General features: G+C 38.2%; 6 protein-coding genes and 2 long non-coding RNA genes across 19 annotated transcripts; 5 read left to right on the forward strand and 3 right to left on the reverse strand.

Moving 5' to 3' along the window:
* Nucleotides 1-155244: 155244 nt before the first annotated feature.
* On the reverse strand, nt 155245-156272 carry LOC106092686 (uncharacterized). Of its 2 annotated transcripts, none has more exons than XR_009397302.1 (2): nt 156014-156272; nt 155245-155932 (listed from the first exon to the last, which is right to left on the reverse strand). It is a non-coding gene; the product is annotated as an uncharacterized LOC106092686 (long non-coding RNA). The 2 variants fall into 2 exon arrangements; XR_001222202.2 differs by having other exon boundaries at nt 155245-155958.
* Nucleotides 156273-254731: 98459 nt separating this feature from the next.
* LOC106089583 (glutamine--fructose-6-phosphate aminotransferase [isomerizing] 2) lies at nt 254732-880748 on the forward strand. 11 transcript variants are annotated; one of them, XM_059362834.1, is made up of 10 exons: nt 254732-254745; nt 807486-807543; nt 831139-831336; nt 831391-831704; nt 839117-839258; nt 839942-839968; nt 840642-840665; nt 869375-869532; nt 879216-880055; nt 880127-880748. In XM_059362834.1, the coding sequence occupies exons 2-10, from the start codon at nt 807537-807539 to the stop codon at nt 880499-880501; spliced, it is 2085 nt and encodes a 694-aa protein (XP_059218817.1). In that variant the 5' UTR covers nt 254732-254745; nt 807486-807536; the 3' UTR covers nt 880502-880748. The 11 variants fall into 11 exon arrangements, with proteins under 11 accessions (XP_059218817.1, XP_059218815.1, XP_013110920.1 ...); XM_059362832.1 differs by lacking the exon at nt 254732-254745 and adding an exon at nt 646566-646578; XM_013255466.2 differs by lacking the exon at nt 254732-254745 and adding an exon at nt 777904-778208 and having other exon boundaries at nt 807487-807543.
* Nucleotides 260651-413855, forward strand: LOC106092156 (uncharacterized). The gene is made up of 10 exons (XM_059362831.1): nt 260651-260772; nt 334241-334369; nt 345970-346262; nt 368680-368899; nt 381500-381649; nt 385673-385816; nt 398010-398318; nt 398716-399032; nt 399291-399582; nt 412154-413855. Exons 1-10 carry the CDS (start codon nt 260661-260663, stop codon nt 412555-412557), a joined length of 2370 nt encoding a protein of 789 aa, XP_059218814.1. The 5' UTR covers nt 260651-260660; the 3' UTR covers nt 412558-413855.
* Nucleotides 711255-711685, reverse strand: LOC106089582 (uncharacterized). The gene is made up of 2 exons (XR_001221655.1): nt 711495-711685; nt 711255-711432 (listed from the first exon to the last, which is right to left on the reverse strand). It is a non-coding gene; the product is annotated as an uncharacterized LOC106089582 (long non-coding RNA).
* On the forward strand, nt 817069-818213 carry LOC131995070 (probable transaldolase). Its single transcript, XM_059362836.1, is given in 2 exon segments — nt 817069-817636; nt 817638-818213. Coding segments are annotated over 2 exon segments (990 nt in total). The 5' UTR covers nt 817069-817138; the 3' UTR covers nt 818130-818213.
* Nucleotides 880749-978511: 97763 nt separating the features above from the next.
* On the reverse strand, nt 978512-980616 carry LOC131994790 (uncharacterized). Its single transcript, XM_059361676.1, has 3 exons — nt 980431-980616; nt 978617-979797; nt 978512-978551 (listed from the first exon to the last, which is right to left on the reverse strand). The coding sequence occupies exons 1-3, from the start codon at nt 980614-980616 to the stop codon at nt 978512-978514; spliced, it is 1407 nt and encodes a 468-aa protein (XP_059217659.1).
* Nucleotides 980617-1082605: 101989 nt separating this feature from the next.
* On the forward strand, nt 1082606-1095511 carry LOC131995091 (uncharacterized). The gene is made up of 5 exons (XM_059362943.1): nt 1082606-1082750; nt 1087510-1087645; nt 1087750-1087797; nt 1087867-1087938; nt 1095223-1095511. Exons 2-5 carry the CDS (start codon nt 1087510-1087512, stop codon nt 1095486-1095488), a joined length of 522 nt encoding a protein of 173 aa, XP_059218926.1. The 5' UTR covers nt 1082606-1082750; the 3' UTR covers nt 1095489-1095511.
* A 1428-nt stretch (nt 1095512-1096939) lies between these two features.
* On the forward strand, nt 1096940-1098303 carry LOC131995090 (uncharacterized). Its single transcript, XM_059362942.1, has 2 exons — nt 1096940-1097842; nt 1097967-1098303. Exons 1-2 carry the CDS (start codon nt 1097068-1097070, stop codon nt 1098182-1098184), a joined length of 993 nt encoding a protein of 330 aa, XP_059218925.1. The 5' UTR covers nt 1096940-1097067; the 3' UTR covers nt 1098185-1098303.
* Nucleotides 1098304-1153433: the final 55130 nt, after the last annotated feature.

The raw sequence follows: 1153433 nt of genomic DNA on the forward strand, positions 1-1153433 counted from the left end.
GAAAAGAACTCGACAAATGCGATCCATGGTGGAGGGTATATAAGATTCGGCCCGGCCGAACTTAGCACGTTTTTACTTGTTTTGTTTGTTTCTCTCTCGAAATGAGCTCAATGATTGGAGATGCAAGTGGAAAAGGAAAGCCAAAGATAGCAACACACACCAACCACTATGGGACGCGTTTCGTCTTTGGTAAGAAGACTTTTCAACCATATTAGGTGTGATGGCTTCAAGGGCCGTGCGTTGGTATGTTGTATTTGAATCGTATTAATAGCGAAAACGCATCTATGATACTATTACCACATTAACCAAGTTCGACAACCCTGCTTTTTAGCTGTACTTTTTCCAATGCATGACAATTCTTCCGTACTACACATGATTTGTTCATCTGTTGGAAGTTGTATTGATGGCTTCGAACGCTAAGACAACGGCAATAGCTCGCGCTGTTGTTCCGTGTGCCCTGGTTCGAATTCTGGCCCGGCTCTGCCGAATTTTTGATTTTTCAATTTTTTTTTGCCTGCTAGGGCGAAGATAATTAAATTCCTACAATTATTGTTTGTTTCTCTTTTGAGACGAGCTCAATGGTTGGAGATGCAACATATTTCAAATTAACACATTGCAAATATAAACTTCGTATATACCAACTATTAAAATAAAAACGTTCACACATTTAGTTTTCAATGGCTTTGGAAAAATTCCTAAATAAGTCGCGTAGGAGTAAACACCATATTTTCCTAGCAGTTCCGTTACGCCATATACACAATTTTTTTAAAGACTGTTAAAAAAGAAGATAATGTGTTGAGTATAGATACGTTGTTTTATTTTCAATCCAATACTTACCATCAAAGGTGAACGTCCGTCGGTAATTAGTAGTATAAATCCTTTGCGAAATCATTCGCGTGAAAATTCTCCATTGCTGCATAAATTGCAGATCGCATTTCAGTTCTAACAGTTCCTGCAAACAAAGTTAAATAAAGTATGGTCGGCCTATTCGATACAGGAGCGATTAGAACTTATTTCTGCTATACCACTGCACCATATTAAATTTCTTCCTGTAACTATATTCTGAGACAAGAATGGAAAACATTAATTGAACAGAAAGAAGAAATGGATATCGTGACTCGCCAAATTTACATTGGTAAATTTGTTTCATATTTTTGCATTTTTTCATTTTTATACCCACCAACGATGGATGGGGGAATATTCATTTTGTCCTTCCGTTTTAACACATCGAAATATCCATTTTTGACCCTATAAAGTATATATATTCTTGATCACCTAGTCGTGTCCGTCCGTCTGTCTGTTGAAATCACGTTACAGTCTTTAGTAATAGAGATATTGAGCTGAAACTTTTTTAACTTTTTTTTTGTTCATAAGCAGGTTAAGTTCGAAGATGGGCTATATGGGACTATATCTTGATATAGCCCCCATATAGACCGATCCGCTGATTTAGGGTCTTAGGACCATAAAAGCCACATTTATTATCCGATTTTGCTGAAATGGGGCAGTGAGTTGTATTAGGCCCCTCGACATATTTCTTCAATATGGCCCAGATCGGTCTATATTTGGATATAGCTGTCATATAGATCGATCTCCCAGTTTAAGGTCTTGCGCCCATAAAAGGCGCATTTATTGTTTGATTATACTAAAATTTGGGACAGTGAGTTGTGTTAGGCCCTTCGACATTCTTCTTCAACTTGGCGTCGATCGGTCTAGGTTTTAATATAGCTGCCATATAAACCGATCTCTTGATTTTATGTTTTGGGCCCATAAAAGGCGCACTTGTTGTCCGATGTCGCCGATATTTGGGATAGTGAATTAAGTTGAACACTTCGACATTCTTCTTCAATTTGGCCCAGATAGGTCCAGATTTGGGTATAGCTGCCATATTGACCGATCTCTCGATTTGAGGTTTTGGCCCCATAAAAGGCGCATTTTTTTGTCCGATTTCACTGAAATTTGACACAGTGACTTGTACTTATAAATATATGGTCCAAATCGGAACATATTGCGATATAGATGTTATGGGGCATAAGGTTTGCATTTTTTATCGGATTTGGACGAAAGGTGGTTTACATATATACCCGAGGTGGTGGGTATCTAAAGTTTGGCCCGGCCGAACTTAACGCGTTTTTACTTGTTAATTATAAAATATATTGTGCATATTGGAAAGGATGTCAAGTTTAATTTAATGTTGCATAATTAAAATTTAAAATTGTATATATTAAAATAAGATCTCAGTTGGTAAATCAAAATCTTTTAGCGTTTATTTGGATTTATTTCGATGTTATAACACACATTTGTATCAAAAGCCTTCCATTTTCGCACAGGGAGTTGTTGTTTTCGCTCAATTATATAACTACTTTGGGACTGATATTTTTTTTATCGAGTAAATATTACCAACCAATGTATGTGCTTCAGAAATTCTCGATGTGTATCCTTGTATCTTGCAGCCATTTGTCTGTTGCTCTAATGATTTTGTTGAAAAAAGTTTTGTGTTTAAAAATCTATACGGGTGAGGAGCATACAATTGCGATTATGTGGAAATAACGAACCTTACCTATACCTAACGAACATGGGCCGCGAACAACATTTACAAAAAGTTATTTTTAAAGGTAAGGACGGGCTAAAGTCGGGTAAAGCCGACTTATTGATATCCTACACCACAGTTGGTAAGACGTCGTTTGCCGAAATATGAAATTAAGAATTTCAATCAAAATCTGTACACATCACATAGAGGAACTCACTGAGCAATACTTTGAGAAGATTAGTTGATAAATGTGTATTTTTCTCAAATATTTGATCTCTTTTATTGATTAGTTTTTGTTGATTATAATAACTTTTCAAAATTGTATACATTCTTATATGGTGCAGTTGCATAGATAGCATTTGTCGGGTTCTTTGCGCGGTATCTATTTTTAGGCAAACAAAAAAAAAAAAACAAGTAAAAAGGCGTTAAGTTCGGCCGGGCCGAACTTTGGACACCCACCACCTCGGGTATATAAGTAAACCACCTTTCATCAAAATCCAGCGAAAATTGCATGCCTTATGTCCAATAGAAGTTATATCGAAATATGATCCGATTTGGACCAAATTCTAATAAGTACAAGTCATTGTTCAATTATGTAAATATAACAAAATGTTGGTCCTTTTAGCTATATCTAAAAATAAACCGATCTGAACCATATACAATATGGATGTCGAAAAGCCTAACATAAGTCAATGTGTCAAATTTCAATTAAATCGGATTATAAATGCGTCTATTTTGGGGCCAAGACTTTAAATCGAGATATCGGTCTATATGGCAGCTATATCTAAATCTTGATCGACCTAAGTGAAATTTAAAAGGATGTCGAAGGGCCTAACTAAACTCACTGTCCCAAATTGTGGCGACATCGGACAATAAATGCGCTTTTTTTTGGCCCCAAAACCTAAAACCGAGAGATCGGTCTATATGGCAGATATATCCAAATCTTGACCGATCTGTGCCATAATGCAGAACTATGTCAAGAGGTTTAACCTAACCCAATGTCGCAAATTTCGGCGACATCGGACAATAAATGCGCCTTTTATGGGCCTTAGACCCTAAATAGGAGGATCGGTCTATATGGCAGCTATATCCAAATCTGAACCGATCTGGACCAAATTGACGAACGATGTCGAGAAGCCTTACATAACTCACTGTCCCAAATTTCAGAAAAATCGGATAATAAATGTGGCTTTTATGGGCCTAAGACCCTAAATGCGAAGATCGGTCTATATGGCAGCTATATCCAAATCTGGACCGATCTGGGCCAAAACAACGAAGGATGTCGAGGGTCCTAACACAAATCACTGTGTCAAACTTCAGCAAAATCGGATAATAAATGTGGCTTTTATGGGCCAAATACCCTAAATCGGCGGATCGGTCTATATGGGGGCTATATTAAGATATAGTCCGATATAGCTCATCCTCGAACTTAACCTGCTTATGGACTAAAAAAGATTCTGTGCAAAATTTCAGCTTAATATCTCTATTTTTGAAGACTGTAGCGTGATTTCAACAGACAGACGGACGGACATGTCCGAATCGTCTTAAATTTTTACGCTGATCAAGAATATATATACTTTATAGGGTCGGAAATGAATATTTCGATGTGTTGCAAACGGAATGACAAAATGAATATACCCCCATCCTTCGGTGGTGGGTATAATGAATAAAATCTATTGTGCTATTGGAGCTATAACAAGTTATGGTCCGTTTTAGACCATAAATGAATATAATGGTAAACATTGTAGAAGTCATGTGTAATATTTCAGTCCATTCGGATAAGAATTGCACTTAGTAGGGGCTCAAGAAGCAAAATCGGAAGATCGGCTTATATGGGAGCTGTATTAAGCTATACATCGATTCAGACCATAATTCACATCCGTGTCGAAGGTCATGGTAGAAGCCGTTGTACAAAATTTCCGCCAAATTGGATACCAACTTTGCCATCTAGAGGCTCAAGAAATCAAGATCCCTGATCGGTTTATATGGCAGCTGTATCAGGTTATGTACCGATTTACGCCATACTAAGCACAGTTGTTGGAAGTCATAATATGCAAAATTTCAGCCAAATCGGATGAGAATTGCGCTCCAGCGGCTTAAAAAGATCCAAGATCGGTTTATATGTCAGCTTTACCAGGTTATTAACCTATTTGAACCATACTTAGCAAAGTTGTTGGAAGTGATACCAAAACCACCACGTGCAAAATTTAAATCAAGTCGCCCTCTAGAGGCTAGCGAAGTCAAGACCCAAGATCTGTTCATATGGCAGCTATATCATACTATGGACCGATTTGGCCCATTTACAATCCCCACCGATCTACACTAATAAAAAGTATTTGTGCCAAATTTCAAGCACCTAGTTTTACTCCTTCGCAAGTTTGCGTGCTTTCGACGGACAGACGGACGGACATGTCTAGATCGATTTCAAATGTCATGACGATCAATAATATATATGCTTTATGGGGTTTTAGATGCATATTTCGAGGTGTTACAAACAGAATGGCGAAATTAGTATAGAATTTAAAAAAATGCGAATTAAGCAGAACCAGCCCGAGATTAGAGCCTGGACACTCGGAGTGACAGCCGTAGCTGTTGTCTTGCTTTCGAAGCCAACAATTCGACTTCCAAAAGATGCACAACTGACATGTGTCCCATGAAAGTAAACACGATTTAACGGAATATTCATTACAAATACGATCTTTTTGGCAGCACTGTTTTAAACAGCTCATGCAAGTTTCGTGTTTTGTTTCACTGCCAAACATCTTTAGTTTGATCTATAATTTAACTATGAATCGTCTTGCAAACGAGCAACATTTGCAAATTATTGAATTTTATCATCAAAATGCGTGCCGTGTTAAGAATCACCGCGCGCTTCTTCCATTTTATGGACGAAGCTCAATGAGTAAGTAACTAAGCAGAATTGTCGATTTTTGAGTGGAGATCAGCCAAAAACATTGCAATAGTTACCAATGCATCCAGAAAAGTCACAGTTTGGAGCGGTTTAAGGGCTGGTGGTATCATTGGACCGTACTTCTTCAAAGATGATGCGAATCTCAACGTAAATGTGAATAGTGAGAGGATATCCAACTTTTTTTGCCCAAAATGCAAGAGCTTGACTTGCATGACATGTGGTTTTAACAAGACGGTACCACATGCCACACAGCACGCATAACAATGGACTTGCTGAGAGGCGAGTTCGGTGAACATTTTATTTGATGTTTGGAACCGGTCAATTGGCCGCCTTGGTCGTGCGATTTAACGCTTTTAGTCTATTTTTTGTGGGACTATGTTAAAGCTCCTGTCTATATCGACAAGCCCGACTCAATTGACGCATTCGAAGGCAACATGGAAGCATTTATTCGTGAAATACCGGCCGAAATGTTGAAAAGAGTATGGAAAAATTGGACTAAGCGGATAGACCATTTGAGGTGTAGTCACGGTCAAAATTTGCATGAAATACTCAAATATTAAATTATATGGACCGTATCGATACAAATAAAGAGTTCATGCCATTTTCTGAATTTTATGTGTCTTTTTTTGAAAAATTTCTTATAGCTCTTAAAACGATTACTCTTTATCTTAAATTAAAAAGAGTAGACATATACATAACCCATACATTTAATCAATTTATAAATGAAGAAAAGCTAGTTGAAACCCCCAATAGATTGTTTTGTACATCAAGATTGAGAGATATTGGCAGCTTAAAAAAATCTTTATATTTGTCACAAATTGTTGCAAGAACTTGTGGCAAAAAACATGTACCTTCAACGTAAAGTAAGTCAAAGGTAAAATTACCTTTATGTAAAACGAATTATTTTCTGTGTGTAGGTTGGGGGTATACTAACAACGTCATTCCAATTGTAACAAATCGAAATATTGGTCTAAGACCCAATAAAGTATGGGCATTCTTGATCGCCATAACATTTAATGTCGATCTGAATGTCTGTGGAGGCCACCGTAGCGAAGAGGATAGCATGTCCGCACGCAAAAAAAAAATAAATAAATAAACGTTTGAGATATTTTTTTTATTATTTAAGTCTTAGATAATAAATACCCTTACAGACTGCTAACAATATATTTACAAATGTATTAACCTAAGAATTTAAAAATAATATAATTTTCCTTTTTAAACTTTCTCGATTCTCAGATAGATCTGTTATATCTTTCAGTTGATAAAATTGATAACATAGGTGCCGAAAAGGATCATTATTGACTTATAATAGTTGGTTTTATGATAAGAAAATTTCAAAAGATCAAAATATCTGGTAGGTCTTATAGGAACGTTGAAGAAAATTCGTCTCAAAAGAAAGCAGGAATATATTTGACCATGAATTAATTTAGTTAAAAACAAAATGTTTATCAAGGTTCTACGACTTTTTAATCTAGGAAGCTTTATAAGATTTAATCGGTACTCATACAAAGGTAATGAACTTTTTTCTCACCCATTTCGACGGAGACAAAATAATAGAAATTGTTTTTGAAGCGATTCTATCAAATCAGAATGAATATTGTAGTACGGATCCCATAACACTGAACCACACCCAAAATTACTTCTGACTAGGGACGTATATAAGTTTTTCGCCACAGAGAAATCACTAAGTTCTTTACTCTAGCGTTTCATGAAACCAAGAGCACTACGTGCTTTGCTTACAACCATTGAGATGTGTTGACGGAAGTTTAAGCGTTGATCCAGAAGAATTCCAAGGTCTTTAAAGCTATAGACTACTTCAAGTTGATTGGAACCCAAAAAGTTGCTAGTTTTAAGAGAGGTTGTTCTTGAAAATGATATGTGTTTGCATTTGGAAATATTAAGTTCCATAAAGTTCTGGTTGCACCATTCGTAAAGAGTATCAAGGTCATACTGAAATAACGCTGTTCATCACAGTCTCTCGTTGATCTTAAGATCTTTACAGCATCTGCATACATCAAAATATTCGAGTGCTTTAAAGTAAAGGGGAGATCGTGTATGAACAAACAAAACACCACAGGGCCAAGATGACTACCCCGTGGAACACCTGAAGAGACAACATTTGATTTAGAAACTGCAGTACCAAATTTGACTCTTTGAGTACGTCCAGTCAGATATGATCTGATCCACTTTAGTAAAGATGGACTGAAACCAATAAGGTGTATTTTTCTTAACAGAACGTTGTAGTTGACTTTATCAAATGTATTACTAAAATCGGTATATATAGTATCCGTTTGGTAGCGTTCCCTAAAGCCATCGTTGACCAAACAAATAAATTCTAAAACATTTGTTATCGACGATTTCAATTTCCGGAACCCATGTTGGTATGGAGACAATATAGAAAAGACGATGTAAAATAGTGTCAGTCGGAATTTTCTCTAATAGCTTCGGAATAGCATTCACAATTGAAATGCCCTTGTAATTAGAAACCTCATTGCGATTTCCGGTTTTAAATAACGGTCTTATAAAAGATTGTTTCCACTGCTTTAAAATGTTCGATGGAATTCCATCTGGACCAGTATGTAAAGTTATATTCAGTAACCTTAAATTTTCATGTACTAAGTTTTCGCCAATCCCAGACACGTCTATAAAAGCTGAATTGTTGATTGTGTATGGATATGTTCCACATAAATTATAATAATTATCTGCGTAACTAGTGCTAAAAAAGTCAGCAAAGATGTCGGCAATGCCTGAATCGTTATTAGCTACTTTAGCTTTATATCTAAGAAAGTTCGGTAAACTATTAAAGTGGCGCTTTGAATTCACAAAATTTGTAAAGGGATTTAGGATTTGATTTCAATTGATTTCTAATTTATTGAAATAGCTACCATATGCCAATTTGTTTTCTTTATTATTTTCGCATCTTGCTAAGCAATACATCGAAAAGTCAGCCGTTGACCCTGAGCGTTTAAACCTTTGGTATAATTTATTCTGTATCAGGCTATAGACCGTTTCAGATCATAGTTGACACGTATGTTGAAGTTCATGAGAGAAGTCGTTGTACAAAATTTCAACCAAATCAGATAATAATTGCGACCTGTAGATGCAAAAGAAATCAAGATCCCAGATCGGTTTATATGGCAGCTATATCAGATTATGGACCAATTAAAACCATATTTGGCACAGTTAGTGGAAGTCATAACAAAACACTTCTTGCAAAAATTCAGCCAAATCGGATAAGAATTGCGCCATATAGAGGCTGAAGAAGTCAAGACCCCAGATCGGTTTATATGACAGCTATGTTATGTTGTGGACCGATTCTAACCACACTTAACACAGTTGTTGGAAATCATAACAAAGCACCTCAGGCAAAAAAAAATACCTCATTTCAGCCAAATCGGATAAGAATTGCGCCCTCTAGGGGCTGAAGAAGTCAAGATCCAAGATCAGTTTATAGGGCAGTTATATCAAAACATAGGCCATATGTCCGATATGTCCCATTTACAATCCCAACCGACCTACACTAATAAGAAGTGTTCATGCAAAGCTTCAAGCGGCTCGATTTACTCCTTCGAAAGTTAGCGTGCTTTCGCAAGACATACGGACGGACGCACATGGCTAGATCGACTTAAAATGACATGACGATCAAGAATATGTATTCATTATGGGGTCTCAGAGGAATATTTAGAGGAGTTATAAATAGAATGACGAAACTAGTATATTCCCATTCTATGGTGGAGGGTATAAAAAGACTAAAATTTAACAATGCCGATGCATTCATTAGAAATGCCATTTGCTATCATTGGAATCGGGTGTTAAATCATTTAACACCCGATTCCGATGATTTAACACCTGGATTCATACGACATTGGATGTATGAATCCATTTAATTTAAGGATGATTAAAATCAGCAAGGGCAATCAATGTGTCTCTTGGTTGAGATGATTGGGTGTGAAAATTCGTAAGTTGTTGTTCTTTTTAAAGAGATCTGGATGGTTCAACGGAAGGAACTAGAAGGCATCTTCCTTCTTCTGTTCGTGTGGTATGATAATGGACGAAAATGTCTAAGTGAGTCTGATGGCAGACTGCCACTTAAACCTAACCTAACCTTACTTTGTAACGTTTCAATACAACATATCAAACGGAACTAACTTTGTTTATTGCAAACCCTTCAGCAACTTCGCCTACGGTAAATATGCCTCTTTGTTGTTACAAAACCAAAAACTCTTTAAGTGCAAAAGTCTTTCGATAGCCAAAAACGATTATTCGTTTATCGGACCAATTATTATTCTCTTGTGTCTCTCCTATTAGAGAGAGAGAGGGTGAGTATTTAAGCGTTCACACCAGTGATGGATTAAAAAGTGAAGGGCGGATGGTAAACTCGGAAATTGAAGTTTCGCCATAGGTACGTTCAATGGCAAAAGTCATTTGAGCAGCATGGAAGGGTTTTAATATAATTTAATATAATTGTATTATAACAACGAAATAAATGCAAATATAAACTGAAAGAGTTTGAATTATCAACTTAGATCTGCTTATAACTGGTAAAAATTTTATTTTATTATTTATTCATTACATCATTATACATTTAAGCTAAATTATAACAATAATGGGAAAACAAAACTATGACTAAGTTTTTAAAACAGTATATAACCTGATATAGCCCCCATATCAACCGATCTCGCGATTTTACTTCTTAAGCCTCTATACGGCGTTTTTCTTACCCAATTTAATACAATTTTGCACAGTCACTGTTTCTATAATCTCTAATATATTGGTTGCCCAAAAAGTAATTGCGGATTTTTTTAAAAGAAAGTAAATGCATTTTTAATAAAACTTAGAATGAACTTTAATCAAATATACCTTTTGCCATCTTCCTGGTAAATTTAGTATTCCACGCTCATAGAACTTCTGGCCTTTATCTGCAAAAAACTGAACCAAGTGCGATTTTATAGCCTCATCATTGCCGAAAGTCTTACCATTTAAGGAGTTCTGCAAAGATCGAAATAAATGGTAGTCTGATGGTGCAAGGTCAGAGCTATATGGTGGATGCATCAAAAGTTCCCAGCCAAGCTCACTCAAGTTTTTGACGAGTGACCAAAGATGTTTGCGGTCTAGCGTTGTCCTGGTGGAATATGACACCTTTACGATTGACCAATTGTGGTCGCTTCTCCTTGATGGCTGTATTCAATTTGTCCAATTGTTGACAGTAAACATCCGATTTAATCGTTTGGTTCCTTGGAAGCAGCTCAAAATATACCACACCCTTCCAATCCCACCAAACAGACAGCATAACCTTCTTTAGGTGGATATCAGCCTTTGAAGTGGTTTGAGCTGGTTCACCATGCTTGGACCATGATCGTTTTCGACTAACGTTGTTGTAAACAATCCATTTTTCATCTCCAGTTATGATTCGTTTTAAAAACGGATCGAATTCATTGCGTTTAAGGTGCATATCACAAGCGTTGATTCGGTTTGATCATCATCAACTTCATTTGGCCGACCTGAACGTGGCTCATCTTTAAGTGAAAATCTCCAGAACGGAATTTGCGAAACTAATTTTGACACTGTCTTCCTTTTATACATACACATCTCGTAACCTGCTCCGCGTTTTTTCCTTTACGGAAATAATAAAGTAAAATATGACGAAAATGCTCCCTTTGTGGGCTCCATTTTAAAATTGACGCCAGACAAACATATGTAAACAAAATTTTGCGCACTTTTTTTCTAAAGCAAGCTAAAAGTAATAGCTGATAACTGACAGAAGAAAGAATGCAATTACAGAGTCACAAGCCGTTGAAAAAATTTGTCAACGCCGACTATATGAAAAATCCGCAATTACTTTTTGGGCAACCCAATACTATGGCAAAATTAGTGGTGCAATTTTTTTCCGCTTTCGATGAAATTTTACAAAACGACATCTACTATGATCTCCAACATACAAACCATGTAGCTCCTATACATAGATACCGGGCAAAGAACTTGACAAATGCGATCCATGGTGGCGGGTATATAAGGTTCGGTCCGACCCAACTTACTTTTACTGGTTCAAACATCTTTTATTGAAAAGCAGCGTTTATTAATTTGTAATCGATCATATTGGGAGTGTATGTTTGTGAGAGATAAAAATGTATTAGCCGTTAAAAGTCCCATGCTGCTGGTAGCAGGCACGAGCATATGAAGTTGCGAATACACTGCCAATATTTTCATATTATTTATGAGAATAATATAAACATTTGCAGTCAGCATTCATGCTTATCTCTCTCAAATGGGGCCATCAGTCATAACACGTCCATATCTGTGGAAGTGTGCAAAGGTAATACTGAAGAGTTCTTCTTTGTATTGTCGTATTTATTTCTCTATTTATATACTTTTCGTTGGTATAGGTATTTGGGTTGTCCTTTGTCCTTCCATTTAAATATTGACATTAGCTTATCTAGAGAAAGAAAAGTTAACCCAAGTTTTCCGTTGAAATGAACAAGAGGAAACTTTGAAAAACGATTCAGGATGAAAGGTTCCTTTCTTAATAAAGCTTTTGGGACTACATGCTTGATAGCTGCCTGTGCACACGTACTCATGCTTATTTGTAGTGGTTGATATAAAAGTTCGGGTCATAACTCCGCAGAGTGTCAACTATCTTGGCAATTTGATTGTCACGAAGTGAAAGAAAAAATATGTACTACCATTTGGCTGCCAAAGAAGTATAAATCCTTAGGGGACATTTAGTGGCATTCAATATTTGAATCTTTCAGCAAGACAGCGCACACACACACATATGCATACTTATGTGTTTATTCAAAGTGAAAACATTTCCGGCTAAAATATGTTTCAAAAGCCAGAGATGTAAATGTGTGCACGAGTTTTGTCAACAATGCGTCATTTATCAATTTGTTCATGTGTTGGTGCAAGTTTTATCCGATGTGAGTTACTTTGTAAATAACCTATCGACAGTTCTACACATTTACACCCTTCTTACCTTTCTGCTGCTCGTGTTATTCCATTTGGGAATAAATAGCAATCGAATGTTGTGTGATAAAATATAAATAAGCACATTTGTTAAATTCAAATGATTGAATTATGACATTTCGGACAATGACAACTGATTGAGGTGCACAGAAAAATAGAAAACTCTTTTTAAATAAGAAATTCGTAAATTCAATTAAAATATTACCATTCGGCCTGCTAATTGCAAACATTTTTCTATAACAGCAGATCTATTGCTGAAATAGAAGCAAAATTAACTCAGTAGACAACTATTTAAGCCATTGATGAAGAGACGAAATTTTCCTGCTTATGCCCCAGTATACACTTATGGAATATCAGTATACCGGGAAGCTATCTGTCGACCTTCGTTATTTAACTTTTGACAGGGTGTGTGCCACTATGGCGATATGTAACAAGTAAAAGCGTGCTAAGTTCTGCCGGGCCGAATCTTATATACCCTCCACCAGGGATCGCATCAGTCTAGTTCTTTTCCCGGTATCTTTTTAGGCAAACATATTATAAAAGAAAAAAAAATGCTATTTTATTGGAGCTATATCAACTTATGGTCCGATGGTCCGGACCATAATTAAACTGAATGTAGAAGTCGTTGTGTAAAATTTCAACCAATTCGAATAAAAATTGCGTCCTTTAGGGGATTAAGAAATAAAAAGGGAGATCGGTTTATATGGGAGCTGTATCAGGCTATAGACTGATTCAGACCATATTTGACAAGTGGGTTGAAGGTCATGGGAGAAACATTTGTACAAAAATTTGCCCAAATCAGACAATAATTGTGCCCTTTAGAAAATCAAGAAGTAAAGACCCCAGGTCGGTTTATATGACAGCTTTATCAGGTTATGAATCGATTTGAACCATACCTTGCACAGTTGTTGAAAGTCATAACGAAACACATCATGCCACATTTTAACGAAATTGGGTAGAATTTGCGCACTCTAGTGGCTCAAGAAATCAAGACCCCACATTGGTTTGTATGACAGCTATATCAGGTTATGAACCGATTTCACCCATACTTGGCATAGTTGTTGAAAATCATAATAAAACAACTTGTCTAAAATTTCAGTCAAATCGGATAAGAATTGCGTCCTTTAGCGGTTCAAGAAGTCAAGATTTAAGATCGGTTTATATGGCAGCTTTATCAGGTTATAGACCGATTTGAACCGTACTTGTCGCAGTTGTTGGGATTCATGACGAAACACGTCTTGCAAGGACTCGAGAAGTCAAGACCAAAGATCGCTTTATATGGCAGCTATATCAGGATATATAACGATTTCAACCATCCCTAGCATAGTTGATGGAAATCATAAAAAAACACATCTTGCAAAATTTCAGCTAAATCGAATGAGAATTGCGCCTTGCAGAGGCTCAAGAAGTCAAGATCCAAGATCGTCAAAATCCGGCAGCTATATCGAAATATTCTACGATACTCCGAGTTGTGCCCACTAACGGTTCACGAAGTCAAGATCCGAGATCGGTTTATATGGCAGCTATATCAAAACATGGACCGATATGGCCCATTTACAATCCCAACCGACCTACACCTATGAGAAATATTTGTACAAAATTTCGAACGGCTAGCTTTATTCCTTCGAAAGTAAGCATGCTTCGACAGACAGACAGGCGGATAGACGGACATGGCTAGATCGACGCAAAATTTCATGACTATCTAAGACGAATATTTCGAGGAGTTACAAAAAAATAACGAAAATAGTATACCCTCATCCTATTGTGGAGGGTATAAAAATTATAATGTAAAAATAATTTAAAGCTTAAAAGCAACAAGTAGAGAGGCGTTAAGTTAACTTAACGAAATCACCTTTCGTCAAAATCCGGTGAAAAATGCATACCTTATGTCCCATAGCAGCTATATCGAAATATTCTCCGATTTGGACCAAATACTTATAAGTACAAGTCATTGTTCAATTGTGTATAACAAAATATTGGTCTTGTAAGTAGCTATATCTAAAAATAAACAGATCTGACCATATACGACCGGGATGTTGAAAAGCCTAACATAAGTCACTGTGTACAATTTTAGTGAAATCAGATTATAAACGCGCCTATTATGGGGTCAAGAATTTAAATCGAAAGATCGGTCTATATTGCAGCTATATCCAAGCCTGGACCGATTTGGGAGAATTTGCAGAAAATGTCGAAGAGCCTAACACAACTCACTATCCCAAATTTTGGCGAAATCGGAAAATAAATGCGCCTTTTATGGCCCCAAAACCTTAAATCGAGAGATCGGTTTATATGGCAGCTATATAAAAATCTAGGTCGATCTGAGCCAAATTGAAGAAGAATGTCGAACCCTGTACCACAGTGGTGGTAGATTTGTGCATTTGTTTGCAACGCTCAGAAGGAGAAGAGCTAGAGCCATTGATAAGTATACCGATCGACTTAGAATCACTTTCTGATTCGATTTAGCCATGTCCGTCTGTGAGTCCATGTATTCAAAGTGCAGGTCATATTTGTTGTCCGATTGTCACAAAATTTTGCACATGTGACTTTTTTGGCTCAAGGACAAACGCTATGAATTTTGAAAAAAATCGGTTCAGATTTAGATATAGCTCCCATATATATCTTTCATCCGATATGGATTTTTAAGGCTGTAGAAGCCACAATTTTCGTCCAATCTTCACAAAATTTAGCGTTGGGTATTTCATTTGAGGTCTACATATGTGTGCAAAATTTCATAAAGATCGGTTCAGATTTAGATATAGCTCCCCTATATATCTTTCATCCGACATGGACTTTTATGGCTATAGAAGCCACAGTTTTAGTCCGATTTTTAAAATATTTTGCACGAGGTGTTTTATTTGACGTCCTAAAATATGTGGAAAGTTTCATGAAAATCGGTCCATATTTAGATATAGCTCCCATATATATCTTTCATCCGATATGGCCGTTTAAGGCTGTAGAATCCAAAATTTTGGCCCGATTTTACATGAGACGTTTAAATTTACGTTCCAATACGTGCCCAACATTTCATTAAAATCAGTCCTAATTTAGATATAGCTTCAATGTGTATATGTCATTCGATATGGACTTTTAAGGCAGTAAAAACCACCATCAATATAACTCTCATATAATCTTTTATCCGATATGGCCTTTTAAAGATGTGGAAATCCAAATCTTTTGTCTTATAGTAGGAAAATCTTACAAGGTCCTAAATTGCTATTTCAATTGGTATCCAAATTAAAGTCTGACTAGATTTCGAGATAAGTTCTAAATATAAAGGAACTACACTAAGTGGTGTAGGTTATTATATACAATAGTTGGCACCGCCCGACTTTTGCCTTTCCTTACTGGTTTTTATCAAAAAACGGCTGAGGCAAAATGTAATCCACACTGCCTGGAACATTGTTTCAGGGATAACACATTGTCATAGCAGTAGTCGCCACAATGTCCAGAGGCATTAGGTGTAGCATTAAATTCAGTTAATCAGATGGTGTCGTTCTCAGTGCGGCTGTGATTCACAAACATTCCATACTATGGATTGGGCTGAGTATTGAACAGTAGGTGAACTTCTGAAGCGCCGGCCACCAGAGCATAATACCCTATACTATATAATACCCTTCACCACCTAGTGCATGTAGTACTTTTTATATGTAGAACTTATCTTGAAATCTAGTCAGACTTTAATTTAGATACCAATTAAAATAGCAATTTAGAACCTTGTAAGATCTACCATAGGACAAAAGATTTGGATTTCCCCATCTTTAAAAGGCCTTATCAATTTAAACGTCTCATATAAAATCGACCGAAAATTGTGGCTTCTACAGCAATAATAGTTCAAATCGGATGAAAGATATATATGGGAGCTATATCTAAATCTGAACCGATTTTTATGAAATATTCCAGATATATTAAGTGCAGTAACAAAACAGTCCGTGCCAAAATTTGTCCAGTTCGGTTGAAAATTGAAGCTAGTACGGCCTTTTAAGTGAAAATCGGGCGATACATATATATGGGAGCTATATTTAAATCTGAACCGATTTTTATGAAATTTTGCACGAATATGGAAACATCAAACAAAGCATCCCATGCCAAATTTTGTAAAGACCGGTAAAAAATTGTGGCTTCTACAGTCTTAAAAGGCCATATCGGATGAAAGATATATATGGGAGCTATATCTAAATATGGACCGATTTTCATGAAATTTTCCACACATATTAGGACGTCAAAAAAAAAAAAACACCTCGTGCAAAATATTTTAAAAATCGGACCAAAACTGTGGCTTCTACACCGATAAAAGTCCATGACGGATGAATATCTAAATCTGAACCGATTTTTTTCAAAATCAATAGCGTTTGTCCTTGGGGCAAAAAAGTGACATGTGCAAAATTTCGTGATAATCGAGCAACAAATACGATCTGCACTTTGATTACAAGAAAACATGGACTCACAGACGGACAGACGGACATGGATAAATCGAATCAGAAAGTGATTCTGAGTCGATCGGTATACTTAATATGAAAGAATATATTTTTAACTTAAGGGAATGTTTCCTTAAAAAATTGGAAAGTTGGTCATGTTTAAATAAAGTTTGCTAAACTTTGGCTCGAATCTCTAAAATTAGGACAACAATTTACTTAGTGTAATATTATTGGTCTGACATCTGCAGTATGCATGCGCTGGATATGCATGACACGCTGTTAAAATCCTTTGCCAATGGCTCCCTTGCAGGTGTATAGGGAAATAGTTGCATTTCTTGCATATGCGACCACGTTTACATCTTTTTCTTCCAGAGACAATAATATATTGTAAATGGCTATATTCAAAAGTTTAGGAGACAGTAAAACTCCGTGATGTATTTATTTGCTGACCCATCTTTCAAAATCTACAGATCTATAGCCTGCCGTAATGCATCATTTTGTAAGTATGCTATTAATAAAATTTCTTACTGTAGTGTTGATGCCTAGAAACTCCAGCACCTTCATGATTGAAGTCGGTTTCGCATTACTAAATGCACCTTCAATGTCAAGAAATGCTGTCATTGTATATTCCTCGACAGCGAGGGAACCCTATCAACCTCTCAAGAGTCTTCAGCATAATGGATGACAGACTAATAGGACGAAACTATTTCGATTTCGTGTGATAAGCTTTCTTGCTTTTGGAATAAAAATGACCTTTGTGTCCCTCCATTCAACATCCATATACGACATGCTGATACAAGCAGGGTATATCTCCCTATTTAGCCAGTCTTTCGGACACAGCTGCTAATTCAACCGCCGATATATCAACAGGGTCTGGCGATCGAAGTTTTCTATCGCCCAAACGATTTTCGACACAGACACCATTTCCCCAATAACCTCCTACGAATGGATGCCTGTGATAACCTTTTCTGATGCCAGGAACTGTGTATTAACTAGTAGTTTCAGTGTTTCCTCACTAGACGTTGTCCATACATTCTCTGACTTCTAAATGTATCCTACGGTAATAGGTTTCGAGGATAGAATCTTCCTTAGCCTAGAGATCTCAGATGTATCCTCAACGGCGCTGCAGAGTTGCGCCCAAGATTTGTTCTAAGCCTTTCTTAGCACGTCCTTGTATTTTCTCAGCTCAGCATTACAGACGTCCCAATCATGTGGTGCCCTTGAAGATTTCGCCCTGTTGAAAAGCCTTCTGCAGCCCTTCTACAGTTCAACCACTTCAGGGCTCCACAATAGCGATCGCTGTTTGCCCCTTGGCTTGGCTCTAGGACATACTGAAACAAGCGAGACTTCCCAGTCGCATTTCTTTTCGCTTACATCCTTCAATATAAATTTAACATAAAGTACCACCTGCCTGTTTCTGCTAATAAAGGTCGGTTTATTCCCTTTATTAAAATCGCCAGATTGAAACTTATAATATATTCGATTATCAGCTCACCCATTACATTGACATCCGAACACCCCATATGTGGTGATGTGCATTAGTATCACTTCCTAAAATGAGGCTCTTTTTTCCTGCGAAGCAGTTTAAACAAGCAAATTTAGGCATGAAAACGGCATCTCTGAATTATGTGCCATATATAGGGAATCCATTGGAGGCAACCGTGGAGCAGAAGTTAGCATGTCCGCCTATGACCCCGAATGCCTGGGTTCGAACTCCGGCGTGAACATCAACAAATTTTTCAGCTGTGGTTATCCCCTTTGTAAGGTATTCTGCCATGTTAAACTTCTGTATCAAGTGGCGTCGCTATGCGGCACGCCGTTCGGACTCAGCATAAAAATGTAGGCCCCTTATCATTGAACCTTAACTTTAATCGGAGTGCCTTCATTGATATGAGAGAAGTATCCCCTGTTCCTCAATAGAATGTTCATGGAAAATTTAGCAGTAGTAGTATATGGGGAAGCCATCCAGTTATGCCACTTTTCAGGGCTGGCTACTACTGAATCTTCGTTGTTTAGCGAAGAAAAACAATTAAGCTACTGTTTACAAGAAAACATGCTATGTATCTCCCATTCCACGAACCGACGAGTAGTTTAAATCCAGGATTTCTTAGTCCTCGTATCATTCCGTCACACTCCCTTGGTTCCTAGATAAGAACCACGCCAACTTGTCCTGCCCTCAGAATGATCTTTAAAAAAGCCGAAGCAGCTTAATAATGGTGGAGAGATATCTGCAAAAACCGGACCGTAGTGAGGATTCAGAATTTCCACCACTGTTGCATTAGCCTCGTCTTCTGAGTCCGTCAGGAGTAAAACCTCCCAAGATTCATTCGATCGTGTCATGATGAGCTTCACTGTTCATCCAGCGGTAGTTGACAAAACAGTGGAATCACTCTTTCTCAGGACACTGGACACTTGCGGTGTGCTCGATTCCTCCTTAGTTGTATAAATAGCTGCTGCTGTCGAAGTACCTTTTGAGTTCCGTCCATCCCCGTTGGCGCACATCTTGAGCACGATGCAACCGTTTTGACGCCTTCCCCTTCTGTTTCGATCATGACAGGGGGTCTGCATTCCGCCAGACTTTAGAGATGCGGTCGATAGCTACGCAGACAAGTGTTCGGTACTAACTGCCGTGTCGTCTCTTGATTTTCCAACCCCACCAGACGCTAACGTTCGAAGCAGTAAAGCTAGGCGCTTCAATTTTTCCACAGTCGGAATTGTTAATGGGCCGAATCGGTTACTGTTTTTATACCCTCCACCATAGGAGGGGTGGATACTAATTTCGTCATTCTGTTTGTAACTACTCGAAATATTCGTCTGAGACCCCATAAAGTATATATATTCTTGATCGTTGCGATATTTTATGTCGATCTAGCCATGTCCGTCCGTTTGTCCGTCCGTCCGTCCGTCTGTCGAAAGCACTCTAACTTTCGAAGGAGTAAAGCTAGCCGCTTGAAATTTTGCACAAATACTTCTTATTAGTGTAGGTCGGTTGGTATTGTAAAAGGGACATATCGGTCCATGTTTTGATATAGCTGCCATATAAACCTATCTTGGGTCTTGATTTCTTAAACCTTCAGAGGGCGTAGTTCTTATCCGCTTGGAACGAAATTTTGCACGTCACGTTTTGTTTTGATATCCAACAACTGCGCCAAGTATGGTTCAAATCGGTCCATAACCTGATATAGCTGCCATATAAACCGATCTTGGGTCTTGATTTCTTGAGCCTCTAGAGGGCGCAGTTCTTATTCGATTGGAACGAAAATTTGCACGACGCGTTATGATATCCAACAACTGTGTTAAGTATGGTTCACATTGGTCCATAACCTGATATAGCTGATATATGAACCGATATTGGGTCTTGACTTCTTGAGCCTCTAGAGTGCGCAATTCTTATTCGATTGGAATGAAATTTTGCACAACGTGTTTTGTTGTGATATACAACAACTGTGCCAAGTACGGTTTAAATCGGTCCATTACCTGATATAGCTGTCATATAAACCGATCTTGAGTCTTGACTTCTTGAGCCTCTAGAGGGCGCAATTCTTATCCGATTGGAATAAATTTTTGCACGAAGTATTTTGTTATGATATCCAACAACTGCGCCAAGTATGGTTCAAATTGGTTCATAACCTGATATAGCTGTCATATAAACAGAACTGGGGACTTGACTTCTTGAGCTTCTAGAGGGCGCAATTCCTATCCGATTTGGCTGAAATTTTGCATGACTTATTTTATTCTTACTTTCAACAACTGTGTCAAATAAGGTTCAAATCAGTTCATAACCTGATATAGCTGCCATATAAACCTATCTGGGATCTTGACTTCTTGAGCCTCTTGAGGTCACAAAACGGATGATAAGATTTGCCTGAAATTTTCTACGATGGATCCTCTCATGACCATCAGCTTACATGTTTATTATGGTCTGAATCTGTCTATAGCCCGATACAGCTCCCATATAAACCGATCTCTCTATTTTACTTACTGAGCCCCCAAACGGCGCAATTCTTATTCGAATTGGCTGACATTTTACACAGGTCTCCAACATAAAATATAATTGTGGTCCAAAGCGGACCATATCTTGATATCGCTCTAATAGCAGAGCAAATCTTTTCTTATATCCTTTTTTGCCTAAGAAGAGATGCCGGAACTCGACAAATGCGATCCATAGTGGAGGGTATATAAGATACGGCCCGGCCGAACTTAGCACGCTTTTACTTGTTTTTTATAGCTTCCATATAAACCAATCTCTCGATTTGAATTTTTGAGCCTCTCTAGAGAGTGAAGTTCTTATCCAATTTGGTTCAAATTTGCATAGCTTCCAACAACAGTTCCATGCATTGTCCAAATAAGTCTATAACCAGATATAGCTCCCATATAAGCCCATCACCCGATTTGAATTTTTGAATCACTAGAGGGAGCAGTTCTTTCCGATTTTGCAATATCTTTCCATATCCATGGTAAAGGGTATATAAGATTCAACCCGCCCAACTTTCTACATGTTTTAAAATTTACTTTAAATATCTGTGCCAAAAATGGTCCATAACCTGATATAGAGGTAAAGGGGATATAAGAAGAGGATGTATTTAAAGTGCTTATACTTGATTCGTATTTTTTAGCTAGATCAAACCGGTCAAAGAGTTCGATTTATCAAATCTTTTTATACCCTTCACCATAAGATGGGGGGTATACTAATTTCGTCATTCTGATTGTAACTACTCGAAATATTCGTCGGAGACCCCATAAAGTATATATATTTTTGATCGTCGCGAAATTTGGTGTCGATCTAGCCATGTCCGTCCGTCTGTCCGTCCGTCCGTCCGTCTGTCTGTCGAAAGCACGCTAACATCCGAACGAGTAAAGCTAGCCGCTTGAAATTTTGCACAAATACTTCTTATTAGTGTAGGTCAGTTGGTATTGTAAATGGGCCATATCGGTAAATGTTTTGATATTGCTGCCATATAAACTGATCTTGGGTCTTGACTTCTTGAGCCTCTAGAGAGCGCAATTCTTATCCGATTGAAATGAAATTTTGCACGACGTGTTTCGTTATTATATCCAACAACTGTGCCAAGTATGGTTCAAATCGGTCCATAACCTGATATAGCTGCCATATAAACCGATCTTGGGTCTTGACTTCTTCAGCCTCTAGAGTGCGCAATTCTTATCCGATTGGAATGAAATTTTGCACGACGTGTTTTGGTACGATATCCAACAACTGTACCAAGTATGGTTCAAATCGGTCCATAACCTTATATAGCTGTCATATAAACCGATCTTGGGTCTTGACTTCTTGAGCCTCTAGAGGGCGCAATTCTTAGCCAATTTGAACGAATTTTGGCACGTAGTATTTGTTATGATATCCAACAACTGTGCCAAATATGGTTCAAATCGGTTCATAACCTGATATAGCTGTCATATAAACAGATCTGGGGACTTGACTTCTTGAGCTTCTAGAGGGCGCAATTCCTATCCGATTTGGCTGAAATTTCGCAAGACGTTTTTTATTGTTACTTTCAACAACTGTGTCAAATAAAGTACAAGTCGGTTCATAACCTGATATAGCTGCCATATAAACCGATCTGGGATCTTGACTTCTTGAGCCTCTAGAGGTCGCAATTATTATCCGATTTGCCTGATATTTTGTACGACGGATTCTTTCATGACCATCAACATACGTGTTTATTATGGTCTGAATCGGTCCATAGCCCGATACAGCTCCCATATAAATCGATCTCTCTATTTTACTTTTTGAGCTCACAAAGAGCGCAATTCTTATTCGAATTGGCTGACATTTTACACAGGTCTCCAGGTCTCGCTCTAATAGCAGAGCAAATCTTTTTTTATCCTTTTTTTGCCTAAGAAGAGATGCCGGGAAAAGAACTCGACAAATGCGATCCATGGTGGAGGGTATATAAGATTCGGCCCGGCCGAACTTAGCACGCTTTTACTTGTTTGAGCTAAGTATCACTTAGCTCAAAAATTTTAAGATTGAATGCAGTTAAAATTTTTTTTCAACAAAATTTTATTTCAGCTTCATTCGCAGTGAAAATGCCTATTAAATTATTGCGAAATCCGACAGAATCTATTCTTCGCCAAAGTCAAGAACAACACACAGCAAATACAACCACAATGAAGCAGAGTTGATTGGTGTTCATGTCGTGAGCATTTAATTATTAGGTTGCCCAAAAAGTAATTGCGGATTTTTTAAAAGAAAGTAAAGGCATTTTTAATAAAACTTAGAATGAACTTTAATCAAATATACTTTTTTACACTCCACTCCATAGAACTTCACAAATGCGATCCATGGTGGAGGGTATATAAGATTCGGCCCGGCCGAACTTAGCATTCTCTTATTTGTTACATTTTTCAAATTGACTGTGTTTTTATACCCTCCACCATAAGATGGGGGGTATACTAATTTCGTCATTCTGTTTGTAACTACTCGAAATATTCGTCTGAGACCCCATAAAGTATATATATTCTTGATCGTCGTGAAATTTTATGTCGATCTAGCCATGTCCGTCCGTCTGTCCGTCCGTCCGTCCGTCCGTCCGTCCGTCCGTCCGTCCGTCCGTCTGTCTGTCGAAAGCACGCTAACTTCCGAAGGAGTGAAGCTAGCCGCTTGAAATTTTGCACAAATACTTCTTATTAGTGTAGGTCGGTTGGTATTGTAAATGGGCCATATCGGTCCATGTTTTGATATAGCTGCCATATAAACCGATCTTGGGTCTTGACTTCTTGAGCCTCTAGAGTGCGCAATTCTTATCCGATTGGAATGAAATTTTGCACGACGTGTTTTGTTATGATATCCAACAACTGTGCCAAGTATGGTTCAAATCGGTCCATAACCTGATATAGCTGCCATATAAACCGATCTTGGGTCTTGACTTCTTGAGCCTCTAGCGTGCGCAATTCTTATCCGATCAGAATGAAATTTTGCACGACGTATTTTGTTATGATATCCAACAACTGTGCCTAGTATGGTTCAAATCGGTTCATAACCTGATATAGCTGCCATATAAACCGATCTTGGGTCTTGACTTCGTGAGCCTCTAGAGTGCGCAATTCTTATCCGAATGGAATGGAATTTCGCACGACGTGTTTTGTTATGATATTCAACAACTGTGCCAAGTATGGTTGAAATCGGTCCATAACCTGATATAGCTGTCATATAAACAGATCTGTGGATTTGACTTCTTGAGCTTCTAGAGGGCGCAATTCCTATCCGATTTGGCTGAAATTTTGCATGACGTATTTTATTTTTACTTTCAACAACTGTGTCAAATAAGGTTCAAATCGGTTCACAACCTGATATAGCTGCCATATAAACCGATCTGGGACCTTGACTTCTTGACCCCTAGAGGTCGCAATTATTATCCGATATGCCTGAAATTTTGTACGACGGATCCTCTCATGACCATCAACAAACGTGTTTATTATGGTCTGAATCGGTCTATAGCCCGATACAGATCCCATATAAATCGTTCTCTCTATTTTATTTCGTGAGCCGCAATGGGCGCAATTCTTATACGAATTGGCTGACATTTTACCGGACCATATCTTGATATCGTTTTAATAGCAGAGCAACTCTTTTCTTATATCCTTTTTTGCCTAAGAAGAGATGCCGGGAAAAGAACTCGACAAATTCGATCCATGGTGGAGGGTATATAAGATTCGGCCCGGCCGAACTTAGCACGCTTTTACTTGTTTTTTTTTAGCAGCAATGTTGGCAACGAATATTACCAACATATCTCTGTGAATATTTATTGTAGGCTCCAAACCACTTAATCTTTCGGGCCCTGTGCAGTCCTATTATGACTGGGTAATTTGTTTATTATATACGTTACTAGCTGACCCGGGCCCGCTCCGCTGCGCCTTCTTTTACTTTATATGGAACAAAAGTTTCCTTGGAATACTTATTTTCGGCAATGTAAGAGCTTTAAGTGAAATACCATGCTAACTTGACTAACAGTTTAACAATATAAGTGCCTTTATTTGAGTCCCATATGATCTTTATTGGTTTACGAATTTAAGTTTGGATGTAAGGTGCACTCCATTCTTAAAATACTTCATTTCAGCCCGATATTCTCATGACATCTGATTTAGTGGTGTTTTCGGGGGAGAGGTGGTCACCCAGATACTTGGCGCTGAAAAAATATCAGCATCGTGCTCTTCTCTCAAATACCAACTATTTAAACCACATATTGCCATTGGCTTAAGAGGAGTTTATAGGATGAGGCGTCCCCCAAACACATAGCCACAAAATAACTTATCAAATTCGTTTTCTAATCTCAAATACCTTTCATTTGAGCCACATATTGGCATGGTCGAAAAATTTTTTCCCTTTGGGGGTGTTTTGGGAAAGGGATGATGCCCTAATTACATGGTCCTGCATTTGGATATCAAATTCGTATTCTACTCCCAAATACCTTTATTTGAGCCCCATATTGCAATGGTCACTAAAAAATTGCTTTTTGTTGGGTATTTACGGAAAGGGGTAGACCCCAGAAAATTGGTCCCGAAAATGGGTATCAATTCTTGCTCTACCCCCCAATACCTTTAAGCCCCACATTGTCACGGTCAGTAAATATGCCCGATATAGGGGTGTTTTGGGGAGTGGGGTGGTCCCCCAAATTCTAAGCCCTGAAAATATTTCGGCAACGTGCTCTATACTCATATATCAATATATCATTTATTTGAACCCCATATTGCCATTGGCCTCAAAATTGGATATCAAATTCGTTTTCTAAACTCATTCAAACTCCTTATTGCAAAAGTCAGCGAATATGTCCGGTTTGGGGTATTGACCCTAAAAACTATGAATATTTAGTTACACTCTCTTTAAGACCCAAATTGTCTTGGTGAGGAAATACGTCCTATTTGGGGGTTGTTATAGTGGTGGGACATCCGCTAGACGGTTGACTCCTAATGTTGATATCAGATACGTGGTCTACTCACACATACCTTTAATTTGAGCCCCATATTTCCATAGTCGGCAAACATGACCGGTTTGGAGGGTGTTTTGGGGGATGGTCAGCCACTCAGTGAGTTGGCTTTGAAAATATATGTCGGATTCGTGTTGAACTTTAAAAACCCTCTTATTTGAGTCTCATATTGCAAGAGTCAGAAAATACTTTCCATTTGGGTGGTGTTGTGGGGGTGGGGTGGCCCCATAGACACTTTTCCCGAATATTGATATCAAATTCGTGCTTTACTCCCAAGGACCTTTCATTTAAGCCCCATATTACTATGGTCGTAAATTATATCCCATATTTGGATATCGGATTCGTATTCTGCATTCAAATACCTTTTATTTAAGCCCCATATTCCCATGGTCAGTACATGAGTCCTGTTTGGTGGGTGTTTTGGGAAAGGGGTGGATCCCCAGAAACGTGGTCCCACATTTGGGTATCAGATTGGTATTTTACTCGCAAATACGTTTCATTTCAGTCCCATATTGCCATGATCGGTAAATATGTCCGATTTAGGGGTGTTTTGGGGCTTGGGGTGGTCCCCCACTTGGCACTTGGTTCGACAAATGGATATCAGATACGTTTTCTTATCCTAAATATCTTTCATTTGAGTCCCATATTGTCGTGATTGGTCTACATATATGTTTGGTAGGTTTTGGGGTGGGGCGGCCCCCCTAGGTAACCCATCCGAAATTTGGATACCAAATTTTTTTTAGGGTACTATATGAGAGCACACAAAATTTCGCTTAAATCGCACAACCCATCTCCGAGATCTGGCGTTTCTGAAAATTAGGGTAAGGGAGAGGGTCCGCCCCCCGTTCAGATATCAAAAAATGTAGTACCCTATTTTCACCACGGAATCATTTTGCACCATCTGTGAAAATTTCAAGAAAATCGGTTCATCCTTTTCTGAGTCTATAAAGAACACACAAACATACAAACAAACAAACACAAATTGATTTTTTTATATAAGATTTCTGTCCAAGGGAAGAGAGGCTGGCAAATCTGATCATAAGAATGAACATCTCATAAAATGAAAGATTTTTTATTGATAACTGAAAAGAAACAGCTAGACAATACATGGAATTTTTCACAGACAACACGTCACTGGTAGACGTTTAATAGCGTTGCTAGAGGTTTTCATCAGTCTGTTGGGTCTACATTCATATCGGATAAAAATTGAGCATTTCTGAGGCTCATGAATTAAATCGGGTGATCGTTTTAAATGGGAGCCTTTTACTTTTTTTTTACATTAACCGAACGTTCTTATAAAATCTCTGACACCAAGTTTCGAGATGTCTTTCTCCACATGATCTAACATGAGAGCTATATCAGATTATACATCAATTTATACCATACTTGGCACGGTTATGGAAAACATAACAGAATACTACGTGGAAATATCCAAATTTGAAATTTGCGAATCGGACAAAAAGTGAAAAGCTCAAGAAGTCATATCGAAAGACCACCTTAAATGGGAGTTATATCCAAATCTAAACCGATTTGGCCAATTTGCAATCCCCAACGGTCTACATCAATGAGAACGAATGGACGGACTTGGCTAAGTCGATATGGAAGGGGAAGACCAACACTCCAATGGAAAGATTGTGTGGAGAAAAACATCTGGAACTTGGAGAAAGAGCGCAGAAGAATGAGGCGCCTGAAAATTTATTCTGTTTTCGGCTTGTGGGACAAATGTTAAGTCATAGTCAATTTAAGTAGTAAGCATAGGGGTTGTAGATTACTAGATTTGTACACCCTTCATTCCATAGTGAAACCACGCTAATTTTGTAAGAAACAATATATATTTCCCAAAAAAATTTAGTTTATACAATATAATTTGAGGATATTTTACTAAAGTTATATAAAGTTAATAGCTTTCGAATTTCGTATGGGCTATGATTAGCAGGTTGTACCTCATATAAAAACCTTTGTACGTAGCATTTAAGTTTAGTTCGTATACTTGAAAATGGCAATTGGTTATTGTTTGGTAAATGTCGTGTAGAGAAGGAGTAAAAATGAATTTGAGTAGCACCCAATAAAATTCCTATCATTTTTCTAACCGTGTTCCTGTTTTCAGTTATATGATTGTTTTCTAGCATTAGGCCTGCAACAGAAAAACATTCGCTTTCGTCAATGTTCTTTTTTGAGTATTTCAAGCGTGCGAAAGAGGAATGTGCTTCTATCTTATTATAACGTCAATTCGAAATGTCACATTCCTAAGATGAAGAAAATCCAATAATGTGTATAGTGGTGACAAAATCGATTAGTAAGTATAATTGTACGTGTCATACACAAGTCATAGACACACAAAGGATTCGTGAATAAATGCCTTAAAACAAGTAAAAGTACTTGCATTAAGTTCGGTCAAGCCGAATCTTAAATACCCTCCACCATGGATCACGTTTGCAACCTTATTTAAATGACTTTTTTCAAATATATAGGAGATACACCTACAGATATAGATGGACAGCACCTGTCAGGATTATTAGAAGTCATAACAAATACCACGTTAAATTTTCAGCCAAATAATTGCGCCCCTTATGCCCAAAATTCAAATCAGGCAGCCGGTTTATATGGAAGCTATATAAGATTAGAAATTATTTAAACTTGGATACCCTGCACAGTGGAAGAAAATCGAAAATCTAGTAAAATATATGACGTGTGAGAACGGGTAAAGATGTCTCTTTGAAATTTAAAATGTTTAGAGCTCAGGTGTTAGCAAAATTTCAATGCCAGTTTAACGATATTAGGAAGACTAAGCAGACTGCATGGTCGTATATGGTCTTTTGGTTAAAAGTTATACAGTTTGGAAGTCAAACAAGTAAAAAGGCCATAAGTTCGTTAAGTAAAGGCAGCGGAGCGGGCCCTGTAAAGCTAGTCTTATATATAACAAATAAAAGCGTGCTAAGTTCGGCCGGGCCGAATCTTATATATATATCAAGGCAAACAAAGGATAAAAGAAAAGAATTGCTATGTTATTGGAACAACATCAAGATATGGTTCATTTCGGACCATAATTGAACTGAATATTCGGACCATAGCAGAAGTCATTGTGTAAAATTTCAGCCAAATCTAATAAGAATTGCGCACTGTGGGGGGCTGAAACAGTAAAATAGGGAGATCGGTTTATAGGAGAGCTGTATTAGGCTATAAACCGATTCATGGCATATTCGGCATGTATGTTAAAGGTCATGAGAGAAGCTGTTGTACAAAATTTCAGCCAAATCGGGTAATACTTGCGCCCTTTAGAGGCTAAAGAAGTCAAGATCCCATATTGGTCTATATGGCAGCTATATCAGGTTATGGACCGATTTGAACTATTCTTAGTACAGTTGTTGAAAGTTATAACAAAACACCTCATGCAAAATTTCAGCTAAATCTGATATTAATTGCGCCCTCTAGTGGCTCAAGAAGTCAAGATCGGTTTATATGGCAGCTATATCAGGTTATAGACCGATTTGAACCACTCTTAATAGAGTTTTTGCAAGTCATAACAAAACACGTCATGCAATATTTCAGCCAATCGGACAGGGATTGCGTACTCTAGACGCTCAACAAGTCAAGACCCCAGATAGGTTTATATGACAGCTATAATAGGATATAGAGCGATTTGCAGTATTCTTTGCAGCACGGTTGTTGAAAGTCATAACGAAACACCTCATGCGAAATTTCAGCAAAATCCGATAATACTTGCGTCCTCAAGTGGCCCAAGAAGTCAAGACTTCAGATTGGATTATATGGCAGATATATTTACCATTTACAATCCCAACCGACCTACACTAATAAGAAGTATTTGTGCAAAATTTCAAGCGGCTAGCTTTATTCCTTCGAAAGATAGCGTGCATTCGACAGATAGACGGACGGACGGACATGTCTAGTTCGATTTAAAAGATCATGACGATCAAGAATATATATACTTTATGGGGCCTTAGACGAATATTTCTATATTTCTATATATATATATATATATATATATATATATATATATATATATATATATATATATATATATATATATATATATATATATATATATATATAGATATATATATATATATATATATATATATATGTAGTTTCAGGGGTTTAAATAAAAGGTATTTAAGTGTAGAATACGAATCTGATATCCAGATGTGGGACCGAGTGTTTGAGGGGCAGCCCATCCCTGAGAACATACCCCAAAGAAGACGAATTTAAGACTTATTTAAACACCACCCAAATAGGACGTATTTGCTTACCATTGCAATGTGGGGCTCAAATAAGAGGTATTTTAGAGTAGAACACGGATCTGATATGTATTTTCCAGCCCAAGTCACTGAGTGGCCGCCCCATCTCCCAAAACACTTCCCATACCGGTCAGGTCTGCCGCCTATGGAAAAATGGAGCTCAAATGATGGGCATTTGGGAGTATACCATGAGTCTGACATCAACATTCGGGACCAACTGTCTAGGGGACGTCCCACCACCATAACAACCCCCAAGTAGGACGACCTTGCTCACCAAGACAATTAAGGTCTTTAAGACAGTGGAGCTCGATATTGATAGTTTTTAGGGCCTATACCCCAAATCGGACATATTTGCTGGCTTTTTTAATAAGGGGTTTAAGTGAATGGTATTTGAGATTAGAAGACGACTTTCATATCCAATTTTGAGGCCAATGGGAAAATCGGGTTCAAATAAATGAGAATAGAGCACGCTGCTGATATATTTTCGGGGCTTAGTGTTTGGGGGACCACCCAATTAGTCTGATTATAAATGTGCCTTTTTTTGGGCCCAAGACCCTAAATCGAGAAATCGGTCAATATTGCAGCTATAGCCAAATCTAGACCGATCTAAGCCAAATGGAAGAAGGATGTCGAAGGGCCTAACACAACTCACTGTTCCAAATTTTGTCAAAATCGGACAATAAATGCGCCTCTTATGGGCGCAAGACCTTAAATTTTAATTAAATTAAATTTAAATTAAAAGTAAACTTAAATTTGGACCGATCGGAGACAAATTGAAAAAGGATGTCGAGCGATTTAACGCAAGTCACAGTCCCAAATCTCAGCAAAATCGGAATAAACGTGGCCTTTATGGGTCTAAGACCTCGGTCTATATGAGGTCTTTATCAAGACGTAGTCCGATATAGCCCATCCCCGAACTTTACCTGCTCAACATCTCTATTTTTATAGATTGTACCGTGATGCGAACCGACAGACGAACGTGGCAAGATCGTCTCAGATTTTTACGACGATCAAGAATATATATTCTTTATAGGGTCGGAAATGGATATTTCGATGTGTAGCAAACGGAATGACAAAATAAATATACCCTTATCCTTCGGTGGTAGGTAAAACAAGTAAGAGCGTGTTCAGTTCGGCCAGGCTGAATCTTGGAAACACACCATTATGGATTCTGCAAAAAAATCATACAAACTAAATTTAGCTGAAGGGCATAATTTAATTCAAATTCCAAGCTTCTATAAAACCTGCAAAAATTAAAACTTCTATAAACCGAACAAGGATAATTGAGAGACCGATTTATATGGGAGCTATTGTATATCAGGTTAAAGACTAATTTGGATCATACTTGGCACAGTTGTTGGAAGTAGTAGCAGAACACGACATGCAAAATTTCAGCCAAATCGGCTTTCAGGTGCCCAATAATTCAAATCTTGACATCGGTTTATATGGGAGCTCTATCAGGTTATAGACCGATTTGGACCGTACTTTGCAAAATTGCTGGACGATCTAGCCATGTCCGTCCGTCTGTCTGTTGAAATCACGCTACAGTCTTAAATAATAGAGATATTAAGCTGAAACTTTGCACAGATTGTTTTTTTGTCCCTAAGGTTAAGTTCGAAGATGGGCTTTATCGGAATATATCTTGATTTAGCTCCCATATCCGATTTTGCTGAAATTTGGGACAGTGAGTTGCGTTAGGCCACTCGACATCCCCCTTCAATTTGGCTCAGATCGGTTCATATTTGGATAAAGCTGCCATATGGACCGATCTTTCGATTTAAGGTCTTGGGCCCATAAAAGGCGCATATATTTTCCGATTACGCCGAAATTTGGGACAGTGAGTTGTGTTGAGCCCTTCGACATCTTTCTTCAATTTGGCCCAGATCGGTTCAGATTTCGATATAGATGCCATGTAGACCGATATCTCGATTTAAAGTCTTGGCCCACTTAAAGGCACATTTATAATCCGAATAGCTGACCCGGGCCCGCTCCGCTGCGCCCTCTTTTATTTTATATGGAACAAAAGTTTCCTTGGAATATTTATTTTCGACAAATAAAGATTTTTTAGTGAAATACCATGCTACGAAAATAGTATATCGCTTGACTAACAGTTTAACAATATAAGTGCCTTTATTTGAATCCCCTATGATCTTTATAGGTCTACGAATTTAAGTTTGGATATAAGGTGTACTCCCAGATACATGACCCTGCAAAAATATCAGCATCGTGCTCTTCTCTCAATTACCATTTATTTAAAACCCATATTGCCATTGGCTTAAGAGGAGTTTACAGGATGAGGCGTCCCCCAAACACATGGCCCCGAGATAGGTTATCAAATTCGTTTTCTAATCTCAAATACGTTTCATTTCAGCCACATATTGGCATGGCCGAAAAATTTTTTCCCTTTGGGGGTGTTTTGGGAAAGGGATAATGCCCTAAATACATGGTCCTACATTTGGATATCAAATTCGTATTCTACTCCCAAATACCTTTATTTGAACCCAATATTGCGATGGTCACTAAAATATTGCTGTTTGTGGGGTATTTTGGGAAAGGGGTAGACCCCCAGAAAATTGGTTCCGAAAATGGGTATCAATTCTTACTCTACCCCCCAATACTTTTAATTTAGACCCACATTGCCGTGGTCGGTATATATGTCCAATTTAGGGGTGTTTTGGGATTAGGGTGGTCCCCTAGCACTTGATCCGACAAATGGATATCAGATACGTTTTCTTATCCTAAATACCTTTCATTTGAGTCCCATATTGTCGTGATTGGTCTAAATATATGTTTGGTGGGTTTTAGGGTTTGCCGGCCACCCTAGATACCCCATTCGAAATTTGGATACCAAATTTTTATTTTTAGGGTACTATATGAGAGCACCCAAAATTTTGCTTAAATCGAGATCTGGCGTTTCTGAAAATTTGAATGTAGTACCCTATTTTCACCACGGGATCATTATGCACAATCTGTGAAAATTTCAAGAAAATCGGTTCAGCCGTTTCTGAGTCTGTAAGGAATACGCAAACATACAAACAAACACAAATTGATTTTTATATATAAGATTTCGCTCAAAATTGATACAGTGACTTATGTTAGACTTTTCGACGTGTGTGTCGTATATGATTCAGATCGGTCTATATTCGGATATGGCTACCAAAAATATCAATATTTTGTTCTGCAAAATTGAAAAATGACTTGTCCAATTCGGTCCAAATCGGACCATATGTCGATAAAGCTGCTATGGGGGCATAAATTATGAATTTTCCACCGGATTATGACGAAAGGTGGTATACATATATACCCGAGGTGGTCGGTTTCCAAAGTTCGGCTTGGCCGAACATCCGACCCGAATATGGTGTATATATTACATATAGCTTCCATATAGACCGATATGCCGATTTAGAGTCTTAAGCCTATAACAGGCGCATTTATTACCTAATTTTGCTAAAACTCAGAATAGTGAGTTTTAATAGCACCATCAATATCCGAACCAAAAGTGGTACAGAATGGAACATATTTCGATATAGCTGTCATATAGACCGATCTGCCTATTTTGTGTGTTAGGCTTACAACAGGCGCAACTACGCTGAAATTTGAAACAGTAAGTTACATAAAGACTCCCAATATCTGTCCCGAAAATGGCCCTGACCAGGCTATATTTAGATATAGCTTCCGTAGAGACCAATCTTCAGCTATAGGGCCTAATGACCATAAAAGGAGAATATATTCTCAAATTTTGCTGAAATTTGATGTAAGTCTTAAGCAACTCACTTTAAGACTCCCGACATCCACCACAAATATTGTCCAGATCAGACCATATTTAGATATAGCTGTAGTATAGATCGATCATCCGAATTAGGGTTTAATCACATGAACGGGAAATGTGAAACGGGCGAGACTAGGAATTACCCTACATATTTCAGGGATACTGGAATCTATGAGTATGCCTCTAGCGATATGTAAGCTAAGTTTTCAGGACCAGGTCCGAAGGACAACGAATGATAGAAGGTCACATAGAGGGGGCTGTGAGCATTCCAAAACTATGTGGCCTAATCTAGACTTGAAGAGGTCTAGCGCTTTGCTGTCACTGGCTAGAACAGGCGTCTCAGTCATTATGTCTGCATGGCGGGTCACTGTCTAATCGGAAAACATGCTGACAGACTGAAGGTTGCCAGCAACGACTTTTGCATAAGCTGTGAGGACATCGAAGAAGAAGAGACTATAGAACACCTTCTGTGTGTTTGTCCCGCACTAGCAGTTAGATCGATTTTCACTTTAGGTTCTCATTTCTTTGAGAACCCGTCTGATTTAGTGGATATGAAGATTCGCAAATTGTTGGGCTTTTTTAAAGCGATCTGGATGGTTTAACGGTAGGAACTAGAAGGCATCTTCCTTCTTCTTCGGCACATGAACCACACATGATTAAGATCGGGCTATATTTGGATATTAATAAGGATATATTAGTGATATTATAAATTTTGATAATATCCATGGTGGTGGGTATAAAAAGTTCGACACGGCCAAACTTAGTGTGGTTTTACTTGTGTTGGTCTATAACTGTAGTGTTATAAGTAAATGATTTGGACCGTTTTTGTTTCGGATATGGGCGGCCCTTATTAAACTCACTATGCCAAATTTCAGCGAAATCAGGTAATAAGTGCGCTTGTTATAGGCTTAAGACCCGAAATCGGCAAATTGGTCTATATGACAGCTATATGTAAATATGGTCCGATGTTGCCGATTCAAAAACTTAACCTGCGTATAGAGAAAATACGAGTCTATGCGAAATTTCAACCCAATATCTCAATTATTAAAGACTGTAGCGTGGTTACAACTGACGGACGGACTTCATTAAATCGCCTTAGAATTTTACAACGATCCGAAATATATATGTATTTTGTAGAGTCGGAAAAGGATATTTCGATATGATACAAACGCAATGACGTAATGAATATCCTATTGAGGTGGGTAGAAAAACTTAGTATCATTATGCTAATGTTCATAGAAACTTTTTTACGATGTTAATTATAAAACCAGTAAGAGAAGGCAAAAGTCGGGCGTTGCCAACTTTATAATACCCTACACCTACCCTTTAAATACAAATGTGGGACTATATCTAATTCTGAACCAATTTTGATGGACCTCGGCGGATGTATTCAGATAGGTTATTAAAATTGCTGTATCAAATTTCGAGCAAAGCAAATATGTTCAAAATGTAATAACTACGGTTGACAAATGACGGGAGATGGGAGCTATATCTAAATCTGAACCGATTTCGATCAAACTTTTTGGATATTGTGAAATTCGTCGAGGAAAACGTTGTACAAAATTTTGGGAAGATTGGTCAATAAATGCGATTGCAGTGGGTCTAGGAGTGAAAATCGGGCGAAATATATTTATGTGAGCCTTACCAAAATCTGAACAGATTTCTATGAAATTCACCAGTAATATCGAGAGTCATAAGAAAATCCTTCCTGCAACATTTCGGGAGAATCGGTTAACTAATGACCATTTTATTGCTGTATTACTGCAAATCGGACGAACATGTATATGGGAGCTATATCCAAATCTGAACCGATTTCTATAAAATTCACCAGAAAAATTGAGGGTCATAAAAAAATTCTTCCTACCAAGTTTCAAGGTAATCAGTCAACAAATGACCATTTTATTGTTGTATTACTGCAAATCGGACGAACATATATATGGGAGCTATATCCAAATCTGAACCGATTTCTATAATATTCACTTTTAATATCGAGAGACATAAGAAAATCCTTCCTGCCAAATTCCGACAGAATCGGTTAAAAAATGACCATTTTATTGCAGTATTACTGCAAATCGGACGAACATATATATGGGAGCCATATCCAAATCTAACCCGATTTTGTCCAATTTCAATAGGCTTCGTCTCTAGGCCGAAAAACATGTCTGTACCAAATTTTAAGACGATCGGATGAAAACTGCGTCCTGTACTTTGTACACAGACGGGCAGACAGACGGACAGACAGACAGACGAACATAGCTTAATCGAATCAGAAAGTGATTCTGAGTCGATCGGTATACTGATCAATGGCTCTATCTCTCCTCCTTTTGGGTGTTACAAACTAATTCACTTAGTTATAATAACCTGTACCACAGTAGTGGGTATAATAACTCTTAATTATGGAGGAGCACATGTTAATCATTACATGGAAATTGTTTTTGTTAGTAGTTCAAAAATTTTTCTGGATAAGTTAAATTAAATAACTTACGTACACGTACACATTGTACAAGTTTGTATTAAATTCTATAAAAGCTTTCCTTTCCTGTGGTCCAGAGAAACTTTAAGAAATCATAGAGGCCTTCATAATAAAATCTGAAAGAAAAATAATTAACAATTATCGGCCTATTGACAAACTTTGGCGAAAAGTCATTGAAACAATAAGGGAAAACAAAAACCAATCATCTAGGGAGAAAAGTCAATAAACGCACTAGTGCCCCTTCGGCAATAACTGTCACTCATGTTTGACACTGATATCCTCTCCCACTACAAATTAATGGGATGGCTTCCGTCCATCCTTTTGCTTTTATGCTTGTGCGTACGTGAATTTGTATTTTATGAGCTTGCCAAACTCTACCCCCATGCACGAGCCATACATGTTGTCGTATGTAGTCGCCTTTATTCAATGGAAATTGTATATAAATACAACGTTAGTGTGTTGGACCGCTTGTAGGAGCTCAAATCACAAGGATGTAGATATAAGTGAATGTAAAAGTACTTTTCGAACCATAAATATTCGCGGCAATCACCAGCATACGAGAAAACACATCTGCTATGTAGCTAAACTAAGTGAACCTACTTTCGACGTGAATGCAACCTTTAACAAGAAATTAAATGCGAACAAGTAAAAACGTGTTAAGTTCGGCCGTGCCGAAAGTTGCATACCCACCACCATGGTTAAAATTAACCATTCTCTTTTTTAACAACTCCACTGCCATATCCATAGTAATATACAAATGGGGGCTGGTCTGGATCATATTTGATTCAGGTCCCGAGAACTCTTATACAAGTCACAATTTCAGCGAAATCGGGCAACGAACCCGCTTTTTATGGAACTAAGACCCTAAATTAGGTCTGCCATATAGACCTATGGCAGATATCTTCTTCTTTTCTCACATATATAAAAATCAAATTGTGTTTGTTTGAATGTTTGTCGGTTTGTTTGTTCCGTATAAATTCAAAAACGGCTGAACCAATTACGTTGAAATTTTCACAGATTGTGTAGGTTGGTCTGGAAGGAAACATAGGCTATATAGTTTGTTGATATCGGAAGGGGCCGGTCCCTCCCCTTTATCCCTGAAGAACTGCCCAAAAATAAAAGTGGACCGATCGACACAATATAGGACTGATATGAAAGGAATTCAGGAGCAGACTACGAATTTCATATTTAAAATTGAGTCCAAGTAACTGAGAGGCCGCCCCAATCCCAAAACCTTCTAAAATAGACTTCTTGGACGATCATGACAATATGGGACTCATATGAAAGGTATTCGCGAGTAGATTACAAATATGGTCAGGAAGGAGGAATAGGCTTTAAAATTTTTTGATATCGGCAGGTGGCAGACCCTCTTCCGTTGCCCTAAAAACATCACCCAAAATCAAAAGTGAATATGCCCAATATGGGTAACAAATGAAAGGCATTGGAGAGTAGAATACGCATATGGTATTAACTCTTTAGTCTAAGTACCCATCGGCCAGCACCAACCCCAAAACTCCCCCAAACAGACATATTGGACGACGTTCATGTCGATATGAGTTTCAAATGAAAGGTATTTGAAAGTAGATTACAAATCGGGCATACAAAATTCCAGATTGAAGAATAGGGGGTTACCCCACCCCCCAAAAAAGCCTCAAATGGGCATATGACCCATCATGACTATATGGGACTATGTTTGTTTCTTTGTTCCTTAAAATTGAAAACGGCAGAACCGGTTTTCTTAAAATTTTCACAGATTGTGTAGGTTTGTCTGGAAGCAAACATGTAGTTTTAGATATCGGATGGGGGTGGACCCTCCCCCTTACCCCAAAAAGGCCACCCAAAACCAAAAGTGGACCGATTGGCACAATATGGGTATCAAATGAAAGGTATTAGAGACTAGAAAACGAATATCGTATTAAAATTTTGGGACCAAGTACCCATCGTTCTGCCCCAACTCCAAAACTCCTTCAAACAGATATGTTCGACGTTCATGTCAATATGGGACTTAAATAAAAAGTATTCGGCGGAAGGTTACAAATATGGAATATGAAATTAGGTACAAGTAATGGGAGGTCGCCCCAACCCCAAATACCCCAAATGGCCAAATTACGGGACTCAAATGAAAGGTATTTGGAAGTAGATTACGAGTAAGACATTAAAATTTGAGTTCTAGTCTACGTTGCGCTCTTCCTCCTAAAAATACGTCAAATAGGTACATTGACCCATTATGAGAATGTGGGACTCAAATGAAAGGTATTTGAAAGTAGAAAACGAATTTGATATCCAATTTTGGAGCCAAGTGTTTGAATTTCTGACTATGGAAATATGCAGCTCAAATCAACTGTATTTAGGAGTTGTTTAATTTGATAAGTACGTTCAGGGCAATGTGCCGGTGCCTGCCCCAGCCCCAAAACACCCTCCAAACGGTTCATATTTACCGACCATAGCAATATTAGGGCTCAAATTAAGGGATTAAAGATGGAGTACGAATTTGATATTCATACTTGAGTCGAATTGTCTGAGGTGCCACCCCTCTCCTAAAAAGCACTTTTCATTACCCAAATGTTCAAAAATACCTGATCCCGGAGATTGATAATGTGATTCGTTTGAAAACTTTTTGCACTCTCACAGTCACCAAAAATAAGACATGGTTTCTATTGTTGGGGTCAGTTGCCTCGGGGGCCAATCAAAACCCGCCAAATGAATACATATACCAATTACGACAGTATAGAGCTCAAACAAAAGGTGCATAAGATAAACAAGTAAAAAGGCGTTAAGTTCGGCCGGGCGGAACTTTGGATACCCACCACCTCGGGTACATATGTAAACCACCTTTCATCAAAATCCGGTAAAAATTGCATACCTTATGTTCCATAGCAGTTATATCGAAATATGGTCCGATTTGGACCAAATACTAATGAGTGCAAGTCATTGTTCGATTGTGCATAACAAAATATTGGTCTTCTTAGTAGCTATTGTATATCTAAAATTAAACCGATCTGAACCATATACGACACGGATGTCGAAGAGCCTTACATAAGCCACTGTGTCAAATTTCAGTGACATTGGATTATAAATGCGCCTTTTATGGGGCCAAGACTTTAAATCGAGAAATCGGTCTACATGGCAGCTATATCCAAATGTCGACCAATTTGGGCCATAATGCTGAAGTATGTCAAGGGGTTTAACTTAACTCACTGTCACAAATTTTGGCGATATCGGACAATAAATGAGGCTTTTATTGGCCTAAGACCCTAAATCGAAGGATTGGTCTATATGGCGGCTACATCCAAACCTGTACCGATCTGCGCCAAATTGACGAAGGATGTCGAGGGGCATAACACAACTCAGTGTCCCAAATTTTGGCAAAATCGGATAATAAATTTGGCTTTTATGGCCATAAGAGCCTAAATCGGAGGATCGGTCTATATGACAGCTATATCCAAATCTGGACCGATCTGGTCCAAATTGACGAAGGATATCGACGGACCTTACACGATTCACTGTCCAAAATTTCAGCAAAATCAGATAATAAATGTGGGTTTTATGGCCCTAAGACCCTAATTCGGTGGATCGGTCTATATGGCAGCTATATCCAAATCTGAGCTAAATTGACGAAGGATGTCGAAGGGCCTAACACAACTTATTGTCTCAAATTTCAGCAAAATCGGATAATAAATGTGGCTTTTATGGCCCTAAGACCCTAAATCGGAGGATCGGTCTATATGGGGGCTATATCAAGATATAGTCCGATATGGCCCATCTTCGAACTTAACCTGCTTATGGATAAAAAAAAAAGAATGTGTGCAAAGTCTCAGCTCAATATCTCAATTTTTGAAGACTGTAGCGTGATTTCAACAGACAGACGGACGGATATGTCTAGATCGTCTTAGATTTTTACGCTGATAAAGAATATATATACTTAATTGGGTCGGAAATAGATATTTCGATGTGTTGCAAACGGAATGACAAAATTAATATACCCCCATCCTTCGGTGGTGGGTATAAAAACGGGTTTAATATCCAATTTAAGAGCTATGCGTTTGGGGAGCCGCCCCATCTCAAAATACCGTCAAATTTATAAAAGCTATTTGGGTGAAAATTTGTTGATTTTCGGGAAATGGATACCTATTTTCGGGACAAAGACCCTGGGGTACCACCCACCTACCCTCAAATAGAACTTATTTATCGATCGTGCCATTATGGGGCTCATTTAAAATGTATTTGAAAGTTGAGCACGAATCTTATATTTACTTTAAGGGCCAAGTGTCTGGGTGGCCACCCCACCCCAGAAATACCCCGTAATCCGGAAATATTTACCAATACGGTATTATACGACTCAAAAGAAAGGGAGTAGAGTGAAAATTTGCCCAAGAACCGGGCAGGGGCAAACTTCTAGCATAGCATGGTATCTCGAAAATGCTTTAAATTTTGTCTGATGTTCTCGCCAGGATTCGAACGCAGGCGTGCAGCGGACGTAGGCCACAGTTGCACGAATTCGATATCCACATTCAGGGCGAAGTGTCCCAATCCCAAAAAGATATTAAAGAGTTATTTAAATATTGTCTAATCTCAAGCATAGCTAGTCGGATGACGGGAGACTTAATACAAGTCATATTCGGTTTGAATATCGGGTCCCTAGTACAACATCCTGTTTCAAATTTCAGCGAAATCGGACAAAAAATTCAGCTTTTACGGGCTTAAAACCCAAAATCGCCAGATTGCTCCATATGGCAGCTAAATCCAAATGTAGTCCGATTTGGCTCATTCAAGAACTAAAACTGCGTATAGTAAATATACGAGTATGTGCAAAATTCCAACTCAATATAACTACTGGTACGGACTGTAGCGTGATTACAACTGACGGACACACGGACATCATTAAATCGTCACAGAATTTTACGACGATTAGATATATACATATATGCTTTGAAGGGTCGAAATAGATATTTCGATGTGTTGCAAACGGAATGGCTAAATGAATATGGTGGTGGGTATAAAAAGGGTAAATCTTTGTTATCACAATGATTATTCGAGTTGGCTGCCAACATCTATGGTATGTATGGTTCGATAAACCGAAAGTCCATATAAGCCAATCTTCAGTTCATTTGCTCCCGATTTGACTTCTTGTTGCCTATACAAATGCAAAATTAACCATAAGTTTATGCTCAATGATAAAGGGGTCTCGTTTTTATAGCCGAGTGCGAACGGAGTGCTGCAGTGCTTTGGGGAGAAGTTTTTACAAGGCATAGTACCTCACAAAATTCATCAGCATTGGGAGGGGATAAGCACCACTGACATTTTTTTCTGATGTTCTCGCTGGTATTCAAGGCGTTCAGCGTCATGGGCCTCACATTGGGGCCTATGGGAGTGGATAATTCTTATCCAATTTATCTGCAATTTTTATACCCTCCATCCTTGGATGGGGTTATACTAATTTCGACATTTTATGTCGATCTACCCATGTCCGTCTGTCTGTTGAAAGCACGCTAACTTTCGAAGGAGTAAAGCTAACCACTTGAAATTTTGCAAAAATACTTCTTGTAAGTGTAGGTCGGTTTTCAACAACTGTGTCAAATAAGGTTCAAATCGGTTCATAACCTGATGTAGCTGCCATATAAACCGATCTGGGATCTTGACTTCTTGAGCCTCTAGAGGTCACAATTATTATCCGATTTGCCTGAAATTTTGTACGACGGATCCTCTCATGACCATCAACATACGTGTTTATTATGGTCTGAATCGGTCTATAGCCTGATAGAGCTTCCATACAAAGGGCGCAATTCTTATTCGAATTGGCTGACATTTTACACAGGTCTCCAACATATAATTTCATTGTGGTCCGAACCAGAACATATCTTGATATCGCTCTAATAGCAGAGCAAATCTTTTCTTATATTTTTTTTGCCTAAGAAGAGATGCCGGAAAAGAACTCGACAAATCCGATCATGGTGGAGGGTATATAAGATTCGACCCGACTGAACTTAGCACGCTTTTACTTATTTATTTTGTAATATGCCTGATAGATTGTCCCGGTAGCCAAGTTGGTAGCATGCTGGGCCATGGTTCGAGGCCTGTCTGTGTATGTTAGGATATAGACTGCCACTCTTACCTTAGCCCAAATCGGCCCATAATTAATCTTGCTATTCAATTTTTTGATTTTTCGAGCACCTGGAGAGCACAAATTTTCTCGATTGGGCTTAACATAATTGATGCCTTGTAAAATTTTTGGTTAATTGATATATTATTGCATAAAGGATGACCGACTTAATACTACGGCCAACCAGCTGAATGGATTTTAATGAAATTGGCATCAATCGAAAGATATTATTCCAGAAGAGCGACGAATATATATGAACATTTATTTTCTTTAAAGAAAAGCGATGGAATGAGGAGTTAATTTTCAATAAAATAAGAAGAGGCATAAACACAGCAAATTGTTGTTGCTCTTTTGCTTAAGCATCCGTTAATTGTGTGAATGCAAAGCCATAGGTGGGAGTATTAGTGGTGAGAGTGCGAGAGGTTACTGGTATGTGCGAGAGAAAGAGTATGCTAAACGATGTCACTTTGGGGCGCTGATTTGTGGTGTTGTGATGTGTGTGGCCCTACTCAGTGTTCTTTGGCATGAAGGTCCGTCAGTAGCTTATGTCGCGGCTATGGACAATGGAGTTTGTTGGCAAAGTTAAATACATCTTTGGCAACGCACTTATTCAAACATTGAATGAAACATTAAAATGAGTCTAAGTAAGTAATTGTGTGGCCACACTATCCACGTAATGAATGAAATAGTTGGCGGAGAGTTAAAACTATTACAGGAAAGAGTGTGCAGTATATTTACTTAGGTTATGTGATGGGTCCCATACAGGAGTTTTACAAGTATAGTACGAACATTTTTATAACCACCATTCATTTTGTCATTCCGTTTGCAACACAGCGAAATATCCATTTCCGACCCTACAAATATATGTATTCTTGATCAGCGTAAAAATCTAAGACGATCTAGAAATGTTCGTCCGCCTGTCCGTCTGTTTAAATCACGCAACAGTCTTTAAAAATAGAGATATTGAGCAGGTTAAGTTCGAAGATGGGCTATATCGGACTATATCTTGATAGAGCCATCATAAAGACCTATCAGCCGATTTAAGGTCATATGCCCATAAAAGCCACATTGATTATCCGATTTTGCTGAAATTTGGGACAGTGAGTTGCGTTAGGCCCATCGACATCCTTCGCTAATTTGGTCGAGATCGGTCCAGATTTGGATATAGCTGCTATATAGACCGATCCAATTTAGGATCTTAGGCCCATGAAAGCCACATTTATCATCCGATTTTCCTGAAATTTGGGACAATGAGTTGTGTTAGACCCTTCGACATTCTTCGTCAATTTGGCCGAGATCGGTCCAGATTTGGATATAGCTGCCATATAAACCGAACCCCTGATTAAGGGTCTTAGGCCCATAAAAGCCACATTTATTATCCAATTTTGCTGAAATTTGGGACAGTGAGTTGTGTTAGATCCTACGACGTCCTTCGTCAAATTGGCCCTGATCTGTTCAGATTTGGATATAGCTGTCATATAGACCGATCTCTCCATTTATGGCTTTGGGCCCATAAAAGGCGCATTTATCGTCGGATATCGCCGAAATTTGGGACATTGAGTTAGGTTAAGCCCCTTGACATAGTTCTGCAAATGGCACAGATCGGTCCAGATTTGGATATAGCTGCCATATAGACAGGTCTCTCGGTTTTAGGTTTTGGAACAATAAAGAGCAAATTTATAGTCCGATGTCGCTGAAATTTGAGACATGTGTTGTGTTAGGCTCTTCGACATCCTTCTTCAATTTGGCCCAGATCGGTCCAGATTTGAATATAGCTGCCATATAGATCGATCTCTCGATTTAAGGTTTTGGGGCCATGAAACGCGCATTTATGATCCGATGTCGCCGAAATTTTGGACAGTGGATTGTGTTGGGCCCTTTGAAATTTTGTCTTCAATTTGTCCCAAATCGGTCTAGATTTGGATATAGCTGCCATGTAGATCGATATCTCGATTTAAAATCTTGGCCGCATAAAAGGCGCATTTATAATCCGATTTCACTGAAATTTGACACAGTGACTTATATTAGGCCTTTCGGCATCCGTGTCGTTTATGGTTCAGATCGGTTTATTTTTAGATATAGCTACTAAAAAGACCAATTTTTTTTTATACACCATTGAACAATGACTTGTGCTTTTTAGTATTTTGTCCAAATCGGAACATATTTTGATCACTGGATTTTGACAAAAGGTGGTTTACATATATACCCGAGGTAGTGGGTATCCAAAGTTCGGCCCGGCCGAACTTATCCCCTTTTTACTTGTTTTGAAATATAAAATCAACTTTCGGAGAGTTTTACCGCAAATAGCACCAACTCACATGTAGGTGTATTAGACAATATTGGGCTCAAAGTAATAGTATTTGGGAATAGAGTAGGAATTTGACGTCGAAAATTTGGGCCAACACTTTCATGGGCCTCTAAACCTGCTCAAAAAGATATGTTGCCGCAGCTAGAGTACTAACCTAAAATTCAAACAAGTGGCTGCGAGTCCGCCTCGTATATAAGTTTACATGCAGCCCAATAATCGCAATGTGATTTTCAAGTGAAGGGTATAATGCAGTAGGGAAAACATTTGTTCCGACCATATGTAAAAGTTTTAAACAGTAAGTATGGTAATCACCTGAAATGGAGTGAAGTTTCTAGCGCTGGTTCCTCCTTCAATTCCCACCAAACGGACTTTTAACCCTATAATGACAATAAAGGGCATAAATTAAAGAAGAGGGCTACAAATCCTGCTAAATACCTGTGCGGCTGTACAATCTTAACGTTTTGAAGGGTATTGGCAAGTTGTGTATGCCCACAATGTGAAGTCAAGATACACCCATTTTTATTCTGTGTATTGTAGAAGGTATAGCGGGGCGTGCATGGGTGAGGTAGTATTACATAATTAGGTAAATATAAGGTAGGGTCTGGATTTGAAAGAAAAACAGATGTAATTATCGATCATTAAGGTCATCCCGAAAGAGATATGAAGACATCATTAAAAAAATTATCCTCGCCCTAACAGGCAACCAAATTATAAGTAATTTTTTTGTTGTCTTTTGAAGGCCATTTGTTTAAAACTCTCGGACGCATCGAAAAAAAATCTCGATGTGTCCGTTAATATGGATAAGCTTGAAATATCAAATATTTTGGAGTAAGGGGACCTCTTTGAGGTTTTTTTTTTATAAACGCTTGCCTTTGCCTTCATTCCGGTTGGTCCTTTAAAAGTAATTTATTTTAATCTTTATATCAATTTGATCTAAACTGTCAAATAATAAAGACATTTCGGTGTACCCATCTCATTTCCTCTCACTTTGTTGTACTTTTAAGTTCTAAGACCTCTAATGAGCCATGACTTGATCCAATTACGCCGATGCGATATCAAATTGTTTCAAAAGTGTTCTCTGTTGTTAACGACAGCATTAGACAAAGTGATGGACGCGTCGCCTATGTTGGCTGACTGCATGGCTGGCTGACAAAACGAAAACTTTGTTCGGATTTTCCAAAATCAAATGGCCAACAAAATATTGTTGTCATAATTGCCATTTGGCCGCATAGGAAATACAGCAGGAAAACTACCCATTAATTCGTTCCCTTTTGGTATTGGCAAACTGAATGGTGCGGGGGCTTGGTTGTGCAAAATGGCTCACAAGGATCACGTTTGACCACAGCCAAACTTTATTGCCTGAAAAACAACAATAACCGAAGTTTGATGATTGGACTTGGTTGTCATTTATAAAAAGGCATGAAACTTTTACCTTGGCTAATGACTTAAATCACTTTTGAAAGTCAATCAACATTTTATATCTAACGGCCTTCCTTTGTTGTGGAGACGGCAGTTTGTTTCTGACGAGTACTTCATTAGCCGGCATGTAAATGAGCACGGGCAAAGATATTTGTGGTTTCACTAGATTCCGAAGAGGGCTGAGGTTCGTTTGCATTAAAACACAATTAATAACAGCCAGGCAGTTCTCTTTTAAATAAATCTTTAAACTAAGTGAGAGATGTTAGAAAATGTCGAAAGTTTTTCACATTGGTAATTTATTTGCCCCTTATTCCTTAATGAAATGTTCATTGGCAAATTTGCATTTGCAATTTATTCTACATCAATACGACCGTGGATGATTTTAGAAACATTCTCGATACTAAGAGTTGAAATATATGTAGTTTTATTATCAGATTCAAACGAAAAAAATTAATGGTAATTTTGTCCTCCAATGGGTCAAGAAATCTTAACATCTTGTAATGTGGGATCAATAACCAACCATGGGGCAGCCAAGTTGTATTGATGGCTTCGAACGCTATGACAACGGCAATGGCTCTCGCCGCTTCTCCGTGTGCCCAGGAAGCCAACAATACAACTTCCAACAGATGCACAAAATCATGTGTAGTACGGAAGAAGTGTAATTTGTCACAGAAAGAATGTCTGTCATTACACAAAAATACATGCATAGGGAAAAGTACAGCTAATAGACATGGTTGACGAGCGTTGTTAATGTGGTTAATTGAATCATAGATAGCGAAATTATATAAATAGCGAAAACGCACGCTATTAATACGATTCAAATACAATATACCAACGCACGGCCCTTGAAGCCATCACACCTGATATGGTTTGAAAAGTCTTCTAACCAAAGACAAAACGCGTCCCATAGTGGATGGTGTGTTTTTATCTTTGGCTTTCCTTTTTCATTTGCATCTCCGACCATTGAGCTCGTCTCGAAAGAGAAACAAATAAGAATTATTTTAAATAGTTTCAATGAAAAGTCAGCAGGCAATGTTTTACTGTTATCAGCAAACTTATTTCTCTGTTTTTGGGTTTACCCAGTGCAGGACAGGGTCACAACAGATGTGCTATTGTTTTCTCTTCCTCGTAGTACTCACAGCTTCTGCAGAAATCGTTACATGAAATTTTCAGTCTATCAGCGTGTTTTCCAATCAGGATAGTGACCTTCCATGGCGGAAACAGGCAATCGAAATTATTCATATTCAGTCTGAAAGATGAGTAGAGTGAAAGATGAGTAATGAAGCTAGGAAAGGACTCGAACAATAGGAAATCGTACAGATCGATATACCTTCTCTCACCAGTAGCCAAGACGCTTGAGAGACTACTCCTCCCGAGTCTAGTTGGAGAATTTCCATTTGCTGAGCCAACTACTTTCGATGTCATCGCCGTACACATTTGGCGTGATTTCAACCAGCCCAGAATATGTTATAGGAGGGTGCTAGTGGCATTGGACCTGCCTTGAAAGCATTCAACACGTTCAGTCATCCCAAACTATCTCAGGACATCGCCAACACGTTTTCCAGTCAGGCCTGGGTCAGTGTATTATATGTGTGGTCGCCATTCGCTTGTGGGATTTAGGCAAAAGAAATCGAAGTCCCGTAGAGTTAAACAGGGATGTTCCGAAGGTGGGGTGAAATCTAGGGTTCTATTCAAACTCTACTTATACCGAATTTTCACTCCGTCCAGACCAGAACGTTCATGGCATCGGGCCCCACAATTGAACTTCTATCTCATCAATCTTGTCACTTATTTCGTTGCAAGAAATTTGAAGATTTCCGCTACCAAATTTTTAAACATTGATCACTTCATTCAAGCATGAGGTGAGTGATGAGCCGGATGTGAAAGTCGATGGAGTAACGTTTACCTTACTCTCCAAAATATTTGGCGTCATATTTGACAGTTCTAATACTGCTTCAGCACATGACACTGCAATTTGAGTTCCGGCAGCAATAGGGGTGCTGATAAAGAAACCATGTTGACCACATACAAAGCAATTGACCGGTCTGTTATGTTACATCAATATGGTTTCGTCAACTATGTGACACGCATTGGAATAGTATTCAGATCTGTCCGAATGCCGCTCCTCGAACTGGCACGGGCTGTCTCCTCAGTTCTTACTTGGACCATTTCCATCAGTAGACAAAGACCCTACCAGTTCGAAGGCACACCTATCTAAACAATACCTTCTGGGCTGCAATCGCAAGGACCATCCAAATCACCATCTTGTTGATAGGCACCCACATCTCAGAAGCCTTAAGATGAATCTGCATGGTGTAGAGCGAGAGGTTCAGCGCTACAAATGAGAGCCCCTAGATCCATTGGGTCTAGACAACATTCATGTAGACACGATTGTGACCTGTGACACACATCATCTGTTTCACGGCCTACTCGACTGATATCGAGATCCCTCTCGACGCACCCCAGCTTACTGGCAGAGTTCTTGGATCATGAATATCAGAATCAAGCAGACGGAAGATGGGACACAACGTTTCGCTACAACCAAGTTGTGGAGTCGGAGTCGAGAAAATTATATCGAATTCGACTCCGGACAAAGTAACCAAAAATTTTTAAAAAAGTCAATTATAAATTATAACAATTTTTTAGAATTAAAATAAAATGATATTTTTATAGTAGACTATTGTATTCAATTTAAATTTTAACTCGAGGTTTTTTGTTTTTTATTTAAATTATTTGTAGAAATTTTATATACAAAGATTGCATTTGGTTTTCAATTTGAATATACCATAACTTTAAAATGTATTCTATTGAAATATTCGTAAATAAATTGACAAGTAAAAGCGTGCCAAGTTCGGCCGGGCCGAATCTTATATACCTCCACCATGGATCGCATTTGTCGAGTTCTTTTCCCGGCATCTCTTCTTAGGCAAAAAAGGATATAAGAAAAGATTTGCTCTGCTATTAGAGCGATATCAAGATATGGTTCGGTTTTGTACCACAATTAAGTTATATGTTGTCAGTCAATTCGAATAAGAATTGCGGCCTTTGAGGGCTCAAGAAGTAAAATAGAGAGATCGATTTATATGGGAGCTGTATCGGGCTATAGACCGATTCAGACCATAATAAACACATATGTTGATGAACATGAGCGAATCTGTCGTACAAAATTTCAGGCAAATCGGATAATAATTGCGACCTCTAGGGGCTTAATAAGTCAAGATCCCAGATCGGTTTATATGCAGCTATATCAGGTTATAAACCGATTTAAACCATACTTGGCACAGTTGTTGGATATCACAACAAAATACTACGTGCAAAAATTCATTCCAATCGGATAAAAATTGCGCCCTCTAGAGGTTCAAGTAGTCAAGACCCAAGATCGGTTTATATGACAGCTATATAAGTTTATGGACCGATTTAAACAATACTTGGCACAGTTGTTGGATATCATAACAAAATACTACGTGCAAAAATTCATTCCAATCGGATAAAAATTGCGGCTTTTGGGGGTTCAAGTAGTCAAGACCCAAGATCGGTTTATATGGAAGCTATATCAGGTTATTTACCGATTCAAATCATACTTGGCACAGTTGATGGATATCATAACAAAATACTACGTTTAGAATTTCGGTCAAATCGGCCAAGAATTGCGCCCTTCAGAGGCTCAAGAAGTCAAGACCCAAGATCGGTTTATATGACAGCTATATCAGGTTATGGACCGATTTGAATCATACTTGGCACAGTTGTTGGATATCATAACAAAACACTTCGTGCAAAATTTCATTCCAATCGGATAAAAATTGCGCACTCTAGAGGCTCAAGAAGTCAAGACCCAAGATCGGTTTATATGGCAGCTATATCAAAACATGAACCGATATGGCCCATTTACAATACCAACTGACCTACACTAATAAGAAGTATTTGTGCAAAATTTCAAGCGGCTAGCTTTACTCCTTCGGAAGTTAGCGTGCTTTCCACAGACAGACGGACGGTCATGGCTAGATCGACATAAAATGTCGCGACGATCAAGAATATATATACTTTATGGGGTCTCAGACGAATATTTCGAGTAGTTACAAACAGAATGACGAAATTAGTATACCCCCATCTTATTGTGGAGGGTATAATAACGCCTAACGCCTTATTTACATATTGCGAATGTAAGTTGTTGTAAACGAGATCAAAAATTTTATACGGATTCATTTGAGTAGTTACAAACAGAATGACGAAATTAGTATACCCCCCATCCTATGGTGGAGGGTATAAAAATAAGCAAAAAGGCGTTTAGTTTGGTCGGGCCAACCGGTAAACCACTTTTAGTTATAATCCGGTGATAAATTCAGAATTTATGCCCCCATAGCAGCTATATCGAAATATGGTCCGATTTGTACCAAATTCGATACGGATATTGACAGATTTAATAAGAACATGTCGTTGTTCAATTTTGTAGAACAAAATTTGTTTTTTTTCCAAATATAGACCGATCTGAACAATATACGTCGTAGCCTAACATAAGTCACTCAGCGAAATCGGAAAGTAACTGTGCTTTTCTTAGGGCCAAGACTTTAAATCGAGAGACCGGTCTATATGGCAGCTATATCCAAATATGAACCGATCTGAGCCAAATCGAACACGGCTATCGAAGGGCCAAACACAACTCCCTGTCCCAAATTTCGGCGAAATCGGACAATAAATACGCTTTTTATGGGCCCAAAAACTTATATTGAGAGATCTGTCTATATAAGAGCTATATCATAATCTGAACCAATCTACGCCAAATTGCAGAAAGTTGTTGAAAAGCCTTACGCATCTCACTGTCCAAAATTTTGGCAACATCGGACAATAAATGCGCCTTTTATGGGACCAAAAATTATATCGAGAGATAGGTCTACATGGGAGCTACAAATCTGAACCGATCTGGGCTATATTGGAGAGGGCTTTCAAAGGGCCTAACACAACTCCCTGACCCAAATTTCGGTGAAATCGGACAATAGGTGCGCCTTTTATGGGTCTAAAACCTTAAATCGATAAATCGGGTTATGTGGCAGCTATGTCCAAATCTTTACCCATCTGTGCCATATTGCAAAAAGATGTCGAGGGGCCTAACCTAACTCACTATCCCAAAATTTGGCGATATCGGAATATAAATGCGCCTTTTATGGGCCCAAAACCTTATATCAAGAGATCGGTCTATATGGCAGCTATATTCAAATGTGGACTGATCTGGACCAAATTGCAAAAATATATAAAGGGGCCTAACGCAACTCACTGTTCCAAATATATGCGCCTTTTATGGGCCTAAGACCCTAAATCGGGGGAGCGGTCTATATGGCAGCTATAATCTGGACCAATTTGGGCCAAATTGAAGAGGCATGTCGAATGTCGAACACAACTCATTGTCCCAAATTTCAGCAACATCGGATAATAAATGTGGCTTTTTTGGGCCTAAGATCCTAAATCGGCGGATCCGTCTACATAGTGGCTATATGAATATATAGTCCGAAATAGCTCATCTTCGAACTTAACCTGCCTATGGGCAAAAAAGGAATCTGTGCTAAGTTTCAGCTCAATATCTCTATTTTTAAAGACTGTAGCGTGATTTCTACAGACAGACGGACGGACATGCCTAGATCGTCTTAGATTTTTACGCTGATCAAGAATATATATACTTTATAGGGGCGGGAATGGATATTTCGATGTTTTGCAAACGAAATGACAAAATGCATATACCCCCATCCTTCGGTGGTGGGTATAAAAACACTTAGAAAAAAAATTTATGAAATCTTTTTTTGAATTGATAGTACGGTCCATATAACTTGATGTTTGATGATTATTTCATGCAAATGTTGACCGTGACTGCGGTTTAAATAGTTCATCCGCTTAGTCCAATTTTGGCATACTCTTTCAATATTTCGGCTGGTATCTTACTAAAAAATGCTTCAGTGTTGTCTTCCAATGCGTCAATTGAAGCGGGCTTGTCTGTATAGACATCACCTTTAACATAGTTCCACAAAAAAAGGTCTTAAGGCGTTAAATCGCACGATCCACATGTCATGCAAGTCAAGCTCTTGCATTTTGGGCAAAAAAAAGTTGGATATCATCTCACGGTAGCGCTCACCATTCACAGTTATGTTACGATTCACATCCTCTTTGAAGAAGTACGGTCCAATGATGCCACCACCTCATAAACCGCTCCAAACTGTGACTTTTTTTTGATGCATTGATAGGTCTTACAATGCTTCTGGCTGATCTTCGCTCCAAAATCTACAATTCTGCTTATTTAGCTTCTCATTGAACCAAAAATGAGCTTCTTCCATATAATGGAAGACACGCGATGAACTTTCTCAACAGTGCACGCATTTTGATAATAAAATTCAATAATTTGAAAACGTTGTTCGTTTGTAAGACGATTCGTGGTCAAATTATAGACCAAAATGAAGATGTTTGAGAGTAAAACAAAACACGAAACGCGAAAAAGATATTAGCTAAAACTCGTCCTTTACTAAACAAATTCCAATGTTTTTTATGAAAGAATTTTACTTGCGAAAATTTCGTTTATTTTTAATGAATTTTGTTTTTTGTGTATAAAGATTTCAGCTCAATATTTTTATTTTTTAATTTTATATGTTGCAAACTGCACAAAAAAAAAATAAAACGTTTGGAATATCATTTTTCTCCACGGTATATCTTCAACATTAGTTGTGAATTTGCTACATTTTTATGTAAAAATTCCTTCGCTTAAGGTAAAGTCTCTGATAACATCATCTATGGTAAAGGAGGCGCATGTAAACAAAAAACTTTTTTAAGCCAAAAATGTGTTGAACGAAAAAATTATCCGTTTACCTTATTAAACTCTTGTATCTGTGTTATTTGTAAATTTATCATAAAATATACTGCAGGCTTGAGATATGTGGATCAGAAAATATGGGTCAGCAGAGGAACAAGGAGGTGTACTGTCTCCTCCATTTTGGAATATAGCCATTAATAATATATTATTATCTCTGAAAGAAAAAGATATAAAAGTGGTCACGTATTCTGATGACGTGGCAATTGCGGTTAGGGAAAAGTTCCCCAGCACTCTAAGAGATATACCACAGGAAGGCCTACGTGCAACAGCAAAGTGGGCTACCGAAAGTGGTCTAGGTATAAATCCGTGCAATACAGAAGTAGTTCTTTTCAGCAAGATACACAAGTTACCAACAGTTGCACCTATCTCCTTGTACAAGAGATTGTTCCATTTACAGAAACCGCAAAATACCTGGGTGTTTTGCTGGACAGCAAATCCAACATTTAGGAAAGGCCAAGAAAGTCAACTCTTACCTTATACACCTGCAAGAGAGCCATTGGCAAAAGTTGGAGGTTTAGACCACCCGTCATGCATTGGGTATATACTACAGTTGTCAGACTTATAATGGTATATGGTGTTGTGGTCTGGTGGACGGCGCTTCAAAAATATACCTACTGTTCAGTACTCTACCGGATCCAAAAGATGGCTTGTTTGTGCATAACAGCCACACTAAGGGCGACACCATCTGATGAACTGAATTTAATGGAACATCTAATGCCACTGAAAATTGTGGCTAGACAAGTTGTGACCACTACCGTGAGGCTTATCGAGCTTTCTCTTTGGTCATGGGGCAGCTACGGATTCTGTGCTATCCTTGATACAATGTCCGATGCTCCAGGTAGTGTGGTTTACCCCCCACCTGTGCCACTTTTTGATAAAAAGTACTGTAACACTATTCCAGATAGAACCGATTGGAACTACGATATCCCTAGTAATAGAAGTTACATATTGTAGATTTCTTTTATACGGATCTAAAAATGGTCATATCAAAAGATTACCCCACCACTGCAGTGTGTATCAAGGGAGATTCTTGCAATTAAGGAAGTGGCGGAATGGACAAGATATAATGTGATAACGACGATTGGCATAAAAATCTTCTCAGACAGCCAGGCAGACATTAAATTCCTGGAGAACGTATTTTTGAACACAAAAACCGTCCTCGACTGTCAAAGATCTCTCAACGAGATGACAGTTCAAAATTCACCTGTTCTGGGTGCTGGGCCACAGAAATATACCAGGGAATTGCAAAGCGGACGAGCTCTCGAGACTAGGAACTACCTTACACATTTCAGGGGAATTGAAATCTGTGGGCATACCCAGCGACATGTAAGCTAAGTTTTTAGGACCAGGCCCGAAGGATAAGGAATGATAGATGGTTCCATGGTCACACATGCTCAAAGAGGAGACTGTGAGCATTCCAAAACTATGTGTCTAATCTAGACTTGAAGAGGTCTACCGCTTTGCTGTCACTGGCAAATATAGACGTCTCAGACATTGTGGCCATCATGACAGGTCACTGTTTAATCGTAAAACATGCAGACAGACTATAGATTTCCAGTAACGACTTTTGCAGAAGCTGTGAGGAAATTGAAGAAGAAGAGACAATAGAGCACCTTCTGTGTGTCTGTCCCGCACTGGCAGTCCGAAGAATTTCCACTTTATTTTCTCATTTCTTTGAGAACCTGTCTGATTTAGCGGTTGTGAACATTTGCAAGTTGTTGAGCTTTCTAGAGCGATCTGGATGGTTCAACGGTAGGAACTAGAAGGTATGTTCATTCTTCTGTTCCTGTGATATCACAATGGACGAAAATGTCGAAGTGAGTCTAATGGCAGACTGCCACTTAAGCTTAACCCAACCATCATTAAATATGCAATTTTTTTTTTTTCGTAAACATAGTCCAATGTTTTGTACAAAAGAGGCTTACTTGTCGAAAAATTCGTTTATGACTAATGATTTTTTTTTGCGTGTAAATATCCCCATTCAATATCGATGGGTTTTTAGTAAATTAACTCATAATCATATATGTATATTTTATAACCTATTTGTAAGCGTGAAGAAACACGTTGAAACTTTTATATTCAGAGGAAACTTATAAGTTTTACATCTTCTGCAAATTTCGATTAAATTGAAGTTTACTTAGTTTACATTGCGAGACTTGTGATTTAATTTGCATGTCCTGATTCGATTTAGCTATGTCCGTCTGTATGCCTGTTCATGTTAATTTGACTCTAGACATTTTAAAGAAGTAAGTTCAGATTTAGATATTGCCCATATACATATATCGACCAATTTTCACTCCTAGAGCCACTACAAGCGCATGTATAAATCTACCTAAATAAGAAGTTTTGTCGCAATTAGTTCTGGTCAAGATACAGCTCCCATATATATGTATGTTCGTCCGATATGTATATATACTGCAATTTTGTGATCATCTATTAGCCGATTTACTCGAAATTTGGCAGAAAGGATTTTCTTACGACTCTCGGCATTACTAGTGAGTTTCGTGGAAATCGGTTCAGATGTAGATAGAGCTCCCATATATATATTCCGTCTAATTTTCACTTTTAGAGCCACTGTAAGTACATTATTCCCCAATCTTCCCAAAATTTGGTCATCCAGCTTTGAGTAATTTGCAATAATGTGGCAATTTTTCAACCGGTTCTCACGAAAATTGGCACATATAATTCTCTTATGACTGTTTACGTTTTCCTTTAATTTATCAAAATAAGTTCAGATTCATATTTATCTTCAATAAACATCGCCCCATTTGCATATATAGACCCATAGTTATTACAATTTTGAACACATTTTTTCGAAATTTGAAACGGATTATTTTAAAACCCATCTGAAAATCTCAACCAAATTCATTCATTAAATTCGGCTAGAATTGGATATAGTTCCCAATTACCACTTAAAGGGTAGGTGTAGGGTATTATATAGTCGGCGCCCCCCCCGACTTTTGATTTTCCTTACTTGTTTTTTTGTGCGGTTCGTATGTTTTTAAATTCTGAAATAAGAATGAAATGTGCGGTCACCGTTTATGTTATTGATGGAGGCGCAGCAATGCCTGCTAACATTTGACACTGAAAAGGGCCGAATATGACTTGGGACAGGTTACCGAGGAGTTTATTTTAATGCGCAAATATTCGTTAAGTTTTACAACACTCCCTGGATGATTTTATGATCGAATGTATGAAATTAAATAAAAATTAATGTGGTATTTGGCGTTTTAAAGAAATAAATGCTGCTGAGGAGAACATTTTTTACGTGTGACTTACCAAAAAAAGGAGACACTTGGGTGCATTTATGGCAAATTACGATAGATGTAAAGTAACATTGGCTTGGCGGCCAAAATTTGGCAAATTGAAATGATATTCTCTTTCGTGGGATGCCTAAAAATATGTTCTCTCACTCTCTCAGGAGAGCCATATGTATAGCGATTCTCTTCACTCTCATGGGAAAGCACTGTGTGAGGAGCAAAACTGTAGTTACATTGCAAAAGCTTTTATTCTCTTAAATAGAGGTACTCTACCTCTCTTTCTCTTTGCATCCAGCATCCTTGTTAGTTTAGGTCATGCTTGGGGAGACAGGACATAATAGCAGTGAATAATGTGCGTGCGTATCCTTTAAGAAACTCCGTCGATGTCAGTCCATCGTCGGTCGGTGCAGCAGTTGGTAACGTCCGTTTCCTTCAAGCGAGATATTTATGAGATTCATTGTGTATGTGAAATCGTATCGTAAGTGTGTCACATTTTACGTAGTCCTCGGCTGCAAAAAAAAAACACATAATCGCGAATGCCAACACACACTCACGCACTGTTGAGTGAGTGTTGCGGTGATGTCTTTTAAATAAATTATTGTCACTTAGGATGTCATTACATCAAGACACACACTTCCACCCCCCAAAATGTGGAGCTCATGGCTCATGTGTGAACAGCAATATTTTGTGTCATTGAATTGTTTTTGATTGTAGAAGTTTCAGCAACAAATGTTATTTTGGTTGCCACTTTGCCAATTTTGTTCCTGTTGTATGTGTGGTTCATTGTGACGACTGTTTGTGGTTAAAAGACATGTGCGAGATTAGTGGATTTAATGTTAAAGCGAATTAAATATGGCAAATATTTGAGTGCTCCCAGTGTAAGCGTGCATTAATACGACCGTTTCCGTAGTGCTCTTTGATGTTTGGCAAAGCTAACAAACAACCAACCAACCAACCAACCGACCGACCGACCCTGACCGCATACGTAAGGATAACGTGTAATTAAAAATTAGAGCGTATCCAAAGCATCATCCAAGCAAAAAATTCTTTTACTCATCCATTGACCGACCATTTGTTTTTTGGAGTGTGAGAGCAACGACTTGGAATCCCAAAAATGTTGGCCATAAAATTCCATTTTGTGTCGGTGTGTCAGAGTGTGGCCGTGTAAAAGTTGCTGTAATAAGTGTTCGTGAGAGAGTGTACGTAGGCGGAGGTCCATAAGACCGGCGACAAAACCAAATCGGTTAAGGATCTAAAACAAAGAAATCCTACATCTCTTACATGATATACATAGCTATGATAATGGTACATTGACCAATAGCTAGTAAAAATTAAAAAAAAACCCGGAATAAGAATATAAAAGCTGCTATTCCTAGTCTTCAAAAAATAAGAATTATGAAACAAGCGAATTGGTTAAATCCAATTTTCATTGTGAGCAAAAAAATAAATTTATATTTATGGATATGTGAGCGTGTGTGTGTGTGTTTGTGTATGGTAAAGGATGTAAGAAGTTACGAAATAAGAAATTTATTTATAGCCAATCTTAATCTAACTCAAGGCAACAATCAAAGGAATAGAAATTACAAAATAGTATTTTAGACTTAAATCCTTGAGAAGAGAAAGTTTGTGAAAACTTTGTAAAAGATCATAAATGGATACAATTATCAATAATGAAGTGAAAAGTAATGTACATAAAATTTTCATATAAGCAAAAGTTGGTTCAAATGCCTACAGCTTAATGAAATTGTGTTGTGTATTTAAAGCAAACAAAGTTGGATAACGACAAATGGAATATATGCAAACTCCATCGTAAACTGAGTATTGAAGTATAGTACTGGGACGGTAACTTGTGTCTAAAACTAGTGAGTAATTTTTAATACGAACAACTAATGGATAATAGGAACGAGCTTAATTTTGAGATACCCCGCAAAAACCTTGAACAGTTTCATTTGGATTTATAAAGGAAGTTTCGTCTTAACATCACTTACTATAGACAGGAATTCATTGGTTCCAATAATAGTAAATGTCTCGGGAATATAAGCGCCTCTTGAGATATTTTATATGATTGTGAAATTGCCAAAATTTGGTAATAACAGTGGCAAGCGCTATTGTTTTATTTATTGATCAAGAATATGCTATCGCAACAATTGTAACCCAACAACTATCAAGGAAAATCTTTTAAATTCGACAAGTGTGAATATCGACTGCAATAGGTTCTGTGTTAGTTTGGCATCACAATTATTATTCCGATCTATAGAAAACTCGATTTGTCATTCTCACAGGAAGAGATGTCTCGCATATTGTTCACTTCGTAACAAGTCAAAGTTACAAGGAAAGAGTAAATAGGCCCAAACTAATATTAGAGCAGAATTTTCTTAAAACATAAACAATACACGTATTTATATTATATTTCTAACAATGAATTTGAAACAAGTAAAATGACATTAAGTTCGATCCACCACCTCGGGTATATATGTAAACCCAATATCGTCACAATCCGGTGAAAATTGGATAACTTAAGGACCCAAATTCGGCACCGGCATTTTGTAGAACAAAATATTGGTCTTTTTGGCAGATATATCCAATTATAAACTGATCTGAACCATATAAAACTCACTGTTTCAAATTTCAGCGAAATCGGGTAATAATAAAGCTTATTTGGGCTTCAGACCCTTTATCGGGAGATCGGTCTACATGACAGCTATAACTAAATATGGACCGATCTAATCCATATTTAGGTCAGATGTCGGGAGGCTTAAAATAACTCATTGTTGCAAATTTTAGCGAAATCGGGAAATAAATGGTCTTCAGACCCTTTATCGGGAGATCGGTCTATATATCTAAATATAGTCCGATCTGAACCATATTTGGGTCAGGTGTCGGGAAGCTTTAAACTACTCACTGTTTAAAGTTTTTATGGGCATTAGAACTTTTATCGGAAAATCGATCTATATAGCAGCTATATCAAAATATGATCCGATTTGGCCCGTTCGACAACTTAACCAGCGTGCATCAAAAAGACGTATCTGTGCCAAATTTTAGCTCAATATCTCAATTTTTTTTAAGGCTCTAGAGTGATTACAATAGTCGGACGGACAGACAGAAGGACATCGTTAAATCTTAGAATTTTACGATGATCCGAAATATATTTACTTTGTAGGGTCGGCAATTGATATTTCGATGTGTTGCAAACCGAATGACTAAATGAATATACCCCCTATCCTACTGTGGTGGGTATAAAAATACTAAGATATCTCTATTTGTTTATTTCTTACAATTTTTCAATCTGAAAAGGGATCGTAATCGGACCACAAGTAAAAATTAAGCATCCTGAACAAATTTTCGATGATTCTTTAGATGATTAGACATAGCTCCCATATATATGTTCGTCCGATTTTGAGAAATATAACAATAAAGTGCTCATTTCTTAAACTATTCTCTCGAAATTTGGCAGTAAGGTTTTTTCTTGTGGATTTTAATCTTACTGGTGAATTTCATTGAAATCGGTTCAGATTTAGATATGGCTGCCATATATGTATATCGCCGCTTTTCACTCCTAGAGCCAATACAAGCGTATTTATTGACCTATCTTGTAAAACGCTTTCCTCGACGACTACCAAAATATCTATAGAGTTTGGTCGAAATCGTTTGAACACATTTTCTAAAAATTTGATAAATATAGTTATACTATTCACCGAAGGATAGGTGTATATTCATTTTGTCATTCCGTTTGCAACACATCGAAATGTCAATTTTCGACCCTATAAAGTATATATATTCTTGATCAGCGTAAAAATCTTAGGTGATTTAGCCATGTCCGTCCGTCTGTCTGTTGAAACCACGCTACAGTCTTTAAAAAAAAGATATTGAGCTGAAATTTTGCACAGATTCTTGTTTTGTTCATAAGCAGGTTAAGTTCGAAGATGGGTTATATTAGACTATATCTTGGTATAGCCCCCATATAGACCGATCCGCCGATTTAGAGCCTTAGGCCCATAAAAGCCACATTCATTAAACGACTTTGCTGAATTTTGGGACAGTGAGTTATGATAGGTCAGTCGACATTCTTATTCAATTTGGCTCAGATCGGTTAAGATTTAAATATAGCAGCCATATAGAACGATCCGCCGATTTAGGGTCTTAGGACCATAAAAGGCACATTTATTGTCAGATTTCGCTGACATTTGGGACAGTGAGTTGTGTTAGATCCTTCGAAATCTTTCTTCAATATGGCCTAGATCGGTCCAGACCATAAACCGATCTTTCGGTTTATGGTCTTGCACCCATAAAAGGCGCACTCATTTTCCGATTGTGCCAAACTTTGGGACAGTGAGTTGTGTTAGGTTGTTCGACATACTTCTGCATTATGGCACAGATCGGTCGAGATTTGGATATATCTGCCATATAGGCCGATCTCTCGATTTAAGGTTTGGGGCCCATAAAAGGCGCATTTATTGTTCAATGTTGCAGAACTTTGGGACAATGAGTTGTATCAGGCTCTTCAACATCCTTCTTCAATTTGGCCTAGATCGGTCGAAGTTTTAATATAGCTGCCATATAGAGCGATCTCTTGATTTTATGTTTTGGGGCCATAAATGGCGCAATTATTGTCCGATTTCGCCGAAATTGTGGACAGTGAGTTATATGGTTATATGGTTATATATATACCATATAGATATGGTCAGTAAAAAACTCCTGTTTGTGGGGTGTTTTGGGGAAGGTGTGGACCCCCAGAAACTTGGTCCCACATTTGGATATCAGATTCGTATTTTATTTCCAAATACCTTACATTTGAGTCCCATATTGCCATGGGCGGTAAATATGTCCGATTTAGGGGTGTTTGGGGCTTGGGGTGGTCCCCCAAACACTTGGTCCGACAATTAAAAACCAGATACGTTTTCTAATCTAAAGTATCTTTCATTTGAGTCCCGTATTGTCGTGATTGGTCTATATATATATTTGGTAGGTTTTAGGGTGGGCACCCCTACCCTCCCACCCCTCCACCGTTGGCCACCCTCCGAAATTTGGATACCAAATTTTTGTTTTTAGGTTATTATAAGAGAGCACAAATAATTTCGCTTTAATCGCACCACCCATCTCCAAGATCTGGCGTTTCTAAAAATTTGTGTAGTGGGGAGGGTCCGCCTCCCCTTTCAGATATCAAAAAATTTAGTACCCTATTTTCACCACGGGATCATTACGCACCATCTGCGAAAATCTCAAGAAATTCGGTCTAGCCATTTCTGAGTTTATAAGGAACTCACAATCAAACAAACCTGCAAACATAAATAAATTAATTTTTATGTATAAAAAAGTAAAAACGGCCGGGCCGAATCTTTTATACCCTCCACCATGCATCGCATTTGTCAAGTTCTTTTCCCGGCACCTCATCTTAGGAAAAAAAGGATATAACAAAAGATTTGCTCTGCTATTAGAGCGATATCAAGATATGGTCTGGTTTGGACCACAATTAAATTATATGTTGGAGACCTGTGTAAAATGTCAGCCAATTCGAATAAGGATTGCGCCCTTTGGGGGCTCAAGAAGTAAAATAGAGAGATCGATTTATATTATATAGACCGATTCAGGCCATAATAAACACGTATGTTGATGGTAATGAGAGAATCCGTCGTACAAAATGTCAGGCAAATCGGAAAATAATTTGCGACCTCTAGAAGCTCAAAAAGGCATGATCCCAGATCGGTTTATATGGCAGCTATATCAGGTTATGAACCGATTTGAACCTTACTTAACACAGTTGTTGAAAGTAAGAATAAAATACGTCATGCGTAATTTCAGCCAAGTCGGATAGGAATTGCGCCCTCCAGAAGCTCAAGAAGTCAAGTCTCCAGATCTGTTTATATGACAGCTATATCAGGTTTTGAACCGATTTGAACCATACTTGGCACAGTTGTTGGACATCATAACAAACACGTCGTGCAAAATTCGAATAGGATAAGAATTGCGCCTTCTAGAGGCTCAAGAAGTCAAGACCCGAGATCGGTTTATATGGCAGCTATATCAAAACATGGACCGATGTGACCCATTTACAATACCAACCGACCTACACTAATAGGAAGTATTTGTGCAAAATTTCAAGCGGCTAGCTTTACTCCTTCGGAAGTTAGCGTGCTTTCGACAGACAGACGGACGGACGGACGGACAGACTGACGGACATGGCTAGATCGACATAAAATGTCGCGACGATCAATAATATATATACTTTATGGGGTCTCAGACGAATATTTCGAGTAGAAGAATGACGAAATTAGTATACCCCCCATCCTATGGCGGAGGGTATAAAAAATATTAATTTGCTGTGTGTGTTATCGTTGATCTGTTGAACTGACGTTTTTACAGTAATACGTGTTCGATATTTTAACAGAAGAATAGTCAAAACTGCGCTGTTCTTTACTATAAAAGCAAAACGAAGTGTATTTAAAGCTATTGAAGGTGAGTTCACCCTGCGATTGACAGCCAGATGTTTTGTTGTTCCACGCATCCCGTCTTATCTACGTACCTGAGGGGACTTCCCAAAGACACATCTGCCACACCGCCGAAATCGGCCAGAGGCTTTCCTAAGATAAAAAGCCTGTACCCATTTATACTTGGATATGAGCAGATCAAGTGCTCGTTACAGCCTCCGCTGTAAACATTATGGGGGATTCCCTATAGCACCGTGCCCAGTTTTAACTCAGTGACCTGTTATTTAAGGCCAACAGTTCCTTCGTCCTTTTTCGGCAGACAGTAGGCTAGAGTGTCCTGGCAGGTCGGCATCCATTAACTGCCACCGCCTCCGCGCTGACCACCGCCGCACTACCATGTTCAGTAGTTCGACAAGAGGCTCATATGTTGCGGGAGATTCTTGTCTACATGATGGGAATGGAAAAAATACGACATCTCGAGAGGTTATGGTAGGTCTAAGAATTGTTGTTGGTGATAGACTTTGCTAATCTGCAAGAAGTTTTTGAGAGTGCATTTCTAAAATCGTAGCTTTGGATTTATTTACTAAGAAGTGAATGAGGCAGATCCCTTGTAAAATTTTGCGGAAGTCTAATTATGACATGGGCAGTTTAAAGGCGAAATTCCAATTCAAACTTAAATGCTAGTTATTGGTATTTGGAAATATTAATGACAGTAATTGACAAAGTGGTAGAGAAAATTCAGTGTTTAAGTTCATTTAAACATAGACAACTGGAGTGGTATGTTTGCTATATTAAATAGCAGTCATATCAACTTTCGATTAAAACGAATCATATTTGGATATAGCAGCCATATAGACCGACCCCCTATTTACTGTCTTTAGACCATAAAAGGAGTTTTTTTGTACCCGATTTCCTGTTATTTGAAATCCACTGTTCTCTTCGAATACAGTCACAATATTTCGATATAGCCGCTGTAAGACCAGTTCTATCTTATTTTTTATCCGATTTCGCTTAAATTAGGAATAGTGACCTACGGTACACTCATCGACACTTGTATCTAATACGACCCAAATTTGATCATATTTGCAATATAGAACGATCTTTCGAATGAAATTCATACACTCATACAAAAAAAGTCATACATTGGCTGTCATATTAGTCAGTTTGCTAATTTTTCTACTATTTCAGCAAAATTCTTCTGCTTTAGCAAAATGTGTGCAACTTTAGAAAAGCAGAATGACTGCTGAAGTTTCTGATGTTTGCTAAAAATGTGTGCTGGTGCAGTTATTTATGTGGTTATTAGGAGACATATTCATCCAAATCATATAGTGGAACTTTGCACACATTTCTCCTAATTTTGGGCGTATTTGATCGAATATGGTGACCAAAAAGTCACCAAAAGAACGTAGTGTATTTTGATTTCAACCCCAATTCTGTTAAAGGCTACATCCATCCTAACGCGTAGTTTTCTTTTCCATTTGTTAAATAATATAAAAAAGATTTATCATTTGATAAAACATGGAACTATGTGTGCACTAAAAGCAACACAATTTGATTGCTATCGAAGAAAAATTTCGCAATAAAAGGCTTTCAAACTTAAAGTTAACCGACAGATTTGTTAGTTCAAATAGCCGAGCCATAAGTTTTCAAAAACCAGTCATGTTTACTTTCTTATTCTCAGAAACTACTGTTTTGGGCTTTGGATAAACAAATTTCGTTAAGTTTAAGATCATGTATTGCGTATGTTTTACTATAAACAAATACAGGGTTTGCACATTATTTACGCTTCCGATGCAACATCAAAATCGGACTTTTTTCCGATATGTCAGTTTTTGGAGGAGAGTGTAAGGGAATCGTACAATTTGCGACTCTTGTTGAAAAAAATTTGCTTCTATTTTTATTAAGCGGCGCAAGTTTTTTGGCTTTCTTTGATTTGATTCTTCTCAAAATAGAGCCCCAATCTTGAAACCTGTATTGAGTATATATCATATCTTCTTATATATAACAAGTAAAAGCGTGCTAAGTTCGGCCGGGCCGAATCTTATATACCCTCCACCATGGATCGCATTTGTCGAGTTCTTTTCACGGCATCTCACGTATGTTAATGGTCATGAGAGAATCCGTCGTACAAAATTTCAGGCAAATCGGATAATAATTGCGAGCTCTAGAGGCTCAAGAAGTCAAGATCCCAGATCGGTTTATATGGCAGCTATATCAGGTTATGAACCGACGTGTACTTTATTTCAAATAGTTGTTGAAAGTAACAATAAACAAGTAAAAGCGTGCTAAGTTCGGCCGGGCCGAATCTTATATACCCTCCACCATGGATCGCATTTGTCGAGTTCTTTTCCCGGCATCTCTTCTTAGGCAAAAAAAGGATATAAGAAAAGATTTGCTCTGCTATTAGAGCGATATCAAGATATGGTCCGGTTTGGACCACAATTAAATTATATGTTGGAGACCTGTGTAAAATGTCAGCCAATTCGAATAAGAATTGCGCCCTTTGTGGGCTCAAGAGCTGTGGGAGCTGTATCGGCCTATAGACCGATTCAGACCATAATAAACACGTATGTTGATGGTCATGAGAGAATCCGTCGTACAAAATTTCAGGCAAATCGGATAATAATTGCGACCTCTAGAGGCTCAAGATGTCAAGATCCCAGATCGGTTTATATGGCAGCTATATCAGGTTATGAACCGACTTGTACTTTATTTGACATAGTTGTTAAAAGTAACAATAAAAAACGTCTTGCGAAATTACAGCCAAATCGGATAGAAATTGAGCCCCCTAGAAGCTCAAGAAGTCAAGTCCCCAGATCTGTTTATATAACAGCTATATCAGGTTATGAACCGATTTGAACCATATTTGGCACAGTTGTTGGATAGTATAACAAAATACTACGTGCCAAAATTCATTCAAATTGGATAAGAATTGCGCCCTCTAGAGGCTCAAGAAGTCAAGACCCAAGATCGGTTTATATGACAGCTAAATAAGGTTATGGACCGATTTGAACCACACTTGGCACAGTTGTTGGATATCATAACAAAACATGTCGTGCAAAATTTCATTCCAATCGGATAAGAATTGCGCACTCTAGAGGCTCAAGAAGTCAAGACCCCAGATCGGTTTATATGGCAGCTATATCAGGTTATGAACCGATTTGAACCATACTTGGCACAGTTGTTGGATATCATAACAAACCACGTCGTGCAAAATTTCATTCCAATCGGATAAGAATTGCGCACTCTAGAGGCTTAAGAAGTCAAGACCCAAGATCGGTTTATATGGCAGCTATATCAGGTTATGGTCCGATTTAAACCATACTTGGCACAGTTGTTGGATATCATAACAAAACACGTCGTGCAAAATTTCATCCCAATCGGATAAGAATTGCGCACTCTAGAGGCTCAAGAAGTCAAGACCCAAGATCGGTTTATATGGCAGCTATATCAAAACATGGACCGATATGGCCCATTTACAATACCAACCGACCTACACTAATAAGAAGTATTTGTGCAAAATTTCAAGTGGCTAGCTTAACTCCTTCGGAAGTTAGCGTGCTTTCGACAGACAGACGGACGGACGGACGGACGGACGGACGGACGGACGGACGGACGGACGGACAGACGGACGGACATGGCTAGATCGACATAAAATGTCACGACGATCAAGAATATATATACTTTATGGGGTCTCAGACGAATATTTCGAGTAGTTACAAACAGAATGACGAAATTAGTATACCCCCCATCTTATGGTGGAGGGTATAAAAACGTCTTTTGCGAAATTTCAGCCAAATCGGATAGGAATTGCGCCCTCTAGAAGCTCAAGAAGTCAAGTCCCCAGATCTGTTTATATGACACCTATATCAGGTTATGAACCGATTTGAACACTATTTGGCACAGTTGTTGGATATCATAACAAAATACTACGTGCCAAAATTCATTCAAGTTGGATAAGAATTCCGCCCTCTAGAGGCTCAAGAAGCCAAGACCCAAGATCGGTTTATATGACAGCTATATAAGGTTATGGACCGATTTGAAACATACTTGGTACACGTCGTGCAAAATTTCATTCCAATCGGATAAGAATTGCGCACTCTAGAGGCTCAAGAAGTCAAGACCCCAGATCGGTTTATATGGCAGCTATATCCGGTTATGGACTGATTTAAACCATACTTGGCACAGTTGTTAAATATCATAACAAAACACGTCGTGGTAAATTTCATCCCAATCGAATAAGAATTGCGCACTCTAGAGGCTCAAGAAGTCAAGACCCAAGATCGGTTTATATGGCAGCTATATCAAAACATGGACCGATATGGCGCATTTACAATACCAATTGACCTACACTAATAAGAAGTATTTGGGCAAAATTTCAAGCGGCTAGCTTTACTCCTTCGGAAGTTAGCGTGCTTTCGACAGACAGACGGACGGACGGACATGGCTAGATCGACATAAAATTTCACGACGATCAAGAATATATATATACTTTATGGGGTCTCAGACGAATTTTTCGAGTAGTTACAATCAGAATGACGAAATTAGTATACCCCCCATCTTATGGTGGAGGGTATAAAAATCAATTTGTGTTTGTTTGTAGGTTTGTTCGTTTGTTTGTTTGTTTGTATGTTCCTTATAGACTCAGAAACGGCTGAACCGATTTTCTTGAAATTTTCACAGATGGTGCATAATGACCCCGTGGTGAAAATGGGCTACTACATTTTTTGATGTCTGAAGGAGGGTCGGACCCTTCCCCTTACACTAATTTTCAGAAACGCCAGATCTCGGAGATGGGTATTGCGATTTAAGCGAAATTTTGTGTGCTCTCATATAGTACCCTAAAAAAAATTTGGTACCCAAATTTCGGATGGGGTACCTAGGGGGGCTGCCCCACCCTAAAACCTACCAAACATATATTTAGACCAATCACGACAAAATGGGACTCAAATGAAAGGTATTTAGGATAAGAAAACGTATCTGATATCCAATTGTCGGGCCAAGAGCCAGGGGGACCACCCCAAGCCCCAAAACACCCCTAAATCGGACATATTTACCGACCATGGCAATATGAGACTCAAGTGAAAGGTATTTGCAAGTAGAATACGAATCTGATATCCAAATGTGGGACCACGTCTCTGGGGGTCCACCCCTTCCCTAAAACACCCCCCAAAAAGGAACTTATTTACTGACCATGGGAATATGGGGCTTGAATAAAAGGTATTTGAATGTAGAATTAGAATCTGATATCCAAATATGGGACCAAGTGTTTGGAGGGCCGCCTCTCACCAAAAACAACCCCCAAAGGGCACAAATTTATGACCATAGCAACATGGCGCAAAAATGAAAGGTCTTTTGGAGTAAAGCACGAATTTGATATCAATGTTCGGGAAAAGTGTCTATAAGAGGGATTTTGGAGTATAACACGAATCCGATATATATTTTCAAGGCCAACTCACTGAGTAGCAGCCCATCCCCAAGAACAAATTTGGAAATTAGGGGCTCAAATTAAAAGCATTTGGAAGTAGACCACGTATCTCATATCAACATTAGGAACCAACTCTCAAGGGGACGTCCCATAACCATAACAACCCTCAAATAGGACGAATGTACTCACCAAGACAATTTGGTGAGTAAAGAGAGTGGAACTAAATATTTTTAGTTTTTAGGGCCAATGCCCCAAATCGGACATATTTGCTGACTTTTGCAATATGGAGTTTAAATGAGATTAGAAAACGATTTTGATAACAATTTTTGAGGCTAATGGCAATACGTTTCAAATAAATGATATATATATATATGCATATGCAAATAGACCACGTTGCTGATATATTTTCAGGGCTTAATGTTGGGGGACCATCTTGGATAATGTTGGAGGCCACCGTAGCGCAGAGGTAAGCATGTCTGCCTACGACGCTGAACGCCTGGGTTCGAATCCTGCCGAGACCATCTGAAAAAATTTTCAACGCTGGTTTTCTCCACTTTATGTTGGCAACATTTATGAGGTACTGTGTCATGTAAAACTTCTCTTCCAAGAGGTGTCGCACTGCGGCACGCCGTTTGTACTCGGCTATAAAAGCAGGCCCCTTATCATTGAGATTAAAAACTTGAATCGGACTGCACTCATTGATATGTGAGAAGTTTGCCCCTGTTCCTTAGTGGAATGTTCATGGGCAAAATTTGCATTTGCAATGTGGGGAGACCACCCCAATCCCTAAAACACCCCTAAATCGGGCATATTTACCTACCACGTTAATGTGGAGCTTAAATACAAGGTATTGGGGGGTAGAGCAAGAATTGATACCCATTTTCGGGACCAATTCTTTGGGGGTCTGCCCCTTTCCCAAAATACCCCACAAACAGCAATTTCTCACTGACCATCGCAATATGGGGCTCAAATAATAGTATATAGGACCATGTATTAAGGGTATTATCCCTTCCCCAAAACACCCCCCAAAGGAAAAAAATTTTTCGACCATGCCAATATGTGGCTCAAATGAAAGGTATTTGAGATTAGAAAACAAATTTGATAACCAATTTCGGGGCCATGTGTTTGGGGGTAAACTCCCCTTAAACCAATGGCAATATGGGGTTTAAATAAATGGTATTTGAGAGAATAGCACTATGCTGATATTTTTCAGGGTCAAGTATTTGGGGGACCTCACCCCCTAAATCAGATATCATTAGAATATCGGGCTGAAATAAAGTATTTTAAGAATGGAGTACACCTTACATCCAAACTTAAATTCGTAGACCAATAAAGATCATATGGGATTCAAATAAAGACACTTATATTGTTCAACTGTAAGGTAAGCGATATACTATTTTCGTAACACGGTACTTCACTAAAAGATCTTCAATTGTCGAAAATAAATATTCCAAGGAAACTTTTGTTCCATACAAAGTAAAAGAAGGCGCAGCGGACCGGGCCGGGTCAGCTAGTTACCTATATATGGCGTCTCTCCAATCAAGTGGAGAAGGAATTCAAGATCGTGGGGTTTTTTAGGAAGTCTTTTTAGCTTGAATGAGACTTTTTTTTCGATTTTTCCCTTAAACAGCATTTTAGCTTTATTTTTATACCCTCCACCATAAGATGGGGGGTATACTAATTTCGTCATTCTGTTTGTAACTACTCGAAATATTCGTCTGAGACCCCATAAAGTATATATATTCTTGATCGTCGTGAAATTTTATGTCGATCTAGCCATGTCCGTCCGTCTGTCCGTCCGTCCGTCCGTCCGTCCGTCCGTCCGTCCGTCCGTCCGTCCGTCCGTCTGTCTGTCGAAAGCACGCTAACTTCCGAAGGAGTAAAGCTAGCCGCTTGAAATTTTGCACAAATACTTCTTATTAGTGTAGGTCGGTTGGAATTGTAAATGGGCCATATCGGTCCATGTTTTGATATAGCTGCCATATAAACCGATCTTGGGTCTTGACTTCTTGAGCCTCTAGAGTGCGCAATTCTTATCCGATTGGAATGAAATTTTGCACGACGTGTTTTGTTATGATATCCAACAACTGTGCCAAGTATGGTTCAAATCGGTGCATAACCTGATATAGCTGCCATATAAACCGATCTTGGGTCTTGACTTCTTGAGCCTCTAGCGTGCGCAATTCTTATCCGATCAGAATGAAATTTTGCACGACGTATTTTGTTATGATATCCAACAACTGTGCCAAGTATGGTTCAAATCGGTTCATAACCTGATATAGCTGCCATATAAACCGATCTTGGGTCTTGACTTCGTGAGCCTCTAGAGTGCGCAATTCTTATCCGAATGGAATGGAATTTCGCACGACGTGTTTTGTTATGATATTCAACAACTGTGCCAAGTATGGTTGAAATCGGTCCATAACCTGATATAGCTGTCATATAAACAGATCTGTGGATTTGACTTCTTGAGCTTCTAGAGGGCGCAATTCCTATCCGATTTGGCTGAAATTTTGCATGACGTATTTTATTTTTACTTTCAACAACTGTGTCAAATAAGGTTCAAATCGGTTCACAACCTGATATAGCTGCCATATAAACCGATCTGGGACCTTGACTTCTTGACCCCTAGAGGTCGCAATTATTATCCGATATGCCTGAAATTTTGTACGACGGATCCTCTCATGACCATCAACAAACGTGTTTATTATGGTCTGAATCGGTCTATAGCCCGATACAGATCCCATATAAATCGTTCTCTCTATTTTATTCCGTGAGCCGCAATGGGCGCAATTCTTATACGAATTGGCTGACATTTTACCGGACCATATCTTGATATCGTTTTAATAGCAGAGCAACTCTTTTCTTATATCCTTTTTTGCCTAAGAAGAGATGCCGGGAAAAGAACTCGACAAATTCGATCCATGGTGGAGGGTATATAAGATTCGGCCCGGCCGAACTTAGCACGCTTTTACTTGTTTAGTATTGATTGAATTGTGGTCTGTGGCTAGCATAATGTGTTGGCTGTTTTCTCTGTCTTCTTGAAGTCTTCTCTCCAAATAAGCACCAGGCACAAGACCAAAGTTAGGATTCTCTAACGACGCAAATCGAAGTTATTAGGAACAGCTTTATTGACGACAATCGAGGTATTACTGCACTCCCAATATACGAAAAACTCAACGAATCTCAAAATTACCAAATATTTGCTTTAATAGCAGTTTTTGTCTACTGAAAATGGATAATCAAAATGCGAAAATTTTTCGAAAATTTAAATTTTTATTTGATGTATAACAGACATTTTAAAGCCAACACTTTGCTAATACTGCAGAACTTCTGCTGAAAAGTAGCAGTTTAACTAAATAAGAATTGTCAGAAGAAGGTGTTTGCTATTATCAGCAACTTATTTTCAATGAGTGTTGTAAACTATATATGAGAGTGGAAAAAATATTGGTTGGGGGTAATCACTTGTTTATCACTCAAAAGTAATAAATAAATAATAAATAAAGTTTTGCTTTACAACATGAAACAGAGATCATTAAAATTTTACGAATGTAAATTTAATATCAGGTGACAGTATTAGCCAAAAGCACCCCAACTATTTCTCTGGATGTGAATCTAAAAATAGCAGAAACATCTTTTTGTATTAGAAAAAACAACAAGTAAAAATTTGCAATGCTAAGCCAGGCCGAATCTTGAGAACCCATCACCAGGTTTTCTTAAAATGTTCACAAATGTAACATTCTATCACTATTCCTGATAGATACTATTGGAACTATATTATCCTTGGTAAAAGAGGTTACATAGACTTCTATACAGATGGTTTCAAACTATATGACCAGGTAGGCTATAGGACTTTGATGAACTAGGACTGTTAATAAGAATGTTGTTGTATGAATCAAGCAGAAATCCTTGCAATTAAAAAAGTGATTGCATGTGCAGTAATTATCATTCATTTATGAATTCAAAAACCGCACTTGATTGTCGCAGATCTCTTATGGTGATTTCGATTCCGAAACAAGTAAAAAGGCGTTAAGTTCGGCCGGGTCAAACTTTGGATACCCACAACTTTGGATATACCCCCTCGTATATATATGTAAACCACCTTTCGTCATAATCCGGTGAAAAATGCATAATTTATGCCCCCATAGCAACTTTATCGAAATATGATCCGATTTGGACCAAATTCGACACGGCTAATGAGTGGTCTAATAAGTACAAGTTATTGTTAAATTTTGCAGAACAAAATATTGGTAATTTTGGTAGCCATATCCAAACATAGACCGATATAAACCATATACCATAACCATACCATATGGCAGCTAAATCAGGTTATGAACCGATTTGAATCTTATTTAACACAGTTGTTGAAAGTAAGAATAAAATGCGTCATGTATAATTTCAGCCAAATCGGATAGGAATTGCGCCCTGTAGATGCTCAAGAAGACAAGTCCCCAGATCTATTTATATGACAGCTATATCAGGTTATGAACCGATTTGAACCATAGTAGGCACAGTTGTTGGATATCATAACAAAACACGTCGTGCAAAATTTCATTCAAATCGGATAAGAATTTCGGCGATATCGGACAATAAATGCGCCTTTTAAGAGCCCAAAACCTTAAATCGAGAGATCGGTCTATATGGCAGCTAAATCTAAATCTCGACCGATCTGATCCGTATTGCAGAAGTATATTAATAGGCTTAACTTAGCTCACTGTAAGACCCCACAGAGTATATATATTCTTGATCGTCGTGACATTTTATATCCATCTAGTTATGTCCGTCCGTCCGTCCGTCTGTCTGTCGAAAGCACGCCAACTTTCGAAGGAGTAAAGCTAGCCACTTGAAATTTTGCACAAGTATTTCCTATTAGTGTAGGTCGTTTGGGATTGTAAATGGGCCATATCGGTTAATGTTTTGATATAGCTGCCATATAAACCGATCTTGGGTTTTGACTTCTTGAACCTCTAGGCGGCGCAATTCTGGTCCGATTTTATTGATTTTGCACGTGGTGTTTTGGTATCACTTCCAACAACTGCGCTAAGTATGGTTCAAATCGGTCCATAACCTGATATAGCTGCCATATGAACCGATCTTGGGTCTTGATTTCTTGAGCCTCTAAAGGACGCAATTCTTATCCGATTAGAATGAAATTTTGCACGACAGATCCTCTCATGACCATTAACATTCGTGTTTATTATGGTCTGAATCGGGGTATAGCCTGATACAGCTCCCATATAAATCGATCTCTCTATTTTACTTCTTGAGCCCCCAAAGGGCGCAATTCTTATTCGACATTTTACACAGGTCTCCAACATATAATTGAATTGTGGTCCATACCGGACCATACCATTATATCGCTCTAATAGCAAAGCAAATATTTTGTTTTTTCCTTTTTTTGTCTGAGAAGAGATGCCGGGAAAAGAACTCGACAAATGCGATCCATGGTGGAGGGTATATAAGATTCGACCCGACCAAACTTATCACGCTTTTACTTGTTAGATATATCTACGAAAAAGGTCAATATTTTGTTAACACAATTGTGCAATAACTTATACTTATTAATATTTGGTACAAATCGGAACATATTTCGATATAGCTGTTACGGGGCATGAGGTATGCATTTTTCACCGGATTTTGATGAAAAGTGGTTTACATATATACCCGAGGTGGTGGGTATCCAAAGTTCGGCCCGGCCGAACTTAACGCCTTTTTACTTGTTGCTGTTTTGCTAGTCGTCAGGCGAAGAACCGGGCGATAACGGAATGCGTGAAGTGGTGTGGTACTAACGCTAGGACGTTGAGTGTGAACATCTATACGGACAGTAAAATTGCCCTAAGGGCAATAACAACCAGGACGGTAAGGTCACGAACAGTCTTGCATTGTAAGAAGGAGATTAACGCCTTCCACAATCGTTTGTGTGCGGGGCCATAACGGAGTAAGTGAAAATGAAAGGGCAGACGATTTGGCGGTGAAGGCCAGAGGTTAATTTTGATTAACCCGAAGCCTTTCGGGTCGACGCAGTCCGAGTTAAGGGAGTGGTCGACTATGTGGGGGGATCCAGATCGTGAAAAGACTAGGCTATTAGTGAAGGGAAGTAAGAAGGAGGTCAGTATATCATAACGGGACACATAGGAGTACGAGCTCACTTATGTAAAATCGGTGCGGCAAGTGATAGCACGTTTAGGGCATACGGGCAAGATGATGAGACGTTGGAAATTTCCTCTGTCATTGTCCGGCTTTCGCGTCTAATAGATACTGGCACTTAGGTGGGGACACAATACCAGACATGAACCAACTTAGGGGGAGTGGTATTGAAAACAATTAAAGATTTTGTAAGTAGCACGGAATTCCTAAATTAAAATTTTCTTTTTCGAGGTTACTTTATAGTTTTTAGAGCGCACAACAATCCGATTACTGGCTTAGGTGTATTTCCAAAATGGCATGGAGCGGATTAATGTCTGCATTCTCTTTTCAACCTTACCTACTAGTCGTCAGTGTATAGTCGTCACCGCCCGACTTTTGCCTTTCCTTGCTTGTTTTATTGTAACATTGGGGATACTTACATATTCTATAGAAGAATTGCTGCCTTAAGTTTTGGTCTCTCTTTTTAAGTAATTTGAAACTTATATCTGACACATTTCAAAAATTCACCTTTTTCTGGCAAACCATTTTTGATAAAGTTTGTTGGTGGATTTAAGGCATTGCCTATCGAATCGTTAGAAAACAACCCTAAATGTTTAGCTTTTCATGGAAATCCTAAATGGTATACTGTAATTTTTTTTAAACCGTTCATTGCAATTGAGACCCAATGAGTGATGACAAATCCTTTTAACTATAGGATTAAATTCTAATTATTCTAAAGCCTCCTCTTAGCAACACTCAACCTTTGGTACTATCCAACCCAAAGGAAACAATAGTTAGACTTAATGTATCCTTGTCAAGGAAAGGGATAGATATATGAAACATTTTTTGTTGGATTGTTAAACACCTTTTATTCATTAAAAGGATACAATTTTTTTAATTAACAGGGTGGCACGAATTTGAACTTTAGATACCAATTATTGTAGAAAGGATCTACGAGTTTATGTTTGGGAACAGGAAAATTGTGTTTGTTGTTGAATAAAATAATAATTTGTAACGTAAGTGTGACGTTTTCAAGCTATCATCTGAAAAAGGGGAATATTTTCTTACAAAAAAAAAAAAAATAAATAAGGTAGGTAACTTAAGTCGGACGTTGCGGACTATATAATACCCTACACCTATAAATTAACCGATATCATTAAATGGACGTTTTACCTTAATTTGAACCGATTTCTGTAGAGGTTCCAAATAGGTAAAAATATTATGCATACAATATTTCTAGCAAATCAGTACACAATTGTGGTTACTTCGGCTTTATTTGTGATAATCAGGCGATATATATGTATTAGAGTGTCCCAAAAATAAGGCTTTTATGAAACGTATACCCTCCATTTGTTCCTTATGATCCCAATAATCGAAATACGAAATATTATGACGATCGGTTTACGATAATATGTGCCATAACGGTGTCCAAGATTGAAAAGTTGAATTTTTTGGGATCCATTGGAGGATTTTACGGCTAAGAATTTAATTTAAGAACAGAATAAAAATTTATACGCCGCTTATTGTTAATTGAACAAAAGTTACACCTTAAATCACTGCATTGGTAGTTAATAGTGTACCGATCGATTCAGAATTACTTCCTGGTTCGATCAAGGCTTAAATCCGCCTTTCTTTCTATTCGTGTTTTGTATACTACGTAGAGGTCGAAATTACTATCCAATTATCACGAAATTCTGCATATATCACTTTTTTAGCCCAGGTACAAACGCTATGAATTTAGGTAAAAGTGGGTTCAGATTTAGATAAAGCTTCCATATCTTATATATAAACATTTATTTGTGTTTGTTTGTTTGTGCGTTCCTTATAGACTCAGAAACGGCTGAACCGATTTTCTTGAAATTTTCACATATGGTGCATAATGACCCCGTCGTGAAAATAGGGTACTACATTTTTTGATATCTGAAGGGGGGCGGACCCTCCCCCTTACCCTTATTTTCAGAAACGCCAGATCTCGGAGATGGGTGGTGCGATTTAAGCGAAATTTTGTGTGCTCTCATATAGTATCCTAAAAATAAAAATTTGGTATCCAAATTTCGAATGGGGTACCTAAAGGGGCCGCTCCACCCTAAAACCTACCAAACATATATTTAGACCAATTACCACAATATGGGACTCAAATGAAAGATATTTAGTATAAGAAAACGTATCTGACATCCAATTGTCGAATCAAGTGCTAGGGGGACCACCCCAAGCCCCAAAACACCCCTAAATCGGACATATTTACCGACAATGGCAATATAAGACTCAAATGAAAGGTATTTGCAAGCAGAATACGAATCATAAAGGGTGATTTTTTTGAGGTTAGGATTTTCATGCATTAGTATTTGACAGATCACGTGGGATTTCAGACATGGTATCAAAGAGAAAGATGCTCAGTATGCTTTGACATTTCATCATGAATAGACTTACTAACGAGCAACGCTTGCAAATCATTGAATTTTATTACCAAAATCAGTGTTCGGTTCGAAATGTGTTCATTCACCGTTCAGCGATGAGGCTCATTTCTGGTTGAATGGCTACGTAAATAAGCAAAATTGCCGCATTTGGAGTGGAGAGCAACCAGAAGCCGTTCAAGAACTGCCCATGCATCCCGAAAAATGCACTGTTTGGTGTGGTTTGTACGCTGGTGGAATCATTGGACCGTATTTTTTCAAAGATGTTGTTGGACGCAACGTTACGGTGAATGAACACATTTCGAACCGAACACTGATTTTGGTAATAAAATTCAATAATTTGCAAGCGTTGCTCGTTAGTAAGTCTATTCATGATGAAATGTCAAAGTATACTGAGCATCTTTCTCTTTGACACCATGTCTGAAATCCCACGTGATCTGTCAAATACTAATGCATGAAAATCCTAACCTCAAAAAAATCACCCTTTACATCCAAATGTAGGACCAAGTTTCTGGGGATCCACCCCTTCCCCAAAACACTCCCCAAACAGGACTTTTTTACTGACCATGGGAATATTTGGCTTTAATACAAGGTAATTGAGTGTAGAATTCGAATTTGATATCCAAATAGGGGGGCCGCCTCTCCCCAAAAACATCCCCCAAAGGGGAAAACTTTACGACCATAGCAATATGGGGCTCAAATGAAAGGTCTTTGGGAGTAAAACACGAGTCTGATATCAACATTCGGGAAAAGTGTCTATGAGGCCACCCCAACCCCACAACACCACCCAAATTGGAAGTATTTGCTGACCATTGCAATATGGGGCTCAAATAAAGGTATTTGGGACTAGAAAACGAATTTAATATCCAAATGAAGGACCATATATTAAGGGCTTCACATCTTCCCCAAAGGGTAAAGAATTTTTCGACCATGGCAATATGTGGCTCAAATGAAAGGTATTTGAGATTAGAAAACGAATTTGATAACAAATATTGGGGCCATAAGTGTGGGGGACGCCTCTTCCTCCAAACTTCCCTCAAAACCAATGGCAATATGGGTTTTAAATAAATGGTATTTGAGAGAAGAGCACGATGCTGAAGTCGGGCGGTGCCGACTATATAATACACTACACCACCTAGTGCATGTAGTACTTTTTGTATGCAGAACTTATGTCGAAATCTAGTCAGACTTTAATTTGGATACCAATTGAAATAACAATTTAAAACTTTGTAAGATTTTCCTACCATAGGACAAAAGATTTGAATTTCCACATCTTTAAAAGGCCATATCAGATAAAAGATTATATGGGAGTTATATCGAAACCTGTGTCATTAAGATGTGACCAAAATTGTGGTTTTTACTGCCATAAAACTCCATATCGGATGAAATATACGCATTGGAGCTATATCTAAATTAGCAAAATTTTGTAAACATCGTGCAAAATTTTGTAAACATCGGACCAAAATTGTGGCTTCAACAGCCTTAAAAAGCCAAATTGCATGAAAGATATATTTAGGAGCTATTCGGTTGCCCAAAAAGTAATTGCGGATTTATTAAAAGAAAGTAAATGCATTTTTAATAAACTTAGAATGAACTTTAATCAAATATACTTTTTTACACTTTTTTCTAAAGCAAGCTAAAAGTAACAGCTGATAACTGACAGAAGAAAGAATGCAATTACAGAGTCACAAGCTGTGAAAAAATTTGTCAACGCCGACTATATGAAAAATCCGCAATTACTTTTTGAGCAACCCAATATTAAGATGTTACTAAAATTCCACAATAAGTTTAAGCTTATTTATACGGTAAAACTTAAATCGGATTGCACTCATTAATATGAGAGAAATTTCACCGATGTTTTTTTTAATGGAATGTTCATTGGCAAATCTACGTTTGCATTCTTAAATGAGCAAAATTAAGACCCACTGCTTCGTTCTGTTGGATACAAATCATGTAACTTCTTGAAGAAATCCAGTCTTATGCTGAGCCAGGTTTGCTATTTCGCTCAACGATTTAATTCTTTGTAAGAATACTATCCCTATACGTATCCTGAAACATTTTAAGCACTTCGTAATTTCAACAATTTTTTCCTACCATCAAAGGTTTTGATGAATAGAGCCACATAAGAAAATGACTTTCGTGTTCAAATTTACACTCTAAGCTTCGAAGAATATTTTCGCTTAGAAAAAACATTCTCTTGGTTAAAAATTGATGCTTAATATCTCCGTTCTATTGGGCAAATAAATTCCATTGCTACACTTTTGCATCTTGTTGGCAGGGCAAAAGTCAAAGGATGATTCCTTCGAATATCATCCAGATCTGATTTTTTCCGATTATCATCCCCCTCAAATGTGGCGCGTCAGATAAAAAGCTTCAGTTAATGAGAAGGATTTCCTTGACTTTTAATCTGGGCTACTTCTCAAATTCCTTGTCACTCTTTTAGTTGGCTTTTAGGATTGTCTTCAGACATAAGATTGAATATTCACATTCAAGTATAATTTAGTGGAGCTAATTAGAGAAATTCATTCCACTCTATTGTGCAAAGTTTTTAGTGAGGACTTTGATAATCGTATATTTAAATCTTTGCCCATGCTAGGAGGATCCATTCTGAATAAATGCCAAATATAATAAGAAGAAACGAGGGTCACGCATGCCATCCAAGAGGTCAACTAAGTCACTTTGAAATGCGATTAAATTTAACTTTACTCTCGCATTAAGAAGCAACCCAAGGGGGGAATTGGCTTAGATACTGGGAAAAAATAAGTTATTTTAAAATATCTATCGCTTATGCTGCCACTTGCTGCCCTCTAGGAACATCATGTATAAAAAATGTGTACTAATAAAAACTATGGGCAACAATGGTATCTTTACCAAAACAGCTCGAAATTCATGGGAAAAAATTTAAGAAAAAAACGTTTTGTTTTCAACACAGCCACGCAGTCCTTAATTGAATGGCCATGGATTGAATTTGTATAAAGTTTTGAAACAAATGTACATCAGTCTGTGTCCCCATTTCACCAACAGTTGAATACCCAAAGTATCTATCCGTAGAGATGAGTTTGTTGTTTACATTATTATGCAGGAACACACATACATTTTTAGGTTTCATATGAGAATGCTTGATATTTGGCACGGTTCGTTTAGTCAAATTTAAACGACATTGGGGGAATTGCCACAGTTTCAAATGAGTCGAGCGTAGAAGAAATTCAATTTAGATAATGACGGCTAAATTATGGACAAATATGATTTTCCATTTCCAAGAATTTCCATTCCAAGAAATTTCTATCGCATAGAAATAACCGGAACGGCGGGATATGAAATGTTAAGCATATCGCAAATGACGGAATATGAACTGCTGAGCCTATCATAAATGATATGGAAAGTTTGGATGATAAGAATAGTAACAGAAAAAATTTAAATTTGACAAAAGACTCAGAGCACCGACTTTTGTTTATACCAGTTCAAAGGCCGCAGTGACGCAAAGATAATCATGTCCGCCCATGGCGCTTAACGTCTGTGTTACACATTGACTAATGCCTGAGAAATTTGTTAGGTTTTCCGCCACATAAAAATTACCCTAGAAAATTAGTTGCTAAGCGACATGTTGGGTGATCAGTTCGTTTATTCAAAACCGCTTTTTCATTATTTTGAGCTCAATATACACACCGAAATTGACCCGGTTTTTAGTAATGTTTAATTTCTAACCACATTCTGTGAAATCTATTACTTTTATTTCATTGTAGTTTTGTATGTTTTAATTTATTTTCTTCGGGTTTGACGAAATCTTGAAGGATTATTTTGTATTTAGGGAAAACTTGATTATAATTTGTTCTTTGGAAAATTTGTAAATTAGCGTGGGAAAATTTTTATGTTTTCCGCTATATAAAAGTTCCCCTACAAAATTAGTTGCTGGGCGACACGTTGGGTGATCAGTTCATTTTTTGAAAGTCACTTTTTCGGTTTTTTGATCTCAATATACTACTAAAGGTTTCTTGAGAATTTCGGGATTTTGATAAATCGACTTCTTGCAAAATTAAACGGCTTCTTACTAATGTTTCATTTCTAACCATATTTTTTCAGCCAAAAAACATGAAAATGAAATCTTGGGCAGAGTCCGGTCGGGATTCAAACCTGGGCACTTGGAGCCACAGTGGGAGCCGTTGGTGTCGACTAGCTTTCGAGGCCATCCATACAACTTTCAACAGATGCACAGAATCCTGTGTATGCTATGGGTGTAGTGTAATTGTGTAGACAAAAAAATCTGTCATTACACAAAAACACATGCATTAGGAAAAGTACAGCTAACCGACAGGTTTGTGGAGAGGGGTTAATGTGGTATTTACGGGCAGAGTCCGGTCGGGATTCAAACCTGGGCACTTGGAGCCACAGTGGGAGCCGTTGGTGTCGACTAGCTTTCGAGGCCATCCATACAACTTCCAACAGATGCACAGAATCCTGTGTATGCTATGGGTGTAGTGTAGTGTAATTGTGTAGACAAAAAAATCTGTCATTACACAAAAACACGTGCATTAGGAAAAGTACAGCTAACCGACAGGTTTGTGGAGAAGGGTTAATGTGGTATTTACATCATAGAGGCGTTTTCGCAATGAATTCGGTATAAGTACAACATACCAACGTACGGCCCTTAAAGACTTCACATCTAATGCGGCTGATGAGTATTCTAACCAAAAGACGAAACGCGTCTCATAGTGGTTAGTTTGTATTACGATCTCTGGATTCCCTTTACCATTTGCAAAGAAAATCTTCGATCATTGAGCTCGTCTCGAAAGAGAAACAAACGAAAATTGTAAAATTAAATGAACTATTAGGAATAGGCAAAAAAACTTGAAACTTAAAATATTTGCCATGGTTATTTTATTTCTTTCTTAATAACTCCGTCAATTTTTAAGCCATACACAAACTGTGCCACTAAATGTATGAACAAAATAAAACAAGAAGTAAAATCGGGAGATCGGTTTATATGGGAGCTGTGTCAAGCTATTCAGACCATATTGCACATGTATGTTGAAGGCCATGGGAGAAGCCGTTATGTAAAATCTGTGCCAAATCGGATGAGAATTGCGCTCCCTAGAGGATAAAGAACTCAGGATCCCAAATCGGTTTATATGGCAGCTATATCAGGGTATGAACCGATTAGGACCATACTTGGTCCAAATGTTGGAAGTGATACAAAAACACCTCATGCTAAATTTCAGTCAAATTTGATGAGAGGCTCAAGAAGTCAAGGCCCAAGATCGGTTTATATGGCAGCTATATCAGGTTATAAACCGATTTGGACCATACTTCGCACAGTTGTTGGAAGTGATATCAAAACACTATGTGCAAAATTTCAGTCACATGGGAAGAGAATTGGGCTCTCCATTAGCTCAAGAAGTCAAGACCCTAGATCGGATTATACCGATATGGCCCATTTACAATCCCAACCGACCTACACTTATAGGAAGTATTTGTGAAAAATTTCAAGCGGATAGCTTTACTTCTTCGAAAGTTCGCGTGCTTTCGACAGACAGACGGACGGACGGACGGACAGACTGACGGACGTGGCTAGTTCGACTTAAAATATCATTACGATCAAGAATTTATATACTTTATGGGGTCTTAGACGCATATTTCGAGGAGTTACAAACAGAATGACGAAATTAGTTTACCTCCCTCCTATGGTGGAGAGTATAAAAATGTCGAAGAGCCTAACACAACTCACTGTCCCAAATTTCGGCGATATCGGACAATAAATGCGCCTTTTATGGCCCAAAACCTTGAATCGAGAGATCGGTCTATATAGCAGCTACGTTTAAATCTACGTTCATGTTTAAATTATAGATCAAACTGAAGATGTTTGATGTTTTGTTTAAACCAGTGTTGCCAAAAAGTTAATAGTTAAAAAATCTTCCTTTATATTTAAATATGTTCCGATTTGGCCTTTACACGACTTAACCTGTGTGCAAGGAAAAAGTCGTATGTGTGCCAAATTTCAGCTCAATATCTCACTTTTTGCAGGCTGTAGCGAAATTACAACAGACGGACGGACAGACACACGGACATTGTTAAAACGCCTTAGAATTTTACGATGATCCGAATATTACGACTACATACTTGTAGAGTCGGAAATGGACATTTCGATGTGTTGCAAAGGGAATGACTAAATAAATATATTCCCCCTATCCTATGTTGGTGGGTATGAAAAGAACGGTCGAAATAGGAAAATAATTATTCCCCGCTTTAGAGAAGTATGACACAGCAGGTATTATACGAGTAGTTAGCCCTCTTTGACGAGACATCTGATGTAGGCAACACCTACAAAGCTATAGTTGTTTTAGGTTTACTGCCTTTTTTCTGGTCAATTCAAATTAGCTTGCATTCACCAGTGTCATATCCAAACTCTGGGGCAGTGAAATTACCTGGTATATCTGTGGACCGAAAACCAAAATTGATTAAGTTTGCCAATTTTAGAGACCCTATGGTAAGAAGTTATGTCTTAGACGTTCTTAACCTCTCTAACTACAACGGACTCCCGTTGACATCACTTGGTTTTATGTGTTCTATTCTGTAGGCGACTTGTTTTTGTTGAATATAATTATTTGTGCTGGAAGATCCTTAAAAAACGGTCACGAAAGGGCCTTACAATGATAATTGGCCGTTAATGAATAATTCAGGGTCTTTGTTGCTTTGACTGATTTTCCGGACACCTACTCAATTATCTCCTATGGACGTTAAGAGGTCTTTTGCAACACATTAGCGGCTGAAAGTAAGAAATTTATGTGAGTTCTCATATGCCTTAGTGAAAGTTAAAAAATGGAGTTAATTAAAACATAAAAAGGCTGGTGGTGGTGTTTGTCCATAGGGTAATGGCGCCGCTTCAAAATGGTTTTCTCCACATTCGCGTTGACATTGCTTTTGTTCTTATTTTAATTAAAAGGTATTTTAAGAAAGGTTTCCTTTAAAAAGGTTACTTTACTTTGCAGTTGAAAAAAAAACCAAGAAAAGTGTTTAGCCATCATAACAAATGACACCAATGAAGGCAAAATGGCGATGAAAAGACATTAAGAAAAAGAAAAAAAAAAAAAACAATTTCCAAAGAAAATATCAACAAACAAAATCAACTTAACCAAAACCCCCCTTCTAATTTTCAGGCACCGAACGAAGACAATTGGCTTGAAATGTGACAGCATTAGTGGCTTATTTTCGAATGAATGTATTTAACACAACAAAAGAGTCTCAGCTTAAAAAAAAGAACAAAACATCATTCCACAGAGCAGAAAAAGCCAAGAAAAAAATACAAAAAATCTCAAAGTGTGTGAATGCAAAGAAAATAGCAGTAATTGTGGCACCAAAATAAAAGAAATTAAACATAAACAATACGCTTGTCGTTACACTTTTCCCATTGCCAATGTAACTCAAAGTCAGTGTAGCGAAAAACTACTAAGACCGATTCTTGAAAAAATCCGTAACGAACAAAGAAAAACCAAGGAAGCAGAAAAACAACAAGTCGAGAAGCGAAAGAGGCGAATAACAAATCCTTCTTGACTTCAACATCACTCCATAGGAGAGTGCCCTTTCACAAAATGGTTGTTCCTCACGACCGTCTGCGAAGGAGTTCATCGTCAACTGTGCCTTATGGACCTCTTTTATTGAGTTTGGTCCTTGCACACTGCTGGGTTGGCGTCTTGTGTGGAGAAAAACTGGGTAAGTTAATCCATTTCCAAACTTCCTCCCAAAAGTCTATCTTAGGCCTATAGCTTTTTTCTTGTTGCCTATTTAGTTTTGTCTCTAACGAACGAAAAAAAAGCAATGAATATACTTTTCATACAAAAGCTCGTATTTGTAGCTACTCATTCAAACAAACTGAAAACGTCTCCTACGCTATTCGGCTTTTCACGTGAACAACTGTCAAACTCTATATACAATAATTTTGGAAATGAAAAATGTGTGAAAAATGAAAATGCTTTTTTTTAGGCTTATGACTTAAAATTAACAATTAGGCAAATTAGTCCCAATGTAGGATGTAGGCAGGATTTATTTTTATACTCACCACCATAGGATGGTTTGAAACATGTCCAAATATTCCCATAAAGTATATATATTCTTAATCGTCTCGACGTTCTGAGTCGATCTAGCCCTGTCCGTCTGCCCGTTCGACCGTCCGTACGTCTGTCGAAATAACGATAGCAGTCGAACGCGTAGAGCTTGCAATTTTGTATAGCCGCTTGAAATTTAATAAACTTCGAACCTAAATATAGTTCAGATCGGACTATGTTTTGATATAGCTGCCATATAGGCCGATCTCCCGATAAAGGTTCTGAAGCCTTAAAAAGCTTTATTTTTTAACCGATTTCGCTGAAATTTGAAACAGTGAGTAGTTTCAGGCCTCTCAGCTTCGAACCTAAATATGGTTCAGATCGGACTATATTTAGATATAGATGCCATATCGACTGGTCTCCCGATAAAAGGTCTGAAGCCTATAAAACCCCTATTTATTACCCGATTACGCTGAAATTTGAAACAGCCCCAAATATGGTTCAGATGGGACTATATTTAGATATAGCTGCCATAAAGACCGATCTCCCGACAAAGGGTCTGAAAACCCTAAAAGCTTTATTATACCCACCACCGAAGGATGGGGGTATATTAATTTTGTCATTTCGTTTGCAACACATCGAAATATCCATTTCCGACCCTATAAAGTATATATATATTCCTGATCAGCGTAAAAATCTAAGTCGATCTAGACATGTCCGTCCGTCTGTCTGTTGAAATCACGCTACAGTCTTTAAAAATAGAGATATTGAGCTGAAACTTTGCACAGATTCTTTTTTTGTCTATAAGCAGGCTAAGTTCGAAGATGGGCTATATCTGACTATATCTTGATATAGCCTCCATATAGAGCGATCCGCCGATTTAGGGTCTTCGGCTTATAAAAGCCACATTTATTATCCGATTTTGCTGATTTTAGGACAGTGAGTTGCCTTAAGTCCTTGGACATCCTTCGTCAATTTGGCTCAGATCGGTCCAGATTTGGATATATTGTAATTGCCATATAGACCGATCCTCCGATTTAGGGTCTTCGGCCCATAAAAGCCACATTTATTATCCGATTTTGATGAAATTTGGGAGAGTAAGTTGTGTTAGGCCCTTTGATATCTTTTATCAATTTGGCCCAGATCGGTTTAGATTTGGATATAGCTGCCATATAAACCCATCCGCCGATTTAAGGTCTTAGGACCGTAAAAACCATATTTATTATCCAATTTTGCTGAAATTTGGGACAGTAAGTTGTGTTCGGAGCTTCGACATCCTTCTTCAATATGGCGCAGATCGGTTCAGATTTGGATATAGCTGCCATATAGACCGATTTCTCGATTTAAGGTTTTGGGCCCATAAAAGGCGCATTTAATGTCCGATGTCGCTGAAATTTGAGACAGTAAGTTGTGTTAGGCTCTTCGACATTTTTCTGCAACTTGGCCCAAATCGGTCCAGATTTGGATATAGCTGCCATGTAGACCAATATATCGATTTAAAGTCTTGGCCCATAAAAGCCGCATTTATAATCCGATTTCACTGAAATTTGACACAGTGACTTACGTTAGGCTTTTCGACATCAGTGTCGTATATGGTTCAGAAAGGTTTATTTTTGGATATAGCGGGTGTACATATCAGTATTTGTTCAAAATCGGAACATATTTCGATACACTTAGTATGGGACATAAGGTATGAAATTTTCACCGAATTTTGATGAAAGGTGGTTTACATATATACCCGACGTGGTGGGTATCCAAAGTTCGGCCTGGCCGAACTTATCGCCGTTTTACTTTTGTTATCCAATTTCACTGAAATTTGAAACAGAGAGTACTTTTAGGCCACCCGCCATCCGACCCAAACATGGTAAAAATAGGACTGTTTTTGGATATAGCTGTCATATAGACCAATAGGCCGGTTAAGGGTCTATTTATAACCCGATTTTGTTAAAATTTGAAACAGTGACTTATATGTATAAGATCACTTAATGTCCGTGCCAAATTGGGTGCAATTTTCATCGGATTGTAATGAAAGGGGGTTTACATATATACCCGAGGTGGTGGGTATCCAAAGTTTGGCCCGGCCGAACTTAATGCCTTTTTACTTGTTTATTTTGTATAACTTTTTTGCAGAATCCGTGGTGGTGGGTTTCCAAGATTCGCACCCTCCCCCTTACCCGAATTTTCAAAAACGCCAGATCTCGGAGATGTGTGCACCAATTTAAGCGAAATTTTGCATCCCACATTTGGGTATATATTTGCATGCCACGAAATTGGTATAAAATTTTGGGATCAAATAACATGGAGGGACGCCCCATCCCAAAACCCACCCTGACAGACATGTTTACCGATTGGGACAATATGGGTTTCAAACGAAAGGTATTAAGGAGTAGAGTACGAATTCGGTATAAAAATTTCACCTTAAATGTTCGGGGAAGTCCCCCACCCCCAAAAATCCACACAACAGGAGTCTTTCGCCGCTTTGGGCAATATGGGTATCAAACATAAGGTTTTTAAAATTAGAGTACATATTTAACATAAAAATTTATTCCTTGGTGTCGGAGGGCCCTCCCCACCCCCAGGCAGGACATATTTATCGATTGGGACAATATGGATATCAAATGAAAGGTGTTTGAAAGTAGAGTACAATGCTGATATAAAAATTTTTTCCATGGTGTCTGAGGCGCCAATACAACTCCACGATGCTGCTGAAAAAATTTCAGAGTTCATCCTCTAAACTCAATTCAAATTTTAAATTAATCCTCAATCACATCAAAATCAGTTTCAAGCTCCAGCCCATTCAAAACCAGTTTCCAGTTTTATCCTGGACAGAAATACTCTATACTGGGAGATGGGTCTATATTGCAGCTATATTCAAATATGGTCCGATCTGCATGATATTCAACGAACAAGTGTAGAGATCTATAAAATCGCACTGTTTCAAATTTCATCGAAATTGGATGAAAAATGCTTCTTTTATGGGCTCAATACTCTATATCGGGAGATCATTTTATTTGACAGCTATATCCAAATATGCTTCGATCTGCACGATATTCAACAAACAGGTGTAGTAGGGGTCTATCAAAACTCATTGTTTCAAATTTCATCCAAATCGGATGAAAAATGCTCCTTTAAGGGGATCAATACTCTATATCGGCAGCTATTTGCAAATATGATCCGATCTGGACGATATTTAACAAAAAGGTGAAGAAGGGTACCGGACCTGGATGTGCCGAATTTCATCGAAATTGGATGAAAACTGCTACTTTTAAAGGCTCATTTTACCATATTGGGAAATCGGTTGCATGGCAGCTATATCCAAATATTCTCCGATCTGTACCACATTTGATAGGAATGGGTAGGGATCTACCAGAACACACTGTGCCAAATTTCAAAGAATTCGGGTAATAAATAGATCTTTTATGGCCTCAATACCCTATATCGGGAGATCGGATGGTCGATGTAAGAGCAGCTATATCCAAATATAGTCCGATCAGAACCGCACTTCACAGAAAGGAATAGGGGTCAACCAAAACTCACTGTTTAAAATTTCATCGAAATCGGATGAAAAATGATCAATTTATTGCCTCAAGACTTTAAGTCTAGAGATCGGTCTATAGAGCGACTATATAAAACTAAAATCCAATTTTATGGGATCAGAAGATCAAATATTGCAGATAGTTGTTAAAACTGTCTAGTGATATTTGTACCAAAATGTAGATTGGTTTTTTGTTGTTGTGATAATTTTTTATATCTTACTTTTATGTTTTTATACCCCCACCATAGGATGGGGGCATGCTAATTTCGTCATTCTGTTTGTAATACCTTGAAATATATGTCTGAGACCCCATAAAGTATATATATTCTTGATCGTCATGTCATTTTAAGTCAATCTAGTCATGTCCGTCCGTCTGTCTGTCGAAAGCACACTAACTTTCGAAGGAGTAAAGCTAGCCGCTTGAAATTTTGCGCAAATACTTTTTATTAGTGTAGGTCGATTGGGATTGTAAATGGACCAAATCAGTCCATGTTTTGATATAGCTGCCATACAAACCGATCTTGGGTCTTGATTTCTTGAGCCTCTAGAGGGCGCAATTTTTATCCGATTTGATTGAAATTTTGCACATGGTGTTTTGGCGTCACTTCCAATAACTGTGCTTAGTAGGATTCCAATCGGATCATCATTTGGTATAGCTGTCATATAAACCGATCTTGGATCTTGACTTCTTGAGCCTCTAGAGGGCGCAATTCTTATCCGACTGGAATGAAATTTTGCACGACGTGTTTTGTTATGATATCCAACAACTGTGTCAAGCATGGTTCAGATCGGTCCATAACCTGATATAGCTGCCATATCCGACTGGAATGAAATTTTGCACGACGTGTTTTGTTATGATATCCAACAATTGTGTTAAGCATGGTTCAGATCGGTCCATAACCTGATATAGCTGCCATATAAACCGATCTTGGGTCTTGATTTCTTGAGCCTCTAGAGGGCGCAATTCTTATCCGATTTGATTGAAATTTTGCACATGGTGTTTTGGCGTCACTTCCACTAACTGTGCTTAGTAAGATCCCAATCGGATCATCATTTGGTATAGCTGTCATATAAACCGATCTTGGATCTTGACTTCTTGAGCCAATAGAGCGCGCAATTCTCATCCTATTTGGCTAAAATGTCGCATGAGGTGTTTTGTTATGACTTCCAGTAAATGTGCAAAGTATGGCGCAAATTGGTACATAACCTCACATAGCTGTCATATAAACCGATCTTGGGTCTTGACTTCTTGAGCCTCTAGAGGGCGCAATTCTCATTCGATTTGGCTGAAACAATGCAAAACTGTGCTGAGTATGATTTAAATCGGTATAGAACTTGATATAGCTGCCATATAAACCGATCTTGGATCTGGACTTCTTGAGCCTCTAGAAGGCGCAATTCTCCTCCGATTTGGCAGAAATTTTGTACAACGGCTTCTCTCGTCACCTTCAACATACGTGTCTAATATGGTCTGAATCGATCTATAGCTTGATACAGCTCCCATATAGATCTATCTCCCGATTTTGCTTCTTGAGCCCCAACAAGGCGCAATTCTTATCCGAATGAACTGAAATATTACACAATGACTTCTACAATGTTCGACATACATTTATGGTCCGAATCGGACTACAACTTGATATAGCTCCAATAGCATAACAGTTCTTATTCATTATTCTTTGTTTGCCTAAAAAGAGATGCCAAGCAGAGAACTCGACAAATGCTATCCATGGTGGAGGGTATATAAGATTCGGCCCGGCCGAACTTAGCACGCTCTTACTTGTTTCTTTTTTTTAGAATATGCAAAGCAACTACACTGTGCCATTGAAATGCAAGTGGCAAACTGTCTAGGTGTTGAATTATGTAAAATTACCATGTGTTCTTTTGTACTAGTTTCCTTTAAATTCCAAGTAACACTGACGCGCTTATAATGTCTAAACGGGTTGCGAGGCTAATGCAAACGATTGCCATAAGGAGGGTTCATCATCTTCTCTGTAGATGGGGGAAAAATGTTTGGAATTTTAATTACAGTTAATGTAATCACATTTAAAGTAAATTCGCATTTAATCACGTATGCGTATAATTTATTTAGATTTAATGCCCTTAATCATGACAGCATAAGTTAACGGTATAGTAAATTCTCAGTTGTTTGGGTTATGTGCCAGAATAAGTATTCATTCTCACATTAACCAAGTCTTAATCAGGATTAGGAAAATATGTAGATATTTAAAAATTGATAAGCTACAACTTGTGTCGAAATTGAATTTTTATCGCATTTAACTTTAAAGACAGAAAGTTCGGCCGGGCCGCATCTTATATACCCTCCACCATGGATCGCATTTGTCGAGCTCTTGCCACGGTAGCTCTTTTAAGGCAAACAAAGGATAAAAGAAAAGAATTGCTATGTTATTGGACCAGTATCAAGCAATGGTTCATTTCGGACAATAGTTGAACTGAATATTGGAGACCATAGTAAAAGTCATTGTGTGAAATTTCAGCCAAATCTATTAGCAAGAATTGTACACTTTAGGGGCTGAAGAAGTAAAATAGGGAGATCGGTATTAGGCTATAAACCGATTCATGTCATATTCGACGCTTATATTAAAGGTCATGAGAGAAGCCGTTGTACAAAATATCAGCCAAATCGGGTAGTACTTGCGCCCTTTAGAGGCTCAAGAAGCCAAAATCCCATATTGGTTTATATGGCAGCTATATAAGGTTATGGACCGATTTGAACTATTCTTAGCACAGTTGTTGAAAGTCATAACAAAATACGTGGTGCAAAATTTCAGCCAAATCGGGTAATAATTGCATCCTCTAGACGCTCAAGAAGTCAAAACCCCAGATCGGTTTTTATGGCAGCTATATCAGGTTATGGATCGATTTGAACCATTCTTAATACAGTTGTTGGAAGTCATAACAAAACACGTCATGCATTATTTCTGCCAAATCGGATAGAAATTGTTCTCTGTAGAGGCTCAGGAAGTTAAGACCCCAGATCGGTTTATATGACAGCTATATCAGGACCGATTTAAACTATTCTTAGCACAGTTGTTAAAAGTCACAACAAAACACCTAATTCAAAATTTAAGCCAAATCAGATAGTAAATGCGTCCTCTAGTGACTCAAAAAGCCAAGACCCAAGATCGGTTTATATAGCAGCTATATCAGGTTATGGACTGATTTCAACCATACTCAGCACACTTGTTGGAAGTCATAATAAAGCACCTCATGCAAAATTTCAGCCAAATCGGATACAAATTGTGCCCTCTAGTGGCTCAAGAAGTCAAGAGCCGAGATCGGTTGATATGACAGCTATATCAAAACATGGACCGATATAGGCCATTTGCAATCCCAACCGACCTACACAAATAAGAAGTATTTGTGCAAAATTTTAAGCGGCTGGCTTAACTTCTTCGAATGTTAGCGTGCTTTCGACAGACAGATGGACGGACGGACGCACGTGGCTAAATCGACTTAAAATGTTATGACGATCAAGAATATATATACTTTATGAGATCATAGACAAACATTTCGGGAAGTTACAAACATAATGACGAAATTAGTATTCCCCCATCCTATGGTGCAGAGTATAGAAATTGAAAGTGAAGAGTATAGAAATTGATAGTCAAGCGGACTTTTTATTTTTGAGCACTATTTTTCACATTTTTGAGCACTCGTTAACACCTCATCTTTAACTACTTAAAATTTCAAGGAATGATCTCTTTTCGTTCTTAAACTACATATTTATATCCTATACCACCACTGTGGTACAGGATATTATAAGTTTGTGGATTTTTTTGCAACGCTAAGAAAGGGAAGAGCTAGACCCATTCAAAAGTATACCGATCGGCTTAGAATCGCTTTCCTATTCGAAAATCTGTTCAGATTTATATATAGCTCCCATAAATATCTTTCATCCGATGTTCCCTTTTAGGGCTGTAGTAGCTACAATTTTCATCCGATCTCTACAAAACTTTTCGCGAGATGTTTCTTTTGATGTTCCAACATATGTGCAGAATTTCATCAGCTGTAGAAGCGATAGTCCGATCTTTACAACATTTGGCGTGTGGGGTTTTATTTGACGTTCAAGTATGCGAGCAAAATTAAATCAAAACTCGGTTCAGATTTAGATATAGCTCCTATATATATCTTTCATCCGCTGTTGCTTTTTAAGACTGTAGTAGCTACAATTTGGTCCGAACTTTACAAAATTTCGCTTGAGATGTGTCATTTGACGTCGTAACATGTGCTCAAAATTTTACCAAAACCGGTTTAGATTTATATATATCACCTATATATACCTATCATCCGGTAAAGACTTTTGTTTATTGATATTCCAGTATGTGTATAAAATTCCATCAAAATCGGTCCAGATTAGATATAGCTCTCATATATATTTTTATCCCATATGAACTTTAAAGCTGTAGCCAAAATTTAGTTCCTATCCTAAGGAAATCTTAAAAGGTTCAATTCGATATTTCAATAGGTATGCAAAATTTAAGTGTGACTAGATTTCGACATAGGTTATATGTATTAAGAGTAGTATGTAGACTCCGTGGTGTAGGATATAATATAGTCGACTCCGCCCCACTTTTGCGTTTCCTCTTTGGTTTGAAGTAGTTTCTTTTTTCGATTGCATCCCACTGTGCAACAGCGCACAGCAAAAGCAACTACTTTAAAACAGAGTTGTTTGTGACCCAGTTCGTAAGAAATGTATTACATTTGCAATAAATTTCTTACGAATTTTTTTGTGCCTATAGAACTCTGTACAACTTCTGCGGAATGTGTTCGCATTTTCTTCGTCACCAGAGAAACTGTTTATTTTTGGCAAGAATCTGGTTTATCCGAAAAATTACAATTTACAAAAATTCAGCCCAAAAATCTCTAGGCTTTAGTGATAGCCGACAATCAGACCTACTTAGACATTTTAATGCTTTGGGATACCACTGGTTCTGAACCAGCAAGATTGCTTTAAAAAGCCTCTATTGTCTTAGTATCCTCTTTATAGCTAAATAGACAAGTATTCAAAGAACTAAGATCATAAAGTGAAACTTGTTCTGCCTGCCTGTGTACGAAGCCCAAACAAAAAATATTTTATTGATTCTTCTTCTTTGACGTTCTCACAGCTTCTGCAGAAATGGTTACTTAGAGGATTTAATCTGTTTTCAAATCAGACAATAACCCGCTATAACTAACATCTTGGACACATAGGAGAAGGCAATTTTTGAGCATTCTCAGGAGATCTGATGACCGTTGAGAAGATGTTTATACAAGAAACTGCTATTGATACTCACTCGGGCAAAATATTTTAAGTCACTCAAAATTTTAAGTAACGATACCGCATCTATATGCGAAATCGTTACCCATTAGGCGATTGAGGATGACGCGTCCGTTTCCAGTGGAGTGGCACATCTAGAGCCCGGGAGTAGACTTAGAATGGGCTTCAAAGACCCAACAGCTGCGCTGGTGTTATCAGGTCGTAACGTGTTATCTGCTACTGAGACCTCGACTGGTGGAGTGGTTGCGCAAGGTTGGAACGACTGGTCTGCAGGGTCTTCTGACACCTAGTTTGAGTCTTGAGGACAAGGTCGAACCTATTTTATCGTCTATAAATTGGCTAGGCCATCGGCCTTCTCTGGAAAACCGATAGGCCCTTTGAGGGCTTTTAATAATAAAAGGTGCGCCCCACTTAGTTTTATTCAGAGGCTTGGTGCGAGTGATCATAAAACTCTCACTGATAGAGAGGGAGGTGCTCTTAATTGGACTCGGAGATTTGTGGCACACGCTACCGCAAAAGCTACACGTCTAGATTCCGTAATGGCACAGCAGTCAAGTAAAAGGCTATGGTCACCAGAAGTACATCCTCTCCCTAAAAGAACTAAGGCGACAATATAGTAACATAGGTCCAAGAACCTTTGAACCTTTGCTAATGTCACTAAGGACAGCTTGGTGATGCTAGTTATCGACAAGAAGGAGGAACAGGACTGCATACCTAGAAACAATTGGAGATGGATAGTCAAAGGATTGTCAACACTTTGAAAATATCTAGTCATTCCGTTTGTAACAACTCGAAATATTGATCTGGGACCCCAGAAAGTATATATATTCTGGATCCTCTCAAAATTCTGATTCGATCTAGCCATGTCCGACCGTCCGTCTGTCGAAATCACCATAGTGGTCGAACGCGTCAAGCTAGCAGCTTGAAATTTTGCACGGATACTTAATATTCACGAAGGTCATTGGGAATTTCAAATGGGCTATATCGAATCAGATTTAGATATAGCTCCCATATAAACCGATCTCCCGATTTGATTTCTTTTGGCAATTTTTGTTCCCCACATTTGGATATCAGATTCGTATTCTACTCGCTATACCTTTCATTTGAGTTCCATATTGCCATGGTCGGTAAATATGTCCGATTTAGGGGTGTTTTGGGGGTGGGGTTGCCCCATAGACACTTTTCCCGAATATTGATATAAGATTTGTGCTTTACTCCCAAAGACTTTTCATTTGAGCCCTATGTGGCTATGGTCGTAAATGTCTCCACTTTGGGGAGGTTTTTGGGGAGAGGCGGCCCCCCAAACACTTGGTCTCATATTTGGATATCAGATTCTAATTCTACACTTCAATACCTTTTATTTAAGCCCCATATTCACATGGTCAGTAAATAAGTCCTGTTAGGAGGGTGTTTTGGGGAAGGGGTGGACCCCAGAAACGTGGTCCCACATTTGGATATCAGATTCGTATTTTACTCGCAAATACCTTTTGAGTCCCATATTGCCATGGTTGGTAAATATGTCCGATTTAGAGGTGTTTTGGGAGTTGGGGTGGTCCCCCTAGCACTTGGTTCGACAAATGGATATCACATACGTTTTCTTATCCTAAATACCTTTCGTTTGAGTCCCATATTGTCGTGAATGGTCTACATATATGTTTGGTAGGTTTTAGGGTGGGCCAGTCCCCCTATGTACCCCATCCGAAATTAGGATACCAAATTTGTATTTTTACGGTACTATATGAGAGCACACAAAAAATCGCACGACCCATCTCCGAGATCTGGCGTTTCTGAAAATTAGGGTAAGGGGGAGGGCCCGCCCCCCTTTCAGATATCAAAAAATGTAGTACCCTATTTTCACCACGGGGTCATTATGCACCATCTGTGAAAATTTCAAGAAAATCTGTTCCGCCTTTTCTGAGTCAATAAGGAACACACAAACATACAAACAAACAAACGAAATTTTGTGTTCTCTCATATAGTAGCCTAAAACTAAAAATTTTGTTTTCTAGGGGGGCTGCCCCACCCCAAAACCCACCAAACATATATTTAGAACAATCACGACAATATGGGACTCAAATGAAAGGTATTTAGGATAAGAAAACGTATCTGATACCCAATTATTGGACCAAGTACTAGGGGGACTACCCCAAGCCCCAAAACACCCCTAAATCGGACATATTTACCAACCATGGCAATATGGGACTCAAATGAAAGGTATTTTCGAGTAGAATACGAATCTGATATCCAAATGTGGGAACACGTTTATGGGGGTCCACCCTTCCCCAAAACACCCCCCAAACTTGGCTTATTTACTGACCATGGGAATATGGGGCTTAAATAAAGATATTTGAATGTAGAATACGAATCTGATATCCAAATATGGGACCAAGTGTTTGGGGGCCACCTCTTACCAAAAACATCCGCCAAAGGGGACAAATTCGCGACCATAGCAATATGGGACTCAAATGAAAGGTCTTTGGGAGTAAAGCACGACTTTGATATCAATATTCGGGAAAAGTGTCTATGGGACCACGCCACCCCACGACATCACCCAAATAGTAAGTATTTTCTGACTTTTGCAATATGAGGCTCAAATAAGAGGGTTTTTAAAGTGAACCCTGTACATCGGAAATCATGAGAATATCCGGCTGAAATTAAGTATTTTAAGAATGGAGTACACCTTACATCCAAACTTAAATTCATAGACCAATAAATATCATATGGGATTCAGATAAAGGCACTTGTATTGTTAAACTCGTAGTCAAGTTAGCATGTTATTTCACTAAAAGATCTTCGAAAAAAAATATCCCAAGGAAACTAGTGTAGCAGCTAGTGTAGAATAAAATAAAATTAAGCCCTGCAACTAAATTTATTTTTTATAAATTTATAGCAGAATCCATGGTGGTGGGTTCCCAAAATTCGGCCCGGCCCAACTGAGCACGCTTTTTTATTATGGTCCACATGATATGGTTCCTATATCATGGACGACCTGTGAAATAGTTGTGCGACTGCTTTACCACATGTGCCTGGATGCGCAAAGAAACTCATTATGAGGATGTCATGTTGCTTCCTTGATTTTAAATTACTTTGTTTGCTGTCCACTTTATTTGACTATTTATTGACTATTATGTTGCGATCATCGAGCTCACACACGGTATTTCACTCTTTTCTGACTCTATTGTATTGTGATTCGCAAACGACAAGGCAGAATATTTTCATAAAATTTACACTCTTGACTAGTTTTATTGAAATATTTGCAAAATTTGGACGAGTTAAAAATAAATTTATTTTTTTTTTTTTAATTTGCTTTTTTTCTATTTATAGGATGCATTACAAAGTTATTTTCGTTTTATGATGTAGAACAGTTCTCTGTAGTTTGTGTGAGAATTTGAGTGCGTGTGTGTTCGATGCTTTCACAGCTTATCAATTTTGAAAATCATGAAATCAATAGCGACATACAAAAAAGGAATGAATTGAAAAGAAAAATACGAAAACTCGCTGATAACGTCAAACGGAAGCCAGAATATTCGACTGTTGAATGGAATGGGTGTTATTGGTTGTGATTTATATGTTGTACTGACGATGATGCTCAACATGACTGGGGGTTCCAGATGTCGCTAGTAATCGTGTTTAATGTGATTGATGCTGTCAGCATCGATTTACGACACATACACGTCGAACGTGTCTTTATTGTAAAATATTATTTAAGTAACGCAGACAAATTCACAAACAAAAGAAATTATTGCCTGCAAGCAAAAGGAAAACAAACTAAAGCTTTGCAAAATATCTAACGATGACAAGGGACTCAATTGCGCATTCATTTCGTCAGTGCTCCCGGCGATCCAAATCGTGGGTGTAGTGAATATTGTCAACTCTCTTCCATTTTCTCAATTGTTTTCAACAAGTTTTAAATGTTGATGCAACATTTGACGCAATTGATGTAAGCATAGATGTGTTGTTTAAAAAGGTTGATTTTTTAGCCATTTTGTTTTTTTTTGGCAACGCTGGTCTAAGCAGCTCACGCACGTTTCGTGTTTTGCTTCACTGCCAAACATCTTCAATTTGGTCTATAATTTAACCACGAATCGTCTTACTGATCGTTTGCTAGGAAATTTTTGAATTTTGTTATCTAAACGCGTGTTCTGTTAAGAAAGTTCACCGCGCGCTTCTTCTTCTTCAGCGACGAAGCTAATTTTTGCCTCTATGGCTCCAGAAAAGTCACAGTTTGCTGCAGTTTATGGGCTGGTGGCATCATTGAACCGTACTTCTTCAAAGATGATGCGAATCGTAACGTAACGTGAGGGGTGAGCGCTACCGTGATATGATATTCAACTTTTTTTGCCCAAAATACAAGAGTTTGACTTGCATGACATGTGGTTTCAACAAGACGGTGTCACATGCCATACAGCACGCGTAACAATGGACTTTTTGAGAGACGAGTTCGGTGAACATTTGATTTCACGTTCGGGGCCGGTTATTCTACCGCCTAGATTGTGCGATTTAACGCCTTTAGACTATTTTTCGTAAGGCTATGTTAAAGCTCATGTCTATAGAGACAAGCCCGCCTCATTTGATGCGTTGGAAAACATCATTGACGCATTTATTCGTGAGATACCGGCAGAAATGTTGGAGATAATATGCCAAAATTGGACCAAACGGATGACCCATTAAAGGCGCAGTCAGGGTGAACATTTATTGTACATAAAATAATTTATCAGCGATTCATATAAAGATTTCATGAATTTTTCTCCTTAAAATGAATTACTACTGTCAAGGTCCTTCACCGATTTTTCATTGGCAAATTTGGAAAATCGTTGGATCGACTTAAATTGTGACGGTAAGGATTGTCTATGATTTATAATATTACGAGGTATTACAAACGGAATGACGAAGTTAGTAAACCCCCACCCTGCTGTAAAGCTTTAAATCTAATGATTCCTATATAACGAAAGCATCAAAGCTATTTTTTAATACCCACTACCAAACAGGGTAGCTGGCACGAAGCGTTAGCAATTCAAACAACCACCTTTTATGCGCTTAAGTATTTTTTATACCCTCCACCATAGGATGGGGGTATACTAATTTCATCATTCCGTTTCTGACACCTCGAAATATGCGTCTAAGACCCCATAAAGTATATATATTCTTGATCGTCATAACATTTTAAGTCGATCTAGCCATGTCCGTCCGTCTGTCCGTCAGTCAGTCCTTTTGCCCAAAGCACGCTAACTTTCGAAGTAGTAAAGCTAAGCGCTTGAAATTTTGAACAAATACTTCTTATTAGAGTAGGTCGGTTGAGATTGTAAATGGGCTAAATCTGTCCATGTTTTGATATAGCTGTCATATAAACCGATCTTGGGTCTTGACTTCTTTAGCTTCTAGAGGGCGCAATTCTTATCCGATTTGGCTGACATTTTGCTGGAAGTGTTCTGGTATGACTTCCAATAACTGTGCCAAGTATAGTTTATATCAGCCCATGACCTAATACAACCGCCATATAAACCGATCTCCCGAATAGACTTTTTGAGCCTCTAGAGGGTGCAATTCTTATCCGATTTGGTCGAAATTTTGCATGAAGTGTTTTACTTTGACTTCCAACAACTGTGGTTAGTATGGTTTATATCAGTCCATATATATAGACGCCATATAAACCGATCTTCCCATTACACTTCTAGGGCTTCTAGAGGCTTCTAGATTCTTGGTGTGCCGTCGAATTGCTTTCTTGCCCAGTACTTCAAAGCAACGTTCACAGATTTTTTCCGATAATAATTCGCATTTACTTTGACGCCGGGCTCCATGAAAATGGAGCCCTACTATCACTTGAGATAGAAATTTACTTCATGTTGTATATTCTGCATTATTATCAACTTCTGGGAGTGAGTGTAGAAAGAAAAGTTCAATGGTGAGTTGGAGCGTATGATGTATGTCACATTGACGTATATTCCATATACGCCACACCGTACGAACATCGTTATTAAAAGTGTTCGAATTATCCCTTAGCCTTTTGTTGCAAAATAATTAAACGTAGTGTAATAACTGGTAGGTTAATAAAATTAAATCAGAACCAGTAAAAATAGGCTAAAGTCGACCGGAGCCGACTATAAAACACCTTAAACTTTCGAGTCTACGAACTACTTTTAAAACATGGAACCTGAAATCTAGTCAGACTTTAATTTTGCATACCTATTGAAATATTGAATAGAATCTTGTAAGATTTCCTCAAGATAGGACCTAAATTGTGACTAGAGGTCCATATCGGATGAAAGAAATATCTAAATCTAAATCTGGACCGACTTTGATGAAATTAAGCTCGTGTGCTTGGACTTCAGATAAAACACCTCACGCAAAAGATCAAACCAACAATGTAGCTCCTTTGCCTTAGAAGGCCATATCGGAGGAAAGATATATATGGGAGCTATATATATGAAATTGTATATACGTACTGGGAAGTCAAATAAAACATCTCATGCAAAATTTTGTAACGATGGGACCAAAATTATGGCTTCTATAGCCTTTAAAGGCCATATCACCGTCGCGCCCGAGACCACCACAAAATTATTTTGTCTAAGAAAATAATAAATAAATAAATTAGTTTTATTTCAAGTATAAATTTTTAGTAAAAATTTTAAATGACAAAATGTCATATTTAAAAAATTTCTACAGAGACAAAATGCATCACCATAAAATTATATTTCTTAAAAAAAAAAAAATTAATCTATTTTTTTCTAAACCTATTTTAAAGAAACTCCTAAAGACAAAATTCTTGCGTAACATTTTTATTTGCTTAAACATTTTTTAAGTTTTTTTATTATACTTTGCTGTCCCAAATCAAAACAAAGTAAACAAGTACGTGCTAAGTTCGGCCGGGTCAATTCTTATATACCCTCCACCATGGATCGCATTTGTCGAGTTCTTTTTCCGGCATCTCTTCTTAGGCATAAATAAGGATAAAAGAAAAGATTTGCTCTGCTATTAGAGCGATATCAGATTATGGTCAGGACCATAATTAAAATATATGTTGGAGACCTGTGTAAAATGTCAGCCAATTCGAATAAGAATTGCGCCCTTTGGGGGCTCAAGAAGTAAATAGGTATTATATGAGAGGTGGGAGTTATTTATATGGGAGCTGTATCAGGCTATAGACCGATTCTGATCATAATAAGCACGTATGTGGATGGTCATGAGAGGATCCGTCGCACTAAATTTCAAGCAAATCGGATAATAATTGCGACCTCTAGAGGCTCAAGAAGTCAAGATTCTAGATCGGTTTTATGGCAGCTATATCAGGTTATTGACCGATTTGAACCTAAATTAGCACAGTTTTTAAAAGTCATATAAAAATACGTCGTACAAAATTTCATTCCAATCGGATAAGAATTGCGCCCTTTAGAGACTTGAGAAGTCAAGACCTAAGATCGGTTTATATAGTAGCTATATCAGGTTATGGACCGATTTACTTGTCACAATTGTTGGATATAATTACAAAACACGTCGTGCAAAATTTCATTCCAATCGGATAAGAATTGCGCCCTCTAGAGGCTCAAGAAGTCAAGACCCAAGATCGGTTTATATGGCAGCTATATCAGGTTATCATCCGATTTGAATCTAATTTAGCACAGTTGATGGGAATCATAGCAAAACACGTCGTGCAAAATAACATTCCAATCGTATAAGAATTGCGCCATATAGAGGCTCAAGAAGTCACGACCCAAGATCGGTTTATATAGCAGCTACATCAAAACATGGACCGATATGGCCTATTTACAATCCCAACCGACCTACACTAATAAGAAGTATTTGTGCAAAATTTCAAGCGGCTAGCTTTACTCTTGCGAAAGTTAGCGTGCTTTTGACTGACAGACGGACGGGTATGGCTAGATCGACTTAAAATGGCATGACTATCAAGAATATACATACTTTATGAGGTCTTAGACACATTTTTCGAGGTGTTAGAAATAGAATGACGAAATTAGTATACCCCCATCCTATGGTGGAGGGTATAAAATTCACAAAATAAAATACAAAATGAAATTTTTTTTATGTAAAGTTTAAATTTTAAGGACATTTTTTTCTAAGAGCAAAATTTTGATGAAATATTAATCAAAGGCAAAATGTTGCTCAGGCCCGAGATCCTCGAAATTTTTTTTTCTAGAAGAAAGATTTTGATAAATTTTATTAACATAATTTCAAATGAAAACATTTTCCTACATTTCATTCTATAGACAAGTTCCAATAAATATTTTTAAAGACAAAAGTGACTTTTGATTCCCTCGTCCAATTTGGATGTAATTTCATATATTCGCTATTTGGGGCATTTACAATATATTGACTTGATTTTTTTGAAGAAAATTTTTGAAAAAATAAAAAAAAATTCTTTTAATTTCCTAAGCCACACTGTATTTACAACCAAAAAAATATTTTTTTACATTGAATTACATTGACATATAATAGCACCTGCTAACTTATCGCCATAATTTTTTTTTTTTTTTCAATGTAGAAACAATCAAATGTGACAGGACACTAAAATGGATTGCTGAAATCTCACTTCTAAGAATTTTGAGAAAATGTTTTGTTGGATATTTTTGGATGTAAAAAATATCTCACTTTCGATAAGCCAATTTCCCCAAAACATTATCTTAAATCACGGAAAGAATTGTTTTTAACTAATTTTAGTTTTGCATTTTACTCCAATCCAATTTTCATTGGGATACCTCTTTCCTGGCTCTAGCTGGAATTTTTATAAGATAGCTTCTTTCTTGGGTATTTTTCTACCCATCCGCATTTAATGGGTTAATGACATTGTCATTAAAGACCGAATCGCAAATTAAATTATTTTTTAAATACATAATTATTTCAAAAAAATCATTTCGTTTTTTTCTTGGAATTTCATAATTCTCAATACAGTATTTAAGGAAATTAATACGGAGCTTACAGTGAGTTAGGATCGAAATCTATCAGTCAATAGCAGGCAGCGTTGATTCTAGTAGAAATTTTTTAGTTCTGCAGGTTTCTCTTCAAAGAAATCCGCCCAGTTATGAAACCCTGCAAAAAAAAATCGTATCACATAAAGGAACTTTTCGAAAATCAAACTTTTTTTGTAAAAACCATTGGACTTTGTAAATGATGGAAGTACATGTTTTATATCCACCACCATAGGATGGAGATGAAGCTTTTTTTACAATGACAATACTTCATATTCTTGATATATATGTAGGACATGTAATTCGGGATTTCAACTAGCTTTTATACCCACCACCGAAGGATGGGGGTATATTGATTATGTCAGTCCGTTTGCAACACATCGAAATATCCATTTTTGACCCCATAAAGTATATAGATTCTTGATCAGCGTAAAAATCTAAGACGCTCTAAACATGTCCGTCCGTCTGTTCGTTTGTTTGTTGAAATCAGCCTAGAGTCTTTAAAAATAGAGATGTTGAGCTAAAACTTTGCACAGATTCGTTTTTTGTCCTTAAACAGGTTGAGTTCAAAGATGGGCTATATTGGACAATATCTTGATATAGCCCCCATATAGACCGATTCGCCGATTTAGAGTCTTATGCCCGTAAAAGCCACATTTATTATCCGATTTTGCTGAAATTAGGGACAGTGAATTAAGTTATCCCCTATGACATTCTTCTTCAATTTGGCTTAGATCGCTCCAGATTTGGATATATCTGTCATATAGACCGATTTAAGGTTTTGGGCCATAAAAGGCGCATTTATTGTCCGATTTCGCCGAAATTTGGAACAGTGAGTTGTGTTAGGCTCTTCGACATATTTCTGCAACTTGGCATAATCGGCCCAGATTTGGATAGAGCTACCATATAGACCGATATTTCGATTTCGATCGGTTCAGATTTTGATAGAGCTACCATAGACCGATATTTCGATTTAAAGTCTTGGCCCCATAAAAAGTGCATTTACAATCAGATATTACTGATATTTGACACAGTGACTAATGTTAGGCTTTTCGACATATGTGTCCTATGTGGTTCAGATCGGTTTATTTTTATACCCACCACCGGAGGATGGGGGTATATTCATTTTATCATTCCGTTTGCAACACATTGAAATATTCATTTCCGACCCTATAAAATATATATGTTTGATCAGCGTAAAAATCTAAGACGATCTAGACATGTCCGTCCGTCTGTCTGTTGAAATCTCGCTACAGTCTTTAAAAATAGAGATATTGAGCTGAAATTTTGCACAGATTCTTTTTTTGTCCATAACCAGGTTAAGTTCGAAGATGGGCGATATCGGACTATATCGTCATAGTCTGAGGCCCATAAAAGCCACATTAATTATCCGATTTTGATGAAATTTGGGATAGTGAGTTGTGTTAGACCCTTCAATATCCTTCGTTAATTTGGTCCAGATCGGTCCACATTTGGATATAGCTGCCATATAGACCGATCTGTCGACTTTGGATCTTAGGCCCATAACAGCCACATTTATTATCCGATTTTGCTGAAATTTGGGACAATGAGTTGTGTTAGGCTCTTCGACATCCTTCGTCAATTTGGCTTAGATCGGTTCAGATTTGGATATAGCTGCCCCATAAACCGATCCTCCGATTTAGGGTCTTAGGCCCATAAAAGCCACATTTATTATCCGATTTTGCTGAAATTTGGGACAGTGAATTGTATTGGGCGCTTTAATATCTTTCATCAATTTGGTGCAGATCGGTCCAGATTTGCATATAGCTGCCATATAGACCGATCTCTCTATTTAAAGTTTTGGGTCCATAAAAGGTGCATTTATTGTCCGATGTCGCCGAAATTCAGGACAAAGAGTTAGGTTAAGCGCTTCGACATTTTTCTGAAACTTGGCTCAAATCCGTTCAGATTTAGATATAGCTGCCATACAGACCGATATCTCGGTTTAAAGTTTTGGCCCTATAAAAGGCGCATTTATAATCCAAATTCACTGAAATTTTACACAGTGACTTATGTTAGGCTTTTCGACATCCGAGTCGTATATGGTTCAAATCGGTTTATTTTTAGATAAAGCAACTTAAAAGACCAATATTTTGTTATACACAATTGAACAATGACTTTTACTTATAAGTATTGGGTTCAAATCGGAACATATTTTGATATAACTGCTATGGGACAAAAGGTATACAATTTTCACCGGATTATGATGAAAGTATCCAAAGTTCGGCCTGGCCGAACTAAACGCATTTTTACTTGTTAGATATAGCTACTAAAAAGACCAATATTTTGTTAAACACAATGACTTGTACCTATTAGTATTTGGTCCAAATCGGAACATATTTCGATATAGCTGCTATGGGGTATAAGGTATGCATTTTTCACCAGATTTTGACGAAAGGTGTTTTACATATATATAACCGAGGTGGGTTTTTATAAATATTTAGCAGAATTCATGGTTCGGTCCAGTCCAACCTAGCACGCTTTTCCTTGTTTGTGGACAAAGGATACTAGATTTGGGACAAGACTCGGTAAAATACTAGCTGCACTTATACCAGCGACAGATGTCATCATTTCAAACGTCAATGCGAAACATTTGGTGACTTTTGGTGCCCAGTTTTGATTCCAATGACGTCAGTTAAATGCATCTTATCCATTGAAAATAGAGTTACATGAAATAGGAAATTATTTGTTCATCGCTACTCAACAATTTTAGAATTTTATGTTGAGACCAAATAAAAACAAATAAAAAGGGGATAAGATCGGCAGGGCCGAACTTTTGACATCCAAATCCTCGGGTATATATGTAAAGGTGGTTACCTTTTGTCATAATCCGGTGAAAAATGCTTAGTTTATGCCCCCAAATTCGGAACGGACATTGAGCGGTCTAATAAGTACAAGTCATTGTTCAATTTTGAAGAACAAATTATTGGTCTTTTTGGTAGCTATATCCAAATATAGACCGATATGAACCATATACGACACGAAAAGCCTAACATAAGTCACTGTGCCAAATGTCATCGAAATCGGCTTATAAGTGCGACCTTTATATAGCCAAGACTTTTAATCGAGAGATTGATCTATATGGCAGCTATATCCAAATCTGGACCGATCTGGGCCAAATTAAAGAAAGATGACGAAGAGCCTAACACAACTCTCTAAGCCACATTTTGGCAAAATCGCACAATAAATGCTTCCTTTATGGGCCCAAACCTTAAATCGAGAGATCGGTCTATATGACAGTCATATCCAAATCTGGACCGATCTAGGCCAAACTGAAGGAGGATGTCGAAGAGACTAACACAACTCCCTGTCCCAAATTTTAGCAAAATCCGATGATAGGTGTGGCTTTTGTGGGACCAAGACCTTAAATCGGAAGATCGGTCTATGTGGGGGCTCTATCAATATACAATCCGATATAGCCCTTCTTCGAATTTAACCTGCTTATGGACAAAAGAAGAATCTGTGCAAAGTTTCAGCTCAATATCTCCATTTTTGAAGACTTTAGCGTGATTTCAATAGACAGACGGGCGGAAAGACGTACGGACAGACGGACGAACATGGCTAGATCGTTTTAGATATGAACACTGATCAACAATATATATACTTTAAAGGATCGGAAATGGATATTTCGATGTGTTGCAAACGGAATGACAAAATGAATATACCTTCAACCTTCGGTGGGGGTATATGACATATTCAACAGTATATCGGAGAATCACCATTGTCAAGATATTAATTGGAGAGCATATATAAGACTCAAGACCTCAATTTTAAGGTATTTGAGGTATCTAAGCAGCTGAAACTCATCCTATTAATAATTTTTTGGCAAGCAATACAGCCATTGCTCATGGACCCAATAGCGACCGCAAAAATGTGCAATGGATTCAGCAAAAAGGTATATATTCCGTTTCAAAGTTGTAGAAGGTTTTCCCTTGTCCGGTTTACCAGAAATGGACGTTTGTGAAGATCTCTTATGACCACCAACCCCCTGTGCAGGTTCATTAGCTTCTATAAGCCCATTTAATAACGCATTTACCCCTTTCAAGATAACCTCCATATAAACTGAGCCAATAATGGGTTTTTTTTTTTTTTTGCACAATCCATGGTCGAAATTACTTTTTACTTGTTATTGCGAAATAACCGTACATTGATGATGTACGCCATAAGCTTACCTTCCTTGATACACAGCTAAAATCCACCACCAAAAATAATTCAAAAAATTCATCATTAAAAACTGTGTGGGAAGCGCTGCCTTTACCATTGCTTCGTTGCCTAGAAAGAAAGGTACGAATGCCGCCATACGCTTTCACTCGCAGACATTTTTCATCAGCGTTGCTTTTGACAAGAACCGCTGAAGTATAAAATACAATTGAGAAATCAAAATTTTCCGTTCTTTCCTCAGTCTTTAGCTATTAATCCTTTCAAGGATACCACCCCTCTGCAGGAAAACTGGATATTTTGTATTCAAAATACGGAGAAGTTATGAAGTATGAAGCAGTACGTTCCTTGTATGTTTCCATTCGCAGCACACTTCATCATTTTTCTAGGCTACTTTTCGTTTTTTCCCATTTACATTCATAAACCTTGATTTTGTATTCTTATGAGCTGATTTGGGGCTAGCGACTGTGGAGTGTACATGATTGATGGAAGATTTTACATCTTCAAAATAAAGAACTTTAACTCGCTTTTCTGACATAGGCAGTTTTATTTATTGTTTTGTTTAATTGAATTTCTGGTCTGGCGATGGCTACAAACACTTAAATTCTGCTGAATTTCAGCTCACGTTTACTTTGATATCACAAATAGTTTAAATTATTCTATTTTTGCTTTTAACCTTTGAGGCCCCTGCGAGCCATAACCATGTTATTTTGCAGACCAATTTATCCAATGGACAATTTAAACAGACTGTTTAAATTGTCCATTGGAGTGAAAGTGAAATTATGCCAAAGAATAAACTCACACAAAAACTTCAAATATCGCCAAGGTAGGTCAACGCATCGATAAAGCCCCAAGAAAACCGCGTTTTACTTGTTTTCTTACTTTTAAATCAGTTCACATACAAGTAAATGAATACTGACCACCGACTTTGTCATATCCTTGGGTTAGAGGTTTTTGAACTTCAAGCTGCAATTTTCATTTAATTTTTCAGTAACAACAACGGTTGGTGCCGACAAATTCCACCAGGCAATCATTGTCATTTACCGCATCAGATGGTTGATGTCGAGTAATGGGAAAGCGGAGTAGGTATGAAGAAAGAGATGTTTAAGCATCCTGCTGATGCAAGCAGTTGCGGTGTGTGTGGTTACCTTGTTGTGTCATGCGGTTAAATACCTACCTGCTCGATTGCTTCAGAAAGTTAAAGCCGTGTGCCCGCAAGGAAATGCGCTAAAAAGTCATTAAGGTAATATCACGCAGAACATGCCTAAGCTTTTTGAGATTTCAATTCTGTGCCGGAAATGATAAGGACTTTAGATACAAGTGGGATATTAGGGAACAAACGATTGTCCTATTTGGTTTGCGGCAACGAATAGAGTGAAAGGAAGAGCAAAGACAATCTCTGCGAAGTTATATACCATTGCTAGGAAGAAAAGTATGTTGACATCGCTTATACTTTTTCAATGAAACTTTTCCCTCCTTTGAGATTTTTGCTATAAGTTTTATTAGACCGAATTAAAAATTGTGTAGCTAGCAGCAAGATAGGCATAGGCTCAAGTTGATCACACTCCTGTGTTTAGTGTGTGTTTAGTTATAGGTCACAGTACGGCGTATCTAAAAATAAAATGTTTGGAAAATCTCAAATCTACTTTATTGGGGAAGTACTACTTTTGTACAAACTGTGTAGAACGTTAGTCGTTTTAAAAATCATTTAGTTTATGGTAAAACCTTAAGAAATTTTTTCTGTGGTAAAAATGACTCCACTACTCGACAATTTAAACAAATTTTTTCAGCCAACAACATTGTTTTACGACGAAAAATGATTTGTTACACGCAAAGTTGAGTCTTGAGCTTAGTGCACCTCTTCTATTTGGCAAAGCATTTTCTATTTGGCTTTGCGCTTAATCGTCAAATGTATGTTATTTTCTTCATTGAGTAAAGGTCGGTGCCAGCAATCAGTATTGGGCATTTCCTATAATATTTTATACTTGTTTGGAAATTTTTTACGACAGACAAAATGCCTTTATTACAAAGTTTTTCTTTTATTGTAACTGTGCAACGTTTTGCCTTAGCATATCAAACGGTAGTCATAAACAAAGCATTATTGAACGTATCTAACTTTGTTTATTGCAAACCCTCACGAAGATTCGCCAACGGTAAAATAATCTTTCTTTTGTTGTAAAACTAACATCTCTTTAATGGCAAAAGTGTTTCGAAAGCCTCAAACGATTTTACCGTTTTTTAATTAGTCCTTGTGCCTCTCTTATCTCTCGAAAACCCACAAGAATTTCTAAGCCTCATACATCGCATGATCATATTTACACGATAAAGTAATATCCACCCCAAAGTAGGTATTTAAATGTGCGAAAACAAACAAGTAAAAAGGTGTTAGGTACCCACCACCTCGGGTATATATGTAAACCAATTTCGTCAAAATCCGGTGAAATAAGCATACCTTATGCCCCATAGCAGCTATATCGAAATATGTTCCGATTTGGGCCAAATATTAATAAGCACAAGTCGTTGTTTAATTGTGTATAACAAAATATTGGTCTTTTTAGTAGCTATATCTAACAAGTAAAAACGTGCAAAGTTCGGCCGGGCCGAATCTTATATACCCTCCACCATGGATCGAATTTGTCGAGCTCTTGCAACGGTATCTTTTTTTAGGCAAACAAAGGATAAAAGAAAAGAATTGCTATGTTATTGGAACAATATAAAGTTATGGTTCATTCCGGACCACAGTTGAACTGAATATTGGAGGCCAAAGTAGAAGTCATTGTGTACAATTTCAGCCAAATCTAGTAAGAATGGCGCACTTTAGGGGCTGAAGAAGTAAAATAGGTAGCTGCATTAGACACGTATGTTAAAGGTCATAAGAGAAGCCGTTGTACAAAATTTCAGCTAAATCGGATAATAATTGCGCCCTCTAGTGGCTCAAGAACTCAAGACCTCAGATCGGTTTATATGGAAGCTATATCAGGTTATGGATCGATTTGAACTTTTCTTAGCACAGTCGTTGAAAGTCACAACAAAACACTTCATACAAAATTTCAGATAAATCGGATAATAATAGCGCCCCCTAGTGGCTCAAGAAGTCAAGACCCCAGATCGGTTTATATGGCAGCTATATCAATTTATGGACCGATTTGAACTATTCTTAACACAGTTGTTGGAAGTCATAACAAAATGCGTTTTGCAAATTTTCAGCCAAATCGGATAGGAATTGTGCTCTCTAGACGCCCAGGAAGTCAAGACCCCAGATATGTTTATATGACAGCTATATCAGGTTATGGACTGATTTCAACCACACTCAGCACAGTTGTTGAAAGTCATAATAAAACATCTCGTGAAAAATGTCAGCCTAATCCGATAAGAATTGTGCCCTCTAGCGGCTCAAGAAGTCAAGATCCCAGATCGGTTCATATGGTAGCTATATCAAAACGTGGACCGATATGGCCCATTTACAATCCCAACTGACCTACACTTATAAGAAGTATTTGTGCTAAATTTCAAGCGTTTAGCTTTACTCCTTAGAAAGTTAGCGTGCTTTCGACAGACGGACGGACGGATGGACATGGCTAGTTCGGCTTAAAATGTCATGACGATCAAAAATATATATACTTTATGGGGTCTTAGACGAATATTTCGAGGAGTTACAAACAGAATGACGAAATTAGTGTACCCCCATCCTATGGTGGAGGGTATAAAAATGTTCAGAAAAAAATCAATTAAATTTTTAATTGGAAACATTTTTGTGATAAATTTTTCTGTGAAAGTAGTAGACGACAGATGGATGGTCAGTAGGGGCTTTTGACGAAAACACCCGGTGCTTATCGGATGAAAGATGTATATGGGAGCTATTCTAAATGTGAAGCGATTTTGTTCCAATTTAAATATTTTCCATTCCTAGGTCATAAAAACCATTTTTGGTAATTTTCATCAAGTTTGGACGCTACCTTGAATTTATCTCTATTTTGAATGCCAAGTACCCCATTAAGCAATAGTAGCATTTCTTCACATTGAAGATGCTTTCAATTTTGTAGAACCGAGTGTTTTGTCGGACAGTAAAGGACACGAAAGGCATCTCTTTCTCTTGCCTTGCGCTCCTGCAAGAGGACCACTGGCAAAAGTTGGCGGTATAAAACGCGTGTCATGCACTGGTGCACTGAATTTATTGCTTCACCTATTGCCTCTGGACATCGTAGCTAGACAAATTGCTGCGAGCACTGCTGCGAGGATAAGAGAGCTTTTATTTGCCCATGCAGGTGCTACGGACACTGTGTTATACATGATACAATGCCCGATATACTGCCTGGCGGTTATACATTGCCTGAGCCACGTTTTAATAAAAAGTACAGTACTACTATTCCTGATAGAACCCATTGAAACTACTAATAATATAAGTTACCTAGACTACTACACGGGTGGTTCCAAAGTAGACGACCAGGTGGGCTTTTTGGTTTACTCCAAAGAACTTGGACTGGTCATATCGAAAAGGTTAGCCGACCACTGCAGTGTTCATCAGGCGGCAATCTTTGCAATTAAAGAAGTGGTGGAATGGCCAAGAAGTAATATCATAACGGCGATTGGCATATCTTCTCCGGCAGCTATGCAGCCATTAAATCCCTGCATAATGTATTTCTGAATTAGGAAGCCGCCCTCGGCTATAGCAGATCTCTCAACGAAATAGCTGAACTGTTCAAAATTCACCTGTTCTGGGTACCTGGCCACAGAGATATTACAGGAAATTGTAGAGCGGACGAGCTTGATGAATAGGAAGTAGCTTACACATTCCAGGGGGACTGGAATCTGTAAGTTTGCTTCTAACGACATGCAAACTAAGTCTGCGGGATCCGACCCGAAGGGCAACGGATGATAGATAGCACAAAGGGAGAAAATCGGAAAAAAAAACTAGTAGAAAATATGCAGTGTGAGAACGGGTAGTGATATCTCTTTCAAATTTGGAGTGGTTAGAGCTGGGATATTAACGAGATTGAACAATTTCATGGCCCTATGTGGTCTGGGTGATTCTTGGCATGCCACTAAAGTTGGTCACCTCGGCATTTCGAAAAATACTTCTGGATGCCAAATTTGGTGTCGGAGATATTCATCTTTTATTATACTCTGGACAATTTTTTTTTTGCAATTTTGACCGAAATACGAAGCAAATGTATTTTGCAATTTATGTAAGTATATGCGGTTCGATTTTCATTTTAGTGCATAGTTTAGAATTGCGGCAAACTTTACAACGACTTTACTCCAAAAAATCTTCACAATTTGGAAATCAAAAAATGTGAAAGATGTGTATGTTTTGCATTTTTTGGTCAATATTTTCATTGATTAGACTTTGTTGAAGAAAATTACTAAAATACATTTTTTTGTGCAAAGAGGCCATATTGTAAATGTGTTTAATGTAAATTTGAATAAGATATGGCAACCAAAGCGGGTGCTATATTTACTTCGAAATAAGCAATTTTTATACCCACCACCGTTTGCAACACATCGAATATCTATTTCCGACCCTACACAATATATATATTCTTGATCAGCGTAAAAATCTAAGACGATCTAGTCATGTCCGTCCGTATGTCTGTTGAAATCACGCTACAGTCTTTAAAAATAGAGATATTGAGCTGAAACTAGGCTATATCGGACTATATCTTGATATAGCCCCCATATAGATCGATCCGCCGATTTAGGCCCATAAAATCCACATTTGTTATCCGATTTTGCTGAAATTTGGGACAGCGAGTTGTGTTAAGCCCTTCGACATTGAGCAATTTGGTCACTTTGGGACTTCTTGAGCCTCTAGAGGGCGCAATTCTTATCCGATTGGAGTTTAGTTTTGCACGAAATGTTTTATTATGTTATTCAACAACTGTGCTAAGTATGATTAAAATCGGTCCATAACCTAATATAGTTGCCATATATACCGATTTGGGGACTTGACTTCTTGAGCTTCTAGAGGGCGCAATCCCTATCCGATTTAGCTGAAATTTGGCATGACGTATTTTGTTATGACATCCAACAACTGTACTAAGTATGGTTTAAATCGGTTCATAACCGGATATAGCTGTCATATAAACGGATCTGTGATTTTGACTTCTTGTGCCTTTAGAGGGCGCAATTATTATCCGATATGGCTGAAATTTCAACTGTTTCACCCATGACCTTCAACATATGTATCAAATATGGTCTGAATCGGTCTGTAGCCTGAAACAGTGTCGGTCTATAGCCTGAAACAGCACAACAGAGATACCGCGCAAATGCGATCCATGGTGTAGGATATATAAGATTCGGCCCGGCCGAGCTTAGCACGCTTTGACTTGTTTTACTTCATATGTTCCCTAAACCCATACTAAAAGTATTTTGCACCTTACAATATTTGTAGCCTCCATAGCAGATTTACTAAAAAATGTTGATTTCGAAAACATCTTTGCCGGAGGGGGCATTTCGGGGATGTTTGTAAACAAATTCGAGCAGAGTTAATTTTTGTTTTTTAAGGACACTTTTATCTGCAAAATTCAAAAAGAATTACTAATGTACCTCTATTCGGCTTTTACTTAGAATTTTTCAATTTAAATTTTCGTTTTCAACAAAATACAATTTTTTCGCTATTTTTGGGATGAATGTATGAGGCACGAATGAGGAAAATGAATTATGTGTTAAGACAACCAATACGGAAAAAAGTCCAATTTTCTGACACAGATTAAAAAAAACTTCAAGAATAGAACGAATAAATATATCTTAGTAGTTCTTTAGGAACTAGAAGGCATCTTCCTTTTCCTGTTCCTGTGGTATCACAATGGATGAAAACGTCTGATGGCAGACTCCACTTGAACTTAACCATACTTAACATATACATCCCATAATGTGTTCGTCCGATTGATATTTCGAGTGAAAATCGGTTGAGATCATATAGTTCCCATATATACGTGTCGCTAGATTTGCCCGTTTTTGAGACGAAGTTATTAGAATTTAGCATAGTTGTTGAACACAAATGCCAATGCTCATCAAAATCGGTTCAGAATTACATACATTTATAGGGAAAATGTAGTGTATAATATAAACCTTACCTTCCCTTACTTGGTTTGTAGGTCGCCCTTGTAGCCGAATTGGTGAACTTCGATCACCAGTGTGGTTTGTAACTTGGTTCTGACAATAAAGGTTTTCGACCTTTGTCTAAAATAGTCTAAGTGAGTCTATATTGAAAATAAAATGTCACTCTAATCCAATTCTAGTCTACTTGTTTTGTCATGACTTCCAACAACGGTCTAAATAAGTCAATAACCTACCATTGATTCCATATAAATCACCTAATGGTTGACGGTATATAAGATTTGGCCCGGCCGAGCTTAACCTGATCTTACTTGTTTAGGTACCAAATATATGATCAGGAACTGATTTTATCTTGGCCAATCTTGCATTCATTTCATTTGTCACTTGGTTTTCTTTTTATTTAGTAGGTCATTAATTCCTATTACGCTCTGAACTGCTCATATTTGGGATCTAGTAATTGAGATTGTAAATTAAGGCTTGTTGATACTTTATCTGATTGTATCGCAAATGCGTAATGTTGAGGCCCCCATTTCTCTATTTGCATTCATTCAAATGAAAACCCAATAAATCAGCATATTTGTCATTTTCCGGTTGCATAAGTATAATATCACCCCCTGCTAAGTATTTCAAACTTCACCCTTTTCATAAAAAAAAGTATATTAAACTAAGTTCGTTTATGGAAACATATTCCGATAATGGTACTGTCAAGAAATATGCCAAGCTTGTCTTCTGAGGGAGGGAGGTGGGCATGCATTGAATGGTAATGCCATGCAATAATTCATTTTTAAACCCCAAAATTAAAATACAAATTTCCAATTTTTCGTTATCATACATTCCTCGATTATGTGCTTTTGGGGAAATGTTGAGGGCGTTGTCAGAACCTTCGCTTTTGAATCCATCCTCAGCGTATAAATCATCTTATAATCTTTGAATAAGCTTTATCGTTTATGTCGATGGTTGTTTGGCAGCCTTTTATAACGAGACATTTTCTACTGGTTTATGCGTTTGTTTTCGTCGGATTTTACTTTTCATCGAATTCCTTTTTATGGTATTTCTCATTTTATTCAAAGTAAATTAATCGCCTTACATTTTTAAAGCCATTTTCTGCGCATCCCTTTCCTGGGCTTGACTGTTTTCCTTCTCTCTTGCAGGTAAGATATCAACCGTAGGATAAAACAAATATGTATGGGCCCTGATACGGGATTCGACAGTGGTTGGTGTGACACTGGGTAAGTATGTTGACGCATGACATAGAAGACCTTACGTAAATATGCGCGCGTATTCGCATGGAAGTCATGGCGTCAAATTGAAATCATGAGCAAACGTTGATGACAAATCACACTTAACGAGTGAGTCTATATCTTTTGTGCACTCTGTTAAATTGCTTTTATATCACTTTTAACCACACTATAGGAGTACATCAGAGGCAAGCGAACTTAACTAACAAAACAATATCGTCCCGCATGGCCCAGTTTATTGAATATTATGTGTAGTAACTGTATGCCATGTGAAATATTTTTTAAAACAATGAGGAGATAATTGGTAGATAGGTTGTTTCACAAAGGAGCTAATAAAATATGTTACTCCTATGTGTGATTTTAAATCTGAATGGGACTTTGCATGCTCAAGTGGTGTGGTAAGAGTGTACCTTCCAAGTAAACATTTCATTTGACAGATAAAATTGTGGTGTTTTGTGTGGTTTCGGCATTAAACGGTTCTGTTAAATCTGTTCCAAATAATTTATCTTTGTCATCAAACAATACGGTAATACCTTCAATGCGGAGCTATATGGAACACATCACCATGCTGAAGAGTGCATTAAATATAAATTCCTGTCGGAAATTTGTAACATATATGACTACTTTAGCTAGATCCTCCCCTGGATTATTAAAAAGCACAAAATCCCGTAATGATTTGGTTTTGAACGAAACCATTAGGGCTGTCTTTATTTTTGCAAAGTGGCAATCATTTTGCTTCCTCTCTGATGTCGCATCGTAAACCGGAGCAAAACATTTGACGACAAATGATGAACAGGACGCCTTTGAAATTAGTACAACAAAGCTTACTGTGCTTATATTCAAATTACAACAAAGAAGGTTATCATAATCCGCACGATAGAAAAGCGAAAACATTAATTTTGTGTGCAGCATATTACAATATATTAATGATGAATAGGACGCATTTGCAATTAGTACAACAAAGCTTATATATAAAGGGTGATTTTTTTGAGGTTAGGATTTTCATGCATTAGTATTTGACAGATCACGTGGGATTTCAGACATGGTGTCAAAGAGAAAGATGCTCAGTATGCTTTGACATTTCATCATGAATAGACTTACTAACGAGCAACGCTTGCAAATCATTGAATTTTATTACCAAAATCAGTGTTCGGTTCGAAATGTGTTCAAATTTTGACAAATTTTGTTCAGCGATGAGGCTCATTTCTGGTTGAATGGCTACGTAAATAAGCAAAATTGCCGCATTTGGAGTGAAGAGCAACCAGAAGCCATTCAAGAACTGCCCATGCATCCCGAAAAATGCACTGTTTGGTGTGGTTTGTACGCTGGTGGAATCATTGGACCGTATTTTTTCAAAGATGCTGTTGGACGCAACGTTACGGCGAATGAACACATTTCGAACCGAACACTGATTTTGGTAATAAAATTCAATGATTTGCAAGCGTTGCTCGTTAGTAAGTCTATTCATGATGAAATGTCAAAGCATACTGAGCATCTTTCTCTTTGACACCATGTCTGAAATCCCACGTGATCTGTCAAATACTAATGCATGAAAATCCTAACCTCAAAAAAATCACCCTTTATGTCCTTTATTTACAATTGGAGTTTATTAAATATTTTACAACAAAATACGGCCGATAGTAAACTGTTCAGTATGAAAATAGGGCATCAACAAGCTCTCTCCATCGAGCTCAATTGTTGGCTTCGTTTCCTGCTGCGGATCCATGTGTTTTTCGGGCGGCCTCTCCCTCGCTGTCCTTGCGGGTTCCAGTCTAGGACATTTTTCGCTATATCATCGCGCGGTCGGCGTAGGATATGACCCAACCAAGTCCATTTTCTTTTCCAGATTTCTGCATCCATAGGGGAAGTGTTTGTTCTTATTCGCAATTCTACACTTGAAATACGGTTTGGCCAGAGTATTCGAAGTATTTGTCATCGGCAGCGATTTATGAAAACTTGAACTTTACAGGTAGTCACTTGTGTCAAGCTCCAAGTTGTACAACCACATAATAAAATAGATTTCTCACTACTGTCGAACATACTGATTTCTGTATTATATGAGATGTCACTGCATCTCCAAACTTTTTTGAGTTTAAGAAGGAGGCTTCTAGCCTTGTTGATACATACGCGTATGTCTGCCTCTAACCCTCCTTTATTGTTTTGCTGCCAAGATAGGAGAAGTTGTTAACGACTTCAATGATATGTTCGCTTATAGTGAGCGGTGTCAGATTTAATGTTCCTATCCTCATTAATTTGGTCTTTGCTATGTTTATCCTCAGGCCTGCTTTGGCAGCATTTTCTTTCAATCATTCGCCTTTATGTGCTCGAAGCGATGTCCAAAGAGGTATATATCATCCGCGTAGTCGATGTCTCCGAGGAAGTCGTTAATGGCCCAGCGTATGCCACAGGATGCCTCATCATTAGTTGCTTCTAATACGGAGTCTAATAAAATTAAAATAGCGTCGGTGACAGAATGCAACCCTGCATCACTCCTTTCTCTATCCCGAAAGGTCGGCTCTCTTATCCATTGAAACGGACAGCTCCCTAAAAAGTGTCACGATTCTTTCAAGGATGTCATTATTCATCACTGTGCTCCACATTGAACTTCGCGAAACTGTGTCAAAAGTACGCTCGAAGTCGATGAATGAAAGGTATAGGTGTGTATTAAGTTTTGCAGACTGTTCAATGATTATGCGAAGTGAGTTAATGTGGTCGGCACAAGATAGTCCTGGTCAAAAATCTGTCTGTTCCTTCTTCAAAATGCTATCAAGTGCTGGCGAAACACGCTGCAGAACAAGACTTCACTTTATTAATTGCGTTTACCAAAGTAATCCCCCTCCAGTTCTTAGACTCGGTGGGACAACGTTTGTATCTCAGGCCTCCCTGATTATTAGGGAGTGATTATCGCTTGAGCTACGGGGTATACCCCATACTGCAACAGTTCAGCCGGCTGATTTTGAGTGAGACCAAAACGGTCTCAATTTCTTTACAGGTGGGTGGGGCCGCACATATATCCCTGCGTGGATTTCATCGCTCAGGGGGATAAAGAAGGTCGGAGCTTACGACCTCGGTCGCTGGTCCTTCGGAGCTGAAGAAACAGCGCCATCGCTTTTATTGCTGTTCGGGTGTTGTTAATTCCGATTCGTCCTCATCTTTTATTATTGCCGTTGGCCTTATATTTTTGCCGCCCATTTGTTTTACTGACTCGTAAGCACCACGCATGTTTTCAATATAAGTTGCATTTTCGGCTTCGCTTATCTCTCCGAACTAGGCACTTGACCAGCGAGGCGGAGGCGTGATATTCAGTCCTGGTCGCGATTTAAGTTACACTTGATTTTGACCGTAGCAGAACGTTGCGTTGACGTTTCCGGTGTTTTATTTCCTCTATAGTTTCGTTTTCGAAAGCCGCCGTAAGCATGTCCGCCTATGACGCTGCCTGGGTTCAAATCCTATCGAGACCATCAGAAAATTTTTTCAGCGGTGGTCTTCCCCTCCCAATGCTGGCAACATTTAAGAGGTACGATGCCATGTAAAAACTTCTCCCCAAAGAGGTGTCGCACGCCGTTCGGATTTTGTCAATTGTAAGTTGGTTATTCAAACTCGTCCAGAATATATTTGGATTTATTTCGATGTTGTGGTACACAAGTATGAATTTTGTCATTGACGTACCTATGGCGAAACTTTAATATTGTCAATTTCCGAGTTTACCTTCCGCCGCTCCCTTTCATCCATCACTGGTCTATACGCTTAAATACTCACCTCTCTCTCTAGTAGGAGAGACACAAGAGAATAATTGTTGGTCCGGTAAACAAGTAATCGCTTCCGGCTATCGAAACACGTTTGCCATTAAAGAGTTTTTGGTTTTACAGCAAGAGAAAGGTAATTTTACCGCATGCGAAGTGGCTAAAGGATTTACAATAAACAAAGTTAGTTACATTCGACAATACTACGTTTAGGCTGAGGTTTGATATGTTGAAACGAAACCTTATATAGTTAAAATAAATGAAAAACTTCACAATAAAAGTATTTTGTTTCTCGTAAAAATCACTTGTCATTCCATGGGCTATATGACTTTTCTTTCCAGCAAAACTATCAATCAATTTTTGTTATTCTAGCGTCCAATTCCACCTCATAACAATAACAACACAGCTATTAGGACTAAGCATTATCTAAATGTAATAAATAATATATGGAGCCAACGAATAACTCCCCAAAATTAAAATGAATTCATTCCCAAAAAATTCTTCATAAAAAATAACTCCCCAAATTTTAATTGAAATAATTCCTCAATAAATGATATAAGTCCCCAAATAGAAAATGAAATAATCCCCCAATAATTTTAGGGGTTTTATTTCACTTTTGAAGATTGACACAGATAAAGGGAATTTGCTCAAAATAATAATTTTAATAATGCAGTATATAAATATGCACATTTATATGAGTCTTCTAGAGACTAAAGATGTCACATCGGGAGATCGGTTTACATGGGATCTATATCAGGTTATAGAACCATTTGAATCGTACTTGGCGCTGTTGTTGGAAGTCATTAGAGAACACTTTGTGCAAACTTTTAGCCAAATGGGACAAAAATTATGGCTTCCATTGGCTCAAGAGGTCAAATCGGGTGATCGGTTTATATGGGAGCTAAATATATCAGGTTATAGACCGATTTGAACTGTACTTGGCACAGTTGTTGGAAGTCATGATGGAACAATATCTGCAAAATTTAGGTCAAATCGGACGAAAATTGCGGCTTCCAGGGGCTCAAGAAATCAAGTCGGGAGATTGTGAGATATATCTAAATCTAAACCGATGTAACCCATTTGCATTCTTCAATGACTTACACCAATATTAAGTATGAGTATCTGTGCAAAATTTCAAGCGGCTGGCTTTACGCGTTTAACAGCTAAGGTAATTTCGACAGATGGACGGAAGGACATGGCTAGATCGACTCGGAATGTCGAAGCGATCAAGAATATATATACTTTATGGGGTCTTAGATCAATATTTCGATTTTGGGTAATTTGCAATAATGTTGTCATTTGTCAACCGTAGTTTTTACAGTTTGAAACATATTTGCTGGCCGAGGTCCATCAAAATTGGTTCAGAATTGGATACAGGTCACACATTGTACTTATAGGGTAGGTGTAGGGTATTATACAGTCGGCACCGCCCGACTTTTGCCCTTCTTTACTGGTTTGATCTATTACGTATAGTAGCTCACTGTTACGCCTTTGACCACTAATAACTTCACAATTTTTTTCAGTTAATCCTCGCTATACAACGTTATGCTTGTTATATCAAATTCAAATAACCTCAAAAACTTATTTTGGGAATTTATTTCATTATAGGAAAATTAATTGGAAAAAATTCCCTAAAACAAAATAATTCCCCAAACAAGTAAAAGCGTGCTAAGTTCGGCCGGGCCGAATCTTATATACCCTCCACCATGAGTCGCATTTGTCGAGATATTTTCCCGGCATCTCTTCTTAGGCAAAAAAGGACAAAAGAAAAAATTTGCTCTGCTATTAGAGCGATATCAAGATAGGGTCCGATTTGGACCACAATTAAATTATATGTTGGAGACCTGTGTAAAATGTCAGCCATAAGAATTGCGCCCTTTGGGGGCTCAAGAAGTAAAATAGAGAGATCGATTAATATGGGATCTCTATCGGGCTATAGACCGATTCAGACCGTCGTACAAAATTTCAAGCAAATCGGATAATAATTGCGACCTCTAGAGGCTCAATAAGTCAAGATCCCAGATCGGTTTATATGGCAGATATATCAGGTTATGAACCGATTTAAACCTTATTTGACACAGTTGTTGAAAGTAAAAATGAAATACGTCATGCAAAATTTCAGCCAAATCGGATAGGAATTGCGCCCTCTAGAAGTTCAAGAAATCCCCAGATCAATATATATGACAGCTATATCAGGTTATGAAACGATTTGAACAATACTTGGCACAGTTGTTGGATATCATAACAAAATACTTCGTACAAAAATTCATTCAAATCGGATAAGAATTGCGCACTCTAGAGACTCAAGAGGTCAAGACCCAAGATCTGTTAATATGATAGCTATATCAGGTTATGGACCGATTTGAACTATACTTAGCAAACTTCTTGGACATCATAGCAAAACACGTCGTGCGAAATTTCATTCCAATCGGATAAGAATTGCGACATCTAGAGGCTCAAGGAGTCAAGACCCAAGATCGGTTTATATGGCAGCTATATCAAAACATGGACCGATATTTCCCATTTACAATACCAACCAACCTACACTAATAAGAGGTATTTGTGCAAAATTTCAAGCGGCTAGCTTTACTCCTTCGGAAGTTAGAGTGATTTCGACGGATAGACGGACGGACATGGCTAGATCGACATAAAATGTCGCGACGATCAGGAATATATATACTTTATGGGGTCTCAGACGAATATTTCGAGTAGTTACAAACAGAATGACGAAATTAGTATACCCCCCATCCTATGTTGGAGGGTATAAAAATAGTTGTTTTTGCTTTCTGTAGAGTATTTTGAGGACTTATTTCATTTTTGATTTTGGGGGTTATTTTATGGGGTTTTCTTTGACAGAGCCATAATATATGTATATCAAATTCGCACCGCCCACCATTTTTAAGATTTTTAAACATAATCAATCTCATTCTCACTTGTTCAAGTGCATATGCAAATTATTTTTAAACCCTCCTCCATAGGATGGTGGTTTACTTGTTTCGTCGATCCTTTTGCAACACACCGAAACATTGATCTGAGATCCAACAAAGTATATATATATGCATACTTTCTTTACGGACTGAGCCAGAGCCATGATTTTTGGTTGCCTAAATGATTTTTCATAAATTAATAGTGCGAAATAGCTTATTTAATTTTACAGTGAACGGAGACAGGCAAAATTAAATAATTTGGTTAAAATGATCGTAGTATTGACAAAAAAAAGATACGCTGTGCCAAATACGAAATACTGTAATAATAACAGAACTGAACGATAATGTTCATAAGCGCTGTAATTGGTACTATTTGGTCCTTTTTTTACAGATTGAGCTAGAGCTCTGAAATTTGGAGTTCAGTTACACCTCGACAGCATATTGTGGGGGACTAGAAGATTTGTTTAAATTCGTACATTTTGGTACTTAAACGTAAAAAATTGCACTTCCCCTATAGAAAGTAAAAGATTCTTTTGAAATTCATACATTTAGGTAAAATAAGATACTTTTATTTACTGATCGAGCTAGAGTCCTGAAATGTGGAATTCAAGAACACCTTGGCTTTTATAATGGGTGACTAAAAGATTTTTTTGAAATTCGTACTTTTGTGTACTAAAACGTACAAATTAGTACTTCCTTTATGGATTGACTATAAATCGGACGAATAGAAGATGTTTTAAAATTCATACATATAGGTGATGAAACGTACGGAATTGTACTTCCTTTACGCATAAAGCGAAAGCTCTCAAAGTTCGTATGCAGTTACATCATTTCAGTATATTTTGAGCGACGACTTGATTTTTTTGGAAATTCGTGCATTTAGGTACTAAATCGCTAAAAATAAGGATTAAGTTACCCCTTCGCTGTGTATATTGAGCGAATAAAAGATTTTTTAGTAATTCGTACATTTGGGTACTAAAATGTACAAAATGACACTTTCTGTAGGGATTGAGCTAAAGTACTTAAAATTAAGATTCAGTTACATCTTGACGGTAAATAGGGGGCTACTAGAAGACAAAATTGGAGCAAGCATTGTATCTTGGAGCAAGCGGCTTGCGACATTGAGGGACCCATGTGCGATCCTACAAAACCCATGCGGTTGGGGCGCTGAGCCGACTCGTAAAACTATAAGAATCACAAGAACCCCGGACGTTGACGACCCACGCAAACGAAAAAAGACCATGATTTGCGGATCTGCACCTTGAATGTCCGCACTCTGTATAGAGAAGGTGCAGTATAGGAGCTGGCCGATGTATTGGAGAACTGCAAGGCAGATATAACCGCCTAACAAGAAAGGCGAAGGACCGGGAATGGCGTCACTACAACACCAAACTGTGATGAAGTATACTATAGCTGCCATAACACGAGGCATGAATTTGGCTGTGGATTTGTGGTTAGTCGGAGACTGAAACATCTTGTCTCAAGCTTTACACCGGTGGATGAGAGGCTAGTCACAATCCGCATAAAAACCAAATTCTTCAACATCAACCTTATTTGTGCCCTTGCCCCACCCATGATATTAATATCATTCTGATAGATTTTAATACGAAGATAGGGAAAGAAGACATTTTTGGTCCTACAGTAGGCAAGTTTAGCCTCCACGAGATAACGTCCGATAATGGGTTGAGGCTATTAGACTTCGCCGCGCAAAAAATATGTTAATAAGCAATACCAGATTTCAAAATAAAAATATTCAAAAAGAAACATGGCTGTCACCCTATCAAAACACGAGGAACCAAATTGATCACCTTGTGATAGATACAAGGCACTCCTTGTTGCAGCAAATGTTCACACTCGTTTGAATGGCGAGGAAAGCACGATCTGACACTGCATGAAAGCTGAACATTGAAAAGCTGCAAACACAACAGTAGCAACTGCATACTCCAATCGACCAACCTAACTGCTTGATGAAAGCACTCCTTGTTCCGATGATATAATGGCGCAGTGGCAACTCATTCCACCTTCTATGGAAAACGCAGCGAAATCCGTACTTGGCTACCGGAAGCCTCCCACATGAAACCCATGGTACGACCAAGAATATCGAAATGTTACTGATGCCAAGAATGCGGCATACAGAGCATCTGCAATCAGTAGCAACACTCCAGATAAAGGAGAGATATCGCGAGAAAAATAGAGAGAGAGAGGAAATGGGTCCATTCCGCAGAAAAAAAAAGTTTTATTGAAAGTGGTGAGTGTGAGCGAATTAAGATGTACAGGAACCAGAATGAAGGCACATCTTCCTGCATAGATGGAAATCTGGTAACTGACACAGACAGCGTGCTGAGGATATGAAAAGAACATTTTACCCAACTGCTAGCGTCGAAGAGGGTGTCGCAGGACCAATTCCTGATGATGGTATAGAATGTTTACCTCCTAGTCAAAATGAGGTCCAAGAAGCAGTGAACCGAATGCAGAAGAACGAGGCAGCAGAAGCCGACAGATTAACCGCTGAACTATTTAAGAACGTAGGCAACACTTTGATAAGGCGTATGCATCAGCTTGTCTGTGCAATCTGGCTTGAAAACAGCATACCCGATGATTGGAACCTCAGCATCCTATATCCCATACACAAGAAAGGAGACAAGACGGAATGTGTCAACTACAGTGGAACAAGTATCTTCCCCATCGCATACAAGATACTCTCGAGCGTACTGTGTGAAAGATTAAAACCTAAAGTCAATATGATAATTGGGCCCTATCAATGCGGCTTTAGACCTGGTAAATCCACCCTTGACCAGATATTCAAACTGCGCCAAACTCTGGAAAAGACCCGAGAAGGACAAATCAACACCAACCACCTCTTTGTTGACTACAAAGCTGCTTTCGATACCCCTATACATTCAAAGGTATTTCCAGCCAGGTCTGAGTTTGGTATCTCCGCAAAATTAATAAGACTCTGCAGGATGACATTTGCTGACACATATTTCTCAGTAAGAAAAGGAAAGAATCTCTCGAAACCATTTAATACCAAACGAGGTTCCAGACAAGGAGACAGCCTATCGTGTGATCTCTTTAATATCCTGCTGGAGAAGATTATACGACATGGAGATGTGAATAGATGTGGCACACTACTCACAAGACAACAAATGCTACTCGCCTATGCCGACGACATTGATATCTAGGTCGGTCACTGGAAGTACTAACTCGAGCTTTTGAAAGAATCGAAAGAGAATCAGTGAATGGACATAAAACGAAATGGATGGTATCAACTCCTAAAACGCCTTGTACAACCGATCAGATAAAGAAAATGGGGAAAGTTGGGAACCACAACTTTGAGATAGTCTGCAAATTTTATTTACCTCAGTACCGCCGTAACCGAAACGAATGACATAAAGCGAGAATAATACTGGAAAACAGATGCCATTCCGAATTAAGTATGCAGTTTACAGTTTAGGTACATGTGAAAGCAGACGAGTCAGTGTTTGTGAGAAAGATTCTTAGTAAAATAAATGGACCAGTTTGCGTTTATGGAGAATATAGGCGATGTTTGAACCACGAGCTGTATGAGCCGTATGACGACGATAGCATAGTTACACGCATCAAAATACATACGGCTGCGTTGGTTTGGTCATATTGTCAGAATGGATGAAGAAGCTCCAGCAAAGAAGGCTTTTGAAGGCAAACAAGGTGGTACACGCAAACCGGGACGACCAAAAGCGCGATGGAAAGATCAAGTGGTGGGAGACCCCTCGAAACTTGGTGTTGGAGAGTTTAACCAAAGTAAAATAAAAGAGACCCAATTCCATCCAAAAGCTATTTGTGAAGTGCAGAGGTTAGAATGTACGCCTATGACGCTGAATGCGTGGATTTGAACCCTGACGAGAACATCAGAAAATTGATTTTGGGCTTAACAACCAATGGGCGTTTTGCAACCGATGGTCGTTTGCAAAAATGTATATTGATTCAGATGAAGATCTATTAATTTATATTGTTTGTAAGTTTGTAATTTTTTAACTACATGAGCGATAAGTGGAACCAAAATCGCTTAACCGATTTTCATGGATCTTTATGAGAATATTTCTTTCGATTTGAAAGGAGAAATAAGCTATTCGGCATTTTTATAACTTAGTGGGAGAATACGCCTCGATATTTTTGCCTCGATTTTCACAAACATCAGGTATCGGAATTCGGTGAAAAGGTAAGGAAATTTTAACTTGAATTGAAGGTGATGAAAAGACAAAAGATCCCTGCCTCATCCTTAAAAACTTAACACAAATTTTCATGTAATTGTTTGTTTGTTTGTTTTTTTTTTAATTGCCATATAAGTTTTACTATTTATTACTTTGGGATTTATTTGCGGACATTTCATTTGGTGATGTGTGAATATATCATTTAAGGTTAATTTTGCTTTCCCAGAATCACTACTCGCACGTGTCATGGACGCTTTTAAAACAACTATGTCGACTCTGTCCAACGCCATAGTTTTGATTTGGGTTGTTTGTTATTTACACGTGGTAAAAAAAATTGACAAATTAGCTCGCATGGATGACAAAACGATGTTACCTATGTATATCGTGCTGTCAGGTATAAAAAAAGATAAGGATGTCATCACAATGATACAGAAGCAATGTAAAAAATGCGTTTATTTCAGCAGGGGTGAACCTTGGGAAACCACTACCAAGGATTCTTCTTTAAATTAAAGTTGAAGGGCCATACTTGTACCTTTTGTGCCAAACTTAAGACTCTTGGGGCGCATAAGACGAATCTGGCGATCAGTTCACTTGGAAACTATATAAGGTCAATATGTCGAATCGAGAGATCGATTTATATGGTTATAGATCGATTTGGATCGTACATGCCAAGGTGGTTGGAAGTAAAAATAAAACACTCCGTGCAGAATTTCTTCTAAATCGGACAACAATTGCGGCCTCCAGGGGCTCAAAATATGAAATCGGAAGATCGGTTTTTATGGTTATAGACTGATTTAGATCATACTTGCTACCATGGTTTGAAGTAGTAATAGAACACTCCGCGCAGAATTTCGGCCATATCGGTCAACAATTGAGGCCTCTAGAGGCTCAAAATATGAAATCGGCAGAACGATTTATATGCGAGCTATATAAGGTTATAGATCTTACTTGGCACTGTGGTTGGAAGTTATAACAAAACACTTTGTGCAAAATTTCAGCCGGGGCTTAAATGTCATACTGGGAGATCGGTTTATATGGGAACTATATCCAAATCTGAACCGATATGGCCCATTCTCAATCCCAATCAACCCATGTGAATAAAAAATACCGGAGACAGACGGATGGACAAGGCTAGATCAACTCAGAATGCCAAGACGATCACGAAAATATATACTTTGTAGATTCCAAGATCAATATTGCGAGGTATTACAAATGGAATGACTAGATATGTATACCCCCATTCCATGGTGGTGGGTATAAAAATCGAAAAAGCAATGAATTTACCCTTCATGTTTGCAGCCTAAGACTTGTTTGGTATAAAATTACTTATTACTGTTCGAAAGTTGCTGGAAAAAAATGCGTGTATTCACTTCCTAATTATTGAAGAATTCGTAAACATTGTTCCGTTATTTCAATTACGCCGTCAACCAAACTAAAATTATGAGTTACGACGTCTTCATGTCTAACAAATTTTGCTGACTTCACATTCATGTTGAAAGAACATAAAGTTGAGCACAATTTTTGCCTAATAACGTTGGCAAGGATAATAGGATAATAGGTGTAACACACATTTTGCCGGGTATATTGCTACATAAGGAAATAGGCCCATATTTGGATATAACTGCTACAAAGTGTCATCCTGGATTGAAAACCTGGTGCTCATAAAAGGTCAGCTTTTATCCGAATTCGTTTAGATTTGAAGCAAAGAATGCATGAGTCCCCTTGATATGATTGTCATTGTTATATGTTCATATGTTTGTTGATATAATTGATTGTTTATATTTGAATGAAATTAAAAGCATATTCATTGTTGGGGATATCCAAAGTTCGACCCGGCCGAAATTAACGAGATTTGATTGGTCTCCCGCTGCCAAGGACCATCCTGATATACGAATATTTTCATGAGAGAATTCATACTATTAAATAAACAATGACCATCAATAAGCAATAGGAGAAGACTTCTCATAGAACATTTCATGGAAACATTTCAACAAGTTTCGTTTTCGGGAATCACCATGGGCATTAAACAACACGTCCTAATTGTTTTTCGCTGTTTGTCACATGCTTAATAAACAAAGGAACATATTTGTTGTGCCACACAAAAATGAACCATAAATTATTTATACTAAAGGGAAATACATACCCTTCATTAATCGGAAAAAATGTTTACAGAAAAGCGCAGAGTAATAGAAGCGCTCGAAAAAAGTTAGAAATGTGAAAAATTATCATAGTCATATACATACGAATGGACACCCATTTACACACAAGGGATATATTTATATTTTTATACCCATCACCGAAAGAAGGGGGTATATTCTTTTCGTCATTTCGTTTGCAACACATCGAAATATCCATTTCGGACCCTATAAGGTATATATATTCTTGATCATCGTAAAAATCTAAGACGATCTAACCATGTCCGTCCGTCCGTCCGTCCTTTGAAATCACGCTACAGCCTTTTAAAATAGGAATACTGAGCTGAATCTTCGCTCAGATTCATTTTTTTTGTTTGGGTCCATAAACAGGTTAAGTTCGAAGATGGGCTATATGGGAATATATCTTGAAATAGCCCCCATATAGACCGATCCGCCGATTTAGGGCCTTAGGCCCATAAAAGGTACATTTATTATCCGATTTTGCTGAAATTTCGCTTTTTTACGACGTGCACTTTTTAACAGAGCACGTCGTAAAAAAGCGGAAGTTTATTGGGATGTGTATTATATAATACAATAAGATTATTAATATATTACAATAAGATTACCAGAGCGGCAAAACGTGCTTCCTGGAAGCTTTTCTGCGAACAGGTCGATAGCGTTAATTACGCCGCCAAGATAAAAATCTTTCTCTCAAAAACCCATGTCCAAACTGAAACCTTAGTAGACGATATGGGAGTGAGAGCAGAGACAACGGAGGACATGTTGAGGCTTTTGATGAAAACCCATTTTTCACAGGATACGACGGGACTAACGGAGACACCAGAATCTTGGAATAATGACGTTGATCGAAGGTTTATAATAACGGAATTTATGGTGAAGAAATGCTTGAGGAGCTTCAAGCCATTTAATTAACCCGGAGCTGATGGGCTATTTCCGGCGTTACTACAGACTATCTTGCGCCACGTCTGGCCAAAATTTTCACAGCGTGCCTAGGACTTTCATATACTCCGAAAGCCTGGCAGGAGGCAAGGGTGGTGTTTATACCTAAGCCCGGCAAGGCAAGTTATGCGACACCAAAGCCCTACAGACACCCTACAGCCTTACGTCCTTTCTACAAAAACCATGGAACTCATTGTGGACACCATGATAAAGAGTATGACATCCAGAGAACTGCTCAAATACAAACAGCATGCCTATGTCAAGGGAAGGTCGGTGAAGACTGCCCTGCACAAGGTTGTGCATAAAATAGAAGAATCGTTCGATGCCAAAACGTACACACTGGCGGTATGCATTGACATCGAGGGGGCTTTTAACAATGTGCGGAGCGACACACTGAACCAAACCAAAGACCAGTACCGGGTGGACCCGGTCTTTAGAGACTGGATAAACCATATGCTATGGAACAGGTGGATAAATTGTGTGTCCAATGGCATAAATATAAAGGAGAAAGAGGAGCAGGCCACGCCACAGGGGGGAATTTTATCGCCACTCCTATGGGTGACCACCATAAATGACCTGATGCTGACTGAAGAGGGATTTGAACCCGCCTGTTACGCAGACGATATTATAATACTTCTAAAAATTAAGGATCCGAACGAGCTATGCAGAAGGGCCGAAAGGGGTTTGCATACGGCATATGACTGGGCTAGACCCAGAGGTCTCAGTGCTAACCCAGAGAGGACTGAAATATGCCTGTTCACGAGGAAGATGAAGGTGGGCGAATTTAACGCACCACGTTTCCTCAATAAGACGATTTCGATATCTGACAAGGTCAAATACTTAGGTGTGATCTTGGACAGAAAACTGAATTGGAAGTGTCACATTCAGGAGCGTACTGAGAAGGCTCACAGATGTTTGGCACTATGTAGATTCGAAATGGGGCCTGAATCCTAGGGTAGTCCACTGGCTCTACAGAAGCATGATTAGACCAATACTTACTTACACCTCAGTAGTTTGGTGGACTGCTATGGAGAAAAAGTGTAACATAAGGACTATACAACAGGTTCAGAGAACATGTTGGCTTGGCATAGGCGCAGAGATGAGGACCACGCCCACTAGGGCACTGGAGACTATTCTAGATATTCGACCCATTGACAAACAGATTAAGTGTGAGGCAGCCACTACGGCTATGGGACTTAAGGCGATGGGATAATGGATTGAGGATAGGAGCAGCTCATACCATCGCGGTATAATCGAGGCGATGATAGGAAACCTGGAAGGAAGTGGAGAGGTTTCCGATCGGATACCTGAGGTAAGATGATACCTGAGGTGCGTCGAGTGCGACGCACTGCTGCCATCGGCACAGTCTTGGATTGACGGAACCCTAGTATTGCCATCTGGAAGATCATGTTGCATGGATCAAAGCTAGAGGACAGAGTGGGCCTGGGGGTCTATATTAAAAACCCAGGGACTGACATCTGTTTTAGACTGCCTGACCATGATACGGTCCTGCAGGCGGAGATCCGGGCGATCACGGAATGCATGAAGTGGTGTGGTGCTATCGCTAGGACGTCGAGTCTGAACATCTTTACCGACAGTAAAATTGCCATATGGGCAATAACAACAAGGACGGTAAGGTCGCGAACAGTATTGCAGTGTAAGAAGGAGATTAACGCCTTTTCTGAAGATGAAAAAATCCGCATCGTTTGGGTGCCGGGCCATAACGGAGTAAGGGGATATGAAAGGGCAGACGAATTGGCGGTGAAGGCCAGAGGACAGCCGTCAATAAATTTGGTTAACCCGAAGCCTTTCGGGACGACGCAGTCCGAGTTAAGGGAGTGGGCCATGAATATACATGCGCATTCATCGCATCACATTGTGGAACAGCGATACGATCGGTAGGACGGCGAAAATCCTATGGAGGATCCAGATCGTGAGAAGACGAGGCTATTACTGAAAGGAAGCAAGAAGGAGGTCAGTATAGCTATTGGTATCATAACGGAACACATAGGACTACGAGCTCACTTATGCAAAGTTGGTGCGGCAAGTGATAGCATGTGTAGGGCATGCGGGGAAGTTGACGAGACGTTGGAGCATTTCCTTTGTCATTGCCCGGCTTTCGCGTCTAACAGAACGTCTTAGGTGGAGACACAATACCAGACATAAACCAACTTAGGGGAGTGGAATTGAAAACAATTAAGGATTTTGTAAGTAGCACGGAATGATTAATTTAAAATTTTCTGAAACAAAAACTTTAGAAAAGTTTTGAAAAATTTAGTGGAAAAACTTTCCACAAATGGATTCGAATAATTTTTAGACAAATCAAATTAATTTTTTTTTTCTGAAGACCTCAGGTGGCTCTATCAGACCATATATCGATTACGTGTATTTACATTCAGACCAATTCTACTCAAAATATTGTAATACTCGAATACATCTCATAGGTGGGTTAAAAAATGGACATGCATTGCTCCAAAATATATGTGTAGTCTAAAGATTGGAATGGTCGTATACTAAGCTTGACGTTCCGCTTGTAACACTTTGAAATATTGATGAGCAAGCATTTATTGAATATATGGTAAACCCATAAAATAAATTGAAAACATGTAAGGACGGACTAAAGTCAGGTGAAGCCAACCTTTTGATACTGTACACCACACTGGGTATGCAGGCTAAGTCGTCGGAACTAAAATTTGGTTAAATTTGAAATATAGAATTTCGAACAAACTCCATTAAAATTGTAGGAAATCGTTTTGGAAAGTTTTGTGAAGATTTGATGATTAATGCGTTAGTATGAATCTTAAAAGTGAAAATCGGTAGATACATGCTTTTGCGAGCTATATCTTAATCTGAACAGATCTCTGCGAATTTCACCAGTGATCAGAGGATTTATAAGAGATACCCACGTGCTAAACTTTGTGTGGATCGCTTAACAAATGAATAAATCATTGCAGTATTAATCAAAATCGAAGGACCATATATATATATGGGAGCTAAAGGGTGATTTTTTTGAGGTTAGGATTTTCATGCATTAGTATTTGACAGATCACGTGGGATTTCAGACATGGTGTCAAAGAGAAAGATGCTCAGTATGCTTTGACATTTCATCATGAATAGACTTACTAACGAGCAACGCTTGCAAATCATTGAATTTTATTACCAAAATCAGTGTTCGGTTCGAAATGTGTTCATTCACCGTTCAGCGATGAGGCTCATTTCTGGTTGAATGGCTACGTAAATAAGCAAAATTGCCGCATTTGGAGTGAAGAGCAACCAGAAGCCGTTCAAGAACTGCCCATGCATCCCGAAAAATGCACTGTTTGGTGTGGTTTGTACGCTGGTGGAATCATTGGACCGTATTTTTTCAAAGATGCTGTTGGACGCAACGTTACGGTGAATGAACACATTTCGAACCGAACACTGATTTTGGTAATAAAATTCAATGATTTGCAAGCGTTGCTCGTTAGTAAGTCTATTCATGATGAAATGTCAAAGCATACTGAGCATCTTTCTCTTTGACACCATGTCTGAAATCCCACGTGATCTGTCAAATACTAATGCATGAAAATCCTAACCTCAAAAAAATCACCCTTTATTTCCAAATATGCACCAGTTTCGGTTTGTGCAAAATTTTGGCCCATTTAGACCGCACTTAGCACTTTTGTTGGAAGTCATAACAGAACACTAAGTGCAAAATTTCAGCCAAATCGGACAAAAATTGCGGCTTTCAGGGCTCAAGAAGTCAAATCAGGAGATCGGTTTATATGGGCGCTATGTCTTAATCTCATCAACACTAAGCATCTAGGCAAAATTTCAAGCGGCTAGCTTTAAGCTTTCGACTGCTAACGTGATTTCGACAGACAGACGGACGGACATGTGTCAATCGAATCAGAACGTCGAGAAGATCAAGAATATATATACTTTATGGGATCTCAGACGAATATTTCAAGATGTTATAAACGAAAGGACTAGATCAGTATACCCCCGTCCTAGGGTTGTGGGTTTTATAAATGTGTTTATTCAGATTATTTATGCACGCATGTTCGGCAATGACATTCGATCACTTTTGTCTATCATTTCTGCGAAAACACACAAATTTATTGTACTCTTCAGAATCAGAGGACGACAAGAACAACAAACGGTAGATAGCCATAGTTTATATACCTTCCACCATAGGATGGGGGTATACTAATTTCGTCAATCTGTTTGTAACTCCTCGAATTATCTGTCATGACATTTTAAGTCGATCTAGCCATGTCCGTCCGACTGTCTGTCGAAAACAAGCTAACTTTCGGAGGAGTAAAACTAGCCACTTGAAATTTTGCAGAAACACATCATGCGATCTACACTAAGGTTGGTTGGGATTGTAAATGGGCTATATAGGTCCATGTTTTGATGTAGATGCCATATAAACCGATCTTGGACCTTAACTTCTTAAGCCACTAAAGGGCACAATTTTTATCCGATTTGGTTGGGGTGTTTCATTATGACTTCCAAAAACTGTGCTGAGTATGGTTGAAATCAATCCATAAACTGATTTGGTTGTCATACAAACCCAGATAGGTCTTGACTTCTTGAGCATCTAGAGGGCGAAATTCTTATCCGATTTGGTTGAAATTTTACACGATGTGTTTAGTTATAATTGATGTTCTCTGAACCTGTTGTATGGCCCTTATGTTACACTTTTTCTCTATAGCAGTCCACCAAACTATTGAGGCGTAAGTTAGTTTTGGTCTAATCACGCTCCTGTAGAGCCAGTGGATTATCCTAAGATTCAGGCCCCATTTCGAGCCTACGGCCCGCATATATAGGGCCAACACCTGTAAGCCTTCTCAGCACGCTCCTGAATGTGACATTTCCAATTCAATTTCCTGTCCAAGATCACACCTAATTATTTGACCTTGTCAGATATCGAAACCATCTTATGGAGGAAACGTGGTGCGTTAAATTGGCCCACCATCGTCCTCCTCATGAACAGGCATATTTCAGTCTTCTCTGGGTTAACATTCAGACCTCTGTGTCTAGCCCATTCATATGCCATATGCAAGACCCTTTCGGTACTTCTGCATAGCTCGTTCGAATCCTTACCCCTTAGAAGTATAACAACATCGCCTGCGTAGCAGACGGTTTCAAATCCCTCCTCAGTCAGCATCCGTAATAGGTCATCCATAGGAGTGGCGATAAAACACCTCTTGTGACGTGCCCTGTGCCATTTTCTCCGTTATATTTAGCCATGAGACACGCAATTTATCCGCCTGTTCCATAGCATATAGTTTATCCAGTCTCTAAGGACCGGGTCCACCCGGTACTGGTCTAAGGATTAGTATGTCGGTCCGCACATAGTTAAAGCCCCCTTGATGTCAAGGCATACCGCCAGTTTGTTATTTTATGCACAACCTCGTGCAGGGCAGTCTCCACCGACCTTCCCTTGACATAGGCATGCTGTTCGTATTATAGCAGTTCGCTGGATGTCCTACTCTTAATCATGGTGTCCACAATACGTCTCATGATTTTGAGTAGAAAGGACGTAAGGCTTCTGGGTCAGTAGGCCTTTGGTGTCGCATAACTTGCCTTTCCGGGCTTGGGTATAAACACCACTCTTGCCTCCTGCCCGGCTTTCGGAGTATACGCAAGTCCTAAGCACGCAGTGAAAATTTTGGCCAGAAGAGACGCCAGATAGTCGGCCTCTTTCTGTAGTAGCGCCTTAAATATTCCATCAGGTTCGGGTGACTTAAATGGTATGAAGCTTCGCATGGATTCCTTCACCATAAATTCCAAAACAATAAACGTTCGATTAACGTCTTTATTCCAAGATTCCAGTGTCTCCGTGAGTCCCTTCGTATCCTGTTGAAAATTGGTTTTCATCAAAAGCCTCAACATGTTTTCCGTTGTCTCTGCTCTCTCCCCCATGTCGTCTACTAAAGTTTCAGTTTGGACCTGAGTTTTTGAGAGAAACTTTTTTATCATGGCGGCGTCATTAACCTGATATAGCTACCATATAAACTGATCTGGGATCTTGACTTCTTGAGCCTCTAGAGGGCTCAATTATTATCCGATATGACTAAAATTTTGTACAACAGCTTCTCTCATGACCTTCAACATGTCAAATATGGTCTGAATAGGTCTATAGCCTGATACAGCTATCATATTGGGTTGCCCAAAAAGTAATTGCGGATTTTTTAAAAGAAAGTAAAAGCCTTTTTAATAAAACTTAGAATGAACTTTAATCAAATATACTTTTTTACGCTTTTTTTCTAAAGCAAGCTAAAAGTAACAGCTGATAACTGACAGAAGAAAGAATGCAATTACAGAGTCACAAGCTGTGAAAAAATTTTTCAACGCCGACTATATGAAATATCCGCAATTACTTTTTGGGCAACCCAATATAAACTGATCTCCCTATTTTATTTCTTGAGCCCATGAAGGGCGCTATTCTTGTTTGAATTGGCTGAAATTTTACACAACGACTTTGACTGTGGTCTCCGATATTCAATTCAATTATGGTTCGAATCGGACTATAACTTGATGTAGCTCTTATACCACTGCAATTATTTTCTTTTATCCTTTGTTTGCATAAAAAGAAATGCAGGGAAAAGAACTCGACAAATGCGATCCTTGGTGGAGGATATAAAGGATTCGGCCCGGGCGAACTTAGGACATTTTTACTTGTTTTATTTACAAATTCACATATGTTTCCAAAAATTTCAATATATTCACGGGTAGTTGTTAATTGTCATTTGAGTATTTGCGTTGTCATGTTTTGCCACAAACATACGTTCAAATCAACTCTAATGCGAAAAATAATCGGCAGCCATTTGAAAAATGTTGATGCGACAGCTTTCGAGTGCGGTAATTCAACCATTCGATACGTGACGAAATCTCATTTGATTCAAAATCGTACTCGATCACGTATGCGGTAATTCGGCCCCAAAACTGTTTAATGGAAAATATATAGTGATATAGTGCGACGTGTAGGAGGCCACCGTGGCGCAGAGGTTAGCATGTCCGCCTATGACGCCTGCGTTCAAATCCCGGTGTGGGCATCGGAAAATATGTCAGCGGTGATTTCCTCTCACTAATGCTGGCTACATTTGTTAGGTATCCTGCCATGTTAAAACTTCTCTACCAAGTCATTTCGCTATGCGGCACGCCATTTGAACTCGGCATAAGAAAAGGAGGCCCATTATCACTGAGCTTAAACCTTAATCGGACTGCACTCATTGATATAAGAAAATTATCCCCTGTTCCTTAATAGAATCTTCATGGGAAATTTAGTAGTATAGTGGGACGTGAGAAAAATTTTTAAATCATCAAATCATACCAATTTGCTTAGCTCTTAAAGTTATTTGTCATTTGCAAAATATATGCTTTTGGAAAACATATATTTATTATTTTTTATACCCACCACCATAGGATAGGGGGTGTCTTCATTTAGTCATTCCGTTTGCAACACATCGAAATATCCATTTCCAACCCTATAAAGTATATATATTTCGGATTGTCGTAAAAATCTAAGACGGTTTAACGATGTCCGTGTGTCTGTCCGTCCGTCTGTTGTAATCACTCTACAGCCCTCAAAAATTGAGAAAAATTGCACGCTGATTAAGTTATTGAACGGGCCAAATCGTACTATATTTCGATATGGCGGCTATATAGACTGATCTAACTATAAATGCTTTATTTTTTATCCGATTTCGCTGCAATTTGAAACGGTCGGTTGCAGTAAGCCGACATCCGATCCAAATATGGTTCAGGTTGGACAATATTTGAACATAGCTCTCGATAAAGGGTCAGAAGTCCATACAAGCTTAATTTTTTATCCGATTTCGCTGAAATTTTAAACAATGAGTACTCATTTTAAACAATGAGTACCTCCCAATATCCGACCTAAATATTGTTCAGATCGGACTATATTTAGATATAGCTGCCATATAGACCGATCTCCTGATGAAGGGTCTGAAGCCCATAAAAGCTTTATTATTTAACTAATTTCGCTGAAATTTGAAACAGTGATTAGTTTTAGGCCTTCCAACATCGGAACCATATATGGTTCAGATCGGACTATATTTAGATATAGCTGTCATATTGACCGATCGGCCGAAAAGGGGTCTGAAGCCCATTGAAGCTTTATTTATTGCCCGATTTCGCTGAAATTTGAAACTGTGAGTTATTTGAAGCCCCCCGATATTCGACCTAAATATGGTTAAGATCGGACTATATTTAGATATAGATGTCATACAGACCGATCTGCCGATAAAGGGACTGAAGCCCATAAAAGCTTTATTTTTTATCCAATTTCTCGGAAATTTGAAACAGTGAATTGCTTTAAGCCTACGGACATCCGACCCAAATTCGAGTCAGATCAGACTATATAGATATAGCTGTCATACAGACCGATCTTCCGATTTAAGGTTGTAATCCTATAAAAAACAGATTTATTATCTGAAAATGTTACTGGTATATGAGTTCTCGGGACCTAAATAAAAAATTATCGACACCAGCCCCTATTTTGATATAACTACGGATATAGTAGAGGAGTTATAATAAAATAAGATGACTACTATATCCCTGTTTATTTTGGTCCCGATCGGTCCAGATTTGGTTTTGGGAGCCATATAGAACGATCTCTCCATTTATAGTCTTGGCCATATAAAAAGCGCATTTATTATCCGATTTCGTTGAAATTTGACGCAGTGTAAGGCTTTGCGACATTCGTGTCCCATCGGTTTATATTTTGATATAGCTGCCAAAAAGAACAATATTCTTATCTACAAAATTGAACAGTGACTTATATTTATTAGACCACTCTATGCAAATTTTGCCCATGAACATTCAACTAAGGAATAGGGGCAAACTTCTCACATATCAACGAGTGCAGTCCGATTCAAGTTTAAGCTCAATGATAAGGGTCCTCCTTTTTATAGCCGAGTCCGAACGGCGTGCCGCAGTGCGACACCTCTTTGGAAAGAAGTTTTACATGGCATAGTACCTCACAAATATTGCCAGCATTAGGAGGGGAAACCCACAGCTGAAAATTTTTTCTGATGGTCCCGCCGTCCATTTGGGTCCATAAGTTCTCTAATTTTCATCGGATTGTAACGAAAGGGGGTTTACATATATACCCGAGTTGGTGGGTATCCAAAGTTCGGCCCGGCCGAATTTAATGCCTTTTTACTTGTTTTTGTTTTATTTTAAAGTCTTATCTCAATGGCAACCGCATGAACAACGACCACTGAAATCAGAGGGAGGGAAAATAAATAAATAACATTTCATTGACTGTTATTATTACGTTTCCTAATAGGCCATTGTTTTTAATTTTGGGCATGTTAAAGCTCATTCTGTGTCTCAGATATTTGTTTATTTGTTTGCTTGTTTTAGAAATCGTTTCGGCAATTTGCTTTGGAAAATATGTCTTGCTTACACAGTGCTTTTGCTCCCAAACTCGCATCCTATGTGCTATGTAAACACATATGGATATGCAATAATACGTAAGGTCACACACGCGTTCACATTCTTAAACGAGCTCGATTCTCTGGTTATGCTAATCTGTTTTTTGGCTTTTCTTGGTATCTCAAATCTGGTACTGAGCTTTCGCAGACCTTTCAAATGTCCAAAGTTCCCGCTTAACTCTTTGCCAATGGGAGTGAAGGCGATGTGAAAAGGCATATTTGAGCGGATACGAGGATGGCATATACATATGGTGTATGGAAATCAATTGGAAGAACAACTGCCTTGGGACTTTTGTGACTGGCAGTGCTCTTTGCTATGGCATTTAGGTTACTTAATTTAGCTGGCGCTGTAGTCGTTGCCATTACAGTTGCTACTTCAAAATTGATGGAGCCATTATAATGCGTAGCAAATAGAAGAAATCCCCATTTGATCGCTTTAATTTTTTGTTTTGGTGGCAAATGAGAATTTTGACTGGAATAAAGCGGGTGGCTCATAAATACCAACTGCGGGGGCGAATACTTCCCATGGAGAATTTATTGTGCGGCATTTGTCTTAAGCAAGAATCATTCTCATGCTCTTGGATAACTGCTGTGTTTTTTTGGGCTTTATGAAGAAGTCAATGCTGTAATGTAGATGTTTGTTTTAATGTATTTTTAGCTACTTAAATTAAAACAATTTAAGTAGTCCAACAGCAAATAAGTGGGCCGATTTTCTCGATTTTTTTTCGAAAGGCAATATCACCATCCGAATTCAAACTATATTTAAAAACTTCATACGATGAAAATCGTAAAATTACAGTACAATTGAAATTTCGCAAAATTAGGTTGTATCCATATTAACACATCTAGTCGTGCGAAGAAATTTGGCCGAATACATACTAATGTAAAGAGTGATTTTTTAAGAGCTAGACATTTTTCAAAAACAAAATAACACTTAAAACTCAGAAAAATGCATAAAATCTTTATTTGAATCAATAGTACAGTCCATATATTTTAATGTTTAAAGATTATTTGGTCCATCCGCTCAGACCAATTTTGTCATACTCTTTCCAACGAATAAATGCTTCTATATTGTCTTCCAATGCGTCAAATGAAGCTGGCTTGTCTATTTAGACATGAGCTTTAACATGCAAATGCAAATTTAGCCCATGAACATTCCACTAAGGAACAAGGGCAATCTTCTCACCCATCAATGAGCGCATTCCGATTCAAGTTTAAGCTCAATGATAAGGGGCCGCCTTCTTATAGCCGAGTCCGAACAGCGTGATGCATTGCGTCACCTCTTTGGAGAGAAGTTTTACATGGAATATTACCTCACAAATGTTGCCAGCATTGGGAGGGGAAAACCACCGCCGAAAATTTTTTCTGATGGTCTCGCCAGGATTCGAACCCAGGCGTTCAGCGTCATGGGCGGACATGCTAACTTCTGCTCTACGGTGGTGGGGTGGCTTTAATATAGCCCCACAAAAAGTCCATTGTTACGCGTGCTATGTGGCATGTGGCACCGTCTTGTTGAAACCACAAGTCAAGCCCTTGCATTATGGGCAAAAAACTTGGATATCATCTCATGGTAGCGCTTACCATTTGCAGTTTCGTTAAGATTCGCATCATCTTTGAAGAAGTATGGCCCAATGATGCCACCAGCTTATAAACCGCACCACACTGTGAAATTTTCTGGATGCATTGGTAGCTCCAATCCACTCCAAAATCGACTATTCTGCTATTTACGTACTCATCGAAACAAAAATGGGCTTCGTCGCTAAGCACAAATTTTGAGTAAAAGAGGGCCAATTGCTGTAAACGGCGAAGAATCCATAATTGATGGTCATCATTAACACTGGCCGATACTGCAGCGATATTTTCTTCAGTTCTTCTTCAGCTTATGTAGAGTGCTTAAACGTGTTGGTGGTTTAATGTCCAATTAATGAAATTTAGTCAAAATAGCACGATTAGCTCTTCAGTGGGTCGATTAAACTGCCCATAAATGGAAGAAGCGCGCGATGAACTTTCTTAGCAGAGGACGCACTTGATAATAAAATTCAATAGTTGTTCGTTTGGAAGATGATGCATGATTAAATTATAGACCAAACTGATTGTGAGACCAGACAACAGAATGAAGCTCTTCAATTTTATTATACCCACCACAGTAGGATAGGGTGTATATTCATTTCGTTTGTAATACATCGAAATATCAATTTCCGAGCCGAAATATATATACTTTATATATATTTCGGATCGTCCTAAAATTCTAAGACGATTTAACGATGTCCGTGTGTCTGTCCGTCCGTCTGTTGTAATCACTCTAGAGCCTTCAAAAATTGAGATATTGAGCTGAAATTTGGCTCAGATAAGTCTTTTTAATGAACGCTGGTTATGTTCTTGAACGGGCCAAATCGGACCATATTAGGCTATAGCGGCTATATAGACCGATTTTCCGATAAAAGGTCTAATGCTCAAAAAAAAATTTTATTTTTCATGCGATTTTGCTGAAAGTTAAGGACAACTGACCCAAATATGGTTCAGATCGGACTATATTTAGATATAGCTAGCATATAGACCGATCTCCCGATAAAGGGTCTGAAGATCATAAAAGCGTTATTTTTTACCCGATTTCGCTGAAATTTGCAACAGTGGATTATTTTAAGCCACCCGACATCTGACCTAAGTATGGATTAGATCGGTTTATATTTAGACATAGATGCCATATAGACCGATCTCCCGATAAAGGGCCTGAAGGCCATAAAAGCTTTATTTTTTATCCGATTTAGCTGAAATTTGGAATAGTGCGTAGTTGTAAGCCTCTCAACATCCGACCCAAATATGGTACGGATAGGACTATAGTTAGATATAGCTGTCATATAGATCGATCTGCCGATAAAGGGTCTGAAGCCCACAAAGGCATTATTTTTTAACCGATTTAAACAGTGAGTTATTTTTAGCCTCCTGACACCCGACCTAAATATGGTTTAAATCGGACTATATATAGATATAGCTGCCACATAGACCGAATGGGCCTAAGACCTTAAATCGGCAAATCAGTCTATATGGGGGCTATATCAAGATATAGTCCAACATAGCCCATCTTCGAACTTAATCTGCCTATGGACTAAACACAATCTCTGCAAAGTTTCAGCAAATTATCTGCATTTTTCAACCCTTTAGCGGGATTTCAACAGACAGACGAACGGACGGACATGGCTAGACAAGAATATACATGATTTACATGGTCGGAAATAGATATTTCGATGAGTTGCAAACGGAATGACAAAATAAATATGCCCGCATCCTTCGGTGATGGGTATTAAAAGGAACGAACAGACGGTCAGACGGACATGGCTAGGTCGTCTTAGGTTTTTACGAAGATCGCGAATATATATGCTTTACAGGGTCGGAAATGGATATTTAGATGTGTTGCCAACGGAATGACAAAATGATTAATATCTCTACGAGGGTTGCCTTTTATATTTCGGGGTTGGATAACCCTTGTGTTGCAATCTGCCAACTGACAGCTCTGTCGTAATGCTTGACATTTTTAAGGTTAAACGAACTCAGAACATTTTGACATACGAGCGCTATTTGTGTTGTTTAAAAAAACTTAAAAGATTGGTCTCGCCCAAAAAATGGAACTAAATCGTGATCATTTTCGTGCGATTATTTTTTACAACTTTCGACGTGTATTGTATAGCGATGTAAGTATAGCCCCATCCTATCGAGGAGGCTACACCGAGAGTGTGAAAACAGCAAAACAGTCTGCTGAAACAACAGAAATTCTACTGAAAACAGGACTTTTGAACAGAAAATGTGCGCATGAAGGTGTCAAAAAAAATGTGACACTAATTAGCAAATGCTTAAAAAAATCAAGAAGAAGTTAACAAATTTGGAACTTTTTTCTGCAAAAATGACTTGCTGATATCAGTAAACTTAATTTTCTGGGTAAAGAGCTGTGATGTTAAAATTTTCATGCAATATTGAATGTATGCTGGTCCCACTAATGCCTAAGGTTGTCTCAATATCACGATAGGTTACATGGCGATCTTGCAATATCAGTTGGCGCACAGCATCAATGGTTTTTGGTACAACTGATTTTGGACGACTTTCACGTTGTACAATCCCGAAATATAAAAGGCAACCCTTACTGCTGTTTCAGCAGACATAGGGAAAGCGTGCGAAGTTCATCCGGGCCGAATCTTATACAACCTCCACCATGGATCGCAATTGCCAAGTTCTTTGAATGACTTTTCCAAATATATGTGTCAACTTATTGACCCATATGGACCCTATTTGTCATGACTGTTAGAAGTCACACCTCCGAAATTTCTGCCAAGTCGAGTAATAATTGGGCCCCTCAGAGGCTCATCAGCTTATGGACTGATTTATACATACTCGATTGTTGAAAGTCATACCAAAACTACATGTGCAAAATTTCAACAAACTTGAATAAAAACTACGCCCTCTAGAGCCTTAAGAAATATAATCGGAACAATGACATAATTAGTATACCACCATGCTTTGGTGGAGGATATGAAAACGAATATAAATACAATTTAAAAAGGTGATCCTGCCTTTGTACAAAATATTGCTAAAAAAGTAACATTTGTAGAAATAATAAATTGTCTTCATGTAAACACTTACACACATTAGGTCCAGGAAGATAAGTAATTGGGTATACGTCCATAAGTGTACGTACATGGATTTGCTTTTTTATGACTTCTAAACTTCTTTTCAATTACAAAAAAGTTGGTGCATTGTGTCAAAAAGTCCGCTTTGCCCGACTGACGCCAGTACTTACATATTTATAGAGATCATGTTTAATACGAATTATTGCGTTCGTCTGTTTTAAGATAAAAATGTCATTGAATGAAGATGTTCAACTTTAAGACATAGCAATAAGTGAGCGTTTGGGGGTTTTTTGTTTTGCTCTAGTCTTGCCGGAAAAATTATTACCGCATCCAAGCGGAAAATTACTTCTTTCTCTAATTGTCGATGGATTTTGTGTTAATGCTATCAGTGCCTTCCATCTGCGGCATCGCTTAGAGATTGTGATATCATCTGGATATTATTCATGCCTCGTTGTCGTTTTCCTTTGTGCTGATGTTGCATTTACGTTCACGCTTCTTGACTAAGCCAAATTTAACATGGCAATATGAGCTGTGGAAATCCATCCACGATGCACAACAATTAATAGTTGTGCGGAACTCACACTTCATTTTGGGTTCTACACACCATACAGTGGAAATGGAAAATGACTTTCGTTGTGCTGGCAATAAACATCTATTAGATTTACTCACATTTTAACAAACTAACATACATTGACTTTACATTCAGAAGCAATACCATGGAATGTGAATGTGAATATATCATCTATTTATCAAATTAGATGTGGTTGTTTCTATATTAAACAAGTAAAAGCGTGCTAAGTTCGGCCGGGCCGAATCTTATATACCCTCCACCATGGATCGCATTTGTCGAGTTCTTTTCCCGGCATCTCTTCTTAGGCAAAAAAGGATATAAGAAAAGAGTTGCTCTGCTATTAAAACGATATCAAGATATGGTCCGGTTCGGACCACAATTAAATTATATGTTGGAGACCTGTGTAAAATTTCAGCCAATTCGTATAAGAATTGCGCTCATTGGGGCTCACGAAGTAAAATAGAGAGAACGATTTATATGGAATCTGTATCGGGCTATAGACCGATTCAGACCATAATAAACACGTTTGTTGATGGTCATGAGAAACACGTCGTGCAAAATTTCATTTCAATCGGATAAGAATTGCGCACTCTAGAGGCTCAAGAGTCAAGACCCAAGATCGGTTTATATGGCAGCTATATCAGGTTATGGGCCGATTTGAACCATATTTGGCACAGTTGTTGGATATCATAGCAAAACACGTCATGCAAAATTTCATTTCAATCGGATAAGAATTGCGCACTCTAAAGGCTCAAGAAGTCAAGACCCAAGATCGGTTTATATGGCAGCTATATCAAAACATGGACCGATATGGCCCATTTACAATACCAACCGACCTACACTAATAAGAAGTATTTGTGCAAAATTTCAAGCTGCTAGCTTTACTCCTTCGGAAGTTAGCGTGCTTTCGACAGACAGACGGACGGACGGACGGACAGACGGACGGACATGGCTAGATCGACATAAAATGTCACGACGATCAGGAATATATATACTTTATGGGGTCTCAGACGAATATTTCGAGTAGTTACAAACAGAATGACGAAATTAGTATACCCCCCATCTTATGGTGGAGGGTATAAAAACTACAAATATGAAAGACGCTTTAGCTTTTAATACGAATTTAGTACATCTATCAAGAAAATGTGATTGGTCATCGTAACTTGGCAGTCATTGGAGTAGAAAAAGATATATTGCATATATGTTTTGTATGAATAAGTTCAATTTATTAAGGAAAAACAATTTTTGGTTTAGAGGAGAAAGTGTCAATTGGAATTTTTTTAAATGAGATCTCAGTTTTGAATAGGTTAATATGATTTTTCCAAAAATTATTAATTATATGGAAATCATTTTGCAATTGTGAAACTTTTTTATTCCACCACACAATTGAACTCAATGTAGACCGAGCTTCATTCAACATTTGCAACAACAGCTACGAGAAGCACTTTGTCACACAGAGACCACAAAGGAAAGAGGAGAATATTCTGGCAGTCAAGAGTTTAATAAACTACCGAGCCATATGAATCTTATCCAGTTTCAATTCTAAAAGATAGTTAAAAAATTTCATTGAACTGGAACACTTAAATAAGATCATTAACTTTTAATATCATTTAATTTACATCTGATCATAGATTTTAATAAAACATATTGTTTTTCTTTCTGCTAACAAACCTCCAAGTTGAAAAAAGATGTCGAGGGAATTAACTTAACTTACAGTCCCAAATTTCTGCGACATCGGACAATAAATGTGCCTTTTATGGGTCCAAAACTTTAAATCGAGAGATCGTCTATATGGCAGCTATATCCAAATCTAGACCGATCTAAGCCAAATGGAAGATAGATTTCGAAGGGCCTAACACAACTCTTACTTTTCTTTAATTGGCTATTACAGAATATTTCTTCCACTAGCCGAACGTAGAATAGCGTTCCAAGCGCCTCGGTCTTCTGCGCTCATTCTAAAATCTCTGACACCAAGTTTCGAGGTGTCTCCCACAACTTGATCTTTCCATCGGGCTTTTGGTCTTCCCGGCTTGCGTGTACCACCGTGTTTGCCTTCAAAAGACTTCTTTGCTGGAGCTTCTTCATCCATTCTGACAACATGACCTAGCCAACGCAGCCGTTGTATTTTGATGCGTGTAACTATGCTATCGTTGTCATACAGCTCATACAGCTCGTGGTTCATGCGTCGCCTATATTCTCCATTAACGCAAACTGGTCCATATATTTTACGAAGAATCTTTCTCTCAAATACTCCAAGCACTGCCTCATCTGCTTTCACAAGTACCCATGCTTCAGAACCATATAACAGCACGGGTAGTATCAGTGTCATGTATAGTGTAATCTCCGTCTGTCGAGAGGTGGCCTTATTTCGTAAACTGCTTACTTAGTCCAAAGTAGCATCTATTTTCCAGTATTATTCTTCGCTTAATCTCAAAACTGGTATCGGTTACGGCGGTTCCGAGGTAGATAAATTTACTGACTGTCTCAAAGTTGTGGTTCCCAATTCTCTCCATTTGCTTTATCTGCTCGGTTGTGTTAGGCTTTTTGTGAGTTGAAACCATCCATTTCGTCTTATCTCCATTTACTGCCAGACCCATTTTCACTGACTCTCTTTCGATTCTTTCAAAGGCTGCAGTTAGTACTTCCGGCGACCGACCTATGATATCGGTGTCGTCGGCATAGGCGAGTAGCATGTTTTCTCTTGTGATTAGTGTGCCATATCTATTCACATCAGCATCTCGTATAATCTTCTCCAGCAGGATATTAAAGAGATCACACAATAGGCTGTCTCCTTGTCTGAAACCTCGTTTGGTATTACATGGTTCGGAGAGATTCTTTCCTATTCTTACTGAGGAACGCGTATCAGCAAGTGGCAGGATGACTTATTAATCTTATTAATTTTGCAGGGATACCAAACTCAGACATGGCTTGAAATACCTTTGAACGTAAAGGAGTATCGAAGGCGGCTTTGTAGTCAACAAAGAGAAGGTTGGTGTTGATTTGTCCTTCTCAGGTCTAGGGTGGATTTACCAGGTCTAAAGCTGCATTGATAGGGCCCAATTATCTCATTGACTTTAGACTTTAATCTTTTACATACTACGCTCGAGAGTACCTTGTGTCTCCTAACACAACTCACTGTCCCAAATTTTGTCAAAAACAGACAATAAATTGGCCTTTTATAGGCCTAAGACCATAAATCGGCGAATCGGTCTATATGGCAGTTATATTCAAATCTGTACCGATCTAGTTCAAATTGAAGAAGCATGTCGACTGGCCTAACCCAACTCAGTGTCCCAAATTTCAGCAAAATCGGATAATAAATGTGGCTTTTATGGGCCTAAGACCCTAAATCGGCTAATCGGTCTATAGGGGGGCTATATCAAGATATAGTTTGATGTAGCCCATCTTCGAACTTAACCTGCTTGTGGACAAAAAAAGAATCTGTGCAAAGTTTTAGCTCAATATCTCTATTTTCAAAGACTGTATCGTGATTTCAACAGACAGATCGTCTTAGATTTTAACGCTGATCAAGAATATTTGGGGTTGCCCTAAAAGTAATTGCGGATTTTTTAAAAGAAAGTAAATTAATTTTTAGTAAAACTTAGAATGAACTTTAATCAAATAAACTTTTTTTACACTTTTTTTCTAAAGCAAGCTAAAAGTAACAGCTGATAACTGACAGAAGAAAGAATGCAATTACAGAGTCACAAGCTGTGAAAAAATTTGTCAACGCCGACTATATGAAAAATCCGCAATTACTTTTTGGGCAACCCCTTATATACTTTATAGATTCGGATATGGATATTTCGATGTGTTGCAAACCGAATGACAAAATGAATATACCCCCATCCTTCGGTGGTGGGTAAAAGAAATAAAATCATATCAAGCTCGGTCAAGCCAAATTTCGAATACCGACTACCTCTGATATGTATATAAACAACATTTCGGTAAAATGCGGTAAAAAATTTAAATTCCGAATCTGTAGCAGCTATATCGAAACATGGTCCGATCTGGAGCAAACTCACCACAATTCACAGTTCAAAATTTCAGCAAAATCTGGTTATAAAGGAGTCTTTTTTGGGTTCAAGACAATGAATCGAGAAATCGATATATACAGCATCTTTATCCAAATATGATCAAGTCTGGTCAATATTGGAGGAGGATATGTAAGGGTTTAGCATAGCTCAAAATGAACATTCCCATGAACATTCCATTAAGCAACAAAGGCCAATTTTTCACATATCAATAAGTGCTGTCCGATTCAAGTTTAAGCTCAATGATAAGGAGCCTCCTTTTTATAGAAAAGTGCCGCATCTTTTTGGGGAGAAGTTTATGCCATATAATTTTCATACCCTCCACCATAGGATGGGGGTATACTAATTTCATCATTCTGTTTGTAACTCCTCGAAATATTCCTCCGAGACCCCATAAAGTATATATATTCTTGATCGTCATGCCATTTTGAGTTGATCTAGCCAGGTCCGTCAGTTCGTCTGTCTGTCGAAAGCACGCTAACTTTCGAAAGAGTTAAGCTACCCGCTTGAAATTTTGCACGAATACTTCTTATTAGTGAAGGTCGGTTGGTATAGTAAATGGGCCATATCGGTCCATGTTTTGATATAGCTGCCATATAAACCGATCTGGGATCTGGACTTCCTGAGCCGCTAGAGGATACAATTCTTATCCGATTTGGCTGAAATTTTGCATGAGCTGTTTTTTTATGACTTCCAACAACTGTACTGAGTATGGTTCAAATCAATCTATATCCTGATATAGTTGTCATATAAACCGATCTGGGATCTTGAATTCTGGAGCCTCTAGAGGGCACAATTATTATCCGATTGGGCTGATATTTTGCAAGAAGTGTTTTGTTATGGCATTCAACAGTAGCGCCAAATATTGTTTAAATTGGTTCATAACCTGACAAAGCTGCCATATAAACCGATCTGGGATCTTGACTTCTTGAGCCTCTAGAGGTCGCAATGATAATCTGATTTGGCTGACATTTTGTACAATGGTTTAATCTATGACCCTCAACATACGTGTCAAATATGGTCTGATTCGGTCTATAGCCTGATACAGCTCCGATATAAACCGATCTCCGTATTTTATTTCTTGAGCCCCTAAAGGGCCCAATTTTTATTCGAATTGGCTAAAATTTTACACAAAGACTTCAACATTCAGTTTAATTATGATCCGGACCATCGGACCATAAATTGATATAGCTCCAATATCATAGCAATTTTTGTATACCCTCCACCATAGGATAGGGGTATACTTATTTCGTCATTCTGTTTGAAACTCCTCGAAATATTCATCTAAGACCCCATAAAGTATATATATTCTTGATCGTCATGACATTTTAAGTCGTACTAGCCATGTTCGTCCGTCCGTCCATCTGTCTGTCGAAAGCACGCTAACTTTCGAACGAGTAAAGCTTGAAATTTTGCACAAATACTTTTTATTAGTGTAGGTCGGTTGAGATTGTAAATGGGCTATATCGGTCCACGTTTTGATATAGCTGCCATATAAACCGATCTTAGATCTTTACTTCTTGAGCCGCTACAGGGCACAATTCCATAAACCTATCTGGGGTCTTGACTTCTTGAGCCTCTAGAGGACGCAATTATTATCTGATTTGGCTGACATTTTGCATGAGTTGTTATGCTGTGACTTTCGATCAAATCGGTCCATAACCTGATATAGCTGCCATATAAACCGATCTGGGTTCCTGACTTCTTGAGCCTCTAAAGGGCGCAAGTATTATCCGATTTGGCTGAAATTTTGTACAACGGCTTTTCTCGTGACCTTTAACATACGTGTCGAATATGGCATGACTCGGTTTATAGCCTAATACAGCTCCCCTATAAACCGATCTCCCTATTTTACTTCTCCAGCACCTAAAGTGCGCAATTCTTACTAGATTTGGCTGAAATTATACACAATGACTTCTACTATGGTCTCCAATATTCAGTTCAACTATGGTCCGAAATGAACCATAACTTGATATTGTTCCAATAACATAGCAATTTTTTCTTTTATCCCTTGTTTGCCTAAAATTGATACTGTGGCAAGAGCTCGACAAATGCGATCCATGGTGGAGGGTACTATAAGATTCGGCCCGGCTGAACTTTGCACGATTTTTTCTTTTATCATATGTTTGCCTAAAAAGAGATACCGGGAAGAGAACTAGACAGGTGCGATTCATGGTGGAGGGTATATAAAATTCCGCCCGGCCGAACTTAGCACGGTTTTACTTGTTTCAAATGCCATTGTTCCTCACCAATTTCGCCAGCATTAGGAGAAGATAACCACCGCAGAAAAGGCTTATGATGTTCTCTCCAGGCGTTCAGCGTCATAAGCAGACATGCTAACCTCGCTACGGTGGTCCCAATCTACTTAGTTTTAGCACAATCGGCCTGAGAGCGGTTTATATGGGAGCTGTATCAGGTTATTGGCCGATTTAGACCGTACTTGGCACTGTTGTTGAAAGTCATAACAAAACACTACATGCCAATTTTCAGCGAAATCGTATAAAAATTGAGGCTTGTAAGGGATCAAGAAATCAAACCGCGAGATCGGTTTATATGAAAGCTATATCAGGTTATGGACCGATTCGCTTCGTACTTGGCACAGTTGTTGGAAGTCATAACAGAACACTACATGCAAAAATCGGACAAACATTGCGGCTTCTAAGGGCTCAAAGTCAGGTAATAAACCGATCCGAAATCTACTTAAGGTAACTGTTGGAAATGATTACAGAACACTACATGCAAAATTTCAGTCAAATCGGACAAAAATTGCGGATACCAGGGGCTGAACTAATCAAATGGGCAGACCGGTTTATATGAGAGCTATATTTAAAACTGAACTGATATGGCCCATTTGCAATCCTCAATGACCTACATCAATATTAAGTATTGGAGGGTATACATATAGTATACCCTTATCCTATGATGGTGTATATACAAAATATTTTAATCGTCCAATATAATATATACTGTCAAGGTGTGCCTGTATCCCAAAGTTCAGAGTTTCAGATCAGGCTAAACTTACACAAACTTTTCCGTACTATTCGAACTTTTTGGAGATAAAACGTGTATCTGGGAAACAGTTGAGAATTGTAGCAACTATGGCTACTTAAGTGAAAATCGGTCGATAACTTTAGTTTCCTATATTCGGAAAATAAAAGAGCAAAACACATTTTCTAAAGTAAGGCCAAAATTACTCTGTTTCTATTTACCAACATCCGATAGGACTTACTTTGTTATATGAATTTCAAAATAAACAGTTCCTATCACAATCATGATTCTTGTCAGACTGTTAAGGCTTTGTAACGGTCAATGCCGCAAAATGGTATTTTAGAACTTTGAACAGGTCGCGTTCGGAAAAGTGATGGCAAGTTACCACATAACTAAATGTAACGATTATTGGTGATGTAACGGTCAACTTTTTCCAAGCTTTATTTAAAAAGCTATATTATTTTTGAAAGCTTTTCACAGTTAATAAATATTACACAAAAAAATGCTGTTAATAACAGACGCTTGACTCTTGCGCAAGTTTTACATTAATATAGCTGTTCGTTAACATTACGTATTGTGTAATATAAGTTGGTATTTCAATGCTATACAATTTTTATGGTTATGTACAACATTGCTGGGAATATTGTAAAAAAATTTCTGCATTCACATAACTTTTGACACGTTAAGCATTTTTTGTTTTTGTTCATCGTTAAACTTTCCCTGACTTATGAGATATATGTATTAATTCAATGCGTTGATTTTCTGCATACTATTAGAACTTAAATGTTATTATTTGTTTGCCCTCTTTTATATTTATTCCATAAAGCTTTAAGCACTTGCGAATCGGTTTATCCGTAGAGCTTAGTAACAAAGTTGTTCCAAGTTGAATTATCCTTTTATAAAATTTAATGTTAGCTTTACGTTCGAATTAACCTCTCTCAGATACTGATGCTAATGCTTGTTGTTAAATCAGTTATAATTAGTTTTTTCATAATAGATGATCTCCTAGAGAGATAAGAGTATACTGTATGTAAAAGCAATATAAAAATTTCAGTTTAACCGGTTTGACCGTTTTTATATAGATATAACAGTTGATTTGGAACTTTATTCATTTATAGTGAATTACATCAATAGATAACCAATAGAAGATATAGACAAACCTATAAGACAACATTGTGTTGTATTTGCAAACTTATGCAGTTTAAGTGCAAATGAAAAATTAAACTAAAATCTTAAATAAATAACGAAAAAAGAAGTTGGAGTTGAAAAGTTTTACCTATGTCTATCATTAATTTTAAGCAAGAAATCACACTGACCTATAATAACATTTCTAAAAAAAAAACAACAAACAGGAATGATGTCTGTAAAAAAGAAAACACATATCGACGTAGGAGGTATAGAAGCCTCTAAAAGGTGTTATAAAAAGCTTTGTCAGAAGGAGTATAAATTTATCAGTTGTAGATGTATGTATATACCTGCAAGCATATGCACAGACAAAGAAAATGTATAGACTTTGGAACTCAAAATGTTTATAAAATAACTCAAAAGTTCTCCGTTCCATGTCGCCCGGGTTCCTTATACACCCACATATAAACGACTGAAATTTTGACATTCCTCAGATCTGTTAGAGATTTTTTGAACATTTTGTTGTGAGTCTATAGATTTCATATGCCTATGGTATATGGTGATGCACACCTCAAAGTATATCGGCCATTTCAATGTAATTGAAAGCTCTTTGTATCATAAACGTCTTTGCGGCTCCAATACTCTTTTTATGTGCTATAATACAATGATAATCTACTTTCCATGCAGTACTTGGGATTTTAAATGACAAACAAATGTAATGTAGGAAAGACGCATTGAACCGAACTTATCAAATTTAATACCGTGATTAGAATAGTTGTTAACATAGCAAACCTATGCAAACCTTAAACAAAAGCACAGACTACTGTTATAACATAAATTTATAACTTTTTTGTAGGAGCAACGAAGCAGTTACGCGATAACTTTTTCGAAACTTTGAAACACTACTAATTTTAGTCAAATTTGCCATAAGCAATCCTACTTAATGTAATAACTAAGCGAACATAGTACTAGCCTTGATTTGGAACTTATACAGTCACAAAAGTAACAAAGTAACTAAAGAGGCATGTTTTTCAAAATTTTATTCAGTCTTTATATTCAGGAAAAAAATTATGTGTACTTAACTCATGCATCAGCCGTTAGATGGCAGAGTATTCATACTATGGATGACAAAAATCATATTTGTTGTGTTTTATTTACGTCCTATCCAGAGCAAGTCAGATGTTCTGGATAAATTATCAGTGCAAAGATGTACTGGCAAGTTACCTATAACTTCCAATAATAGATAATAACAAAAGACTAATCGTGATTTGCTATATAGAGTACTAAAATGAAATACAAAAATTTTACATACTGTACTTATTATTATGTACTTAAAATTATGCTTCTGTCAAAAAGCAGAAGATACAAGAACTTTTAAATGGAATTTATTTTGCAGTCTAAAGCAGCGAAACATACACGGAAATACATGGGCACATAGACAAAGCTCGTTTTTTACAAAACTAGCTGAGTCCGGCCCGCTTCGCTGAGCTTTTATTAACACCAAGCGAAAAATAAGTTTCTCGTTCTAAGTCTATAAAAGAATTTCACATTTTAGTTTTACAGATTTTTACTCCCTCCACCAAAGGTTGGGGGTATTCTTATTTCGTCATTCCGTATGTAACACCTCGAAATATTTGTCTAAGACCCCATTGAGTATATACGTATATTCTTGATCATCACGACATTTTAAGTCGATCTAGACATGTCCGTCCATCTTTCTGTCGAAAGCACGCTAACTTTCGATGGAGTAAAGCTAACCGCTTGAAATTTTGAACAAATACTTCTTATTAGTGTAGGTCGGTTGGGATTATAAATGGGTCAACTCAATTCATGTTTTAATATAGCTGTCATATACACCCATCTTAGGTCTTGACTTCTTGAGCCACTAGACGGCGCAATTATTATCCGATTTGGAGGAAATTTTGCATGAAGTTTTTTGTTATGACTTTCAAACACTGTGCTAAGTATGGTTTAAATCGGTACATAACCTGATATAGCTGCCATATATACCGATCTACCAATTTGACTTTCTGAGCCTCTTGAGGGCGCAATTATTATTCAATTTGCCTTAAATTTTCGAGGTGATATTTTTTTATAACTGGTACGGCATGACAAGTACGGTGTATATTGGTCAATAACTTCATATAGTTCATATATATTTGAAAAAGTAATTCAAAAAACTTGACTAATGCGATCCATGGTGGAGGGTATATAAGATTCTGCCCGGCAAACTTGGCACGCTTTTACTTGTTTCTTCTAAATTCTTAATTCTATGGAAAATGTTTCTAGGTATATTTCTTGTATACCCCCACCATAAGATGGGGGTGTACTAATTTCGTCACTTTGTTTGTAACTCCTCGAAATATTCGTGTAATACACCATTAAGTAAATATATTCTTGACCGTCATGACATTTTAAGTCGTTTTTGCCATGTTCGTGCGTCTGTCTGTCGAAAGCATGCAAACTTTCGAAGGAGTAAAGCTAGGCGCTTGAAATTTTGGAGAAATACTTCTTGTAAGTGTAGCTCCCATATAAACCGATCTCCCGATTTAAATTCTTGAGCCCTTTCAAGCCGCAATATTAGCCTGATTTGGCTGAAATTTTGCATGTAGTGTTCTGTTAAAACTTCCAACAACTGTGCCAATTACCTGATATAGCTGCCATTTAAACCGGTTTCTCGATCATCCTTGTTCGGTTCCTAGAAGCTTTTTTTTGGCTGGTTTGACATTAGTTTGGTAAGTGGAATAAAATAGTGCACTTCAACTAAATTTATTTTGTATAAATTTTTAGCGGAATCCATGGTGGTGGGTTCCCAAGATTCGGCCTGGTCAAACTTAGCATGCTTCTACTTGTTTTTTTAAGTAAAACTTTACAAAAATCTCGTAAATATGTGGAAACATACAAAGTATTTAATCTTCAAAATACAATATTATTCTTTCGATCATCGATCTAGCCATGTTCATTCGCCTATGTCTGTCAAAAATATACTTAGGCGCTTGAAATTTTGCACAAATACTTTCCATTAGAGTAGGTCAGTTGGAATTGTAAGTGGTCCATATCAGTTCATGTTTCGAAATTGCTGCCATATAAACCAATTTCGGATCTAGACTTCTTGAGCCTCTAGAGAACGAAATTTTTATCCGATTGGCTGAAATTTTATGCTACGACTTTTTTTGCAGGTTTGCCTGGTAAGGTTCGAATCGGTCTAAAACCTAAAATAGCTTCCACATAAACCGATTGTACTTCTTGAACCCCTATAGGTTGCAAATCTTATCCGTTTTTTATTAATATTTTGCACAATGACTTCAGCTATGGCCACCATCATACTCGTATGGTCTGAATCGATCTAAAACCCAATATAGCTCTCATATTACACGATCTCTAGAGTTTACTTCTTGGGTCCCTATAGGGCGCAATTCTTATGTGATTGGGCTAAAATGTTGCACAATGACTTCTTCCATGGTCTACAACATCCAGCTCAAGTATCCTAATGTGGTCCAAAAAACTTGATAAATGTGATTCATGGTGGGGGATTTGTAAGATTCGGCCCGGACCCGCTTTCACTTGTTTAAACTTATAAATGTATCATCCAATGTTATATTCCATTAAGATATATAACATGACATATTTCCCTTTATGACAAATTTCCTTTTATTAAAACTTCAAGAAGATTCAAGCTTGTGCAATCAATTGTATCCCTATATTTTATCTTACATTTCAGTTTCGACAAATTTGGACAACATCCGATGAACATTGAAAACCAAAGTGAAAGTTCATTAATGTATTCAGTTCAACCAAATACATAATTAAGCTTATTATAGTACGGCAAAATACAAAGTAAAAAATAAAATAACTCAAAAGTTCTCCGTTTCACGTCGCCCGGGTTCCTTGCGCACTCACATAAAAACGACTGAGAATTTGACATTTCTCCCTCATGTTAGAGCTTTTTTGAACACATTGTTATGAGTTTATAGATGTCCTTTGTCTATGTATAGACTATGAAACTTAACATTTAAAAACATAGCTCAAGTTCTCCCTTTTGTCGCATGTGTAGCATGCATACTAAAATATAAACAATTGAAAATTTGACATATCTTCCATTTGTTGAAGCTTTTTTGAACAAATTTTAAGATGTCGGCATAGACAAAGGAATGGTATAGACTTCGAAACTCAAAATGTTAATAAAATAACTCAAATGTCCTCCGTTCCATATCGCCCGGGTTCCTTGCGCACTCACATATAAACGACTGCAAATTTGACATTCCACCCATCTGTAAGAGCTTTTTTGAACATTTTGTTGTGGGTCTATAGATTTCCTTTGACTATGGAGTAAAGATGGTCTGTTTTTTAGGTTTTCGTCTGAAAAAAGTTGTAAACGTCGAAAACTTTATATACTTGTATAGATAAATTATATAAAGATAAAGAATTTTAACTTCGCACATAGACTGGTTGGTGGCGCTTGTGAATATAGATAATAAAAGAACATGCCGCAAGCAGAATTCTGCTCTCAATGGTATGCAGTTTGCGTCGTTTGCATTTTCTAAATATGCATTATTTCCCTGCTCGCGAAGGAAACTATGGCGTAATGTTCGTATAGATGGCTTCGGCATTCGTAGCTTCAAATGTGGATATCTTTCTTTCTTTTATTTCTTTTGTTTTTGCTGTAAATTTGGTACTTTTAATTATTTGGTAGAGCTGCTTGCTTTAAAGAAAAATAAAATAATTACCGACACCAATAAGCTTGACATTTGTTGTCAAATTTGGAGAGTACAAACATTTCTCTGTAATTTCAATCCTGTACTTGTATAAAACCTATGATATAAGTAGTAAACGTCATAAACCTCGCAATTGCTCCGCTTCTTGCTAAGTTTCATACCATTCTTTTAGATTTGTTGTTGTAGCTATAGCACCTATATAAATTGTTCAAAAGTTTAAATTTGATAAACAAGTTTTTATTTTAAATCTATCATAGCTCTGCCTTTCGGAGCAGTTTGACCACTTGAGGGAGTGAGGGAGAACAATAGTAAAAAAGTTTGTTGATGTTCTCGCTAGGATTGGAAGTCAGACGTTTTCTGTTATGTGAGCACGTTCTAACCTATGCACCAGCGTTGCCATATTTATAAATTCACTAAAGCTGATACTAACGATCCAGAATTATATACTTTATGGGGTCGCAGATCATTATTTCGAGGTGTTATAAACGGAATGACTAGGTTAGTATGTCCCCATCCTTTGGTGGTGGGTATAACAACCAATACATACGTACATGTAAACAGTCACCAATGCTTTACTAACTATAACATAAAAATCCTCTAGAGATATATTGTATAAAGATATCAACAAAACGTAATAGCTTTATATTTCATAAAATGTGTTGCTATTTCTGAAAAAGGAAACAAATATTTGCAATTTTAGAATAACAAGTTTGCTATTTTGTGTGAAGCGTTCGGACTCGGCTATAAAAAAGGGTCCCTTATCATTGAATTTAAACTTGAATTGGAAAGCACATTGATGTATGAGAAGTTTGCCCCTACTCGGTTCCAGGGCAAATTTTTACTCTACTCCGAAATGCCTTTTGGTATTGGTAAATATTTCCGGTTTAGAGAGTATTTCGGGGGTGGGGTGGCCACCCAGACACTTGGCCCTCAAAGTAAATATAAGCTTCGGGCTTTACTTTAAAATACATTTTATATGAGCCCCATATTGGCATGATCGGTAAATAAATTCCGTTTGAGGGTGGGGTAGACCCCAGGGTCTTTATCCCGAAAATTAGTATCTTTGTCCTAAAAATTTCCACCCCAAATAGCTTTTATATGATAGCCAGGTATGTTGGGGTGAGGCGGCACCCCAAGCACATGGCTATTCAAATGGTCGTGATTGGTCTATGTATCCATTTGGTGGATTTTGGGCGACCGCCGAGGCCCCGACCCCAATAATAAAAACTATGTTTTGATTTTGGTGACTGTGAGATTGCAAAAATTTCCGAACTAATCACATTATCAATCTCCGATATGTTTTTGAAAATTAGCCATGGTCGGCTAATATGCCGATTTGGGTGTATATGGGGATGGGCGACCTCCAATTAACCTATGGACCTAATTTTGTATCCCATATTTGTAATCTACTGCCGAATACTTTTTATTTGAGTAACTAATAGACATGAACGTTGAATATATCTGTTAAGAGGAGTTTTGGGGTTGGAGCGGCCCGCTTGGTGTTTAGACCCCAAATATTAATACGATTTTCGTTTTTTTGTCTTCAATACCTCCATTTGATACCCATATTGTGCCTATCACTATTAGTTTTGGGGTAAGGGGGAGGGTCCGCCCCCTCCGGTATCTAAAAATTATATAGCCTATGTTTCCTCCCAGACATACCTACGAAATCTGTGAAAATTTCAAGAACATCAGTTCTGGCGTTTTTGATTCTACGGAACAAACATAGACTCTAATTTTGATACCAAATACTCTCCAATACCTTTCATATGATACCCATTTTGTCCCGATCGGTCCACTTTTGATTTTGGTGAGCCCCCTTCCGATATCAAAAAATTATATAGCCTATGTTTCCTTCCAGACAAAATATGGAACATTTCTAAGTAATCGGTTTACCCGTTTCTGAGTCTATACGGAACAAACAAACAAATTGATTTTTGAATATAAGACTAGCTGGCTTTGCTGCGCCCGATAATGCTATGTTGGTAAAGAGTAATCTAATCTAATCTAGTACCTCACCCCAGATTTTGATACCAAATATTTGTTCTTAGGTTGCTGTAAGTGTGGAAACAAAATTTCGCTTAAATCGCCCTACATTTTAGCATTAAATTGAAGACTATATCTTGAAGTAGGTTTGTAGAGACTTGTTGAGTTAATTGTTAAAATACGTACTATCATGTAGCACACAAGACTCCCATGGCATTAAGTACTTTCAAACACAGGTTCGAATCCCCGGCCGGTCAAAAAAAATTTATTATGGTACATTTTAAAAATCGTTTTTATTTTTTGTATACCCTACACCATAGGATGGGGGTATACTAAATTTGTCATTCTGTTTGTAACACCTCGAAATATGCGTATTTTTGCCTCATAAAAAGAACATATTTTATCCGCATAGTTGAACAGAGAGTCTAGAGAGCTTTGCAAAAGGATAATAATGATTAGATCAAATGTTTTCTATTTAAACTTCAAGCTCAAGTTCAAGGTGGCACTTTGACTTTAAAACATGGTTTAATTCTGCACTCTTAACTTATACACCGCAACTACAGGAAATGGACTAAATGAAAAGTTATCTGCGGCGATTTTTTCACTAATTTACTTAATAGTTATATATACGTTGGAAAAACCTACCAAACTACCAAAAGAAAAAACCTACCAATTTTGGTACGAATCTGGAAAATGTGATAGACTTGAAATTTGATGAAATAGGGAGAGAGCGGACTCTTCCCGTTATCGATCGATGAGGACAATATGGTACTCAAATGAAAAGTATTTTGGAGAAGAACATGAAACATGTATTAAAATATGGGGTAGAGCCAAAAACCACACCAAAACGATTTGGCCGAAATGTTGTATGAGAGTATGAGTATGTTTTGTTAGGACCAGGGCTGCGGAGTCGAGTCGAGCCGGGGTCGAAGGCTAGACTCCGCAGCCATAAGTCATAACTTATGTCTTCCAAACACTCTGTGCCAAGTATGATTCAAATTGGTTAACCCGATATAGCTGCCATATAAACCGATTTTGGATCTTGACTTCTTAAGCCTCCTGAGTGTGCAATTATTATCTGATTTGGCGTGAAGTCTTTTGTTTCGACTTCCTACAAATATGCCAAGTATGGCTCAAAAAACGCCATAAATTTACGGGCCGAAGAAGCATACGCAGCATGAGTAAAATGTGATTCTAAGGAATTAGATGTCCTGTGCAGCTCAACCTTGTGCTGCATTCATTGGTGTTCATAGCGATAAACGTTGTTGCAAAGATTTAACAACTTGTCCACAGCGAATAAGAAGTCACTCATACGTACACAACCGCAACGGATTACAGACTACGTGTGGTAGTAATCAGTGTAAAAAAACAACGTCATATTCACCGCAGAGATTACACACCGAAGTATGCAGTGGCTCAACATTCGAAAAGTATTAGAGTGGGCTAGGAAAATTCTGTGGCGGCTTTCTCTGAAAGTTAAAGTGAATTTTTGCTCCTAAGACTTCGCCATCCATTTTGCATCAAAAGTCATAGTTTTGGACTTACAAACTTATAAACATTAACTTTCTGGCTCGTAATAGGCTAAAGTTGGGGCAAAGGAGCAAAAGGCAAAGTATGACCCAGTTGACTATTTTTATATTTCCCATGAATATATATTCAAGGCGTGTAATGTGAAAGTGTAAAGCGACAACTACTGTGGTGACTTGAGTTACGATGAATCTCGTCAAATAGGGCCAAGTGCAGAGGTGTGTCAGAATGTAAGCTCCTCTGTGAATACATGGGGACGACTTATCACGGTGGAAAAGAACATTTGAAAAGGACAAAGGCAGACTGGTGGACCAGACCAAAGGAAATAATGATCTTAAATGTGAATGTGAAACCATAACAACAATAAAATGGAAAATGACAGGCCCGAGAGCCGAAATGACAACCTAAACTGACCCATGTGGTCATCAGAAACATAAAATGAAATGACAAACATGAGACTGTCCAACAATCTCCATCTACGCAGCACCAACTCATGCTCAATGTATGTATGTATGTATGTGTATACTACATTACACATGATGCTGGCATGGTGAGAGAGTTTCAGGCACACAAATAGGAATGAATAATTCACTTTGTTATGCAAACTTTAATATACCCATATGGTCATTTCCGTATGTACCATGAATTTTCCTTCAAGGCAAAACATATGCAGACATTCATAAAAATACATATGTACAAATACAGTCACTACTTAGACTTTTCACAAATCGAAAATGGGTTCCACCCCGCCGGACATATATCCAGTCATAGATCCAGTTAATATTAAATGTGCGTGTCATCGGAATTGGCCAATTAGCCCCACATAATAATTGTGAACCAGCCATTTCATTAGTTATTGAAAATATGGACTTAAACTTTGTAGAACTGTTTGTCTTATTTTTAAGTATCTGTTCAAATCACGATAGTGGTCGAACGTGAAGAGCTAGCCGCTTGAATTTTTGCACAGATACTTAATATCTGTAGGTTTAAAACATGATATAGCTCCCATATAAACTGATCTCCCTATTTGACTTCTTGTCCCCTGGAAGCCGCAATTTGTGTACGATTTGGCTGAAATTTTGCACATAGTGTTCTGTTGTGACTTCCAACAACTGTGCACAGCACAGCCCAAATGTAAACCGGGCTCTCGATCATCCTTGTTCTGTTCCTAGAGCTTTAATTTTTCTGCTTTGACAGAAGTTTTGCATGTAGAATAAAATAATGCCATTCAACTAATTTTATTTTGTATATATTTTTAACAGAAACTTGGGAACCCACCACGGGTACCCACCACGGGTTCCCAAGTTTCGTCCCGGCCGAACTTAGTACTCGTTTACTTGTTTAGTTCTTTGTCTATAAAAATATTTGACATTTTAAGTTAAAAAATAATACGGCAAACAACTTCAATTAAATTTCTATATATTATTTTTCTTTATTCAGAAAACTCAATAGGTTATCACCAACTCTGCCCTCTCTTTCTTCGTGTTGGCGTTTCTATTCAAATCCAATAGTAAACAGCCAGTAGAGGACGCTATAGTAAATATTATTACTACTCGCTTGGTCATCATGCGGTAGCTCTCTTTAAATGGCTATGTGACTACCTACTAAATACTCATTATTTATTCTTTTTTTATACCCTCCACCGAAGGATGGGGGTCATTTAGTCATTCCGTTTGCAGCACATCGAAATATCCGTTTCCGACCCTATAAAGTATTTATATTCTTGATCAGCGTAAAAATCAAAGACGATCTAGCCATGTCCGTCCGTTTGTTTGTTGAATCACGCTACAGTCTTTAAAATAAAAGATATTGAGCTGAAACTTTGCAAAGATTCTTCTTTTGTCTATAAGCAGGTAAAGTTCGAAGATCTATTTCGGCTATATCTATAGCCGGTGTGGGCTATATCGGACTATATCTTCATATAGCCCCTATATATACCGATCCGCCGATTTAGCGTCTTAGGCCCATAAAAGCAACATTTATTATCCGATTTTGCTGAAATTTGGGGCAGTGAGTTGTGTTAGGCCCTTCAATATTCTTCTTCAATTTGGCTTAGATCGGTCCAGGTTTTGATAAAGCTGCCATATAGACCGATATCTCGATTTAAGGTCTTGCGCCCATAAAAGCTGCATTTATTGTCCGATGTCGCCGAAATTTTGTGCAGTAAGTTAAATTAAGCTTCTCGACATACTTCTGCAATATGGCACAGATCGGCCCAGATTTGGATATAGCTGCCATATAGATAGATCTCTCGATTTAATGTTTTGGACCCACAAAATGCGTATTTATTGTCCGATGTCGCCGAAATTTGGGACAGTGAGTAAAGTTAAGCCTCTCAACAACTTTCTCTAATTTGGCCTAAATCGATAAAGCTGCTATGGGCCATAAGATATGCATTTATCACCGGATTTTGACGAAAAGTGTTTTACCCGAGGTGGTGGGTATCCAACGTTTGGCTCGACCGAACTTAACGCCTTTTTACTTGTTAATCAATTCAAATTGGCATATTAATCGATTTTCTAGTCTAAGGAACTAATTTGCTAGTGTATACATTTGGGATCCACATTTGCGCAGATGAGTACATGACCACCTCTGCCGCTAAACGCCTGGGTTCGAAGTCTGGCGAAGACATTAGAATAAATTTTGTGATGGTCATCCCCATACTATTGGTGGTGGCACTTCTTTATAATAAATGTAAAACCTTTTAAACCGATTTTACACTTCAGCTAGAGGTTTTGGGGGTGGCCATACCCCATACATTGTTTTTTATACCCTCCACCATAGGATGGGGGGTATACTAATTTCTTCATTCTGTTTGTAACTACTCGAAATATTCGTCTGAGACCCCATAGAGTATATATATTCTTGATCGCCGCGACATTTTATGTCGATCTAGCCATGTCCGTCCGTCCGTCTGTCTGTCGAAAGCACGCTAACTTTTGAAGGAGTAAAGCTAGCCGCTTGAAATTTTGCGCGAATACTTTTTATTAGTGTAGGTCGGTCCATGTTTTGATATAGCTGTCCATCGGTCCATGTTTTGATATAGCTGTCATATAAATCGATCTTGGGTCTTGACTTCTGGAGCCTCTGGAGTGCGCAATGTTTATCCGATTTGACTGAAATTTTGCACGTAGTGTTTTGATAACACTTTCAACAGGTTCATAATCTGGTTCATAATCAAATCGGTTCATAATCTGGTATAGCTGTCATATAAATCGATCTGGGATCTTGACTTCTTGAGCCACTAGAGGGCGCAAATATTGTCCGATTTGGCTGAAATTGTGCATGAGGTGTTTTGTTATGTCTTCCAATAACTGTGCTAAGTATGGCGCAAGTCGGAACATAACCTGATATAGCTGCCATATAACCCGATTTGGGATTTTGACATCTTGAGCCTCTAGAGGGCTCAATTCTCATGCGATTTGGCAGAAATTTTGTACAACGGCTTACCGCATGACCTTTAACATACGTGTCTTATATGGTCTGAATCGATCAATAGCTTAATACAGCTAGCATAAGCCTATCTTTCGATTTTGCTTCTTGAGACCCTACAAGGCGCAATTCTTATCCGAATGAAATGAAATATTACACAATGACTTTTACAATGTTCAGCATTCATTTATCGCCCGAATCGGACTATAACTTGATATAGCTCCAAAAGCATAACAGTTCTTATTCAATATTCTTTGTTTGCATAAAAAGAGATACCGCATAAAGAACTCGACAAATGCGATCCATGGTGGAGGGTATTTAAGATTCGGCCCGGCTGAACTTAGCACGCTTTTACTTGTTAAGTCTCTAGTTGCCACTGGCCTCTAAGAATTGTTAATGATTTTTCAAACTCACAAATTATATGACTCTCTTCAAAAAATTTAAACTTTTTTAAAGATTATTTACGGAAAGCCCCATGCGTTGGGCATAGACCGCAAATAATAAGTACTAAAAAGAGATATACATTCACATGTGCTTCTCAGACTTCGCCGACAAGATTGTTGAATTTGGGCGGACTGAGTTTTTCTTAATGAAAATTTAAATTTTATTTCATTTGCTAAAGCAAATGAGAATAGAAAAACCATTTCCGACATTTATATAAATTACATCCAAGTTAAATAAAACGACATGTCATGAAAATGATTCATGCTACTCTAGATAGGAACATATTCCAGTCATAAAGTAATCCCTTGGTTTACACTAGCTAAAAAAGACCATGTACACGTTCACCTTTCTGTACAAAATTATATGTACGAAAATACGAATATAGTAGTACATTTATGCAAAAATACATACTATTTTAATCCCTCCAAAGAATAACTAAAAAAATTAAATTAGGCAAATAGTTTCATTTATTAAATCCACCACCGTACAATTGGAGTATTAAAATCCAGTAATACATCACAATATTGATTTGCCGTTCTATTAAAAATATATGATCTCGTCTTGACAATCCTGGCCAATATAGAAATCTCGCTACAAATAGTATTATTTGATTCAATCTATAGAAAAATTAACTTCGTTGAAGCATATATGATACGAGGGCTCCTAAATATATTTCTGGCCTAGGCAACATTTAGTCTTGCCAAGTGCTATCTGAAATTTCCATTGGACTGTTTGACATTTTCAAGCTTAATTATATTCAGAACGTCATGTGCGATGTTTAATTTGACAAAAAAAAAAATGGAATTAACTCGTGAAGATATTCGAGATATAATTTTTCAATTACCGTCCTATAGCACTGTGAAGAACTGATTTAATGAGTTCAATCGTGACTAACGCCCGATCAAAGACAAATTCCGTTAAAGTCGTCCAAAAACGACCGCTGTACCTGAGAATATTGATGCCGTGTGTGAACTTATAATGCAAGATCGTCATGTGACATACTGTGAAATAGTGCCATCCTTGGGCATTTGCATGAGCACCTAGCCGTTAAAAAGGTTAGTTCTCTTTGGATCCCGCACAATTTGACAATGCAAAGAAATGATGAAACATTCGATGGCGGTGCTTCAAAAGACGTTTAAAAGATCGTCACAGGTGATGAATCATATATCTATGCGTGGTCAACGATTTTCGTCGCCAGAAGATGCTGTTGAAGCATTCAATAACCATGTTATGCAGGTTTCTCAATCGGAGTGGACATGGTGCTTCGAAAGTTGGTTTTAGCGCATGCCAAAAAGTATTAATAATGCCGAAAAATTCTCATTATGAGGCCAGAAATATATGCCCTCGTAGCATACAATGTTGGTTTTGTTCAGTTTATCGTTAAAGTGAATTCTCCTTGATTTCCTACTTACAATTGCTAACTACCAAATAAGTTAGCAAATTTTAATCTAACTTGGCCAAATTTTGATTAAACAAGTAAAAGCGTGCTAAATTCGGCCGGGCCGAATCTTACATACCCTCCACCATGGATCGCATTTGCCGAGTTCTTCTCCCGGCATCTCTTCTTAGGCAAAAAACGATATAAGAAAAGATTTTCTCTGCTATTATTATATTATTACATGTTGGAGACCTGTATAAAATGTCAGTCAATTCGAATAAGAATTGCGCCCTCTGGGGGCTCAAGAAGTAAAATAGAGAGATCGATTTATATGGGAGCTGTATCGGGCTATAGACCGATTCAGATCATAATAAACACGCATGTTTATGGTCATGAGAGGATCCGTAGTACATAATTTCAGGCAAATCGGATAATAATTGCGACCTCTAGAGGCTCAAGAAGTCAAGATCCCAGATCGGTTTATATGGCAGCTATATCAGGTTATGGACTGATTTAAACCATACTTGGCACATTTATTGGACATCGTAATAAAACACGTCGTGCAAAATTTCATTCCAATCGGATAAGAATTGCGCACTCTAGAGGCCCAAGAAGTCAAGACCCAAGATCGGTTGATATGGCAGCTATATCAGGTTATGGACCGATTTGAACCATACTTGGCACATTTGTTGAATATCATAACAAAACACGTCGTGCAAACTTTCATTCCAATCGGATAAGAATTGCGCACTCTAGAGGCTCTAGAAATCAAGACCCAAGATCGGTTTATATGGCAGCTATATCAGGTTATGGACCGATATGGCCCATTTACAATACCAACTGACCTACACTAATAAGAAGTATTTGTGCAAAATTTCTAGTAGCTAGCTTTACTCCTTCGGAAGTTAGCGTGCTTTCGACAGACAGACGGATGGACATGGCTAGATCGACATAAAATGTCGCGACGATCAAGAATATATATACTTAATGGGGTCTCAGACGAATATTTAGAAGAGTTACAAACAGAATGACGAAATTTGTATACCCCCCATCTTATGGTGGAAGGTATAAAAATGCTAATTTTTAGTAAGTCTTACTCATTTGTTATTAGTGACAAATACTTCATTAACTTTGGTTGGGGAAGACGTTTTACTTAAACAAGCTTCTTCTCAACAAGTTGAATAATCCTATAACAAACAATGTTTTTTTTGCGCAATATACAAATGTTGTTATGTTAAACTTATTTTCTTCAATTTGAATAAATATTCGTTCAAAATTGTCTACAAATTTCTCAAGTTTGAGTATAATTCATTTTCAAGTTTTGACTTAAAATTTTGTTTAAAATAAAGGTTGACAGATTTTGTAATATAGATGATTTAAACCATTCTTCTCTGTTATACCAAACATAGCTTAATGCAATTATAAAATAGTTTTTCAAACACTTTGTTTGTCAGTCATACAATAATCACATGAATGAAAACATAAAATATAAAAATGCTTGATTTGTGACTTCATTTTGTATAGGATAATTAGATCCATGTTAGAATTACTAAATAAAACGCCCACGCACACAGATAACAGCTGAAAACCATGCAAACCATTCTCGTGACGCACAAACATGTTATATGTTTGTCCAATGTACGCATTTTTTCAAGAAAAAAAGGAAAAAAATATGCAAAAATGTGAAATAAAATTACCAAGGTAAATTTGGTCACGATATCCATCTCTTCTTTCTGTTCAAATAATGTTTTTTATACCCTCCACCATAGGATGATACCCCCCATCCTATGGTGGATGGGGGGTATCATCCTATGGCTAAGTTCGGCCGGGCCGAATCGTATATACCCTCCACCATTAATCGCATTTGTCGAGTTCAATGCGCGGTATCTCTATTGAGGCAAACAAAGAATATTGAATAAGAACTGTTATGCAATTAAATCTATATCAAGTTATAGCCCGATTCGGACCATATATGAATGCTGAACATTGTAGAAGTCACTGTGTAATATTTCAGTCTATTCGGATAAGAATTGCGCCTTATACGGGATCAAGAAGCAAACTCGGGAGATTGGTTTATATGGGAGGTGTATCAAGCTATTGATCGATTCAGACCATATTAGTCATATATGTTGAAAGTCATGAGAGAAGCCATCGTACAAAATTTCTTCCAAATCGGATGAGAATTGCGCCCTCTAGATTCTCAAGAAGTCAAGATCCCTGATCGGTTTAATTGGCAGCTATATCATATTATGCACCCATACCAAGCACAGTTATTGCAAGTCATAACAAAACGGATTATGACGAGAGGTGGTTTACATATGTACCCAATGAGTGGGTATGCAAAGTCCGACCCGACCGAACTTAACGCCTTTTTACATGTTTTTTTTTTTTTTTTTTTTTTTTTTTTTTTTTTTTTTTTTTTTTTTTAAATCATGATTGTTGAGAACTATTTTGTCACTTTTTATTATTCATTTAAAGTAGCATACCACGGAGATTGCGACACCCAACAAATTGAAATCACTTTACTATATAAAATGATACTCAGGTGTAATTGTAAATCTATTAGCCTTTTAACTTCCAGTTTGAGGGAATAAAGGTAATGCCGGTTATATTTAATAAGGTGTCACAATCTTCATTTGCAGCTCAAATGCAAGCACAATGGTCACATTAGGTTGGTGTAACTTATGTTCGTAGTAGCATTGGTTCCAAACTATATGGCAAGTAACATATTAGGCCGGTTCCAGTTGCAATGACCACATACAAAAGCGTCAATATGGCTTTCCGAACTTGCCTCAATTAGAAGTTGATGATGTAGGTTGCGGTGTAAGTCGCAGATCAAAAGGTGACTAACTTCGAGCCGGTGGTAGCCTGTGGGCAGATGGATCGCAGAAATAGGACTACAAGCAGAAATAGAAAAAAATCACACCCCTTCAAAAAAATTTAAAGGCATTCTCAATATTCAGTTGTGTGCCTCCAATATAAAAAGGCATGAAGTATGCCAAGCGAAATGCCAACAGTCCTCCAAATATTGGCACAATGCCGAAGGCAACAATTAAGAAGAAGAAACTGTCATCGAATATCGAACTCGAGTACCAACCCTTTACTTTATATATTACATCCACGTTACCAAAGGGAATGTTACTTACAGGGCATTTTATTTCATCACTAGCTGAACCGGGCCCGCTCTGCTGCGCCTTCTTTTACTTTATATGGAACAAAATTTTCCTTGGAATATTTATTTTTGACAATGAAAAAGCTTTTAGTGAAATACCATGCTACGAAAATATTATAACGCTTAACAAACAGTTTAACAATACCATCTTCACCGGTCTACGAATTTAAGTTTGAATGTAAGGTGTACTCCAATCTTAAAATACTTTATTTCAGCCCGATATTCTCATGATGTCTGATTTAGGGGTGTTTTCGGGGGTGAGGTGGTCCCCCATATACCTGGTCCTGAAAAAATATCAGCATCGTGCTCTCTCTCAAATACCATTTATTTAAACACCATATTGCCATTGGTTTTGAGGGGATACATTTCATTAGAGCCACATATTGGCATGTACGAAAAATGTTTAGCCTTTGGGGGGTGTTTTGGGGAAGGGGTGGTGGATATCAAATTCGTGGGGTGGTCCCCCAATCACTAAGCCTTGGAAATATATCAGCAACGTGATCTATTGAACCCCGTTTTGCCATAAGCCTCAAATTGCCATTGTCCTCAAATTCGTATTCTAATCAGATTCATGGGCTACTCCCAAATACGTTTCATTTGAGCCCCATTTTTCAATAGTCGGCAAACATGACCGGTTTGGGGGGTGTTTTGGGAGATGGGGCGGCCACTCAGTGACTTGGCTTTGAAAATATATATCAGATTCGTACTCTACTCTAAAATACCTCTTATTTGAGCCTCATATTGCAATGGTCAGCAAACACTTCCTATTTGGGTGGTGGGGGTGAGGTGGCCCCATAAACGCTTGTACCGAACATTGATATCGGATTCGTGCTTTACTTCCAAGGACCTTTCATTTGAGCGCCATATTGCTATGGTCGTAAATTTGTCTTATTTTGGGGATGTTCCTGAGGATGGACGACCCCTCAAACCCGTGGTTCCACATCTGGATATCAGATTTGTATTCTACACTCAAATACTTTTTATTTAAGCCCCACATTGCCATGGCCAGTAAATAAGTCCTGTTTGGGAGGTGCTTTGGGGAAGGAGTGGATCCCCAGAAACTTTGTCCCAAATTCGGATATCAGATTCTTGTTTTACTCGCACATACCTTTCATTTGAGTCCCATATTGCCATGGTCGTTAGAATTGTGCGATTTAGGGGTGTTTGGTGGTTGGGGTGGTCCCCCAAACACTTGGTCCGACAATCATCATCCGACGTATCAGATACGTTTTCTAGTCTTAAATACCTTTCATTTGAGTCCCGTATTGTCCTGATTGGTGTTTATATATATATGGTAGGTTTTGGGGTGGGACACCCCCCCCCCCCCCCCCCCCCCCCCCTAGGTATCTAATCAGAAATTTGGAAACAAAAATTTTTGTTTGTAGGTTACTATAAGGGAGTACACAAAATCGCACCAATCTGGGCCTAACTAAAGAAGAATATCGAGTGCCCTAACAAAACACACTGTCTCAAATCTCATCAAAATCGGGTAGTAAATGTGGCTTTTATGGGCCTATGACCTTAAATCGGCAGATCTGTCTACATCGGGGCTATATCAAGATATTGTCCGATACAGCTCATCTTCGAACTTAATCTGACTGACAAAAAAAGAATCATTTCAAAGTTTCAGCTGAATTTCTCTATTTTTGAAGAGTGTAGCGTGATTTCAACAGACAGACAGACGGAAGGACATGACAAGATCGTCTTATATTTTTACGATGATCAAGAATATATATACTTTATAGGGCCGAAAATGGTTAATTCAATGTGTTCCAAAGGGAATGATAAAATGAATATACCACTATCCTTCGGTGGTGGGTATAAAAATTGAAAAATAAAATCTATGGAATAGAAAATTTTCAGGGGAAAGGTGTTATATTTTTGAACCTAAATTTTACTGCCAGTTTTCTTCCTTTCAGAATCGTGGGAACCAACATCATGGATTCTGCTAAAAATTTATGCAAAATAAATTTATTTTAAATGTGCATAAATGTATTCTATATACCAAACTTCTGCCAAACCTTCAAAAATTTTAATTCCTTGGAACCGAACAAGGATAATCGAAAGTCCGGTTTATATGGGAGCTCTATCAGGCAGTAGACTGATTTGGGCCGTACTTAGCACAGTTGTTGGAAGTCGTAGCAGAACACCGCATGCAAAATTTCAGCGAAATCCGAAAAAAATTATTATCAAGAAGTCAAATCGGGAGATCGGTTTATATGAGAGCTATATCAGGTTATTGACCGATGTGGACAGTACTTGGCACAGTTGTTGGTAGTTATAAAAGAACACTGTTTGCAAATTGTAGCTAAATGGGACAAAAATTACGGCTTCCAGGGGCTCAAGAAGTCAAATCGGGAGATCGGTTTAAATGGAGCCGGTTTGGCATGTTTGCAGTCCCCAACGACCTGTGTCAATAGTTAGTATCTGTGCAATATTTCAAGCGGCTATCTCTACGCCTTCGACCGATCTCATGATTTCGACAGACGGACGGACGTACATGACTAGATCGACTGAGAACGTCGAGAAGATCAAAAGTATAGTTACTTTATGGAGTCTTAGTCTTAATTCGAGGTGTTACAAACAGGCCACCGTAGTGCAGAGGTTAGCATGTCCGCCTATGACGCTGAACGCCTGGGTTCAAATCCTGGCGAGACCATCAAAACAAATTTTCAGCGGTGGTTTTCCCCATCTATTGCTGGCAACATTTGTGAGCTACTATGCCATGTAAAACTTCTCTCCAAAGAGGTGTCGCACTGCAGCACGCCGTTCGGACTCGGCTATAAAAAGGAGGCCTCTTATCATTGAGCTTAAACTTGACTGCACTCATTGATATGTTAGAAGTTTGCTCCTGTTCCTTAGTGGAATGTTCATGGGCAAAATTTGCATTTGAATTTGTTTGCAAAAATCTTTTAATCTGGGTACAAAAGCCCATTACACCCTAAAGTTTGTCACTTAGGCATTTGCAAAATTTGCTCAGGTTTCCAAATTTTCATTTGTTGTTCGATTTCCAAAATGTTTTTACACATTTATTCCAAACACAGTGCATTGGTTGGCATAGTAGTTATGGAATATTTTGGCATAGTAGTTATTGAATATATAATGTATATTACGGCAATTTTTATTTTTATCTGTCTGCAAAGGTGTTGATGGTACGATCTCTCGATCTTAGGTGTTGTTTTTAGTTAGTTCCTCAGGTTGCTAACAATTCATTATAGAGATATTCAAGATAAGTTCGTGTGAGAATTTCAACTTTCGCATTAGAAACATTAGTTACAGAGAAGTATTTTTTATAGAGAGATAAAATGGTTGAAAAAATAGCGTTTTCAATTTTTATACCCTCCACCATAAGATGGGGGGTATACTAATATCGTCATTCTGTTTGTAACTACTCGAAATATTCGTCTCAGACCCCATAAAGTATATATATTCTTGATCGTCGCGACATTTTATGTCGATCTAGCCATGTCCGTCAGTCCGTCCGCCCGTCCGTCCGTCTGTCTGTCGAAAGCACGCTAACTTCCGAAGGAGTATAGCTAGCCACTTGAAATTTTGCACAAATACTTCTTATTAGTGTAGGTCGGTTGGTATTGTAAATGGGCCATATCGGCCCATGTTTTGATATAGCTGCCATATAAACCGATCTTGGGTCTTGACTTCTTGAGCCTCTAGAGTGCGCAATTCTTATCCGATTAGGATGAAATTTTGCACGACGTGTTTTGTTATGATATCCAATAACTATGCCAAGTGTGGTTCAAGTCGGTCCATAACCTGATATAGCTGCCATATAAACCGATCTTGGGTCTTGACTTCTTGAGCCTCTGGAATGCGCAATTCTTATCCGATTGGAATGAAATTTTGCACGACGTGTTTTATTATGATATCCAACAACTGTGCCAAGTATAGTTCAAATCGGTCCATAACCTGATATAGCTGCCATATAAACCGATCTTGGGTCTTGACTTCTTGAGCCTCTAGAGTGCGCAATTCTTATCCGATTGGAATGAAATTTTGCGCGACGTGTTTTGTTATGATATCCAACAACGTTGCCGAGTATGGTTCAAATCGGTCCATAACCTGATATAGCTGCCATATAAACTGATCTTGGTCTTGACTTCTTGAGCCTCTAGAGTGCGCAATTCTTATCCGATTGGAATGAAATTTTGCACGACGTGTTTTGTTATGATATCCAACAACTGTGCCAAGTATAATACAAATCGGTTCATAACCTCATATGGCTGCCATATAAACCGATCTGGGATCTTGACTTCTTGAGCCTCTAGAGATCGCAATTATTTTCCGATTTGCCTGAAATTATGTACTACGAATCCTCTCATGACCATCAACATACGTGTTTATTATGATCTGAATCGGTCTATAGCCCGATACAGCTCCACTATAAATCGATCTCTCTATTTTACTTCTTGAGCCCCCAAAAGGCGCAATTCTTATTCGAATTTGCTGACATTTTATACAGGTCTCCTACATGTAGTAATATAATAATAGCAGAGCAAATATTTTCGTATATCCTTTTTTGCCTAAGGAGAGATGCCGGGAGAAGAACTCGGCAAATGCGATCCATGGTGGAGGGTATGTAAGATTCGGCCTGGCCGAACTTAGCACGCTTTTACTTGTTTTAGTTATAGAGGACAATTCGTTAAAAGGAAGTTCGTTATATAGAGAAGTTCAAATGTGCATGGCGGTAGGTTCTCAAGATACGGCTTACATGAGTTTTAAATGAATTGAACGCAATTTCGTCAGTTATTTTCCATTAAAGATTTATTGACATTTTTTTAAAGAGTTTAACAGCAGCCGAAGTAATGAGTGGAAGAGAATGCTCCATCGTAAGATATTTCTGGGTGAATTATTTTGATTCGTATTGCTAAGGATGTGCTTGTAGAATATTAAAATAGTGGTGAATACATATGTATTCAGCTTTCCTGTAATGAAAGAAAATGGCAATATTTTCCTATGCTTTCTATGTGACCCACCATCGCCTTAGACTTCTCTTGTTTTGCCGTTCAATCAGACATGTTGTATTCGTTCACGTCGAATACATATCTATTCTATCCAACATCCCAACTGCATGCTCCACAGATTTTGTACTTAGCGCTTGAAAACGACAAGGATAACATGTACAGACGAATTTTCTTATGTATCATTTCGAAGGACCTTAACTGCAGAGCAGACATACTGCAAGACCCAATGGACTCCATTACAGGGAATAGCAAGTGGGCAGAACATTCAAGACCAGATAAAAAACACGAATGCCTTGTGCTACATGTGTTGCTGTCATCATTAGTGCAACTCCGGAGACTAATATCTGTGTTGTTTCCATCTAATATCCATCGGTATGTGGGCGACATGAGAGTGATGAGAATATACACCAAGATTCCGGTGAATCTTTTCATCAAAACCAATGGCAGATACAATTCCATGTGAACACGTTACTGGTGCATTCACTATTTTGCTTGTAAGAATTCGTTAAGTATGACACATGACAGCGGAGGGATATTTTGGAATTCAACTCAACTATTCTCTCTGAGTCACACTGGCATACATGCCAGCTATTGGCGATGTGCAAACTTCTTATGGTATGAATGTGAGTGTGTGTGTGGGTAAAACTCCGCATGATAACTTGAAGACATCTGACAGTTGCAATTCAAAGTCTGACATATTTAGGGACAGGTCTGTCCTTGGATTACTTGTCGTCCAATGTAGTGCGACCAAAAGGCAAATGGAAAGTGTCAGGCACATTCGGGATGAGTACAAGATTGATGGACAACCCATGAAACATTGCCTTTATTAGAATCTTATGGGTCAATGCAACACATGCCTCCTCATGGACGTGTGAACGTAATGTCACAGTAACTGTGTATGTGGGTTGATTCTCTTAGGATTTATAGACCATTCAGATGCAATTGATCGGATTTTTGCAATGACTATTTTAATTGCTCCATTATTTGTAGATCACTAGACAATTAAAGCAAAGAGGCTTTCATATCGTTTTGTTCTGGGCTTAAATAAATGCAAGCAAACGCATTAGCAAAATTAGCTCATGGTTTTGGCATTATTTATCGTCTAGCAAAACGAATGTTCAACAAAATATGAGCAGGCAAATATTGAATTGGGTACTATGTTATTGAGTTTGATGGTATCAGCTGATCATTGGCGTAGCTAGGAGGGTCTTGGGGGGCTTAACCACCCCCAGAGAATTTATTTTCGTCAATACAAATATATATATTTTTAATTAATACACGCATTAATTTTGTCATTCCGTTTGCAACATATTGAAATATCCATTACCAACCCTATAAAATATATATATTCTTGATCAGCGTAAAAATCTAAGACGATCTAGATATGTCCGTCCGTCTGTCCGTCTGTCTGTTGAAATCACGCTACAGTCTCCAAAAATAGAGATATTGAGCTGAAACTTTGCGCAGATTCTCTTTTGTCCATAAGCAGGTTAAGTTCGAAGATGGGCTGCATCGGACTATATATTGATATAGCCCACATATAAACCGATCCGCCGATTTTTAGGCCAATAAAAGCCACATTTATTATCCGTTTTTGCAGAAATTTGGGAGAGTGAGTTGTGTTAGGCCCTTCGACATCCTTCATCAACTTGGCCGAGATCGGTCCAGATTTGGATATAGCTGCCATACAGACCGATCCTCCGATTTAGGATCTTAGGTCAATAAAAGCCACATTTATTATCCGATTTTGCTGAAATTTGAGACAGTGAATTGTGTTAGACCCTTCGACATCCTTCGTCAATTTGGCCCAGATCGGTCCAGATTTGGATATAGCTGTCATATAGACCAATTCTACGATTTAGGGTCCTAGGCCCATAAAGGCCACATTTATTATCCGATTTTGCTGAAATTTGGAACAGTGAGTTGTGATAAGCCCTTCGACATCCTTCGTCAATTTGGCCTAGATTAGTCCAGATTTGGATATAGCTGCCATATAGACCGATCCCCTGATTTAGGGTTTTAGGCCCATTAAAGCCACATTTATTACCCGATTTTGTTGGAATTTGGGGCAGTGAGTAGAGTTAGGCAATTCGACATTGTTTGTCAATTTGGCTCAGATCGGTCCAGATTTGGATATAGCTGCCATATAGACCGATCTCTCGATTAAAGGTTTTGGGCCCATAAAAGGCCCATTTATTGTCCGATGTGGCCGAAATTGGGGACAGTGGGTTAAATTAAGCCCTTCGACATACTTCTGCAATATGGCACAGATCGATTCAGATCTGGATATAGCTGCCATATAGCCCGATCTCTCGATCTAAGGTTTTGGGGTCATAAAAGGCGCGTTTGTTGTCCGATGACGCCGAAATTTGGGACGGTGAGTTGTGTTAGGCCCTTCGACATCCTTTTTATACCCTCCACCATAAGATGGGGGGTATACTAATTTCGTCATTCTGTTTGTAACTACTCGAAATATTCGTCTGAGACCCCATAAAGTATATATATTCTTGATCGTCGTGACATTTTATGTCGATCTAGCCATGTCCGTCCGTCTGTCCGTCCGTCCGTCCGTCCGTCCGTCCGTCTGTCTGTCGAAAGCACGCTAACTTCCGAAGGAGTAAAGCTAGCCGCTTGAAATTTTGCACAAATACTTCTTATTAGTGTAGGTCGGTTGGTATTGTAAATGGGCCATATCGGTCCATGTTTTGATATAGCTGCCATATAAACCGATCTTGGGTCTTGACTTCTTTAGCCTCTAGAGTGCGCAATTCTTATCCGATTGGAATGAAATTTTGCACGACGTGTTTTGTTATGATATCCAACAACTGTGCCAAGTATGGTTCAAATCAGTCCATAACCTGATATAGCTGCCATATAAACCGATCTTGGGTCTTGACTTCTTGAGCCTCTAGAGTGCGCAATTCTTATCCGATTGGAATGAAATTTTGCACGACGTGTTTTGTTATGATATCCAACAACTGTGCCAAGTATGGTTCAAATCGGTCCATCACCTTATATAGCTGTCATATAAACCGATCTTGGGTCTTGACTTCTTGAGCCTCTAGAGGGCGCAATTCTTATCCAATTTGAATGAATTTTGGCACGTAGTATTTTGTTATGATATCCAACAACTGTGTCAAATATGGTTCAAATCGGTTCATAACCTGATATAGCTGTCATATAAACCGATCTTGGGTCTTGACTTCTTGAGGCTCTAGAGTGTGCAATTCTTATCCGATTGGAATGAAATTTTGCACGACGTGTTTCGTTATTATATCCAACAACTGTTCCAAGTATGGTTCAAATCGGTACATAACCTGATATAGCTGCCATATAAATCGATCTGGGATCTTGACTTCTTGAGCCTCCAGAGGTCGCAATTATTATCCGATTTGCCTGAAATTTTGTATGACGGATTCTCTCATGAACATCTCGATCGATCTCTCTATTTTACTTTTTGAGCCCCCAAATGGCATAATTCTTATTCGAATTGGCTGACATTTCACACAGGTCTCCAACATATAATTTAATTATGGTCCAAACCGGACCATATCTTGATATCGCTCTAATAGCAGAGCAAATCTTTTCTCATATCATTTTTTTGCCTAAGAAGAGATGCCGGGAAAAGAACTCGACAAATGCGATCCATGGTGGAGGGTATATAAGATTCGGCCTGGCCGAACTTAGCACGCTTTTACTTGTTATTTTTAAATTTTTGTCATCTGCAAAATTCAGAAAAAATCACTAAGCTATTTTAGTTAATTTTTTTTTCTTTGAATTTTTTCCGTTTGAGTGTTAATTAAAACAAAATCGTTTTTCAAAGTGGATTTTTTTTAGAAATCTCTTCACAGATTTAATTTTTTTTTGTTTTTTCTCGTCTATGAACATCGAAGTTACAAAATCTGAAATAATTTTCCAGCTGTAAGAACTTTTTATTATACCCTCCACCATAGGATGGGGGGTATACTAATTTCGTCATTCTGTTTGTAACTACTCGAAATATTCGTCTGAGACCCCATAAAGTATATATATTCTTGATTGTCGCGACATTTTATGTCGATCTAGCCATGTCCGTCCGTCTATCCGTCCGTCCGTCCGTCCGTCCGTCTGTCTGTCGAAAGCACGCTAACTTCCGAAGGAGTAAAGCTAGCCGCTTGAAATTTTGCACAAATACTTCTTATTAGTGTAGGTCGGTTGGTATTGTAAATGGGCCATATCGGTTCATGTTTTGATATAGCTGCCATATAAACCGATCTTGGGTCTTGACTTCTTGAGCCTCTAACGTGCGCAATTCTTATCCGATCAGAATGAAATTTTGCACGACGTGGTTTGTTATGATATCCAACAACTGTGCCAAGTATGGTTCAAATCAGTCCATAACCTGATATAGCTGCCATATAAACCGATCTTGGGTCTTGACTTCTTGAGCCTCTAACGTGCGCAATTCTTATCCGATCAGAATGAAATTTTGCACGACGTGTTTTGTGTTATATCCAACAACTGTGCCAAGTATGGTTGAAATCGGTCAATAACCTGATATAGCTGTCATATAAACAGATCTGGGAATTTGACTTCTTGAGCTTCTAGAGGGCGCAATTCCTATCCGATTTGGCTAAAATTTTGCATGGCGTATTTTATTTTTACTTGCAACAACTGTGTCAAATAAGGTTCAAATCGGTTCAAAACCTGATATAGCTGCCATATAAACCGATCTGGGATCTTGACTTCTTGACCCCTAGAGGTCGCAATTATTATAAAATTTTTTACGATGGATCCTCTCATGACCATCAACAAACGTGTTTATTATGGTCTGAATCGGTCTATAGCCCGATAAAGCTCCCATATAAATCGTTCTCTCTATTTTACTTCGTGAGCCCCAATGGGCGCAATTCTTATTCGAATTGGCTGAAATTTTACACAGGTCTCCAACATATAATTTAATTGTGGTCCGAACCGGACCATATCTTGATATCGTTTTAATAGCAGAGCAACTCTTTTCTTATATCCTGTTTTGCCTAAGAAGAGATGCCGGGAAAAGAACTCGACAAATGCGATCCATGGTGGAGGGTATATAAGATTCGGCCCGGCCGAACTTAGCACGCTTTTACTTGTTAAATTTGATCCAGATCCGTACAGATCTGCCATATAGACCGATATCGCGATTTATAGTCTTTGTCACATAAAGTCGCATTTATAATCCGATTTCACTTAAATTTTACACATTGACTTATGCTAAGCATTTCGACATCCGATTAGTACATGGTTCAAATCGGTTTAATTTTAGAAAAATGGCTTGAACTTATAAGTATTTGGTCCAAATCGGAACATATTTCGATATAGCTGCTATGGGTCATAAGGTATGCATTTTTACCGGATTTTGACGAAAGGTGTTTTACATATATACCCGAGGTGGTGGGTATCCAAAGTTCGGCCCGGCCGAAATATTCGAAATATTCGTCTGAGACCCCATAAAGTATATATATTCTTGATCGTCGTGACATTTTATATCCATCTAGCCATGTCCGTCCGTCCGTCTGTCCGCCGAAAGCACGCTAACTTTTCAAGGAGTAGAGGAAGCCGCTTGAAATTGTGGACAAATACTTCTTATTAGTGTAGGTCGGTTGGGATTGTAAAGGGGCCAAATAGGTCCATGTTCTGATATAGCTGCCATATAAATCGATCTTGGGTCTTGAATTCTGGAGCCCCTAGAGGGCGTAATTCTCGTCCGATTTGACTGAAATTTTGCACGTGGTATTTTGATGTGATTCCAACAACTTTGATAAGTATGGTTCGAATCGGTCCAAAACTTGATATAACTGCCATTAAAAACGATCTGTAATCTTGACTTCTTGAGCCTCCAGAGGGCGTAATTATTATCCGATTTGGCGGAAATTTAGTACAACGGCTTCTCCCATGACCTTGACATGTCATATATGGTCCAAATCGGTCCATGGCCTGATATAGCTCCCATGTAAACCAATATCTCTATATTATTTCTTGAGACCCTACAGGGCATAATTCTTACTTGAATTGGCTGAAATTTTACATAATGACTTCTACTATGGTCTCCAACATTCAGTTTAGACCGGACCCTAACTGGACATAGCTCGAATATTATAGCAATTCTTTTCTATTATCCTTTGTTTTTCTAAAAAGAGATATGGGGAAAAGAACTCGACAAATGCGATCTATGGTGGAGGGTATGTAAGATTCGGACCGGCCGAACTTAGCACGCTGTTACTAGTTTTTAATTAATATACGCTTTTTCTTTTTCCTTCCACCGTAGGATGGGGGTATACTAATTTCGTCATTCTGTTTGTAACACCTCGAAATATTCGTCTGAGAACCCATAAAGTATATATATTCTTGATTGTAATGCCATTTTAAGTCGATCTAGCCATGTGCGCCCGTCTGTCTGTCGAAAGCACGCTTACTTTCGAAAGGGTTAAGCTAGCTTCTTGAAATTTTGCACAAACACTTTTTATTAGTGTAGGTCGGTTGGGATTGTAAGTGGGCCAAATCGTTCCATGTTTTGATATAACTGCCATATGAACCGATCTTGGGTCTTGTGTTCTTGAAATTTTGCACTCGTGTTTTGGTGTCCCTTCCAAGAACCGTGTTAAGTATGGTTTAAATCGGTCCATGTTTTGATATAGCTGCCATATAAACCGATCTTGGGTCTTGACTTGTTGAGCCTCTAGATGGCGCAATTCTTATCTGATTTGGCTGTAATTTTGTACAACTGATTCTCTCGTGACCTTCAACATACGTGTCTAATATGGTCTGAATCGATCAATAGCTTGATACAACTCCCATAAAAACCGATCTCCCGATTTTGGTTCTTGAGCCCTTAAAAGGTGCAATTCTTATTCGAATAGACTGAAATATTCCACAATAGCATATTCTTACTCAATATTCTTTGTTTGCCTAAAAAGAGATACTGCGCATAGAACTCGCATAAGATTCGGCCCGGCTGAACTTAGCACGCTCTTACTTGTTTTTAGCTTATCTACACAATAAATGAATTGTATTCCACTGTGACATCTTAGTTTTAAAAGTGAACAGTAATGAAGAAAAATTCATTTCTGTTTCCCTTGAACAACAGGATTTGGAAAACCCCAGCATGGGATGGTGTTACTCGAATTTCGGAATGAATTCTCGATCGCCCTAAGGAATTCTAGCTCGCCATGACATTTTAAGTTTCCGCGTGAGCCAAATTCGAACCGATTATCCCATTTGACTTCTTCAGCTCCTAAAAGGCGCATATCTTATCCGATTATCTAAACTTGTGCACAAAGGCTTCTGTTATGACTTTCAATCCATAAAGCCAGATATCTAGATTTGGCTTGTTGAGAACATCCAATGAATGAGCTTTTCATTTCAGCTTTAAAATATATTAGTAAAATAAAACATAACAAATTCTTGGTGGGAGTTACATAAGATTTGGACAAGCTATACTTCATCCGATTTTACTTTAATAAAACGTTTAATACAAAATGAGATTTTGGTATATTAATTCAATTCGGTGCAAGGAGATGTGTGGAATACACCACCCATTTTAACGATCAGCAAAGCTTTAAACTTTTCTGGTTCGAAGAAGTCTATGTCGATTATACTAAATAACCTAGAAATCTAAATTTGTATTCTGACGCCAATTTAACGACAAGAGGAACGGGAACTTTTAGGTGATAAAAGCCGATCCTATTGGTGTCATTTTTAGAACATAGGATTAAAAATGTTTTTGTTTGTATTAGAAAGCAAAAAAAAAATTTTTTTTTGTTTTTGGCTAGGTCGTTGCCAACCCCAGGGAAAATGTCTAGCTACGCTAATGCAGCTGATGTCAGGTGAAGTGGCATTGGACGTATATTAAACCTAAGCCAGGACTCGGCTTGTTGTGCGCTCCTAATACTAAAAAGTAAACTCGAAAAAGAAAATCTATGTCAAAAATTTCGTGCTACTTACAAAATTCCTAATTCCTTGCTATTTAGAAATTTCTATTTGCGAACCGAGTATGGTCCACATCGGACCTTATTTCGATATTTCTGCCTATAGCCTGATCTGCCGATTAAGGGTAGTAAGCCATAAAAGTCTCATTTATCATCCGATATGAAATTTGAATTTGATAGTAATATGGATATAAGCCGAACTTAAGGTGCTATTAAACGGCACGTAGATGTCTTATGACATGTCACTTTTTGTAGTCACATGGAATTGAAAATATTTGTCAAATTGTCAATTTACATACGATTCATCATTTTTTCTATCACACCTGCATGTTATATTCGTATGACATAACCTAAAAATTTAAGCAAAATCTGGGTTTTCTATGCGTAATAATTGTTAAAGTTGTGAGAAAGCTGGTTAAATCATAAATTTGTTAAAACAATTTAATTTGGGGTTGCTTCCATTCGATTGACAACAGAAACAGCTGATTTCATTATGTTGTTGTCAGAAGAAAAAGAGCACGCACAAAAAAAGCACAAAATTACATGTGCTATTTTGAGAAGTGAACATATGAAATGTTAGTTTCGTTTGTATCATACGACATGTACAACTCAACATGTGCTAAATTTGACATGTCATAAGACAACTACATGTCGTGTAATAGAGCCTTTAGTACGTTTTACTTGCTGTGTTTGGTGCCCTACCGAAGATGGAAGATTGAAAACAGAATTTCGATATATGAAGCTATTAACTATTAAAGGGATAAAACTGAAGTTCAAGAAAGGTGAAAATTATGCGATATTTTTAAGAACAAGCATTAATCAAATGTCAATGGCAAAATTGTTTTTGAAATACCATTCATGCATTTCCGAACAGGAGGATGTGCCACTGAGAAGTCTCCTAAAGAAAATGTCATACAAATATCACATCAAATCATTAACTACCTGGGAACTGCAGACTATTTTAGATATCCAGGCCATCGACATACAGATTAAGTAGGTCATACCATAAGGGATAATTGTGTGTCGCACACAGGGTATAACAAGTAGAAACGTGCTAAGTTCGGCCGGGCAAAATCTTATGTACCCTCCCCAATGGATAACAATTTTCAAGTTTTTTGCAAGATATGTCTTTAGAGAAAAACAAAGGATAATGGATAAGAATTGCTATTCTATTTCAGTGATACCAAGTTATGAACTGATACTTGGCTGTTGGAGACCAAAGTGTTATAGTTATGGACTGATTAAGGCCACTTATGTTAAAGGTCATAAATTTCAGCCAAATCAGAATTTCTCCCTCTAGAGGCTCAAGAAGTATAGTCGTGAGATGGGTTTACATTGGAGCTATATCAGGTTGTGAACCGATTCGGAATGTACTTGACGCAGTTGTTGACGGTCAAACTAAAATACGTCATACAAAATGTCAGCCAAATCGGATAATAATTGCGCCCTCTAGAGGCTAACGAAGTCAAAATCCGAGATCAGTTTATATGGGAGCTATACCAAGTTATGAATGGATTTTGACCATACTTGGCACAGATGTTGATGGTCAAACCAAAGCACTTCACGAAAAATTTTAGAGAAATTGGAAAAATCCAGAAGCTCAGGAAGTCAAGTCAAGATTCGGCCGGGCCGAACTTTGGATACCCACCACCTCGGGCATATATGTAAACCACCTTTCCTCATAACCCGGAGAAAAATGCATAATTTATAGCAGCTTTATCGAAATATGGTCCGATTTGTACCAATTTCGACACGGATGTTGAAAGGGATAATAAGTAAAAGTCATTGCTCAATCTTGTCGAACAAAATATTGGTCTTTTTGGTAACCAAATATACACCGATCTGAACCATATACGACACGGATGTTGAAAAGCCTAACATAAATCACTGTGTCAAATTTCAGCGAAATCGGATCATAAATGCGCCTTTCATTTGTCCAAAACCTTGAAGCGAGTGATCGGTCTATATGGCAGCTATATCCAAATCTAGAACTATCCGAAAGTTGTTGAAGAGCCTAACACAACTCCCTGTCCCAAATTTTAGCGAAATCGGACAATAAATGCGCCTATTATGAGCCCAAGACCTTAAATCGAGAGATCGGTCTATATGGCAGCAATATCCACATCTGGTTCGATCTGAGCCAAATTGAAGAATGATGTCGAAGGGCTTAACACAACTCACTGTCCCAAATTTCAGAGATAATAAATGTGGCTCTTATGGGCCTAGGACCCTAAATCGGCGGATGGGTCTATATGGGCCGGGCCGAATCTTGTATACCCTCCACCATGGATCGCATTTGTCGAGCTCTAGCCACGGTATCTCTTTTTAGGCAAACAAAGGATAAAAGAAAAGAATTGCTATATATTGCTTATTGGAATGATATCAAGTTATGGTTCATTTCTGACCAAAATTGAATTGAATATTGGAGACCATAATAGAAGACATTGTGTAAAATTTCAGTCAAATCAAGTAAGAATTGCGCACTTTAGGGGCTGAAGAATTAAAATAGGGAGATCGGTCCATTGGGGAACTGCATTAGGTTAAAAACCGATTCACGTTTTCGACAGGTATGTTAAAGGTCATGAGAGAAGCCGTTGTACAAAATTTCAGCTAAATCGAACCATATTTACGCCCTCTAGTGGCTCAAGAAATCTAGACACTAGATCGTTTTATATGGCAGCTATATCAGGTTATGTACCGATTTAAACCATACTCAGCACAGTTGACAGCTATTCCAGGTTATGGATAGATTTGAACTACTCTCAGAACAATTGTTGAAAGTCATAAGGAAACACCTCATTAAAAATTTCAGCCAAATCGGATAATAGTTGCGTCCTCTAGAGGCTCAAGAAGTCAAGACCCAAAACGGATTATATGGTAGCTATATCAGGTTATGGACCGATTTGAACCATTCTTAATACAGTTGTTGGAAGTCATACCTAAACACAACATGCAATGTTTCAGCCTAATCGGATAGGAATTGCTCCCTGTAGAGGCTCAAGAAGTCAAGACCCCAGAACGGATTATATGGTAGCTATATCAGGCTATGGAACGATTTGAACCATTCTTAATACAGTTGTTGGAAGTCATACCTAAACACAACATGCAAAATTTCAGTCAAATCGGACGTCAATTGCTCCTTCCAGAGGCTCAAAAAGTCAGGACCCAAGATCGGTTTATATGGCAGCTATATCAGGCTATGTACCTATTTGCGCCATAATTAGCACAGTTATTGGAAGCCATAACAAAACACCTCATGCAAAATTTCAGCTAAATCGGACAATATTTGCGCCCTCTAGTGGCTCAAGAAGTCAAGACCCCAGATCGGTTTACATGGCAGCTATATCAGGTTATGTACCGATTTAAACCATACTCAGCACAGTTGTTGGATCGGTTGAAGATTGCGACCTCTAGAGGCTCAAGAAGTCAAGATCCATGATTTATATGACAGCTATACCAGATTGTGAACCAATTTCAACCATTCTTTACACAGTTGTTGCAAGTCGTAACAAAAATTACGTGTAAAATTTCAGTCAAATCGGACGGAATTGCTCCCTCCAGAGGCTCAAAAATTCAAGACCCAAGATCGGTTTATATGGCAGCTATATCAAAACATGGATCGATTTGGCCCATTTGCAATCCCAACCGACCTACTCTAACAAGAAGTATTTGTGCAAAATTTCAAGCGGATAGCTTTACCCTTCGAAAGTTAGCGTTTCTTTCGACAGACAGACGGACGGACGGATATGGCTAGTTCGACTTAACAGGCCATGACGATCAAGAATATATATATGCTTTATGGGGTCTTAGACGAATATATCGAGGAGTTACAAACAGAATGACGATGGTGGATGGTATGAAAATAGAGATATTGAGCTGAACCTTTTCACAGATTATTTTTTTTTTGTACATAGGCAGGTTAGGTTCAAAGATGGACTATATCGGACTATATTTGATATAGCCTTCATATATACGAATCTGCCGATTTAAGGTTTCAGGCCCATTACAGCCATAGTTATTATCCGATTTTGCTGAAATTTGGGACTACGCGTTGGCCCAGTTTAATACGGCCTAGATGGATCCAGATTTGTATATAGCTACTGTATAGACCGATCTCCCGATTTAAGGTTTTAAGCCCTTAAAAGGATAATACATAGCTACCATATACACCGATCTCTCGATTTAAGTTCTTGAGACCGTAAGAGCACGTTTATTGCTCGATTTGCTGACTATTGCAATATGAGGCTCAAATAAGAGGAATTTTAGAGTAGAACACGAATCCGATATGTATTTTCAAGGCAAACTTACTGCCGCCCATCCCCCAAAACACCCCCAAGCCGGTCATGTTTGCCGACTATGGAAATATGGGGCTCAAATTAAAGGTATTTGGGAGTAGACCACGCATCTGGTATCAACATTAGGGACCATCTGCCTAGGGGACGTCCCACCACCATAACAACCCCCAAATAGGACGTATTTGCTTACCAAGACAATTTGGGTCTTAAAGAGAGTGGAACTAAATATTCATAGTTGTTAAGGGCCAATACCCCAAACAGGACATATTAAATAAATGTATATAGTTATATGAGAATAGAGCACATTGCTGATATATTTTCCGTTGTGTTTGGGGGACCACCCCAATCCCCCAAAACACCCCTAAATCGGGCATATTTACCGACCATGTCAATGTAGAGCTTAAATGAAAGGTATTGGGGGGTAGAACAAAAATTGATACCCACTTTCGGGACCAATTTTCTGGCGGTATACCCCTTTGACAAGATACCCCACAAACAGCATTTTTTACTGACCATCGCAATGTAGGGCTCAAATAAAGGTATTTGGGAGTAAAACGAATTTGATAACCAAATGTAGGACCATGTATTTAGGGCATCACCCCTGCCCCAAAACACCCCTAAAGGGTAAAGAATTTTCGACCATGCCAATATGTGGCTCAAATGAAAGGTATTTGAAATTAGAAAAACGAATTTGATTACCTATTTTGGGGCCATGTGTTTGAGGGACGCCTCATCGTGTAAACTCCCCTAAACCAATGGCAATATGGGGTTTAAATAAATGATATTTGAAAGAAGAGCACAATGCTGATATTTTTACAGGGCCAAGTGTCTGGGGACCACCTCAAACCGAAAACACCCCTAAATCAGATATCATGAGAATATCGGGCTAAAATAAGAATGGAGTACATAGTATGGGATTCAGATAAAGGCATATATATTGTTAAACTGTTTGTCAAGCGATACACTATTTTCGTGGCATGGTATTTCACTAAAAGCTCTTTAGTTGTTGAAAATAAATATTCAAAGGATAATTTTGTTCCATATAAAGTAAAAGAAGGCGCTGCGGAGCGGGCCCGATTCAGCTGGTGTCTTATAAAAGATTGGATATATGAGGCCTATCTCTATTTATTGAGAATACATGCAGTATTTAATGTGGCTGTTGGAGGGCATAAATACACTTTGCACATAAAATTTTCTAAGGTAGTGGGTATAACAATTTTAATTACGAAAACTTTAGTGGTAGTTATATCGGCCAGCCAAACTTAGCGCGTTTATATGTTAAATTCATTTGCCGATTTCAGAAATCTCTGCTAGTTTTCTACTGATACAAAGAACCTCTATAATCTTAAATTTGAAAAAAAAAAAAACGCAAAACTTTGTCACCCATATCACAACGCAACCGGAGAAAATCGTTCGCACTAGAATGTGTAGAAAAGTAATCGATTTAATATCGCTTCGTGTCTCCATTCTCAAAATCCATCCTATCATCAATTTGAATCAATGGACGTGTTATACTTTTGTGCATCGTATATTCATTCATGTGTCCACTCACTGGTGCTTCATTTGTGTTCCCTATCTCCAGTTGATTGCTCACGAAATCGTTTTCGTTATTGACCATAAAATTATTGTAATTTGGCAGGAAAAAAAAACGTGAGTATTTTTTAATTAAAGCCTTCATATAAAGGAGGAGGGCGAAACAGATTGCCAATCATAAGCACCATTTGATTTGGATTCCAATCATCGTATGGGGATGGGAACTATCAATGTTGTGACCATTTAATCCGCCATTATATTCGAGTCATTTAAATATCAGTTTACATATACAACGTTTTGACAGCGTTAATGTGTGTGTGTGTGTGGGCGAGCGCATTAGGGTCACATTGTGATTTTTATACCCACCACCGAAGGATGGGGGTATATTCATTTTGTCATTCCGTTTGCAACATATCGAAATATTCATTTCCGACCCCATAAAGTATATATATTCTTGATCAGCTTAAAAATCTAAGACGATCTAGTTATTTCCGTCCGTCTGTCTGTTAAAATCACGCTACAGATTTGAAACTTTGCACAGATTCATTTTTTGTCCATAAGCAGGTCAAGTTCGAAGATGGGCTATACCGGACTATATCTTGATATAGCCCCCATATAGACCGATCCGCCGATTAAGGGTCTTAGGCTTATAAAAGCTACACTTCCTATCAGATTTCGCTGAAATTTGGAACAGTGACCCTTCGACATCCTTCGTCAATTTGGCTCAGATCGGTTCAGATTTGGGTATACCTGCCATATAGACCGATTCTCCGATTTAGGGTCTTAAGCCCATAAAAGCAACATTTATTATCCTAATTTGCTGAAATTTGGATTAGTGAGTTGCGTTAGGCCCTTCGACATCCTTCGTTAATTTGGCCCAGATCGATCCAGATTTTGATATAGCTGCCATATATACCGATCCTCCGATTTAGGGTCTTAGGCCCATAAAAGCCACATTTATTATCCGATTTTGCTGAAATTTAGGATAATGAGTTGTCTAAGGCCCTTCGACTTCGTTCTTCAGTTTGGCCCTGATCGGTTCAGATTTTGATATAGCTGCCATATAGACCGATTCTCCGATTTAGGGTTTTGGGTCCATAGAAGGCGCATTTATTGTCCGATGTCGCCGATATTTTGGGACAGTGAGTTTAATTAAGCATCTTGACATACTTCTGCAATATCTCACAGATCGGTCCAGATTTGGATATAGCTGCCGTATAGACCGATCTCTCGGTTTTAGGTTTTGGGGCCATAAAAAGCGCATTTATTGTCTGATTTCGCCGAAATTGAGGACAGTGCGTTGTTTTAGGCTCTTCGACATTTTTCTGCAACTTGACCCAAATCGGTCTACATTTGTATACACCTGCCATGTAGACCGTTCTCTCGATTTAAAGTCTTGGCCCTATAAAAGGCGCATTTATAATCCGATGTCACTGAAATTTGACACAGTGACTTATGTTAGGCTTTTCGACATCCCTGTCGTATATGGTTCAGATCATTTTATTTTCAGATATAGCTAGTGTACTTATTAGTATTTGATCCATATCGGAACATATTTCGATATAACTGCTATAAGACATAAGGTATGTAATTTTCACCGGATTTTGATGAAAGGTGGTTCATATATATACCCGAGGTGGTGGGTATCCAAAGTTCGGCCCGGCCGAACTTATAGACTTTTTACTTCTTCTAATTCGTTTCAGGAAGAAAATACATGAAAATAAGTAAAAATGTGCTATGTTCGATTGGGCCGAATTTTATGTGCCCTCTACCATGGATAGTATTTAAAGTTTTTTGTATGGTTTCTCTTGTTATACCCTACACCACCACTACGGTACAGGGTATTACAACTTAGTGGATTTGTTTGTAACACCCAGAGGGACCCGTTGACAAGTTTACCGATCGAATCAGAATCACTTTCTGACTCGATTTAGCTAAGCCCGTCTGTCAGTCCGTTTGTTTATTTGTGTACAAAGAAATTTTTAATAACATTTCATTTAAAACAATCACAAGATTTTTATGTTTTGATTGCAATTGCATTAACTCATTAATGACAAAAAATACCCAAGTATATAAAAATTCTTGCTCGAATTATTTATTGTATTAAAATTTTGTTTAATAAAAATTTTGTTTTTAGAAAAAATTTAATTAAAATTTGGTCTTTAGAAAACCTTTTAAATGTTATCTTTGAGAAATAATTTCGAGGGGTGTAGTGCCCGTGCTGAAGTTTTGTCATTAGATAATGTTTCGCTGTTTGCCATTAGAAAAATCTCATTAAAAATTGTTTAGAAGAAATTTCATTAAAATATAGTTTTTACTAAGAACTTCATTACAATTTTGTCCTTAAAAGAAACGTTTTAAGGCGGGTCCTGGCCGCAGCAAAATGTTGTCTTTGTAGAATATTATATATATGAAATTTTGTAATTTTAAAAAATGTAACTGAAATTTTTTGTTTAGAATAAAATTAATTTAAATTTTTTCTTGAAATAAAATCATTTTGGGTGGTGGGGCTCCGGCCCGTGGTCCTCCTGGATACGTCCCTGGCTGCCATATATATATATCGCCCGATTTTCACATTTTCGGTACAGTTGGCACCGCCTTACTTTTGCCTTTTCTTACTGGTTTTATTTCATTAATGATATAAATATTATTACAATACACAAAGCCTCTGCACCATAAGGCACTTTACAGGGAAGTGGGCAATAATTTATTTCTAAAATTTTATTGTTTATAACTTTGCCTGACTTTCTAAATGAGAACCTAAAGTGGAACTCCTTCTGTCTGCCAGTGCCATACACAGAAGGTGTTCTATAGTCTCATCTTCTTCGATATCCGCACAGCTTCTGCAAAAGTCGTTGCTGGCAACCTTCAGTCAGCATGTTTTCCGATTAGATAGTGACCTGTCATGACAAACACAATGACTGAGATGTCTGTTCTAGCGCGTGACAGCATTCGGGCCTGGTCCCTAAAACTTGGTGGGTATGCCTTTAGCGACATACATGTCGCATGTAGATTCCAGTATCCCTGGAATGTGTAGGGCAGTTCCTAGACTCGCAATCTCATTATCTTTACAATTCACTGGGATATCTCTGTGGGCCGGCACCCAGAACAAAAGACAATTCACACATATTTTGACGTCACTAAAAGCACTTCGTGCTAAACTTGGTAAAGATCGGACCAAAATTGTGCCCACTACAGCCTTTATAGGTCAAATCGGATGAAAGTTATATATGGGAGCTATATCTAAATCTGAACCGATTTTGATGAAAATTTGTGCACGTATTTTATTTTATTTATTTAATGAATACCTACACAACAAGATTAAATCTTATAAAGGGTGATTTTTTTGAGGTTAGGATTTTCATGCATTAGTATTTGACAGATCACGTGGGATTTCAGACATGGTGTCAAAGAGAAAGATGCTCAGTACGCTTTGACATTTCATCATGAATAGACTTACTAACGAGCAACGCTTGCAAATCATTGAATTTTATTACCAAAATCAGTGTTCGGTTCGAAATGTGTTCATTCACCGTAACGTTGCGTCCAACAGCATCTTTGAAAAAATACGGTCCAATGATTCCACCAGCGTACAAACCACACCAAACAGTGCATTTTTCGGGATGCATGGGCAGTTCTTGAACGGCTTCTGGTTGCTCTTCACTCCAAATGCGGCAATTTTGCTTATTTACGTAGCCATTCAACCAGAAATGAGCCTCATCGCTGAACAAAATTTGTCAAAATTTGAACACATTTCGAACCGAACACTGATTTTGGTAATAAAATTCAATGATTTGCAAGCGTTGCTCGTTAGTAAGTCTATTCATGATGAAATGTCAAAGCATACTGAGCATCTTTCTCTTTGACACCATGACTGAAATCCCACATGATCTGTCAAATACTAATGCATGAAAATCCTAACCTCAAAAAAATCACCCTTTAGTTATAGTGCAGGCCTACAAGAACAGTCATATATCTTTCTTAAGAAAAAATAAAAAAAAATTTAAAGGAATAAACATTTTCCAATATCATTATAGAAAATAATTAAAATAAACTTTAGAATTTTGTGAAATAGTTAAAACAAACCTTAGAAAAGGTTACAAAATAATATTGTTTAAAAGAAACAGTAAATCGTGCTAAATTCGTCCGGGGCGAATCTAATATGGATCGCACCATGGATCTCATTTATCGAGTTCTTTACCCGGTATCTCTTTTTAGTCAAATAAAGGATAAAAGAAAAAATTAGGGAGTTTAGAAATTGGGAAATCAGTTTATATGGGAGATGTATCAGTCTATAGACCGCTTCAAACTATATTTGATACATATGACACGTTGAAGTTCATGGGAGAAGCCGTTGTACAAAATTTCAGCCAAATTGGATAATAATTGCACGCTCTGGAGGCTCAAGAAGTTAAGATCCCAGATCGGTTTGTATGGCAGCTACATCAGCTTCTATGCCGACTGGAACCATATTTTGCATAGTTGTAGAAAATCATAACAAAACACGTCATGTTAAAATTAGCCAAATCGGATTAGAATTGCGTTCTGTAGTGGCTCAAGAAGTCATGATTCAAGACAGGAACATTAAAACATATAACACGTCGTGCAAAATTTCAGGCAAATTGGATGGGTATTGCGCCCTCTAGAGGCTTAAAAATCAAGACCCCAGTTCGGTTTATATGGCAGCAATATTAGGTTCGGGACCGATTTCAACCATACTTTACACAGTTGTTGGAAGTCATAACAAAACACTTCAAGCTAAATTTCTGCCAAATCGGATTAGAATTGCGCCCTCTAGTGGCTCAAGAATTCAAGATTCAAGATCGATTTATATGGCAGCTACATCAAGTTATGAACCTATTTGAGCCATACTTAACACAGTTGTTGGAAGTCATAACGAAACATGTCGTGCAAAATTTCGCCCAAATCAGTTAAGAATTTCGCCCTCTAGAGGCTCCAGAAGTCAAGACCCCAGATCGATTATATGACAGATATACTAAGTCATGGACCGATTTCAATCATACTTAGCTCAGTTGTTAGAAATCACAGGCAAACACCTCATCGGATGAGAATTGCGCCCTCTAGTGGCTCAAGAAATCCAGATCCTAGATCGGTTTATGTGGCAGCTATATCAAAACAAGGACCGATATGGCCCATTTACACTCCCGACTGACTTACACTAATAAGAAGTATTTGTGCAAAATTTCACGCTGCTAGCCTTACTTCTTCGAAAGTTAGCTTGCTTTCGACAGACAGACGGACGGCCATGGCTAGATCGAATTATATATAATATATGGGGTCTTAGACGAATCGAGGAGTTACAGAATGACGAAATTAGTATACCCCCATCCTATGGTGGGCATGGAGGGTATAAACATTTCTGCTAAATGGGAAGAATTGCGTTATCTAGAGGATCAAGAAATATAATCTGGAGATCAGATTATAGTGGACCTACAAAATTTTAGGCGCCTAGCTTTACTACTTCAGAGACAGACTGACATGGCTAGATCGACTCAAAATGTTTTGACGATCAAGAATAAATATGTTAGACCGTCCCATCCTATAAGGAAAAACAAATTCTTTTCGAATAGCACGAAGTGTTTTTTGTGACGTCCCAATATGTGTGCAAAACTTCATCAGAATGGGATCAGATTTATATATAGCTCCCATATATTTCACTCATCCGATATGGTCTTTTCAGATTGTAGATTGGTCCTATCTATACCAAATTTGGCACGAAGTGCTTTCTTTGACTTTCTAGTATGTGTACAAAATTTCATAAGAATCGGATCAGATTTATATATAGCTCCGATATATATCTTTCATCCGATATGGTATTTAAGGATTGTGGAGGGCACAATTTGTGTCCTATCTTTACCAAATTGGGCACGAAGTGCTTTTCTTGACGTCCTATTATGAGTGCAAGATTTCATCAGAATCGGATCAGATTTATATATAGCTCCCATATATATATTTCATCCGATATGCCCTTTTAAAGCTGTAGTAGCCACAATTTTGGTCCCATCCTTACAAAATTTTGCATGAGTTTTTTGAGTTCGCACTACATACAAAAAATATTATCAAAATCGAATCAGATTTAGATAAAACTCCCATATATATATTTTATGCGTATCGACTTTTAAATCTGTAGAAGCCACAATTTTCGAACAATCGTAAGAAAATCGTAGAAGGTTTTATTTGATATTTCAATAGGTATGCAAAGTTAAAGTCTGACTAAATTTCTACATAAGTGCTATATATTAAAAGTATTGCGTAGACACGGTGGTGTAGGGTATTATATAGTCGGCTCCGCCCGACTTTTGCCCTTCATTTTGCTCGCAAACTAAATCTTTTATTTTTGTGAATAGCAATCACTTTCGGTTTCTGGGGGTTCAGAAATAAACCATTTGCTGTAGCCCACTTATAGATACAGGACAGGTTCTCGTTGAGTTTTGCAACGCATTCACTTATATTATTTACAGATCCGCTTAAGAATAACAGAACGTCATCAGCATACATAAGGATTGGGCTATGGACCAGCTTGGTAGGAAGATCGTTTGCTTAGATCAAAAAAGGAGCGGATCAATTATTGAGCCTTGTGGAACTCCCTTGGGCATTACAATTGGCTCTGATATTGAATCCCCTACGTACACTGACTGTTGCCGATTACTAAAATATGATTAAACCAATTTGATGGAAGTATCGCTGAAATTGAAACATTTTCTGAGCTTCATATATAAGTTATGGTGATCAACCGAGTCGGGACATCAAAAAAAAAAAAAAAAACACTTCGTGCCAAATTTGGTGAAGATCAGACCAAGTTTGTAGAATTTAAAAGGACATATCGGATGAAAGATATATATTAGAGCTACATCTCAATCTGAACCGATTTTTTTCAAAATCAATAGCGTTCGTCCTTGAACCTAAAAAGTGACTTGTGCAAAATTTTAAGAAAATCTGGCAACAAAGGCGTCTTGTACCTCGATTACAAGAATAAATGGACAGACAGACAGACGGGCTTAGCTAAATCGAATCAGAAAGTGATTCCAAGCCGATCGGTATTCTTAACGATGGGTCTAGCTCTTCTCCTTCTTAGCGTTACAAGCAAATGCACAAAGTTATAATACTCTGTACAACAATGGTGGTGTAGGGTGTAATTAGACCGAGAGCAAGGCCAACCAGTTATGCGAATGAAGTGTAGAATGACCCGGACCTCCACAAAAAGAGAGTAGACACACCAAAACAACAATTAAATAATATTATTCGCGAAATGGTAATCATTTTTGATTTCAGTAGAAAAAAGTACGACGAGTTTACATTTATTTCATATCTTAACTACATTTGTATCAATCCTGCCAGGAGACGGTAATTGTGAAATGTCATCATTTTGTTGAATAATAAAAATAACTTGTGCGTGTTTTTTTACAAATTTGCTGCAATTGGAAAGGGAAACTCGAGCTATACATACATGAATATAGCTTCAAATATCATCAACCATTTTTAATTTCATGCCCAAAGGAGTTCCTAATTAACTATAGTGCATCAAGTATAATTATTTAACTGCAAAAGGGATGGCGGTGTCCTTACAATCCTAATATTTTTGAAATACTATAACTTTCATAATTCATAAGTTGCTCCAATTTTCTGCCTCACTGTGGCCAAGCATTAATGCCAGCGGGTACTTTAAACCTTGAACTAGGGGAATATCATAGATATTCATGAAGAAACATGTGTTGCACGGCAATAAGTACTGCTCATATGACAGGGATGGAAGCAAAGTCTTATGCATACGCGTTTGTACGTTATGTGGCTAGCAAGTAGAGAGTGTTTTGCTACTATCATAAGTAACAGCCATGGCGTGGATACTAATGAAGGTGCCGAATATATGTAGCTGCTAAAGGTCCTACAACAATCACCAGTGTAAGAGCTGGAACCCTTCATTCAGCCAACTGTCATCAGTTTGAAATCAGCATTAAGCAGCAGGAGCCGGAACAACAACACGGTGCTCAATGTAGAAATTGTCATCATCAGAAAAGTGTGGAAAAACTGTTTGTGATTCTCCCGGCTGTGGTTGGCAGTGTGCTTGTAGTTGCGCGAGGACATCCCCACCATAGTCGTAGTTATAGTCTAATGTTTACATCACTTTGCAAGTGGAAGATTGAGTAATACGAAATGGGGATGTATGTACGTGTTTTTATGCGGGAAATGGCTTTCAACTACTGCCTGAGGTACTCCATACTTATATCCAAAGCCAGTCAACAATCTATCTATCCATGGTTAGTGTGCTCTGTGTTACGATACGTTCTCAACGCTCTCCTTGTGCCTTCGGCCCATTGGTCCATGAAACTCATGCATCGTCAATGCGATTTTTCTTCATCGTATTCTCGTTTAGTTAGGAAGCAATTTGCGATTACTGCTACTTGTTCTCAAAATGCTAAATGTTGGGTAATGGGTTGATATTTTCTTCTTTGGTTGCTGACTGACTGCTTGTGAGAATAGCTTTAGGAATGCATGAAATGGAGGCATGATGGATTAAGTGAGTGAACAATGTGCACATTCACAGGTTGGCAGGACGGCAGGACGGCGCTGAAAACGAACAAATATTTGCTAAAATGCAATTTCCTTATTACAACTGCAACTAAATGAAATTGCTGCTGTGTTGTTATTTGAAATTCTCAAAATTTGGCTCTCCGTCATTTCAGTCGTTTCAACACAATGAAACGTAATCAATAAAACTCATCAACGGCGACTATTTTTGAACTGCAAAATATTAAATAATTTAATAGGAGCAAGTAAAAACGCACTGTATTCACATTGACAATATTTTTTATAAGCTCAGGTTGTTTAATTGAAAAATCGGTGTATATGATCCGATTTAACCCATATTGGCCCAATATGGCGGTGAGTCTAAAACAACGTACTGTTCCAAATATAGTAGAAATCGGAATAAATACGCACTTTATGTGCGCAAGCTTGTCTAATTTTTATTATGTGTGCCCATTATAATATTATGCCTGGTCAATGAATCTATTATTCACGTTATTGTTTCTCCCAAAGGGGGAGAGTGTCGAGCTTATGTGGCCAATGGAAAGAACATCACAAGAAATTAAGAATGTTTTATTGATTACTGAATACAAATTGCCAGAAAACAGATAAATCTAATTACAGGCAACACGCCAATTTGTAGACGTTTCAGAAGGTCTTGACTTCTTGAGCATCTAGAGGGCGCAATTTTCATCCGATTTGGCTCAAACTTTGTATTAAGTGGTTTGTTATGACTTCCAACATTTGTGCCAAGTATAGTTTAAATCGGATCATAACCTTATATAGCTGCCAAATAAACCGATCTGGAATCTTGACTTCTTAAGCCTCTAGAGTCCGCAATTTTTATCCGATATTGCTGAATTTTGTACAGTTTCTCCCATGATCTTCAACATATATGCTCAATATGGTCTTAATCGATCTATAGCCTGATACAGCTCCCATATGAACCTATCTCCCGATTATGCTTCTTGAGCCCCCACAAGGCGAAATTCTTTTCCGAATGGACTGAAATTTTACCCAATGACTAGTACTGTGGTCTTAAACATTTAATTCACTTATGGTCCAAATCGGGCTATTATTTGATATATCTCCAATAGCATAAAAATGTTTATCCTTTATTCCCTGTTTGTCTAAAAAGAGATACCTCGTAAAGAACTCGATAAATGCGATTCATGGTGGAGGGCATATAAGATTCGGCCCGGCCGAACTTAGCATGCTCTTACTTGTTCAAACTTATTTTGTTATTTTTTTTTTTTTTTTTTGATATTCAATGTCTTCTAAATTAAGACGTTTATGTGTAGTTTTTATACCCTCCACCAAAGGATGGGGGTATACTAATTTCGTCATTCTGTTTGTAACACCTCGAAATAAGCATCTAAGATCTAATGAAGTATATATATTCATAATCGTCGTGACATTTTAAGTCGAACTAGCCATGTCCGTCCGTCTGTCTATCTGTCGAAAGCACGCTAACTTTTGAAGGAGTAGAGCTAGCCACTTGAAATTTTTCACAAATACTTCTTCTTGGTGTAGGTCGGTTGGGATTGTAAATGGGCCAAATCGGTATGTGTTTTGATATAGCTGTCATATAAACCGTTCTCAGGTCTTGACTTCTTGAGCCTCTAGAGGGCGCAATTCTTATCCGATTTAAATCAATTTTTGAACATAGTGTTTTTATATCACTTCCAACAACTGTGCTAAGTATGGTTCAAATCGGTCCATAACCTGGTATAGCTGTCATATAAACCGTTCTTAGGTCTTGACTTCTTGAGCCTCTAGAAGGCGCAATTCTTATCCGATTTAAATCAATTTTTGAACATGGTGTTTTGATATCACTTCCAATAACTGTGCGAAGTATGGTTCAAATCGGTCAATAATCTGGTATAGCTGCTATATAAACTGATCCTGTGGTTTGATTTCTTGAGCTTTTAGGAGGCGCAATTGCTATCCGATTTGGCTGTTATTTTGCACGTGGTGTTTTGATATCACTTCCAATAACTGTGCGAAGTATGGTTCAAATCGGTCCATAATCTGATATAGCTGCCAAATAAACCGATCCGGGATCTTGAGTTCTTGAGCCTCTAAAGAGCGCAATTCTCATCCGATTTTTCAACATGTGTGTGCAATATGGTCTGAATCGATCTATAGCTTGACACAGCTCCCATATAAACCGATCTCCCGACTTTCTTCTTGAGCCCCGAATCGGACTATAACTTGATACAGCTCTTCCTCCTCCTCCGTCCATGTTCATTATTCTTTGTTTGCCTAAAAAGAGAGGGTATATACGATTCGGCCCGGCCGAACTTAGCACGCTCTTACTTGTTTCGAAGTAATATTATTGTGCTGTATTGCCATTGAGACTACTTCCAGGTAATAAATGTGCCTTTTGTAGGCTTGAGACCTTAAATCAAGGGATAGGCCTGTATAGAAGATGTATCAAATAAAGTTAGTTCCAAGCCATATTCGTCATTGTTCCAAACTTCTGCGAATTCCGGTAATAAATGCTCGGTGGATGGTTTATCAGCTGGTTGGTCTATGTCGTACCTATATCACGCTCAACGAAATTTATTATTCAGAATAGCAAAAACAAGTAAGAGCGTGCTAAGTTCGGCTGGGCCGAATCTTATATTCCCTCCACCATGGATCGCACTTATCGAGTTCTATGCGCGGTATCTCTTTTTAGGGAAACAAAGAATATTGAAAAAGAACTGTAATGCTATTGGAGTTTTATCAAGTTATTGTCCGATTCGATCCATAAATGAATGCTTAACATTGTAGAAGTCATTGCGTAATATTTAAGTTCATTCGAATAAGAGTTGCGCCTTGTAGGGACTCAAGAAGCAAAATCGGGGGATCGGTTTATATGGGAGCTGTATCAAGCTATTGATCGATACGGACCATATTAGACACGTATGTTGAAGATCATGAGAGTCGTTGTACAAAATTTCTGCCAAATCGGATGAGATTTGCGCCATCTTAAGGCTCAAGAAGTCAGGATCCCATATATGAGATTGTGCACCGATTTGCGCCAAACTAAACACAAGATCTAAGATCGGTTTATATGGCAGCTATATCTGGTTATGTACCGATTTGCGCCATACTTAGCACAGTTATTGTAAGTCACAACAAAACACCTCATGCAAACTTTCGGTTAAATAGAGTGAGAATTGTGCCCTCCAGCGGCTCAAGAAGTCGAGATCCAAGATCGGTTTATTTGGCAGCTTTACCAGGTTATGACCCGATTTTAATCATTCTTAACAGAGTTGTTGCAAGTGATACCAAAACACCACGTGAAGAATTACAGTTTAATCGGGCTAGAATTGCGCCCTCTAGAGGCTCCAGACGTCAAGACCCAAGATCGGTTTATATGGCAGCTATATCAAAACATGGACCGATTTGGCCCATTTACAATCCCAACTGACCTACACTTATAAAAAGTATTGTATTTGTGCAAAATTTCAAGTGGCTAGCTTTACTCCTTCGAAAGTTAGCGTGCTTTCGACAAACAGACGGACGGATGGATGGACAGACGGACATGGCTAGATCGACTTAAAATGACAAGAGGATCAAGAATATATATACTTTATGGGGTCTCAGATGCATATTTCGAGGTGTTACAAACAGAATGGCGAAATTAGTATACCCCCATCCTATGGTAGAGGGTATAAAAATTCTCCGTTGAACATAATCAAAATGTCCTTAGCTAAGAACATTTTCGCATTTAATATATTCAAATGAAAACTGATTTTGTCTAAAGAGATTAAATATATGTGTTTTTTGAAGAGAATTTTAATCAAAAGTTTTGTGATCTCAATTTTTATGCATCTGTGCGCAGATTTTAAACGTTTTTTTCTGAAAAAGGACTTATATTGAGTTTCTTTCTTTTTCACTGTTTAGTGTATGTGACACCATCTGTTTTGCAATAATCTTTTAAATAGAATATGGCTTAACTTTAAATTTTATTGTAGTCTCATATTTAGTAGTTTCTATAACTAATTCGTATAAGCCACACTAAAGTTTATATTGTTTGTTTTTGATAGTTGTATAAAAAACAATGAATTTTGTTCACAATACAACGATATAGAGAAGAGTATCACAAGACCATGTTGTTCTTATGTAACAACAATGATTAACAATTGGTTAATGAAAATGTAGTAAATAATTTGTTTTATTCTAAATACCGCAGGAAGTAGTCTAGGCGTTAACCCGCCTGAGAGGGAAGTTGTTCTTTTTAGCAGGATATACGAAATAGCCACGGCGACATCGGTCTCCTTGTTAGGAGATTTACAGAAGCTTAAATTCCTGTGTTTTTGCTGGACAGGAAATTTGACTATTAACAAAACATTTTGGAAAGGCCAAGAAAGACAACTCTTGTCCTATTGCGAAATGTGTCATGTACTGCCTGTATACTGCAGTAGTCGGATCTATATATATCGAGAACGTTAGCCGATCACTGTAATATTTATCGAGCGGAGATACTTCCATTTAAAGAACGTCTAGGATATAATGTCATGAGGACGATTGTAATATAAATCTACTTAGACAGTCATTAAAACTGCTTGTCGCGGATCTTTCACCGAGAAATTCGCACATGGTGATGGATGAACTTGAAGCATTTTTATACCCACCTCCCAAGGACGAGGCATATACTTACATAATTTTTATACCCACCACTAGAGAATGAAGGTTGATCAAATTCAAAAATTTTAATGTCGAAAGGAACAAGAATCTAATAGAAAATTGCAAATGGTTTTTTCGAAATGCATTGAACGGTCCAGATTAAGTTAAATGGCTAACGGACAAATATTCAGCTGTGCGTTAATAAATTTCTAACAAAATAGCTATAAAATTGATATAAGACTTATCAACACATGCTAACATATTTTTAAACAAGTAAAAGTTGGGCCGAGCCAAATCTTGGGAACCCATCACCATGGATTCTGCTAAAATGTGGAAGCTATATCTGGTTATAGATCGATTTAAACCGTACATAGCACAGTTGTTAAGAGTGATAACAGAAAACTATGTGCCAAATCGGACAAAAATTGCGGTCCAATTTGGTCGGTATTTGGCAAAGTTGTTGGAAGTCAAAGTAGAACATTATGTGCAAAATTTTAGCCAAATCTGACAAAAATTGCGGCTTCCTGGGCTCAAGAAATCAAATCGGGAGATCGGTATATATGGGAGCTATATTCGGTTATTGACTGAATTGGACCGTACTTAGCACAGTTGTTGCAAATATGGGAGCTATATCAGGTTATAGACCGATTTGGTCGGTACTTGATATAGTTGTTAAATCAATAATTACGGAACCTACGTGCAAAATTTCAGCCAAATTGGATGAAAATTGTGGTTTCCAGAGGATTAAGAAGTCAAATCGGGAGACCGGTTTATACGGGAGCTAATTCAGGTTATAGACTGATTTCGGCGGTACTTAGCGCAGTTGTTGGAAGTCTAAACAGAATACTACGTGCAAAATTTCAGCCAAATCGGACAAACATTGCGGCTTCCAATCGCTCAGGAAGTCAAATAGGGAGATAGGTTTATATGGGAGCTATATCCAAATTTGGACCGATATAGCCCATTTGCAATCCCCGAAGACCTACATCAATATTATGCATCTTTGCACAGACAAACGGACGACAGACAAACGGACGGATAGGGCTATATCGACTCAGAATGTCAAGACGATCAAGAATATGTGCACTTTATGGGGTCCTAGATAAGTATTTCGACGTGTTACAAACGGAATGACTAGATTAGTATACACCCATCCTATGGTGGTGGATATATTATGAATAAATGCTCAAATACAAACCTAATATTATTTAACATATGCAAAACTGAGTGTAAGAGCCAATTTTGTTGGTATTATGTTTTGCAGGAACTTTTCTTTTCGCTTAACCGGTTTCAATTGTCTACATCGAAATTGGTTTTTAGAAAAATGGTCAGAAACCGAAAAAATCTGTATTTTTATGACGATTAAACGGTGTTTTTATTATTATTCAAATATACCCCGCAATATGAGAACTTTCTAGCAACTCCACTACCTTGATTGAAACTGAAGGGGTGCAGAAACTCTTGTTAAATAATCTAATCAACATGAAAAGCCCTTATTCGAAGGAGCTATGTGAAAAATTAATGACACTTTAAGATGAAAGACCAGTTCTTAAGACCAGGTGTTTTTGCATCGAATGACAATGTAAAACGAAAAAGTTCGCTAATGACTTGTTCAACCACCTTTTCCTGGATACTACTGCTATAAGCAGCGTTGTCACAAAAAAAAAATCCGACCAACATATTTCAAAAACCTACCAAATTTCTTCCCAGCCGATCGTAATTGTAAATTTAAAGCAAAATACACTCAATATACGATAACATAACCGCCGGCCCAGAACTTTGTATGATATATACAATATATTTATATTATTCCAATTTTGTTAACATTTGTGAACAAAAGAAGCTTTTTCCGGGATATTGGTCTCAATCGGGTAAGAATGTTAAGTAGTTCAAACTCGATAGTGTTTCAATTTCGGGAAATAACAAAATCGGGTAAAAACTGCGACTTCTATGGCCTAAAAACCTCAAATGAGCAGATCGATTTATATGGCAGCTAAATTTAAATATAATCTGATATTGATACATTCGTTCCGAATATCTGGGGTCCATTTTTCGTTTTTTATTGAAACCCCATGTTTGTCGCGAATTCTTTTTAAACGCTATACAAATATCAGTGATAACTTAACACTTTTATTAAAATTTTACAAAAAGTAATGACCGGATGTCCTACTAAATGAAATCAGCCAAACCAGATAATAAATACGGTTGTTATGGGGCTTATGACCCTAAATCGACAGATCGGTCTATATGACAGCTATAACCAAATATTGTCTGATTAGGCCCAATCTCGAATTTAACCTGCGTATTTAGAAAATGTCGCGCTGTCCCAAATTTCAGCCCAATATCTCAATTCTGGACGGAATCTGGGCGGACCAACAAATGCAGATATCGTTAAATAGTCTTAGAATTTTACGAAGATCATATATTTTGCAGAGATGCAGATGGATATTTCCATGTATTTCAAACAGAATGACTAAATGAATATGCCCCCTATCCGATGGTAGTGGGCATAAAAATACAATATCGATAAAAATCTACCAAAATCGAAATGGGCCGTCCATCTATCCAAACCCTTCAAATGTAAAGTAAATCCTACCAAATTTGGTAGAAAAAAAATCCAAAACGGCAACGCTGGAAAATTTAAGTTGTGTGCACCTCTGGTGCAGAGAGACACTTCCAACACCCTGACAATATTTTTATACCCTCCACCATTGGATGGGGGTATACCAATTTCGTCACTATGTTTATAACACCTCGAAATATTCCTCTGAGACACATAAAGTATTTAAATTCTTGATCGTCATGTCATTTGAAGTCGATCTAGCCATGTCCGTCCGTCCGTCTGTCTGTCGAAAGTACGCTAACTTTCGAAGGAGTAAAGCTAGCTGCTTGAAATTTTGCAAGAATACTTCTTATTAGTGTAGGTCGATATGTAGTTATGTACCGATTTGAATCATACTTAGCGAAGTTGTATCAAGTGATACCAAAACACCACTTGCAAAATTTCAACCAAATCGGATAAGAATTTCGCCCTCTAAAAGCTGAAGAAATCAAGACCAAGATCGGTTTATATGGCAGCTATATCAAAACATGGACCGATTTGGCCCATTTACAATCCCAACTGACCTACACTAATAATAAGTTGTTGGGCAAAATTTCAAGCTGCTAGTTGTACTTCCTCTAAAATTAGCGTACTTTCGACGGACGAACAGGGCTAGATCGACTTAAAATGACCTGACGATGAAGAATATATATACCTTATATGCGGTCTCAGACGAATATTTCGAGGAGTAACAAACAGAATGATGAAATTGGTATATCCTCATCCTATGGTGGTTTTTTAAGAGCAATAGGAAAGTTTGAAAAAACAAGTATTTCGGCCGGGCGAATCTTATATACCCTCCACCGTAGATCGCATTTGTCGATTTCTTTTCCGCATATCTCTTTTTAGGAAAACAAAGGATAAAAGAAAAGAATTGCTATAATATTGGAGCTATATCAAGTAATGATCCGCTTCGAACCATAATTTAATTTAATGTTGAAGTACTTAGTGCAAGTCATTGTGTAAAATTTAAGTCAATTCGAGTAACAATTGCGTTCTTTAGGGGCTCAAGAAGAAAAATAGGGAGATCGTTTTATATGGGAGATGTTCCAGGCTATAAACTAATTTGACCCATATTTGACATATATATTAAAGGTCATGGGTGAAGCCGTTGTGCATTTCAGCCAAATCGGATAATAATTACGACTCTGGAGACTCAAGAAGTCAAGATCCCAGATCGGTTTAAATAGCAGCTATATCAGGTAATGGATCGATTTGAACCATAAGAATTGCGCCCTCTAGTGGCTCATGAAGTCACGATCCAAGATCGGCTTTTATAGCAGCTATATCAAAACATGGATAAAGCCCATTTAAAATCCCAACCGACCTACACTTATAAGAAGTATTTGTGCGAAATTTGAAGTGTCTCGCTTTGCTACTTCGAAAGTAAGAGTGCTTTTGACAGACAGACGGACGGACATACGGGTGGACATGGCTAGATTGACATAAAATATCACGACGATCAAGAATATATACATTGTATGGGGTCTTAGACGAATATTTCGAAGAGTTACAAACAGAATGATGAAATTAGTATACCCCCATCCCATGGTGGGGGGGTATTAAAAACATAATAAATTCGGAAAAATGCATCAAATCTTTATTTGAATCGATAGTACAGTCCATATAATTTAATGCTTGAAGAATATTTCACGCAAATGTTGACCGTGATTGCACCTCAAATGGTTCATCCGCTTAGTCCAATTTTGGCGTAGTCTTTCCATCATTTCGGCCGGTATCTCACGAATAAATGCTTCAATGTTGTCTTCCAATGCGTCAATTGAAGCGGGCTTGTCTGTATAGACGCGAGCTTTACCAAGCTCCACAAAAAAATAGTTTTAAGGCGTTAAATCGCACGATCTGGGCGGCTAATTGACCGGTCACGAACGTGAAATAAAATGTTCACCGAACTCGCCTCTCAATAAGTCCGTTGTTACGCGAGTGTGTGACATAAGGCACCATCTTGTTGAACCAACATGTCATTCAAGTCAAGCTCTTGCATTTTGGTCAAAAAAAATTTGGATATCATTAAGCGGTAGTGCCCATCATTCATACTTTCGTTACGATCCGCATGATCTTTGAAGAAGTACGGTCCAATGATGCCAACAGCCAATAAACCGCGTCAAACTGTAACTTTCTCTGGATGCATTGGTAGCTCTTGCAACGCGTTTGGCTGATCTTCATTCTAAAATCGACAATTCTGCTTATTTGCGTACCCATTGAGCCAAAGATGAGTTTCTTCGTACACCACTTTTCGATACAAATTTGGGTCTACGGCCAACTTTCCAAGAGCCTACTCACCTACAATACTACGTTGCGGTAGGTCGTTCGGCTTCAATTCTTGAACAAGCTGTATTTTGAAAGGCTTCATACCTAAATCCTTCCGCAACATTTTCCACGTTGTTGTGTAACAGAGGCCCAATTGCTGCGAACGAATCGATAATTGATGGTCATTTAATACTGACCTATTACTTTAATTGGCTATGACAGAATATTTGTTCTACTAGCCGAATGTAGAATAGCGTTCCAAGCGCCTCGATCTTCTGCGCTCATAATAAAATCTCTGACACCAAGTTGAGAGGTGTCTCTCACAACTTGATCTTTCCATCGGGCTTTTGGTCGTCCCGGTTTGCGTGTACCACCGTGTTTGCTTTTAAAAAATTTCTTTGCTGGAGCTTCTTCATCTATTCTGACAACATGACCTAGCCTACGCAGCCGTTGTATTTTGATGCGTGTAACTATGCTATCATAGTCATACAGCTCGTGGTTCATACGTAGCCTATATTCTCCATTAACGCAAACTGGTCCATATATTTTACGAAGAATCTTTCTCTCAAATACTCCCAGCACTGCCTCACCTGCTTTCACAAGTACCCATACTTCAGAACCATATAACAGCACGGGTAGTATCAGTGTCTTGTATAGTGTAATCTTCGTCTGGTCGAGAGGTGGCCTTGTTTCTGAACTGATTACTTAGTCCAAAGTAGCATCTGTTTTCCAGTATTATTCTTCGCTTTATCTCAAAACTGGTGTCATTCGTTTCGGTTACGGCGGTGCCGAGGTAGATAAAGTTACTGACTGTCTCAAAGTTGTGGTTCTCAACTTTCTCCATTTTCTTTATCTGCTCGGTTGTGCAAGGCTCTTTGGGAGGCCATCCACTGGCCTATACAGCTGCGATACTTCCTTCAGTTCGCACTCTACATAAGCATATTGGTCGTTTAATGTCCAACAATGTAACTTTGATGCGAAATTTAGTCACAATATCCCGAATAGCCACTTCTGTGGCTAAACTGACCATAAAATGGAAGAAGCGCGCAATGAGCTTTCTTAATATAGCACGCATTTTGATAATAAAATTTAATAATTTGCATGCATTGTTTGTTTGTAAGACGATTCATGGTTAAATTATAGACCAAACCACTTTGACAGTGAAGCAAAACACAAAACTTAGGTGAGCTGTTTAAACCAGTGTTGTCAAAAAGATAATAGCTAAAAAATCGCCCTTTAGAAGACGAAAACTCTGATGGAAAGGCCTAGTGGAGAAAGACATCTTAAAATAAGGAGTCTGAAATTGAAGAAGGAGCGCAGAAGATCCTGTAAATCTATACTTAGTCGGATATTGGAATTAATTTAAGAATAGCATAAGCTACAACATGCTCTAAAAAAATAGTTCTTGCAATATTCTCTTATCACCACTTTTATTTTAAACAAGTAAAACGTGCTAAGTTCGCTCGAGCCGAATTTTATATAGACCCTCCACAATGGGTCTATATAAAATTCTTTGCCTGGTACTTCTTTATAGGCAAACTGAGGATAATTAATAAGATTTGATTTTGGAGCTATATCACCTTATGAACCGATTCGGACTGATTCGGCTTGGATGTTGGAGACCATAGTAGATACCTTTGCGTAAAATTTTATCCAAATCGGTTATGAATTGCGCCATATAGGGACTCAAGATGTAAAACCGGAAGATCGGTCCGATTTGGATAAGAATTGCCCCAAGTCTAGAGGCTCAAGAGATCGGTTTCAAGACGTTCAATATTTCGATGATTATCAATCAATATTTCGATGTGTTACAAACTCAATGAGGAAATTTGTATCTCCCCACCCTGTGATAGAGTGTATAAAAAAGCCAACTCTGTTCAGAATTGAACGCAAGAAGTCGCATCATTCAGTTCCCTATGTGCCTTATTCAACAGTTTTTAAAACAATCTTATTAGATTTGGAAATATTTGAAAGTTCATGCATCCACTTACAGTGCAGAATCACATCGCTTTCCGGTTTCATAGTTGGTGGTTGCACGAACCAAGTATTAGAAGGGAACCATTCATAGCATAGCGTGTGGGAATACGCAATGTTAAATGCACACTGACCTACATATGTGTGTACATTAAAATACCCACAACCAAATAAAATTTTACAGACCCAATTATTTATTTTACAGAACAATGAACATTACAAGTAAATAAAAACAAACTCTCCCGCTTCTATCACTGGCCAGATTTAGCATTGCCCCAATAACATTGAATGACACTGCCGTGTTGTATAAGAGAGTTCGTATTGTGCCTCTTGTGGCATTGCACAGTTTCATTTAATGTTCTCGCACTTTTCAATAACAGTCCCATGTTATTTTAAATTTATACACACACTTTGTCGGGAGCAAGAGTATAAGAGTCTCCACGGGTTGCTATGAAGAGAAAACATCCCCAATGGCAAATGGGAGGGAATGGCTTCAAGCACGGTGGAATTTCTCTTTATATGTGCGAAAAGAACTACATTGCCGACACTTTTCGGCGCTGGCTTCCTTGGTTTATTTCGGCAGTATGAATTCAAAACGAAAGCCTATCGGTCGTGTGTGCGGAAAAGTGAGCCAAGTTATCCGTTGTGTATCTTAACGTTTAAAAAAAAGAATTTAAATTATTAAGCTCCTTCTGGCATAATCCTTTGAAGATTTTTTCTCTCTTCATCGCCTAACGACATCGCATCCTCTTTCATTCGATTATTTCATGCACCACGTGCGGGACCTCGGTAGGGCACAAACACAAAATTGATGGTGTCGTGTTGTTTTAAATGTAAAGCAAACTAAACGATAGCTGTGTTACAGCAAAGGATTAAAATTCTGTGCTCGGCTATGATGTAGGTGTGTAAGTGTGCTGGAGCCATAGAGTTACAACCGCAAGAGTGCGTGGATGTGTGTATGTGTGTGTGTGTGTGCGCGCGCGTTTGTGTGTGTTAATGCTACAAATACCAAAAAGGCGGAGGATGTGGAACTGCTGGCACTAAACCGTGGATTACAGTGCTATGCGGTATTCCGTCTCCTACGAGCCGCCAGTGTAACAGCTAAAAAATTAATAAGCTATCAGTGGATATTAAAGCGATTTCGCTCGGAACATCACATTCGCTTCACATTGCGAATGTTTGCCTGGCCAAGTCTTTGCGAAGGCGGCTAGTGTGTGAGTGTGTCATTTATTTTCTGTTTTTTTGTTTGTTTTTATGAAGCATAAAAACGTTGTGTTGTACAAATATAAAAATAAGTACAAATTCAAATATAGAACCCCACAGGCACCACATACCAATACGCACTACAATGCGTTCGAAGACAATTCATATAAATACGCGCCCCAAACATCCTTCCGAATCTATGTTCCTGTGTGCGCGGACATGAGTGGGAATGGTTGTGTGCATTTACCAACACCATTACGGGCAAATAAACATACAGTCAGGCAGATAGTCAATACCAACAAACGCATCCATTCATTCACTCATTCATTCGTCCTCCCATTCATAACAATTTGAGATGTGTGCGATATGATTGCTGGAAATGTTGTCATTCCATTACACAAATTTGTATACATTCTCATACATTTATTGTTTATACAATACATACAAACATACAAACAACACATCCTTACTCACGATATGCCATGGTGCGTTTGTGTGCACGATGACTTGAATGATTGCTTCATGGATGAATGGGTGGGTGTCTGGTCTAAGGTTATGTGCGTTGACGTATGTGCCACATAAATAGAATTGCAAATACAATCGCCCACACAAACATACCAATAATTTAAGCAATGCCTGCATACACAAATGCATCCATTTCCAAATCGAAACGCGATGTGTATTCGACGAGTTGATTGAAATACCGCTAAACACCAGGAAACGGAAATTAATGCTAACCTCAATACATTTCATTCTCAAACGAGGACGACTACATTCACCGCTGTGATTAACATTTGCCAAACACACATACTTAACATAACCACATAAATCGTTTGGCCTTTTTGGTTTATCGAAAAAAAAAAAAACAAATACCATACTAAAAAAAATATGGTTAAAAAAATCAATGGCCCAGCATGTGATTCAATGAAGTTGGTTTTTTCATTATTTGGTGAAAATGTTACACAAAAGTGACAGCAAAAGCATGATGTTTGTAGCCACCATTAGCACATTAAACAACAATGTATACATTACACAAAAAACCACCTGTAAAAAAATGTTAGAAAAAAAGATATTTACCGTTGGTAGCAAAAACAAGTACGTAAAAACGCAAACGCAAAAATTCTGCGAAATTGGATTATAATTCAAACTTTTATGGGTTTAATACTTAAATTTGGAATATGATGGTCCCTTATCAATCTGAATCGGACAGAACTCATTGCTGCTTCATGGGCAAATTTGCAATTGCAGTGGATGCGAACAATATACTACATGGATATGGGAGGTTCCAATACAAATCAACGTTCCAAATTTCATTACTTTTATTGGCTTCATCAGGACCATATTTGCTTTGGACAACAGCCGTCTATTATGGAATTTGCTCGTTTTTTCCCAAGCATCTCTGCCAGCTCCTGCCTACCAGGGGGTGCCTCCCAGTACGTGGGAAGCGCGTACATACCGAATTCCGGAATATATCTGGATAATCGTAGCTCTATTATAACGGCTACAGATAGCACTTCAGCCGGTAATGTCAATGAAGCATACATAATAACAAAAAAAAAAACAAGTAAAAGCGTGCTAAGTTCGGCCAGGCCGAAGCTTATATACCCTCCACTATGGATCGCCTTTGTCCAGCTCTTGCCACGGTATCTCTTTTTAGGCAATCACAGGATAAAAGAAAATAATTGCTATGTTATTGGAACAATATCAAGTTATGGTTCATTTCGGACTATAATTGAACTGAATATTGGAGACCATAGTAGAAGTCATTGTGTAAAATTTCAGCCAAATCTAGTATGAATTGCGCACTTTAGGGGCTGAAGAAGTAAAATAGGGAGATCGGTTTATAGGGAAGCTGTATTAGGCTATAAACCGATTCATGCCATATTCGACACGTATGTTAAAGGTCATGATAGAAGCCGTTGTACAAAATTTCAGGCAAATCGGATTATACTTGCGCGCTTTAGAGGCTCAAGAAGTCAAGATCCCATATCGTTTTATATGGCAGCTAAATCAGGTTATGGACCGATTTGAAGTATTCATAGCACAGGATAATAATTGCGTCCTCTAGTGGCTCAAGAAGTTAAGACCCCCGGTTTATATGGCAGCTATATAAGATTATGGACCGATTTGAACTATTCTTAACACAGTTGTTGGAAGTCATAATAAAACACGTCGTGCAAATTTTCAACCAAATCGGATAAAAATTGCGCACTCTAGACGCACAAGAAGTCAAGAGCCCAGATAGGTTCATATGACAGCTATATCAGGTTATGGACCTATTTCAACCATACTCAGCACAGTTTTTGAAAGTCATAACAAAACACGTCGTGCTAAATTTCAGCCAAATCGGATAGATACGGCGCACTCTAGACGCTGAAGAAGTCAAAATCCAAGATAGGTTTATATGACAACTATATCAGGTTATGGACCTATTTCAACCATACTCAGCACAGTTTTTGAAAGTCATAACAAAACACGTCGTGCTAAATTTCAGCCAAATCGGATAGATACGGCGCACTCTAGACGCTGAAGAAGTCAAAATCCCAGATAGGTTTATATGACAACTATATCAGGTTATGGACCTATTTCAACCATACTCAGCACAGTTGTTGAAAGTCATAACAAAACACCTCGTGCTAAATTTCATCCAAATGGGACAAGACTTGTGCCCTCTAGCGGCTCAAGAAGTCAAGATGGGTTATGGGGTCTTCGACGAGTATTTCGAGGAGTTGCAAACAGTATGACGAAATTAGTATATCGCCATCCTATGGTAAAGGGTATAAAGATATATAAACAGTAACTTCTAAAGCAAGTGTAATTCAAAAATTATACTTTGACTTTTAAAAAAAGAGTTAACACAAACATACACAAGTCGCTAAGCATAAATCAGCAATCACCACAATAAAGTAGATCAGATGTGGCACAATAGAAGCAAGGTAAACAAGTAAAAGCGTGCTAAGTTCGACCGGGCCAAATTTTGGGTACCCACCACCATGGATTATGTTGAAAATTTATACAAAATAAATTTAGTTGAAGGGTATTATTTTATTCCACATACCAAACTTCTGCCAAACTAGCCAAAAATTAAAGCTTCTAGGAATAATCGAAATAATCGAGAGACCGGTTTATATGGGAGCTATATCAGGTTATATACCGATTCGAACCGTACTTGGCGTAGTTATTGGAAGTCATAACAGAACACCACATGCAAAATTTCAGCCAAATAAGTAAAAAATTGCGGCCTGTAAAGGCTCAAGAAGTCAAATAGGGAGATTGTTTTATATGGGAGCTATATCTTAATCTGAACCAATATGGCCCTTTTGCAATCACCAATGATCTATATCAATATTAAGTATCTGTGCTAGAAGCTGCGACCGCTATTATGATTTCGACAGACCGACATTGCTAGATCGACTACCTTATGGGATCTTGGACAATTATTTCGAGGTGTTACAAACGGAATTACGAGATTACACTTCCCCCATCCTATGGTGGTGTATATAAAAAGTCATCCGAAAGCGGCACATTTAGAATGTGCTCCTAGTCCGCAGAGGGAATTTTAAATTTGGTGCATGATGATCAAAGTTCTATTGGTCCGCAAAAGTAGATTATGTAACAGATGTCCAATCAGCCCATGAGAGGGGCAAATAAACAAGAACAACGATTCTAAAAATTAACAACTGCTTTAGATTATTTCGATTGAAGCTTCAAGCTAGAGGCCAGGGGATAATTTGACATCATCGGGGTACTATATAAATACAACAAGTAAAAGCGTGCTAAGTTAGCTTATATACCCTTCACCATAGATCGCATTCGTCGAGTTCTGTTCTCTATATCTAATAAAAGAATTGCTATAATATTGGAGCTATATGAAGTTATGGTCCGATTCGGACCACAATTGAGCTGAATGTTGGAGACCATAGTAGAAGTCATTGTATAAAATTTCAACCAAATCGAGTTAGAATAGCGCCCTTTAGGGGATCAAGAAGTAAAATAGAGAGATCGGTTTATATGGAAGCTGTATCAGGCTATAAACTGACTCGGACCATATTTGACACGTATGTTAAAGGTCAACGGAGATGCCGTTGTACAAAAATTTCAGCCAAATCGGATAAAAATTACGCCCTCTGGAGGCTCAAGAAGTCAAGATCCCTCATCGGTTTATATGGCAGCTATATCATTTTATGGATCGATTTGAACCATACTTATCACATACATACTAGTATGAATTGCGTACTTTAGGGGCTGAAGAAGTAAAATAGGGAGATCGGTTTATAGGGAAGCTGTATTAGGCTATAAACCGATTCATGCCATATTCGACACGTATGTTAAAGGTCATGATAGAAGCCGTTGTACAAAATTTCAGGCAAATCGGATTATACTTGCGCGCTTTAGAAGCTCAAGAAGTCAAGATCCCATATCGTTTTATATGGCAGCTAAATCAGGTTATGGACCGATTTGAAGTATTCATAGCACAGGATAATAATTGCGTCCTCTAGTGGCTCAAGAAGTTAAGACCCCCGGTTTATATGGCAGCTATATAAGATTATGGACCGATTTGAACTATTCTTAACACAGTTGTTGGAAGTCATAATAAAACACGTCGTGCAAATTTTCAACCAAATCGGATAAAAATTGCGCACTCTAGACGCACAAGAAGTCAAGAGCCCAGATAGGTTCATATGACAGCTATATCAGGTTATGGACCTATTTCAACCATACTCAGCACAGTTTTTGAAAGTCATAACAAAACACGTCGTGCTAAATTTCAGCCAAATCGGATAGATACGGCGCACTCTAGACGCTGAAGAAGTCAAAATCCAAGATAGGTTTATATGACAACTATATCAGGTTATGGACCTATTTCAACCATACTCAGCACAGTTTTTGAAAGTCATAACAAAACACGTCGTGCTAAATTTCAGCCAAATCGGATAGATACGGCGCACTCTAGACGCTGAAGAAGTCAAAATCCCAGATAGGTTTATATGACAACTATATCAGGTTATGGACCTATTTCAACCATACTCAGCACAGTTGTTGAAAGTCATAACAAAACACCTCGTGCTAAATTTCATCCAAATGGGACAAGACTTGTGCCCTCTAGCGGCTCAAGAAGTCAAGATGGGTTATGGGGTCTTCGACGAGTATTTCGAGGAGTTGCAAACAGTATGACGAAATTAGTATATCGCCATCCTATGGTAAAGGGTATAAAGATATATAAACAGTAACTTCTAAAGCAAGTGTAATTCAAAAATTATACTTTGACTTTTAAAAAAAGAGTTAACACAAACATACACAAGTCGCTAAGCATAAATCAGCAATCACCACAATAAAGTAGATCAGATGTGGCACAATAGAAGCAAGGTAAACAAGTAAAAGCGTGCTAAGTTCGACCGGGCCAAATTTTGGGTACCCACCACCATGGATTATGTTGAAAATTTATACAAAATAAATTTAGTTGAAGGGTATTATTTTATTCCACATACCAAACTTCTGCCAAACTAGCCAAAAATTAAAGCTTCTAGGAATAATCGAAATAATCGAGAGACCGGTTTATATGGGAGCTATATCAGGTTATATACCGATTCGAACCGTACTTGGCGTAGTTATTGGAAGTCATAACAGAACACCACATGCAAAATTTCAGCCAAATAAGTAAAAAATTGCGGCCTGTAAAGGCTCAAGAAGTCAAATAGGGAGATTGTTTTATATGGGAGCTATATCTTAATCTGAACCAATATGGCCCTTTTGCAATCACCAATGATCTATATCAATATTAAGTATCTGTGCTAGAAGCTGCGACCGCTATTATGATTTCGACAGACCGACATTGCTAGATCGACTACCTTATGGGATCTTGGACAATTATTTCGAGGTGTTACAAACGGAATTACGAGATTACACTTCCCCCATCCTATGGTGGTGTATATAAAAAGTCATCCGAAAGCGGCACATTTAGAATGTGCTCCTAGTCCGCAGAGGGAATTTTAAATTTGGTGCATGATGATCAAAGTTCTATTGGTCCGCAAAAGTAGATTATGTAACAGATGTCCAATCAGCCCATGAGAGGGGCAAATAAACAAGAACAACGATTCTAAAAATTAACAACTGCTTTAGATTATTTCGATTGAAGCTTCAAGCTAGAGGCCAGGGGATAATTTGACATCATCGGGGTACTATATAAATACAACAAGTAAAAGCGTGCTAAGTTAGCTTATATACCCTTCACCATAGATCGCATTCGTCGAGTTCTGTTCTCTATATCTAATAAAAGAATTGCTATAATATTGGAGCTATATGAAGTTATGGTCCGATTCGGACCACAATTGAGCTGAATGTTGGAGACCATAGTAGAAGTCATTGTATAAAATTTCAACCAAATCGAGTTAGAATAGCGCCCTTTAGGGGATCAAGAAGTAAAATAGAGAGATCGGTTTATATGGAAGCTGTATCAGGCTATAAACTGACTCGGACCATATTTGACACGTATGTTAAAGGTCAACGGAGATGCCGTTGTACAAAAATTTCAGCCAAATCGGATAAAAATTACGCCCTCTGGAGGCTCAAGAAGTCAAGATCCCTCATCGGTTTATATGGCAGCTATATCATTTTATGGATCGATTTGAACCATACTTATCACATACATACTTAGATGAATATTTCGAGCAGTTACAAACAGAATTACGAAATTAGTATATCCCCATCCTATGGTGGAGGGTATAAAAAGCTGGGGAATATATATAATGGATTTGTAATTGATTGGGTGCTTCTCTGCGTGTGAAGATTTTGGAAGGTTGTTTTCATATTTATTTAGTAGACTTTTTTTAGTTTTCCTCTAAAAGCTGTTTTGGTGCCAGATTATCCTTGCTATGTTCTTGGGTTAGTATTCAACGTCACTTAATGTCAATACTCTATTGATAAAATTGGATGCTGTGTTAAGTATTATTCGCTTGGGATGTTTCGAAAAGAAATTAACCAGTTTCCTCGAGGCGGTCGGTTTCTGGTACCAATCAATGTTCAACCTATTGTTGACTGTTATTATAAGCGTGTCCAGGTAGGATAGTTTTCCTTCCGACTCCTTTTCAATAGTAAACTGCATCTGATGGTAAAATTTATTGAGATTCGTTAGGATGTTATCTATTTCACGTATTTTTACTATCCCAAAAAGGTTGTCCAAATTAACCCTTGGCCTCGAGGTTGGAGTTTCAATCGACATAGTATGATTTAAACAAACAGACTGAACTGCAAAATTCTGGATGAACAACTATGCTCAAAGGCAAGGTTTTATTGTTTTCGGGGAGGGAGTTGTAGAATAAGATACTATAAATATTGAGCCAAGAAAGCTGAATCACATTAGCTATTTCCGCCTATGACGCCGAACGCTTGGGCTCAAATGCCGGCGTGAATATCAGATAATTTTTAAGCAGCGGTTTTCCCCTTACTAATGTTGGCTACATTTGCGTGGTATCCTGCGATGTTGAAACTTCTCTACCAAGTGGTGCCGCTATTCGGCACGTCCTTCGAAGTCGGCCATTTATCGGACCGCTGTTCCTTAATGGAATGTTCATGGGAAATTAAGTAGTAGTAATTGATAATTAGACTAATGAACTTCAAATATAAAATAAATAAGCAAGGCTGTTATTTTTTACAATATCTTACATATGCAATATCAAATTCTTTTAACATGCAGCGGAACACTTATACATGTAATAGCAAGAGAAAGGGTATATTATAAGTTATCTCGGTTGTCAGGAAAGGAGAATCAATCAGACCCCGTAGTAAGTTAATGATAAAAAGTGTTTTTAACATAAAACGTATTCTTTCAACTGTCGGAATATCAATTAACAGTAAACGATTCCACGGAATTTATTCCGACGATAAGGCGGAAGTTATTCCGACGGGTTCCCATTCACAATTGAATCTGAACTGATTTGATTCTGTCAGAGTTACAATTGTAAAACGGGCTCCATATGACGCACCCATATTTCAATACAGGACATATTTCAATACAAATAATCTTTTATTGACATTAAGGTCATCGAATTTCTAAAACCAATGTTTAATGAAACCTAATAAAGACTTAGCTTTATTTACCCAAAAATGGATGTATAATTAAAACTGTAATTTGTAGTCTAAAATAACGCCTAGTTTAGTAAAAGGATAAAAATTATCCAGTTCGTATGAGCCAATACTTGCACACTCCTTCGTGCAAGTATTGGCTGGGATCAAAACAAAGACATTTTTTTTACATTTATACAAATTAAGGGACATGACAGTTGCACTACTGTTTCTGCACTTTGCCCCTCCTAGTGCTGGCAACATTTGTGAGGTACTATGTAATGTAAAACTTCTCTCCAAAGAGGTGTCGCACTGCGGCACGCCGTTCGGACACGGCTACAAAAAGGAGGCCCCTTATCATTGAGCTTAAACTTGAAACGGACCGCACTCATTGATATGTGAGAAGTTTGTCCCTGTTCCTTAGTGGGATGTACAGTTGCACTGTACCAATAGACAAGGGAATGTAGGTCGTGCTGTAATTAAGTACAATCCACATGTGGGTTCGTATGCATTCACATCGCCATTGTACATTAGTATTTTAAAAAAACGAAAAACATCAGGAAAATCGTTAAGATGAAGAACAACATGTAATGGACGCAAGTGACTTCCCCGTGGCACACCAGAAGAAACAATGACATTCGTCGTAAAAGATCTTATGAACTGTACTCTCTGGGTACAGCCCCATAAGTGAGATGATATCCAGTCTAAACAGCCGTCGGAAACCCCATATGGTATCACAGTATCAAAATATTTGGTAAACTCGGTTTAAAAAGCGTCTATTCTACAAAACCATTATTAACTTGGAATAAAAATTATATGAGGCTAGACGATGGTTATCTGCCCTTGCAAAACCGTGCTGAAAAGGTAAATAACACCTTTCAGAAAATGTAATATTCTTTGAGAAACTAGGAATAGAAAAAGCTTAGGAATGGTACTCAATTCATCGACACATCTTTAATTATCTACAAATTATCTATTAGCGGACTTATAAAGGGTGGTAACAAAGCTCGATCTTCAATAGAGTGGGATATAGGTTATATCCAATATGAAATTAAAAATTCGAACGAGAGACAAATAAAGTTCGCTAGCACGAGTTCTCAGAATATAGGTTGGGATATCATCGGGTTCAAGAGCGAATGTAGAACGTAATGTTTTTAAACCTGAAAAAGCTTCTCTTCCGCCAAAATTATGCGAGAAAAATAATTAATTAATAATTATTATGGAGATACAAGGACTGGAAAAAATCGCAAACAAGTTTGAATTTGAACTAAGATTCTAATTGGCATATCATTCATTACCGTACCGTCGGGCCATTAGTTCATAACTTGATAATTTGCAGCGTCAAACTTATATCCATATGGAAATTGCATATTGTATTATTCGCTTGGGATGTTTCGAAAAGAAATTAACCAGTTTCCTCGAGGCGGTCGGTTTCTGGTACCAATCAATGTTCAACCTATTGTTGACTGTTATTATAAGCGTGTCCAGGTAGGATAGTTTTCCTTCCGACTCCTTTTCAATAGTAAACTGCATCTGATGGTAAAATTTATTGAGATTCGTTAGGATGTTATCTATTTCACGTATTTTTACTATCCCAAAAAGGTTGTCCAAATTAACCCTTGGCCTCGAGGTTGGAGTTTCAATCGACATAGTATGATTTAAACAAACAGACTGAACTGCAAAATTCTGGATGAACAACTATGCTCAAAGGCAAGGTTTTATTGTTTTCGGGGAGGGAGTTGTAGAATAAGATACTATAAATATTGAGCCAAGAAAGCTGAATCACATTAGCTATTTCCGCCTATGACGCCGAACGCTTGGGCTCGAATGCCGGCGTGAATATCAGATAATTTTTAAGCAGCGGTTTTCCCCTTACTAATGTTGGCTACATTTGCGTGGTATCCTGCGATGTTGAAACTTCTCTACCAAGTGGTGCCGCTATTCGGCACGTCCTTCGAAGTCGGCCATTTATCGGACCGCTGTTCCTTAATGGAATGTTCATGGGAAATTAAGTAGTAGTAATTGATAATTAGACTAATGAACTTCAAATATAAAATAAATAAGCAAGGCTGTTATTTTTTACAATATCTTACATATGCAATATCAAATTCTTTTAACATGCAGCGGAACACTTATACATGTAATAGCAAGAGAAAGGGTATATTATAAGTTATCTCGGTTGTCAGGAAAGGAGAATCAATCAGACCCCGTAGTAAGTTAATGATAAAAAGTGTTTTTAACATAAAACGTATTCTTTCAACTGTCGGAATATCAATTAACAGTAAACGATTCCACGGAATTTATTCCGACGATAAGGCGGAAGTTATTCCGACGGGTTCCCATTCACAATTGAATCTGAACTGATTTGATTCTGTCAGAGTTACAATTGTAAAACGGGCTCCATATGACGCACCCATATTTCAATACAGGACATATTTCAATACAAATAATCTTTTATTGACATTAAGGTCATCGAATTTCTAAAACCAATGTTTAATGAAACCTAATAAAGACTTAGCTTTATTTACCCAAAAATGGATGTATAATTAAAACTGTAATTTGTAGTCTAAAATAACGCCTAGTTTAGTAAAAGGATAAAAATTATCCAGTTCGTATGAGCCAATACTTGCACACTCCTTCGTGCAAGTATTGGCTGGGATCAAAACAAAGACATTTTTTTTACATTTATACAAATTAAGGGACATGCCAGTTGCACTACTGTTTCTGCACTTTGCCCCTCCTAGTGCTGGCAACATTTGTGAGGTACTATGTAATGTAAAACTTCTCTCCAAAGAGGTGTCGCACTGCGGCACGCCGTTCGGACACGGCTACAAAAAGGAGGCCCCTTATCATTGAGCTTAAACTTGAAACGGACCGCACTCATTGATATGTGAGAAGTTTGTCCCTGTTCCTTAGTGGGATGTACAGTTGCACTGTACCAATAGACAAGGGAATGTAGGTCGTCCTGTAATTAAGTACAATCCACATGTGGGTTCGTATGCATTCACATCGCCATTGTACATTAGTATTTTAAAAAAACGAAAAACATCAGGAAAATCGTTAAGATGAAGAACAACATGTAATGGACGCAAGTGACTTCCCCGTGGCACACCAGAAGAAACAATGACATTCGTCGTAAAAGATCTTATGAACTGTACTCTCTGGGTACAGCCCCATAAGTGAGATGATATCCAGTCTAAACAGCCGTCGGAAACCCCATACGGTATCACAGTATCAAAATATTTGGTAAACTCGGTTTAAAAAGCGTCTATTCTACAAAACCATTATTAACTTGGAATAAAAATTATATGAGGCTAGACGATGGTTATCTGCCCTTGCAAAACCGTGCTGAAAAGGTAAATAACACCTTTCAGAAAATGTAATATTCTTTGAGAAACTAGGAATAGAAAAAGCTTAGGAATGGTACTCAATTCATCGACACATCTTTAATTATCTACAAATTATCTATTAGCGGACTTATAAAGGGTGGTAACAAAGCTCGATCTTCAATAGAGTGGGATATAGGTTATATCCAATATAAAATTAAAAATTCGAACGAGAGACAAATAAAGTTCGCTAGCACGAGTTCTCAGAATATAGGTTGGGATATCATCGGGTTCAAGAGCGAATGTAGAACGTAATGTTTTTAAACCTGAAAAAGCTTCTCTTCCGCCAAAATTATGCGAGAAAAATAATTAATTAATAATTATTATGGAGATACAAGGACTGGAAAAAATCGCAAACAAGTTTGAATTTGAACTAAGATTCTAATTGGCATATCATTCATTACCGTACCGTCGGGCCATTAGTTCATAACTTGATAATTTGCAGCGTCAAACTTATATCCATATGGAAATTGCATATTGTATTTTACTTCATGTGTCAGTATCGCTTCTATTTCTCTCTGAGTGATTTCATTGTTCATGGTACGAACATATTGTAAGAGTCTTAGAGGAAAGCGTTCTCCAAAATTTTGAGAAGAAATGCTGTTGGAAAAGCTCTAAAAGTGAATATCGAGCGATATGTGTATACGGTAGCTATGTCTAAATCTGATCCGATTTCTTTCAATTTTAAAAAGCTTCGTCAATAGGCTACAAAAAAATCTTTGCTAAATTTGAAGATGCTCAGATAAAATTTGGGAACTGTGTTTTGTGAATTAATTAAAACGGACAGGCAGACAGATGGACAGACATAGCCAAATAAAGATTTCAGTCGATCAGCAAATGCACAAAGTTAAAATATTTTTGAGGTACTATGGCATGTTAAAACTTCTCCCCAAAGAGGGTTAGAACGGACTCGGCTATAAAAAGAGGCCCCTTATCATGGAGCTTAAACTTGTACCGCTCTCATTGATATGTGAGAAGTTTAGCCCTGTCCTCATGGGATATTTATGTGCAAATTTACATCATTTGTATCAAAAAAATGTATTCATTGAACAAATTGTCAACCTTTAAAATGAAATAAGCCCCCAACAAGTATTGGCGGATTATTTCATTTTATATTTGGGTACTTATTTCATTTACTGTGGAATTATTTAATTTAAATTTTAGGAGCGTCATTTTAGGGAAGTTATTTCGAGGCGCCTTCTGTACAACAATAGTGGTACAACTTCAAGTTTTTTTATTATACCCTCCACCATAAGATGGGGGGTATACTAATTTCGTCATTCTGATTGTAACTACTCGAAATATTTGTCTGAGACCCCATAAAGTATATATATTCTTGATCGTCGTGAAATTTCATGTCGATCTAGCCATGTCCGTCCGTCTGTCCGTCCGTCTGTCGGTCGAAAGCACGCTAACTTCCGAAGGAGTAAAGCTAGCCGCTTGAAGTTTTGCACAAATACTTCTTATTAGTGTAGGTCGGTTGGTATTGTAAATGGGCCATATCGGTTCATGTTTTGATATAGCTGCCATATAAACCGATCTTGGGTCTCGACTTCTTGAGCCTCTAGAGTGCGCAATTCTTATCCGATTGGGATGAAATTTTGCACGACGTGTTTTGTTATGATATCCAACAATTGTGCCAAATATGGTTCAAATCGGTTCATAACCTGATATAGCTGCCATATAAACCGATCTGGGATCTTGACTCCTTGAGCCTCTAGAGGTCGCAATTATTATCCGATTTGCCTGACCATGACCATGACTATCAACATACGTGTTTATTATGATCTGAATCGGTCTATAGCCCGATACAGCTCCCATATAAATCGATCTCTCTATTTTACTTCTTGAGCCCACAAAGGGCGCAATTCTTATTCGAATTGGTTGACATTTTACACAGGTCTCCAACATATAATTTAATTGTGGTCCAAACCGGACCATATCTTGATATCGCTCTAATAGTAGAGCAAATCTTTTCTTATATCCTTTTTTTGCCTAAGAAGAGATGCCGGAAAAAGAACTCGACAAATGCGATCCATGGTGGAGGGTATATAAGATTCGGCCCGGCCGAACTTAGCACGCTTTTACTTGTTTTTTTTAAACCCAGATACAAAGTTTGCCTCCATTGCCCTTAAAGAGTCAGGAAAGTAAAACTTTGTGTACCTTACCGCATGAAAGGCAAGTATATTCCAACTAATCGAGTAGTATTTTAATTAAGCTCCTATATATGGGTACATTTCGCAAATAGAGATTTTTACACTGAATCGGAAAATGTTTTATAAATATTTGGAAAGGTATGCAAATTTTCCTTAAACTTCAGTGCACTGCGTGAATAGGGCGATAAGTTTTCATGTGTAATAGCGACAACAACAAAAAAAAAATTTGCAAAAATTCGACTTTTTTTGAAAAATGGACTTTTATAATTGCCGGTTACACCTCGAAATATTCACCTCAGATCCCATAAAGAATATATATTCTTGATCGTCATGACATTTTAAGTCGATGTAGCCATGTCCGTCTGTCTGTCGAATACACGCTAACTGTCGAAGGAGTAAAGCCAGGGCATTGAAATTTTGCACAAATACTTCTTATTTGTGTAGATCTGTTAGGATTATAAATGGGCCAAATCGGTTCATGTTTTGAAATAGCTGCCATATAAACCGATAATGGGTCTTGATTTCTTGCGCTATTAGAGGGCGCAATTTTTTATCCGATTTGGTTTAATTTTTGCAGGTGGTGGTATAACTTCCAACAAATGTGCTAAGTATGGTTGAAATTGGTCCAGAACCTGATTTAGCTGCCATATAAATCGATCTTCCGTTTAGACTTCTTGAGTTTCTAGAGAGCATAATTCTTATCCGATTTGGCTAAAATGTTTTACATGTCGTTACATTTACCTGCATGACTTCCAACAACTGTGTCTAAATTTTCAAATGACCCAATATAGCTCCCAAAGTACCCATTTCCCAATTTTTACTTTCTGACTTGCGCCTCATGACAAGTACGGTCCATATCGGTAAATAGCTTGATATCTTATATATAACAAGTAAAAGCGTGCTAAGTTCGGCCGGGCCGAATCTTATATACCCTCCACCATGGATCGCATTTGTCGAGTTCTTTTCCCGGCATCTCTTCTTAGGCAAAAAAGGATATAGGAAAAGAGTTGCTCTGCTATTAAAACGATATCAAGACATGGTCCGGTTTGGACCACAATTAAATTATATGTTGGAGACCTGTGTAAAATTTCAGCCAATTCGTATAAGAATTGCGCCCATTGGGGCTCACGAAGTAAAATAGAGAGAACGATTTATATGGGATCTGTATCGGGCTATAGACCGATTCAGACCATAATAAACAACGTTTGTTGACGGTCATGAGAGGATCCATCGTACAAAATTTCAGGCATATCGGATAATAATTGCGACCTCTAGGGGTCAAGAAGTCAAGATCCCAGATCGGTTTATATGGCAGCTATATCAGGTTATGAACCGATTTGAACCTTATTTGACACAGTTGTTGAAAGTAAAAATAAAATACGTCATGCAAAATTTCAGCCAAATCGGATAGGAATTGCGCCCTCTAGAAGCTCAAGAAATCAAATCCCCAGATCTGTTTATATGACAGCTATATCAGGTTATGAACCGATTTGAACCATACTTGGCACAGTTGTTGGATATCATAACGAAATACTTTGTGCAAAAATTCATTCAAATCGGATAAGAATTGTGCCCTCTAGAGGGTCAAGAAGTCAAGACCCAAGATCGGTTTATATGGTAGCTATATCAGGTTATGGACCGATTTGAACCATACTTAGCACAGTTGTTGGGTATCATAACAAAACACGTCGTGCGAAATTCCATTCCAATCGGATAAGAATTGCGCACTCTAGAGGGTCAAGAAGTTAAGACCCAAGATCGGTTTATATGGTAGCTATATCAGGTTATGAACCGATTTGAACCATACTTGGCACTGTTGTTGGATATAATAACAAAACACGTCGTGCAAAATTTCATTCTGATCGGATAAGAATTGCGCACGCTAGAGGTTCAAGAATTCAAGACCCCAGATCGGTTTATATGGCAGCTATATCAGGTTATGGACCGATTTGAACCATACTTGGCACAGTTGTTGAATATCATAGCAAAACACATCATGCGAAATTTCAGTCCAATCGGATAAGAATTGCGCACTCTACAGGCTCAAGAAGTCAAGACCCAAGATCGGTTTATATGGCAGCTATATCAAAACATGGACCGATATGGCCCATTTACAATACCAACCGACCTACACTAATAAGAAGTATTTGTGCAAAATTTCAAGCGGCTAGCTTTACTCCTTCGGAAGTTAGCGTGCTTTCGACAGACAGACGGACGGACGGACGGACGGACAGACGGACGGACATGGCTAGATCGACATAAAATGTCACGACGATCAAGAATATATATACTTTATGGGGTCTCAGACGAATATTACGAGTAGTTACAAACAGAATGACGAAATTAGTATACCCCCCATCTTATGGTGGAGGGTATAAAAATGAATTTGATATCCAATTTTGAGGCCAACGGCAATATGGGGTTCAAAAATGATATATAGTTATATGAGAATAGTGCACGTTGCTGATATATTTTCCGGGCTTAGAGTTTGGGGGACCCTCCAAATCTCCAAAACAAATAAATCGGGCATATTTACCCACCATGTCAATGTGGAGCTTAAATGAAAGGTATTGGGGGGTAGAACAAGAATTGAGACCCACTTTCGGGACCATTTTTCTGGGGATCTACCCCTTTTACAAAATACCCGACAAACAGCAATTATTTAGTGACCATCGCAATATGGGGCTCAAATAAAGGTATTTGGGAGTCGAATGCGAATTTGATATCCAAATGTACAACCCTTCCCTAAATCAACCCCAAAGGGTAAAAATCTTTCGACCATTTCAATATGTGGCTCAAATGAAAGCTATTTAAGATTAGAAAACGAATTTGATAACCTATTTTGGGGCCATGTGTTTGGGGGACGCCTCATCGTGTAAACTCCCCTAAACCAATGGCAAAATGGGGTTTATTTAAATGGTATTTGAAAGAAGAGCACGATGCTGATGTTTTTCAGGGCCAAGTGCCTGGGGGACGATCTCAACCCTGACAACACCCCTAAATCAAATATCATGAGAATATCGGCCACCTTACATCCAATCTTAAATTCGTAGACCAATAAAGATCATATAGGATTCAGATAAGGGCACTTATATTGTTAAACTGTTAGTCAAGCGATATACTATTTTCGTAGCATGGTATTTCACTAAAAGCTCTTTAATTATCGAAAATAAATATTCCAAAGAAAATTTTGTTCCATATAAAGTAAGAGAAGGCGCTGCGGAGAGGTCCCGGGTCATCTAGTAGCTTATATATATTTGAAAAAGTCATTCAAAGGAAGAACTTGGCAAATGCGATTCACGGTAGAGGGTATGTAAGATTCGACACGGCCGAATTTTGCGCGCTCTTACTTGTTGTGATTCTTTCTGTGTTTTGTAGAAGAAATGATGCAAAACAAAAGTTATTCACACATGTGTGCAATAAAATATAACATGGTAATTGGTTATTAACAGTGAATATAGCACTTTTTCAAAAATTAACTTTTTCAGTATTTTGCCTTAGTATGTGACGAGATAATCCTTAAATTATTGGCAACATCTCAAGCTTCAGTTTAAAGTAATCACGAAAAATCTTGCTAAGTTCTGTCGGGCCAAATCTTATATACCCTCCACCATGGATCGCATTTGTCGAGTTCTTTTACCGTTGTCTATTTTTAGACAAACAAAGGATAAAAGAGAAAATTTCTATGCTATTGGAGCTATATCAAGTTACTGTCCGAAGTCATAGTAGAAGTCATTGAGTAAAATTTCAGCCAAATCGAATAAGAAATGCGCCCTTTAGGGGCTCAAGAAGTAAAATAGGGAGATCGGTGTATAGGGGAGCTGTAGCAGGCTATATAACGAAGGTCCCGGGATAGCCGTTGTACAACATCTCAGCCAAATAGGATAATAGGGGCGCCCTGTAGAGGCTCAAGAAGTCAAGAAACCCCATCAAATACGTCATGCAAAATTTTAGACAGATCGGATTGGAATTGCGCCCTCTATAGGCTCGAAAAGTCAAGACCCCAGATTGGGTTATATGACAGCTATATTAGGTTATAAACCGTCGTAACAAAACACCTCATGTACCATTTCAGCCAAATCGAATAAAAATTGCGCCTCCTAGAGGCTCAAGAAGTCAATATCCTATATCAAAACATGGACCATTTACAATCCCAACCGACCTACACTAACAGGAAGTAGTTGTCCAATATTTCAAGAGGCTAGCTTTACTCCTACGAAGTTTCGATATCGAATAGTAGAGAATTTTTCAATTTAACACTAAGCTATCACCAATGCGATTACTGAATTATGACCTAAAACTTTGGAGAAAAGCAAAAGCAAAAGCAAATGTCTTTGTATTTGATGTGAATTTCAGATCTCTTTATTTTCAAATTGAAAAAGTTCCTTTTATTACTATACAATCTCAAATCTACGAGTTTGACAATTGTTAGGTTTTTCCAAACAATTAGTCCCAAGTTAATTTTCAGTAAAGCAACAAATTATTCAGCATTAATTAAATGATATGCCAATATGTATAATTGAGAAGACAAACTTTTTGTTTGGAATCACAATTGACAGTTGAAAGCGCAGAAGGTTTAGTTGTTGGGCCCGAAGAGAAAAAATAAAACAGTGAAACACTGACAGTGCATAAACATAGTCATGGGTTTACGAAAGCGATAGTAGATTCCAAAATATATATTTTGAATAATTATTCTCCTAGGCAATGTACTTGGATGACGTTTTAAAAGAATTAATAAGTGAATGGATCCCTCACAAAAGGAATAACAATCGCTGAAGATTTCTTTTGATGTTCTCGCCTGAATTTGTACCCAGACGTTCGGCGTCATAGAATAATATGCTAATCTCTGTCCCACGGTGACCTCCATCCTTGATATAGTAAAGCGTTAAATATGCCAAACATGCAATTTTTGATTTTCCATCTCCGATACGGACCAAAAATAAATTATGGAAATTTGGATACCCACCAACTTTAGGATGGGAGATGATTCATTACGTCATTCCAATTGCAACACATCCAAATATCACCTTCAACCCCAAAAGTATATATTTGTATATTCTTGATAGTCGTAAAATTTCAAGAAAGCTGACAACGCACGTACTCTCCCTGTTCGTCTGGCTTTCTAGCGCCACCGGCCTTAAAAAACAAGATCTTGATCCGAAACTGTTCACATACCATAATTTACCATAACATACCATAATCGGACCATATTTGAATATATCGCCATATTGATCAACAGTTTTTTACCCCGATATCGCAGCAACTTCGAATAGTGAGAAGTTTTGGTCCGTCCCATCGATTTGCCTGATTTGGTTTAGATCTGACTGTATTTTAATGTAACTGTACATAGACTGACTGATCCCCCTGGGTTTATACATCTTCACGATATTAGACTAAAAGGTGAATCCATGGTCGTCAATACAGAATCTAATGCATTCTTGCTTGTTTTGAATTAAGGCTGTTACCAATGTATGTTCACTTTTTAAAAATAAGAGTTCACCAGCGTAATGCTTAATATTGAATTGTTAGGATTTAGTGACAATTGTAGAAATCTTAGGTCAATTTCTTTTGGAAATAATTCAACACTAAACTATGTCTTCGTGAATATCTATCTGGGATGTCACGGTGTGGATAATAAACGGTTAAAAACATTTTACAATAAAAATTTTAGAAAAATAGGAACTATATTAGTTAACGGCGATTTAGATGTTATTTATTGACATATCATCAACTCTTTTTAAATAATTTGGAGAAACACCTTCTTTTGTCGATTTACATTTCGTTGACTTAACTTTGGTCTATGCACCTCTTTTTTAAGATACGTACACAAAGTCGAATAATATACAAAATATTGCTTAAAAAAAACCATCAACAAGCAAAAATGCGTTAATTTCGGCCGGGGCGAACTTTGGATACCCACCACCTTGGGTATATATATAAACTACCTTTCGTCATAGTTCGGTGAAAAATGCATAATTTATAACCCCATGGCAGCTTTATCGAAATATGGTCCGATTTGGACCTAATTTGGCACGGATATTGAGTGGTTTATTAAGTACAAGTCATTGTTCAATTTTGTAGAACCCAATATTGGTATTTTTGTAGCCATATCAAAGTATAGACCGAACTGAACCATACACGAGACGGATGTCGAAAAGCCTAACATAAGCCACTGTGTCAAATTTCAGCGAAATCGGATTATAAATGTGCCTTTTATGGGACCAAGACTTTAAATCGAGAGATAGGTTTAAATGGCAGTTATATCAAAATCTGAACCAATATGGTCCAAATTGAAGAGGGCTAACGTAGGGCCTAACATAACTCACTGTCCCAAATGTCGGCGAAATCGGAAAATAATTGTGCCTTTTATGGGGCCAAAACCTTAAATCGACGAACGGTTTACTTGTTACCGATGTAAGCCAAATTGCAAAATGTTGTCGAAGAACCTAACGAAACTCACTGTCCCAAATTTCGGCGACATCGGACAATAAATACGCCTTTTTTGGGCCCAAAACCTTAAAACGCGAGATCGGTCTATATGGCAGCTATATCCAAATGAAAGAAAGATGTTTATTGGCCTAACACAACTCTTTGTTCCAAATTTCAACAAAATCGGATAATAAATGTGCGGATAATATGGGCCCAAGACCCTAAATCGGCGGATCGGTCTATATGGGGGCTATATTAAGATATAGTCCGATATATCCCATCTTCAAACTCAACCTGCTTATGGACAAAAAAATAATCTGTGCAAAATTTCAGCTCAATATCTCTCTTTTTAAAGACTGTAGCGTCATTTCAACAGTCAAACGGACGGACATGGCTAGATGGTCTCAGGTTTTTACGTTGATCAAGAATATATATACTTTATAGGGTCGGAAATGGATATTTCGATTTGTTGCAAACGGAATGACAAAATTAATATACCCCCATTCTTCTGTGGTGGTTTAAAAATGGGTTTATCCTATTATACCCTCCACTGTAGGATAAGAGTATACTCATTTCGTCATTCCCTTAGCAAAACATCGAAATATTTATCCGATACTTAATAAAGTATATATATTCTTGATCCTCTTGACATTCTGAGTCGATTTGGACATGCCCGTCCATCGGCTTGTCAGTCAAAAGCTGTTGGGACTGTAAATGGGCCATATCAGTCCATGATATAGCTGCCATATAAACCGATCACGGATCTTGACTTCTTAAGACTTTAGAGGGAGCAATTCTCATCCGATTTGGCTAAAATTTCGCATGAGATGTTTTGTTTTGACTTTCAACTACTGTGTAATGTATGGTCTAAATCGGTTCATAACCTGCTATAGCTTCCATATAAACCGATCTTCAGATTTGCCTATTGAGCCTCTAGAGGGAGCAATTACCTCCCAATTTGGCTGAAATTTTACAAGAAACTTGTTGCATTGTCCTTGTGTTGCACTTCTTCTCCATCGCAGTTCACCAAACTACTGATGCGTAAGTAAGTATTGGCATAAGCACGCTGCTGTAGAGCCAGTGGACAACCTTCGGGTTCTAAATCCAAGAATAGTCCACGGGTTCTACAAGAGCGTGATTAGACCAATACTTACTTTCGCCTCAGTAGTTTGGTGCACTGCTACGGAGAAAGAGTGGAACATGAGGACAAAACAATAGGTTCAGAGAACATTTTGTCCTGGCATACGCGGAGCGATGAGGACCACGCCCACTAGGGCACAGGAGACTATTCTAGATATCCGAAACATTGACGTACAGTTTAAGTGTGAGGCAGGCTATGAGACCTAAGGCGATGGGAGAAGGGAGTGACGATGGGAGCAGCTCATACCAACACGGAATAGTCGAGGCGACGATACGAAAGGGAAGAAGGTAAGAGGTTTCCGTTGTTAAGATTTTAGAATCTTTCCATATTAAATGTATTTAGCGTGTACTAATAGTTTTTGGAGATTTTGTAATTGAAATTTGGGTATTTTGTAAATTTCAAATCCGTCAATCTCAAAATCAATAAAATGACATATGAAACAATCGATACTGATAAAGAGAGCTGCAATGTTACGCAAATAAGGTAGATTGGCATACATGGCAGCTACATTCTTCTAGCAAAAAACTAACCCCTTATTTATATTTATTAAGTAAAATGGCCGTAGAGCACTCAAACCCAACTGGAGTAAAAATATGCTAACAATTTAGCGATCTCAACTCAAATAGTTCCATAAATTTCCATATTGTGTAAAAACTATGCCTTAGCATCTTCAAAAATGTATACAACCACATTTTAAAAGAGTTTCATTTAAAGGGAAAGAAGACTTGATTTGTACATACTGCAAATAGCCAAACAATAGTTTCAATAAAATGAAAATAGAATCAAATAAAATAATATAAAATACATAACAAACATATGCATATACTCTGGTTCAGTACATACACCACATGCATCTACTGGAAAACTGGTGTATTGGTCTTAAATTGATTGTGAAAGCTTTCTCGAAATTGCCATATTGTAAACCTTTTACATCTCATATGATCATTTGCATATTTAAAAGCTTGATAGCCTTTAACATTGAACCTTGATTGAGGGGAAAGTTGATTGAATTACAATGAAGTCTGCTTTCCTAATATTGGTATTGCTATTGATAAAATTCAAAACCAAAGAGCATAGAAAGCATAAAAATGTTTTATTTAGAAAGCATAAAAATGTTTTATTTTCGCTGAGGCGAAAAACATGCCATTGATGCTCGCGTAATTTGTTGATCAAATAAATTACCGGGAATTCCGTTTAAACCAAATATGCATATAATCTGTCAATGCATGGTGTATTACAATGTAATGTGAAATACGAATCTAGGTGAAATTTAGGGCATGTATTTGGGTAATAATTATTCAAATATGCAAAGTTGAATATTCGTTCGTAGTATCATATCAGGAACAAATATGTTTGCTTTATGGGAGAATACAAAACTATGAAACTGTCATCAGATAGCTTGCTCGGCCAAATTTGAATTTATATGCATGACTCTAAACAATTTTAAAATCAAATGTAAACAACAAACCCATTTAGTAATAAATAAAGCGTTGACATGGCTAAAAGTTGATCAAATGTTCTGGATATATGGAAATTTGAACATCGGAAATAGCAAAGATGCAGTTTTTTAATTTGAAAAGCAAATCACAGTGAGAAGCATGATTGTTGTTTGCTGATTGTTGGTGAAGTAATTACCAACAATCAACGTCGAAAATTAAATAATTTACAATGTAGAAAATGAAAAATATTGACTATTAACACTTCGAGTCACACCGATCAAATATAGCACTTCCATTGTATTTCATCCTTTTTCTTCAAATAAAATTAAGTTATAGTCGGGCATAGCCACCTACTTTACTCATTGCAGCTACTACTAATAAGTAGCACTCAAATGAACAATGGCACGCCCTTAGATTCCCAGAGAATTTTTTTCTTCCAAAGAAGAAGAAACAATTTGGTTTTTGGGGATCTGGATGTACGCCAAAACAGTACCAAATGTTGTGATTTTAATTTAGGGTTGTCGCCAACAAACACACCATTTTTTCTACATCGTTTTCAGTGAATTCAATATTTTTTGTTTTGCTGTTTTAATATTCTCAAAGAAAACGAAATTTTAATAAGATCTTAGGAACCAGTACGAAAAACGCAATGCACAGTAGGCATAGAAGAAATTGACCATAGACACCATAACAGGGAAATCTATCAAAAATTCTGCAAGCGTATGGGGAAACATAACTCAAATAGCCAAAAATGGCGTATGGAACATACAACACTCTATCAAGGGTATTTCGATTTGGAACTACAAAACATGCAATTCCTCCATAACTTCCCCAGCTTATATTCCATGGAAGCGTTTATTACTGTCATCCTTTCCCAAAATGTAGGAATAGAACAAACTTCACTTTGTTTTAGAACATTAAATGCTGTAAACTTAGAAAAACTTCCAATATATTTTGCAGGGTTCAGTTCTTGATAAACCTAGATTCAATTTTACCTTATTAGAAGGAAATTGTGACTGTGAAAAAAGTGTAAAAAGGTGAAAGTTCGGTCGGAATTTGGATACCCACGACCTCGGGTATATATATATAAACCACCTTTCATCAAGATTCGGTGAAAAATCCGTACCTTAGCTATATGAAAATATATTTCGATTTGGACCAAATACTAGTAAGTACAAGTCATTGTCCAATTGTGTATAACAAAATATTGGTCTTTTTAGTACCTATATCTAAAAATAATCCGATCAGAGCCATAAACGACACGGATCGCAAAAAGCCTAACATAAGTCACTGTGTCAAATTTCAATGAAATCGGATTTTAAATGCGCCTTTTATATGGCCAAGACTTTAAATCGAGATATCTGTCTATATGGCAGCTATATCCAAATCTGGACCGCTATGGGCCAAATTGCAGAAAAATGTCGAAGAGCTTAACATAACTCACTGTCCCAAATTTCGGCTAAATCGGACATTAAATTCGCCTTTTGTGGCCCCAAAACCTTAAGTCGATAGATCGATCAATATGGCAGCTATATTCAAATCTGAACCAATCTGGGCCAAATTGCAGAAGTAAGTCGAAGAGCCCAACACAACTCACTGTCCTAAATTTCGGCTAAATCGGACAATAAATGCGCCTATTATGGCCCCAAAACCTTAAATCGTGAGATCGGTCTATATAGAAGCTGTATCCAAATCTGGACCGATCTGTCGAAAAATGCCCAAGGGCCTAACAAAACTCACTGTCCCAAATTTTGGGAAAATCAAATAATAAATGTGGTTTTTATGGGCCTAAGACACTAAATCGGAGGATCGGTCTATGGGGCAGCTATATCCAAATCTGAACCGATCTGGGCCAAATTGAAGAAGGATGTCGAAGGACCTAACACAACTAACTGTTCCAAATTTCAGCAAAATCAAATAATAAATGTGGCTTTTATGGGCCTAAGACCCTAAATAGGGGGATCGGTCTATATGGGGGCAAAATAAAGTTATAGTCCGATATAGCCCATATTCGAGCTCAACCTGCTTATGGACAAAACAAGAATCTGTGCAAAGTTTCAGCTCCATATATCTCAATTTTTAAGGACTGTAGCGTGATTTCAACAAACAGACAGGCGGACGGACATGGCTAGATTGTCTTAGATTTTTACGCTGATCAAGAATATATATACATAGGGTTGGAAATGGATACGGAATAACAAAATGAATATAACGCAAACGGAATAACGCAAAATGAATATACCCCCATACTTCGGAGGCGGGTATAAAAACAAGTAAGAACATGCTAAGTTCAGCCGGGCCGAATCTTATGTACCCTCCACCATGGATCGCATTTGTCAAGTTTTTTGCGCGGTATCTCCCTTTAGAGACAACAATCTGAATACCGTTAAACAAATCGGAAGACATCGAGCTTGATTTCACAAAATTAAAATATTTGTATTACTTTAATATTGATATAAATCGATGTCCCGATCGATTTGATTTGATTCACATCTTGAGCTCCTGAAAGCCGCAATTTGTATCCAATATGGCTAAAATTTTGCACGTGTTTTTGTGTTATGACTTCCAAGATCCATGGTAATTGTGATTTTAATCGTATAAATCGGTTCATAGCCTGATATAGCTCTCATATAAACCGATTTACCGATTTGAGATATTCTATGGAAGTCACAATTGTTTTCCGATTTGGCTGAAATGTTGACTTCCAACATCTGTGGTAAGTATGGTCTAAATCGGTTTATAACCTGATATGGCTCCTATGTAAACCAATCTCCTTACGGACCCAAGAAGCTAAAATTTCTGATTAAATTTGCAAACAAATTTGACGTAAAGTCCACATGTGCTCTTTAACTATGTTAGTTTATGTAAATTTTTAGTAGAATTAATTTCGTCGAATCATTTACAAAAACGAAGCTTTAAAATAATGCTTTGTGCGTTTTGGCTACATTTAACTAATTTTTGCCGCTGAAAAGAAACCGCTGGAGTTCGCATTTATTTATTTGACAGATTATGTTTGAATGAACTTGGTACTAGTGTATATGCATTATTTCCAATAATATTCCGCTCGGTAAAATTTGGATTTTAAATATCCATTAAGTGTTAAACACTTTTAATTTAGGCAAACCAAAGTCCATGTATTCATTAAAATAGCATTATTGGCCATATTCATTGTGCAAATATTTGTTAAGCTCGTCCATCCTAAATGATTTGGTGCAATTGAATCCTTGTGTTGCTCATAGCTCACTGATTGGGGAATGTAAACTTTTTCCTTCACTTGTCGGAGCAGTAATTGTTTGCTTTGTTCTGTCGCTCAAACATAGATGAACAGACCTTTATTTTCTACATAGACAAACAATGCAGCTTTTGTTTCTTTCTTTTTTTCTAAATCTTGATTGCGAGTACAGCGGACTTTATTGAGTATTTCTATGGCAAAATTTTATGTACTGACATAAAAAAACATATAAAACATATGCATGCTAATATGCCATGATCAAATGTATGTTAAAGTGGTATGAGCATCGTGAAATTTTTTGCACTCTTTTTGCGGATACGATTCCCGAAACCCCCCAAACGGATGACAAGACCAATCCAGACAACATGCAACTCAAACTAAACATATTTGGGGATTGGGTGAGTGTTCAAACCCCTCTAATATAGTCCAGAAACAGGAAACTGAGAAGAGAGAAATTTTAGGGATAAGTGGCAGGAAACCCTCTTCAAACTAAATGGCACCTAATAGTAGACCCTATATCAATTTTTAAAGCTTTAGCCTAATCCGTAAAGAAAGGCGGATAATAATTGCGACCTCTAGAGGCTCAAGAAGTCAAGATCCCAGATCGGTTTATATGGCAGTTATATCAGGTTATGAACCGATTTGAACCTTATATGGCATAGTTGTTGAAAGTCATAACAAAATACGTCATGCAAAATTTCAGCCAAATCGGATAGGAATTGCGCACTCTAGAAGCTCAAGAAGTCAAGTCCCCAGATGGGTTTATATGACAATTATATCAGATTATGGACCGGTTTGAACCATACTTGGCACAGTTGTTGGGTATCATAAGAAAATACTTAGGGCAAAATTTCATTCAAAACCTATAAGAAATGCGCCCTCTAGTGCCTCAAGAAGTCAAGATTAAAAATCGGTTTATATGGCAGCTATATCAGGTTATCGACCGATTTGAACTATTCTTAACACAGTTGTTGAAAGTTGTATCAAAACATCTCATGCAACATTTCAGCCAAATCGGATAGGAAATGCGCACTCTAGACGCTCAAGAAGTCAAGACCTGAGACAGGTTTAAATGACAGCTATATCAGGTTATGAACCGATTTCAATCATACTCAGCACAGTTGTTGGAATTCACAATAAAACATCTCATTCAAAATTTCAGCCAAATCGGATAAGAACTGTGTCCTCTAGCGGGTGAAGAAGTCAAGACCCCAGATAGGTTTATAAGACAGCTATATTAGGTTATGAACCGATTTCAACCACTCTTAGCACAGTTGTTGGAAGTCATAATAAAATACTTCATGCAAAATTTCAGCCAAATCGGACAACAATTGTGCCCCCTAGCGGCTCAAGAAGTCAAGACCCAAGATCGGTTTATATGACAGCTATATCAGGTACTTAACCAATTTGGACCATACTTGGCACAATTGTTGGATATCCTAACAAAACACGTCGTGCAAAATTTCATTTCAATCGGATAAGAATTGCGCACTCTAGAGGCTCAAGAAGTCAAGACCCAAGATCGGTTTATATGGCAGCTATAGCAGGTTATAAACCGATTTGAACCATACTTGGCACAGTTGTTGGATATTATATCAAAAGACGTCGTGCAAAATTGCCGCAATTGTTGGATATCATAACAAAACACGTCGTGCAAAATTTCATCCCAATCGGATAAGAATTGCGCACTCTAGAGGCTCAAGAAGTCAAGACCCAAGATCGGTTTATATGGCAGCTATATCAAAACATGGACCGATATGTCTCATTTACAATACCAACCGACAAGCGGCTAGCTTTACTCCTTCGGAAGTTAGCGTGCTTTCGACCGACAGACGGACGGACGGACAGACGGACGGGCGGACGGGTGGACGGGCGGACGGACGGACATGGCAAGATCGACATAAAATGTCAAGACGATCAAGAATATATATACTTTATGGGGTCTCAGACGAATATTTCGAGTAGTTACAAACAGAATGACGAAATTAGTATACCCCCATCCTATGGTGGAGGGTATAAAAAACTGTAGTGGTCCGATATATACTGTAACTGCATCGCAATTTTTTGATCTTTAGCTCAATCCGTAAATAGATACCATTTTGTACGGTTTAGTACCAAAATGTAAAAATTTCGAAAAAAAACTTCTAGTCATCCCAGACAACTGCCATGATGTTCCTAAGTACACAGCGTCAAGTCTAGGTGGCGCTTTTCCTTCCAAAAATAAGTCAAATAGGGTGATATGGGACTCAAATTAAAGGTATTTGAGAGTAGAAAACGAATTCGATATCCAATTTTAGAGCCAAGTGTTTTGGGGTACGCCCTAAAGCACCCCCTAAACTGAACTTCTTTTCCGTTGAAAATAAAGAACGAAATTGATATATATTTTCAGTGCAAAGTGCCGGTGGCCGCCCCAGCTCCAAAACACCCTCCAAAGGGTTCATATTTATCGGCCATTGCAGTATGGGGTTCAAATTAAAGGGATTTGGAAGTGCAGCACGAATTTGATTTCCATATTTGAGTCGAAATGTCTGAGGTGCCATCCCTCCCCTAATGAGAAGATTACTTTAAGGAAGTACATTGCCACCAGGAACCGAGAAGGGGCAAATGTTCACACATCAATGAGTGCTTTCCGATTCATGTTTAAACTCAATGATAAGGGACCTTTTTTATAGCCGACCGGCGTCCCGCAGTGCGACACCTCTTTGGGGAAAATTTTTTAAATGACTATGCATGCCATTGTACCTCGCACATTAAGAGGGGATAGACACCACTTTGTCCGATGTTCGCGCCAGGATTCGAACGCGTTCAGCGTCATAGGCTACAATGGCACGAATTCGATATCCGCATTTAGGGCGAAGTGTCCCCACCCTAAAAAGATATTATAGAGTTAAAGAAGACGCAGCGGAGCGGGCCCGGGTCGGCAAGTTTTATATGAAGTTCAACACACAGTGTTGCCAAATCGAAAAATCTTGGAAATAATTCTATAACTTTTGGACGGATGGAGGTATTAGCACGAAACTTAACATAGTCAATGTTGAGATATTTTCCAATAGTTATGCAAAATAAGGGAAAACTAGTGGTCATAGTTTTAATCTATAAGCTGATTCGTGGGGCTTGACAGATCAACGTGAGCATGTAAAATTTTGAATTGTCTGCCAAACAGTCATTTATGGACCAACGGGCTTTATTTTCCTTTCAAAGATGGAGCTCGCAAAACCCTACAAAATCAGGTTCAAATCGTACCATCATAGCAAAAGTTATCCGCTTCATAACCTAAAATTTTCTGAAAAAATCAACATTTTACATTTTTTTCCTAAAAGGTTAACATTTTTATTTCCTTCAAAACTATTTTGAAACTACTTCACAATTTCATTTATAACAGCTGGCAAAAGGTTATGATGAAGTCTTAAATATACCACTGTGTATGTCATAGGAAGTACAACAGGCTTCAACATGTACCATGGGTTTTGTAAGAAGTATGTTTTCTTTAAAGGACTGCCAATCGCGAACGAGTGAAATCTAGAATTAAGTTATTTCACAATTTCATTCATAACAACACACATGAAGATATAAAGAAGTTTCAGCTCTTAAAATTTATAACTAACTAGCTGACCCGGGCCCGCTCCGCTGCGCCTTCTTTTACTTTATATGGAACAAAAGTTTCCTTGGAATATTTATTTTCGACAATTAAAGAGCTTTTAGTGAAATACCATGCTACGAAAATAGTATATCGCTTGACTAAATGTTTAACAATATAAGTGCCTTTGTCCGAATCCCATATTATCTTTAGTGGTCTACGAATTTAAGTTTGGATGTGAGGTGCACTCCATTCTTAAAATACTTCATTTCAGCCCGATATTCTCATGATGTCTGATTTAGTGGTGTTTTCGGGGGAAAGGTGGTCCCCCAGATACTTGGCCCTGAAAAAATATCAGCATCGTGCTCTTCTCTAAAATACCATTTATTTAAACCCCATATTGCCATTGGCTTAAGAACACATGGCCCCAAAATAGGTTATCAAATTCGTTTTCTAATCTCAAATACCTTTCATTTGAGCCACATATTGGCAAGGTCGAAATTTTTTTCCTTTGAGGGTGTTTTGGGAAATGGGTGATGCCTTAAATACATGGTCCTACATTTGGATATAAAATTCGTATTCTACTACAAAATACATTAATTTGAGCCCCATATTGCGATGGTCACCAAATTGTTGTTTGTGGGGTATTTTGGGAAAGGGGTAAACCCCCAGAAAATTGGTCCCGAAAATGGGTATCAATTCTTGCTCTACCCCCCAATTCCTTTCATTTAAGCTCCACATTGACATGGTCGCTAAATATGCCAGATTTAGGGGTGTTTTGGGGATTGGGGTGGTTCCCCAAACACTAAGCCCGGAAAATATATCAGAAACGTGCTCTATTCTAATCATTTAAACTCCTTATTGCAAAAGTCAGCAAATATATCCGGTTTGGGGTATTGGCCCTAAAAACTATGAATATTTAGTTCCACTCTCTTTAAGACCCAAATTGTCTTGGTGAGCAAATATGTCCTATTTGGGGATTGTTATGGTGGTGACAGTTGGTCACTAATGTTGATATCAGATACGTGATCTACTCCCAAATACCTTTAATAGGAGCCCCATATTTCCATAGTCGGCAAACATGACCGGCTTGGGGGGTGTTTTGGGGGATGTGCGGCCACTCAGTGAGTTGGCCTTGAAAATATATATCGGATTCGTGTTCCACTTTAAAAGCCCTCTTATTTGAACCTCATATTGCACTAGTCAGAAAATACTTACTATTTGGGTGGTGTTGTGGGGGTGGAGTGGCCCCATAAACACTTTTCCCGCATATTGATATCGGATTTGTGCTTTACTCCCAAAGACCTTTCATTTGAGCCCCATATTGCTATGGTCGTAAATTTGTCTCCTTTGGGGGATGTTTTTTGTGAGAGACGGCCCCCAAACACTTGGCTCCATATTTTTATATCAGATTCGTATTCTACATTCAAATACCTTTTATTTAAGCCCCATATTCCCATGGTCAGTAAATAAGTCCTGTTTGGGGGGTGTGGTCCCAGAAACGTGGTCCCACATTTGGATATCAGATTCGTATTCTACTCTCACATACCTTTCATTTGAGTCTCATATTGCCATGGGCGGTAAATATGTCCAATTTAGGGGTGTTTTGGGGGTTGGGGTGGTCCCCCTAGCACTTAGTTCGACAATTGGATATCAAATACGTTTTCTTATCCTAAATACCTTTCATTTGAGTCCTATATTGTCGTGATTGGTCTAAATATATGTTTAGTAGGTTTTAGGGTGGGCCGGCCCCCCTAGGTACCCCATCCGAAATTTGGATACCAAATTTTTATTTTTAGGGTACTATATGAGAGCACACAATTTCGCTTAAATCGCACCACCTATCTCCGAGATCTGGCGTTTCTGAAAATTAGGGTAAGGGGGAGGGTCCGCCCCGCCTTCAGATATCAAAAAATGTGGTACTCTATTTTCACCACGGGATCATTATGCACCATCTGTGAAAATTTCAAGAAAATCGGTTCAGTCGTTTCTGAGTCTATAAGGAACACACAAACATACACATAAACAAACAAACCTACAAACAAACACAAACTGATTTTTATAAATAAGATACAAAAATTGGGTAAAAATTCAAAAATGCCAAGGATGTAGGTTAAGGGTTAAGGCCGTAGTAGACACAAAATTAACAAATTTTGCATGCAAATCTCTACAGAATTTTACGTAAAGTGTTTCATTTGAATTTCCAATATGTGGGCAAACTTTCATCCAAAACGGTCCATATTTAGATATAGCTCCCATATATATCTTTCATCCGCTATGGCCTTTAAGACTGTACAACGTTCTATTCAATATTTCAAAAGGCATGCAGAATTAAAGTCTGACCAGATTTCGACGTATGTACATACATTAAATTGTGCGCCACTTTTATAAGAGTTGAATCCGGAATTTTCTTAGAATGCATATCGAATAAATGCCAACATTTGCTGTGGGATATTGAAGGCTATGAAAAGTTGACATGTTTTTTGTTGTATGCTAGTTATACCTAAATCATAATTATGGCAATCATTGGATTGTAGCATGGTTCTTTGTGAGCATTTGCCTTTGGTGCCAACAGAGCATCTCAACATATAGTCTTCGAAATAATGATATACGAGCATATCATTCATCTTTCTTTTGAGCTTCACAAAAGAAATTCTTTGAAATCACACCGGCTCCGTCATTTGTTGCTCTTAGCCACAAAATATGAGCCATCATCTATTTTAGATATTTATCTATGTAAGATGTGCTAATGAAAGAAAGCCCCTCACGAAAAATCTTCGCACCATGCACGTGTTGATATCGTATTATTATTTTTCACTTTTAGGTGTACTTTTTGCACCAGTCCTCCTTGTCTCGGCACTCATCATCGTTGTCAGGTGTTTATTAATGGGAATTTCATGGCCTTCTTTTTTTTTGTTGTTTTTTTTTTTTTTGTTGCATACTTTTCAAGAAATCTGCGGAATGTTACAAAAGCTGTCTGTCTTCTGTCAGTGGTACAGTTTTTTAAAGTATTTCATTTTTTGGGTTGTAAATGCCTTATTTAATCTTTAAATCTCTAGTGACAGGGGTCATTTTGCGACAATTTATTTTAATTACATCCACAAAAGCAGTTCCACCATTAGCAAAATATGGACAACTTAGGGACATTCAACTTAAGAAAAAGGTTATACATCAAACAAAAGGGAGAAGCGATGTATCACATTAGGTCTTTCCAAATTGTGCTTTTTGCTGAAGGAATTGCTCTTAAAATCATAATAAATTGACTATTAGGTTGAAAAAGGTTTTGTCCCCTGCCACCATTTGAATTGAAGTTTCAACGAAGCACAGAATACTCTTTAATGAAAGTGTGTATAAAAATGGCAAACCTTTGTGTATTCGACGAATGATGATGAAGAAATGATGGATTTATTTCGTTAAATTGCAATACTTTATTTTTAACACAAATAGCAAAGTCAAATAAATGCTGGGGAAGACATTTATTTCTTAAAAATGTCTAAAAACATTTCATATTCAAAATGTAAAGAGGAGTACAAAAGAGAATAATCTAATGATAGCAACAAAGTTGGAAAGTAATTAAATACGTATAGAAGTATTTAATTTATATAGGGGTATGCCCAAACTTTAAACATCAATAGTTTGCCGCAGCCTAACTTTGAATGCCCACCACAATGGATACGATATGTAAATTAAAAATTTCTCACCAACACTCCATTAAGGAACAGGAAGCAAGCAAACCTCTCATATATCAATGAGAGCTGTCCGATTCAAGTTTTACCCGCGAGATAGGTTTGTATGGGGGCTATATCAGGTTATAGACCGATTTGGATATATAGTAGAATGAAATTATGCCCTAAAACTTAATTTATTTTGTATAAATTTTTAGCATTATCCATAGCGGTAGGTTCCCAAGATTTAGGCCGGCCGAACTTAGCACAGTTTTACTTGCTTTTTCTAACAACCCCTTCATAATTAAGCAGAAGTCATTTTTAGCAAACAACACTTTTAAGCAGTGAGCCTGCTGCTCTACATTTGCTCTACACTATTGCAGTAATAGCTGAACTACTGCTACAATACAATCAAAATTATTTAGTAATATTCAGCTGGCAGTGTTTGCTGTTTTCAGCTAACTTTTTTCTATGAGTGTACACAGTCCTGGAAAAGTTGGTCCAGATTTAACCATATTTGAATATAGCTGCCATATAGAGTGGAGACCTCGGAGGTCTGTATGACCGTCTATGTTGCTGAACGTCTAGGTACCAATCGTGGCGCGAACGTTCGCTGTTTGGTCTTTTTGATATGCGAGAAGTTTCCCCTGTTCCTTAATAGTTCATGGCCAACTTTGCATTTGCGCCATGTGGACCGATCTCCCGATTTAAGTTATTGAGCCCATAAACGGAGCATGTACTTCACGATTTTGTGGTTTGATGGTTGCCAATCGGGTTAAACAATTTTAACTTATGTGAAAGATTTGTGAATGTTTTAATTATAGTTAAAATTAAGAAAAATATAATGCACCCTTTAATCCAATATCCAATTATGGTTCAATCTGGAAAACATTCGAGGCAGGAGTGTAGAGGATTACCAAAACTTACTGTTCAAATTTTATAGAAATCTGAAGAAAAATTTCCCTTTATGGGCTAAATACCCTATTTGAGGAGATCGGTCTATATGGCAGCTTTATACAAATATGGCCTGATATAGGCGACATTCGATCAAAAGATGTAGGGGTCCAGATAAAACCATTCCTTAAAATGTCATCGAATTCGAATGAAAAATGCTCTTTTTTTGGGCTCACTACTCTATATCGGGAGATCGATCTATATGACAGCTATGTCGAAATATACTCGGATCTTGACAATATTCGATGAAGGAATGAAGAGGTCTACTAAAACTCGCTCTTTCAAATTTCATCGAAATCGGGTAATAAATGCTTTTATAGGCATCGGTCAATATGGCAGCTAAACCCAAATAGGGTCCGATCTGGGCACATTCGACAAAAGGGTGCAGTGGTTTCACTGTCTCTAATTTTATTGAAATCGGGTAATAAATGTACTTTCTATGGGCTTAATAACCTCTATCGGGAGATACGTCTATATGTCAGCTATATCGATATATTGTCCAATCTGCACCATAGTAAGTAAATGCGGGTTATTCATATAGTCGGTGTTGACAAATTTTTTCACAGCTTGTGACTCTGTAATTGCATTCTTTCTTCAGTCAGTTATCAGCTTTTACTTTTAGCTTTCTTTAGAAAAAAAGTGTAAAAAAAGTATATTTGATTAAAGTTTATTCTAAGTTTTATTAAAAATGCATTTACTTTCTTTTAAAAAATCTGCAATTACTTTTTGGGCAACCCAATATAATTATAGTTCGATTTTATGTCAGAAAGTCTGGTTTATATAAAAATAATAAGAAATCATTTAAAAATTGTTTGGGGAAAGGTTTTATATTGCTAAGATATCCGCAAAATTGCCTTAGCACAGGGGTTAGCACGTCCGCATATGACGCTGAACGCCTGGGTTCGAATCCTGGAGAGAACATCAGAAAAAATGTTCAACGGTGGTTATCCCCTCTTAATGCTGACGACGTTTGTGAGGTACTGTACCATTTGGTATGGCAGCCATGTGAAACTTCCCCCAAAAGAGGTGACACTCTGGGGCACGCCGTTCGAGCTCGGCTATAAAAAGGAGGCCCCTTATCATTGAGCTTAGCCTTGAATCGGAGAGCACTCATTCATATATGAGAAGTTTGCCCTGCTTCACTAGGGAAAGTTCATGGGCAAACTTGCATCTGCAAAATTATAAATACCCAGCTTTTGCGTATATATGCGTACATACTCGGGTATAAATTCAATTTACCAGGTAAATATCCATCACACATCTCTAGGCATTATAGCAATATTAGTCCAAATCGAACATAAATATCTATGGAAGTTTTAACCAAATTTGAACCGCTTTTCCCCAATTTCAACAGGCTTCATCTCTTGGCCAAAAAAATATGCCTTTCCCAAAATAAAAGGCGATCGGAAGAAAATTGCGACCTGTACTTTGTACACAAATTAGCATAGACAGACGGACATAGCGAAATCGAATCAAAAGTTATTCTGAGTCGATTGGTATATGGCTCTAACTCCCTTCCCCCTTTGTGCTATAAACAAATACACTTAGTTATAATACTCTGTGCCACAGTAATGGTGTAAGGTATAAACCAGTAAGGAAGGACAAAAGTCGAGCATTGCCGACTACATAATATCCTATACCTACCCTATAAGTACAGCGTGGGAGCTATGTCCAATTCTGAACCAATTTTGATGGACCTCGGCGGATGTTTTCAGATGGGTTATTAAACAATCCGTATCAAATATGGAGCAAATATCTTCAATTTGTAATAACTACGTTTGACAAATGACGACATTATTGTAAATTACCCAAAATCTGATGAACATATATATGTTGCGCAAAAATTATCACTTTATTCCAATATTTCTCAAAATATGGCAAACATATACATGTGAGCTATATCTAAGTCTAAACCGATTTTGACTAAACTTCATAGATGTTGTGGAAGTCGTTGAGGAAAGCGTTGAAGAAAATTTTGGGAAGATTGGTCGATAAATGCACTTGCAGTGGGTCTAGACGTGAAAATCGGGCGATATATATATATGAGAGATGTCTTAATCTGAACCGATTTCAAGGGTCAAGAGAAAATCCTTCCTACCAAATTTCAAGAGAATCGGTTAACAGGTGACCAATTTATTGCAGTATTAACACAAATCGGACGAACATATATATGGGAGCTATATCCAAATTTGAACCGATTTTTTCCAATTTCACTAGGCTTTGTCTCTTAGCCAAAAAAAACTTGCCTGTGCCAAATTTGAAGACGATCGGATGAAAATTGCGACCTGTAGTTTAACGGACAGACAGACGGACATAGCTAAATCGAATCAGAAAGTGTTAGTCGATCGGTGTACTAATCAATGTGTCTACCTCTCTTCCTTTTGGGTGTTAAAAACAAATGCACTAAGTTATAATACCAAGTACCACAGTAGTGTTACAGGGTATACAAATATAATACAAGTTCGGCCGAGCCTAATCTTATCTAATCTCGACAAATGCGATCCTCTACCATGGATCGCATTTGTCGAGTTCTTTTCCCGGTATCTCTTTTTGGACAAACAAAAGATAAAGGAAAATAATTACTGTGCTATTGAATCATATCATATATCAAGTTAGGGTCCGTTTCGGACCATAATTGAATTGAATGTTGGAGAACATAGTAGAAATCATTGTGTAAAGCCAATTTGAATAAGAATTGCGCCCTTTAGGGGCTTAAGAAGTTAAATCGATCTCCCGGTTTATATGGGAGCTGTATCAGGCTATAGACCGTTTCAGACCATATTTGACACGAATATTGAAGGTCATGGAAGAAGCCGTTGTACTAAATTTCAGCCAAATCAGATAACAATTGCGCCCTCTAGTGGCTAAAGAAGTCAAGATTCAAATTCGATTTATATGGCAGCTATATCAGGTTAAGGACCGATTTAAACCATACTTAGCTCAGTTGTTGGAAGTCATAACAAAACACCTCATGGTAATTTTCAGCCAAATCTGATAAGAATTGCGCCCTCTAGTGGCTAAAGAAGTCAAGATCCCAGATCGGCTTATATGGCAGCTATATCAGGTTAAGGACCGATTTAAACCATACTTAGCTCAGTTGTTGGAAGTCATAACAAAACACCTCATGGTAATTTTCAGCCAAATCGTATAAGAATTGCACCCTCTAGTGGCTCAAGGAGTCAATATCCAAGATCAGTTTAAATGGCAGCTATATCAAAACATGGACCTATTTGGCCCATTTACAATCCCAACCGACCTACACTGATAGGAAGTATTTGTAGAAAATTTCAAGCGCCTAGCTTTACTCCTTCGAAAGTTAGCGTACTTTCGACAGACAGACGGACGGAAGGATTGACTTAAATATTATGACGGTCAATAATATATATATACTTTATAGGGACTTAGACGAATATTTCGAGGAATTACAAACAGAATGACGAAATTAGTATACCCCCATCCTATGGTGGATAACCGTTATATATGTTAACAATCTTTCGTCATAATCTTATAATCTACACCCAACATATAGATCACCATACAGATCACGAATGTCGAACAGTTTAACATAGGTTTCTATGCCAAATCGTGTAATAAATGCGCCTCTTATGGGATCGGAAGATCGGCCTAACACTGTTCAAACTGAAATAGGATAGTAAAAAACCCATTTTATGAGCCCAAGACCATAAGTAAGATTAGGTTTGAGTGGTAGTCTGTCATCAAACTCAGACGTTTTTGTCCATTGTGATAAAACGGGGACAGGAGAAGGAAGATGCCTTCTAGTTGCTACCGTTGAATCATCCCAATCGCTTAAAAAAGCTCAACAACTTGCGAATGTTCACATCCGCTAAATCAGGCAAGATCGCAAATAAATAAGAACCTAAAGTGTATTTCCTTCTGACTGCCAGTGCGGGACACACACACAGCAGATGTTATATAGTCTCTTGTTCCTCGACGTTCTCAAAGCTTCTGCAAAAGTCGTTACTTTCAACCTTCAATCTTCCAGCACGTTTTCCGATCAGACAGTGACCTACAAAGCAGTAGACCTATTGAAATCCATATAGGGTTACGAGGATTGCTAGACATATTGCTGTCATACTAATGAAAATAGACATTTTTATCATTAACAAGTAAAAGCGTGCAAAGTTCGACCGGGCCGAATCTTACATACCCTCTACCATGGATCGCATTTGTCGAGCTCTTTCCACAGTATCTCTCCTTATGCAAATAAAGGATAAACCAAAAGAATTGCTATGTTATTGGAACCATATTAAGCTATGGTTCATTTCGGACCATAATTAAATTGAATATTGGACACCATATTAGAGCACAGTTGTTGGAAGTCATAACAAAACACCACGTGCAAAACTACAAGAAATTAGGATAGGAATTGCTTACTCTAGACGCTCAAGAAGTCAAGATACAAGATAGGTTTATAAGACACCTATATCAAGTTGTGGACCGACCGTAGTACAAAATTTCAGACAAATCGGATAAGAATTGCGCTTTCTAGCGGCTCAAGAAGTAAAGAACTCGGATCGTTTTATATGACAGCTGTATATAAGCGTGGACCGATACAGCCCATTTACAATCCCAACCAACCTACACCAATAAGAAGTATTTTGTGCAAAATTTCAAGCGGCTAACTTTACTACTTCGAAAGTTAACGTGCTTTCGATAGACAGACGGACGAACGGACATGGCTACATTGACATAAAATGTGATGACGATCAAGAATATATATACTTTATGGGGTCTTAGACAAATATTTCGAGGAGTTACAAACAGAATGACGAAATTCGTATACGCACATCCTATGGTGGAGGGTATAAAAATGGTTTTATTGATTTCAAAGTATCCTCCAGCATGATTTTATGTTCTTACATAATAAACAAAAATGTGCTCAATTTCGTTTTCAGGCCACGAACTTTCTAATAAAGATTATCGAACGAAGATAAAGGGTGATTTTTTAGCTATTATCTTTTGGCAACACAGGTTTTCACTATCAACGTCTTCAGTTGGGTCTATAATTTAACCATGAATTGTCTTACAAACGAACAACGCTTGCAAATTATTGAATTATGTTATCAAAATGCGTTCGCTGTTAAGAAAGTTCATCGCGCGCTTCTTCTTCAGCGACAAAACTTATGTTTGGCTTAACGGGTACGTAAATAGGCAGAACTTTTAAATTTTGGAGTGAAAATCAGTCATAAGCATTGCAAGAGCTACCATTGCATCCAGAAAAAGTCACAGTTTGGTGCGGTTTATGGACTGGTGGCATCATTGGACCGTACTTCTTCAAAGATGATGCAAAACGTAATGTATCTGTGAATCGTGAGCGATATCGTGAGATGATATCCATCATTTTTTGCCCAAAATGCAAGAGCTTGACTTGTATGACATGTGATTTAAACAAGGCGGTGCCACATGCCACACATCATGCGTAACAATGAACTTATGGAGAAGCGAGTTCGGTGAACATTTTATCCCAGATCGCGCGATTTAACGCCTGTAAACTATTTTTACACCCTCCACCATAAGATGGGGGGTATACTAATTTCGTCATTCTGATTGTAACTACTCGAAATATTCGTCTGAGACCCCATAAAGTATATATATTCTTGATCGTCGTTAAATTTTATGTCGATCTAGCCATGTCCGTCCATCTGTCCGTCTGTCCGTCCGTCCGTCTGTCTGTCGAAAGCACGCTAACTTCCGAAGGAGTAAAGCTAGCCGCTTGAAATTTTGCACAAATACTTCTTATTAGTGTAGGTCGGTTGGTATTGTAAATGGGCCATATCGGTCCATGTTTTGATATAGCTGCCATATAAACCGATCTTGGGTCTTGACTTCTCGAGCCTCTAGAGTGCGCAATTCTTTTCCGATTGGGATGAAATTTTGCATGACATGTTTTGTTATTATATCCAACAAGTCAAGTCAAGTATGGTTCAAATCAGTCTATAACCTGATATAGCTGCCATATAAACCGACCTGGGGTCTTGACTTCTTGAGCCTCTAGAGTGCGCAATTCTTATCCGATTGGAATGAAATTTCGCAAGACGTTTTTTGTTGTTACTTTCAACAACTATGTCATATAAAGTACAAGTCGGTTCATAACTGATATAGCTGCCATATTAACCGATCTGGGATCTTAACTTCTTGAGCCTCTAGAGGTCGCAATTATTATCCGATTTGCCTGAAATTTTGTACGACGGATTCTCTCATGACAATTAACATACGTGTTTATTATGGTCTGAATCGGTCTATAGCCCGATACAGCTCCCATATCAATCGATCTCTCTATTTTACTTCTTGAACCCACAAAGGGCGAAATTCTTATTCGAATTGGCTGACATTTTACACAGGTCTCCAACATATAATTTAATTGTGGTCCAAACCGGACCATATCATGATATCGCTCTAATAGCAGAGCAAATCTTTTCTTATATCCTTTATATTGCCTAAGAGGAGATACCGGGAAAAGAACTCGACAAATGCGATCCATGGTGGAGGGTATATAAGATTCGGCCCGGCCGAACTTAGCACGCTTTTACTTGTTTTTTTTTTTTCGTGGAGCTTGGTAAAGCTGATGTCTATACAGACAAGCCCGCTTCAATCGACGCATTGGAAGACAACGTTGAAGCATTTATTCGTGACATACCAGCCGAAATGTTTGAAATAGTACGTCAAAATTGGACTAAGAGGATGGACCATTTGAGGCGCAGTCACGGTCAACATTTGCATGAAATAATCTTCAAATATTAAATTATATTATTATACTATCGACTAAAATAAAGATTTTAGGAATTCTTCTGATTTTTTTTAATCTTTCCTATAGCTCTTAAAAAATCATCCTTTATTAGTTTTTTTGTGTGAGTATGAACATCTTTACCGACAGTAAAATTGTCATAAGGGCAATAATAACTAGGAAAAGTCACGAACATTCTTGCGGTATAAGAAGGAGATTAACGCCTTCTTCTTCTGATTTTTTTTTAAATATTTCTTATAGCTCTTAAAAAATCATCCTTTATTAGTTTTTTGTGTGAGTATGAACATCTTTACCGTGTTAAGGGAGTGGGCGACGAATGCGCATGCAACATTGTGGAACAGCGAAACCGTCGGTAGGACGGCGAAAATCCTATGGGGGGATCCAGATCGTGAGAAGACGAGGCTATTACTGAACGGAAGCAAGAAGAGGGTCAGTATAGCTATTGGTATCATAACGGTACACATAAGACTACGAGCTCACTAATGTAAAATCGGTGCGGCAAGTAATAGCATGTGTAGGGCATGCGGGGAAGATGATGAGAAGTTGGAGCATTTCCTTTGTCATTGCCCGGCTTTTGCGTTTAACAGATACCGGCACTTAGGTGAAGACACAATAACAGACATGAATCAACTTAGGGGAGTGGTATTGAAAACAATTAAGGATTTTGTAAGTAGCACGGAGTTCCTTACCTAAAATTTTCTTTTTAAAGGTTACTTTATAGTCTATAGAGCGCACAACCAGCCGATTACTGGCTTAGGTGTATGTCCATAGTGGCATGGGGTGGTTTAATATCTAAACCCTCTTTTCAACCTAACCTAACCTTATTAGTTTTGTGGAACGGGAAATACGATTTTCAAAATTGTGAAGAAATCATATAAAATTAAGTCACAAATATAACGCTGGTCAGAGCTGACGTATTGAGTTAACTGGTTGAGCTCCAAGTAGCGTCCAAATATGGTGTCAGCAACGAATTATGAGCGGAAATATAAAAAAGCACCAAATTGATTTTTTTTAAATGCAGAATATTAACCTTTTGCTTATACCACAGTATTAAGGCCATTTTGGGCAATGTTTAACGCATATACTTACATTTTTATTACGGCGAATCTTCTTTCTCCAACTTTTTTTTTTCAGCTTGGAAATAAAAAAAACAAGTAAAAGCGTGCTAAGTTCGGCCGGGCCGAATCTTATATACCCTCCACCATGGATCGCATTTGTCGAGTTCTTTTCCCGGCATCTCTTCTTAGACAAAAGAGAATATAAGAAAAGAGTTGCTCTGCTATTAAAACGATATCAAGATATGGTCCGGTTCGGACCACAATTAAATTATATGTTGGAGACCTGTGTAAAATTTCAGCCAATTCGTATAAGAATTGGGCCCATTGGGGCTCACGAAGTAAAATAGAGAGAACGATTTATATGGATCTGTATCGGGCTATAGACCGATTCAGACCATAATAAACACGTTTGTTGATGGTCATGAGAGGATCCGTCGTACAAAATTTCAGGCAAATCGGATAATTGCGACCTCTAGGGGTCAAGAAGTCAAGATCCCAGATCGGTTTATATGGCAGCTATATCAGGTTATGAACTGATTTGAACCTTATTTGACACAGGATAAGAATTGCGCCCTCTAAAAGCTCAAGAAGTCAAATCCCCAGATCTGTTTATATGACAGCTATATCAGGTTATGGACCGATTTCAACCATACTTGGCGCAGTTGTTGGATATAATAACAAAACACGTCGTGCAAAAATTCATTCAAATCGGATAAGAATTGTGCCCTCTAGAGGCTCAAGAAGTCAAGACCCAAGATCGGTTTATATGGTAGCTATAACAGGCTATGGACCGATTTGAACCATACTTAGCACAGTTATTGGATATCATAACAAAACACGTCGTGCGAAATTCCATTCCATTCGGATAAGAATTGCGCCATCTAGAGGCTCAAGAAGTCAAGACCCAAGATCGGTTTATATGGCAGCTATATCAGGTTATGGGCCGATTTGAACCATACTTGGCACAGTTGTTGAATATAATAACAAAACACGTCGTGCAAAATTTCATTTCAATCGGATAAGAATTGCGTACTCTAGAGGCTCAAGAAGTCAAGACCCAAGATCGGTTTATATGGCAGCTATATCAGGTTATGAACCGATTTGGGCCATACTTGGCACAGTTGTTGGATATCATAACAAAACACGTCGTGCAAAATTTCATTCCAATCGGATAAGAATTGCGCACTCTAGAGGCTCAGGAAGTCAAGACCCAAGATCGGTTTATATGGCAGCTATATCAAAACATGGACCGATATGGCCCATTTACAATACCAACCGACCTACACTAATAAGAAGTATTTGTGCAAAATTTCAAGCCGCTAGCTTTACTCCTTCGGAAGTTAGCGTGCTTTCGACAGACAGACGGACGGACGGACGGACATGGCTAGATCGACATAAAATGTCACGACGATTAAGAATATATATACTTTATGGGGTCTCAGACGAATATTTCGAGTAGTTACAAACAGAATGACGAAATTAGTATACCCCCCATCTTATGGTGGAGGGTATAAAAACTAGTCAGTCGGATCTAAATAGATGTAAGGAATATGGTGCGTGTTGAAGCTACTCCAGTTTTTGTTTTTTATGAATCGATTCTGTACATTCCCAAGCGAAAAACGATCAAAAGGCGTTTGTATCCACATACAGTCCCGACCGTACAACACATAAGTATATGTGGAAAAAATATCCTTTAACCAATTTATCTTTTTCTCCTCTGGTATCAAACACGTACAATAGACAATAGTGGGTACCATAAGTTTGGTCTAGGTTGTTCTAATCAACCCACCAGGGAATGCTTTTCTCTCTCTTCATTATGCGTAAGATCTCATTGGAAAGTTGAAGTGCGTTTCTAAATTATGTTCACATGTGGTTATTTTTATGTAATTTAATATTCACAGGCATAAGAAAAAATGGATTGTAGAGAATTCTTTATTATTTAAAAACTCTTGTATATCAAAATATGCACAAGCATATGCGTCAAGAAAAAAGTTATATCGGACTGTGCAAACTAATAAAGTAAAAAAAGAAAAAAATTATGCATGTGAAAACTTTTCAGCCAGAGGTAGAAACATTATTTTCCTTGACTACATGCCTGGTTTTTCTCTCTATGTGCATTTTTAAACATTTTTATCTCAAAACGAGAAGAGGAAGTTTTATTTGTGACACTCTTGCACAAATAAAAATCGCTTTGAGAACATACATTGTTCACATACATATATCCTTGTCTCTCATGGCAAACAATGCATAATGATTTCCAATTTACGTTAAAATATAGCACACGTTGCAAAATATTTCAAATGGCCTCATTCAGTGGCACAATACCGAAAAAGAAGAACGTTCCTTCGCATCATATCCACAAAATGAAATATTATATTCATTTTTGCACATGAAACATTCACACTTGAGCACTGAGATCAATTTCCGCTTTTAAATTTGTAATGTGAAAAACATAAATAAAATATGTGTTCATTCTTTTTTTTTTGAGAATATGTCAATATTGGATTCCTTGGAACAATGACAGATATGGTGCATACTTAATGAATTGTACATATGTCATTTAATAATATTGTGTCAGGCTCTGTACGAGAATCTTATCAAAGCTACGTATACTTCATGTCTGCACAAATATAATTGAGGCGATTTATAATAGCATCTCAAAATATATGTTAAATAATTAAATTTATTCACAACATTATATTGTGCGATACTTCTGTGGACGGTGAAATGGGTTTCAAGAGAATTTCTGAAAAGATTAACATTCTTGGGCATACATGGAGCCATGTTACTAATTGAGGTGGCCAGGATATTACATATGATCGCCTTGCTCTGAACCACGGCGAGAACATCGGGACATATTCTGCTGTGGTTCCCCAGACTGCATGCAGAAAAATAAACGTTTGGAGCATTTTTACGACAAACAAAACATTTTAAACAGAGGGCTTTTCTTTTATTGTAACTTTGTAACGTTAAGCTTCAATATATCAAGCATTAGCCATAAACGTAGCGTTATTGGACGTATCTAACTTTGTTTATCATAAACATTTAAGCAAATTCTCCTTACCGTAGGCGACCTTTCTTTTGAAGTAAAACCAAAAACTCTTTTATGACAAAGTATTTCGATAGCTGCAAACGACTATTCTTTTATCGGACAAATAATTATCTTACTAGTGAGAAAGAGTGAATATTTGAAAGTATAGACAAGTGAAAAGCAAAAATACACACACTATAGAACATTACTATGCTCGTACACAAAATAATAACACCAAGCAGGCCCATGCACTTGCACATAATTACAAGTGGTGTGCTTGTCACTGGTATAGACATATTCTCACACACAACATTTTTTTCTTGTTTTTGTCTGAGCAAAGAGCAGTCAGTATATTGAGCAGCTCGGTCGAGCGTGGATGGTCAATTCGGAAAGTGTCAATTTCTAAACATGTCCAATTACAACAAGTAAAAAGGCGTTAAGTTCGGCCGGGCCAAACTTTGGATACCCACCACCTCGGGTATATATGTAAACCACCTTTCACCAAAATCCGGTGAAAATTGCATACAGTTATATCAAAATATGATCCAATTTGGTCCAAATACTAATAAGTACAAGTCATTGTTCAATTGTGTATAACAAAATATTGGTCTTTTTAGTAGCTTTATCTAAAAATAAACCGATCTGAACCATATACATCCATGTTGACTTATGTCGAAAAGCCTGACATAAGTCGAAGTGTCAAATTTCAGTTAAATCGGATTATAAATGCGCCTTTTTTGGGGCCAAGACTTTAAATCAAGATATCGGTCTATATGGCAGCTATATGCAAATCTTGATCGATCTAGACCAAATTGTAGAAATATTTGTAGGGGCATAACTTGACTCTCTGTGCCAAATTTCGGCAACATCGGACAAAAAATCCGCATTTAATGGGCCCAAAACATTAAATCAAAAGATCGGTCCATATGGCAGCTATATCCAAATCTGGACCGATCTGAGTGAAATTGAAGAAGGATGTCGAAGGGCCTAACACAACTCATTGTCCCAAATTGCGGGACATAACGCTTTTTATGGCCCCAAAACCTAAAACCGAGAGATCGGTCTATATGGCAGATATATCCAAATCTTTATCGATCTGTGCCATATTGCAGAGTTATGTTAAGGGGCTTAACCTAACTTACTGTCCCAGTTTATTGTCCGATATCGGACAATAAATGCGCCTTTTATGGGCCCAAAATCTTATATCGAGGGTTCGGTCTATATGGCGGCTATATCTAAATCTGAACCGATCTGAGCCAAATTGACAAGATGTGGAAAGGCCTAACACAACTCACTGTACCAAATTGGAGGATCGGTCTATATGGCAGCTATATCACGATATAGTCCGATATGGCCCATCTTCGAACTTAACCTGCTTATGGACAAAAACAGAATCTTTGCAAAATTTTAGGTCAATATCTCTATTCTTAAAGACTATAGCGTGATGTCAACAGACAGACGGACAGGTGGACGGGCATGTCTAGATCATCTTAGATTTTTACACTGACCAAGAATATATATACCGTATAAGGTCGGAAATGGATATTTCGATGTGTTGCAAACGGAATGACAAAATGAATATACCCCATCCTTCGGTGGTGGGTATAAAAATCATTAGAGGAACAGACATATGGCTGGCAGGTACAAGAAAAAAAAAACAAGAATTTCTAAGGCACTTATATAGCTCGGTAATATTTACACGATATTGAAATATCCATAATAAATTAGGTATTTGAATGTGCGATAACAAAAACTTCCATAAGTAGTTTTATACCCACTTCTATGTGTTGCAAATTTTGTCATTCCATTTGCAACACATAGAAGTGTCCATTTCGGATCCTATAATGTATATATGTTCTCGATCGTCGAAAAATCTAAGACGATCTCGCCATGTCCGTCAGTCCGTCTGTCTGTTTAAATCACGCTACAGGCTTTAGAAATCCGACATCCGCTCCTTGTGTGGTTCAAATCGATCTAACATATAAAACAATCTCCCCATTTAAGATCTTGTGCCCTTAAAAGGACCATTTATTATACAATTACACTGAAATTTTGCCATTAGATCCTTTCAATATGGCCCCCATCGTCCTATATTTCGACAAAGCTGCCCCATATAGACCGATCTCCCGATCTGAGGACTCTTTGTGGGCTCAAGACGTATTTATTATAAGATTTCGTTGAAATTTGGAATAGAGACCTATGTTAGGCTTTTCGACATCTGTGTTCTTTATGGTTCAGATAGGTCTATATTTGGATGTAACTGCCATATGACTGATCTCCCGATTAAGGGTTTTGGGGTCATGAAAGGCGCATTTATTACCTGATTTTGCTATAATTTAGCACAAGGACGTATGGTTCAGTCGGTTCGGTCTATAGTTGGTTGCAGCTACCATAGGTTCCGGTCTCCCGATATTAGTCCATGGGTCCATAAAATGAGCAATTATTACTCGATTTCGCTGAAATGTGACACAGTAAGCTGTGTTAGTCCCTACGACATCCGCATTAAATATGGCCACCATCGGTCTATTTTAAGGTCCTGGGCCCATTAAAGGCGCACTTATTATACGATTTCGCTCAAATTTGGTATAGTGGCCTATATTAGGCTTTTCGAAATCCGTGCCCCATATGGTTCATATCGGTATATATTTTGATAAAGCTTCCGTATTGACAAATATTCCGTTTTAGCAGCTTGAACATTGATTTGTATTTATCAGACCACTCGACGCCCGTGATGAGTTTGGTCCAAATCGGACCATATTAAAATAGAGCTGCCATGGGTTCATAAATGACGAATTTTTCTCCGGATTATGATGAAAGGTGGTTAACAAATTTGGGCCCGGCCGAACTTAATGTCGTTTTACTTGTTTTTGTTTTGAATCTAAAACTTTTAAGTATTTATATATATTTAGCATATAATTTATTCTGGAATGATTATATACTCTATTCATTTTGACTTCCTGAGCCTGGAGGCTGTATTATTATTGGGTTTTCCTAGAATTTTGGAGGTTATACTTTTCTTGACTTCTAATAGGCATGAAAGTTCGGTCCATATCGGTCTATAAATGATTATAGCTTTACTGGTTTGGTAGAAATTTAGTACTTAAAGTGCGACCATGTCTTTTAGCAAATTTTGATTTGTGTAAACTCAGCTCTCATTGATACATGAGAAGTTTGTCCTCCCTTTCTAAATGAAATGTTCGCGGGTTCACACAAAATCGATATTCTCTGCTAACGCTAATTTATGCAGATATTGTTTAACAAAGGTTCGGTATACAGAGTCGCTTAGAAGGTTTGTTTTGTTTCGCTTGGTCTACTGGTTGGCTAGAGTGTTGTTGGAGGAAAGGGACCCGAATGAGAAAACGACGTTGAAATCAACAAAGGAGGTATCCAGTCAAATGCGCCCTGAGAATGATTAGGCCGCATCAGCAGCCCAAGCATAATAAGCAAGCACTTTCAATATGAACTCGAATCTCTTCATTATCAAAATTCAGTTGTATCGAACAAGTTGCCTTCACAAAAATTCTCTAGGGGAACGTCTATTTATGGTTTTATTTGGACGCGTGACACAATACCAATATCGCGACTAAAGCTCTTAATACCGAATTTCGCAGAAATTTGGAACTGTGAGTCACATATGACCTCTTCATGCTTTGTAAATGTTTTTAAGGTTCTTGTGGCATGAAAAGGCTTATTTAATCATCCAGATTCCCATTACAAATACTATGCAACGTAGTGCAAATCGGTCTTCGGAATTCAAAGTTAAGCCCGCCAGAACTTAATGTCTTTTTACTTGTTTTTTATACCCACCACCGAAAGTTGGGGCATATTCATTTTGTCATTCCGTTTGAAATACATCGAAACATCCATTTCCGACCCTATAAGGTATATAAATACTTTTGATTGCCTTAAAAATCTAAGACAATCCAGCCATATCCGTATGTCTGTCCGTCTGATCGTCTGTCTGTTGAAATCACGCTACAGTCTTTAAAAACAGAGAAATTACGCTGAAACTTTGCACAGATTCTTTTTTTTGTCCATAAGCAGGTTAAGTTTGAAGAAGGGCTATATCGGACTATATCTTGACATAGCCCCCATAGAGACCGATCCGCCGATTTAAGATCTTAGTTCCATAAAAGCCACATTCATTATCCGATTTTGTTGAAATTTGGGACAGTGTGTTGTTTTAAGACCTTCGACATCCTTCTTCAATTTGGCCCAGATTAGTACAGATTTGGATATAGCTGCCATATAGAGCGATTTCTGGATTTAAGGTTTTGGGGCCATAAAAAGCGCATTTATTGTCCGATTTCTCCGAACTTTGGGACAGAGAGATGTGTTAAGCTCTTCGACATATTTCTGCAATTTGGCCTAGATAAGTTTAAATTTGAATGTAACTGCTATATAGGCCGATTTCTCTATTTATGATTTTGGACCAATAAAAAGAGCATTTATTGTCCGATTAAGCCGAAATTTTGGACAGTGAGTTGTGCTAGGCCCTTCGGCATCTTTTTTCAATTTGGCCCAGATCGGTCCAGATTTGAATATTGCTGCCATATAGACCGATCCCTCCCTTTAAGTTCTTAGGACCAAAAAAGGCTCATTTATTGTTCGATTTCGCCGAAATTTGCGACAATGAGTTGTGTTAGGCTCTTCGCAATTTTTCTGCAACTTGGCCCAAATCGATCCAGATTTGGATTATAATCCGATTTCAATGAAATTTGACACAGTGACTTATGATATTGTGACATTCGTGTTGTATATGGTTCAGAGCGGTTTATTTTTAGATATAGCTACTAAAAAGACTAATATTTTGTTATATTGTACATTGAACAATGACTTGTACTTATTAGTATTTGGTCCAGATCGGAACATATTTCGATAAAGCAGCTATGAAGGCATAAATTATCCATTTTTCACCGGATTATGGCGAAAGGTGGTTTACATATATACCCGAGGTGGTGGGTATCCAAAGTTCGCCGAATTTAATGCCTTTTTACTTTTTATACCCTCCACCCTAGGATGGGGGTAAACAAAATCCGTCATTCTGTTTGTAACTACTCGTTTGAGACCCCATAAAGTATATATATTCTTGATCGTCGTGTCATTTTATGTCGATCTAGCCATGTCTGTCCGTCCATCTGTTTTTCGAAAGCAAGCTAACTTTCGAAGGAGTAAAGCTAGCCGCTTCAAGTTTTGCACATATTCTTCTTATTAGTGTAGGTCGGTTGGGATTCTAAATGGGCCAAATCGGTCCATGTTTTGATATAGCTGCCATATAAACCGATTTTGGGTCTTGACTTCTTGGGTCTCTAGAGGGCGCAATCCAGGTCCGATTTGATATGGTGTTTTGGTATCAGTTCCAACAACTGCGCTAAATATGGCTTAAATCGGTTCATAACCTGATATAGCTGCCATATAAACCGATCTGGGGTCTTGACTTCCTGAGCCTATAGAGTGCGAGATTCTTATCCGAATGGAATGAAATTTTGCACGACGTCTTTTGTTATGATATCCAACAAATGTGCCAAGTATGGCTTTAATTGGTCCATAACCTGATATTGCTGCCATATAAACCGATCTTGGGTCTTGACTTCCTGAGCCTCTAGAGTACGCAATTCCTATCCGATTTGACTGAAATTTTGCACGTGGTGTTTTGGTATCAGCTCCAACAACTGCGATAAGTATGGTTTAAATCGTTCCATGTTTTGACATAGCTGCCATATAAACCGATCTCTGGTCTTAATTTCATGAGCCTCTAGAGGGCGCAATTCTTATCCGATTGGAATGTTTTGTTATGATATCCAACAACTGTGCCTGTTATGGTTCAAATCGTTCCATAACCTGTTATAGCTGTAATATAAACCGATCTGGGGACTTGTATTCCTGAGCTTCTGGAGAGAGCAATTCCTATCCGATTTGGCTGAAATTTTGCGTAACGTGTTTTGTTATGACTTTTAACTACTATGCCAAATAAGGTTAAAATCGGTTCATAACCTGATATAGCTGCCATATAAACCGATCTGGGATCTTGACTTCTTGAGCCACTAGAGGTCGCAATTATTATCCGATTTACCTGAAATTTTGTACAACGGATCCTCTCATGACCGTTAACATACGTGTTTATTATGAATCGGTCTATTTAATTATGGTCCGAACCGGACTATATCATGATATCCCTCTAATATCTGAGCAAATCTTTTCTTTTATCCTTTTTCTGCCTAAGAAGAGATGCCGGGAACAGAACTCGACAAATGCGATCCATGGTGGAGGGTATATAAGATTCGGCCCGGCCGAACTTAGCACGCTCTTACTTGTTTTTATATTGATTTTCTCCATAAGTTCCATCAATAAAAGTGAATGTATCTGTTAACCTATATGGGTCAAAGTGGCATGATCTAAATTGTCGATGTGTAGCGAGGATTCACAAACATCAGCAATTTTAAATGTTTGTGACTGCTCTTCTTCTTTTTTATTTTTGTCCGTATTTCCGGAAAATAAATGTCAAACACATGTGTGCATACACACACTCTCTTGGTTATTTGTGAACAATTGTGCACACTTTATGCACTCGAATTCACACTCGACGCAATCACTCACACACATACATGTGTATGCATGGTGTAAAACCAGCAAAAACAGCTAAAAACGTATACGCAATTTTGTTTATTTCCTGCAGAAGGAACTCAAAAAAGGGAAATACAAAATAATATAAAAAAAGAAACCACGAATCCCTCAATGAAAGAGAGCAAGTATATGCAACGGATACAAAGAGTAACATATAACATAGCAGCGTGTGTCTGTGTAAGTGCGAGCTTTAAAGAGGACATTGGCAAAAGTGAATTAAAAAACACCCTGGAGAATAAATTGCTCACAATTCCATAAAGTGAACAACCAACCAGTCGAAGTAATAAAGACCAGCCAGTCAGCCACCAGTGCTGTCGAGGTTGTGTGGTTAGTGCAACGTTTTTTGTTTTATATGCTTTAATTCATTTAAATAAATATAGTGTATGCATGAATACAATATAGCGTTCGGCGATGTCGTTGAAACAATTCTATCGCAACGCGAACGCACCGAACGATACGTGCGGTCAGTGATGTTGATGCGCTGAAAAAGAAGTCGATAAAAAAAAGGTGAAACTTGTATCGCAATAGCCAAAAGGTAAAAAAAAAAACATAGACAAACACACAAGGACATGGCTTAATTGTTATGTGCATATATTGATGGATATTAATGCTGGCACTTTTGCATCAGCCCAGATATTCGCGCCTTACGTTGCAGTAAATATTCTACAGTCATTAGCAGCAGCAGCGGTGAATGGTCGACCGCAATCCAGTGGAGACAAGTGTTACTATGTGCCTGGACAAGGTGTGTCCAATTGGGTTGGTGTCGAGTTCTTGCAGTGGTTTTTGCCCTTGTGTTTGATGTCATCGTCCGCATCTCCGTTTGAATCCGCACGGAATTGTGAAAGCCATCTACGTTGCCAGGGCAATTGCTTGCGACACCGTAATCATCAACTTCGACAAGAGAACGGAGGACGCAAAATCCTCGCCATCCGCTTTGAAACGGGCGGTACATGACCACAACAATAATGGAAATTTCACAAGCGAAATTCTGGTGTTCTCTAATGTTGTTCGTCGCAATGGATGTAGTCGTTGCTGAAATTATTTTGCGCATAGATCCTTTGGGTAAGAGCAAATTACTTTTTACATTTCCTTGTTTTTCATTTTGTTGTTTGTATGTTTTTATCATTTTGTGTGGCTTTTTTGCGGTGTACTGCGCTGCTGTTTCACTTTAGTCCTTTGTGATCCCCAAAAAGAGCTTAATGCAGTTTCTTTTCAGTAATCAAATTTTAAGAGTAATTTATGTTGTGGATATAATGAGATTTTCTTCAGCGAAATGCCATGTACAAGAATCACAGCCCGAATGTTGGGCAAAGTTTAAGCGCATTGAATTTTTTGGATTAGTGAAATACACCAGCGCGCAGAGAGAAAGATCCAAGCGCTAATAGCGAATTCATAATGAGCTACACCACACTCAAATACCCTATAAAGGTGGTTTTCGTGTTCCATTAACAAATTTATATTCCTTAAGAAATTATTAAGATTTATTATGATAGCAAGAAAATTAGGAGACCAGAACCTAGGAGGCGTGGGTAACCCCATAACAACATTACTCCATTTTTTATTAAATAAAATCATTTATCATATCATGTTTGCACACTGAAAAGTATGATGGAATAACAGAATGTGGGGAATACGTTTTGAAACGGCTCAAAGGAAATCCTCAACGTCGCCACAATATGTAATACAATACATATAACACGTGCGTTGAAGTTTCCCCTGTGACAAAGCCACTTAAATGTAATTTCGCATTTAATATTTCGATATTTTAATTAGATGTGCACGCATTGTTATACGACCTTTATGAGATCTATTTGAACAACAGTCTAGTCTAAACAGTAAGATAAACCCTATAAAAACGAGCTAATCTTGGAAAACCACCTCCAAGGATTCCTTTCAAATAACTGAACTAAGATTGTATCTGGATATGAAAGTGATGTAGCAAATTTTAGCAAAATCAAATAAAATTACAAGCATCTATAAGAATTCCTGTCGGGGGATTGCTTTATATGGGGGCACTATGTCCTTCTCGTACTATTGCTAATTTTTTTTGCTTTTATTTATGTTTACAGTTTATATATAAGTCTACAAATAAGCAAATTGAATATTGATCCAAAAAAAGTAATGAATAAGTACGCTGTGCCAAATTCGCTCATCTCAAGTACAATAATAAGCAAATTGCTTGGAATTTTATACCCTCCACCATAGGATGGGGGTATACTAACTTCGCCAGTCTGTTTGTAACACATCGAAATACTGTTCATAGACCCCATAATGTATATCAATTATTGATCTCCATGACATTTCAAGTAGCCGTCTGTGAAAAGCGCGCTAACTTTCGAAGAAGTAAAGCTAGGCTCGAGAGGAGAGTCTCAGTGGGGAGTCAGGTGGCACTGGCTCTTGATTAAATACTGAGTGCCATAGCTGCCATAACATGAGGCATGAATGTGACCGTGGATTTGTGGTTAGTCGGAGACTGAAACACCTTGTCTCCAGCTTTACTCCGGTGGATGAGAGGCTGGCCAGAATCCGCAAATTCTTCAACATCAGCCTTATTTGCACCCATAGGACAAAGACGAGCAAACCAAGGGTATTTCTACGAGCGCCTAGAGTGAGAATATGACCGTTGCCCCGCCCATGATATTAAAATCGTTCTGGGAGATTTTAATGCAATGATAGGGAGGGAAGACATTTTTGGTCCTACAGTCGGAAAGTTTAACCTCCACGAGATAACGTCCAGTAATGGGTTGAGGCTTATAGATTTCGCCGCGGCAAAAAATATGGTAGTTAGTAGCACCAGATTTCAACACAAAACTATTCAAAAAGCCACATGGCTGTCACCAGATCAAAATACGAGAAACCAAATCGATGACGTTGTGACAGATGGTAGGCATTCATCCAGCGTGTTAGATGTACGATCGATCCGTGGAGCGAATATAGATTCGGATCATTACCTCCTTGCAGCAAAGGTTCGCACCCGTTTGAACATGGCGAGGAAAATACGATCTGACACTGCACGGAAGCTGGACATTGGAAAGCTGCAAACACAACAGATCGCAGTGGCATACTCCACTCGACTGACCCAACTGCTTGATGAAAGCACTCCTTGTTCCGATGATATAATGGCGCAGTGGCAAACTATTGCCCACTCCATGGAAATTACCGCGAAATCCGTACTTGTGTACCGGAAGCCTCCTCCAAGAAACTCATGGTACGACCAAGAGTGTCGAGATGCTTCTGAAGCCAAGAATGCGGCATATAGAGCAACCCTGCAATCAGTAGCAACGCGCCAGATGAGGGAGAGGTATCGGGAGAAAAGGAGGGAGGAGAAACGTCTATTCCGCAGAAAGAAAAAGGAAATTTAAAGACGTGAGTGTGAGCGAATTGAGATGTACAGGAGTCAGAATGAAGTCCGGAAATCCTACCAAAGAACCAAAAAAACAAATTTTACAAAAAAATTTAAAATAAAACAATTAATTAAAATAACACCGACATCTGTTTTTAATAATTGTACATGACCTCAAGCCGAACTATCCACGAAATTATAATCAACAAGTAAAAAGGCGTTAAGTTCGGCCGGGCCGAACTTTGGATACCAAACACCTCGGGTATATATGTAAACCATTTTTCGTCAAAAAGTGGTGCAAAATTCATACCTTAAGCACCATAGCAGCTATATCACTACATGTTCCGATTTGGGCCAAAAGTAAAAGTCTTTGTTCAATTGTAAAATACAAAATATTGGTTTCTTTTGGTAGTTATATCTAAAAATAATAAACCGATCTGAACTATGCACGACACGGATATCGAAAAGCATAACATAAGTCAGTATGTCAAATTTCAGTGAAATCGGAATAAAAATGAGTCTTTTATGGGGCCAAGACTTTAAATCGAGAGATCGGTCTATATGGCAGTTATATGCAAATCTTGAATCTTGAATCCCAAATTTCGACAACATCGGACAATAAATGCGCTTTTTATGGCCCACAAAACCTAAAACCGAGAGATTAGTCTATATGGCGGCTATATCCAAATCTGAACCGATCTGAGCGAAATTGAAGAAGGATGTCGAAGGGCCTAACACAACTCATTGTCCCAAATTGCGGGAGATAACGCTTTTTATGGCCCCAAAACCTAAAACCGAGAGATCGGTCTATATGGCGGCTATATTCAAATCAGGACCGATCTGTGCGATAATGCAGAAGTATGTTAAGGCGCTTAACTTAACTTACTGTCCCAAATTTCGACGACATCGGACAATAAATGCGCCTTTAATGGGCCTAAGACCCTAAACCGGAGGATCGGTCTATGTGGCAGCTATATCCAAATCTGGATCGATCTGAACCAAATTGACGAAGGATGTCGAAGAGTCTAACACAACTCACTGCCCCAAATTTCAGCTTAATCGTATAATAAATGTGGCTTTATGGGCCAAAAACCCTAAATCGGAGGATCGGTCTATATGGCAGCTATATCCAAATCTGGACCGATCTGAGCCGAATTGACGAAGGATGTTGAAGGGCCCAACACAACGCTCTGTCACAAATTTCAGCAAAATCGGATAATAAATGTGGCTTTATATGGGGGCTATATCAAGATATAGTCCGATATAGCCCATCTTCGAACTTAAACTGCTTATGGACAAAAAAAGATTCTTTGCAAAGTTTCAGCTCTATATCTCTATTTTGGAAGACTGTAGCGTGATTTCAACAGACAGACGGACGGGCATGTCTAGATCGTCTTAGATTTTTACGCTGATCAAGAATATATACTTTAAAGGGTCGGAAATGGATATTTCGATGTGTTGCAAACGGAATGACAAAATGAATATACCCCGATACTTCGGTGGTGGATATAAAAAGGTCAACAATACACAATATAACAAAGAATTAAACATCAAACCGATGGCTTTGGCGCAGGCACATCCTCCTGCAGAGACAAAGAAGGAAATCTGGTAACTGAGACAGGTAAGATGCTGAGGATATGGAAAGAACATTTTATCCAAATGCTAGTGTCCGACGTTGGCGGCGAAAAGGATACCGTAGAACCAATCAATGATGATGGTATAGAATGTTTACCTCCTAATCAGAATGAGGTCTAGGTAGCAGTGACCCAACTAAAGAACGACAAGAGAGTAGGAACCGAAGGGTTACCCGCTGAACTATCTAAGACCGGAGGCGCAATGCTGACAAGGCGTATGCATCAGCTTATCTGCGCAATCTGGCTAGAAGAACGCATACCCGATGATTGAAACCTCAGCATGCTATTTCCCTTACACAAGACGGAATGTGCCAACTACAGAGGAATAAGTCTCTTCCCATCGCATACAAGATATCCTCGAGCATACTGTGTGAAATATTAAAACCTAAAGTCAATGAGATAATAGGGCCCTATCAATGGGGCTTTAGACCTGGTAAATCCACCCTTGACCAGATATTCACACTGTGCCAAACTCTGACCCGAGAAGGACAAATTAACACCTACAATTTCTTTGATGACTACAAAGCCGCTTTCGATACTCCTTTACGTTCAAAGGTATTTCAAGCCATGCCTGAGTTTGGTATCTCCGCAAAATGAATGAGACTCTGCAGGATGACACTTGCTGATACGCGTTCCTCAGTGAGAATAGGAAAGAATCTCTCCGAACCATTTAATATCAAACGAGATTTCAGCGAAAATCCTAATATCCTGCTGGAAAAGATTATACGAGATGCAGATGTGAATAGGTATGGCACACTAATCACAGGAGAACACATGTTACTCGCCTATGCCGATGACATCGATATCATAGGTCGGTCACCGGAAGTAGTAACTGCAGCCTTTGAAAGAATCGAAAGAGAGGCAGTGAAATGGGTTTGGCAGTAAATGGAGATAAGACGAAATGGATGGTTCCAACTCCCAAAATACCTTGTACAAACGAAACCAAGAAAGTTGGGAAGCACACCTTTGAGGTAGACAGCAACTTTACCTACCTTATCTACCCGCCGTAACCGAAACGAATGACACCAATTTTGAGATAAAGCGAAGAATAATACTATGAAACAGTTGCTACTTTGGACTAATCAAGCAGTTTAGTTCTAAACACCTCCACCTCCCAACAGACGAAGATTACACTATACAAGACACTGATACTACCCGCGCCGTTATATGGTTCTGAAGCAGATGAGGCAGTGCTTGGAGTATTTGAGAGAAAGATTCTTCGTAAAATATATGGACCAATTTGGGTTAATAGAGAATATAGGCGACGTTTAAACCACGAGCTGTATGAGCCGTATGACGACCATAGCATAGTTACACGCGTCAAAATAAAACGACTGCGTTGGCTAGATCATGTTGTCAGAATGGACGAAGAAGCTCCAGCAAAGAAGTCTTTTGAAGGCAAACACGGTGATACACGCAAATCGGGAAGACCAAAAGCCTGATGGAAACACCTCGAAACTTGGTGTCAGAGATTTTAGAATGAGCGCATTAGATCGAGGCGCTTGGAACGCTATTCTACATTCGGCTAGTGGAACAAATGTTCTGTCATAGCAAATTAAAGTAAGTAAAGCAAGGCTCTTGACATTTTGCACACATACTTGCTATAAATGCGCCATATTGATCCATGTTTTGATATAGCTACCATTTAAACCGATCTTGGAACTTGTCTTCTTGAGCCTCTAGACTGCGAAATTCTTATACTATTTGGCTGAAATTATGTATGATGGGTATGGCCAAAATCGGTTCATTAATTGATATTGATCTTGACTAATTGAGGCTCTAGAGAGCGTCAATTTGAATCCGATTTGGCTAAACTATTGCATAAGATGTTTTGTTAAGACTTCCAACAACTATGTGAAGTATGGTCCAAATCGGTTTATAACCTATCGTATTTGGCTGATATTTTGTATAAATATCAAATATGGTCTATATCGGTCTATAATCTAACATAGCTTTCATATAAGACAGATCATTGCAGATTTGTGATAGCTAATAAATTTATTTAGTAACAATGGTGAAAAAGATGGCTACCTTTAGTTTCGAATAACACGACCAGCGCTGAATCTGCAGCTTCCGGAGTAAGGTGAAACCCAACTGGACGAAATTCGGAAGGCTACTTAGAGGAAATCTTAGACAAGATACTATAAATTGTCTAAGTAGAGAAGACATTGACGACAATGTCAACGACTGCAATAGTCGAGTCTTTTGGCGACAATTGTCCTTTTTCGCAAAGTAAATCAGCCCAAGAAAAACCCTGGATGACCAGGGAGATTTGCAACATAGGAAAAGAGGTTCGCCGACTTTATAACTTGGCTACTGAAAGCTTTTCTGCGGACAGGTCATTAGCATCAATGATGCTACCATGAAGAAGTTTCTCTGAAAAAATCCATGTCCACACTGAAACGTTAGTAGACGACATGGGAGTGAGAGCAGAGACAATGAAGGACATGTTGTGGGTTTGTTGATGAAAACTCATTTCCACAGGATACGGAGGGACTCACGGAGACATCGGAATCTTGTAGTAATGGTGTTGATCGAAGGCTTATCATTACAGAACTTATGGTAAAGGAAGACTTAAGAAGCTTCCAACCATTTAAGTCGCCTGGACCTGATGGAGTATTTCCGGCGTTTCTGATGAAGTATGACGAATATCTGGCGCCCAATCTGGCCACTATTTTCAAAACATGCCTAGGACTTGTATATACGCTGAAAGCCTGGCAGACGGCAGGGAGGTTTTTATGCCCAAACCCGACATGACAAGTTATGCGACACCAAAGGCCTACAGACTAATAAACCCTTTATCATTTTTACTCAAAACCATGGAACATATTGTGGAAACCATGATAAAGAGTAGGACAACAGCTCAAATAAATTGGGGTACCCATGATATAAATATAAGGGAGAAACAAGCAAAAGGCACTGCGTGGAATTTTATCGCGACTCCTTCGAGCGACCACCATAAATGATCGAATACGAATGCTGACTGAGGAGGGATTTGAAACCGTTATGTTATAATACTTCTAAGTGGTAAGCATCCGAATAAGCTATGCAGAGGGGTCGAAAGGCTCTAGGAGAGGTCATACGACAGGCCGAGAGGTCTCAATGTTAAACCAGAGAAGACTGACTCCCTTGGAATTACAAGAGCGTGATTAGACCAATACTTACTTACGCCTTAGTAGTTTGGTAGACTGCAATGGAGAAAAAGCGCAACATAAGGACCATACAACAAGTTTAGAGAACATGTTGTCTTGGCAAAGGCGGAGCGATGAGGACCACGCCCACTAGGCCACTGGAGACTATTCTAGATATCCGACCCATTGACATACAGATTGAGTGTGAGGCAGCCACTACGGCTATGAGACTTAAGGCGATGGGAGAATGGATTGAGGATGGGAGCAGCTCATATCATCCCGGTATAATCGAGGCGACGATAGGAAATATGGAAGGAAGTGGAGAGGTCACGAACAGTCTTGCAGTGTAAGAAGGAGATTAACCCCTTCTCTGAGGATGGCAAAATCCGCATCATTTGGGTGCCGGGCCATAACGGAGTAAAGGGAAATGAAGGGGAAAAGGATTTGGTGGTGAAGGCCAAAGGACTGCCGTCAATAAACTTGATTAACCCGAAGCCTTTCGTGTCGACGCAGTCCGAGTTAAGGGAGTGGGTGACGAATGCGCATGCAACATTGTGGAACAGTGAAACGGTCGGTAGGACGGCGTAAATCCTATGGGGGGATCCAGATCGTGAGAAGACGAGGCTAGCTATTGGTATCATAACGGTACACACAGGACTACGAGCTTACTTATGTAAAATCAATGCGGCAAGCGATAGCATGTGTATTGCATGCGGGGAAGATGATGAGACGTTAGAGAATTTCCTTTGTCATTGCCCAGCTTTCGCGTCCAACAGATACCGGTACTTAGGTGGAGACACAATATCAGACCTGAACCAACTTGGGGGAGTGACATTGAAAACAATTAAGGATTTTGTAAGTAGCATGGAATTTTTTTAGAGCGCACAACAAGCCGATTACTGGCTTAGGTGTATGTCCATAGTGGCATGGGGGGGATTAATATCTGCAGCCTCTTTTCAACCTAACCTAACTGCCCAAAAGAAAATCTAAGTTAGGAATTCCGTGCTACTTAAAACATTTTGAAAATGGATTCGTTTTAGTATATCTTGCCAAGCACCTTTTTGAGACACAAGCATAATCTTATATAATATAAAAATCTATTTGTGTTTGTTTGTAGATTTGTTTGTTTGTGTGTTCCTTATAGACTCAGAAACGGCTGAACCGTTTTTCTTGAAATTTTCACAGATGGTGCATAATGACCCCGTGGTGAAAATAGGGTACTACATTTTTTGATATCTGAAAGGGGGGAGGACCCTCCCCCTTACCCTAATTTTCGGAAACGCCAGATCTCGGAGATCGGTGGTGCGATTTAAGCGAAATTTTGTGTGCTCTCATATAGTACCCTAAAAAAAATTTGGTATCCAAATTGCGGATGGGGTACCTAGGGGGGCTGCCCCACCCTAAAACCTACCAAACATATATTTAGACCAATCACGACAATATGGGACTCAAATGTAAGGTATTTAGGATAAGAAAACGTACCTGTTATCCGATTGGAGGACCAAGTGCTAGGGGGACCACCCCAAGCCCTAAAACATCCCTAAATCGGACATATTTACCGACCATGGCAATATGGGACTAGAATACGAATCTGATATCCAAATGTGGGATCACGTTTCTGGGGGTCCACCCCTCCCCCAAAACACCCAACAAACTGGACATATTTACTGACTATAGGAATATGGGGCTTACATAAAAGGTATTTGAATGTAGAATACGAATCTGATATCCAAATATGAAACCAAGTTTTTGGGGGGCCGCCTTTCACCAAAAACATCCCCCAAAAGGGTCAAATTTACGACCATAGCAATAAGGGGCTCAAATGAAAGGTCTTTGGGAGTAAAGCTCGAATTTGATATCAATATTCGGGAAAAGTGTCTATGGGGCCTTCCCACCACCACAACACCACCCAAATAGTAATTATTTTCTGACTATTGCAATATGAGGCTCAAAGTGGAACACGAATCTAACTCACTGAGTGGCCGCCCATCCCCCAAAACACCCCCAAGCCGGTCATGATTATGCCGACTATGGAAATATGGGACTCAAATTAAAGGTATGTTGGAGTAGACCACGCATCTGATATCAACATTAGGGGCCAACTGTCTAGCGGACATCCCACCACAATAACAACCCCCAAATAGGACGTATATCGTAAAGAGAGTGGAACTAAATATTCATAGTTTTTAGGGTCAATACCCCATACCGGACATATTTGCTGACTTTTGCAATAAGAAGTTTAAATGAGATTTAAAAACGAATTTGATTTCCAATTTTGAGGCCAATGGCAATATGGGGTTCAAATAAATGACATACAGATATATGAGCACGTTGGTGATATATTTTCCGGGTTTAGTGATTGGGCGACCACCCTAATTCTCAAAACATCCCTAAACCGGCCATATTTACCGACCATGTCAATTTGAAGAGTAAATGAAACGTTTTGTGGGGTAGAGCAAGAATTGGTACCCACTTTCGGGACCAACTTTCTGGGGGTCAACCCCTTTCCCAAAATACTCCACAAGCAGCAATTTTTTAGTGACCATCGCAAAATGGGGCTCAAATAAAGGTATTTGGGAGTAGAATACGACTTTGATATCCAAATTTAGGACCATTTATTTAGGGAATCACCGCTTACCCAAAACACCCCGCAAAGGGTAAAAAATTTTCGACCATGCCAATATGTGGTATTTAAGATTAGAAAACGAATTTGATAACCTATTTTGGGCCATGTGTTTGGGGACGCCTCATCGTGTAAACTCCCTTAAACCAATGGCAATATGGGGTTTAAATAAATGGTTTTTGAAAGAAGAGCATGATGCTGATATTTTTTCAGGGCCAAGTATCGGGGGGACCACCTCTCCCCCGAAAACACCACTAAATCAGACATCATGAGAATATCGGGCTGAAAAGAAGTATTTTAAGAATGGAGTACACCTTACATCCAAACTTAAATTCGTAGACCAATAAAGATCATATGCGATTCAGATAAAGGCACTTATATTGTTTAACTGGTAGTCAAGCGATATACTATTTTCGTAGCATGGTATTTCACTAAAAGCTCTTTAATTGTCGAAAATAAATATTCCAAGGAAACTTTTGTTCCATATGAAGTAAAAGAAGGCGCAGCGGAGCGGGCCCGGGTCAGCTAGTGTACTATAAATAGGCTGAGAGGACCATAAACTATAGCCTACAGAATAGAGCTGGCACTTTCCTTCCCATCGATGTTAAATTTTTTCTCTGAATATCGCTTGATATATTTGCTATCGATACTATCGGAAAAGTTAAATTTTTTGCAATGTTTAACAAAAATAAGCGATCCCATACAATTTTCATCCGGTTGTGCTAAAATTTGTTTAATAATTATTCTCATGACTTCCAGTTGACTAAATTAATTGGGGTTTATTCAGTCTGTGCATTAATATTGCTTCTATATAAATCGATCTCCTGGTTTTTATACCCTCCACCATAGGATGGTGGTATACTAATTTCGTCATTTTGTTTGTAACTACTCAAAATATTCGTGTAAGATCCTATAAAGCATATATGTTCTTGATCATCATGATATTTTAAGTCGATCTAGCCTTGTCCGTCCGTCCGTCTCTCGAAAGCGCGGTAACTTTCGAACAAGTAAAGGTAGCCACTTGAAATTTTGCACAAACACTTCTTGTTAGTGTAGATCGGTTGGGATTGTAAATGGGCCATATTGGTTCATGTTTTGATATAGCTGCCATATAAACCAATCTCGGGTCTTGACTTGTTGAGCCTCTAGATGGCGCAATTCTTATTCGATTTGGCTTAAAGTTTGCATGGCGTGTTTCGTTGACATCCATCTACTATGCTAAATGTGGTTTAAATTGGTCCATAACCTGATATAGCTGCCAAATAAACCGATCTTCGAATATGGTCTAAAACGGTCTATAGCCTGATACAGCTCCCATGAAAACCGATCTCAATATTTTATTCTTGAGCCCCTAATGGACGCAATTCTTATTCGATTTGGCTGGAATTTCACAAAATGACTTCTACTATGGTCTTCAACATTCAATTCGATTATTATCCGAATCGGAACGTAACTTGATATGTCTCCAATAGCATAGCAATTATTTTCTTTTATATTTTGTTGGCCTAAAAAGAGATACCGGAAAAGGAACTCGACAAATGCGATCTATACGGTATGTAAGATTCAGCCCGGCCGAACTTAGCACGCTTTTGCTTGTTACTTCTCATTTTTGTTTGAAATAAAGGTAACGGGAAATTAACGATGCTATCGCTATTTATTATTCGAAATATCGAAAATAACGAATGTTGCGATTATTTATAGTTTGGCAACTGTAGTACAGCAGTTTGAAGAGAACGAAAAAGGTCAACTTTTATACCATGTATATCACATTGTGTTAAATATACGGACCAACAACATAATTTTCTTGAAGCCCGATATCCTCCTCTATAAACAGGTAAAAAGTTGTAAACTTATGTCTACTTTTCTCGTCGCTTGAACCCCAGTGAGCCGTTATATAAACTAATCTCTGGACTAAGCGCCAACATAACGTTCGGCAATGAGCTTGGTACTATGCATTGTTTTGATTCTGTCACAGAAATTTTTTGGCCAGTATTTGCATATTGATTATACAAAAACGACCACAGGCAATATTGGCTAGAGAATAGATATCCTTATGCAAGACGTCATCGAACATCATTATTAGCACAGTATGCCGCCTTTATGAGTATTTAGTGATTAAAAAGAATATGTTACTCGTTTTTGTATGATATATAGAATTGGCATTGAGCCAATATTTACGTCTTTGGATCTGTTGCTATTTTTGAAAGTTTTTGTTCTTTACAATCGAACACATGTACAATTTGCGTCTGATTACATCTTATTCCTTATGGCTGTGATAAGTTGAAAATAAACAATATGTGCTCCACGAAATATGCCAAAGAATTGAAATATGTTCGGATTTAGATAGATATATGATTTTCCATATAAGTCGGTAATTTCATTCATTGCCAATTATTTATAACAAATCTTTTGAACCCACCACCATGGATTCTGCAAAAAGCTTACACAAAATGAATTTAACTGAAGGGCATAGTTGTTCTGCCAAAACCAGGCAAATTACTAAATTTTTAGGAACCGTAGCCGATAAAATCGACAGATTGGATAATATGATTATACCGATTTGAACAAAACATACCATTGATGTTGAAAGTCTTAACAAAACACTATGTGCATATGTAAGGTGAGATTTAAGAGGCAGTCTGCCATCAGACTCGCTTAGACGTTTTCGTCCATTGTAATACCACAGGATCAGAAGAAGGAAGATGCCTTATAGTTCCTTCTGTTAAATTATCCAGATCGCTTTAAAAAGCCCAACAACTCTCAAATGTCCACATCCACCTTATCAGACAATCCGATCTCAAAGATATGAAAGTGGAACTTCTTCTGACTGCTAGTCAAGGACACACACACAACGTGTTCTATAGTATTTTCTTCTTCGAAGTTCTCACAGCTTCTGCAAAATTCATTGCTGGCAACCTTCGTTTTTGTCAAACCTTGCAACTTTCAGTGTCAAAGAAATGAGAGCCTAAAGTGAAACTCCTTCTGATTGCTATTGCGGGACACACACACAGAAGGTGTTCTATAGCCTCTTCTTCTTCGATGTCCTCACAGCTTCTGCAAAAGTTGCTGCTGGCAACCTACAGTCTGTCAGCATGTTTTCCGATTAGACAGTGACCCGTCATGCAGACACAATGACTGAGACGCCTGTTCTAGCCAGTGACAGCAAAGCGCTAGACCTCTTCAAGTCTAGATTAGGCCACATAGTTTTGGAATACTCACATCCCTCTCTTTGTGACCATCTATCATTCGTTGTCCTTCGGGCTTGATGCTGAAATCTTAGCTTACATGTCGCTAGAGGCACACCTACAGATTCCAGTTTCTCTGGAATAAATAAGGCAGTTCCTAGTCTCGCAAGCTCGTCCGCTTTACAGTTCCCTGGAGTATTTCTGTGCCCCGGAACCCAGAACATGTGAATTTTGAACTATTCAGCCATCTCTTTGAGAGATCAGCGACAGTCGAGAGCGATTTTTGTGTTCAGAAATACGTACTCCAGGGATTTAATATCTGACTGGCTGTCTGAGAAGATTACTATTCCAATCGTCGTTATGATATTATATAACATTCCACCACATCATTAATTGCAAGGATCTCCGCTTGATACATACTGCATTGGTCGGATAACCTTTTCTATATGACCTGTTCTAGATCTTAAGAGTACACCCAAAACCCACCTGGTCGTCTGGTTTGGAACCATCAGTATAGAAGTCTATGTAACTTATATTTCCATTGATATCGTAGTTCTATCAAGAATAGTGGTACAGTACATTTTTATCAAAAAGCGGCACAGGTAGGGTCTAATCCACACTGCCTAAAACATCGGATATTGTATCAAGGATAACATATTGTCTGTAGCCGCCACATGACCAAAGAGAAAGCTCCCTAAGCCTCACGGCAGAGGTCGCAGCAATTTGTCTAGCCTCAATGTCCAAAGGCATTAGTTGTAGCATTAAATTCAGTGCATCAGTTGGTGTCGTCCTCAGTGCGACTGTGATGCACAAACTGGCCATCCTTTTGATCCGGGTGAGTATAGAACAGTAGGTAGACTTTTGAAGCGCCGTCCACCAGACCACAACACCATATAGTATTATGGGTCTGACAACTGAAGTATATATCCAATGCATGACGCGCGGTCTAATCTCCCAACTTTTGCCAATGGCTCTCTTGCAAGAGTATAGGGCAACAGTTGGCTTTCTTGCCCTTTCCAAATTGTTGGATTTGTTTTTCTCCTCCCAAGGAGACAGGTGATACTGCCGGCAACTTGTATCTCCTGCCGAAAAGAACCACTGCTGTCTTACACGGATTTATACCTAGACCACTTTTGGTAGCCCACTTCTCTGTTGCACGTAGAGCTTCCTGAGGTATGAGGGCGTAATTCTAATCCATCCAAACCAAGTAGAGCTCGAAGCGATGCATAACCTGATATAGCTTCAATACCACAGCAATACTTATCAATCATCCGTTGTTTGCCTATAAAGAAATGTAGGACAAAGAATTTGATAAGTACGATCTATGGTGGGGTGTATGTAAGATTGGGTGAACTTAGCGCGCATTTACTTGTTTTTATACTCACCACCATAGCATATACTAGTCAACCCAAGTCATTCCGTTTGTAACATCGCAAAATATGGATCTGACATCCCATAAAGTGTGCCCATTCCTGATGGTCTTGGAATTCTGTGTCGATGTATCCATGTCCATCCGTCCATTTGCCAATCGAAGTCATGATAACGGTCATATTGGCTCAGATTTGGATATAGCCTCCATAAAAAACCGATCCTCAATTTTGAGATTTTTAACGCTTAAAGGCCCTAATTTCTACCCGATTTGGCGCAAAGACTTCTGATTTAGCCATGTAAACCGATCCCCCGGTTTGAATTCTTGACCCCCTAAAAGCTTCAATTTTCATCCGATTTGGCACAACGACTCCCGTTAATACTTTCAACATCCGTCCTAAATCGGTCTTTAAACTGATATATCCCCATATAAACCCATCCCAGAATTTGATTTCTTTGGTCTATAGAAGCCTCAATTTGCATCCGAGTTAATAAACGTATATTTTCATAATAATCCACGGTGATTGTTTTCCAAAGCCGATCCGGCTGAACTTGACACGTTTGTACTGGTTTTACACAAGTCCTTAGCTGCTATCACACGATATTTATTGTCAAATGTATTTTAAAGGATAGCAACTCTGAAAGTTGTAAGCCTCGTTTGATATATATGAACACTTTAATATGGAGAAGGGATTTTCCAATAAATATGCAACTCTTTGGATAAAAGCGAGCTCTTATTCCAACGAACATACAATACATGCTGATGATACTTCAATACTTATACTACACACGTCAATTCTAAGGCATCGCCACACTCATAGAAAAAAGTCTGCTGGAAACAGCAAACACTGTGTTCTGACTGTTAGTAGTTAATTTTTCTGCTTATTACAGCAGTTGTTCTGCTATTACAGTAGTTCTTCTGGAAATTAAAAAAAAACCTTTGCACTGTTGTTGTTCGACTTTACTACACTGATACAAAAAAGATGTTGCAAAATCATGCACCAATGTTGTCATTGTTGGTGGAAATATTGTTAACAAGCGTGGATGATTTTGTGAACACGCGTTGTTGTTTCATACATCGAGCGTTGTAAACACCATCACTACAAAATGTATATGTATATCAACCCTAAGTTTAAATGACTTTAAAAATATTGTATCTATATAGCCGGCTGTGGTGCAATTTAGTAAAGCATTTGTAAACATTCAATGGAATGGATGCAATGCAGGTTCGATACTCAGCAGCACACAAAAACTTTTTGCAAACTTTTAAAAAACTGTGCATTATACATTGTCAGCATGTGAACGGGTGTAAACGTTTCATTCACATATCCTGTTGTTGATTGATAAAGATTTGTGTTCGATCTGATAACATCTGTGTGTTGATTCATTTTCATGATCGAATGTGGATCCTTTGTCAACGCCACGCCTGATTTTTTCTATGGGTGTACACACGAGAGATGGATTGTTGTTGTGCTAAAAGTTAAAATACCAGAAAAACCAAACAAATGGGTTTCCTCGCAAAAATGGAGAGTATGAAGGCATAATATATAGGTAGACCCAAAATAATTTAGCACAGGCAGATATAAAGAAGATTATTAAATGAGATATTGAGCAGTAGGCAAATGGAGATGTGTGTCTTTCAAAGGTAGACCAAAAGAAATCCTAGCTCAGCCAGATTTAAGAAGTTGTTGAATGAGATATTGACCAGTAGGCAAATGGAGATATGTATTTTAGTGGCAATTTACATTCAATGTGTTTTTTTTTATTAAATATCGATAAAAGTGAAAATGGGCTACAAAGCAAGTAGAGAAAATAGCAGCGATGCCATTATAAAAAAAAAAAACTTCCGACCGGACCGAACTTTGGATACCTACCAACTTGGGTATATATGTAAACCACCTTTTTTCAGACTTTCAACAGACAGACGGACGGACATGGCTAGATCGTCTTAGATTTTTACGCTGATCAAGAATATATATACTTTATAGGGTCGGAAATGGATATTTCGATATGTTGCAAACGGAATGACAAAATGAATATACCACCATCCTTCGGTGGTGAGTATAAAAAAGACAGACGGACTATCAGGTCAGAAAGGATATGCGGACAGACGGACATGGCTAAAGCAATGGAAATTTTGGTATAGAATTTTCGGCCCGGGCAAAACAATCAAGAATGTTGTAGAGGCGCGAATCGATTTTGCGAGTTGATACAGACGAAATGTACCTTTTCCGTGGAAACACCATGAACAGATTTGTTTAAGTAAGCCTGATCGTATAATTATCTAAAACTTGCACCAGTTGTACGACTCTCATAGCAATCAGCTTTATATGGTCTATTACATTTTTAATTAAAAAGTAAGCATTACATTATATATGTATCTATACAGAGCTTGATGTGAGCGAAATTATGTGCAAACCATTGCCAAAGGCCAATTAGTATAAAAAAATCAACAACGATTGAGTCATAGAACTAATAAATTGATATCACCACTTCAGGACCACCAACTCCACCTCCACTTATTCTTCATCATACACATTAATTTCAGTTTATCATTATCATCATTAAAAGTTTACTCATTAAGAGCGAACAGCAAATTACTACGAAAGGATAATGAATTGTGTGTTACTTACTTATACTGACGACTCAGTGGCAATTGGTATTAAGCCATTGTCCTGGTTAGAAAACCAGTTCTCATGGTAGACCCTGAAGGTCATTCAATTAGAATCTATTTTTATGTAAGAACCGTGGGTAAATTAAAATGGTTAAGTCCCTGGCCCAACAACAACGAAATCAACGATACAACCCTGTGGGGATGGTGGCGCAAATTCCCACCAGGCTGTAAAATTTCTAGTTGACATTCTAGTTTGTATGTGTATTAGTGCAGCAGCTACAATATCAAAAGATTTATGATTATAAATGTGTAAATTAAAAATGTGAAAAAAGGAACAAAATGTAAAAAAATTCTAAAATCCAAATAAATCTTTTCAAGTTCTAGTGAGAGTGAGTTAGATACACCTTTGAAGTTGGAAAATTCCATCAGCTGGGCAACCTAAACTTCTGTAATGAACCCTGGGGCTGCCCACCCTAAAACCTACCAAACATATATTTAAACCAATCACGACAATATGAGTCTCAAATAAAAGGTATTTAGGATAAGAAAACATATCTGATATCCAATTGTCGAACCAAGTGCTAGGGGGACCACCCCAAGCCCCAAAACACCCCTAAATCGGACATATTTACCGACCATGGCAATATGGGGCTCAACTGAAAGGTCTTTAAGAGTAAAGCACGAATTTGATATCAATATTCAGGAAAAGTGTCTATGGGGCCACCCCACTCCCACAACACCACCCAAATAGTAAGTATTTTCTGACTATTGCAATATGAGGATCAAATAGAGGGTTTTTAAAGTGGAACACGAATCCGATATATATTTTCAAGGTCAACTCACTGAGTGGACTCCCATCCCCCAAAACACCCCACCATAGTCGGTCATTGTTTGCCGACTATGGAAATATGGGGCTCAAAATAAAGGTATGTGGGAGTAGACCACGTATCTGATATCAACATTAGGGGCCAACTGTCTAGCGCACGTCCCACCACCATAATAACCCCCAAATAGGACGAATTTGCTCACCAAGACAATTTGGGTCTTAAGGAGAGTGTAACTTTATATTCATAGTTTTTAGGGCCAATACCCCAAACCGGACATATTTGTTGACTTTTGCAATAAGGAGTTTAGAAAACGGATTTGATATCCAATTTTGAGGGCAATGGCAATATGGGGTTCAAATAAATGTTATACAGATATATGAGAATAGAGCACGTTGCTGATATATTTTCCGGGATTAGTGTTTGGGGGACCACCCCAATCCCCAAAATACCCCTAAATCGGGCATAGTTACCGACCATGGCAATGTGGGGCTTAAATGAAAGAAATTGGGGGTAGAGCAAGAACTGATACCCATTTTCAGGACCAATTTTCTGGGATCTACCCCACACACACAAACAGCAATTTTTTAAGTGACCATCGCAATATGGGGCTCAAATTAAGGTATTTGGGAGTAGATTACAAATTTGATATCCAAATGTAGGACCATGTATTTATGGCATCACCCCTTTCCCAAAACACCCCCAAAGGGAAAAATTTTTCGACCATGCCAATATGTGGCTCAAATGAAAGGTATTTGAGATTAGAAAACGAATTTGATAATCTATTTTGGGGCCTTGCAGAAAACTCCTCTTAAGACAATTGCAATATGGGGTTTTAAGTAAATGGTATTTGAGAGAAGTGCACGATGCTGATATTTTTTCAGGGCCAAGTATCTGGGGGACCACCTCTCCCCCGAAAACACCACTAAATCTGACATCATGAGAATATCGGGCTGAAATGTAGTATTTTAAGAATGGATTACACCTTACATCCAAGCTTAAATTCCTAGACCAATAAAGATCATGTGGGATTCAGATAAAGGCACTTATATTGTTAAACTGTTAGTCAAGTTAGCATGGTATTTCACTAAAAGTTGCTTAATTGTCTAAAATAAATATTCCAAGGAAACTTTTGTTTCATATAAAGTAAAAGAAGGCGCAGCGGAGTGGGCCGGGGTCAGCTAGTACGAGTATAAATACGGAAATAATATAATTTGCCAAAATTAATTTTGGTGGTCGACGGGGTTGGCAACAGAGAACTGCATAAGACCCAATAGTTGGCACTCAATAGACACTTACGTTTGTTTCGCATGAGACCACAAGTGTCTACTAAGTGCCAAATATTAGGTCTTATACAGATCGTTGGTTGGCAAATAGTATTTTGCTTGTAAATAGCGCTTTTTGAGGATAAAATTAGAAACGAGAGTTGACTTCACTGAACTCCTGCAATTAATGCAACAACGTTATGTGGAAAATTCTGTACCCACCTTTAGTTAGAAAAATATCTACAAATAAACAAAACACACAATGATAAATTACATAAGGCCAGAAAGGATGGAGAAAATGAGGTCAGAAACCATTAGAATGGTAATATGACATGGAGAATGATTTCGTGGAAATTTAAAGAACAATTTGTTTGATGAATTGGTCCTTTAGTAAGTTTTAAACGTTAAAGAAGAAATTCGTTCTCAAGGTAAGAATTTATTAATGTGATGACTTTTTGATTTCATTTCTCAAAAGTTTTTTCCTGTTCCACTAAAATAGCTTTTACTCCTTGAAGTGCTGTGTTTGAAATGATATGTTTTCAAATGGATATTTGTCATAAAATTGTTCATTATTTTACCCAAAACGAAATCTTATCTGTATACTTACCATATACAAGTCTTTTTTGCTTACCACAAAAAAAGCTTAAAATTTCTAATCATGGGAGCTATATATGTATCTTTACAAGTTGCTATGCAATTATCCATTAGTTTCAAATCATAAAAAAAAACCAATTTCTATATCGAATTAGAAACTGATTCTGAGCCGATGCACATAGTTATGAATGGGTCTTTCTCTCTTATTTCTGGGTGTTACAAACAAATGCACTAAATTATAAACCTGGTACCACAGTAATGGTGGTGCAGGATGTTATAACCTAGTGAATGCTTGCTGTACACATGTAAATGCCCACAGTTCAGGTAAATGTTTTCCAATTTATCTAAATCTGTTCTTTGCCAGCCATATCATCAAAATTTAAAAAGGAAAATCCAATGAAATGTTTTTTTTTTATTGCGCACAGCAATTTGCACCAATCGGCTGAGCTTTTAAGTTTCACTTTAACAGCTTCGGATTTTTTTTCTTTTCATAGAAATGAGATTTCCTAGTATTATTAAACATGATAAAATAAAAAAAAACCCAAGGATGATATCCAAAAAGCATAGATTGAATCTGTGTCACTCTGACGTTGGATAAAAAGTCTTTTTTTAGTTGTCAGCAACCATAAAAGTTAAATAATTCGAATGAAAAGAAAAAAAATTAATATCAAGTAAAAAGTATATGTACACACCCACATACAAGATATTTACTCATCTACAACTCCGAAAACATGACCCATTGGCAGAGGCGTTGCTTTATTTATGTTTGAAATCCCCTTTCCATCATCAAGATAGAACATTTTCTTTTCCATGCGAAGCATATTTATCGTCCTTGGCGGGTCTGACATCGAGTTTTCACTATGACGACCGCTTTTGTTCCTTCTCAGTTTCCAGTGCGCATTGAGATACACAGAGCATAGGCCGGGGATGTCATAACAATTCCGACGTACATAAATAATATCATTATGGCGCTTATTTATAATTGACAGTAAAAAAACAAAATCGTAAAATATGAATGGTCATTAAGCTTGCGAATAAAAAACTCTATGGCAAAAATGGCTACAATGGCAAGAACACAAATAAACATTTGAACGATTTGCACATCCATACATTCGATTTGGGGTTTTCATCCGTTGGTAGAATTCAAGGCGACACTCTTATAAGAAGCTAACTGACATTGGTTGAATATTTATTTCTCCCGGCATATGTGTGTGTATGTGGTTCGTGAATCTCTTACGCTGAAATCGCTGAAAATGGTTTTAAATAAAATCTAATATTGCCTAATGAAAATTATTATGTTAAAAAAAAAGAAACATGAGACAACAATATAAACCAAATAAAAAATGTAAAGGATTTGGCCGAAAAGAGAAAAGGCATTAAATGAAGAATGAGCAATGTTAACTATACATCGTGATTGTAGCCTTAACATACAAAGAATATCCCGGACTAACACATTTCCATAAACCAGCATTTGGTAGAATATAGCCAAATGGACAAAGACATTCAAATCTAAAACCAAATAAGCAAACTCTAGTGGAATATTAATAGCAATAATTGAGATAAGTCTCCCGATAGATCTTTTGTTATACCCTCCACCATAAGATGGGGGTATACTAATTTGGTCATTCTGTTATGTAACACCTCGAAATATGTCTGTCCGTCCGCCCGTCCATCCGTCCGTCTGTCTGTCGAAAGCACGGTAACTTCCGAAGGAGTAAAGCTAGCCGCTTGATTTGCACAAATACTTTTTATTAGTGTAGGTCGGTTGGGATTAAAAACTGGTCAAATCGATCCATGCTTTGATATAGCTGCCATATAAACCGATCTTGGGTCTTGACTTCTAGAGCCTGTAGAAGGCGCAATTCTCGTCCGCTTTGACTCAAATTTTGCACGTACCGTTTTGGTATCACTTCCAACAACTGTGTGGTTTAAATCGGTTCATGTTTTGATATAGCTGCCATATAAACCGGTCCTGGGTTTTGACTTCTTGAGCCTCTAGAGGGCGCAATTCTCATCCGATTTGACAGAAACTTTGCACGTAGTGTTTTGGAATCACTTCCAACAACTGTGCTAAGTATGATTCAAATCCGTTTATAATCCGGTATAGCTGTTATATAAACCGATCTTGGATCTTGACTTCTTGAGCCAATAGAGCGAGAGATTCTCATCCGATTTGGGTGAAATTTTCCACCATCACGGGTATATTTGTACACCCACTTTCGTCATAATTCGGCGAAAAATGCAAACCTTATGCCCCATAGCAGCTATAACGAAATATGTTCCGATTTGGACCAAATACTAGTAAGTACAAGTCATTGTTAAGTTGTATATAACAAAATATTGGTCTTTTTAAGATCTATATCTAAAAATTAACCGATATATCTAAAAATTCATCGATCTGAACGAGTAGGATGTCGAAAAGCCTAACATAAGTCACGGTGTCAAATTTCAAAGAAATCGGATTATAAATGCCCCTTTTATGGGGCCAAGGTTTTAAATCGAGAGATCGGTCTATATGGCTGCTTTATCCAAATCTGAACCGATCTGTGCTATATAGCAGAGATATAAAGAGGGGCTTAACTTAACTCACTGTCCTAAATTTCGGCGACATCGGACAAGAAATGCTCCTTTTATTGACTCAAAACCTAAAATCGAGAGATCGGTCTATATGGCAGCTATATCCAAATTTGGTTCGATCTGTGCCATATTGCAGAGGCATAACGAGGTTCTAAACTTAACTCACTGTTTAAATTGGGGTAACATCGGACAAACAATGCGCCTTTTATGGGCCCAAGACCTTAAGTGGAGAGATCGGACCGATCTAAGCCAAATGGAAGAAGGATATCGAAGTCCCGAACACTACTCACTGTTCCAAATTTTGGCAAAATCGGACAATAAATACGCCTTTTATGGGCCCAAGACCTTAAATCGAGAGATCGGTCTATATGGCAGCTATATCCAAATCTGGACCGATCTAAACCAAATTGGATATCGAAGGCCCTAACAAAACTCACTGTTTCAAATTTCAGCAAAATCCGATAATAAGTGTTTCTTTTATGGGCCTAAGACCCTGAATCGGCGGATCGGTGTATATGGCAGCTATATCCAAATCTGTCGAGGGATCTTACCCAACTCACTGTCCTAAATTTCAGAAAATCGGATAATCAATGTGGCTTTTATGGGCCTAAGACCCTAAATCGGCGGATCGGTCTATATGGGGGCTATATGAAGATATAGTCGGATACAGCCCATCTTCGCAGTTAACTTGCATGGACAAAAAAAGGATCTGTGCACAGTTTCAGCTCAATAAATTTAGTTTTAAAGACTGTAACGTGATTTCAACAGACAAACGGACAGATGCACGGACATGGCTAGATCATCCTAGATTTTTACTCTGATCAAGAAAATATATACTTTATTGGGTCGTAAATGGATATTTCGATGTGTTGCAAACGGAATGACAAAATTAATATACCCCCTTCTAGGTGGTGGGTATAAAAAAAAACTTTTCATGAGAATAGTTGAAACAGCTAAAAAATCAGATTGAAGTTAGTAATTTTACTTAAGCTTCTTCCTTTGTAATAAGCAAGCACTTTACCAAACATGGGTAAAAGCATATTATCGTCGACTATACCTCTTTTGAAACTTATCACTGAATGAACTACTATAAGAATTCTATATTTTAGTTCAATATATGGAACTAAAATGTTTATAATCTGTATTTCTTGAGTTCACAGTAACATGCTCGGAAGTAAGAATAATTAAATAACTGTTAGTTAGTGTTGATGTGAGGACATCGAAGAAGAAGAGAAGAGACTAGAACACCTTCTCTGTGTGTGTCCCGCACTGGCAGTCAGAAGGAGTTGAACTTTAGGTTCTCATTTTTAGAGAACCTGTCTGATTTAGCGGATGTGAACATTCGTTCAGAGGTAGGAACTGAAAGCTACCTTCCTTCTTCTGTTCCTGTGGTTTCACAATGGACAAAAACGTCTATGTAAGTGAGTCTGTTGGCAGACTGCCGCCTAAACCACCTAACCTAACTTAGTGTTGAACTAAACTTTAATTTGCTCGCTGTGGCATGTCAACTCCAAAAATATATTTTTATACCCTCCACCATAAGATGGGGGGTATACTAATTTCGTCATTCTGATTGTAACTACTCGAAATATTCGTCTGAGACCACATAAAGTATATATATTCTTGATCGTCGTGAAATTTTATATCGATCTAGCCATGTCCGTCCGTCTGTCCATCTGTCCGTCCGTCCGTCCGTCTGTCTGTCGAAGGCAGTTCGGCCGGCCCGAATCTTATATGCCCTCCACCATGGATCGCATTTGTCGAGTTCTTTTCCCGGCACCTCTTCTTTGGCAAAAAAGGATATAAGAAAAGATTTGCTCTGCTATTAGAGCGATATCAAGATATGGTCCGCTTTGGACCACAATTATATTTTATGTTGGAGACCTGTGTAAAATGTCAGCCAATTCGAATAAGAATTGCGCCGTTTTGGGGCTCAATAAGTAAAATAGAGAGATCGATTGATATGGGAGCTGTATCGGGCTATAGACCGATTCAGACCATAATAAACACGTATGTTGACGGTCATGAGAGGATCCGTCGTACAAAATTTCAGGCAAATCGGATAATAATTGCGACCTCTAGAGGCTCAAGAAGTCAAGATCCCAGATCGGTTTATATGGCAGCTATGTCAGGTTATGAACCGATTAGAATCATACATGGCACAGTTGTTGGATTTCATAACAAAATACTTCGTACGAAAATTCATTCAAATCGGATAAGAATTGCGACCTCTAGAGGCTAAAAAAGTCAAGACCCAAGATCGGTTTATATCACAGCTATATCAGGTTATGAACCGATTTGAACCATACTTGACACAGTTGTTGGATATCATTACAAAACACGTCTTGCAAAAATTCATTCAAATAGGATAGGAATTGCGCCCTCTAGAGGCTCAAGAAGTCAAGACCCAAGATCGGTTTATATGACAGCTATATCAGGTTATGAACCGATTTGAACCATACTTGACACAGTTATTGGATATCATAACATAAAGAAGTATTTGTGCAAAATTTCAAGCGGCTAGCTTTACTCCTTCGAAAGTTAGCGTGCTTTCGACAGACAGACGGACGTACAGACGGACGGACATGGCTAGATCGACATAAAATGTCGCGATGATCAAGAATATATATACTTTATGGGGTCTCAGGCAAATATTTCGAGTAGTTACAAACAGAATGACGAAATTAGTATACCCCCCATCCTATGGTGGAGGGTATAAAAAGCATAGCTTTGATGGAAAAGAGTTAGAAAAAATGTTTTGGTTTTATGTTGTTTGCAAATATTGAAAGAGGAAAATAGTGGAAGACTCAACTAATAGTGATGTGGATCAATGCGTAGAGTGTCTGCTTTGTAAACGAGGAAGGTTTTTGGTTCAGCTCTCGGCTGCAACAAAAGGTAGAGTTTTATTTAATTTATGACTGCAATGTTTCATACCAAATTTGTCATCTTCAAAACTGCTGAGGAACTGACAGTGAGGGGGAGGATGACAGGCGCAACTAAATGTTATTAAGATGTGTTCGCTAATCCTTCAATTGGATGCTTCGTAGAGTTCGGAAATAGCGATTTTTTCAATAATTTTACCTTTAAGTTTCAATGCTCGTTTGTTCATATTTTTTCTGTGGGAAATTAAAAGTGAACTTATGAAATTATTGAACTCCAAGCGAGCATATAATTCTTAAGCGCCATAGGAAGTTCAATATTACCCAAATTTAGTACATGTTAACTAGTGTTGAGTTTCCAAATTTTTTGAGTGTTGGACTGTATTTAAACATGAACCGATTTAGCCCAATTATAATCCCAAACGTGGAAGTCGTAAGTTGTGGAATATATCAAGCTCCTAGCTTTTCTTCTAAAGTTAACATAATTTCGACAGACAGACGGACTGACATACATTGCAAGGCCTACCTAAAATATCATTACTATTAGTTATATATATATATTTTACATATCTTAGACCATTATTGGGAGATTTAACAAACGGGGCTATATTGACCACAGGATCTATGTGTATTGAAATCGGATACAAATATACTCTTTGTGCCTTGAAAACTTAACTTTGGGAGAACGGTATTTATGATGACTATAAAGAAAGTTGAATCCCATGAAAAATATGACGAACAAAAAAAAACATTTTCCCATATTTTCTCCCAATAAGGCTAAAATTTCGTTACCGTAAGAAATGCATTGACATACCCTAAGGGAAGTTTTCGTTACCGAAAGGTCAGGTTAGACTCACTTAGACGTTTTCGTCCATTGTCATATCACAGGAACAGTAGAAGGAAGATTCCTTCTAGTTCCTACCGTTGAACCATCCAGATCGCTTTAAAAAGCCCAACAACTTGCGAATGTTCACATCCGCTAAATCAGACAGGTTCTGAAAAAATGAGAACCTAAAGTGCAACTCGTTCTGACTACCAGTGCTGGACACACACACAGAAGATGTTCTATAGTCTCCTCTTCTTCAATGTTCTCACAGCTTTTGTGGCTGCAAACCTTCAGATTGTCAGCATGTTTTCCGATTGGACAATGACCTGTCATAACGGACGCAATGACTGCGACGTCTGTTCTAGCAGCGACAGCAAAGCGGTAGACCTTTCCAAGTCTTGATAAGGCCATGTAGTTTTGGAGTGCTCACAGCCCCCTATTGAGACCTGGTCTTGAAAACTTAGCTTACATGTCGCTAGAGGCATACCTACAGATTCCAGTATCCCCGGATTGTGTAGGGTAGTACCTAGTCTCTCAAGCTCGTCTGCTTTACAATTCCCTGTTATATCTCTGTGGGCCGGCACCCAGAACAGGTGAATTTTGAACTGTTCAACCATCTCGTTGAGAGATCTGTGGCATTCGAGGGCAGTTTTTGTGTTTTGAAATATTTGGAATATTTAGCTATTCCATCACTTCCTTAATTGCAAGGATCTCCACCTGATACACATTGCAGTGGTCGGGTATCCTTTTTGATATGACCAGTTTAGAGTACACCCAAAGCCCACCTTGTTGTCTAGTTTGGAACCATCCGTATAGAAGTCTATGTAACTTCTATTACCAGGGATATCGTAGTTCCAATCGGTTCTATCAAGAATACTGGTACGTCTCTTTCTTTCAAAAAATCGCACAGGATAACACAGTGTCCGTAGCCGCCACATGACCAAAGAGAAAGCTCCCTTAACCTCACCATCCCTTGGATACGGTTAAGTATTGAGCAGTAGCTGGACTTTCGGAGCGCAGTACACCAGACCACAACACCATATAGCATTATGGGTCTGACAACTGCAGTATATACTCAATGCATGATGCGCGGTTCAAAACCCCAACTTTTGCCAATGACTCTCTTGCAGGTGTATAGGGCAAGAGTTGCTTTTCTTGCCCTTTCCAAAATAAGGGCCGTTGCGGTGAGGAAACATAAGCTTTCTTAGGGAATTATAACGGATGAATGATACGAAATGAAACCCGCTCAATGTTCCGCTCTCGTTCGTTTAATGGGTGGAAAGGGTAATTTTTGTTATGGGTTTCCTTTTAAATAATAATAGTTTACTCATGCTAAAAAATTATAAGTTTGGAACATATTTAGGACAAACAAAACACTTTTCAAACAAAGTTATATTTTTATTGTTACTGTATAACGTTTCGCTCCAGTATACAAAAGTGAGCCATAAATGTAGAATTTTTGAATATAAGTATAAATGTAAATTTTGCCCATGAACATTCCACAAAGGAACTGGGGCAACCTTTTCACATATCAATGAGTGCAGTCTAATTCAAGTTTTAAGCTCAATGATAAGGGACCGCCGAATCCGAACGGCGTGCCGCAGTGCGACACCTCTTTGGAGAGGAAAGTTTTACATGGAATAGTACCTCACAAATGTTGCCAGCATTGCAAATTTGCAAATTTTGCCATGAATATTCCACTTAGGAACAGGGGCAAACTTCTCACATATCAATGAGTGCAATCCGATTCAAGTTTTTTAACCTCAATAATAAGGGGCCTGCTTTTATAGCCGAGTACGAACGGCGTGCCATAGTGCGACACCTCCTTCGAGAGAAGTTTTACATGGCATAGCACCTCACAAATGTTGCCAGCATTAGGAGGTGAAAACCACCGCTGAAAATTTTTTCAAATGGTCTCGCCAGGATTCGAACCCAGGCGTTCAGCGTCATAGGCGGACATGCTAACCTCTGCGCTACGGTGGCCTCATGTTGCCTGCCTTAGGAGGGGACAACCACCGCTGAAAATTTTTTTGTCTAATGGTCTCGCCAGGATTCGAACCCAGGGGTTCTGTGTCATAGGCGGACATGCTAACCTCTGCGCTACGGTGGTTTCCACGGCGGCCTTTACGGTTTCGCTCCAGCATACAAAAGTGAGCCATAAATGCAGAATTTTTGAATGTAAGTAACTTTGTTTATCGTTATTTCTAAGAGTTCCTATGGTAAAGAAATCTTTCTCTCACTGTAAAATCAAAAATTCTATAAGGGCAGAAGTGAATCAATAGCAGTAATCGATTATTTGTTTAGCAGGGCAAAAGTGTTTCAATAGCAGCAATCGTTTATTTGTTTAGCACACCAATAACTATTCTCTTGTGTCCCTCATTCTAGAGAAGGAGTGAATATTTAAAAGTATAGATACAATCTCGTACACAGAAAAACTTTTGTGGATTGTCTAAGCGATCACAAAATTTTAAACAGCAGTATGTTGAGCAGCTCGGCCGTATACCATGGTAAAATAACAATTTTTAAAATCTTGCTTTATGTACACAGTAAAAATATCACGAAAAATGTTTCAAAATACTCCAAAGTCTGATCATCTTCCCCGCATGCCCTACGTATTTTATCACTTGCCGCTCCGATTTCGCATAAGTGAGCTGGTAGTCCTTTTTGCCCTGTTATGATACCAAAAGCTACACTGACCTCCTTTTTACTTCCTTTAATTAATACCCTTGTCTTCTCAAGATCCACCATCCTACCGATTATTTCGCTGTTTCACAGTGTTACATGCGCCTTTGTCGCCCACATCCTTAACTCGTACTGCGTCGACCCGAAAGGTGTTGGGTTAACCAGGTTTATTGACGGCAGTTCTCTGGCTTTCACTGCCAATTCGTCTGCCCTCTTATTTCCCCTTACTCCGTTATGACCCGGCACCCAAATAATGTGGATTGTGCCATCCCAAGAAATGGCGTTAATCTCCTTCTTACACTCCAACACTATTCGTGACCTTACTGTCCGTAAAAAAGTTCACACTCGACGACCTCGCGTTAGTACCCCACCACCTCACGCTTACCATAATCGCCCGGATCTCCGCCTGCGGGACCGTATTATGGTCAGGCAGTCTAAAACAGATCTCAGTCCCTGGGTTCTCAATGTATACCCCATCCTACTCTGTCCTCTAGGTTTGACCCATCGGTGTAACATGATCTTCCATTGGCAATACTAGGGTTCCGTCAGTTCAAGTCTGTGCCGCTGGCAGCAGTGCCTCGCACTCGACCTCAAGTGTCGTCCCAGGTATCCGATCGGAAACCTCTTTCCTTCCTTCCAGGTTTCCTATCTTCGCCTTGATAATACCGCGATGGTATGAGCTGCTGCAATCCTCAATCCATTCTCCAATCGCCTGTAGTCTCTTAGCCGCAGTGGCTGCCTCACACTTAATATGTATGTCAATGGGTCGGATATCTAGAATAGTGGCCAGTACCCTAGTGGGCGTGGTCCTCATCGCTCCGCCTTTGCCAAGACAACATGCTCTCTGAACTTGTTGTATGGTCCTTATGTTGCACTTTTTCTCCATAGCAGTCCACCCAACTGCTGAGGCGTCAGTAAGTATTGGTCTAATGACGCTCCTGTAGAGCCAGTGGGCTATCCTCGGATCCAGATCCTATTTCGAGCCAACGGCCCGTCTACAAAGTGCCCAAAATTTGTGAACCTCCTCAGCACACTCCTGAATGTGACACATCCAATTAAGTTTCCTATCCAAGATCACTTTTAAATATTGGACCTTGTCAGATATCGTGATGCGTCAAATTGGCCCACTTTCGTCTTCCTCGTGAACAGGCATATTTCAGTCTTCCCTGGGTTATCATTAAGACCCCTTGGTCGGCACTACCGCATAGCTGGTTAGGATCCTTACCCCAAAGAAGTATTATAACATCGTCTGCATAGCAGACCGGTTCAAATCCATCCTCAGTCAGCATCCATAATAGGTTATGTATGGTGGTCTCCCAAAGGAGTGGCGATAGAACCAATAAGGCTAGAGGGCCCCATTGGTTTTAAATCTAGTTTGAGAATTATATTAAGCCAATTATCAAATTTTGGATCTCCATAGGGGGCTCCATGCATTTATATACGCAATAATCAATAAAGGGATCCTGATGCGGGATCAGATAGTTGAGTTCTGTAATCGAGCAAGAATAGTCTAGTGAAATGTATATGTTCTAGTTTATCTGGAGAGCAATGAAGCAAATGTTCGAAATGTAGTTAATTACAGAGTGGGTATATTTCTCTTTATAAGTATAGCAAACTTTTGTCTAGATGTGTTCCATTTATTCGAATAATATCTTTTGTATAACTTTGGAATAACTGGGATTAAATCTTGTTTTCATTTTGTCTCCTGTAAGCAAACAATGTCAGTATTCTGATTGGAAAGTAGAAACTGTAGATTGGAATAGTTGTTTACATACCCTCTTATGTTCCATTGTAAAATCTTAAGAACTATTGTCTTATCTACATATCTCGTAAAGCAGTTAGGAGTTTGTTAATTCGTTTTGGAAATTGGAAGAAGAGAAAGATTCTTTAGAAGTGTTTACTCCTGAATAGGTTGAAGAGTTGTTCGTAGAAGACGGTTGATTACTATAAAGGCGTATGGCGTCACTCATTGTACATTTGATTCTCGTTTAGGTTTCCAGAATTTCTTTTTGTTGTTTGTTCTTTTTGCATTCAATCGGTGAAGAAGGGGAAGGTTGCAGTTAACGCATACAGGTAGATTCTTCCATCGTTTGAAAGTGTGTCCCAAAAGTTGACATTGCTTACATCGCATTGGGTTAGGCTCCCGTTCTTGGGCTGTGTAATATGAAACTTCAAGCTTGTATATCGATCAAAAGTGAGGAGAATCCCGCCCGTTTTTTCCTTCTTACCAACTATCGAACGTTCGTAAACATCCACCATAACTTTGGACAATGCGCTTATTATTACCGTTTCATCAGCATTTTTAATGTATGGTGCAAATATAGTGTCTCTTGTCAGGTGTTCGTGTAATTTACAATTCAATTTGCAAATACCGGCGATTTCTTTTGTATTTAAAAATTTCTTAGCAATCTCATTGTCTTTTACTAAAAGCAGAAGACTGCCATCTCTGAGAGGACTGATTCGGCGATTCACTTTAGTTACAATGTTTATTGCCTTTTGTATCGCAAAACCAGTAAGGAAGGGCAAAAGACGGGCGGTGCCGCTGTATAATACCCTACACCTACCCTATAAGTACAATGTGGGATCTATATCCATTTCTGAACCAATTTTAATGGACCTCGGCAAGCAAATATGTTCAAACTGTGAAAAACAAAAAAATTACCCAAAATCTGACGAACGTATATATGGGAGCTATATCTAATTCTGAACCGATTTCGAGCAAACTTCTCAGGTAGTCGTCGAGGAAAGCGTTGTGCAAAATTTTGGCAAGATTGGTCAATAAATGCGCTTGCAGTGGCTCTTAAATTGAAAATCGTGCGATATACATATATGACAGCTATATCTAAATCTGGGCCGATTTCTATGAAATTCACCAGTAATATTAAGATTATAAGAGAATCCTTCCCGCAAAATGTCGACATAATCGGATAACGAATGATCATTTTTTCACTTCACTTTCTCAAAATCAGACGAACATATATATGAGAGCTATATTTAAATCTGAACTGAGTTTGCTCGCATCTCCTCAGATACTGTGGCAGTCGTCGAGGAAAGCGTTTTGCAAAATTTTGGCAAGATGGATCAATAAATGCACTTGCTGTGACTCTAGAAGTTAAAATCGAGCGATATATATATATATATATATATATATATATATATATATATATATATATATATATATATATATATATATATATATATATATATATATATATATATATATATATATATATATATATATATATATATATATATATATATATATAAAGGGTGATTTTTTTGAGGTTAGGATTTTCATGCATTAGTATTTGACAGATCACGTGGGATTTCAGAAATGGTGTCAAAGAGAAAGATGTTCAGTATGCTTTGACATTTCATCATGAATAGACTTACTAACGAGCAACGCTTGCAAATCATTCAATTTTATTACCAAAATCAGTGTTCGGTTCGAAATGTGTTCATTCACCGTAACGTTGCGGTCCAATGATTCCACCAGCGTACAAACCACACCAAACAGTGCATTTTTCGGGATGCATGGGCAGTTCTTGAACGGCTTCTGGTTGCTCTTCACTCCAAATGCGGCAATTTTGCTTATTTACGTAGCCATTCAACCAGAAATGAGCCTCATCGCTGAACAAAATTTGTCAAAATTTGAACACATTTCGAACCCAACACTGATTTTGGTAATAAAATTCAATGATTTGCAAGCGTTGCTCGTTAGTAAGTCTATTCATGATGAAATGTCAAAGCATACTGAGCATCTTTCTCTTTGACACCATGTCTGAAATCTCACGTGATCTTTCAAATACTAATGCATGAAAATCCTAACCTCAAAAAAATCACCCTTTATATATATATATATATATATATATATATATATATATATATATATGTAAAATGGATACTTTCGGGACAATTTTTCTGTATAATGTATGTTTCGAGGACATTTGTATACTTTGGGGACTGTCCCCAAAATTTCCGTCTATATTATGGATGTTTTGAGGACACCGATACATTGGGGACACTTTTTGCTTTACGAGTTTATGACTTTTTCTAGATTCTCCATAATTTTTATCATTAAAATAACACTTATTTTTCATATATACTCTTGTTTTCTATAAAAATAAGTGGTTTTTTAATTTTATTTTTGCTCATCGTGTTGCCAGAATGGTATCGTGTAAAACAGAAAGCTACAAAATCAACCCTGTTGTTTCAATGTTACCACCTCAGGGTGGTAGTTCAGAGTATTGCCGCAATGTCGCCAAAGTCACTCAGATTTAATATTGGAATAGTTCGTGCACTCGCCGCCATTAAAACAGAGCGCTGTAATGAATTCGGCTATTTTAGTGCCACGACATCTACTTTTTACGCGGGTAGATTTTTTTGGGCTCATTGTAACTATAACATAGAAAGCAGAATCGCTCTGTATATAAAAGTCATAGTGTGTTTCCTTGTCTGTTTGTTCGAAATTCGAAAACGACCAAACCGATGTTCTTGAAATTTCCACAGATTGTGTAAAATGGTCTGGAAGGAATAATAGGCTATATACATTTTTGATATCGAAAGCGGGTCGGAGCCTTCCCTTACCCTAAAAATAACCACCAAAATTAAAAGTGGATCGATTTTAACAATGTTGGACTCAAATTAACGGTATTTGGGAGTGGAAAATAAAATTTCACGACGATCAAGAATATATATACTTTATGGGGTCTCAGACGAATATTTCGAGTAGTTACAATCAGAATGACGAAATTAGTATACCCCCCATCTTATGGTGGAGGGTATAAAAAAACAAATAAAGATATCTTAATAATTCTGTTTGATATTTCCAGATATAAGTGTATTTAAAATACCAAAATTAAATTTTGTCTGTAAGTTTTTACAGAGCTACGATAGTTTCCAAATCGGCAATTTTTTAGAAAATTTTCTGTAGAGGCTACAAATATGGTTTGGTGCAAAAAATTGTTTGCATGGGTTCAGGGGACATATGAAGTTAAAAAAATATTTGAGCTAATTTGAGGGATCTAGGCTTTGCATTTGAGATCTCGAGGGGTTTTCCAATTGTTTAATAAATAAATGGCCCATCCTAAAGTAACTTAAGCAGCCGTTTAGATTGACATAGCTTGTTTAAATTTCACTTGAAAATTATTTATAATATTGTATTTCCTCTTCACAATAAAATATATTGGTATTTAAGCTATTTTTATACCCTCCACCAAAGGATGGGGGTATACTAATTTCGTCATTCTGTTTGTAACTACTCGAAATATTCGTATGAGACCCCATAAAGTATATATATTCTTGATCGTCGCGAAATTTTATGTCGATCTAGCTATGTCCGTCCGTCCGTCCGTCTGTCTGTCGAAAGCACGCTAACTTCCGAAGGAGTAAAGCTAGCCGCTTGAAATTTCGCACAAATACTTTTTATTAGTGTAGGTCGGTTGGTATTGTAAATGGGCCATATCGGCCCATGTTTTGATATAGCTGCCATATAAACCGATCTTGGGTCTTGATTTCTTGAGCCTCTAGAGTGCCAAATTCTTATCCGATTGGGATGAAATTTTGCACGACGTATTTTGTTTTGATATCCAACAACTGTGCCAGGAATGGTCCAAATCGGTCAATAACCTGATATAGCTGTCATATAAACCGATCTTGGGTCTTGACTTCTTGAGCCTCTAGAGGGCGCCATTCTTATCCGATTTGAATGAATTTTTGCACGAAGTATTTTGTTACGATATCCAACAACTGTGCCAAATATGGTTTAAATCGGTTCATAACCTGATATTGCTGTCATATAAACCGATCTTGAATCTTGACTTCTTGAGCTTCTAGAGGGCGCAATTCCTACCCGATATGGCTGAAATTTTGCATGACGTATTTTATTCTTACTTCCAATAACTGTGTCAAATAAGGTTCAAATCGGTTCCTAACCTGATATAGCTGCAATATAAACCGACCTTGGATCTTGACTTCTTGAGCCTCTAGAGGTCGCAAATATTATCCGATTTGCCTGGAATTTTGTACGACGGATCCTCCCATGACCATCAACATACGTTTTTATTATGGTCTGAATCGGTCTATAGCGCGATACAGCTCCCATATAAATCGATCTCTATATTTTACTTCTTGAGACCCCAAAGGGCTCAATTCTTATTCGAATTGGCTGACATTTTACACATATAATTTAATTGTGGTCCAAACCGGACCATATCTTGATATCGCTCTAATAGCAGAGCAAATCTTTTCTTATATCCTTTTTTGCCTAAGAAGAAATGCCAGAAAAAGAACTCGACAATTGCGACTCATGGTGGAGGGTATATAAGATTCGACCCGGCCGAACTTAGCACACTTTTACTTGTTTCAATTAAGAATAAATAATGAAAATACTCTTTTTGACCAAAAAATGCAAAAAACTATTTTTGCGCATTCTTTGATTTTTAAGCTGTATAACTTTTAACTGAATTATCGCATGTGGACACTTTTTGCAGCAAGTCATTGTAAATTTTGTCACCAATCCAAATCAAAATGAAAATCAATCTAAAAATACCGTTTTAATGTTACTACCTCAGAGTTGTTTTTTGCACTAGTTCAGAGTATCGCCGCAATGTTGCCAAAGTCATACAGATTTAATATCGGATTAGTTCATGTACTCGCCGCAATAAAATCAGAGCGCTATAACGAATTCAGATATTTTAGTACCACGACATCTACTCTTTAACGCGGGTCAATTTTTTTGGTCCCATTATAACTATAACATAGAAAGAAATATCTTTCTATATACAAAAGTCATAGTGTGTTTACTTGTGCGTTTTTTTGAGATTCGAAAACGACCGAACCGATTTTCTTTAATTTTCCGCATATTGTGTTGGATGGTCTGGAAGGAATAATAGGCTACATAAATTTTTGATATCGGAAGCGGGTCGGAACCTTGTCCCAAAAATTACTACCATAAATTAAAAGTGGATCGATTGTAATAATATTGGACTCAAATTAACGGTATTTGGGAGTAGAAAACGAAACTTATATTAAAGTTTGAAGCTAATTCGCCATAAATAAATTCTGGCCAAAACTATTTACAGAAATACCCAAAATACCCATTTCGGGCAAAAATAGTTTCCAAATCGGTATTTTTTAGTAAATTTTCTGTGGAGGCTATAAATATGGTTTGGTTCAAAAAATTTTGTGCATGAGTTTAGGAAACATATGAAGTAAAAAATATTAGCCCTGCGGGAGACTTAGCTGAAAACTCGCGGGGTTTTTCTAATTGTTTTAATAAAAACTTGCCTATTTTGAGGCATATATTGCACCCGTTTAGGTTGACATATTTTGTTCAAGTTTCACTTGAAACGTATCTATAATATGCTTTTTTAATAAAGAGTAATCAATGAAAATACTTTTTATGACCAAAAAAAAAAAAAACCCAAAAAAATCACATTCTTTGATTTTAATTTTAAATCCACCAGTTCAAATCATGCATCAAAATGAAAATTAAGCTAAAAATCGTTCAAGTTACTCTAAACAACACAAATATCGCTCGTATGTCGAAACGTTCTGAGTACGTATATCTTCAAAAATGTCAAGCTTTACGATAGAGCTGTCAGTTGGGAGATTACACCACAAGGGTTGTCCAATCCCGAAATATAAAAGACAACCCTCGTATGCAACAAGTGATGGGAACGTGGTCTAAAGAAAGAAAGGGCGTTTGAGTGAGTCTCTAGATGAGATTTTGTTGGAATAGAATTCTGGGCGAAACGTGTAGGATTTGGAGGATAATAAACATGTACACAGGACTGATTTTGATATTTATAAAGTACGTTCCCGTCGGTGTTATTCATTACACAATTCCAGCTTGTATGCTTTGCGTTAAAGTCGCCAAAAATTAAAACATCATTTTTTTTGCTATTTAACTTTATTAAGTCATCTTTAATGTTAGGCTTCTAATGTGGGGTATAAGCAGATGTTATTAGAACATTGTTCCCATTAATTAAATGTATCTTTAGCCAAAAAATTGTGCTCTAATTCCAATGAACACACAGCCGCCATGAGTTAACCGATCATTACTGTAGATTTTGAAGCCTTCCATCTTGAATTTATGATGAGGTTTGAGAAATGTTTGATTTAAGAGAAAAACATATGATTTTGTTGTAAAAAGCAAAATTCAGCTGCTTAATTGCTGCATTTTGTCGTTATGCCTTGGCAATTCCTGTGTATAACATGAATCTGATTTATGTTGAATGAATTATAAAGCATGACGCAACATCATTCCTAAAACTCTGAATTTATCATACCTATTCTGCACTGTTGTAGGCGATCAAAAGCTTCAAAGTAAATATCATCATAACAAATTCATCATCGTTAAGTCGTCCGCATCGTCTACTTGACTGCCTTGCCTTGTAACGTTAGAGTATAGGTTGCAATTGCCAAATGGTTGAGTACTAAAATTTCTAGCTGATTGACGGCCAGCTGTTTGAACATATGGGGTTCTTAACCCACTAAAATTTAACTACCCTGTGTTCTAGATTAACATGTTGGACTATCAACAGCTGATCGAGAAGACAAACCTTTGTTTTTGTAACCAGCTTGAGGGAAATCATCTGGTTCTATGTAATATTCATACACACATCGTGTACCACAGGAAATTTTGTTCGTAACTCGATTACGCATTTGCATGTAATCTTGTCTACATGGACATTTTGGATCATCAGCCTTATGGTTCACATTATTTAGGTTTCTCTTGGGACAGTTAAAATATTTATACACAACAGGACCATCACGTTGAGTCTGATTTAAAGTACAAACTGGGAGATCATGGTTACCGGCGCATGCAGGACAGACAACTGTTCGGTGACAATTCCTAGAGCCATGACCAAACATTGCACATTTTGCAAATTGTGTGGGACCTTTGTTATTTTTAATTGGGCCACTTCACAACGATTCCATAGAAAAATCTAATTGTGCGGATTTCCTTTTTTGAAATTTGATGACGGCCGTATTCATTCATATATATCTCGTCGTCTTGAAATTACTTTTGTTCCAATGGATATTTTTTGGAGCTAGTACTGCGACCTCAACCAAGCGATTATTTTAGAAAAGATCATAGTTTGGCCAACAACAATTGGTGAAAACGTATCTCATGTTATAGTAATTTCACCATCTTCTTTACTTGCTTATTCCATATCATCTCTATCGAGCGCTTGATATCGATTGGCCGAATCGAGAACTGTAGCATTTTTTAGATATTTGAAAGGCATTCGTTGGAAACAAACGCAACTCTACGTTTATTATTTCTTAGAAATACCATAATTTAATATTTTAAGGAAAACATTTTTAGCGCAGAAAAATTAACATGTGGTATCAGCTGATTACCAGAAAGGACTGTGATATTTTCATTTAAAATTCAGATAATTTATCTGATATTAAGATATTGGACTTGAAATTCAGATATTCCATTTGAATATCAGAATACCTCACTTTCAAGTGTAATTAAGAAAATACCAATTAAAATTTAGAATTCCGTTTGTAATTCAGAAATTTCAGTTAATATTTTGAAATTTCATTTGAAATTCTAAATTTCATTTGAAATTCAGAAATTTCATTTGAAATTCGGAAATTTCATTTGAAATTCAGAAATTTCATCGGAAATTCAGAAATTTTTTATTGAAATATAAAGTATTTAAATTGAAATTCTGATACTTTATTTGAAATTCAGAAAATGTCAATTAAAATTCCGAATCTTTCATTTAAAATTTAGAATATTTCAATTGAAATTCAGACTATGCCACTTTCAAGAGTGATTCAAAAACTAACAATTTGAAATTCAGAATATATTTTTTGAAATTCAGAATATTTCAATTAAATTTCAGAATATTTGAATTAAAATTAAGAATATTTCAACAGAAATTCAGCTTACACAACTTTGAAGTGTAATTCATAAAATACCAATTGAAATTCAGAAACCCATTTCTTATTCAGAAAATTAATTTAAAATTCAGATATTTTATTTGAAACTAAGAAATTCTATGTGATGTTCAGACACTCTATTTCAAATTCAGAATATGTATTATTATAAGGGGCTATGTTTTAAATGCTGTGGGAAAGTTTTTTTTAAAAAAAGTTCAGAAAAATGCATTAAATCTTTACTTGGGTCGATAGAACGGTCCATATAATTTATTTCATGCAAACCTTGACCGTGGCTGCGCCTCAAATGGTTCATCCGCTTAGTCTAATTTTGGCATACTCTTTCCAACATTTCGCCGGTATCTCACGAATAAATGATTTAATGTTGTCTGTATAGACATGAGCTTCAACATGGCCTCACAAAAAAAGTCTAAAGGCGTTAAATCGCACGATATAGGCGGCCAATTGACCGGTCCCGAACGTGAAATAAAGTCCTTACCTAACTTGCCTCTCAATAAGTCCATTGTTACGCGTGCTGTTTGGCATGTGGCACCGTCTTGTTGAAACCATATGTCATGCAAGTCAAGCTTTTGTTTTTTGGGCAAAAAATGTTGCGCTCACTATTTACATGTACGTTGCGATTCGCATCATCTTTGAAGAAGTACGATCCAATGATGCCACTTGCCCATAAACCGCACCAATTTTTGACTTTTTCTGGATGCATCGGTAGCTCTTGCAATGCTTCTGGCTGATCTTCACTCCAAAATCGACAATTCTGCTTATGACGTATATAACGTATTATAACAACGTATATAACGTATTATAACAGTTGTTATAATACGTTATATACGTTGTTTTTTTGCAAGACGATTCATGGTTAAATTGTAGACCAATCTGAAGATGTTTGACAGTGAAACAAAACACGAAACATGCATGAGCAGTGAAAACCAGTGTTGTCGAAGAGATAATAGCTAAAAAATCACCATTTATTGTATGAACTTCAAAATATTTCGATTGAAATTCAGATATTTTGAATTTCAAAATATATTATTAAAAATTCAGATATTCAATTTGATATTCTATTCCAGATATTATATTTAATAATTTCAATTAAGATTGCGATAGTTTTTTGAAATTCAGAATGTGTTTATTAAAACTCAGACATTCCATTTGAAATTTCAATTAGAATTCAGAATATTTCAATTGAAATTCAGACTCCATAAAATACCAATTGAAATTGAGAAATTCAATCTGTAATTCAGAAGTTCGCTTGAAGTTCAGAAATTCCGTATGATATCTATACAGTCCTTTTGAAATTCAGAATAATTCATTTGATATTCAGATACTTCTTTTGAAATTCAGAATATTTCAATTCAAAGCTAGATATTTTATTTGAAATTCAGAATATTTTATCTAAAATTCAAAATATTTCAGGTCAAATTCACAATATTTTAATTCAGACTGGTGTAACTTTCAAATGTAATTCAGATTAAACCTATTGAAATTGATAAATTCCGTTTAAATTAAGAATTTCATTTAAAATTCAGGTAGTAAATATTTGAATTTCAGAAATTCCATATAATATTCAGATATTTTATTTGAACTTCAAATACTTCATTTGAAGATCAGATATTTTATTTGCATTTCATAAATTCCATTTGAAATATTAAAAATTAAAAAATTTCAATTGAAAATATTCCATTCGAAGTTCAATTATAATTCAGAAGATTCCAATTGGAATTCTGACCACACCACTTTTAAGAGTATTTCAGAAAATACCAATTTAAAAATTAGAAATTCCATGTGGTGTTCAGATATTCCATTTGAAATGAAGAATATTTTATTTTCAATTAAGACACCCCATGTGAAATTCATATATTTTATTCGAAATTCATATATTGTATTTGAAATTCAGATATTTTATTTGAAATTCAGAAATTTTATTTGATTTTCAGAATATGTAAAATGCAATCTAGATATTCCATTTGAAATTCAGAATATTTCTATTAAAATTAGGAATATTTCAATTGAACATCAGACTACACTTTTAAATATAATTCAGATATTCCAAGTACTAATTGAAATTCAGAAATTCCTTTTATAATTCAGAAATTTCATTGAAAATCAGATATTTTTTTTGAAATTCATTTGATATTCAGATATTCCTGTTGAAATTCAGAATACTTCTTTTGAAATTCATATACTTCATATGAAATTCGGAATATTTCAATAGATAAATATGCTAATTAAAATTTAATATTCCATTTGAAATTCATCATATTTCAATTTAGAATATTTGAGTTGAAATTCAGAATATTGCAACGAAATGGGGTGGTCTGACACAATTTTCAAGTGTAAGTTCGAAGAAACCAACTAAAATTCAGAAACTGCATTTATTAATCAGAAATGTCATTTGAAAGTTAGATATTGTATTTGAAAGTCAAAAATTCCGTTTTATATTCAGATATTCCACTTGAAATTCAGAATATTTTATTTGAAATCCGGACACACCATTTGAAATGAATATTTTATTTGAAATTCAGAAAATCCATTTGATATTCAGATATTTCATTTAACGTTCATATACTCCATTTGAAATTCAGAAATTTCAACTGAAATTCAGATATTCCATATATCTTAATTTGGAATATTTACATTGGAATTCATAATATATCATTTGAAATTCAGTTCAAATGTGTCTATTGAAATTCAAACTACACCACTTTCAAGGGTTTTTCTGAAAATACCAATTGAAATTCAGAAACTCCATAAATTCTGAATAATTCGTTGGGAAAATTATGCATGCAAGACGAAACGCGTCCCATAGTGGTTGGTGTGTGTTGCTATCTTTGGCTTTCCTTTTCCACTTTCAATTTCTGACCATTCATCTCGTCTCGAAAGAGAAACAAACAAAAAATTTCTGTTAAAATTCATATATTCCATTTGAAACTCAAAAAATTTCAATTGAAATTCAAAAATTGCATTTGATTTTCAGAATATGTTAAATAAAAAATCTTAACTCAAGACCCAAATCGGGCGCAGATTTCAATGCAACTTATTGTGCCAAATTTCAGCGAAATTTATCAATAAATGCGGCTTTTTGAACAAAATACCTTTAATATGGAGATCAGTCTGTTTGGGCGCTATAGTGAGATACAGTCTGACTTAGACCATACTCAGTAAGGAAATTGAAGATTGTATCGCAACTCACTGTGTGTGGGAAATCAATGCTACTTTTATGTAAGTCATTAAATCGGGAGATCGGTCTACATCAAGATATAAGTAGTCCTTCATCGAAGGACAAAAGAGACAAAATTTGACACGCTGTATCTCTACCTATATTAAAGTTTTTGGCCAACAATAGCCAAGAATGAAATTTGGAACGGCGAGACCTATCTACAACTGTGCCGAATATGGTCCAGATCGGTCCAACCTCTCCAAAAATAGATTTTAACACCGAGTTTAGTTAAGTTTCGGAGCTTGGGAATGATTTATACATCCATTAAAATAAGGTCTATTGCGTAAATAATGCGGTCGGTTTTTATGTGTAATGATGACGGCAACAAAAACTAACTGGTCTATAATTTAACCATGAACCGTCTTACAAACGAACAACGCTAGCAAATTATTGAATTTTATTATCCATACTCTATTAAGAAGGTTCATCGTGCGCTTCTTCGATTGAGCAACGAAGATAATTTTTGGCTCAATGGGTACGTAAATAAGCAGAATTGTCGATTTTTGAGTGAAGGGCATTCAAAAGCATTGCAAGTGCAACCAATGCATCCAGAAAAAGTTTATGGGCTGGTGGCATCATTGGACCGTACTTCTTCAAGGATGAAGCGCATCGTAACGTAACTATGAAAGGTGAGCGCTACTGTGAAGTGATACCCAACTTGTTTGACCAGAAATGCATGAACTTGACTTGCATGACATGTGGTTTCAACAAGACGGTTCTACATGCCAGAAAGTACGGGTAACAATAGACTTATTGAGAGGCGATTCGGTGAGCATTTTATTTCACGTTCGGGACCGGTCAATTGGCCGCTTATTTCGTGCTATTTTACGCCTTTAGACTATTTTTTGTGGGGCTATGTTAAAGCTCATGTCTATACAGAAAAGCCCGGTTTAATTGACGCAATGGAAGACAACATAGAAGCATTTATTAGTGAGATACCGGTCGAAATGTTGGAAAGATTATGCCAAAATTAGACTAAGCAGATGGTCTATTTGAAGCGCGGTCATGGGCGACATTTACATGAAATAATCTTCAAACATTAAATTATATGGATCGTACTATCGATTCAAATAAAGATTTCAAGAATTTTTTTTTGAAAAACTAAAGCTCTTAAAAAATTACCCTTTATGTGGTTACCCTTTATTTGGTTTTTAGCAGTGACAATTTATTTATAACGCATTTTGGTTACCACGACCTCATTTATGGCTGGGTTATGGCGAGACATTTCTTAAATTGTTGGAAACATATTAACATTCAAGTTAAAATAAAAAAATCACCGTGTAACTTTTGAAATGAAGTAAAAACAAGTAAGGACGGTCTAAAGTCGTCCAAAAACGACCTTTTGATACCATACACCACATGGGGTATGCAGTATAGGCGAAGTCTTCGAAATTTAAATTTGCTTACAACGAATTTCGACCAAACTTTTGTTTGAAAATCGGTTCATAAATGAGCTTGCAACGGCCCAAAAACTGAAAATGAGGAGATATATATAAATGTCACATATATCTAAATCTGAATCGATTGTTATTATATATACTAGTGATCCGAAGAGTTGCAAATAACACAAATAATCAAATTATTACAGTATAAGTCAAGATTGGACAAAACTTTATATGGGAGCTATACCTAAATCTAAATCGAACAAAATCGGCACACATAGTAAAAAAACAGTCATAAAAGTATGCATTGTGCCAAATTTTGAAAAAATCTGTCAAGAAATACGCTCACCATGGCCTTAAAAGTAACAAGTAAAAGCGTGCTAAGTTCGGCCGGGCCGAATCTTATATACCCTCCACCATGGAGCGCATTTGTCGAGTTCTTTTCCCGACATCTCTTCTTAGGCAAAAAATAATATAAGAAAAGATTTGCTCTGCTATTAGAGCGATATCAAGATATGATCCGGTTTAGACCACAATTAAATTATATGTTGGAGACCTGTGTAGAATGTCAGCCAATTCGAGTAAGAATTGCTCCCTTTGGGGGCTCAAGAAGTAAAATAGAGAGATCGATTTATATGGGAGCTGTATCGGGCTATTGACAGATTCAGACCATAATAAACACGTATGTTGATGGTCAAGAGAGGATCCATCGTACAAAATTTCAGGCAAATCGGATAATAATTGCGACCTCTAGAGGCTCAAGAAATCAAGATCCCCGATCGGTTTATATGGCAGCTATATCAGGTTATGAACCGATTTGAACCATACTTGGCACACTTGTTGGATATCATAAAAAAACATGTCATGCAAAATTTCATTCCAATCGGATAAGAATTGCGCACTCTAGCGGCTCATGAAGTCAAGACCCAAGATCGGTTTATATGGCAGCTATATCAGGTTATGGACCGATTTAAACCATACTTGGCACACTTGTTAAATATCATAACAAAACACGTCGTGCAAAATTTCATTTAAATCGGATAAGAATTGCGCAGTCTAGAGGCTCAAGAAGTCAAGACCCAAGATCGGTTTATATGGCAGCTATATCAAAACATGAACCGATGTGGCCCATTTACAATACCAACCGACCTACACTAATAAGAAGTATTTGTGCAAAATTTCAAGCGGCTAGCTTTACTCCATCGGAAGTTAGCGTGCTTTCGACAGACAGACGGACGGACATGGCTAGATTGACATAAAATGTCGTGACGATCAAGAATATACAGCGGTCAAAAAAAGTATTCATCATTAGCAAAATTGATTCACTTATTTTGGGTAATTGAAGAAAATTTAAAGTAAACAAATAATGCAGTTTTGTGCAATAGTTTATTTTTCGTAATATGTTTTAAAATAAATTCAAAAAATAAATTTAATTAGCGCAAAAAATGCAATTTTATTTAATAACACCAAAAACAGAACAAAAAAAGTATTCATCATTGATGTGCTATCATCAAAGTCAAATTCAAATATTATTTGGGAATCCCCCTTTTCTGTTTTATTTAGTAAAGGAGGCTTTGCCCTTGACAGCAAATATTTAATTTCATTGAAAATATAGTTTTTGTCAAAATGGGTCGTAAGCAAAACGAGGTTTCTGATGAGGTAAAAGTTTTGATAATAAAACACCACAGGAATGGTTTAACTCAAAAAACTATCAGTGAAATATTAAATAGACCACGATCTACTATACAATCCATCATCAGAAAGTGGACAGAAACGAAAACTGTTGACAATAAACCAAGATCTGGTCGACCAAAAGCACTTTCAGTTGGAGATGTGCGTTGGCTAGTGCGGCAAGTTCAGAAAACTCCGAAGACAAATGCGACCATTCTTCGTAAAAACACTATGGAATATTTAGGGAAGGAAGTTACTACACAAACAATTCGAAATACACTCAAAAGGCATAGTTACAGAGGAAGAACTGCACGTAAGAAGCCCTTTATAAATAAAATAAACCGAGTGAAAAGGCTAAACTTCGCAAAAATGTATGTAAAACAGCCCGAATCATTTTGGAAAACAGTCATTTTTGCAGACGAGAGCAAGTTTAATCTTTTTGGGTGCGATGGAAAGGTCATAGTGTACAGAAAACCAAATACAGAGCTTGAAGAACGAAACACAGTTGCTACTGTAAAACATGGTGGAGGTGGTTTAATGGTTTGGGGGTGTATGGCGGCTTCAGGAGCGGGAAATCTTGAAATTATTAATGGAGTAATGGATCATAAGTATTACATTGACATTTTAAAGAGGAATTTAAAAGATAGTGCTGTAAAACTTGGGCTTGGTAATAACTTTCAATATTATCAAGATAATGACCCCAAACATTCTGCTTTAAATACCAAGATGTGGATGCTGTATAACTGCCCCAAAGTCATTAAAACTCCTCCTCAAAGTCCCGACTTGAACCCAATTGAACATCTTTGGGAACATCTCGAACGCAAATTGAGAACGCGCAATTTTTCGAGCAAGAGTCAAATGCAACAGGTGATAATGGAGGAATGGACTAATATAGACCAAAATATAACCCCTAAATTAGTCCAATCGATGTCAAACCGTTTAAAAGAAGTTATAAGACGCGGTGGTCGAATAACAAAGTATTAATTTTTTTAAATTATGTTATTTATTTTTTTTGTTTAATTTTTTGTGTTCAGCTGTAAAATGGCCCTTTTTGTTCCAATAAATACTATTTTTATACCCTCCACCATAAGATGGGGGGTATACTAATTTCGTCATTCTGTTTGTAACTACTCGAAATATTCGTCTGAGACCCCATAAAGTATATATATTCTTGATCGTCGTGAAATTTTATGTCGATCTAGCCATGTCCGTCCGTCTGTCCGTCCGTCCGTCCGTCCGTCCGTCCGTCCGTCCGTCCGTCCGTCCGTCCGTCCGTCTGTCTGTCGAAAGCACGATAACTTCCGAAGGAGTGAAGCTAGCCGCTTGAAATTTTGCACAAATACTTCTTATTAGTGTAGGTCGGTTGGTATTGTAAATGGGCCATATCGGTCCATGTTTTGATATAGCTGCCATATAAACCGATCTTGGGTCTTGACTTCTTGAGCCTCTAGAGTGCGCAATTCTTATCCGATTGGGATGAAATTTTGTACGACGTGTTTTATTATGATATTCAACAACTGTGCCAAGTATGGTTCAAATTGGTCCATAACCTGATATAGCTGCCATATAAACCGATCTTGGGTCTTGACTTCTTGAGCCTCTAGAGCCTCTAGAGTGCGCAATTCTTATCCGATTGGAATGAAATTTTGCACGATGTGTTTCGTTATTATATCCAACAATTATGGTGAGTATGGTTCAAATCGGTCCATTACCTGATATAGCTGCCATATAAACCGATCTTGGGTCTTGACTTCTTGAGCCTCTAGAGGGCACAATTCTTATCCGATTTGAATGAGTTTTTGCACGAAGTATTTCGTCATGATATCCAACAACTGTGCCAAATATGGTTAAAATCGGTCCTTAACCTGATATAGCGGTCATATAAACAGATCTGGGGACTTGACTTCTTGAGCTTATAGAGGGCGCAATTCCTATCCGATTTGGGTGAAATTTCGCAAGACTTTTTTTATTGTTACTTTCAACAACTATGTCAAATAAAGTACAAGTCGGTTCATAACCTGATATAGCTGCCATATAAACCGATCTGGGATCTTGACTTCTTGAGTCTCTAGAGGTCGCAATTATTATACGATTTGCCTGAAATTTTGTACGACGGATTCTCTTATGACCATTAACATACGTGTTTGTTAATGTCTGAATCGGTCTATAGTCCGATACAGCTCCCATATAAATCGTTCTCTCTATTTTACTTCTTGAGCCCACAAAGAGCGCAATTCTTATTCGAATTGGCTGACATTTTACACAGGTCTCCAACATATAATTTAATTGTGGTCCAAACCGGACCATATCTTGATATCGCTCTAATAGCAGAGCAAATCTTTTCTCATATCCCCTTTTTATACCCTCCACCATAAGATGGGGGGTATACTAATTTCGTCATTCTGTTTGTAACTACTCGAAATATTCGTCTGAGACCCCATAAAGTATATATATTCTTGATCGTCGTGAAATTTTATGTCGATCTAGCCATGTCCGTCCGTCTGTCCGTCCGTCCGTCCGTCCGTCCGTCCGTCCGTCTGTCTGTCGAAAGCACGCTAACTTCCGAAGGAGTATAGCTAGCCGCTTGAAATTTTGCACAAATACTTCTTATTAGTGTAGGTTGGTTGGTATTGTAAATGGGCCATATCGCTCCATGTTTTGATATAGCTGCCATATAAACCGATCTTGGGTCTTGACTTCTTGAGCCTCTAGAGTGTGCAATTCTTATCCGATTAGGATGAAATTTTGCACGACGTGTTTTGTTATGACATCCAACAACTGTGATAAGTATGGTTCAAATCGGTTCATAACCTGATATAGCTGCCATATACACCGATCTGGGGTCTTGACTTCTTGAGCCTCTAGAGTGCGCAATTCTTATCCGATTGGGATGAAATTTTGCACAACGTGTTTTGTTATGACATCCAACAACTGTGCCAAGTATGGTTTAAATCGGTTTATAACCTGATATAGCTGATATATAAACCGATCTTGGGTCTTGACTTCTTGAGCCTCTAGAGTGCGCATTTCTTATCCGATTGGGATGAAATTTTGCACGACGTGTTTCGTTATTATATCCAACAACTGTACCAAGTATGGTTTAAATCGGACCATAACCTGATATAGCTGCCATATAAATCTTGAGCCTCTAGAGGGCACAATTCTTATCCGATTTGAATGAAATTATGCACCAAGTATTTTGTTATGACGTCTAACGACTGTGCCAAGTATGGTTGAAATCGGTCCATAACCAGATATAGCTGTCATATAAACAGATCTGAGGATTTGACTTCTTGAGCTTCTAGAGGGCGCAATTCCTATCCGATTTGGCTAAAATTTTGCATGACGTATTTTATTTTTACTTTCAACAACTGTGTCAAATAAGTTTCAAATCGGTTAACAACCTTATATAGCTGCCATATAAACCGATCTGGGATCTTGACTTCTTGACCCCTAGAGGTCGCAATTATTATCCGATATGCCTGTAATTTTGTACGATGGATCCTCTCATGACCATCAACAAACGTGTTTATTATGGTCTGAATCGGTCTATAGCCCGATACAGATCCCATATAAATCGTTCTCTCTATTTTACTTCGTGAGCCCCAATGGGCGCAATTCCTATACGAATTGGCTGAAATTTTACACAGGTCTCCAACATATAATTTAATTGTGGTCCGAACCGGACCATATCTTGATATCGTTTTAATAGCAGAGCAACTCTTTTCTTATATCCTTTTTTGCCTAAGAAGACATGCTGGGAAAAGAACTCGACAAATGCGATCCATGGTGGAGGGTATATAAGATTCGGCCCGGCCGAACTTAGCACGCTTTTACTTGTTTTCTTTAAAAACAATGAAATTGTGTACATATATATCACAAAAGCACTACTGCATCATTAGTTTAATATGTCTTTATTCCAATTGTCTTTTGTAGACTTATTAAAAAAAAACAAGTAAAAGCGTGCTAAGTTCGGCCGGGCCGAATCTTATATACCCTCCACCATGGATCGCATTTGTCGAGTTCTTTTTCCGGCATCTCTTCTTAGGCAAAAAAGGATATAAGAAAAGAGTTGCTCTGCTATTAAAACGATATCAAGATATGGTCCGGTTCGGACCACAATTAAATTATATGTTAGAGACCTGTGTAAAATTTCAGTCAATTCGTATAAGAATTGCGCCCATTGGGGCTCTCGACATAAAATAGAGAGAACGATTTATATGGGATCTGTATCGGGCTATAGACCGATTCAGACCATAATAAACACGTTTGTTGATGGTCATGAGAGGATCCGTCGCACAAAATTTCAGGTATATCGGATAATAATTGCGATCTCTAGGGGTCAAGAAGTCAAGATCCCAGATCGGTTTATATGGCAGCTATATCAGGTTATGAACCGATTTGAGCCTTATTTGACACAGTTGTTGAAAGTAAAAATAAAATACTTCGTGCAAAAATTCATTCAAATCAGATAAGAATTGCGCACTCTAGAGGCTCAAGAAGTCAAGACCCAAGATCGGTTTATATGGCAGCTATATCAGGTTATGGACCGATTTGAACCATACTTGGCACAGTTGTTGGATATCATAACAAAACACGTCGTGCAAAATTTCATTCTGATCGGATAAGAATTGCGCACGCTAGAGGCTCAAGAAATCAAGACCCAAGATCGGTTTATATGGCAGCTATATCAGGTTATGGACCGATTTAAACTATACTTGGCACAGTTGTTGGATATCATAACAAAATACGTCGTGCAAAATTTCATTCAAATCGGATAAGAATTCCGCACTCTAGAGGCTCAAGAAGTCAAGACCCAAGATCGGTTTATATGGCAGCTATATCAAAACATGGACCGATATGGCCCATTTACAATACCAACCGACCTACACTAATAAGAAGTATTTGTGCAAAATTTCAAGCGGCTAGCTTTACTCCTTCGGAAGTTAGCGTGCTTTCGACAGACAGACGGACGGACGGACGGACGGACAGACGGACGGACATGGCTAGATCGACATAAAATTTCACGACGATCAAGAATATATATACTTTATGGGGTCTTAGACGAATATTTCGAGTAGTTACAAACAGAATGACGAAATTAGTATACCCCCCATCTTATGGTGGAGGGTATAAAAACATTGAATGATGAATACTTTTTTTGACCGCTGTACATACTTTATGGGGTCTCAGAAGAATATTTCGAGTAGTTACAAACAGAATGACGAAATTAGTATACCCCCATCCTATGGTGGAGGGTATAAAAATCGGGTGGTACATATATATGTTAACTATATCTAAATCTGAACCGATTTATTTAAAACACAATAACATTGTCAGGAGTTATAAGGAAAAACTACTTGCCAACATTTTGGGAAAATGGTATAACAAATGACCACATTATTGCAACATCATTCCAAATCGGACGAACATATATGGGAGCTAAAAAAAATCTGAAATCTGAACCGATTTTAATAAATTAACATGCATGGATGGACAGACGGACATAGCTAAATCGAATCAGAACGTGATTCTGGGTCAATCAGTATGCTTATCAATGGGTCTATCTCTATTCCTTCTGGGTGTTACAAACAAATTCACTAAGTTATAATACCCTGTACCATAGTAGTGGTGTAAGGTATAAAAATCGGCCATATTGCCTTTAAGATAAAGGGGTGGTTTGATTTTGAAAAGATTTAAATTAGCATTTAAAACTTTTCGAATTGGCTCCGCTTTATAAAAATGGAAAAGAAAAATGTTAATGATTTGATAACCAAAGTTTACGAAAACTTCTAGTAAATAGAAGTATCTTTTATGGAAAATTTTGCTAGTTTTAGAAAAACAAAATGTCTTTCATGTTAAAAACGATGCCATATTTAAACCGCTAAATATATTGGAATGATAATTTTTTTATATTATCTATACTATACTGGCACAATTTGGGTGAAACTTTCAGTATATAGCTAAGAAATTGACGGAGTTATAGAGAAACAACACTGAAGAAACCAATGCAAAATTTTGATATTTTAAAACTAAACTGTTCATATCTCCTCAACGCTAAACGATGGCATAGGACATTATGCATGTTTTTTTAGACCTCGTCAAACTCTTTCTCCAGAGTCCTAAACCATGCATATCGGTACAGTAGATCAAAAATTATAAATCTTGAAAAGTTGGAGAAGTGGAAGTGGTTTATTTTGACACCCTGCATCTCACCCTGTTTCAAATATATTGACCTACATTTTCCATTTTCCTGAAAGCCTATGTACCCTATATACTCAAATGTCTAGAACATTTTTTACCGCTCAGATCAACAAATAAAAAGTTGCTGATTTATTTAAATTTTTTTTGCCGCTTGGCCCAGTGTGCAACGCCATCTTGCGTTTTAAATTATCCATAAAAGACTTTTTCGATAGATAAAGGTTGAAAGGCAGAATAAATTATAACGCAAAGTTGATAAACTTGACTAAATGGATATGCAATGATGTATGGTTGCAGACTCGACTAACTGATAAGGCAGAGTTGATTTTTTGAAAATCAGAATGTATAAGTGAAAGGTGGCAAATTTTTCACTTGTTAATAAAGTGTATACATCGAGGACATGTCCCGGAAGTAAACATTTTATATAATAGTGTCCTTATAGTATACGTTTTATAATAAATCTGATATATGTTGACATTTTGAAGCGTTAGAGTTGAAAAATGGGCATACGTCGCATGGAAAAATAAAAACGAAGCGATGTATGCCATAATTTTCATAGGTTTTTTCTGTCCCCAAAACATCCATTTTACATATATATATATATATATATATATTTATATATATATATATATATATATATATATATATATATATATATATATATATATATATATATATATATGTATATATATATATATATATATATATATATATATATATATATATATATATATATATATAAGCTAATATATCTCTATCATCACCGATGTTAATGAAATTTTGCGCACTCATTGCCACATCAAATAAAACGTATCACACAAAATTTTTTAAAGATCTGATCAAAATGGTGGCTTCTACAGGTTTTAAGCCAATATCGGTTGAAAGATATATCTCGGAGCTATATCTAAATCTAAACCGAATTTTATGAACATTTGCACACGTATTGGGTGTTACAAACGGAATGACGAAATTAGTATACCCCCATCCTATGGTGGAGGTTATTAAAGACGTAAAAAATAGCTGTGGATCTTTTATGCCATTTGAAACTTTTAAAATTTAGTAAAAAAAAATTGGCCATATTGACCTTGAGATAACAGGGAGCTTTCATATAGAAATAAGTCAAATTAATTGAAACCTCAAATTATTTTAAAACCTTTTTACTATTTTCAAAAAAACTGATAATGTTTTGATAGCAAAACTTTACGAAAACTTATAGGTGTATTTTCCAAAAAGAAAAAAATTTGGACAAAAAAAAAATATATACATATATAGCTTAAAAATTAATGTAGTTGATAAGAATTTTGAAATTTAAAATTAAATTATACATGCCTCCTTAAGAGTATACGATGGCATTGTATGTTATCCATGCTTTTTAGATATCGTCAAAATCTTTCTCCAGAGACCTAAATCATACATATCGGTTAAGTAGATCAAAATTTATAGTCACCGAAAGGTGGAAGAGATGTACAAATTTATCAAGTTTAACAAGCTATATCTCACCCTGTATTAGAGATATAGACCAACAACGTCATTTTCCTGAAAGTCCATATCCTCCTTTACTTCTATCCAATTTTTTCGCCATTTAACCTACTGTGCAACATTACCGTTGACCATTGTAACGCCTTTTGTGTTAAGGGGTTTCACAAGATTCGGTTAATTTTGATTTTTTGAGGAAAGTATTTTAGTTTTTGATGATTTCTTCTTTAATGAAAATTGCGCTTAAAAGTTTTTTGTATATGTATTCCTTCCACATATTCTAAGAAAAAACTCATAAGAAACGATGGGCAGATCTGTTTATAGTCTCTTGAAATATAACAAGTAAAAAGGCATTAAGTAAGTACTTTGGATACCCACCACCTCGGGTATATATGTAAGCCCCACTTTTGTCACAATCCAGTGAACATTGGATAACTTATGCACCCAAATTCGGCACGGACATTTAGTGGTCCAATATATATGTCACTATTCGATTTTGTAGAACAAAATATTGGTCTTTTTGGCCGATATATCCAATTATAAACTGATTTGAACCATATATGGCCTTAAACCCTTTATCGGGAGATCGGTCTATATGGCAGCTATATCTAAATATAGTCCGATTTAATCCATATTTAGGTCAGATGTCGGGAGGCTTAAAATAACCGACTGTTTTAAATTTCAGCGAAAGGGCCTTCGGACCCTTTATCGGGAGATCGGTCTATATGGCAGCTATATCTAAATACAGTCCGATCTGAAACATATTTGGGTCGAATGTTGAGAGGTCCTAATCTGCATACTGTTTCAAATTTCAGCGAAATGGGGTAATAAATAAAGCTTTTATTGGCTCAAACCCCTTATCGGCAGATGGGTCTATATGGCAGCTATATCTAAATAAAGTCCGATCTGAAACATATTTGAGTCAGATGTCGGGAGGCTTAAACAACTCACTGTTCTGCAAAATCGGATGAAAAATAAAGTTTTTATGGGCATTAGACCCTTTATCGAAAATTGGTCTATATAGCAGCTATATCCAAATATGGTCCGATTTGGCATGTTCAAAATCTTAACCAGCGTGCATCAAAAAACGTATCTGTGCCAAATTTCAGCTCAATATCTCAATTTTTGAAGGCTGTAGAGTAATTACAACAGACGGACGGACAGGCACACGGACCTCTGAAGATGACCATCTCTTTGTCCGTTTTATGAAGCCACTATATCTATGGCATAATTTGAAATACTTTTTAATTTTTTTTTATTTAATACCCTACACTACCACTGCGGTACTGTTTATTATAACTTTGTGTATTTTTTTCCTACGCTTAGAGGGGGAAGAGCTAGATCCATTGATAACTATACCGAATAGCCTAGAATCACTTCCAGACTCGATTTAGCTATGTCCGTCTGTCTGTCCATGTATTCTTGTGATCAAGGTACAGATCGCATTTTTTGTCCGATTGTCATGAAATTTTGCACATGTAAGTTTTTCAGTTTAAGGACGAACGACATTGATTTTGAACAAAAGACGTCCAGATTTAGATTTAGCTTCACATATATCTTTCATCCGATATGGAGTTTTAAGGCTGTATCAGCCACATTTTTGGTCCGATCTTTATAAAATTTAGCATGAGGTGTTTTATTTGATGTCCTAATATGAGTGCATAATTTCATAAAAATCGTTTCATATTTAGATATAGCTCCCCTATACATCTTTTATCCGATAGGGAGTTTAAATGGCCATGCCAGTCACAATTATTGTCCGAACTTAATTTCGCATAATGTGTGCTATTTGACGTCCTAATATGTATGCAAATTTTCATAAAAATGGGTCCTGATTTAGATATAGCTCCCATATATAACCTTTATCCGATATGGCTTTTTCAGGCTTTAGAAGCCACAAGATATAGCAGAAGGAGTTTTATTTGCGTCCCAATACGGGTGCAAATGTTTATAAAATTCGTTTTAGATTTAGATATAGCTCCGAGATATATCTTTCAACCGATATTGGCTTAAAACCTGTGGAAGCCACCATTTTGTTCAGATCTTTAAAAAATTGTGCGTGATACGTTTTATTTGATGTGGCAATGAGTGCGCAAAATTTCATTAACATCGGCGATGATTGATATATATATATATATATATATATATATATATATATATATATATATATATATATATATATGTAAAATGGATACTTTCGGGACAATTTTTCTGTATAATGTATGTTTCGAGGACATTTGTATACTTTGGGGACTGTCCTCAAAATTTCCGTCTATATTATGGATGTTTTGAGGACACCGATACATTGGGGACACTTTTTGCTTTACGATTTTATGACTTTTTCTAGATTCTCCATAATTTTTATCACTAAAATAACACTTATTTTTCATATATACTCTTGTTCTCTATAAAAAATAAGTCGTTTTTTAAGTTTATTTTTGCTCATCGTGTTGCCAGAATGGTTTCGTGTAAAACAGTAACCTACAAAATCAACCCTGTTGTTTCAATGTTACCACCTCAGGGTGGTAGTTCAGAGTATTGCCGCAATGTCGCCAAAGTCACTCAGATTTAATATTGGATTAGTTCGTGTACTCGCCGCAATTAAAACAGAGCGCTGTAATGAATTCGGCTATTTTAGTGCCACGACATCTACTTTTTACGTGGGTACATTTTTTTGGGCTCATTGTAACTATAACATAGAAAGCAGCATCGCTCTGTATATAAAATTCATAGTGTGTTTGCTCGTCTGTTTGTTTGAAACTCGAAAACGACCAAACCAATGGTCGTGAAATTTCCACAGATTGTGTAAAATGGTCTGGAAGGAATAATAGGCTATATAAATTTTTGATATCGAGGTCGGGTCGGAGCCTTCCCCTTACCCTGAAAATAACCACCAAAATTAAAAGTGGATCGATTGTAACAATATTGGACTCAAATTAACGGTATTTCGGAGTAGAAAATAAAACATATTAAAATTTCAAGCATATACACTGATCGAGGCAACAAACAGTGGGATAGAACCGAAAAAAACTAGTAGGAAATATGACATATGAGAACGGATAGAGATACCTATTTGAATTTTAAAGACCAAAAATAAAATCTGCTCGAAAGTTTTTTTTGGAGAAACCCATAATACCAATTTTGGGCAGAGATAGTTTCCAAATCGGTATTTTTTAGTAAATTTTCTGTGAAGGTTACAAATATGGTCAAGCCAATTCGCATGGGACTCGCCCCTCCACAAAAACCTTGAACGAACATATAGACCGATCGAGGCAACATACAGCGGGATAGAACCGAAAAAAACTAGTAGAAAACATGCCCTATGAAAACAGATAGAGATAACTATTTTAATTTTGAAATGGTCAAGGCCCTACGTAGTGTAAGCGTTTCGCCGCAAGACCCTTAAGTTGGTCACCTCGGAATTAGAAAAATTGTTCCGGCTGCCAAATCATCATTTGTGGTCCGACTTCTAAAATTCAGCGCTGAAAAATAGCGCTGAAAAATTCTAAGAAAAAACAAGTAAAAGCGTGCTAAGTTCGGCCGGGCCGAATCTTATATACCCTCCACCACGGATCGCATTTGTCGAGTTCTTTTCCCGGCATCTCTTCTTAGGCAAAAAAGGATATAAGAAAAGAGTTGCTCTGCTATTAAAACGATATCAAGATACGGTCCGGTTCGGACCACAATTAAATTATATGTTGGAGACCTGTGTAAAATTTCAGCCAATTCGTATAAGAATTGCGTCCATTGGGGCTCACGAAATAAAATATAGAGAACGATTTATATGGGATCTGTATCGGGCTATAGACCGATTCAGACCATAATAAACACGTTTGTTGATGGTCATAAGAGGATCCATCGTACAAAATTTCAGGCACATCGGATAATAATTGCGACCTCTAGGGGTCAAGAAGTCAAGTAATCAGGTTATGAACCGATTTGAACCTTATTTGACCCAGTTGTTGAAAGTAAAAATAAAATACGTCATGCAAAATTTCAGCCAAATCGGATAGGAATTGCGCCCTCTAGAAGCTCAAGAAATCAAATCCCCAGATCTGTTTATATGACAGCTATATCAGTTTATGAACCGATTTGAACCATACTAGGCACAGTTGTTGGATATCATAACGAAATACTTCGTGCAGAAATTCATTCAAATCGGATAAGAATTGTGCCCTCTAGAGGGTCAAGAAGTCAAGACCCAAGATCGGTTTATATGGTAGCTATATCAGGTTATGGACCGATTTGAACCATACTTGGCACAGTTGTTGGGTATCATAACAAAACACGTCGTGCGAAATTTCATTCCAATCGGATAAGAATTGCGCACTCTAGAGGCTCAAGAAGTCAAGACCCAAGATCGGTTTATATGGTAGCTATATCAGGTTATGGACCGATTTGAACCATACTTGGCACTGTTGTTGGATATAATAAGAAAACACGTCGTGCAAAATTTCATTCCAATCGGATAAGAATTGCGCACTCTAGAGGCTCAAGAAGTCAAGACCCAAGATCGGTTTATATGGCAGCTATATCAGGTTATGGACCGATTTGAACCATACTTGGCACAGTTGTTGGATATCATAACAAAACACGTTGTGCAAAATTTCATTCTGATCGGATAAGAATTGCGCACGCTAGAGGCTCAAGAAGTCAAGACCCAAGATCGGTTTATATGGCAGCTATATCAGGTTATGGACCGATTTGAACCATACTTAGCACAGTTGTTGGATATCATAGCAAAACACGTCATGCAAAATTCCATTCCAATCGGATAAGAATTGCGCACTCTACAGGCTCAAGAAGTCAAGACCCAAGATCGGTTTATATGGCAGCTATATCAAAACATGGACCGATATGGCCCATTTACAATACCAACCGACCGACACTAATAAGAAGTATTTGTGCAAAATTTCAAGCGGCTAGCTTTACTCCTTCGGAAGTTAGCGTGCTTTCGACAGACAGACGGACGGACGGACGGACGGACGGACAGACGGACGGACATGGCTAGATCGACATAAAATGTCACGACGATCAAGAATATATATACTTTATGGGGTCTCAGACGAATATTTCGAGTAGTTACAAACAGAATGACGAAATTAGTATACCCCCCATCTTATGGTGGAGGGTATAAAAAAACAAATAAAGATATCTTAATAATTCTGTTTGATATTTGCAGATGTAAGTGTATTTAAAAGACCAAAATTAAATTTTGCCTGTAAGTTTTTACAGAGCTAAGATAGTTTCCAAATCGGCATTTTTTTAGAAAATTTTCTGTAGAGTCTACATATATGGTTTGGTGCAAAAAATTGTTTGCATGGGTTCAGGGGACATATGAAGTAAAACAAGTAAAAAGGCGTTAAGTTCGGCCGGGCCGAACTTTCGATACCCACCACCTCGGCTATATATGTAAACCACCTTTCATCAAAATTCGGTGAAAATTGCATACCTTATGCCCCATAGCAGCTATATCAATATATATTCCGATTTGGAGCTGATAAATACTAATAAGTAAAAGTTATTGTTCAATTGTATTGTATATAACAAAATATTGGTCTTTTTAGAAGTTATATCTAAAAATGAACCGATCTGAACTATATACGACACGGATGTCGAAAAGCATAACATAAGTCAGTGTGTCAAATTTCAGTGCAATCGGATTAAACATGCGCCTTTTATGGGGCCAAGGCTTTAAATCGAGAGATCGGTCTATATGACAGCTATATGCAAATCTTGATCGATCTAGACCAAATTGCAGAAATATGTGGAGGGGCTTAACTTAACTCTTTGTCCCAAATTTCGGCAACATCGGACAATAAATGCGCTTTTTATGGCCCCAAAACCTAAAACCGAGAGATCGGTCTATATGGCAGCTATATCCAAATCTGGACCGATCTAAGCCAAATTGACGAAGGACGTTGAAGGGTCTAACACAATTCACTGTCCCAAATTTCAGCAAAATCGAATCATAAATGTGGCTTTTAGGCCTAAGACCCTAAATTGGAGGATCGGTCTATATGGCAGTCATATCCAAATCTGAACCGATCTGAGCCATATTAACGGAGGATATCGAAGGGCGTAAGACAACGTACTGTTCCAAATTTCAGCAAAATCGGATAATAAATGTGGCTTTTATGCGCCTATGACCCTAAATCGGAGGATCGGTCTATATGGCAGCTATATCCAAATCTGAACTGATCTGAGCCATATTGATGGAGGATATCGAAGAGCCTAAGACAACTCACTGCCCCAAATTTCAGCAAAATCGGATAATAAATGAAGTTTTTATGGGCCTATGACCCTAAATCGGAGGATCGGTCTATATTGCAGCTATATCCAAATCTGGACCGATCTGAGCCAAATTGACGGAGGATATCGAAGGGACTAACACAACTCACTGTCCCAAACTTCAGCAAAATCGGATAATATATGTGGCTTTTATTGGCCTAAGACCCTAAATCGGCGGATCGGTCTATATGGGGGCTATATCAAGATATAGTCCGATATAGCCCATCTTCGAACTTAACCTGCTTATGGACAAAAAAAAGAATCCGTGCAAAGTTTAAGCTCAATATCTCTGTTTTTGAAGACTGTAGCGTGATTACAACAGACAGACGGGCGGACATGGCTAGATCGTCTTAGATTTTTAAGCTGATCAAGAATATATATACTTTATAGGGTCGGAAATGGATATTTCGATGTGTTGCAAACGGAATGACAAAATAAATATACCCCCATCCGTCGGTGGTGGGTATAAAAATATTTGAGCTAATGGGAATCTAGGCTTTGCATTTTGAGATCTCGAGGGGGTTTCCAATTGTTTAATAAATAAATGGCCTATCCTAAAGTAACTTAAGCACCCGTTTAGGTTGACAAAGCTTGTTCAAATTTTACTTGTCCATACTATTTCCTCGTTACAAAAAAATATATTGGTATTTAAGCTATTTTTTCAATTAAGAATAAATAATGAAAATACTTTGTTGGCCAAAAATGCAAAAAACACTTTTTGCGCATTCTGTGATTTTTAAGCTGTATAACTTTTAACTGAATTATCGCATGTGGACACTTTTTGCAGCAAGTCATTTTAATGTTACTACCTCAGAGTTGATTTTTGCACTAGTTCAGAGTATCGCCACAATGTTGCCAAAGTCATACAGATTTAATATCGGATTAGTTCATGTACTCGCCGCATATAAACCAGAGCGCTATAACGAATTCAGCTATTTTAGTACCACGACATCTACTCTTTAACGCGGGTCAATTTTTTTGGGCCCGTTATAACTATAACATAGAAAGAAACATCTCTCTATATACAAAAGTCATAGTGTGTTTACTTGTCCGTTTTTTTTTTTTGAGATTCGAAAACGACTGAACCGATGTTCCTTAATTTTCCGCATACATACATTTTTAATATCGCTACATACATTTTTAATATCGGAAGCGGGTCGGAACCTTGCCCCAAAAATAATTACCCTAAATTAAAAGTGGATCGATTGTAACAATATTGGACTCAAATTAACGGTATTTGGGAGTAGAAAACGAAATTATATGAAATTTTGAAGCTAATTCGCATAGGGCTGGCCCCACTATAAAACCCCCGACGGACGTGTAGACCGATCGAGACATCAACACAGTAAAAAATATGCCATATGAGAACAGATTCAGATAACTATTTGAATTTTGTAATGGTTAGAGCTGAAGTGATATCTAGATAATCTTCAAAATTTCAAGGCCCTAAGTTGTCCAAGCGTTTCAAATCATTGTGACCCGTCAAATGTCATTAGTGGCCAGACTTCAAAAATTTTTTTTGCTGGATAGGGCTCAAAAATTCTAAATAAAAATCAAATAGAGATATCTTAATAGTTCTTTTTGGATATTGCGGATAAAAGTGTATTTAAAAGATCAAAAATAAATTCTGCCCGAAACTTTTTACAGAGATCCACAACCATACCCATACCCATTTCGTGCAAAAATAGTTTCCAAATCGGTATTTTTTAGTAAATTTTCAGTGGAGGCTATAAATATGGTTTGGTTCAAAAAATTTTGTGCATGAGTTTAGGAGACATATGAAGTAAAATATATTAGTCCTGTGGGGGACTTAACTTTATATTGTGAGAACTCGCGGGGTTTTTCTAATTGTTTTGATAAAAACTTGCCTATTTTGTAGGTATATATAGCACCAGTTTAGGTTGACATATTTTGTTCAAGTTTCACTTAAAACGTATCTACAATATGCTTTTTTAATAAAGACTAATTAATGAAAATACCTTTTTTTGACCAAAAAAATCGCAAAAAATCACATTCTTTGATATTAATTTTAAATCCACCAGTTCAAATCATGCATCAAAATGAAAATAAAGCTAACAAGTAAAAGCGTGCTAAGTTCGGCCGGGCCGAATCTTATATACCTTCCATTATGGATTGCATTTGTCGAGTTTTTTTTTCCCGGCATCTCTTCTTAGGCAAAACAGGATATAAGAAAAGATTTGCTCTGCTATTAGAAGGATATCAAGACATGGTCCGGTTTGGACCACAATTAAATTATATGTTGGAGACCTGTGTAAAATGTCAGCCAATTCGAATAAGAATTGCACCCTTTGGGGCCTCAAGAAGTAAATAGAGAGATCGATTTATATGGGAGCTGTATCGGGTTATAGACCGATTCAGACCATAATAAACACGTACGTTGATGGTCATGAGAGAATCCGTCGTACAAAATTTCAGGCAAATCGGATAATAATCGCGACCTCTAGAGGCTCAAGAAGTCAAGATCCCAGATCGGTTTATATGACAGCTATATGAGGTTATGAACCGATTTGAACCATACTTGGCACAGTTGTTGGATATCATAACAAAACACGTCGTGCGAAATTTCATTCCAATCGGATAAGAATTGCGCACTCTAGAAGCTCAAGGAGTCAAGACCCAAGATCGGTTAATATGGCAGCTATATCAGGTTATGAACCGATTTGAACCATACTTGGCACAGTTGTTGGATATCATAACAAAACACGTCGTGCCAAAATTCATTCAAATCGGAGAAGAATTGCGCCCTCTAGAGGCTCAAGAAGTCAAGACCCAAGATCGGTTTATATGACAGCTATATCAAAACATGGACCGATATGGCCCATTTACAATAGCAACCGACCTACACTAATAAGAAGTATTTGTGCAAAATTTCAAGCGGCTAGCTTTACTCCTTCGGAAGTTAGCGTGTTTTCGACAGACAGACGGACGGACGGACAGACAGATGGACGGACATGGCTAGATCGACATAAAATGTCACGACGATCAAGAATATTTATGCTTTATGGGGTCTCAGACGAATATTTCGAGTAGTTACAAACAGAATGACGAAATTAGTATACCCCCATCTTATAGTGGAGGGTATAAAAATCGTTCAAGTTACTCTAAACAACACAAATATGGCTTGTATGTAGAAACGTTCTGAGTAGGTATAACCTCAAAAATGTCAAGCTTTACGATAGAGCTGTCAGTTGGGAGATTACACCTGAAATATAAAAGACAACCCTCGTATGCAACAAGTGATGGGAACGTGGTCTGAAGAAAGGGCGTTTGAGTGAGTCTCTAGATGAGATATTGTTGGAATAGAATTCTGGGCGAATCGTGTAGTATTTGGAGGATAATAAACATGTATATAGGACTGATTTTGATTTTTATAAAGTACGTTCCCAGCGGTGTTATTCATTACACAATTCCAGCTTGTATGTTGTGCGTTAAAGTCGCCAAAAATTAAAACATCATTCTTTTTGCTATTTAACTTTATTAAGTCATCTTTAATGTGGGGTATAAGCAGATGTTATTATAACATTGTTCCCATTAATTAAATGTTTCTTTAGCCAAAAAATTGTGCTCGACAGCTTTTCTAATTCCAATGAACACAAAGCCACCATGAGTTCACCGATTTTGTAGCCTTCCATCTTGAATTTATGATGAGGTTTGAGAAATGTTTCATTTAAGAGAAAAACATATGATTTTGTTGTAAAAAGCAAAATTCAGCTACATAATTGCTGAATTTTGTCGTTATGCCTTGGCAATTCCAGTGTATAACATGAATCTGATTTATGTTGAATAAAATAAAAGTTGAATAAAATAAAAGTATAAAGCATGACGCAACATCATTCCTAAAACTCTGAATTTATCATACCTATTCTGCACTGTTGTAGGCGATCAATAGCTTCAAAGTAAATATCATCATAACAAATTCATCATCGTTAAGTCGTCTGCATCGTCTACTTGACTGCCTTGACTTGTAACGTTAGAGTATAGGTTGCAATTGCCAAATGGTTGAGTACTAAAATTTCTAGCTGATTGATGGCTAGCTGTTTGAACATATGGGGTTCTTAACCCACTAAATTTGAACCACGCTTTGTTCTAGATTAACATGTTGGATTATCAACAGCTGATCGAGAAGACAAACCTTTGTTTTTGTAACCAGCTTGAGGGAAATCATCTTGTTCTATGTAATATTCATACACACATCGTGTACCACAGGAAATTTTGTTCGTAACTCGATTACGCATTTGCATGTAATCTTTTCTACATGGACATTTTGGATCATCAGCATTATGGTTCACATTATTTAGGTTTCTCTTGGAACAGTTAAAATATTTGTATACAACAGGACCATCGCGTTGAGTCTGATTTAAAGTACAAACTGGGAGATCATGGTTACCGGCTCATGCAGGACAGACAGCTGTTCGGTGACAATTCCTAGAGCCATGACCAAACATTGCACATTTCGCAAATTGTGTGGGACCTTTGTTATTTTTAATTGGGCCACTTCACAACGATTCCATAGAAAAATCTAATTGTGCGGATTTTCTTTTTTGGAATTTGATGACGGCCGAATTCAATCATATATATCTCGTCGTCTTGAAATTGCTTTTGTTCCGATGGATATTTTTTGGAGCTAGTACTGCGACCCCAACCAAGCGATTATTTTAGAAAAGATCATAGTTTGGCCAACAAAAATTGGTGGAAACTTATCTCTTTTTATAGTAATTTCACAATATCTTTACTTGCTGATTCCATATCTTCTATATCGAGCGCTTGATATCGATTGGCCGAATCGAGAACTGTAGCATTTCTTAGATATTTGAAAGGCGTTCGTTGGAAATAAACGCAACTCTACGTTTATTATTTCTTTGAAATACCATAATTTAATATTTTAAGGAAAACATTTTTAGCGCAGAAAAATTAACATGTGGTATCAGCTGATTACCAGAAAGGACTGTGATATTTTCATTTAAAATTCAGATGTTCCATTTGAATTTCAGTATCCCTCACTTTGAAGTGTAATTAAGAAAATACCAATTGAAATTTAGAATTCCGTTTGTAATTCAGAAATTTCATTTAAAATTTTGAAATTTCATTTCAAATTCAGAAATTTCATTTGAAATTCAGAAATTTCATTTGAAAATCAGAAATTTCATTTGAAATTCAGAAATTTCATTTGAAATTCAGAAATTTCATTTGAAATTCAGAAATTTCATTTGAAATTCAGAAATTTCATCGGAAATTCAGAAAATTCTTTTGAAATATAAAATATTTAATTTGAAATTCAGATACTTTATTTGAATTTCACAAAATGTCAATAAAAAATTCCGAATCTTTCAATTGAAATTTAGAATATTTCAATCGAAATTCAGACTATGCCACTTTCAAGAGCAATTCAAAAACTAACAATTGAAATTCAGAAATTAAATTTATAATTCAGAAATTTTATTTTAAATTTTATTTTGTAGTTCAGAAATATTTTTTATATTCAGATATTTCATTTAAAATTTGGAATATTCCAATTGAAATTCAGAGTACTTCAATTGCGATTCAGACTACTCCACTTTCAAGTATAATTCAGAAAATACCATTTGAAATTGAGAAATTGCATTTATAATGCGGAAATTTCATTTAAAATTCATATATTCTATTTGAAATTCAGATATTCCATTTGAAATTCAAACCACTCCACTTTCAAGTGTAATTCAGATATTCCAAGTACCAATAGCAATTCAGAAATTCCATTGTTAATTCAGAAATTTTATTTGAAATTCACATATTATATTTCAAAATTAAAAATTTCATTTCATATTCAGAAAGTCCATATAAAATTCGGAGTATTTCAATTAAAATTCAGATACTCCATCCGACATTCGGATATTCCATCTAAAATTCAGATTTTATTTTTAATTCAGAATATGTTTTTTTGAAATTCAGAATATTTCAATTGAATTTCAGAATATTTGAATTAAAATTAAAAATATTTCAACATAAATTCAGCTTACACAACTTTGAAGTGTAATTCACAAAATATCAATTGAAATTCAGAAACTCCATTTCTTATTCAGAAAATTAATTTCAAATTCAGATATTTTATTTGAAACTCAGAAATTCTATGTGATGTTCAGACACTCCATTTCAAATTCAGAATATTTATTATTATAAGGGGCTATGTTTTAAAAGCTGTGGGAAAGTTTTTTTAAAAAAAGTTCAGAAAAAATGCATTAAATCTTTACTTGGGTCGTTAGAACGGTCCATATAATTTATTTCATGCAAACCTTGACCGTGGCTGCGCCTCAAATGGTTCATCCGCTTAATCTAATTTTGGCATACTCTTTCCAACATTTCGGCCGGTATCTCACGAATAAAGGATTTAATGTTGTCTTAAAATGCGTAAATTGAAGCGGGCCTGTCTGTATAGACATGAGCTTCAATACGGCCACACAAAAAAAGTCTAGAGGCGTTAAATCGCACGATATAGGCGGCCAATTGACCGGTCCCGAACGTGAAATAAAGTCCTCACCTAACTTGCCTCTCAATAAGTCCATTGTTACGTGTGCACCGTCTTGTTGAATGGCACCGTCTTGTTGAAACCATGTGTCATGCAAGTCAAGCTCTTGTTTTTGGGCAAAAAATTTTAGATATCGTCTCACGGTAGAGCTCACTATTCACATGTACGTTGCGATTCGCATCATCTTTGAAGAAGTACGATCCAATGATGCCACCAGCCCATAAACCGCACCAAATTGTGACTTTTTCTGGATGCATCGGTAGCTCTTGCAATGCTTCTGGCTGATCTTCACTCCAAAATCGACAATTCTGCTTATGAACTTTTTTAACAGATAACTTTTTTTTGATAATAAAATTAAATAATTTGCAAGCGTTGTTTGTTTGCAAGACGATTCATGGTTAAATTGTAGACCAATCTGAAGATGTTTGACAGTGAAACAAAACACGAAATGTGCGTGAGCAGTGAAAACCAGTGTTGTCGAAAAGATAATAGCTAAAAAATCACCATTTATTATATGAACGATTGAATTTCAGATATTTTGAGTTTCAAAATATATTAATTGAAATTCAGATATTCCATTTGATATTCTATTCCAGATATTATATTTTATAATTTCAATTAAGATTGCGATAGTTTTTTGAAATTCAGAATGTGTTTATTAAAACTCAGACATTCCATTTGAAATTTCAATTAGAATCCAGAATATTTCAATTGAAATTCAGACTCCATAAAATACCAATTGAAATTGAGAAATTCAATCTGTAATTCAGAAAGTTCATTTGAAGTTCAGAAATTCCGTATGATATCCATACAGTCCTTTTGAAATTCTGAATAATTCATTTAAAATTCAGATACTTCTTTTGAAATTCAGAATATTTCAATTCAAAGGTAGATACTTTATTTGAAATTCAGAATATTTTATCTAAAATTCAGAATATTTCAGGTCAAATTCAAAATATTTTAATTCAGACTGGGGTAACTTTCAAATGTAATTCAGATTAAACCAATTGAAATTGATAAATTCCGCTTAAATTAAGAATTTCATTTAAAATTCAGGTAGTAAATTTGAATTTCGGAAATTCCGTATGATATTCAGATATTTTATTTGAAATTCAGATACTTCATTTGAAGATCAGATATTTTATTTGCATTTCATAAATTCCATTTGAAATACTAAAATTTTTCAATTGAAAATCAAATATTCCATTCGAAGTTATTCAGAAGATTCCAATTGGAATTCCGACTACACAAATTTTAAAAGTATTTCAGAAAATACAAATTTAAAAATTAGAAATTCCATGTGGTGTTCAGACACCCCATGTGAAATTCATATATTTTATTCGAAATTCAGATATTGTATTTGAAATTCAGATATTTTATTTGAAATTCAGAAATTTATTTGAATTTCAGAATATGTAAAATGCAATTTAGATATTCCATTTGAAATTCAGAATATTTCAATTAAAATTGAGAATATTTCAAGTGAAAATCAGACTACACCACTTTTAAATATAATTCAGATATTCCAAGTACTAATTGAAATTCAGAAATTCCTTTTGTAATTCAGAAATTTCGTTGAAATTGAGATATATTTTTTTTTTTGAAATTCATTTCATATTCAGATATTCCTCTTGAAATTCAGAATACTTCTTTTGAAATTCATATATTTCATATGAAATTCGGAATATTTCAATAGAAATTCACTTATTTCATTTGAAATTTTTAATATGCTAATTAAAATTTAATATTCCATTTTGAAATTCATCATATTTCAATTTAGAATATTTGAGTTGAAATTCAGAATATTGCAACGAAATGGTGTGGTCTGACACAATTTTCAAGTGTAAGTCCGAAGAAACCAAATATAATTCTGAAACTGCATTTATTATTCAGAAATGTCATTTGAAAGTCAAAAATTCCGTTTTATATTCAGATATTCCACTTGAAATTCAGAATATTTAATTTGAAATCCGGACACGCCATTTGAAATTCAGAATATTTCGATTGAAATTCAAATATTTAATTTGAAATTCAGATTATCTATTTGAAATGCAGAATATATATTTGAAATTCAAAATATTTTAATTTGACCTCACATATTTTATTTGAAGTCCAAAATATGTTGATTGATATCCAGACATTTCATTTAAAATTCAGCAAATTCAGAATATTTATTTTGAAACTCAGAATATTTTAATTGAAATTCAGACTACACCAATTTCAAGTGTAAGTCAGAAGAAATCAATTGAAATTCAGAAATTCTATTGGTAGTTTAGAAATCTCATTTGAAATTTAGATATTTTATTTGAAATTCTGAAATTCCATTTGATATTCAGATACTCCATTTGAAGTTCATATACTCCGTTTGAAATTCAGAAATTTCAACTGAAATTCAGATATTTCATATATCTTAATTCGGAATTCATAATATATCATTTGAAATTCAGTTCAAGATATAAGAAGTCTTTCATCGAAGTCTCCTGTGGTAAAAAATATACTATTTAAACTAATATAAATGTAAAATCTATATACCGGTCTTAATGGCAGCTATATTCAAAAGGCTACACAATGTTGGAGATGGCGAAAGAGACAAAATTAGACACGCTGTATCTCTACCTATATTATAGTTTTTGGCCAACAATAGCCTGTTCCTGAAAGCTAAGGTCCTCATTTACAAATGTCTAGAACATTTCGTAATACTTTAACAAATAGATAAGACGTTGAGAACTTATTTCATTTTTTTTTAATACAACGCACAGTGGGCCAAGCGGCGAAAAAAATAGAAACAAGTCCACAACTTTTTTCCTGTTGATCTGAGCAGCAAAAAAATTCATTCACATACAAAATACGCATTTTATAAGCCTTAGATTTTTAATTTGGAGAATGCTTTAAATGGCAGCAATACCAATCAATAAAATAGTAAGCTTATAAAACGCGTTTTTTAACCGATTTGGATGAAATTTGGAACGGCGAGACCTATCTACAACTGTGTCGAATATGGTCCAGATCGGTCCAACCTCTCCAAAAAAAAAGATTTTAACACCGAGTTTAGTTAAATTTCGAAGCTAGGGAATGATTTATACATCCATTAAAATAAGGTCTATTGCTTAAATATTGCTTTTGTGTCGCCAGTTACATAAAATCGGATAGGATAGAGATATATTCATGATTCTTGTTGTGTTTTCTAGAAGGAGTGATGCAGAATTAAGGTTCCTTACATATGTATAAAGGGTGATTTTTAGCATTATCTTTTTGGCAACACTGCATATCTTTGGCAACGAAACAGCTCACGCACGTTTCGTGTTTTGTTTCACTGTCAAACATCTTCAGTTTGGTCTATAATTTAACCATGAACCGTCTTGAAAAAGAACAACGCTAGCAAATTATTGAAATTTATTATCCATGCTCTATTAAGAAGGTTCATCGTGCGCTTCTTCCATTGAGCGACGAAGATAATTTTTGGCTCAATAGGTACGTAAATAAGCAGAATAGTCGATTTTGGAGTGAAGGTCATCCAAATTCATTGCAAGTGCTACCAATGCATCCAGAAAAAGTTTATGGGCTGGTGGCATCATTGGACCGTACTTCTTCAAAGATGAAGCGAATCGTAACGTAACTATGAAAGGTGAGCGCTACTGTGAGGTGAAACCAACTTTTTTGACCAGAAATGCATGAGCTTGACTTGCATGACATGTGGTTTTAACAAGACCGTTCCACATGCCACACAGCACGGGATTTTATTTCACGTTCGGGACCGGTCAATTGGCCGCCTTTTTCGTGCTATTTTACGCCTTTAGACTATTTTTTGTGGGGCTATGTTAAAGCTCATGTCTATACAGAAAAGCCCTGTTCAATTGACGCAATGGAAGACAACATAGAAGCATTTATTAGTGAGATACCAGTCGAAATGTTGGAAAGCGTATGCCAAAATTAGGACTAAGCGGATGGTCTATTTGAAGCGCGGTCATGGGCGACATTTACATTAAATTATATGGATCGTACTATCGATTCAAATAAAGATTTCAAGAATTTTTCTGAATTTTATGTTTTTTTTTGGGAAACTATGCTCTTAAAAAATCACCCTTTATGTGCAATAAAATGTGACGTAGTACTTGGTTTTTAGCATTGACAATTTATTTATAACGTATTTTGGTTACCACGGCCTCATTTATGGCTGGGTTATGGCGAGACATTTCTTAAATTGTTGGATACATATTAACATTCAAGTTAAAATAAAAAAATCGCCGTGAAACTTTTGGAAACTTTTGTAATGTAGTAAAAACAAGTAAGGACGGTCTAAAGTCGTCCAAAAACGACCTTTTGATACCATACACCACATGGGGTATGCAATATAGGCGAAGTCTTCGAAATTTAAATTTGCTTACAATTGAAGTGACGAATTTCGACCAAACTTTTGTTTGGAAATTCATTAATGCAAAATCATTAATGCGATTGCAACGGCCCAAAAACTGAAAATGAGGAGATATATATATCTAAATCTGAACCGATTGTTGTTATATTTACTTGTGATCCGAAGAGTTGGAATTAACACAAATAATCGAATTATTGCTGTATAAGTCAAGATTGGACAATACTTTATATGGAAGCTATGCCTAAATCTAAATCAATTTCGAACAAAATCGGCACACATAGTAAAAAAACAGTCATAAAAGTATGCATTGTGCCAAATTGTGAAAAAATCTGTCAAGAAATACGCTGACCATGGCCTTAAAAGTAAAAATCGGGTGATACATATATATGTTACCTATATCTAAATCTGAACCGATTTATTTAAAACACAACAACATTGTCAGGAGTTATAAGGAAAAACTACTTGCCAACATTTTGGGAAAATCGTATAGCAAATGACCACATTATTGCAACATTATTCGAAATCGGACTAACATATATGGGAGCTAAAAAAAATCTGAAATCTGAACCGATTTTAATAAATTAAAATGCATGGATGGACAGACGGACATACCTAAATCAAATCAGAATGTGATTCTGGGTCGATCAGTATGCTTATCAATGGGTCTATCTCTATTCCTTCTGTGTGTTACAAACAAATTCACTAAGTTATAATACCCTGTACCATAGTAGTGGTGTAAGGTATAAAAAATGGCCATATTGCCTTTAAGATAAAAGGGTGGTTTGATTTTGAAAAGAGTCAAATTAGCATTTAAAACTTTTCTAATTGGCTCCGCTTTATGAAAATGGAAAAGAATAATGTTAATGATTTGATAACCAAAATTTACGAAAACTTCAAGTAAATAGGAGTATCTTTTATGGAAAATTTTGCTAGTTTTAGAAAAACAAAATGTTTTTCATGTTGAAAACGATGCCATATTTAAACCGCTAAATATATTGGAATGATTATTTATTTTATTTTATCTATACTATACTGGCACAATTTGGGTGAAACTTTCAGTATATAGCTAAGAAATTGACGGAGTTATAAAGAAACAACACTGAAGAAACCGATGCAAAATTTTCACATTTTACAACTAAACTGTTCATATCTCCTCAACGGTAAACGATGGCATAGGACATTGTGCATGCTTTTTTAGACCTCGTCAAGCTCCTTCTCCAGAGTCCTAAACCATGCATATCGGTACAGTAGATTAAAAGTTATAAATCTTGAAAGGTTGGAGAAGTGGAAAATGGTTAATTTTGACACCCTGCATCTCACCCTGTTTTAAATATATTGACCTACATTTTCCATTTTCCTGAAAGCCTATGTACTCTTCTACAAATGTCTAGAACATTTTTTACCGCTCAGATCAACAAATAAAAAGTTGGTGATTTATTTCCATTTTTTTCCGCTTGGCCTAGTGTCCAACGCCATCTTGCGTTTAAAATTATCCATAAAAGACTTTTTCGATAGAGAAAGGTTGAAAGGTAGAATAAATTATAACGCAAAGTTGATAATACAATGGCTGAAAACTTGACTAAATGGATATGCAATGATGTATGGTTGCAGACTCGACTAACTGATAACGCAGAGTTGATTTTTTGAAAATCAGAATGTATGAGTGAAAGGTGGCAAATTTTTCACTTGTTTATAAAGTGTGTACATCGAGGACATGTCCCGGAAGTAAACATTTTATATAATAGTGTCCTTATAGTATACGTTTTATAATAAATCTGATATATGTTGACATTTCGAAGTGTTAGCGTGGAAAAATGGGCATACATCGTATGGGAAAATAAAAACAAAGCGATGTATGCCATAATTTCCATAGGTTTTTTCTGTCCCCAAAACATCCATTTTACATATATATATATATATATATATATATATATATAGATAGATATATATATATATAAATATATATATATATATATATATATATATATATATATATATATATATATATATATATATATATATATATATATATATATATATATATATATATATATATATATATATATATATGAGAGCTATATCTAAATCTAAACCGATTTCCATGAAATTCACCAGTAATATTGAGAGTCAAGAGAAAATCCCTCCTGCCAAATTTCGAGAAAATATGTTTGCAAAAAACAATTTTATTGCAATATTACTGGAAATCGTACGAACATATATATGGGAGCTATATCTAAATCTGAACCGATTTTGACTAAACTCTATATATATTGTGGTAGTCATCGAGGAAAGCGTTGTGCAATATTTTGGCAAGATTGGTCAATAAATGTGCTTGCAGTGGCTCTAGAAGTGAAAATCGGGCGATATATACATATGAGAGCTATATCTAAATCTGAACCGATTTCCATGAAATTCACCAGTAATGTCGACAGTCGTAAAAAAATCGGTTAACAAATGACCATTTTATCGCATTATTACTGAAAATCGGACGAACATATATATGGGAGCTATATCCAGATCTGAACCGATATTTTCCAATTTCAGTAGGCTTCGTCTCTAGGCCGAAAACATGCCTGTACCAAATTTGAAGACGATTGGATGAAAACTGCGACATGTACTTTGTACACAAATTAACATGGACAGACGGACGGACAGACAGACAGACGGGCATAGCTAAATCGAATCAGAAAGTGATTCTGAGTCTTGGAGGAGAGGTTGTGGATTTGAGGTTCAAATGTCTTCTTGAATATTACCCTCCATGTAATGGACTTAAATTGTGAAAACTATCCTAGCATGAAGCTTCTAAGAGGTTTCAAATAATACGAATAAATTGCAATGATTTTTTCTTATTTTTTATTTCTTCTTTTTCTTTTTTCATATGTCTTCGATCGTTGCTGAATACCATTAATGATGCTGCTTCCATGGATGACTGTGTGTGTGTGTGGGTGTGTGAAAATGTGACCATACCTCACTAATTACGTCATTTGTCACTTCATATGCATTGATGGCGATGATGCTTCCTTCCGTGTGCCCGGCTTGGTGATGATGATGCCATTATGGCAACACAAACACCGGGTGTTGGTGTTTGGGTATGCCTTGCCTGTGGGTGTGACTGCGGTGCTTTGCTCGGTGTGATGATGCATGCGATGGAATAATCTGAAAATTGCGTTCTTCTGCATCTCAACGCCTTTGGAACGAACGATGCAATGTCAAAACAAATGGCCTTTATCCTTGTCTCCGCCACATTAACATGCTTGCTGACAACTTTTGGGCTGGCGCTGGATGGAACCCTGATGTTGGGCCACCAACAACTTAATGACGCTATTGGGCTGGTAATGCTGCTTGTCGCTGTACTTTGGCTTATGCGATGGTGATTACAACAAATGGGAATCATAAACAACAAAAATGCATTCGCCAACACTCTCACCCTCTACCCTCCGTCCTACTCGTAAATCATACATTCCCTGTATTTATCTGCTGTGGGTGATGAATGGTGAATAAATAATGCTGTGTGCACATGGGATATGCGGTTTTCATAAACTTTCGCCCATTCGTATTCGCCGACTTTGACCTGATTTGCGTATGCGTTTTTTCGTTTCGTTGTTGCTGCTGCTGTTGGCGACGTTATTCCCTCAATGATGATAATAATGGAAAATATTGGCCATGCTTCGGGGCATTTCACCACTCCCTGCCTGGCACACCTTGCAACACGAATTACACACTTCTAACTAACACATCCATTTTCTACGCTCTTGTGTGTGCGCTGTCAACGTTCTTCAATGTATGTCTATCACATTGATTCGCATTCAAACAACGGTATACTCATCGCGCAATCTGAAATTCACGGCCGACGCAAACGTCGTAAACACATTGATACAACCGGATGTGACATGACGTGACTTGACGCACGTCGTCGCACGGCAACCAACAGCTCTGCTGTCAGCTACACTGCGCACATATCAAAAGGCGGCCTGTGACACAGATCAAGTAGTAATTGCATGTCCACGTGGCACCAGCATATCGATTGAGTTCGCACAGTATAATAAATTTATAGCCAAAGGTAAGTCAGACCACCAGCAGATGCTCCATTCATGCATGTATGAACATGACTTTATTACATATATATGTATGTGTGTTGTTCTGCATGTATGAGTAAATGTAATATTTCCGAGTATTAATGTAAATAATCCAATTTCCTTTCGGTAATCGAAGATCCTTGTTTACCACACAAACCTCTGACTGGTATGGGCAACTCACGGAAAAAGATAAATACACGGAAAAAGATAAATATTGTTCAAGGATATAGGCCAATTAAATTACTTTAACTTAGTAAATTAAAGCCACATGTGTGATACAAAATATATGTGTATTAATTATGAATTCTGTAATCAAATATGAATTGTTTTAAAGTTTCTCTGTGAAAACTAAAACATTATTTCTTAAATCTTCTTAGTGTATTGAAGTTATATGAATTACAAAATTAATTACCTCAACAAGAACAATCAATAACGTACTAAGTACTGCGACGAACTTTGGATACTCACCACCATGGATATATCATCCTATTTTATGATAACTCCTCTATTTTATTCAAATATGAGCTGACCTGAATTTTTAAGGGGTTTCCAAAAAGAGGTGTTATTTTGGCATGCAATGAAAAATTTATTTTTTTTGAGATAAATGATCTGATATTTATTTTATAATAGAGAGGAAGGTATGCCGTTAATAATGAGAAATAACATCAGCCAAACGGTCATCAAGACAACGCTAACAGGAACATATCATTTTCCATTACCAAATCGCAAGATGGCTGCCCTATGTCCTCGTAAGCGTCACAATTTCAATCTTTGAAGTCTTGACTCGACGCTAGGCTGTTGGCATACACATTATCTTTCACCTGGTCACAAATGAAGAAGTTGAAGAAGAAGGCTTTAAATCACAATATCTCGGTGGCCAATTGTCATCACCTCTCCCTCTAAACACGGCCCGGAAACGTTTCTCGTAAAATTGCAATGGTATTGTTTTTGATACATCTTGAATTCAGGACCAACAGACCATATCTAGCACGGATAATTAAAACAGTAGCTCGACATGAAAAAAAGTTGTGAAAAGTGTTGGAGAGATACTGTTGTTCAATAGTGAATGAAGATTGTGAAATTGAAATTGAGGAGGCATCGACATATAAGTTTTCGAAATCTATAGAATTCAATGATGTAATTATATCCCGACAGTAATCACATGTTGGACCTGTACGAATCTGAACTCTGTTCCCGACTGACTGACAAATATTCGACCACTTTCTCGTCCAATAAATGTTCAATTCAATAATTTTCTCGGTCACAAACGTGGAAGGCGGTGTGCACCATGCTTCAGTACTCTATCGAAACATCTTAAGTTTGTCCTTAAAGTCTATGAAAACAGCGTATCGTAACCCATTTCTAGATGTTAAATATAGTTCGGAGTATCAGGAGGAAGGTATAGCATTCTCTTGACAAAAAGCCGTGATAACCTCGCGGTATCTGCATATTTCTCATATACCCAAATATGGCAAACCAGTAAGGATAGGCAGAAGTCGGGCGGGGCCGACAATATAATATCCAACACCGAGTCTACGTACTACTTTTATGGAACCTGAAATCTAGTCAGTCTTTTATAATTTTCTTACGATAGGACCTAAATTCTGGCTTCTACAGCCTTAAAGGACCATATGGGATGAAATATATATCGGAGCTATATCTAAATCTGGACCGACTTCGATGAAATTGTGCAAACGTATTAGGATGTCAAATCAAACATCTCATGCAAAATTTTGTAAAGATCGGACCAAAACTGTGGCTTCCATATATGAGAGCTATATCTAAAGCTGATCCGATTTTAATATAATTTTGCAAACGTATTGGGACGTCAAATATAGCATATCGTGCTGAATGTTGTAAAGATCAGACCAAAATTGTGTCTATGAGGATGAGATTTATTATGCGATCTATATCTCAATTTTATACACAATTGGGACGTCAAATAAAACATATCGTGCTGAACATTCCAAAGATCGGACCCAAATTGTGGCTACTACATTGACCATATCGGATGAAAGATATTATGCTATCTATATCTAAATCTCGACCGATATGTTTGAAATTTTGCACACATATTGGACGTCAAATAAAACCTCATGCCCGATTGTGATGAAATTATAAACACACTCCGAGACGGCAACATTTTGTAAAGATCGGTCCAAAATTGTTACTTCTACAGCCATAAAATAAAATACCATATACCATAAAATACCATATCCAAAAAAAAAAAAAATATATATATATATATAAAGGAGCTATATTTAAATCTGATCCGATTTCTTTCAAAATCAATTGCGTACGTCCTTGGACCAAAAAAGAGACACGTGTAAAATTTCATGACAATCGATCTACAAATGCGACCTGTACCTTGGTCACACGAATAGATGGACAGACAGACTGATAGAGCTAAATCGAATCGGGAAGTGATTCTAAGCCGATCGGCATACTTAGCAATGGGTCTACCTCATCTCTTTCTTAGCGATGCAAACAAATGTACAAAATTATAATACCCTATAACACAGTGGTGGTGTTGTGTATAAAAACTTATGTTCCAGGAATTAAACTTATTAATAAACAACTTAAAGCACGACAAGTTCAGCCGGGCCGAATCTTATATACCCTCCACCATGGATCGCATTTGTCAAGTTCTTTGCCCGGTATTTCTTTATAGGCAAACAAACGATAATGGATAAGAATTGCTATGCTATTGGAGCGATGTCCGGATATAAATCTATTCGGGCAATACTTGGATTGGATGTTAAAGACAATACTAGATCCCTTTGTGAAAAATCGGATGAGAATTGCACCCTGGATGGACTGAAGAAGTAAAATGGGGAGATCGTTTTATATGGGAGCTATATCAGATTTAAGACTGTGCAAAATTTCAAGCGCATAGCTATACTCATTCGAAAGTTAGCGTGCTTTCCACAGAGAGTTAGACAGACGGACGGATCTCCGATCATTGAGCTCGTCTCGAAACAGAAACAAACGAAAATAAAAAAAAATTGTAACTCCAATATTTCATAACAAGTAAAAACGCGTTAAGTTCCGCCGAGCCAAACTTTGGATACCCTACACGTCGGGCATATATATAAACCACCTTTCATCGAAATCCGGTGACAACTGCATACCTTATGTCCCATAGCAGTTATCTCGAAATATGTTCCGATTTGGACCAAATACTAATGAGTACAAGTCATTGTTCAATTGTGTATAACAAAATATTGGTCTTTTTAGTACCTATATCTAAAAATAAACCGATCTGAACCATATACAACCAGGATGCGCCTTTTATGGGCCCAAAACATTAAATCAAGAGATCAGTCTGTATGCTATATATATCCAAATCTGAAACGATCTGTGCCATAATGCAGGAGTATATCAAGGGGCTTAACCTAACTCACTGTCCCAAATTTCGGCGACATCGGACATTAAATGCGCCTTTTATGGGCCCAAAACCTTAAATCGAGGGACCGGTCTATATGGCAGCTATATCCAAATCTGATCCGACCTGAGCCAAATTGAAGAAGGGTGTCGAAGGCCCCAACACAACTCACTTTCCCAAATTTCATCAAAATCGAATAATAAATGTGGTTTTTATGGGCCTAAGACCCAAAATCGGAGGATCCGTCATATCGGATAATAATTGCGACCTCTAGGGGTCAAAAAGTCAAGATCCCAGATCGGTTTATATGGCAGCTATATCAGGTTATGAACCGATTTGAACCTTATTTGACACAGTTGTTGAAAGTAAAATAAAATACGCCTCTCCAGAAGCTCAAGAAATCAAATCCCCAGATTTGTTTATATGACAGCTATATCAGGTTATGGACCATACTTGGCACGGTTGTTGGATATCATAACGAAATACTTCGTGCAAAAATTCATTCAAATCGGATAAGAATTGTGCCCTCTAGAGGCTCAAGAAGTCAAGACCCAAGATCGGTTTATATGGCAGCTATATCAGGTTATGGACCGATTTGAACTATACTTGGCGCAGTTGCTGGATATCATAATAAAACACGTCGTGCAAAATTTCATTCCAATCGGATAAGAATTGCGCACTCTAGAGGCTCAAGAAGTCAAGACCCAAGATCGGTTTATATGGCAGCTATATCAAAACATGGACCGATATGGCCCATTTACAATACCAACCGACCTACACTAATAAGAAGTATTTGTGCAAAATTTCAAGTGGCTAGCTATACTCCTTCGGAAGTTAGCGTGCTTTCGACAGACAGACGGACGGACGGACGGACATGGCTAGATCGACATAAAATGTCACGACGATCAAGAATATATATACTTTATGGGGTCTCAGACGAATATTTCGAGTAGTTACAAACAGAATGACGAAATTAGTATACCCCCCATCTTATGGTGGAGGGTATAAAAATCATTACGATCGGTTAATGATTGCCTATTTGGCAGCTTTTCAAATTATGAAATGGTAAAGGTGACCTACATTGACGCCCCATGTAAACCCCTGGGACATGGGACATATCTTCCAAACACTTCTTGAACAATGACGCTTTTAGATTTTTTGCTTTAACAAATATTAGTGCAACTACGGGCAGCCAAACATTTTTGAATTATATTTAGGGGCATTCGAAGAGTGTACTTTGAAAATATGACGAGGGTTGTTTTGGGTATATTTCTTTATTTGCTATCAAAACTGAAATATAGTGAAAAATGGGTAGTCAATTACCTGGAGAAGCTCAAAGAAATCATTGTATTGTATATTTTTATACCCTCCACCATAAGATGGGGGGTATACTAATTTCGTCATTCTGTTTGTAACTACTCGAAATATTCGTCTGAGACCCCATAAAGTATATATATTCTTGATCGTCGCGACATTTTATGTCGATCTAGCCATGTCCGTCCGTCTGTTTGTCGAAAGCACGCAAACTTCCGAAGGAGTAAAGCTAGCCGCTTGAAATTTTGCACAAATACTTCTTATTAGTGTAGGTCGGTTGGTATTGTAAATGGGCCATATCGGTCCATGTTTTGATATAGCTGCCATATAAACCGATCTTGGGTCTTGACTTCTTGAGCCTCTAGAGTGCGCAATTCTTATCCGATTTGTCTGAAATTTTCGTCTGAGACCCCATAAAGTATATATATTCTTGATCGTCGTGACATTTTATGTCGATCTAGCCATGTCCGTCCGTCCGTCCGTCTGTTTGTCGAAAGCACGCAAACTTCCGAAGGAGTAAAGCTAGCCGCTTGAAATTTTGCACAAATGCTTCTTATTAGTGTAGGTCGGTTGGTATTGTAAATGGGCCATATCGGTCCATGTTTTGATATAGCTGCCATATAAACCGATCTTGGGTCTTGACTTCTTGAGCCTCTAGAGTGCGCAATTCTTATCCGATTGGAATGAAATTTTGCACGACGTGTTTTGTTATGATATCCAATAACTGTGCCAAGTATGGTTCAAATCGGTCCATGTTTTGATATAACTGCCATATAAACCGATCTTGGGTCTTGACTTCTTGAGCCTCTAGAGGGCGCAATTCTTATTCGATTTGAATTAATTTTGGCACGACGTGTTTTGTTATGATATCCAACAACTGTGCCAAGTATGGTTCAAATCGGTCTATAACCTAATATAGCTGTTATATAAACCGATCTTGGGTCTTGACTTCTTGAGCTTCTAGAGTGCGCAATTCTTATCCAATTGGAATGAAATTTTGCACGACGTGTTTTGTTATGATATCCAACAACTGTGCCAAGTATGGTTCAAATCGACCGACAACCTAATATAGCTGCCATATAAACCGATCTTGGGTCTTGACTTCTTGAGCCTCTAGAGTGCGCAATGCTTATCCGATTGGAATGAAAGTTTGCACGACGTGTTTTGTTATGATATCCAACATCTGTGCCAAGTATGATTCAAATCGGTCCATAACCTGATATAGCTGACATATTAACCGATCTGGGATCTTGACTTCTCGAGCCTCTAGAGGTCGCAATTATTATCCGATTTGTCTGAAATTATGTACTACGGATCTTCTCATGACCATCAACATACGTGTTTATTATGATCTGAATCGGTCTATAGCCCGATACAGCTCCCATATAAATCGATCTCTCTATTTTACTTCTTGAGCCCCCAAAGGGCGCAATTCTTATTCGAATTGGCTGACATTTTACATAGGTCTCCATATAATAATAGCAGAGCAAATCTTTTCTTTTATCCTTTTTTGCCTAAGAAGAGATGCCGGGAGAAGAACTCGGCAAATGCGATCCATGGTGGAGGGTATGTAAGATTCGGCCCGGCCGAACTTAGCACGCTTTTACATGTTTTTTTTAATAATTCTACACTTTCAAATATATCCATACTTCCACAAACAAAATAAACAAGAAAAGGCGGTCACAGTTCAGCCGGGCCGAATCTTATATACCCTTCACCATGGATAGCATTTGTCGAGTTCTCTTCCCGTTATCTCTTTTTTGGCAAACAAAATAATGATCGGATTCCGACCATAATTAATTTGAATGTTTGAGACCAAGTAGAAGCCATTGTGTAAAATTTCCGCCAAATCGAATAAGAATTGCGCCCTTTAGAGGCTCAAGAAGTAAAACAGGTAAAAGCCGGCCCGCCCTTACCCTCCACCATGGATCGCATTTGTCAAGTTTTTTGAATAAATTTTTCATATACATATGAGCTATATAAAGTTTTTGACCGATGTGGACTGTCATTGCAATGGCTGTTAGGAGTCATAGAAAAACACCACCAGCCCAAGGAGTCTAATCGGAAGATCGGTTTATATGAGAAGTTATCATATCAGGATATGGACTAAATTATAAAGTACTTGGCAAATTTTTTGGAAATAAAAGTAAAACATTTCGTGCCAACTTTCGGCCAAGTCGGATAAGAATTGCATCCTCTAGAAGCTGAAGAAGTCAAGACCCAAAATCGGTTTATACTGCAGCTTTATCAGGTTATGAACCAAATTGGACCATATTTGGCACAGTTGTTGGAAATCACAACAAAATTTCAGACAAATCGGATAAGAATTGCGCCCTCTTGTGGCTCAAGAAGACAAGATCCAAAATCAGTTTATATGGCAGCTATATCAAAACGTTGGCCAATATGGGCCATTTACAATCCCAACCGTCCTACACTAATAAGAAGTATTTGTGCAAAATTGCAAGCGACAGACAGATGGACGGCCGGACGGACGGACATGGCTAGATCGACTTAAGATATCATGACATTTAAGAATATATGTACTATACCAAGGAGTTACAAATAGAATGACGATATAAGTATACCCCCATCGTATGGTGGAGGGTATAAAAATGACAAACCCTTAACAATTTTTCGAGATGTAACACTTGCAATCGGACCAAAATATTAAAATTTTAAATTGATACGAAATGGTATGAAAAATATTTGCTAATAACACGAATAAAATAAAACCAGTTGGTATTGGCAAAGTACAGTCCTAATCTATAGATGTTTAATATCTAAAATTTGATATATTCACTGAACAAGGTTAAGCCAAGCGTCATTCCGATTGTAACACCTGGAAATATTGATATAGGACCCAATAAAGTATATATATATACATTCCTTATTGTCTCCACATCCTGAGTCGATCTAGCCATGTCCATCCGTCCATCCGACTGTTGAAATTACGATAGTGGACGAACGCGAAAAGCTAGTCGCTCAAAATTTTGCACAGAAACCAAATATTGATGTAGGTCATTGGGGATTGCAAAAGGTCATTGGGCATATCAGTGCAGATTAAGATATAGCTCCCATACAAACAGATCTACGCATTTGACTTCTTAGCCCCTGGAAGACGCAATTTTAGTCTGATTTAGCTGAAAATTTGCACATAGTGTTCTGTTATGACTTTCAACACCTGTGCTAAGTACCGTCCAAATCGGACAAGAACCTGATAGCTCCCATATAAACCGATCTACCGATTTGCCTTCTTGGGCCCTTACAAGCCGCAATTTTTGTCTGATTTGGCTGAAGTTTTGTATGTGGTGTTCTGTTATGACTTCCGACAATGTGCCAAGTACGGTTTAAATTGGTCAAGAACCTGATATAGCTCCTATATAAACCGATGCTCCGATTTGACTCTTTGAGCCCCTCCCTGGAAGCCGCAATTTTTGACGTATTTGACTGAAATTTTGCGCATAGTGTTCTGTTATGAATTTCAACAACTGTGGCAAATGCGGCCCACATCGGTCTATAAACAGATATAGCTCCTATATTTTAGCAGAATCCACAGCCCGGCTTAGCAGGCTTTTACTTGTTTTTGTTTTATAAATACTTGACATTGAAGATTTAATCTTGTTCTCTGTTTACAGTCATTCTTTGCTTAAGTTTTCACCTATTTGATGACATTTTCAATCGGCAGATTTGACAACGTTAATGATGTCCATGGGGCCTATCCACTTTATGCTTTCGCATGTGACGTAACCCTCTATTAGTGAATCCTGCGCATAAGGAAATTGGTGTGGGTGTTGGAGGGGACAAACGTACTTTGTTTATTGAATTTTTAACCAATTGCGTAAACATTGAGGCTTTTAGCGGTTCAAGAGATCTAATTGACGGACCACTTTATATGGAAGCTAAAACTTAAATTGGACAGACCCAGGGATTCGGAACGGAGCGGAGTGGAGCGTGGAGCGGAGTGGTAGGTGGAGCAGAGTGGAGCGTGGAGCCGAGAGGAGCGTGGAGCGGAGTGAAGTGTGTAGCGGAGTGGAGTGTGGAGAGGAGTGGTGCGTGGAGCGGAGTGGAGCGTGGAGCGGAGTGGAGCGTGGAGCGGAGTGGAGCGTGGAGCGGAGTGGAGCGTGGAGCGGAGTGGAGCGTGGAGCGGAGTGGAGCGTGGAGCGGAGTGAAGCGTGGAGCGTGGAGCAGACCTATTCTTGCCGGAGCGGTAATGAAATTTTTTGAACGGAGGAGCGGGGGTTTTATATCTCTAAATCCGCTCTTCTCCGACAAAAATTTTGTCATTCCATTTGCAACACATCGAAATACCCATTTCCGACCCAATAAAGTATATATATTCTGGATCGTTGTAATAATCAAAGATGATTTACCGATATCTGTGTTCCGTCAGTTGTAATTACGCTACAACCTTCAAAACTTGAGATATTGTGCTAAAGTTTGGCACAGATCTGTATTTTGTTTATACGCAGGTTTAGTTCTTAAACGAGCAAACTGGAATCATATACAGATATAGCTGCCATTTAGACTGATCTCCCTGTTTAGGGTCTTAACACTATAAAAGCAGCATTTATTATCGGATTTCATTAAAATTATAAACCGCGAATTGTAATAAGGCCCCCGATATCGGAACCGAAAATTGTTATATCGGGCCATAATTAGATATAGCTGCCGTATAGACCGACTTGCCGATTTAAGGGTACGTTTATCATCTGATTTTGTTGAAATTTTCATTTTGACATCCGCAACCACTTCGATCCAGATCGAACTATATTAAGATATAGCTGCCTTATGGACCGATGGTCTTAAATCCCCATTTGTTACGCGATTTCGCTTAATATTTTGAACAGTCAGGCTTGTCCGACTTGAACATAGTCCAGATCGGAACATATTTAGATTCGTTATCCAAATTCGCTGAAATTTGAAACAGTGTGTTCCACTAGGCCTCTCATTGTCCGAACTAAACATAGTCCAGATCGGATTAAATTTGGACATATGGATATATAGACCAATCTACCGATTTAGGGTATTAAGCAGATGAAAAGTCGTATTTTCTTTTTTAGTTGAAATTAAAATCAGTGAGTTGGACTAGATTTCCTGTTGTCCGAGCCAAATTTGGTCCAGATTGGGCCATACTTTGATATAAATTTGGAACATGGAGTGGCACTAGGTCATCCGCTATCCGAACCGCATATGGTCAATATCAGACCATATTTGGATATAGCTGCCATATGAACCGATCTGCAGATCTGGGATCTTAAGCCATAAAATCATCATTTATAACCTGATTTCCTTTAAACTGTAACTTATATACATTTCTCGTTACCTGAACCGAATATGATCCAAATCTTCCCATACTTGGACTAATGTAGAAATAGTAGGTTTTTAATAAATATATCGAAAATTCGTTCTTACTTGGTTTATAAAATTTGGCAAGGAGTTTCTTCCGGTATATGCCTAAAAAGTAAAGTCGGATGCCCTTTTTATATAGAAGCAAATAGACACGGATTCAGACCATACTTGGCATGGATACTGGAGGTTATAGGAGTAATCAATATGCAAAATTTCGGTCAAGTCAAATAATAATTGCGTCCTCTAGCTTACGGACCAAACTCGCTAGGTCGGATTATACGAGAGTTGGAGGTGTAAGGAGAAATTATGCAAAATTTCACCCAAATTGGATAAGAATTGCGGGGGGATCACAAGGATATAGCCTAATATAGACGGCGATCAAGAATACATATAATCGGATTTGGGTATTGCTTGATGTTGTAAACGTAATGACAAAACTAGTATACACTTCACAGGGACGGTGTGAATAAGAAAAAATTTAAAAACAAATAAGGTCGTGCTAAGTTCTGCCGGGCCGAATCTTATATACCCTCCACGATGGATCGCATTTGTCGAGTTCTTTGTGCGGTTTCTCTTTTTAGGCAAACAAAGAATAATGAATAATAACTGTTATGCTATTGGAGCTATATCAAGTTATAGCCGGATTCGGACCATAAATGAATTGAAGCTGAAGATCGATCAAGACCAAATTGGACACATATGTTAAAGGTCATAGCAGAAGCAGTTGTACAAAAGTTCTGCCAAATCGGATGAGAATTGCGCCCTCTACAGGCTCAAGGAATCAAGATCCCAGATCGGTTTCTATGGCAGCTATACCAGGTTATGCACCGATTTGAGCCATACTTAGCACAGTTATTGAAAATTTCAGCGAAACACCACGTGCAAAATTACAGCACAGTTGTTGGAAGAAATCGGATTAGAATTGCGCCCTCTAAAGGCTCAAGAAGTCAAGACCCAGGCAGCTATATCAAAACATAGACCGATTTGGCCCATTCACAATCCCAACCGACCTAATACTACCTAATAGGTAGTATTTGTGAAAAATTTCAAGCGCCTAGCTTTACTCCATCGAAAGTTAGCGTGCTTTCGACAGACTGACGGACGGACATGGCTAGATTGACTTAAAATATCATAACAATAAAGAATATGTACACTTTATGGGGTCTTAGACGCATATTTCGAGGTGTTACAAACTGAATGACGAAATTAGTATACCCCCATCCTATGCGGAGCGAAGTGTAGAGAAAAACAAATTGCCGGAGCGGAAAAAATTTAGCCGCTCCGGATCCTTGGACAGAACTCATTCATTTGAAAGAGTTTCGATTTTCCAAAGAGATTATACAAATGTGTATAGGGTTAAATTGCTAGCGGCACACTTTTACCTCTTTTCTAAGTCTGGCCAAAAACCTATTGAATAAACGTTGAAATTGAATTGATTGAATTTGCATTGCGACATATGTATAAGATAATTTATTTCCAATTCATAAATAATGTTAATTTTTTTCTAATGCCTGATATTTTCATTTTATCCAACAGATGGTATTAGCATAGAAGAACTCTGTCCCGCAAATAGCGAGGGCACTACAGAGAGCCGAGCCAAAGCGAAGCACCTTTTAAGAGGATCCACATTTGGCTCACCCACACAGAAGGTTCCCGCAAATCGTTACGTAAATGGTGCCCATTTATCTGAATTGACCAGTACTAGTGGCTCTGCTGCCTCAATTGGATTTTCCACAGCTGCAGACGAGGATGCGGCGTCGGGTACGACAACCAGTGCTGACAATGATGGCAATATTCCAGAGAACTGTATGTGGCCGAATGCATTACAGGTAAGTGACGTATCCATGTTACGAACACACAATGCCTTGCTTATCTCTACCATTCCCATATTAACAATACAATTGCGCACACATCACCACACATGGGTTTACATGAAGCCATGACATTTACATACATCTCGATGAATGACAGCGTCGCAGTCTCCCATCAATAAACAATCAGAAAACATTTTGAGCCCTGCGCCTGTCATTCGAAATTATCGTAACACAATTTAAATCCTTTCATTTCTGTTCAATATGTATGTAAATCGAATTGTTCAACAGAACAATAAAATACGGGGTGTATGCGAAAGGATGCCATGGCATGGGAAATATGTGTGGCGGTAGGGTTGACGCACGAGACAGGTATTATAAATTCCGGAAATTACAAAATCTCATGTAAAACCTATGTGGTTTCGATTGAATTTTAATAAATTTTTCAACGCAAGATGTCAAACGTTAAATGTCAAAATAAGCTATCCCACATGTATGCAATATGACATTGAGTATACGGGTTACACTCGAAACAGCATAAGTGAAAATCTTTTATAATAATTTAATTCAATGTATCAAGTATCTAGAACATTTCGTTACATTAGTTGGCCATTAAAGAACATTCGTTCCTAGAGCCAAATGTGGAATAGATTTCTACGCGGCACGATCTTCTGTGCTCGTTCTCCAATCTCTAACACCGAGATGTCTTTCTCCACTTAGTCACTTTATTCGTGTTCTATTATGGTCGCCTTGAAAAGACTACTCTGATCTAGCCAACGCAAACGTTGTAGTTTGATGCGTTTAACTATGTTATCGTTGGCAAACAACTTTTTAAATTATCCATTAACACAGATTCGTCCCATATTGTATGAAGGCTCTTTCTGTCTCAAAGTTGTAGTTCCCAACATTCAACTTTTCATTATTTGCTTGGTTGTACAGAAATTGACTGTGGAAGTTTCAACCATCCACTTTGTCTTATCTCTATTTACTGCCAGACACACATTCGTTGATTTTATTTCGATACTTTCAAAGGAGTCAGCAAAGTCGAGCAGTATATGTTCTATCGTGAGCAGTGTGCCATGCCAAACATCGTTTGGTATTGAACGATTCGGAAAGGTTATTTCATATTTTAACTGAGGAGCGTGTATCATCAAGCATCATCCTGAAAAATGTTATCAGTTTTGCAGGGATACCAATCTCAGAGGCCACTGTAACTGAATCCTGGCGAAACCATCAAAAAAATGTTCAGCGGTGGTCTTCCCCTCCTAATGCTGGCAACATTTGTGAGGTACTATGCCATGTAAAACTTCTCTCCAAAGAGGTGTCGCACTGCGGCACGCCGTTCAGACTCGGCTATAAAAAGGAGGACCCTTATCACTGAGCATAATTGAAAAGTTTGCCCCTGTTCCTTATTGGAATGTTCATGGGCAAAGTTTGCAGTTTTACCAATGTCTTGAAATGCCTTTGAGTGTATAGGGCTGTGGAAGACGACTTTGTACTCAACGAAATGATGGTAGGTGTTGATTTGTCCTATGGTGGACTTACCAGGTCTAAAGCCGCACTGCTAGGCCCCCAACTCTTTTGTTTACTTTAATCTTTCACACAGTACGCTCGATAGTATGTTGTATGCAATGTGAAGGAGTCTATATCTGTTTCTCTGCAGTTGGCACATGTTGACTTCTTTCTTGTGTACGGGACATGGTATGCTGAGGTTCTAATCATCTTCTAGCCAGATTGCGCAGACCCGCTGATGCATACGCCTTATTAACATGTCGCCTTTGGTCTTAAACAGTTCAGCCGGATGGGGTCCTGCTACCTTATTATACGCAACACTATAGGAAGGGGGTATACTTGAACTAGCCATTCCGTTTGTAACACCTCGATATTTCCATATCCTCAGCATAGTATCTATATCTGTCACCAGATTTTCTTCTTTGTTCCTGCAGGAGGATATGCCTGTACAAAAGCCGTTAGTTTGATATTTCATTCTTTAGTAGAATTTTCTGTATTCTGACTGATGAATTTCTCGATTCGCTCACACTCACGCCTTTCCATTCCCTTCTTCATCTCGTAGAAGAGACGTTTCTACTCTCTCCTTTTCTCCCGATACCTCTCCTTCGCCCGGCGAATTGCTCCTGACTGTAAGGTTTCCTTGTATGCTGCATTCTTAGCTACTGGAGCTATTTGACAATCCTGGTCGTATAATGGGTTTCTTGGGGAGGCTCTCAAGGCACTCAAGTATGAATATTGCGGCTCTTTCCATGAAGTGGGCAATGGTTTGCCATGGCGCTCCTATAATATCGAGACAGGTAGTGGTTTCTTCAAACAATTGGGTCACCCGAATAGAGTATGCCGTTGCCAACTCCTGTGTTTTGCAGCTTACCGACATCCAACTTCCGTGCAGTGTCAGATCATGCGTTTTTCGCCACACTAAGACAGGTGCGAATAGACTCACCAGGTCCCTAAAGCTCCAAGTCGGGAAACGCAAGGCTATCGGTTGGGATTAGTTGGGACTGTCGGAAAAAAAGTAGTTGAAATTCAGTTTAAATTGCAAAGAGAACAAAACAAATTATTGCAAACAAAACAAGTAAGAGCGTGTTAAGTTCGGCCAGGCCAAAATTTATATACCCTTCACCATGGATAGCATTTGTCGAGTTCTATACGCGGTATCTCTTTTTAGGCAAACAAAAAATATTGAATATTGCTATTGGAGCTATTCAAGTTATAGTATGATTCGGACCATAAATGATAGCTAGACATTGTAGAAGTCAATATGTAATGTAATAAATGCGCCTTGTAGGGTGTCAAGAAGCAAAATCGGAAGATAGGTTTTTATGGGAGCTGTATCAAGCTATTGATCGATTCAGACCATATTAGACACGTATGTTTAAGGCCATGAGAGAGCCGTTGAACAAAATTTCTGCTAAATCGCATGAGAATTGCGCCCTCTGGAGGCTCGAAAAGTCAAGATCCCAGATCGGTTTATTTGCGCCATACTTAGCACAGTTATTGGAAGTTATAACAAAACAACTCATGCAAAATATCAGCCAAATCGGATGAGAATTGCGCGCACTATTGGCTCAAGATATCAAGATCCAAGATCGGTTTATATGACAGCTATACAAGATTATGAACCGATTTGAATCATACTTAACACGGTTGTTGGAAGTGATACCAAGCGTCCTCTTGAGGCTCAAGAAGTTACTGGCGCTTCGTTGACTCAAATTCTTGTACATGCGCTTGGTTAAGCATATACGATCATTTTGGGAGTGTACGACCTGCTCAGTTGGGACATTTTTCTTGTGAGAGAACACTATATTCGGAAATTCAAGACTTTCGTGCAACTTGCTCATTTTTATACCCGCCACCGAAGAATAAGGGTATATTCATTTTGTCATTCCGTTTGCAACACACAGAAATATCCATTTCCGACCCTATGAAGTATACATATTCTTGATCAGCTTAAAAATCTAAGACGATCTAGCTATGTCCAGTGAGTTGTGTTAAGCCCCTCGACGCACTTCTGCAATATGGCACAGATCGGTCCATATTTGGATATAGCTGCCATATATACCGATCTCTCGATTTAAAGTTTTGGGCCCATAAAAGGCGCATTTATTGTCCGATGTCGCCGAAATTTGGGACAGTGAGTTGTGTTAGGCCCTTCGACATAATTCTTCAATTTGGTCGATATCGGTCCAGATTTGGATATATAAATAGTTGCCATGTAGGCCGATCTTTTGCACCGATTTTGGGGCTATAAAAGGCGCATTTATAGTTCGCTTTCGCCAAAATTTGGGACAATGACTTATGTTAGGCTTTTCGAAATCCGTATCGTTTATGGTTCAGATCGGTTTATTTTTTAGATATAGCTACTAAAAAGACCAATATTTTGTTATACACAATTGAACAATGACTATACTTATTAGTATTTGGCCCAAATCGGAACATATTTCGATATAGCTGTTATGGGGCATAAGGTATGCATTTGTCACCGGATTTTGACTATAGGTGGGTCACATATATTCCCGAGGTGGTGAGTATCCAAAGTTCAGCCCGGCCGAACTTAACGCCTTTTTACTTGTTTGGTATATTGCAAATTGCAAATTTGAACATTCCATTAAGGAACAGGGGCAAACTCTCACATATCAATGAGTGAAGCCCGATTCAAGTTTTAAGCTCAGTGATAAGGGCCTCCTTTTTATAGCCGAGTCCGAACGGCGTGCCGCAGTGCGATACATCTTTGGAGAGAAGTTTTACATGGCACAGTACCTCACAAATGTTGCCAGCATTAGGAGGGAAAAACCACCGCTGAATTTTTTTTTTCTGATGGTCTTAAGTATTAACCCGGAATCATAGAGCTGTTGGGAGTCAGGCCAAACTCCAACTCCGGTTCAATAGTCCGACTCCGACTTCGAGTCTGGCCTCAAAAACTTGACTTTCGCAGCCCTGATCACAACATGATCTATTTGACTTTTTGTGTTTTGATAGCGTGACAGCCACATGAATCCTTCGATGTTGGAATATTGTGCTGTTAAACACCATATTCTTTGCCGCGGCGATGTCTATTAGCCACAATAGATTATCCGAAGTTTCTTCGTATAGGCTAAATTTTCCGACTTTCCTTTATTTTCCTTTCCTATTTTTGCATTAAAATCTCCAAGAACGATTGTAATATCGTGGGCAAAAGAACGCTCATATTCTCGCTCGTATAAAATATTTCCTTGTCTTCCTTTGGGGCTTGGTCGCAAATAAGCCTGATGTTGAAGAATTTGGCCTTTATATGGAAATAAGGTGTATCAGTTTCCGACTAACCACGAATCCACAGCCAAATTCATGCCTCGTCTCATGGCAGCTTAACCATCTTGGTATCTTGGTTGAACTCGTGGCATATTTTGGCTCACTACCTGTAACGGATGTTGACATCACAGGGAGGTTTGTGTCCACATTTGAGATGAAGATAGGTCTTGTTTTTATATAGATTTCATATAAACCGCTCCTCCGATTTGACATCTAGAGGGAGGAATTCTACTCCAATTTGGCTGAAATTGCAAGTGGTGTTTTGGTATGACTTGCAACAATTGTGCCAAGTGTGATTTAAATCGGTTCATAACCTTATATAGCTGCCACATAAGCCAATTTTCCGATTAGACTTCTTGAAAGAGCCATTTAAAGCACTTGTCACACGCGATCCATGGTGGCGGGTATATAAGACTCGGCCCTACCGAACGCGATTTTACTTGTTATACCCTCCACCATAAGATGGGGGGTATACTAATTTCGTCATTCTGTTTGTAACTACTCGAAATATTCGTCTGAGACCCCATAAAGTATATATATTCTTGATCGTCGTTAAATTTTATGTCGATCTAGCCATGTCCGTCCGTCTGTCCGTCCGTCCGTCCGTCTGTCTGTCGAAAGCACGCTAACTTCCGAAGGAGTAAAGCTAGCCGCTTGAAATTTTGCACAAATACTTCTTATTAGTGTAGGTCGGTTGGTATTGTAAATGGGCAATATCGGTCCATGTTTTGATATAGCTGCCATATAAACCGATCTTGGGTCTTGACTTCTTGAGCCTCTAGAGTGCGCAATTCTTATCCGATTGGAATGAATTTTTGCACGACGTGTTTTGTTATGATATCCAACAACTGCGCCAAGTATAGTTCAAATCGGTCCATAACCTGATATAGCTGCCATATAAACCGAACTTGGGTCTTGACTTCTTGAGCCTCTAGCGTGCGCAATTCTTACCCGATCAGAATGAAATTTTGCACGTCGTGTTTTGTTATTATATCCAACAACTGTGCCAAATATGGTTCAAATCGCTCCATAACCTGATATAGCTGCCATGTACACCGATCTTGGGTCTTGACTTCTTGAGCCTCTAGAGTGCGCAATTCTTATCCGATTGGAATGAAATTTTGCATGACGTGTTTTGCTATGATATCCAACAACTGTGCCAAGTATGGTTCAAATCGGCCCATAACCTGATATAGCTGCCATATAAACCGATCTTGGGTCTTGACTTCTTGAGCCTCTAGCGTGCACAATTCTTATCCGATCAGAATGAAATTGTGCACGACGTGTTTTGTTATGATATCCAACAACTGTGCCAAGTATGGTTCAAATCGGCCCATAACCTGATATAGCTGTCATATAAACCGATCTTGGGTCTTGACTTCTTGAGCCTCTAGAGGGCACAATTCTTATCCGATTTGAATGAATTTTTGCACGAAGTATTTCGTTATGATATCCAACAACTGTGCCAAGTATGGTTGAAATCGGTTCATAACCTGATATAGCTGTCATATAAGCAGATCTGGGGATTTGACTTCTTGAGCTTTTAGAGGGCGCAATTCCTATCCGATTTGGCTGAAATTTTGCATGACGTATTTTATTTTTACTTTCAACAACTGTGTCAAATAAGGTTCAAATCGGTTCATAACCTGATATAGCTGCCATATAAACCGATCTTGGGTCTTGACTTCTTGAGCCTCTAGCGTGCACAATTCTTATCCGATCAGAATGAAATTTTGCACGACGTGTTTTGTTATGATATCCAACAACTGTGCCAAGTATGGTTCAAATCGGCCCATAACCTGATATAGCTGCCATATAAAACGATCTTGGGTCTTGACTTCTTGAGCCTCTAGCGTGCACAATTCTTATCCGATCAGAATGAAATTGTGCACGACGTGTTTTGTTATGATATCCAACAACTGTGCCAAGTATGGTTCAAATCGGCCCATAACCTGATATAGCTGCCATATAAACCGATCTTGGGTCTTGACTTCTTGAGCCTCTAGAGGGCACAATTCTTATCCGATTTGAATGAATTTTTGCACGAAGTATTTCGTTATGATATCCAACAACTGTGCCAAGTATGGTTGAAATCGGTCGATAACCTGATATAGCTGCCATATATACCGATCTGGGATCTTGACTTCTTGACCCCTAGAGGTCGCAATTATTATCCGATATGCCTGAAATTTTGTACGACGGATCCTCTCATGACCATCAACAAACGTGTTTATAATGGTCTGAATCGTTCTATAGCCCGATACAGATCCCATATAAATCGTTCTCTCTATTTTACTTCGTGAGCCCCAATGGACGCAATTCTTATACGAATTGGCTGAAATTTTACACAAGTCTCCAACATATAATTTAATTGTGGTCCTAACCGGACCATATCTTGATATCGTTTTAATAGCAGAGCAACTCTTTTCTTATATCCTTTTTTGCCTAAGAAGAGATGCCGGGAAAAGAACTCGACAAATGCGATCCATGGTGGAGGGTATATAAGATTCGGCCCGGCCGAACTTAGCACGCTTTTACTTGTTGTAACTGATTTCATTTCATGAAGCTTGAACTATTTTGTATTCAATAAATTGCACCATATCCCTTTTTAGTCCAAATATCATTCGACGTCGTGGGCATGGTTTCCATCAAAGCTCTGCATATTTTGCGCCATTACTCACATAGCATTTGTTTTACAATACTATAAATTTTGATCATCTTCGGACTGGATAGTGTAGGTAGAGTTTTATAATGTACCAAAGCCAAGGTTCAAACATCCAAAGCTGTATATTTTGAATACCGTTAAAAATTAAAACCGCCTTTCGGTAGCCCATTTTCAATATGGACAGATGCACATGTTCTTCCATAAAATCAATAAATTCAAGATTAATTAGCATATGTACATGCAATGCATGCCCATGCCATTACATTGTCCACAGAATGTTTTCCCTCAGACTTTTTGTTTATTTATTTAAAGGTTTAATTTAATTTAAAATGTTTTATTTGCTTATATAACGTCGATTTATGAAATGCTTTAGTTCAATGTAAAGTCAATTAAAAGAAGAAAAATCATGGGCAAATACTTTTGTGACTTTGAAGTGAATGAAATTGTAATGCCAACGAACATTCCTAGTGGGAACTGTGGGTATGTGTCTCTCATATTTATAAGTGCTGTCAGATTCAAGTTTGAGCTCACGATATAGGATAAACAAGTAAAAGCGTGCTTAGTTTGGCTGTTCCGAATCTCCCCCAGTGATCGCATTTGTCGAGTTCTTTCTCCGTATCTCTTTTTAGACAAACAAAGGATATAAGAAAAGAATTGCTATGCTAATTGAATTGAGTGTTGGAGAACACAATAGAAGTCTATGTGTAAAATTTCAGCGAAATCGTATAAGATTTGGGCCTTTTAGGGCTCAAAACTGACCTACTCTAATAAGACGGACGGTCGGACGGACATGGCTAGATCGACATAAAATATCATGACGATCAAGAATACATATACTTTATGGGGTCTCAGACGAATATTACGAGTAGTTACAAACAGAATGACGAAATAAGAATACCCCATCCTATGGTGGAGGGCATAAAAATGTGTATTTAAAGCTTTTCTAGCAGAGTGGGGCGGGTTTTGAGATTAATAACTCTTCGCTTCGGTATAAATAGGCCTGCTCCACTCCGAATCCCTGACTGAAATTAACCGTTTTTATTTGCAAATAACTTTATTTTATGTTGTATGAAGCGATAAAAACATAATTTTTCATTCGAAGTTGCAAGTGAAATTCTCCAATGCCTATTATGTCGCCCTGTTGCACAAAGCAATTTCAATTTAAGCTACGTACTTGCAAACAAAATTTTTGGTAACGATGTAGAAACCGAAAATTTCGCTTAGGATATGTCAATGCATGACTTTTGGCAACGAAAATACCGTGAAGACGCAAACATTTCGATCGTAGACTTTGGACGTTCCGACAAGACTCGTCACTATCACGAAAAGTACATGTAAATTAAGAATTCACACATTTTTGTCATTTGAATCAATAAAAAATATTTTCTCACAAACAATGTGTGGGTTTTTGAAATGGTAAGACTTCATATCAGCTACCATGTAATAATAAAACAACATGCAGTCAAATAGAATAAGAATTATGGCTTTCACTTGCTCTATATCAAATCGGATTAGCGGTCATTGTGGCAGCTATTTCAGCTAATGGACTGATTCAGATCCTATTCGACATATATCTACACACAAGAAGATGATCTATAGGCCTTAAACGAAAATTTCTACAAGTAAACTTATTTTGTAAACAACATTGGACATTATTTGCCATACAATTGCAAGATCTTTCTGATTAATTAATACAAGAATTTGTAACGAGTACAATATTAGGGGGCAAATCAGTGCAAAATTGCAACAACAACGGCTCTATAAGAGTAAATAATAAGTAAAATCTATAAGAGTAAAGTGTAACGATGCATACACATGGTAGCCACATCATAATCTGAACCGATCAACAGCTTTAAGAGAATGCTATGAGCCAAACTTCGTGACGACCAGAGGCTCTAGAAGTGACAATCGAGCTATACGTATAAATGTGTATTAAGAGCTTCATCTGAATTTGAATCGATTTCGAAGAAATTTACCAGTAATTCGAGTCATTATTAAATCCCATGACAAATTTCGTGAGGATCGGTTAACAAATTACCATATTAAATTTGAATACTGGTCTAAATCAGGTGAAAATACATATGGGATCTGTATCCAAATGTGAACCGATTTTTTCAGTTTCTATAAGTTTCGCTCTAGGCTACAAAAAAACGTATGACTCATATTTGAAGATTATCGGTTGAAAGGTGGTATTTGTAATTTGTACACAAATTAACATGCACGGACAGAAGCGCATGGTGAAATCGGATAAGAAAGAGATACTGAGTTGACCAGTATACTTTCCAATGGGTATATCTCTCTTTCTTCTAGGTGGTTCAAACAAATGTACTCTGGACCACAGAACTGCTGTAAGGTATAAGTACCAAACGATTCGTGAAGTTAATTTTCGAATATATCCAACTATGATCAGTTGCTTTCCTTATGCTATCGGAAGTGTCACAAGAGATAATCAAATCACTCGAATCATCTTTTCATGCCACGAAGCGTTTTTTTGCTGTAAACAAAAATTGCTTGGGTTAGAAGTATTTTGGAATCTTCTCGAAGTTCTGAAAAGTTTTACCATGAAGAAATTGACTGTACATCAAAAGTTGATGACTTCACGACTAACATACCATAGTGGAGATATATATTCAATCAAATGTACTATGAAAAAAGGCCACCTTGGCCCAGATGCAAGCATGCCCGCCTATGACGCAGAACGCCTGGGCTCAACTCCCTGTTTTTATACCCTCCACCATAGGATAAGGGTAAACTAATTTCGTCATTCTGTTTGTAACACCTCGAAATATGCGTCTGAGACCCCATACATATATATTTGTGATCGTCAAGTCATTTTAAGTCGATCTAGCCATGTCAGTCCATCTGTCTGTCGAAAGCACGCTAACTTAGGAGTAAAGCTAGGCTATTGAAATTTTGCACAAATACTTTTTATTAGTGTAGGTCGGTTGGGATTGTAAGTGGGCCAAATCGGTCCATGTTTTGATATAGCTGCCATATAAATCGATCTTGGGTCTTGACCTCTTGAGCCTCTAGAGGGCGCAATTCTCGTCCGATTTGGTTGAAATTTTGCACGTGGCGCTAAGTATGAGTCAAATTGGTCCATGTTTTGATATAGCTGCCATATAAACCGATCTTGGGTCTTGACTTCTTGAGCCTCTAGAGGGCGCAATTCTTATCCGATTAGACTGAAATTTTGCACGTAGTGTTTTGGTACCACTTCCAAAAACTGTGTTAAGTATAGCTGTCATACAAACAGATCTTGAATCTTGGCTTCTAGAGCCAAAGAGCGCGCAATTCTCATCCGATGTGTCAGAAATTTTGTATGAGGTGTTTTTTTATGACATCCAATAACTTTGCTAAGTATGACGCCAATCAGTGCATACCCTGATATAGCTGCCATATAAACTGATCTGAGATCTTGACTTCTTAAGCCTCTAGAGGTCGCAATTCTCATCCGATTTGGAAGAAATGTTATACAACGGCTTCTCCCAAGACCTTCAACATACCTGTTTAATATGGTCTGAGTCGATCAATCGCTGGATACAGCTCCCATATAAACCGATCTCCCGATTTTACTTCTTGAGCACCTACAAGGCGCAATTCTAATCCTAATGAACTGAAATATTACACAATGACTTCTTCAATGTTCGGCGTTCATTTATGGTCCGAATCGGACTATGACTTGATATAGCTCCAATAGCATAACAGTTCTTATTCAATATTCTTTGTTTGCCTAAAAAGAGATATCGCGCATAGAACTCTACAAAAGCTATCCATGTGGAGGGTATATAGGATTCTTCTTAGCACGCTTTTACTTGTTGTCACCTTACAAATGTCTGCGACATATGCAAGGTATCCAACAAGTTATTTCGCTAAGCGGCTCGCCGTTCGGACTCAGCATAAAAAAGGAGGCCCCATATCATTGAGCTAAAACTGGAACAATACTGCACTCTATGATATGAGAAAAGTATCCCCCATTCTTTAATGGAATGTGCATGGCGATATATGTATGTACTGTGAATAAAACAGATTTGTTTATAAGTCCAAACGTTTTATTCCTGCGTAAAGAATATCAAAACTTCCATCACAAGTCAAATTTTAGTTAAATCGGTTAAGAATTGCGCCATCCAGATCATGCTCAAGAAATAAAAGCTCACGCTCGGTTTATATGGGATTTACACATATACATCAACTTTTGGACCGGTGTAGACAATACATAAATTGGAATATAGAAACCACTGAATCCATATGCTTAATAAGTCAAGCCGTTTACAACATCAATTGACACACACCTGAAAACATATGTGCTGTGGACTACCCCCAAATTTTAACATAAATCAAGTTTTAAATACGAATGCGACATCCCTTAATTCCCCCTACTTTTTCTATGTTTTTATTGAAGCACATCACGTCACTTTCTTACTCCTTTGCGAATATCATTCAATTTATGACATTCACAGGGATAAATCAATTTATTAAATGTGTGGAAATTCGAGAAAATTTTTGGATGTTCTGTTATAAACCCTTTCTTATTTCCATAGCCACAACATGGCATACAAACAACGAATATAAATGCGCTCATATATGTTTACTGTGGTAGTTGTTGTTCAAGGGAGTTATGCCATGATTGGAACTTTTTGACAGTGCGAAACTTTTAAAATTATGTAAAAAATTGGCCATATTGGTCCAAAGATAACGGCGTGGTTTGATATCGAGAAGAATCAGGTTAGCATTTAAAACTGTTTTAAATACCTCCGCCTCAAGAAAATGGAAAGTAATGGGAATGGAAAGCCAAAGTTTACGATAATATGAGGGATATAAGAGTATGTTTTGTGGACAATTTTGCAAATTTTTGCCAACAAAAATTATTATTCACATTGAAAACGATTCCATTTTTAAACTGCTGAAGAGATTGATATGATACTCGTTAATAATACCCACCACCAAAGGATGGGGCTGTATTCATTTTGTCATTATGTTTGCAACTTACCGAAATGTCCATTTCCGACCCTATAAAGTATATATTTTCTTGATCAGTCTAAAAATCTAAAACGATCTAGCCATGTCCGTCCGTCTGTCTGTTAAAATCACGCTACAGTCCTTAAAAATATAGATATTGAGCTAAAACTTTGCACAGATTTTTTTTTTGTCAATAAGCAGGTTAAGTTCGAAGATGGGCTATATCGGACTATATATTTATATAGCCCCCATATGGACCGATCCGCCGATTTAGGGTCTTAGGCCCTTAAAGATAATGTGGCTTTTATGAGCCGATTTTGCTGAAATTTATGACAGTGAGTTAGGCCCTTCGACATCCTTCTTCAATTTGGCTCAAATCGATCCAGATTTGGATATAGCTGCCATATAGGCCGATATCGTGATTTAAAGTCTTGGCCCCATAAAAGGCGCATTTTTAATCCGATTAAACAGAAATATGACACAGTGACTTATGTTAGGCTTTTCGACATCCGTGTCGTATATGGTTCAGATCGGTTTATTTTTGGATATAGCTAATAAAAAGACCAATATTTTGTTATCCACAATGGAACAATGGCTTATACTTACAAGTATTTCGTCCAAATCTGAACATATTTCAATATAGCTTTTATGGGGTATAAGGAATGCATTTTTCACCGCATTTTGACGGAAGGTGGTTTTGCATATATAACCGAGGTTGTAGGTATCCAAAGTTCGGCCCGGCCGAACTTAACTACTTTTTACTTGTTATACCCTCCACCATAGGATGGGGGTATACTAATTTCGTCATTCTGTTTGAAACTCCTCGAAATATTCGTCTAATACCCCATAAAGTATATATATTCCTGATCGTCATGACATTTTAAGTCGATCTAGCCAATACGTCCGTCTGTCTGTCGAAAACACACTAACAATCGAAGGAGTTAAGCCAGCCGCTTGAAATTTTGCAGAAATACTTCTTATTAGTGTAGGTCGGTTGGGATTGTAAATGGGCTTTATCGGTCCATAACCTGATATATCTGCCATATAAGCCGATCTGGGGTCTTGACTTCTTGAGCCATTAGAGGGCACAATTATTATCCGATTTAGTTGCAAGTTTGCATGAGGTGTTTTGTTATGACTTCCAACTGATGTGCTAAGTATGGTTCAAATCGGTCCATATCCTGGTATAGCTGCCATATAAAACTATCTGGGGTCTTGACTTCTTAAGCCTCTGCAGGGAGCAATTCATATCCGATTTGGCTGAAATTTTGCATGACGTTTTTTGTTATGACTTTTATAACTGTGCTAAGAATAGTTGGAATTGGTTCATAACCTGATATTGCTGTCATATAAACCGATCTGTGGTTATTTCTTCTTAAGCCTCTAAAGGGTGAAAGTATTATCCGATTTCGCTAAAATTTTGTACAATGTCTTCTCTCATGACATTTAACATACGTGTCGAATATGGTATGAATCGGTATATAGCCTAATGCAGCTCCCCTATAAACCGTTCTCCCTATTTTACTTCTTCATCCCCTAAAGTGCGCAATTCTTATAAGATTTGGCTAAAATTTTACACAATGACTTCTACTATGGTCTTCAACATTCAATTCAATTATGGTCCGACATGAATCATTGTTTGATATTGTTCCAATAACATAGCAATTCTTTTTGTTTATCCTTTGTTTGCCTGAAAAGAGATACTGTGGAAAGAGCTCGACAAATGCGTTCCATGGTGGAGGGTATATAAGATTCGGCCCGGCCGAACATAGCACTCTTTTACTTGTTATACCCTGCACCACCACTGTGGATTTGTTTGCAACCCTATGAAGGCGAAGAGCTAAACCCATTGATAAGTATACGGATCGACTCAGAATCACTTTCTGATTCGATTTAGCCATGTCCGTCTGTCCGTCTGTGAGTCCATGTATTCTTGTAATCAAAGTGCAGGTCGTATTTGTTGTCCGATTCTCACGAAATATTACACATGTCACTTTCTTGGCCCAAGGACAAACGCTATTGATTTTGAAAAAATCGGTTCAGATTTAGATGCAGCTCCCATATATATCTTTCATCCGGTATGGCTTTTTAAGGCGGAAGAAGCCACAATTTTCGTCCGATCTTCACAAAATTTGGCATTAGATATTTTATTTGAGGTCTACAAATGTGTGCAAAATTTCATGAAAATCGGTCCATGTTTGGATATAGCTCCCATATAAATATTTCATCCGATATGGCCGTTTAAGGCTGTAGAAGCCACAATTTTTCACAAATTTGGCATGGAGTGTTTTATTTGTCGTCTCCATACGTGTGCAAAATTTCATAATAATCGGTCCAGATTCAGATATAGCTCCTATATATATGTATCGCCCGTTTGTACTTAAATGGCCGTAGTAGCTACAATTTTCAACCGATCTGCACAAAATTTGGCAGGGACTGTTCTGGTACAGCACTTAATATTTCATAAAAATTGGTTCAGATTTGGATATAGCCCCCATATATCTTTCTTCCGATTTGAACTATTAAAGCTGTAGAAACCGATCCGATCTTTACCAAATTTGGCGTGGTGTCGTTTTTATGAAGCCTCAATGTATGTGCAATATTTCATAAAAATCGGTTCAGATTTAGATGTAGCTCCCATATATATCTTTCATCCAATTTGTCTTTTTAGGGCTGTAAAAGCCACAATTTTGGTCCGATCTTTACAAAATTTAGCGTAAGGTACTTTATTTGACGTCTTCATATGTGTGCAAAATTTCATAAAATTCAGATTAGATTTAGATTTAAATCAGTCCTAATTTAGATATAGCTCAAATGTGTATATTTCATCCGATATGCACTTTTAAGGCAGTAAAAACCAACATCAATATAACTCCCATATAATCTTTTATCCGATATGTACTTTTAAAGATGTGGAAATCCAAATCTTTTGTCCTATGTTAGGAAAATCTTACAAGATTCTAAATTGCTATTTCAATTATTGTAGTATCCAAATTAAAGTCTGACTAGTTTTTTGAATACAATTGCATAAAGTTTCCATAATTTAGCTTAAAAATTGACAGAGTTATTTAAAAGGCACTTGAACAAACCAAGGCAAAGTTTTGATATTTTAAAATGTATTGTAACTATTTATATTTCGTATGTGGCACTCAATGACGTGATAGTTTATGCAAGTTTTCTTTAGACCATGTCAAGCTTCTTCTCCAGATTCTTAAATCATGCAAATGGGTTCTTTAGATTAAAAGTTATATAGAGGTAGGAGAAATGGAAACTGGTCAACTTTGACGCCTTTTCTACTAAAGTCTAGAATTATTATTACCGATCAGATCAACAGAAAGAAAAAAAGAATGTCGTGGACGTTTTAGTAATTTTTCTCATCACAAATGTCGCCAGCATTAGGAGGGGATAACTATCGCTGATAACTTTTGCTGATGTCTCGCCAGGATTCGAATCCACGCGTTCAGCGTCATATGCGGACATGCTAACCTTTGCACTGCGTCCGCCATTTTGGAGCTAATGCTTTAATTTATGAGAAGAATATTGCAACTGCGCTTGTGAATGAGTAGTAACCATTTCTGTTTCTTTCCTCTTGTATGTTAAATGACATAAAGAAGACAAAAGTAATTCCAGCGGTTTGATAAGTGTATCTATTATCTTTTCCAAGTGAATCCTAACATTTTTTTTGGATAAAATAAGGTTTTTATTTTTTTGTATACTTTTGCATTTAATTTTGTTTTTTTTTAAATTCAAACTCGCGGCGGCAGCATGCATATAATAAAAGCAAATCCACTGAAATAGCCCTTCACGACCTAGTCGGCTACATAGAGGGTTCTCTCGCTGTCAAGGAATGTACAATGGTAGCATTTCTTGACTTTGAAGGTGCTTTCAATAATGTAAAACCGACATCAATCATGAAGGAGTTGGAGTTTGTAGGCATCAACTCTATCGTTAGAAAGTTTATTAATAACTTACTTATCAAAAGAAGCATTACGGCAGGCTTGGGATCTGTGGATCTAAAAAGATGGGTCAGCAGAGGAACTCCTCAAGGAGGAGTATTGTCTCCTCTACTTTGGAATATAGCCATTAACAATATATTACTGCCTCTGGATGATAATGGCGTAAAAGTGGTATGCTGATGACGTGGCAATTGCGGTTAGAAAAAAGTTTCCAAATACTCTAAGAGATAAACTTCAGGAAGCTCTACGTGCAACAGCAAAGTGGGCTACCGAAAGTGGTCAGTTGTCAGTCCAAAAATGCAACATAGTGTTGTGGTCTGGTGGTAGGCTCTTCAAACGTCCACCTAATGCTCAATACTTAATCGGATCCAAACGATGACTTGTTTGTGCATCACAGCCGCACTGACGACGACACCATATGATGCACTGCATTTAGTGCTACAACTTATGCCTCTGGACATTGTGGTTAACCAAATTGCAGCGACCACTGCCGTGAAGTTAAGGGAACTTTCTCATAGGTCATCTGGCGGCTACAGACACCGTGTAATCCTTGATACAATATCCGATGTTCCAGGCAGTGTGGATTACACCCTACCTGAGCCACTTTTTGATAAAAATACTGTATCACCATTCCTGATAGGACTCATTCTTCTTCTTCTTCTACGGATGGTTTCAAACTATTTAGATCACTAGCTGGGCTTTGGGTGTACTCTGAAGAACTTGGACTGGGCATATCGAGATCCTTGCAATTAAAAAAGTGGTGGAATGGCTGAAACGTAATGTTACAACTTCGATTGGCATACAGTGTGTATCAAGCGGAGATCCTTGCAATTAAAAAAGTGGTGGAATGGCTAAAACGTAATGTTACAACTTCAATTGGCATACACATCTTCTCAGACAGCTAGGCAGCCACTAAATCCCTGGAGAACGTATTTCTGAACACAAAAACCGCCCTCGACTGTGGCAGTTCTCTCAACGAGGTGGCTGAACAGTTTAAAATTCACCTGATTTGGGTGCCGGGCCACAGAAGGACAACGAACGATGGATGGTCAATTAGAGGGGGCGGTGAGTATTATAAAACTATGTGGCCTAATCTAGACTTGAAGAGGTCTACTGCTTTGCTGTCATTGGCTAGAACAGACGTCTCAGTCATTGTGTCCGTCATGACAGGTCACTGTTTGAACAGAAAACATGCTGGCAGACTGAAAGTTGCCAGTAACGAATTTTGCCGAAGCAGTGAGGACGTCGAAAAATAAGAGATTATAGGACATCTTCTCTGTGTGTGTCCCGCACTGGCGGGACTCCTTGAGATTCTCATTTCTTTTAGAGCTTGTCTGATTTAGCGGTTGTGAACGTTCGCACGTTACTGGGCTTTTGAAACTATCTGGGTGGTTCAAAGGTAGGAATTAGAAGGCATCTTCCTTTTCCTGTTCCTGTGATATCACAATGAACGAAACCGTCTAAGTGAGACTGATGGCAGAGTGCCACTATAAACTTACCTTACCTATGAACATTTGTTGTTGATCTGATATCATCTGTTTTTTTTTTTTTAATTCACTTTTATGAACGAAAGTCACGCCATGGTTCTGATGTACCAGCCATGATTCGAATCCAGGCGTTCAGCGTCATAGGCGGACATGCTAACCTCTGCGTTACGTTGGCCTAGTTTTAGAATTCTCTATTGCGGGAGATCGGTCTATATGACAGCTGTATCCAAATATGATTCGATCTGGACCACATTCGACAAAAAGGTGTGGGGGTCTACCAAAACTCACTGTTGCAAATTTCGTTTTAAAAAAATTTCATTGTGCCCAAATGACGGTCATATCTGCCAAAAGTGTGCAAAAACATCTAACATTGACATCGTTTGGGCAATATGACATATTGTCGTTTTGGGTGAAATGACGCTTCGCCGAAGAAGTAAACGGTCCATAGGCAGAGATGCTTACCATTGCGCCACGCCTCCACATAAGTACTTCAATAGCCAAACATTTTAAAAAATCTGGCAAAGTAAGGAATCGATGTTTTTTGCCATCTTTTAGTCTACACAACTATTTTGAAGGTATAAATGTCTTGACTTCAGCCGAAGATTTCACTAAAGATGCGCAACTGCCTTTACTACGAAATCAACATATTAAACTCAAATTAACCGTAATCATTAAATGGTGAAGTTTTGCAGCACAAATACCCGGTATTTCATTATTTTATCTTGACGTTTTAGTGAGATAAAGCAGTTTTATCGCTATGATTTCACATCGAACACATGGCATTAAAAGCAATCCTTCATAAGCAAAGAAGACAACGTTCCTTAATATCGGTAATTTTTCACCACATATAAATATCTACATAAAATATTCAATAAAATGCAATAACGGCAAAAGTATACAAATAAGTAATCTTATCGAGTTTACGCCTGAGTTACTAAGAGTTGCTGAAATTGAAATGCATTTAACATTTTAATTCAATCACGTTTGTAAAAAAATTATTAAACGTAAATTTCCAAGTAAAAATGCGTAAAGTTCGGCCCGGCCGAACCTTGGATACCCTCCACCTCGGATATATATGTAAACCACATTTCGTCAAAATCCGGTGAAAAATGCATACCTTATGCCCCATAGCAGCTATATCGAAATATGTTCTGTTTTGGAACAAACACTTATAAGTCATTGTTCAATTGTGTCTAAAAACAATCTAAAAACAAGTAAAAAGGCGTTAAGTTCGGACGGGGCAACTTTGGATACCCACCACCTCGAATATATATATAAACCACCTTTCATCAAGGCTTTTTATGGCCCCAAAACCTAAAACCGAGGGATCGGTCTATATGGCAGCTTTATCCAAATCTGGACCAATCTGTGCCATATTGCAGAGGTATATCAAGGGGTTTAACATAACTCACTCTCCTAAATTTCGGCGACATCGGACAATAAATGCGTTTTTACGGGTCCAAAACCTTAAATCGAGAGATCGGTCTATATGGCAGCTATATGCAAAGCTTGATCGATCTAAGCCAAATTGCAGAAATATGTCGAGGGGCTTAACATAACTCACTGTCCCAAACTTCGGCGACATCGGCCAATAAATGCACCCTTTATGGGTCCAAAACCTTAAATCGAGAGATCGGTCTATATGACAGCTATATCAAAATCTGGACCGATCTGGGCCAAATTAAAGAAGCATGTTGAAGGGCCTAACACAACTCACTGTTCCAAATTTTGACAAAATCGGAAAATAAGTGCACTTTTAATGGGCGCATGACCTTAAATCGAGAGATCGGTCTATATGGCAACTATTGGGTTGCCCAAAAAGTAATTGCGGATTTTTCATATAGTCGGCGTTGACAAGTTTTTTCACAGCTTGTGATTCTGTAATTGCATTCTTCCTTCTGTCAGTTATCAGCTGTTACTTTTAGCTTGCTTTAGAAAAAAAGTGTAAAAAAAGTATATTTGATTAAAGTTCATTCTAAGTCTTATTAAAAATGCATTTACTTTCTTTTAAAAAATCCGCAATTACTTTTTGGGCAACCCAAAATCTAGACCGATCTGAGAAAAATTGCAGAAGAATTTCGAAGGGCCCAAGATAAATCACTGTCCCAAATTTCAGCAAACTCGGATAATAAATGTGGCTTTTACGGGCCTAAGACTCTAAATCGGAGAATGGGTCTATATGGCAGCTATAACCACATCTGGGCCGAACTGGGCCAAATAAACGAAGGATGTCGAAGGGCTCAACCTAACTCACTGTCCCAAATTTCAACAAAATCGGATAATTAATGTGGTTTTCATGGGCCTAAGACCCTTAATCGGCGGATCGGTCTATTTGGCAGCTGTATCTAAATCTGACCGATCTTGGCCATATTGACGGAGGATATCCAAGGGCCTAACACAACTCATTGTCCCAAATTTCAGCAAAATCAAAAAATATTTGTGGCTTTTATTGACCTAAGACCCTTAATCGGAGAATCGGTCTATATGCCAGCTATAACCACATCTGGACCGATCCGGGCCAAATAAATGAAGGATGTCGAAGGGCTCAAAAAACTCACTGTCCCAAATTTCAGCAAAATCGGATAATAAATGTGACTTTTATGGGCCTAAATCGGCAGATCGGTCTATATTTGGGCTATATCAAGATATAGTCCAATTTAGCCTATCTTTGAACTTAACCTGCGTATGGATAAAAAAAAGAATCTGTGCAAAGTTTCAGCTCAATATCTCTATTTTTAAAGACTGTAGCGGGATTTCAACAGACAGACGAACGGACATGTCTAGATCGTCTTAGATTTTTACGCTGTTCAAGAATATATATACTTTATAGGGTCGGAAATGGATATTCCCATAAGTTGCAAACGGAATGACAAAATTAATATACCCCCATCCTTCGGTGGTAGGTATAAAAAACCGTTGAAAATAAGTACAATCAAATAATTACAAATGTTAAAATGTGATCAACCTCGATTCATAATGTATAGCAAATGATTCAATATCCATTGATTCCCAGAAGTGGTTTTCACCAACTTAACATCGTTTACCACATAAGAGACTTTTTCATATTTTTGGTATAGATAACATCATTTGTGTTGTTAATATTTCCATTTTTACTGCTGCCGAGTATTTTTTAACAAGTTTTTTTGAAAGCAAATCGTATTAAAACATCTTATGAAATTAAAACAAATATTTTATAATGGCGTCAATATTTTAAGTACAAAGCTAAACTTCACTTCTGCCGCGATGACACGAGTACAAACAAGACGACGTCATTTCTTAATAGCCTATTTCACCTGGTATTAAATTGATACCAAATGGTATTAAACATATTTAGCAATAGCACGAATATTTAACGAATAACTCAAAGTACCGTCGCTTTTCTGCTTAAGGTCGGTCAACGGCGACATTCGGTTTCCTGATAAATAAAACGACACTCGATGTTTTTATGTAGAATAGTTCTCGAGAAGAAAGCCTGGCGCTTCAAATTTTTCACAAATACTTCTTATTAGTGCAGGCCGGTTGGGATTGAAAATGGGCTATATCGGTCCATATTTTCGTATAGCTGCTATATAAACCGATCTTGGATCGTGACTTCTTGAGCGACTAGGGGGCGCAATTCTTATCCGAAATTTTGTACAACAGCTTTTTCCATGACCTTCAACATACGTGTCAAATATGATCTGAATCAGTCTATAGCCTGGTACAGCTTCCTGGACCAATAGCCTTAGCACTTCTTATACATTATCCTTCGTTTGTCTAGAAAGTGATCCCGGGCTAAGAATTCGACAAATGCGATCTATGGTGGAGGGTATATAAGATTCGGCCCGGCCGGACTAAAAGCCTTTACTTGTTTTTCGATGATTAGCAAACTTGCGTACAAATAGAATTACGCAAAATTTTTTCTGAAAGGAAGTTAGAAGTAGATCAGTATAGCTATTGGTATAATGGGGCACATAGGACTACGAGCACACTTATGTAAAATCGGTGCAGCATTTTCTTTTTAGAGTTTACTTTATAGTTTTAAGAGCGCACAACAAGCCGATTACTGGCTTACGTGTAAGTCCATGGTGGCATGGGGCGGATGAATATCTGCACCCTCTTTTCAACCTAACCCAGTCGGTACCAAATTTTTGCCCAACAATCGTACACATTCGCTTTATTTATACAAATAGAAACAGTTGTGGGTGAAAGAAGTATGAATGTATAGCAATAAAAAGGAGATGCTGTCAAACGAAAACTTGCACACATATGTGAACATCTCTATTTGTGTATTCACACACATGTGAACCTACACAAGGTTTCAGACAAATACCCTCGAATGTCATACATGCATATTGTATATGCTTATTCAAGCATTACTAGCACCATGAATATGTAATATTGGTGCTCGCAAATGTTCACTGAAGAGGATTCGCATAGAGAAGGGAGGGAGGAAAGGCCACCGTGATGGGGACTGCCATGACAGAATGACTGCATGAAAAGAAACAAGAGACCATGGTTCTTAACATTAATTGTTGTTCTTTTAATTTTTATCGTTTCATGACACACACTCTTCGACACAATCAAAGTATTCGTTGTTGCAAACAGTTGTTGAAGCATGCCAGAAGAAAAAGCATTGCAAATTCAATGCTCGCCCCCAATTCTATGGACTGGGGGCCAGTGGCGTCGGCGACAGTAGCGGCTCCTCCACCACCTATCACAGCACAACTGTCAGCACAAACATCATCAGCATGGATCCGTGCCCGAAGAGAAGGAAGATTGTGGAGATTGCATACAAGTGCCGTCCATGTAAGTACACATATGTACATATGTATGTATATTCATTTACAGCATCAACTAAAACAAACGTGGGTTATTTCAATCCTTCACATCTACAAACACAAGAACGCACAATATCTCTCATACACTCAAAAAAAAAAACTGAGCCAATGGTAGAGTTGAAATAAACTACTTTTGAATAAAGTTGAACTTCATATAGTGCTAAAGACATTTTTATTCGTTTTTAATTAATGCATATCTAAAATATAATTACATCAAATGAACGTGGTTACGTGGTTCAACGTTAACTAAATACAACTAAATTATGATTTATTCAATGCATATGATAAACAGATGTATTAATACAAACTGAATGTTAATACATCTGTGCAAGTTTTTGCAAAGTCTCAGCTTCTATAACGTTCAGTATTAACCAATTTGTATTAAATAATTCATTTAATTGTAGATGTACTATTTATTTTTTGTTTTATTTTATATATTAAAATATTTAAAATTTACCCTTTGCTAATATAAATTGCATATATACTAACTACTAAAATAATGGATTGGATGAGGCAGATGGCGACCGGGGACATGCAGCATTTGTACTAAACTTCGGCTGTCTCGCAAACCTCAATGAGTCTAATGGACTTGTGTCCTAAGGATTCAGCAAGTTAAAGCTGAAGATCTACAGAAGCGGTGGGGTTAGGGAATCTGGAGGTGACTCAGCAGTTTTTGCTGAACACTTTTCTGGGGAACTATCGACCACATCTATAAAGCCTGGAGGATTGCAGGAGACTGGAAGTCCCCCTACCACGATCGGAACAAGAGAGGAAGGTGTCGAAAAGGGACTAGACAAGCCCTGTGTGGGTGGGTAATCCGATTGGATTGGGCTTATTGGTGTGCGCCAGCGGAACTTCGTACAACAGCAGCAAGTGAAGTATCAAAGGAGGAATCGTCCAGAAAGCAAATGTCCGGTGTCCTGGTGAGGAGTGGTTTCACTGCTTTCTGCCTGTTGCCTGGTTGCCTGTTACTTATTTTGATTACCTTAGGCATTTTTATACCCACCACCGAAGGATGGGGGTATATTCATTTTGTCATTCCGTTTGCAATACATCGAAATATCCATATCCGACCCTATAAAGTATATATATTCTTGATCAACGTAAAAATCTAAGACGATCTAGACATATCGGTTCGTCTGTCCGTCTGTCTGTTTAAATCACGCAACAGTCCTTAAAATAGAGATATTAAGATGAAACTTTGCGCAGATTCTTTTTTTGTCCATAAACAGGTCAAGTTCGAAGATGGGCTATATCTTGATATAGCCCCCATATAGACCGATCGGCCGATTTAGGGTCTTATGCCCATAAAAGCCACATTTATTATCCGATTTTGCTAAAGTTTGGGACAGTGAGTTATCTCAGGCATCTCGACATCCCTCGTCAATTTGGCCTTGATCGGTTCAGATTTGGATATAGCTGCCATATAGACCGATTCTCCCATTTAAGGTCTTAAGCCCATAAAAGCCACATTTATTATCCGATTTTGTTGAAATTTGGGACAGTGAGTTAAGTTAAGACCCTCAACATACTTCTGCATTATGGCGCAGATCGGTCCAGATTTGGGTATAGCTGCCATATAGACCGATCTCTCGGTTTAAGGTTTTGGGGCCATAAAAAGCGCATCTATTGTCCGATGTCGCCGAAATTTGGGACAGTGAGTTGTGTTAGGCCCTTCGACATCCTTCTTCAATTTCGCTGAGATCGGTCCAGATTTGGATATAGCTGCTGATTTAATGGTTTGGGCCCATAAAATTCGCATTTATTGTCCGATGTTGCCGAAATTTGGGACAGAGAGTACCGTTAATTTCCTCCGCATATTTCTGCAATTTGGTCTATATTGATGAAGATTTGCATATAGCTGCCATATAGACCGATATCTCGATTTAAAGTCTTGGCCCCAAAAAGGGGCATTTATAATCCAATTTAACTCAAAAATTGACACATTGACTTATGTTAGGCTTTTCGGGATCTATGTTATATATGGTTCAGATCGGCTTATTTTTAGATATAGCTACTAAAAATACCAATATTTTGTTAAACACAATTTAACAATGACTTGTACTTATTAGTATTTGGTACAAATCGGATCATGTTTCGATATAACTGCTATGGCACACAAGGTATGCAACTTTCATCGGATTTTGATGAAAAGTGGTTTACATATATAACCGAGGTGGTGGGTATCTAAAGTTCGGCCCGGCCGAACTTAACGCCTTTTTACTTGTTTGTTATTGCTATACTTATTTGCACATGACTAGCATGGCCTTTTGTATCTAAATATAAAGAAAAAAGGTTATGGAAATTATTATAGAAGTATATTATTAATCAGTGATGATTATAAACATCTACAGAGACACACATTTGCATGTGTGTTCTATTTTTTTTTCTAACATCCGCTTCCTTATTAGGCAGCAGTCATTTTCAGCAAACAATAAATCTTTCAGCAGTAAGCCTGCTACTCTGAAATTGTAGTATAAGCACTGTAATAGCAGAACTACTGCTGCAATAGCAGCAAAATTAGCTACTAATATTCAACAGACAGTGTTTGCTACAATATTTTCAGCAAACTTTTTTCTATGAGTGCAGGAGGTTTTGACGTGGTTTTTATTCAGAAGCTTTGAATGTGTGGATTTAGACTTTTTAAGATAACGGGAAATGGGAGACACAGAGCCTGTACTCTTCTTCGCTAAGTCGCTAAGCACTGAAGGGTCGGTAGTAGCCAGACTTAAAATAAACAAGTGAAAACGTGCTTAGTTCTGCCGGGCCGAATCTTGGGAACCAACCACCATGGATTCTGCTAAAAATTCATACAAAATAGATTTAGTTGAAGGGCATAATTGTAGTCTACATACCAAACATCTGTCAAACCAGCACAATTAAAGCTTCTAGGAACCGAAGAAGGATGATCGAGAGACCGATTTACATAAGAGGTGTATCAGGTTATAGATTGATTTAGTCCATATTTGACACAGTGGTTGGAAGTCGTTACAGAATACCGCATGCTCGGAAAAAAATTGCGGATTCCAGGGGCTTAATACGTCAAATCGGGAGATTGGTTGGAGAGGTTATCAGGTTATAGACCGATTTGGACGATTTGGATCATACTTGCCACAGTTGTTGGAAGTCGTAACGGAATACTACATACGAAATTTCAGCCCAATCGGACAAAAATGCGGCTTGTAAGGACTCAAAGAGTTATTAGTTTCAGTCTTGGCGAAAATACTGCAGAAGTGGCCGCTCGGCTAAACAGAAGAAAGACGGATTGGGATAGATTTCGGCACACATTCTGTACGACTATCCCTTCTAGACTAGAAAAGGAAGTGAAAACTGCGGAGGATATAGACATAATGGTCAACGGACCACGAAGGCCCTGAATGACTCGCTTGTGGTCAGCATGTCCTAGTGCCAAGCCAAGGGGAAAACAGCGACATCCTTGGTGGACCCAAGAACTGGTTGGTCTAAGGAAAGACTGCAGAAAACTCTTCAACAGAGCGAAAACCACAAGGGTGGTCAATCATGAAGAAGTTGTAGTTTCTAGGCATTAACTCTACCATAAGAAAGATTATTAATAACTTTCTTTCTATAAGATCCATTGCAGCAGGTTTGGGATCTGTGGATTTAAAACCGTGAGCCAGCAGAGGAACACCTCAAGGAGGTGTACTGTCTCATACATTTAACAATATATTATTGTCTCTGGAAGAAGAAGGTGTAAACGTGATTGCGTAGCTGATGACGTGGCAATTGAGGTTAGGAGAAAGTTTGCCAGCACCCTAAGAGATATACCTCAGGAGCTCTACGTGCAACAGCGAAGTGGGCTACCGAAAATGGTCTATGCGTAAATCCGTGCAAGACAGAAGTTGTGCTTTTCAGCAGGAGAATGGAAAAGGCAAGAAAGACACAACTCTTGCCCTATTACACATGCAAGAGAGGCAATGACAAAAGTTTGGGGTTTAGACCGCACGTCATGCACTAGGTATATACTGCAGTTGTCAGACCGATAGTGCTATATGATGTTGTGTTCATCCTTGATACAATGTCCGGACGGCTCAGACGGCCAGGCAGCCTTTAAATTCTTGGAGGACGTATTTCTGAACACAAAAACTGCCCTCGACTGTCGCAGATCTCTCAACTAGATGGCTGAACAGTTCAAAATTCACCTGTTCTAGGTGCCGAGCCACAGACATATCCCAGTGAATTGTAAAGCGGACGAGGTTATGAGACTTGGATTTATCTTACGCATTCCAGTTGTTGGGCTTTTTAAAGCGATCTGGATGGTTCAAGGGTAGGAACTAGAAGACATCTTCCTTCTTCTGTTCCTGTGGTATCGCAATGGAAAAAAATGTCTGAGTGAGTCGATGACAGACTGCCACTTTAACCTTACCTAGCCTAACTTTGTTTTCAAATATTAATCAAGAATTGTATACATCCGTCTCGTATTGGTATACAGTAAATCTATTGCGAAAGCATCTGCGTTAAAATATTCCATCGCTGCACAAATTGTAGTTCGCTTTTCAATTTAAAAATTCCTTTAATTGTATTCTAAAACGAGAAAGAAAAATTTTAAAAATTTTAATCTAAATAGAAAGCAGAGAGGGATATCATCACTCATAAAATTTACCGTGATAACTTTTTTCATATTTTTTTTTTTTTGTCTATTAGGGCGAGATCATTAAATTTTACAATTTTTGTTTGTTTCTCTCTCGAGACGAGCTGAATGATCGAAAATGCAAATGGAAAAGGAAAGCCAAAGTAGCAACACACACCAACCACTATGGGACGCGTTTCGTCCTTGGTTAGAAGACTTTTCAACCATATTAGGTGTGATGGCTTCAAGGGCCGTGCGTTGGTATGTTGTATTTAAATCGTATTAATTGCGAAAACACATCTATGATACAATTACCACATTAACCAAGCTCGACAACCCTGCTTATTAACTGTACTTTTTCCAATGCATTTAATGGCAGACATTCTCTCTGTTATAAATTACACTTCTTCCGTACCACACATGATTTATTTCATTTGTTTGAAGTTGTATTGATGGCTTCGAACGCTAAAACAACGGCAATGGCTCTCGCCGTTGCTCCGTGGCCCCAGGTTCGAATCATGGCCGGGCTCTGCCGAATTTTTAATTAAAATTTTTTTTTGTTTTTGCCTGTTAGGGCGATATCATTAAATTTTAAAATTTTTGTTTGTTTTTCTTTCGAGACGAGCTGAATGATCGAAGATGCAAATGGAAAAGGAAAGCCAAAAGTAGCAACACATATCAACCACTATGGGACGCTATTTAATTTTTTGGTAGTTAACTTTCACTTATCCCAGAGAATGCGTACATCATACTGAGCGTTGTAATGACTGTTTGTCAGACATAACAATAAACAACGTGTTTAAAAATCACCTTTATAATTGGGTTAAGTCTAGGCTTGGTATAACTAAGAAATGCATCGATTTGTTCATCTCTGTTACGAAATCTATCAACCTAAGTTAATTTTTAACTGAATTTAAAGCTAAAGCTTGTGTTTGATTTAAATTTATTCAATAATACTCAAATTTGGGAAATTCTTTAACTATTTTTAAAGAATTTTAATTAAATTTGAAGATAATAGGTTTGTAACTAGAATTAAACTCAAAATGACAACATGTTTATTTTGGCTAAATAAAAACGTTGTTGGCTATAGGAATATTCAACTTGTTGAGATGAAACTTGGTTAAGTAAAATGACTTCCCAAACCCAAGTTTATAAACTATTTGCCAATCATTACAGATGAGTAAAACTTACTAAAAATTTGAAATTTATCCTTGTTTTAATCAAAATTCAACCATTGGCTAACATACATGAATTAAGTTTTTTACTTCATTTTATGCGCAACTTTTTTCTGAGTGTACACATGCACATGTTACAATAACACTATTATAACCATTTCAAAGTGCCACTGAGAACCAAGTACCATAAAAAGTTTTGCTAAACAAAATATCAACTTAATTTTATACTCAACTAGTGTTGCCACTAAACATACACGCTCACTCACCCCAGTGCACTCATACTGACACCTCGTCCCATGGGCCACGGCAACACAACAATGGCATTAACTCTATTATCTTAGTTGCACCAAAAGCAGCAACAACGGCGACATCATAGAGAGCTCTATAAAATATCCTTTTACGAAACTACTCAAGCACACAGCAGCATTGAGCAAACATCTATTAAAGGCAGCTTTCATTAATTCCCCCATCACCAAAAGTGAAGAATGGGTCATAAGGATAGTATCTCAAAATGTGCCATTTATATATGTACTTTGCCTTTATATAGCCTAAACATACATATCGCTACATGTGGCCTAAATTAGCACTAATTTGGATGAGAAGCATAACTGAATGCCGTGAATTTTGTCTATCTGACAATCTGGTCTTTCTCAGACCAGTTGAAAAATTCTACCGATTTCAAATCACTTTTAAACTGAAGTTTTTGATGAAAAAACCAAAATTTTCAAGCCCTGCATTGATTAGATTTGCTCATGTATATTTTTGCTAAACTTTAAATAAACAACCTCACATATGCTAACGCATTATAAAAACATAAATTAAAACTGAATTGAGGTGTTAGCAAGATCGTGTGCAAAATTTCAAAGCCTTGTGCCTCTTAGCAGGTCCCTAAATTTAGCAACCTCGGCATTTCGAAAAATTTCCAATTCTGCATTTGTGGTCCGATTTTCAAAATTTGTTTTTGATGAAAAGTGCTCAAAAATCTCTACAAGAAAGTTCACTTGTGGTATATTATATCTCCACTGATTTCGGGGATACTCAAGTTTAACATTTTATTTGTTGAAATATTGGCCCAGATTGGATTCGTATTTCGCAATTTACGAAGTCATTTGTTTTTCGATTTTCTCTTTTATGGATGATTTGATACTGTTAGGTGCAAAAAAATTGTTGGTGAGTTGAGGAGACATATGGAGTAAAAACATGTAAAAAGGCGTTAAGTTCGACCGAGCCGAACTTTCGATAACCACAACCTCGGGTATATATGTAAACCACCTTTCGTCATAATCCAGTGAAAAACGCATAATTTATGCCCCCGTAGCAGCTTTCTTGAAATATGCTCCGATTTGGCCGAAATTCAACACGGATATTGAGTAGTCTAATAAGTACAAGTCATTGTTCAATTTTGTACAATAAAACAAAATATTGGTTTTTTGGTAGCCATATCCGATCTTAATCATATACAACACGGTGTCGTAAAGCTCAACATAAGTCACTATGTCACATTTTAGCGAAATCGGATTATAAATGTGACTTTTATGGGGCCAAGACTTTAAATCGAGATATCGGTCTATATGACAGTTATATTCATATCTGAACCGATCTGGGCCAAATTGAGGAAGAATGTCGACTGGCCTAACTCAACTTACTGTTTCAAATTTTGGCAAAATCGGACAATAAATGCGCCTTTTATGGGCCCAAATCTTTAAATCGATCAATCAGTCTATATGGCAGCTATACCCAAATCTGAGCCGATCTGGGCCAAATTGCCGAAAGTTGTCGACGAGCCCGACGTAACTCACTGTCCCAAATTTCAGCAAAATCAGATAATAAAAGTGGCTTTTATGGCTAAGACCTTAAATTGGCGGATCGGTCTATATGGGGGGCTATATCAAGATATAGTCCGATAAAGCTCATCTTCGAACTTAACCCGCTTATGGACAAAAAAAGAATCTGCGCTCAATATCTCTATTTTTAAAGAGTGTAGCGTGATTTCAACAGACAGACGGACGTATATGGACAGATAGATTTTTACACTGATCAGAATATATATACTTTATAGGGTCGGAAATGGATATTTCGATTTGTTGCAAACGGAACCACAAAATGAATATACCTCCATCCTTCGGTGGTGGGTATAAAAAAACAAGTAAAAGCGTGCTAAGTTCGGCCGAGCCGAATCCTATATACCCTCCACCATGGATCGATTTGGATTTGTCTAGTTCTTTTCCCGGTATCTCTTTTTAAGCAAACATGTGGTTAAATAAAAGAAGTTATAGTTTCGGTTTGGACCATAAATTAATGCTGAACATTGTAGAAGTCATTGCGTAATATTTCAGTTCATTCGGATAAGAATTGCGCCATGTAGGGGCTCAAGAAGCAAAATCGGGAGATAGGTTTATATGGGAGCTGTATCAAGCTATTGATCGATTCAGACTATATTAGACACGTATGTTGAAGGTCATAAGAAAAGCCGTTGTTCAAAATGTCTGCCAAATCGGATGAGAATTGCGCCCTCTAGAGGTTCAAAAAGTCAAGATCCCAGATTGGTTTATGTGGCAGCTATATCAGATTATGTACCGATTTGCGCCATACTTAGCACAGTTATTGCAATTTCACCCAAATTGGATGAGAATTGCGAGCCCTATTGGCAAGATCGGTTTATATTACAGCCATATCAGATTATTAACCAATTTGAATCATACCTAACACAGTTGTTGGAAGTGATACCCAAACACTACGTGCAAAATTTCAGTCAAATCGGACGATAATTGCGCTCTCTAGCGGCTCAAGAAGTCAAGACCCAAGATCGGTTTATATGGCAGATATATCAAAACATGGACCAATATGGCCCATTTACAATCCCACCCGACCTGCACTAATGAAAAGTATTTGTGCAAAATTTCAAGCGGCTAGGTTTACTCCTTCGAAAGTTAGCGTGCTTTCGCCAGACGGTCGGACGGACATGTCAAGGTCGACTTAATAATCGTCATGTCGATCAAGAATATATATACTTTCGAGGTATTACAAACAGAATGACGAAATGAGTATACCCCCATCCTATGGTGGAGGGTATTAAAATGTGGCCAATTGGTGAATCTGGGCACCTGCCAATTGGCGCTCGGACAACCTAGGGCCTTGAAATTTTGCACACGATATCGAAGGCACCACCACGTTTACCACCTCAAATTTCAAAGAGATATATTTATCCGCTCTTAAATGGCAACTGACCAACTGAACAAAATTCGAAAACTACTCACAATAAGTCTTAGGCAAGATAATTTAGATTGTCCAAGCATGGAAGACATTGACCACAATGTCAACAGGATTACCACTGCCCTAGTGGGGTCTTTCGAAGATAGTTGTCCTTGTTCGAGGAAGTAAACCAGCCCAAGGAAAACCCTGTATGACTGGGGAGATTCGCAATATTAGGAAGGAGGTTTGCAGACTTTTAACAGAGCTCGTCGCTAAAATGCCGAAGCCAGCATTAGTAAGTGGATAACCACAGCTGAAAATTTTTTTTATACCCTCCACCATAAGATGGGGGGTATACTAATTTCGTCATTCTGTTTGTAACTACTCGAAATATTCGTCTGAGACCCCATAAAGTATATATATTCTTAATCGTCGCGACATTTTATGTCGATCTAGCCATGTCCGTCCGTCCGTCCGTCCGTCTGTCTGTCTGTCGAAAGCACGCTAACTTCCGAAGGAGTAAAGCTAGCCGCTTGAAATTTTGCACAAATACTTTTTATTAGTGTAGGTCGGTTGGTATTGTAAATGGGCCATATCGGTCCATGTTTTGATATAGCTGCCATATAAACCGATCTTGGGTCTTGACTTCTTGAGCCTCTAGAGTGCGCAATTCCTATCCGATTGGAATGAAATTTTGCACGACGTGTTTTGTTATGATATCCAACAACTGTGACAAGTATGGTTCAAATCGGTCCATGACCTGATATAGTTGCCATATAAACCGATCTTGGGTCTTGACTTCTTGAGCCTCTAGAGTGCGCAATTCTTATCCGATTGGAATGGAATTTCGCACGACGTGTTTTGTTATGATACCCAACAACTGTACCAAATATGGTTCAAATCGGTCAATAACCTGATATAGCTGCCATATAAACCGATCTTGGGTCTTGACTTCTTGAGCCTCTAGAGTGCGCAATTCTTATCCGATTAGGATGAAATTTTGCACGACGTGTTTTGTTATGATATCCAACAACTATGCCAAGTATGGTTCAAATCGGTCCATAACCTGATATAGCTGCCATATAAACCGATCTTGGGTCTTGACTTCTTGAGCCTCTAGAGTGCGCAATTATAATTGGATTAGAATGAAATTGTGCACGACGTGTTTTGTTATGAAATCCAACAACTGTGCCGTATGGTTGAAATCGGTCCATAACCTGATATAGCTGTTATATAATAATATATAATAATATTATTAGCACGTTTTTACTTGTTTCTGATGTTTTCGCCAGTATTCGCTCAGCGTCATTGGGGGACATGATAACCTCGGCAATAGGAGGAGTTTTAAACCATTTAAGTCATCCGAACCTGATGGCTTATTTCTGGCGTTACTACGGAAGGTGACCGACTATCTGGCACCCCACCTGTCCAATATTCTCACAACTTGCCTGGGACTTGCATTTACTCCGAAAGATTGTCAGGAGGCAAGGGTGGTATTTATACCCAAGGCCGGCAAGATAAGTAATGCGACAGCAAAAGCCTACGGACCTGTAAAGCTTACGTACTTTCTACTCAAAACCATGGAACGTATTGTGGATACCATGATAAGGAGTAGGACATCCAGCGATCTGCTCAATTATAAATAGCATGGTCGGTGGAGACTGCCCTGCATAGGGTTGTGCATAAAATAGATGAATCCTTCGATATACACTGACTTCAAGGGGGCTTTTAACAATGAGCGGACTAACACACTGATCCTTAGAACAAAACCGGATTGACCGGGTCCTTAGAAACTGGATAAACCATATGCTAAGGAACATGTGGATAAATTGTGGAACCCATGATACAAATATAAGGGAAAAGTGGCGTAGTGCACGCCACAGGGGGCATTTGATCACCACTCCTATGGGTGACAACTATAAATAACTCATTGCGGATACTGACTGAGGGAGGGATTTTAAAACGTCTACTCAGACAATGTAATAATACTTCCAAGGGGTTTGGAGAGGTCATACGACTGCCTCCAGGGGTCTCAACTTTAACCACGAGGAAGACGAAGGTGGGCCAATTTGACTGACCACGTTTCCTCAATAGGACGATATCGACATCTGACAAGGTCAAATACTTAGGAGTGATCTTGCCTGAATGCGAGGATAGTCCACTGGCTCTACAGGAGCGTGATTAGACGAATACTTAATCACGACTCAGTAGTTTGTTGGACTACTATGGAGAAAAAGTGGAACATAAGGATAATACAACAGGTTCAGAGAACATATTGTCTTGATATAGCCGGAGCGATGGGAACCTCTACCACTAGGGCACTGGAGATTATTCTAGATGTCCGACTCATAGACATACAGATTAAGTGTGATCGGCCACTGCGGCTATGAAAATTAAGGTGATGGGAGAATGGATAGAGGATAGGGAAGCAAATCATATCATCGCGGTATAATCGAAGCGACGATAGGAATTTTAGAAAGAAGGGAAGAAGTTTCTGATCGGATATCTGAGACGACACTTGAGGTCGAGTGCGAGGCACTGCCGCCATCGGTACACTCTTGCACTGACGGAACCATAATATTGCCATCTGGAAGATCATGTTACACATATGGATCAAAGCTAGAACAGAGTGTGATGGGGGTCTACATTGAGAACCCAGAGGTTGAGATTTGTTTTAGACTGCCTGACCATTATACGGTCCTGCAGGCAGAGATCCGGGCGATCACGAAATGGCTGAGGGGGTATGGTGCTAACGCGAGGACGTCGAGTGTGAACATTTTTACGGACAGACAAATTACCATATGACCAATAACAACAGACGGTAAGATCACGACCAATCTTGGAATTTGAGAAGGAGATTAAAATCTTCTCTGAGGATGGCACGATCAGAATCGTTTAGGAGCCTGGCCATAACGAAATAAGGGGGAATGAAAGGGTCGACGATTTGGCAGTAATGGCCAGAGAACTGCCGTCAATAAACTTGGTTAACCCGAAGTTTTTCGGGACGACACAGTCCGTGTTAAGGGCGTGGACTACGAACGCGCATTTAACACTGTGGAACAGCGAAACGGTTAGTAGGACGACAAAAATCCTATACCGAAATCCGGATCGTGAAAAGACGAAGCTATTTCTGAAAGGAAGTAAGCAGGTGGTCAATACAGCTTTCCGTATAATAACGGGACATATTGGACTACGAACTCACTTTTTACAAAACAGGTGCTGCATGTGATAGCATATCTAAGGCATTTGGGGAAGATGATGAGACGTTGGATCTTTTCCTATGTAATTGCCCGGCATTCGCGGATAACAGACACTGAAACTTAGGTGAGGACATAATACCAGACATAAACCAACTTAGGGGCGTGATATGGAAGCAATTAAGGATTTTGTAAGTAGCGAGGAAATCCTAACTTAGATTTTCTTGTTCGAGGTCTCTTTTAACTTTTTAATTTTAAGTTACTTTTAGCAAAACAAGCCGATTATTGCCTTAGGTGATGGACAGTGGCATGGTGCAGATTAATATCCACACCTTCTTTTCAGTCTAGCCTTTCCTAATTTATTTACATTGATAATGATAATATTAACCATAAACAAATACTCATTCTACTTCCAGATGAATTTCGTAGTAAGGTGGCATGTCATAATGATGTAGCTCAGCTGGAGTGTAATCCCTATTCCCGAATTGCTGTTTATAGTGCAAGTTTTGGAAGAACCGAATATGAAAGCATTCAGTGTCCTCAGCCACAGGGTGTCCGAGAAGAAAGTAAGTTCATCCCAAATGCAATATGTATATGTAATAGTTTAGCATATTTTCATCAACTGGAACTCTTACTTGACGAACATATTCCCGCGTATTTCATTTTTTTTAAACCTTGCAATCTCGCATTTTAAAGACAGAATTTTTTGAGGATGTATTTTTATTTATCTTTTAACATTTATTTGTACCTTCTTTGAGAACAATGTTAAAAAACATAGTCCAAATTCGGCCAGGCCGAATCTTGTATACCCATCATGGTTGGCATGTCTGCCGTTAACGCTAAACGTCTGGGTCGAAATCTTAGTGCTGGCGACACTTGTGAGATATTTACCTTTGGCAATAAGACGTGTAAACTTCTATATAAATTGGTATCGCTCTGCGGGAAGCCGTCAATGACCATAAATTTGCATCGGACAGCATTCACTGATAAGAGATAAGTATCTCCGCTGTTCCTTAGTTTAATGTTCAAGGACAAATTTGCAATTAACACATTTTTGATTTGAATTATTTTGTAGCGATCGAATTGTGTGAGGTATGATTGAGGTTTCTAGGCTCTCGGGATATCATATCGGGGCATAGGATTTCATGGGGACTATATCCAACTGTGTGAATTTTGTTGTGACTATTGGAAGGCTGTTCTGGTCTTACCCGAATCGGGCGAAACTTAATGCTCCTAAGGGCTCAAGAAGTAATATCCAGGGATGACTTTATTTGGGAGCTATATTTATAAGAAGTATTCAAGAGGATATTTGCGTTCGTTTGAACGCTATCATGATTTCGACAGAGCAACGGACATTACTTTATCCAATCCTAATATCAAGACGTCATGTATATTTTTCAGTATTTATCGCCTTTCTACTTCTTATACCCACCAACGAAGGATGGGGGTACATTCATTTTTATACCCACCACCGAAGAATGGGGCTATATTTATTTTGTCATTCCGTTTGCAATACATCGAAATATCCATTTCCGACCCTATAAAGTATATATATTCTTGATCAGCGTAAAAATCTAAGACGATCTAGACATGTCCGTCCGTCTGTCAATTGAAATCACGCTACAGTCTCCAAAAATAGAGATATTGAGCTGAAACTTTGCACAGAATCTTTTTTTGTCCATAAGCAGGTTAAGTTCGAAGATGGGCTATCGGACTATATCTTGATATAGCCCCCATATAGACCAATCCGCCGATTTAGGATCTTAGGCCAATAAAAGCCATATTTATTATCCGATTTTGCTGAAATTTGACAGGGCGTTGTGTTGGGCCCTTCAACAGCCTTCGTCAATTTGGCTCAGATCGGTCCAGAATTGGATATAGCTGCCATATAGACCGATCCTCCGATTTAGGGTTTTTGGCCCATAAAAGGCACATTTATTATCCGATTTAGCTGAAATTTGGGACAATGATTTGTGTTAGGCCCTCTAGGATCGTAGGCCAATAAAAGCCATATTTATTATCCGATTTTGCTGAAATTTGACAGGGCGTTGTGTTGGGCCCTTCAACAGCCTTCGTCAATTTGGCCCAGATTGGTCCAGAATTGGATATAGCTGCCATATAGACCGATCCTCCGATTTAGGGTTTTTGGCCCATAAAAGGCACATTTATTATCCGATTTAGCTGAAATTTAGGACAATGATTTGTGTTAGGCCCTCTAGCATCCTTCGTCAATTTGGCTCAGATCGGTCCAGATTTGGATATAGCTGCCATATAGACCGATCCTCCGATTTAGGGTCTTAGGCCCATAAAAGCCTCATTTATTATCCGATTTTGTTGAAATTTGGGACAGTGAGTTGTGTTAGACCCTTCGACATCCTTCGTCAATTTGGTTCAGATCGGTCCAGATTTGGATATAGCTGCCATATAGACCGATCCTCCCATTTAGGGTCTTAGGCCCATTAAAGACGCATTTATTGTCCGATGTCGCCGAAATTTGGGACAGTAAGTTAAGTTAAGCGCCTTAACATACTTCTGCTTTATCGCACAGATCGGTCCTGATTTGAATATAGCCGCCATATAGACCGATCTCTCGGTTTTAGGTTTTGTGGGCCATAAAAAGCGCATTTATTGTCCGATGTTTTCGAAATTTGGGACAAAGAGTTAAGTTTTGTCTAGATCGATCAAGATTTGCATATAACTGTCATATAGACCGATCTCTCGATTTAAAGTCTTGGCCCCATAAAAGGCGCATTTTTATTCTGATTTCACTGAAATTTGACATACTGACATATGTTATGCTTTTCGATATCCGTGTCTTGTATAGTTCAGATCGTTTTATTATTTTTAGATATAACTACTAAAAGAAACCAATATTTTGTAATATACAATTGAACAATGACTTTTACTTTTGGTCCAAATCGGAACATATAGTGGTGTAGCTGCTTTGGTGCTTAAGGTATGAATTTTGCACCGCTTTTTGACGAAAAATGGTTTACATATATACCCGAGGTGGTGGGTATCCAAAGTTGGCCGGACCGAACTTGTTCTTTTTGTAAAATGGTAGACCAAATACGTAAGCTATTTTGTACACGAAAATATTTCAAAATAAGTAAAGGGTGATTTTTTTGAGGTTAGGATTTTCATGCATTAGTATTTGACAGATCACGTGGGATTTCAGACATGGTGTCAAAGAGAAAGATGCTCAGTATGCTTTGACATTTCATCATGAATAGACTTACTAACGAGCAACGCTTGCAAATCATTGAATTTTATTACCAAAATCAGTGTTCGGTTCGAAATGTGTTCAAATTTTGACAAATTTTGTTCAGCGATGAGGCTCATTTCTGGTTGAATGGCTACGTAAATAAGCAAAATTGCCGCATTTGGAGTGAAGAGCAACCAGAAGCCGTTCAAGAACTGCTCATGCATCCCGAAAAATGCACTGTTTGGTGTGGTTTGTACGCTGGTGGAATCATTGGACCGTATTTTTTCAAAGATGCTGTTGGACGCAACGTTACGGTGAATGAACACATTTCGAACCGAACACTGATTTTGGTAATAAAATTCAATGATTTGCAAGCGTTGCTCGTTAGTAAGTCTATTCATGATGAAATGTCAAAGCATACTGAGCATCTTTTTCTTTGACACCATGTCTGAAATCCCACGTGATCTGTCAAATACTAGTGCATGAAAATCCTAACCTCAAAAAAATCACTCTTTAAAAGCGATCGTCAGGGCCAGATCGGTTCATACGGAACTATACTTAAAACAGTTGTAAATCACAGTCATAATAAAACACTACGTGCAAAATTTCTGCAAATCCCATAAGAATAGCGCCCTCTAGAGGCTCAAGAAGTCAAGATCCGAGATCGGTTTATATGGCAGCTATACCAAAACATGGACCGCTATGGTTCATTTACACTAATAAGAAGTATTTGTGCAAAATGTCAAGCGTCTAGCTTTACTTCTTCGAAAGTAGGCGTGTTTTCGACAGACAGACGAGCAGACAAACGGGAAGACGGTCGGACATGGTTAATCGAATTAAAATGTCAAGACGGTCTAGAATATAAGTACTTTGATAGATCTCAGCTCAATATTTCGATGAGTTACAAAATTGAATGACGAAATTAGTATACTCCCATCCTATGGTGGACGGTATAAAAATGTGATGAACGCTGATAGACATAGTCCGTACTGGTGTTGCACTTATTTGCGTTGCCGATAGCAATAGGAAAGCTGTCAGTATGTCATCTGAACTTTTGAATAGATGACTGAAATGTTTTTGCAATCATCCATCAAATGTTCACAGGGCAGCTCACTGCTACTGTCACTATCATTGTGATATTCTTATGAAATATTCGATGTTGTTATTATTCCGCTAGAGTACACTAAGAGTTAACTGTAGCTAAAATGTATGTCACTCCACCAATAAGCGAATATCATTAATTAGTTATTCCAATTCTCAACTTCAATGTTTAACTTTGTACTACGTTTTTCATACATTCACTTCATTCATTTATTTGTTTTTTTTTTCTTTCTTTCTCCTCCATGCTGTCATTGACTTCTGCTGCAATCGTTGGACCGTTCAGCTTGTTTGGCATCGTATGCCACCGAAACCGTTATGCAAATTTGCCATGGACGTCGTCGATGCAATCTGGCCGCAGATGCCAATACGTTTGGTTCACCGTGTCAACCCAACTCAAGGATGTATCTGAAAGTTGTTTACACTTGCGGTAAGTAAATCGTGACTCGTGCTTCAGCATAGTCGTTGTGCCCCGATTCCGAGTGGAATCCTCAATTGGTGTCTGAGCTCAATGCTCGAAACCTACACACATGAAAAGATATACATTTGCGGTGATGCATGACCATAGTCATACATTCACACAACTCACACTAAACACACACACACACACTTATGTTCCTAGAAATCTTCATGCTCCTTGCAATAAATGTTTTAATCCATTTAAAGTGGAAATCTACACACATTGTGCGTTTGCCCAAGAAGCTTTCAACTCAAGCGCAATTTGTGGTATTCCAACGTGAATAAATCGCATGAGCCCAAAAACCATGCAAAGCAATTACGAACACCCTTGAAAGGTCATTGTGTTTGTAGCGAACACGGTAGATGCGATTTATGAATATGGCCGAAACACTTTTGCCCAAAACTGCTTTGAATTTTAAATAAAGGTCTGGCCATTAAGGGTGATTTGCTTTCGTGGCGGAGTAGGTTGAGGAGAAAACTTAAGACTGAAATCAGAGGTCTACTGCACACAAGAAAAGTTGCAGGACTTTGCCACATCACAATGACTGGGTTTCTCGGGAAATATAAACTGAGCTCGCCGTTTAATTTCAAAATATTTATAATGCGTTCATAGCACGTCTCCTTTGCTACTTCATCTCCTTGGCAAGGTTAAAGTGGGGCATGCTCAAGCCGTTCGCATGAAGAATGCGAAATGCTGTTGTAGCAGCTTCTTTTTAATTATTCTCTTTGAGGTTGTTTCAAACATTACAGTTGGTTTAATTGAAAAGCAAGTTCAATGGAGTATACTTACAATTTGTTTTTGTTAAATTAACACAGCTGCAGGAAACGACCACTTTTGAAATGGAAGGGTGGGTACAGAATCATACACAGTGAAATGTTTCAAAAACGAGGCATGAAACGAAATTAGTCCACAAATCCAAAATAACTTCAAATAACACGAAAAAAAAACAAACAATAAATGAGAATTAAAAATTTGCCATCGCACAGTGGGGTGGGGAAAAAGCATTTGGAAAATAGTTTGCCATTTTCTAACCAATAAAGATATCTTCCTGAAATTTGACATGGTCATAGCTGATGCAATAACCAGATTATGAAAAAAATTTTCAAAATTTTATTTCTCGAAAAAACGAACATGCTTATCCTGATTTTGTGCAGTGGATATATTTAAAGTCTCCTTATAATAGACTAACAACTTTTTTTTTTTAATTTTTGCAAAGGTGATCCCTTATTTTGTTGTTAGCGAAGCATTTCTGAAAAGTTTTTCAATCATTATAACATCATATAGGTCATATATATTTGAAAAAGTAATTCAAAGAACTTGACAAAAAAAAAAAAAATAAACGACATGTGCAAAATTTTAGCCAAATTGAGTAAGAATTACGCATTCAAGAAGTCAAATCAGGAGATCGGTTTATGTGGCAGCTATATCATGATATGGACTTATTAAGATAACACAGTTGTTGGAAGTCATAGGATAAGAATTGCTCCCTCTAGAGTCTCAAGAAGTCTAAACAGGATATCGGTTAGTATGGCAGCTATATCTGGTTATGGACTGATTTAGACCATACTAAGCACAGTTGTCACATCAAAAAGATATGTGCAAAATTTCAGCTAAAACGGATAAGAATTGCGCACTCTAGATACTCATGAAGTATATTCGGGAAATCGGTTCATATGACAGCTACATTATGGCACATTTTTTGGAAGTCGTACCAAAACGATATGTGAAAAATGTCAGCCAAATCGAATAAGAATTGCGGTCTCTAGAAGCTCAAGAAGTCTAATCGGCAGATCGGTTTATATGACTGCTATATAGGTTATAAACAGATTTAAATCATACTTGGTACAGTCGTTGGAAGTCACACCAAAATGATACATGCAAAATTTCAACCAAGTTGGATAAGAATTGTGCCCTCTAGAAGCTCAAGAAGTCTAATCGGAATAACGGGCTATATGGCAGCTATGTCAGGATATGGACTGATATTTTCTAAAGCTGTATCAGGTTTTGTGAAAACTAGTGCACAATCGGCCAATCGGCAAAAACATTCTCTGTTTCAACTTCGTCCAAAGGACAGTTATTCTTAATTTCTGTGAAATTTTAAAAGATACATAGAAAATATTTATAAGTGCACTAGCAAATTTTAAGATTTGGGAGCCAACAACTTCCAATTTTTCCCGGTGGTTAGTATAATATATAACAAGTAAAAAGGCTTTAAGTTCGACCGGGCCGAACTTTGGATATATACGTAAACCACCTTTCGTCAAAAGCCGGTGAAAAATGCATACCTTATGCCCCACAGCAACTATATCGAAATACAATATGATCCGATTTGGACCAAATAATAATAAGTAGAAGTCATTGTTCAATTGTGTATAACAAAGTATTGATCCTTTTAGTAGCTATATCTAAAAAAAAAGAAATCTGAACCATATACGACACGGATGTCGAAAAGCCTAATATAAGTCACTGTGTCAAATTTCAGGAATCGGATTATAAATGTGCCTTAATGGGGCCAAGATTTTAAATCGATAGATCGGTCTATATGACAGCTATATTCAAATCTGGACCGATTTGGGCCAAGTTGCAGATAAGTGTCGAAGAGCTTAACACAACTCACTGTCCGTAATTACGGCAAAATCGAACAATAATTTCGCCTTTTATGGCCCCAAAAACCTAATATCTAGAGATCGATCTATATGGCAGCTATATGCAAATCTGGACCGATTTGGGCCTAATTAAAGAAGGATATCAAAGTGCCTAACACAACCTACTGTCCCAAATTTCAGCAAAATCGGATAATAAATGTAGATTTTATGGGCCTAAAACCATAAATCGGCGGATCTGTCTATATGGCAGCTATATCTAAATCTGGACCGATGGGGGCCAAAATGAAGAAGGATGTCGAAGCGCCCAGCACATCTCACTGTCCCAAATTTCAGCAAAATCGGATTAAAAAATGTGGCTTTTATAATCCTAAGACCCTAAATCGGCGGATCGGTTTATATGGAGGCTATATCGAGATATAATCCGATATAGCCCATCTACAAACTTAACCTGCTTATGGACAAAAAACGAATCTGTGCAAAATTTCAGCTCAATATCTCCATTTTTAAAGACGGTAGCGTGATTTCAACAGACAGACGGGCATGGCTAGATCCTCTTAGATTTTTGATAGCAATACCGAGAGTCATAAGGGAATCCTTTATGCCAATTTTCGTGTAAATTGGTTAACAAATGACCAAATCATTGCAATACTAGTTCAAATCGAACGAACTTATATATTCAACAATAATATCGAGACTTATAAGAGAATCCCTCGTGCAAAATTTCGTGAGAATCGTTTTAAAAATGGCGATGAAATTACAATTTTAGCACAAATCGGACGAACATATATATGGGTGCTATATCTAAACCGGAGCCGGTTGCTATGAAAATTTCCAATCATATTGGGACTTATAAGAGAACCCCTCGTGCAAAATTTCCTGAGAATCGGCTTACAAATGACGATATGATTGCAATTTCAGTCCAAATTGGACGAGCATATATATGGGAGCTATATCCAAATCTGAACCGATTTTTTCCAATTTCAATAGGCTTTGTCTCTAGTCCCAAGAAAATGCTTGTGTCAAATTTGAAGATGAAAATACCTATCTTCTGCAAATGAGGGCTGGTCTGAATCATATTTGATTCAAGCCTTGAGAACTCTTATACAAGTCACAGTTTGAGCGAAATCGGGCAACAAATCAGCTTTTTATGGGATTAATAACCTAAATTAGAACATCGGTCTATATGGCAGCGATATCTAAATATAGTCTGATCTGGACCATATTCTGGTCGGATGATGGGAGGCTTAATACAAGTCACTATGAAAATCTCCAGCAAAATCGAGTAATAAATTCAGCTTTTATGTGCTTAAGACCCTTAATCAGCAGACCGGTCTATACGGCAGCTATATCTGAATTAGGACCGAACTGAACCATATTCGAGTAGAATATCGGGAAGCTTTAATCAACTCACCATTTAAAATTTCAGCAAAATCGGATAATAATTGCGGATTTTATCGGCTTAAGACCATAAATCGGCAGATCAGTCTATACGGCAGCTATAACTAAATATAATTCGATCTTAACCATATTTTAATCGGATGTCGGGAGGTTTTGAATAATATCGAAATCGAATTATAATTGCGGCTTTTATGGCCTTAAGACCCTCAATCGCCAGATCAGTCTATATGGCAGCTATATATGAATATATACCGATCTGAACCATATTTGAGTCTGACATCAGAAGGCTTTATTCATCCCACTATTTCAAATTTCAACGTAATCGGATAATAATTGTGACTTTTATGGGCTTAAGACTCAGCAGATCGGACTATACGACAGCTATATCTACATATGGTCCGATCTGAACCATACCGAGGTCGGATGTCGGGAGGCCTAAAACAACTCACTGTTTTAATTTCATCGAAATCGGACTTAAGGCCCTGAATGGCAGCTATATGTAAATATGGTCCGATATGTGTTACATTCTTTATGAGTATCGGGGCCCCTAGCACAGTTTTCTGTTTCGGACAAAAAATGCGGCTTTTAAGGGCTTTAGACCCTAAATCGCCAGGTCGATGTATATTGCAACTATATCCAAATATAGTCCAATTTGATACATTCAAGAACTTAACCTGCGTATAGAAGAAATATGAGTCTGAATAAAATTTCAACTTAATATGTCAATTTTTATATCTACGATAATAGGATGGGGTTCACTTATCTAGTCGTTCCGTTTGTTACACCTCGAAATATTCGTCTATGACCCCATAAAGTATATATATTCTTGATCGTCTCGACGTTCTGAGTCGATTTAGCCATGTCCGTCCGTCCATCCGACCGTCCGTTTGTCGAAATCGCGATAGCGGTCGAACGTGCAATGCTTGAAATTTGTACAAATATTTAATATTGATGTAGGTCGTTGGAGATTGCAAATGGGCCATACCGTTTCAATTTAAGATATAGCTCCCATATAAACCGATCTTCCGATTTGATTTCTTGAGTCCCTGGAAGCCGCTATTTTTGTCCGGTTTGGCTGAAATTTTGCATGCGGTGTTCTATTATGACTTCCACCAACTATGACATATACGGTTCAAATCAGTCTATAACCTGGTATAACTCCCATATAAAGAGATCTCTCGTTCATATTTGTTCGGTTCCTAAAAGCTTTTTTTGCTGGTTTGACAGAAGTTTGGTATGTAGAATAAAATTATGCTCCTCAACTAAGTTTATTTTGTATGCACTTTTAGCAGAATCCAAGATTCGGCCCGGCCGAACATAGCACGCTTTTACTTGTTAAAGAATAATTGAAACAATAACTGAAGTGCCTTTTTTACACACCACCATAGGACAGGGTGTTAATTCATTTAGTCATTCCATTTGCAACACATCAAAATATCCATTTCCGACCCTACAAAGTATATTTCTGATCATCGTAAAATTCCAAATCGATTTAACGATGTCCTTGTGTCTGTCCGTCCGTCCGTTTGCCTGTCAGTTGTAATCACGTTACGCTCTTTAAAAACTGAGATATTAAATTGAAATTTTTTGCACAGACTCGTATTTCTTCTATACGCAGGTTAAGCTGTGGAATTTTCTAAATCGGACTATATTTGGATATAGCTGCTATATATAACGATCTGACGGTTTAGGGTCTCAAGCCCGAGGTACCAACAGAAAAGAAATGTGCAAGCCCTTTGTGCGTATTAGTATATTTTATACGTTATACGTCACCTTGGTCATTTATTATAAAAATATTTATTTGCAAATTGAACCGTCGAGTCATATGTGCTTCATGGCATCTCCTTTCCACAAAAATATATCAGTAGACATCGGAGAGCAGCAGCGAGTAAGTTTGATCATCTGTTAAGCAAAACGAGTAAAATCAATCATATGAACAAGTGAAACAAGTTTAATCAACTCGCTCAAAACGCAACAAACATGTTAGGATATAATAAGAAAAAAGGAGTTAAGTTCGGACGGGCCGAACTTTGGATACCAACCACCTCGGGTATATATGTAAACCACCTTTCATCAAAATCCGATGAATGTCCCATATGTCCCATAGCAGTTATATCGAAATATGTTCCGATTTGGACCAAATACTAATAAGTAAAAGTCATTGTTCAATTGTATATAACAACTTGAACTTTTTAATAGCTTTATCTAAAAACAAGTAAAAGCGTGCTAAGTTCGGCCGGGCCGAATCTTACATACCCTCCACCATGGATCGCATTTGCCGAGTTCTTCTCCCGGCATCTCTTCTTAGGCAAAAAAGGATAAAAAAAAGATTTGCTCTGCTATTATTATATTATTACATGTTGGAGACCTATGTAAAATGTCAGCCAATTCGAATAAGAATTGCGCCCTTTGGGGGCTCAAGAAGTAAAATAGAGAGATCGATTTATATGGGAGCTGTATCGGGCTATAGACCGATTCAGATCATAATAAACACGTATGTTGATGGTCATGAGAAGATCCGTCGTACATAATTTCAGACAAATCGGATAATAATTGCGACCTCTAGAGGCTCGAGAAGTCAAGATCCCAGATCGGTTAATATGTCAGCTATATCAGGTTATGGACCGATTTGAATCATACTTGGCACAGATGTTGGATATCATAACAAAACACGTCGTGCAAAATTTCATTCCAATCGGATAAGCATTGCGCACTCTAGAGGCTCAAGAAGTCAAGACCCAAGATCGATTTATATGGCAGCTATATTAGGCTATCGGTCGATTTGAACCATACTTAGCACAGTTGTTGGATATCATAACAAAACACGTCGTGCAAAATTTCATTCCAATTGGATAAGAATTGCGCACTCTAGAGGCTCAAGAAGTCAAGACCCAAGATCGGTTTATATGGCAGCTATATTAGGTTATAGACCGATTTGAACCATACTTGGTACAGTTGTTGGATATCATAACAAAACACGTCGTGCAAAATTTCATTCCAATTGGATAAGAATTGCGCACTCTAGAGGCTCAAGAAGTCAAGACCCAAGATTGGCTTATATGGCAGCTATATTAGGTTATAGACCGATTTGAACCATACTTGGCACAGTTGTTGGATATCATAACAAAACACGTCGTGCCAAAATTAATTCAAATCGAATAAGAATTGCGCCCTCTAGAGGCTCAAGAAGTCAAGACCCAAGATCGGTTTATATGGCAGCTATATCAAAACATAGACCGATTTGAACCATACTTGGCACAGCTATTGGATATCATAACAGAACACGTCGTGCAAAATTTCATTCCAATCGGATAAGAATTGCGCACTCTAGAGGCTCAAGAAGTCAAGACCCAAGATCGGTTTATATGGCAGCTATATCAAAACATGGACCGATATGGCCCATTTACCAATACCAACCGACCTACACTAATAAGAAGTATTTGTGCAAAATTTCAAGCGGCTAGCTTTACTCCTTCGGAAGTTAGCGTGCTTTCGACAGACAGACGGACGGACGGACTTACGGACGGACGGACAGAGGGACGGACATGGCTAGATCGACATAAAATGTCGCGACGATCAAGAATATATATACTTTATGGGGTCTCAGACGAATATTTCGAGTAGTTACAAACAGAATGACGAAATTAGTATACCCCCCATCTTATGGTGGAGGGTATAAAAACGGATCTGTACCATATACAACATGGACGTCGAAAAGCCTAACATAAGTCACTGTGTCAAATTTCAGTTAAATCGGATTATAAATGCGCCTTTTTTGGGGCCAAGACTTTAAATCGAGATATCAGTCTATATGGCAGCTATATGCAAATCTTGATCGATCTATACCAAATTGCAGAAAAATGTGGAGGGGCTTTACTTAACTCTCTGTCCCAAATTTCGGCGACATCGGACAATAAATACGCCTTTTATTGGCCCAAAACATTAAATTAATAGATCGGTCTATATCGCAGCTATATCCAAATCTCGACCAATCTGATCCAAATTGAAGAAGGATGTCGAAGGTCCTAACTCTTTGTGCCAAATTTTGGCGACATCGGACAATAAGATTTTTATGGCCCCAAAACCTTAAACCGGGAAATCGGTCTATATGGCAGCTATATCCAAATCTGGACCGATCTTTGCCATAATGCAGAAGAATGTCAAGGGGCTTAACCTAACTCACTGTCCCAAATTTCGGCGACATCGGACAAAAAATCGCCATTTATGGGCCCAAAACCTTAAATCGAGGGATGGGTCTATATGGCAGCTATATCCAAATCTTAACCGATCTGAACCAAATTGAACAAGTAAAAGCGTGCTAAGTTCGGCCGGGCCGAATCTTATATACCCTCCACCATGGATCGCATTTGTCGAGTTCTTTTCCCGGCATCTCTTCTTAGGCAAAACAGGATATAAGAAAAGAGTTGCTCTGCTATTAAAACGATATCAAGATATGGTCCGGTTCGGACCACAATTAAATTATATGTTGGAGACCTGTGTAAAATTTCAGCCAATTCGAATAAGAATTGCGCCCATTGGGGCTCACGAAGTAAAATAGAGAGAACGATTTATATGGGAGCTTTATCGGGCTATAGACCGATTCAGACCATAATAAACACGTTTGTTGATGGTCATGAGAGGATCCATCGTACAAAATTTTATAATAATTGCGACCTCTAGGGGTCAAGAAGTCAAGATCCCAGATCGGTTTATATGGCAGCTATATCAGGTTATGTACCGATTTGAACCTTATTTGACACAGTTGTTGCAAGTAAAAATTAAATACGCCATGCAAAATTTTAGCCAAATCGGATAGGAATTGCGCCCTCTAGAAGCTCAAGAAGTCAAATTCCCAGATCTGTTTATATGACAGCTATATCAGGTTATTGACCGATTTCAACCATACTTGGCACAGTTGTTGGATATAACAACAAAACACGTCGTGCAAAATTTCATTTCAATCGGATAAGAATTGCGCCCTCTAGAGGCTCAAGAAGTCAAGACCCAAGATAGGTTTATATGGCAGCTATATCAGGTTATGGACTGATTTGAACCATACTTGGCACAGTTGTTGGATATCATAACAAACCACGTCGTGCAAAATTTCATTCTGATCGGATAAGAATTGCGCACGTTAGAGGCTCAAGAAGTCAAGACCCAAGATCGGTTTATATGGCAGCTATATCAAAACATGAACCGATATGGCCCATTTACAATACCAACCGACCTACACTAATAAGAAGTATTTGTGCAAAATTTCAAGCGGCTAGCTTTACTCCTTCGGAAGTTAGCGTGCTTTCGACAGACAGACGGACGGACGGACGGACGGATAGACGGACGGACATGGCTAGATCGACATAAAATGTCGCGACAATCAAGAATATATATACTTTATGGGGTCTCAGACGAATATTTCGAGTAGTTACAAACAGAATGACGAAATTAGTATACCCCCCATCCTATGGTGGAGGGTATAATAAAAAGTTCTTACAGCTGGAAAATTATTTCAGATTTTGTAACTTCGATGTTCATAGACGAGAAAAAACAAAAAAAATTAAATCTGTGAAGAGATTTCTAAAAAAAATCCACTTTGAAAAACGATTTTGTTTTAATTAACACTCAAACGGAAAAAATTCAAAGAAAAAAAAATTAACTAAAATAGCTTAGTGATTTTTTCTGAATTTTGCAGATGACAAAAATTTAAAAATAACAAGTAAAAGCGTGCTAAGTTCGGCCGGGCCGAATCTTATATACCCTCCACCATGGATCGCATTTGTCGAGTTCTTTTCCCGGCATCTCTTCTTAGGCAAAAAAATGATATGAGAAAAGATTTGCTCTGCTATTAGAGCGATATCAAGATATGGTCCGGTTTGGACCATAATTAAATTATATGTTGGAGACCTGTGTGAAATGTCAGCCAATTCGAATAAGAATTATGCCATTTGGGGGCTCAAAAAGTAAAATAGAGAGATCGATCGAGATGTTCATGAGAGAATCCGTCATACAAAATTTCAGGCAAATCGGATAATAATTGCGACCTCTGGAGGCTCAAGAAGTCAAGATCCCAGATCGATTTATATGGCAGCTATATCAGGTTATGTACCGATTTGAACCATACTTGGAACAGTTGTTGGATATCATAACAAAACACGTCGTGCAAAATTTCATTCCAATCGGATAAGAATTGCGCACTCTAGAGGCTCAAGAAGTCAAGACCCAAGATCGGTTTATATGGCAGCTATATCAGGTTATGTACCGATTTGAACCATACTTGGAACAGTTGTTGGATATAATAACGAAACACGTTGTGCAAAATTTCATTCCAATCGGATAAGAATTGCACACTCTAGAGCCTCAAGAAGTCAAGACCCAAGATCGGTTTATATGACAGCTATATCAGGTTATGAACCGATTTGAACCATATTTGACACAGTTGTTGGATATCATAACAAAATACTACGTGCCAAAATTCATTCAAATTGGATAAGAATTGCGCCCTCTAGAGGCTCAAGAAGTCAAGACCCAAGATCGGTTTATATGACAGCTATATAAGGTGATGGACCGATTTGAACCATACTTGGCACAGTTGTTGGATATCATAACAAAACACGTCGTGCAAAATTTCATTCCAATCGGATAAGAATTGCGCACTCTAGAGGCTCAAGAAGTCAAGACCCAAGATCGGTTTATATGGCAGCTATATCAGGTTATGGACTGATTTGAACCATACTTGGCACAGTTGTTGGATATCATAACAAAACACGTCGTGCAAAATTTCATTCCAATCGGATAAGAATTGCGCACTCTAGAGGCTCAAGAAGTCAAGACCCAAGATCGGTTTATATGGCAGCTATATCAAAACATGGACCGATATGGCCCATTTACAATACCAACCGACCTACACTAATAAGAAGTATTTGTGCAAAATTTCAAGCGGCTAGCTTTACTCCTTCGGAAGTTAGCGTGCTTTCGACAGACAGACGGACGGACGGACGGACGGACAGACGGACGGACATGGCTAGATCGACATAAAATGTCACGACGATCAAGAATATATATACTTTATGGGGTCTCAGACGAATATTTCGAGTAGTTACAAACAGAATGACGAAATTAGTATACCCCCCATCTTATGGTGGAGGGTATAAAAAGGGCATCAAAGGGCCTAACACAACTCACTGTCCCAAACTTCAGCAAAATCGGATAATAAATATGGCTTTTATGGGCGTAAGATCCTAAATCGGCGGATCGGTCTATATGGGGGCTATATCAAGATAAAGTCCGATATGGCCCATCTTCGAACATAAACTGCTTATGGACAAAAAAAGAATCTGTGCAAAGTTTCGGCTCAATATCTCTATTTTTAAAGACTGTAGCGTGGTTTCAACAGACAGACGGACGGACATGGCTAGATCATAATAGATTTTTACGCTGATCAAGAATATATATACTTTATGGGGTCGAAAATGGATATTTCGATGTGTTTCAAACGGAATGACAAAGTGAATATACCCCCATCCTTCGGTGGTGGGTATACAAATATTCTGACGCCAATTAAAGACTACCACAACTATCTAACGTAGCAGGCATAATGGTGGAGGGTGCGTTAAAATCCTCCTGGACAAACTTAATACATTTTTAACACACTTGTTGAGAACCGTACCTTGTATGAATGCATTTTCCGCACTCTTTATTCAGGAGGGTTAATTTCTGTGGACAACCGATTTGATTTATGTTTAGAAAGTTGATGACCCACATCCATATACGCCAATATATTTCACTGATTGCAACTTTACAATATTTATTGCCAACGTCAGAAGCATGTGGTCGAGAAAAATCCTGTGGCTTAAGAAACAATTTTCAATATAGTAGTTGGACCAATACCCAGACTACACACATGCCTGGCGCATTTATCAAAATATTTGCATTGCTTGCATTTATCACTAAAAAACTTGGATGTATCTTAAATATTCGGATAAGAACGTTTTTAGGGGTTTACTTCAAAGTTTGAGAATGAATCGTAAATCTTTTTGTGAATTTACCACAAAGCACAAAAACACTAAAACACACACACACATACACATTTGCCAAAGCTGCGTTGCGGCAAGAAGAAAACTCAAAGCATTTTTCTTTTTTTTTTTTTGGAATGTTTATTTTAGTGCCGAAACAAGTGCTCATGGATCGTTATGAAACTGAAGTTGAAGCCGATGAACCGGAGGATTTCGAGGGGGATGTCAATGATTTGTACGATGATGAATTGTTCTACAAGGAGTCGGAGGCGATTCCAAAGCTGTACAGCAATACTACAGTACCGGCGGCACGCAACAATGCCAGCATCGCTCTCAATGGGACCTTTAATGCAGCGACAAGTGTTAATAGAGCCAATAATGCCACTATGGGTATGTTTGAGGGCGACATGGGTGGCGTTAATCCGGTAATGACACACAGTGCCGACATGACACTGGAAGGTAATTAAACTCGTCTCCTATGTTTCCCCAAAGAAAGTATTGCCACTCCTCATGGGGCTGTGGTTAAAATAGCAACACTACAACAGCAACAGTGCATTGTGGCAAGCTGCCACCAGCCATGACTGAACTTAACAAATGGCATTGCAATTAAGTAAAGGATTTATTGCTTTGTCCTTTCGTGTTTAGCAATTGCTTGCTATGAAATCTGAACCCTTTGGTTTGCTTGTGAAAAGCAAGTTGACCAATCCCTCCCTCCAAAATAAGCCAGAAGACAAAAAACAAACAGAAAAGTTTGTGGTCATATTTCTTACCATATTTTGTGTGTTCTTCTCCTTCTATGTTCTACTTTTGTTTTTGTTTCGTCCTTGCTGCGAATATTTTCTCGCCCCATATGCAGACGACCAGGAGCGGCTGTTTGTTTATCTGTTGACCGCAGGTTCGTTGGGTGTCATACTCTGCATAGTTGCTATTGCGGTTCGACTTGTAGTCCTCAAACGCCATGATAGTGCAACTGACACCCATTCAACCTCGTCCGGCAAAGGAGGCGCTGCTACTGGGGGCAGCGGCAGTGGTGCCTGTTCGGGCGGCATAACGGGTGTCGAAGGAGTCGCCGAGACAACAATACCCAACGGTTTCAACGACACAATTTCCGAAGTAGATGCTGACATCGATTTGCAAACGCCAATTCCGGTGCCAAGTGTGTCAAAGAACGAGGTAAGCAAGTGGCCGGCCAGCCAGCCAGCCAACTAACAATTTCTATGCTTGCAACATTCACGAGCATTTCATTTTGCAACGTACGGACGTTTTTTTTATTTATTTATTTCTATGTTTTTTGCCATTTCTTACGTTTATGAGTTTGCTGGACATACATTTTTTCTGTTCGATTTGAGTTTCGTTGACTCTGCGGGTGCCATAAATTTCATGAATTCCTCTTTTCTTGTAACTTTTGTTTGGTTTCATGCTCACGCCTAGAATTACATAAGCTATACCCCTGCCACAAATCTCTACGGAACATTAGGTCCGGGCAACACACTGTTGTCGCACAGCAGCACGTCGGGGTCTATAGCGCCTGGCTTGATGAGCAATACAACAATAATGTGTGGACCCAGACAGTCCCCCGATATTCTTGGCATATCATCGCAATCGTATGCGCCGACCAGTTGCACCAGCACAGGATCAAGTACCATTGGTGGTATACTAACGCCCGCTATTGTTATTGGAGCCAGTGGGGGTTCTGTTGTGAGTTCCGGAAGTAATGTCATAGGTAAGTTGATATTCTTCACAAATTATTTTACATATTCAATACATTCGTTTTGTCATTCCAACTCACTTGATTGTCAAAATTGCTATGTTGATCGAGAGTTGTCTGTGTATTGTATCTGTCCTTGTGCCATTCTTATCACGCAATAGCGCAGATCCATCTATTTTTCATACGCTGGTTCAATAAATAGTGGTGGTTGTCCAATATTCGGCCCGGCCAACATAATAGGGTTTTAGTTGTTTTCTGCGACACTACCAAACAAATGGAATATGGAATTTTCAAGAGGTAATAGAAGCGCTTTAAATTCGGCAGCCAGATCTTTGGATTATATGGCATTGTACCTTATCCAGCATCAGAAGAAGATAACCAACGCTGAAATGTATGATCCGATCTCAACAATATTGGTCGAAGTTGTTTAGGAGTCCAATACAGCGCACTGTGACTAATTTCAGCGAAATAGGATAATGGGGGTATACTATTTTCGTCAATTTGTAATTAACCGATCATGAATCTTGATTTCTTGAGTCGCTATAGTTCGCAATTCTTATCCGATTTGGCGGAAATTTTGTACAACGGCTTCCCCCATGACCATCAGCAAAGTATAAAATATGGTCTGAATCTACCTTTAGCCTGATACAGTTCCCATAAAAACCGATCTCACTATTTTACTTGTTCAACCCCTAAAGGGCACAATTCGTATTCGAATTGGCTGAAATTTTGCACAATGACTTCCTTTATAGTCTCCAACAATCAATTTAATTATGGTCCGGATCGGACCATAGCTTGATATAGCTCTAATAGCCTAAAGGAGATTCCGGGAAAAAAACTTCACAAATGTGATCCATGGTGGAGGGTATATAAGATTTGGCCAGACCGCTTAGCACGCTTTTACTTGTTGGGGACTAATAATGTGAGGGGCGTTTCACTGATCCAATGCTTAGACTAGTACCAGGTGGACCGGGTTCTCAGATACTGGATAGACCATATGCTAGGAACAGTTCGATAAATTGTCGGTCTCGTGACATAAAGCGGCACATGGGAGCGATTTATCACCACCTGCAGATGACCACCATGGATAACCAATAACGGATAGTGACTGAAAAAGGGATTTAACATGTGATGTTATAATATTTTTAAGGGTTAGTAATCCGAATCGGCTTTGCAGAATACGAATGGGCTAGACCCAAAGGTTAACCCGGAGAAGACTGAAATCTGCCTGTTCACGAGGAGGCTAATTTAATGCACGTGTCTTCAACGGAAGGTTTTCGATATCCTTGGTTGTGATCTTGGACAGTGAACTGAACTAGAAGTGTCATATTCGGCAGTATACCGAGAAGACTCAGAAGTGTTGGACATTATGCAGACGGTTAGTTGGTGAACTGCAATAGGGAAATGGCGCAAAAACAGGACATACGTAAGATTCAGAGATCATATGGTATTAGTGAGAGTTGTTAAATGTGAACTTGTTAATGGAGAGTAAACTGACCATCAGGGCTATAACAACCAGAACTGGTTGTTCACGGACGGCCTTGAAGTGTTAAAGGAGATTAACGCCTTCTCTGGGGATAGCACGACCCGCATCGTTTAGTAGGGGACGAAACGGAAGACGAATTGGCCGTGAAGGACAGATGACTTCCATCAATAAATTTATTTAAAACCTTTTGGGACGTCGCACTCTGAGTTAAGAGATTGGACGATTAACGCATGTAGCACTGTGGAGTAGTGAAACAGTCGGCAGGATGAGGAAAATCTTATGTGGAGATCCGGATCTTGTGAATACGAGGCTCTTACTGAAAGGAAGTAAGAAGGAGGTCAGTATAGCTTTCGGTATCATAACGGGACACATAGGACTATAACCTCACTTATGCGAAATAGGTGCTGCTACACGCAAAAAAATAATTCGTTGCATATAAAGGAATTTTTCGACAAGCAAATTTATTTTTTTAAACGTTGGACTAAAGTTAATTTTTCCCTGACAATACCCTTCATTATTCATATAGAGAATTTTTGTACCTAAGGCAACATTTTAAAAATTTTCACCTTCCGAATTTACCATCCGCATTCGAACGATCTGCTCAATATACTGACTGATCATTGGTCAGTCATAAAAAACTTAACGTGCAATACTGTGAGTTGTTTTGCCCATCACTGGACTAAACGCCCAAAAACTCACGTTATCTCTCTAGTAGGAGAGACAAAAAAGAATAGTTATTGGTAAGGTTAAAAAAATAAATATTTGCGGCCACTGAAACTCTTTTGTCATTAAAAAGTTTTTTGTTTTACAACAAAGGTCCTTTCACCATAGGCTGAGCTGCTACAAGGTTTAAAATAAACAAACTTAGATAGTCTAATAATGCAACGTTTATGACTAACATTTAATATGTTGAATCAAAATGTTATGTAATTCAAATAAAACAAAATTTATAGTAAAAGTATTTTGTTTGTCGTAAAAGTGTCCCAAACGTTTTAATTTTTTGCGTGGAGTCATAAAAAATGTGGGGCATTTGGAGAAGATGAAGAGATGCTGGAGCATTTCCTATGTCATTGTTCAGCTTTCGCGGATAACAGACTCCGTCACTTATGTGGGGACAAAATGCCCACTGTGCACCTTAACAAACTTTAAACAAGTAAAAGCGTGCTAAGTTCGGCCGGGCCGAATCTTATATACCCTCCACCATGGATCGCATTTGTCGAGTTCTTTTCCCGGCATCTCTTCTTAGGCAAAACAGGATATAAGAAAAGAGTTGCTCTGCTATTAAAACGATATCAAGATATGGTCCGGTTCGGACCACAATTAAATTATATGTTGGAGACCTGTGTAAAATTTCAGCCAATTCGAATAAGAATTGCGCCCATTGGGGCTCACGAAGTAAAATAGAGAGAACGATTTATATGGGAGCTTTATCGGGCTATAGACCGATTCAGACCATAATAAACACGTTTGTTGATGGTCATGAGAGGATCCATCGTAAAAAATTTTATAATAATTGCGACCTCTAGGGGTCAAGAAGTCAAGATCCCAGATCGGTTTATATGGCAGCTATATCAGGTTATGAACCGATTTGAACCTTATTTGACACAGTTGTTGCAAGTAAAAATAAAATACGCCATGCAAAATTTTAGCCAAATCGGATAGGAATTGCGCCCTCTAGAAGCTCAAGAAGTCAAATTCCCTGATCTGTTTATATGACAGCTATATCAGGTTATTGACCGATTTCAACCATACTTGGCACAGTTGTTGGATATAACAACAAAACACGTCGTGCAAAATTTCATTCTGATCGGATAAGAATTGCGCACGTTAGAGGCTCAAGAAGTCAAGACCCAAGATCGGTTTATATGGCAGCTATATCAGGTTATGGACTGATTTGAACCATACTTGGCACAGTTGTTGGATATCATAACAAACCACGTCGTGCAAAATTTCATTCTGATCGGATAAGAATTGCGCACGTTAGAGGCTCAAGAAGTCAAGACCCAAGATCGGTTTATATGGCAGCTATATCAAAACATGAACCGATATGGCCCATTTACAATACCAACCGACCTACACTAATAAGAAGTATTTGTGCAAAATTTCAAGCGGCTAGCTTTACTCCTTCGGAAGTTAGCGTGCTTTCGACAGACAGACGGACGGACGGACGGACGGACGGATAGACGGACGGACATGGCTAGATCGACATAAAATGTCGCGACAATCAAGAATATATATACTTTATGGGGTCTCAGACGAATATTTCGAGTAGTTACAAACAGAATGACGAAATTAGTATACCCCCCATCCTATGGTGGAGGGTATAATAAAAAGTTCTTACAGCTGGAAAATTATTTCAGATTTTGTAACTTCGATGTTCATAGACGAGAAAAAACAAAAAAAAAATTAAATCTGTGAAGAGATTTCTAAAAAAAATCCACTTTGAAAAACGATTTTGTTTTAATTAACACTCAAACGGAAAAAATTCAAAGAAAAAAAAATTAACTAAAATAGCTTAGTGATTTTTTCTGAATTTTGCAGATGACAAAAATTTAAAAATAACAAGTAAAAGCGTGCTAAGTTCGGCCGGGCCGAATCTTATATACCCTCCACCATGGATCGCATTTGTCGAGTTCTTTTCCCGGCATCTCTTCTTAGGCAAAAAAATGATATGAGAAAAGATTTGCTCTGCTATTAGAGCGATATCAAGATATGGTCCGGTTTGGACCATAATTAAATTATATGTTGGAGACCTGTGTGAAATGTCAGCCAATTCGAATAAGAATTATGCCATTTGGGGGCTCAAAAAGTAAAATAGAGAGATCGATCGAGATGTTCATGAGAGAATCCGTCATACAAAATTTCAGGCAAATCGGATAATAATTGCGACCTCTGGAGGCTCAAGAAGTCAAGATCCCAGATCGATTTATATGGCAGCTATATCAGGTTATGTACCGATTTGAACCATACTTGGAACAGTTGTTGGATATAATAACGAAACACGTCGTGCAAAATTTCATTCCAATCGGATAAGAATTGCACACTCTAGAGCCTCAAGAAGTCAAGACCCAAGATCGGTTTATATGACAGCTATATCAGGTTATGAACCGATTTGAACCATATTTGACACAGTTGTTGGATATCATAACAAAATACTACGTGCCAAAATTCATTCAAATTGGATAAGAATTGCGCCCTCTAGAGGCTCAAGAAGTCAAGACCCAAGATCGGTTTATATGACAGCTATATAAGGTGATGGACCGATTTGAACCATACTTGGCACAGTTGTTGGATATCATAACAAAACACGTCGTGCAAAATTTCATTCCAATCGGATAAGAATTGCGCACTCTAGAGGCTCAAGAAGTCAAGACCCAAGATCGGTTTATATGGCAGCTATATCAGGTTATGGACTGATTTGAACCATACTTGGCACAGTTGTTGGATATCATAACAAAACACGTCGTGCAAAATTTCATTCCAATCGGATAAGAATTGCGCACTCTAGAGGCTCAAGAAGTCAAGACCCAAGATCGGTTTATATGGCAGCTATATCAAAACATGGACCGATATGGCCCATTTACAATACCAACCGACCTACACTAATAAGAAGTATTTGTGCAAAATTTCAAGCGGCTAGCTTTACTCCTTCGGAAGTTAGCGTGCTTTCGACAGACAGACGGACGGACGGACGGACGGACGGACGGACGGACAGACGGACGGACATGGCTAGATCGACATAAAATGTCACGACGATCAAGAATATATATACTTTATGGGGTCTCAGACGAATATTTCGAGTAGTTACAAACAGAATGACGAAATTAGTATACCCCCCATCTTATGGTGGAGGGTATAAAAATAAATTCTACCCGAATTGTTGTCACAAAAACCAATTTCCGGCAAAGATGGTTTCCTAATCGCCATTTTTTGTAATAGACTGTGGAAGCTACAAGCAAAAAATTTTGTAACGTGTGTTCAGGGGACATATATAGTAAAAAACCAGTAAGGAAAGACAAAATTCGGACGGAGCCGACTATATAATACCCTACACCACCGAGTCTTCGTAATACTTTTAATATATAGCACTTATATCCAAATGTTCCAAACAGTTTGGATTACACCCTACCTGAGCCACTTTTTGATAAAAAGTACTGTACCACTGTTCCTGATAGAACCAATTGGAACTGCGATATCCCTGGTAACAGAAGTTGCATAGACTTTTATGCGGATGGCTCCAAGATAGTTCAACGGTAGGAACTAGAGAGCATCTTCCCTCTTCTATTCCTGTGGAATCACAATGGACGAAAACGTCTAAGTGAGTCTGATCGCAGACTGTCACTTTAACATAAAAGAAGAGGAGACATTACATCTCCTTGAGGGGTTCTTCTGCTGACCCATCTTTTTAGAACGACAGATCCCAAGCCTGCCATAATACTCTGACTTTTGAATATACCCACCGTAATAGGTCTCGAGGACAGAATCTTCCATAGTCTAGAGGCTTCAGATGTATCCTCCTCGGAGCTACAGAATTCCACCCGGGATTTGTTCTGAGCTTTCTCAGCTCGCCCTTATATTTTTTAGCTCAGCCTTATAGATGTCCCAATCGTGTAATGCTCTTGTGGCTTTAGCTCTGTTGAAGAGTTTTCTGCAGTCCTTTCTTAGACCAACCAGCAATGGTGTCCACCATGGCGGTTGCTGTTTGCCCCGCTTGACCATTATGTCTATATCCTACTCAGTTTCCACTTCCTTTTCTGGTCTATAAGGCATAGACGTGCAGAATTTGTGCCGAAATTATTCCTAATCCGCCTTTCTTCTGTTTAACCAATGAACCACTTCTGCAGTATTTTCTCCAAGGCTTAAACTTATATAACGATAATCAGAGAAGCTGTGGTCATCCTCAGAAGATTCGTTCGATCTTGTCATGATAAGCTTCCGTACTCAGCCAGGGACAGGTGAGAAAGCAGTGGAGCTACTCTTCCTCAGGACACTGGACACTTGCGGTGTGGACGTTTCTCCTTAAATGTTTCACTAGCTGCTGCTGTCGAAGTACTGTTTTGAGTTCCGTCCTTCGATGCTGGCGTACACTTTGAGCTCAGTCCAACTGGATGGCCCCTAAACAGACGGCTTGTCGGGTCCCATTTCGATGCCTTCCACTCCTATTTCGTTCGTGGCAGGAGAATTTTCTGCCTCTTGCAATCCGCCAAACTTTAGCCGATAGTCCGTCAGGCAAATGTTCAGCAACAACTGCTGAGTCGTCTCCTGATACCCAAACCCCACCGCTTCTATATTCTTTCAGTTTCTACTTATTGAATCCGTAGAATACAACTCCATCAGACTTGTTGAGGTCTGCGAGACAGCCGGAGTTAAGTACGAATACTGTATGTCTCCGGTCACCTCATCCTGTTTACCAATCTTCAAGTCGGTGGTTGAAAGATTCGGATTACATTCCCTTAGTCTTCCAAGTATGGATTCAGGATCTGATTGAATCCTTGGTATTCAAGCGTGCGCCATTGGTCGAGAAGTAATATTTTCCTTCTTGGCTAAATCCAGTGCTGCGCCTGGCCAGATCTCACCAATGTTTTTAGGGCACAACGATACATTTCAATTGAGCATTGATCCCCGAAGGCAATTAGTCTGTATTGGCCCCGATACTAGCCTGCATCGTCACATACTGGTGGAAACCCAGGAAATTCCCCAAGAACATCGGAGTATATTGATTACAGTACATTGATTATCCCACTCCAATTATTCCTAGGTATGCAGCCCTGTTCTTCCCAATTGTCGACAACCGCCATCACAAAACTGTCCCTAGCGACATTAGCAAAGGTTCTTGGACCAATCTTACTATTGCTCCCCTAGTTCTTTTAGACATGGGATGCCCTCCAGGTCACCTCAGCCTTTTGGCTGACTGCGGTGCAGTTTCCGAATCAAGACGTGTAGTCTTTGGGGTAGCCTGTCCATCTAATCCCCGAGCTCATTTTAGGGAGTCATTCACCCTAACAGTGAGAGTCTTAGAATCATTCGCACCAATGCTCTTAATAAACCTGAGAGCGATGCGCATTCTGTTATTCCACCTCTTAAAGCTCATGTTGGTTTGCCGGGGAAGGACGATAGCCTAGGCAAATTATAGGCATGAGAAGATTACACCTTGTCCTTAAGACTCGAACCAGGTGTCTTCGGCAAGAGCCCCTGCTGACTAGTCATCTGTCGGCTAGTGGAACATGGAGCAGCGGTTGGGTCTTTGGAGTCCATTCCAAGCCTACTACCTGTCCCCAGATCTGCCGCTCTACAACCGCCTTATGGATATCACTGTCGTAGCTATCCCTCAGCGACTTTCTTCCAAAAAAAAAAACAAGTAAAAAGGCATTAACTTTGGATGCCCACCACCTCGATTATATATGAAAACCTCCTTTCGTAACAATCCGGTGAATATTGGAAAAATTATGCACCCAATTCAATAAAGATTTTATGCGCTTCAGACCCTTAATCGGCACATCGGTCTATGTGATCGGTCTGTGTGTCTATTTGGTCAGGTGGCCTAAAACTACTTACTGTTTCAAATTTCAGCGAAATCGGACAACAAATAGAGCTTTTATGGGCTTGAGACCCTTTATCGGCATATCGGTGTTTATGGCAGCTATACCTAAATATAGTCCGATCTGAACCACTTTTGGGTCCTATGTTAGGGGGCGTAAAACTACTCAATGTTTCAAATTTAAACGAAATCGGTTAAAAAATAAACCTTTTATGGGCTTTAGATCGACTTTAAAGCGAATAAAAGCCTTATTTATTTATCCAATTTCGCTGAAATTTGAAACTGATATTGTGTCTCCACCTAAATGCCGGTATCTGTTGGACGCGAAAGCCGAGCAATGACAAAGGAAATGCTCCAACGTCTCATCATGCTATCACTTGCCGAACCGATTTTACATAAGTGTGCTCGTAGTCCTATGTGTCCAGTTATGATACCAATAGCTACACAGACCTCCTTCTTGCTTCCTTTCAGTAATATCCTGGTCTTCTCACGATCTGAATCACCCCATATGATTTTCGCTGTCATACCAACCGTTTCGCTGTTCCACAATGTTACATGCGCATTCGTCGCTCACTCCCTTGACACAGTCTGCGTCGATCCGAAAGGCTTCGTGTTAACCAAGTTTATTGACGGCAGTCCTCTGGCTTTCACCACCAAATCGCCTGCCATTTCATTTCCCCTTTGTCCGTTATGGCCCGGCACCCAAACGATGCGGATTTTCCCATCCTCAGAGAAGGCGTTAATCTCCTTCTTACACTGCAAGACTGTTCGTGACCTTACTGTCCAGGTTGTTATTGCCCTTATGGCAATTTTACTGTCGGTAAAGATGTTTACATTCGACGTCCTCACGTTAGCACCACACCACTTTACGCATTCCGGGATCGCCCGGATCTCCACCTGCAGTACCGTATTATGGTCAGGCAGTCTTAAACTGATCTCAGTCCCTGGGTTCTCAATGTAAACTTTGAAAACCCAAGGACTGAGATATGTTTTAGTCTGCTTGGCCATAATACGGTCCTGCAGGCGGAGATCCGGGTGAGCACGGAAAATTCATTTCAGGCATAAAATCGTAATTTAAAGTAAACGCCTTCTATATGCTTGAGAACTCATATCAAGAGATTGGTTTATATGGGAGCCATATCAGGTTATATAGCAATTTGGACCATACTTGGCGGTCGTTGTGCAAAATTTCCAAATCGGATAATAGTTGCACCGTTTGGAGGCCCAATATGTTAAATCGAGAGATCGGTTTATATGGGAGCTATATCAGCTTATAGACCGATTTGGACCAAGAAGTCAAGACCCAGTTGTTAAGACTCTTAACAGATGTCATCATGCAAAATTTCAGACAAATCAGGTAATAATGGCGAACTCTGGAGGCTCAAGAATTTAACTCGGGAGATGGGTTTATATAGGTGCTGGATCAGGTTATAGATCGATTTGAACCCTCCACCACCACTATGGTACAGGGTATTATACAATAAGTTTGTGCATTTGTTTGCAACGCTAAGAAAGAGAAGAGCTAGGCCCATTGATAAGTATACCGATCGATTCAGAATCACTTTCTGATTCGATTTAGCTTTGTCAGTCTGTGAGTCCATCAAAGTAGAGGTCGTATTTGTTGTCCAATCATCACGAAATCATCATCACGAAATTTTGCAACACATGTCACGTTTTTCGCTCAACAATAAACGCTATTGTTTTTGGTGAAAATCGGTTTAGATTTAGATCCAGCTCCCATATATATAGCTCCGATCTGCACAAAATTTGGCATGGATTGTTTTTTACAATCTTAATATATCTGAAAAATTTCTTCAATATCGGTTCATATTTAAATATTGCTCCCATATATGTGTATCGCCCGATTATTACTTAAACGGCCGTAGTAGCTACAATTTTCAACCGATCTGCATAATTTGGCACAGATTGTTTTGTTACTGATCTTAACATATATGCAAATTTCATCAAACTCGGTTCAGATTTAAATACGGTTCCCAAATATACGTCGGCTCCGCCCGACTTTTGCCTTTCCTTACTGGTTTTTTTGATGGGTTTTTATTTTACTATTATATCATCATCATACATCTCGTGGTTCATAGGATGCCTGTATTCTCCATTAAAGCAAACTGGTTCATATATTTTACGAAGGATTTTTCTCTCAAACATTCCAATGCTGCCTCATCTGTTTTCGCAATTACCCATGCTTCGTGTGTAATTTTTGTCTGTCAAGAGGTGACTTTGTTCCTCCTCTGCTTGCTTAGTCTAAAATATCATCTGTTAGCCAATATTATGCTTCGTTTTATTTAAAAACTGGTGTCATTTGTTTCGGTTACTGCGGACTATCTCAAAGTTGTGGTTCCCAACTTTCTCCATTTTCTTTATCTAATCGGGTGCACAGGTCTTTGTGGGAGTTGATATCATTTTGTCTTATACCCATTTATTTTCATGTCCACTTTTGTTGATTCTCTTTCGATGCTTTCAAACGCTGCGATTGCATCTTCCGATGACCGACCTATAATATCGATGTCGTCGGCATAGGCAAGAACCTCTCCGAACCGTCCAATACCAAATGTGGTTTCAGAGAGGGGGACAACATATCGTGTGATCTCTTTAATATTCTGCTGTAGAAGACTATACGAGATGCAGGTGCGAATAGGCATGGCGCACTACTCACATAAGTTAGTTACTTCCCTCAAAAAAGGATTTTCAGTCGATTTTAATGACTTTCGGAGGTGAATTTTACACATGATTTAGCAGAACGTAGATAGTTTTTATAAGAATTTTATAAGATTAAAATTTATTTTCTTGCTAAATATACAAATTATAGTTAATACATTTTTTTATTTTGTTTGCAATTATTTTATGGAAATGTATACCATTTAAAACCGATTGTTGAAATCGGGACAATATCCGCTTGAAATCATATAACCAATTTGAGACTGGTAAAATTAGCAAACAGAAAATGTTTTTCCAATATTTAAGAAAAGTATAAAACGCCATCAAAATGCTGAACACAATTTGGTGAATTTCTTAACAAAGTAATATGAAACCCCAATTTTACCACACAGAAAGATCTAATCGGCATGTAAATAGTGTTTTGGCAAGCAATACAAAGATCTTGTTTTATGACCAAATGTCGCCTGGACCCAGTATGGACTACAATTTTCCATAAAAAAATTGTATTAATTTCAATGCGTCAGAACGATTTAAAGAATTTTTCGATTTGGATTCACAGAGAATCGAGGGATCAGTCTATTTGACAGCTACACTCAATTATAACCTGAACAGAAACATACTCCCTAGTGATATCGAGGGGTCCAACACAACTTCCATTAAGAAACTTTTAAAGCAAATGCAGATTTAAAATGTGCCTGTTATGGACTTTAGACCTCTATTTGGAGGTCAATTCTATTGAACTGCAACGTTATTTTATTCGTCTGGAAAATGTACAATCCTATAGACCAAGCATATTAACAATGTCGAACACTATGAATTCTATATATACAAGAAGGAGAAGGTCCTTCAGTAAAATTTACCTCAATGAAACATTAATGAAATATTTTCCCCGTTTCTCACATTTAAACTCTAACTGATGGATCGGTTGCCATAGGGCCTTGCCTATTACCAGGTCATATTTGATACAGATGCAGGAAAAGCTTATCTTACTCGCAGTTTAAAAATTGTTACTATAGTCTTATGTGTTTGCAATGGTTGTGAAAATATCAATATATTGATATGTTGCTAAAGGAATGACAAACTTTGTTTATGCTTCAACCTTCAGTGGTGGGTATTTATAATGCATAGCGTCTTTAGGTTTAGTCAAAAAGTCAAAACCCGCATTTCCAAAATTAATTTTATATTTGTATAGTTCTAAACCACAACTAAGGAGTGCCCTAACTGCTTCACAGACACACACAATTTTATGCGTTGTAGCATTCAGTTCTGTTGCAATACTCGTATCATTCCTCAACAAACCGTAGTGGGAACCCACATTCTGTGAAACCGAAAAGTAGACATTCATCCAACTTGCTAATGATTAATCAATTAAATGTGTGCCCCAAGTCATTCGAGTAAGTTTTCGGTTGATCGATAATTTTTTTGTATGGAACCAATCAATCACTCCAACACTAAAAGCCATAGCAGCTTGAAATTTGGCTCACCCAATTAGTTTGATTCTCTCAAAGTCCAACAAGACTAATGCCATGGCGAACAATGTTATTTTCCCCATTAAGCATTTTTGAGAATACCCTCAGTCAATCCCTTGGCTTACAATTTTTCATTGAATTCATTTGTGGTTGGGCAAACATAATCGCTCTCCTCCTTGCAATTCTCATTTGATTTCGAGACAATGAAGTTAATAACTTCCATTTAACTTCTTGCGGTAATAGTACCAGTCTATTATTATGGCGTGTTTCACCCTTGAGCAGTGCGGCTGAAGTCCTTGCACGCTGTATCGGCTATGCAACGTTCACGCACATACATACATACTCGCTTCTTAGTATTTGTTAATCAACACATTTGGTTTTAATTATTTTTTTATTCATTCTTTTGTTCTCCCGAAGGTACCGTGGTTCCCATCACATCGTTGGCACAGTACACCACAGCTCCAACATTCCGTTCCGGCTACATACTGAACAGCGATGGTGTTCTGCAGAGGCCAGGCAACATTGCCACCCCACCAACGACGTCATTAGCAAGTGCAGAAACAGCTTACCTAGGGCACCAGTATCAACAGCAACAACAGGGCCCATTGTCAATGCAAACGACTGGCGGCAATGTTCTAACGCCTGCGACAGCCACACTAAGGCGCATGAAGCAATCAGCGCCCACAGCCAGTGTCACAGCCTCACCGCCACATGTCCTGCAACAATCCATTGTACCTGGATCGATATCGACGTACGATGGTATAGCCCCTCGTACACTCTCTACCGGTATGGCAGTGAATTCGCAATTCTTTTACGAATGACAGGCCGTCTTGGAACATCCCAGTGAACACAGCAGCACCGCCGATGAAATAAAGACCTCCTCCCCCGCATTTGTGGAAGGCAGCAGTATCAGAAGCAAAGCCAAAACATCGGAACCATTGTAAGTGATGGCGCGATGCGAAGCTATAAAATATCGATTGAATTGATAATAAAGTGGTGCTCCTGCTGCTGACTGAGACAAACACTATATTCTGTCAATTCTCATGGAATGGGACTGTTGTTTTACTTAATGGAACAATGGAGTGGGCAAATAAATTCACAAATACATACTCACATACGCGAAGGCAATACTATGAGACTACAAGAAGCAAGAAAGCCAATTGTGACCCCGTACCAATAAGTCCCACTTTCGCCGTCTTCCATTCGCAGCGTCTGTGTATTTAGCCGTGCCGAACAACGACAACAGAAGCGCACCCACAATGCCAATCGGGAAATGTTCTCGACGACTAATGTTGGCTGCCACTGTCATGTTAACAACTTTAGTGTGAACATATTTCCTTCTCATATGGACGAGCTTCCGGTAATGTAAATAGATATCAAATCAACTATGTATAAGTAAATAATACCAATAGAGAAAAAAAAACAAGCACATACAAACACGCATCACACACACCCGACACATAGTGACTACATTCTTACACATATAGTGTGTCATATCTGTACGGGAATACACACATACAAATGTATCAAGAGTATTTTTCTGACCATCGGACGGATTGCTTCTCTTTCACTTTTCCAAATCATGTTTATGGTATTGCTTTTTAATTCCGACAGTTTGTTTAATTTTAAGTAACGCATATACTAAAATAAACACCTAGAGAAAATGTTTTACTACAATTGAATTAAAATTTACCAAATGCCAAGTACAGTAAACGAGTAAATGAAATTCACACACATAAAATTTTCATTTAAATTCGTTTATTGCATAAGATCTTTAATAAAACACAAGTTTGCCAAAAAAAAAAGTGATTATCCCACGAAAACTTGAAAAGTTAACATTATTGCAAACCTGGAACAACATGTCAACTGTGTGATTAAGAAAAATGATATATAAACATGTAAAAAGGCATGAAGTACGGTAGGGCCGAACTTTGTATACCCACGACCTTGGGTACACATGTAAACGACCTTTGGTCATAATTCTGTGAAAAATGCATTATTTATGCGCCCATAGAAACTATATCCCAATATGGTCCGATTTGGACCAAATCCGGCACAGACATTGAGTGGTCTCTGTTAAATTTTGGTTCAATATTGGTCTTTTTGGCAGCTACAGGGCACAGGGAAGTATACATACCCCAATCAAAAAATACATATTTCAAAACCAAATTTTTTTAGAAAAAGTGTTTTAGGTTGAATGTTGTTAAAACTGTTCACCATGGTCACCAGAGTTACAATTAGTCCAAATTATTTGGTTAAAATCATATAACAATTACGTAACTGTCAGTTTAAGTAATTATTATTTCCAAAAGGGCATGTGGATATATCTGTGCCACTGTATATCCAAATATAGACCGACACGGCCTATAACATAAGTCACTGTGTCTAATTTCAGCGAAATCGGATAATAAATGCGACTTTTATGGGGCCAAGATCTTAAATTGTGAGATCGGCCTATATGGCAGCTACATGCAAATCTGGACCGATCCGGGCCGTCTTCAAGAAAGATATCGAGGGGCCTAACACAACACACTGTCCTAAATTTCAGCGAAATCAGGAAAAATGCACCACTTATGGGCCTAAGACTTTAAATCGAGAGATCGGACTATACGTCAACTATATCGAAATCTGTACCGATCACGCCCACATTGAAGAAAAAGTTGAAGGCCTTACATAACTCACTCTCCCAAATTTCGGCGAAATCGGACAAAAAAATTCACCTTTTATGGACATAAAACCTTAAATTGAGACCTTTAATCTGGACCAAACTGGGCTTTAAGAAGAATGTCGGGTGGCCTCACGCAACTCAGCAAAATCGGATAATAACTGTGGCTTTTGTGGACCTAAGACCTAAAATCGGTAGATAGGTCTATATGGGGGCAATATCAAGATATAGTTCGATGTAGCCCATCTTAGAACTTAACCTGCCTATCAACAGAAAAATAATCTGTGCAGAGTTTCAGTCCAATATCTCTATTTCTAAAGAATGTAGTGTGATTTCAACATACAGACACACTGACGAACGGACGGACAGACAAAAGGACGGACGGACATGTCTTAGATTTATACGACGATCAAGAATATATACTTTATAGGGTCGGAAATGGATGTTACGATGTGTTGCCAATGAAATGACCACATGAATATACTTTGACCCACCTTATCTTAAAATATTAACAAATGGATCTTTAACCCGATCACACCATTTGGTTTTAATTAAAGTCATTTAGAAATAAAGACATAAACATTTTGGATCAAGTATCAAAAATTTTTGATGATTTTACTAAAAAATTTTTCTGAGTGTAACCTTTGAAGCCAGATGCAACCATGAACCCCAGATTTTTAGATTACAATTTTTACGAAATTTTTGTTTTGTGTATAGTAAAAGAGGGCACAGCAGAGCATGCGATTTTAGTTGTGTTATTAAAAACAGCAGAATCATATGAAGTTCTGGTTAGTTTAACTTCACCAAATATTTTTTTTTTTTATTTTGTTCGAATGCTTAACAATCTTGTATGACAAATTTAATTTATGAAACAAATTGTTGGAAGAAAATGTTTGAAATTCCTTCTATGGGAGAATTAAGATGTAGCAACATCTGGTTTTGTATTTGGGTCAGTTTTAACTAAATCACAAGAAATAAATCCTAATTTTGAGCATATGACAAATAATAGCAAACAAAAATTTTTACTTATTTGAAAGTAATTGTTGGAATGAAATTTTTGACATTTTCTCTGTGCGTCAATAAATCTTTACAAATATGCTTAAAAAACCATAAAATGACCCCTTCTCTTCCTTCCGGGTATACCGCGATATTAGGATCTTTACCTATCTCAATATTCCGAGTCTTTGAGTCGGTGATGGGTCCGTCGTCGGGTTCCTGTTTGTTAGGCTGTGTTGGATTTCTCGCCACTGCACTGCCTGATATTTTAGTATTAGGATCATTGCTTCTCCTAGTCTTTCCAATATTGAGAGATGCCGTGATTGTCTCGTTGTCGGCCCCCTGTTTGTTGGGCGATGTTGAGTCACCTGCCACTACACGGCCTGATGACGCAGAATGAAAATTTCTGCCTATCCTAGTCTTCCCAATCTTGAAAAAGACAGCTTTGCTCCCGTAGTGCGCCATGCCTTTAGTCTTAGCGAAACTTGTCACGGAGACTTGATCAATGTCAACCACAAAGAGAGTTCCTTCCTCCTTCTCCTCCCTGTGGAAGACCTCCCACTTCTCTGCGATCAAACCTTCGATTTGGTCGCAAATTTACTGCCCCATCACTTGACGAAGACCGTGAGCTGGGAAATATCCATCTTTCTCACCAGGTCGAGCTTTGCGTGAATACCTCTGACGAGCTGTTTGATGGTATCAGTACATTCTGCCGACGCAAAATGAAGCATAAAGATGTACACTCTAAACTCGCAGCTCATCATTTGTATGGGTTGGCCCTCTATAGAGTTCCACACATGTTCAAAAATCCAATCGTTAACCAGATCCTCCACTTGGAACGCATGGTCTGGTGGAATCCTACCGGATGCACAGCCGATATTGAAGATTGCATAAGTCAGCTCATCTCTGATGTGCTTTCTTGCCACTCTGGCGTAAGAGCGCGGCCACTTACCATTCTCAGCGACTATATTCCCCTTCCGTAATGACTGTGGCCTCCTATTGGAATCATAGTCCTCCATGAAGACTCAGGGGCCGTGTGCGCTTCCTTCGTTCTGTTCCGACTTTTTTTACCTCCGCAGCACACTGTCTGGAGTCTCCATTTCGGGATGGCTGGCATGGTTTTCCCAGAGTACTTTAAAACGGGGAGCTCTTTTCCTTCTTCACCATTTTAGCAGTGTAATGCTCTTCGGGAGATCTAATTCTTTTTCCAGTTTCCGTAGAAGTGCTTGGAATGTCAGTTCTATCCCTTCCAGCATCCTGCACTTTCGCCGGTACATACTCCTCTGTCTGCTTCGTTGTGCACCGGATCGCTTTCTCGGTCTGCTTTTGACCTTAGCAAAGCCATCGCTCACTTCTGCCGACATCCCGATCCGCTCATCTCTCGATTCGGCTGCGATGACTATTTCATTGACACAGTCGCTGTCTGAATCCGAGTCAGAAACACCACCTTTACTTAAAGGCTGGCGATGAACTGTGCATCCCCTGGTTTATCCGTCTCTTCCTCATTATTTAGTCTGACAACTAGTTGTGCGCTTGAAGCATTACTCTCGACTACAGGTGCCAAGGAACCCCGACTATAGGAGGAAAGGACAACACGCTGCGGTCTGACGTCACCACCGCAGATGTTGAGTCTTTGGAGTCCATTTCTAGTCTATTCCAAAAGGCTTTAAAATTTTTTTTCGTAATATGAGCGAAATAAAAACACGTCCGCACCACTTAACGGCTACAAAATCATAAGCAGTACATGAGACATTGAAAATTGTTCAAAAGTTGTTGAATATCATGTTAAGAATTGGCAGGATTAAGCTTTTGTTTGGACAATGACACATAGATGTTGTTAATAAAGGGTGATTTTTTTGAGGTTAGGATTTTCATGCATTAGTATTTGACAGATCACGTGGGATTTCAGACATGGTGTCAAAGAGAAAGATGCTCAGTATGCTTTGACATTTCATCATGAATAGACTTACTAACGAGCAACGCTTGCAAATCATTGAATTTTATTACCAAAATCAGTGTTCGGTTCGAAATGTGTTCAAATTTTGACAAATTTTGTTCAGCGATGAGGCTCATTTCTGGTTGAATGGCTACGTAAATAAGCAAAATTGCCGCATTTGGAGTGAAGAGCAACCAGAAGCCGTTCAAGAACTGCCCATGCATCCCGAAAAATGCACTGTTTGGTGTGGTTTGTACGCTGGTGGAATCATTGGACCGTATTTTTTCAAAGATGCTGTTGGACGCAACGTTACGGTGAATGAACACATTTCGAACCGAACACTGATTTTGGTAATAAAATTCAATGATTTGCAAGCGTTGCTCGTTAGTAAGTCTATTCATGATGAAATGTCAAAGCATACTGAGCATCTTTCTCTTTGACACCATGTCTGAAATCCCACGTGATCTGTCAAATACTAATGCATGAAAATCCTAACCTCAAAAAAATCACCCTTTATAACATGGCAAGGCAAAATTTGGTAATTAGGATATATTAAAATAAATTGAACACTGTAATGAAAATTTTCCCCATTGTTATACCCTCCACCATAGGATGGGGGTATACTAATTTCGTCATTCTGTTTGTAAATACTCGAAATATTCGTCGGAGACCCCATAAAGTATATATATTCTTGATCATCGCGACATTTTATGTCGATCTAGCCATGACCGTCCGTCTGGCTGTGGAAAGCACGCTAACTTCCGAAGGAGTAAAGCTAGCTGCTTGAAATTTTGCACGAATACTTCTTATTAGTGTAGGTCGGTTGGTATTGTAAATGGGCCATATCGGTCCATGTTTTGCTATAGCTGCCATATAAACCGATCTTGGGTCTTGACTTCTTGAGCCTCTAGAGTGCGCAATTATAATTGGATTAGAATGAAATTGTGCACGACGTGTTTTGTTATGATATCCAACAACTGTGCCAAGTATGGTTCAAATCGGTTCATAACCTGATATAGCTGTCATATAAACCGATCTTGCAATTATTATCCGATTTGGGTGAAATTTTGCATGAGGTGTTTTGTTATGACTTCCAACAACTATGCTGAGTATGGTTTAAATCGATTTATAACCTGATATAGCTGCCATATAAACCGATCTGGGGTTTTGACTTTTTGTGCCTATATAGGACACAATTTTTATCCAATTTGGCTGGAATTTTGCATGATGTGTTTTGTTATGACTTTTAACAACTGTGCTAAGAATATTTCAAATCGGTCTATAAACTGATATAGCTGCGATATAAACCGATCTGGGGTCTTGACTCCTTGAGCCACTAGAGGGCACAATTATTATCCGATTTAGCTTATTTATAGCCTAATGCAGCTCCCCTATTAACCGATCTCCCTATTTTACTTCTTCAGTCCCTAAAGTGCGTAATTCTTACTAGATTTGGCTGAAATTTTACGCAAATGAAACCATAACTGAATATTGTTCCAATAACATAGTAATTCTTTTCTTTTATCCTTTGTTTGCCTAAAAAGAGATACCATGGGAAGAGCTCGACAAATGCGATCCATGGTGGAGGGTATATAAGATTCGGCCCGGCCGAGCTTAGGACGCTTTTACTTATTTTTTGAATAATATGGTTTATTTATAGTAAGTTTTAGACTTACTACATATACAGCGAGCAATTAACGAAATCAATATGATACGAGTATAGCCAATATGCAAATATTCATTCATTCATGGTAGATTTAGCAATAAATTGTCCTTCAACCAATTAAACAAATACAAGAACCCATTTTTTAGATTTTTCAACACAAAATTCGCACAAAATTACATTAATGTTGAAATTACAGTCTGCGGTTTCTCCTTTTGAAATAAGCTACTAAGCTCCTATTTCATTTATTCAGTTTGCAAAGCAGCATGCTAATTTTGCTTTCTGACACCTTACAGATGGTATGGTTCTATTAATTGATTATAACTGTTTATGTAAATGGGTAATTTATGAACGCCTGGTAAGAGTGTGCATGTAGAAACAGGTTTACAGAATCTTACTATGATTAACGAAGGAGTAAATAGCTAAAGGTCCTTAAACATAACATGTACTCATGTTTATGTATCCCCAAATCTACATTTACATTTGATACAAACATGCCAAATGTGCTTACAACCATATTGTGCATTTCTTAGCTTAGGAAAGTCATCCATAGAATTGTGTACATTCATCGTCTAAAATGCAAAGCAACTTAAGAGTATAAAATCGAAAAATGTTATTCACTATGGGCTTCATTTCGAATGATAAAATAAATTCTACATTTCGCATGAGCTAAATGGAACCATGTTATACACGATCGTTTACTGTACAAACTTGTTACAAAGAGTTTCCTATCAGTTTTCTAACGTGGATATCTTCTTATTTACAAGGCCTTACTCAAATCCAAGAATACATTCTACTGTTTCACATGTCTGCTATTTAGCCCCCATTACTGTCATCAATATAAACGACCTTGATATAACCCATTTTGTAATCAACCACAATATTTGCGGAATGATCTGCTCACTTTTGTAAACAAGTGTGGAACTACTCACATGTCACTTTACCTTAAGACGGGAATTAAAGAATTTTAGGAGTTTAAAATTTGTAAACAAACCTTAAGGAGCTTATTCTGTTTCAGCCCACAGCTTCAATAGGGAATTTGATCTCAACAATGCCGTTTAAATAAGCCGACAGGCAGATCTACACAAAATTCGTCAAAACAATTACTTATAGGAATTATTGATCTCGCACAATAACATACAATAAAGACAACAGCATTGGGACAGAGTTGATCTGTCCCCTATTTTGAGAATTTAATTACATTTGCAATTCATTGAAGCAAAATTTATACTGACACAGCGACATGTTGCTACTATTTCTGCTCATAAAACTCAGTATCATTTCTACGGAACGCCTTGCGACAGCCGTTCGGGTGAAAAGTCAAAGTCAGTACCAGGCTTAAGGCGCAATTTTAAACATTTTCGCTTTCCGAGTTTACCGTTTGCACACATCCGAGCTGCTCAACAAACGAAGTACTCTTCAAAAAACAATGATCGCTCAGGCAAAGATTAAAAAAAAATTATGAATACGGGATTGGGTCTATACCAGCGGTTCACAAAATGAAAATTAAATTGTATGTGTGAATTACGCTCGATAAATTTTTATAATTGTCTCGATGAATGAGTGTTAATTTATCTGAGAAAAAATTTAAGTTTTTTAAAAGCAACCATAATATGAGAATAAGTATTTAATTTTCCTTTCATATTTACGTTTAACCATAAAAAGCATTGATTTTAAAATTTTAACACAAAAATGACCCGCACACCCATGCTCATGTTCATTCGTTGCTGTCTTAACAACGACTGAAACCCAGAGAATAAAAGTATATGTGCATTGAGCATCAGCGCTAGTATAGAGGAAATTTAAATTTTGTGCACCATTGGTTTATACCAGCCATGTCCAAACTGAAAATTTGACTGTATGTGTGAGATGCCCTATTTAAGTATTTTTATACCCTCCACCATAAGATGGGGGGTATACTAATTTCGTCATTCTGTTTGTAACTACTCGAAATATTCGTCTGAGACCCCATAAAGTATATATATTCTTGATCGTCGTGAAATTTTATGTCGATCTAGCCATGTCCGTCCGTCTGTCCGTCCGTCCGTCCGTCCGTCCGTCCGTCCGTCCGTCCGTCCGTCCGTCCGTCCGTCCGTCCGTCCGTCCGTCCGTCTGTCTGTCGAAAGCACGCTAACTTCCGAAGGAGTAAAGCTAGCCGCTTGAAATTTTGCACAAATACTTCTTATTAGTGTAGGTTGGTTGGTATTGTAAATGGGCCATATCGGTTCATGTTTTGATATAGCTGCCATATAAACCGATCTTGGGTCTTGACTTCTTGAGCCTCTAGAGTGCGCAATTCTTATCCGATTGGAATGAATTTTTGCACGACGTGTTTTGTTATGACATCCAACAACTGCGCCAAGTATAGTTCAAATCGGTCCATAACCTGTTATAGCTGCCATATAAACCGATCTTGGGTCTTGACTTCTTGAGCCTCTAGCGTGCGCAATTCTTACCCGATCAGAATGAAATTTTGCACGTCGTGTTTTGTTATTATATCCAACAACTGTGCCAAGTATGGTTCAAATCGGTCCATAACCTGATATAGCTGCCATATAAACCGATCTTGGGTCTTGACTTTTTGAGCCTCTAGAGGGCGCAATTCTAATCCGAATGGAATGGAATTTCGCACGACGTGTTTCGTTATGATACCCAACAACTGTGCCAAGTATAGTTTAAATCGGCCCATAACCTGATATAGCTGCCATATAAACCGATCTTGGGTCTTGACTTCTTGAGCCTCTAGAGGGCCCAATTCTTATCCGAATGGAATGGAATTTCGCACGACGTGTTTTGTTATGATACCCAACAACTGTGCCAAGTATGGTTTAAATCGGTCCATAACCTGATATAGCTGCCATATAAACCGATCTTGGGTCTTGACTTCTTGAGCCTCTAGAGGGCACAATTCTTATCCGATTTGAATGAATTTTTGCACGAAGTATTTCGTTATAATATCCAACAACTGTGCCAAGTATGGTTGAAATCGGTCCATAACCTGATATAGCTGTCATATAAACTGATCTGGGGATTTGACTTCTTGAGCTTTTAGATGGCGCAATTCCTATCCGATTTGGCTGAAATTTTGCATGACGTATTTTATTTTTACTTTCAACAACTGTGTCAAATAAGGTTCAAGTCGGTTCATAACCTGATATAGCTGCCATATAAACCGATCTGGGATCTTGACTTCTTGACCCCTAGAGGTCGCAATTATTATCCGATATGCCAGAAATTTTGTACGACGGATCCTCTCATGACCATCAACAAACGTGTTTATAATGATCTGAATCGTTCTATAGCCCGATACAGATCCCATATAAATCGTTCTCTCTATTTTACTTCGTGAGCCCCAATGGACGCAATTCTTATACGAATTGGCTGAAATTTTACACAGGTCTCAAACATATAATTTAATTGTGGTCCGAACCGGATCATATCTTGATATCGTTTTAATAGCAGAGCAACTCTTTTCTTATATCCTTTTTTGCCTTAGAAGAGATGCCAAGAAAGAACTCGACAAATGCGATCCATGGTGGAGGGTATATAAGATTCGGCCCGGCCGAACTTAGCACGTTTTTACTTGTTAATTCTCTTAATTCATTTTTTCGAATGAATGGTTGATATCTTAGAAATATACACTTAAAACAAGTAAATTTCAGCCAAAACGGATAGAATTTGCGCTCTCTAAAGTCTCAAGAAGTCAAGACCCCAGATAAGTTTATATGACAGCTATATCAGGTTATGGACCGATTTGAACCATACTTAGCACAGTTGTTGGATATCCTAACAAAACGCGTCTTGCAAAATTGCATTCTTATCGGATAAGAATTGCGCCCTCTAGAGGCTCAAGAAGTCAAGATCCAAGATCGGCTTATATGGCAGCTATATAAAAACATGGACCGATATGGCCCATTTACAATCCCACCCGACCTACACTAATAAGAAGTATTTGTGCAAACTTTCGAAGGAGTAAAGCTAGCCGCTTGAAATTTTGCACAAATACTTTCTATTAGTGTAGGTCGGTTGGGATTGTAAATGGGCTAAATCGGTAAATTTTTTGATATAGCTGCCATATGAACCGATTTTGTATGAGGTTTTGACTTCTTGAGCCACTAGAGGACTTCTTGAGCCAGTGATGGAAATTTTGCACGTAGTATTTTGGTATAACTTCCAAAAACTGTGCTAAGTATGATTCAAATCGGTTCATAATCTGGTATAGCTGTCATATAAACCGATCTTGGATCTTGAGTTCTCGAGCCCATGGAGCGCGCAATTCTCATCCGATTGGGCTGAAATTTTGTATGAAGTATTTTGTTATAACTTCCAACAACTGTGCTAAGTATGGCGCAAATTGGTCTATAACCTGATATATCTGCAATATAAACCTATCCGGCATCTTGACTTCTTGAGCAACTAGAGGGTGCAATTCTCATCGGATTTGGAAGACATTTTGTACAGCGGCTTCTCTCATGACCTTCAATATACGTGTTTAATATGGTCGGAATCGATCAATTGCTTGATACAGCTCCCATATAAACCGATATCCCGATTTTGCTTCTTGAGCCCCTACAAAGCGCAATTCGTATCCGGATGAACTGAAATATTACACAATGACTTCTACAATGATCGGCATTCATTTATGGTCCGAATAGGACTATAACACGATGTAGCTTCAATGTTGTGCTAACAGTTCTTATTCAATATTCGTTGTTTGCCTAAAAAGAGATACTGCGCATAGAACTCGACAAATGCGATCCATGGTGGAGGGTATATAAGATTCGGCCCGGCCGAACTTAGCACGCTCTTACTTGTTTGATATACGATATACACTAATTTTAAAAAATGCAAGATCTCGGAGTTGGGTTCACCGTCTTAGAGAAGTTTGGTTTGTACACTTACGGTAACACAAAACACAAAAATGGTTTAAATCTTTGGGGTCAAATAACCATGGAGGACACCCTAGCCCTAAACCCACCCAAACGGACATGATTACCGATTGGGACAATATGATATTAAATGAAAAGGTATTTAAGAGTAGAGTACGAACTTAATTTAACAATTTGACCCCAAGAGTGGGGAGGCCCGCCCACCCCCAAAATGAATTCGATACTTACATAAAAATTTGGGGTCAAGTCCCAGAGGGCGGCCCACCCTAAAAACCATCACTAAATGGACATGTATGGCCGATCGGAACAATATGGGATTCAAACGAAAGTACTTGAGAATAAAATTCGAAACTTATATGGAAATTTGGGGTCTATTCCCAAGCGGGCGCCCCAACCCAAAATTATGACCCAAGTGGACAGGTACACCAAACGGTACAATATGGGATTCTAATGAAAGATATTTGGGAGTTAAGTACGAATATAACCTAAGAGTGTAGCGAAGCACACAAGGCCAGCTAGTTAAATATATATAAACACATAGATATAATTAACGTTTAGATATAGCTTCTATGTAAACCGATCTAACGAATAAACTTCTTGAGACTTGAGAGGGGGCAATCCTCATCCGATTTGGCTAAAATCTTGCACATTGACCTTTTCTATGACTTTCAACAGATGTGCCAAGTATGGTCTAAATTAGTTTATAACCTGCTATAGCCGCCATATGAACCGATCTCCCCTTAAATTCTTGAGCTTCTAGAGAGTGCAATTCGAATCCAATTTGGTTGAAATTTTACATATGTCGTTTTGGTATGACCTACAACATCTGCGCCAAGCATGGTCTAAATCGGTTGATAACCTGATTTAGCTGTCATATAAACCGATCTCCCAATTTGACAGTTTGAGCCACTGGTGGGCCCAATTTTTACTCGATTTGCCTGAAATTTTGGAAATGGTATTTTTCTATGACTTTTAGCAGCCATGACAAGTATGACCCATATCGGTCAAAGTCATTGAAAAACTCATTTAAAGAACTTGACAAATGCGATCCATGGCGGAGGGTATATAACTCGTTTGAAATAAAATTCCCACAGTGCATCCTTTTCCTACAGCGTAGATCCCACGTAGGTTAAGTGCCTACGTTGATTCAAACATAAATAGGATAAAAATCATTGCATTTTGTAAATGCTGGTGCTGAAAACTGTTTGTTATGTTATGTGGCATTTTTACAAACGAAGATGATATTGAGCAAATTATGCAACAATTAAAATTTCTAAAATACTTTAACATGAAAATGAAAACCAAATTTGTGAACACTAATTGTACAGATACTACTTGATATAATTATCTGCATACTTCTATACATTGTTAACTCTTGCATAAAACCTTGTTAGAGGTATTCATGTGTTTAAATAATTCACACAATCGTAAGTTTGGTGTATTAAATATGTCATGTTACATCTCATCTGGTGTTGTGTCCCCACCTAAGTAACAGACACCGGCACTTAGGTGGGGATACAATATCAGACAACGTACCGGCGTAGGGGCGTAGTATGAAGAAAAATTAAGGATTTTGTTAGTAGCGCGGAATTTCTGACTTTGTCAAGGCTACTTTTTGGTATTTAGACCGCACAACAAGCTGATAACTGGTTAGTGTATTCCATAGTGGCATGGGGCGGATTTATATCAGCTTCCTCCTTTTACCCTTCCCTTCCCTAATCTAACCTAAATATGTCATTTGTTTGAACGAGTCATACAAATTAGAACTTAAACATTATTTCTTTGCACAATTCTCAATAGTTTATATAAACATTAGAGCTTCCAAGTGTATGCATTAGTTTGCATTTCCTTTTCTTGATTAAATTATTGTATTTGAACACAATATGCAGTAAATTTTTGTTAAAAATTTTCTAACAAGCATTTAAAGTTTCACGTACATGCGGAAACTGGTTTGGAGGAATATTTTCCCTGCGGTCCGATTTAGATAGTAATTGACAAGGTAGTAGTACTCATGAAGAGCAGCAGTAAGAGTAAAGTAAATTATTCGGTATTTAGTGGTATTTAGCTTCATGAAATTCATATCACACCAATCGAAACAAGTGAAAGCGTGCTAAGTTCGGCTGGGCCGAATCTTATATACCCTCCACCATGAATCGTATTTGTCGAATTCTTTTTCCGCCATCTCTTCTTAGGCAAAAAAAGGATAAAAGAAAAAATTTCTCTCCTATTAGAGCGATATTAAGATATGGTCTGGTTCGGACCACAATTAAATAATATGTTGGGGACTTGTGTACAATGTCAGCCAATTCAAATAAGAATTGCGCCCTTTGGGGCCTCAAGAAGTAAATAGAGAGATCGATTTATATGTGAGCTGTATCAGGCCTCAAGAAGTAAATAGAGAGATCGATTTATATGTGAGCTGTATCAGGATATAGACCGATTCAGACCATAAGAAAGCACGTATGTTGATGGTCATGAGAGGATCCGTTGTACAAAATTTCAGGCAAATCGGATAATAATTGCGACCTCTAGAGGCTCAAGAAGTCAAAACCCCAAATCGGTTCATATGGCAGCTATATCAGGTTATGGTCCGATTTGAACATACTTGGCACATTTGTTGGATATCATAACAAAACACGTCGTGCAAAATTTCATTCCAATCGGATAAGAATTACGCCCTCTAAAGACCCAAGATCGGTTTATATGGCAGCTATATCAGGTTATGAACCGATTTGAACCATATTTAGCACAGTTGTTGGATATCATATAAAAACATGTCTTGCAAAATTTTATTCCAATTGGATAAGAATTGCGCCCTCTAGAGGCTCAAGAAGTCAAGACGCAAGATCGGTTCATATGGCAGCTATATCAGGTTATGGTCCGATTTGAACATACTTGGCACATTTGTTGGATATCATAACAAAACACGTCGTGCAAAATTTCATTCCAATCGGATAGGAATTGCGCCCACAGACAGATGGACGGACATGGCTAGATCGACATAAAATGTCACGACGATCAAGAATATATATACTTTATGGGGTCTCAGACGAATATTTCGTGTAGTTACAAACAGAATGACGAAATTAGTATACCCCCATCCTATGGTGTAGGGTATAAAAATGATTCAGGTGAGATCAGTATTGCCACTAATGCTGTGATGATTAAAAGCATCACAAGGTCTTCATATGTCCAATAATACCTTACGATACTACTCTTTAAATTGTGAGAACATCAAAAAAATTTTTTTCAGCGGTGACTATTCCTTTCCTTGTTCTGGCGACATTTTTGAGTTACTATGCCATGTAAAAACTTCTCCCCAAGGAGATGTCGCATTGCGGCACGCAGTTCTGAATCAGCCATAAATAGGACGTCCTTATCATTGAGCTTATAACTTGAATCAGCCAGCATTTATTGATATGTAAGCAGCTTGCACCTGTTCCTTAATGGAATGTTCATGGACAAACTTGATTTCGTTTGATTATGGTGATGCAGATATAATCCCGAAAGCTATATTATTTACATATCACTTTTTAATCCTGTAAACATGTCAGCTCCTACATATATACGGCTTGTTCCATTCACCAAATTATTGTGAAACAATTTTTACATGAGTACATGATTAGAAATATTTTTAACCCCTTTACCCAATATTTTAATTAATTAGTAATTATTTTAAGTATGGTATTTACAGACAAAAAAAATTAAATCTCTGTTAAGGTAGAAACGCATTCCCATATTTTCAATGCATCATAAATGACGCCAATATTTGTGCCAATATTTGCAAATTTAATTATTATTTGCATGCTCATCTAATTAAATTTCACTTCAATATTTTACTGTTTGTGTGTTTAACGTTTAAATGGGTAGGAATGCGTTCTAGAACATTAGGATATGGCTTTTTTGTGAGGTATTGCAAGTTAAAATCGTAAATGGAATCTGTTTGTATAAGTGGCAATCGTATTCATTAAGAAAACTGTTAAATTTTCTTGCGACAGAAAAAATCTTCTGCAAATAACCGAACACACGAAAAACTTTATTTTTATGCCCACCACCGAAAGACAGGGGTATATTCATTTTGTCATTCCGTTTTGCAACACAACGAAATATCCATTTCCGACCCTGATTATTGGGCGATCCAGCCATGTCTGTCCGTCTATCTGTTGAAATGACGCTACAGTCTTTAGCTGAAACTTTGCACAGATTCTTTTTTGTTCATAAGCAGGTTAAGTTCGTCGATAGGCTATATCTGACTATATCTTTTTATAGCCCCAATATAGACCGATCCGCCGATTTAGGGTCTTAGACCCATAAAAGCCACATTTATTATCCGATTTTGGTGAAATTTGGGATAGTGAGTTGTGTAAGGCCCTTGGACATCTTTCAGATTTGGATATAGCTGTCATATAGAGCGATCCGCCGGTTTAGGGTATTAGTCCCATAAAAGGCGCATTTATTGTCCAATTTTGGCAAATTTTGTTACAATGAGTTGTGTTTGGCCCTTCGAAATCCTTCTGCAATTTGGCTCAGATCGGTCCAGATTTAGATATAGCTGCCATATAGACCGATCTCTCAATTTAAGGTCTTGCGCCCATAAAACCCACATTTATTGACCGATGTCGCCGAAATTTGGGACAGTGAGTTGTGTTAGGCAATTCGACATACTTCTAGCGGACTAGGTCGTGAAGGGCTGTTTCAGTTGACTTGCCTTAACTATATGCATGCTGATGCCGAGATAGGCGATCTCCATGGATCTTTGCCCTTATATATGTTTATATCAATCTATCAAGATTCTTCAGCATAAAGGATGACAGACTAATAGAATGAAAATCGTTGGCCTTCGGGCGGTAAGGTTTTCCTTTCCGTGAACCATTCCTCCATGGTTCCTGGATAAGAAACACGTCAAATCCCTCTGCCATCAGGAGGACCTTTGTGCCCCCGAAGCGGCCTTGCAATGGTGGAGATTTATCTGTAGAAACCGGACCATAATCAGAATTCAGAACTTCCACCACTGTTGTGTCAGCCTCGTCTTCTGATACCGCCAGCAGTCCATCCTCACAAGATTCGTAAGATCTTGTCATGATGAGCTTCCGTGCGCAGCCAGGGACAGGTGAGCAACTTGCGATTGGGACAATTCCTCTTTAGATGTTTCACTAGCTGCTGCTGTCGAAGTACTTTTTGAGTTCCGTCCATCCCCGCTGGCGTACACTTTGAGCCCAGTCCAACTGGATGAACCCTCCACTCAGCGCTTTTCGGGTCTCATTTCGACTTTGCCAGTCTCCTGCAATCCTCCAAACTTTAGCGATGTGGTCGATAGTTCCTCAGGCAAGTTTTCAGCAACATCTGCTGAGTCGTGTCCTGATTCCTAAACCTCACCACTTCTATATACCTTCAGTTTCAACTTGTTGATTCCTTAGGGTACAACTCCATCAGACTTTTTGAGGTCTGCGAGACAGCCGGAGTTAAGTACGAATGCTGCATGTCTCTGGTCACCATCAGCCTCATCAAATCTACCAATCTTCCAGTCGGTGGTTGAAAGATTGGGATAACACTCCCTTAGTCTTCCAGGCATGGATTCAGGATCTGAGGGAATACTTGGTATTCAAGTGTGCGCCATTGTTCGAGAAGCAATATCTTCCTTCTAGACTAAGTCCAGTGCTGCGCCCTGCCAGATCTCACCAATCTTTTTTAGGGCGAAACTATACATTTCAATTGAGCGTTGATCCTCGGAGGCAATTAGTTTATAGCGGCCTCGATACCAGCCTGCTTCATCACAAACTGGAGGAGACCCAGGAAATTCCGCAAGAACATCAGAGTATAATCATGACAATCCATTGACTATCCCACTCCAATTTTTCTAGATATGTATGTAGCCCTGTTCTTCTCCCTTGCCGACAACTGCCATCACCAAAATGTCCCTTGCGACGTAAGCAAGGGTTCTTGCACCCATCTTACTGTTCTTCGCCCAAGTTCTTTTAGGCATGGGATGTCCTCCAGGTGACCGCAGCCTCTTGGCTGACTGCGGTGCAATTTCCGACTCTAGACTTGTAGGCTTTGGGATAGCTAGTGCAGCGAATCCCCGAGCCCAATTTAGGGAGTCTCTATCGCTTATAGTGAGATTAGAGGCTTGGCGATCATTCGCACGAAGCCTCTCAATAAAACTGAGAGGCTTCTATTATTCCAACCCCTTAAAGAGCGATGGCGTAGGCAATTTATACACATGCGAAGAGAGAGTATGTTAGGGCTTGTCTTTAAGACTCGAACCAGGTGTCTTCGCCAAAAGCACCTACTGACCAGTCGTCTGCCGACTAGTGGACCCTGGGGCATTCGCTCCACCAGTCGAGGCTTTAGTAGCAGACAACATGCTACGGCCTGATACCACCACCGCAGCTGTTGGGTCTTTGGAGTCTATTCTAAGCCTACTCCCGGGTACTATAGCCATTTCTAAAGCATAAACGATTTAAAGGCTTTTGAAGGGATAGCAAAAAATCGAATGCAGATATTTTGACAATTGTAGTCACTTCGGCCTTATTAGTGTAAATTGAGCGTTACATATACACATTTGATTTTGGATGATTTTCTTTTATTGGCAGTATTTTTTGGTTAATACCCCAATGTTTATTATGTATAAATCTGCGTCCAATGATAATTATTTATGTACAGCAGATGCAAACAAACACTTCCGCATGCATAATGTACATCATTTCGAGTAAAATGCATTCATGTGAGCGGATGTGGCGTGTGTACAGGTGTAAAAATGTGTATGAGTATATGAACTGGGTTCTACAGCATATTATAGATGCCAAGCCGCAATTACCTTCATGGCCAATTCAAGTTTTTATGGCAAAATCAATTTCTGAAATTTTATATAAACACCACAAACCTGGTTTTCGTTTCTATCGAATAGTACAAGGTAAATTAAAAATTAATTAAATTGAAAAATTTGGGTTTAATTAAAGTGTTTAATTAGCTACCATCGTAATTCTGGCTGCCGAAAGCAATCATATACTAAGATCGTGATTTCTTTTGTGACATATCGTTTCAGCAAAACAAACTGGTAGTTATTCTAAAATACTTGCATTTCTTTCAAATGGAAAATATTTTTTTTTTTTTTTTTTGGGAGTCAATGTTGAATGACACTAACTTGGAAAGTTTTAATGCTTCTTGACAGTATAAATTTACCAGTTTCGAATGCTTACGTGAAAAAAATCTTCATTTGCACAGTGCGGCCGAAAACGTATGAGTTCTGCTTTGTGAGAATTCAAAACAATTCTTTTTATTCGAATAAATTCTTCTATAATTTCAGCATCATGTTCCATTTGCGATTTAAGTATTACCTCATTGTGATAGGGATACAAAAGCGAGATATCGTCTGCGTATAAAAAATATTTGCCGTAGAGTTTTTGTTTAGATATGTCATTCATGTTAATTGTAAATAAAAAAGATCCTAATACGATGCCATGGGGGACGCCATGGGGGACACAACAAGTATCACTTTTGACTCCATTCATTTCCACGTACTGTTTCCTACTTTTAACATAGCTTCCCAATACCTGCAAGGAATCATTTTCAAGCCCATAAAAAGGAAGTTAACAAGCAGAGCGTGATTATCAATCAAATCGTATGTTTTCAATAAGTCATAGAAAATTGCACCAAAGCCACTACATTTCTCATCCAAACCCTGACATATGAAATTCACAACAATAACATCTTGTGTTCCACTTTCTTTCTTAAACCCAAATCGATTTTCATACAGGTTATGTGTTCCACTTTCTTTCTTAAACCCAAATCGATTTTCATACAGGTGTTGACATTCAGTTATATATCTACAAATCAGCGTATACATACTTTTTTCAAGAATTTTATCGATGCACTATAACAAATTAAGTCAATAATTGTTGAGAGAAAGATATTTTCAGTATGGGTACTACTTTTTCAACATTCAAGACTTCTGGAAATATGGTTGTATTTACCACAGTTTGAAAAAGAAATGGAAACCGAAACAAACTAGCAAAACCCAGTAAACGCAAGGTAAGTTCGGCCGGGCCGAATCTTATATACCCTCCACCATGGATCGCATTTTTCGAGCTCTTGCCACGGTATCTCTTTTTAAACAAACAAAGGATAAAAGCAAAAAAAATTGCTATGTTATTGGACCAATATCAAGTAATGGCTCATTTCGAACAACAATTGAACTGAATATTGAAGACCATAGCAGAAGTCGTTGTGTAAAATTTCAGCGAAATCTAGTAAGAATTGCGCAGTTTAAGGGCTGAAGAAATAAAATATGGAGATCGGTTTTTTAGGGGAGTTGCATTAGGCTATAAACCGATTCATGCCATTTCGACACGCATGTTAAAGGTCATGAGAGAAGCCGTTAAACAAAACTTCAGCTAAATCGGACAATAATTGCGCCCTCTAGTGGCTCCAGAAATCAAGACCCCAAATCGGTTTATATGGCAGCTATATCAGGTTATGGTCCGATTTGAACTACTCTTACCACAGTTGTTGAAAGTCATAACAAAACACCTCATGCAAAATTTCAGCCAAATCGGATAATAATTGCGTCCTCTAGAGGCTCAAGGAGTCAAGACCCAAGATCGGTTTATATGGCAGCTATATCAAAACGTGGAGCGACCTACACAAATAAGAAGTATTTGTGCAAAATTTCAAGCGGCTAGCTTTACTCCTTCGAAAGTTAGCGTGATTTCGACAGACAGACGGACGAACATGGCTAGTTCGACTTAAAATGTCATGACGATCAAGAATATATATACTTTATGGGGTCTTAGACGAGTATTTCGAGGAGTTACAAACAGAATGACGAAATTAGTATACCCCCATCCTATGGTGGAGGGTATAACAAGAAAAAGCGTGCTAAGTTCGGCCGGGCCGAATCTTTGGAACCTAGCACCATGGATTCTGCTAAAAATTTATGAAAACTAAATTCAGTTGAAGGGCAAAATTTTATTCTACATACCAAGCTCTGTTAAACCAGAAAAAATTAAATCTTCTAGGAAGCGTACAAGGATAATCGAGAGTCCGGTTTATATGGGAGCTACATCAGGTTATAGACTGATTTGAACCGTACTTGGCACAGTTGCTGGAAGTCGTCACAGAACACCGCATGTAAAATTTCAGCCAAATCAAACAAAAATTTCGGTTAGTAGGAGCTCAAGAAGAAATCGGGAGAATAGTTTATATGGGAGCTATATCATTTTATATACCGATTTGAACCGTACTTGTAACAGTTTTTGGATAACACTATGACAACAACACTATGTGCAAAATTGCAGCTAAATTGGACAAAAATTGCGGGAGCTCAAGAAGTCAAATTGGAAGAACGGTTTATATGGAAGCTGTATTAGGTTATATACCGATTTGGAGTGTACTTGCCAAAGTTGTTGAAAGTCATAACAAAACACAATTTGCAAAATTGTAGCAATATTGGACGAAAATTGCGGGTTGTAAGGACTACAGAAGTCAAATCGGGAGATCGGTTTATATGACAGCTATATAAGATTATAGTTCGATTTGGACCGTACTCGAAATAGTTGTTGGATGACACAGGAGAACATTATGTGCAAAATTTCAGCCAAAGTGGACGAAAGTTGTGGCTTCCAGAGGCTCGAGAATTCAAATAGGGAGATCGGTTTATATGGGAGCTATATTAGGTTATAGACCGATTTGAACCGTACCTGGTACAGTTGTTAAAGGTCATAACAGAACTTTATATGCAAAATTTCAGCCAAATCGGATGAAAATTGCGGCTTTCAGAAACTCAAATCGGAAGATCGGTTTATATGGAAGATTTATCTGATTATAGACCGTCCTTTGCACAGCTGTAGGAAGTTATAATTGAAATCCACATGTAAAATTTCAATCAATCGGATAAAAATTGCGGCTTCCAGGAGCTCCAAAAGTCACATCGGTACATTGGTTTAAATGGGAGCTATATCTAAATCTAAACCGATATGGCCCATTTGCAATCTCCAATGCCCTACATCGATACAAAGTATTTGTGCAAAATTTCAAGCGGCTAACTTTACGCGTTCGACCTCTATCGTGATTTCGACAGACGGACGGACGGATATGCCTAGATCGACTTAAAATGTCATAACGATCTCGAATATATATACTTTATGGGGTATTAGACGAATATTTCGAGGTGTTACAAACGGAATGACTAGATTAGTATACCCCCATCTTATGGTTGTGGGTATAAAAAGAGTCAGAATCGTCAGGATTCAAATGTGAGTTCTAAGAAGGAAACCCAAAATGTTTTCGCACTCTTTTAAGTGGATCGCAAAAAGTTGTGGATCCGTGGACAGTTTGGTTCATTCTTCACAAAAAAAAACCGTTTTTGCTTTATTTACAGTTGAGTTTGATCTGTGTGTTGATTTACTTTTATAAAACAAAATGATTTCAACATTTATAACGCCATATTTGTTTATTCTATGGTCGTGTCTGCGGTGGTAGTTATACCAAATTCGTCGCGGCCGAACCCAACGCTTTCTACTTGTCGAAAAACGGACTTCTAAAATTTGTGCTCACGAAGGTCTCATAACATGGAATTTCTAATCAGCATAATTTTATTGATATTTCAATTCCTATTCACTAAGTATGCAAATCTGCCCATGAACATTTCATTAATTAACAGGGGTAAATTCACTATGTATGCGCCTTAAAACCTTGAAATATCCTTACTCCTTTTGTCCACTTAACTAAACCACAATAATTTGTCGAATAGGAAATATCTTTATATATATTTGTAAAAACATGTAGAAGAATTGTTGTGATATGTTTTATCAGGAATGTTAGGACACCAAAGGAATTCGTGAGACATTCAAATACATCACTTTACATATGTGTATATATTGGAAGTTGAACACTCGTATAGTCAATGTATGTTAAATAACCAATAATGATATATAAATTGTACTTCGATGGCATGGACGTAAATATGTTAGCGAAGAAACGCATACGCACATTAGTACACATGTTTAGGCGTGTTCCTTTGGAAAACCTATTGATATGGGAAAAATATAGAAGAAACCAAATGTATGTAACTTGTATTGTAAATTGGTACATTCATATGTGTGAATGTGTGTCTGTATGTGATTGTTATGATTCTGTTCATAAAAATATATATGCCTACGAATAAACGTACAATATAACTAGGAACGTTCTAACTTGTGTACATTCATAGCTCCATAGAATATAAGATATTAGAGAGAATTTTATTTAAGGATACAATAGGATCAAATTTTGCTTAACGTGTAAATACATCTTTACATTCATAGAAAAATTCATTGAAGAACTCATACTGATATATACATAGATATACATATTAACATCTATAAATATATGTGTATATGCATACATATAGTATAGAGTAATCACATACTGGAACATAAATATTAAGTTACACATGGACAGACATACCAGGAGGTCGACATAATAGCCTGATAACCTAAAGGCATGTATATACATCCTTGCATAGATATTTAACACTTTCCCTCCCTTTATAAGCCTGGATGTGCGGTGTTTGATGTATGAATGTATGTGAGTGCATACTCTAGGCCGCTTGGGGCCAATTCACATAAACCCTCACCTACACACATACTCGCACACACACACACACACACACACACACACTCAGAAACACATTCAATCGTCCTTACTACACCTATTTTTGTACATATGTAGTTAACCTTAGATATTAATTTAAGCAAAGTGAATATGTATTAGTGTTATATAATAAACGAATACTCTAAAGAAATGTTTTTATCCAATTGGTTGAAAAATTGATAGATTGAATTTGAATTGACGAAATAATAGAAAAGAAGAAAACGAAGGCGAAAAACTACAACTACAAACTAAACGCAAAATATATAAATGATATTATACGATAATAAGATATATGATGGGCCATATCCCCATCCCATTGTATGTATTAGTTTCGAGTTTGCATTTTGAAAATAATGTACCTTTTGTAAATTTGAATTCTTTAGTAAACGATAAACAAATAAAATAAAATGAGCAAAGACAGAAAACAATTAATAAAATTGATAATAATATTTCATGGATTTTACAAAGCCCGTCTTTTATTTGCCAAACAGTCTATTCTGTGTGGTGGAATGAGCATTGGTAAGTATTCCCCTGGTAATAACTCTGCTCATCATTGTTGCTATCGTTGTGAAAACATCAGTATTTGTGGGTCGCCATTGGTACTTAAGCGAAATCATCGGTCCCATCTCCATGCTCAGTTGTCTGTAATGACAAAAATTGCTGAAATAGCTAGGAATAATAAAAAAAGGAGATTTCCGGCGAAACAGCAATCTCTTGTGTTATTGCTTTTTTTACTGTAGGAATGCCAAATACTAAATGGTTATCGCAAGGTACACCAAGGAACCTTTAACTGTCTTCGTAGTTGGTAATGCCAAGTACAGAGGATTAGTCGATAGACTATTTACTTTTTTCTTTTGTCTATTTAAGCTTTAAAGTAAAATAATAAAATTATATTCTCTGAAATAGAAATGAACTTTGACTTTTCTAAATAGTGCTGCCAATTGATTTTGGTGAAAAATCATCAGATTTAGGAAAAACAAGTAAAACCATGCTAAGTTCGGGCGGGCCGAATCTTATATAGCCTTCACCATGGATCGCATTTGTCGAGTTCTTTTCGCGGCATCTCCTCTTAGGCAAAACAAGTAAAAGTGTGCTAAGTTCGGCCGGGCCGAATCTTATATACCCTCCACCATGGATCGCATTTGTCGAGTTCTTTTCCTGGCATCTCTTCTTTAGGAAAAAAGGATATAAGAAAAGATTTCCTCTGCTATTACAGCGATATCAAGATATGGTCCGGTTTGGACCACAATTAAATTATATGTTTGAGGCCTGTGTAAAATGTCAACCAATTCGAATAAGAATTGCGCCCTTTGGGGGCTCAAGAAGTAAAATAGAGAGATCGATTTATATGGGAGCTATATCGGGCTATAGACCGATTCAGACCATAATAAATACGTATGTTGATGGTCATGAGAGAATCCGTCGTACAAAATTTCAGGCAAATCGGATAATAATTGCGACCTCTAGAGGCTCAAGAAATCAAGATCCCAGATCGGTTTATATGGCAGCTATATTAGGTTATCGGTCGATTTGAACCATACTTGGCACAGTTGTTGGATATCATAACAAAACACGTCGCGCCAAAATTCATTCAAATCGGATAAGAATTGCGCCCTCTAGAGGCTCCAGAAGTCAAGACCCAAGATCGGTTTATATGACAGCTATATCAGGTTATAGACCGATTTGAACAATTCTTTGCATAGTTGTTGGATATCATGACAAAACACGTCGTGCGAAATTTCATTCCAATCGGATAAGGATTGCGCACTCTAGAGGCTCAAGAAGTCAAGACCCAAGATCGGTGTATATGGCAGCTATATCAGGTTATGAACCGATTTGAACCATACTTGGCACAGTTGTTGGATATCATAACAAACACGTCGTATCAAAATTCATTCAAATCGGATAAGAATTGCGCCCTCTAGACGCTCAAGAAGTCAAGACCCAAGATCGGTTTAAATGACAGCTATATCAAAACATGGACCGATATGGCTCATTTACAATACCAACCGACCTACACTAATAAGAAGTATTTGTGCAAAATTTCAAGCGGCTAGCTTTACTCCTTCGGAAGTTAGCGTGCTTTCGACAGACAGACGGACGGACGGACGGACATGGATAGATCGACATAAAATGTCACGACGATCAAGAATATATATACTTTATGGGGTCTCAGACGAATATTTCGAGTAGTTACAAACAGAATGACGAAATTATTATACCCCCCATCTTATGGTGGAGGGTGTAAAAAAGGAAAAAAGAAGAGATTTGCTCTGCTATTAGATATGGCCCGGTTCGGACCACAATTAAATTATATGTTGGAGATCTGTGTAAAATGTCAGCCAATTCGAATAAGAATTGCGCCTCTTGGTGGTTCAAGAAGTAAAATAGAGAGATCGGATTATATGGGAGCTATACCAGGTTTTGGACCGATTTGGACCGTACTAGGCACAAGTGTTGAAAGTCATAATTAAACAGTACGTGAAGAATTTCAGCCAAATCAAAAGAAATTTCCGGCTTGTAAGGAATCAAGATGCCAAATCGGGAGATCGGTTTATATGGGAGTTTTTCGGTGAAGGCCACCGTAGCGCAGACATTAGCATGTCCGCCTATGACGCTGAACGCCTAGGTTCGAATCCTGGCGAGACCATCAGAAAAAATTTTCAGCAGTGGTTTTCCCCTCCTAATGCTGGCAATATTTGTGAGGTACTATGCCATGTAAAACTTCTCTCCAAAGATGTGCACTGCGGCACGCCGTGCGGCCTCCAGAAAAATGTTTTGTCATTTAAACACAAGCAAGGACTAAAATAAATTTTTTGTTTGAAAAATCAGTTTCGATTTGTATACCATCTATCATTGGCATACCAACTTTGTCATTCCATTTGTACCAAAACGAAATATAGGTCTAAGACCCTATAGAGCTCAAACATTGTTGATCGTTATTTTATATTCATGTAATCATGTATATCAGTCCCGTAGCCTGCCCGCCCTTCTGTCTCAAGCACTCATGTCAAATTTTGGACAAGTATTTCTTGTTGATGTGGGATTCTTATGTGAACCGAACCGGACGTTTTGACTTTTCGTTCAGCAATAATATTTTGTAACACGTAATGCGTAGTTATTTTCGAAAAAAAAAACTCAAATATAACTACGATAATGTTATCCATTAGGCTGTTGATCATATGTGATTGTTTCCGGTGGGGCCGCCCAGACCGGCAGAAAGCTTAAAATGGATCCCAAGGACGTAACAGCTGCGCTTGTGGTACCATACCATCATACCGAACCATATTGTCTGCAACTGAGACCTCGACTGATGGAGTGGCTGCGCCAGACTACAAATACCCCCAGATTCGAGTCTTAAGGACAAGACAGAACCTATTTCAACTTCACATGTCAATAAATTTGCCTAGGCTATCGACCTTCTCTAGCAAACCTTTACGTTCTTAAAGGGGCTAGAACAAGTAAAAAGGGGTTAAGTTAAGTTGTCTGCAACTGAGACCTCGACTGATGGAGTGGCTGCGCCAGACTACACTTACCGACAGATGACTGGTCAGTAAGGGCTTTTGCCAAATACCCCAGATTCGAGTCTTAAGGACAAGACAGAACCTATTTCAACTTCACATGTCAATAAATTGCCTAGGCTATCGACCTTCTCTAGCAAACCTTTACGTTCTTAAAGGGGATAGAACAAATAAAAAGGGGTTAAGTTCGGCAGGGCCACATCGGGTATATACAATATATAAACCACCTTTCATCATAATCCGGTGAAAAATGCACAATTTAAGCCCCATAGCAGCTATATCGAAATATGGACTGATTTGGAGCAACTTTGGCACAAGCATTGAGTGGTCTAATAAGAACAAGTCATTGTTCAATTTTGTAGAACAAAATATTGTTTTTTAAGGTAGATTTATCCAAATATAGACCGATCTGAACCATATACGACATGGATTTCGACAAGCCTAGCATAAGTCACTGTGCCAAATTTCAACGAAATCAAATTATAAATGCGCTTTTCTGGGGCCTAGAATTCAAATCGAGAGATCAGTCAATATGCGCCTTTTATGGCCCCAAAACCATAAATCGAGAGATTGGCAATATTCAAATCTGGACCGACCTAGGCCAAATTGAAGAAGGATGCCGAAGGCCCTTACATAACTCACTGTCCCGAATTTCGGCAACATCGGACAGTAAATACGCCTTTTATGGCCCCAAACCATAAATCGAGAGATCGGTCTATATGGCAGCTTTATCCAAATCTGAACAGATCTAGGCCAAAGCGAGGGGCCTAACACAACTCATTGTCAATAAATGCGCCTTTTAAGGCCCCAAAACCATAAATCGAGAAATCGTAATATATGGCAGCTATATTAAAAGCTGGACCGACGTGGGCCAAATAAAAGAAGGATGTCGAAGGACCTAACGCAACGACTTGTCCCAAATTTCGGTGACATCGGAAAATAAATGTGCCTTTCATGGCCCCAAAACCATAAATCGAGAGATCGGTCTATATGACAACTATATCCAAATCTGGACCGATCGGCAGAAATATGTCGAGGGGCCTAACGCAATTCACTGCCCCAAATTTTGACAAAATCGGTCAATAAATGCTGCTTTTATGAGCCTAAGACTTTAAATCGAGAGATCGGTCTACATGGTAATGCAAATTTTGCCCACGAACGTAGGCGGACATGCAAACCTCTGCGCTACGGGACCCTTCGGTCTATATGGCAGCTATAACCAAATCTGGACCGATGCGGGCCAAATTAACGAAGAATGTCGAAGGGCCTAACACAACTCACTGTCCCAAACTTCAGCGAAATCGGATAATAAATGTGGATTTTATGGGCCTAAGACCCTAAATCGGCGGATCGGTCTATATGGGGGCTATATCAAGATATAGTCCGATATAGCTCATCTTCGAACTTAACCTGCTTATGGACAAAAAAAGAATTTGTGCTCAATATCTCTATTTTTGAAGACTGTAGCGTGATTTCAACAGACAGACGGACGGACATTTCTAGATCGTCTAAGATTTTTATGCTGATCAAGAATATATATACTTTATAGGGTCGGAAATGGATATTTCAATGTGTTGCAAACGGAATGACAAAATGAATATACCCCCATCCGTCGATGGTGGGTATAAAAATACATAACAAGTAAGAGCGTGCTAAGTTCGGCCGGGCCGAATCCTATATACCCTCCACCATGGATCGCATTTGTCGAGTTCTATGCGCGGTATCTCTTTTTAAGCAAACAAAGAATATAGAATAAGAACTCCTATGCTATTGGAGCTATATCAAATTATAGTCCGATTCGGACCATAAGTGAATGCTGAACATTGTAGAAGTCGTTGTGTAATATTTCAGTTCATTCAGATAAGAATTACGTCTTGAAGGGGCTCAAGAACAAAATCTTTAACACGTGCGTTGAAGATCATGAGAAAAGCCGTTGTACAAAATTTTAGCCACATCGGATGAGAATTGCGGCCTCTAGAGGCTCAAGAAGTCAAGATCCCAGATCGGTTTATATGGCAGCTATATCAGGTTATTTATCGATTTACGCCATACATCGCACAGTTATTGGAACTCATAACAAAGCACCTCATGCAAAATTTCAGCCAAATCGGATGAGAATTGCGCGGTCTATTGGCTCAAGAAGTCATGATCCAAGATCGGTTTATATGACAGCTATGCCCGATTATGAACCGATTTAAACCATAGTTATCACAGTAGTTGAAAGTTATAATAAAACACTTCGTGCAAAATTTCAGTAAAATCGGACGAGAATTGTGCCCTCCAGAGGCTCAAGAAGTCAAGACCCAAGATCGGTTTGTATGGCAGCTATATCAAAACATGGCCCGATTTGGCCTCAATCAATCCCATCCGACCTACACTAATAATGTGCAAAATTAAAGCGGCTAGTTTTACTCCTTCGAAAGTTAGCGTGCTTTCGACAGACAGACGGACGGACAGACGCACGGACATGGCTAGATCGACTTAAAATGACATGACGATCAAGAATATATATACTTTATGGGGTCTCAGACGCATATTTCGAGGTGTTACAAGCAGGATGACCGGATGAAATTAGCTTACCCCCATCCTATGGTGGAGGGTATAAAAAAAATACAATTTAGAAAAATGCATGAAATCTTTAGTTGCGTCGATAGTAGTTTGAAGATTATGCATGTTGCAGATGTTGACCGTAACTGCGCCTCAAAAGGTCCATCTACTTAGTCCAATTTTGTCATACTCTTTCCAACATTTCGGCCGGCATCTCACGAATAAATGCTTCAGCGTTGTCTTCCAATGCATCAATTGAAGCGGGCTTGTCTGCATATGAGCTTTAATATAGCCCTACAAAAAAATAATCTAAGGGCGTTAAATCGCACGATACAGGCAGCGAATTGACCGATCCCGAACGTGAAATAAAATGTTCATCGAACTCGCCTCTCTATAAGTCCATCGTTACTCGAGTTGTGCGACATGTTGCACCATCTTGTTGAAACCACATGTCATGCAAGTCAAGCTCTTGCATTTGGGAAAAAAAGTTGGATATCATCTCACGATAGCGCACACCATTCACAGTTACGTTACGATTCGCGCCATCTTTGAAGAAGTACGGCCCAATGATGCAACCAGCCCATAAACCGCACCAAAGTGTATTTTTTTCTAGATGCATTGGTAGCTCTTGCAATGCTTCCGGATGATCTTCACTCCAAAATCGACAATGCTACTTATTTATGTACCCATCGTAAAATGGAAGAAGCGCGCGATGAACTTTCTTAACAGAATACGTATTTTGATAATAAAATTCAAATATTTGCAAGCGTTGTTCGTTTGTAAGACGATTCATGGTTAAATTATAGACCAAACAGAAGATGTCTGATAGTGAAACAAAACACGAAATGTGCGTGAGCTGTTTAAACCAGTGTTGCCAAAAATATAATAGCTAAAAACCACCCTTTAAAATCTCTGTGTTAATTGGTGGTGAAGTGAATTAACAAACACGTCCGCTCCACTCAACGGTTCAAAGAGGTTTTCGCCAAATGAATAAAGTTTTAAGCCTGTGCCGAAGTAGCGGTTTAGGATATTACAGTGTAGTAGTTATCAGCTATGGTTTACAAGCGTTACTAAAATGAGTTTTAGGTAGATATTAGTCAACACCCATAAGATTAAAGCTGCTATTACACGATCAGACATGTCCTGTAGTTTCAAAAATAGCAACTCTGAAAGTTGTACGTATGAAAAATTTAATATGACAAATGGATTTTTGAATTACTATGCAACTACAACTCTTTCGATAAAATTAAGTTTCTTAACATACATGTAGACACATTCTTTTAAAAAAGTACAATACATGAGAGAGTACGTGCCGATTAAAGCAGGATCTATTCGTAATTGACGTACATATGACAAGTCTTATGAATACAGAAAGTGACAGCTAACAGCATATGTCTCATCGTGTAAAACCAGCTTAAGCTTTGAAAGCCATTGGCGTGTATCACAGTATGTTCAATTTTATATCTTTGTCAAGTGCCGTAACAAATCACAAAAAACAAGGGAATGTTGGAATATTGAAGTTTGATGTATCTGCTGAATATTTGTAGCATTGATAATATATTGTAATTTGACACCATCGATTTTTGACGCAGGCTAGATCCACAATGCATAGTGCCATTTATGATATATTGTAAAATTTTTTCACCTATGATTTTTTTGAGCGTACTCTTGTTTTGGTAGGGAACTTAATGCACAACAAGATTTAAATTTAAATTGTTGAATAAAAGTAATTCTCTTTGTAAATGGGAAACATTTGGAAATTCTAAAGAATTACCAATTACCTCAGCTTCAGTGACAGCCGCAGAGACTCCGCTGCTTTAAATAACATTTCGCAGCAATTCTCGGTGTACACCTCACAATTCCAATTCCATGCAAGTCAAATACACAAAGACAGTCTCATCCAAAAAGATGCCATTTCTACTGCTCTGCATGTTCCTATTGCTTTGATGTTATACCTCCAGCTACAAAGTAACAATAACAATAAATGTTAAAATGCTGAGTGAATTTGCCAGTCTACAGATATACGAAATACAAAGAAACACAATGGTTATTGTTGCATGAAAAATATTCGAGAGATAAAATTTTAAAGCACAATGTGTACCTTCACTCAGTGTGTAGTTAAGTTTGCTAGCAAGTATCCATTTGTATGGGTTTATCCACGAAGCGATTGCATTTTAAACAAGTAAAAAGGCATTAAGTTCGGCCCGGCCGAACTTTGGATACCCACAACCATGGGTATATATGCAAATCCCATTTCGTCACAATCAGGTGAAAATTGGATAACTTAAGCACCTAAATTCGGCACGGGCATTAAGTGGTCTAATATATATGTATGTCAATATTCAATTTTGTAGAACAAAATAGTGGTCTTTTTGGAAGAAATATCCAATTACAAACCGATCTTAGCCATATTAAGGTCGGATCAGAAGAACTCACTGTTTTCAATTTCAGCGAAATCGGGTAATAAATAAAGCTTTTATGGGCTTCAGTCCCCTTATCGGCAGATCGGTCTATATGGCAGCTATATCTCAATATAGTCCGATCTGAACCACATTTGGGTCCTATGTTAGGAGGCCTAAAACTACTCAATGTTTCAAATTGCAGCGAAATCGGTTAAAATATAAAGCTTTTATGGCCTTCAGACCAGTTATCAGCAGATCGGGAGATATATGGCAGGTATATCTAAATATAATCCGATTTGAACCATATTTATATCCGATGTTGGGAGGTTTTAACTTACTCACTGTTTCTAATTTCTGGGAAATCGGGTAATAAATAAAGCTTTTATGGTCTTCAGACCCTTTATCCGGAGATCAGTCTGTATGCTATATCTAAATATAGTTCGATCTTAAACTAATTACTGTTTCAAATTTCAGCAAAATCAATTGAAAAATAATGTTTTTATGGGCATTAGACTCTTTATCGGAAATCGGTCTATACAGCAGCTACATCCAAATATGGTCCGATGTTGGCCGTTCAAGACCTTAACTAGCGTGCATCAAAAAGACGTATCTGTGCCAAATTTCAGCTCCATATCTCAATTTTTTAAGGCTATAAAGTGATTACAACAGACGGACGGTCAGACACACGGAGATCGTTAAATCGTCTTAGAATTGTACGACGAAATATATATATTTTGTAGTTTCCGAAATTGATATTTCGATGTGTTGCAAACGGAATGACTAAATGAATATACACCCTATCCTAAGGTGGTGGCTATAGAAATATATATTCTTTAATGGCCCTTCGTTTACAGGGATGCCAAAATATTTTAGTTAATTATATAAGGCCCGTTCATTCACAAGACTGCCGCTGCTGGCCTTAGAGTTCCTCATTGTCATTGTTCCGACACGGTTTTTAATAAATTTTCGTTAGGGAGCCCCCTCAAGCTGCCACTCAAGAAATTTGTTTCCTACCAAGATGTAAGAAAAATCCTACTATCGCAACCAAAACCTACCAAATGTTCTCACTGTGGCAGAACATTTATCCTATTAGCAGAACTTAGAATAGCGTTCCAACTAAAATTTCTGACACCAAGTCTCGACGTGTCTTTCACCACTTGATCTTTCCATCGGGTTTTCGGTTGTTGTTTTAGCAGTTTATTGTGTTCTATTTTTCGTCTGCTTGATTCTGTTGAGTGGCAAGACCCTGGAACTCTGGCTGGGCAGTTAAACAGGAGGCGTGTATCGTGAGGTCTCTGGTTACAATCGGGACATACATCTTGCACGTCGGCATCAATCGTTGCTCTGTAGGAGTTAAGGCGGCTCCGTCTGCCGGAACGTAATTGAGCCAGAACTACTCTGGTTTGCCGGAGGAGGTCAAATTCTTCAGGTGCAATGGGAGGTGGTTGTTCTCCAAGGACTACATTCACCCATTTTGCGCATCTGCTACCGTGTCTGCATGAATGTTGTCTAGACCTGCTTGATATGCAACTTGATCTAGATGTTCTCTCTTGTAGCGCTGAACCTCACGCTCCAGATCATGTAGATCTACCTTAAGGCTTCTGGGCGGTGGATATCTATTCACATGATGATAATTTGGATGGTCTCTGCGATAATAGCCCAAAAGGTATTACTGACGAGATCACACTGGCGCTGCATAACTTACCATCGACCGGCCAATTGCTTTGTACGTGGTCAACAAGGATTCTTTGTCTGCAACCCAAGTGCTGCCTGCATGTGACTTGAGGACCTTGTTTTGTACTTTTGACTTTATCGGCATGTGGGAAGAATGTGTAAGAGCTGTAAAATGCATCTGCCGGATAATAATTGAGCCAGAACTACTCTGGTTTGCCGGGGGAGGTTAATTTCTTCAGGTGCAATGGGAGCTGGTCAGATCCGACTATATTCCACATCATGTCACATAGCTGATAAGACCACACTGGCGCTGCATAACTCACAGTCCGGCCAGTTGATTTGTACGTGGTCAAGGTTACTTTTTCAACACCTCAGGTGCTCCCGGCAAGTGACTTGAGATGCTTGTTTCTCCTTTTGACTTTATCGCAAATTGCTGTGGCATGTGAGGAGAATTTGTAAGAGCTGTCAAATGTATTTTGGAACACTTAATGGTCGGAATCATTTCTCCATCGACTATCACATTCAGCTCATTATTCCCCTTAAGCGTATCCGAAGTGAACAATGTGGCTGAAGATTTAGTGGCAGAATTCTTTAAATCTCTTGCAGCGAAATAAGCGGTAAGTTCGTTGTGGCAGACGTTTAACCACCGCAGATGTCATCGAAGGGTGGGGGTGGGGCCTGGTGCCATGATAGTACAATGATCCGCATATGGTACGATCTCTATGCCGTCTGGAGGGGGTGGAATGGAGGATAGGTAGAGGTTAAATAGTGCCGAAGATATCAACCCGCCTTGGGGAACTCCACATTTCACTCTGCGGTATTTCAACTTCTTATCACTAAATTCCACAAATGATTGACGACCACAAAGATAATTTGCAACCCAGCGTTTCAATCCTGGCTAGAGGGACATGCTGGCGAAGCCATTCGAATGGCTTCGATAGGTCCAGTGCCACGGGGAACGTTCTTTCACATGGCCTGGACTGAGTGAAGCGGTGAAGGCATGCAAAGCAGTTGTTCTGCTATGCAGTCTTGGAAATCCATGCTAATGCGCGGCGAATGAAAATTCTCCTCAATGAACCTCGGTAGGAGTATTCCCCCATCCGTCTTGGCTATTGGCGAGAGGAGGGAAATCGACCTGTACGACTCCCCCTTACTCGGGGCAGCATCAATGCAGTGATTCCGTTAGGGCCCAACGCCTTGGATGACTTGGCGCCACGGATGACATTCGTAACATCGTCCACAATAAATTATGACGGTTGTTAATCGGCCCGAAAATCACGGATACAACGAATGGCTCTCCTCCTAGCCCTGTCACTCTCGGGATGCACAAAAATTTCGTTTGAACAACCTGGTGCATCTCTTCGGATCGGTCACAGCTACTTCGCAAAAGTGACTGAGGTCCTGTCATCCCTTCTACCGGGGTTCGTAGTAGTACCACAGCATGCCTACATCGGTACCTAAGTTACATTTCTCTAACTGTTCCAGCCACAAATTCCGCTTATGTTTGTTGACTACTTTGTTTATCTCCCGATTCAGCTCGTTGATTCTGGGGTTAGTGGGGCCCGTGCAACGAATCCCATCACTCTCGTCTGCGAGTACCACAGCCTGCGTCTGAATATTGGGCCGAACCTGGGGTATTCGACCGGCTGGTATAAAGCGAGCGGCTACTGCGTTAATGATGCCGCGGAATTTACTCTCGCCAATTAGCACATTTGAGGGCGGCGATTGGTGTTTTCTCTGAAGCCGACCTAATCGGCCTTGTTCTGTTTGATAAACGTCTGGGTGTATACTGCACGGATGGGTGTATTACGAAAGCCAACTTCCCACCTTCACTCTTTAAGCGATCCTTGCGTAGGACATTGTATCCGTGGCAACTGTGTAGGTGTTGGTCAGCTTTTTCTCCTGAATCGCTACAACCAGTATGTTCTTCCTTCCCATAAAATCTACTATATAATCTCTACACTGTCTGCTGACTCTTAGTAGTTAATTTTCCTTTTCTTACAGCAGAAGTTCTGCTATTACAGCAGTGGTTCTACAATTATAGATCAGCAGACCAACTGCTGAAAAGTCTGTTGTTTGCTGACTGCTGCTTAATTTATGATGGGCTTGTTAAAGGTAAGGTTAGGTTGAAAAGAGGGTGCGGAAATTAACCCGTATCATGCCACGTGGACATACTTCAATTCAAGCATTAAGTTGTTGGTTGAAGCCGCTTCTGCAGGGAAAAAGAGCTTCTTGTAGGAAGTGATGCTAATGATATTACCTTTGCACCGCAAGATATGTGCGCAAGAATATGCGAGTGGGAAGTGTTGGATGAACACAACTTCTCTCATTATATAAGCTTCGCATCATTATATAAGTTTCAGCTTTGGAGAAAATACTGCAGAAGTGGTCCCTCGGCTAAACAGAGGAAAGGCGGATTGCACTACTTTTTTTCTCTGCACGACTTTCCTCAGAACAAATCTTGGGTAGAATTCTGCTACTCCGTGGAGGATACATCTGTGGCCTCTAGGCAATGTAAAATTCTATCCTCGAGAACTATTACGGTGGGGTATATTCAGAAGTCAGAGGATGTATGGACAATGTCTTGTGAGCTCCCAGTCGCCTCACAGCGGTGATTGCAGTAATCTATCATTATACCCACTACCATAGGATCGGGGTATACTAATCTAGTCATTCCGTTTGCAACACTTCGAAATATTCGTTTAAGACCCCATAGATTATATATATTTTTAATCGTCTCGACGTTTTGAGTCGATCTAGCCATGTCCTTCCGTCTGTCGAAATCACGACAGTGGTCGAACGTGTAAAGCTAGCCACTTGAAATTTTACACAACGACATTGATGTAGGTCGTTGATGTAGGCTTAGCAATCGCAAATGGTCTATATCGGTTCAGATTTAGAGATAGCTGCCATATAAACCGATCTCCCGATTTGACTTCTTGAGCCACCGGAAGCCGCAATTTTTGTCCAATTTGGCTAAAATTTAGAATGTAGTGTTCTATTGGGTTGCCCAAAAAGTAATTGCGGATTTTTTAAAAGAAAGTAAATGCATTTTTAATAAAGCTTAGAATGAACTTAAATCAAATATACTTTTTTTAAACTTTTTTTCTAAAGCAAGCTAAAAGTAACAGCTGATAACTGACAGAAGAAAAAATGCAATTACAGAGTCACAAGTTGTGAAAAAATTTGTCAACGCCGACTATATGAAAAATCCGCAATTACTTTTTGGGCAACCAATATAATGGCTTCCAATATCAGTGCCAAGTATGGTATAAATCAGTCTATAACCTGACATAGCTCCCGTATAAACCGATTTCCCGATTTGAACCCCTGTAAGCCGCAATTTTTGTCCGATTTCGTTAAAATTAGCTCTCATATAAATCGATCTCACTATTTGATTTCTTGACTTGTACGATTTTTGACAGAAGTCTGTGTATGTAAAATAAAGTTATGCCCTTCAACTAAATTTATTTTGCATAAGTTTTTAGCAGAATCCATGGTGGTTGGTTCCCAAGATTCGGCCCTGCGAATTCTAGCACGCCTTTACTTTTTCAATGTTTTGCAAATGGTGTGGGGCCCCGGTTTGGCTCGGATCAGTTAGCTGAAAAGCTACGGAAGCCTTTCGTTAATACAATTGAGATATGATCTTGTTTCATTACAAAGTTTTAAAGAGTTTAAATGTAATCAATATTTATTCGAAAACTGAGATATAAAAAAAAAAACTTTTTATTGCTTGTTATGATTTTTGTTATCAGTGTCACCATCATGTAAATACTTCAGTAGTTCAATGAGACACTTTAAAATCACAAAGAAAAATTTCTAAGCGACTGACTGACTTTCCTTAATTTCTTTCCGTCGCTTTTATTTTATTTGTTATCTTAGTTGTGGGTTTTATTGGCAGCGGAAATTCCATTTATTGATGAATATGAAAACATGCCCTATCTCCATCGGCGTCTGTGCTGCCATCCATTGATTCGTCTTTGTGTGTTTTTGCCATCGAAAAACAGTTCAGTTCAATAAACAATGATTAGGGTCAAAAATCTATACAAGGCACTGTTGTTGTTGTTTTGTAAATAAATTAATGAATGTTATCCTTGTGGAATTTCATCGATTTGCGATCGTCCTGACAGGCATTCATTTACATTTCTTTTGTCGAAAACACTCACATTCGATGTGCCATTTATCATCATTTAAATTAATATTGCTTTGTATAGTAGCGCTTATATAGGAGAAGAAGGGAACGATTTTAAAAACACCCTCACACACAGACCCTCAAGTCTATTCGTGTATGTGAGTGATATGTCTCTACTCTTGTCGATAGTCTGATATTTTTAATCACTGATAGATACTCGCTTCACTTTAAATTTCTCTGCGGCCCACTATACAACACAAATCAGATGAATTTCATTGGATTTTTTGATTAAATTTGCTGACATTTCATTGAGACACTCCCTGTAGCCCAGGGGAAGCGCTAGTGAAAGCTCAAAGGGGAAACGGATAAGATTTTTCAGTATCACCAATCCATATCAATGTAAACAAATGACAGAAAATGGCTCAAGGATTCCTTAGTCCTTTATTGTTGTCCTTCATACGGAGATTTACAGCGTTTACCAACTGCTGTGCAATGCACAGAAAATCCCGACACAAGTAATGGGGGTTGGTCTAGTCGACGGAACTTCATAGACAAAGATGAATATTTCCTAAATCTTCATATGGCCAATTGTTAGCTGGTATCCCAATACACCGATGTATTACTTGATTGACCCCATGGACCTCACTCATCGCAGGGGAACTTTGGAAAGAAGAAATGACTGTAGTTTGCCTGAAACTATCAATTTGTACAATGATTCAACAATTGACGGATTAAAAGGATTCATTTTACAAATGTCAACTTTATTTTTTTCAAACAAACCTATTGAAATTGAATAAAAAGGACTCTCAGCCGACCTCTTTGGTAAAACTGTTTATCTTAAGTTTTTTATTCATTCCTAGGGAACGGCAATTTTAGTTACTATGGGACTGCATACTTTTGCCAGCTCTTAAGGAGCGGACATAGGGCACTTTGTAATACATCCATTTTTTGATATCCACAAAAACTAAATTTTGGCCATTTAGTGGTTCGCCTCTTTTATGAAATGAATCATGGAAATGGCAGGAAGCGACCGTCATTCGTAAATAAGTTAAGGAATGTATGCAGGGCGTTTTCAGTGTGATGTTTTGTTGGCTGTGGAAGAGTATATTGAATGAACCAAATAATTTATCACTATTTTGAAAATCAACCCACGAATCAGTGCTGTACAAGGACAGGGTGTTTGTATGGGCATCACAAGAGCCTTCTCAATTATATAGAAACGTGCTTTCGATAGTGACCAATTTGCAATGTGGGGTTTAAGACGAATATCAACCCTTTCACCACCGAATTAAAAGTAGCAATTATTGTTTTCTCTTTTAACTAGTTAACTGAAGTGCATAAATTGAATTTTCGAGATACATATTTGGACATTTGACAAAACACCATATCTCCAAAATACAAATTTTAAAAGGGAGCAAAGAAGTGCGAATTATGCACAAAAAACTTTGTATACTCTCCACCATAATATCGTCATTCCGTTTGAAACACATCGAAATAATAGTCTTGGACCCCATAAATTATATATCGATCCCTTCCGGCGAAAATGATGTAAGCGAAATTTTTTTCGATTATTGGTTTTCATGGATATCGAATTACGTCTTCTCTCTAAATATGGGAGCTGTACCATGTACCGTCATGAAATGAGAGCGAAAATGATTATGGTGTAAGTGCCATTTAAGGTTTGTTCACACTATTGCATGACCCCGATATGTCGTTTTCACCAAAATTGCAAATTAACATAGTAACAATTTATTACTTACATGGTAAGTTATACCTTTACTGCTTAAATTTGTAAATGTGAATGAAACTTGTCAGATCTACATATATAAATGAAAACATTTCGAATTCAAACTATAGAATCTTACAAGATGTCCTCTCCCTAAAAAGAAAGAAACTTTTACACTCAGCTTATACTTTCACAGGACTAGTGTATGTGAAGCGTGATGTTAGCGACGTTCCGGTATGCATTGAAAATTCTGATGCTTTAAATGGGTTACGTCATACTAACCACACACAAAATTCTACTATTATACCCTCCACCATAAGATGGGGGGTATACTAATTTCGTCATTCTGATTGTAATAACTCGAAATATTCGTCTGAGACCCTATAAAGTATATATATTCTTGATCGTCGTGAAATTTTATGTCGATCTAGCCATGTCCGTCCGTCTGTCTGTCGAAAGCACGCTAACTTCCGAAGGAGTAAAGCTAGCCGCTTGAAATTTTGCACAAATACTTCTTATAGTGTAGGTCGGTTGGTATTGTAAATGGGCCATATCGGTCCATGTTTTGATATAGCTGCCATATAAACCGATCTTGGGTCTTGACTTCTTGAGCCTCTAGAGTGCGTAATTCTTATCCGATTGGAATGAAATTTAGCACGACGTGTTTCGTTATTATATCCAACAATTGTGCCAAGTATGGTTTAAATCGGTCGATAACCTGATATAGCTGCCAAGTGTGGTTCAAATCGGTCTATAACCTGATATAGCTGCAAACCGATATTGGGTCTTGACTTCTTGAGCCTCTAGAGAGCGCAATTCTCATCCGACTAGACTGAAATTTTGCACATAGTGTTTTAGTATCACATCTAACAACTGTGCTAAGTATGGTTCAAATCGGTCCATAACCTTATATAGCTGTAATATAAACCGATCTTGGGTCTTCACTTCTTGAGGCTCTAGAGTGCGCAATTCTTATCCGATTAGAATGAAATTTTGCACCACGTGTTTTGTTATGATATCCAACAACTGTGCCAAGTATGGATCAAATCGGTTCATAACCTGATGTAGCTGCCTTATAAACCGATCTTGGGTCTTGACTTCTTGGGCCTCTAGAGAGCGCAATTCTTATCCGATTTGCCTGAAATTTTGTACGACGGATCCTCTCATGACCATCAACATACGTGTTTATTATGGTCTGAATCGGTCTATGTTTTGATATAGCTGCCATATAAACCGATCTTGGGTCTTGACTTCTTGAGCTTCTAGAGGGCGAAATTCCTATCCGATTTGGCTGAAATTTTGCATGACGTATTTTATTTTTACTTTCAACAACTCTGTCAAATATGGTTTAAATTTGTTCATAATCTGATATAACTGCCATATAAACCGATCTGGGATCTTGACTTCTAGAGCCTCTAGAGGTCGCAATTATTACCCGATTTGCCTGAAATTTTGTACGACGGATCCTCTCATGACCATCAACATATGTGTTTAATATGGTCTGAATCGGCCCATCGCCCTATACAGCTCCCATATAAATCGATCTCTCTATTTTACTTCTTGAACCCCCAAAGGTCTCAATTCTTATTCGAATTGGCTGACATTTTACACAGGTCTCGAACATATAATATAATTGTGGTCCAAACCGGACCATATCTTGATATTGCTCTAATAGCAGAGCAAATCTTTTCTTTTATGCTTTTTTGCCTAAAAAAAAGATGCCGGGAAAAGAACTCGACAAATGCGACCCATGGTGGAGGGTATAAAAGATTCGGCCCTGCCAAACTTAGCACGCTTTTACTTGTTCTTCTTTAAATATGACTGCTACAACTAATACTAGAGATGCAACGGCGAATATGATCAAGATACTGTCTAGGCAACATAAGAGATTAAATATCTGTCATATTAATGCCCAAAGCCTTAATAACAAGCTTGACGAATTCAAGATGATTTTTGGGAACTCTGACATTGATATAGTGTGTGTATCGGAGACGTGGAGATTACGTCGTGCGAGCGGCACCGCTCTGTATGTGAGAAACTACCTGAATACTCAGTTATGTATAAAGTCTAACCCAGGTGGCCCAATTGAGTATGTTTTTGTTGAGGTGTCTGCTGCCGATAACAAGCTCCTAGTGGGGTGCGTTTATAGACCGAAAAAACGTACGGATTCGAGAGATTTTTTTTCTCTGTCCTTAAACCTCTCTCTCTCTTGCTTACTCAGACGTTGTGGTTGCTGGGGACTTCAACTCTAACGTTTTACAGGACGCGGGCTTGACGTTTGAAATGTCTTCCTTGGGGCTTTTGCTTGTCAATTCAACAATTCCCACGCATTTTTCCGCATCCTCCAGCACGCTTCTCGATCTGTACTTTGTTAGTGACACTTCTAAAGTCCTCCTATACGACCAACTGTCAGCCTCATGTTTTTCGAACCATAAATTGATCTTTTTATGTTATGAATTTGAGCTCACCAGGACTAGGGAAACTTATTCATATAGAGATTTTGCCAGTCTCGAACTAGAGAAGTGTCCTCCAGATCGAAACCGTGGTTCTCCCGGGATATTCGTTCGGCTATTCACGAGCGGAATATGTCGCATCGCAGGTGGAGACGTTTCAGGACGCCTGAGTTACATGATGCCTTTCGCTCAGTAAGAGACCACGTCAATAAGTTGATTAAAATAGCGAATTGATCCCAATTGCTATGGCTTCAATATCTCCCCCTTTCTCCATGACGACTCTGGTTTTGGCTTCAGCTATATTGGTCCTACCGATGTCCTTGAGTGTGCCGCGACTGTAAAGTCTAACTGTCGGATCTGATGGCAGTGATCCTAGATTTATAGGACTCTTGCTCCCTCTTATTATTCCTCATGTAACCTATGTTTTCAATAGGATTTTGACCACGAGTTACATTCCATTAGCGTGGAAACATGCCAAGGTCATCCCACTGCCTAAAAATTCCAAGGAATATAGACCAATTGCGATTCTTTGTTACTTGAGAAATTGCTGTATTTGCCAATGTCGTCTTTTGTCAACGAGAACTTTTTGTTATATGTGAGATAGTCCGGGTTTCGACCTAACCACAGCTGCGTAACTGCCCAGGCAGAGGTTACTGAGAGGATCAGGGTCAATTTGGAGAATGACGAGATAAATTTCCTTGTTCTTCTTGGCCATTCTAAGGCATTTAACACTGTGGATCATTCCTTGTATCGTGACCTCTGCTTGTTTTAAAAGATGTTCCTCAGGGATCAATTCTGGGTCCTCTTCTCTTTTCAATGTACAGTAATGACTTGGCGAATCAATTGTCTTATTGTAAGGTACATATGTACGCTGACGATGTACAAATATATATCGGCAGTCCGAGGGATGAGATTGCTGAAAACATACGTCTGCTTAATCAAGATCTGTCAAGAGTCAGCATGTGGGCGAAATCCAATGGCCTGTGTCTCAACCCTGTTATGTCCATGTGTGTGGTTATCAGAAACAGGCTGTATCGTTTTTCATGTGATGTCGGTATATTCATTAACGACTCTAGATTGGGAATCGTTCCTCATGCAAAGAACGTGGGCGTGTTTATTAACATCGATCTGACTTGGAGTAATCATATCGACTCTGTCGTTGGTCAGGGATATTCAAAATTGCGTGCTCTCTGGGCCACTCAGTCGGTTACTCCGCTGCGGGTTAGGTCTCTCTTGGCAAAGTCTTATCTTGTTCCTGGCATTCTCTACGGCTGTGAGTTGTTTGCTAATTGCGACTCGGTAAGTAGACGTAAGCTAAACACCTTTTTTAATAGCGTTACTTGTTATGTATCTGGCTTGAGACGGCGCGATTCCATCTCTGAATACTCTTTATCCCTGTATGGCGTATCCTTACAGCACTTGTTGTACCTGAGATCGCTTACTTTCCTGCATAAACTGATCTACACACAGGCACCATAATATCTGCATGGATTTATTGATTTCGCCAGATCTATTAGAGGTAGAAAGATCATTCCCAAAATTTATCGGAGGCTTGTTTCTAAATGGCATATGTTCATATTCGCTGTACGTCTCTGGAACTCACTTCCTAACGATCTGCAATTCCTCAGTAACTCGGCAACATTTAAAACTAGATTTTGGAAATATTTTACTGCATTAAGTTGATGAATGTTAAGACTCATTTATTTTCGGATCAACTAAGTCTATTAATTCCTCTTTAATTGTTAAAATCATTTTTGTTTTTTTCTTTTAAATTCAAATCTACTAAGCCACCAATTTTATTTTTTCCGTTAGTAAGTTATTCATTCAAAATCTGTGATGTATTGTATAGCTATAGATTCTTAGTTTTAATTGTTTACTATGTACAATTGTTGGAGATATTACCCGCACTTTAATTACAAGAATTGTATACGCTTAATGTGCGGGTGTAAATAAATAAATTACAAATTTCAAAAAGTATGGAAAATAAGGGAAATAACACTTTACACTATAAGTTTAAATTAGGCCATATCATTAAATGATATCTTCATCTAAATACGCGACCCAAATTTTGTGGGGATCGGTGGACAAATGACCACATAATTGCAATATTAGCTTAAATCGGACAAACATATAGTTTGGGAGCTACATAAATCTGAAGCGATTTCGACCAAATGCCATAAATATAGAGTAAAGAAGAAGGCATTGTGCAATATTTGATAAAGCTCGGAGGTAATGCGTTTGCAAAGGCTTTAGAAGTGAAAATAAGCCGACATACATACATATATGAGAGCTATATCTACATCTGAACCGATTTCTTTAATATTCACCAGTAAATTCAAGAGTCATAAGAAAATTTTGCATGCCAAATTTCGTGAAGATCAGTTTACAAGTGACCAAACTGTTGCAATATAAGTAGCCCAAAATCACACGAACATATATATGGGAGCCAGGGGCGTAGCCAGTGGGGCCTCTAGCCCGAGCACCCCAAAATTTATTCTAAACACAAAATTTTAGTACAACTTTTTAAAATGACAAAATTTCATATTTATAATGTTCTACAGAGACAACATTTTGATCAGACCAGGACCAAATTAAGGCTATTTTTCTTAAGACCAATTTTTAACTTAACAAGTTTTAGTGAAATGTTTTCTAAACAAATTTAAATGAAATTTTGTTCTAAAGACAAAATTCAGCGTAATATTTTTAAAGATAAAACTTCATCACAACTTTTCCTAAAGACAATGTGCCCAATTCTGAAAACTCCCTGGGAATAAACTCCCATAATTTCTCCCTCGAATAAAATCCTCCTATTCAGATTGAATGGGGAGAGGAAATTTTTGGGAGAGGGAATTTTGAATTCTCGAAAACAGCTTTTTTGCTTCAGCTGTATTATTTTGTTTAAACATTTTACTATTATTTTTTGGAAAAATATCATAAAATGGAAAAATAAGCAAAATGAAGTTATAAAGGTTAATAAAAATGTTTACTGTTGCTTTTGTAATGTTTGTTTTAATTTTTGAATTTAAATAGTGCACAATTATGGCCTACAGCTTGTCACCATATTTATGTGTTGTGATAACAACTTTCCGTCTTCATCCAACAATCGTTGGCTGAATTAGATGCTTCCAGAGTGGTCTGGTAGACAGATTAATTGTGGCGTGTTGTCCCCGGTGGCATGCGGGGCACACATCCTGCATGTTGGCGTTTTCCCTTGCCAAAAGGAGTTAAGGTAGCTGAACCGTATGAATGCTGTGGTGGTCTGCCTGATACGCCGTTTTATCTAAAGGCCTACTTTTATGGAACTAGAACTTGAAGATCTAATCGACATTTCCGGGCGGTGGCCGCTTTTCTTGGTGGTTGGGACGGCTGCTGGACATAGTGCTGCCGGAAGGCAACTTATGGATTTATTCTTACTCCTATGGAGTAAATGCTGCCAAATGTGGCGCCAAGTATCTTTGAATAATTGCCCACTAACATTCCATTAAGAAACAGGCAGAAGACTTCTTGCACATCATTGAGTGCTGCCCGATTCTACTTTAAGCTCAATGATAAGCGACCTCCTTTAAGTATCCGACTCGGAACGGAGTGCCAATGAAATTGAAAAACTTAAGAAAATCTTCTATGGTGTGTCATGTACACTTTTTTCCCTGGGAGAGATTTAGCTTTTCGAAGTTTGTTTAGAATAAGGGAAAGGGGATTAGAAAAAAAACTCCCAGTAAATTGTTATTCAGAATAGGGCTGCATATATTAATAATTTAGCATAACATTCCCATCATCCCGTTCCGGACCCCGCTCGGTATCCTTGTTTTAAAGACAAAATTTCATCACAACCTTTCTTAAAAACTAAATTAAAATAAAAATTTTTGTAAGGACTACAGTTTTTTTCCAAAGACCATATTTCAGTTAAAAATTTTCTAAAGACAAATTTTGACCCAGCCTTCCTCGAAATTCTTTTATGAAGCCAAAATTTCAATAAAAATGTTTGTGCCTGCTCAATGCATTTTGCGACACTACATTTTACTTAAACATTTTTAAAGTTAATTTTGTCATTCCGTTTGCAACACATCAAAATATCCATTTCCGACCCTATATAGTATATATATTCTTGATCAGCGTAGAATCTAAGACGATCTAGCCATGTCCTTTCGTCTGTCTATTGAAATCACGCTACAGTCTTTAAAAAATGGAGATATTAAGCTGAAACTTTGCACAGATTATTTTTATCTATAAGCAGGTTAATTTCGAAGATGGGCTATATCGGACTATATCTTGATATATCCCCCATATAGACCGATCAGCCGATTTAGGGTCTTAGGCCCATATCATCTGATTTTGATGAAATTTGGGACAGTGAGTTGTGTTAGGCCCTTTCGGCCCATACTTCTTCCATCTCTAGATTAAAGGTCTTGCGGTCATAAAAGGCGAATTTTATCCTTATATGTCCCGCTACAGATCATATAAGGCAAGGATGTCCATGTACGAAATCGGTTAACAAAAATCCTTTATGGGTGAAGAATCTTTAGTCGGTGTACCTTTCTATATGGCAGTAAAATTCAAACACATTGTAATTTCTACCATATTTGGCACGTCTACAATTTATAATTGGATGGTGCCATATGTGGCAGATATATCCAAATATGGTCCTATTTGATCCATATTCGGCACGATTGTCAAGAGATCTAACACAACTAATATTTCACAGAAATCGGGTGACAAATGTCACCCTAAATTGAGAGTTTGGAGTATTTGGTCATTATATCCATCGATCTGGACCATTTTCAACCATAATGTCAACATGTCATATAAAGGGTGATTTTTTAGCCATTATCTTATTGACAACACTGATTTAAACAACTCACGCACGTTTCGTGTTTTGTTTCACTGTCAAACATCTTCAATTTGGACTATGATTTAACCATGAATCGTCTAACAAACGAACAACGCTTACAAATTATTGAATTTTATTTTCAAAATGCGTGATCTGTTAAGAAAGTTCATCGCGCGCTTCTTCCATTCCGCGATGAAGGCAATTTAGGAGTTAAGATCAGTCGCAAGCATTGCAAGAGCTCCAATGCATCCAGAAAAAGTCACAGTTTGGTGCGGTTTATGGGCTGGTGGCATCATTGGACCGTGAGAGGCGATAGTCTATACAGACAAATCCGCTTCAAGTGACGCATTGGAAGACAATATTAAAGCTTTTATTAGTAAGACAACGGCCAAAATGTTGGAAAGAGTATGCCAAAATTGAACTAAGCGGATGGACCATTTGAGACGCAGTCACAGTCAACATTAGCATGAAATAATCTTCAAATATTTAATGGACTGTACGATAGATACGTAAAAATTTTTACAAATTCTGAAAGTTTGTACCCTAAAACCCTAGAAAGTGATGCTATCCGAAAAATGTCCAAAATAGCGTATGGAACAAGATTCCATTAGCCCGACGAAGTGGCAAATGGTTGCGCCACGTTGTCCATGAGAGAGTTGCCCCAGAAAATGTGTATCGAAGAGTAGTGTTTCCTCACAAGTCATTGTCCATACATTCTCTGACTTCTGAATGTATACTACCGTAATAGGTTTCGATGATAGGATCTTCCTTAGGCTAGAGGTCCGAGATGTATCCTCCACGGCACTTCAAAAGTCCACCTACTGTTCCAGATCCAGATCTCACCAATTTTTTTTTAGGGCGCAACGATACATTTCAATGGAACATTGATTACCGAAAACAATTAGTTTGCTTCGGCCATAATACCAGCCTGGATCGTCACAAAATGGAGGAGGCCCATGCAATTCTTAGGTATGTAGCCCTGTTCCTCTCAATTGTCAACAATTTCAATCAACAATCTGTCATTAGCGACATTAACAAAGGTTTTTGGACGCATGTTACTATTGTTCGCCTTAGTTATTTTGGGGATGGGACGCCCTCCATGTGACAGCATCATTTAGGCTGACAGCTGTACTGTTTCCGAATCTAGGCGTATAACATTTGGGGTAGCCTGTGCAGCGAATCTCGGAGCCCAATTAAGGGAGCTCCGATATCCAAGCCTCCCAATAAGACTAATATCGATGCGCCTTTTATTATTCCAACCTCTTAAAGAGCGCATTGGCTTGCCAGAGAAGATCAATGTCTTCGGCAAATTATAGTTATGCGAAATTAAAAATAGATTCGGCCCTGTTCCTCTCAATTGTCAACAATTTCAATCAACAATCTGTCATTAGCGACATTAACAAAGGTTTTTGGACGCATGTTACTATTGTTCGCCTTAGTTATTTTGGGGATGGGATGCCCTCCATGTGACCGCATCATTTAGGCAGACAGCTGTACTGTTTCCGAATCTAGGCGTATAACATTTGGGGTAGCCTATGCAGCGAATCTCGGAGCCCAATTAAGGGAGCCTTCCTCCTAATCAGTGGGAGTTTTAGTTTTAGTCATTCGCACAAAGCCTCCCAGTAAGACTAATATCGATGCGCCTTTTATTATTCCAACCTCTTAAAGAGCGCATTGGCTTGCCAGAGAAGACCAATGTCTTCGGCAAATTATAGTTATGCGAAATTAAAAATAGATTCGGCCTTTTCCTCATGACTCGAACCAGGTGTCTTCGTCAAAAGCTTCTGCAGGAGGGTGAGCAGGACGTCAACTGAAACTGTTGTACTGTGTACTCATAATTACGTATATTGCAACCTTTGGGCATGCAACTGAAATAATTTCAAAGTAATCTGGAGAGATGACACATGTAAATACGATAATATCATAGTTTGCACGTACTGGTGGAAGTTTGAGCGTGTGAGTCAGTCTAAATTGCATTGGTACGCTTATTTAAAGTTAAATATCTGTCAACGTTGAACCAGACACCCAATGTAAAGTTTCTCTCTTATTACTTTGTGGTACCCGTGACATTTATCATCACTTTGTCATAAAAGCAGCAAGCGTCAGCAATGTTGAAATGATGTGGGTGTGTCGCTTAGTTGCAGATGAGACTTAAGTGTGTATGTACAATACGTAGATTAGAGTGCCCCAAAAAACAAAAAGTATTTTTTTAAAATGTATACCCTCCTAGGTATATATTTATATAGATTTTTTTTTACAAAACTGCAAACTGTACCCTGCCCACTACTGCGGCTGTTATAAAATCTGTAGTTTGACGCAGAAATCCCTATTTATTCGGCTTAGCTACGTCCATCTGTCTGTATATCCTCTCTGTGATGATAGCCTGTCTGTCGTATATTGTAACTACGGTGGAGATCGCTTTGTAATCCAATCATTACATTGTCCTCCAGACACTTAGCCCTGAAAAAGTATCAGTATCGTGCTCTACTCTCAAATAGCATTTGTTTAAGGCGTCCCCCAAACACTTAGCCACAAAAGTGGATATCAAACTCGTTTTCTAATCTCAAATACCTTTGATTTGAGCCCCATGTTGCCATGGTCGATAAACTTGTCCTCATTTGGGCACCGTTGAGTGGCAGAAACTTTATGGTATGTCTTGCGTTGATGAACAGACTGCTTTTCTTCAACGTAATGTGAGTCAGATTTTCGATAAATGTGTTCTGATAAAGACCCAAACTGTTTTTTTCGAATGGGAATTAGTGGTTTGATAATGACATTAAAGTATTGATAAAAGAGATTGTGCGTACTCTCGATGGAAGCGTTTTAGAACATCTGAACTCTTTGATGATTACAAGCGTGCGAGGAATCAGATCACTTCTTGTATAAAGACGAAGAAAATAGCTTATTTTAGTTGTAAATTTCAAGAGGCATTGAACACGAAAGATACTTTTTTTCCGTCAGTCAACACGCTGGGGATGTCCCCTATGAATGCAGTGTATTGCATTGGCGAGAGGAAATTAGGAATTGAAGGGGTGGAAAGTATGTTGTGCTTATTGACATTTGTCTTAAATCCTTGGATGTCAAAGTGGGTGGGAAAAACATTATCCGGAAGTCGATTCCACATACGGTTCGGGCGAAATAAAAATTCTCTCTGTAATGCATTGTGCGGTCGGCTGGCCAATCAATTACAAACGGGTGTGAGTTCCTGGAATGTCTGGTATCCCTGACATACATCCTTACATCAGGAATAAGAAGACGAATATCAGACGAACACACGCCATGAAAGTACCGATAGAACAGCGCCAAACAACCCACATTGCGACGATGATGAAGGGAGGCAATAGAGTTGGATACCCCACTGTCCCCAATCAACGCCATCGCTCTCCTCTGTACACGGTCCAGTAGCTCCAGGGATGATTTTGAAGCTCCAGCCCATGCATATGAGATGTACTCCATTTTCGGCCTTGTGAACGTGGTGTAGATGTTAAGAAGATCAGACAGAGTGAAGTAATTCTCTTCAGAAAGCCTAAACACTTGAATGCTTCTTTCGACACTTCGAATACATGTTTAGCCCTACGGACATCACTTTGTATTTTCATGCCCAGAACATCAAGAGCTTCTGATTGCTCAACATCTACACCGTTGATAGAAAAAGATGATCGTAATGGGTCAGCGAATCGTTTGTGTGACAACAAGCAGCACTGAGTCTTTCGTGCATTAAAATCTACTCGATTCATTCGACCCCACTCAGAAATGGCCAGCAAATCCTGGCAGAGTCCATCGTCCTTAACCCGCCTCTTGTCCTCAATCTCTCGAAGACTTGGCCTATGGTCGAATGAGTACGAATGACAGAGATTACTGTGATCCGCAAATGAGTAGATCGGATTCGATGTCTGACCCAACAGATCGTTGATGAAAATTAGAAAAAGATAAGGAGAAAGAACAGAGCCCTGGGGTACACCTGCGGTCAATTTGTGCTCATTAGAAGAGAACCCATCTATAACGACTCGAATAGTGCGATCTCTGAGAAAGCTCGAAATAAATCGAACGAAGCCATTACCAATAAGTCTTTTCTTGAGTTAAACGTACATTTCTACGACAGTGAATTTCGCAACGTAAACCATAGTAGTAGCAACACCTCACTAGACCTACGTTTTGATGTTGAGCGTTTTGAACAAAGCGATATCGTTAGCGCTGTAGAATCGATTAAGTCTAATGCCATTGGTTCTGATGGTATTGACCCGTGATTTTTAGGATAATTCTACCCCCTATTTTTCCGTATTTGTGCCATCTTTTTATACCCTCCACCATAGGATGAGGGTATAATAATTTCGTCATTCTGTTTGCATATAGTGTTTTGATATCACTTCCTACAACTGTACGAAGTATGGTTCAAATCGGTCCATAACCTGATATAGCTGTCATATAAACCGATCTTGGGTCATGACTTCTTGAGCCTCTAGAGAGCGCAATTCTCATCCGATTTGGCATAAATTTTGTACAACGGCTCCTCCCATGGGCTTCAACATACGTGTGCAATATGGTCAGAAGCGATCTATAGCTTGATACAGCTCCCATATACACCGATCTCCCGATTTCGCTTCTTGAGTCCCGAATCGGACTATAACTTGATATAGCTGCTCCTCCGTCCTTATCCATTATACTTTGTTTGTCTAAAAACAGATACTGCGCAAAGAAACCGACAGATGCGACCATGGTGGAGGGTATATAAGATTCGGCCCGGCCGAACTTAGCACGCTCTTACTTGTTAACAATATATATTGGGCCCACTCCTTTTTTCCTTATATAGCAATGACCTTCCTGGACAGTTGCGGAACTGTGGTATTCATATGTACGCCGGCGACGTACAGCTGTATATGAGCTCTTCACTGGAGAGGCTGATCGATGGCGTACTTCGCCTTAATAGTAACTTGGATAAGATAAACACATGGGCAAACGCCGACGGACTACTTTTAAATACAACAAAGCCAAAGTGCCTTGTGATTGGTAGGAATCTGGTAACAATGCCGCCCAATCAAGATGTGACAATTGCTGGAGCCCCAATTGAGATTGTTTAATCTGCAAGAAACCTTGGGTTGTAGTTTGATGATGGAAGAATCATGTCAGTACGACAGTGGGCAGGACCTACGGCGTTTTACGAAACTTATATATGAGTCGATAAGAAAGCTTTTGGCTAGGACATTTATTCTGCCGAAACTATAATGCTATTGCGTGGTTTTTTACGGTTGTGATGTAACTCATAGGAATAATTGGCACCTGGCCTTTAACGATGTCGTTAGATACATTTTTGGTTTGTGTAGAAGAGACCGGGTATCCGATTTTGCCAGACAAGTATATGGTGCCTCATTTAACTCGTTCCTTAAGATACGCTCGTTGCAAATGATCCTCAAAATAATTTATACCAATGAACCGTTATACTTAGCTTCGGTATTGCGTATTGCCAACTCTACAAGAGGTTAACAAGAAATAGAAATTCGTCATCAATATCGTGTATCTGAACATCAATTCTTTGTTATTGCTATACGTCTCTGAAATAATCTTCCCAATAGTATTCAAATTATATGTAATGAATGACAGCTCAAATCTTCGATTTATAATCACTTTAATTACTTATTGGTTTTGTTTTTTTATACCCTCCACCAAAGGATGAGGGTATACTAAGTTCGTCATTCTGTTTGTAACTCCTCGAAATATTCGTCTAAGACCCCATAAAGTATTTATATTCTTGATAGTCATGGCATTTTAAATCGATCTAGACATGTCCGTCTGTCTGTCAAAAGCACGCAAACTTTTGAAGGAGTAAAGCTATCCGCATGAAATCTTGCACAAATACTTCTTATAAGTGTAGGTCGGTTGGGATTGTAAATGGGCCATATCGGTCCATGTTTTGATATAGCTGCCATACAAACCCATCTGGGATCTTGACTTCTTGAGCCACCAGAGGACGCTATTCTTATCCGATTTGGCTTAAATTTTGCATGAGATGTTTTGTTGTAGTTTCTAACAACTTTGCCAATTATGGTTCGAATCGGTCCATAACCTGTGTTCGTCTAAAAAGAGATACCGCGCATAGAACTCGACAAATGCGATCAATGGTGGAGGGTATATAAGATTCGGCCCGGCCGAACTTTGCACGCTCTTACTTGTTTTCTTTAATCCTTTGTTTGTCTAAAAGAGATGCCGGTAAAGAACTCGACAAATACGATCAATGGTGAAGGGTATATAAGATTCGGCTCAGCCGAACTTAGCATGCTTTTACCTGTTACAACTATTTATTAATTTATTATACCCTAAACCACTACTGTGGTACAGGATATTATAACTTAGTGCATTTGTTTGTTACACCCAAAAAGAAGAAAGATAGACCCATTAATAAGTATACCGATCGACTCAGAATCACTTTCTGATTCGATTTAGCTATGTCCGTCTGTCTGTCTGTCTGTCCATGTTAATTTGTGTACAAAGTTCAGGTCGCAATTTTCATCCGATCTTCAAATTTGGCACAGGCATGATTATCGGCCTAGAGACGAAGCTTATTGAAATTGGAAAAAATCGGTTCGGATTTGGATATAGCTCCCATATATATGTTCGTCCGATCTGCACTTAAATTGCTGTAGTAACTACAATTTTAAACCGATCTGCACAAAAGTTTGGCACGGATTGTTTTGTTACTGATTTTAACCTATCTGCACTATTTCATCAAAATCGGTTCAGATTTAGATATAGCTTCCATATATATGTATCAGTTCAGATTTGGATATAGCTCCCATATATATGTTCGTCCGATTTGCAGTAATAATGCAATAAAATTGTCATTTGTAAACCGAATCTCTCGAAATTTGGCAGGAAGGATTTTCTTACGACTCCCAACATTTGAATTTCATAGAAATCGGTTCAGATTTGGATATAGCTCCCATATATGTTCGTCCAAAGAAGGATTTTCTTATGTCTTCTAACATTACTGTTGAATTTCACAGAAATCGGTTCAGATTTAGATATGCCCCCATATATGTATTACACCCGATTTTCACTTCTATGGTCACGGCAAGAACATTTATTGACTCAATTTGCCAAAATTTTGTACATCGCTTTTCCCGATGACCGCCACAATATCAAAGAAGTTTCCTACAAATCGGTTCAGATTTAGATATAGCTCCCATATATATGTTCGTCCGATGTTGATAAATCTTATATATAACAAGTAAAAGCGTGCAAAGTTCGGCCGGGCCGAATCTTATATACCCCTCCACCATGGATCGCATTTGTCGAATTCCTTTCCTGGCAGCTCTTCTTAGGCAAAAAGGGATATAAGAAAAGATTTGCTTTGCTATTAGAGCGATATCAAGATATGGTCCGGCTTTGACCACAATTAAATTATATGTTGGAGACCTGTGTAAAATGTTTTGCGCCCTTTGGGGGCTCAAGAAAAAAAATAGAGATCGATTTATATGGGAGCTGTATCGGGCTATAGACCGATTCAGACCATAATAAATACGTATATTGATGGTCGTGGGAGGATCCGTCGCACAAAATTTCGGATAATAATTGCGACCTCTAAAGGCTCAAGAAGTCAAAATCCCAGATCGGTTTATATGGCAGCTATATCAGGTTATGAACCGATTTGAACCTTATTTGACACAGTTGTTGAAAAAAAAAAATTCAGCCAAATCGGATAGGAATTGCGCCCTCTAGAAGCTCAAGAAGTAAAGACCCCAGATCTGTTTATATGACAGCTATATCAGGTTATGAATCGATTTGAACCATACTTGGCACAGTTGTTGGATATATAACAAAACACGTCGTTCATAATTTCATTCCAATCGGATAAGAATTGCGCCCTCTAGAGTCCCAAAAAGTCAAGACCCAAGATCGGTTTATATGGCAGCTATATCAGGTTATGAACCGATTTGAACCATACTCGGCACATTTGTTGAATATCGTAACAAAACACGTCGTGCAAAATTTCATTCCAATCGGATTAGAATTGCGCACTCTAGAGGCTCAAGAAGTCAAGACCCAAGATCGGTTTATATGACAGCTATATCAGGTTATGAACCGATTTGAACCATACTCGACACATTTGTTGAATATCGTAACAAAACACGTCGTGCAAAATTTCATTCCAAACGGATAAGAATTGCCCCCTCTAGAGGCTCAAGAAGTCAAGACCCAAGATCGGTTTATATGGCAGCTATATCAAAACATGGACCGATATAGCCCATTTACAATACCAACCAACCTACACTTATAAGAAGTATTTGTGCAAAATGTCAAGGGGCTAGATTTACTCCTTCGAAAGTTAGCGTGCTTTCGACAGACAGACGGACGGACGGATGGACAGACGGACGGACATCTCTAGATCGACATAAAATTTCGCGACGATCAAGAATATATATACTTTATGGGGTCTCAGACGAATATTTCGAGTAGTTACAAGCAGAATTTGTGTTTGTTTGTTTGTTTGTGTGTTCCTTATAGACTCAGAAACGGCTGAACGGATTTTCTTGAAATTTTCACAGATGTTGCATAATGACCCCGTGGTAAAAATAGGTTTCTACACTTTTTGATATGAATGGGGCGGACCCTCCCCCTTACCCTTATTTTCAGAAACGCCAGATCTCGGAGATGGGTGGTGCGATTTAAGCAAAATTTTGTGTGCTCTCTTATGGTAACCTAAAAATAAAAATTTGGCATCCAAATTTCGGATGGGGTACCTAGGGGGGCTGCCCCACCCTAAAACCTTCCAAACATATATTTAGACCAATCACGACAATATGGGACTCAAATGAAAGGTATTTAGGATAAGAAAACGTATCTTATGTCCAATTGTCCGGCCAAGTGCTAGGGGGACCACCCCAAGCCCCAAAACACCACTAAATCGGACATATTTACCAACCATGGCAATGTGTGGCTCAAATGAAAGGTATTTGCGAGTAGAATACGAATCTGATATCCAAATGTGGGACCACGTTTCTGGGGGTCCACCCCTTACCCAAAACACCCCCCAAACAAGACTTATTTACTGACCATGGGAATATGGGGCTTAAATAAAAGGTATTTGAATCCAGAATACGAATCTGATATCCAAATATGGAACCAAGTGTTTGGGGGGCCGCCTCTCACCAAAAACATCCCCCAAAAGGGGACAAATTTACGGCCATAGCAATATTGGGCTCAAATGAAAGGTCTTTGGGAGTAAAGCACGAATTTGATATTAATATTCGGGAAAAGTGTCTGTGGGGCCACGCCACCGCCATAACACCACTCAAATTTTAAGCATTTTCTGACTATTGCAATATGAGGCTCAAATAAGAGGGTTTTTAAAGTGGAACACGAATCCCATATATATTTTCAAGGCCAACTCACCGAGTGGCCGCCCATCCCCCCAAAACACCCTCCAAGCCGGTCATGTTTGCCGACTATGGAAATATAGGGCTCAAATTAAAGGTATGTGGGAGTAGACCACGTATCTGATATCAGCATTAGTGTTTAGGAGACGTCCCACCACCATAACAACCCCCAAATATGACGTATTTGCTCACCTAGACAATTTGGATCTTAAAGAGAGTGGAACGAAATATTCATAGTTTTTAGGGCCAATACCCCTAACCGGACATATTTGCTAACTTTTGCAATAAGGAGTTCAATTTTGAGGGCAATGGCAATATAGGGTTCAAACAAATGATATATAGATATATGAGAATAGACTACGTTGCTGATAAATTTTCCGGGCTTAGTGTTTGGGGGACCATCCCAATCGCCAAAACACCCCTAAATCGGGCATATTTACCCACAATGTCAATGTGGAGCTTAAATGGAAGGAATTGGGGGGTAGAGCAAAAATTGGTACCCATTTTCGCAAGAATTGTTGGGTATCAAAATACCTCACAAACAGCAATTTTTTAGTAACCATCGCAATATGGGGCTCAAATAAAGGTATTTGGGAGTAGAATACGAATTAAATATCCAAATGTAGGACCATGTATTTAGGGCATCACCCCTTTCCCAAAATACCCCCAAAGGGGAAAAAATTTCCAAACATGCCAATATGTGGCTCAAATGAAAGGTATTTGAGATTAAAACTAATTTGATAACCTATTTTGGGGCCATGTGTTTGGGGGACGCCTCATCCTGTAAACTCCTCTTAACCCAATGGCAATATGGGGTTTAAATAAATGGTATTTGAGAGAAGAGCACGATGCTGATATTTTCCCAGGGCCAAGTATCTGGGGGACCACCTCTCCCCCGAAAACACCACTAAATCAGACATCATGAGAATATCGGGCTGAAATGAAGTATTTTAAGAATGGAGTACACCTTACATCCAAACTTAAATTCGTAGATCAATAAATATCATATGAGATTCAAATATAGGCACTTATATTGTTAAACAATTAGTCAAGCGATATACTATTTTCGTAGCATGGTACTTCACTAAGAGATCGAAAATAAATATTCCAAGGAAACTTTTGTTCCATATAAAGTAAAAGAAGGCGCAGCGGAGCGGGCCCGGGTCAGCTAGTATAGCAATAAAGTACTCATTTGTTAACCGATTCTCTCAAAATTTGGCAAGAATGATTTTCTTATGTCTTCTAATATTACTGGTGAATTTCACAGAAACCGGTTCAGATTTAGATATAGCTCCCATATATGTATTTCGCCCGATTTTAACTTCTAGGTTCACTGCAAGCGCATTATAGACCAATTTTGCCAAAATTGTGCACAACTCTTTCCTCGATGCCTACCACAATATCTAAGAAGTTAAGTCAAAATCGATTCACATTTAGATGTAGCTCCCATATATATATTCGTTAGATTTTGGCTTATATGCATAACGTTGTCATTTGTCAACCATATTTATTACAGTTTAAATATTTTTGTTCGAAATTTGATACGGATTGTTTAACAACCTATCTGAAAACATACGCCGAGGATCAAAATTGGTTCAGAATTAGATATAGATCCCTCTTTGTACCTATAGTATAGGTGTAGAGTATTATAAAGTCGGCACCGCCCGACTTTTGCCTTACCTTTCTGGTCGTATATTTTTCCGTCATGAAATGACAAACCTTACTGAAGAGCAATGTCCAAAGAGCGGCAAAAATGTGGCGTCGTTTGCTATCCCTATCGGTCTACTTTTGTAGCATCCCTGAAAAAAATTTAATATAAATGGGAGCTATATCTAAATCTGAACCGATTTCGATGAAATTTTGCAGATAAGTTTAAATCAGTAACATAACAATTCGTGCCAAATTTTGTGCAGATCGTTTAAGTGCAAATCGAACCATTTGAGTGCAAATCGGCCGATACATGTATATATGGGAGCTATATCTTAATCATAACCGATTTTGATGAAATTTCGCAGATATGTTAAGATCGGCAGCGAAACAATCCGCGCCAAATTTTGTGCAGATAGGTTGAAAGTTGTAGATGCTACGGCCATTTAAGTGCAAATCGGGCGATACATATATGTGGGAGCTATATCTAAATCGGAACCGATGTTGATGAAATTGTCCAAATAGGCTAAAATCAGCAACAAAACAATCCATGCCAAATTTTGTGCAGATCGGTTGAAAATTGTAGTTACTACGGCCAACCGATTTTTACAAAATCAATAGCGTTAATCCTTGGTGAAAAGTAATATGTGCAAAATTTCTTGATAATTGGACAAAAAATACAACCTGCACTTTGATTACTAGAATACATGAACTCACAGACGGACATGGCTAAATCGAATCAGAAAGTGATTCAGAGTCGTTCGGTACACTTGTCAATGGGTCTAGCTCATCTCCTTCTTAGCGTTGTAAACAAATGCACAAACTTATCATACCCTGTACCACAGTGGTGGTGTAAGTAATTAATAGCCAGTAGATGGCGCTAATTTAAATGGTAGTGCTAATCGCTAGGAGAGGAGCACGTCGTTTGGTCTTGTCTATCGATGAGCTAAAAATGGTTGCTACCTTAACGGTAAGGTTTGCAACTCCTGCTATCACGCTGAACGTCATAAGTTTGGGGGTATGACGGCCTACATTTATTTGTGTCCCCACACATTAATTAAATCACACAGTGTCCTGTTAGGTCATAATGATTGATCGACTGTTTTGGAGTGAGGTGGTCCGCTAGATATATGGGCAGAATAAAGATATCACATTCGCAGTCCACAACCTTATACATTCAATTTAACCTCATATTTTTATGGTGTATACAGCCGTTTGCTGGAGGGCGTCTATATGAGGGTTTTGCGCGACACCTCACCTGCCACTTGAGCACAAATTTGAATGACTCACTCTACTCAAAAAAATCTTTCACTTGATTCCCCATTGTTTTAATGGTCAAGTAACCTATTGGAAGCGATTTTAGGAGGTAAAGCACCACACAAAGTTTAATGTCATATTCGTAATCTGCTCTCAAATTCCTTTCATTTGAGTTTCATCAAGCTATGATCGAGTAATATTCCCATTTGGTGGGCTTCCCGAGGGTGGGGGACAATCAATTACTTGGACTTCATTTTTTATGTGATATTCGTAGTCTACTTCCGAATACCTTGCATTTAAGTCCTATATTGATATGTACGTGCAATATGTATGTTTGGAGTTTTTGGGGTTGGGCGACCATATTCGTGTTCTATTCTCCAATATCTTTCGTTTCATACCCATATTGATCCTATTGGTCCATCATTGATTGTGAATGGCGTTATTGGGGTGACGGGGGAGGGTCCGCCCCCTTCCAATATCAACAAATTATATAGCCTATACCTTACTGACCATATTCGTAAACTACTCTCGAATACCTTTCATTGAAGCCACTTATTGTCATTATCGTCTAATAAACCTATTTTTGCGGATTTTGGGATCGGGGCGGAGCCACAATTACTTAAATCCAATTGAAATATGAAATTCGTACTCTACTCTTGAATATTTTTCATTTAAGTCCCAAGTTTTTCCGATCAGACTCTTTTATTTTTAGGTGGGACTTTTGGGGTAAGGGGGAGGATCCGCCACCCTTGCGATACCATAAAATGTTATAGCCCATTGCACCTTCTGGACCATACCACACAGAAAATTTCAAAGAAACCGGTTTAGTCGTTTGTATACCCTCTACCATAGGATGGGGGTATACTAATTTCGTTATTCTGTTTGTAACTCCTCCAAATATTCGTCTAAGACCCCATAAAATATATATATTCTTGATCTTCATGACATTTTAAGTCGAACTAGCCATGTCCGTCTGTCTGTCGAAAGCACGCTAACTTTCGAAGGAGTAAAGCTAGCCGCTTGAAACTTTGCACTAAAAATTCTTATTAGTGTAGGTCGGTTGGGATTCCAAATGGGCTTTTTCGGCCCATGTTTTTATATAGCTGACATATTAAGCGATCTGGAATCTTGACTTCTTAAGCCACTAAAGGGCGCAATTATTATCCGATTTGGCTGAAATTTTGCATGACGTGTTTTGTTATGACTTTCAACAACTGGGCTATGAATAATTCAAATCGGTCCATAACCTGATATAGCTGCCGCATAAACTGATCTGGGGTCTTGACTTCTTGAGCCTCTACTGGCAGCAATTCCTATCCGATTTGGCTGAAATATTGCATGAGGTGTTTTGTTATGACTTACAACTGTATTAAGAATGGTTCAAATCGGTACATAACCTGATATAGCTACCATATAAACCGGTATGGGATCTTGACTTCTTGAGCCTCCAAATGGCGCAAACACAATATTATCTGATTTGGCTGTAATTTTGTACAACGGCTTCTCTCATGACCTTTAAACATACGTGTCGAATATGACATGAATTGGTTTATAGGCTAACATAGCTCCCCTATAAACCGATCTCCCTATTTTACTTCTTCTGCCTCTAAAGTGCGCAATTCTTACTATATTTGGCTGAAATTTTACACAATGACTTCTACTATGGTATCCAATATTCAGTTTAATTATGGCCCGAAGTGCACTATAACTTGATATTGTTCCAATAACACAGAATTCTTTTCTTTTATCCTTTGTTTGCCTAAAAAGAGATACGGTGGGAAGAGCTCGACACATGCGATCCATGGTGGAGGGTATATAAGATTCGGCCCGGCCGAACATAGGACGCTTTTACCTTTTTTTATTAGTATTCAAATTTGTCATTGATTGTGAAGTAGTGGAGCTTATTTGACTTATTTTCATCATTGTTATGGTACTTCTGTCCATTGTTTAGGTGGCCATAAATGATTTGTTCGGCTTCTTTGTCGTCACTGGAGTCGGCTATAATTTGTTTTTCGAATCCTTCATGAAATGTACTTTCTTCTTGCTGGGGTCCTTCTTGCTCAAATGACTCAATAGTAACATGGTAATATAAGAAGTTCTACTGGTATCGTCAGCGGTATAGTGGTTAAAGACTTCTTAGAGACACTTTCTTTATGGGTCAAATCACGCAAGGACACTTTTCGCTTAGCCCTTCTCGAGAAAAAACGGGTTTCTTGCCAACCTAAAGTATCTTAGAGGGGGCAGCTGTAGTCACAGACTTCTTGGCCTTTGGACTTTAATAAGAGTTCATTGCCGTGGGCGAGCACTTTTAAAACCCTCCGTACTGTGCAGGTTGAGCACTAGTCACGGTCGCCATATAATGAAAGAGAACTGTCGATAGTTTTGTGTTCTTCTTTATTCTGTCATTAATGGTGTCCATCCAATATCGGCTGGCTCATTTACACTTTTTCTTGTTCCATCTCAATGTCTTAATAGTTGTTCCTATTATTTTCGAAGTTATTGCATCTCGTTATTTTCCCAAGGTGTTCATATTATTATTATTATTTTTTTTTTTTTTTGATAAGATTTTAATATCCCTTGTTGTTCTATTTTAATTACCTATTTATCAATTGAGTTTGCAGAATATATTTTGGCAATCTAAATCCAATCCAAGTTTTATCCAAATTTGAAAGTATGACCATTACAAGCATAAATTTATCGGTATATTTTGAATTTTTAAATATATTTTCCAATTTATGTTTTCAAATTACGTCGACACTCATTATGAGAAAAACTCTTATTTCCATGCCATAATTCCGGATAATTTCCTAGCCATTTTTCAAAGAGCTCAACATAATAATATGGTAAATTTCAAACTCCTTTTCAGTAAATTGGTAAGTATATATGTATGTATGCAAGTACATGTAAAATATGTCATGCCATATAAATCTGTTTTGTGCATACATACAAATATTCGCAAGATGTTTGCAACGAAAGCAAGTTTCCAATGTCATTTCAAAAGAAAGCAAAAATTAAAATCTCCATAAACGGCTAGTGGCTAGTAAATGCTTATGTGACCTTCTTTTCAATCGTGACACAAATATCGTTCAAACCAGCGTATGCCCAACTTCGGTTTTGCCGAGTTTTTCCTTTTCCCAGCAAAGAGTACACAGAGATGTTTGTTCCTTACGAACTCAAAAATAAACAATGGAGAACTATGGGATTTAAGCTGACCTTTTTTAATCTGAGCATTTAAAAAGATGTATGTTTACGGCTTGAACACATTGCATATAAGTAAGAATATGTTCAAAATATAAATTCGTATAAAAATGTCCTTATATAGTTTGTTGTTTGGGAGACGTGACTTATTATTACTACCCTTAAAAGGAAGCCAGCCTGCAGAGATCCATGTGGACATTGCCTAAAATAAATATTATGAATATTATTTAAAATTGAATGTCTTTTTTTTAAGATTTACCAAAGAGAAATTCAATAGTGGCGTATAATACCGACTATATAATACCCTACAGCTTTCCTATAAGTGTGCATTGGGCGTTAACATTTTATAGACGCTACATTAAATTCTGAACTGATTTTGAAGAAATTAAGACGTTATCGTCCAGACTCGCTTAGATGTTATCGTCCATTGTGATACCCCAGGAACAAGGTAAAGAAGATGCTTCCTAGTTCCTACTACATGAACAAGGGGAGGAAGATGCTTCTTTGTTCCTACCGCTGAACCATCCAGATCGCTTTAAAGAGATCAACAACTTGCGAATGTTCACATCCGTTAAATCAGACAAGTATCGAGGAAATGAGAACCTAAAGTGGAACTCTTTCTGACTGCTAGTGCGGGACACACACACAACAGATGTTGTATAATCTATTCTTCATCGACGTTGCTACTTACAATCAGCATGTTTTGCGATTAGAGAGTTACCTAACATGACGGACACCCTGACTGAGGCGTCTGTTCTAGCCAGTGGCAGCAAAGCGGCAGACTACTTCAAGTCTACATAGTTTTGGAATGCTCACAGCTCCATCTATCATTGATTATCCTTTGGGCCTGGTCCTGAAAACTTAGTTTAGATGTCGCTAGAGGCATACCCCCAGATTCCCAGGAATATGTGTAAGGGGGAACTACCTCGCAAACTCGTCCGTTTACAATTCTCTGGGATATCTCTATGACCGGCACCCAGAACACGTGAATTTTGAAGTATTCAGCCATTTCGTTGAGAGATATGGGATAGTTGAGGGCGGTCTTTGAATTCAGAAATACGTTCTCCAGGAATTTTATGGTTACCTGGCTGTCTGAGAAGATATTTATACCAATTGTCGTCATGACATTATATCTTTATATCGCAAGGATCTACGCTTGAGGTACACAACAGGGGTTGGGTAACCTTCTCGATATGACCTAGGTGGTCATATCGAAATCATGTTTTAAACCAGTAAGGAAAGGCAAAAGTAGGGCGGTGCCGACTTTATAATACCTACACCTAACCTATAGACACATCTACATCTACATCTAATTCTGAAACATATTTGATGTATCCAGATAGATTATTAAGTTCCTGTATCAAATTTCGAGCAAAGCAAATATGTTCAAAATGTAATAACTACGGTTGACAAATGACAACAAATTATCCAAAATCTGACGAACAAATACAAGGGAGCTATATCTAAATCTGAACCGATTTCGACGAAACTTTATAGATATTGTAGAATTTGTCGAAGAAACCGTTGAACAGATTTCTTTGAAATTCACCAGTAATATCGAGAGTCATAAGAAAATCCTTCCTGTCGAATTTCGAGAGAATCGGTTAACAAATGACCATTTTATTGCTGTATTACTGCAAATCGGAAAAACATATATATGGGAGCTATATCCAAATCTGGACCGATTTCTGAGAAATTGGCCAGTAATATTGAGAGTCATAAGAAAATCCTACCTGCCAAATTTCGAGGGAATCGGTTAATGGATGATTATTTTATTGCATTATTAGTGCAAATCGGACAACAGACGGAACTACAGGCGGACGGACATAGCTAAATCGAATCAGAAAGTGATTCTCAGTCGATCGGTATACTTATCAATGGGTCTATCTCCCTTTCTTTTGGGTGTTACAAACTAATTCACTAAGTTATAATACCCTGTACCACAGTAGTGGTGTAGGGTATAATCATCCGTATAGAAGTCTATGCAACTTCTATAACAAGGGAAATTGTAGTTCCAATTGGTTCTATTAGGAATGGTGGTACAGTACCACCACCGAAGGATGGGGTATAGTCATTTGTGATTTCGTTTGGAACTCATCGAAATTCTAAGACGATCCAGCCGTGTCCGTCCGTCTGTCTATTGAAATCACGCAACAGTCTTTAAATATAGAAATATTACGCTGAAACTTTGCACAGATTCTTTTTTTGTCCATAAGCAGGTTAAGTTCGAAGATGGGCCACATCGGATTATATGTATTTATACGTATTTTGTTATGATCTCCAACAACTGTGCCAAGTATGGTTCAAATCGGTTCATAACCTGCTATAGCTGTCATATAAACAGATTTGGGGACTTGACTTCTTGAGCTTCTAGAGGGCGCAATTCCTATCCGATTTGGCTGAAATTTTGCATGACGTATTTTATTCTTACTTTCAACAACTGTGTCAAAAAAGGTTCAAATCAGTTCATAACCCAATATAGCTGCGATATAAACCCACCTAAGATATTGACTTCTTGAGCATCTAGAGGTCGCATTTGCCTGAAATTTTGTACGACAGATTCTCTCATGACCATCAACATACGTGTTTATTATGGTCTAAATCGGTCTATAGCCCGATACAGCTCCCATATTAATCGATCACTCTATTTTACTTCTTGAGCCCCCAAAGGGCGCAATTCTTATTCGAATTGGCTGACATTTTCCAACAGCTCTTCAACATATAATTTAATTGTGGTCCAAACCGGACCATACCTTGATATCGCTCTAATAGCAGAGTAAATCTTTTCTTATATCCTTTTTTGGCTAAGAAGAGATGCCGGGAAAAGAACTCGACAAATGCGATCCATGGTGGAGGGTATATAAGATTCGGCCCGGCCGAACTTAGCACGCTTTTGTTTCTTCAGCCCCTAAAGGGCGTAATTCTTACTAGATTTGGCTGAATTTACACAATGACTTCTACTATGGTCTCCAGTTTTCAATTCAATTAAGATCCGAAATGAACCATAACTCGATATTGTTCCAGTAGCATAGCAATTCTTTTCTCTCACCCTTTGTTTGCCCAAAAAATATACCGGGAAAAGAACGCGACAAATGCGATCTATTTTTTCAGATTTTTCAGACAGATTTTTCGTTTTTTTTTATAAAATAAAATTTATTGATCGTTCTGTGTTTTGACTCTGTTGGGTCTCAGATCAATATTTCGAAGTGTTACAAACGAAATGACGAACATTCATATCGTTCGGTATGTGCTCGTTGCTTTTGTGATTGTATGGTAGGCTCAGCCGAAGACATATAAATCAATGCAGCATATTCGGCACATTCTATCATTTAGAATGGTGTTATATGTTGTTGTTTTGAAATGAGGTGAGATGACAGCAGTCTGCAATATTTTCGTGAATGGATTCATGCACTCAACCAATTTTGTTATTCAAAACACCAAAAATGTTTTCTAAAACTGCAGTTTTTGTCTGCTGAAAATGGGAAAGCATATATCACTGTTTCAACAAACGTTGGGCTGCTGTATTGGCAAACATTTCGGTCAGCTAAATCAGCAAACAAAATCTGCAGTTTTAAGCACAAAAATCTGCTTAAAAAATGTTAAGCTATTTTTTATCTTTGTCTGTTTCATGTTTTAATAACTTTAGACATTTTTTAAGAAGTTTTGTTTGAAGAAATGATTTTAACTGTAAAGAAGCTACCTGATCCATCCATTGGTACACAATTCGAAATGTGACTGAGCTCGTTCTCATTCTTTGTTATTGCTTCTCTGTTATTGTGGGGCTGGCATGGGATTTTGTATCTAAATTTAAAGAAAGAAGATTATGGAAAGTATACATTCAGTGGCGATTATAAACATCCTCTGAAACACACATTAACATATGTATTTTATTTTTATACCCACTACTGAAGGACGGGGGTTTATTAATTTTTTCATTTTGTTTGCAAAACATCGAAATACCTATTTCGTACTCTACAAAGGGTGTATATTCTTGATCAGCGTAAAAATCTAAGACGATCTAGATATATAAGAATAGAAAACTATAAAAATAGAGATATTGAGCTGAAACTTTGCACAGATTCTTTTTTTGTCCATAAGCAGGTTAAGTTCGAAGATGGGCCACATCGAATTATATGTTGATATAGCCCCCACATAGATCGATCCGCCGATTTAGGGTCTTAGGCCCGTAAAAGCCACATTTATTATCCTATTTTGCTGCTTCTTCGATTTGGTTCGGATCGGTCCAGATTTGAATATAGCTGCCATATAGACCGATCTCTCGATTTAAACTTTGGACCCATATTGTCCGATGTCGCCGAAATTTGGGGCAGTAAGTTAAGTTGAGCCGCTCATCATATTTCTGCAATTTGGCCTAGATAGATTACAATTTGCATATAGCTGCCATATAGACCGATCTCTCGATTTAAGGTTTTTAGCCCATCAAACGCGCATTTACTTTCCATTGTCGCCGAAATTTGAGACAGTGAGTTGTATTAGGCCCTTCGACATTCTTCTTCAATTTGGCGCATATCGGTACAGATTTGGATATAGCTGCCATATACACAGATCACTCGATGTAAGGTTTTGGGCCCATAAAAGGCACATTTATAGTCCGATTTCGGCGAAATTTGGGGCAGTGAGTTGTGTTCGGCTCATCGAAATTTTTCTGCAACTTGGCCCAAATCGGTCAGATTTCGATGTTACTGACATATAGATCGATATCTCGATTTAAAGTCTTAAGCTATCGAAATTGAAATTTTGTACGATGGATCCTCTCATGACCATCAACAAACGTTGTTTATTATGGTCTGAATCGGTCTATAGCCCGATACAGATCCCATATAAATCGTTCTCTCTATTTTACTTCGTGAGCCCCAATGGGCGCAATTCTTATACGAATTGGCTGAAATTTTACACAGGTCTCCAACATATAATTTAATTGTGGTCCGAACCGGACCATATCTTGATATCGTTTTAATAGCAGAGCAACTCTTTTCTTATATCCTTTTTTGCCTAAGAAGAGATGCCGGGAAAAGAACTCGACAAATGCAATCCATGGTGGAGGGTATATAAGATTCGGCCCGGCCGAACTTAGCACGCTTTTACTTGTTATAGTCTGAATCGGTCTATAGCCTGATATAGCTCCGATATAAATCGATCTCTCTATTTACTTCTTGAGCCCCCAAAGGGGGCAATTCTTATTCGAATTAGCTGACATTTTACACAGGTCTCCAACATATAATTTAATTGTGGTCCAAACTGGACCATATCTTGATATCGCTCTAATAGCAGAGCAAATCTTTTCTTATATCTTTTTTTGCCTAAGAAGAGATGTCGGGAAAAGAACTCGACAAATGCGATCCATGGTGGAGGGTATATAAGATTCGGCCCGGCCGAACATAGCACGCTTTTACTTGTTTAACTGAATATCGATTGATATTTTTTCGTTGGATACTATCGGAGAGTTAAATTGTTAGCAAAATTTAACAAAAACAAGCAAAAAGGCATTAAGTTCGGCCGGGCGGAACTTTGGATACCCACCACTCCGTTTAATCCGGTGAAAAATTCATAATTTTTGCCCCCATAGCAGCTATATCTAAATATGGTGAATGATTTGGACCAAATTCGACACGGATATTGAGTGGTCTATAAGGAACAAGCCATTGTTCAATTTTCGTCGGGCAATAAATGCGCCTTTTATAGGCCCAAAACCTTAAATCGAGAGGTCGGTCTGTATGGCAGCTTTATCCAAATCTGAACCGATCTGGGCCAAATTGAAGAAGGATGTCAAAAGGCCTAGCACAACTCATTGTTCCAAATTTCTGCAAACTCGGATAATAATTGTGGTTTTTATAGGCCTAAGACCCTAAATCGGCGGATCAGTCTATATGGGGGATTTATCGAGATATAGTCTAATATAGCCCATCTTCGAACTTAACCTGTTTATAGAAAAAGAAGAATGTGCAAAGTTTCAGTTCTATCTCTCTATTTTTAAAGACTGAAGCGTGATTTTAACAGACAAACGAACAGACGGACGGACATGTCTAGATGGTCTTAGATTTTTACGCTGATCAAGAATACATATACTTTGTAGGGTTGGAAATGGATATTTTGATGCGTTGCAAACGAAATGACAAAATGAATATACATATGAATATAAAAAGACGTGCAAAATTTCAGTCACAAAAAGCCGCACTCGAGTAACATAGTGCATCACAGACCAAGAATTCCAGTTATTTTTATACCCTCCACCATAAGATGGGGGGTATACTAATTTCGTCATTCTGTTTGTAACTACTCGAAATATTCGTCTGAGACCCCATAAAGTATATATATTCCTGATCGTCGTGACATTTTATGTCGATCTAGCCATGTCCGTCCGTCTGTCCGTCCGTCCGTCCGTCCGTCCGTCTGTCTGTCGAAAGCACGGTAACTTCCGAAGGAGTAAAGCTAGCAGCTTGAAATTTTGCACAAATACTTCTTATTAGTGTAGGTCGGTTGGTATTGTAAATGGGCCATATCGGTCCATGTTTTGATATAGCTGCCATATAAACCGATCTTGGGTCTTGACTTCTTGAGCCTTTAGAGTGCGCAATTCTTATCCGATTGGAATGAAATTTTGCATGACGTGTTTTGCTATGATATCCAACAACTGTGCCAAGTATGGTTTAAATCGGTTCATAACCTGATATAGCTGCCATATAAACCGATCTTGGGTCTTGACTTCTTGAGCCTCTAGCGTGCGCAATTCTTATCCGATCAGAATGAAATTTTGCACGACGTGTTTTGTTATGACATCCAACAACTGTGCCAAATATGGTTCAAATCGGCCCATAACCTGATATAGCTGCCATATAAACCGATCTTGGGTCTTGAATTTTTGGGACTCTAGAGTGCGCAATTCTTATCCGATTGAAATGAAATTTTGCACGACGTGTTTTCTTATTGCATCCAACAACAGTGCTAAGTATGGTTCAAATCGGTTCATAACCTGATATAGCTACCATATAAACCGATCTTGGGTCTTGAATACTTGAGCCTCTAGAGGGCGGAATTCTTATCCGATTGGAATGGAATTTCGCACGACGTGTTTTGTTATGATATCCAACAACTGTGCCAAGTATGGTTCAAATCGGTTCATAACCTGATATAGCTGTCATATAAACAGATCTGGGGATTTGATTTCTTGAGCTTCTAGAGGGCGCAATTCCTATCCGATTTGGCTGAAATTTTGCATGACGTATTTTATTTTTACTTTCAACAACTGTGTCAAATAAGGTTCAAATCGGTTCATAACCTGATATAGCTTCCATATAAACCGATCTGGGATCTTGACTTCTTGACCCCTAGAGGTCGCAATTATTTTCCGATATGCCTGAAATTTTGTACGATGGATCATCTCATGACCATCAACAAACGTGTTTATTATGGTCTATAGCCCGATACAGATTCCATATAAATCGTTCTCTCTATTTTACTTCGTGAGCCCCAATGAGCGCAATTCTTATACGAATTGGCTGAAATTTTACACAGGTCTCCAACATATAATTTAATTGTGGTCCGAACCGGACCATATCTTGACATCGTTTTAATAGCAGAGCAACTCTTTTCTTATATCCTTTTTTGCCTAAGAAGAGATGCCGGGAAAAGAACTCGACAAATGCGATCCATGGTGGAGGGTATATAAGATTCGGCCCGGCCGAACTTGGCACGCTTTTACTTGTTTTTTTTTTAACATAAGTATAGACAATGGACTTAAAAAAACAATATGTAATACGAATTATATTCTATTTTGTTGTTTTTTTGTTTAAAAAAAAAAATAAGGCTTACCAAATAAAGTGCTTAGTATTTTCTGAAAAACATTCTAGTTTTCGAAATTTTGTTTTATTTTAATACTATTGGGTTGCCCAAAAAGTAATTGTGGATTTTTTAAAAGAAAGTAAATGCATTTTTAATAAAATTTAGAATGAAATTTAATCAAATATACTTTTTTACACTTTTTTTCTAAATCAAGCTAAGAGTAACAGCTGATAACTGACAGAAGAAAGAATGCAATTACAGAGTCACAAGCTGTGAAAAAATTTGTCAACGCCGACTATATGAAAAATCCGCAATTACTTTTTGGGCAACCCAATAATTAATGTACAATAATATAATCAACTAATATTCAGAAATAGTAATTTTTCTTAAGGCAAAAGGCAAAAGTCGGGCGGAGCCGACTATATAATACTCTACACCACCGAGTCAACATACATACTACTTTCAATATACGAAAGTATATTGAAAGTAGTATGTCAGCTGAAAGACATGTATGGAAGCTATATCTAAACCTGATCCGAATCTGACGACATATTGCACACATATTTGGAAGTCAAAAAAAATAACTTCGTGTCGAACTTGGTGAAGATCAGACCAAAATTTGGCTTTTCCAGCTTTAAAAGCCATATCGGATGAAAGATATATATAGCACCTATATCTGAATCGGATCCGATTTCAATGAAAATTTTCACATATATTTTGACGTTACAGAAACCACTTCACGCCAAATTTGGAAAGGATCAGACAAAAATTGTGGCTTCTACTGCTAGAATAGGTCAAATCGAATGAAAGATATATATGGGAGTTATATCTAAATCTGATCCGAATTTGATGAAATTTTGCACACATATTGGGATGTCAAACAAATACTTTGTGCTAAATTTTGTAAGGATCGGACGAAAATTGTGGCTTTTACATCTTTATAAGGGCACATCGGATAAAAGATATATATGGGAGCTATATCTAAATATAGACCGATTTTTTCAAAATCAAAAGCGTTCGTCATTGGACGAAAAATACGACCTGCACTTTGATTACAAGAATACATGGACTCACAGACGGACAGACGACACAAATCTATAATACCATGTACCACAGTGGTGGTATAGGGTATAAACACTTCACTTCGGGTCAACCAAGTCTGGCCCGGATCGGTCCAGATTTGGATACAGCTTCCATAAAGACCGATCCTCCGATTTAGGGAATTAGGCCCATAAAAGCCACATTTATTATCCGATTTTGCTGAAGTTTGGAGCATAGAGTTGTCTTAGGCCCTTTGACATCTTTCTACAATTTGGCCCATATCGGTCCAGATTTGGATATAGCTGCCATATAGACCGATCTCCCGAACCATAAAAGGCGCATTTATTGTCCAATGTCGCCGAAATTTGGGACAGTGAGTTAAGCCCATTGAAATACTTTTGAATTATGGCACATATCGGTCCAGATTTGGATATAGCTGCCAAATAGATCGATCCCTCGGTTTTAAGTTTTGAATTGTGTTAGGCCCTTCGACACGCTTCATGCCATATAGGATGAAAAATGTATATCAGAGCTATGTTTAGATCTGATATTTTAAAATTTTACACGCTAAACTTTGTAAAGATAGGATCAAAATTCTGGCTTCAACCTTGTCAATATCGGATGATTTGAAATTAATTGATTTGAAATTAATAACGTTTATCATTTGACAAAAAAAAAAAAATACTTTTGCAAAATTTTACTTAAACCTGTACCTCGATCACAAGAATACATGGACAGACGGACAGACAAACGTACAGACGGACATAGCTAACTTGAATCAGAAAGTGATTCTAAGTCAATCGGTATACTTTCCAATGGGTCTAGCTTTTCTCCTTCTTAGCATTGCAAACAAATGTACAAAGGGTAAGGTATAAAAATATGAGCTAGTGGTTACATTTCACATTACCTCCATTGAACGTAAGTATTATGTTAAGCAGAAAGATTTGTTTATTTGTTTATATTTGCTGAAACAGTATGACAGCTTTCCCATTTTCAGCAGATAAAAACTGTTGTTTTAGCAAACAGTTTGTTATTTTGAATAACGAATCTCGATAAGTGTATGTGTTGGTAATTTTGATCAAGTTACTAGAATTAGTTGATATAATGTTAGTTTTTCAACCTCTGAAATTTTTAAATAAATTATTAGTTTTTTATTCCAAACGTATGCTCACTATTTTGGGGAAGTCCCCAGGAGATTTCGTCATTAAAAAGAATAATAAAACATTTAGCATTTTTTAAAACACAAAGGAAAACAGTGTACAACACAATATTATTTTCAACACGTGTTGCATTGATTAAACATATAAAACAATAAACACGACTAAAACCTAATACTAACTGGCACTAATGTTCAGTCATGTCAGTGTCTTCTTAGAAATTTTGTATTCCCTACACCACTACTGTGGTACAGGGTATTATAACTTAGTGCATTTGCTTGTAGCACCTAAAAGGGAGAGAGAGAGATAGACACATTGATAAGTAAACCTATCGACTCAGAATCACTTTCTGATTCGATTAAGCTTGTCGGTCTGTCCGTCCATGATAATTTGTGTACAAACTACAGGTCGCAGTTTTCATCCGATCGTTTACAATTTGGTAAAGATATATTTTTAGACTAGAGACAAAGTCTATTGAAATTGGAAAAATCGGTTAAGATTTGGATATAGCTCCCATATATATGTTTGCAGTAATCTTATATATAAAAATCAATTTGAGTTTGTTTGTAGGTTTGTATGTTTGTGTGTTCCTTATAGACTCAGAAACGGCTGAACCGATTTTCTTGAAATTTTTTACAGATGGTGCATAATGACCCCGTGGTGAAAATAGGGTACTACATTTTTTGATATCTGAAGGGGGGACGGACCCTCCCCCTTACCCTAATTTTCAGAAACGCCAGATCTCTGAGATGGGTGGTGCGATTTAAGCGAAATTTTGTGTGCTCTCATATAGTACCCTAAAAATAAAAATTTGGTGTCCAAATTTCGGATGGGGTGCCTAGGTGGTCTGCCCCCCACTAAAACCTACAAAACATATATTTACACCAATCACGACAATATGGGACTCAAATGAAAGGTATTTATCCAAACCAAATGGTAGGGGAACCACCCCAACCCCCAAAACACCCCTAAATCGGATATATTTACAGACCATGGCAATGTGGGACTCAAATGAAAGGTATTTGCGAGTAGAATACGAGTCTGATATCCAAATGTGGGACCATGTTTCTGGGGTCCACCCCTTCCTCAAAACACCCCCCAAACAGGACTTATTTACTGACCATGGAAATATGGGGCTTAAATAAAAGGTATTTGAGTGTAGAATACAAATCTGATATCCAAAACACCCCCCAAACAGGACTTATTTACTGACCATGGTAATATGGGCCTTAAATAAAATTTGTTTGAGTGTAGAATTAGAATCTTATATCCAAATATGGGACCAAGTGTTTGGGGGACAGCCTCTCTCTTCAAAAACATCCCCCAAAGGGGACACATTTACGACCATAGCCACATGGGGCTCAAATGAAAGGTATTTGGGAGTAAAGCACAAATCTGATATCAATATTCGGGAAAAGTGCCCCATACACCCCACTCCCACAACACCACCAAACCCCCAAAACACCCCTAAATCGGACATATTTACCGATTATGGCAATATGGGACTCAAATGAAAGGTATTTGCGAGTAGAATACGAATCTGATATCCAAACGTGGGACCATGTTTCTGGGGGTCCACCCCTTCCCCAAAACACTCCCTAAACAGGACTTATTAACTGACCATGGGAATATGGGGTTTAAATAAAAGGTATTTGAGTGTAGATTTAGAATCTGAAATTTAAATATGAGACCAAGTGTTTGGGGGGCCGTCTCTCCCAAAACCCTCCCCCAAAGGGTACACATTTACGACCATAGCCACATGAGGCTCAAAAGAAAGGTCTTTGGGAGTAAAGGACGAATCTGATATCAATATTTGGGAAAAGTGTCTATGGGGCCACACAACACCACCCAAATAGGAAGTATTTCCTGACTTTTGCAATATGAGGGGGGTAAGAAAGTGGAACACGAATTCAATATATATTTTCAAGGCCAACTCACTGAGTGGCCGCCCATCCCCAAAACACCCCCCCAAGCCGGTCATGTTTGCCGACTATGGAAATATGGGGCTCAAATTAAAGGTATTTGGGAGTAGACCACGTATCTGATATCAACATTAGGGACCAACTGTCTAGGGACGTCCCATCACCATAACAACCCCCAAATAGGACGTATTTGCTCACCAAGTCATTTTGGGTCGTAAAGAGAGTGGAACTAAATATTTATAGTTTTTAGGGCCAATACCCCAAACCGGACATATTTGCTGACTTTTGCAATAACAAGTTTAAATAAGATTTTAAAACGAATTTGATATCCAATTTTGAGGCTAATGGCAATATGGGGTTCAAATAAATGATATATAGATATATGAGAATAGAGCACGTTGCTGATATATTTTCCGGGCTTAGTGTTTTGGGCGACCACCCCAATCCCCAAAACATTCCTAAATCGGGCATATTTACCGACCATGACAATGTGGGCTTAAATGAAAAGTATTGGGGGTAAGAAGAGTAAGAATTGATACGCATTTTCGGAACCAATTTTCTGGGGGTCTACCCCTATCCCAAAACACCCACAAAGGGAAAAACTTTTTCGGTCATGCCAATATGTGGCTCAAATGAAACGTATTTAAGATTACAAAACTAATTTGATATTCATTTTGGGGCCATGTGTTTGCGGCACGCCTCATCCTGTAAACTCCTCTTAATCCAATGCCAATATGGGATTTAAATAAATGGTATTTGAGAGAAGAGCACGATGCTGATATTTTTTCAGGGCCAAGTATCTGGGAGTACACCATACATCCAAACTTAAATTCGTAGACCAATAAAGATAATATGGAATTCAGATAAAGGCACTTATAAACTGTTAGTCAAGCGATATACTATTTTCGTAGCATGGTATTTCACTAAAAAATCTCTAATTGTCGAAAATAAATATTCCAAGGAAACTTTTGTTCCATATAAAGTAAAAGAAGGCGCAGCGGAGCGGGCCCGGGTCAGCTAGTAATGCAATAAAATGGTCACCTGTTAACCGATTCTCTTGAAATTTAAGGATTATTAAGAATTTTCTCTTGACTCTCAATATTACTGGCGAATTTCATAGAAATCGGTTCTGATTTAAATAAAGCTGCCACATATGTATATCGCCCGATTTTCACTCCAAGAGCCACTATAAGCGCACTTATTGACCAATGTTGCCAAAATTTTGCACTACGCTTTCCTCGACACCACACACACAATACCACAATATCTGGTAAGTTTGTTCGAAATCGGTGCAGATTTATATATAGCTAGCATATATATGTCCTTCCGATTTTGGATAATTTGCAAAAATGTTGTCATTTGTCAACCGTAGTTATTACAGTTTGAACATATTTGCTTGAAATTGTATATTGGATTGGATTGTTTAATAGCCCATCTGAAAACTTCTGCCGAGGTCCAGCAAAATTGGTTCAGAATTGGATATAGCTCTCACCTTGTACTTGTAGGGTAGGTGTAGGGTATTATACAGTCGGCACCGCCCGACTTTCGCCCTTCCTTTCTGGTTCGTTTTGCACATTTGTCTACAAATTTGCGGTTATAAGAATATTATAAGAAAAACATTTAAATTAATCTAAAGTTTGTAAATGAAATTTAAGTTTAAAGTTTGCAATAAACAACTGTAACTCGGAGAAAAATTAATAAACACCATTTTTATCGCATTTGTTTATCAATTTTTACACCCTCCACCATAAGATGGGGGGTATACTAATTTCTAAAGTATATATATTCTTGATCGTCGCGACGTTTTATGTCGATCTAGCCATGTCCGTCCGATCGTCCGTTCGTCCATCCGTCCGTCCGTCCGTCTGTCAAAAGCACGCTAACTTCCGAAGGAGTAAAGCTATCTGCTTGAAATTTTGCACAAATACTTCTTATTAGTGTAGGTCGGTTGTATTGTAAATGGGCCATATCGGTTAATTTTTTGATATAGCTGCCATATAAACCGATCTTGGGTCTTGATTTCTTGAGCCTCTAGAGTGCGCAATTCTTATCCGATTGGAATGAAATTTTGCACGACGTGTTTTGTTATGATATCCAATAATTATGCTAAGTGTGGTTCAAATCGGTCCATAACCTGGTATAGCTGCGATATAAACCGATCTTGGGTCTTGATTTCTTGAACCTCTAGAGAGCGCAATTCTTATCCGATTGGGATGAAATTTTGCACGACGTGTTTTGTTACGCTGTCCAATAACTGTGCCGAGTATGGTTCAAATCGGTCCATAACCTGATATAGCTGTCATATAAACCGACCTTGGGTCTTGACTTCTTGAGCCTCTAGAGTGCGCAATTCTTATCCGATTGAGATGAAATTTTGCACGACGTGTTTCGATATGATACCCAACAACTGTGGTGAGTATGGTTCACATCGGTTTATAACCTGATATAGCTGCCATATAAACGGCTCTTGGGTCTTGACTTCTTGAGCATCTTGAGTGCGCAATTCATATCCGACTGGGATGAAATTTTGCACGGCGTATTTTGTTATGATATCAAACAACTGTGCCAAGAATGGTTCAAATTGGTCAATAACCTGATATAGCTGCCATATGAACCGATCTTGGGCTTTGATTTCTTGAGCCTCTAGAGTGCGCAATTCTTATCCGATTGGGATGAAATTTTGCACGACGTATTTTGTTATGATATCCAACAACTGTGCCAAGTATGGTTCAAATCGGTTCATAACCTGCTATAGCTGTCATATAAACAGATTTGGGGACTTGACTTCTTGAGCTTCTAGAGGGCGCAATTCCTATCCGATTTGGCTGAAATTTTGCATGACGTATTTTATTCTTACTTTCAACAACTGTGTCAAAAAAGGTTCAAATCAGTTCATAACCCAATATAGCTGCGATATAAACCCACCTAAGATATTGACTTCTTGAGCATCTAGAGGTCGCATTTGCCTGAAATTTTGTACGACAGATTCTCTCATGACCATCAACATACGTGTTTATTATGGTCTAAATCGGTCTATAGCCCGATACAGCTCCCATATTAATCGATCACTCTATTTTACTTCTTGAGCCCCCAAAGGGCGCAATTCTTATTCGAATTGGCTGACATTTTCCAACAGCTCTTCAACATATAATTTAATTGTGGTCCAAACCGGACCATACCTTGATATCGCTCTAATAGCAGAGTAAATCTTTTCTTATATCCTTTTTTGGCTAAGAAGAGATGCCGGGAAAAGAACTCGACAAATGCGATCCATGGTGGAGGGTATATAAGATTCGGCCCGGCCGAACTTAGCACGCTTTTGTTTCTTCAGCCCCTAAAGGGCGTAATTCTTACTAGATTTGGCTGAATTTACACAATGACTTCTACTATGGTCTCCAGTTTTCAATTCAATTAAGATCCGAAATGAACCATAACTCGATATTGTTCCAGTAGCATAGCAATTCTTTTCTCTCACCCTTTGTTTGCCCAAAAAATATACCGGGAAAAGAACGCGACAAATGCGATCTATTTTTTCAGATTTTTCAGACAGATTTTTCGTTTTTTTTTATAAAATAAAATTTATTGATCGTTCTGTATTTTGACTCTGTTGGGTCTCAGATCAATATTTCGAAGTGTTACAAACGAAATGACGAACATTCATATCGTTCGGTCTGTGCTCGTTGCTTTTGTGATTGTATGGTAGGCTCAGCCGAAGACATATAAATCAATGCAGCATATTCGGCACATTCTATCATTTAGAATGGTGTTATATGTTGTTGTTTTGAAATGAGGTGAGATGACAGCAGTCTGCAATATTTTCGTGAATAGATTCATGCACTCAACCAATTTTGTTATTCAAAACACCAAAAATGTTTTCTAAAACTGCAGTTTTTGTCTGCTGAAAATGGGAAAGCATATATCACTGTTTCAACAAACGTTGGGCTGCTGTATTTGCAAACATTTCGGTCAGCTAAATCAGCAAACAAAATCTGCAGTTTTAAGCACAAAAATCTGCTTAAAAAATGTTAAGCTATTTTTTATCTTTGTCTGTTTCATGTTTTAATAACTTTAGACATTTTTTAAGAAGTTTTGTTTGAAGAAATGATTTTAACTGTAAAGAAGCTACCTGATCCATCCATTGGTACACAATTCGAAATGTGACTGAGCTCGTTCTCATTCTTTGTTATTGCTTCTCTGTTATTGTGGGGCTGGCATGGGATTTTGTATCTAAATTTAAAGAAAGAAGATTATGGAAAGTATACATTCAGTGGCGATTATAAACATCCTCTGAAACACACATTAACATATGTATTTTATTTTTATACCCACTACTGAAGGACGGGGGTTTATTAATTTTTTCATTTTGTTTGCAAAACATCGAAATACCTATTTCGTACTCTACAAAGGGTGTATATTCTTGATCAGCGTAAAAATCTAAGACGATCTAGATATATAAGAATAGAAAACTATAAAAATAGAGATATTGAGCTGAAACTTTGCACAGATTCTTTTTTGTCCATAAGCAGGTTAAGTTCGAAGATGGGCTATATCGGACTATATCTTGATATAGCCGCCATATAGACCAATCGGCCGATTTAGGGTCTTAGCCCTATAAAAGCCACATTTGTTATCCGATTTTGCTGAAATTTGGGACTGTTAGTTGTGTTAAACCCTTCGACATCCTTCGTCAATTTAGCCCAGATCGGTTCAGATATGGATATAGCTGCCATATATACCGATCCTCCGATTTAGGGTCTTAGGCCGATAATAGCCATACTTATCATCCGATTTTACTGAAATTTGGGACAGTGAGTTGTCTTAGGCCCCTCGAAATTATTCGTCAATTTGGCTTAGATCACTCCAGAGTTGGATATAGCTGCCATATACACCAATTCTCCGATTCAGGGTCTTAAGCCCATAAAAGCCACATTTAATATCCGATTTTGCTGAAATTTACGACAGTGAGTTGTGTTAGGCCTTTCGACATCCGTCGTCAATTTGGCTCAGATCGGTCCAGATTTCGATACAGCTGCCATATAGACCGATCCTCCGATTTGGGCTCATAGGCCCATAAAAGCCACATTTGTTATACGATTTTGCTGAAATTTACGACAGTGAGTTGTGTTAGGCCCTTCGACATTCCTTCTTCAATTTGGCTCTGATCGGTTCAGATTTGGATATAGCTGCCATATAGATCGTTCTCTCGATTTAAGGTTTTGGGCCACAAAAGGCGCATTTATTGTCCGATTTCGCCGAAATTTGGGACAGTGAGTTAAGTTAAGCCCCTTGATATACTTCTACAATATGGCACAGATCAGTCCAGATTTGGATACAGCTGCCATACAGACCGATCTCCCGCTATTCGGTTTTGGGGCTATAAAAGGCGCATTTATTGTCCGATGTCGCTGAAATTTGAGACAGTGAAATGTGTTAGGCTCTTCGACGTTCTTCTCCAATTTGGCTCTGATTAGAATGTATCTGCAATATAGACCAATCTCTCGAATTAAGGTTTTGGGTACTTAAAAAGGCATTTATTGTCCGATTTCTCCGAAATTTGGAACAGTGCATTGTGTTAGGTTCTTCAACATATTTCTGCAAATTGACCAATATCGGTTCAGATTTTAATATAGCTGCCATGTAGACCGATGTCTCGATTTAAAGTCTTGGCCCCATTAAAGGCGCATTTATAATCCGATTTCACTGAAATTTGACAAAGTGACTTATTTTAGGCTTTTCGACATCCGTGTTGTATATGGTTCAGATCGGTTTATTTTTAGATATAGCTACTAAAAAGATCAATAATTTGTTATACACAATTGAACAATATCTTGTTCTTATTAGTATTTGGTCCAAATCGGAAGACATTTCGATATAACTGCTATGGGACATAAGGTATGCAATTTTCACCGGATTTTGATGAAAGCTGGTTTATATATATACCCGAGGTGGTGGGTATCCAAAGTACGGCCCGGCCGAACTTAACGCCTTTTTTACTTGTTATACCCTCATTCAAAGGATGGGGGTATACTAATTTCGTCATTCCGTTTGTAACACCTCGAGTTATGCCTCTAAGACCCTTTAAGTCCATGTCCATCAGTCCGTCAGTCGAACGCACGCTAACTTTCGAAGGAGTAAAGATAGGATCTTGAAATTGAGCACAAATACTTCTTATTAGTGTAAGTCTGTTGGGATTGCATATGAGCCACATCGGTCCATATTTTGATATAGCTGCCATATAAACCGATTTTGGGTATTGAATTCTTGAGCTTCTAAAGGGAGCAATTCCTATCCGATTCGGCTGAAATTTTGAATGAACTGTTTTATTTTGACTTCCAACAACTGTGCCAGGTATGGTGTAAATCAGTCAACATCCTGATATAGTTGCCATATAGACCGATCTCGCGATTAGCCTTCCTTGGCTTCGAGAGGACGCAAATATTTTCCAATGTGGTTGTAATTTTGCGTACGTTGGTTTGGTATGACTTCCAACAACTGTTCCAATTATGGTCTTAATCGGTATATAACCTGATATAGCTGCCATATAAACAGATCTCCCAGTTTAAATATTGGAAATATAATAAAAAAAACAAGTAAGATCGTGCTAAGTTCCACCGGCCCGAATCTTATATACCCTCCACCATGGATCCCATTTGTCGAGCTCTTTGCCACGGTATCTCTTTTTAGGCAGACAAAGGATAATAGAAAAGATTTGCTATGTTATTGGAACAATATAAAGTTATGGTTCATTTCGGACCATAGTTGAACTGAATATAGGAGACCATAATAGAAGTCATTGTGTAAGATTTCAGCCAAATCTAGTAAGAATTGCGCACTTTTGGGACTGAAAAATTAAAATAGGGAGATAGGTTTAGGATAGAAAAGCTGTATTAAGCTATAAACCGATTCATGCTATATTCGACACGAATGTTAAAGGTCATGAGAGAAGCCGTTGTACAAAATTTCAGCGAAATGTGGTAATACTTGCACCCTTTAGAGGCTCAAGAAGTCAAGATCCCATATCGCTTTATATGGCAGCTATATCAGGTTATGGACCGATTTGAACTATTCTTAGCACAGCTGTTGAAAGTCATAACAAAACACTTCGTGCTAAATTTCAGCCAAATCGGATAGGAATTGCGCACTCTAGACGCTCAAGAAGTCAAAACCCCAGATAGGTTTATATGACAGCTTTATCAGGTTATATTCCGATGTCAACCATACTCAGCACAGTTGTTGGAAGTCATAATAAAAAACTTCATGCAAAAAATTTCATCCAAATCTGATCAGAATTATGCCTTCTAGCGGCTCAAGAAGTCAAGATCCGAGATCGGTTAATATGGCAGCTATACCAAAACGTGGACCGATATAGCCCATTTACAATAAACCGACCTATACTAACAAGAAGTATTTGTGCAAAATTTCAGGCGGCTAGCTTTACTCCTTCGAAAGTTAGTGTGCTTTCAACAGACAAACAGACGGACGGACGGACGGAAAAACGGACGAACGGACATGGCTAGTTGGACTTAAAATGTCATGACGATCAATAATATATATACTTTATGGGGTTTATGGGGCTTTTCTCGATGAGATCCACAATGTCCATAAAGTTTGCTCGACGAATATTTCGAGGAGTTACAAACTTAGTCATTGCTCCCATATATACATTCGTCCGATTTGCAGTAATATTGCAATCAATTGGTCATTTAATCGATTCTCTTGAAATATTTCAGGAGGGATTTCCTCTTGACTCTCGACATTGTAAATGAACTTCATTGAAATTGGTTCATATTTAGATATAGCTGCCATATATATATATATATATATCGTCCGATTTCCACTTCTAGGGCCATTACAATCGCATTTTTTGACCAATCTAGTTAAAATTTCGCACAATGCTTTTCTCGACGTGTACCATATTATCTGAGAAGTTTGCTCGAAATCCGTTTAGAATCAGATATAGCTGCCATATATATGTTCGTCAAATTTTGGGTAATTTGCAATAATGTTGCCATTTGTGAACCGTAGTTATTACAGTTTGAACATATTTGCTAGAAATATGATACGCATTGTTCAACAACCCATCTGAAAACATCCGGCGAGGTCCATCAAAATTGTTTCAGAATTAGACATAGATTCCAATTTGTACCTATAGGGTTGGTGTAGGGTATTATGAAGTCGGCACTGCCCGACTTTTGCCTTTCCTTATTGGTTTTTATTAATATTTGAATGCGTTGGCAAATACATTATAATAGTGGCCGCATTTCAATTAGAACAAAGTGCTATAAACGTTACACATGTTAAGACTTGTTATTATGGACTCCAATGTACCTTTGTAAATTGGGTTTATTTGCCCATTTTTTGTTATCCGAGCAATATTCAATCAATCTTCTATTTAACAACCGTTTGGCAACTATCAATTGCCATGGGAGCGCGCAACAGGTTCGGCAGTTTGAAAAGTGCTCATATATTACTTAATTAAATGTTGGATAAAACTTTTGCAGACAGTTTTAAACTTCACCGAAATGATACACCTAACTTTGTAGATTTCAGGTAATGGCTTTCGTGCCATCCTAGCGCCGACAGCATTGTTTGCGGGTAACGTTATGTGAAATAGTGGCATTTCATTCGACGTCTCCTTCGTTACCCTGTTCGCTCCTGTGGGAACGATGTTTTCACACCTCGTTTAGCAATAGACACGTTGGAATGCGGTGGGAGTGGACGGAGACAAAGTGCGCTGCCATGTGGTGAAGGAAACGTTCATGCGACAAAGCCGACAATCTGTTGTACGTTTTCTATTCTGAATGTCGCCCTGTGTGTGGTTTTAATTTATGGCCTCATGGGATTTGCATAGCACTGAAGCAACATCCGGGTGGAGAACGAGATGAGTTGAAATTGTGTTGTTATTACTTTCCAGGCGAACGGCTGACGATTTACAATGCTCACGATAGACTTAATTTAGTGGAGCAAATAAAGTTGTTAAAAACAAGGAGTTGGTGAAAATTTCTCTGCATATCACTTAGTTTATCATAAACAAACAAATTTATTTGTCACAGGCATGCTAAAAGAGCAGTTATAAAGTATATAAGTATATATATAAGTTTACTAAGGTGGCTGTTTCCCTTACCACTAGTTCGATAATTCCTTATGACTTATCTATTGGCGTACAGATTTATCCATATCATGGGCAGGTGTTTCTAAAGACGATAATGAATTAATCAGTAATCCTGTTTTAACAAAACATCTATTTAGGTGCTCAAAAGTGTGATGTTATAATTCTCACCTCACTTTTGTATACCCACCTATTGGCTTGATAGATGATCGGGAACGGTCGTGATTGATTGATTGATTGTTGTTGTCCCAGGAAACACCAACATCGATTTTTCATTGTCAGACGTAGAGTCCAACTCTCATTCCGAACTACTTTTATGCCACACGATTTTTTTTTTTCGACAAAATTGCAAAAGTTTGTTGTTTAAGCCCTTCCAACATCAGTATCAACACACAAGTCCTCTTTTCGCTGTGGTCCCCACATAGGCCGTTTGGTCATAAATGAACTTTTCATTCTATTTTCACTTTTCGAAATATATCAATAGACATAACATCCAATAAAACCGATCCCTGGATTCCATTTTTGAGCCCCTATTGTCCGACTTTGCTTAAATTTGTAATACGGAGTACGAATGCCTTCCATGAATAGGGTTCAAATAGGTAATATGTCTGTAAATAGATTTAGCCCCAGCACGCAAAAGATAAAATGTTTGAAACTTAGTTACGACAAATAAACCACTTTTATAACGAAGTTTTAAAGTTTTATTGTTTTTGTAACCAAAAATAAGAAAATATAAGCTTAATCAGGCAGCGGAAATTAGGAATTTACTTTTTTCCCGCACTCCTAGGGTTTTTTTAACCATTTCAAACAACGGTTTTCAAGCTTGCCAGCGCTTAAAATAAATCAATATAAGATTAATCGGGCAGCGGTGTTAAGAAATGGAAATTTTTTCTCGTTCCCAAAACTAAATACTACCCCCTTGATTGTTCTTCAGCAATTTAGAGCGAATTAAATTTAAACAAGTAAAAGCGTGCTAAGTTCGGCCGGGCCGAATCTTATATACCCTCCACCATTGATCGCATTTGTCGAGTTCTTTTCCCGGCATCTCTTCTTAGGCAAAAAAAGGATATGAGAAAAGATTTGCTCTGCTATTAGAGCGATATCAAGATATGGTCCGGTTTGGACCATAATTAAATTATATGTTGGAGACCTGTGTGAAATGTCAGCCAGTTCGAATAAGAATTATGCCATTTGGGGGCTCAAAAAGTAAAATAGAGAGATCGATCGAGATGTTCATGAGAGAATCCGTCATACAAAATTTCAGGCAAATCGGATAATAATTGCGACCTCTGGAGGCTCAAGAAGTCAAGATCCCAGATCGATTTATATGGCAGCTATATCAGGTTATGTACCGATTTGAACCATACTTGGAACAGTTGTTGGATATAATAACGAAACACGTCGTGCAAAATTTCATTCCAATCGGATAAGAATTGCACACTCTAGAGCCTCAAGAAGTCAAGACCCAAGATCGGTTTATATGACAGCTATATCAGGTTATGAACCGATTTGAACCATATTTGACACAGTTGTTGGATATCATAACAAAATACTACGTGCCAAAATTCATTCAAATTGGATAAGAATTGCGCCCTCTAGAGGCTCAAGAAGTCAAGACCCAAGATCGGTTTATATGACAGCTATATAAGGTGATGGACCGATTTGAACCATACTTGGCACAGTTGTTGGATATCATAACAAAACACGTCGTGCAAAATTTCATTCCAATCGGATAAGAATTGCGCACTCTAGAGGCTCAAGAAGTCAAGACCCAAGATCGGTTTATATGGCAGCTATATCAGGTTATGGACTGATTTGAACCATACTTGGCACAGTTGTTGGATATCATAACAAAACACGTCGTGCAAAATTTCATTCCAATCGGAAAAGAATTGCGCACTCTAGAGGCTCAAGAAGTCAAGACCCAAGATCGGTTTATATGGCAGCTATATCAAAACATGGACCGATATGGCCCATTTACAATACCAACCGACCTACACTAATAAGAAGTATTTGTGCAAAATTTCAAGCGGCTAGCTTTACTCCTTCGGAAGTTAGCGTGCTTTCGACAGACAGACGGACGGACGGACGGACGGACGGACATGGCTAGATCGACATAAAATGTCACGACGATCAAGAATATATATACTTTATGGGGTCTCAGACGAATATTTCGAGTAGTTACAAACAGAATGACGAAATTAGTATACCCCCCATCTTATGGTGGAGGGTATAATAAGTAAAAGCGTGCCAAGTTATGCCGGGCCGAATCATGGGAACCCACCACCATGGATTCTGCTAAAAATCTAAACAAAATAAATTTAGTTGAAGGGCATAATTTTATTCTTCATACCAAACATCTGTCAGACCAGCAAAAACTAAAGCTTCTAGGAACCGAGCAAGGACCGGTTTATATGGGAGCTATACCAATTTGGACCGTACTAGGCACAGTTGTTGGAAGTCATAACAGAACACAATGTGCAAAATATTAGCTAACTAGGACAAAACTGGTGGCTTCCAGGGGCTGAAGATGTCAAATCGGGACATGGGGTTATATAAGACCTATATTAGGTTATAAACTAATTTGGACCATACTTGGCAAATTTGTTGGAAGTCGTAACAGAACACAACATGCAAAATTTCAGACAAATCGGTCAAAAATTGTGGCTTGTAAGGGCTTAAGAAGTCAAATCGGGAGATCGGTTTACATGGGAGCTATATCAGGTTATAAACTGATTCGGACCGTACTCAGCATAGTTGATAAAAGTCTTAACAGAACTCTACATGCAAAAATTCAGCTAAATCGGACAAAAATTGCGGCTTGTAAGTGTTGAAGAAGTAAAATCGGGAGAACGGTTTAAATGGGAGCTATATCAGGTTATAAACTGATTCGGACCGTACTCAGCAAAGTTGAAAGCCCTAACAGAACTCTACATGCAAAATTTCAGCCAAATCGGAGAAAAGTTGCGGCTTGTAAGTGCTCAAGAAGTCAAATCGGGAGATCCGGTTTTTATGGGTACTATATCTAAATATAAACCTATATGGCCCATTTGCAATTTCCTACGATCTGCATCAATATGAAGAATCTGTGCAAAATTTCAAAAATCACTATCGTGATTTCGGCAGACGGTCGGACGGACATGGTTAGATCGACTCGGAACGTCGAGACGATCAAGAACAGATATACTTTATGGGGTTTTAGATGAATATTTTGAGGTATTACAAACGGAACGACTAGATTAGTACTAGAGTTGGGTTTTGTTATTTTGAAGACCAGCCAATTGACTTGCCATATTATTCAGCTTCATACAGAAACTAAATAAAAGCGTCAACTTTTTTAATGGACAACAACTGTGTACGCTGGGATTTAGGTGAAAGGAAAATAAGTTATTTGTGGCAACCCCACATTAAATGAATGTGGTGTCACCAATATAGAGACGTGGTGGCATCCACATATTATTTTTATTGGCAAAAAATCTGATTTGATATGCTTCGATTCGTGTTTTTCTTTTCCAGCATCGAGGACTAAATACTTGTTTAAAACAAATTAAAAAAATAATTTAAATTCAAATACATATACAGTCGGAATCAAGGCGTATTTATCAGGTGGCTGCATCAACCCTGCTGAGTGAATTTGATATGTCAACTCATTTTTGAATTCGCCGCACAAAAATATGAACTTCAAAATAAATAATTTATAAATTGTGTTTGCTGCTGTTATGGTTTTAAACTTAGGGTACATAATGGCACGCGTCTAGCAATATCATTCACTATAAGTTTGACTCCGGGAACTTAGGTCTATTGTGTCAAAAGATCCAAAAAGGGCAGAAGAACACTGATAAAATTAATGTCAATACAATGCCAGACATTAAAATGAAGAAGATTAGAACGGCCAGGAAGTCTGGAGAAGCTCTCTCTAATATGCAATTGAAAGCTATAGTAGTCAAGAATGGCGAAAGGACTTTTGCATGAAGATAATTTAGACAGGAAAATAAAATTACTGGAGCCATAATCCTGGAACTACTCTCGCAATTTCAAAGCTGTTTTACAATAGATGCTCAACCGTCTATGACTCCTCCTCATTCCCACAAATCAAGCTTAAGTCCGCCATGTGATCAGCGCAAGGTCAAAGTCCTGAAATTGCAATGGCTTTTCAGAGTATTCAGTAGTGAGAGCAGCAGCTCCATCACATTAAGAAGAGTTCCCCTGAACATACCAAGTTACCTAGTATTATAGCCGCATTATATAGGCACTCTGAATGGCCACACACCGTGATGACAACGTCATCCTCGTAGCCAACAAACTTTAATTGTCCTTTTCAAATGACCTGAAAATCCGACAGATATCCAAGAGCCAAGAAGGGGTACACAACCCTTCCTTGTGGTGATTGAGCTGTAATCACATATTCCTGTTAGAGCCATTTGTTAGCATTCACTTGGTAGCTATCTACGGCTACAATGACCTTATGAAAACTATTTAAACCTTTCATCTTTGTGGTTTTGTGGGTTGTTGTTGTGTTGTCGAAGGTGTGAAGATGTCGATCCTCGTCATTCTTCTGTAGTTGAGTAAGTTCGTTCCGGTCTAAAGTACCGACCGCTGCGGGAACAGGTATGCCTTGTCATATCGAGCATCATAGGCACTTAGTATTTGTGCAAGAGTCGGTGCCGCCTGGCCTCGCACTGAGACTCTCCACTCGACAACTGTGCCAATTTGGTTGAAATTTTGCATAGTTTTGGTATAACTTCCAACAAGTAAGGTCTAAATCGGTTGATAACCTGATATAGCTGCCATATAAACCGATCTCCCTATATGCTTCCTTGACCTTCTAGAGATCGAAATTCTTATCCGATTTGGCCGAAATTTTGCACATATCGTTGAAGGATTCTAACAACTGTGAAAGTTCGGTCCAAATTGGTTGACAAGCTGATGATTTGACTTCTTGAACCTCTAGAAAGCACAATTACCGACAGATTAGAATAAAGCATTGCACGTGGTGTTTTGGTATGCCTTCCAATAACTTAGGCAAGTATGGGTTAAATCGGTTTATAACATGATATATGTAACTGCCATATAAACCGATCACCTGCTTAGACTTCTTGAGCTTCTAGAGGGCGCATTTAATATTTTATATGGCTGAAACGTTTGCACGATGCTTTTTGTTATTACTTCTAACATCTGTGATCAGCCATATAAACCGATCTTCCAGTTTGATTTTCTATCCTCTGGAGAGCGCATTTAGTACCCGATTTGCCTTACATTTTAGAGGTGGTAATTTTATACCCTACTCTACTAATGTGGTACAGGGTATTATAACTTAGTGCATTTTTTTGTAACACCCAGAAGGAAGAGAGACAAAGCCATTGATAAGTATACAGATCGACTCAGAATCACTTTCTGCTTCGATTTACCTATGTCCGTCAGTCTGTCCGTCCGTCTGTCTGTCTGTCCATCTGTCCATGTTAACTTGTGTACAAAGTATAGGTCGCAATGCTATCCGATCGTCTTAAAATTTGGTACAGGCATGTTTTTCGTCCTAGAGATAAAGACTATTGAAATTAGAAAAAATCGGTTCAGATTTGGATATAGCTCCCATATGTATTCGTCCGATTTGCAATAATATGGTCATCTATTAACTAATTCTCTCAGAATTTTCTGGAAGGATTTTTTCGATGACTTGCGACTTACTGGTGAATTTTATAGAAATCGGTTCAGAGCTTTTATATATATTTATAGCGTGATTTTCACTCTTAGAACCACTCTAGTGTATTTATTGACTAATCTTGCCATCATGTTGTACAACGATTTCCACGATAACTACCGCAATATCTGAGAAGTTTTCTCGAAATCGGTACTGATTTAGATATAGCTCCCATATATAAGCTTGTCCGATTTTGAGAAATATTCCAATAAAGTGCACATTTGTTAACCGATTCTCTTGAAATTTAGCAGGAAGGATTTTTTTTGACTCTTAATGTTACTGGTGAATTTCATATAAATCGGTTCAGATAAAATATAGCTGTCATTTATGTACATCTTCCGAGCAACTACAAGCGAATTTATTGACCAATCTTGCCAAAATTATGTACAACGCTTTTCACTACGACTACCACAATATCAGAGAAATTTGCTCGAAATCGGTTCAGATTTAGATATAGCTGCCATATATATATTCCTCAGATTTTGGGAAATTTGCAATAATGCTGTCATTTGTCAACCACAGTTATACAGTTTGAATATATTTGCTCGAAATTTGATACGTATTGTTTAATAACCCATCTGAAAACATCCGCCGAGGTCCATCAAAATTGGTTCAGAATTGGATAATAGCTCCCACATTGTACTTATAGGGTAGCTGTATGGTAAATATTATACAGTCGACACCGCCTGACTTTTGCCTTTCTTTACTGGTTATATCCTACACCACTACTGTGGTACAGGGTGTTATAACTTAGTAAATTAGTTTGTAAGAGATAAACCCATTGATATGTATACCGATCGAATCAGAATCACTTTTTGATTCGATTTAGGTAAGTCCATCTGTCTGTCTGTCTGTCCGTCTATCCATGTTAATTTGTGTACAAAGTACAGCTCGCAGTTTTCATCCGATCGTCTTAAAATTTGGTACAGGCTTGTTTTTCGACCTAGACACGATGCTTATTGAAATTGGAAAAAATCGGTTCAGATCTGGATATAGCCCGCACATATAAGTTCGTCCGATTTTCAGTAATAATGCAATAAAATTGTCATTTGTTAACCGATTCTCTCGAAATTTGGCAGGAAGGATTTTTTACGACTCTTGACATTAGTTTATACAGTTTGGACATATTTGCTCGCCGAGGTCCATCAAAATTGATTCAGAATTGGATATAGGTCCTACATTGTATTTATAGGTCAGGTGCAGGTGCATTATACAGTCGGCACCGCCCGACTTTTGCCCTTCCTTACTGGTTTTTATATAGCTATTATATATTTGAAAAAATCAATAAAAGAACATGTCACATGAGATATATATACCTTCCACCTCAATAGTGGATTTGGTCCTGCCGAATTTAACGCACTTTTACCAATTTTTTTATGTTAACTATGTTTATTATACCCTCCACCATAGGATGGGGGGTATACTAATTTCGACATTCTGTTTGTAACTACTCGAAATATTCGTCTTAGACCCCATAAAGAATATATATTCTTGATCGTCGCGACATTTTATGTCGATCTAGCCATGTCCGTCCGTCTGTCCGTCTGTCTGTCGAAAGCACGCTAACTTCCGAAGGAGTAAAGCTGGCCGCTTGAAATTTTGCACAAATACTTCTTATTAGTGTAGGTCAGTTGGTATTGTAAATAAGCCATATCGGTCCACGTTTTGATATAGCTGCCATATGAACCGATCTTGGGTCTTGACTTCTTGAGCGTCTAGAGTGCGCAATTCTTATCGGATTGGAATGAAATTTTGCACGACGTGTTTTGTTATAATATCCAACATCTGTGTCAAGTATGGTTGAAATCGGTCCATAACCTGATTTATGATATCCAACATCTGTGTCAAGTATGGTCCAAATCGGTCCATAACCTGATATAGCTGCCACATAAACCGATATTGGGTCTTGACTTCTTGAGCCTCTAGAGTGCGCAATTCTTATCCGTTTGGAATGAAATTTTGCACAACGTTTTTTGTTTTGATATCCAACAACTGTGCAAAGTATGGTTCAAATCGATTCATAACCTGATATAGCTGCCATATAAACTGATCTGGGATCTTGACTTCTTGAGCCTCTAGAAGTCGCAATTATTACCCGATTTGCCTGAAATTTTGTACGACGGATCCTTTCATGACCATCAACATATGTGTTTAATATGGTCTGAATCGGCCCATAGCCCTATACAGCTCCCATATAAATCGATCTCTCTATTTTACTTCTTGAACCCCCAAAGGTCCCAATTCTTATTCGAATTGGCTGACATTTTACACAGGTCTCGAACATATAATATAAATGTGGTCCAAACCGGACCATATCTTGATATTGCTCTAATAGCAGAGCAAATCTTTTCTTATATCGTTTTTTGCCTAAGAAGAGATGCCGGGAAACGAACTCGACAAATGCGATCCATGGTGGAGGGGTATATAAGATTCGGCCGGGCCGAACTTATCACGCTTTTACTTGTTATAATTATACTTTTTTGTCGCATCTCTTTTCGTGATCAAAAATTTTTTTTTCATTTTGTTGTTGGATTTGCGTTCAAGTTAGAAAACCGGATCTTTCACTTATTTTTCGTGCTATAAAGGGAAGCGTTTCACGTATGTATTTGAAATGAACATTTTTGTATACCGCCCAATGTACGGCTTTGGAGAATACAATCATTTCGAACGACATACAACTTACATTGATAATAGCTTAGTGTACAGAAATGTTTTTTCTTTGAATAGCGTGGGAGAAGTCCGAGTTTGTGATACATTTTAAACTTTGCGCTTCCAATTTTTAAAGTTTAACATTGAAAAAGTTTCAAACGTTTTCTTTTAATGCCATTCTGTTGTCCATTTCTGTTGTTGAAAGTTATTTTCTGTTTTGCATACAAAGACCACAAAAATGTTTGAATTGTTGTTCCACTTTAACCACTCATGTCACGTCTAGTGCAAAACCAAAATTGTTAGTCAACTTTTGTGCGTATGCGTCAAACCATTGAAATCTTCGCATAGCGTCCGCACTCACCCTCAGCGCCATTGTCCTTTCAAGAGTTTGCAGCGAGCCGATACAAGCGAAGAGCCCATGGTAGGCAAATATTTAATTAGAGCACAATGATTTACGGTCAGGTCTTTCGGAGCCATTTGATGGGGATTTAAATCCGTGATATTTTGTGTTTTGATTTAAAACTCATAAGATGTTTGCAAAAAGGTTTTGGTGGTGGCCATCCCTAGTATTTTAAGTTCAATCCATTGGAATAATGGAGGAGAGGTCATCGGCCAAGTGGATATCTCCTAAAGAAATTCCTCACGTCTGCAGAAAAACTGTGATATACGCTATAAACTTTTGAATGAAATCTTTAACAGACCCTCAAATTTTAAAATGTTTAACGTGAGACATTAAAACAGGTGGAACAATTCAAATAAATATAAGCTTATTAGAAGATTACTTATTTATAGACATAAAAGGAAGAGTAATATAAGCACAGAGAATAGCGGTCATCCAGACAGATTTACGATAATATCATTAATATAAGTGAAAGAAGAAGCGAAAATAAAAGATAAGTGTACTAACTAGAGAGAGGAATTTTCCCCATTCTGGAAATTCTTGTGTATAAACTTACGTCTAACGAAATTTTTAGTTTATGGTGCTTTCGGCAATATTATTGATAACACTGAGAGACATATATTTGTGAAGCTTTTTACCGACCCATTGAAGTGGTCTGTAAAAAAGGGTTAAGCTCTTTTAAATTGTATATGTGGCTGATCAAAATATTTTACGAAAATGTTCAATATACAAATCTCCGAGATCTGCCGTTTTTGAAAATTGTGGTTAGGGGGAGGGTTCACCCCTTTGAATATCAAAAAATGAAGTACCATATTTTCTTTTCTATACTAATCTAGTCATTCCGTTTGTAACACCTCGAAATATTGATCTAGGACCCCATAAAGTATATATATTCTTGATCGTTTCGACGCTCTGACTCGATCTAGCCCTGTCCATCCGTTTGTCAAAACCACGATAGCGGTCGAACGCGTAAAACTAGCCGCTTGAAATTTTGCACAGATACTAAATATTGATGTAGGTCATTTTGGATTGCAAATGGATATCGGTTTAGATTTATATATAAACCGATCTCCCAATTTGACTTATTGAGCCCCTGGAAGCCGCAATTTTTGTCCGATTTGGCTGTGGTTTTGCACCAAGTGTTCTGTTATGACTTCCAACAACTGAAATAAGTACGGTCCGAATCGTTCTATAACCTGATATAGCTCCCATATGAACCGATCACCCAATTTGACTTTTTGAGCCTTTACAAGCCACAATTTTTGTTCGATTTGGCTGAAATTGAGCATGTAGTGTTGCGTTATGACTCTCAACAACTGAGTTAAGAACGGCTAAAATCAGTCCATAATCTGATATCCGATATAAACCTATCACCCGATTTCTTGAGCCCTTACAAGCCCCTATTTTTGTCCGATTTGGCTGAAATTTTGCATGTGGTGTTCCGTTATGACTTCCACCGACCGTGCAAGTACGGTTCGAATCCGTCTATAACCTGATCTAGCTCTCATATAAACCGATCATCCAATTTGACTTTTTGAGCCCTTACAAGCCACAATGTTTTGTTCAATTTGGCTGAAATGCTCAATTTCAGTTAGTTATGACTTTAAACAATTGTACCAAATACGTTCTGAATCGGTCTACAACCTGATATAACTCTCATATAAACCGATCTCCCGATTTGGCTCCTTGAGCCCTTACAAGCCGCAATCTTTGTCCGAGTTGGCTGAAATTTTTCACGTAGTGTTCTGTTACGACTTCCAACAACTGTGCCAATTAAGACCCAAATCAGTCTGAAACCTGATATAGTTCCCATTTAAACTGGTCTCTCGATCATCAGTGGTCCATAAAAGCTTTACTTTTTGCTGGTTCGACAGAAATTTGTTATGTAGAATAAAATTATGCCCTTCAACCAAAATTTATTTTGTATACATTTTTAACAGAATCCATGGTGGTGAGTTCCCAATCTTCGGCCGGCTGAACTAATCACTAGGCGGCTAGGATTTGAGAGACCTCTCGACACTTGGGGGCAAATTTTTATACAAAGTTCGAAATTTACTATAAAATACCTTTCATGCTAACATGTCCGTTTGGATGTGTCTTGGGTGTTGCGTCCCCCAGCTTATTTGACCACAATGTTTTATACAAATTTTGTGTTTCTGAGTTAACATAAGGCGGCATAAAAAATCTGGCTTAAATCGGTGCACCCATCTCCGTGATCTGGGATTTTTGAAAATTGAGAAGAGTAGTCGTGCTGTCGTAGAACTTTCCTTTAAGTCCTATATTGTCCCGATTGACCTATATGTCGTATTGAAGGGTACTTAGTGCCTACTCTATAAATACCCCAGAGTCTTTGTTCTAATATTGTATACCAGATTTAGAATCTACTCCCTAAGACCATTTATTTGATACTTCAAACATACATGCCCCTTTGGGGGTTTTGGGATTGGGAAGGTACCATAGATTTGGACAAAATTCGTGTACCAGATTCGAACTCCACTTCCAATTACTTTTCATTTGATACCCATTTCGCCCCAATCAGTAAATATGTAATTTTTGGGTGTAGGGAGGCCCCACGGCACTTGGAGCCAAATTTTTATATCAAGTTGTACACTACTCTTAAATATCTTTCATTTGATACCCATATTTTCCCAATCGGCAAACATGTCCGTTTGGATGTGTTTTTGGGTGGGGCGTCACACAGATTATTTGATCCCAAAGTTTTATACCAATTTTGAGTTTCTGGATTACCATAAGGCGGCATACAAAATTTTGCTTAAATCGGTGCACAAATCTACGAGATCTGTCATTCTTATTGGGATAAAGGGGAGGGTCTGACAGACCCCCGCCCATCCCCCGCCCTTCGGACATCGAAAAATTAAGAACCCTTTTTTCACCGGGGGGGTCAAGCTCTACCATCTGTGAAAATTTCATGAAAATCGGTTAATCCGTTTTCATACCCAACACCGAAGGATTGGGGTATATTCATTTTGTCATTCCGTTTGCAACACATCGAAATATCCATTTCCGACCCTATTCTTGATCAGCGTAAAAATCTAAGACGATTTAGCGATGTCCGTCCGTCTGTCTGTTGAAATCACGTTACAGTCTTTAAAAATAGAGATATTTGGCTGAAATTTTGCACAGTTTTTTTTTTTTGGCAGGTTAAGCTCGAAGATGGGCTATATTGGACTATATCTTGATATAGCCCCCATATAGATCGATCCGTCGATTTAGGGTCTTAGGCCCGTAAAAGCCACATTTATTGTCCGATATTGCTGAAATTTGGGATTGTGAGTTGTGTTAGGCCCATCGACATCCTTCGTCAATTTGACCCAGATCCGTCCAGATTTGGATATAGCTGCCATATAGACCGATCTGTCGATGTAAGACTTTGGGGCCATAAAAAGCGCATTTATTGTCCGATGTCGTCGAAATTTGGGACAGTGAGTTAAGTTAAGCCCCTCGACATACTTCTGCAATATGGCACAAATCGGTCCAGATTTGGATATAGATGCCATATAGACCGATCTCTCGATGTAAGGTTTTTAGCCCATAAAATGTGCATTTATTATCCTATGTCGCCGAAAATTGGGACATTCAGTTGTGTTAGGCTCTTCGACATTTTTCTGCAACTTAGCCCAAAACGGTCCAGATTTATATATAGCTGCCATATAGACCGATATCTCGATTTACAGTCTTGGCCACATAAAAGCGCATTTGTAATCCGATTTCACTGAACGATTTATTTTTAGTTACAGATACTAAAAAGATCAAAATTTTCTTATACACAATTGAACAATGACTTGTACTTATAAGTATTTGGTCCAAATTGGAAAACATTTCGATATAGCTGCTATGGGGCGTAAGGTATGCATTTTTCACCGGATTTGACGAAAGGTGGTTTACATATGTACCCGATGTGGTGGGTATCCAAATTTCGGCCCGGCCGAACTTAACGCCTTTTTACTTGTTGAGTCTGTACGGAACAGACAAACAAACAAACCGCAACAATTTCATTTTGTTATAATAGACTCACTGAACAGGGCCCGCTCCGCTGCGCCTTCATTCACTCTGTTATTTTATCTGAGCCCTATGCTGGCACGGTCAGGAAAAAAGTTTGTTTGGGGGTACTGGTACGGCCTGTCAGATATTTCTCCCCAATGTTGATATCATATTGATGCTCTACTCCCAAATTTCTTTCATTTGAGCATTATATTGCTATGGTCGCTAAATACATCCGGTATGGGGTGTTTTTGGGGGTGAAGTCAATCTCCATGTATCAGATTCGTGCTCTAGTAGAAATCCCACCTTAAAAAAGTATACCACTCATCTCCGAGATCTGACGTTTTTGAAAATAGGGTAAGTGGAGGGTCCGCCCATTAAAGTTTGGATGTTAGATCTTCTTCATTCTCTTGGCTTTGGTTGTGAATTGAAGTAGAAAAAACCTTTGCGCCGGTAGTGGATATCAGATTCATACTGTACTCCTAAAAACCAGAAAGCCCAAATATGTCCAGTGGATGTAGGGTGAGGCGGCCAACCACACACTTAGCTCTGAAAAAAATATCAGCATCGTGCTCTACTCTCAATTTTTTTTTATTTGAGTCCCAATTACCATTGATTTAGGAAGAGTTTATGGGGTGAGACGACTCCCAAACACTTGGCCTCAAAATTGGATATCAAATTCGTTTTCTACTATCCAATACCTATTATTGATTGTTATAGTAGGCAAACATGGCCGGTTTAAAGAGAATTTATTGGCGGACCCTGAAATAATATCAGCATCGTGCTGGAGCACGATTTTGCTTGAGCTTTATAAAGTCAAGCATTTTCAAGGTATTCCACGACTCAGAAAGTGGAATTGTTATATCAACATTAGACTCGAAATCTACTGTCATAGACCTTTCTTTCAATTCCCATATTATCCCGATAGAACTACATGTCTTATTGAAGCGTATTAGGTGGGTGGGCCGGTCCAGACTCTGTCCCAAATGTGTATATCAGATTCATGGTCAACTCTCAAAGACCTTTCATTTTATACCCATTTTGTGACATTCATGGCCGTTTCGGGGGTTGGAGAGGGCCGGTAGACACCTTGGTCCAAATTCTTATAACAGATATGTGCTCAACTTTCATTTGATACCTATATTGTCCCAACCGGTAAATATATATTCTGCTTTTAAATACCTTCCATTTGATGCCCATATTGCCCAAAGCGGTGAAAGAGTCCTGTTGGGGGGTTTTTCGGGTGTGGGGACCCCCCCCCCCACTTTAACACATGAAATAAAATTTGTATACCATGTTCGTACTCTACTCTTAAATACATTTCGTTTGATACCCATATTATCCCAATCGGAAAACATGTCTGTTCGGGTGAGTTTGGGATAGGACGTCCCCCAGGTTATATGACCCTTAAAATTTTATACCAATTTCGTGTTTTTGGGGCCTCATGGTACCCCAATGGCATACAAAATTTCGCTTAAATCGGTGCACCAATTTCCGAGATCTGGCATTTTTGAAAATTTGGGTATGGGGGAGGGTTATTCGGGAGTAGATAACGAATATGACATACAACAAGTAAAAAGGCGTTAAGTTCGGCTGGGCCGAACTTTGGATACCCACCAAAGTTCCACCTTTCATCAAAACCGGTAAACCACCTTTCATCAAAATCCGGTGAAAATTGCATACCTTATGTCCCATAAGAGTTACATCGAAATATGATCCGATTTGGACAAAATACTAATAAGTCAAGTCATTGCTCTATTGTGTATAACAAAATATTGGTCTTTTTAGTAGCTATATCTAAAAATAAACCGAACTGAACCATGGATGTCGAAAAGCCTAACGTAAGTCAATGTGTCAAATATCAGTGAAATCGGATTATAAATGCGCCTTTTATGTAGCCAAGACTTTAAATCGAGATATCGTCTATGTGGCAGCTGCATGCATATCTTGTTCGATCTAGACCAAATTGCAGAAATTTATGTCGGTGCTTTACTTAACTCTCTCTCCCAAATTTCGGGAACATCGGAGAATAAATGCCCCTTTTATGGGCCCAAAACATTAAATAGAGAGATCAGTCAATATGGCAGCTATATCCAAATCTGGACCGATCTGAGTGAAATTGAAGAAGGATGTCGAAGGGCCTAACACAACCCACTGTCCCAAATTGCGGCAACATTGGACGATAAATGTGCTTTTTATGGCCTCAAAACCTAAAACCGAGAGATCGGTCTATATGGCAGCTATATCCAAATCCGGAATGATCTGTGCCGCAATGCAGAAATATATCTAGGGGCTTAACTTAACTCACTGTCCCAAATTTCGGCGACATCGGACAATAAATGCGCCTTTTATGGGCCCAAAACCTTAAATCGAGGGATCGTTTTATATGACAGCTATATCCAAATCTGGACCAATCTGAGCCAAATTGACGAAGGATGTCGAAGGGCCTAATACAACTCACTGTCCCAAATTTCAGCAAAATCCGATAATAAATGTGGCTTTTATGGGTCTAATGTTATTTAAACAGACAGATGGACAGTCGGACGGACATGTCTAGATCGCCTTAGATTTTTACGCTGATCAAGGATATTTATACTTTATATGGAAATTGATATTTCGATGTGTTGCAAACGGAATGACAAAACGAATATACCCCCTTCCTTCGGTGGTGGGTATAAAAATGAGGTCCAAGTAATTGGGGGTCGCCCCACCCCCAAGTGATCATGGCTTTGTTTTATTAAAATGAAGAGTATTTGGGAGAACATTACGAGTATTGCATTAAAATTTGTATCCAAGTATCAAAGTGGCGCTTTAACTTCTAAAAGCGCCTTAAATAGGTAATTTGACCTATTGAGACGATGGAGGATCAAGTGATAGACATTTTTGAATGGAGTGCGATATTCTAATTTGTGCTCAAGTGCTAGAAGGGGTGTGGCGCACAATCCTCCTATAGACGCCCCCCACAAAACAGCTGTATAGACCTATCACGACAATATGGGGTTCAAAGATTATATGATGTTGTGGATTGCGTTTCCGATATACTTATTCTGATCATCTATCTAAGGGGCCACCTCATCCCAAAGTAGTCGATCAATCTTTATGACCCAACAGGATACTGTGTGATTAAATTAATTTAGGGACAAAAATCAATGTACCCCCAAATTTATAACGGCGTCATGGGCGGAGATGCAAACCTTACCGCTTCTGTGGCCACCATAGTAACAGCAGGGATATAACTCACGTATCAATCGGATTTTCCAATTCACAATTTAGGTTATCGATAAGGGACCTTTATTTCCTAGGCAAGTCCAAGCGACGTGGCGCTGGGCAACACTCTTTTGTTATTATTACATGGTTTAATTACTAAGAAGTGTCGCCACCAATAGTGTGGGGATGACCATCACAAAATTTATTCCAATGTCCACGCCAGGTTTCGAACCCAGGCGTTCAGGGGTACTAGTGGTCATGTACACATCTCCGCAAAGGTGACAACCAAATATATAAACTGGCAAATTAGTTCTTTAGACCAGAAAATCGTTTAATATCGCAATTTGATTTGACTAAAAAAAGACTAAATTATGAATATGTAATAGGTTGTCACATAGTCATTGAAAAACAATCCCATGGCAGCCGGTTGTACGTACCGGATTGACCCGATGGAGTCCAGCAAGGGCTGCCGCCTCAATGTACAATACACTGCTGCAACAACATCAATATTTTAGGCATTAAGCCATTCGAAGTGCCTTCTATTGGCCGCTTAAAATTGGATCTGAATTGCAACGCTTATACGAACGAAGAGAGGGCAGAGTGGACAAAGTTGATGACAACTTTTCTGTCTTCTGAATAAAGACAAATAAAATACAGGACGTTAATTGCGGTTGCTTGCGGTACTATTTTTTAAATTTCCTGCCCTGAGACGAGCCTTAACAATAACTGTTTAAAGTATTTTAAGAGCCTATCCTTAACATTGATAACAAGTAACAAGTAAGAGCGTTCTAAGTTCGGCCGGGCCGAATTTTATATACCCTCCACCATGGATCGCATCTGTCGAGTTTTTTGCGCAGTATCTCTTTTTAGGCAAACAAAGAACAATGAGTAAGGACAGATGAGGAGGATTAGGAGGAGCTATATTAAGTTATATCCCGATTCAGGGCTCAAGAAGCAAAATCGGGAGATAGGTTTATATGGGAGAAGGAGCCGTTGTACAAAATTTGTGTCAAATCGGACGAGAATTGGGCTCTCTAGACGCTCATGAAGTCAAGATCCCAGATCGGTTTATATGGCAGCTATTTCAGGTTATGGACCGATTTGGACCATACTTCGCACAGCTGTTGGAAGTGATATAGAAACACTATGTGCAAAATTTCAGTCACATCGAATAAGAATTGCTCAATAAGTCAAGACCCAAGATCGGTTTATATGACAGCTATATCAGGTTATGAACCGATTTGAGCCATACTTAGTACAGTTGTTGTCTAGAGGCACAGAAATCAAGACCCAAGTTTGGTTTTTATGGCAGCTATATCAAAACATGGACCGTTTTAGCCCATTTACAATCCCAACCGACCTACACTAATGAGAAGTATTTGAGCAAAATTTCAAGCAGCTACCTTTACTCCTTCAAAAGTTAGCGTGCTTTCGACAGACAGACGGACAGATGGCCGGACAAATGGACGGACATGGCTAATTCGACTTAAAATGTCACGAAGATCAAGATTATATGTACTTTATGGCGTCTTAGACGCATATTTCGAGGTGTTACAAACAGAATGACGAAATTAGTATACCCCCAAACTGTGGTGGATATAAAAATGATAAAAATTGTTTTTTTGACATTTTTTGATTTGTAACTCGCATAACTTTAGACTGAAGAATCAGACTTTAGCATATATCGCGACAATTGCAAAAAAAAATGTTAGTCAAATATTTTGGACATTATAAAAGATTTCCTGCACATTTAAGCCTTTTGTACGAATTTGTATGCACTTTCTTACAAAAAAAATTGAAAATCGGACCATAAATGTGCTATTGACAGCCCGAACTAAATTTTGTAGGGTAGAGGTGACCAACTTTGAAGGCCCACCACCTATTCGTTCCAAAATGGTAGACTTATTTCCACTTAATTTTTTTCCATCCCACTGTGCGCTGGAGCATTTCCTATGTCATTGCCCGGCTTTCGCGGCTAATAGACACCAGTACTAAGGTGGGAATAGTATGGAAAACAATTAAGAATTTTTTATGTAGCACGGAATTCCTAACTTAAAAGCTTCCAGTTTTAAGCGACAAAGTCCGGCCGCTACTAATTTTTCCTTTCGGTTCAAACGGCTTAAACTAGAATTGTTGGATTATGTGTGAAAGTTCAAGTTACAATAAATAAGGGAAATAAGGTGCAACTAATAACATAAGTGTTCGAAATGTACTAAATCCCATCCCGCTGATATTAAACAAACGGATAAAATTTCAAATTTCACCCTCGGTCCATTCCACCCCTTTAACACGAGGAGGAAGTGTATTCAATTATTTAAAACTAATCTGTTTAAAGGCGGCTGGAAAACTTTGTTGTAAAAAACCAGTAGCTTGATTTTTATTTTAGACAATTGTTTCTTGGACAAAAAGTCTTAGAATTCCTGGTAGATAACGCTTTTGGTAACCGCTTTTTCGTCAAAATAACTGATCCCAAACGAATGTATATGGAATATTGTATTTAACAAAGCTTATTATACCCACCGCCGAAGGATGGGGGTATATTCATTTTGTCATTCCGTTTGCAATACATCGAAATATCCATTTCCGACCCTATAAAGTACATATGTTCTTGATCAGCGTAAAAATCTAAGACCAACAGGTCATGTCCGTCCGTCTGTCCAACTGTCTGTTGAAATCACGCTACAGTCTTTAAAAATAGAGACACTGAGCTGAAATTTTGCACAGATTCTTTTTTTGTCCATAAGCAGGTTAAGTGCGACGATGGACTATATCGGACTATATCTTGATATAGCTGCCATATAGACCGATCCGCCGATTTAGGGCCTTAGGCCCATAAAAGCCACATTTATAATCCGGTTTCGCTGAAATTTGGGACATTGAGTTGTGTTAGGCCCTTCAACATATTTCTTCAATTTGGCCCAGATCGGTCCAGATTTGGATATAGCTGCCATATAGACCGATCCGCCGATTTAGGGTCTTAGGCCCATAAAAGCCACATTTATTTTCCGATTTTGCTGAAATTTGGGATAGTGAGTTTTGTTAGGCCCTTCGACATCCCCTTTCAATGTTGCCCAGATCGGTTCAAATTTGTATGTAGCTGCTGTAAAGACCGACCTCTCGATTTAAGGTTTGGGCCATAAAAGGCGCATTTATTGCCCGATTTCGCTGAAATTTGGGACAGTGAGTTATGTTAGGCTCTTCAACAATTTTCAGAAACTTGGCCCAAATCGGTCTAAATTTGGCTATAACAGCAATATAGACCGATATCCCGATTTATAATCATGGCCCCATAAAAGGCGCATTTATAATGCGATTTCACTGAAATTTGACACAGTGACTTATGCTAGGCTTATCGAATCCGTGTCGTATATGGTTCAGATCAGTTAATTTTTAAACCCTCCACCATAGGATGGGGGGTATACTAATTTTCGTCATTCTGTTTGTAACTACTCGAAATATTCCTGAAACCCCATAAAGTATAAATATTCTTGATCGTCGCGACATTTTATGTCGATCTAGCCATGTCCCTCCGTCCGCCCGTCCGTCTGTCTGTCGAAAGCACGCTAACTTCTGAAGGAGTAAAGCTAGCTGCTTGAAATTTTGCACAAATACTTTTTGTTAGTGTAGGTCGGTTGGTATTGTAAATGGGTCATATCGGTCCATGTTTTGATATAGCTGCCATTTAAACCGATCTTGGGTCTTGACTTCTTGAGGCTCTAGAGGGCGCAATTCTCATCCGATTTGAATGAAATTTTGCACATAGCGTTTTAGTATCACTTCTAACAACTGTGCCAAGTATGGTTTAAATCGGTTCATAACCTGGTATAGCTGCCATATAAACCGATCTCGGGTCTTGACTTCTTGAGCCTCTAGAGTGCGCAATTCTTATCCGATTGGAATGAAATTTTGCACCACGTGTTTTGTTATGATATCTAACAATTTTGCCAAATATGATTCAAATCGATTCATAACCTGATATAGCTGCCATATAAACCGATCTGGGATCTTGACTTCTTGAGCCTCTAGAGGTCGCAATTATTATCCGATTTGCCTGTACGACGGATCCTCTCATGACCATCAACATACGTGTTTATTATGGTCTGAATCGGTCTATAGCCCGATACAGCTCCCATATAAATCGGTCTCTCTATTTTACTTCATGAGCCCCCAAAGGGCGCAATTCTTATTCGAATTGGCTCACATTTTACACAGGTTTCCAAAATATAATTTAATTTTGGTCTAAACCAGATCATATCTTGATATCGCAAATCTTTTCTTATATCATTTATTGCCTAAGAAGAGATGACGGAAAAAGAACTCGACAAATGCGCTCCATGGTGGAGTATATATAAGATTCGGGCCGGCCGAACTTAGCACGCTTTTACTTGTTAAATATAACTATTAGAAAGACCAATATTTTGAATTCAATTGAACAATGACTTGTACTTTTAAGTATTTGGTCCAAATCGGACATGTTTTCACCCGATTTTGACGAAAGGTGGTTTACATATATACCCGAGGTGGTGGGTATCCAAAGTTCGGCTCGGCCGAACTTGACGCCTTTTACTTGTTTTTGTTATCAACCAGTCCTTTAAAATGCAAACGTGAATCAAAAATTGGGCACTAAAATCTACTTTCGTTAAAAAAATAAGATCGGACTGCATATTTTACCAAAAGTAAATGGGGCAAATTTCTTTAGATCTTGCAACAACCATAAGTGTAGGGCTTTCCTTCATACGTTTTCTTTGCTTCCCGCAATAAATGTTTAAATCAGCATTTATGTTGTAATGTAAAATACAACATCAAGGTAACAGCTAATCCGTGTGCATACGACCTTATTGTTTAGCTAGTTGGAAAGAAATCACACTATGTTTGGTGATATAAACCTGTCCCAGAGTGGGACCTTAAGTATTTGGTTAACCGGATGACGGGTTTGTAAAGAATTAAATATAAAAGCGATTTCTGGTACGCCATAATTACCGTTGCTTAATTCACACGCATATTCTTGTAGTACAACATTTCCCGAGAATGCGACGCGGGAAAAGAAGTTTGGAAATAAGCAAACGTTTCTCTTAACGCCCTCCTTGGCTTTAGCAAATGGCTGCAGATTGCTAGCGTGTGTCGTTATCATCTTGATACATCATTTGGATGCTAGCAGCGGTAGCGGTTGGGTGAGCAAGTGAGATGAATTTCTTGGTATTTGTATCATTAAATTCATGGCGAAATGCTTCACAATTACAATAATTAGTCTCGAGTTAACAAAGTTTCACCGAAATTATTTCATAACGCCCCGAGAGATGAAGGCAGGAAGTGCAAATGGAAACTTTATCTATGTATAAAGTAATTTGAGGTTTGTGGATGTTTGCCAGGTATTATGCTGTAAACATCATGGGAAATCCTTAAAATTTGTCAAAAAGTCATAAACAACAATAGCAATTAGCAGATGGTATATGAGTCTAGATGCGCCCAAGGCGTATTGTTGCTCACACTCATTAAATTGATTTAATTTTCACCTTTTACTTTTATACCCACCACCGAAGGATGGGGTATATTAATTTTGTCATTCCGTTTGCCACACTTCGAAATAACCATTTCCGACACTATAAAGTATATATATTTTGGATCAGCGTAAAAATCTAAGACTATCTAGCCACGTCCGTCCGTCTGATCGTCTATCCGTCTGTCTGTTGAAATAACGCTGCAGTCTTTAAAAATAGGGATATTGAGCTGAAACTTTGCAAAGGTTCTTTTTTATCCATAAGCAGACTATAATTTGATATAGCCCCCATATTGACTTAACCGCCGATTAAGGGTCTTAGGCCCATAAAAGCCACATTTATAATCCGATTTTGCTGCAATTTCGGACAGTGAGATGCGTTGGGCCTTTCGACATCCTTCTTCAATTTGGGTCAGATCGGTCCAGATTTGGGTATAGCGTCCATATAGACCGATCTCCCAAAATAAGGTCTTAGGTCCTTAAAAGGCGCATTTATTGTCCGATTTTACCAACATTTGGGAAAGTGAGTTGTGTTAGCCCCTTCGACATCCTTCTTCAGTTTGGCTTAAATTGGTGTAGATTTGGATATAGCTGCCATATAGATCGATCTGTCGATGTCCGCCAAAATTTGAGTCAGTGAGTTGTGTTAGGCCCCTTGACATTTTTCCGAAATTTGGCTCAGATCGGTCCAGATTTAGATTTAGCTGTCATATGGACCGATCTCTCGATTTAAGGTCTTGGGCCCATACGGGGCACATTTATTGTGCGATTTCGTCGAAATAGTGGCAGGGGGCGGATTAATATCTGCGCCCTCTTTTCAACCTAACCTAACCCTAACCTCGGCCGGGCCGAATCTTGGGAACCCAAAACCATGGATCTGCTTAATTTTATGCAAAATAATTTTATTGAGATTCCATTGCAGGATATTGTCTGGCTTAAAACCATTGTTCAATGCTTTCTATTCAAAGAATAGAAAGGCAAAAAAATATTTAAAAAGTGAGTAAGAAGTGTGTTGTTGCAGAAGCATTTGACTCGTTTTCTTTATCGCGATTTCATTTTCAAATAAGGAAATCATCAAAAATACTTTCTGATTTCATTCATTAGTGCATTCGCATTATTTTTGATAAAATTTTAATAAAAATGTTATATTATCAGTGAAATTTGTGTAGTTTTTCAAATAAGTAATTGTGAAAAACATAGGTATTTCACTGTGAAACATGAACCTTTTTGCAAACATTCTGTTTAACTCGTCGAATTTCATAACATAACGAACCTGGGCACACGGAGCAGCAGCGAGAACCGTTGCCGTTGTCTAGCGTTAGAAGCCATTAATAAAACTTCGAAAAGATGCACACAAAACACATGTGTATGCCCCTTAGCAGCTACATCGAAATATGATCCGATTTGGACCAAATACTTATAAGTACAAGTCATTGTTCAATTGTATATAACAAATTATTGATCTTTTTAGTAGCTTTATCTAAAATAATAAAATGAACTGAGCCATATACAACACGGATGTCGAAAAGCCTAACATAAGTATCTGTGTAATATTTCAGTGAAATCGGTTTATAAATGCGCCTTTAATGTGGCCAAGACTTTTAATCGAGATATCGGTCTTTATGGCAGCTATATCCAAATGTGGACAGTTTTGTGCCAAGTTGCATAAAAATGTCGAAGAAACTAACACAACTCACTGTCCTAAATTTCGGCGAAATCTGATAATAAATGCGCCTTTTATGCGCCCAAAACCTTAAATCGAGAGATAGGTCTATATGGCAGCTATATTCAAATCTGAGCCGATCTGACTCACTGTCCCAAATTTCGGCGACATCTGACAATAAATGCGCCTTTTATGGCCCCAAAAGTTTAAATCGGGAAATCGGTTTTTATGGCAGCTATATCCATATCCTGACCGATCTAAGCCAAATAGAAGAAGAACGTCGAAGAGCCCAACACAACCCACTGTTCCAAATTTTGGCGACATCGGACAATAAATGAGCCTTTTATGGGCCCAAAATCTTAAATCGAGAGATCGGTCTGTATGGCAGTTATATCTAAATCTATATGGCAGCTATATCCAAATCTATCTGGGCCAAATTGAACAAGAATGTCGAAGGGCCTAACACAACTCACTACCCCAAATTTTGGCAAAATCGGACAAAAATGCGCCTTTTATGGGCACAAGATCTTAAATCGGGAGATCGGTCTACATGGCAGCTATATATAAATCTGAACCGATCTGGGCCAAATTGAAGAAGGATGTCGAAGCTTATGGGCAAAAAAGAATCTGTTCAAAATTTCTGCTCAATATCTCTATTTTTATTTTGGATACCCTCGGGTATATATGTAAACCACCTTTCGTGATGATCCGATGAAAAATTTATATATTTATATTTATGCCTCCATAGCAGCTATATCGAAACATGGTCCGATTTGGACCGAAGTCGGCACGAGGATTGAGTGGTCTAATAAGTAAAAGTTATTGTTCAATTTTGTAGAACAAAATGTTGGCCTTTTTGGTAGCTATATCCAAATACAGACCGATCTGAACCGTAAACGATACGGATGTCGAAAAGCCTATCATAAGTCACTGTGTCAAATTTCGGTGAAATCGGATTATAGATGCGCCTTTTATGGGGCCAAGACTTTTAATCGAGAGATCGTTCTATATGGCAGCTATATCCAAATCTGAACCGATCAGGGCCAAATTGCAGACAAATATCGAATGGCCTAACAGAACTCACTGCCCCAAATTTCGCCAAAATGTAACAATAAATACGCCTTTTATGCGCCCAAAACCTTAAATCGAGAGATCGGTCTATATGGCAGCTATATTCAAATCTTTTATGGGCCCAAAATCTAAAATCTAGAGATCGACCATTTGGCAGCTATATTCGAATCTGAACTGATCGAAGCCAAGGATGTCGAGTGGCCTAACACAACTCACTATCCCAAATTTCAGCAAAGTCGGATAATAAATATGGCTTTTATGGGCCAAAGACGTTAGATCGGCGGATTGGTTTATATGGGGCTATATCAAGATGTAGTCTGATATAGCCCATACTCGAACTTATCCTGCTTATGGACAAAAAAAATCTGTGCAAAGTTTCAGCTCAATATTTCTATTTCCGATTTGGACCGAAGTCGGCACGAGGATTGAGTGGTCTAATAAGTAAAAGTTATTGTTCAATTTTGTAGAACAAAATGTTGGCCTTTTTGGTAGCTATATCCAAATACAGACCGATCTGAACCGTAAACGATACGGATGTCGAAAAGCCTATCATAAGTCACTGTGTCAAATTTCGGTGAAATCGGATTATAGATGCGCCTTTTATGGGGCCAAGACTTTTAATCGAGAGATCGTTCTATATGGCAGCTATATCCAAATCTGAACCGATCAGGGCCAAATTGCAGACAAATATCGAATGGCCTAACAGAACTCACTGCCCCAAATTTCGCCAAAATGTAACAATAAATACGCCTTTTATGCGCCCAAAACCTTAAATCGAGAGATCGGTCTATATGGCAGCTATATTCAAATCTTTTATGGGCCCAAAATCTAAAATCTAGAGATCGACCATTTGGCAGCTATATTCGAATCTGAACTGATCGGATCTGAACTGATCGAAGCCAAGGATGTCGAGTGGCCTAACACAACTCACTATCCCAAATTTCAGCAAAGTCGGATAATAAATATGGCTTTTATGGGCCAAATATAAATATATATATATATATATATATATATATATATATATATATATATATATATATATATACTAGCTGACCCGGGCCCGCTCCGCTGCGCCTTCTTTTACTTTATGTGGAACAAAAGTTTCCTTGGAATATTTATTTTCGACAAATAAAAAGCTTTAAGTGAAATACCATGCTACGAAAATAGTATATCGCTTAGTCAATTTAACGATATACAATAAGTGCCATTGTCCGAATCCCATATGATCTTTATTGGTCTACGAATTTAAGTTTGGTTGTAAGGTGTACTCCATTCTTAAAATACTTTATTTCAGCCCGCTACTCTCATGATATCTGATTTAGGGGTGTTTTCGGGGGTGAGGTGGTCTCCCAGGCTCTTGGCCCTGAAAAAATATCAGCATCGTACTCTTCTCTCAAATACCATTTATTTAAACCCCATATTGTCATTGGGTTAAGAGGAGTTTACAGGATGATGCGTCCCCCAAACATATGGCTCGAAATAGGTTATCAAATTCGTTTTCTAATCTTAAATACCACATATTGGCATGGTCGAAAAGTTTTTACCCTTTGCGGGGTGTTTTGGAGAAGGGGTGATCTCCTAAATACATGGTCATAAATTTGGGTATCAAATTCGTATTCTACTCCCAAATACCTTTATTTGAGCCCCATTTTGCGATGGTCACTAAAAAATTGCTGCTTGTGGGGTATATTGAGAAAGGGGTTGAACCCCATAAAATTGGTCAAGAAAGTGGGTATCAATTCTTGCTCTACCCCCAATACCTTTCATTTAATCTCCACATTGCCATGGTCGGTAAAAATGGCCAATTTAGGGGTGCTTTGGGGATTGGGGTGGTCCTCCAAACACTAAGCCCGGAAAATATATCAGCAACTTGCTCTATTCTCATATATGTGTATATCATTTATTTGAACCCCATATTTTGGGAAAGGGGTTGACCCCCAGAAAATTGGTCCCGAAAGTGGGTATCAATTCTTGCTCTACCCCCCAATACCTTTTATTTAATCTCCACATTGACATGGTCGGTATATATGGCCGATTTAGGGGTGTTTTGGGGATTAGGGTGGTCCCCCAAACACTAAGCCCGGAAAATATATTAGCAACGTGCTCTATTCTCATATATCTATTTATCATTTATTTGAACCCCATATTGCCACTGGCCTCAAAATTGGATATCAAATTCGTTTTCAAATCTTATTTAAACTCCTTATTGCAAAAGTCAGCAAATATGTCCGGTTTGGGGTATCGGCCCCTAAAATTATAAATATTTAGTTCCACTCTCTTTACGATCCAAATTGTCTTGGTGAGCAAATACGTCATAGAGCCTCATATTACAAAACCACCCAAATACTTGCTATTTGGGTGGTTTTGTGGGGCTGAGGTGGCCCCATAGACACTTTTCCCAAATATTGATATCAGATTCGTGCTTTACTCCCAAAGACCTTTCATTTGAGCCCCATGTGGCTATGGTCGTAAATGTGTCCCCTTTGGGGAGGATTTTGGGGAGAAGCGGCCCCCCAAACACTTGGTTCCGTATTTGGATATCAGATTCTAATTCTGCACTCAAATACCTTTTATTTAAGCCTCATATTCCCATGGTCAGTGAATAAGTCCTGTTTGGGGGTGTTTTGGGGAAGGGGAGGACCCCTAGAAACGTGGTCCCCCATTTGGATACCAGATTCGTCTTCTACTCGCAAATGCCTTTCATTTGAGTCCCATATTGCCATGGTCGGTAAACATGTCCGATTTAGGGGTGTTTTGGGGGTTGGGGTGGTCCCCCTAGCAATTGGTCCGACAATTGGATATCAGATACGTACGGAAAGATTTTCTTATGACTCTCGATATTACTGGTGAATTTCATAGAAATCGGCTCAGATTTAGATACAGCCGTCGTATATGTATTGTATATCGACTAATTATCAACCCAAGAGCTTGCAGTAAAAACGAGCTAAGTTCGGCCGGGCCGAAACCCCGGTGTAAACCCACCACCATGGATTCTGCTTAAAATTTATACAAAAACCAATAAGGAAACGCAAAAGTCGGGCGGGGCCGACTATATAATACCCTACACCTACCATATAGGTACAAAGTGGGACCCATATCCAATTCTGAAACAATTTTGATGGACCTCGGCGAGCAAATATGTTCAAATTGTAATAACTACGGTAGACAAATGACAACATTATTGTTTCGAATTGTCGTCGAGGAAAGCGTTGTGCAAAGTTTTGGCAAGATTGGTCAATAAATGCGCCTATAGTGGCTATTGGAATGAAAATCAAGCGATATACTTATGTGACAGCTATATCTAAATATGGGCCAATTTCGATGAAATTCACCAGTAATGCCGAGAGTCAAAAAATATCTTCCTGCCAAATTTCGATAGAATTGGTTAATAAATGAGCATTTTATTAGAATATTTCTCAAAATAGTTCTTTCTATATCTAAATCTAAACCGATTTAAAGCAAACTTCTCACATATTGTAGTAGTAGTCGACGAAAGCGTTGCACAAAGTTTTGGAAAGATTGGTCGACAAATGCGATTGCAGTGGCTGTAGAAGTGAAAATCGAGCGATATACTTATATGGCAGCTATTTATAAATCTGAACCGATTTCTAGTAGTTCACTTGTAATGTCTATAGTCTTAAGAAAATCCCTGCTACTAAATTTCGAGAGAATCGGTTAACAAATGATCACTTTATTGGCATATTTCTCATAATCGGACAAATATATATTGGGTTGCCCAAAAGGTAATTGCGGATTTTTTAAAAGAAAGTAAATGAATTTTTGATACAACTTAGAATGAACTTTAATCAAATATATAATTGCCATTTGGTTCGATAACCTTTTGCCATCTTCCTGGCAAATTTAGTATTCCACGCTCATAGAACTTCTGGCCTTTATCTGCAAAAACTGAACCAAGTGCGATTTTAAAGCCTCATCATTGCCGAAAGTTTTACCATTTAAGGAGTTCTCTAACGATCGAAATAAATGGTAGTCTGATGGTGCAAGGTCAGGGTTATATGGTGGATGCATCAAAAGTTCCCAGCCAAGTTCACTCAGTTTTTGGCGAGTGACCAAAGATGTGTGCGGTCTAGCGTTGTCCTGGTGGAATATGACACCTTTACGATTGACCAATTCTGGTCGCTTCTCCTTGATGGCTGTATTTAATTTGTCCAATTGTTGACAGTAAACATCCGAATTAATCGTTTGGTTCCTTGGAAGCAGCTCAAAATATACCACACCCTTCCAATCCCACCAAACAGACAGCACAACCTTCTTTTGGTGGATATCAGCCTTTGAAGTGGTTTGAGCTGGTTCACCATGCTTGGACCATGATCGTTTTCGACTAACGTTGTTGTAAACAATCCATTTTTCATCTCCAGTTATGATATATATATATATATATATATATATATATATATATATATATATATATATATATATATATATATATATATATATATATATATATATATATCGATTTCCATGAAATTCACCAGTATTGTCGATAGTCAATTTTTCCTGCTAAATTTCGTGAGAATCGGTTAACAAATGACCACTTAATAGCATTATTACTGAATATCGGATGAACATATACTATATGGGAGCTATGTCCAAATCTAAACCGATTTTTTTTCAATTTCAATTGGCTTCGTCTCTAGGCCGAAAAACATGTCTGTACCAAAATTTTAGGACGATCGGATGAAAACTGCGACCTGTACAGACGGACATTGCAACGTCGAATTAGAAAGTGATTCTGAGTCGATCGGTATACTTATCAATGGGTTTATCTCTCTTCCTTCTGGGTGTTACAAACAAATGCACTAAGTTATTATACCCTGTACCACAGTAGCGGTGTAGGGTATATTTATGGCGTAGTTTCTACTTGTCAAATGTCAAAGACTAACGGCCTTATTCACAAAACTTAATGAAGCCTTATAAACCGATCTTCCAATTTGACAATCTGAGCCAGTGGAAATCACAATTTTTATTGGATTTGCCTAAAATTTTGAAAGCAATTACGGTCCATATCGGTCAATAACTTGATATATTGTACCTCATATATATTTCAAAAAGTTATTCAAAAATCTTGACAAATGCGATGCATGGTGGAGGGTATATAAAATTCGGTCGGACCGAACTAAACACATCTTTACCGGTTGATAATGGCGTAGTTTCTGCCTATCAAATGTCAAAAAATAACCACCTTATTCACAAAACTTAATGAAGCCTTAAAATAGGTTTATTTGACAGTTTTAAGTATTGTGAATAAGGTAGCAAAAGATAACAATAAAAGATAACAAATAAATATTTAACGTCTTTTGTTGGAAAGCCCTGTACATTCGAAGGCGCAAGAATACGGAAGAATCTTTTCTCACCACCTTTCACGGTAGGGTACATTGAGAAGTAAGAGGACTTTTGGACAAAGTCTTGTTAGGAAACACTAGTACCATATATGGAAACACATTGCTCGGGAAACTCTCCAAGGAACAACGTAGCACCGGAAGAGGTTGTTGCTGATGTCCGCATGTCGTATATTCCTCGGGATGGAGAGACACAAAACGAAAGTCATTTTTATATACCACAACCTGGAAACTCGACCTCATCGCTACTACTGTACTAAAGTTTACTCACTAAAAGACGTCCTGCGGCAGGCTTGAGATCTGTGGATCTACGCAGACGGGTTGGTGCACCTTAATGTGTTATACTGTCTTCACTTCTTTGGAATACAGCCATTAACAATATATTGCACACGTTTTTGAGTACACGAACACAATCAAAGGAAATTATCCAGCTATAAAGGCACTTAAGTACACATTTGAAGTTTAAGTAGAAATGGCATACCGAATCTTCACTGGAAAGTGACATCTTCAAACTTGACGTAGAAAAAACGTTGAATTCGCACCAGGCCAAAATCTTTGTTGAGAATTTTTGTATTCGGTGTCTGCCACCTATGTATGTAAGTGTTAATTCATTTCTTAAATATTATATACTTATTTAAAAATTAAAAAAAAGTTGAATTCGATTAGGCAAATATATGTAACGTGGTCTTCTTTTGACGTAGTCTTCCCATTATATACATCCAAATATGTTTAAACTACCACTACTTGTTTACAAGTAGTATATCATAAAAAAACTCACTTCACGCATCTGAATTATGGCTCGAATAAATTATCCTCAACTAAGTAATAAAATAGAAGAGCCAAGCTGGTGAACATTCTTCATAGAAAACGACATCTCACACATTGGGTTTCATAACCCATTCGTTACTTCCTACTGGTCCCAGTTTTAATGCATGGCTTCCGTATCTGCTGCTTATCCCAGCGATGATGCGGGCAGTTACAGTGCTGTTCCCATCAAAATAATGTCATGACATCCACCTCCTACGCCATGCCACAAGTTGATAATAGCATCATTAACATGTGAACTATTGTCCTTGTGTTATATCAGATAGATTCTTGTTACTTAGCGGTCGTGTGCATTGGTCTTGTGGCGATAGTCTGGTTGATAATGCCACACTTGTTAGATCATAAAAACATTTATTCTCTAAAACATTGTTCTACAAGTTTTCCGACAATAACACACACATACAGGCTGCATATATTTAAAAGAGAGTTAAATAATGGATAAATTAGCATATGCCTATCCCAGCAAACGGTTACAATACAATAATTCTTGAAGAGCTTTCATAAAAAACCCAGTAACGAAAGGCAAATGTCGGGCGGTGCCGACTTTATGACACCCTACACCGACACTTTAGGTACAAAGTGAGAGCTATATCTAATACTGAATAAATTTTGATTGATCTCGGCGGATGTTTCCAGATGGGTTATTAAAAAAAAATCTGACGAACATATATATGGGAGCTACATCCAAATCTGAACCAATTTTGACCAAACTTCTTTGGAAGTTTTGTGAACAATTTGACACTATAAGTCAATAATGCGCTTGCAGTGACTCTAGAAGTAAAAACCTGACTTAATACGTATATAGCAGCTATATTTATAGGAGCTATTTCTGAACGGATTTTTAGCAAACTCCTTAGATTTTGTGGTGGTCGTCGGAGGAAGCGCTGTACAAAATTTTTGTAAGATTGGTAAATAAATGCGCTTGCAGTGACCATAGAAGTGAAAATCGGGCGATTTATATATATATATGGTAGCTATACCTAAATCTGGCCTGGTTTCTCTGAAATTCACCACTAATGTCGATAGTCACAAGAAAATCTTTATTGCCTAATTTCCAGAGAATCGGTTAACAAATGAGCACTATATTGGAATATTTCTCAAAATCGTACAAACTTGTATATGGGAGCTAAATCTAAATCCGAAACGATTTCGAGCAAACTTTATGTAAAAGTCGTCGAGGAAAGCGTTGTAAATTTTTTTGGGAAGATTGGTCAATAAATGCGCTTGCAGTGGCTCTAATAGTGAAAATCGGACGAAATATAAATATATATATGAGAGATTTCTCTAAATCTGAACCGATTTCTATGAAATTCTTCAGTAATGTCAAGAGAAAATACTTCCTGCCAAATTTTAAGGGAATCGCTTAACAAATGACCATTTTGTGGCATTATTACTGAAAATCGGACGAAAATATATATATATATATATTTATATATATATATACCATTTTTGAAGACGATCGGATGAAAACTGCGACCTGTAGTTTGTAAACAAATTTATATGGATAGACAGAAAGACGGACAGACAAACGGACATAGCTAAATCGAATCAGAAAGTTATTCTGAGTCGATCGGTATACTTATCAATGGGTCTATCTCTCTACCTTCTGAGTGCACTAAGTTATTATAACCTGTACCACAGAAGTGGTGTAGGGTATAATAAATAAATAACCACTAAGGAAAGGGAAAAGTCGGACATGTAATACTCTATACCACCTAGTCTACGTACTACTTTTAATAAATGAAATTTATCTCCAAATCCAGTCAGACTTTAATTTTTCATACCTATTAAAAATTAATAGAATTTTGTAAGATTTTCTTACGTTACACAGGAGTTGTGTATTTCTACAGCGTCAAAAGGCCATATCGCATAAAAGATATATCTATATATATATATATATATTGAGAGTAATATCGCAATCTGTGCCGTTTGTGATGAAACTTTGCACATGTACTGAGTCGCCAAATAGAACATCTCACACCCAATATTGTAGAGGTCTGATCAAGTTGTGGCTTATACTGTTTGAAAGTCCATATCGAATGAAATATATATGTACTAGCAGATCCGAGCCCGCTCCACCGAGCCTTCTTTTACTTTATATTGAACAAAATTATTCTTGAAATAATTATTTTCGACAATTAAAGAGCTTTTAGTGAAATACCATGTTACGCTTGACTATCAGTATAACAATATAAGTGGCTTTATCTGAATACCATATGATTTCTATTGGTCTGTGAATTCGCGAGGCGGTTTTAGAGTCATCTAAGTTTGGATGTTAGATGTGCTGCATTCTTAAAGAGTTTATTTGAGCTCGATATTCTCATGGGGATTTTGGCAGTGGGAGCTCCATATTGCCATGATCGGTAAATACGTTTGTCCTTCCAGACACTTGGCCCTGAAAAAAATATCAGCATCGTGCTCTTCTCTCAAATACCATTTATTTAAACCGCATATTGCCATTGGTTTCAGGGGACTTTATGGGATGATGCGTCCTCATACAATTGGCCCCAAAATTTGCACTCTTTTGGGGGATGTTTGAGGAAAGGGCGGTGACCCAAATACATGGTCCCATGTCCAGAAGTTTTTGAGTATGTAAGGAACACAAAAACAAACTACCAAAAAATGATAATTATATACTAATTTCGTCACTTTGTTTGTAACTAATCGAAATATTCTTCTAAGACCCCATAAAGAATATATATATATTCTTGATCATCATAAAATTTTATGTCGATCTAGTCATGTCCGTCCGTCTGTCTGTCGAAAGCACGCTAACTTTTCATGTTTTGATATAGCTGCCATAAAATTTAGCATGAGGTGTTTTGTTATAACTTCCAACAACGGTGCCAAGTATAGTTGAAATCTTCGTATAAACTGATATAGCTGTCATATAAACCGACCTCAGGTCTTGGCATCTGGACCCTCTAGAGGACGCAATTCCTATCCGATTTGGCTTAAATTTTGCACGAAGTGTTCCGATATGACCCCCAACAGATGCACTAAGTATGGTCTAAATCGGCTCATATCATGGTATAGCTGTCATATAAACCAATCTTGAATCTTGACTTCTTGAGCCACTAGATGGCGCAATTCTTATCCGATTTGGCTGAAATTTGGGATGACGTGTTTCGTTATAACTATAAACAACTGTGCCAAGTATGGTCTTAATCGGTATATAACCTGATATAGTTGCCATATAAACCGATCTCGGGTCCTGATATCTTGAGACTCTAAAAGACCTAATTATTATCCAATTTGTTTGAAATTTTGTACAACGGCTTCTCCCAAGACTTAACAAATGTATAAAATATGATCTGAATCTGTCTGTAGCCTGATACAGCTCCCCTATAAACCGATCTCACTATTTTACTTCTTCAGCCCCTAAAGGGCTCAGTTCTTATTCGATGTGGCTGAAATTTTATACAATGGCTTCTACTATGGTCTCTAACATTTAATTTAATTATGGTCCGAATCCGACTATAGCATGATATAGCTCCAATAGCACAGTGATTCTTTTCTTCTATCCTTTGTTTGCCTACAAAGAGTTACCGGGAAAAGAAGTCGACAAATGCGGGGGCTCTCGGGAACGCTATGTCCTTCGAAATAGTTACTCAGTTTGGCCCAAATCGGTTCAGATTTGGATATAGTTGCCATATAGACCGCTCCACCGATATAGGGTCTAAGGCCCATAAAACCCACATTTATTATCCGACTTTGCTGAAATTTTGGACAGTGACTTGTGTTAGGTCAGTCAATATCCCAGTTCAATTTGGTCCAGATCGGTTCAGATTTGGGTATAGCTGCCATATAGACCGATCTCTCGATTTAAGGTCTTGCGCCCATAAAAGGCGCATTTATTATCCGATTTTGCCAAAATTTAAGGACAGTAAGTTGTGTTGGGCCCTTGGACATCCTTCGTTAATTTGGCCCGGATCGGTCCCGATTTGGTTATAGATGCCATACAGACAGATCTCTCGATTTGAAGTTTTGGGCCCATAAAAGGCGCAGTTATTGTCCGATGTCGCCGAAATTTGGGACAGTGAGTTAAATTAAGCCCCTAAATTTGGATATAGCTGCGTATAGACCGATCTCTCGATTTAAAGTTTTGAGTCTATAAAAAGCGCATTTATTGCCCGATGTCTTCGGAATTTGGGACGGTGAGTTGTGTTAGGCCCTTCGACATCCTTCTTCAATATGGTCGACATCGGTTCAGATTTGGATATTGCAGCCGTATAGGCCGATCTCTAGATTTAAGGTTTTGGGGCCATAAAAGGCACATTTATTGTCCGATTTTGCCGAAAATTAGGACAGTGTGTTGAGTTAGACTCTTCGATATTTTTCTGAAACTTGCCCAAATCGGTCCAGATTTGCATATAGCTATCATATAGACAGATATCTCGATTTAAAGTCTTGGCAATATAAAAGGCGCAATTGAACAATGACTTCTACTTATAAGTATTTGGCCCAAATCGGATCATATGTCTATATAGCTGCTATGGGGCATAAGGTATGTATTTTTCACAGGATTTTAGCGAAAGGTGGTTTACATATATACCCGAGGTGGTAGGTATCCAAAGTTCGGCCCGGCCGAACTTAACGCCTTTTTACTTGTTTCATCATAGAATCATTCTTCGCTGCGAATATTTCAAGAAAATCGTTTACGTTATTTTTGAGTCTATATGAGCCAATGAAAAAAATTGGTTAACAGTTACACGTTGACAGTGTATATTTGGCTACAAAAAAGTTTTTTTGACATTCGTACATTTAGGTACTAGTTCTAGTTGTTTACCCACCACATCGAAATATCCATTTCCGATCCCTTAAAGTATATATATTCTTGATCAGCGTAAAAATCTAAGACGATCTAGACATGTCCGTCCGTCTTTTGAAATCACGCTATAGTCTTTTAAAATAGAGATATTGAGCTAAAACTTTGCACAGATTCTTTTTTTTTTGTCCATAAGCAGTTTAAGTTTAGATGTGCTATATCGGACAATATCTTAATATAGCCCCCATATAGATCGATCCGCCGATTATGATCTTAGGCCCGATTTTGCTGAAACTTGGGACAGTGAGTTGTGTTTGGCCCTTCGACATCCTTCTTTAATTTGGCCCAGATCGGTCCAGATTTGGATATAGCTGTCATATAGACCGATCCTCCGATTTAGGGTCTTAGGCCCATTAAAGCCACATTTATTATCCGATTTTGCTGAAATTTGGGACAGTGAGTTGTGTTAGGCCCTTCGACATTCTTCGTCAATGTGGCCCAGATCCATCTTTGGATATAGCTGCCATATAGACCGATTCTCCGATTTAGAATTCAGTATTAGTAGCGCAGAGTTTAGCATATCTGCCTATGATGTTGAACGCCTGTGTTCGAATACTGGCGAAGCCGTAATAAAAAATTTTGCAATATTTGTTAGATACTATGCCATGTAAAAACTGCTCCCCAAAGAGGTGTCGCTCTGCGACACGCCATTCGTAACATTTTTTTCTAGAACCAAAATCACCATAAGGGACATCGATAGTACAGTACAAATTATACTCTCCAATAAACAATACGTTGGTCCAATGATGCTTGAAATCTTTCGTATCGGCTATAGTAGGTATTTGAAAAACACATGCTATAAACAGATAAAGTAAGGTAGATCCAAGAAAGACTCATGGCTCTGGGCATCAGCTTTGTAACATTTAAAGAAACAATCAAATTTAAATAACCCCATCTCTTCCCTTACATATTCCATACGACCTGTACTGTAGTTGTACGACTTGTTGTCTTGTTGTGCAGGCTCGCAATAGAAATATCAACAACAACAAAATGGAAATACCTCACACGCCAAAGTCAGGCCTTAAGCAATTGGCTGACCTGTATGTCAAGATGGCCAACGCGCCAGAAAAAAACAAGTAAAAGCGTGCTAAGTTCGGCCGGGCCGAATCTTATATACCCTCCACCATGGATCGCATTTGTCGAGTTCTTTTCCCGGCATCTCTTCTTAGGCAAAAAAGGATATAAGAAAAGAGTTGCTCTGCTATTAAAACGATATCAAGATATGATCCGGTTCGGACCACAATTAAATTATATGTTGGAGACCTGTGTAAAATTTCAGCCAATTCGTATAAGAATTGCGCTCATTGGGGCTCACGAAGTAAAATAGAGAGAACGATTTATATGGAATCTGTATCGGGCTATAGACCGATTCAGACCATAATAAACACGTTTGTTGATGGTCATGAGATGATCCATCGTACAAAATTTCAGGCATATCGGATAATAATTGCGACCTCTAGGGGTCAAGAAGTCAAGATCCCAGATCGGTTTATATGGCATCTATATCAGGTTATGAACCGATTTGAACCTTATTTGACACAGTTGTTGAAAGTAAAAATAAAATACGTCATGCAAAATTTCAGCCAAATCGGATAGGAATTGCGCCCTCTAGAAGCTCAAGAAATCAAATCCCCAGATCTGTTTATATGACAGCTATATCAGGTTATGAACCGATTTGAACCATACTTGGCACAGTTGTTGGGTATCATAACAAAACACGTCGTGCGAAATTCCATTCCAATCGGATAAGAATTCCGCCCTCTAGAGGGTCAAGAAGTCAAGACCCAAGATCGGTTTATATGGTAGCTATATCAGGTTATGAACCGATTTGAACCATACTTAGCACTGTTGTTGGATGCAATAAGAAAACACGTCGTGCAAAATTTCATTTCAATCGGATAAGAATTGCGCACTCTAGAGGCTCAAGAAGTCAAGACCCAAGATCGGTTTATATGGCAGCTACATCAGGTTATGGACCGATTTGAACCATACTTGGCACAGTTGTTGCATATAATAACAAAACACGTTGTGCAAAATTTCATATCAATCGGATAAGAATTGCGCACTCTAGAGGCTCAAGAAGTCAAGACCCAAGATCGGTTTATATGGCAGCTATATCAGGTTATGGGCCGATTTGAAACATATTTGGATGTCATAACAAAACACGTCGTGCAAAATTTCATTCTGATCGGATAAGAATTGCGCACGCTAGAGGCTCAAGAAGTCAAGACCCAAGATCGGTTTATATGGCAGCTATATCAGGTTATGAACCGGTTTAAACCATACTTGGCACAGTTGTTGGATATCATAGCAAAACACGTCATGCAAAATTTCATTCCAATCGGATAAGAATTGCGCACTCTAAAGGCTCAAGAAGTCAAGACCCAAGATCGGTTTATATGGCAGCTATATCAAAACATGGACCGATATGGCCCATTTACAATACCAACCGACCTACACTAATAAGAAGTATTTGTGCAAAATTTCAAGCGGCTAGCTTTACTCCTTCGGAAGTTAGCGTGCTTTCGACAGACAGACGGACGGACGGACGGACGGACGGACGGACGGACGGACGGACGGACGGACGGACAGACGGACGGACATGGCTAGATCGACATAAAATGTCACGACGATCAGGAATATATATACTTTATGGTGTCTCAGACGAATATTTCGAGTAGTTACAAACAGAATGACGAAATTAGTATACCCCCCATCTTATGGTGGAGGGTATAAAAATTGATTCCTTTCGCTTTAACGCATTCATATTTTCTTTGATTTTGAATTTGTTTCATTTAACAATAGCAAGTCATGTCGTTGCTTTCATTGTTTTGATGAGTGCCTCTTTATGCTTTTTTATAATGCCGTTGCATTACATACAATAACTAACAAGTAAAAGCGTGCTAAGTTCGGCCGGGCCGAATCTTATATACCCTCCACCATGGATCGCATTTGTCGAGTTCTTTTCCCGGCATCTCTTCTTAGGCAAAAAAATGATATGAGAAAAGATTTGCTCTGCTATTAGAGCGATATCAAGATATGGTCCGGTTTGGACCATAATTAAATTATATGTTGGAGACCTGTGTGAAATGTCAGCCAATTCGAATAAGAATTATGCCATTTGGGGGCTCAAAAAGTAAAATAGAGAGATCGATCGAGATGTTCATGAGAGAATCCGTCATACAAAATTTCAGGCAAATCGGATAATAATTGCGACCTCTGGATGCTCAAGAAGTCAAGATCCCAGATCGATTTATATGGCAGCTATATCAGGTTATGTACCGATTTGAACCATACTTGGAAGAGTTGTTGGATATAATAACGAAACACGTCGTGCAAAATTTCATTCCAATCGGATAAGAATTGCACACTCTAGAGCCTCAAGAAGTCAAGACCCAAGATCGGTTTATATTACAGCTATATCAGGTTATGAACCGATTTGAACCATATTTGACACAGTTGTTGGATATCATAACAAAATACTACGTGCCAAAATTCATTCAAATTGGATAAGAATTGCGCCCTCTAGAGACTCAAGAAGTCAAGACCCAAGATCGGTTTATATGACAGCTATATAAGGTGATGGACCGATTTGAACCATACTTGGCACAGTTGTTGGATATCATAACAAAACACGTCGTGCAAAATTTCATTCCAATTGGATAAGAATTGCGCACTCTAGAGGCTCAAGAAGTCAAGACCCAAGATCGGTTTATATGGCAGCTATATCAGGTTATGGACTGATTTGAACCATACTTGGCACAGTTGTTGGATATCATAACAAAACACGTCGTGCAAAATTTCATTCCAATCGGATAAGAATTGCGCACTCTAGAGGCTCAAGAAGTCAAGACCCAAGATCGGTTTATATGGCAGCTATATCAAAACATGGACCGATATGGCCCATTTACAATACCAACCGACCTACACTAATAAGAAGTATTTGTGCAAAATTTCAAGCGGCTAGCTTTACTCCTTCGGAAGTTAGCGTGCTTTCGACAGACAGACGGACGGACGGACGGACGGACGGACAGACGGACGGACATGGCTAGATCGACATAAAATGTCACGACGATCAAGAATATATATACTTTATGGGGTCTCAGACGAATATTTCGAGTAGTTACAAACAGAATGACGAAATTAGTATACCCCCCATCTTATGGTGGAGGGTATAAAAATCAGTAAGGAAAGGCAAAAGTCAGGCGGTGTCGACTTTATAATACCCTACACCTACCCTATAAATTCTAAAGTAGGGCTATATCTTATTCTGAACCAATTTTGATGGACCTCTGCGGATATATTCAGATATTGTAGATTATTAAAATTACTGTATCAAATTTCGAGCAAATCAATTGAAGACACACACCTAATATGGTTGAAAAGTCTTCTAACCAAAGACGAAACGCGTCCCATAGTGGTTGGTGTGTGTTGTTGTCTTTGGCTTTCCTTTTCCATTTGCATCTCCTATCATCCAGCTCGTCTTAAAAGAGAAAAAAACAAAAATTGTAAAGTTTCATATTGTAATTTCGCCCTAACAGGCAAAAAACTTGAAAAATTTAAAATTTGGCAGGGCACGGCCAGGATTCAAACCTGGGACCAGCCGGAGCAACGGCGAGAGCCATTGCCATTGTTTTAGCGTTTGAAGCCATCAATACAACTTCCAATAGATGAACAAAATCATGTGTAGTATAGAAGAGTGTAATTTGATACAGATAGAATGTCTCTCATAACACAAAAAAAAAATACATGCATTGGAAAAAGTACAGCTAATAAGCAGGGTTGTCGAGCTTGGTTCGCTATTAATACGATTCAAATACAACATACCAAAGCACGGCCCTTGAAGCCATCACACCTAATATAGTTAAAAAGTCTTCTAACCAAATGTGTTGCTATCTTTGGCTTTCCTTTTCCATTTGCATAAACAAAAATTGTAAAATTTAATGATCTCGCTAACAGGCAAAAAAATTCAAACCAAATATGTTCAAAATGTAATAACTACGGTTGACAAATGACAAAAATTACCAAAATGTGACGAACATATAGATGGGAGCTATCAATCGATCAAACTTTATGGAAATTGTGGAATTCGTCGAGGAAAGCGTTGTACAAAATTTTGAAAAAATTGGTCAATAAATGCGTTTGCAGTGGGTCTAGGAGTGAAAATCGGGCCATACCTAAATCTGAACAGATTTCTATGAAACCAGATTTCGTACCAAATTTCGAGAGAATCGGTTCACAAATGGCCATTTTATTGCTTTATTACTGCAAATCGGACGAACATATATATGGGAGCTATATCCAAATCTGAACCGGTGCCTATAATATTCACTTTTAATATCGAGATTTATAAAAAAATCCTTGCTGTCAAATTACGAGAGAATCGGTTAACAAATGACCATTATATTGATATATTACCGCAAATCCGACGAACATATATATGGGAGCTATATCCAAATCTGAACCGAATTTTATGAAACTCACCACTAATATTGAGAGTCATAAGAAAATCCCTCCTGTCGAATTTCGAGAGAATCGGTTAACGAATGACCACTTTATTGCTGTATTACTGTAAATCGGGCAAACATATATATGGGAGCTATATCCAAATCTGAACCGGATTTTTCCAATTTCAATTGGCTTCGTCTCTAGGTTTAAAGACATGCCCATACCAACTTTGAAGACGATCGGATGAAAATTGCGACCTGAATTTTGTACACAAATTAGCATGGACAGACGGACGGACATAGCTAAATCGAATCAGAAAGTAATTCTGAGTCGATCGGTATACTTATAAATGGGTTTATCTCTCTTCCTTTTGAGTGTAACAACTAATTCACTAAGTTATAATACCCTGTACCACAGTAGTGGTGTAGGGTATAATGACAAAAAATAATATATTAATCGAACCATTCGTATGTGGAATCGACTTCCGGGTAATGCCTTTCCCTCCGACATTGACGTTGAGAAATATAAGACGAATATCAATAAACACTTCTCCTTCTTTCCCCCTCCAACAGTTAACTATCCTAATTGCCAACGCAATCATACTCCCCACGTAACCAACACGCGTTATGTGAAAAAATAAGTAAATTTATATCTGTCATACTGCATATTATGGATGAAATATATGATGATTACTACCGTTTGGTACTAGCAGTATTACTGAACTGATATTGATTTAAATACCAATCTTGACTTCTAGAGCATCTAGAGAGCGCAATTCTTGTCCAATTTTCTTGAAATTTTGCACATGGTATAACTTGCAATAACTGTGCTAAGTATGGTCTAAATCTTTCTACAACCTGATACAGCCGCCATATGAACCGATCTCCCGATTAGACTTCTTGAGCTTCTAGAGGACGCAATTCTTATCCGATTTGGCTGAAATTTTGCACAAATACTTCTTATAGTATTTGGTATAGGTTGGTTGGTAATAGGCCAAATCGGTCTATGTTTTGATATAGCTGCAATATAAATCGATCTTGAGCCTTGACTTCTGAGAGGGCGAAATTCTTGCGCATGGTGTTTTAGTACTACTTCTAACAATTGTGCCAGGTATGGTTCAAATCGGTTCATAACCTGATATAGCTGCCACATAAACCGAACTTGACTTCTTGAGCCTCTAGTGGGCGAAATTATTATCCGATTTGGCTGAAAATTTTCACATGGTGTTTTGTTATCACTTCTAACATTTGTGCTAGGTATGGTTCAAATCGGTTCATAACCAGATATAGTTCCCATATAAACCGATTACCCGATTAGACTTCTTAAGCTTCTAGATGGCGCAATTCTTATCTAATATGGTTTGCATATGTCGTTTTAGTATGGCTTCCAACAACAGTGCATAGTATGGTTTAAATCAGTTGATAACCTGACATAGCTGCCATATAAACCTATCTCCCAATTTGACACTTTAAGCCACTGGAGGGCTCAAGATTTACTATATTTTATTTATTTATTTATTTATTTGATAAAAATGTAATGATAGTACAACAAGCATTACTTATAAATTACAGTACTATCCGATATATGTCAATAACTAATAGTTTCACAAAAATAATACTATTACATAGGTATTTAAGTATAAACAAAGAAATTAATGATTAAAGAATTATACAGAAGATAAATAATTATTAGTGTAATTTGATGTATATATTAATAAATGTGAGCTAATATTTAAAGGGTCAAAATTAAATTACTTCCTAAGTGAGATGATGTTTTAGCTTAAGTTTAAAGTTCTTTTCATTAGGACTATTTCTTAAATTGATTGGGAGGGCGTTCCAGAGACGAATGGTGTAAACAAAAAATTGTCTGTCACATACCAAGTAGTTACTTTGCAGTGGAACCATGCAATTGGTTCGAGAAGATCGTGAGATTTCCAACCGGTCGTAAAGATATTTGGGTTCATGTGTATAAATTAAGCGATGCATGAAAGTCAGTGCACGAAATTTCAAAAAATTTTCAAATTCCATCCCATAAAACTGTCTAGAAGCCGATGATATACTATCCGCACGTCTGATACTATAAACAAATCGTGTAATGTCATTCGAAACTACTTTTAATTTACGCTTATGGACGTAGTCACATTCTGCGTATATCTCACAACAATACAAAAGTTTAGGTAGTAAATAGGCATGAGCAATTGCGTGACGCACACTGAATGGAATATATTGGTGAATAGACCAAAGAGTCCGTAACATACCATAAATCTGTCCTATAGCCAACTCAATATGCCTATTCCAGGACAGAGTATTGTCAAATAATACCCCTAAATTCCTTGCAGTCTGCACATACTCTATGGTCTTGTCACCTAAGGCAAGCCTAGGCAAAGACAATGTATCTATAGACTTTCTCGAGATAACAATGCACTTCGTCTTGTCAGGATTCAACTTCAAGCCATTCTTGGTTGCCCAATCACTGATGGCAATTAACTGCAAATTAATCCACGCCACATATGACCTTGTATCACTCGTCCTGCAAGAGAAACACAATTGCACATCATCAGCGTATATGTGCATGTCATATCCATCAGGTATGCTTGCAATATCATTGACATATAATGAAAATAATAGTGGTCCCAGCACAGAACCCTGAGGAATACCACGAGTAAGCTCCAAGAAATCAGACATCATACCGTTAGAGTAAACAGCCTGTGTGCGCCTGTCCAGATATGATGCAATAAACCGAACTGCTGTGTCGTCAAAATTAAACAAGGTTGTAAGTTTAGATGCCAATATCGTGTGATCCACGGAATCGAATGCCTTAGAGTGGTCTAATAGGACAAGAAAGCTTACGTGGTTATCATTAATATTGCGTCTAATATTTTCGACTACATCAATAAGTGCAGTCGTACAACTACGGCGTTTACGAAACCCAGATTGCCTATCTGATAAAAGGAAATTCCTGTTTAAAAATGTATTTATCTGATCATACACAATATTCTCAAATGCCTTAGACAAGAATGGCAAGATCGCAATTGGTCTAAAATCATTATTGGACTTAGGTACCGGAATAACCTTTGCCCTCTTCCAGCCACTGGGAAAGATCGATGACAGAAGTATATAGTTAAATATATGTGTAATAAATGGTAAAAGATTCGGTAATATTGGTTTCAGAAAGTTAGGGTCAATACCATCGACACCTGTGGCATTGGATTTTATCCTCAAAATTGACTCCAGAACGTCACATTGATCAACAAGTCGAAATCTGAATTGCTCGTCAATGCCATTCACGTCAGTCTGCAATCCGCCCAAGTAAACATTACCTTGCGCAAACGGTACATTAATGGCCAAAAATTGCCGGTTCATATCATCAAGTTCGGGTTTGGAAAGATTCGCATCTTCGCCAGTCTTCTTTCCAATTCCGATACCAATGTCTCTGATCACGCCCCATTTTTGCCTGCAAGTGACAGCAGAGTTGTACCTTTCACCATAGAACGACATCTTGTTCTCCCGGATCTCCTTTACAACCTGATTCCTGAGTGTTCTATATTCGTCATGGAGTCTTTCAGTCCTGAACCTCTTCCACCTACTGTAAGCCCGATTTCTTTTAGAAATCAATTCAGTCACTCGTCCGGTTATCCAGGGCTGCTGCCTTGATTTGACAACCCTACGTTTCAAAGGCACGTATCTCTCGTAGAGGCGGATCACATTCTCTTCAAGAAATCTTACTTTCTCGTTCACATCCACGTAGTGGTATATCGCACTCCATTCCACTGAGAGCAGATCCGTCAGTAAGTTCTCGTTGTCTACATGTCTAAAGTCTCTATACCAAATAGTTTTATCCTCGTATTCCATAGTAAAATTATAATTTAAGAAAATAATGTCATGCCTGGAGAAACAACTAGCAGAAAGTTGGTCATAAAGCAGCACCTTATCCACTGACCCAACAAGAAAAAGATCCAATAGAGTCTCAGATGTATTTGTATAATGAGTTGGAGTATCCGAATTAACAGAATGTAAGCCATATGTATTAAAGTCACTAATCAAGTTATTATCTAAAAGCAAATTCGAGTTGAAATCACCTGTGATGATAATTTCATTGAACGACATAGAAACCTCATGTATTTTCTCCATCAGTTCATCCGTGCGAACCAATTTATTCGGCCTATAGACATTACCGATCAAAATCGTTTTATTGTCTCTTCCGACTGAAATAAATATATATTCCATATTATCCTGCGGGTCTGAAACAAGTCGTATCCTAGAAGCAATACCATTCCTAACATATATGGCCACACCCCCTGCATGTCCTTGTCTATCAACCCGGTATAAATAGTAACCATCAAGCTTAGCCAATTCGTCAGGCATGTCGCTTCTGAACCATGTCTCGGTCACGCATATAAAATCAACATTGGATCCGACAAAAATAAAGCGAAATTCATCAATCTTCTTTAGTAGGCTCTGGGCATTCAAATGTATTATATTCATACCATTTTTCATTTTAGCCAAAACTCTAATCATGGCATGCAAATTATCTCTGGAACTCCTGTTATTACTATTAGCACTCATCATTGAATGCATAATTAACGATCATCTCACCTAGACTGAAAAAATATTTAATGAGGAAATGGTCAGCATTAGAAGTGACAAAGCGCGTATGAAATAAAATATATAATGCACAAATTGTCAATAAACATAGTGTTGCATTGTTTAAATAATAGGAAATGTATGTATCTTTTAAATTAAACACAAATATAAAACAATATTGATCAAAGCCTGAATTAGCGAAAAAGTCTATTTAGTTCCTCAAAAGTTCTAATGCATAAAGGTTCATCTGAATCATGTATTTTTATATAAACTATTCCACGTAATGTATAAACTGCCTTAATTCTATTCTCCTTTTTGATTTTTAATGCCGATGAAAAGATTTTATGATTGAAAGGCGTGAGGTTTTCATTGATGTAGAAAGGCACATCTCCATCAATACCAATTTGTTGAAGTTTCAAATGTCCTTTTATATTCCGCTTATACTCAGCGACTACTTTAAGTAGAAAGTTTTTTTCATATGGCGTTTGTAATTTAGCTACAATGGCTCCATCTTTTATGCCACGTATATTCTTTATATTTCTTACGCGATATATTGAAATAAGGTGTATATTGGATATATTGAGATACTTGCATATATTGTCAAAAATAACTGGCAGATTTTCGTTTTCATACTCTGGTATACCATTAATACGCACATCGTTGGCTACAATCAAATTCTCTTGTTGTAAGAGGCGCAAGTTTAAATCGTTGACAGCCGATTTTAAGTTAGCATTCTCGATACTTGCCAATTCAAGTTTCTCTATTCGCTCTTCAAAACTAGAGATTTTTGTAGTCAGTTTATCAATGACTGATTTGAATTCATTTTTTAACTCGTTTTTTACCTCTTGAATAATGTCATGTTTAACGTAACTTAACCGATTATTCATTTCATTTAGAATACGTTGCTCCATTTTTTCCATCAAAAATTGTATTTCTTCGTGCTGTTTGTCAAACCTTTTTTGAATAATATTTATAATTCGAGTTGGTGACTCATAGCTTGCCAGCTTCGGGGTTTTAGAAAGGTTTTCACTTAGAGGGTCATGCAGCTCCCTCAGGCGTTTTGGGGCTAAAATAAGTGAATCCCTAGGCTTAGCAGAGGTTGATGGTGATGGTGATGTTGTGTGATCCATTGTGATGAATTCGACGTTTTTTGCGTTCATACGTTGTTACGTTACGGTTTTACGTAGTTGAACTAACCGATGATCTGTTCCCACTATTTCCCAGTATATTCGTTGGAGGGGATCAGCTGATGATGTTTATATTTGTAGTTTTCGTGAAGTTATACGTCCCACTCTCACAGTTTGAGTGCAAAATAATAGTGTTTTGTTATGAAATAAATTAAATTACCATAAAATTAAATTGATGTTTAATCACACGGGCTGCGTGGTAACAGGACAACTCGATCAATACGTGTAGTAACATAAAAAATTCAAGGATTAGGCCAGGTCCGTGATGTTTCTGGGGTGTATTTTTCGGTAAAAAACTGTGTTGACGAGAGCACCAGCAAAACACGTACTTGCTTATCCAATTGTCTGAAATTTTGGAGCAATGACAAGTATGTTTTATATCGGTCAATAACTTGATGTAGCTCTCATATATATTTAAAAAGTCATTTAAAGAATTAGACAAATGCGATCTATAGTGGAGGGAAAGACGGTTACCTGTTATGGATCAAAAATATATATTTTACATTTAGAAATAAATATATACAAAAAATCTACAGATTTTTACACTTATATTTACCTTTGAAACCAATGGGACATATGTATATGTTCCAAAATTGTAGCAAGTGAAAAGGGGAAAAATTATATCACAAAATCAATTTATGCAAAAAGCATTGACACAAATAATGAAACAAAATTTATCTTAGTAGTCTATCAAGACTTTGAAGTACAGACATTTTAACTTCAAGCAAAAAAAAATGCAAATGCAATGACAAAGGAAATTCTCCAACATCTCATCATCTAACCCTATCACTTGCCACATCGATTTTGCATAAGTGAGATCGTAGTCATGTGTGTCTTGTTGTGATACCGAAAACTATACTCACCTCCCTCTTATCGCATTTTGCTCGTACTTTCACGATCCGAATCTCTACATAAGATTTTCGTCATTCGACTGACCGTTTCGTCATTCCACAGTGTTACATGCGCGTTCGTCTCCCACTCCCTTAACTCGGATTGCGTCGCCCCAAAATGCCTCTGGCCTACACTGCCAAATCGTCTGCTTTCTCATTCCCCCTTACTCCACTATGGCCCGGCACCCAAACAATACGGATCGTGACATTCTCAGAGAAGGCGCTAATCTCCTTTATACACTCCAAAACTGTTCGTGACCTTATAGTTAACTGTCGGTAAAGATGTTTACACCCGACGTCCTTGTCACGCATTCCGCGTCAGGCGGTAAAAAACAGATCTCAGTTCCAGGGTTCTCAATGTCTCAATGATCCATCTGTGTGGCCTGATCTTCCAGATGGCAATGCCAGAGCTCCGTCAATCCAAGACTGTGCCGCTGGCAGCAGTGCCTCGACTTCAAGTGTCGTCTAAGGCATTCGATCGGAAACCTCTTCCATTCCTTCCAGGTTTGCTGTCGTCAACTCGATTATACCGCGTGGGTATTTCTCTGTTTTATTGAATGCGAATTTTCAAAAAAAAAAAAAACATTATTTAATGTGAATTTTAGAGCAAAAATTCAGAATGATACATTTATGTCCCGTTCGTGATAAAAAAAGGAGCCGGTTCCACACATTCACATTCAAGGAACTTTTGGTCAAGGTCGAATCAATACTAAACTCCCGTCCCTTATCGCCTATGACGGAGAATCCCAACGAGCTGAACCCGTTGACTCAAGACCATTTCATTCCTTCTCAAAATCTTACACAAGCTAACATAACGTCGAATCAAAAAGGAAACTACCTAAAATAATGTTAAGATCAATGACTTTGTAGTGATTAAAGACGAGTTATTACCTCACACCGACTGGCGGCTTCGGAGAATCACAAAATTTTAACTATGGATCCGACAACAACGTGAGAAATATTAACACGAGGTGGAACCATCACTCGACCAATTGGTAAGCTATATGTATTACCGATTCAAAACAACTCCCTGATAACTTACAAAATACCATTTATTCACTTTTAAGCGCTTATCTCTATTCTTTACTTCCAGATCGTCATTGAGAGTCGCTATCATTATGAAGTGCGACGAAAACTATACCTAGAACACTATAAACTTGAAGAAGAGGAATTACTTTGAAGGCAGTGTATGTTGAAGTTTGTACAATAGTATAAAACTTCTCTAATATCTGCATCCATTTGTCAACCTAACCTAACCTAAACATGTATTAGTCCACAACATAACGCCCGCTCACGAAGAGCACTTATGGATACGTTGCTACAATTAAATTTTCATTTCTCAATTACTCATTTCTATTATCCTCCTCTAGTTATTACATTATAGCTTATTTTACATTTTTTACAACATTATTTTTGTACATAACAATAGTTGTACAAAACTCGGAGTTTACGCTGAACTGAATTTGAAATGATAATGGAAACGAATGTTGCATAGAAAAATACATTGAAATCTACAAAAGCGTCAATTTTGTTTCAATAATAATAATAATAATTCAGCTTTGCGGTCATCTCCGTTGTATAACGGCGAACAACGGATCTCAACAGCAGAATCCCGATTCTGCTTCCAAAGACCTTTGGGTCAACTTACAAAGGCAAATCAACACTCACTGTACTAAATTCCAGTGAAATCGGATAACAAATATAGGTTTTATGGATGATCGTTGTATATAGAAGCTGTACATGAATGTAAACAACGAAAAAAGGCGTTAAGATCGGCCGGGCCGAACTTTGGATACCCACCACCTCGGGTATATATGTAAACCACCTTTCATCAAAATTCGGTGAAAATTTCATACCTTATGTCCCACAGCAGTTATATCGAAATATGTAACGATTTGGACCAAATACTTTTAAGTATAGTATGTATATCTAAAAATAAACCCATCTGAACCATCTACGACACGGATTTCGAAAAGCCTACATAAGTCGCTGTGTCAAATTTCAGTTAAATCGGATTATATATGCGCCTTTTATGGTGCCAAGACCTTAAATCGAGATATCGGTCTATATGGCATCTATATCCAAATCTGAACCGATTTGGGCAAAGTTGCACAAAAATGTCGAAGAGCTTAACACAAAGCACAGTCCCAAATTTCGGCAAAATCGGACAATAAATACGTCTTTTATGGGTCCAAAACCCTAAATCGAGAAATCGGTCTATATGGCAGCTATATTTAAATCTAGACCGATCTGGGCCAAATTGAAGAACGATGTCAAGGGGCTTAACTTAACTCACTGTCCCAAATTTCGGCGACATCAGACAATAAATGTGCTTTTATGGGCCCAAAATCTTAAATCGAGAAATCGTTCTATGTGGCAGCTATGTCCAAATCTGAACCGATCAGGGCCAAATTTACAATGGAAGTCGAGTGGCCTAACACATCTCACTGTCCCAAATTTCAGCAAAATCGGATAATAAATGAGACTTTTATGGGCCTAAGACCCTAAATCGGGGGATATCCAAATCCAAACCTTTATCCAAATCTAGACCGATCTGGGCCAAATTGACGAAGGATGTCGAAGAAAGAAAACTCACTGTTCCAAATTTCAGCAAAATCGGATAATAAATGTGGCTTTTATGGGCCTAAGACCCTAAATCGGAGGATCGGACTATATGGGGGCTATGTCAGGATATAGTCCATCTTCGAACTTAGCCTGCTATGGACAAAGATAGAATCTGTGCAAAGTTTCAGCTCAATATCTCTATTTTTATACCCACCACCGTAGGATGGGGGTATATTCATTTTGTCATTCCGTTTGCAACACATCAAAATATCCATTTCCGACCCTAGAAAGTATATATATTCTTGATCAGCGTAAAAATTTAAGACAATCTAGACATGTCCGCCAGTCTGTCCGTCTGTCTGTTGAAATCCCGCTACATTCTTTAAAAATAGAGATATTGAGCTGAAATTTTTCATAGATTCTTTTTTTGGCCATAAGCAGGTTAAGTTCGAAGATGGGCTATATCGGACTATATCTTGATATAGCCCCCATATAGACCGATCCGCCGATTTAGAGTCTTAGGCCATAAAAGCCACATTTATTATTCGATTTGGCTGAAATTTGAGACAGCGAGTTGTGTTAGGCCCTTAGACATCCTTCATCAATTTGGCCCAGATCGGTTCAGATTTGGATATAGCTGCCATATAGACCGATTTCTTGATTTAAGGTTTTGGTCCTATAAATAGCTCATTTATTGTCCGATGTCGCCGAAATTTGGGACAGTGTATTAAGTTAAGCCCCTTGACATACTTCTTCAATATCGCACAGATCGGTCCAGATTTGGATAAAGCTGCCATACAGACTGATATCTAGGTTTAGGTTTTGGGGCTATAAAAGAGGCGATTTTGCCGAAATTTGGGACAGTGCTTTGTGTTAGGCTCTTCGATATTCTTATGCAACTTGGCTCAAATCGGTCCAGATTTGGATATAGCTGCCATGTAGACCGATATCTCGATTTAAAGTCGTGGCCCCATAAAAGGCGCATTTATAATCCGATTTCACTGAAATTTAGCACAGGGACTTATGTTAGGCTTTTCGACATCCGTGTCGTATATGGTTCAGATAGGTTTATTTTTAGACATATGTAGCTACTCTACTTATTAGTATTTGGCCCAAATCGGAACATATTTTGATATAACTGATATGGGACATAAGGTATAAAATTTTCACCGAATTTTGATGAAACGTGGTTTACATATATACCCGAGGTGGAGGGTACCCAAAGCTCGGCCCGGCCGAACTTAGCGCCTTTTTACTTGTTAAAGACTGTAGCGTGACTTCGACAGACACACGGACGGACATGTCTAGATCGTCTTAGATTTTTACGCTGATCAAGAATATATGTACTTTATAGGGTCGGAATTATTTTTTATCTGGACCTGAATAGGCCTTTGGAACCTTGATTAAAAATGATAATTTTAACTTTTCGTGGTAAACAACATTAAGATTGAGGAATTCAAGGAGCAACAATTTGATCCCATGGCAATTACCTTGTGTTGTAAGACGAAAATGCTCTAGCCAGGCACAGGGATATGCTTGATTCTCTAGTTGTTTTCGATATGCAAGTCATTGTGGAATAGGTTTTTTGTTTCAACATTTAGTTTTGCGTTTTGTTAAATTATACACTATAGTATAATTTAGGCGACACAACATACAACACGAGTATGGTGCATAGGTTTGTATCTTTTTTTTTTCAAGTCACCAACACTCAGGGGATGTCCCCTATATATGCAGCGCATTGCGTTGGCAATTAGGAAAGTAAAGGGTTGTAGGGGGGAAAGAGGGAGTATTGCTTATTGATATTAGTCTTAAATTTCCGAACGTCAAAGTCGGTGGGAAAGACATTAGCCGGAATTCGATTCCAATTACGAATGGTTCGGGTAAAAAATGAATTTTCTCGGTAATGCATGGTTCGGTAGACTGGCCAATCAATTACAAACGGGTGTGCGTTCCTGGCAAGTTTTGTATTTCTAGTGAACATCCTAACGTCAGGGATAAGAAGACGAATATCCCTGGAACACACGCCATGAAAATAACAATAGAGCAATGCAACGCTACCCACATTCCGACGATGTTGAAGAGAAGCAATAGAGTTGGATACCCCATTGTCCCCAATCAACACCATCGCTTTGCCTGCCCATATATGAAACTTATATTCCATCCTCGGCCTGATGAAGGTAGTATAGATATTGAGAAGATCAAAAGAGGTGAAATGTTTCTTCCACCGCTTTAGAAAGCCCAAACACTTGAATGGTTCTTTCGACACTTCGAATACGTTTTTTGACCAACGGACATCACATTGTATCTTCATGCCCAGAACATCAAAAGCATCTGACTGTTCAATATCTATACTGTCGATAGATATCGACAATTGTAGTCGGTCAGTAAATCGCATGTGAGACAGGAAACAACACTGCGTCTTCTGCGCGTTAAAGTCTACTCTGTTCATTCTAACCCACTCGGAAATAGGCAACAAATCCTGGGAGAGCGTCTCATCCATAATGCACATCCTGTCCATAATTTCTTGAGGACTGGGCCTATGGTCAAATGAATATGAATGACACAGACTACTGTCATCGGCAAATGGGTAGACTGGATTCGAAGTCTGACCCAATAGATCGTCAATGAAAATAAGAAAAAGAGAAGGGGAAAGGACAGAGCCTTGTGGCACACCTGCGGTCAATGTATACTCATCTGATGAGAACCCATCTACAACAACTCGTATAATGCGATCTCTGAGAAAGCTCGATATAAATTGAACGATGTTATTACCGACTCCAAAAGCGAGCAGCTTTGATAAAAGTGCACCGTGCCAGACCCTATCAAATGCATTGGTTCCGTAGAACGATTTCTGCGGAACCAATACTGTCTGTCGCCAAGAAGGCTATTGGACTCTAAGTATGTGACAAGATAATGGTTAACCATACTCTCCATAACCTTGGAGGGCGCGGAGCATATCGCAATTGGCCGGTAATTCGCAGGGTTTTTCGCCCTACCTTTTTATACCCACCACCGAAGGATGGGGGTATATTCATTTTGTCATTCCGTTTGGAACACATTGAGACATGTCCGTCCGTCTGTCTGTTGAAATCACACTACAGTCTTCAAAAAAGGAGATATTGAGCTGAAACTTCGCACAGGTAAACAGGTAAAGTTCGAAGATGGTCCGCCGATCTAGGGTCTTAGGCCAATAAAAGCCACATTTATTATCCGATTTTGCTGAAATTCGGGACAGTGAGTTGTGTTAGGCCCTCCGACATCCTTCGTCAATTTGGCCCAGATCGGTCCACATTTGGAAATAGCTGCCATATAGACCGATCCTCCGATTCAGGGTCTTAGGCCCATAAAAGCCACATTTATTATCCGATTTTGCTGAAATTTGGGACAGAGAGTTGTGTTAGAAATTTCGATATCCTTCGGCAATTTGGCTCAGATCGGTCCAGATTTGGATATAGTTGCCATATAGACTGATCCTCCGATTTAGGGTCTTAGGCCCGTAAAAGGCGCTTTTATTGTCCGATGTTGCCGAAATTTGGGAAAGTGAGATAAATTAAACCCTTTGACGTACTTTTGCATTATGGAACAGATCGTTCCAGATTTGGATATAGCTGCCATATAGACTGATCTCACGATTTAATGTTTTTGGACCATAAAAGCCGCATTTATAATCCGATTTAACTGAAATTTGACACATTGTTAGGCTTTTCGACATCCATATTGTATATGTTGTATTTTGTTATACATAATTGAACAATGACTTTTACTTATTCGTATTTGCTCCAAATCGGATCATATTTCCATATATATTGCTATGGGACATAAGGTATGTGATTTTCACCGGATTTTGATGAAAGCTGGTTTACATATATAACCGTAGTGGGTATCCAAAGTTCGGCCAGGCCGAACTTAACGCCCTTTTACTTGTTGAGTATGAACTGAACGTTCGCAACCTTCCAACACGCTGGGAAAACTCCCGCACGGTAAGCCAGATTGAAAAGATTGCGTAGTGGACGAGAAAGCTTGGAAGAACATTTACAAAGGACACGTGTTGATATATCGTCCGGGCCCGGAGATTTATTAACGTCGAGATCCGCAAGCACCCTTTTAACTCCACGTGTTCGAAAGAATGTCTGAGGCATCGAACTAGGTGCACTATCAATCACGGGGAGTGGTTTATTGATAAACGGCAAGGAAGAATTTCCTGCAAACATTTCAGCCAGAAGATTAGCCTTATCATCCCCTCACACTTAGTTTCACTTATACGTAATTGCCAGTAAAGCGTAGTTTAAATAAATAGAATTAGATTCCAGTTAAGCTACTCTTGGATGGGTGAAAATGAATCTTTAGATCATTTTACTAATTAGGTATGAAACAGCTCAAGGTGAAAACAAAGCATTGATATATGAGATCAAGGCATATAATTTTGAAAGCTTTGTTGATGTCAGGAATACAATATAAAAGTTTCAAAACATATCATAATTTCAGTTGTAAAACTTCGTCATTTCAGTTAAGGGATATCTCAGTATAAGGAATTCACGTTGCTTGCACATCGCCCAAAATTTGGTTCACATGATGGTTTTTCCTGCTTAAGAGGAATTTTTCACTAAATCATAAAATCTGAGCTGATATTTACCATCGCAGCAGAACAGGCTGACTTTGTTAATAATAATAAAATAAATAAATATTAGCTTAAAGCAAGTCATTAGAATATTTTACTCTACCATAATCACCAGACCAATGTTGTTTCTATTCTGATTATACTCACATAAACATATTCATTTAACAGTAATAAGTCAAGAACTGCCCTGTTTCATAAACTAACCGTATATCCGAAGACAAAATAAAATTTGTGGATTTCTTACTCAGTGTCCGTATTTGCGAATGGCTACAGAATTTTAATCGAACATTTGCAGGCAAGAACAGAATGTCGTAAAATGCCATTTTTAGTGTTGCTGAAGTGGCTTAATCAAGTCCTTCGACTCTTTCAATGTCCATTGCCACCCGAGTGCCTGTAAAGGACAAACGACCGACTGTGCGATGAAGAATGGTTATGTATCAACGCCACTAAATGAACGAATAAAAGTTTGTAAAGGATGCTTTGAGCTATGGCGAAATTCTAATTAGCATAAAAAATGGTCATCCCTTTCCACATCACTTGCATTTTGGCATTGGGGCTGATGAAAGGCGTTGGTAAAATATGCGCATTTCATTAATTGCGAAATCATGAAGCGTTGAAATTTTGGACTATTCATTGTGTTTTTCTCCAGACCAAAATTCTTGCCAATAATTAAAATCCGAGCAATAAAGCACCACAAATATTGTGGTTTGGCTTTGCGTTGATACACTGTATAACCATTGGTCAGGCATACAAATTTTTGGTCATAATTTATTCACCTAGTAACTGTCTAATAAAAAGGTACACCATTATAACAATAAAATTGCACAACTTTGAAAATGTCTCAGTGAATATTTTTGCAACGAAAAAAGAAAACACGAGTACAATGGACTTTTTTTGGAACTATTGTAATTAGAGTCTTGCTAACTTATTTCAGTGGCGAAGAATGAGGCAGAATAAAGTTTTCCCCCCGTCATGGGACAACTATGGGTATCACCCATACAGGAACTTTGAGCTTCGATCAGTGTGGTGGTCATTTTTATCACGACAAGCTTAGCTGGGAGCTTCCGGGCGAGTCTACAGGTTGGGTATGGTGGAATGCTCCATATGGAGTAGCTGCAACTGCAGTCTCGGACAGTCTCGGACAGTCATGCAGCGGAGAGTCTCAGAAAAAGGATATGACAAGGCTATTGGCGCCTTTTAATAACAAACGGCTATCTTGTTTCTGCGGCGATTGGTCATATGGACCGAAACAAGCTTGCTCACCTATAGGAGCTTGACAAAGATAGCAGCCTGCACCTGCATTTGCACATCAACAACACCTTTATCCTTTTACAGTGATTTTCAATAGCTTCCATATTTTATATCTAACAAGTAAAAACGTGATAAATTCGGCCTGGCCGAATCTTATATACCCTCCACCATCAATTGCATTTGCCAAGTTCTTTTCCCGTTATCTCTTTTTAGGCAAACCAAAAGGATAAAATAAAAGAATTGCTATGCTATTGAAGCTATATCAAGTTATAGTCCGAATAAGACGTTAATTGAATTGAAGGTAATGGGAGAAACCGATATACAAAATTTCATCCAAGTCGGATAATAATTGCGCCCTCTGGAGGATCAAGAAATAAATATCCCAGATCGGCATCTGACAGCTACACCAGGTTTTGGACCGATTTGATTCGTACTTAGTACAGTTTTTCGAAGTCATAACGAAACACGTCATGTGAAATGTCAGCCAAATCGCATAGGCTGTAGGCTCAAGCCTCAAGAAGTAAAATAGGGAGATCGGTTTATAAGGGATCTGAATCAGGCTATAGACCGAGTCAGAACTTCAGCCAAATTGGATAATAATTACGCCCTCTAGAGGCTCAAGAAGTCAAGAAGTCAAGATCCCAGATCTGTTTATATGGCAGCTATATCAGGTTATGGATCGATATAAACCATACTTTGCACAGTTATTGGAAGTCCTAACGAAACCCGTCATGCCAAATTTCAGCCAAAACGGATAAGAATTGCGCCCTCTAGAGGATCAAGAAGCGGTTAGCTTTACTCCTTCGAAAGTTTGCGTGCTTTCGACAGACAAACGGACGGATGGATATTGCTAGATTGACTTAAAATGTCATGTCGATCAAGAATATATTTTCTTTATGGGGTCTTAGACGAATATTTCGAGGAGTTACAAACAGAATGACGAAATTAGTATATACCCATCCTATAATGGAGCGTATGAAAAGGCGTTAAGTTAAGCCGGGCCGAACCTTGGATACCCACCACTTCGGAAATATATGTCAACCACAATTTGTCATAATCCGGTGAAAAATGCGTAATTTATGCCCTCATATCAGTTTTATCGAAATATGGTCCGATTTGGACCAAATTCGACGAGGATATTGAGAGGTCTAATAAGTACAAGTCGTTGTTCAATTTTGTAGAAAAAAATAATGGTCTTTTTGGTAGCCATATCCAAACATAGACTGATCTGATCCATATACGACATGGATGTCGAAAAACCTAACATAGGTCACTGCCAAACTTTATAAATATGGCTTTTAAGGGGCCAAGACTTTAAATCGAGAGATCGGTCTATATGGCAGCTATATCCAAATCTGGACCGATCTAAGCCAAATTGACGAAGGATGTCGAAGGGCCTAACACAACTCACTGTCCTAAATTTCATCAAAACCGGATAATAAATGTGGTTTTTATGGGCCTAAGACCCTAAATCGGCGGATCGGTCTGTATGGGGGCTATATGAAGATATAGTCCGATATTGCCCTTCTACAAACTTAACCTGCTTATGGATAAAAAAAAGAATCTGTGCAAAATTTCAGCTGAATATCTCTGTTTTTAAAGACTGTAGCGTGATTTCAACAGGCAGACGGACGGACATGGCTAGATCGTCTTAGATTTTTACGCTGATCAAAAATATATATACTTTATAGGGTCGGTAATGGATATTTCGATGTGTTGCAAACGGAATGACAAAATGAAATACCCCCATCATTCGGTAGTGGGTATAAAAAGATATTGTTTTCAAAAATGTTGAATTTATTTAAAAATATTTAAAAAAATTGCTACATCAATATAAATTTCCTAAATTATGAATATATCAAGCCATAAAGTAGGTGCCATATTGTACGTTTTAGTCATAACATGCCCGAATATCAACAAAATCTTCTACTCGTCCTGTACTTAATGCCAAGATGTGCCAGTATCCAAAATTTCAGATCTGTAGCTCAATTTATAAACAAAGTTCTAAATAGTACCAATTACAGCAATTAAGTACTTGTCATTCCACTCTTGGTACGTTTTCAACATTTTATATTTGGTACAACTTATCGTATATTTGTCAAGACATCGATCATTTTATTTAATTTTTATACCCTCCACCATAAGATGGGGGTATACTAATTTCGTCATTCTGTTTGTAACTACTCGAAATATTTGTCTGAGACCCCATAAAGTATATATATTCTTGATCGTCGTGACATTTTATGTCGATCTAGCCATGTCCGTCCGTCTGTCCGTCCGTCCGTCCGTCCGTCCGTCTGTCTGTCGAAAGCACGCTAACTTCCGAAGGAGTAAAGCTAGCCTCTTGAAATTTTGCACAAATACTTCTTATTAGTGTAGGTCGGTTGCTATTGTAAATGGGCCATATCGGTTCATGTTTTGATATAGCTGCCATATAAACCGATCTTGGGTCTTGACTTCTTGAGCCTCTAGAGTGCGCAATTCTTATCCGATTGGAATGAAATTTTGCACGACGTGTTTTGTTATGATATGCAACAACTGTGTCAAGTATGGTTCAAATCGGTTCATAACCTGATATAGCTGCCATATAAACCGATCTGGGGTCTTGACTTCTTGAGCCTCTAGAGTGCGCAATTCTTATCCGATTGGAATGAAATTTTGCACGACGTGTTTTGTTATGATATCCAACAACTGTGCCAAGTATGGTTCAAATCGGTTCATAACCTGATATAGCTGCCATATAAACCGATCTGGGATCTTGACTTCTTGAGCCTCTAGAGGTCGCAATTATTATCCGATTTGTCTGAAATTGTGTACGACGGATTCTCTCATGACCATCAACATACATGTTTATTATGGTCTGAATCGGTCTATAGCCCGATACAGATCCCATATAAATCGATCTCTCTATTTTACTTCATGAGCCCCCAAAGGGCGCAATTCTTATTCGAATTGGCTGACATTTTACACAGGTCTCCAACATATAATTTAATTGTGGTCCAAACCGGACCATATCTTGATATCGCTCTAATAGAAGAGCAAATCTTTTCTTATATCCTTTTTTTGCCCAAGAAGAGATGCCGGGAAAAGAACTCGACAAATGCGATCCATGGTGGAGGGTATATAAGATTCGGCCCGGCCGAACTTAGCACGCTTTTACTTGTTTTAATTCACCCTTCTCCGTTTACTTAAAAGTAAATAAGTTATTATGTACTTTTTGATACCAAAGTGTATGAATTGTTAAAAAAATACTTAGTCAGCCAACATATATTTTTTAGTAGAATCTACATATCAAATTTCTGAGCTCTAGTTCGATCCGTAAAGAGAGTATGAAATGATACCCAATATATTGGCTTGCCCAAAAAGTAATTTCGGATTTTTCATATAGTCGGCGTTGACAATTTTTTTCACAGCTTGTGACTCTGTAATTGCATTCTTTCTTCTGTCAGTTATCAGCTGTTACTTTTAGCTTGCTTTAGAAAAAAAGTGTAAAAATAGTATATTTGATTAAAGTTCATTCTAAGTTTTATTAAAAATGCATTTACTTTCTTTTAATAAATCAATTACTTTTTGGGCAAGCCAATAGTACTAAACGTATATTTCTTCCGTTTCCAATACTATTTGTCACGTTTTTTCTATCTACCCCCTTTATTTCGCAACTACAATCATTCGCTGTATTCACTTATTTCGTACCTTTTTCTGTACTTTTTTGTTCCTAAATCTCTAGCTCAATTTAAAAACAAGGTACTAAAAAGTACCAATTACGGTACTAAACGTACCATTTTTCCCACTTCCGGTACTATTTTGGAAAATTTTTGTCAACAAATCTTATTTTTATCGAGACGCTGTTTAATCATAATTTCAGCCCCATCCGTTCGCGCTTCGTACTTTTTAGTACCTAAACGTACGAATATCACAAATACGAATATACTTAAATGGATAGTACGGTCCACATAATTTAATGTTTAACGATTATTTCATTCATATTGACAGTGACTGCGACTCAAATGGTACATCCGCTAAGTCCAAATTTGGCATACTCTTTCCAACATTTCGGCCGGTATCTCACGAATAAATGATTCAAGGTTGCCTTCCAATGCGTCAATTGAATCGGGCTTGTCACTACAGACCTAAACTCTAACATAGCCCCACAAAAAAAATCTAAAGGCGTTCAATCGCAAGATATTGGCTGCCAATTGACCGGCCCCGAACGTGAAATTCAATGTTCACCGAACACGCCTCTTAATAAGTCCATTTTACGCGTGCTTTTTGGTACCGTCTTGTTTAAACCACATGTCATACAAGTCAAACTCTTGCATTTTATGCAAAAAATAGTTGGAAATCATCTCATGGTAGCGCTAACCATACACAATTAGGTTAGGTTAGGTTGATAATAGGGTGCGGATATTAATCCGCCACATGCCACTATGGATATACACCTAAGCCAGTAATCGGCTTGTTGTATAATACTAAAACAGCAACCTCGAGAAAAAAGAAAATCGTATTTGGGAATTCCGTGATACTTTCAAAATCTCTAATAGTTTTCAATGCCGCGCCCCTAAGTGCCGGTATCTATTACATGCGAAGACGAGCAATAACATAGGAAATGCTCCAATGACTCATCATCTTTCCCATATGCCGGATCATCCCATAGGATTTTCCCGGTCTACCCACTGTTTCGATGTTCCGATTTAAGGGGGTGGGCGACAAACTTGCATTATAAGTTCACGCACGACATCAATGCTCTCTGGTACAACGATCGTTTCTGGACGATGTTCAAGGAATTCGACATTGAGCTAGAGTTGGCCGCGATTGAATCCATTAAAATAGTTTTTCACAGTGCTACAGAAAGGCGCTTCATCGCCATCCAATGATCTAAGTTCATCAATCACTCTTGTCTTGATAATCCACGTCGAATGTTGTGAAATTTACTGTTCCACGTTTGTCGCCCACGCCCCTAAAACTTCCTGCGTCGCCCCGAAAGGATTCGGGTTAATCAAGATTATTGCCGGCCTTCACCGGCAAATCGTCTGACTATTCATTCCGCCTATTCCGTGATAGCCCGGCATCCAGACGTTGCGGATTGTGCCATCCTCAGAGGAAGCGTTAATCTCCTTCTTACACTGCAATACTGTTCTTGATCTTACCTTTCTGGTTGTTATCACCCATATGACCACTTTACTGCCCGTTAAGATGTTCACACTCGACCTCCTTGCGTTAGAACCACACCGCCTCACGCATAGCGTGAAAGCCCGGATCTCCGCCTGCCGGACCGTTTTATGGCAGTCTTAAACATTATTAGTCCCTAGGTTTTCAATGTGGACCGTCATGTCAAAACCCTGTCCCCTATGCTTGATCCATCCATTTAACATGATTTTCCAGACGGCAATTCTAGGGTTCCGTCAATCCAAGACTGTGAAGTTGGCAGCCGTGCCTTGCACTCGACCTCAAGGTTCATCTTAGGTATCCAATCGGAAACATCTTCCCTTCCTTTCATGTTTCCAATCGTTGCCTCGATTACACAGCGACAGTATGAGCAGCGCCCATCCTCAATCCATTTTCCAATCGCCTTAAGTCTAATAGCCGCAGTGGCTGCCTCACACTTAATCTGTATGTCAATTGTTCGAATATCTAGAATTAAAAAAAAAAATGTAAATGTAATTAGTTAATGACAATAACTTTAAATAGTTGTCTGTCAATACCATATTTGTTTTAATTTGTGCTGTTAAATAGCTAAATTTAGTATGTTTGCGTAACATTACGTTTAGATATATACATTTTATAAGCCATAAAGTTAACGTAAAATTTTATAAAGTGTAAAGTTAAGGAAAAAATTTACATATTCTTTTTTTTTTTTTTTTTTTTTTTTTTTTTTTTTTTTTTTTTTTTTTTTCAAAATTGTTCTCGATTTATGTAGTTCCGATATCTCAAAGCATTGCTAACATAATTATATAATCCATCCCACCCACAATAAAAAGTTCCATTTAAAATTTGTATTAGCTGTACATCATCTAGATAGGCAGTTCCAAAATGCCGTACCCTAAATTCTTGTAATACTGGACATCTGGCTATGAAATGTTGCAAGTTTTCGACTTCTCTCAAGTTACACAATGTACATTGGTGTCTCGCTGCGTTTCTAAAAACGTTTCCATTCAGTGGAAGTACATCTGCCCTTGTTTTCATTATAATAGCAATTTTGTCCAGTTTCCAAACATCTTGCATGTATTCAATCCCGATTTCTGGATTCAAAAAACGATAAAATCTGCTTTCACTTGCTCTTGCTCTATCTATTTTCTCTGTATAGCTTTTCCTTTTGAGATTATTTACAAGTATAGTTGTGGTTGTAGACCAATCTTGCGCTGTTCTGAATAGATTTTCAATTGGAACGTTAGTGCTTTCGGACCAAGATTTCAGTGCCAAGGCCCAGAAAATTTGTTTGTTCCATATTTTTATAGAAAGCTTATGCGGGAGTCTGTTATTATCGTAAAGGAATAAAGTTTTATATATATAATCCATATGTAGTTTCAATGTGTAAAAGTGGTTGTCAGGTACATCGGTCTCTAAAGATAATATATAATTTGGTATATGTTTTGGTTGCTTTAAAACCTTTTTCAAAAAGTACCTTTGTAGTTCATCTACTTCTTCAAACCAGTTGTACCCCCACACCTGGGCTGCATATGACTGTGTGGTTTTGCACACACTCTGGAAAATTCTCCATTTCGATATAAGGGATACATTTGAGTTATTGATCAGATTTTCCCAAGCTGCGTTTATACAAATCTTCGCTCGTTTGTTTCTTTGTTCTGCATGCTTAGTAAAACTCATTTTTGGAGTTAGAAGGACTCCAAGGTAGCAGTATTCGTTCACCACTTCAATTTCTTCATTGAGGTATTTCCATCTCTCCCTTGAAGATAACCGTCCTCCATTTCGAAACACCATTATCTTGGATTTTTGCAAATTTACCACCATATTCCATCTACTACAATAGTTTTCTAAATTCCATATCATTTTTCGAAATACTTCAATATCATCAGCTAGTATGACGATGTCATCAGCGTACAGTAGTACCCGAATATTTAATTCGTCTAGCACTAACCCTCCTTCCAACCAGTCGTGTATATCATTTAAATACAGAGTGAACAGTAAAGGCGACAGCAAACACCCTTGTCTAACTCCTGTATAAGTATTAAAATGTTGCGATACATTATCTCCAGTCCAAACTACCGATTTAGTGTTTTGGTATATGTTTTGTATTAAATAAACCATCTTTGTTGAGATTCCGATTTCATGCAATTTATAGATTAAAAGTTGCCTGGGTACCATATCAAATGCGGCTGAAAAATCGACGAAAAATGCGTACACTTTCTTTCTTTCAGATAACTTGCAGTGGACGATTGATGCCAGGTTGTAAACATTGTCTACGGTTGAGTATCCTGGTCTAAAGCCTGCTTGAAATTCTTTTAATATATTATAATCACTAATCCATTTCTTTAGTCTATTATTTACAATTCCCATAAAAATCTTGGCCATTGTATTCATAAAAGAGATGCCTCTATAATTACTTGGGGTGTTTATATCGCCCTTTTTGTATATAGGAAATATTACCGACTCTTGCATGATGTTATCTAGCTGTCCTGATTCATAAATTCGATTATATTGACGTGCTAGCTCTGTAAGAAATTGATGTGATGAATATTTCAAAAACTCATACGGCACCCTGTCCATTCCTGGCGCCTTATTTTCTTTCGTTTCGTTTAAAACATCTTGAATTTCACGTACATCTATTTCTCTATCCAGTTCAATATTTGTTCTTTTCAGTACGGCATATTCAATGTTATTTGCAAACTGTGGTTTATTTAATAGCATATTGAAATATATCTTAAAATCCTCAGCAGAAATACTGCTACCGATTTTATGTTTTTGTCCTCTTATCTGTTTTGCAAGTATCCACCATTGTTTTACATCTGTGGTGTTGCAGATTTTAGCTTCTAACTCTCTGGCATACTCCAATTTCCTTTCTTTACATGTTTTCTTGTACGTCTTAACCGCATTCAGATAAGTTTCTTTGTCTTGTAGAGTGCTACTTCTCCTGAACTTATTGAGGCATTCAAATGATTTTTTTCTTGCCCTCTCACATCGACTGTTGTACCAGTCTGCTTTGTATTTGTTGCATGTATTTTGTTTATTTGTTATTACGACCGACTTCTGAATTAAATTGGACAAATCTGATAGATTGTCTATACCATTCCCATTTATAGCTAAAAGAAGGTTTTGATTCAAGCTGTTCTGATATCGCTCAGTTGTTGCCTTTTTCCAAATAAGTTTTGGCGGTAAATTTAATGGCTTTGCATTGATATCGATTTTATTTAATTTAATTTCTATTTTTAGTGGAAAATGATCAGACCAAACTTTTTCTTCAACTTCGAATTTTTTAATCATTTTCAGTCCATAATATGATATTGCTGCTAAATCGTTAACCGAACTGCCATTTTTGCTCACATACGTGTAATGCCCTTCTTCGTCTCCTTCGGTTCTGCCATTTAGAATTAACAGTCCATTATCCTCACAGAATTCCATATATTGTTTTCCTTTTGCATTTACAATTGAGTCTTTTGAGCGCCTGGTTTCCATTCCCGCTGTGAACTCAGTTTCCAGACCGCTTTCAAGATTTTGTTGGAGGTTACCAATTCGTACATTAACATCCCCTGCTAATATTATATGTCCGTCATCTATTTTTTCAAATATTTCTCTCATCGCCTCAAAATCACAGGCCCAATTCTCTCCACGTATATAAACAGGAACGAACGTAAAACATGATTCCAGTGTGCTTATTTTAATCATATTTAAATGGTTTTCTTTCACGAAACTATAATCAACTCCTTTTGTTTGAAGATCTTTTCTAACACCGCATACTATTCCACCACTTGCACGCCCATGTATACTTGATCTTTCTGCTTTCTGCCACATTAAATTGAAGTCCTTAAAATATTTCGACCAGTTTTCTGTTTGGGTTTCCATAACGTGCGTCTCAATTAATGCAAACATATCAAAGCCTCCAATGTATTCGAAAAACTCAGGGTACAAACATTTATTTTTTAAACCATTAATATTATATGAAAGTATTTTAAAAGTTGTTTCTGACAAAATATTCATTTCTTCTATTACTTGACTATATTCATTTTTATCACTTGGGAACTTCTTTAGTTTTTTAGATTTAGATCGTTTTTTAAAATATTATATTTAACATTTAAATTGAAATCTTCTCCATACAATTCCTTAAAAATATTAATTGCGCTAGTCATACCGCACACCAACTTTTTCTCAGAGTTCCACTTAAACCATTTATTTTCAATTTTTAGCTTATCATCCCTGACTTTTATTTTGTATTTTTTGCTGAAATCCATAAGTTTTCTCCGTAGTTGAAGCATAACTATTTTATCCAGCCTTCTTTCTGCGTTGAGATCTCGTTCGATGTAGATTTGTGTTCCTTTAAGAAAATTAGTTCGATGTAAAATATCCTCTACCTCATTTTCTGTCTCGAATTGAACTAATACCGCAGCTATTCCGTTTCTTTGATATAATGTTCTTGCTGATTTGGCGCGTATGTTATTTGGGGTTCTCAGCACTTCTTGACAGAGTTTTTGTATCTCAAAAACGTTTGTCTGTTGGATCGACAAGCCTCTAAACACCAAGTTTTTTCCCTTTATATTTGTTTCCAAATCATTTAGACGTCGCTTGAGCATATTGTTTTCATCTTTAAGAAGGTTCATCTCGTGTACCAGCCCATCGTTAGCCATCTTTAGTTGTTCAACTTCTTCAGACAATGTTGATAATCGCCCCAAAATCTCTTCATTGCATTCCTTTATTATCGCCTTTAAGCTGGCCACACTAATATCCGAGACTCTTTGTTCGTTACTCATTTTGAATTGTTTCGTATTATTCTTCACTTCTCCTTCTGGAGATAAATTATGAGCTTTTCTCTTTTCCAGTTTGTGAATTTATTTTACTTTGAGCCACAGTAGAATTTAAATTTAACGGTCAAAAATACTATTGTGAATTATGCTTATTTTGTGTATAAGTACTCTGTTGAAAGTACCCTGTGTAAACGCGGCCGCACCTCAAAAAGACAACTGTGAACCAATCAGCTGTTTATGTTGTTTTGTTATGTTTACATTTATCTATTTCGGACACCGGTTAACATTTATATGATATTTCCAATAAATTTGTGCCAAATGTAAAAAAAAATTGCAAAAATTAGATAGCTTTTTTTTAAAAAATTTGTGTGTTTACGTGACGTTGCCACTATCACCTTCACTATCAAAGCAGCACCATGTCGTCCTCGGTCTTTTGCAATAGTTTTTTGGACCTAATTTTTCCTTTGGCCACCAAATTCACAACTTCGACGGGAGCTCACACAAAAGCGTACGTATTATTTAACAGCGAAATAGAGATCTAGAATTATCTCCAGTACTCTAGTGGAAGTGGTTCTCATCGCTCCGCCTATGCCAAAACAAATTTTTTTAAATAAATATAGGGCTAGTCATGCTCCTGTAAAGCCATTGGACTAGCCTCGGATTCAGGCCCCATTTCGAGCCTAAGGCCCGTCCACATAGTGTCCAACATCTGTCAGCCTTCTCAGTTTAAGTTTCCTATCCCAGATTTCTCCTAAGTATTTGGACTTATCAGATATCGAAATCGTTTAATGAGGAGACGTGATGCGTCAAATTGGCACATCTTCGTTTTAATCGTGAACAGGCATATTTCAGTCTTCTTTGGGTTAACATTGAGCCCGTCGGTCTGGCCCAGTCATATGCCATATGGCCTTCGGCCCTTCAGTATTGGTAGTTCGGATACTTACCCTTAAGAAGTATTCTAAAATCGTCTGCATAGCAGACGGGTTCAAATCCCTCATCAGTCAGCATCCATAAACGGTTAGTAATGGTGGACACCCAAGGAGTGGCGATAAAATGAACCCCTGTGGCGTGCCCTGTGCAACTTTCTCCCTTATATTTATGTCATGGGACCCGCAGTTTATCCGGATCCACCCGGTACTGATCAAAGGATTGGATCAATGATCAACGCACATTGTTAAAAACCCGCTCGAGGTCAATGCAAACCGGCAATGTGTATGTCTTGGCATCGAATGACCTTCTCCACCGATCTTCCCTTTACAAAGGTATGCTGTTTATATTTGGGCAGTTGGCTGGATGTCCTACTCTTCATCATGGTATCTGCAATACGTTCCAACGTTTTGAGTTGAAAGGACGAAAGGCATATAGGTCTGTAGGCTTTCGGTGTGGCATAACTTGCCTTGGCGAACTTGGGTATAAATACCACCCTTGCCTCCTTTCAGGCTTTCGGAGTGTATGCAAATCCTAGGCACGCTGTGAAAATAGTGACCATATGAGGCGCCACATATTCGGCGTCCTTTAATAGTAACGCTGGAAATATTCCATTAGGTCCGGGTGACCTAAATGGTTGAAGCTCCTAAGGCTTCCTAGATCATAAATTTCGTTATGATAAACCTTCGGTCAACCTCATTATTCCAAGATTTAGGTGTCGCCGTGAGTTCCGTTGCATTCTGTGGGAAATGGGTTTTCGTCATTGCCTCTGCTCTCACGACCTGGTCGCGGAAAAGCTTTCAGGAGGCACGTTTTGTCGCTCTGATAATATTATTGTATTCCTTGGGCCGCGTGTAATACACATCCCAAAATACTTCCGCTTTCTTACGACGTGCTCTATTAAAAAGTCTGCGGACCTCTTTCCCAATATTGCGAATCTCCCCGGCCATCCAGGGTTTTTTCTTGGGTTGATTTCCTTCCTCGAAGAGCATAACTATCTTCGAGTGCAGTCGTAATCCTGTAGACATTGTCGTCAATGTTGTCAAAGTTATCTTGTCCAGGCCTCTTCTTATGAGTAGTCTTCCGAATTTTGGTCAGTTGGTTTTTAGCTTATTACGGAAGCTTATCGGATTCGGATGACCTATCCTGCTGAATTACTTATCGAATACGCTAATAAACGAATTTCGTTCCTTCGATGCCATCGTCCTTGAACTCACATTGCCCCAAGAAGTTGTGTTGAGTAGATAATTTATGCGACTTGTTTAACAACTTTAAAGAACCATAATAAAGTCAGTGCGACTGCTGCCTAAAATATCCTGCAAATGGCATATAACAACATAGTCCGTATTAAACTGGTAAGTTTTGCTGCTTGTCCAAGAAGAATTTGGGGGAAACCGCTTGCTTCATTGTAGAGAAAAGGCGTTAAGGCCTGTGTTGTGTACTTTTCTTTTGTTTATACACTACTGTATCTCTTAATAGGGGATACAAAAAAATAGTTAATGAAGCGGAAACAACTCATTTTGAACGTTCTTTTGTAAAAAAACAACTCGATGCAAGTGCTTCTACTGCTCAGGGAGTTCTGCATAGGCATAAGGCGATTGAAACCCGCAAGAATTACAAAGTTATTAATAGCTAAATGACGAAGACATTGCTCTTGCCATAGAGCTTGTTGTGGGGTTTAAAAATTATGCCACTTACAATAGGGTCAATTAATAAATAACATCGTTATCGAAATGCTCATACCATGCCTCAAGCTTATAAAGCCAAGCGTCTATTATAAAGTCTCTGTAGTGTCGACTCTTGTCTCGGTTATAGATTTTGTGTTTAATCGAGTAGTAAGTTTAATTTTTCATGCTGCCAATGACGTAATAGATGATAGGAAACTCGATATAAAGCACTTTTATAGCCGCCCCTAATGTGCCGTAATTCAATAATTCGCAGAGTGCTAAAAATGGTCCATTACTCCCTATGGGTCCGCTTTCAAAGACCAACATAAATTGTTGTTAAAACGAATATGTTATTTCTAATAGACCCAATTATAAAAGGTGATTTTTAAGTTATTATCTTTTTGGAAACACTGGTTTAAACAGCTCAAGCACGTTTTGAGTTTTCTTTTACTGTCAAGCATGTTCAGTTTGGTCTATAATTTAACCATGAATCGTCTTACAAATGAACAATGCTTGCACATTGAATTTTATTATCAAAATGAGTGCTCTGTTAAGGAAGTTCTTCGCGCGATTCTTCTATTCATCGACGAAGCTCATTTTTGGCTCAATGGGTACGTAAATAAGCAGAATTGTCGATTTTAAAGAGAAGATCAACCAGAGCCAGAGCTACCAATACATCCAGAAAAAGTCACAGTTTGTTACGGTTTATGGGCTGGCGTCATCATTGGATGGTACTTCTTCAAAGATGATGCGAATCGTAACGTAACTGTGAATGGTGAGCGCTACCGCGAGATGATATCCTACTTTTTTTGCCAAAAATGCAAGAGATTCACTTGCTCGACATGAAGTTTCAAAGAGACGGTGCTACATGCCACACAGCACGCGTAACAATGGACTTATTGAGAGACCGGTCAATTGGCCGCCTAGATCGTGCGATTTAACGCTTACTATTTTGCTATGTTAAAGCTCATGTCTAAACAGACAAGCCCGCTTAAATTGACGCATTGGAAGACAACATTTAAGCACTTATTAATGAGATGCCGGCCGAAATATTGAAAAGAGTATGCCAAAATTGAACTAAGCGGATGGACCATTTGAGGCGCAGTCACGGTCAACATTTGCATGAAATAATCTTCAAACATTAAACTATATGGACCGTGCTATAAATTCAAATAAAGTTAAAATTTTAGTGTACTTTTTTTTAAACCTTCTTATAGCTCTTAAAAAAATCACCCTTTATAAAAAATATATGTTTTTAATGCTCTTTCGAGTTTAGCACAGTAATTAAAGATTTTCTTATATGTACAATGTACATTGTGTATACTTGACACAAAAGTCTGAAACTACCATAAGCATACACATTATGTGATGCCTTTCGCATTTCAGCCAAAGCTCTATTGACACATCTATTCCAAATATGGCCCAGAAGGGCCATATTATGATAAAGAAGGGGTGCGTCCAGAGGGATCTTGGTCTGAGTCTTTAGATGCAATGGGAGCCGGTCGTTCTCCAAGGACCATATTCGCCAACTAGGTATTCATCGCATCTGCTACCATTTCTGCTTAACCCGCCTGATATGCCGCTTGATCCAGAGGTTCTCTCCCTGGACGATGGATATGAATCCACAAGATGATGATTTGGATAGTCCCTGCGATAACAGCTTAGAAGGTATTGCTTGGACAGCATGTAGTTATATGGGAAGAATGTGTTAATGCAAATCTGCACATGAACATTTCATTAAGGAACTGGGACAAACTTCTCACAAATCAATGAGTGCTGTCCGATTCAATTTAAGGAACCTCCTTTTTATAGCCGAGTCCGAACGGCGTGCCGCAGAGCGACACCTCTTTGAGGAGAAGTTTTTACATGGCAAAGTACCACACAAAGTCTCCAGCTATAGGAGGGAATAACCACCACTGACATATTTTCTGATGTTCTTGCCAGAATTCAAACCCAGGCGTTTAGCGTCATAAGCGGACATGGTAACCTCTGCGCTACAGTGGCCTCCGCCTGAAGTATATGTAAGAGCTGTCAAATGTGACAGCAAGTATTTTAAAACACTTGATGGTCGGAATCGTTACTCCATCAACTTTCACATTCAAATAATTATTTACCTCACATATATGTAGTTAAAAATGTGACTGAAGATTTAGTGGCAGATATCTTCAAATCTCTTGCTGCGAAATAACCGGCAAGATCGTTGAGGTAGATGTTTAATCTATCGCAGATGTCAGCAAATGGTAAGGGGTCAGGTCTGGCTCGGAGGGATGTGTTGGACATGTCCCCCAATAGTTTTACATGACTGATGGCGTCGAATGCTTTCGATAGGTCTAGTGCCTCGAGGACCCTATCACATCGCCTGGGCTGGTTAAAGCCACGGCAAATGTGTGTAGTGATAGCATGCAAAGCAGTTGTTGTACTGTGCAGTCTTCGAAATCCATGAAAGAGTAATCCCTCAAGCGTCTTGGCTACTGGTGAGGGAAATGAGATTGGTCAGTACGACTGTCCTTGCTCGGAAATTTGTAGTAGTGAGCATTTGATTTGTAGCGCAGAGGTTATTATGTCCGCTGAACGCCTGCATTCAAATCTCAGCGATATCAGCGGAAAATTACTTCAGCTAAAGTTCTTACTAAAGCAATGAACGCGGCCGAGGCCTTCGGTCCATGTTTTGATATAGCTGCCATATACACCGATCTTGGGTCTTGACTTCTTGAGCGCAATTCTCATCCGAATTGACTGAAATTTTGCACCTGGTATTTTGGTGTCACTTCCAACAACTGTTCTAGGTACGGTTCAAATCGGTTCATAATCTGACATAGCTGCCATATAAACCGATCTTGAGTCTTGACTTCTTCTGCTTTAAGAGGGCACAATTCTTATTCGATTTGGATGTAATTTTGCTCGCGGTGTTTTGGTATCTCTTTCAACAACTGTGCTAAGTATGATTCAAATCGATCCATATCCTGGACCTGGTATAGCTGCCATATAAACCGATCTTGGATCTTGACTTCTTGAGCTGCTGGTGGGCGCAATTCTCATCCGATTTGGCATGAGGTGTTTTGTTATGACTTACAATAACTGTGCTAAGTATGGAGCAAATCGAAATCCTGATATAGCTGCTACATAAACCGATGTTGGAAAAATCACGAAAAGGTTTTAAAGATCAATGTGAAAACCAAATGAACGGTCTGTCGCTGTGTTGTAGGTCAATGCGGCTTAAGCACAAAAAGCACTTGCAGTGACATTAAAAATATGTTCAAGTGCACAACCAAAATAGTTTGACAATGTTGATGTGTTTATTGTTCTTAGCATTGATGATTAGTTTGCATCGGAATAGTGGAAAGTGAGGCTTTCTTATCTCTTACTGCGATAAGGAGAGTTAGAGGACTAAATGAGCTCTGTTTCAAAACAAAAGCGTGCTCTATAGTCTTTGTGTATGTAGGGCACCTTAATCAATTATACAAAGGTGTTGACGAATATACATGGCGTATCAGAAATCATGATCCACCAATCTAGTCAAAGTGATGTGAATAATAACACACACTTGCTCAACTTTTATAAATTCTTTGCTAAGTTATTCTTTGAATAGAAAGCATTGAATATGATTTCGAGCTAGAAGATATTTGAAAACTCACGAAATGTTTTTACTTTACAATGGTAATGTTTAAACAGCAAAACCAAATATTTACACTGGAAATCACAAAAGTTAATGTAGATTTCAAATAGTTTTATTTGACAGATTTTCTTTATAGGAACTATCAAATAAAGCTTTTTTGCTTCATTAAGTTTTGTGAATACGGCCGTTTATATACATATAAATAAAACAAAACTAAAATTAAATTAAAGAGTGAATTTGGAGAAAGGGCATACAATGTCTGTATTAATCGAGCATTATTTTCGTCAATGGCAAACGACCCTTTAAAAAAATAATGCTGATTATTTCCGTGTGTTCTAAATGTACTTTTGTGAAAGACAAGAATATTCCTAGCTTATATGTATGTGCCATGGAGGACGACCGCTTTGCAATCATTTCAATTGTCTTATCAAGGCGAAGGCTGGGTAATGGATAATCCCATTCATACAATTGTACGAATATGATCTTTGGGGTGGGTTTATAAAAACTTACAGTTATCTTTTTGTGCAAGACTATGATATCTTTGGGGTTACATTCAAATGTTGTTTCTTCGCCAAATATTCCAACTGTGCATATGACAAATTCTTTTCAATTTTTTGTGGTGCTGACTGTGACAGTGAAAGTGTCGAAATTTGTCAAGCATGCGGTTCATATGCGGTAGATGCTGCATGGAATGCGTTAAATTTGTCAGAAATTGAGGGGAAACACGTATATCCCGTACTCGGCGGGATATAGAAGAATGTTATTTAAACCCTGTGGTTTGACATTTGCTCTCAACAAAATTCTTCATAAATTTTGCTAAGACCTACATATGTACGTTGCGGCATAACGGCAAAATTATAATGGATATGAATAACCACAACGTAGAACAAATGAAATTCTAATGTTTTCCCTTACTCTTGCAGGGTGAAAATAATCCACTTCGGCAAGGAAATAAGAAAAAAAGTATTTCACAAAAACGACAATATTCTGCAGATTGATATCCTAAGATGACATTTGGTAAATTTTATTGGTTGAGAATGACATAAAAATAACGATTTGATCAAAAATGTCCCCCACGGGAATGTTTGTGAGAAAATACCGACTTTCGTATTGAAGAGTTTTGGGATGAAAACCACGGTATTAGTTACCATTCTCCAAAATCAAATTGATTTTTATGTAATGAACAACAACAACAATCAATCTATACAAAGCATTGGAAAAATATAGGATGGAGCGTATATTAATGCATTATTTTTTTTTTACCACTTAAGTGTGAGTGTTAATCGGAGAGCCCGTTATATATATCGGTATATATTATTCGATAAGCAAATTTTTCCATCAAAATTTCATTATTAAACAAGAAGGAGGCATGCACACCAGGGTGATGATAATAAAAATCTCATGCAAATTTATAGAAAAACGTCTGCTGATAGTAGCAAATGTGGTCTGTTGACTGTTCATAGTAGTTATGCTCTTCTAGCAAAACGTGTAAAATTTTAGAATAGAAGGCCGAATACTGAAAAAATCTGTTGTTTGCTGAAAATGTCTGCTACTCTACTTATGATTGGATTATAAGGAGACAAATTTAAATAGAATGTGCCAAATTAATGGAAATCATATAACGATGTTAGGTTACGTAAGCGTGACTCCCTGTTATTTAAACCGACTAACGTAATTAATTTTATTCCATTGTAATACCACAGTAGCGACAGAAAAGGCCTCTAGTGGAATCGAACCCATGACCCCCTAACACGTAATTCGAGCACTCTACGAACTTGGCTAACGAGGCGACTATATGCTACACTCATTGGGAAAAGTCTGATTTTTTCTACCAAAACGCAAGGGATGTCCCCTATGAATGCAGTGCATTGCGTTGGCAAGTGGAGAGTTAAGGATTGGAGAGGAGAAAGAGGGAGTAGTGTTTGTTGACATTGGTTTTAAATTTCTTGATGTCATAATCAGGTGAAAAGACATTGGCAGGAATCCGATTCCACATACCATAAGTTCGGATAAGAAAAGAATTCTCTCTATAGTCCTGTCAGATGGCCAATCAATAACAAACGGGTGTGATTTCCTAGAAAGTTTAGTACTTCTGGCAAAAATCTTTACATCAGCAATATGAAGTCTAATATCTGTGGAGCACACATTATGTTAGAGTCTATAGAATAGCGTCATACAACCCACCGTAGCCAATCAACACCAGCACTCTTCTCTGTACGCGGTCCAGAATTTCCAAGGATAAATTAAAGGCTCCAGCCCACACATGTGAATTATATGCCATCTACGGCCAGAAGAAGGTTTTATAGATATTGAAAAATTTAGCCCAAAATTTAAGATTTTTTCTTATTCATGGGATTTTTGCAATGAAAACAAGCCAAAGGCATAAGCACATGGATGCTTCTTTCGACACTTCAAATACATGGTTTGACCAACGGACATCACATAGTAACTTCATGTCCAGAACACCAAAAGAATCTGACTGTTCAACATCTATGCCATCGATAGATATTGACGATTGCGTTTGTGTGGTAACAAACAATACTGCGTTTTGAGAGCGTTAAAATCTACTCGGTTCATTCCATCCCATTTGGAAATGGCCAGCAAATCGTGGCAGAGTGACACATCCATAATACGCCTTCTGTCTTCAGTTTCCTTGGTCTATGGTCGAATGAGTATGAATGGCAAAGGCTGCTGCCATCCGCAAATGAGTAGATTGGACTCGAACTCTGGCTCTGTAGATTGTCAGTGAAAATGAGAAAAAGAGACGTAGATAGGACAGGGTCTTGTGGTACACCTGCGGTCAATTTGTATTCATCGAATGAGAACCCATCTACAACAAGCTTTGATATAAGTATGCCGTGCCAGACCCTATCAAATGCCTTGGAGATATCCAGTGCCACAACCTTGCTTCCACCGAAGTGGTGGATAGAGCGACTCCAACGTTCCGATGAAAATGCTATCAGGTAACCTGTGGAGCGATTTTTGCGGAAACCTTACTTTCTATCGCTGAGAAGGTCGTTGGACTCAAGATACTTAACAGGATGTTGGTTAATCATGCTTTCCATAGTTTTGGAAAGCGCGAAGCAAATCGCTATTGATCGGTAATTCGCAGGGTTGTTCGCCTGACCCTTCTTCGGTATCGACTGAACGACTTTACTTCAAGATTCGCAAGGACCCTTTCGACTCCTCGCGATCGAAAATATATCTGAGGCATCGAACTCGATACCATCCCGATTGCAGGGAGTGGTTGGGAAATAACCGGCAGTGAAGAATCTCAGCTAGCAAGTTAGCCGTATCAACCCGGTCAGTGTATAATTGGCCGTCTTTAAAAGGAGTTGGGATAGCCGACGAATTGCCATTTACTCTTTTAAAAAATGACCAAAAGCTCTTGCTTTCCTTTACAAATGCAATAACTTTGACACGTTGAAGTTGTTCGTGTAGAAACTTTCTGCGTCTAAGTCCTTTGGCACACGAAGTTCTTGCGTATTTGCGCAGCCGTTCAGCATTGAGGTTTTTGTCTAAACTCCAATTCCTTTCGATCTGACAGCATCTTTGCATACCTGGCTAAACCAACTTTTGTCATTAGTTTTAACCGATATCGTTGTAGTTGGAATTAATGACTTCATACCATATAAAGTTAATCTTACTTTCATTTCAACTGCATCATTTACATTCTCGTTAAACAACAAAGTGTCCAATTGAAATGCTGAAAAAAATCATTGAACTCTGCCTAACGAGCTTTTTCGTATATAAAAATTGAACGCTTCGGGACCGAGGAGAAAGCGGTACGAAGAACAGGATAGGAAAAAGTTGCTGAAACGATGCAGTGATCGGAATTACCAAGAGGAAAAAGGAAAAAGTCAAAAGTGCTATTTTGGTGCCCTTGAACGCACGAAAAGTGTGTCGGTTTGGTCACTAGTTGAGTATTGGCCCTCCGGAGTCGTCTGGTTCGAATGGGAAAGCCAGGAGAAATTGTGGACATTGAAATTGCTCGACTCCGGAGTAGATCCGAGCACTTAAAAATGCTGTGGTTTTATACCCACCCCGTAGAATTGGGATATACAAATCTTGCCCTTTCGTTTGTAGCACCGCAAAATATCTATCTTTGACCTTCGTTTCTGAGTACGGACTCTCAAACCGTTTGAAAAATGAGCTTATTCAAAAAACGGGTTCAAATTTTTAATATCTGTATACCCTACGACACTGCTGTGGTCCAGGGAAGAGATTTAGTCCCATTATTAAGCAAACCGAGCTATACCGAATCACTTTCTAATTTGAATATCTATGCCCGCTTGTCTGAAGATTATTTCATGCAAATGTTGACCGTGACTGCGTCTCAAATGGTCCACCCGCTTAGTCCAAATTTGGCATACTCTTTCCAACATTTCGGCCGGTATCTCACGAATAAATTCTTCAATCTTGTCTTCCTTCCAATGCATCAATTGAAGCGAGTTTGTTTGTATAGACATACATCATGCCACTTTTCATGGCAGCTATAATATAGGGCGTCGCCAGTCGGTGTTGTTGTGAAGCCTATCCCCAACCACTGCACTTCGTGCATGGAGGTACTCTTTGCCCTGTATGTCCCCCATACATCCGCCACGTCATGGTCCTTAAAACAATTACGGGGTTGCCAACATAGGGGGATCCGTTTTCAATCCTTTTCGTTTTACGGGTGTTCTCGTGGCAAATTTTAGCTCGCTACTTTAACGGATGTTAATGATAGCTACCCAGGCGACACCGCGGGAAGGTTTGTGTCCACATTTGAGATAAAAGAAGACCAAAACAAACTTGGACTTTGCCATGTAAAAACCAATCAGAACCTTCACTTGATTTCCGTCATCCCCAAGTGACCACCTTGTCAATAATGTTGCTTATTTTCAATTATGCAATATAAAACAAGTAAAAGCGTGCTAAGTTTGGCCTGGCCGAATCTTATATACCCTCCACCATGGATCGCATTTGTCTTGTTCTTTTCCCGGCATCTCTTCTTAGGCAAAAAAGGATATAAGAAAAGAGTTGCTCTGCTATTAAAACGATATCAAGATATGGTCCGGTTCGGACCACAATTAAATTATATGTTGGAGACCTGTGTAAAATTTCAGCCAATTCGTATAAGAATTGCGCCCATTGGGGCTCACGAAGTAAAATAGGGAGAACGATTTATATGGGATCTGTATCGGGCTATAGGGGATTCAGTACCATTGTAAAGCCAATTTTCATTATTTTCAATATAAATGGAATGGAATTAAATCAGACATGTTTTTATACCCTCCACCATTGGATGGGGGTATACTAATTTCGTCATTCTGTTTGTAACTACTCGAAATATTCGTCTGAGACCCCATAAAGTATATATATTCTTGATCGTCGTGACATTTTATGTCGATCTAGCCATGTCCGTCCGTCCGTCTGTCTGTCGAAAGCACGCTATCTTCCGAAGGATTTAAGCTAACCACTTGAAATTTTGCACAAATACTTTTTATTGTGTAGGTCAGTTGGGATTGTAAATAAGACATATCGGTCAATGTTTTGATATAGCTGCCATATAAACCGATGTTGGGTCTTGATTTCTTGAGCCTCTAGAGTGCGCAATTCTTATCCGATTGGAATGAAATTTTGCACGACGTGTTTCGCTATGACTCTCAACAACTGTGCCAAGTATGGTTGAAATCGTTCCATAACCTGATATAGCTGTCATATAAACCGATCTTGGGTCTTGACTTCTTGAGCCTCTAGAGGGCGCAATTCTTATCCGATTGGAATGAAATTTTGGATGAAGTTTTTTATTATGACTTTCAACAACTGTGCCAAATAAGTTTCAAATCGGTTCATAACCTAGTATAGCTGCCATTAAACAGATTTGCCCGAAATTTTGTACGACGGATCCCCTCATGACCATCAATATACGTGTTTATTATGATCTGAATCGGTCTATAGCCTGATACAGCTTCCATATAAATCGATCTCTCTATTTTGCTTCTTGAGCCCCCAAATTCTTATTCGAATTGGCTGACATTTTTCACAGGTCTCCAACATATAATTGAATTGTGGTCCGTACCGGACCATATCGTGATATCGCTCTAAACGCAGAGCAAATCTTTTCTTTTATCCTTTTTTGCCTAAGATGAGATGCCGGGAAAAGAACTCGACAAATGCGATCCATGGTGGAGGGTATATAAGATTCGGCCCGGCCGAACTTAGCACGCTTTTACTTGTTTTTTTTTATTTCCAAGAAACGATACTCTCTCACGAAAGCTTTCTTACGTCACGCAACATGTTGCTGTATTCCACTGACTAATTAGATTAAAATGCAATTAGTACGACACACGGTGTGTGTTAGCAAAATATTTGTATGTTCAACTTTGTAACTAATCTAAATTTTCTATGAAATGCTTATTTATATCACGAACACAACATGTGTTGATTGTAATTTGAAAATGGAAGTCGTTCTGAAAATGGAAGTTGTTCTTAAACAAACATTCACAAAAACAAACAATCTATTGTATGAAAATTAAAGTGTTGCTTTTGTTGTTTGTATGCCTGTTCCTTATATACTCAAAAACGGGTAAACGGTTTTCGTGCAATTTTCGAAATTGGTAGAATTTTGCCCCTATTGGAAATATGGTACTATTGGGTTGCCCAAAAAGTAATTGTCGGTAATATAGTAGTAATATAGTCGGCGTTGACAAATTTTTTCAACGGCTTGTGACTCTGTAATTGCATTTTTTCTTCTGTCAGTTATCAGCTGTTACTTTTAGCTTGCTTTGAAAAAAAGTGCTCGAAATTTTGTTTACATTTGTTTGTTTGGCGTCAATTTTAATATGGGTACCACATGTATTGAAAGAAATTCATTTAACAAACCGAATTAACGCTTGTGCACCTATATGCACCTTAAACGCAATGAATTCGATCCGTTTTTAAAACGAATCATAACTGGAGATGAAAAATGGATTGTTTACAACAACGTTAGTCGAAAACGATCATGGTCCAAGCATGGTGAACCAGCTCAAACCACTTCAAAGGCTGATATCCACCAAAAGAAGGTTGTGCTGTCTGTTTGGTGGGATTGGAAGGGTGTGGTATATTTTGAGCTGCTTCCAAGGAACCAAACGATTAATTCGGATGTTTACTGTCAACAATTGGACAAATTGAATACAGCCATCAAGGAGAAGCGACCAGAATTGGTCAATCGTAAAGGTGTCATATTCCACCAGGACAACGCTAGACCGCACACATCTTTGGTCACTCGCCAAAAACTGAGTGAGCTTGGCTGGGAACTTTTGATGCATCCACCATATAGCCCTGACCTTGCACCATCAGACTACCATTTACTTCGATCTTTGCAGAACTCTTTAAATGGTAAAACTTTCGGCAATGATGAGGCTATAAAATCGCACTTGGTTCAGTTTTTTGCAGATAAAGGCCAGAAGTTCTATGAACGTGGAATACTAAATTTGCCAGGAAGGTGGCAAAAGATTATCGAACAAAATGGCAATTATATATTTGATTAAAGTTCATTCTAAGTTTTATAAAAAATACATTTACTTTCTTTTAAAAAATCCGCAATTACTTTTTGTGCAACCAATACATTTTGTACCTTACGCCAATTTTCAAAAAACGCCTAATCTCGGAGATGGATGTACCTACCATGAAAATAGTATAAAATTTTGGGATATGTTTATCGATTGGGACAACATAGGCAGTAAATGAAAATGTTGAAGCGGGTTCAATAGCGTAGCAGTCGAAATCTCTTTACACTTTAAAGGCCAAACAGAATGAGAGCATTGTGCTTTGTTTTTAAGAGTCGCGTTGCAAGACTCAACTCTGCAAACAAATCCCACTAAAGCAACGCTTAAAATTAAAATAATTTCTAACTTTGCCGCCTTAAAACACTGTTTCACATACGACGCCATTTCAGTCGTCAAATTTAAATTTTTTTAATCGCGACGCTCAAAAACTCAGACAATCTTCAAACTTAAGGGTTGAGCAAAAATTAAAGTTTCTTGGAACCGAATAAGGATGATCGAGAGACCGGTTTATATGAGAAGTCATAACAGAACATAATGTGCAAAATTTTAGCTAAATCTGACAAAAATTGTGGCTCTCAGGGGTTAAAGATATCAAATCGGGAGAGCGGTTTATATGGTAGGTATATCAGGTTAATGAACGATTTGAACCATACTTAGTACAGTTGTTGGAAGTCATAACAGAACACAATGTGCAAAATTTCAGCCAAATCGGACAAAAATTGCGGGTTCCAGAGAAGTCCAATCGGGAGATCGGTTTATATGGGAGCGATATTAGTTTATAGACCGATTTGGATTGTACTTGTTCAAAGTCATAACCAGAACACAATGTGCAACATTTTATCTAAATCGGACAAAAATTGCGACCTTCAGGGGCTAAAGATATCAAATCGGGAGATCTGTTAATATGAGAGCTATATTAAACTATCGACTGTTTCGGACCGTACTTAGCATAGTTGTTAGAAGTCTTAGCCGAACATCATATGGAAAATTTCAGCCGAATCGAACAAAAACTACCGCTTGAGAGGGCTCAAGAAGTTAAACCGGGAGATCGGTTTATATGGGAGCTATCCATCTAAATCTGAACCGATATGGGCCATTTGCAATCCCAACATCAATGCTAAGTATCTGTGCAATTTTTAAGAGACTAGTTTTACGCGTTCGACCTCTATCGTGATTTCGACAGACGGACGGAAATGGCTAGATCGACTCAGAACGTCGAAACGATCAATAATATATATACTTTACTAGCTGACCCGGGCCCGCTCCGCTGAGCCTTCTTTTACTTTATATGGAACAAAAGTTTCCTTGGAATATTTATTTTCGGCAATTAAAGAGCTTTTAGTGAAATACCACGCTTCGATAATATTGTAGTATATCTCTTGACTAATTGTTTAACAATATAAGTGCCTTTGTATGAATCCCATATGATCTTTATTGGTCTACGAATTTAAGTTTGGATTTAAGGTGTACTCCATTCTTAAAATACTTAATTTCAGCCCGCTACTTTCATGATATCTGATTTAGGGGTGTTTTCGGGGGTGAGGTGGTCCCCCAGGCACTTGGCTCTGAAAAAATATCAGCATCGTGCTCTCCTTTCAAAAACCATTTATTTAAACCCCATATTACCATTGGTTTAGGGGAGTTTACAGGATGAGGCGTCCCCCAAACACATGGCCCAAAATATGTTATCAAATTCGTTTTCTAATTTTAAATACCACATATTGGCATGGTCGAAAATTGTTCACCCTTTGCGGGGTGTTTTGGGGAAGCGGTCATTCCCTAAATACATGGTCCTAAATTTGAGCCCCATTTTGTGATGGTCACTAAAAAATTGCTGTTTGTGGGGTATTTTGGGAAAGGGTGTGTATCAATTCTTGCTCTACCCCCCAATACCTTTCATTTAATCTCCACATTAACATGGTCGGTAAATATGGCCGATTTAGGGGTGTTTTGGGGATTGGGTGGTCCCCCAAACACCAAGCCCGGAAAATATATCAGCAACGTGCTCTATTCTCATATATCTATTTATCATTTATTTGAACCCCATATTGCCATTGGCCTCAAAATTGGATATCAAATTCTTTTTCAAAACTCATTTAAACTCCTTATTGCAAAAGTCAGCAAATATGTTCGGTTTGGCGTATTGGCCCTAAAAACTATGAATATTTAGTTCCACTCTCTTTACGATCCAAATTGTCTTGGTGAGAAAATTCGTCGTTATAGTGGTGGGACGTCCCCTAGGCAGTTGGCCCCAAATGTTGATATCAGATACGTGGTCTACTCCCAAATACCTTTAATTTGAGCCCCATATTTCCATAGTTGGCAAACGTGACCGGCTTGGGTGTTGTTTTTGGGGATGGGCGGCCACTCAGTGGGTTGGCCTTGAAAATAGATATCGGATTCGTGTTCCACTCTAAAAACCCTCTTATTTGAGCCTCATATTGCGAAAGTCCGAAAATACTTCCTATTTGGGTGGTGTTGTGGGTGTGGGGTTGCCACATAAACACTTTACCCAGATATTGATATCAGATTCGTGCTTTACTCCCAAAGACCTTTCATTTGAGCCCCATATGGCTATGGTCGTAAATTTGTCCCCTTTTGGGGGTTGTTTTTGGGGAGAGGCGGTCCCCCAAACACTTGGTCCCATATTTGGATAACAGATTCGAAAGCTACACTCAAATACCTTTTAGTTAAGCCCCATATTCCCATGGTCAGTAATAAGTCCTGTTTGGGGGGTGTTTTAGGGAAGGGGTGGACCCCCAGAAACGTCGTTCCACATTTGGATATCACATTCGTATTCTACTCGCAAATACTTTTCATTTGAGTCCCATATTGCCATGGTCGGTAAATATGTCCGATTTAGGGGTTTTTGGGGGTTTGGGTGGTCCTCCTAGCACTTAGTTCGACAAATGGATATCAGATACGTTTTCTTATCCTAAATACCTTTCATTTGAGTCCCATATTGTCGTGATTGGTCTAAATATATGTTTGGTAGGTTTTAGGGTGGGGCGGCCCCCCTAGGTTCCCGTTCCGAAATTTGGATACCAAATTTTTATTTTTATACCCTCCACCATAAGATGGGGGGTATACTAATTTCGTCATTCTGTTTGTAACTACTCGAAATATTCGTCTGAGACCCCATAAAGTATATATATTCTTGATCGTCGTGACATTTTATGTCGATCTAGCCATGTCCGTCCGTCCGTCCGTCCGTCCGTCCGTCTGTCTGTCGAAAGCACGCTAACTTCCGAAGGAGTAAAGCTAGCCGCTTGAAATTTTGCACAAATACTTCTTATTAGTGTAGGTCGGTTGGTATTGTAAATGGGCCATATCGGTCCATGTTTTGATATAGCTGCCATATAAACCGATCTTGGGTCTTGACTTCTTGAGCCTCTAGAGTGCGCAATTCTTATCCGATTGGAATGAAATTTTGCACGACGTGTTTTGTTATGATATCCAACAACTGTGCCAAGTATGGTTCAAGTCAGTCCATAACCTGATATAGCTGCCATATAAACCGATCTTGGGTCTTGACTTCTTGAGCCTCTAGAGTGCGCAATTCTTATCCGATTGGAATGAAATTTTGCACGACGTGTTTTGTTATGATATCCAACAACTGTGCCAAGTATGGTTCAAATCGGTCCATCACCTTATATAGCTGTCATATAAACCGATCTTGGGTCTTGACTTCTTGAGCCTCTAGAGGGCGCAATTCTTATCCAATTTGAATGAATTTTGGCACGTAGTATTTTGTTATGATATCCAACAACTGTGTCAAATATGGTTCAAATCGGTTCATAACCTGATATAGCTGTCATATAAACCGATCTTGGGTCTTGACTTCTTGAGGCTCTAGAGTGTGCAATTCTTATCCGATTGGAATGAAATTTTGCACGACGTGTTTCGTTATTATATCCAACAACTGTTCCAAGTATGGTTCAAATCGGTACATAACCTGATATAGCTGCCATATAAATCGATCTGGGATCTTGACTTCTTGAGCATCCAGAGGTCGCAATTATTATCCGATTTGCCTGAAATTTTGTATGACGGATTCTCTCATGAACATCTCGATCGATCTCTCTATTTTACTTTTTGAGCCCCCAAATGGCATAATTCTTATTCGAATTGGCTGACATTTCACACAGGTCTCCAACATATAATTTAATTATGGTCCAAACCGGACCATATCTTGATATCGCTCTAATAGCAGAGCAAATCTTTTCTCATATCATTTTTTTGCCTAAGAAGAGATGCCGGGAAAAGAACTCGACAAATGCGATCCATGGTGGAGGGTATATAAGATTCGGCCCGGCCGAACTTAGCACGCTTTTACTTGTTAGTACTATATGAGAGCACACAAAATTTCGCTTAAATCGCACCACCCATCTCCGAGATCTGGCGTTTCTGAAAATTACGGTAAGGGGGAGGGTCCGCCCCCCTTCAGATATCAAAAAATGTAGTACCCTATTTTCACCACGGGGTCATTATGCACCATCTGTGAAAATTTCAAGAAAATCGGTTCAGCCGTTTCTGAGTCTATAAACAAACAAACACAAATTGATTTTTATATAAATTTCATTACATTTCATCATGAATAGACTTACTAACGAGCAACGCTTGCAAATAATTGAATTTTATTACCAAAATCAGTGTTCGGTTCGAAATGTGTTCATTCACCGTAACGTTGCGTCCAACAGCATCTTTGAAAAAATACGGTCCAATGATTCCACCAGCGTACAAACCACACCAAACAGTGCATTTTTCGGGATGCATGGGCAGTTCTTGAACGGCTTCTGGTTGCTCTTCACTCCAAATGCGGCAATTTTGCTTATTTACGTAGCCATTCAACCAGAAATGAGCCTCATCGCTGAACAAAATTTGTCAAAATTTGAACACATTTCGAACCGAACACTGATTTTGGTAATAAAATTCAATGATTTGCAAGCGTTGCTCGTTAGTAAGTCTATTCATGATGAAATGTCAAAGCATACTGAGCATCTTTCTCTTTGACACCATGTCTGAAATCCCACGTGATCTGTCAAATACTAATGCATGAAAATCCTAACCTCAAAAAAATCACCCTTTATTAGAAGAAGAAGATGGCGTCTTAGGCGAATATTTTGAGGTACTACAAACGGAATGACTAGATTAGTATACCCCCATCACATGGTGGTGGGTTCAAAAAACACACTAACGTTGAAGAAGCAACAGCCAAGATGCAACGTAACAACATGTTATTTAGTTCTCTTTTACATAAAACAACATGTTATTGTGTAACATCATTAACATGTAGTTAAAAAAAACAATGGGATATTGTTTAAAACGTGTTTTTATTTATTTTGCTACTACTAATATCATTTTAAACAAGCACCATATACTTTGTTTACTTTTGAGAGGGCAAAATATGATCAGCTGATGGATTTTTTCTTCTCCGAAATCGGTAACTTTTCGACAAAATACGGTCGTAAGCCATAATTCAATTGGTATTTACTCAACGGAATTAATTTCAAACAAAAACTCACTCGAGGACGGATGCGAGACTCAGGTCTCAGTCCACTGAAATAAACGATTAGAATTATAGGGTAGCGTTATTTCGCCCAAATCGAAACGATTTGCCAACACGATAACACAAAGCAAAATTTGGAAAAAATGTGTCACTAAGCCACACGGCTTAAGGAATGCAATAAGTTTATCAGAGCGGCAAAACGTGCCTCCTGGAAGCTTTCCTGAGAACAGGTCGATAGCGTTAATGACGCCGCCAATATGATAAAGTTTCTCTCAAAAACTCATATCCCAACTGAAACGTTTGTAGACGACATGGGAGTGAGAACAGAGACAACGGAGGACGTGTTGAGGCTTTTGATGAAAACCCATTTTCCCCACGATACGACGGGACTCACGGAGACACCGGAATCTTGGAATAATGACGTTGATCGAAGGTTTATAATAACGGAATTTATGGTGAAGGAATCCTTGAGGAGCTTCAAACCATTTAAGTCACCCGTACCTGATGGGATATTTCCGGCGTTACTACAGAAAGAGGCAGACTATCTGGCGCCTCGTCTGGCCAAAATTTTCACATCGTGCCTAGGACGTGCATATGTTCCGAAAGCTTGGCAGGAGGTAAGGGTGGTGTTTATACCCAAGCCCGGCAAGGCAAGTTATGCAACACCCAAGGCCTACAGACCCCTAAGCCGTACATCCTTTCTACTCAAAACCATGGAACGTATTGTGGACACCATGAAGATGAATAGGACATCCGGGGAACTGCTTAAATACAAACAGCATGCCTATGTCAAGGGAAGGTCGATGGAGATTGCCCTGCACGAGGTGGTGCATAAAATAGAAGAATCGTTCGATGCCAAGACGTAAATATTGGCGGTATGCATTGACATCGAGGGGGCTTTCAACAATGTGCTGACCGACACACCGATCCAATCCTTAAATCAGTACAGGTTGTGATAAGGAACAGATGGATTTATTGTGTGTCCCATGACAAAAATATAAGTGCGAAAGTGGCTCAGGACTCGCTGCAGGTGGTCATTTTAGCGGCACTTCTATGGATGCCTACTTCTAAGGGCTAAGGATCCGAACCAGCTATGCAGCTGGTTCGAAAGGGTGGAAAAGGGACTTGATGCCAAACGACTGGGTCAGACGTAAGGGTCTCAATGTTAACCCAGAGAAGACTAAATTCTGCCTGTTCACGAGAAAAACTAAGGTGGGCCAATTTGACCCACCACGTTTCCTCAATACACCGATTTCGATATCTGACAAGGTCAAGTGGAAACTTAAATGGGAGTGTTACATTCAGGAGCGTACCGAGAAGGCTGTAGACGGGCCGTAAGTGCGAAAATGGTCTTGAATCGGAGACCACTGGATCTCTAGGAGCGGTATGAGACCATTACATACTTACGCCCCAGTAGTTGACCACCTAACCACTGTTAAGGAGAAAAGTGAAAGATTAGGATACTACAACAGGTTCAGAGAACATGTTGTGTTGGCATAGGCGGAGCGATGAGAACCACACCCACTAGTGGACTGGAGACTTATCTAGATATCCGACCCATTGACATACAGATTAAGTGTGAGGCAGTGACTTAAGGCGATGGGAGGATGGATAGAGGATAGGAGCAGGTCATACTATCGCGGTATAATCGAGGCGATGGTAGGAAATCTGAATGGATTAGAAGAGGATTCCGATCGGATACCTGAGATGGCACTACAGGTCGAGTGCAAGACACTGCTGCCAGAGGCACAGTCTTGGATTGACGGAACCCTAGTATTGTCATCTGGGAGATAATGCTACACAGATGGATCAAAGCTAGAGCACAGAGTGGGCCTGGGGGTCTACATTGAGAACCCTGGAACTGAGATCTGTTTTTGACTGCCTGACCATAATTCGATTGTGCTGGCAGACATCCGGGCGATCACGGAATGCGATAGGTGGTGTGGTGCTAACGCGGGATTCGAGTGTAAACACCTTTACGGGTAATAAAATGGTCGTAAGAGCAATAATAACTAGAGGCCGAATTGCCGCATACGTGATCCAGAGCGCTTTTGTAAGGAACGAAATTTCATCTCTTATTTAATGAATGTTATACCAATTCTATATACATTTTAATTGCGTTCTTAAATATCAAAAATTCTCTTTCAATAAAGAAATACATAATTCACAAAAGCGAGATTTCAAACGATTTTATTCGTTCACATATGCGCTAATTCGGCGCCAGGACGGTAAGGTTACGAACAGTCTTGCAATGTAAGAAGGAGATTAACGCCCTCTCTTAGAATGGCACAATCCGCATCGTTTGGGTCATACCAGAGTAAGGGATATTGGGAGAGCAGACGATTTGGCAGTGAAGGCCAAAGGACTGCCGTCAATAAACATGGTTAACCCCGAACCTTGCGGATCGACGCAGTCCGAGTTAAGGCAATATATATAAACTTGGTAACAGTCGTCTGCCATTACTGGAACCGGTACTTTTAAGTGATAGAAAAAATTTCGCTGTCAAATGAGGAATTGTCATATCGGTTCAGATTTAGATATAGCTCCCATATATACATTTCATTCGATATGGATTTTTAAGGCTGTAGAAGCCATAATCTTTGCCCGATCGTTACAAAATTTGGCATTGGGTATTTTATTTGAGGTCCACATATTTGTGCAAAATTTCATAAAAATCGGTTCCGATTTAGATATAACTCCCATATACATCTTTCATCCGATATGGATTTTTAAGGCTGTAGAAGCCACAGTTTTTGTCTAATCTTTAAAATATTTTGCGCGAGGTGTTTTATTTAACGTCCTAATATGTGTGAAAAATTTCATGAAAATCGGTTCTGATTTAGATATAGCTCCCATATATATGTATCGCCCGATTTGTACTTAAATGGCCGTAGTAGCTACAATTTTCAACCGATCTGCACAAAATTTGGCCAGGACTGTTTTGTTACTGATCTTACCATAGGTGGAACATTTCTTCAAAATCGGTTCAGATTAAGATATAGCTCCCATATATATCTTTTATCCGATTTGAACTATTAAGGCTGTAGAGGCCACAATTTTGGTCCGATCTTCACCAAATTTGCCGTGGAGTCGTTTTTGTGAACTCTCAATGTATGTGCAAAATTTCATAAAAATCGGTTCAGATTTAGATATAACTCCCATATATATCTTTCATCCGATTTGGCCTTTTAAGGCTGTAGAAGCCACAATTTTGTTTCGATCTTTACAAACTTTAGCATTTGGTGCTCTATTTGACCATATATATCTTTCATCCGATATGACCTTTTAAGGCTGTAGAATCCACAATTTTCGTCCAATTTTGCATGAGACATTTAAATTAACGCAAAATTCCATTAAAATCAGTTCTAATTTAGATATAGCTCCTATGTGTATATTTCATCCGATATGGACTTTTAAGGCAGTAAAATCCACAATTTTGGTCACATCCCTATAATATATGGCGTGAGATGTTCTATTTCATGTCCCAGTATGTGTCATTAAAATTGGCACAGGTTTCGATATAACTCCCATATAATCTTTTATCCTATATGGCCTTTAAAGATGTGGAAATCCAAATCTTTGGTCCTATGGTAGGAAAATCTTACAAGGTTCTAAATTGCTATTTCAATTGTTATCCAAATTAAAGTCTGACTAGATTTCGAGATAAGTTCTTCATATAAAAAGTACTACATGCATGAGGTGGTGTAGGGTATTATATTATCGGTACCGTCCGACTTTTGCCTTTCCTTACTGGTTTCTCTTTAATGTTGTTAAAGTCTTGTTTTGTAATTAAAAATACAATTAATATTTACCATATTGCCCGAATAATATTGGGTATGTTTTCATTTAGGTTTTATGCCACTGGGTCATATGACATTAATATTTTTATACCCACCACCATAAGATAGGGGTATACTAATCTAGTGATTCCGTTTGTAACACCTCGAGATATTGATATCAGACCTCATAAAGTATATATTGATCGTCTCGATCGATCGATCTAGCCGCGTCCGTTCGTCCGTCACGATAGCGGTCGAACGCGTTTAACTAGCCGTCTATGAATTGGTATGTAGAAATTTTTAGCAGACTCTATGGTAGTGGGTTTCCACGATTCTACCCAGCCAATCTTAGTACCCTTTTACTTGTTATGGATAGCTGGGTGATATGTCACATTCACTTTCAGCAACGACCCAAAATTATTTTAAGCAAATGCCATTGTGCCCAAAAGGAGTTTATATCGCCCAAAAATTTACAAAAACAACCAACATTGGAAGAATTTGTGCGATGTGACATTTGGCGTTTTGGGCGAAATAACGCTTCTTCTTGAAGTTAAATAGTGTGGTTTTTTTAATGAAAAAAGGCTCCATTAAGGTTACTTGGAGCCAATAGTTTTCTAAAATATGCGTAAGCAGCTACATTATAATTCTAGCCTTACATCTTCATCGATAGTTTCGCTTAACCAACTTCCAACTTCCCTTGGATCCATCCTCACTTGATTTACAGAAAGATATTTTTAATTAGAATATGAATATGACATTAATGTCAAGTATCTCGCCGGCCGGCAAAACCCCAGTAGACATGCTCATCGATTGGGACAATATGAGTACTACATGAAATGTTTTTTGGGAGTGGAGTAAGAATCCAATTGAAAAGTTTGGTCACAAGAACTGTCCCACGTCCAAAAAACTACTAAACAGACATATATACCGTCCAGGACAATATAAGACTTTGATTAAATGCCCTTGAAATTTGAGCCCTCGAAAGAAACTAGTTGAACACTGCTCCCTCAAACACTCTCGATCGGGACATGTATGCCGATTGTGACAATCGGGCAGCAGTCCCAACCAAAAACGGACATGTGGGCAACCGGGACTATATGGTACTGTTATGAAAGGTCATTCAGAGCGGAGTATGAATACGATGTCAAAATTTGGGAACAAGTTCTGTAAATTCGCTCCACCACTTATATGCCTACTGTGACAAAACAAACACAAATTAAAGTAATATGGGGGTAGAATACGCATCGGTTATAAATATGTAGCCCAATTAGAATAAAATGGTATTAAACTGTATGATGATATCGATATAATAATGTCGGCCAATTTTTTTTCATTCAACAAACACGCATGGGATCTCCCCGCCTATGTATGCAGTGCTTTGCGTTGGCAAGTGGAAAGTTAGGAATTAGAAGGGGGGAAAGTGTATATTAACGTTTGTTTTAAATTTCTGAGCGTCATTGTCAAGTGGAAGACATTGGCAGGAAGTCTATTCCACATACGAACAGTTCGGGCAAAAAAAAATTCTCTCTATAGTGCATAGTGCGGTCAGCTGGAGCCAATCAATAACAAACGGGTGTGGGCTAATCTAGACTTGAAGTGGTCTACTGTTTTGCTGTCACTGGCTAGAACAGACAGACGAAGGTTGCCAGCAACGACTTTTGCAGAAGCTGTGAGGTCAGCGGAGGAGACGAGACTATAGGACACCTCATCATTTTCGCTCTCATTGCATAATGGTTCATGGTACAGCTCTGATATTTGGAGAGGTAACGTAAAAATGTTTAGGAGGTAACCGTAGCTCAGAGGTTACCATGTCCACCTATGAGGCTGAACGCCCGGGTTCGTATCCAGGCGATAACATCAGAAAAATTCGTTAAGTTCGGCTGGGCCGAACTTTGTATACCCACCGCCCCGGGTATATAAATATGTAAACCACCTTTCGTCAAAATCCGGTGAAAAATACCTTATGCCCCATAGCAACTATATCGAAATATGTTCCGTTTTGGACCAAATATTGTACTTATAAGTACAAGTCATTGTTCAATTATGTATAACAAAATATTGGCATTTTAAGTAGCTATATCTAAGAATAAACCGATCTGAACCATATACGACACGGATGTCGAAAAGCCTAACTTAAGTCACTGTGTCAAATTTCAGTGAAATCGGTTTATAAATGCTGCCATATAGATATCGGTCCAAATCTGGACTGAATTGTGCCAAGTCTTAGAAAATTTTCGAAAAACCTTACACAACGCACTGTCCCAAATTTCGGCGAAATCGGACAATAAATACGCCTTTTATGGCCACAAAACCTTAAATCGAGAGATTGGTCTATATGGCAGCCATATTGCAGAAGTATGTCGAGGGGCTTAACACAACTCACTGTCCCAAATTTCAGCAAACTCGGATAATAAATGTGGCTTTTATGGGCCTACGACTCTTAATCGGCGGGTCGGTTTATATGGCGCTATATCAAGATGTACCCATCTTCGAACTTAAACTGCCTATGGACAAAAAAAGAATCTGTGCAAAATTTCAGCTCATTATCTCAATTTTTAAAGACTGTAGCGTGATTTCAACAGACAGACGGACGGACATGGATAGATGGTCTTAGATTTTTACGCTGATCAAGAATATATATACTTTACAGGTTCGGAAATGGATATTTCGATGTGTCGTCTCGGTGGTGGGTATACAAATTTCTACTGTGGTTTTCACCTCTTAATACTGGTGACATTTGTGAGGTACAATCCCATTTGAAAAGATGGTATGACAGCCATGTAAAAACTTCTCAACAAAGAGGTGTCGCACTGCGGCACGCCGTTCGAACCTGGCTATAGAAAGGAGACCCCTTATCATAGAGCATAAAGTTGAATCGGAGAGCACTCATTGATATGTGAGAAATTTGCCCCTGTTGCAATGGAATGATCATGGGAAAATTTGTAATTTTACTCAAACAAGTATTCTCCTTAATTTTCATCAATTAATTAAAATTGAGAAAATGACGCTTACATCATTTTCGCAGTAAGCTCTCGATATAATAGGTGGTTCTGATAATTGGTTTTTGATAAATTTTGTTAGTATCCGACAATAGAGTAGTAATCCTATATCGACTTTCTGTGGGCCATCCTTGTGAGAATTGGTTAAATCCTATTCGTATGTCTAATGTGATGAACGCTTACTAGTTATATTCTTAATTTTGTTATATTCTGTATATTATATTATATTCCTATGTTTGCTATAAGAACAATGCTTATGCCGTATTTACTGTTATACCATATAAATTGGGCATGGTGATTTCATATTATTATTCTACTAATGGGCTTTATGCGGTATATAAAGTTGTACCCTTTATCCACTGAAATTGTTTCTCTTCGCTAAGATCAATGAATAAATCAACCGTTTATTATTAAGGCTATTATAAATATTTTTTGTTATCCGACCTGTGGTTTCTTCCTGCTGAATTTGGGAGTTTGGCTAAATGAAAAATTCCCTACATTTGTATACCCTCTTAAGCTTTCAATTATATTTGTTGTGCGTTAACATAAGCAAACAATGAAAAAATGAATTTGGCCTCGGGATTCTTTAAACAATTTTTCATCCGCACTTCTTATGATGGTTAGAACGAGCTAAAAATACAAACAGCATTACATCTTACCGAGAAGACAAAATTGAAATACTCTCGAACAAAATGTAATGCCAAGCGGTTTCCAATGTAACCGCATTTCAATCTACTACAAATTAAAATCGCGGTTCATCTCAGTCGGTTCTTGGTGAGCCCTGCAAACTATACCAAATTAAAGACGAAGAGGGGCACATAGCAAGGCAGGCTTTTTCAGCGTTCATAAACGGATTTCACTTTGTATCCTTTGGCGGAAAATTCCTTTTTTGCCAACTCGATGTATTACTGTTTCATTGTAAGCCTCTGTGTGTGGTTGCGTTTTGTTGTACTTCGCTGCTTTTAATTATCTCCTCTTATAAGCGTATACGAATGATACGTATTGTGAAGGAAATGTGTTTGGGATTGTCTTGTTTTGTCCTAAATAAAACATTTTCAGACATTGAAACCCGAGCGAACGAATCAAGCCACATGAAAAACATCGTCATTGCATCCTTCCTTCCACCTCCGACTCGGCAGCGAACAGAAGATTAAAAACTCGAATCCTGAACGCAAGACAAAGCAAGCGGCGCAACAAAGAAAAAAATTAAATGCAAAACATAATTCGGTAACATTATATTATGGCTTTCAATGTTGCTGTTTTTAATTCGGTTTTTTTTTGTTTTGGTATAAAACTTTGAGAAAAGAAACTCCAAGGTGATGGCACGTACGCATATAAATGAAGGCTTCGCCCATCATCACAGGCTTTAAATACTTATTTATATTCTAAACATTTTTTCACAAAACATAGTCGTTAAATAATCTTCTTCGTTAAAGGGACTAAGATGTGCCAGATTAGCATAAGTATCGGTTTACTGTGGAATCGTTTCACCAACAAAATGTCGTCAAATCAAGTGCGAAAAAATTTCAATGTGTTGAGAAACAGCAAACATAGGAAAAATATTGGAAAGCATTTGCCTCATTTAGCTAAACTTAGATTTATACTCACATAAACTTAAGCTAATTGCATTGTTTCATATAAAATTCAACTTTCGTATTATCGTGATATGTTATGAAAAAATGTCTAAAGGCATGATGGGCGATCCCAACCCTGATGTGAGTTCCGATTGCCCTGACGACATACCTTTGAACAATTATTCCGAATTTCTTCAAAGTAGAATTGTAACGTAAAATCGAATTAGGTTCGATCGGTCGAACTTTGAATACCTACCACCTCGTCAAAATCCGTTAAATAATGATCTATGAATCAATAACAGCTATATCGAAATATGGTCCAATCAGGCCAGAATTCGATAGGATGTTGAGAGGTCTAACATACCTCGCGGTTCCAAGCTTACGCGAAATCGTGCAACGGGCCTAAGACCTTAAACTGGGAGATCAGTATATACGAAAGCTATATCCAAATATAGTCCAGTGCGGCTTATACTCCGAACAGATATTTAAGGGGCCTAATATAACTCTAACATAACAATAATAAATGTTCCTTTTATAAGAACAAGACATTTAATCGGGAGAAGGAGATTAATGCCTTCTCTGAGGATGGGAAAATCCGCATCGTTTGGTTGCCGGGCCATAACGGAGTAAGGGGAAATTAAAGGGCAGACGATTTGGCAGTGAAGACCAGAGGACCGCCGTCAATAAACATGGTTAACCCGAAACCTTTCGGGTCGACGCAGTCCGAGTTAAGGGAGTGGGCGACGAATGCGCATGCCACACCGTGGAAGAGCGAAACGGTCGGTAGGACGGCGAAAATTCAGATCCAGGTCGTGAGAAGACGAGGCTTTTACTGAAAGGAAACAAGAAGGAGGTCAGTATAGCTATTGGTATCATAACGGGACACATCGGACTACGAGCTCACTTATGTAAAATCGGTGCGGTAAGTGATAGCATGTGTAGGGCATGCGGGGAAGATGATGAGACGTTGGAGCATTTCCTTTATCATTGCCCGGCTTTCGCGTCCAACAGATACCGGTACTTAGGGTACAATTAAGGATTTTGTAAGTAGCACGGAATTCCTAACTTAAAATTTTTACTTCTTAGAGGTTACTTTATAGTTTTTAAAGCGCACAACAAGCCGATTACTGGCTTAGGTGTATGTCCATAGTGGCATGGGGCGGATTATTGTTTGCATCCTCTTTTCAACTTAACCTAACCTAATCGGGAGATTGTCCTGTCCAACTAGAAATACCTCTTGGGGTGGGCTAAGCACCCTAAGCACAATAACGTTGTTTTCGTCGAAATTCACTGTGCCAAATTTCAGCGGTTAATAAATGCCCTTTTAAAAGCCAAGACCTTATATCGGTCGGCATATATGTCAGCTGTTTTCAACTATACAATCAGTTCTAAACTAGGGATGTCGGAAGGGCCAACACAGATCATCATGCCAAGTTTTAGCGAAATCGATCGAGAGATCAGTCTATATGGGAAATATTACAAGATATAGCCCAAATTCGAACTAAGCCCTCTTATGAATAAATCAGATATATGTGCAAAGGTTGTAGATGGACATTAATTTCTCTCAATTGAGTGGACAACCAACTATGCAGCTTTGAAAATTTCCTTATTCGAAGGATTTTAGCATGAAAACGAGCAAAAGAAGAACAGATTATTAAAATAAAGATGAATTCTTTAAATTTGAGTTCCTATTTGCTAATGGACACGACCATCCGTTTCAAATTTGTATAGCTAATGGATTCTTATTTTACTTCTCAGATGGCTGTCTAATTATTATTTTTGGAAAAATTCTTTTTTGAAACTTCGCGTTTATGCCTAAAAACTATAAGCATTTAAAGAGGCTCCTGTTTGTAATGCTTTTCTGTATCTTCAACTAAGGTAAAACAATGTTCTTTTCCCAAAGTCAATTCCCTACTTTCAAGGATATTATGACCTTCATTTAACGATTTTGTCTTATTAACAAGACACAAAGTTAATGATCTATTAACCTACTATTTAAAATAAAACGCATCCACCACCATTGATTCTGCTAAAAATTATTACAAACTAAATTTAGTTGAAGGGCATAATTTTATTCTACATACCAAACTTCTGTTAAACCAGCAAAAATGAAAGCTTCTATCAACCGAATAACGATAATCGAGAGGCCGGATTATATGGGAGCTATATCAGGTTAAAGTCTTATTTAGCACAGTTGTTGGAAGTCGTAAACTAGCACCGCATACAAAATTTCAGCCACATCGGAAAAAAATTGCTGCTTATTAGGGCTCAAGAAGTCAAATCGGGAGATCGGTTTATCTGAGTGCTTATCAGGTTATAGACCGATTTGATCTGCGCTTGAAACTGTTGCTGAAAGTCTTAAAAGAACACCACATGCAAAATTTCAGCCAAATTCGACAAATATTGCGGCTTGTTAGGGCTCAAGAAGTCAAATCGGGAGATCGGTTTATATGGAAGCTATGTCAGGTTATAGACCAATTTGGACCGTACTTGGCACAGATGTTGAAAGTCATAAGTAACACCTTATGCAAAATTTCAGCCAAATCGGACAAAAATTGCGGCTCCCAGGCGCTCAAGAAGTACAATCGGGAGATCGGTTCATATGAAAGCATATCAGGTTATAGACCGTTTCGGACCCTACTCGGCACTATTGTTGGAAGTCGTTACAGAACACTACATGCAAAATTTCACACAAATCGGTAAAAAATTGGGGCTTATAAGGTCTTAAGGAGTTAAATCGGGAGATCGGTTTATATGGGAGCTATATCCAAATCTAAATCGATATGGCCCATTTGCAATCCCTAACGACCTACATCAATAGTAAGTAAGTGGAAAATTTCGACAGATAGACGGGCGGACATGGCTATATCGACTCAGAATGTCGCGACTTAGACGAATATTTCGAGGTGTTATAAACGGAATGACTAGATTAGTATATCACATCCTATGGTGGTGGGTATAAAAATCCTTAATATCAAGGCAAATATCTTTCACAAAATCTTATATTTGCTTAAAAAGTTGGAAAATTGATAATCTTCAAAAAATTATTTTCAGTGAAGTTCTAGATACTCGGTAGAGATCTCGATATAACACTCATGCATACTACTGTAGGCAAAAAAATAGTAAGACTTTTCAATATAAATTTGGAACGGAAATCCATTCGTCCTAAGATGTATACCCACCACCGCTTCCAACACATCAAAATATCCATTTCCGAACCTATAAAGTATATAAATTCTTGATCGTCGTAAAAATCTAAGACGATATAGCCATGTCCGTCCGTCTGTCTGTTGGAATCACGCCACAGTCTTTAAAAGTGGAGATATTAAGCTGAACTTGGCACAGTTTTTTTTTTTCTTTCCATAGGCAGGTTAAGTTCGAAGATGGGATATTTCAAACTATATCTTGATATAGCTTCTATATAGATCCAAATGAGACTTTAAGGTCTAAGGCCCAATAAGGCTTTATTTATAATCCCATTTCGCTGAAATTCAGGACAGTACATTATGTTAGGTCTTTCGACATCCTTATTTAATTTGACCTAGATCGGTCCTGATTTGGATATAGCTATCATATGCATATATCAATCTCCCAACTTAAGTCCTTAGGCCCACAAAATATGAATTTTTATACCCTCCACCATAGGATGGGGGTATACTAATTTCGTCATTCTGTTTGTAACTACTCAAAATATTTGTCTGAGACCCCATAACCATCAACATACGTGTTTATAATGGTCCGATATCCTCATACAGCTCCCATATAGATCGATCTCTCTATTTTACTTCTTGAACCCCCAAAGGTCCCAATTCTTATTCGAATTGGCTGATATTTTACACAGGTCTCCAACATATAATTTAATTGTGGTCCAAACCGGACCATATCTTGACATCGCTCTAATAGCAGAGGAAATCTTTTACTTTAACCTTTTTTTGCCTAAGAAGAGATGCCGGGAAAAGAACTCGTCAATTCGATTCGGCCCGGCTTTTACTTGTTAACCGATAAATTTGGTCACGGAAGTAAGGCTAGCTGCTTGAAATTTTGCACAAATACTTCTTATAAGTGTAGCTCGGTTGGGATTGTAAATGGACTGTATTGGTTCACGATTTGATATAGCTGCCATATAAACCGATCTGGGGTCCTCACTTCTTTAGCCATTAGAGTGAACAATTATTATTCGATTTTGCTGAAATTTTCCATGAAGTGTTTTTTTATGACTTTCAACTAATGTGCTAAGTATGGAACAAATCGGTCCATATCCTGGTGTAGCTGCCATATAATCCGCTCTGGAGTTTGACTTCTAGAGCCTCTGCAGGGAGCAATTCTTATCCGATTTGGCTGAAAGTGTGCAGACAGACGGACGGACGGACAGACGGCTTGACGGACGGGCATGGCTAGATCGACTTTAAAATGATATGACGATCAACAATATATATACTTTACGGGGTTTTAGACGCATACTTTGAGGTGTTACAAACAGCATAGAGAATTTAGTGTACCCCCATCCTATGGTGGAGGGTAAAAAAGATTTATATCTCCCATATATGTGTTCGTCCCATTTTGTGAAACTCAAATGAAATTTGGCTGTTACCATCTCTTACGACTGTTGGCATTCAAATCGTAGATTGGTTTTAAAATTTTTTCACGTATTTGGCCAAAGTTTGAAACGGATTGTTTTTGTACCCATGTGAACACCTACGCCAAAGTCCAACAGAACCGGTTTAAAATTAGATATAGCGTCCATATAACAATACCGCCTAATTAACGCTTATAGGGTACATTATGGAACAGGGGCAAACTTCTCACATATCGAAAGGCGTGCTTCAGTGCGATACCATTTTTGAGTAGAAGTTTTTACACGGCATAGTTCCTCACACATGTCGCCAGCGTTAGAAGGGCATAATCACCGCTGAAAATAGTTTGATGGTCTCGCCAGGATTAGAACCCAAGCGTTTAGGGGACATGCTAACCTCTGCCAACACTTATAGGGTACGAGTAGGTTACCATATATATAGTTAATATTGCCCGACTTTTGCCTTACCTTACCTAGGATTTAATGTAATAATATGACGCATATTCTAGACAAAGAAACAAGTAAAAACCTGTGAAGTTCGGCTAGCCCGAATCTTGGGAATCCACCACCCTGAACTCTATTTAACATTTCTAAGTACTCAATTTCTGCCAAATCAGACAAAAACTGAAGAATCTAGGGGGCGTAGAAAGTTAATCGGTGGCTTGGTTTATATGGGAGCCATACCAGATAATAGACCGATTTGGACAATACTCACCGTAGATGTTGGAATTCATAACAAAACACTATATTTTGGTTAACAATAGTGGAAAATATGTGTGCAATTTTGTAGAAATTGGTTCTGATTTAGATATAGCTCGCATATATATGTTTCGCCCGACTTTTACTTTGAGGCGAAAGGGAGTTTACAATTGATGATAACAGCACTCTTCTTAGACAAGCCTTGAATAAACGAGCCTTTGAAACGACCTTAAATAAATGATAAATAACCCCTAGATCATTTTTCCTGTGATGCTCTACGAGTTTTTGTCTCGTCAAAATGATATGGATAAAGGGTGTTTTGGGCCTAAATAATATCACATTAAAGGGCCTTGATGACTTTAATTATTACATCCGCAATAGTTGAATGGAGAAGCACTGAATAAATCGTTGTTATATTCATTAAAGTATTGTCATAGTTTTTTTTCTGACATCCAAGTTAGATACGGCAGCATATAAAGAACCTCTTAGATATGGAACTCAAAAACATTTTCGTGGACTTGGGGTGAAAGTTTCAGCACGAAAATGCTTCCTTGCATATGGCATTAGTAGTCAAATATAAGATTTAACACCAAAATGTTGAGGTTGTTGGCACGTACAGTTTTCAAGTTGGAAAAACGGTCTTCTTTCGGAAAATAACTCTTTGAGGGGCAAAACCCATCCGGGTTCAGCATAAACTCTGATTTTCTAAGGAAGATACAAGGCTTTATATCAAAAATGATAACGCAATGTATCCTTAAACAGGATAAATGTATCACTTAAGGAACATGTTGAAAAAACTTCGTTTTCAATTTAGAATCTTGTATATAAAAATCAATTTGTGTTTGTTTGTGTGTTCCTTATAGACTCAGAAACGGCTGAATCGGTTTTCTTGAAATTCTCACTGATGGTGCATAATGATCCCGTGGTGAAAATAGGGCACTACATTTTTTGATATCTGAAGGGGGAGTGGACTCTCCCCCTTACCCTAATTTTCAGAAATGCCAGATCTCGGAGATGGGTGTTGCGATTTAAGCGAAATTTTGTGTGCTCTACAACCTACAAACAAACATTTGGTATTCAAATTTTGGGTGAGGTACCTAAGGGGGCGCCCCATCCCTAAACGTAACGTACCAAATATATATATATATATATATATATATATATATATATATATATATATATATATATATATATATATATATATACACCAATCACGACAATATGGGACTTATATGAAAGGTATTTAAGAGTAGAAAACGTATCTGATATCCAATTGTCCGACCAAGTGTTTGGGGGAACATCCCAACCCCCAAAACACCCCTAAATCGGACATATTTACCGACCACGGCTATATGAGCCTCAAATGAAAGGTATTTGCGAGTGAAATACGAATCTGATATCCAAATTCGGGACAAAGTTTCCCAAAACACCCCACAAACAGGACTTATTTACTGACCATGGCAATATGGGGCTTAAATAAAAGGTATTTGAGTGAAGAATACAAATCTGATATCCAGATGTGGAACCAAGTGTTTGGAGAGAGAAAAAATTTACGACCATAGCAATATGGAAATCAAATGAAAGGTCTTTGTAAGTAAAGCACGAATCTGAAATCAATGTTCGGGAAAAAGTGTTTATGTTGCCACCCCACCCCATAACACCACCCAAATAGGAAGTATTTGCTGACCATTACAATATAATACTCAAATAAGAGGTATTTTAGAGTAGAACACGAATCTGATATATATTTTCAAAGCCAAGTCACTGAGTGGACGCCCCATCCCCCAAAACACCCCCAAACCATGTCATGTATGCCGAATGTATAAAAATGGAGCTCAAATGAAGGGTATTTGGGAGTAGACCATGAATCTGACATCAACATTAGGGACTTACTGTCTAGGGGACGTCCCACCACCATAACAACCCCAAGTAGGACGAATTTGTTCACCACGACAATTTGGGTCTTCACGACAGTGGAGCTCGATATTCATAGTTTCTAGAGCCCATACCCCAAACCGGACATATTTGCTGGCTTTTTCAATAAGGGGTTTATGAGAATGGAATTTGAGATTAGAAAACCAATTTGATATCCAAATTTGAGGGCAATATGGGGTTGAAATATATGAGAATAGAGAACGTTTCTGATATATTTTGAGGGCTTAGTGTTTGGGGGACCACCCCACTCCCTGAAAGAACCCTAAATCGGGAAATTTACCGACCATGTCAATGTGGGGCTTAAAGGAAAAAATGGGGGGTAGAGCAAGAATTGATACCCATTTTCGGGACCAGTTTTCTGGGGGTCTACCCCTTTCCCAAAATACCCCACAAACAGCCATTTTTTACTTACCATCACAATATGGGGCTTTAATAAAGGTATTTCCGAGTAGAATACGAATTTGATATCCAAATGTAGGATCATGTATTTAAGGCATCACCCCTAAATGTCGGACTGAAATAAAGTATTTTAAGAATGGAGTACATCTTACATCCAAACTTAAATTCGTAGACCAATAAAGATGATATGGGATTCAGATAAAGACATTTATATTGTTAAACTGTTTGTCAAGCGATATACTATTTTCGTAGCATGGTATTTCACAAAGAGCTCTTTAATAGTCGAAAATAAATGTTCCAAGGAAAATGTTGTTCTATATAAAGTAAAAGAAGGTGCAGCGGAGCGGACCCGGTCCAGCTAGATCTATAATAATATTTGACTTCAAATTTTATGTCTACACTAATTTAAATTAGGATGTTTGAATAGTAAATGAACTATTCAAACGACCCAAATATTTTACTTAAATTTATGCTTTTGTTTAGTTTTTGTTATATTGTCCTTAATTATATGAAAGGGAATATACTTTTAATATTTTATTTTTAAATTAGACAAGTTTTAAGAAATAACGATGCACTTTACTTACAATATATGAAAGAGCAATATTTTTTTTTAAACAATTTTAAGCATGCTTCTAAACTTCATGTTTGTTGAAGTAAAATCACTTTTTAAAAAATTTTTTTAAATTTGCAACTAAATTCGGATTTTGGCAAACAGCTTCTACTTTATCCAGTTATCCCCACCAGTGTAAATATTTTTTCATGTAATTTCCGTTTTAACTTTCTACAAACAATCGCAAATCGTCAACTTTGCACTTTTTGATAACGAAACTTTTTTTATTCTTGGCAGGATATGACATTTTGCCTCGTCATCATTTCATTGTGACCTATTTAAAATTGTATAGTTTATGTACTAAGTTGTGTGGGGCGTGCACGGAAGGAAAACGAAGGAAATGTTTTAAGGTGTTTTACAGAACATAATCGAGGATATAATTTTAAGTGGCCCTTCAAGTAGATTTTTAAGTCACTACAGTAGGCAACGGATTTAAGACAGTCTAACAATTCGAACTTGTTTCTGATATACAGATATATTGCATGTAAGGAATCAGTTTCTTATATACCCTCCACCATATCGTAGGGGGATTGTAGTTTCGTCATTCCGTCTGAAAAACATCATACTATTGATCTGAGACTCAACGAAGAATATATATATTCTTGATCGTCTTGACATTCTAAGTCGATTTGAAAAAGTTATAATTGTGATATGCAGCTTCACAATCATAACTTTTTGAACTTATCCCAAATATAGTTTTTATACCCATCACCATTGGAAGGGGGTATACTAATCAAGTCATTCCATTTGTAAAGCGGAATGACTAGATTATTCATCTGAGACCCCATTAAGTATATATATTCTTTATCGTCTTGACGTTCTGAATCGATCTAGCCATTTTCATCCGTCCGTCCGTCTCTATAAATCACGATAGCGGTCGAACGTGTAAAGCTAGCCGCTTGAAATTTTGCATAGGTACTTAATATTGATGTAGATCTTTGGGAATTGCAAATTGGCCATATGTTCAGATTTAGATATAGCTCTCGTTTTAACCGATCTCCCGATTTGACTTTTTGAGCCCCTGGAAGCCGCAAATCCGATTTGGCTGAAATTTTGCACGTAGTGTTGTGTTATGATTTCCAATAACTGTGCAATTTACGGTTCAAATCAGTTTATAACCTGATATAGCTTCCATGTAAACCGATCTCGCGATTTGACTTCTTGAGCCCCTGGGAGCCAAAATTGCTGTCCAATTTGAAATTTTGCATGTAGCGCTCTGTTGTAACTTCCAACAACGATGCCTAATATAGTTCATATCGGTTTTTAACCTGATATAGTTGTCATATAAACCGATCACCCGATTGGACTTCTTGAGCCTTTACAAGGCGCAATTTTCATCCGATTTGGCTGAAATTTATATTAAGCTTGCTGGACATATAAAGTAAAAGAAGCTCCGCTGCGGCTTCTTTTACTTTATATGGAACAAAATTTTCCTAGGAATATTTATTTTCGATGATTAAAGAGCTTTTAGTGAAATACCATGCTACGAAAATAGTATATCGCCTGACAAACAGCTTAACAATATAAGTGCCTTTATCTCAATCCCCTATGATATCTATTGGTCGACGAATTTAAGTATGGATGTAAGGTGTATTCCTTTCTAAAAATACTTTATTCCAGTCGGATATTCTCATGATGTCTGATTTAGTGGTGTTTTTGGGGGTTGAGGTGGTCCTCCAGACAATAGGCCCAGAAAATATATCAGCATCGTGCTCTTATCTTCCACATTGCCATTGGAGTTAACAGGATGAGGCGTCCCACAAACACATGGCCCAAAAATTGTCTATCAAATTCGTTTTCTAACTAAAATACCTTTTATTAGAGACACATATTAGTATGGTTGAAAAATTTTTACCCTTTGAGGCGTGTTTTGGGGAAGGGGTGATGCCTAAAATACATGGTCCTACACTTGGATATCAAATTCGTATTCTACTCCCAAATACCTTTATTAGAGTCCCATATTGCGATGGTTACTAAAAAATTGCTGTTGTGGGGTATTTTGGGAATGGGGTAGAGCCCCAGAAAATTGGTCCCGAAAGTGGGTATCAATTCTTGCTCTGCCCCCAATACCTTCCATTTAAGCTCCACATTGACATGGTCGAAAAATATGCCCGATTTATGGGTGTTAAGCCCTAAAAATATATCAGCAATATGCTCTACTCTCTTATATTTGAACCCCATATTGTCATTGGCCTCAAAATTGGATATAAAATGCGTTTTCTAATCTCAAATACCATTCAATTAAACCCCTTATTAAAAAAGCCAGCAAATATGCCCGGTTTGGGGTATGGGCTCTAATAACTATGAATATCGAGTTCCACTGTCTTGAAGACCCCAATTGTCTTGGTGAGCAAATACGTCCTACAAGGGGGTTGTTATTGTGGTGGGATGTTCCCTAGACAGTTAGACCCGAATGTTGATGTCAGATTTATGGTCTACTCCCAAATACGCTTCATTTTAACTCCATAGTCGTCAGTCATGACCAGTTTGGGGCGTGATTTGGGAGATTGGGCGACCACTCAGTGAGTTGGCCTTGAAAATATATATCGGATTCGTGTTCTACTCTAGAATACCTCTTATTTGAGCCTCAAATTGGAATGGTCAGCAAATACTTCCTATTTGGGTGGTGTAAGGGGGGTGGGATAGCCCATAAACACTTTCTCGAATATTTATGTCAGGTTTGTGCTTTACTCCCAAATACCTTTCATTTGAACCCCATATTGCTATGGTCGTTTGGGCGGCCTTCAACGACTCATTTTCTAATCTTAATTTAATTTAATTTAATTTGAGTACCCCCCCCCCCCCCACCCCTCTTCAGATATCATAAAATGTGTTACCCTATTTTCACCACGGGATCATTATACACCATCTGTGAAAATTTCAAGGAAATCGGTTCAGCCGTTTCTGAGTCTAAACGGAATACACAAACAAACAAACAAACTGACAAACAAACACAAATTGATTTTTATACCCTCCACCATAAGATGGGGGGTATACTAATTTCGTCATTCTGTTTGTAACTACTCGAAATATTCGTCTGAGACCCCATAAAGTATATATATTCTTGATCGTCGTGAAATTTTATGTCGATCTAGCCATGTCCGTCCGTCCGTCCGTCCGTCCGTCTGTCTGTCGAAAGCACGCTAACTTCCGAAGGAGTAAAGCTAGACGCTTGAAATTTTGCACAAATACTTCTTATTAGTGTAGGTCGGTTGGTATTGTAAATGGGCCATATCGGTCCATGTTTTGATATAGCTGCCATATAAACCGATCTTGGGTCTTGACTTCTTGAGCCTCTAGAGTGCGCAATTCTTATCCGATTGGAATGAAATTTTGCACGACGTGTTTTGTTATGACATCCAACAACTGTGATAAGTATGGTTCAAATCGGTCCATAACCTGATATAGCTGCCATATAAACCGATCTTGGGTCTTGACTTCTTGAGCCTCTAGAGTGCACAATTCTTATCCTATTGGAATGAAATCTTACACGACGTGTTTTGTTATTATATCCAACAACTGTGCCAAGTATGGTTCAAATCGGTCCATAACCTGATATAGCTGTCATATAAACCGATCTTGGGTCTTGACTTCTTAAGCCTCTAGAGGGCGCAATTTTTATCCGATTTGAATGAATTTTGGCACGACTTGTTTTGTTATGTTATCCAACGACTGTGCAAAGTATGGTTCAAATCGGTTCATAACCTGATATAGCTGTCATATAAACCGATCTGGGATCTTGACTTCTTGGGCCTCTAGAGGTCGCAATTATTATCCGATTTGCCTGAAATTTTGTACGACAGATTCGCTCATATAAATCGATCTCTCTATTTTACTTCTTGAGCCCACAAAGGGCGCAATTCTTATTCGAATTGGCTGACATTTTACACAGGTCTCCAACATATAATTTAATTGTGGTCCAAACCGGACCATATCTTGATATCGCTCTAATAGCAGAGCAAATCTTTTCTTATATCCTTTTTTTGCCTAAGAAGAGATGCCGGGAAAAGAACTCGACATATGCGATCCATGGTGGAGGGTATATAAGATTCGGCCCGGCCGAACTTAGCACGGCCATAGTCGGCAAAAATAACCGGCTTGGGGGATGGGCGGTCACTCAGTGAGTTGGCTTCGAAAATATATATCGGATTCGTGTTCCACTTCAAAAACCCTCTTATTTGAGCCTCATATTGCAATAGTCAGAAAATACTTACTATTTGGGTGGTGTTGTGGGGGTGGCCCGGCCCCATAGACGCTTTTCCCGAATATTGATATCAAAGTCGTGCTTTACTCCCAAAGACCTTTCATTTGAGCCCCATATGGCTATGGTCGTAAATTTGTGCCCATTGGGGGATGTTTTTGGTGAAAGGCGGGCCCCCAAACACTTGGTCCCATATTTGGATATCAGATTCGTATTCTACATTCAAATACCTTTTATTTAAGCCCCATATTCCCATCGTCAGTAAATAAGTCCAGTTTGGGGGTGTTTTGGGGAAGGGGTGGACCCTCAGAAACGTGGTCCCACATTTGGATATTATATTCGTATTCTACACGCAAATACCTTTCATTTGAATCCCATATTGCCATGGTCGGCAAATATGTGCGATTTAGGGGTGTTTTGGGGCTTGGGGTGGTCCCCCTAGCACTTGGTCCGACAATTGGATATCATATACTTTTTCTTATCCTAAATACCTTTCATTTGAGTCCCATATTGTCGTGATTGGTCTAAATATATGTTTGGTAGGTTTTAGGGTGGGGCAGCCCCCCTAGATACCCCATCCGGAATTTTGATACCAAATTTTTATTTTTAGTGTACTACATCAAAGCATACAAAATTTCGCTTAAATTGCGCCACCCATCTCCGAGATCTGGCCCCTTCAGATATCAAAAAATGTAGTACCCTATTTTCACCACGAGGTCATTATGCACCATCTGTGAAAATTTCAAGAAAATCGGTTCAGCCGTTTCTGAGTCTATAAGGAACACACAATCATACAAACAAACAAACCTACAAACCTACAAACAAACACAAATTGATTTTTATATGAGGGATTTTCTGGACATATGTATCTGGGCTGTAAGGTCACGAATAGTCTTGCAGTGTAAAAATGAGATTAGCGACTTCTATGAGGATGGCACAATCCACATGGTTTGGGTGCTGGACGATAACGGTGTAAGGGGAACGAAAGGGTAGACGATTTTACAGTGGAGTCCAGCGAACTGCCGTCAATACACCTGGTTAACCCGAAGTCTTTCGGGTCGAGTAAAGAGCATGGGCGGCGAACGCGCATGCAACATTGTGGAACAGCGAAGCAGTCGGAAGACGACGAAAATCCTTTGAGGTGATCTGGATAGTGAGAGAACTAGGCTATTACTGAAAGAAAGTAGGGAGGAGGTCAGAATACCTTTTGATATCATAACGGGATACATAGAACTACAAGCTCACTTAGGTGCAAAATAGGTGCGGCAAGTGATAGCATGTGGGGAAAATGATGAAACGTTGGAGCATTTCCTATGCCATTACCCGACTTTCGCGGCTTAAAGACACATACCAGAACACAAAACCAGACATGAACCAGTAAGTATCATGGAATTTCTAATTTAAAATTTTCTTTTTCGAAGTTACTTTTTAGTTTTTAGACCAAGACCAAGAATATAAGTATATATATTCATGATCGTCATGACATTTTAAGTCGATCTTGGCAAGAGCGTCCGTCCGTCCGTCTGTCTGTCGAAAAAACGCTAACTTCGAAATACTTTTTATTAGTGTAGGTCGGTTGGAATTGTAAATGGGCCATATGGGGCCATGTTTTGATATAGCTGCCATATAAACCGATCTTGGGTCTTGACTTCTTGAGCCGCTAGGGGGCACAATTCTTGTCCGATTTGGCTGAAATTTTGCATGAAGTATTTTATTATGACTTCATTAGTCATTCAAGTCATCAAAAGAACATGTCACATGAGATATATACACCCTCCACCACAATAGTGGATTCGGTCCTGCCGAATTTAACGCACTTTTACTCGTTTTATATTATCTATGTTTATTATACCCTCCACCATAGGATGGGGGGTATACTAATTTCGTCATTCTGTTTGTAACTACTCGAAATATTCGTCTGAGACCCCATAAAGAACATATATATTATTGATCGTCGCGACATTCTATGTCGATCTAGCCATGTCCGTCCGTCTGTCTGTCCGTCCGTCTGACTGTCCGTCCGTCCGTCTGTCTGTCCGTCCGTCCGTCTGTCTGTCGAAAGCACTCTAACTTCCGAAGGATTAAAGCTAGCCGCTTGAAATTTTGCACAAATACTTCTTATTAGGGTAGGTTGGTATTGTAAATGGGCCATATTGGTCCATGTTTTAATATAGCTCCCATATAAACCGATCTTGAATCTTGACTTCTTGATCCTCTAGATGGCGCAATTCTTATCCGATTTGTCCGAAATTTTACAAAAAGTGTTTTGTTATGACTTTCAACAACTGTGCCATTTATGGTCTAAATCAGGCCATAACCTAATATACGTTGTTAAAAAGGTAAGGAAGTTTCTCTTAAAAAAGGTATATTGCATAAATAGGCCGTCGGATTTCATGTGAAGTGATGACGACAACAAAATAAATTTGAAAATTAGGAGAGATATATTCAAGATTCTCTGTATGTTTTGTTGAAAATATAATACAAAACAAGTAAAAAGGCGTTAAGTTCGGCCGGGCCGAACTTTGAATACCCACCACCTTGGGTATTTGTGTAAACCGCCTTTCGTCATAATGCGGTGAAAATGTATAATTTATGCCCCCATAGCAGCTTTATCGAAATATAGTCCGATTTGAACCAAATTCGACACGGATGTTGAGAGGTCTAATTAGTACAAGTCATTGTTCAATTTTTAGAACAAAATATTGGTCTTTTTGGTAGCCATATCCAAATATAGACCAATCTGAACCATACACGATACGGATGTCGAAAAGCCTAACATAAGTCCCTGTGTCAAATTTCAGCGAAATCGGATTATAAATGAGCTTTTGTGGGGCCAAGACTTCAAATCGAGAGATCGGCCTATATAGCAGCTATATCCAAATCTGAACCGATCACTGCCAAATCGAAGAGGGCTGTCGAAGGACCTAACACAACTCCCTGTCCCAAATTTTGGCGAAATCGGACAATAAATACGCCCATTATGGGCCCAAAACCTTAAATCGAGAGATCGGTCTATATGGTAGCTTTATTTAAATCTGGGCCCATTTGGGCCAAATTGCAAAAAGATGTCAAAGGGTCTAACACAACTCACTATCCCAAATTTTGGCAAAATCGGATAATAAAAGTGGCTTTTATGTGACTAAGACCCTAAATCGGCGGATCGGTCTATATGGGGGCTATATTAAGATATAGTTCTGTATAGTCCATCTTCGAACTTAACATGCTTATGGACAAGAAAAGTATCTGTGCAAAGTTTCAGCTCAATATCTCTATTTTTAAAGACTGTAGCGTGATTTCAACAGACAGACGGACGGACATGGCTAGATCGTCTTAGATTTTTACGCTGATCAAGAATATATATACTTTATAGGGTCAAAAATGGATATTTCGATGCGTTGCAAACGGAATGAATAAATGAATATACCCCCATCCTTCGGTGGTCGGTATAACAATTAGCCATATTGGTCTTAAGTTAACAGGGTCGGTTGATATCGAAATGGGTCAAATTAGGAATTAAGACTTTTCTGAATACTTCGTCTTTGTGAACATGGAGAGAAATGATAATGTTTTGATAGTCAAATTTAACAAAAACTTGAAGTAAGTAGGAGTATTTATTGGAAAATTTTAAAAATTTTTGCAAAAAAATAATATTTTTCTTATTGACAAGGATGCCATTTTTAAACCGTTTCATATATTGACATGATTCTTTTTTTACTTTGGCACTATTGCCAATTTATAATTTCTATTGAGCAGCTTAGAACAAATTAATCGGTTTTCCGATCGCTTATGTTTGTGCCAATCAGCACATAATTATGTTATCGCAAGTGATGGTTAACTGTTCCCGTTAGACTTAATTGGCCAATAAATTTTGTAATAGCTTCCATCTGTGCATTTTCCTTTAAAATGTGTTGTTCTATTGTACAAATGTAAACGGATTTCCTGGTAACATATGGGATGTACATTAATTGAAGGTTTTATATTGCGGTCAAAAGTGTTGTAATGGAATCTTTTAAATGGCAATCAACAGTATTTGCATTTAATGCGGATTGTTTGGTTTCGTGTTGCAATATCCGTGCCACCTTAAATGGGCATGTGCGAGGATTACCGATTATAAATTTATATTGCGAACAAATAAGCAGAATTCTCCTAAAATTTTGTTTTCAGACACACATATGGTGTTGAAAAGTGACATTGCTCGAAAATTGCGTATTTTGAATGAATGATTTAACTTTGTGTAAGAGTATTAAGTTACTACCTGGCATGATTTAAGGTTTAGCGGAATTATGTTAGGTTAGGTTGAAAAGAGAGTGCGGATATAAATCCGTCCCATGCCACTATAGACATATTCCAAAGCCAGTAATCGGCTTGTTGTGCGCCCTGAATACTAAAATTAGGAATTCGGTGCTACTAACAAAATCCTCAGTTGTTTTCCATGCCACGCCCCTAAGTTGTTTCATTTCTGGTATTGCGTCCCCACCTAAGTACCGGTATCTTTTAGCCGCGAAGACGATGGAGTACTTTCTTGCAATGCCCGGATTGCAAAAAAATACTCCAACGTCTCATCATCTTCCCCACATGCTATCACTTGCCGCACCGATTTTGCATAGATGAGCTCGTAGTCCTAGTGTACCGTCATAACCAAAAGCTATACTGACCTCCTTCTTACTTCCTTTCAGTAATATCCTCGACCTCTCACGATCCGGATCACCCCACAGGATTTTCGCAGTCCTACCGATTGTTTTGCTGTTCTATAATGTTTTATGGGCATTAGTCGCCCACACCCTTAACTCGGAATGCGTCGACCCGGGTTAACCAAGTTTATTGACGGCAGTTTTCTCGCCGTCGCTGCCAAATCGTCTGTCCTTTCATTTCCCCTTAATCCGTTATGGTCCAGCACCCAAACGTACGAATTTTCCCATCCTCAGAGAAGGCGTTAATCTCCTTCTTACACTGCAAGACTGTTCGTGACCTTACCGTCCTAGTCGTTATTGTCTATATGGCCATTTTACTGTCCGTAAAGATGTTCACACTCGATGACCTCGCGTTAGCACCACACCACCTCACGCATTCAGTAATCGACCGGATCTCCGCCTGAAAGACCGTATTAGTATTAGGTCAGGCAGTCCAAAACAGATCTTAGTCCCTGGCTTCTCAGTGTAGACCCCCAGGTCAACTCTGTCCTCTAGCTTTTATCTATCCGCGCAACATGATCCTCCAGATGGCAATACTAGATCTCCGTCAGTCCAAGACTGTGCCGCTGGGATCAATGATTCGATCTCGACCTCAAGTGTCGTCTCAGGTATCCGATCGGAAACCTCTTCCGTTCCTTCCAGGTTTCCTATCGTCGCCTCGATTATACCGCGGTGCTGCTCTCATCCTCAATCTATCCTGCACCTGTCCTCTTTCCATTCTCCCTTCACCGTATGTCTCATAGCCACAGTGGCTGCCTCACACTTAATATGTATATCAATGGTTCGGATATCTAGAATAGTCTCCAGTGTCCTAGTGGGCGTGGTCCTAATCGCCCCGCCTATGCCAAGACAATATATTCTCTGAACCTGTTATGCTGCACTTTTTCTTCATAGCAGTCCACCAAACTACAGAGGCGTTAGTAAGTATTGGTCTTATCATGGTCCTGTAGAGCCAGTGGACAATCCTCGGATTCAGGCCCCATTTCGAGCCAACAGTCCTTCTACATAGTACCCAACATCTGTGAGCCTTCTCAGTACGCTCCTGAATGTGACACTTCCAATTCAGTTTCCTATCCAAGTTTTTTTGTTGAGGAAACGTGGTGCGTTAAATTGGCCCACCTTCGTCTTACTCGTGAACAGGCACATTTCCGTCTTCTGTGGGTTAACATTGAGACCTCTTGGTCTAGCCTAGTCATATGCTATATGCAAGACTTTTTCGGCTCTTCTGTATAGCTGGTTCGTAGCCTTTCCCCTAGTATTATAACATAAACTGCATAGCAGTCGGATTCAAATCCCTCCTCAGTCCGCATCCGTAATATTTTATGTATGGGGGTCACCCAAAGTAGTGGTGAGACGTCCCATGTGCCACTTTCTTTCTTATATTTATGTTATGGGACACGCAATTTATCCACCTGTTTTTTAGCATATGGTTTATCTAGTCTCTAAGGACTTGGTCCACCTGGTACTGGTCTAAGGATTGGATCAATCAGTCGGTCCGCACATTGTTAAACGCCCCCTCGATGTCAGTGCAAACAGAAAATGTGTACATCTAGGCATCGAAGAATTCTTCTATTTTATGCACAACCTAGTGCCGGGCAGTCTCCACTGACCTTCGCTTGACATAGGTATGCTGTTTGTATTTGAATAGTTCGCTGGATGTCCTACTCTTTATCATGGTATCCACAATGCTTTCTATGGTTTGAGTAGAAAAGACGTAAGGCTTATGTGTCTGTAGGCCTTTGGTGTCGCACAACCTGCCTTGCCGGGTTTGGTTATAAATACCACCCTTGGCTCCTGCCAGGCTTTCGGGGTATATGGAAGTCTAGGCACGTTATGAAAATACAGGACATAGAGGCCCTCCAGTTCTGAAACTCATCGATTAGATTTGATTTTCCGAACATATTTTCACATCTAAAACCTCATCCCTAATCCTATAAACTAAGGTAGCGGTGTTACCAACATTAAGTGTTATTAGGTCGTTAGCATTCAAGAATTCTGCCAGGGCTTGGCCCAGCTTATTAATGTTGGTACTACGCCACAAAATGTGGTGAGAGTTCGCATTGCACCCTATTAGTACCTCATTTCCTGTCTGTTATACTTTCCTCACAAACCGTTGCAGCTCCGAAAAAGTGGCGGTGTCGGAGATTTGAAAGGCAGATATGCTCCACCGTCTCTGTCACACCACTATTGCATCAGACGTTGACAACTCTGGGGAAAATACATAATTTAAATTTTTATGTTAGCGTAGAATAATTGGAAGTTGATATGGTTCAGCCAAAAACTTTATTCCGGGTCGTCCATGGCTCGTGAATTTAGGCAATATAAATCTTGGCCTTGGTGATTTTCTCCATCAGAGCGTATGTAGCTGTCTTGCTCCAGTGGAGGTTTATCTGGATGACTTCAATCATTGGCCCTCCATCAGATTGGCTTCTTGGGAGTGGTAGATGGTCTCATCGTCTGCTCCCTTTTCTTTAGGCAGCATTGAGTTTGCCGTCACTGCACTGCCTGATGTTTTAATATTGGGATCTTTGACTATCATATCTTGAGAAAGTCGGTAATGGTCCCATCGTCGGGTCCCTAATCGTTAGGCTGTGTTGAGTCTACCGTCCCTGCACTCCAATATTACGATCTCTGCAAATGCTAGTCTTCTAAATCTTGAGTAAATGGACTTCTTGAGAGTAGGTCGTGGTATCATCGTGTGGTCCCTGTGCGTTAGGCGGCATTGAGTTCTTTGCCACTGCAAAGAACTCAATCTCGAGATTAAAAACACCCATCCTAGTGTTTTTAATCTCGAGAAAGTCTGTGATGGTTCCGTCGTCGGGTCCCTATTCGTTAGGCTGTGTTGGGTCTCTCCATGGCACTGCTTGATGTTTTAATATTAGGATCTTTGCTTATCCTAGATTTCCCGATATTCAAAGTGACGCTGATAATCCCATCTTCAGTCTCCTGTCCGTTAGGCGGCATTGATTGTCCCGCCACTGCTCCGCCTCATTGCTCAATATGAAGATATTTGCCTATCTCTGTCTTCCCAATCATGAAAAAGACGGACATGGCCCCGTAGTATGTCATGCCTTCAGTCTTAGCCAAACTTATCACGGAGACTTGATCAATGCCCACCACAAGAAGAGTTCCTTCCTCCTTCACCTCCCTGGGGAAAATCCGTCATTTCTCCACGGTCAACTCTTCATTTTGCTTGTTTAAGACTTCCACCATGGGTTCCGTCAAGATTTGTCGCTCACATCCTTGATGAAGACTGTCGCCATTGTGAGCTGTGGGATGTCCATCTTTTCCCAAGGTCGAGCTTTGCGCCCCAGGGAGTGTGGATACTTCCAACGAGCTTTTTGATGGTATCAATACATTCCGCAGACGCAAAGAGTTAAGATATCCCCTCTAAACTCGCAGCTCATAATTTGTATGGTTGGACCCCCTTCAGAGTCCGTTTGCCAAATGCCCCACCTGGGACCGAAGATCTGGTGAAATCCTACCGGTTGCACAGTCGATGTCGATGACTGCATAAGTCATCTCATCTCTGTCGTGCTTACGTGCCACTATGGCGTAAGAGGGCGGCTCCATACCTTTCTCAACGACCATCTTCCCCTTCCGTGATGTATGTGGCATTCTTTTGGACGTAACAGTCCTCCATTAAAACTCAGGGGCCGTGCGAGCTTTCTTCGTTGCTGTTCCGACTTTGCCTCCCTCTGCAGAACAATGTCTGGAGTCTCCTTTGTGGGATGGCTGGCTTGGTCTTCCCATAGCACTTGAAAGCGGGAGCTCTTTTTCTCTTCAGCGTCTTGGCAGTGTTATGCTCTTCGGGAGATCTGATTCTCTTTACAGCTTCCGTAGAAGTACCTGGAATGTCAGTTTTATCCTTTCCAATTTCATGCACCTTCGCACGAAAGCCATCACTCACTTTTGCTGTCATCCCGCTATCCTCTTGTTTCGATGTCTGTTTCGTTGACACTGTCGCTGTCTGAATAGGAATCGGAAACACAACCTTGACTTAAAGGCTGGGGACGAATTGTGCATTCCTCTAGTTTATCCGTCTCTTCCTCATTAATTAGTCTGACGACTAGTTGTGCGCTTGAAGCATTACTCTCGGCTTCAGGTACCAAGGCATCCACACCTACAGGAGGGGAGGATAACATGCTACGGTCTGACGCCACCACCGCAGCTGTTGGGTTTTTAGAGTCCATTTCTAGCCTACTCCAAAAAGATTTTGAGTAATAGGTAGTACCTATTCCGAGATACGGATATTTTTCTTTGAGGAACGAAATGAAAACACGTCCGCTCCTCTCAACGACTACGGCTGATTTTGTTTTACCCTAAAATGGCTATTTAAAATACACCTTGACATAGAGGTAATCATATTCTCCTATGACTCTGAGCGCCTGGGTTTGAGTCCCGGCCAGAACATTTTAAACCAGTGGTTATTGCTTCACTAATTTTGGCAACGTTTCTGAGGTATTCAGCCGTGCTATATTTTGCTATGTCCGTCCGTCCGTCTGTCCGTCCGACTGTCTGTCTGTCCATGAATTCTTCTAATCAAAGTACAGGTCGCATTTGTTGTCCGTTTTCACAAAATTATGCATAAATCTCGGGTTTGGTTCAAGAACGAAAGCTATTGATTTCGAAAAAATCAGTCCAGATTTAGATATAGCTCCCATATATATCATTCATGCGATGTGCCCTTTTAAAGCTGTAGAAGCCACAATTCAGCCACCGCTGAATCTTTTTTTGATGTTCTCGCAAGGATTCCAAACAATCCGTTCAATGTCATAGGCGGACATGCCAACCTCAAGTCTACGGTGGCCTCCGCTTTAGGGCATCCCAGAGAGTCCATAATCATTTAGCTTAAACTTGAACCGGATAGCACTCATTAGTGTGACGGAAGTAGTCATGGAATGTTCATGGGCACATTTGAACTTGTAATATACCCTTCAGTTTAGTCTAATGTTGTGCCAATCGGTTTATAGCTGTTTCTGAGATAGGGGCGAATCGAGCAATAAATATTCATTTTATGGGCCCAGGACCTCCAGTTGGTAATTGTTATATATGACAGCTATATCCAAATATAGTTCGATCTTGACCATACTCGATACGGATATCGAGAGCTTACGCAACTCACTGTGCCAGATTTCAGAGGAATCGGATCATAAATACGTATTTTATGGGCTCAATATCTAAAATCGGGAGATGGGTATATATGAAAATTTGAAAATTTGCTAATCAATTACTGCTGGCTTATAAAAGTCTCAATGATAAAAGTCCTCCAAACACCTTGCTGCAAAGCGGCACCAATTAGCAGAAAAGTTTACATGACTGATTACCTAAAGGCTTTATTACATGATATGCAGGTGGCTTATAACATGTCAAATTTAGCACATGTAGTGTTGTACATATCGTGTAATACAAATGAAACTTACATAGACAATCACTTTTCAAAATAGCACATGTAATTTGTTGGTTTACAGCGTGCTCTATTCCTTTTTTATACCCTACACCCTAGGTTGGGGTATACTAATTTCGTCATCCGTCCAACATTAATATTCTTGATCGTCATAACATTTTAAGCCATTTTCGTCCGTCTGTCGAAAAAACGCTAACTTTCGAAGGAGTAAAGCTAGGCGCTTGAAATTTTCCACAAATACTTCCTATTTGTGTACGTCCGTTGTGATTGTAAATGGGCCATATGGGTCCATATTTTGATATAGCTGAGATATAAACCGATCTTGCCTTTTTAAGCCACTAGAGGACCCAATTTTTATTTGATTTGGATGAAATTTTACATGAATTGTTTCGCAATGACTTTCAATAACTGGCCTGAGTTTGTTTTGTTTTGTCTCAACAACTAGGACAAGTATGGTTCAAATCGGTTCATTATCTGGTATAGCTCCCATATAAACCAATTTGGGATCTTGAATTCTTGAGCCGCTAGTGGACGAAATTATTACCCGATTTGGCTGAAATTTTGCGCGAAGTGGTTTTGTTATGACTTCCAACAACTGCGCCAAGTACGGTCTATATCGGTTCATAACCTGATATAGCTCCTATATAAACCGTTCGCCCGATTATACTTTTTGAGCCTATAGAGGTCACAATTCTTATCCGATTTTGCTGAAATTTTGCAAAATAACTTCCACTTCAACAGCCAAACCAATAGCATAACAATTTTTATCCATTATCATTTGTTTTCCTGTAAAGAGATATCGGGCAAAAACTTGACAAATGCGATCCATGGTGGAGGGTATATAGGATTCGGCCCGGACTTGGCACGCTTTCACTTGTTTCTTTTTTGGGGGGTTTGGTGTTCTCCGTCAGTTGGAGAGTGTTCGTGGAATATATACAATAGATATTCATATACCAGGGCTTATTAAAACGTATTGTTCATCATTGAATGTCACGCTGTGAAATACTTTACGGCGTATATAGACTGTTGTTTGACATTTCCTTGTTTGTTACAAAGGGATGTTCGCCCTTTTTATGAATGAGAGAAATTCATTGATATCATTGATATTTTTCATAAAGCGGGTAAGTTGGAGCATTTAGAAATGATTTTAAAATCTTTTCTAATGTTCTCAAATATTTTGTGGGCAAAAATGAGATGATGTTAATTTTCTATTTCATCACAGACTTTGCATTTGTTTTTATACCCTCCACCATAAGATGGGGGGTATACTAATTTCGTCATTCTGTTTGTAACTACTCGAAATATTCCTCTGAGACCCCATAAAGTATATATATTCTTGATCGTCGCGACATTTTATGTCGATCTAGCCATGTCCGTCCGTCTGTCCGTCCGTCCGTCCGTCCGTCCGTCCGTCCGTCTGTCTGTCGAAAGCACGCTAACTTCCGAAGGAGTAAAGCTAGCCGCTTGAAATTTTGCACAAATACTTCTTATTAGTGTAGGTCGGTTGGTATTGTAAATGGGCCATATCGGTCCATGTTTTGATATAGCTGCCATATAAACCGATCTTGGGTCTTGACTTCTTGAGCCTCTAGAGTGCACAATTCTTATCCGATTGGAATGAAATTTTGCACGACGTGTTTTGCTATGATATCCAACAACTGTGCCGAGTATAGTTTAAATCGGTCCATAACCTGATATAGCTGCCATATAAACCGATCTTGGGTCTTGACTTCTTGAGCCTCTAGAGGGCGCAATTCGTATCCGATTGGGATGAAATTTTGCACGACGTGTTTTGTTATGATATCCAACAACGGTGCCAAGTATGGTTCAAATCGGTTTATAACCTGATATAGCTGCCATATAAACCGATCTTGGGTCTTGACTTCTTGAGTCTCTAGAGGGCGCAATTCGTATCCGATTGGGATGAAATTTTGCACGACGTGTTTTGTTATGATATCCAACAACTCTGCCAAGTATGGTTCAAATCGGTTCATAACCTGATATAGCTGCCATATAAACCGATTTTGGGTTTTGACTTCTTGAGCCTCTAGAAGGCGCAATTCTTATCCGATTGGAATGAAATTTTGCATGACGTGTTTTGTTACGATATCCAACAACTGTGCCAAGTATGGTTCAAATCGATCTATAACCTTATATAGCTGTCATATAAACCGACCTTGGGTCTTGACTTCTTGAGCCTCTAGAGGGCGCAATTCTTATCCAATTTGAATGAATTTTGGCACGTAGTATTTTGTTATGATATCCAACAACTGTGCCAAATATGGTTCAAATCGGTTCATAACCTGATATAGCTGTCATATAAACAGATCTGGGGGCTTGACTTCTTGAGCTTCTAGAGGGCGCAATTCCTATCCGATTTGGCTGAAATTTCTCAAGACGTTTTTTATTGTTACTTTCAACAACTATGGCAAATAAAGTACAAGTCGGTTCATAACCTGATATAGCTGCCATATAAACCGATCTGGGATCTTGACTTCTTGAGCCTCTAGAGGTCGCAATTATTATCCGATTTGCCTGAAATTTTGTACGACGGATTCTCTCATGACCATCAACATACGTGTTTATTATGATCTGAATCGGACCATAGCCCGATACAGCTCCCATATAAATCGATCTCTCTATTTTACTTTTTGAGCTCACAAAGAGCGCAATTCTTATTCGAATTGGCTGACATTTTACACAGGTCTCCAACATATAATTTAATTGTGGTCCAAACAGGACCATATCTTGATATCGCTCTAATAGCAGAGCAAATCTTTTCTTATATCCTGTTTTGCCTAAGAAGTGATGCCGGGAAGAGAACTCGACAAATGCGATCCATGGTGGAGGGTATATAAGATTCGGCCCGGCCGAACTTAGCACGCTTTTACTTGTTACTGGCTTATTTAGTGATTGAGGTGTAGAATTAAGTTCCTTTGGATTTACTGATTTCTTTGTATTCATGTTTCCATTCTTCCCATAGGTCATCCAGAATCATCCAGAGAAAGCTGTGGTGATTGGGCAGCCAGCTACAGTGGCGTGTTTCACATAATAGTCGGCTTGCTCATTTGGCGTTGTGCCAACATGAAATGGAGTCCAAATAACAGTGAGTTTCGAGATTTCGGAATTTTCCACCTTACCTTATATGTTGTTCACAAGGTAGTGGTTTACCGAGTTACTGCTGAGAAGAATGCAGGCATTTTTGCTGTCTGCGAATATTGCTGCTTTATCAATTCCGTCATCCACTATGATATCGATGGCCTTGTATATTGGGTGTAGTTCGCTCGCAAGAGATGACACCCTGGAGTGTATGGAGAAAAGGAATTTGTGGTTTGAAGAGGAGTTAAAAGCAGCACAACCAGCTGAATTATTGGAAACTGAGGCGTCTGTAGCCCAAATGGAATAGCCCTCAGATTAAAGTTTATTTGATTTCTGCCTATTTTTATTACTTTATTATGGTCCTTCTGCCAAAAACATATAGGAATCAGCTGTTGTCAGTCAAATGAAAGCAGTCCCAAATTAAATTGTTTTCACAAATTTATGATATAACCACCTTTCTCAGAACTTAACGGACTTTTACGCATAAAAGAATCAGATTTGCTCACATTTATAGGTTGTATCATAGGAAGGCCAACTGGAGGCCGCCTATTACGCTAAACGCCTGGGTTCGAATTTTGGCCAGACCATCAGAAAAAATTTTCAGCGGTGGTTTTCCCCTTCTAATGCTGGCAGCATTTTGTGAGGTACTATGTCATGCAAAACTTCTCTCCAAAGAGGTGTCGCATTGCAGACCGCCGTTCGGACTCGGCTATAAAAAGGGGGCCCCTCATCATTGAGCTTAAACTTGAATCGGACTGCACTCATTGATATGTTAGAAGTTTGCACCTGCTCCTTAGTGGAATGTTCATGGGCAAAATTTGCAATTTGCATAAGAAAATATCACAACAGGTGTGAATGAATATTAGTACTTAATTTTGCTTTTATTATAAGAGTAGTTCTGTGATTTCGGAGCAGCAGGCTTACTGCTGAAAGTCTATCTATGACTGGCACTTAAACATTATTTAAAAAAGTACACATAAAATTCAGAAAAATTCATAAAATCTTTATTTGAATCGTACGGTCCATATAATTTAATGTTTAATGATTATTTCATGCAAATGTTGACCGAGACTGCGCCTCAAATGGTCTATCTTAGTCCAATGGAATATTTCGGCAGGTATCTCCCTAATAAATGCTTCAATGTTGTCTTCCAATTCGTCAATTTTGTCTGTATAGATAAGAGCTTTAACATAGCCCCTCAAAAAATGGCCTAAAAGCGTTAAATCGAACGATCTAGGAGGACAATTGACCGACCCCTAACGTGAAATAAAATGTTCATCGAACTCGCCCCCAATAAGTCCATTGTTAAGCGAGCTGTGCGTCTTGTTGAAACCACATGTCAGACAAGTCAAGGTCTTGCATTTTGGAAAAAAGACGTTGTATATCTTATTACGGTAGCGCTAACCATTCACAGGAACATAAACCACACCAAACTGTGACTTTTCTGGATGCATTGGTAGCTCTTGCAATGTTTCTGGCTGATCTTCACTTCAAAATTGACAATTCTGCTTATTTACGTAACCATTGTGCCAAAAATGAGCTTCGTCGCTCAATGGAAGAAGCGCGCAATGAACTTTCCTAACAGCGCACGCATTTTGATAATAAAATTCAATAATTTGCAAGAGTTGTTCGTTTGTTAAACGATTCATGGCTAAATTATAAACCAAGCTGAAGAAACGTGCGTGTGCTGTTTAAACCAATGTTGCCAAAAAGATAATAGCTAAAAACAAGTAAAAGCGTGCTAAGTTCGGCCGGGCCGGTCGAGTTCTTTTCCCGGCATCTCTTTTTACGCAAACAAATGATATAAGAAAAGATTTGCTCTGCTATTAGAGCGAGCCGGTCCGGTTTGGACCACAATTAAATTTATAGGTTTGAGACCTGTGTAAAATGTCAGCCAATTCGAATAAGAATTGTGGCCTCAAGAAGTAATATAGAAAGATTGATTTATATAGGAGCTGTATCGGGCTATAGACCGATTCTGACCACAATAAAAACGTATGTTAATGGTCATGAGAGAATCCTTCGTACAAAATTTCAGGCAAATCGGATAATAATTGCGACCTCTAGAGGCTCAAGAAGTCAAGATCCCAGATCGGTTTATATGACAGCTATATCAGGTTATGAACCGACTTGTACCTTATTTGACATAGTTGTTGAAAGTAACAATAAAAAACGTCTTGCAAAATTTCAGTCAAATCGGATAGGAATTGCGCCCTCTAGAAGCTCAAGAAGTCAAGACCCCAGATCTGTTTATATGACAGCTATATCAGGTTATGAACCGATTTGAACCATACTTGGCACAGTTGTTGGATATCATAACAAAATACTACGTGCCAAAATTCATTCAAATTGGATAACAATTGCGCCCTCTAGAGGCTCAAGAAGTCAAGACCCAAGATCGGTTTATATGGCAGCTATATCAGGTTATGAACCGATTTGAACCATACTTGGCACAGTTGTTGGATATCATAAGAAAACATGTTGTGCAAAATTTCATTCCAATCGGATAAGAATTGCGCACGCTAGAGGCTCAAGAAGTCAAGACCCAAGATCGGTTTATATGGCAGCTATATCAGGTTAAGGACCGATTTGAACCATACTTGGCACAGTTGTTGGATATCGCAACAAAACACGTCGTGCGAAATTTCATCCCAATCGGATAAGAATTGCGCACTCTAGAGGCTCAAGAAGTCAAGACCCAAGATCGGTTTATATGGCAGCTATATCAGGTTATGGACCATTATGGTTATGAACCATACTTGGCACAGTTATTGCATATCATAACAAAACACGTCGTGCAAAATTTCATTCCAATCGGATAAGAATTGCACACTCTACAGGCTCAAGAAGTCAAGACCCAAGATCGGTTTATATGGCAGCTATATCAAAACATGGACCGCTATGGCCCATTTACAATACCAACCGACCTACACTAATAAGAAGTATTTGTGCAAAATTTCAAGCGGCTAGCTTTACTCCTTCGGAAGTTAGCGTGCTTTCGACAGACAGACGGACGGACGGACGGACGGACAGACGGACGGACATGGCTAGATCGACATAAAATTTCACGACGATCAAGAATATATATACTTTATGGGGTCTCCGACGAATATTTCGAGTAGTTACAATCAGAATGACGAAATTAGTATACCCCCCATCTTATGGTGGAGGGTGAAAATAGGATACTACATTTTTTGATATCCGATGGGAAGGGCGGACACTCCCCCTAGCCCCAATTTTCAAAAACCCCCTATATCGGAGATGGGTGTACCGATTTAAGCGAAATAAGTGTAAAACTTTGGGGTCAAATAACCTAGGGCGAACTGGGACCGGCCTACTCACTAAATACCCTTCAATAGGACGTGAAGTTCGATCGGGATAATATGGGGATTAAACGAAAGGTCTATGACAGTAGAGTTCCAATCTTATGTTGATATAAAAATGCAAGTATCTGGGTCACGTTCTGCCGTTTAGCTGGATATGTGGATCTGAACACTAAAAGACTCAAATAAATTGTCTTTTGGGTCTGAGCGGGGGGTCCAACCCTCTACTTCCAATAACAACAACACCAAACTGCCATTTAGGACAACAGAGAATGTATTGTACTCAAATGAAATGATGTGTTAGAGGGCATTCCCCCTCCCCTTATCCTACCCAAAAAAGGTATAAACAAGTAAAAGCGTGCTAAGTTCGGCCGGGTCGAATTTTATATACCCTCCACCATTGATCACATTTGTCGAGTTCTATGCGCGATATCTCTTTTTAGACAAACATGGAATGTTGAATAAGAACTGTTATGCTATTGGAGCTATATCAAGTTATAGTCCGATTCGGGCCATAAATGAATGCTTAACATTGTAGAAGTCATTGTGTAATATTTCAGTTCATTGGGATAGGAATTGCGCCTTGTAGAAGCTCAAGAATCAAAATCGGGAGAAAACTTTATATGGAAGCTATATCAAGCTATTGATCGATTCAGACTATATTAGACACGAATGTTGAAGGTCATGAGAGAAGCCGTTGTACAAAATTTCAGCCAAATCAGATGAGAATTGCGCCCTCTACAGGTTCGAGAAGTCAAGACCCAGATCGGTTTATATGACAGCTATATCAGGTTCTATACCGATTTAAGCCATAAGTCACAACAAAACACCCCATGCAAGATTTCAGCCAAATCGGATGAGAATTGCGCACTCTATTGGCTCAAGAAGTCAAGATCCAAGATCAGTTTATATGAAAGCTGTACCGGATTATGAACCGATTTGAACCATACTTAACACAGTTGTTGGCAGTGATACCAAAACACTACGTGCAAAATTTCTGTGAAATCGGACGAGAATTGCGCCCTCTATTGGCTCAAGAAGTCAAGACCCAAGATCGGTTTATATGGCTATATCAGGTTATTGACCGATTCGAACCATACTTGGAACAGTTGTTGGATATCATAACAAAACACGTCGTGCAAAATTTCATTCCAATCGGATAAGAATTGCGCAATCTAGAGGCTCAAGAAGTCAAGACCCAAGATCGGTTTATATGGCAAACATGGACCGATGTAAACCATACTTAGCGTAGTTGTTGGAAGTGATACCAAAACACTACGTGCAAAATTTCAATAAAATCGGATATGAATTGCGCCTTCTAGAGGCTCAAGAAGTCAAGACCCAAGATCGGTTTATATGGCAGCTATATCAAAACATGGACCGATTTGGCCCATTTGGCCCACTCCCCCCACTAATGAAAAGTATTTGTGCAAAATTTCAAGCGGCTAGCATTACTCCTTCGGAAGTTAGCATGCTTTCGACAGACAGGCGGACGGACGGACAGACGGACGGACATGGGTAGATCGACTTTAAATGACATGACAATCCAGAATATATATACTTTATGGGATCTTAGACGCATATTTCGAGGTGGTACAAACAGAATGACGAAATTAGTATACCCCCATCCTATGGTGGAGGGTATAAAAAAAATATATGATGGTAGAAGAGTACAGTTTTTACCAAAGTAGAGTACACTTTTTTATCAAATTGGGATAGACACAGGAAGACCCACGGATCTTTAAAAATGTGATATCCCAAGTGGTAGCTTTGAAATATGATTTTGAATGTAGATAACCAATACAATACAAGTAAAAAGGCGTTAAGTTAGGCCAGGCGGAACTTTGGATACCCCCCACTTCGGGAATATATGTAAACCACCTTTCGTCAAAATCCGGTAAAAAATGCATACCTTATGCCCCATAGCAGCTATATCGAAATATGTTCCGATTTGGACCAAATACTTACAAGTACAAGTCATTGTTCAATTGTGTATAACAGATATATCTAAAAATAAACCGATCTGAACCATATACGACACGGATGTCGAAAGGCCTAACATAAGTCATTGTATCAAATTTCAGTGAAATCGGATTATAAATGCGCGATTTATGGGGACAAGACTTTAAATCGACAGATCGGTCTATATGACAGCCATAGCTAAATCTGGACCGTTTTTGGCCAAGGTGCAGAAAAATGTCGAACAGTCTAACACAACTCACTGTCCCAAATTTCGGCGAAATCGGACAATAAATGAGCCTTTTATGGGCGCAATACCTTAAATCAAGAGATCGGTCTATATGGCAGCTATATCCAAATCTGGGCCGATCTGTGCCATAATGCAGAAATATATCGAGGGGCCCTACTTAACTCACCGTCCCAAATTTCGGCGACATCGGACAATAAATGCGCCTTTTATGGGCGCAATACCTTAAATCGAGAGATCAGTCTATATCGCACCTGTATCCAAATCTGGACCGATATAGACTATCTTCGTACTTAACCTGCTTATGGACAAGAAAAGAATCTGTGCAAAGTTTCAGCTCAATATCTCTATTTATTAAAGAATTTAGCGTGATTTCAACTGACAGACGGACGGACATGGGTAGATCGTCTTAGATTTTGACGCTGATCAAGAATATATATATTTACTTGGGTCGAAAATGGATATTTTGATGTGTTGCAAACGGAGGCCACCGTAGCGCAGAGGTTAGCATGTCCGCCTATGACGCTGAAAGCCTGGGTTCGTATCCTGGCGAGACCATCGGAGAAAATTTTTAGCGGTGGTTTCCCCTCCTAATGCTGGCAACATTTGTGAGGTACTATGCCATGTAAACTTCTCTCCAAAGAGGTGTCGCACTGCGGCACGCCATTCGGACTCGGCTATAAAAAGGAGGCCCCTTATCATTGAGCTTAAAACTTGAATCGGACTGCACTCATTGATATGTGAGAAGTTTGCCCCTGTTCCTTAGTGGAATGTTAATGGGCAAAGTTTGCAGTTTTGCAAACGGAATGACAAAAATGAATATATCCCCATCCTTCGGTGGTGGGTATAAAATTAATATGTCTGGATCTGAACGATAACCCTAGCCATGAAAATCTTGACAACCACCTTCAAAATGCTTGACATTATGGGACTCATACAAATTCGTGTTCTAGTACGATGCTGATATTATTTCAGAGTCCACCCCCTAAACTCCTGCCAAACCGGCCATGTTTGCCTACATTATAGCATTGAGGAGCTTAAATCATAGGTATTTGATAGTAGAAAACGAATTTGATGTCCAATTTTGAGGCCAAGTGTTCGTGGGTCCCGTGGGCAATTGGGTCTTAAATAAAAGGAATATGAGAGTAGAGCACGATCCTGATATTTTTAAGGGCTAAGTGCGTGGGTGGCGGTCCCACCCTACATACCTCTCAAACTGGTCATTTATGTGGATTATGGCAAAAAGAGGCTCAAATTTGATATCTGTTTTATGGCCAAATGGTCCAGGGACGCCTCACCTCCTAAACTCTCCCTAAACCTCACTTATATACCGACTATAGCAATATGAAGCTCAAATGTGGTTTTTGGGAGTAGACTTAGAAACTGATATCCACTTTCGGGGCAAAGGGTTTGGCTACTCTAATTCACCATCAAAACCAAGAGAATGAAGTATATCTAACATCCAAGTCTTTTTTGGCGGACACTCCCCTTACCCCTTTCTAAAAACACCAGATCTCGGAGATGAGTGGGTTGATTTAAGCGAAATTCAGTTTGTTTATAATAACTCAAAAACAGAAATTTGGTATCCTAATTTAGGGTGGGTTATCCAGGAGCCGCTTCACCCGCCAAATGGAAATATAAACCAATAATGAAAATATGGGATTCAAATGAAAGATATTAGAGACTAGAGCACGAATCTGATATATGGGGTCCACCTCACCCCGAAAAAAGGCAACCATTCCGGACATTTTTACCGACCATAGCAATATAAGGCTCAAAGGAAAGATATTATATCCATATTGGGGCGAAATTTCTGAAATCGTCGAAATTTTATTAGTGCTGTAGGCTTGACTGTAGATTTGGTCGCAGTGAATTTTTATATCCTACACCACTACTGTGGTACAGGGTATTATAACTTAGTGAATTAGTTTGTAACACCCAAAATGAAGAGAGATAGATCCATGATAAGTATACCGATCGACTCAGAATCGGATTTAGTTATGTCCGTCTGTCTGTCTGTCTGCCCGTCTGTCCATGTTAAGTTGTGTACAAGCTACAGGTCGCAATTTTCATCCGATCGTCTTCAAAGTTGGTATGGGCATGTCTTTAAACCTAGAGACGAAGCCTATGGAAATTGGAAAAAATCGGTTCAGATTTGGATATAGCTTCCATATATATGTTTGTCCGATTTGCACTAATAATGCAATAAAATATTAATTTATTAACCGATTCTCTCGAAATTTGGAAGGGAGGATTTTCTTATGACTCTCAATATTATCTCATAGAAATCGGTTAAGATTTGGATATAGCTCCCATATATATGATCGTCCGATTTCCAGTAATACAGCAGTAAAATCGTCATTTGTTGATCGATTCCTTGAAATTTGTTGGGAAGGCTTTTCTTCTGACTCTCAATATTACTGGTGAATTTGATAAAAATCGGTTCAGATATGGAAATAGCTCCCACGTATATTTTCGTCCGATTTGTATTAATACAACAAAAATGGTCATTTGTCAACCGATTCTCTCGAAATTTGGCAGGAAGGATTTTCTTATGACTCTCGATATTACTGTTGAATTTTATAGAAATCTGTCCAGCTACATATATCGCCCGATTTTCACTCCTAGACCCACTGCCAGCGCATTTATTGATTAATCTTTCCAATATTTTGTACGATTTCGAAATCAGTTCAGATTTAGATATAGCTCCCATGTATTTGTTCGTCAGATTTTGGATAATTTGTTGTCATTTGTCAACCATACTTATTACATTTTGAACATATTTGCTTTGCTCGAAATTTGATACAGGGATTTTAATAATCTATCTGGATACATCAAATTTGTTTCAGAATTACATGTAAAAAAGATGTTGCTGTAACTTTATGACCAAATATCCCCGCCGATGGGTCAGTTCCTGCACTTAGAAGCGATCACAATTTTAAAACATATTAGAGGTATCTTTACCTTTGGCTAATTTTTGATTTTGAAAAATTATGAGGTGGCCCCCCAAAATTTAATTCTGGCTACCTCCCCGATGAGATTTATATCAAAATTTGAACTAATTCTCACCAAAATTCATAACATTTGTCCCTGGACTAATAAAGTGATGTATACAAAATTTCGTGATGATTGGAAAACAAATGCCACCAGTACCTTGACAGGCGGTTTCGCGGTCAGACGGACATGGCTAGATCGAACTAGGAAGGAATTCTAAGTCGATCGGTACAATAGTAACTTCGAAAGTAATGGTTGTAGGTGTAACTTGTGTTTAATTAACAATAAGTGGCATTATAACTTTGTGTTCAGTTTTAATTCTACGACGTAAAATCCTTCAAAGGATCCCAAAAAAATTAATTTTTCAATTTTGGACGCCGTTGTGGCATGTTTGTCGTTAACCGATCGCCGCAATATTTTGTATTTAAGCGAAATTGGGATCAAAAGGAAAAAATGGAGTGTATGAGTTTCTTTATTAGAAAAGAAGGTGCTCTCCCTTATAGGATGGGACGGTCTAATATATTTATTATTGATCGTCATGAGATTTTAAGTCGATCTAGCCTTGTCCGTCCGTCTCAGAAGAAGTAAAGCTAGGCGCCTAAAATTTTGAACAAATTCTTCTTGATCACTTAGGTTGTTAGGATCTAAATTGTCCAAATTGGTTTAAGTATAAATACAGCTTCCCTACAAACTATCTCCAGATTATATTTCTTGATCCTCTAGATGACGCAATTCTTCCGATTTAGCTGAAATATTTATACTATCCACCATAGGATGGGAGTATACTAATTTCGTCATTCTGTTTGTAACTCCTAGAAATATTCATCTAAGACCCCATAAAGTATGTATATTATTGGTCGTCATGACACTTAAGTCGATCTAGCCTGTCCGACCGTTTGTCTGTCAAAAGCACGCCAACTTTCAAAGGAGTTAAGCTATTCGCTTGAAATTTTGCACAAATACTTCTTATTAGTGTAAGTCGGTTGGGATTGTAAATGGGCCATACCGGTTCATGGTTTGATATAGCTGCCATATAAACCGCAATTCTAATCCGATTCTAATCCGATTCTTATCCGATGAGGTGTTTGCTTATGATTTCCAACAACTGTGCTAAGTATGATCGAAACCTGTCTATGACGTAGTATGACATATAAACCGATCTGGCGTTTTGACAACTTGAGCCTCTAGAAGGCGATTAGTTGAAATTTTGCATGACATGTTTCGTTATGACTTCCAACAACTGTGGTAAGTATGGTAAAGGGTGATTTTTTTGAGGTTAGGATTTTCATGCATTAGTATTTGACAGATCACGTGGGATTTCAGACATGGTGTCAAAGAGAAAGATGCTCAGTATGCTTTGACATTTCATCATGAATAGACTTACTAACGAGCAACGCTTGCAAATCATTGAATTTTATTACCAAAATCAGTGTTCGGTTCGAAATGTGTTCATTCACCGTAACGTTGCGTCCAACAGCATCTTTGAAAAAATACGGTCCAATGATTCCACCAGCGTACAAACCACACCAAACAGTGCATTTCTCGGGATGCATGGGCAGTTCTTGAACGGCTTCTGGTTGCTCTTCACTCATTCACCGTAACGTTGCGTCCAACAGCATCTTTGAAAAAATACGGTCCAATGATTCCACCAGCGTACAAACCACACCAAACAGTGCATTTCTCGGGATGCATGGGCAGTTCTTGAACGGCTTCTGGTTGCTCTTCACTCCAAATGCGGCAATTTTGCTTATTTACGTAGCCATTCAACCAGAAATGAGCCTCATCGCTGAACAAAATTTGTCAAAATTTGAACACATTTCGAACCGAACACTGATTTTGGTAATAAAATTCAATGATTTGCAAGCGTTGCTCGTTAGTAAGTCTATTCATGATGAAATGTCAAAGCATACTGAGCATCTTTCTCTTTGACACCATGTCTGAAATCCCACGTGATCTGTCAAATACTAATGCATGAAAATCCTAACCTCAAAAAAATCACCCTTTACAAATCGGTTCATAAGCTAATATAGCTGCCATATAAGCCGATCTTGAATTCTTGAGCCTCTAGAAGGCGCAATTCTAATCCGATTTGGCTGAAAGTTTGCATGAAGTGTTCTGTAATGACTTCCAACAACTGTGTTAAGTATTGTTGAAATCGGTCCCTAACCTAATATTGCTGCCATATAAACCGATTTGGGATCTTGACTTCTTGGGCCTCCAGGGCAGAGGGGGTATTCAAAGGGGAGGAGTGAACGAGTTTGTTCTCTTTATTACACATTAGTGTTTGCTTTTGTTCTCTTTTCTTCTGGTTGTTCAAATGATGGGTGATTTCAAAAAACATTCGGCAAATATACGAATATTGAGGGCGAATTTCTTTGCGGTGCATGCACATATTCATTTTCACCGTCCTAACATTCTAGCTTTTTGTGAGACCCAGGTGCGTGAGGATTGAAATCCACAGGATTTTCGCATCCCTGGGTACCACACTCTGCCTCTTTTTATTTCGCACAGAGGCCTCGTGGTATATGTAGTGTTCCAAAGACGACAACACCTGGACTCACAGAGTCCTGAATTTAACTCCCTTTGGGTTAAATTTCGGATTGGATCACATATACTGCACTTCGGATTTTTATATAGAAGTCAAAACTCAGAAAGGGAGGCTTCCATGAAAGGCTATGACGCCCTTTCTGATTCCATTACAAATATTTTGGAGGATTTTCCGGGCAGTGAAATCATTGTCGCTGCGGATTTCAAGACGAAGACATCTAAGTGAGTCTGCTGGCAGTCTGCGTCTAAAACCTAACCTAATGGTCCGAATCGGTCTAAATCCTGATATAGCTCCAATATAAACCGGTCTTCCGATTATACTTCTTGAGCCTCTAATTTCCACAACTGTTAACCGATTTGGCTGAAATTGTTCACGATGACTTTTCCTGTGACATCAAACAAATTTATAAGGTGTGGTCCAAATTGGCCCTTAACCTGATATAGCTTCCATGTAATCTGATCTCCAAATTATACTTCCGGATCCTCTAGAGGGCACAATTCTTATCCGTTTTGGATGAAAATTTTTACGATGACTTTTTCTATGACCTCCGACAAATGTATAAGGTATGGTCCGAATCGTTCTTAAACCTGATATAGCTGCCATATGAATTGATTTCCCGAATATACTTTTTGAGGTTCTTATCCATATGATGTAGAATTTCTTGTTATGACCTCCCAATATCCTTTTTATACCCTACACCACCACTGTGGTACAGGGTATTATTGTGCATTTGTTTGCAACGCTAAGAATGAGAAGAGCTAGACCCATTGATAAGTATACTGATCGGCTTAGAATCACTTCCCGATTCGATTTAGCTATGTCAGTCGGTCCGTCTGTCCATGTATTCTTGTAATCAAGGTACTTGTCGCATTTGTTGTCCGACTGTTACAAAATTTTGCACAATTCACTTTTTTAGTCAAAGGACGAACGCTATTGATTTTGAACCAAATCGGTTCAGATTTAGATAAAGCTCCCATATACAATATATCTTTCATCCGACATGTGCTATTAAGACTGTAGAAGCCACAATTTCGGTCCGTTCTTTACAACATTTTGCATGAGATATATCATTTAACGTCTCAATACGTGTGCGATTTTATTAAAATCGGTTCAGATTTAGATATAGCTACCATATATATCTTCCATCGGATATGGCCTTTGAAAGCTATAGAAGCCACATTTTTGGTTTGATCTTTATAAAATTTTGAGTGAGGTGTTTTATTTGACGTGTGATAAATTTTATCAAAGTCCGTCCAGATTTATATATATGTTGCCCCCATATATATGTTTCTATGAGATAGCCTTTAAGGCTCTGGTAGTACCAATTTAGGTCCTATCGTAAGAAAATCTTACAAGGTTCTATTCAATATATCAATAGGTATTAAAATTAAAATCTGCCTATTTTTCCATGCATTAAAAGTAGTACGCAGGCTGGGTGGTTTAGGGTATTATATTGTTGGCTCCGCCCGACTTTTGCCTTTCCTTAGTGGTTTTATTTCTGCCTTTAAAGAGAAAATGTCCGAACAACTTGACAAATTCGATCCATTGAGGAGGGTAAATAAGATTCGGTCTAGTCGTACTTAACAAGGATTTAATTGTTTCCATTTTTTCTTCCAGGTGGAAATTTAATTTTTGTCAATTTTTACCAAAATTGTTTAAATAATATCTACTTCACCATATTTTGTCCTTTAGATATTAAAACATTTTTTTCTTAATCCACGTAATCATGCCGATGAAGTTATCAATGCTTATCGATGATTATTGAAGTATAAACTTCTTTATAAACTTCTACAAAAGAAACTGGTTGTTGTGATATATTAACCTTAATGTAAAGGATAAAATATGAAGGAGAGCAAAACAAAGATATCATAAATCTTAAATATAAGTACCTGAAATGATAATAATTTCACTTTTGCAGTATTTTGCCTTTCTATCATCACACATCATAAAATCACTTTCAGAAGAAAATTCTTCATCCTCCACTTCCTGATGAGTATCGTCATTCATTTTCCTTTCTTTAACAGTGGATGTATGCATAGCAACCAATGTTTCAGTACATTACTTTGTGTCGAAGGAAGAAAATCGTAATCAATCATTTCAGGGTATTGTGTTTGCTTTCCATAAACTCAATAAAAAAGGATCTTTATGTGCTACGTGGTTTTTTCCATATCTTCGCCGAATAAAGAAGGCAACGTGAACTGAAGAGCGCATTGAGCATGCAGCAAAACTTATAACTATAAACTTACATTAAGGTGCACAATTTGTTGAATTCAACTGTGTCACTGAACAATTAGTTTGCGCTACAAAATATTATTTTATTCGAAGACTGGCAATACAATGGTAGGCTAGGTTAGGTTAGGTTTAAGTGGCAGTCTGCCATCAGACTCATTTAGACATTTTCGTCCATTGTGATACTACAGAAACAGAAGTAGGAAGATGCCTTCTAGAGCCGACCGTTGAACCTTCCAGATTGCTTTTAAAAGCACAACAACTTGCGAATGTTCACATTCGATAAATCAAACAGGTTCTCACAGAAATGAGAGCCCAAAGTGGAACTCCTTCTAACTGATAGTGCGGGAAACACACACAGAAGGTGTTCTATTGTCTCTTCTTCGATGTCGTCACAGCTTCTGCAAAAGTCGTTGCTGGCAACCTTCAGTCTGTCAGCATGTTTTCTGATTAGACAGTGACCTGTCATGACGGACACAATGACTGAGATGTATGTTGTAGCCAATGACAGCAAAGCAGTAGACCTCATCATGTCTAGATGAGGCCACATAGTTTTGGAATGCTTACAGCCCCCTCTTTGTGACCATCTATCATTCGTTGCCCTTCGGGCCTGGTCCTGAAAACATAGCTTACATGTGCTAGAGGCTTACCCACAGATTCCAGTATCCCAGGAATGTGTAGGGTAGTTCCTAGTCTCCCAAGCTCGTCTGCTTTACAATTCCCTGCGATATTTCTGTGATACCCAGAATAGGTGAATTTTGAACTGATCAGCCATCTCGTTGAGAGATCTGCGACAGTCGAGTGAGGTTTTTGTGTTCAGAAATACGTTCTCCACGGATTTAATGGCTGCCTGGCTGTCTGATAAGATATTTATGTCAATCATCGTAATGACATTATATCTTAACCATTCCACCACTTCCTTAATTGCAAGGATCTCTGCTTGATACACACTGCAATGGTCGGGTAACATTTTCGATATGACCAGTTCTAGATCTTGAGAGTACATCCCAAAGCCCACCTGGCCATTTAGTTTGGAACCATCCGTATAGAAATCAATGAAACTTCTGTTACCACGAATATCGTAGTTCCAATCGGTTCTGTCAGGAAGAGTGGTAGTGTAATTTTTATCAAAAAGCGGCTCAGGTAGGGTGTAATCCACACTGCCTTGAACATCGGATATTGTACCAAAAATAATACAGTGTCAACCGCCACAGGACCAACGAGAAAGCTCTCTTAACCTCACGGCAGTGGTCGCTGCAATTTTGGTAGCCACAATGTCCAGAGGCATAAGATGTAGCATTAAATACAGTGCATCAGATGATGTCGTCCTCAGTGCGGCTGTGATGCACAAACAAGCCATCCTTTGGATCCGAATAAGTATTGAGCAGTAGGTGGATTTTTGAAGCGCCGTCCACCAGACCACAACACTGTTGGATTTGAAGTTAAATTTCCTGTCAAGTCAAACAGCCAGTTTTTTGCGATTTCTGTAAATGGAACTTTCTCTCCTCCCAAGGAGGCAGGTTAAACTGTAAGCAACTTGTAACTCCCGCCGAAAATAACTACAGCTTTATACCTAGACCACTTTTGGTAGCCCTCCACTTAAATTATTGCGATAGAACCCTCTATGTCACCTACTAGATCGTGAAGGGCTGTTTCATTAGATTTGCCTTTACTATATGCATGCTGTTGCCGCGACAGGTGATCTCCAGGGATCTTTGCCCTTAGGAATGTCTCTATTAACCTCTCAAAAGTCTTCAGCGTAAATGATGGCAGATTAATAGATCGAAAAGCTCACGCCTTCGTGTGTTAAGGTTTTCCGGCTTTCTGAATGAAAATGACCTTCGTATCCCTCCATCCCATAGGTATATATGACATGCCGATACAAGCAGAGTATATCTCCCTAAGCCAGGGAATGAGTCTATCATACACAGCTTGTAATTCAACAGGGCCTGGCGACTTAAAGGAGTTGAAACTTCTTATCGCCCAAAGGATTTCATACATAATATCCCTAATGGCCTCCGACTAATGCATATCAGTGACAACCTCTTCTGGCGCCACGTTGTCCGTTGGAGAATTTCCCGGGAAATGTGTATCAACGAGTAGTTCTAGTGTTTCCTCACTAAACATTGTCCATACATTCTCTGACTTCTGAATATACCCCACCGTAATAGGTTTCGAGGACCGAATTTTCCTTAGCTTATAGACCTCAGATGGGGCTAGCGTAGCGCAGAGGTTAGCATGTCTGCCTATTACGCCGAACGCCTGGGTTCGAATCCTGGCGAGACCATCAGAAAATTTTTTTGTTTGTATGTTTCGGTGGTTTTCCCCTCCTAATCGTATTGTACTCTTGTGGCTTTTGCTCTGTTGAAGAGTTTTCTGCAGTCCTTCCTTAGCCCAACCAGCTCTGGGGTCCACCATGGCGGTCGCTGTTTGCCGTTTGGTTTGACACTAGATCATGCTGACATAAGCGAGTCATTCAGGGTCTTCGTGATCCGCTTGACCACTACTTCTATTTCTAGTTTCCACTTCCTTTTCTGGTCTGGAAGGGATAGACGTGAAGAATTTGTGCCGAAAGTTATCGCAATCCGCCTTTCTTCTGTTTAACCGAGGGACCACTACTTCAGTATTTTCTCCAGGGCTGAAACTAATATAACGATAATCAGAGAAGTTGTGGTCATCCAACACTTCCCAGTCGCATATTCTTCCACTTATATCTTCCGATACAGAGGTAATATCTAGTACCTCCTGCCTGTTCCTGGTAATAAAAGTCGGTTTGTCCACTTTATTACAAATCGCCAGACTGCAACTTATAATGGTAAATTACGACGGTAAATTTTTAGGAAAAATTTCATCAGTCGTAACCGCAAACCAAATCATTTTCAAGTTTAATTTATATGAGACAAATATATTAGTAAGCAAATTGCTTCTTATTCAGTCATAGTACACTGTTCAAAGTATCGGTCGCTGAGTGTTACTTATTCCAAGTATTCTCTTTTCTTCATAGGAGTTAGGAAACAAGAATCTTATATATCCTCCACCATGGATCGCATTTGTCAAGTCCTTCGAATTACTTTTTTTAATGTATATGACCTATATCATGTTATTGAGCGATATAGGCCGTTTTTGTCATGCCGTACAAGCCATAGAAAAATATCGCATCGAAAATTTCAGAAAAATTTAGCATTAGGGCGCAATTAATTACTCAACAGTCTCAGAAAGCCGAATTTGGAGATAGCTATATATAGAAGCTATTTCAGGTTATGAACCGATTTAGATCTTATTCCAAAACGACATAGGCAAAATTTCAGCCTCAAAAAAGTCAAATCTGGAGATCGGTTTATATGGCAGCTATATCAGGGTATGGACTGATTTACTAAAACACCTCACGCAAAATTTCAGCCAAATCGGATACGAATTGCGCCCTCTAAAATCTCAAGATGTCCAATCGGGATATCTGTTTTTATGGCGGCTATATCAGGTTATAGACAGATTTAGATCATACTTGGCACAATTGTTGAAAGGCATACCAAACCGACATATGCAAATTTCCAGCCAAATCGGATAAGAATTGCGCACTCTGGAAGCTCAAGAAGCCTACTTGGGAGATCGGTTTATGTGGCATCTATATCAGGTTATGGACTGATTTAGACCATACTTTGTTGGAAGTCATAACAAAACAACTCACGCAAAATTTCAGCCAAATCGGATACGAATTGCGTCCTCTAGAAGCTCAAAGTTCGACCCAGCCGAACTTAACGCCTTTTTATACCCACCACCGAAGAATGGGGGTATATTCATTTTGCCATTCCTTTTGCAACACATCGAAATATCCATTTCCGACCTTATAAATCTTATATATAAAAATCAATTTGTGTTTGTTTGTAGGTTTGTTTGTTTGTTTGTTTGTAGGTTTGTTTGTTTGTTTGTTTGTATGTTTGTGTGTTCCTTATAGACTCAGAAACGGCTGAACCGATTTTCTTGAAGTTTTCACAGATGGTGCATAATGATCCCGTCGCGAAAATAGGGTACCTCATTTTTGATATCTGAAGGGGGGGGGGGGGCGGACCCTCCCCTTTCCCTAATTTTCAGAAACGCCGGATCTCGGAGATGGGTGGTGCGATTTAAGCGAAATTTTGTGTGCTCTCATATAGTACCCTAAAAATAAAAATTTGGTATCCAAATTTCGGATGGGGTACCTATGGGGGCTGCCCCACCCTAAAACCTACCAAACATATATTTAGACCAATCACGACAATATGGGACTTAAATGAAAGGTATTTAGGATAAGAAAACGTATCTGATATCCAATTGTCGGACCAAGTCCTAGGGGGGCCACCCCAAAACACCCCTAAATCGGACATATTTACCGACCATGGCAATATGGTACTCAAATGAAAGGAATTTGCGAGTAGAATACGAATCTGATATCCAAATGTGGGACCACGTTTCTTGGATCCACCCCTTTCCCAAAACACCCACCAAACAGGACTCATTTACTGACCATGGGAATATGGGGTTAAAAAAAGTATTTGAGTGTAGAATTAGAATTTGATATCCAAATATGGGACCAAGTGTTTGGGGGGCCGCCTCTCCCCAAAAACATCCCCCAAATTTAAGACCATAGCTATATGGGTCTCAAATGAAAGGTCTTTAGGAGTAAAGCACAAATCAGATATCAATATTCGGGAAAAGTGTATATGAGGCCACCCCACACCCACAGCACCACCCAACCCCCAAAACACTCCTAAATCGGACATATTTTCCGACAATGGCAATATGAAACTCAAATTAAAGGTATTTGTAAGTAGAATACGAATCTGATATTCAAATGTGGGACCACGTTTCTGGGGTCCACCCCTTTCCCAAAACACCCACCAAACAGTACTCATTTACTGGCCATGGGAATATGGGGTTAAAAAAAGTATAACTTACTGAGTGGCCGCCCATCCCCCAAAATACACCCCAAGCCGGTCATGTTTGCCGACTATGGAAATATGGGGCTCAAATTAAAGGTATTTGGGAGTAGACCACGTATCTGATATCAACATTAGGGACCAACTCTCTAGGGGACTTCCCACCACCTTAACAACCCCCAAATAGGACATATTTGCTCACCAAGACAATTTGGGTCTTAAAGAGAGTGGAACTAAATATTTATAGTTTTTACGTTCAATACCCCAAACCGGACATATTTGCCGACTTTTGCAATATGAATTTTAATGAGATAAGAAATCGAATTTGATGTCCAATTTTGAGGCCGATGGCAATATGGGGATCAAATAAATGATATATGGATATATGAGAATAGAGCACGTTGCTGATATATTTTCCGGGCTTAGTGTTTGGAGGACCACCCCAATCCCCAAAACACCCCTAAATCGGGCATATTTACCGACCATGTCAATGTGGAGATTAAATGAAAGGTATTGGGGGTTAGAGCAAAAATTGATACCCACTTTCGGGACCAATTTTCTGGGAGTCTACCCCTTTACCAAAATGACCATCGTTACATGGGGCTCAAATAAAGGTCTTTGGGAGTAGAATACGAATTTGATATCAAAATTTAGGACCATAGGTTAAAAAATTTTCGACCATGCCAATATGTGCCTCAAATGAAAGATATTTGAGATTTAAAATGTGTTTTGGGGACGCCTCATCCTGCAAACTCCTCTTAAGCCAATGGCAATATGGGGTTTAAATGGTATTTGGAAGAAGAGCACGATGCTGCTATTTTTCAGGCCCAAGTGTCTGGGGGACCACCTCACCCCCGAAAACACCCCTAAATCAGAGAAAACATGAGAATATCGGGCTTAAATAAAGTATTTTAAGAATGGAGTACACCTTACGTCCAAACTAAAATTCGTAGATCAATAAAGATCATATGGGATTCAGATAAAGGAACTTATATTGTTTAACTGTAAGTTAAGCGATATACTATTTTCGTAGCATGGTATTTCACTAAAAGCTCTTTAATTGTCGAAAATAAATATTCCAAGGAAACTTTTGTTCTATATAAAGTAAAAGAAGGCGCAGCGGAGCGGGCCCAGGTCAGCAAGTTATATATATTCTTGATCAGCGTAAAATCTAAGACGATCTAGCCATGTCCGTCCGTCTGTCTGTAAAAATCACGCTACAGTCTTTAAAAATAGAGATATTGAGCTGAAACAGATTAATTTTTGTCCATAAGCAGGTTAAGTTCGAAGATGGGCTATATCTTGTTATAGCCCCCATATAGACCGATCCGCCGATTTAGGGTCAATAAAAGCCACATTTATTATCCGATTTGCTGAAATTTCGGATGGTGAGTTGTGTTAGGTCCTTCGACATCCTTCGTCAATTTGGCCCAGATCGGTCCTGATTTGGATATAGCTGCCATATAGACCGATCTCTCGGCTTAAGGTTTTGGGGCTATTAAAAGCGCATTTATTGTCCGATGTTGCCATAATTTGGGACAGTGAGTTGTGTTAATCCCTTCGACATCTTCTTCAATTTGGGTCTGATTGGTCCAGATTTGCCATATAGAACGATTTCTCGATTTAAGGTTTTGCGGCCTTAAAAGGCTCATTATTTCCGATTTCCCCGAAATTTGGGACAGTGAGTTATGTGAGGCTCTTTGACATTTTTCTGCAACTTGGCCCAAATCAGTCCAGATTTGGATATAGGTATATATATATAGACCATATAGACCAATATCTCGATTTCAAATCTTTGCCCCATGAAAGGCGCATTTATCATCCGATTTAACTGAAATTTGACACATTGACATATGTTAGGCTTTTTGACATCAATGTTGTATATGGTTCAGATCGGTTTATTTTTAGATATAGCTACTAAAAAGACCAATATATTGTTATACACCATTGAACAATGACTTGTACTTATTAGTATTTAGTCTAAATCGGAACATACTTCGATAGAGCTGCTGTGGGGCATAAGGCATGAATTTTTAATCGAATTTTAACGAAAGGGTGTTTATATATATACCGGAGGTGGTGGGTATCCAATGATCGGACCGACCGAACGTAACGCCTTTTCATTTGTTGTCTGTATTTTTGCACCAAATTCCTGTAAATCTGTGCACAATTGTGTGTCTTTCTTTCATGCGTTTGTTTGTAGGGGTGTCAATAATATGTAACATTTCTTAAGTAAATCGTCTTTTCTGATTGGATTCTTGTGCTAGTATGTCTACGTCTTTAAAATTTGGTATCTGCCCTTTTAAAGTGCAATGTGCACGTTTTTGAAAGTGCATTTTTTTGTTCAAAAGGTTTGTGCTTAATTTTCTGGTCAGATTTGTGAGATGATAATCTTGCTTTTAATTTCATTTTAATTGTTCCCACATAAGTCATTGGACATAAATTTGCTTTATCCACGTTACATTTAATCTTATAAACTACTTTTGATTTGTCCTCCTTTTTCATCCTTGATTTAGTCCTGCTGAATAGACTACTTAATACTTTGTGGCTTTTTAAGGCAAGCTGGTATTTTTTCCCTGTCACATATTTGAACTGGTAAGCCTTTCCGAAAACCCTGGAATATACGTCGTTTTATTGAAGATTTGGTGTTGGTTCTCTTTTGTTGTCTTCCGTTCTTTTCTTGACGAATTTTATATGGTCCTTAATAATGCAGTTTGGGAAGTCATTTAATCGGAGTATTTGTTGAAATTTCCTTGATGATGTATTTTATCACTGACTTTTAGTGCTCTGTCTATGAGATTAGAAGCCTTATTTATTTTTATTCTTCTCGGATGATTTGAATGATAATTTATGATTCTCCCAGATGCTGAGTATTTTTGATACTAATTTAATTTTAACTTATTTTGATGTTGGTGGGCGACGGTGTCAAGATATGGCAATTTGTTGTTTGATTCACGCAAACCCGGACTACAAAAAGCCCGATGGAAAGATTAAGTGGTGGGAGAAACCTCGAAACTTGGTGTCAGAGAAACTTGGCTCAGAAGATCGAGGCGCTTGGGACGCTATTCTACATTTGGCTAGTGGAACAAATGTTCTGTCATAGCCAATTAAAGTAAAGTAAAGTTATTATCAAAACGCGTGCTCTGTTAAGAAAGTTAATCGCTTGCTTCTTCCATTTTATGGCCAGTTTAATCAACCCACTGAAGTGGCTTATGGCTATTCTGGCAAAATTTCGCACCAAATTTACATTGTTGGACATTAAGCTACCAACACGCTTATGTAGAGTGCGAACTGAAGAAAATAACGCAGCTGTATCGGCTAGTGTTATTAATGACCATCCATTATCGATTCGTCGCCGATTGTGTTCAGCGACGAAAGCTCATTTTTGGATCAATGGGTACGTTAGTAATTAGAATTATCGATTTTGGAGTGAAGATCAGCCAAAGACTTTGCAAGAGCTACCAATGCAACCAGAAATATTCACAGTTTGGTGCGGTTTATGGGCTGGTGGCATCATTGGACCGTACTTTTTCAAAGATAATGCGAACCGTAACGTAAATATTAATAGTGCGCGCTGTTATGAGATGATATCCAACTTTTTTTTTGCCCAAAATGCAAGAGCTTGAATTGCATGACATGTGGTTTACACAAGACGGGCCACACATCCCCCGTAACAATGGACTTATTGAGAGGCGAGTTCGGTGAACATTTGATTTCACGTTCGGCACCGGTTAGTTGACCGCCTAGATCGTGGGATTTAACCCCTTTAGACTTTTTTTGTGAGGCTATATTAAAGCTCATGTTTATACAGACAATCCCGCTTCAATTGGAGCATTGAAAGACAACATTGAAGGATTTATTCTGAGATACCGGCCGAAGTGTTGGAAGGAGTATGCCAATTTGGACTAAGCGAATGGACCATTTCAGGCGCAGCCATTTGAGGCGCAGTCGCAAATGAAGTTTGGTTATCGAAAATTTCGCTAATGACTTATTTTGTGTCGTGTCTTTATTCTTAATATGTAGATATTTCTGAGTGATACGATTGGAAGGCGAAACGATAAACCTAAACCTAATGCGCATCGCTTCATAAGGCTTAGAATTGCACGGCCAGCGACGAATCCGATGAGCTTCGTTAATAAGTTGAAAAGGAAGATTACTCAGGAGATGGCTAGGGCAATATAATTTATATTGTCCAAGCATAAAAGACATTGACGACAATGTCAACGGGATTACAATTCCAATAGTGGGGTCTTTCGATAATAGTTGTCTTCTTCGTGAAAGGAAATTAGCAAAAAAAACCCTGGATGACCGGAGAGTTTCGCAATATTGGAAAAGAGGTCAGCAGAGTTTATAACAGAGCACGTCGTAAAAAACGGAAGTTTATTGGGATGTGTATTACACACAGCTCAAGGAATACAATAGGTTTATCAGGGCGGCAAAAGGTACCTCCTGCAAGCTTTTCTGCGAACAGGTCGACAGCGGTAATGACGCCGTCAAGATGAAAAAGTGTCTCTCAAAACCCATGTCCGAATTGAAACATTAGTAGACGACATGAGAGTGAGAGCAGAGAAAGCGGAAGACATGTTGAGGCTTTTGATATAAACGCATGATACACATGATACGACGGGACTCACGGAGACACCGGAATCTTGGTATAATCAGTTTGATTGCTTACCATTGCAGCATTTATGGTAAAGGAGGCCTGATGGAGTATTTCCGGTGAAACTGCAGAAGGAGGCCGACTATCTGGCACCCCATCTGGCCACTATTTTTACAGCGTACCTAATACATGCATACAATCCGAAAGGCTGGCAGGAGGAAAAGGTGTTATTTGTATCCAAACCCGGCGAGGCAAATTATGCAACACCACAATACTAACTATAAGCCTTACGTCCTTTCTGATCAAAACCACGGAATGTATTGCGGATACCATGATAAAGAGTACAATGTTCAAATACAAATATACATAAATAAAAGAATCTTCGATGCCAAGATATACACATAGACGTACACACACCAATCCAATCCTTAGACCAGTACAGGAAGGATCGGGTCCTTAGAGAACAGGTGGATAAATTGACCTAATAAAATAAAGCCCCAAACTGAAAATGAAATAAAGACCCAAAAAGTGGGACCTTATTTCATAATGAAATAAGATCCAAAAATTAAATAAAGCCACAGCGAAATAAAAAAAAAACCAAAAACTAAAATGAAACAAGCTCCCAACATTTACGGTAATATTTCATATGTAATAAAGCCCCAATATAAAAACGATAAAATGCCCCAATAAGTAGTAAAAGTAAATTAATAATTTTTTTCCAGTATGAAGAAAATTCTGACTAAATAAGTTAAAAAGAAATATATATTAAATAGTTTAAATAGGGATTTCATAACTTTCAATTGTTAACAAGTAAAATAATAAACAAAACAAGTAAAAGCGTGCTAAGATCGGCTGGGCCCAATCTTATATACCCTCCACCATGGATCGCATTTGTATTGTTCTTTTCCCAGTGTCTCTTTTTAGGCAAACAACGAAAAAGATAAAAGAAAAGAATTGCTATGCTATTGGAACTATATCAAGTTATACCACCGTAGACGTCATTGTGAAAAATTTCAGCCAAACCGAATAAGGATTTCGTCCTTTAGGGGCTCAAAAAGTATAATAAGGAGAACGTTTTATAGGGGAGCGGTATTAGGTTATATACCGATTCAGACCATATTTGACCATATTTTGTCATTCAAGAAGCCGTTGTACAAAATTTCACCCAAATCAGTTAAAAATTGCGTCTTATAGAGGCTCAAGAAGTCAAGATCCCAGATTGGTTTATATGGCAGCTATATCAGGTTAAAGACAGATTTAAACCATACATTGCACAGTTGTTGAAAGTTATAACGAAACATGTCGTGCAACATTTCAGCTAAATCAGATAGGATTTGAGCCCTCTAAAGGCTCAAGAAATCAGGACCCCAGATCGGTTTATATGACAGCTATATCAGGTTAAGCATCGATTTCATCCGTACTTCGCACAGTTGTTGGAAATCATAACAAAACACCACGTGCAAAATTTCAGTCAAATGGGGCGAGAATTGCGCCCTCTAGACGCTCAAGAAGTCAAAACCCAAGATCGGTTTATATGGCAGCTATATCGAAACATGGACCGATTTGGCCCATGTACAATTCCAACCGACCTACACTAATAAAAAGTGCAAAATTTCAAACGGCTAGTTTTAGCGTGCTTTATATAAATTGGGGGTCCCATAACATATAAGGCACGCCACAGGGGACATTTTATGGCCATTCCTACCATAGATGGCCTATTACGGATGCTGGAATTTGAACCTGTCTGCTAATCAGACGATGCTATAATGCTTCTAAGAGATAAGGTACCGAATCAGCTATACAGAAGGGTCTTACAGTTGACATTCGACTGGGCTTGACCCAGCGATCTCAATTTTAAGCCAGAGAAGACTGACATCTGCCTTTTTACGAGAAGTATGAAGGTGGGCCAATTTGACGCACCACGTTTCTTCAATAGAACGATCTCGATATCTGACAACATTAAATACTTAGGAGTGATCCTTGACAGGAAACTTATTTAGAAGCGTACCATTCAGGAGCTTACTGAGAAGGCTAACAAATGCTGGGCACTATATGGGCCGTAGGTTCGAAATGGGGCTTGAAACCGACGATAGTTCACTGACTCTACAGGAGCGTGATTAGACCTATACTTACTTACGCCTCATTAGTTTGGTGGAAACTGATGGATTAAAAGTGCAACGTAATACAACAGGTTCAGAGAACTATTGTGTTGGTATAGGCGGAGCGATGAGGACCACGCCCACTAGGGCACTTTAAATATTCTAGATACCCGACCAATAGACATTCAGATTAAGTGCGGCAATGAGACTTAAGGCGACGGATAGCGGATAATACCATCGCGATATAATCGAAGTAGCGATAGGAAACCTGGAAAGAATGGAGGAGGTTTATTATCGGATACATGAGATGACACTTGATATCGAATCCGATGTACTGCTGCAGCGGCACAGTCTTGGATTGAAAAAGCAAACGATTGGCAGTGAAGGCCAGAGCATTGAAGCGGTCGGTAGGAAAACGAACATTCTATGGGGAAATCCACATTGAGAGAAGATAAAGCTATTACTGAAAGAAAGTAAGAAGGAGATCAGTTTTTCGGTATCATAACGGAATACATAAGACTTCGAACTCACTTATGCAAAATCGGTGCGGCAAGTGATAGAATATGTAGGGCATGTGGAGAAGTGGCAGGCCTGCCAGATATTGTGATTTTACGTCATTTTGACGAATTTTTGCCCTAAATTTGGCACTTTGACTATTTTCATTTTGAATCCCCTTTTAAGATGACGATTTTTTCGGGATTTTTTCGTCTGCCAGTTCGTCCATCCGTCCGTCCGTTAGTCCGTCTGTCTGTCAAAAGCACGCTAACTTTCGAAGGAATAAAGCTAGCCGCTTGAAATTTTGCACAAATACTTTTTATTAGTGTAGGTCGGATGGTATTGTAAAAGGACCAAATCGTACCATGTTTTTATATAGCTGCCATATAAACCGATCTTGGGTCTTAACTTTTGAGCCTCTAAAGGGCGCAATTTTTCCGATTTTGTACAACGGTTTCTCTCGTGACCTTCAACATACGTGTCTAATATGGTCTGAATCGATCAATAGCTTGATACAGCTCTCATACAAACCTATCTCCCGATTTTGCTTCTTGAGCCCCTACAATGCGCAATTATTATCCAAATGAACTGAAATATTATATAATGACTTATACAATGTTCAGCATTCATTTATGGTCTATAACTTGAATCGGTCTATAACTTGATGGAGCTCCAATAGCATAACAGTTCTTATTAAATATTCTTTGTTTGCCTCAAAAGAGATGCCGCGCATAGTGGGAGCTATATCTAATTCTGAACCAATTTGATGGACCTCGGCGGATGTTTTCAGATGGGTTTTTAAGCAATCTGTATCAAATTTGATCCAACAGTTATAATTACGGTTGACAAATTGACCCAAAATCTGACGAACATATATGGGAGCTACATCTTAATCTGAACTGATTTTGACTCTACAGACTTTTTTGTAGTCGTCAAGGATTGCGTTGTAAAAATTTTTTGCAAGATTGGTGAATAAATGCGACATTACCGCTGAATTTCATAGACATCGGTTTAGATTTGGGAATTCAACGATAATGTCGAGAATCTTAAATCTTCCTGCCAAATTTCGAGAGAATCGATTGACAAATGGGCACTTTATTGCAATATTTCTCAAAATCGGACGTACATGTATATGGGAGCTATATGCAAATCAAAACCGCGTTTTTCCAATTTCAATAGGCTTCGTCTCTACGCCAAAAAAAAAATATGTTTCAAATTTGGAGACGATCGGATGACAATTGCGACATGTAGTTTGTACACAAATTAACATGGACCGACAGACAGGCACAGCTAAATCGAATCTGGAAAGTGATTCTGAGTCGGTCGGTATACTTATCAATGGGCCTACCTTTCTAAGTTATAATGCCTTGTACCACAGTGTTGGTGTAGGGTATAACAAGTACAAGCGTGCTAAGTTCGTCCGGCCGAATCTTATACACCCTCCACCATAGATCGGATTTGTCGAGTTCTATGCCCGGTATTTCTTTTAAGTCAAATAAAGGATAATGGATAAGAATTGGAACTATATGAAGTTATGGTCTGATTCGGTTCATAATTGAACTGAAATATGGATACCATAATAGAAGTCATTGTATAAAATTGCCAATTTGGATAAGAATTGCGTTTATATGGAAGCTGAAAATATTACTCAACATTCAAAAATTTTGAAGTAAAGGTATGATAAACATTCTAGTTGCTTTCCATCCTTTGAAAATCGCGCCAATAAATTGATTTAGACTCATTTAAGGGAGTGACAATTTTGTGACTATTTTTTTTTTTTTTTTAAATTTTGACGGTTTGTTTTTATTTTGACGATATTTTGCGAAAACATCTAGCAGCTCTGGAAAGAGGATGACACTTTTGAGCATTTCCCATGTTATTGTGCGGTTTCGCGGTTAAAAGACCCCAGTATTTAGGTGGGAACACAATATCAGATATAAACCAACTTACGGGCGTGATATGGATAATCATTAAAGATTATGTGAGTAGCACGCAATTCCTCCTAACTTAGATTTTATTTTTCGAGGGTTTTTTTGGTACTTATAGCACACAACAAGGCAATTACTGGCTTAGATGTATGTCCATAATGGCATGGGACGGATTAATATCTGTACCCTCTTTTCAATCTAACCTAAGCTTAAAATTTGTATTTTGAAAATGTATTGAATCAATAATGTAAATTGTTGAAAAGGGAGAACTGGACATATCTCGCCTATTCTATACGATTTTATTGCATGGATTAAAACAAAAGTTACTTCTAACAGTATAAATTCTTACATATACAGAGCTAAGATTTTTCACTACGTTCGAACTTGTGTTTGTTCTCCCCCAAATCAATTGTTCATACAAGAAGAAATTGTTGTTAACATCGGCAACAAGTAAATTTTCTTTCCAATTTTTTTAGCTTCCTCAAATATGTAGCAAAGCGTTTATTTGTTCAATGCTTCCTTGTTGGAACACTCGCCTCCGGTGGAGACACATATTTTGCAACCTAAAGAGTTAAAATATTTTTTCATAATTCCTTTGGTTTCTGTTTGCTAAAAGTTTCGCTGTTGAAATCATGCCATCAGTTACAGGAAATCCTTTTTTCGCTAAGTGCCAAATGTGAAAAATTTTAGTAGGATTAGTTTAAAATTTCTCCCTAATAAATTTTATTAAGTAGGTTTTCTCTTTGTGCCAATATAAAGTAAATATATATCTTTGATCCGAAATTACATTTTTAGGCTCTAGATATATATGGGAGCTATAATTAAAACTGAATCGATTTTGATAAAATTATGCACACATGTTGAAATATTGTAATCAGACCAAAATTGTGGGTACTACAACTTTCAAAGGCCATATCAGGTGAAAGATATATATGGGAGCTATCTATATCTGAACCGATTTTGTTCAAATCAATAACGTCCGTCTTGGACCAAAAAAGTGACTTGCGATCTTTACCTTGATCAAAAGAATATCAAAAGAACACGAAAACAAGTAAAAAGGCGTTAAGTTCGGCCGGGCCGAACTTTGGATACCCACCATCTCGGGTATACATGTAAACAACCTTTCGTAATAATCCGGTGAAAAAAGTATAATTTATGCTCCCATAGCAGCTTTGTCGAAATATGGTCCGATTTGGACCAAATTCGACATGGATATTGAGAGGTCTAATATCTACAAGTCATTGTTAAATTTTATAGACCAAAATATTGGTCTTTTTGGCTGCCATGTCCAAATATAGACCGATCTGAACCATATACGACACGGATGTCAAAAAGCCTAACATAAGTCTCTGTGTCAATTTTAGGCGAAATTGGATTATAGATGCGCCTTTTATGGGCCCAAGACCGCAAATCGAGAGATCGGCAGCTATATCCAAATCTGGACCGATGTGGTCCATGTTCAAGAATCGGTTCATATCCTGATATAGCTACCATATAAACCGATCTCCCAATTAGATTTCTTGAGCTTTAGAGAGCGCAATTCTTATCTAATTTGGCTGAAATTCTGCGCATATCCTTTTGGTTGGACTTCCAACAACTGCGCTAAGTATGGTCTACATTAATTCATAACCTGATATAGCTGCGATATAAAACAATCTCCCTACTAGACTTCTTGAGGTTCTAGAGGGCGTCATTCTTATCCGATTTTGCTGAAATTTTTCACATATCGTTTTGCTATGACTTTCAAAATTATTTTAAGTATGGTCGGAAACAGTCCATAGCCTGTCATATAAACCGATCTCCCAATTTGACGTTCTGAGCCTCTTGAGGGCGCAATTATTATTCAATTTGCCTGAATTTTCGAGGTGATCTAGATCGCAGATCGCTTTATATAGCGGCTATATCAGATTATGGACCAATTTGAACCATACGTAGCACACTTGTTGGAACAACATAACAAAACATTCCGTGCAAAGTTTCAGCCAAAATGGATCAGAATTGCGCTCTCTAGTGGCTCAAGAAGTCAAGATCCTAGATCTGTTTATATGCCAGCTATATCAAAACATTTACCGATTTGAACCATACTTAGTACACCTGTTGGAAGTCATAACGAAACACGTCGTGCTAAATTTCAACCAAATCGGATGAGAATTGCACCCTCTGGTGGCTCAAGAAGTCAAGATCAGAGATCGGTTTACATGGCAGCTATATCAGTTTATAAACCAATTTAAACCTTACTTAGTACACTTATTGGAAGTCATAACGAAACAAGTCAAGCTAAATTTCAACCAAATCGGATAAAAATTGCGCCCTATAGAAGATCAGGAAGTCAAGACCCAAGATCGGTTTATATGTCAGCTTTATGGATATAAATAGTCCGATTTGGCCTATTTACAATCCCAACCGATCTACACTAATAAAAAGAGTTTGTGCAAAATTTCAAGCGCCTAGCTTTACTACTTCGAAAGTTAGCGGGTTTTCGACAGACAGACGGACGAACATACCGACGGATGGAGAGACGGACGGACGTGGCTAGATCGACTTTAAATGTCATAACGATCAAGAATATATAAACTTTATAGGGTCTTAGACGCATATTTCGAGGCGTTGCAAACATCATGACGAAATTAGTGTACCCCCATCCCATGGTGGAGGGTATAAAAACGGTTTCCCTATTTATATGACGACCAATGTACATTCGATTCAAAACGAGATTCCTTCACTTAATATGTATTACTCCGCTGCGCCTTCTTTTACGTTATATGGAATAAAATTATGGTTTGAATATTTATGTTCGTCAATTAAAGAGCTTTTAGCGAATAACATGCTACGAAAATAGTAAATGTATATCGCCTGACTAACAGTTTAACAGTATAAATGCCTTTATCTGAATCACATATGATCTTTATTTGTCTATGAAATCGCTCGGAGGGTTTAGAATCATTTAACTTTGCACGTTAGATGTACTCCATTCTTAAGGGACTTTATTTGAGCCCGATATTCTCATGATGTCCGATTTAGGGGTGTTTTCGGGAGTGAGGGGCTCTCCCAGACACTTGACCCTGGAAATATATCAGCATCGTTCTCTATTCTCAAATATCATTTATTTGAACCATATATTGGCATTAACCTCAAAATTGCATATCAAATTCGTTTTCTTATCTCAAATACGAGAGTTGATATCAGATTTGTGGTCAACTCTTAAATATCTTTCATTTGAGCCCCATATATCCATAGCCGGCAAACATGTCCGGTATGGAGGGTGTTTTGGGATATGGGGCGGCCACTCAGTCACTTGGCCCTGAAAATATATATCAGATTCATGTTCTACTCTGCAGTACCTATTATTTGAGCCACATATTGCAATGGTCAGCAAATACGTCCTATTTGGGTGGTGTTATGGGGGTGGGGTGGCCCCATAAGTTTTACATGGCATATTACCTCACAAATGTTGCCAGCATTAGGAGGGGAAGCCACCGCTGAAAATTTTTTCTGATGGTCTCGTCAGGATTCGAACCCAGGCGTTCATCGTCATAGGGGGAAATGCTAACCTTTGCGCTACGGTAGCCTACCGTATTCTACACTCACATACCTTTTACTTGAGCCCCATATTGCCATGGTCAGTAAATAAGTACCGTTTGGGGACGTCATGTGGAGGAGGTGGACCCCCAGAAACGTGGTCCCATATTTGGATATCAGATTCGGATTCTAATAGCAAATACCTTTCATTTGGGTCCTATATTGCCATTGTTGGTAAAAAAGTCCGATTTAGGGTTGTTTTGGGAATTTTGATGGTCCCCCAAACACTTGGTCCGACAATTGAATATTAGATACGTTTTCTTACCTTAAATACCTTTCGTTTGAGTCCTATATTGTCGTTATTGGCCTATATATATATTTGGTGGTTTTTTGGCATGGGGCGGCTTTCATAGGTGCCCCATCCGAAATTTGGATATCAAATTTACGTTTTTATCGCACCACCCATCTCCGAGATCTGGCGTTTCTGAAAATTTGGGTTAGGTGGAGGTTCGGCCCCCCTTAAAATATTAAAAATGTGGTACCCTATTTTCACCACGGGATCATATCGATCAATAACTTGATATAGCTCATAAAGGGTGATTTTTTTGAGGTTAGGATTTTCATGCATTAGTATTTGACAGATCACGTGGGATTTCAGACATGGTGTCAAAGAGAAAGATGCTCAGTATGCTTTGACATTTCATCATGAATAGACTTACTAACGAGCAACTCTTGCAAATCATTGAATTTTATTACCAAAATCAGTGTTCGGTTCGAAATGTGTTCAAATTTTGACAAATTTTGTTCAGCGATGAGGCTCATTTCTGGTTGAATGGCTACGTAAATAAGCAAAATTGCCGCATTTGGAGTGAAGAGCAACCAGAAGCCGTTCAAGAACTGCCCATGCATCCCGAAAAATGCACTGTTTGGTGTGGTTTGTACGCTGGTGGAATCATTGAACCGTATTTTTTCAAAGATGCTGTTGGACGCAACTTTACGGTGAATGAACACATTTCGAACCGAACACTGATTTTGGTAATAAAATTCAATGATTTGCAAGCGTTGCTCGTTAGTAAGTCTATTCATGATGAAATGTCAAAGCATACTGAGCATCTTTCTCTTTGACACCATGTCTGAAATCCCACGTGATCTGTCAAATACTAATGCATGAAAATCCTAACCTCAAAAAAATCACCCTTTATATATTTGAAAAATTCATTCAAATAACTTGACAAATTAATTTTCAATTAAAGAAAACGAAACGGAAAGGGTGGTGAGAGTGCGTGTCAAATTTACTAATTGTGCGGCCACACTATGCGCCTGATGAATGAAATATTTGGCGGAGAGTGAAAACAAGTAAGAGCGAGCTAAGTTCGGCCGGGCCGAATCTTTAGAACCCACCACCATTGATTTTGCCAAAAATTTATACAAACTTAATTAAGTTGAAGGCCATAATTTTATTCTACACACCAAACTTCTGTCAAACCAGCAAAAATTAAAGCTTCTAGGAACCGAACAACGATGATCGACATTTTTGAGAAAAAAAAAACGAGTAAAAAAGCATTAAGTTCGGCATGGCCGAATAAAGGATACCCACCACCTCGGGCATATATGTAAACCCCTTTCGTCACAATCCGGTGAAACTTGCATAGTTTAGCAACCAAATTCGGCATGGACATTAAGTAGTCCAATGTTTAACTTTTAATTTTGTAGAATAAAATGTTGGTCTTTTTGGCAGCTATATCCAAATATAATCTGATCTGAACCATATAGGACACGGATAATGGATAAAGACGAAATCGTATAATAAATGGTTTTTTTTTATAGGGCCAAGACTTTAAATCGAGATACTGATATGAACTGGATAATTTTAAAACTGAAAAAAAGCTTCGGATGTTATCTGTCGAATAAAAAAAAAAGATTAAACAAGTAAGAGCGTGCTAAGTTCGGCCGGATCGAATCTAATATACCCTCCACCATGGGTCGCATTTATCAAGTTCTTTAAATGACTTTTTCGAATAGAATAACACCAGTCATAGAAAAAAACACCTCCAAAATTTCAGGCAAATCGAGTAATAATTGCGCCCTCCAGAGGCTCTAAGAGTCAAACTGGGAGATCGGTTTATATGGCAGCTATATCAGGTTATATAGCGATTTAGACCATTCTTAGAACCAAAAGGACATAAGCAAAATTTCAACCATAATGGATAATTGGATAAGAATTTCGCCCTCTAGAAGCCCAAGAAGTCTAATCGGAAGATCGGTTAATATGGCGGCTTTATAAGGATATAGACTGATTTAGACCATACATAACACAGTTGTTGGAAGTCAATATAAAACACTTCATGCTAAATTTCAGCCAAATCGGATAAGAATTGCGCCCTATAGAAGCTTTAGAAGTCAATACCCATGGTCGGTTTATATGGCAGCTCCCAATCCTATGTTGGAGGGTATAAAAATCACTTTCGGTTCAAAAGATACAGATTTTTTTTTTTACCCTATAAAAAACGATTTAAATTAATATTACGCCTAAAACTATACTTCATAAACCTATTACAAACGCATTCTAAGACAAAGCAAGCAATAAGGGACAAGACAATGACTTTTATTCCGGTCGTCAAAGGCGAAAATTGACGGCAGTCGTAGTCGAAGACAAATAACACGTTTCGTAGAACCTATCGCGTAGCATATGTGCTTTCGACAGTTTGGTTAGGGAAATGTATTGCAGCAAAGAATAAAAATAAGTTAAAATAAGCTTCATATAACTTGGTTGACCCGATGTCTTTTCGGTTGACGCAGTCCGAGTTAAGGGCGTGGTCGACGAACGCATGTAACACTGTGGAACAACGAAACGGTCAGTAGGACGTCGAAAATCCTATGGGAAGATCCGGATCGTGAGAAGACGAAGCTATTACTGAAAGAATGTTAGTAGGAGGTCCGTATAGCTTTCGGTATCATGGGTGCGGCAAGTGATAGCATGTGTAGGGCATATGGGGAAGATGATGCGACTTTGGAGCATTTCCTATATCATTGCCCGGCTTTCGTGTTTAACAGACACCGGTACTTAGGTGAAAATACAATACCAGACCTGTACTAACTTAGGGGCGTGGAATGGAAAAAATAAAGGATTTTGTAAGTAGCACGGAATTCCTTATTTAGAAATCTTTTTCGAGGTTTCTTTTTGGTATTTAAGTTTATTTAGTATTTTAATTTATGATTTAAACAGTCTCCTTAAAACTTTAACATATATTGCGCATAAAAAAATCAGCTTTTGCTCTAATTTTTAGGTTATGTCATACGGAAATCACAAGTAGGTGTGAGAGCAAAATGATGAATCGTATGTAAATTGACAATTTTGACAAACATTTGCAATAACATGTGAATACAAAGAGTGGCATGTCATAATACATCTACATGATGTGTAATAACGCCTTAAGTGTGCACAATAAGCCGATTACTCCCTTAGGTGTATGGCCATAGTGGAATGGGGCGGACCCTCTTTTCAAACTAAACTTAGCTTCATATTCTTTGTACAAATAGAAAGGTGTGTTGTACTTAAGAATTCAATTGAATTATATTCTTATCGTTTTTTTTCGAAATTTGGCTGTTGAATTCGACTTACGTTATGTAACAAGTAATAAGGCGTTAAGTTTGGCCGGGCCGAACTTCGGATACTCACCACCTCGGGTATATAAGTAAACCACCTTTTGTCATAATCCGGTGAAAAATGCATAATTTATGCCCCCATTGTACCTATATCGAGCCTATAAGTACAAGAAATTGTTCATTTTCTAGAACAAAATATTGGTCTGTTTATAAGCTATTGTATATCCAAACATAAACCGATTTAAAGCATATACGACACGGATGTTGAAAAGCCTTACATCAGTCAATGTGTCAAATTTCAGCGAAATCGGATTAGGGGGCAGCTAGAAGAGCCTAACACAACTCACTGTCCCAAATTTCGGCGAAATCGGACAATAAATGCGCCCTTTATGCGCCCAAAACCTTAGCACGAAAGATCGTTCTATATAACAGCTATATGCAAATCTGGACCGATCTGAGCCAAATTAAAGAGGTATATCGAAGGAACTTACACAACTTACTGTCCTAATATTCGGCAAAATCGGACAATAAATGCACCTTTTATACGCCCAAAACCTTAAATCGAGAGATTGGTCTATATGCCAGCTATATCCAAAGCTGGACCGATTTGGCCGAAGTTGAAGGAGGATATCGCAGACCCTAACACAACACACTGTTCCAAATTTCGGCAAAATCGCCACATACTACTATGGACATACACCTAATCGGCTTGTTATGCGCCCTAAAAACTATAAAGTAACCTCTGAAAAGAAAATTTAAGTTAGGAATTCCGTGCTGCTTACGAAATCCTTAATTGCTTTTTATAACTCTCCCCTAAGTTGGCTTATGTCTGGTATTGCGTCCCCACCTAAGTGCCGGTATTTGTTAGACGCGAAAGCCGGGCAATGACAAAGGAAATGCTCCAACGTCTCATCATCTTCTCCTCATGACCTACACATACTATCACTTGCCGCACCGATTTTACATAAATGAACTCGTAGTCCTATGTGTCCGGTTGTGGTACCAATAGCTATACTGACCTCTTTCTTGCTTCCTTTCAGTAATAGCCTCGTATTTTCACGAGCTCGATCCCCACATGGGATTTTTGCCGTCCTACCGACTGTATCGCTGTTTCACAATGTTGCATGCGCATTCGTCGTCCACTCCCTTAACTCGGACTGCGTCGACCCGAAAGGCTTTAAGTTAACCAAAATTATTGATGGCAATCCTCTGGCTTTCACTGCCAAATCGTCTGCCCTTTCATTCCCCCTTACACCGTCATGGCTCAGCACCCAAACAATGCGGATTTTCCCATCCTCAGAGAAGGCAATAATTTTCTTCTTACACTGCAAGACTGTTCGTGAACTTACAGTCCTGGTTGTTATTGCCCTTATGGCAATTTTACTGTCGATAAAGATGTTCACACTCAACGTCCTCGCGTTAGCAACACACCACTTCACGCATTCCGTGATCGCCCGAATCTCCGCCTGCAGGACTGCATTATGGTCATGCAGTTTAAAACAGATCTCAGTCCCTGGGTTCTGCCCTCTAGCTTTGATCCATCCGTGTAACATGATCTTCCAGATGGCAATACCAGGGTTCCGTCAATCCATGGTAGCAGTATCTCGCACTCGACTTCAAGGTTCCAACCAAATTGAAGGAGAATGTCGTAGGCCCTAACACAACACATTGTCCCAAATTTCGGCGAAATCGGACAATATATGCGCCTTTGATGTGCCCAAGACCTTAAATCAAGAAACCTGTCTATATGGCAGCTATATCCAAATTTGGACCGATCTAGGCCAAATTGACGAAGGATGTGGCTTTTATGGGCCTAAGATCAAGATATTGTCCGATATAACCCATCTTCGAACTTAACCTGCTTATGGACGAAAAAAGTATCTGTGCCAAGTTTCAGCTTAATATCTCTATTTTTAAAGACTGTAGCGTGATTTCAACGGACGGACGGACATGGCTAGATCGTCTTAGATTTTTACGCTGATCACGAATATATATACTTTATAGGGTCGGCTATTTCGATGTGTTGCAAACGAAATGACGAGATGAATATGTCACCATCTTTCGGTGGGTATAAAAATTAATTAGTGTGGATCTGAACGAGACCGGTAGCCCCAAATACCTTCAAAATTGTTGACATAATGGTGCTCAAAGAAAATCGTGCTCAAATACCCTCAAACTAGGCGTGTTTGCCTACTATGGCAATAAGCCGCTGAAATAATAGGTATTTGATAGTAGACAGCGACTTAGACTTAGATATCCAATTTGAGGCCAAGTGTTTGGGAGTTGTATCACCCTACAAACTCCCCCTAAACCAATGGCAATTATGGCACAAATAACAGCACGATATTTTTTCAGAGCTAAGTCCAAAATATCCCGTTATGATAGTAACAATTTATTGGCGCACTTTCATTTGCCCTTACTCCACTGTATGTGGTTCGTTACATTACCGTCTTGGTTGTTATTGCCCTGGTGGCCAGTTCACTGTCCATAAAAATGTTCACATCGACGTCCTCGCGTTAACACCACACCACACCTCATTCAAGACCTAACAAAGTACATATATTATTGATCGTGTTGAAATTCTAAGTCGATTTAGCCATGTCCATGTTAGAGCGCACAACAAGCCGATTACTGGCTTTGGTGTATGTTCATAGTAGCATGGAGCGGATTAATATCCGCACTTTCTTTGCGACGTGACCAAACCTAGCCATGTACATTCTAATTCTCGAAGAAGTAAATCTAGGCGCTTGAAACCGATTACCAACAAATTATTGTAGGTCGGTTGGGATTGTAAATGAGCCAAATCTGTCCATGTTTTGATACATGATATCTCCCGATTTGATTTATTTGCCAAGTCCGAACGGCTTGCCCCAGAACGACACCAGTTAGTTTGCACGGCTCATTACCAAAGGAAAATATCTCACAAGTGTTGTCAGCACTAGAAGGAAAACCACCGCTGAACATTTATTCTGATGTCGTCACTGGGATTGGAACCCAAGCCTTCGTCCAGCGTCAGAGGCGGACATCCTAATCTCTGGCCTCTAGAAAGCGCAATTCTTATCTGAATTGGCTGACGTTTTGTATGCGATGTTTTGTTTTGACTTCCAAAATCCCATTTTAAATATCGAGGCTGGTGTTATTTTTATACCCACCACCGAAGGATGGGGATATATTCATTTCGTCAATCCGTTTGCAACATCGAAATATCCATTTCCGACCCTATAAAGTATATATATTCTTGATCAGCATACAAATCTAAGACGATCTAGACATGTCCGTCCGTCTGTCCGCCTGTCACGCTACAGTCTTTAAAAATAGAGATATTAAGCTGAAATTTTACACAGATTCTTTTTTTGTCCATAAGCAGGTTAAATTCGAAAAAGGGCTATATCCGATTATATCCTGATATAGCCCCATATAGACCGATCGGCCGATTTAGGGTCTCAGGCCCATAAAAGCCACATTTATTATCCGATTTTGCTGAAATTTAAGACAGTGAGTTTTGTTAGGCCCTTCGATATCATTCGTCAATTTGGCTCAGATCGGTCTAAATTTGGATATAGCTGCCATACAGACCAATCCTCCAATTTAGGGTTTTAGGCCCATAAAAGCCACATTTATTATTCGATTTAGCTGAAACTTGGGACAGTGAGTTGTGTTAGAGTCTTCGTAATCCTTCGTCAATTCGCTCCAGGTCGGTCCAGATTTGGATATCGCTGCCATATAGACCGATCCTCAGATTTAGGGTCTTAGGCCCATAAAAGCCACATTTATTATCCAATTTCGCTGAAATTTGGGACAATGAGTTGTCTTAGACCCTTCGATATCATTCGTCAATTTGGCTCAGATCGGTCTAGATTTGGATATAGCTGCCATATAGGCCGATCCTCCAATTTAGGGTTTTAGGCCCATAAAAGCCACATTTATCATCCGATTTAGCTGAAATTTGAGACATTGAGTTGTGTAAGGCTGTTCGACGTCGTTCTTCAATTTGGCCCAGATCGGTCCAGATTTGGATATTGCTGCCATATAGACCGATCTCTCGGTTTTAGGTTTTGGGGCCATAAAAGACGCATTTATTGTCCGATTTCGCCGAAATTTGGGACAGTGCGTTGTGTTAGGCTCTTCGACATTTTCTGCAACTTGGCCCAACTCAGTCCAGATTTCGATATAGCTGCCAAGTAAACCGATATCTCGATTTAAAGTCTTGGCCCCAAAAAAAGGCGCATTTATAATCCGATGTCACTGAAATTTTGACAGAGTGACTTATGTTAGGCTTTTCGACATCCGTATGTGGTTCAGATCGAGTTATTTTTAGATATAGCTACTAAAAAGACCAATATTTTGTTATATACAATTGAACAATGACTAGTACTTATTAGTATTTAGTCCAAATCGGAACATATTTCGATATAACTGCTACATAAGGTATGCAATTTTCACCGGATTTTGATGAAAGGTGGTGTACATGTATAACCGAGGTGATGGGTATCCATACAAGTAACACCTTTTTACTTGTATGACTTGTTACAGTCATAACAATTATGCTCCATAGCGGTCCATAACATGATAAAGCTCATAAGTATTTGAAACGGTCATTCAAAGAACTTTTCCCATGCGATTCATTGTGGAAGGTATATAGGATTCGGTCCGGCCGAACCTAACGCACTTTTGCTTGTTCTCTCATGGCCATATTTATAAAAACTATATCCTTCTTGGCATGAGTTATCATGAACTAGGCCCAACTTTAGTCTTTCGCCTGTTAAAAATTAGTAATTATGAAGACATTATTTACCTTAAGTCAATAAAGTCTTCTGTAAAGGCAGAGGTTTATTTTCGCATGTTTTTAAACATCAATCTAATGTTAACATGCAACAATGTAGTGAACCTTTAAAAACAATGCGTGAAACAACTTTAGTCACGTAGGAAAAACAAAGATCATGGCCGTGAGAACTTGCCATGCTAGCCTGTAAATTTATATGTGTGCATGGTAACTGGCAATTTAGTAGCCCATACAGCCCCAACCCCTCAAAAGTTGCAGAAGTCATTTCATTTTATTACAATTTGTCATAATGCGGTCAGACCCCAAGATGAGGAAAGAAAAAAGGAAGACAATTAAAAATTGTTAGTAAATACTCATTAGGCCAAATACACACCCATAACGCAGCCATCCGTAGCAAGTGATAATTAGGAAAGTAACTGCCGCATGCCATTTAATTCTAGGTCACAAGGATGACCATCGCCGTAAAACTGGACTGGAAGGTCAAACGTAACGTCCTGCTGATTTATGTAAGCAATGCGTAATAAATTTTAACCAAATATGCCGTTTTTCTTAATATCCTTAGCTATTTTCCACTTCGGCTTCCTATTCTGTAGCGTTCTTCTTACAGTCTTATCAGCTATAATTCATGCTCACACCCCCTAAAAGCCATAGACAATGAGATTTCACAATGAAATCCATTGTAATTATATTAATATTAACGTAAAAGCCGGAAAAACTCTTGTGACTTCTTTAGAATGTGTACTTAGTCAAATGCCCGTTATGCAAATACGCGTGTGAACGCGTCTTCGTTTGGTATGCCTTAATTTACAGCATTTGATACTGAATCTTGTATCAACATACCGTTAAGATAGCTATGGAAGAGCTATGGCGTACTTATGGTCCTTTAACATTTTGAAAGAACAACAATATCGCCTCTTAAAAAAAATGTAATAATGAAGGAAGAACAAAACTGGCCACAGTATCCGCTTGTATTTCGAGGCCTTTGTTTAGCACCAACAAATTTTTCGTTACATGAAGAAAAATTCTGCAAATAACCCAATCGAAAGATTCGATTTCATGAACTTAACAAGGCCTGTATGTGGACAAAACGCACCTCAAATGACAATTAATTGGCATTTAGAAGGAAATTTTTTATCACAAATCCATAGAAAAAAATAAGTAAAATTAACATTATTTGAGCTAAGCCATGTAAGACGAAGTGTTGTTTTATTGAAGTTATTATTATCTTGCCACCAATAAAAAACATTCTAATGAAATCGCATTTAAGAGTCTTTCAAATCTAAGTACTATCCCATGAATCTTTAAGTTTTGAGGATTCTCCTATTTCTTCAAATCGCAATAGTATTAACCAATTAAATTTTTTTTTTTGTAGGTACTGGAAGTCTCAGTTTTAAGTTCATTGTGATACCACAGTAGCGACAGACCAAGGACTCTGGTGGGAATCGAACGCACAAGCCCCGTACTGGTAATCCAAACACGCCAACAACTCGTCTACCGGTCCGCCTAATATTTGTTAGGTTGAAAGAAGGGTTCTGTTCTTGTGTCCCCACCAAAGTGTCGTTGTTTTTAGCTGTATTATAATAGTGACAATATTGTTGTAAAACCTATGCAAAATGTCAAAAAATGCTGAAATAATAACTAAAATCAATAACAAAACTACTGGTATTTCTTTGCATTGCCGTTAATATTTCGTATTTGTTTATTAATTAATTTCTGCACAACAAGACAAGTTTTATATATAACAAGTGAGAGCGTGCTAAGTTCGGCCGGGCCGAATCTTATATACACTCCACCATGGATCGCATTTGTCGAGCTCTGGCCACGGTATCTCTTTTTAGGCGAACAAAGAATAAAAGAAAAGAATTGCTCTGTTATTGGAACAATATCAAGTTATGGTTCATTTCGGACCATAATTGAACTGAATATTAGAGACCTTAGTAGAAGTCATTGTATAAAATTTCAGCCAAATCTAGTGAGAATTGCGCACTTTAGGGGCTGACGAAGTAAAATAGGGAGATTGGTTTATAGAGGAGCTGTATTAGGCTATAAACCGATTCATGCCATATTCGACACGTATGTTAAAGGTCATGAGAGAAGCCGTTGTTCAAAATTTCAGCCAAATGGAATAATACTTGCGCCCTTTAGAGGCTCAAGAAATGAGGATCCCATATCGGTTTATATGGCAGTTACATCAGGTTATGAACCGATTTGAACTATTCCTAATGCAAAATTTCAGTTAAATCCGATAATAATTGCACCCTCTAGTGGCAGAAGAAGACAAGACCCCAGATCGGTTTATTTGGCAGCTATATCAGGTTATGGACCGATTTGAACCATTATTAATACAGTTGTTGGAAATCATAGCAAAACACGTCATGCAATATTTCAGCCAAATCGAATAGGAATTGCTCGCTGTAGAGGCTCAAGAAGTTAAGACCCCAGATCGGTCTATATGGCAGCTATATCAGGTTATAGACCGATTTGAACTATTCTTAGCACAGTTGTTGAAAGTCATAATGAATCACGTCGTGCAAAATTTCATCCAAATCGGATAGGAATTGCGCACTCTAGATGCTCAAGAAGTTGTTGGAAGTCATAATAAAACACCTCATGCAAAATTTCAGCCAAATCGGATAAGGATTGTGCCTTCTAGTGGCCCAAGAAGTCAAGATACTAGATCGGTTTTTATGGCAGCTACATCAAAACGTGGACCGACATAGCCCATTTACAATCCCAACCGACCTACACTAACAAGAAGTATTTGTAAAAAATTTCAGGCGGCTAGCTTTACTCCTTCGAAAGTTAGCGTGCTTTCGACAGACAGACGGACGGACATGGCTAGTTCGACTTAAAATGTCATGACGATCAAGAATGTATATACTTTACGGGGTCTTAGACGAATTTCGAGGAGTTACAAACAGAATGACGTAATTAGTATACCCCTATCCTACGGTGGAAGGTGTAAAAATCAGGGGGACCCTCCCCCTTACCTTAATTTTCAGAAACGACAGATCTCGGAGATGGAGGGGCGGACCCTCACCCATACCCTAATTTTTAGAAACGCTGGATCTCGGAGATGTGTGGTGCGATTTTAGCGAAATTTTGTGTGCTTTCTTATAGTAACCTACAAACAAAAATTTGGTATCGAAATTTCGGATGGTGTCCCAAGGGCGGACGCTCCACCCCCAAAACCCAACAAATATATATTTACACCAATCACGACAATATGGGACTCAAATGAAAGGTATTTAAGATTCGAACACGAATCTAATATCCAATTGTCGGACAAAGTGTTTGAGGGACCACCCCGAAACACCCCAAAATCGGACATATTTTCAGATCAAGGCAATATGGGATTCAAATGAAAGGTATATTTGCGAGTAAAATACGAATCTGATATCCAAATGTGGGACCATGTTTCTGGGGGTGCACCCCTTCCCCAAAACACCCCCCCCCAAATAGGACTTATTTACTAACCATTTGCTGACTATTGCAATATGAGACTCAAATAAGAGGGATTTTAGAGTAGAACACGAATCCGATATATATTTTCAAGACCAACTCACTGCGTGGCCGCCCATAACCCAAAACACCCCCCAAGCCAGTCATGTATGCCGACTATGGAAATAAGGGGCTCAAATAAAAGGTATTTGGGAGAAGACCATGAATCTGATGTCAATATTCGGAGCCAATTGCCTAGGGGGCGTCCCACCACCTTAAAACTCCTTTATACGGCGTATTTACTCACCAAGACAATTTCGGTTTTCAAGACAGTGGAGCTCGATATTCATAGTTTTTAGGGCCCATACCGCAAACCGGAAATATTTGTTGGCTTTTGCAGTAAGTTATTTAAATAAATAAGAAAACGAATTTGATATCCAATTTTGAGGCCAATGGTAATATGGGGTTCAAATAAATTATGTATAGGTATATGAGTAAAGAGTACGTTGTTGATATATTTTAAGGGCTTAATGTTCGGGGGACCACCCCACTCCCCAAAACACCCCTTAATCGGGCATATTAATTTAAATGAAAGGTTTTGGGGGGTAGAGCAACAATTGATATCCAAATGTAGGACCATGTATTAAGGGCATCATCCCTTCTCTAAAACACTCCCCAAAGGTAAACATTTTTCGGCCATGCCAATATGCTTCAATGACAGGTATTTGATATTAGAAAACGAATTTGATAACCAATTTTGGAGCGATGTGTTTGGGAGACGCCTCATCGTGTAAAGTCCTCTTAAACCAATGGCAATATGGGGTTTAAATAAATGGTATTTGAGAGAAGAGTACGGTGCTGATATTTTTTCAGGGCCAAGTGTTTGGGTGACTACCCCACCAGGGATAACAAATGAGACACCATACGAATATCGGGCTAAAATAAAGTATTTTAAGAATATGGTACACCTTACATCCAAACTTAAATTCGTAGACCAATTAAGATCATATGGGATTCAGATAAAGGCACTTATAATATATTGTTAAAATGTTAGTCAAGCGATATACTATTTTCGTAGCATGGTATTTCCCTAAAAACTCTTTAATTATCGAAAATAAATATTCAAAGGAAAATTTTGCTCCATATGAAGTAAAAGATGGCGCAGCGGAGCGGGCCGGGTTCAGCTAGTTTCTTATAAATAAAAGTGCAGTTTCAATTAGTTACAAATCCAACATAAGTTAAAAACAAGTAAAAATGCGTTAAGTTCCGCCGGGCCGAACTTTGGATTCCCACGATATCGGGTATATATGTAAACCACCTTTCATCAAAGTCCTGTGAAAATTGCATACCTTATGTCCCATAGCAGTAATAAGGAAATATGTTCCGATTTGGACCAAATACTAATAAGTACAAGCCACTGTTCAATTGTGTATAACAAAATATTTAGTAGCTATATCTAAAAATAATTCGATCTGAACCATATACAACATGTATGTCGAAAAGCCTAACATAACTCACTGTTTCAAATTTCATATTGCAGAAGAATGTGGAGGGGCTCAACCTAACTCTCTGACCTAAATTTCGGCAACATCGAAAAATAAATGCGCCTTTTATGGGCCCAAAACCTTAAATTGAGAGATCGGTCTATATGGCAGCTATATCCAAATCTGGACCGATCTGTGCCAAATTGAAGAAGGATGTCGAAGGGGCTAACACAACTCATTGTCCCAAATTTCGGCGACATCAGACAATAAATGAGCCTTTTATGGCCCCAAAACCTAAAACCGAGAGATCGGTCTATATGGCGGCTTTATCCAAATCTGAACCGATCTGTGCCACATTGCAGAAGTATGTCAAGGGGCTTAATATAACTCACTGTCTCAAATTTCGGCGACATCGGACAATAAATGTGGCTTTTATGGGCCCAAAACCTTAAATCGAGGGATCGGTTAGGGCTTAAGACCCTAAATCGGAGGATCGGTCTCTATGGCAGCTGTAAACAAATCTGGACCGCTCCAGGCCAAATTAACGAGGTATATTGAAGGGCCTAACACAACTCACTGACCCAAATTTCAGCAAAAGCGGATAATAAATGTGGCTTTTATGAGCCTAAGACCCTAAATAGGAGGATCGGTCTATATGGCAGCTATATCTAGGCAGGATATACTAATTTCGTCATTCTGTTTGTTACACCTTAAAATATGCGTCTAAGACCATATAAAGTATATATATTCTTGATCGTCGCGACATTTCATATCGATCTAGCCATGTCCGTCCGTCTGTCTGTCGAAAGCACACTAACTTCCGGAAGGATTAAAGCTAGCCGCTTGAAATTTTGCACAAATACTTCTTATTAGGGTAGGTTGGTATTGTAAATGGGCCATATCGGTCCACGTTTTGATATAGCTCCCATATAAACCGATCTTGAATCTTGACTTCCTGAGCCTCTAGAGGGCGCAATTCTAATCCGATTGGAATGAAATTTTGCATGACGTGTTTTGTTATGATATCCAACAACTGTGCCATGTATGGTTCGAATCGGCCCATAACCTGATATAGCTGCCATATAAACCGATCTTGGGTCTTGACTTTTTGAGCCTCTAGGGTGCGCAATACTGTACTAAGTATGGTTCAAATCGGTCCATAACCTGATATACAATACATATCATATAATCGGATCTGGCGCAATTATTATCCGATTTTGCTGAAATTTGGGACAGTGAGTTCTGTTGGGCCTGTCGAAATCCTTCGTCAATTTGGATCAGATCGGTCCAGATTTGGATATAGGTGCCATATAGACCAATCCTTCGATTAAGGGTCTTAGGCCCATAAAAGCCACATTTATTATCCGATTTTGCTGAAATTTGGGACAGTGAGTTGTGTTAGGCTCTTCGACATCCCTCGTCAATTTGGCTCAGATCGAATTGAATATAGCTGCCATATAGACCGATCTCTCGATTTAGGGTTTTGGGCCCATAAAAAGCGCATTTATTGTCAGATGTCGCCGCAATTTGGGACAGTGAGTTATGTTAGGCCCTTCGTCATCCTTCTGCTAACTACCATGGACCAAAGATATTTTCCTGCGCTATCTTCCCATTAAAATATTCCAAAATGATTTTATGCGGAAATCCACAGCCAAATTCATGCTTCGTGTAATAGTTCTTCACCGTTTGGTGTGTTGTGCCTTCTCGAATACATCCGCCAGTGCATACGCTGCACCTTCTATATGAGGAGTACGGACACTCCAGCTGCAGATACGCCGATCATGGTCCTTTTTCGTTTGCATGAGTCGTAAGCATTACTACTACTCTTTTATTTCTCAGAGAAATCCTTATAGTTTTCCGGGTGCGTGAAACTGGCCCACCGCCGACAGCGCATGGGTTATGTAATGGCTTAACAAACAAGTATATTATTACAGCTCATACATCATTAAAATTTTACTGCCATTAATATAAGTCTTAGCAGGGAAACTCAAATGTAAAACATGTAAAAACGTGTTAAGTTAAGCCGACCAAACTTTGGACACCCACCGCCATGGATATATTAACCATCCTATCTTATTATAACTCTACTACCATATCCATAGCCCCTGTTTAAGGGCTCTTCTCGAGCGAAATCAGACAATCAATCCGTTTTCTATGCGATTAAGGCCGTAAATAGGTCGGTCTATATGGCAGATATAACTAAATACATTCCAATCTGAACTTACACCACAGGGTATTATTACTAAGTGCATTTTTTTCTAACACCCAAAACTAAGAGAGATTTTCCCATTGATAGGTATACCGATCCACTCAGAATCACTTTCTGATTCCATTTAGCTATGTTTGTCTGTCCAAGTTTATTTGTGTATAAAGTACAGGTCGCAATTTTCGTCCGATCGTCTTCAAATATGGTACAGGCATGTTTTTGGTCTAGAGACAAAGCCTATTGGAAAAAATCGGTTCAGATTTGGATAAAGCTCCCATATATATGATCGTCCGATTTGGGCTAATATTGCAATAAAGTGGACATATGTTAGCCGATTCTCTCGAAATTCAGCAGGAAGGATTTTCTCTTGACCATCAATTTCATAGAAATGTGTTCAGATTTAGATGCCATGTGTGTTTATCGCCCGATTTTCGCTTCTAGGTCCACTGCAAAAGCATTTATTGACCAATCTTGCCAAAATTTTGAACAGCGTTTCCTAGAAAATTACCACTATATCTAAGAAGTTTTGTCGAAATCGGTTTAGATTTAGATGGAAATTGCAAATTTTCCACACAAACATTCCATTAAGGAACAGGGGCAAACTTCTCACATATCAATGAGTGCAGCCGAGTGCGAACAGCGTGCCGCAGTGCGACAACTCTTTGGAGAGAACTTTTACATGGCATAATACCTCACAAATGTTGTTAGTAGGGGAAAACCAAAGCTAAATATTTTTTTGATGGTCTCGCCAGGATTCAAACGCTTGAGTTTAGCGGCATAGGCAAACATGCTAACCTCTGCGCTACGATGGCCTCCATACAAATTTAAATACAGCTCCCATATATACATATGTTCGTCAGATTTTGGATAATTTGCAATAATATTGTTTGAACACATCTGTAAACATCCCGCGTGGTCAATCAAAGTTGAGTCAGAATGAGAAAAAGCTTACACTTTGTGCTTAAACCGTAGGTGTAGGGTATTTAACAGTCGGCATCGCCCGACTTTCGCCTTTCCTTACTTACGACACATTGATTTATGGGAGAAGAATTTTTTTACGTTTTATAGGAGAAGAATTTTTTTCCATTCGAAAGTTTTCTCAAATCCCTCAATTCACTAAAATTTGATTAAAGAAATTTTTTCACAAAAAAAGCATATGCTTCAATCGAAAATTGCGAGAAAATGTAGCGTATAGGAGATTTCCCTACAGATACAGATCGTCCGTACTTGGCAAGACCATAAGAAGTAAAACAAGTAAAAGGACGTTAAGTTCGGCCGGGCCAAACTTTGGATACCTTATGTCCCATAGCAGCTATATCGAAATATGTTCCAATTATAAATGCGCCTTTTATGGGGCCAAGACTTTAATTCTAGATATCGGTATATATGGCAGCTTTATCCATCGTTTTGGACAAAGCTGCAAAAAAATTTCGAAGAGCCTTACACAACTCACCGTTCCAAATTTGGGCGAAATCGGACAATAAATGCGCCTTTTATGGGCTCAAAACCTCAAATTGAGAGATCGGTCTATATGGCAGCTATATCCAAATCTGGACCGATCTAAGTGAAATTGAAGAAGACTGTCGAAGGGCCTAACTCAACTCACTGTTTCAAACTTTGGCGACATCGGACAATAAATGTGGCTTTTATGGGCCCAAAACATTAAATCGAGAGATCGATCTATACGGCAGCTATATTCAAATCTGGACCGATCTATGCCAAATTGAAGAAGGATGTCGATGGTCCTAACACAACTCACTGTCTCAAATTTCGGCGACTACGGACAATAAATGCGCCTTTTATGGGCCCAAAGCCTTACATCGAGAGATGGGTCTATATGCCAGCTATATCCAAATCTGGACCGATCTGGGCCAAATTGAAGAAGGATGTCGAGGAGCTTAACTTAACTCACTGTCCCAAATTTCGATGACATCAGACATTAAATGCGCCTTTTTTGGGCCCAAAACCTTAAATCGAGAGATCGGTCAATATGGCAGCAATATCCAAATCTGGACTGATCTGTGCCATATTACAGTAGTATGTCAAGGGGCTTAACTTAACTCACTGTCCCAAGCTATATCCAAATCCGATCGGATCAGCGCGAAATTGGAGAAAGATGTCGAAATTTGGGACAGTGAGTTGTGTTAGGCCCTTCAACATTCTTCTTCATTTTCACTTAGATCGGTTCTGATTTGGATATAGCTGCCATATAGACCGATCTCTCCCTCGATTTAATGTTTTGGGCCCATAAAAGGCGCATTTATTGTCCGATGTCGCCGAAATTTGGGACAGAGAGTTAAGATAAGCCCCTCCACATATTTCTGCAATTTGGTCTAGATCGATCAAGATTAGCATATAGCTGTCATATAGACCGATATCTCTATTTAAAGTCTTGCCCCCAAAAAAGGTGCATTTATAATCCGATTTAACTGAAATTTGACACATTGACTTATGTTAGGCTTTTCGCCATCCATGTTGTATATGGTTCAGATCAGTTTATTTTTAGACATAGCTACTAAAAAGGAAAATATTTTGTTATACACAATTGAACAATGACTTATACTTATTAGTATTTGGTCCAAATCGGAACATAATTTGATGCAACTGCTATCGGACATAATGTATGCAATTTTCAACGGATTGTGATGAGAGATGGTTTACATATATACCCGAAGTGCTGGGTATCCAAAGTTCGGCCCGGTCAAACTTAACGGCTTTTTACTTGTTGCTTTTGGTATTTTTGTATGACTTCTAACAGCCATAGCAAGGAAGTCCCTTAAAGGCCGATAACTTAACATAGCTCCTATATATTTGAAAAGCCAATCAAGGAACTAGTCACTTGCAATCCATGGCGGAGGGTATTTAAGATTTGGCCTGGCCGACCTTAAACCGCTTTTACTTGTTTATGTCCAATGTTGGGTGGCTTAAAGCCACTTATTGATTTAATTTTCAGCGAAATGGGGTAATAAATGCAGCTTTTAGCGGTTTCAGATCCTTAATCGGCAAATCGGTCTATATGGCAGATATATATATAATGTGGTCCGATTTGACCGGTTCAAGAACTTAACCTGCGTTCAGCAATAAGACGTATCTGGGCCAAATTTCAGCTCAAGGCTGTAGAGTGAGTACAACAAACGGTCGGACAGACATCGTTGCATCGCCCGCAAACGGAATGACTAAACGAAAATGGTCCCATCCTGTTTTGGTGGGTGTAAAAATCTTAATTTTATAAAGCACAGATTTACTAAATAAGTAAATATAGGGCTCTTATCATTTTGCAACAAGATAAACTAAGTTACAAAATTAGGAAATGTCATTCCTCTCGTTATCACTTCACAAACTGAAAATGTATCAACTGTTGTTGTTCGATAAATGTGGCTTAACCCTATAAAATAGGTGAAATGGTGTGGTATCTCTTTATATTTGCTATGGGAAAACATGGACCTCTAAAGAAATACTATAGGTAACCGTGGGCCTATGCTCATGAGTGCAGTCCGATTCAAGTTTAAGCTCAATGATAAGGGGACTCCTTTTCATATATTTATAGTTCGAATGGCGTGCCGCAATGCGACATCTATTTGGAGAGAAGTTTTATATGGCTAGTACCTCACAAATGTTGCCAGCATTAGGAGGGGGAAGCCACCACTGAACATTTTTATGATGGTCACGCCTGGATACGAACCCAGACGCGAATCTTTGCTACGGTGGCCTCCTCAAAAAATATTCATTGTATATATTTCGGTTACACATTAACATTGATGTTCTATTTGGTAAATGGAATTATGTCTCAGCAGGGAAGCATCTTGGTATCATTTTGTGTGTCAGCCAATTAGCTTTTCTTATTCCTCATATAAACGCAAACCCCTTCCTCGAGAAGCAGATTAATGTGTAATGCGACAAAAGTTATATTTGTGATCATTGGATGTGTATGGTATTTAGTACGCTTATTCAATACACCGTCTCCAAACCACTTCCGAACTATTTAAAATATAGTTATTGGCCAAGCAATCACTTTATACCATGGTATTAGTAAGTTACGTGGTGTTTCCCCTCCTGTGTATGGGTATGTATCGCATGATTGTAGTTGTGCAAAACCCTAAACCATACCTACTCCCACACCCACAATAACTCGCTTGAACATAAACATCTGTATAGCTTAGCGCGGTGATGGCTTCATGAGCGTGAATTCTGTTTCATGTTCCAAGATTGTTTGCAGATACTGGCTCCGGGGTGTCTTTTGGGCGATTAACTTTTGATTGCAAAATACGAGTATGTGTCCATTACGTACGTCCTGGCTATTATCAACACACTTGTGGGTCGAGATGCCAAGCAGAACACAGACACACGCACACAAATGTACATGAGAGTAGAGCGTTGTGTTGTGCTCTAATGGTGTGATGTTATTAATGGGTATTAGGTGGCAGAGAGTAATAGTCGCTGACCAGGGACGTGAACCAGTAGAAGATTCGCTTTTATTTGACAATACCTTAAGATATCATGCAATCAGTTTTGTGTCCATGACAACACTGTAACTAAATTAAGATTTAAAGACACAAAACTTCACACTTTATTGTAAATATTTTCTATAAAACATTTGTATATCATCCACCACACTATGCTATAGAAGTGATTATTATTATAATTAATTTTAGGTCAAAATTCAATTTAGGAGATGGAAAAATTAAATTATCTTTTTCAGCCAAAAATGTCAAAAATCTACATTTTCAGACTTCTGGATTGGTAACTATATAACTTTCGACTGAAGAATAAGGCGTTAACGTATGTATTACCTTTATAAGTTAACCAATCGTTTAAAAAATTGGAAATTGGTCGACGTATGCCATCGCAAACCTCTGAAAATTTAAAACAGAAACAAGTAAAAAGACGTTAAGGTCGGCCTGGCCGAACTTTGAATACCCACCACCTTGGATGAACATATTAACCAAATACGGTGAAAAATGTAACATTTATGCACCCATAGCAGCTTTATGTAAATATAGTCTGATCTCCACATTATTCAGGAAGGCTATAAAAGGGTCCAACACAACTAAGTACCTTATACTTTTTAGAGCGCACAACAAGCCGATTACTGGTTTAGGTGTATGCCCATAGTGGCATGGGCAAATCAATACATTCCTGGATATAGCTGTGATATAAACCGATCTGGGATCTTGACTTCTTGAGCCTCTAGAGAGATCAATTCTCATCCAATTTGGCAGAAATTTTGTACAACGGCTTCTTCCATGAAATTCAACATACTTGTCAAATATGGTCTGAGTCGATCTATAGCTTGATACAGCTCCTATATAAACCGATTTCCCGATTTTGCTTCTTAAGCCCCTACAAGGCGCAATTCTTAACCGAATGGGCTGATATATTACACAATGCCTTCTACAATGATCAGTATTCAATTATCATTTATGGCCCGAATCGGACTATAACATGATATTGCTCCAATAGCATAAAAGTCCTTATTCATTATTCTTTGTTTGCCTAAAAAAAGTTACTGCGCAAAGAACTCGATAAATGCGATCCATGGTGGAGGGTATATAGGATTCGGCCCGGCTGAACTTAGCACGCCTTTACTTATTTCTTTAAATTTAGATGCAAAAAGCCATGCAAGTCATTTGCACATTAGTAGAGCAATAACAAAAACATGCGAGCTAGCTCAGCCACATTTCGAAATGTATACCAATGGATGGATCAGGTAGCTTCTTAACAGTAATATTCCACAAATCAAAATCAATAGTTCCAACAAAATTGCTAAAAAAAATTCTGAAACGACAAAAGTAATCAAAACAAGTAACAGGCAACCATAAACAAGTAAAAAGGCGTTAAGTTCGGCAGGGCCGAACTTTGGATACCCACCACCTCGGGTATATATGTAAACCACCTTTCATCAAAATTGGGTGTAAATTTCATACCTTATACCCCATATCAGTTATATCAAAAACGTTCCTATTTGGACCAAATACTAATAAGTACAGTAGCTATATCTAAAAGTAAACCGATCTGAACCATATACGACACAGATGTCGAAAAGCCTAACATAAGTCACTGTGTCAAATTTCAGTGAAATCGGATTATAAATGCGCCTTTTATAGTGCCAAGAGCTTAAAACGAGATATCGGTCTACATGGCAGCTATATCCAAATCTGGACCGATTTGGGCCAAGTTGCATAAAAATATCGAAGAGCCTAACACAAAGCACTGTCCTAAATTTCATCGAAATCGGCCAATAAATGACTCTTTTACGGACCCAAAACCTTAAATCAAGAGATTGGTCTATATGGCAGCTATATCCAAATCTAGACCGATTTGAGCCAAGTTACATAAAAATGTCGAAGAGCACACAAAGCACATTCCCAAATTTCGGAGACATCGGCCAATAAATGAGCATTTTATGGGCCCAAAACCTTAAATCAAGAAATCGGTCTATATCGCAGCTATATCCAAATCTGAACCGATCTGGCCCAAATTAAAGAAGGATGTCGAGGGGCCCAACACAACTCACTGTTCCAAATTTCAGCCAAATCGGATAATAAATGTGGCTTTTGTGGGCCTAAGACCCTAAATCGGAGGATCGGTCTATATGGCAGCTATATCCAAATCTGAACCGATCTTGACCAAATTAACGAGGGATGTCGAAGGATCTAACACAACTCACTGTTCCAAATTTCAGCAAAATCGCATAATAAATGTGGCTTTTATGGGCCTTAGACCCTAAATCGGAGGATCGGTCTATATGGCAGCTGTACACAAATCTGAACCGATCTGGGCCAAATTAACGAAGGATGTCCAGGGGCCTAACACAACTCACTGTCTCAAATTTCAGCAAAATCGGATAATAAATGTGGCTTTTAGACCCTAATTAAGACCCTAAATCGGCGGATCGCTCTATATGGGGGCTATATCAAGATATAGTCCGATATGGTGCATCTTCGAACTTAACCTGCTTATGAACAAAAAAAGAATCTGTGCAAAGTTTCAGCTTAATATCTCGATTTCTAAAGACTGTACCGTGATTTCTACAGACAGACGGACGGACATGTCTAGAATATATATACTTTATAGGGTCGGAAATGAATATTTCGAAGTGTTGCAAACGGAATGACAAAATGAATATACCCCCATCCTTCGGTGGTGGGTATAAAAATAGCAACCGAAAGGCTTCGGGTTACGCCGAAAATTCTGTACTTTCATTTCCCCTTACTCCGTTATGATCTATCACCCAAACGATGCGGATTTTTCCATCCTTAGAGAAGGCGTTAATCTCCTCCCCACACTGCAAATATATTTGTGACCTTACCGTCCTGGTTGTTACTACCCTTATTGCAATTTTAGTGTCCGTAAAGATATTCACACTCGACGTCCTCACGTTAGCACCGCACCACCTCACGCATTCCAGATCTCAGTTCCTGGGTTCTCAATGTAGACCGCCAGAACCACTCTGTCCTCTAGCTTTGATCCATCGGTGTAACATGATCTTCCAGATGGCATTACAAGGGTTCCGTCATTCCAAGACTGTGCCGCTGGCAGGAGTGTTAATAAAAACGAAGTATGTAAACCGATTTTTAGATCAATATCTCAATTTGTTCTTAGGTTATGTGCCCTCTGATCAAAGTTATAAGACTCGACAAACGGAATGACAAAATTAATACGCCCCCATCCTTCAGTGGTGGATATAAAAACGTCTAATATCCTGTACACTTTAAGAAATAACACACTCATAATAGCATGTTTTTTTTAGGATTTATAAAGCATATTCAAGCGTTTTGAAAATCGGACCATAACTGCGCCTTTCGCAAACCTAAGAAAATTTTGTAGGACCGAGGTGACCAACCTTAAAGGCCCACCAAAAGTTATCCTAGCCATATAGGATAACTTGCACCTGGTTAACACCTCAGCTATAACCATTGGAAATTTATTATCATAATAAACTATTGAGTTGCCTAAAAAGTAATTGCGGATTTTTTAAAAGAAAGTAAATGCATTTTTAATAAAACTTAGAATGAACTTTAATCAAATATATAATTGCCATTTTGTTCGATAATCTTTTGCCATCTTCCTGGCAAATTTAGTATTCCACGCTCATAGAACTTCTGGCCTTTATCTGCAAAAAACTGAACCAAGTGCGATTTTATAGCCTCATCATTGCCGAAAGTTTTACCATTTAAGGAGTTCTGCAAAGATCGAAATAAATGGTAGTCTGATGTTGCAAGGTCAGGGCTATATGGTGGATGCATCAAAAGTTCCCAGCCAAGCTCACTCAGTTTTTGGCGAGATGTGTGCGGTCTAGCGTTGTCCTGGTGGAACATGACACCTTTACGATTGACCAATTCTGGTCGCTTCTCCTTGATGGCTGTATTCAATTTGTCCAATTGTTGACAGTAAACATCCGAATTAATCGTTTGGTTCCTTGGAAGCAGCTCAAAATATACCACACCCTTCCAATCCCAAGAAACAGACAGCATAACCTTCTTTTGGTGGATATCAGCCTTTAAAGTGGTTTGAGCTGGTTCTCCATTCTTGGACCATGATCGTTTTCGACTAACGTTGTTGTAAACAATCCATTTTTAATCTCCAGTTATGATTCGTTATAAAAACGGATCGAATTCATTGCGTTTAAGGTGCATATCACAAGCGTTGATTCGGTTTGTTAAATGAATTTCTTTCAATACATGTGGTACCCATATTAAAATTGACGCCAAACAAACAAATGTAAACAAAATTTCGCGCACTTTTTTTCTAAAGCAAGCTAAAAGTAACAGCTGATAACTGACAGAAGAAAGAATGCAATTACAGAGTCACAAGCCGTTGAAAAAATTTGTCAACGCCGACTATATTACTACTATATTACCGACAATTACTTTTTGGGCAACCCAATATGATAATATATATAAAACTAGCTGAACCAGGCCCGCTCCGCTGCTCCGCCTTTTACTTCATATTTAGCAAAATTTTGCTTTGAATATTTATTTTCGACAATTAAAGAGCTTTTAGTGAAATATCATGCTATGAAAATAGTATATAGCTTGATTAACAGTTCAAAAAAAGTTCCTTTATCTGAATCCCATATGATATTTTTTTCTACGAATTTGAGTTTGGATGTAAGGTGTACTCCATTCTTAAATACTTTATTTCAACCCCATATTCTCATGATGTCTGATTTAGGGGTGGTCCGTCAGACATTTGCCCTAAAAAAATATCAGCATCATGCTCTTCTCTCAAATACTATTTATTTAAAGCCCATATTGCCATTGTTTTAAGAGAAGTTTACAGGATAAAGCGTACCCCAAACACATGGCCGAAAAATTGGTTGTCGAATTCGTTTTCTAATCTAAACTAACTTTTATTTGAGCCATATATTGGCGTGGTCGAAAATTTTAATCCTTTGGGGGATGTTTTGGGGAAGGGGTGGTGCCCTAAATACAAGTCCCAACATTTGGATATCAAATTCGTATTCTACGCCCAAATACCATTAGTTGAGCCCCATATTGCGATGGTCAGTAAAAACTTGCTGTTTGTGGGGTATTTTGGGAAAGAGGTGGACCCCGAAAAATGTTCCCGAAAGTGGGGACACTTTATTTCCTAAAATGTGCACACTTTTAGAAGCCAAAAAACAATCCTTCAAATTAACTTAAAAAACGATTGCTTTGCACCATCCAATTCTATTAAAAAATCAATTCTAAAAGAAAAAGTTTTATAGAGTCCTTATTCAAAGGCTTGCCAACTGACCATTTATTTTTTTCGCTCTTCCCACCATCCATCAATTTGTTTCTACCGCTTATCAAACTGACAGTTAGTCTCAGACACCTTCACGCCACCAAGTGCTTAGTTTCGGTTTCCAAATTTAGAACGAGATAATGTGATATTTAAATCAGTGGGGATTGAAAACAAATCTAAGCCGTAAACGTGCAATAGAATCAATATTTTATTTTCGCTTCATTACTCAATAACCGAAAGTTGGGAAGCCCTGCTCATAAGCTGCAATAATAACTTGTTCTTTAAGTGGTGCTCCACATAAAACAAGTAAAAAGGCGTTAAGTTCGGCCGGGCCGAACTTTAGATACCCACCACCTCGGGTATATATGTAAACCACCTTTCGTCAAAATCCGATGAAAAATATATACTTTATGATGCCCAATAGCAGCTATATCGAAATATGTTCCGAGTTGGACCAAATACTTATCACTACAAGTCATTGTTCAATTGTGTATAGCAAAATATTGGCCTTTTTAGTAGCTATATCTAAACCATATACGACAATGATGTCGAAAAGCCTAACATAAGACACTGTGTCAAATTTCAGTGAAATCGGATTATAAATGCGCCATTTATGGTGCCAAGACTTTAAATCGAGATATCGGTCTATATGGCAACTATATCCAAATCTGGACCGATTTAGGCCAAATTGCTGAAAGATTTCGAAGGACCCAATACATCTCACTGTCCCAAATTTTGTCAAAATCGGACTATAAATGCATCTTTTATGGGGGCAAGACCTTAAATCGAGGGATCGGTCTATATGGAAGCAAGTTTGAGAGAAATGTAGAGGAGCCTAACACAACTCACTGTACCAAATTTCGGCGATTTCGGACAATAAATGCGCCTTTTTTGGGCCCAAAACCTCAAATCGAGAGAGATTGGTCTATATGGCAGATATATCCAAATCTAGTTCGATCTAGGCAAAATTGCTGAAGGATTTCGAAGGACCCAATACATCTCACAGTCCGAAATTTTGTCGAATTTGGACTATAAATGCACCTTTTACGGGGGCAAGACCTTAAATCGGGGGATCAGTCTATGTGGAAGCTATATCCAAATCTGGACAAATCTGTGCCATATTGCGAAAGTATATCGAGAGGCTGAACCTAACTCACTGTCCCAAATTTAGGCGACATCGGACAATATTTGGGCACAAAAACCTTACATCGAGAGACAGGTCTTTGTGGTCCCAAATTGAAGAAGAATATTGAAGGGCCTAACACAACTCACTGTTCCAAATTTTGGCAAAATCGACAATAAAGGCGCCTTTTATGGATGAAAGACCTCAAATCGAGATATCGATCTATATGACAGATATATCCAAATTTTCACAAATTAAAGAAAGATGTCGAAGGGCCTAACACAACTCATTGTCCAAATTTCAGCAAAATCAGATATTAAATGTGGCTTTTATGGGCCTAAGACCCTAAATCGGCGGATCCAAATCTCGGTGAAATCGGACAATAAATGCGCCTTTTATGGGCCCAAAACCATAAATCGAGAGATCGGTCTACATGGCAGCTTAATCCAAATCTGAACCTATCTTGGCCTAATTACATAAAGTTCTCGAAAAGAATAACGCAACTCACTGCACCAAATTTCGGCGAAATCGGAAAATAAATGCGCCTTTTATTGGGCCAAAACCTTAAATCGAGAGACCGATCTATATCCAAATCCCTATCGATCTGGGCCAAATTGAAGAACGATTTCGGGTGACCAAACACAACTCACTGTCCCAAATTCCAGCAAAATCGAATTATAAAGATGGCTTTTATGAGCCTAAGACCCTAAATCGGCGGATCTGTCTATATGGCTGCTATATCCAAATCTGGACCGATCTGGACCAAATTGAAGAAGTATGTCGAAGGGCCTAACACAACTCACTAACCCAAATTTCAGCAAAATCTGATAATAAATGTGGTGTTTATGGGCCCAAGACCCTAAATCGGCGGATCGGTCTCTATGGGGGCCATATCAAGACATAGTCCGATATAGCCCACCATCGAACTTAACCTGTCCATGGACAAAAAAAAGAAACTGTGTAAAGTTTCAGCTCAATATCACTATTTTTAAAGACACATCCTTCGGTGGTGGGTATAAAAGCACAATGACTGTGAGAATGCTTTCAACATCAAAATATTAGAACTTGCATATTATTCGTCTCTATTCTCTATGCATATGCATGTTTTAGTCATTTCAATTCAAAAATTGTTTTATTGCTAATTTAATTCTTGCGAAAATATTTCCATTCCCATTTTTATCCTTGAACATTTTCATATTCGCACATTTCTATTCTGCGAAATGGAAGTGCTTTATTTTTATTATTTTGTATAGTTGGATGCAAATGGACGTTGCTTTCAAATTCCTTAATTAACATTCATTTGGTACTTTCATTAGAGAATTTTTCGCTTTGTTTAATGATCAAAATGGACAAAATAGGAAGTAACATCATCGGAGCCACATACAATCTGAGAAATTATCGTGCATAACTTGAGCACAAATTACTTGAAAATACTAATAAAAACAAGTAAAAGCGTGCTAAGTTCGGCCGGGCCGAATCTTATATACCCTCCACCATGGATCGCATTTGTCGAGTTCTCTTCCCGGCATCACTTCTTAGGCAAAACAGGATATAAGAAAAGATTTGCTCTGCTATTAGAGCGATATCAAGATATGGTCCTGTTTGGACCACAATTAAATTATATGTTGGAGACCTGTGTAAAATGTCAGCCAATTCGAATAAGAATTGCGCTCTTTGTGAGCTCAAAAAGTAAAATAGAGAGATCGATTTATATGGGAGCTGTATCGGGCTATGGTCCGATTCAGATCATAATAAACACGTATGTTGATGGTCATGAGAGAATCCGTCGTACAAAATTTCAGGCAAATCGGATAATAATTGCGACCTCTAGAGGCTCAAGAAGTCAAGATCCCAGATCGGTTTATATGGCAGCTATATCAGGTTATGAACCGACTTGTACTTTATTTGCCATAGTTGTTGAAAGTAACAATAAAAAACGTCTTGAGAAATTTCAGCCAAATCGGATAGGAATTGCGCCCTCTAGAAGCTCAAGAAGTCAAGCCCCCAGATCTGTTTATATGACAGCTATATCAGGTTATGAACCGATTTGAACCATATTTGGCACAGTTGTTGGATATCATAACAAAATACTACGTGCCAAAATTCATTCAAATTGGATAAGAATTGCGCCCTCTAGAGGCTCAAGAAGTCAAGACCCAAGGTCGGTTTATATGACAGCTATATAAGGTTATAGATCGATTTGAACCATACTTGGCACAGTTGTTGGATATCGTAACAAAACACGTCATGCAAAATTTCATTCCAATCGGATAAGAATTGCGCCTTCTAGAGGCTCAAGAAGTCAAAACCCAAAATCGGTTTATATGGCAGCTATATCAGGTTATGAACCGATTTGAACCATACTTGGCAGAGTTGTTGGATATCATAACAAAACACGTCGTGCAAAATTTCATCCCAATCGGATACGAATTGCGCCCTCTAGAGACTCAAGAAGTCAAGACCCAAGATCGGTTTATATGGCAGCTATATCAGGTTATAAACCGATTTGAACCATACTTGGCACCGTTGTTGGATATCATAACAAAACACGTCGTGCAAAATTTCATCCCAATCGGATAAGAATTGCGCACGCTAGAGGCTCAAGAAGTCAAGACCCAAGATCGGTTTATATGGCAGCTATATCAGGTTATGAACCGATTTAAACTATACTCGGCACAGTTGTTGGATATCATAGCAAAACACGTCGTGCAAAATTTCATTCCAATCGGATAAGAATTGTGCACTCTAGAGGCTCAAGAAGTCAAGACCCAAGATCGGTTTATATGGCAGCTATATCAAAACATGGACCGATATGGCCCATTTACAATACCAACCGACCTACACTAATAAGAAGTATTTGTGCAAAATTTCAAGCGGCTAGCTTTACTCCTTCGGAAGTTAGCGTGCTTTCGACAGACAGACGGACGGACGGACGGACGGACGGACGGACGGACGGACGGACGGACGGACAGACGGACGGACGGACGGACAGACGGACGGACATGGCTAGATCGACATAAAATGTCGCGACGATCAAGAATATATATACTTTATGGGGTCTCAGAGGAATATTTCGAGTAGTTACAAACAGAATGACGAAATTAGTATACCCCCCATCTTATGGTGGAGGGTATAAAAATTATGTTGTATCTCCTTAAAGCAAAAATTCCGGGTATGGTTATAAAATTTATATCACCAATGGTGTTAGTGTGGATGAAATTTTGCGGCTGCTACGAATCGAAAAAACAAACTATTCAGTTTGCAATATATCAACACATATAGACCGTTTCAGACCATATTTGGGAAGTATGTTGAAGGTTATAAAAGAAGTCGTTGTACAAAATTTCAGCGAAATGGATATGAATTGCGCCCTAAGGGGCGATCGGTTTATATGGGAGCTTTATCAGTTTTTGAACCGATTTGCACCATACTTGGTACAGTTGTTGGAAGTCAAAACAAACCACTTCGTGATACATGTCAGCTAAATTGGATAATATTTGCGCCCTCTAGAGGCTCAAGTAGTCAAGAACCCAGATTGGTTTATATGACAGCTATATCAGGTTATGGAACAATTTCAACCATACTTTGCACAGTTTTTAGATATCATAATTAACACCTAATGCAAAATTTCAGCCAAATCGGATAAGATTTGCGTCCTCTAGGGGGGAAGTCAAAATCCCAAATCGCAGATTCTGGGGAGTGCTCTGGAAGGAACAGTAGGCTATATAAGTTTTTAATATCGGAATGGGGCGGACCCTCCCCCTTAGCCCAAAAGACTACCAAAAAATTAAAGTGGACCGATCGAGACAACATGGGTCTCGAATGAAAGGTATTCGGGGATAGATCACGAATATGCTCAGAAAGGAGGAATAGGCTATATATTGTAATTTATTGTAATCGGAACTAGGCTATATAATTTTTTGATATTGGAAGGAGGCGGACCTCCATCGTTACCCCAAAAACACTACCAAAATTCAAAAATGGGCCGATAGGGACAATTTGGGTAACAACTAAAAGGTATTGGAGAGTAGAATACGAATATGGCATTAATAACTGGGTACAAGTATCCCAGGGATCGCCCAGCCCCATAAAGACATATTAGACGTATATATCAATATAGAGCTAAAATAAAAGGTATTCGGGAGTAGACTACGTATGTGACATAAAAAATGAGTTCCTAGTATATGGGAGTCTCCTCACTCTCCAAAAATTCACCACAAATGGGAATATTACTCGATCATAACTAGATGAGGCTCAAATGAAAAGTATTTGGGAGCAGATTACAAATATGAGAATAAACTTTGTGTCCAAGAATTTTGGTTGTGATTTACCTCCTAAAATCGCCCTCAATAGGTTAAATGATCCATTAAAACATTGAGGGATCGAGTGGATATTTTTGAGTGGACTGCGTCACTGAAATTTGTGCTCAAGCGGCAGATGGGGTGTGGCGCACAACCCACCAATCTGCTGTGTATACCAATCATGGCAATATGGGTTTAAATTAAGGTATAAGGTTATGGACTGCGAATCTGATATCTTTATTCTGCTCAGTCGATCATAATGACTTAACAACACACTGTGTGATTTAATTAATTTGGGGACATAAATAATTGAAGGCCGCCATACCCCCCAAAAATTATGAAAATTCGTTCAGAGTGAAAGGAGGAGATGCAAACCTTAACGTCAAAGTGGCCGCCATTTTAAACTCATCAAAAAGGGACTTCCGTATCCTGCTGGGCAACACTTTTTTATTCAAAAGTATTAAATGGTTTCGGTTAGGTTAGGTTGAAAAGAGGGTGCAGATATTAATCCGCCCCATGCCACTATGGACATACACCTAAGCCAGTAAGCGGCTTGTTGTGCGCTCTAAAAACTATAAAGTAACCTCTAAAAAGAAAATTTTAAGTTAGGAATTCCGTGCTACTTACACAATCCTTAATTGTTTTCAATACCACTTCTCTATGTTGGTTCACGTTTGGTATTGTGTCTTCATCTAAGTACCGGTATCTGTTAGACGCGAAAGCCAGGCAATGACAAGGGAAATGCTCCAACGTCTCATCATCTTCCTCGCATGCCCTACACATGCTACCACTTGCCGCACCGATTTTACATAACTGAGCTCGTAGTCCTATGTATCCCATTAGGATACCAATAGCTATACTGACCTCCTTCTTTTTATACCCTCCACCATAGGATGGGGGGTATACTAATTTCGTCATTCTGTTTGTAACTACTCGAAATATTCGTCTGAGACCCCATAGAGTATATATATTCTTGATCGTCGCGACATTTTATGTTGATCTAACCATCTCCGTCCATCTGTCCGTCTGTCTGTCGAAAGCACGCTAACTTCCGAAGGAGTAAAGCTACCCGCTTGAAATTTTGCACAAATACTTCGATTTAGTGTAGGTCGGTTGGCTTCTTAAGCCACTAGAGGACGCAATTATTATCCGATTTGGCTAAAATTTTATACGACGTGTTTTGTTATGACTTCCAATAACTGTGTTAAGAATAGTTCAAATCGGTCCATAACCTGATATAGCTGTCATATAAACCGATCTGGGGTCTTGACTTCTTAAGCCACTAGAGGACGCAATTATTATCCGATTTGGCTGAAATTTTACACGACGTGTTTTGTTATGACTTCCAATAACTGTGTTAAGAATAGTTCAAATCGGTCCATAACCTGATATAGTTGCCATATAAACCGATCTGGGGTCTTGACTTTTTGAGCGTCTAAAGTGCCCAATTCCTATCCGATTTGGCTGAAATTTTACACGACGTGTTTTGTTATGACTTCCAACAACTGTGTTAAGAATAGTTCAAATCAGTCCATAACCTGATATAGCAGTCATATAAACCGATCTGGGGTCTTGGCTTCTTAAGCCACTATAGGACGCAATTATTATCCGATTTGGCTGAAATTTTACACGACGTGTTTTGTTATGACTTCCAACAACTGTGTTAAGAATAGTTCAAATCGGTCCATAACCTTATATAGCTGTCATATAAACCGATCTGGGGTCTTGACTTTTTGAGCGTCTAGAGTGCCCAATTCCTATCCGATTTGGCTGAAATTTTACACGACGTGTTTTGTTATGACTTTCAACAACTGTTTTAAGAATAGTTCAAATCGGTCCATAACCTTATATAGCTGTCATATAAACCGATCTGGGGTCTTGGCTTCTTAAGCCACTATAGGACGCAATTATTATCCGATTTGGCTGAAATTTTACACGACGTGTTTTGTTATGACTTCCAACAACTGTGTTAAGAATAGTTCAAATCAGTCCATAACCTGATATAGCAGTCATATAAATCGATCTGGGGTCTTGACTTCTTGAGCCACTGGAGGGCGCAATTATTATCCGATTTATCTGAAATTTAGCATGAGGTGTTTTGTTATAACTTTCAAGAACTGTGCTAATAATAGTTGGAATAGGTCCATAACCTGATATAAATAGCTGCCATATAAACCGATATGGTATCTTGACTTCTTGAGCCCCTAAAGGGCGCAAGTATTATCCGATTTGGCTGAAATTTTGTATAGCGGCTCTCTCTCTCTTTCATGACCTTTAACATACGTGTCGCATATGGCATGAATCGGTTTATAGCCCTAAACCGTTGCAAGAGCCCGACAAATGCGATCCATGGTGGAGGGTATATAAGATTCGGCCCGGCCGAATTTAGCACGCTTTTACTGGTTTAGTGATTGTCTAGTACTTGAATAAAAATATAATTTCCATAATCTACTTATTATTAATTAGTTCATTTAGAGCAACCTTCATTTGTACTAACGAAAATGGAAACTTATTTCCATGACCTGGGTCAACACTTGTGTCACTACATTGCCAAATGACGATTCCTTAAGCTCCTCAACTGAAACCAAGAATAAACTTTAATTATTATTTCAACATCAACTTTTCCGATTATCCAGTTTCAGGAGGAGCACTGTGACCTGTCCTTTGGCATATTTGCACACTGTGCATTTCTTGCCATTGTAAGCCTAAACAAACATATTTCAAATTGTGAAAAGCAAACCGAAGGCCACCATTGTTGTGCTCTTAAAGTTTAAGGAAAGCAACCAACAAAAAACTTCATCTCCAACCTACTTCCTGTTTCCCCGTATTCGTATGAATTGTGGAAATGTAACAAAAATAAAAGTTTTTGGAGCAATTTTCGTTTCTTTGTAATCTTAACAGTTCACGTGGGTGTTCAAATGTCCTTGCCGCTTGTGTTTGTATAACTGTATTCGCCCGCCTGTCTGAAGCAGAGGTACTGTAAACTTATAAGGCGACAATATTGTTCGTGGGATCTGGGTTTTATGTATGAATGTGTACTTTCTCGTTTGCAGATTAAGACGTGATATTTATGTGAAGGGAGCTCTTACCTGGATTTTATTCGTATATTTCACATACCCTGCTTGAGTTGGTAATATTGAACATTTTTCACTGCCTAAATAGTCACTAAATAGATTAACGGATATTTGAAGTTTTAAATAATTGCCGAAATGTGAATCCGGATGGTCTCAAAAGATTGTCTTTATTAATAACGAAGTTAACATTTTAGATGTGCTACCAAAGGGTTTTGAACAATTCGCGGTGATTTACATCTAAAATTCCATATTCGACCGAATATGAGAAAAGAGCTGTCATTTGTGTTGAACAAGTGTTAAAATGTCTCACCAGAATATGTTCTATCAAAAATGATGGTGCAGCAGCTTAATTTGAAGCAATAAAGAGTCCTGCAGACTTCAATAATTGTTATCCTACAGATTTTGATTTATTGATCCAAGCGGTACAGAATGTTGTAGAGGAGGACATAGACAAACGTTCAGTAATTACATTTTGATGGACACATTTGACTACCATTTATTTTTCGTTTTATTTATGATTATACTCCGCACAGGTGATGATGAGGTGATCGTATCGGATGATCGTCTTTATGGCAGCTATATCTAAATATAGTGCCACCGAACCATATTCTGCATGGATGTCCAGTACCTCTCTGATAAAATATCAGCGAATCGGATAAAAATTCGAGTTTTGTTAACATTATTAAAACGGTATATCCTGAGATTTATATGAGGGCTAATCACACTCAACGAAATGACAGCTTTTGTCTGCTCAAAACCTCAAAATGGGAAAGCAGACTGCTGTTTAAGCAAGCCTTTCACTTTCCGCTGTGCCTTCTACAATACACAGAATAAAAAGTTACTTATTTCATAATATAAACTTCTAGGTCTCATGGTTGTTTCTTGACTTCAAATATACTCCACATTGTTGGAGTACAAAACTTGCCAAAAACTTTCGGTTGCATATTTTAAAAAGTTAAGAGTGTGTATCCGCACTGGCACTTAGCCCAAAATGTTTTGTTTTTTTCATTTTCATTTATATTTTCATTTTCATTTATTATTTGTGGAAGTCGTACCATTCTTCTTTAATTTATGTCTCATATTCTTTTATCGGGTTATATGTCCGTTTGGTTTGAATTAAAGGAGGGGCGAGCGGTAGAAACTTGACTTTATATAGCAATTTCATTGCTATACATGTGGACGGAACAAATTTGTACCCCACTGCCACATACCCTTCATTTGAATATAATATTGCCGTTATTGTGTTATATGCGAACTTAGGAATTAAGCGGACACTCAGCCTCTTGTTAAATGTTTGAGTGGTACTTCCGTGCTCTACTCCCAAAACAATTTCATTTAGAACCAGATTTTTAAATCGGCAACATATCTTTTCGAGCAGATTTGGAGGCCCTTGATATTGCTTGTCATAGGTTAGGTTTAAGTAGCAGTCTGTCATCAGACTCACTTAGATGTTTTCGTCCATTGTAAGACCACAGGAACAGAAGAGGAATGATGCTTCTAGTTCCAACCGTTGAACCATCCAGATAGCTTTAAAAACCCCAATAACTTGACAATGTGCACATCCGCTAAATCAAACAGATTCTCAAAGAAATGAGAACCTAAAGTGGAACTCCTTCTAACTGCTAATGCGGGACACACAGAACAAAAAAGATGTTCTACAGTCTCTTCTACCTCGATGTCCCTACAGCTTCTGCAAAAGTCATTGCTGAAAACTTAGCTTTCATGTCAATAGAGGCATACCCACAGATTACAGTGTCCCTGGAGTGTGTAAGTTAGTTCCTAGTCGCGCAAGCTCGTCTGCTTTAGAAATCCCTGGGATATCTCTGTGGCCCGGCACCGAAAACAGGTGAATTTTAAACTGTTCAGCCGTCTCGTTGAGAGATCTGCGACAGTCGAGGGAGGTTTTTGTGTTCAGAAATACGTTCTCCAGAGATTTAATGGCTGCTTGGCTGTCTGAGAAGATATTTATGCCAATCGTCGTAATGACATTATATCTTGATACAAACTGCAGTGGTCGGGTAACCTTTTCGATAAGACCAGTTCAAGATCTTTAGAGTACACCTCAGTTTAGTTTAGTTTGGAACCATTTAGTTTGGAACCATCCGTATAGAAGTCTATATAACTTCTGTTAACAGGGATATCGTAGCTCCAATCGGTTTTATCAGGAATAGTGTTGCAGTAATTTTTAATCAAAAAGCGGCTCAGGTAGGGTGTAATCCACACTGCCTGGAATATCGGATATTGTAACAAGTATACCACATGACCAATGAGAAAGCTCTCTTAACCTCACGGTAGTGGTCGCTGAAATTTGGGTAGCCACAACGTCCAGAGGCATAAGATGTATCATTAAATTCAGTGCATCAGATGGTGTCGTCCTCAGTGCGGCTGTGATGCACAAACAAGCCATCCTTTGGATCCGGTTAAATATTGAGCAGTAGGTGGATTTTTGAAGAGCGGTCCACCAGACCACAATACCATATAGCATAATAAGTCTGACCACTGAAGTATATACCCAATGCATGGCACGCGGTCTTAACCCCCAACTTTTGCCAATGGCTCTTTCGCAGGTGCATGGGGCAAGAGTTGCCTTTCTTGCCCTTTCCAAAATGTTAGATTTGAAGTTCAATTTCCTGCGATTTCTGTAAATGGAACTTTCTCTCCTCCCAAGGACGCAGGTTCCACTGCAGGCAACTTGTATCTCCTGCTGAAAAAAAAAACAACTTTTTTCTTGCACTGTTTTATACTAGACCACTTTCGGTAGCCCACTTTTCATTTATTGCACGTAGAGCTTCCTGAAGTATATCTCTTAGAGTGCTGTGAAACTTTCCCCCAACCGCATTTGCCACCTCATCAGCATAAGCGACCACTTTTACGTATTTTTCTTGCAGAGACAATAATATATTGTTAATGGCTATATTCCAAAGTAGAGGAGACGGTACACCTCCTTAAGGTGTTCCACTGCTGACCCATCTTTTTAGATCCACAGATCCCAAGCCTGCCGTAATGCATCTTTAAGTAAGTAAGTTATCAATAAACTTTCTTACGGTAGAGTTGATGCCTAGAAACTCCGTCATGATTGATGTCGGTTTTACATTATTGAAAGCCATTCAATGTCAAGAAATGCTACCATTGTATATTCCTTGACAGCGAGAGAACTCTCTATGTAGCCAACTAGGTTGTGAAGAGCTGTTTCAGTGGATTTGCCTTTACTATATGCATGCTGCTGCCGCGACAGGCGATCTCCAGGGATTTTTGACCTAAGATATGTTTCTTTCAACCTCTCAAGAGTCGTCAGCATAAAGAATGACAGACTAATAGGACGGGAATCTTTCGCCTTCGTGTGGTAGGGTTTTCCTGCTTTCGGAATGAAAATGACCTTCATGTCCCTCCATCCCACAGGTATACATGACTTTCTGATACAAGCAGAGTATATCTCCCTAAGCCAGGGAACCAGTCTATCAGACACAGCTTGTAATTCAACCGGTGATACATCATCAGGGCCTGGCGACTTAAAGGAGTCGAAACTTCTTATCGCCCAAGGGATTTCGGATCAGCCACAAAATCCCGACGAATGCATATCAGTGACAACCTCTTTTGGCGCCACGTTGTCCGTTGTCTCCAACGGAAAATGTGTATCAACGAGTAGTTTTAGTGTTTCCTCACTAGACATTGTCTATACATTCTCTGACTTCTGGATATACGCCACCGTAATAGGTCTCGAGGACAGAATCTTCCTTAGTATAGAGGCCTCAGATGTATCCTCCACGGAGCTGCAGAATTCTACCCAGGATTTGTTCTGAGCCTTTCTAAGCTCGCCCTTATATTTTCTTAGCTCAGCCTTATAGATGTCCCAATCGTGTGGTGCTCTTGTGGCTTTTGCTATTTTTGGGAAACACCATGGCGGTCGCTGTTTGTCCCTTGGCTTGGCACTAGGGCATGCTGACACAAGCGAGTCATTCAGGGCCTTCGTGATCCGCTTGACCACTATGTCTATATCCTCCGTAGTTTCCACTTCCTTTTCTTGTTTATTGAATTGAATTGGTGCCGAAATTCATCCCAATCCGCCTTTCTTCTGTTTAGTCGAGGGACCACTACTCCAGTATTTTTTCAAAGGCTAAAACTTATATAACGATGATCAGAGAAACTGTGGTCATCCAACATTTCCCAGTCGCATATTCGTCCACTTATATCTTCCGATACAAAGGTAATATCTACCTTCTGCCTGTTCCTGTTAATAAAGGTCGGTTTATCCCCTTTATTACAAATCGCCAGATTGCAACTTATAATATATTCAATAAGAAGCTCAACCCTTTCCTTGACATCCGAACTTCACCATATCTGGTTATGTGCATTAGCATCACTAGCTACAATTAGGCTTTTCTTCCCTACAAAAGCAGCTTCAACCAGCGACTTAAGGTTTGAAGACGGCATCTCTGAATCGTGTCATAAATAGGGAAGTCAGCCAGTAATGAGATATGTTTATTTCAAGGCTGGCTACTACTAAATCTTTAGTGCTTAGCGACGGAAGAAGAAAAACATTTAGACTCCCATTCCCTTGAGAAGTTCAAATCCTGGAATTCTTAGTCCATGTATCATTCCTCCACACACCCACGGTTCCTGGATAAGAACCACGTCAAATCCCCAAGCCATCAGGAGAACCTTCAGTGCCACCGAAGCGTCCTTACAATGGTGGAGATTTATCTGTAGAAACCGGACCATAGTCAGGATTCAGAACTTCCACCGCTGTTGTGTTAGCCTCGTCTTCTGACTCCACCAGGAGTTTATCCTCACAAGATTCGTTAGAACTTGTCGTGATAAGCTTCAGTACGCATGCAGGGGCAGGTGAGAAAGCTGTGGAACCACTCTTCCTCAGGATACTGGGCACTTGCGGTGTAGATTTTGCATTAACTTCTACTGTCGAAGTACTTTCTGAGTTCCGTGCTTCCCAGCTGGAGCGTACTTTGAATCCAGTCCAACTTTGTGACCCACCCACACAGGATTTGTCGGGTCCCGTTTCGATGCCATCCCCTCCTGTCTCGATTGCGGTAGGGGGATTTTCAGTCTCCTGCAATCCGCCAGACTTTAGCGACGTGGCCAATAGTTCCTCAGGCCTTGTTTGTCATAGTAAGGCCACATGTCCGTTGGTGCCTTTTGTTGTAAAATCCTCTAAAAGTTAAATCCACGTTTCAAGGTTGTGTTCGTGGTCTACTTGTGAATTCATCATTGTAATGACATCTGGTTTAAGGATAAAGGATTACCCCCAAACACTTGACGTCATATTTTTATTTCAGATTCGTTCTGCCTTCCATTCAAGATACCATATTACCAGATCGCGCTACATGCCGCTATGAGTCGTTCCGTGGCAGGGCAATCCCTCACACAACCCCCATCTTATATTGAAATATAAAGTGCACTATTTTCATCACATGATCACTTTAAACTATTTGAATATTAAGTAAATCTATGTCTGTACGAACATAGAAACATACAAAAAGATATTGATTTTTTACCCTAAAACATATGGGACCAATCATATAATGCAAGCAAACATACTGCACCTTTATTCCATTTCTTGTTTCTCCACCAACTATTTTATTCATTAAGAGCGCGCAGTGTGGACACACAATTAGTTACTCCATTTAATGTTTACGTCAATATTAAATAAATGCGTTGCCAAAGTTGTATTTAACCGTTGCCAACATATTGAACCGCAAACGTCGTTGTCCAAAGGACAATATCCATAGCCGAAGCATACACTCAGCAAAATTTGTTATTCAAAACAGCAAAAATGTTTGTTAGAATAGCAGCTCTTGTCTGCTGAAAATGGGAAAGCAGACTTTACTGTTGTTTTTGCAAACATAGGGCTGCTGTATTAGCGCAATCGCTTACTGCTATTTTAACAAACGAAATCTGCTGTTTTGAATACACAAGTATGCTGAAAAAAATTTAAAGTATATATATTCTTGAACGTCGTGACATTTTATGTCGATCTAGCCATGTCCGTGCGTCTGTCCGTCCGTCCGTCTGTCCGTCCGTCCGTCAGTCCGTCAAAAGCACGCTAACTTTCGAAGGAGTAAAGCTAACCGCTTGAAATTTTGCACAAATACGTCTTATTATTGTAGATTGGTTGGGATAGTAAATGAGCCATATCAGTCCATGTTTTGATACAGCTGCCATATAAAACGATCTTGGGTCTTGATTTCTTGAGCCTCTAGAGGGCGTCATTCTCATCCTATTGGAATAAAATTTTGCATGACGTGGTTAGTTGTGTTATCCAACAACTGTGCCAAGTATGGTTCAAGTCGGTCCATAACCTTATATAGCTGCCATATAAACCGCTCTTCTGTCTTAAATTCGTGAGCCTCTAGAGAGCGCAATTCTTATCCGATTGGAATGAAATTTTACACGAGGAGTTTCGCCTTCCAACAACTGTGCTAAGTTAGGTTCAAATGGGTCAGTAACCTGATACAGCTGCCATATAAATCGATCTTGAATTATTGATTATTGGGCGCAATTCTTATCCGATTTGGCTGAAATTTAGCATGACGTATTTTATTATGACTTTCAACAACCCGATATAGCAGCTATAAAAACCGATTTGGGATCTTGATTTGTTGAGCCTTTAGAGCAATTATTATCCGATTTGCCTGAAATTTTGTACGACGGATTCTCTCATGACCATTAACATACGTGTTTATTATGGTCTGAATCGGTATATAGCCCGATACAGCTCCCATATAAATCGATCTCTCTATTTTACTTCATGAGCCCACAAAGGGCGCAATTCGAATTGGCTGACATTTTACACAGGTCTCCAACATATAATTTAATTGTGGTCCAAACCGGACCATATCTTGATATCGCTCTAATAGCAGAGCAAATCTTTTCTTATATCCTTTTTTTGCCTAAGAAGAGATGCCGGGAAAAGAACTCGACAAATGCGATCTATGTTGGAGAGTATATAAGATTCGGCCCGACCTACTTAGCACGCTTTTACTTGTTTCTTCTAACATCCCCTTCATAACCAAGCAGCAGTAATTTTCAGCAAACAACAGAATTTTCAGCTGCTCTGAAATTGCAGCACCACTGCTGTAATAGCAGAGCTTCTCTAAAAAGTTACCCAATGCTTGAGTTAAAATAAACTACTTTTTAATAAAGTTGAACTTCCTATAGCGCTGAAAATATTTTTATTCTTTTTAGTTAATGTGTTTAGATCTTAATTATAATTACATAAAATAAACTTCGTTATGGTTCAACGTTATGGTTCAAACGTTTAACGTAACGTTAAATGGAACTAAAAAATTATTTATTCAGTGCATATGATGACCAATTGTGAAACAAATTTTAACCCGAAATCAACACAATTGATAGATTAAAATATCCGAAATATTTACTGTGTGTTATACCCACCACCGAAGGATGGGGGTATATTCATTTTGTCATTCCGTTTGCAACACATCGAAATATCCATTTCCGCCCTATAAAGTATATATATATTCTTCATCAGCGTAAAAATCTAAGACGATCTAGACATGTCCGTCCGTCTGTCTGTTGAAATCACGCTACAGTCTTTAAAAATAGAGATATTGAGCTGAAACTTTGCACAGATTCTTTTTTTTGTCCATAAGCAGATATAGTTTGAAGATGGGCTATATCGTACTGTATCTTGATATAGCCCCCATATAGACCGATCCGCCGATTTAGGGTCTTAGGCCAATAAAAACTACATTTATTATCCGCTTTTGCTGAAATTTGGGACAGTGAGTTGTGTTAGGCCCTTCGATATTCTTCGTCAATTTAGCCCAGATCGGTCCAGATTTGAATATATCTGCATATAGACCAATCCTCCAATTTAGCGTCTTAAAAGCCACATTTATTATCCGATTTTGCTGAAATTTGGGACAGTGAGTTGTGTTAGGCCCTTCGACATCCTTCGTTAATTTGGCCTGGATCGATTCTGATTTGGTTATAGCTGCCATATAGACCGATCCTCCGATTTAGGGTCTTAAACCATACTTATTATCCGATTTCGCTGAAATTGAGTTGTGTTAGACCCTTCAGATTTGGATATAGCTGTCACATAGACCGATCCCTCGATTTAAGATTTTGAGCCCATAAAAGGTGCATTTATAGTCCGATGTCGCCGAAATTTGGGACAGTAAGTTATGTTAGACCCCTTGACATACTTCTGCAATATGGCACAGATCGGTCCAGATTTGGATATAGCTGCTATAGACCGATCTCTCTATTTAATGTTTTGGGCCCATAAAAGGTGCTTTTATTGTCCGATGTCGCCGAAATTTGGGACAGAGAGTTTAGTTAAACCCCTCCACATATTTATGCAATTTGCTCTAAATCGATCAAGATTTGCATATAGCTGCCATATAGACTATCGGTCTAGATGTATAGTCTTGGCCCCAAAAAAAGTGCATTTATAATCCCAATAACTGAAATTTGACATAGTGACTTATAAAAGGTTTTTTGACATCCATATTGTATATGGCTCAGATCGGTTTATTTGTAGTTATAGCTACTTAAAATACCAATATTTTGTTATACACAATTGAACAATGGCTTGTACTTATTAGTATTTGGTCCAAATCGGAATATATTTCGATATTACTGCTATGGAATATAAGGTATGCAATTTTAACCTGATTTGATGAAAAGTGGTTTACATATATACCTGAGGTGGTGTGTATCCAAAGTTCGACCCGGCCGAACTTAACGCCTTTTTACTAATTTTTTCTTGCTATCGTCCACGACCTTTATTGAAAAATACGTACATCAGACTAAGCGTTGTTTGTGCGTCACGGGAATGGGTTGCATGGTTTTCAGCTGTTACGTGTGTGTGTTGCTGACTCCCTTTTTGTCGGCGGTACATGTGAGTCACGGGAATGGTTTACATGGTTTTCAGCTGTTACCTGGGTGTGTATGTTGCTGACGCCTTTCTGATGGCGGCACATGCGCATGATGCTTAACAGCACAGCGCAGGTTAATATAGGAAAATGTAAAAGGCGAATTTTCCTTTTTAAATAAGAATTTTTGTCAGAAATAAACTTTTAAAGGTTTCTAAGGGCATTTTATTTAGAGTTTCTAACATGGATCTATTTATCCCATACAATGTGAAGTCACAAACCAAACGTTGTTGTATTATGATACTCTAAATTTTCAATCATCTGATTATTGCATGACTGACAAACAACGTATTTAAAAAGCACCTTTAAAATTGCATTAAAACTGAGAAGAATTGATTTGATCATCTCTGTTACAAAATCTGTCAACCTGAGTTTATTTTAAACAAAATTTTAATTTAAAACTTGTAACTGAATTAAATTTATTCAATTATACTGAAATTTGAGAAATTCGTGAACTATTTTAAACGAATATTTATTCAAATTGAAGAATATAGGTTTTTAGGAAGCGTTTAACTCAACATTACAACATGTTTATATTGGATAAATAAAAACGTTGCTTGCTATGGGATTATTTAACTTGTTGCGAAGAAACTGGGTTAAGTAGAATGACTTCCCAAGCCCAAGTTAATGAACTATTTGCTACTTATTACAGATAAGTTAAACGTACTACAATATTTCCTTCCATTTTTTCCTTGTTTTAATCAAATTAGATTAAAATTTGCTAATTTATTTGGAATAAGTGTTCACTTTATTTTATTGCCATATTTATCTAAGTGTACTGCTACAAAAGCAGCAAAGTTAACTACTAAGATTCAGCAGACAGTGTTTTCCATTTTCAGCAAACTTTTTTCTATGAGTGTAAGCTACTAATTAATCTTCAAGTCTAAGAACACAAAGTAGGGCCACATGCATCCCACCACAACATACCCGCACTCCAATTGTGACCTCTTTTAGCATACCCTTTTTCTCGCACATACCGGTCGCCTCTCGTATTCTCATCACTAATACTCACACTTATGGGAGTATTAGCTTAACAAAGCTTAAGTAAAAAGCAACAACAATTTGCTGCGATTGCTGCTTCTTCCTCTATTATTGACAATTAATTCCTCATTTTCATGGATCTTTTTTTAGGAAAATTAATTTTCATACATTTTCTGCACATCTCTGCAAAAATATCTTTCGATTAATGCCTATTTCATTAAAATCCATTCACCCGTTTGGCCTTAATATGTACCACAAGCTCACTTTTATAAAACCCAACTACTGCATATGACGTGTAGATATAAAATTTGTTGTATTGTTGTGCAGCCACGCAAAACGCAAACAACAACCACAAAAATTCAAATGCCCCGCACGCCAAAGCCGAGCCTTAAGCAAATGGCTGACCAACAAGCTTCGCATATCACACCCCCACCATACCCTTACCTAAATTGTGGTACTATTTCTCTCGCACCATTTATTTCTCTTACTTTCATCACTAATGCAAATCCATAGGTGGGAGTGCTTTACAAAAACCCAACAACAATTTGCTGTATTTATGCGTCTTCTTCTTTTATTGAAAATTAATTCCTCATTTTCTTGGCTTTTCTTTAAGGATAATAAATTAATCTGCTAATTTTATGGTACATATTACGGCTAAACGTAGTATGTACCACAAAATTAACCTTGGCCTGTTAATAATATATATTCTTGGTTTCAGGATTTCACAAATTCAAATTCACCTGTCTGTTCCTGGTAAAAAGGCCGGTCAATTCTTTGTCCCCAAACCATTTCTCTACACAACCATAGTTTCTGGACCTTACAGTAGTGAAGTTTTATCTGCAGAAACCGGACTATAGTAAGGGTTCACATTTCCCACCACTATTGTCTTAATCTCGTTGTCTTAGTGCGCCAGATGGTCATCTTAACAAGTCTCGTTCGCTCTTGTCGTAATTAGATTCTTTCTCAAACAGGGGGAAAACGAAAAGCAGTGGCACCACTTTTCTTCTGACCACTAGACATTTACAGGACATCACCTCACAGACCTCCAGTGATCTGCCAGACTCTCTAAATGTGGTTAATAGTTCCTCAGATAACCATTCAGCAACAAGTGCTGAGTGGTCTCTTGATTCTCGAACCCCATAGCATCCATACAACTTATGTCTGATCTCGTTGAACCCGAAGAATTCAGCTCCTTCAGACTAGTTAGTATCTGCAAGGCAACCGGACTTTAGTACGAATACTGCATGTATCCGATTGTCACCAGCCTCATCCAATTTGGGATTGCAAGCCCTTAGATTCCGAAGTATGCCATTGGTCGAGAAGAAGTAACTTCCTTCTGGACTAAATCCAGTGCTGCGCCTGGCCAAATCTCACCAATCTTTTTTGGGGCGCAATAATATATTTCAATTGAATGCTGATCCCCGAAAGCAATTTACATCGTCACAAACTGTATGAGTTCCAGGCTGTTCCGCAAGGACGTCAGAGTATACAGATGACAGTCCATTGACTATCCCACTCCAATTGTTTCTAGGTATGCTGCAATATTCTTCTCCCATGTCGACAACTTCCATCACCAATCTGTCTTTAGCGACATTAACAAAGGTTCTTAAACCCATATTCCTTAAGTTCGTTTTAGTTCTTTTGGCATATTATGCTGCAACTTTTGCATGTGGACTTCTGTTCTTGGCATATTTAGCTGAAACTGTTTGCATGTGGACTTTCGTTTTGACTTTTGACATATATACTTATCAAGTATGACATAGACAAACTAAACCTTTATATATAGTTTGCAATATTTGTGCCCTCTGCTTTCAATTATAATTTTTATCCCCTCCACCATAGGATGGGGCTATACTAATTTCGTCATTCTGTTTGTAACACCTCGAAATTTGCATCTGAGACCCTATAAAGTACATATATTTTTGATCGTCAAGTCATTTTAAGTCTATCTAGTCATGTCCGTCTGTCCGTCCGTCCGTCTGTCTGTCGAAAGCACGCTAATTTTCGAAGGAGTAAAGCTAGACGCTTGAAATTTTGCACAAATACTTTTTATTAGTGTAGGTCGGTTGGGATTGTAAATGGGCCGAATCGGTACATGTTTTGATATAGCTACCATATAAACCGATCTTGGGTCTTGACTTCTTGAGCCTCTAGAGGGCGCAATTCTCGTCCGATTTGACTGAAATTTTACACGTGGTGTTTTGGTATCACTTCCAACAACTGCGCTAAGTATAGTTCAAATCGATTCTTAACCTGATATAGCTGCCATATAAACCGATCTTGGGTCTTGACTTCTTGAGCCTCTAGAGGGCGCAAGTCCTATCCGATTTGACTAAAATTTTGCTCGTAGTGTTTTGGTATCACTTTTAACAACTGTGTCAAGTACGAATCAAATCGGTTCATAATCTGGTACAGTTTTCATATAAATCGATCTGGAATCTTGACTTCTTGAGCCAATAGAGCGCGCAACTCTTATCTGATTTGTCTGAAATTTTACGCGTGGTGTTTCGTTATGACTTCTAAAAACTGTGCTAAGTATGGCATAAATCGGTACATAACCTGATATAGCTGCCATATAAACCGATCTGTGAGCTTGACTTCTTGAGCCTCTAGAGGGCGTAATTCTCATCCAATTTTCCAGAAATTTTGTACAACGGCTTCTCTCATGACCTTCAACATACGTGTCTAATATAGTCTGAATCGATCAATAGCCTGATAAAGCTCCCATATAAACCTATATCCCGATTTTGCTTCTGGAGCCCCTATAAGACGCAATTCTTATCCGAATGAACTGAAATATTACACAATGACTTCTACAATGTTCAGCATTCATTTATGGTCGAATCGGACTATAACTTGATATAGCTCCAATAGCATAACAGTTCTTATTCAATATTCTTTGTTTGCCTAAAAAGAAATACAGCGCATAGAACTCGACAAATGCGATCCATGGTGGAGGGTATATAAGATTCGGCACGACCCAACTTAGCATGCTCTTACTTGTTAAATGTATGCCACATTTTGTGGCAATTTTGAAAATACGAACGACAATGCCGCCACCTAGTTACCTGCCGCTAAAGTATGATTTGTTCTCAACTTTTCATTTCAATCCTTCATTATCATGATCTGAATTTAAACGGTTTATAAACGATAGAAGTTTGTTTACGGGTGACACGGATATTTGGACTCAAATTTAATAGTAATGTTTGCATTTTATTCCTCCATTTTCGTAATAGGGAAACTTCTGGCCAAAATATCGATATCAGATGCACTCAACTTCCAAATACCTTTTATTTGTGTCCCATATTATCATGATATCATGTGTTAATAAGGCAAATGAAGCAAATGAAAAGGATTCGCAGAAGCACCTTCAATTTTCACAGTACATCCCATTACACTTCTACAGAACACGCACGTCCTGCGCAAATACTACAATTGGCATTAAATGGACGACATAATGAAGAATCATGTTATTGCAGCTTGTTGAAATATGTATGTATATGTGCTGTTGAAGTAGGCGGCTTTTAGAAGGCAGGAGTTTGGAGAATTGCGCTGAGCTTAATTAGTGGACAGCTTACAGTATTATCTGGCTCTGTGTGTTTGGTGAAGAGATCTGTGAAGATTATAAATAATCCGGAGTGTTTGCATTTATGAGGTAATGGCTTTTGGGAATGAATTTAATTACGCACTGTATTTAATTTCCATTGTCTGTTGTGTGGCACATTATCGTGTCGATGCTTCCAAGCACAACACACAACAGCGCAACCACAGGTATATGACCAGTGAGGTGGACATTCTGAGTTCAGTGGCTACGTAGAATTTACAATCCCGAAACACGTCTAGAATTGTAATTGTCTGAATAACGCCCCATTAAATGAAATTGCACATGCTTCGAAAGTAGTATGTATGGGGAGGGAGCGATTTACTCTCTTGGCACAATTGAAATTCTTAATGCCAAGGCTTCAATAATTTCGAAGTACCCTTGGATATCAACGAATTTAAAATAAACCATGCTTCTTGTTATTCTGTTTAGCTGGTCTTTGCTTTATTATTCCTCCAAAGTGTACTTTGTTTCATTTTTTTTTTTTATTTCACCTTCTCATGTTCTTTGGCCCAAACGTTTTATGTCTAAAATGTAATGCAAGAACAATTTTCTGTGGTTGTGTGAGAGAAGTTGTATATCATTCATGAATTAGGCATTACAGGAGATGTCGCCGTCATAACATATTCGCTTCAATTTGGGGATTTTTAAAATGCATCTTTGTTGGAGAAGACGCTAAGGATATTGCTGGTGCCTCTTCACTCATTTCAATGTGAATCAGGAAGGAAGTTTAATAAAATAACTAAACTGGACCTGCTTCGCTGTTCCTTATTCTACTAAGCTTGGAAAAAATTCCATTGCATATTTGTACTCCGTATTTCAATATACATATTTCGTTAAAATACCATACGTATGCATTTTAAAATTTATTTAATTTTATTATACCTCCACCATAGGATTGGGGTGTACTTATTTCGTTATGTTGTTTGTAACACCTCGAGATATGCGCCAAAGATCCCATAAAGTATATATATTCTTGATCGTCATTACATTTTAAGTCGATCTAGGAAGAGTAAAGTTAAGCGCTTACAGAAGAGTAAAGTTAAGCACTTAAAATTTTGCACCAATACTTTTTATTGGTCAGTTGGGATTGTAAATGGCCCAAATCGGGTCTCGTTTTGATATAGCTTTCATATAAAGCGATCGTGGGTCTTGACTTCTTGAGCTTTTAGAAGGCGCAATTTTTATCCAATTGAACTGAGTGTTTTAGTATCACTTCCAACAATTGTGTTAAGTATGGTTAAAATCGCAATATAACCTGATATAGCTGCCATATAAACCGATCTTGGGTCTTGACTTCTTGAGCTTTTATAGGGTTCTTATCTTCTTTTATAGCAGTTCTTATCGGATTTGGTTGTACTTTAGCACGTAGTGTTTTGGTATCATTTCCAACAACTATGCTTAGTATGGTTCAAATCGGTTCATAACCTAATATTCCGATCTTGGGTCTTGACTGATAAACCGATCTTGGGTCTTGACTTCTGAGAGGGAGCAATTCTTTTCCGATTTGGCTGTAATTTTGCACGTGGTGTTTTGGTATCACTTCCAACAACTGTGCGAAGTAGGGTCGAAATCGGGCTACAACCTGTTATAGCTGCCATATAAACCAATCTTTGATCTTGACTTTTTAACCGCTAGAGTGCGCAATTCTTATCCGCTTTGTCTGAAATCTTACGCGAAGTGTTTTGTTATGTCTTCCAACAACTCTTGTAAATATGTCGCAAATCGGTACATAACCTGGTATAGCTATCATATAAACCGATCTGGGATTTCAACTTTTTGAGCCTCTAGAGGGCTCAATTCACATCCGACTTGGCAGAAATTTTGTACCCCGGCTTCTCCCATAACTTTCAATATACGTGTCCAATATGGTTTGAATCGATATGTAGCTTGACACGACTCTCATATAAACCGATGTACCGATTTTGCTTCTTGAGCCCCTACAAGGCCCAGTTCTTATCCGAATGGACTGAAATATTACACAATGACTTCTACAGTGTTCAACATTCAATTAATTTATGGACAGATCGGACTACAACTTGATATAGCTCCAATATCATAGCAATATTTTTTTATCCTTTCCTTTACTTTGTTTACCAAAAAAGAGACACCGGGAAAAGAACTCGACAAATGCGATCTATGGTGGAGGGTATATAACATTCGGCCCGGCCGAACTTAGAACGATTTTAATTGTGATATTTATAAGCTCCGGCATATAGTAAATATATAACGGAATAAAAACCAGTAAGGAAAGGCAAAAGTCGAGCGCTGCCGACTTTATAATACCCTACACATACCCTTTAAATACAAAAGTGGGACTTTCTATCTAAATCTGAACCAATTTTGGTGGACCTCGGCGGATGTATTCTGATAGGTTATTAAAATTATTGTATCAAATTTCGAGCAAAGCAAGTATGTTCAAAATGTAATAACTACGGTTGACAAATGACGGGAGATGGGAGCTATATCTAAATCTAAACCGATTTCGATCAAACTTTATGGATATTGTGGAACTCTTCGAGGAAGGAGTTATACAAAATTCTGGGAAGATTGGTCAATAAATGCGCTTATAGTGGGTCTAGGAGTGAAAATCGGGCGATATATATTTATGTGAGCTATGCCTAAATCTGAACAGATTTCTATTAAATTCACCAGTAATATCGAGAGTCATAAGAAAATCCTTCTTGCTAAATTTCGAGAGAATCGGTTAACTAATAATCATTTTATTGCTGTATTACTGCAAATCGGACGAACATATATATGGAAGCTATATCCATCTGAACCGATTTCTATAAAATTTACCAGTAAAATTGAGGGTCATAAGAAAATCCTTCCTACCAATTTTCGACAGAATCGGTCAACAAATGGCCATTTTATTGCTGTATTACTGCAAATCGGACGAACATATATATGGGAGCTATATCCAAATCTGAACCGATTTCTATAAAGTTCACCAGAAATATCGAGAGTCATAAGAAAATCCTTCCTGCAAAATTTTGAGAGAATCGGTTAACTAATGATCATTTTATTGCAGTATTACTGCAAATCGGACGAATATATATATGGGAGCTATATCCAAATCTGAACCGATTTCAATAAAATTCATCAGTAATATTGAGAGTCATAAGAAAGTCCTTCTTGCAAAATTTCGAGAGAATCGGTTAACTATAATCATTTTATTGCTGTATTACTGCAAATCGGACGAACATATATATGAAAGCTATATCCATCTGAACCGATTTCTATAAAATTCACCAGTAAAAGGGTCATAAGAAAATCCTTCCAAATTTCGACAGAATCGGTAAACAAACGGCCATTTTATTGCTGTATTACTGCAAATCGGACGAACATATATTTGGGAGCTAATCCAAATCTGAACTGATTTCTATAAAATTCACCAATAATATCGAGAGTCATAAGATCCAAATTTTGACAGAATGCCAAATTTCAACAGAATATGGGATTTATCGGACTATATCTTGATAAAGCTCTCATATAGACCGATCCGCCGATTTAGGGTCTTAGGCCCATAAAAATCATATTTATTATCTGATTTTGATGAAATTTAAGACAGTAAGTTGTGTTAGGCCCTTCAAAATCCTCCGTCAATTTGGCTCAGATCGGTCCAGATTTGAATATAGCTGCCATATAGACCGATCCTCCGATTTAGGGTCTTAGGCCCATAAAAGACCCATTTTATGTCCGGTGTCGCCGAAATTTGGGAAAGTAAGTTAAGTTAAGCTCCTTGATATACTTCTGCATTATGGCACAGATCGGTCCAGATTTGGATAAAGCTGCCATATAGACCGATCTCTCGGTTTTAGGTTTTGGGGCCATAAAACGCGCATTTATTGACCGATGTCGCCGCAATTTGGGACAGTGGGTTATGTTAGGCCCTTCGACATCCCTCTTCAATTTCTCTCAGATCGGTTCAGATTTGAATGTAGCTGCCATATAGATCGATCCGCCGACTTAGGGTCTTAGGCCCATAAACGCCACAATAATCCAGATGCCATACAGACCGATCTCTCAATTTAAGGGTTTGGACCCATAAAGGCCGCATATGTTGTACGATTTCGCCGAAATTTGGGAAAGTGTGTTGGGTTAGGCCCTTCGACTTTCTCTTTAATTTGGCTCAAATCGGTCCAGTTTTGGATATAGCTGCCATATAGACCAATATCTCGATTTAAAGTCTTGGCCTCATAAAAAGCCCATTTATAATTCGATTTCACTGTAATTTGACTCAGTGACTTATATTAGGCTTTCCGACATCCGTGTCGTATATGGTTCAGATCGGATTATTTGTAGATATAGCTACTAAAAAGACCAATATTTTGTTACACACAATTGAACAATGACTTGTTCTTATTAGCATTTCGTCCAAATCGGAAGATGTTGCGATATAGTTGCTATGGGGCATAAGGTATGCATTTTCCACCGAATTTTTACGAAAGGTGGTTTACCCGAGGTGGTGGGTATCCAAAGTTCGGCCCGGCCCAACTTAAAGCCTTTTTACTTGTTTAATTTATTCTACGCACCACTTATTTCTGAGTATAGAAGAAAGCAAAAAAATAGTTTACATAATTTTTTGGTTGGATAGTATTTGCTTATCCAATTGAATATATTTGTTCCAACTTGTTGTTGAGTGTAGGGTTTCCATTTAGTAAATGTAACGCTTGTGTAACGGACGTTTCACATATAGAGGTAGTATGTGTTGCTCTTCTAGCGGTTATGCAACTTCTCCTTGGGCCACCCTTTATAAAAATGTGTATATATTCGACATCCACAACCCTAGAATCTTTTAATTAGATTTCTGAACACAATCTACAGTGACAAGTTGAACGCCTTTGCAACGCAAGCGGAAACGCAAAATTTTAATTAAAGACTATCATCCTGTGCATTCTTTTATACACAAAGGCGCACAGGATATTTCATTCTTTGCTGTATGCATATGTGTATATATCCTCTAATGTGCGTATGTGAGATATCTTTCTTCATTTATACATCTTTTCGTTAGGTTTTTTGCAGCTCTGGATTTCATGAGCCACATCACTGCATGGAAATCAAACATTCAACACATGGTCAGTTTGATGAAAGACACTGTCCCACCCACCATCAACATACCCAACTAACTGCTCACATGCCGATGATTGCTCTGTACACAAATTGCAATGTCATTTTACTAGATTCGAGACTGAAGAATATAGATTACAAATGAGAATTTTTGTTGGACTTCAATGAAACCTCAAAGGAATATATGGGAAAAAAGGACAACAGAATTACCGGCAATTGACGTTGTTGGAATGACAATACGTTTTAATTAAATTTCAAATAACTTTGGAAACAGATTGGTAACCTCAATAATCCTTCCTGTGCAATAGTAGGTATTGGCTTTTACCCCTATGTAGCATAAGTGTGGTTTGATGTCATCTACTTTAAAACAAGCTCAGCAATAAAATTTTATCTTAAAAAAAATCATTATGTAATGCAATGTGCTTGTATGTCACGCTACAGTTTTTATACCCTACACCACTGTGGTACAGGGTATAATAACTTAGTGTCTACCAAAAGGTAGACCATTGATAAGTATACTGATCGATTAAGAATCACTTTCTGATTCGATTTAGCTATGTCCGTCTGTCCGTCTATCTGTCTGTCCGTCTGTCCATGTTAATTTGTGAACAAACTACAGGTCGCAATTTTCATCCCATCGTCCTCAAATTTGATATAGGCATGTGTTTCGGCCTAGAGATAAAGCCTATTGAAATTGGAAAAAATCGGTTCAGATTTAGATATAGCTCCCATATATATGTTCGTCCGATTTGCAGTAATAATGCAATAAAATGGTCACTTGTTAACCAATTCTCTCGAAATTTGGCAGGTAGAATTTTTTTTGACTCTCGACATTACTGGTGAATTTAATAGAAATCGGTTCAGATTTGAATATAGCTCCCATATATATGTTCGTCCGATTTGCAGTAATAATGCAATAAAAGTAATTTGTTAACCGAATCTTTTGAAATTTGGTAGGAAGGATTTTCTCTTGACTCTCGATATTACTGGTGAATTTCATAGAAATCGTTCCAGATTTAGATATAGCTGCCATATATATATATATATCGCCCGATTTTCACGCCTAGAGCCACTGCAAGCGTATTTATTGCCCAATCTTTGCCAAAATTTTGTACAATGTTTTCTCGACGACTTCCCAAATATCCATAATGATTGGTCGAAATCTGTTCAGATTTAATTATAGCTCCCATATGTATGTTCGTCCGATTTTGAGAAATATTGCATTAAGTTTCTCATATGTTAACCTATTTTCTCGAAATTTGGCAGGAAGATTTTTCTTATGTCTCTTAATATTACTGGTGAATTTAAGAAGAAATTGGCTCACATTTAGATATAGCTGCCATATATGTATATTTTCACTTCATAAGCCACTGCAAGCGCATTTATTGAACAATCTTGCCAAAATTGTGCACAACGCTTTCCTCGATGACTACCACAATATCTAAGAAGTTTGATCAACATTGATTTAGATTTCGATGTAGCTCCCACATATATGTTCGTCAGATTTTGGGTAATTTGTTGTCATTTGTCAACAGTAGTTGTTACATTTTGAACATATTTGCTTTGCTCGAAATTTGATACGGGGATTTTAATAACCCATCTGAAAACATCTGCCGAGTTCCATCAAAATTGATTCAGAATTAGATATACTTCTACTTTGTATTTATAGGGTAGGTGTAGAATATTATACAGTCGGCAACGCCCGACTTTTGCCTTTCCTTACTGGTTAAAATTTGTTTAGTTTTGAACAAAATTCATATACCGGATATTGTCCGGCTGTAGACCGTGGGGTTCCAAGTTTCTATTACAAATAGAAAACCAAACGACCTTATTAATAGCATCTACTGGTTTCATAGATAGCGATTTCGTCTAGCATTTGATGAGGAACTCATTACTACGCAGTAATACTTATTTCATCATAAATTATGTCGGCAGACTAGAGCAGAGATGGGCACATATTCTGAGTATGTATGTGTGAGTAAAATTATTTCACTCTACGCGAAATAAAATAACAAGTAAAAAGGCAACTTATCGCATTTTTCGCCTTTTTACTTGTTATTTTATTTCGCGTAATATTATTTATTACGCGAAATAAAATTATATTATTCGGCCGGGCCGAACTTTCGATACCCACCACCTCGGGTATATATGTAAAACACCTTTCGTCAAATCCGGTGAAAAATGCATAACTTATTTTCTATAGCAGTTACATCGAAATATGATCCTATTTGGACCAAATACTTATAAGTACAAGTCAATGTTCAATTATGTATAACAAAATATTGGTCTTTTTAGTGGCTATATCTAACAAATAAAAGCGTGCTAAGTTCGGCTGGGCCGAATCTTATATACCCTCCACCATGGACCGCATTTGTCGAGTTCTTTTCCCGGCATCTCTTCTTAGGCAAAAAAGGATATAAGAAAAGATTTGCTCTGCTATTAGAGCGATATCAAGATATGGTCCGGGTTGGACCACAATTAAATTATATGTTGGTGACCTGAGTAAAATTTCAGCCAATTCGTATAAGAATTGCGCCCATTGGGGCTCATGAAGTAAAAGAGAGAGAACGATTTATTTGGGATCTGTATCGGGCTATAGACCGATTCAGACCATAATAAACACGTTTGTTGATGGTCATGAGAGGATACGTCGCACAAAATTTCAGGCATACCGGATAATAATTGCGACCTCTAGGGGTCAAGAAGTCAAGATCCCAGATCGGTTTATATGGTTATTAACCGATTTCAACCATACTTGGCACAGTTGTTGGATTTCATAACAAAATACGTCGTGCAAAATTTCATTCTGATCGGATAAGAATTGCGCACGCTAGAGGCTCAAGAAGTCAAGACCCAAGATCGGTTTATATGGCAGCTATATCAAAACATGGACCGATATGGCCCATTTACAATACCAACCGACTTACACTAATAAGAAGTAATTGTGCAAAATTTCAAGCGGCTAGCTTTACTCCTTCGGAATTTAGCGTGCTTTCGACAGACAGACGGACGGACGGACGGACGGACGGACAGACGGACGGACATGGCTAGATCGACATAAAATGTCGCGACGATCAAGAATATATATACTTTATGGGGTCTCAGACGAATATTTCGAGTAGTTACAAACAGAATGACGAAATTAGTATACCCCCCATCTTATGATGGAGGGTATAAAAATAAACCGATCTGAACCATATGCGGATGTCGAAAAGCCTAACAAAAGTCAATGTGTCAAATTTCAATTAAATCGGATTATAAATGCGCCTTTTTTGGGGCCGAGACTTTAAATCGAGATATCGGTCTATATAGCAGCTATATGCAAATCTGGATCGATCTAGACCAAATTGCAGAAATATGTGGGGGGGCTTAACTTAAATCTCTGTCCCAAATTTCGGAATCATCGGACAATAAATGCGCCTTTTATAGGCCCAAAATATTAAATCGAGAGATTGGTCTATATGGCAGCTATATCCAAATCTGAACCGATCTGAGTGAAATTAAAGAAGGATGTCGAAGGGCCCAACACAATTCACTGTCCCAAATTGCCGCAACATCGGACAATAAATGCGCTTTTTCTGGCCCCAAAACCGAGAGATCGGTCTATATGACAGCTATATCCAAATCTTCACCGATGTGTTCCATAATGCAGAACTATATCAAGGGGTTTAATTTAACTCAATGTCCCAACTTTCGGCGATATCGGATAATAAATGCGCCTTTTATGGGACTAAGACCCTAAATCGGAGGATTGGTCTACATGACAGCTATATCCAAATCTGGACCGATCTGAGCCAAATAGACGAAGGATGTCGAAGGGCCAAACACAACTCACTCTCCCAAATCTCAGCAAAATCGGATAATAAATGTGGCTTTTATGGGCCTTAAACCCTAAATCGGAGGATCGGTCTATATGGCAACTATATCCAAATCTTGACCGATGTGGGCCAAATTGATGAATGATGTCGAGGGGCACTGTCCCAAATTTCAGCAAAATCGGATAATAAATGTGACTTTTTATGGGCCTAAGACCCTAAATCGGAGGATCGGTCTATATGGCAGCTATATCCAAATCTGGATCGATCTGGGCCAAATTGACGAAGGATGTCGAGGGGCCTAACAAAACTCAGTGTCCCAAATTTCAGCAACATCGGATAATAAATGTGACTTTAATGGGCCTAAGACCTTAAATCTGCGGATCGGTCTATATGGCAGCTATATCCAAATCTGGATCGATCTGGGCCAAATTAACGAAGGATGTCGATGGGCCTAACACAACTCACTGTCCAAAATTTCAGCAAAATCGGATAATAAATGTGTCTTTTATTGGTCTAAGTATCAAGATATAGTCCGATATAGCCCATCTTCGAACTTAACCTGCTTATGGACAAAAAAGGATTTGTGCAACATTTCAGCTCAATATCTCTATTTTTGGACAGACAGACGGACGGACATATCTAGATCGTCTTAGATTTTTACGCCGATCAAGAATATATATATTTTATAGGGTCGGAAATGGATATTTCGATGTGTTGCAAACGGAATGACAAAATGAATATACCCCCATCCTTCAGTGGTGGGTATAAAAATGGACCATAATTGGCACGATTATTAGAAGTAGAATAGAAGACTACGTGCATTTCAGCCCAATCGGATAAAACTTGCAGTTTCTGGGGCTCAGAGTCGAAAGACCACTTTATATGGGAGCTATATCGAAATTTCAAGGAAGTAGATTCATTCGTTCGATTTCGGAAGGCGAACGGAGGGACGGGCATTGCTAGATCGACTTAGAATGTCAAGACCATAAAGAATGTATACAATTTATGTATATTTCGAGGTGTTACGAACGAAATGAATTAATAAGTATACCCTCCGTCCTATGGTGGTGGGTATAAAAATTTATCTTTACATTTTGGATGCCGCTGTCTTACCCGACCTATGATGATGGAAAATCCTTGAAAATCCCCAATTTTAATTTTTTTTCCCAACAAAATTCCCGTACCTCCAATCTGGCAACACTGATTATATGTGTTTATGTTAACGCGAATGCCAAGCAATAACACGACCTCCTCGAATTATTGTATAATCTGCTTAGAATAATTTTCGTGTTTTGTTTTCTACTTGTGTAAAGAGAGCGCACCGAACCAAAATAGCATAAATTGCTAAGCGATAGCTAAGGACAGCTATTTTACCCGTCGCTGGACAAGGAATGCTTGCAAGAATACCAAGCATGAGATCATGAGTTCAATTCTCTGCGGCGGTAAAAGTATTAATTTTGATTTAAAGGGTTGTAGCAGAGCGGAGGTGCACAAAATGAAAATAAGATTGTATGCGTGTGCTACCCTCTAAAAATATGTTTAATTCTCTATATGATTGAAAATTAAATAATATGACAGAATCAATTAAGGGGTTTTTAAAGTGAACATTATATAAAGAAAATTAAATAATTGTTTCTTTCCTGTCCAGCGTTAAATCAGAATAAAACATTGTTTTAAAATTTAAAAAAGTTATATTGAACAAGTAAAAAGGCGTTAAGTTCGGCCGGGCCGAAATTTGGATACCCACCACCTCGGATATATATGTAAACCAGCTATCGTCAAAATCGAGTGAAAAATATTTATGCCCCTATGGCAGCTATATCAAAAAATGGCCCGATTTATACCAAATTTGGCGCGGATATTGAGTGGTCTAATAAGTACAAGGCATTGTTCAAATTTGTAGAACAAAATATTGGTCTCCTGGGTTGCTATATCCATATACGATACGGATGACAAAAGCCTAACATAAGTTACGGTGTCAAATTTTATCGAAATCGGATTATATTGGGTTGCCCAATAAGTAATTGTCGGTAATATAGTACAATAGTAATATAGTCGGCGTTGACAAATTTTTTCAACGGCTTGTGACTCTGTAATTGCATTCTTTCTTCTGTCAGTTATCAGCTGTTACTTTTAGCTTGCTTTCGAAAAAAAGTGCGCGAAATTTTTTTTACATTTCTTTGTTTGGCGTCAATTTTAATATGGGTACCACATGTATTGAAATAAATTCATTTAACAAACCGAATCAACGCTTGTGATATGAACCTTAAACGCAATGAATTCGATCCATTTTTAAAACGAATCATAACTAGAGATGAATAATGGATTGTTTACAACAACGTTAGTCGAAAACGATCATGGTCCAAGCATGGTGAACCAGCTCAAACCACTTCAAAGGCAGATATCCACCAAAAGAAGGTTATGCTGTCTGTTTGGTGGGATTGGAAGGGTGTGGTATATTTTGAGCTGCTTCCAAGGAACCAAACGATTAATTCGGATGTTTACTGTCAACAATTGGACAAATTGAATACAGCCATCTAGGAGAAGCGACCAGAATTGGTCAATCGTAAAGTTGTCATATTCCACCAGGACAACGCTAGACCGCACACATCTTTGGTCACTCGCCAAAATCTGAGTGAGCTTGGCTGGGAACTTTTGATGCATCCACCATATAGCCCTGACCTTGCACCATCAGACTACCATTTACTTCGATCTTTGCAGAACTCTTTAAATGGTAAAACTTTCGGCAATGATGAGGCTATAAAATCGCACTTGGTTCAGTTTTTTGCAGATAAAGGCCAGAAGTTCTATGAGCGTGGAATACTAAATTTGCCAGGAAGATGGCAAAAGGTTATCGAACAAAATGGCAGTTATATATTTGATTAAAGTTCATTCTAAGCTTTATTAAAAATGCATTTACTTCCGCAACTACTTTTTAGGCAACCCAATAGATGTCCCTTTTATGGGGCCAAGACTTTAAATCGAGAGATCGGTCTATATGGTAGCTACATCCAAATCTGATGCGATCTTGGTCAAATTGCAGAAAGATGTCGAGGGGCCCAGCACAACTCACTGTTATAAATTTCGGCGACATCGGACCATAAATGCGCCTATTATGAGCCCCAAACCTTTAATCAAGATATCCGTCTATATGATAGCTATATATATATATATATATAGCTTAACACAACTCACTGTCCAAAATTTCAGCAAAATTGGATAGTAAATGTTTCATTTATGGGCTTAAGACCCTAAATCTGCGGATCGGTCTATATGGGAGCTATATCAAGATATAGTCCGTTATAGCCCATCTTCGAAATTAACCTGCTTATGGACAAACAAGTAAAAAGGCTTTAAGTTCGGCCGTGCCGAACTTTGGATACCTACCACCTCGGGTATATGTGTTAACCACCTTTCGTCAAAATCCGGTGAAAACTGCATACCTTATGCCCCATAGCAGCTATATCGAAATATGTTCCGATTTGGACCAAATACTAATAAATACAAGTCATTGTTCAATTGTGTATAACAAAATATTGGACTTTTAACAAATAAAAGCGTGCTTAGCCGGGCCGAAACTTTTATACCTCCACCATAGATCGCATTTGTCGAGTTCTTTTCCCACTGTCTCTTTTTAGGCAAAAAGCTATTGGAGGTATATCAAGTTATGGTCAGATTCGGATCATTATGGTATGAATGTTAGAGACCATTGTAGAAGTCATTGTGTAAAATTTCAGGCAAATCGAATAAGAATTGTGCCCCTTAGGGGCGCGTTTTATAGGGGAGCTGTATGAGGCTATAGACTGATTCAGACCATATTTGACACGTATGTTGAAGGTCATGTTGTACAAATTTCACACAAATCAGATAATAATTGCGCCCTATAGAGGCTGAAGAAGTCAAGATCGGTTTATATGGCAGTTATATCAGGTTATGAACCGATTTGACCCATACTTTGCGCACTTGTTGAAAGTCATAACGAAACACATCATGCAAAATTTCGGCGAAATCGGATAGGATGTGCGTCTCTAAAGGCTTAAGAAGTCAAGAGGAAACAGACTGATGTTATATATACCGACTTTAGTAAGGCGTTTGATAAAGTAAATCATGGCCTACTTCTGTTTAAGCTCGGTAAAATCGGTTTTCTCCTGCATTATTAAATTGGGGTGGTTCTTGCTTATCTGGACATGTACACTTCGGCGATTCTTTTTCTAAGTCAGTTATTGTGAAATCCGGTGTTTCACAGTGCAGCCATATGGGTTCAATTCTTTTTAATCTGTTTATAAATGATTTACTTTGTGTTATTAAAAATTCTTTAATCTTAATGTATGCTGATGACGTCAAAATTTTCCAATACTTCTGTGTTCCTTCTGAGCACGATTTATTACAACTCGATCTTGATAATAAAATGTCATGGCGATGAAGAATGTATATACCATATGGGGTCTGAGAGGAATATTTCGAGGTGTTACAAACAGAATGACGAAATTAGAACACCCCCATCCTATGGTGGGGGTATAAAAATAAATCGATATCAACCATATACGACACGGATGTCGAAAAGCCTAACATAAGTCACTAAGTCAAATTTCAGTGAAATCGGATTATAAATGCGCCTTTTATAGGGCGAAGACTTTAAGTCGAGATATCGGTCCATATGGCAGCTCTATTCAAATCTGGACCGATGTGGACCAAGCTTCAGAAAAATGTCGAAGAGCATAATACAACTCACTTTCTCAAATTTCGGCGAAATCGGGCAATAAATGCGCCTTTTATGGTCCCAAAACCTTAAATCGAGAGATCGGTCTATATGGCAGATATATCCAAATCTGACCCCATCTGAGTCAAATTGAAGAAGAATGTCGAAGGGCTTAACTTAACTCACTGACCCAAATTTTGGCGACATCGGACAATAAATGCGCCTTTAATGGGCGCAAGACCTTAAATAGAGAGATCGGTCTATATGGCAGCTATATCCAAATCTAGACCGATCATAGCCAAATTGCAGAAAGATATCAAAGAGCCTAACACACCTCACTATCCTAAATTGCGGCGACATCTGACAATAAATGCGCATTTTATGGGCCCAAAACCTTAAATCGAGACATCGGTCTATATGGCACCTATATCCCAATCTGTACCGATCTGTGCCATATTGCAGAAGGATGTCGAGGGGCCTTACCTTACTCGCTGTCCCAGATTTGGACGACATCGGACAATAAATGCGCCTTTTATGGGCCCAAGATCCTAAATCGGCGGATCGGTCTATATGGTGGCTATATCAAGATATAGTCCGATATAGCCCATCTTCGAACCCACTCTGCTTATGGACAAAAAAAAGAATATTTGCAAAGTTTCAGCGCAGTATCTCTATTTTTAAAGACTGTAGCGTGGTTTCGTCTTTGATTTTTACGCCGATCAAGAATATATATACACTATAGGGTCGAAATGGATACTTCAATGTGTTGCAAACAGTATGACAAAATGAATATACCCCCATCCTTCGGTTGTGGGTATAAAAATGATACGTACACTCAAGCGTGTTCATTCGTTGCTGTATCAACAACGACTGAAGCCAAGAGAACAAGAATATGTGTGAATTGAGCACCTATGCTTTAACCTTACCTTTGCTGAAAACAGAACTCTATTTTCAAAAACTTAATCGAGGACAAAATTTATTATGTAAAACGCCTCTCATTAACGTAAGTTTTGACAAAGCTCCCATTTAACCGATCTACCGATTTGACTTAACCGTGGACATAAAGCTTGATTTGACAGTCAGAAAATTTTCATAGAGTGTAATAAAAGTTTAATACCAACTTTGGGTAAAATTTTTACTAGATAATACGATAACCACTCCTGAAGTGTACTTTGGAATATAGCCATTAAATATAAATTATTGTCGCTGGAAGAAAAAGGTGTAAAAGCAAAAATGACGTAGCTATTGGGGCTAAGAAAAAGTTCCCCAGCTCTCTTAGAAATATACTTTGTTTTTTTCAGCAGGAGACACAATTTACCCACAGTTGCACCTGTCTCCTTGGGAGGAGAGAATGGTCCATTTACTGCAAGTGCAAAATACCAGGGTGTGTTGCTAGACAGGAAATTAAACTGCAAATCCAACTTTTTCGAAAGGCAAAAAAGACAGGATTTGCCGTATGTACATGCAGAGAGCCATTGGCAAAGTTTGAGAGTTTAAACCGCAAAAAATATTTCCCCATGAAACTATAAACATATGATCCAAAATTTTCGCAAAGTAGAAGTCTGCCATCAGACCCACTAAGACGTTTTCGTCCACTGTGAATTCACAGGAACAGAGGAAGAAAGATGCCTTCTACCTCTGAACCATCTAGATTGCTTTAAAAAGCCCAACAACTTGCGAATGTTCACATCCGTTAAATCAGACAAGTTCTTCATGAAATGAGAAACTAAAGTGAAACTCCTTCCGACTGCCAGTGCGGCATACCAGATGTTCTCAAGTTCAGATTAGGCCACATAATATTGGAATTCTCACAGCCCCCCCTTTGTGAGCATCTATCATTCGTTGTCCTTCCGGCCTGGTCCTAAAAATTTGGCTTACATGTCGGTAGAAGCATAACCACAGATTCCAGTATCCCTGGAATGTGTAGGGTAGTTCCTTGTCTCGTAAGCTCGTCCGCTTTACAATTCCCTGGGATATCTCTGTGGCCCGGCACGCAGAACAGGTGAATTTTGAATTGTTCAGCCATCTCGTTAAAAGATCTGCGACAGTTGAGGCCGGTTCTCGAATTCAAAAATACGTTCTCCAAGAATTCAATGTCTGGCTATCTGAGAAGATATTTATACCAGTTGTCGGTATGACTTTACATCTTAATCATTCCACCACTTCTTTGATTGCAGTGATCTCCGCTTAATACACTACTACAGTGGTCAAGTAACCTTGTCAATATGACCAGCTCTAGTTTTGAAAGTGATTTGAAAGTACTTCAAAGGCATTTAGTTGTTTTTTTGCAGATGACTCTGTTATTGTGTGTGATACAAGCTCTCTAATGCCATTATAAACCAAATAAACAAGTAAGAGCGTGCTAAGTTCGGCCGGCCGAATCTTATATACCCTCCACCATGGATCGCATTTGTCGAACTCTATGCGCGGTATCTCATTTTAGGCAAACAAAGAATATTGAATAGTTCTTAGGCTATTGGAGCTATGTCCAGTTATAGTCCAATTCGGACCATAACTGAATGCTGAACATTGTAGAAGTCATTGCGTAATATTTCAGTACATTCGGATAAGAATTGCGCCTTGTAGGGGCTCAAGAAGTAAAATCGGCAGATAGGTTTATATGGGAGCAACATCAAGTTATTGATCGATTCAGACCATATTATTTATATTATATGGCAGCTATATCATGTTATTAACCGACTTGCGCCATATCCAAGATCGGTTTATATGACAGCTATACCAGATTATGAAACGATTTGAATCATTCTTAACACAGTTGTTGGAAGTGATACCAAAACACTACGTGGAAAATGTCAGAATTGAGAATTGCGCCCTCTAGAGGCTCAAGAAGTTAAGACCCAAGATCAGTTTATATGGCAGCTATATCAAAACATGGACCGATTTCGCCCATAAACTAATAAAAAGTATTTGAAGCGGCTAGCTTTACTCCTTCAAAAGTTAGCATGCTTTTGACAGACAGACGGACGGACGGACGGAAAGATGGACGGTAATAATAATTGCGTCCTCTAGAAGCTCAAGATATCAAGATCCCAGATCGGTTTATATGTCAGCTATATCAGGTTATGGACCGATTTCAACCGTTATCACAGTTGTTGGAAATCTTAGCCAAGCACCTCATGCAAAATTTCAGCCAAATCGAAGAAGAATTGCGCCCTCTGGTGGCTCAAGAAATCAAAATTCAAAATCGGTATATATGGCAACTATATCAAAATACCGATATGGCCCATTTACATGAATATATATGGGATCTTAGACAAATACTTCGAGGAGTTACAAACAGAATGACGAAATAAGTATACCCCCATCCTATGGTGGTAGTGTAGAATGTGCGCCGTAATCTATCCTTTCTTCTGTTTACCCGAGGTACCATTTCTGCGTTATTTGCCCCAATGCTTAAACTCATATACCGATGATCAGAGAAGCGGTGGTCATCCGGCACTTCCCATTCGCATATTCTTGCGCTTATATCTTCTTGGTGAGCACTAGCGTTACTTCCTGCAATGAGGTTCTTCTTCATGCAGAAGCGGTTTCAACCAACAACTTGTGGCTTGAAGGCGGCATCTCTGAATCGTGTGCCATATATAGGGAAATCAGCCAGTAATGAGATTTTTTTTATTTCAAGACTGGCTGCTACTGAATCATCAGTGCTTAGCGACGGAAGAACTAAAAAAGTTAGACTAAATCCAGGAATTCTTAGTACACGAACCATTCCTCCACAGACCCATGACTCCTGATATAAGAATCATGTCAAGACTTGTTGCCATCCTAAGGACGTTTAATGTTAGTGTCGCCGAAGCGGCCTTACAATGGCAAAATAATAAAATCACGTCGATGTAAATATCCTTAAAGTTTTTGATATTTTTCTGAAAAAGAACTCGAGTAGACGTTTTTTTTCTCAATTAATTTTTATACCCTCCACCATAGGATGGGGGTATACTAATTTCATCATTCTGTTGGTAACTACTCGAAATATTCGTCTGAGAGCCCATAAAGTATATCTTTTCTTGATCGTCGTGACATTTTATGTCGATCTAGCCACGTCCGTCGTCTGTCCGTCCGTCCGTCCGTCTGTCCGTCCGTCCGTCCGTCTGTCTGTCGAAAGCACGCTAACTTCCGAGGGAGTAAAGCTAGCCGCTTGAAATACTTCTAAATAGTGAAGGTCGGTTTGTATTGTAAATGGGCAATATCGGTTCATGTTTTGATATAGCTGCCATATAAACCGATCTTGACTTCTTGAGCCTCTAGAGTGCGCAATTCTTACGACAATTCTGCACGACGTGTCTTCCTATGATATCCAACAACTGTGCCAAGTATGGTTCAAATCGGTCAATAACCTGATATAGCTGCCATATAAACTGATCTTGGGTCTTGACTTCTTGAGCCTCTAGAGTGCGCAATTCTTATCCGATTTGAATGAAATTTCGCACGACGTGTTTTGTTATGATATACAACAACTGTGCTAAGTATGGTTCAAATCGGTCCATAACCTGATATAGCTGTCATATAAACCGATCTTGGGTCTTGACTTCTTGAGCCTCTAGAGGGCGCAATTCTTAGCCAATTTGAACGAATTTTGGCACGTAGTATTTGTTATGATATCCAACAACTGTGCCAAATATGGTTCAAATCGGTCCATACCCTGATATAGCTGTCATATAAACCGATCTTGGGTCTTGACTTCTTAAGCCTCTAGAGGGCGCAATTCTTATCCGATTTGAATGAATTTTGGCACGACTTGTTTTGTTATGTTATCCAACAACTGTGCAAAGTATGGTTCAAATCGGTTCATAACCGATTATAAACCGATCTGGGATCTTGACTTCTTGAGCCTGTAGAGGTCGCAATTAATATCCAATTTGCCTGACGGATTCTCTCATGACCATCAACATACGTGTTTATTATGGTCTGAATCGGTCTATAGCCTGATACAGCTCCCATATAAATCGATCTCTCTATTTTACTTCTTGAGCACCCAAAGGCCGCAATTCTTATTCGTATTGGCTGACATTTTACACAGGTCTCCAACATATAATTTAATTGTGGTCCAAACCGAACCATATCTTGATATCGCTCTAATAGCAGAGCAAATTTTTCTTATATCCTGTTTTGCCTAAGAAGAGATGCCGGGAAAAGAACTCGACAAATGCGATCCATTGTGGAGGGTATATAAGATTCGGCCCGGCCGAACTTAGCACGCTTTTACTTGTTTAAATTAACTTTGAATGCTAGACGACCTGATATTACTAACATAAGATTCCGAATCATAGAACAGAACTTGTTGTTCAAATTAGATAACATTATTTTGGTTTCAATTGTAGGTTTTTGTGATAAGCTCCCAACTTTGTGCATGGAATAAGAAACACTTTTAAAATATTTGCTTAATCTGAACATAAATGACAACCAAAGGCTGCAGATGAGTTTATTTTTGTGTTAAAACATGCGTCATCGCCTTTTATTTACGAAAGTTTATCTTTTGCTGATTTCACAGCATCCTCGACGGCATCCATTGAATTTTGCACAAATTTGCCCACGGAATGTCCCATTTGTTGCTTAAAAAAATTAGTATAGAAATGAATTTGATTTCTTCTATATAAGCGTTCACTTCACTTACAATTTTATCGCCAATTTTATCAAATATTCCATCGGCTTGGCTTTGACCGAAAATTGCGCTCAAAATTAATGTAACCAAAATAAGAACAATGAAAGTCTTCATTTTTAGATCTCTCACTCTAGCTGTAGCTTATAATTGGTAAAAACGTCTTCGTTGTTTGAATGTACACTGAAGTCTGACAGTTGCCTTGACAGAGGGGTTCTGCAGATAGCTGAATTAAAATAAATTTTTAAACGCGAACTGATAAGCCGATTTATGGTTCATTTGCAAAAACTGCTTATGTCAATTAGCAGCACTTATCAACAATGTACAAAACTAAATTGTAAATTTGTAAACAATTGGTTTTTATATAATAGTTTGTAAGAACAAAGACAATGGTTTAAGCTACGTTCAGATTAGTCAAATATTCTACCCAACTTGTTTAATCACTTTTGCCCAATTGTTTTCACCGTAAAAATCTAAGACGATATTGAGCTGAAACTTTGCACAGATTCTTTTTTTTTTTTTTTGTCCATAAGCAGTTCGAATATGGGCTATATCGGACTATATCTTCATATAGCCCCTATAAAGACCGATACGTCTTAGGCCCATTACAGCCACACTTATTATCCGATTTTGCTGAAATTTGGGTTAGTGAGTTGTGCTAGGTCTTTCGACGTCCTTCTTCAATTTGGCTCAGATCGGTCCAGACTTGGATATAGCTGCCAAATAGGCCGAACTATCGGTTTAAGGTCTTGCGCCCATAAAAGGCGCATATATTGTCCGATTTTGCCAAAATAATGGACAGTGAATTGTGTTAGACCCTACGTCATCCTTCTTTAATCTCTCAATTTAGGGTTTTGGGCGCATAAAAAGCGTATTTATTGTCCGATTTTGCTCAAATTTGGTACAGTGAGTTGTGTTAGGCGCCTCCACGTTTATCTTTAATTTGGCCCAGATCGGTCCAGATTTGGATACAGCTGGGTCTTAGGCCCAAAAAAGCCACATTTATTATCCGATTTTGCTGAAATTTGGGACAGTGAGTTGTGTTACCTCCTTCGATATACTTCTGCAATTTGGCCCAGATCGGTCCAGGCTTAGATATAGCTGCCATATAGACCGATCTCTCGATTTAAGGATTTGCGCCCATTTGCGCATTTATTGTCCGATGTCGCCAAAATTTGGGACAATGAGTTGTGTTAAGACCTTCGACATTTCTCTTTAATTTGGCCAAATTAAAGAAGGATGTCGTAAGGCCTAACACAACTCACTGTGCCATATTTCAGCAAAATCGGATAATAAATGTGGCTTTTATATGCCTAAGACCCTAAATCGGAGGATAGGTCTATATGGCAGCTATATCCATATCTAGACCGATTTGGGCCAAATTGACGAAGAATGTCGAAGGACCTGACACAACTCACTGTCTCAATTTTCAGCAAAATCGCATAATAAATGTGGCTTTTATGGGCCTAGATATAGTCCGATATAGCCCATCTTCGAACTTAACCAGCTTATGGACAAGAAAAGAATCCTTGCAAAGTTTCAGCTTAACATCTCTATTTTTAAAGACTGTAGCGTGATTTCAACAGACAGACGAACGGACATGGCTAGATCGTCTTAGATTTTTACGCTGATACAAAATACCTATACTTTATAGGGTCGGAAATGGATATTTCGATGTGTTACAAGCGGAATGACGAAAGAATATAATCCCCCATCCTTCGGTGGTGGGTATAAAAAGACCAATATTTCGTTATACACATTTGAACAATGACTTGTATTTATTAGTATTTGGTCCAAATCGGAACATATTTCAATATAGCTGCTATGGGGCATAAGGTATGCATTTTTCACGGGATTTTGCAAAAGGTGGTTTACATATATACCGAGGTGGTGGGTATCCAAAGTTCGGCCCGGCCGAACTTAACGCTTTGTTACTTGCTTTTTTATACCGTCCACCATAGCATGGGGGTATACTAATTTTGTCATTCTGTTTGTAACTACTCGAAATATTCGTCTGAGACCCCATAAAGTATATATATTCTTGATCGTCGCGACATTTTATGTCGATCTAGCCATGTCCGTCCGTCTGTCCGTCCGTCCGACCGTCCGTCCGACCGTCCGTCCGTCCGTCTGTCTGTCGAAAGCACGCTAACTTCCGAAGGAGTATAGCTAGCCACTTGAAATTTTGGGAAAATACTTCATATTAGTGTAGGTCGGTTGGGATTGCAAATGGGCCAAAGCGGTCCATGTTTTTATATAGCTACCATATAAATACACCGATCTTGGGTCTTGATTTCTTGAGCCTCTAGAGGGCGCAATTCTTATCCGATTTAAATGAAATTTTGCACGACTTGTTTTGTTTCGATATCTAACAACTGTGCCAAGGATGGATCAAATCGGTTCATAACCTGATACAGCTGCCATATAAACCGATCTTGGGTTTTGACTTCTTGAACCTCTAAAGGGCGCAATTCTTATCCGATTTGCCTGAAATTTTGCATGAAGTATTCTATTATGACTTTCAACAACTGTGCCATATAAGGTTCAAATCGGTTCATAACCATCATAACTGCCACCTCTAGAGGTCACAATTATTATCTGATTTGCCTGAAATTTTGTTCGACGGGTCCTCTCATGACCATCAACATACGTGTTTATTAAGGTCTGAATCGGTCTATAGCCTGATGCAGTTCCCATATAAATCGGCCTCTCTATTTACTTGTTGAGTCCCCAAAGGGCGCAATTCTTATTTGAATTGGCTGACATTTTACACAAGTCTGCAACATATAATTTAATTGTGGTCCAAACCGGACCATATCTTGATAACGCTCTAATAGCAGAGCAAATCTTTTCTTTTATCCTAAAGAACTCGACAAATGCGATCCATTGTGGAGGATATATAAGATTCGGCCTGGCCGAACTTAGGACGCTTTTACTTGTTTGCAATTAATTTTTCCATATTTATTATGGTTGCCTATTACGGTTGGTCAATGAATTGTATTTTATGTTATTTCTCCCAAGGTGGAGTGAGTCTTGCAAAGTACCATAAGAATGAATATCACCAGAAATTTAAGGACTTAATTGATTACTGAAAAGAAATTGCCAGACAATAGAGAGGATTCGATCACAGAAAACACGCTATTGGCATACGATTCAAACCTCTAACCTCCTGTCTGCCGGGCCTACAGTTCATAGCTTGATAATTTGCACCATAAAGCTTAAATCCAAATGGAAAATGGCATAGGAGTATTAGATTCTGTGTTTGGCTAAAACAAGCTAATTCATTGTTTCAAATGGCCTGCTTTTCCAGCCTTTTACAGATGGTCTGCGTTAAAGACGTCATATTTTATTGGTGGACACTAACTGGATAAGGTGGATCTGTTGAATGACTCAGGTGTGTTACTTGATGGCGCTGAAATTTGATGGTCATATTGATTCTGTTGTCAGTAGATCTAGGTTTCATTAAAAGATGGTCTGAAGAGTTCAATGATCCATACTTGTCAAAACGTCTGTTTAACTCCCTTGTCAGGCCAACGCTCGAGAACGCATTCATCGTATGATCTTCTTGTTATCAGTGCCATATAGGCACAATTGAATCTGTCCAGAAACAATTTCATACTTTCGCATTAGGAGGATTATGTTGGAATAGTCTTTTGGATCTTCCGCCCTATGTGGACCGTCACGTCATTCGACTAATAACCATCTATATATGCAGCATGTTTCTATATTCTGTTAGATCGTGTATCCTGCCTGTTTCAGCATCCCGTCTTAATCCAGAATCCGATGCGCTCCATTATCCCGTTCCGGACTCTTCCTTATCCTGATTTACTCCTGTATTCTACCTGTTCTGTTTTAATCTCAGCATTCTGTTTGATCCAGTATACTGTTCCGTTGGTCTGATAAAATACCTGTACAAAAGAGCTTTGTTGGCGGATTAGATAATGTTTTTCATCCCCACCACCATAGGATGGGCTTATACTAATCTAGTCATTCAGTTTGCAACACCTCGAAATACTAGTCTAAGACCTTATAAAGTACATATATTCTTGATCGTCTCGACATTCTGAAAGTTGGTTGCTATCCCTAATTGACCCATAAACCTTAACCAATTTTGATGTAAAAGGTAAGGGATTCCTATTTATTAGTTTTAAAACACTACGATAGAACATTAAGCACAGCTTATTATAGCGGTGCCATACCACAAACTTGCGGAATACATAGTGAAAATTCTTATAAAATTATTTAATTTTAATAAATTAAAATTTTTAGCTATTATTGTATAAATCAATTGAAAATTTGATAAATTAAGAAACTAAAATTAAAGCTAGAACCATATTACAAAAAAAAAAAACTAATAAAAGCGTGCTAAGTTCGGACGGGCCGAATCTTATATAGCCTCCACCATGGATCGCATTTGTCGAGTTCTTTTCTCGGCATCTCCTCTTAGGCAAAAAAAGGATACAAGAAAAGATTTGCTCTGCTATTAGAGCGATATCAAGATATGGTCCGGTTTGGACCACAATTAAATTATATGTTGGAGACCTTTTGGGGGCTCAAGAAGTAAAATGGAGAGATCGATTTATATTGGAGCTGTATCGGACTATAAACCGATTCAGGCCATAATAAACACATATGGTGATGGTCATGAGAGGATCCGTCGTACAATTTTAGGCAAATCGGATAATAATTGCGACCTCTAGAAGCTCAAGAAGTCAAGATCCCAGATCGGTTTATATGGCAGCTATATCAGGTTATGAACCGATTTTAACCTTATTTGACACAGTTGTTAAAAGTAAGAATAAAATATGTCATGCAAAATTTCAGCCAAATCCGATAGGAATTGCGCCATGTAGAAGCTCAAGAAGTCAAGTCCCCAGATCGGTTTTTATGACAGCTATATCAGGTTATGGACCGATTTGAACCATACTTGGCACAGTTATTGCATATCATAACAAAACACGTCGTGCAAAATTTCATTCCAATCGGATAAGAATTGCGCACTCTAGAGGCTCAAGAAGTCAAGACCCAAGATCGGTTTATATGGCAGCTGCATCAAAACATGGACCGATATAGCCCATTTACAATACCAACCGACCTACACTAATAAGAAGTATTTGTGCAAAATTTCAAGCGGCTAGCTTTACTTCTTCCGAAGTTACCGTGCTTTCGACACACAGACGGGCGGACAGACAGACGGACGGACATGGCTAGATCGACATAAAAAGTCGCGACGATCAAGAATATATATACTTTATGGGGTCTCAGACGAATATTTCGAGTAGTTATAAACAGAATGACGAAATTAGTATACCCCCCATCCTATGGTGGAGGGTATAAAAACAATTAAAAGCGGCCCTTCCTAACTTTGGATAACCCCTAGTCGGGCATAAATGTAAACCACCTTGTGTCAAAATCCGGTAAAAAATTAATGCTTATGCCCCATAGCAGCTATATCAATATATGTTCCGATTTGGACTAAATACTAATAAGTACAAGCCATTGTTCAATTGTGTATAACAAAATATTGATCTTTTAATTGGGTTGCCCAAAAAGTAATTGCGGATTTTTCATATAGTCGGCGTTGACAAACTTTTTCACAGCTTGTGACTCTGTAATTGTCTTAGGCCAATAAAAGCCACAGTGAGTTGTGTAAGGCCCTTCGACATCCTTCGTCAATTTGACTCTGATCGGTCCAGGTTTGGTTATAGCTGCCATATAGACCGATCTTCCTATTTAGGTTCTTAGGGCCATAAAAGCCAAATTTATTATCCGATCTTGCTGAAATTTCGGACAGTGAGTTGTGTTAGGCCCTTCGACATCCTTCGTCAAGTTTGCCCAGATCGGTTCATATTTCGATATATGTAGCTGCCAAATAGACCGATCCTCCGATTTAGGGTCTTAGGCCCTTTAAAGCCACATTTGTCTTCTTCAGTTTGACTCAGATCGGTTCAGACTGGATATAGCTGCCATATAGACCGGTCTCTCGATTTAATGTTTTGGGCCCATAAAAGGCGCATTTATTGTCCGATGTTGCCGAAATTTAGGACAGAGAGTTAAGTTAACCCCCTCCACATGTTTCCGCAATTTGGTCTAGAAGGTCGAGATTTGCGTATAGCTGCCATGTAGACCGACAACTCGATTTAAAGTCTTGGCCCCATAAAAGCAGCATTTATAATCCGATTTAACTGAAATTTGAAATTTATGTTAGGCTTTTCGACATTTCGATGTAACTGCTATGGGACATAAGATATGCAATTTTTACCGGATTTTGATGAAAGATTATGAACCGATATGTATCATAGTTAACACAGTTATTGGCAGTGCGCCCTCTACAGGCTCAAGAAGTCAAGATCCCAGAGAGGTTTATATGGCAGCTATACTAGGTTATGTACCGATTTGCGCCATACTTAGCACAGTCAGTGGAAGTCATAACAAAACACCACGTGCAAAATTTCAGTCAAATCCGATGAGAATTGCGCCCTATAGAGGCTCAAAAGTCAAGACCCAAGATCGGTTTATATAGCAAAACATGGACCGATTTGGCGCTGTTACAATCCCAACCGACCTACACTAATAAAAAGTTTTTGTGCAAAATTTCAAGTGGCTTCCTTTACTGCTTCAAAAGTTAGCGTGCTTTCGACAGACAGACGAATGGACGGACATGGCTACATCGATTTAATATGACATGACGATCAAGAATATACAATATATTCATTATGGGGTCTCAGACGCATATTTCGAGGTGTTACAAACAGAATGACGATATTAGTAAACCCGCATACTATGGTGGAGAATATAAAAATTATGCACTACAACTTAATTTATTTTTTATACATTTTTAGCAGAATCCATGGTGGTGGGCTCCCAAGTTTCGGCCCGCCCGAACTTAGCACCCTTTTACTTGTTTGATATCTGATGGGGGCGGACTCTCCCCCTTACCCTAATTTTCAGAAACGCCAGATCTCGGAGATGAGTGGTGCGATTTAAGCGAAATGTGTGCTCTCATATAATACTCTAAAAAAAAAATTTGGTATCCAAATTTCGGATAGGGTACCTAAAGGAGCTGCCCCATCTTAAAACCTACCGAACATATATATAGACCAATCGCGACAATATGGGACTTAAATGAAAGGTATTTAGGATAAGAAAACGTATATGATATCCAATTGTCGGTCCAAGTGCTAGGGGGACCACCCCAAGCCCCAAAACACCCCTAAATCGGACATATTTACTGACCATCTCAATATGGGACTCAAATGAAAAGTATTTGCAAGTAGAATACGAATCTGATATCCAAATATGGGACCAAGAGTTTGGGCGGCCGCCTCTCACCAAAAACATTCCCCAAAAGGGACAAATTTACGACCATAGCAATATGGGGCTCAAATGAAAGGTCTTTGGAAGTAAAGCACGACTTTGATATCAATATTTGGGAAAAGTGCCTATGGGGCCAACCCACCCCCACAACACCACCCAAATAGTAAGTATTTTCTGACTATTGCAATATGAGGCTCATATCAGAGGGTTTTTAAAGTGGAACACGAATTCGATATATATTTTCAAGGCCAACTCACTGAGTGGCCTCCCATCCCCAAAACACCTCCCAAGCCGGTCATGTTTGCCGACTATGGAAATATGGGGCTCAAATTAAAGGTATGTGGGAGTAGACCACGTATCTGATATCAACATTAGGGACCATTTCGTCATTCCTCTTGCAACACAACGAAATATCCATTTCCGACCTTTTAGAGTACATATATTTTTGATCAGCGTAAAAATCTAAGACGATCTAGACATGTTCGTCCGTCTGACCGTCTGTCTGTTGAAATGGCGCATTTATTGTCCGATGTCGCCGAAATTTGGGAGAGTGAGTTAAGTTAAGCCCCTTGACATATTTCTGCAATTTGGTTTAGATCGATCAAGATTTGCATATAGCTGCCGTATAGACCGATATCTCGATTTAAAGTCTTGGCCCAAAAAAAGGGCGCATTTATAATCCGATTCAACTTTAATTTGACACATTGACGTTTGTTTGGCTTTTCGACATCCATGTTGTATATGGTTCAGATCGGTTTACTTTTAGATATAGCTACTAAAAAGACCAATATATTGTTATAGCATTTGGTTCAAATCGAATCAGATTTCGATGTAACTGCTATAAGACATAAGGTAAAATTTCATACCTTATGTAATTATATTATAGTAAGATTTTATCGCAACGAGGTGTAGAGTAAAAAAAATGTTTTTTTTTAACCCTACACCACTGATGTGGTACAGGGTTTAGGATATAGCTCAGATTAGGATATAGATCTTACGTATATGTTCGTCCGATTTGAACTAATATTGCAATAATGTGGTCATTTGTTAACCGATTCTCTCGAAGATTGTCAGGAAGGATTTCTTAATTATTAACATTACTGGAGAATTTCATAGAAATTGATTCAGATTTAGATATAGCTCCCAGAAATATATATCGCCCGATTTTTACTCCTAGAGGCACTGCAAGCTCATCTATTGACCAATATTGCCAAATTTTTGTTCAAGGCTTTCCCTGACGACTACTACGCTATTTGACAAGTATGCTCGAAATTTGTTCCATTTTCAGAAATATTGTAATAAAGTGCTCATTTGATAGCCGATTCTCTCGAAATTTGGCAGAAAGGATTTTCTTATAACTCCTATATTACTGGTGAATTTCATACAAGATATAAAATAGCTGCTATATATGTATATCGCCCGATTTTCACTTGTGGAGCCAATGAATGCTCATTTATTGACAAATCTTGCCAAAAATTTTGCACAACGCTTTCCGTTATGACTTCCACAACATCTAAGAACTTTTGTCGAAATCGGTTCAGATTTCGATATAGCTCCCATACATAAGTTCGTTCGAAGATTTTGGGTAATTTGCAATAATGTTGTAATTTGTCAACCGTAGTTATTACAGTCTGAACATTTTCCAAATTTGATACGGATTGTTAAATAACCTATCTTAAAACATCCAAATAGGTCTATCAAAATTGGTTCAGAATTAGAATTAGACTGCTGGAAAATATAATTTCACAGTTCCTAGCATAATCCGAGAACTCAATTTGGCAGTGTTACAGGTCAACGGTGACACCCTTCGAGGGGTCAACACTTCGTCTTTGAGAGATTTAGCAGAAGTGCGTGTTCTGTTAATACCAGTTACGCTGCGAACAAATTACTCATATATTTAGTACAGGGTGAGATACGGGGTATCAAAGCTGATCACTTTTGACTTCTCCAACCGATTTGCCTGATTTAGGACTCTAAGAAAGATCTTAAAAGTATGCCTAATGTATCATGCCGTCGTGTACCGTAAACGAGGTATAAATTGTGTAATTTTAAAATATAAAAATTTTGACTTGGTTTTTTCAGTGTTTTTTAATAACTTCGTCAATTTGTGAGCCATACATTTTGAATTTCACACCAAATGTGCCAATACAGCTATATATATTAATGAGTTGCGTGACTGCCAGATAATCGCCCAGCCTAAACGCCAAGAGCTAGAACCATGAAATTTAGCATGAATATTGGCTCGTAGGCACGGGATAAGGCTAGATTTGGTGATATTCGTACTAAAAAGTACCAAAAAGTACGAAATTATACATATTTGGCCAGCGCGAACGGAAAGGGCCAGAATTATGTTATTAGGCTCAAATGAAAGAGCGTTTCGAAAAATAAGGTTTGGTGAAATTTTTTGGAAAATCGTACAGGAAGTGGGAGAAATAGTTCGTTTAGTAGCGTAGTTGGTACAAATTAGTACTTTTTTTGTAAATTAAACTAGAACTCTAATTTTGGAACTTAGGTACACTATGGCAACCTAAATTGGGTGACTCTAAGAGTTTTCGCAAATATCTACATTAAGAAACTAAAATGTACCAAACAAGTACGAAGTGGGTGAATATGGCGGATAGATAGAGGTAGAATTTCTAAATTTTCACATTAAGGTACTAAAAGAGTACCAACAAGTAAAATCGTGCTAAGTACGGCCGGGCCGCATCTTATATACCCTCCACCATGGATCGCATTTGTCGAGTTCTTTTCCCGGCATCTCTTCTTAGGCAAAAACAAATTTGCTCTCCTATTAGAGCGATATCAAGATATGATCCGGATCGGCCCACAATTAAAGTACATATTGGCGACCTGTGTATAATGTCACCCAATTTGAATAAGAATTGCGCCCCTTGGGGGCTCAAGAAGTAAAAGAGAGATAGATTTATATGGGAGCTGTATCAGGCTATAGACCGATTCAGACCATAATAAACACGTATGTTGATGGTCATGAGATGATGCATCGTACAAAATTTCAAGCAATTCGGGTAATAATCGGAAAATAATAATCCCAGATCGGTTTATATGGCAGATATATCAGGTTATGAACCGATTTGAACCTTATTTGTAACAGTTGTTAAAAGTCATAAAAAAATATGTCTTGCAAAATTTCATCCAAATCGGATAGGAATTGCGCCCTCTAGACGCTCAAGAAGCAAAAAGAAGTCCCCAGATCGGTTTATATGACAGCTATATCAGGTTATGGACCGGTTTGAACCATAATTGGCACAGTTGTTGGAATTTATAACAAAATACTTCGTGCAAAAATTCATTCAAATCGAATAAAAATTGCGCCCTCTAGTGGCTCAAGAAATCAAGATTCAAGATCGGTTTACATGGCAGCTATGTCAGGTTATTCACCGATTTCAACCTAACTTAGCACAGATATTGGAAGTTATAGCGAAACACGTCGTGCAAAATTTCATTCCAATCGGATAAGAATTACGCCCTCTAGAGGCTCAAGAAGTCAATACCCAAGATCGGTTCATATGGCAGCTATATCAGGTAATGGATTGATTTGAACCATACTTGGCACAGTTGTTGGATATCATAACAAAACACGTCGTGCAATATTTCCAATCGGATAAGATTTGCGCCCTCTAGGGGCTCAAGAAGTCAAGACCCAAGATCGGTTTATATGGCAGCTATATCAAAACATGGACCGATATGGCCCATTTACAATCCCAACCGACCTACACTAATAAGAAGTATTTGTGCAAAATTTCAAGCGGCTAGCGTGCTTTCGACAGACAGACGACGAACGGACAGACGGACGGACGGACGGACGGACATGGCTAGATCGACATAAAATGTCACGACGGTCAAGAATAAATGGAGTCTCAGACGAATATTTCGAGTAATTACAAACAGAATGACGAAATTAGTATACCCCCATCCTATGGTGGAGGGTACGAAAAGGTACGAAAAGGTACGAAAAGGTACGAAAAGGGTGAACTTTGTACAGGGTGGATAGATAGAGGTAGAATTTTTTAAATTTGACTTAAAAGACATCTGCAAAAGGATTATGGTGAAAAGAATTAATGGGAAAAATAGTGCTGGTAACGAGAGAAAACGAACGTTTTGCACATCAATTGGTACAATTTTGTACTTACTTTACAGATGGATCTAGAGGTCTGAAATTGGGAATATGAGTACAACTAGGAAATGTATGATGGATTACTAAATGATCTTTTCGAAATTCGTAAATTTTTAATAGATCTTGTACTTTCTGTTCAGATAGAGCCTAAGATAAGAAATATATGATGTGTGGCTTAATGTTCTATTAGAAATTCGTACATAATGATACCACTTGGTGCTTTCTTTACAGATGGAGCTAGAGCTATATAATCTATTCACAACTCGTACATTTTGGTACCATTTGGTACTTTTTTTACAAAAGGAGCTAGAGGTCTGTGATTTGGCATATAGGTACAAGAAGGAAATATATAATGGGTGACTAAATGATTCATCAAAATTCGCACATTTTGCCACCAAAAAGTGCAAAATAGTACAAAATAGATTATCTTCGCCAACAGTGAACGGAGGCTACTAAAATTACGCAATTTGACGTACATTATCAACATTAGGATACGGTAACACCGTGACATTAAATATTGGGCGGTTAGACGATTTATTTTAATTCGTGAATTTAAGTACTGAAACATACAAATTTGGTATTTTTTTACGAACTGAGTCAGAGCGCTCACAATTGCTATTAATTTATACCGATCCCGATGATGTATCACCGGTTGAATTACAAGCTATGTCTGATAGACTGGTTCCCTGGCATAGAGAGATATACTCTGCTTGTATCAAATGTCATATATACCTGTGGTATGGAGGGACACGAAGGTCATTTTCATTCCGAAGCCAGGAAAACCCTACCACACTAAAGCGAGAGATTTCGTCCTATTAGTCTGTCATCCTTTTTGCTGACGACTCTTGAGAAGTTGATAGAAACATATCTTATGGCAAAGATCCCTGGAAATCGCCTGTCGTGCCAGCATATAGTAAAGGTAAATCCACTGAAATAGCCCTTCACGACCTATTCGGCTACATAAAGGGTTCTCTCGCTGTCAGGGAATATACATTCCTCGACATTGAAGGTCCTTTCAGTCAATTATAAAGGAGTTGGAGTTTCTAGGCATCAACTCTACCGAAGGAAAATTTATTAAGAACTTACTTACTAAGAAGATGGGTCAACAGAGGAACGACTCAAGGAGTTGTACTGTCTCCTCTACTTTGGAATATAGCCATCAACAATATATTATTGTCGCTGGAAGAAAAATGTGTAAAAATGGTCGTGGCAATTGCGGTTAGGGAAAAGTTTCTCAGCACTCTAAAAGATATTCTTCAGGAAGCTCTATGTGCAACAGCAAAGTGGGCTACCGAAAGTGGTCTAAGTATAAATTCGTACAAAAACGAAGTAGTTCTTCTCAGCATGAGATACAAGCTGCCTACAGTGAAACCTGCCTCCATGGGAGTGGCGAATATTCCATTTAAAGAAAGCGCCAAAAAGCTGCTTGTTTGGCTGGACAGGAAATTGAACTTCAAATCCAACATTTTGAAAAGGCAAGAAAGGCAACTCTTGCCCCGTACACCTGCAAGAAAGCCATTGGTAAAAATTGGGGTTAAGACCGCTAGTCATGCATTGGATATATTGTAGACTACAGTTGTCAGATCTATAATTCTTTATGGTGTTTTGGTCTGGTGGACGGCGCTTCAAAAGCCCACCTACTGCTTATTACTTAAACGGATCCAAAGGATGGCTTGTTTGTGTATCACAGCCGCACTTAGGACGACACCATTATGCCTCTGGACAATGTGGCTAGACAAATTGCAGCGACCACTGCCGTGAGGATAAGGGAGCTTTCTCAATGGTCATGTGGCGGCTACGGACACTGTGATATCCTTGATACAATACCTGATGCTCCATTGAGAGTTGATTAAACCCTATCTGAGCCGCTTTTTGAGAAAAAGTACTGTGTACGATCCCCGGTAACAGAAGTTACATGGACTTCTATACGGATGGCTCCAAACTAAACGACCAGATGGGCTTTAGGGTGTACTGTGAAGACCTAGAATTGGTCATATCTAAAAGGTTATCCGAAGTGGTTATTAAGGAAGTGGTGGAATGGCTAAAATGTAATGTCATTACGACTATTGGCATAAATATCTTCTCAGACAGACAGACAGCCATTAAATCCCTGGAGAACGTATTTCTAAACACAAAAACTGCCCTCGAATGTTGCAGATCTCTCAACGAGATGGTTGAACAGTTCAAAATTCACCTGTCTTGGGTGCAGGGCCACAGAGATATGCCAGGAAAATGTAAAACGGACGAGCTTGCGAGACAGGAACTACCTTTCACATTCCAGGGATATTGGAAACTGTGGGTATGCCTCTAGCGACATGTAAGCCAAATTTTTAGGACCAGGCCCGAAGGAAAACGAATAATAGATGGTCACAAAGAGGGGGCTGTGAGCATTCTAAAACTATGTAGCCTTGTAGACTTGAAGAGGTCTAGCGCTTTGCTGTCAATGACTAGAACAGACGTCTCAGTCATTGTGTTCGCCATGATAGGTCACTTTTCAATCAGAAAACATACTGACAGACTGTAGGTTGCCAGCAACAACTTTTGCAGAAGCTGTGTGGACATCGAAGAAGAAGAGACTATAGAACAACCTCTGTGTGTCTCCCACTAGCAGTCAGAAGGAGTTTCACTTTTGGTTTTCATTTCTTTGAGAACCTGTCTGATTTGGGCTTTTTAAAGCGATCTGGATTGTTCAACGGTAGGAACTAGAAGGCATCTTCCATCTTTTGTTTCTGTGGTATCACAATGGACGAAAACGTCAAAGTGGGTCTTAACAGACTGCCACTTAAACTTAGCCTAACCTATACCTTGACAATATATATATGAGACAATTTAAGGTTTTGTTATTCTTGGTATTATTTAGTACTTTTTTTTACAGAAGGGAACAGATTTCTGAAATATTATACGCAATTATTACAAAACTTTAAAATCTTATAAAATGAGTGACCTAAGCTTTTGTGAGACCTCCACCAAAAAGCGGGTATCAAAAACGAAGCTAGCGAAGCGGACCACCGGGATGCTAGTGTATTCATAAAATAAAAAAAATGAATCATATCGCGGCTAAAGATTAGCCGCTTAAAAATAGCATCGTTTTCAATAAGAAAAATATTTTTTTTGTCAAAAATTTGTAAAATTTTTCAAAAAAGATGCTTTTAGTTCCTTCAAGTGTTTGCAAACTTTGGGCAAGGAAGTATTATAACTTCTTTCCATTTTCGCAAAGTAGAGGTAGTGAGAAAACCAATTTGGAATAGGGAGTTTTTTAGACATATCTAAAGGGTGATTTTTTTGAGGTTAGGATTTTCATGCATTAGTATTTGACAGATCAAGTGGGATTTCAGACATGGTGTCAAAGAGAAAGATGCTCAGTATGCTTTGACATTTCATCATGAATAGACTTACTAACGAGCAACGCTTGCAAATCATTGAATTTTATTACCAAAATCAGTGTTCGGTTCGAAATGTGTTCAAATTTTGACAAATTTTGTTCAGCGATGAGGCTCATTTCTGGTTGAATGGCTACGTAAATAAGCAAAATTGCCGCATTTGGAGTGAAGAGCAACCAGAAGCCGTTCAAGAACTGCCCATGCATCCCGAAAAATGCACTGTTTGGTGTGGTTTGTACGCTGGTGGAATCATTGGACCGTATTTTTTCAAAGATGCTGTTGGACGCAACGTTACGGTGAATGAACACATTTCGAACCAAACACTGATTTTGGTAATAAAATTCAATGATTTGCAAGCGTTGCTCGTTAGTAAGTCTATTCATGATGAAATGTCAAAGCATACTGAGCATCTTTCTTTTTGACACCATGTCTGAAATCCCACGTGATCTGTCAAATACTAATGCATGAAAATCCTAACCTCAAAAAAATCACCCTTTACAACTGTGCCAAATATGGTTCAGTCCGGTCTAACTTTAGTTGTAGGTCCCATACAAACCACATCCTTAAAAGGCCATATCGGATAAAAGATTATATGGAAGTTATATCGAAACCTGTGCCAATTTTGATGATACATACTGAGACGTCATATAGAACATCTCACGCCCCATATTGTGTAGATGTGACCAAAATTGTGGCTTTTACTGCCTGAAAAGTCCATATCGAATGAAATATACACATTGGAGCTATATCTAAATCAGGACCGATTTTAATGAAATTTTGCGCACGTATTTAAACATCAAATAAAACGTCTCATGCAAACTCGGACGAAATTTGTGGCTTCTACAGGCTAAAGTCTATTTCGGATGAAAAATATATTGGGGACCTGTATCTAAATCTAAACCGTATCTTATGAAATGTTGCACACGTATTAAGCCTTCAAATAAAACACTTCGTACTACATCTTGTTACGATCGGACTAAAATAGTGACTTCTACAGCCTTAAAAGTTAAATCGGATGAAAAATATATATGGGAGGTATATCTAAATCGTCGTATTGGGACCTTAAAGAAAACATTTCGTGCAAAATTTTGTAAAGACCGGAATAAAATTGTGGCTGCTATAGCTATAAAATTCCATATCGGATGAAAGTTATATTTGGGAGCTATATCTAAATCTTTACGTTGAATAAAACGTCCGGTGCCAAATTTTGTAAAGAGCGGACCAAAACTGACTTCTAATGTCTTAAAAGGCCAATATCGGATGAAAGATATATATGGGAGCTATATCTAAATCTGAACCGATTTCGTTTAAAATCAATAGCGTTTGTCTTTGGGCCAAAAGAGAGACTTGTGCAAAATTTCTGACAATCGGACATTAAATGCGACCTGTAACTTGATCACAAAAAAAATGTACAGACATAAGGACATAGCTAAATCGAATCAGGGCCGATGATTCTAGGCCGATCGGTATACTTATCAATGGGTCTAGCTCTTCTCCTTCTAAGCGCTGCAAACAAATGCACAATGACATAATATCCTGTACCACAGTGGTGGTGTAGGGTATAAATAGAGATTTTTACACCAAGTTTAGTGAAGCCTAGAGTGAATTTAGAGTAGATAGAATCCTAATTGGAAAATGTTTTATACATCGTTGAAAGATATTAATTTTCCTTTAAAGTGAAGTATATTGCGTAAATAAGACGGTAATTTTCATGACTTATGATGACGACAACAATTAAATTTGGAAATTTTCGACTATTTTCAATTATGGGCTTTTGTTTTGCCGGATGGAATAGAGATATTTGAATGTTTATTTTTGTGTTTGGTAGAAGTGATGCCGAATAAAATTTTCTTACACGTATGTGCCATAGAATGTGACGTAATAGTTGGATTTTAACAGTGAATATAACATTGCTTGAAATCGACTTTTTTTAGTATTTGACCTGATCTATGGCTAGGATATGGTGAGACATACCTTAAGTTGTTGGAAACATTGAAAGCTTTTATTCATGCCTAGGTTGGGATAGGTATAGGTGGCAGTCCATCAGACTCACTTAGGCGTTTTCGTCCATTGTAATACCACAGGAACAGAGGAAAGAAGATGGCTTCTAGTCCCTACCATTGAACCATCCAGATCGCTTTAAAAAGTCACATCCGCTAAATCAGACAGGTTCTCAAAGAAAAGCGAACCTAAAGTGGAACTCCTTATGACTGCTTGTGTGGGCCACACACACAGACAATGTTCTATAGTATCTTCTTCCTCAAAGTCCTCAAGGCGTCTGCAAAAGTTGTTGCTGGCAACCTTCAGTCTGTCAATTCAAGCTTATGAAAAGTGAAAAAATTCCGTTGGAACTTTTTTGCCAGTGAGCAGCTTTTGAAATGTAGTAAAAAATTGCCATATAAGTCTTTAGATAAAGGGATGTTTTAATATCAAAATAAGTCACATTAGCATTTAAAATTTATTTCAAACGTCTACTTTGTAAAACTGGAAAGTTTTGATAGTACTTTTAAGTCCAAAATTTGCGAAAACTTGAAGAAAATAGAATTTTAAAAAAGATTTTAAATTTTGCAAATTTTTAACAAAAAAAAAGTTTCATATTGCAAACTATGTTGCTTTAAGCGACTAAAGATATTGACATTTCTCTTTATTTTGTGCATACATGTACTGCTACAGTTTGTGTAAAATTTGAAACTTATAGCTTGAAAATTTACGAAGTAGTTATATTTTTATACCCACCACCGAAGGATGGGGGAATATACATTTTGTTATTTCGTTCGCAACACATCCAACACACATCGCACAAATATCCATTTCCGACCCTATAAAGCATATATATTCTTGATCAGCGTAAAAATCTATGACGATCTAGACATGTACGTCCGTCTGTCTGTTGAAATCACGCTACAGTCTCTAAAAATAGAGATGTTGAGCAGAAATTTCGCACAGATTCTTTTTTTGTCCACAAGCAAGTTAAGTTCGAAGATGGGCTATATCGGACTATATCTTGATATAGCCCCCATATAGACCGATCGGCCGATTTAGGTTCTTAGGCCCATAAAAGTCACATTTATTATCCGATCTTGCTGATATTCGGGACAGTGAGTTTTATGAGGCCCTTCGACATCCTTCCTCAATTTGGCTCAGATCGGTCCAGATTTGGATATAGCTGCCATATAGACTGATCCTCCGATTTAGGGTCTAAGGCCCATAAAAGCTACATTTATTATCCGATTTCGCTGAAATTTTGAACAGTGAGTTTAGTTTAGCCCCTCGTAATATATTTCTGTAATTTGGCCGTGATCGGTTCGGATTTGGATACAGCTGCAAAAATAGACGGATATCTCGGTTTTAGGTTTTGGTCCCATAAAAGGCGCATTTATTGTCCGATGTCGCCGAAATTTGGGACAATGATTTAGGTCAAGCCCCTTGATATATTTCTGCAATATGGCACAGATCCGTCTAGATTTGGATATAGCTGCCATATAGACCGATCTCTCGGTTTTAGGTTTTGGGGCCATAAAAGTCGCATTTATTGTCCGATGTCGCCGCAATTTGGGACAGTGAGTTATGTTAGGCTCTACGACGTCGTTCTTCAATTTGGCCCATATCGGTCCAAATTGGGGCCATAAAAGGCTCATTTGTTGTCCGATTTCGCCGAAATTTTCTGCAACTTGGCTCAACTCGGTCCGGATTTGGATATAGCTGCCAAGTAAAACGATATCTCGATTTAAAGTCTTGGCCCCATAAAAGGGGCATATATAATCCGATGTCACTGAAATTTGACAGAGTGACTTATGTTAGGCTTTTCGACATCCGTGTCGATTATGTTTCAGATCGGTTTGTTTTTAGATATAGCTACTAAAAAGACCAATATTTTGATATACACAATTGAACAATGACTTGTACTTATTAGTATTTGGTGCAAATCGAAACATATTTCGATACAACTGCTATGGGACATAAGGTATAAGGTATATACACGAGGTGGTGGGTATCCAAAGTTCGGCCCGGCCGAACTTAACGCCTTTTTACTCGTTTATTATATTTTAAAATTAAAATTACACAATACATACCTCGTAAAAGGTACTCGGTAGCATAATACGTTAGGCATATTTTTTAGATATTTTCAAGCTCTTTCTCTTAGAGTCCTAGATCAGGCAAATTGGTTCAGTATATCAAAAGTTATGGCCCCAGAAGGTTGGAAAAGTCAAAAGTGGTCAACCTTGATACCCCGTATCTTACCCTGTATTAAAGATATGATCCTACAGCAGCACTTTCCTGAAAACTTATGCGCCCCTCTCTAAATGTTTAGAATATTTTGTACTTCTAAGATCAAACAGATAAAAAGTTTTACATTTATTTCCAATTTTTTTACCGTTTGACCCACTGTGCGTCGGCGATGGGATCTTTATGTAAATCTGAGTCGATTTCTAGGAAATTCATCAGAAGTTTTAGGATTCAACAGAGAATTTGTTATGCAAATTTTCGTGAGAAAGGGTCGATAAATTGCCACAAACGTGCAATATAAGTCCAAATCGGACAAGCATATAATTAAATCGGAACCGATAACTTCCATTTTCAATAGGCTTCGTTTCCAGCCCAAAAAAAGTCTATCTAAAATTTCAAGATGATCGGAAGGAATTGAGTCTATATTTCGATAAACTTTTACATGGACAGACAACAAGCAAATGGAAACGGCTAGATCGAATCAAAAATTGATTCTGAGTCTATGCTTGTTGATGGATCTAACCCTCTTCCTTTGTGGTTTTACTCTAAAAAATCGTTGTCCAGTGTATTGGTTTTTAAATAGAATTCCCAAATGGGGTTTTTTTTTCGAAAACTACAGTTTCTTTTATTTCATTTGGATAGAATCGAAGTAACTTTGAGTATATCATTTCCGTGTCTTGAACAGGCAACATTTCTTATTCAAAACAAAGAACATTCAAGTTTTCTCATTGCACTGACATACTTTAACTGTTGCGCTGCTTTTAGATACGCTCAAGCAATTGAACATTCCCTCTGGCTACGGAATGGTTGCGTGAATGTATATTCAAACCTTTCATTTGCAAGGTCGCCTACCTTTGTGTTGAATTAGTTTTTGTTAACCCGCCATGAATGCGGTCAAGACACCGTAGTACAGTGGGGGTTTTGGGATTTCGAAGTGGATATCAATGTGGGATGGGGGTATACTAATTTCATCATTCTGTTTATAACTCCTCGAAATATTCCCCTGAGACCCCATAAAATATATATGTTATTGATGACATTTAATGTCGATCTGGCCATGTCCGTCCGTCCGTCTGTCACGCAAACTTTCGAAGGAGTAGAGCTAGGTACTTGTAAATGGGACAAATCGGTCCATAACCTGATATAGCTACCATATAAACCGATCTGAGATCTTGACTTCTTGAGCCTCTAGGGGGCGCAATCCCATCCGATTTGGCTAGAATTTTGCAAGAAGTGTTTTGTTATGACTTTCAACAGATGTGCCAAATGTGGATTTAATTGGTTCATAACTTGATATAGCTGCGATATAAACCGATCTGGGATCTTGACTTCTGGAGCCGCTAGAGGTCGCAATTATAATCCAATTTGGCTGATATTTTGTACAATGGCTTCTCCTTCAACATACGTGTCAAATATAATATGAATCGGTCTATAGCCTGATACATCTCCCATATAAACCGATCTCCCTATTTTACTTCTTGAGTCCCTAAGGGGCGCAATTTTTATTCGAATTTTATACAACAACTTCTACATTCAGATTAATTATGGTCCGGACCATCGGACCATAATTACTAGACAGATGCGATGCGACCAAAGAACTAGACAGATGCGATCCATAGTGGAGGGTATATACTTGTTTTCTTTTAAGTAATAGTCAGTGAGCCGACAGTCAGTATTGGTAGAAACAAAATCCGGTGTAATGTTTTATTATATTTGTGCAATAAAGGAAATATTCATCCTAACGTAAATATTCAAACAATAACAACGAATAAATCAAAACCTAAATTAGGTTAAGCAAGAGTGACAGTCCTTTAAAGACTCTCTTAGGCAATTTTAAGTCCATCGTCATACCACAGTAGCGACAGTACAAAGCCTCTAGTGAGAATCGAACCCACGACCCCACTCTGGCAATCTGACCATTCTACCAACTTGACTACCTGATCAGAACATAAAACCACTGGTTTAGGTTTTGTATCCATTTACGAATTAAAAATATATACAAATAAAGCTTCACGAAATTGGTCGACTAACGTAACAATGTGAAACACCGAAACGGTCGATAAGGCAGCTAAAATCCTATTGAGATACTAATAGCGAAAAGATGAGACTATTACTGAAAGGAGTAAGAAGGAGGTATCACTACGGGACACATAGGACTACGAGTTCGCATATGCAAAATCGGTGCGGCAAGTGATATCATGTATAGGGCATGCGGTGAAGATGGTGAGACGTTTTAGAATTTTATGTGTTACCAGCTGTCCCGGGCCCGCTCCGCTGCGCCTTCTTTTATTTTATATGAAATAAAAGTTTCCTTGGAATATTTATTTTCGACAGTTAAAGATCTTTTAGTGAAATACCATGCAAACTTGACTAACAGTTTAACAATATAAGTGCCTTTATCTGAATCCCTCAAGATCTTTATTGGTCTACGAATTTAAGATTGGATGTAAGGTGTACTCCATTCTTAAAATAACTCATTTCAGCCCGATTTTCTCATGATGTCTGATTTAGTGGTGTTTTCGGAGGAGAGGTTTTCCCCCAGACACTTGGCCCTGAAAAAATATCAGCATCGTGCTCTTCTCTCAAATACCATTTATTTAAACCCCATATAGCCATTGGCTTAAGAGGAGTTTACAGGAGGCGTCCCCAAAATCTCCCAAAGGCGTCTTATCTGAAATACCTTTCATTTGAACCACATATTGACATGGTCGAAAATTGTTTTGTCCTTTGGGGGTGTTTGGTAAGGCGAGATGCCCTAAATACATGGTCCTAAATTTGGATATCAAATAGCTATTCTACTCCCAAATACCTTTATTTGAGCCCCATTTTGCGATGGTCACTAAAAAATTGCTGTTTTGTGGGGCATTTTGGTAAAGGGGTACCCCCAGAAAATTGGTCCCGAAAATGGGTATCAATTCTCGCTCTACCCCCCAGTTCTTATCATTTAAACTCGACATAGACATGGTCGGTGAATATGCCCGATTTAAGGGTGTTTTGGGGATTGGGGTGGTCCCCCAAACACTAAGCCAGGAAAATATATCAGCAACGTGCTCTATTCTCATATATCTATATATAATTTATTTGAAATCCATATTGCCATTGCTCTCAAAATAGACACTTTTCCCGAATATTGATAACAAATTCGTGTTTTACTCCCGAAGACCTTTCATTTGAGCCCCATATTGCTATGATCGTAAATTTGTCCCCTTTGGGGGATGTTTTTGGTGAGAGACGGCCCCCAAACACTTGGTCCCATATTTGGATATCAGATTCGTATTCTACATTCAAATACCTTTTATTTAAGCCCCTTATTCCCATGGTCAGTAAATAAGTCCTGTTTGGGGGTGTTTTGGGAAAGGGGTGGACCCCAAGAAACGTTGTCCCACATTTGGATATCAGATTCGTATTCTACTCGCAAATACCTTTCATTTGAGTCCCATATTGCAATGGTCGGCAAATATGTCCGATTTAGGGGTGTTTTGGGGATTGGGGTGGCCCCCCTAGCACTTGGTCCGACAATTGGATATCAGATACGTTTTCTTATCCCAAATACCTTTCATTTGAGTCCCATATTGTCGTGATTAGTCTAAATATATGTTTGGTAGGTTTTAGGGTGGGGCATCCCCCCTAGGTACCCCATCCGAAATTTGAATACTAAATTTTTATTTTTAGGGTTCTATATGAGAGCACACAAAATTTCGCTAAAATCGCACCACACATCTCCGAGATCAGGCGTTTTTGAAAATTAGGGTAAGGGGGAGGGTCCGCCCCCCTTCAGATATCAAAAAATGTAGTACCCTATTTTCACCACGGGATCATTATGCACCATCTATGAAAATTTTAAGTAAATCGGTTTAGTCGTTTCTAAGTCTATAAGGAACACACAAGCAAACAAATAAACAAAAAAACCTACAAACAAACACAAATTGATTTTTACATGGAATGTGTATGTGGGTTGACCTCTAGAACACTAATCTGAGATCCCCTAAAGGCCGAAACACCTCTTATATGGTGTATATCGATCTATTGCATTATACGGCTCCCATATAAACCGACCTCCCGATTTTGCTTCAATTCTTATCCGAATGGGCTGTAATATTACACTATGACTTTTACAATGTTCAGCATTCAATTCATTTATGGTCCGAATCGGACTACAAATTGATATAGCTCCAATAGCATAACAGTTCTTATTTATTATAAGATGCGATCCATGGTGGAGGGTATATAAGATTCGGCCCGGCCGAACTGAGCACGCTCTTACTTGTTGTATCTACTTGACGATTTGACAGCGGAGGCCAGAGAACTGCCGTCGATAAACTTCGTTAACACAAACACTGTGGAAGAACGAAACATTCGGTAGGACGGCGAAAATTCTATGGAGTGATCCGGATCGCGAGAGCTCGAGGCTATTACTGAAATGAAGTAAGACGGAGGTCAGTAAAGTTTTTGGTGTCATAACGGGACATAAAGGACTACGAGCTCATTCACGCAAAATCGGTTCGGCAAAAGATAGCATTTGTAGGGCATGTGGGGAAGATGAGATGAGACGTTGGAGCTTTTCCTTTGTTATTGCCCGACTTTTGCGGCTAACAGACACCGGTACTTAGGTGGGGACACGATACCAGACATACACCAACTAAGGGAGTGGTATGTAAAACAATTAAGAATTTTGTTAGTAGCACAGAATTCCTAACATAAAAAAAAAATGTTTTTTGAGGTTACTTTTTAGTTTTAAGAGCGCACAACAAGCCGATTACTGGCTAGGGTGTATGTCTATAGTGGCATGGGGCGGATTAATATCTGCACACTCTTTTCCTGCACACTTTTTTCAACCTAACCTAAAATCTTTAAAATTATATCCTCAATTATGTACCTTTCATTTTAACTTTCATAATCTTTCAATTTTAATCTTCTCATTAGCCATACCACTTAAAAATTTCTCTACCAAGTGGTGTCGCTAAGCGCCACGCGTTCGGACTAGGTATAAGAAAGGAGGCCCTTTACTTAAACTTTAATCGGACTGTACTTATTGATATGAGAGAAATATCCCGTTTCTATGTGGACTTTTCCATAAAACAATGATGCCTCCATCTTGAACGGTTGAAATATTTTTGATCAAGAAATGTACCTTTACAACAGCCTGGGACGTACTATCTGTACGGTTTTTGCAGAATATAAGCCATAAAGAAATAGTACAAAAGTCATATGTCAACCCTTAAAATTGGGTGGGTTCTGTGCCATGGCTACTCCAAAATGCCCTTTTGTACAATGAAAAACAATTTTCGTTCAAAATAATTTGAAACAAAGATACATAACAATATATTATGAACAAGAAAGAGCGTGCTAAGTTCGGTCGGACCGAATCTTATAAACCCTCCACCATGGATCGCACTTGTCGAGTTCTTTGTGCAGTATCTATTTCTAGGCAAACAAAGAATAATGAATAAGATCTGTTATGCTGAAATGAATTGAATGCTGAACATTGTAGAAGTCATTGTGTAAAAATTCAGTCCATTCAGATAATAATTGCGCCTTGTAGGGGCTTCAGAAGCAGAACCAGGAGATTGGTTTATATGGGAGCTGTATCAAGCCAAAGATTGATTCGGACCATATTGCACACGTATGTTGAAGGCCACGGGAAAAGCCGTTGTACAAAATTTCTGCTAAATCGGATGAGAATTGCTCTCTCTAGAGGCTCAAGAAGTCAAGATCCAAGAATGGTTTATATTGCAGCTACATCAGGTTATGTACCGACTTGCTCCAACTCATCATAGTTCTTAGAAGTCATATCACGACACCTCATGCAAATCGGATGAGAATTGCTCTCTCTAGCGGCTCAAAAATACCAGGTTATGGACCGATTTGTACCATACTTGGCACAAATGTTAGAAGTAATACCACACCACGTGCAAAATTTCAGTTAAATCGGACGAGAATTGCGCCCTCTAGACGCTCAAGAAATCAAGACCCAAGATCGGTTTATATGGCAGCTAATCAAAACATGGACCGATTTGGCTCATTTACAATCCCATCCGACCTACACTAATAAAAATTATTTGTGCAAGATTACAAGCGGCTAGCTTTACTCCTTCGAAAGTAAGCGTGCTTTCGACAGACAGGCGGACGTACATGGCTAGATCGACTTAAAATGACATGACGATCAAGAATATTTGTATATACTTTATGGGGTCTCAGACGCATATTTCGAGGTGTTACAAACAGAATGACGAAATTAGTATACCCCATCCTAATATCAAAAATTTAATGTAGCGTTTTTTGGTTAGTGTAGAATTCGATATAAGTACAATCTACCAATGTACGGCCCTTGAAGCCTTCACACCAAAAAGTATGCAATGAGATTCCATAACCAAGAATTGAAACTATGGTTGGTGTTGTGGTATCTTATGGCTATACTTTTCATTGCAAATCTTGGATCATTAAGCTCGTCTCAAAAAAGTGAGAATTGTGAAATAAAATTGATCTTCCACTTAGAGAAATTTGTTAGCAGAAAGACTTCCTGAAACAGCAGAAAGTCTGCTGAAAATGGGACATTAGTATTATACCCTCTACCATAGGATGGAGACATCCTAATTTTTGTTTGCAACTCCTCGAAATATTCATCTAAGATCCCATAAGGATATATATTCCTGATCGTCATTACATTTTAAGTCGATCCAACCATGTCCGTAAGTCTGTCTGTCGAAAGCATGCTAACTTTCGAAGGAATAAGCTAGGCGCTTCAAATGTAGCAAAAATACTTCTTATTAGTCTAGGTCGGTTGGGATTGTAAATAGGCCGTATGGGTCTATGTTTTGATATAGCTGCCATGTAAACCGATTGTGGATCTTGACTTCTTGAGTCACTAGAGGGCGCAATTCTCATCCGATTTGGCTGAAATTTTGCATAAAATGTTTTGTTATGGTGTCCAATAACTGTGCTTAATATGGCTGAAATCGGTCCATAAACTAATATAGCTGTCATATAAACCGATCTGGGGTCTTGACTTCTTGAACCATTGCGTTTTTTTTTATGAGTTTTAACAACTGCGCCTAGTATGGTTCAAATCGATTCTTAACCTGATAAATGCCATATAAACCGATCTTAAATCGTGACTTCTTAAACCACAAGAGAGCGCAATTCTTACTAGATTTGGCTGAAATTTTGCAAGACGTGTTTTGTTGCGACTTCTAACTACTGTGCCAATTATTTTTTTGCTATTTTCATATGGAAACAAGTTAAAACAAAGATTAAAAATGCCATAAATATTTCAAAAATGTCTTCATTTCTTATTCGAGATGAGCTTAATGCTCGACAAATTTGTTCGCGTTGGATTCCACACAATTTGTTAACGGTAATCGTTCCACTAGAACAACGCAGAACAGCCAATTCTAAGTGGTTCACAACCATTTGTTTACCAGTTGCCTTCCAAGAAATAAGAAAAGCCAACCGCCGACAATGCGAGCTCTCACACATCGGCTCAAACAATTGCATTTTTGAGCACTCAACATATCGAATTGATGAGTCATCCGCCGTATAGTCGTATAGTCCTCTTTGGATCGGACTCAAGTGAAAGGTATTTAGGATAAGAAAACGTATCTGATATCCAATTGCCGGCCCAAGTGTTAGGGTGACCACCCCAATCCCCAAAATACCCCTAAATCAGACATCAGAATGAATTCTTTTTATGCCAGTACGAAAAAAAAATGAGAGGTCAACGTTTTTTGACACCTGAAGGATCAGTTGATGGTTTCAGAATGCATGTTTTGGAGATACCTCAATCAGAGTGGCAAAAGTGCTTCGACAATTGCTTTAAACGCATGCAAAATCTTAATGGTGAATATTTGGAAAAACAATAAAGTGATTTTCGATGATTAATATTTGTTTTTGTTCCGTTATCCCGAAATATAAAAGGCAACCCTCGTTCTACTATGACTTCCAACAACTGTGCAAATTACGGTCCGAATCGGTGTTGTTATGACTTCCAATAACTGTGTTAACCATGAATCAAATCGGTCTATAACCTGATATAGCTCCCATATAAACCGATCTCCTGATTTGACTTCTTAAGCCCCTGGAAGCCGCAATTTTTGTCCGATTTGGATGAAATTTTGCATATTTTTATGACCTCCAACAACTGCGCCAAATACGGTCAACATCGGTGTTTAACCTGTTATAGCTCCCTTATAAACCGTTCTCCCAATTTGACTTTTTGAGTCCTTACAAGCCGCATTGTTGTCCGATTTGGCTGAAATTTTACATGCGGTGTACTGTTACGACTTCAATCAGTCTATTACCTGATAAAGCTCCCATGTAAACCGGTCTCTCGATCATAATTGTTCGGTTCCTAGAGGCTTTCATTTTAGTTGGTTTGACAGAAGTTTGGTATGTAGAATAAAATTGTACCATTCAACTTAATTTATTTTGTATAAAATTTTAGCAGAATCCATATTTAGACCATTCACGACAATATGGGACTCAAATAAAAGGTATTTAGGATAAGAAAATGATATCCAATTGCCGGACCAAGTGTTAGGGTGACCACCCCAACCCCCAAAACGCCCCTAAAACAGACATATTTACCGACCATGGCAATATGGGACATATGAAAGGTATTTATGAGTAGAATACGAATCTAATATCCAAATGTGGACCACGTTTCTGGGGGTCCACCCCTTCACCAAAATACCCCCCAAAAGGATTTATCTACTGACCATGGAAATATGTGGCTTAAATAAAAGGTATTTGAGTGTAGAATTCGAATCTGCTATCCAAATATGGGACCAAGTGTTTGGGGGGCCGCCTCTCACCAAAATCATCCCCCAAAGGGGACAAATTTACGACCATAGCAACATGGGGCGCAAATGAAAGGTCTTTGGGAGAAAACACGAATCTGATATCAATATTCGTGAAAAGTGTCTATGGGGCCACCCCATCCCCACAACACCAGCCAAATAGGAAGTATTTGCTGACTATTGCAATATGAGGCTCAAATAAGAGGGTTTTTAGAGTGAACACGAAGCCGATATAAATTTTCAAGGGCAACTCACTGAGTGGTCGCCCATCCCCCTAAACACCCCCCAAACCGGTCATGTTTTCCGACTATGGAAATATGGGGCTCAAATTAAAGGTATTTGGGAGTATACCACGTATTTAATATCAACAATAGGGACCAACTGTTTAGGGGTCAATTTGGGTCTTAAAGAGAGTGGAACCGAATATTCATAGTTTTTAGGGCCAATACCCCAAACTGGACATATATGCTGACTTTTGCAATAAGGAGTTTAAAAGAGATTATAAAACGAATTTCATATCCAATTTTGAGGCCAATAGCAATATGGGGTTCAAATAAATGATATATAGATGTATGAGAATAGAGCACGTTGCTGATATATTTTCCGGGCTTAGTGTTTGGGGGACCACCCCAATCCCCAAAACACCCCTAAAGCGGGCATATTTACCGACCATATCAGTGAAAGAAGAGAGGAGAGAAAAGGGGAGCAAGAATTGATACCCACTTTTGGAACCAATTTTCTGGGGGTCTACTCCTTTCCCAAAATACCCCACAAACAGCAATTTTTTAGTGACCATCGCAATATGGGGCTCAAATAAATGTATTTGGGAGTAGAATACGAATTTGATATCCAAATTTTGAACCTTGTATTTATGGTATCACCCCTTCCCCAAAACACCCGCCAAATGGGTAAAAATTTTTCGGCTATGCCAATAGGTGGCTTAAATGAAAGGTATTTGAAATTAGAAAACGAACTTGATAACCAATTTTGGGACCATGTGTTTGGGGGACGCCTCATCCTATCCGTGTTGGAAGTCTGCGCTCCGGTTTGTGGGACTAATAACTGTAGTCGCGAATAATCACAGGTATCGATTGGTTGCCTAAATACCGACTTCGGGTGGTATTCGAAATGACAAGGGGAGTTATTGGCGCCTTTAAATAACCAGTGGCTATAACGTAGCCGTTACGTTCTTATGAATCGGAATAAGCTTGCTCACCTATGGCGTTTTAGGAGAACCACAAACAAATGTAGCGTCAATAACACCAACAATTGAGGTCGAGTGTGAGACACCTTTTTCTAGCGCGACAATCGTCTATAGACTGAAATCTAAAATTTCTTGTTACGCGGGCGGGTCAAAGCTAGAAGAAAGAACTCGTCTAGGCCCCTGTATTGGGAACCCGGTTTAATGCGGGATTGTCTAGTGTGAATATCTTCTGGGATAGTAAACGGGCCATAAAAACCAAGACGGTGAGGCGAAGAACATTCCTGTTTGTAAGGAGGCATTTGACGCCTTCTCTGAACATGACATTATCGTAAAATTTAAAAAAAAAATCTTACAGACCACCACCAATTACCTGAGATGGTGCAGTGTCAACGCAAGAACATCGAGGGTGAACGTTTTTATGGACAGTTAGACATCCAATAGGGAAATAACAACCAAGATGGTGAAGTCACGCGCAGTCTTGGAGTTCCCTGAGTTTGACAAAATCCGCATCGATTTGGTGCTGGACCATAGTGGAATTAAAGAGAATAAGACGTCTTGACTGTAAGAGCTAGGGGACTGCTATAAATAAACTTGGTTTAGTCAAGCCTTTCAAGGCAGTCCAAGCTAAGGGGCGTAGGCGATGTATTGTGGAACTCTCTGAGACCATAAATACGAGTGGGAAAACAATTAGGAAAGTCCCTGTATCGATTGACTTTTCATGATTTAGATCGCACAGAAAGCCGATGACTGGCTTAGATATATGTCCATAGTGGCATAAGTAACCGGTCTTATCCGCACGCGTTTTCAAAGATTTTTAAACCAGCACCAATAGTTTGAGCAAAAATAATTTCTTTTCTATTTCGCTTATTAACGATTTGCCATTGTCAATTGACCGGAATTTCCAGATAGAACATCAAAAATTTCGAAATACGTGCAATAGTTTTTTGACTGTTTGTAAGTGTTTGTGAATGCGACATTTAAAAATCAGTTTATTTAGCAAAAAATTAGTAAGTTTAACGAGATTTTAAACGCATAATAACATATTTTTTGAATAATGTCGCACCATAGATAAATTTTATACAGATAAAGGATTTGAACTTCGAATACAGACTGGTTGGTGCCACTTGTAAATATAGAGAAATGAGAATTATCTAAGAGCATGCCGCAAGCAGAATTCTGCTGCCAAAGACATGCAGTTTGCATCGTTTTCATTTTCTAAATATGTATTATTTGCTTTCCCGTAAAGGAAATTATGACAAAATGGACGTATATAGAGTTTTGCCAGTGATTTTTATGCCCTCCACCAAAGGATGAGGGTATACTAATTTCGTCATTCTGTTTGTAACTACTCTAAATATTCGTCTGAGACCCCATAAAGTATATATATTCTTGATCGTCGCGACATTTTATGTCGATCTAGCCATGTCCGTCCGTCTGTCCGTCCGTGCGTCCGTCCGTCCGTTTGTCTGTCAAAAGCACTCTAACTTCCGAAGAAGTAAGGTTAGCCGCTTGAAATTTTGCACAAATACTTCTTGTTAGTGTAGGTCGGTTGGTATTGTAAATGGGCCATTCCGGTCCATATTTTGATATAGCTGCCATATAAACAGATCTAGGGACTTGACTTCTTGAGCTTCTAAAGGGCGCAATTCCTATCCGGTTTGGTTGAAATTTTGCATGACGTATTTTATTCTTACTTTCAACAACTGTGTCAAATAAGTTTCAAATCGGTTCATAACCCAATATAGCTGCCATATAAACCGATCTGGGATCTTGGCTTCTTGAGCCTCTAGATGTCGCAATTATTATCCGATTTGCATGAAATTTTGTACGACGGATCCTCTCATGACCATCAACATACGTGTTTATTATGGTCTGAATCGGTCTTTAGCCCGATACAGCTCCCATATAAATCAATCTCTCTATTTTACTTCTTGAGCCCCAAAGGGCGCAATTCTTATTCGAATTGGCTGACATTTTACACAGGACTCCAACATATAATTTAATTGTGGTCCAAACCGAACCATTTCTTGATATCGCTCTAATGGCAGAGAAAATCTTTTCTTATATCCTGTTTTGCCTAAGAAGAGATGACGGGAAAAGAACTCGACAAATGCGATCCATGGAGGGTGAAGGGTATATAAAAGTTTCGGCCCGGCCGAACTAAGCACGCTTTTACTTTTTTTTTAATTTTTTCAAAAAAGATGCTTGCTTTGAAGAAGAATAAAATATTTACCGACACATATAAGCTTGACATTTGCTATAAATTTTTGAGAGCACAAAAATTACTCTCTTGTGGGAGCCTGGGTTGGAAAAACTTTTGCCATGCCGAATAAAACTCCCCGATCCCAATTTCAGCCAAAAAAATATATATCCCTATAAAATGCTTAATTTGTTTAATCTGATGGTCGGTCTACATCAAAATATGAACCGATATGGATCATATACAACGTAAAAGCTGGGGAGTATATCATAATAAATTTATTTTTTCAAATTACAGCAAAAGTTATAACCCATCGAAGTTATAGCCCCTTGCAGGTTGGAGGAAAAAGGAAAGTGATCAACTTTGATACCTTGTATTTCACCCTGCACAAAAGATATATACTAATATCGTTGTTTTCCTGAAAGCCTATGTCCTCTTCCACAAATGTCTGGAATATTTTTTACAGCTGATTGAAAACAAAAAGTTGTGGGCTTATTTCCAAATTTTTCGCCGTTTCGTCCACTGTGCATCGAGTTGCATACATTTTAAATAGCCAAGTAAGCGCCAGTTTGTATTTCAAATTCTTCAGTGCTCAATCAAATAGCAGCAACTATCACATTAGCGTTAATTTAAGAACATACTAGCAATATGGGAGCGGAGAATACTAGTTTATTATAATGCCTTACTCTAGTTTTTCAGCTCATAATCACCAAGCCAGGTTGTGGAAAAAATGTGAATAATATTTCTGGTTCAATCTCTGACGTTCAAAAGCTCTAAATATACAAAGTAAAAATTAACATTTCTGCATGAGCATACCTCACCCCAATGGAATATATGCATGTGCGTATATCTCCAGTTTTCATAGGATGCGGTAGATACCAATTAAAGTGGAGATACAATCTTTGCTACAGTCACAAATCGTTCACTTTTCAAATATACCGACATACATATTCACTCAGAGAAATACGTGTGCTGATCTCAACAAACATTATCTGTTGATTAAAAAACAAGTAAAAAGACTATGCCCCAAAACCTTAAATCGAGAGATCGATCAATATGGCAGCTATATCCAAATCTGGACCGATCTGGGCCAAATTGAAGAAGGATGTCGAAGGGTCTAACACAACTCATTATCACCTATTTTAGCAAAATCGGACAATAAATGCGCTTTTTATGGGCACAAGACCTTAAATCGAGAGATCGGTCTATATGGCAGCTATATCCAAATCTGAACCGATCTGAGCCAAATTGAAGAAGGATGTCGAAGGGCCTAGCACAGCTCACTGACCAAAATATCAGGAAAATCGGGTAATAAATGTTGCTTTTATGGGACTTAGACCCTAAATCGGCGGATCGGTCTATATGGGGGCTATATCAAGACATAGTCTTATGTAACCCATCTCCGAACTTAACCTGCTTATGGATAAAACAAGTAAAAGCGTGCTAAGTTCGGCCGGGCCGAATCTTATATACCCTCCACCATGGGTCGCATTTGTCGAGTTCTTTTCCCGGCATCTCTTCTTAGGCAAAAAAGGATATAAGAAAAGATTTGCCCTGCTATTAGGGCGATATCGAGATATGGTCCGGTTTGGACCACAATTAAATTATATGTTGCAGACTTGTGTAAAATGTCAGCCAATTCCAATAAGAATTTCGCCCTTTGGGGCTGAAGAAATAAAATAGAGATATCAATTTATATGGGAGCTGTATCAAACTATAGACCGATTCAGACCATAATAAACAGGTGTGTTGATGGTTGTGAGAGGACCCGTCGTACAAAATTTCAGGCAAATCGGATAATAATTACGACCCGGGAGGCTCAAGAATTCAAGATTACGTCATGCAAAATTTCGGCCAAATCGGATAGGACTTGCGCCCTCTAGAGGCTCAAGAAGTCAAGTCCCCAGATCTTTTTATATGACAGCTATATCAGGTTATGGACCGATTTGAACCATATTCGGCGCAGTTGTTGGATGTCCTAACAAAACACGTTGTGCAAAATTTCATTCCAATCGGATAAGAATTGCGCCCTCAAGAGGCTAAAGAAGTCAAGACCCCAGATCGGCCCAAATCGCAAAGTAGCTGCCCTATATCTTCAATAGCATCACAAATTCTATCCTTGAGGTCTTGAATCTAGGCTTGGCTGTTGACCCCAAGAAAAAATTTCCAAGGTGTAAAATCAAAAGATTTTGGAGGAAAATTGTGATCACTTCTTCCAAAAATGCTTTAGTTTTGAGATGTGTGACGGCAAGTTCCTCACCATTTTGTAGTGTAGTGCTAAAATGCACAAAAATGTATTTTTGAGAATATATGTTAGTTGGCTTATAGCAAAATGTTCTCCTGATATTACATAAGTAGTCAATGGAGTCAACCCAACGAAAGATTAATTGGCTTAAAATTTTGCACAGACACTTTTTTATATATTGTAGGTCGTTTGATTGAATTGATTGATTGAAAAAAAAGCCATATCGGTAAAAATTTGGATAAAGCTCCCACATACGTGGGTTGCCTTTTATATATCGGGATGAGAGAACACAAGAACAAATATTAACCATCGAAAATCACTTTATTGTTCTTCCAAATATTCCCCATTAAAACCTATACACTTTTTCAAGCGTTTGAACCAATTGTCGAAGCACTTTTGCCACTCTGATTGAGGTATCCCCAAAACATGCATTCTGGACGCATCAACCGCTTCTTTAGGTATCGAAAAACTTTGACCTCTCATTTCATTTTTTTCGTACTGGAATAAAAACAAGTCTGTCGGTGCCATGTCAAAACTATACGACTATACCGCTAATCAAATCGATATTTTGAGTGCTCAAAAATGCAGTTGTTTCGTATTTTTGTAGAATTATTTTCGACATATCGACACGAGCCTTTTTTGAGCGATTGAAAAATTGTGTGGGATCCAACGCGAGCAAATTTTTTTGGCGGTCAAATGTTCAGCCAATATTGAATGTATGCTGCTCCCACTAATGCCTACTTTTGTCTCAATCTCACGATAGGTCATATGACGATCTTGCAATATCAGTTGACGCACAGCATCAATGGTTTTTGGAACAGCAACTGATTTTGGACGACCATCACGAAATACGTCTTGGAGTGAACTACGACCTCGGTTGAATTCACCACACCATCAATAAACCCTGGTCCTTGATGGAGCTTCATCGCCAAATATTGAATTAAGTTCATCGATGCACTGTTGTTGAGTTAATCCACGTCGAAAGTTGTAAAAAAAAACGCACGAAAATTTTCACGATTTAATTCCATTTCTTGGCTCAAAACGTTCTGAGTACGTATAATGTCAAGAGATCAAATTGGGAGATCGGTTTATATAGGAGCTACAACAGGTTATGGACCGATTGAACCGTACTTGGCACAGTCATGAAAAGTAATAACGAAATACTACATGCAAAATTTCAACCAAAGCGCACAAAAATTGCGGCTTGTAAAAGCTCAGAAAATTAAATCAGGCGATCGGTCTAAACGGGAGCTATACTAGGTTATTGACTGATTTAGACCGTATGTGACACAGTTGTTGGAAATCATAAAAGAACACCAAAAGCAATATTTCAACCAAATCGGATAAAAATTGCGGCTTCCAGAGGCTTAAGAATTCAAATCCGGAGATCGGTTTTTATGGGAGCTATACCAATTTGAACCATGCTTCGCACAATTGTTTGGAGTCAGAACGCTACGTGCAAATTTTCAGCCAGATCGGATAAAAATTGCGGCTTCCAGGGCCTCAAGAAGTCAAATCTGGAGATCGGGGATATATATGGGAGCTATACCTAAATCTAAACCGATATGGCCCATTTGCATCCCTCAACAATCTACATCGTTATTGAGTATCTGTGCAAAAGTTCAAGGGGCCTGCTATACACGTTCGACCTCTATCGTGATTTCGACAGACGGACTAGCGGACATATCTAAATCGAATTAGAAAGTGATTCTGAGTCGATCGGTATACCTATCAATGGGTCTAACAAATTCACTGAACCACAATAGTGGTGTAGGGTATAACAAGTAAAATCTTACTTTCTTATTCAAATCCAAATTATCCAACAATGCCAATAGCAACAAACAAACTCAATTTTGCCAAAAGTACACATAGCCGGTCAAATGCTTTCAGCAACGTCACACAATGGACCTTAATTAAAATTTTAAGAGCAAAACAAATAAAAGCGTCCTAAGTTCGGTTGGGCCGAATCCTTTATACCCCCCACCATGGATCACATTTGACAAGTTATTTGCCCGATATATCTCTATAGGCAAACAAAGGATAATAAATAAGACTTGCTATTGCAATTGGAGCTGTTCTTAATTTGGCTGTTGGAGACCATTGTGCAAAATTTAAGCAAAATCGGATAAGAATTGCGCGCTCTATGGGATCAAGAAATATAATTGGGGATCGGTATATATAGCGGCTATATCAGGTTATGAACCGATTTAGAACATAAACCGATACAAACCTTCCAGTTGTTGGAAGTTAAAATAAAAGACTCTATGCTAAATTTCTACCAAACCGGATAATCATTGCGCTCTCTAGCGGCTCAAAAAGTCAAAATCCGAAATCGGTTTACATGGCATCTATATCAGGTTATGGATCGATTTAAACCATACTTAGCACAGTGGTTGATAGTCAGACCAAAACATTTCATGCAAAATTTCAGCTAAATCGGAAAATTATTGCGCTCTATAGCACAAATTGGTTTATAGGGCAGCTAAATCAGGTTATGAACCGATTTGGACCATACTCAGCACAGTTGTTGAAATCATAACAAAACATCTCATGTGAAATTTCTGCCAAATCGGAGATGAGTTGCGCCCTCTAGTGGCTCAATTAGTCAAGGTCCAAGATCGGCTTATATGACAGCTATATCAAAACATCTCATGCGAAATTTTAGCCATATCGGGGAAGAATTGCGCCCTCTGGTGGCTCAGTCAAGACCCAAGATTGGTTTATATGGCATCTATATCAAAATATAGAACGATGTGGCCCATTTACCATCCCAACCGACCTACAATAATAAGAAGTATTGGTGCAAAATTTAAAGCGCCTAGCTTAACTCCTTCGAAAATTAGAGTGCTTTCGACAGACGGACGGACGGACATGGCTAGATCGACTTAAAATGTCATGACAATCAAGAATATATGTAATTTATGGGGTCTTAGAGGAATACTTCGTTGAATTACAAACGGAATAACGAAATTAGTATGCCCCCATCCTATGGTGAAGGGTATAAAAAGAAAGCGCAAGCAGACAAACCAAACGAAAGGCACATCTCATGTGTTGTAGGTATCACTGCAGGTATTCTTGGCGAATCAGAAATTGCGATACAGATACCCGCTCAAATGCTTTTGAACAGCATCATACATTTTGCATTACTTTTGAAAGTTTTTTCCTTTGCTGTGCTATTCCTTGAATAGCAAGCATTGAACGAAATGGTCTATAGCGGACAATACCCTGCAATGGAGTCTAAAAAATAACTATATATACATATATTTTTTATACCATTCACCATAGGATGGGGGTACACTTATTTCGTCATTTTGTTTGTAACACCTCGAAATATGAATCTGAGACCCCATAAAGTATATATATTCTTGATCGTCGTGTAATTTTAAGTCGATCTAGCCATGTCCGTCCGTCTGTCTGTCGAAAGCACGCTAACTTTCGAAGGAGTAAAGCCAGCCGCTTGAAATTTTGCACAAATACTTTTAATTAGTGTAGGTCGGTTGGGATTGTAAATCGGCCAAATCGGTCCTCGTTTTGGTATATCTGCCATAAAAGCCGATCTTGGGTCTTGACTTCTTGAGTCTCTAGGGGGAGCAATTCTATTCCGATTTGACTGAAATTTTCCACTTTGTGTTTTGGTATCACTTCCAACAACTGCGCTTGGTTAGGTTCAATTCGGTCCATGTTTTGATATAGCTACCATATAAACCGATCTTGGGTCTTGATTTCTTGTGTCTCTAGAAGGAGCAATTCTCGTCCGAATGGACTGAAATTTTGCACGTAGTGTTTTGATGTCATTTCCAACAACTGTGTTAAGTATGACCTAAATCGGTTCGTAATCTGGTATAGCTGTCATATAAACCAATCTTGGATCTTGACTTTATGAGCCAATAGAGCGCGTAATAACTGTGCTAAATATGATTCAAATCGGTACATAACCTGATATAGCTGCCATATAAACCGATCAGGGATCTTGGCCTCCTGAGCCAATAGAGCGCGCAATAACTGTGCTAAGTATGATTTAAATCGGGTTATAATCTGGTATAGCTGCCATATAAACCGATCTGGGATCTTGGCTTCTTAAGCCTCTAGAAGGCGCAATTCTCATCCGGTTTGGCATAAATTTGGTACAACGCCTTCTCTCATGTCCTTCCACATACGTGTCTTATATGGTCTGAATCGATCAATAGCTTGATACAGCTCCCATATAAACCTATCGTCTATTACACAATGACTTCTGCAATGTTCAGCACTCATTTATGGGCCAATAGCATAACAGTTCTTATTCAATATTCTTTGTTTGCCCAAAAAGAGATACCGCGCATGGAACTCGACAAATGTGATCCATGGTGGAGGGTATATAAAATCTGGCCCGGCCGAACTTAGCGCGCACTTACTTGTTTTAATTATTTGCACAAAATTAAAAAGATTTAAGTACCAGAGTTTTTATGAAAGAGTTATATTACACACATTTAATATGTGCATCAAGAAGTCTGTCATCTTTGATACTTGGGCAAAAACCAGTTAGTAATCTTTAAAATCACCCTCTCACTCTCCCTTAAATTCTTTTTAAAATTGAGAGAAAATCGAAATATTTATCCCACACTCTCTTGCAACTCTTTACGCGAGATTGGAAGTACCCGCTTACAGTACTGCATCTAAGTTTGCGCTAATAGAGCGGTAAGAAAAATATTGTTTTGAAACACTACAAAAACCTCAATGATAACACAACACTTTTATTAATCTTTTACTAGAAGTGATGATGTTTTATCCTACTGAATGAAATCAGCAAGTTTTAAAAAAAGGAATGGCGTAAAAATATTGATTTTCATCACGAAAAGCGAACATATTTGCAGCCTTTAGACTAAAAACGCAATTGTGTCACAATATCGACAAAGAGGACGATAAAACAACCGTTCTCTGTTTCTTCTTTTTTTATTCAATACTCGATGGGCATTTGGTTTTGGTGTTCACAATTTCAATTTGAGAAATGATTCGCACAAATTGTACCAGCAACGACTGTAGCTGATGGTGGAATGATTTGCTTTCCGCTGTTGTTTTGATGCTGGCTGTTGGCTTCGGCTGGTTTATGGTTTTCAATCCGTCCGTCAAGGTTGGAAATTTGCGTAACAGACTGTTCAAGCTATGAATATTCAGTCAACGAATTCACACAAAAATAAACAAACAATGGCAGACACAATAATAGAAAAATTTTCAATATCTCGATAATATTGGCTTCAACGAATGCTCACCTCTGGATAAGAAATTGCACGATAATTGGATATGTCTCAAATTGTTCCGTTACCGTAGTACTCGCATCCTAAGTTGTTTAGTTCCACTTCATTTGGGACTTTTGGAAACAGCCTTGAAGTGGTAAACCCAATTTCATAAACGGGTTGATCACCTTAATTTAAATAGTTCAAGGTAAACCAGCGACACAAGAGACCGGCATGATGATCATAACAGAAAGCAATATCAGTGGTGATTCGGTTGGCTAGGGAAGAACATCTCCCTCATGCAGATGTCTGCGTGCTCTCTGCATGAATCGAAGACTCTGTCATGTGCAATGATATTGTGTTGCTATCTACGTTTCTTTGGAGCAGGTTTTTATTATTTTTTTTTCAATTCAATTTTTGTGCTTCACTGCAATGAAAACTTCAATGATGTTGAGAGATTGTCGTTTTTGTTACGAATAATATCAACTCACATTACATGATGAAGCAGAACTTTTAACTGAAATGAAATAAAATTGAATTTATCACAACTAAGGAAAGTAGTTTTATATCTTTAGCAAAATGGGTTTTGATTTTTTACTCATGTAACGTATAAGTAAAAAATTCCACTTTACCAACTAAAGATTAATGCTAGCAGTACGAGGCTTCAATGCCAGTTGCAACTGACCCTGTTAATTCAAATACAAGAACTCAATGCTGTGTTCCTAGCATTTATTATTTAAGTTCCTTCTTTAAGTGTGCCGTTAAATTTTGCGCTAAGTTTTCAGGTTCTTTCGCATTGAAGTTTCGTATTACTAGCATTATTTATCTTTAAATGGTGTGGAGAAATTTTTTTGTGTACTTTGTGTCGAGGTTTTTTAACACTTTTTTATAAACGAAAATTTATTCAAAAAATACTAGTTTTGAAAAATTATTTTGTTAGTTCATTAGATCACACTAGGTATATAATAGAATTAAAATAAAATACAGGTTGGAAACATAAAATGTTTTTTAGAAAATGACAAGCACTAATCTTGAGCCAAAAATATATAAATTTAATGCAACAAAATAAATAAATAACGAGAAGTAAGAGCGTGCTAAGTTTGGCCGAGCCGAATCGTATATACCCTCCACCATGGATCGAATTTGTCGAGTTCTATGCGCGGTATCTCTTTTTAGGTAAACCAAGAATATTGAATAAGAACTATTGTGCTATTGAAGCTATATCAAGTAATAGTCCGCTGAACATTGTAGAAATCATAACTTAATATTTCAGTTCATTCGGATAAGAATTGCGCCTTGTAGGGAATCAAGAAGCAAAATCGGGAGAAAGGTTTATATGGGAGCTGTATCAAGCTATTGATCGATTTAGACCATATTCGACACGTATGTTAAAGGTCATAAGAGAAGCTGTTGTACAAAATTTCTCAAAAATCGGATGAAAATTGCGCCCTCTAGAGGCTCAAGAAGTCAAGATCCCAGATCGGTTTGTGGCAGCTATATCAGATTATGTACGAATTTGCGCCATACTTAGCAGAGTTATTAGAAGTCATAACAAAACACCTCACGCAAAATATCAGCCAAATCGGATGAGAAATGCGCGCTCTATTGGCTCAAGATCCAAAACCGGCTTATATGACAGCTATACTAGATTATAAACCGATTTGAATCATTCTTAACACAGTTATTGGAAGTGATACCAAAATGCTACGTGGAAAATTTCAGTCAAATCGGATAAGAATTGCGACCTGTAGAGGCTCAAGGAGTCAAGACATAAGATAGGTTTATGTGGCACCTATATCAAAACATGAACCGACTTAAACCATACTTAGCGCAATTTTTGGAAGTGATACCAAAACACGTACAAAATTTCAGTAAAATCGGACGAGAATTGCATCCTCTAGAGGGTCAAGACGTCAAGACCCATGATCGGTTTATATGACAAATATATCAAAACATGGACCGATTTCGCCCATTTACTATCCCAACTGACCTACACTAATGAAAAGTATTTGTGCAAAATTTCAAGCTACTAGTTTTACTCCTTCGAAAGTTTGCGTGCTTTTGACAGACAGACGGACGGGTATGGCTACATCGACTTAAAATGACATAACGATCAAGAATATATATACTTTATGGGGTCGCAGACGCATATTCCGAGGTGTTGAAATTTTGCATGAGGTGTTTTATTATGACTTCCAACAACTGTGCTGAGTATAGTTGAAATCGGTCCATAACCTGATATAGCTGTCATATAAACCTATCTGGGGTCTTGACTTCTTGAGCGTCTAGAGTTCGCAATTCATATCCGATGTGGCTGTAATTTTGCACGTGGTGTTTTATTATGATTTCCAACAACTGTATTAAGAATAGTTCAAATCGGTTCTTAACCCGATATAGCTGCCATATAAACCGATCTGGGGTCTTGACTTCTTGAGTCTCTGCAGTGAGCAATTCCTATCCGATTTGGCTGAACTTTTCCATTACGTTTTTTGTTATGACTTTCAAAAGATGTGCTAAGAATAGTTGGAATCGGTCCATAACCTGATATGGCTGTCATATAAACCTGTCTGGTGTCTTGACTTCTTGAGCCTCTAAAGGGCGCAAGTATTATTCCATTCGGCTGAAATTTTGTACAACGGCTTCTCTCATGACCATTAACATACGTGTTGAATATGGCATGAATCGGTTCATAGCCTAATACAGCTCCTCTATAAACCGATTTCCCTATTTTAGTCCTTCAGCCCCTAAAGAGCGCAATTCTTACTAGATTTGGCTGAAATTTTACACAATGACTTCTACTATAGTCTCCTATATATATATCCAATAACATAGCAATTCTTTATTTTTATCCTTTGTTTGCCTAAAAAGACATACCGTGGCAAGAGCTCGAAAAATGCGATCCACGGTGGAGGGTATATAAGATTCGGCCCGGCTGAACTTAGCACGCTTTTACTTGTTTTTCTTCTTTTTTTAATTGGCAACGACAGAACATTAGTTCCACTAGCCGAACGTAGAATAGCGTTCCAAGCGCCTCGATCTTCTGCGCTCATTCTAAAATCTCTGACACCAAGTTTCGAACCATTTGATTCTTCCATCGGGCTTTTGGTCTTCCCGGTTTGCGTATACCACCGTGTTTGCATTCAAAAGACTTCTTTGCTGGAGCTTCTTCATCCATTCTGACAACATGACCTAGCCAACGCAGCCGTTGTTTTTTGATGATTGTAACTATGCTATCGTCGTCATAGAGCTCATACAGCTCGTGGTTCATACGTCGTCTATATTCTCAATTAACGCAAACTGGTTCATATATTTTACGAAAAATCTTTCTCTCAAATACTCCACTGCCTCATCTGCTTTCACAAGTACCCATGCCTCAGAGCCATATAACAACACAGGTAGTATCAGTGTATTGTGTGGTGTAATTTCGTTTGTCGAGAGGTGGCCTTGTTTCTAAACTGCTGACATAATCCAAAGTAGCATCTTCGCTTTGTTTCAAAACTGGTGTCATTCGTTTCAGTTAAGTCGGCGCCGAGGTAGATAAAGTTGCTGACTATCTCAAAGTTGTGGTTCCTAACTGTGGTTCCTAACTGTGAGTTTTTTTAAGCTTCCCAAAATCTGATTCAAATATGGTTAAGATCGGACTATAGTTAGATACAAGTGCCGATTTGGGGTCTTAAGGCCATGAATGCCGCATTATCCGATTTCGATTAATTTGAAACCGTTAGCTTTTTTAAGCTTAAGTTTAAGCTGTGAGTTTTTTTAAGCTTCCCAAAATCTGATTCAAATATGGTTAAGATAACACTGTAGTTAGATACAGCTGCCATATAGACCGGTCTGTCGATTTAGGGTCTTAAGGTCATAAATGTCGCAATTATTATTCGATTTCGCTGAAATTTTTTTTTTTAAGTTTCCGTTGTCCGACCCAAATGTGGTTCATATCGGAAAATATTTGAATATAGCTGCTATAAAGAGCAATCTAGCGACAATGGGTCATGGACCCATAAAAGGAGCATTTACGACCCAATTTAACCTGGATTAGATTTCTCTTTATCTTGCCTTATAGACTTGTTCCCATTTAAGGTGGGTGGCTACTACGGCTTAAAAACCCATATTGTATGAAAGATATATATGGTAGCTATATCTATATCTGAACCGATTTTGATAAAATTTTTCACAAGTGCTGGGACGTCAAAAAAACATTTCATGCAAAATTTTGTAAAGATGGGACCAAAATTGTGGCTATTATGGCCTAAAAGACCATATCGGATGAAAGATATATATGGGAGCTATATCTAAATCTGAACGATTTTGACGAAATTGTTCGTACGTATTAAAACTTCAAAAAGAGCGGTTCATGTCAAATTCCGTAAAGATGGGATTAAAATTGTGGCTTCTACAGCTTTAAAAGGGTATATCGGTTTATTTTATTCAAAATCAATTGCGTCCTTAAACCGAAAAAATACTTGTGTCTAATTTTATGAAAATCAGGCAACAAATGTACTACAGCCCATTCATTTAGCCATATTATGAGAAGTTCTCATGAACTATTAGCACTTTCATTGGCTGATAAAATGCTATCTTTTAGGCCTCCTATAATGCAAGATGCTTAAAGTTGAGTGGGTATGTGTATCGGCTCTCTTGTAAGATCAACTCTCAGTGGTTTTTGTGAGAAGGCCAACTGTTTTCCGCAGATGGGCATTAGTGCATAAAACTCGGTTTATTCCAAAAAATTATTTTTTTTATACCCACCACCGACGGATGGGGGTATATTCCTTTTGTCATTCCGTTTGCAACACATCGAAATATCCATTTCCGACCCTATAAAGTATATATATTCTTGATCAGCGTCCGTCCGTCTGTCCGTCTGTCTGTTGAAATCACGCTACGGATCGGATCAGATTTGGATATAGCTGCCATATAGACCGATCCTCCGATATAGGGTCTTAGGCCCATAAAAGCCACATTTATTATCCGATTTTGCTGAAATTTCGGACAGTTAGTTGAGTTCAGTCCTTCAATATTCTCTCTCAATTTGGCTTAGATCGGTCCAGATTTGGATATAGCTGCCATATAGACCGATCTCTCGGTTTTAGGTTTTGGGGCCATAAAAAGCGCATTTATTGTCCGATGTTGCCGAAATTTGAGACAAAGAGTTAAGTTAAGCCCCTCCACATATTTCTGCAATTTGGTCTAGATCGATCAAGATTTGCATATAGCTGCCATATAGACCGATCTCTCGATTTAAATTCTTGGCCCCATAGAAGGCTCATTTTTAATCCGATTACACTGAAAATTGACACACTGACTTATGTTATGCTTTTCGACATCCGTGTCGTATATAGTTCAGATCGGTTTATTTTTAGATATAACTACTAAAAAGACCAATATTTTGTTATACACAATTAAACAATGACTTGTATTTATCAGTATTTGGTCCAAATTGGATCATATTTTGATATAACTGCTATGTGACACAGGATATGGAATTTTCACCGAATTTTGATGAAAGGTGGTTTACATATATACCCGAGGTGGTGGGTATCCAAAGTTCGGCCCGGCCGAACTTAACGCCTTTTTACTTGTTATTTTTAGAATTAAATGGTGGAAACTTAATTTTAAGAGAGGGCGCCCAATATAGGTCAGTCTGTTCCATTTCATCATAATTTGAACGCGCATATAGTTAAGATTTTCCCCATCAGCTGTTGAAGTAAAAATATTGGTCGCATTAACAATCCATTAACTTTAAGTAAGTTTTTCTTGCTTTCATTTACCTGCCTCCCTTGCTTTTTATACCCTCCACCATAGGATGGGGGGTATACTAATTTCGTCATTCTGTTTGTAACAACTCGAAATATTCGTCTGAGACCCCACAAAGTATTTATATTCTTGATCGTCGAGACATTTTATGTCGTTCTAGCCATGTCCGTCCGTCTATCCGTCCGTCCGTCCGTCTGTCTGTCGAAAGCACGCTAACTTCCGAAGGAGTAAAGCTAGCCGCTTGAAATTTTGCACAAATACTTCTTATTAGTGTAGGTCGGTTGGTATTGTAAATGGGCCATATCGGTCCATGTTTTGATATAGCTGCCATATAAACCGATCTTGGGTCTTGACTTCTTGAGCCTCTAGAGTGCGCAATTCTTATCAGATTGGGATGAAATTTTGCACGACGTGTTTTGTTATGATATCCAACAACTGTGCCAAGTATTGTTCACATCGGTCCATAACCTGATATAGCTGTCATATAAACCGTCCTTGGGTCTTGACTTCTTGAGCCTCTATAGTGCGCAATTCTTATCCGATTTGAATGAAATTTTGCACGACGTGTTTTGCTATGATATCCAAAAACTTTGTCAAGTATGGTTGAAATCGGTTCATAACCTGATATAGCTGCCATACAAACTGATCTTAGGTCTTGACTTCTTGAGTCTCTAGAGTGCGCAATTCTTATCCGATTGGAATGAAATTTTGCACGACGTGTTTTGTTACAATATCCAATAACTGTATTTTAGTGGCACTTTTAACAACTGTGCTAAGTATGGTTCAATTCGATCCATTAACTGGTATAGCTGTCATATAAACCGATCTGGGGTCTTGACTTCTTGAGCCTCTAGAGTGCGCAATTCTTATCCGATTAGAATGAAATTTTACACCACGTGTTTTGTTATGATATCCAACAACTGTGGCAAGTATGGTTCAAATCGGTCCATAACCTGATGTAGCTGCTATATATACCGATCTTGGGTCTTGACTTCTTGAGCTTCTAGAGAGCGCAATTCTTATCCGATTTGCCTGAAATTTTGCACGACGGATCCTCTCATGACCATCAACATACGTGTTTATTATGGTCTGAATCGGTTTATAGCCCGATACAGCTCCCTTATATATCGATCTCTCTATTTTACTTCTTAAGCCCCCAAAGGGTACAATTCTTATTCGAATTGGCTGACATTTTACACAGGTCTCCAACATATAATTTATTTGTGGTCCAAACCGGACCATATCTTGATATCGCTCTAAGAGCTGAGCAAATCTTTATTTATATCCTTTTTTTTGCCTAAGAAGAGATGCCGTGAAAAGAACTCGTCAAATGCGATCCATGGTGGAGGGTATATAAGATTCGGCCCAGCCGAACTTAGCACGCTTTTACTTGTTTAGACTATTATAAACATTTTTTACGTTATTGTTAATAAATAATAACTTAAAAATTGAAACTTGATCAAGATTATAGAAAAACTGTGAATTGTGATATGTTCCAACTTCTTTTCTATATGCAAAACGCAAATTTGCCATTCAGGAACAGGGACAAACTCACATATCAATGTGTGCTGTCCGATTTAAATTTAAGTTCAATTATAAGGGGCCTCTTTTTGTAGCCGAGTCCGAACGGTGTGGCGGAGTGCGACACCTCTTTGGAAGAAGTTCTTATCAGGCAAAGTTCCTCACAAATGTCGACAGCATTAGGAGCGGCTAACCACCACTTAATTGTTTTCTGATGCTCTCGCCAGGATTTGAACACAGCCATTCAGCCTTTTTTCAAAATAGTCATATAAATGAACGCTAAGCGTAAGAAATACAAAGTCCGATGAAACAGACACTATGTATAAATGGCTGAAGTCGTCGAGTTCCTGCCGTTGAACCATCCAGATCGATTTAGCTGAAATAGCAGAACAAAAACCGTCATTTATATGCAAACAGAGCAGTCATGTCTGCTTTTCTATTTTCAGCACACAAAATCTGCTGTTTTTGCAAATGGATTTTTCTTTAAGCCTTTTCAAGCTGGTGAACAAAACATTCAGGCCTACGAATCTCGTTCAGATCCACACTAATTAATTTTTTGTTGTATTGGCTATCAACTTTCAAAATCATATTTCACGTTTATAAAGATCCGCATGTCCTACCGTTGTCTATCCCAATTTTGGATCAAAAACTCTACTCTACTACAAAGACTTTTTGTTGCTGTCCTATTCTATCCTGATCGATCTTCATATATTATTTTTAATTACTTTTTGTTTCATTTATGTACAATATGTTCTCAGCAGTCCTACATGACAGATTGGTGTTGTTTATATATTTTGAGGAGAGGGGAGAGGGTCTGTCCCTCCGACGTTAAGACCCAAAAGACAATTTGTTCGAGTTCTCTGATGTCGCCATCTATATGTCCTGCTGAACGGCAGGGCGTGGCCCAGATACTTGGATCTTTACATTAACATTAGATTCGAACTCCACTGTCACAGACTTTTCTTTTAATTCCCAGACACCAAAGAATAAATGTTTATATCAGATTCTTACTCTACTTTTCAATAGCTTCATTTGATATCCATATGGCACAAAGAGGTGAAAGTGTCCTGTTGGGGAGTTTTTGGAGATGGGGGATCCCCCAACATTTATGGAGAAATTTGTATACCAAGTCCGTACTCTACTACTACATACCTTTCATAACTTTTTTCCCAATCGGGACATGTCCATGTCCATTTGGGTGGGTTGGGGGATCGGTCGTCCCCCCAGGTTACTTGACCCCAACATTTTATACCAAATAAGTATTTTTGGGATACCATAAGGTGGCATACATAATTTCGCTTAAATTAGTGCACAAATCTCTGAGATCTGGCGCTTTTGAAAATTGGGGTAAGGGGCAGGGTCCGCTGCGTGCTATGTTAAGAAAGTTCATCGCGCGCTATGCAATGCAGATATTGTTCAGTGATAAAGCTTATTTTTGGTTCAATGGGTACGTAAATAAGCAGCTACCAATGCATCCTGAAAAATCGCAGTTTGGTGCCGTTTATGAGCTGGTGGCTTCATTAGACCGCACTTCTTCAAAGGTGATGTAAATCGTAACGCAACTGTGAATGGCGAGCGCTATCGTGAGATGATTTTCAACTCTGTTTTGCCAAAAGTACAAGAACTTGACTTGCACGACGTGAGGTTTCAACAAGATGGTGCCACATGCCACACAACACGCTTAACAATGGACTTATTGAGAGGCGAGTTCGATGAAAATTTTATTTCACGTTCGGGACCGGTCAATTGGTCCCATGAATCGTGCAATTTACTGCATTTAGAATATTCTTTGTGGGGCTCTTGTCTATGTAGACAAGCCAGCTTCAATTGACGCATTGGAAGACAACATTGAAGCATTTATTCGTGAGAACCAGCCAAAATGGTGGAAATAATATGCCAAAATTGGACTAAGCGGATGGACCATTTGAGGCGCAGTCACGGTCAACATTTGCATTAAATAATCCTCAAACATTAAATTATATGGACTGTACTACCGATTCAAATAAAGATTTCATGCATTTTTCAGAATTTTATGTGTTTTTTTAACTTTCCTATAGCTCTTAAAAATCACCCTCTTTAAAAGATACCAGATTTTACATTGGTTTTGCAATATTCATCAGTACTTGTAAACATTATTAGTATTGGCTGCAAAAATGCTTGCGGAAATATGAAAACCTACTGGAAACGGGGCAGCTATCTTTTTTTGCCAAATATCAAACATTTTCTGCTGTCTTCAGAAATAGCCTACAATATAAAAGATATTCGAAAACTTGTACACGATATTTTAATATTTTCAAATAACTTCTAAAGTTTAAAAATTGCCAAACAAGAAATGCATTAATATTTAGGAAAAGAAAATATGATTTAGCGGTCCATGTTGCGGTCCGTTGCCAAAGTATTATCCGATTAAAAAATACCAACTCCCAACAGCAGCATTCTTATATTGCTGCATATTCATTTCTTGCCTTTGTTAACACTAGTTTTACATGGCTGTCTTCTTGTTTTTTAAAAGAAATAAATACCAGTTTGCAATTTAATCATTGTTGGATATTCGTGCAGCCAAACAAAAACAAAAACTTAAACTATAGCTTAGTTCAATTTAGTGACATTTTACGACTAGCTGAATTTGATGGCAAAACAAAGTTCCAAAATATCACATTTCAACAAAATGTTATAGGTCACATCAGCCAGCCGGCGGCAGCTACAAACCAGATCTCGATATTGACTAAATGTTAAACGGGTTCCCCCGACGAACAAACCAAGAGATAATTAATTATTAACAATAAACAGAATGATGAGTGTGTGATTGTTTTCTTTTGTTTGGATAAAAACAATTTAAAATTTGAATAATGTGCGTGTCCCCTCATAAGAGATTTGAAAAAACTGATACTACTTCTGCATTGAATTTATTTTAGGTGTATGTGAGGGTATATAGCTTTACTTTCGTTGTTCTCGGGAACGGTTTTAGAAACCCCGAAGTCGGGTTGGATACAATCGATTAGCATGTATAAACGGTACCAGGAACAAATGTCTCAGCCAGCATATTTCACTCAATGGTTCCACCCTCTTATGTTTAAATTCAGTGATGTCAACATACTTTAGAACAAAATGTATACATCTAAAATATTGGTATTATTTAAGGCCTAACATCGGTTTTCACAAAATTTAATGTAGATTTGAAATAGGTTTATTTGATTTCAAGACAAATTTCCTTTATAGAACTGTCTAATAAACCTATTTTAAGGTTTTATTAACTTTTGTGAATAAGGCAATTAAAGTTCTTCTACATTGGGCACTAAATCCTATTTTATGGCCTTTCGTGATTTAAGTGCTAACTCCTGGGTTTATTGGCAGGTTTTACCATTCAAATGTAAATCCGATTTTAACTGGATTTATTTTTAAATCCGAAATAAAACGGATTTCTTGGCTGATTAGTCGATAGAAGTACCAAAATATGCAACAGTTTTCACGAATTGTGAATGGATGTGTGAGATGCACATTCAGGTATATTCATGTATATATGTCACTTAAATTACCAAAAACGTGTTACCAAACGTGTAAACTTACATATTCATTTTGTCATTCCGTTTGCAACACATCGAAATATAAATTTCCTACCCTAAAAAGTGTATATACTCTTGATCAGAGTAAAAATCTAAGAAGATCTTTGCACAGATTCTTTTTTATTCATAAGCAGGATCAGTTCGAAGATAGGCAACATCGGCTAATATTGATATAGCCGCCATATATACCAATCCGCCGATTTATGGTCCCAGGCCCATAAAAGCCACATTTATTATCCGATTTCGCGGAAATTTTGGACAGTGAGATTTGTTAGGCAAGTCGATAACCTTTTTTAATTTGGACTAGATCGGACCAGACTCGGATAAAGCTGCTATATAGACCGATCTCTCGATTTAAGGTGTTGGGCCCATAAAAGGCATACTTATGGTCCGATTTTGCCAAAATTTGGGACCGTGAGTTGTGTTAGGCCATTCGAAATCCTTCTTTAATTTGGTCTAGATTGGTCCCGACTTGGATATAGCTGCTATATAGACTGATCTCTTGATTTAAGGTTTTGGGCCCATGAAAGTCGCATTTATTATCCGATTTCGTCAAAATTTGAGACCATGAGTTATATAAGGCTCTTCGATATCCTTCGTCAATTTGGCCCAGATCGGTCCAGATTTGGATATAGCTGGCATATAGACCAATCTCTCGATTTAAGGTCTTGGGCTAATAAAAGTCGCATTTATTGTCCGCTTTTGCCAAAATTTGGGACAGTGAGTTGAGTTAGGCCCTTCGACATCCTTCTTCAAATTAACCCAGATCGGTCCAGATTTGGATAAAGCTGCCATATAGACCGTTTTCTCGATTTAAGGTCTTGGACCCCTTCCTGGAATATTGCGCAGATCGGTCCACATTTGGATATAGCTGCCATAAAGACCAATCTTTCGATTTAAGGTCTTGGGCCCATAAAGCCGAATTTATTTTCCGATTTCGCCGAATTTTGGGACAGTGAGTTGTGTTAGACCCTTCAACATTGTTCTTTAATTTGGCTCAGATCGGTATAGCTGCCATATAGACCGATCTCTCGATTTAAAGTGTTGGCCCTATAAAAGGCGCATTTATAATCCGATTTCGCCCAAATTTGACACAGTGACTTATGTTGGGCTTTTCAACATTCGTGTCGTATATGGTTCAGATCGGTCTATATTAAGATATGGCCGCCAAAAAGACCGATATTTTGTTCCACAAAATTGACAGTGACTTGTACTTTTTAGACCTTTCAATATCCGTGTCGAATTTGCTCCAAATTATGCATTTTTTATCGGATTATGACAAAAGGGGGTTTACATATATACCCGAGGTGGTAGGTATCCAAAGTTCGGCCCTGCCTGAACTGATTATTATGTGGTCACGCAGGGTTATTGTCATACACAATGAAAATCTGTATATGAGGCATTACACCCTACCATCTTATAAGGGAGCATATTTTTGTTTTGCAAATAGAGAAACGCAAGCTGTCAATTTTTTCCCTTTTGATATCAATAAGCAAAATACGAAATAGTAGATTTCGATTATTGGGATCAAAAAATCGGATTACCATAACAAAATTTTTGGATAATTGTTTGTTACATATCTTCATCCTCCGCTCAAACAGTTCAGCCCGATTTACACAACCTTAACTACAACAAATGGGGCCCCTTATCATTGACCTCTAAAACTTAAATCCAACTGCACTCATTGATATGAGAGAAGTATTCCCTTCATGGGAAATTAGTATTAGTAGTATTGGGTTGCCCAAAAAGTAATTGCGGATTTTTCATATAGTTGGCGTTGACAATTTTTTTCACAGCTTGTGACTCTGTGATTGCATTCTTTCTTCTGTCAGTTATCAGCTGTTACTTTTAGCTTGCTTTAGAAAAAAAGTGTAAAAAAGTATATTTGATTAAAGTTCATTCTAAGTTTTATTAAAAATGCAATAGAAACTGTAACTTTCGACCAATATTTTGCTAAAAAATTAATTTTTTTTTTTGGTAATTATCGCTAATGAACCACGAGCTGTATGACGGCGATAGCATAGTTGAACGCAGGATATATTACAATAATTTACAGGTAATAGCAGTTGCCCAACAACAAAATATTGAGTACACCTTCTGTCAAAATCAGTGTTTAGTGCAACCCTGATTTTTCGTATGTTACCAGTTCGAACCATTTTGCGTTGTTTGTGTGTTATGGTTATGGACTTTCGAAGACTTTTGAAGGCGGTCTTAAAAAAAACTTAAAAGGGGAATATCACAACTCCGATGGAGTGACCAAGTGGAGAGCGACGTCTCGAAACTGGGTATTAAAACTCGAAGAAGAAGCTCAGACGGTCGAGGCACTTAGGCATCTATTATACTTTCGGCTAGAGAATTAAATTTTCTGTAATCTTTATATATTGGGTTGCCCAAAAAATCGGTCTATAATCTGATATAGCTCCCATATAAACCGATCAGCCGGTTTGACTTCTTGAGCCAACAGTGCCAAATACGATCCAAATTAGTCTATAACATTCTGATTTGCATGAAATTTCGTATTAAGTACTTTATTGACAGACTTCCCGGCAACTGTTATAAGAATACCTTTGTTCGATTATAAAAGGGAGGTCCTTTATCGTTAAGCATAAACTTGAATCGTGCAGTACTAATGATATGTTCGTGGACAAGATTTGCATTTGCATTGTATTTGTTAATATTCGGACTGGATTTCTTGAGGAAATAGAACACGAAATTTTCATCCGATTTTCAGGAACAAAGTTTCATACCTTGCTATATTATGACATTTATAAAAAAAATGTTTCCTAATTCAGTGTTGAATTCGTTTAAAAATAAATGTTCAAGTATTGCCCGAAATTCGCAAAATTTTGTCTATTTTATTTAACAATCGGGGGATTCGCTAGCTTACTAAATTTCCAATGAACACTTCATTAAGGAGCAGGGGATACCTCTCTCATATCAATGAGTGCAGTCCGATTAAAGTTCAACGATAAGGGGCTTTCTATCGTATACCGAGATCGAACGGCGTGCTGCATAACGACCTCACTTGGTAGAGATGTTTTAACATGACAGGATACATCACAAATGTAGCAGTCATTAGTCAGGGGATAATCACAGCTGAAAATTTGACTGATGTTCACGCCGGGACTTGAACTCGACATCATAGGCGGACATGCTAACCTCTGCGACACGGTGTCCTCCATTGCAAAAATTTCATCTTATTATGTATTAGTAAATGTCGACGCAGTCCGAGTTAAGGGAGTGGTCGACGAATGCGCATGCAACATTGTGGAACAGCAAAACCATCGGTAGGACGGCGAAAATCCTATGGGGGATCCAGATCGTGAGAAGACGAGGTTGTTACTGAAAGGAAGCAAGCAAATCGGTACGGCAAGTGATAGCATATGTAGGGCATGCGGGGTAGATGATGAGACGTTGAAGCATTTCATTTGTCATTGCCCGGCTTTCGCGTCTAACAGATAACGGCACTTAGGTGGATGCACAATTCCAGACATGAACCAACTTAGGGGAGTGGCATTAAGGATTTTGTAAGTAGCATGGATTTCCTTACTTACAATTTTCTATTTACGAGGTTACTTTATAGTTTATAGAGCGCACAACAAGCCAATTAATGGCTTAGCTGTATGTCCATAGTGGCATGGGGCGGATTAATATCTGCACCCTCTTTTCCTAAGCGGTTTATTAAAACTTATGGTGTCATCAATCAATCGGCATGAAAAAATCAAAAGAGGAAAAACGCATTAATCTTCTGGATTGCAAAAATTGCTGAAGATGTTAATGAAATCGCATTTATGAACTCCGAGAAGCTTTTATTTAAAATTAAAACAAGTAAAAGCGTGCTAAGTTCGGCCGGGCCGAATCTTATATACCCTCCACCATGGATCGCATTTGTCGAGTTCTTTTCCCGGCATCTCTTCTTAGGCAAAAAAGGATATAAGAAAAGAGTTGCTCTGCTATTAAAACAATATCAAGATATGGTCCGGTTCGGACCACAATTAAATTATATGTTGGAGACCTGTGTAAAATTTCAGCCAATTCGTATAAGAATTGCGCTCATTGGGACTCACGAAGTAAAATAGAGAGAACGATTTATATGGAATCTGTATCGGGCTATAGACCGATTCAGACCATAATAAACACGTTTGTTGATGGTCATGAGATGATCCATCGTACAAAATTTCAGGCATATCGGATAATAATTGCGACCTCTAGGGGTCAAGAAGTCAAGATCCCAGATCGGTTTATATGGCAGCTATATCAGGTTATGAACCGATTTGAACCTTATTTGACACAGTTGTTGAAAGTAAAAATAAAATACGTCATGCAAAATTTCAGCCAAATCGGATAGGAATTGCGCCCTCTAGAAGCTCAAGAAATCAAATCCCCAGATCTGTTTATATGACAGCTATATCAGGTTATGAACCTATTTGAACCATACTTGGCACAGTTGTTGGGTATCATAACAAAATACTTCGTGCAAAAATTCCATTCCAATCGGATAAGAATTGCGCCCTCTAGAGGGTTAAGAAGTCAAGACCCAAGATCGGTTTATATGGTAGCTATATCAGGTTATGAACCGATTTGAACCATACTTAGCACTGTTGTTGGATGCAATAAGAAAACACGTCGTGCAAAATTTCATTTCAATCGGATAAGAATTGCGCACTCTAGAGGCTCAAGAAGTCAAGACCCAAGATCGGTTTATATGGCAGCTATATCAGGTTATGGGCCGATTTGAACCATATTTGGCACAGTTGTTGGATGTCATAACAAAACACGTCGTGCAAAATTTCATTCTGATCGGATAAGAATTGCGCACGCTAGAGGCTCAAGAAGTCAAGACCCAAGATCGGTTTATATGGCAGCTATATCAGGTTATGAACCGATTTAAACCATACTTGGCACAGTTGTTGGATATCATAGCAAAACACGTTATGCAAAATTTCGTTCCAATCGGATAAGAATTGCTCACTCTAAAGGCTCAAGAAGTCAAGACCCAAGATCGGTTTATATGGCAGCTATATCAAAACATGGACCGATATGGCCCATTTACAATACCAACCGACCTACACTAATAAGAAGTATTTGTGCAAAATTTCAAGCGGCTAGCTTTACTCCTTCGGAAGTTAGCGTGCTTTCGACAGACAGACGGACGGACGGACGGACAGACGGACATGGCTAGATCGACATAAAATGTCACGACGATCAGGAATATATATACTTTATGGGGTCTCAGACGAATATTTCGAGTAGTTACAAACAGAATGACGAAATTAGTATACCCCCCATCTTATGGTGGAGGGTATAAAATTACTTATTTTGTTGTTGTGTTGAAACAACCCTATTATTACGCTGTCAGACCAAATGTCTGAAATAAACATACAGCTGCCAATAATAATTGCGAAGCTATGAAACCACAAGCAATAATTAAAATTTTATTATATTTATAGTGCTAATCAAGTCAATTTAAATTAGCCAAATTTAAAAGTTCGGTTTCTCTTTGTGTATTAAAAACGCTTCATCTGCATCATTGCATTATTGTTGGCAGTTGTTTTGTTGCTTTGCAACTAAAACTAGACGGAAAACAGCATTAGCCAGACTTAAGAGAAACTGAGAGACACCAAAAGAAAGAGATACAAATGAAGTTACCGGTTAGAGCAGTGTGGTTGGTGTGTGGTTAGTACGTCAATGATCATGAGTACATTACATGTCACTGTAGGAATATTCGGGAGTTTGCATTTCAAGGCCCGAAAGAAGCAATCATATTTATATCACGGCGAATTCAATGTAATGTCTACATATGAGATAGAGCTTAAAATTGGCTTGTTCTTCAGACTTGGTTGATTGACGGTCGAAAATAGACAATATGTGTCATTTTCGTACTCATGAACGAATAAAATATTTTTAATGGGAATAACATCTTATTCCATAATTTCATAACCCTCCAAAAAATATTTGATTTATTTATAACGGGCGTTGCACGTAAACGTAACGAGCATATTTTTCATCCGATTACGCCGAGATCGATCCATACTTGGTTCGATTTTCTGATTATAGATCCTGAACTTATAAAATGCGTACTTTTATAACCACCACCGATTTGGCTGAAATTAAGCATGTAGTGTTTTATTACTACTTCCAACAACTGTGCTAAGTACGGTCTCAATCGATCTATAACCTGTTATAGCTCCCACATAAACCCATCTCCCGATTTGACTTCTGAGCCCCTGGAAGTCGCAATTTTTGTTCGATTTGGCTGAAATTTTCCGTGCGGTGTTCTATTACAACTTTCAACAACTGTGCCAAATACGGTCCAAATCAGTTTATAACCTGATATAGCTGCCATATAAACCGATCTCCCGATTTGACATCTTTAGCCTCTCATAGCCCCAATTTTCGTCCGATTTCATTAAAATGTTGCACATTCGATCTGTTATGACTTCCAACAACTGGTCCAAAAAACCATGATATTATGCCCTTCAACTAAATTTATTTTGTATAAAATTTTAGCAGAATCCATGCTGGTGGGTTCCCAATTTTCGGCCTGGCTGAACTTAGCACACTTTTACATGTTTTATCTGATTTCGCTCAAGTCTTACGATTGAATTGTAATAAATATCTCTTCTTTCTTTGCGGAAATGGTTTAGATGGGATCGTAGGGATACTGACATAACAACATTGATTGAAGGCTTATCATTACAGAATTTTTGGTAAAGGAAGCCTTGAGTTTAAACTATTTAAGTCACCCGGACATGATGAAAATTTCCGGTGTTACTACAGAAGGAGGAGGACTATCTGCCACACCATCTGGTATGTATTTTTACAGCGTACCTAGTACTTGCATATACTAAGAAAGCCTGGCAGGAGCCAAGGGTGGTATTTAAACCTAAGCCCTGTAAAGGAATTTATGCGACACCAAAGGCCTTACGTAATTTTTATTCAAAAAGGAAAGCATTGTGGGTACCATAATAAAGAGTAGGACATCCAGCGAACTGCTAAAGTACAAACGTCATTCCTTTGTCAAGGGAAGGTCGGTGTGCATTAAATAGGAGAATCCTTCATGCCAAAACGTACACACTGGCGGTATGCATTGACATCGAGGGGGCTTTTAACAATGTGCGGACCGACACACTGATCCAATCCTTAGACCAGTACCGGGAGGACCCGGTCCTTAGAGACTGGATTACCTAAATGCTAAGGATAAATACAAGGGAGAAAGTGGATGCTGAGTGAGGAGGCATTTGAACCCTTTTGCTACACAGGCAATGTTATAATACTTCTAAGAGGTAAAGATCCGAATCAGCTTCTAAAAGGTAGGGATCCAACCAGTAGGGCTGAAATGGTGTTGCATATGGCATATGACTGGGACGAAACCTCAATGTTAACCCAGCCATTGCGGCTATTGCTGCTATGAGGCTTAAGGCGATGGGATAATGGATAGAGGATAGGAGCAGGTTATGCCATTGCGGTATAACAGAGGCGACGAAAGGAAATCTGGAAGGAATGGAAGAGGTTTCCGATCGGAAACCTGAGATGTCACTTGAGGTTGAGTGCGAGGCACTGCTGCTAGCGGCACAGTCATGGATTGACGGAACCTTAGTATTGCAATTTGGGAGATCTTGTTACACGAATGGATCAAATCTGGAGATCAGAGTGCGCCTGGGAGTCTACATTGAGAACCCAGGGAATGAGATCTGTTTTAGACTGCCTGGTAATAAGAGCAATAACAATCAGGACGGTAAAGTCACGAACAGTCTTAGAGTGTAAGAAGGAGATTAACGCCTTCTCTGAGAATGGCCGATCCGCATCATTTGTGTGCCGGATCATGGCGGAGTAAGGTGGAATAAAAAAGAAGACGATTTGGCAGTGAAGGCCAGAGGACTGCCGTCAAACTTGGTTACCCGAAGCCTTTCGCGCATGTAACACTGTGGAACAGCGAAACGGTAGGCAGGATGACGAAAATCCTATGGCAAGATCCGGATTGCGAGAAGACGAGGCTATTGCTGAAAGGAAGCAAGTAGGAGGTCAGTTAAGCTTTCGGTGTCATAACGGGACACATGGGACTATGAGCAGACTTATGCAAAATCGGTGCAGCAAGTAATAGCATGTATAGGGCCTGTGGGGAAGATGATGAGACGTTGGAGCATTTCTTATGTCATTGCCCTGCTCTTGCGGCTAACAGACACCAGCAGTTAGGGACAGACATTTGTCAATTTGTAATGCAAGGATACATTTTCAAAAGTAAACACCATTATTATACCCACCACCGAAGGATGGGGGTATATTCATTTTGTCATTCCGTTTGCAACACATCGAAATATCCATTTCCAACCCTATAAAGTATATATATTCTTGATCAGCGTAAAAATCTAAGACGATCTAGACATGTCCGTCCGTCTGTCCGTCTGTCTGTTGAAATCACGCTACAGTCTTTAAAAATAGAGACATTGAGCTGAAATTTTGCACAGATTCTTTTTTTTTTGTCCATAAGCAGGTTAAGTTCGAAGATGGGCTATATCGGACTATATCTTGATATAGCCCCCATATAAACCGATCCGCCGATTTCCTTCGACATTCTTCGTAAATTTGGATCAGATCGGTCCAGATTTTGATATAGCTGCCATATAGACCGATCCTCCGATTTAGGGTCTAAGGCCCATAAAAGCCACATTTATAATCCGATTTCGCTGAAATTTATGACAGGGAGTTGAGTTGGGCCTTTCGACATCCTTTGTCAATTTCGCCCAGATCGGTCCAGATTTGGATATAGCTGCGATGTAGACCGATATCTCGATTTAAAGTCTTGGCCCCATAAAAGGCGCATTTATAATCCGATTTCACTGAAATTTGACACAGTGACTTATGTTAGGCTTTTCGACATCCGTGTCATATATGGCTCAGATCGGTTTATTTTTAGATATAGCTACTGTACTTATTAGTATTTGGTCCAAATCGCAACAAATTTTGATATAAGTGATATGGGACATAAGATATAAAATTTCCACCGAATTTTGATGAAAGGTGGTTTACATATATACCCTAGGTGGTGGGTATCCAAAGTTCGGCCCGGCCGAACTTAACCCCTTTTTACTTGTTTTTTATTATATTAAGTTTAATCAATTTAATTTTGCTGCACTCATAGAACAAATTCTGCTGATAAAAGCATAGTGTAAGTATTTGCTATTAATTTTTCTGCTATTACAGCAGTAGTACTGCTTGTAATTTCAGATCAGCAGGTTGCCTTTTAAAAAGTCTGCTTCCTGAGTATGAAATGAAATGAAATAAAACTAAATAAAATAACACTATATAAAATACTAAATAAAACATGATAGGAAACGTAAAAGACGGGCTATGAATGCTATACAAAACCCTACATCTGCCCTTTAAGTAGAAATTTGGCGCTATTTCTAGTTCCAAACCGATTTTGATGGAGATCTGCGGAGGTTTTTGGATGGGCTATTAAATAAACCGCATCACATTTGAGCAAATTATTTCAAAATTAAAACTGCGGCGAGGTATATATTGTATGTATATGAAATCTAAATAGTATAAAATAAATTCAAAATGTAAACATTCATATTATATGTGCCAATTTCATTGAAGATCGGTTGAAAAACTACAACCTTATTGCAATATTATCTAGAATAGGAAGAACATATATATGGAAGTTCTATCTGAATCTGAACTGAATTCGATCCAAATCCTTACACATTGTTCAAGGAATGGAAAAAAGTAGCTATAGCCAAATATGAACCGATTTCTATGAAACTCATCAGTTATATCAAGTGTCATATACATATACCACACATATTTTCGTATTCGAAGAAGAAAGCGTTGAGCATAATTTTGAGAAGATTGGATGATAAAACAGAATAAAAGCGAATTTGCATATATTTCCGAACACATTCTTCACGGCTTTCCCTTCTAGACCAGAAAAGCAAGTTGAAACTGCGAAAGATGTAGATATAGTAGGTCAAGCAATTTACGAAGGCCCCGAATGACTCGCTTGTGTTAACATGTCCTAGAGCCAAGCCTGGGGGCAAACATCGACCCCCTCGAAGGACCACAAACCTGGTTGGAATGTCAGACGAAAACTCTTCAACGGGGCCAAATCCGCAAGGGCACCACACAACTGGGACGTCTATGAGGCTGAGCTAAGAAAATACAAGGGCAAGCTGAAAAGGCTCAGACCAAATCCTGGGTAGAATTCTGCAGTTCTGTGGAGGATACATCTGAGGCCTCTGGGCTAAGGAAGGTACCTACTACGGTGGGATATATTCCGAAGTCAGAAAATGTACGGACAACGTCTAGTAAGGAAACTCTAGATCAACACATTGATACATATTTCCCGGGAAACTCTACAACGGACAACGTTACGCCAGAAGAGGTTGTCACTGGTATGCATCCGTCGTACATTTTTTGGGCGATAAAAAGTTTCGACTCCTTTATGTCGCCAGTTCCTGATGATGAATCACTGGTTGGTGATAGGGATATATTCACACCGGTTGGCTTAGGGACGTATTCTCCGCTTGTATCAACATGTCATATATACCTGTTGGATGTGGGTACACAAAGGTAATTTTCATACCAAAAGCAGGAAAACCTTATCAAACGAAAGTGAAAGGTTTTCATCCTATTAATCTGTGGACTTGACTTCTTGAGCTTCTAGAGGGCGCAATTCCTATCCGATTTGGCTGAAATTTTGCAAGACGTATTTTATTCTTACTTTCAACAACTGTGACAAATAAGGTTCAAATCAGTTCACAACCTGGTATAACTGTCATATAAACCGATCTCGGATCTTGACTTCTTGAGCTTCTAGAAGTCGCAATTATTATCTGATTTGCCTGAAATTTTGTACGATGCATCATCTCATGACCATCAACACATGTGTTTATTATGGTCTGAATCGGTCTATAGCCTGATACAGCTCCCATATAAATCGATCTCTCTATTTTACTTCTTGAGCTCCCAAAGGGCGCAATTCTTAATCGAATTAGCTGACATTTTACACAGGTCTCCAATATATAATTTAATTGTGATCCGAACCAGACGATATCTTGATATCGCTCTAATAGCAGAGCTAATCTTTCCTTTTATCCTTTTTTTTTGCCTAAGAGGAGATGCCGAGAAAAAAACTCGACAAATGCGATCCATTGTAGAGGGTATACAAGATTCGGCCTGGCCGAACTTAGCAACTTTTACTTGTTCTTAATAAATTTATGTCATGACTATATATATGTAGATTGCTTTTAATTTAGTTACACAATTCTATTTAAACTGTTTACCAATTATAAGCAGATGCTATGATACACAATTATATTAAAATCCTTCCATGTTGCTCTATTGATTTTTGTCATTGGCCGTATCTATGGCGAAATTTTCAATTTCCGATTTACCATCTTTTTATTCTTCACTGGTTTATACGCTTAAATACTCACCCGCTCTCTCTTTCTCTCTCTCTCTTTTGAGACATAAGACAATAATTATTGGCCCGATAAACGAATAATCGTTAGGGGCTATCGAAACACTGTTGCCATTAAAGAGTTTTTGGTTTTACAACAAAAGAAAGGTATTTCTACCGTAGGCGAATTTGCTAAAGGGTTTACAATAAACAAATTTAGTTACGTTATATAATACTACGTTTATGGCTAACGGTTTATATGTTGAAGCGAAACGTTAGATAGTTACAATAAAGGAAAAACTTAGTAATAAATTTATTTTGTTTCTCGGACACACAGTCAGTGTGTCCGTCATGACAGGTCGCTATCTGATCGGTTAATATGTTGACGGACTGAATGATGTATGTAACGACTTCTGCAGACGCTGTGAGGACGTCGAGGATGAAAAGACCATAGAACATCTGCTGTGTATGTCCCGCACTGGCAGTCGGAAGGAGTCCCACTTTACATTTTCATTTCTTTAAGACTCTACTAATTTAGCGCATGTACACATTTGTAAGTTGTTGGATTTTTTAAAGCGATTTGGATGGTTCAATGGTAGCAGCTAGAAGGCATATTTCATTCTCTTTAATTTATTTGTTGATTATAGTCAATGGAATTTCATATCCTTGTCCCTAAAATTCAAAAATATAAAAATATTTACAAAAATTATATTAGGGGAAAAGAGCAATATATACTTGATATAAATACTTCATTAGTTGTGCTAAAATCAATACGAATCGGGCGGATTTGAACCGTACTTGGCACAGTTGTTCGAACTCATAACAGAACACAATGTAAATTTCAGCCACATCGGACAGAAATTGCTGCTTCCAGGGGCTCAAGAAGTCAAATAGGGAGATCGGTTTGTATAGGAGCTATATGCAATTTTGAACCGATATGGCCCATTTGCAATTCGTGGTACTGTGTGCAAAATCCTAAGATTAGTATTTGTTACGATTCATTATACCCTACACCACTATTGTGATAAAGGGTATTATAACTTTGTGTATTTATTTGCAAAGCTAAGAAGGAGAAAAGCTAGACCCGCTGCTAAGTAAGCCGATCGGCTTAGAATCACTCCCTGATTCGATTAAGCTAAATATGTCCATTTGTCCGTCTGTCTGTCTGTCCATATTTTCTTGTAACCAAGGTACAGGTCGCATTTGTCCGGTTCTCATTAAATTTTGCACAAGTCAATGTTTTTGTCCAAGCACAAACGCTATTGACTTTAACCTGATTTAGATATAGATCCCTTTCATATCTATCATCCGATATAGGCTTTGAAGGCCATAGTCGCCACCGTTTTGGTCCGATCTTTGCAAAATTTTCCACGAGATGTTGTATTTTACGTCATAAAAATCGGTTCCGATTCAGATATAGCTCCCATATACATCTTTCATCCGATATGGCCTTTTAAGGTTTAAATAGCCACAATTTTTGTCCGATCTTTACAAAAGTTAGCAAGAGGTGTTTATTTGACGCCCCAATACGTGTGAAAATTTCATTACAATCGAATCAGAATAAGCTATAGCTTCCATATGTATCTTTCATTCGATTCGATTCAACTTTACGGTTATAGAAGCTACAATTTTGGTCAGATCCGTATAAAGTTTAGAGTGAGGTGTTTTATTAGAAGTTCTCATACTAATACGTGCGCTCTACTTCATCAAAGTCAATCAAGATGTAGATATAGCTTCCACATATATCATTCCTCCGATAAGGCTGCAGTAGCCACAATTGAGGTCCTATCGAAGAAAATCCTGCAATGTCTAGTCAATAAGTATGCAAAATAAAAGTCTGAGTATATTTCAACACAGGTTCCGTAAATTAAAAGTAATACGTAGACTCGGTGGTATAGGGACTTATGTCTTTCCTTGCAAATGCAAATTTTACCCATGAACATTCCACTAAACAACAAGGACAAAGTTCTCACATATCAATGAGTGCAGTCCTATTCAAGTTTAAGCTCAATTTTAGGGCCTCCTTTTTATAGCCGAGTCCGAACGGCGTGCCGCAGTGCGACACCTCTTTGGAGAGAAGTTTTACATGGAGGGAAACCACCGCTGAAAATTTTTTTCTGATGGTCTCGCCAGAATTCGAACCTAGGGGCTTAGAGTCATAGGCGGATATGCTAACTTCTGCGCTACGGTGGTATCTTTCCTTACTGGTTTTAAAAATTAATTTGTTCATAATATTCTAATATTACAGATAATGTCTGTGATGAGGACGGTTTTTGTGTTCAATATAAGTTCCCCAGGGATTTAATGGCTGCCTGGCTGTCTGAGAAGATATTTGTGCCAATCGGCGTAATGACATTATATCTTAGCCATTCCACCACTTCCTTAAATGCGAGGATCTCCGCTTGATACACACTGCAGTAGTCGTGATCTTTAGAGTACACCCCAAAGCCTACTTGGTCGCTTTACTTTACACTTCCACTATTTTGTTTGACGTCATGCCTTCAATCTTGTCAAAAGAGTTGATTTTAGTTGAGTTGACTTTTTTATACCCTCCACCATAGGATGGGGGTATAATAATTACGTCATTCTGTTTGTAACACCTCGAAATATGCTTCTGAGATCCCATAAAGTATATATATTTTTGATCGTCATGTCATTTTAAGTCGATCTAGCCATGTCCGCCCGTCTGTACGTCCGTCTGTCTGTCAAAAGCACGCTAACTTTCGAAGGAGTAAAGCTAGCTGGTAGGTCGGTTGGAATTGAAACTGGTCCAAATCGGTCTATGTTTTGATAGAGCTGACGTGGTGTTTTGGTATCACTTCCAAAAATTACGCTAAGTATGGTTCAAATCGATCCATGTTTTGATATAGCTGCCATATAAACCGATCTTGGGTCTCGACTTCTTGAGCATCTAGAAAGCACAATTCTCATCCGATTTGGCAGAAATTTCATTCAACGGTTTCTCTCATGACCTTTAATATACGTGTCTATTATGGTCTGAATCGATGAATAGCTTGATATAGCTCCTTTATAAACCTATCTCCCGATTTTGCTTCTTGAGCCCCTACAAGGCGCAATTATTATCCGAATGAACTGAAATATTACACAATGACTTCTACAATGTTCAGCATTCATTTATAGTCCGAATCGTACTATAACTTCATATAGCGATCCATGGTGGAGGGTATATAAGATTCGGCCCGGCCGAACATAGCACGCTCTTACTTGTTTATTCCAATGCGGCTTTTTGAACACAATTATTATTTTTTTTAAGGACTTAGAGATTTTGCGAGCATTTTTTAAATTCCTTAAGAAAAAATTTCTTAAAATAAAATTTTCAAATATAAAATATATTAGCATGACCATACTGTTCATTCCCGTAAATTTTAAGTTTTTAATATATAATTTATATATAAAATTTTAAAATATATATTAGCATGACCATACTGTTCATATTCCCGTATTGCCGGGAAAACCCAGTTTGCGATTTCCCTTTGCAAAACAATACTTGGAGTCATGATTTTTTCATAAATCGTGATAAGTGTTGTGAGAATGAACTCACTCACACTCAAGCACGAATACATTTTAATTCAATCATGGTCACATACCTTCACGTGAATGAATTTGAATCTCACTAATAAATCACTTGACTTAATTCAACTTGTGATATGAAAACTCAACACTCACGTGCATATCTCTAATGTAAATAACATTTAAACTACATGTCTCATATAAATTGATCTGTTGATTAAATTTCTTGTCATTCCTGAGAAGGATTTTTTTTGCCAATTTGTCTGAAATTAGGTATACAAAGTACATTTATCATCATGTGTGCGTACAGAGGGGCCTGCAAATACACATCAAGCTACAGGCCCCATATAAATCAGTCTCCTGGTTTTAATTATCATTGAACTTAAAACTTAATCGGGCATCACTCATTGATAAGTGAAAAATTTGGACTTGTTGATTAATGGAATGTTCATGGGCAATTTTGCAGTATTGATTTTACTTCTTGCCGTTTTAGTTAATGTGTCTGAAATTAGATTTACATAGTATGTATCAAAAATATTCCAAATTTTTTCTTTAAGGTTAGGCTAGCTCAGTTTGAAAATAGGGTGTTGATTCTAACCCGACCCGTTTCACTATGGAGATACACCTTAGCCCGTAAGTAAGTAGTAATCTATGACAGTAACCCCGTAGTAATCTATGACAGGTATTCCCCGCTGATAAGAAAATCCTTAATCATTTCCATTCTATGTCTCTATGTTGGTACTAGTCTGGTATCGTAACTGCATCTTTGAACCGGAGTCTGTTGGACACGACGCACGTTTTTATTTGCCGACTAATTCCCCATAAGTGTGCCCGTAGTCCTAAGAGACTCGTAAAGATACCGAAAGCTATACTGACCTACTTTCTCTACTCACGATTTGGATTCCAAGGTCATACCTAATCTGTACGTCTGTTGGTCGCGTATCTAAAATAGTCTCCACTGCCCTACTAGGTGAGATCCTCATAGCCCCGTCTATGTCAAGAAAACATGTTTTCTGAACCTGTTTTTAGTATCCATTCGTGGCGCTTCTTCTCCATTGCCATCCATAGAACTACTGAGGCGTAAATTTTATTAGCGTACTATCCTCGGATTCAAGTCTCATTTCGAGCCTGCGGGCCTTCTAAATAGTGCCCAACATCTGTGAGCCTGCCTCATTGTTCAGTTAGGTTTGAGGAAATACTTTCTTATTTGTTGCTCTAATTGAATAAAATAAATGAGGCCCCATAAAGATTTCATATACCTTTATCACACTTCTGGGATTTACACTAACACTTGCACACAATGTTCTGTACAGTAATAATCATACGCCAGTTATCGAGTTGTTTCGATAAACGCCACACATACATACACATCTATTCTATAGGTACGTGCAAACGTGCACAAGCTTTAGGGAAGTGATATGGTACGGGTTTGTTGACTTCTTAATGCCAACTATTACCCACTTTCCTCAATCGGTTCTTGTAAGTAACAATAATATTTCCAATTGTTCGCTGTAAAGATAGATATTGACCCACGTCCGTGTGTGCATATGGAGACCACGATGCGACGCTCTTTGTGTATCAACAGCGATTAATTGAAAGTGTTCGGGTACTTGTTAATAATTCCCACCTCAGCCACTCGTGTGCCAAGGAACGCTGACTAGTTGGCCATCGCTCATATTCACTTTGCTTGCCAAACGCTTACCAACAAGAGTATCACCATCTACCAAACAACCACGGCCCCTACAACGCCAACATAACAACAAGTTATGCCTCGCCGGCAGCAGCCGAAGTGAGTTGTTAACTTGTTTTAAACTCTGGTTCTGCTAGCGCTGCCGCCACCACAAGCACCACCAATTGTTTTGGAACACGATCACTGCCGTCAGCGTTAGCGGTTAGTGTGTGCTGTGTTGGAGCCGACTTTTGCTATAAAAGTGAAGCATTTTGCTCGCGATACTTTTTGATTTGAGCTCAGTGTTAATTAAGACGCGAACTAAGTGGGTTCAGTTCAGTTTCCGCGTGTGTTCCAAAAGAAAGGCAAACAAAACAAAACAAAACACAAAAGAACAACAGATACAAAAAAGAAAAACAAAACAAACTAAAAAGTTTAGAAGCAAAACAATAAGAGATCATCAAAATAAACATAAACCAGTCGCACAGCAGCAAGGCAGTTCAAAAAATCGCAAACCACAATTTAAACGAAACCGAACGGAGAAGAAGTGAAAGAAAAAAAAAAAACGGTAAACAAACCAAATATGGAATTTCTTCAGATAACTCAACTCATTGATTTTCCCCTTTCGAAAATGGATTGACCCACCACATACACTCATCGCTTAGCGAGAGAATGCTCTCGAAGAGTTATTAGCCTGAATATCTATCTATGTATGCATATGTTGCGTGTGCCATAATTCAATTGAAGTCAAGCAAACGCTTTGAAAATAATTCCAAACATTAAAACGCCGAAGAATATTTTTGACTTACTTTGACTAAGTTCGTTACATAAAGTAATGCCTTTGCTAAAGGTTTCTCTTTTGAATGTTATCTGATTTTTAAATAAACAACAGCGTATTTGATTATTGCATATCTCAATTTTTGGGTAACTCTAAATGTCCCCTCAGTAAACGAAATTGTTCGTCTAAAGTTTGGATTATACAACGCCGCCTTATCGTAGAGTGTGCACACACACTTTCGTACGTACATGCCATACAAATCAGCTGTTTTCATTTCTTTTGTACGTGGGTGAACTTCTTAATAAGCGGCGAGATTATTGTCATTGGTTTGGTTCGGAAGGGGTGGTGTCGCATGGTTTGCACATGTGTTACGTTCAATTTATTTGTATGGAAACTGTGGAGCAACATCAAACTAAAAAGCAACAAAATGTTGCTTTTCATGAAATCTATGCACATCAATTACATTGGAATGCATTTAGAAGGGGAAACTTGCATTGGCTGGAAACCGGTAACAATTAAAATGCTTAAGAACTCTGCGCACACTTGTAGAACAGTTAGAAGACATCGATTTAAATTCACATTGTGACGATTGTGAGCTACGTCAATTCAGCTTTGTGTTTGTATGGGCTATGCTACGTGTTAAGTTGGAATACTTAAGCCATGAACATCATGAAATGCAGAGAGTTGTTATTAACAAGTGGAGCGTTTTTTTCAATATGTTATTTTCAAGTAGCAAAAATCAAATGGTAGCTGTCAAAAAGAATAAACCTGGAAAAAGTTTGGTCATATTTAAATCCACTCCCCTGAAAACACCATTTGCCTAATTCACTACACCGAACGACAAATGTATACCAACGGTATTGAGAGTAAAGTAATACCAAAACAATACCGTATGTTATGGATGGTGTAAAGCATTATAAATACCATACGGCATTATTTTGGAATAAATTCACTGTGTTGCTTTACTATCAATACCCTTGATATAATACGGTATCATCTTTTCTTTCGGTGTATACCAAAAAATTTCACATTTTAATAATTTTCGATTGCGTTTGTTCGATGAGCATCCCGCTTATTCGGCAAATATCTCGTTTCAAGGTTCTGATAAATTGAACAAGTAAAAGCAGAATCCACCACTATGGATTCTGCTAAAAATGTATACAAAATAAATTTAGTTGATGGATGGAAATTTTGCCCATGATCATTCCACTAAGGAAGAGGGGCAAGCTCAATTATAAGGGGCCTCCCTTTTATTGACGAGTCCGAACGGCGACACCTCTTTGGAGAGAAGTTTTACATGGCATGGTACCTTACAAATGTTGGCAGCATTAGGAGGGGAAAACCACCGCTGAAAATTTTTTTCTGATGATCTCGTCAGGATTCGAATCCAGGCGTTCACCGTTATAGGCGGACATGCTAACCTCTGCGCTACGGTGGCCTCCATTTAAGGGTTGAAGGGCATAATTTAGTTGAAGGGCATAATTTTATTCTACATACCAAACTTCAGTCAAACCAGCAAAAATTAAAGCTTCTAGGAACCGAACAAGGGTAATATCAGATTATAAACTGACTTGGATCGTATTTGACGCAGTTGTTGGAAGTCGCAACAGAACACCGCATGCCAAATTTCAGCCAAATCGGTATAAAATTGCAACTTGTTATGACTCAAGAAGTCAAATCGGGAGATTGGTTTATATGGGAGCTATATAAGGTTATAGACCGATTTGAACCGCACTTAGCACAATTATTTGAAATCATAAGAAAACACTACATGCTCAATTTTCAGCCTAATCGGACAAAAATTGTGGCTTGTAAGGGGCTCAAGAAGTCAAATCGGGAGATCGTTTTACATGGGAGCTATATCAGGTTATAAACCAACTTGAACCGTACACGGCACAGTTGTTGGAAGTCAAAGCAGAAAACTACATCGAAATTTGAAGCTAAATCGGACAAAAAATGCGGTTACCAGAGGCTCAAGAAGTCGAACCGGGAGATCGGTTTGTATGGGAGCTATATCAGGTTATAGACCAATTTTGAACGTAGTCAACGTAGTAGTTATTAGAAGTCGTAATAGAACACTATGTGCCAAATTTTAGCCAAATCGGACAAAAATTGTGGTTTCCAGTGTCTCAAGAAGTCAAATCGGGAGATCGGTTTATATGAGAGCTATATCCAAATCTGTATCGATATGGCCCTTTTGCAATTCCCAACGACCTACATCAATATTAGGTATATGTAGAAAATTTCAGCGGCTAGCTTTATGCGCTCGACCGCTATAGTGATTTCGACAGACGGTCGAAAGTAGCGAAGTGAATCGAATAACAAATGACCACATTATAGCAATATTAGTCCAAATCGGACGAACATGTGCATATTTGGGAGCTATCTAAGAGACTCCCTTGTGCCAAATTGCGTAAGAATCGGTTCACATATTACGATATAGTTGCAATATTAGTCCAAATCGGACGAACATATATATGGGAGCTATATCCAAATCTGAACCGATTTTTTTCAATTTCAATAAGCTTTGTCTGGGTCGAAAAAATGCCAGTGCCAAATTTGAAGACGATCGAATGAAAATTGTGATCTGTACTTTGTACACAATTTAACATGGCCAGAGAGGCCGACGGACGGACATCCGATTTATCTGGATTTATATTTAAATCCCAAATTCAAACGATTTCACGTTGCCAAAATATGCAATTTCTTTCAAGAATTCTATTGATGGATGTGTGTGATATACATTATCATGTATACGCACGTACGCTTGTGTACGTCACTTAAACTACGACAAGTAAATGCGTGCCAAGTTCGGCCTTACTGAATCTTATATACCCTTCACTATGTATCGCCTTTGTCAAGTTCTTGGTATGACTTTTTCAAATATAAGAGCTATATCTAGTTATTGACCGATATGGACTGTACTTGTCATGACTGTTTGAAGTCATAGAAAAACGCCATCTCCAAAATTTCAGACAAATCGAGCAATAATTGAGCCCCCAGATGCTCAGAAACTCAAATTGGGAGATCGGATTATTTGGCAGCTATATCAGTTTGTCATCCGATTTAGACCATACTTAGAACAGTTGTTGAAAATCATACCAAAACGACATATGTAATATTTCAACCAATTTGGAAAGAGTTGCGCCCTCTGGAAGCCCAGGAAGTCTCGGGAGATCGGTTTATATGCCGGATATGTCAGGTTATGGACTGATTTAGACCATAAACTGATAAAGAAAATGTCATATGGCTGTACTTTTCCAATACCACTTTGTTTGCAACATTGGCAAAGATTATTAATACCATTTGGTATCAATACAATACCAGATGGACACTATTATAACATATTTGTTAAAAAAATAAATAAAATGTTTTAAAACAATTTGAGTGCGTAAAAAACTGTTCAAATACTCGTAAGCAGTAAAAATGGAAATAGTTGTACTATTTCTATGGACATTCTATTGTACATAAAAAACATGATAGTCTCTTGTGTGGAAAACGCTGCTGTGTTGACGTATTCATATGAAATTTACTCTTAGGTATAAATGCATAAGAAATCAATTGCTGAATACAAAGACTTGAGGTTTGTCATTGTGTAACCTTACTTTTTGTAATTATTAACATAAATAATGAAAATAAAATTAGATTAAAATTATGGTTTGTTTTTGGTTCGTTAGGGGGTGGTACTAAACCCAAAAACCGTTTAGGTGCTAAATCAATAACAGATTGGTATTAAAACCAATACCAGTTCGATACTAAGGCTGGTACCAAACGGCACTAATCATTTTATATTTCATCCATTACATCCGGTGTTGCTTTACTATCAATACCGTATGGTACTGTAATGAGCGCCTTTTCTCTGGTGTACTTGGCACAGTTGTTGGAAGTTATACCGAAACGGTATGTGCAAAATGTCAGCCAAATCGAATAAGAATTGCGCTCTCTACAAGCTCAAGAAGTCCAATCGAGAGATCGGTTTATATGGCAGGTTATGAACCGATTTTGTTTGCTGATTTAGCTGAGCGAAATGTTTGCTAATACAGCAGCCTTACGTTTGTTGAAACAGCAGTAATGTCTGCTTTCCCATTTTCAGTGCACAAAAAATTTTTACATGTGTCCACGCTGCTTATTTGTTAAAATTGTTAGTAGAATCGATGGTGCTGAGTTCCCAAGAATCGGTCCGGTCCTAGGATCTAGAAATGTAAGAAACAATAATGCGGTTTGCAATAAAGTTCAGATCGGCGTTACTGTTATACTATTTACCACTTTTGCTGCCGATACTTTAGAATAAAAGTTTAACGTCAATAACAATGGCAAATTTCTATATACATTTTGTAATATTGTGCTAGAGAGTAATTGCTTTCATTTTTATTTCGAACTTTCACAATAGAACGCGAATACATAATTAGATATACACTTGTGTCAACTTCTAATAATTTTGTTTCAAACGCATTTCTTTTTACTCTGACGTATCAATAAACTCGATTGTGATAAGCTATGAGACAAGACAAATTTAATGAGTAAATAATATCGGAAGCGTTCATATGTAAGACAACACTTTCTTATCAAGTGCAGTTGAATTTTTTCAAGTTTATACATATAAACATGTCTTAACTAATAGCTTTTTTAATACACTCAGAAAATAAAATAACATACCTTAGAGAGGCTTTGATCTATTTCAGCTGCAAAAATTTTATAATATGATGCAAAATAAGCTTTCACGCAACCAGTCGCATATGAGAGGTGAACACTTTTCGATTTTAGGGCTAAGAGACCAGAACCAACGGAAATTATATGCATCTGACTGACCGGCACTATAGTTAAATAGTTTGTTAATTTCAGTATTTGTATGTAGATCAAGAATATTACGACTATCGAAATCTTCGATATAATATTCCTATTTTAACTAAATAATAAAATATTTTTTTTTTTTTTTTAACAAAATTGTTTCATGAGTTACGGATAATGACCATCTGAATGAAATCAACGATATTTTTGGCTTCCAAATCTATTATTAAAAAAAAAGTAATGACGAAAAGCGAACATACCAACAATGGGGCAAAAAAATGTAATGCAGTATTAGCATTAACTAGTTTCCTATATCACGATTTCGTTTGATACCACACCAAACTCATCGGTGGGACCTGTCAAATTGGATACATGCCTTTTCTCATCTGCGAATCACCGAATTAATTCAGAGCAAAACGTGTATAATGTTACAACTTTTAAATAAAACTGTTAACATTAAGGCAAGTTTTTTATACTTTTAAGCGATAAATACTCGTAAAGTATATGTCATATATTAATACACAATTTTGGCAAATTTAACGTCAGCTTTTTTGTTTTAAAGTACACTGAACAAATTTTTGTCCTAGTTTTAAAGATTCGAGCAAAAGATTAGCAAACTTAATTTAAAGATGATAAATTTTCCAACTTTATAAGGAAATATTCCCTTTTGTGAAAAATATTTTCCATTGTATTAAGGATTTTCTATCTATGTAAAATGGTTGGTTTATAAATCCTTAACTTAGCTTCTTCTTACACCCATAGAAATTTGAAAGTAAAAACAGCAAAAATGTTTGCTTGAACAGCAGAAACTTTGCTGAAAATGGTATGACTTTTTCAATTATATATGCTAAAACAGCAAACATTTCCTGCTGTTTTCAAATTTTGAAAAGTTAAAGAAAGCCCAAAAATGTCAAAAATATTTCAAAAATTTGTATATTCCATCTTATTTTTAATTTTACATGCACATAACTTTTTAAAATTTTCTACAATTTGCTAATTTTCGGTAGGATTTAAATAACAGCAAACAAAACAACTACTGCTTTTTAATACATGCTTTTGAACAAAAAATAAACGACGAAAATTGACAAATTTTTTAACTAACATAAAAAAATGCCTCAATCGTTGTATCGAAGTTCAAAAATTTTGAATGGATTTTTCAAAAGTTCAAAATTTTTAATTTAATATCAGCAGACAGTGATTGCTGATATTAGCAGACTAATTTTTCTGGGTGTATTTTAGACAAAAATCTAAAATGGAGGTCAAAATATTGAAGAAAGATAGTAAATTGACCTTGCTAAAATGTTAAGTTTAAAATTAACAAGTAAAAGCGTGCTAAGTTCGGCCGGGCCGAATCTTATATACCCTCCACCATGGATCGCATTTGTCGAGTTTTTTTCCCGTCATCTCTTCTTAGGCAAAAAGGGATATAAAAAAAGAGTTTCTCTGCTACTAAAACGATATCAAGATATGGTCCGGTTCGGACCACAATTAAATTATATGTGGAGACCTGTGTAAAATTTCAGCCAATTCGTATAAGAATTGCGCCCATTGGGGCTCACGAAGTAAAATAGAGAGAACGATTTATATGGGATCTGTATCGGGCTATAGACCGATTCAGACCATAATAAACACGTTTGTTGATGGTCATGAGAGGATCCGTCGTATAAAATTTCAGGCATATCGGATAATAATTGCGCCCTCTAGAGGCTCAAGAAGTCAAGACCCAAGATCGGTTTATATGGCAGCTATATCAGGTTATGGGCCGATTTGAACCATACTTGGCACAGTTGTTGGATATAATAACAAAACACGTCGTGCAAAATTTCATTCTGATCGGATAAGAATTGCGCACGCTAGAGGCTCAAGAAGTCAAGACCCAAGATCGGTTTATATGGCAGCTATATCAGGTTATGGACCGATTTGAACCATACTTGGAAAAGTTGTTAGATATCAATACAAAACACGTCTTGCAAAATTTCATTCCAATCGGATAAGAATTGCGCACTCTAGAGGCTCAAGAAGTCAAGACCCAAGATCGGTTTATATGGCAGCTATATCAAAACATGGACCGATATGGCCCATTTACAATACCAACCGACCTACACTAATAAGAAATACTTGTGCAAAATTTCAAGCGGCTAGCTTTACTCCTTCGGAAGATAGCGTGCTTTCGACAGACAGACGGACGGACGGACAGACGGACGGACGGACAGACGGACGGACGGACAGACGGACGGACATGGCTAGATCGACATAAAATGTCACGACGATCAAGAATATATATACTTTATGGGGTCTCAGACGAATATTTCGAGTAGTTACAAACAGAATGACGAAATTAGTATACCCCCCATCTTATGGTGGAGGGTATAAACATTTTCCAAAAAATAGTATTTGGACAGCCATGCATGAGGTTGAATAGGAATCAATCAGCGATTTAAATTTGAAACGGATGATCATGTTCGTTAGTAAACAGGAAATTTAAATTTAGCATCTTCATTTGAAAGTTTTGGTTAAGGGAAAATCTTAAATTTTCAGCCAACTTAGTAGTTTCAACTAGTATCAATTTTAATCTATATACCCTTACATTTAGAGATAAGATCTGTAAGTCCGTCCGTCCGTCCGTCCGTGCGACCGTCCATCTGTCTGTCGAAATGACGCTAACTTTCGAAGGAGTAAAGCTAGACGCTTGCATTTTTGCACACATACTTCCTAGAAGTGTAGGTCGGTTGGGAATTTAAAGGGACCAAATCGGTCCACGTTGTGATATAGCTTCCGCATCAATCGATCTCGGATCTTGACTTCCTGAGCGTTTTGAAGGCGCAATCCTTATCCCAGTTGGGTGAAATTGTGTACTATAACATTTTGCATGACGTCATGAACAGATGTATCAAATATGATTGGAATCGGTTCAAAACCAGATATAGCTCCCATATAAGTCGATCTCCCAAATGTACTTCTCCAGCATCTAGAGAGCGCAGTTCTTAATCGATTTGGCTGAAATTATGACCTCCAATATATTTTTCAAGTATGGCCTGGGTCTAAAATTTGATAGGGCTCCCATATAAACCGATCTCTTGATTGCACTTCCTGATCCCCTAGAGGTTGCAGTTCTTGGCTGATATTTTGCACAATGACTTTTCCTATGGCCTTGAACGTGCCAAATATGGTCTTAATCGGTTCATAACCTGATATAGCTCCCACATAAACCGATATCCCGATTATACTTCTCCAGCCTCCAAAGAGCGCAGTTCTAATACGATTTGATTGAAAATTTGCACAATGAATTCTACTATGATCTCTAACATCCAATAGCATATCAATTCCTATACACTATCCTTTGTTTGCCTATAAATCAGCGATAATCGAAATAAAAATGTTACTTTAAGTATTTTTATACCCACCACCGTAGGATAGGGGGTATATATCCATAGATATATCCAAATCTGTACCGATTTGGGCCAAATTTGCAGAAAAATGTCGAATGTCGCTGTCACAAATTTCGGCGAAATCGGACAATAAATGCGCCTTTTATGTGCCTACGACCCTTAATCGGCTGATCGGTATATATGGGGGCTATATCAAGATATAGTCCGATATAGCCCATCTTCGAACTTGACCTGCTTATGGACACAAAAGAATCTGTGCAAAGTTTCAACAACAGACAGACGGACTGCGAAGGCTAGATCGTCTTATATTTTTACGCTGATCAAGAATATATATACTTAATAGGGTCGGAAATGGATATTTCGATGTGTTGCAAATGGAATGACAAAATGAAAAAAACTATTGTCTTTAAATTGCAAATGCAAATTTACAAATTTTGCTCATGAACATTCCACTAAGGAACAGGGGCAAACTTCTCACATATCAATGAGTGCAGTACGATTCAAGTTAAGCTCAATGATGAGGGGCCTCCTTTTTATAGCCGAGTCCGGACGGCGTGCCGCAGTGGGACACCTCTTTGGAGAGAAGTTTTACATGGCATAGCACCTCACAAATGTTGCCAGCATTAGGAGGGGAAAACCACCGCTGAAAATTTTTTTCTGATGGTCTCGCCAGGATTCAAACCCAGGCGTTCAGCGTCATAGGTGGACATGCTAACCTCTGCGCTGCGGTGGCCTTGTTTTTAAAATAGAAACAGTTGCTGTCTCAACAATGACTGAAACAACGAGCATAAGAATATGTGTGACTTGCCATCAACGGTACCATGAAAGGCTGGGCATCGCTGCTACAAAGATATACCGGGCAAAGAACTTGACAAACGCGATACATGGTGAAGGTTATATATTTCTATTATATATTTGTCTCTGTGCAGCAATAAAAAAGTCTTTTGAACCGATCTCATATGGTATAGACAAACACCAGTTGGTGCAATGTCAAGTTGACAACTCACATCCTAATCAAAACTTTGCCATTAAAATTCTTGTTATTGTATCTCTTTGATGTATTGTTGTTGTTATTTATACAACATTTAATGGCTTGTACTTCGTCTCCTATCTTCTTACAAATTGCTTATCAAAATTTATCTCTTTTTCAAAGAATTTTAAAGTACAATTCCCTGTTTCTTGCGAAATGTGTTTTTTTTTTCGCTTAATTAAGATGTCCACCCCTCACTTCGCTTTATGCGAACTTCAGTAAGAAAAGAAAAACGGTACTTGTGACAGATTTTAGGAAATTGATTGTTGTCGCTGGTGTTGTGATTTTTCTACGGCCGTATTGGTTTATGTAGACATTAATGAATATAATTTGAAAAGAACAGCAATTATATGTGCGTAAGTTCGTAGATGTTGGTGCCCAGCAGGCCTCGTCGTCAAGATGTCTTAAAAGAATGATGCATGATCATGCTAAATCGTTGAAGACATACAGCCGACAACCCATACAAATCGTTGATGACATTTTTTTATAGTTGTTGCGAACATCATGCATGACATTTCAAGCGACATTGTGAACGAACATGTCATCATGTCAATTCAAGGGACAGGTCTGTTACGATTTTCTTTAGAGAGCTTTCGTTATTCGAAGACAAAATAAAATTTTGAATTTCTCAAAAAAAAAATATGTAGTTCTGTAACGTGTCTTACAGATTGTCAGTTATAAAAATTTGATTGTCGATGAATTCACTAACCGTGTCCACAAAAAGTCAGCACAACTAGCAAATATGCCATATCGGTGACAAAATTCAAATTGTCTTATAGAAGTCTTTGGAGACAATGTCATGATAGACGATTGGACTGCTGGGTACCCAAGTATGTACACACATTATAGCATTTGTTTACACACTTATTTAATTGCTTGCGGAAATGGTGCTTCGTCGATAAGAGCAACACGAAAGTGGGTGGCTGCCAGTATACAGTGAGTAATGGCACCGTTTGTTGTCGAAAGAGTGGGAAACTATTTTCCAGCAGTTGGGTATCAGAAATCAGTGAAACCAAGATGAATGAGTGAGAGGAAGTTTTGTTATGATTAACATATGCACTGTATGGCATTGTTTATGACAAACATTAAAAATGTGCATTTTGTCTACTAGGTTACGTTTGTTAATTAGGTAAGAATGACAGTCTATGACCGGCAGACCCAATGATCGGTTTTAGAGGCAAACAATGCCAGGAAGCAGCTCGGACAATGAAGGCATCAAAAAACATTACGTTCGTAGGTTATGTTAGGTAAGAATGGCAGTCTATGACCGGCAGACCCAATGACCTGGTGGACCTTGGGTTGTATTCTGAAGAAGTATAACTGGTCATATCGAGAAGATTACCCATCAATTGTGGTGTATATCAAGCGGAGATCCTTGCAATTAAAGCGATCCTTCCAAGTAAATAGCGACGAATAATTGAAATATCTTCTAAGAAAGCCACTACATTTTTGGCGAAAATATTTCTTAATTCAAAAACCGTCCTCGATTGTCGCAGATCTGATTTAGCTGATATGAACATACGCAAGTTGTTAGGCTTTTTAAAGCGATCTGAATAGTTCAACGGTAGGAACTAGAAGGCATCTTTCTGCTCCTGTTTCCGTGGTATGGACGACAATGGACGAAAACGTCTAAGTGAGTCCGAAGGCAGACGCTTAAACCTAACCTAATCAACGGTGGAGGCAAATGTTCCACTGCTACTATAAACGTAGTAGTTTTGCTTGTCGTAAAGACATTCCAAACATTTTATTTTTTGCATGTACAATAGAAGCACCTTATACATATATATTAGGTGTAAAATTGCTTCCTATAGTTGCTCAGGAAGGCAAATGCAGAGATAAGTTTATATGCTATATCAAAAACGGATCTGATTTGGCGAATTTGCAATCCCCAATAACCTACATCATTAGGACGCCCCTGTGCCCCAGTGGCGGACAGATAGAGGGACGGACAGTACTATTAAAGAATTGCTCAACAAGAAGAAATATTGGGAAACATATTATCATGTTGCATTCAGGATTGGATAGCTATTTTTATACCCACCACTTTTGGATGAGAACATTCTTATCTAGTAATTCCGTTGGTTACACTTCGAAATATAGATCTGCGACCCTATTAAGTTAGTAAACGTATTCTTGAACGTCCTTAAATTTTAAGTCGATCTAGCCATGTCCGTCCGTATCTCTGTGTGTTAGTTTATGGAAATCACTATAGCGTCCAAACGAATAAAGCTGTCCGCTCCCAATTTTACTCAAATATTTATTATCGATAAAGGTAAACATGGGTATCTAAATCTGAACCGATTTCTATGAAACCTTCTTTCGGCCAATTTTCGAGTTAAAAAATGAGCACTTTATTGCAATATCTCGTAAAATCGGACAAACACATAAAAAGGAGCTATATCCAAATCTGATCCGATTTCAACCAAAATCAGCACGGTTTGCTGTAGTCGTAGAATGAAGTATTGTGGAAAATTTCGTTGGATAAATGCGCTTGAAAACGCTCTAGAAGTGAAAATCGGGCGATAAATATATATGACAGCTGTAGCTAAATCCTAACCGATTTTGATGAAAATCATTACGAATATCGAGAGTCACAAGAGAATCACTCGTGCATAATGTCGCGAGAATCGAGTAATTACGACATTATTGCAATATTTCTCCAAATCGGACGAACACATATAAATATATGGAAGCTATATCTAAATGTTAACCGATTTCTTCGAATTTAAATAGGTTTCGTGCCTAAGTAAAACAAGTAAAAAGGCGTTAAGTTCGACCGGGCCGAACTTTGGATACCCACCACCTCGGATATATATGTAAACCACCTTTCGTCAAAATCCGGTGCAAAACTCATACCTTATGCCCCATAGCAGCTATATGAATATGTGTTCCAATTTGGACCAAATACTAATAAGTAAAAGCCATTGTTCAATTGTATATTACAAAATATTGGTCCTTTTCGTAGTTATATCTAAAAATAAACCAATCTGAACTTTATACGACACGGATGTCGAAAAGCATAACATAAGTCAGTGAATAAAATTTCAGTGCAATCGGATTAAATCTGGACCGATCTGAGCCATATTGATGGAGGATGTCGAAGGGCCTAACACAACTCACTGTCCCAAATTTCAGAAAAATCCGATAATAAAAGTGGCTTTTATGGGCCTAAGACCCTAAATCGGACGATCGGTCTATATGGCAGCTATATCCAAATCTGGACCGATCAGAACCAAATTAACAAAGGATGTCGATAGGCCTTACACAATTCACTGTCTCGAATTTCATCAAAATCGGTTAATAAATGTGGCTTTTGTGGGCCTAAGACCCTTAACCGGAGGATTGGTCTATATGGCAGCTATATCCAAATCTGAACCGATCTGGGCCAATTTAACGAAGGAAGTCGAAGGGCTTATCACAACTCACTGTCCCAAATTTCAGCGATGTCTAGATGGTCTTAGATTTTTACGCTGATCAAAAATATATATACTTTATGGGGTGGGAAATGGATATTTCGATGTGTTGCAAACGGAATGACAAAATGAATATACCCCCATCCTTCGGTGGTGGGTATAAAAAGATAGCTGTGCCAAATTTGAAGAGGATCGCATGAAAATTGCGACCTATACTTTGTGTACAAATTAACATGACGGACATAGCTAAACCGAATCAAATAATGATTGTTAATCGATCGTTATACTTATCAATTTAAGTATTAAAGTAAACACTTCCCGCCATATTCACAAAAAGTTATTACAGCTTATTTTATTGGGAGGTGGTGGAAAGTGTAAGCCCTAAAGCACGTAATTTTAAATAAGTTGGTCCAACTATATGATAAATGTGGTAAGGTCAAATACACTTTGGTTCTTGATATATGAAACTAGTTTTATTTTTCGCGATTAGTAAATATTTCTTTGTCTTGGATTTGCAGTCTTTTTGTAATTCTCTCCACCATAGGATGGTCGAATACTAATTTCGCCATTCGAAATATGTTTCTACGATTCTATAAAGTATATATGTTTTTGATAGGAAGGAAATTTTAAGACCATCTAGCCATGTCCGTCCGTTTGTCTGTCAAATCTACCCAAATTTTCGAAGAATTAGAGCTAGGCGCTTAAAATTTTGCAGGAATACTTCTTATTAGTGCAGGTCGGTTGGGATTGTAAATTGTCCTTGTTTTGATATAGCTGCCATATAAACCGGTCTTGTGTCTTGACTTTTTGAGCTTCTAAAGGGCGCATTTTTTTCCGATGTGGTGTTTTGGTATGACTTCCATCAACTGTGTTAAGTACGGTTCAAATCGGATCATAGCCTGATATAGCTGCCATACAAACCGATCTCTCGATTAGATTTCTTGAGCTCCTAGAGGGCGCAATTCTTATACGATTTGGCTAAAATTTTGTACATATCGGTTTAGTATAATTTTCAACAACTGTGCCAAGAATGATCTAAATGGGTTCATAAAATTATATAACTGCCATATAAACCAATCTCCCTTTTTGACGTCCTGAGCCTTTGAAGGGCGAAATTGCAGTGCAAATGCAAATTTTGCCCATGAACATTCCATTAATGAGCAGGGGCAAACTTATCACATATCAATGAGTACAGTCCGATTCAAGTTTAGCTCAATGATAAGGGGCCTCTTTGGAGAGAAGATTTAAACACAATAGCTTGGTACCACACAAATGTTGCCAGCATTAGATGGGGAAAACCGCCGCTGAAAATTTGTTTCTGATGATCTCGCCAGGACTCGAATCCAGACGTTCAGCGTCATAGGCGGGTATGCTAACCTCTGCGTTACGGTGGCGCAATTACTGCCTGAAATTTTGTAGGTGGTATTTTTCTATGACTTCTTACAGCCAAGTACTATCCATATCGGTCAACAACATGATATAGCTCATGTATATTTGAAAAAGCCATTCATTCAGCCTGGCCGAACTTAACCCGCTTTTACTCCTTTTTGCACATGTAGGTTCAAGGGTTAATGAATTATATCAATGAATTAAATTGAAATTCAAATAGGAAAAATAAAAAAAGCATTTAAACTTTCAAGCTATTAATTTTGTTAAGCTAAATATTTAGGCAAATAATGAAGCTTTTGTTTCTACCCACATTATTTCCGGACAATATTCCATTTAGGTGAAACCCTTTAGCATGCAATTTATAAAATATTCAATTTGCTGACTGCTGTGCAATTCGTGGAAATCAGACTCGGAGTAATTTAATATTAAATATAATGAGATTTATTTGCATTATAAATCAATTTCATGAAATTTTATTTAAATTAAATTAAATTCTATTTAATGACAATGATATTTACAACCAACAAAATATTGCGTTTTTTTCAATGGAATGCCTATTTAGAGTCCATCTAGATGTACAAATGTTAGTATGTCAACTAAAAGCGTTAAGTAAAGCGTGCTAAGTTCGGCAGCGTCGAATCTTATGTACCCTCGCATTTGTCGAGTTCTTTTCCCGGCATCTCTTCTTCAAAAAAGGATCAAAGAAAAGATTTGCTCTGCCATTAGAGCGATATCAAGATATGGTCCGGTTCGGACCACAATTAAATTATATGTTGGAAACCTGTGTAAAATGCCAGCCAATTCGAATAAGAATTGCACCCTTTGGGGTCTCAAGAAGTAAAATAGAGAGATCGATTTATATGGGAGCTGTATCAGGCTATAGACTTATTCAGACCATAACAAACACGTATGTTGATGGTCATGAGAGAATCCGTCGTGCAAAATTTCAGGCAAATCAGATAATAATTGCGACCTCTAGAAGCTCAAGAAGACAAGATCCCAGATCGGTTTATATGGCAGCTATATCAGGTTATGAACCGATTTGAACCTTATTTGGTACGGTTGTTAAAAGGCATAAAAAATACGTTATGCAAAATTTCGGCCAAATCGGATAGGAATTGCTCCCTCTAGAAGCTCAAGAAGTCAAGTGACCAGATCGGTTTATGTAACAGCTATATCAGGTTATGGACCGATTTCAACCATACGTGGGGCAGATGTTGGACATCATAACAAAACTCGTTGTGCAAAATTTCATTCCAATCGGATAAGAATTGGCTCAAGAAATCAAGACCGTGATCGGCTTATATGGCAGCTATATCAAAACATGGACCGATGTGGCCCATTTATCGTGCTTTCGACAGACAGACGGACAGACATGGCTAGATCGACATAAAATGTCACTACGATCAAAAATGTATGGGGTCTCAGACGAATATTTCGAGAAGTTACAAACAGAATGACGAAATTAGTATATCCCATTCTATGGTGAAGGGTATAAAAACGTCCATATGTATATACCTTTCAAGCTTATGTTTTATGGTCGTTGGGTCAAAGTTTATTACATTTTAAAGGTGTATCAATATAGTTTGTTGCATAGGGAATTTTAAACAGTTTCATTAGCAACAACAATTCGACAAAATTTAATATGTAAAATATTTTTACCTTGAAAAGATTTACTCCAGGACAAATAGAGTTTTAAACAAATATGTAAAATTTACAAAATGTGAATGTTTTAGTTAATCTTGCCTTAAATGTAACAACGGTAAGGCAGATATACCTTTGTTACATTTAAGGCAAGATTCTTTTTTACATCAAGCCACATTAAAAACAATATCCATGATAGTTAAATGTACAAAGGGCATTTCTACACTAGATGTAGTCTTTAGGAATAAGAAAGGACATATCGAGATAGTTTTTTGGTCTAGTCAGAGTAGTGTCTATGCAACCAATATCTTTGGAATTAGAGAAATGGCAAATGGTATGGATATAATGTCTTAAGGCTTAAAGAGCGCAAAGCAGCTTAATTTTTGTATGTTAAAAATGTTAACCAGCAATATGTAGAGAGAGGAAGTAAATTCCGGGGTATGCATCTTGGGTATAAAACAGTTTCCAAAAATTTTCGATGACTTCTTGTTTCTTGTATATAAACCTCACCTTCTGATCTCAAAAATCAAAATGGTTTCGTTGGTTGTGTGGCACGTAGCGCCATCTTGTAGAAAATAAACGTTGTCCATACCAATTGTATTCAACTCCAACCATAAAAAATCATTAATCATGACTCGATAGAAAAATCTATTCATCGTAACTGTTGATTCCACCACTTTTTCTCCTGGATTTTTCGAGCCACAGATGCGACGATTTTGATTGTTCATGTAAACACCGAGGTGGAAATGGGCCTCAACAGTCAAGATGATTTTTTGATTTCGGCGGAAACTGTGACTGCAGGTTTTTCACCATTTTCATACCCACCACCGAAGGATGGGGTATATTCATTTTGTCATTCCGTTTGCAACACATCGAAATATCCATTTCCGACCCTATAAAGTATATATATTCTTGATTAGCGTAAAAAATTAAGGCGATCTAGACATGTCCGTCCGTCTGTCTGTTGAAATCACGCTACAGTCTTTAAAAATAGAGATATTGAGCTGAAACCTAGCACAGATTCTTTTTTCGTCCATAAGCACGTTAAGTTCGAAGATGGGCTATATCGGACTATATCTTGATATGTCCCCCATATAGACCGATCTGCCGATTTAGGGTCTTAGGCTCATAAAAGCCACATTTATTATCCCATATTGCTGAAATTTGCGACAGTGAGTTGTCTTAGGCCCTTCGACATCCTTCGTCAATTTGGAACGGATCGGTACAGATTTGGGTATAGCTGCCATATAGCCCGATCCTCCGATTTAGAATCTTAGGCCCATAAAAGCCACATTTATTATCCGATTTCGTTGAAATTTGGGACAGTGAGTTATGTTGGGCTATTCGATATCCTTCATCAATTAGGTCCAGATTTCGGTCTAGATTTCGATATAGCTGCCATATAGACCGATCTTCCGATTAAGGGCCTTGGGCCCATAATAGCCACATTTATTATCCGATTTCACTGAAATTTGGGACAGTGGGTTGTGTAAGGCCCTTCGACAGCCTTCGTCAGTTTGGCTCAGATCGGTCCGGATTTGGATATAGCTGCCATATAGACCGATCCGCCGATTTAGGGTCTTAGGCCCAAAAAAGGCGCACTTATAGTCCGATGTCGCCGAAATTTGGGACAGTGAGTTAAGTTAAGCCCCCTTGACATACTTCTGCATTATGCCACAGATCGCCCCAGATTTGGATATAGCTGTCATATGACCGATTTCTCGGTTTTAGGTTTGGGCCATAAAAAGCGCATTTATAGTCCGATGTTGCCGCAATTTGGGACAGTGAGTTGTGCTAGGCCCTTCGACATCCTTCTTCAATTTCACTCAGATCGGTCTAGATTTGGATATAGCTGCCATATAGAACGATCGCTCGATTTAATGTTTTGGGCCAATAAAAGGCGCATTTATTGTCCGATGTTGCCGAAATTTGGACAGAGAGTTAAGTTAAGCCCCTCTTCATATTCTGCAATTTGTTCTAGATCGATCAAGATTTGCAAATAGCTGCCAGTCTTGACCCAATAAAACAAGCATTTATAATCCGATATAACTGAAATTTGACACGTTGACTTTCGATATACATACATGTTGTATATGGTTCAGATCGGTTTATTTTTATACCCTCCACCATAGGATATACTAATTTCGTCATTCTGTTTGTAACTACGCGAAATATTCGTCTGAGACCCCGTAAAGTATATATATTCTTGATCGTCGCGACATTTGATGTCGATCTAGGCATGTTCGTCCGTCTGTCCGTCCGTCCGTCCGTCTGTCTGTCGAAAGCACGCTAACTTCCGAAGGAGTAAAGCTAGCCGCTTGAAATTTTACACAAATACTTCTTATTAGTGTAGGTCGGTTGGTATTGTAAATGGGCTATATCGGTCCATGTTTTGATATAGCTGCCATATAAACCAATCTTGGGTCTTGACTTCTTGAGCCTCTAGAGTGCGCAATTCTTATCCGACTGGAATGAAATTTTGCACGACGTGTTTTGTTATGACATTCAACAACTGAGCCTAGTATGGTTCAAATCGGTCCATAACCTGATATAGCTGCCATATAAACCGATCTTGGGTCTTGACTTCTTGAGCCTCTAGAGTGCGCAATTCTTATCCGATTGGAATGAAATTTTGCGCGACGTGTTTTGTTAAGATATTCAACAACTGTGTCGGGTATGGTTCAAATCGGTTCATAACCTGATATAGCTACCATATAAACCGATCTTGGGTCTTGACTTCTTGAGCTTCTAGAGGGCGCAATTCTTATTCGAATTAGCTGACATTTTACACCGGTCTCCAACATATAATTTAATTGTGGTCAAAGCCGGACCATATCTTGATATCGCTCTAAAATCAGAGGAAATCTTTTCATATATCCTTTTTTGCCCAAGAAGAGATGCCGGGAAAAGAACTCGACAAATGCGATCCATGGTGGAGGGTATATAAGATTCGGCCCGGCCGAACTTTGCACGCTTTTACTTGTTATATATAGCTACTAAAAAAAACCACAATTGAACAATGACTTATAATTATTAGTATGTGGTCCAAATCAGATCATATTTCGATATAACTGCTATGGGACATACGGTGTGCAACTTTCACCGAATTTTGATGAAAGGTGTCTTACATATATACCCGAGGGGGTGGGTATCAAAAGCTTGGCCGCCGAACACATGCTATCACTTGCCGCACCGATTTGACATGAGTGACCTCGTAGTCCTATGTGTCCCGTTATGACACCAATAGGACTTCCTTCATACTTCCTTTCAGTAATAGCCTCGTCCTCTCAGGATCTGAATCATCTTATTGGTCTTCGCCGTCCTACCGCCAAACCCTTATCGGTGGCAGTGCCCTGGCGTTTATCGATAAATCGTCTGCCTTTTCAGTCCCCCTTACTCCGTTATGGCCCGGCTTTCAAACGCTGCGGATTGTGCCATCCTCAGAGGGTGTTATTCTCCTTTTTACACTGCAAGACTGTTCGTGACCTTACCCTCCTGGCCCGTCTACATAGTGCCCAACATCTGCGAGCCTTCTCAGTACGCTCCTGAATGTGATACTTCCAATTAAGTTTCTTATCCAAGATCACTCCTAAGTATTTGACCTTGTAAGGTATCGAAATAGTTCTATTGAGGAAACGTGGGCGTCAAATTGCCCCACCTTCGTCTTCCTTGTGAACTGGCATATTTCTGTCTTCTCTGGGTTAATATTGAGACCCCTTGGTCTCAATGTCCCTGAAACCAGTGGAGACTTTGTATACTTCACTTGAACTTTTTTGTATGGATTTTTGAGCACTATTCAGCAAAAAAAAGGATTTTGAAAGCCAGACTAGAAATGAAGATTTGGCAGCCAGAACCAATTTTTGGAAATGCCGAGGTAATCAATTTTAGGGCCCTGCCAAGAAGCGCCCGAAATACCTGGGGCGTTGATATTTGGCACAATGACCTCAGCTCTAACCATTTTTTCTATTCTATATATATTTTTATATATATCTAAAGGTGAGAGCGAAGTGCGTAGCGAAGAGGTAAACATGTACACCTATGTTGTCGTACGCTAGACGTCCAATCTTGGCGGAGCATCAGAGAAAAATTGTAGCTGTGGTTATTGCTAATGCTGGCTACATTTGTGACGATTGTGCCGTTTGAAAAAGTTGTGTGGCAGCCATTTAAAAACTTTTGCCGAAAGAGGTGTCCCACTGCCCTACACCCTTCGGACTCGCCTGTAAAAAGGAGGCGCCTTATCATTGAGCTAAAACACGAACTAGACAGCACTCAACGATATGTGAGAAGATTGCCACTGTTGCTTAATGGAAAGTTCCTGGCAAATTTGCATTTTCTGAGGTGGTGGGTATTCAAAATTCGGCTTGACCCAAAGTAATGCCTTTTTACTTCTTCAATTTTCTTTTAAACTTTCGAGTTGAGTTTGATTCAGGATATAGAAATAACTTTTAAAAGGAGAAAAAAACAGCAACAAATAAACACAAAGGCACAGGAAAAGTAAAAATTAAAAAAAAAGAGAAATGAAAATGTAATTGGTTTTCGCAACCTTCTTTAATATTCATGTTTGCAAAATGTACCGAATGACTCATTTCACACTTTTAACATTTTCCGTTTTTTTTTGCACACCGGTTGCCGGTTGTCATAGAGTTTTACAGCATAATGCTGTTGTCATTTCTCCTGTCACCAACTAACTACGCATTGGTTTGAAAATTTGTTTTTGTTCGACTAACACGAGTGTGTTTGTGGTCATTATAAACTGTCGGTTCGATGAATTCGTTTCAACTTTGGTTTATTTTCATTTAAATTAGTTTTGGAAACTTTTATTTGGAGCTTAGTTTTCGTTGCATTACACCCTTAAATACAAATCATATTTAATCGCATTGATGGACGTATTCAAAAAAAAAAAAAAAAAACAACAACAACATTAACACCACTTTAATTAAAAAAAATTAGTGCGAACGTCCGGCCCACTGGGCATACTTCATTTTCAGTCCCTATGAGAGTAGCTAGGTTTACATCTAACAGATTTTTGTACCCTCCCCCATAGGATGGAGGAGTACCACCAAATTCTGGAATGTGGGGGTTTGGTCGTGGTTCTTCAGATAGTACCTCAACCAGTAATAAGTCAAGGTTATATACCTACAAATTCTTTCAAAACAACGTTTAAACAGTGATTGCGAAAAACAACACAAAACACCGATGTAAACATAATCACAAGGCAACCGTTCATTAGCAATGTTCTACTGGTCCACAGAGGGAATTGTAGTCTATGCACCAGCTGACCAACAACCTATGCAATAAGCAAAGTTCAAATGGTCTGCAGAGAGAGTTGTAGATAAAGTGCCAAAGCTCATGTGAGAGGCAAATAAATAAGGACAACGATTAATAAAAACTGACAACTACTGCTCAAAGGCCAAGTTCTACTGTTCCGCGCAGGGAGTCGTAGAATATGATGCCGTAAATTAACTACAAAGTGATCAATAATTAGGGCAATGAATCCCAATTATAAAATAAACAAAATAAACGAGGCTTTCACTTTGTATACAATCTTATCAATATCAATTTCCTCGTAACGTGCAATGGATCACTTAAACATATAGCAGGACATAAGCCATTGTATCTAGCACATAAGGCTCTCAATGGGTTACTTATCTCATAATTAGTTCTCGCGAGCGACAAACCAAAGGGTTCAAAATAGTGAGTTCTCCGAGAAGGAATATAAAATGTTATGATGATCTTAACATAAAAAGATGGGCTATATCGGACTATATGTTGATATAGCCCTCATATAGACCGATACGTCGATTTAGGGTCTTAGGCCTATAAAATCCACAATTATTATCCGATTTTGCCAAAAATTGGGACAGTGAGTTGCGTTGGTCCGTCGACATCTTTCTTCAATTTGGCCTAGATCGGTCCAGATTTGCCATATAGGCCGATCTCTCGAATTAAGACTTTGGGCCTATAAAAGACTCCTTTATTATCCGATGTTGCCGAAATTTGAGACAGTCAGTTGTGATACGCCCTTCGACATCCTTATTGAATTTGGCTCAGATCGGTCCAGATTTCAATATAGCTGCCATATAGACCGATCTCTCGATTTAAGGTTTTGGGCCAATAAAAGGCGCATTTATTATCCGATGTTGCCGAATTTTGAGACAGTCAGTTGTGATACGCCCTTCGACATCCTTCTTGAATTTGGCTCAGATCGGCCCAGATTTCAATATAACTGCCATATAGACCGATCTCTCGATTTAAGGTTTTGGGCCAATAAAAGGCGCATTTATTGTCCGATGTCGCCGAAATTTGGGACAGTGAGTTGTGTTGGGCCCTTTTACATTCTTCTTCAATTTGGTTAAGATCGGTTTAGATTTAGATATAGCTGCCGTATAGACCGATATCTCGATTTAAAGTCTTGGCCCCTTAAAAGGCGCATTTATAATCCGGATTCACTGAAATTTGAAACGGTGACTTATGTTAGGTTTTTCAACATCCGTGTCGTATGTGGTTCAGATCGGTTTATTTTTAGATATAGCTACTAAAAAGATCAACATTTTGTTTTACACAATTGATCAACTTATTAGTATTTGGTCCAAATCGGAACATATTTCGATATTGTTGCTATGGGGCATAATATATTCATTAATGACAACATTATTGCATATTACCCAAAATTTGATAATGTGGTACTCTTCGAGAAAAGCGTTGTGCAAAAATTTGGCAAGGTTGGTCGAAAAATGCTCTTGCAGTGGCTCTAGATATATCGGTGATATACATGTATGACAGCTATATGTAAATCTGAACCGATTTCTATGAATTCATCATGTCGAGAAGCAAGAGAAAATAAATCCTGTCATATTTCGAGAGAATCAATAACAAATGACCATTTTTGCAATATAACTGCAAATCGGACGAGAATATATATATGAGAGCCATGTCTATATCTGAACCGATTTCGAGCAAACTTTATAGACATTGTGGAAGTCGTCGAGGAAAGCGTTGTACAAAATTTTGGGAAGATTGGTCAATGAATGCGCTTCACCAGTAATGTCGAGAGTCATTAGAAAATATTTCCTGTCAAATTTCGGGAAAATCGGATAACAAATGACCATTTTATTGCAATATTACTGCAAATCGGACGAACATATATATATGGGAGCTATACCCAAATCAGAACCGACTTTTTCCAATTTCAATGGGGTTCGTCTCTAAGCCGAAAAACATGTCCATACCAACTTTGAAGACGATCGGATGAAAATTGCGACCGGTAGTTTGTATGGACAGACAGACAGACGGACATAGCTAAATCGAATCAGAAAGTTATTCTAAGTCTTCCTTTTGGGTGTTACAAACTAATTCATTAAATTAAATATACCCTGTACCACAGTAGTGGTGTAGGGTATAAAAATATGGTATTGGGTATCAGGGGGCCGTGCACCACTTCAAAACCCTTCAAACGGATATGAAAACCTATCAAGACAATATGAGACGCAAATTAAAGGAATTTGGGAAAAGAACTCAACAAGAAAAACAAAAGGAGAATTGGACCGATAAGAACGATATGCAATTCAACTGGGAGGTATGCCTAATACAATGGAATATGAATTTGATATCAAAATTTGGCAAATGCAAATGCAAATTTTTCCCATGAAAATTCCACTAAGAAACAGGGGCAAACTTCTCACATATCAATGAAAGCAGTCCGTTTCAAGTTTAAGCTCAATGATAAGGGCCTCCGATCCGAGTCCGAACGGCGACACCTCTTTGGAGAGAAGTTTTACATGACATAGTACCTCACAAATGTTGCCAGCATTAGGAGGAGAAAACCACCGCTGAAAAGTTTGGCACCTCCCCTAAAAGCATCCCAAAAGGAAAACGTGATCTAGGTAGTATGCTAATCAATTGAGAGCTGTATTTGAGCAAAGAGTAAAAATGTAACTTAAAATTTGACAGCAAGCGTTGTAAGCCGATCGAAGCTTGTCGGCCGATTTATACAATATGAGGCTCAAATAAAAGATCTTTGGAACAGGAGTACGATTCTGATATCAATTTTGACAGAATGCGTCTAGGGTGCCACCCCGCTCATACAAAAATCCCCCATAACTAACATGTAGGTCGACCGGACAATATAGACTAAAAAGTAGAGAACCAATTTTAGACCCCATGTGTGCGAGGCACTCTTAATACCCCCTAACGGGACAACATAGGTCTAAAATCAAAAGACTTTGGAAGTACTGTACGCATGAAATGAGGTTAAAATGAAACTCAAATGAAGGAAACTTGATATGGTAGAGTACCAGTCATACATCCAAATTTGGAGTTTGGTTGATCCAGAAAGGATTAAAGCTGATGTATAGGATACAATATGTATTTGATTAACACATGCCATAAACAAATAAAGTAATACAGATCCAAGAAAATTTGGAGAAGCTCTCAATTTGAAAAAGCGACTTTTAGGTGTAGCGTATAACTTTCTGACATTCGTTGACATCACAAACATACAAGTCGGGCTAAATGACATTTTGTGAAATGTGTCATATACAGTTAGGAGTGGGGCAAATGGCTATAGTATGGACAAAGATAAATCCTTTGAGCTCCGCAGTAATAAAAGTAACCTCAGCGATTGCATAGTTGTCTGTGAAAACAATTATTTTTTTCATAGGATAATAAAATTTAGTCACACATGCATATTTAGCTTCTTCTGGGTTACATGCTGTTGTCATATAGCTGAATATGAAATGGGGAAAATGACAAAACAGTAATGAAATAGTACTGCACTGACTTGCTACAGATGCTAGATGCCTCAACTGGGCTACCATAGTTGTTGATGTACACACAGCAAAGTCCTACTCTTTCAGCACGACTCCCATTAATATCCCAAAGGCGGATGAGAAATTTCCCCCGAAACCAACCAATGTAATTACCCTCAATGGCTCAATCAATGGTTGTTTTTCAAAAAATGGAAAAGTGCCGAAAACATGTCACACACATATGTGTTGATGTCAAGAATATCCAAGTACTTGAAGAAGTTAAACAGAATTTTCCGCCTGAGTTGACCTTGACCTAAAATTAAATTAACAGATACAAAATTCTTCGAATTGTATATACCATTATTTTGATGTCATTATTTCGCAAATTTGTCTTGGCCATTATATATTCTTAGCATGTTCACTTACAACGGCAATATTAACTTCGTACTCTGCTGTTTTTTTTTTTTTGCCTGGGAAAAATATGTCTAGATATGGCTGTGAATTGATAAAATAATTTTGAACGTTTCTCTAAGAAGTTCTCATACCAAAATTGACTGCTGGTTTTCTACTCAATCAGGCGTACGACACCTGCTATCGAGCAATAACGCAGCAAAATAACACAATTAGATGGGAGCAGTGGGGCGGAGTTTGATGGCACCGTCAATTGCTTTAGATATACGAGTATGTATTTTTGGAATAGTTTCGCTGCCGAAAAAATAATTTGCCTTTTGAGAGACAAACATAGATAATAATACCCCATAGTGCTACCGTAGTACAGTGTACATTTGTTTGTAAATTGAAAAGTATTCGGATTGAATCAGAATCACTTTCTGATTCGATTGAGCTATGTCTGTCTGTCCATCCATGTTAATTTGTACACACATTACATGTCGCAATTTTCATTAGATCGTCTTCAAATTTGGCAAAAGTAACTGGAAAATATCGGTTCAGATATTTGAACTAATATTTCAATAGTAAACCCAGAAAAATATACCTTACCATCGCGGTATAATCGAGGCGGCGATAGGAAACCCGGAAGTAAGGGAAGAGGTTTCCGATCGAATACCTAAGATGAACCTTGAGGTCGAGTGCGAGGGACTGCTGCCAGCGGCACAGTTTTGGATTGACGGAACTCTGGTAACATCTGGAAGATCATGTTACACGGATGGATCAAAGCTAGAGGACAGAGTGGGCCAGGGCCTACATTGAGAACCCATGGACTGAGATCTGTCTTAGACTACCTGACCATAAAACGATCCTTCAGGTGGAAATCCGGGCCATCAAGGAATGCGTAAGATGGTGTGGTGCTTACGCGAGGACGCACAATGGGATGGTGAAAAAATTAGTGCAAATAAGTCTACCATTTTGGAACAGATATCTTCATGAATATTTACACGGTTATAGCTGAGGTGCTATCCAATTTTATTTCAGAGCCCTAGAAGGCCCAGGGGCCCATTGGTGGGCCTTCAAATTTGATCATCTCGGCCCTACAAAATTTTGTTCGGGCTGTCAAAAGCGCATTCATGGTCCGATTTTCAAACTGTTATATTGCAAACATATAAGTAATGAACAAACTGCATCCCTTGGTACACAATTATAATTTCGACATAATTTGTGTGACAGAACCCTAGTATTGCCGTCTGAAAGATCATGTTACACGGATGACAGAGTGGTGGAGAGAGAGAGAACCCAGGGACTGAGATCTGTTTAAGACTGCCTGACTATAATACGGTCCTGAAGGCGGAGATCCGAGCGATCACGGAATGTGCGAGGTAGTGTGGTACTAATGCGAGGACGTCGAGAGTGAACATCTTTACGGCAGTAAATTTGCCATAAGGGCAATAAAAACCAGGAGGGTAAGGTCATGAACAGTCTTTCAGTGTAAGAAGGAGATTAACGGCTTCTATGAGGATGGCACAATCCACCTCGTTTGAGTGACGGGCCATAACGGAGTAAGGGGAAATGAAAGGGCAGACGATTTGGCAGTGAAGGCCAGAGAATTGTCGTCGATAAACTTGGTTTAGGACGGCGAAAATCCTATGGGGTGATCCGGAACGTGAGAGGACAAGGCTCTTACTGAAGGAAGTAAGAAGGAGGTCAGTATAGCTATTTGTGTCATAACGGAACACATAGGACTACGAGCTCACTTTTGGAAAACGGTGCGGCAAGTGATAGCATGTGTAGGGTATGTGGGGAAGATGATGAGACTTTGGAGCATTTCCTTTGTTATTGCCCGGCTTTCCCGACTAACAGTCAGCGGTACTTAGGTGGGGACACGATACCAGATATGAACCAACTTAAGAAAGTGGCATGGAAACAAAAAAGGATTTTTTAAGTATCACGGAATTCCTAACTTAAGATTTTTTTTCGAGGTTACTTTTTAGTATTAAGAGGGCACAACAAGGCGATTAATGGCTTAGGTGTATGTCCACCCTCTTTTCAACCTAACCTACCGTAACCTGAATGGCATGACAAGTATGGTCCACATCGGTAAATAACTAGGTGATTTTTAACTATTGTCATTTAGGCAATACAGGTTTAAACAGCTCACTCACGTTTCGTGTTTTGTTTTACTGTCAAACATCTCCAGTCTATGACATAACTTGGTCTATAATTTAGGCGCGAATCGTCTCACAAACGAATAAATCTTGCAAATTATTGAATTTTATTATGAAAATGCGTGCTCGGTTAATAAAGTTTATCGCGCGCTTCTTCCATATTACGATGAAGCTAATTTCCGACTCAAATGGTACTTGAATAAGCAGAATTTTCGATTTTGGAGTGAAGATCAGTGCGAACCATTGCAAGAGCTACCAACGCTTCCAGAAAAAGTCACAGTTGGGTGCGGTTTATGGGCTGGTGGCATCATTGGACCGCACTTCTTCAAAGATGATGCTATTCGTAAAGTAACTGTGAATGTTGAGCGCTACTATGAGATGACATCCAACTTTTTCTTGCCCAAAATGCAATAGCTTGGCTTCCATGGCATGTTGTTTCAACAAGACGGTGCACGCGTAACGATGGGCTTATTGAGAGACGAGTTCGGTGAACATTTCATTCCACGTTCGGGACCGGCCAATTTAACGCCTTTAGACTATTTTTTGTGTGGCTATGTTAAAACTCATATGCATATAGAAAAGCCCACTTAAATTGACGCATTGGAAGACAACATTGAAGCATTTATTCATGAGATACTGGCAGAAATGTTGGAAAGAGTATGCCAAAATTGGACTAAGCGGATGGACAATTTGAGGCGCAATCACGGTCAACATGTGGATGAAATAATCTTCAAACATTAAATTATATGAAACGTGCTATCGATTCAAATAAAGATTTCATGCATTTTTCTGAATTTTATGTGTTTCTTTTTTTATTTGAAAATTTTTCTGTTGCTCCTAAAAAATTACCCTTTATTTGAAAAAGTTATTCAGGAACTTGACAAATGCGATCAATGGTGGAGGGTATATGAGATTCGGCACGAATGTTACGTGCTTTCGACAGATGGACTAGCGGACGGACATGGCTAGATCGACTTAAAATGTCATGATGATTAAGAATGTTTGTACTTTATGGAGTCATACATGAATATTTCGATGTATGGCAAACGGAATAACGAAAATAATATACCCTTTGGTGGAGGGTATTATAAAAAATATATCTTGATCTTCTTCCTTTTGACAGAACTCCAAAAGGAAAATTTTAGTCCAATACGAACTGCATCCACTGGAAATTAGAAAAGTTAAATTGGGAGTTCGGTTTGGGAGCTATATTAGTTACGGGACCCATTTGGATTATGTTTGACATAGGTTTGAACGTTGTAACATCCTTTTCTTTCAGTACTCAAGGTATTTTATCAATCTAACCAAATTTTGTCGGGGAGAATAAAACTGATCCTTATATAATGTCACGGTTTCGTAAGACACCAACATAATTCTTTGAGAAAAGTAAGATATTTTAGAAATTTTTAGATATTTTGCCTTTTAAAGCAGCCCATTATGTATTGATTGCCATTTGTCCTGAAGTTATTAACATCAAAGGCAATTGTTCACACATGTTTATGACAATTGTTCTTTGAATGTGCCAAAGATGTCTAAAGTATTGGATATAAAAGTTTCTTTAGGGCTGAGTTTGACGCCGTTTGTACACATTTGCCATCTTGAAGATCTTGGCAATGCCCAATTACACTCATAGTTAGATGTCGTGGCCATGTACTGGCGTCATAGCCCCATCTTATATTGATTTTCTCCTCGCTTTAACTCCTTTGACATCTCTTTGAATTGGCATTTGCAGATAATAATAATTATGCATATATAAGGACGTAATTTGCAAATTATTCCCCATCTGTTTGTTATGTATAAAACATAAACATGTATATTTACAACCTTAATTGCCAGAGAACGCAAACCACAGACCATTGTTAGTAACGCGAATAAAAAGGAGTCAAACACAACGATGATAATGAGACCTTTTGAAGACGAACACAAATCCACTTGTCCGCAGTGGTTATCGACGGCGCAGACGCTGACGCCAGCTTTCTGTCTTTGAATGGCCACTTTAACGGAAGCAATTAAACAAATTGTTTTCTTAAATTAAATTCAGTCCAATGCTATGATCCAATGACGATACCCTTTTTGTTTTAACATTCCCTTTAACTTCTTTTATTTGCAGATTGTTGAAACTCATTTCGGAGGAATTAATTGAATACTGAACACTACATAATGTGCGGTAAGTAAGAGCAAAAAAACAAAAAAGGGAAAACACCGTCAAGTTTTTCATTTCAATGGAACACCATCACATCGAAGTGAGAAGCGAGCGATATGGTATTTAAACGCGTAAACCCATGACAAATTTTAATTAATGGAAAAATAATGAAATGACAAAATTTTGAAACACTTCGGGGTATATGTATGTGACTATGCTCTCACCCCAACCATCTGTAACCGTCGCGGGCGCTCAGACCATCACGCAATTGATAGCACAAATTGAAATAAAGAAGAGCGCTCGAAATGCCTAATTGCATAAATGTTTGATAGTTTAATTAGGGTCTAAGTCAAATTTAACTTCACTTCAGGTGATTTGTTTGCACTTAATTATGCGCTTAATTTTTAAGTTAAAGATTTAAATTGATTCAGAATTGTCACTTTTCGAAAATTTATTAGCAACGAAGATGTATTTTGCTAAATTTTATATTTAAATCATTTCATTTAATATTTGAATGCTTTGTTTCGAGGAAAACTCTTTATTAGGTTTGGCTGAAAGAGTGTGCGGATTTTAATCCGCTCAATGCCACGAGGATATGCGCATAATACGCCAATAATCGGCTTGCTGTGCACTCTATTCGGCTTTTCAGGTGAATAACTGTCAAACTCCATATTGAAAAACGCCTAAGCTAAAAACATGTGAAATAAATAAATGCCATTTTTGCGATAATGGCTTAGAAGGAGCACTTAAAAACAATTAATCCTACACGCAAAAAAATAATTCGTTTTACATAAAGGAAATTTTCGCCAAGTAAACTTCTTTTCTGAAAAACGGTAAACTTTGTTTACGATAAAAGTACATGCATTTGCGATAAATTATTGCAAGAATTTGTGACAATTATAAACGATGCCAATACCTTTAATTCTTGGTATATATAGAACACGTTATTCGGGGTTTCAACTAGTTTTTCTTTATTTATAAATTAACTAGCTGATCCGGGCTCGCTCCGCTGCGCCTTCTTTTACTTTATATGGAGCAAAAGTTTCCGTGGAATATTTATTTTCGACAATTAAAGAGCTTTTAGTGAAATACCATGCTACGAAAATAGTATATCGCTTGACTAACAGTTTAACAATATAAGTGCCTTTATCTGAATCCCATATGATCTTTATTGGTCTACGAATTTAAGTTTGGATGTAAGGTGTACTCCATTCTTAAAATACTTTATTTCAGCCCGACCTTTAGGGGTGTTTTCGGGAGTAAGATGGTCCCCCAGACACTTGGCCCTGAATAAATGTCAGCATGGTGCTCTTCTATCAAATACCAATTATTTAAACCCCATACTGCCATTGGCTTAAGAGGAGTTTACAGGATGAGGCGTCCCCCAATCCCATAGCCCCAAAATAGGTTATCAAATTCGTTTTCTAATCTCAAATACGTTTCATTTGAGCCACATATTGGCATGGTCGAAAAATCTCCCAAATACCTTTCATTTGAGCCCCATATTGCGATGGTCAGTAAAATATTGCTGTTTGTGGGGTATTTTGGGAATGGGGTAGACACCCAGAAAATTGGTCCCGAAAATGTTTATCAAGTCTTGCTCTACCCCCAATTCCTTTAATTTAAGCTCCACATTGACATGGTCGGTAAATATGCCCGATTTAGGGGTGTTTTGGGGATTGGGGTGGTACCCCAAACACTAAGCCCGGAAAATATATCAGCAACATGCTCTATTCTCATATATCTATGTATCATTTATTTGAACCCTATATTGCCATTGACCTCAATATTGGATATCAAATTAGTTTTCTAATCTCATTTAAACTCCTTATTGCAAAAGTCAGCAAATATGTCCGGTTTGGGGTATTGGCTCTAAAAACTATAAATATTTAGTTCCACTCTCTTAAAGACCCAAATTGTCTTGGTGAACAAATACGTCTTACTTGGGGGTTGCTATGGTGGTGGGACGTCCACTAGACAGTTGGCCCCTAATGTTGATATCAGATACGTGGTCTACTCCCACATACCTTTAATTTGAGCCCCATATTTCCATAGTTGGCAAATATGACCGGCTTGGGGGGTGTTTTGTGGGATAGGCGGCTACTCAGTGAGTTGGCTTTAAAAATATATTTAGGATTCGTGTTCCACATTAAAAACCCTCTTATTTGAGCCTCATATTGCAATTGTCAGCAAATACTTCCTATTTGGGTGTCGTTGTGGGGGTGGTGTGGCCCCATAGGCACTTTTCCCGAATATTGATATCAAATTCGTGCTTTACTCCCGAAGACCTTTTATTTGAGCTCCATATTGCTATGGTCGTAAATTTGTCCCCTTTGGGGGATGTTTTTGGTGAGAGGCGGATCCCCAAACACTTGGTCCCACATTTGGATATCAGATTCGAATTCTACACTCAAATACCTTTTATTTAAGCCCCATATTCCCATGGTCAGTAAATAAGTCCAGTTTGGGGGGTGTTTTGGGTAAGGGGTGGACCCCCAGAAACGTGGTCCAACATGTGGATATCAGATTTGTAGTTAACTCGCAAATACCTTTCATTTGATTCCCATATTGCCATGGTTGGTAAATATGTCCGATTTAGGGGTGTTTTGGGGCTTGGGGTGGTCCCTCTAGCACTTGGACCGACAATTGGATATCAGATACGTTTTCGTATCCTAAATACCTTTCATTTGAGTCCCATATTGTCGTGATTGGTCTAAATATATGTTTGGTAGGTTTTAGAGTGAGGCAGCCCCTCTAGGTACCCCATCCAAATTTTTATTTTTAGGGTACTATATGAGAGCACACAAAATTTCGCTTAAACCGCACCACCCATCTCCGAAATCTGGCGTTTCTGAAAATTAGGGTAAGGGGGAGGGTCCGCCCCCCTTCAGGTATCAAAAAATGTAGTACCCTATTTTCACCACGGGGTCATTATGCACCATCCGTGAAAATGTTAAGAAAATCGGTTCAGCCGTTTCTATAAGGAACACACAAACAAACAAACCTACAAACAAACACGAATTGATTTTTATATATAAGAAGATTAAACTTCAAACGTTTACTGTTAAACATTTAACATAATTCAAATCTTTCAGAGTATGTTTGGATTTATTTCGATGTTATGATACACAAATATATTAAAACTTTCCGTTTTGTATTATTATGTACTGTATTCCTTATGTTCTAAAAAACAAGACAAAAATGTTGTTGTTGTTTTCGCACATTTAAATTAAACTACTTTGTGATGTGTATTACTTTATCGTGTAAATGTAACCAAACTATGTATGTGTCTTAGACTTTCTTGTAGTGTTAATAAAACAATTTAATTAATTAGTGTTAATTAAAATCCTTCAGAGTAGATTTGGATTTATTTCGATGTTATGATACACAAATATATTAAAAGCTTTCCATGTTGCACAAGGTTTTGTATTATAATGTACTGTATTCCTTATGCTCTAAAAAAAAAGTTGTTGTTGTTGTTTAGGCACATTTAAATTAATCTACTTTGTGATTCGTATTTCTTTATCGTGTAAATGTATCCAAACTATGTATGTGGCTTAGACTTTCTTGTAGTGTTTTCTTGTATTTGACAGCCATTTGTGTGTTCTAATGATGTTTGTTATTGGCCATACCAGTATTTTTGCACTGAAACTTTAAAAACTGGCACTTTCCGAGTTTACAATCTGCATTCGTCCGAGCTTCTTAAAATACTGTCTGCTCTTTACTCAGTCAAAACACAAAAGTGAAAAATGTGTGTGAAAATGTGTTTGCACCAGTGATGAGCACACAATTGCAATTATTTGCAAGCCTACGGGTCTGCTTGGGATTATTTTTTTGTTTACGAATAAAGTAATGTACAAAAGAGGGAGTATTTTTGCCAAAGACTAGTCTATACGCTCAAATACTCACCCTTTCTCTCTGGTGGGAGAGACACAGGAGAATAATTACGAAAGGTACACGAATAATCGTTTGCGCCTATAAAGGCTCTTTACAACTAAAGAGTTTTTTATTTTACAACAAAAGGGAGGTTCTTTTACCGTAGACGAATCTACTAAAGTGTATACAATAAATAATGATAGTTACGTTCAATAATACTACGTTTATGGCTAACGTTTGTTAAAGCGAAATATTACTTGGTTAAAATAAAAGCAAAACTTTGTGATAAAAGTATTTTGTTTGTCGTAAAAATTTCCCTAACGTTTTATTTTTTGCATGTAGTGTAATATAAATATAAGGTTGAGTTAGTACAAAAAATTTTATGTAATTATGTTATTTGATATTTTGTTAAACTTTTTCGCAACAATTTCGAAAGCTGAACAGAATACTCTGCGTTAATCAGAAAAGTAACCCCAAGGGGATCTTTGTCAAGAATTCCATGCTGCTCACAAAATCTCTTACCGTTTTTATACCCACCAAAATAGTATAGGGAGTATACACTTAGAGAAGTTCGTAGGTAAAAACAGCAAAAAAGAAAACCAGCAGAATACAATCTTACCAAATATTTTACAATTGAATAATGTTTTAATGATTTCAAATAACAGCGGCCTAATTATTTACTAAAATCATATTTATGCTGTACATTGACATACAGGGAATGCCTTAACTATCACTTAGATGTTCACAAAATTGAAAGTGTTTCCTTCAAAGATCGAAAATGTGTAATTTAAAATCAGCAGACCGTGTTTGCTGATATCAGCAAACTTAATCCTCTTGGTGTACTAATCTAGGCATTCCGTTCGTAACACCTCGAAATATTAATCTGAGACCCAATAAAGTATGCATTGTCTTTATAGTTTTGACATTTGAAGTCGATCTAGCTATGTCGGTCCTTTTGTCCCTCGATCTGTCGAAATCACGATAACGGTCGAACGCACAAAGCTGGCCACTCAGATACTTCTTGTTGATGTAAGACGTTGGCAAATACAAATATAATATAAATACCCTCCTCTTTCACGATCGAGATCCCCCAATTAGGATTTCATTGTCCTAGCAACCATTTCACAGTGCTAAATGCGCATTGTTTACTCATGCTCTTAACTCGAACTGCATCTTACGGAAAGGCTTCGCATTCACCAAGTTTATTGAAAACAATCTTTTGGCCTCTACGGTCAATTCATCAGACCTTTTATTCCCCTTTACTCCTAGTTGTTATACATAGGTCTGATGGCCAGTTTACTATGCGCAAAGATGTTCACACTCGATACCATACCACCTCAAGTATTTGGTGGTCATCCGGTTCTCTGCTGCGGGACTGTAATGTGTTCAGGCCGTCGGAAACAGATCTCAGTCGCTAGATCCTCAATGTAGAACCCCAGGCCTACTCTGTCCTTCGGATTTGATTTCTCCACACTATTCCAAATATAAATTGAGTTAATATGACTACTATTCTGAATGTCTTTCGGAAAAATTATATATTAGTCAAAGTCGACCAACTTAGGTTATACAACTTCTTCACGCGACACCTCTTGGGGGAAAAGTTTTTACAAGGCTTCTATGCATGGCATATTAGCTCAAAAATGTCGGCAGCATTAGCAGGGGATAACCACTGCTGAAAATGTTCTCTGACGTTCTCGCCAGGTTTCAAAAACAGCTCCGCTCCGTTAAAATAAAACAAGTAATAAGGCATTAAGTTCGGTCGGGCCGAACTTTGGCTGCCCACCACATCGGGTATATATGTAAACCCCATTTCGTCACAATCCGGTGAAAATTGGATAACTTATGCACCCAAATTCGGCACGGACATTGAGTGGTTTAATATATATAAGTCAATGTTGAATTTTGTATTTCAAATTTCAATAAAATTGGGTAACAAAGCTTCAGACCCTTGACCAGCATTTCGGTCATGACAGCTATATCTAAATACAATCCTATTTTACCATATTTGGTTCGGATGGCGGGTGGCCACTTTTCAATTTTCAGCGAAATTGGATAAAAAATAAAACTTTTTTAGGCTTCAGACCCTTTATCGGCAGATCGGTCTATATGGCAGCTATACCTAAATATAGTTCGATCTAATCCATACTTAGGTAAGATGTCGGGAGGATTAAAATATCCCACCGTTTTAAATGTCAGCCAAATCGGGTAATAAATAAAGCTTTTATGGGATTCAGACCCTTTATCGGGAGATCGCTCTATATGGAAGCTATATCTAAATAAAGTCCGATCTGAACAATACTTAGGTCTGATGTCGGGAGGCTTAAAGTAACCCACTGTTTCGAATTTCAGCTAAATTGGGTAATAAATAAAGCTTTTATGGGTTTCAGACCCTTCTTCGGCAGATCGCTCTATATAGCAGCTATATCTAAATATAGACCGATCTAATCCATATTTCGTTCAGATGTCGGGGGGTTTAAAATAACCCACAGTTTCAAATATCAGCGAAATCGGGTAATAAATAAAGCTGTTGTGGTCTTCAGACCCTTTATCGGGAGACCGCTCTATATGGCAGCTATATCTAAATATAGTCCGATCTGAACAATATTTGGGTCAGATGTCGGGGAGGCTTAAAATAACCCACTGTTTCAAATATCAGCGAAATCGGGTATATTCAAGATAATTGCTTCATTCGTTAAGAACCTGTCGTGTTTTCTACAGACAGATAGAGGGATGGACAGACATAACAAGTTCGACTTAAGATGTCATGACAATTAGGAATACATATACTATAGGTACGCTGATGTATACTTTAAGGTGTTGTTAACGAAATGACTTGGTATACCACCATTCGATGGTAAAGGGTTAAAGTGTTGCCTTTAATTAAATCGGGGGATCGGTATACATGGGCGCCTTAAAAATATATGGTCCGATGAAGACGGAGATCAAGAATATACATAATTGGAGTTTAATGTTGCTAGATGTTGCAAACGTAATAATTAATATACCACTTGTTTTATAATGGTGAGTACAAAAAGAAAATTGGAAAACAAGTAGACCACGCACCCACCACAATGGATTCCGCTTAAAAGTAGCGACATACATAGTTATACTTAACGTACCAAATTGCCAAACCAGGCAAAAACTTGTAGGAGTTGTAGAAGGCCAATCGTGAGATCAGCTATTGTGTTTAAGGCCAGAGGTGCCCAAAAGAAAATGAGATTGTATGCGTGTATTACTGTCCAAAACATTTTTAATTCTCTCCATGACTAAAAATTAAATAATTGGTCAGAACCAATGATGTTTCTTGAAAGTTAGCACAATATTATGATAATCAAATAACATTTTTTTCCTGTCAAGCGTTAAATCAGAAGAAAGCATTGTTTCTAGATTGAGCACAGAAAAATGATATGTATACCCATGCGTGTGTTTATTCGTTGCTGTCTCAACAACGACTGAAGCCTAGAGAATAAGAATATGTGTGAATTGATCATCTACGCTAGCGTGAAGAAATTTTTAGTCTTGTGCACCCCTGTTTAAGACCGATTTTGACATGGCTGTTAGAAGTCGTAACAAAACACTATATGCAAAATTTTCGGGGGCTCACGATATCAAATCGGGAGATCGGTTGATAGGCGAGCTATTTCCAAATCTGTACCAATTTGATCTTTTGCAATCCCCAAGTATGAAGTATGTTTGTAAAATTTCAAAAATTCTCGGAGCGGAGCGAAAAAAATTTACCGGAGCGGAAAAAGGCTGTCACCAAGTTACCTGATTTGACGATATGCCTTCTGAAGACGAAAGAGCATATGGTCTATTGGTTGCCATATATTTGCTTGCAATGTTTGCAAATGTGGTAGGGTGTGATTTTAGATGAACTGTAGTTACGAAGTCAACAACAATTGGCCCAATTTATATCATATTTTTTATATTTTTTAAATTGAACAAATAACAATCATTTGTTATGCAATAATACACATTGCATCGCTCCGCAATTACCATTAAATTTGCCGAAATAACCAAAAACCCAATTGGCTTTTTGCTAGGTGCTGCTGCTGAAGGTGGTTGTTTGTTCATTACTTCACTCTTTCCTAGGGCCTCTGCAACAGCTACGACTGCGACTGTGCCTGCCTTTAAAAATTTGGTATGAAGCTCAAACTCGTTGTGGTTATATTTATCTCAGACACGTTCACATTTAGCAAAAGCGGGTGTGTTACCAATTTCAATTCCACAGTAAGGCGAATGCTCCCTGACCAACTACCCTCCCGGTCCGCCCACATGCGATAGAAATAACGATATAGGAATCTAATAACAATCATACCGACAGCCAGATACACTCACACACATACAGTAACATTATTAAGCCAGCAAGTCAGTGAGTCAGTCAGTCGCAAATCACTGCAGACTTTAAGAGCAACCAAATTAGCAGCACAAGCTAAAGATATCCAAAGAAGAAACAACAAGAGACACCAACGAGTAATGAAATTAAAATAAAAATTATATGACACAAGTTTTGCAAGAAGTCAAACCTGAATTACATTCCATGAGGAAATCCACAATGAGAAACAGAAACCTGATTGAGGCTGTGCTACATAGCACAAAGCAAAAAAAAAAAGAGCCGCAAAGGAATCAACAACGAAGGCAGTACCTTGGCATGAGCTACGCAATGTTGCCACCTGTTAGTCACGAACTTACCGCTGTCAAATTTGTAATATGTGTAATGCACGCTGCTCGCATCTCATTAATTAGACGTATAACCTATAATTCTAATCAGTTAGATTTGGGAATAGATTTTATTTGTTATACCCTACACCCAAGGATGGGGGTATATTAATTTCGTCATTCTGTTTGTAACACCTCGAAATATGCGTCTAAGACCCCACAGAGTATATGTATATTCTTGATCGTTATGACATTTAAAGTCCATCTAGCCATGTCCGTCTGTCTGTCGAAATCACGCTAACTTTCGAAGGAGCAAAGCTTGGCGCTTGAAATTTTGCACAAATACTTCTTATCAGTGTAGGTCGGTTGGGATTGTATATGGTAAATCGTTCCATAACCTGATATAGCCGCCATATAAACCGATCTCCCGATTAGTTTCTTGAGCTTCTAGAGGGCGCACTTCTTATCTGATTTGATTGAAATTTTACATATGTCGTTTTGGTATGACTTACAACAACTGTGCCAAGTATGGTCAAAATCGGTTCATAACCTGATATAGCGGCCATATATACCAATCTCCCAATTTGACACTCTGAGCCACTGGAGGGCGCAATTTTTACTCGATTCGCCAGAAATTTTGCAGGTGGTATTTTTCTATGACTTCTAACAACCATGACAAGTACGATCCATATCGGTCAATAACTTGATGTAGCTCATACACATATTGAGAAAGCCATTCAAATAACTTGAAAAATGTAATGCATGGTGGAGGGTATATAAGATTCGTCCCGATCGAACTTAGCAAGGTTTTACTTGTTTTTGTAACCTGCACCACTACTATGGTACAGGGTATAATAACTCAGTGAATTAGTTTGTAACACCCAAAAGGAAAAGAGATAGACTGATGAGTATACCGATCGGCTCTGAATCACTTTCTGATTCGAATTAGTTATGTCCGTTTGTCTGCTCGTCTCTCTGTGTTAATTTGTGTACAAACAACAGGTCGCAATTTTCATCCGATCGCCTTCAAATTAGCAGCTCTACGAAGTTAGAATAGTGGAGTAAATTGAGATTGGATCACAACATGGAACAGGCAAAGAAAGCAAAGATGTCCGCTTTGGAGCAGCTTAAAAATTTTACAACTATCGTTGCTGATACCGGTGACTTTGAAAGCATGAAGCTTTACAAGCCCACCGATGCCACTACGAATCCTTCTCTTATCTTAAATGCTGCCAAAATGGAGCGTTATCAAGGCATCGTAGATAAAGCTGTCGAGTACGGCAACAAGACTGGAGGGTCTTCTGAAGAGAAAGTAGCTGAAGCCATGGATTATTTATGCGTACTATTTGGATGTGAAATTCTAAAAATTGTTCCCGGTCGCGTATCTACAGAAGTCGATGCACGTTTGTCGTTTGACACAGACAAGAGTGTTCAAAAGGCTTTGAAATTAATTGCCCTGCATGAGGATATGGGCATTAAAAAATATCGCATCCTTATAAAGTTAGCCTCTACCTGGGAAGGAATAAAAGCAGCAAAAATTCTCGAATCTGAGCACAATGTTAAATGTAACCTTACTTTGCTTTTTTTCTTTCGCTCAAGCTGTGGCATGTGCTGAGGCCAATGTCACCCTAATTTCCCCATTTGTTGGCCGAATTCTGGATTGGTACGTTGCTAACACCGACAAAAAGAAGTACGAGCCCCAAGAAGATCCTGGCGTTGTTTCGGTGACAAAAATCTATACATACTATAAAAAGTTCGGCTACAAGACCGACGTTATGGGTGCTTCCTTTAGAAATACGGGAGAGATTAAAGCTCTCGCTGGATGTGATTTGCTAACTATTGGGCCTTCATTGTTGAAAGAATTAGAGAACGATTCAGCTGAAATTGTTCCCCAATTGAGTGCTGAAAAAGCAGCCGAAGCAAATTTGGAAAAAATAAGCATTGACGAGCCAACTTTCAGATGGATGCTGAACGAGGATGCCATGTCGACTGATAAACTTTCTGAGGGTATACGCAAGTTTGCTGTCGATGCTGTGGCATTGGAGAATCTCATACGTAAACGTATTGAGTTATAAATGCACTTGTCATATGTCATATCGATTCATCAATTGGTACAGGAATTCCATTTTTGTTTTTCTCTCTTTTGTAAGAATAAAGTTTAACTAAAAGTTGTTTAAGAAGAAAAAAAAAAAAAAAACAAACAAAAAAAAAACAAACAAAAAAAAAATTTGGTACAGGCTTGTTTTTAGAGACGAAGACCATTGAAATTTGCAAAAATTGGTTCAGATTTGGATGTATCTACCATATATATGTTCGTCTGATTTGCAACAATAATGCAATAAAATCGTCATTTGTTAACCGATTCTCTCGAAATTTAGTAGTGAATTTCATAGAAATCGGTTCAGATTTACATATAGCTCTCATTCATATATATATCACCGATTTTCACTCCTAGAGCCACTGCAAGCTCATTTATTGACCATTCTCCCCATAATTTTGTACAATGCTTTTCTCGCCGACTTCCGCAATATCGACAAAGTTTAGTCAAAATCGGTTCAGATTTAGATATAGCTCCCCGATTTTGAGACATATTGCAATAAAGTAATCATTTGTTGCCCGATTCTTCCGAAATTTGGCAGATAGGATTTTCTTATGATTGCTGGTGAATTTGATAGGAATCGGTTCAAATTTAGAAACAGCTACCATATATGTATATCGCAGCCAAATATATGTATCGCCCGATTTTCACTTCTCGAGACACTGCAAGCGCATTTATTGACCAATCTTGCCATAATTTTGTACAACGCTTACCACAATATCTAACAAGTTTGGTCAAAATAGGTTCAGATTTAAATGTGTCTCCCATATATATGTTCGTCAGATTTTGGGTTGTTTACAATAATGTTGTCATTAGTAAATTAATATTAATCCAGTAATCGGCTTGTTGTGCGGTCTAAATACGAAAAAGAAATCTCGAAAAAGAAAATTAGAGTTAGGAATTCCGTGCTGCTCACAAAATCCTTAATTGTTTTCCATACCACTCCCCTTAGTTGGTTCATGTCTGGTATTGTGTCCCCACATAAGTGCAAGTGTCTGTTAGCCGCGAAAGCCGGACAATGACATGCCCGACACATGCTGTCACTTGCCGCGCCGATTTTGCATAAGTGAGCTCGTAGTCCTATGTGTCCTGTTATGATACCGAAAGCTTAACTGATCTCTTGCTTCCTTCCTTTCAATAATAGCGTCGTTTTTCCACAATCCGGCTCTCCTCATAGAATTTCAGTCGACATAGCGACCGTTTCGCTGTTCCAAAGTATCATATGAGCGTTCGTAGGCTTCGTGTTAACCAAGTTTATTGACGGCAGTCATCTGGCCTTCACTGCCAAATCATCAGCTTTTCATTGCCCCTTACTCCGCTGGCCCGCCATTCTCGGAGAAGGCGGTTATCTCCTTCGAAGGAAATTTGCGGCTTGTAAGGGCTCAAGAAGTCAAATCGGGAGAGTGGTTTATATGGGAGCTATATCAGTTATAGACCGATTCGGACCGTAGTTGGTACGGTAGTTATAACAGAACAGCACATGACAAATTTCAGCCGAATCGGACAAAAATTGTGACTTTCAGGGGCTCAAGAAGTCAAATCGGGAGATCGGTGTAAATGGGAGCTATATCCAAATCTGAACTGATATGGCCAATTTGCAATCCCATTGCAACGATCTACATTGATAGTTGGTATCTGTGCAAAATTTCAAGCGGCTAGCTGTACGCGTTCGACCGCTATCGTGATTTCGACAGACGGACATGGCTAGATCAACAAAGAATGTCGAGATGATTCAGAATATATATATATACATTATGGGTTCGCAGATCAATATTTCGAGGTGTTACATACAGAATGACTACATTAATATACCCCCATTCTACGGTGGTGGGTATAAAAATTATAATTGCTTAAAATTTTCAGTTTGTTTACGTACAATTTTATGAAAATAGAATGGATTTAAAACAAATTGTCTAAACCTGGACATTTTCTGGGAAATCATAGAACCAATTAGGGACCAAATTAAAATATTAAAAAAATTTTAAGCTTTTTGAAATAAACAACAAAAATTAAAATTTCGGATAAAGACCCTATTGATAATGTTGAAAAAAATGCCAACGAAACGTCGAGCAACAATGAAATAAAATTAATTTTTTTAATTTTCATTAAAAAAGAATTCTGATAAAAATAACCCTAGAAAAAAATCTTAAATAAACAGTAAAATTGGTCAAATTTAAAAAAAAAACAAAAAATGGTCATCAAAATACTAAAGTTAATACGCTTATTTTTATACCCTCCACCATAGGATGGGGGTATACTAACTTCGTCATTCTGTTTGTAACTCCTAGCAAAATTCGTATAAGAACCCATAAAGTATATATATTATTGATCGACATGATATTTAAGTCGATCTAACCATGTCCGTCCATCCGTCTGTCTGTCGAAAGCACGGTAACTTTTGAAGGAGTAAAGCTAACTTGAGACCCTAGAGGGCGAAATTCTCATCCGATTTGTCTGAAATTTGGCATGACGTGTTTCGTTATGACTTCCAAAAACTGTGCTAATTATGGTGGAATCGGTCCATAACCTGATATTGCTGTCATATAAACCGATCTGGGGTCTTGAATTCTTAAGCCTCTAGAGGGCACATTTACTATCCGATTTAGCTGAAATTTAGCACGACATGTTCTGTTATTACTTCCAACAACTATGCTAAGTATGGTTTTAATCGCTTTATAACCTGATATAGCTGTAATACAAACCAATCTGGGATCTTGACTTCTAGAGCCTGTAGAGGGCTCAATTCTCATCCAATTTGGCTGAAATTTTTTACAATGGTATCAATAGCTTGATACAGCTTCCATATAAAATTATCTTCCGATTTTGCTTCTTGAGCCCCTACAAGGCGCAATTCTTATCCGAATGAACTGAAATATTACGCAATGACTTCTACAATGTTCAGCATTCAATTCATTTCTGGTCCGAATCGGATATTCAATCTGGTCCGAATATTGATATTGCTGCAATAGCATAACAGTATTCTTTGTTTGCCAAAAAAGAGAAATCGCGAATAGAACTCGACAAATGCGATCCATGGTGAAGGGTATATGAGATTCGGCCCGGCCGAACTTAGCAAGCTCTTATTTGTTTTTTTTGTTTTTGTAAAATAGTTGGATAGCCCATATCTAACTATAAAACTTAGATAAACATAAAGAAATGTATATTTTGTAGTTTTTTGAAAGATTAAGATCGGCCAATAATAGTGTTTTGGCAAGCAATACAAAGCTTCATTCACAGTTTATAGTCAAATGCCACTGCAACTTTGTCAGTTCAACAACGGCCACAATTTTCCATACAAAATGGAAGTATTTCTACCCGATGTCACAGTTGCAGAAGGATTTTGAAAATCCTTCGATTTTGAATCACAGTCAATATCATCCGATTTAGCCCATCTTCGAGCTGCCATATGGCCATGAACGAAAAAAACAAAAGAATTTGAGAAAAGTTTTAGCTCCATATCTCAGTTTTTAAAGACTGTTGAATGATTTCAACAAATGGACAGAGGTCATGGCTAGATAATGATAGATATTTACGACAACCAAGAATATCAGCACTGTTAGGATTCTGGAAGATTGAGATTAAAAACCGCAAAGAATTCGTGCGACGCCAAGTTGATTCTTGTGCGACTTTTATTTCATTACATTTCGTTGGCAATACTAAGCAGAAATGGTTCAGTGGTTTGTCTAACTTCTACACCATACGTATATTTGTGTCTATTACTTTTAATCTGCTTTAGAAGAAACATTTAAAATTGCAAAATTATAACACTACATTAACAATATTTGTTAATAATGGGTATTGGCGTTTTACGTATGACAATGAAATGCAATGCAAAACAAAAACATTTTGTCCACACCACCATGTGTTACTTTGACGGACACAATTTGTTGTACGCACTTTTGCAATCAGCTTTGGAAATAACAAAACCACAGCCACAGACCACAACTTGCTAAATTCAATAAAAAAATGGTCTTGCAAAAGCACAAAAGCATATAATATGTTTTTGATCCAATAATCGTTTATATTTTTTCATTTACCGGTGTATTTCGCAATATTTTGTTGGAAAATAATACCAGCTGCTTTTTTCCTATGTTTGGAAAACATGAATGAAAATGGAGTGTTATGATGTGATTTCATGTTATAGAGATGCAGCTATGTATTGTATGTAGCAATTTTGAACAAGTAAAAAGGCGTTAAGTTCGGCCGAGCCGAGCTTTTGATACCCACCAACTTTCGTCATAATCCGGTGAAAAATGCATTATTTATGCCCCCGTAGCAACTTTTTCGAAATATGGTCCGATTTGAACCAAATTCGACACGGATATTGAATTGTTAAATTTTGTAGAACAAAATATTGGTCTTTCTGGTAGCCATATCCAAACACAGACCGATCTGAACCATATATGACACGGATATCGAAAAGCCTAACATAAATCACTGTTTCAAATTGCGGCGAAATCGGACAAAAAATGTGCTTTTTATGGGTCCAAAACCTAAATCGAGAGATCGGTCTATATGGCAGCTATATCCAAAACTGGACCGGTCTGAGCCAAATTGAAGAAGGATGTCGGCTGGCCTAACACAACGCACTGTCCCAAATTTCGGCGAAATCGGATAATAAATGTGCCTTTTATGGGGCCAAGATTTTAAATCGATAGAACGGTTTATATGGCAGCTATATCAAAATCTGAACCGATCTGTGCAATATTGCAGAAGGTTGTCGAAGGGACTAACACAACTCACTTTTGCCAAATTTTGGCGAATCCGGAGAATAAATGTGGCGTTTATAGGGCCCAAGACCTTAAATCGACAGATCGGTCTATATGGCAGCTATATCCAAATCTGGTCCAAATTGAAGAAGGATGTCGAAGGTCCACACAACTCACTGGCCCGAATTTCAGCAAAATCGGATAATAAATGTGGCTTTTATAGGCCTAAGACCCTAAATAGGCGGATCGGTCTATATCAAGATATAGTCCGATGTAGCCCATCTTCGAACTTAATCTGCTTATGGACAAAAAAGAATCTGAGCAAAGTTTCATTTCAACATCTCTTTTTTTAAAGACTGTAGCTTGATTTCAGCAGACAGACGGACATGGCTAGATCGTCTTAGATTTTTACGCCGATCAAGAATATATATACTTTATGGGTTCTTAGACGAATATTTCGATGTGTTGGAAACGAAATGCCAAATTGAATATACCCCCATACTTCAGTGGTGGGTATAAAAAGATTTCTTAATTATAGTGAAATCAGTGAATTTATTCTCAATTCGCAGAGGCAAGTCTGACCGTTGTGAACCCCACAATTTTGCAAATTCCAATTACAGAAACATAAATAAAAGTTTCATTTCCAAAATTCTTGCGATTGTGGTGAAAGGAACAGGCCTGTTCCAGTTTTTAAAATCGGAAATGAATATTTCGATGTATTGAAAACGGAACAACAAAATGAATATACCTTCGTCGTATATAGATAAAGCAAATGCTTCAATTGTTGTTCAGAAGGGTTAGCTGATATTACAACCTTATTTTACTGCGTATAATTTTGCTCTCCAGTGGCTCTAGAAGTCATTTAAGTAGAAAGGTATTTGTGGGAGATATGTACTCAACTCCAACTCCATACCTACCATTAAAGTCCCGTATTGTCAGATTGTTCTAAATACTTGCTCCAAGGATTTGGAGGTGGTATGGCCCACTTAACCACTCAAATTGAAGTGAGATTTGTTCTCGGTAAAATATTTTATTGCAGTCCCATGTTCTCATGACCAATATATACATGCGTTGGTGGATGTCGGAGGTAGGGAGATTTGGCTCTCCCAAACACTGAAGGCTTTACAAATCATAATTCTCTTAAATCGGCTCACATGTTTGGAGATCAGTTATCTTTGAAAATTAAAAGAAGTAAAAATATGTCTTCGAACAATTAGTGACAAACAACAAGTCTTGGCAACTATAAAATTGGGTGGCAACATTGTCAGAAAAATTCTTTAAACGGGACACGTTTAGGGGTGTTGCTGGCATGTGCCCTATTGTATTAACCATATTGCCAACCATATCTAGCAGGCTGGCACACATGCATGCATTGTAGTCTGTCGCCGTTGAATTTCTGGGCACTATCAAAAGAAGTACTGCGCCTTGGCCGATGATCGCCATCGATGTTTCTGCAATTTAAACTTGCTCCACACTGTATTTATTGAGTCGTTCTGCCTCGTACTTGTCCGCGTTACTCCCACAGACTGGCTTGCCATGTGCCAACCAATCTTTTGAATACGTGTTTTTGTGTTTTGCAATTTTCCATTCTTTTCTTGTTGGCATTTTGCACACTTCATGCCCAATGTTTGGCTTCGAGCTTTATTTTTCTTCCCAAATCATGGCTGTCTCTCTGACTACTTCCCTGTCCATGTTGTGTTGCCGGCACGACAAGATTCACAGGGGCCCAACTACAGTCAAACACGTGATTGTAAAACCATTGTATATATTTATGTGTGTGTATATGTGTGCATACAATCATAAATATGTATAGATATTTATTTGGGAATGTGTGCTAGCCAAAGCCGGTTGCTGAAAATTTGCAAATTACAATTTACATCTGATTGTCCAGAATCAAATGGCACCAATTCGACGCTTGCACATAAATATGTAGCGCAAATTGCCAACATGACTTTTGGGCTCTGACTCTTTGGCTGCTGTCTATGCTGTGCTTCGCTGCCGCTGTCTTTGTTGCTAAAATATTTTATTTTTGATGGTAGTTCGTTCGATTGTTATCTAAAGTTGTTGTCTATGTGGTTCGTAGATTTCTTGGTACAGTAGCTGCTCTGGATGGTTGGTTGAATTTTCGGATGACCATATTTCGCAAAAAACCATTACAAAAATGGACCAAATTGAGTTAACATTTGAAGTCTAATGGCATGTAAGCAAGTGTGCACATATTCATATTAAATAACCAGTATGGAAAGACAAAACTCGAGCTGTGCCGACTAAATAATACCCTACATCTACCCCTTAAGTACCAATTTTGATGGACCTCTGCGGAGGTTTTCAGATGGGTTATAGTATCCGCATAAAATTTAGAGCTAATATGTTCAAAGTGTAATAACTACGGCTCTATTAGTGCAAATAAGGTCATGTATATATGTATATATGGAAGTTAAAAATCAATCTGAACCGATTTTTATAAAATTTAACGAAAATATCAACAGTTATTAGAGAAATATATATGCCAATTTTCATGAAAATCGGTTGCCTAATGACAACATTATTGCAAATTACTCAAAATCGGACAAACATATATATGGGAGCTGTACCTAAATCTAAACCAATTGCGACTAAACGTCTTAGATATTGTGGTAGTTGTCTAGGAAAGCGTTGTGCAAAATTTTGGTAAGATTGGTCAATTGGTCCAGAAATGAAAATCGGACGATTTTTAAACTCAACATTAATAAGAAAGTCCCTCATGTCAAACTTTGAGAGAAATCCAAATCGGAAGAATAAATGGGAGCTATATCCAAATCTGAACCGGTTTTTTCCAATTTCAATAGACCTAATCTCTTGGCTAAAAAATGCCTATGCCAAATTTAAAGGTGATTGAATTAAAATTGCGACTTGTTCATTGTTCATGGACAGGCGGACATAGTTAAATCGAATCAGAAAGTGTTTCTGAGTCGATTGGTATACTTATCAGCTCTCTTCCTTCTGCGTGTTGCAAACATATGGACTAAGTTATAATACCATGTACCACAATAGCGGTGTAGCATATAAAATATCTTCGTTCTGGACACGATATCAACTATTTTAAGAGAACATATGAAAAGGGGTTACAACTTTTCAAATGTAGCGATTCAGTCACACTATATATTTTTTAGTCTCTACACCTAAGCCCCTACCATAGCGCAGAGGTTAGCAAGTACGCCTATGACACTGAACCCCTGAGAAGATCGTCAAATCGAGAGATGCATAAAAATGGGAACTATATCCAAATATGAAAGTTGTATTAGGTTTTGAATTGGCACGTAGGTTGGAGGTCATAGAAGAAGCCACTGTGCAAAATTTCATCCAAGTCGGATAAGAGTTATGCCTTGAGATGCTCAAGAAATAAAATCGGTAGATTGGTTGATATGGGAGCTATATCAGGTTTTTACCCGTCTCAGACCATACTTAGCACAATTGTTGGAAGTCATAACAATTGTTGGAAGTCTAAAGACTAATGAAGTCAAGATCCGAGATCGGTTTATATGGCAACTATTTCAAAAAATTTACAGATTTGGTCCATTTACAATCACAACCGACCACTACACTAATAGGAAGTATTTTTATATTCTACACCACTACTGTTTTATAGGGTATTATAACTTAGTGCATTTGTTTGTAACACCCAAAAGGAAGAGAAGTAGACCCATTGATAAGCATACCGATCGACTCAGAATCACGTTCTGATTCCATTTAGCTATGTCCGTCTGTCTGTCTGTCCGTCCATGTTAATTTGTGTACAAACTACCGATCGTCTTCAAATTTGGTATTTTTCGGCCTAAAGACGAAACCCATTGAAATTGGAAAAAATCGGTTCAGATTTGGATATAGCTTTGATATATATGTTCAACCAATTTGCAGTAATAATTAAGACTCGGTTTTTCCGTAGCCAGGATCCAACGGATATTTTGATTCTTTTGCATTTTCCATACCGTATTCCTTCAACTTTCACAGTAAGTTCTTACTTTTTGCGAACTTCTAAAGCTGTCACGAGCGTATCGAATGATGGTGGTAAGCTACTCAGTAGCATTGCTACTAGCCATCTTTCTGAAAAATTTTCACCGACAGCTTCCAGTTTTTCAAACAATAGCTTCATTTCCTTTATATGCTCATTTATATCACCATCCATTGAATATTTTAAATTGCAAATTTGTCTCATAATACGAACGCTACTTCCGAGCGTGTCCTTTTCATGGTGAGAACGCAATATTCCCCAGGATTCGTTGGCTATTCCAGCCTTTTTAATGAGCATAAGTTGACTATCTTCCACGGATAAACCAATGATGACCGTGGCTTCCTCATTCTTTTTCTTCCAAATTTCGTCTGGTTCGCTTGGGACCGGATTTGCTACGAATTCCCACAAACCTTCCTTACGTAGAATCAACTCCAACTTAATTTTCCACAAATGGTAGTTGTCCTCGTTTAATTTCGCGAAAGATGTTCTTAAATACTCCATAGCGCTGGACCCAAAACCTATTGGAAATGCTTCTATTTATGTGGAATTGAGTTAATAAGAACACACACGAATTGAATGATACAAAGGTTTATTTGAGAATGAAAAAATATTCTTTAGAATTGACAGCATGTATAATATATTGTTATTTTAGTTAATTATTCAAAGTCGATTGATACTCCAACAATAATGCAATAAAATGTAATGCATTTGTTAACCGATACTCTCGAAATTTGACAGCAAGGCTTTTCTTATAATTCTCGATATTACTGATAATTTTCATAGAAATCGGTTAAGGTTTAGATGTAGATCTCATTTGCAAGCGTATTTATTGACCAATCTTCACAAAATTTGTACAACGATACAGCGAACGTAGATGTAGCCCCCTTTAGTTTGTAAGGGTAGGAGTAGGGCATTATAAATCGGAACCGCCCGACTTTTGCCTTTCCTAACTGGTTTGCAATACTTCAAGAGCCCAGATTTACTCCTTCATGTTTTCGATTGACAGACAAACGTGGCTAAATCGTCTCAAAATGTTAAGACGATCAAGAATATAATACTTTATTGGGCCACAGATCAATATTTCACCTACCAACCATATATTTACACCAATCACGACAATATGGGACTCAAAAGAAAGGTATTTAGGATAGGAAAACGTATCGGACATCCAATAGTCGGACCAAGTGCTAGGGGGACCACCCCAAGCCCCAAAATACCCCTAAATCGGACATATTTACCGACCATGGCAATATGGTATCTGATATCAACATTAGGGACCAACTGTCTAGCGGACGTCCCACCACCATAACAACCTCCAAATAGGACATATTTGCTCACCAAGACAATTTGGGTCTTAAAGAGAGTGGGACTAAATATTTATAGTTTTTAGGGCCAATACCCCAAACCGGACATATTTGCTGACTTTTGCAATAAGGAGTTTAAATGAGATTAGAAAACGAATTTGATGTCCAATTTTGAGGGCAATGGTAATATGGGTTTCAAATAAATGATATATGAGAATAGAGCACATTGCTGATATATTTTCCGGGTTTAGTGTTTGGGGGACCACCCCAATCCCCTAAACACCCCTAATAGGGCATATATACCATGTCAATGTAGAGCTTAAGTGAAAGGAATTGGGGGGTAGAGCAAGAATTGATTCCCATTTTCGGGACCAATTTTCTGGGTGTCTACCCCTTTCCCAAAATACCCCACAAACAGCAATATTTTACTGACCATCGCCATATGGGGCTCAAATGAAAGGTATTTGGGAGTAGAATACGTATTTGATATCCAAATTTAGGACCATGTATTTAGGGCATCACCCCTTTTCCAAAACACCCCCAAAGTAAAAAAAATTTTCAACCACGCCAATATGTGGCTCAAATAAAAGGTAGTCGAGATTAGAGAACGAATTTGATAACCTATTTTGGGGCCATGTGTTTGGAAGACGCCTCATCCTGTACACTCCTTTTAAGCCAATGGCAATATGGGGTTTAAATAAATGGCATTTGTGAGAAGAGCACGATGCTGTTATTTTTTCAGGGCCAAGTATCCCTCGAAAATACCACTTCATCAGAAATCATGAGAATATCGGGCTGAAATGAAGTATTTTAAGAATACTTTTATTTTTATTTTTTAATGGAAGAACATCCAAACTTAAATTCGTAGACCAATAAAGATCATATGGGATTCAGATAAAGGCACTTATATTGTTACTCTTAGTCAAGTTAGCATGGTATTTCACTAAAAAATCTGCGAAAATAAATATTCAAAGGAAACTTTTGTTCCATATAAAGTAAAAGAAGGCGCAGCGGAGCGGGCCCGGGTCAGCCAGTTATTTCGTTTCGTTGTCGCTTCGACGCATTGTATTTTCTATTGTAAATTGTTAAATAGGTAAACAAATTTTCATGCTACTCAAAACAAAATGAGAACGGGAAAAAATTATTCTTCAGCTGAAACTTTTGATTTGTAAAATTGACACCAACTACCATTTGCGTCCATTTTTTAAACCTTTTGCTTTTTCCATTTCTCTTTAAGGTCTATGCCAGTTTTGGATCCAATCTACCCAAGAATTATGCTTACAGAACAAACCTTGAGGTTATAAATACTAGCCGACTTTACTACTTGATATTGCAACGATTTGGAATATATAGGTTACCCCACATATCATGGCCAGCATATAAATATGTTTTCACCGATTCACCGGACTGGTTAGTAAGTGTAACAAACTAGTTACAATTAAATGGAAGTAGCAAAAGATTCATGGGGGTGAATAAAATAATTCGAATCGTTTGAATTTGACACTTGTTTTAAATCCACTTCTTCTATGCATTCAAAACTGCTTTCCATCATATAAAACCGGATGAAAGCCTTTTGTCAAAGTTTGCAGTTAATAAAATTGATATCTGACGTATCGATGGTAGTTAATTGCGTGTTTTTTTTTTTCTCTTTTGGGAAATTGAGTTTTCTCTTGCAAACTAAGACTGTCCGATCCATTCATCATATTCAAGTGAAAAAGTTGCCCATTCAGTGTTTTGCAAGGGTTAACGAGTTTAACCTAAAAAGGTTTTTTAGATTTGTTGAAGGTCAACCCATAGTTTGTTTCATATTGACTTTCGTCTGACATCGTTCCCAAACGACCCGTAATAGTTAGGGGGGTAGTCCAAAAATAACCATAGCATTAATCAAATCTGACCACTCTATTCCTTGCGGAAGGCCTTTTAGGATTTTCCATTGTGTATGACTATTATTCATGCGGAAATTTCAATTGGTTGTGAGCTTAAAACGTTTTGAAAAAATAAATCCTTTCCAATCACGTTTGCACCGTAGATATGAATCCTTCGTAGAGATGGTGAAAAAACATTAACAATACACAGAGGGACCGAACTACAAAGAAAGCAATTCAGCTGCATTCAAGGGAAACCTTTTTCACATTTCACCGAATTCGAGCCTCTAAGGTATGAGACAAAAAGGAGTACAAAAGAACTCCTAAATTATTACTTAGGACATATTTTGTTATGAACATAACATAAAAGTAGCGTTCGCCAAGTAAATGGCCCAAAATATTAGCAGAATATTTTCAACTTGGTTGCTATTAGTCCCTACCAAACAAAAAGGTTTAATTCTATGAAATCAAGGAATAAAAACAACTCACAAAGCACATTTAATTCCGTTTGTATTCATGTTGTGGCACAAATACGAAAAAAAAGATTCTGTTTCTCTAAAAAGAAGAAACTGAATAAAATAAAAGTTAATTTGAGTATATTTCCGAGGGATTCAATGAAGTAAGGCATTGGGCATTGAGTAGAACGATAACAACAATATTTGTTTCCATCGGCGATATGCACAATTTACAATGAAGTCTTTAGTTGAGCAATAATTATACAGTAATTATGATATATTAGGCTTACAGCAAACTTTTTACTAACGGAAAACAGAATAATACGTATGTTTTAGGTAAAACTTACTGTAGTCCCTTTTTGTTGTCTTAACAAACATTTCTGCTGTTTTGACTAACAAATTGCTCTGAATAGAGATATTAGGAAATAATCATAGAATATGACTGCGAGTAAAAATATGTGGCATCCCAATTCGATATCGACTCAATAAATTATATAAAGTATTTATCATTGTCCATTTTTAATTTCCCCTGCCTCTGTTCCTTAGTGGGTAGTTTTTGGAAAAATTTTTTGTTCTTAAACATGCAACAGTCCTTAAGTCCTATTAAGCAGATTGCCACTTTGTGCCTTATTTATTACTGCATTGTTTCTTTTATTTTTTAGGAATTTTTGCCTATTTGAACTACTTGACTCCCAAGTCCCGCTCTGAGGTTTTGGAATTATTGGTCAATGGTCTTAAACGTTTGGAATACCGTGGTTATGACTCCACAGGCGTTGCTATCGATGGGCCCAACACCAAGGACATTGTTATGGTGAAAAGTGTTGGCAAAGTCAAAGTTCTGGAGGATTCCATTGCAAAGAGTAAGTTTTATTCATCTTTGGTATGATGACATTTTTTAACCTTCCTTAATTTAGATTTTAGCGGCAAAGAATATGACGAACCCATAAATATTCACGTTGGCATTTCTCATACTCGTTGGGCAACTCATGGCGTTCCTTGTGAAAAAAATTCTCATCCCCAGCGTTCAGATTTTGACAACAGTTTCGTTGTGGTGCACAATGGCATTGTTACCAACTACAAAGATGTCAAAACTTATTTGGAAAAAAGAGGCTACGAATTTGAATCGGATACAGATACGGAAGTTATTGCCAAATTGGTTCATCATTTGTGGAAGAAACATCCCGGATATTCATTCAGAGAATTAGTTGAACAGGCTATTCAACAATTTGTAAGTTAACTAAACAAAAATTAACTGCCGTATTCACAAAACTTAATGTAGCTTTGAAAAAGATTTATTTCACAGATTTCCTTTATTGAACTATCAAAAACACCTATTATAAGGATTCATTAAGTTTTGTGAATAAGGCCATAAGTATTTCATATGTAAATCTATAAAATGAAAGCGTTTAAAAGTTAACAAGTAAAAGCGTGCTAAGTTCGGCCGGGCCGAATCTTATATACCCTCCACCATGGATCGCATTTGTCGAGTTCTTTTCCCGGCATCTCTGCTTAGGCAAAAAAGGATATAAGAAAAGAGTTGCTCTGCTATTAAAACGATATCAAGATATGGTCCGGTTCGGACCACAATTAAATTATATGTTGGAGACCTGTGTAAAATTTCAGCCAATTCGTATAAGAATTGCGCTCATTGGGGCTCACGAAGTAAAATAGAGAGAACGATTTATATGGAATCTGTATCGGGCTATAGACCGATTCAGACCATAATAAACACGTTTGTTGATGGTCATGAGAGGATCCATCGTACAAAATTTCAGGCATATCGGATAATAATTGCGACCTCTAGGGGTCAAGAAGTCAAGATCCCAGATCGGTTTATATGGCAGCTATATCAGGTTATGAACCGATTTGAACCTTATTTGACACAGTTGTTGAAAGTAAAAATAAAATACGTCATGCAAAATTTCAGCTAAATCGGATAGGAATTGCGCCCTCTAGAGGGTCAAGAAGTCAAGACCCAAGATCGGTTTATATGGTAGCTATATCAGGTTATGAACCGATTTGAACCATACTTAGCACTGTTGTTGGATGCAATAAGAAAACTCGTCGTGCAAAATTTCATTTCAATCGGATAAGAATTGCGCACTCTAGAGGCTCAAGAAGTCAAGACCCAAGATCGGTTTATATGGCAGCTATATCAGGTTATGGGCCGATTTGAACCATATTTGGCACAGATGTTGGATGTCATAACAAAACACGTCGTGCAAAATTTCATTCTGATCGGATAAGAATTGCGCACGCTAGAGGCTCAAGAAGTCAAGACCCAAGATCGGTTTATATGGCAGCTATATCAGGTTATGAACCGATTTAAACCATACTTGGCACAGTTGTTGGATATCATAGCAAAACACGTCATGCAAAATTTCATTCCAATCGGATAAGAATTGCGCACTCTAAAGGCTCAAGAAGTCAAGACCCAAGATCGGTTTATATGGCAGCTATATCAAAACATGGACCGATATGGCCCATTTACAATACCAACCGACCTACACTAATAAGAAGTATTTTTGCAAAATTTCAAGCGGCTAGCTTTACTCCTTCGGAAGTTAGCGTGCTTTCGACAGACAGACGGACGGACGGACGGACGGACATGGCTAGATCGACATAAAATGTCACGACGATCAGGAATATATATACTTTATGGGGTCTCAGACTAATATTTCGAGTAGTTACAAACAGAATGACGAAATAAGTATACCCCCCATCTTATGGTGGAGCGTATAAAAATCGTTATTTTAAATCTAATTTTTCGTACTTTTCATTGAAGGACATCATCAAGGATGCTACATAAAAAAAAAATCCAGTTTTTCGAAGAAAGATTTTCAAATATCTCAAACTCATTACAACGTTAAAAACCAAAAGAGGACTTTATTTTATTTCTGTATAGATTGTCGTTTTAAACTTGCTAAACTAGATTGCCAAAACAATCTTGCTTTATATTGTATTACATTAGGATATATTGCTTTAGACAACTCTCTTTGAGTTCTTTGCATACATTTGTCATTTATAATTTTTTTAATATGTACTTTGCCAGTTGTTTATATGAAAATACGAAGAGAGTCCCAACGCTAAGGTATTAACAATTTTCAATTAAATTGTAAATCAAATTAAATCAATTAAATACAAAATCAGTTTTAATTTATTAAAACAATATATATAAATATTATGAGGTTAAAAATATTTTTGACAAAATAATTCTTTAAAAAATGAACTAAAACTCATCTGTTGTGGAAGGGCTGAACATACGGCTTGCCATCTCACAATGAAATTTAAATTGCTCTCATTTTTTAGCAGCAAGGTATTAACCTTTCAGCAATGTCACTTTACCCTATTTGAACACAATTTTGAACACAAAAATGAAAAACAACGTGAACTTACACCTTGTCTTTTACATTTGATTGAACAAAAAGAACAATGTCCTATATCAACGACATTAAAAGTGCACACAGCAATACATGTATATATAAACTAAAGACCAATCGTGCATGGTAATACTTACGTTAAATATAAGGACTCTATTCACTCAAGAATCATAAAACTCATCATATATAATATGTACTGGATGCAGATTTTCAACCAATAACATTGCTCATTCGAAATCCTTTCATTATATTGTTTCTAGTGTGAGCATTGCTACTGGCCAAAATTTCATAACAGCGCTGTTTTTACATATAGAGAATATCGCTCTAAGATTTCCAATTATGTCATATTTTGACGAATTGTTTAAACCCACTTGGTTGGAATGTTGTCGCTCCATATGCAACAAAATGAAATTTGGTTATCGGTAAAATAGCTGGCTTAAAAGCACCCCAGGTTGCAGCCATAGGCCTGAGTTCATATCCTGCTGACTAACCCGTTCGCATTAGTTGCAGCCGCAAGCGAGTACGGAATTGAGTTTCCCAAAGTCAATCTTATTACACCCCACTCATCGGTGGGGGGGCGCAATTCTCATCCGCTTTGGCACAAATTTTGTACAACGGATACTCTCATGACCTTCACCATACGTGTCTAATATGGTCTGAATCGATCAATAGCTTGATACAGCTCCCATATAAACCGAACTCCCGATTTTGCTTCTTGAAATGGACTGAAATATTACACAATGACTTCTGCAATGTTCAGCATTCAATTCATTTATGGTCCGAATCAGACTATAACTTGATATATCTCAACTTACATAACAGTTATTATTCATTATTCTTTGTTTGCCTTAAAAGGGATACCGCGCAAAGAACTCGACAAATGTGATCCATGGTGGAGGGTGGTGGTGGATGACGGAAAGGAGCCCTAAGCACACTTTTAATACAAACGACAACCGTGGTAAAGAACTAAAAACAAGTAAAAAGGCGTTAAGTTCGGCTGGGCCGAACTTTGGATACCCATGTATTTATGCAAACGACCTTTCGTCATAATCCGATGAAAAATGCATAATTTATGCCCCCATAGCAGCTATATCGAAATATAGTCCGATTTGGACCAAATTCGACACGGACATTGAGTGGTCTAATACGTATAAGTCATTATTCAATTGAGAAGAACAAAATATTGGTCTTTTTGGTATCCATAATAAATGTGCCTAAAATAAATGTGCCTTTTAAGGGGCCAAGACTTTAAAACGAGAGATCGGTCTATGTGGCAGATATATCCAAATCTGAACCGATCTGGGCCAAATTTAAGAGGGATGTCGAAGGGTCTAACACAATTCACTGTTCCTAACTTCGGCGAAATCGGATTACAAATGTGGGTTTTATGGGCCTAAAACCCTAAATCGGCTGATCGGTCTATATGGGGGCTTAATCAAGATATATTCCGATAAAGCCCCTCTTCGAACTTAACCTGCTTATGGACAAAGAAAGAATCTGTGTCAAGTTTCAGGTCAATATCTCTATTTCTAAAGACTGTAGCGTGATTTCAACAGACTCGAAGAACAGGATATTAGAGAACATCTGAAGAGTGTGTCCCGCACTGACAATCAGGAAGAGTTCCACTTTAAGTTCTTATATCTTGTCTGAATTAGCGGATAGCAATATTCGCAAATCATTGGCTTTTATAAAGCTATCTGGATAGTTTTTTCGATTTCGGTACGATTTAGATTTGTGCTTCTGGATATTCAAGTACAACGATATACTATTTAAATTTCTGCAAAAGCTGATTCACGTATTAGAGATACAAAAATTATCGAATACATTCACTGCATTTGCGAGTCGGGTGACGGTCATAGAAAGATTCATTTTCAAAGCACAATGGCCAACAAATCTTGGCAATGGAATTAAGATGTTATGAGGCAACTGATTTACTATGCCGTAATGACATGGAAATGGCATGAAAGTATGCTTGAAAGGCCTTGTCTAAGGACCCAAGTGAGTTTCATGTGAGCCCACCGCCAATTTCAAAACTTATTACTCCCTCGATTTGACTTTTGAGCCCCTAGACGCCTAAATTACATATTTCACTTGTTCGCTTCATTGCGAATTTATAAACAAATTTTAATTCGGTGAGGCATTCAGAATACTGGACGGTTGCACTTCAATCGACATCTTGCCATATTCATTGTTAAACCATAGTGTTATGAATCATCCTTCAAATCTTCTTCTTGTATTGAATGAGTGGTTGATGCATGGCAGCAGATTGTCATCTTTAAATTTTTTATAAATGGTTTTGGATCACATTTGGGATGTATTTGTAGTGTTTTGATCATGATGTGCAAAAGAATTAATTATTTAACTTTGTGTGGAGATATTTTGAAAATAATTGTGTGTTGTGAAGGTTGAATTATTCATCATAAATATTTTTTTTAGTCTGCCTTGTGATTTTTGCAGTATAAAACAAGTAAAAGCGTGCTAAGTTCGGCCGGGCCGAATCTTATATACCTCCACCATGGATCGCATTTGTCGAGTTCTTTTCCCAGCATCTCTTCTTAGGCAAAACAGGGAATAAGAAAAGATTTGCTCTGCTATTAGATCGATATCAAGATATGGTCCGGTTTGGACCACAATTAAATTATATGTTGGAGACCTGTGTTAAATGTTAGCCAATTCGAATAAGAATTGCGCCCTTTGGGGGCTCAAGAAGTAAAATAGAGAGAACGATTTTTATGGGAGCCGTATAGGGCTATGGACCGATTCAGACCATAATAAACACGTATGTTGATGGTCATAAGAGGATCCGTCGTACAAAATTTCAGGCTAATCGGATAATAATTGCGACCTCTAGAGGCTCAAGAAGTCAAGATCCCAGATCGGTTTATATGGCAGCTATATCAGCCAGATCGGTTTATATGGCAGCTATATCAGGTAATGGACCGATTTGAAACTATTCTTAACACAGTTGTTGGATATCATAACAAAACACGTCGTGCCAAAATTCATTCAAATCGGATAAGAATTGCGCCCTCTTGAGGCTCAAGAAGTCAAGACCCAAGATCGGTTTATATGACAGCTATATCAAAACAGGGACCGATATGGCCCATTTACAATTCCAACCGACCTACACTAATAAGAAGTATTTGTGCAAAATTTCAAGCGGCTTTCTTTACTCCTTCGGAAGTTAGCGTGCTTTCGATAGACTGACGGACGGACATGGCTAGATCGACATAAAATGTCACGACGATCAAGAATATATATACTTTATGGGGTCTCAGACGAATACTTCGAGTAGTTACAAACAGAATGACGAAATCCTATGGTGGAGGGTATAACAATATGAAACGTTTCAATATGCAGTGATTACGTGGCGAATAAGAGGCGTTCTCTGGGAAAAGGCACTTAAAACACAAATAATCATTTCTTTTGGCAGTTGCATATTTTTAAGTAAAAGCTTGATGTTAGGTCCGTGTAATACAGGCTTGCTACACTGTCACCATTCAAACTTTTTAGGCAAAAAAGGATATAAGAAAAGAGTTGCTCTGCTATTAAAACGATATCAAGATATGGTGAGGTTCGGACCACAATTAAATTATATGTTGGAGACCTGTGTAAAATTGAGCATCCCAATGCAAAATTTCGTGAGAATCTGTAATCTGGACGTATATTGAGAAAAGTGGGCTGAACTGTGATTTTCAATTGTGAATTGTGCTGAGTCATATAGAAAAGGCTCTGGGTTAAACAAGTTTCTTGACGTCAAACCTCTGGCCTTCAATGCCAAATTGTCCGCTCTTTGTTCCCCCTTACTAAGCTATGGCCCGGCAGGATGCGGATTTTGTCATCTTCAGAGAAGGCGTTAATCTTGTTAGTACACTCCTAGACTGTTTGTGACTTTACCGTCCTGTTCATTATTGCAACACATCGAAATATCCAGACCTTATAAATTATATATATTCTTGATCAGCATAAAAATCTAAGACGATAGCCATGTCCGTCCGTCTCTCTGTTGAAATCACGCTACAGTCTTTAAAACCAGAGATATTGAGTTGAAACATTGCACAGATTCTTTTTTTTTTTTGTCCATAAGCAGGTTAAGTTCGATGATGGGCTATATCGGACTATGTCTTGATATAGCCCCCATATAGACCGATCCGCCGAATTAGGGTCTTAGGCCCATAAAAGCCACATTTATTATCCGATTTTGCTGAAATTTGGGACAGTGAGTTGTCTTAGACCCTTCGACATCTCCTTTCAATATGGCTCATATCGGTCCCGATTTGGACATAGCTGCCATATAGACCGATCTCTCAATTTAAGGTCTTGCGCCTATAAAAGGCGCAGTCATTGTCCGATTTTGCCAACATTTGGGACGGTGAGTTGTGTTATGCCCTTCGACATCCTTTTTCAATTTGGCTCAGATCGGTCTAGATTTGGATATAGCTGCCACATAGACCGATCCCTCGATTAAAGTTGTTGGGCCCATTAAAGGCGCATTTATTGTCCGACTTTGCCGAAATTTGGAACAGTGAGTTGTGTTAGGCACTTCGACATCGTTCTTTAATAAGGCCCATATCGGTCTAGATTTGAATATAGCTGCCATATAGACTGATCTCTCGATTCAAGGTTTTGGACCCATAACAGGGCATTTATTGTCCGATTTCGCCGAAACTTGGGACAGCTGCCATGTAGACCGATATCTCGATTAAAAGTCTTGGCCCCATAAAAAGGGGCATTTATAATCCGATTTCACTGAAATTTGACACAGTGACTTATGTTAGGCTTTTTGACATCCGCGTCTTTTTGGTTCCGATCAGTTTATTTTTAGATATAGCTACTAAAAAGACCAATATTTTGTTATACACAACTGAACAATGACTTGTACTTATTATAATCGGAACATATTTCGATATAACTGCTATTGGACATAAGGTATGCAATTTTCACCGGATTTCGATGAAAGGTGGTTTACATATATACCCGAGTTGGTGAGTATCCAAAGTTCGGCCCGGCCGAACTTAACGCCTTTTTACTTGTTTTAATTGAGCCGAAAATTTTTGAATTACGCATTGGTCTTATACCCTATACGCATTCTTTTAAAAGGCTGTGTTTTATTTTAGTACTTTTTAGCGCAAATCGCGATTAATTGGTTATTATTATCTGCATTTAGAAAAATGTACTCTAAATATCTGCAAATAATATAATAATATATAATATATAATAATGCTTATCATTCTCTCTTTTGCCCTTTATGCTATTCCAGGAAGGAGCTTTTGCCATTGCCATGAAATCAAAATACTTCCCCGGAGAGTGTGTTGCCTCCAGACGTGGCTCGCCATTATTGGTGGGCATCAAAACCAAAACTCGTTTGGCCACCGATCATATACCCATCCTCTATAGCAAAGGTAAGATTATCCGCTTGTTTGCATCCTGATCCATAATCGTGCAGTGTTCAGTGTTTGTTTCCCGTAATAACCAAAACCTACGTGGCATAGTGTGGATGGATGTGAATTGTACTCTAACTTTGAATTCATGTACCTCGACTTCCTGTGTCCTATCTATGTTTTTTTAATAAGTCAAATGTTCTTCTTTTCTTTTCTCTTCCTATACTGTCCTCGGGTGTTTTGTGTATGTGTATTGTGTGTGTGTGTGCGTGCGTGTGTGTTTGTGTGGGCGCGGGTGTTCGCCTGTTGTATGCGGTTTTTCTATTATGTTTACCACTCCCCAAATACGCACCCAATCATCTGTGTTGAATTCATCCGGAATTGATTGCGTTGTTCACACTTACTATCGCCGTTGCCTTTCGATTTTTGCGTTTGGCAATGTGTGTGTGTATGTGCTGGAATGTCGATTATTGGGCACTTCTTGAACCACCGCAAAATATATAAACCCCCCAAACGAACGGCTCTTCGTCGGAACTGCTCATGGCGGTAACAACGCACACCGTGTCTATCAACACTCCGACTACTGCTACTCACTATCACACGACCACTATCTCTATGCCAAACTACTCTCCCTACCATACCACTACCGCTACTACTACTTCTGTACCGTTCTCTTCTAATCTATCCGAACGCGATGTTTATAGACGATAAGAAGCAACAAAGTGAACAAGGTAGTTGCCATATTATAATGTTTCTTAACTGCTTGGGCATTTGACATACTATGCTGTTTTGCGAAAGGGGCGGAAATGCCATTTTTTCTCTTAGCCGGAAATGAAATATATATGACTAACATAAGGGTAATGGTGAAGGTGTCTACTAACACATCTGCAAAATGTTATGCGAAAACATACATCTCACACATACGCATAGTACACACATAGTTTGTGGTCGCGTGAGTTTGGGGTGTCTGTGAGTATGCAAAATATTATTATTATTAAGTACTCAATTTATTTTTTGCTGCTGTACAGGGCTTTTTGGTTCCTTTGTTATGCTATTCTTTTCTCCATGGCTCCATGGCTCGCCTCTCTCTCTCTCTCCCCGACTTGCTGTAAATAGTTTATTTATGAGTTTTCTCCCCAGCCATTTGTAACAATGAATGAACTTTCTAAATATTTACTTTTGTTATTTTCTTTCTCTTCCTTGGGTTCCTTAAAAAAACACATACGTATGTCTTTATATGTGTATAAATATGGTTGTGTGCGTGTGCTTGTACGTGATTCTTTATCAAATATAAATTACAAACCACAACAACAACAACAACAAAATAAACCTACAATAACTTATATCGCATTACAAAACAAAACAAACCGAAATGAACAAATCGAAATATTAACTCATCCAAAGAAACCGAAACTGGCAAACCACAAGGTAAACAAAACAAACCAATCTAGCATACAAACCTATTCACTAAGCATAAAATCCCTTAAAGCGTATCCACCGCCATCATACGCAACTGGGGCTAGATATGGGCAAATGTAAATTTAATGCCAAAATCAATACCGGTTGTGGTCAGTAAATAAACTTCACACCTTTTACACATCAAAGGCTTGCATACTTTCTCATTAAATCTCTCGCCCGCCGCTCCCCCTCTCCATTGCTCTTTTTGTCTATCTCTTTGGAGTACACCCTTTGAATCCCCTTTGCTAAATGATCTCAACCCCTCTATAAATCATTGTTTTAAACTTATATTTCATTCAATCCATTCATAAACAATAACTCGCATCCGTTTACATGTGTGCAAGGATACACACAGAAGGTATATAGTACTATGTTAACTGGACACATAAATGCGAACTTGCTGCTGTGTATTCGTATATAAATACTGAACCAAATGTATATTTATGATAAGAGGATTTAAACAAATGTTATCATTTGCTTATTTGTGTAGCTGCTTGTTGGTTGAGACACAGACACAGACCCAGCCACTGACATGCAAATTTTATTGCTACTTTCAAAACAACAAAACATTTTCCAAAGATATAATTTTACTTGCATGGCAATTTAAACCATTTCAAGTTAATGCCGTTGAGTCCTTAAAATCGAATGAGTAGAAAACCATTTAAAACGCAAACTACAATCGAATTTTCTAAATATTATTGCAGAATCGACCCAATTTTGTGGATGATCAGTTGCTATGATTCCATTGGGTGAATCTACATTACATGCTATATCTGAGTTTGAACCGATTAACATGAAATCCAAAAGAAATGGAAAAGATAATAATATGCAGCCTATTATGGTCCACAATGATGGTCATATAATAGGGAGACCGTCCGTTAAATCTTGAAAAACTTGATGAACTGAAATGAAACAATAAATACATTATTATACCCTTTATCATAGGATAGGAGTTGACTACTTTTGTCATTCCGTTTGTTATATAGGGAAATTTTGATCTGAAACCCAATAAAGTATATATATATTCTTGACCGTCTTGACATTCAAAGTCGATTTAGCAATGTCTGTCCGTCTGTCTGTCGAAAGGACGCTAGCTATCCAAATAATAAAGCTAGCCACTTGAAATTTTGCTCTAATACTTTCCATTAGCGTAGGTCGATATGGCTAATTAAGGGGCCATATTGGTCAATGTTTTCATATATGTTACTGCCATGTAATTCGATTTCGGATCTTGACTTCGTGAGCCTCTAGAGAGCGCAATTTTCAATCGATTTGGCTGCATTATTTTGACTTTAAAAACTAGACCAAGCATGGTGGAAATCGGTCTTAAACCGGATATAGCTGCCATATAAACCGCTATTCATATCTGACTTCTTTAGCCGATAAATGGAGAAATTACCACGCAATTTGATTGAAATTTTGCACGTAAAGTTTTGCTATGACATCCAACAGTCTTTTTCCAGTATGGTCCAAATCGGTCCATAACCTGATTTAGCTCCCATATTAACCGATCGGTCGATTTGATTACTTGAGCCTTTGCAAAAGCAAATTTTCCCATGAACATTGCTCTAAGCAACTGGGAAAAATTTCTCACATATCACTAAGTACTGCCCTATTCTATTTTTAAGCTCAATGAACGGCGTACCGCAGTGCGACACCTCTTCGGAGAGAAGTTTTAGCATAACACATTTGTAGCCAGCATTAGGAAAATTGTTTCTAATGTTCTATCCAGGATTCGAATCGAGGCGAGCATGCTAACCTCCGCGCTAAGATGGCCACCACTTGAGTCTTTAGACCACGCTATTATATATATATATATATATATATATATATATATATATATATATATATATATATATATATATATATATATATATATATATATATATATATATATATATATATATATATTCTATATATTTTGCTGAAATTTGGGACAGTTAGTTGTGTTCTGTCCCTTCGATAAATTCCGATCTCTCGGTTTTAGGTTTTGGGGCCATAAAAGGCGCATTTATTGTCCGATGTGGCTGAAATTTTAGACAGTGAGTTTGGTTTGGCTCTTCGACGTCCTTCCTCAATTTGGCCCAAATCGGTCCAGATTTGGATAAAGCTCCTATTTAGACCGATATCTCGATTTAAAGTCTTGACCCCATAAAAGGCGCATTTATAATCCGATTTCACTGAAATTTTACACAGTGTCGTATATGGTGCAGATCGTTTTTTTTAAGATGTAGCTACTGTACTTATTAATATTTGGTCCAAATCGGAACATATTTCGATATAACTGCAGCGGGGCATAAGGTATGCAATTTTCACCGGATTTTGATGAAAAGTGGTTTACATATATAACCGACGTGGTGCGTATCCAAAGTTCGGCCCGGCCGAACTTAAAGCCTTTTTACTTGTTTTTTGATTTGGCTGAAATTAAGACTGATTTCGACCATACTTGGCACAGCTTTTAGAAGTCTATATAAAACCACCCGTCAAAAATTTCAGCCAAATCGGAAAGTTAACGCGCTTTTGACAGACAGGCGAAAGAATGTGGCAAAGTCGACTTAGAATGTCAAGAAGATCCAGAATATATATATACTTTGTTATAAATGCCGGTGTGTTAAAAAACGGAATCATGAATTTAGTATGCCACCGTCCTATGATAGAGGATATAATAATGTATTTATTATTTGTTTTCAATAAAACTTAAATATGTTAAGATCAAATCATGGTTGAGGTCGTGTACCTCATGTGGCTTTAATTTTTCTTTCAACAAAAATGATTGATCATTAAGCTCAACTCGAAGAACATATGAACACATCGTTTGAAAAATGGTCGTAGTCCTAACAGGCAAGTCAATTGAAAATAAATAAATTAAGGAGTTTGTTAATAGCACGTAATTCCTCTCTTAGACTCCTCGAGGTTATTTGAGTATTTAAAGCTCACAAACGGCCGATTGCTGGCTAAGATGTATGTCCATAGTGACATGAGGCGGATTACAATCCGCACCCACTTTTCGACTTAACCTAACCGCATTTCAACTTGATTTTCTCCGTTATGCTATGTATGCCAGCAATATGTAATTAACTTAGATTTTTTCCAAAAGGATAAAATTCCAAAAATGTTTGCAAAGTGCAAAGTTTGATATCAATTGGACAGACATATATAGCTAGATCGAATTAGGAAGGAATTATAAGCAAATAGGTATACCTAACAATGGGTCTAGATCGTCTCCTTCTTAGCGTTGTAAACAAAGGCACAAATTTATAATACCCTATTCCCCAGTTGTGGGATAGGGTATACAAAATAATGGAGCTGATATATTTTGAACCGCAAATGCCATGCATTTTCCATTATGTTGTTATGGAAATTTGGTCGCGTAATCCTTCCATTAACCCGTATCCTAAACAAAAATGTCGCGTTCACCATGATATATGGCCTTTAAACAATACTGAAGGTCAAGTTCCTTGTTGTGGCTTTCTATTTGTCTTCCCAACAGTTTTATACTTGACAGCGTTGGGAACAATCGAGTGAATATGAAAGTTGCGTTGCAAAGACTCGAATTAAATTGTGTTATCATGTGCATGGAAATTTATGTTTGTTGGCATTTCTGGAGCACACTTTTATTCGTTTCGTCTGAAAATTATTTCACTTAACATAAATTCAATATTAAATCTTATTTTATGTTATTACTTCAGTTTTTTATAGCCACCAACATAGCATGACGGGTATACTTCGAAATATTTACCTGCGACCCCATAAAGTATATATATTCTTGATCGCTTCGATATTCTGAATCAATCTGAATCACGATAGTGGTCGAATGCGTAAAGCTAGCCACTCGAAATTTTGGGCAGATACTGCTTATCAATGCACTATGGCCTCAACCCCCTGTTTTTCTGATTTAATTTCTTGAGCCCCAAGAAATTTAAATTTCTCCTGACTTGGCTGACATTTGGCACACAGACTTTCGTTATGACTTCAAACATCCGTGCCAAGTATGATTTGAATTGGCGTATAAACTTATATAGCCCCCCCCCCCCCCCCTATATACCGATCCTCAGATTTGTCTTCTTGAAACCTAAATTTTCGCCGATTTGCTGCTCTGACTGGCAATGTCGGCACAAAGTATGATCCGGATTGGTCTATAAGCTGTTATAGCCCCACATAATCCAGTTCCACATTGCCCTGAAATTTGCAGATGTAGTTGTTACTTAAAATTTATGTCCAAATATCAAATCACTAGTAGATGGTGTAATTGTTCACAGTTTGCTCATTTTGACATATTTAAGTTCACACATCCTGTTCGCTGCTACCACATCGTTGAATGAACTGAAACTTTCTTTACTCCCCTTACATATGTGGTGGAATTATTGATGAGATTTTAATTTGGTATGACTTTTAGAAATTAGTTACTCCAAAGTTTAGTCAGCGTATCACGTAGCAGTTGCAAGGGACGAAGCATGAATGAAAAATAATCATATGGTAACATATGGTTATAATCAATTATTGAAGACCGTAAACAATAAGTGTCACCCCACAACATTAATTAAACTTGGTGAAAAACTATAATAGACTCAAACATTTTAGCAAAATAATTTAAATTTATTAAATAAATCAAATAAAAAATCAGCTTGACATTCAATGTTTGTATAATAATTGATTGATTGATTGGTTGTAAGTTTAGAAGCTGAATTCGTCAGTTTAATAAAAGCCGAAATTTTCATTGGAGTCGATGAAAGAACGTCAGGTCGAAAAATCCTCCAAATTGTGCCAGAAATCATAAGGGAAAATTTATTTCTTATCTTAATTCTACATCAAAAAATTATGAATGCGATAAAGCTCTGAAATCAACGTATTTGCCTATTGGTACAATGTTTCCAGCGTTAGCAGTTCTTCAACGTAATTTCAAACCTTGTAACACATTCATGGCGGGGCTGTAAAATAATTCACAGTTAATTGCATTTACAAGCTATATAACATTTCAAACGGTAGACAATGACAAAGTAAGTGGATAGCCATTCGATTTGACGCCTTAAGTCCCTAAATCACAGCTTTTTTTTTAAATAATGTTATGTTGTAGTGGCTGTCTAATCAGTCTTAACCAGTTATACCGCAGATACAATGTCTTTCAGATTTGTATCCAAGAATACAGCAAATAACCATTACATATATTATGTATAGCTATTGAAGTTTGGCTCTACATTTTAAAAAAATATATTGCACAAATACTTTTTATTAGTGTAGGTCGGTTGGGATTGTAAATGGACCATATCGTCCTTGTTTTGATATACTATATAAACCGATTTTAGATCTTGACAACTTGAGCCACTACAGGGCGCAATTCCTATCCGATTTGGCTGATTTATTTGCACGGCGTTTTTAGTCATGACTGTCAACAACTATGCCAAGCATGGTTTAAATCGCTCCATAACCTGATATAGCTGCCATATAAACCGGTCTTGAATCTTGACTTCTTGAGCCACTAGAGGACGCAATTCAAATGCGATTTGTCTCAAATTTTACATGAGTTGTTTTGTTATGATTTCCAATAACTGTGCCAAGTACGGGTGAAATCGATGCATAACCTGATATAGCTGTCATATAAACCGATCTTGGGTCTTGATTTCTTGAGCCTCTAGAGTGCGCAATTCTTATCTGATTGGAATGAAATTTTGCACGACGTGTTTTGTTATGATATCCAATAACTGTGCCAAGTATGGTTCAAATCGGTTCATAACCTGATATAGCTGCCATATAAACCGATCTTGGGTCTTGACTTCTTGAGCCTCTAGAGTGCGCAATTCTTATCCGATTGGAATAAAATTTTGCACGTCGTGTTTTGTTATTATATCCAACAACTGTGTCAAGTATGGTTCAAATCGGTTCATAACCTGATATAGCTGCCATATAAACCGATCTGGGGTCTTGACTTCTTGAGCCTCTAGAGTGCGCAATTCTTATCCGATTGGAATGTTTGCACGATGTGTTTTGTTACGATATCCAACAACTGTGCCAAGTATGTCAGCCAATTGGAATAAGAATTGCGCCCTTTGGGGGCAAAAGAAGTAAAATAGAGAGATCGATTTATTGTATATGCGAGCTGTATCGGGCTATAGACCGATTCAGACCATAATAAACACGTATGTTGATGGTTATGAGAGAATCCGTCGTACAAAATTTCAGGCAAATCGGATAATAATTGCGACCTCTACTAGCTCAAGAAGTCAAGATCCCAGGTCGGTTTATATGACAGCTATATCAGGTTATGTACCGATTTGAACCATACTTGGCACAGTTGTTGGATATCATAACAAAACACGTCGTGCAAAATTTCATTCCAATCGGATAAGAATTGCGCACTGTAGAGGCTCAAGAAGTCAAGACCCAAGATCGGTTTATATGGCAGCTATCAGGTTATGGACCGATTTGAACCATACTTGGCACAGTTGTTGTATATCATAACAAAACACGTCGTGCCAAAATTCATTCCAATCGGATAAGAATTGCGCACTGTAGAGGCTCAAGAAATCAAGACCCAAGATCGGTTTATATGGCAGCTATATCAGGTTATGGACCGATTTGAACCATACTTGGCACAGTTGTTGTATATCATAACAAAACACGTCGTGCCAAAATTCATTCAAACTGGATACGAATTGCGCCCTCTAGAGGCTCAAGAAGTCAAGACCCAAGATCGGTTTTTATGGCAGCTATATCAAAACATGGACCGATATGGCCCATTTACTATATCAAGCGACCTACACTAATAAGAAGTATTTGTGCAAAATTTCAAGCGGCTAGCTTTACTCCTTCGGAAGTTAGCGTGCTTTCGACAGACAGACGGACGGACATGGCTAGATTGACGATCAAGAATATTGTGGCAACTACAGCAACAATGGGGTCTCAGACTAATATTTCGAGTAGTTACAAACATAATGACGAAATTTGTATACCCCCCATCATATGGTGGAGGGTATAAAATCACTACCTTGTTTGTCACATGGTGAGACTCAAATGTCATATTGCTTTGGGAAATACTATTTGCATTATAACTTATTTCTTTGATAAGTGTTTCATAGTATTATTTAATCATTATAAAACTATTCTGTTGCTTATGTCCTGTCATTATCGGATAAAGTAAGACTTAATTATAAACTTTAAAAAAAATCTAGGCTGTGTTTGTAAACATTCGGTCTGCAGACGGACAACTGGGTATAAGTGTATGAATTAAAGTTGTAAATATTTAAAACAAAAGTGAAAAAATGTGTTCAGCTAGTCGAAGAACTCTATTGTGGGTGTACCTGCCTTAACACTTACTCCGTAATTTATTTGGACCCTTGCATCTATTTTAAATCATCAATGACGCCTAACGGCTGGGTTCAAATTCCGGTGTGAACATCAGGAAGAATTTCAGCGTCGGTTATCCCCTTACTGATGCTGCCAACATTTGTGAGGTGTCCTGCTATGGTAAAAGAAACTTCTTTACTAAGTGGTGGCTTTGTGACACGCCATTCGGATTCGGCATAAAAAAGGAGGCCCTTTATCATTGAGCTTAAACTTTAATTAGACTGCACTCAGTGATATGAGAAAAGTATCCCCTGTTCCTTAATGGAATGTTCATGCGAAATTGAGTATTAAGAATAATTTCAGTATTTTAAAACCTTTTCATTTGAAGCCGTATGCTGAAACTTTCATTTTACTTTGACTTTTCAGTTACGTTATAATGAGGCTCAATAGGCCTTGTTTATCGGCTTAATATACATATATGCTTTCCCTCATATTACCATGTTTTACTAATATTTACTGCCAACTCGTTCCGAATTTACAATACAAGAATAAGACGGAGATATTTATCCACGCAATAAAGGCAAAATAAGTTTCCTTAAGCATTTCTTTAAAAATTACAATGGTTTTCCCACTTGAGTCGTTTTGTGGTTATACAGACTCCGAATGTTGCTAATGAACCATTATAACATGTTTCATTGCAACAAGGGTTTTTCTTACAATATGTTAATTCAACATCAATCAATATATACTCCACTAACGGACACATCACATAAATTTACACAAGTTTTCTTTTAGACGATCAACCTTTAGCGGCGGCAGTTAGTTGCCTTATTGCCACAAAAAAAGCAAATATTTGAATCAAATTTGTTGGATATAATCATACTTTAAGTGCAATAGAGGATATTAAAAAGCACATCTACCCTTCTTTAATTTTGCGCTATGACTATGTTAAGATTTCAAACTTGATTAAAATTTTGCAATCTTTTAAAACAATCATTTTCTGTTTAGTTTAGGAAAACTTCTCAACAATTCCCCAACACTCATGTGAAATTCGTTTTGATTCAAACTTTTTAAATTATTTTCACAATGTTTCGAACATTTGTCGTCATTTTCTTAAATATATATATAAAAAAAAAATAAGAAGCCATCCACACAAAAAGTTTTTAAAGAGCAAACTTCGTTCGGTGGAAAATTATGCACATTAATTATAAATTAGAATATCCCACACACCTACGTATCGCCAAATGTGAGTGTGGGTATCATAAGTTCGAGTGGTTGTTCATTATGTTCTCTTCGAGTACCATGTTTGCTTTTTGAACTTGGAATAGTGATATGGAATATTAAGATGGGACTTATTAAATTGGGGAAAAAACAACAACAAAAGAATAAACAGGCTATGAACTGTAGGCCCGATAGAGAGTAACACTACGGCATTGATGTGAGCATTAGCCACGCTAAAACTGTATGCCGAAGTCGTGCTGTATGTGATTAAATTCATTGTTGTCTGGCTATCTCTTTCCAGTAATCAATTAAATCCTTCTATTTCTAGTGATATTCATTCTCTCAAATTTTGATATAGCGAAACTTTTGAGATTTGGGACGTCAATTGAAAATACCTTACACAAAATGTTGGTACGATTGGAACAAAATTGTGGTAACTACAGCCATTAAAGGTCTAATTGGATATAAGATATATAGATCTTAATCTGAACCGATTGCTTTTAGTCAATATTACATTATATTATTATAAAATTTCCAATAGAACGATGTATAAAAATTAACAATTAAACATTTTTACGCAATTCATGGGTTCAATTAGGTAAACTGAAAGGTTGATCTATGCAAAGGCTTACATTACAATATAACCCATAGTGAAAGTAAGCTTTCCATGGAGAAAAGCGAAATCATCTGTACCAAATAATAATAATTCGACAATATTACGGAATGGAATAACAATATGAATGCATATTATGTAGTGTTAAAGTATGGCTGGTTCGAATCCACAGTGTTTAGGAAGTTCTTCGAACCATTTCTATTTGTACACTCAAAAAAAGAAGTTGACTCAAACTTAGAGATTTTGTTTTTGATCTAAGGATTCTGGTTATGATTGCGAGCCAAAGAAGCGCATCTTCCTTCTAATTCTAATTTTAACCGCTCGCTGTTTCTAAATTTACTTCACAGATGACTTTTTTGAAAAATCTAAATGCAGAAATAAGCTTTTTTACTTTTACTTTACTTAAATATTTAAATACTTTCCTATTTGTAAGGCATTTTTAAGTCTTCAACTAAGGTACACCGTTCTCCTAGTTTCAAAGTAAATTTCCTTACTTTTTTACTGCCTGGAGATTAGACATTCATATAAAACGTGCATGGAACGTTTTCTAAATTGAGCCAATATAATAAAGATGTACTCTTAGTCGCATTATTGTTCATTTACTGCTCAATAAATAATAATTTTTCGCAAATCTATAGTCACCGGCATTAGTATTGGGTTGCCCAAAAAGTAATTGCGGATTTTTCATATAGTCAGCGTTGACAAATTTTTTCACAGCTTGTGACTCTGTAATTGCATTCATTCTTCTGTCAGTTATCAGCTGTTACTTTTAGCTTGCTTTAGAAAAAAAGTGTAAAAAAAGTATATTTGATTAAAGTTCATTCTAAGTATTATTAAAAATGCATTTACTTTCTTTTAAAAAATCCGCAATTACTTTTTGGGCAACTCAATATTTTGACAAACAAATGTTCAAACATTTTAGCTGACAAAAATTTTTTTTTTAATAAAATTAAAATTTCCTAGTGTGACTAAAAAAAGTCACTAATCATATAACATAAAACTCCATATTTATTATTATTCAAACTTTATTTTGGAATACAAAATCGGGACATATATCAAAATGTTTACAAAAGTATTTTGACAATTAATTTTATTTTAAGTTTAAATAAAATATGATTAATTTTTCATCAAACGAATAGAAAACAAGTAGAAGCATGCTAAGTTCGGACGGGCCGAATCTTATATCCACCATGGATCGCATATGTTGAATTCTTTTCCCGGAATCTCTTTTTAGGCCAACAAAGGATAAAAGAAAAGAATTGCTATGTTATTGGAACAATATCAAGTTGTGGTTCATTTCGGACCATAATTGAACTGAATATTAGAGACCACATTAGAAGTCATTGTGTAAAATTTTAGAAGAATTGCGCACTATTGGGGCTGAAGAAGTACGGACGTCAGAGGTCATGAAAGAAGCCGTTGTACAAAATTTCAGCCAAATCGGATAATACTTGCGCCCTTTACAGGCTCAAGAAGTCAAAATCCAATATATGACAGCTATATCAAGTTATGGACCGATTTCAACCACACTCAGCGCAATTGTTGGAAGTCATAACAAAACACGTCATGCAATATTTCAGCCAAATCGGATAGGATTTGCAGCTATATCAGGTTATGTATCGATTTGCGCCATACTTAGCACAGTTATGGGAAGTCATAATAAAAAATCTCATGCAAAATTGCAGCCAACCCGGATAATAATTGCGTAGTCTAGAGGCTCAAGAAGTCAAGACCCCAGATCGGTTTATGTCGCAGCTATATCAGGTTATGGACCAATTTGAACCATACTCAGTTGTTGGAAGGCATAATAACACACCTCGTGCGAAATTTCAGCCAAATCGGATAAGAATTGCGCCCTCTAGCGACTCAAAGAGTCAAGACAACATGTCTGTCATGTATGTTGAGCGTCAGTAGAGAACACATGCAAGATTCTATTTAAATCGATAAGGAGACCTGCTCTTATAAGTTAAATTGGGAATTTTCTAATCTAGGAGCTATTACTGAACAAATCGCCGTTCGGCAAACTTCCAATCCGAAAATTTTGATATCAAAATCGAGCTTTTGTGACAAAATTGAAACGGAGAGACTGATTCGTTCGCAAGATAGCATTCTTTCCGAAATTGTATTTCACCACTTACTTAGGATGTCATAGAAATCAATGAGTCTTATATAACAACATATTTCGGGGTGCACTAACGGAACAAAGAGTTTAAATGCCCCATCCTTTGGTGTGGGTATAAAAGTATCGGATTTGCACTCCTTGAGTCCCAAGTTCAATTCAAAGATATCCAGTTTTGAGGTGAAGTCATAAAACTCCAATTATGATAATACATATACATACAGGGTGGCTGATGAATATTGCTACAATGATGAATATTGCTACATTTTTTTTTCGGTGTATGGAATACATTTTTCTTTTATTCATGTTAAATTAAATTATTAAATTAATTATTAAATTATTATTAATTAAATTAATTAATTAATTAATTAAATTAATTATTAAATTATTATTATTAAATAGAAAAAAAGTTATTACATTTTTTTTTGGTAGCGGCTTTCATCAGCCACCCTGTACATATATACACATATATACTCCAATTATGATAATATGTACATATACATACATACCATTAAGGAACAGGGGATACCCGATAACATACACTCATCGTATGTGCTATTCAAAGTAGTTGGCTAAGAAAACCGTTTTTGTCTACTGTAAAAGGCTGTAATGTTAGCAGCCATTTCGGTATAGTATTTGAACTAACAGAATTTAATGCTTTAACTTGAAATATTGAACACATACTGCTATTGAACTGACAAAAAAAAAATGCGACAATGGCAAATACATTTTTCTACTGTGCGGCAGTACATTGCTTGTTGTTTCAATAAAAATATAGTATGTCATAAATGTTGACATATGATAGCAACTAAGGACGGGCTAACGAAGGTAAAATTGGGATATTCATGTGTATGGAAGCTGAATCTAAATCTGAACCGGTTTATATGATATTCGCCAATAATCTGGAAATTTCATAAGAGAAAGCTTCGTGCCAAATTTCGTAAAGGATCGGTTAACATCCTTAAATTATTGTACCATTAGTTATAAACGGTCGACAACATGGGAGCTTTATCTAAATCTGAACCAATTTCAACCAAAGCTGTACACATACGTATGGGAACTATAACTAAATCTAAACCGATTTTTATGAAAATAAACAGAAAAGCCGAGAGTTGTTGGAGAATTTTTTGTGCCAAATTTCAATAAAAATCGGTTCATAATTTACCAAAGTGTTGTAATATGATGAAGCAATTTTTACGAAATTCAGCACAATGGCATGAGAGAATTTTTCGTGCCAAATTTCATAGAGAATATGTTTACAAATTATCAAGTTGTTGTAATATTAGCCCAAATCGGAAGAACATATACATACAAGGGAGCTATATCCAAATCTGAAACAATTTTAGGCAGTTTCAATAGGCTACACAAAAAAAAGTTGTCGTAAAATTAAAGAATTTTTCCTTATTTTTGGGGATTTTTGGCAATCCCAAAAATAAGGAAAAATCTTTCATTTTACAACAACTTTTTTTTTGTGTAGGCCGCAATTTTTCAATTTTGTGAACTAGAGGCGAAGCCTATTGAAACTGCCTAAAATTGGTTCAGATTTAGATATAGCTTTCATATAAACCGATCTCCCGATTTGACTTCTTGAGCCCATGGAAGCCGCAATTCCTATCCGTTTTGGCTGAAGTTTTGCACGTAGTATTCTATTATGATTTCCAAGAACTGTGTTAACTATGGTCCATCCACATAGGTCAATAACTTGATAGAGCTCCCACATAAACCAATCTCCCGATTTGTGTTCTCTGGAAGCCGCAATTTTTGTCCGATTTGGCTGAAATTTTGCACGTAGTATACCATTATGACTTCCAACAACTTTGCCAAATACGTTCCAAATCAGTCAATAGCATCCTTGTTCGGTTCCTAGAAGCTTTAATTTTTGCTGGTTTGGCAGAAGTTTGGTATGTAGAAACAACTAAATTTATTTTGTATAAATTTTTAGCAGAATACATGGAGGTGGATTCCTAAGATTAGGCCCGGCCGAACTTAGCCAATTTTACATGTTTTAGCTTATTTTTCTTTCATAACCAGGCGAAAAGTTAAGGATCCATTAATCTATAATTTACAACCAGCTAGGAAAAGCTAAAGTCGTGCGGTGCCGACTGCATAATACCCTACACCTACCCTTTAAGTACAAAGTGGGTGCTATATCCATTTCTGAACCAATTTGATGGACCTCGACGGATTTTTTCAGTTTGGTTATTAAAAAATCCGTATCAAATTTTGAGGAAGTAGGTTCAAACTGTAATAACTACGATTGACAAATGACAATATTATTGTTGTTATTGGTTGAACTCGTTCTTCTAATTTGCTGTGGCATATGGCATCGATCAAAATTCTAATTTTGATCGATGTGCTTGTCTGTTCATAGTCGTTCCTTATTTGGTTTATGAATTTCGGGATGGAATTTTATATGGAAATTTTTTACAAACTAAAAAAATAAAATTGAAAGAAAAAGATTAAGTTTCTAAAAACAAAAGGGAAAAATCGCCTTCAACGCTTTTTCGAAAATCAAAGTTATTATTTATTTTCATTGTGATTACTTTTTTCTCCATATTAGTGTTCTAGGAAAAAACTTTTTTTTAAATTGAGTAAAATATTGGCTACATTCTGCGTCATTGTACTTGGTTGCGGAAAAGTGGCATTAGGAGGCCGCCAAACCAGAGCCCCAAAATGATGGGTATTTTTTGACGTTTTGCCATAAACTTCACTTTTGAGTCTACTCAACAGATAAAATGTTTGTTTTGACGTATGAGTAATTTCAATGACGATTTACATCTCAATTTTTTTGAAACCAATCACGACGAAAATCGATTTATTACTGTATTGTATAACCATGAATTTTTCTGTAAAAAATCACACTTGTATGAACAAGACATCCCGATGCATTGATGCAAATGATGTATAAAAAAAATATTTATTTTTTAATATATGCGAAGCTTAAAATATACCATACTGTTTTTGTCTCTTTTAATGCGATTTGTTGTTAAAAAAAGCTTTATATGTTATGGTCTTAACCAAGTTAATAGGATTTCCTAAACCTTTTATTTTGTGAATGTATATCAAATTTTATAGCCACCTTATTGTGTTTGCATAAATTATGAACACGTTTGCAAATATAATCAATTTACACAGGTGCATAATTATTTATTTATTATGTTTGATGCAATATTGGATTTATTTTTTGTAACATATTTACCACATTTCAATCTGAGTGTACGCCAGTAAGTCTTGATTTTAAATTGAATCTCTGTGAACACAAAATTCTTTTATGGTTTTAAAACCAAACCTCATTTAAAAATCTCTGTATCGGAAAATATGAATTTCTGCAATCAATGAATGTTCTGCGTAGGTGATTATATTTGTTTAATGACAGAAGAAACCAAGGTAGTTCCTCAGATGTATAAATACATATTTGGTATTTTCGTTCATGTTTCGCAAGTAAGGAATTATGGGGCAAAGTAATTCATCATAGACCTAATGATAAATATGCATAACAAATGAAATGCCACAGCCCCAGCCTGTGTGCACATTTAAAATAATTACCAATTACTTCGCACCAAGTTAAAAATTCGTCCTATTAAAAAATGTAAAACATACATTTGCTCATATGAAACAGTTTAAATATATTCTCTGTAAAAAATCTTTTAAATGCATATTCAAACTAATTCCACTCAATTAAGCATATATGTAGAGAATTGATTAAAAAAAGCTCCATAAATAAAACGAAATTGAATTGGATTTATTTCGCTTAGTATTTGAGTTTACATATCTACAGTAGAGTGAAAAAATGGGTACAGGTTTAAATATCAATGTATCCATCGCCATAGGATCGACTTCGAAATGGTATTTACCAAAGAACAAATAAACTATTTAATCTTATGTATACTCTGTCGGTGCGCCCGTCTGTATGTTTGTTGAAAGCACATTTCGAACAAGTAAGGATACCCTGTCGAAATTGGTTCGAACATTTGTTAGATGTTCAGATATATAACACTTCTCGAGGCAGAGGTGCATCAGACAGCACTCATTGATATGCGAGAAGTAGGCTCGATGTTCCTTAACAGGATGCTCGTATCAAAAATGTTGGATATAGCTCGACACATAAAACGATCTTCCGATTTGACTTCTAAAGTATCTGGAGAAACTGAGATGGTGAAAATTTACATGTTGAAATCAGATATCACTTAACACATATCCAAACCAATCGGAAATTCAAATTCAATAATCTAGGGCCTGCGTGACTGAAATTTCATCCGATTACTGGATTCAACACATATATTATGTAATTATTAAATATTGAAACGAATACTCATTTTGACATCCTACTGTACATATGTGTTGCCATACTAAATAGAAGAATAAAACGAAAGGGTTATGAGGATTTTGCTCGGAAGCCAGGCCAAAAATATATATGGTGCTATGACCACAATCAATTCACTGGCATGCATTGAATTGGTGATTTGATCTGTCTGAACGGACACAGCATACACTAGTTTTTGAATAAAAATCAAATAAATAATTGGCACGAGGATTGACGATGGAGAGTTTCGAATAATAAAGAAATTAAATTAAATGTTTCAGACACAAAAGAACATCTGAACACTGAACTAAACATTTTGTGTGTGCTAAGTTCGGCTGGGCCGAATCTTATATACCCTCCACCATAGATCGCATTTGTCGAGTTCTTTTCCCGATATCTCCTTTTAAGCAAACAAAGGATAAAAAAAATAATTGATTTAATAATGGAGCTACATCAAGTTATTGTCCGATTCGGACCCAAATTGAATTGAATGTTGGAGATCATAGTAGAAGTCATTGTGTATAATTTCAACCAATTCGAGTAACAATTGCGCCCTTTAGGGGCTCAAGAAGTAAAATAAAGAGATCGGTTGATATGGGAGCTGTATCAGGCTATAAACCGATTCAGACCATATTTGACAAGTATGTCGAAGGTCTTGGGAGAAGCCGCTGTACATAATTTCAGCCAAGTCGGATAATAATTGCGCCGTCTGGAGGCTCAAGAAGTCAAATTCCCAGATCGGTTTATATGACAGCTATATCAGTTTAATGATCGATTTGAACCATATTTGTCACAGTTGTTAGAAGTCATAACAAAACACCTCATGCAAAATTTCAGCCAAATAGGATAAGAACTGCGCCCTCTAGTGTCTCAAGAAGTCAAGATCCCAGATCGGTTTATATGGCAGCTATAACAAAACATGGACCGATTTGGCCCATTCACAATCCCAACTGACCTACGTTAATAGAAAGTACTTGTGCAAAATTTCAAGCGGATAGCTTTATTCCTTCGAAAGTTAGCGTGCTTTCGAACATCATGACGATCAAGAATATATATATGTACTTTATGGGGTCTTAGACGAATATTTCGAGGAGTTGCAAACAGAATGACGGAATTAGTATAGCCCCATCCCATGGTAGAGGGTATAAAAAATATTATGTATGCCTATGCCATAGACCATTCCTGAAAAACAGTATTTTGCAAACTAATGATTTCCAAACATAAAAGGGTAGCATGACTTCATAAGCCTCTAGAGGGCGCAATTCTCGTCCGATTTGACTGAAGTTTGGCAAGTGGTGTTTTGGTATTACTTCCCAATAACTGCTCTAAGTATGACGCAAATCGGTTCATAACCTGATATAGCTGCCATATAAACCCATCTGGGGTATTGAATTCTTCAGCGTTTAGAGGGCGCAATTCTTATCCGATTTAGCTGTAATTTTACACGTGGTGTTTTGGTATCACTTGCAAGAACGATGCTAAGTATGATTAAAATCGGACCATAACCTGGTATAGCTACCATATAAACCTATCTTGGATCTTGACTTCTTGAGACGCTGTAGGGCGCAATTCTCATCCGATTTGGCTGAAATTTTCCATGAGGTGTTTTGTTGTAATCTAATGTTCCAATCACTGTGTTAAGTATGGCGCAAATCGGTACATTACCTGGTATAGCTGCCATATAAACCGATCTGGGATCTTGACTTCTTGAGACTCTAGAGGGCACAACTCTCATCTGATATGGCAGAAATTTTGTACAATGGCTTCTCCCACGATCTTCAACATACGTATCGAATATGGTCTGAATCGATCTATAGCTTGATACAGCTCCCATATAAACCGATCTCCCGATTTTGCTTCCTGCGCCCCAACAAGGGGCAATTCTTATCCGAATGGACTGAAATATTACACAGCGATTTTTACAATGTTCAGCATTCAATTCATTTATGGCATAAAGTTCTTATTCATTATTCTTTGTTTGCCTAAAGAGAGACAACGCGCAAAGAACTCGAAAAATGCGATCCATGGAGGAAGGTATATGAGATTTGGCCAGGACGAACTTAGCACGCTCTTTCTTGTTTAGATGTTAATTATAACAACTACCTGTTTGGTGTTCGTGGAATGGGATTTTTATATCCACCACCATAGGATGGGTGTATACCTATTTAATCATTCCGTTTGTAATACCTCGAAACATTCGTGTAATATCCCATAAAGTTTATATATTCTTGATCGCCATGACATTTTCGTCGATCTTGTCTGTTGAAAGCACGCTAACTCTCGAAGGAGTAAAGCTAAGTGCTCGAAATTTGCACACATACTTCTTATTAGTGTTGATCATTTGGGATTGTAAATGATCCAAAACGGTTAATGTTTTGATATAGCTGCCATATAAAACGATATTGGGTCTTGATTTTTTGAGTTTCTAGAGGGCGCAATCCATATCCGAATTGACTGACCTTTAAGATGCCTTCTCTGCACTTCTTTATAAAGGACGCACTCTGAAAATAAAATTTGCCCTTTTAAATAGAAACTATTTATTAAATTTAGGGTTACGATATAACAACGGTATAAATAAACTTCCAAATTTACTTGGTCAAGCCAAATTGCAGGTAATACTTGATTTTTGCATGTGCAATTATTTCATGATCTTCAGTTTAAACCAATATAAATATCGATTTTCGGAATTTGGTTTTTGAACCCCTAGGAAAGTAATTATAAATTGATTTGTTAAAAATTTTGAAAGTAATTTGATAAATCATCTATGCCTAAAGTCGTAAATGATGTTAATTTCATTAGTTTGGGAAAATACCATTCGTGGTAGTTGTTGCAAAATTTAGAGCCAAACTTGACGCCTACATATATTTTGCGTAAAATGATATTTGTTACTATTTATACAGCATGTATTTATGTTTGTTTTAAAGCGCAAATGAAATGCAATGAAATATTCATCAATGATTGTCTTCCAAAGCAATGAAGTGTAATTCGTATACATGAACATATTTTGCTGTGAAAGTAAATATGAATTATCATCAGCTTTTAATTTTGCTCTTGATTGTGAAAGCAAATGAATTCAATTATAATGAAAAATTATTTGATGGATTTCATATTGAAAAATAAAAAGTAAATAAATTTAATACGAATAAAATGTTCTGATGTATACGCCAATGTTAAATGTTAGTCGAATTTTATATATTTTGTCCTTCTTCGAAATAAAGTGTTTTGAAAATTCAAGTAAGTAAGCAATTACTTATACACCACCGTAGAGTGAATTACATAAAAAAAGGCTGAAATTTGGCAAAGCGAGTCATTTTAGGCTGCTCCACATCCGTGTCTAGTATGGTTCAGATCAGACTATATTTAAATACAACTGCCATATATACTTCCTTCTATGGCCTCTAGATTCTAAATCTAGAGATTTCCATATATGTCAGCTATATTCAAATATAGACCGATCTGGGCAATGTTAAGCAGGGACATTGAAGGGTCTATCACAGTTTCTAGTGCCATATTTCAGCGAAATTTGGTTTTAAATGCGTCTCTAATGACTCTAAGACCTTTAACCCCAAATCCGTTTAATTGAGGAATATATCAATATACAATACGGTATATCTTCGAACTTAACTTGCCTGTGAAGAAGAAATTTGTTGTGCAAAGTCTTAGCTCAATATATCTTTTTTAAAAGACTGTGCCGTTTTTACAAAAGATAGATATGGCTAGACCTTTTTAGAATTTTATGACCATCAAGATTTTTTGCTCTTTACGGCATCGCGTATGAATATTTCGATATATTACAAACGGAATGAAAAAATGAATATACTCCCGTTCTTTGCTTATAAAAATATTACAAAAAAATTAACAAAATTACATTCGAATTAAACAAACATATATGTATACATACAATTTTCTAATAGGCACTTGACAACTTTGAATTTGATTTGTGAACGAACTTTTAAACTAATCATCGAACTGGCACTTCAATTTATTTAGTATACTCAACATTTTCATTATGGTAAAGTACATGAACGAACAACGTCTGCAAAACATAACAAGAAAGGAAAGGCAAAAGTCGGGCGCAACCGGCTTATAATACCCTACACCTGTCGTATAAATGGAAATTTGGAACTAGGATAGGATAATTCTTAATCGAATTTAGTGGACTTCGGTGGAGATTTTCAGATGGGTTATAAAACAATTCGTATTAAATTTCGAGCAAATGTGTTCAAAATTGAAATAACTACGGCTCTATATGTGCAAATGGAGCGGTATATAAGTATATGGAATCTAAATAGAAATCTACAACGATTATTAGATATTTATATATCGTATGCCAATTTTTGTGACAATCGGTTGACAAATGACCCCATTATTGAAATATTTCTCAAAATCGGACGAACATATTTATGGGAGCTATATCTAAATCTGAACCGATTTCTATAAAATTCACCAGTAATGTCCAGAGTCTAGAGAAAATCCTTCATGCCAAATTTCGAATCGGTTAACAAAATACTATTTTGTTGCATTATTACAGCAATTCGGACAAACATATATATGTGAGCTATATCTAAATCTGAACGGATTTTCCCAATTTCAATAGGCTTCATCTCTATGCCAAAACAACATGCTGTACAGAATTTGAAGACGATCGGATGAAAACTGCGACCTGTAGTTTGTACACAAATTAACATGGACAGACGGACATAGCGAAATAGAATCAGCAAGCAATTCTGAGTCGATCAGTATACTTATAAATGTGTCTATCTGTCTTCCTTCACTAGTTATTCACCCTGTACCACAGTTGTGGTGTAGGGTATAATAATAATTATGTCTTTGATTTTCTATAGGTAAATCACTAGCGCAGAGGGTTAGCATGTCCGCCTAGGACTCTCAACGCTTGGATTCGAAACCTGGCGGGAACATCAGAATTTTTTTTCATCGGTCGATATCCCGTGTTAGCACTGCGGCACGCCGTTCGGAATCGGCTATTAAAGAGGCCCCTTATCATTGAGCTTAAACTTGAATCGGATAGAACTCATTGATATGAGAGATGTATACCCCTGTTCCTTAAACTTGATATAGTGAATGTGGAGATATTATGCCAAATTTGGAGACCAGGGGCTGATATAGGGCATGAATGTTGGTCACCTCCAGCATTTCAAACTCTGAAATGCAAAAGATAGAGCTCAAAAAAAAATTCTACAAAACCATGCCTAAACATCTGGAATATCTCTAACGGCTTATGATATATTGAAGTTATAACAAACTTGACAGAGTCGATCTAGCCATATCCGTCCGTCCGTCCTTCTGTCTGTGGAAAGCACGCTAACTTTCGATGGAGTAAAGCAAGCCGCTTGAAATTTTGCACAAATACTTTTTATTAGTGGAGGTCGGTTGGGATTGTAAATGGGCCGAATCGGTCCATGTTTTGATATAGCTGTCATATAAACCGATCTTGGATCTTGACTTCTTCAGCCTCTAGAGGGCGCAATTCCCGTCGGATTTGACTGAAATTTTGCATGTGGTGTTTTGGTGTCACTGCCAACAACTGTGTTAAGTATGATACAAATCGGTTCATAATCTGGTATAGCTGTCATATAATCCGATCTTCGATCTTGACTTCTTGAGCCCATAGAGCGCGCAATTCTCACCCGATCTGAAATTTTGCATGAGGTGTTTTGTTATGACTTCCAATAACTGTGCTAAGTATGGCGCAAATCGGTACATAACCTGATATAACTGCCATATAAACCGATCTGGGATCTTGCCTTCTGAAGCCTCTGGAGGGCGCAATTCTCGTTCGATTTGACAGACATTTTGCACGTAGTGTTTCGGTGTTACTGTCAATAACTGTGTTAAGTATGATACAAATCGGTTCATAATCTGGTGTAGCTTTCTTATAAACAGATCTTGGATCTTGATTTCTTGAGCCTCTAGAGAGCGCAATTCTTATCCGATTTGGCAGAAATTTTGTACAACGGCTTTTATCATGACTTTCAACCTACTTGTCTAATATGGTCTGAATCGATCAATAGCTTGATACAGATCCCATATAAACCTATTTGTCTCCCGATTTTGCTTCTTGAGCCCCTACAATGACTTCTACAATGTTCCGCATTCATTTATGGTCCGAACCGGACTATAACTTGATATAGCTCCAATAGCATAACAGTTCTTATTCAATATTTTTCGTTTGCCTAAAAAGAGTTACTGCGCATAGAACTCGACAAATGCGATTCATATTGGAGGGTATGTAAGATTCGGCCCAGCCAAACTTAGCACGCTCTTACTTGTTATCATTAAAGATTTTGCACTGTTGGCATAAACAAACCTCCAACGTTCTTTACAAAAAAGTTTACTTGTCGAACATTTTTGGCTGGAGAGTTCTTTTTTTGTGTGTATGTGCAAAATTTTAAACAAATCGGATGAAAATTGCGGCTTCCAGGGTCTCAAGATTTCAAAACGGGAGATCGGTTTATATGGGAGCTCAACAACAAATATTTTTGTTATTACAAATAAATACAATGAGGCATAAGTGTACGAAACTGCAGCGCATAGAAATGCAACAAACTGTCATTATATCCAACACCTACGCTGTGGTATAGGGTTTTTTTAACTTTCTGCATTTATTTACAAGACTTAGCCATTAATAAGTATACAAATTGGTTTAGAATCACTTCCTGACCCAATTGAGCTATGTCTGTCTGTCCATGTATTCTTTTAATTAAGGTACAGGTCGATTTTGTTGTCCGATTACCGTAAAATTTTGCACAAGTCACCTTCAATGAAAAAAAAAAATCGAACCAGATTTATAGAAGGCTCCCATATATAACTTTCATCCGACATGGCCTTTTTAGGTTGTCAGGCCAGATTTAAATATAGCTCTCATATATTTATAACTTTCATCGGATATGGATATCAGATTTTTTTCCCAATATTTACAATATTTTGCATACGGTGTTTAATATGACTTCCCAACATATGTGCACATACTCATCAAAATCTCTGCCTCTCCCAAATTTTTTAGCAAATATATGCCGTAAAGACTGCAATAGTCAAAATTCGACAATAGGTATATAGAATTAAGGTCTGACTAGATTTAAACACAGGTTTTATGCAATGCGTGATCTCGGAGGTGTAGGGTATTATATAGTTGGCTCTGCCCGACTTTTGCCTTTCCTAACTGGTTTTGAGGACGTTTCAAAAAACTTTCCGATGTGGTTTTGTAAACCACAACATTGTAATACATTTTTACATGGTAAGATACCACCCAACGAGGTTTCGGAAACGAGCTGTGTTAAACAAAATTATACTGATGAGCAAAAGCCATTAATTTGATTTACCTAATTGTTTTAAATATTATTTAACATTATGTTGGCTTATTACACCCATGAATTATTACATTGCTTTAATCCATTGACCTGTTATTAAAACATGGAATTTATTTCAATTAATCTTGTGAAAACAAAAATGAAATAATAGGCCAGTGTTTTTATAGAGACAGAAGATGGAGTAAAAACAATAACTTTGCCGTGCCAGAATATATTTTTTTGTTGAAATGAGTAACTTGTCAGTTCGCATGCATTACATACAATTGTGAATAATTAACATAAAAGAATTCTTTCTTTAAATAATATTTATAAACTTAATACTATCCATTTCCTTTTAAATCCTTCCTTTTAAATGATGGACAATGTTCTATTCATTGTGACACAATTTCGAGAGAATTGTTTGTAATTTTTTTTGCCAACTAACATTGCTTCTTTAAAATTTTTGATATTTATAATCTTTACTAAACACGAATTTAAACGCAGTAGCACATAAATGACACAATTTAGCTGGATATCTGTTACTTCCCAAAACGATGAATTGTGTTGTTATCGCATAATCATATTTGCCTAAGCTTTATAAGCATCTAAAGTGTGGGTCTTCTTTAATCACAGACATATTCTGCTTTAAGGTTTGCCCAAAGCTAAATGAAACAGATACCATATTTTACACATTAAAATCTGTACTGCTGCTGTTGTTAGGTTTATGAATGGTGAATCTTATTATAACCATGGTTATTGAAAGTACTTTTTATGGCTCATAAATCGATTAATTGAAAATAAACAGACATTTGTTTTTCTTTGAGAGTGTATTCCAGAACACGACCCCCCACCCTCGAATTTTCAATATTATATTTTTTATTAATATAAAATAAGAAAAAAAAGTACTTAGTTCGGCCGGGCCGAATCTTGGTTGCCCACCACCATGCATACCGCAAAACCGTACGTACCATGATTTACTCAGTTTGTATATGAATTATTTTGGCACCATCAAATCGGGTATTGATTTAGGCTTCTATGGTCTAAGGGACTTTGGGGAACTGATGATTAGGAGATTTTGTGTGTAGTGTACTTCACGTACCAAGTTTCAGCCAAATCGGATGAAAACTTGGGCTTCTAGTGTCTCATGAAGTCAAATCTGCGGATCGCCTATATGACGGCTATATCAATTCTAAGACCGATATGAATTATACTTGGCACGGATTTTGGAAATCAGAACAGAAGTCTTTGTACCAAATTTCACCGAAATACAATACAAATTGAGCATGCTAGGTTCTAAAAAAATCAAAAGGGGGGAAAGGTCTACATAGGGGCTATATCCAAATCTGAACAAACATGGCCCATTTGCAATCCTCAACAACCAACATCAATAAAAAGTCTTCTTGCAAAATTTTTAGCGAATATATTTTTCGTTCGACCGCTCGACCGACCGACCGTCGTAAATTTCACAAACAAACGGACAGAGAGTGGCGGATGGACGGAAATACATATCTAGCCCACTCAGAAAGTCATGACGATCAAGAATATATATACTTTATGGGGTCGCAGATCAATATTTCTAGGTGTTACAAACGGAATGACAAGTCTAGTATAGGTGATAGGTATAAAGAGAAAATGTATATAACGGCATTTCGTTTTTAAATGTCAATATTATTGTGGGTTCTTTAAGAAAACAATATAAACGCGTAAATAAAAAGAGAACAACATTTTTTTAGGCGTACACGTGGAAGGAGATAAACAGGCAACATCGCAAAAAGTATTCGTAAGATAATTTTGAAATGTAAAGGATGGCCAATATAGCGGTTGCCTTTTAAATTACGGCTTATTTGGGCATTGACGTTATGAAATTTTAGGAAAATGTGTTGAAAAATGAGGTTTCTAGAACAATAAAGGAGCATGGTTTCGTAATTTAACAGAATGTTGAGGTTTTTCTAAAAAGTTTAAAACGCTAAATTGCTTCGCTAAATCCTTAAACTGCCCTTTGAAAGTAGATTATTCACTTAATATTTTGAAGCTTATGCCCAGATTTTCAACGATTTCAAAGTTATGGGTCTTTTTTAAATTACGTTAATTTCAAAAATATATCGTAAAGCTACCACTTCCTGTGTCAACCCTAATTTTAAATCAAAAGTTTCATTCTACTTCCAAAAATCTGTTATTGGAGTTAGCATGTCCGCAAGCCTGGTTTCAAATCCCGACGTGAACATCAAAAAAAAATTTTAGCGGGGGTTAACCCCTTACAAAAATGCTGGCAACATTCATAATGTATCCAGCCTCTTTAAACCTCTTTAACAAGTGGTGTCGCCAAGCGGCACGTCGTTCGGACTCGGCGTATAAAAGGAGGCTCCATATCATTGAGCTAAAACTTGATTAGGACTGCACTCGTGGATATGAGACAAAGACCTGAACAAAACCATTCATTGATGACTGTTTTTGCTGAACTCGTGAACGTTGAACCCACATGGTATTGTATTTCAAGATTACTTAAGAGCAAGACACTGAAGGATAGAATAAATCGAACAAGTTGCAGAAAAGTAGATTATTTTAAAAAACAAACCCCATTCAGTGCTTAGGAATATTTTTTATTTCGAATTCTTTGCCGCTACAGTGAGATATGGTTAGGACAGGTTAGATTTAAGTGGCAGTCTGCCATCAGACTCACATAGACATTTTCGTCCATTGTGATACCACAGGAACAGAAGAAGAAGATGCCTTCTAGTTCCCACCGTTGAACCATACAGATCGCTTTAAAAAGCCCAACAACTTGCGAATGCTCACACTCGCTAAATCAGAAATGAAAACCTAACGTGGAACTCCTTCTGACTGTTAGTGCGGGACACACACACAGAAGGTGTTCTATAGTCTCTTCTTCTTCGATGTACTCACAGCTTCTGCAAAAGTCGTTACTGGCAACTTTCAGTCTGTCAGCATGTTTTCCGCTTAGACAGTGACCTGTAATGACGGACACAATGACTGGGTCATCTGTTCTAGCCAATGACAGCAAAGCGGTAGACCTCTTCAAGTCTGGATTAGGCCACATAGTTTTGAAATGCTCACAGTCCCCTCTTTGTGACCATCTGTCATACGTTGTTCTTCTGACCTGTGTCCCTTTTTAATTCCCTGGGAAATCTCTGAGGCCCGGCACCCAAAACAGGTGAATTTTGAACTGTTCAGCCATCTCGTTGAGAGATCTGCGACAGTCGAGGCGATTTTTGTGTTCAGAAATACGTTCTCCTGGGATTTTATGGTTGCCTGGCTGTCTGAGAAGATATTTATCGTTGTGATATTATATCTTAGCCATTCCACCACTTCCTTTATTTCAAGGACCTCCGCTTGATACACACTGCAGTGGTCGGGTAACCTTTTCGATATGACCAGTTCTAGATCTTTAGAGTACACCCCAAAGCCCACCTGGTCGTCTAGTTTGGAACCATCGCTATAGATGTAGCTTCTATTACCAGGGATATCGTAGTTCCAATCGGTTCTATCATTAATTGTGATACAGCACTTTTTATCAAAAAGCGGTTCAGGTAGGGTGTAATCTACACTGCCTGGAACATATCATATTGTATCAAGGATAACGTCGTGTCCGTAGCCACCACATGACCAAAGAAAGCTCCCTTAGCCTCACGGCAGTGGTTGCAGCAATTTGTCTAGTCACAGTGTCCAGAGGCATTAGATGTAACATTAAATTCAGTGCATCAGATGGTGTCATCCTCAGTGCGGCTGTGGTGTACAAACAAGTCATCATTTAGATCCGGTTGAATATTGAACAGTGGGTGGTCTTTTGAAGCGCCGTCCACCAGACCACAACAGCATATAGCATTATGTCTGACAATTGCAGTATATACCCAATGCAAGACACGCGGTCTAAATCCCCAACTTTTGCCAATGGCTCTCTTGCAGGTGTGTAGGGCAAGAGTCGCTTTTTTGCCCTTTCCTAAATGTTGGATTTGATGTTCAGTTTCCTGTCCAGCAAAACACCCAGGTATTTTGTCCTTTCTGTAAATGGAACATTCTCTCCTCCCAAGGAGACATTTGCCACTGTAGGCAACTTGTATCTCCTGCTGAAGCGAACTAATTCTGTCTTGCACAGATTTAACAGAGAGTGAGATATAAGAAATTACTCGCTGTACGCGATGTAAATGAAAGCGTCTCGCTGTCATTTTCAATAGATGGACTGATCACACAATATCCCCTGTTCCTTAAAAGAATGTGCATGTGAAATATTATTGTATATTACTTCAAACCGAACGGCCTTCATTTGAAAATCTCATTTGAGATTTTATTTTGAAGTTGGCGGTCACATAGACCTTTCATTTGTCCCGATCGCCATTCACGTTCCCAAGACACTTGGACCTAGATAATAATAACATCAAATTTGTACTCTTCTGTCAAAGACTTATTATTTGAGTGCCATATTTTTGCGATCGGTCTTCATGTCCTGTTGAAGCATATTTTGGGTGTGGGGTGGATATCCATTTCCTTGGTTTTTATACCCTCCACCATAGGATGGGGGTATACTAATTTTGTCATTCTGTTTGTAACACCTCGAAATATGCGTCTGAGACCCCATAAAGTATATATATTCTTCATCGTCATGTTATTTTAAGTCGATCTAGCCATTTCCGTCCGTCCGTCTGTCTGTCGAAAGCACGCTAACTTTCAAAGGAGTAAAGCTAGCCGCTTGAAATTCTGCACAAATACTTTTTTTGGTGTTTTGGTATTACTTTCAACAACTGTGTTAAGAATGATTCAAATCGGTTCATAATCTAGTGTTGCTAAAAAGCTTCGACCATGGAAAAATCTTACATTTTCAGCCAACTTTTTGTATTATTTTCTTAATATATGCCAGAAATAATTCTCTTTATTTAACAATAAACCATTGGGTTGCAGCATGCATACACTATTGCATAATGGAAGCCACTGCCATTACATACATACTTTTCCATTCCAAAAAGAAAAGGAGTCTTCATTATTTCTTTTTTTGATTTTTTTAAAAAATGTTTGCTTATATTTGATAAAGTTTAACATTGGTATTCACAAAACTTAATGTAGCTATGAAATAGGTTTATTTGACAGATTTCCTCTATAGAACTGTTAAATAAACGTATTTTAAGGCAACAATAAGTTTTGTGAATACGGCCGTAAACATAGACATTGTATTGTATAATGGTATTTAATGTTGAGCAATTTATCTGGTGTTGGGACAAGTGATTTTTCATAATTGTATTATAGTTTATGTAGTTAATATAATAAACGGTTGTATTTATATTTGTATGCAAATATAATTCATATTCTCTATGGATTATTTATAAATTATTATGCATATCTCCCCATTAAGTGAATATTTATGCTAATGTAAAAATTTTGATTTCATTACTTAATATCTATGGCACTATACATCATTTTATTAAAAACCACACACGCGTATTCTGCGACTGCAAATCAATGAATAAATATTGTTGCCACAACTTATGGATGATGATCGAATGCAAATATGCCTACAATTCACTCAATTTCATTCCAAATGCAAAAAAAAAAAAATGGAATTGCCGCTTGGTAATTTCTGCATCCATGCGAAATTGTGCAACCCACGATGCAATTTATCTGGCCGCAATCGATGATATTGTAAATATTCATAAAAAAACCCCCCAATGGCATCGACGCAAAAATGCTTACGCTTCTGTAAACGCCACCATTGTAATCGCACTTCTCGCCAACTTCTATGGCGATTTATGCCTTTTATCGACATCATCAATGCCATCAAAACAAATGAACAACCAACAACCATTTCGTTGAATACTAATCTAAAAGAACATCGTCCATATGTACAAAATCGTGATTTATCAGTTCTGCCGCGTTCGGAGAGTACTTCAGAATTCTTACCTATGGAGCAGAAAGAAGTGGAGTATTTCTTTGCATCCGATGCCTCAGCTGTCATTGAGCACACAAATCGTGTCATCTATTTGGAGGTAAGTAAAGTAGCAAGCATCCCATTTTCAGCTGCATGACTCGGACAACAACAGATTACGTGACTTTGGGAAAAATATTGATGGGCATGAGTGACACTTTGGGGACACTCACCATTAACGTGGCCTAATTTTTTTTACCCAGAAATGTCTTTAAGTGCTGTCTATCCCTTAAACTTTGGCATTTTGGGTCACACAAGCAATTTATTTGGCATAACATACATAGGCAAATTAAGATTTCACAATCAAACGATTAATGGTTCTATCTCCAAGTTAATGACAAGAGTGCCAGTTTACCTGATATAACGATGCATACGTTCATACATGGAAAATGATGGCTGAGCATTTTTGTGCTCCCATGAAGATCGACCTAACACCTCATTTTGATAATGACCTTTTGCCAAGCTACTTTTTATTTCTAGGAAGGCTAGGAATCTCTGTTTATAGTCTCATATACAGTTTAATCTTTTCAACTTTATTGTATTTGCCAAGTGCTGATATTGCCTATCAAATAAAATTTATTCGTTGTTAGAAAATGCCCATAAACATCTGGTGCACCCGCATTAAATTGGAACGAATTATTAGGGTGTTTAATGTTAACATTCCGTACTCATGATTGATACTTAACATTTTATGAGTAGAGTTTTAAAGAAACAATACAGAATATGGTATTATCAGAGAATGATGTCTGCTAGAAATGTTTTCTTGCTAACAATACTATAAACGTTTGCATGAGGGAATAAAAAAAAATGATTTTTATTCAAATATGATAGTAGTTGGTTGTACGACGCACAAAACCATTTATAGGAGGGTTGCCTTTTATATTTCGGGATAAGAGAACACAAAAACAAATATTATTCATTGATAATAAAGGGTGATTTTTTTGAGATTAGGATTTTCATGCATTAGTATTTGACAGATCACGTGGGATTTCAGACATGGTGTCAAAGAGAAAGATGCTCAGTATGCTTTGACATTTCATCATGAATAGACTTACTAACGAGCAACGCTTGCAAATCATTTTCAGTGAATGGGCCCTAGAAAAGTTGGCAGAAAATCCGCTTTTTTATCGACAAATTTTGTTCAGCGATGAGGCTCATTTCTGGTTGAATGGCTACGTAAATAAGCAAAATTGCCGCATTTGGAGTGAAGAGCAACCAGAAGCCGTTCAAGAACTGCCCATGCATCCCGAAAAATGCACTGTTTGGTGTGGTTTGTACGCTGGGGGAATCATTGGACCGTATTTTTTCAAAGATGCTGTTGGACGCAACGTTACGGTGAATGAACACATTTCGAACCGAACACTGATTTTGGTAATAAAATTCAATGATTTGCAAGCGTTGCTCGTTAGTAAGTCTATTCATGATGAAATGTCAAAGCATACTGAGCATCTTTCTCTTTGACACCATGTCTGAAATCCCACGTGATCTGTCAAATACTAATGCATGAAAATCCTATCCTCAAAAAAATCACCCTTTAGCTTTATTGTTTTTCAAAAGATTCCCCATTAAGATCTATACACTTTTTCATGCGTTTGAACTAATTGTCGAAGTACTTTTGACACTGTGATTGAAGTATCGCCAAAACATGCATTCTGAACGTATCAACCGCTTCTTCAGATGTCAAAAAACGTTGACCTCTCATTTTATTTTTTACGTTCGGAAATAAAAAGAAGTAATTCAGTGCGAAGTCTGAACTATACGGCGGATGACTCATCAGTTATTTTCTGTTTTTGGAGCATTTTTTTCGACCAATCGATACGAGCCTTTTTTTGGGCGATTGACAAATTGTGTGGGATCTAACACGAAAATTTTTTTTTGAAATATTGAATGTATGCTGGTCCCACTAAAGCCTAGGGTTGTCTCAATCTCACGTTAGGTCCCATGACGATCTTCCAATATCAGTTGGCGCACAGCATCAATGGTTTCTGGAACAACCTTCACGAATTTCGGATGATTTTGGACGACCTTATTGTAATTCGTCTTGGAGTGAACTACGACCTCGGTTGAATTCACCATACCATCGATAGACACTGGTCATTGGTGGAGCTTCATCTCCAAAAATTGAACAACTCATCGATGCACTGTTGTTGAATTAATTCGCGTTGAAAGTTGTAAACAAGTAAAATGGCGTTGAGTTCGGCCGGGCCGAACTTTGGATACCCACCACCTCGGGTAAATATGTAAAACACCTTTCGTCAAAATCCGGTGAAAAATGCAGCTATATCGAAATATGTTCCGATTGGGACCAAATACTAATAAGTACAAGTCATTGTTCAATTGTGTATAACAAAATATTGATCTTTTTAGTAGCTATGTATATCTAAAAATAAACCGATATACAGCGGTCAAAAAAAGTATTCATCATTAGCAAAATTGATAATAAATTCACTTATTTTGGGTAATTGAAGAAAATTTAAAGTAAACAAATAATGCAGTTTTATGCAATAGTTTATTTTTCGTAATATGTTTTAAAATAAATTCAAAAAATAAATTTAATTAGCGCAAAAAATGCAATTTTATATAATAACACCAAAAACAGAACAAAAAAAGTATTCATCATTGATGTGCTATCATCAAAGTCAAATTCAAATATTATTTGGGAATCCCCCTTTTCTGTTTTATTTAGTAAAGGAGGCTTTGCCCTTGACAGCAAATATTTAATTTCATTGAAAATATAGTTTTTGTCAAAATGGGTCGTAAGCAAAACGAGGTTTCTGATGAGGTAAAAGTTTTGATAATAAAGCACCACAGGAATGGTTTAACTCAAAAAACTATCAGTGAAATATTAAATAGACCACGATCTACTATACAATCCATCATCTGAAAGTGGACAGAAACGAAAACTGTTGACAATAAACCAAGATCTGGTCGACCAAAAGCACTTTCAGTTGGAGATGTGCGTTGGCTAGTGCGGCAAGTTCAGAAAACTCCGAAGACAAATGCGACCATTCTTCGTAAAAACACTATGGAATATTTAGGGAAGGAAGTTACTACACAAACAATTCGAAATACACTCAAAAGACATAGTTACAGAGGAAGAACTGCACGTAAGAAGCCCTTTATAAATAAAATAAACCGAGTGAAAAGGCTAAACTTCGCAAAAATGTATGTAAAACAGCCCGAATCATTTTGGAAAACAATCATTTTTGCAGACGAGAGCAAGTTTAATCTTTTTGGGTGCGATGGAAAGGTCATAGTGTACAGAAAACCAAATACAGAGCTTGAAGAACGAAACACAGTTGCTACTGTAAAACATGGTGGAGGTGGTTTAATGGTTTGGGGGTGTATGGCGGCTTCAGGAGCGGGAAATCTTGAAATTATTAATGGAGTAATGGATCATAAGTATTACATTGACATTTTAAAGAGGAATTTAAAAGATAGTGCTGTAAAACTTGGGCTTGGTAATAACTTTCAATATTATCAAGATAATGACCCCAAACATTCTGCTTTAAATACCAAGATGTGGATGCTGTATAACTGCCCCAAAGTCATTAAAACTCCTCCTCAAAGTCCCGACTTGAACCCAATTGAACATCTTTGGGAACATCTCGAACGCAAATTGAGAACGCGCAATTTTTCGAGCAAGAGTCAACTGCAACTGGTGATAATGGAGGAATGGACTAATATAGACCAAAATATAACCGCTAAATTAGTCCAATCGATGTCAAACCGTTTAAAAGAAGTTATAAGACGCGGTGGTCGAATAACAAAGTATTAATTTTTTTAAATTATGTTATTTATTTTTTTGTTTTTTTGCAATGATGAATACTTTTTTTGTTTAATTTTTTGTGTTCAGCTGTAAAATGGCCCTTTTTGTTCCAATAAATACTATTTTTTTCTTTAAAAACAATGAAATTGTGTACATATATATCACACAAGCACTACTGCATCATTAGTTTAATATGTTTTTATTCCAATTGTCTTTTGTAGACTTATTAAAAAAAAAACATTGAATGATGAATACTTTTTTTGACCGCTGTACGACACGGATGTCGAAAAGCCTATAATAAGTCACTGTGTCCAATTTCAGTGAAATCGGATTATAGATGCGCGTTTTATGGGGCCAAGACTTTAAATCGAGATATCGGTGTATATGGCAGCTATATCCAAATCTGGACCGATTTGGGCCAAATTACAGAAAAATGTCGAAGAGCCTATCACAACTCACTGTCCCAATTTTTGGCGAAATCGGACAAAATGCGTCTTTTATGGCCCTAAAACCTTAATTCGAGAGATCGGAGTATATGACAGCTATATCCAAATATCGAACGATCTGAGTTAAATTTCAGAAAAATGTCGAAGAGCCTATCACAACTCACTGTCCCAATTTTCGGCGAAAAAACCTTAAATCGAGAGATCGGTCTGGGCCAAATTAAAGCAGGATGGCGAAAGGCCTAACACAACTCACTGTTTCAAATTTCGGCGACATCGGACAATAAATGCGAATTTCAAGTTCCCAAAACCTTAAATCGAGGGATCGGTTTTTATGGCAGCTATATACAAATCTGGACCGATCTGTGCCATATTGCAGAAGTATGTTCGGCGACATCGGACAATAAATGCGCCCTTTATGGGTCCAAAACCTTAAATCGAGAGATCGGTCTATATGGCAGCTATATCCAAATCTGAACCGATCTGGGCCAAATTAACTCAACTCACTGTCCCAATTTTCAGGAAAATCGGATAATAATTGTGGCTTTTATGGGCCTAAAACCTTAAATAGGCGGATCGGTCTATATGGGAGCTATATCAAGATATAGTCCGATATAGCCCATCATCGAACTTAACCTGCTTATGGACAAAAAAGGAATCTGTGCAAAATTTCAGCTCAATATCTCTTTTTCTTAAAGACTGTAGCGTGATTTCAACAGACAGACGGCTGGACATGGCTGGATCGTCTTAGATTTTTACGCTGATCAAGAATATATACTTTATAGGGTCGTAAATGGATATTTCGATGTGTCGTCTTTTAAGTTACTTTAAACAAATAGCGCTCGTATGTCATAACATTCTGAGTACGTATGACCTCAAAAATGTCAAGCTTTAGGATTGAACTGTCAGTTGGCAGATTGCAACACATGGTTGTCCAATCGCGAAATATAAAAGGCAACCCTCGTATATCATCATTGTTTGTAATGCCTTGAGTTATCAAATTTGTGTGTTATATATGATAGTAGTTGGTTGTACAAGACACAAAACCATTTTTATATCATTATTGTTGTGGCTTGAGTTCTCAAATTTTAAAGTTTCAACCGTAACCAGGTAAAGTTTCAGTCATACATTCAATATTTTGGAAAGTATCTGGAAAAAAATATTTTGGGTTTAAGTAAAAATAATTATTCTATTAGTTATGTTGCCCATTACGGTTTGATCATTGATTTCATATATTTTTTATTAATTATTTTCAATATATGTACATGTGGATATGCAGAGAGTTGTGTGACTTACTGATTGATTCTTCAATATCCTGGCAAAATGGTTATATTAAGCAAACATTAGGCCATTCTCGAAATATAGAAACCGGATAGGCCAGGTGCTTATAAATGCGTACTATAGTGCAAACCTAACAATGGTGCAAAAATTCTTCATGAAAATTCATATATTCGGGCGCAAAACAAAAAGTACAGCAGGTTGGCATTGTAATATAGTCTTGGGTATAGCATTGATATGCAGTTCTAATTCTGGTTAAAGGCTGGTACGCAGCTCTAACGAAATTTTCGTTGCCATAACGTGGATTTAACATTTAACTCCACACTAACTGGGTCCAGCCATATAAGCAAGACTATATATAAGATATATGGAATGCTACGAAACCTATGGGCATTCCGTCGTTCTACACCATTCGCATGCTCCTTGCAAAATACTACCTTATACCTACCCCTCTTTCTGGCTGCGACGTTCTTTTCTAACTGTGATTTTTAGGATAGTTACAAACTAAATGTTGCTTTTAGTTATGCCTCAAATAATATCACTGAAAGACAATAGCATTACAACATATAACGGTTTGCACTGCAAATATTACTAAAACTATCTTAACACTAGAAGCTTCATCTAGCTTCACAAAATAATTCAAAATCCGAAATTTGGAGAAGCAATTCTTCATATCCACTACTCTCAGGAATAATCGTCCCTCCAACGTTCAACGCATAAGCAATATTTATTATCAGCCTGTTTCACTCAGTTGAGTGACAAGCTATGAGAAAGAAAAGTACTCATTCGCTCTCCGAGTGAGTATGGGTATCACTATCGAATATTTAATTATTCGCACGACCTTAGGTTTCGTGAGTGAAAGAAAATGTGGCCAGATCTTCAGTTTAAAAAAAAACGTACATTTGGCAAAGAAAATCGCTAAAACACGTAAAAACGGAAAAGTAGTCTTTAAAGCAGTTGACACAATATAGAAAACAAGTAAGAGCGTGCTAAGTTCGGCCGAATCTTATATACCCTCCACCATGGATCACATTTGTCGAGTTCTTTACGCGGTATCTCTTTTTAGGCAAACCAAAAATAATGAATTAGAACTGTTATGCCATTGGAGCTATATTAAGTTATAGTCCTATTCGGACCAAAAATGAATTGAATGCTATACATTGTGTAATATTTCAGTCCATTCGGATAAGAATTGCGCCTTGAAGGGGCTTAAGAAGCAAAATCGGGAGATCGGTTTATATGGGGGCTGTAACAAGCTATTGATCGATTCAGACCATATTAGACACGTATGTTGAAGGTCATGATAGAAGCCATTGTACAAAATTTCTGCCAAATCGGATGAGAATTGCATCCTCTAGAGGCTCAAGTCAAGATCCCACATCGTTTTATATGGCAGCTATATCAGGTTATGTTCCGATTTATGCCATACTAAACACAGTTGTTGAAAGTCATAACAAAACACCCCATTCAAAATTTCAGCCAAATCGTATGAGAAATGCGCGCTCTATTGGCTCAAGAAGTCAAGATCCAAGATCGGTTCATATGGCAGATTATGGACCGATTTGAACAACACCAACAACCAACACCACGTGCAAAATTACAGCCAAATCGGATAAAAATTTCGCCCTCTAAAAGCTGAAGCAATCAAGACCCAAGATCGGTTTATGTGGCAGCAAAATCAAGTTATGAACCGATTTCAACAATACTTGGCACAGTTGTTGGAAGTGATACCAAAACACCACGTGCTAAATTTCAATCGGACGAGAATTGTGTCCTCTAGATACTCAAGAAATCAAGACCAAGATCGGTTTATATGACAGCCATATCAAAACATGGACCGATTTGTCTCATTTACGATACTAGTAAAAGCTTGCTCAATTCGGCCGGGTCGAATCTTGGGAACCCACCAGCATGGATTCACCCAAAAATTTATACAAAATAAATTAAGTTGAATTGCATGACATTCTTATACCCACTACCAAAGGATGGGGGTATATTCATTTTGTCATTCCGTTTGCAATACATTGAAATACCCATTTTCGATCCTATAAAGTATATATATATTCTTGATCAGTGAAAGACGTCTGTTGAAATCACGCTTCAGTCTTTAAAAATTGAGATATTGAGCTGGAATTTTGCACGTATTCTTATAGACCGGTCCGCCGATTTAGGGTCTTAGGCCCATAAAAGCCACATTTATTATCCGATTTTGCTGAAATTTAGGTCAGTGAGTTGTGTTAGGCCCTTCGATATCCTTCTTTAATTTGGCCTAGATTGGTCCAGATTTGAATATAGCTGTTATATAGACCTATCTCTCGATTTAAGGTTTTAGGCCCATAAAATGCGACAGCGAGTTAAGTTAAGCCCCTTGACATGCTTCTGCAATATGGCACAGATCGGTCCAGTTCTGGATATAACTGCCATATAGACCGATCTCTCGATTTAAGGTTTTGGTCCCATAAAAGGCACATTTATTGTCCAATTTGGGACAGGGAGTTGTGTTAGGCTCTTCGACGTCCTTCTTCAATTTGGCCTAGATCCGTCCAGGTTTAAATATATCTGCCATATAGACCTATCTCTCGATTTGGCGTTTTGGGCCCATAATAGGCGCATTTATTCTCCGATTTCCCCGACATTTGGAACAGTGAGTTGTTTTAGGCTCTTCGACATTTTTCTGAAACTTGCCCCAAATTTAGATTTGGATATAGCTGCCACATAGACCAATATTTTGATTTAAAGTCTTGGCCCCATAAAAGACGCATTTATTATTCGATTTCACTGAAATTGAACATAGTGACGTGTACTTATAAGTATTTGGTCTAAATCGGAACATATTTCGATATAGCTTCTATGGGGCATAAAGTATGCATTTTTCACCGGATTTGGACGAAATGTGGTTTACATATATACCGGAGGTGGTGGGTATCCAAAGTTCGGCCCGGCCGAACTAAACGCCTTTTTACTTGTTCTACATACCAAACTTCTGTCAAAACAGAAGCACCGAACAAAGATGATCGAGAAACCGGTTTTCATGGAAGCTATATCAGGTTATAGAGTGATTTGGACCGTACTAGGAACAGTTATTGAAAGTCATAACAAAGCACTACATGCTCAATTTCAGCCAAATCGGATAAAAATTGCGGCTTGTAAGGGCTCAAGAAATCAAAGCGGGATATCGGTTTGTATAAGAGCTATTTCAGTTTATAAACCGATTTTAACCGTACTTGGCACTGTTATTGGAAGTCATAACAGAACACTTTACTTGCAAAATTTCAAACAAAAATTGAGGCTTCCAGGGGCCCAAGAAGTCAAATCGGTTTATATGGGAGCTACATCAGGATATAAATCGATTCGGACCGTACTTAAAACAGTTGCTGGAAATCATAACGGAACACCTCTTTCAAAATTTAAGCCAAACGGACAAAAACTGCGGCTTCCAGGGGCTCAAAAATTCGAGTCGGGAGATCGGTTTTTATGGGAGCCATATCTAAATCTGAACCGATATGACCCATTTGCAATCCCCAACGACCTATATCAATACCAAATATCTTCGCAACATTTCGAGCGGCTAGCTTTACGCGTTCGACCTCTATCGTGATTTCGACAGACGGACGGAAGGATAATAAATTGTTCACATGCTACTTTTTCTTAGCTCGATTTTGAACGGTATTTATATTCAAATAAGCTCCCTTCAATATGTATTTCAAATTTCATCAAAACATGTTCAGATTTTTTTATTGCATTAGCTCTTAAAACCCAATGTGGAAGTGAGTGCATTTAACACTTGACTTCTTAGAATTTACACCAATACACCCATAGTGAGACTCGATTAAAGAAGCAAATTGTACGTCTTCTTTTGCATTGCCACTCACCTGATTAGTAGATTTTCAGTTTCCTATTGCAACGTCAGCTGTTTGTCTGATAGCGTGCGGGTGAATGGAAGCAATTAACTTGAAACAGACTGTATATCTTTTAGAAAACATTATTAAAAACGTTTCAAACAAGTTTGGTATTTTAATCAAATTTTATTTTAAATACATTTTATTTATGTTTTAATTTTTTAAAATATTATGTCGATTTGGTTAAATGTAGTATGTAGACTCGGTGGTGTAGCCGACTATATAATAAGTCGGCTCATCCCGACTTTTGTCTTTTTTACTGTTTTTACCGAACGACCACTGACTTTCGGCGATGACTGAATATCTAAACTTTCCTTCCTTAATAACATTTTAATAACTCTTAATATTTTTTTAGGATGATGACGTCGCTGCCGTTCGCGATGGCTGTTTGAGCATTCATCGCTTAAAGAAATCCACTGACGATCCCCATGCTCGTGAAATTATCACTCTGAAAATGGAAATCCAACAAATCATGAAAGGCAACTATGACTACTTCATGTTAAAGGAAATCTTCGAACAACCCGAGTCTGTGGTCAATACAATGCGTGGCCGCGTTCGTTTTGATACGAACTCTATTGTTTTGGGCGGCATCAAGGACTACATTCCAGAAATAAAACGCTGTCGGCGTCTGATGTTGATCGGATGTGGTACTTCGTACCATAGCGCTGTTGCAACTCGCCAGCTTCTGGAGGAACTAACCGAACTGCCTGTTATGATTGAATTGGCTTCAGATTTCCTCGATCGTAATACCCCGATTTTCCGCGATGACGTCTGTTTTTTTATTTCACAGTCAGGTGAAACTGCCGACACATTGATGGCCTTGCGTTATTGCAAGCAACGTGGTGCTCTCATTGTCGGTATCACCAATACAGTTGGCAGCAGTATCTGTCGTGAATCTCACTGTGGTGTTCACATCAATGCCGGTCCTGAAATTGGTGTGGCCTCCACAAAAGCCTATACATCTCAATTTATCTCATTGGTAATGTTTGCTCTGGTAATGTCTGAGGATCGTTTGTCCCTGCAGCAAAGACGTTTGGAAATTATTCAAGCACTCTCTAAACTGGAACATCAGATTCGTGAGGTGCTTAAACTTGATTCGCAAGTGCAGGAACTGGCTAAAGATCTTTATCAGCATAAATCGCTTTTGATTATGGGTCGCGGCTATAACTTCGCCACTTGTATGGAAGGTGCCTTGGTAAGTGCGAGTTGTTTAGTTGTTTACAAGACTTCCTCAACAACACGATAACGCTATCCCTTTTTCTACAGAAAGTTAAGGAATTGACCTACATGCACAGTGAAGGCATCATGGCTGGAGAATTGAAGCATGGTCCCCTAGCACTTGTTGATGACTCTATGCCCGTTCTCATGATCGTTCTACGTGATCCTGTCTATGTGAAATGCATGAACGCCTTGCAACAAGTCACATCCCGTAAAGGCTGTCCCATACTTATATGTGAGGAAGGTGATGAGGAAACCAAATCATTCAGTTCCCGCAGCTTAGAAATTCCTCGCACAGTTGACTGTCTCCAAGGAATTCTTACCGTTATTCCTATGCAACTGCTCTCCTACCACATTGCTGTTCTTCGTGGCTGTGACGTCGATTGCCCGCGCAATCTGGCTAAATCTGTGACTGTTGAATAGAATCAGCCAGCAGCTTAGCAGAGAGAAAAATTTTACTATATGAACGCGTTAGACTGTTGATATAAATCTATTCGTTTTTAAGTGTGTGTACTCTTATTGTATAGACGCTTTGTGCAATTACTGAATACCAATGGGCTAAGTGAGTCCAAATGAATTTTACATTTTTCGGTTATACTCAACTTACATCATCAAATCTTTTTCTAAAGTGTATTAGACGATAAAATTAAAATGTATATATCTATTTCGTTCAATATATGTATGTATGTAAAAAAGGCCTGCGTATTGAATATGTTATTGTGGAGTTGTGCCAATGATGCGTAAGTATATTTCGTAAAGAAGGATACAAAATCTTTAAAAGAATTTGATAAGGGCATAGGGTAAGCCGGCTCGGAACTAATAAAATCTGTAAAATATAAAATGTCATAACTTCGGAGTGGTAAAAATTTAAAAACCAAGCTCAGAAGATGTTTTGGACTTATTACACCTCAAAAAGAAAAGTTTTTGAACCTTAGATTAGGTTGAATGGGTAGCCCACCATAGGTGAGTTCTCTCGGAGGCCAGTTTGGCCCATTGTGAAGAAAGAAAGGGAAAATGTAAGTCCTCGGACTAAATCCAAGGGTTATACACAAATGAAAAAGAAACGGGAGGAATAGAGAATCAAAGCGGGAGAATATAGAATCGGAACCATTCCGATCCGTCAAACAAATGTCAGAGGACCTCCCAGATATACATTCGCAAGTTCATCCAGAGCGCAGAAGAATTGGGTCCCCTGGATGGAGAGCCTGCGTCCCTGCAGTCCCGGACACGAACATAGCAAGTACTCGATAGTCTCATCCTCATTGAGGCAACTCTTGCAGAAGTCATTATGCGGAATTCCAATGCGCGCCGCCATGCTGCCTAAAGTACAGTGTCCGGTTATGATCCCTGGTTAGGTACCCATCGACCTCTTATCGAAAGCCAGCAACTTGCCGTCCTCCTTCGGTCGATGATAGGCCAGAGCGCCCTAGCGGTCCGACAACCATCCGGTTCGGAAGGCACAGACAAGCCCCTGCTGGCGCATTCGTCTGCCTCCTTATTCCTTAGAATTCCCCATTTCCGGGAATCGATGTCAGCGTTACATCGTGGACTCGGAGCGTATTCAGGGATTTCAAACAATACGCCGCGCATTTCGACGTCCTCGACCCCAAGACCTTGAAAGCCGCCGTATAATTCCTGTTTTATTAGGGCGGTAAATCCTTTACCAGAATTTTTCTTGCGGCTACTGTAATGGCACAGACCTCTGGCAGACAAACCGTAAACTTTTCCGGCTGTCTCAGCGACACATACCGATATTGAGAGCTTCGGAGTAGACCCCCAATTCAGTCCCTGACTCCACCTTGGAGCCATCGGTGAAGATCGAAGTCTCATCCTTCTCAAACCGAGCATTCGCCTTCCATTCATCACTCCTAGGAGAACGAATATTGAAAGCCCTTATTCCAGTCAGTACTGGTACCAGGTAGTCGGGGATCCTCCTCAGTCTACCCTCCTTATCCATAACATCCAGAATCGAACTCTGGCCGCAATTGTCTTCCTTCAACATGCCGAGTACCCTCAGCCGCTACCTTGGCGGCGCAGGTTCGAATATAGGCCCCAATGGGCTGCATAGCCAGTATCGCTTCCTGGCTTGCCTGCGGTGCTGATCACAGTGCCCCTGTGACTTCTCTCGTACGACTCCTCTTCTCCAAGACCTTCCACCTACACCGTCTTCCTTGCTCCGTCTTCCTTGGGTTGGTCATCAGCCCATTTCTGGTAGCCCATCACGACAATATCCATGATTTAGCTGACAGTCATATCGCCCAAAATTGGGATTCCCTAAATTTAACAAGTAAAAGCATGCTAAGTTCTCTTCTAAGGCAAAAAAGGATATAAGAAAAGATTTGCTCTGCTATTAGAGCGATATCAAGATATGGTGCAGTTTGGACCACAATTAAATTATATGTTAGAGACCTGTGTAAAATGTCAGCCATTTCGAATAAGAATTGCGCTCTTTGGGGGCTCAAGAAGTAAAATAGAGAGAACGATTTATGTGGGAGCTGTATCAGGCTGTAAACCGATTCAGAACATAATGAATACGTATGTTGATGGTCATGAGAGGATCCGTCGAACAAAATGTCAGGCAAATCTGATAATAATTGCGACCTCTAGAGGCTCAAGAAGTCAAGATCCCAGATCGGTTTGTCTGGCAGCTATATCAGGTTATGAACCGATTTGAACCATACTTAGCACAGTTGTTGGATATCATAACAAAATACTTCGTGCAAAAATTCATTCAAATCGGATAAGAATTGCGCCCTCTAGAGGCTCAAGAAGTCAAGATCCAAGATCGGTTTATATGGCAGCAATATCAGGTTATGAACCTGCTAGCACAGTTGTTGGAAGTAATACCAAAACACCTCATGCAAAATTACAGCCAAACCGGATAAGAATTGCTCCTTCTTAAAGATGAAGATACCTTATGGGGTCTTAGACGCATATTTCGAGGTGTAAAAACAGAGTGAAGAAATTATTATAGCACCATCCTATGGTGTTTGGTATAAAATAATGTACCCCTTCCTACGGTGCTGTGTATAAAAACAGAATGTCGTACAAAACCTGAAGCTCGATTTTGATATAAGATTGATTTGGGAAAACTTTCTTAGCATTTGTTGTAGATTAAGATTTGACTCACCCCAATGAAAAGGGTAGCTGACAGGAAGTGTCACCAAGTTCAAACTGTTATATACGTCAAACTAAAAATAAAGGCTACATGTACTAGTTTTATTGACAGCTCACTATATCGTTTACAATCATCCAAATGCATATGCTTTTGAATTTATTTAAAAAGAAAGTTATTCGTGATGGAGTTCAGGCATTATAGTGTGATTGTGTTATATTTTGTTGGAAAATCACAACCGGATATTGTTGACAAACTCAAAATATATAAAGAAATTAAGTTTTATGTGCACAACCATATGCCCACATTGGTGAATTTTCATTTTGTCGTTACAAGTCATATAAAATACTTCGTGCCAAATGTCAGCCAAATTCGATAATAATTGCAACTTTCAGCGGATCAAAAAGTCAATTCCGGAGATAGGTTTATATGGAAGCTATACCAGGTATTAAGCCGAGTTGAACTGTACTTGGCACATTTATTGGAAATCGTAAAAAATGCCGAGTGCAAACTTTCAGCCATCAGGATGCCTCCTGATGGACTAAAACTTATATCAATCAAATTAATGTTCAATTGCTCATCTCAGGAGATGCGTTTCTGCAGCAAACAGCATCGTAGGTAAATATGCTTTTTATACCCTCCACCATAGGCGGGTATACTAATTTCTTCATTCTGTTTATAACTACTCGAAATATTCGTCTGAGACCTCATAAAGTACAATATATATATTCTTGATCGTCGCGACATTTTATGTCGATCTAGCCATGTCCGTCCGTCTGTCTGTCGAATGCGCGCTAACTTCCGAAGGAGTAAAGCTAGCCGCTTGAAATTTTGCACAAATACTTTTTATTAGTCGGTCGGTTAGTATTGTAAATGGGCCATATCGGTCCATGTTTTGATATAGCTGCCATATAAACCGATCTTGAGCCTCTAGAGTGCGCAATTCTTATCCGATTGGAATGCAATTTTGCACGACGTGTTTTATAATGATATCCAACAACTGTGCCAAGTATTGTCCAAATCGGTCTATAACATGATATATCTGCCATATAAACCGATCTTGGGTCTTGAATTCTTGAGCCTCTAAAGTGCGCAATTCTTATCCGATTGGAATGAAATTTTGCACGACGTGTTTTGATATCACTTCCAACAACTGTGCGGAGTATGGTCCAAATCAGTACATAACCGGATATAGCTGTCATATAAACCGATCTTGGGTCTTGACTTCTTGGGCCTCTAGAGTGCGCAGTTCTTATCCGATTGGAGTGAAATTTTGCACGACGTGTTTTGTAATGATATGCAACAACTGTGCCAAGTATGGTCCTGATATAGCTGCCATATAAACCGATCTTTGGTCTTGACTTTTTGAGCCTCTAGAGGGCGCAATTTTTATAAGATTGGAATGAAATTTTGCACATATTGTTTTGATATCACTTCCAACAGTATGGTTCAAATCGGTCCATAACCTGATATCGCTGCTATAAACCGATTTTGGGTCTTGATTTCTTGAGCTTTTAGAAGGCATCGTGTTTTGGTATCACGTGGTGTTTTGGTATCACTTCCAACATTTATGCGAAGTGTGGTCCAAATCGGTCCAAACCCTGATATAGCTGCCATATAAACCGATCTGGGATCTTGAATTCTTGAGCCTCTAGATAGCCCAATTCTCATTCGATTTGGCACAGATTTTGTACAACGGCTTCTCCTATGGCCTTCAACATACGTGTGCAATATGGTCTGAATCGATCTATAGCTTGACACAGCTCCCATATGAACCGATCTCCCGATTTTGCTTTTTGAGCCCCGAATCGGACTATAACTTGATATAGCTCCTCCTCCTTCCATATTCATTATTCTTTGTTTGCCTAAAAAGAAATACTGCGCAAAGAAATCGACAGATGCGATCCATGGTGGAGGGTATATAAGATTCGGCCCGGCCGAACTTAGCACGCTCTTACTTGTTTAAAATCATATCGATAAGGAAATTCGTAAGCTCAAGAAAACAAATTTTAAAACTTTCATGATGGAATTTCTCCCAGAAAATCCCAAATTTTTAAGTTTTCTCCATCAAAGTCCTAGTACCCCAAACTAGAAAAAAAATTGTTCCCTAATCACGAGAAAAATCGCCTTTTGAGGAAAATTTTCCTTAATGATAACACAGTCGACAAGTGCCAACCATTGGTGCTCCGCGACTGCGCATGCATTACAGTTTGTTGGAGATCTCATCGCTTCCCTCGTCGAATCAAACCCATCTTATCTGTCCCAGAGACACATCTGGATGGAAAGCCTATGCTCTTGAGAGCAGAAGTGAGCTAAGCAGGTGTTTAATCGTATGCTCTTCATCCCCATCAACACAATAGTCATTATGCGAGATTCTCATGCGCGCGGCCATATGGCCTATAGCAAAGAGTCTGGTTATGACCGTGCTGTTACCGTGCACTGAAAAGATGTTTGTCCTTATTTCAAAGATTCGAGCCAAAGATATGCAAACTTAATTTTAAGATAATAAACTTTCCAACTTTTTAAGAAAACATTGCCTTTGGTGAAACATATTTTCATTGATATTATTGATTTTAATTTTAAATGGCGGGTTAATTCTTAACTACCGTGCGTCTTGCTATTAAAGGCAAAAATCTAAAATTATTGTCAAAATTTATTTGAAAGTTAGGAAATTGACTTACGGACAAGACTACAGTATAACTTAGTTAAACACCCAAAATAGCCTTTGAAATAGGAGGGGCTTTAAATGTTTATTATTGTTTATTGTTTATTATTACAATATATTTAGGTTAAGACTAAATTTAAAAAAAATAATTTTTCAAAAAAGAAGAACTTGTCTGAGGCCCTCTCAGCCGACCGACTGCATCCATGGCCTCTAAAATGAAGCGGTGGCCGTGTCCGCATTCTCTGAGCATACCAAATTCCCTCTGTATAAGCGTTACCCTAGCAGCACAGCCCGAATATATGCCTCAACATAGTATAAGCATCTCCACCATCTTTAGGCCCCGTGATAGCACCTCAGACCATTCTGAGTGTCTGTCTAAGTTCATTGTTCCATGTACTCTTCTCCACAGCCTTTTACCACACCTGGAGTCGTTGGCACTCAAACATTCTGTCGTAGACTATTGGCATACCAAACAGACTGGGAGCAGCCACATGTACTTTATGTGCCATTTCAAGGTGCAAGATAGGACTAAAAATATGCCAGTATGGATGCGCTGAAGAAAGTCATTTTATGTACAAAAATGGACAAAATTACTGGCAGATTACATTCATGCAGCTTGTACATCGATTTTTGACCAACCAAAAGCAAAATTTTGTAAAGATGGGACCAAAATTGTGGCTTTTACAGTCTTAAAAAGCCAAATCGGATGAAAGTTATATATGGGAGCTATATCGAAATGTGAACCGATTTTTATGAAATATTGCACATACATTGAGACTTCACAACAACGACTCCACGACGACTCTGAACCGATTTTTATGAAATTTTTCAGATATATTAAACAGATCGTGCCAAATTTTGTGCAGATCGGTTGAAAATTTAAGTGCAAATCGGGCGATACATATATATGGAAGCTATATCTAAATCTGGACCGATTTTTATGAAATTTTGCACACATATGGAGACGTCAAATAAAGCACCCCATGCCAAATTTTGGTAAGATCGGTAAAAAGTTGTGGCTTCTACAGCCTTAAACGGCCATATCGGATGAAAGATATATATGGGAGCTATATCTAAATATGGACCGATTTTCATGAAATTTTCCACATATATTAGGACGACAAATACGACCTGCACTTTGTTTACAAGAATACATGGACTCACAGACGGACGGACGGACGGACGGATATGGCTAAATCGGATCAGAAAGTGATTCTGATTAGATCAATGGGTCTAGCTCTTCTCCTTCTTAGCGTTACAAATAAATGCACAAATCTAACGAATAAAAAGGCGTTAAGTTCGGCCGGGCCGAACTTTGGATACCCGCCACCTCTGGTATATATGTAAATCACCTTTCGTCCAAGTCCGGTGAAAAATGCATACCTTATTCCTCATAGCAGCTTTGCCGAAATATGTTCCGATTTGAACCAAATACTAATAGGTATAAGTCATTGTTCAATAGTGTATAACAAAATATTGATCTTTTTAGTAGCTATATCTTAAAATAAACCGATCTGAACCATATACGACACGGATGTCGAAAAGCCTAACATAAGTCACCCCATCCTATGGTGGAGGGTATAAAAACCATTATCTTTTAGTTGCTGTTCTTCGTCTAAGGTAATTCTAAAACAGACTTTGATGTTATGTCCACAAAAAACTCTCATATATCCCTTTTACCATTTGCAATAGCCAATTGTGCTATGTCTTTCAATTTTTTCATTCCAATGTCATTTTGACTCTTAGACAAAAAAATGCTATGAAACCGTTGCTCATGTGAACTCTTTGCGAATAACGTTTTCTGAACAAGTTTCGTTCCTTATGTTTCCAAGCCAGTTTTTGAAATCATTACAATTTATGGCATTTGTTATAAACGAACCGCAGCGAATGTCATGGAAAACACAAAAACCTATCAATTTTTTCGATAGCAATCATGTAAAACGAATATCTATAATTTATTACAACAACGCACACACATATTGTAAAACTACATATACAGACGTTGAAGTGGTTTTTACGATAATAATTATTTGTTAATTATTTCCAAAGTTATTTGGTTTGCAAAAACTCCCTGTTTGCATCTTTTTTCTTAACCAGTTGAATACGTTTGAGTACATTTCAGCGGATATACTGGTAGTGTAGTTGCTTGTACAAAAAGAAATATCGATTACATTTAAATTTCGAGTCAAATAAACACAATGTGAGAGTGGGATCAGTTTTAATGATAGGTTAGGTTTATGGGGCAGTCTGCCATCAGACTCACTTAGACGTTTTCGTCATTGTGATACCACAGGAAAAGGAAAATGCCGTTGAACCATCCAGATCGCTTTTAAAATCACAATCAGACAAGTTCACTATGGATTGAAAATCTAAAGTGGAACTCTCTCTGGCTGCCAAAGCGGAACACAAATACCACAGCAGATGTTCTATAGTCTTTTCTCTCTGGACATTCTTACTTCTTCTTCTTCCGCAAAAGTTGTAACCTGCAACCTTTAGCTTACATGTCGCCAGAAGCATACCCACAGATTACAGTTCCCCTGGAATGTGTGAGGTAGTTCCTGATCTCGCCCCATTTGGCCACTATTTTCACAGCGTGCCTATACTCCCAAAGCCTGGAAAGAGGCAAGAGTGGCTTTTATACATAAGGCAAGTTATGCGACACCAAAGGCCTACAGACATTATACGTCCTTATCTACACAATACCATCGAACGTATTGTGGGTACCATGAGAAAGAGTAGCAAGCACATGTCAAGGGAAGGTCGATCCTTCGCGACCTGCACGAGGTTGTGCATAAAATAGAAGACTCCTTCGAGTCGGGAGAAGGCGACCCAAGGCACGCCACATGGTCGCATTTTATCGACATTCCTATGGGTGACCACCATAACTAATCAACATCGGATGCTGACTAGGGAGGGATTTGAACCCAAAGAACATGTTTTCTTGGCATGGGCGGGGCGATTAGGACCACGCCTACAAAGCCACTGGAGACTATTTTAGATATCCGAACCATAGACATACATATTAAGTATAGCCACAGCGGCTATGAGACTTAAGGCGATGGTTAGGGGATAGGAGCATGTCATACCATCCCTGTACAATCGAGTCGACAATAGCTAAGCTAGAAGGAATGGAAGAAGTTTCCGAACGGATACCTGAGTCGAGTGCGAGGCACTAGCGACACAGTCTTGGTTTGATGGAACTCTGGTATTGCCATTTCGAAGATCATGCTGCACGGATGGATCGAAACTAGAGGACAGAAAGGACCTGGTGGTTTAAATTGAGAATCCAGGGATTGAGATCAGTTCGAGTTAGGAGGGAAATAGTCGCTAGAACGGCGAAAATCCTATGGAGAATTTTCAATGCCATTGCCCACCTTTCGCAGCTAAAAGACATCGGTACTTAGGTGGGGACACAATACCAGACATGAACCAACTAAGGGGGGTGGTATGGCAAACAATTAAGGATTTTGTAGGTAGCACGGAATTCCTAACTTAGAGTTCTCTTCTTCGAGGTTACTCTTTAGTTTTTTAGAGCACACATTACTGGCTTAGATGTATATCCATAGCAGCTTGGGGCGGATTAATATTCGCCCCCGCTTTTCAACCTAACCTAATACTAAATAGCGACGCCAATGCTTACAATAAACAAGTTTAAACAACAAGTTCTCCGAACCTGTTGTAAGGCCCTTATGTTGCATTTTTTCTCCATAGCAGTCCACCAAACTACTGAGGCGGTAGAAAGTATTGGACTTATCACGCTTCTGTAGAACCAGTGGACTATCATCGGATTCAGGCCTCATTTGGAGCCTACGGCCCGTTTACATTCTGCCTTACATATATGTGCTTTCTCGGTACGCTCCTGAATGTGACACTTCCAATTCAGTTACCTGTCCAAGATCACTTCTAAGTATTTAACCTTGTCAGGCCCACCTTCGTCTTCCGCGTTAACAGGCATATTTCTCTGGTTACATTCTCCCTTATATGTATGCCATGGGACATACATTTTATCCACCTGTTCATTAGCATATAGGTTATCCTGTCTCTAAGAAAGGGGTCCATCCGGTATTGGTCTAAGGATTGGATCAGTGTATCGGTCCGGGTCCGCACATTTTAAAAATCCCTCTCAATGTCAATGCATACAGCCAGGGTGTACGTTTTGGCATCGAAGGATTCTTCTATCATAGGCGTGGTGGTGGTGTTTGAACATTTCAACGGAAATCCAACTCTTTATCATGGTATCCACAATACGTTCCATGGTTTTGAGTAGAAAGGATGTAAGGCTTAAAGGTCTGTAAGAATTTGATGTCGCAAAATTTACATTACCTGGTCTTTGTATAAATACCACCCTTGCCTTCTGCAGGCTTTCTGAGTATATGCAAGTCCCAGGCAAGCTGTGAAAATATTGGCCAGATAGGGCGCCAGCAAGTCGCCCTCCTTCTGTAGCAATGCCGGAAATATTTCATCAGTTCCGGGTGACTTAAATGATTTGAAGCTCATCAAGGATTCCTGTTTGATTTTTTCCATCAGAGCGTGTGTAGCTGTCTCGCTCCAGTGGATGTTTATCTGGATTGCCTCAATCAATGGTCATCCAGTAAATGGGCATCTTGAAAATAGGTGATGATCTCATCGTCTGCTCCCTTTTGTTTAGGCTGCAGTGACTTTCCAGTCACTATACTGCCTAATATTATCGTATTAGGTTTTGTGCCTATCCTAGTCTTCCAAATCATTAAAAAGTCGGTAATGGTTCCATCGACGGGTCCTGGCTGTATTGAGTTTACAGTCCCTGTGCTGCCTGATGATTCAATACTGTAAAGCTTCTGTCAACAAACTGACTCTTTTTATTATATTTTTCAAACAAACAACATTAAAGGAACAAGCTAGTCTACTTAGTTTCATCAAAAGTTTCTTATAAATACGAGTATAACAAGTTATCATATTACAGTTCGGCCAACCTGACAATATGATTGCCCACAATCATGATATAAAAATTGTGTATATTATATAAGTGTGACCAATAACATAAATCTATAACCTAGGTGTCAACCATTTCCGAAGTCGCTTTGCTTCAATTATACCCTTATATGGGATCTGTGTCAGTTGACAATTGTCAACATCTCTCACAACGTAGCGATCATTATCTAATACTTTTTCAATAATGTAGGGACCACGATATTTTTCACAAAATTTCTTATTCTTCCCAACTGTATTGTCAATATTCATAATAACAACATAATCACCCTCATCGTAACGTTTTGCCGGTTCATGATGTTTGGAAAAGTATAATTCGTTGTAGTTCTGAGATCGCTGTATAGAATTCAATGCCTTAACCCTCATATCCCTCAAATTTAGTTTCTCCTCATTACCCATTTTCTCATCTAGATATTCCGACAGCTTATCTACCACCACCCCTCGTTGATTCGTTCCAAAGAGTAACTTCGCTGGGGTTTCCTTGGTAGAACTGTGAACACAGTTATTGATAGCATATTCCACCTGGGACAATTTCAATGACCAATCGGAATGATCTATTGGGTCACTCAATTTGCTCAACATGGACTTAATAATACGATTTACACGCTCAACCTGCCCATTTGCTTGTGGAGAGGCAACCGCCACCTTAACATGATTAATATTATTTTTCAAAATGAATTCAGAAAACTCCAATGACGTAAAACATGATCCTCTGTCCGAGATTAGGCGTCTTGGTCTACTGTAATAACTAAAATACTTTTCGAGAGAACAACAAACCTCCTTAGTGCTCGTCGAATTTACAGGATAAAGTCGAACAAATTTTATAAAAGAATCAACTACCACTAAAATGTGTTTTCTTTTCGATTTTAATGATGGAAGTGGTCCGAAGTGATCCACGTGTATCGTATCGAATGGCTCCGCCACCTTTGGAATGCTGTACATGTTCTGTTGGTTTATTCTAGCTGGAGCAGCATAAATGATACATTTTATACAATTCTTAATGAAGCTATCTATCTTATTGCGCATGTCTGGGAACCAAAAATTCTCTCGAATCTTATAATAACATTTATCTGTCCCCAGGTGTCCAAGCTTCTCATGTATCATTCTTATCACATTATCTTCCATTTCCTTTGGGACATATAAACAAACGGTTGCACCCACTTTCTTAAATAAGAGACCGTCTATTAGGTCAAAATCACATATCTCCTCCTTTTCCAAACGTTTACATAAGTCCTTAATAACAGGATCTCTAGCTTGGGTCAGTTGAATTTGGACATCGAGTTGATTCGAATCTACAGAGCAAATCATGTTACATCCCACATGAGGGGATATTTCCTTTTCTATACATCTGCTTAACATATCCACATGACCCATAGAAGAACCCTTCCTGTGTTCGATAGAATAGTCATAGTTCTCTAGTTCCAATGCCCAGCGGGATATCCGAGGATTAACTTGTCTCTTGTTCAAGGTCATTGTAAGTGAATTGCAATCTGTGACTATGGTAAAATGTAATCCTTCTAAATACACACGAAACCGGCGCAACGCGTAAATAATTGCGAGTGTTTCCAGTTCGAAGCTATGATATCTCGATTCTGCATTGGTTGTAGCCTTTGAAAAAAATGCTACGGGGTGGAACTTTTTATCATCCTGACGCTGCATCAATATTGCTCCGAATCCATGAGAACTTGCATCACAATGTAACTCCGTATCGCTTTTAGGGTTATAGATAGCTAATACTGGGGCCCGAAGTAAACGAGACTTTAATTTACTAAAGGCCTTTACACATTCTTCAGAGAAAACGAATTTTTTCTCTTTACGAAGCAAATCTAACAATGGCCTTGCAATATTTGAGAATGACGGAACGAATTTCCTAAAGTAGGAAAACAACCCAAGACAAGTTTGTAATTCCCTATGATTCCTTGGCATTGGTATTTGTTTCACAGCTCGCAAGTGATTTTCTGTCGTCCGTATACCTTTTGGGCTGATTAAGTATCCTAAATACTCTAAACTCTGATAACCAAATTTACATTTAGTTAACTTGATACGTAATCCGTACTCAAAAGCACGTCCAAGTACAACCGCCAATGTCTGAACATGAGAATCGAAATCAGAGGATGCAATCAATATGTCATCCATATATATAACCACTCTATGGTCCTCTATTAAGTCGCGAAATATACCATTTATAAAGCGTTGAAAGTTTGCTGGAGCATTCTTTAAACCAAATGGCATCTTCAAATACTCGTACTGTCCAAATGGGGTTACAAATGAAGTGTATGGAATTGAATCATTATGCATTTCTATGTTGAAAAATCCATCCTTCAAATCCATGAGGCTAAACCATTTTTTGCCTGATATGCTCTCAATACAGTCCTCGATGAGGGGTAAAGGAAAGTTATCCCTAATAGTCTTTTTGTTTAACGCTCGATAATCGACACACATCCGCGTTTCCCCTGTTTTTTTCTTTATCAACACAATTGCTGACGTGTATGGAGAATTGCTGTAACGTATTATTTTCCTTTCTAACAAATCACTAACAATCTTCTGCGTTTCCTCACGATCACGAACCGACAATCTTCGGGGAGAGCAGTGTATTGGAATATCATCAGATAATTTAATCAACATCCTATAATCAGATGACTTTTTATCAATTCCCTTTGGAGTTATATAACGATTATGAATAAGATCTTCTAAAGTCTTCTTCTGGAATGAATTTAACAAAGGATTTAGATCAATATCGTCCGTACGTATCACTTGGGAATTCACAGGACTATCATAAGAATTGCTTATCGTAGATGGTGTAGACACCGAGGTTATATTATTATTGTCATTTATTTTTCTTGTGGATTCAAATACTTCTATATCATTCGTAGTTTCCTTGACTTGAAGTAGTTTTACATTAAATTCATGCATAAAGTTCCGTCCAAGAATCATTGGAACATGAATGCTCTCGTTCGGAACAACAAGTAATTCTATTTGTTTAGACGATTTTTTAAATTTTATTAAACAAGAAATATTTCCATATATTTTCAAAGGGGAATTGCCAACTCCAACATACGAAGTTGGTATTAAATTCTTCGAACGTATCACACCAGTCGGTAATAAAGACATCTTAACCAAACTAATTGGGCTACCGGAATCGATCAAGCACGAAATATTCGCAGAATTAGTATATTTGGATCCACAAGAATATTTAAAGGCCACACTTACCATTTGTGTTGTGTCTACAATATCATTACTACAAAATATGGGAGCAGTAACATTCATCCTTTTAGGACAATCCTTGTAAAAATGTCCCATTTGGAAACAATGGAAACAAGATCCCGGTGGACGTCGAGGCTTATTGCAGGTGTTCTTCATATGTCCAAATTGAGAGCAATTGAAACATCGTATGCCTTTAGTATTGTCACGGCCTTCTTTATGAGTACTGACTGTTTTTGACCTGCGTTTCTCGTATCTATCTATTCCATGCATCAATTCTTGTAATGAGTTTGATCCGTATAGAGAATGGATATGTTGTTGGTTTTATCTTCCATTCCGTCTATTATAATGTCAACCAGTTCTTGCTCGTTGATTTCGCCTTCTGCTGCAATAGTTTGCATTGCTACTATATAGGCAATACACGGCTCTGTTGGCTTCAACTTGCGCAAACGCAATTTTTGATAAACTTCTTCTTGCGTTACCGTTCTCTTGAAAATGTCTAAGAGCGATCTCTTCAACTCCTTATATTCTTTGTAATTTGAATTTTCCATGAACTCTCGCGCAGTTCCAACCAGCAAATATCTTAAGCACATATATTTTTCTTGGTCAGTCATATTTATAGTGTAGCTTTCAAAAGAGTTTATCCATTTTTCAATATTTCGTCCATCATTCCCAGAAAATTTCGGAACCATCATAGAGAGCTCGTCATAATTGATATTTGTAGAAACCTTTTTTCCACCGTTTTCTAAAGATTCAATTTGGTTTCGAAAAGCCAACATTTCTTGCTTCAATCTCAAAACTCTAATTTCACTCTCTAGTTCATCAGCTTCACGGGATAAAACGCTTGAACGAATGAAAAGGTCTGTTACCTGTGATGGAACAGAAGGTCTAGAAAATTGTCCTCGAAGTAAGTTTGCAGGAACGGAAACTGAGGAATAATTGACGGAGGGTACGGAAGAAACAACACAAGAAGATACGGAAGGAGGTACGGAAGTTTGTGTTTGCGGAAGAACATCACAGGACACGCCAATTGCTCTATTGTTAAAAGCGACACCCAATGTATTTGTATTCATTAAATCGGAAATAACTGATGAAGTCCGGGCGGCAGAAACAGAAGCAGCAGTCCCCGAAGTACCACGAAATTGTCTTTGAACTGTATTTACAGGAACGGAAGCAGAAGAATTATAGACGGAAGGTACGGAAGAAATTACGGAAGGAGGCACTGAAGTCTGTGTTTGCCGAAGATTTGCACAGGATACGCCAATTTCGCTGTTATTAAAAGCGACACTCAATGCATTTCTAGATATTAAATCGGTTGAAGCCCGTGCGGCAGAAAAACAAGCGGCAGTTCCAAGAACCAATTCAGTTTGATTTTTGGACTCACCATTACATTGAAATGACTGAAGCAAATTTTCAGGATCGGCAGTTGCGGAATTAATAACGGGAGTTTCATTCAAAGTATTGGATGACATTGTAGTGACAGTTACAGATGAATTCCCAGCAGAATCAGAAGAAACCACATTTCCAGAAGGCAATTCAGTCTGCTTTGATGGACCACCGTTAACTTGCAAACAATCATATAATGTTCTCAATTGTGCAATTGACGCTGTTTCTGGAAATTCCACATTTGAAGCTTTCAAAGCTGAAAGAATTCTTTCTCGAGTAGGGCGTGAATCCATATTTAAAAAAAAAAAATTTTTTTTTTTTTTTGAGTCTTCTTTTTTTATTTATTTTTTTTTTTTGGGAACCCCACACCTGAATTGTAAAGCTTCTGTCAACAAACTGACTCTTTTTATTATATTTTTCAAACAAACAACATTAAAGGAACAAGCTAGTCTACTTAGTTTCATCAAAAGTTTCTTATAAATACGAGTATAACAAGTTATCATATTACAATACTAGGATCTTTGCCTATCCTAGCCTTCCAAATTTTAAGCAACTTGTCACGGAGACTTGATCAAAGCCTACCAGGAGAGAGTTTCTTCCTCCTTCTCCTCTCTATGGAAGACCAAACCATGGTTTTGTATGCCCAAGAATTCCTACATGCGTTTCGTCGCAAATTTATTGCCCCATCCCTTGATGAAGACCGTCGCCTTTGTGAGCTGGGGGATGTCCATCATTCTCACCAGGTCGAGCTTTGCGCCCTCTCAGGGAGAGTGCATACCTCTGACGAGCTGCTTGACGGTATCAATATATTCCCCCAACACAAAACGCAGCATAACTCGCAGCTTATCATTTGTATGGGTGGACCCTCTTAAAGAGTTCCACACAAGCTCGAAAACCACTCGTTAACCAGATCTTCCACTTGGGACCGATGATCTGGTGGAATCCTACCGGATGCACAGCCGATATTGATGACAGCATAAGTCAGCTCATCTCTCTTGTGCTTCCTTCCCACTTTAGCGTAAGTGGGAGGCTCCTTACTTTTCTCAGCGACCATTTTCCCCTTCCGTGATGGCCGTGGCCTCCTTTTGGAAGTCACAGTCCTCCATGAAGTCTCATGGACCGTGCGCGCTTCCTCAACATAGTATAAGCACCTCCACCATCTTCAGCCCCCGTGATAGCGCCTCAGACCATTCTCAGTATCTGTCGAAGTTCATTGTTCCATGTACTCTTCTCCACAGCCTTTTACCACACCTGGAGTCGTTGGCACTCAAACATTCTGTCGTAGACTATTGACATACCAACCAGACTGGGAGCAACCACATGTACTTTATGTGCCATTTCAAGGTGCAAGATAGGACTAACAAGTAAAAGCGTGCTAAGTTCGGCCGGGCCGAATCTTATATACCCTCCACCATGGATCGCATTTGTCGAGTTCTTTTCCCGGCATCTCTTCTTAGGCAAAAAAGGATATAAGAAAAGAGTTGCTCTGCTATTAAACCGATATCAAGATATGGTCCGGTTCGGACCACAATCAAATTATATGTTGGAGACCTGTGTAAAATTTCAGCCAATTCGTATAAGAATTGCGCCCATTGGGACTCACGAAGTAAAATAGAGAGAACGATTTATATGGGATCTGTATCGGGCTATAGACCGATTCAGACCATAATGAACACGTTTGTTGATGGTCATGAGAGGATCCATCGTATAAAATTTCAGGCATATCGGATAATAATTGCGACCTCTAGGGGTCAAGAAGTCAAGATCCCAGATCGGTTTATATGGCAGCTATATCAGGTTATGAACCGATTTGAACCTTATTTGACACAGTTGTTGAAAGTAAAAATAAAATACGTCATGCAAAATTTCAGCCAAATCGGATAGGAATTGCGCCCTCCAGAAGCTCAAGAAATCAAATCCCCAGATCTGTTTATATGACAGCTATATCAGGTTATGAACCGATTTGAACCATACTTGGCACAGTTGTTGGATATCATAACGAAATACTTCGTGCAAAAATTCATTTAAATCGGATAAGAATTGTGCCCTCTAGAGGCTCAAGAAGTCAAGACCCAAGATCGGTTTATATGGTAGCTATATCAGGTTATGGACCGATTTGAACCAAACATGGCACAGTTGTTGGGTATCATAACAAAACACGACGTGCGAAATTTCGTTCCAATCAGATAAGAATTGCGCCCTCTAGAGGGTCAAGAAGTCAAGACCCAAGATCGGTTTATATGGTAGCTATATCAGGTTATGAACCGATTTGAACCATACTTAGCATAGTTGTTGGATATCATAGCAAAATACGTTATGCAAAATTTCATTCCAATCGGATAAGAATTGCGCACGCTAGAGGCTCAAGAAGTCAAGACCCAAGATCGGTTTATATGGCAGCTATATCAAAACATGGACCGATATGGCCCATTTACAATACCAACCGACCTACACTAATAAGAAGTATTTGTGCAAAATTTCAAGCGGCTAGCTTTACTCCTTCGAAAGTTAGCGTGCTTTCGACAGACAGACGGACGGACGGACGGACGGACGGACGGACGGACGGACAGACGGACGGACATGGCTAGATCGACATAAAATTTCACGACGATCAAGAATATATATACTTTATGGGGTCTCAGACGAATATTTCGAGTAGTTACAAACAGAATGACGAAATTAGTATACCCCCCATCTTATGGTGGAGGGTATAAAAATATGCCAGTATGGATGCGCTGAAGAAAGTCATTTTATGTACAAAAATGGACAAAATTACTGGCAGATTACATTCCTGCAGCTTGTACATCGATTTTTGACCAACCAAGAGCAAAATTTTGTAAAGATGGGACCAAGGGCCGGGCCGAGTCTTATATACCCTCCACCATGGATCACATTTGTCGAGTTCTTTTCCCGGCATCTCTTCTTAGGCAAAAACAAGTAAAAGCGTGCTAAGTTCGGCCGGGCCGAATCTTATATACCCTCCACCATGGATCGCATATGTCGAGTTCTTTTCCCGGCATCTCTTCTTAGGCAAAAAAAGGATATAAGAAAAGATTTGCTCTGCTATTAGAGCGATATCAAGATATGGTCCGGTTTGGAACACAATTAAATTATATGTTGGAGACCTGTGTAAAATGTCAGCCAATTCGAATAAGAATTGCGCACTTTGTGGGCTCAAGAAGTAAAATAGAGAGATCGATTTATATGGGAGCTATATCAGGCTATGAACCGATTCAGACCATAGTAAACACGTCATGAGAGAATCCGTCGTACAAAATTTCAGGCAAATCGGATAATAATTGCGACCTCTAGAGGCTCAAGAAGTCAAGATCCCAGATCGGTTTATATGGCAGCTATATCAGGTTATGAACCGATTTGAACCATATTTGGCACAGTTGTTGGATATCATAACAAAATACTACGTGCAAAAATTCATTCAAATTGGATAAGAATTGCGCCCTCTAGAGGCTCAAGAAGTCAAGACCCAAGATCGGTTTATATGACAGCTATATAAAGTTATGGACTGATTTGAACCATACTTGGCACAGTTGTTGCATATCGTAACAAAACACGTCGTGCAAAATTTCATTCCAATCGGATAAGAATTGCGCACTCTAGAGGCTCAAGAAGTCAAGACCCAAGATCGGTTTATATGGCAGCTATATCAGGTTATGGACCGATTTGAACCATGCTTAGCACAGTTGTTGGATGTCATAACAAAACACGTCTTGCAAAATTTCATCCCAATCGGATAAGAATTGCGCACTCTAGAGTCTCAAGAAGTCAAGACCCCAGATCGGTGTATATGGCAGCTATATCAGGTTATGAACCGATTTGAACTATACTTGGCGCAGTTGTTGGATATCATAACAAAACACGTCGTGCAAAATTTCATTCCAATCGGATAAGAATTGCGCACTCTAGAGGCTCAAGAAGTCAAGACCCATGATCGGTTTATATGGCAGCTATATCAAAACATGGACCAATATGGCCGATTTAAAATACCAACCGACCTACGCTAATAAGAAGTATTTGTGCAAAATTTCAAGTGGCTAGCTTTACTCCTTCGGAAGTTAGCGTGCTTTCGACAGACAGACGGACGGACGGACGGACGGACGGACGGACAGACGGACGGACATGGCTAGATCGACATAAAATTTCACGACGATCAAGAATATATATACTTTATGGGGTCTCAGACGAATATTTCGAGTAGTTACAATCAGAATGACGAAATTAGTATACCCCCATCTTATGGTGGAGGGTATAAAAAAGGATATAAGAAAAGATTTGCTCTGCTATTAGAGCGATATCAAGATATGGTCCGGTTTGGACCACAATTAAATTATATGTTGGAGACCTGTGTAAAATGTCAGCCAATTCGAATAAGAATTGCGCCCTTTGTGGGCTCAAGAAGTAAAATAGAGAGATCGAGTTATATGGGAGCTGTATCGGCCTATAGACCCATTCAGACCATAATAAACACGTATGTTAATGGTCATGAGAGAATCCGTCGTATAAAATTTCAGGCAAATCGGATAGGAATTGCGACCTCTAGAGGCTCAAGAAGTCAAGATCCCAGATCGGTTTATATGGCAGCTATATCAGGTTATGAACCGACTTGTACTTTATTTGACATAGTTTTTGAAAGTAACAATAAAAAACGTCTTGCGAAATTTCAGCCAAATCGGTTAGAAATTAAGCCCTCTAGAAGCTCAAGAAGTCAAGTCCCCAGATCTGTTTATATGACAGCTATATCAGGTTATGAACCGATTTGAACCATATTTGGCACAGTTGTTGGATATCATAACAAAACATCATGCCAAAATTCATTCAAATTGGATAAGAATTGCGCCCTCTAGAGGCTCAAAAAGTCAAGACCCAAGTTCGGTTTATATGACAGCTATATAAGGTTATAGACCGATTTGGACCATACTTGGCACAACTGTTGGATATCATACCAAAACACGTCGTGCAAAATTTCATTCAAATCGGATAAGAATTGCGCACTCTAGAGGCTCAAGAAGTCAAGACCCAAGATCGGTTTATATGGCAGCTATATCAGGTTATAAACCGATTTGAACCATAATTGGCACAGTTATTGGATATCATAACAAAACACGTCGTGCAAAATTTCATTCCAATCGGATAAGAATTGCGCACTCTAGAGGCTCAAGAAGTCAAGACCGGTTTATATGGCAGCTATATCAAAACATGGACCGATATGGCCCATTTACAATACCAACCGACCTACACTTATAAGAAGTATTTGTGCAAAATTTCAAGCAGTTAGCTTTACTCCTTCGGAAGTTAGCGTGCTTTCGACAGACAGACGGACGGACGGACAGACATGGCTAGATCGACATAAAATTTCACGACGATCAAGTACATATATATATACTTTATGGGGTCTCAGACGAATATTTCGAGTAGTTACAATCAGAATGACGAAATTAGTATACCCCCCATCTTATGTTGGAGGGTATAAAAAGCCGAATCGGATGAAAGTTATATATGGGAGCTATATCGAAATTTGAACCGATTTTTATGAAATATTGCACATACATTGAGACTTCACAACAACGACTCCACGACGACTCTGAACCGATTTTTATGAAATTTTTCAGATATATTAAACAGATCGTGCCAAATTTTGTGCAGATCGGTTGAAAATTTAAGTGCAAATCGGGCGATACATATATATGGAAGCTATATCTAAATCTGGACCGATTTTTATGAAATTTTGCACACATATGGAGACATCAAATAAAGCACCCCATGCCAAATTTTGGTAAGATCGGTAAAAAATTGTGGCTTCTACAGCCTTAAACGGCCATATCGGATGAAAGATATATATGGGAGCTATATCTAAATATAGACCGATTTTCATGAAATTTTCCACATATATTAGGACGTCAAATAAAACACCTCGTGCAAAATATTTTAAAGATCGGACTAAAACTGTGTCTTCTACAGCCATAGAAGTCCATGTCGGATGAAAGATATATATGCTATACGTAAATCTGAACCGATTAAAATCAATAACGTTTGTCTTTGGGCCAAAAAAGGTACATGTGCAAAACCAGCCAACCACAAGGAGAGTTCCTTCCTCCTTCTCCTCTCTGTGGGAGACCAAACCATGGTTTTGCATGCCCAAGAATTCCTTCATGCGTTTCGTCGCAAATTTATTGCCCCATCCCTTGATGAAGACCGTCGCCTTTGTGAGCTGGGGGATGTCCATCATTCTCACCAGGTCGAGCTTTGCGCCCTCTCAGGGAGAGTGCATACCTCTGACGAGCTGTTTGATGGTATCAATATATACCCCCAACACAAAACGCAGCATAACTCGCACAAGCTCGAAAACCACTCGTTAATCAGATCTTCCACTTGGGACCGATGATCTTGTGGAATCCTACGGGATGCATAGCCGATATTGATGACAGCCTAAGTCAGCTTATCTCTCTTGTGCTTCCTTCCCACTTTAGCGTAAGTGGGAGGCTCTTTACTTTTCTCAGCGACCATTTTCCCCTTCCGTGATGGCCGTGGCCTCCTTTTGGAAGTCACAGTCCTCCATGAAGTCTCAGGGACCGTGCGCGCTTCCTTCGTTCTGTTCCGATTTTATCAACCTCCGCAGGACATTGTTGTTGTCTCCGTTGCGGGACGGCGTTCTTGGTTTTCCCAGAGGGCTTGAAAGCGAGGAGCTCATTCTTCTTCAGAGTCTTGGCAGTGCTATGCTCTTCGGGAGATCTGAGTTTCTTTCCAGCTTCCACAGAAGTGCTTGGAATGGCAGTTCTATTCCTTCCAGCATCCTGGAAGGATCCTTATCGCTCAAAGGATTTTCGGCTCAGACACAATTTCCCTAATAGCCTGCGACGAATGCATACCAGTGACAACCTCTTCTGGCGCCACGTTGTCCGTTGGAGAATTTCTTGGGAAATGTGTTTCAACGAGTAGTTCTAGTTTTTCTTCACTAGACATTATCAATGCATTCTCTGACTTCTGAATATACCTAACCGCAATAGGTCTCGAGGACAGAATCTTCCTTAGGCTAATGGTCTTAGATGTATCCTCCACAGAGCTGCAGAATTCTACCCACGATATTTTCTTAGCTCAGCCTTTTAGATGTCCCAATCGTGAGGTGCTATTTGCTTTTGCTCTGTTGAAGAGTTTCTGCAATCCTTCTTAAGACGCAAGACACTTGCGGTGTGGAAGATTCCTCCTTAGATGCTTCAGTTAGCTGCTGTCGAAATACTTTTTGAGTTCCGTGCTTCCCCGCTGGCGCACACCTTGAGCCCAGTCCAATTTTGTGACCCACCCACACAGGGCTTGTCGGCATCGAAACGTAATGCCATCCCCCCTGTCTTGATTGTGGCATCGGGGTTTTCAGTCTCCTGCAATCCGCCAGACTTTAGCGATATGGTCGATTGTTCCTCAGGCAATTGTTCAGCAACAATTCCTGATTCCCCAACCCAATTGAGCGTTGAACCCCGAAGGCAATTAGTCTGTATCGGCCGCGATATCAGCCTGCATCATCACAAACTGGAGGAGACCCAGGAAATTCCGCAAGGACATCGAAATATACTGATGACAGTGCATTGACTATCCCACTCCAATTATTCCTAGGTATGCAGCCCTGTTCTTCTCCCATGTCGACAACTGCCATCACCAAACTGTCCCTAGCGACATTAGCAAAGGTTCTTGGACCCATCTTACTATTGTTCGCTCTAGTTCTTTTAGGCATGAAATGCCCTCCAGGAGACCACAACCTTTTGGCTGACTGCGGTGCAGTTTCCGAATCTAGACGTGTAGTCTAAGGGGTAGCCTTTGCAGCAAATTCCCTACCACAATTTAGGGAATCTCTCTCCCTATTAGTGAGAGTCTTAGGATCATTCGTACCAAGCCTCCCAATAAACATGAGAGCGATGCGTCTTCTATTATTTCAACCTCTTAAAGAGCGTGTGAGTTTGAGAAGGCCGATGGCCTGGGCAAGTTATAGGCGTGCGAAGATGGTTCAGCCTTGTCCTTTAGACTCAAACCAGGTGTCTTCGTCAAAAGTCCCGACTGGCCAGTCGTCTGTCGGCTGGTGAAGCCTGGAGCAGCCCCGTCACCAGTCGAGGTTTCAGTAGCAGACAACATGCTATGGACTGATACCATCTCCATCTGGGCCTTTGGAGTCCATTTTAATCCTACTCCCGGGCTCTAAATCTGCCGCTCCACTGGAAACAGACGCAGATCATCAACAACCTAATGGATACCTCTATCGCAGCAACCTTGAGTGACTTAAACTTTTCTTCCAAAAATAATGACCTATTACGAGTTACAGGAAAATTCTTGCGGAGTGGAACAACAACACGTGCGCTCTACTCAACGGTCCAAAAAAGAATCTAGTATAGTTGCGTCAGAATAAAACAAGTTTTAGCGTGCTAAATCCGGCCTGGCCAAATCTTGACAATGCACCATGAATTCTGCTGAAAGTTTACATAAAAGAATTGGTCCGTACGTGACACCATTGTTGGAAGTTGTAACAGAACACTACGTACATCCTTTCAGCCCCATCGGATTAAAATTGAGGCTTCCAGAGGTCTGAGATATCAAATTAGGAGATCGGTTTTTATAGGAGCTATTTCAGGTTGTACATCGATTTGGACCATACTTGTCACGATTGTTGGAAGTCATAACAGAAACCTACGTGCAAAATGTTAGCTCAATCGGATAACAACTGCGGGGCTCAAGATGTCAAATCGGGAGATCGGTTTATATGGCATAATTATTGGAAGTCCTAACGGAATACTATCTGCAAATTTTTAGCCCAATCGGTTAAAAATTGCAGCTTCTCGAATCTCAAGAAGTCAAGTTGAAGGACATCTTTATATGGGAGACATATCCAAATCTCAACCGATATGGCCCATTTGCAGTCCCCAACAAACTACATCAAAAACAAGTATCTGTGGGAAATTTCGAGAAGCTACTTCTACGCGTTCGACCGCTATCGAGATTACTACAGACGGGCGGACATGGCTAAATCTACTTAGAATGTCAAGACGATCAAGAATATATATACTTTATGAGGTCACAGGTCAATATTTCGAGGTGTTACAAACGGAATGACTAGATTAGTATTACCCGATCCTAAAAAATTCTAATGTGTGTGCTAAAATAGGTGTTTTCTGGATGAAATCTCTACATACTTGAATCTCTACCAAAAGTTGTTCCTATTCGACAAAAGTGAATGAGAAAAACTACTCTACACAAATTCTCAATTAATAGTATCCCCATGAAACGTTATAATAATGTCCGTTGCTAACTCAACTGTTTGATGTCCGTTGCTAACTCAACTGACGTGCAAGTCCTAGTAATTGTAGTCCCTTAACGTATTTAGTTATAGTTCGAAAAAAAAAACGCAATCACAGACCCATTTTAAATGTGTCTAAAATTTACATTTATTTTTTTATCCAAATATGTACATACATCGAACGAGAGTATATGCACAAATACACAGTTATATATATGCAAATGTATTATCCTTTAGATTAACTTCACACACAATATTAGTTTTTAATTGCATTTTTATTTATTAGGAAAGTTATAATGACAGCTTAAAGTAGTTTTATTGTACAATGCGGTGCCATAATGTTTTAACAATGCCGCAAGATAAACACAAGCGAAACAAGGAAAACTAAGTTTATAGAAAGTTTTATATATTATTATAAATTCCAATGTGTATGCTAATATACAATAGTATTATAATGGTTTATGCTTGTTCTGAGTCCATTGGTGTTATGTATCTTCTCATGTTGTTATATGTGCAACCACAGAAATACATTTAGTCTGCAATTAAAATATAATTTAATGATAAATGTATTTGGATTTCACATGCTGACTACTATGAGTACATGAACACAAGACCAATACATTACTGTAACTTTTGTTAAATTAAATTTCCTCAATTTAAAATGTATTTAAACATTTTACCTAATATAATTAACATTATTACAAAACTTGTATTTTCATGCTTCTTCGAATCTAACGTATATGTAGTGAACAATGTGGCTGAAGATTTGGTGGCAGATATTTTCAAATCCCTTGCAGTGAAATAAGCGGCAAGTCTGGCTGGAGGAACGTATTGACTATATCTTCAAATAGTTTGGCATGACTGAATGCCTTCGATAGGTCCAGTGCCACGAGGACCGTCGTATCACATGGCCTGCGATTACAGCCACGGCAAATGAGTGCGATGTTGGCATGCAATACAGTTATTGTGCTATGTAGTCTTCGAAATCCATGCTGATGCACGGCGAATGGAAATTGTCAAAACAGTCTGGGGAGGAGGAGACTCTGAAGCAGATTGGTCTGTACGACTCCCCCTTTCTCGGATCCTTTCCAGCCTTCAGTAGCGCTATCACTTTGCTCATCTTCCAGACATCGGGTACTATAAGAGTGTTCAAAGACAGGTTGAGGACAGTTGTAAGGTACTCGACTCCAGGTAGATCTAGATTCTTCAGCTACAGTGTAGAGATTCCATCGGAGCCCAACGCTTTAGATTAAAGATTTTTTCAATAATTTTACCTTTCAGTTTCAATGCTCGTTAGTTCATATTTTACCAGAGGGAAGTAAAAAGTGAACTAATAGTATGTAAAAACAATTTCATAACTGTTATGAAATTATTGAACTCGTAGCGAGCACATAATTTAGCGCCATAGGAAGTATAATATTTCCCAAAGTTAGTTCATTTTAACTAGTGTGAGGTTAAAAATTTGTTGAGTGTAGAATCCATGAAAAAATTTCAATTCCTGTGTCGACTCTTAAATAACTTTCATTTGAATCCCATATTGACATGGTCGCAAAGTACGCACTAATTGGGGCATGCCCAAATACTTGGCCAAATAAATGGATATCAGATTCGTTTACCCCTCAGTTCAAATGTTCTGATAAGCATATGGCTGCCATATAGACCGATCTCTCGATTGAAAGTCTTGGCCACATAAAAGGCGAATTTATAATCAGATTTCGCTGAAATTTCATACAGTGACTTATGTTAGGCTTTTCGAGCCTACCAAAAAGACCAATATTTTGTTCTAAAAATTGAACAATGACTTGTACTTATTAGACCACTCAATGTCCGTGTTGAATTTGGTCCAAATCGGACCATATTTCCATAAAGCTTCTATGAGAGCATTAATTATGCATTTTTCACCGGATTAGGACGAGGGGGGGTTTACATTAATACCCGAAGTGGTGGGTACCTAAAGATCGGCCAGGCCGAACTTAACGCCAAGTATATAAACTTGTATATAGATAGATAGAAAGTAATAGTAAATCAAACGAACAGCCCCAATTATTTGAGCTTCCAGAGGTCTACTTCTACTCCGAAAATTACGAAATTTATATGAAAAAGACAAATTTTAGATGTGACTTTATTACATTTTATTATGTGTGATTTTGCAATTTTATGACATTTTTTCAAGAAAAATTTTACGATTTATTTCTTAAATTTCGACGTATTTTCACCAAAAAACCTTGCAGCATGTCACACTATAACCGCTGCCCCGGCAATCGCAAATAAATCTGCCTGGAAGATGTTACAATAGTCCCTCATACGAAGATGAAATTCTATTCTATCCAACTGTCAAATCCCCAAACTATATCCGCTCCTTCTGCTACTCCTGGACAGTCATCCTTTGTTAAAACGTCATTGGGCGACATCTATTATTATTGTAAATAATATAAGGTTGACGTTCCACGGTTAAGGTAAGAACCTGCTGCCCACTATGTCCGCCGGCAGTGTTTTTATGACTTCCACCATCCATGGTAGGTATTTTCCAAATCGGTTTAAAAATATATAAGCCGAGTTCTCGATATGTCTGGTTTGACAGAAATTTGGTACGTAGGGTAAAATTGTGCTCGTCAACTAAGTTTATTTTGTACAAGCTTTTAGCAGAATCCATGGTGGTTAATTTCCAAGGTTCGGCATGGCCGACTTTAGCATCTTTCTACTTTTTGATTGTACTAAAACGTTTTGGTCGTATGATGGTCATGCTCATATTAAGAGTGCAGTTCTTATGCAAAACATTTTGATCAAATTGTTGAGACGCTGAAAGGTCTTCACTGATCGTGGAGCAGTTACTTGAAACATCATTAAGGGATGGAGGGTAAAAGAACTTCGTCAAAAATAGTTTTTAGGTCAAATATTTGCGAAATTAAAAAAAACTGTAAGGAAAGGCAAAAGTCTGGCGATACCGACTATATAATACCCTACACCACCTCGAAATCTAGTCAAAATTTAATTTGAACACCAATTGAAATAACAATTTGGAACCTTGTTAGATTTTCCTACCGTAGGACAAAACATTTGGATTTCCACAAAAGGCCATATCGGATAAAAGATTATATGGGAGTTATATCGAAACCAGTGCCAATTTTATTAACACATACTTGGATATGAAATACAACATCTCACACGCTATATTGTAGAGATGTGACCAAAGTTGTGGATTTTATCTTATTTTGTATTAAAAATCCATATCGGATGAAATATACACATTGAAATATACAAATAAAGCACCTCATGTAAAATTTTGTGGATTTTACAACCATAAAAGGCCATATCGGATGAACGATATATATGGAAGCTATATCTAAATCTAAACCGATTTTTACGCACACATATGAAGACGTCAAATAAATCACTGGCTTCTACAGCCTTAAAAGGCCAAATTGGATGAAAGATATATTAGGGAGCAATATCTAAATCAGGAACGATTTCTGTGAAATTTTGCCACATATGGAGACGTCAAATAAAATACCCAATTAAAAATTTTGTAAAGATCGGATGAGAATTGTGGCTTCTACAGCCTTAAAAGTCCATATCTGATGAAAGATATATACGGGAGCTATATCTAAATCTGAACCGATTTTTATGAAATTTGGCACACATATGTAGACCTCAAACAAAATACCCATTGCAAAATTTTGTAAAGATCGGATGAGAATTGTGGCTTCTACAGCCTTCAAAAGCCATATCGAATGAAAGATATGTATGGGAGCTATATCTAAATCTGAACCGATTTTTTTCAAAATCAATAGCGTTTGTCCTTGGGCCAAAAAAGTAACATGTGCAAAATTTCGTGACAATCGGACAACAAACTTTGATTACAAGAATACATGGACTTACCGACGGACATGGCTAAATCGAATCAGAAAGTGATTCTGAGTCGATCGGTATAACCATCAATGGGTCTAGCTCTTCTCCTTCTTAGCGTTGCAAACAAATGCACAAATCTATAATACCCTGTACCAAAGTGGTGGTGCAGGGTATAAATACTTCTATTTACTTCAAGTTTTCGTAAACTTTGACCATCAAAATATAATTTGGTGTAAATCGAAACCAATTTCGCCAACAAATATTTGAAATTTTGAAATGAAATATTTTTATATTATAAAAGGTTTGTATATATTTATAACTCAAATTACTTCCATTAGTATTTCATGTATGAGCAATATTCTAATTTTACACATGTTCATACAAATGTTTATGAAGCCTAATCTCATTCTTTAATAACTATGCCTGCCTAAATGTTGCCTCTGCTTGCACTTACACCCACGATCAATTGAACGAATCGAAGCAGTTTTATTTTAGGAGATAGCCACATGTGTCAATCTCGTTTTCTATACCCTTCACCATAGGATGGGGGTATACTAATTTCGTAATTATGTTTGTAATACCTCGATATATGCGTTTGAGACCCCATAAAGTATATATATTCTTGATCGTCATGACATTTTAAGTGGATCTAGCCATGTCCGTCCGTCTGTCTGTTGAAAGCATGCTAACTTTTAGTAGCTAGGCTCTTGAAATTTTGTACAATTACTTTTTATTGAAAGGCCGGTTGGGATTGTTAATGGGCCCAATCGGTCCATGTTTTGATATAGCTGCCATATAAACCGATCTTGGGTCTTGACTTCTTCAGCCTCTAGAGGGCACAATTCTTATACGATTCGGCTGAAATTTTGCACGTGGTGCATTGGTATTATTTCCAACCACTGTGCTAAGTATGGTGAAAATCGGTTAATAGCATGGTGCAGCTGCCATATAAACCGATATTGAGCCGCTGGAGGGCGCAATTCTTATCAGATTTGTCTGAAATTCTGCATAAGGGTTTTTTTTACATCTAATAACTGTAGTTAGTGTGAAGCAAATCGGTACATAACCTGATATAGCTGTCATATAAACTAATCTGGGATCTTGACTTCTTGAGCCACAAGGGGGCGCAGTTATTATCCAAGTTGGCTGAACGGCTTCTCCCATGACCTTGTGCAACGACTTCTCCCATTACCTTCAACATACATTAGAACCATGGTCTGAATAGATCTATAGCTTGATACAGTTCCCATAGAAACCGATCTTCCGATTTTGCATCTTAAGCCGCTACAAGTTTCTTATCCGAATGGGCTGAAATATTACACAGTGACTTCTACATTGTTTAGCATCAAATTTATGGTCCGAATCGGACTATAACTTGATATAACTCCAATAGCATAACAGTTCTTATTCATTATTCTTTGTTTGCCTAAAAAGAGAAAGCGCGCAAAGAACTCGACAAATGCTTTTCATGGTGGAGGTTATATGAGATTCCGCCTGGCCGAACTTAGCACGCTCTTACTTGCTAGAACTACAATTGTTTTTGTGTTTTTATACCCTCCACCATAAGATGGGGGGTATACTAATTTCGTCATTCTGTTTGTAACTAGTCGAAATATTCCTCTGAGACCCCATAAAGTATATATATTCTTGATCGTCGCGACATTTTATGTCGATCTAGCCATGTCCGTCCGTCTGTCCGTCCGTCCGTCCGTCCGTCTGTCTGTCGAAAGCACGCTAACTTCCGAAGCAGTAAAGCTAGGCGCTTGAAATTTCGCACAAATACTTCTTATTAGTGTAGGTCGGTTGGTATTGTAAATGGGCCATATCGGTCCATATTTTGATATAGCTGCCATATAAACCGATCTAGGGTCTTGATTTCTTGAGCCTCTAGAGTGCGCAATTCTTATCCGATTGGAATGAAATTTTGCACGACGTGTTTTGTTATTATACCCAACAACTGTGCCAAGTATTGTTTGAATAAGTTCATAACCTGATATAGCTGCCATATAAACCAATCTTGGGTCTTGACTTCTTGACCCTCTAGAGGGCACAATTCTTATCCGATTTCAATACGTTTTTGCACGAAGTATTTCTTTATGATGTCCAACAACTGTGCCATGTGTGGTTGAAATCGGTCCATAACCTGATATAGCTGTCATATAAACAGATCTGGGGATTTGACTTCTTGAGCTTCTAGAGGGCGCAATTCCTATCCGATTTGGCTGAAATTTTGCATGACGTATTTTATTTTTACTTTCAACAACTATGTCAAATAAGGTTCAAATCGGTTCATAACCTGATATAGCTGCCATATAAACCGATCTGGGATCTTGACTTCTTGACCCCTAGAGGTCGCAATTATTATCCGATATGCCTGAAATTTTGTACGACGGATCCTCTCATGACCATCAACAAACGTGTTTATTATGTTCTGAATCGGTCTATAGCCCGATACAGATCCCATATAAATCGTTCTCTCTATTTTACTTCGTGAGCCCCAATGGGCGCAATTCTTATACGAATTGGCTGAAATTTTACACAGGTCTCCAATATATAATTTAATTGTGGTCCGAACCGGACCATATCTTGATATCGTTTTAATGGCAGAGCAACTCTTTTCTTATATCCTTTTTTGCCTAAGAAGAGATGCCGGGAAAAGAACTCGACAAATGCGATCCATGGTGGAGGGTATATAAGATTCGGCCCGGCCGAACTTAGCACGCTTTTACTTGTTTCAACTCAAAGTTTTAATGTTTGTTGGTTGTTTTCAATCAAGATCTGAGTGCTTGTATTTCAAAGTAACGGTTTGTTTGATGGAATTTTTTAGTGCTTTTACTCGACTTGACATTTGAAAGAACTCCAGTTGGGTTGAAGCATACTGCTTTGTTTAGGAACATTTCTCTTCTTTTCTGGCAACGACCCATGTAACATCAGGCAGCATTAAGTATTTTACTAACCAATCTGTTTTCATTTCATTTCAGTAAGCGTTTTAGTGATATTTTAAGGTTTTAGTGATATTTTTTACGTGATCTTTTAAGCCTCGGATAAAGGTTTTAGTTTCTATTCGAGCAATTTCCTTAAAACTAACCTGGCTCATTTCAATATCAAATCGCCTCGTTGCCTCAAGACCAATACGACCAATTTTTTTAAAAAATTTCAAAAGTTTCACAGTGGAAAAAGAATTTGCATGGTGATTTTTATACCCACCACTGAAGGATGGGGGTATATTCATTTTGCCATTCCGTTTGCAACATATAGAAATATCCATTTCCGACCCTATAACGTATATATATTCTTGATTAGCGTAAAACTCTAAGACAATCTAGCCACGTCCGTCCGTCTGTCCAACTGTCTGTCGAAATCACGCTACAGTCTTTAAAATTGAGATATTGAGCTGGAAATTTGCACAGATTTTTTATTTGTCCATAAGCAGGTTAAGTTCGAAGATGGGCAGATAAGCTACATCGGACTATATCTTGATATAGCCCCCATATAGTCCGATTCGCCGATATAGAGTCGTAGACCCATAAAAGCCACATTTATTATCCGATTTTGCTGAAATTTGGGACAGTGAGTTATGTTAGGCCCTTCGACATCCTTCTTCCATTTAGCCCAGATCGCTCCAGATTTGGATATAGCCGCCGATTTAGGTTCTTAGGCCCATAAAAGCCACATTTATTATCCGATTTTGCTGAAATTTGGTACAGTGAGTTGCGTTAGGCCCTTCGACATCTTTCTTTTATTTGGCACAGATCGGTTCAGATTTGGATATAGCTGCCATGTAGACCGATCTCTCGATTTAAAGTCTTGCGCCCATAAAAGACGCATTTATTGTCCGATTTCGCCAAAATGTATGACAGTGAGTTACGTCTGTCACTTCGACATCATTCTTCAATTTGGCTCAGGACGGTCCAGATTTGTATATAGCTGCCATATAGACCGATCTCTTGATTTAAGGCTTTGGGCCCATAAAATTCGCATTTATTGTAGGATGTCGCCGAAATTTGGAACAGTGAGTTGTGTTAGGCCTTTCGGAGAGGTTTCCGATCGGATACCTGAGATGAACCTTGAAGTCGAGTGCGACGCACTGCTGCCATCGGCACAGTCTTGGATTGACGGAACCCTAGTATTGCCATCAGGAAGATCATGTTACACGGATGGATTAAAGCTAGAGGACGGAGTGGGCCTGGGGGTTTACATTGAAAAGCCAGGGACTGACATATGTTTCAGACTACCTGACCATAATACGGTCCTGCAAGCGGAGATCCGGGCGACGGAATGCGTGAAGTGGTGTGGTGCTAACGCGAGGACTTCAAGTCTGAACATCTTTACCGACACTAAAATTGCCATAAGGGCAATAACAACCAGGACGGTAAGGTCACGAACAGTCTTGCAGTGTAAGAAGGAGATTAACGCCTTCTCTGAGGATGAGAAAATCCTCATCGTTTGGGTGCCGGGCCATAACGGAGTAAGTGGAAATGATAGGGCAGACAATTTGGATTTGATCGGTGCAGATTTCGATATAGCCCTAAGAGGCGCATTTATTGTCCGATTTCGCCTAAATTTGGGACAGTGGGTTGTGTTAGGCTCTTCGACATTTTTCGGCCCCATAAAACGCGCATTTATAAACCGATTTCACTGAAATTTGACACCATGACTTATGTTAGGCTTTTCGACATCCGTGTCGTATATGGTTCAGATCGGTTTATTTTTAGATATAGCTACTAAAAAGACCAATATTTTGTTATACACAATTGAACAACAATTGTAGTAATAAGTATTTGGTCCAAATCGGAACATATATCGATGTAGCTGCTATGGGGCATAAGGTATGCCTTTTTACCTGATTTTGACGTGATTGAAGGAAGGTGGTTTAGATATATACCCGAGGTGGTGGGTATCCAAAGTTCGGCCCGGTCGAACTTAACACCTTTTTACTTGTTTTACTTTCAGTTAAAGATTGTTTTCAACAACCTGAGCTATACCTTGCCATATCCCAGCCATAAATGAGGTCGTGGGAGCCAAAATACTGAAAAGAAGTAAATTTTCAAGTATAGCTATTTCACTAATATATACCAAATATGTATTACTTCACATTTTATTTCACATAGGTGTGAGGAACTTTTTTTCGGATCCAGAATAAAAAAATATTGCATCTAAAATTTGACCTATCTGACCCATATTCGGTGTAGTTGTAGGTAGGTCTAATAAAACCCCCCGTTCCAATTTGCAGTCAAGTACGACAAAAATTACGCTTTTATATGTTAGCTGTCATCCAAATATGTGTAGGTCCCCTGCAAACGTACGCCCGAATTTTGGTATTTTTGCTCTGGAACCCATAACAACGTAATTTTCCTGAAACCCTATGTCCTTCCTCTCTACCGCTTTTTTTACCGCTCAAAAAGTTAAAAATTGTGGATTTATTTCAAATTTGTTCATTGCTATGACCACTGTGCATTGTTTATGAGTTTGCCATGGGCGTGTCAACAACGAGATGACAATATCGAAGCGTTTCTCTACCTCATTCAAGCATGAAGAACATTTCAAACGAAATGTCATCAAGCAAACAGGATACTTTCATCAAAGTCACAGTTTATCTCTTGGTCTTGCAATTTAAAATTTAACGAACTAAATTCATCGCTTACCCCTTATCCACTTAATTTGTTCCCCAAATTTTCCAACATTCGATGTAATATCCGCTAAAATGACTATCATTTACTTTTCAATGATTTCTTTGGGTTTATTTGTTGTACGAATGACATGTTCAAAGGTGTTCCGAGGAAACGCCTGTTCTTGAAAATTGTTTATGTCTATTTAAATATATGGAAGCCCTAAGTAAATTTCCTGACTCGTCATCTGTTCTATTATGGCGATAGGGGTTCCGCATCTAATCCCTTGAGATCCAGCAATTGTACTTGACAATGTTCACATGGGCGTCAGTTGGCATTTGTTAACAGATTTCAATGTTATTAATACTTTTGTATTTGGTTGCCCATAGACACAATTTGGAAATCGTAAAATGCTAGAAAGTTCCTCGAGTCCATGTCCCTTCCGGATTTATTTGCTTTAAATTGACGCAAAAAACTGATTTTAACTAATAAATGTCCAAATATTCAAATAAATCAAATATTGTTTTATGTTCCATTTCCTTAATCCCCATCCGCTAACCCTTTCAAACTCCTTTCCCATGGAGCCCTTTTGATGTGACTACATAAATATGTGCCGAAGGAAACGTTATGGTACGAGTCAAAGAATGAAAGTGATCCGAAACTCAAACGCTGACCGAATCTAAGCGAAAATACAATGCCATATTATTTACGCATTAACCTTTTTACGCATCAGGAGTTATAAGCAGCATATGAGAAAAGGAACGAAAGAAAACAAAAGGACAACAAACCGGAGCGAGAATAAAAACATTGGTGGCAGCATTCCTATAGCCGCCTTTCCTAAGGTCGATCAAATGACGTCTGTTCGCTAGAAGGGCCTGTGACACTGAGTGAAACGTTCGCATAAAACTTTAAGGTCTACGGTGCTGCCATCGCTCATAAATTATGACGTCTGTATATAGAACGTACATACGGATTACATAAACGTATGCGAACCTCAAGCAGCGGTACGAGACAACTAAGGCCATAGAGCAGGGCCTATTAAGAAGACAAAAGTTGTAGTTGAAAATGTATTCCAATTTTCCCAAGGGATTTTCAACACTCAAGTACCTCTTATTTAAATCCCACATTGCAATGGTCAGTAAGAGTCCTTCTTGGGGTGTGGTGGACCCCCATAGACTTGGACCCAAAAGTGAAAGTCAATTTCGTGCTCTATTCCCAAAGACCCTTCATTTAAGATCCATATTGCCATGGTCGGTAAATATTTCCGATTTGAGGGTTATAAATCATTTAGTTCCGCAATTAGATCTTGATATAGCCCCCATTTAGACCGATCCGCCGATTTAGGATCTTAGGCACATAAAAGCCACATTTATTATCCGATTTTGCTTAAATTTGATACAGGGAGTAGTGTTAGGCCCTTCAAAATCCTTCGCCAATTTGGCTCAGATCGGTCCAGATTTGGATATAGCTGCCATATAGACCGATCCTCCGATTAAGGGTCTTAGGCCCATAAAAGCCACATTCATTATCCGATTTTGACAATTACATTTGGGACAGTGAGTTGTGTTAGGGCCTTCGACATATTTCTTCAATTTGGCCCTGATCGGTTCAGATTTGGACATAGCTGCCATATAGACCGATTTCTCGATTTAAGTGTTTGGTCCCATAAAAGGCGCATCCTGGCGAGACCATCAGAAAAAATTTTCAACGGTGTTTTTCCCCTCCTAATGCTGGCAATACTTGTGAGGTACTATGCCATATAAAACTTCTCTGGAAAGAGGTGTCGCACTGCGGCACGCCGTTCGGACTCGGCTATAACGGCGGAGGATTCGCCCCCTTCTAACATCAACAAATTACATAGCCTATACCTCCTTCCTGACCATATTCGTAATCTACTCGCGAATACCTTTCATTCGAGCCCCATATTGTCTTTAGTTTTTTTTTTTTTAGTGCCAATATATGCCATTGGGCATATATCGGTCCAAATCGGTCCAGATTTGGATATAACTGCCATATAGACCGATCCTCCGATTTAGGGTCCTAGGCCCATAAAAGCCACATTTATTATCCGATTTTGGCTGAAATTTAGGACAGTGAGTTGTGATAAGCCCTTCGACATCCTTCGTCAATTTGGCCCAGATCAGTCCAGATTTGGATATAGCTGCCATATAGACCGATCCCCTGATTTAGGGTTTTAGGCCCATAAAAGCCACATTTATTACCCGATTTCGTTGAAATTTGGGACAGTGAGTAGAGTTAGGCCCTTCAACATGCCTTGTTAATTTGGCTCAGGTTGGTCCAGATTTGGATATAGCTGCCATATAGACCGATCTCTCGATTAAAGGTTTTGGGCCCATAAAAGGTGCATTTATTGTCCAATGTGGCCGAAATTGGGGACAGTGGGTTAAATTAAGCCCTTCGACATACTTCTGCAATATGGCACAGATCGGTTCAGATTTGGAGCTGCCATATAGCCCGATCTCTCGATCTAAGGTTTTGGGGTCATAAAAGGTGCGTTTATTGTCCGATGACGCCGAAATTTGGGACGGTGAGATGTGTTAGGCCCTTCGATATACCTTTTAAATTTGATCCAGATCCGTCCAGATCTGCCATATAGACCGATATCCCGATTTATAGTCTTGGTCCCATAAAGTCGCATTTATAATCCGATTTCACTTAAATTTTACACAGTGACTTATGCTAAGCATTTCGACATCCGTTTAGAACGTGGTTCAAATCGGTTTAATTTTAGATATAGCTACTTAAAAGACCAATATTTTGTTATACACAATTGAAAAATGACTTGTACTTATAAGTAGTTGGTCCAAATCGGAACATATTTCGATATAGCTGCTATGGGGCATAAGGTATGCATTTTTCACCGGACATTGACGAAAGGTGTTTAACATATATACCCGAGGTGGTGGGTATCCAAATTTCGGCCCGGCCAAACTTAACGTCTTTTTACTTGGTCCTCTTTCCTTATCCTGGTTTTAGTCTTGCTAAATAGGTTTTTGACGGTATTGCCGCTTTTTAGTGCCAGTTGGTATGAGCCGTTGTTGTAAATGTTGGAATCACCAAATCTATCCGAAGAGCATGAAATATATGTTCCTTCGTATCCTTGTCCTTTATGTTCTTCACGTGTTTTATTAGATCCGTTACCGTTTTTCTTGAGAAATCATTTTGCTCCTATATGTTTCGAATTCTCTTCTCATTTTCGATGTGGAAGAATTTGTCGCTTATTTTGAACACCCTATCGATAAAATTTGTGGCAGTGTTGATAATTGGATGCTTTGAATGGAAATTAATGAGTCTTCCCGATGCTGCTTCTTTTTGGTACCAATCGAGCATTCTTATGAACTACTGTGTCAAGGTAGGATAGCATCCCATTTGTTTCGCATTCCATTGTAAATTGGAACTGCTTATTAAATGAATTCAATATTTGGAGTGTGTTTTCTACTTCATTCTTGTCGATTATGCAAAATATGTCATCTACATATTTGGTAAAAAATCGCGGTTTGCTCGTCAGTTTATAATTACAATTGTCTAGTAGTTCCTCTATGATTATGTCTGCTACAATAGGCGATAATGGAGACCCCATTGGCATGCTCTTTTTCTGTTCATAAATCCTGTTTTTAATTTACAATATTTCAAGTTACATTATAGGCCAAACTGAAGATGTTTGACAGTGAAACAAAACACGAAACTTGCGTGAGCTGTTTCCAAAAAGATAATAGCTAAAAATCACCCTTTACTTGTTTACTACGTAAAGTCCTTTCTCAAAACGGGTGAAATTGTTTGGTGCATATAAGTAATAGTCGTTATGTAATTGATGTTTGCACAAAATAATGCTTGTAGACTTGTTGTTGTGGCAGTTCCAGTTGTACACTGACAGAAGTCTGATTGGGCGCGAGTTAATGTTGACAGAGATAGAAAGAATCTCCATATCTTTCATTGTAGGTGTTAGCAAATTATAATGAGGAACTGTATTTTTGATTCCAATTAATACTCCACCACCGTGGGTTACTCTGTCGTTTCTATAGTTTTTTATACAATAGTTTGGTAATCTGAATTTATGATGGGGCTTCAAAATTGTCTTGTTAGTTAAAAGTTACATAAACTCCATTTACTTTTAAGACTTGTTGTAACTGAACAATATATGATTGATTTGTGATGGCCTGGGCATTCCAGTGCATGACATATTTGAGCACCATTGCTAAAACACACATTTTGTGATATTTATTTTTGCATTTTTTAATGCATCCAGAATTTCAAAGCAAATATCCATGAGTTTTTCATTAGAAATGTCTTTATCTGCTTCTTGCTGCAACTTGCGATCGTATTTTGGAAATTGAGCCTGATATCCGCGTGGCATTTAGTTTCTGGCGCAAAAAACCTCAAGGGCTTGGTTATTGGCACAAGCAGAATGCGCGTATTCCACTTCATCAGCGAATGTCTCAGAAATATGATGCATTATTGCCTCTTCTACACCTTGAAGAAACTTTTAGACAAATTTCGAGATATTCACGTCTCGATGGGCATTATGAGTTGTATTATACGTTTCCAATACATCGAAATATCCATTTCTGACCCTTTAAAGTATATATATTCTTGATCAGCGTAAAAACCTAAGACGATCTAGCCATGTCCGTCCGTTTGTACGACTGTCTGTTGAAATCACGCTACAGTCTTTAAAAATTGAGATATCGAGCTGAAACTTTGCACAGGTTCTTGTTTTTTGTACATAAGCAGGTTAAGTTCGAAGATGGGCTATATCTTGATTTAGCCCCCATATAGACCGATCCGCCGTTTTAGGGATTTAGTCCCATAAAAGCCACATTTATTATCCGATTTTGCTGATATTTGATACAGTGAGTTGTGTTAAACCAATCGATATCCTTCTTTAATTTGGCCCAGATCGGTCCAAATTTGGATATAGCCCCCATATAGACCGATCCGCCAATTTAGGGTTTTAGGCCCATAAAAGCCTCATTTATCATCCGGTTTTGCTGAAATTTGGGACAGTGAGTTGTGTTAGGTCAGTCGTCATCTTTCTTCAATTTGGCCCAGATCGGCCCAGATTTGGATATAGCTGCCATGTAGACCGATCTCTCGATTTAAGGTTTTGGGCTCGTAAAATTCACATTTATTATCCGATGTCGCCAAAATTTGGGGCAGAGAGTTAAGTTAAGACCCTCGACATAATTCTGCAATATGGCACAGATCGGTCCAGATTTGGATATAGCTGCTATATGACGAAACAATTGGATAAGCAAGTACGTGTTTTGCTGGTGCTCTCGTCAACACAGTTTTTTACCGAAAAATACACCCCAGAAACATCACGGACCTGGCCTAATCCTTGAATTTTTTATGTTACTACACGTATTGATCGAGTTGTCCTGTTACCACGCAGCCCGTGTGATTAAACATCAATTTAATTTTATGGTAATTTAATTTATTTCATAACAAAACACTATTATTTTGCACTCAAACTGTGAGAGTGGGACGTATAACTTCACGAAAACTACAAATATAAACATCATCAGCTGATCCCCTCCAACGAATATACTGGGAAATAGTGGGAACAGATCATCGGTTAGTTCAACTACGTAAAACCGTAACGTAACAACGTATGAACGCAAAAAACGTCGAATTCATCACAATGGATCACACAACATCACCATCACCATCAACCTCTGCTAAGCCTAGGGATTCACTTAGTTTAGCCCCAAAACGCCTGAGGGAGCTGCATGACCCTCTAAGTGAAAACCTTTCTAAAACCCCGAAGCTGGCAAGCTATGAGTCACCAACTCGAATTATAAATATTATTCAAAAAAGGTTTGACAAACAGCACGAAGAAATACAATTTTTGATGGAAAAAATGGAGCAACGTATTCTAAATGAAATGAATAATCGGTTAAGTTACGTTAAACATGACATTATTCAAGAGGTAAAAAACGAGTTAAAAAATGAATTCAAATCAGTCATTGATAAACTGACTACAAAAATCTCTAGTTTTGAAGAGCGAATAGAGAAACTTGAATTGGCAAGTATCGAGAATGCTAACTTAAAATCGGCTGTCAACGATTTAAACTTGCGCCTCTTACAACAAGAGAATTTGATTGTAGCCAACGATGTGCGTATTAATGGTATACCAGAGTATGAAAACGAAAATCTGCCAGTTATTTTTGACAATATATGCAAGTATCTCAATATATCCAATATACACCTTATTTCAATATATCGCGTAAGAAATATAAAGAATATACGTGGCATAAAAGATGGAGCCATTGTAGCTAAATTACAAACGCCATATGAAAAAAACTTTCTACTTAAAGTAGTCGCTGAGTATAAGCGGAATATAAAAGGACATTTGAAACTTCAACAAATTGGTATTGATGGAGATGTGCCTTTCTACATCAATGAAAACCTCACGCCTTTCAATCATAAAATCTTTTCATCGGCATTAAAAATCAAAAAGGAGAATAGAATTAAGGCAGTTTATACATTACGTGGAATAGTTTATATAAAAATACATGATTCAGATGAACCTTTATGCATTAGAACTTTTGAGGAACTAAATAGACTTTTTCGCTAATTCAGGCTTTGATCAATATTGTTTTATATTTGTGTTTAATTTAAAAGATACATACATTTCCTATTATTTAAACAATGCAACACTATGTTTATTGACAATTTGTGCATTATATATTTTATTTCATACGCGCTTTGTCACTTCTAATGCTGACCATTTCCTCATTAAATATTTTTTCAGTCTAGGTGAGATGATAGTTAATTATGCATTCAATGATGAGTGCTAATAGTAATAACAGGAGTTCCAGAGATAATTTGCATGCCATGATTAGAGTTTTGGCTAAAATGAAAAATGGTATGAATATAATACATTTGAATGCCCAGAGCCTACTAAAGAAGATTGATGAATTTCGCTTTATTTTTGTCGGATCCAATGTTGATTTTATATGCGTGACCGAGACATGGTTCAGAAGCGACATGCCTGACGAATTGGCTAAGCTTGATGGTTACTATTTATACCGGGTTGATAGACAAGGACATGCAGGGGGTGTGGCCATATATGTTAGGAATGGTATTGCTTCTAGGATACGACTTGTTTCAGACCCGCAGGATAATATGGAATATATATTTATTTCAGTCGGAAGAGACAATAAAACGCTTTTGATCGGTAATGTCTATAGGCCGAATAAATTGGTTCGCACGGATGAACTGATGGAGAAAATACATGAGGTTTCTATGTCGTTCAATGAAATTATCATCACAGGTGATTTCAACTCGAATTTGCTTTTAGATAATAACTTGATTAGTGACTTTAATACATATGGCTTACATTCTGTTAATTCGGATACTCCAACTCATTATACAAATACATCTGAGACTCTATTGGATCTTTTTCTTGTTGGGTCAGTGGATAAGGTGCTGCTTTATGACCAACTTTCTGCTAGTTGTTTCTCCAGGCATGACATTATTTTCTTAAATTATAATTTTACTATGGAATACGAGGATAAAACTATTTGGTATAGAGACTTTAGACATGTAGACAACGAGAACTTACTGACGGATCTGCTCTCAGTGGAATGGAGTGCGATATACCACTACGAGGATGTGAACGAGAAAGTAAGATTTCTTGAAGAGAATGTGATCCGCCTCTACGAGAGATACGTGCCTTTGAAACGTAGGGTTGTCAAATCAAGGCAGCAGCCCTGGATAACCGGACGAGTGACTGAATTGATTTCTAAAAGAAATCGGGCTTACAGTAGGTGGAAGAGGTTCAGGACTGAAAGACTCCATGACGAATATAGAACACTCAGGAATCAGGTTGTAAAGGAGATCCGGGAGAACAAGATGTCGTTCTATGGTGAAAGGTACAACTCTGCTGTCACTTGCAGGCAAAAATGGGGCGTGATCAGAGACATTGGTATCGGAATTGGAAAGAAGACTGGCGAAGATGCGAATCTTTCCAAACCCGAACTCGATGATATGAACCGGCAATTTTTGGCCATTAATGTACCGTTTGCGCAAGGTAATGTTTACTTGGGCGGATTGCAGACTGACGTGAATGGCATTGACGAGCAATTCAGATTTCGACTTGTTGATCAATGTGACGTTCTGGAGTCAATTTTGAGGATAAAATCCAATGCCACAGGTGTCGATGGTATTGACCCTAACTTTCTGAAACCAATATTACCGAATCTTTTACCATTTATTACACATATATTTAACTATATACTTCTGTCATCGATCTTTCCCAGTGGCTGGAAGAGGGCAAAGGTTATTCCGGTACCTAAGTCCAATAATGATTTTAGACCAATTGCGATCTTGCCATTCTTGTCTAAGGCATTTGAGAATATTGTGTATGATCAGATAAATACATTTTTAAACAGGAATTTCCTTTTATCAGATAGGCAATCTGGGTTTCGTAAACGCCGTAGTTGTACGACTGCACTTATTGATGTAGTCGAAAATATTAGACGCAATATTAATGATAACCACGTAAGCTTTCTTGTCCTATTAGACCACTCTAAGGCATTCGATTCCGTGGATCACACGATATTGGCATCTAAACTTACAACCTTGTTTAATTTTGACGACACAGCAGTTCGGCTTATTGCATCATATCTGGACAGGCGCACACAGGCTGTTTACTCTAACGGTATGATGTCTGATTTCTTGGAGCTTACTCGTGGTATTCCTCAGGGTTCTGTGCTGGGACCACTATTATTTTCATTATATGTCAATGATATTGCAAGCATACCTGATGGATATGACATGCACATATACGCTGATGATGTGCAATTGTGTTTCTCTTGCAGGACGAGTGATACAAGGTCATATGTGGCGTGGATTAATTTGCAGTTAATTGCCATCAGTGATTGGGCAACCAAGAATGGCTTGAAGTTGAATCCTGATAAGACGAAGTGCATTGTTATCTCGAGAAAGTCTATAGATACATTGTCTTTGCCTAGGCTTGCCTTAGGTGACAAGACCATAGAGTATGTGCAGACTGCAAGGAATTTAGGGGTATTATTTGACAATACTCTGTCCTGGAATAGGCATATTGAGTTGGCTATAGGACAGATTTATGGTATGTTACGGACTCTTTGGTCTATTCACCAATATATTCCATTCAGTGTGCGTCACGCAATTGCTCATGCCTATTTACTACCTAAACTTTTGTATTGTTGTGAGATATACGCAGAATGTGACTACGTCCATAAGCGTAAATTAAAAGTAGTTTCGAATGACATTACACGATTTGTTTATAGTATCAGACGTGCGGATAGTATATCATCGGCTTCTAGACAGTTTTATGGGATGGAATTTGAAAATTTTTTGAAATTTCGTGCACTGACTTTCATGCATCGCTTAATTTATACACATGAACCCAAATATCTTTACGACCGGTTGGAAATCTCACGATCTTCTCGAACCAATTGCATGGTTCCACTGCAAAGTAACTACTTGGTATGTGACAGACAATTTTTTGTTTACACCATTCGTCTCTGGAACGCCCTCCCAATCAATTTAAGAAATAGTCCTAATGAAAAGAACTTTAAACTTAAGCTAAAACATCATCTCACTTAGGAAGTAATTTAATTTTGACCCTTTAAATATTAGCTCACATTTATTAATATATACATCAAATTACACTAATAATTATTTATCTTCTGTATAATTCTTTAATCATTAATTTCTTTGTTTATACTTAAATACCTATGTAATAGTATTATTTTTGTGAAACTATTAGTTATTGACATATATCGGATAGTACTGTAATTTATAAGTAATGCTTGTTGTACTATCATTACATTTTTATCAAAATAAAATAAAATAAAATAAAATATGGACCGATCTCTCGATTTTAGGTTTTAGGGACATAAAAGGCGCATTTATTGTCCGATGTCGCCGAAATTTAGCACAGTGAGTTGTGTTAGGCCCCTCGCTTTAATTTGGACCAGATCGGTCCAGACAATATGAGACTCAAACAAAAGGTCTTTAAGATCAGAAAACTTATATGGTATTCATACCAACCACCTAAACACCCCTGAATCGAACATATTTACCAACCATGGCAATATGGGACTCAACTGGAAAGTATTTGCGAGTAGTATACGAATTGGATATCCAAAAGTTTCTGGGGGTACACCCCTTCCCCAAAATATAACCCAAACAGTACTAATTTACGGGCCATGATAATATGAGTCTAAAAAATAAATTTGAAAGTAGAATACGAATATGATATACAAATGTGAGACTAAGTGTTTGGGGGGCTACCCCTCCCCGAAAACACCACCTAAGAGAACAAAATTATGACCAAGGCAATATGGGGCTCAATTGAAAGGACTTTGGGAGTAAAGCACGAATCTGATATTTATATTCGCGAAAAGTGTCTATGGGGCCAATCCACCCCATAACACCACCCAAATGGGAAGTATTTTCTGACCATTACAATATGGGTCTCATGTAAGAGATATTTTAGAGTAAAACTCGAATCTGGTATATATTTTCAGGGTCAAGTCACTGAGTGGCCACCTATCTCCCAAAACACCCGCCCAAACCGGTCATGTTCGCCGACTATGGAAATATGGGGCTCAAAAGCAAAGAATGTGGGAGTAAACCATGAATCTGATACCAAAATTCGGGAATAACTTTCAAGGGGACGTCCCACCCCCATAACAATCCCCAAATAGAATGTATTTGCTCACCACCACAATTTGGGTCCTAAAGGAAGTGGAGCTCGATATTGATAGCTTTTAGGGCCTATACCCCTAGCCGGACATATATGCTGATTTTTGCAATAAGGGGTTTAAATGGAAGGTATTTAAGATTAGAAAACTAATTTGATATCCAATTTTGGAGTCAATGGCATTATGGGGTTCAAATAAATGATATTTGAGAGTCGAGCATGATGCTGATATATTTTTAAGACTAAGGTTATGGGGGACTACCCTCTCCCCAAAACACCCCTAAATCCGGCAAACTGACCATATCAATGTGGGGCTCAAATGAAAGGTATTGGAGAGTATACCACGAAATTGATACCCACTTTCGGGAAAAATTTTCTGGGGGTCTACCCCTTCTCGAAAACACCCCACAATCAGCAATTATTTACTGTCCATCGCCATATAGGGCTCAAATAAAGGACATTAGGGCCAAGAGTCTGGGGGACCACCTCACAACAGAAACACTCCTAAATCGGACATCATGAGAATATTGGTCTGGAATAAAGTCCTTTAAAAATGGAGTACAACTAAAATCTTAACTTAAATATCACTAAACCCTTCGAGCGAATTCATAGGCCAATATAGATCATATGGGATTAAGATAACGTTATATATATTGTTATACTGTTAGTCACACGATATATATAAATAATATTATCGTAGCATGGTATTTCACTAAAAGCTCCTTAATTGTCGAAAATAAATATTGAAAGGATAATTTTGTTTCATACAAAGTAAAACAAGTAAAAAGGCATTAAGTTCGGCCGGGCTTAAAACTGTGCACTAGACCAAATTTCAGCGAAATCGGATAAAAAATAAAGCTTTTATGGCCTTCAGACCCTTTATCGGGAGGTTGGTCTATATGACAGTTATATTTAAATATAGTCCGATCTGAACAATATTTACGTCAGATGTCGGGAGGCTTAAAATAACCCACTGTTGAAAATTTCAGCGAAATCGGGTAATAAATATGTCCTTCAGATCCTTTATAGGGAGATCGGTTTATATGACAGCTATATCTAAATATAATCCGATCAGTCCTATATTTGGGTCAGTTGTCGGGAAGCTTAAAATAAGCCACTGTTTTAAACTTCAGCCAAATCGGGTAATAAATAAAACTTTTATGGCCTTCAGACCCTTTATCGGAAGATCGGTCTATATGACAGCTATATCTAAATATAGTCCGATCTGAACCATGTTTGGGTCAGTTGTCGAGAAGCCCAAAACTACTCACTGTTTCAAATTTCCACCACCCCTTCCCCAAAACATCCCCAATTAGGATTTATTTACTGACCATGGGAATATGGGGCTTACATAAAAGGTGTTTGAGTGTAGAATTAGAATCTGATATCCAAATATGGGACCAAATGTTTGGGGGGCCGCCTCTCCCCAAACACATCCTACAAAGGGGACAAATTTACGACAATAGCCATATGGGGCTCAAATTAAAAGGTCCTTGGGGAGTAAAGCACGAATCTGATATCAATATTCGAGAAAAGTGTCTATGGGGCCACCCCACCCACACTACACCCCAACACCCAAATAGTAAGTATTTGCTGACTATTGCAATATGAGGTTCAAATACAGGGTTTTTAGAGTGAAACCCGATTTCGATATATGATTTCAAGGCCAACTCACTGAGTGGCCGCCCATCCCCCAAAACACCCACCAAGCCGGTCATGTTTCCCGACTATGGAAATATGGGGCTGAAATTAAAGGTATGTGGGAGTATACCACGTATCTGATATAAACATTAGGGACCAACTGTCTAGGGGACGACCCACAAACATAACAACCACCAAATAAGACGTATTTGTACACCAAGACAATTTGGGTCTTAAAGAGAGTGGAACTAAATATTTATAGTTTTTATGGCCAATACCCCAAACCGGACCTATTTGCTGACTTTGGCAATAAGGAGTTTAAATAATATTAGAAAACGAACGAATATTAGAAAACAATATTGAGGCCAATAGCAATATGAGGTTCAAATAAATGATATATAGATATATGAGAAAATATATCAGCACGTTGCTGATATATTTTCCGGGCTTAGTGTTTGGGGGTCCACCCCAATCCCCAAAAACACCCCTAAATCAGGCATATTTAACGACCATGTCAATGTGGAGCTTAAATGAAAGGTATTGGGGGGTAGAGCAAGAATTGATACCCACTTTTCTGGGGGTCTACCCCTTTCCCAAAATACCCCTCAAACAGCAATTTTTTACTAACCATCGCAATATGGGGCTCAAATAAAGGTATTTGAGAGTAGAATACGAATTTGATATCCAAATGTAGGACCATGTATTTAGAGCATCACCCCTTCCCCAAAACACCCTCCAAAGGGTAACAATTTTTCGACCATGATAATATGTGGCTCAAGTGAAAGGTATTTGAGATTAGAAAATGAATTTGATAACCTATTTTGGGGCCATATGTTTGGGGGACGCCTCATCGTGTAAACTTTTTTTTTTTTTTTTTTTTTTTTTTTTTATTGTTATTTCTTTTAAACTGTGATAATCTATAACAATTATAATGTTGTCTCAGCGCCATAAAGGCATAGTTGAGACATGCTGGCAGAATAATAACTATTCACAAAATATTCACAAATGTGTAATAATTTAAAGGATTAAATTAAATACTAATAAATAAATAATTTTACAATAAGATACATTAGCTTAGAAGCATCTGTAGTTTAGATTGCAAATATGCTTTCAAGTTTCTCTTGAATATCGGCAATGAGCCTGAGTTTTTTATAGTACTTGGTAAGTTATTATACATATAACTTCCCATATAGTTAATTCTCTGCTTTGTGGTTTCCAACCTGCATCGTACTACTTTCAAATTATCTCGGTTCCTAGTATTAATAACTGTAAGATTTTGCGAAAACTGTATAGTGCGATAGCCAATATTATTCAAAGACTTATACACGTAGATTAATGTCTGATATTGGTACAAAGCATGCACCGGAAGTACTGTTTTACAAATATCACTGTACAGATTTATTGTTGGGTAAGCTAGCGGTAAGTTAAAAGTTGCCTTTAAAGCCCTGTTTTGCATGCGTTGTAACGTTTTTAATACATTTGAATTTTTTGATCCATATAAAGCTGTCAAGTAATTGATGTGACTTTGAACAAGTGATTGATATATCAATGATTTAGTCTTAGTGTCAAGGACGTACCTCATCTTATATAATATTCCAATAGCAGGAGCAATTTTATTCTTGACACAATTTATCTGCGCATCCCACGTGAGACTGTTTTGAAGGTTAACACCCAGATACCTCACATTATTAACCTCACTGACCTCGTTCCCATCAAAAAGAATGCTGAAAGAACTTCCCTAAACCAATGGGAATATGGGTTTTAAATAAATGGTATTTGAAAGAAGAGCACGATGCTGATATTTTTTCAGGCCTAAGTGTCTGGGGGACCACCTTCCCCCCGAAAATACCCCTAAGTCAGATAAACATGAGAATATGGGCTGAAATAAAGTATTTTAAGAATGGAGTACACCTTACATCCAAACGTAGACCAATCACGAACATATGGGACTCAGATAAAGGTACTTAACTGTTAGTCAAGCGATATACTATTTGAGTGCCATGATATTTCACTACTCTGTAATTGTAAAAAATAAATATTGAAAGGATAATTTTGTTCCATATAAAGTAAAAGAAGGCGCAGCGGAGCGGGCCCGGGTCAGCGAGTACAACATACATTTTATTGAACGGCATCATTTTATTCCACATACCAAACTTCTGTCAAACCATCAAGAATAAAAGCTTATAAGAACTAAATAAGGATGATCGAGAGACCGGTATACATGGGAGCTATATCAGGTTATAGACTGATCTGGACCGTACTTGGCACATTTGTTGGAAGTCTAGGCAGAACACCACATACAAAATTTCAGCCAAATCGGACAATAATTGCGGCTTCCAGGTTTTCAAACAATCAAATCGGGAGATCAGATCAATCAAATCTGAACCGATATGGCCCATTTTCAAAATTTCAAGCGGCCATCCTTAGACGGCCTTGGCTAGATCGACTCAGAGCGTTAAAACGATCAAGAATATAAAGGGTGATTTTTTTGAGGTTAGGATTTTCATGCATTAGTATTTGACAGATCACGTGGGATTTCAGACATGGTGTCAAAGAGAAAGATGCTCAGTATGCTTTGACATTTCATCATGAATAGACTTACTAACGAGCAACGCTTGCAAATCATTGAATTTTATTACCAAAATCAGTGTTCGGTTCGAAATGTGTTCATTCACCGTAACGTTGCGCCCAACAGCATCTTTGTTCACAGAGATTCAACTTTAAATCAAGACTTACTGGCGTACACTCAGATTGAAATGTGGTAAATATGTTACAAAAAATAAATCCAATATTGCATCAAACATAATAAATAAATAATTATGCACCTGTGTAAATTGATTATATTTGCAAACGTGTTCATAATTTATGCAAACACAATAAGGTGGCTATAAAATTTGATATACATTCACAAAATAATAGGTTTAGGAAATCCTATTAACTTGGTTAAGACCATAACATATAAAGCTTTTTTTAACAACAAATCGCATTAAAAGAGACAAAAACAGTATGGTATATTTTAAGCTTCGCATATATTAGTAAATAAATAATTTTTTTATACATCAGTTGCATCAATGCATCGGGATGTCTTGTTCATACAAGTGTGATTTTTTACAGAAAAATTCATGGTTATACAATACAGTAATAAATCGATTTTCGTCGTGATTGGTTTCAAAAAAATTGAGATGTAAATCGTCATTGAAATTACTCATACGTCAAAACAAACATTTTATCTGTTGAGTAGACTCAAAAGTGAAGTTTACGGCAAAACGTCAAAAAATACCCATTATTTTGGGGCTCTGGTTTGGCGGCCTCCTAATGACACTTTTCCGCAACCAAGTACAATGACGCAGAATGTAGCCAATATTTTACTCAATTTAAAAAAAAGTTTTTTCCTAGAACACTAATATGGAGAAAAAGTCATCACAATGAAAATAAATAATAACTTTGATTTTCGAAAAAGCGTTGAAGGCGATTTTTCCCTTTTGTTTTTAGAAACTTAATCTTTTTCTTTCAATTTTATTTTTTTAGTTTGTAAAAAATTTCCATATAAAATTCCATCCCGAAATTCATAAACCAAATAAGGAACGACTATGAACAGACAAGCACATCGATCAAAATTAGAATTTTGATCGATGCCATATGCCACAGCAAATTAGAAGAACGAGTACAACAAATAACAACAATAATATTGTCATTTGTCAATCGTAGTTATTACAGTTTGAACCTACTTCCTCAAAATTTGATACGGATTTTTTAATAACCAAACTGAAAAAATCCGTCGAGGTCCATCAAATTGGTTCAGAAATGGATATAGCACCCACTTTGTACTTAAAGGGTAGGTGTAGGGTATTATGCAGTCGGCACCGCACGACTTTAGCTTTTCCTAGCTGGTTGTAAATTATAGATTAATGGATCCTTAACTTTTCGCCTGGTTATGAAAGAAAAATAAGCTAAAACATGTAAAATTGGCTAAGTTCGGCCGGACCTAATCTTAGGAACCCACCTCCATGGATTTTGCTAAAAATTTATACAAAATAAATTTAGTTGTTTCTACATACCAAACTTCTGCCAAACCAGCAAAAATTAAAGCTTCTAGGAACCGAACAAGGATGCTATTGACTGATTTGGAACGTATTTGGCAAAGTTGTTGGAAGCCATAATGGTATACTACGTGCAAAATTTCAGCCAAATCGGACAAAAATTGCGGCTTCCAGAGAACACAAATCGGGAGATTGGTTTATGTGGGAGCTCTATCAAGTTATTGACCTATGTGGATGGACCATAGTTGACATAGTTCTTGGAAATCATAATAGAATACTACGTGCAAAACTTCAGCCAAAACGGATAGGAATTGCGGCTTCCATGGGCTCAAGAAGTCAAATCGGGAGATCGGTTTATATGAAAGCTATATCTAAATCTGAACCAATTTTAGGCAGTTTCAATAGGCTTCGCCTCTAGTTCACAAAATTGAAAAATTGCGGCCTACACAAAAAAAAGTTCTTGTAAAATGAAAGATTTTTCCTTATTTTTGGGATTGCCAAAAATCCCCAAAAATAAGGAAAAATCTTTAATTTTACGACAACTTTTTTTTGTGTAGCCTATTGAAACTGCCTAAAATTGTTTCAGATTTGGATATAGCTCCCTTGTACGTATATGTTCTTCCGATTTGGGCTAATATTACAACAACTTGATAATTTGTAAACATATTCTCTATGAAATTTGGCACGAAAAATTCTCTCATGCCATTGTGCTGAATTTCATAAAAATTGCTTCATCATATTACAACACTTTGGTAAATTATGAACCGATTTTTATTGAAATTTGGCACAAAAAATTCTCCAACAACTCTCGGCTTTTCTGTTTATTTTCATAAAAATCGGTTTAGATTTAGTTATAGTTCCCATACGTATGTGTACAGCTTTTGGTTGAAATTGGTTCAGATTTAGATAAAGCTCCCATGTTGTCGACCGTTTATAACTAATGGTACAATAATTTAAGGATGTTAACCGATCCTTTACGAAATTTGGCACGAAGCTTTCTCTTATGAAATTTCCAGATTATTGGCGAATATCATATAAACCGGTTCAGATTTAGATTCAGCTTCCATACACATGAATATCCCAATTTTACCTTCGTTAGCCCGTCCTTAGTTGCTATCATATGTCAACATTTATGAGATACTATATTTTTATTGAAACAACAAGCAATGTACTGCCGCACAGTAGAAAAATGTATTTGCCATTGTCGCAATTTTTTTTTTGTCATTTCAATAGCAGTGTGTGTTCAATATTTCAAGTTAAAGCATTAAATTCTGTTAGTTCAAATAGTATACCGAAATGGCTGCTAACATTACAGCCTTTTACAGTAGACAAAAACGGTTTTCTTAGCCAACTACTTTGAATAGCACATACGATGAGTGTATGTTATCGGGTATCCCCTGTTCCTTAATGGTATGTATGTATATGTATTATCATAATTGGAGTATATATGTGTATATATGTATGTATATGTATTATCATAATTGGAGTTTTATGACTTCACCTCAAAACTGGATATCTTTGAATTGAACTTGGGACTCAAGGAGTGCAAATCCGATACTTTTATACCCACACCAAAGGATGGGGCATTTAAACTCTTTGTTCCGTTAGTGCACCCCGAAATATGTTGTTATATAAGACTCATTGAAATCTATGACATCCTAAGTAAGTGGTGAAATACAATTTCGGAAAGAATGCTATCTTGCGAACGAATCAGTCTCTCCGTTTCAATTTTGTCACAAAAGCTCGATTTTGATATCAAAATTTTCGGATTGGAAGTTTGCCGAACGGCGATTTGTTCAGTAATAGCTCCCAGATTAGAAAATTCCCAATTTAACTTATAAGGAGCCTGAAGAGCAGGTCTCCTTATCGATTTAATTAGAATCTTGCATGTGTTCTCTACTGACGCTCAACATACATGACAGACATGTTGTCTTGACTCTTTGAGTCGCTAGAGGGCGCAATTCTTATCCGATTTGGCTGAAATTTCGCACGAGGTGTGTTATTATGCCTTCCAACAACTGAGTATGGTTCAAATTGGTCCATAACCTGATATAGCTGCGACATAAACCGATCTGGGGTCTTGACTTCTTGAGCCTCTAGACTACGCAATTATTATCCGGGTTGGCTGCAATTTTGCATGAGATTTTTTATTATGACTTCCCATAACTGTGCTAAGTATGGCGCAAATCGATGCATAACCTGATATAGCTGCCATATAAACCGATCTTGGATCTTGACTTTTTGAGCCGCTGGAGGGCGCAAATCCTATCCGATTTGGCTGAAATATTGCATGACGTGTTTTGTTATGACTTCCAACAATTGCGCTGAGTGTGGTTGAAATCGGTCCATAACTTGATATAGCTGCCATATATTGGATTTTGACTTCTTGAGCCTGTAAAGGGCGCAAGTATTATCCGATTTATCTGAAATTTTGTACAACGGCTTCTTTCATGACCTCTGACGTCCGTACTTCTTCAGCCCCAATAGTGCGCAATTCTTCTAAAATTTTACACAATGACTTCTAATGTGGTCTCTAATATTCAGTTCAATTATGGTCCGAAATGAACCACAACTTGATATTGTTCCAATAACATAGCAATTCTTTTCTTTTATCCTTTGTTGGCCTAAAAAGAGATTCCGGGAAAAGAATTCAACATATGCGATCCATGGTGGATATAAGATTCGGCCCGTCCGAACTTAGCATGCTTCTACTTGTTTTCTATTCGTTTGATGAAAAATTAATCATATTTTATTTAAACTTAAAATAAAATTAAATGTCAAAATACTTTTGTAAACATTTTGATATATGTCCCGATTTTGTATTCCAAAATAAAGTTTGAATAATAATAAATATGGAGTTTTATGTTATATGATTAGTGACTTTTTTTAGTCACACTAGGAAATTTTAATTTTATTAAAAAAAAAAAAAAATTTTGTCAGCTAAAATATTTGAACATTTGTTTGTCAAAATATTGGGTTGCCCAAAAAGTAATTGCGGATTTTTTAAAAGAAAGTAAATGCATTTTTATACCCTCCACCATAAGATGGGGGGTATACTAATTTCGTCATTCTGTTTGTAACTACTCGAAATATTCGTCTGAGACCCCATAAAGTATATATATTCCTGATCGTCGGGACATTTTATGTCGATCTAGCCATGTCCGTCCGTCTGTCCGTCCGTCCGTCCGTCCGTCCGTCTGTCTGTCGAAAGCACGCTAACTTCCGAAGGAGTAAAGCTAGCCGCTTGAAATTTTGCACAAATACTTCTTATTAGTGTAGGTCGGTTGGTATTGTAAATGGGCCATATCGGTCCATGTTTTGAAATAGCTGCCATATAAACCGAGCTTGGGTCTTGACTTCTTGAGCCTCTAGAGTGCGCAATTCTTATCCGATTCGAATGAAATTTTGCATGACGAGTTTTCCTATGATATCCAACAACTGTGCCAAGTATGGTTTAAATCGGTTCATAACCTGATATAGCTGCCATATAAACCGATCTTGGGTCTTGACTTCTTGAGCCTCTAGCGTGCGCAATTCTTATCCGATCAGAATGAAATTTTGCACGACGTGTTTTGTTATGACATCCAACAACTGTGCCAAACATGGTTTAAATCGGCCCATAACCTGATATAGCTGCCATATAAACCGATCTTGGGTCTTGATTTCTTGAGCCTCTAGAGTGCGCAATTCTTATCCGATTGAAATGAAATTTTGCACGACGTGTTTTCTTATTGCATCCAACAACAGTGCTAAGTATGGTTCAAATCGGTTCATAACCTGATATAGCTACCATATAAACCGATCTTGGGTCTTGACTTCTTGACCCTCTAGAGGGCGGAATTCTTATCCGATTGGAATGGAATTTCGCACGACGTGTTTTGTTATGATACCCAACAACTGTGCCAAGTATGGTTCAAATCGGTTCATAACCTGATATAGCTGTCATATAAACAGATCTGGGGACTTGATTTCTTGAGCTTCTAGAGGGCGCAATTCCTATCCGATTTGGCTGAAATTTTGCATGACGTATTTTATTTTTACTTTCAACAACTGTGTCAAATAAGGTTCAAATCGGTTCATAACCTGATATAGCTGCCATATAAACCGATTTGGGATCTTGACTTCTTGACCCCTAGAAGTCGCAATTATTATCCGATATGCCTGAAATTTTGTACGACCATCAACAAACGTGTTTATTATGGTCTGAATCGGTCTATAGCCCGATACAGATTCCATATAAATCGTTCTCTCTATTTTACTTCGTGAGCCCCAATGAGCGCAATTCTTATACGAATTGGCTGAAATTTTACACAGGTCTCCAACATATAATTTAATTGTGGTCCGAACCGGACCATATCTTGACATCGTTTTAATAGCAGAGCAACTCTTTTCTTATATCCTTTTTTGCCTAAGAAGAGATGCCGGGAAAAGAACTCGACAAATGCGATCCATGGTGGAGGGTATATAAGATTCGGCCCGGCCGAACTTAGCACGCTTTTACTTGTTAATAATACTTAGAATGAACTTTAATCAAATATACTTTTTTTACACTTTTTTTCTAAAGCAAGCTAAAAGTAACAGCTGATAACTGACAGAAGAATGAATGCAATTACAGAGTCACAAGCTGTGAAAAAATTTGTCAACGCCGACTATATGAAAAATCCGCAATTACTTTTTGGGCAACCCAATACTAATGCCGGTGACTATAGATTTGCGAAAAATTATTATTTATTGAGCAGTAAATGAACAATAATGCGACTAAGAGTACATCTTTATTATATTGGCTCAATTTAGAAAACGTTCCGTGCACGTTTTATATGAATGTCTAATCTCCAGGCAGTAAAAAAGTACTTTGAAACTAGGAGAACGGTGTACCTTAGTTGAAGACTTAAAAATTTAAATATTTAAGTAAAGTAAAAGTAAAAAAGCTTATTTCTGCATTTAGATTTTTCAAAAAAAGTCATCTGTGAAGTAAATTTAGAAACAGCGAGCGGTTAAAATTAGAATTAGAAGGAAGATGCGCTTCTTTGGCTCGCAATCATAACCAGAATCCTTAGATCAAAAACAAAATCTCTAAGTTTGAGTCAACTTCTTTTTTTGAGTGTACAAATAGAAATGGTTCGAAGAACTTCCTAAACACTGTGGATTCGAACCAGCCATACTTTAACACTACATAATATGCATTCATATTCTTATTCCATTCCGTAATATTGTCGAATTATTATTATTTGGTACAGATGATTTCGCTTTTCTCCATGGAAAGCTTACTTTAACTATGGGTTATATTGTAATGTAAGCCTTTGCATAGATCAACCTTTCAGTTTACCTAATTGAACCCATGAAATGCGTAAAAAAGTTTAATTGTTAATTGTTATACATCGTTCTATTGGAAATTTTATAATAATATAATGTAATATTGACTAAAAGCAATCGGTTCAGATTAAGATCTATATATCTTATATCCAATTAGACCTTTAATGGCTGTAGTTACCACAATTTTGTTCCAATTGTACCAACATTTTGTGTAAGGTATTTTCAATTGACGTCCCAAATCTCAAAAGTTTCGCTATATCAAAATTTGAGAGAATGAATATCACTAGAAATAGAAGGATTTAATTGATTACTGGAAAGAGATAGCCAGACAACAATGAATTTAATCACATACAGCACGCCTTCGGCATACAGTTTTAGCGTGGCTAATGCTCACATCAATACCGTAGTGTTACTCTCTATCGGGCCTACAGTTCATAGCCTGTTTATTCTTTTGTTGTTGTTTTTTCCCCAATTTAATAAGTCCCATCTTAATATTCCATATCACTATTCCAAGTTCAAAAAGCAAACATGGTACTCGAAGAGAACATAATGAACAACCACTCGAACTCATGATACCCACACTCACATTTGGCGATACGTAGGTGTGTGGGATATTCTAATTTATAATTAATGTGCATAATTTTCCCCCGAACGAAGTTTGGTCTTTAAAAACTTTTTGTGTGGATGTTTTCTTATTTTTTTATATATATATTTAAGAAAATGACGACAAATGTTCGAAACATTGTGAAAATAATTTAAAAAGTTTGAATCAAAACGAATTTCACATGAGTGTTGGGGAATTGTTGAGAAGGTTTCCTAAACTAAACAGAAAATGATTGTTTTAAAAGATTGCAAAATTTTAACCAAGTTTTAAATCTTAACATAGTCATAGCGCAAAATTAAAGAAGGGTAGATGTGCTTTTTAATATCCTCTATTGCACTTAAAGTATGATTATATCCAACAAATTTGATTCAAATATTTGTTTTTATGGCAATGCCGCCGCTAGAGGTTGATCGTCTAAAAGAAAACTTGTGTAAATTTATGTTATGTGTCCGTTAGTGGAGTATATATTGATTGATGTTGAATTAACATATTGTAAGAAAAACCCTTGTTGCAATGAACCATGTTATAATGGTTCATTAGCAACATTCGAGTCTGTATAACCACAAAACGACTCAAGTGGGAAAACCATTGTAATTTTTAAAGAAATGCTTAAGGAAACTTATTTTGCCTTTATTGCGTGGATAAATATCTCCGTCTTATTCTTGTATTGTAAATTCGGAACGAGTTGGTAGTAAATATTAATAAAACATGGTAATATGAGGGAAAGCATATATGTAAAGGGTGATTTTTTTGAGGTTAGGATTTTCATGCATTAGTATTTGACAGATCACGTGGGATTTCAGACATGGTGTCAAAGAGAAAGATGCTCAGTATGCTTTGACATTTCATCATGAATAGACTTACTAACGAGCAACGCTTGCAAATCATTGAATTTTATTACCAAAATCAGTGTTCGGTTCGAAATGTGTTCATTCACCGTAACGTTGCGCCCAACAGCATCTTTGAAAAAATACGGTCCAATGATTCCACCAGCGTACAAACCACACCAAACAGTGCATTTTTCGGGATGCATGGGCAGTTCTTGAACGGCTTCTGGTTGCTCTTCACTCCAAATGCGGCAATTTTGCTTATTTACGTAGCCATTCAACCAGAAATGAGCCTCATCGCTGAACAAAATTTGTCAAAATTTGAACACATTTCGAACCGAACACTGATTTTGGTAATAAAATTCAATGATTTGCAAGCGTTGCTCGTTAGTAAGTCTATTCATGATGAAATGTCAAAGCATACTGAGCATCTTTCTCTTTGACACCATGTCTGAAATCCCACGTGATCTGTCAAATACTAATGCATGAAAATCCTAACCTCAAAAAAATCACCCTTTATATACTTTATGATGTCGTAGGCGTATATTTCGAGGTGCTACAAACGGAATGGCTAGATTAGTATACCCCCATCCTATGATGGTGGGTATAAAATATTGGGTTGCCCAAAAAGTAATTGCGGATTTTTCATATAGTCGGCGTTGACAAATTTTTTCACAGCTTGTGACTCTGTAATTGCATTCTTTCTTCTGTCAGTTATCAGCTGTTACTTTTAGCTTGCTTTAGAAAAAAAGTGTAAAAAAGTATATTTGATTAAAGTTCATTCTAAGTTTTATTAAAAATGCATTAACTTTCTTTTAAAAAATCCGCAATTACTTTTTGGGCAAACCAATATTATATACATCGCTTAGATACATCGCTAGAAAGTTCTTCATCCGAAGACGAGAATGCTATATTTACCATATTTTTTGAGCGAAAAAGTGTAACATTAGATGTGTTTAATTTACCCATTATGCGGAGTTTGTATGGATACCTTTCAATTTTAACACTTTAAGTTCATATTAAACTTGTGGGTTCTAAAAAGTAAGCTAAGACTAGCTATTACAATAGTTGAAAACATAACGAGTAAATAATTCTATATCGCCATATGAGATTCAATATTCCACAATTTACTTATGTTAAGGATAACACTTTTTTGAGTGCATGAGTTAGGATTGAATCCGTCCCTGGGAAAAAATCCCCAATGTGACACGTGTTAGAATGTACGCGGATACGTGTCGTAACTACCACCACCAGGATGTTTTTCATACTGCAGCGGTAATAAAACGAAAAAAAAAAGAAACACAAACACCACGAATGCTATAGAATGAAAGCCGTCACAAAAAGCACAACACCAATGAAAAAGAACAAAAGAAAGTCTGTCTACAGTTTTAACCTTACTTTATCGACAAGTACAGGCAGGATCATTTGAATTTTATACTTTTACAAAGCAATGCTGTAGCTATTTATTGCCATTTGATTGTAATAGGTGAACCTTTGAGTTATACAGTTGGAACCGCATAACTGTAATACGCATTAGTGAAAAATCTCGCTTAAGTGAAACTTGATGGAAAGAACCATTAATTGTTGATGTTATTTAATGCAATTGAATTCGCTTAAGTGAAAGACGCTTAACTAAAAATGCCGCTAAACCGAAAAAAAGTTTTTACACCCCCAATTCCGTTTTTATAGGGAACTGAAATCGGAAAAGGTAAACAATTATTTCTATGGGAAACGTCCAGCAATTTTTAAAATTGGAGTCATGATAGAATTCGAAAAAAAATATTTTGATATATCGTTTATGACGGTCATTGACTTTTAAAGAGTTCGTTTAAGCACTGTTCTTTTTCAACTCAAGTTATTTCGTACATACATTAAAGTGAAAATTCGATTGCTCTTATACTTATATCTCTAAATTGGAACCTAATTTAACTTATCCAAACTATGCTAAACTGAAAATTTCGGAGTAGTGAAACTAAATTGGTGTATTTTTTGTGTTTCACTTATCCGGTTTCGACTGTAGTCATCTTTGTTTTTGCCAAATCAATTTCGCTTTCAATACTTGGTGATTTTTTAACTAGTAATCTATTTAATTTTTAATTTTCTAACGGCCCTGTTCCGACCCTGTAAAGAATATACATTCTTGATCGTCGTATATATTCATGTCCGTCCGTCTGTTTGTCGACATCACGCTACAGTCCTTAAAAACAGAGATATTGAGCTGAAATTTTGCACAGCTTTATTTTTTGTCCATAGGCAGGTTATGTTCGAAGATGGATATTTCGATGTGTTGCAAACGGAATGACAAAATGAATATACCCCCATCCGTCGGTGGTGGGTTTATATGACAGCTATATCAAAACATGGACCGATTTGGCCCGACCTAATTAAATAAGAAGTATTTGTGCAAAATTTCAGGCGGCTAGCCCTACTCCTTCGGAAGTTAGCGTGCTTTTGATTTATACCCCCCATCCTTTGGTAGAGGGTGTAAAAAACAGCAAAATTATTTAGAAAATAAAAAAGCAAATTTTCGGGACATTTTCCTTAGATTAACTTTCATGGAAATATCGTGTTCACAGAATATGTTATTGATGTGTTGCCTCTTAAGAAGCTTTCAATAATTTTTTACAAAAATGGCATTGAAATTAAAAAAAAACAAGTAAAAGCGTGCTAAGTTCGGCCGGGCCGAATCTTATATACCCTCCACCATGGATCGCATTTGTCGAGTTCTTTTCCCGGCATCTCTTCTTAGGCAAAAAAGGATATAAGAAAAGAGTTGCTCTTCTATTAAAACGATATCAAGATATGGTCCGGTTCGGACCACAATTAAATTATATGTTGGAGACCTGTGTAAAATTTCAGCCAATTCGTATAAGAATTGCGCCCATTGGGGCTCACGTAGTAAAATAGAGAGAACGATTTACATGGGATCTGTATCGGGCTATAGACCGATTCAGACCATAATAATGGTCATGAGAGGATCCATCGTACAAAATTTCAGGCATATCGGATAATAATTGCGACCTCTAGGGGTCAAGAAGTCAAGATCCCAGATCGGTTTATATGGTAGCTATATCAGGTTATGAACCGATTTGAACCTTATTTGACACAGTTGTTGAAAGTAAAAAAAAAATACGTCATGCAAAATTTCAGCCAAATCGGATAGGAATTGCGCCCTCTAGAAGCTCAAGAAGTCAAATCCCCAGATCTGTTTATATGACAGCAATATCAGGTTATGGACCGACCAACCATACTTGGCACAGTTGTTGGATATCATAACAAAATACTTCGTGCAAAAATTCATTCAAATCGGATAAGAATTGCGCACTCTAGAGGCTCAAGAAGTCAAGACCCAAGATCGGTTTATATGGCAGCTATATCAGGTTATGTACCGATTTGAACCATACTCGGCACAGTTGTTGCATATCATAAAAAAACACGTCGTGCAAAATTTCGTTTTAATCAGATAAGAATTGCGCCCTCTAGAGGCTCAAGAAGTCAAGACCCAAGATCGGTTTATATGGCAGCTATATCAGGTTATGGACCGATTTGAACTATACTTGGCATAGTTGTTGGATATCATAACAAAACACGTCGTGCAAAATTTCATTCCAATCGGATAAGAATTGCGCTCTCTAGAGGCTCAAGAAGTCAAGACCCAAGATCGGTTTATATGGCAGCTATATCAAAACATGGACCGATATGGCCCATTTACAATACCAACCGACCTACACTAATAAGAAGTATTTGTGCAAAATTTCAAGCGGCTAGCTTTACTCCTTCGGAAGTTAGCGTGCTTTCGACAGACAGACGGACGGACGGACGGACGGACGGACGGACGGACGGACGGACGGACGGACAGACGGACGGACATGGCTAGATCGACATAAAATGTCGCGACGATCAAGAATATATATACTTTATGGGGTCTCAGACGAATATTTCGTGTAGTTACAAACAGAATGACGAAATTAGTATACCCCCCATCTTATGGTGGAGGGTATAAAAAACAGTAAAGAAAGGCAAAATTCGGTCGGTGCCCTATAAACACAAAAGTGGAACTACATCTAATTTTGAACCAATTTTGATGGACCTCGGCGGATGTATCAAGATAGATTATTAAAATTCCTGTATCAAATTTCGAGCAAAGTAAATATGTTCTAAATGTATTAACTACGGTTGACAAATGGCATCAAATTATTCAAAATCTAACGAACAAATACATGTGAGCTATAACTAAATCTGAACCGATTTCGACCAAACTTTATGGATATTTTGAAATTCATCGAGGAAATCGTTGTACAAGATTTGCGCTTGCAGTGGGTCAAAAGTGAAAATCGGGCGCTATATATATATGGAAGCTATATCCAAATCTGAACCGATTTTTTTCAATTTCAATAGGCTTCGTCTCTTGGGCGAAAAACATGCCTGTACCAATGTACCATGAAGATGATCGGATGAAAACTGCGACCTGTACTTTGTACACAAATTAACATGGACAGACGGACAGACAGACGGACGGACATAGCTAAATCAAATCAGAAAGTGATTCTGAGTCGATCTGTATATTTATCAATGGGTCTATCTCTCTTCCTTTTGGGTGTTACAAACAAATGCACTAAGTTATAATACCCTGTACCACAGTAGTGGTGTAGTGTATAATTATACCCCAGTGAATGTCGCGGGGTGCCTCAACTATTGTCGCCTCTAAGACGGAATTTATTATAATTAAAACAAGTAAGAACGGGCTAAAGCCGGCCGAAGTCGAACTTTTGATTCCCTACGCCACATTGGATTGGATGGTCGTCGATTGATAAATGGGTTAGCAAAGGCCTTAAAAGTGAAAATCGGAAGATGCATATATATGGGAGCTATATCTAAAACTGAACACATTTCTATGAAGCTATCTAGCCATCACAAGAGTCATAAGAGAAACCTTCTTGCCAGACATTATGAAAAACTGTTAACAAATTACTAAATTATTGAGTCTTATTCAAAATCGGACGTAAATATATATGGGTGCTATATCTAAATCTGAACCGATTTCTATTAAATTATCCAATAATGTCGAGACTTATAAGAGAATCCCTCATGCAAAACATCGTGAGAATCGGTTTACAAATGACGATAAAATTGCAATTTTAGTCAAGTCGGACGAATATATATATGGGAGCTTTATTTAAATATGAACAGATTTCTATGAAATTCACTAATAATCTCGAGACTTATAAGAGAATGACTCGTGCAAAATTTCGTGAGAATCGGTTTAAAATATGACGATATAATTGCAGTTTTAGTCTAAATTGGACGAACATATATATGGGAGCTACATCCGAATCTGAACCAATTTCAATAGGCTTCGACTCTAGGCCCAAGAAAAAAAGCTTGTGCCAAATTTTGAAGATCGGGTGAAAATTGAGACCTGTACTTTGTACACAATTTAACATGAACAGATAGAGAGAAGGGCAGACAGACAGATGGACAAAGCTAAATCGAATCACAAAGTGATTCTAAGTCGTTCTTATCAATGGGTCTATATCTCCTTCTTCTGAGTTCTACGAAAAAATTCACTAAGTTATAATACCCTCTTCCACAGTAGTGGTGTAGGGTATAAATAGCGTCAGCGATAAGATCCGCTATTGATCTCGAAAATTTGGCCCTTTTTTCCATTGAAACGGACTAAAACTTCTTCATTCCTATATATCCCTAATTAGCGTCACGGTCTTTTCAGGGATGCCATAATTCAAAAGGGTGATCCACATTGAACTTCGCGAAACTGTGTCAAAATCACACTCAAAGTCGATGAATAAAAGGTATAGATGCGCATTGAATTATGCAGACTATTCAATGATAATACGCATGGCGTTATTGTGGTCGGTACAATAGGTTAAATTGAAAAGAGGGTGCCGATATTAATCCGCCCATGCCACTATGGACATACACCTAAGCCAGTAGTCGGCTTGTTGTGAGCTCTAAAAACCAAAAAGTAATCTCGAAAAAGAAAATTTTAAGTTAGGAATGCCGTGCTACTTAAAAAATCCTTAATTGTTTTCCATACTGCTCCCCTAAGTTGGCTCATCCCCGCCTAAGTACCGTGAAAGCCGGGCAATGACATAGGATATGCTCCAACGTCTCATCATATTCCCCACATTCCCTACACATGCTATCATTTGCCGCACCAATTTTGCATAAGTGAGCTCGTAGTCCTAAGTGTCACGTTATGACACCACAAGCTATACTGACCTCCTTCCTACTTCCTTTCAGTAATAGGCTCGTCCCCTCACGATTCGGATCACCCCATAGGATTTTCGCCGTCCTACCGACTGTTTCGTTGTTTCACAGTGCTACATGCGCATTCGTCGCCCACGCCCTTAACTCAGACTGTGTCGACCCGAAAGGCTACGGGTTAACCAAGTCTATAGAGGGCAGACCTCTGGCCTTCACTGCCAAATGGTCTGCCCTTTCATTTCCCCTTACTCCGTTATGACCCGGCAACCGAAAGATGCGGATTGTGTCATCCTCAGAGAAGGCGTTTCTGTTCCTTCCTCAAAATGGCGTCAAGCGCAGACGAAATACTCTGCAGAAAAAGACTTGCCATCACTTTATTTATTGCGTTTAGCAATGTAATCCCCCTCCAGTTTTGTGAGATAGTGACCATGATCTTTCTTCTTCCATTCTGAGAAAGGCTGATTGCAGTTTTTGAGTGAGACCAGAACGACCTCAATTTCTTCGCAGAAGGGTTGTAGATATATCCCTGCGTGGGGTTCCTCGCACAGGCGGATTAAGAGGATCGGAGCTTACGTCCTCGCTTGCTGGTTCTTCTGAGCTGAAAAATCCGCGCCATCGTTCTTATGGCGTCTTGGGTCTTGTTAATTCAGCCCATGTTTGGGTTTTATTTCGCAGCTTCTTCGTTAATTCTGATTTGTATTCGAGCGCTGTTTCTTGGTAGAGCTATCTAAACTATCGATAGTCACAACATTCGATATTTATCGTAATAAATGTTGGTAGTATCGATACTATCGCTATTTTCTCATCACCTATATTTCAAACGAAAATGGGAAGTAAAAATCGGGAGATCGATTTATGTAGAAGCAGTATCAATGGACAGACAGAATAAAACCAAATTTAGCAAGTCAGTTGGAAGTCATGAGAGAAATCATTGTTCCAAATTTTTGGCCAATCGGATGATAATTGCGCTCTCTATATGTGCAGTACTTCTAATAGGATACATACAGTGTCTGATATCTTAGTTTTCTTAAATTTTGCAAAAAATTATACTTTGCCGATGGTATCGATAGTAAAAATTTCAATCGATATTCAGACAAAAAATAAAACATCGATAGTGCCGTCGATATTTTGCCAGCTCTGAACTTTGTACTTTACGTTTGAGTCCTTTTCTCGACGGCTGGGCGTAGGCATAGAGTGGTCAGTAAGAGCATGTGGTCACTATAGATGTCGGCTCTTCGTCTAGTTTTCACATCGATCAGCGAAACCAGAAAGAGTTTTCAGATAAGTACGTGGTCGACTTGATTTTGGGTGCTTCCATCTGCTGATTCCGAAGTAAATTTGTGTATATTTGTATAAGGGACCTTTTGTGCCGGCTTTTTGCACAAAAGTCAATCAACCTGCCGCCATTGTTATTCCTGGTATCGCCAAGTCTTTGCATTCCCTTGATTTATTGTAGATTATTGTTGTTATTTCCCACCTTGGCATTGAAATCGCCCATAACAAGGTTAAAGTCTCCTTTTGGTAGAGAGCGTGTCTTTGACTCGAGTTGGGAATAGAATTTATCCTTTGTTTCGTCATCACTAGGTTCGATTTGCTCGTAGCAGTTGTACAGTATTTATTTGGCGGAATTTTGAATTTTATCTTGCCGTCATGATGCGTTCAGATATGATTTTGCATGATAATAGAACTCGCTGTGCTTTTGGCAACAATAAAAGACCGTCCCATTTATTCGGTGGGATTCATTGCCTGAAAAGATGATGTGGTAGCTACCTTGGAGACCCCTAGTTCCGGATTTCGGTCATCGTATTTCACTTAATCGAGAATGTCTAGGTTGTAGTTTGATATCTCGTTCTAGACTTGGTAAAGTCTCTATGATTCTAAGAGAGTTCTGACATTCCATTTTCAAATCATAAACCGTTTAAATCCATAGGATGTCATCGTTCATTATTTCCTGTTGGATTTTATTTTTCTCCTACTGCGCTATAAAAAACAGTAAAAAGGCGGTAAGTTCGGCCGGGCGGATCTTTGTATACCCACCAGCTCGGGTATATATGTAAACCACCTTTCATGAAAATCCGGTGAAAATTGCATACCTATGTCCCATAGCAGTTATATCGAAATATGTTTCGATTTGGACCAAATATTAATAAGAACAGTAGCTATATCTAAAAATAAACCGATCTGAACCATATACGACACGGATGTTGAAAAGCCTATAATAGGTCACTGTGTCAAATTTCAGTGAAATTGGATTATAAATGCGCCTTTTATGGGGCCAAGACTTTAAATCGAGATAGCGGTGTACATGGCAGCTATATCCAAATCTGGACCAATTTGGGGCAAGTTGCAGAAAAATGTCAAAGAGCCTAACACAAAGCAATGTCCAAAATTTTGGCGAAATCGGAAATTAAATGCGCCTTTTATGGGTCCAAAACATTAAATGGAGAGATTGGTCTATATGGCAGCTACATTTAAATCTGGACCGATCTGGGCCATATTGAAGAAGGACGTCGAAGAGCCTTACTAAACTCACTGTCCCAAATTTCGGCGACACCGGATAATAAATACGCCTTTTATGGTCCCAAAACCTAAACCCGAGAGATCGGTCTATATGGCAGCTATATCTAACTCTGGACCGATCTGTGCCATATTGCAGAAGTATTTCAAGGGGCTTAACTTAACTCACTGTCCCAAATATCGGCGATATCGGACAATAAATGCGCCTTTTATAGGCCAAAAATCTTAAATCGAGAAATCGGTCTATATTGCAGCTATATCCAAATATGAACCGATCAGGGCCAAGTTGAAGAAGGATATCGAAGGCCTAAGACAACTCACTGTCCCAAACTTCAGCAAAATCGGATAATAATTGTGGCTTTTATGGGCCTAAGACCCTAAATAGGAGGATCGGTCTATATGGCAGCTATATCCAAATCTGGACCAATCTGAGCCAAATTGACGAAAGGTGTCGACGGGCCTAACATAACTCACTGTCGCAAATTTCAGCAAAATCGGATAATAAATGTGGCTTTTATGGCCCTAAGACCCTAAATCGGCGGATCGGTCTAAATGGGGGCTATACCAAGATGTAGTCCGATATAGCCCTTCTTCGAACTTAACCTTAACCTTAACTTATGGGCAAAAAAAGAATCTGTGAAAAGTTTCAGCTCAATATCTCTCTTTTTAAAGACTATGGCATGATTTCAACTGACAGACGGACAGACATGTCTAGATCGTCTTAGATTTTTACGCTGATCAAGAATATATATACTTTATAGGATCGGAAATGGATATTTCGATGTGTTGCAAACGGAACGACAAAATGAATATACCCCCATCCTTCGATGGTGGATATAAATATGATGAATTTTTCACCGTATTATGACGAAAGGTGGTTAATACATACATATCCGAGGTGGTGGGTCTACAAAGTTCGGTCCGGCCTTTTTACTTGTTATACCCTCCACCATAAGATGGGGGGTATACTAATTTCGTCATTCTGTTTGTAACTACTCGAAATATTCGTCTGAGACCCCATAAAGTATATATATTCCTAATCGTCGCGATATTTTATGTCGATCTAGCCATGTCCGTCCGTCTGTCCGTCCGTCTGTCTGTCGAAGGCACGCTTACTTCCGAAGGAGTAAAGCTAGCCGCTTGAAATTTTGCACAAAGACTTCTTATTAGTGTAGGACGTTTGGTATTGCAAATGGGCCATATCGGTCCATGTTTTGATATAGCTGCCATATAAACCGAACTTGGGTTTTAACTTCTTGAGCCTCTAGAGTGCGCAATTCCTATCCGATTGGAATGAAATTTTGCACGACGTGTTCTGTTACGATATCCAACAACTGTGCCAAGTATGGTTCAAATCGGTTCATAACCTGATATAGCTGCCATATAAACCGATCTTGGGTCTTGACTTCTTGAGCCTCTAGAGGGCGCAATTCTTATCCGATTTGAATGAATTTTTGCACGAAGTATTTTGTTATGATATCCAACAACTGTGCCAAGTATGGTTGAAATCGGTTCATAACCTGATATAGCTGCCATATAAGCCGATCTTGGGTCTTGACTTCTTGACCCTCTAGAGTGCGCATTTCTTATTCGATTGGAATGAAATTTTGCACGACGTGTTTTGTTATTATATCCAACAACTGTGCCAAGTATGGTTCAAATCGGTCCATAACGTGATATAGCTGCCATATAAACCGATCTTGGGTCTTGACTTCTTGAGCCTCTAGAGGGCGCAATTCTAATCCGATTTGAATGAATTTTTGCACGAAGTATTTCGTTATGATATCCAACAACTGTGCTAAGTATGTCTGAAATCGGTCCATAACCTGATATAGCTGTCATATAAACAGATCTGGGGATTTGACTTCTAGAGGGCGCAATTCCTATCCGATTTGGCTGAAATTTTGCATAACATATTTTATTTTTACTTTCAACAACTGTGTCAAATAAGGTTCAAATCGGTTTATAACCTGATATAGCTGCCATATAAACCGATCTGGGATCTTGACTTCTTGACCCCTAGAGGTCGCAATTATTATCCGATATGCCTGAAATTTTGTACGACGGATCCTCTCATGACCATCAACAAACGTGTTTATTATGGTCTGAATCGGTCTATAGCCCGATACAGATCCCATATAACTCGTTCTCTCTATTTTACTTCGTGAGCTCCAATTGGCGCAATTCTTATACGAATTGGGTGAAATTTGACACAAGTCTCCAACATATAATTTAATTATGGTCCGAACCGGACCATATCTTGATATCGTTTTAATAGCAGAGCAACTCTTTTCTTGTATCCTTTTTTGCCCAAGAAAAGATGCCGGGAAAAGAACTCGACAAATGCGATCCATGGTGGAGGGTATATAAGATTCGGCCCGGCTGAACTTAGCACGCTTTTTCTTGTTTTCTTCTTATATAGCAAGTACCCAAGTGATGTATATTAATTTTGTCATTCCGATTGCAACAGAGCGAAATATCAATTTCCGACCGTATAAAGTATATTTATTCTTGACTGGTGTACAAATCTAAGAGGATCAGCCATGTTCCTTCGCCTGTCTGTCTGGGTCTACATGCTTTAAAAATTGGGATAATTAGATGAAACCTTGTCCAGATTCTGACTATATCATGATATAGCCCCCATAAAGACCAAATTGCCGATTTATGGCCTTAGGCCCATTAAAGTCACATTTACTATTTGATTTCGCTGAAATTTTATACAGTTTGTTGCACTAGACTTTTTGACATTCGTACCGAGTATGGTAAAAATCGGGCTATATTTGGATATAGCTGCCACATAAACCTTTCTTCCTATTTCAGGTCTTGGGCCTATTAAAGGCACACAAAATTATCCAATTTCGCTGACATTTGACATATGGCCTTTTTAGGATTTTCGACATCCGAGCCATGGTGCAGATCGGTCTATATTTAGATGAAGCTGTCATGTCGACTGATCTCCCGATTTATGGCCTTTTGTCGTAAAGCCAATCGGTTTATATTTGGATATAGCTGCCATGTATACCGATTTCCCGATTTTGGTCCCTGGGCTGGCGTTTATTACCCGATTTTGTTGATTTTGCACAATAAGGTGTGTAAGACCCTTCAATATCGCCACCATCGGTGTATACTTTGCTATAGCTGTCATTGAGACCGATCTCCCGATTTAAGACCTTGAGCATATTAAAGGCGCATATATTATCCGATTTCGTCTAAATGTGACGTAGTGACCTATCTTAGGCTCTTCGACATCTGTGTTATATATGGCTTTGACCGGTCTAACTATAGTTACTGTTTTAAAAACTTGAACAATGAATAGACCACTCGACGTTTGTGCCGAGTTTGGTCCTAATCGGACCATATTTCGATATAGCTACTTTGAGTTCATAAATGATGAATTTCTCACCGAATTGTGACGAACGGTGGTTAACATTTACATCCAAGGTTGTGGGTGTCCAAAATTCGGCCTAGTCGATGTCGCCGAAATTTGGGAGTTGTGTTAGGCCCTTTGACATCCAAATTCAATAGACCGATCACTCAATTTGATGATTTGGGCCCATAAAAGGCGCATTTATTGTCCGATATTGCCGAAAATTGGGACTGAGAGTTAAGTTAAGCCGCTCCACATATTTCTGCAATTTGGTCTGGATCGATCAAGATTTGCATATAGCTGCCTTATAGACCGATATCTCGATTTAAAGTCTTAGCCCAAAAAAGGCGCATTTATAATCCGATTTAACCGAAATTGGACACAGTGACTTATGTTAGGCTTTTCGACATCCATGTTGTATATGGTTCAGATCGGTTTAAAAAGACCAAATCGGAACATATTTCGATAAAACTGCTATGGAATATAAGATATGCAATTTTCACCGGATTTTGATGAAAGGTGGTGGGTATCCAAAGTGGGTGGGTATCCGAGGTGGTGGGTATCCAAAGTTCAGCCCGGCCGAACTTAACGTTTTTTTACTTGTTTTTTACATTTTGGTTAAACGCCGGAGTGAACAGGAAGCACAAGAGAGATGAGATAACTTATGCAATCATCGATATCGATTATGCATCCGGTAGGATTCCATCAGATTGTCGGCCTCGCGTGAGGCATTTGGTAAACGGTCGTACATGTATTAAACTCTAACGAGGGTCCACCATACGACTTATGAGCGGTGAGTATAGAGGGGACTCTTAACGCTACGCTTTGAGTCAGCGGAATGTATTAATGCCGTCAAAAATCTCGTTGAAGGTATCCACACTCGACCTTGAGAAAGATGGACATCACACAGCTCACAAAGACGACGGTCTCATCAAGGATGTGGGCAGCGAAATCACGTCATCCAGATAAACCTCCACCGGAGTGAGACAGCTACTCACGCTCTGATGGAGAAAATCAGCAAGGGCAAGATTCATATTGCTTTAATTCAGGTGCCATGGACGATCCGTTACAAAGTTTCTGGACTGAACCATATCAACTACCAATTATTCTATGCTAACACTGGTACTCGGCCGAGGACCTGCGTTATTTGTCGTGAAAGCATACCTGGCATCACTTTATCTGCCTTTCGACTCTCCGACACCGCCACCTACGTCGGAGCTGAAACGGTTGATGGAGAAAGCAAAACGAATAGCAAATGAGGTACTAATAGAATGCGATGCCAACTCTCATCATATTTCGTGGGGTAGAACCAACATTACTAAGCGTGGCCAAGCCCTGGCAGAATTCTTGAATATGGAGCATTCATGGAGCATTCCTTCTCCGATCATCGCTACATTAGGTTTAGAATAGCACGGCCAACGCCGAATCCAATAAGCTTCCGTAATAAGTCGAATACCAACTGGCCAAAATTCGTTAGACTACTCAGAGAAGACTTGGGCAAGATAATTTAGATTGTTCATTGACGACAATATCATCAGGATTTCGACTTTACTAGTGGGGTCGTATATTGTTTTCCTCTTCGAGAAAGATAATCAGCCAAAGAAAAGCCCCGGCTGACTGGGGAAATTCGCAACGTTGAGAAAAAGGTTCGCAAACTTTTTAACAGAGCACGTCGCAAAATACCGGAAGTATATTGGGATGTGCATTACACTCCGTTTAAGGACTACAATACAAAACACGCCTCCTAGAAGCTTTTCTGTGACCAGGTCGATAGCGTTAATGACAAATTTTCTCTCAAAAACCCATGTCCAAACCGAAGGACATGTTTAGCCTTTTGATGAAAAAGCATTTTCCACAGGATACGACGGGAATCACGGAGATACCGGAATCTTGGAATAATGAGGTTGATCGAAGGTTTATCATAACGGAATTTATGGTCAAGGAAGCCTTGAGCAGCTTCAAACCATTTAAGTCACCCTGACCTGTTCAATTATTCCCGGCGTTACTACAAAGGGAGGTCGACTATCTGGCGCCTCATCTTGCCTATATTTTCACAGCGTGCCTAGGACCACGACAAAGCAAGTTATGCGACACCATAGGTTTATAGGTTTCAAAGAGTAGGACATCCTGCGAAGACTACCGTGCACGAGGTTGTGCATAAAATAAAAGAAACCTTCGATGCCAAGACGAACACATTGACGACGAACACATTGACGACGAACACAGAGTTTAATAAAGTGCGGACCGACACATTGATCTAATCCTTAGACCAGTACCTGGTGGACCCGAATCTTAGAGCCTGGAGAAACCATATGCTAAGAAAGAGGTGGATTAAAGACCACCATTAATAACCTACTACTGTTGCTGACTGAGAAGGGATTTGAACCCGTCTGCTATGAAGACGATGTTTTAATACTTCTCAGGGGTAAGGATCCGTACCAGCTATGCAGAAGGGCCGAAAGGGTCTTGCACATGGCATGTGAATGGTCTAGATCCAGGGGTCTCAATGTTAATCCGAGGATAGTTCACTGGCTCTACAGAAGCGTGATTAGACCAATATTTACTTACGCCTCAGTAGTTTGATGGACTGCTATGGAGAAAAGGTGCAATGTTAGGACCATACAACAAGTTCAGAGAACAATTTTTCCTGACATAGGCGGAGCGATGAGGACCACTAAGGCACTGGTGACTATTCTAGATATCTGACCCATTGCCATACAGATTAAATGTGAGGCAGCCACTGCGGCTATGAGACATAAGGTGATGGGAGAATGGATTGGGGATTGGAGCAGCTCATACCATCGCGGTATAATCGAGGTGACGATAGGAAACCTGGAAGGTTTAAGATGGGGTACCTGAGAAGATACTTGGGGTCGGGTGTGAGGCACAGCTGCTAGCTGCAAAGTCTTGGACTGACGGAACCCTATTATTGCCGCCTGGAAGATCATGTTACACGGATGGATCAAAGCTAGGGGCAGAGTGGGCCTGGGGGTCTACATTGAGAAAGTTTCAGCAAGCTACAACTATAGCCTAAATAAAATAGGCACCACTAAAACGAACTTCTCCTCTCTTTTCCAACTTCTTGTTTGCTGTTTCATTCCCTTCTTAACTCGATGTTGAACGCCTTGTAAGCACTTCTTTAAATTGTTATGCTAGCGTTTTCGAGCTGAACAATTGCAAGATCCCAAACTACTGACGAGCAATAAGGCCGAGCCAAATAAGCGTGCCAAAGACATTTTGTCTGCTCCTGGATCCGATCAAATTTTACTGGCTTTTCGAGAAATTGAAATTGACCGTTGTATGATGCAATGCCAAATGTCTCGTTTCTTCAGTTAAAAAATGTTTGTTCTATTATTTCATGTATTGTAATGCCCTTTGCTGTGTACACTGCAAGTTGAAAAACAATAAAAAATCATGATCTGCAAGCAAACGCAATCAATCCCAACGATTTAAATACAAGCGTGCCATTGGAGACACATGGAACAGGGTACTTACAAAAAACATAAAAACGACATTTTGTTGTAACGCGAATAGAAACAATGGATGACAAATAAGCGCTTTTTTTTATTTTGAATGTGGGTGAACACAGATGGGTAAAGAAGCTCGTATTCTGTGAAACAATCATATTTATATTCCGCAAACGAATGTAGGATTGTAAAACACATGTATATACATATTTAATAAAAATAGGTACGGTAGACTTATTTGTGGGCAATTCTATAAAAATGTGCTACATTATAAAACAAGTGAAAAAGCGTTAAGTTCGGCCGGGCCGAACTTTGGATACCCACCACCTCAGGAATGTAATATGTAAATATGTAAACCACCTTTCGTCAAAATCCGGTGACAAATGCATACCTTATGCCCCATTGCAATTGTATCGAAATATGTTCCGATTTGGACCAAATACTAATATGTGCCAGTCATTGTTCAATTGTTTATAGCCAAATATTGGTCTTTTTGGTAGCTATATTTAAAAATAAACCGATCTGAACCATAAACGACATTATCGAAAAACCGAACATAAGTCACTGTGTCAAATTTCGGCAAAATCGGAAAATTAATGGGCCTTTTATGGGCCCAAAACCTTAAATCGAGAGATCGGTCTATATGGCAGCTATATCCAATTCTGAACCGATCTTGGTCAAATTGAAGAAGCATATGGAAGGGCCTAAAACAACTTACTGTCCGATATAACGATGTCCGTGTGTCTATCCGTCTGTCCGTCCGTATTTTGTAATCACTCTAGAGCCTTCAAAAATTGAGATATTGAGTTGAAATTTGGCACAGAAACGTCTTTTAGATGCACTCTGGTTAAGTTCTTGAATGTGCCAAATCGGACCATATTTAGATATAGCTTATATTTAGACCGATATTTTAAAAAAGGTTTTAATGTCCATAAAAATTTATTATACCCTCCACCATAGGATGGGGGTATACTAATTTCGTCATTCTGTTTGTAACACCTCGAAATATGCGTCTGAGACCCCATAAAGTATACATATTCTTGATGGTCATATCATTTTAAGTCGATCTGGCCATGTCCGTTCGTCTGTCCGTCCGTCTATCCGTCCGTCCGTCTATCTGTCGAAAGCACGCTAACTGTCGAAGTAGTAAAGCTAGCTGCTTGAAATTTTGCAAAAATACTTTTTATAAGTATAGGCCGGTTGGTATTGAAATGGGCCGAATCTGTCCATGTTTTGATATAGCTGTCATATAAACCGATCTTGGGTATTGACTTCTTCAGCCTCTAGAGGTCGTAATTCTCGTCCGATTTGACTGAAATTTTGCACGTGGTGTTTTGATATCACTTCACTTATATGACAGCTATATCCAATTCTGAACCGATCTTGGTCAAATTGAAGAAGCATATGGAAGGGCCTAAAACAACTTACTGTCCGATATAACGATGTCCGTGTGTCTATCCGTCTGTCCGTTCGTATTTTGTAATCACTCTAGAGCCTTCAAAAATTGAGATATTGAGTTGAAATTTGGCACAGAAATGTCTTTTAGATGCACTCTGGTTAAGTTCTTGAATGGGCCAAATCGGACCATATTTAGATAAAGCTTATATATAGACCGATATTTTAAAAAAGGTTTTAATGTCCATAAAAATTTAATATACCCTCCACCATAGGATGGGAGTATACTAATTTCGTCATTCTGTTTGTAACACCTCGAAATATGCGTCTGAGACCCCATAAAGTATACATATTCTTGATGGTCATGTCATTTTAAGTCGATCTGGCCATGTCCGTTCGTCTGTCCGTCCGTCTATCCGTCCGTCCGTCTATCTGTCGAAAGCACGCTAACTGTCGAAGTAGTAAAGCTAGCTGCTTGAAATTTTGAAAAAATACTTTTTATAAGTATAGGCCGGTTGGTATTGAAATGGGCCGAATCTGTCCATGTTTTGATATAGCTGTCATATAAACCGATCTTGGGTATTGACTTCTTCAGCCTCTAGAGGTCGTAATTCTCGTCCAATTTGACTGAAATTTTGCACGTGGTGTTTTGATATCACTTCCAACAACTGCGCTAAGTATGGTTAAAATCGGTTCATAATCTGGTATAGCTGTCATATAAACCGATCTTAGATCTTGACTTCTTGAGCCTCTAGTGGGCGCTATTCTCGTGCGATTTAACTGAAATTTTGCACTTTGTGTTTTGATATCACTTCTAACAACTGCAGTAAGTATGGTTCAAATCGGTCCATAATCTGGTCCATAATATAAACCGATCTTTGATCTTGACTTCTTGAGCCAATAGAGCGCGCTATTCTTATCCGATTTGGTTGCTCTCACGACCTTCAACATATGTATCCAATATGGTCTGAGTTAATCAATAGCTTGATACAGCTCCCATATAAACCTATCTCCCGATTTTGCTTCTTGAGCCCAACAAGGCGCAATTCTTATCAAAATGAACTGAAATATTAAACAATGACTTCTACATTGTTCAGCATTCAATTCATTTATTGTCCGAATCGGACTATAACTTGATATAGCTCCAATAGCATAACAGTTCTTATTTAATATTCTTTGTTTGCCTAAAAAGAGATTCCGCGCATAGAACTCGACAAATGCGATCCATGGTGGAGGATATATAAGATTCGGCCCGGCCGAACTTAGCACGCTCTTACTAGTTTTTCACTTGATTTTGCTAAAATTTGAAACAGTGAGTAGTTTAAGTCTTCCCGACAACTGACCCAAATATGGTTCAGATCGGACTATATTTAGATATTGCTACTATATAAACCGATCTCCCGATAAAGGCTCAGAAGACCATAAAAGCTTTATTTTTTACCCGATTTCGCTGCACAGTGGGTTATTTTATCCCTCTCGATATCTGACCTCCCGAAATCTGACGTAAGTATGGTTCGGATCGGGCTATATTTAGATATAGCTGTCATATAGGAAGATCGCCCGATAAAGGGTCTGAAGGCTATAAAAGCTTTATTTATTACCTGACTTCGCATATAGACTGAAGGCCATAAAAGTTTTTTTTCCGATTTCGCTGAAATTTGGAATAGTGCGCAGTTTTAAGCCTCCCAATATCCGACTTTAATATGGTACAAACCGGACTATATTTAGATATAGCTGTCATATAGACCGATCTGCCGATAAAGGGGTCTGAAACCAATAAAAGCTTATTTTTACCCGATTTCGCTGAAATTTGAAACAGTGAGTAGGTTAAGACCTCCCAATATTCGACCTTATGGTTCCGATCGGACTATATTTAGTTATAGCTGCCATATAGACCGATCTGCCGACAAGGGATTTCTCTTAAATTTGAAACAGTGAGTTTTTCTGAGCCTCACGGTATCCGACCTTACCATGTTTCAGATCGGTTTATAATTGGATATATCTGCCAAAAAGTAACATTCTGCTTCAAATTACACAAATGAACATAGCTCTAAGGACCGTAGAAGTCCAATCTCTAGATCGGATTATATTGGAAATATATCGCGTAACAGATCGATAAGGATAATTCTTACAATGGTTATTAGATGTTATAACGAAAAACTACGTGCAAAATTCCTGGCAAATCAGACTACAATTGGGATTTCGAGGGGCTCATGGAGTCAAATCGGGATATAGGTTTATATGTGAACTTACTTACTTTAATTGGCTATGACAGAAAATTTATTCCCCTAGCCAAACGTAGAATAGCGTTCCAAGCGCCTCCAAATTTAGAGGTGTCTCCCACAAATTGATCTTTCCATCGGGCTTCTGGTCTTTCAGGTTTGCGTGTACCACCGTGCTTGCCTTCAAAAGACTTCTTTGCAGGAGCTTCTTCATCCATTCTGACAACATGACGTAGCCAACGCAGCCATTGTATTTTGATGCGTGTAACTATGCTATCGTCGTCATACAGCTCGTGGTTCTGCAATATATCCTCCATTAACGTCGCCTATATTGTTAAAATGCGAAAATGCATATGTATTTAAAATTTACTATATAGTTATTTTATAAAATTTATAAACTTTTTTTTTCTTTCCCTTTTATTAATTTGATCTCTGAATATTCATTGCTGCCTTCAATTTGTTAAAATTAAAATGTATTACTTAATTTTTACTTTATAACTAAGTTGCAAATCAAAACTGTGCGATTACCTAACCCATACTTTATATAAGACCTAGTCTTTTGTATGGGTATTATCACAATTAAAATAAATACTATACAACATAAAAATATTTTCCCATATATTTTACGAATAATCTTTCTCTCAAATACTCCAAGCACTGCCTCATCTGCTTTCACAAGTACCCATGCTTCAGAACCATATAACCGCACGGGTAGTATCAGTATCTTGTATAGTGTAATCTTCGTCTGTCGAAAAGTGGCCTTGTTTCCAAACTGCTTACTTAGTCCAAAGTAGCATCTGTTTGCCAGTACTATTCTTCGCACTACCGAAGAACTGGTGTCATTCGTTTCGGCAACGTCGGTGCCGAGGTAAACAAAGTTACTGACTATCTCAAAATTGTGGTTCTCAACTTTCTCCGTTTTCTTTATCTGCTCGGTTGTACAGGGCGCTTTGGGAGTTGAAACCATCCATTTCGTCTTATCTCCATTTACTGCCAGACCCATTTTCGCTGACTCTCTTTCGATTCTTTCAAAGGCAGCAGTTACTACTTCCGGTGACCGACCTATGAGGTCGATGTCATCGGTATAGGTGAGTAGCATGTGTTCTCTTTGATTAGTGTGCCGTATCTATTCACATCTGCATCTCGTATAATCTTCTCCAGCAGTATATTAAAGAGATCACACGATAGGATGTCTCCTTGTCTGAAACCTCGTTTTATATTAAATGGTTCGGAGAGATTCTTTCCTATTCTTACTGAGGAACGCGTATCAGCAAATGTCATCCTCTAGAGTTTTATTAATTTTGTAGGGATACCAAACTCAAATACGGTTTGAAATACCTTTGAACGTAAAGGAGTATCGAAAGCGGCTTTGTAGTCAACAAAAATATGGTAGGTGTTGATTTGTCCTTCTCGGGTCTTTTCCAGGATTTGGCGCTGAGTGAATATCTGGTCCAGGGTGGATTTACCAGGTTAAAGCCGCATTGATAAGGCCCAATTATCTCATTTAATCTTTCACACAGTACGCTCGAGAGTATCTTGTATGCTATGGGGAGGGGACTAATTCCTCTGTAGTTAAGTAGTTCACATACAGTCTTGTCCCTTTTCTTGTGTACGGGACATAGTATGCTGAGATTCCATTCCTTTTTCTCCTTCCTTTGTTTCTCATAGTAGTTCTCATAATTGTCCGAGGGCGTGTTGCTGATCCACCATCCCAATTGCATGGGTTTTGTGGGATTGCAGATGTATCCCTCGTTGTGGCGAGTCGATTACTCCAAGATCCGACGCTCGCCTCCAGCCGCCTCTAACTTGGGAACAGACGCTGATGATGGCCATTGATTATTTGAAGGCGCCAATAACTCGCCTTGTCATCTCGAGTATCATTGGCACTCAGTATTTAATTAAGAGCCAGTGCCACCTGACTCCTCTCGAAAATCACTGACGCATTTGCTGCTGCTCCGCATAAAAACGGAGCTTTCCACCATCTGCATCCTGTGGGCGCGCTAAATTGGTACAACTATTTGAAGTTGCAACAGAATACTACGTGCAAAGCTTTAGCCCATGTTGATAGTAATTTCGGCTTATAAGGCCTCAAGAAGTAAAGTCGAATGACCACTTTATATGGATATGTTATGCAAATCTGATCTTATGTGGCCCATTTGCAATCCTCAACGACTTATTTGAACAACTTATGTCAGTGCAAAATTTTAATCGGCTAGCTCGACATATCTATAACAACTCAGAATGTCGAGACGATCAAGAATATATATCCCTTATATATTTTGTATGGGGTCGCAGATCAATAAGTCGAGGTGTTACAAACAGAATGACTAGATAAATATACCCCTCATCCTATGGTGGTTGGTACAATTAAATACCCAAGTAAAAAAGTTAAAAATTCGGGACATCTTTGAGATGAAATTTAACTAATTGTATCTAATTAGATATCAGTTGGTCCATTTATATCTGTCCGTCTGTCTGTTGAAATCACGCTACAGTCTTCAAAAATAGAGATATTGAGCAGAAACTTTGCACAGATTCTTTTTTTTGTCCATAAGCAGGTTAAGTTCGAAGGTGGGTTATATCGAACTATATATTGATAAGCCCCCATATAGACCCATCCTCCGATTTAGGGTCTTAGGCCCATAAAAGCACAGTGAGTTATGTTAGGCCCTACGACATACTTCGTCAATTTGGCCCAGATCGGTCCAGATTTGGATATAGCTTCCACATAGACCGGTCCTCCGATTTAGGGTCTTAGGCGCATAAAAGCACATTTATTGTCCGATTTAGCCGAAATTTGGACAGAGAGTTAAGTTAAGCCCACATATTTCTGCAAATTGGTCCAGATCGATCAAGATTTGCATATAGCAGCCATATAGAGCAATATCTCGATTTAAAGTCCTGGTCCCAAAAAAGGCGCATTTATAATCCGATTTAACTGAAATTTGACACAGTGGCTTATGCTAGGCTTTTCGACATCCATGTTGTATATGGTTCAGATTGGTTTATTTTTAGATATAGCTACTAAAAAGAAAAATCATATTTCGATATAACTGTTATGGGACATAAGGTATGCAATTTTCACCGGGTTTTGATGAAAGGTGGTTTACATATATACCCGAGGTGGTGGGTATCTAAAGTTCGGCCCGGCCGAACTTAACGTCTTTTTACTTGTGTTTTCATTAGCCCAAATATACACAGACTTGCATTTTACCAATAAAACATAGAATTGACATATAAAATCTATTCAAATAAGGTAGTTAATTGATATGATAATTTTCGACAAAGAGAAGACAGTGATTGATAGGATCACAAACGTTGAAGACATTTTTAATTGTACGAATTATTTGAAGCATAAATTATAAAAATCCCTTCTGTATTGAGCATGAGAATATTGTGTTCTCTCTCTCCTTCATGAGAAAAACAAGATATGAAAGACAGCGATAGGCAGTACTTTACTTGCAGTCCTACTCACGACATTAAATAAATCAGAGAGATAGGCTAATTTTGGAATCTGTTATTACTTTCAACTCCAAAGCTCCTTAGATAAATTTTCGAGATAAACTTTTAAAACGCCGATACACGTGCCTTCTCCTTTTGCCTCTTCTTTCATAATCTATCCAGTTTTTATATCCAGCACCATAGGGTGGGGGTATACTAATCTACTCATTTCGTTTGTAACAATTCGAAATATTGATCTGCGACCCCATAAAGTATATATATTCTTGATTGTTTAGACATTTTAAGTCGATGTAGCCAAGTCCATCCGTCTGTCCGCCCGTCTATGGAAATCACGAAAGCGGTCGATCACGTAGATCTAACTTAACAAAATTATGCACAGATATTTCTTATCGATGTAGGTCGTTGGGCATTGCAAATGGGCCATATCGGTTCAGATTTGGATATAGCTCCCATATAAAGTAGTCCTTTGACTTAACTTCTTGAGCTCCTGGAATCTGCAATTATTAACAGATTGGGCACCCCGAAATATTGCTTTGCAACCCCATAAAGTATATATATTATTGATCGTTTTGACATTCTAAATCTATTTAGCCATGCCCGTCCCTCTGTCTGTGGAATTAACGACAGCGATCAAACGCGTAGAGCTAGCTGCACGAAATTTTGCACAGATACTTCTTATTGATGAAGGTCGTTGGGGATTGCAAATGAGCAAAATGGTTCAGATTTGGATATAGGTCCCATAAAAAGTGGTCCTTCGACTTGACTTCTTGAGCTCCTAGAAGCTGCAAAGTTGCACATAGTGATCCGCTACTACTTCCAACAAAAATGCCAAATATGATCTGAATCGGTCAATAAGCAGATATAGCTCCCATATAAACCGATCTCCCGATTTGATATCTTGAGCCCCTTAAAGCCGTAGTTGCTATCCGATTGACCTAATATTTTGCACGTAGGGTTCTGTTGTGACTTCCAACAGTGGTGACAAATATGGTCTAAATATTATCGAGAAAAAAAGTTGTTATTTGGGTGAACAAATTTGTCACAAAACATCATGCATTTTCATCGTAGACAAAGTCACAACATTTTTACAAAAGAAGTTTGCTTGTCAAAAATTTCCTTTACAGCCTAGATGTCTTCCCTCCCGCACCCCTTCACTCCGATGGACCTGCACCAAATAAATGCTGATCGCGCTATCCTTAAAGAAGGGGTTGTTGTGCTTCTGACTCCCAATATCTGGTTGTTGTAGTCCTTACGGTCAGTTTACAGTTAGTACAGTATATTCACACTCGACATCAATACCATACCACATCATTAGTTCTGTGGTGGTCATTTGGCAGTTTATTGTCCGTATTTCGTTATCGCCCGGATTCTCGGTTCTGGGTTCTCGGTGTAGACCTCCAAGCTTACTCTGTCCTCTAGCCATCCATGTATCATAAACTTACAGAACTTTAAAAGAATTTTCAGACTATTTAGCTCTTGTGGATAAACGAGCTATGGTGAATCTTCTTTATATATACAATAGGAATCAGTTTGTGTGTTCCTTATAGACTCAGAAACGGCTGAATCGATTTTCTTTAAATTTTCACAGATGGTGCATAATCATCCCGTGGTGAAAATAGGGTACTAAATTTTTTGATATCTGAAGGAAGAGCGGACCCTCCCCTTACCCTAATTTTCAGAAACGTCAGATCTCGGAGATGGGTGGTGCGATTTAAGCTTAATTTTGTGTGCTCTCTTATAGTAATCTACAAACAAAAAATTGGTATCCAAATTTCGGATAGTATTTAAGATTAGAAAACGTATTTAATATCCAATTGTCAGACCAAGTCTTTTTGTGGGCCACCCCTACCTCCAAAACACCCCAAAATCGGACATATTTACCGACCATGGCAATATGGGACTCGAATGAAAGGTATTTGCGATTAAAATACGAATCTGATAACCAAATTGGGGGTTTCTGGTGGTTCACCCCTTCCCAAAACACCCCCACACAGGACTTATTTACTGAAAATGGCAATATGGGGCTTAAATAAAAGGTATTTGAGTGTAGAGTACGAATTTGATATCCAGATGTGGGACCAAGTGTTTGAGCGGCCGCCTCTCCCCGAGAACATCCCCCAAAGAAGACAAATTTACGACCATAGCAATATGGGTCTCAAACGAAAGGTCTTTGGAAGTAAATCACGAATCTGATATCAATGTTCGGGAAACGTGTCTATGGGGCCACCACACACCCATAACACTACCCAAATAGGAAGTATTTGATGACCATTGCAATATGAGGCTAAAATTAGAGTATGAAGTTGCCTAAAAAGTAATTGCGGATTTTTTAAAAGAAAGTAAATGCATTTTTAATAGAACTTAGAATGAACTTTAATCAAATATATAATTGCCATTTTGTTCGATAACCGTTTGCCATCTTCCTGGCAAATTTAGTATTCCACGCTCATAGAACTTCTGGCCTTTATCTGCAAAAAAGTGAACCAAGTGCGATTTTATTGCCTCATCATTGCCGAAAGTTTCACCATTTAAGGAGTTCTGCAAAGATCGAAATAAATGGTAGTCTGACGGTGCAAGGTCAGGGCTATATGGTGGATGCATCAAAAGTTCCCAGCCAAGCTCACTCAGTTTTTGGCGAGTGACCAAAGATGTGTGCGGTCTAGCGTTGTCCTGGTGGAATATGACACCTTTACGATTGACGGCTTGATGGTTGTATTCAATTTGTCCAATTGTTGACAGTAAACATACGAATTAATCGTTTGGTTCCTTGGAAGCAGCTCAAAATATACCACACCCTTCCAATCCCACCAAACAGACAGCATAACCTTCTTTTGGTGGATATCAGCCTTTGAAGTGGTTTGAGCTGGTTCACCATGCTTGGACCATGATCGTTTTCGACTACCGTTGTTGTAAACAATCCATTTTTCATCTCCAGTTATGATTCGTTTTAAAAACGGATCGAATTCATTGCGTTTAAGGTGCATATCACAAGCGTTGATTCGGTTTGTTAAATGAATTTCTTTCAATACATGTGGTACCCATATTAAAATTGACGCCAAACAAACAAATGTAAAAAAAATTTCGCGCACTTTTTTTCTAAAGCAAGCTAAAAGTGACAGCTGATAACTGACAGAAGAAAGAATGCAATTACAGAGTCACAAGCCGTTGAAAAAATTTTTCAACGCCAACTATATTACTACTATATTACGGACAATTACTTTTTGGGCAACCCAATAGAATACGAATCTGATATATATTTTCAAAGCCAAGTCACTTAGTGGCCGCCCCATCCCCAAAAACACTCCCAAACCGGTTATGTTTGCCAACTATGGAAAAATGGAGCTCACATGTTTGTGTGTTCCTTATAGACTCAGAAACGGCTGAACCGATTTTCTTGAAATTTTCATAGATGGTGCATAGTGACCCCGTGGTGAAAATAGGGACCTCCCCCTTACCCTAATTTTCAGAAACGCCAGATCTCGGAGATGGGCGGTGCGATTTAAGCGAAATTTTGTGTGCTCTCATATAGTACCCTAAAAATAAAATTTTGGTATCTAAATTTCGGATGGGGTACCTAGGGGGGCTGCCCCACCCTAAAAACTACTAAACATATATTTAGACCAATCACAAGAATATGGGACTCAAATAAAAGGTATTTAGGATAATAAAACGTATCTGACATCCAATTGTCGGACCAAGTGCTAGGGGGACCACCCCAAGCCCCAAAACACCCCTAAATCGGACATATTTACCGATCATGGCAATATGGGAATCAAATGAAAAGTATTTGCGAGTAAAATACGAATCTGATATACAAATGTGGGATCACGTTTCTGGGGTTTCAGGTTTCGAGGCCAATGGTAATGTGAGGTTCAAATATATGAGAATAGAGCACGTTGCTGATATATTTTCAGTGCTTAGTGATTGGGGGACCACCCCTTCTCCAAAATACTTTCCAAACGGTAAACATTTTTCGACCATGCCAATATGTGGCTCAAATGAAAGATATTTTGAGTATGGCAATATGGGGTTTAAATAAAAGGTATTTGAAAGAACAGCACGATGCTGATATTTTTTCAGGGCCAAGTGTCTGGGGGACCCCCTCACCCCCGAAAACACCCCTTAATCAGACATCATGAGAATATCGGGCTGAAATAAAGTATTTTAAGAATGGAGTACACCTTACATCTAAATTTAAATTCGTTGACCAATAAAGATCATATGGAATTCAGATCATGTTTGTCAAGCGATATATTATTTTCGTAGCACAGTATTTCACTAAAAACTCTTTAATTGTCGAAAATAAATATTCCAAGGAAAATTTTGTTCCATATAAAGTAAAAGAAGGCGCAGCGGATCTGGACCGGTCCAGCTAGTGATTAATAAATAACAAGTAAAAGCGTGCTAAGTTCGGCCGGGCCGAATCTTATATACCCTCCACCATGGATCGCATTTGTCGAGTTCTTTTCCCGGCATCTCTTCTTAGGCAAAAAAGGATATAAGAAAAGAGTTGCTCTTCTATTAAAACGATATCAAGATATGGTCCGGTTCGGACCACAATTAAATTATATGTTGGAGACCTGTGTAAAATTTCAGCCAATTCGTATAAGAATTGCGCCCATTGGGGCTCACGTAGTAAAATAGAGAGAACGATTTACATGGGATCTGTATCGGGCTATAGACCGATTCAGACCATAATAATGGTCATGAGAGGATCCATCGTACAAAATTTCAGGCATATCGGATAATAATTGCGACCTCTAGGGGTCAAGAAGTCAAGATCCCAGATCGGTTTATATGGTAGCTATATCAGGTTATGAACCGATTTGAACCTTATTTGACACAGTTGTTGAAAGTAAAAAAAAAATACGTCATGCAAAATTTCAGCCAAATCGGATAGGAATTGCGCCCTCTAGAAGCTCAAGAAGTCAAATCCCCAGATCTGTTTATATGACAGCAATATCAGGTTATGGACCGACCAACCATACTTGGCACAGTTGTTGGATATCATAACAAAATACTTCGTGCAAAAATTCATTCAAATCGGATAAGAATTGCGCACTCTAGAGGCTCAAGAAGTCAAGACCCAAGATCGGTTTATATGGCAGCTATATCAGGTTATGTACCGATTTGAACCATACTCGGCACAGTTGTTGCATATCATAAAAAAACACGTCGTGCAAAATTTCGTTTTAATCAGATAAGAATTGCGCCCTCTAGAGGCTCAAGAAGTCAAGACCCAAGATCGGTTTATATGGCAGCTATATCAGGTTATGGACCGATTTGAACTATACTTGGCATAGTTGTTGGATATCATAACAAAACACGTCGTGCAAAATTTCATTCCAATCGGATAAGAATTGCGCTCTCTAGAGGCTCAAGAAGTCAAGACCCAAGATCGGTTTATATGGCAGCTATATCAAAACATGGACCGATATGGCCCATTTACAATACCAACCGACCTACACTAATAAGAAGTATTTGTGCAAAATTTCAAGCGGCTAGCTTTACTCCTTCGGAAGTTAGCGTGCTTTCGACAGACAGACGGACGGACGGACGGACGGACGGACGGACGGACGGACGGACGGACGGACGGACGGACGGACGGACGGACAGACGGACGGACATGGCTAGATCGACATAAAATGTCGCGACGATCAAGAATATATATACTTTATGGGGTCTCAGACGAATATTTCGAGTAGTTACAAACAGAATGACGAAATTAGTATACCCCCCATCTTATGGTGGAGGGTATAAAAATCGAGCATATAAACCCAGCATGACACAATATTTGGGAAACTTTTAATCATTTGGATTATAAAATATCTGTATATCTTTTGCTTTAAAGCAACTGTATACTTTCCATTTAACATTGTATATTCATATAAACACTCTGAATATTTAGACTAAAACCAAAATAAATAAATATAGGGCAATTTAAAGTGCCCTCACACGAAGAAATAAAAGCATATTTGTCACATTTTGTACTGAGAAATTGTCTAGGTGTCAACGATACCTATTTCAAGGCTCAGCTTAAAATAAAACAATGGGATTTTCTACATTAAAAACGAATACAAACAAATGTTGTATTCCATTTCCAGATACCATCGGTAGGGAGATGTGGACGTGGAGGCATCTTTTACAGTTAAAATGCTCTTGAGAGGACAATCGAGGTGTTTTTATATTCAGCGACAAGTGCTGTAGTCGACAGCTTGCCCTGTTCACAGGATTTCATTTATTTATTTGGTTGGTTTTGTAGCTTGGATGCCTGTACGTGAGTATGATTCTATCGGATTTCCTGTTGGAGAGAAAAAATTTGCATAGCCACATTCACCCAGCGTGCGGAAAAATAGAAATCCCCATACACTATTCGGCATATATGTTTTATGCTCGGTTTATTCTGTTATGACAGGGTTATTTGAAATCTTTAACCTTCCCCCCTTTCAAAAAATTCTAAACACCATGACCATAAATGTGAGACACGAATGAAAAACTCATGTAAGTAGCTGTTTATGTTAGAAAGCACTATAGGCTGTATCACTTAAAATTAAGCGTAACAAGTAAAAGCGTGCTAAGTTCGGCCGGGCCGAATCTTATATACCCTCCACCATGGATCGCATTTGTCGAGTTCTTTTCCCGGCATCTCTTCTTAGGCAAAAAAGGATATAAGAAAAGAGTTGCTCTTCTATTAAAACGATATCAAGATATGGTCCGGTTCGGACCACAATTAAATTATATGTTGGAGACCTGTGTAAAATTTCAGCCAATTCGTATAAGAATTGCGCCCATTGGGGCTCACGTAGTAAAATAGAGAGAACGATTTACATGGGATCTGTATCGGGCTATAGACCGATTCAGACCATAATAATGGTCATGAGAGGATCCATCGTACAAAATTTCAGGCATATCGGATAATAATTGCGACCTCTAGGGGTCAAGAAGTCAAGATCCCAGATCGGTTTATATGGTAGCTATATCAGGTTATGAACCGATTTGAACCTTATTTGACACAGTTGTTGAAAGTAAAAAAAAATACGTCATGCAAAATTTCAGCCAAATCGGATAGGAATTGCGCCCTCTAGAAGCTCAAGAAGTCAAATCCCCAGATCTGTTTATATGACAGCAATATCAGGTTATGGACCGACCAACCATACTTGGCACAGTTGTTGGATATCATAACAAAATACTTCGTGCAAAAATTCATTCAAATCGGATAAGAATTGCGCACTCTAGAGGCTCAAGAAGTCAAGACCCAAGATCGGTTTATATGGCAGCTATATCAGGTTATGTACCGATTTGAACCATACTCGGCACAGTTGTTGCATATCATAAAAAAACACGTCGTGCAAAATTTCGTTTTAATCAGATAAGAATTGCGCCCTCTAGAGGCTCAAGAAGTCAAGACCCAAGATCGGTTTATATGGCAGCTATATCAGGTTATGGACCGATTTGAACTATACTTGGCATAGTTGTTGGATATCATAACAAAACACGTCGTGCAAAATTTCATTCCAATCGGATAAGAATTGCGCTCTCTAGAGGCTCAAGAAGTCAAGACCCAAGATCGGTTTATATGGCAGCTATATCAAAACATGGACCGATATGGCCCATTTACAATACCAACCGACCTACACTAATAAGAAGTATTTGTGCAAAATTTCAAGCGGCTAGCTTTACTCCTTCGGAAGTTAGCGTGCTTTCGACAGACAGACGGACGGACGGACGGACGGACGGACGGACGGACGGACGGACGGACGGACGGACAGACGGACGGACATGGCTAGATCGACATAAAATGTCGCGACGATCAAGAATATATATACTTTATGGGGTCTCAGACGAATATTTCGAGTAGTTACAAACAGAATGACGAAATTAGTATACCCCCCATCTTATGGTGGAGGGTATAAAAAGACTCAGTAACAAAACACGTATAAATTTAAAATGATACAATGCATATGTGGGATTCTCTGGAAAAAGCCACTTAAAATGAAGTGCTCATGTTTTTATACCCACCACCGTTTTTTTTTTGACAACTATTAGAGATGGGTTTCTATCGGGTAAATACCCAATAAATACCTTTTTTGGGTATTTATAATTTTGCAGATATCTTGGATATAGAAATTTGGCATAGTGAGCTCAGGTAGACCCCTACCCATTTCTATGAAGTGTGGTTCAGATCAGACTATATTTGGATATGGCTACCCTTTAGACCGACCGCCCGGTCTCCCGATATAAGGTATTGAGGCCATAAATGCTGCTTTTATGGGCGCAATACTCGGTATATATGGCAGCTATATCTACAAATGGTCCGATCTGCACGATGTTTGACATAAAGGTGTAGAGTTCTATCAAAACTCATCAAAATCGGATGCAAAATGCTCCTTTTATGGACTCAATACTCTATATCGGGAGATCGGTCTACGTAGCAGCTATATCCAAATGTGGTCCGATGTGGACGATATTCAAAAAAATGGTTTAGAGGAGTACCAGAACTACATGCGACAAATTTCATCGAAATAGGATGAAAAATGGTCCTTTTATAGATTCATTACACTATATCGGGAGATCGATCCATATGGCAGCTAAATCCAAATATGGTCTGATCTGGACCACATTGAACAAGAATGGGTGGGGGTCTATCACTACACACTGTTCTAAATTCCATCGAATTCGGGTAATTTGGATAAACCGGACGGTCGGTTTATCCAAATATAGTCCGATCTAAACCACAAGTTACAGAAATAATAGGTAAAGGTCTACCAGAACTCACTGTGCCAAATCGGATGAAAAATTACCAATTTATTGCCTCAAGACTTTAAGTTTGGCGATCGGTTTATATAGCGACCTTATATATTTAAAATCAGATTTTATGAGATCAGAAAGTCAGGTTTATATACAAAGAATATGAAATCATCAAAAATTGTTTGGAAAATGTTTTAATACCCAAAATATCTGCAAAATTAGAAACACCCATCTTTCTAAGACGATAAAGTCATGTCCGTCCGTCTGTCTGTTGAAATCACTGTAAAGTCTTTAAAAAAGAGATATTGAGCTATTTCTTTTCTTGCCGATAAGCAGGTTAAGTCCGAGGATGGGCTATATCGGACTTTATTTTCATATAGCACCCATATAGACCGATCTGCCGATTTAATGTCTTAAGCCCATAAAAGCCTCATTTATTATTACATTTTGTTGAAATTTGGGACAGTGTTGTTGTTGTGCTAGGTGCTTCGACATTCTTCTTGAATTTGGTCCAGATCGGTCTTGATTTGGATTTTGACGAAAGGTAGTTTACATATATACTCGAGGTGGTGGGTATTCAAACTTCGAACTTAACGCCTTTTTACTTGTTTTAGGGTAGATTTATTACGTGATTAACGCATGTATTACACGTCGGAAGTGTGTGTCATATACATCGAAGTTTATGACAGGTCATCTCTGGTAAATGCCTTAAATCAAAATATTAGGCTATATGGCAGCTACATATAAATTGGGTTAGACCTTGTCCATACTATGATGTAGAGGGGAACAATCCAACTCACTGTAATGGAGGAAACGGATAGTAATTGCACAAAATACGAGTTTTATGAACTTTAGAATTTTTTCGGGAGTTCAGTATATGTGAGTACCCCGTGATTTCAAAGAATTGCGCCCTCTGGGGCTCAAGAAGTCAAGATCCATGATCGGTTTATATGGTAGCTATATCAAAACATGGACCGATATGGGCCATTTACAATCTGATAACAAGTATTTGTGCAAAATTTCTAGCGTCTAGCTTTACTCCTTCGAAAGTTAGCGTGCTTTCGACAGACATACGGACGGACATGGCTAGATCGACTTAAAATGACATGACGATCAAGAATATTTTGGGTTGCCCAAAAAGTAATTGCGGATTTTTCATATAGTCGGCGTTGACAAATTTTTTCACAGCTTGTGACTCTGTAATTGCATTCTTTCATCCGTTAGTTATCAGCTGTTACTTTTAGCTTGCTTTAGAAAAAAAGTGCAAAAAAAGTATATTTGATTAAAGTTCATTCTAAGTTTTATTAAAAATGCATTTACTTTCTTTTAAAAAATCCGCAATTACTTTTTAGGCAACCCAATATATACTTTATAGGGTCTTAGACGTATATTGCGAGGTGTTACAAACAGAATTACGAAATTAGTATACCCCCATTCTATGGTGGTATGGTGGAGGGTATAAAAATGTTCACTACCATGGAAACTTTGCCATCCCATAACCAATTAACTGTGTCAAATTCATCCAAACTACAGTTATTCTTCATTTCGGTTTAAAATTTCCATAGAAAATATTTCTATGTGCATTCGTACAAATTTAAGCTTTAAGAGCTAAACAGCCAAAAATTTTCAATTTTTCGGTGATTGCTGCGAAATATAAAGTAATTGGTGAGATTCAAACTACTATTTAATAAAACTGAAAAAAGATTTTTGACCAAAAATGTCACGTGAGACAAACTTTGGGGCATGGGGTGCGGAGTGAATATTGAAATAAGATTTATTACTAAAATAATGGTGGAAATTACACCTTCAGTGAATCCACACCGCAACACAGACGCTTTTTGTCAACACTCTGCCAACTTTAGCAGCGTTAGGCGGACTGGTGTACACAAACCATAGACGAAAGTGCATATTCGACAACTAGCAGCTAATGAAAACATGAGTTGAAAACTAATATGGCCTTTTGTAGCAATGTACAGTTCAAAAACGTCTGGCAACTTTTAAAGAGAGAACATCATACATTATAAGCGCGCTTCAACCCAAAGCAAAAAACAAAAATTATCTGTTTTTAATCGAAATTTTTCTTTTAAAGTCATAGAACAGTTTAATCAAGGTGAGCTTTGTGTGTGATTTTAAAAGAAGCCGCCAAAATCGTTGCAGTTTAAACAAGTGAAAAGACATTAAGTTCGGCCGGACCAAACTTTGGATACCCACCACCTCGGGTATACATGTAAACCGACCCCGATCCAACCGATCTGAACAATATAGGACACGGATGTCGAAAAGCCTAACATTAGTCACTGTGTCAAATTTCAGCGAAATCGGAAAAAAATTGCGCCTTTTATTGGGCCAAGACTATAAATCGAGAGATCGGACTATATTACAGCTATATCCAAATCTGGACGAACTGGGCCAAATTAAACAAGTAAAAAGGCGTTATGTTCGGTCGGCCCGAATCTCGGGTATATCTAAACCACCTTTCGTCAAAATTCGGCGAAAATGCATACCTTATGCCCCATTGCAGCGATATCGAAATATGTTCCGATTTGGGCCAAATACTAATAGGTACAAGTCATTGTTCAATTGTGTATAACAAAATAGTGGTCTTTTTAGTAGCTATATCTAAAAAAAAAAATGTCGAAGAGCCTAACACAACTCACTGTCACAAATTTCGACGACATCGGACAATGAATGCGCCTTTTATGGGCCCAAAAACTTGAATCGAGAGAACGGTCTATATCGCAGCTATATTCAAATTTGAACCGATCTAGGCCAAATTGAAGACGGATGTCGTAGGCTCTAACACAACTCACTGTCACAAATTTGACAAAATCGGATTATAAATGTGGCTTTTATGGGCATAAGACCCTAAATCGGCGGATCGGTCTATATGGCAGCTATATCCAAATCTGAAACGATCTGAGCCAAATTTAAGAAGGGTGTCGAGGGGCCTAACACAACACACTGTCCCAAATGTTGGCAAAATCGGGCAAAAAATGCGCTTTTTATGGGCGCAAGACCTTAGATTCAGAGATCGGTCTATATGGCAGCTATATTCAAATCTGAACCGATCTAGGCCAAATTGAAGACGGATGTCGGAGGCTCTAACACAACTCACTGGACTGGCAAAATCGGATTATAAATGTGGCTTTTATAAGAACATAAATCGGAGGATCCGTCTATATGGCAGCTATGTCCAAATCTCGACCTATATGGGCCAAATTGACGAAGGATGTTAAGGGGCCTAACAGAACTCACTGTATCAAATTTCAGCTAAATCGGATAATAAATGTGGCTTTTATGGGCCTTAGACCCTAAATCGGAGGATCGATCTATATGGGGGCTATATGAAAATTTAGCCCTTATAGCCCATCTTCGAACTTAACCCGCTTATGGACAAGAAAAGAATCTGTGCAAAGTTTCAGCTCAATATCACTATTTTTAAAGACTATATCGTGATTTGAACAGGCAGACGGACGGACATGTCTAGATCGTCTTAGATTTTTACGCTGACCAAGAATATATATACTTTATAGGGTCGGAAATGGATATTTCGATGTGTTGCGAACGGAATGACAAAATGAAAGTACCTCCATCCTTCGGTGGTGGGTATAAAAAGATTTCGAAAGCCTAGCACAATTAATTGTCCCAAATTTGAGCGAAATCGGACAATAAATGCTCCTTGTATGGGCCAAGACCTTAAATCGAGAGATCGTTCTATATGACAGCTTTGTCCAAATATGGACCAATCTGAGCCAAATTGAAAAAAAAAACAAGATCCCAGATCGGTTTATATGGCAGCTATATCAGGTTATGAACCGATTTGAACCTTATTTGACACAGTTGTTGAAAGTAAAAATAAAATACGTCATGCAAAATTTCAGCCAAATCGGATAGGAATTGCGCCCTCTAGAAGCTCAAGAAATCAAATCCCCAGATCTGTTTATATGACAGCTATATCAGGTTATGAACCGATTTGAACCATACTTGGCACAGTTGTTGGGTATCATAACAAAACACGTCGTGCGAAATTCCATTCCAATCGGATAAGAATTCCGCCCTCTAGAGGGTCAAGAAGTCAAGACCCAAGATCGGTTTATATGGTAGCTATATCAGGTTATGAACCGATTTGAACCATACTTAGCACTGTTGTTGGATGCAATAAGAAAACACGTCGTGCAAAATTTCATTTCAATCGGATAAGAATTGCGCACTCTAGAGGCTCAAGAAGTCAAGACCCAAGATCGGTTTATATGGCAGCTATATCAGGTTATGGGCCGATTTGAACCATATTTGGCACAGTTGTTGGATGTCATAACAAAACACGTCGTGCAAAATTTCATTCTGATCGGATAAGAATTGCGCACGCTAGAGGCTCAAGAAGTCAAGACCCAAGATCGGTTTATATGGCAGCTATATCAGGTTATGAACCGATTTAAACCATACTTGGCACAGTTGTTGGATATCATAGCAAAACACGTCATGCAAAATTTCATTCCAATCGGATAAGAATTGCGCACTCTAAAGGCTCAAGAAGTCAAGACCCAAGATCGGTTTATATGGCAGCTATATCAAAACATGGACCGATATGGCCCATTTACAATACCAACCGACCTACACTAATAAGAAGTATTTGTGCAAAATTTCAAGCTGCTAGCTTTACTCCTTCGGAAGTTAATGTGGCTTTTATGAGCCTAAGACCTTAAATCGGCAGATCGGTCTGTATGGGGGCTATATAAAGATATAGTCCGAACATAACCTGCCTATGGACACAAACGAATGTGTGCAAAGTTTCAGCTCATGGCTAGATTGTCTAAGATTTTTACGACGATCAAGAATATATACACCTGATAGGGTAGGAAATGCATATGTCGATGTTGCAAACGTAATGACAGAATGAACATACCCCATCCTTCGGTGTTGGATAAAAAACACTGAACTAAAAACAATGAATTTGATAAGAATTGCGCCATTTAGGACTCAATAAGTCAAATCAAGTGATCGATTTATATGGCGGCTATATCAGATTATTGACTGATTCAGACAATACTTTGCACAGCTGTTGGAAGTTGTACTAAAACGACATGTGCAATGTTTCAGCCAAATTAGATAACAATCGCGCCCTGTACAAACTCAAGAAGACTAATTGGGAGATCGATTTATATGGCAGCTATATCAAATTATGGGCCGATGTGGCCCATTTATAATCCCAGTTGACCTACACTGACAAGAAGTATTTGTGCAAAATTTGTAGCGCCTAGCTTTACTCCTTCGAATGGCTAGATTAGTATATTCCCATCCTATTGTAGTGGGTATAAAAACCGTTTTTATACCCTCCATAATAGTATAGGTGTATACAAATTTCGTCATTCTGTTTGTAACACCTCGAAGTATTCGTCTAAGACCCCATCAAGTATTTATTTTTTTGATCTTCCTGATATTTTATGGCGATCTAGTCCGTTTGTCTGCCCGCCCGTCCGTGTGTCGAATGCACGATAGCGATGGAATGCGTAAAGCTATCCGTTTGAAAAATACCCAAGAATAGAGCTGCCTAAGAAAATTTCTAGCTCGAATTACGAAAGATGGATCGTAATGAAATTTGGATTGGCGTACAGTAATCGACTGAAACCAGTTACAACAAATTTCCCCGTCATGTTTTGGGGGAAAATTAGCTTGTTAAAAGTCAGAAATTTTTTAAATCCCAAAAAACAAACGAAAAAATTTCTCAAAATTCTTCGGAGTGAGATTTCTGGAATCAGTTTTAATGGTTTGTTGCATTGGTTGGTTTCTATAAAATAATAAATTTATGGCAAGAATCCCACTTCTTTTGACACCAGGTTCTATTTTATGCCAAAATCATTAAATCCAGCTTTCTTCGCTAAATGGTCATAAAATATTAAAAAAAAATGTTTTTTGTAGTGGCTTAGGAAATAAAAAGTTTTTTTTTTTCAAAACATTTTAAAATATAAAAAATTTGAAAAAATTGCTACGTCAATATAAATTCTCTAAATTATGAATATACAAGCATATGCTCGGTCGTTTCGCTACCCCCGACAGTACACCCAATATCAAGGTGCAACTGTATCGCAATTTTGATTGCTTTAGCCTTATCCGTAAAAAAGATCATTTCGAAAGTTTTATTGCCTAAATGCACGAATTAAAAAAAACTCTAGTCGCCCGATAAATACCGACTAGGTGTAAATGTATCGCAATTTTGAGATCTTTAGCCCAATCCATAAATAAAGTACTATTTTCTACGTTTTAGCACCGAAATATACAAATTTCAAAACAATCTTCTGGTCATCCGTTACCTACTGCCAAGATGTACCTTTATTGCTAATAATCACAGATGTAGCTCAGTCTGTAAATAAAGTAACAATTTTTACGTTGTTGTATCAAAATGAACGAATATCAAAAAAATCTTCTAGTTGTTCAGCACATACCGCCTAGATGTAACTGTATTCTAAATTTCAGAGCTGTAGCTCAATCCGTAAAGAAGGTGCCATATTGTACGTTTTAGTACCAAAATGTGCGCGTATCAACAAAGTCTTCTAGTCATCCGGTACATACTGTTTAGATGTGCCGGTACCCCAAATTTCAGATTTATAGCACAATCTATAAATAAAGTACTAAATAGTACCAATTACAGCACTTAAGTACTTTTTATTCCACTCCTGGTGCGATTTCACTATTTCATATTTGGTACAACTTATGGTACATTTGTCAAGACATCGATCATTTTTAGCGATATAGTTAATTTTACCCTTCTCCTTTCACTGTAAAACTAAATAAGCCATTTCGTACTTTTTGGTACCAAAAAAAAAGTATATGATTTGTTAAAAAATCACATATATTTCTTAGTAATACCTACATGTTAAATTTGAGAGCTCTAGTTTAATCCGTAAAGAAAGTATGAAATTGTACCAAATACGGTACTAAACATACATTTGTTCTGTTTCCATTACTATTTTTTATATTTTTTCTATCTACCCTCTTTAGTTCGCAACAACAATCGTTTAAGCCAAATTTCGGAGTTCTAGTTCCACCCGTTCGCCCTATGCAAAGTTCACCTATTTCGTATCTTTTTTGGTACTTTTTCTTCTAAAAGTCCAAAAACTCTTTTGGCTTCCAAATTTAATTTGTCATAGGGTACCAAAATTCCAAAATTCAAAGCTCTAGTCAATTAACAAACAAGGTACCAAAAAGTACCAATTGCGGTACTAAACGTATTATTTTTCCCACTTCCGGTACTTTTTTGGGACATTTTTGTCACCAAATCTTATTTTTACGAGACGCACTTTAATTTGATAAATCTGGCCCCACTCGTTCGCGCTAGTTAAAAAGTCACAATTTCGTACTTTACCGTACGAATATCACAAAATCCCGTCTTATCGTGCCCCTACGACCCAAGACCCACATTCGTGCCAAATTTCATGACTCTAGCTTCAGGCGTTTGGGGTGGGAGTTGATCAGTCAATCAGTCAGTCAGGCAGCCAGTCATTCATGCGTCTCTTTTATATACAGAGGTAAAATTTCATCAAAATCGGACAACTACAATACATCGAGGGTTACGCGTAATGGGTTAAAATTTTGTGTTTAAAAATATTTATTGATATTTGTCTATAGAAAAAATTTTAGGAAAATATTGTTTGGGACAGATAAGAATAATAACAAGTAAAAGCGTGCTAAGTTCGGCCGGGCCGAATCTTGCCCAAAAAGTAATTGCTGGATTTTTCATATAGTCGGCGTTGACAAATTTTTTCACAGCTTTTGACTCTGTAATTGCATTCTTTCTTCTGTCAGTTATCAGCTGTTACTTTTAGCTTGCTTTAGAAAAAAAGTGTAAAAAAAGTATATTTGATTAAAGTTCATTCTAAGTTTTATTAAAAATGCATTTACTTTCTTTTAAAAAATCTTCTTTCCCGATATCTCTTTTTGTGCAAACAAAGGACAAAAGAAAATAATTGCTATAATATTAGAGCTATATCAAGTTATGGTCCGAATCGGACCATAATTGAATTGAATATTGAAGAACATGGTAGAAGTCATTGTGAAAATTTTCAGCCAATTCGAGTAACAATTGCGCCCTTTAGGGGCTCAAGAAGTAAAATAGAGAGATCGGTTTAAATGGAAGCTGTATCAAGCTATAGACCGATTCGGACCATATTTGACATGTATATTAGTAGTAGTAGTAGTAGTAGTAGTAGTAGTAAACTTCTTTATTGAATATTTTCATAAAAATACATTTCTTTTTTTACAATTCTAAGAAGTAATTTTATAACTTAGCGACAATGTAAAATACGTCTGTCGCATTATATAAGCATTTGCTTATTTAATTGAATTCATTTATTAAAAGTTGCCTATATTTATAGCTCATTTCGAGATAATTTATTAATTTGTGCCAATTTTCTTCTTCTGTACCATCAAGAATGTTGATTATTTCCTCATCGTTCAATATCGGCTTTCCGAATGATATCATTCTAAATTCCCGAAGTATAGGACAGATGCCCAGAAAATGTCGCATTGTTTCAATTTCATGCATGTTACACAATTTACATTCTTTATTTAAGACATCGGGATCAAAACTGTTACACCCTAGAGGGATCATTCCACTGCGCGCTTTAAATATCCACACGATTTCCGCTTGAGAGTACTTTCTGTTTAGGTAAAGATGGGATCTGCTTGGGTTTAAATATCTATATATCCGCCAGCTCTGGCTGAATTGTTTTCTATACAGTCTTTCTTCATGCAATCGTTGTTTCATACCACTTAATAAATCATTGCAGAAAGTGTTCCAATTGCCTTGTGAAGACATCGTTTGTGGCCATTGAACGTGTAGGCTTCGAGATAAGTCTTTTAATTCTGTTACCCAAAATATATTTTTTTGGTATATAATCTCCGATAGTTGATTTGGGAGCCTGTTTTGTGTATGGTAATACAAAATTCGCCCCAAATAGTTTAAATGTTTTCCCAGCGTGTATATTTGTGAGTCTTCTACTTCCGTTTCCAGCATTAGTACATAATTTGGTGTAAAACTAAAACCCTAAGTATTCGCTTCAGAAAATATCTTTGGAGTGCATTAATCTCTTCGAAGTGTGAAAAACCCCAAATTTCGGCAGCATATGTTTGTATAGATCTACAAACGGCTAAAAATAATTTCCATTTAGAATTCATATCTATATCTGCTCTTCCAATGAATTGGTTCCATGTGGCATTAATAGCGTTTTTTGCTTCATTGTTTCTGGTTTGTACATGTTTGTTGAACTTCATTTTCGGAGTAATTTATTTCGTATTTGCTTAATTTTCCTCCATTTCTAAAGACCATAATTTCGGATTTAGCTAGGTTTACTTCCAAACTCCACATTTTGCAGTATATTTCCAGATTATCTATCATTTTCTGTAGTACTTTTATGTCATCTGCTAGGAAAACGATATCATCTGCATACAAGAGAAGTCGGATGTTAATATTTTCCACAAACAAACCACCTTCGATGAACTCGTGCAGGTCATTTACATAGAGGGCAAATAATAACGGCGATAAAAGACATCCTTGTTTTACGCCTTTGGTTGTTTCGAAGTATTCAGATAGCTCCCTGCCGTTCCATACTGCTGACTGCGTGTTGCTGTATATTTTCTCTATTATTGAGACCATTTTATATGATACACCCATTCAAAATAGTTTATATATAAGGGCTTGCCTTGATATATTGTCAAAAGCTGCCTTGAAATCGATAAAAAAACAATATACTTTTTTCCTCTCTGCCAATTTCAAGTGGACGATCGAGGCCAGATTGTATATATTATCAACCGTTGAATAATTTTTCCGGAATCCAGCTTGGTATTCTGTAAGAATTTGATAGTTTTCAACCCAATTATATAGTCTTTCATTTATAAGACCCATAAATAACTTCGCCACACAATTCATAAATGAAATGCCCCTGTAGTTTGACGGCTCGTTTAGATCACCTTTCTTATGAATTGGGTAAATAATAGTTTTTGTGAATACAGGATCAATTTCCCCACTCGAATAAATGGTATTGTATATTCTTAACAGCAGACTATTAAACTCTTCGGTGCCGTTTATGAAGAACTCATATGGTATCCTATCCTCGCCGGGTGCCTTATTTCTTTTAACTTTCACTAGCATTTTCTGCAGTTCCGACATCGTAAAGTGCCTATCGAGATCCATATCATTTTTATAAGGGGGAGCATAGTGAATAAGAGTGGTCTCTTGAGATTTATTTAATAAGTTTTCATAGTAGGATTTAAAGGCATCTGGGGTAATATTTGAGCCCACGAGGTTACATTGGTTACGAATTTCTTTCGCCATTTTCCACCATTCTTTGGAGTTTTTGATGTTATTTAATTTGTTGGCTATTGTATTGTAATACACGGATTTATTGGTACTGCATACAGTTTTGTACTCTTTTTGTGCGAATATATATCGTCTCTTGTCTTCCAAATTCCTTGTTGTCCTGTACACCTTTAAGAGCTTAAAACTTTTCATTCTTGCATTATTACAGTTTTTGTTGTACCATTTATTTTTCGGCTCAAAAGGCTTTTTGTGATTAATCAATTTTGAAGCGGATTTCACTATTATTTGGTTAATATCGTTGAGGTTGATGTGATTTATACCAGCGATATTACGTATACTTTCATTTATCTTTCTTTGATAATTATCCTTTTCTTCATCTTTCCATATCAATTTTGGCAATAGAGACATCTTTTCCCCCGTTCGTGAAGTGGGTTCAATATTTATTTTCGTCAGGATAGGGAAATGATCTGACCATACTTTATCTTCCACTCTGAACTCTTCAATCTTTCCCAAAATTTCCTTAGATACCGCGCATATGTCGTTTACTGACTCACCCAATGTCGTAATGTATGTCAATTTTCCATCCTCATCACCCTTCGTTATTCCATTCAAAATAAGCATGTTATAATTATCACATAGTTGTATAAATTTAACACCTTTTTGATTTACAGTTTTTATCTCTTGATTTTCTGCAATCATATCCTGAGCAAAAGCTACTTTTATATATTTCTCCGATATTCTGGTTTGTTTCTCCGATTCGGACATTAAAATCACCTATGAGTATAGGGTTTTGTATTTCTATGTCTTGAAAATACTTTGCCAGTTTTTCAAAGTCATTGTCCCAATTGGCAGGTCTTAAGTATTGAGGTATTACGCTGTAAGTATTTTCCATTGTGTACAATTTTAAAAGCGGGGTTTCCCCTATATCAATAACTTCATACGAAATACCAGTATCGTGTAGATGTTTGCTTATACCGATCAAACAGCCTCCAATTGCTCTGCCGTATCTATGAATGCGTGTCGCATGCTTAAAAAATAAATCAAACCCGCTGAAATATGATTTTGCTCTTTCTATTTTGTTCGGTTCCAGGTGCGTTTCCAATAATATAAGAATCTCAAATTGTTTGATATATTGGAAAAAAGTTGGGTACAAATACTTATTTTCTAGGCCATTAATGTTGTACGATAAAATCGAAATATTATACGGTTTAATCGCTTGTGTATTATTTATTAGTTTTTTGGATACGAATCATCATTAAGTTGATAATAATTTAAACAAATAGTTTTTATATCCTCCCCATATAATTTGACAAGTTCTTTTTCTCCATCAGCGTTGCCAGATACAAGTTTGTGATCGGAATTCCATTTAAACCAACGGTCTTTTATTTTTAGCTTGTCTTCTCTTACAACAACTTTATGCTGTTTGCTAACCGCTAAAATTTGTTTTCGAAGAATAAGAAAAGTCTTTTTGTGCTGTTGCTTGTTTGGTATCATATCACGTTCAATAGAGATATCAGAGCCCGACAATTTTTTTGTATTTCGAAATATCTGTTGTAGAGCATCTTCGTTCTCAAGTTCGGCTATAACTGCCATTTTTCCGTTACGGTCAAAAACTTTGCGGACATTTTTCGTACTTGCCGTTACGTTTAATTTTTCTCTGAACAGTTTTTGCACCTCTTCTTTTGGATTTTTTGCACTTGGTAGGCCTTTAATAAATAACTTACTTGACCTGATTTGATTTTCTAGCCAAGTAATATCCTTTTTATACTGACTATTTTCTATTTTCACTTTACTTAGCTCTTCTTTCAAACTCTGATTCTCTGACTTCAGTGCATTTATATCAGTGCTGATAGCAATTATCTCGCATTTTATGTCTTCTATGTCTGCTTTCGAAAGGTAGCGATTTGAGCTTTTCGTCTAAATTGGAGTTAATAGTTTCTTTTATAAGTTTTATGAGTTCAGTTGGCTCCATGTTTGATGTTGATGACTTTGGTTTTTCTGGCGATGATATTTCGTTGTGTTTCCTCTTGGGTGTTTGAAAATTATCTTGCATATTTCCGAACCCTGCCAATGAATGGTAATGCTGTCGATCGCAGTAGATTAGATATCGATAACTTTTGCTTTTGTTGTTATCGGTAGATTACCATCACTAAACTTGGTTGGCTAAGGTCAGCTGATATGCTTATTTGTTGTGTCGGTGTTTGTCTACTCGTTGTTTTGTATTTTGAGTGACAATATTTATGAAAATTTTGTTGATAAAAGAAAACAAATTATCGGCTCACCACGAACTTTACAAGAGGTTCTTTCTTATGAATCCGGTGACGAGTTTGAAGGGGTGTGTTTTGAAGTGCGAAACAAAGGGAATCTTCCTTCGAAAGTTAGCGTGCTTTCGACAGATAGAAGACCGGGCGGACGGACGGACGGACCGACAGACGGAGGAACATCCGAACTTAGCACGCTTTTACTTGTTCTTAAAACAAGTAAAAAGGCGTTAAGTTCTGGCGGGCCGGGCCGAACTTCGGATACCCACCACCTCGGGTATATATGTAAACCACCTTTCATCATAATTCGGTGAAAATTTCATACCTTATACTGATATACCTCATACCGATCTGAACTATATACGACACGGATGTCGAAAAGCCGAACATAAGTCACTGTGTCAAATTGCAGTGAAATCGGATTATAAAAGCGCCAAGACTTTAAATCGAGATATCGGTCTACATGGCAGCTATATCCAAATCTGGACCGATTTGGGCCAAGTTGCATAAACATGTTGAAGAGCCTTACACAAAGCACTGTCCCAAATTTTGGCGAAATCGGACAATAAATGCCTCTTTTATGGGCCCTAAACCTTAAATCCAGAGATCGGTCTATATGGCAGCTATATTCAAATCTGGACTGATCTGTGCGATATTGCAGAAGTATGTCGAGGGGCTTTACTTAACTCACTGTTCCAAATTTTGGCGACATCGGACTATAAATGAGCATTTTATGGGCCCAAAACCATAAATCAAGAAATCGGTCTATATGGCAGCTATATCCAAATCTGAACCGATCTGAGCCAAATTGGAAAAATATGTCAAAGGGCCTAACACAACTCACTGTCTCAAAATTCAGCAAAGTCGGATAATGAATGTGGCTTTTATGGGCCTTACACCATAAATCGGAGGATCGATCTATATGGCAGCTATATCCAAATCTGGACCGATCTGAGCCAAATTAACGAAGGATGTCGATGGGCCTTACACAATTTACTGTCTTAAATTTCAGCAAAATCGGATAATAAATGTGGCTTTTATGGGCCTTAGACCCTAAATCGGCGGATCGGTCTATATGAGGGCTATATCAAGATATAGTCCGATATAGCCCTTCTTCGAACTTAACCTGCTTATGGACAAAAAAAGAATCTGTGCAAAATTTCAGCTCAATATCTCTATTTTTAAAGACTGTAGCGTGATTTCAACAGACAGACGGACGGACATGTCTAGATCGTCTTAGATTTTTACGCTGATCAAGAATATATATAGTTTATAGGGTCGGAAATGGATATTTCGATGTGTTGCAAACGGAATGACAAAATGAATATACCCCCATCCTTCGGTGGTGGGTATAAAAATATGTATAAATTCACATAGTTTCACATAGTTGTAGGAAAAAGAAGAAACTTTACGTTATATGCTTGAACGGTAAGATGGAATATAAAAATTATTTGAAATATTCACAAAATTTAAGAGCTTTTTGACTTTTTAAAATTGGAAAACAGCAGAAAATTTTTGATGTTATAGCAACAAATAATGGCGTTCCATTTTCAGCAGACTTTCTGCTGTTACACCAAACATTATTGTTGTTTTTACTAACAAATTTCTCTGATTGTATGGTCTAAGGAGACATATTTCACAGTACTCCAACTCATATTAAGGCTTCAGCTTCGACTCTCTTCTTGAAATCAGAGCCTATGAATTTCTCCAAAAGTCTATAATCAGGGGAAGTCCGAAATTTCTCTTTGGGAGACAGTTTTTTATTGGCACCATAAGTCATTCAAACGCTGTACCTTTTGATATGCAAATCAACAATTTATCTTCATTTAGAAACAAGTAAAAAGACGTTAAGTTCGGCCGGGCCGAACTTTGGATACCCACCACCTCGGGTAAATATGTAAACCAGCATGTAAAATGCATAATTTATGCCCCATAGCAGCTTTATCGAAATATGGTCCGATTTGTACCAAATTTGACACGGATATTGGTAAGTCTAATAAGTACAAGTAATTTTTTAAACCTGTAGAACAAAATATTGTTCTTTTTGGAAGCCATATCAAATATAGGCCGATCTGAAACATATACGACACGGATGTGGACAAGCCTTACATAAATCACTGTGTCAAATTTCAGTGAAATCAGATTTTAATTATCTTTGTATGGGGCCAAGATTTTAAATCGACAGAACGGTGTGTTAGGCCAATCGATATCCCACTTCAATTTCGCCCAGATCGGTCCAGATTTGGATATAGCTGCCATATAGACCGATCCCACTATTTAAGTTTTAGGCCCATAAAAAGAGCAATTATTCCCAGATTTTGCCAAAATTGGGACAGTGATTTGTGCTAGGCCACTTGACATCTTTTTGCCGATGTTGCCAAAATTTGGGACAGTGAGTTAAGTTATGCTGCTCGACATCTTTCTGCAATATGGCGCAGATAGGTCCAGATATGGATACAGCTCCTATATAGACCGATCTCTCGACATAATGTTTTGGGCCCATAAAAGGCGCATTTATAGTCAGATTTCGCCGAAATGTGGGACGGTGAGTTGCGTTAGGCTCTTCAATAACTTTCTGCAATTTGGGAGAGATTGGTCTACATTTGGATATAGCTGCCACATACACCAATATCTCGATTTAAAGTCTTTGCCCGATAAAAGGCGCATGTATAATCAGATTTCACAGAAGTTTGACACCGTGACACAGTGAGTGTTAGGCTTTTCGACATCCGTGTCGTATATGGTTCAGATCGGATTATTAGTAGATATAGCTACTGAAAAGACCAATATTTTGTTATACACAAAATATTTGGTTCAAATCGGAAAATATTTCGATATAGCTGCTATGGGGCATAAGGTATGCATTTGTCACCGTATTTTGACGAAAGGTTGTTTACACATATACCCGAGGTGGTGGGTATCCAAAGTTCGGCCCGGCCAAACTTAACGCCTTTTTACTTGTTTGGAAATTTTGTTGGAAGAAATGATTTTAAATCAAAATTATTTAAATCAAAATTTGTGTATCACTTATTTTAGAGTTTAACCACGTAGTAATTGATAGGCTTTGCGCCAATCCAATCTATAGCTATGAAGTTTGACCACTTTTCACAAATCATATTTGTTTTACAACAAATTTTTATGCACGTGAATAAAATTTTTAAACTTTGCTGCCGTATCTGCTGGTTTAGTTTTTGAAAACTTTTTAGCATTTCATTAAGTTATTAAATGTCATCACCAATCATCAAGATTCAACGAACGAGACAGGGCAAGTTTTAAAAGCAGAAAAAATATTGAAAACAATACAGTCCAAGGAGGAAGTGTCCAAGAGAAGGCCATGCGTAAGTTAAAATTGCGTGGAAATCCAGTAGCTATAAATTGTGAAAAGATGTTTCTGACAGTTGAAATTATTATAAACAAGCAAAAGCGTGCTAAGTTCTGCCGGGCCGAATCTTATAAACCCTCCACCATTGATCGCATTTGTCAAGTTCTTTGAATGAATTTTTCAAATATATATGAGCTATATCAAGTTATTGACCGATGTGGACCATACTTGCCATGCCATACAAGTCGTAGAAAAATATCACATCAAAAATTTCAAGCAAATCGAGTAATAATTGCGCCCTTAAGAGGCTCAGGAAGTAAAATTGGTAGATCGGTTTAACGGCAGCTATGTCAGGTTATGAACCGATTTAGACCACACTTCGCACAATTGTTGAAAGTCATACCAAAATGACATGTGCAAAATGTCAGCCAAATTCAGCCTTGGACTCAATAAGACAAATCAGGTGATTGACTTATGAGGTTATAGGCTGATTTAGACGATACTAGGCACAGTTGTTGGAAGTCATACTAAAACGACAAATAAAAACAAGTAAACGCGTGCTAAGTTCGGCCGGGCCGAATCTTATATACCCTCCACCATGGATCGCATTTGTCGAGTTCTTTTCCCGGCATCTCTTCTTAGGCAAAAAAGGATATAAAAAAAGATTTGCTCTTCTATTAGAGCGATATCAAGATATGGTCCGGTTTGGACCACAATTAAATTATATGTTGGAGACCTGTATAAAATGTCAGCCAATTCGAATAAGAATTGCGCCCTTTGGGGGCTCAAGAAGTAAAATAGAGAGATCGATTTATATGGGAGCTGTATCGGGCTATAGACCGATTCAGACCATAATAAACAGGTATGTTGATGGTCATGAGAGAATCCGTCGTACAAAATTTCAGGCAAATCGGATAATAATTGCGACCTCTATAGGCTCAAGAAGTCAAGATCCCAGATCGGTTTTTATGGCAGCTATATCAGGTTATGAACCGATTTGAACCTTATTTGACATAGTTATTGAAAGTAACAATAAAAAAGTCTTGCAAAATTTCATTCCAATTGGATAAGAATTGCGCACTCTAGAGGCTCAAGAAGTCAAGACCCCAGATCGGTTTATATGGCAGCTATATCAGGTTATGAACCCATTTGAACCATACTTCGCACAGTTGTTGGATATCATAACAAAACACGTCGTGCAAAATTTCATTTCAATCGGATAAGAATTGCGCACTATAGAGGCTCAAGAAGTCAAGACCCAAGATCGGTTTATATGGCAGCTATATCAGGTTATGAACCCATTTGAACCATACTTCGCACAGTTGTTGGATATCATAACAAAACACGTCGTGCAAAATTTCATTCCAATCGGATAAGAATTGCGCTCTCTAGAGGCTCAAGAAGTCAAGACCCAAGATCGGTTTATATGGCAGCTATATCAGGTTATGGACCGATTTGAACCATACTTGACACAGTTGTTGGATATCATAACAAAACACGTCGTGCAAAATTTCATCCCAATCGGATAAGAATTACGCACTCTAGAGGCTCAAGAACTCAAGACCCAAGATCGGTTTATATGGCAGCTATATCAGGTTATGGACCAATTTGAACCATACTTGGCACAATTGTTGGATATCATAACAAAACACGTCGAGCAAAATTTCATCCCAATCGGATAAGAATTACGCACTCTAGAGGCTCAAGAACTCAAGACCCAAGATCGGTTTATATGGCAGCTATATCAGGTTATAAACCGATTTGAACTATACTTGGCACAGTTGTTGGATATCATAAGAAAACACGTCGTGCAAAATTTCATCCGAATCGGATAAGAATTACGCACTCTAGAGGCTCAAGAAGTCAAGACCCAAGATCGGTTTATATGGCAGCTATATCAAAACATGGACCGATATGGCCCATTTACAATACGACCTACACTAATAAGAAGTATTTGTGCAAAATTTCAAGAGGCTAGCTTTACTCCTTCGGAAGTTAGCGTGCTTTCGACAGACAGACGGACGGACATGGCTAGATGGACATAAAATTTCACGACGATAAAGAATATATATACTTTATGGGGTCTCAGACGAATATTTCGACTAGTTACAAACAGAATGACGAAATTAGTATACCCCCCATCCTATGGTGGAGGGTATAAATATCACCCAAATTCGATAACAATCCTGCCCCCTGGAGGTTCAAAAATTCCGATCGGGAGATCGGCTTATATGGTAGCTATATCTGGATATGGACTGATTTCGACCATACTTGACACATTTGTTGGAAGTCATATCAAAATTCCGATATGAATTGCGCCTTCTAGAAACTCAAGAAGTCAAGACCCAACATCGGTTTATTTGGCAGCTATATCAGGTTTTAAACTGATTTAGACTACACTTGGCACAGTTGCTGGATGTCATAACAAAACGATATGTGCAAATTTTCAGCCAAATTGGATGAGAATTGCACCCTCTAGAAGTTCAAGACCCATCATCGGTATAAATGGCGATATCAAAATATAGACCGATACTGCCCTTTTACAATCTTAACCGACTTACACTAATAAGAAGTAAATATTTGTGCAAATCTTCAAGCGCCTAGCTTTACTCCTTCGAATATTTGCATGCTTTCGACAGAATATATATACAATACTTTATGGGGTCTTAGACGAATTTTTCGAGGTGTGACAAACATAATGACGAAATTAGTAGAACCACATCCTATATTGGAGGGTATAAAATTGTAGTATTTAGAAGAGGGGAGTTCGGAACTTCGTCTGAGATATTCGATTGAAGAGGCGTAGGCATTTTCGTTTTAGAGGATATAACACAGTTCTATTCAAGCACCATATATTTTCCAGTAGGTGAACAAAACTTCCAATTGATTCCAGAAAATGTCTTCAGGATCAAAAGATAGAATTAAAAACAAGTAACGACGGACTAAAATCGCTCGAAGCCGACCTTTTGATACCCTTCACCACATTGGGTATGTAAGCTTAGCCGTCGAATTTAAAATTAACTTAAATTTGACATGTAGAATTTTGATCAAAATCCGTTCATATTGTAAGAGCCATTTTTGAGAAGATTGATTTTAAATGCGTTAGCAAAGGCCTTAAAAGTGAAAATAGGGAGATACATATATATGGGAGCAATATCTAAGACTGAACAAATTTCTATGAAATGTATCAGTCATCAGAAGAGTAATAAGAGTAGGTTAGGTTAGGTTTAAGTGGCAGTCTGCCATCGACGTTTTCGTCCATTAATACCACAAGAACAGAAGAAGAAATATGCCTTCTAGTTCCTACCGTTGAACCATCCAGATCGCTTTAAAATGCCCAGTAACTTGCGAATTTTCACATTCGTTAAATCAGACAGGTTCTCTAAGAAATAAGAACCTAAAGTGGAACTTATTCTAACTGCTAGTGCAAAACACACACACAAAGGTTTTCTATAGTCTGTACTTCCTCGATGTCTCTACAGCTTCTGCAAAAGTCGTTGCTGACAACCTTCAGTCTGTCAGCATGTTTTCTGATCAGGCAGTGTCCTGTGATGACGGATACAATGATTGAGACGTTTGTTCTAGCCAATGACAGCAAAGCAGTAGACCTCTTCATGTCAAGATGAGGCCACATAGTTTTGGAATGCTCGCAGCCCCATCTTTCTGACCATCTATCATTCCTTGCCCTTCGGGCCTGGTCCTGAAAACTTAGCTTACATGTCGCTAGAGGCATACCCACTGATTCCAGTGCCCCTGGAATGTGTAGGGTAGTTCCTAGTCTCGCAAGCTCGTCTGCTTTAGAATCCCCTGGGATATGTCTGTGGTCCGGCACCCAGAACAGGTGAATTTTGAACTGTTCAGCCATCTCGTTGAGAAATCTGCGACAGTCGAGGTTTTTGTGTTCAGAAATACGTTCTCCAGGGATTCAATGGAGAAGATATTTATGCCAATCGTTGCAAGGATCTCTGCTTGATACACACTGCAGTGGTCGGGTAACCTTTTCGATATGACCAGTTCTAGATCTTTAGAGTACACCCCAAAGCCCATCTGGTCGTTTAGTTTGGAGCCATCCGTATAGAAGTCTATGTAACTTCTATTACCAGGGATATCGTGGTTCCAATCGGTTCTATCAGGAATAGTGGTATAGTACTTTTTATCAAAAAGCAGCTCAGGTAGGGTGTAATCCACACTGCCTGCAACATTGGATATTGTATCAAGTATAACACAGTGTCCGTGGCCGCCACATAACCAACAAGAAAGCTCCCTTAACCTCACGGCAGTGCTCGCTGCAACAATGTCCAGAGGCATAAGATATAGCATTAAAATCAGTGCATCAGATGGTGTCGTCCTTAGTGCGGCTGTGATGCACAAACAAGTCATCTTTTGGATCCGGTTAAGTATTGAGCAGTAGGTGGATTGAAGCGCTGTCCACCAGACCACAACACCATATAGCATAATAGGTCTGACAACTGCAGTATATACCTAATGCATGACACGCGTTCTAAATCCCCAACTTTAACCAATGGCTCTCTTGCAGGTGTATAGGGCAAGAGTGTCCTTTCTTGTCCTTTCCAAAATTTTGGATTTGAAGTTCAGTTTCCTGTCCAGCAAAACACCCAGCAGGTATTTTGCGCTTTCTGTAAATGGAACATTCTCTCCACCCAAGGAGACAGGTTCCACTTTAGGCAACTTGTATCTCCTGCTAAAAAGAACTACGTCTGTCCTGCACGGATTTATACCCAGACCACTTTCGGTAGCCCACTTTGCTGTTGCACGTAGAGCTTCCTGAAGTATATCTCTAAGAGTGCTGAAAAACTTTCGTCTTACCGCAATTGCCACGTCATCAGCATACGCGATCACTTTTACGCCTTTTTCTTCCAGAGACAATAATATATTGTTAATGGCTATATTCCAAAGTAGAGGATACAGTACACCTCCTTGTGGTGTTCCTCTGCTGACCCATCTTTTTAGATCCACAGATCCCAAGCCTGCCGTAATGCATCTTTTAGTAAGTAAGCTATTAATAAACTTTCTTACGGTAGAGTTGATGTCTAGAAACTCCAACTCCTTCATGATTGACGTCGGTATTACATTATTGAAAGCCATTCAATGTAAAAAAATGCTACCATTGCATTTTCGTTGACAGCAAGAAAACCCTCTATGTAGACTACTTGGTCGTGATGGGCTGTTTCAGTGGATTTGACTTTGCTATATGCATGCTGCTGCCGCGATTGCCGATCTCCAAGGATCTTTGCCATAAGATATGTTTCTATCAACCTCTCAAGGGTCTTTAGCATAAAGGATGACATACTCATAAGACGAAAATCTTTCGCCTTCGTGTGGTAGGGTTTTCTGCTTTCGGAATGCAAATGGCCTTCATGTCCCTCAATCCCACAGGTATATATGACATTCTGATACAAGCAGAGTATATCTCTGTAAGCCAGAGAACCAGTCTATCAGACACAGCTTGTAATTCAATCGGTGATATATCATCAGGGCCTGGCGACTTAAAGGAGTCGAAACTTCTTATCGCCATAAGGATTTTCGGCTCAGACACAAATTCCCTAATGGTCTCCGACGAATGCATATCAGTGACAACCTCTTCTGGCGCCACGTTGTCCGTTGGAGAATTTCCCGGGAAATGTGTATCAACGAGTAGTTCTAGTGTTTTCTCACTAGACATTGTCCATACATTCTCTGACTTTTGGATATACCCCACCGTAATAGGTCTCGAGGACAGAATCTTCCTTAGCCTAGAGGCCTCCACGGAGCTGCAGAATTGTACGCAGGATTTGTTCTGAGCCTTTCTCAGCTCGCCCTTAAATTATCTTAGCTCAGCCTTTTAGATGTCCCAATCGTGTGGTGCTCTTGTGGCTTTTGCTCTTTTGAAGAGTTTTCTGGAGTCCTTCCTTAGACCAACCAGCTCTGGGGTCCACCATGGCGGTCGCTGTTTGCCCCTTGGCTTGACACTAGGGCATGCTGGCACAAGCGAGTCATTAAGGGCCTTCGTGATCCGCTTGCCCACTATATCTATATGGAGAATATAGAGTAGTAGTTTCCACTTTCTTTTCTAGTCTAGAAGTGAAGGTGGTGCAGAATTTGTGCCGAAATTTACCTCAGTATTTTCTCCAAGGCTGAAACTAATATAACGATGATCAGAGAATCTGTGGTCATCTAACACACCCCAGTCGAATATTCTTCCACTTATATCATCCCATACAAAGGTAATATCTAGTACGTCCTGCCTGTTCCTGGTAATGAAGGTCGGTTTATCCCCATTATTACAAATTGCCAGATTGCAACTTATAATATATTCAATAAGTAGCTCACCCCTTTCGTTGACATCCGAACTTCCCCATATCTGTTGATGTGCATTAGCATCACTTCCTACAATTAGGCTTTTCTTCCCTACAAAAGCAGCTTCAACCAGCGACTTTAGACTTGAAGGCGGCATCTTTTAATCGTGTGCCATACATAGGGAAGCCAGCCAGTAATTAGACTTGTTTATTTCAAGGCTAGCTACTACAAAATCTTCAGGGCTTCGCGACGGAAGAAGAGAAACATTTAGACTACCCTTTGCAAGAATACTGGCTCTGTGTCTCCCATTCCCGTACCCTTGAGAAGTTTAATTCACGGAATTCTTAATCCTGGATAAGAACCATGTCAAATCCTCAGCCATCAGGAGGACCTTTAGTGCCGCCGAAACGGCCTTATAATGGTGGATATTTATCTGTAGAAACCGGACCATAGTCAGGATTCAGAACTTCCACCACTGTTGTGTTAGCCTTGTCATCTGAGTCCACCAGGAGTTCATCTTCACTAGATTTGTTAGAACTTGTCATGATGAACCACCGTACGCATCCCGGGGCAGGTGAGAAAGCTGTGGAACCACTCTTCCTCAGGACACTGGGCACTCGCGGTGTGGACGATTTCTCCTTAGATTCTTCACTAACTGCCGCTATCGAAGTACTTTCTGTGTTCCGTGCTTCTCCGCTGGATCGCACTTTGATCCCAGTCCAACTTTGTGACTCACCCACACAGGGCTTGTCGGGAATGTCTTCCTTCTTGACTTAATCTAGTGCTGCACCTGGCCAGATCTCACCAATCTTTTTTTAGCGCACTAGGCTTTGATCGCCTAGGGCAATTAGTTTGTAGCAGCCTCGATACCAGCCTGCATCGTCACAAACTGGAGGTGACCCACGAAATTCCGCAAGGACATCGAAGTATACTGATGACAATGCATTGACTATCCCACTCCAATTATTCCTTGGTATGCATCCCTGTTCTTCTCCTTGTCGACCATCACCAAACTGTCCCTAGCGACATTAGCAAAGGTTCTTGGACCCATCTTACTGTTGTGCGCCCTAGTTCTTTAACGCATGGGATGCCCTCCAGGTGACCGCAGCCGCAGCCAGGAATGGAGGTGGGGGATTGGCCTTCATGATACACCATTCCGCGCAATATAGACCTATCTCGCCTGCGCATGGCGTTAGTGACCCCTACATGGAATGCATAGGGATGGCAGTCAGGTCCGGTACTGCCGAGATAGAGCTATACAACTTGTACATACCGCCGGTTGGTAGCTGTGTCCCGATTAATGGCCAGGCTTACAACCCCGACATAAGTGGGTTGCTGTCTGGCCATAATCATCTGGTTCTAGGGGATTTTAATGCGCATCAATAATACGTAACGACCAGCGTGGCATAGCTTTGGCAGAGCGGATTGAAAGCTGCACGTTTTGCACGGTTAGTGAGGAAACCCCCACTAGGATTACGAGGAGATGCAGCAGCTCGCCAGACATCTCCATTGCATCTCCTTATCTCCTGAGTTACGTATACTGGCAAGCCGTCATCTCTTTGGGGTCAGACCACCTCCCCATAATTCTCACCATCGACCGACCATCCGACTTCATAACCTCTGAGCGCCGGACTTCGGAGAGTATACCAATCGCCGCTTCAGTGAACTGCCACCCCCATCTGATGTGCTAGTGGCCGAGAGGAAATTAACGCAGCAGCCGCTTGCTTTGTACCAGCCGGTCAATTACCCCAAGTGCGGCCCAATTTCCCGGCGCAAGTAGTGGTACTCGTAGACGAGCGTGATGGGATTCGTGGTATGGACCCCGCTAACACCAGAATCAGCGAGCTGAATCTGGAAATAAACAGGCAATGTAACTTAGGCACCGGTGTAGGCAAACTGTGGTCTACTGTTAAGTCACTCTCGAACCCCGGTAAACGGGATGACAGGACCTCCGTCTCTTTTGGCGAAATAACCGTGACTGATCCGAAGAGATGCGCCAGGTTGTTCAAACGTCATCCCGAGAGAGACAGGGCAAGGAGGAGAACCATTCTCCGTATTCGTGGTCTCCGAGCCGATTAACAGCCATCACAATTTACCGTGGGTGAAGTTGCGAATGTCATCCGTGGCGTCAAATCATCTAAGGCGTTGGGCCCCGACGGAATCTCTACATTGATGTTGAAGAATCTGGATTCACCTGGAGTTGAGTACCCAACCACTGTCCTTAACCTGTCTTTGAATACTCTTATATTGTAGTTCCCGATGTCTGGAAAATGGGCAGTGTGATCCCGCTACTGAAGCCTGGAAAAGACCCGAGTTGGGGGGAGTCGTACAGACCGATCTCTCTTCTCTCACCAGTGGCAAAGACGCTTGAGGCATTACTCCTACCGAACCTCGTAGAAGAATTTCCATTCGCCGAGCATCAGCATGGATTTCGGAGACTGCACAGCACAACAACAGCTTTGCATGCCATCACCACACACATTTGCCGTGGCTTCAATCAACCCAGGCCAACACGTCCCTCCAGCCAGGCCTGAAACTATAGGTCGCGAATTATTTGTGTGGTCGCCAGTCATTTGTGGAATTCAGGGATAAGAAGTCGAAACACCGTAGAATGAAAGAGGGAGTTTTCCAAGGTGGTGTGATATCTCCGGTACTGTTTAACCTCTACCTATCCTCCATTCCACCCCCTCCAGACGGCATAGAGATCGTATCATATGCGGACGATTTTACGATCATGGCATCAGGTCCCCCACCCATTGATGACATCTGCGATAGGTTGAACGTCTACCTCAACGAACTTGCCTCACATTTCGCTGCAAGAAATTTGAAGATATCCGCCACCCAATCTTCAGCCACATTATTCACTACAAATACGCGCGAGGTAAATGCCAAGCTGACTGTGATGGTCAATGGAGAAATGATTCCGACCATCAAGTGTCCCAAAATACTTGGCGTCACATTTGACAGCTCTTACACATTCTCCCACATACACAGCAATCTGCGATAAAGTAGAAAGTAGAAACAAGGTCTTCAATTCACTTGGTGGCAGCACTTGGGGTGCAGACAAAGAAACCTTGTTGACCACGTACAAAGCAATTGGCCGGTCTGTGGTAAGTTATGCAGCCCCAGTGTGGTCTTGTCAACTTTGTGACACGCAGTGGAATAATATTCAGATCTGTTAGAATGCCGTCCTCCGAACTGCGTCGGGCTGTCTCCTCAGCTCTCATTTGGACCGCCTCCATCAGGAGTCAAAGATCCTACCAATGAGAACACATAACTACATGCTGTCTAAGCAATACCTCTTGGGCTTTTATCGCAGAGACCATCCAAATAACTGATCCAGAGCGTGAGGTTCAGCGCTACAAGAGAGAATCTCTAGATCAAGCGGCATATCAAGCAGGTCTAAACAACATTCATGCAGACACGGTAGCAGATGCGGTAATTGGCTACCGGGTAAATGTAGTCCTTGGAGAACGACCGCCTCTCATTGCACCTGAAGAAATCGACCTCCCCCGGCAAACCAGAGTAGTTCTGGCTCAATTACGTTCCGACAGATGCAGCCGCCTCAACTCCTACAGAGCAAGGTTTGATGCCGGCGTGCAAGATGTATGTCTCGATTGTAACCAGGGACCAGGGATACACGCAGAGTCGCAGAGTTCCTGGGTCTTGACACTCAATAGAATCAAGCAGACGAAAGATAGAACACAATAAACTGCTACAACAACAACAACAGGAAAATTCTTGCGGAGTGAAATAACTATACTTCCGCTCCTCTCAACGGTTCAAACAAGAAAAAGTAAATTTCACAGGATTATGACGAAAGGTGGTTTCGAACTTTGGATACCCGAGGTGGTGGGTATTCAAAGTTCGGCACAGCCGAACTTAATGCCTTTTTACATGTTTTTTGTTCGATTTGTCTAAACAATAAGGTGTACAAAAATGTAGTAATATAAAATTAAAAAAAGCGTAAATATGAGAGAATTGTCCCCAATTTTGGCGAAAGCGGAAAATAAATGTGCCTTTTATGGGCCCAAAACATTATATCGAGAGATCAGTCTATATGGCAGCTATATCCAAATATGGACCGATGTGGGCAAACTGAAAAAAAATTGATGGACAATAAATGCGCCTTTTATCAGCCCAAGACCTTAAATCAAGAGATCGGTATATATGGCAGCTATATCCAAATCTAGACCGATCTGTGCCACATTACAGAAAGAAGTCGAGGGGCCTAATATAACTCACTGTCCCAAATTTTGGCGACATCTGACAATAAATGCGGCTTTTATGAGCCCAAAACCTTAAGTCCAGAGATCTGTCTTTATGGCAGCTATATCCAAATCTGGGCCGATCTGGTCCAAATTACAAAAAGGTGGCAATGGGCCTAACACAACTCACTGTCCCAAATTTTGACAAAATCGGGCAATAAATGCGCCTTTTATGGGCCTAAGATTTTAAATCGAGAGATCGGAGTGATCGGGGCCAAATTGAAGTGGGATGTTGACTGGCCTAACACAATTCACTGTCCCAACTTTCAGCGAAATCGGATAATAAATGTGGCATTTAAAGGCCTAAGACCCTAAATCGGCGGATCGGTCTATATGGGGGCTATAACATGATATAGTCCGATATAGCCCATCTTCGAACTTAACCTGCTTATAGACAAACAAGTATTAGCGTGCTAAGTTCGGCCGGGCCGAATCTTATATGCCCTCCACAATGGATCGGTATCTCTTTTTAGGCAAAAAAGGATAAAAGAGAAAAATTGCTATGTTGTTGGAACAATCTCATGTTATGGCTCATTTCGGATCATAATTGAACTGAATATTGGAGACCATAGTAGAAGTCATTGTCATTCAGCCAAATCAGTAAGAATTGCGCCCTTTAGGGGCTGAAGAAGTAAAATACGGAGATCGGTTTATAGGGGAGCTGTATCAGGCTATAAACCGATTCAGACCATATTCAACACGTATGTTGAAGCTCATGGGAGAAGCCGTTGTACAAATCGGATAATAATTGCGTCCTCTAGAGGCTAAAGAAGTCAAGATTCCAGATCGGTTTATATGGCAGCTATATCACGTTATAGACCGATTTGGACCAAACTTAGGACAGTTATTGGAAATAATAACAAAACACGACATGCAAAATTTCAGCCATATAGGATAATAACTGCGCTTTCTAGTGGCTCAAGAAGTCAAGATTAAAGATCGGTTTATATGGCAGCTATATCAAAACATGGACCGATTTGGCCCATTTTTAACACCGGTATTCACAAAAGTTAATGTGGATTTGAAATAGGTTTATTTGACAGACTTCCATTACAGAAAAGTGAAGTGAATGAACTGAAATATTACACAATGACTTCTACAATATTCAGCATTCATTTATGGTCCGAATCGGACTATAACTTGATATACCTCGAATAGCATAATAGTTCTTATTCAATATTCTTGTTTGCCTAAAAAGAGATACAGCGCATAGAACCCGACAAATGCGATCCATGGTGGAGGATATATAAGATTCGGCCCGGCCGAACTTAGCTTTTACTTACTTGTTGAATATGAGTTCAACAACTCGTGCAATATGAGTTCAATGTAACTATTCATTCATTTTAAAATGTAGTCCTAGGTGGTTTAACATATTAAAGAGTAATCAAAAATCAGTATTCTGTTTTTAGTCCGAAGCAGAGATTATCACCAATTTAAGGAATGGAGCAACAAATTTCCTCTCCACTTCATATATGCAATTTAACAACCACCTCGATTTACAAATCATCACGAATTTGTTGCAGGCTCATGTTTCTCCAGTGTGTACATATAATGAAAAATAGGCTTTGTCTGCATTCACCCCTTTCGCTATGTAATGCTTTGTGCACATGGAAAATGTTTCTTAACTTTAGGGCTGTTAAGTTATCAATCATAAACTTATTTCTGCATATTTTTACATCACAAGCTTGTCACATGACAATCAAACGAAAGACTCCTGACATTTCATTGTTCCTTCTCTTCTCTTCTGTTCGTTTGGCATGGTTGAGGCCTGAGATACTGAATTTCGATTACATTGGAAAATGGGAAATGGTAAATCTATAGCAGGAATGTTCGCGTTGAGTCTATTGAAAAGGACATGACAGGCATTCTAATTTTTTATTGTAACTTTAAATTGTAAACGCATGTATTGTTTTTATGAAGGCTACGCCAATATCTCACTTTCAGACTTGGAATGTTCCACTACTATTATTCGTCTCTTTAGCCTGTCATTCCCGTTTGTCTGTGATTTGTAACTAAGCATAGTTCATATGATAGTTTAAAATCTTTAAATTTGAAAAAGTTTAGACCATAACTTTTTGCATAAAAGATTCGGGTTCTCTTTACAATGCGCAGCAAACGACACTAAATAACCTGCAAACAAGTAAGAACGAGCTATGTTCGGTAGGACATAGTAAACCATAATGTTCAACATATCAGCAAATTAGGATAACAATTGCGGTTTTCTGAGGCTTAAGATGTCAAATCGTGTGAACGGTTAAAATGGGAGCTATATCAGGTTAGAGGTTAGCATGTCCACCTTCGACGTCGTGAACATCAGATTTTTAAGTTTCGGATTCGATTTATATGTATGGCAATATATTGCTTACAATATTCAATGTTTATAAAGGGTGATTTTTTTGAGGTTAGGATTTTCATGCATTAGTATTTGACAGATCACGTGGGATTTCAGACATGGTGCCAAAGAGAAAGATGCTCAGTATGCTTTGACATTTCATCATGAATAGACTTACTAACGAGCAACGCTTGCAAATCATTGAATTTTATTACCAAAATCAGTGTTCGGTTCGAAATGTGTTCATTCACCGTAACGTTGCGTCCAACAGCATCTTTGAAAAAATACGGTCCAATGATTCCACCAGCGTACAAACCACACCAAACAGTGCATTTTTCGGGATGCATGGGCAGTTCTTGAACGGATTCTGGTTGCTCTTCACTCCAAATGCGGCAATTTTGCTTATTTACGTAGCCATTCAACCAGAAATGAGCCTCATCGCTGAACAAAATTTGTCAAAATTTGAACACATTTCGAACCGAACACTGATTTTGGTAATAAAATTCAATGATTTGCAAGCGTTGCTCGTTAGTAAGTCTATTCATGATGAAATGTCAAAGCATACTGAGCATCTTTCTCTTTGACGCCATGTCTAAAATCCCACGTGATCTGTCAAATACTAATGCATGAAAATCCTAACCTCAAAAAAATCACCCTTTACAATGGCTCTTTGATTTATGTTTAGATTTTATAGAAATTCAGTACAGGAAGGCAAAAAGTTGAAATTAAGGTTTTTGATGAATATCAAAAATGTCTGTTCTGATTTTGGATATATTTACATCATTGTCTCAGAAGCTGCCAATACCTAGGAGAAGATGTACAGTGAATTTCAAGAAAATCGGCTAAGATCTGTATATATAGTTCTAATATAAATAGTTTTTATACCCACCACCGTAGGATAGGGGGTATACTCATTTAGTCATTCCGTTTGCAACACATGGAAATATCAATTTCCGACCCTACAAAGTATATATATTTCGGATCGTCGAAAAATTCTAAGACGATTTAACGATGTCCGTATGTCTGTCCGTCCGTCTGTTGTAATCACTATAGAGCCTTCAAAAATTGAGATATTGAGCTGAAATCTGGCACAGATACGTGTTTTTCATGTATGCTGGTTAAGTTTTTAAACGGGCCAAACCGGACCATATTTGGATACTGCTGCTATATAGACCGATTTTCCGATAAAGGGTCTAATGCCCATAAATTCTATATTTTTCATCCGATTTCGCTGATATTTGTTACAGTGAGTAGTTTAAAGCTTTCCGACGACTAACCCAAATATGGTTCAGACCGATCTCCCGATAAAGGGTCTAACGGCCATAAAAGCTTTATTTATTATCCAATTTTTAATATCCAATCTTGCAACAGTGGGTAATTCCCTCCCAACATCTGACCTAAATATGGTTTATATTGGACAATATTTAGATATAGCTGCCATACAGAGCGATCTGCCGATACTTATATACAAGTAACAGATTTAGCAAGATCAGGCAAAAAATCCGCTTTTTAATGGGATTAAGACCGTACAGTAGAAGATGCGTCTATATGACAGCTATATCTGTATAGTCTGATCTGATTCAATTTGGTCGGGTAATAAATAAAATAAAATTTTCATGGCCTTCAGACCTTTTATCGACAGATCGGTCTATATGGCAGCTATATCTTAATATAGTTCGATCTGAAACATATTTGAGTCGGACGTCATGAGGCCTTAACCTACTTACTGTTTGAAATTTCAGCGAAAACGGATAATAAATAAAGCTTTTATTGGCTTTAGACCCTGTACCGGTACATCAGTCTATATAGCAGCATATCCAAATGTGATCCGAATTGGCCCGTTCAAGAACTTAATCTACTTACAGCAAAAAGACGTATCTGTGCCAAATCTCAGCTCAATTTTTGAAGGCTGTGGAGTGATTACAACGGACGAATGGACAGACACGCGGATATCGTTAAATTAAATCCTAGAATTGTACGACGATCCAAAATATATATACTCTGTAGGGTCGGAAATTGACATTTCGATGTGTTGCAAACTGAATGAGTATATTAATGTACTACCTATTCTATGGTGGTGAGTATAAGAACATTAAATATAATTCATTTCTCTACTAAATATTCTTTTAACAAATAATATTATTAGTAGATTTGTAATAAATATATATAAAGGGAACATATAAGGAACATTATCCGTTTTTTCTGTACAGTTTCTATTTTTAACCTTTTAGTTTATTTTACACTTTTATTTCATTTCCACAGTAAAAATTGCAACTTTACTGCTCGAATGCTTCTAATCGACTAACAAAGCAAACAAACGAAAACAGCAAATACAAAATTTTCCACGTGCAATGGTTTGCAAGAAAAAATAAGTAAAAGCGTGCTAAGTTCGCCCAGGCCGAATCCTATATACCATCCACAAAGGATAACAAGTAAAAAGGCATTAAGTTCGGCCGGGCCGAACTTTGGATACCCACCACCTCGGGTATATATGTAAACCACCTTTCAAAATCAAAATCCAGTGAAAATTGCATACCTTATGTCCCATAGCAGTTATATCGAAATATGATCCGATATGGACCAAATACTAATAAGAACAAGTCATTGTTCAATTATGTATAACAAAATATTGGTCTTTTTAGTAGCTATATCTAAAAATAAACCGATCTGAACCATAAACGACAACGATGTCGAAAAGCCTAACATAAGTCAATGTGTCAAATTTCAGTTAAATCGTATTATAGATGCGCATTTTTTGGGGCCAAGTCTTTAAATCGATATATAGGTCTATACGGCAGCTATATGCAAATCTTGATCAATCTAGACTAAATTACAGAAATATATGGAGGGGCTTAACTTAACTCTCTGTCCCAAATTTCGGCAACATCGGACAATAAATGCGCCTTTTATGGACCCAAAACATTAAATCGAGAGATCGGTCTATATGGAAGCTATATCCAAATCTGGACCAATCTGAGTGAAATTGAAGAAGGATGTCGAAGGGCCTAACACAACTCACTGTCACAAATTGCGGTGACATCGGACAATAAATGCGCTTTTTATAGCCCCAAAAAATATAAAACCGAGAGATCGGTCTGTATGGCAGCTATGTCCAAATCTTGGCTGATCTGTTATATAATGCAGAAAAATGTCAAGGGCTTTAACCTGACTCACTGTCTTAAATTTCGGCGACATAGGAAAATAAATGCGCCTTTTATGGGCCTAAGACCCTATATCGGCGGATCGGTCTATATGGGGGCAATATCAGGATATAGTCCGATATAGCCCATCTTCGAACTTAACCTGGTTAACCTAACTTAACCTTAACCTATTGGAAGACTGTAGCGTGATTTCAACAGACAGGCGGACGGACATGTCCAAATCGTCTTAGATTTTTTCGCTGAACAAGAATATATATACTTTATAGGGTCGGAAATGGATATTTCGATGTGTTGCAAATGGAATGACAAAATGAAAATACCCCCATCCTTCGGTGGTGGGTATAAAAAGAATTGCTATGCTGTTGGAGCTATATGAAGTTCTCGCCCGATGGGATCGTAGATGAATTCAATGTAGGAGACCAAAGTAGAGGTCATTGTGTAAAATTTCAGCCAATTCGAATAAATATTGCGCCCTTTAGGTGCTTAAGAAGTAAAATAGGGATATCAGTTTATTTTGGAGCCATATTAGGCTATAAGGCGATTCAGACTATATTTGACACGTATGTTGAAGGTCTTGAAAGATGCCGTTGTAAAAAATTTTCAACCATATCGAATAATAATTGCGCCATTTAGAGGCTCAAGAACACAAGATCCTAGATCGGTTTATATGACAGCTATATCAGGTTATGCACCGTTTTCACCTATGCTTGGCACAGTTGTTGGAAGTTATGAAGCAGCTCATGCTGAATTTCTGCCAAATCGGATAAGAATTACGTTCTTTACTGGCTCAAGAAGTCAAGAGTCAAGATCGGTTTATATGGCAGCCATATCAGGTTATACAACGATTTAAACCACACTTTGCACAGTTGTTGAAAGTCATAACGAAGCACGTCGTGCAAACTTTAAGCCAATTCGAATAAGAATTGCGACCTCTAGAAGCTCACGAATCAAGACCCAAGATCGGTTTATATAACAGTTTTGTCAGGTTATGGACTGATTTAGACAATACTCGGCACAGCTGTTGGATATCATACCAAAACGATATGTGCAAAAGTCCAGCCAAATCTAGGTTCAATCTTAACAAAATTTTGCTCGAGATCAGATTTAGATATAGCTCCCATATATATCTTTCATCTGATATGGTATGGCTGTAGAAGCCACAATTTTATTCTTATCATTACAAAATTTTGTATGAGATGTTTTGTTTGCCGTCCCAACATGTATGCCAAATTTGATAAAAATCGGTTCAGATTTAGGTATAGCTCCCATATATATCTTCGTTCGTCCCCACACCACTCACATCCGCCCCAGCTTGCAATTACGTAGTAATGCGTATACACCATAGTCTCACAATTTTGATCCGATCTTAACAAAATTTCGCACGATATGTTTTATTTTACGTCCCAATACGTGTTGAAAATTTAAACAAGGGATAAAAGAAAAGAATTGCTATGGTAATTAAATTGAATGTTGGAGATCACAGTAGAAGTAGAAGTAGCGTAAAATTTCAGCCAAATTCAATAAGAATTGGGCCTTTTAGGGGCTTAAGAAGTAAAAAAGGAAGATCGGTTTATAGGGGAGCTGTATCAGGCTAAGGACTGATTCAGACCATATTTGACACGTATGTTGGAGGTCATGGGAGAAGCCGTTGTACAAAATTTTCGGATAATAATTACGCCCTCTTGAGGCTCAAGAAGTCAAGATCCCAGATCGGTTTATATGGAAGCTGTATCATGTCATAGACCGATTTGAACCATATTTTGCGCAGTTGTTGGAAATCATAACAAAACACCTCATGCACAATCTCAGCCACATCGGATAAGAATTGCGCCCTCTTGTGGCTCAAGAAGTCAAGATCCCAGATCGGTTTATATAGCAGCTATAACAAAACATGGGCCGATATTGCTCATTTACAATCCCAACCGACCTACACTAATAAGAAGTATTTGTGAAAAATTTCAAGCGGATAGCTTTATTCCTTCGAAAGCTAGCGTGCTTTCAACAGACAGACGGGCTTACAGACGGACGGACATGGCTAGACGGACTTAAAATGCCATGACTATCAAGAATATATATATTTTATGTGGTCTTATACGAATATTTCGAGGAGTTACAAACAGAATGACGAAATTAGTATACCCCATCCTAGGGTGGAGGGTATACAAAATAGACTAAGATTTAGATTTAATTCTCATATATATCTTTGATTCTATGTGGTCTTTTAGGGTATAGAAACCACAATTTTGGTTTTATCTCTAAAAAATTTAGCGTGAGGTGATTTATTTGACGTCTTAGTACGTCTCCTAAATTTTATAAAAGTAGGTCCAGATTTAGATATAACTCCCATATATATCTCTCATCTAATATTGCCCTTAATGCTGCAGTAGCCACAATTTCATAGGTTCCATGCATTAATAGTAGTACGCAGACTCGGTGGTGTAGGGTATTATCTGCTCCGCCGGATTTTGCATTTCCTTACTGGTTATTTTTGCATACAACATTTCGTTACCACGTGTGTGAACTGTACACCAGTGGTGGGGGGGATATTTTGTTTTTGGATTTGCGTGTGGTTAACTGTTGCCTTGGAATTTTTGTATTGTTTGGTCAGTTGTAAGACCTTTGCAAGAAATCGGTCCGAAATCGTCTACGAATTCGGTCCCAATTCGGTACGACATAAAAATTTCCATGTAATTTTCCTCCGAAATCGGTATGTTATGACGGTAAATATATTAGACTAGCTGACCCGGGCCCGCTCCGCTGCGCCTTCTTTTACTTTATATGGAACAAAAGTTTCCTTGGAATATTTATTTTCGACAATTAAAGAGATTTTAGTGAAATACCATGCTACGAATATAGTACATCGCTTGACTAATTGTTTAACAATAGAAGTGCCTTTGTCCGAATCCCATATGATATTTATTGGTCTACGAATTTAAGTTTGGATGTAAGGTGTACTCCATACTTAAAATACTTGATTTCAGCCCGCTACTCTCATGATGTCTGATTTAGGGGTGTTTTCGGGGGTGGGGTGTCTCCCAGGCACGTGGTCCTGAAAAAATATCAGCATCGTGCTCTTCTTTCAAAAACCATTTATTTAAACCCCATATTGCCATTGGTTTAGGGGAGTTTACACGATGAGGCGTTCCCCAAACACATAACCCAATATAGGTTATCAAATTCGTTTTCTAATCTTAAATACCACATATTGGCATGGTCGAAAATTGTTTACCCTTTGCGGGGTGTTGTGGGGAAGCAGTCATTCCCTAAATACATGGTCCTAAATTTGGATATCAAATTCGTATTCTACTCCCAAATTCCTTTATTTGGGTGTTTATGATTTAGGGGTGTTTTGGGGATTGGGGTGGTCCCCCAAACACTAAGCCCGGAAAATATATCAGCAACGTGCTCTATTCTCATTCATAATTTATTTGAACCCCATATTGCCATTGGCCTCAAAATTGGATATCAAATTCTTTTTCAAATCTCATTCAAACTCCTTATTGCAAAATACAGCAAATATGTTCGGTTTGGCGTATTGGCCCTAAAAACTATAAATATTTAGTTCCACTCTCTTTAAAACCCAAATTGTCTTGGTGAGCATATTCGTCCTATTTGGGGGTTGTTATGGTGGTGGGACGTCCCCTACTCCCAAATACCTTTAATTTGAGCCCCATATTTCCACAGTTGGCAAACATGACCGGCTTGGGTGGTGTTTTGGGAGATGGGCGGCCACTCAGTGAGTTGGCCTTGAAAATAGATATCGGATTCGTGTTCTACTCTAAAAACCCTCTTATTTGAGCCTCATATTGCAAAAGTCAGAGAATACTTAATATTTGGGTGGTGTTGTGGGGGTGGCGTGGCCCCATAGACACTTTTCCCATATATTGATATCAGATTCGTGCTTTACTCCCAAAGACCTTTCATTTGATCCCCATATGGTTATGGTCGTAAATTTGTCCCCTTTTGGGGATGTTTTTGAGGAGAGGCGGCCCCCCAAACACTTGGTCCCATATTTGGATATCAGATTCGTATTCTACATTCAAATACCTTTTATTTAAGTCCCATATTCCCATGGTCAGTAAATAAGTCCAGTTTGGGAGGTGTTTTGGGAAGGGGTGGACCCCCAGAAACGTGGTCCCACATTTGGATATCAGATTCGTATTCTACTCGCAAATACTTTTCATTTGAGTCCCATATTGCCATGATCGGTAAATGTGTCCGATTTAGGGGTTTTTGGGGGTTTGGGTGCTCCCCCTAGCACTTGGTTCGACAAATGGATATCAGATACGTTTTCTTATCCTAAATACCTTTCATTTGAGTCCCATATTGTCGTGATTGGTCTAAATACATGTTTGGTAGGTTTTAGGGTGGGGCGGCCCCCCTAGGTACCCCATCCGAAATTTGGATACCAAATCTTTATTTTTAGGGTACTATATGAGAGGAAACCAAATTTCGCTAAAATCGCACCACGCATCTCCGAGATCTGGCGTTTCTGAAAATTAGGGTAAGGGGGAGGGTCCCCCCCTTCAGATATCAAAAAATGTAGTAACCTATTTTCACCACGGGATCATTATGCACCATCTGTGAAAATTTCAAGAAAATCGGTTCAGCCGTTTCTGAGTCTATGAGGAACACACAAACATGCAAACAAACAAACAAACCCAAATTGATTTATATATATGTATAAGATTTCCCTCTGATGTGTCGTTCCGACAATATGACAACCACATCTCTCGTTTTTAGTTACGATGTTGGTAATACATCGAATCCGATATTGGATGAACAAAAATGTGCTCTTGTCCTGAATCGAGCAATGATCTGATCTAAAATATATATTTTAATTGATCTGATTTAAAATATACTTAGTTTTGCAAAAATTCATTGTTTTGAAATTTGCACAAATTGAAAATTCCGATGTATTCAACTTTCTTTCGTTTTTATACCCACCACCATAGGACGGTGGTATACTAGTCTAGTCATTCCGTTTGTAACACCTCGAAATATTGATCAAAGACCCCATAAAGTAAATATATTTTTGATCGTCACGAAAATTTGATTCGAACTAGCTATCCCTCCGTCGGTCCGTCTGTCGAAATCAGCCGTCCATCCGTCTGTCGAAATCAGCCGCTTGAAATTTTGCACAGACACTTTATAATGATGTAGGTAGTTGAGAATTGCAAATGGGCCATATCTGTTCAGATTTGGATATAGCTCCCATATAAACCGATCTCCCGATTTGAATTTTTGAGCCCATGGTAGCTACAATTTTTGTCCGATTTGGCTGAAATTTGCACATAGTGTTCTGTTATGACTTCCAACAACTGTGCAAAGTACGGTTTAAATCTATGTATAACCTTATATAGATCCCATTTGATTTCTTAAGCCCCGGGAAGACTCAAGTTTTGTCCCAATTAAGCTGAAATTTTGGACATAGTGTTCTGTTATGACTTCCAACAACTGTGTCAAGTACGTTCCAAATCGGTCAAGAAACTGGTATAACTCCCATATAAACCGATCTCACGATTTGATTTATTGAGCCCTTATAGCCGCGATTTTTATCCTATTTGGCTGAAATTTTGCCCATAGTGTTCTGCTATGACTCTCAATAACTGCACCAAGTACGGTCCAATTTGGTCTATAACTAGATATAGCTCCCAAATTTAAGCAGAATCCATGGTGGTGGGTTCCCAAGATTCGGCCCGGCCGAACTTAGTACGCTTCAACTTGTTATTGGTTAAGCGCCGTGGTGATTTAGTTTAAGACCTGTGCAATAAAGTGTTTCCTAGTAAAATTGTTTTTTTATTTAGGTGCCTTGTGTCTGATGTTTCTTTGTTCCCGTTTCACTTCCTTCCTGACATAAAATCGATAAAGACAATATATTTTCGTTGGCCTGGCTTCAAATTGTAAGTGTGTACGTATTTGTAAGAATACGGGTGTACTTGTTTTGTTCCGTGATGAACAAATAACACGCACGCATGTTTTAAAATTTACTTCTACTTGTAGTCGTTATTTTAAGAAGAAACGAGCTTCCAACTAGAAGATGAAGCACCCTTTTCTGCCTTAGCAGTTAATATGATAGTCAACCAAAAATCGACACGTAATCTCATATCCCAAACTCTCTTTAAATGTGTGCTGCAATGCGAAAGTAAGCAAAAGCGAATTCTAGTGAAATTGCAAATGTTTAATTCAATTTAAAGATCAAAAGACGTTTTCAACGAAAAATATGTTTTTTAAGGGAGGTCTCTTGAATTAGTTTTACAGGGTGTTGTCCTAGGAAATAAGTACTTATTCGCACGTTTACCGCTGGCTCATTTGTAAGCGTGAATAAAACATTCAAACATTTTGTAGTTCTAATGTATTCCCTTGTTCCCCTGTTTATAAAAAAGATGTATGTACAAATCTTATATATAACAAGTAAAAGCGTGTTAAGTTCGGCCGGGCCGAATCTTGGGAACCAACCCCCATGGATTCTGCTACTAATTTATACAAAATAATTTTACTTGAAGAGCATAATTTTATTCTACATACCAAACTTCTGTCACACGAGCAAAAATTAAATATTCTAGGAATTGAACAAGGATAATCGATAGACCGATTTACATGGGAGCTATATCAGGTTATATACTGATTTGGACCGCAATTGCTACAATTGTACGAAAACGTAACAGCACACCGCATGCAAAATTTCAGCCAAATCGAAAAAAAAATGTTTCGGTTTGTAAAGACTCAAGAAGTCAAATCGGGAGATTGGTTTATATGGGAGCTAAATCACGTTATAGACCGATTTGGACCGTCCTTGGAAATGTTGTTGAAAGTCATAACAAAACATTACATGCTCTTTCCAGCCAAATCGGTCAAAATTGCGGCTTCCAGGTGCTCAAGAAGTTAAATCGGGAGATCGGTTTATATGGAAGCTATATCAGGTTTTTGATCGATTTGTTGGAAGTCATAACAGAACACTACATGCAAATATTTCAGCCAAATTGGATAAAAATTGCGGCTTGTAATGGCTCAAGAATTCAAATCGGGATATCGGTTTATATGGGAGCTATATCTAAATCTGAACTGATATGGCCCATTTGCTCTTTAAGGGGCTAGCTTTACGCGTTCGACGGCTATCATGATTTCGACACACGGGCGGAAGGAATATTTCAACATTTCACACCGCAAACAAAAATTGATGGGGGATGACTTTATCAAACTTAATTCAGGCTCCTGAAATTTTGCATCTCTTCTAACAAGCATCTCTACTCTTTACATTTCAAATTTCATAAGGATATGCCAATTCATTAAAAAATGACAGAGTGATTTTAAAATAGCCGAGATGCCCACATTGGGTAAATATGTTTGCCCTTATTTCAAAATATCTATCAATATCAATATATCTGACTTGAACCTTCTTTTTAATACCATATTATAATAATCTTCTAATATGCGGTTTTCCTTGGGGCGGTTTTGAACTTGGGGCGGCCGCCTTGGTCCAATCCAATTTTCAATATTCGATATTCATATACGTACTCTGCTGTCGAATACCTTTCATTGGAATCCCGACCGGTGCCTTTGGTACAAATTTTGACTGCATATTCATAGTCTACTCCCGAATACCTTCCATTGGAGTCCTATATTGTTCCGATCAATTCATTTTTATACCCAACACCGAAGGATGGGTGTATATTCATTTTGTCACTCCGTTTGCAACACATCGAAGTATCCATTTCCAACCCTATAAAGTATATATATTCTTGATCAGCATAAAAATCTAAGACCATCTAGACATGTCCGTCTGTCTGTCCGTCTGTCTGTTGAAATCACGCTACAGTCTTTTAAATTAGAGCTATTAAGCTGAAATTTTGCACAGATTCTTTTTTGTCCATAAGCTGGTTAAGTTCGAAGAGCTATATCGGACTATATCTTGATATAACACCCATATAGACTGATCGGCCGATTTAGGGTCTAAGGCCCATAAAAGCCACATTCATTATCTGATTTTGCTGAAATTCGGGGCAGTGAGTTGCGTTAGGCCACAAGACATCCTTAGTCAGTTTGGGACGGATCAGTCCAGATTTGGATATAGCTGCCATATAGACCGATCTTCCGATTTAGGTTCTTAGGCCCATAAAAGCCACATTTATAATCCGATTTTGCTGAAATTTGGGACAGTGAGTTGCGTTAGGCCCATAGACAACCTTAGTCAATTTGGCCCAGATCGGTCCAGATTTGGATATAGCTGCCATATATACCGATCCTCCGATTAAGGGTCTTAGGCCCATAAAAGCCACATTTTTTATCCGATTTTGCTGAGATTTGGGACAGTGAGTTGTGTTAGGCCCCTCGTCATTCTTCGTCAATTTGGTCCAGATCGGTTCAGATTTGGATATAGCTGCCATAGAGACCGATTCTCCGATTTAGGGTCTTAAGCCCATAAAAGCCACATTTATTATCCGATTTTGCTAAAATTTAGGACAGTGAGTTGTCTTAAGCCCTTCGATAACTTTCTTGAATTTGGCCCTGATCGGTTCAGATTTGGATATAGCTGCCATATAGACCGATCTCTCGATTTAAGGTTTTGGGCCCGTGAAAGGCGCATTTATTGTCCGATGTCGCCGAAATTTGCGACTGTGAGTTAAGTTAGGCCCCTTGACATACTTCTGCAATATGGCACAGATTGGGCTAGATTTGGATATAGCTGCCATATAGATCGATCTCTCGGTTTTAGGTTTTGGGGCCACAAAAGGCGTATTTATTGTCCGATTTCACTGAAATTTGACATAGTGATTTATGTTAGGCTTTTCGACATCCGTATCGTATATGGTTCGGATCGGTTTATTTTTAGATATAGCTACTGAAAAGACAAATATTTTGTTATACACAATTGAACTTGTACTTATTAGTGTTTGGTCCAAATCGGAACATATTTCGATATAACTGCTATGGAACATAAGGTATGCAATTTTCACCGGATTTTGATGAAAGGTGGTTTACATATATACCCGAGGTGGTAGGTACCTTCGGCCGGGCCGAACTGTGGATATCCACCACGCTCTTTTACATGTTTATTTTGGGCGGTACTCTTGGGTGACGCCTTAAGTACTTGGAACCAATTTTAAGTATCATATTCATACTCTACTCACAAATACCTTTCATTTGAGTTCCATATTGTCCTGAACGGTCCACTTTTGATTTTGAGCACTACTTTTGGGGCGTTTTTGGGCCTGGGGCGGATTTCCAGGTACTTGGACCCAATTTGTAATACCACATTCGTATTTTTCTCCAAAAAACCATTCATTTGAGCCCTTTATTGTCCCAATTGGTAAATATGTCCTGCTGGGGGGAAGGTTTAGGGGGATGGGGAGACTCCCGAACACCAAGGAATACATTTTTATGTCAGATTTTTACTCTGCTTATAAATACATTTCATTTGATACCCATATGGCCCAATCAGTAAAAGAGTCCTGTTTAAAAGTAGAGTACAAATCTGGCGTAAAAGTGTATTCCTTGATGTCTGAAGGGCTTCCCCACCCCCCAAAAGTCAAATCGGTTGATCGGTTTATATGGGAGCTATATCAGGTTCTTGCCCGATTTGGACCGTTCTTGGCATAGTTGTTGGAACAGAAAACTATGTGCAAAATTTCAGCCAAATCAGACAAAAGTTGTGGCTTCCAGGGACAGAAGAAAATAAAATCGGGAGATCGGTTTATATGGGATCTATTGTATATCCAAATCTGAACCGATATGGCCCATTTGCAATCCCCAACGACCTTCATCAATATAAAGTATCTGTGCATAATTTCAAGCGGCTAGCTTTACGCATTCGACCGCTATCGTTATTTCGACAGACGGACGGACGGACGAGAGGACATGGCTAGATCGTTCCAGGACGTCGAGACGATCAAGAATATATATACTTAATAGGGTGTTACAAACGGAATGATGAATGAACGGAATGACTAGATTAGTATACCCCTATCCTATGGTGGTGGGTATAAAAATGGCTGAACCGATTTTAATGAAAATTTCACAGATGCTAGAGTTTGACCCCCGGGGAAAATAGGGTACCTTATTTTGTGATATCCGTGAGCGGTGCAGACCATACCACTAACCACAATTTTCAAAAACGTAAGATTTCCGAAATGGTTGGATCAGTTTAAGTGAAATTTGGTAACCCGAAAACACAAAATTGGTATAAAACTTTGGGATAGAATAACAGTGGGAGACGTCCTACCTCACAACTCACCTAAACGGACATGCTTACCAATTGGCACAATATGGGTATCAAATGAAAGATATTGAAGAAAAGAGTAGAACTTGATATAGAGATTGGACTTTACGTGTCATGGGACACGGCCCACCCCCCAAAATAGCCCAAAAATTACATGTTTACCGATTCGGCCAATATGGGTATCAAATGAAATATAATTGATTGGAAGTATAATACGAAACATTTTTATACAGAAATTTGGTCTCAAGTCCCATTGAGGTCGCCTCACTCCAAAAATCACCCCCAAACGGGCATGTAGACTTCAAATGGATTTAAACGGAAAGTACTTGAGAGTAGAATAGGGAAATTATTACAAAATGTACGCCGAACGGGACAAGATGGGACACGAAAGGTATTTGAGAGTACAATACGAAAATTACATGGAAATTTTGGAATAAATTCCCGGGGAGTTATGCCATCCCAAAATTATGCCGCAAATGGACATGTATACCAAACAGGACAATATGGGATTCTAATGAAAGTTATTCGAGAGTTAAATATGAATATAAATAATTATCAAATTTGGAGCATGTCAAGAGGGGGCTGGCAACACTAATGGAATTAGCGAAGCACACCGGGTCACCTAATATAAACATGATTTTTTGTTTTTTTCGGTTTTTTTGTTTATGTGTTCCGCATAGATGGATGGTGTATTACGAACCCGTGATGAAAAAAGAGCACTTAATTTTTTGATATCTGAAGGGGGGCGCACCCTCCCCCTTATCCTTGTTTTCAAAAACACCAGATCTCGGATAGGGCGATTTAAGCGAAATTTCGTTTGCACACTTACGTTAACCAAAAAACAAAAAATTGGTATCAAAATTTGGCGTGGGGTGCCTAGGAGGACCACTCACCCTAAAAACCCGCCAAACAGATATATAGACCGATCACTACAATATGGATATCAAAATAAAGATATTTGAGAGTAGAAAACGAATCAGATATTCAACTGTGGGACTAGTTGTTCGTGGGCCACCCCACCCCAAAAAACTTTCAAATCGAACATATTTACCGACATTCATTTTTGGGACCAAATCTCTGGGGGTCTACCCACACTCCTTTTTACTAACCATTGCAATGTGGGGATAGGTAATTGAGAGTAGGAAAATCAACAGGAAATTTGGAATACATTTTTAACTGAAATTAAGCAGAAATATCCAAATTTATAGTACTCCTCTCCAACATAGCATTATCGGGCGCAGCGGAGCGATATAGATCACTCCCAGTAAAGTTTTAATTTGCCCATTTTTGAAGGCTCGAGAATTCTTTATGCCCAAAAGTATGTGCTACTCAAAGCCCTTTTGGACAGAATACCTTATGTCTAATAATCCCGTTTTCAATTTGGCAAAAAGTCACTTTTACAAACATGTGTTTCCATTGACTGCGACAAAAAATAGTTCAGAGTATGGGATTCGTTTGATTTATCGTTTTAAAAGAGTGTTTGTGTATTTTTGAATGTGTTTATGATTTGTTTGTTCCCATCAATGTAACAAATTTGAAGTGTTTTGGTTATAGCACCATTTCATATCCTCATGAGTTTCTGCTGAGCCCATAATCGAGTATACACATTACATGAATACATGTACCTTGCATTTGTTTAATATTTCATTTCCACTAGAATTGAATAGAAGGACAAATGAAATTTTTTTTTTTGAATTGATTGCAAGGCATCTGACACAATCATATAATTCTTTTGGAGGGTAAGTAGAAAAGGCATGATCGTTGGCAAACATATGGTAGACGTTAAATGTGAAGGTTGATTTATATAAGAGCCTCACCAAGTATGGACCTAGATGAACCGTAACAAGCTGATAGAGTTTACCAAGCCTTCGGAGCTATTGCACAACTACTTGTTGTACGATAAGATTCATCGTTAATGTAGTGACAAATGTATCCAAAGTTGCTACATAAATTTCATTGTGCTTTATGAAACGTTTCTCTTTTCATGTATTAATGAGTGCTATCAGGAGTAGGCTCAAAATGGACTCCAAAGACTCAGAGGCCATACGAGCTTCCTTCGTTCTTGTTCCGAATTTGTCTTCCTCCGCAGGACACCGTCCGGTGTCTCCATTTAGCAAGGGCAGGCTTGATCTTCCCAGGGTTCTTGAGAGCGTTTCGTTTTAGCATTATTATGCTCCTCGAAAGATCTGATTCTCTTTCCAGCTTCTGTATAAGTGCTTGGAATGTCAGTTCTATAACTACCAGCCTCCTGCACTTTTGCCCGTTTGTGCTGCCGTTTCATACTCCTCTTTCTCATTCGTCGTGCCCCGGATTGCTTTCCCGGTCCTCATATGAGCTTCGCAAAGCCCTCGCTCGCAACTGCCTTCATCTCGCTTACCTCATCTCACGATTGGCTGCGGTAACTATATTATTAACACTGTCTGAATCTGAAACACCACCTTTACTTAAAGGCAGGGCAAGAACTGCGCATCCCTTTGGTTTATCCGCCTCTTCCTCATCCGTAAGTCTGACGACTGTTTGGGCACGTGAAGTATTACTCTCGTCTACAGGTGCAAAGGCACCCATACCTATAGTAGGGGCGGACAACATGCTACTGTCTGATGCCACCACCGCGTTGATGTAGTATCAAATATATCCAAAGTTGAGGTTTACAATTAACTAGCGGATTTTCGAACATGTGGGGAACTCTAAAAGGGACCAAGCCATACAAATTATGAGCTGCGAGAATAGAGGGGACATACCGTCAAAAATCTCGTTGGAACTATCCATACTGCCTAGGAGGGCGCAAAGCTTGACTTTTCTCGCAAGGGCGACGGTCGTCAGCACGGGGCAGCAAATTCACGACGGAACGCATGGTGGGATTCTTAGGGAAGCAATACCAAGGTAAAGTCAAGGTAAAGAGATAGCAGATCTTCCACAGGGAGGAGAAGGACGATGGTACTCTCTTTGTGGTTGGCATTGATCAAGTGTCCGTGACAAGTTTGGCCAGACTAACGGCATGTCGTAATTGCAGAAATTTGCAACTTAGAACAGATTGTAAAGGCCAGCTGTTTTATGAAAAGCAGCCGTTACATGAAAATACAAAAGCTATCAAGAAAATGGATCAAAAAGGCAGAGGTAAATAAAAAATAAAAATATTATTTATTGGTAATTATTAAATTTCTTTCGTTTTTAGTTACTTTTAATGAGGATTCAAGGCAGCTAGTGTTCAGGTACAGAAAACTCTCCAAATTAAGTTGTAATTTGACCTCAAGAAGTTTGTTTTACATTAGAAGGTAAGTGGAAAATTTGCGGAATTATTTGGAAAATCTTGAAAAATTAAAACATTGTATCTTTCCAGACACCAAGAAAAGAGCAATGATCGGTTTCTTAAGAGTTTTGATGGAGTCATCCTTATCAGAGAGCAACGACGAAACCAATACCGTTCATTTGAATTTGTTAAGATAGGAAGATGCTGTCATGATATATAGTGGGTCTGGCTGGGCAGTTGAAAGTTACGCACAGTGGGATTCAGAAAAAATTAGTGCAAATTAGTCTGCCAATTGTAAACGGATACAGATATCTTCAATGATAACACAGTGTCGGTAGCCGCCACATGGCCAAATAGAAAGCTGCCTTAGCCTCACATCAGTAGTCGCAGCAATTTGTCTAGCAACAATATCCAGAAGCATTAGGTGGTTAGTTAGTTACAAGGTTCCTTTGCCAGCACACCATGTGCTGCCGACAAGGGACTTCAGAACGTTGTTTCTACTTTGTTGTACGGTGATGGCATGTAAATCAGTAGTCCTATGCAGCCTTCAAGGTGCATGGTGATGCTCGGCGAATGGAAATTGTCCAATGGGAGGATCGGAAGGAGTAGTCACTCATGCGTCTTGGCTACTGATGAAAGAAAGACAGAGCGGTCTGTACCACTTCCCCTTGCTCGTGTCCTTTCCAAGTTGCAGTAGCGGGATCACACAGCACATTTTCCAAACATCGGGTATTATAATAGTGTTCAGACAGACTGATCCAGATTCTTCAGCATCAGTGTAGCGATTCCGCCTGGGATCAGCTGTTGTTCTGCAAATTTTCACTGGAAGTCGTTCGCCCACTTTTACTCGCAAATTTTTGTACCCTCCACCATTAGATGGGGGGTATACTAATTTCGTCATTCTGTTTGTAACTACTCGAAATATTCGTCTGAGACCCCATAAAGTATATATATTCTTGATCGTCGTGACATTTTATGTCGATCTAGCCATGTCCGTCCTTCTGTCCGTCCGTCCGTCCGTCTGTCTGTCGAAAGCACGCTAACTTCCGAAGGAGTAAAGCTAGCCGCTTGAAATTTTGCACAAATACTTCTTATTAGTGTAGGTCGGTTGGTATTGTAAATGGGCCATATCGGTCCATGTTTTGATATAGCTGCCATATAAACCGATCTTGGGTCTTGACTTCTTGAGCCTCTAGAGTGCGCAATTCTTTTTCGATTGGAATGAAATTTTGCACGACGTGTTTTGTTATGATATGCAATAACTGTGCCAAGTATGGTTCAAATTGGTCCATAACCTGATATAGCTGCCATATAAACCGATCTTGGGTCTTGACTTCTTGAGCCTCTAGAGTGCGCAATTCTTTTCCGATTGGAATGAAATTTTGCACGAAGTGTTTTGTTATGATATCCAACAACTGTGCCAAGTGTGGTTCAAATCGGTTTATAACCTGATATAGCTGTCATATAAACAGATCTGGGGACTTAACTTCTTGAGCCTCTAGAGGTCGCAATTATTATCCGATTTGCCTGAAATTTTGTACGACGGATTTCTCATGACCATCAACATACGTGTTTATTACGGTCTGAATCGGTCTATTGCCCGATACAGCTCCCAAATAAATCGATCTCTCTATTTTACTTCTTGAGCCCCCAAAGGGCGCAATTCTTATTCGAATTGGCTGAAATTTTATACCGGACCATATCTTGATATCGCTCTAATAGCAGAGAAAATCTTTTCTTACATACTTTTTTGCCTAAGAAGAGATGCCGGGAGATGAACTCGACAAATGCGATCTATGGTGGAGGGTATGTAAGATTCGGCCCGGCCGATAAATTTCTTCATTGTTCTTTGTTGTTATTCTCTTATTCGTAATTATGTCCGTTGTTTTCATTTGTAAGCATTGCCTCCGCCCTTTGCTTGAATGTTCGATAGTTGTTAGTGTATGTGTTTGCCTGTTATTTGAACGTGTATCATCCCAGCTAACAATATGATCCGACTTTGTCTGACGTCCGACATGTCTGCACATAGTCGGACGAAACATATGACAATTCTTACCATATCCGGAAAGAAATCGGTTCGACAATTTTGTCATTCCGTTTTCAACACATCGAAATATCCATTTCCGACCCTTTTATATATAAAAATCAATTTGTGTTTGTTTGTAGGTTTGCTTTTTGTGTGTTACTTATAGACTTAGAAACGGCTCAACCGATTTTCTTGAAATTTTCACTGATGGTGCAAACCGATCCCGTGGTGAAAATAGGGTACAACATTTTTTGATATCTGAAGGGGGAGCGGACGCTCCCTCCTACCCAAATTTTCAGAAATGCCAGATCTCAGAGATGGGTGGTGCGATTTAGGCGAATTTTGTGTGCTCTCTTATAGTAACCTACAAACAAAAATTTGGTATCCAAATTTCGATTGGTATCCACCCGAAAACCTACCAAATATATATACACCAATCACGACAATATGAGAATCAAATGAAAGATATTTAAGATTGGAAAACGTATCTGATATCCAATTGTCGGACCAAGTGTTTGGGGGACCATCCCAACCCCCAAAACACCCTTAAATCGGACATATATACCGACCATGGCACTATGGGACTCAAGTGAAAGGGTTTTGAGAGTAAAATACGAATCTGATATCCAAATTTGGGACAAAGTTTCTGGGGGACCACCCCTTCCCCAAAACACCCCCAAACAGAACTTATTTACTGATCATGGTAATATGGGGCTCACATAAAAGGTGTTTGAGTGTAGAATACGAATCTGATATCCAAATGTTGGACCAAGTCGTTGGGAACCACCCCTCCCCAAAAACACCCCCAAAGGGGAAAAATTTACGACCATAGCGATATGGGGCTCAAATCAAAAGTATTTGTGAGTAAAGCACAATCTGATATCAATATTCGGGAATGAGTGTTAATGGGCTACCCCGCCCCCATACCATCAATCAAATAGAAAGTATTTGCTGACCAATGCAACATTAGGCTCAAATAAGAGATATTTTAGAGTAGAACACGAATCTGATATATATTTTCAAAGCCAAGTCACTGAGTGGCCGCCCCATCTCCTAAAACACCCCCCAAACCGGTCATGTTTGCCGACTATGGAAAAAACGAGCTCAACCATCAACCAACTATCTAGGGGACGTCCCACCACCTTAACAACTCCCAAGTAGGACGTATTAGCTTACCAAGACAATTTGGGTCTTCAAGACAGTGGAGCTCGATATTCATTGTTTTTAGGGCCGATTCTCTAAACTGGACATATTTGCTTGCTTTTTGAATAAAGGGTTTAATTGAATGGTATTTGAGATTAGAAAACTAATTTATATCCAATTTTGAGGCCAGTGGCAATATGGGGTTGAAATATATGAGAATAGAGAACATTGCGGATATATTTTCAGGGCTTAACACCCCTAAATCGGGCATATTTTCCGACCATGTGAATGTGGGGCTTAAATGAAAAGAACTGGGGGTAGATCAAGAACTGATACCCACTTTCGGGACCAACTTTCTGAGGGTCTACCCCTTTCCCAAAAGCATCCACAAACAGCAATTTTTTACTGACCATCGCAATATGGGGCTCAAATATAGGTATTTGGGAGTAGAATACGAATTTGATATCCAAATGTAGGACCATGTATTTTTGGCATCACCCCTTCCCCAAAGCACCCCACAAAGGGTAAACCTTTTTCAACCATCCTAATATGTGCCTCAAATGAAAGATATTTGAGATTTGAAAACGAATTTGATAACTAAGTTTGGGGTCATGTGTTTGGGGGAGGCCTAATGCTGTAAACTCCCCTCAAAACCAATGGCAATATGGGGTTTAAATAAATGGCATTTGAGAGAAGAGAACGATGCTGATATTTTTTCTGGACCAAGTGTCTGGGTCAGGGAAAAATCTAAGACAATCTAGCCATGTCCGTCCGTCTGTCTGTTGAAATCACTCTACAGTCTTTAAAAATAGAGATAATGATCTGAAACTTTACACAGATTCTTTTTTTGTTGTCCATAAGCAGGTTAAGTTCGAAGATGCGCTATATCGGACTTTATTTCTGATATAGCCCCCATATAGACCGATTCGCCGATTTAGGGTCTTAGGCCCACATTTATTATCCGATTTTGCTGAAATTTGGGACAGTGAGTTGCTTTAGGCCCTTCGACATCCTTCGTCGATTTCGCCCAGATCGGTCCAGATTTTGATATAGACCGATCTATTTTTAGATATAGCCACTAAAAAGATCAACATTTTGTTATACACAATTGAACAATGACTTGCACTTATAAGTATTTGGTCCAAATCGGTCTATATTTCGATATAGCTGCAATGGGGCATAATGTTTGCATTTCTCACAGAATTTTGACGAAAGGTGGTTTACATATATACCCGAGGTGGTGGGTATCCAAAGTTCGGTCAGGCCGGACTAAACGCCTTTTTACTTGTTATTTTTGCATAGCAATATTTCGTCACCACGTGTGTGGAATGTACACAAGGGGTGGAGGGTGCCGTTAACCGTTGCCTTGGAATTTTATACCCTCCACCATAAGATGGGGGGTATACTAATTTCGTCATTCTGTTTGTAACTACTCGAAATATTCATCTGAGACCCCATAAAGTATATATATTCTTGATCGTCGTGAAATTTTATGTCGATCTAGCCATGTCCGTCCGTCTGTCCGTCCGTCCGTCCGTCCGTCCGTCCGTCCGTCCGTCCGTCCGTCCGTCCGTCCGTCCGTCCGTCCGTCCGTCTGTCTGTCGAAAGCACGCTAACTTCCGAAGGAGTAAAGCTAGCCGCTTGAAATTTTGCACAAATACTTCTTATTAGTGTAGGTCGGTTGGTATTGTAAATGGGCCATATCGGTCCATGTTTTGATATAGCTGCCATATAAACCGATCTTGGGTCTTGACTTCTTGAGCCTCTAGAGTGCGCACTTCTTATTCGATTGGAATGAAATTTTGCACGACGTGTTTTCTTATGATATCCAACAACTGTGCCAAGTATAGTTTAAATCGGTGCATAACCTGATATAGCTGCCATATAAACCGATCTTGGGTCTTGACTTCTTGAGCCTCTAGAGTGCGCAATTCTTATCCGATTGAAATGAAATTTTGCACGACGTGTTTTGTTATTATATCCAACAACTGTGTTAAGTATGATTCAAATCGGTCCATGACCTGATATAGGTGCCATATAAACCGATCTTGGGTCTTGACTTCTTGAGCCTCTTGAGGGCGCAATTCTTATCCGAATGGAATGGAATTTCGCACGACGTGTTTTGTTATGATACCCAACAACTGTGCCAAGTATGGTTTAAATCGGTCCATAACCTGATATAGCTGCCATATAAACCGATCTTGGGTCTTGACTTCTTGAGCCTCTAGAGGGCGCAATTCTTATCCGAATGGAATGGAATTTCGCACAACGTGTTTTGTAATGATACCCACAACTGTGCCAAGTATGGTTCAAATCGGTTCATAACCTGATATAGCTGCCATATAAACCGATCTTGGGTCTTGACTTCTTGAGCCTCTAGAAGGCACAATTCTTATCCGATTTGAATGAATTTTTGCACGAAGTATTTCGTTGTGATATCCAACAACTGTGCCAAGTATGGTTGAAATCGGTCCATAACCTGATATAGCTGTCATATAAACAGATCTGAGGATTTGACTTCTTGAGCTTATAGAGGGCGCAATTCCTATCCGATTTGGCTGAAATTTTGCATGACGTATTTTATTTTTACTTTCAACAACTGTGTCAAATAAGGTTCAAATCGGTTCATAACCTGATATAGCTGCCATATAAACCGATCTGGCATCTTGACTTCTTGGCCCCTAGAGGTCGCAATTATTATCCGATATGCCTGAAATTTTGTACGACGGATCCTCTCATGACCATCAACAAACGTGTTTATTATGGTCTGAATCGGTCTATAGCCCGATACAGATCCCATATAAATCGTTCTCTCAATTTTACTTCGTGAGCCCCAATGGGCGCAATTCTTATACGAATTGGCTGAAATTTTACACAGGTCTCCAATATATAATTTAATTGTGGTCCGAACCGGTCTATATCTTGATATCGTTTTAATGGCGGAGCAACTCTATTCTTATACCCTTTTTTGCCTAAGAAGAGATGCCGGGAAAAGAACTCGACAAATGCGATCCATGGTGGAGGGTATATAAGATTCGGCCCGGCCGAACTTAGCACGCTTTTACTTGTTTTGTTTTGTTTAGGCAGTTGTAAGACATTCGTCAAGAAATCGGTCTGAAATCGAACCGATTTGTCGGAAAAATCGTCTGCATTCAGTCTTAGTATGATTTCAGTCCCAATTCGGAACGACGGGAAATTTCCCATTCGAATTTTCCTGGAATTTTGTTCTGACATCAGTCCGATATCGGTACTATATGACGGTAAATATACCAGATTTCTTTCAGCCGACAACATGACAACCACTTCTCCCGTTTTTAGTTATGATGTCGGCAAGAAATCGGGTTCGATGTCGCATGATTCATCCGATTGTCGGACCGAAATCGGAAAGTTTTGTTAGCTGGGATGTAATGTATGTGCGTATGTGTTTGTAAACGTAATCACGTACGCAGAGACCGATAAAGGATTATTGTTATCGAGAAGATACTAGATATTAAAGTTACCAGTTTGGGTATTTTCGCAATATCGAAGTGGCCAACAAGAGGTATACAACGCAACACGAGTCAGCTTTATCTGCATTGTAAACGTATCAGCAAACACCAGTTAGTGAGTTTTAAAGCAAATAAGTAGATCAATTAGTCATTGTTGAGTAAAGTAATTGTAAAAGAACTGTATTTTAATTGGAAATAAAATGCCTACATTAAAAACGTAACAATATATTTTCCCCAGAGTTGTCAACGTTGAATGCAACAGTGACCTTATCTCCCTTTAGAATCTCCGACACCGCCACCCCCATTGGAACTGCATCGGTTAGTGAGGAAGGCAAATCAGACTGGAAATGAGGTACTCATAGGATGCGAAGCGAATTTTCACCACAATATTAACAAGCGGCAGAAGTCTTGACTACTTCGACCTTACTATTGGTAACATCGCTACCTTTGCTAATAGGCTAATAGGGGAGGATAATCTAATCTTTTAGGTTTAGAAGTGGAGGGTCTCCATGGAGCATTCCACGGCTAGCGCCGAATCCGATAAGCTTCTGGAATAAGCTGAAAACCAATTGGACACAATTGGGAAAACTACTCAGAGGAAGACTTGGGCAAGGTACTTTGAATTACCCAAGCATAGAAGACATTAGAGGGTTCTTTCGAATAAAAACCGACTTTCTGGTGCCCCATCTGGCCGCATTTTTCACAGCGTGCCTAGGATTTGCATATACTCCGAAAGCCCTGGAGGAGGTAAGGGTAGTATTTACACCCACGGTCAGCAAGCCAAGTTATGCGAAAACAAAAACATGTAGTCGTTTGAGCTTCCCGTCCTTTTCAACCAAAACTCTTGAACGTATTGTGAATACCATGATAAAGAATAGAACATCCAGCAAACCTCCACAATGGATCGCATCTGTCGAATTCTTTGCGCAGTATCTCTTTTTAGGCAAACAAAGAATAATGAATAAGGACGGAGGAGGAGGAGCTATATCAAGTTATAGTCCGATTCGAGACGCAACAAGCACAATCGGGAGATCGGTTTATATGGGAGCTATATCAGGTTATGTACCGATTTGCACCATATGTACCGATTCGCAGTTTTTGGAAGTCATATCCAAACATATTATGAAAAATTTCACACAATTCGGGTGAGAATTGTGCCGTCCAGCGGCTCAAGAAGTCAAGATCCAAGATCGGTTTATATGGCACCTATACTAGGTTATGGACTGATTTGAACCATACTTCGCACAAATGTTGGAAGTGATACCAAAACACCACGTGCAAAATTAAGCCAAATCGGATAAGAATTGCTTCTTCTAAAAGATCAAGAAATCAAGGACCAAGATTGGTTTATATGGGAGCTATATCAGGTTTCAAACATACTTGGCACATATGTTGGAAGTGATTTCAAAACACTACGTGCAAAATTTCAGTCAAATCGGACGAGAATTGCGCCCTCTAGAGTCTCAAGAAGTCAAGACCCAAGTTCGGTTAAAATGGCAGCTATATCAACAAAACATGGACCGATTTAGCCCATTAATAATCGCAACTGACCTACACTAATAAAAAGTATTGGTGCAAAATTTTAAGCGGCTAAGTTTACTCCTTCGCAGGTTTGCGTGCTTTCGACAGACAGACGGACGGACAGACGTACGGACAGACGGACGGACATGGCTAGTTCGATTTAAAATTGCACGAAGATCAAGAATATATATACTTTATGGGGTCGAAGATGCATATTTCGGGGTGTTACAAATAGAATGATGAAATTATTATACCCCCATCCTATGGGGGAGGGTATAAAAGTCAGGAGATCGATTTATTTTGAAGCCATATCAATCCATAGACCTATCAAACCTAACTTATTTCAGTTGGAGGTAATGAGAAAACTGATTGTACAAAATGTTGGCGTAATCGGATGAAATTAACGCCCCCTATATCTGTATCAATCTCCATCGAATCGCTTATTTTGCAAAAAAATTACTTGCCGATACTATCGATAGGATAAATATTATTCGATATCCAGCCAAAAAATAAAGTATCGATAATATCGATAGTGCCATCGATATTTTACCAGCTCTACAGTAAACTAGCTATAAGGGCAATAATAACCAAGACGGTAAAGTCAGAAACAGTCTTGGAGTGTAAGAAAGTTACAATATTAACCTCCTTCTCTGAAGATAACACTATTCATATTATTTGGGTGCCGGGTCGTAGAGGCTTGAGGGGGGATGAAAGAGTAGACGATTTGTTAGTGTAAGCCAGAGGACTGCTGCCAATAAACAATAAAAGACGCAGTATGAGTTAAGGGCGTGGGAGATGAAACCGCATGCAACGTTGTGGAATAGCAAAACGGTTAGTAGGACGACGAAAATTCCTATTACTGAAAGGAAGTAAGAAGTCAGGAATACATTGGAGTAGGAGCTCACTTATACAAATTAGGTGTGCCATGTGATGGCATGTGGGGAAGAGGTGAGACGTTGGAGCTTTTCCTATTTCATTGCCGGGCTTTCGCGGCTTACTGACACCGGCACTTAGGTGTGGACACAATACCAGAAAACAAATTGGGATTTTTGTAAGTAGCACGAAATTTCTGACTTAGATTTTCTTTTTCGATGTAACTTTAAGTATTTAGAGTGCACAACAAGCCCATACCCATAGTGGCATGGGCGGATTTCGTTGATTTCGCACCCTCCTTTCAATATAACTTAACCTACTCTAACCAAGTCTGGAAAATTTGCAGATGTTCTCGCCGGATTTAGAACCTAGGCCTTAATCGTCGTAGGCGGACCTGCTATGACGCTGCGCCTCGGTCAACCCTACTTGGATAACATTTTGACTAGATGTTGTACATTATTAGTGTGAGCGAAGCGAGATTTTCATGGGTTGGAATGAGGCCCAGAAATTCAGGCAGAAGAAAAAGGAGGAATCCATTAGATAGAGACAGTATATTTAGGAAATTTATACAAAATGTTAGTCAGATGTTGGTGACATTTGTGCAGATAATAAATATAGCTTGATATAGTATGTGCCTATCATTGGAAAAAAATGTATTGGTTTGGTTAGGTTAGGTTAAAGTGGCAGTCTACCGTTAAACTTACTTAAATGTTTTCGTTCATTGTGATACTACAGGAACAAGAGAGGAAGATGCCATCTGTTAAATACTGATGAATCATCAAAGATCACTTTGAAGAGCCCAACAACTAACTATTGTTCACAACCGGTAAGCCAGACAAGACAAGAAATCAGACCGTGGAACTCCTTTTGATTGCCAGTGCGGGACATACACACAGCAGATGTTCTATAGACTCTTCTTCCTCAAAGTCGTCAAAGAAATAAATCCCTTAAGTGAAACTCCGTCTGACTGCCAGTGCGCGACACACACAGCTTCTGCAAAAGTCTTAACTTGCAACCTTCAGTCAGCATGTTATCCTATCAGAGTGTGACGTCACATGACGGACACAATGACTGATATGGGATGCAACGTAAATGTTTGATCCGACAGCTGTTTACGCAGCAATTTTCCAGAAATAAATTGATTAATCCGAAAGTCGGTTTTTGTTGTTTATTAGTTAACAATTCCAGAACGAATGAAGAAAATGTATACATATCTAAGTTTTCTGTGAAATAAATATTTGACAAACAATTCAAAATGTTACGTATGTTAAGTAAAAATTATATACAAAAAGTGTTTTACTACTTAAAAGGAAAAACACCTACAATACTCCCCCTCCAGGAGAATTTATGCCAGGTAAATTAAATGTGACGCGCTTTTTCTTTGCCGTGTCCTCACCGCTTGCTCCTGAACCACGACCCTCAATAAAAGCGGGCTTTAGCCTATCAATTGATACTGTACGGATGTTGCCATTAAAATCAATTTTGAAAAACTTTTTATCTCTTTCCACGACGCGATAAGGACCTTCGTACGGGTACTGCAACGAACGTTTATGTTCCACACGCACAAACACATATTCGCAACTACCGAGATCAGCCGGAACGTACACATCTTCATCCGCCTTCTTGTGATGAGATAAGCTGGAATTTACCCTTTTGAAGTATTCCCTTATTTTGTTAACAAAGTCGAAGGATTTTTCATTTGAACTTGGTACTATTATCTCTCCAGGCAGTCGTAATGTCTGTCCATAAACCATTTCCGCAGGGGATGCACCTATATCCTCCTTGACCACTGATCGTAACCCTAGCAATACTATCGGAAGAATGTCGTACCAATTCTCTTTTTGACCACTTGCCAAGATCGAGGCTTTCAACTGTCGATGAAACCTTTCAATCATGCCATTGCCTTGAGGGTGATACGCTGTCGTGGATATCTTATGACATCCTAATAAATGTGTTAATTCAGAGAAAAGTCGTGATGTCAACTGTGCCCCTTGGTCACATGTTATTTGTACAGGCACCCCAAAACGGCTCACGTGGTTCGACGCAAAACATTTAGCCACAGTCATAGCAGATATATCCTTAATAGGATATACCTCTGGCCACCTAGAATGCCTGTCTATGATTGTAAGAATATATTGATGTCCACGCGAAGGCGGTAACGGGCCCACAAGATCCATATGAATGTGCTCAAATCTACCCTTAGGAATGTCAATTTTCTCGACAGGAGATTTGGTGTGGCGATTAACTTTTGATCTCTGACAGGAAAGGCACGTCTTAGTCCACGTGTTTATTTCCTTAGACATGTTTGGCCAGAAATAACGACGTGAAATCAATTTACGTGTGGTTCTAGTTCCGGGATGAGAAATAGAATGTAATTTCCTAAACACTTCTTCCCGCATATTGATGGGGACATAGGGTCTGGGGTTATCGATAGAAAATTCGCACCACAATTCCCCATTTAAAACTCCTATTTTACACAATCTTAAATTTAAATGTTTAACCTTGTCCTGAATTAGCTCTTTAAGTTCCTCATCTCGTCCTTGTTCTATACAAAAACGTTTCAAGTTAAGATCTGAATTTTCTATTGCATCGAATTCGTAGCACCTCGATAAGGTGTCGGCAACGACATTCGATTCCCCTTTTACATACCGAATATCACTTGTAAATTGTGCGATGTATTCTAAATGTCTTGTCTGTCTTGGACTTCTTTCCGCCTTAGAATCCAATGCAAAAATAAGTGGTTTATGGTCAGTGTAAACTATAAATTTCCTGCCTTCTAACAAATACCTGAAATGTTTAATATTTAAATAAATAGCCAAAAGCTCCCGATCAAAAGCGCTGTATTTAACTTCAGATTTTGTTAATCTCTTAGAAAAGAATGCTAATGGTTCCGCTCTATTTTCAATAATCTGATGTAAAACTCCGCCTACTGCACTGCCTGATGCGTCTACCGTCAACGTTATGGGAGCATCCTCGACAAAATGATTTAATAGAACATTTGTCGCAAAACAGTTTTTTATTCTATCAAAAGCTAACTCAGCAGTTTCATCCCAATCTATTGAATTCTTTTTACACCGTTGAGATTTCGTTATCACTTCTTGAAGAGGACTTGCGAGCTCTGCTAACCTCGGAATATATCTACGGTAGTAATTCACCATGCCCATAAATTTCTGCAAAAGTTTGAGAGACGTGGGTCGTCCAAACTCTCGAATCGCTGAAACTTTTGACTCAGCTGGTTTTATTCCTGCTTTCGAAACATTATGGCCTAGAAAATCTAGTTCGGATACCCCAAATGAACACTTTCCCGGCTTAATATTCAGACCATATTCAACTAGCCGCTTAAAAACTTTCTCTAAATGAATTAAATGTTCCTCCTCTGATCCACTTGCAATCAATACGTCGTCCACATAAACGAAAACAAAATCAAATTCTCTGAGAACTTCGTTTATAAATCTTTGAAATGTCTGCGAGGAATTTCTGAGCCCAAATGGCATTCGCAAAAATTCGAACATACCGAAAGGAGTAGTGATTGCAGTTTTATGTACGTCTTCTTCCGCCATTGGAATCTGATGATAGGCTCGAACTAAATCGAGTTTTGAAAAAATCGTCTTACCTCTCAAATTAATATTGAAATCGTGCAAATGTGGTAATGGATATCTGTCAGGAACAGTTACGGCGTTAAGTCTTCTGAAATCTCCACATGGACGCCAATCATCCGGTTCCTTTTTCGGGACTAGATGAAGAGGTGAAGCTACACTTGAATTTGATGGTCGACTCATCCCAGATTTAACTAAAAACTCAAATTCTTTTGTCGCGATCTTGTATTTCAAAGGTTCTAATCGTCTAGGTTTTGAAAATGGCAAGGAACCATTTGTTGTCAGTCTATGTACCGTTGAGTGTGTTACAGGTTTTGAATAGTCGGGTTCTGATATCAGTAACGGATACTTTTTGAGAAGGGTGGTGTATTTATCTTCCACTGCAAATGCCTTGGGTAGGGAAATATTGCACAATTGGCCAACCGTCTTTGTTGATAAGCTAGTAAGTGGATCTAATAAAGCCCCGTTCTTCACATAAACTAAGAGACCATACTTGTGAAGAAAATCTGCGCCTATAATCGGCTTCTCAATTTTAGCAATTGTAAAGACAAAGGGAAATTCTCGTCGGAGTCCTAAATTTACATGAAGAATTTTCCTACCAAACGTAGCTATATTCGAACCGTTGGCCGCTGACAAAACAATATCTGATGCTCGTTTAGATGAACCAAACGCCGAAACAGGTAAAACAGAGATATCTGCACCACTATCTATTAAAAAATTTAATTTATTAGACTTATCATAAATAAAAAGGCGACGAGTTACTAAATCTGACCGCCCATTGTCTGTCGCCTCAACAATGGGATTTATTGGCTTGTTTGGTTCTGTCGAGATTCGAAGTGACATGGCTGTTCACATTTCCGTGCATTTTCCCCGAACCTATAGTGGAATTTGCAAAGCCATCCTCTGCTCCTGGAACGAGACCTTGCTCGGTTAAATCCGAAACTACGAGATTGCCGTCTAGACTCCTCCCAATCTCTTCTCATTGCGTTATCTTCAAGAGATAGACTTTTAAATCCTTCGCATAAATTATTCGTGGCTTGAGGTAAAGTGCTAACAGTTTTCCCCAAATTATCTTTTGTTGAATCTGACGTAGTTGGCCCTTTAACAACTGCAATTTCGTTGTCTTCCTGCAACACATCCCATAGATTGTCTGCTAAATGCATTAACTGGTCCTGATCTGTTAAATCGGACGCAGTCAGAGCGACGCTTAATTTTTTTGGTAACTTTCTAATCCAAAGTTTTGTCAAAATATCAGTACTAAAGTTTGTCCAAAAAAACTCTGAAGGTTTGCGGTCACCAATTTCCGTGTTGGACAAAATTTTGTCTAGCCTTTTGTTCTCACTAATAGTATGACGCTCTATCAAAATACGCTTAATTCCTCCGTACCTATCACTAGAAGGCGGATTTTGAATAAAATCTAAGACAGACATAATAACCTCCTGAGGCAATGCTGTGACAATGTACTCGTATTTCGTATTCGATTGTGTAATCCCTTTAGTTGCGAATTGCATCTCTGCGTGGATAAACCATGCCTCGGGACAACTTGTCGAAATTCAGGTAGTTTCACCGTGGCCGCAGCTATTTCAACACTGGCTGAAGCTATGCTTTGCTGAGGACATAGCTGCCCATTTTGAGTGCTAGACTCATTATTAGTTGCGACATTAGAAGGATTCATACTGGTGGAAGAGCTTACAGTAAATGTATATATATAAATTTGTTTGGTGGTATGTTAATTGGTGTTTGCTTAAAATATCTTAACCTAATTGAATGAATATAGATAATTATACAAGATAATTTAATTATATAACTCACGACCGCTTCTAAATGAGGATACTATATTTCTTTGTTGGCGTCTCTTAGTGCTTAATCTGCCGTAATTTTAGATTTTAGAGAAGGTTCCAAATTTTTGCTATTTTCCAATGCTAATTCCCAATGGTATTTTGATAAATTGAATAAATAAATTGAATTGGTAACGAATTATCCAAAATCCAATTGCTACACAGAGCTGGTATACCAAATTAGCGGAAACTCAAACTGCTCACTGTTGTTCCACAGAGAAAAACTGATGAAAAAGCTGCAATCGTTTATCCGAATATATAATTTGCCTCTTTTCCAAAAAAATTCAATAATAGCTCCTGGCAGGATCGCCAGTTATGGGATGCAACGTAAATGTTTGATCCGACAGCTGTTTACGCAGCAATTTTCCAGAAATAAATTGATTAATCCGAAAGTCGGTTTTTGTTGTTTATTAGTTAACAATTCCAGAACGAATGAAGAAAATGTATACATATCTAAGTTTTCTGTGAAATAAATATTTGACAAACAATTCAAAATGTTACGTATGTTAAGTAAAAATTATATACAAAAAGTGTTTTACTACTTAAAAGGAAAAACACCTACACTGAGACGTTTGTTCTAGCCAGCGACATCTAAGCGGAAGACCTCTTCAAGTCTCGATTGGGCCACATTATTTTGGAGTATTCACACAATGTTTAGTGTCATTAGGTGTGGCAATAAATTCAGAGCATTATATGGTGTCATCCGCAGTACGGCTATATTGTACAAACAAGACATCCTTTGAATCTGACAAGTGCAGCATACACACAATGCATGACGTATGGTTTAAGCCCCTAGATGTTGCCATTCGCTCTCTTGCACATATATAGGGCAAGAGTTGTATTTCTTGTCCTTTCCAAAATAGTTCAATTTGCTATTCAGCAAATACCCAGGCATTTTGCGCTTTCAGCAACATTCCTCCAGCTTCGAACTCCTGCTAAGAAAAGAATTTCCGTCTTAGACGGATTAACGTCTAGACCGTTTTCGGTAGCCCACTTCGCTGTTGCATGTAAGTCATCCTGAAGTATATCTCTTAGAGTACCGAAAAGCTTACCGCCAAGAGGTGTTCTTCAGCTAACCCATATTTTTATACCCTCCACCATAGGATGGGGGTATACTAATTTCGTTATTCTGTTTGTAGCACCTCGAAATATGCGTCTAAGACCCTATGAAGTATATATATTCTTGATCATCATATCATTTTAAGTCGATTTAGACATGTCCGTCCATTCGTCCGTTCGCCTGTCTGTCGAAGCACTCTAACTTTCGAAGGAGTAAAGCTAGGCGCTTGAAATTTTGCACAAATACTTTTTGTTAGTGTAGGTCGGTTGGGATTGTTAATGGGCTAAATCGGTCCATGTTTTGATAAAGCTGTAATATAAACCGATCTTGGGTCTTGACTTCTTGAGCCTCTAGAATGCGTAATTATCGTCCGATTTGAGCGAAATTTACACGTGGTGATTTGGTGTCACTTCCAACAACTTTGCTAAATATTGTCAAAATCGGTGCATAACCTGATATAGCTGCCATATAAACCGATCATGGGTCTTGACTTCTTGAACCTCTAGAAGGAGCAATTATTATCAGATTTGGCAAAAACTTTGTACAACGACTTCTCCCATAACCTTCAACATATTCAGACCATTTAGACCATTTAGACCATATTGGACACATATGGTCTGAATCGATCTATAGCTTGATACAGCTCCCATAGAAACCGTTCTCCCGATGTTGCTTTGTGAGCCCCTAAAATTCGCAATTCATTTATGTTCCGAATCGGACTATAACTTGATAAAGCTTCACTAACATAACAGTTCTTATTCATTATTCTTTGTTTGCCTTAAAAGAGATACCGCGCAAAGAACTCGACAAATGCTATCCATTGTGGAGGGTATATAAGATTCGGCCCGGCCGAACGCAGCACGCTCTTACTTGTTAGGTATATAGTTCTCAAGCTTACCGTAATGCCTATTTTAGTAAGTAAGTTATTAATTAACTTTCTGATGGTAGCGCTGTTGCTTAGACGATCTCCAGGAAACTTTGCCCTAAGATATGTTTCTATCAACTTCTATAGGTTCTTCAGCATAAAGGATGACAAACTAATAGGAATAAGATCTTTCGCCTTCGTGTGGTAAGGATTTCCTGCTTTTTGAATAAAAACGATTTTTTGTCTCTCCAACCCACAGCTACATAAGATATACCGATTCAAGCAACCAATATCTTCCCAAGCCAAGTAGCCAGCCAGTCTGTCGGCCACAGCTTGCAGTTCAACCTGTGTTACATTATCAGGACCTGGCGACTTAAAGGATTTGAAACTTTTTATCGCTCAAAGAATTTTCGACTCTGAAACAATTTCCACAACAACTTCCGACGAATTCATATCAGTGACAACCTCTTCTTTAGCTACGTTGTCCGTTGGAGAGTTTCCCAGGAAATGTGTATCAACAAGTAGTTCTAGTGCTATGTCACTAGAAATTTTTTATACATTTTATGGCTTTCTTATGTATTCTACCGTAATAGGTTTTGAGGATAGGATCTTCCTTAGACTTTAGGATTTGTTCTGAGCCTTTTTCAGATTGCCCTAGGTTTTACTTAGCTCAGCCTTATGGACGTCCCTGTGGTGTGATGCCCTTGTGGCTTTCGCCCTGTTGAAGAGTTTTCTGCCACCTTTCCCTAGTCCAAGTTGTTCTGGGGTCGACTATGGCTGTCGCTGTTTGCACCTTGATTTGGCTCTAGCAAACGAGTCATTCACAGCCTCTATGATCCGCTTGACAATTTTCAAAATTTCCCCGTTTATGGATCGTTAGATTATCGTCAATCTGTGAACGGCCCCGGTAGCTAGCAGCTATGATGCGTGGTACTCCTAATTTCACTAATCACACTAAGACAATTAAATAATCTAGTGAACGACCCAATAAGTGCATTTATATAACTGTGAAATATTATGTTTACATAAGAAGAAAAATGGTTTTATACAATCGCTTTCAAGAATAGAAAAATGGAAATTAATCTCCCTTGTCATGTTACTTTGCCCGTATCCACAAGCAATAACTCAATAGTCTGCATTGTAAATAATGTAGATATGGTCATTCGTTACATAGAAAGCCAACCATTTGGATTCTTTTTTCCAAGGCCATATAAGCTGACGTCAACCTTTGGCTAGCATCTGATGCCCCAGGCGCATTTAAGACATTAAAGATTTATTCTACAGATGTGTATAGCTATGCTCAGAAAGAAACACTCAAAGATTTTGCCAAACAAGCGAGCCATTCAAAGATCAAACTTAAAAAATAATGGTGATTTCGATGGTACAAAAAAGTACAACATTTTTTCGACATGTTCCACTGAAATGGACATTTGTTGTTCGTTTATCCAAAATATGTATCCCCACTACCGGGTGTAGTGTTCGTTTGTAATGGTGTTGCCTACCCAAGAGCGGAAAAATGTTACATTTCTACACCGCCTATTTACATTTCTTACAAGCCTACGGTGCAGAATGTCGCACTTAAAATCAGCGGCTATCATTCAAGCAAATTTTGTTTGAAGAGAAGACGACAAAACTTGTTGAAGTTTTGGAAAAATGCGGCAAAATATTAAAAAGAAATCTATGAAAATGGAAAAGTGAGCTAGGAAGCTCTTCATCCCACGACGAGGATGCGATTTTTACCGTATTATTTGATCGAAATGACTACATATGGACATATGAACATGTTCGATTCAAAATGCAAAAAGTGTAACACAATGAGAGGATTAGGGCGACATTTGCAAAATGTTTTGTTTTTGCAACATTAGTTTAACATTTTTTTCAGAATCGAAATCACATCCTAACGAGAACATCAAACCAGTAAGGAAAGGCAAAAGTCGGGCGGACTATATAATACCCTACACCACCGAGTATACGTACTACCTCTAATAGCATGCACTTATATCCAAATTTAGTCAGACTTTAATTTTGCATACCTATTGGAATATCGAATAGAACCTTACACAATTTTCTTACGATGGTACGAAAATTGTGGCTTCTACAGCCTTAAAAGTCGAAACGCATAAATGATATATATGGGAGTTTTATCTAATTCAATATCGATGAAATTTTGCACACGTATTGGGATGTCAATTAAACCATCTCATGAAAAATTGTGTAGAGATCGGACCAAAATTGTGGCTTCTACAGCATTAAAAGGCCATATCGGATGAAAAATATTTATGAGAGCTATATCTAAATCTGGACCGATTTTTATGAAACTTTGCACACATATGAGGACGTTAAATAAAACGGCCCATGCCAAATTTTGTAAAGATCGGACCAAATTTGTGGCTTCTACAGCCTTAAAAGGCCATATCGGATGAAAAATATATATGGCAGCTATATTTAAATCTGGACCGATTTTTATGGAACTTTGCACCCATATGATAACGTTGAATAAAACGCTCCATGCAAAATTTTGCAAGGATGGGTCCAAAATTGTGGTAACTACAGCTTTAAAAGGGCATATCGGATGAAAGATATACATGGGAGCAATATATAAATCTAATCCGATTATGATGAAATTTTGCACACATATTGCGACGTCACACGAAATATTTCATGCCAAATTTGGTAGAGATCGCACCAAAATTGCGGCTCCTACAGCTATAAAAGGGCATATCGAATGAAAGATATATATGGGAGCTATATCTAAATCTAGACCGATTTCAATAAAATTTTGCATGCATTCTGGGCCGTTAAAAAAACACTTTGTGCCAAATTTTGTAAGGATCGGACTAAAATTATGGCCTTTAAAGCTTTAAAAGGGCACATCGGATGAAAGATATATATGGGAGCTTTATCTTAATCTGAACCGATTTATTTCAAAATCAACAGCGTTCTTCCTTGGACAAAAAAAGACACATGTGCAAAATTTTAGGAAAATCGGACAACAAATGCGACCTGTAGATTACAAGAATATATAGACAGACAGACAGACAGACGGACATAGCTAAATCGAATCAGGAAGTGATTCTAAGCCGATCCGTATACTTATCGATGCGTCTAGCTCTTCTCCTTCTCAGCGTTGCAAACAAATGCACAAATCTATAATACCCTGTACCACAGTGGTGGTGCAGAGTATAAGAATACTGGCGTAAACGTATCTACCATGTGGTGGCAATGATATGCGACCAATAGTCTCGCTGTTTCTAAATGGAATGTTAATGATTACATTTGTTTATTGATATTGCCATTCCTTAGAGAAGATCCGGAAAATTCTTTCTGCGTGATTTCGGTTGGTCAACATTTCTTGGTTCAGAAGCAAATGTAACATCTGATTCAGAGCCTGTTTCACACGAAGGCGAAAGATTTTCGTCCTACGTTTTTGTCATCCTTTATGCTGAAAATTGTAAAGAGGTTGATAGAATCATATCTTAGAGCAAAAATCCCTGGAGATCGCCTGTTTCGGCAATAGCACGCATAAAGTAAAGGAAAGTCCGCTGAAACAGCCCCTCACGACCTAATCGGCTACATAGAGGGTTCTCTTGCTGTCAAAAAATATACAATGGTAGCATTTCTTGTTATTGGAGGTGCTTTCAATAATGTAAACCCGACGTCAACCATGAAGAAGGTGTAAGAAAGTTTCCTAACAACTTACTTACTAAAAGATGCGTTACGACAGACTTAGGATCCGTGGATTTAAAAATTAGGTGTAATGTCTTCTTTACTTTGGAATATAGACATTAAAAATATTAAGAGTGTTACAAAAGTTTTTTTTTTTCTAATTAAAAAAAAAAACTGTTGTGGATATCAATGAAATTGTGTATTCCTATGAAAGTACATTTCATGCCATTATGTACGGAACTCGATTTCGTTTCCATGGCCACCACGGGTCGCTTGCGGAAGTTCAGATGGTTTTCAAGCATAGTTCGGCCGATACTGCTGCAATTTTGAAGATCGAAGCAATCGTCGCACATATAGGAGAAGTTCGCCAATAACAAAACACTGAGCACACTATCTTATTTAAAGTATGCTACTAGTTAGCACCACTCTTCGTTGTTTGTGTGTGTTATGGTTCGTAACTTTATTACACACACACAACCGAACGTTGTGAATGCTCGTCGAATGATAGTGTACTCCGCGAGAAAAAATTGTACTCAGCTGTTTGCGTTCAACGGGACCATTTTGTAAGATAACATGTTTTCCAAACTTGGTTTTCAATAAATTGATTGTGACATTCGATGTGTGTCTTGTGGCGCCGTATGTCCTCTAAGTCCGTATCATCGGTAGTAATTCCCATTCACAATAACGTGCCGGTCTTGATCCCCAAGGAAGAAGTATAGCCTAATGACGCCGCCGGCCCATATACCGCACCAAACCGTAATTTTTCGGGATGCAATGATGACTAATAGAGTACATGCGGATTGCTGTCTGACCAATAACGCATTTTGGCTTATTGACGAAACCACTCAGCCATAAATGAGCCCCATCGTATCGCTCTTAACGTTGAGGCCATTAACTCCGAATTTCGGTAATAAATTTTAATTGGTTCGTGTATCTTTTCAACGTGAAATGGCAAACCTTACTGAAGAGAAATGTCAAAAGAGCGGCAAAAAAATATGGCGTCGTTTGCTGTCCTTGTTTAAAAAATCTTGACTTCAAGAAGTTAAGAGTACAGACAGCGAAGTGAGCTGTTGAAAGTGGCCTAGGCTTAAATCTGTGCAAGACAAAAGTAGTTCTTTTCAGCAGGAGATACAAGTTACCTACAGTAGCACCTGTCTCCTTGGGAGGAGAGAATGTTTCATTTACTGATAATACTGGGTGTTTTTTTCTTTCGCAAGCGAGCCATTCATTGGCTTCATTTTCCGCTTGACCATTATGTTTATATCCTCCGCAGTTTCCATTTCCTTTCTTGGTCTAGAGGGGATAGTCGTGGAGAATGTGTGCCGAAATGTATCCCGAAGCGGCTTCAACCAGCAACTTACGCCTTGAAGGTGTCATCTCTGAACCATGTGTCATATTTATATAAGCCAGCCAAAATGAGACTTATTCATTTCAAGGCTGGCTACTACTGCATCTTCAGTGCTTAGCGACGGAAGAAGAAAAATATTTAGACTACTATTTCTAAGAATACAGGTTCTTTGCCTCCCATTCCCCGTAGCCTTGAGTAGTTTAAATCCCGGACTATAAACAGGTCCATAGTCAGGATTACGAATTTTCACCACTGTTGCGTTAGCTTCGTTTTCTGAGTCCGCCAGGAGTTCTTCCTCACAAGATTCGTTCGATCTTGTCATTATGAGTTTCCATACGCATTCAGGGACAGTTGAGAAAACAGTGGAACCACTCTTCCTCAGGGCCCTGGACACTTACTGTGTGGACGATTCCTCTATAAATGCTTCACTAGCTGCTGCTGAGGAAGTACCTTTTGAGTCCCAGCGGTGGTTTTCCCCTCCTTATGCTGGCAACATTTGTGAGGTACTACGCCATGTAAAACTTCTCCCCAAAGAGGTGTCGCACTGCGGCACGCCGTTCGGACTCGACTATAAATTGGAGGTCCCTTATCATTGAGCTTAAACTTGAATCGGACTGCACTCATTGATATGTGAGAAATTGCTCCTGTTCCTTAGTGGAATGTTCATGGGCAAAATTTGCATTTTTGCATCTGAATACATTCGCCGAGGTCCATCAAAATTGGTTCAGAATTAGATATAAAAAGTCGGCACCGCCCGACTTTTGCCTTTCTTACAGGTTTAGATCAGGGTAAGCATTTCAGAAAAATTTCTCACAAAAAACGTCCGTCCGATACTGTTTTGTATTTGGGATCAAACATCCCAAAATGTCAAACATCAGAGGGGTTTCAAATTATTTTTGTAATTATCGAATGTGCTTTAAAAGTTTTTTCCGATATTATGTTACGAACATCTCCAGAATATCAGAAAATTTTCCAAGATTTTTCTTACAAATTCTTAAGTATTCGTTACACAACTCCGATGCTAATTCCAAATTTCGCCTGACAAAACTTTAAAAAATCGCCCACACAACTTTCGTTACAATTTTGCCATTCATTCAGATACAGAATCAAAAACTTGTGCAGATATTCTGCCCGAATTCGAAACGAACTCGACAAAAATTGTTCCCTGGGTTATTGAATCCAAATCCAATGTATTTGTCAAATTTCATATATTTCCCAACATCCTTTTTTTATACCCTCCACCATAAGATGGGGGGTATACTAATTTCGTCATTCTGTTTGTAACTACTCGAAATATTCGTCTGAGACCCCATAAAGTATATATATTCTTGATCGTCGTGAAATTTTATGTCGATCTAGCTATGTCCGTCCGTCTGTCCGTCCGTCCGTCCGTCTGTCTGTCGAAAGCACGCTAACTTCCGAAGGAGTAAAGCTAGCCGATTGAAATTTTGCATAAATACTTCTTATTAGTGTAGGTCGATTGGTATTGTAAATGGGCCATATCGGTCCATGTTTTGATATAGCTGCCATATAAACCGATCTTGGGTCTTGAGTTCTTGAGCCTCTAGCGTGCGCAATTCTTATCCGATCAGAATGAAATTTTGCACAACGTGTTTTGTTATGATATCCAACAACTGTGCCAAGTATGGTTCAAATCGGTCCATAACCTGATATAGCTGCCATATAAACCGATCTTGGGTCTTGACTTCTTGAGCCTCTAGAGTGCGCAATTCTTATCCGATTGAAATGAAATTTTGCACGACGTGTTTTCTTATTATATCCAACATCTGTGCCAAGTATGGTTCAAATCGGTCCATAACCTGATATAGCTGCCATATAAACCGATCTTGGGTCTTGACTTCTTGAGCCTCTAGAGTGCGCAATTCTTATCCGATCGGAATGAAATTTTGCACGACGTGTTTTGTTATGATATCCAACAACTGTGCCAAGTATGGTTCAAATCGGCCCATAACCTGATATAGCTGCCATATAAACCGATCTTGGGTCTTGACTTCTTGAGCCTCTAGCGTGCACAATTCTTATCCGATCGGAATGAAATTGTGCACGACGTGTTTTGTTATGATATCCAACAACTGTGCCTAGTATGGTTCAAATCGGCCCATAACCTGATATAGCTGCCATATAAACCGATCTTGGGTCTTGACTTCTTGAGCCTCTAGAGGGCGCAATTCTTATCCGAATGGAATGGAATTTCGCACGACGTGGTTTGTTATGATACCCAACAACTGTGCCAAGTATGGTTTAAATCGGTTCATAACCTGATATAGCTGCCATATAAACCGATCTTGGGTCTTGACTTCTTGAGCCTCTAGAGGGCACAATTCTTATCCGATTTGAATGAATTTTTGCACGAAGTATTTCGTTATGATATCCAACAACTGTGCCAAGTATGGTCGAAATCGGTCGATAACCTGATATAGCTGTCATATAAACAGATCTGGGGATTTGATTTCTTGAGCTTTTAGAGGGCGCAATTCCTATCCGATTTGGCTGAAATTTTGCATGACGTATTTTATTTTTACTTTCAACAACTGCGTCAAATAAGGTTCAAATCGGTTCATAACCTGATATAGCTGCCATATAAACCGATCTGGGATCTTGACTTCTTGACCCCTAGAGGTCGCAATTATTATCCGATATGCCTGAAATTTTGTACGACGGATCCTCTCATGACCATCAACAAACGTGTTTATAATGGTCTGAATCGTTCTATAGCCCGATACAAATCCCATATAAATCGTTCTCTCTATTTTACTTCGTGACCCCAATGGACGCAATTCTTATACGAATTGGCTGAAATTTTACACAGTTCTCCAACATATAATTTAATTGTGGTCCGAACCGGACCATATCTTGATATCGTTTTAATAGCAGAGCAACTCTTTTCTTATATCCTTTTTTACCTAAGAAGAGATGCCCGGAAAAGAACTCGACAAATGCGATCCATGGTGGAGGGTATATAAGATTCGGCCCGGCCGAACTTAGCACGCTTTTACTTGTTTCATATTATATATTCCATTTATATGACGTTACTCGATTTGGGATATCATGTAAAAATGCATGTCGCCTGATAGTACCTTATCATATAATCCATATTTATTGTCTCATTTCAACACAAGGCGTATTGCCCGAGTTCAAATCCCGGCGACACATGTGATGTAGTTACCTTATGTAAACAGCAGTGTAAAATATTCTACCCGTATGAGTTGGTCTCGTTCTGTGACAAGACGTTCGGACTCTCCTGTTAAAAGGAGGTCCCTTACATAAAGGAACTCACTAATATAAAAGAAGGAAGTATCCCCGTACATCCCCAACACCAGTGCCGCCACCTCTTTCTGGTAAAAAAGTCAAAATTGACAACAAATTTGTCATTTTCTGAAAATTTTTCTGAAAAAACTTCATAAACTCGTCACACCTAATTTTCGGTGGGTAAAGGACCTCTGAGAGCTTAAGAAATGAAGACAGCTCGGTTGGAAAGAGGGTGCGCATGTATGTACTATGTACATACACCGCTCTAAATACTAAAATGTAAACCCGAAAAAGAAAGAAAATCTAGGTAAGGAATTCTGTGCTACTTACAAGATCCTTAATTGTTTTCAATACCACGCCCCAAAGTTGGTTCATGTCTGGTATTGTCTTTTTGCCGCGAAAGCCAGACAATGGCATAGGAAATGCTCCAAAGTCTCATCATCTTTCCCACATGCCCGACACATGTTATCACTTGCCCCTCCGATTTTGCTTAAGTGAGCTCGTAGTCCTACGTATCCCGTTAGGATACCGAAAGCTATACTGACCTCCTTCTATCGTTCTTTCAGTAATAGCTTCGTCTTCTCATGATTTTCGCCGTCCTACCGACCGTTTCGCTGTTCCTTGAGCGTTGGCGTTCGTATCCCACGCCCTTAACTCGAATTCCGTCGTCTCGAAAGGTTTTGGGTTAACCAAGTTTATTGATGGCAGTCCTCTAGCCTTCACTGCCAAATCGTCTGCCCTTTCATTCCCCTTACTCCGTTATGGCTCGCATCCAAACGATGCGAATCGTACTATCCTCATAGAAAGCGTTAATCAACTTCTTACACTCCAAGACTGTTAATGATCACCGTCCAGGTTGTTATTGCCCTTATGGCTAGTTAACTGACCGTGAATATATTCATACTCGACGTTTTTCCGTTAACTCCACACCACCTCACGCATACCGTGATCGCTCGGATATCTGCCTTCAGGATCGTATTATGGTGAGGCAGTCGAAATCAGATCGCAGGCCCACATTATCCTCTAGCTTTGATCCATCTGCATATCATGATCTCCAAGATGGCAATATTAGGGTTCCGTCAATCCATGACAGTGCCGCTGGCTCGCACTCGACCTCAAGTGTAATCAAGGTATCCGATCGCAAACCTCTTTCTTTCCATTCAGATTTCTTATCGTCGCTTCGATTATACCGCGATGGTATGATCTGCTTCTCTATCCATTCTCCCATCGCCTTAAGTCTCAAAGCCGCAATGGTTGCCTCACACTTGTCTATGTGTCGGATATCTAGAAAAATCACCATTGGTCTTGTGGGCTCCGTCCTTATCCCTCAGGACATCAGGCAAACGTAATGTCTGAACCTGTTTTATTATCCTTACTTTGCACTTTTTCTCCATTGTAGTCCAACAAACTACTGAGGCTTAAGTGAGAATTAGTCTAATCGAGGTCCTGTAGGCCAGTGAACTACATTGGATTCAGGCCCCATTTCCAGCCTACGGCCCGTCTACATAGTCCCAACACCTGTGAGCCATCTCGGTACGACCTTGAAAGTGATACTTCCGATTCAGTTTCCTGTCCTAAGTATTTGACCTTGTCAGATTTCGAAATCGTTCTATTGAGAAAACGTTGTGTGTGAAAGTTGCCCACTCTCGTCTTCCTTGTGAACAAGCAGATTTCATCTCCGGTTTAACATTGAGACCCCTATGCATAGCTGGTTTGGATTCTTACCCCTAAGAAGTATTATAACATAGTCGGCATAGCAGACGGGTTCAAATCTCTCCTCAGTCAGCATCCGTAATAGGTTATTTATGGTGGTCACATATGGCAGTGGCGATAAAATCAGGGGGGCATGGCGTGCCTTGTGCCAATTTCTCTTATATATATTTTTGTCATGGGACACACAATTTATCCACCTGTTCCTAAGCATATGGTTTATCCAGTCTCTAAGCACCGGGTCCACCCGATACTGGTTTAAGGATTGGATCAGTGTGTCGGACCCCTCACTGTTATAAGCCGCTCGATGTCAATGGATACCAACAGTGTAAACGTTTTGGCTTTGAATAGGATTCTTCTATTTTATGCACAACCTCGCGCAGGGCAGTCTCCACCGACCTCGAGCATTTGAGATTTGAGCATTTCACCGGAAGTCTTACTCTTAATCAATGTACTCACAGTACGTTCCATGGTTTTGAGTATAAAAGACGTTAGGCTTATGGGTCCACAGGTCTTTGGCGTCGCATAACTTGATTTGCGGGGTTTGGTAATAAATACCACTCTTACATCCAGCCAGGCTTTCGGAGTATATGCAAGTGCTAGATACGCTGTAAAAAGTGGCCAGATAGACGTCCTCGTTCTGTAGTAACGCCGTATATATTCCATCGGGTCCGGATGATTTAAATGGTTTTAAGCTCCTGAAGCCTTCCTTTACTATAAATTCTGTGATGGTAGAAATTCTATCAGTTTCATTGTTCCAACGTGACTCACGGAGATCACGTTGTATCATGTGGTAAATGCGTTTTTATCAAATGACTTACCATGTCCTTCGTTGTCTCTGCTCGTCTACTTAAGTTTCAGTTTGGACATGGGATTTTGAGAGAATGTTTTTCTTCTTGGTGGCGTCGTTAACGCTATCGATCTGTTCGCAGAAAAGCTCCCAGGAGATAATCTTATTGTATTCTTTGAACCGTGTGTAATACACCTCCCAGTAAACTTCCGCTTTTTTACACCGTGCTCTTTTTCCTCTTTCCCAATATTGGGAATCTCTCCGGTCAACCAGGATTTTTCTTGGGCTGATTTTGCGTCTTGAAGAGGACAATAATGTCTCCTATACTTTGACAATCGAAATTAGCTGGTCCAAGACTTCGTCTTAACTAGTCTTCAGTATTTGTATACCCACCACCGAAGGATGGGGTATATTCCTTTTTTCATTCCGATTGCAACACCTCGAAATATCCATATCGAACCCTATAAAGTATATATATTCTTGATCAGCGTAAAAATCGAAGATGATCTAGCCATGTCTGTCCCTCTGTCTGTTGAAATCATGCTACAGTCTTTAAAAATATAGATATTAAGCTGAAACTTTGCACTAACTCTTTTTTGGCCATAAGCACGTTAAGTGATATAACCTCCATATAGACCGATCCGCCGATTTAGGGTCTTAGGCCCATAAGAGCCACATTTACTATCCGATTTTGCCGAAATTTTGGACAGTTGTGTTAGGCCCTTCGACATCATTCTTCAATTTTCTCCAGATCGGTACTGATTTGGATATAGCTGCCATATAGACCGATCCGCCGATTAATGTTTTGGGCCCATAAAAGGCGCATTTATTGTCCGATGTCGCCGAAATTTGGGACAGTGAGTTAAGTTAACCCCTTCGACATACTTCTGCAATATGGTACAGATCGGTCCAGATTTGGATGTAGCTACCATATAGACCGATCTACCGATTTAAGGTCTTGCGCCCTTAATAGGCTCATTTATTGTCGGATTTTTCCAAAATTCGGGACAGTGAGTTGTGTTAGGCCCTTCGACATCCTTCTTCAATTTGGTCTAGATCGGTCCGGATTTGATCCATAAAAGGTGCATTTATATTACCATTTCGCCGAAATTTGGGACAGTGAGTTGTGTTGGGCTGATAGAAATTTTTCTGCAACTTGGCCCAAATCAGGCGCATTTATAATCCGATTTCACTGAAATTTAAAACAGTGACTTAGGTTAGGCTTTTTGACATTCGTGTTGTTTATGATACAGATCGGTCTGTTTTTAGATATAGCTAAAAAGATCAATATTTTGTTGTACACCATTGAACAATGACTTGTACTTAGTAGTATTTGCTCCAAATCGAAATATATTTCGATATAGCTGCTAAGAGGCATAAAGTATGCATTTCTCACAGGATTTTGACTCAAGGTGGTTTACATATATATCTGAGGTGGTGGGTATCCATATTCGGCCCGGCCGAACTTAACGCCTTTTTACTTGTTTTCAGTTGGTTTAAAAGTTTTTTAGGAAGTTTGTCGAACTCGGCCCTGGCCTTGCTATTCTAAACTTAATATAGCGATGGTCATAGAAGAAGTGATTCATGGAGACCCTCCAATCTTGAACCTCATCGATAAGATTTTCCGAACATATTTTCACATCTAAAACCTCCTCATTTATCCTAATGAGATGTTGCCATTATTAAGTGTTGTTTGTATTCAAGAACTCTGTCAGGATTTGACCCCGCTTATTATTTTTGGTACTGCCCCACGAAATGTGGTGAGAGTTCGCATCACACCCCACCAGTACCTCATTTCCAGTATGTTTTGCTTTCCTCACCAGCCGTTGCAGCTCCGACGTGGGTGGCGGCGTCGGAGAGTCGAAAGGCATATAAAGTAATGCCAGGTATGCTTCACCTTCTCGCAGTCACATCAACTCTGGGGAAAATATAACATTTAAATTTTTATGCCAAATAGCGCAGGTCCTCGGCCGAAGTTAGCATAGAATAGTTGGAAGTTGATATGGTTCAGTTCAGAAACTTTGTTTCGGATCGTCCATGGCTCCTGAAATAAGGCAATATGAATCATTCCCTCGTTGTTTTTCTCGATCACAGCTCCATTAAGTTTACTATTATGTACTTAAAACAAGTAAAAATACGTAAGTTCGGCCGGGGTGAACTTTGGATATCCACCACCTCGGGTATATATGTAAACCACCTTTCGTCATAATCCGGTGAAAAATGCCCACTTTATGCCCCCATAGCAGCTTTATCGAAAAATGGTCCGATTTTGACCACATTTGACATGGATATTGACTGGTCTAAAAAGTACAAGTCATTGTTCAAATTTGTAATACAAAATATTAGTCTTTTTGGTAGGCATATCTAAATATAGACCGATCTGACCCATATACGACACGAATGTCGAAAAACCTTACACAACTGTACAACAACTCACTGTATCCAATTTCAGCGAAATCGGACAATAAGAGCGCATTTTATAGGCCCAACACTTTAAATCAAGAGATCGGTCTATATGGCAGCTATATTCAAATCAAGACCGATCGGAGCCAGATTGAAGAAGGATGTCGTAGGGTCTAACCCAACTCACTGTCCCAAATTTCAGCAAAATCGGATTATGGGCCTAATATCCCAAATCGGCGGATCGGTTTATATGGGGGCTATATGAAGATATAGTCCGATATAGGCAATCTTCGAACTTAACTTGCTTATGGACAAAAAAAGATTTGTGCAAACTTTCAACTCAATATCTTTATTTTTAAAGGCTGTAGCGTAATTTCAACAGTCAGACGGGCGGACGGACATGGTTAGATGGTCTTAGATTTTTTTGCTGATCAAGAATATATATTTTTTGTAGGTTCGGAAATGGATATTTCGATGTTTTGCAAACGGAATGACAAAATGAATATACCCCATCCTTCGGTGGTGGGTAAAAAAAGCCACAAATATATCAATATTTAAACCCAGACAAAGTTTCAATTAAAACTTAATTGAACTAAGCATTAAGCAAAAGCTATCAATCAATTCTTTCTACAGTCAAAATTAATGAAGTTTTCAATGAAATGTTGAAACAGTTTTTTAGAAATAAAATTTCTTAAAGAAATTTTTAAAAATTGTACTAAAGATTTCATTGAAAACTTTATTAAAACTTTGACTCAAGGGAAGAATCCTTTGATAGCTTTTGTTAAATGAAAACTTAATTAAAAACAAGTAAAAGCGTGCTAAGTTCGGCCGGGCCGAATCTTTTATACCCTCCACCATGGATCGCATTTGTCGAGTTCTTTTCCCGGCATCTCTTCTTAGGCAAAAAAAGGATATAAGAAAAGATTTGCTCTGCTATTAGAGCGATATCAAGATATGGTCCGGTTTGGACCACAATTAAATTATATGTTGAAGACCTGTGTAAAATGTCAGCCAATTCGAATAAGAATTGCGCCCTTTGTGGGCTAAAGAAGTAAAATAGAGAGATCGATTTATATGGGAGCTGTATCGGGCTATATACCGATTCAGACCATAATAAACACGTATGTTAATGGTCATGAGAGAATCCGTCGTACAAAATTTCAGGCAAATCGGATAATAATTGCGATCTCTAGAGGCTCAAGAAGTCAAGATCCCAGATCGGTTTATATGACAGCTATATCAGGTTATGAACCGATTTGAACCATATTTGGCACAGTTGTTGGATATCATAACAAAATACTTCGTGCCAAAATTCATTCAAATTGGATAAGAATTGCTCCCTCTAGAGGCTCAAGAAGTCAAGACCCAAGACCGGTTTATATGACAGCTATATAAGGTTATTTACCGATTTGAACCATACTTGGCACAGTTGTTGGATGTCATAACAAAACACGTCGTCCAAAATTTCATCCCAATCGGATAAGAATTGCGCACTCTAGAGGCTCAAGAAGTCAAGACCCAAGATCGGTTTATATGGCAGCTATATCAGGTTATGGACCGATTTGAACCATACTTGGCACAGTTGTTGGATGTCATAACAAAACACGTCGTGCAAAATTTCATCCCAATCGGATAAGAATTGCGCACTCTAGAGGCTCAAGAAGTCAAAACCCCAAATCGGTGTATATGGCAGCTATATCAGGATATGAACCGATTTGAACCATACTTGGCACAGTTGTTGGATATTATAACAAAACACGTCGTGCAAAATTTCATTCCAATCGGATAAGAATTGCGCACTCTAGAGGCTCAAGAAGTCAAGACCCAAGATCGGTTTATATGGCAGCTATATCAGGTTATGAACCGATTTGAACCATACTTGGCACAGTTGTTGGATATCATAACAAAACACGTCGTGCAAAATTTCATTCCAATCGGATAAGAATTGCGCACTCTACAGGCTCAAGAAGTCAAGACCCAAGATCGGTTTATATGGCAGCTATATCAAAACATGGACCGATATGGCCCATTTACAATACCAACCGACCTACACTAATAAGAAGTATTTGTGCAATATTTCAAGCGGCTAGCTTTACTCCTTCGGAAGTTAGCATGCTTTCATTTATCCTAATGAGATGTTGCCATTATTAAGTGTTGTTTGTATTCAAGAACTCTGTCAGGATTTGACCCCGCTTATTATTTTTGGTACTGCCCCACGAAATGTGGTGAGAGTTCGCATCACACCCCACCAGTACCTCATTTCCAGTATGTTTTGCTTTCCTCACCAGCCGTTGCAGCTCCGACGTGGGTGGCGGCGTCGGAGAGTCGAAAGGCATATAAAGTAATGCCAGGTATGCTTCACCTTCTCGCAGTCACATCAACTCTGGGGAAAATATAACATTTAAATTTTTATGCCAAATAGCGCAGGTCCTCGGCCGAAGTTAGCATAGAATAGTTGGAAGTTGATATGGTTCAGTTCAGAAACTTTGTTTCGGATCGTCCATGGCTCCTGAAATAAGGCAATATGAATCATTCCCTCGTTGTTTTTCTCGATCACAGCTCCATTAAGTTTACTATTATGTACTTAAAACAAGTAAAAATACGTAAGTTCGGCCGGGGTGAACTTTGGATATCCACCACCTCGGGTATATATGTAAACCACCTTTCGTCATAATCCGGTGAAAAATGCCCACTTTATGCCCCCATAGCAGCTTTATCGAAAAATGGTCCGATTTTGACCACATTTGACATGGATATTGACTGGTCTAAAAAGTACAAGTCATTGTTCAAATTTGTAATACAAAATATTAGTCTTTTTGGTAGGCATATCTAAATATAGACCGATCTGACCCATATACGACACGAATGTCGAAAAACCTTACACAACTGTACAACAACTCACTGTATCCAATTTCAGCGAAATCGGACAATAAGAGCGCATTTTATAGGCCCAACACTTTAAATCAAGAGATCGGTCTATATGGCAGCTATATTCAAATCAAGACCGATCGGAGCCAGATTGAAGAAGGATGTCGTAGGGTCTAACCCAACTCACTGTCCCAAATTTCAGCAAAATCGGATTATGGGCCTAATATCCCAAATCGGCGGATCGGTTTATATGGGGGCTATATGAAGATATAGTCCGATATAGGCAATCTTCGAACTTAACTTGCTTATGGACAAAAAAAGATTTGTGCAAACTTTCAACTCAATATCTTTATTTTTAAAGGCTGTAGCGTAATTTCAACAGTCAGACGGGCGGGCGGACATGGTTAGATGGTCTTAGATTTTTTTGCTGATCAAGAATATATATTTTTTGTAGGTTCGGAAATGGATATTTCGATGTTTTGCAAACGGAATGACAAAATGAATATACCCCATCCTTCGGTGGTGGGTAAAAAAAGCCACAAATATATCAATATTTAAACCCAGACAAAATTTCAATTAAAACTTAATTGAACTAAGCATTAAGCAAAAGCTATCAATCAATTCTTTCTACAGTCAAAATTAATGAAGTTTTCAATGAAATGTTGAAACAGTTTTTTAGAAATAAAATTTCTTAAAGAAATTTTTAAAAATTGTACTAAAGATTTCATTGAAAACTTTATTAAAACTTTGACTCAAGGGAAGAATCCTTTGATAGCTTTTGTTAAATGAAAACTTAATTAAAAACAAGTAAAAGCGTGCTAAGTTCGGCCGGGCCGAATCTTTTATACCCTCCACCATGGATCGCATTTGTCGAGTTCTTTTCCCGGCATCTCTTCTTAGGCAAAAAAAGGATATAAGAAAAGATTTGCTCTGCTATTAGAGCGATATCAAGATATGGTCCGGTTTGGACCACAATTAAATTATATGTTGGAGACCTGTGTAAAATGTCAGCCAATTCGAATAAGAATTGCGCCCTTTGTGGGCTAAAGAAGTAAAATAGAGAGATCGATTTATATGGGAGCTGTATCGGGCTATATACCGATTCAGACCATAATAAACATGTATGTTAATGGTCATGAGAGAATCCGTCGTACAAAATTTCAGGCAAATCGGATAATAATTGCGGTCTCTAGAGGCTCAAGAAGTCAAGACCCAAGACCGGTTTATATGACAGCTATATAAGGTTATTTACCGATTTGAACCATACTTGGCACAGTTGTTGGATGTCATAACAAAACACGTCGTGCAAAATTTCATCCCAATCGGATAAGAATTGCGCACTCTAGAGGCTCAAGAAGTCAAGACCCAAGATCGGTTTATATGGCAGCTATATCAGGTTATGAACCGATTTGAACAGTTGTTGGATGTCATAACAAAACACGTCGTGCAAAATTTCATCCCAATCGGATAAGAATTGCGCACTCTAGAGGCTCAAGAAGTCAAAACCCCAAATCGGTGTATATGGCAGCTATATCAGGATATGAACCGATTTGAACCATACTTGGCACAGTTGTTGGATATTATAACAAAACACGTCGTGCAAAATTTCATTCCAATCGGATAAGAATTGCGCACTCTAGAGGCTCAAGAAGTCAAGACCCAAGATCGGTTTATATGGCAGCTATATCAGGTTATGAACCGATTTGAACCATACTTGGCACAGTTGTTGGATGTCATAACAAAACACGTCGTGCAAAATTTCATTCCAATCGGATAAGAATTGCGCACTCTACAGGCTCAAGAAGTCAAGACCCAAGATCGGTTTATATGGCAGCTATATCAAAACATGGACCGATATGGCCCATTTACAATACCAACCGACCTACACTAATAAGAAGTATTTGTGCAATATTTTAAGCGGCTAGCTTTACTCCTTCGGAAGTTAGCATGCTTTCGACAGACAGACGGACGGACGGACGGACAGACGGACGGACATGGCTAGATCGGCATAAAATTTCACGACGATCAAGAATATATATACTTTATGGGGTCTCAGACGAATATTTCGAGTAGTTACAATCAGAATGACGAAATTAGTATACCCCCATCTTATGGTGGAGAGTATAATTAACAAGTAAAAGCGTGCTAAGTTCGGCCGGGCCGAATCTTATATACCCTCCACCATGGATCGCATTTGTCGAGTTCTTTTCCCGGCATCTCTTCTTAGGCAAAAAAGGATATAAGAAAAGAGTTGCTCTTCTATTAAAACGATATCAAGATATGGTCCGGTTCGGACCACAATTAAATTATATGTTGGAGACCTGTGTAAAATTTCAGCCAATTCGTATAAGAATTGCGCCCATTGGGGCTCACGTAGTAAAATAGAGAGAACGATTTACATGGGATCTGTATCGGGCTATAGACCGATTCAGACCATAATAATGGTCATGAGAGGATCCATCGTACAAAATTTCAGGCATATCGGATAATAATTGCGACCTCTAGGGGTCAAGAAGTCAAGATCCCAGATCGGTTTATATGGTAGCTATATCAGGTTATGAACCGATTTGAACCTTATTTGACACAGTTGTTGAAAGTAAAAAAAAAATACGTCATGCAAAATTTCAGCCAAATCGGATAGGAATTGCGCCCTCTAGAAGCTCAAGAAGTCAAATCCCCAGATCTGTTTATATGACAGCAATATCAGGTTATGGACCGACCAACCATACTTGGCACAGTTGTTGGATATCATAACAAAATACTTCGTGCAAAAATTCATTCAAATCGGATAAGAATTGCGCACTCTAGAGGCTCAAGAAGTCAAGACCCAAGATCGGTTTATATGGCAGCTATATCAGGTTATGTACCGATTTGAACCATACTCGGCACAGTTGTTGCATATCATAAAAAAACACGTCGTGCAAAATTTCGTTTTAATCAGATAAGAATTGCGCCCTCTAGAGGCTCAAGAAGTCAAGACCCAAGATCGGTTTATATGGCAGCTATATCAGGTTATGGACCGATTTGAACTATACTTGGCATAGTTGTTGGATATCATAACAAAACACGTCGTGCAAAATTTCATTCCAATCGGATAAGAATTGCGCTCTCTAGAGGCTCAAGAAGTCAAGACCCAAGATCGGTTTATATGGCAGCTATATCAAAACATGGACCGATATGGCCCATTTACAATACCAACCGACCTACACTAATAAGAAGTATTTGTGCAAAATTTCAAGCGGCTAGCTTTACTCCTTCGGAAGTTAGCGTGCTTTCGACAGACAGACGGACGGACGGACGGACGGACGGACGGACGGACGGACGGACAGACGGACGGACATGGCTAGATCGACATAAAATGTCGCGACGATCAAGAATATATATACTTTATGGGGTCTCAGACGAATATTTCGAGTAGTTACAAACAGAATGACGAAATTAGTATACCCCCCATCTTATGGTGGAGGGTATAAAAACTTTCAAAATGGTAAGCTAAAGAAACTCTAAACAAATTTTAATGGAATTTTCGATTTTTTTTTAAAGACCATATTCTATTAATATAGAGTGAATATAGTGCATATCAACGAAGATCATTTAAAAAAAGGGACTTGTTTTGCATAAAAACCGAGATAGTAAAAACCCAACTGTACTACTATATTTAGCACCTGGCTCGGAAAATTGAGATCCGATCTGTGTGGTGTTCATTGTTGTCACGAGAAGTATAGCTGCGAGCTATCGGGCGCGTCCACAGATTGCGGAGAGTGGAATGCTCCATACGGAGTAGCTGCAACAGCAGTCGCGGACTATCAGCGGTATCGAGCGGAGAGTCTCACTGAGAGGCCGGGCGTCACCGGCTCTAGCACAAATATTGAGTGCCTATGATGCTTGCTATGACAAGGTGAGTTATTGGCGACTTTAAATAGCCATTGACCACCCTGTTCCCGCGACGATCGGTCCTCTGGACCTGAACGAGCTTGGTCATACAGGAGTTTGACGAGGATCGCTACCTCCACATAAAGATGTGGCGAGCTATCGGGCGCGTCCACAGATTGCGGAGAGTGGAATGCTCCATACGGCAGTGGAATGCTCTGGACCTGAACGAGCTTGGTCATACAGGAGTTTGACGAGGATCGCTACCTCCACATAAAGATGTGGCTACAATAACATCAATTATATTTAGCAAAAAACGTAAGGGGTACGTTTTTTCCGACCTTAATAATTTTGTAATATTCAATGAAAAAACAAAATCATCAAAACGTAAAGGGATTTTAAGCAAAAATTATCAAGCGTCAAAGGGACAAACTTTAGCCCAAAAGTCTTCAAAATTGCGTAAAATCGTCACGACTGGCAGCCCTGCACAAAACGGACCTGTAGGTCTTAAACCATTTTTCATCCCATCAACTACTTATACGAAATGTATTTGAAAGTATGTGAAATATTCATTGAACAAATTAAAAATAGTTTATCCGAACAGGACGCATAGTCCAGAATATTTTGATCCAACTTTAAAATGTGAAAACATCATTGTTTTCAAAAAGCCATTTTAAGGTGTTGCGAAGGACACGGTGACAGCTAGAATCTTGGCTATCATGTGGCGGGATGTTAACGGCGTGGCATCTATTAGCAAACCGGTGCTTTTGTTGCTTCTTACGGAAGCTGCTATTGTATCTTCGAAGAAAGCACTCGTTCAGATTTCGCCTTCACGGCGCCCTTCTAACAGTTAAACGTTTCCTCGCCTCTCTAAATGCTTTATATACCCATTGAATGGATTTCGTCCTGGGGCTTTATTTGTGAACACCCATTGGGCGAGTGTAGTTATCAGTCTATGTGTCGGTTGCCAACAGCAATTGAAGTTTGAAAGTTTCTTTTAACATGAACTAAAATCGATTTGTACATGCCGCGGGTAAAACAATGGATAATGATGTTTCAAAATGAAACGAGCAAAAAGTTCTGCTGAATTGCTTGTAAAAGTGCATGTAATAATCGTAAATTGCTTTCTAAACGACTGTTTAACACTTCACTTTTGTGCGCTGTTTTGGTCACGAGAGGGAAATAATGCTTAAGCGATAAACATCTCAAATAATGATGACTTTCAACCCCAACTGCCAGGGCTAACATCCATTGTACTCTTATCTCTAATTAATCGTTGGTCTGCAAACTGTGCCAGTCGAGACTGAAAAGTCGCATTGTCGGGTACTCTACAGCCCACATTGACTCGTCTAACTCCGTTTGCTTTGCTTAAATCTCAACGAATCAATTACATTTCTTTTATGAGCACATTTCGTATCACCCAAATGGTGACTATCCTTTCTGACAAAACAAATCTTAATACGAGAACCATTTCGATTTTGTTGAAACCTTGAAAATGTCTTCAATTTGTACAAACAAGATGAAAAGATTTTGTTGTCACAGCACAAAAGTTAGCAACCTTGGCCAGACAAGGATGAGGGGGATGAATGTGATAATGACGACGGATATTTATCAAATAAAGCGGCAATCATGCTAACTTTAATTCAAATGGATTCTTTAAGCATAACATAATATAGGTATGAATGCGCTTTGGGTTAAATATAATTCACCTTGCGGCGTATTCGATTATCTTAAAATAACGACACAAGGTCGGCGACTTTCTCAAATTCTATACATCAACTTCCTTGTCTTCTATGGCATTGATACGGTTAATTTACTTTTATTTCTTTTGCAGCCATATGTAGATTTCAAAGGTTGTTGTTTTTCGATGGCGTCAATATAATCGAACTTTTCTCCTGACTAGACTTCTCCCACCAATAACTCTCATTTTAGCCTACATATCTTAGGCTATAAACAGTAAGTTATATAAGACCCCTTGTCTCCCACACTCTCGATTCTACTGTTTGAGCTCAATGAAACACTGAACAAAGAAACGGCTGAACATGTTCAGCCATTCCATTGAGGAGACTGATAAACAAGTAAAAGCGTGCTAAGTTCGGCTGGCCCGAAACTTACATACCCTCGACCATGGATCGCATTTGTCGAGTTCTTTTCCCGGCATCTCTTCTTAGGCAAAAAAGGATATAAGAAAAGATTTACTCTGCTATTAGAGCGATATCAAGATATGATCCGGTTTGGACCACAACTAAATCATATGTTGGAGACCTGTGAAAGGTCAGCCAATTCGAATAAGAATTGCGCCCTTTGGGGGCTCAAGAAGTAAAATAGAGAGAAAGGTTTATATGGGAGCTGTATCGGGCTATAGACCGATTCAGACCAAAATAAACACGTATGTTGATGGTCACAAAATTTCAGGCAAATCGGATAATAAATCAAGAAGTCAAGTCCCCAGATCGGTTTATATGACAGCTATATAAGGTTATGAACCGATTTGAACCATACATAGCGCAGCTGTTGGATGTCATAACAAATCACGTTGTGCAAAATTTCATTCCAATCGGATAAGATTTGCGCACTCTAGAGGCTCAAGAAGTCAAGACCCAAGATCGGTTCATATGGCAGCTATATCAAAACATGGACCGATTTAAACCATACTTGGCACGAATATTTCGAGTAGTTACAAACAGAATGACGAAATTAGTATAGCACCATCCTATGGTGGAGGGCATAATAATAAAAAGAAATCCCCTTGGATTTTTTATATGTTTGGATAAGAATTGCACCGTATAGAGGCCCAAGAAGTTTATTCGGGGGATCGGTTTATATGGGAGCTATATCAGGTTTTAGACCGACTGGAGCCATACTCGGTACATATGTTCGAGGTTATACTTGAAGTCCTCGTGCAAAATGCGCCATATTGTGGCTCAAGAAGTATTTTCGGGAGATCGGTTTGTATGGGAGCTATATATGGTTTTGAACCGATTGACGCCATACTTGGTACTTTTATTTGAGGTCATCGTGTTAAATTTCAGCCAAATCGGATACGAATTGCGCCCTCTAGAAGTATTTTAGGGAGATCGCTTCATATGGGAGCTATATCAGGTTTTAAACTGATTGGAACCATATTCGGTGCAATAGGAAAGGTCCTCGTGCAATATTTTATCCAAATCGGATAAGAATTGCGTCCGGTAAAGGTTTTATATGGGAGATAATCTATACGTGAACCGATTTGGCCCATTAACAATTCCAACCGATCTCCATAAATAAAAAGTAATTAAGCAAAACGTCAAGCTCCTAGCTCTACTCCTTCGAAAGATAGTGTGCTTTCGGCAGATGGACGGACGGACGGACAGACGGTCGGATGTGGCTAGATCAACATAAAATGTCATGACGATCAAGAATATATATACTTTGAGTGGTCGCTGAGGAATATTTCGAAGCGTTACCAACAGAATAACTATCCCGGTCAACACGGAACAAGTAAAAGCGTGCTAAGTTCGGCCTGGCCGAATCTTATATACCCTCCACCATGGATCGCATTTGTCGAGTTCTTATCCCGGTGTCTCTTTTTAGGCTAACAAATGAAATGATAAAAGAAAAGAATTGCTATGCTATTTGGGGCTATATACAGTTATGGACCGATTCGGACCATAATGGAATGAATGTTGGAGACCACGGTAGAAGTCATTGTGTAAAATTTCAGCCAAATCAGATAAGCATTTCGCCTTTTAAAGTAAAATAGGGAGATCGTGTTATAGGGAAGCTGTATTAGGTTATATACCGATTCAGACCATATTTGACACGCATGTTGAAGGTCATGGGAGAAGCCGTTGTACGAAATTTCACCCAAATCAGATAATTATTGCGCCCTATAATCGCTCAAGAAGTCAAGATCCCGGATCGATTTAAATGGCAGCTATAGCAGGTTATGGGCCGATTTGAACCATACTTTGTTGAAAGTCATGACGAAACACGTCGTGCAAAATTTAAGTGAAATCGGATGTGATTTGCGCCCTCTAAGGGCTCAAGAAGTCAAAACCCCAGATCGGTTTATATGACAGCTATATAATGTTATAGGCCGATATCAACCATACTTAGCACAGTTGTTGAAAGTCATAAAAAACAACTCACGCAAAATTCCAGCCAAATCGAGTAAAAATTGCGGCCTGTATCAAAACATGGACCGATATAGCCCATTTACAATCCCAACCGACCTACACATATAATAAGTGTTTGTGCAAAATTTTAAGCGGCTAGCTTTACTCCTTCGAAAGTTTTCGAGCTTTCGACAGACAGACGGACGGATATGACTAAATCAACATAAAATGTCATGACGATTAAGAATACATATTCTTTTTGGGGTCTGAGACGAATATTTCGAGGAGTTACAAACAGAATGACGAAATTAGTATAACCCCATACGTTGGTGGTGGGTATAATAACTATGAGCAACACACAAGCTGGAACTTTGAGCTCCGACTTGTGTGGTGCCCATCGTTATCACGGGAAGCTTAGCTGAAAGCTACCGGTTGCATCCACAAGTTGCTAATAGTGAAAATCTTCGTTTTTATGTGGAGTAGGTGTAAATGCGGCCGCGGGCAGTCAGCGATTTCGAGAGGAGAGTCTCAGTGAGGAGTTAGGTGCCACTGACTCTTAATTAAATACTGAGTGCCAATGATACTCGAAATGATTAGGTGAGTTATTGACACCTTTACATAACCAATGACCAACATCAGTGTCTGTGTCCAGGTTAAGGACGGCTGAATGCAAGCGTCGGGTCTTGGAGAAAGCTTCTCGCGACAACGAGGGATACATATGCGATCCCACAAAACCCATCCGGTTGGTGCGCTGGGCCAGTAACCCGCCCTCGGAAAACTATAAGAATCACTATTAGAAACAAACTTCCTTACAGGAAGTGCGGTGGACTGGGAATGCCGTCACTACAACACCAAACGGTGACGAACTATACTATAGCTGCCATAACACGAGGAAAGAATTTGGCTGTTGATTTGTGGTTAGACTGAAACTTGTCTCAAGCTTTACTCCGATGGATGAGAGGCTAGCAATAATCCAAATGAAATCCAACATTTTCAACATCAGCCTTATTTGTGCCCATGTCCCGACGGAAGACAAGAACGAGCAGGATATTTTCTACTAGTACCTAGAGAGAGAATATGACCGCTGCCCTGCCCATGATATTAAAATCGTTCTGGGAGATTTTAATGCGAAGATAGGGAAGGAAAACATCTTTGGTTCAACAATCGAAAAGTTTAGCCTTTACTTGATAACGTCCGATAATATTTGTGGCTAACAGATTTCGCAGCGGTAAAAACATGGTAGTTAGCAGCACCAGGCTTTTGCATACAAATATTCACAAGCCACATGGCTGTCACCCCATTAATCACTTTGTGATAGATGGAAGGCATTCATCCAGCATGTTAGATGTACGATCGATCTGTGGAACGAATATAGATTCGGATCATTACCTTGCTGCAGCAAAGGTTCGCACCCTTTTGAACATGGCGAGAAAAGTACGATCTGACACTGCACGGAAGCTGGACATTGAAAAGCTGCAAACACAACATATAGCAACGGCTTACTCCACTCGACTGACCCAACTGCTTGATTAAAGCACTCCTTGTTCTGATGATATAATGGCGCAGTGGCAAACCATTGCCCACTCCATGGAAAATACCGCGAAATCCGTACTTGGGTACCGGAAGCCTCCCCCATGAAATCCATGGAAATTCTACCAAAGAATTGAACATCAAACCGATGGCTTTGGGGCTGGCACATCCTCCCGCAGAGACAAAGAAGGAAATCTGGTAACAGACACAGGTAGCGAGCTGAGGATAAGGAAAGAACATTTCACCCAACTGCTAGTGTCCGACGTTGGCGGCGAAGAGGATACCGTAGAACAGATCACTGATGATGGTATAGAATGTGTATCTTAACCATATCACCACTTCATTAATTGCAAGGATCATCGCCTGACATAAACTGCAGTGGTCGGTTAACATTCTCGATATGACCAGTTTTAGTTCTTCAGAGTTCAGCCCAAAAACCCTCCTGCCCGTCCAGTTTGAAACCTTCCGTATAGAGGTCTTTGTAACTTTTATTACCAGAGATATTGTAGTTTCAATCGGCTCTTTCAGGAGTAGTGGTACAGTACTTTTTATCAAACATCGGTCATTGTACCAAGGATAACATAGTGTCCTTAGCCGATACCATAGTGTCCATCAGACCATAACACCGTATAGTATTAAATATCACACAACTTTTGCCAATGGCTCTCTTCCAGTTGTATGGGGCAAGAGTTACCTTTCTTGCCTTTTCCAAAGTGTGGGATTTAAAATTCCACTTCTTGTCCAGCAGAACACATTTTGCGCTTCCAATAAATGGAACATTCTCTCCTCCTAAGGAGACAGATGTGACTGTGGGTAAGTTGTATCTTATGCAGAAAAGAACTACTTCTGTCTTACACGGATTTACGCCTACATCAATTTCGGTAGCCCACTTCGCGGTCGAACTTAGAGCTTCCTGAAGTATATCTTAAAGAGTGCTGGAAACTTTCCCCTAACCGCAATTTTCACGTGATCAATATACGCTATCACTTTATCCATTTTTGTTCCAGAGACAATCATATATAATTAATAGCCATAATCCAACAAACTTGGTTAACCCAAAGCCTTTCTGGTCGACTCAGTCCGAGTTAAGATCGTAGGCGACGAACGCTTGTGTAACACTGTGGAATAGCGAAACAGTCGGTAGGATGATGAAAATCCTACGGAGAGATCAGGATCGTGAGAAGACGAGACTGCAACTGAAAGGGATTAACAAGGATTCAGTAAAGCTTTCGATATCATTACGAGACACACAAAACTACGAGATCTCTGATGGAAAATAGATGCAGCAAGTGATAGCCTGTGTAGAAAATGTGGGGAAGATGATGAGAAGTTGGAGCATTTCCTATGTCACTGGCAGGCTTTCGCAGCTAACACACTCTGGCACTTATGTGAGGACACAATACCAGCCATAAGCCGACTTAGAGGCATGGTATGAAAAGCAAAGCAAGCAAAGGGATGTTGTTAGTAGAGGATTTTCTTTTTCGAGGTACTCTTTAGTATTTAAGATTAGGTGTATGTCCATGGTGGCATGGGACGGATAAATAACCGCACCCTCTTTTCAACCTTAACTAACTTAATCTACTTGGTTCCATGTTAATATTCATTATATTTTGGTGAATGAACAGATATGTGTTTTTAATCTCGAACCAAGTGTGTTGGCCCTTCCTACTGTATTTAAGTTGAAAAAAAGCTTCTCAGCATGTTGACTTTTCGATTTGCGTAACTCTGTTATCACACTAATTAATATAATTATTGGATGCATAAGAAAACAACTGTAAAGGTGTCTATTAGACTACCTTAATACACATGGGCGAGCACATACACATGTTTCACCTGCTCACCTTTTCTCAACTTCAAGCGTACAAAATTGTTGTTGCGACTTACAACATGCTCTTGTTCCATCGCTTAGCTCGAGCTTAATTATCAGTGATTGAAACTAATTTGAGTTGGAAGTCGCGGAGATGGGCGATTTGTACGAAAAGTTTTAATTACATTTAAGCACAGTAAATGTTAAATGAGCACTACGCGACTCTAGCACACTTCTGCACTAATTGAAAACTTGCAGTTCACTTCTAAGATTTTCCTTGAGCATAAGCGCTGTGTTCTCATACCAGGAACGCCCGTGATTGCAGTCCGTGGGTATTCAGAGGAAGAAACACTTGTTTGTTAATTACATTTACGAGGATGTCGACGTGGTGCTACATTGATTCAATTATCAATAGACTCCCCAGGAAGTAAATTTCAATCAGAGATTGATATCTGGGTCCCATGAAGAACACAAAATGTATTTGGGGTTCGACGGAAATTGTTGCAGGCGAATTTGAGAAAAAAGAGCATCTTAAAATAATTTGGATATCAGAAACGTAAGAGGGTAAAAGAGTAAGAAGAAAAAAAATATTTTGAAATAAATGTTAGCATTTTGAAAGTTGGACTCAGAAAGAGTTTAGATAGTTCAGATAATCACGACAATATTGGAATCAAATGAAAAAAAAACGTATCTGATATCCAATTCTTGGATCAAGTATTTGCTGGATCACCCCAACCCCCAAAACACCCCTAAATCGGACAATATGGGATTCAAATGAAAGGTATTTGCAACTAAAATACAAATCTGATATCCAAATTTGGGGCAAAGTTTCTGGGGGTCCACCTCTTCCCCAAAACTCCCCCCAAACAAGACTTATTTACTGATCATGGCAATATGGGGCTCACATGAAAGGTATTTGAGTGTAGAATACGAATCTGATATCCAAATGTTGAAGGGGGGCCGCCCTCCCCAAAAACACCCCAAAGGGGACAAATATACGACCATAGAAATATGGGGCTCAAATTAAAAGTATTTGGGAGTAAAGCACGAATCTAATATCAACATTTGGGAAAAAGTGTTTTGTGGTCCACCCCACCCCCATAGCACCACCCAAATAGGAAGTATTTGCTGACCATTGCAATATGAGGCTCAAATAAGACGTATTTTAGAGTGGAACAAGAATCTGATATATATTTTCGAAGCCAAGTCACTGGCCGCCCCATCTTCTAAATCACCGCACAACCGGTCATGATTGCCGACAATGGAGCTCAAATGAAGGGTATTTGGGAGTAGACCATAAATCTGACATCAACATTCGGGACCAACTGTCTAGGGGACGTCCCATCACCATAACAACCCCCAAGTAGGACGTATTTGCTCACCAAGACAATTTGGGTCTTCAAGACAGTGCAGCTCGATATTCATAGTTTTTAGGGCCCATGCCCCCAACTGGACATATTAGCTGGCTTTTTCAATAAGGGGCATAATTGAATGGTATTTGTGATTAGAAAACGAATTTTATATCCAATTTTGAGGCCAATGACAATATGGGGTTCAAATATATGAGAATAGAGCACGTTGCTGATATATTTTCAGGGCTTAACAACCAATTAACGAATTGACAACCAATTTTGGGGCCAACCAATTTTGGGGCCATCCTGTAAACTCCCCTAAAAATCAATGGCAATATGTGGTTTAAATAAATGGTATTTGAGAGAAGAGCACGATGCTGATATTTATTCAGAGCCAAGTATCTGGGTGACCACCTCTCCCCCGAAAACACCACTAAAGCAGACATCATGAGAATATCGGGCTGAAATGAAGTATTTTAAGAATGAAGTACACCTTACATCCAAACTTAAATTCGTAGACCAATAAAGATCATATGGGATTCAGATAAAGTTGTTGCGACTTACAACATGCTCTTGTTCCATCGCTTAGCTCGAGCTTAATTATCAGTGATTGAAACTAATTTGAGTTGGAAGTCGCGGAGATGGGCGATTTGTACGAAAAGTTTTAATTACATTTAAGCACAGTAAATGTTAAATGAGCACTACGCGACTCTAGCACACTTCTGCACTAATTGAAAACTTGCAGTTCACTTCTAAGATTTTCCTTGAGCATAAGCGCTGTGTTCTCATACCAGGAACGCCCGTGATTGCAGTCCGTGGGTATTCAGAGGAAGAAACACTTGTTTGTTAATTACATTTACGAGGATGTCGACGTGGTGCTACATTGATTCAATTATCAATAGACTCCCCAGGAAGTAAATTTCAATCAGAGATTGATATCTGGGTCCCATGAAGAACACAAAATGTATTTGGGGTTCGACGAAAATTGTTGCAGGCGAATTTGAGAAAAAAGAGCATCTTAAAATAATTTGGATATCAGAAACGTAAGAGGGTAAAAGAGTAAGAAGAAAAAAAATATTTTGAAATAAATGTTAGCATTTTGAAAGTTGGACTCAGAAAGAGTTTAGATAGTTCAGATAATCACGACAATATTGGAATCAAATGAAAAAAAAACGTATCTGATATCCAATTCTTGGATCAAGTATTTGCTGGATCACCCCAACCCCCAAAACACCCCTAAATCGGACAATATGGGATTCAAATGAAAGGTATTTGCAACTAAAATACAAATCTGATATCCAAATTTGGGGCAAAGTTTCTGGGGGTCCACCTCTTCCCCAAAACTCCCCCCAAACAAGACTTATTTACTGATCATGGCAATATGGGGCTCACATGAAAGGTATTTGAGTGTAGAATACGAATCTGATATCCAAATGTTGAAGGGGGGCCGCCCTCCCCAAAAACACCCCAAAGGGGACAAATATACGACCATAGAAATATGGGGCTCAAATTAAAAGTATTTGGGAGTAAAGCACGAATCTAATATCAACATTTGGGAAAAAGTGTTTTGTGGTCCACCCCACCCCCATAGCACCACCCAAATAGGAAGTATTTGCTGACCATTGCAATATGAGGCTCAAATAAGACGTATTTTAGAGTGGAACAAGAATCTGATATATATTTTCGAAGCCAAGTCACTGGCCGCCCCATCTTCTAAATCACCGCACAACCGGTCATGATTGCCGACAATGGAGCTCAAATGAAGGGTATTTGGGAGTAGACCATAAATCTGACATCAACATTCGGGACCAACTGTCTAGGGGACGTCCCATCACCATAACAACCCCCAAGTAGGACGTATTTGCTCACCAAGACAATTTGGGTCTTCAAGACAGTGCAGCTCGATATTCATAGTTTTTAGGGCCCATGCCCCCAACTGGACATATTAGCTGGCTTTTTCAATAAGGGGCATAATTGAATGGTATTTGTGATTAGAAAACGAATTTTATATCCAATTTTGAGGCCAATGACAATATGGGGTTCAAATATATGAGAATAGAGCACGTTGCTGATATATTTTCAGGGCTTAACAACCAATTAACGAATTGACAACCAATTTTGGGGCCAACCAATTTTGGGGCCATCCTGTAAACTCCCCTAAAAATCAATGGCAATATGTGGTTTAAATAAATGGTATTTGAGAGAAGAGCACGATGCTGATATTTATTCAGAGCCAAGTATCTGGGTGACCACCTCTCCCCCGAAAACACCACTAAAGCAGACATCATGAGAATATCGGGCTGAAATGAAGTATTTTAAGAATGAAGTACACCTTACATCCAAACTTAAATTCGTAGACCAATAAAGATCATATGGGATTCAGATAAAGGCACTTATATTGTTATACTGTTTGTCAAGCAATATACTATTTTAGTAGCATGCTATTTGACTAAAAGCTCTTTAATCGTCGAAAATAAATATTCAAAGGAAAAAATTGTTCCATATAAAGTAAAAGAAGGCGCAGCGGAGCGGGCCTTGTCCAGCTAGTATATAATAAATTTCAGGGTGTACAAAATCAATTTTATATTTTGAGGCAATCTCATATGTTAGCGAAAAAGGCTTTTCAAGAAGTCACATTTGTAGATCCATTAAATGGAGGCTGTATTTTTCATGAACTAATCTAATTTACTGCGAGTATTGAAGATTATTCAATTTATTAGATCTAAACAAAAACTAACACGTAAGAATTTTGCTCATATATAATCTATCGACGTATCACTGATTGTTCGAGCTCGTTATCAACTCTGCTACCAGGACATTAATAATTCGTGCTAAAAAAAGTCCATTAGTTCATACTGCTTGCATAAAAGGTGATTGATGATTGGTTAGCATGCAACCGTTTGCCCCTTTTATGACGAAGAATCATCTGCTCCATAAATTTGTGATTAGTTAATATTCGCACTCAAAATGGCCATAGTTAGTAAGTAAAGTTTCGTCAAAATGAGAAAAGTTGCTCAATTTATGAAACAAACAAGTAAAAACATGTTTAGTTCGGCCGTGCCCAACTTTGGATACCCACAACCATGGATATATTAATGATCCTATTTTATTATAACAACTCTACCACATCCATAGACCCGGGCCCGCTCCGCTGCGCCTTCTTTTACTTTATATAGAACAAAAGTTTCCTCGGAATATTTATTTACTTTCGACAATTAAAGATCTTTTAGTGAAATACCATGCTAACTTGACTAACAGTTTAACAATAGAAGTGCCTTTATCTGAATCCCATATGATCTTTATTGGTCTACGAATTTAAGTTTGGATGTAAGGTGTACTTCATTCTTAAAATACTTCATTTCAGCCCGATATTCTCATGATGTCTGCTTTAGTGGTGTTTTCGGGGGAGAGGTGGTCACCCAGATACTTGGCTCTGAATAAATATCAGCATCGTGCTCTTCTCTCAAATACCATTTATTTAAACCACATATTGCCATTGGCTTATGAGGAGTTTACAGGATGAGGCTTCCCCCAAACACATGGCCCCAAAATCAAATTCGTTTTCTAATCTCAAATACCTTTCATTTGAGCCACATATTGAAGTGGTCGAAACATTTTTTCCCTTTCCCTTGATGCCCTACTAAATGGTCCTACATTTGGATATAAAATTCGTATTCTACTCCCAAATACCTTTATTTGAGCCCCATATTGCGATGGCCTCTAAAAATTTTTGTTTGTGGGGTATTGTGGGAAAGGGACCCCAGAAAATTGGTCCCGAAAATGGGTATCAATTCTTGCTCTCCCCCCCCAATACCATCCTTTTAAGCTCCACATTGACATGGTCGGTAGGGGTGTTTTGGGGATTGGGGTGGTCCCCCAAACACAAAGCCCCGAAAATATATCAGCAACGTGCTCTATTCCCATATATCTATATATCATTTATTTGAACCCCATATTGCCATTGCCCTCATTGCCCTTTGTTTCTAATCTTGTTTAAACTCCTTATTGCGAAAGTCAGCAAATATGTCCGGTTTGGGGTATTGGCCCTAAAAACTATGAATATTTAGTTCCACTCTCTTTTAGACCCAAATTGTCTTGGTGAGCAAATACGTCCTATTTGGGGGTTGTTATGGTGGGGGGATGTCCGCTAGACAGTTAGCCCCTAATATTGATATCAAATTCGTGGTCTACTCCCACATACCTTTAATTTGAGCCCCATATTTCCATAGTCGGGAAACATGACCGGCTTGGGGGGTGTTTTGGTTCCACTTTAAAAACCCTCTTATTTGAGCCTCATATTGCAATAGTCAGCAAATACTTACTATTTGGGTGGTGTTGTGGGGGTGGGGTGGCCCCATAGACACGTTTTCCGAATATTGATATCAAATTTGTGCTTTACTCCCAAAGACCTTTCATTTGAGCCCCATATTGCTATGGTCGTAAATTTGTCCCCTTTGGGGGATTTTTTGGTGAGAGGCAGCCCCCAAACACTTGGTCCCATATTTGGATATCAGATTCATATTCTATATTCAAATACCTTTTATTTAAGTCCCATATTCCCATGGTCAGTAAATAAGTCCACTTTGGGGGGTGTTTTGGGGAAGGGGTGGACCCCCAGAAACTTGGTCCCACATTTGGATATCAGATTCGTATTCTACTCGCAAATACCTTTCATTTGAGTCCCATATTGCCATGGTCGGTAAATATGTCAGATTTAGGGGTGTTTTGGGGCTTGGGGTGGTCCCCCTAGCTCTTGGTCCGACAACTGGATATCAGATACGTTTTCTTATCCTAAATACCTTTTATTTGAGTCCCATATTGTCGTGATTGGTCTAAATATATAATTGGTATGTTTTAGGGTGGGGAGGCCCTCCTAGGTACCCCATCCGAAATTTGGTTACCAAATTTTTATTTTTAGCATTTTTACTATATGAGAGCACACAAAATTTCGCTTAAATCGCACCACCCATCTCGGAGATCTGGCGCTTCTGAAAATTAGGGTAAGGGGGAGGGTCCGCCCCCCTTCAGATATCAAAAAATGTAGTACCCTATTTTCACCACGGGGTCATTATGCAACATCTGTGAAAATTTCAAGAAAATCGGTTCAGCCGTTTCTGAGTCTATAACAAACACAAACAAACAAACAAACACAAATTGATTTATATATAAGAGAAAGATAGGCGTTGGCCTCGATTATATTTTGTAGGTTCACAGAACTTATTCACAAGTAATAGTTTCAGTGAAATTAGACAATTTTGGTCATACTCGTATGGTGGGAAGCTTAAAGCGACTCACTAATTCAAATTTCACGGAAATCGGGTTATGAATAAAGTTGTTACCGAAAGAATTGCCGAATCTTGGCAATCCACCATGGATTTTGCCAAAAATTTATAAAAAATAAATTAAGTTAAAATGCATAATTTTATTCTACCTACCAAAATTCTGTCAAACCACAAAAAATAAATGCCGAACAAGGATGGTCGAGAGACCGGTTTATATGGGAGCTATATCAGGTTATAGACTGATTTGGACCGTGCTTGCTACAGTTATTGGAAGTCACAACAGAACACTACATGCCAACACTTCAGCCAAGTCGGACTAAAATTGCGGGTTCCAGGGGCTCAAGAATTCAAATTGGGAGATCGGTTTATATAGGAGCTATATCTAAATCTGAACCGATAGTATACCCCTATCCTATGGTGGTGGGTATAAAAACTTAAAAAAAAAAAACACTTAACACTTTGAGGTGTTATCGAAATCATGAGCAAAATTTCATATCCTAGGTGGTATGGGGGCCTCTTAGCAGGCCACTAAAATTGGTCACTTTGGCTTTTCGAAAGATTATTTGGGCTGCAAAATCTTCATTTGTGATCGACTTTCAAAGTTCTTTTTTTTTGCTGGATATATCTTAAAAATCCCTACAAAATGTCCGCTTGATGTATATAATATCCTCACTGGGTTTGGGCACATTGGACATTTTGTTTTTTGTTTTGTTAAAAACTCTTCTGGGGGGGTGCTTAGCCCACCATGCAGACTAGAGGCTTGGGATCTGTGGGTCTAAAAATATGGGTCAGCAAAAGAACTCCTCAAGAAGGTGTACTGTCTCCTCTACTTTGGAATATAACCACTAACTATGTATTATTGTCTCTGGAAGAAAAAACTGTAAAAGTGGTCGTGTAAGCTGATGACGTGGCAATTGCGGTTATGGGAACGTTTCCCAGCTCTCTAAGAGATATACTTCAGGAAGCTCTACGTGCAACAACGAAGTGAGCTACCGAAATTGGTAACGACGTAAATCCTTGCAAGACAGATGAAGTTCTATTCAGCAGGAGGTGCAAGACATATGAAGTTCTTTTCTGCAGGAGGTACAAGTTACCTTTAATTGAGAGAATGTTCCATTTACAGAAAGAGCAAAATCAAAATACCTGGGTATTTTGCTGAACAGGAAATTGAACTTCAAATCCATCATTTTGGAAAGGCCAAGTAAAGCAACTCTTGCTCCATACACTTGCAAAAGAGCCATTGGCAAAAAATGCGGGCTTAGACCGCGCGTCATGCATTGTGTATATACTACAGTTGTCAGACTTATAATGCTTTACGGTGTTGTGGTCTGTTGGACGGCGCTACAAAAGTCCACCTACTCTTCAATACTTGACCTGATCCAACGATTGGCTTGTTTGTGCATCACAGCCACACTGAGGACGACATCATCTGATGCACTGAATTTAATGCAACATCTAATGCCTCTAAGCATTGTGTTTAGACATATTGCTGCGACAACTGCCGTAAGGCTAAGGGAGATTTCTCTATGGTCAGGTGGCGGATATGCACACTGTGTTATCCTTGATACAATGTCCGATGTTCCAGGTAGTGTAGATTACACCCTACCTGAGCCGTTTATTGATAGAAAGTGCTGTACCACAATTCCTGATAGAACCGATTGGAACTACGATATCCCTGGTAATAGAAGATACATAGACTTCTATACGGGTGGTTCCAAACTAGACGACCAGATGAGCTTTGGGGTGGACTCTTAAGATCTAGAACTGGTTATATCGAAAAGGTTTCCCGATCACTGCAGTGTGTATCAAGCAGAGATCGTTGCAATTAAGGAAGTGGTGGAGTGTCTCCTAAGACAGCCATTAAATCCCTGTAGAACGTATTTCTGAACACAAAGACAGCCTTCGACTGTCGCAGATGGAAGGTTTAATGGCTGTCAGACTGAAGGTTGCCAGTAACAACTTTTGCGGATGCGGATGTGTTTCCCACATTGGCAGTCAGAAGGAGTTCCACTTTAGGTCCTCATTTCTCTGAGAACTCTGTCTGATTTAGCGGATGTGAACATTCGCAAATTATTGGGCTTTTTAAAGCGATCTGGATGGTTTAACGGTAGGAACTAAAAGACATCTTCCTTCTTCTGTTCCTGTGGTAACACTATGAACAAAAACATTTAAGTAAGTCTGATCACAGACTGCCACTTAAACCTAACCTAACCTAGCCCATCCCCCAGAGGCTTTTCTACGCTTATGGCTTAATTGCTGCCTTATAGATCGATCTGCGGATTAAAGGTCTTTAGCCCATTAAATCTGCATTTATTATCCGATTTCGCTGAAATTTGACACAATGACTTGTATTAAGCCTCCCGTCATCCGACCAACAAAATTGCCCAGATCAGACTATATCTAGATATTGCTGCCATATAGAACGATCTTCCAATTTAGGGTTTTAGTTCCATAAAAAGCGGAGTTGTTAACCGATTTCGCAGAAACTTCTTCGTGAACAGACAGATTTTAGTGTTTTCTGGATTAACATTGAGACCCTAGGTTTAGCTTAGTTGTATGCGATACGTAAGACCCTTTCGGCCCTTCTGCGTAGTTAGTTCGCATCCTTACCCATTAGAAGTATTACAACAATGTCTGAGTACCAGATGGGTTAAAATCCCTCCTCAGTCAGCATCCGTAACAGGTTATTTATGGCGGTCACTCAAAGTAATGGCGATTAAAATGCACCCCTGTGGCGTGCCTTGTGCCACTTTTTCCCTGATGTTTTTATCATGAGACCCACAATTTATCCCCGTGTTCCTTAGCATATGGGTTTTCAGTCTCAAACGACGCGGTCCATTCCGTACTGGTCGAAAGATTGGATCAGTCCGTTGGTCCGCACATTGTTAAAAGCCCCCTCGATGTCAATGCATACCACCAATGTATAGATCAGCCATCGGCGGTTTCCTTTATATTATGCACAACCGCTTGCAGATCAGTCTCCACCTACCTTCACATCACATAGGCATGCTCTTTGAATTTGAGCAGTTCGCTGGATGCCCTACTCTTTATCATAGTATCCCTAATAAGTTCAATGGTTTTAAGTTGAAAGATGATAAGGCTAATAATATTGGCCTTTGTTGTCGCATAGCTTGCTTAAAGGGCTTGGGTATAAACACCACCCTTGCCTCCTGCCAGGCTTTCGGAGTAAATACAAGTCCAAGGTAAACTTGTTAAAAAAGTGGTCAGATGTGGCGCCAGTTAGTCAGCCTCCTTTTGAAGAATGGTTTGAAGTTCCTCATGGGTTACTTTACCGTAATTTGTGGAATGATAAGCCTTCGATCGACCTCATTATTCCATGATTCCAGTATCTCCGTCTTGTCGTATCCTGTGGAAAATGCTTTTTGATCAAAAGCCTTAACATGTCCCCCGTTGTGTTTGTCTTACTCCCATGTCGTCTACTAACGTTTCATTTAGATCATTAGAGGGGAAAAAGGGGAGTGTTTATTGATATTCGTCTTAAATTTATGAACGTCAATGCTGGTGTATCTTCAGGCCCAGAACATCAAGAGCATCTGATTGCTCAATATCTATACCATCGATAGATATCAACGATTGTAGTGGATCAGTGAATTGTTGGTGAGACAAAAAAAAACATTGCGTCTTCTACTCCACTTGGAAATGGTCAACAAATTCTGTGAGAGCGTCTCATCCATAATGTGCCTCCTGTCCACAATTTCCTGAGGATTTGGCCTATGGTCGAATGAATATGAATGACACAGAGAACTGTCATCGGCAAATGAGTAGACCCAAGTCTGACCTAATAAATAGTCGATGAAAATAAGAAAAAGGGAAGGGGAAAGGGAAATGACAGAGCCTTGCGACACACCTTCGGTCAATGTATACTCCTCGGATAGAACCCTTCTACAACAACTCGTATAGTGCGATCTTTGAGAAAACTCGATATAAATCGAACAAAGTAATTACCTTGAGCAGTGTGTAATTCAAATCCCAATAAACTACCGCTTTTTTACCACGTGATATGTTATAAAGTCTGCGGACCTGCTTGCGAATCTCCCCGACCATCCAGGGTCTTATTTAGGTTGACTTCCTTTCTAGAAGAGGACAACTATCTTCGAAAGACCCCACTATTGCAGTCGTTATCTTGTTGACATCGTCGTCAATGTCTTCTATGCTTGGATAATCTAATTATCTTGCTTCTGATAAGTCTTGGCCTCAGTCATTGGTCCTCCAGTATATGGGCTCCTTTGGAGTGTGTGATGGTCTCATCGTATGCTTCATGTTCTTTCGGCTTCATTGAGTATCCCATCACTGCACTGCCGGATGTTTCAATATCATGTTCTTTGCATATCCTAGGCCTTCGAATACTGAGAGAGTCGGTGACGGTTCCATCATCTTTGTCTTCCCAATATTGAGAAATTCAGTCATGCTTTCGTCGTCAGGTCTTGTTCGATAGGCGGTATTGAGTCACCTGACGCTGCACGGTCTGATATCTTAGTAAGAGGATCCTTGCCAATCCTAGTCTTCGCGATTTTGAAAAAGACAGCCTTGGTCCTGTAGTACGCCAAACCTTATGTCTTAGCCAAACCTGTCACTGAAACTTGAGCTATGCCCACCACAAGGAGAGTTCTTTCCTCCTCCTCCACCCTGTGGAAGATCTCCCCTTTTTCAGCGACCAAACCTTGATTTTTCTTGCCTAAGAATCTCAACATGCGTTCTGTCGCGACCCCATCCTTTGATGAAGACCATCGCCCTTGTGAGCTGGGTGATGTCCATTTTTCTCACCATGTCGAGCTTAGCGCCACAGGGAGTGTAGATACTTCCGACGAGCTTCTTGAAGGCATAAATAAATTCTGGTGACGCATCATTTGTATGGGTGGACCCTCTACAGAGTTTCATACATGTCCGCTTATTAACCAGATCCTCCACTTAGGACCGATAATCTGGTGGAATCCTACTGGATGGACTGCAGATATCGATGACTACATGCGTCGGCTCTTCTCAGTTGTGCTTCCATGCCACTCTGGCTTAAGAGGGCGGCTCTTACCTATTCCAGCGACCCCTTCCGTGATGGCTGTGTCGTCCTTTTGGAAGACTCAGGAGCCGTACGCGCTTCCTTTGTTCCTGTTCCGATTTTGTCTCCCTGTTTAGAGTCTCCATTGTGGGAGGGCTGGTTTGGTCTTCCATGAGTACTTGAAAGCGGGGAGCTCTTTTCCTTGTTCACCTTTTGAGCAGTTTTATGCTCTTCGGGAGACCTGATTCTCATTCCAGCTTCCGCAGAAGTGGTTAGAATGTTAGTGCTGCCGGTGCATACTCCTCAGTCTCCTTCGTTGTGTCCCGAATTGCTTTCTCAGTCTTCTTGTGAGCTTAGAAAAGTTCTCGCTCACTTCTGCCGTCATCTCGCTGTCTTCATCTCTCGATTCAGCTGCAATCACAGATTCATTGAGACTGTCGCTGCTTGAATCTGAGTGGGAAACACCACCTTTACTGAAACGCTGGTGACGAACTGCGAATACCTCTAGATTATCCGTCCCTTCCTTATTTGTTAGTCTGACGACTGACGACGTATCATTATTCTCGACTACAAATACCAAGGCATCTACACCTATGGGTGGGGCGCCCAACATGCTGCGGTCTGATCCCATTACCGCATCTGTTGGGTCTTTGGACTCCAGTTTGAACCTACACCTAAAAGGCTTTAAAATTTTTTTGTAATAGACGGTACCTATTTCAAGATCCTGATATTTTTCATTTAGGAGCGAAATGAAAACACGTCCGCTCCACTTAGTGGGGGACTAAAAACTGTACTTAGGTTACTATAAGATACCAACGAGATTTCTTAAAATAAGGGTAAAGGAGAGGGTCCGCCCCCTTTAGATATCGAAAAATTTTGTATTCAAGTTTTACCACAGAATATCTTTTTCCACCGGAGGCCTGTGCAAAGGATATCATATCCGCCTATGACACTGAACGCCTGGGTTCGAATCCTGGCAAGAACATCAGAATACATTTTCAGCGGTGGTTATCCCCTCATAATGCTGGCGAAATTCGTTAGCTACTTGGCATTATAAAGCCTTCTCCCCAACAAGATGTCGCACTGCGGAACGCCGTTCGGATTTGGGTATAAAAAGGAGTGGCTATAGAAAGGAGCTTAAAAACTTGAATCGGACAGCACTCATTGATATTTTAGAAGTTTGATCCTGTTCCTTAATGGAATCTTCATGGGCAAATTTGCAAATGTGTATCTATTGGAACTATCTATGGAACTTTTTTCCATATAAAGTAAAAGAAGGCGTAGCGGAGCGTGCCCGGGTCAGCTAGTATATATATATATATATATATATATATATATATATATATATATATATATATATATATATATATATATATATATATATATATATATATATATATATATATATATATATGTTTGTCAAGTGCATGTTTTGACGACACTAAAAAATTCGACTTTTTTCGACGTACATAGCTTCGTTATACTTTCCTCATTACCTGCATTGCGATTTTTTAACCTTCACACTTCCTATTTCATAGCTTTGTTAGATTACTGCAAACCACAAAATTCAAACCTTCCTCTCAGTGTTGTGTATGTTTTGACAACATTTTCTGGCTACGACATTGCCACCTTTATTCAAATTGTTATAACATTACGCCGTTCTTTTCAATCAGCTTTGGATTTCAATCTTTGTTTACAATTAAAAAGCAACCACAATACGTCACATATAAAGCAACCACAATACGTCACATTTAATGTTTTTCTCTCTCACACCCCTTGCGCTCCCCTCTGTTGGTGAATTAAGTACAACATCGACTTTGAATTTCAATCTGGCACATATAAGGTGTGTTCACGTATACATCCTATACAAATTTGCAGAAGAACAAAAACCTTTACACTTGAATTATTTAATTGAGTAAAACAAAATAAAGCTGTTGCTTTTCGTAAAATATAACAACAACAGATATTTTACGAAAAGCCACATTTTTACAGCTGCTAGGAAAAACCTTTGGCATAAAATTTCAAATTCCCAACTAGAAAACTCTGTCCACGCCGTCACAAAAAAACAAAATATATCCTCTTCTTGTTTCATTTTGTTTTATAACATCCTTTCAAGATTTATAAAATCCCTTCAATACACCAAAAATTTATTTTGGATATGGACACAACAACATTGCATCTTTATCGTAACTAATCGTGTGACGAGTACGCTTTCGTAATGTATGAATATTTTTGGACAAGTGCACTTGATTATGAAACATGGTTTAAATTCAAAACTATGTTGACTTCCAAATATTGTTCCAAAGCATCGTTTGAACAGAAATGTGAAATCATTAGAGGACATCTGCTAAATGTCAAGATGTGTGTGGAAAAACGTACCGAAAAAAGGAGAAACGATGTATTCCGTTCAGTCAATACGCAGACATGAAAAAGACATGTGAAATACGACAAAGATACAAATTTACACATAAATCATGATGCGTGATCATCATAAATTTATTGGTGAAAATAATGTGGATGTGTGTATATGCCCATGGGTGCCCTCAAAAGGTAGGGTCACTTGCCCAAGAATAAAAATCTGTAACAACTAACAAACACTTGATTGGCAGATGAAGTAAATTCAAATGATATATTGCATTTAGAAATAGACTTTATTTTATAATTTCTCTCTTTGAAAAGTGTTTTATTGTTGTATTTTTGTCATTCTAATACTATTTTCTTGCTTATGTGGCCTTTGTGGTGGTGAAATACATAAATTTTCTAATAATTTTTTCTCGAAATCCTTTAAGTTCGAACAGTCCATTAAACCTTATGCCCAATTCACACGTTACATCATGATACGTGAAAATTATAAATGGATTGGTGAAAATAATTGTTTATGCATCACATGCAACCACAGAACAGTTGATAAAACGCTCTCATTTCAGTACCATACGGTATTGATAGTAGAACAACACCGTTTGGTACAAAAACAATACCGGATGGTGTGGATGAAACATAAAGTAATTAGTGACGTTTGGTACTAGCCTTATTACAGAACTATTGTCAGTTTTAATAACAATATGTTATTGGTTTAAGCACCAGTAAGATATTGATTTTAATACCAACCCGTTATTGATTATGCCACCCCCTAATGAACCAAAAAAAAAAACATTGAAAATCATTGTATCTAATTTTGTTTCGTTTATTTATGTTAATAATTACCAACCTCAATTCTACATATTCAGCAATTGATTCCATATCCATTGCTTCCCAGAAGTGGTTTTCATATGAATGTACCACCACAGCGTCATTTTCCACACAATAGACTATCATGTTTTTATACCCTCCACCATAAGATGGAGGGTATACTAATTTCGTCATTCTGATTGTAACTACTCGAAATATTCGTCTGAGACCCCATAAAGTATATATATTCTTGATCGTCGTAAAATTTTATGTCGATCTAGCCATGTCCGTCCGTCCGTCCGTCTGTCTGTCGAAAGCACGCTTACTTCCGAAGGAGCAAAGCTAGCCTCTTGAAATTTTGCAAAAATACTTCTTATTAGTGTAGGTCGGTTGGTATTGTAAATAGGCTATATCGGTCCATGTTTTGATATAGCTGCGATATAAACCGATCTTGGGTCTTGACTTCTTGAGCCTCTAGAGTGCGCAATTCTTATCCGATTGGGATAAAATTTTGCACGACGTGGTTTGTTATGATATCCAACAACTGTGCCAGTAGAAAAAAACTTTCTACTTAAAGTAGTCGCTGAGTATAAGCGGAATATAAAAGGACATTTGAAACTTCAACAAATTGGTATTGATGGAGATGTGCCTTTCTACATCAATGAAAACCTCACGCCTTTCAATCATAAAATCTTTTCATCGGCATTAAAAATCAAAAAGGAGAATAGAATTAAGGCAGTTTATACGTTACGTGGAATAGTTTATATAAAAATACATGATTCAGATGAACCTTTATGCATTAGAACTTTTGAGGAACTAAATAGACTTTTTCGCTAATTCAGGCTTTGATCAATATTGTTTTATATTTGTGTTTAATTTAAAAGATACATACATTTCCTATTATTTAAACAATGCAACACTATGTTTATTGACAATTTGTGCATTATATTTTTTATTTCATACGCGCTTTGTCACTTCTAATGCTGACCATTTCCTCATTAAATATTTTTTCAGTCTAGGTGAGATGATAGTTAATTATGCATTCAATGATGAGTGCTAATAGTAATAACAGGAGTTCCAGAGATAATTTGCATGCCATGATTAGAGTTTTGGCTAAAATGAAAAATGGTATGAATATAATACATTTGAATGCCCAGAGCCTACTAAAGAAGATTGATGAATTTCGCTTTATTTTTGTCGGATCCAATGTTGATTTTATATGCGTGACCGAGACATGGTTCAGAAGCGACATGCCTGACGAATTGGCTAAGCTTGATGGTTACTATTTATACCGGGTTGATAGACAAGGACATGCAGGGGGTGTGGCCATATATGTTAGGAATGGTATTGCTTCTAGGATACGACTTGTTTCAGACCCGCAGGATAATATGGAATATATATTTATTTCAGTCGGAAGAGACAATAAAACGCTTTTGATCGGTAATGTCTATAGGCCGAATAAATTGGTTCGCACGGATGAACTGATGGAGAAAATACATGAGGTTTCTATGTCGTTCAATGAAATTATCATCACAGGTGATTTCAACTCGAATTTGCTTTTAGATAATAACTTGATTAGTGACTTTAATACATATGGCTTACATTCTGTTAATTCGGATACTCCAACTCATTATACAAATACATCTGAGACTCTATTGGATCTTTTTCTTGTTGGGTCAGTGGATAAGGTGCTGCTTTATGACCAACTTTCTGCTAGTTGTTTCTCCAGGCATGACATTATTTTCTTAAATTATAATTTTACTATGGAATACGAGGATAAAACTATTTGGTATAGAGACTTTAGACATGTAGACAACGAGAACTTACTGACGGATCTGCTCTCAGTGGAATGGAGTGCGATATACCACTACGAGGATGTGAACGAGAAAGTAAGATTTCTTGAAGAGAATGTGATCCGCCTCTACGAGAGATACGTGCCTTTGAAACGTAGGGTTGTCAAATCAAGGCAGCAGCCCTGGATAACCGGACGAGTGACTGAATTGATTTCTAAAAGAAATCGGGCTTACAGTAGGTGGAAGAGGTTCAGGACTGAAAGACTCCATGACGAATATAGAACACTCAGGAATCAGGTTGTAAAGGAGATCCGGGAGAACAAGATGTCGTTCTATGGTGAAAGGTACAACTCTGCTGTCACTTGCAGGCAAAAATGGGGCGTGATCAGAGACATTGGTATCGGAATTGGAAAGAAGACTGGCGAAGATGCGAATCTTTCCAAACCCGAACTCGATGATATGAACCGGCAATTTTTGGCCATTAATGTACCGTTTGCGCAAGGTAATGTTTACTTGGGCGGATTGCAGACTGACGTGAATGGCATTGACGAGCAATTCAGATTTCGACTTGTTGATCAATGTGACGTTCTGGAGTCAATTTTGAGGATAAAATCCAATGCCACAGGTGTCGATGGTATTGACCCTAACTTTCTGAAACCAATATTACCGAATCTTTTACCATTTATTACACATATATTTAACTATATACTTCTGTCATCGATCTTTCCCAGTGGCTGGAAGAGGGCAAAGGTTATTCCGGTACCTAAGTCCAATAATGATTTTAGACCAATTGCGATCTTGCCATTCTTGTCTAAGGCATTTGAGAATATTGTGTATGATCAGATAAATACATTTTTAACCAGGAATTTCCTTTTATCAGATAGGCAATCTGGGTTTCGTAAACGCCGTAGTTGTACGACTGCACTTATTGATGTAGTCGAAAATATTAGACGCAATATTAATGATAACCACGTAAGCTTTCTTGTCCTATTAGACCACTCTAAGGCATTCGATTCCGTGGATCACACGATATTGGCATCTAAACTTACAACCTTGTTTAATTTTGACGACACAGCAGTTCGGTTTATTGCATCATATCTGGACAGGCGCACACAGGCTGTTTACTCTAACGGTATGATGTCTGATTTCTTGGAGCTTACTCGTGGTATTCCTCAGGGTTCTGTGCTGGGACCACTATTATTTTCATTATATGTCAATGATATTGCAAGCATACCTGATGGATATGACATGCACTTATACGCTGATGATGTGCAATTGTGTTTCTCTTGCAGGACGAGTGATACAAGGTCATATGTGGCGTGGATTAATTTGCAGTTAATTGCCATCAGTGATTGGGCAACCAAGAATGGCTTGAAGTTGAATCCTGATAAGACGAAGTGCATTGTTATCTCGAGAAAGTCTATAGATACATTGTCTTTGCCTAGGCTTGCCTTAGGTGACAAGACCATAGAGTATGTGCAGACTGCAAGGAATTTAGGGGTATTATTTGACAATACTCTGTCCTGGAATAGGCATATTGAGTTGGCTATAGGACAGATTTATGGAATGTTACGGACTCTTTGGTCTATTCACCAATATATTCCATTCAGTGTGCGTCACGCAATTGCTCATGCCTATTTACTACCTAAACTTTTGTATTGTTGTGAGATATACGCAGAATGTGACTACGTCCATAAGCGTAAATTAAAAGTAGTTTCGAATGACATTACACGATTTGTTTATAGTATCAGACGTGCGGATAGTATATCATCGGCTTCTAGACAGTTTTATGGGATGGAATTTGAAAATTTTTTGAAATTTCGTGCACTGACTTTCATGCATCGCTTAATTTATACACATGAACCCAAATATCTTTACGACCGGTTGGAAATCTCACGATCTTCTCGAACCAATTGCATGGTTCCACTGCAAAGTAACTACTTGGTATGTGACAGACAATTTTTTGTTTACACCATTCGTCTCTGGAACGCCCTCCCAATCAATTTAAGAAATAGTCCTAATGAAAAGAACTTTAAACTTAAGCTAAAACATCATCTCACTTAGGAAGTAATTTAATTTTGACCCTTTAAATATTAGCTCACATTTATTAATATATACATCAAATTACACTAATAATTATTTATCTTCTGTATAATTCTTTAATCATTAATTTCTTTGTTTATACTTAAATACCTATGTAATAGTATTATTTTTGTGAAACTATTAGTTATTGACATATATCGGATAGTACTGTAATTTATAAGTAATGCTTGTTGTACTATCATTACATTTTTATCAAATAAATAAAAATAAAAAAAAAAAAGTATGGTTCAAATCGGTTCATAACCTGATATAGCTGCCATATAAACCGATCTTGGGTCTTGACTTCTTGACCCTCTAGAGTGCGCAATTCTTATCCGATTGGGATGAAATTTTGCACTACGTGTTTTGTTATGATATCCAACAACTGTGCCAAGTATGGTTCAAATCGGTTCATAACCTGATATAGCTGCCATATAAACCGATCTTGGTTCTTGACTTCTTGAGGCTCTAGAGTGCGCAATTCTTATCCGATTGGGATAAAATTTTGCACGACGTGGTTTGTTATGATATCCAACAACTGTGCCAAGTATGGTGCAAATCGGTTCATAACCTGATATAGCTGCCATATAAACCGATCTAGGGTCTTGACTTCTTGAGCCTCTAGAGTGCGCAATTCTTATCCGATTGGAATGATATTTTGCACGACGTATTTTGTTACGATATCCAACAACTGTGCCAAGTATGGTTCAAATCGGTCCATAACCTTATATAGCTGTCATATAAACCGATCTTGGGTCTTGACTTCTTGAGCCTCTAGAGGTCGCAATTATTATCCGATTTGCCTGAAATTTTGTACGACGGATTCTCTCATGACCATTAACATACGTGTTTATTATAGTCTGAATTGGTATATAGCCCGATACAGCTCCCATATAAATCGATCTCTCTATTTTACTTTTTGAACCCACAAAGGGCGCAATTCTTATTCGAATTGGCTGACATTTTACACAGGTCTCCAACATATAAATTAATTGTGGTCCAAACCGGACCATATCTTGATATCGCTCTAATAGCAGAGCAAATCTTTTCCTATATCCTTTTTTTGCCTAAGAAGAGATGCTGGGAAAAGAACTCGACAAATGCGATCCATGGTGGAGGGTATATAAGATTCGGCCCGGCCGAACTTAGCACGCTTTTACTTGTTTATGTAGAATATCTTTAGAATTTTTACAATTTCCATCGCTTTAAAGCAATTGAAGAGGTTTTTACGCTCTTATATTGTATTAAAACATTGTATTTATTTGTTTAACAAATATTTTTTAATGGCGATAATATTTTACGTACAAAGCTCAACAATACTTCCGACGCGAGAACAAGAATATAAATGTGAAAAAAGTCACATTCATTGTGATTTTGTTCGATGGTTCGTGCCAGCCGACGTAACGTTTAAACAGAAATATGTAATGATTTCTTGACAGATGTTGTCCAATCATTAATTGACAAATTTGCTGTTAAATGACATGATGTGCACGGAAAAAAGTACCAAAGTAAAGTAGAGAAAAGAAGAAAGTGGTATATCATGTTTGCGAAATGCTTTATTTAACACCATTGTACAATTGAGTGGTAGCGTCACTAGCACAACCATGACATAATTACCAGGTAGTGTACCGTAAACAGCTGTCAAAGAGATATGGTTGTATGTGTGCGTATTATAGTTAAGAACGATAACACATATACAACGAAAAATGGCGCGAACTAGTAACATATTCAAAATCAAAGTTGCACGAATATTTTGTTGTTGAGCAACAGCCACTACCCGTAAATGAATATATCTTGATCATAACAACAAAAAACTACCCCATACGAAACTACCTTGAGTGGCAAATGCCGATAATTGAAATGTCAAAGCGGTTTTAGAAATGAACTTTGTTTTACAACTTATCTTCTTTAAATGTGATATTTGTATTTTGATCATTGTAACACTGTTTTGTTGGAATATTGGATCAAATGGTACATCTTTTTAAGATTTTAGAAAAAATCACAGCTGTGTTATCAAGCCTACATGATGAAGACACATATGATGTACAATGTAAGTTGAACAATTTACGCGGTACATCATGATGCGTGATCATCATAAATTTATTGATTAAACCTATGACATAATTACCAGATAGTGTACCGTAAACACCTGAGTAAAATTTTTTCTCGCGAAGTGCACTATCTGTCAAGGAATTTTGGTTGTTTGTGTGTGTTATAATCAATAACTATTACACACAAACAACGGAAAATGGCGCGAACTAGTAACATACTCAAAATCAGAGTTGCAGTCAGGATGCACTAATAAGATGATGTCATGCGAATAGCTGAGTAAATTTTTTTTTTATTTAAGTTGTACTAAATTAATTGTACCATAGTTGAACTGATCACTAATTTTGACAGATAGTGCACTTAATATTTTGTTGTTGGGCAACTGCCACTACCTGTAAATGAATATATCTTGGTTAAAGCCTGGTACTGACTTCATTCGCACCGAAAATGTCTATTAAATTATTTCGAAATCCGACGGACTCTTTTCTTTGTCAGAACACAAGCAAAAGTCAAACAACAACACACAACAAATACAACAGTATTGAAGCAAAGTTGATTCGGCCCATTTCGTGAGCATTTAATTACGTTTGCAATTAAAATTGTGCGAAATTTATCCTGATGCAGCGACATGTCGCTACTATTTTGCTCATAGAACTCAGTGCCACTTGTACGGAATGTGTTGGAATTATCTCCGTCACCATATTTTTATAGTGCATTTTGACAGTTTTTCGTGTGAAAAGTCGAAGTCAATACTAGACTTAGAATAAATGTGTATGTGTCAAACGTATATATGACCATATGAAAAATTAAATCATTTTAATTTTTTAAATAATTATGTCAATCGTGTGTATCGTGTAAGCAGAAATTTACTTAAGGCTCTATCACACTACATATTCTTGTCCTTTGGCATGCCACTTTTTATGTATCATCGGTATTTCTTTATGTATGTCATAAATGCCGATTAACATACGATTCATCATTTTTGCTATCACATTAGTACATTATTTTTGTATGACATAACCTAAAATGTGAAGAAAGCTGATTTTTTATGACTACAAATTGTTAAGGTTGTGAAAACAATTTAATTTGGGGTTGCTTTCATCAACTTACAAAAAAAGAGGAGAATTCTTTATATTTCTTAGAGCATCGCTCTAATCGAAAAAAAACAGTGCTATTTAGAGAAGTGATTTTCATATCACACTATGTGTGGAACTTTAACAATAACAAAATTTAAAATGTATTGTTTGACATAAGACAATCACATGTAATGTGATGACACCTTTAAAAGATGATAAGATTTTTTTTAAAAAATAAAGAAATGGAAAAAAATAAAGAACAGCTTAATGAGTTTATAATATTAAAATCATAAAAAACATTTGTATGTAAAACCTTTGTTTTACGGCGTGTTTACACGTCATTGACGTGTCAGTCGTACCGTTTAAGCAGAAATGTGTAATCATTACTTAACAAATGTAGGATGACAGGGTTTGTTCAGAAAATATAATGAAATGGAAAAAAGTAAAGAAAAATTAACAAATAAAGCAAGGCTTAATGTGTTGGTAAAGCAAAAATCATTTATATTTGGAAAACTTCAAAATATTGAACATTAAAACTTGTATTATTGCGTCAATCTAATTTTTCTTTATAAAATCAGCTAACCCCGAATAAATGACCAGTGTAAATGGGGTTTTATTATCAATCAAACTTGTTTACGGCTTTTACAGCATTGCATGCTAAAATTTTTGTTGTTTGGCATGTTTTACCATAAACCAATAAATCCACTTTTCGCTGGATGTCTTTAAAACCTAGAATATATTAATTTTCATGCTGATTGTGTGATGAAAATACGACGAAATGCATCTATCGAATGAGGTATATATATGTATGGTATATACGTACATATATACGAATGTACACTTGTGAATATATGATATGTACGTACATTCGTACGCATGTACACTTGTATGTGAGCTGATCTTCATATAAAATTTTGCTCAAATCGAGGTAATTTATTTTACAATATAAACGTAATCTAAAGAACAATTGCATAGTTAAGTGTAAGTATTAATACACAAATATTCTAGAATTAAAATATTTTCCCCCACAATCCTTCTTTAAGTGCAAACTGTCCATTAGAACTTAGGTAAGCATCAATGATTTTCCAAATAACATCAGGCTATATTTGCCAGCCATATGCACCGAAAGTTCCAACGTTGGAAGTACCCGTTAAGATCATACAACGAATACCAAACACAATTACTTTTTTATCCATATAATCTCTATTTGGAGCGTGTGTCGAATAAAAGCAATCTCCTATGATGAGATGTAAAAATGACGTAGGGGGTTGTTTTTTAGATTGGTGAGAAAAAAATTAATTTTGCTGTGCCAATCAACCATTTTTTCTAACACTGACAAATTTTGACGGTTGGCAAAAATCAAAAGTAACATGATTTGCGCGCCACATAATAATACAGAAAAAATACAGAAAATAATGATTATTTGCGTATTGAATATTTTTTAAAAATATTTTCCGTTACTGCTAGCAATTATATTGCAAATACGAACGTTGCAATATGAAGTTATTTAAGGACTTGCTTTGGAAAAGAGGAAGACACGGCGAGTAAGTTATGTTATTTTAAAGACATCTGTATAAAATATTTCAGAATTTTATAAAGTTTTATACATGGAACCTTCTTTACAAATCATTACTTCACGAAAAATTAATGCAAATGCAAATTTGCTTCTATTTTTATACCCTCCACCATAGGATGGGGGGTATACCAATTTCGACATTCTGTTTGTAACTACTCGAAATATTCGTCTGAAACCCCATAAAGTATATATATTCTTGATCGTTGCGACATTTTATGTCGATCTAGTCATCTCCGTCCGTCTGTCTGTCGAAAGTACGCCAATTTCCGAAGGAGTAAGGCTAACCGCTTGAAATTTTGCACAAATGGCAGCTATATCAGGTTAGGGGCCGATTTGAACCATTCTTAAGTTGGAAGTCATAACAAAACACATCATGCAATATTTCAGCCAAATCGGATAAGAATTTCTCCCTGTAGTGGCTCAAGAAGTCCACACCCCAGATCGGTTTATATGGCAGCTATATCAGGTTATGGACCGATTTGAAAGTCATAGCGAATTTGTTGAAAGTCATAGCGAAACATATCATACAAAATTTCAGCCAAATCGGATAATAATTGCGTCCTCTAGTGGCTCAAGAAGTCAATACGCCAGATCGGTTTATATGGCAGTTATATCAAGTTATGGACCGATTTTAACCATACTCAGCGCAGTTGTTGGAAGCTATAATAAAACTCCTTGTGCCAAATTTCAGCCAAATGGGATAAGAATTGTGCTTACTCTTGTGCTCAAGAAGTCAAGACCCAAGATCGGTTTATATGGCAGCTATATCAGGTTATTGACCGATTTGAACCAGTGGTTAGATTTCATAACAAAACACGTCGTGCAAAATCTCATTCCAATCGAAAAAGAAATGCGCCCTCTAGAGACTCAAGAAGTCAAAACCCAAGATAGGTTTATATGGTAGCTATATCAAAACGTGGACCGTTATAGCCCATTTACAATCCCATCCGACCTACATTAATAAAAAGTATTTGCGCAAAATTTCAAACGGCTAGCTTAACTCCTTCGAAAGTTAGCGGGCTTTCGACAGACAGACGGACATGGCTAGATCGACATAAAATGTCATGACGATCAAGAATATATATACTTTATGGGGTATTAGACGAATATTTCGAGGAGTTACAAACAGAATGACGAAATTAGTATACCCCCATCCTATGGTGGAGGGTATAAAAATGTATGACATATTTGTTTGTAAAAATATATTTTGTGTAAAATCTATTTTTAATAGGTCGCATGCTGGGAACGGAAACATACTTGATAATGACAGATCATTTTTTGTCAGTCGTCAACGTCTTAGGTTACCATTAAAAGAGCAGCAATTATGTTGCGGGTATCAATTACAGCGACTACTTTATTCGCGTATTTGATAAGCTTTCATATCTTATTCTAACGGGATTGTACAGTTTAAAACACACATTTAGAAGTGAAAATTTTGTGTGAACGGAGCGGTCAGGTAAGTACTTTTTGCCACAATATAAAAAATTGTACTTTGCATACAAACTAAGAAATCAAAGACTACAAGATGCATAAAATTTCTTCAAAATATAATAATGAAGAAAATGGGCATGAAATCTCATCACAAAAAGGATATTTTAGGCATTATCGTTGGTAAAATCAATTAAAATTAAATCAGCCTTTTTTGTTTTAGTTGAAGTGCCTAAAAGATCCATTTGATGATGAAATTTCATTTTCCAAGAGATGTTCTGTTTGATGGCTCAACAGGTGTGTTCATCGGCATTTTGAAGAAATTTTGTCCAACATGTATTCTTTGATTTCTTAGCTTGTGTGCAAAATTCCATCAAAATTGGATCATGTTAAGATGTATGTAGCTAACCTCAGTGTTCTAGCTTCCATATTAGTTTCTCCATCGGTTTACTGTATAACTTTTAATTTTTATACCCTCCACCATAGGATGGGGGTATACTAATTTCGTCATTCTGTTTGTAACACCTCGAAATATGCGTCTAAGACCCCATAAAGTATATATATTCTTGATCGTCGCGACATTTTAAGTCGAACTAGACGTCCGTCTGTCTGTCGAAAGCACGCTTTTGAGGGAGTAGAGCTAGCTGCTTGAAATTTTGCGGAAATACTTTTTATTAGTGTAGGTCGGTTGGATTTGTAAATGGGCCAAATCGGTTCACGTTTTGATATAGCTGCCATATAAACCGATCTTGGGCCTTGACTTCTTTAGCCTCTAGAGGGCGCAATTCTTGTCCGATTTGACACATAGTGTTTTGATATCACTTCCAACAACTGTATGTAGTATGGTCCTAATCGGTCCATAACCTGATATAGCTGTCATACAAACCGATCTTGGGTCTTGGCTTCTTGAGCCTCTAGAGGGCGCCACTCTCCTCCGATTTGACTGAAATTGTGCACATAGTGTTTCTATATTACTTCCAACAACTGTGCTAAGTGTGGTTCAAATCGGTCCATGTTTTGATATAGCTGCCATATAAACCCATTTTGGGTCTTGACTTCTTGAGCCTCTAGAGAGCGCAATTCTCATCCGATTTGGCACAAATGTACAAATTGTACAACGGCTCCTCCCAAGGCCCTCAACATACTTGTGCAATATGGTCAGAATCGATCTATAGCTTGATACAGCTCCCATATAAACCGATCTCCCGATTTCGCTTCTTGAGCCCCGAATCGGACTATAACGTGATATAGCTGTGGGCAAGATACGCCATTTTGTGCTATAAGGTAGTTTTAAGTACCTAAATGTAAGAATTACAGAAAAAACTTTTAGTCGCCCAATATGTAATGTCAAAATTTCATTAAAATCGTTTCAAGTATATATATATATATATATATATATATATATATACACTAGCTGACCCGTGCTGCGCCTTCTTTTACTTTATATGGAACAATAGTTTCCTTGGAATATTTATTTTCGACAATTAAAGATTTTTTAGTGAAATACCATGCTACGAAAATAGTATATCGCTTGACTAGCAGTTTAAAGATATAAGTGCCTTTATCTGAATCCCATATGATCTTTATTGATCTACGAATTCAAGTTTGGTTGTAAGGTGTACTCCCAGATACATGGCCCAGAAAAATAAAAAATTGGTCCCGATTCTTGGCATCAAAATTGGCATCAATTCTTGCTCTACCCCCCAATACTTTTCATTTAGGCCCACATTGTCATGGTCGGTAAATATGCCCGATTTAGGGGTGTTTTGGGGATTGGGGTGGTCGCCCAAACTCTAAGCCCGGAAAATCATATATCTATATATCATTTATTTGAACCTCATATTGCCATTGGCCTCAAAATTGGATATCAAATTCGTTTTCAAATCTCCTTATTGGAAAAGTCAGCAAATATGTCCGGTTTAAGGTATTGGCCCAAAAAACTACAATATAAATATTTAGTTCCACTCTCTTTAGGACCCAAGTTGTCTTGGTGAGCAAATACGTCCTATTTGGGGGTTGTTATGGTGGTGGGACGTCCCCTAGACAGTTGGTCCCTAATATTGATATCAGATACGTGGTCTACTCCCACATATCTTTCATTTGAGCCCCATATTTCCGGCTTGAGGGTGTTTTGGGGGATGGGCGGCCACTCTGTGAGTTGGCCTTTAAAATATACATCGGATATTTGGGTGGTGTCGTGGAGGTGGGGTGGCCCCATAGACAGTTTTCCGAAATATTAATATCATATTCGTGATTTCATTTGAGCCCCATATGGCTATGGTCGTAAATTTGTACCCTTTGGGTGATGTTTTTGGGGAGAGGCGGCCCCCTAAAAACTTGGTCCCATATTTGGATATCATATAGACAATTTTCCCGAATATTGATATCAGATTTGTGCTTTACTCCCAAATACCTTTCATTTGAGCCCCATGTGGCTATGGTCGTAAATGTGTCCCCTTTGGGGGAGGTTTATGTGGAGAGGCGGCCCCCAAACACTTGGTCCCGTATTTGGTTATCAGATTCGTATTCTACATTCAAATACCTTTTATTTAAGCCCCATATTCCCATGGTCAGTAAATAAGTCCTGTTTGGGGGGTGTTTTGGGAAAGGAGTGGACCCCCAGAAACTTGTTCCCACATTTGGATATCACATTCGTTTTCTACTCGCAAATACCTTTCATTTGAGTCCCATATTGCCATGGTCGGTAAATATGTCCGATTTGGGGGTGTTTTGGGGGTTGTGCTGGTCCCCCTAGCACTTGGTCCGACATATGGATATCAGATACGTTTTCTTATCCTAAATACCTTTCATTTGAGTCCCATATTGTCGTGATTGGTCTAAATATATGTTTGGTAGGTTTTAGGGTGGGGCGGCCCCCCTAGTTACCCCATCCGAAATTTGGACACCAAATTTTTATTTTTAGGGTACTATATGAGAGCATACAAAATTTCGCTTAAATCGCACCAACCATCTCCGAGATCTGGCGTTTCTTAAAGTTAGGGTAAGAAAATCGGTTCAGCTGTTTCTGAGTCTATAAGGAACACACAAACAAATACAAATTGATTTTTATACCCTCCACCATAAGATGGGGGTATACTAATTTCGTCATTCTGTTTGTAACTACTCGAAATATTCGTCTGAGACCCCATAAAGTATATATATTCCTGATCGTCGTGACATTTTATGTCGATCTAGCCATGTCCGTCCGTCTGTCCGTCCGTCCGTCCGTCCGTCTGTCTGTCGAAAGCACGCTAACTTCCGAAGGAGTAAAGCTAGCCGCTTGAAATTTTGCACAAATACTTCTTATTAGTGTAGGTCGGTTGGTATTGTAAATGGGCCATATCGGTCCATGTTTTGATATAGCTGCCATATAAACCGATCTTGGGTCTTGACTTCTTGAGCCTCTAGAGTGCGCAATTTTTATCCGATTGGAATGAAATTTTGTACGACGTGTTTTGTTATAATATCCAACAACTGCGCCAAGTATAGTTCAAATCGGTCCATAACCTGATATAGCTGCCATATAAACCGATCTTGGGTCTTGACTTCTTGAGCCTCTAGAGTGCGCAATTCTTATCCGATTGAAATGAAATTTTGCACGACGTGTTTTGTTATGATACCCAACAACTGTGTCAAGTATGGTTTAAATCGGTCCATAACCTGATATAGCTGCCATATAAACCGATCTTGGGTCTTGACTTCTTGAGCCTCTAGAGTGCGCAATTCTTATCCGATTGGGATGAAATTTTGCATGTCGTGTTTTGCTATGATATCCAACAACTGTGCCAAGTATGGTTCAAATCGGTTCATAACCTGATATAGCTGCCATATAAACCGATATTGGGTCTTGAATTCTTGAGCCTCTAGCGTGCGCAATTCTTATCCGATCAGAACGAAATTTTGCACGACGTGTTTTGTTATGATACCCAACAACTGTGCCAAGTATGGTTCAAATCGGTCCATAACCTAATATAGCTGCCATATAAGCCGATCTTGGGTCTTGACTTCTTGAGCCTCTAGAGGGCACAATTCTTATCCGATTTGAATGAATTTTTGCACGAAGTATTTCGTTATGATACCCAACAACTGTGCCAAGTATGGTTGAAATCGGTCCATAACCTGATATAGCTGTCATATAAACAGATCTGGGGATTTGACTTCTTGAGCTTCTAGAGGGCGCAATTCTTATCCGATTTGGCTGAAATTTTGCATGACGTATTTTATTTTTACTTTCAACAACTGTGTCAAATAAGGTTCAAATCGGTTCATAACCTGAAATAGCTGCCATATAAACCGATCTGGGATCTTGACTTCTTGACCCCTAGAGGTCGCAATTATTATCCGATAAATTATTATTATCTGAGGTCTATATTATTATCTGAGGTCTATAGCCCGATACAGATCCCATATAAATCGTTCTCTCTATTTTACTTCGTGAGCCCCAATGGGCGCAATTCTTATACGAATTGGCTGAAATTTTACACAGGTCTCCAACATATAATTTAATTGTGGTCCGAACCGGACCATATCTTGATATCGTTTTAATAGCAGAGCAACTCTTTTCTTATATCCCTTTTAGCCTAAGAAGAGATGCCGGGAAAACAACTCGACAAATGCAATCCATGGTGGAGGGTATATAAGATTCGGCCCGGCCGAACTTATCACGCTTTTACTTGTTATATATAAGATATCGTTCATCCGATAAACTAAGTTGTGTAGGATATTTACATTTGCCTTTCCCTACTTGTTTCAACTTTATTTTATTCCAATATTTCACTTAATTATAGATGTATTCGCTAATAAGGACCTCAAATAAAAATCTTTTTGTTGTCCAATCAAAGGAAATTTCCTGGAATGGTACTAGGAGTGTGCTCTTTAAGCATGAGGGAAAAGGGCATGTTGGTCTCCTTGTTTGTAAATCAAGTAAGTATTACAAATGTTGTCAATTTCCATATTTGGATACGCTTTGCGCATTATTTCATTTTTTTTTTTATATAAATTAATTAAAACAATAAATTTTTTTAAAGATAATTATAGTTCCCTATTGGATAGAAAAATAAGGGAAGAAAAAAATGGTAATTATATGTTTCCTTTAATTTTATTTCAAATGTGTACAAAAAAATTAAAGATTTAACATTTTTTAGGAAATTTGCCAAAACAAAACAACAATAAGGAGAAAGAAAATGCCATATCACAGAAAATTCGAGTTAAACCCGGTAAGTAATAACATGCGCACACTGCAACATGTAGACAAGTTGTTGCCGACACAGGCTATCTCTTGTGATATTGGCCCTAAGATATGTTTCTAGCAACCTTTTTAGACTTTTTACCATAAATATGACTATGAGCTAGAACTTGACGTGGTTAAACTTGGTTACGTTAGGTCTGAGTGGCAGTCTTTTTAAACACACACACATAGACATTTCTTGTCCATTGTGATACCACATTGTGATTCCCATCAAACCCAGGACCCCCGGAATAATGTTTTCAATAAAACACATTTTCCAAAAATTCCAATATGGAGGACTATATTTATAATTATGTAATTTTCTACTCTTTCCAGAAATTAGTATTCTTTATAAAACACAAACTGTGTAACCAAATAAGTAAAAGCCTTGAGTTCATTTACCAAATTATTGTTATTGCTTCCATATTTCAATATATCCATATTTGCAAATACTTTGTTGAGATAATGCCATAAATGTTTCAGATATTCTAAAAAGTTCTTAATTATTGAAGCAATGTCGGTATATTGGAATAGAAACCCGAAATGTTTTTTTAAAAGCTGTCGACTTTGTATAAAAATTAATGTTTTCCTAATTGATGAATTTGTTTTCAAAGCTATTATGTGATAAGGTTTTTTATGTTTGTGTTAATGCCACAAAAAAATTTAGTCATACATAGCATTGCAGAGAACTTCAATATAGAATTTGATACACAGTTGACAACTTTTAAATACATTTCGGGTTTCTATTCCAACATACCAAAAATGATTCAATAATTGTAAAATTTTTATAATATCTGAAAATTTTGCGACATTGTCTCAACAATGCATTGACAAATATGGATATATATGGAAATGTGGATGGAATAACAAGAATTTGGTGCCAAAATCCAAGGGTTTTGAATTATTTGGACAAGCAATTTGTGTTTTATTAAGAATATTAATTGCTGGAAAGAGTAGTAAACTATATTGACAAAAAGGTCTGCTATGACGGAGCAGCAGCTGAGGAATAGTCCACACGGAAAGTGTCCAGCGTTCTAAGGAAGGGTAGTGCCACCGCTTTTCAATTGCGTCTGCATGCATACGGAAACTAATTATAAACAATGCCCACCCTACATATTATTTTTACGGAAAGCCATGACCTACATTGATGCCATAAATTTACCCACAATTTACAATATGGGACTCAAATGAATGGCAAATGGGAATAGAATACGAATCTGATATCAAAAGAAGGGCCGCCTCTTCCCTCCAAAAAACACCAGACGCAAAAGTAGACTGATATGGGATTCAAGTGCACAGTATTTGGGGACAGAATACGAAAATGGTATCAAAATTTAGCACCAAGTGTCAGGCGGCTGCCTCGCCCACCCCCTCGGACTGCGTCGACCCGAAAGGCTTCGGGTTAACCAAGTTTATTGACGACAATCCTCTGGCCTTCACCGCCAAATCATCTGCTCTTTCATTCCCTTCCGTTACGGCCCGGCACCCTAACGATGCGGATTTTGCCATTCTCAGAGAAGGCGTTAATCTCCTTCTTACACTGCAAGACTGTTCGTGACCTTACCGTCCTGGTTGTTATTGCCCTTATGGCAATTTTACAGTCGGTAAAGATGTTCACACTCGACGTCCTCGCGTTAGCACCACACCATTTCACGCATCCGTGATCGCACGGATCTCCGCCTGCAGGACCGTACTATGGTCAGGCAGTCTAAAACAGGGTTTTCAATGTAAACCCCCAGACCCACTCTGTCCTCCAGCTCATGATCCTCCAGATGGCAATATTAGGGTTCCGTCAATCCAAGACTGTGCCCATGGCAGCAGTGCGTCGCACTCGACCTCAAAGTTCACCTCAGGTATCCGATCGGAAACCTCTCCCCTTCCTTCCAGGTTTCCTATCGTCCCCGCGATTATACCGCGATGGTATGAGCTGCTCCCATCCTCATTCCATTCTCCCATCGCCTTAAGTGTCATAGCCGCAGTGGTTGCCTCATGTGTATGTCAATGGGTCGGATATCTAGAATAGTCTCCAGTGCCCTAGTGGGCGTGGTCCTCATCGCTCCGCCTATCCAAAGACAACATTTTCTTTGAACCTGTTGTATGGTCCCTATGTTGCACTTTTTCTCCAAAAAAGTCCACCAAACTATTGAGGCGTAAGTAAATATTGGTCTAATCACGCTCCTGTAGAGCCAGTGGACTATCTTCAGATTCAGGACCCATTTCGAGCCTACATATTGCTCAACATCTGTGAGCCTTTTCAGTACGCTCCTGAGTGTGACACTGCGAAGGACCCCACCAGTGCAGTCGTAATCCTGTTGACATTTTCGTCAATGTCTTCTATAATTGGACAATCCAAATTGTGTTGCCCAAACACAAATTGTGTGACCAATAATTAAAAGCCTTGGGTATATTTACCAAATTCTTGTTATTGTTATTGTATATATCCATATTTGCCATTTGCCCTCCAACAAACCACCAAACGGAAAAAGGGGCAGATAGAGGTCTCAAGTGCACGGTATTTGGGAACAGAATACGAAAATGATATCAAAACATGGCACCAAGTATCAGGGCGTATCACCCCAAACAAAAAACCAAATGGGCATGCAGGCTGATTAGGACAATAGGGTACTCAAATGAAAGGTATTTAGGAGTCGAGTACGAATTGGGATTTATTATTTTGTATCCGATGTACCTTCATGACATGATTTTGAAACCAAATACCCTAAACAAGTTGATTTATGTGGATGTGGGAGAGGCTCATTGCCCTGAATGCCTCATTTGGGCACTACTATCAAAATAATTTAAAAAAAGTTGTGAATATTAACTCCATGAGGTGTCCTTCTACTGGCCCGTCTCTGTAGAACTACAGAACCTAAGCCAGTCGTAATACGTCTTTTAGTAAATAAGTTATTAATAAACTTTTTTACAATAGTATTGATGCCGAAAGTATGCAGGTCCTTCTGATTAACGGGTTTTGCATTATTGAAGGCACCATTAATGTTCCTATGTCTTTCTGTCTGTCCTCGTATTCTTGTGATCCAAAAATTCCAATATAGAGTATAATTTTTATAATTGTATAATTTTCTTCTCATTCCAGCAATTAATATTCTTTATAAAACACAATTAATTTTCTTTATAAAAACCAAATAATTAAAAGCCTTGAGTTCCTTTACCAAATTCATGTTAATGCTTCCATATTTCAATATATCCATATTTGTAAATGATTTGTTTGAGATATTATAAACATTTCTTAATTATTGAATCAATGTCGGTATATAGGAATGGAAACCCGAAATGTCTTTTTAAAAGTTGTCGACTTTGTATAAAAATGTATATTTTGCCTATTTTTTCAAAGCTATTATGATACTTATGTTTGTGTTAATGACACATAATATATATATCATTGGAAAGAACTTCAATATAAAATTTGATTTATAATTGACAACTTTTAAATACATTTTGTGTTTTTATCCCAATATTCTAAAATTGATTTAATAATTTTAAAATTTTTATATTATCTGAAACACGACTATGTAAGAGCTGTCAAATGTGACGCCAAGTATTTTGGGGCACTTGATGGTCAGAATCATTTCTCCATCGACTATCACAGTCAGCTCGGCATTCACCCCACGCGTATTTGCAGTGAACAATGTGGCTGAAGATTTGGTGGCAAATATCTTCAGATTTCTTGCAGCGAAATATGAGGCAAGTTCGTTGAGGTAGACGTTCAACCTATCGCAGATGTCAACAATGGGTGGCGGCCTGATGCCACAATACGATCTCTATGCCGTCTGGAGGGGGCGGAATGGAGGATAGTTAGAGGTTAAAAAGTACCGGAGATATAACCCCGCCTTGGGAAACTCCGTGTTTCACTCTAAGTGGCTTCGATTTCTTATCATTAAATTACACAAATGTGTCACGAGGACCGTCCTATAACATGGCCTGAGCTGACTGAAGCCACGGCAAATGTGTGCGATGATGGCATGCAAAGCAGTTGTAGTGCTATGCAGTCTTCGAAATCCCTGTTGATGCTCGGTGAATGAAAATTCTCCTGCGAGGCTCGGGAGGAGTAATGCCCCAAGCTTCTTTGCTGCTGGTGAGAGAAGGGAGTTCGGCCTGTACGACTCCCCCAAATGCTTTGTTGAGATAATGCCGTAAATGTTTTAGATCTTATAAAAATTTGTTAAAGAAAACCGGAATGCCTTTTTAAAAGCTGTCGACTTTGTATAAAAATTTATATTTTTCCTAATTGATGACTTCGTTTTCAAAGCTATTATGTGATTAGGTTTTCTATGTTTGTGTTAATGACACATACATATATAGCATTGGAAAGAACTTCAATATAAAATTTGATACACAATTGACAACTTTTAAAGACATTTCGGTTTTCTATTCTAATATTCCAAAATTGATTCAATAACTTTTAAATGTGTATAATTCTAAAACAATTACGACATTATCTCAACAATGCATTGACAAATGGCGATATATATGGAATAAATAAATATGGATGGAATAACAAGAATTTGGTACCAATACCCAAGGATTTTAATTATTTGGTCACGCAATTTGTTTAGTATTAAGAATATGAATTGCTGCAATGAGTAGTAAATTAATTAACGAAAAAGAGAATTTAAATTTATTAAAAGAATTTAATATTTAAACTTGCTAAAATTTGGTACAGTGAGTTGAATTATTAACACGACATCCGTCACAAATAAGTTATAGATGGGATCAAGATGGGGGAAAGTTTATATATTCTTGATCAGCGTAAAAATCCAAGACGATCTGGACATGTCCGTCCGTCTGTCTGTTGAAATCATGCTACAGTCTTCAAAAAATAGAGATATTGAGCTAAAATTTTGCACAGGTTCTTTTTTTGTCCATAAGCAGGTTAAGTTCGAAGATGTGCTATATCGGACTATATCTTGATATAGCCCACATATAGACCGATCCGCCGATTTAGGGTCTTAGGCCAATAAAGGCCACATTTATTATCCGATTTTGCTGAAATTTGGGACAGTGAGTTGTGTTAGGCCTTTCGACATCCTCCGTCAATTAGGCCCAGATCGGTCTAGATTTGGATATAGCTGCCATATAGACCGATCCTCCAATTTAGGGTCTTAGGCCCATAAAAGCCACATTTATTATCCGATTTTGAGAAAATTTGGGACAGTGAGTTGTATTAGGCCCTTCAACATCCTCCGTCAATTTGGCTCAAATCGGCCCAGATTTGGATATAGCTGCCATATAGACCGATCTCTCGGTTTTAGGGCCATAAAAAGCGCATTTATTGTCCGATGTTGCCGAAATTTGAGACAAAGAGTTAAGTTAAGCCCCTCCACATATTTCTGCAATTTGGTCTAGATCGATCAAGATTTGCATATAGCTGCCATATAAACCGATCTCTCGATTTAAAGTCTTGGCCCCATAATCCGATTGCACTGAAATTTGACACACTGACTTATGTTATGCTTTTCGACATTCGTGTGGAATATAGTTCAGATCGTTTTATTTTTAGATATAACAACTAAAAAGACCAATATTTTGTTATATACAATTGAACAATAACTTTTACTTAGTATCTGGTCCAAATCGGAACATAGCTGCTATGGGGCATAAGGTATGAATTTTGCACCGGATTTTGAGGAAAGGTGGTTCACATATATATCCGAGGTGGTGGGTATCCAAAGTTCGGCCCGGCCGAACTTAACGCCTTTTTACTTGTTCAAGCTTATTTGCGCTCATTTAAGGCCATTATTAGTTACATGAGATCCTTAAATGCCAATTTGGTCTATAATTTAATGATGAATCGTCTGTTAAATAGTTAGTCGCGAGCTTCTTCCATTTCGCACCAAATTTACATTGTTGGACTCTAAGCCAACAACACGCTTATGTAGAGTGCGAACTGAAGAAAATGTCGCAGTCAGTATATCAATGGATACATAAATAAACAGAATTGTCGATTTTAGAGTAGCGCAGAGGTTAGCATGTCCCCCTATGACACTGAACGCCTGGGTTCGAATCCTGGCGAGAACAACAGAATATTTTTCAGCGGTGGTTATCCCCTCCTAATGCTGGCGACATTTGTGAGGTACCTTGCCATGTAAAAACTTCTCCGCAAAGATGTGTCGCTTTGCGACACGCTTTTCGGACTCGGCTATAAAAAGGAGGTCCCTTATCATTGAGCTTAAAATTGAATCGGACATCACTCATTGATTTGTGAGAAGTTTGCTCCAGTTCTTTAATGGAATGTTCATGCGCACATTTTGGAGTAAAGATCTGCCAGAAGCATTGCAAGAGCTACCAATGCAACCAGCAAAGTCACAGTTTGGTGCGGTTTATGGACTGGTGGCATCATTAGACCGTACTTCTTCAAAGATGATGCGAATCGTAATGTAACTGTAAATGGTGAGCGCTATCGTGAGGTGATATCCAACTTTTTTTTGCCCAAAATGTAAGAGCTTAACTTGCATGACATGTGGTTTCAACAAAACGGCAACAGCACGGGTAGGAATGAACTTAGTGTGTGGCGAGTTCGGTGAACAATTTATTTTACATTCGGGTTCGGTCTAATGGCCAGCTAGATCGTGCGATTTAACGCCTTTAGACTATTTTTTGCGGGGCTATGTTAAACCTCATGTCTAACAGACAAGCCCGCTTCAATTGGCGCATTGGAAGACAAAATTGAAGCATTTATTCGTGATATACCGGCAGAAATATTGGAAAGAGTATGTCAAAATTGGATTAAGCGGATGGACCATTTGAGACGCAGTCACCGTCAACATTTGCATAAAACAATCTTCGAACATTTAAATAAATGGCCAAGTACTATCGATTCAAATAAAAATTTTATGCATTTTTCTGAATTTTATGTGTTTTCTTTTTGAAAAGCTTTCCTATAGCTCTAAGAAATAACCCCTTATATATATTTGTGTATAGCTGTCATTTAATCTCTTGAATTTTGGGAATTCGAGATAGAAAATAGTAAACTATGCCTAAAGTGGATTTGGACCACAAACTCAAGGCTATTTTAAAGAAATTTTTCAGCAAATTTGATTGTAATAATCAATACAATAAAGTTTCTTGTATTGATAAGAGAATATCAATACAAGAAATAATAAGAGACTATTCAGTTAAATCCAGTTAAAACAGTACAATCGAATTTCTTGCATTAGTTGCAAGTTATTTATGATTATCTAGATATGTATGTCAGTTATCTCCAATGACACTGTTTACCTTCAATATAATTTCAAACTCGACGCTTTTTTTTAAGGGGTTTACCAGGACAAATCTAATCGGAATGTCGGCAAGATTGCTGCTAGTATTACAAAAATGGAATATTCATTAAACCAAGATGATTTACCTACAACTAACTTAGAGTTTCCTGAGGATGTCACATTATGTTGTTTTAGTGAGAAGTATTTGAACAATGGGGAGGATCCTCTAGTTCTTATTTCATCACCAACGCCAGAAAGCCACTTACCTCTAAAACCATCAAAGCCCTCCTCCAATATAGACTTAAGCTCGACACTTAAATAAATGGGTTTCTAAGGACAAATCTGGTTTGGATCTTAGCTTGGTTTCTGCAAATACTACGCAAGGCAATAACACCATTGAATGTTTAATAAACCAATATGATTTATCTACTAAAGAGGATAGTCCGGAAGTAGAATTATTTTGTCCCGTTTCTAATGTATCACCGACTCAGTTACATCCAATAAAATCGACGTCCACCTACAAAACAATTTTAAACTCGACCCATTGCGAAGGAGTTTCTCAGGATAAGTGTGACTTGGATGTTAGCACAATTACCGCAGATACTTCGAAATGCGAATCCAACATTGATAGTTCATTGAACCGCGAGAATACGTCTAATTCACAGTATGTTCCGGACACCAGCTTATGCTCTACTTTTGAACAAAGCCTAACAATTATAGAGGATCCTCTTAATATAAATTTGGTTACAGTCCCTCTCAAAGGCAAAGTCAAGAAAAGGCATTATTGCAAATTTTGCGGTTCATTGCAGACTCAGATTGGAAGGCATTTGCTTTTGAAACATAAGGCTGAGAGAGAAGTAAAAACTGCGAGCAGGTTGCCGGCAAAGAGTGATGAGCGTATGAAAATTTTGGCAAAATTGCGGAAAGAAGGTGATTTTGTTCATAATACTAACAAAACTGCAAACACTGGCATTTTAATTTTACCAAGAAATCCACAAAAGAAGTTTGCGAAAAGTGCCACTGATTTGACTTGTTGTTGCACTTGTAAGGGCTTCTATTCCAAAATGAGTTTTCGACAACACCGGTATAACTGCCATAAAGTCAATAGGGCTAGAAAAAATAAGTTAACTATAGCAGCGGGTAAAGCACTAACTCAATTTTACCATCCAGCGGCCAGTCCAGTCCTAAGAACGAAGATTTTGCCAGTTCTCAATGACGACGTTGTAACCGATTCCATCAGGTTTGATGAACTCATAATAAAATATGGTAGGAGGATGGCCGAGAAGTACACGTCCCCCCACAATTACGAAATGATTCGTGCTCGTTTGCGGTATTTAGGCAGGTTTAAACTTCAGGCTATGGCTTTAGATCATGAAATTACCGAATTAAAAGACGTCTTTAGGCCCCAAAAACATGATATGTGCATAGAGGCTATAAAAAAAGTAGCCAGTTGGAATGAGGAACGGCAATGGTATGATCATCCACAAGTGGCGATAATACTTTCGTCTTTAATAAAAAAATGTGCATATACATTGCAAGCGGAATATGTTAAAGATCTAGCGGAAGAAGATAAAAAGAAAACTGTCCGTGATTTTATCTTACTGTGGGAAGAAGAAGTACCTACGGTTATAAATAGAAAAGCCCTTGAAGACCAGAGCAACCAAAAGCGGATAAAAAAAGTTGTCCTGCCAACAAAAGAAGATATTAAGAAATTGTACTTTTATCTTAAAAACTTAGTGGCCGAATATATTTCGAAATTGACAAACTTTGATATGGACAGTTACATCGAATTGAATAAATGTACTTTAGTGCTCATACAAATCTTTAACAGAAGAAGGGCTGGAGAACTTGAGCGCATCCAAATTGCTAACTATACCAACAAAGAAATTATAACAAACAGAATGGAGAAGGAGCTGCTGAGCAATTTATCTAATGAAGCAATATTTTTTGCAAGACAATATGCTAGGATTAACCTAAGAGGCAAACTAGGCCGCACTGTACCTGTGCTTCTTTGTCCTTTAACAGTTAAAGCAATTGATAAAATTTTAGAATACCGCAAAAAAGCAGGGATAACTATTAAAAACCCTTTTATATTCGCAAACCCGGTAGCTTCCAAAACATCCAACCAATACTTTCGTGCATGTACTTTGATTAGACAGTTTTCCACTGAATGCGGTGCAGAAATTCCGGAAAGTCTGCGTGGAACTAAATTGCGTAAACACATAGCCACTTATATGTCAATGATTAATGCAGAAGAGGCCTCTATTGATAAATTAGCCAACTTTTTGGGACATCATAAAGATATCCACAAAAACGTTTACCGAGCAACAATTCCAGAAGCTGAAGTAAATTGCGTGTCCCAAATTCTTATGGCAGCAATTGGTATTAGTGATAATGGCGTTAACGACAATGAAAGCGATGAAGATGCCGCAGACGACGAATGTGAAGGAGGTAACGTTGGTGATGAAGATAGTAGAGGTAACGTTGGCAACCAAGGTAATGGAGGTAACGAAGTGGATCTTGGTAATGGAGGCAATGTCGGTGATAGAGTTGACTTAGACGACCAGAGCAATGGGTATGACGCAGCAGTAATTGGCGATCAAAATATCATCACCTCTACCGTGGAAGATCAAAATGGAGATCCAGATTACATGCCAAAGAAGAAGAGAAGAAGTAGTAAGTTTTAACATTTTTCTCGCACCAACTTATAACTTAGTATTAAGATTGTCTTTCAAAAAATCTTTTCAGAAAAATATTTTAAATATTTTATCGATATTTTAATAAATTTTTAAATTTTTAGCTTCTCCCTATGGAAAAACGAAACGTCGGAGATGGACACCAATGGAGAAAGAAGTGCTGCGCAACGAGCTGGGAGATCTTGGAAGAATAAAAAAACTTCCTACCGTATTAGAATGCCTCAAATTAAAAAAAAAATACAATATTTTGGAGGGAAGAACCCCTCAGCAAATAAAATCTTTTATTGATAATCAAAAAAAGCCTTATAGGGACAAGGCCTAATGAGTGAATTTCGAATATTAATTTATTTCTTAATTGGTTTTATTTAAAAAACTATTGCTTCATTTACTAAAATTTAATTAATCGTTTTTTGTTTTGGATTTTTTTGTTTTGTTATGTGATTGCGCCAATAAATTTTTTGAATTCTTCAAATGTTCAAAGAAACTAGTCAAAATTATTTCTGCTTATTATATTTTTTTTGGTTTTAACGGACTACGCTATACTGACGGGAATTTGACAGTGTTAATTCAAAAACGGGGTTTTCAAACCACTGCAGTTGTTTTGCTGAAATTTGGGACAGTGAGTTGTGTTAGGCCTCCTTCGTAAATTTGGCTTAGATCGGTCCAGATTTGGATATAGCTGCCATAGACCGATCCTCCGATTTAGGGTCTTAGGCCCATAAAAGCCACATTTATTATCCGATTTTGCTAAAATTAGGGACAGTGAATTGTGTTAGGCCCTTCGACATCCTTCGTCAATTTGGCCTAGATCGGTCCAGATTATATAGGTGCCACATAGACTGATCCTCCGATTAAGGGTCTTAGGCCCATAAAAGCCACATTTATTATCCGATTTTGCTGAAATTTGGGACAGTGGTTTGTGTTAGGCCCCTTGACATCCATCGTCAATTTGGCCCAATTGAATTTATTAACGGTGGTTGATAGGTTCAATACATAAAATTACATGTGTTAAAAAAACTTTCTTCCCATTTTTAAAATATATTTACAGCAAGATTGCAATATATAAAATATGTTATTATTAATATATAAATAAGTAAAAAATTAATTAGTTTAGGATTAAGAATTAAGCAATAAAAAAGTTTTATTGCCTACAATTTTTAAAAATTGTAAAATTTTATGATCTTGCCCTAACAGGCAAAAAACTTGAAAATGAAAGTTTTACCTTGTAATGTTTATTAAATGGATGTCCTTCGAAAATAATAAAACCATTTAGGTCTATGGTAAGCTAAATCTCTATACACAAAATCGTCTTGCGACAGACTATCTGATTAGTGCATAGCACAAATAGGTACTTGGCAATTAACATGGTATATGAAATTTGTTATTACCATAAAAATGAATCTTTTCGCAAAAATATATATCGATTATGAAAAATATACCACCAATAATTTTGGGAATTATCGTTAATACAACACTCATAGAAATTTGTTAGTAAAATAAGCGAAGATATTTGCTGTAACAACAGCAAAGCTGCTAAAAATGGGACAGCAATAATTTTTTGCTGAAACAGCAAACAATTTCTGCGATTCTCAGATAATAAAAAGTTGGTGCAAATGAAAAATGATAGAAAAAAAAACATACCAAAGTGTTTAAAATTTTTTAACTTCTAAACTGACATTAGATCATTTACCATATATTAGACGTAAAACAACAAACAATCCCATGGCAGTCGTTTGTAAGTACCGGATTGACCCGATTGACATCAACAAAGGCTGCCGCCTCGGTGTATAACAAACTGCTACAACAACATTACACGTAATATACATTTTAGGAAATTTTAGTAGTACATTTTTTGTTAAAAAGCATAAATAAAACATTAGAATATATTTTATCAGCTGTCATTTGGAAGCGTAAAAAAGTTATACAATTGTTGAAAAGTAGAAAAAATTTACGCCCGAATACCCTTATAATAAAAAGATAAGACTTAATATAAAAATTTTTAATATATTTAGGCAGCAATCAACTTTTTATCTGACAACAGCAGTAACTGTTTCCTATTTTAGCAAGCAATTACTGCTGTTCTATTTTCTGTTATTTCAGCAAACATTTTTGCTTTTTATACCTATCACCGCAGGATGAGGGTATATTCATTTTGTCATTCCGTTTGCAACACATCGATATATCCATTTCCGACCCTACAAGGTATATATATTCTAGATCAGCGAAAAAATCTAAGACGATCTAGCCATGTACATTCGTCTGTCTGTTGAAATCACACGACAGTCTTCAAAAAAAGAGATATTGAGCTAAAATTTTGCACAGGTTCTTTTTTTGTCCATAAGCGGTTAAGTTCGTAGATGGGCTATATCGGACTATATCTTGATATAGCCCCCATATAGACCGATCCGCCGATTTAGGGTTTAAGGCCCATAAAAGCCACATTTATTATCCGATTTTGCTGAAATTTGGGACAGTGAGTTTTGTTAGGCCCTTCGACATCCTTCGTCAATTTTGTCCAGATCGGTCCAGATTTGGATATAGCTGCCATATAGACCGATCGGCCGATTTAGGGTCTTAGGCCCATAAAAGCCACATTTATTATCCGATTTTGCTGAAATTCGAGACAGTGGGTTTTGTTGGCCCCTTCGACATCCTTCGTCAATTTTGACCAGATCGGTGCAGATTTGGATATAGCTGCCATATAGACCGATCCTCCGATTTAGGGTCTTAGGCCCATAAAAGCCACATTTATTATCCGATTTTGCTGAAATTTGGGACAGTGAGTTTTGTTAGGCCCTTCGACGTCCTTCGTCAATTTGGCCTAGATCGGTCCAGATTTGGATATAGTTGCCATATAGACCGATCCTCCGATTTAGGGTCTTAGGCCCATAAAAGCCACATTTATTATCCGATTTTGCTGAAATTTGGGACAGTGAGTTTTGTTAGGCCCTTCGACATCCTTCGTCAATTTTGCCTAGATCGGTCCAGATTTGGATATAGCTGCCATATAGACCGATCCTCCGATTTAGGGTCTTAGGCCCACAAAAGCCACATTTTTTATCCGATTTTGCTGAAATTTGGGACAGTGAGTTGTGTTAGACCCGCCGACATCCTTCGTCAATTTGCCTTAGTTCTGTCCAGATTTGGATATAGGTGCCATAGACCGATCCTCCGATTTAGGGTCTTAGGCCCATAAAAGCCACATTTATTATTCGATTTTTGTGGAATTTGGGACAGTGAGTTGTGTTAGGCCCCCCGACATCCTTCCTCAATTTGGCCCCAATCGGTCTAGATTTGGATATAGCTGCCATATAGACCGATCCTCCGATTTAGGGTCTTAGGCCCATAAAAGCCACATTTATTATCCGATTTTGCTGAAATTTGGGACAGTGAGTTTTGTTAGGCCCTTCGACATCCTTCGTCAATTTTGTCCAGATCGGTCCAGATTTGGATATAGCTGCCATATAGACCGATCGGCCGATTTAGGGTCTTAGGCCCATAAAAGCCACATTTATTATCCGATTTTGCTGAAATTCGAGACAGTGGGTTTTGTTGGCCCCTTCGACATCCTTCGTCAATTTTGACCAGATCGGTGCAGATTTGGATATAGCTGCCATATAGACCGATCCTCCGATTTAGGGTCTTAGGCCCATAAAAGCCACATTTATTATCCGATTTTGCTGAAATTTGGGACAGTGAGTTTTGTTAGGCCCTTCGACGTCCTTCGTCAATTTGGCCTAGATCGGTCCAGATTTGGATATAGTTGCCATATAGACCGATCCTCCGATTTAGGGTCTTAGGCCCATAAAAGCCACATTTATTATCCGATTTTGCTGAAATTTGGGACAGTGAGTTTTGTTAGGCCCTTCGACATCCTTCGTCAATTTTGCCTAGATCGGTCCAGATTTGGATATAGCTGCCATATAGACCGATCCTCCGATTTAGGGTCTTAGGCCCACAAAAGCCACATTTTTTATCCGATTTTGCTGAAATTTGGGACAGTGAGTTGTGTTAGACCCGCCGACATCCTTCGTCAATTTGCCTTAGTTCTGTCCAGATTTGGAAATAGGTGCCATAGACCGATCCTCCGATTTAGGGTCTTAGGCCCATAAAAGCCACATTTATTATTCGATTTTTGTGGAATTTGGGACAGTGAGTTGTGTTAGGCCCCCCGACATCCTTCCTCAATTTGGCCCCAATCGGTCTAGATTTGGATATAGCTGCCATATAGACCGATCCGCCGATTAAGGGGTCTTCGGCCCATAAAAGCCACATTTAATATCCGATTTTGCTGAAATTTGGGACAGTGAGTTGTGTTAGACCCGCCGACATCCTTCGTCAATTTGGCTCAGATCGGCCCAGATTTGGATATAGCTGCCATAGACCGATCCTCCGATTTAGGGTCTTAGGCCCATAAAAGCAACATTTATTATCCGATTTTGCTGAAATTAGGGACAGTGAGTTGTGTTAGGCCCTTGGACATCCTTCGTGAATTTTGCCTAGATCGGTTCAGATTATATAGGTGCCATATAGACCGATCCTCCGATTCAGGGTCTTAGGCCCATAAAAGCCGCATTCATTATCCGATTTTGCTGAAATTTGGGGTAGTGGTTTGTGTTAGGCCCCTTGACATCCATAGTCAATTTGGCCCAGATCGATTCAGATTTGGATATAGCTGCCATATAGACCGATCCTCCGATTTGGGGTCTAAGGCCCATAAATGGCGCATTTATTGTCCGATGTCGCCGAATTTGGACATAAAGTTAAGTTAAACTTCTTGACATAGTTCTGCATTATGGCACAGATCGGTCAAGATTTGGATGTAGCTGCCATATAGACCGATTTCTTGAATTAATATTTTGGGCCCATAAAAGGCGCAATTTATTGTCCGATGATGCCGAAATTTGGGATAAAGAGTTGAGTTATGCCCCTCCACATATTTCTGCAATTTGTCTAGACCGATCAAGATTTGCATATAGCTGCCTTATAGACCGATATTTCGATTTAAAGTCTTGGTCCCAAAAAAAGCCCATTTATAATCCGATTTAACTGAAATTCGGCACATTGACTTATGTTAGGCTTTTCGACATCCATGTATAGCTACTAAAAAGACCAAAATATTGTTATACAAAATTGAACAATAACTTGTACTTATTAGTATTTGGTCCAAATCGGATCTATTTCGATATTACTGCTATAGTATATAAGGTATGCAATTTTCACTGGATTTTGATGAAAGGTGGTTTACATATATACCGGAGGTAGTGGGTATCCAAAGTTCGGCCCGGCCGAACTTAACGTCTTTTTACTTGTTTACTAACAAATTTCTATTAGTGTAGCTATTTCTGCTATTATAACAAGATGTTTACGATTTTAGAATAGCAGATTGACTGCTGAAAATCCTTTTGCTGTTGTTTGCTGAAAATATCTGCTGCTCCTTTTATGGATGGAAGGCACATTTAAATACAATATGCTAAACTTCATGCAACATATAATTAAAATTTTCACACAATTCTCCTCTTTGTGGAGCTATTTGACAGACTACGCTGACCAAAAAGCATATAATGTACCCATTCTTTAAGGATTGAGCCAGAGTTCTTAATGCTTCCATACTGTATGTATTGGGCGATTTAAAGATACTTAGCGAAAATCGCACAAAACTCGAGTAATAATTTCATTTTATGCAAGTCATTAGGGTTTTCCTTCTCAAGTTATACACTTAAAGAAACAAGTTTGCTGATATTAGCAAACATTGTCTGCTGATTCAAAATTAGTATTTTTAACCTTTGAAGGAAACCGTTTCAAATTTTTCAATTTCTTAATGGTAGTTGCTTTACATTAATGTTTGTTTTTGCAATTTTTAAGCGTAAATTTTTTGTTCAAAAGCATAAAGCAACTAATTTTAGTATATATTTTGTCTCCTGTTATTCGAAATCGTTAAAAATTATCCACTTGTGGAAAATTGAAAGAAGAATTTCGCTAAATACCTTTAAAATAAAAAGATACAATGTAAAGTACAAGTTTTTGAAGCACTCACGAAATTTTTTGTCTATTTTAAACTTTTTGCGATGTGAAAACAGCAGAAAATTCAAAAAAAGGTTACAACTGTCCCATTCTAAGCAGATTTTCTGCTATTACAGCAAAATTTTTCCTGTTTTTACTAAAAAATTTTTATGAGTGTATATAAGGATCAAACATTTTTAAAAAATCGAACCACAGATGGGAGAAACGTGCATTTGGTCCTATATTCTCTAGCATTGGAGCTGGAGCTCTGAAACTACACACATCCGCACTATGACCGCCTTGTTGAGTTACAAATTCGAACATTTAGGTAAAAAAAATATATATAGTAGTACGACAAACCTTACTCACATTGGTGTTAAGAAACATGTATATATTATTACTACACTTGGTACTATTTGGCGCATTATTATGGAGGGTGCTACAACTCTGAAGTTTTATTGACAGATACACTACGACATCATAAAATGGGGTTTCGGAATTCGCACATGTTTGAGTGGCCGTACAAAACTTCTGTCGACATAATCTGTTGTAAAACAAATGATTCGTTTAAGACTTTGTTTTGAAACTTATCAAAAGAAGTTGCAACTGTAAATAAAAGCCGTATTTAAATGAAAATCTCCAAAAACAAAACAATAACAAAATTATGATTTTCAAACATCCATCTGTAATAGGGACCTGTACAATATGTTTTGATGACGTTTATTGGTCTCAATAAGTTCAACACAGGTAATCATCCAGAGCAAACGGAAAGAGTCGAATTCTGAAATTTGGCACATATTTCGATGTCTGTCTTTACATATAACTGCACTGAGCCAATCTAAACGAGTTTTTTTTTCAACGAAAACGTTGGTAAGTAAAGGCCGGTACTATTTTCACCTTTTGTAGCAATTTTTCGCTACCTTTTATATTAGACTCTAGCTTTATATTGTAATATAAGGTATTTCCATTTATAGACATATTTACTTACAGAGAAAACCAGAAAAACTTTTGACAAATTACCATTTTCATTCATGATTTCCTCTTTTAAAACAAGATTACAACAAAGAAAAGCGAACGCAGTACCAACCTTAAGCAGAACAAGTAAAAGCGTGCTAAGTTCGGCCTGGCCGAATCTTATATACCCTCCACCATGGAGCGCATTTGTCAGTTCTTTTCCCGGCATCCTTCTTAGGCAAAAAATTATATAAGAAAAGAAAGAAAGAAAAATCTGCTATTAAAGCGATATCAAGATATGATCCGGTTTAGACAACAATTAAATTATATGTTGGAGACCTGTGTAAAATGTCAGCCAATTCGAATAAGAATTGCGCACTTTGGGGGCTCAAAAAGTAAAATAGAGAGATCGATTTATATAGGAGCTGTATCGGGCTATAGACCGATTCAGACCATAATAAACACGTATGTTGATGGTCATGAGAGAATCCGTCGTACAAAATTTCAGGCAAATCGGATAAGAATTGCGCTCTCTAGAGGCCCAAGAAGTCAAGACCCAAGATCGGTTTACATGGCAGCTACATCAGGTTATGGACCGATTTGACCCATACTTGGCACAGTTCTTGGATATCATAAAAAAACACGTGGTGCAAAATTTCATTCTAATCGGATAAGAATTGCGCACTCTTGAGCCTCTAGAGCCCCAAGAAGTCAAGACCCAAGATCGGTTTATATGACAGGTATACCAGGTAATGGCCCGAATTAAACCATACTTAGCACAGTTGTTAGAAGTGATTCTAAAACACTATGTGCAAAATTTCAGTCTAGTCGGATGAGAATTGCGCCCTCTAGAGGCTCAAGAAGTCAAGACCCAATATCGGTTTATATGGCAGCTATATCAGGTTATGGACCGATTTGAACCACACTTGGCACAGTTATTGGATATCATAACAAAACACGTAGTGCAAAATTTCATTCCAATCGGATAAGAATTGCGCACTCTAGAGGCTCAAGAAGTCAAGACCCAAGATCGGTTTATATGGCAGCTGTATCAGGTTATGGACCGATGTGAACCATACTTGGTACAGTTGTTGGATATAATAACAAAACACGTCGTGCAAAATTTCATTCAAATCGGAGAAGAATTGCGCACTCTAGAGGCTGAAGAAGTCAAGACTCAAGATCGGTTTATATGGCAGGTATATCAGGTTATGAACCGATGTGAACAACATTTGGCACAGTTGTTGGTTATCATAACAAAACACTTCGTGCAAAATTTCATCCCAATTGGGTAAGAATTGCGCACTCTAGAGGCTCAAGAAGTCAAGGCCCAAGATCAGTTTATATGACAGCTATATAAGGTTATGAACCGATTTGAACCATACTTGGCACAGTTGTTGGATATCATAACAAAACACGTCGTGCAAAATTTCATTCCAATCGGATAGGAATTGCGCACTCTAGAGGTTCAAGAAGTCAAGACCCCAGATCGGTTTATATGGCAGCTATATCAGGTTATGGACCGATTTGAAACATACTTGGCACAATTGTTGGATATAATAACGAAACACGTCGTGCAAAATTTCATTCCAATCGGATAAGAATTGCGCACTCTAGAGGCTCAGGAAGTCAAGACCCAAGATCGGTTTATATGGCAGCTATATCAGGTTATGGACCGATTTAAACCATACTTAGCACAGTTGCTGGATATCACAACGAAACATATCGTGCAAAATTTCATCCCAATCGGATAAGAATTGCGCACTCTAGAGGCTCAAGAAGTCAAGACCCAAGATCGGTTTATATGGCAGCTATATCAAAACATGGACCGATATGGCCCATTTACAATACCAACCGACCTACACTAATAAAAAGTATTTGTGCAAAATTTCAAGCGGCTAGCTTTACTCCTTCGGAAGTTAGCGTGCTTTCGACAGACAGACGGACGGACGGACAGACGGACGGACATGGCTAGATCGACACAAAATTTCACGACGATCAAGAATACATATACTTTATGGGGTCTCAGACGAATATTTCGAGTAGTTACAAACAGAATGACGAAATTAGTATACCCCCCATCTTATGGTGGAGGGTATAAAAAGCTCTACTTTGCCAACAGTGATATGAGGGAGATAGGAGTATGAAATATAAAAGAAAGCACAAAATATAATATAAATATGCATGCCATAAGTGGTAGGGAACGTACTCTTGGCGCTTTCTTTACGGAGTAAACTAGATCTTTGAAATTGTATATTTAGGTTTACTTTAACGTTATATCTAAATAATAAAGAGTAACAAAGCGATTTTTTGAAGTTCGAACGCACATTTATTGCTTTGGCATTTGGCTGACATTTAACACACAGCTGCACTACGGCAATCTGAAATAAATGATCGAAAATTTTTTTAGAAAAACTAATAGTTAAGTGCTACAAAGTGGAAATACGGTCATAAAATTTGTGGGAAAAACCCCATTTTGTAGAATAATACATTTTTAGTATGGTATGGCACTATTTGCACTCAATCAAGTACGTCATTTTCGTATTAAATATACAAAAACTTGCGACTTAAAACATATTATTCCTTTTGCACCAATAGCTTACGAGTTTGAATTTCAAACTTGGATCATATGATCTTATTTTAAACTCATTACGAGAGAAAGGAACCAAATTTACAGCATCTTACTTTATATATGTAGCTAAAACTTAGGTTTACTGTTGAGTTAAGGAAGAAAAAAATTAACCACAAATCGGAGAAATTATTATTTTGTTTCGGTTAGAGTTAAGTAATATAACACTCAGATAAACCAATGTAATACCTTAATTCCTTTTGAAATAAATTTCGTGTCATTGCTTTGATTTTCACAGTGACTTAGTACCTACCTATACATGCCAAGTATGGTCTGAATTGGTCATTAACTTGATAAGCCCCCATATTAACTAATTGCTCAAATTGCCTTTGTAATAACCTGGAGGGCGCAATTCTTTTTCGAACTGCCTGTCAATATATACAGAATTGATGTTCTGTTGTGACTTCCTACATTCATAGACTGCAATATATATTTCTGGCCTGATGAAAATGCAAATATTTATCATCAAAAAGGGTTTTATTGTTTTCCAAAGTATTCTCCAGTACGATTTATACATTTTGCATGCGCTCAAACCAATTGTCGAAGCACTTTTTCCACTCCGATTGAGAGACTATCAAAACATGGTTATTAAACGCTTCAACAGCATCTTGTAACGAAAATCATTAACCACGCATTTTTCCTTAACGTATGGAAATAAAAAGAAATAATTTGTGCGAAGTCAGGGCTGTGTGGCGGATGACCCAGTCAAAAAGCCGCTGGTTTGGGCCGATGTGTGAGAGATCACGTTGTCATGGTGAAAAATGACTCGTCTTCTCTTGTACGTCTTTCAAAATTCCCCGAAGACTTAAGGCAAACATACTGTGGTGTGACAGTTTTGCCGCAGAATCAGACGACCATTTGCTTCGAAGTGCTTCTACCACGAACAACTTTCGTTGGATTTTGGTGTATAGGTAGGTACTAAACGTCTTTTGAAGCAGCGCGACCGTATTTTTCAACATTTCAATACCAGACTTTTTTTAGCGATTGTCAGATTGTGCGGGTTTCAAGAAGAACAGACCTTATTTACAGCTAGGTGTTCATGCAATAGCGAATGTATGTTGGTGGGAGTAATGACCAAGGATGCCTCTTTCTCACGGTGTATCACATGGCAATCTTGCATTTTCAGTTCACGCACGGCATGAATGTTCTCAGGTGCAACGGCGGTGTTTAGACAATTGAAGTCATAAACCAGTTTTTCGTAATGGTATAGGATGGTGCTTCACCGCCCTATAAAGATTAAAGATCATCAATTCACTCTTGTCGTGATAAACCTCGTCTAATGTTGTGAAAACTTATAGAGAGTTCACAAGTTGATGAATGGTTGATGTGTCGTTGGGTAAAAAGTAGGAATGTAGTACTCAGTAAGCTGTTGTGACATAGGAGTACAATGTTGGTGAATAAAAATGAAATTAACGCCGCTGAAGTTATATAAAAGTGGCAACGCTAGAAATAAAAAATTTGCCAGACGTGGTTATGTCGCCAAAACATACCGTTGGCAGAGGAAAAATGTAAACCCTGGGCTCAAAACATACAAATGTCGTCGAAACAACCATTTGAACGAAAAAATGGGCTGAAAACATTCGATTTACATATATATATATATATATATATATATATATATATATATAAAAGTCTCATTGGAATGTTTATTTTCGACAATTAAAAATCTTTTAGTGAAATACCATGCTAATTTGACTAACAGTTTAACAATATAAGTGCCTTTATCTGAATCCCATATGATCTTTATTGGTCTACGAATTTAAGTTTGGATGTAAGGTGTACTCCATTCTTAAAATACTTTATTTCAGTCCGATATTCTCATGATGTCTGATTTAGTGGTGTTTTCGGGGGAGAGGTGATCCCCCAGACACTTGGCCCTGGAAAAATATCAGCATCGTGCTCTTCTCTCAAATACCATATTGCCTTTGGCTTAAGGGCAGTTTACAGGATTAGGCGTCCCCCAAACACATGGCCCCAAAATAGGTTATCAAATTCGTTTTCTAATCTCAAATACCTTTCATTTGAGCCACATATTGGCATGGTCGTAAAATTTTTTCCCTTGGGGGGTGTTTTGGGAAAGGGGTGATCCCTAAATACATGGTCCTACATTTGGATATCAAATTCGTATTCTTCTCCCAAATACCTTTATTTGAGCCCCATATTGCGATGGTCACTAAAAAATTGCTGTTTGTGGGGTATTTTGGGAAAGGGGTAGACTCCCAGAAAATTCGTCCCGAAAATGGGTATCAATTCTTGCTCTACCCCACAATACCTTTCATTTAAACTCCACATTGACATGGTCGGTAAATATGCCCGATTTAGGGATGCATTGAGGATCGGGGTGGTCCCCCAAACACTAAACCCTTAAAATATATCAGCAACATGCTTTTTTCTCATACATCTATATATCATTTATTTGAACCCCATATTGCCATTGAGCTCAAAATTGGATATCAAATTCGTTTCCTAATCTCATTTAAACTCCTTATTGCAAAAGTCAGCAAATATGTCCGGTTTGGGGTATTGGCGCTAAAAATTATGAATATTTTGTTCCACTCTCTTTAAGACCCAAATTGTCTTGGTGAGCAAATACGTTCTATTTCGAGGTTGTTATGGTGGTGGGACGTCCGCTAGACAGTTGGACCCTAATGTTGAAATCAGATACGTAGTGTACTCCCACATACCTTTAATTTGAGCCCCATATTTTCATAGTTGGCAAACATGACCGGCTTGTGGGGTGTTTTAGGGTATGGGGGGCCACTCAGTTAGTTGGCCTTGAAAATATATATCGGATTCGTGTTCCACTTTAAAAACCCTCTTTTTGGAGACTCATATTGCAATAGTCAGCAAATACTTACTATTTGGGTGGTGTTGTGGGGGTGGCGTTGCCCCATAGAAAAATTTCCCGAATATTAATATCAAATTCGTGTTTTACTCCAAAGACCTTTCATTGGGGCCCCATATTGCTATGGTCGTAAATTTGCCCACTTTGGGGGATGTTTTTGGTGAGAGGCGGCCCCCCAAACACTTGGTCAAATATTTGGATATCAGATTCGTATTCTACATTCAAATACCTTTTATTGAAGCCCCATATTCCCATGGTCAGTAAATAAGTCCAATGTGGGGGGTGTTTTGGGGAAGGGGTGGAACCCCAGAAACGTGGTCCCACATTTGTATATCAGATTCGTATTCTACTCGCTAATACCTTTCATTTGAGTCCCATATTGCCATGGTCGGTAAATATGTCAGATTTAGGGGTGTTTTGGGGCTTGGGGTGGTCGCCCTAGCACTTGGTCCGACAATTGGATATCAGATTCGTTTTCTCATCCTTAATACCTTTCATTTGAGTCCCATATTGTCGTGATTGGTCAAAACATATGTTTGGTAGGTTTTAGGGTGGGGCAGCCCCCCTAGGTACCCCATCCGAAATTTGGATACCTAATTTTTATTTTTAGGGTACTATATGAGAGCACACAAAATTTCGCTTAAATCGCATCACCCATATCCGAGATCTGGTTTTTTTTAAAATTAGGATATTCCGCCCCCTTTCAGATATCAAAAAATTTAGTACCCAATTTTCACCACGGGGTCATTATGCACCATCTGTGAAAATTTCAAGAAAATCGGTTCAGCGGTTTCTGAGTCTATAAGGAACACACAAACAAATATATGATTTTTTTGAGGTTAGGATTTTCATGCATTAGTATTTGACAGATCACGTGGGATTTCAGACATGGTGTCAAAGAGAAAGATGCTCAGTATGCTTTGACATTTCATCATGAATAGACTTACTAACGAGCAACGCTTGCAAATCATTGAATTTTATTACCAAAATCAGTGTTCGGTTGGAAATGTGTTCATTCACCGTAACGTTGCGTCCAACAGCATCTTTGAAAAAATACGGTCCAATGATTCCACCAGCGTACAAACCACACCAAACAGTGCATTTTTCGGGATGCATGGGCAGTTCTTGAACGGCTTCTGGTTGCTCTTCACTCCAAATGCGGCAATTTTGCTTATTTACGTAGTCATTCAACCAGAAATGAGCCTCATCGCTGAACAAAATTTGTCAAAATTTGAACACATTTCGAACCGAACACTGATTTTGGTAATAAAATTCAATGATTTGCAAGCGTTGCTCGTTAGTAAGTCTATTCATGATGAAATGTCAAAGCATACTGAGCATCTTTCTCTTTGACACCATGTCTAAAATCCCACGTGATCTGTCAAATACTAATGCATGAAAATCCTAACCTCAAAAAAATCACCCTTTACAAACAAACATACAAACAAACACAAATTGATTTTTATATATAAGATATATATATATACATATAAAGGGTGATTTTTTTGAGGTTAGGATTTTCATGCATTAGTATTTGACAGATCACGTGGGATTTCAGACATGGTGTCAAAGAGAAAGATGCTCAGTATGCTTTGACATTTCATCATGAATAGACTTACTAACGAGCAACGCTTGCAAATCATTGAATTTTATTACCAAAATCAGTGTTCGGTTCGAAATGTGTTCATTCACCGTAACGTTGCGTCCAACAGCATCTTTGAAAAAATACGGTCCAATGATTCCACCAGCGTACAAACCACACCAAACAGTTCATTTTTCGGGATGCATGGGCAGTTCTTGAACGGCTTCTGGTTGCTCTTCACTCCAAATGCGGCAATTTTGCTTATTTACGTAGCCATTCAACCAGAAATGAGCCTCATCGCTGAACGGTGAATGAACACATTTCGAACCGAACATTGATTTTGGTAATAAAATTCAATGATTTGCAAGCGTTGCTCGTTAGTAAGTCTATTCATGATGAAATGTCAAAGCATACTGAGCATCTTTCTCTTTGACACCATGTCTGAAATCCCACGTGATCTGTCAAATACGAATGCATGAAAATCCTAACCTCAAAAAAATCACCCTTTATATATATATATATATATATATATATATATATACATACATATAAATATATATATATATATATATATATATATATATATATATATATATATATATATATATATATATATATATATATATATATATATATATATATATATATATATATATATATATATATATATATATATATATATATATATATATATATATATATATATATATATATATATATATATATATAAATAGAACATTTGCGTCCTCAAATGACAGTATAAATGAAGTGGTCTAAATGCCAATATGATTGATATGATAATGCCAAATTTATGCGTATTTTTTATAAGAAACTTTGAAATGCATCTTTTTCATATATCTCCGGATACTTAGCATATTTTTGCTTTTTTGTGCATGTGTGAGAGATGTTTGATTTTTCTTGGAAAATTATGTTCATTTAAATGCTTCCATGGCAATGGCATGGTGATATTTTCTTGTTTCCGGAAATGGTTTATAACTTTTTTAAACATTACCAGAGAGTAGTGGTGACGAAGTTACTGTGAAAAGGTAAGCTGAAATTTGATTAGCACCCCCCTTGCAGTACAGTCTGCACGTCTGCTCAATATTTACTCGCAAATGTGAGGAAAGTTGTGAAGCGTATAAATTGCGGAAACGTGAGTTCGTTAAAACCATTTTGTTTTGAATTTGCAACATACAATTTAACAAAGTCAGACATCACATATAAGATGATGTAGGACATGCACATAAACAACCTGTGAGTGTGTATGTGTATCTCTCGTTCGCTGAGAGCAAAATAACATATAAAATATTTTTTTATTAGTTTCAGTTATTCTTTAACAGTATTACGTTCTTCAGACTAAAGTGGTACGTTACTTTTTAACTGAGGTCATCCGGCAATGTCTTTCTGATTATTGTTGGATATGCATTGTTGGTGGATATGGCGAGAGCGGCTTAGCTATCGACAAATAGGTACAGGTATCCATCTATTTTCATGGGTCTGACTTGTGGTTTGACTGTAACCTATTGCATTCAATATTTGTTTTTGCTAAATCCAAATTAGCACATTTTGCCTAATATTATCCTTTTTTGATTGCAAAGTGATGTTTGCTTTTTTGGATTTTGATTTAGCTGGTGTCAACTCGAATGTAAATATGACCACGAAAATTCTTATAACAAAACACAGGGAGAACATGTATTCAATGTCAAGGAGTACCATTCGATTCATGTTTAACTCATTGATAAGAAGTTCCATTTATATAGCAGAGTACGAACGGGGACAGGAATTTTGTCTCAAAAGTGGCTTTATTTAAAGATTAAGTTTAAAACTATTACAATTATTATTACTGTTACGATCTAGATGAAAAAGGTTAATTAACTAGAACTATTTCACAATTTTATACCCTACACCACCAATGTGGTACAGGGTATTATTATACCCTCCACCAAAGGATGTAGGTATATTCATTTTGCCATTCCGTTTGTAACTCATCGAAATATCAATCTCCGACCCTATAAAGTATATATACTCTTGATCAGCATAAAAATCCAAGACGATTTTGCCATGTCCGTCCGTCTGTCAGTTGAAATCAAGCTACAGTCATTAAAAATAGAGATATTGAACTGTAACTTTGCACAGATTCTTTTTATACCCACCACCGACTCTATAGGGTCGGAAATGGATATTTCGATGTGTTGCAAATGGGATGACAAAATGAATATACCCCCATATATTCATTTTGTCATTCCGTTTGCAACACATCGAAATATCCATTTCCGATCCTATATAGTATATCTATTCTTGATCAGCGTAAAAATCAAAGATGATCTAGACATGTCCGTCCGTCTGTCTGTTGAAATCCCGCCACAGTCTTCAAAAATAGAGATATTGAGCTGAAACTTTGCACAGATTCTTTTTTTGTTCAAAAGCAGGTAAGTTTGAAGATGGGCTATATCGGACTATATCTTGATATAGCCCCCATATAGACCGATCCGCCGATTTAGGGTCTTAGGCCAATAAAAGCCACATTTATTATCCGATTTTGCTGAAATTTGGGACAGTGAGTTGTGTTGGGCCCTTCAATTTTCTCCGTCAATTTGGCTCAGATCGGTCCAGATTTGGATATAGCTGCCATATAGACCGATCCTCCGATTTAGGGTCTTAGGCCCATAAAAGCAGCATTTTTTACACGATTTTGCTGAAATTTGAGATAGTGAGTTGTCTTCGACATCTTTCTGCAATTTGGCCTTGATCGGTTCAGATTTGGATATAGCTGCCATATAGACCGATTTCTTGAATTAAGGTTTTTGACCTATTAAAAGGCGCATCTGTTGTCTGATGTCGTTGAAATTTGAGACAGTGAGTTGTGTTAGGACCTTTGACATTCTTCTTCAATTTGGCTGAGATCGGTCCAGATTTGAAAATAGCTGCCATATGGACCGATCTCTCGGTTTAAGGGCCCATAAAAGGCGCATTTATTGTCCGATTTCTCTGAAATTTGGTACAGTGCTTTGTGTTAGGGTCCTCGACATTTTTCTGCAACTGGGCCCAAACCGGTTCAGATTTGGATAAAGCTGCAATGTAGACCGATATCTCGATTTAAAGTCTTGGCCCCATAAAAGACACAGGGACTTATGTTAGCCTTTTCGACATCTGTGTCGTATATGGCTCAGATCGGTGTATTTTTAGAGATAGCTACTGTATTGATTAGTATTTGGTCCAAATCGGAACATATTTTGACCCATGCTTCAAAGCCACACAACAGCTCGTGTGGTATCAGAGTCTTGTATAGTGTAGCCTTTTGTGTATAGATTTTTATACCTTCCATCGTAAGATGGGGGTATACTTATTTCGTCATTCTGTTTGTTACTACTCGAAATATTGTCGAAGACCACATAAAGTATATATACTCCTGATCGTCATGAGATTTTAAGTCGATCTAGCCATGTACGTTCTTTTGTCCATCTGTCCGTCTGTCAGTCGAAAGTAGTGAGCCATATCGGTCCATGTTTTGATATAGGTGCCATATAAACCGATCTTGGATCTTAACTTTTTGAGCCACTAAAGGGCGCAATTCTTACACGATTTGGCTGAAATTTTGCACATATCGTTTTTATATGACTTCCAACAACTGTGCCAAGTATGATCTAAATCAGTCCATAACCTGCTATAGCTGCCACATGAACCGATCTCCCGATAAGACTTCTTAAGCTTCTAGAAGGCGCAATTCTGATCCCATTTAGCTGAAATGTAGCACATATCGTTTTGATATGTCTTCCAATTACTGTGTCAAGTATGGTCTAAACCAGCCCATAACCTGCAATAGCTGCCATATAAACCGATCTCCCGATTAGACTTCTTGACCTTTGGAGGGCGAAATTCTTATCATATTTGGCTGAAATTTTGCACATGTCGTTTTGGTATGACTTCCAATAACTGTGCCAAGTATGGTCTAAACCAGTCCATTACCTGCTATAGTATCATTACTCAATTAGCTTGAAATTTTGGAGGTGATATTTTTCTATGACTTGTACGGTATGGCAAGTATGGACTATTTAGATCAATTACTTGACTTAGCTCACATATATTCGAAAAGGTAATTCAAAAAACTTGACTAATGCGATCCATGGTGGATGGTATATAAGATTCGGCGCGACCGAACTTAGCACGGCTTTACTTGTTATACCCTCCACCATAGGACTTATTTCGTCATTCTGTTTGTAACTACTCGAAATATTAGTCTGAGACCCCATAAAGTATATATATTCCTGATCGTCGCGACATTTTATGTCGATCTAGCCATGTCCGTCCGTCTGTCCGTCCGTCCGTCTGTCCGTCCGTCCGTCTGTCTGTCGAAGGCACGCCAACCTCCGAAAGAGTAAAGCTAGCCGCTTGAAATTTTGCACAAATACTTCTTATTAGTGTAGGTCGGTTGGTATTGTAAATGGGCCATATCGGTCCATGTTTTGATATAGTTGCCATATAAACCGATCTTGGGTCTTGAATTCTTGAGCCTCTAGAGTATGGTCCAAATCGGCCCATAACCTGATATAGCTGCCATATAAACCGATCTTGGGTCTTGACTTCTTGAGCCTCTAGAGTACGCAATTCTTATCCGATTGGAATGAAATTTTGCACGACGTGTTTTGTTATGATATCCAACAACTGTGCCAAGTACGGTTCAAATCGGTCCATAACCTGATATAGCTGCCATATAAACAGATCTGGGGACTTGACTTCTAGAAGGCGCAATTCCCATCCGATTTGGCTGAAATTTTGCAAGACGTATTTTATTCTCGGTTCAACTCGGTTCATAACCTGATATAGCTGCCATATAAACCGATCTGGGATATTGACTTCTTGAGCCTCTAGAGGTCGCAATTATTATCCGATTTGCCTGAAATTTTGTACGACAGATCCTCTCATGACCGTCAACATACGTGTTTATTATGGTCTGAATCGGTCTATAGCCCGATACAGCTCCCATATAAATCGATCTCTCTATTTTACTTCTTGAGCCCCCAAAGGGCCCAATTTTATTCGAATTGGCTGTCATTTTACACAGGTCTGTAACATATAATTTTATTGTGGTCAAAACCGGACCATATCTTAATATCGCTCTAATAGCAGAGCAAATCTTTTCTTATATCCTTTTTTGCCTAAGAAGAAATGCCGGGAAAAGAACTCGACAAATGCGCTCCATGGTGGAGGGTATATAAGATTCGGCCCGGCCGAACTTAGCACGCTTTTACTTGTTTTTTGTATAAATTCATATCAATCGAAGCCAATGTGGTCAATATGGGAAAGCAAACGAACTTCCCTAACCCATTAACGCATAATGCTTACCATTACCATATTTTATTCAAAAATTACACTTATTTTAGAATTAAATGGTGACCAATAAGCGGTTAAAAAGAATAATTTAATACCCTACACCACTACTGTGATACAGATTATTATAACTTAGTAAATTAGTTTTTAACACCCAGTAGGTGGAACATAAGGGCAGTGTGGAATAGGGGTATTCGATCTGAGCCGCTTTTTGACAAAGTACTGTACCGATAGAACCGATTAGAACTACGATATTCCTGGTTATAGAAGTTACATAGACTTCTATACGGATCAGACGACCAGGTGGGCTTTGGAGTGTACTTTAAAGGTCTAGAACTGGTCATATCGAAGAGGTTACCCTTCCACTGCAGTGTGTATCAAGCAGAGATCCTTGCAATTAAGGAGGCGGTGGAATGGCTAAGACGTAATGTCATGACGAGGATTGGCATAAATATCTTCTCAGACAGGCAGCCATTAAATCCCTGAAGAACATATTTCTGAACACAAAAACCGCCCTCGACTGTCGTAGATCTCTCAACCAGATGGGTGAACATTTCCAAATTCACCTGTTCTGGGTACAAGATCGCATCCAGTAAAGCGTGGGGAAAATTGCATTTTATAGGGCGCGTGGATATGGCAATCATATTTTAATTGAATCAGGAGTACATTTAATGCGGGGCTCCACGCCCACGATGTGATGTCTTCATTCTCATAATCATCGGGCTCCTCTTTATCCTAAATTTGGGATAGTTGGAAAAACTCGAAGGAGATGCGAGATGGCAATCATATTTTAATTGAATGAGGAGTACATTTAATGCGGGGATCCACGCCCACGATGTGAGTTCTTCATTCTCATAATCATCGGGCTCCTCTTTATCCTAAATTTGGAATAGTTGGAAAAACTCGAAGGAGATGAGTGTAATTTATTTGTTTTTTTGTCTTCATAGTCTACTGATTAGCACCTTTCGCTGTATATCCAAATTGCTTAGGGTAGATTGGTGTTTATAATTCTTAAGACTCCGCAGGTCCTTCTCAGGTCTAATTGTTAGACTTGTTTTTTAAATATTCGTAATATAATCGCTATTACCTTTCATTTGATTCCCATATGGTCTAGGTTGGAGGACCACACCCCCATTCTTTAGTGGCGGGTATAAAACATAGTCCAGAGTCGGAGTCGAGTCAAAATTGGTCAAGTCCGCAGCTCTGGTTTAAAATATTGAATTCAATTAAAGTGAAGTAGGAATCGCGTAGCGTACCCCCTCAGTGCTAATCACAAGTATATATGATGTAAAGTTGTCCTTTCGCCTCACGTTTGTATTTATCTTCTTATATATAAAAATCAATTTGTGTTTGTTTGTAGGTTTGTTTGTTTGTGTGTGTTCGTTATAGACTCAGAAACGGTTGAACCGATTTTCTTGAAATTCACTGATGGTGCATAATGACCCCGTGGTGAAAATAGGGTACTACATTTTGATATCTGCAGGGGGGCGGACCTCCCTTACCCTAATTTTCAGAAACGTCAAATTTCGGAGATGGGTGGTGCGATTTAAGCCAAATTTTGTGTGGTCTCTTATAGTAACCTACAAAAATTTGGTATCAAAATTTTGAATGGTGTCCCTAGGGGGCTGCCGCACCCCCAAAACCAACCAAATATACATATACACCAATCACGACGAATCTGATATCCAATTGTTTGACCAAGTGTTTGGGGGACCACCCCAACCCCCAAAACACCCCAAAATCGGACATATTTACCGACCATGGCAATATGGGTTTCAAATTAAAGGTATTTGCGAGTAGAATACGAATCTGATATCCAAATGTGGGACCAAATTTCTGGGGGTCTACCTCTTCCCCAAAACACTCCCCAGATAGGACTTATTTACTGACTATGGCAATATTGGGCTTAAATAAAAGGTATTTGAGTGTAAAATACCAATCTGGTATTCAAATGTGGGACCGAGTTTCTGGGGGTCCACCCCTTCCCCAAAACAACCCCCAAACAGGACTTATTTACTGACCATGGCAACATGGGACTCAAATGAAAGGTATTTAAAATTAGAAAACGAATCTTATATCCAATTGTTGGACTAGTGTTTGGGGGACCACCCCAATCCCCAAAACACCCCAAAATCGGACAAATTTACGACCATAGCAATATGGGGCTCAAATGAAAGGTCTTTGGGAGAAAAGCACGAATTTGATGTCAATAGTCGGGAAAAAGAGTCTATGGGGCCACCCCACCCCCACAACACCACCCAAATAGGAAGTATTTGCTGACTATTGCAATATGAGGCTCAAATAAGAGGGTGTTCAGAGTAGAACTCGAATCCGATATATATTTCCAAGGCCGACTCACTGAGTGGCCGCCCATCCCCTAAAACACCCCACAACTCCGTAAATATGGGGCTCCAATAAAAGGTATTTGGGAGAAGACGATAAATCTGATATCAATATTCGGAACCAACTGTCTGGGGGACGTCCCACCACCTTAAAAACCCCCAAATAGGACTTATTTGCTCGCCAAGACAATTTAGGGCCAATACCCCAAAACGGACATATTTGCTGGCTTTTGCAGTACGGGGTTCAAATGAATTAGAAAACGAATTTGATATCCAATTTTGAGGCCAATGGTAATGTGGGGTTCAAATAAATTATGTATAGATATATGAGAATAGAGCACGTTGCTGATATATTTTCTGGGCTTAGTGTTTGGGGGACCACCCCACTCCCCAAAACACCCCTTAATCGGGCATATTTACTTAAATGAAAGGTAATGGGGGGTAAGGCAAGAATTGATATCCACTTCAACATTCGGGACCAATTTTCTAGGGGTCTACCCCGTTCCCAAAATACCCCACAAACAGCAATTTTTTACTGACCATCGCAATATGGGTCTCAAATAATAGTATTTGGGAGTAGAATACGAATTTGATATCCAAATGTAGGGCCATGTATTAAGGGCATCATACCTTCTCTTAAACACTCCCCAAAGCTAAAAATTTTTCGACCATGCCAATATGCTTAAATGGAAGGTATTTCAGATTAGAAAACAAATTTGATAACCAATTTTAGGGCGATAAGTTTGGGCGGTGCGTCATCGTGTAAACTCCCCTTAAACCAAGGGCAATATGGGGTTTAAATAAATGGCATTTGAGAGAAGAGCACGATGCTGATATTTTTTCAGGGCCAAGTGTCTGGGGGACCACCCCACCACCGATAACACCACTAAATCAGACATCATAAGAATATCGGGCTGAAATGAAGTATTTTAAGAATGGGGTACACCTTACATCCAAACTCAAATTCCATAGATCGATAAAGATCATATGAGATTCAGATAAAGGCACTAATATTGTTAAACTGTTAGTCAAGTTAGCATGGTATTTCACTAAAACATCTTTAATAGCCGAAAATATATATTCCAAAAAAACTTTTGTTCCATATAAAGTAAAAGAAGGCGCAGCGGAGCGGGCCCGGATTAGCTAGTATATACATATATCTTACCAAATATGACAATTTATGGATGTAGTACGGCTGTCTGTTAACCACGATTTTATTTCCAGCTTCACAAAATTTTGCATTCGTTTCTGTTTGATATCTCTGTTGTCATTTAAGATTCAAATCTGACCGGATTTAGGCAAAGATGCATAAACAAAGTCTATTCAACAAGTTCAAGACGCAGTGGTGTAGGCTTTAGGCTCCGCCCTTTTATACACGACGAAACTCATTTATAAGCAGAATTGTCGATTTTTTAGTGAAGATCAGCCTTAAGTATTGCAAGAGCTACCAATGCATCCAGAAAAAGTCATAGTTTGGTGCGGTTTATGGGCTGGTGGCATCATTGGACCGTACTTCTTCAAAGATAATGGGAATCGTAACATAACTGTGAATGGTGAAAGCTATCGTGAGATCACAGCCAACTTTTTTTTGCCCAAAATGCAAGAGCTTGACTTGCATGACATGTGGTTTCAACAAGACGTTGCCACATGCAACGCCATATGCGTATTTTTGGCAAGTTCAGTGAGCATTTTATTTCACGTTCGGAACCAAACAATAGGCCGCCCACATCGAGCGATGTACGCCTTCAGACTATTTTTTGTGGGGCTATGTTTAAGCTCATGTCTATACAGACAAGCCCGCTTTAATTGACGCATTAGAAGACAACATTAATGCATTTATTCGTGAGATACCGGCCGAAATATTGGAAAAAGTATACTAAAATTCCACTAAGCGGATGGACCACTTGAGGCGCAGTCACGGTCAACATTTCCATGAAATAATCTTCAAACATTAAATTATATGGTACGTACTATCGATTCAAATAAAGATTTCATGCATTTTTATACCCAACACCACCACTGTGGTACAGGGTATTATAAGTTTGCATTATGATTCGATTTAGCCATGTCCGTCTGTCCGTCCATCTGTCCATGTATTCTTGTAATCAAAGTGCAGGTCGTATTTGTTGTCCCATCATCGCGAAATTTTGCACATATCACTTTTTTGGCCCAAGGATGAACGCTATTGATTTTGGTACAAATCGGTTCAGATTAAGATATATAGCTCCCATATATATATCGCCCGATTTGCACTTAAATGACCGTATAAGCTACAATTTTCAGCCGATCCGCACCAAATTTGGCACGGATTGTTCTGTTGTTGATCTTAACATATTTGCAAAATTTTAATTACAATCGGTTCTAAATTAGATCGGTAGTAGCTACATTTTCAACCGATCAGCACAAAATTTGGCGCGAATTGTTGTGTTACTGATTTTAACATATGTGCAGGATTTAATCAGAATCGGTTCAGATTTAGATATAGCTCCCATGTATATGTATCGTCTGATTTCCACTTAAATGGCCGAAGTAGCTGCAATTTTCAATCGATCTGCACAAAATTTGGCACGGATTGTTTTGTTACTGATCTTAACATACTTCCAAGATTTCACCAAAATCGGTTGAGATTTGGATGTATCGCCCGATTTGCCCTTATAAGGCTGTAATAAACACAATTTGTAACCGATCAGCACAAAATTTTGCACGGATTGTTTTATTACTGATCTTAACATATCTGCGAGATTTCATCAAAATCGGATGTAGCGCCCATACATATTTATCGCCGGATTTGCACTTATATAGCCGTAGTAACAACAATTTTTAAACGATCTGTTTGAAAGTCGGTTCAGATTTAGATATAGCTCTCATATACGTATATATATATATATATTGCCCAATTTTATTATTGTAGGGTAGATGTAGGGTATTATAAAGTCGGCTTTGGCCGACTTTTGCCTTTTCTTACAGGTTCTGAATTTAATTTTTTTTTCTTTTTGAAAAACTTGCTTATAGCTCTTAAAAAATCACCCTTTATTAAGGTTTGAAAAAAGGACAGTTTTTCAAATTTTTTCCGAAAAACAAAATTCCTAGGCTCATTCAAAAATAATAATGAAAAGCAACTAAGATTATTAAAAGGCCATTAAAAGAGTATAATTGTTTCCTGAGAGTGCTAACTAATAATTCAAAGGCAGCGTTTTAATAATACCCATATACATATGAAACTCAATCGAATATTCAAAATGGAAACTTTTCTTATGGCTTAAAGTGGGTTACGTTCCTTATTCGTTGACTTCGCTGACAGCAATAAGTTTGCCGCTAATTGATGACTTATAATTCACCGCATATGCTTAATTAGCGTTGTAATTGTGTGGATTATCGTCACTTGACTAATCCTTTGTGTCGAAAACGCACATGAATTATGACGATAATTGTATAATTTACGTAAATTGATTTCATGTCTCAATAACTTCTGGCATGTAATTTAAATTAATTGAGATTTGAATGGGCTTTGCTTTGACATTCAGAAATGTGGCATTACAACTTAAAGTAATAGGCAATTGTCCAATGAACTATGACGTTGGAGTTAATTTACCAATTACTTATAAAAACCAAAACCGAACTACAAAATGTGTAGTTATTTAGGTCTTTCAACATGCACAGATGTACCTGGATATCCCGAATGGAGAATAAATTCATTGCAGATATCCTTACAGTTTGAATCAGTGCTTGAATTGCTGACTTCAAAATAATAAAAGCACAAAAAAATTAACTTTGCTTGATTTTTTTCAGTAAAATAAAAACAAACATCTGGCTGCTTAACAATGACTATGAAAAATAAACAAGCAACAGTAACAGCAAAAGCAAACAAAAACAACTAAATAAAAGCGTGCTAAGTTCGGCCGGGCCGAATCTTATATACCCTCCACCATGGATCGCATTTGTCAAGTTCTTTGTATGATTTTTATACCCACCACCGAAGGATGGGGGTATATTCATTTTGTCATTCCGTTTGCAAACACAGCGAAATATCTATTTCCGACACTATAAAGTATATATATTCTTGATCAGCGTAAAAATCTAAGACGATCTAGACATGTCCTTCCGTCTGTCTGTTGAAATCACGCTACAGTCTTTAAAAATAGATATATTGAGCTGAAACTTTGCACAGATTCTTTTTCCATAAGCAGGTTAAGTTCGAATATGGGCTATATCGGACTATATCTTGATATAGCCCCTATATAGACCGATCGGCGGATTTAGGGTCTTAGGCCCATTAAAGTCACATTAATTATCCAATTTTGCTGAAATTTGGGACAGTGAGTTGTGTTAGGCCCTTTCACTTTCTCCGTCAATTTGGCTCAGACCGGTCCAGATTTGGATATAGCTGCCATATAGACCGATCCTCCGATTTAGGGTCTTAGGCCAATAAAAGCCACATTTATTGTCCGATTTTGCTGAAATTTGGAACAGAGAGTTTTGTTAGGCCCTTTGACTTTCTCCGTCAATTTGGCTCAGACCGGTCTAGATTTGGATATAGCTGCCATATAGACCGATCCTCCGATTTAGGGTCTTAGGCCTATAAAAGCCACATTTAATGTCCGATTTTGCTGAAATTTGGGACAGAGAGTTGTGTTAGACCCTTTGACTTTCTCCGTCAATTTGGCTCAGAGCGGTCTAGATTTGGATATAGCTGCATTTTGACCGATCCTCCGATTTAGGGTCTTAAGCCCATAAAAGCCACATTTTTTATCCGATTTTGCTGAAATATGTGATAGTGAGTTGTCTTAGGCCCTTCGACATCTGTCTTCAATTTGGCCTTGATCGGTTCAGATTTGGATATAGCTGCCATATAGACCGATTTCTCGGTTTTAGGTTTTGGACCCATAAAAGGCGCATTTATTGTCCGATATTGCCGAAATTTGGGACAGTGTATTAGGTTAATAAGTATCGCACAGATCGGTGTAGATTTGGATATAGCTGCCACATAGACCGATTTCTCGGTTTTAGGTTTTGGGGCCATAAAAGGCGCATTTATTGTCAGATGTCGCCGAAATTTGGGACAGTGTTTTGTGTAAGGATCTTCGACATTCTTCTGCAACTTGGCCCAAACCGGTCCAGATTTGGATATAGCTGCCATATAGACCGTTATCTTGGTTTAAAATCTAAGCCCCATATAAGGCCTATTTATAATCCGATTTCACTGAAATTTGACACAGGGACTTATGTTAGGCTTTTCGACATCTGTGTCGTATATGGTTCAGATCGGTGTATTTTTAGAGATAGCTATTGTATTTATTAGTGTTTGGTCTAAGTCGGAACATATTTTGATATAACTGCTTTGGGACATAAAGTATGAAATTTTCACCGAATTTTGATGAAAGGTTTTATACATATATACCCGAGGTGTTGGGTATCCAAAGTTCGGTTCGGAATTTAACGCCTTTTTACTTGTTTCAAATAGAAAAACACCAGTCATAGAAAAACACCACCTCCGAAATTTCAGGCAAATCGAGTAATAATTGCTCCCACCAGAGGCTCAAAATGTCATATACCGATTTATGCAATACTTGGAACAGTTGTTGGAAATCATACCAAAACGACATATGCAAAATTTCAACCGTATTGGATAAGAATTGCGGCATCTAGAAGCTTAAGAAGTCGAATCGGGAGATCGGTATATGGCGGCTATATCAGGATATGGACTGATTTAGACCATATTTGAAACAGTTGTTAGAAATCAAAATAAAACAATTCGTGAAAAATGTCGGCCAGATCGGATAAGAATTGCACCCTCTAGAAGATCAAGAAGTCAAGACCCAAAATCGGTTTATATGGCAGTTATATCAGGTAATCAACCGATTTCATTCAACCATACATAGTACAGTTGTTGGAAGTCATAACGAAACAAGTCATGCAAAATTTCAGCCAAATCCGATTGGAATTACATCCTCTAGCGGCTCAAGAAGTATAATCGGGTGATCTGTTTATATGGTGGCTATATCAAGTTATGGACTGAATTAGAATAAACTTTGCACAGTTGTTGGGAGTCATACTATATACACTTCGTGCAAACTTTCAGGCAAATCGGATATGACTTGCGCCCTCTAGAGCTTCTAGAAGTCAAGACCCAACGACGGTTTATATGGCAGCTATATCAGGTTATAAACCGATTTAAACAATACTAGGCACAATTGTCGGAAGTTATACCAAAACACTACGAGCAAAGTTTCAGCCAAATCGGACGATAATTGCGCCCTCTAGATGCTCAAGAAGTCAAAACCCAAGAACGGTTTATATGGCCACTATATCAGGTTACGAACCGATTTGAACCATACTTAACACAGTTATTGAAAGTGATACCAAAACACCACGTGCAAAATTTCAGTCAAATTGAAAGATAATTGGGCCCTCTAGAGGCTTAAGAAGTTAAGACGCAAGATCAGTTTATATGGAAGCTTTATCAAAACATGGAACGATTTGGACCATTTAAAATCCCAACTGAATCCCAATCCCAACTATTTGTGCAAAATTTCAAGCGTCCAGCTTTACTCCTTCGAAAGTTAGCTTGCTTTTGGCAGACGGACGGACGGACGGACAGACATAGCTAGATCGATTGAAAATGTCATGACGATCAAGAATATATTTACTTTATTAGGACTTAGGTGCATATTTCGAGGTGTAACAAACGGAGTGACGAAATTGGTATAGTATACCCCCATCCTATGGTGTAGGGCATAACAAGTAAAATCGTGCTATGGTCGGCCCGGCCGAATCTAATATACCCACTACCAGGGATCGCATTTGAATTACTTTTTCAAAAATATATGAGCTATATGATGTTATTGACTGATATGGACCGTACTTGTCATGCCCTACAAGTCATCGAAAAATATCACATCGAAAATTTCAGGCAAATTGAATAACAATTGCGCCTTCAAGACGTTCAGAAAGTCAAATTGGGAGATCGGTTTACATGGAAGCTTTGTCAGGTTATGAACCGATTTAGATTATACTTGGCACAGTTGTTGGAAGTCAAACGACATATTCAAAATTTCAGCCAAATTGGATAAGAATTGCGACGTCTAGGACTCAAGAAGTCAAATCAGTAGATCGGTTTATATGGGAGCTATATCTGGTAATAGACCAATTTGGGCCATACTAGGCACAGTTGTTGGATGTCATGTGGCAGCACTACATGCAAAATTTCAGCCAAATCGGAAAAAAATGCGATTAGCTGTACGCGTTTGACCGCTATCGTGATTCCGACAGACGGATGGACGAAAGGACATGGTAAGATCGACTCAGAACGTCGAGACGATCCAGAATTTATATATACTTAAAGGAATATTTCGAGGTGTTACAAACGGAATGACTAGATTAGTATACCCCCATAGTATGGTAGTGCGTATAAAAATACAAAACAAAAACTGAATGCTGACAGTGAACCAAATAACATCGATTCAAGTTGCTTTGCTTGTGTTTAAACTTTTTACTGTTTGCTTAGAAAGTCAAGTTAAGTTATTCTGATAATTATACCCTACACCACCACAGTGGTACAGGGTATTATAACTTAATGCATTTGTTTGCAACGCAAAGTAGGAGAAGAGCTAGTCCCATTGATGAGTATATCTATAGGCATAGAATCACTGTCCGTTTGTCTGTACATGTATTCGTGTGATCAAGGTACACGTCGCATTTGTTGTCCAATTGTCACAATATTTTGCACAAGTAAGTACCTATCATATATATATTTTTCATCCGTTATGATTTTTAAGGCTGTAGTAGCTCCAATTTTGATCTGATCTTTACAAAATTTTACGCGAGGTGTTCCATTTGCTATCCCAACGTGTAGAAAATATCATCAAAATCGGTTCAGATTTAGATATAGCTCCCATAAATATCTTTCATCCGTTATTGCATTTTAACATGCCCTATACATGCTATCACTTGCCGCACCGATTTGCATAAGTGAGCTCGTAGTCCTATGTGTCCAGTTATGAAACCAAAATCTATACTGACCTTCCTCATACTTTATTTTCAGTAATAGCCTCGTCCTCTCACGATCCGGATTACCCCATAGGATTTTCGCCGTCCTACCGACTGTTTCGATGTTCCACAGTGTTACATGTGCGTTCATCGCCCACGCCCTTAACTCGGACTTGGTCGATCCGAACCAAGTTTAACCAAGTTTATTGACGTCAGTCCTCTAGCTTATACTGCCAAATCGTCTGCCCTTTCATTTCCCCTTATTCCATTTTGGCCCGGCACCCAAACGATGCGGATCGTGCCAAGGCGTTTACCTTCTTCTTACACTGCGAGACTGTTCGTGACCTTAACTTCCTGGTTGTTATTGCCCTTATGGCCATTTACTGTTAGTAAAGATGTTCACACTCGACGTTTTCGCGTTAGTACCACACCACCTCACGCATTCCGTGCTCGCCCGTATCTACGCTTGCAGGACCGTATAATAGACAGGCAGTCTAAAACAGATCTCAGTCCCTAGGTTCTCAATTTAGACATAGCTCCCATGGCCTTTTAAGGTTGCAGTAGCCACAATTTTTATCCGATCTTTACAAAACTTAGTGAGAGATGTTTTCTTTGTCTTTGTCTTAATACAAGTGCAAAATTTCGTTAAAATCGGTTAAGATTTAGGTATAGCTCTCGCATATATCTTTTATCCGGTATAGCCTTTTAAGTCACAATTTTGGATCGATCTTTACAAAATTTTGAACCATAAGAAATTTCAATATTTCAATAGGTATGCACAATTAAAGGCTGCGTAGACTCGGTGGTCTAGGGTATTTTAAAGTCGGCTTAGCCTGACTTTTGCCTTTCCTTAATAGTTATACCCACCACCGAAGGATGGGCGTATATTCATTTGTCATTCCGTTTCCAACACATCAAAATATCCATTTCCGACCCTATAAAGTATATATATTCTTGATCAGCGTACAAATCTAAGACGAACTAGACATGTCTTAAAAAATAGAGATATTGAGCTGAAACTTAGCACAGATTCTTTTTTTGTCCATAAGCAGGTTAAGTTCGAAGATGGGCTATATCGGACTATATCTTTATATAGCCCCCATATAGACCGATCCGCAGATTTACTTCGTAGGTCCATAAAAGACACATTTATTATCCGATTTTGCTGAACTTTTGGACAGCGAGTTGTGTTAGGCCCTTCGACATCCTTCGTTAATTTGGCCAAGATCAGTCCAGAATTGGATATAGCTGCCATATAGACCGATTTCTCGATTTAAGGTTTTGGGCCCACAAAAGGCGCATTTATTGTCTGATTTGGGACAGTGAGTTAAATTAAGCCCCTTGATATACTTCAACAATATCGCACAGATCGGTCTAGATTTGGATATAGCTGCTATGTAGACCGATCTCTCGGTTTTAGGTTTTGGGGCGATAAAACGGGCATTTATTGTCCGATTTTTCCGAAATTTGAGACAGTGAGTTGTGTTAGGCTTTTCAACGTCCTTCCTTAATTTGGCTCAGATCGGTTCCGATTTGACTATAGCTGCCATGTAGACCGATATCTCGATTTAAAGTCTTGGCCCTATAAACGGCGCATTTATAATCCGATTTCACTGAAATTTGACACAGTGACTTATGTTAGCTTTTCGACATCCGTGTCGTATATGGTTCGGATCGGTTTATTTTTAGATATAACTTCTGTACTTATTAGTATTTGGTCCAAATCGGAATATATTTTGATATAACTGCTATGGGACATAAGGTTTGAAATTTTCACCGAATTTTGATGATAGGTGGTTTACATATATACCCGAGGTGGTGGGTATCCATGGTCTGGTATAGCCGTAGCGTACCAAATTTTAGTGACCTCAAATTTTAAATATGGCACGCATTATGCAAATCTTGTTCGATGCAGAAAAAGATTCCAGCACCATTGACGAAGTGTCTGCTCTTTCTTTTTGGCCCAAGACCCTTAATCGGGAGATAGGTCTACATGACAGCTTTTTCCAAACATGACCCAATCTGGACCTGAATCGGCAGCTAGGTCTATATGGGGGATATACCACCCTGCCTATGGCAAAAACGTATCTGTTGGATTTTTACCAAGGGGCGGAAATGGATGTGTTGCAAATGGAACGATTAAATGAATATACCCCCTATTTTTTGATACTCCTAATGCTTAAGATATAAATAAATTTTATTCCCAATTATTATGGTACAACTTTTAAGATGACGAAACATAATGGTATGGATGTGGCGCAGTGTGAGCAAATGACATGATGGTTTATCACATTCCATCTGTAATAATTAAGGCCTTATCAATTCATATCAATGTTTTTTATTTTTGTTTTTGTTTTTTGCTAAATTCTTAACAGGTCTCAGCGACACAAAAGAACTTCGATAAAACAATTTCCTGCAGATGTACAACAATATTCATCGCAAATAACTTGGAAGAAATGTAGCGGGGATGGTGGCATTGTGAATCAAAGCCATAACAAAAGTGAATTAACTTTTGTAGCCTGAAAAGAAATTTCTTGTAATAAAATTATCTTGCACGCTTTCATTCACCTGCGAAGTTTTCTTTGTGGGGGTGAAATGTGCGGTAATGGTAAGACTGGAACACTTTAAAGTTCTCGTCAATGTAAGCTGGAGGGCTACGTCGGACACAGAAATACATTAGTGAAATGGAGGTAAACATATTGTGCGAATTTATTGTACCGGAGAGTGATACCCCAAAAAGTTCACAAATAAATAATAACACAATAAAAACGGCATTTTACAACACCTGAGTTACAAAAGCAAGAAAAACAAACAACCAACTGAGAGGGAACAAAAGCTGGGGAACGTGCAACATGAATACGTACGACCGAAACCCAGAAACCAGTCAGTCAGCCATTCTGCCCAAGCCACTTAGACGAAGAGCTCACTATCGCCATCATCATCATCACCACCAACACCTCCATTGGCATCTCTGTGCACCCGTCTTCAATACCAACGCGGCCACAGTCGCCATGACCGCCGTCATCATCATCAGAATCACTTTCAACAGCAGGCGTTTTGGTGCAGGAGAACTGAATAAAATTGAAATCCACCAAAACCACGGACGCACTCGGGCCTTCCCTGACAACCATGCTATGCGTGCGAAGGGCGGTGTGAGTGTTTAACGAAAACATACAAATCCCACATAAAAGAAAACCAAAGCAATCTAATAAATTATTCCAATGGCAAACAATTTGTAAAAGTTGAACTAAATACGAAAGGACATACGGAAGAGCCATTCCAGACGCACCAATACTCGCACATGAACAGCTGTATTTGCAAAATACATGCATCTTTATGTAGAATAAATATGTTTATGAGCACGAAGTAGGGAGTGCCATTTGAACAAATGTTCCCCCTTTCTGACAATGTGAATAGTAAACGAGGAAATATAAAACCAGTTAGGAAGGGCAAAAGTCGGGCGGTGCCGACTGTATAATACCCAATAAGTACAATGTGGGACCTATATCCAATTCTGAACCAATTTTGATGGACCTCGGCGAGCAAATATGTTCAAACTGTAAACTGTACGGTTGACAAATGACAACATTATGGCAAATTACACAAAATCTGACAAACGTATATATGGGAGCCATATCAAATTCTGAACGTATTCCGAACAAACTTTTCAGATAATGTGGTAGTCGTCGAGGAAAGCGTTGTGCAATATTTTGGCAAGATTGGTTAAACAATGCGCCTGCTGTGGCTCTAGGAGTAAAAATCGGGCGATATATATATATGAGAGCTATATCTGCATCTGAACCGATTTCCATGATATTCACCAGTAATGTCGAGAGTCCTTAAAAAAATCTTTTCTGCCAAATTTCGAGAGAATCGGTTACACAAATGACCATTTTATTGCATTATATTGAAAATCGGACAAACATATATATGGGAGCTATATCCATATCTGAACCGATTTTTTCCAATTTCCATAGGCTTCGTCTCTAGGCCGAAAAACATGCCTGTACCAAATTTGAAGACAATCGGATGAAAACTGCGACCTGCACTTTGTACACAGACAGGAGGGCGGACAGACAGGCGGACGGACATAGCTAATCGAATCAGAAAGTGATTCTGAGTCGATCGGTATACTTATCAAATTCACTAAGTTATAATACCCTGTACAATAGCATTGGTGTAGGGTATAATATGTAACATCTAAAAACGTGTAAAGTTCGTCAGGGCCGAATCTTGGGAACCCACCTGCATGGATTCTATTCAAAATTTACAGACATGACTATAGTTGAGGGGAAGATGTACTATACGTACAAAATTTCTGCCAAATCAGCCAAAAATTTAAGCTTATTGGGCCGAATATATTAAACGGGAGATTTGTTTATATGAGAGCTATATCAGGTTAAAGACCGATTTGGATCGAACTAAGCAAGGTTGTTGGAAGTCGTAACAGAAAGCTTTGTCAATATTTTAGCCAAATCAGGTTTAATATTTCAAATTGGGAGATTGGTTCATATCCTAGAGGCGGACATCAGTTGTCCTACCTTTAAAAAATCCCGACCATGGAAGAGGGCTGATACATATACACATTCAACTTCTAAAATCTTGTATTATAGAAGGCCTAAAATGCAGCATTTTTTCAGCCACTGAAATGCCACTAATCATAGAAATGTGTGGACTTATTTTAAATTTTTTCGCCTTTTTACCCACTGTGTGACGTAATTCTATATAAAGTATGGATTTAATATGTTTTCACACCCTCCACCGTAGAATAGGGGAACACTAATTCGTCATCGAAATGTTGATCTGAGACATAACAGAATATATATATTCTTGATTGTCTTAACTTTCTAACTTGATTTAGCCATTTCGGTACGTCTGTCTATCTGTTGAAAGTACACTAACTTTCGAAGAAATTAAACTTGCACTTGAAATTTTTATACCCACCACCGAAGGATGGGGGTATATTAATTTTGTGATTCCGTTTGCAACACATCGAAATTCCAATTTCCGACCCCACAAAGTATATATATTTCGGATCGTCGTAAAATTCAAGGACGATTTCATGATGTCCGTGTGTCTGTCCGTCCGTCTGTTTTAACACTCTACAGCCTTCAATTGAGATATTGAGCTGAAACTTGACACAAATACGTCTTTTCGATGCACGCTGGTTAAGCATGAGCCTCAAGAGGGCGTAATTCTAATCGGAACGAAATTTTGCACGACGTGTTTTGTTATAATATCCAACAACTGCGCCATGTGTGGTTCAAATCGGTTAATAATCTGATGTAGCTGTCATATAAACAGATCTGGGGACTTGACTTCTTTAGCTTCTAGAAGGCGCAATTCCTATCCGATATGGCTGAAATTTTGCATGACGTATTTTATTCTTACTTTCAACAACTGTGTCAAATAAGGTTCAAATCGGTTCATAACCTTATATAGCTGCCATATAAACCGATTTGGGATCTTGACTTCTTGAGCCTCTAGAGGTCGCAATTATTATCCGGTTTGCCTGAAATTTTGTACGACTGATCCTCCCATGATCATCAACATACGAGTTTATTATTGTCTGAATCGGTCTATAGCCTGATACAGCTCAAATATGAATCGATCTCTCTAGTTTACTTCTTGAGCCCCCAAAGGGCGCAATTCTTATTCGAATTGGTTGACATTTTACACAGGCTTCGAACATATAATTTAATTGTAGTCCAAACTGGACCATTTCTTGATATCGCTCTAATAGCAGAGCAAATCTTTTCTTATATCCTTTTTTTTTGCCTCAGAAGAGATGCCGAGAAAAGAACTCGACAAATGCGATCCATGGTGGAGGGTACAACAGATTCGGCCCGGCCGAACTTAGCACGTTTTTACTTGTTAATTTATCATTTGGAATTCATAAATACTAAATTGTTTGCAATTTATTATGCTTTTTTTAATCGAATTGATTTGTTATAAGAATAAATGTATTTAATATAGGATAAACAAGATAGTAGCTTAAGATAACGTAAACTTTCTGTTTATTTACCAGAAAAAATTGTTCTTTGATTTGTGGTATACCACCTTTCAACCCCATAATTAATTGATTGGCAGACATTTTCAGTAATCAACAGAATTTTCAGCAGGCAGCTTGCTATTGCAAACATTTTGCAAACAAAAGGATCAACTATTGCTGAAATAGCAAAACAAAAATTAGCTTCGAAGCATTCAGTGTTTTCTTTTATCAGCATGACTTTTTCAATGAGTTAAAAGTCGTTAAAAAATATCATACTATCAAATTAAAACAAATGACGCCATCAAAACGAATATATTGGTTGTTATATTCAATGTGAAGTTTTGGACTTTTGCACCATTACTTCCAGATATTATCAATGCAAGAAGACCAAAACAATTTATTTTTGCATATTCCATTACCACAGTCGATATTAGGAATTAGTTAAAGGATCAAGTACCGAAAACCAGGATATAATGCTCAAATTTTTGTTTGCATTTCTCGCACCGAATACCCTGTAGCGAAAGTACAAACAATAAAAAAATAATGGGAAACAAAACAAAAGCGAAGAGAGACAACACCAACAAAGGAACTTCGAATCGAAATGAATTGTGGGCCAGAAAACGTTTCATAAACACTACGTGGCTATACCACTAAAGTCAGAACTTTAAGAGCCAATGGCTCCACAAGTCATGAACCATCCAGAAAAAGTTCGAATTGGGCGACAAAACAAATAGTTCAACTTAAGAACTTAAGTACCTTTCTAGGACAACAACGACTTTTATATACATACACACCCACGCACAAGCGAAGCCGGCCTAAAGGGAAAATCCCGGTAAAGGGAAGGCAAGCTAGAAGCCCAACCAGTTATGATGAAATCAACAGCATAAGAAGACAACAACAGGACAGTTAATTATTTGTCCGTGCAAAGCCCCATTCATAGTTGTGCAGACTTAAGCTTGACTAAAAGCAAATGCCAAGTTTCTAGTTGCATAAACTTTTTCGGAGCAGATAAGGGAATAGATGAAGAGCAGGCACAACAAAATTGGAAATATCGAACAATAAACTTGTTCAGTTTAAGTATTTCTCAACAATAGAGAAAAATGGAATATTTAATAAACATTCTGGTGTATTTGAGATAAAAATGTTAATATTTATGTTGAAATCGATTTATTAAATTCCTTCTATTGACGACCATTACAATGTTAATTGATATGGGCAATATCCAGAGTATTTCGATCGGTCTATATAGCAGCTTTATCCAAATATAGTCCGATCTGGACGATATTCAACAAAAAGGTTTAGAGGGGTGCCGGAACTGACTGTGCCATATTTCATAGAAATAGGATGAACAAGTAAAAGCGTGCTAAGTTCGGCCGGGCCGATTCTTATACACCCTCCATCATGGATTGTATTTGTCGAGTTCTTTTCCCGGTATCTCTTTTAGGGAAACATATGATAAAAGAAAAGAATTGCTATGATATTGGAGCTATAACATCAAGTTATCGTCAATAAGTAAAATAGGGAGAGATGGGAGCTGTAACAGACTAAAGACCGATTCAGACCATAATCGACACCCAAGGTGAAGGTCATGAGAGAAGTCGTTGTACAAAATTTGCGACCTCTAGAGGCTCAAGAAGTCAAGATTCAAGATCGGTTTATATGGCAGGTGTATCAAAACATAGACCGATATGGCCCATTTACTATCCCAACTGACCTACACTAATAAGAAGTATTCATGCAAAATTCCAAGCAGCTAGGTTTACTCCTTCGAAAGTTAGCGTGCTTTCGACAGACAGACGGACGAACATGGCTAGATCGACTTAAAACGACATGACGATCAAGAATATATACATAAATACTTAGAATACCCAGAGGAATATTTCCACCATCCTATGGTGGAGGGTACAAAAATAAGTATATATTGAATGTTTTACATAAGTGTCTATTGAGTGCCAAGTATTGAGTTTTGTGTAGTTCTCTGATTGCACAGTGGTCAGAAAGACATATTATGAAGAAGACAAATCGGATCAAAAAATTAATTTATTGTTGCCATTAATTTTATTGTCATGGTTTGCCCTTTTGATTTTTATATGTTTAAATGAAAATTGTAAGAAAGAATTTACGGCTTGGATCAAATCGAACCATTTTTGGTACATCTGTTGGAGGTCACAGGAAAATTCATCGTGCAAAACTTCAGCCAAATCGGATAAGAACTGCGCTCTCTCTATATGCTTAAAAAGTAAGAGCGGGCTAAATTCGGCCGGGTAGAATCTTATATAACCTCCACAATGGATCGTATTTATCGAGTTCTATGCGCGGTATCTCTCTTTAGGCTAACAATAAAATATTGAATTATGCTATTGGAGCTATATCAAGTTATAGTCCGATTCGGACCATAAATTTATGCTGAATATTGTAGAAGTAAATATGTGGAAGCTCACGAGAAAAGCCGTTGTGCAAAATTTCTGCCAAATCGGATGACAATTGCGCCCTCTAGAGGCTCAAGAAGTCAAGATCCCAGATCGGTTTATATGGCAGCCATATCAGGTTATGAATCGATTTGCGCCATTCTTAGCACACTTATGGGAAGTCATAACAAAACACCTCATACAAAATTTCACCCAGATCGTATGAAAATTGCGCTCTTTATTGGCTCTAGAAGTCTAGATCCAAGGTCGGTTTATATGACGACTATACCAGATTATGAACCGGTTTGAATCATACTTAGCGCAGTTGGAGATAATACCAAAATACTACGTGCAAAATTTCAGTCAAGTCGGATGACATTTGCGCCCTCTAGAGGCTGAAGAAGTCAAGATACCAGATCGGTTTATATGGCAGCCATATCAGGTTATATATTGATCTACCGGAAAAAACCTTTTTATGCAGGTCTGTAAGATCGATGTGCACATATTGCAATTTTCTTTGTTTGGTATAATGATCATTTATGAAGCGTAAGCTGTTAACCTCCATTTAATATTAAATAGAACATATGCCAGTTGAATAGCATTTCATAAGTGCTCCTTTGTTAGGATAATTTGCTAAACAACTGCCTCATTACCATCAAGTTCGACTCACGTTTCCGATTGTTTCTGCTAATCGAATTAAATATTTCACCACAATGTGCGTCCTCCTTCCAGTTTCATGTCTTTGTTAGTTGCTCCCAAAATGTGACATTAATGTTCACTAAAATAAATTCAATACATCCTTGTGCATAAGCCCGACCATATATTCGTAAAGAACATAATTCCTAATCCTTCGGGATTTGTTGAAGCTTAAGTGGGGTTTTAGCAAATTAAGTTCCTCCAAGTTACTTGAAACGCAAGGTAATACAACAGCAGCCCAAGCAATGAAGACTACAGCAATAAAAGCATGAGTTCTTCAAGTTATGAACGAAGAGCATCGACCATCGATGGTAACATCAAAAGGATTCGTAGGCACGTACAAATATGTATTTATTAACAACATTTTACACATACATGTAAATGTGGGAAAAATTTTGATATGACCCTCAGAGACATTGTCGTGTATGGATACTTATCATCTAAGATTTTCCGAAGATGAAGATTTAAGGTCATAACCAACACATTGGGAAATAAAGCAATAATAATTTACCGTATAAGCGATACCAATAGTAATATTGTACAATTTTACTAATTTGTGCAAAATTATGGAGCATTTTATACACTGTAAACTAGCCAGGCCTTTAAACAGTCAAAGTGCTCCTTGTTATGCGTATTTGTCAAGACTAGAGCGTAAACTCTGTATGTGGAGGCCACCGTGGCGCAGAGGTTAGCATGTCAGCCTATGACGCTGAACGCTTGGATTCAAATCCAGGCGTGAACATAAGACACAATTTTTAGCGGTGGTTGTCCCCTTACTAATGTTGACTACATTAGTGAGGTATCGCGTTATTATAAAACTTCTCTACCAAGTGGTGTCGTTATGCGTCACGCCGATCAGACTAGACATAAAACATCATCATTGAGTGATGAGACAGGGAGACGGTCACTTCATCTGTCTCTCGACTCTCCGACAATGCCACCCATGTCGGAGTTGCAACGGCTAGTTAGGAAGGCAAAACTGTCAGGAAATGAGGTACTGATAGGGTGCGATGCAATCCCTCACCAAATTTCGTAGAGTATTACCAACATTAATAAGCGGGGCCAAGCCCTGGCAGAATTTTTGATTACTAACGACTTAATAACACTTAATATTGATAATACAGCTACCTCTGTTAATAAGATTGGGGAAAAGGTTCTAGATGACGTTCAGGTAGGGTGTCCACGGAGCACTACTACTCTGACCATTGCTACATTAGGTTTAGAATAGCACGGCCAGCGCCGACTCATATAAGGTTCCGTAATAAATGTTCACATCCGTTAAGTCGGACAAGTTCTCAAAGAAATGAGAACCTGAAGTGGATCTCCATCTGACTGCTGGTGTGGGACACACACACAGTAGATGTTCAATAGTCTCTTCTTCCTCGTCATCCTCACAGCATCGGCAAAAGTCGTTACTGACAACCCTCATGCATGTTTCCCGGCCAGACAATGACCTTTCAAGACAAAGACGTCTCTTTTAGACACCGAAAGCAAAACGGTAGACCTCTTCAGGTCAAGATTAGGCCACATAGTTTTGGAATGCTCTTGCTTTGTGACCATCTATCATAAGTTTCCCTTCTGGCCTGATCCTGACGACTTAGCTTTCATGTCGCATACCCACAGATTCTAGTTCCCCTGAAATGTATAAGGTAGCTCCTAGTCTCGCAAGCTCGTCCGCTCCACAATTTCCTGAGGTACCTTTGTGGCTCGGTACCCATCTCGTTGAGAGATCTGTGACAGTCGATGGCAGTCTTTGAAATACGTTCCCCTGCCTGGCTGTCTGAGAAGATTTGTTTGCCAGCCGTCGCATTCATGCATGCCATCCTTTGGATCCGACTGAGTATTAAAGAATAGGTGGACTTTGAAGAGCCATCCACCATACCACAACACCATATAGCAACATAGGTCTGACAACTTCAGCATATACCCAGTGCACAACACGTTGTTTAAACCCCAACTTTTACTTATGGCTCTCTTGCAGCGGTATAAGGCAAGAATTGCCATTCTTTCCCTTTCCAAAATGTTTGTTTGATTTTAAGTTGAGTTTACCGTGCAAAGAATTTGACAAACGCGATCCAAGGAGGAGGGTATGCAAGATTCGTCCCAACCGAACTTAGCACTCGTGGTATTTGTTTTAAGCACAATTGTACATCAACTCCCTGTTAAGAGTATATGGCTTGGCACTTTTGCCAAGTTCTATGTTTATGTAAAAAGATTAGGATTTTCTTTAAACTAGCCCACTCTCTTGGAAAACATTATCTTCCAAGTTGTCTTGTTTTCGTGTGTTTTTATTTGAAATGTCTGTTGTTTGTGCGTTTTCGTATTACTTTCTGAATTAATTGTGTTTAGAAGCACATTATTGCTTTTTTGCTATGAAAACCCAATTCAAGCCATTAAAGTGGACCCGGTTGGCTAAGCACTTGTTTTTCTTTGTATTTTCTCTTTTGCCTGGACAAATATTGCGATGGCCTGCACACTGCAACCACACAACCTGTAATATTCGCTCGGGGAGCAGTTTGATGGCAACTTTTCTTCTTTCGAAAGTTTTCACTTTGTTCGTGTTCAGCAGAGTATTAGGGACTAGAGATGGAATCAGTAACGCAAAATTGCTGCAGCAATCGCAAAGTTCGAGCTGTGTGGTGCATGGAATGCGTAAGGATAACGGAGCGGATTGTTTTCCCTGAAACAGATTTTTCTTGTTCGTGTTTATCTTTCACTCTTCCAAGTGTTTCTTTTCCATCAAGATGCCAATATTGTTTTTGTTTCACTTGCGTCCAAAGGACCATTGAAACTCGCCATGTCGAAGGCAACAATAAGCCTTCATCTACGTTCCCTTTTGCCCTCCAACAAGCCTGGTGTACTTCGTCAATTGTGTTTGCATTAGGAAAACTTTGTCATTTCGTTATTGTTTTGTGGCTAACGTAGTTTTTATTGCGTATTCTATGAATGGACGTCAAGGGTCAGATTGTGCGGTTATTATTGTCCTACACGTTATGGCCAATGCAAATCAAAACTACCCCACCAAGCTGTGTCGGACGAACGTCCAGCGTTGCTACTTGCGCCGACCAATAAATTTATTATGATTGTTTCCGGTGACATTAATATTTTATTATTGGCACATAAAAGTGAAATGCCTCCATAGAATCAGCCAGCCAGTGGATGGCCCATGCCTGAAATAAGCCCATCTGCCATAATCGACTCACCCTGCGTCGCTCACTGGGTGGTGAGATTAGAAAGTGAATGTCATGTATTCCATGTACCTGAGATAATAAAATCCGTAATAAAATAAAACAAATTACATTTTTCGTCGGCTGCTCAAGATGTTCAGTGCGTCAAAGCTGTTGTTGGACATAAAAGCCTGGTATTTGCTAAAATTGTTATTTTTTATTGTGTATTATTCGGGGCCAATTTGAAGTTTAACCGAATTTCCTGCTTTGCCGTAGCCATAAGTGCATACAATTTTGGATTTTCTGTCTGTTTTTGTTTTGTTTTTTTATTTTAGCTCCTATTTAATTCACCTTCTTTCGGCTGCTTTGAAGAGTATTTGGAGCACGCGAAAGCATTTCCGGCCCAGATGACTTTTTGAATTTTAATGTACATCATGCATACGTAAGCAGCAGCTGACACCGATAGCAATACTCAGCGCTGCTACTAGCCTTTGCCATCGCCCTCACTTGGTTGGGGAAGAGCTTTAGATAGTAGTGGTGTATGTAAGTGTAAGTGTGCAGCAGAAAAGGATGCGGTTGCTCACTGATGTATCCGAAGGAACACATCTCCTTGATACGTTTCCTGTTGTGTAATTAAGAACATTTTAATATGCCTCAAATGACATATAAAAGAGAAATGAGTACACTCCTCACTCCTACAGGCCCCATGCCTGTAGTTCTTGTCCGCTTTTTTACAGCGCGTATATTACCGTTAAAGTTACCTTTCGTTTTTAATGTACTCACACTGATGGCGGATGACGAGCAGAGTGCCGTGTGCTGGAACATCATAAAGTCACTCGGATCCAACAGTACTCGATGTATTCGAATATGTCGAGTGTTAATACTTCCCTTGCTCCGGGTGGTGGATAAGAACCGTGGAACTTCATTCAACATCGTCACATTTAATGCGTTTCAGTCTTTGGCGGAGCATATGGCTCATTAGTATTGTTATGAGAATAGCTTGTGCAGGTAGGCCACGACCAACATGCATTTCAAAGATATTCGCAGGCGTCTAGCATGCCACCGTAGCGCAGATGTTAGCATGCCAGCCTATGACATCAGCGGTAGTTAACCCCTGCTTATGCTGGCGACATTGATGAGGTTCTATGCCATACAAAAGATTCTCAAACCCCAGAGAGATGTCGCACTGCGGTTTGCCTTTCGGACTCAGCAATAAGAAGTAGGCCCCCTTTCATTCAGCTGAAAAAAAATAACAACTAAAAGCGTGCTAAGCATGCATTTCAAAGATATTCGCAGGCGTCTAGTATGCCACCGTAGCGCAGATGTTAGCATGTCAGCCTATGAAATCAGGACCCGAGATCGGTTTATGTGACAGTTATATCAGTTTATGAACCGATTTGAACCATACTTAGCACAGTTGTTGGATTTCATAACAAAACACCTCATGAAATTTCCAAACGGCTAGCCGCTTAAAATTTTGCAAATATACTAAACGTTGATGTAGGTCGTTGATGGTTGCAAATGGGCCATATCGGTTCAGATTTAGATATAGCTTTCATTTAAAGCGATCTCCCGATTTGACGTCATGTGCCCTCACAAGCCGCAATTTTTATCCGATATGGCTGAATTTTTGCATGTAGTATTCTGTTATAACTTCCAACAACTGTTTTTAGTACCGTCCAAATCGGTCTATAATCTTATATAGTTCCCATATAAATCGATGATCCGATATGACTTCTTGAGTACTTACAAGCCGAAATTTTTGTCCGATTTACTGTACGAAAAAATGGTTCGAAGAAACTGTATTAAGTTTTGTGTACCAAAAAGCGGGTTTCAGAAGTGTTTCGAGGATTGGAGAAAACGGAAAAATATCTGAGGATGATTACTTTGAAGGGGACAAGATAGTTATTGGTATAGACCATAGACCAGATATTCACACTGCTCCCAATCCGGGAAATGACCCGAGAAGGACAAATCAACCCCTACCATCTCTTTGTTGACTACAAAGCCTCTTTCGATAGCCCTATACGTTCCTTGCAAAATTAATAAGACTCTGCAAGATGACACTTGCTGAAACGCGTTCCTCAGTAAGGATAGGAAAGAATCTCTCCGAACCAATCAATACCAAATGAGGCTCCAGACAAGGAGACAGCCTATTTTGTGATCTCTTTAATATCCTGCTAGAGAAGATTATACGAGATGCAGATGTGAATAGATATGGCACGCTGCTCACAAGAGAACACATGCTACTCGCCTATGCCGACGACATCGACATCATAGTTCGTTCACTGCAGCCTTAGAAAGAATCGAAAGAGAATGTGTAAAAATGGGTTTGACAGAAAATGGAGATAAGAGATGGAGAAAGTTGGGAACCACAATTTTGAGATAGTCAGAAGCTTTATCTACCTCGGCACCGCAGTAACCGAAAGAAATGACAGATGAAGTGAGGAATAGTACTGGCAAACAGATTATACTTTGGATTAAACAAACAGTTTAGAAACTAGGCCACCTCTCGACAGACGAAGATTACACTTTAAAAGACTCGGATACTACCCGCGTTGTTATATGGTTCTGAGGCATGTATTTGAGAGAACGATTCTTCGTAAAATATATGGGCCAGTTTGCGTTAATGGAAAATATAGGCGACGTAGGAACCATGAGCTGTATGACGACGATAGCATAGTTATACGTATCAAAATATAACGGTTGCGTTTGCTAGGTCATGTTGTCAGAATGGATGAAGAAGTTCCAGCAAAGAAGTCTTTTGAAGTCAATCATGGTGGTACATGCAAACCCGGAGGACCAAAAGTCCAATGGAAAGATAAAGTTGTGGGAGACATCTCGAAACTTGGTGTCAGAGGTTTTAGAATAAGCACGGAAGATTGAGGCGCTTGAAACCCTATTCTATGTTCCTATAATGGGAACAAATGTTCTGTCATAGCAAATTAAAGTAAAGTAAATTATCCTTTGGAGCGGTGGGAGCTTTCAAAAAACTGTGTACAATATAAATATAATCATCAGTCCGAACTATGCATACCCTCGATCACAGATGAACTTCAATGAAAGGTGTACCGTGATGATGTCAAAACTGTCACATCTCAATAAAAAACTTTCGGATCAGAACAGTATTAAATTATGGTCTGGAATGACTGTTATAATGACAATAAATGTAATATAACTTGATTACACAGATCATACTATCGATTTTTATACCCTCCACCATAGGATGGGGGTATACTATTGTTATTTCGTCGTTCTGTTTGTAACTCCTCGAAACATTCGTCTAAGACCCCATAAAATATATATATATATTCTTGATCGTCATGACATTTTAAGTCGAACTATCCATGTCCGTCCGTCTGTCCGTCTGTCTGTCGAAAGCACGCTAACTTTCTAAGGAGTAAAGCTAGCCGCTTGAAATTTTGCAAAAATACTTTTTATTAGTGTAGGTCGGTTGGTATTGTAAATGGACTATATTGGTCCACGTTTTGATATAGCTGCCATATAAACCGATCTGGGGTCTTGACTTCTTGAGCCACTAGTGGACGCAATTATTATCCGATTTAGCTGAAATTTTGCATGAGGTGTTTTGTCATGACTTCCTATATTTGTGCTAAGTATGGCTCAGATCGGTGCATAACCTGATTTAGCTGCCACATAAACTTGCATCTTGACTTCTTGAGCCACTGGAGAGCGCAATTCTTATCCGATTTGGCTGAAATTTTGCATGAGGCGTTTTGTCATGACTTCCAATAACTGTGCATAACCTGATATAGCTGCCATATAAACCGATCTGGAGTCTTGATTTCTTGCGCCTCTAGAGGGCGCAATTGTCATCCGATTTGGCAAAAATTTTGTACAACGGCTTCTCTCATGACCTTCAGTATACGTGTCTGAATCGATCATTAGTTTGATACAGCTCCCATATAAACCTATTTGGCTTCTTGAGCCCCTACAAGTCGCTATCCGAATGAACTGAATTATTACACAATGTCTTCTATAATGTTCAACATTCATTTATGGTCCGAATCGGACTATAATTTGATATAGCTCCAATACACAGTTCTTATTCAATTATTCTTTGTTTGCTTAAAAAGAGATACCGCGAATAGAACTCGACAAATGCGTTCCATGGTGGAGGGTATGGAAGATTCGGCCCGGCCGAACTTAGCACTCTCTTACTTGTAAATTATTCAAAATGTTAAAAATATGTTTTCAGTTGGTTTTGTTTTAGGTCTGTAATTTAAACTTTATTTAATATTTCTCGCCATTATAATATTACAGGGATTTAACATTAAACAAGCTAAAGCGTGCTATGTTCGACCATGCCGAATCTTATAAACCCTCCACCATGGATCGCATTTGACAAGTTCTTTGAATGGCCTTTTCAAATTTATATGAGCAATATCTAAAGCGTGATTTTTTTGAGGTTAGGATTTTGATGCATTAGTATTTGACAGATCACGTGGGATTTCAGACATGGTGTCAAAGAGAAAGATGCTCAGTATGCTTTGACATTTCATCATGAATAGACTTACTAACGAGCAACGCTTGCAAATCATTGAATTTTATTACCAAAATCAGTGTTCGGTTCGAAATGTGTTCATTCACCGTTCAGCGATGAGGCTCATTTCTGGTTGAATGGCTACGTAAATAAGCAAAATTGCCGCATTTGGAGTGAAGAGCAACCAGAAGCCGTTCAAGAACTGCCCATGCATCCCGAAAAATGCACTGTTTGGTGTGGTTTGTACGCTGGTGGAGTCATTGGACCGTATTTTTTCAAAGATGCTGTTGGACGCAACGTTACGGTGAATGAACACATTTCGAACCGAACACTGATTTTGGTAATAAAATTCAATGATTTGCAAGCGTTGCTCGTTAGTAAGTCTATTCATGATGAAATGTCAAAGCATACTGAGCATCTTTCTCTTTGACACCATGTCTGAAATCCCACGTGATCTGTCAAATACTAATGCATGAAAATCCTAACCTCAAAAAAATCACCCTTTAGTTAATGACGAATATGTTCTGTGCTTGTCATAGGAAAACACCACCTCTAAAAATTCAGAAAATGGAGAAAAATTGCGCCCTAAAGAGGATCAGAAAGCCAAATTGGGAGATTGGTTTATGGCAGGTTATGAACCGATTTAGACCATACTGTGGTTGGAAGTATTACTAAAACGACATGTACAAAATTTCGGCGAAATTAGATAACAATCGCCCCCTCTAGAGGCTCAAGACGCCAAGATCGGTTTATATGGGAGCTATATCAGGTTATAGATTAATTTAAATCATACTTGGCACAGGTGTAGGAAGTCATACCAAAACTACATGTGCAAAGTTTCAGCCAAATCAGATAAGAATTGCGCACTCTAGAAGCTTAAGAAGTCTAATCGACAGATCGATTTATATGCCGACCTACACAGTAAGAAGTATTTGTGCAAGTTTTCGAGCGCCTCTTTTAGACGGACATGGCTAGATGACGAGAATATATATACTTCATGGGGTCTTAGACGCATATTTCGAGGTGTTACGAATGGAATACCCCTCTATGTCCCTGTTCCTTTGTGGAATGTTCAAGCGCAAAATTTGCATTTTACGAATGGAATGACGAAATTAGTATGCTCTATTTTATGGTGGAAGGTATAAAAGAAAATATATTTTATAATTACTTATGCAAACTAGTTGACTCTTTCTTGTAAACGCTTTCCGTCTATTTGTATAGATGCCATAAAAGTGATAGAAGTGAATGGGGAAATACTGGAAAAATATGAAAAATACTAAAGACTTATTTACAAAATGAACAAAACCAATGGACAATGAAAGTGCTGCTGTGGCTTCTTCGGTAAAAGTGGACACAATAATTCAGCAACATTCGGATGAAGTTATAAATAAGAGGGAATCTGAACCAAAAATTCAGCCGAAATGTGCCGATGAATTATTTGCTATCACTAAAAGCTTCAAGGTAAATTAGACGGTGGCAATACGCGTATGGAACTTATAAAGGGTGATTTTTTTGAGGTTAGGATTTTCATGCATTAGTATTTGACAGATCACGTGGGATTTCAGACATGGTGTCAAAGAGAAAGATGCTCAGTATGCTTTGACATTTCATCATGAATAGACTTACTAACGAGCAACGCTTGCAAATCATTGAATTTTATTACCAAAATCAGTGTTCGGTTCGAAATGTGTTCAAATTTTGACAAATTTTGTTCAGCGATGAGGCTCATTTCTGGTTGAATGGCTACGTAAATAAGCAAAATTGCCGCATTTGGAGTGAAGAGCAACCAGAAGCCGTTCAAGAACTGCCCATGCATCCCGAAAAATGCACTGTTTGGTGTGGTTTGTACGCTGGTGGAATCATTGGACCGTATTTTTTCAAAGATGCTGTTGGACGCAACGTTACGGTGAATGAACACATTTCGAACCGAACACTGATTTTGGTAATAAAATTCAATGATTTGCAAGCGTTGCTCGTTAGTAAGTCTATTCATGATGAAATGTCAAAGCATACTTTCTCTTTGACACCATGTCTGAAATCCCACGTGATCTGTCAAATACTAATGCATGAAAATCCTAACCTCAAAAAAATCACCCTTTATAACTGTCAAATCCACTTCACAAAGGTTTTGAAATAGTACAATCAATTAGCATACTTGGACGCAATTGTTATATACCAAAAGGACAATGCTTCGGAAAAACAGATAATCTTCCATAAGGACATTTATTAATATGGCGAAGAAATCTACAATTAGGGTGCTGGCATTATCAATAAACGTCAAAAGCTTAAGGAAAAAGGATAAGTAGCATTAAGAAATTAACGAATTCACCACCAACAAATAAAAGCGTGCGAAGTTCGTGCCGGGCCTAATCTTGGGAACCCATAACCATGGATTCTGCTAAAAATGTATACAAAATCAATTTAGTTGAAAGGCATACATTTATTCTATATACCAAACTTCTGCCAAACCATAAAAAATTAAAGCTTCTACGAACCGAACAGAAATAATTGAGAGACCTCTTTATATGGGAGCTATATCAGGGTATAAACTGATTTAGACCGTACTTGGCACAGTTGTTGGAAATCATAACATAGCATCCCAAGCAAGATTTCAGCCAAATCCGACAACAATTGCGGCTGGCAAGGGCTTAAGAAGTCAAATTGGGAGGAGCTATATCAGATAATAGACCGATTTGGACCGTACTTAGCACAAGTCATAACAGAAAATGACACGCAAAACTTCAGCAATATCAGACAAAAATTGAAGCTTCCAGGGCTCAAGAAGTCAAATCGGGAGATCGGTTTATATAGGAGATAAATCTGAACCGATATGGCCCATTTACAACTACCAACGACCTACATCAATATTAATCATCGGTGCAAAATTTCAGGCGGCTAGCTCTATGCGTTGGACCGCTATATACTTTATGGGCCCCTAGATCAATATTTCGAGGTGTTACAAACGGAATGACTAGATTAGTGCATCTCTATCCTATGGTGGTGGGTATAACAACTAAAAACAACCTATAAAACACCCAAAGAAACAAGGAAAACAATCAGCGACTAATAATCTCTTACCTGGGCTGTCGGAACGGATACTAAAGTAGAATCTCTAGAACAAAGAAAATGAAACAATAGCGCACGAAAATAACACAACCAACTAACTATTAGGCAACCCACCATCAACAAAAAACGAGGGCTTTAATCTAAGACGATGAATACAAAACAAGCAAGAGCGTGCTAAGTTCGGCCAGGACGAATCTTATATACCCTCCACCATAGATCGCATTTGTCGAGTTCTTTGCGCGGAATCTCTTTTAAGGCAAACAAAGAATAATGAATAAGAACTGTTATGTTAGTGGAGCTTTATCAAGTAATAGTCTGATTCGGACCATAAATGAATTGAATGATGAACACTGCAGAAGTCATTATGTTATATTTCAGTCCGTTCAGATAAGAATTGCACCTTGTTGGGGTTCAAGAAGCAAAATCGGGAGATCGGTTTATATGGGAGCTGTATCAAGCTATGGATCGAATCAGACCATATTAGACACGTATGTTGAAGGTCATAAGAGAAGCAGTTGTACAAAATGTCTGCCAAATCGGATGAGAATTGCGCCCTCTAGAGGCTCAAGAAATCAATATACCAGTTCGGTTTATATGGCGGCTACACCAGGTTATTTACCGATTTGCGCCATACTATGCGCAGTTGTTGCGAATTATAACAAAACACCTCTTGCAAAGTTTTAGCAAAATCGGATGAGAATTGCGGCCTCCAGAAGTCATAATCCAAGATCGATTTATATGGCAGCTATATCAGGTTATGAACCAATTTAGGCCATGCTTAGCACTGTTGTTGAATGTAATACCAAAACACCGCTTGCAAAATTACAGGCAAATCGGATAAGAATTTCTCCCTCTAAATGCTGAAGAAGTCAAAACCCAAGATCGGTTTATATGACAGCTATATCAAAACGTGGACCGATGTGGCCCATTTACAATCCCAACCGACCTACACTAATAAATAATATTTGTGCAAAATTTCAAGCGCCTAGCTTTACTCCTTCGAAATTTAGCGTGCTTTCGACAGACAGACGGACGGACGGACAGACATGGCTAGATTGACTTATTTTCGAGGTGTTACAAACAGAATGACGAAATAAGTATACTCCCATTCAATGGTGGAGGGTATAAAAAACATTAACTAAGACAAATATTTTTTCCTTGCAGAATTGCTGAATTTTAGTAATAATTGCGAGCCAAAGAAGTGAGTCTTTAAAGTAAAGATGGTATCTTCAAATGACAGTAGTGCAGAATGTGTGCCGAAATTTATCCCAATCCGCCTTTTTTCTGTTAAGCCGATAGACCAATTCTGCCGTATTTTCTCCAAGGCTGAAACTAATATAACGATGACCTGGGAAGCTGTGGTCATCCAGCACTTCTCAGTCACATATACTTCCATTTATATCATCCGATACAAAGGTAACATCTAGTACCTCCTGCCTGTTCCTTGTATTAAAGGTCGGTTTATTACCTTTTTTACAAATCGCCATATTACAACTTAAAATATATTCGATGAGCAGCTCACCGCTTTTGTTTATATTCAAATTTCCCCATATTTGGTAATGTGCATTAGCATCACGTCCTACAATGAGGTTATTTTCCCTACAGAAGCGGCTTCAACCAGCAACTACACGCCTTAAAGCGGCATCTACGAATCGTGTGCCATGTATAGAGAAGCCAGCCAGTAATCAGACCTTTTCATTTCAAGGCTGGCTACTACTAAATCTTCAAAACTTAGCGCTTGAAGAAGAAAACCATTAAGACTACTTTTGTAAGAATACAGGCTCTGTGTCTCCCGTTCGCCATACTCTTAAGTCGTTTAAATTCAAGATTTCTTAGTCCGCGAATTATTTCTCCACATGGTTCCTGGATAATAACAACGTCAAATCTTCCTACCATTAGAAGGACCTTTATTGCCATCGAAGCGGCATTGTAATGGTGAAGATTTATCTGCAGAAACTAAATCCAGCGGAGCGCCTGGCCAGATCTCGCCAATCTTCTTAAGGGTGCAACGATTCATTTCAAAATGCAAATTTTGTTCATAAAAATTCCACTAAGGAACAGGGGCAAACTTCTCACATATCAATGAGTGCTGTCCGATTCAAGTTTAAGCTCAATGATAAAGGGTCTCCTTTTGATAGCCGAGCCCGAACAGCGTGCCCCAGTACGACACCTCTTTGGAGAGAAGTTTTACATGGCATAGTACCTCACAAATGTTGCCAGCATTAGGAGGAGAAAACGAATCATATCAACTGATAATTTATCACCGAAAGGAATTCGTTCGAAACGGCCCAGATACCAGCCTGCATTGTTACAGACTGGAGGAGGCCCAGGTAATTCCTAAAGGATTTCGGAGTATACAGTTGACAGTCCATTGCTTATCCCACTCCAACTGTTCTTAGTTCTTCTCCCATGTCGATAACTACCATAACCAAGCTGTGCTTTGCGACATTGGCAAAGGCCCTTGAACCCATATTACTATTGTTCGCTTTGTGCTTTTGCCAGGTGACCGCCGCTTTTTGGCGGACTGCGGTGCCGAATCTTGAAGTGTAGCCTTTGGGGTGGACCCTGGCGCAGCCGCTCCACCAGTCAAAGTCTCGGTAGCAGACAACATGCTACGGCCTGATACCACCACCGCAACTGTTGGGTCTCTGGAGTCCATTCTATGCCTACTCCCGGGCTCTAGATCTGCCGCTCCATTGGAAACAGACACAGATCATCATCCGCCTACTGGATGTCACTGTCGTAGTTATCCTCGAGTGATATTAAATGTTTCCCAAAAATAACTTTTACTTCTATTTGTAAAAGAAACCCATAACCCTACGATCTGCAGCCGGACAATATCTGCTGGTAAGAATCATTTCAAGACCGAATAAATTTAGCGCATAACGTGTGTATGAATGGAACGGCACGCCGCAAACAGTGTAAGCTGCCATATGCTTACATTGATAACTTACTCTTATGGCAATCGACAATTGCTTTAGCATTTGGTAGCATTTGGACAAGAGTGTTTTGTTGTAACAGTTGGATGTCTCCATTTCTCAGAAATATATGAAGCGGAGTTATTATACGTAACGATCGTAAAAATCATGTCCGTCCGTCTGTCTGTTGAAATCACGCTACGGTCTTTAAAAATAGAGATATTGAGCTGAAACTTTGCAAATATTCTTATTTTGTTCATAATGAGGTTAAGTTCGAAGATGGGCCATATCGGACTATATCTAGATATAGGCCCCAATCGGCCGGTTTAGGGTCTTAGGCCCATAAAAGCCACATTTATTATCCGATTTTGCTGAAATTTGGGACGATAAGTTGCATTAGGCCTTGGACATCCTTCGTCAATTTGGCCCTAATCGGTTCAGATTTGGATATAGCTGCCATATAGACCGATCTCTCGATTTAAGATTTTGGGCCCATAAAAGGCGCATTTATTGACCGATGTCACCGAAGTGTGGGACAGTAAGTTAAAATAAGCCCCTTGACATACTTCTTCAATATGGCACAGATCGGTTCAGATAGCTGCCATGTAGAGCGATATCTCGATTTAAAGTCTTGATCCCATAAAAAGCGCATTTATAATCCGATTTCACTGAAATTTGACACAGTGACTTATGTTAGGCTTTTCGACATCCGTGTCGTATATGATTCAGATCGGTATATTTGTTATATACTATTGAACAATGACTTGTATTTATTATTGGTCCCAATCGGAACATATTTCGATATAACTGCTATGGGACATAAGGTATGCAATTTTTTTCTTAAGAGCATAGTTTCAACCTAGAAGACATATATATTTTTAACAAATCCTACTGACGGGTTTCTTCATACCAAACGAAATATTGATCTAGGAAATCAGTCAAATGCTATTACAAAGCAAATACACATTTTCCCTGACTTAAAAAAAAGTTTTTTTCGTACTTCAATTTGTAGTAGAAAAAGATAACCCTACGCTCCGATTGTATATTACTAAAAATTTTTAATTTAATCAAGAACGAAATTGCACCAAAAGATTGATAAATGTGTAAAATGATATAAGACTTATTCAAATGCATTTGCTTCACTCAAATCTTAAGGGGTTAACCAGCTGGGTATTTGTAAATCAGAAAGTGAATTCTGAGTCGATCCGTATAATTATCAATGGGTCTTCTCTTGTTCTTTAAGGTACTACAACAGTTGTGGGTAGGGTATAGAAATGCATGACGGTTTGAAATTTTGTTTTAAGGAAAATCAAACTAAACAGACAAATATATTAATAGACACAAAACTATAGTAAACAATGAATTATCACACATTTTATGTATAGAAATAAATATTTCGTGGAAGAAAATAAAATCAACGAATTGAGAAGTTGTTCCACTGTGCGCATATTCTTGCTTTTTAAAGTACTAGAAAAATCCTTCCTAAACAGAACTTCTGAACTTTTAACCGATGGGATGTTCATTGGTAAATCATAAATGTATTTACTAGAGCAGTGCAAACTCATAATTATCAACTGTCTTTTATTTTTCATATTCCAATCCCTACACGGTTTGCTATTGACATGTGTCACATTTTCGAAGGCTTATCCGTATCCGGTGTGTGTGTACGAATGTTTAAAAACATCTTGTTTACATTCTTCCTCTATCATTCAGACAAAGTCAAAAGGAAGGGTTAGAGCAATGCCAAGAGAGTGGTGAGACTGTGATATAGTTGGTTGTGTTAATCTGCAGATAAGAATAAGAAAATCCTTTTAGGAAAAACTTTGTCATTAATTAGTTCATACAAACGTAATTTTAAGCTGCATGTTAAAATAACGAGCTCTATATTTCTACCCGCTTCTGGTCGTATAATATTTTGCCATTTGCTGTTGTTCTCTTTGTTCGTCTTCTCAACATCTCAGGAAATGTATTCCATCTTTGTTTTGCTGACTTGCCTCACAAAAATTCATTATAAATAATGTCGATATGAGAATTATTCTTGTAGTATACCGCTGTGAGTGTGGTTTTGGCTAAATTAATTATGATGAAACCCATACGAATAAACAATGTTTTGTGACGGTGGTCCATCTCATGGTCAATCCCACGTTGGTAATTTGGTCGGATATGTAATTCTTCCCACAACCTGTGATAGCACCTGAGAGCTTATATATTGAGAAACATTAAATCAGAAGAACCATAAAAGCGATCCGTTATAACAGTTTTCCAATCAATTCTGTGGTGACCCTCAAAGCGAATTTACATAGATGAGTCAATTTGGTATCAAAAACGGGTGTGATTTTCCACTTTCAAATATTAGCATAACCAAATTTTTGCCAACAGAATGCATATAGTTTCACTTATTATCACAGATTTAGAAATAATTCTGCTATGACAACCAAAGGTGAAACTGTAGTTGCTATCAAAAACAAAGGGTGACTTTTTATGAGTTAAGTTTTTTCGGTGTGGCAACGCTGGTTGATAATTGTGACCACTTGCCATCTGTGAAAGTGAAGGGATAATGAATCCTTCTGCCATTCATAATAGTGAAACTCACCGAAAAAGGGTGATTTTAAAGAGCTATGGAAAAGTTTATAAAAAAAACACATGAAATTCAGAAAAATGCATGAAATATTTCATTGAATCGATAGTACGGTCCATATTATTTAATGTTTAAAGATTATTTCATACATTAGTTGACCGCGACTGCGCCTCAAATGGTCAATCCGCTTAGGCCAATTTTGGCTTACTTGTTCCAATATTTCAGCCGGTATCTCACGAATAAATGCATCAATGTTGTCTTCTAATGCGTCAATTAAAGCGGGCTTGTCTGTATAGACATGTGCTTTAACATAACTTTACAAAAAATAGTCTAAAGGCGTTATATCGCACGATCTAGGCGTCCAATTGGCCGGTCTCTAACGTAAAATAAAATCTTCACTGAACTGAAAGTCCATTGTACTGGTGCAGTGTGGCATGTGACACCGTTTTGTTGAAACCACATGTCATGCAAGTCAAGCTCTTGCATTTCGGGCAAAAACAAGTTGGATATCATCTTATTATAGCGCTCACCATTCACAGTTACGTTACAAGCATCATCTTTGCAGAAGTACGG

Source organism: Stomoxys calcitrans, chromosome 2, assembly GCF_963082655.1.
Source record: "Stomoxys calcitrans chromosome 2, idStoCalc2.1, whole genome shotgun sequence".
NCBI lineage: Eukaryota > Metazoa > Arthropoda > Insecta > Diptera > Muscidae > Stomoxys > Stomoxys calcitrans.

Excerpts from the sequence above, each read along its gene's own strand:
- LOC131995090 (XM_059362942.1), top strand. The coding sequence starts at position 1,097,068 with ATGGAGAAGGAGCTGCTGAGCAATTTATCTAATGAAGCAATATTTTTT. Across the intron at positions 1,097,843-1,097,966 it reads AAAGAAGAAGAGAAGAAGTA|CTTCTCCCTATGGAAAAACG; the intron begins GTAAGTTTTAAC and ends TTAAATTTTTAG.
- LOC131995091 (XM_059362943.1), top strand. The coding sequence starts at position 1,087,510 with ATGTATTCGCTAATAAGGACCTCAAATAAAAATCTTTTTGTTGTCCAA. Across the intron at positions 1,087,798-1,087,866 it reads AATAAGGGAAGAAAAAAATG|GAAATTTGCCAAAACAAAAC; the intron begins GTAATTATATGT and ends AACATTTTTTAG. Across the intron at positions 1,087,939-1,095,222 it reads GAAAATTCGAGTTAAACCCG|GGGTTTACCAGGACAAATCT; the intron begins GTAAGTAATAAC and ends CTTTTTTTTAAG.
- LOC106089583 (XM_013255465.2), top strand. The coding sequence starts at position 829,542 with ATGTTTTCACCGATTCACCGGACTG. Across the intron at positions 831,337-831,390 it reads GGAGGATTCCATTGCAAAGA|ATTTTAGCGGCAAAGAATAT; the intron begins GTAAGTTTTATT and ends TCCTTAATTTAG. Across the intron at positions 880,056-880,126 it reads CTTGTATGGAAGGTGCCTTG|AAAGTTAAGGAATTGACCTA; the intron begins GTAAGTGCGAGT and ends CTTTTTCTACAG.
- LOC131994790 (XM_059361676.1), bottom strand. The coding sequence starts at position 980,616 with ATGGCAGTTATAGCCGAACTTGAGAACGAAGATGCTCTACAACAGATA. Across the intron at positions 979,798-980,430 it reads GCAAACAGCATAAAGTTGTT|GTGATTTTAATGTCCGAATC; the intron begins GTAAGAGAAGAC and ends CTATACTCATAG. Across the intron at positions 978,552-978,616 it reads TTTATGAATTGTGTGGCGAA|AATACCAAGCTGGATTCCGG; the intron begins GTTATTTATGGG and ends AAATTCTTACAG.
- LOC106092156 (XM_059362831.1), top strand. The coding sequence starts at position 260,661 with ATGACCACAACAATAATGGAAATTTCACAAGCGAAATTCTGGTGTTCT. Across the intron at positions 346,263-368,679 it reads TGTGGCCGAATGCATTACAG|TATTCGTTGTTGCAAACAGT; the intron begins GTAAGTGACGTA and ends ACACAATCAAAG. Across the intron at positions 368,900-381,499 it reads TGCATACAAGTGCCGTCCAT|ATGAATTTCGTAGTAAGGTG; the intron begins GTAAGTACACAT and ends TTCTACTTCCAG.